At 38.9% G+C, this 1,082,499-nt stretch overlaps 15 protein-coding genes, 1 long non-coding RNA gene and 1 other non-coding gene across 33 annotated transcripts; 8 read left to right on the forward strand and 9 right to left on the reverse strand.

Annotated features, from left to right (window-relative positions):
• Positions 1 to 28,800: 28,800 nt before the first annotated feature.
• LOC101957089 (transmembrane and coiled-coil domain-containing protein 5B) lies at positions 28,801 to 39,387 on the reverse strand. 2 transcript variants are annotated; one of them, XM_078048964.1, is made up of 12 exons: positions 39,353 to 39,387; positions 38,532 to 38,681; positions 38,104 to 38,221; positions 37,727 to 37,803; positions 37,471 to 37,505; positions 37,128 to 37,135; positions 36,003 to 36,059; positions 35,488 to 35,547; positions 34,945 to 35,009; positions 30,580 to 30,655; positions 30,285 to 30,328; positions 28,801 to 29,193 (listed from the first exon to the last, which is right to left on the reverse strand). In XM_078048964.1, the coding sequence occupies exons 1-12, from the start codon at positions 39,385 to 39,387 to the stop codon at positions 28,995 to 28,997; spliced, it is 924 nt and encodes a 307-aa protein (XP_077905090.1). In that variant the 3' UTR covers positions 28,801 to 28,994. The 2 variants fall into 2 exon arrangements, with proteins under 2 accessions (XP_077905090.1, XP_077905089.1); XM_078048963.1 differs by lacking the exon at positions 37,471 to 37,505 and having other exon boundaries at positions 37,128 to 37,193; positions 37,753 to 37,803.
• Positions 39,388 to 92,262: 52,875 nt separating this feature from the next.
• Positions 92,263 to 648,565, forward strand: Ryr3 (ryanodine receptor 3). 8 transcript variants are annotated; one of them, XR_013438866.1, is made up of 106 exons: positions 92,263 to 92,665; positions 236,896 to 237,015; positions 275,278 to 275,385; positions 299,551 to 299,625; positions 301,844 to 301,922; positions 307,479 to 307,591; positions 308,489 to 308,588; positions 311,256 to 311,349; positions 314,259 to 314,333; positions 316,259 to 316,415; positions 328,475 to 328,648; positions 332,161 to 332,282; positions 341,175 to 341,343; positions 342,687 to 342,822; positions 345,358 to 345,453; positions 346,561 to 346,679; positions 354,413 to 354,546; positions 356,312 to 356,553; positions 365,407 to 365,599; positions 375,542 to 375,758; positions 380,164 to 380,268; positions 381,805 to 381,908; positions 383,180 to 383,263; positions 385,166 to 385,325; positions 386,632 to 386,779; positions 387,608 to 387,813; positions 388,365 to 388,539; positions 396,030 to 396,238; positions 397,705 to 397,880; positions 398,783 to 398,819; positions 400,337 to 400,500; positions 403,481 to 403,646; positions 407,249 to 407,335; positions 407,737 to 407,963; positions 409,320 to 410,115; positions 412,500 to 412,700; positions 418,327 to 418,429; positions 419,221 to 419,358; positions 442,711 to 442,984; positions 444,543 to 444,657; positions 446,168 to 446,297; positions 447,424 to 447,527; positions 454,452 to 454,587; positions 473,225 to 473,405; positions 474,531 to 474,639; positions 476,430 to 476,550; positions 478,317 to 478,486; positions 480,714 to 480,934; positions 484,782 to 484,872; positions 486,504 to 486,644; positions 488,020 to 488,183; positions 490,550 to 490,628; positions 494,374 to 494,463; positions 495,638 to 495,784; positions 495,996 to 496,058; positions 497,211 to 497,286; positions 497,406 to 497,529; positions 499,949 to 500,064; positions 500,551 to 500,618; positions 501,514 to 501,635; positions 507,335 to 507,384; positions 507,788 to 507,848; positions 510,641 to 510,879; positions 512,138 to 512,219; positions 521,608 to 521,738; positions 526,904 to 527,224; positions 529,802 to 530,042; positions 539,616 to 539,703; positions 539,806 to 539,898; positions 544,478 to 544,492; positions 547,157 to 547,327; positions 547,647 to 547,706; positions 549,224 to 549,355; positions 549,988 to 550,100; positions 553,235 to 553,331; positions 554,932 to 555,038; positions 555,539 to 555,590; positions 556,496 to 556,552; positions 557,494 to 557,593; positions 557,742 to 557,821; positions 559,323 to 559,399; positions 562,040 to 562,113; positions 562,365 to 562,382; positions 562,812 to 562,892; positions 563,291 to 563,379; positions 564,659 to 564,787; positions 567,084 to 567,188; positions 568,931 to 569,012; positions 569,653 to 570,983; positions 572,801 to 572,859; positions 573,807 to 573,978; positions 575,100 to 575,186; positions 576,511 to 576,711; positions 580,043 to 580,173; positions 583,985 to 584,027; positions 584,676 to 584,803; positions 585,153 to 585,213; positions 585,530 to 585,676; positions 587,136 to 587,270; positions 588,913 to 589,069; positions 589,802 to 589,866; positions 590,219 to 590,319; positions 591,898 to 591,949; positions 640,145 to 640,227; positions 646,953 to 647,194; positions 647,905 to 648,565. XR_013438866.1 is itself a non-coding variant. In XM_078049887.1 (105 exons), the coding sequence occupies exons 1-105, from the start codon at positions 92,615 to 92,617 to the stop codon at positions 646,963 to 646,965; spliced, it is 14,613 nt and encodes a 4,870-aa protein (XP_077906013.1). In that variant the 5' UTR covers positions 92,263 to 92,614; the 3' UTR covers positions 646,966 to 647,208. The 8 variants fall into 8 exon arrangements, 7 of the variants coding, with proteins under 7 accessions (XP_077906013.1, XP_040130261.2, XP_077906014.1 ...); XM_078049887.1 differs by lacking the exon at positions 647,905 to 648,565 and having other exon boundaries at positions 646,953 to 647,208; XM_040274327.2 differs by lacking the exons at positions 640,145 to 640,227; positions 646,953 to 647,194; positions 647,905 to 648,565 and adding an exon at positions 592,682 to 593,583 and having other exon boundaries at positions 92,266 to 92,665.
• On the reverse strand, positions 551,751 to 562,451 carry LOC120886232 (uncharacterized). The gene is made up of 3 exons (XR_013438867.1): positions 562,217 to 562,451; positions 556,451 to 557,976; positions 551,751 to 554,317 (listed from the first exon to the last, which is right to left on the reverse strand). It is a non-coding gene; the product is annotated as an uncharacterized LOC120886232 (long non-coding RNA).
• Aven (apoptosis and caspase activation inhibitor) lies at positions 593,695 to 746,444 on the reverse strand. Its single transcript, XM_078049894.1, has 6 exons — positions 746,074 to 746,444; positions 713,569 to 713,746; positions 598,335 to 598,405; positions 597,006 to 597,101; positions 594,920 to 595,280; positions 593,695 to 594,134 (listed from the first exon to the last, which is right to left on the reverse strand). Exons 1-6 carry the CDS (start codon positions 746,317 to 746,319, stop codon positions 594,019 to 594,021), a joined length of 1,068 nt encoding a protein of 355 aa, XP_077906020.1. The 5' UTR covers positions 746,320 to 746,444; the 3' UTR covers positions 593,695 to 594,018.
• Chrm5 (cholinergic receptor muscarinic 5) lies at positions 682,013 to 761,351 on the forward strand. The gene is made up of 2 exons (XM_078049893.1): positions 682,013 to 682,862; positions 756,828 to 761,351. The coding sequence occupies exon 2, from the start codon at positions 756,914 to 756,916 to the stop codon at positions 758,510 to 758,512; it is 1,599 nt and encodes a 532-aa protein (XP_077906019.1). The 5' UTR covers positions 682,013 to 682,862; positions 756,828 to 756,913; the 3' UTR covers positions 758,513 to 761,351.
• Positions 739,481 to 739,607, reverse strand: LOC120887077 (small nucleolar RNA SNORA11). Its single transcript, XR_005730245.1, has one exon. It is a non-coding gene; the product is annotated as a small nucleolar RNA SNORA11 (small nucleolar RNA).
• A 12,486-nt stretch (positions 761,352 to 773,837) lies between the features above and the next one.
• On the reverse strand, positions 773,838 to 789,818 carry Emc7 (ER membrane protein complex subunit 7). Its single transcript, XM_005337140.4, has 5 exons — positions 789,540 to 789,818; positions 785,499 to 785,618; positions 779,158 to 779,296; positions 777,084 to 777,164; positions 773,838 to 774,304 (listed from the first exon to the last, which is right to left on the reverse strand). The coding sequence occupies exons 1-5, from the start codon at positions 789,770 to 789,772 to the stop codon at positions 774,152 to 774,154; spliced, it is 726 nt and encodes a 241-aa protein (XP_005337197.1). The 5' UTR covers positions 789,773 to 789,818; the 3' UTR covers positions 773,838 to 774,151.
• A 34,942-nt stretch (positions 789,819 to 824,760) lies between these two features.
• Katnbl1 (katanin regulatory subunit B1 like 1) lies at positions 824,761 to 862,512 on the reverse strand. 2 transcript variants are annotated; one of them, XM_005337141.4, is made up of 10 exons: positions 862,352 to 862,512; positions 835,255 to 835,385; positions 834,134 to 834,174; positions 832,241 to 832,520; positions 830,950 to 831,068; positions 830,327 to 830,377; positions 830,138 to 830,227; positions 829,702 to 829,791; positions 828,811 to 828,904; positions 824,761 to 827,467 (listed from the first exon to the last, which is right to left on the reverse strand). In XM_005337141.4, exons 2-10 carry the CDS (start codon positions 835,369 to 835,371, stop codon positions 827,435 to 827,437), a joined length of 915 nt encoding a protein of 304 aa, XP_005337198.1. In that variant the 5' UTR covers positions 835,372 to 835,385; positions 862,352 to 862,512; the 3' UTR covers positions 824,761 to 827,434. The 2 variants fall into 2 exon arrangements, with proteins under 2 accessions (XP_005337198.1, XP_021590135.1); XM_021734460.3 differs by lacking the exon at positions 829,702 to 829,791.
• Positions 862,513 to 872,398: 9,886 nt separating this feature from the next.
• Positions 872,399 to 899,500, forward strand: Emc4 (ER membrane protein complex subunit 4). 4 transcript variants are annotated; one of them, XM_040274189.2, is made up of 6 exons: positions 872,399 to 872,621; positions 872,960 to 873,074; positions 877,001 to 877,154; positions 877,438 to 877,598; positions 877,834 to 877,889; positions 899,354 to 899,500. In XM_040274189.2, exons 1-5 carry the CDS (start codon positions 872,536 to 872,538, stop codon positions 877,867 to 877,869), a joined length of 552 nt encoding a protein of 183 aa, XP_040130123.1. In that variant the 5' UTR covers positions 872,399 to 872,535; the 3' UTR covers positions 877,870 to 877,889; positions 899,354 to 899,500. The 4 variants fall into 4 exon arrangements, with proteins under 4 accessions (XP_040130123.1, XP_013219154.1, XP_005337202.1 ...); XM_013363700.4 differs by lacking the exon at positions 899,354 to 899,500 and adding an exon at positions 879,240 to 879,485; XM_005337145.5 differs by lacking the exon at positions 899,354 to 899,500 and having other exon boundaries at positions 872,400 to 872,621; positions 877,834 to 885,831.
• Positions 878,093 to 974,521, reverse strand: Slc12a6 (solute carrier family 12 member 6). 4 transcript variants are annotated; one of them, XM_013363698.4, is made up of 25 exons: positions 972,928 to 974,521; positions 925,796 to 925,840; positions 912,004 to 912,098; positions 909,208 to 909,339; positions 908,065 to 908,211; positions 906,569 to 906,623; positions 905,928 to 906,058; positions 904,997 to 905,238; positions 902,806 to 903,020; positions 901,475 to 901,633; positions 901,192 to 901,290; positions 900,875 to 900,932; positions 893,715 to 893,889; positions 893,312 to 893,430; positions 892,906 to 893,004; positions 890,755 to 890,874; positions 889,962 to 890,066; positions 889,395 to 889,563; positions 886,658 to 886,853; positions 885,661 to 885,830; positions 884,080 to 884,211; positions 883,413 to 883,520; positions 883,036 to 883,220; positions 882,540 to 882,673; positions 878,093 to 881,162 (listed from the first exon to the last, which is right to left on the reverse strand). In XM_013363698.4, the coding sequence occupies exons 1-25, from the start codon at positions 973,196 to 973,198 to the stop codon at positions 881,071 to 881,073; spliced, it is 3,453 nt and encodes a 1,150-aa protein (XP_013219152.1). In that variant the 5' UTR covers positions 973,199 to 974,521; the 3' UTR covers positions 878,093 to 881,070. The 4 variants fall into 4 exon arrangements, with proteins under 4 accessions (XP_013219152.1, XP_021590136.1, XP_005337200.1 ...); XM_021734461.3 differs by lacking the exon at positions 972,928 to 974,521 and adding an exon at positions 953,508 to 953,736; XM_005337143.5 differs by lacking the exon at positions 925,796 to 925,840.
• Positions 951,517 to 992,261, forward strand: Nutm1 (NUT midline carcinoma family member 1). Of its 2 annotated transcripts, XM_078049896.1 has the most exons (8): positions 951,517 to 951,723; positions 964,271 to 964,380; positions 984,321 to 985,032; positions 986,894 to 987,022; positions 988,563 to 988,702; positions 989,177 to 989,454; positions 989,645 to 989,761; positions 990,071 to 992,261. In XM_078049896.1, the coding sequence occupies exons 3-8, from the start codon at positions 984,350 to 984,352 to the stop codon at positions 992,021 to 992,023; spliced, it is 3,300 nt and encodes a 1,099-aa protein (XP_077906022.1). In that variant the 5' UTR covers positions 951,517 to 951,723; positions 964,271 to 964,380; positions 984,321 to 984,349; the 3' UTR covers positions 992,024 to 992,261. The 2 variants fall into 2 exon arrangements, with proteins under 2 accessions (XP_077906022.1, XP_040130122.2); XM_040274188.2 differs by lacking the exons at positions 951,517 to 951,723; positions 964,271 to 964,380 and adding an exon at positions 979,856 to 980,259.
• On the reverse strand, positions 978,931 to 979,762 carry Nop10 (NOP10 ribonucleoprotein). The gene is made up of 2 exons (XM_005337146.5): positions 979,615 to 979,762; positions 978,931 to 979,281 (listed from the first exon to the last, which is right to left on the reverse strand). Exons 1-2 carry the CDS (start codon positions 979,666 to 979,668, stop codon positions 979,141 to 979,143), a joined length of 195 nt encoding a protein of 64 aa, XP_005337203.1. The 5' UTR covers positions 979,669 to 979,762; the 3' UTR covers positions 978,931 to 979,140.
• A 188-nt stretch (positions 992,262 to 992,449) lies between the features above and the next one.
• Lpcat4 (lysophosphatidylcholine acyltransferase 4) lies at positions 992,450 to 1,001,232 on the reverse strand. The gene is made up of 14 exons (XM_078049897.1): positions 1,000,496 to 1,001,232; positions 999,087 to 999,229; positions 998,557 to 998,777; positions 998,123 to 998,235; positions 997,967 to 998,027; positions 997,638 to 997,696; positions 997,407 to 997,441; positions 996,822 to 996,876; positions 996,616 to 996,698; positions 996,234 to 996,359; positions 995,729 to 995,861; positions 994,317 to 994,415; positions 993,816 to 993,972; positions 992,450 to 993,518 (listed from the first exon to the last, which is right to left on the reverse strand). The coding sequence occupies exons 1-14, from the start codon at positions 1,000,607 to 1,000,609 to the stop codon at positions 993,343 to 993,345; spliced, it is 1,575 nt and encodes a 524-aa protein (XP_077906023.1). The 5' UTR covers positions 1,000,610 to 1,001,232; the 3' UTR covers positions 992,450 to 993,342.
• A 9,754-nt stretch (positions 1,001,233 to 1,010,986) lies between these two features.
• LOC101976670 (ubiquitin-like protein ATG12) lies at positions 1,010,987 to 1,011,597 on the forward strand. Its single transcript, XM_005337148.5, has one exon. The coding sequence runs from the start codon at positions 1,011,002 to 1,011,004 to the stop codon at positions 1,011,422 to 1,011,424; it is 423 nt and encodes a 140-aa protein (XP_005337205.2). The 5' UTR covers positions 1,010,987 to 1,011,001; the 3' UTR covers positions 1,011,425 to 1,011,597.
• A 42,928-nt stretch (positions 1,011,598 to 1,054,525) lies between these two features.
• Positions 1,054,526 to 1,055,476, forward strand: LOC101958520 (olfactory receptor 4F21). The gene has a single exon (XM_005337170.3). The coding sequence runs from the start codon at positions 1,054,538 to 1,054,540 to the stop codon at positions 1,055,474 to 1,055,476; it is 939 nt and encodes a 312-aa protein (XP_005337227.1). The 5' UTR covers positions 1,054,526 to 1,054,537.
• A 9,288-nt stretch (positions 1,055,477 to 1,064,764) lies between these two features.
• On the forward strand, positions 1,064,765 to 1,065,905 carry LOC144377625 (olfactory receptor 4F3/4F16/4F29-like). The gene has a single exon (XM_078049024.1). It carries the CDS (start codon positions 1,064,928 to 1,064,930, stop codon positions 1,065,903 to 1,065,905), a length of 978 nt encoding a protein of 325 aa, XP_077905150.1. The 5' UTR covers positions 1,064,765 to 1,064,927.
• Positions 1,065,906 to 1,078,904: 12,999 nt separating this feature from the next.
• LOC101976943 (olfactory receptor 4F15) lies at positions 1,078,905 to 1,079,855 on the forward strand. Its single transcript, XM_005337149.2, has one exon. It carries the CDS (start codon positions 1,078,917 to 1,078,919, stop codon positions 1,079,853 to 1,079,855), a length of 939 nt encoding a protein of 312 aa, XP_005337206.1. The 5' UTR covers positions 1,078,905 to 1,078,916.
• Positions 1,079,856 to 1,082,499: the final 2,644 nt, after the last annotated feature.

A 1,082,499-nucleotide genomic window follows, 5' to 3' on the forward strand; every position in this document is an offset into this window, starting at 1 on the left:
AGAAGTAATAATTTGTGGAAACTCTGATTTATTCTTATTTATTGAAACATTATTTAAATGATGATAGTCATTTTATATACAATATTTCCTTAAATCTTTACATCTACCCTGCTCAAATTCCACTTATAGATAAGGAAACTGAGGTTCCCAAGAGTCTCTCTGGGTCACATAAATAAGATGAGAGGCCATATAAGGTCAATATATCTGTTGAAAACTTATCATCAATTAGGGAAAAAAGAAACATTAACATAACTCTTATTTCTTTGAAGCTTTTTATTTTTCCTGAAAACTATCCTAAAAGGATCCAGGTCCCACTGTCATTCATTCTTGAAACTTCAACCTCAGAAGCACCTCCAAGAGTGAAGCATTCCCTCTGAAATATGTTGGGAACAATGTCAAGTCAGATTTGCTCTCAGAAAGGAACTGTGATTTGATATTGATTAAAGAAAGAAATTTTTTTCCCAGAGCTTTGGCCAGACTAGGTTTTAATTGATGTAGGAACTCTTTAAAGTATTCCAACAAAATAATACTATGGTCATGGGAGCTTAGTCCTAGAAAGGAAACAGAGGGTAATAATAACCTAAAGTCTTATTCTAGCATCATTTCAACAACCTTTCAAAGAAATTTCTAAATCCTGTTCTGATCTTTACTCAAATCCAGAAATATTATACTTGATCTAAGCTTGATGGGGAGAGTGTAGGGAGATAGTGTGTCAGTCAGCTTTCCATCACTGCAGCAAAATACCTAATATAGTCAACTTAAAAGAAGAAAAGGTTATTTTGCTTCATAGTTTCAGAGATTTTAGTTCATGTCACTTGATCTTATTGCTTTGTATCTATGGTGTGGCAGTCCATCATGACAGGAGCCTATAATGGGGAGGTTGCTCGCTTCATTCATAGTGGCCAGGAAATGAGAGAAAGAGACAGGGAGGGGGGCGCTGAGGTCCAATACACTCTTTAAGGACACATTCCTTAAGGTTTCACTCTTTCATAACTTCCTTTCTTTAGACTTCAACTCCTACCTCTCAATAGTGCCACAGATTAGGCACCAAGGCTTCAACACATGGGTCATGAGGTATTCCATATCCAAACTATAGTAGGTGAATTAAAGCGAAAGTAGAAAACCATATTTTCTTAAATAGTCTATTGGTAAAGATAAACAAGTTAAAAGGTGTAGATCTATTTAACAAGTTAGTCATTATAGATTTTTGTGTGCTCCTTTAATAAATAGTTACATACCTTAGATGCGGTACTAGAATCTGGTGATACTCAGTTCAATAAAACCCATTTCCTTATTTCAGGGAAGTCTAGCAGAGGTCACTCAGTCCGGACTAGACTTGAGGGAGTCATTTTGTCAACATAGTTACTGATCTTTACAACCACCCAGCAGGGTATTAGCCCCAATTCACAGTTGAGAAAACAGACTAAATAACTCACTTGAGACTGCTTATTTAACAAAAAGAGAGGGGAAAGGAGAAAGGGGAGAAGCAAGGAGGAGAACACTCTTGAACAACACAAGAGCCCGAAGATAACTAATACTTTAACTTCCCTCAAAAGATTAAACCATTCCTTTCCTATGAGAAAAGGAGAAAGAGAAGCTTAAGTCAGGCTTTGGACTCAGACGTATCCTATAATATAACTGAAGCTTCGAAGTCCTATGACTGTGATCTTCTACTATAAATGAAAGCCATGGATGTCATAGTTCAACCACTAAGGTCTTACTTCTAAAGAACAAAGTAAAAGGTTCTTCTACTTCTACTCAAGAAAGCAGAGGAAGGCCGGGCATGCCTGTAATCCCAGCGGCTCGGAAGCCTGAGGCAGGAGAATCATGAGTTCAAAGCCAGCCTCAGCATTGGCAAGGCACTAAGCAACTCGGTGAGACCCTGTCTTTAATAAAATACAAAATAGGGTTGGGGTTGTGGCTCAATGGTTGAGTGCAGCTGAGTTCAATCCCTGGTTACCAAAAAAAAAAAAAAAAAGAAATAAAAAGAAATAAAGCAGAGGAATAAAATGCAGAGAAAAGAATACAAATTTTGGTAGTTCTATCTAAAAGAACTTCAAATCCAGGAGGAGAGAAAAGAGAAGGGAAATGACAGATTGACATCATCTTGGCCTCAGAGTTCTACCTTCCCATTATCTGACCAATCAGTAGTGAGGAATTTCTTCCACCCAAGAACTGATGTCAGGGAAGGGGTAAAATTGGCATATGGATGTCAGAGAGACCAACTGGAGCGCCTAGGCTCTGATAGTGAATCCTGGAAGGGGCAATGGGAACAGCAACAGGAAAGGCATCTCAGGGAGCTCCCCCAGGGGAATGACTTGCTGTCTCCCAGAGAAGGCAGGAATGACTTCATAACAAATAATTCCTGAAAGAAACTCACGTTTCATCCTACTGACTAGTTATGTGACCCATCCCAAATTTCCTTAACCAGTTTAGACCTGTTTTTTCATCTGTCACTAACTGGGAATGATAAAGGTATCCCAAAGCACCTGCCACAGGACTAATGCTAATGCTCTTCTTTGTTCCAAGATAAATTTATACATGCAACATTCTCCAAGATAGATTTTGCATTTATTTCAATCACAAAACAAACTATCTACAGAAGGGGAAGGCCACACATAGGAAATATTAAACAAGAAACCAATGATCACATCCCTCTGAAATATAGGACACTAGGAGCAAACCTAATCTCTAAGATGTTTCTACCTCATTTGCCCTCAGCCGGATAATCAGCTTTTCATCTCAACACCAGATAAGTGCAACTTGCCTGCTGCTGCCATCCTCATATAGATGCTGTTTTATGGCTCAATAGTTCCTCATCATTTCCAAATTCCTGAAAATGACATCAAAATGATGGTCTCTGCAACATATCTAAGGATCCCAGACACAGAAAAATAAGGCTTTACGCTACAATATAGTCAGTGAAGGTGGATGAGAAAAAATAAATAGACTATGGAAAAGTCAGAATTTAAATAACAATTGAAAATATTTATCTGGACCATCAGAATGACACCTTTTGCGTTGAGAGGGCGTCTTCTCTTCTGATGCATCATCTATGTTTATTTATTCCCAGCTCATTCTGAAGCGGATTTGAAATGACAAATTACCCTTGTAACATTGTGAAGTGTAGGTGAATATTGTGGAGGCTGGTAAAATGTTTGCAGACTGACAAGATTTTTTTTTAACTTGCCCACAGAAGTCTTAAAAATATCTTAAATGCCACCTGAAGCACCATATGGAGAAATTACTCTCACTTAGTTCCAAACACGATTGCATTTATGCTGTCATTTTGTACAAAGAAAGCAAGAAGTTGAATCTCAAGCTGAAACCATGAAGTCCTTGTATTAATTCCCTGAAAAAGCTCGGGTTTGACTCCACAGGAAAAGTCATGGTGATTATAACTGTCTTAGATACAGGAGTGAAGTGTGAAGGATTCTTGGCAATCCTCAGACACAACAGCAGGACTTACATTCAGTAAAATCCTATTGACTTGTTATTTGCTGGCAGACAGGTTCAGAGTGTCTTTGTCAAAGGGTCATCTGTGAGTCACAAAAGGCACTAGGCTGAACCCCTGAGGGCAAGGGAGAGATAACTGCAGGCTCCCAGTCTACTTGCATTATGGTGAACAACCCAAAGTTGATGGGCAGAGCATATTCCCAGCTGCGGCAGAATTCCAGACAATGCAGCATAATCATGTTTCATGGCATAAATGAGCCTAGAACAGTAGCAGTCAGAGGAATCAGAGCCAAAAGCAGCAGCTCTGCAGAGAACAGCTGCAGCCTCAAAGGGAAAGGGAAAATATTTTTAAATGATTATTTTTTATTATAAATGTATCATTTGATCATTGTGATTTGGAAAATACAAGAAAGCTCAAAGAAATAAAAAGGAATAGAAATTTAGGATAACCCCATTATTTATTTATTTAATCAGGCCTTTTCCAGTTACTGGAGATGCGTAAGTCAGCTCTAACCTGTTGTCTTTGAACTTGTAGCATGTGAAAGAAGACAGAGATGAGTAGCATTCACACAAAGGGGAATATCATCATTTCCCAGGCCAAGTACCACAAGGAAAGGAATTCAGTTTCTAAAAGCAGAACATAAGGGAACCTGGCTGGACTCTGGCACATATGAGAGGAAGAGTGGTCTGAGCAGGCTTCCTGAGGAAATGACCCTTAGACTAAGGTCTGAGGGAATATTTAGTCAAAAGAGGATGGCGAGCCATCCAGGCAGAAAGAATGACACACAAGAAGCTCCTTGGCAGGAGGAAGCGTGAAATGCATTGAAGAACTGAGAGAAGCCAGTGCCGTTAACCTCATAGCAGAAAGGAAAGGGGACATGGTCAGAAGGCTAGCAGGGCCAGACCAAACAGGGCATTGTGGACTATCATGTAAGTCCTTCAGACATTTTATTTGTATGTATATAGTATACATACATAATACATATCTATATAATGTACTTGTGTATATGTTTGTGTGTAATATTTACCATAAACTGTGAAGTTTTCCTTCATAAAATGATGCACCGATTTATATTCTTGAACTATCTGAATGTCAGTTTCACTTCATTCCCAACAACATTCAGTATCTTTTTTAACTTTAACATTTGATAAGCAAATTGATATCATTTAAGCTCACTTAACAGTGAATAAATATGTATTATCCATTGTTTTTTCACTCGCTTCCCAGACAGCAGGACTTTCCCCCTCCTCGTTGAAATGTGCACATTATTGCTCACAGGAGCTGAAGGCAGCTGAAAAAGCCCCACTGTTAGAGGTAGAGTACAAAGATATGGTCTAGCTACCTAATGTTCCCTCATTCCTTGTCCCTGAATGAAGGCATTAAAGCATGAAAGCAACCCATCAATCTAGTGTTAGCTATTAGGCAGCTCAAATTAACACATGAGATTCATTTTCTCCTGACCATTTACATAAGACATCACTGAGGGACAGAGAGAATCTACTAAGACCTGCTGAGAGGAGAGAAAAAGATCAGGTCCAGGCTTCACAGGATATGAATCAATCCTAAAGAGGTAAGGAACTATGAGACCTAAACCAGGGAACTCTGAAGGGGCTCTATGTGGAGGAGAAAGGGGCAACCAACGGAGGATGGGGTAGCAGAGAGCAGCAGTTTAAATACAAGCTTGACAGCTTCACCACTCTGCCAAGGGAGAACTGTGTTCATGTGCATGCATCATGCAAAAAATTCACAGGTCTCCCATCTATTCATAAGTCCCATCCGCACAAACAGATTTTGATCTCAGAAAATCAGGATTTTGATTGAGGGTGCATGCAAGATGGTGGAAGCTTGTTCAGAAGTCACCCGTGACATTTATAGTTTTGAAGCCAGAATTAACACAGGCAGTCAGTATAGATAGGTAAACTGGGTCACATCAGATCAAGGAGGCAAACTTGGGTCTGGGAAGTTGGAGAGGGATTGAAATGTTAACGCCCTAAGAGCCCTTCCTCCACCTTTATCAATATAATCTGCTCCAACCTGTTGCTAAGGTAACATGTCCCAGGGATTGTCCCTTCCTTCAGAGAGTTACAAAAGTTGTTAATGCACCCTGGACCCCCTTCCTGTCCAGATTATTCTCCCTTGGCCCCTCCCGCCCATCTGCTTCTCACTTTTTGGCCAACCCACTGGAGCATCTCCTGGGCCTAATCAAGCAGGAAGGAGAGAGATAAGGGGAAGAACGCAGGAGAATGAAGAAAGCCTAGGACATATAAAAAAGGTAGAACGCCCTCACTTCTTGGGATATCAGGCTACCAGCTATGGCCCCCTTCTCCCTCCTGGAAGAAGTCTGTGTTACCCCTTTTTAAATAAACCCTGCTTTATATGCTTGTCTCGGTTTTCTTCTCTAATGTCGAACTTCAACATGTGAGGAGGCAGAACTTGTCACCGATAACCAGCGGTATCAGTTTCTCTGGGCCTAAAATCACACATCAAGCCTGGCAAAAGGCATACCTATGGGATAGATTGGGGAAGTTGGAGAGTGGGGGAGGAAGGCTTACCTGTTTTCAACCACTGGGACACCAGAATCTTTTTTTGTTTGTGTGGGGGAGGTGTACTGGGGATTGAACTCAGGGGCTCTTAACCACTAAGCCACATCCCCAGCTCTTTTTTGTATTTTATTTCGAAACAGGGTATCACTGAGTTGCTTAGGTGAAAGGGTAAAGTTTCTAAACTGCAAAGCCTGGGTTAAATTCCTGAAGCAGTTAAGACAATGCCCTACTGGCCATCTGGTTGTTTAATAACTTAGGACCCTGTGTAGCCCTGCACGAAGGCATTCAAGGCCCAAACCAATCAGTTTGAATGTGTACCCCGCTTAGGAGTGACCAATCACCCCTGCCCAGCCTGTTCCCGCCAATGAATGTACTAATCAAGTCTAAGAATTATTGTTTGATTTTCCCGAGGTGTATGGTGATTTGTTAAAAGAGACTGTGATGTATGCAAAGCCTCTGCCCTCCCCAAAAAGTGTACTTAAGCACTGCTCAACCCCTGCCCGGGGCTCTGGGCTGCTCTCCTTTCTTGAGTGGGCACGGAGCCCCAGCATACTGGTTCAATAAATCCCCTCTGCCAATTGCATGAGTGGTCTCTTGGTGGTCTCTTTCTCCGACGCTTCGCTGGACCCTTACATAGGGACTTGCTAAATTGCTGAGGCTGGCTTTGAACTCTTGATCCTCCAGCCTCAGCCTCTTGAGTCACTGGGATTACAGGCCTGAACCACAGCTCCTGGCCAGAATCTTGATAGCAATGGTCAGAAGGGACTTAGTCTAGAGAACTTGCTGCAACATCACTGGAGTCGTTTTAAAACCTAACTTTTACGACATTGAGTTCAGAAAGATCAAAAGCATACCAAACAGTGAGTTCAACATGTTTCACTATATAATCTATATCCTGCAAACTACAAATATGATAAGGTGTGTTTCCTACATAAATTTACAGCTCCAGCTCACTGAAGAGGCTGGTGGGTCTAGCACGGGTTCTCTCTTGTGGTCTACATGAGATTTCTCATCTTTTGTCTGGCTGTCATTCTGTAGGTGACCTTCTGTGAGTCTCAGTTCCATATTCCACTGGCATGTCCCACTGGAGCTTCATGGATGCTTTCCCTGTGCAGTCACGCAGGGCCCTAAGTATCGAAGGGCCCCACAATTTGGGTAATGCTCTGTTGTGGTTATCTTCAAATTCTTTTTTTTTAATGCATACTCAAGAATCACCAAAGACCATTGTTTATTATGATATTAGTTGAAGGTAATTACAGACATTATATTCAAGTGAGAAACAATTTTTGGCTTAAAGATCATAGCCTTCCAATATAAGGGCAACCAATGTGTACACATAAAATGATTAAAAGGTATAGAAATTCCTGTTGGGTGGGGTAATGACACCAAATGGGCCTGTTGAATAATCTCTTGTGAATAGCCTGATACACAAGGTGACCATGTTTCCATATGTTGAAACTGTTTAGGTTTTCAGAATCCAAATCAATGGCGGTTACTGATCCCCAGAACTGATCATCCTCTAGGAGATACAGGCTCCACCAGGGCTTAGGTGCTGCCTCCAGGTTTATAACCTGCACTTCAGGGCTCCATTCCAAAAACCTCACGAAAAGGCCAATGCTTCAGACTCCAAAACTCAGCTGCTGATGATCCTTTTGCTAATATGTAATCTTATGCCAGGCCGCTCCTTTCAATATTCTATATTAAGCCCGCCGTCCAGCTTTGTCATGTTTGCGCAGTTCTCATCGAGGGTCTCAGTTCTGGGTCCTTAAATCCGCGGACCCGAGGTGCCTGCTGCGGTAGGCTCCACAAAGTCTATAGTGAAAAGTCAAATTCTTAATCATTCTTGAACAATAGAACTTGCATTTTTATCTTGCTGTGGGGTTCCACAAATTTTGTAGCTGGTTGTGTTTCTGTTCTGTTACTAAGATTCTTATTTCCAATATGGAAAAATTTAGAGAATTCACAATATACTGTGTACTTAGGAGAATATGTCTGAAATAAGATAGAAGAGGATTCATATCAGAGTTCTAGCATTTCCTAACAGTGTGATTTTTGAGATATAAGCTATCTCTAAAACCTCAATTTCCTCCTCTGTGCCTACATCATAATTTTTCTTTTTTAAAAATAATTAAAACGTGGCAAAGAACTTATCTCTATGTGGCACAAAACATAGAAATACACATTTTAATTTTATCATGTGTACTTATTTCACTACTTAACGAAAAAATTTGCTTCCCTACAACACAATCAGCAAAATATTTACCACTAATTACCACAGTAAAAACTTGTCTGGTCACATGGTCCTTTGGACCTCCAGTCTTCTGTCTCCTTAATCTGAATACCTCTTTATTTGGTCAGTAACTGCTGAGATCATTCCCCATTGTGTCCCTCCCCTTTAGCATTCTGGATTTTCTTTGTGTCCATTTGAGAGTTGTTTGTAATTCTGCAACTCTAGATAGAAAAAAATCACTTATTAATTTTGATCTAAAAATAGATTGCACTAAAAATAGATTCTTGAACTATTTTTTTTTTAAAAAAAATCTTTATTTTTATGTGGTGCTGAGGATCTAACTAAGGGCCATATGGGTGCCAGGCGAGGACTCTACCACTGAGCCACAGCCCTAGCTCCAAATTCTGAATAATTAACCCTTCATATCTTCACTGGCTTCACTGCCATCCTATGACAATTCCTATATAACATCATCAAGCATCAGTCCTACCCACAGCAGTGCAGTGGCATAATTTGTTCTTATGGTTTAGATATGAGGGGTCCTCCAAAAGTTCACATGTGAGACAATGCAAGAAAGTTTACAGGTGAAATGATTGGGTTATGAGAGTTTTAACCTAATCAGTGCATTAATCCCCTGATAGAGATTAACTGGGTAATAACTGTAGGCAGGTAGGGTGTGGCTAGAGGAGATGTATCACTAAGGGTGTTCCTCTGAGTCCTATAGTTGTCCTTGGTGAGAGAAGTCTCTCTGCTTTCTGGTGTGATGTCCCAAGTTGATTTCCTCCTGCCACACACTTCTGCTATGATGTTTCTTCACCTCTGGCTGTCCTAGAACAATGGAGACAGGTGTCTGTGGACTGAGACCTCTGAAACTTCGAACCCCAGATACTTTTCCTTTTCTAAATTGTTTTTGTTGGGTCTTTTCATCACAGCACTGAGAAGCTGACAAAAATACCGCGTAATTGTTTCATAATCCAAAATGTGCCAACTCAGGTATAGAAGCTTCATTTACAATATAGGGTGTGTGCATGAGCACACAAACACATAAAAACTGATGTCAAAAGAGTACCAAAATGGGCAACAGAAATGTTTCAGAAGTGTTCTGATGTCTGTACCTCAGATTGATGTGCATAAGAATTAAGATGGACTGATGGATATGGGTAGATGAATAAATCTAAAAAAGCAAATACAGGTAAATGTTTCCTACAGAAACTAAGTGATAAGGACATGGTGATAATTGTATAGTTCTTTCTTCTTTTCTTTTCATTCAAACATTTTAATAATAAGATGTTGTAGAGGAAAGGGTAGCCAGTCAAGTATTGTTTGCTTGCACTGTCTGATTACAATCGGAAAGTATAATAAAAATCAAGATTTTTAACTTTCTATAAAAATCAAAATTCTGGCAATACTGAGCCTATATGGATGGAAATGGATGATGGCTGTCTTTGCAAGGAACATGAACTCACCAGGTCTCCAGAGTTCCTACTTCTTCCTGGTCTACTGCCTTAAGTTCTTCCTGGGTCAATCATTTAGGTTTCCCATCTAACCTTGACAAATATTTGAGTTCCAACATCTATTTTAAATGTACAACCCCAGTTGTAGACTGGTAGATTGTTTATGGAATGATAGATTACTTCATAAATTAATTCACCCCACAATTCATTTTCCAGGAATTTTTAACATAAAGCCTTTAAGACTCTTCCTTAGAAATATTTATAAATTTCCTAAAATCATATTCAAAATATTGTGCCTGTGTCTTTATGTTCATATTTCTGGGAATATAGGCCATAACTTTTTATTATATTCTCAAAGAAATCCATTATTCAACAGTAATTAAGTACTCCTACAAGTTAAGGAAGTGTAATGATTCAAATTTAAATGATTCAGATTTTAAAATGTCATCTACACACAACCAACCATGGGCACTCTTATTACAGATAACAAGACACCTGTTTATCTTTTCCAGAATCAGCACAGGTCAGAATCTATGTGTATGAGTGTGAATGTGTATCTAGAAGGTGAGATTTATTGAAGGTGATGGACCAGCGCAGAATAATCCCCAAGCACTCTGTGATCCCAGAATTGGACATTTTCATGCACATACATAAGGCTGACAATCTCTTCATTTTCCTTTTCCTTGTCAAATTAAGCTCTTCAATTCTGTCACTGGAAATTCTCTGAATAATTCCATCTTATTGATTCTAGCTTCATTGCATTTAAGTACATCTATAAAAGTTAGAGTCTGAAATTACAGGCAGGTAAAAAAAAAATACTATTGGGATTTTCCAACGTTTTTCCAGTGGCAGAACAAAGACAAAAACTGGTACCTTAAAATTAAACATAATTTTTAAGAAGTGACTACACTTGGGCTAGGGATGTAGCTCAAGTGGTAGCGTGCTTGCCTAACATGCGATTCTCAGCATCACATAAAAATAAAATATATTGTGTCCACCTAAAACTAAAAAATAAATATTTAAAAAAAAGAAGTGACTATACTTAAATGAGCTGAAAGTCTATGTAAATCCAACCAATAGGACTCCAATATACTACTTCATCTAAAGCTTATGGTTATAACTCCAACACTCAAAGGATCTTAGTACCAAATATTTCTTTACATTTCACAACAATACCTTCTGTTATGATTTGGATCTGGAAAGATCCCCAAAGCCTCATGTGTTGATAGCTTGGTTCCCCATGCAGCAGTGTTCAGAGGCGGAGACTCTTGGGAATTGATTGGATAGTGAGGACTTTGACATTATCAGTATATTAATCCATTGATGGATAATAATTTGATGGCATCATTGAGAGGGGGTGGAAACTGTAGGAGGTGGGGCCTACTTGGAGGAAGTAGGCCACTGGAGCCAAGCACTGGAAGGGTAATCTTGTCTTGAACACTTTCTCCCTCTCTCTCTGCTTCCTGGTTGCATGAGGTGAGCAGTTTTCCTCTGTCATACTCTTCTGCCATGATGCTTTGCCTTACCTCAGACCCAAAGCAAAGGATCCAGCCAACCATGGACTGAAACCTTTGAAACCATGAGCCAGAGTCAGCTCCTCCTATAAGTTGCTTATGTCAGGTATTTTGGTTATGGTGGCACACTCTCCCACCTTATATTATACAAACTTGGGACTTAAGGTTAGGGGAAACTGATGCCCAGGCCTGTTACATAACCACAAGGGACCCCAACTACCATCAAAATCTGTCCTCTCCAAACTTCCCTACCTGTTCCTCCTCAAATCAACTACCCATCCAGGAAACACACTCTTAGTAAAACTGGCATTTATAAGATTCCCTACTGGAGCCAAACAGAAGTAAGAAAATAAATCTAGAAAAGATTCTCAGCCTCAGCCCTATTGACACTGGAGGCCAGTTAAGTCTTAGGAGTGGCTGTTCTAAGTATTGTAGGATGTTTAACAGCATCCCCCAGCCTCTACCTGTTAGGTACTAGGAGAATCACTCACCACCCAGAGGTGAAAACCAATGTCTCCAGACATTGTCAAATGTCTTTCAGGGATAAAATCAAGAGTGCTTTACTATTACCTGAGTCACTTAATCTTATACCAATTTTTTTTTTTTAAGCCCAGAGGGAAACTTCAAGATAAGGTCACAGAATGAAGACATGGAGCATGGGTTCTGTCCACATCACCACAGCAGCTCCAAAACAAGTATTTATATGCTATTGGGCTACAATTCTTTGGGCTTTTCTCTTCAGTGTCAATCCTGCTTTTTAGGGACTAGAATACACATCAAATCCTTTTAGGTTGCTGTCTCCTTAATTGTACTTACTGCTTTAATACCTCAACTTTAACTCAGAGAACCTCCACCAATGCTCACCAACAGATATCACCCCTACTAGGTGAATTTTTGGATGGATTTCACAATAGACCTTTCTTAATCCAAGCTGTCCAGCTCAGTTTTTCTCATTTTATACAGAATGAAATACTAGAGTCATGTGAGGTTTAATGATGCCTCTAGTCGGGAAGAAAACAGTGACTATGGAGCTGGAATTTATGATTCCCTGTGGATATGAGAAAGCAAGAGCCAGGGACACTCAAAGGGATCTGCTCTCTCTCTCCATCCACACTTGTTATAGGGTGCTGCGACCTTGAAGCCAGCAGGTGGCTTAGCTTTCTGCTGCAGTGAAAGGACAGGACATTTGTTTCTACAATACTGACAGGACAGCTGCTTACTAAATGTAATCATTAATGAAAATGCAATTCATTGTGTACCATCAGCTCACATGTAAGTATGTCTCAAAGGATTAAAAAAAAAAAAAGAAAAGCTAGGCTTACACTTGGAGTGGAGGCACAACTAAGGTGGCCCGATGACTCTACCAGCCATCTGAATTTTTGTCTTGCCTAGTCTAGACGTCTGGTTCCCATGCTAGAGCAGAGACTCATTGACTCCTTGTCAGAGGGCACATGACTTGAACACCCATATCTTACACAAGTCCAGATATGAGAGAGGAAGAGGAAATAAATTGATAGGAAGATGGTCTTCACCCTTAAATACTTCTTTTCTTTTCTTTCTTTTTTTTTTGCTTCTAAGTTTTATTTAGAAATTTTTATATCATTGATTTTAGAATAGCACTTTGCAATTAGTTCATATTGATTATTTAAATGATAAGGATAGAGTCTTCAGATATTTCATCATGCATCATTGAACTTTTACCACAAAAGTTTTTATATCCATATGAGCTTGAATCCCTCTCTCTTCCAATCCCTTCATCCTCATCATAACATATAAGACGTGATGCTGCATCTGGTCTTTTGGCTCTTGGGAGCCTGGGGTCTGCCTGGAAATCCAGCTGGGTTAAAATGCCCCTTTTGGCTTTGAAGCCCATAGGACTTAACCACACCAATAAACATGCCTGAGCTAGGAAAGCCAGTTTAAACCAGCTGTCCCAAGACCTCTAAAACCAGATTCTGAAGATGGGCTCACATGATTAATTTGGAATACAGTCACTTGGGTAAAAACCCACTCACCAGAATTATAACCAACAGGGATATCTTGGGTTACCGTTTAGCTCACTGGGTAGAGCTAGTTTCAATCTTTTTAAAATTTTTGTGTTCAGCTTTGTTTTTTAAAAAATTATTTTTTTTTACTTTAGCTAAAAGGGATAATCTGAATAACTGTACATCAGTTAATTATGAGCCACCTTAGAGCTTAGAAATCAGTTATGGCTAGCATTCACAGTGGAGGAGAACTGGAAGAGGAATAAACTTCTTATATTAACAAGGCATTTCCTAGTACCCTTTAGAACTGGTGCTCTCATCCAGAGACCCTGAGAAAATAGCCCCTCAATTAAGATTAATATCAGACCACATAAAGGATAATGATTTTATTGATTATTCAATTATAAGCCAAACTCCTCCTCTCTGGTTAGAAATGCCTTCTCAACCTCACAAAGATTTTGATATTAGACAATAAAAGGCAAGGAGAAGTACAGATGAGACTATTTCATAAGAGAGGCGTGTAGAGGGGCCTTGTCATCTTTGTGAGGTTGGAGAGAAAAATTCAAGGAAAAGAGCTGGCGATGGGAGGGGAGGTGGGGAGAGAGTTTTAACATTCAAATTAGATAACAGAAGATTTTGTTTTAGTTGTCTAGGGAGTAAATGTATTCTGTTCCCTTGACTCTGGAACCATTCTAGAAATTCTTTTCCAGTTTTCCATATCCAGTTTCCATATTTAGGAAAACAGTGTGTGATCCAAGATTAACCTTCTCAGCCACCAGTGTATTTCTTTCTTTGCACTTATGTATTGTATTTACGGACTTGTGATTATGATTTACTTTAACCATTTTCTCCTGTTATATATTAATGTTTCATAATACACAATACTAGAAAGAGTAATTTTCTGTAACGAATTTATTCAAAGATTTCTAGTTGTTATTTTCTTTGCATTTCATCTCCAAATAAGTCAGCCACTCCAGTTTTCATTTTGCCAGAGCTTCGTATTGAATCTATTATCACCAATATATATATGTGTGTGTGTGTGTGTGTGTGTGTGTGTGTGTGTGTGTGTGTGTATGCTCCTAACTATGGATCTTTGACTCCTTCATTATCTCCCCTGAATTTTAACAAGGGTTCTACTTGATGATGAATATCAACATGATCATCAGTTATGGCTAGCTAGCATTCATTGAGAACCAACTCTGTGCCAGACACTGTGGTGACTGGATGAGGTAATTGGCCATAGGCCCTGAGCACCCCTGCTTGTTTCTTGTTATGTAGCCAAGATTGCAGAGCTCCAATTACCTTTCAGTTAGGCCATTTCTCAGGGTGGGGTCTGCATCATGTGACCTTGAGGAATAAGGTAATATCTCCTCTTGAACAAAAACCAGGCTTATGTTCTTACTATGCTTACTATGAAATGGTCACTCTCCAAGCTTGGTGTTCCTTTTCTGAACTTAAGCCACTGTGTGGGCAAGCATCAATCACAAGCTTTATGTTGTCTTGGGACTCAGGTAACACAGAGAGTGAGGGCAAATGAGGATGACGCTTTGGCTCTGCTTTTGCTATGAGAATGAAGCCTTTTGTTCCTTTCCCAGCAGTTTTGTGTCTTCTTCCAACATCCTTGGCAAGATAATTTGTTAGCTTCTAAGTATGGTAGCATTACAGACCCTGCCTTCAAAGTTTTTTACATTGATTGCCATATTCAGGTCCCACAGACCTCCCATGAGACTTACCTTCCACTCTTCTGAAGTTGCCAACTCTGCTGATCACACTTTCCCTTATTACCAAGTCTGGATCCCATTATCAGCTCTCCTGTCAGCACCCTCAACTCCATATGGTTTCCCTGGAAACTGCCAGGTCAAACCCACAAAGATGGGCAAATTCCAGTTAAACTCTTAACTCTTGTTCTGTTGATAATACTCCCTTTGTCTTTAGCAGCTGAGATTCACAACGTCCAGCCCCAGATGAACCTCTAATAGCATTTATGACTTCCTTTTGCTTGTGTTTGGGCAGTTCTTCCTCCCATTTACTCCATTTACTTCACATGCTAAAACCTCACTCTTTCCTCAAAGCCCCTTCTCTAACTCTTTGCCTCCAGTGTCCATTACATAAAAATCACAGAAATTCCCAGGAAACCATTCCCCTGCACACAGACCCTTACAGGTGGATCTATGAGGATACCCGGCACCCTGCCAGGCCCTCCTTACTTTAAAAAACCAAGCTATTCAAGTCAAATGCTTCCTCCATTCCTCCCAAGTTTTTTGATAGACTCTTTGCCCACCCAAATCAGTTAAATTATGCTCAGATTCCCACAACCTGTATGCATCCCTAAGTTTCCAAGCCTGAAAATAAAAATGTGTTCTCAAGACTCTTCCCCTGGGATCTCTTCCCCCATTGCTCTCCTTTTCGCAGCCAAGATGAGTCCTGCCACCTCCTTGCTGCCTATACTCCTCCACCAAGTCTCCCAACAATTGTACTCCACAGAAGTGCTCTGCCAGAGTTCACCTAGGAACTCCTGACTGCCCAGTCCAATGAATCTCCTCCTACTCAGCACACCTAAAGCATGTGGAGAGAGGGAGGATTAGTTAGCAGAAGTATGAAGGAGCTGGGCTGGGTTGTTCTGTCCTTTCAGTGAGCGGCAGAGAAAGTAAATACCCTGATCTCCCTCTATTCCTTCCCTTTCACCTGGTGTTGATCCTCCACTTTGACCACCCCCAGATGAAATCAGGGGAGCTGTGTTTGCTCAGTTACACATGTCCAACCTCCTAGGCTAGGGAGAGCAGCTGGAAAGGATGAGAGTTACTAGAAGGGCAAGATGGAGGCTATATAGCACAACCTGGGTCCTTTTTTTTTTCTCTGTATTTTTTAATGCCCTAAAGCCCCCCCCCCCAGCACAAAACATTCTATGAGAGGGTCTTAGTTGTATTATTTTTTTCAAAACTCTATTAAGCAACCTAGATCCTTATCTCTAGAGACAAGGAAAGAGAAGGCAGCATATGTGGCATTCAAAATACAGTGAAACAAATGGCTTTACATTTTCTCAATTAACAAGCAAAAGCACCACTTAAAACTCTTGAGAACTTCAAGCTATGTAACTGCAATGGTACTATGGATGATCATAAGTTGTTAATTACTACTGTATAAGAAGTGTGAAGAGGCTAGTGAACTATTAGATTACTTTTAATAAGTGACCTTCAAACTGAATCTGTTGGGTAACTTGTTACATAGGGAAGAGAAAAGTAAAATTCATTTTTTTAGTTTGGGGGTAACTTATTTGGGCCATTTTTGGAAAACATTTTCATCACATGCTTGCTGAGAGCCATTGCCAAGTAGGAATGACGCATGGCAATTTCTTTGTCAGCCTACTCCATGTTGCTTAGAGGAAGGACTCTCCATTGTGGAAATGGGCTTGCCTTTGGACCCAGGTCATTTGCAGTGACATTGCATGTATGTTTGAGTAAGGTGACCTTGCTCAAGGACCAGGGCGGATCCAGGTTTAGGGTGTATCCTGCTGGGATTAGGGAGTATCCCGCTCCTTGGGTTTAGGGCGGTTCCAGGTTTAAGGTGTACCCTGCTGGGAATAGGGCGTATCCTGCTGCCTAAAGCGCCCGCCTGCTCCTTGAGTTCCCGTTGAGTTCTCCCGGGATTCAGAGAGTATTCGGGATTCAGAGCCCAGTGGAGAGCGTGGATTTTGCCCAGAACGTGTGTGTAAAGTGCTGGTGACAGTTCAAGAAAAAAGAGTTGCTGTTTGAATCTACAAGGTGTGTCCAGCCAGACTGAGGCACATGCTTATATACCTGAGGCAGTATACGGCATTTGCATAAGAACAAGAAGCAATCTTTGGAGAAACAGATATTTATCTTTACATGGAAGAGTCAGCTATTCCTTGACCTCATGACTTCCCTTGACTGTACTTTGTATTAATTGTTTGAGAACCTCTTTTATTTACATGACATGGGCAGACATAAAATTTAAGAGTGGAAAGGACCTTGAATTGATTTTCACACCTACATTTTACAGATGAATCTAGTCCAGACATGCTACTGAAATTACCCCTGGTTAGGCACCTCTGCTGGGCCAGGACCTCAGACTCCAGCAGACCTCAGTGTTCTGACCTCACCTTGAGTGACAATACTCCACAAGCAGAGTTCCATCCCCCCTGCAGTCAGCACCAGAGAAAGAGAAAGCACTCCACAGTGACTGGAAAGAGGACCAATTTGTAATCAAGTGTCAAATTCCATCTGTAAATATATTCTGTATGCCACAATGGATTTTTACACTCCCTGAATAGGAGTGTAAAAATCCAAAATAGGGGGAAATTTAAAATCTTTTGACCACTGCACAAAACTTCATACCTTCACCAATAAAAGCCGCATTCCTGACATTCAAACTATGAACTTGCTATTTCAAACTTCCTTTTATATGTTTTTATTAGTGAATTATAGTTATACATAATATTAGGATTCATTTTGACTTAATCACACATGCACAGGATATAATTTGCTCCATTTCTGTCCCCAGTACTTCCTGTTCTCCTCCTTTCCTTCTCCTTCTCCTATTTTCCTCCCTCTACTCTACTGGTTTTTCTTCTACTTATTTATTTTATTTTACTTTTTTCTAAATTGGTGATATGATATACACACATACATGGAATTTACTGTGTTACGTACATAGCATAATTTGGTCAATTTCATTCCATAGTTGTCTCTTTCTCCATTCCTCCTTCCTTTTCCCCCCTTCTTCTGCTCCATTTATCTCCCTTCTATTTTCATGAGATTCATTACTTTTTTAAATTTATTTCTCTGTAGCTTCTGCATATGAGAGAAAACATTCAACCCCTGACTTTCTGAGTCTGGCTTATTTCACATAGCATGATGTTCACCAGTTCTATCAGCAAATGTCCTAATTTAATTCTTTATGGCTGAGTAAAACTCCGTTGTGCATATATACCACATTTTCTTTACCCATTTGTTTGTTGAGGGACACCTGCGCTGGCTCCATAACTCACTATTGTGAAATTCATTTTGTTGGTCAAGCGTCCGGTGTTCACATTGATTTTAGGGTAAGAGAAATGCACAGTAGTTGCCTTCAGAGTCCGAGCTTCCTGATTAGGATGCTGGCCGACCGTCTCAGCCAGCTGCCAGCTGAAGCTGGGTTGCAGCGAGCCTGATCTAATACAGACACACATCATCACCAGGTCTGTGCCATCTGTATTTATCTCAAGGATATTTACATACATCATAATCCAGTGATTTCTCTTTCTCTTTTATGGAAGGAAGAGCTCTTTATTCATTTTCTCAGCACTTGTCTGCTACAAGGATGAGCTGGCCTTAATACTCTCCTGCTGTGGACCAGAAGTCCTCCCTTTCTGGCCCCCCACAACCACCACCTCTCCTCTCAGTCCCTCTGCTCTTCCCCTGCATCCTGTTCCTCCTGCCTGAAGGCTTGTGCCCTGCTCTTCTGTCTTCTTGGAGTGTTTTTTCCCCTGGCTTCTCACTTGCCTACCTATTTCTTATCCTTTAGCCTCTAACTAATGTCACCTTCTCAAAATGACCTTCCTAGTTTAACTCACCTTCTTCCTCCATTACTTAGAACTTCCCTCAGATTGTTTGCTACCTCACATTTTTCACCACCTGGAAATAGTTTGCTATTTTAATTATTTTCTTGATCATTTCCATTTTAAAGGCCAAGAGATCAACGTTGTTTGGCTATGAGTTGTCCCCCAGAAAGCTTGTGTGTTAAGCAATGTAGGAAGGTTTGGAAGTGGAAGATTCCTCTATCATAGCTGTAACCTCGCCAGTGGATGAATCCATTGGAAGAGTGAATCATTTCAATGGATTACTGGGTGGTTACTGTAGGCAAGTGGGGTGTGCCTAGAGAAGTGGGTCACTGGGGGTGTGCCCTGGGGATTATATTTTGTCCCTGGCTCCTCACTTGCTCGCTCTGCTTCCAGCTGCTGTGAGATGAACAGCTTTCCTCGGTTGGGCCTTCCACCATGGTGTTCTGCCTTGCCTCAGGCCCAGAGCAACACAATTGGCTCACCATGGACCGAGTGAAATCTCTGAAACTATGATTCCCCAAATAAACTTTTCTTCCTCTAAATTGTTCTTATACAGTATTTTGGTCACAGTGACAAAAAGCTGAGTAACACAGGTATCATCTGTCTTATTTACTGCCTCCTCAGAGATTAGAATATTCCTCAAACCTGATGTGAGCTCATTAAATATTTGCTAAACAATTATACATGGTCTAACCCCTTGGCAGGAAACCTGGACTCCATGATCCTTCTCAGGTAACACTACTAAACCCTCTTATTTACAGCAGCCAGGATTTCCCTATTTATTCATTTCAGGTCACAAAGTCATTGGGGTCTTCAAATAGTAAATATTCCTGTATACACCACTAAATCTTTCATCCTTCAATCCCTAAGTCCCTTTGCTCGGTTTGTGAAAATAAGTTTGCTCAGCCTATTGCTTTATGGAGGGCTTTTTCCTGCCACTGAAATTACTATGCCAGTTTCAGATTTATTGAATCTGAGCTCCAAATTTACTTTTTGTCTGCTTTGTGAAAATGGATCTCCACCCTTTAAACACTGAATGCAGCCATGCACTGCATAGCATCTTTTCAGTCAACGATGGACCAGACCACATGTATGGTGGTAGTCTCATAAGATTAATAATGGAGCAGAAAGATTCCTATCACCTAATGATACTTTTACTATATCTTTTCAAAGCTTAAATCTGTTTAGTTATGCAAACTTACTATTGTGTTAGAATTGCCTATAGTATTCACTGCTGTATAGGTTTGTAGCTTAGGAGCAATCTGTCATACCGTATGGCCTAGATGTGTAGTAGGATATACCATCTAGATTCATGTAACTACACTCCATGACATTTTCATAATAATAAAACTACCAAATGTTCTTGTTTTGTTTTGGTTTGGATTAGTTTAATTTTGTTTGCTAGTTGTTTGGGTTTTAGGCTTTGCCTGTACAGGGCCCTGGAGACACGTTGCCAGGAAAAGGTTTTGCTCCCTGGTTCCTAGTTTGTTATTCACAGATGCATTAAAGCCTAGTAACAACAGAGAGTGTCTATTTATCCCAAGGTGATAGGCAAGAGGCACTTGATAAATATAATAAATAAATAACAATGGATTTCTGGTCTTAAATTCTATCCTCAGAATTCAACAACCCAGAATTGTCTTATATGCTTGACCTGGTGCCAAATCATTTGTTAACAGAGTTTCTTCTACCTTGTCAAAATCTATTGGTGTTGCAGCAGAGAATTTGTATTCCTGGATCTCCTATAAATAGCTCTGAGAAGCACAATTCACTAGAAGGAGTCTATGGAGAGTCCCTATGCCAGAAACTACAAAAGAATGTGAGATAAAGTAGAGCTAGATACCTTCAACACAAGTACATGCACACAGTGGAATTCTGTTCAGCCTCAAAAAAGAATGCAATTCTTACACATATATGCTGTGTGATTCCACTTATGTGAGGATTAATAGAAACAGAGTAGAATAGTGGTTACCAGAAGCTAAGGGGAGTAGGAAATGGGAATTATTGTTCAACAGGTACAGAGTTTCAGTTTGGGAAGATGAAAAATCCCTGAAGATGGACCATGGTACTGGTTGTGTAACACAGTAAATGCACTTTAAACCACTAACTTGTACACTTAAGATACAGTTAAAATAGCATATTTAATGTTATGCATATGTTACCACAATAAAAAGTAAGAATAGTGGCACGTTCCAAAAGGAAAACATAAATTGACCTTCTGCCCTAACCTCCTACAATTTCAACAACAAATACACACATACATGCACACACCCACTCATGCACTCCATCTTGCTAGAATTTTGTAAAATTTGTAACCTTTAACCTCTGGGAGAAAAAAGGCACAAAATTGTTTCATAACTCCAGAATAGTGCTGTTTCACTCAATAGATAAATTATTCACATGCTTTAATGCAATGCAGAAATACAAGCTGCCTACTTTAAAAACCACATTTCAAAAGTTTAAGAAAAAGGTTTAAAAGCAAAGATAAGTAAAATTAATGTTAATATTGCCTATTATTGAACCCATCATATTCAAAATATTATCACTTCACTGTTCAATCAATAATGAAACATTTAACATTCTTTTTTTAAAAAAATCAAACTGTCTTTGAAATATCTTAGTTTACTCCTACTGCACATCTCATTTGCAGCTAGCCACATGTGGTCAGTGGCTACTGTACAGGATAGAATAGCTTTAAGGGTGATAGGTTAGAACACTTTTAGAGAATTTCATATTTTATTTTTCTAACATGCAGTGTACAGTCAACAGATGGAAAATTGGATTTCATTTACAATTTGATTTTCAAATTAGAATTCAAAATGGTGCATGTTGTGAGTGCTGATGACGTGGTACAGTTACCAGTGTCTTTGCTTCTTAATGGCACACGACGTAATAGTGCATCTTATATTCAGTGCCATTTGACCTTCAGAATCTCAGGTTCTTCCTTAATAAACTGGGACAGTAAGAGGACCTGTGGAGCAGGGTTGTGGCAAAGGTTAGGAGAGTGTGTGTGTAAAATGTCACAGGGCTTCTCCAGGCTGCCTGCGTTCCTTGGTTCCTTCTGTCTTCAAAGCCAGCCCCTCACATTACACCCCTTCTGCTGCACTCCTCCCACTCTCCTTTCATTTCCTCTCTCAGGATAACCTTTGTGATAACATTGAGCCTGCCCAGGGAAATCCAGAAGAATGTTCCCATCCCCAAATCCCCAATCTGCAAAGTCCCATGTGAGGCAATATAGTCCCAGCATCAGTGATGGATGGAATGTTAATGTTTCCCCAAAATTCATATTGAAATACTAAACCCAGAGTGACAGTTTTTGGAGGGGTCTGGCCTCTGGGAACAATTAGGTCATGAGAATAGAGTCCAGAAGGATTAGTGTCCTTATAAGAAGAGGCCAGGGGACACATACAAAGGATGCAAGCCAGTAGTCTGCAACTTGAAAGAGTGCCGAACCAGAACTCAGCCATGCTGCTACTCTAGCCTCCAGAGCTGCGAGAAATTAACATTATTGTTGAAGTGTTCTCTGTTTCTGGTACGTGTTAGAGAAGTCTGAGCTAAGAAACATTTTAGTTGGGGTCACTGTTCAGCCTACCACAGCAGAAAAGGACAAATTTTTGCTTTACCCTGTTCTCTGCTCTCTATACTCTCTCCACATAATAGAAACAGTCCGGCATGTTGAAGAGACTATTTTTACCAACATGAGGTAAACAGGAAGTGTAGGCCCAAGATCAAGACCAAAGATGCCAAAGTAGTTATAAATGTGAAAGAGAATAATCAGGAAGAGAGAGCCTAATGTTAAGGCCGACTTTCTCTTACTACATAAAATGTCCCTGCCTCTTCTCAGTTATTTTCCCACTTTGGAAATTGTTCTTCCTTATTTCCCTCTTGTTTGTACAAAGGGTCTGGAGAACATCAAAAGTACTTTTGGAGCAGTGGTTCACAGCCTGGGCTATACCTTGGAATCACCTAGAGGGGCTTTTCAAAACTACTTATGCCCCTAAATAAAATCAAGGTATCTAGTGTTGGGAACATGCACAGTATTTTAAATATCCCTGTGATTTTAAAGTATTACTAGGGTTGAGAATTTCTGGTATAAAGGAATTAAATGGATTCCTTTCCCACAGACCCACAAACTGCTCTTTCTCTTCTCTGTCCTCTCTTCTTTCTCCTCTGCACATTTCACTCCCTTCCTTTTCTCTCTCCCCCCTCTCCCAACAATGCCTTAGTTTGGTCTGAATATCTCTGGATATGAAGTGCCCTTGAAGGGTTAATAATTTAGAAAGTTCCACCTGGGAGAGCTCCCATGATTATCTGGTACTTATCCTCCCTCACCTTGTGGCAATACCTAATCCATAGGAGACAAAAGATTATCGATTCCATTTTAAACTATTTCTTGCCTCCCAAGTATAAGTGAATAATTAATCATGCATCTTGAACAATTAGTGATGGAGTAACTGCTGTAAGTTTTTTTTTTTTTTTCTACAGGGAGAATTTGCTTTCAATATTCAAAGCATTGATTCTCTACAAGCCCACTAACATCTCCTAAGCCATTTATTTGAAAGCTGGGGAATATTTAAGCCTCTGTCCCTCACTTTCTCTCAGTCAAAAGGTTCTTCCACCCACAGTGATGAAAACCCACTCTCTGCCGTCACCAGTACCAAATGATGCCTCTCGCATTAGCTCCATCCTATTCCAGATGTTAGTTTTTTCCTCAGAGCAGCCTTGGCACTATTAGTGGCATTTCCTCACTCCTTTGCTTTAGTTATGCTGTACTTTTCCTCCTTCCTTTCTATTAGATTATAAACTCCTTCAAGGTAAGAATTCTACTATAAAATCCACAATCGTCTTGTGCCTGTTTTTCCTAGCATAGTAATGCAGATAGGAGGAACTTTAAATTTTGTTTGACATTTTCCCTTATGAGATTGGTCAGTGGAAATTTCCTGGTATGTCAACACCTTGGGGAGAAAATGGGGTTCCCACTACGCAGGAAATCACTGGCAGACAAGGTTGCAAGCCTGTGTTGATGCTTCAATAGAATGGTTAGGAAATGGACCATTCCTGGAGAGGCAGGCAGAACTTTTAGCATCTAATCTCAGATTTACCTCTTATTGCTAGAGTGAAGTACTGACTATGGACTAGATATATTTGAAATTAGTGTATCTTTTCATTTAAAGATGATTGCAAATGCAGTTCGATATTTAACCAGGCTGGAAGGTAAGGGAATCTCCAAACCACCTTCATTTAAAGTAGGGAAACTCTGGCAAAGGAGAGGGTTTGAATCCAGAAAATCTATTCCCTCTCTCCTCAGATTTTCTTGGACTTTCCCCACCCTCCATACCACCCTACCTCTCATCCCACCCCATCTCAGCCTTTGCTTCACAGTTCTCCTAAGAACTGCTGAAAGCCACTGATGTTTCTCCCTCTACTCTCCTGTGCTTTCTCTCGGAGGAGCTGAGAAATACAGAATCATCAGGTTGTTAGGTTAGATCTAGGCTTCTCTAACCTACCAACAAGATTCCCAAATGAAAAACAACCCCAACCTTTAAGTAGGCAGTCAGACTCCTGAAATCTACAGGCAGATCACACCCCTGCTGGTAAGAGTGGATGGGTCCACCCTGGGGCAACTTTGCCATCTGACAGCCCTGAGGACAGCAGCCTGGAAGGGAAGCTGCTAGCAGCCCAAGCAAGTGGAGGGAGCAGTGTTGCCTGCTCATGGTCCCTGCCCCAGGGCTAGCACTCTTTGAGCTTTTAAGTTCTCAGAAACCTTCAGAATTCCAACTCATTGCATTTCAAGATGGGGTCTATTTGGCTGCTGTAATGAATTACTAAAGACTGAGTAACTTCGAACAGAAATTTACTTCCCATATTTCTGGGCACAGAGAAATCTAAATCAAGGTACCAGCAGGTTCAGTGTCTGTGAGGTGGCTTATGATCCATGGCTCTGCTGTTCACTGGCAGGATAATCTCAGGCAGTTCAACAAACTAGGAAATAGTGGCCATGTGGGAATTATCTAATGATATATGCAATAGAGTGGATGATCGATAAATGAGGAGGGTAGTAAAAGTTCTGAGCCTCCATTAAGCCAGAATTCATACTTCAGAGAAGCTTCAGAGTTACTGCTAACCTTGATGTTGAGTGCTGGGATCTGCTGCCAACTTGGGAGTTTTTGAGCGCATGATTAATTGCTAATTCTCTAATTGCTCCTCTGCTCCTTTTCCCACATCCTACTGCATTTATTGTGCAATGTCTGGTGCCTATCAGGCACTCAATAAATGTTTGCTGAACTAAGCCTATAAACCAAACTTCTTAGCTTATTCTAAAGAAACACTGCTCTTCTGAAGAGGATAGGAATTATGGGAACATCACCCACTGAGACTCTTGACAAAGAAACATGAGAAAGCATTTCCAGGCTTGTGGTGGATCCTCTGGGAAAAAGCAGAAGTCAGGAAAGAACTGAGGCTGCTTGGAAGGCTGAGGCTTGGGGGCTTGGAAAAAAATTGCAAAGAGAGTTGTTTCTGACTAACCAAGGACCTGAATGGAGTAGTTCACTGAATCAAAGAATATTAATATGAATGATTTAGAAACCACCCAGAAATCAGTCTCAGGCCCAGAGAGGGCATGTGTCTTATATAAAATCAGATTAATAATAATAAAGAAAGGGCCAGGGTTCAGGGTTAATTATTCATTTAGTGCTTTTTTTCAAGATTGTAATTTTAAAAAAATGGTACTTTTAACATGTTTAGAACAAGTAGAAATGAAAGGGATAGGTCACTCCTTGGTGCATAGGGAATACTGTTGATAGATAAGAGTCCGATTTCACATCATCCTTCTCTATCAAGGAAATTGATCTTTAGCATGATAAAAGGATAGTCTGAAGTAGTTGGCAGATAATTAAGTTTTAGGACAGATAACAAGATAGAGAGTGCCTAATCAATTTAATTGAATTCAAGTCTCCAGTCCCAAAGACACTCCACTTCAGGCTACCAAGAGAATTTGCACCAGTTGTAACATGCTCCCTGGGGGCGAGCCTTGGAAACTACTTTCAGGGAAGGGTTAGCCTCTGCATGAGGCCACCAATTCCTACAAGGCCTTTCACACCTAAGCTCTCTGCATCCAACACTTCACAGTTTCCATTCTACCCGGTGTCCTGGTCACTAAGTGGGCTAGCTAATTCTTTAATAGAATAAAGGTTTAAAAATTACAACAAATAAAATGAAGCATCTAAACCAACAAAGTGAAATTTAACAGAACAATGGGAAGTCTTGCATTTAGCATTGTTTCTCAAACCTGTGCAAATATAAAACAGAAGATGTGGAATAATTCATATCAAAATGCTTAGGAATCTTGATAGAGCATGAGCTCACTTCTTTGTGTGATACTGCCAAATGGTTAAAAAATATCTTGGAAGCATCAGTAAAGGCAGAATAAGAGGGCAGAGACTACTGGACTCTGTCAGGAAGATGTGACCTATAGTGTTCTGTTCAACACTGTAGGTCTCCAAGGAAGAAAGAATAAAAGATAATACATGATCTGGAAGCCAGGTCATGAGAGCTTAAAGGACTTCGGGATGTTCATTTTGGAGAACAAAAGTCTCTTCAACTGTAATAACTAAACTGTGGAGGAGGTAGTCATTTTTCTTTGTCATTTCATAAGATTAATTAGACGAAGACAAACTTTTATCAACATAAGAGAAAGGAAATTTGCATTGGTAGAATTCCCATTGCATGCTCCTTTGCGGTACTAGTTGCTTTTTATTATTTTGTTAAAACCTTTCAGAAGCAGTTGGATATTTAGCAGGTGGTGAGTGCCCAGGCACTGGAATTCAGACCTCCCGCTCAATTCACTTAAAGCATTGCTATCCCTTTTTCTGCATCCAGGACTTGGGAATGCTGTCCAGGCCCTCTTGGAATCTGATTAATACCTGGAGTCAGGCTTTCTAGGGCAGCAAAGGCCACTGTGCTTTTGCAACATGGATTTCTAACAGTGTCCATGTTCCGCCTGGATGGCTGTCTGTGAATGAGTGCTATCTAATCCATATTTTTCCAAGCCACTATTTTCTAACTAGTCTTAAATTTTGGAATGGTGGGATGTGTTTGTGGGAAGGAGTAGGTGTAGTGGGGAGCTGAGGAGTTCCTTTAATTGTGAACAACTGAGTGGCAAGGGATGGGAATCAGTGAGGGAAGACTTAATACATTTTTTGGCCAGTTGCACCCTTTCCTTTCATGCAGTCTTAGAGTCACCCAAATGCTGAGACCCTTCACCATAAGGAATTCTCTGGCCAGTGAACAGGGCATCAGACTGTGTCCTATCCTGGCAGCAACCTCAAGTGAACTCAGGGTTCCCATGAAGAGACTTATTGAAGAGACCATTACAGAGATGTGAGCAGGGAATCAGCAAAGAAACCTCGAGGTACCAGGTGCAGTCCAACCCCAAGCTCTGGTGCCTGCTATCTCCGTCTCTGCCTCACTGCTCCCCTTGCCACTTCTACAGCTCTTTCAACTCCCTGGAGTCTGCCTTATAATGCCACCTCCTCGGTGAGCACTATGACCACACCTTCCCAGTACCCCCTACTCCCCCAGGGATAACTACCTTGTATCACTTAACAGCATCTGATATTTGTATATTCAATTGTGTTTATCATCTGCTTCTACCCACTAGACTGTAGACAGAGTCTTGTCTGTTTTGTTTATTGCTATCATTCAGGCACCTAAAACATTACATAGCCCAAAGAGCATGCACAATAAATATTAGTTGAATGAATGAAGACTAATTGGAATTTTTAGAACACATAGAAAGAATTGCACAGAAGTGATATCTAATCCATCTTTCCCTCTTCCTTTGGATAATCACTCCTTTATGTAAAGCCTGCTGCAATGCAAAGAGCTATCTCTTGGCCACAAGAGGGTGCTGTTGATCAGCTTTTCATTTTGTAGGCAACTTAACACGGTTCTGAGATCATTCCCTCTCTTCCTCTGCAGACCTCAGAAAGAAAACTTGCACCAGGGTCATGTCTGCAGTCAATGCAAACATGCAGTGTGTCTCATCTACCCTGATGTTACCCAAGTGAAATTCAGTTAAAATTTATATCAAGAATGATCTCAAAAGAGAAAAGTTCTCTATACAAAGCCACAGCATGAGAAACGTGGAGAAGGAAGGAGACTTGTCTTCCATAGTCTTCACCAACTGGCCAGACAACCTCTTGTTTTGTGCATGTCCCTTTACCTTCCTTCCTTTTGCACCAACAACACCTTCTTGGCTGTTCTGAAAAAGTGTGGGCTCTCACAAAACAGGGTCTAGCTTAAGGACCCCAAATGTCACCTTTCAAGGTCTCCTTCATTCTTTTATTAATTCCTCTTTTGTTAAGACATAATGCTAAGGGGCTGTATGGGATAACATAGAAATCAAGGGGACATAAGTCAAGGTTAAGGCACCCAGTAATGACACCATAAGGCAAAAATAAGTAGGACGATAAGTTCAGAGAAGGAGTTAGCAGCATTTGGAAGAAGGCCCAGAGAAGCTATCTCTGATTGGTAGGGCTCAGAGGCGATCTCATGAAAGTAAGACATTTGAATTGGGATTTGAATGACAGATAAGTTGCACATCTTTGTTGGGCTTTATCAAAAGCCCTCTCTGATTTTACACCCTTTCTTTTATTCACACTTGAATTTTAGAATGATTTTCATTGTAGAGTGGGTAAACCAGCTATGTGCATTAGAGAGGTTAGTTTAACACTTTTTTTAGTACTTCACACTCCTGTAAGACATAGCATAACATAAAAAGAGCTGTAGGAAGATAATGTGTTATTAAATGGTAGAAGGGAGCAAGACTTATATCCACATTGGTGGTTCTCAATTTCATGCCCCTAGCAATGCCAAAGCAGAGACTGAAGAATCTAACAAATTAACCTGTTGTTTACTAAAAAACAAACAAACAAACAAAAAACCCTGGGAGAATTTATATTATCTTGTCTTAGGTTTAACTTTTCTCAACAGCACATGTAGAACCCATGAGTGCATAGTAACGCCCCAGGACTCACAAAACCAATATGGTGAACTCTGGTCAAACATATTCTTTATTTGAAAGAGAGATACTCCAGAGGGAAAGCAAAAAAAGAAAAGAAAAGATTGGATATCAAGTAGCAGCTCTGGGGTGAAGACTTCTACCTCCTTCCCGGCCCACACCTCTAATACAAGGCCACAGCCACAGCTCCTCCTCTTAGGGGTAGTGTGAGGTGCAGTGATCACCCCAGATTAGTGCGGTAGAACTTCATCCACTTCTAGAGTGAGGAAGGGAAATAAGATATCCCTTAGCCTCTTCAAACTGCTCCTACTCATCATCAGGGGCAGGGCATCCACAAGAAGGTCTGGGTTTATGTACTGCAGGTGGAAAAACACATAACCCAGCAGCCTAATGAAGATCATGACCATGAAGACAAAACCACGGAAATGCCTGCAACAAGACAGTCATCATTAGCATGGGAGAAAGGGACAGCCCAAGGTCAAGAAGTGGGAGGTGAACCTCACACTCATAAATGGCTTGAGAATTGTTTTCTTCAGGCAAAATCTAATGGGGAAAAGCAAGGAATAAGGGTACAGTGGGAGACAGGTAAATGCAGAAAAAGAGTGAGGTAGCAGACAGGAATTGAATACAGCCCCCCACCCCCGACATTTTAATTCCCCCAATAGAATAAGTAGATGATCATATGGAAAGTTGGAAGTCCAAAAAAAGATGACTTTCTGGGTACCATATGTGGGGCAGGCATTTTGAGGTTATTGGAAAAAATTGAGAGCAGTCACACTGTGAGCCTCATTGCCATTAGCCCTCTCCAGGTCTTCCACAGTAAGCAGCTTTAGGGTGTAAAGGAAGATTTAGCCATCTCTGACATTGACATCCAGGCAAAATGATGAGGACTGGCTTTTTCTACACACACAATACCAAACTGAACCAACTCAAACAATAAAATGTGTGTGTGTTTTCTTATATGCCAATTCTACCCTGACCAGTGGTCTTAGACCTTAAGTCTTTGATTGTGGAGAAATAACATAAACTGGAGCTTTTCACAAAAGTACAATACAGAGAAGCACTTCAGAATCAGTCTCCTTATTTCAAAAATTAAAAATGAAAAGGTGCAGAGTTCAAGTAGTGTTCTTTTTGCCTCTAAAAGTGGAGGAGAAGCAGCAAGAGAAGAAAGCACCCTGAATTCTCTTTCCAAGAGAGTAGAGTAGAAGGTTACCATGTTCAGAACCAAGAAAATAAGAAGAGGTCATACTGAGGGTCATTAATGGGAAAGTAAAGTGAAATGCAACACCTAGTCTTCTAAATGCAGAACTTTGAGTAGCAATAGCCACTAACTCCTCTCCAGCTATTTATAGCTCTGTGGCTCTGGTGTTAAAACTGTGTTGAGAAAGGAAGGGTTGGAAGAAATCTGGGGCTGCCCAATGTGTTCTGTTTCATGGGTATGTTTCTACCTATTCCTTTGTCAGGTCACCTGTAGAGTGAATGTGGCCTGACAAGGTCAAACCCAAGATTCTGCCACTTACCTGTACCAAAAGATCCTCTTGTGTTTCTTTTTGATGGCTTTCTCCTGTGGGAAGCAATAAAAACCAAAGCTGTGAATGTCCCGTGCTCACACAAAGGCAGTATAACAGGGTGGCTGGGAGCAGAGATCCTGGGTCAGGCTGCCCAGGTTCCAATCCTGACTCTGCCACCTCCTAGATGCCATGGTGGCAATCAGGGCATTAAGCCTCATTTATTAAGTTATTAAAAAGAAGAGGGGAGCAAACAGAGGAGAGGGGAGAACAGGAGAAGCCCTAAATTTAGAGAGGTAAGCCTTACCATATTGCTTTGGATGGTCTCTACTAGAATTGACCCAGGCTTCACTATTTGGGAAGAGTTTTTCTGGGCTTTGGATCTGGGGGGAAAAAAAGGTCAGAGTCAAAAGGTTAAAATAAAAAAAAAAACAGGATCAGAATAAAAAGTCATGTAACATAATCTGAGGGCCTGGTAAAATCTGCTTTTCTAACACATTCAATGTGTCTGATTTTTGTTTACTAGATATTGATTAACATTCACAATGTTCAACATGCTAGCCAGGTGCAGAGGCACACACCTGTAATTCTCAGCAACTCATGAGGCTGAAGTAGGAGGATCACAAGTCCCAGGCCAGCCTCAACAACTTAGACCCAGTCTCAAAATAAAATACGAAGGGCTAGGCATGTAGGTCAGTGGGAGAGCACCCCAGCATTTGGTTCTCCGTACTGCACAAAGCAAACAAACACAACGCCCAACAGTCAAAATTCATAATCACTCAGCATACAAAAAAACTAGGAAAATGTGATCCGTTTACAAGAGAAAGACCATCTGTGAAGACAAAGCCTGATGTTGCCTGATGTTGTATTCAAACCTCAAAGCCTGTCTTTCCGAGCAGCTCAAATGTCAGTTCACATCTTACCTCCTCAGCTGTGCTGCCTACAGACAGCCCTGAGCGTGCTTGGCCTAGAGATTGGCCAGAGATCTGAGCAGAGTTTAGGGGCAGAATTTAGAACTCCCCTTGTTTGGCTCTCTAGTTTCTTTCCAGCACCTGTGGCTCCCCGGAACTCTATTCTCTTTTCTTTTAACACAGAAAGATTTCAGGTTTTCTCTTGGTTTTAGCTGCCCCTTATATACACACTTGGGCAGTTTACCCACAGGCTAGAAGCTATAAAAATGGAAAAAAACCTCCTGTGGTTCTCCTCTTCCCAATGTCAACTCCTCTCTAGAATCTGCCATCCTTATTCATTCCCCGGTGTCTTCTGATCACTATTTGTTTATTTGTTGCTTTTTGTTCTCATTTAGAATCTATAGTTATTTTCTGCTGGAGAGTCAATCCCAGTAAATCCTGACCCAGTCTTTTATTTTTTTTTAAATAGGAATTTCTTTTTATGATCATGAACTAGAGGAGAAAGGGGAGAAATAGCACAGACTCCTGATTCTTACCATAATGAGGTAGCTTGTGTTAAATGGGCCGACTTCCAAAGGCAACTGGACAAAATGCACAACAGCTGTCTGAATACACAGGCGAATTCAGTCAGAAGTAAAGCCCACGAAGAGGAGCTCCTCATTAATCCAAGCCCCTACACCCCCCGCAAGGACATTTGCCAACGTGTGATGAGCCAGGGAACAGAGTCCACGCAGCCAGTGGCAGCATCAATTGACTGAGGAGTCAGAGGTGGAGTTTAAGACAAAAGTGACTGCGATGGAGGGGAAAAATTCAAGGGAGGTCTTCTTGATGTGGTGGCCAGCTCCTAAGCTGTACACAGGTATCTCAAGATCGCACACACACACACACACACACACAAAAAAAAACCTCAAAGAATACAGAAAGTGCTCAAGAGTTGATCAAAGGTATTGCTGGGGAGCGGAAGTTGGAGTTCCAGATCTCTCAAACTTGAAGGGGAGACTGGCACACTTTGCAGGGAAAAAACATGATCCTTTTAATAGATACCACAGGAGCACTGAACTAAACTTAATATCTGCCATGCTGAAAACACAAAGGACGCTCTAAATAAAAGAGTCTTAATCTGATAAAAGTGTGTGCAAGCAAGTCACAGGGCACATGTGCATCCTGGTGACTAAGTTAATACTTCACCCCTAAGTCCAGTGTCAAGTGTGTCCCCTCAGCCTGTATTACAAAGTCATAGCTGATGCATTCAAAACAAGAAAAAGCAATAAAAAGATATAAAGATTAAAGAGGAAAAAACATACGTGTCATTCTTCATAGATAAAAGCCCCCCAAAAAACCTACAAAGTATTAGAATAAATGGATTTAGAAAGATTGACAGATATACATTTAATAAATGTAAAGAAGTCAACTGTATTACTATAGCAGTAATCAGAAAACCAAATAAACATATCATTTGTAGTAGCATGAAACAACCAAATACCTAGAAATAAATCTGATGAAAGATTCATTAGAACACGATAGAGAAAACAACAATATATTATTGTGTGAAATTTGAAAAGATTTAAATAAATGGAGACCTAAAAACTTTCATGCACTTAGAAAACTATTATTTAGATGCCAATTATCTTCCAAATTTATCTATATATTCCATTCAAAATTTCAGTAATGGTTTTTCTGGTAGAAATTGAAAAATCAATTTTATAATTTATATTGAAATTCAAGGGGCCAAGAAGAGCCAAGATAATCTCAAAAAGTTAAAAAGTTACAGAAATTAAGTTACCATATATCAAGGCCAAGTATAAAGCTACAATAATTAAAACAGTATAATAGCTGGGCACAGTGATACACACCTATAATCCCAATAGCTCGGGAGGCTGAGACAAGAGAATCACGAGTTCAAAGCCAACCTCAGTGAAAGCGAGACGCTCAGCAACTCAGTGAGACCCTTTCTCTAAGTAAAATAAAAACAGGTCTGGGGATGTGGCTCAGTGGTCGAGTGCCCCTGAGTTTAAAGCCTGGTTCCAAAACAAAAACAAACAAACAAAAAAACAGTATAGTGCTGACACAAGGATAGAGATGGAGACTAATGGTACAGAATAAGATATTCAAAAAACAGACTCACACATATACGTCACCTAATATATAAAATAAGGCTCCTCTATAAATTCACTCTCTCTTCAATAAATGGTGCTGGACCATTTGGACACAGAAAAAAAAAAAGAAATTCCAGATGAAAGTAAATGTAAGTGTAAAAGGTAAAACAATGAAATAAATCTTGGTGGAATCACAGGAGAATAGTCCTATTATGGCCTATAAAAAGCATTAGGTAATAAAGTACTGATAAATTTTATGGCTTACATGTCCTTTAAATGAAGAACTAATGTTTATCCAAAACTTCCATTAAGAAATTAAAAAAGAAAAGCCAGAGAATAGAATGCAGTACACTTTACAAAAAGGTAAAAGGAAAAAAAAATACAAGAAACTCCTCTAAATTAATGATAAAAGACCAAAATATCCCAAATATAGGCAAAAGATATGTCATGTAAATGGACAGCCAAATTTCCAAGAAGCATTTGGGAAGCCATATAACATCATTAGTACTCATTAATTACATTAATATAATAAAATTGTGTATCACTATACCTCCTGCCAGAATGGTTAAAATCAAACAGACTGTCAATACTAATTGAAAGTGAGGATGCAGAGCAATTAGAATGTTTGTACAGTTTTGTGGGAAGGATATCAGTGCAGACACTGTAAAAATTGTCGGGCTTATCAAGTAAAAAGAGATGTGTACCCAGTGACTGGAGAGAAATGAGTGGATAGGTCCACCAAATGGCAAGAACAAGAATGCTTACTTAAAACAGAAAAGAAAAAGAACATTTATAACAGTTGTATTTTACTGTCCCCAAACTTGAAATAATCAACCTGTTCATCAAAACTAGATCAATGTGCTGTACTCATACAGTGGGATACTCTACAGCCACACGAAAAGCAACGTAAGGGAATCTCAGTGAAAGACACAAAAGAGAGTACATACTGAATTTATGCAATGTTCAAGAATAGAGTTTCAAAACAATAAAAGAGTAATTGTTAGTGTTACCTTTGCAAGGAGTACTGACTGGGAGGAGGATCTAAGGGAGAAATCTAGGGTGCTCAAAATGTTCTACCCATAAATGAGAATTTTGATATTTTATTTCAACGAGAGGGTGGTATTAAGTGTGCATCTGTGTATAAAAATTCATCAAGCTATATACTTAAGATTTGTGCAGTCTATGACTATGATACTTAATACAATTAAAAAGTATCGCCGGAAAGTGTGATGAGTCCTGAGACATGCAAGTCCAAGACACGGAGTTTAAAAGGGCATGACTGGGGCCTCTGGTCAGTCCAGTGGTCCACTGTGTGTGTCCTGGGAAAGGGGAGAGCACACCCACATGGAGAAACATTTCTGGGCCTCTTTTTAACTAGGATTCTTCCTCTCTGAATGTTGCTTCAGTCAACTGAAGATATGTGAAAGGAACATAAAAAAGAGACTTTCTAAATACCAGTTACTGAGGAGGGCGAAAGAGAAGCCCGAATGCTGGTGATTTTCCAGTCTAGAACCTGGAGTCGAGGCTGCTGGGAAAGAGTGGCTGGAGGTCATTTACACAGTGACACCAACTATCCTGAGAACGGTTCATCAACTACTCCCCCCTTCAGGGATCTCCCAGGACTGTCGCCTCAGCCCATCAGGGTGGTCACTTTTCCAGACTTACATTTCTTTTTCAAGCAACAGCATTTCTTCTTCCTTTTCCATCTTCCTCAGAATTTCCTGGTATTTCTTCCCACGGGGAGTGGGGGAGGAGATATCATAAATGAGAATTTTGATATTTTATTTCAATGAGAATAACTCACAATATTCTAAACATGCATGGGTATGAACAAAGTAGGGAAACATCTAATAAAAACTAAGGAGACGGTAGAAACCAGGATGGATCTACATGAACAGTAGGAGCCCTCACTCTGGGCCCTGCTTGAACCCAAATCCCAGTGCTGACACATGAGCTCCCCAGCAATGCTCCCTAAGTCTTTGAGACCTCGGTGTTCTCTTCCTCATGACAGTATCAGCCTTGCAGAGTTACTAGATACATTAAGAAAAAGACTGCATTTTTCAAAATAAAGACCGAATCCTTAACATACATCTGTTTTGTTGTTGCTGCGATTGCTTAAAAGGCAGATCCCAGCCTAAGGAGAAACCAAGCATCCCGTGGTCCTGGGGGAAACTGCCTCTACTCTGATTTCTTCTGGAGGTGGAGTACCTTTATGTAGTGGGCCTGGTCCTTGCAGAGCTGATACACAGATTGGTAGTCACTCTCTAGCTAGAAAGAGAAGGAAATTAACAAGCTTCATGAGTTAAATCAGAACTAAGCTGTTCCCTGAAACCTACCTGGGGCACTGGACACTTGGCTGGTTACCTAGCAACTCCTGACTTGAAAGGAAAACAACCACCTCACAAAGAAGTGATCTCATCGTTCACACAGGATCTAATTCTGAGAAAAGGAACTCGCCAGAAACAGCCAGGGGATGGTATAGGGCAATTAGGACTGGGATTCAACAGTGGTATCTAGGGTGGGAAATGTTTAAGAAATGGGAAGAGCAGTACTTCTAATGGAAGTGCTCTTTCTTGCCATTTGCATGTGAGCTGGAAATTCACTTGCCAGATGTTCTTGTACCTCCCCCTCCCTTGCTTCCAAATGGTTCTGTTTTTAAGACCCTGAGAGTTCCCTCCTATTCTAATCCTGGGTAGACGCTCAGGTTGGTGACACTGCTCTACCTTAATCATTTCTTTCTCCTGCTCTGCACAGGACTCTGATGACTTCTGCAGTCTCACCTATGGAAGACAAGGGACAGCAGAAAGTTAATAGCATTTCTTTGTGCAAGACAAATGTGTAAAAATCACCTGCTCCAGAGGAGTAGAATGCATGATAATAATGGTTATCTTGTGTTGTGGACATGGGAGGCTAATGTAGGGTAGGCATGATTATTACTCTAATTTTACAGATGAGGAAACAAAGTCAAAAAGAAATTAAGTACATAACTTGTCTAAGTCTCTTAGGGGCAGAGCTGACATTGAAACCTCAGGAGACTGATTCCTCGTGGAGCCTACCCATCCTCCCTCCTCCAGTCATAGTCTGCAGGGTGCACACCATGACTTCTGCATACACAGGGAGCAAAACAGAAAGCTTGCTTCTCCTTTTCATACAAACGCTAAGATCAGTAGGACTCTGGCACAGTGAGCTAAACCAAGTTGCAATATTCATCACAAGAATCTGCAGTTTCCCAGTAGGGTGTTTGCCCCTATTGGGAGTACAACTTATTCTTTCATTCAACAAACATTTATTGGGATTTACTATGTACCAGCCTTTACTCTAGACATTGGGTTATAAACAACATAGTTTCAAAAATTTATGATCACATTGGTTTACCTTTTACTAGAGGGAAAAGATAATAAAATACGTTTCAAAATAAAACTTATTTGGCCTGTGAGACATTGCTTGGAAAGTCAGATGAGATGATTAACACACTCTTATATAATTGTGGTAGTTACTATTTCTTCCTGCTCGAATACCGGTGTTAGAGTATCCTCACTAAGATCACAAACTTCTTGAGAACATGTCCCAGTGGACATTCAGAACATGCATTTTATTAATGCGTGATGAGGCCTGTGTTATAATTCCCTCCACCAGGTGGCACTGTAGTCCTCTCTGATACTAGTATAACTAATAATGTCCCTGCAAAACATGGGATTAAGTAGAGGGAATAAAGGCCACCTGCTCACCTCTGATAAGCACAGAGGCCTCCTCTGCACCTTGCCACCTTGCCTAAGAGAAATAATTTCTCCAAGTGCCTGGCAGTGATACATCTCCCAGAAAATCTCTAGGTTTGCTGTTCTACTCACCTTCAATTCTTCTAAAATCTGGTTTTGGGCACTGTTATCAAACTCAACATTCTTAAATCTTGAAATCTGAAATGTATTCCAAAAACTGTGAACTTAGTAAGACACACAAACATAAAAACATGGTCCAGTGGTAGAGTCAGGGGTCCCAGGCTGCACGATGGGACTACTAACTCAGATCCTGAATTAGTTCAGGAAGATGACAATTCTACTGGGATTCCTAAGAAATGATCCTGGTTTCCAGGGTGGACTCTGCCGAGTGGAAAACAGCCCTTCTGTTAGAGTACTTATGTATTTCCACATTCTGAGTTGTGCATAGGACTCATTTCTCATGTTCCCATCCCACCTGCCCCCCTCCTCTTTTTGGTACTGGGGATTGAACTCACTGAGTTATATCCCCAGCTCTTTTTTATATATATTTTATTTAGAGACAGGATCTTGCTGAGTTGTTTAGGGTCTCGAAAAGTTGCGAGGCTGGTTTTGAACTTATGGTCCTTCTGGTCTCAGCCTCCTGAGCCGCTGGGATTAATACAGGCATGTACCACCGCACTGGGACTGCCCACCTTTCTCTTGAGCAGGTAGTGTGCTAGGGATCCTAGGACACCCAAACCCAGAATCCACCCCTTACCTTGTTCTGAAGCTCCATCACATTGTTGCTGAGGATCTTATTTGTTTTTTCCTATAGGAAGAAGGAGGTAAAAGGGACAAATGTGCCCTGCTCTTGTACCTTTCCCCTCACTCGACCACTCAAATCATCAAGAAATGAGTGTGTCTTGTGGGAAAAGTGCACTCTGGGCCTCATGTTTGCAGATCTGAGACAGAGCCCAGACCTCAACTCCGTGCTGAGCACTTCACTCTTAAACCACTGCAATTTCTACAGATGCAGAAGTGATGAGCACATGATGGTCCCCTGGGAAAGAGAGTGGAAAAATAGGCACAAAGGACTCCTATGGTCTTTCTCCACCAGAGGGCTCCTTACCAGCTTTGCTGACTCTAGTTCCAGGTTCCTCAGAGTATCCTCCTTCTCAAATATGATCTGGTTTAACTCCTCCCTCTCTTTGGCTTGTCCTATTGACAGGGTGATATCTCTTTCCAGACTGAAAAATATAAAGTCACCCAGGTGTGCCCCAGTCCTAAGGAAGCTGTGGAGGCCCCATCTTGAGAAGCCACTCCCAGCCAGACTTAGAGAGCAGGAGCAGTTACATATTGCAACGGCAATCAAATGTGGAGAAAATAAACACAAAGTCCCTGGATAAACCCTTTGACGGTACTACAGTTCATGTTTCAGAATTTAAATAAGGGGCAAGACTGGCCACCAAGAAAGCAAACCTTCCTCCCACCTTCTCTCTAACCCAAGGGGCATCCATGGAGCCCTTCTTTCCAACCAACCGCAAAGCAAAGCCTGACCTTTGAATAGTTTCTTCTTTCTCCTGAATTTGTTTGAGAAGAACCTGATTTGCCTCATCCAGTCTCAGCAGGTCTTTTTCAAGGTCTGAGTTCAGGTAGTCAAGATTCTGCTTTGTCATTTCTAAGTTTGGTATGTCCATCATCTTGTGCCTACAGGAAAATCCTCTTCTTTACTAAATTCAGGACAGGAAACAAAAAAATCAAGAAGACTTTCCCCTCTAATCTCATCCATTCCCATCTCCTGTTGTCAGCAAGCCTAGCCAGCTCTTTATGATAAATTGATTTTCCTATAGTGTTTTGCATAAATTCCTCAAAATCAAATTGCACTTTAATACTAAATACTGTAAGTGAAACCCATTAAAGCACAAATATTTCATGAAGCAAAATAAAAGATTTTTCATATGAATAGTTATACTCTGACTGACTTGTTCTTGAAAACTTTAGATGGGGTATGTGGAATCCAAGCAAAACCTAGAAAGCATTTAAAGATCTGCAAGGGAGAGAAGTTTCTTCAGTCTCCTTTTATTACAAACTTGAAAGTCTTCTAACTCAGGCAGGAGTCTAGGCTGGGTAGAAGGCAAGGAGGGGGTTGGATTTTTTTCCCCCACAAACAGGACCAATTTGCTGTGTAAGACACAGCAATTTGCTATGACTTTAAACCCTGTGAATATAGTCTCATGAAGTACAGGAATAAAACCAAAGTTACTTCTCCCTAAGAAACCTCCCCAGTACTGAGGGGAATTATGTTCAGCACAGATGAGGCTGATTATCATAACACAGTGGTTCCTCTCCTGAATTCCATTATTGTTCCTGATACTCGCCCATCATCCAATGGATTCTGTCCAAGTTCTTCCATTGTAGATTTCCTAAAATGTTAACATACACATTTGTTGTGGAAATGAAGGACCTATTGTTCTGACCAGTGACTGGTCCAGGAAGGAGCAGGTACAAGTTAAACCCTGTGATCAGGCAAGATAGAGCCAAGAAGAGACCAAAGCCTTTATTCCTTCACTTTCTAGCATCAATTGCAACATTTCAGCAAACTAGATCATAGTTTAAGATCTCATAAATGAATCCCACTGAAATATTGAAATCTTTTTCATTTTTCAAAAGAATTCACTCTATCTTTTCCCTTTCTTGTCTATATTTGTCCCATTGGGCAAAGTATTGGGGGTACTCATGCATGTCTACAAATGCATTGACACTTTATTTTTAACCAAAACTTTCATGGAAACAGGGAGGAAAATGCCTGATTTCTGTTAGTCTATTGCCCTCCTACTTTCAGGCAAGCTCTGGATATCATATGCCAACTTGATCCAGAAACAGCAGCACAAGCAACAAGATGACAGTTGCTAGAAGGAAGAGACAAATATCAAGGTCTGAAGGGGCCGTCTCCTAACCACTGCACCAAAACAGGAAGTGCAGTACCAAATTCAATCTAAAAAAGGCTGACTGCCAAAACCTTTCTCTTTTCACATTGCATCTTCTTTTCTCTGAGCATTGAGCTTTTTTTTTTTTAACCTCCTTTTTAAATTCCTTCTTTTACCTTCTTTTCCTTTGATCCCCTTCCCTACATTTCTCTCTTTTTTCCTGCACTTTTTTGCACACAAGGCACCTCAGGCTGTGGTGATGCACTCTGAACTCACCTTTCTTTTCCCAACTGAGATTTCCTCTGCTCCCAACAGAGATTTCCAATTGATATCAGAACTTCCAGGAAAAAAAAAAAAACATTTCCTGGCTGACTGAGTTTTCCAAATATAGGGGGGAATGTCCTCTCCAGCTGGGTGGGGCAGCATGTCATAGTGAGTAGGGATGGTTGGGGTGGCAACAGTACCTCCTCATGCCTGTAGCAGATTGGGAGCAGAGTTCAGAACTTTTGGACAGTTTAGAGGTCTTCTCAAACAGCAATAAGATCTATGGAACAAATTTCCAGGCCCAGTGTAAATCTCTTCTGAAGCAGTAATCGACTCTATGGATTGTGGTTTCATTCTCCCAAATCTCTAGGCCTAGCAATAATTGTGATCACTCTCACTTCTCTTCCATGATCTCTGTGTGGCATCTTCACAAATTTCTGCCCCCAAATCCAAACCATGCATCTCTATTCAATGCATCTAAGATCTCCTAAGTAGGAATGCCGGCAATGTTCTGAGTGAAGTCTTATTCGTGGGCTAAGTAAGTCCTCAAATCTCTACAAATTGGAATCTGGGAGCTGCAAAACAAACTCCTTTGTTTCCCCCAAACTGGCACTGCCAAGTCATTGGAAAGGAAGGATCTCATGTTTCAAAGGTGGAGTATGTGGAGGGGGAGCAGGAATAAAGGAAGAGGAGTGTTTTGTCCAGATTCCCACTCCTTCAGAACTCCCCCTTTATTTTTTAAGATCTTAAATTACTGGAACAGCAAAGGGAATTTAACATACACCAATGTTGTTCTATGAAGCTTTCCTGAATTCCTCCTTGTTATAGTTTGGAACTGAAATGTCCCTCAAAATCTCATGTGTAGGCTTAGTCCCCAAGGCAGGTGTGTTCAGAGGTGGGACTCTGGGGAGGTGATTGAGACATGAAAGTTTTGACCTCGTCAATGGATTAATCCATTTATGGATTCATAGTTTAATGGGGCATAGGCAGGTGGAGAAACTTAGAATGTGGGGGTCTCATTAGAATGAGTAGGTTCTTGGAGGTGTGCCCTTGAAAGATGCACCTTATCTCTGGTTTTGGGCCACTCCCTCTGCATCCTGGCCACCATGAAGAGAGCAGCTTTGCTCTACCACATTCTTCTCCATCATTTTCTGGCTCATAACAGACCCAGCAACAATGCGATCAGTAGACTATGGACTGAAACCTCTACCCATGAGCCAAGATAAACCTTTCCTCCCTTAAAATGATTTATCTTAGGTGTTTTGTCACAATGATGGAAAGCTGATTAATATTCTGTGTGTTTCCTAAGAATATGAGACAGGATATGGAATGGAAAGACATCAATAAAGATATGTACTTGACTTCAGATCTGTCCATTTCTGAACCTCACAGTCAATTCACTCTTCCATGATCGAAGTCCAAACCTTGTCCAGATAAATTGCAGTCATCTCAAGTCTCTGAAAGTCATTCTAGAACACACCACTACCCATAGGAATGTCTCTTCCATGCACTAATATCTGTCACAATCTTATCTAGCCTTCTCGACTCAGCTCAAATGCTGCTGCTTCTGCACCTTCTGCAATATACCAAGCCCTAGTCCCTGCAGAATAACAACAGCTGCTCTTCTCTTTTGGCAGCTTATATTATTTTAAATCTGGTCTCCATCTTACAGTTTGGTTATAAACTCCTCAGGAGAGTGGTTTTAATTGTGTTGATTTTGATACTCCTCCCTAGTTGTGCTCCAGAGCCACTGTTTACAAGGAATTCAATGTGGGAATAAACTAGGTTAGAGACAGAATGCATCTGCCTTTCATTCTCTCCTGGGACTTTGTGGTTGCAATTACCTTGAGAAAATTCCTTAATCTCCAAGAGCCTGATTCCTGACCTGTGAAACGAGCATTACTCCTACTTCACAAAGTTGTGGTGGGGATGATGGGGAAAAAACACGTGCAAAGCCAACACATAGCCAGCCAGGTGTGCAGCAGTACTTCGTTCTCACCTACCTTCCCCAACACAGTGTGCACTTCATTGTTCATCTCATGTTACATTTGCACATGACACATGCTGAATGATTTTGGAATAAATGATTCATTCCACTGTCTTTGTCTAGAACAGGTGTTGCCCTTTTCTTCTTCCAATACACCTGAGAGACTCCCACCTGTACACTCGAATTAGTACACTCATTAGCCACACGGTGCATCAAGGCAGAATTCTCAACAGAAGGCCACATCCCCCAGGAGGCTGATCCACAATCAGCAGGAATGTAATTTGAAAGCCTCGGTTAAACATCCAGGGAAGGAGGCACCTCTGTGAGAAGCACTGATGAAGAACATATTCTTCCCACCAAACTGTACCTTCTTTACCTCAAAGACACCGCACAAATTCATCCTGTCTGTAAAGCCTTCCAAAATGAGCCCTTTCTAGGTTATTGCTGCAAACAGACAATATATACTTTGAGAGCAACTATATTTTCCTTTCTTCTTTGAAGCTGCCCCTTTTTATCACTGTACTGAACGTTGCAGTCCATAGTTTTCCTTTCATTTTATTCTCTTATTTCACAAGGTCCTGATTTTTAATGTACTGCCTTATCATTTTGTTAAATATGGATATAGAGATGGATTGTACAGATATAAATAGACGAGGCATGGATACCGATGTAGACATTAATATAGAAGTAGCTAATAGACAGGGATATGAGAGAGGAAGTGGGCTGAGTGTAGTGGGTAATAATATTGGCTGGGGAATCAAACCAAAGTACTTTGAGCAACTTTTCTACCACTTCCCAGATGTAAAGACTTGAACAAGTGATTTAAACTTTCTGAGCCTTGGCTCTCTAATTTACTAAATGGACATAATGTGTACCTAATTCATAAAATCATGGTAAAGTTGAAAAAGGATGTATCATAATCTCTGACACAAAATAAATGCTCAATAAGATAAGAACTAAAATTATCATCATTATTAAAAGCATCTAAATGTGCTCAGGATCATTAATAGTTCCATCTTCACTCAGCACTTCAGGGAATTCCCCCAGTCTGTCTCCACCAGCAATCATTTGTCATACCCTTTCCTTAGTTTCTGCTTTTTGTCTAGTCTCTGGCTTCACTTGAACCTTCACTTGTGCCCCGGACACTGCCCTTTGGCTCTTCTTTACATTCACTCCCTGTCACCATAGACCACACTCCTTCAACCCTGTACCAGAATACAACCTGGAACTAAAAGTCCCAATTTCTTTAGGTAGGGCCTGAGGTCCATCAGATGCTTCAAGTCTCTTGTGAATATGTAGGATATGTGACAGCCGCTCAAAGAATGGGACATAGACCAGTGAATAAATTTATACAGTAATTGATTAAGGGAGAAAATTGGGGGATTTTATTGCTAGAAGCAGAAATTGGGGCAGGTTATGCTAATTAAAAATTGAAAGCACTCTTAATACAGAGATATTTGTGCTGGATATTTATAGCAGGTGGGTTGAAAATTTTCAACTTGATCCAGTGTTTGGAATATCGGGATCTCTAAATGTTCTTAGTTGTTTATCATCTTCTTCTGATAGATTACTCCAAGATGATAGCCTCCTTTATTTAACTTTTTATTTTGAAATAATAAGTTGCAAAAATAGTGTTGAGAGGCAGCACATATCCATTTTTCCCAAATACCTTATGTAACTCTGGTACAATATTGAAAGCAGGAAATTTACATTGGTTTAATGTGTGTGCATATTTTTATGACAGTTTGTCAGAAGTGTAGATATGTGTTACCCTCACTGCAGTGAAAATTCAGAACTTTGATCTCCACAAACATCTTCCTCATGCTACTTCCTTACAGTTCACCCTCTTCCATTTCCTCCACCATCCCTAACCCCTGGATGCCCTAGTCTGTTTTCCATATCTATAATTTTACCTCTTCAAGAATGTTATGTAAATAGAGTCATATGGTATATGATCTTTTGAGATTGTCTTTTTAATTTTTTTTACCCTTGAGACCCATCCAAATGATTTTGTAAAACAATACATTGTTCTTTTTTATTGATGAGTAGTACTCCATGTTGAGGATGTTCCACAATTTGTTTAATAGTTAAGGGTATTTTTGTTGTTTCCAGGTTTGGCTATTGCAAATAAAGCTACTATGATCACATGTATAAACATTTTTTTATGGATATAAATTTTCTTTTTCTGGGATAATTGCCTATAAATGTGATGGCTGGGTTGTATCATAAATCTATGTTTAGAGTTTAAGAAAGCATCAAACTACTTTCCTGAGAGGCCTATGCACTCTTTTACATTCCCATTAGTGAATGTATGGAAGATCCAGTTGTTCTGCATCCTTTCTACAGCTTGGTATTGTCATCAGTTTTGTTTTCATTATTTTAACAGTTTTGCATTAACAGGCACATCGTGGTCTTAATTTGAATTTGCCTAATGACTAAGAATGTTAATTAAATGTTTTTTCCCATGCTTATTTGCCATCTGTGTATTCTCTTTGGTCAAAGTATCTCATTGCCCATTTTTTAATAGTAGTGTTTTGGTTTATTTTACACTATTGATATCATTGAATTCTTCATGTATTTATATATATGAATCCTTCATCAGGTATGTGATTTGCAAATATTTGCTCTCAGTTTGTAAGTTATCTTTTCATCCTCTTAACTGAGCTTTCACAAAGCAAATTTCTAGATATTTTACTATCCAATTTATAATTTTTAGTTTTATGAATCATGTTTTTGGTCTTATGTCTACAACTCTTTGCTAAGTCCTTAAGATTTTTTCCTGAATTTTCTTATAAAATTTTGTAGTTTTACATTTTATATATAAATCTATTATCCATTTTTGGATCAATTTTTCTCTAAGGTGTAAGGTTATGTCAAGGTTTTCTTCCTTCCTTCCTTCCTTCCTTCCTTCCTTCCTTCCTTCCTTCCTTCCTTCCTTCCTTCCTTCCTTCCTTCCTTCCTTTTGTCTTTGGATATCTAACTGCTCCAGCACCATTTGTTGCAAAAACTATACTTCTTCCACTGAATAATTTTTGCACTTCAGCCAAAATCCAGTTGGCCAGAGCATGGTCTTTTGACAAATTCAGCTTATTTGATTTGATAGTGAGGTAGCGTTAGTTTCCATATCTCTCAAATTCTGTTGTAAGTGGAATTTTTCTGTTATGACATAGGTAGCATACACATATATAATTAAATACACTGTTCTTAGATTCTCAAGCAACTATAGTAGTCCTTAGTATATATGCATAACTAATTATTAAAGACTTTCTGAATCTTTCTATGACATGGAATATATTTCAAAATCAAATCCCATAGATTGAAAATTTTAGAAGAACCATGATAAGTTCTTTCTCCTTGGTTTATCTCGACACAATGGCAAGTCCATGAATGTGAACCACCTGCTTTGACTTTGTACAGCATTTCAGGCACTCCCTTGCCTCATTTACTTGGTTCCATTCATACCATCCCAGCAAAGAATGGTATCATCTGTACAGAGATGACAAAGACCTTATGACACTAGATTCTTTAGATAAGTCTGAAATAACCAGTCCTTTGAACCTTGCATAGCCCTTTCTTCTAGTAGCACATTTGCAATAGTGCATCAGGGATTTCTAAACTTCTGCATCTTGGAGAAACAGAACTGAAGGCTCCTTTTTTTTTGTTTCATGCTCAGACTTTTTCTTCTCAACAGCTTACATTACTGAGAACTGCTCCTGTCTTGTTCTAGCACCTCAGGCTACAATGGTGGTCTATGCTAATTCATGTGGCTGCATAATGCATTTTAACCTTTTTATTTGAAATCCCACAAGTCAGAAGGGTTTGTGCTGTTCTGCTATTTTAGTTCTGTACAAATATCACATCATGACAAAGCAAATTGTTTCAGGGTCATGAATTAACTCTATCTTCTGACCAAGGAGAATTAACTTTCAGTTACTGGATTGTATAACTGGAAGAAGATCAAAAATGTAGTTTTAAAATATCTATTTCAAAAGACCTTGCATTCTCTGCTTCACATGCAAGGATATGAAAAATTAAATCTTTTGAGATTTAGAAGAGATCATTATTTTGCATTTTATATAACTTTTCATAACATTAAGACTAAGTTGTCAATCAAAACTAATAGAATAAAGTTAAAATATCCTATATTATTAAGAGAGTTTTTTTAACAAGGTAATAGCTGAATTACACAATTCATTATCAAAATTTATATTGCCAGGATGGGAATATAATGAATAGCTTCATACCTAAAAATCAAAATATGCTTCATTACAAAAAGCTTTCCTCATGGTAGTCTTATATCTGGAAGAGATCTATATTTTAAGAATGCCAGAATTATTATTAGAAGACCAGGATCATGGATCAAAATAAGGACAATACTGGATTCTTGAGAACTCCAAAATCTGATTTCTCTTCTGTAATGCAACCTACAGCAGACTGTGTTAATAAAAATTTAACTAGTGTCCTGCTTTCTATATTGGTTAGAATCATGGGAAAAAAGAAATTTTCAATTGGAAAATGTTAGGTAGGTATGAACCAATAAATCATGTGAAGCAACAAGGAATCATATACACTGTCTATGTGATATGAATTGGGATAATAACAGTACAAAACAATTCAGATAAAACCACCCCTTCGCAAAAACATTTTAGGAAAATTGAAAATGGCAAAAGTAGAACATGTATCTGTTCTATAAGCCAAACAATTTCACTATATCACATACCCTACTCTTGCATTTGTATCCCAGAATACACAATAGTTTTTACACAATATTGCTAATGGTAGCAAAACACTGAAAGCAACCCAAAAATCTATGATCAGTAGAATGGAGAAGTAAGTTATAATATATAGCAGCACAAACAACTTATAATTATACCCCAAAACATACTGAATCTCCTAATCATAATGTTGACCAAAAGAGGCAGATCACAGAAGTTTGTATGCATTTCAGTTCAAAATATGAAAGGTACAAAATAGGAAAATCTATTTTAGGGTACAGATGTAGGAGATAAACCTATAAAGAGAAGCAAGGGAATAATTATCATAAAATTCTTAATGGTTAATATTCTCAAGGAGAGAAGAGATGAGATCAGAATAGCAGAGAGGAGACTTCTGGAACATATTTTGTTTTCTGACCTAGGTACATGAGTATTGATTAACAGTCATTCCTTAAACACTGCAGGTGTGTCTATGCTACATTTATGTTCTACTTTGTATTAAATGTATAACCTCAAAAAGGATTAAGATGGCATCCTTCTCCTCTGCCTCAAAAGAAAGGCACTTGAGGTTTGAGTTCTTGATGTCTGAGCTCCCTCTCTCCCCAGGGTGTGGTAAGTGGAAGGGGGGGCTTAAAGAAAAAATTAAGAAGGGGCCCCTTTCCAAAATGAGGACTTGGTTCTGAGGCACAGTTTGCAAACTGCCAGGGAGGAATGTGGTACAATTTGTCCATAGGCATGTTAGACTTGAATCACAAATATTCACAATTTTCTAATCAGTTGGCAGCAACTTGAAAACAGAGGACATCATGTGAAAAACTTGAATTCCACTTTTTCATGAAAAATCAAATCAGGTAACACTGGGCCCATATTTAGATGAAATATTCACTCTTTACCTATCCTGGCTCTTGGCAAGTCTGGTAAAGAAAGAAGACTGAGGAAGCCAAGCATTTCTCATGAACTCTCTAAGAGTAACCCCTGAAGAAACTTGACTGACCTCCCAAAATTAGAAAAATAGTCCCATACAAGACTACCTATATAGTCTTGGGCATCCCACGAGACAATAAAGCCAGAAACATGTTTAAAATGACATTTACACTTCCCACAGGTTATGTTATTAGATATACTTTGACTTTAGAGGCCTCTTTTATTCTACTTTATAAGCACTATTATACTTCTTAGATTATAGGACAGATTATATATGGCATTGTCTCCCAAAACTTCTGTACGACTCAGTTCATATAATACATTATAAACTAAAACTCTCACTTTTTAGGTCATACAGGTAAAGTGGCATATGCTACCAACCAAAAACTATTTTTATTCAAAGGAGCCACTTGATTATCTCTATTCCATGTCACCTCACACAGGAAACTTGTTAATTTACATATGACAACTTTAACTACTTTTAAGGTTCAGAGGAAACTTTTAATAATAAAGTCTTAAGAAAAATATTAAAGATCTTTACAGTTCATGTGCCTTTGTCACCTTGCATATTATTGATGGAACATGTAATAAATGACTATCTATCCTAAAAAAAAATATTCACTCTTTAGTTCAACACAGGCCTCACCATTCCCTATTGGTTCATACCCAAGTTACTCATTTGCATCAACAGCCTGACTACTGAAGGATCATGCAACTCCTGGTTTGCAGGCTCTTTGAGTGGCATGTAAATGAGGCCAGTGCTCCAGATATAAGACAAGGAACAGGAGGAGGCCAAGGGAATGCCCACGGAAGCAGGATGCTAAGTGACTTGTCTGTGAAGTCAGAGTGAAGGCACACAGGCCCAGCCTGGTGTGACTCTGGCATGGAGGTCCTGGGTTAGTAGACTGCCCCTTGAGTCCCACAGTGGTCGGGACAGGTAGAGTGTTGGTAGAGTCCATGATGAATGACTACCTCTTCTCTTCTAGTTTTCCTAGACAGTGAAAGTTCAGGATCCTGGTATAATAAAAGTTATAGGTTGGATTTTCTCTGTGGTAGGGTGTAGGCAGAGAAATTGAACAATATGTCTTTGAAACTGATGCTAACACAGGCACAGGACAATGAGGATCGGGGACTCATAAGATTATCCCATAGTGTATAAACCAACAGATCCACACTCTCCAGAGCAAATAAGGGACTTTCATTGAAGAGAGAGGGACCTTCCCAAGCTGGGTAGACAGTGGAGCAAGTACTGATGGAGCAGATACAACTTGGGCAGGGTGGATAGTCAGGCAAAGTCTTGAATTCCCTGGGAGTCAGCAAGGACGGTAAGAGTAGTGATGTGAGCCATCAGTGCCAAAGCAGAGGCCCAGGGCTTTCCCTGGTTTCTACACGGCCTACAGTGGGATAGGGAAATAAGTCAGATGCAGGCCAGTAAACCCTGATGTTGATTTCTGCTGAAAGCATTCAATAGTTTGGGGCAGAACATTTGGGTAAATGTTTTGCATTCCCCACACCTGACCATGCCCCACTGCTGATTAGTGGGGGCTTATTTATTTGGAATATAGAAGAGTGTTTGATTTTTATGATTGCCATGCTGTCAATCATGCCACTTCAAGTACTGGAATTCAAATATATTCAAAATCAACTCATTTGAATTTTATACATATTTACATAATGCCTATTGTTTGTATAGTATGTTAATTTTGCCAATTGTGCCAATGCTGTTCTTTTTGTGTGTGTGTGCCAGGCAATTATGGGTTTTTTTGTGCTGGGCAATTGTGTGATACAGGAATTTTCCTATATCACAGACTGCATTCAGTTGTCAGGCATTTTTGATTCCTTTTTTTATGAAGAAGTTCTGCCTTTTTTTGTCTTTCGTGACACTGATATTTTTGAAAAATGGAAGCCAGTTGTTGCATAGAATATTCCTCATAGTATATAATAAATGACCTTTATGTAATCTTCTTAAAGCTAAGAAAGGCAGAAACAGAAGACTGAATGCTCAAGGGATCTGTGAAATTATTGCAATTGGCTTATTTTTTCATGAGAAAACCAATCTGTAAGTGAATTTAAATTAATTCAAAAACAGTAATTCAAGCATTAAGTTTTCAATAGTAAGTCAGCATATGAAAGTTTGGCAAAGGCTGTAGTATATTCAGAATACCCATGAAGGAGGAATTAGGAGCCTGCAGGCTGGGTAGGACTTAGATCACAGAGTATCATATACCTTATGAGCAGGGTCCCTCTCTTTGGCAGATTACATTTTCCAAAAATGGCCAAAAAGCATCTCCTTCAAGAATCTACCACTCCATTATCAAGTTGAGAAGTCCAAATCCCTTCTCCCTTGAATTGGGCAAAACTTGGGATTGTTAAATAGAATACAATGGAAATGATACTGAGTGGCTTCTGAGACTAGGTTAGGAATGGCCGTCAACTTCTGCTGAGTTCTCTCGGAGCTCTTGCTGTGAGGATGGCCAGGCAGCCCATGGAAAGGAATCAAGACATCCTTCCAGAATCTTGGCTGAGCTCCTTGTCAAATGCCAGCACTAGCATTCCAGCCACATGAGAAATCTTGACAGTAGCTCCTCTAGCCCCAAGTCAAACAGCACTGGTTAATCTTTATGGATCAGAGAGCAGTGTTCCACAGAGCCCTACCGAAGTGGTAGACCAGTGAAGGAAGAAGAAGAAGAAGAAGAAAAAAAGGATTGCAATTTGTACTCATACCCTAAGTTTGAGTGTGGCTTTCTTGCTTCATAGCTGTAGATAACCAGAATGCTATCTGATGTGCAAGTGTCACATGAGTAAAAGGAAAGGAATCAGGAACAAACTGCTCAAATCCTTTTCACAAAGAATGATGAGGTCAAAAAGCATCTAGCTCAAGGATTCCACAACTGAGGGGACCTGAGCGGAAGTTAGACAAGGCTCTTTATATTTCTGGACTTCATCTGCAAAAAATGGAGTCTCACCTGAAAGGCTCCAGCTTAAAAAGCCAGACTGTCATCCATGTTCAAAGCACCAGTTCCAGAAGATTTGCTGGGTTCATGCTTCCACCTCCTGCACTTTGTGCTAGTCCTTCCCCTGAACACGATAAAACTCATCTCCATTCTACTTCTGTTTATAGTGATAGTCCTCCAGTCACCCTCTTTGTCACCCTGTGATTTTAACTCCAGGTCATTGAAACTGGTGTTTGAAATAAAGCTCAGTGTGAATCTATACAATGTAGACCTAAACCTGACAGCCATCACACCCTGTATCAGCCCACTGAACAAGAGCCTATACCCCCAAATACCTACAGCCTGAGAGCATCCCAGGAAAACAAAGCTACCATCTGATAGATTTCCCCAATGCAAGGTAAGGTTTCTCATTGGTCGGTAGTGGCCCTCTGACAGCCATAGAAAGAGCTCTCAATCTTTTCTAAAGTTTAATAGCAACTCCTTTTCCCTTTCTCAAGAACATCTAGGGAATAGCTTGAAGAGTTAATTGCAATTGGTAAGCTGTAATTAGGGACTTATGGTTTCCCTAGAGTTTACAGCCAAAAGCTACCGAATCTTATTAGAGAATTTAATTAATGTATCTCCATTTACATTTTCACTTACTAGCGGGGGAAACCAGAACAGTGATGAAAGACTTTTCATAGAAATAAAGAAAAAGTTAGGTAAATTGCCATTTTAAAGCTTCATTATAAAAGGAAAACACTCATTTAATGAAATCTAGCTCAGCTAAATGAGTAAAGAAGCTTTTCTATGCTTTTTAGATTGCTATTCCTATTTTTAAAATAAATTAAAATTAATTTAATAATAAATAAATTACTCAAAAGAATATTCCAACCTCCAGTGAAATCAGTTTGTCATGGATTTGGAAAAACATAATGTTGATTGTAAGGGCAAATTGGACTAAGATTATTTTGGGTAAGGGACAACCTGAAAAATAATTACATTAATGTCTGACTACTCAAAAAAAACGTGGGGGGAATACTGATAATTTTACATTGTTCTCTCTAGTCTATGAAAAATTGTATTAAAACTAATGTATTAAGATATATCCTTATCAATCTATCAAAATAACTAAAATTCCCCAAATAATTATTCATTTATTAATAGCAAACTTTTTGTGGTTAAGATCAACCTATTGAAATGTCATTATTCCTGGAAAAAGTATAGCCATATATGATCATATGGTATATTCTTATCTTATACTTTTTGGAAAAAAGAAGAATTATTGTCTTGGAAAGCATAATCAAATGACTAGAATGGATGAAGATGCAGGACAAATATATTTTGAAATGAGAAGGAGTTTAATAGCTTTTTAGAAGATTTGGTCTTTGTGGAATGAAATAGATGGATAAAGTTGAAATTCAAGTTCAGTCTCTTTTTTTAAAACATTTACTTTTTAGTTATAGGTGGACACAATATTTTATTTGTATGCAGTGCTGAGGATCTAACCCAATGCCTCACGTATCCTAGGTGAACACTCTACCACTGAGCCACAACCCCAGCCCCTCAAGTTCAGCCTCTTCATCTTGATTTTTGAGGACTGGTCCTCAACTTTGGTAGTAGAACTCAGGGAAAACTAGATTATAATTACTTAAAAATAATTCCTGGATAATACATAATGAAAGCTTACCTCCTCTATGTCTTCTTCTTTATCTGAATATCCTTCTACGGTTATTTCTTGGTAAATACCTAGTTTCCCCCCGCCCCCCAAGGTTTAGTTTGTATCTCACCTTCTCTTGGAGACTTCCATAAATTGACCAACCCCTTGTTCAACTAATTACCCTATCTTCTTTAATTTCATAGCATTTTAGATCTGTCTCCATTATTAACATGTAACCACTTCCTAGAACACAGGTTTCTAGAATTTTAATGGTGCTGAAATAATGAAAGGATGTCTAAAGGTTAACAGGTCAAAGAAGAATTGTGGCACCTTTATTATGTATGTAGAAGGAGAATTCTTTTCCAGTTCAGATACAACCCTTAAATTATTTTTCCCACAGAGGCTTCAGGAGCATTCAGAATAGACAGGCAGAAAACATAAGCAAGATGCAAATCTGAGAAACTGTTTCCAGAAATGAGTGCATATTGGCAAGCATGTTGCCAAGCTTACTTAACAAAGCAAATCTCCTAAGAAATAAAATTGATGGAAACCCTGTTACATAATGTCTGAACCTGTACATTTGTAAGCTGATAAACAGAATTCTCTGAAATTAGCAACAAGTGCCTTGACACAAGGAAACAGCTATTTAATACCAAACGAGCATGAAGCAAAAATAACATGGGAGTCCAAAGAGAGGGTCAGTAGAATCTGAGTGAGAATAAAAGTCCAGAGCAGGAAAGAAAGAATGCACCAACAAACATCATTATATGGCATATTTACTCACTCTATTTTTATCCATCTATCCAGGCTGTATTTAAGTGAACTAAATGGTAAACTATTATTCTTGTTCATGGGTGTGACTTAGACATACTTGGTCCTTAGATTAGCTTCACAAAACTTACAAATAACCTCTCAATTATTATCATACGTAGTTAAGTGAATCAATTCAATCTGTCCAAAATTGCAAATGCAACCAGACCTCAGGTGCTCAGAAAGAGTTTACCAGGTAAGTGTGTTTCCCCATAGAATCTCCCTAATGAGCATATTTCTCTGTGTGCTATTTACGCTTTAAATATGCATTCTCTTTAATGTCGTATCCTCACTTACTAGTACATTGATGGATGTGTACTATGCATCCAATAAATATACTTTAGATGAATAAGTGAAAAAAGGATGAGCATAGCTCCTCTTAGTGAAATCCTAAAAGTAAGGAAGTTTAGTGTTTTAATGCTGGGTACATAATCTATTCAGTTGTTTATGATAAATATCATATCATAAAATGATTTGTGCAAAATGACATAAATAAAAAATAAAAGTACTTAAATACTTAAACAAAAGTAGTTTTTACTTGAGTCTTCACATCATTACACAGAACAAGTGATATGAGTGCTGTCATTTTTTTCTTTTTTTTAAACAGTGACTGGGTTTCTATAAGTGAAAAAAATGTGTTCTCACAGAGCAGGTGGATGTTAATGAGTTCAATTAGAACCCTGAACTATTTTTCCCTTACTTTAAGTCTAGTTTGGAATTGAGAAAACAAATAGTAATGAAGAGAATGTATGTGGGCTTTCAGTTCATGCAAAAGAGCATTTTTCAGGGCTCAGGTAGTAGCTCAGTGTTACAGCACTTGTCTAGCATGTGTGAAGTACTGGGTTTGATCCTCAGCACCACATTTTAAAAATTAATATTTTTTTTTAATGATTAACATCAGATTATTTATTTTGCTTACACAAAATAAGGACAGGGAATTTCATTATTTTGCCAGTTGAGAATGGCTGTTCTCCCTCCAATCCAGATTTCTCTTGGATGACCAGATATGTCAGCTTGGTTTGATTGACTCCATGTTTTGTTTTTTTTCTCCCCTGGAATATTGTCTCTGTTGAAAAACTGGCTTCACAAAGAAGGTGGCAGAAGGAAAATTTCAGAATCCAAAGCTTAAAAATAAGTCTTGGGCAGTGTGGGGTTATTTTCTGTCTCTGGGGGGGATCATCCAGTGTCCGAGGCCTGAGGACAGGGGCAAAGTCCCCAACCACCCATCTAGGAGATGGCACTCTCAGTAACATCTGGTGTCCTGACCTGTGCTTGCCCAGGATGATAGTGGGTAAGGAGCAGCAGGTCACAGGGGCCCCCTGACCCTCTGGGAGACATAGCTCTCCCTGGGCAGACCCCGGGGCTGAGGGTCAGTGGCCAGGGGAGAATCAACGACTTTCCCTGCCTATGGTCCCTGAGGTCCTGGGGCAGGCATGAGGAGGCAGCCAATGTCACAAGATATCCCCGTCCCCAGCCAGGCCGGGCACCTGGCTAAGTGAGGAGAAAGACAGTGTCCCTCTTCAGGGCCTGGCCCCTGGCTAAGTGAGGAGAAAGACAGTGTCCCTCCTCAGGGCCTGGCCCCTGCGCCTGGTCTCACTTCCTCCCTGGCACCGCCTGGAAGGGGAGGAAGTAACACCCAGGGGAAGGCTAGGAAGTGAGGCCACCCACTGTCACATTCAACTTCAGGGTGTTAGTCTGCATCCCAACAGGCCCCATACTCAGCTCCCCTTCATGGGCCACATCCCTTCTGAGAGTCACACCCTGCCCTTTATAGGCACAAGGACCCAGTAGTTCCAGGGACACGTCCATGTTTAGGCCCTCTGATCCGGAAGTTCCTCAGGCATCCATGTTTAGGCCACCGGATCTGGAAGTTCCTCAGGCGCACATCCAACTTTAAGCCCCAGGATCGTGAAGTTCTATGGGTGCACGTCCATATTTAGGCCCCCAGGATCCGGAAGTTCCTCGGGTGCATGTCCATGTTTAGGCCTTAGCATCCGGAAGTGCTTCAGGGGCACATCCATGTTTAGGCTCTAGGATCCAGAAGTTCCTCAGGCGTCCATATTTAGGCCCATGGATCTGGAAGTTCCTCAGGTGCATGTCCATCTTTGGGCTCTTGGATCTGGAAGTTCCTCAGTCCTCCAAGTCTAGGCCCCTGGATCCGGAAGTTCCTCAGTTGCACGTCCATGTTTAGGATCTAGGATCCGGAAATTCCTTTGGTGCGAGTCCATGTTGAGACTCTAGGATTCGAAAGTTCTTCAGGCATCCATGTTTAGGCCCCCAGATCTAGAAGTTCCTCAAGTACATGTCCATCTTTGGGCCCTCAGATCCAGAAGTGCCTCAGGCATCCATGTTTAGGCCATAGCATCAGGAAATTTCCTCAGGTGCACATCCATGTTTAAGACCCTGGATCCAGAAGTGCTTCAGGTGTCCATGTTTAGGCCCCTGGATCCGGAAGTATTTCAGGTGTCCATGTTTAGGCCCCCGGATCCGGAAGTTCCTCAGGCACATGACCACATTTAGGACCCTGGATCTGGAAGTTCCTCAGGCGCACGTCCATGTTTAAGCCCCACCCCTGTCCGGAAGTTCCTCAGGCATCCAAGTTTAGGCTCTAGGATCCAGAAGTGCCTCAGATGTCCACGTTTAGGCCTCAGAATCTGAAATGCCTCAGACAACCATGTTTAGGCCCCGGGGGTCTGAATGTTCCTCAGGTGCGCGTCCATGTTTAGGCTCTAGGATTCGGAAGTTCCTCAGTCCTCCATGTTTAGGCTGTAGCATCCAAAAAATTAATATTTTTAAATTAATTACTAATTAATTAATTAAGTTGTCCATCTATAACTAAAGATTATATATTTTTAAAAAGAGCATTATTCTACAAGGACATATCAGGTTGGTTTTGTATGCCTTATTTATTAAACTTCTTGATTTTTTAACTTTAAACCTATAGTGAGCCAGACAAAAAGCTTTTCCAAGCAAAATTTAGATTGATTTGAGTCCATCTCTCAAGATTAACTCTGAGCCAGGCACAGTGGCGCACATTTATAACCCCAATGATTCTAGAGGCTGAGGCAATTAGAAGCCAATCTCAGCAATTTAGCAAGATCCTGTCTCAAAAATATAAAATGAAAAGACCAGGAATGGAGTTTAGTGGTAGAGCCTCTGGGTTTAACTCCAGAACTAAAAAACAAAGACAGAAAAAGTAGAATCTGGGTGGGGCTTCTAACGTCAGATTTTAGTTGGAATGCTGTAAGGCATGAAGTACTACCTTTCTGTATGTATTCTTCCAAAACCAGAAAACTGGATGCTTCCTTTTCTGATAAAGACAAATACCAAAGTCATTGTTGCTACTTGAAATGGAAAAGATGGTATAAAAATTGTTTTAATTACCACTTGGCAGCTATGAATGGTCACACATATTTTTTATTTGTCCTTTTTAGATATGTATGTCAGTAGAGTGTATTTTGACATACTATATGTGCATGATGTTAACTTACACTAATTAGGGTACCATTCTTCTGGTTGCACATGATATGGAGTTTCACTGTGATGTATTTATATGTGAACAGAGGAAAATTAGGTCAGATTCATTTGATTAAAGTATTTGGAACCAGACTAAATATCAACACAATCAGCAGTTGTCACCTTTTGAATTAACACATCAGAGTAAAATTATAACAGTGAGACCAAAGAAAAGCCATGAATGGTGACAATAAAGAAAATACTTTTATTTATTGGTAATTTGAGTGACACATAAAAATCTCTTCCAAAATTAAAGTCAGAAAAATGGTTCATGCAAAACTGGTCAACTCAAGGACCTAATCTTTTTAAATTTATATATATATATATATCTCCAGGAATTGAACTCAGAGGCACTTGACTACTGAACCACAACCCCAGCTCTATTTTGTATTTTATTTAGAGACAGGGTCTGGAAACCTAACTGGATCCAGATCAGAAGGCAAAATGTGTCAGATGATTGTTGGATGTAGGTAAAACTCCTGCCTCCTGCTACCCACTCTGATCAGCAGAGAGAGAGGGTTTGGTTAATTTCCAAATTTAAATTATAATACTGAATTAATTACACTATTTTTTATTACACAGAATGGAGTTTCAGTCAGCAAATTAAGAAAAATAAGGTGAATCATAAGGCACAAGAATCAACCCGTGAAGGTCTCAGGAATCTGAGGCAGGCCTACAGAACGCATGCCCCTAGTTCTCTTGGCTGGTGGAGCCCACTCCCCGAGGAGTCTTGCTTTCTTGGGCATATCTACTCATCAGCCTGTTTCCTTATTTATAGATGGTAAGAGTCGTTCACACTGCATAGAATTGTTGTAAGAATTGATCGATTAATTAATTAATGGAAATAATTTAGAGCAAGGTCACATTTCAACTCAGTCATCTCTCTCTCTTATCCAAGCATTTCTCTTTCTTTTAAACTTCCCCCACTCCCTGTCCCGTTCTCACTGGCAGCAGATGATTTGCTTCAGATTGACTGAGAATACAATAGCCATCAGAAGAGAAATTTCATAAACACTTCCACCTTATCTCAGGGACCTGTGCCCATCCTCTGGGGACCATGGATGCCTGTCTCTGCACCTGCCTAGGACCCACCCCCCTATCAATGCATAAGGCTCTCTTCACTCTCACATAATGACACCACCATCAGGAATGTTCCTTTCTCCTGTTCCATCATGTTCCCTTTGTTAATGGGATTCCCATCAGTAAACAAATTGTAATTCCTCTTATCATGAAAAAAATAAAAACAAAAGGGCTCTCTCTTGATCCACAACCCCTCTGACTACCATTCCATGTATCTCTTTCCCTTTAAGAAGAAAACTTGCAGGAATTTTCTCCTTTTCTAATTCCTCTTTCCCCACTATCTTAAAATCATTCCCATCAAGCTTTCATCCCCATCACTCCATCAAAATTGCTCTTGTTGAGGCTGTTAATAATTTCCACAATGCCAAACCTAGCTGGTCTCCTTTGGCCCATCTGCAGCATTTTGCACAACTGACCATTTGACTTCCCACTTCTAGTTTGTTCTCATCTCACTGTGTTCATATGTTCACTTTCATATCCTGGCTTTTCCTCATCTCCTGAATTTTTTGCACAGTGGAGAGACCCAGGGATGGTACTTAGCCAATTTCCTTCATCTCCCTACATGGCCTCCTTCATCCCACACACTGGAAAATCACAAATATATTCCTATAGAAAAAATTTTTCTTTTATGTCTAATAGGCACCTCATATGAAATATGTCCAATTTGAATAGCCTATCTTCCTCCAATAATCTGCTGTTCTGACAGTTTTCATTATCATAGGAAATGGTAAATTTATCTCTAGTTGTGCTGCCATCCTTGACTTCTCTTTCTCTGAATATCACTTCCAATCTCTTAAAAGACCTGTTAATTTTACCTTTAAAATGGATCCAATTTGCAGTCCTATCAGCAACGTAATTAGTGTACCTTTTCCACGTCCTTACCAACATTTATTGTTGCTTTTATTCTGACTGGAATGATAAAATCTTAGAGTAGTTTTGATTTGCATTTCTCTAATTGCCAGAGATGTTGAACCTTTTTTACATATATATTTGTTAATCGATTGTATTTCTTCTTCTGTGAAGTGTCTGTTCAGTTTCTTAGCCCAATTATTGATTAAATTATTTGGGGTTTTCTTTTGGTGTTAAGTTTTTGGGACTGCACATTAGTGCAACCATTGTGGAAAGTGGTATGGAGACTCCTCAGAAAACTTGGAATAGAACCACATTTGACTCAGCTATCCCACTCCTCAGTTTATACCCCAAGGACTTAAAATTGGCATATTGCAGTGAAGCAGCCATATCAATGTTTATAGCAACTTAACTCACAACAGCTAAACTATGAAACCAACCTTTGCTGTGCAGAAGCTCTTTTAGTTTGATGACCATTTTTGCTTTTGTTACCTGTGCTTCTTTTGTCATATACAAGAAACCAACCTAGGTGTCCTTCAACAGATGAATGAATAAAGAAAATGTGGTATATATGCACAATGGAATATTACTCACCCTAAAGAAGATGAAATGATGGCATTTGCCAGTAAATGGAGAATATCATGCTAAGCAAAATAAGCCAATCCCAAAAAATCAAAGACTGAATGTTTTCTCTGATATGTGGATGCTAATTCACAATAATTGAAGCTTCTAGGGAAGAATATTGTTACTTTGGATTACGCAGAGGGGAATGAAAGGAGAGGAGGGGAGTATGAGGTAGATAGTAGTATGAATCTGATATTATTACCCTATGTGCATATATTACTGCACAACCTGTGTGAATGAAAAGTTATACTCCATTTATGTATGATGTGTCAAAGTGCATTCTACTGTCATTTGTAACTAATTAGAACAAATAAAAAGTTCAAAGGATATAAAAAAATGGATCCAAACCTTACCAATCCCTTTCACATCTTTCTTACTACTGCCTGTTCCAAGCCACCAATCACTTCTCACCTGGAGTGTTGCCATAGATTCCCATCTGCCTTCTGCAGGCCCCAGTGATCTCCACTCAACATAGCAGCCAAGTAAAAGGAATGGGAACGTATCACTCTCCCAGTCCCCACACTCAGGGCCTTACATTTTACTTTGAAGTAAAAGCTGAAGTCACTTGTTGTCAGACTGCCTGACATAAACGGCCCATCCCTTCCCGCCATGAACCTCCATCCTCATCTCCTCTATTCTTTGTGCCTCCATCTAGCCATTCCTGCCACTCAGGACTTGGCACTTGATGTTTCCTTTGCCTGATATCCACATGGTTCATCCCTTCACCCCCTTCTGATGATTATCCAAATGTCACCTTCTCCAGGAGGCCTCCTGATCACTGAATTTAAAATCATACTCTCCTCTACACCGTTCCTTTTTCTATCTTACTTATCACAATTGAACATGCTATTTCTTTTACTTGTTGAAAAAAAAAACTGCTTGCTCCCAAATAAGAATGGAAGTTTCATAAAAGCATAACTTGTTTTAGATATTTTCTTTACTTCTACATCTCCAGTGTGTGAAGAACTACTTGGAATAAATTAGGCACTCAAGAAATATTCCAACAGTGATTGACACAGGCTAAATGCTCAGGAAGTACAAGTAATAATTATCATCTTACTTTCTTCTGATCATTTCTGTTTTCCTGAGCAGGGGACAATTGGTAGGAAAATTTCTCTTTCTTTAAAACTACTTAATTGAAGTATGATTATGTTAGATTACTGTTTATTTGCTTTTGAGCTATCAAGGTTCCTTATGTATTTTGTATATTAACCCTTTATGAGACACATGGTTTACAAATATTTTTATCCAATTATGTTCACTGCCTTTACATTTTGCTGATTGTTTCCTTGGTTGTGCAGAAGCTCTTTTAGTTTGATGACTATTTTTTGCTCTTGTTATCTGTGCTTTTTTTTCATATACAAGAAATCACTGATAGACAATGTTATAGAGACTTTCCCTTTTGTTTTCATCAAGGAGTTTTACTGTTTCAGTTCTCATGTTTAAATTATTCAAATTCATTTTGAGTTGATAGTGTAAACTAAGAGTCAAATTTAATTCTTTTGCATTTGGATATCCAGTTTTTCTAGCATCATTTAAAAAAAAATCTTACCTTTTTCCATTATGTATTTTTAGTATTTTGTCAAAGACCATTAGACTGTATGTTAATGAGCTTACTTCTTGGATTTCTATTGTGTTTCATTGATTAATATATTTGCTTCTATGCCAATACCATACTGTTTTGATTACTGGAGGTTTATGAAACATTTTGAAATCAGGAAGTATTGTTAGAAATTGTTTGAAATCAGGAAGTTTTGGTATTCTTGCTCAAGATTGCTTTGGCTATTCATTGTCTTTTGTAGTTCCATATAAATTTTAGGATTTTTCCTAAGGCAATAAAAAAGTCATTTAATTTTGATAGGAATTACATTGAATCTGTAGATCACTTTCAGTAGAATGAACATTTTAACTATTAACTCTCCCTGTCAGTTATAAGGGAACATAGGTATGTTAGTTAGGTTTGCATCTCTGTGACCAGAATACCTGACAAGAACAACTTAGAGGCCATCAGAGATGGCCACAAATGTCCTACTCCATTACTCCAGGCCCAAGCTGAGGTAGAACATCATGACCAAAAGGCATAGTAGAGAAAAGCTAGTCAGCTTATGGCTGCCAGGAAGCAGAGAAAGAGAGTGGGGAATGGTCTCAAGGAAGATGGACCCTTCTAGGGCACGCTTCCAGTGACTCACCTCCCCCAACCATGCCCCACCTGCCCACAGTTACCTCCCAGTCAATCCATTCAAACTAAGACTGATTAATTAGATCATAGATCTCATAATCCAATTACTTTGCCTCAGATATTCCTACATTAACACAGGAGCTTTGGGAGGATACCTCATATCCAAATCATAATAATAGGCAAAGCAAATTCAGAGTTTTAACCATTGTGTCTGTGGGACACATTGCTGGTTGCCTAAATTGCTGCCATCATAGCTGACACATTTGAATTCTGCCTTGAGAAGGAAGTAAGGCATGGTCTGCTCTGCCTTGTCCTCAGTCCTTCACTAGAACTGGGACCCACCTTTGGTTGGGAATGGGGGTCAGGTGGCTGATCTAAGAAAGATTAGAACAATTGATGAAAGTAGAAGCATCTGGGGCTGTTATTGTGGCTCAACGGTAGAGCGCTTGCCAAGGAGGGCGGGGCCTGGGTTCGATCCTCAGCAACACATAAAAATAAAGGTATTATTGTGTTGTCTCCATCTACACCTAAAAAATGAATATTAAAAAAAAGAAAGTAGAAGCATCTGGAAGAATCCCTAGGATCTTAATATTGATTGTTTCTGGGAGGATATTTTATATTTCGTATATTTTTTTTGCCCCAATTTTCTGCATTATATATAGTAGAAAAAAGTTGGAAACATCGGTTAATGAAGAAATGAAAGTTATATTCAGAGTGTGTCTCCAAAATGTCCAGGAATGAAAGTGCCCCACACTAGGCATGGAACCTCTGACCAGGGGAACAGTTGTGAACCTAGAGAGGGAACAAAATGCATCCATCGATGTATCTTTGAACACCTGACCAGTTTCTTTTGCTGTAACAGCATTCTCACCAAGCAACATTCTGATTATAACTAGCATCCCAGGAAAACCATCTACAGGGATAGGTGCACTCATTGAACACCAGCATCCATCCTCCTAATAGTTACATTTTCTTCATTAGAAATTAATATGTTAGCTTTCTGGGTTTGGTTGTTATGGTGATGGAATTTTTTTTTCAGATTCCAGCTGAGAACAATCTACCCTCAAAGCCATCTCATTCAAAAATCTTATTTCAGTCTGGCTAATGTATTTGCCCTAGTGTATCCTGGGGTGGATGCAGGCTCTGCTTCTTGTCTGGTGATGAGAGTGGATCTGAATCCTAGTTTGCAACCATAACTAGTGGAGATATTGCAAAAGATCAAAAATTGCATTGAAAGCGTGTCAAAGAATAGAAAGATTTAATTAGAGAGGTTTTTAGACCCCTTTCACTTAAATACTATTTACTCAAAGATCATCTTGCAGCATTTTAAATTTAATTCCTTAGAATAACAGTGGAGTGAAATAAAAACCTGCAATACCAATTATGAATGTTCATCAAATCATCCAAATGAATTCCTAGCTGATTAAAAAAAAAAAGCCCAGATAAGCATCTCTTCTTATTTTGACAATGGGGCTTCAGGAGTGCAGAGAATGGGCAGTGTGCCCTGTTTCACTGGGTGGCTGGGATGACCACACATGTCTCCATTTATTACCTATCATCATTAGGATTATTACTATACATTTGTTTTGGAATGTGGTTAATTTTTTAAAGTGTGAGTGTGTGGGTGTGTGATTGTATACTATATAGTTATATTAAATGTAAAATTATAGAAAGTAGATACAAATAATTGATTTGTCATTTTTTTCTCATAGTCTAATAATCAGTGGCTTCCTAAGCAACCTTGGGGTTCATTGTACCACACAAGAAAAAGGAAATACTGAATAATAAAATACCATTTCCATTCTGAGGATCCACGCACTCCCTCCAACCAGCTCAGTAAATTCAGAAGTCTTTTTTTTCTTTTTTTATTTATGTATGACTGTGGAATGCACTACAATTCTTATTACACATATAGAGCACAATTTTTCATATCTCTGGTTGTATACAAGTATATTCACACCAATTCGTGTCTTTATACTTGTACTTTGGATAATAATGTCCATCACATTCCACCATCATTTCTAACTCCTGTCCTCTCCCTTCCCCTCCCACTGCTCTGCCCCTATCTAAAGTTGGTCTATTCCTCCATAAAGAGAAGCTTTATGGAGCTAGAAATGGTATTTCTAAATTCCAAAGCTCCCTCCCTTCTTTAACAGATCAGTGCCCTGGTGTGTCTTGACCTTTGAGTCTCAGGTTAGGGTAGGCCTGTGAGAGAAGTTAGGGAAGTGATAAGCTTGAATGCTTCCGCACCTTCAGTTTTGTGCAAAGGAGAGGAAATCAAAGGCAAGCTTATAGATTAGTGCTTTAATTATCTCCCCTTCGAGAGCCAAGACTTGAGTAAATGGGAATCATAAGAATAGATATTGAGGCACCCACAATCCAGGACCTCAGGGCTACTTCCCAGGAAGAGGACTGGAGGAGGCTGCAGGCATCCTAGGGAGCCCAGGCACTCCCTTGGCTCCAGGCCCAACATGGCATCAGAGTGATGGAGCAGAGGAAGCTGACTGCACAGGTGAGCCTGGAGCAGTGCTTCTGGATTCCTGCTGGCCTCGTCTTGCCTGTAGAGATGCCCGTGTGCCCTGCCAAAGTGATGGGAAGTGCTGGGAGAACCGGGGCACCAGCAGAACGAAGAAGCTCCCATGAGGGTGTCTCCATAAAGGGCGAGGTGGCTGGGACCTGGACTCCAGAGTTGGGTACCAGAACATGACAGAGAGGGCCATATGGGAACAGTGATTATGAGTTAAGGGTGCAGATCAGATGAGCCATATTACAGCAGAGACCAGCAAGCCCCAGAGGACACCCACCACAGGAGCACTGTAAGGTGCCCTAAGGCAGGAAAAGAGGATAAATCAGCACACGGGAAGGCTGAGGATTTACCCAGAGAGACTGAGTCATCCAAAATGTACAATTTACACCAGCTCTAAAAGGAAATTAAACTTTGAATAATCTGATTACTTAACCAAAAGGAGACTGTTAAAACCCTAAGAGACAGAAACTTTAATTAGCAAGCTAATTAGCAATCTTCTCTGGTACTTAGAGAGAATGGGGGCTTATAGAAAATTACCTACATGGTCTTTATATATTTGAGTGTATAGTCTGAGTAATTTGTATCCCTGCTATGTTGGCTGAGTAAACATACATGAAACCCAGAAGACAGTTCTTTTTCTTTCAGTTTGGCTTTGATTGTAAACTGTATTTAGAAAGGTAAAGAGCTGGGTGGACCCAGTACACCTAACTTACCCCAGTGTCTATCCGTGGGCTCAAGTATCACTGAGGGTATCTCCATAAAGGGCTAGGTGGTTGGCACCTGGACTCCGGGGTTGGGTACCAGAACATGACAGGAGAGGGCCATATGGGAACAGTGATTATGAGTTAAGGGTGCAGATCAGATGATCCATATTACAGCAGAGACCAGCAAGCCCTGGGAACACTTTCCTCACCCATAGTAAATGGTTCCTCTGGACCTCTTCCTCTACCCCAACTCACAGTGGCTAAACAATAAGGGCATGTATTATCTTCCATCACTAGAAGTCCAGAGGCCTCGGGTGTGTTGTTACAGTGGCTCATCAGTGTTACTAAGGCCCTGGTTTCATTTCATCTCTCTGCTCTGTTATCATCCCTGTTGTCTCAGCTCTCTGCTGGTAGAAGATGGCTACAGCAGGTTCAAGAGTCACACGTAGAAGTAATGTCCTGAGGAAGTAAGACCATTTCTGCCTATTTTTACAAAAGCCCCCAGCAGACTTCTCTCTACTCTCATTATCAAAATTTTGTCACCGTCGTATTCCTAGCCAAAAATCAGCAAGGGAATTGAAATTTGGAAGATGAAATTAAACAAATTCTCTTCAAAAAACATTGGTATTATGGAATCAACAACAAATATCTAGGACCCCTTCTTGATTTTTTTCCCACTTAGGCAATAGAGGATTCATTTTTTTCTTATCCCTCAAAGTCTTGGGTATATTCTCGAAGGGAAGTCTTCCCAACCTCTTCTGCAACTTTCAAGGGGGTAGTGTCATAACAGTTTGCTGTGTTCAAGTGCCTAGGACTGAGTAGGGGGAAGAGGAGCTATAGGTCCTGAAAGTGGAGGGATATGACCTCCAACAGCAGCTCTCCAGCTCACTGTATTTCTCTTTTCCTCTCAGTGTCACTTTTTTTTTCTTTTTAGGAGGAAAAAATCTGTTCATATGAAAGCTTCTCTTCCACCTACCTGACTTTTGAAGCTTACTGTGCCAGAAGAATATCTGCCTTTCTCTAGATTTGCATTATAATGCTGTCCCCTATGGACTTCAATCACCCTTGGCCAATTTAGTGTTAGTCCTTAATTTTTCTTTACCAGCTTGACTGAAATGGTTGTAATAGGATCAAGCTGTCACACCACTTGTTAAGTTTTTACAGGAGCTGGAGACACAAAGGCTGGGAAGAGGTGGGAGCTGTATTTAAGCCAGGGCCACAGATATAAGCTCACAGGAGGAAAGAGAACATTCCCTGTCAGCAATTTGTCCAGTTCCTAAAAGCCACACTGGGTAGGGCTGGCCTCAAATTCTCCTTGAGTAGAATTCTAATAATTTCCCAAAGATTAAAAAATAACTTGCATTTTATTTGCACAGAGTATAGCTCATTTTACAACTACAAAGTTCAAATATGGTCATTCATGGTCAACCATAATTTTAATTCTAATTAATCGGTATAAGATATAAGCCCTGTTAGAATACACCATTTACCTTCTGTATCTACAGGTTCCACGTCCACAGATTCAGCCAACCTCAGATCAAAAGTGTTTAGAAAAAAAATTGCTAACCATGTGCAGACTTTTTTTCTGGTTAATATTTTCTAAACAACTCTTTACATAGCATTTACATTGTATTAGGTATTATTCTGTATAACTTAAATAATCTAGAGATGATTTAAGTTATACAGAAAGATGTACATAGTGATTTGCAAATACTGTGCTATTTTATAAGAGGGACTTGAACATCCTTAGATTGTAGTATCTTCAGGTGAAAGGGGAATACAGGAACCAATCTTGCCTGATGCCAAGGTACAACTGTTCATAATATAATGATTAGGAGGCAAAAAAAAAAATCACAAGAAACATTTTTCCAGTTAAGTATGTGAAACCTGTAATTTACTAAAATATTATAAAATGCCAAAACACACCAAGAATAAAACAGCAGCAATTTTGATGCCGAAACTGCTTTCTTTGTTTGATAATGTTCTATATGTATGACATTTCCTAAAAATACACAGACATATGTATGTGTTCATACACAAATTAAAAACACAAACATATCATTTTGTAAATCACTTTTCACTTAAAAGTATATCCTAAAAAGTATATTATGAACATTTCCCTACAACATATATTTTTTTCTTAATAACTCTTAATAATCATGATGAATATACTATGCTGTAGGGACCCTGAGGGACTATTAGAGACTTTTTTTTTCACCTTTCTTGCTTACAAGGTGGAAACAATGACCCAGGAAAATTCTACACCTTGTATTAAATACACACAGAAATTAGTTTAGGGAAAAAAAAAATCTTGACCAGAGCTCCTAGTCCAATTAGAGCAAAGAATTATATCTCTTATCTCGAATTTTCTGAATTTTTATACAAAATTGAAACTACTGACCTATCATCAGTAATAGTTAAAAGCCATTTTGATTTCTCCCCAGAAGTCCTTTGATCAGGATTTGAATGAGGATTAGGGGATCGTTTTTGGCCCAGTATAGTCTCCTATTCTCCCTGGGATCACCATATTCTGTGCACATACAAGTCCCTTTCTGCCAAACTGCACCATTTTCATCCCTATTTTCCTACCCACCATTCTTCAGCCCCTGGCATGAGATGCAAAGCACTACCATAGGTACAAAGAGTCCTCCTGGGGTCAGTGAAACAGTGAGAAAGACACCAATGAAGAGCCTCAGGTAGTCTGTGGCCCTGGAATCAAGTGAAGTTACATACTGGAATTTGTCCTAAAACTTTGACCACCTCATCATTAAGAGCTGCCAATCATCCAATGTAATGGAGATAGAATTCTTCCTATCAGAGCATTTTCACTTTGTTATTGTGGTTGAAATACACAGTCCCTGGATGGCCATGTGAGTGGGAACATGGTTACCTTAACAATTGAACACTGGGAGTTGGCCAGTGACCAGGCATGAAGGGAGCAATGGTACACCAGACTGATGTAGCACTGGCCCTAGAGGAGTCTGGTGCAGGAAGGATGCCTTGCCTATTGAGAGAGTACAACAGGGTGCTACCAGCATTAGCATAAGTGGGGAGAGGGCATCTAGGCAGCACTCGGGAGAAAACTGAACCGCCAAGCTAACAACAGGTGCAATCAGGGAAATCTTCCCAGAGAATAAGAATAAAAGGATGAGAAGGACTTGTCCAGAAAAACTAGCAAGGGTTGGAGACCTGGTGGGGATTCATACAACAGAGGGAATGGCACATGCAGACTCATGAAAGTGGATCACAACCCAGTTTCTTCTGCATAATGAAACCATGGAGCACCACCATCACACACTGCAGCCTGCCCCTCCCCACCTTTTTAAACTCAGAAATATAACATGAAGTGCTCATTGCTTGGTAGACATGCAATTGAATACAATTTCTTTTCTGAAATGCTTCAGTATTAGCATTCCTAATAAGTCCAGTCGTATATCAACATTTAGATAGCACTAACTTGAGAGTTTATTTTTCATAAAACAAGTATATTCCAATAGCTAAATGCTGATTTAAAAGAAAAATCACAGCAAGTACTTTGATGAATATGCTACAGAGATACCTCATGCCAGTGGGCTTTTCAGTTTGTCTGATGTCCCATTTTAATGGATTTTTGTCTCCTTTCTTGCCATCAGAATGTCAGGCATCCATCCCACTGATATTAGTGTCCCTGACCACAGCAATCCTTCTTTGCTCCTCTAATCATATGTGGGCTTGAAAACCATGTAATATGTATTTTGTTAAAAGTAATGTAATATAAAACTATATTGCTTTTGAGTGAGAAATAAATTTCCTTTGAATAATACATTTCTGCTTGTGGGCATAAACTTTTCGAGTATATTTTATTTTCTCTACACTCAATCTCCTATTCAACTGTGTTCTAAATAAGAAAGCTTTTTTAAGTAACTGAATTTCACAAAGGTGAGGCCTTTTGTGGTCTGAATACTGCATGTAAAATCTCATGCTTTTTCCTGTGCTGCAGGCCTGTCAACTTCAGAGGGTTGGGAGCACAAAATTATAGCTAAGTTACGGGATGTAAGAAGTGAGTTATAGCCATGATGGGTTAGAGGTGGTGGTGGTGGGGTGACTAGAAACCATATCATCTGTGAAGTAAGGGTGACTTACAGGGGAGGTCATAGAGACCAGAAAAGTCAGAATTTATTCCAAATAAGGTTTTCTAATTGTGAGACACAGGACAGGAGTGAAACATTGCAAACCAAAAGACAAGAAATTAGTAATTATTCACACTTTTTTTTTTTTGGCGGGGGTGGAGTGGGGCAGGTGATACTGTGGAATAAATAGCTCCAAAACTTAGTGGTTACAACAGTAAACATTTGCTTCTTCATCCCGTCTACTAGTGTAGTTTTGGCTTTGCTTGGGTTGACTGAGCTGTGCTGGGCTTATCTAGACTTGGGTTTGGTGCTCAGAGCAGCATGGATTAGACTAAAGTGCAGCCACCCAGCTTGGTATGTAGTTCTCCTGGCACATGACAGGAGAACAAGAGGAGAGGCAAAACAGGTAGGACCTCTGCTCTGAGCTTGTACCTGTCACTTCTCCACATGGAGGAATGGGAGTCCATGGGATGGGAAAGTATACCTTGGGAACAAGCAGAGGAAGCAAGAATTGTGAACAAATGAGCCATTCTACCACAACAATTGATATGAGAAGAAATTTTCTGGGAAAATAAAGAGAGTGGACGCCTAATCTTTCAGGATATCAAAGTGTAGATGAGAAAGTACCAGCAAATTCTGGTTGACAGAGGCCTCTCTTATTGGTGAGGGTGGAGGATAGTCAAACAAATGTTTGATAAAGACAAAGAGCTGGGTTGGACACCAGGTTCCAAGGAGAAGACAGGTGCATATGAAAATGATGGTCAGCACCACATAGCACAGCACTTGCCCTCTTCAGAGAGTTTATCACGCAACCATGTGGCTTGCTTTTCCACCTTTTGGCATTCTGCACCCTTTTCATCTTAATTGGAGATTGATATAATTCTTTTTTGGCTGGTTGCACAAGTAAAATTTTACCAGCTGGAACACAATTAAATTTAATTGGATACTCCTAACAGCAAACATTGTCCAAGTTACCTATTAAATGTCCAGTGATTCTAGTTTTAGTTCATGTCATTCCGTCACACCTTTTTCCTCAAATTATAGATTTTTTTTGGAAATATCATAAGTAATTCTTGACCTTGGTCATAAAATTAATGTTCCAGTCTGTGAAGGTGGTGCCCTTCTCTTGGACACCTTGACTTGAAAATTCTGTCTCCAGAGCCCACGTATCACATCTCTTGAGTAGCCAAGTTTGGGTGGCTTTACCTATGGAACATCTCTGGCTTCCTTGTCCTATCTATTCCTGCAACCACCTGGCACTTCTTACCTTTCTTGGATAATTGCATTGGCCTCTTGGGAGCCTCCCAATCAGTTACTATATTATACTGCATCACTACATTGTGTGTTTTTTTAATTTCAACTTTTATTTTGACATTATTTTACATCTATATAAAATATTTGAAAAAAGTCCAATGAATCGAAGAATACCCCATTCCCAAACTTCCAGGTGTTAACCTATCACATTTACTTTTTTTTCATTCTCTCTCTCACACACACCCGAAACCTATATGTGTGTATTTATTTCTGACCAGTAAACAATTGAAGATATAATATCTCTTTATTCCTAAATGCTTCATTATACATTTTGCCTAAATGAAAATACTATCATACACAACCACAGGTAGTTAGCAGAATTGGGAATTACCTTGACACAATATTATTTTCTATTCTCTATATCTATACTCTTACTCAGATTTTGCTAATTATTCTAATAGCAAAAAATTATTCTTATAGCAAACAAACAAAAAATTTCAGATCACATATTACATTCAGCTGTCTTGTCTACTTAGTTCACTTTGTGATAGTTTCTTGGTCATTTTAAATCTTTCACTGCATTGATACTTTTAAAGCCAATTATTTCTGGTTTGTCTGATATCTTCATTTTTTATGAATAACATCACTCTTTTTCTAAGCCTCATTCTGGCTAGGAAAATGCAGTTGCTTTAGTTACGGCCTATGAGATCCCCAGCAAAGTCCTAGACTTGATCATCTGACCCTATCCCTTTCTCCAATCTAACTTTTTATGCCCCAGTCAGATTGGACTGAACCTTCTATAGTCATCTCTGCTTTGTTTTAGAGTATTTGAGTTTTACTGTTGTTTTCTCACAGTACTGGAGATTGAACTTTGTGTAAGCTAGACAAGTTCCCTACTGAGCTCCCTCCTCAACCAGCCCTTCTGACTATTCTTAAGATGTTCTTGCCCCCTGGATCATTGTCTCCACTTTTATTCCACCATTTGACACTGTTATGGTTTAGATGTGAGGTGTCCCCCAAAAGCTCATGGGTGAGAAAATGCAAGAAGGTTTAGAGGAGAAATGATTGGGTTATGAGAGCCTTAACCCAATCAGTGAATTAATGCCCTGATGTGATTAACTGAGTAGTAATTGAAGACAGGTGGGGTGTGGCTGTAGGAGGTGGGGCATTAGGGGCAGAGTTTTGAGGTATATTTTTTAATATAGCAAGTGGAGATCTCTCTCTCTCTGCTGCCTCATCATCATGTGAGCTGCTTCTCTTCACCGTGGTCTGCTGCCTTGATGTTCTGCCTCACCTCAAGCCCTGAGAAATGGAGCCTGCTGTTTACGTCTTGAGACTTCTGAAACTGTGAGGCCCAAAATAAACTTTTCCTCCTCCAAATTTTTTTTGTGTCAGATCTTTTAGTCACAGCAGCAAAAAGGCTGACTAACACACTAACTCTTCATCCTTGCAAAACCACCTGCAACTACTCATATTTTTCCTCAGATGTGGAACCATGATTTCCCTCCTCTTAGTTTTGTGTAGAGTTTATGTTTAATCAAAATTAGGATCAATTATGAAACACAACCCTGAGAGTACTTAAAAACGGAGCAATAATCAGTAACAGCCACAGCCTTCCCGCAGTCAGGACAAGTTACATTAGCATACTCTCATTCCCTGTTGTAATAAGAGAGTGGGGCTGAAGTTTCAAGGGAATACCAGAAGCATCTCCAACTGAGCAAGACATGTGACCAAGTGTGGCAGGGTGGACCCAGCATAGCAATGTGAGCTGCTTGTTAACTTCTGACAGGCCTCTAATCTCTGGAACCCTCCTCTCCCGCACCTGGGTCACTGATACCTCACCTGCAGGCTCGGTTTTGCTCTGTCTTCAGGCAAGAGGTTATTGGGTTGTCGACCCAGATCACACTGTGGACAGTCCAGCTGACTCAACATGGCATGTCTAGTCTGCTTCGTTGCTCCTGAAACCCAATGCCCACTGGTGTTTAAGTTCCAATAAAGGTTCAGTTCTTGCTTATCTCCTGTGCTTTTATATCTAGTGCTCAGCCTGGCCAATGCTCATAGTGAATGTACTAGGATACCCTTCTCTGTTACATTTTTGGTCCTTTTTTTTTTTTTTAACCTCTAAGACCATTTTTTTATTTTACTATATTTTCCCCAGGGAATTGCAGCCTTGCCCATGACTGGAGTTTTACCACATTATGGATTGTTTTCTTGATGCTGAGTGAGCCCCCAAATATCTGCCACAGACACTTCTCTGTCCCATTCATCTATTAGAATAAACCCATATGGTATGTAATCTTTATTACCTGCCTTCTCCAGTTGACTACTTGCTTGTTGTCTATTACCATAAAATCTAGATACTGGCTGCTACCTGTTGGACTGGGTTCTCTTCAGCAGTGACATGTGTATTTTTCTTTGATGCCTAGGTCCCCTTCAGCAGATGCATTTCCCCCCCCACACACATTTTTTATTGGTATATTATAATTTTATATATTTATTGGATTGTTGCATATTCGTACATGCACTCAATTTAACAATATAATTTGGCTAATATCACTCCCTAGCATTTCCCCCTTCCCTGGCAGATGCACTTTTATATCTGAATCTCTTCCAAATTGTCCTACCCTGCCATTCCTGGCCATAAGTAACGAAACTATCTCTCATTACTGCAAAGTGTTAGCTAATTAAACAACCATATGTGTGGGCTGTGGATTGCTGGATCAATGTCAATTTGTCAAGAGATCTCTAAAGAATACTGAAAGGCTTTGGACTTGGTACCTCACTGTTCAATCTTTTTTTAAAATCAAAAACTAGAAGGAAGTTAGAGAAGGAAAGAATGTTTTACCAAAGTTTCAGATGATCAGTAGCTCAGAGAAATAGTGAATGTAGTCCTTTAATACTTTGGGTGTATTCTAAAACTATTATGAAAGGGCAAAACAAATGATACATGTACTAAATCAACATATGCATTGGTTCTGAACTTAATTTTCTCATAAGAAAAGGGAAAAAAATCTAGTTTATAACTATTTACATTTGACCATCCAGCAATAGCCAATTAAAAGTAGCACCCTTTTACACCATGCTGTTTCTCATTCTCTGGTTTTGACTTGACTTTTCTCTTTCATTTAGGAATTCCCTCCCTGTTCCTTTCATCTGCCTAACTTCATTCGTCCTATAATAGTCAGTCACCTCCCCAGAGCCCTAGTGGACAACCCAGCTTCTGTGTTACTTGCTCCTGTTCTTGGCCCCCACGTATCCCCCTCATTGTACTTAACACATTATGTAGCAGGTAGATGGCCTGCTTCCATCGCTCCAAGGAGGCTGGAGCTGGGTCTCCTTCATTTTTTATATCTAGTGCTTAGTCAAGCCATGGCACGTAGTAAATGTTAAATGTTTGGAAATACTAGAACAAATTTGTTCCCCTTAACAGCTTCTTCTTCTGTGGGCTTATCCTTAGGAGACCTAAAATTGTGTCAGGTTACCTTTCTATGTCCTACCTCTGAAATTTGCTTTTTATTCTTGCCTGTCTCTCATTGAAGCCATCTTACTTTTGGAACTTAATTCTTATCTTGACTTGCTCCTTAGGGAGGAAGTTTTTAAGTTTCCCTTAAAAACTTTTTTTCTGCTTAGCCTGAGCCCTAAACCCAGACAAGGCTGAGCTTTGTTCATGCCTCAACTGCAAAACTCAGCTTCTTTCTTTGAGACCCAGCAGGGCAAGAGGCATTTCCTTAGCCAATGCTTCCCTGCTCCCTCTCTTATGCCCTAGTCAGACTGAAGGCTGGAATGTCAAGATCTAGTCCTTAGTTAACTTTTGTTATAAGACGAGCTGTCAGCTAGGCACTGTGGCACATGACTATAATCCTGGCAACTCGGGAGTCTGGGGCAGGAGGAGCATCAGCAATTTAGCAAGACCCTAAGCAAATTAGAGAGAGCCTGTCTTAAAATAAAAAATAAAAAGGGGTGGGGATGTAGCTCAGTGTTTAAGTTCGAGTTCAATCGTGGGACCAAAAAAAAGACGAGTTGTCAGTGAGACACAGAGGCTATAAAAGCACATGCTTTTGTGTGATTAATTAGTGGAAGTAAAACAAGCATCATGAAATAAAATAGACCCTTTACATTCTGAGCAGACAGATCCAATCAAGGTGTCACATTTGAGGACAATACAAATTTAGTTCTTTCAAAAGAGGCAAACCAAAATGCAGAAAGATTTTTAGGCTCTATCCTGGAAAGTAGACAACCTAGGGTACACAGGTGCAAAGCTATCCCACTCCTCGGTCTGTATGCAAAGGACTTAAAAACAGCATACTACAGGGACACAGCCACATCAATTTTAAATTAAAATTTTTAAAAAAGAATAACACACACAAAAAAAGAAAACCTGTCATGGAAAAAGGTTTTTAGAAATAGCATATCTTTCTAAGTAAAGATTTTTGCATAATATTGGGAGAATTTTCTTTAAGAATTGTGTAAATGCAAAATGGGCTCATAGGCTCAGACCTAATGCCTTATATATTATATGAAATTATCATATAATTATACATATAAAATTTATGTACTTAAATATAATTTGCATGTTTATATTATAGATGTTCTATATGCATTTTTTATTTTTTAAATTTTCATTTGTTATATGACAGTAGAATGAATTACAATTCATATTATACATAAAGCACAATGTTTCATATTTCTGGTTGTACACAAAGTAGAGTCTCACCATTTATGTCTTCATACATGTACTTAGGGTAATAATGTCCACTGCATTCCACTGTCTTTCCTTCCCCTATCCCCCCTCTTTTCCTCTCCCTCACCTTCTCCCCTTTGCCCTATCTAGAGTTCAGTTAATCCTCCCATCCGCCCCCCCCCCGCCCTGCAGCACATTATGAATCAGCATCCTTAAATCAGATAAATCATTCAGCATTTGTTTTTTGGGGTTTGGCTAATTTCACTTAGCATTATATTTTCCAGCTCCATTCATTTCCTTGCAAATGTCATGATTTTATTCTCTTTTAATGCTGAATAATATTCCATTGTGTATATATACCACATTTTCTTTATCCATTCATCTACTGAAGGGCATTTAGGTTGATTCCGGTTCAGCTATTGTGAATTGTGCTGCTATAAATATTGATGTGGCTGTATCCCTGTAGTATGCTGTTTTAAAATCATCTGGGTATAGATCAAGGAGTGGGATAGTGGGGTCAAATGGTGGTTCTATTCCCTGGATAGCAGACATTCTATACAGGGTACTAGTATACCATTCTCTTACCCTGTAAGAGAAGCTGAACTGCATAAAGCTTCCAAAATTCCAATCCTATGAACTTCTAAATCATCCATTTCAGTTTCTTTTCTGTATTTACATATGTGGCTGTTTCATTGGTCCTACTATGTTGCAAGCACTGAGAATACAAGAATATCCAATTTAATTCACCTTTGTTCCCCTTATAAGAGCACATCTAGGGGCTGAGGTTGTGGCTCAGTGGTAGAGCGCTTGTCAAACAGGTGTGAGGCACTGGGTTTGATCCTCAGTACCACCCAGAAAAATAAATAAAATAAAAGTCTAAAAAAAAATCTATACATTAAAAAAGAGAACATATATAATACAATGACTTGCCCAATAATGATCTGATGCATAAATGAATAGATGGATTGATGAATGGATAGACCAAACAAAAATCATGTGGGCTATTACTAGTTTGGGCATTTGTCTGTGATTTTGATAAATCCCTCATTTTTGTCTTGATTAAAGTGTGAACATTAACTCATGATCCTATTACCCAGAGTATCAGAGGAAATAGTTAATATACGAATAAAAAATACAGGAAACATAAAAATATTAGGCAAAACCATACTTTGAGAATGCTTTTTCAATGATCTTTGCTCCCATCTCAGATCCTTTTATTAGAAGTTTGACTTTTTTTTTTCTCAAATTATGGAGTTTTACAGCACACATTTAAGGCTCAGATGTATGTTTATCTGAGATTAATTTATTTTATTATGCTATATTCTTTGTAAGAAATCTTTACAGAACCATTCAACATTTTTGTGGCATGGATTAGAATACATTAACTAAAAATATGACTTTAGTTATACTATCTAAATTCAATGTCATAGATTAAAAAATTAATATTAATTACCAATAGCAGGAACAGCAGCATACAAACATGTTTATCAAGGCTCAAAGCTGCCTTTTCAATCTGAGTTTTCCCTTTCAGTTCACATCTATTGATTATCTGCCCCAGTGTCCCTGTTCACAGTATTCACAGAAATAGTTATACAGGCCTGGGTGGCTCCTGACCAAAGCCAGATCCATCACAAACCTTTTCTCCAAAATGTGAGTTTGAGATGATTGAATGACAGGTTCTTTCAGGGTTGTGTGTCTATAACATGACCAGCTTTGACATTCATGTTTGTCATATTCCCCAATATCTTTCAAATAATCGGAGGAAGTCTTCCTGTGCAGCCATCATTTTTAATTGTCTTTAAAATGTGTATGCATATATTATTGGGTCTGTGTTGACTGCAGTCTCCTGGAGAGTATATTAATTGAGACTCTTCAGGTTATAATTAACATTGGTGGTACAAAAAGAAAAAAATAGGAACTCATTTTAAGGTCATTGGGGTGCCTAATGAAGCCAAAAGCACAGAGCTAGATAGTGACAGTATCCAGACTAGAATCCTGTCTGTTGATTAAGCTTATTGCTTAGATAATTACTGAAATTCAATTATTATTTTTTTCTTACTTCCTGGATATTTTCAACAATCATTAACCATTTTTTTCTTTTCAGGTTCATTTTAAAGTAGGTTTCAGACGATTGTCCTAGCTGAGGTCATCTCTTTATAAACCATCGACAGTGAAAGCTTATTCATCAAACATGCTGTCAATCTCAGTGACATGGGGTCCCTGTTGACGAATCTCTTTTCAATAGAATGTAATGAATATTACTGAGGTTCCTCAAGAGTCCAACTGCTTTCTGAATTCTTTACAAGAAATGGAAAAGGGGCTGTAATTAGGTGTCCATTGTTTCTTCATTCTGTGAAAATTGTGAATTTGCATTTGTTACATGTAAAAACTCCCGTTAAGAATATTCAACATAAAACAGCCTGCTTTATCAGAAACTCAGTTAAGGTTCCTGCCACCAGAGGGCAGCCTAATCTAATTATGTGAATGTGTGACTCTGGAAGGACGAATTAGAATCTGGAATGAGCCCTAAATGGCTCAGAGAAAAATATTACAAACAAGAATGTATACTTAAAAAATTAAAATAAGGACACCTGTGTCGGCAGTCGTCTAGTCAAAATTCCTTGCTCTTAAGAAGCCTGTTTTGTTCATGAAAGACATATTTACTGTTCACTACTTGATATTTCTATGACTTGCCTTGGTTATTTTTAATCCTTCTTATTGTCTTCCTGTTTGAGGTCATAAATAAAGTGTGTATCTAGGTAAAAAGATTTTAGAGTCAGAAATTTACTACAACATTTGCAACTTGCTACCTAAAATTGGAAGGTGGTTGAGAGCACTCCTGATGCTTAGGGACCCTCCTGAGGTATTTGTCCCATACAGTCCCTGCTCTCCTCTACTGTTATTATAGTAACAGCATTCTCATGCTCTAACCCAAATTCCTAACTCACTAGGCCCCCGGTTCCTGCTATTTTGTCTTAAGTAGTGAAGGAAACACATAGAAATTCCCTGTGCTTTCTTTGGCCTTTTTCCCTTCTAGTGAAATAGTGCACTTTGGGCTGGGAGGCGATACTGGGGATTGAACCCAAGGGTGCTTTGCCACTGAACTACATCGCCAACCCTTTTTATTTTTTTTATTTTGAGACAAGGTCTTGCTAAATTCCTGAGGCTGGCTTCAAACTCACAATCCACCTACCTCAGCCTCTGAGCTGTTGAGATTATAGGCATGTGCCACCATGCCTGGCAGTATGCATTTTCTTTAGCTTCTTTCCAGACATTACACAATGTTGTTACTTTCCAATCTTCCTGTTATTTTCATATGCTCTTCTAAAACAAGAAGAAAAACAAAATTCAGTTATTCTAGTTGACTTCATTTTTAACATCCTTTTGCCTCAATCCCCTGCATTATTTTTTCTCTTTTGGGGCCATGTCAGGTCCATCTATGTGTCATTGGTGAGATGGTGGTGTTTCATTGTTTACTCTGGTTTTAACTCATCTACCAGACCCAATCATTCAGTCTGAATCTATGCCGCTTTTTATTCCTTTTGCAGGAGAACATGAAAGCAGTCCCCAAGCCCTTTTCCAGATAAACAACATATCATTGCCTGAAATCAGCCCTTTGATTCTCAAATTCAGCTCCTGGGCAAGTCACAGTCTCCTCCCTACTGAAGGCAATTTCCTGGGTAGACCATGAACACAAAGCAGCTCGCAGGGGCTGGTAAGGGAGGAGCCTTTGAAGTTAGGTGGCTGTGTCCTCGGTGACATGCACCTCTCACAGTGCTCATCCCTAAGAATATCTCATGAAGATGATCTTTACTGGGAAATTAATCAAGCAGCCGCTGCAATCTGTGTAACAAGCTATGTGTCACACTGCAAGCATGTGGGCATTACGAGTATGTTTTCCTGGCTACAGATTTGAAAACCAACTCTGCCCCAAGACCTTTCCAAGAGCCCCAGAACCCCTGGCAAACAAACATGCTGCCCTGTCAACACTGTGTCCTTCTCTACTCTAATAAGAAACGCTCCTGTTCAAACTCAAATGAGATCCTACTGGATTGAAGGGGATTGTTGCACATGCACACATAGCACAAAGTCAAAGAGGAAGCATATTTTTTTTTTTGTAAATGAGTGGTCTTCTGTTCCTCTTGTCTTTTCCTCAATCTTTTGATGAGAATGAAACAGAAGCAAGAAAAGATCTTTTTTTTTTTTCTTTTCTCATTCTCAGCAAGGACTGTGGCAAACAATTAGTCTCTCTGGTGCTTAGCATATTAAATATTAACTAACAAATAAGAACAGAAAGTCCATTTCCCAGCTCCTCTATTCTGCCTGACACAGAAAAGTATTATATATATAATAATAATAGTAGTAATTGATATGTTTTTAAGTTTTTCACTGTGCTAAGCACTTGGCATACTTTATTATCATTTAATTTTGGGTACTATTATTATTATTCCATACACATAGGGAAACTGAGGCTAGCAAAGTACAAGATATTTGTTTCAGTTCTCACAGTTGACTATGAGAGGAGCTTTGAGTCAGCATTTGCAACCATACTATTATGTTTTGGATCTGAAATGTTCCCCCAAAAGTTCATGAATTGAAGGCTTGGGGGCCAAAGCAGCAGTGTTCAGAGTTGGGCCTTACGGGAGGTGATTGGATCAGGGGTTCTGACTTCATCAGTGAGTGCTTCTTACATATGGTACAGATCCACTGGTAGATTCATGGCTTAGTGGGCTATTGGTAGATAGTAGAAACTTAGGAGGTGGGGCCTCGTTGAAGGAATAGGTCACTAGGGGATATTCTGTCTCCAGCCCTTTCCCCCTTCTCTCTCTCTTTGCTTCCTGGGTACCATGAAGTGAGCAGCCTTGCTCCACCACCCACTTCTGCTATGATGTTCGGCCTCACCTGGGCCCCAAAACAAGGGAACTAGCAGACAATACATTGGCACCTGTACAAAGGAGAACTCCAGAGTCTGTTGAACTTTGTGATTCCACGGACCAAGGCAAGATTCCAGGCTCCAGAGACCAGGTTCTGGCTTCTTGAGTGGGAAACAGACCTTTCTGCCATCTTTATGCCCCACCCATTGAACGTAGCAGCAGCAACGAGTTGAGGCGGGGTGAGCCTCCCAAACTGCTCAGGATTTAGCCTGAGGTCAACATTAAGCTGCTTGAGCTGTATGACAGATTCTAAGTTAATACATTTTGTACGACTGAAGATCAATGTCTATCAATCAATAAGTATTTGTAGAGTGTGTGTCGTGTGCTCAAGGCCCTTCTGAGTTCTGTGGAAGATAAAGAAGGAATTGAAAGATGGCTTCTATGTGGATTTGGCCATTAGCAAAAAGGACAGGATGCAAGGTTTTGTGGCCACTCTAAATAGTTCCCAGTTCCTGAGGCCAACCAGTTACCCCTAGGCTTACATTTTGCTTCCTGTTCCAGCTAAAGCGTAACCAATGAACTGTAGCCGTGCTTTTTATTTATTTTTTTTTTCTTTTTTTTTTGCTTTCTTTTTTTTTTATTGTTGGTCGTTCAAAACATTACACAGTTCTTAATACATCATATTTCACAGTTTGATTCAAGCGGGTTATGAACTCCCAACTTTACCCCATATACAGATTCTGTCTTAGGATTCCTTAGACCTTTAAACATTGTGGAGAACATAAACAGCTTTTGTTTACATGGATTATATTTAATGATATATGCCACGTTTGAAATTAACAGATGATTAACTTAAAAATAACAGTCACAAACTCATTGCATATAACATATTTTATTGTAAAATGATTGATTTATCACTCCAAATTAGTGGGGGAAATCATATCATATACACATTTTTTAAAAATCTCTGTAATGGGTGATTTAAAATACAGCATGATTCTCATATCTGTTCCTTAGTTTGTCATGCATCATGATATGTTGTTTTAATTAAAGTATGTAAAGAAAATATACTTCACACAAATGTCCACTGATAAAGGAGGATGAAGAGATGTCCTGAAAGTGTTGTGGGAAACCGTTATGGTCCTCCCTCTTGGAGACTGTGGATATTTATGTGGGTTTGGGCACAGGCAGCTGTGAGGCTTGCTGGTATACCACTACTGGTATAGACGTGATTTCTGTGATTTGCCTGTGGCCAGTCAGGCAGCTCCCTGAGTGGAAGGATTGGAGATGCATGGAAGTACCTCCCTTTCACTGGCCTTGTGGGTGCATGAACCTCATCATTAGTCTTATCTTTGGATTAAGACATTGAATGTTTCTATTTAAATGCAAATTTATTAACCATCCTTTAAATAAAGCTGTATTGAGTGACATGAATGTGCAGGTCTTAGAGCAAGGAGTGTAAAGGTGAATAAAACAGAATAATAGAATAACTTATTAGTTTCCTGAGAGGATAGAAAAATGGGATAAATAAATGTTGATGGTATAGACCAGCAGGGAAAAGACAAGAGAGGATATTATTGAGGACCAACACAGACCAAAGAGGAGGTGGCCATCCTGGCATAACTTGAAGAATATCTGGAGTTCTCATCTGGAAAAATAGTACCTCTGAAGCTCCGAACTCATTTTTCCAAATTATTCTATTCATTTTTCCAAATTATTCTATTCTTATAAAATGAAAATGTGCTTTCCTCTCCCAACCACTATTGGCCAGTATCAGAACCATTGGATATTGCCAGCTGTGCCAGTCAGAATTCTAGCAGAGACACAGAATCAGTAAGTTCTCTCTGAGTGTGTGTGTGTGTGTGTGTGTGTGTGTACACACACACACACACACACACACACAGGTTTGTTGTAAGGAATTGACTTACATGGTTGTGAAATGAGGAAAGGCCTAAATCTGCAAGGCAGGTTTTCAGGAAGAGCAAGGTGGAAATTCTTGGGCAGGAGATAATGTTGTAGCCCACAAGCAAAACTTTCTCTGTAGGAAAATCTTTCTTTTGAATGGTTTGGGCCCACCCATATTACCCAAGGTACTCTCTTTTCTACAATGTCAACTGATCATAGATCTTAGTAAAGTCTACAAGATGCTTTCACAATACTCAAATTAGTGTTGGGTTGAATAATTGGGAACTCTAGTCTAGCTAAGTTGACACATAAAACTGACCCTCACAATACCATGTTGTGAACCTGTTTCTTTCCTAAGAACTTGGATAAATTAAGTATTTAAAAAACTGGAAATGAAAAAGGGAAGTAGAGAATAAGGAGAAGACCGGAAGAAAAAGCTAGTCAAGTAAAAGGGGAATGGAGGACAGACACAGAATAAAAGCAAAGTGCCATAGAGAGACATGAAAAAGTATGAAGGAATGAAGACGGGGACAGGGAGAGGAAGAGGAAGGTGACTGTTCCTGAGGAAAACTGCTCTCACCCCTGGCTTTAAAATAGAAATTAGAGAAATAATAATTGTTCACAAGTCTTTATCTTCCGTATCCTAAATGCTGAATGAAGGAGGCATCTGAGTTTTCTGGGTATGGAAATAATGGCACTTCAAGTTCAAGCAACCTGAAATTTATTTATTTTAAGTCCTTGCTGATCTGTAGGCTACCACTTCCCATCCCTGCACTCTTTGTTAAGGTAGATTTATTTCTTTCAAATTTGCTATAGGGAAAATGTGTGGCCTTCTCCTCTCCTGGTCAAGTCGCAGACTCTGCAGTCCGACTGTGTTGGAGGGAAACTTTCAGGCAGTCCCCAGTGGTCTCCACCTCCTGGCATCAATGCCCTTTGTGTTATGACCTCCCTTTCAGTGTGGGCTATGCCTAGTGATTTGCTTCTAATGAGTAGAATGTGTCACAGTGCCAGTATATCACTTCTGAGATTAGATTACTAAAGACTGTGACTTCTATCTTGCCAGCACTCTCTGTCTTTGTCTCTCTGAATCTTCTAACTCATTCTAATAAAGCAAATTGCCAATGTTGTAAACTGCTCAAAGGAGAGGCCTATGTGGCAGGGAATTGAGGGTGACAAGTGACTTGAATTCTATATATCAGTGAACTCATTTGTAAAATGTGGACAGTAATAATAACAATGATGCTGTTGGTACAGAACTACCATAGGACTAATGGTTTAATTCATGTGGAAAACCACAACAGTATTTGGCACACAGTAAAAGCGTAGTAAATGTTAAGTTATAACTACCACCATCACCACTACCACCACCACCACCACTACCACTACTACTGCTACTACTACTATCATCATCATCTCCATCATCATCTCTGAAAGTTCAGGAAAAATATCACTGTAATCCTTCTAGAGAAAGAACAGTGTTACTGCTGAACAATTAAAGATAAATGCTGTCACCCAGGCACCTAGTCAATATTAGCTTTATGCAGTTCTAGTCTCAGAATGGCAAGTCCTCATCCATAGAGAGTCCTGGAGAGCCCAGTGCCTTACTGAACCCAGAAGATTTTTAAAAATTTAGAAGATTTCTTACTCTTACTGCCATTGCTGCCTACCTTAGTGTACTACATTGTGTTTTGCATTTGGAACTGAGTTGCCATTTCTTGAGCAGAAAGTGCAGTTAACTTCTTCAAATCACACCTAGTAGTAAATTTCATGAACTGTGCTCCACAAATTGCTCTGCGAATCCCTAAATTTTTGTGAAGGTGACTCAGGCATATCACTTGGGATGAGATGACTGGGTTCACAGTTCAAGATATTTTGGAAATATCTTCCACAGACATCTTATTCTATTTGGTTCTTTTCATCATGTGATGATTTTACCCAGGATTTTAGTGTCTAATCATGGAGTTACCTACTTAAAAAAAAAAATGGAGAGAATCTCTGGCTGACCTTAAATAGAATTCTGGAAAGTGTCTGCATTTGCCCTTCCCATGATCAGCTCCAGAATCTTGTAGAAACTTTTCCTCCAGGGATTCTTACTGGGCTGGAGGAGTGTTGGGGGTGGGGTTCTACAAATTGCAAAGAGCAAATGAAAGGGTCATTATTGATCATCTCTCTTTCTGTAGTTATAAATCAAGGCTAATATTTTACTCTTTCTATTTTTCCAAACTGTCTAATTAGGGATGAATGAATAAATGATTGCATGAATGATAGTATCTTTAACACATCTGTTATAGTGAAAGGAAGGCTTCAGGTAACACATCTCTTTGATTAAAAAAAAAAACTGCCAAAACGTAACAGATGGAATCTTACGTCCTAACTGAATAAGACTCACAGTTTTGTAAAAATGGGGCTGAACCCAGATCTCAAGGAATTTTTCCACTCCTAGATATTCAAGAATGACATAAATGCACCATCTGTTGGCCAAGGCAAGGAAGCTGTCACTCAAGTGGGGCTCAATCTATTCTCTCTTGTCCCTTCCCAATGTGTTTTCAATAAGCTTTGCAGCGCCTGCTAGGATAAATGCAGGCTTAGAAGTAGTCCCCATAGGTATGTCAATAATGAGGGAGACTAAACAACCTATAAATATAAGTACTTTTTGAACAATCTGCAGATCTAATTTGACTAGCCCAAATTTAAAATAATTACAAGAATATTGTTTCTTCTCTTTGCCTGAACTGGAAACTTCAAAGCAGAATTATTTGGTCTGATTTCTAAGTCAAATGAGCAAGCATTCAAATTCCAGCTTAGCTGAGAAACATGAGGGAGTTTCCTTAGCTGCCTCAGTCTTGGTATTCTCATCTGTGAAATAGGGGTAATATGCCTATATCACAGGGTTGTTGATAGCTAGTTAATGACATGAAAGAGGATGTTTAATATGGCATAGGAGTGGAGAGCAATTCTAAAAGCCAGATCTGCCTCTGGGAGCCGTTTTGGATGAATGGCATCACCACTGGATTTTGTTAAGCATCAGTCCCAACCCCCTGACCTTGGGCATCAACAACCAGCGTCTGGGTCAGTGGAGTTCTTTGGCCTCGACAATAGTTGCCTCCTGGAAATTCTCTGCCGACTCTGTTCACCAATCTAAGAACAAGTAATCCTATAGGACCAAGCTTAATCTTATGTACTCAACAGAAGCCACTCTGACTGCCCTAGCAAGTGGCAATTTCACCCTTCCAACAATGTCCACTGTACTCACTGGGCACTTGGCAAGCTCTTACTGCCATTGCTGCCTACCTTAGTGTACTACATTTATATTTTGCATTTGGAACTGAGTTGCCATTTCTTGAGGGCAGAATGTGGAGTTAACTTCTTCAAATCACACCTAGTAGTACATTTCATGAACTGTGCTCCACAAATTGTTCTCCAGATCCCTAAATTTTTGTCAAGGCAACTCAGGCATATCACCTGGGATGAGATGATTGTGTTCACAATTCAAAATTCTGGGCCCTTCCTCCTATGACTCTCCCCAGGTACAGCCAGGATAGCCTTTCACCTGCCTTGCCCTTGGTCTTTGGCAGTGATGAGGACAATAGTGTCTGAATTGAGCATGGTGTCTTTGAGAATCTTACTATGATAGGATGCTTGCCAGCTCTGTGCAAGGACTTTCTCTAGCAGCTGGCACAGCTGGAAGCACCAGAGAATTAACACCATTGGGAGGTTTTCACTCATAGATTGACCAAAGTGAGCACATAAACAGCCCAACTTGCTTGACCTTCTAGGGTGTGATTTGAGGTGTATAGTTCTCACTAGTTTCCAGGGCTCCTCAGAAAGATTAGGCTCCACTACTCAATCCTGGCAGTTGGCTACAAACTTACTCCTTAATGGCTTTATTCTCTTCTCTGCCTCACTTCCTTACTCTTACTGTTACTTCCTAAGCTCTTCTTCCAAATCCCCATTTCAGGGTCTGCTGAGACCAGACATTAAGTCGACATCTGCTCATTACCAGTCACTGTTCCAGAAGTTTTAAAGACATTGACTGTTTCAATTCTTCAATCGCCTTCTACACATTCTTGGAAATTTTATGTCCATTTTGCAAATAAGAAAAATTGGGACAAGAAAAGGTTAGGTATCTAATGCAAGTTCACATACACAGGATTTTAAAGTACAGCACTCTAATGCAGCAACTTTGAAATCTGCTGATGCAGGTACATAGTCTGCCCACTGGTTAAGAATCATAGCTTCCTCCAGAAGCCCTTAGCAAAAGCTCATTTTCTCTAACTCCCCTTGTGTTTGCTATTAAATGTTTTAAGTCTAGATAACCTTGGTCTATTGTTCGAGGATAACTCTTTTTTGGAGGAGCTAGTTTTGTTTCTTATACATTCGCCTCCGTTGTGGAGGCCAGAGCAGGTGCAGTGCAACATGGAGTAGCAGTGTGTCATGGTATCTCAACTGAGTGACGCTGTTATTTCTGCTGGTTTCACCACTGTCGCCGAGGAGGAGATATGGCCTTGGTTTCAAGCAAAGATGTTGGTACAGTAATTTGGAAGGAGAAGCCAGTTGATATGGAAAAGGAGAGTTCATAGGATTAATTCTGTTTCATTCATACTGTATTTGAAGAACTGGCGAATCACAGTTGGAAACACCCAGCATACACTTAGAAAAGTGAATTTCGGACTTGGGAGAGTTGGCAATAAAGATCTGAGCATAGAAGTGGTGGTAGCTAAAGTCATAGGAGAGGAAAAGTCTTGAGTGTGCAGAGAATGAAAGGAGGTTCAAGGATGGAATCTTGGTGAATGCCCATTTCTGAAGTCAGAATGTGGAAGAGATGTTATCATAGGAGACATACAATGGCAGAGAAGTAGAAAGAGAACCAAAAGAGTATCAGGACATGGTCCCCCTGGGATAGGGAGTAGGTTCAAGAAATACTAATAAACTTAGCCAAACATAACAAGGGTCAAGAAGAACAAAGACTGGAGAGTAAAATGTCATGTTTAAGATGTCTCAGTGTATGAGACCATAGACTATGGTGTTGAGGTAAAAAGAGAAAAGAAAGGTGTAGAAGATGTGAAAAGTGGCAGGCAAGTCATGTCATTTAGTAAATTCATCTTTTGCTTTTGTGAAGGACTCTTAGTAGCACCCCAATATTCTAAATTTACTGTTTCAATGTGTGATAAGTATTTAAGTAAAGAATCATAAACAATAACTTCAACCTTGATTTTTTCCTCCCTCCCTCCCTCCCTCCCTCCCTTCCTTTTTTCTCTTTTTGGTTGCTTCTTGTTATCAGTTTTAAAGAGTGCTAAATAATCCCTTACGGAACAGGTACCCTAGTCACTAGAGAGTTTCCACACATTTATTATCCATATTTAAAGAGTTAGGTCATACTAAGCAAGGCATGGTGGCACACACCTGTAATCTCAGCAGCTTTGGAAGCTGAGGCAGGAGAATCGAAAGTTCGAAGCCAGCCATACAAAATAGGGCTGGGGATGTGGCTCAGTGGTCAAGTGCCCCTAAGTTCAATATCCGGTAACCCCCACCCCCAATAAATAAAATAAATAAATAAATAAAAAGAAAAAAGAAAGAAAGAAAGAAAGAAAGAAAAGAAAGAAAGAATTAGGCTATAGGCCATAGTAAATTTACTTAACATTGCAACTTTAGAGAGGACAGAATAAGTTTATTTGGTGATTAAGAATATACTCCAGGATCTTGCTGTACATCTGTGCCATTACCCTGAACTCAATTAGAAGAAAGCAGAGGAAATAAATACTAAAATAGAAGCCCAGAGATCTGTGCTCTGGTCCCAGCTTTCATCAGTTGAGTTTACAGTTGACCTCAGGGGGCCTTAATCTCTTCATTTTAGAATGAGGGGGTTGGATTTTATCAGTGATTCCAAAATCAGTGCTGGTCCTGATGATGTTTTCCTGTCCTGAGCAAAGCAGCAAAAGGGGAAAGAGAGAGAGAGAGAGAGAGAGAGGGAGAGAGGGAGGGAATAGAGATAGATTATGCATAAATTATTCTAAAGACATTTGTTTATTTTTAATATTAAGATTTGTCCTTTCTACTGTTTTATATTAAAATAGACTATCTTTTATACAATAACAATAGCCATAAGTAGCTGGATTTTCAGTGTGCTTAATAGTAACATAAATAGTTGGCAACCCCAGGACACTGATAAATTTTTTTTTCGAAATTTTTACTAGTTTATACATCTATCTACTGGATTAGAATGCTGATTTCCTCCTATATTCTAGACAGTATGTGTGTCATTGGTACAGTATAAAATCTCTGACTTTTATTTGGATCTCAGATGAGAGCAATAGGAGCCCAGAAGCACTGCAAGTCTCAACCACCGAGAGTCAAGGAGCACTCTGTCCTGCATGTTGGCAGCAGCAGTGACATACTGAGAGGGAAATTTCAAAGCATAGCTTGCAGCTCAAGACACAGGAGCTCTGAATACCTACAGAAAATTATGCATCCTTGTTGCACTAAAGAGAAGTAAGATTTGCTTTGTTAAATTTCTTAAGTTATTTTAAAGGAAATTTCACCAGCTCAAAGATATTGGAAATGAGATCTGCTCAGAACAGGCTGCAGAGATAAGTTGAACTCAGGGGTCCACTGTAGAATCATTGCCCAGGGATCACAATAAAAGTCATTTACCTATATTTTTACCTACTAAAATGTGGGTCTTGCCCTGGCACCTGAAATAAATGACCCAAAACTACATTCATCTCCTTTCCCACTGTGTTTCCACCTATTTCAGTGCAAACTATTAAAACTGCATCGAGTCAGAGTAAATTGTTGCTGGCAGCAGCTTCAATAAATCTGTGCCACTGAGCTGCAGGAAGAATTAAAATGCAGAAATTAGAAATCAAAGGCATCAGGTTTAGTGTAAGTGAGACTTATCTGATTAAGTATAGTTTCATAAACCACTAGATCCCAATCTCATAAAGCCCAAGGGAACACCGGAGGGGGATGGGTACTGACGTCTGTCTCCACCTTCCAGAGGAAGCCATAAATTTCAATATGCCATAGCAACATGCGGACATAATACAGCTTGGAATAAAACTCCCTAGAAACAAACATGAAAAACAAAAAATGGTATTGGTGCACACCATTAACTTGCAACACAAGATGTGCCTAGGATGTTTTGCTTATTGGGGCAGGAAAATGTTTCCTGAAATCAGAGGCATTGTGTGTGTGTGTGTGTGTGTGTGTGTGTGTGTGTGTGTGTGAGAGAGAGAGAGAGAGAGAGAGAGAGAGAGAGAGAGAGAGAAAGGCCTCATAAAAAGTCAAAAGAGAATGGAACTTAAGGAGAGGCAGGAACACAAACACACCCGATGTTCAAGAGCTCTCTCAGGATTTTATACTAGCACTTTTATAAGATATTCTGCTAAACAGTTTATAATCACTAAGTCATTTAATCCTTGAAATAATCTTGAGAAGTAGGTATTTTCATCCCCATTTTCCAGAAGATGAAACAGGCTCACTGTGTCATACATCCTTAAATGGTATAGTATAGTCTTATCCAGGAGTCCAACCCTCCTCCTGCTGATGTCAAAGCTGGTGCTCTACACATTGGCCAGAGCCTAAGTTCATGGTTAATCAGAGGCTGACCTGGAGGCAAATGCAAATGAGATGTGATGCCATGCCAAAGGTGGCTTAATCTGTTGCTTTAACATACTGATCCTGGGCTGGGGATGTGGCTCAAGCGGTAGCACGCTCGCCTGGCATGCGTGCGGCCAGGGTTCGATCCTCAGCACCACATACAAACAAAGATGTTGTGTCCGTCGAAAACTAAGAAAATAAATATTGAAAATTCTCTCTCTCACTCTCTCTTAAAAAATATTAAAAAAAAAAACATACTGATCCAGCTGGAGGCTCTTTGAAGATGAATCAGCTCAAGATGCCACATGGAGAAAGCATGCTTCTCTCAGGCTTCTGCAGGTGTGCTCAGCTTGCCTTCAGCTCTACTATGACACATTGGCTGTGAAACCCCCTGGGACAGAGCCCCCTCTTTGAGTGGTTTAGATTTAGTGAATGTTAATTTTGACCTCATAATGCAATCTTTCTATATTAAGATATCAGGAAAGAAGGAGGAGGCAGAGAAGGTGGAAGAGAAGGAGAAAGAAGACATTTCCATGTGTTCAGCTTCAGGGAGTTATGGGTAACTTTGGATTCTTGCCTGTATTAAGTAGTTGTGGTGTTTGTGGCTTTTTGTGAGAGAGAGATAAAATATCATCATCAAAAGAAGAGTATTTTCTATGTACTTGTCCCCCTTCAAATGAAGAAAGAAATTAGAATTCAAACTTTTTGGTATGGTTTCCAAGTCTTTGGGGCAAAGATATGTAATAACTTAGTAGTTTATTGTAAAAGTCATGAAAACTAATGATAATCTTTTTAAACATTAAAAAAGAGACTACTGTAAAGTATGTATGCCATCTTTCCTATTGGCACCAAATCAAAAACAGGTATACTTTTAGAAGTTATTTCTGTTCATGGGGTTTATTAGTGACAATATCTTCTTGCCTAATTACCTGTAAAATAGCTTCATGATTTAAACATCTGAACAGAAAGCACAGAAAGGAATTTTTTGTTGTTCTTGCTATTTTGTTTTTTGCTAATGGACAAATAAATAAATCTTCAGTCAATATATGGATAGTATTTTTGTGTATTGCAAGATATTAAAAATGATGCTAGCTAGCAGAGTCAGCTGCCTCATCTCTACAATTCATTCCATCATTGCCTTTTATACTTTCCCCAGGTGGAACTTGAGTCAATGCAGACCAAAGCCATGATAGCAATTAACTAGAGAAATGCATTTTCAGCAAATGGATGACTCCTATAGTTAGGAGGGAGACTGAAATGATATAGAAGATAGATTCGGTGTTGTGTAGAGTTTAATGTGTCTCAAAAAATATAGGTGAAGGCTGTCTATCAAATACGATCTCATAGCTTCTGTGTCCCCAAGTGTGATGGGTGCTGTCTAGTTACCAAACTTAAGACTGCTCCTTCTTCTATGGCTAAATGAACAAAGATTTATGAGGCTCTTAGCCAGAGTGAAAGGGTCAGGGTCTGTGGCTAGCAAATAGAGTGAAGCTAACTGGTCCTCTGGGAATTGAATCCACAACCCTGGCCTCATTAACACCATCTTGGCAATTGGCCACCATGAATAGCCAATTTCATAATTATATTTGAAGCTATATCAATTTTATTGGTAAAGTACATATCAATTTTATTGGTAAAGGCCCTTTTATGTGAGAAAATCCTCAGGACCAATACACCAAGAAACTACCAGAGGAGAAAATAAATACATGAATTTTATTTCAATAATCAAACTTCAAGCCTTTCAAAACCATATAAAGCATTGAAAAGATAACAACGAATAATTTCTAGTTTGGCCACATAGACTTGTTACTAGAATCTTTTCTTCGGCTGCTGTTGATATTGGCTCCAAAGTGCCCCAACATTCAAATGCTCTGCTTTCATGGATGACTTTGAACAACTTAAGCATTCCAAGGATATTTTATTGCTCGTCATTGAAGTCCTAATAAGGGTTGATAGTTTTCCCCAGGGGGCTAGAATTCTAGGAAGCTGCTTTCCTCCCTCCCCCTCTCAAAATGCTGTCTTGTTTCCACTGGTGGAGACAAGAAAAATCTTTAGTTGAAAGAAAAGAAAAATGAATGGTGGGTCATGGAGGCCAGCATGACAGGTGCCTTCCAATATGTGAAGTGTCACAATGTACAGAGGGTTTGACTCCTCCAGGAAGGCTTTAGGAGGGGCACTAGGTTCAAGATATAGCCTCTAGAAGTAAGTAGTTTGGGCAGACAAAAAGCACATTTTTCTTGGCATTTCTGATGTCTAGCAGAAAATGGGAAACTGCAGCTCAAGAAAAAGGTCTTAAGACAGAACCAAGAGATGGAGGCCATTCACAAGGAGGCTAAAATTGTGAACATATTCGGAGTTCCCAGTTTCTTCTGCCACCATCAACCTAGAATTGCCACCTTCTGATATGCTTTCCATCCTGTCCACATCTCTTTCCAGTGACCCTTTTGAACATTTCCCTTGCAGGGGAGATTTTGTCCAACGGACAGAAGGGGGCACCCTGTACCCTTAGCCTTATAAGGACCCATCTGACAGTCCCCAAACGCTAGAAAACTACCTAAGCAAGGTGGGATGTCGGCAACCTCCCAAGGACCTGGAAGAGGAACTCTAAGTGAACTGCCCTTTGCTCTTTTAGAGTCCACAGGCTGGCACTCTAAAATGTCGAGTAAGATTATGGGTGCGCAGAGGAAGGATTCCGATGCCACTGGTCTTCCAAATGAAGATAGAATGGGAGCCCCTAGAAATTCCCTGGGGTACAAAGAGAAATTACTGCAATCCCATAATCGAGGGGTTTGGTAGAGTGTACTTATTGGATTTTGAAGAAGGGAAAGAATTCTCTTAAGGTGCAGAAAGGGCTATCCAGGGAGTTACAAACTTTGTTATGAATGAACAGTCACACTCTCAGCACCGCTGTGTCCTAAAAACCATGGCACACCTATCTCACTCAGCCTTACATGGCTGGGGGTCTGACCAAGGCATTGGAGTCCAAATCAATTCTTTCGCGAGCTCTCTCTCTCTGCCCCCCGCCCCCGACACACACACACCGGGCGCACTGGAGCTAAGCAAGTGGCCTTTGTTTGTGAATCGGAGCAGTGTAGGGGACATCCTCCTGTCGCCGCGGGGCGCGCGCCTCAGCTAAGGGTGCGGTGAGGGGGAGGCCCCATCGAGCCAACCCGGGTCCCTCGCGCTGCCCTCAGCCCACCCCACGCGCCCAGCGCTGCGCTCTCCGCGGAGTCAGTGGCTGCAGCGCACTAGGCTGGGGCGAGAGGCGAGAGGGGTGGGCGGGCTGCTTGGTTGGCGTTGGCGCTCTGCAGTGCAGTGGAGTGTTAGCCCAGCTCCCTATATGGTCGGGGATTAGCTCGGCGCTGCTGAGGCTGAGCCAGGAGTCGGAGGAGGAGGAGGAGGAAGAGAAGGAGGAGGGGGAGGAGAAGAAAGAGCGCAGCAGCAGTCGGCGCACGCCGAGCTGCTGCCGGGGGAAGCAGAGGCGCCGGAGGCTGGAGCACCGCCGACGCCTGGAGAGTCATGGCCGAAGGCGGAGAAGGAGGAGAGGATGAGATCCAGTTCCTGCGGACTGTGAGTCTCTGCGGTGGGGGAGAGGCGGCCGGCAGGTGGGGAGGAGCGCAGAGCCGGGCGAGGAGGGGCTGCGCTGCGCCGCGAGGCCGGGTGCCCAGCGCGCTCTCCGAGCTCGGGGGATGCAGAGGCGGACCAGTCACCTACCCTCCGAGCGGCGAGGGGCTGCATGGGAAGGGGCAGCTTCTCCTGCCTTTCCTTCGTTCTCTACCGTCCCTCCCATCCCAGACCCCCACCCTGTACTGCTCGCTTTCCGGGCAACTCGCTACTTGGTCTGAAACCTTTGATGCCCAAACTTCAAGCTGGGATTGGCTCGTGGTTGCCCTGACCTAGAAGATCAGGGGTACCCCAGAGTCGGCCCTGGTCACCTCCACACTCTACCCCAGCCCCCTTCCTTGGAGGCACCCGCACGCAGTGGGGAACTGCAAGGAAGGAGCCTGAGGGACAGGGGCAGGGGCGAGAGTGGGTAGTTGGGTCGCGAAGCGGGCTCAGGTGCTTGGTCCCAGTCCTAGGAGCTCTCTGAAGGAAATTTATAAATTCATCCATCGCTGCCCCTCTCTTGTTATGCCTCAAACCGGCAAGTGCTGCTAGAACCTTATTTGACCAACCGCCCAGTGTGCAAGAGCCTTGGCCTCTGTTCCCCGCCCGCCAGCCCCGCAGGATGGGAAACCCCGGTCTACAGCTCCGCGTCACTCAGGTCCTCTCCCTGGCACTGGAGGGCAATGCTCCGCCCCAGAATTGGGGGCGGGGGGCGAAATCTCTTGCAGCCTATCAACCTTGCCCCTTAGGGATTAATATAAAGACTTTCAAGGTGGACAACCACCCAGAGGGATGGGGGGCATTGGGACGCTTCCTAGAGCTGATTTCAGCCTTGTGACCTTGAGCTTGTCACATAATCTAACCTACCTAGCCTCAGTTTCCTCATGTGTAATATGGAGAAAACATAACTGGCATTTTAGGGGTGATAATAGTTAAATAAAATAGTGAACATTATGTTTTTTAAACTGTAAATTCTTTTATAAGTACTAGGTAATTTTATATGAGCTGTTTAGCTCTCATGAATTAGAATGAAATTCTCTCCCTTTCTCAAGTTCACCCTTCTCTCTTCTGACCTGGTCATTCAAGATCACAACTTAGAGCTCTTGTCTATCTTTTGGAACATGCCCTTATTGAAGTGATTACTTTCAGTTCCCTTCAGTTTTTCTCCCAGACATGGTTCCTTTGTCAAGGCTGGGGCTTGGGTCTTATTGGGGGAGATTGTGAAGGACCCTTTACTCTCCTAATATTACTTAAAGGCCAGAGAACTCATCACTTCCTCCTAGGTCTGATCTGCAAATGTAGTCTCCATTCTCATCTCTTACACTGCACACAAAATGGTCCTACACTCACAACTCATTACAACCTTTTGTAAAGCAGCCTGCACCTCCCAGAGCCCTGTGGAATCCTTTGCCTCTTCCTCCAACAGGTGTCCTCAGTATTGAATGGGTGGCTGTTCCCTTCCTGCTTTGTCCCTCCTCAATCAGTAAATTTTTTCTACTTATTTGCCATCTTCTGGGCACCAATGATGAAGAAATTCAGACAGATTGGAGGGCATCTTGGAATAGATAGCCCAGAGAGTTTAGACTTAGAAACCTGATGGTTTTCCTGAGATCTGCATCTTCACCTGTTTCTCTTGGCGTCTGTGGCCATCTTCCCTCTCCATTGGAAGTGTAAATGTTTTTTATATACCTGTAGCCATGGCTTTTTGTAGCTGTGGTTCTTAAACTTTGTGTCGGGTGCTTCTGGCCCCAAAGATCTGAGCAGATGAACCTCTTTTAAAGCCCATTTAGGACCCCTTGTGGGATTCAAGGACCCATGTTAAGAACTCTATTGCAGAATGCTGCGGGATAGCTAAAGCAACCATGGGGTCAGTGACTTCATATGTGACATTATTGATCCTTTTCTTTCTTGTAATTGCCTGAAGGGTGTATGTGTGTGTGTGTGGGTGTGTGTGTGTGTGTGTGTGTGTGTTTTGATGTATTTCTCAGTTCTGTACCCTATGCAATAGTTTAACTTCCTCATCTTTGGTGTACTAGGGAGAAAATAGGGGATGAAACTAAAGCATTGGCAATCAAATGACTTGGTTAGGTTGCCCAGAAAGTTTCTGATAATTGTCCTTATGTAATATTAATTAAACCCCCACTGGAGCCTGGCAGTGAGCAGTACTCCAGAGGTTATAGTCTTAAGAATATACTGGGAACTGCAGCTTTCTGAACTTGACTCTCTTTCTGAACTTGACTCATCTATGAATTAGACAAAATGATTTATTGGAATTTTATTATCATAAGCTTTCAAACTACAAAGAATTTTGCTGCTATCTTGCTGCTTTTAAGGGAGCCAGGAATCACTGGGTTATGCTAGCAGTGGGATTTTCTCACCTGTGAATATGCCTGGGTTAGAAAAGGTGTTTCATTTTGAATTTACTTACCTCTATTTGGAGTTTCTTTCTTTTTCCCAAACAACATCTTCTAAAGCATTTTGGCCATATATGAGTCATATAATGCTTCCTCATCCTAGCATTGTCCTGGACCAGAAGCTGGCTATTTGACAATGGAATAAAATTATATCTTTGCAGCAGTGAACTTTACAGGATTGCTATCCCTAAAAGCAGAGGCTTTTAAAAACCTACTTTAAAAAAAATGGGCCACAAAACATCATTGTGTCAAGGATTCTAATCAAATTTTTGGTGACTATGGTATCAGGTGTATAATGGATAGTGCCCTACAAATGAAAGCAGCTAGAATTATTGATGGCAAGCATTGAGAAATACTGCAGTAATCACTGTAGGTACATGTGGTGTGGCTGGCGACACTTCCTAGGTGGTGGTGTTCATCTTGGTTATATTCTTTGATAGGTTAGAAGCCCACTGTCTCCAAAGCAGGGGGCAGGCCCCAAACAAGTGGCTTGGAAGCATAAGCATATTTGTACCCCAAACCTTAGGAAGGTGATAGAAAACTGCAACCCTCTTCTGGCCTTCTGAAATCACTAACAGTCTTGATTGCCAAGGAGAGAGTCAGACAGAAGGATAGATGGAAGAATCATCTTTAAGAAAGAACTGTCCCTCCTGCTGCTGTTGGCAGTGGCATCATCCTGCCTTCCAATTGCTCTTGCTGACGTAGCCAGTGTCACTGACGTGGCTCCAAAGCTGCTCAGAAGCAGATAAACCTGCCAGCCACTGATCTGAAAGCAAGAAGTTATGGTGAGAAGAGCGACAATTATCCTATCTTCAGACAGGCTGTGTCGCGCCTGGCACCACACCCTGCTTTTGGAGTTGACAGGGAGATGTTATCCCCCCATGTTTCCCCTTAGACTACAGTATCCATTTACAAAACAAAACTCCAAGCCTTTGCTGATTTTTCTGAGACACCCCAGTCTTCTCCTTGCCAACCCCCTTTCCACAAAGGTAATTACAACAACCCAGAGTGAGATAGACATTTGTTTCTGTAAGTTTCAATTAAAGATTGGTCCTAGATGGCCCAATTTAGCCCTCCCTGTAGAAAGTTGTTCTCCAGTCACCTATATTTTCAGATCTTGTGGAACAAGAGAAGGTGCTTGAGCTGAAAGTCAAGGACTATTCCCTTTATCTGGGATTCCTGCTTTCGGGGCACCTCAGACAAACCCCTGAATTTGAGCTGGGGCACTACTGTAAGCTCATGTCCTTTTACAGAACCTTGTCCCAGGTTGGAGTGACAATGAACTTTTACCTGGTGGTTTATAGATTCCTGCTTGCTCCTCCTCTCAGCAGAGTCCATTTACGTAACAACAGTGTGGTGCCTGCACTTTGTAGCTTTTCCACAGGGAGCTAAGAGGGAGGGGAGGGCAAGAGTGACTTGTTTCCCTAGGCACAGCGGTTCAGGGTGCTGGTGAGTAGTAATGGAGGAAGTGCCGGAATGCTGACCCTGTCACCCAGTGTTGGCTCTCTTGCTGAATTAGTTTTAATGGTTAAAATGACTAAACTGAGAATATTCGCACTGTCTGGGCCCCCCAAGGTCACTTCCCACCTTTACTGTCTCTACTCCTTTGGTTTCTCAGAGCTGATCTGGTTTAAGACCCATATCAGTGGTGTACCTACTGCACCAAGAGAGGCTGAGTCCTTTTTCCAAAGAAGTGAAGTTGACTGGGAAAGTCCGCAACCACCATGGGAGTGGTGGCTCATACTTGCCAAGGCCTGGTTTCCAGGACCAGGACTATCTTAAGGATTTGAAGATGCTGAGCTCATCCTGGGGAAGGAAGTGATGATGGCCAGAAGCTTGGAAATATTTGGAATGTGCTGTGACCCACTATAAAAGGAGTGAGACCCGCCTCAAGTCTGCAATTGAAAGACATGTGGCTGATGCCCCTGCATATTTTTTCTTATGCTAACATGATTATTAAGCAACGAAGAGCATAGTTAAGTGAAATGCTTCTAAAACGATTTTTAATTTCTTTTCTAATGTTAGTTTAAAGGAAAGACACATCTCTCTAGATCCTTGGGGCTGATCTGTGGGGGTGGGTGTGGGGATGTTGGAAAAGTGTCGGAGGAATTTATCTGGACAACAAAAATCCCTGATGATTATGTTTAAAGGATTTGTATTTTAACAGGTTTTATAATATATACATTTATTTGCCTCTTTGCTTGTTTTGTGATCATTTATTTTCTCTCCTTGGGAAGGACTTTTTATTTCTTACTTTGATTTTGTCTTTATATTACTACTTAAATAATTAGAAAAGCCACTGATTCCATCGTTTTCTGATTGACTTGGCATCCTTCTGACTGATTTGTATTAATCTCTTGTGTAAGGCTAGGAGGCCTTGTGTCTGAAGAATGCAATACTGTATGTAGCTCATTTCCCTCAATACCATATCAATATAAACCCTTCTAAATTAGCTCCATCCTTAAAGCTGTCCTTAATGCAAGATTTATCCAGTAGGAGAAGATTCCTGAATAAGATATTTGAATTTAGAGGAATTCTTATTTCTAGCACTAGCTCACTATGACCTTGAACAAGTCACTTAAGAAAATCGAGATTTTGTTTCTACTTCTGCATATAGAGAGACCCTACCTTAAGTGTCACGAGAGGCAACAGTAATTCCAAAAATGCCCCAAATGAGAGAAGAAGGTGTGTTTCACAGAGTATTGTCATTGTGTCTGTGTCTGCATAGGAAAACGACCCTGCTTATAATTGTCACTTGTTGCAAAAGCACCGCAGTTGCCCCTGTCCCTAACATCATCTCCATCCAGTGTTGGTCTCACCCCAGTACCTCAGGGCCAGCTTGACTGAAATGAATCCCACTTTTCTCAAGCAATTAGTATAGAGGACATGAGAACGAAAGTCGGCCAGTGTGATGGTCTTCAGGCAGGCAGGTGGGCTCCCAGGATTCCAGCCTCTAACAGAATATTTAGTTATTTTCTGTCTTCCCAGAAAATTGCCAGAGCTACTGTTTCCCAAAGGATCACCTTTTCTTATTGAATCCCATAGCTCTTCCTTTCAAAGCTATCCCTCCTGTTCCCCCTCCACTCTCTTTATGAGCCCATTCTTCCTTTTCTTTAGAGCATTGGCAACCAGCTTCCTTATAAAACCAACCAGCTTTTCCTCCAAGGGATTTCATTGCTTTACTTGCATCTGCTCAGGGAGTGGGGCCTTTGAAAAGCTCTTTGGGCTGCACCTGGATGAAGCAGATGCTTCTGCGGTGGGGAACTCAGCCTGCACTGAGGCTGCAGGAGGTGGTCTCTGGGGAGCCAGGTTGGGTCTTCCATGCCTCAGGCTGGTGTCCTCTTGGCCAGTCTCTCGTTTGGGGTATTTTAGGGACAAAGACATTTCCAGCCACTGCAGTTTCCCTTGGTTCAGTGAGTTTTACCATCATAGCACCTCTTCAGTGCAGAGCCAGGGAAGAAAAAGTGCTGGCACCTCAGCCCTGATCCTGCCACAGGGATGAGTCTCCTGAGGTGCCAGGATGATTTTTTTTCTCCTCCATAGGTCATATCTGATTTCAGGTTGCTAGAAAACAAAGTTCGGGCCAGTTCTGAGACTGACGATACAGTATTCCCAGACAAAGGAGCTGTATCTCCTGTCCTTCCATGCAGTTTTCCCCTTCTCTAGCTCAGAGTGTATTGCTGACTCCACAGTCATATACAGGGCTAGGGTCCTTTAATAGGGGGATACAACTCACCAATAGGAGGCATGAGATACCAGACCCTCTTTTTTCACTTTCCATCTTCCCGGACAGTGAAGTCCACATTGATTCCAAGTCTCTCAGGCCTTACACAGGCTTGTCTTTAGGAAGTCTGGTTATCACTGCATTCCATGCCCAAGAAGAAGAAAAATCAACACTCTGTTCTAAAACCAGAGTACAATGAGATTCAGAAATTACACTCAACATGAGCCCTTCCCTCTGGGGTGACAGCTGCTTGCTGCTGCTTGCTTTAGAGTGCAAAGGAGGCAGAAGAGAGCTCTGGAGACAGCGCTGATGCCGCTGATGCAGAATCTTGCAGGTCACCAGCAGTTTTTGTACTGAGGTCAGTGTATATATGGTTTTATGCTGTGGGAATCAGCCACTGATGAGCAGATAGGACAGCTGTGTGGAAAATGCAGAAATGAAAGTCTGGTTTGGTGTCATTGTCAACATGGGTAAAAAGTATATCTTTTTCCTTGGTCTGCCTTTGGAAGAGGCATTGCTTCAAGAAATCCCCTCTACTGAAAGAAAAAAAAACAAACTGTAAAATTATTAACTTAGCAGGAACCATTAATGATTAGCATCATTAACAGCTGAGTAGAGCTAGTTCCTAAAGGAACAGGAATTGAACCAGAGGAAGATGGAAGTACTTTAGAGCATTGCCGAGAGGGACAAGCTTGAAGGTGCACTACATTGGTTCTTGGAGAACCCTGAGTAGGAGCAGAAGCACTAGGGACCAGGAGTGTGGCTGAAGGTGGGAGTATAGAGACTTCATCTTTTTTTTTAGATCTTTGAGTAGAGGAAAGGAAGCTTGAACTACCTGGACGCATTCTTTGCAGCCAGGACTGATGCTAATATGTACTTTCTTTTAGACAGTTCAGAAACAGAGACAACATTGAAGAAAAAGAGTATCTCTGCTTTTTATAAGATGAGGTATCTCTATATCAAAGTGAGAACTAAGATGTCATTTTCCTGAAATAGAAAAGTGTTCAACTGATAAAACCCTATTATTAGTTATCCTAACTTTATTAATGTATTTCTCCAAGTAAATAAATGCCCCAGAGTCCCTGGAACCAACTCAGAAAAATTCCAATAGAAAACAAGGAGAGTGCTGAGGGGAGCTCCTGTCTCCCAGCAGAGTAAGCAGGAAAAGCTCTTCCTGGAAGGTAAAAGTCCTTGTACCCCATCAGTGACGAGGCTTGGCACCACCTCTCTGACAATTTCACAGTCGAGTTCTCTAATGGGCCTAAGCAGAGAGAGCTAGTCAGTGGGACTACAGGAAGAAATGGAAACTTTTCCATCAATGGCACATAAATGTCCACAGTATAAGAAGTATTGGTTGGAACTGCTGCGCTCTATGCCATGGACCAGATCCAGACTGTAAATAACACTAGGACAATAGCAAAGATCCAGTTGTCGACAACACCACATTGATCCAAGAGCTGAATCCAACAGATCAGGTGGAAATAGGGTGGCCAGGATGAGGTTGAGCCTCTCATGAGTCCCTCATCTCAGCCACCAGGACACTTGGCTATGGTTCTGAGCATTCTCATGCTTCACCTCCAGTCATCCTCTTTTGTCCAGGCTGACTTGAAGATGTGAGGCTAAGCAAATTTCATCTCTGCAAGAGGCATTTTAGGAGAGAAAATGGAACACACCAGTCAAATGGATAAAGTCAGAGCTAAAGCATCTGTTGTAATTCTGCAGTATTTCTAGTGCCAGACACCTGTAGGACTGTCTGCCTTTTCCTCAGTTTTAGTTCACCCATTTATAAAGGCATGGAAATGATGCTTCCATTTCAGGGATGCCTGGAAGGGACTCCAAGTCTCCTCCAGGAGAAGTAGATATTATATTCATGGAAGGAGTGACTTGGACTAATAGTTGCCTAATTGCCTTAAAAAGTCCTGTTATAATTTAGATATGAGCTGTCTCCCAAAAGCTCATGTGTAAGACAATACAAGAATGTTCAGAGGTGAAATTATTAAATTATGAGAGCTGGTAACCTAATTGGTGGGCTAATCCACTGATATGGATTAACTGGGTAGGTACCATAGGCAGGTAGGATGTGGATTTAGGAGGTAGGTCACTGAGGGCTTGTCTTTGGGATTTATATTTTGTCCCTGGTAAGCAGTTACTCTCTCTCTGCTTCCTGGTTGCCATGTCCTGAGCTGCTTTCTTCCACTATGCCCTTCTGACATGATGTTCTCCCTCACCTTGGGCCCAGAGCTATGGAGTCAGCCAACCATGGAGTGAACCTCTGAAACCATAAGCCAAAATAAACTTTTCCTCCTCTAATTGTTCTTGTCAGGACTTTGGTCACGACACAAAGCTGACTAAGACAGGTTCCTAACACCCTACGGCATGAGTCATATATTACAAATATCAAAAAAATAGGGGTCTTAAATTTGGTCTGTTCCAAATAGATTTAAGCGATTCCTCCTGTAGATTGAAGGAATCACAAACTTAAACACTTTATGATATCAAGCAGGTAGCTAAATATGTGATCCAGCCTTTATTTTCAAAGAGAGGTAGCCCTGTTCTACACACTCAAATAAAAAATTCTCAGCACTGCCAGTCCAAACACATCTGCAGCAGGATTCTGAGCTGCCTGGCAGTTTGCAGCTGCGGCTGAACACTCAGAATCTGTTTGAATGAATGCATTCCCTAAAATGCATGAATAGTTTTTATGATTAGGATGAGCTTCACAATGCCCATTAAGGTCCTTGGATGAAAATGTCAACATAAAAGACAATGTATCACGTATCACAGTGTATAAAAGAGGGATTGGCAGACAGATTAATAGGTTTAATAAATGATAGTCATTTCATCAGAATGAATTCAGATTTTTCTACTTTTAAACATCCTTTAAAATTGTCCTGTAGCTAAAGACATCATGAAATTTTGAGTAAGCAGGGTATCCATTCAACATTTATTGACCAACTACTACTCTCCACCTGGCCCCAAACAAGTTTTTTGGGTACATAGATGAACAGGACATCTTAATGTTAGATACTTCTGGTAGCTCAGGGTTAATAGAAAGCTAGTTCTTTTTTTGAATTAATAAGGACATCAGTCACTCCAGAGGAATTTATAATAATTAGCTTTTTCAAGCTTCCATGATAAAAACAGTTTCTTGTTAAAATGTATGACCTTGGGGAAGTTTCTTTAACTCTGTACCTGTTTCCTCATGTGTTAAATGAGAGTAATAACAATGCCTGTTGCAAAAGGTTCTTATGAGGATTAAATGAGTTAATCCATGTAAGGTGATTGTAACACTGCCGAGCTGACAGTAAGTCCTCAATAAATATTAGTTATTAATATTGTCTCAACAAACAATGTAAACATTGATGTTAGTCCTACTAACTATTACAAATGTCATTGCTCATTCATTTTATACTTAGAAAGTATGAAAGGACAATCCCCTGTGATTATTCCATAGTCTTGATTCCTGATATTCTGCTTAACTATAAATATAAGCAGGTCTTGTGAATGGAAGTGAGCCTGAATTGTTTGGGGCCTCAGGAGTACAGACTGGCAGAACAGTTCTCAGAAGGTCTACTTTGCAAAAGCCAAACGGCCTCCCTGAAAGCAAGTTGTAATTACCCATATCAAAGAATGGGCAACATGATTTGAAGAATCCTCAACCACAAAAATCTCATTGTCTTGTTTGGGAAGGTTTGTTTTATTTTGTTTGTTTGCTTATCTAGCCTATATTTTAAGTGTAGAAATTTGCCTCTGTAGGATTTCCAACAACACAAGATCATCCTACCATAAGGATCTGGCCATTCACCTTCTCTGATCCCTTCTCTTGTCTAAGAATACAAAGAATGAACCTAAATTGAAGTTTGATTCTTGTGTCCTCTACTGCCCTCCCATGAGGGGCCCTGCTGGGGGCAGTGGTCTGAACCTCTGATTCATGCTCCCTCCTCTACATCAAACATGATTCTCATCTTTGTCCTCTCTTCTTTCCATGGAACTAAGGTGGATAATGTTGATTATTTAACCATGTTAAGAATTCTTCCTTCCCTGAATGGAGTAGATGTTTCCTACACTCCTTTAGGACAGACAGACAGGTACATAGGAAGTCTAAGCATGTGGGCAGGCTGATGGAGCCTTGTTTTTATTAGGTTAGAGCCCCCTAATTGTCTCTTTATTTTACTCATAAAGCTGGCCCCAACAACTAGAAGCTTAATCAGGCTAAGTAGATGGGAAATTTAATTTTAAAAAATTATAGCATCATTTCTTCAAATAACAGAGAATGGGTAGGTTTTTGATTTCCTTAATGAAAGGAGACTTCTTTTTTTGCAAAGTAAGTTATTTTATTAAAAAGAAACATTTACAAAATTTTATGCATGTACATATTCTCTGATGACATATTCTTTACTGCTCATGTTCAAAATTATATGTTTGCTCAAGTCCACATACTACAATATTTCACATTAGATTGGGTTGAGAGAGGTGATGGGAGAGGAGGGGAGGGGAAGAGGGGATAGGAAGGGCAGCAGAATAAAATAGACACTAGTATTGCTGTATAAATGTGGCTGTGTAACCAATGTGATTCTGCAACCTATACACTTGGAAAAATGAGAAATTATACCCCATTTGATTCAAATGTATGATATGTCAAGATCATTGTATTGTCATGAGCAACTAATTAAAAAAAAAAAAAGAATTTCCAACCTCCAAAACTGTGAGAAAGGAGACTTCTTATGGTACTGAATCTGGGTGTTTCATTAAGTATCAATAACTTTCACTTGAGTTGTGAATAGAAAAGCAAACTACATGGATGAACTATTTTACCTATTCTAGCCTCAGTTTACTAATCTACAGAATGGTGAAAATTATAATTAACTCACAGTGAGGTGTCAGAATGAAGTGAATGGATTCTAAGATTATGCAGACCCTATTTTATGAGTGTGCTGCCTGTTTCCTCCCAATATCTGGTGATAAATGACATTTGCATATATTGTCAGAGGATACTGTATAAAGTATTAAATACTATAAAGATGTCACACATTCATTGCTCCAGTTTCAAACATTCATTACTACCCCCAAATTCATTTGTTGGAAACTTAATCCCCAAATTTATACATTGATGGTATTTGGTGGGGAGCCTTTTGCAGGTAATTATGGTTAGATGAGGTCATGAGGTTCGAGTCCTCATAATTAGATTACTGACTTAAGAAGAAGAAGAGGAAGAAAGATAGAGTTTAAATGCTCCCTCTCTGACTTGTGAGTGCTCACTTACCTCCTTGCAATCTTATAAAACAGCACAAAGACTCTCTCTAGAAGCTACTATCACAATCTGGGCCTCTAGAACTGTGGGCCAAATCGGTGTCTATTGTTGATAATTTAGCCAGTCTATGGTATACTTTTAAAGTAGCAGAAAACAAACTAAGATGTATTTTAGCACTTGGTAAATTGATATCTGATTACATATGTATAGAACTCAGTATTCTAATTAAATAGATTTTTAGATCAAAGTTATTCTGACATTTATTTTTATACACAAATATTGTACTGGCTCATAATTAGGCAGGATTGTACACAATTCCCATGAATGACTATAATTAGTATAACTTTTGCCTAGCCAGAACATTGATTTTTTTTTCATTGACTGTCCTATTTCTTTCTCTCCTATTACAAATTTTAAAGTTGATGGTTTCTCTGGTGCCACATGCCATTTTCAGATCTATATCAGTACAGCTTTCACATGCAGTCTCTAAAATGAATGGTAAAGAACATAAGGTAAAATAGACCCAAACGTGAATTCTGGATTTGTTACTTACCTGATCTCTAAAATGAGGATATTAAGAATTTTTCATGCTTACAGAGCTGTAATGAGCAGCACAGGACCTGGCTCATTCTATGCATACATTGCCTTTTGTGCTACCATATATGATGTGGTACATAATACACACTTTAGTGGTAGATCCTACACCCAGTGCCTGGGGATTCCTTTGCCAGGGTGCAGAACCCATGCTCCACCCAGGTTTTTATGAACCACTTGGGATCCTGAAGCAGCTGTTCTTCAATGGTATGGGACTGTTTGGGGGGCAGAAGATGTGCTAAAATTGTTTGTTTACTATGATTTCTAACTCAATTAATTGGGAACAAAATCTAAATAACTCTCCCACCTGCAACCTGGAAGACTTAGCTAAATAAAAACCTGCTCATGTATGTATATTTGTGCTTGATTTCATGAATATACAAAGGTTGTGGTCCCAAGTCACACTTTTAATAAGCAACAGAAACCTGTGCTTGACTTTCAGCTATTTGGTAGGTGATGACAAATATTTGGACTGGTCCCCAGGCCTTGTTTGAGTCTCTGGCTGTGCTAAGGCCCTGCTGGTTCACATCTTGGTGAGGCCTCCAGAATACACAAAAGAGGTCAAATAGATCACAAGGCCAAAGAGGCTCCTAGATCTTGTCTATAAATTGCCTAGATTAAATGAAAATTTAAAAGCATGTTGATTGTGGTTTTAGAGTAAAGAAGATTTAATGCTAACCCCTCTGTAATCCATAGGTTAGGTATAATGTATTATTGAATGTAATGAGGTATTTTTTCAGTGTCTGCTAAGCTAAGACAAAATTAATACCTTTCTAAAGAGCTTTAAGACATTTACAGCTAGGTAAAGAGCCCTGGCAATCATTTGTTAATTTATTCAACAAACATTTGTGGAGTACTTACTATGTAAAAGGCATGTTTAGGGATTGAGGAAAATTTAAAGTTGAGCAAGACACATAATCCTATTCTCAAGGATCTAAAGTGTAGTCAGAGTTAGACATCTAAAGAACCAATGATAAAGCAGCACAAAATGTGTTAAATAAATGTAAAAGATTTCCACCCCCCACTACTCAGAATTGTACCTAGGGGTGCTCTACCACTGAGTCACATCCCTAGCCCTTTTTATTTTTTATTTTGAGTCAGGGTCTCACTAAGTTGCCTAGGGCCTAGCTATGTTGCCACAGCTGACCTTGAACTTGCAATTCTTCTGCCTCAGCCTCCAGGTAAACATAAAAGTTATATACCATAGAAGGAATAGTTAGGTCACTAGGGAGTCAGGAAAGATTTGAAAAGAGGCAGATTTTATACTCTGTTTGTAGATTGCAAATGGGGTCAAAAGGGCATTTGAGACAGAAGGATCATCATAAAGAAAAACCTGGAGGAGGGTTAGTATGTGTCATGTTTGAGGAAGTATGCAGACTTCTAGGGAAGAAAGAGATAAAACTAAAAAAAAAAACTATTTTAGGAGCAAATCAAGATAATTTGGCTTCAATTTTTTAGTTAATGGAGAACCAGTTAACATAAATACAATTTAATCTAAAAATTCCCAAACATACATGGATACATGGTTTCGATAGAGTAGACTATGTAGATTGTGTAAGACTGCTTTTTATATTGTTTTCTTCCACTCTTATATCTGATGCTTTAAGAAACTAGGCAGATCTTTAAGTAAAAATGTAGATCATTGTATAAGGAGGTTGATTCATAGTGGGGTAGGGAGGGGGAACATGGGAGGAATAGATGAACTCTAGATAGGGAGGGGGTGAGAAGAGAAGGGAGGGGGCATGAGGTTAGAAATGATGGTGGAATGTGAAGAATATTTTTATCCAAAGTACAGGTATGAAGACACGAAAATGTGTGAATATACTTTGTATACAACCAGAGATATGAAAAATTGTGCTGTATATGAATAATAAGAATTGTAATGCATTCTGCTGTCATATATAAATTAAAAAAATAATTTAAAAAAATGTAGATCATTGGAGCAATTGTAACTGTAAAAACTGGATTTGAGAGGTCTTAGGCTATTAGTGAAAAAGAACCTCCACTGATGGAGAACTGGCCTTGTCCCATAATGGAAATGAAAGAGTCTCAGGTTGCACTGAAACTTTTCTTCATGGAATGAGAACTGCTCTGTAGCTCTAGACGATGATTCACCTTGGCTCAGACCAAGGGGTTTAAGGTGACTGAAAAAGAAGCAGGCACTTCAAGTACATGCAGAGAACAGAAACGAGTTAGCTTGAAGGGCTGTAGCCCTACTAAAGGCCTTGCCGAGAGCTCTGGCTGTTGAAAGTTCCAGCAGTATCCCTCATGTCTCAAAATGTTGAACTAATATGACTCCTACACCCCTGCAGAAGTCACCACAGACGAGGCACAAGCCCTCTTAAGGTCACTAGTGCTAATGCAGTATAACTCCTTGAATACACATTTCAGATCTCTCTACCTGACTCTTTGAACCTACCATTTGGTCATATCTAGTAGTGAGGAAAAATAGTCAGAATTCAAATCAACACATTCAAATTGTTATATCTTTAGTAGAGAATATAACTGGAAAGTGATTTTTCACTATTGCTTTATCATCTCAATAATCTGGTGCTTCATGATGGTGCACAGATTTGTTTCATGGTTTCCTTTTTTTCCCAGCAGGTTGTCTCCTGGGAAACATTGGGTAGGAGACAAGATGCTTTTTCTTTTTTTCTTTAGTTTTATTTCTCACAGTTCCTGTCAATGCTAAAAATTCAGGCATACAGTGACCTAGTGGTTACTTCATTTCTCATTCTTCATTTCTGCCAGATCACATTGCTTAGGCTAGATATTCAGCAAGTATAGCTTCGGACCCTCTTCCTCCAAGGGTAAGCTTTACCTAATTACTGAAGAAAAAGGACTCCACATTTGGAAATTACAGGCTCTGTTCTGAATAGGCAATGTGAACGTCTACATCCAAAATTTTTAAAAAGATGCGCGTGCGTTCATGAATATGTGTGTCTTAGGTTTAGTCCGGATTTTTATTATCGTTTTTTTCTGATTTGTCCCCAATGGCCAACACAGCACTTGGGCTACAGCATTTGCAAGATAAACATATGTTGAGCAATCTAGTAAACATAAATGGAAGAAAAGAGGGGAACATAAGTTTATTTGAAATCTGATGCCTATATTTCAACTAAACTCTACATCTGGTGTCTACTTGTGTAGTATTATCAATTCCCCTGTATGGGTGTGAGCACAGCTCACACCCATACAGGGGAATTGATAATACTACAAATATCCTTATCTAATACTACAAATATCCTTATACAAATATCCTTATCTTCTGAAGAGCTTTATCTAATCCCTTTCAAAACTTATTATTATTGCCGTGTGCTTAATTAAGAGGACCACCTATCATAGCTTCTTTTACCTAAGTTTCATTTGTCCCTTCTCAGATTATTTTTCTCAGGTCTAAGGTCCCAAGCAGCCTTCCAGATGAGCCCTTTCTGTGTCACTAATCTACATGGGTCATCAAAGTGACTTCATGTCACAAAAGCACTGTGCTTTTGTTAAGAACTTCATTATACTTCTGGGAACATAAGACATAAGCAATTAAAATGCACATATTTCCTGTATTTTAGCTAAGATTGATCTGCAAACTTCCTTTCCAGCTGTTGCAGAGGTGCATCTTGGACTTTGGTTTTGTGGATCTAGTGTTGTCATTTAAAATGAATCTCTTTGCAGCTTTTTAATAAGCCCCAGATTTGGCATTCATTTGCACGTCTAAACCTGTTCCAGTACTTTATTTCTCCTCCTCCTTCTCATGCTTGTTTATTCTCTCTTCCTTCATTCCTTGCTTGCTTTTTCTTTTTTTTTCTTTTTTTAAATTTATATATGACAGCGAAATGCATTATGATTCTTATTAAGCATATAGAGCACAATTTTTCATATCTCTGGTTGTATACAAAATATATTCACATTAATTCGTGTCTTCATACCTGTACTTTGGATAATAATGATCATCACATTCCACCATCATTTATAACCACATGATCCCTCCCTTCCCATCCAACCTCCTGCCCAATCTAGAGTTCATCTATTTCTCCCATGCTCCCTCTCCCTATCCCATTATGAATCAGCCTCCTTATATCAAAGAAAACATTCATCATTTGAGTTTTTGGGATTGGCTAACTTCACTTAACATTATCTCCTCTAACTCCATACATTTACTTGCAAATGCCATGATTTTATTCTCTTTTATTGCTGAATAATATCCCATTAGGTATATATGCCACATTTTTTTTTATCCATTCATCTATTGAAGGGCATCTAGGTTGGTCCCAGAGTTTAGCTATTGTGAATTGTGCTGCTATAAACATTGATGTGGCTGTGTCCCTGTAGTATGCTGTTTTTAAGTCTTTGGGTATAGACCGAGGAGAGGGACAGCTGGGTCAAATGGTGGTTCTATTCCCAATTTTCCAAGAAATCTCCATACTCCTTTCCATATTGGCTGCCCCAATTTGCAGTCCCACAGCAGTGTATGAATATAGCTTTTCCCCACATCCTCGCCGACACTTATTGACTTATTGTTGTTTGTATGCATAATAGCTGCCATTCTGACTGGAGTGAGGTGAAATCTGAGAGTGATTTTGATTTGCATTTCTCTAATTGCTAGCTTTTTCTACCTCGGGTTTCTCTTTCTCTCTCTCTCTCTCTCTCTCTCTCTCTCTCTCTCTCTCTCTCTCTCTCTCACACACACACACACACACACACACACACACACACATGCACACACACATATGCACACCTGCTTTCTTCTTCTTCCCTTTCTCCTCCTTCTCCTTCCCTTCCCTTGCTCTCTCCCCACCCCCTCCATTTTCAGTTACTTTCTCTTTCTTTCTTACTTTCTCTGGAACCATCATGTACATACAAGTAAAGCTTAGCCCTAGAGTAAGAAGATATGCCAGAAGGGTTCCATCTAAAGGAAACCTAAGGTCAAAGTAGCAACAGTTGCTCCCTGTTCATTGGCTTTCTGTAGTTGTCCATCAACTGGTCTGCAAGCCTGGGGACTATCTCCTGCCTCCTCTTCTTTCGTACCCCTCCATTCATCCCCTGATTTAGAACAGATTTCTGGAGGATGCCTCAGGAACATGGACTTTCAAACTCTTATGCATTTGTTGCATGTTAAGAACTGGTATGTAATTCTAAGCTGAATTTCTGTGTGTGGGTCAACATCATATATTCATCTCTGTCTCCTAAGAAACAAAAATGTTCCTGTCCCCAGAGAAGTCACTTACTGAGGAACATGAGGATTGCTAATGAAAATTTTGAGAGATGTATCTAAAAACTGGAAAGTCAGGCTTGAGATATACCGGGGGAATACATGTCTCAAACTGATGATCTATGTAGGGTTTTAAAGTTCATTATGCTGTTCAGTGAGTGAGGAATTGATGGGGACAAAAGGAAATTGATGTTCCCAAAAGGCTCTTTGTATCACACTCATTTGGTTGGTGTGTGAAGTGTTTCACTTTGGAGCTATATCATCAGAAGTACCAGGATTCAATACATGCTAGGAACTCCAGCTACACCAGGGAATTCTCCCCAGTTCTCAAGATTCTCAATATTTTTTTTTAACAATGAAATCTTTTTGCCATCATAACATTATCTATGCTTACAGTTGGACAAACTATAATCTATTTTTTATTTAACACCAATCCATAGAACTGGCCTATGTTCCATATAAACAGCCCACAAGATAGTGCTCACTTGCAAGAGACTCCAGTCTGTATTGCATGTATTGCATCAACCACTGAGCCACATCCCCACATCTCCACAGATAGTTATCATTGTATTTGCCTGTGGTAATGTAATCCCAAGAAAGAGATAATCATCATTCTCCAGGAGTGGAGCCCAAGTTTGGGAATTTGGAAGGCAATGGTTGATAGGTCAGAAGGGCAGCACAGATCTGAAAAGGGGAGTAATCCAGGAAGAAAGCACAAATCCTGAAAGATCTTAGAGGGCAGTCTTCCTACACAGGCTTGGGACACTGTGGCCCTATAGCAGTCACAAGTCAAGCCGGTCAGTTTGTCCTGTGTTACATTCTGTGGAGGCACCATCATGACCAATAATCTCATGAGTGACTGAATTCAGGGTGGTGATTCTTGATGGCTTCAATTTCAGGGTACATTTTCTTTTTCTTTCTTTCTTTCTTTCTTTCTTTCTTTCTTTCTTTCTTTCTTTCTTTCTTTCTTTCTTTCTTTCTTTCTTTCTTTCTTTCTCTTCTCTCTCTCTCTCTCTCTCTCTCTCTCTCTCTCTCTCTCTCTCTCTCTCTCTCTTTCTTCTCCTTCTCCTCTTTCTTCTCTTCCTCCTCTTTCTCCTTCTTCTCCTTCTCCTTCTCCTTCTCCTTCTCCTTCTCCTTCTCCTTCTCCTTCTTCTTCTTTTGGTTTAGGGGATTGAATCCAGAGGCACTCAACCACTGAGCCACATCCCCACATCTCCAGCCCTTTTTTTTTTTTTTTTTAATTTTGAGACAAGGACTTCGTAGGTTGCTTAGGGCCTCTCTAATTTGCTGAGGCTAGCTTTGAACTTGTGATCCTCCTGCCTCAGATTCCTGAGCAGCTGGGATGAAAGGCATGCACCACCACACCTGGCTTCTTTTCTAAATTTTTTAAAATTTTTAAACTCATTTTATTTATTTATATATATTATATAATATATATTATATATATAATATATATTTAGTTGTTGATGGACCTTTATTTAATTTATTTATATGTGGTGCTGAGAATTGAATCTGGTACCTCACATTTGCTAGGCAAGTGCTCTACCACTAGCTATGTTTTTAAAAGGAGTAATAGTTAAAATTTATTGAGCTTTACTATATTCCAGTAGGGGCCCATATTTTTATCCTAAATAATTTTAGTACCCCTTTTTGTGGGTTCTATTGTTTCTCGTTTCGCAAGCAAACTTACCCATTCTTCTTATTTATGCCTTCTATTTTATTACTAGAACTTACACTAAAACAGAAGGGGAGTTGCTTTGTTTTTGTTATCTGTCCTTGTTACCCACCCCCCACTTTTTGAAGTAGTCTCCTCACTATAGTTGCCATAATGGTCTTTTTTTATTGTCCAGCTTCTCTGCCACAAACTGTATGTTCTAACCCACAATATTGCTCAAAGCTAGCTCATCTGCAGAGATCTTTATCTGATGTTCTAACCTTTTCTGCTCTTTTCCTCCTCCAAAGTTTACCTCTCCATTGTTCCCTCATATCACAATTCGGTTTGGCATCTTGTTAGTACTTTTATGAATTAATTTGAATTAGAATATTGAAGACGGACAGATACTGTGTTCCTAAAATAGTTTTGTTTTAAAATCATCATCAATGTTTTAATCCACATAACTGAATCTCAGGCATGGTAGTACAAGAATTGCTTAGGTGATAGCTGCAATGAAGTATAATTACTTGGAGCCACCCTACCCCCAAGACTCTTCGTCAGTCTTATGGATATGGGGATATGGCTCTGAGGTAGAGAACCTGCCTAGCTAGCATGCATGAGGCCCTTGTGTTCAACCCCTGGCACCACAAAAGCAAACCCCAAATATTTCAAAATCCCAAAATGGTAGAATGAATTTAAATGCAATGAAATATTAGTTTTCACAGGATTTTCTCTTTTTTTTAAAAAAAAAAAAAACAACCCTCATTTAGCTGTGGTTTGAAGTCTCAACTTTGCTATTAGTTCCACAAACTTGGTCTGTTGTTCGTTCATCTCTAAAATGAATGCTTTATAAATACGAGGCCCTCGCCTCATTTCCAGGTACCTGCTTTCTGCAGGAGCAGTGTGCTTAAGTGACATTCTTCTTCACAGTTATGTGAGCAGAGTTGAGAGAATCTATTTTAAAGGCTGATTTTCAGAATAGAGCCTCCTCATCCTACTGAATATGTTTTAATAATTCAAGTTAACTTCTTTTTAGATAAATGTACTTTGGATCTTTTAGAATAATAATTTCTTAAAATTGATTCATTCTCTTTCATATACTAATTTAAAATGTTCTTGATGCCTCAGCACTTTAGGATATATTCACATAGTTAAGAAAGTAAAATAACCTGCCCTTAAATTCATTTCCCCTATTATAGCTACTTAATTTACTGATTTTCTTATAAGGTAGAACACTAGCTAATTCTCCTTTCTAGGGGGATGAACTGAAGCATAGTCTGATTTAATTAAGTAATTTTGGGTAGCAAATTAGTTGTTTAACTAGAAATAGACTCATAGTTTCCTTGTTTCACTTAGTAATAAAAATGCTCCAAGCCATTCTGTTGAGAGATAGATAGATACACACACACACACACACACACACACACACAATTTATATGTTAAATGCTGAGAGATAATAAGATATTCAGTAATCTTTGAATCTTCTTCAATAATCTTTGAAGAAGGAGAAACTATATAGGATATTTTCAGACAAAACAAACCTGAGAAATTTGCCACCAACAAAACTTAACTAAGTAATATAATTTAGGTTGACCATGGTGGTATAAACATGCAATCCTAATGACTTCCCAGGAGAGAAGGGAGGCTGAAGTAGGAGAATCCCATATTGGAGACCAACCTCAGCAACTTAGTGAGGCCCTAAGCAACTTAGTGAGATCCTGTCTAAGAATAAAAAGGGCTAGGGATATAGCTCAGTGGTAAAGACCCCTGGGTTTAATCTCCAGTACAAAAAAAAAAAATTAGAAATAAAAGTGATCTCAGAAAGATGTTCTAAAAAAGAAGAAATGGCTAAAACAAAGTTAAATTAAAACACAATGATTAACTATTCTATATAAAAATAACAAATATATTTATAAATTGGGGAATTAAATACATAATCAGTATGTATTCAAAGTTCTGGATAATAATCACATGTAAATAACATGAAAAGAGGGATGTATTTGATGATAAGGAATTCTTTTTTAATATTTTTTTTAGTTGTTGATGTATATTTATCTATTTATTTATTTATTTATTTGTGGTGTTGAGAATCAAACCTAGTGCCTCACACATGTCAGACAAGCACTCCACCACTGAGCCACAACCCCAGCCTTGATAATAAAGAATTCTTAAGCTCTTTTATTATTCTAGAAAAGTAAAGATAATAATACATTTATACTTTAAGATAAATATGCAAATTAAAACATCTAGAGTAGCCTCAAAGAAGGGAGGGAGGAACAGGAACAAAGGAAGGAAGGAAAGAGAAAGAAAGAAAGAGTATATGCCTTTAAAGTAAGTAAAAGAGAAAAGTGTAGTGGGGAAATTTCAATGTAAAAGAAGAAAAAAAAGGAAGAAGTGGAAAGTGTATAATCAAGTGGACAAATATGCAGACGCCATAATGACTGGTGAACCTAATGGACATACTCTCCAATGAGAGCTAGAGATTCTCAGAGTAGATTTACAAACAAACAGCAGAAACTTTAAACAAAAACATTATTAGAAATGAATAGGAAAAATTCTTATCTTCCTGAGAGGGTCAGTTCACCAGTAAGTTACTAAAGGTTTAATTGGTATGTGTTTGAAGACATAAAGGAGAAATGGTCAGTGCTGCAGGAGTTTATAAATCTTCCCTTCAGTGGTAGATGTTAACACTTTACTCAGTAATTCCTTGGTCAAACAGAAAATCAATAAGGATGTAAAAGAGTTTAAATGTATAATTAATAAGAGACTACATCCAACAGTTACAAAATAAAACTGTTTTCAAGAACATATAAAAAATTGGTCATGTGATAGACCAGAAATAAAATTTCTGAATGTTTTAGACAATTAGTATTATACTAATTAAACTAATCACAAAACAATTTAGATTAGAAGTCGGTTATAAAAAAGATACCTTGATAAAGTTTCATGTTTAGAAATTTGAAAAAAAAATCACACTTTCAAGTGACCTTAAATAATCTTCACAAATCAAAGAAATCATACCATGTAATCAAAAACACCAAGCTTAGAAGAATTATGAAAATACTGTACAGTAAAATTTGTAAGACATAGTTCAAGCAATAGAGGAAAATCTTAAAGCAATACCCTTACAGCAACAGTTGCCAATGTTTTTCTGTGAAGGAACAGATAGCAAATTTCACTACTGTGATTACTCTGTTCCATCTACTCAGCTTTGTAATTCTAGCCCCCAAACAGCCAAAGACATCAGGACAAATAATGGGCTCAACTGTGTTCCAATAAAACTTTATTTACAGAGACAACGAGTGAAAAGAGGAACAAAAAGCGAATGAACTGGCCAGGGCACAGCATGTGGCACTCAGGCAGGTTCACTCTGGGAGGTCTTCATCCAGGTCTGAAAACAGAGCATGATCCCATAATCCCACACAGGCGGCCCATGCAAGAGACAGAAGGAAAAAGGTGTTGGTGGAGCTTAAAAAGCCTGTAAGATTTGTGTTGCAAACCAAAAGACAAATAAAATGTCTGGAACTCTGAAAAAGACTGATATAGAAAAGGATCCACAAGTAAGCAGCATGAGGAATAAAGATTATGTAATCGATGCATCAGATTTAATAGGTAAGAGATTATGAATCACTTTATGCCATTAATTTTTTAAATATCTTTATTTTGCTTATTTACTTTTTTAATGTGGTACTGAGGCTCAAAACCAGTGCCTCACATGTGCAAGGTAAACACTTCACCACTGAACCACAACCCCAGCTCATTATACTATTAATTTTGAAATGTAGCCCAAGAGCAGGTATTAGATCAAATTCCTAAAAAAAAAAATTAATTAATATAAATGATCAAACTTACTAAAAAGTCAAAATGCTCCTATAATTATTAAATAAAATGAATATTATGTTATAATTATTTCATTGTTGGGAGGAAAAGAGTTTACTCCCAAACCACAGAGCTTAGATAATTTTATAGGCAAATTCTATAACAAAAAATTGAGCAATTTATAATGCCAATCTTGAAAACCTTTTAAAAAGAGTAGAAAAAGAAGAATGATTTTTAAATTAATGTTTAAGTTTAGTATAGCCTTATGCAAAGATTATTTAAGGAAAGTTAGAGTCTAGGTTCACTTTTGAACATACATGCAAAAATCTAAACAAAGTACCATCAGACTAAATTTATCAATAAATAGAAAAGTTAAGACATTATGATTGCCAGTTATGATAGCCATGTTAGAAAACAACCTGATATTACTTGGTAACATGGTGAAGTTTGTCATACACATTTCCTGTGGCCCCAAAAGTTTTGCAGACAGAGCCTATAAAATTCACACATTTTTGCATCAGATATGTGTTCATGATATTGAAAATTGGACATCACACGCATGCCCATCAACAATAGAATGGAGAAAATGTGCGTATTATGTGTATATATTTATAGAGAGAGCAGCACAATGAATTAGCTACAGTTACCCACAACAGTGTGACAACAATGAGAGCAAATCACAGGTACATAATGGTGAAAAAGAAAACCTTGAAAAATATGAACATTTATTTCTTCTTATAAACAAGCAAAACCAAATAATATATTATTTATTGGTATGTATACATGAAATAAAACTTTCAAGAAGAAAAGGAGACTGGGAAACTGCAAATTAGGCATAGCTGCTACCTCTGGCAGATGGAAGGGAAGTGGAGAGTGGGCTTTCTAAGATGGGTAATGTATCTTTCTTACATTGTCACTGGGAATACAGGCATTGTTGTTTTGCCATACACACAAAGAAAACAAATGGGCATTTTCCAGAAGAAGTTAGGACCCTATACATACAGACCCAGGGGAGTGGAGGAGGGAGCATGCTGGATTCTCGGCATGGAGGGTTAGGCTGCTGCAGCCTGAGGAGCTAGAGTAGGGATATGGCTCAAGATCAGGTGGGAAGGGCACATCGAAAAGCTTTGTCTGAGACTAATATTTTGGAGGCAAGATTTTTGTCTGTATTATGGAGAGAATATCTAAAAAGTAAGGTCAATGGTGAGAAGAAGACTTCATGTGTAGTCCAAGCAAGAGGTGACAAAATATCATCAAAGGTAGTGGCAGCCAGGACAAAGAAGAGTGGAAATATGTTTCAGAGGAAAAAGGAATAAGATTGTGTGCTGCCTGGATGGATGGGTGGCTATGGGAGATGAGGGAGTTGAAAATTCAGAGGTGACCTTAACTAATGGACAAGAATTCCAGAGGCCAGAATCAGAGGCTTTATGAAATGCGATTGCTTGAGTTATGAAATTCCATTGGAAGAAGGATTTTGTGGCTCAGAAGATGACGGACTGGACTTCAAGAGTCTTCGGGGCACTTTTCTCCAGAGTTGGATTATCCACAGGGCGTGTGGCCGCTGCCCTTCCTAGAAACCCAAACCGATGTTACTTCCCACTTCTCTGAAGACAAAGGCAGCCTACCTCCTGCCATTCAGTCTTGTCAGTTTCTCCTGACTCAGTGGCCGCTTTGAGCCAGGACCACAACTCTTGCATCACCAGTGGCAGAACCGTCACATTAGTTGCAGGTCAGGAGAACACACCTTCCGGGCAGGTCCTGACCAAGGGCACCAGGAATCTCCCTCTTACTGTGTGTCATTGACAGAACAACCTTCCAGGAGATTCACTTGTTTCTTTAGATGTTGTGGGCTTGGTCCAGAATTCCAGAATCACTTAAATAAAATCAAATCTTGACATCCAGAGAATCAGAACACCTGGTATATTAGTCTGCCAGGGATGCCAATAATAAAGTACCACAGACTGGCTGACTTTAACAGCAGAAATGCATTTCTCACAGTCCTGGAGATTGAGTGTCCAGGACAAAGGGGTCAGCAGGTCTGATTTCTCCCAAGGGCTGTCTCTTTGGCCTGCCCATGGCTGTTTGTTAATGTGTCCTCACACTGCATTCTGTCTGAGCACTCAGACTCTTGGTGTCTCTCCTTCTTTTATTAAGACACCAATCCTCTTGGATTAGAGCCCCACCCTTATGACCTCACTTAATCTTAATTATAGCTTTAAAGGCCCTGTTTCCAAACATAGTGGCATTGTGACTTAGTGCTTTATCAGTCTTGGGGGTAGGTGGAGACAAAATTTAGTCCATAACACCTGGATGCTAATCCTGACTCAGCCACACACTGGAGCAGTGGTCTTGGGCAAGTCACTTTGTACTCTCATATTTTTCATCTGTATAGGAATGTCAAGGAACTAGAAGGATGGTTCTCAAATTTTAGTGTGCATCAGAATCACCCATTGGGCATTTACACCACACATGGCTGAGCCCCATCTCCAGAGTTTCTGATTCTGTGAACTGGAGTGCATGAGATATTGTATTTGAACAAGTTTTCAGATGCTGCTGCTGTTACTCTGGGAACTACACTTGGAATTTGGACTTCATGTTCACTTGGCCATTCCAGGTGCCCCATACCTACTTAATATGATAAATGTGTGATTCAACAGGAGAAGTAAGAGCATGCATGTGGGAGTGGGTGGGCAAGAGTTCTGCTTTCTAGCGGAAACAGCAGGCCCTGCCCCCGCAGCTATGGTGGGGTGCCTGCTTCAGCATTTAGTAAGGTGGCATATGCTACATAAAGCCCTCCTGTTGGGAGTCTGCACTGACTTCTGGCCCCTGCCATCTGCAGATTTCCATAGTGTGGGGTTTTGAAAATCGACATTTGTTGCATTGCCTGAAAACTCAATTTTTACACATTAGGAATAAAATACAAGATGACAGAAATTACACTCATAAATGAAATTGATGGCTGTTGAAGGTTAAGGCATGATCATCCTTTTCAACTGAATTGAGATGTAGCATTGGTGTCTTGGATGAAGATCAGAGCCCTTGATACCAGTTTTCCTTTACATATCTGCCTGAAAACTAGAGGTCCATCAACTAAATATTCAATATTTAATATTAATAGGTAGAATTTTCATAACCTGCAGTAGTTTAAATAATAATTTTCAAGGAAAGCAGATCTCTAGTTTCATGTACACAGTAGTACCCACTGAACTTGTTTAGTGTAGTAAAACCCAATTTGTACTAATCAATTTCTTCTTTTGGAATCCTTTTCCCTTCCTTCAAATTCAAAAACAGAGATAAAATGCCTTTGATTGATTGATTGACTGTACTAGAGATTAAACCCAGGGGCTCTTAACTACTAAGCCTCATCTCCAGTCCTTTTTATTATTTTATTTTGAGCCAGAGTCTCACTGGATTGCAAAGGCTGGCCTTGAACTTTAGATCCTCCTGCCTCAGCCTTCTGAGTCACTGGGATTACAAGTGTATGTCACCATACCACTTTGCACCAGCTACCTGAATCTATGCCTCAGATTTCTGGTTCACACTGCTCTTAAAAGCAGACTGTAAATTCCCCCACTATAGGCTGAGGCTCAACCTTAGAACCATTTCCAAATGACCAAAATATCTCGTTTATATGAACTCATTGTTTTGTTTAGTTCAAGCTCTATCTCTAGATCCCTCTTATTGGAGGATAGACCACAATATGTGATAAATGAAATACCTTGATACCAAGGTACCTAGATACCTTGGCATTCCATGGGACATAAAAAAAAAAATCACAGAGCTGGTTGTTTATTATGTTCTGTCTCGTTGCAGTTAACTAAAACAGAAATGAACATCCACAATAATGTGATTTTTGATCGCGGAAATGAAAAATTGGAATCCGGGAACCTAATTTTCATACCTTCCCACTTCCCCACCATTAAAACAAAATAAAACAACCCCCCGCAAAAACCAAACAGCCATTGAGATGGTGCATGGAGCTCCAGTGGCTAGGAGTACAGTATTTTACCACCGGCTTGAAGTCTAAGAGACTCTGTCTCCACAGGTCCTCTGAAAGTTCTGAGTTCTTTAAAAGCTCTTTGCTCCCCCTTGAGCTCCCTTTTCCTTTAACCTGCCCTTCCCTGTCAAATGTAAAGTTAAAAATCCTCCCACTTTTATTCCTGTCTCTTTTACAGTGGAACAAATACCTCCCTTTGTGTTTGTCTTTGAACTGTCTTCTTTGTGGCACCTCCTGCTGAATCACACAAGAGAATTTATTTTGGGTTATTTTGTCACTATTTTGTGCCTCCCCCACCTGCAGTTTGACTTCTCAGATGCTCTCCCTTCCCTGCCTTTTGAATTTTCCTATCCTTTCCATGATTTGTGATCATCCTTACCTATTTTTCACTGTCTTTGGAAAAGAGATTATTGTAATCAGTGGAAAAATACCTTTTCTTTCCCTTGCACAATCTTTCTTGTCTACACATCTTGGTATTTTCAAAATGGTTTGCCATTTATTATTATTCTTAGGTCCCCATTGTTTTGATTCCATTTTTCAGATGAAGTCAGAACAAAGTGGGAGATGTCCCATCCCAGGAATGGAAAAATGATTTTGCTTGGGCGTCTGATTATCTGGCCCAGTTACAGACAGCTTGACTGCTTAGGAATTCAGAAAAGATGTCTTAGGCATTTGCATTTTTTTTTTCCTATAGGGTAGTAATTCTTGAGATCTCCTGGCTTTGGAGCAGTGATTAGTGGAATGGAGAAAGGTTAGGAAGGTTTTGAAAGATGGTAGCTTCTAGCAATCTTATTTTAAGGCTGAGAAAATTCTCTGCCAGAGAAGTCTTGAAATGCTGTTGTGAGCTTAAATTCTAAAACATATGCTCACTTACTATAGTCTTTATTGTTGATTTTTACAAAGTTCCATTACTGCAGGCTACCTATCTGTACCAGCCACAGGAATTGAAAACTCACTGCCTGTATGAGAGGGAAAGTTCAATTTGCTCATGTGAACTTGAAGATGGAAATTCACCTGTTGCCTTCATTAAAGAGCTTGCATCCAGGACTGAAATTCATTTCATGGTTGAACAAATGTGGTTTGGTAACATTGAGTTGAACAATGCAGAGTAATTTCTTCCTAAAAAATATTTCCTAGTACAGACCACTTGGCAATTTAAGACTAAAATTAGGAAAATTACACCCCATCATGGGTGTATCTATGCTGATAAGTGTTTTCCAATAAAGTTTTTAGCTTTCCCTTTGCTTGTTTTTATATACTAATTCTTGGCAGACAAAATATTTTTTTTCCAGAAGTTATGAAATCATCCAATTCATATAGAAAAAATGTGTTTATTTCCCCAGGAAGTGTGTTTGTTCTAACACACATTCAAAGGTTTCTCAAATGATATTTGACTAACTTTAAAGATTGGGCTGAAGACTCTGGATGAGTATAGTGATTCCAATATTTTGAAGATGGTTTCTTTAGACAACCAGATCTATTTTCTGATCATTGATGGATAGGCCTCTCTAGCCACTACAAACTTAAAGGTAGAGTCAGGGAAGGTGATTTTGTGTAAAAAATTAAACCAAAACTAGCAAGATGATATCTAATATATGTAATTGAAAAGTCCTAGGCTTAGATAATTGCTCATATAGGATGGCAAAAAGCAGATGCTAAAGCTTATTTTCAGAAATTTATTACAGAAGCCTGCCTTCCCACTTCTCCTATATTTTACAGGTAAGAAATAGAAATTCACAAAAGTGAAGTGACTTCTTCAGGTTCACACAGCCGATAAATAGCACAACCAGAAGAAGAGTACGGGCTTCCTGGTTTCTAAACCAATGCTCTTTTTCCTCCACAAATTAAATATGAAGTAACTGATACCATTGGTTATTGTGATGAGTTCTGCTCCCTCACATGTTGAAACATAATATTAAAGAAGCAAGCCAAGACAAGCATATAAAGTGGGGTTTATTTAAAAAGGGGTAATATAGACTTCTCCCTGGAGGGAGAAGGGGGCCATAGTTGGTATCCTGGTATCCCAAGAAGTGAGGGTGTTCTGCCTTTTTTTTATATGTCCTAGTCTTCCTTTGTTCTCCTGCTCTCTTCCCCTTATCTCTCTCCTTCCTGCTTGATTAGGCCCAGGAGAGACTCAGGTGAGATGGCCGAAAGGTGAGAAGCAGATGGATGGGGGAAGGGCTGAATGGAGCTTCCCAGGATACATTAATCAACAACTTTTATAGCTCCCTGTAGGAAGGGACAATTCCTGAGACAGGTTACCTTAGCAATAGGTTGGAGCAGGGGCAGATTAATGGTGGAGGAAGGGCTCTGATCTCTCAGGGGAAGTCTGCAACTTCCTAGACTCACTCAAATTGGCCTCCATCTATACTGACTGCCTGTCTAATTCTGGCTTCATAACCATGTGATGTCATTGCCAAAATTTATATTGTAAATTTGGGTGAAAAAAAAATAGAACTGAGTGTAAGTCTACTTACTCTCAAAAATCAATGTATGCATTCAATGAATATTTATTGAAGAGCCACTATGTGTCAGGCATGGAGCTCGGCACAACTTAAAAATAGTTATAGAGGATGTCATTGAACAGCTGTTCTATAATTTTAAGCAGCTATTTAAATTTTTTTTTAAATATGAATAAACTCCTAAGAATATAAGGGCCATCTTGTGAAGTGCTATAGTCCCTGCCTCCAGCCATTTGTTGAATAAGCACCAGCCTGGGATTCAGCACAGAGCAGAGTGTTTTCTTCAGTGGATAAAGGGACTCAGTGAAATTGTGTCTGAGATTCTTTATAGTGCCAAAGGCCTCTTAAAGCTTCTATAGATGTTTTCATGACAGTTTCTACCCAGAAGAGGTAGAATGTGTCCTTGGTAAGCACAGGTCTCAGGAGAGGCTCTTAGACTTTGTCATGCAAGTGTGCAGCCAAGGTCTGGCAGAGCTGGAAAGAGAAGGGACACAGCTCCCCATTGACTTGCGTGCCAGCTCTGTACTGTGTCAGGCCACATAGCATTCAAGAAGAAATTTAGAGATTTTTTTTAAAACATTGAAGCTATGTTAATACAAAATTAACATGTTTTATCTATAAAACTTCAAACCTTACAGAAATTCCTATGTGAAAGTGGAAGTCCATGATCTGTCAACCGCCTTGTAAAGCAGTTTGGATTGCATTTCTCCAGATATGTTCTCCTGAATATATAACATATTGCCACATCTTAACAAAAATCACATTAGGTTGTGCTTCTTCTCAACTTTAAAAAAAAAAATCAATTATGTTATGTACCGTTGACCCTTGAACCATCTAGGTTTGAACGTATATGCAGAATTTTGTTTGAAGATTTGTAATAAATCACAAAAAAACTTGCAAAAGAATATAAAATAAATGGAAATGGAAAAAAAAACACCAAGTAAAAGGTATGTCATGAATGCATACAATATATGTAAACAGTAGTTTATAAATTAAAATTTGTCAAAACTTTTGTTCATAAACATTTAACATAGAAGGTGTCATCTTAAGCTTAGAGACATGTAAACAAATGTAAAATGAAGCATTAAGTCATACCTGCATAAAATAACTGTACTACATCCTGTACCACTGTAATAATTTCACATTCCCCACCTTTGCTGTTGCTCAGGTGTTGCTAGCATCCACTTAAACAGTCCTATGTCTCTGGTTATCTCTGCATTGCAAGTTACATGTTGGAGTAAAAAGTGATCTTTCGTGGTTCTTGAGTATTTTTTACCATATAAAATACATATAACATAAAAAATGTGTGTTCACTGTATATATTATAAGTAAGGCTTCTGGTCAACAGCAGGTTACTAGTGGTGCAATTTTGGTGATGTCAAAAGTTATATCTGGCCAGGTGTGTTGGTACATACCTGTAATCCAGCTAGTTGGGAAGCTGAGGAAGGAGGACTATAAATTCAGGGCCAGTCTGGGCAATTTAGTGAGACTTTGTGTCAAAGTAAAATTAAAAAGATCTGGGTATGTGACTTGGCACTAGAGCACCCCTGGGTTTAATCCTAAGTATCAAAAAAACAGAAGGTTACATGTGAATTTTGCCTCTGTAGCAGTCAGCATCCCTAACTCCTGTGATGTTCAAGAGTCAGCTGCATTTTTTCATGTTAGAATTTGTATTTTAAAAGGCTGTATAGCATTCTATCAAGTGCATGTAGTGTAATTGTAAACAATTATTTACATTTTTTCTATTTTTAAAACAGGAATTTCTAAAGGATTGTGACCTTACAAACCTTTGTTTGTAAGATGAAGGTGACTTGATTCTTAGAATAGGAACCAGATACAAAACTTGATTTTTAAAATTGTGTTTTGGGGTAAGAGAGGCATAGCAAGAGGGAGTTGGTTATAAGTGAGGTTACAACTTCTCTGGGAGAACCTTGTATCCACCTACTGTTCCTACATGCCCACTTCGTTGGTTTCAAGGCAATGCTACTACAACTACTGGGAAAAATCCATTTTTCCTAATTTTTACCTAAATTCCCAAATGAAACTTTCACCAAAATTGTGGCAGTAACCCAGGGATCTGTGAGGACCATTTACAAGGAAAGCATAGTAATCTACCCATGGCTTCACCTCCTTTTGGAGCATCTTGCAACTGAAATCCTAATGACATCAGAAGAAAATGGTAAGCAGGTTTCCCCCATCCTCCTTTTGTAAGTACATCAGAAAAAGAGGCAACCGGCACAATCATGTTTGTTTTATTTGAAGAGGTCCTAAAACACAAATTAGTGTTTGTTTTTTAATTAATGAATACACTGCATTTTAGCATAGTTTTCAATTTACATAAAGAAAAGAGCAGATAGTAGAATTTTCATATCACTTCCTTCCCGCCCCACAGTTTCCCTTATTATTAATATCTTACATTAGTATTATACATTTATTATCATGATAACCATTATGAATACATAATTATCAACAAATAACTAAAGTTTACTCACATTTCCGTAGTTTTTAACTAATAATGGTCTTTTTCTGTCCTAGGATCCCATTCAGAATACCATATTACATTTAGTTTTCATGTCTTCTTAAGATCCTATGGGCTGTGACAGTTTCTCAGATTTCCCTTATTTTTGATGTCCTTGATTGTTTGAAGAGTGTTGTTCAGGTGTGCAAAGAACGTCCCTCTCTGGGCTGGGGTTATAGCTCAGCGGCAGAGTGCTTGCCTCGCACAGGTGAAGCACTGGGTTCAATCCTCAGCACCATATAAAAATAAATAAAATAAATAAAGTAAAGATATTGTGTCCATGTTAAAAAAATTCTTAAAAAAAAGAGAATGTCCGTTTCCTAGATCATGTCTGATATTCTCCTTATGACTAGGCTGAAGTTATGGGTTTTGAAAGGAAGATCACAAGGACAAGGTGTCACTCTCATGGCATCATATCTAGGATGCATGCTAGCAATGTTAATGACTGTTGATGTGGACTTTGACCATCTGGCCAACACACTGTTTGTCAGGTTCATTTACAAAAATATTAGTTCTCCACCTTCCATAATGGCCTCTTTGGAGGGAAGAAGTCACCATGCATAGAACACTTCTAGAACAGGAAGTTATGCTATACTTACTTAAGGGTGGAGTATCTATATAAATTATTTGTGAATCTCCTGAATGGAAGATTTGTCTCTCTTATTTATATATGTATAGAATCATGAATGTTTATTTTATACTTTGAGTTAAAATCCAATGTCACTCTATTTTGTAACTCATATTCCAGTTTAGGGGCATTGGGAACTCTTTCTCCTAGCTTTTACACTCTGTTGATAACCCTATCAATTAAAAAAAGACTTTTTTAATTAAAAAAAAAACCTTTTTTTTTTAACACTTCCTTAATTTCTGGCACTAAAACTTACTCAAAGTTTGTCTTTTATATGTCCCACTTCAGTCTTAGAATCAGCCATTTTCCCAAGGAGTTCTTTTATTGGAGCATAGTATTAGAAATTAAGTTCTAGGGTCTAGGTATGCTGGTTGCTTCTTGGCATTTTCTTCTTTTTAGGCCCTTTTAATTGTCAGAGCAAAGCAAGATATGTGTTTATATTAACCCTGGTATTCATGGGCGAGCGCGCGCGCACACACACATACACACACACACACACACAAATACTTTTGTCTATAACAATCTATCTCTAAAGTTAAACATGAGTGCTTATTGATATTATCAGCTTATCATATGAATCATCCTCTCCTCTTCCTTGCTTATCTGTAAATTCTTCCACAGTGAGAAATTTGCTTCCCACTATCTACCATCCATTTACTTAATTGTTTAATTCCAGTATACATAGACAGGAGTATCAGAGTCATAGCTCCATGGGAGACCATTTAATCAACTGGAGCACAGTGTGAAGTTCTCTTTGCCTTTAGTCTTGCAGACTTCATTCATTTCCAACATTTCGTAGACTACCATCTTTTCCCCCACTTACTTTGGTGAGGTTGTTTCATACAACCTTTTCAGTGCAGTTAGATTCTCTTGTCATTGCCTTCATTCTGTCTTGAGGTCTGCTGACCTCTTAAGTGATTTTTTAAATTTGCATACATTAAGGTTCACTCTTTGTGTTGTCAAGTTCAGTAAATGTTAACGGGTGGATGATGTCATGTATCCATCTTCATAGTGTCATAAAGAATAGTTCAATCACAACTCCCACCAATCAACAACAACAAAATAAAAATAACAAAAACAATCTGTTTTATCCCTTTCTTCATTCTCCTGAACACCTGGAACCACTGATATTTTCACAATCTCTATAGTACTGCCTTTACCGGAAGGAATGTAGTTGGAATCATATATTTATTAGATGGCCTTTCTAGACTGGCTCTTTTTGTTTAGCAATATGCACTTAAGCTTCCCCATATTTTTCAGTGGCTTGATATCTCATTTTTTGTTTTGCTAGATAATATTCTACTGGGTAGATGTACCACTATTCATTTATCCATTTTCCTATGGAAAGATATTTTGGTTGCTTCCTGATTTGACAATTAGGAGTAAGCAACATAAATGATATTCATGTGTAGGTTTTTGTGTAGAACTAAGATTTCAACTCAGTGGGTACATATCTGGAATAATGAATCCTGGGTTGTATGGTAAGAAAATATTTAGTTTTTATAAGCAAGTGACAAACTATCTTCCCAAGTGACTGTACCATTTGCATTTCCACCAGCCATGAATGGGAGAGTGCTTATTGCTTTGCATCCTTGTCCCAGCACTTGGAATGTCCATTTTCTGGATTTAGCTATTCTTATAGGTGTGTAGCGGTATCTCAATGTTGTTTTCATTTGAGATTTCTTAGTGACAAATGATACTGAATTTTTTTATGTGCTTTTGTCCATTTGTATATCTTCTTTAGCTAGGTGACTATTCAGATTTTTTTTGTCCTTTTTTCTAAGAAGTGACATTTATTATGTGTGAAATATAGGCCAGGTATTAGGATGTCTTTTTTTTTATATTGATTGATTTCTTATTGTTGAGTTTTAAGAGTTCTTTTTATATGTTAGATCTTTAGCAGATCCTTATATGTAGGTCCTTTGATAAATATCCTTTGTCAGATACATATTTTGCAAATTTTTCTCCCTTTCATTGGCTTGTCTTTTCATCCCCTCAACAGTATCTTTCATGTTTGTTCAATTTTATTGCCATTTTCTTTACTCTTAAAAGTAGTGATAGAGTTGAAGCCTCTGGTGGTAGGCAAGATTAGTCATTCAGATTCAGGTCATGCCTTCTCCCTTCCTTCCTATTGTAGTAACCCTGATCTAGACTCGAAGTGCTGGGCTCAGCCTGCCACAGTGTGGAGCCTCCCTTTGTTGGCTTAACTAGGTTGAAGCAAAGGGGAGGCAGGTGCATGTAGACCTGGGAGACTTGACACCTTGGTTCTGTGTCTTCATTACTACCAGTATAGCTTTATGATGATAGTAGCATTTCTCTGTGTCTCAATTATTTGGGATCTGATACTCCTTACATTAATAATGTATTGGATGTTCACAAATAAAAGATTTAGTGCCTAAGTATTTGATTACTCTCACTGAGTTTCAAAGTTGGCTACTACAAGTAGCTTTTAAGCAAAAGCCTAATCCCACTTGTGTTCCACTCAAGGAACACATGGTGGTCACTTAGAAAGCCATTGTCAAAGCTATGACTGGACCACGTCTAGAAAATAGGTTCAAGCAAATCCAAATGCTTCACTTGGCAACAGGACTATATGGACCTGTTTGCTTTTCCCTTAGTATATTGTATTTACTATAGGCTTTGAAATTTATCCAGGACCTAATGTGAACGCTCCTTTTGAATGTGCTTCTACAAATGGGGAACCAGTTTTGAGGTCTTCTGACATTTATGAGATCAAGTCAAAAGGCTTAGAGTAGCAAATTCAGGGCTGTTTCATCTTTATTCTGCTTCTCTAAGGTATACGAATGCTTTTTTACAAATATGTGTTTAGCCTGAATTTCAATGAGAACAGCCCAATTCAGCTGTGGGGAAAATAGTAATATATGCCAAGTCTGATTTTTGCCTTGGTGAGATATTTCTATGTTATTCTGTCTGCCAAGGGAAGCGATGGAAGGATTTTAAGGAAGATATCCATGTGATTTGATATCTTTTTAAAAGAGATTATCCTTGATGGTGTATACAGAAGGGATTTTAGGGGGACAAGAGAGGAATCAGGGAAACACATTAGGAAGTGATTGCAACAGGCAGAGCTACCAAATAGCTTGGACCAGCTGATGGCACTGGAGTTGGTGAAAAGCATCAGATTAGAAGTATTTGGGGGACATGGAGCTAATTATACTTGCTGATGGATTCAATCTGAGTGGAGGATAGGACAACTCACCATCCTGATATACCCAAGACTGTCCTAGTTTTTTAACTGAAAGTCCCACATCCCAGAAACCCCACCTGGAATGGACAGTCTCCTTAGTGGGAGAGTACCCACTCTTTAAAATTTGGATGTGGATTCACAACTCATACACACCTTCCTAGCTTTAAACTCTTTTTTTCCCTGGGATTTTTGTGAAGCCCTCCTGGAGAAAAATTTTCCCCAATTATTAGAAGAGCTAATAGTGATCTTGTTTTTTTCTGATAGATCCAGGATGTATGTCAGAAGAAGACATCCTCTATAAGAGGAACACACTCATCTGATAACACCTATGGAAAAGAAAGTTCTTTATTTGTTTAGCTCAAAAAATGGGATGTTGTGGCCTTTGGAAAGGTTCCCAAAGAGCAGACAGAACATTCATGTGTCTGATGACTGCCAAGAAAGAATCAAAGGAAAGTTGGACATGACCTCCTAATTTTAATTCTGAGACTCTCTGGCAAAATGGTTTGAGTTCTACAGCAAAATAAGTTGGCAAATGAAAAATTTAATGAGTATTTATTGTCACTAACCAACATAAATTTTTAACATCCCATTTTCTCAGATACAGGTGGCATTAACGAGAATTCGTTAGAGATGCATTTAGCCTCATAGCTGTTAAATTTGGCCTCTATGCAGCATCTGCCAAGAAACCACTTGCAAAGGAACCCTGGAGTAAGATACCCATTTGTTAATGTTCCTATCTACGCCATTGTATTTCTGTCTTGGAATCTAGTCTGCCCTTCCCCCTTCTGATAAGACATTGCCTTCTGTTTGCCTTTCTTTCTATAAACTGAATGCACAAGTGCAAACATTTTGACTACTGCCATGTACGAAGCCTTGAACCTACCCATGGGGAAATACTAAGAGGCTTCTCAGAATGTTGTAAATGAGAGCATCTTCACACACACAAAAAAGAAAAATTGCTAAGTGTCAAGTATCACTTCATAGTGCAGCTCTTGACTTCTGATTATTCAAGAATGCTAGACCTTTCGTCTGCTTTGCAAACCTGCTCTGAGATTGATTTAATCAGCTTTTTGTGCATGGTAAGACTTCTGTGGTGTCTGGGCAGAGGTAGGGACCAGGTTTCCATGACTCTTAAATACACTTTTTAGAAAATCAGTAGGTCTTTCTTTTAGGGAATGCCTTATCAAGGCTGGTCTGGAAGCTTACCATTTTAACCTTTACCAATTTCTTTAGCAATTCATAAGTAAAGTAATTGGCCCACCTCTGACAGGACCAGTTTGAAGTCCTTTCAGCAGTGTTTCTTGTGTGTTCTGACCACCAAAATCCTGTCATTAGCTGCTTTGACAGGCTTGTCTCCTACTATTTTCCAAATGGAGCATGAGATTAGGAAAGCTTATTTTTCTTTATTTAACTGTGAAGTTTTTTGACCTATAGCCATTGTTTAATGGCAGGGAGAATAGACTTGTGCTTATAATCATAACCAGTATTTACTTAGCATCATACAATGTCTCATTTAGCAGCCTGCCTACCTGCCCTGTGAGGTGTCCCTACTGGACAGATGAGGAAAACTGAGATTGGAAAACTTTAAGGCATTTGTGCAAGCTTACATTGCTCAAAAACATTAGAGATAGATGGGTTTGAAATTACTGTGGACCATCAAAGCCATGTGTTCATCTTCAGACCTCTCTTCTGCCATGTTTTCCCATATGGTCTTAGAGAGTCTTTCATCCATTCATGAGACACCCAGACTCTCTAAACCTCTCAGGTAGGAATTCTTCCCACTGCAACTTGTTCCACAGAGGCCCTTTGTCACTTGGGATGCCAGAGGGAAATGGCTGCTTCTCATCCTTAGCCTCAAGGCTGGGTACAACTGATGCCCCTGATGTTCATTGTGGGTGGAGAGGAGAAGATTTGGTATTCCTGGGCCCACATGGGCCAGATCCCTGACATGACATCCAGCTCAGATATTTCCTTTATTGATTCATTAAAAATTAAATGCCTTGTTTCTACAGGACCCTGTAGTCCATACCATCAGAGAAACAAAAGAATAATGATAATAAATTCGGATATTCAGATGGAGATTCCCAGCAGATGGATATCATGGTTACACTTGAATTTGAGAGATAGAAAAGGAATATGAGTGTGGTTTTGTAAGTCATGCATATAATGAGGTTCAATGAATCTAAGTGAAACAGCATGATTTACTGGCAAGAGCCCAGAATTTGGAATGAGAATGTCTGTATTAGTCTCATTTCTACCTCTTACTAGATACCTGTGGCAAACTATATAACCTCAACTAAACCCATAATCCCATCTCTTAAAGTAGAATAATTATCATTACTACTTACAGCATTATTACAGAATGGCAAGAAAGTGTGCTGCATGCTTTATAAAGTGCTGTCAAAATTTCAGCAAAAGTAGATGAAACAAGCTCCTAGTTACAATCTACCAATACTGAGGTAGGCTTAGAAGTCCAGATCTGAGTTTGTGAGTTCATCCTTGTAGGAAGCTACAGTATCATAGGTGGAGGCAATATGGCAATTAAGAGTTTATTAAAATAAATAAAACTATGTATACAAGAAGATTAAGTCACTTAATCTATCTGAATCTTGGTTTCTTCCTCAGTAAAATGGAATGGTTATATACACATTATGTGTTTGCTTTGAGGATTAAATGAGATATTTTGAGGAGTAAATGAGACAAAGCTCCTAAGATAGTCCCTAGCATGTATTAACCATCCAAGAAGTGGGCTCAATTATTGTTGAGAAGCAACCTAATGTTCTGGTTCATAAGCCCTGCCACTTGCTTTGACCAGTTACTCAAGTTTTCTACCCTCTGTTCCTTCATCTGTAGGTGATTTATTATTATAGTGCCTGGCACATAGTAAGTATTCAATAAATGGTAGGTATTATTAATAATAAATTTATGTACTTAGTGGGTGGAGAGGAAATCCATGGAAGCTAAATATTTAGACAAATGGAACCAAACAGGAATTTCCCATCTGTTTTTCCATTAGTAGACTGGTAGGGTGTTTCTCACTTTCTGATGTTTCGTAGCACTGGAGGCAGAGGACCTAGAAGAGATAGGAGAACCTGGAATTGCCACAGGAGAGCTACTTGAGGATAAAGATGACAAACAGAAGTAGAAGCAAAAAAAAAATCAGCTGAAGTTAGTGCCCAGAACTATGTAGTGAAGAGATGAGTTAATTTCATTCACTCAAAAGAATATAACCAAATAAAATTTATGGTCTTATGGACTCATTAACTTCAGTAAGCATCATAGTTATGCTGTAAACTAGCAAACACCATTAACTCCAAAACAATAATTAGAATGATGGATGATTATAGTAAGTCACAGTTCATCAAAAATAATTTACAAAAGCTGTTGTTATAAGTTTATGTAAGGACTCTTTAGTTGTATTCATTTTGTAATATGTACTAATATTTTTTTTTGTGTGTGTGGGTCTTTCTATTATCAGTTCTAAAGTTTTTTTATTGAAATCTGGTAACTGGGTGATTTCTAAAATTTAAGTGTATGAGATAATATACTGAATTGAACTGGATAAATGATAAAAAATATCAGCACTCTGGAAACCTAATCTGTTTTAAGAGATGTCATCTTGGACTAGTTTATATAGCTTAGTCTTGACTGAAAGGAGATTCACTTTAAAAGTGAAATTAATAATAGCAACACATGCTTTCAAAATGCCAAATGCTGACACCCATCTTTAGGTCCTCAACCCTGATAGAGCTATTCTCCTAGGTGAGTCAGGTTAGCAGGGCTGAGGGTGGCAAAGGTAGAGATGACCACAAGACATGGATCAAGAGGAATGATGTAGCAAGATCCTAGGAGAGGATGACCAGCCACGCAACCCCTTTGAAGAGGCTCCGGAGAGAGGCAGGATGATACCTGGAGGTGTGAGTTCAGAGAATGTGTAAAACCTAGCTAGGGAATGAAGGGCATTGGTTCTCCGAGTTCCTGAGGAATCTCAGGTACATCTTAGGTGGTCCTTGTAGGCCTCTGCTCAAGCTCTGACATTTGGAAAGAAAAATATAAAGTCCAGAGGAAGCTGTTTGGTAGGATAAGATGAAGGTCTGTTCTCTGGGAACCAGGGTGGCATTTGACTTCAGTCAAGTTCAATCAGGCTGCTCCAGATCCTGGCTGAGTGATCACTGGCAGCTCACATGTGTCTCTGGGTCTTGCTTCCCTCTTTGGGAAAATGAAGAAAAGCATGCCAGTTTCACAGACTTGTTCATGTTGGCAACGAGCGGCCGGGCCCACAGAAAGTGTTTGGTGGGACATGGACTTGGTCCTTGTGCTGACTGCTCTACTTGTTGGGTCACTTGCTGCCCACCTGGGATCTCAGACTCCAGCAACAATAAGAGAAACAGGACTTCCTTCACTAACAAAATCTCCCACTCTCAGGTTTACTTGGAGTCTGTTTGACTTTAGCTGACCCACAAAGACAGAGATTGAGACAACATTGAAATGCAACAAATTTATTCCTGCTCCACAAATAAACACTTTGTCATGCTGCTATGTAAAATACTGAAGAAACATAGTGAACTGCCATGCGTCAGCCCAGGACCATGATGGAACTGAGGTCCTTAATGCCTGCCCTGGGGTCTAAAGTTCATAAAAGAGTCAGCTTGGCCTTCCTCTACCCGTTGACATAAGGATACTGGTATTGTGGAAAAAAAAAAAAAAACAAGAATTGTTTTAATCTAAGTTTAACTATTTGTTAAGTTTTGCCTCTTTCATAGTTCCTAGCACTTAGCAGTAGTTAAATTTGTGAAATTGAGGCTCACTCAAACCCATTTTTTGCAAAAAAACAAACGTTTTTTTTTTTTTTTTTTTTGTCCTGAGGGATGCTGAATGCTCTTTCACCAGAGAGTAGTGATAATCCTGGTTCATAGAGTTGATACTTACCTTTGTGCCAAGCTCTATTATGAGCATATTTCTATATTATTTTCTTTAGAATATTCGAGGTACTATTATAAGCACCATTGCAGGTGCTTGGAGTCTGCAAAGTACTTTTTAGATTTGTCTTAGTCACCCAAGAACAAGCAGATAGGCACTCTTTGTTCCCTGTTATAGTTTGAATCTAGAGTGTTCCCCAAAGGCTCATGTGTTGAAGGCTTGATCTGACTGGATCATGATATAACCTCACTAATAGATTAATGGATTCATAGCTAAATGGACTTTGGGGAGGTGGAAACTGCCATGATATTCTGCCTCACCTTGGGCTGAAATCAAGAGAGCCAGCTGACCATTGACTGAAGCCTCTGAAACCATGAACCAAAATAAATACTTTCCCCTTTAAAGTTGTTTATGTCATATATTTTTGGTTACAACAATGAAAAGCTGACTTAACACAGTTGCCATAAGTTGAATCTGTTCTTATGCATGATTATCTGTACTTTTTCTTTAGAATATAATCTTCCTCAGGGAAGAGACCTTGCTCATTATTGTATCCCAGCACCTAGAACTCTATCTGGCACATGGAAGGACTACATTAAAATAAATTTTACTGAGATAACATTTAAATAAAATAAACCATATCTATTGAAATAAACAGTTTGATGAATTGACAGATGCATGATCCTGTGTGACCACTGTTTATAATCATGAGATTAAACAGTTCCCCATCTGCCCCTTTATAGTCCATCTCTGTCTACACCCTGTGTAGCTCCAGGCAGCTACTGATCTGCTTTCCATTACTGTGGCCTAGAATTCTTTTCTAGAATTGCATATAAGTGTAATCCTACACAATACTCTTTTGTGCCTGGCTTTTTGGAATCTCAGAATAATGTTTTTGAGATTCATATAAGTTATTGCATATACCAATAATTGCTTCTATTTTATTACTGAGTTGCATTGCATGGTATGGAATACCACTTCATCTGCTTATGGATAGATACTTTGGCTGTCTCTAGTCTTTGTATATGATGAATAAAGCTATTAGGAGCTAATCTTCCTGGGGACATATGTCTCCTCCTGCTTCTCTTCACTGTTTACCCCTCTGTGCACAGAGCAAGATGGCTACACTGAGGGACGTGCTGCTGCTATATAGCTCCTAGTCAATCAGAGCACATGGCATGTTTCCCTCTATCTGGGGACTCCTCATCCTACACCCAGAGGGGCCCACATGACTCAGGGACTCAGGTAATTATCTGGGCTGGGGCAGCTTAGCTACTGCACCTTCCATGGATATAGTGAGAAAGGATCTCTAGATCTCAGTTCTGTTTGGTAAAGAAAATTTTCTTCCTCACCTGGGAATGGGTGCTTGCTAAACACACAACACAAAATTGTTACTAAGGGTCAAATCCCTTAGCAAACTGTAGCCTAATTGGAAGGATAATGAGCAAATATACTAACACAGTTTTTATTTTAAAAAAATATAGAAATAAAGCCTCTTGTCTGTGCGTGGCTTCCTCTCTTCTACCAGTGTAGGGATTACATGGTGGTGGCACATGTTTTTATCAGTAGGGTAGACCTCACAGAAGACAGGGAGGAAGAGGGAGTTTCAAGGATACTTAGCATTGTGCCTTTTGAGCAGAGAAAGGTCAAGGAGACTGCAAAGATGGCAGGTGCTCTGGCCTCTGGCATCATCATAAATGTAAGATGTGGGACAAAAAAGCACTAGAAAGCACTTTCTTGATAGTGATGTGAACAGCTCCCTAACCTTGTGGAACCCCTTTATTTTGTGATGTTCTCTTTGGGAGCAGGGGCAGCTTGAGTTGTGTATGAGCCATAGTACCTAATTCCTAAAGTATGAGGCATAACCTGATAACTTATTCAAAGCAGATTCCCAGAACCTACCCCCAGTGATGTGGAGGTCATTGATCTGAGACAGGGCCTAGGAATATGCATTTCAGCAATCCCTGGATCCTTTTGATGCTTCTTTCAGGGAATCATACTTAGAGCAAGTGTACACTAAACCCAGCATCCTGCTCTCCAGGGAGCAGGGCTCCATGGAGCCATGAAGCTAGCTGACTAGAGGCCAGAGGAGGTACCTGGATTCCTGGGGCTGAGCCTCCTGACCAGCCGCCAGCCCTCCACAGCCAGACATGACCTGCTTCAGAACCCGCTTCACAGTATCCCATGGGAGGCGAGTCTGACAGGTTAATGTGTTATTTATAACACATCTTTCTTGCCTCCTACAGTGTGTCGCCTCTTATTTTGTGTGTGTGCTGAATGCTCTGTAGCTCTTGTAAATAAAAATTCCCTATTGGATTGTGTTATTGCCTTTATTGTTTGATATTTTTGTCTTTTATTCTCTTTTGCCTTACTCTGTTCCAAAATGAACAGCCTGATATTTCCCCCTCTCTGCACAACATCGAGTTGTTGGGAGAATTTAATAAGCTAATGCATGTACAGCATTTAGAAGAGGGCCTAATACACAGTAATCACTCAATAAATGTTGATTATCATCATTGTTGTTATTGTTATTACCATCACCATCATCATCTCACGAGTAAAAACCTGCACACTTATATAAATATGCACATGTTTAAACCCTCTGTTCAAATGCCTTTAGTGACTCCCAATGTTCTACATCATAGGGTCCAACTAATTGCCTGGCAGCCACAGCTGTCCTTGGATACCTAGTCAATCTCAGCTTTCTTTTTCACACATGCCATGTTTGAATTGAGCTGAACTGATCACTGTTCCCTCCCAGGCTTTTCCATGTCTCTTCTCATACTGGACTTCATGCTTAGAGAGAGCGTCCATGAAATATCATGCACTATGACCACCCTTCAGCTCCAAGGACAAAATACAAAAGTCACCCCTCTTCTAAAGTTTCTGGGGCCCTTCCAGACAGCATTAGTATTTCCTTCTGTGATATCAGGGGGCTCCCTGTGTAATCTACCTGTGCTTGCCTTACAGCATCTACCATATTCTCTCTATAATAGAATCACTGGAGCTTAAATCTTTTCTCCCATGCCAGAAAATAGAGACAGTGACTTTAAGACATGGCTATGAATTACATACTTCTTTGTATCCTCACCTTGTCTTAACTGCTCCTCTACCATATGCAGGTCATATGGCTCCTACCATATGACCTGCATATGGTAGCATCTCCATACATATTAATGAATAAATAAAAACATAATGAGCATGGATGCCATACATACAGTTAGCCTGAGTTTCCAGGTTTAAAAAGAGTAGATTATAAAGACTTCCCAGAGTTCTATACCAATTCTAGGCAAGATTCTGGTATAGATTAAGAAGAGAGTAGTTTGAACATTAGAAAACATTGAGAAAGCTAGGAGTCAGATTAAGTGCAGCAAAAATGAGTCATCTCATTGATCATGCAGCATAGTGCCTATAGCTGACAATATTATATTCTATATTTAAAAATTCCTAAGAGGATAGATTTTATGTTAAATGTTTTCACTACAAAATAATAATAATAATAATAATAATGGAGACAAAGGGAAATTCTGGGAGGTGATAGATTTGTGACCTTGGAGGTGGTGTATCCTTGTTCCCAACTCATTTAGTTGCATATATTACATATGCACACTTTTCCCCATACCAATCATAACTCAATAAAATTTTTTTTAAACTAAAATGGATTGAATGGAGCATCATAGGAGGACAAATTACCTTAGAGGGATATAGGAATGTCAGAATGATCTTGAGTAGTTGATTTCTTTTTCCCTGTCGTGATTATTGGACTGGAATTCTGGATAATGATTTGGCTGTTCATCTGCAGTTCTTAAGGAATATTACAATGTCTTTCCTTAAAGTGCTGTGAACCAAATTGAGAAGTGTGGGATAACAAAACTGTGCTCAGTAAATAGTGACCATAATTGAAGGACACTTATTGCTTGAAAAGAATACATGTGGGCAGAGTTTTTATTTTGTTTCCTTCTGTTTCTATAGCATCTGTATACTTCATACATAGTAGGTGATTGACAATTTTTTTCTGAATTAATTAATTTGAAAAATTTAGGTTGGTTATCTACTATCAGTGATCATAGATCTATTTTCTGGTCTTGTGTGATTTGCTCTTTTCTTGTTCTTGTCCATTCAACATTTTATCAATTTAATTAAGTCAAGCTAAAAAAGATGTGCTCATCAATTTGCAGATGACTTAAAGCTTTCAGAAGTACCTAACACATTGAGTGGCAGAATAAAAAAATGGATCTTGACAGGAATGATGGGCCCCATCTAAGAAGATGAACTTTAATGGTATTAAATGAGGTGCATTATGCTTATTTTCAAAGAACTAACCAGAGGTAGTGCTACATATGAATAAGACTGAGGGGTTTAAATTGATAGAAAATTCAATATGAATAAACAGGGTGGTGTGCCTGCTGAAGAATTAATGTGAATTGGACAAAACTGAGATGGACAGAGATGCATTGGAAGAGGAGGACAATTGGAATGGGGAGGAGCCTGAGTATCATGTGCTGGAAGGAACCATTGGACGCACTAGAGTGTGAAGCCTGGAAACATAGCACCTGGTTATTTACCTAAAATACAAGAGAATTTTGCTACATGTAAGAGGCTTGCTAGAAAAATGAGAGATAGAAAATCAATAAAAATGAGAGAGATGGGTTTGAGCCCAAGAAAAGGGAGCATTTTCTAAAATGGAATGTCATAGGAGGAAACAAGCTACCCTCTCTCTAGAGGGATATAAGAATGACAGGGTGATGTTGGCTATATGCAATATCAGCATGACTCATGGAACACTGAGAGTATTACATTTTATTCATTTATTTAAATGCTACTAAAGGCATGGCTGATGATTTAAAAACTATTAAAAAATGAATAACAAAGTTTTATTTTTATTTCTATAAGCAAATTATTTTCAGTAGCCGGAGGCTATAATACCCCCTAGTGGCTGTTATCGAGTCAGAAAACATTCAGTTTATTACCAGATGTTAAGTTCTGTCACATTGCATTTCTGAACAAAATTTAGAGAATATAAAGAAAATGAACCACCCAGAAAAAAATATGAAGAGCTCCTCTTTATTTTCTCTGGATTCTCCCTTTTGTCATTGTTTTTTCCTCTTTACCTGCCTCTTCCTGCCTGTTGCCCTTGGGTAATCTTTTCTTGACTCTGTTATTAGAGTTTTTCTACACTTGGTTTGATTTAAGTGGTGGGGAAGTCAGACTGAACTAAGGAAAGCATATGAACACAGCTTTTCCAATCGTAAGATTACATATGCAGAGTAAGCTTGTGGTGAAGGGAAGGACATGGTGGGGCCCAGGCTCTGGCTAGTTGAGGACCATTTTTTAATGATCAAAATTATTGGTTGGGTACCAGGTTTGTTGGTAAATGAGTTTATTCTTAAGTTACATCATGATTTAAAAACAGCAGAACAGCTAAGCCCTTTTTCATATATCAGTATAGTATGACAGACAAAGTTCTAACCTGCTTCTGACACTTGACCTAATCCCAGTAGAGGTGTTGGTTGATCTGGTGACAACATCTTCCCTAGGTTCACAAATTCTAGGTATTGCAAGGAACCCTGGAGATTCCCAGTCCAGCCTCACCATTTACAGATAAGAAAATCAAGGCCCATGGAGATAACTGACATATAAAGTCAGGTGTCGTCTCTTCAATGAATGATATTTTACATCAAAAGTTTCCCTTTGTGTTTCCTAAGAGACATATATTTTCCATATCTGATGAGATAAATGTCGGTAGGATGGAGGAGAAGAGAATTACAATGAACTCTGATTTGGTTTATTTTCGTTATTATCTGCCAATAAATTGGAAGGCCCTTTAACTTTCCTCATACAGTCTAATTGTCCCCTTTAGAAACACCAGCCTAGATACCAATGCACAAAGGTAAATCACAAAAAGATATAAGGACTTAAAGAATAAACAAATCTTAGTTTAAATTTCCTCAGCTCAGCCAAATATAGATCACTGGACTCAATTCTGGGTCATAGCTTGGTTTCGCAGTTTGGGAAGGGGAGTTTTGTCTTCGTGTGGAAGTCTTCCCTATCCTGAGGCCTAGAACCAGCAGAGTTTTGTGGCTTAAGTGGGTAGCAGGGTTTGACTTCCAACACTCCCCACACAACTAATGTGGCTTTGCCTTTGGGGTCTTCTGAGGCCCTTTACACTTAGACTGCAGGAAGTTGGTGAAGTGAAGGGATGAGCCTCCTGATTTCAGCCTAGTCAGATCCCATTTAAAGACTGTGTTCAACATAAAGTGATTACACCATTCCAGGGCCTTTCCAAGGCCTCCCCTCCCAGGAGAACTCCAATGGCCCATCACTTCTGATTCCCCTGTTGGGGACACCCAGGGAACCTCCTGACTAGCCCTCTGTGCAGCATCCCACCCTCGGTCTGCAAGGAGAGCAATCTTCCATGGCGTGGGTTCTAGTACCCTGGGATCTACAAAGCAAGCCTGGAGGCCATAGTCAGCTCCAGAACAGAAAGCTTTAACTACCCCAGCCACCTCAGAATCTTGGGTTTTAGTCATCACATACATTTCCCAAGATTTGGGGAGAAGCTCTGTGAGCTCTTGCTTTGCACCTGCTGTTCCTGGATTGATCACTCTCTGCTCAGGTAAGACTTCTGTGTGCCATGGACTACTTAACACATTTAAATTGTACAAGTCATTTAACCTTTACAACTCTATACTCCCCAGTTTGCAAAGAAGGAAACTGAGTTACCAAAAAGTCATTTGCTGAAAGGCACGTAAGTAGGAGGTAGGAGAACCAGGTAGGCTGGCTTGAGGACCAAGTCCCAGCCACTGCCTGAGCTTGACTGTCCCAGACCAGACTTGTCAGGTCTTTCCCTTCCTCCTTCAAACCTTATATTCTAGCCAAACCCAACCATGCCATTGTCCACAAGGACCTCTGGCATTCTTCCTCTTGTGTGCCTTTGTTCATTTCTGATCCCTGGATGTCTATGGTCTCCTCCTTGTTTGTTAAAAAACTCCTCCCCACCCATGGCCAAGCTCACATGCTGTCTCCTGGATCTCTGTGCTCAGGGAGCATTGTAGTCATAGAATCCTGTCTGTTACTTTCATGGAAAGCATTGGTATACAATCCCTCTATCATTTGTCTATCATCTGTATATCTATCTATCATCATAATTTTCCTATCTAAACCATCACCTTTTGCTCAAGTATCTCTCTGCCCTAGACTTTAGAAGAAGATTCCCTGTTCGTTTTTGTTAGCACTGGATCCACTGCACCTCTAACAGGGCTTGGACTTAGTTATATTTTGAATGAATGAATGTACAAGTCAATCAATTGTTGTACTTTTCCTTTGGTAGCTGTTGCATTCTGCCTTATGTTCTAGTTCTCCTTGCAAAATGTTTCTCTGCCAGAGTTGATTACAAGCCCCTTTGACTCTAAGGCATAGAGCATGGGCTGCATCTTACTCATCCTAGCATCCATCCCCAGCCTAATCCAATGTGCCTGGCACCTAGAAAATGCTCAACAATGTTTACTTGTTCACTTGAATTGAAAGGGCCTCATGACACTTTTAGCCATTGCACTACCACTTATTTGAATGTTTCTGTGCTACTAACAAGTGTTTAAAAATGCATGCAGCACCCCCCCCCACACACACACACCTTGGTGCCATGACAACCACATTGGTTTGATTTGGAAGCATGTCTTAGAACTGAAGACTTTCCCTTCTACCTGCTGCTATAACAATCACAAATGGAGACATTTTCCAAAAAAGGCTATTGTTTACATCTGAGCAGATTTGAGTAGGTAGAGCCCTTTATCAGGCAACCTCTGACATCGTTTCCACCTGGGCTGTCCACCTCCACCTCACCCCATTCTGATGAGTTATTTTGAGGTCTATAATTACGACATCAGAAAATCAGCAGCAATCACTCTCTTGGTGCTCCTGTTGGCTGGGAATTCTAAAGTCCTGTATTCCAGGGCCTGATATGCTGCTTATAGGCTGGGCACAGCTGCACATAAGAAGGCTGGCTGTCCATTCTTTACATAGGTAATCACTGTCAAGACTCAGATGCAAAACAAATTTATGGATGTGTTACGTGTATCCAGATTTTTATTTTATAGCTAGGCATTTTATGGGAAGTGTCATGCCAGGACATTGGCAGCTTGGGTGCAAGATAAGCAAGGCTGTGAGCCAGGGTGGAGAAAGTCAAGCGAAGCATATAGATGAACCAAGGAACACTGGAACCAAGGCAGAAATCAAGGCAGACTCGGGTTCAAAGCAACATTAGGCAAGCAGAGAAGACAGTCTTGATTCACTGGAAATGAAGATAAGTCATAGTTAGAGCAGTGGCTGTTAGAGATGAGTGTTTTGCCATTTTTGTTTTGTCTCCATCCCACTAGGTAAACATCACAGGGCAGGGATTTTGGTCTGCTCCCCCCGCCCACACACACACACTTGATCCTCAGCTGCAAGAACAGTTCTTGTCACACAGAAGGTGCTTATCCAATATTTGGTGAATGGATAAATGAGTCCAGAAAAGATAATAATGTTCATTTAATATTCATTCGGTAACATATTAAGCAAAAGCATTCCCACATATAATCGCATGGGAACCTTGCAATCTTTCTTTGAGGGAGTGTATAACTTTGCTTCATTAATGAGAGAAAAGGCAGAGAGGTAAAGGAGTTGCAGGATGAAGGGTCACTTAGCTGGAAAGGGACACAAATCAGAGCTTGGGTCCCAAGTCTGGAGTTCCTTCTGCTATATGGAGTTGCCTCTCAGCAGATAATCATCAGGGAAAAGGAAAGCTTGGAAGTAGAGATAGACCAACACACAGCAGAAGAACTCCTATCCTTTTTCTGTCATCCAACAACTAATTTTCCAACTGGAGCAGCACAGTGATGGAAAGATAGTTATTCCTGATGCCTCTGTGGCTAGGACAAGCACAACCTGGGTTCTAGATTGCTACTCAGGAGCCCAAAGCATTGTCAGATGCAAAGTTTGCAGAGGAAGGGTGAGTTGAGACAGCAGTGATGGCTGACTCTGCAGAAGCCTTTCTGAGAATCAGCCAGTTTGCTTATTTATCACTAGAGCCAAGATGCTAAGGCCTAAGGGACTTCAATCAAAGCTTACTTACATTAGCCAACTAGGCATTTGCCTTCATGAAATCGCTTTGAAAACAATAGCTCACACTGCTGATGCTCACCATGTGCAGGCACTGTGCCGACTGCTCTACACAAATTATGCTATGCAGACTTCACAGCCGTGCCATTAGGTGGGTTCTGCTCTCATACTCTGTGGGTTTCTTGCTCCATTTCTCCTATCAGCAAATTTACTCCATGATCCATTCACCTTGATCAAGTTATGGTTGATGATGCTGAGCAGATCTTCTTTCTTTTCTCTCTTGAATTAACCAGTACATGTCTGCAAATAGCTGACCTGATCAAGGAACAGTAACATCAACTTTTGTTTTTGGAATGTATCTCCACATGGGGTTCTTATAGTGCCTGCTTATTTCCAGTTTCCTTTTCTACCTTCTCTGTATTAACATCAGAAAAGATCCAGATGATGAGATGTATTTATTCCTAATTCACCTACCAGATAGCAGACTTCCAACAAGTTAAATACTGTTTGAATCAGATTTCTAAATCTGCAAAATGGGCTAAACCTTCCTTCATGAAGTTGTTGCAAGGTCCAAAGGAAATAATGTTTGCGAAGGGACAACATAGTAGATGATTAACCCATGTTTAGGAAAAATAGCTGTTGATGATACACCAAACATGCAATCTCTCTCTCTCTCTCTCTCTCTCTCTCTCTCTATATATATATATATATATATATATATATATATATATATATATTTCTACACATTTTTCAGATATTGACACAACAGCCATCCAAGTTTTTGTAGTTGTTGTTTAATTTTTCCAGGGCAAATTTCCAGGAGGTGACTTGATTTTTATGTTCTGATGTGTCTTAAATTCCACATAACCTTAGCAAAAGACATCACAGTGCTAGTTCTGTTGATCTGCAGTTAAATTGGATTCCCCCAAATAGTTCCAAAAGGATCAAATTGAGAGCTCTTAGAAGTGGAAAACATGAAGGAGAAAAAGGCAGCACCTTGTCTAATTTTCTCAGAGTCACTGTAGCTGTGTGCAAATACAGTTGATTCCATGAAGCATGAAGCAGGCAGACCTGGGCCCTGTGTTCTCCAGGACAGCGCAGCCTACCATGTGGACTATGGGCAATCATACATCAACAATGGTGGGCTCCATCACTTGTAGAGCAGAGTATGTCTTGAAGGGCCCTAATAGCTTAATTTATACACAGCATTAATAGTATGTGAGGCTGAAAACATGTCGTTTTCTTAAAAAATAGCTAAAAGTTCTGACATTACAACCTTTAAAATACAATACACATCTCAGGGGGATTGAGAAAACAGCTATTTCATGGCAAGGGATTTGGCCCTGCACAGAGTCTGTTTCTGACTCTAGAAGCCAAGTGTGTGAGACCTGACTCATGCCTTTCCCTAGGAGCTGCCAATATTCACAGTATTTTGTTAAAGTACAAGATGAATAAAATGGAAGGTAAAAGCATTTTTAATACATTTTGGTCGGAATAGAGAATAAGAGACCAGGAACTAAAATGAGTAATTGAAATGTACAGATAATTAAGAAAGAGTCTTATTTTACCAAATGGTTTAGACTATTTCCCTCCTAATGACTTGACTCAGGAATGCTGTCAGAAAACCAAACGGACTGACTTTAATTTGGTATCCTTTTATTTCCCTGTGAAGTCTCCAACAAAGCAGCTATACAGTAGTGAAATGTTAAAATGATCGGCAGCTAAGAGGAAAGAAGACAGGTAACAACAATAGCAAATTTAAAAGAAAAAAAAAAAAGCCAATCTCAGAGCCTGAATCCTTAGCATTTGAATAACGGAGTGTTGACTGGGACTCAACCCCGGGTCAGCTCCTCCCTGGTTTAGCCAGCAACCTCTGTAACATCACATTGCTTTCCAGGTCTCTGGCTCTCTTTTCGCGCATGCGCCCATCAGTGCCACCTCTGTCTGCTTTGCTCTCAGCAGTCCCTGGCAAGGGGAAGTGGAAACTATCCATGACTTAATGATATCAAGAAAGATTCCCCAACATACCAGATCACACATTGAAGTTACATCTGGTGGCCTGAACTGAATCAGGGTTACAATTTTTACAGAAAAATTAAGCTGGAGTTGTGGCTCAGCAGTAGAGCACTTGCCTAGCACATGCGAGGTGCTGGGTTCCATCCTCAGCACCACATAAAAATAACTAAATAAAATAAAGGTATTGTGTCCAACTACCAAAAAAAATTGAGCTATGAATGATAATGAAATACTAACGTTTTATTTAAGAGCAGATGAAGTATACTGCACTGAACATTCAATGCATAGAAATATAATTGTGGTAGCATGTGTTGGGACTTTTGGAAATATTCTGGAGCCATCTAGAATACTCAACAGCTGTGTTCAGCTGCTCCCTGGACTTGACTCTGGGTGGGCTTTACCCAGAGGAAATCAGGACCAGTAAATTGATGCCTCTTATTTCCAAATTAAAAAAAAATGCTGTTATTTATTTTCAAGAACTATCTTGAATATTTATTAAAATCACTGCACTATTTGTATTGTAGCTATTTTTCTTATTTAAGCAAAAAAATTAATAAACATATTCAAAGTAAATAGTGTCAGGGTCAGAGTTATCTTTTTAATTTCTTGCTGATTGTTTTGTAACTATGAATAAATTGCAAAATTTCTCTGAGTCTTGCTTTCTTTCCTGCAAAATGGTGCCAATAATAATACCTACCTTAATGGTTTGCCCTGAAGTTTTAAGTTGTATTATGTATACAAAGCACTTGGGACATGGATCAAGGTAAACATTGGAGAAATGGCAATTACTGTTGTTGTTGTTGTTGTGAAGTTTTCACTAGTCTGGGGGCAGTGGGGAGGGTGGTTTCTTAACTGGCAAAAGAGAAAATAGTGAGTCTGGTCATCTGGAACCTGTGGATTTTTAAAATCTTGTTTTTTAACTTTTATAATTTTAATTTATAATAACAATAAAAATGCAAGTGAATGAATTTTAATAATATCTCACATTTAGCACTAGGCACTTTCCTAAGCACTTTAGCTATAGTAATTTAATAATTTTCACTGAAATACTTGTTGAGATTCAGGACTAAGGAAGGGGGATTGTTTGGAGTCCTGGAGGAGACAGCCAGAGTCTTGGAGGTGAGAACCCCAGGAACTAGTGGATTTTGAGATGGAGACATGTTGGGGAAGGAAGCTGTTTAGAGAATCTTAAAACTCCTAAAACAGAGGGGTTGGAGAGAGGGGGAGGGAGGGAGGGAGGGAGGGAGGGAGGGGGAGGGTGAGAGGAGAAGGAAAGGGAGGAAGAGAGAATGCACATTCAAGCAGATACAATAATACAATTGAGGAGAATGATAGGAGAGTGGTGAGTTCCAGATCAAGCCAGATAGGCATGTCTCAAGACTACACCCAAACATGGGAGTTGTATTATGAACCACTGTTGAAATAAACTGCAGAATAGATGAATATGACAATCCCTAAATACATTGTGCAGGTGGTTTGGTAATCCCAGGTGTGAAACAAACTTTTTTTAAATTGAGCTATAGTGTTTATACAATAAAATGCACACATCTTCTAAGCATACAGCTTGATGAGTTTTAACAATTGCATGTACCTGTGCAACTAGCACTACAATTAGGATATGGTACATTCTTGTCATCCCAGAAAATTCATTCTTACCCTTTTCCAGAAGTTTCCCCCTCCCCACCCCAGAGACAACTACATTCTACTTTCTAACATGAGAGAATTTTATCTGGCCTGGTGTTTCATACAGATGGAATCATACCATGTGTACTTTTGTGGGTCTGATTCTTTCATTCAAACTAATGCTTGTAAAATCATCCATGACATCAGGTGTGTCAATAACTAGTTCCTTCTTATTGCCGGATAACATTCCTTTGTATGTTTATCCATTCTCCTCTAATGAACATTTGGGATTCTGATTTATTATGGATTTCATGAATAAAGATTTTCCAGGCATTCATGAATAAGTCTTTATGGTTGTGTTTCATTTCTCATGGGATAACCTTCAAAATTGTCCCAAATTGAGGCAAGGGGACAGGTCTCTGTATCCAATTTGACCAGTCACTGAATGAATGCTGCTTCTTGTGAGGCAGATCCCTTTTGTGGAAAGAAACATCTGGAGGGAGACTCAACTATTAGCTATAGTGGCCAACACCCGAAGATGTGGGAATGAGGGTTGCAGTCTGAAGGGGACCTGGAGATGTACCATAGCCTGCACCATAGCTAAGAACTGTTCTCTTTCAAGATCATGCTTTTGCCCATGTTTTCTTCTAGAAGTTTTATGATACTGATGTTCACATTATGTCTGTGTTCCATCTCAAACTTATTTTTGTAAAGTTAGTTACTATTTGATGTTCATTTTCTTTTTTTAAACATACATATATTCAGTTGTTGCAGCACCAATTGTTGAAAAAAAAAAAAAAGCCTTTTCTTTCCCTATTGAATTCCTTGGAGCCTTTGTTGAAAATCAATTGACCACATATGTGTGGACCTATTTTTGGACTCTCTATTCTGCTTCATTGATCTATTTATCCCTACAGGAGGCAGTTTTGAACAAAATCTGGTAGGAACACTGTAACCCTTTGTTGTCAGAAAGGTAATTTGCTGCTCTAAAGACTCAAGGAAAGCAGTAAGTAGCTTCATTTAGGCAGATGTAGATAATAATGAGACCTGAGAGCTAACACCTGAGGTATATTGACAGGCCATGCCATAGTAACAACCCAACCCTGAAATCTTAGTAGCTTAACCCAATAGAAGTTTGCTTCTTGCTCCCATAACTGCTTAACATGACTTAGGTGGCTCTCCTGGGCAGCTTGTCTCCAAACAGTGACTCAGACACCTTGGCTACTTCATCTTGTATCTGTGCTACCTATGACTGGTGTCTTCTAAGGGCCCAGGGACAAGGAAGAGGAAACTTGAGAACCCTTTGTGTCTGGCCTACACATGCTCACATTATTTCCACTCATACCTAACTGCCCAGTTCCCAGACACATGACCTGATCTAAAAGTAAAGAAGGCTGAAAAATGTAGTCCTTGGTAAACATAATCATCGTCCCTGGGAGGCTTCCCAGGTGAGGCTGGGAAGAAGTGGTACTGGAGCATGTTAGACCACCATAACTTTCATATGGGAGACTTCATCGCAAATTTTTGTGAAATGCATGAACTCCCAATCCTCTTCCTCCAGGTTCAATCTATTCCTGCCACTTACCACGTGGGTGACCTTGAGCATGTCATGTACCTTTCCTGACCTCAGATTCTTTACCTGTAAAATGAAATGGCAAGAGATACTTATGGTTGCTGTGATAATTTAAAGAATTATTATGCATATGCACTTAGCATAATGCTTGTCATAGAAATAAACACCTAACAAATAGTAGTTATTATTCCATTTAGAGGCCTGTAGGTATTTCTTGAAAGAGTTCCAATCTGGGGAAGCCAGTTCAGCACAGTATCCTCCAACTGCAGCCAGTACCTTCTACAGCTCCTGGGGATTTTTGTAGAGACCAATGCATCAGGACTGAAACAGTCTTTGTCCCCTGTGCCTGTCTCTGAGCCTCACACCCTAACCCTAACCCTAACACTAACCCTAACTATTTCAAACTTCACAGAGTTGCTTTCTGGGAGAAGGTAGACAATTGGTCAGAGTCCATTCAAGCAGAAATTTTACACAGCTTCTATTCCCAAGCATCTGGGCTTGTTTGGAGATATTTTGAGGCTTTTTATAACAGAAGCTAATGTGGTTGGTAATGAGCTGGATTATAGTAACAGCCAACAAAACTCAAATTGTTTAAATAAGAAGCAAATGAGGATAGAGGTTCTTGTGTTTCTTTATGGAGAAACCAGAAAGGTGTTTGTGCCTGAGGGTTTGTTTCATTTGTTAGCATTCAGACAGCAAGCAGACTGCAAATATGTTCTAATATTATATTTAACCAAGTACAAACCTTGTCTAGGTTACTAGAAAAATAGATCCTCCTTTTCTCTTTCTAAGTGACTTGGACAAACTATTTCACCCTTCTGGGTTTCTGCCTCTCCATACTCATAAAATGAGTGAAAAATAGAAAATTCTCAATCTTCTTTCTGGTCAGGAAAAAAACAGGGAGAAAAACAGGTCTAGCTTCTTCTTAGTAATCACATGAAACTGGTGTCCTCTGACGTTGTAAGATACTAGAGTTTTCAAGAATTTGAGAAGCTGCTGATGTAATAATATTCAGAAATAAGGATAGAAGTGACACTTGGTTATTGTTGACTAATCATATGGCTGTTCCTTATTTCTCTCAGGAAGAGATGGCGTGAAGGGTCATGCTGGAGGATGGGGACAAAATAGACCTTGCAGTTGGGCACTGTGCCTAGTTACAGTTTGGTATTGGGGCCAGGGGAGTCTTTTGTCATTGTCCTGTTAGAGGAGTCCACCTGACTTTGACTTCACTGTCTTGACACCCAGGGTTTTCACACTCTTCATTTTGTTTGTTTTTTATCTGCTGAAGCCAATGATGGGATTCATAAGTCAAGAGTAATGGAACTGAGACAGTCATTGAACTCTGCTCTGGTTTCTAAATTGGCGAGTTCTCCCCCCACTCCCAGGACCTGCTATAAATGGTTCCCTGTGTCCCAGGCTTAGTGAAGGGGACTGACAAGAGACCCGTTCTTGAAGGCAGGAGGTGGGACTGGGGATGGGGCTAGTTAAGTAAATGCTTATTACCCACTCCATGGGAACCCTGACAGCCTTCTATTTTAAGGTATTTTCTGGCAGGGAACATTTATCTTTGAGTGACTTCTAAAGTTCTTTTAGCCATGGGAAGGCCTGACTAGAGATGGCTGAGTGATTAGCTACTAGGGTGATAAGCACTCTAGAATTTTCAAGCGAGAAGGCTAAAGATAGCAAATTCCGCAAGCCGTACTTACCAGAATGCCAGGGGATACGACTCATGTTGCTTGGGCTTCGTTCATCTTCCAGAGGATAAGCCAGTCGTATTCATGCACATCGCAGACCATACCCTGGGCAATGTTTTACAGCTGGTATGCGCTGTATGGCATTCCTCTGGTATGTGGGATATTCCTTTGGATCCCACGAAGCAGCACATGTACACTTAAGCCCAGCCTTATACTGATGTCCCCAAATGTCTTTAGTTTACAAAGCTCTCCCCAGTTCTGCCTCTCTTGGTCAGTATCATGAGGATGAAGCTACTCAGTAAAGCCAGTCAGTATTTTATAAATAGGGAGCTTATTGGTGGTTTTATTAAATTTGTGCTATTTACGCATGGTTTTGATTCTTAGGAGGCAAATCTGAACCCTTATCATCTTATACAGATCAATAATCACCTAAATTGTTTCCAGCTCCCAATTTCTCTCTTCTGTCTACAGTCTACTAAATCAGTCTTCTTAAAACTCCACCCTGAAAGTGGTCTCAGGTTACAGATTGTCAGAGGCCTCCTGTTGCCCAGATGGACTAGTCCAGGTTCCTCACTTCTACTTGGGCTACCCACATTTTCAACCTTTTTCTATTGTTATTAGAATACTGTCGAGAAAAGGGATTTTAGAAGTAACCATGACCCATCTATTACAGATAAGGAGGTAGATCCAGAGCAGTGATTTACTCGGGGAATTTACATTAGGAATTAGCATCAGAACCCCCCAAAGGCACCATGAGGTCGGGGACTTTATTTTGTGTCCTGCTGTAGTACCAGTGCCCAGAACACTGAGTACTCAATAAACATTTATTGAATTAGTTCCTGAGGGAACACCCATCTTCAGAATCTCAGTTCAGCCCTCTTTCCACCTCTGCAAACCTTGGCTCCCCTTCACAAGCCTCTCATACCCCAGTCTGATGGGCCAACCATTCTGTTCTCCAGGGATTCATTAATAACCTCCTTCCTCTCTTGACCATTCCTTTCAGTTCAACTCTTCCTTCAAGGCTTAGTATCCTCCACTGAGCTCCTGTGGTATCTGCAATCTCTGTGGCTCACTTAACCCATGGGACCTTAAACTGAGGTTTTCCTCTGTGTGCATATTTTATTGCTCACCTACTTCAGCACCCTCTGCCTGTGGGTGCTGTTCATCGGTGGTAAGTCTCACCTCAGTCCTATTTCTCTCTATTATGGGCTTGCTTCCATCCATCCTTTGTCTTGAGCGCTGGGTTCAGTGGCAGGTAAAACAATGACTTTGTGAGTCCATGGAGCTCGGAATAGCACAGAAATCAAGGGGGTTCTGTAGGGGGGCGTCACAGTTAGACTAGAATTTGAGTACTTTTAAAAGATTGGTGAGGGTTGGCTAAGAAGGGCAGAGGACATCACAGGAAGATGCAACCTATCAGGACAGTGTTTGGGGGAATTGCAAGTGGTTTCATGTGGCTGGAGGAAAGCTGCATATGGAAATGAGAAGGAGGTAAAACAAGGTATGTGGACAGCAGCCAGATTGTAAGGGACTTATCTGCTGAATTTAGGTATTTAAATTTGATTCTGGATACATCGTAGTTTTCTTTCCAAAGTAAAGGATGAGAAAGCAACATCAACCTATACAAAAAGATGTGAATTAAATAATATTCTATACTTCCACTTGAATACCATGCAAAAAAATGAAATAGATGTGTATATGTTCATATGACATAACCCTTAACACAAATTAAGTAAAAAAAGTAAGATTTTATATCTATATCCATGTCTATATATAGATATAGAGATGTATTACATATGTATTATATACATTTCCATAGCATAGATTTATTCATTGAAAAAAAATTTCAATACTATTAATAGTAGGATCCTTGGGGTCTTGGTTGAGTGAAAAATTTACATTTCAAGAAAATCACCCTTCTGTTTTAATGACAAGAGTCATTATATTCCCTTTGGTAATATTTAGAAATTTAAACTTGTGTCTATATTACCTTGACTGAAAGGAAAAAAAAAACCCTTAGGTTAAAAAAAATAAACAAATCTTTATATTTGGAACCATTTGGAACCCCTGAAATATTTTAAATGAGGAACTAATATAATCACATTTTAAAAACATCACATCACTGGGCAATGGTGAGGAAAAAAGAGATGGAATAAGCGCTTAATAGAGGCAGAGAGACCTGGTGGTGTTTGAAGACTATCACAGGAATCTCAGGGAAAGGTGATGGGGGTGTAGCAGTGAGGATCAAGATCAAGTGCGGATGGCAAAGTGAACTATGAGCTTGGCCGAGAGCTGTGTGCATGACTGCCAGGTTTCACCTGTGTGCAACTGGCTATCTGGTGTTGCTGTCACAGAGAGGGAAAACAGCAACCACCATCACAAAAAAATAAAAAAACAGAATGCATTTGGGACATGTCACAGTTTGGGAGAGTGTCACATTTGAGGAATTAATATTACTGGGCTAAGATGACTGGTGATCCTTATTGTTTTTTCTAAGAATGGCCTTCTGGATTTCCTACCCCTTGATATCAGTGAATATCCAGCATTTTCATGAAACCCAGTGTCAAAATCTTGCCTTTCAAACTATACAGGTCCTCTTTAGTCTCTAGTTAGTGTGACAGGAAGACCAAAGCAATTACTTTTGTCCTGTATAATCTGTCCCCATTTGATAGGAAGATAAGTTTTGTCCTCTAGGTCTTAAATCTAGGTCTCCCATAGGGACTCTTGACATAGTAATCATGAAAGATGTCTGGACTGCTCATCTTATTAAGCCTAGCAGCCTAGATCATCTGCATTCCTCTGGGCATGTGACAAGGTGACAGTGAAGGAAGGGAACCATTTGTTCACTAAATAATGCAATAGGATTTTGCCTGAGTTATCTGATTATTTGGGTAATTATTTGATTCCCCTGGTTGTAATTTAGTTTTGTGGACACAAATCGAGTATTTCACACCTGTTTGTGTTTGTCATTATTACTTTTTTAGTTGACAAATATAAATTGTATATATATATATATATATGTATAGGACATGAGGTTTTGATATATGTGTACATTGTGGAATGACTAATTCAACTACTTAATGTATCCCTTACTTTCCCTATTTATTCTTTCCTTGTGATAGAAACATTTAAAATCTACTATTTTGGCAGTTTTCAATAATATAGTATACTATAATCTCTGTGTTGTGCAATAGATCCCCTGAACTGATTCCTTCTAAAATTTTGCATCCTTAGACATCAAGTCTTCCCAGTCCACCTGCCTACCCCAACTTGACTGCACTCATTTTGACTAATGGTTTTGTAAAGGTTGATGGGAGGTGGTGTGGAATTTCAAGGCTGTATCATAAGCAGCAGAATGAAAGGTAGATCTGGAAGGAGTACAAATATGGTTGTGATAAGTTGGCTGGATATCTTCCTTTCTACACTAGGTGATCCCAATAAGATGCACAAAGAGGAAAACTGAATAGTTCTTGGAAATCTGATGTAAGACTAGCCCTCACCACAACTTTTTCTTTATTCCTTTACTTTTTCATCTGTATTAAGGCTTGGTTATTTTCTGGGTTTGTGTAATGCTCTCTATTTCACTCACAGAAGCAAGATGCTACATCATTAGTTAATAAGTGTTTATTGATTTCTTCTGGGCCTCTTGACAGACTCAAATTAGAGCCAGGTGCTATCCCTTTGTGCTGGATAGTAATTTTTCTTTGTTGTTTTTCTGTAGAAGATGGAGAAATACATTCTCTTAGCTAACATCAGTGACAATGGAAATGTTCTTTTTTATCCCAAATGCCAGGATACTTAAGCTTGACTGATTATTTTTAGCTGGGTGATGAGCAGTATGATTCAAGTTTTATTTATTTATTTTCCTGTAGCTGCCTCTACTACTGCTTTTATATGTAGAGTTCGGTGACTTGTAAGTTATAAAGCATCTGCCTATCTTTCTACACATACAAAAAAGCAAACCTTAAAGTGAGTTTAAAATCTGAGTGTCAAAGCCAAATACTTACTTACCTTCTATGTGATTACTGACTGTGGCAGGAATACTTTGCTTCTACATTAGGGATTCTCATGGAATATCTTACACCAATGCCCTCTTTTCTCTAAAAATGTCTACTATGATTAAGTAGAAATAATGCTTCAAGAAAACAGGATTCATGAATTTAAAAGACTGACATATTTGGGAAAGCCCCTTTTCACCCACATCAATTTGTCTTAAGTTGGTAGCATTTTAAATTTATTTATATATCCTAAAATTCTTCGTGTCCAATGCCACCCTCCTTGCTTGCTTTTTATTTTCCTATGAGATTTGAAATAAGAATCACAACTCATGCATTCTGAGCAGTTTTTCCAACATGCTGACCTTTCATTATTTTTGATGCATCAGTTTTATCATAATTAAGACCATTTCCAAAATACAGAACAACTTTTAAAGTGTCAGCAAGGCCATGTTTTGGAGAAAAGTTTTTATATAAATGTACAATGCTAATATTGATTATTATCACATCCAAAATTCTAAACATTGCCAGGAACAGAAACACTCAAATCAAACAAGCACATGCCAGCAGGGGCCACACTTGTGACTGCTGAGAAGGTGACAGGCGGGGCCCCAGAGCTTCTGCTTCAGCGTCATTTTTTAAAATAAATCATCATAATAATTTTTAAGTGTACAGTTCAGTATTTGTAAATACATTCACTTCAGTATATTCTAACGTCCAGAACTTTTTCACCTTGCAAATTTGAAACTCTCTATCCATTCAACAATAGTCTCCATTTCTTCCTCCCCTTGGCCCCTGACAACCACCAGTGAGCTTTGTTTGATTACTCAAAATACTTTATATAAATAGAATCATTACAGCATTTGGTTTTTTTATTATTTATTTCTCATTAGGATAATGCCCCAAGATTCATTCATGTTGTAGCATGAGCCAGAATTTTCTTCCTGTTTAAGGTTGAATAATATTTGTGCTATCTATATTTCATGTATTATCTCTTCATTAATCTATTGATAGTCACTTGAGTGGTTTTAACCTCTTGCCTGTTGTGAATAATGCTTCTATGACCATAGATGTATAAATATTTTTTGAGACCCTGTTTTCAATTACTTAGGGCATATGCCAGAAGTGGAATTACTGGATAATATGGTAATTCTACATTTAATTTTTTGAGGAATTGTCATACTCTTTTCCCACCAACTGTGCACAGGTATTTTATATTCCCACCCACTGTGCACAGGGGTTAGTTTCTCCACATTCTCACCAACACTTGTTTCATATAAAGTGTATCATTCATATATATATGATAAATATGGTATTTGAGAGCAGGCATCTTGATGGGTTTGAGAAGCATCTCAGATTTTTTTGTTGCTTGATTGTTAAATATTAATTCTTAAGTAATGACCATAATATATTTGGAAAAAATCTGAAAAATTAAAGGGAAAAGAAAAAAAGAACGCAAAACAATGAGACCTCACAGAAAACAGAAATAAGTCAGGGGAATAGGAGAATGAGAATGGTTTGTGTGTGTTTCCCAGGAAAATATGTGAGTAGTTTGTCTTATCCATAAAATAAAATGTTCTAACAAGTAGCAAGGAACAAAATATCTAAAATATGACAGTTGAAATAAAAAAAAGAAAAGGTAGAAGATAATGCTGAGGAAATTTCTTACAAAGTAGAATAGGCAGATACAGCGATGGGAAACCTGAGAGAAAAGAAGTCACAGAGGACAAGTCTAGGAGGACCAGAAAGGAAAACTACAAAGAAAAGAGAGAGAAGGGAATTAAAAAAATATTTTTAAATAACTTTCTAAAATTGAAGGGTAAGATTGAAAACACATTTACTGCCCAGTACAAAGTATAAAACACATTAAACTCCATAGACTTATACTGAAAGGTCATACTGTACTCCGTAAATATGTACAATTATTATGAGTCAATTGAATTTATTTATGTTTAAAAACTTTACCTACAGAAGAAAACATGTGTTTCTGAAAGTTCTGAGCCCCTGGAATAAATGGAAAGTTTTATGAGTTTGCTGAGGACAAAAACAAGACATAAAAACAGGCCACCCACAAAGGAGCCAGAATCATAACAGCAAAGGATGCAACATGCATTATTTTCAATTTAGATTCCTTTACTCTGCAAAACTATCAGGAAAGCATAAGGGTTGAGTACATATCTTAAGAGGAATGGAAAAAAGAAAAGAGATGAGGGAATCCTGGAAATAATAATTTCAACCTAATAAAGCAATGAAGGAGAATCCTGGGATGACAGCGGGAAGGTACTGACACTCATGATTGAAAGAGGAGAAAAGACCTCTTTGGGAGGGAGGTGCCAGAGATTAGTGATAGGTGGGGGAAAGAGGTTCTGTAGATATATGACTACCCTTGATTCTTTAGATAAGATGAGGGAGCAATAAGACAAAACTACAAGAAGGAAAATAAGGCAACTAGAAATTCCAGGAAAAACTAAAAGCAGAAAGGAAATATGACTGCACTATACTAAGAATGGACAGTACGTATGGAGTCATCATTATGTAGACACTGTTGATTCCAACTTTTAGGATCCATCTATAAACAAAGCATGAAAGACACACATGGCTACAGAACAGCATGTAAATGATATGCGTCTTTGTGTTATAAAAGTGTAAATAAGAACAAAAGAATTCAAGTTGGGAAGGAAAAATGAAGAAAAGGATAGGGTACTCATAAGGTACTCTTTACCTTACAGAGTGGAGAATTATAATCCTACCCATAGTAGACTGAAGAGGAAATGAAGAGGTAAATATGATATCTAATTATAAAGAAAACCAAAACTAAAAAATGGTAATCAATAGCTTCTAAAATCAAAGAATTAAGAAATAATAGTATATTATTTAGTGAAATGGAGGTAATCAGTAGAGAAATTAAAAACACGAACATACCTGCAGTCCCAGCTATTTAGGAGGCTGAGGCAGCAGGATTTCAAGTTCAAGGCCAGTCTAGGCAACACAGTAAGACCCCATATTAAAAGAAAGCAAAACATAAATAAAAATAAAACAGCAGCTGGAATGTGGTAAGGCAGGGGACTGTGACTTTCTGCTATGTCATTTTGTTTTATTATTTTTAACAATGGGGATAGGTTACTTTAATTATGAAATAAGAATTTATTTAATAGACATATAGTAAAACTGTATTCTAGTGTAGCAAATGATGTGATGGAAAAACAATTAATGATGTTCATGGAGAAATGTGGAAAATATTTGTCATGTGTTAAATCTGAACAATGATGCACAGTATGGTCATAACTTTATAAAATATGCATATGTGTGGTTAGAGACTGAAAGATAACAAGTGGATAATAAAGGTGTTTTATGTGAAATTGTGAGTGATAGTCTCTGCAAAATTTTGTTTAATATTTTTTATATTGCTTTTTCAAGGATACAGTTTAGTATTTGTGGGTTGTTATTATAGGCAGCTGTTTTATCTTTCAGGAATATTTATGAAAATATAAAGTGACAGTGAATTACATGAGAAAATGGCATCCTATAAATATTGCTACCTTGGCACTAAGAAAGGTCACTTTGGCTATAAAGGAGTTGCAATGAAGAGGGTCATTTATTTAGGCTATGCAGATCAATTTCCAAGTTCTTTCATTTTAGATATGTAAATTATTGCTGAAAACATGGTTTATGCTTGTGGCAAATGGATTTTATGTCACTGGATGACTTGGCTTCATTGCTGAAAATCTGTACTTTTATTCCAAGCAGAATCTCACTATTGAGAGAAAAGAGATGAATTCTCAGTCTTTAATATGCTTCTCAAATGAAAACTATCATCAAGAATAGCCGATTTGTATTATCCATTTCAGAGTGATAAAACAAGCCTTTGGGTTGGTCTGATCTTTTAGCTGAGCCCAGATAGACGTCAATACCCATACACCTTTGGGTGTCCAAACTTCACCTGAACTACTTAACACTAGTGTTTCCAAACCATTCAGAACTAAATCACTGCAAAAGAGAATTCCTATAAAATTTCATAAGTTTCTTATCTTTATCTGTTGTTCTTATGATGTTGAAAATAGGGAAAAATCTGGTTCATTTGATTTCACAATTTATAATTCATGGGTTGGTAGGTGTATAGAAAAGAGTTAGCGGAAGGCTGAGGCTATTTTTAGAAAGGTTTGTTTGTAAGTCATGCCACTGGCTGGCATCTGGGAACTTGGTAATTGACCCATCCTGGGAGATAAGGGTATTCCACTATGCCTAGACTATACAATGTGACTCATGCTAATCCTCTACGTAACATCTGGGGAATCTGGAAGAGTGAAGCTTTCTAGACAGAGGGTTCACAGGTGTCCATACCCCAATGAAAAACCTAGTTACCAAGTTTCTGAAGTTTCTGATAGGATGCTTAAGTAGAAATATTGCATACCATACTTCATTTCTACTTGCTGGAACAAGAAGCCTGCTCAGGTGTGCACCTAATAGGAGGGAGCAAGAATAAGGAAGTTGGCATTAATTGCTCAGCCTGTGTATCCTTACTATATGTCTTTAGTATTTCCTAGACACAAGTACAACTATGTGCTGAGTCTCGTGGGCCTTTCTAGCAAATCTGCAAAGGTAGAAGTGATCTTTAGGACCCTGAAACAGTAGGAAAAATACTTATCATGCCTCTTCTCTCTCATCCTTCCACCTCCACTTCTCCACTAGATCAAATTTTTGAGAGTAATTTTTAAACACGGACATCTTTTCTAAGAAAGTTCTAGAAATGCAACCATTCCTAACAGGTGTGCTGCCATTGAGGTTTTACTCCCCTACCTGGCTACCTAATTTTACTTTTGAACAACTTCAAGATTTCATGTTTAAAAGTAATTTTTAAGGGCTGGATGTAATCACAAAATTAATTAGATAAGTAAAATAATAAATTACTTAATGAGTTAAATAATAGTGTTGAGTTTTTCTTTTAAGTCTTTACTGAAATTACACAGCCATTTTCAGTTTATTTAGGGTCCTTTGCCCAATTTGGTCACTTATAAAGGATCAAAGGAGGAATAAGTTTCCTCCATAATGCTCCAGCCACATTTGTCTTCTCTCTGCAAGGCTATCTCCTTAAGCCTCAGGGCTTTTATACATGCTGATTCCTCTGCCCAGGATGGTATTCCACCTACTCTTTACTGCTTACTCCTACCCATCCTTTAGCCTGTGGCCAAAAGCTGCTTCCAAAGGGAAATCTTTCCTGCAAATGTGGGTAGTCTTCTTATTTTATACTCTGGTTGTATTCTGCATCTCATTTTCACAGCACCATCAATTAGGTCCTCACTTGCTTGATGTTTCTCCTGCTAGACTATGAATTTAGTGAAAGGATGGTGTGTGTCTTGTTAACTGTCTCACTCCTAGAAACTAGTACAGGGCCAGGTAAAGGGTAAGCCCTCTAAAACAACAATAACAAACAAATAAAAATAAACCCACCTTCTTTTTTTGAATCAAGGAATGAAGAAAATGTAATGGTAAAAATGTAATGGTAAACCTTTTTAGTTTTATGGTGCAAGTCAGGGTCCTAGGTTGGACTGACCTATATGCATACCTTCACATGAGGTTGGAGTACAAGTAGTTTATTTGGAAGGTGATCCAGAAAGCACTAGCAGAGCAGTGGAGAAGTGAGGCAGGGAAAACATGAAGCCAACCTTGGGAGAAGAAAAAGGAAATCACCTTTGTGGGGAAGTGGGACACCATCTAGCTCAGGGTCTCTGAGACTGTGGAACATACCTCAGAGTTGTTCTGAGGGGTGCAGAACTGGGTACTTTGTGGAGAGCAGTGACTGAGATTGGGGGGTCTCTGTTAACTTCCTGGTTGTGTTGCACCTACTGCCTGAGAAAGTTTCTGTGCAAGGGTACCCTGTGCCTAGGTGCTATGGTAACATCTTGCCTGAGGAGCTCTGTACAAGGGCCTTATCAGCTTCAACCTTGATCTCAAACACATAGCTCCCAGGGATAGAGACTCTCATGCTAGACAACCACAGTATTTCACTAGCTCTGCTCTTCCTGAGCCTATCCACTTAACAGGAATTTTAAACAATGGACCTCCTTGAGTGCTACACAAAGCTCTTAACTTACACATTACAATTGTGGAAAAGCTGCATAGATGTTTCTAGTTCTTTAACTTTCTTAAGTACAAAGAATAGTCTTTAATCTAATAATGAGACATATGTAAATGAAAATTGATGACATAAATTTTTATGTGTTTCACCATTAGAGAGTAGCACTCCACACCTAATCCCATTTTTATTTTCATATCTGCGTGTATGAGTCTTTATTTTCTAATCCCCCATCGCCCCTTGCTGGTACTGTGAGTTTGGCCATGCTGGTGATGGCAGTACTTATTCACTGATTTGCTTCTATTTTGTTTGAAAGCTATTCCTGGGGCCATTAACTCTCTGACACTTCCGGCCTATTCCACTTGAGGGCTTAGAATCACAAAGTATCCGCCTCTAATGAAATGGCTTGGGGGTAAGGTGAGTGTGGGACCCACCGTATTGGCCATCAGAAATCCAACTGGATGAAACCAAAGCAAGAGGAACTCATAATTATGTCATATATTGAAAGAAGGGAAGAAAATAAAATTTTGTATGTATATGCACAGCTATGATCATTGCTTATATTTTAGGAAATGTGCAAGGGCCCTGAATTGCATGAGAAGCTAACAGACTCCAGATAAATGACTGTGGCAATAAATATATTGGTTATAGAGTTGGAAGCTTTGAAAACAGGCTCTTCTAAAGGCCTGGAGTGAGGGGCTGGTACCAACTCAGCTCTTGTCACATGGAGTCACCCCTGTTAAGAGGGTTATTGTCAGTAGCATTTGTCTGTGTTGTTTTGTGATTGCTTGAATATTTTTTGGGGAAAAGTTTTGCTAGGTGGATAGGAGTAGGTAGAATTTACGTAAGAGCATGTCTACCTTAAATGAGGAACAAAACATCCCAGGACTGAAAGAAACTTGTTGAGTATTATCTCATAACCATTTCCTATTTTTCAAACATTAGTGTAAAAAAAAAAAGTGAATTTTCTTCATCCTTGCTGACCCTCAGTGTTATGGCTATATTTCTATAGCATGGTTGTTATGAAGGTCACAGGAGCCAGGCAGAGGACCTACATAGCATGTGTGAAAGTGAAATAGGCTTTCTGCCACTTTGGGGAAGAAGGGGTGACATATATTAAAAAAAAGAATGAGTTGGATCAATTTGTTATGTGCATGTACATATATGGCATAATAGATCCCACTATTATGTATAATTACAAAGCACCAATAAAAATAAATAAAATGAAAAATAAGGGGGTATAAATAGGAAATGTTTACTGCATGTAGGTAGTGAAGTTCATTGTTTATGAGCCCCCCTTGAACCTGTTATTGTTGGAAAACAAGATAAGGAAAATTGAGCCACATTGTATGAATGGTGGGGCTCATGAGTGGGGCCCTTATGGATTTTAGGTTTGGTGTGTTGCCAGTTTGTTAAGTTCTCAGAGTCACTGTTGGATACTGGTGCAGGATGCTAAGCATGAATACTAAGGCAGGCAAACTTACAGTTTTGGATTCTTGGATCACAACATGGCATTTCCTGTGGGTTTTCCCAGTCTACCCTAATTACTGAGGTGAACCATGTGTCAGACACAATGTGAGGGGTTCTGTGGTACAGCAAAATGGGGACTTGTGCAGTTTAAGAGCTGACAGGCTGCAGTTTTGCACACTGACACATAGCAGCTCTGCATACTGACATTTAACCATAAAGGCTAGCAGTGTCCAACAGATAACTGCAGTAGCAGAAGCAGGAAACAAAGCAGTGAGAACAGAACAATCCCCCTTTAGGCTTAGTGCAATAAAAGTCTCTAAGCTGTATGAGCTAAAAGTCCTTAGGTTGTTGAAGAGCTTGTACCCCTATAAAGAATGTAGAATGTACCCTCCAATAGAATTGCACCAACTTCCTTGCTTTGATGTTCCCCAAACTTGCTTAGGTATAAAAGTAAAAGCCCTGTTATGCTCAGAGCTCAGACTTTGGGAATTATGCCTCTGGGCCATGGCGCCTTGGTATTGTTTCCAGTTCTAGGTGTCCTGACCCTCATTTCCCGCTAGTGTTCCACAATATGATACCTCATTTAATGCATCTAGCATCCCTATAAGATAGACGTTGTAGTTCCCTTTTCAGAGGACAAAACTGAGGCTCACAGAAATCAAGCATCTTTCATAAGTTCATCCAGCTAGTAAATAGCCAAGCCAAACTTAGATGTGTCTGGTTCCAAAGTTTGTGTTCTTTGTGCAGTGTGGCACATTGGCTTGTGACCTTGGACAGTTAGTTGAAATGTTAATATCCTTGTTTTCCATGTTGAGAGATGTGGAAGGCAATGCGTTTGACAGTTCATGACAGTGTCTCCTGCCTGGAGTGAAATGGCCCCTGGAGTTGGCACAGTGCCAACCCTACAATAGCCTGAAATGGTGGGGAAGAAAGGCAATAACTACAGGATACATAAGCTTTTTGACAGAGTTCAACATTTAAAAAACTATTTCTTCAGAACCTAAAAAAGAGAGGGGAGACAGTCAGACAGGAGTCATCTGGTTCTAGCGATCTGAGAGAAATAATTTACACTTTACATTTGAACTTTCCATGTCATTTAGGTTGACCCAGATTATTATGTAGCTTTTGATTCCTTAGGTCTGGGCATGGGGGAAAGAGACACCTTGTTATTCCATGTTTAGTCATAAGTTGTCACTTTGGCTGCTAAACTGACTTTCTCCTTAGTATCTCTTTGAGGTGTTATCCTGTGAAAAGAACTGTAATTTTAGTGGAAGGATTCTTTCCTCCATTCTATGAGATTCTTGGCGGAAGTTGCAAACTAATTTGATGCTGAAATGATGCTGTATAAAAAGCTCATTTCTGAATCTCTAGGGCTTTTACCAACCAAATATACATCATTCTGTTTTCACAAGTCAAGTTAATTTCCAAATAATGTAGCAACCAGTTAGGGCAATAACAGTAGGGAGGGAAATTGATTTTGAAAGCCAATTCTGAGAGATGAATGGGGGAAAAACTGGGATTTCAAAGGTGGGGATAAACATACAGATATGTAGTATATTGCTAGTCATCAAAAGTTTTAAAAATACCAATGCCTGGCTCTCAGGCCTAGAGGGTCTGGTTAATTGGTATGGTATGGTATGGGTTGCAGCCTTGACCAGGATTTTATAACATCCCCAAAGTTTGGGGATCACTGGACTGAAAATAATACAAGTTGTAATACAGTAATTTTTAAAAGAAGAACAAGAAAGATGGTGGGCAGTTTTAAGGTCTGATTGTGAGAAACTAGTGCCCACGCTCTTAAACACACATCAAACTGTGACTTTTCATTTAGTCACAAGCATGGGGATCTGTCTGGAGCCCTTACCTCCAGCAGTAGCCAGACTCTGGGAAGGCAATTCTAATACAGAGATGACCTTTTATATTTTATTCTTTCTTACCTGTAGCCCCTAGAACACTACTATGTTTTACAATAGTTTCTTAAAAAACAGAACTCAAAATTGAAACCACCCAGGACCTTTTATCTCCACTATCTGCTACATAAAGCAGTACACAGAAGTAGTTTGACACTGGGCATTTCTGAATATCAGACTGGGCTTTCAGATGATTGACGGGCAAATGAGAAAGATAGGCAGACCATAAAATTTGAGCTGGTGATAGAATCTGTGCCAGACTCAGTGACTGACAGCCCTTTAGTGACATAGGCAGAGACTCTGCTAAGTCCTTCCCCTGTAGCTAGAGTCCCATGTTTGTCAGACATCCTAGAAATCATATCTGGCTGCTTTGTGAAGTGACAAACATGGACCTGGGTCACTCTGAGAATCTTGCCTGTTAAGTCTTCTCAGGTTAGCTAAGTGATTTATCCTGGGGACCATTTTGCCTGGAAAAGTGAGCTCTTATCTGTGCCAGTATGCCTGCCCTGCTTTGGGCTTCTGGCTGAAAAGTGAGTGGGTAAGAGGCTGAGTTCACTGTGCTGTCATTCAGGGATACAGACATTTCAGATTTACATTGGTGGCTTTTCCATAGTGCCTAAAGAGATGCCGGTGTCATCTGAAATGATCCCATATTCACTTACTGGCCCACTTGGGTAATTATGTAAGTTGAACTTGCTCTGGCCCAGAACAGCACCCCTCACCAAGAATGCCCTAGGCAGGTCTCCTCGAGGACTGCATGATCTAGCTTAAGAGCCACAAAATAGATCCAGCCTGCCTGGGTGAGGGATGGAGACCTTCTTACCCCTTTGACATTTTGTGGCTGACACCCTGAGTGTCATCTCTTGCCTGTGCCCAACAGTGAGAGTCCCAGGTGTCACCTGAATGATCTTCTGGCCTTTGCCCACACACTGAGAACCACTTTATCAGCTCTGCGGTGACTTTATCACAAATTTTCTTAGACTTTTTAACTCCTCTCTCTTTAGATCAGACATCTCAAGCCCAGGACAACGTATGTGCAAGACAGCACATGATTGAAACATGATTGTAAGAGGCTGTGGGAATATCCGGGACTGTAGCACACTGGAGAGCAGGTGACCCATCTATGGAGAACACCTGCAACTCAACTGCCATCAGTTGTTGCCAAAAAGGAACTTGAAACCATGAAGTTTCAAGAGAAACTGCAATACAGAATATTATGAGATGTCTCCTGGTTTTAAATGTAACAACACATTTCATAATGTCAACATGCTATTTGAGACAGACAAAAACTTCAGTGGACTAGATGGGATCTGGGGATGCCATTTCCCACCTCTCATAAGCAACCTCTTTCTATGTCTCTGGGTTTCCCCAGTCCCCGACCCACACTCTGCCACCTCTCCCTGACCTTGGGACTCTAAATTAATATGTGTGAGGGATCTACTTCTAATCATAGTCAGAGAGGTAATAAATAATCTAGGCCTAGAGATCCACGGAGATGTTTATCTCTTATCCACAGAAATCCTATGCTACAGCCAAATTTAGAGAGGCATCTTCCTCCAGCCCCCATCATAGATTTTGAATCCCAGAAGAGTAATGCTTACATGATCAAATAAAACTTTTCATTTCCTTGGTGAAGAAACTAAGCCAGACACATTTTGTTATTATTACTATAATAAGGCAAGGAATAATATCTGCAGAAAAATTAGAGCTAATATATGAGAAGGGAACATATTTGATTTTTGTTATATATTAAAACTCTTTGTATGCCAAATATAAGATCTATACAGAATAATAAAATACTTCAACTCTTTTTTTACAGTCCCATCAAGATAAAATTCTTCACTGGGGGCTCCTTAGAAGAATGATTCCATATAAATTTAAAGGAGCTTTAAATGAGATGTGTGCTGAACATACAATGTTTACAGAAACTATTGAGGAACTGTTTTTATTGTTTCAGAATTATGTAGATCATGGAATATCGGTGGGCAAAGCAAAGTTGATAGGTATTTGTTATGAAGTTGTCAAGGTGACTATGGATCCACAATGCCTGGGGGTATGAAGCACCCTGTCCCTTGGTATACTCAGCAGTCAGAGGGATTTCTGACTTAGTAGTACCTTTACCTGCCACGACACAAGTTTAGTGAACTCTGAGAGGACAAAGTTAATGGTGTACAGCAACTTGCAATCAGAAATTGGGGGTTCTGACTCAAAAGGGTTAACAATGAGGTAACTGAACATTTTCGTAATATTAAAACGTACTATGCTGACAGAATGTCTTTAGAGGGCAATTAGACTTACAATAGTTTCACTGCGTGTAAAAATAAGAAATTTTTCTCTGCATGGGTTTTCTGGGAGTCGTTTTCAGAAAGGGCTTTCTCCCAAGCTTCTCTCTCCCAGGCACTTTGGCTGCCTGCTGTGGAGTGAGGTCCTGTAGTTAGAACCCTGTGAGGCAGCAGAGATGGGCAGGGCCAAGAGCTAAGGAGGTGGTGGGAGCCACAGGACACAGCTGAGCCACGCCAGGTGATGAAGGAGTGAGGCCCCACCAGGAGGGCCTCGCTCACACAGGAAGGTGAGGGTATCTCCTGTGGCCAGGTACCTGGGTGCAGATGGGCTCTGCAAGATGTCACCTCACATGGTGTGCTGAGGATGGCCCTCCCAGATTGTACTGACACCTCCTGGTTCTTTAGGTTTAGTTTCTATGTACTATAGCATTACACATCATGGCTTTACACATGGGATACCACTTAAGAGGACCTCAAACCCTAAAACAGAGATGCTGTGATAAAGAGTATAGATCCCATCACACCAGGGTCTGAATCCTGGCATCACCTTTGACAAGTGCCCACCTCTTTCTGAGTCTCTCTCTTCACTTTTGAAATGAAGCTAAATGGGGGTGAGACTTAGGTGAAAATTTGTATTTGCTTGCTAGCCAATTTGAAGACAGCATTTACAGTGCTCTTAGGTTCTGCACTGTTACAGTTTAATAAGTGAGTTCATCCAGATCCAATCTCTTTTCTGTAAATTAAAAAGTGAATCTGGAGCTGTTCATGGGCCACAGCTGCTTTACCTAGACCTCCAACCCCGCAGGCAGGTAGGACAGTGCCACAGTAACTGACACCAAAATAAACATCTCTACATATAGTTCCAGGAATAGCTGTAGTTATAAATAAAGGTATGGATATATGTGTATATATGTACATGTGTAAATGTACAATCAAATCATAAGTCTTCCTTTTTAAACTGAAGTAAGAAAAACAGAAAATGTTCATCCCATAACCACACAGCTCCATGTACCACAGCCTCTATGCTGCTCCTCCCCTCACCCCCTTCCTCCAGGGAAAACTCTATCCTGACTTCCTAGCCCAAGGATAAATTGTGCGTGTTTTGAAATGTATTTAAATAGAATCACGTGGATATTCTTCTGTGTCTGGCTTCTTTTGCTTGCCTGCTATATATGAGAGTCGAGCACTCTATGCATTGGTTTTAAGTGGTCTTAAAACCGAGGTAAATGGGGGCCGTCCAGGTTTATGCTGCTGCCTAGATGTAATTACTGATAGCACACCTTTTCACTCCCAAACCTGATTTGGAAAATAAATGGAATGATCTACCTTACCTACCACTAAGGCAAAGAGACGGAATCCTCTCTCCTGCATGCCCTATAGGCTGCCATTTCAGAATTTCTTCTCTGTTGGAGCCCACTCCCTTGGAAGATAATTGATTTCACCTGTCTGAATTCACATGCTGAGGTGGGGTAGGAGAGAAGGGGAGGAGCCAGGCCTATTAAAGCTGCATCCAGGAGCTGATCTCTTACTAATCTGAGCTTTTCGTGGGGTCCTTTTCCTTTGTGGTGAGCTGTGTGGAGCCAGGTAAGGGAAAGGGGCAGTTTCACAGTGCTAGTGGGGTAAGGATGCTTACTCTTTCGGTAATTTTTTTAAAAATGGATTTCTGTAGCAAGGTGCCTAGTGTCATTCCACAAGGGTATGGAATTGCTCAAGGTATTCTTGGTTGTTCATTTTAATTTTTCTTTTTCTTCCAATAGTGAGGATTGAGCCCAGGGGTACTTTATCACTGAACTACATTCCCCAGCCTTATTTATTTATCTATCTATCTTTAAATTTTGAGACAAGGTCTTGCTAAGTTGCTGAGGCTGTCCTGGAACTTTCAATCTTCCTGCCTCAGCCTTTTGAGTAGCCCTAATTACAGGCGTGTGCCACCACACCAGGTTTATCACCCTTTCTCTTCCCACAATTCATAATCCCACACATTAAAGTTATACCCTGAAAGAGAATATCCTATGAGCCTTCTTTTATACATGCTTAATATTTTCTCACCTCTGATCTTTGAGTTACTGTTTGGATGAGTCAGTAAGATAGTCAAGACAGCCCACGCAGGTGAATTAGAAGTATATGATTTGCAAAGCCAGCAACATGCCCTCACCATCCACTGTGATCTGGTCACCCTGAAACAACTGTTGTTTCTGTGACAGGTATTTTCTGATTACCAGTACATGTTAAAGCCATTAGAAACCCTGGGCCAAATATGAGCTAATGTCTTTTTTATCTGCACCATGTGAGATGTGCCCTGGGAGAGTCTTATTTAGCAGTGTCTCCTCAGCTATTATGAGGTCTTAAAAATAGTACTGCACTGTGGAGGCAAGCATCCTGAAGGGAAACAGAGTCGAGAGATCCTTGGATGCCTTCTTCATGTGATGGGAGCATTACAGGACACTCACAGGACACTTTTAACTTCTCAAAGCTCATTCAAGTATTTTTTTTTTTTCTTAGTCACCCCAATCGGGATAGGTGGTAACTTTCTTGTTGCTCAGGTATCTGATATCTGGTATACTATATGTTGCATGAATTTAAGCCACCTGGTACAATCCTGTAACAGGTCTTCTAAAGGTTATATTCGGCTCTGTTCCAGCTGAATAATATGTAGCCATTAAAATGAGCTATAGAAATTCTAGAATTTTGGATCTACAGGATATATTTCACAGGGAAAAATGTTCATAATATTTTACTTGGAAATGGGTTACAAAAGTATTTATTGTAATGCCATGTGGGGAAAAAGTTAAGTCATGTTTCCTGAAGTCTAGGATGAATGACTTTTTTTCCCCATCTAATCTTTTTAAAACAAGGATACTTGTCATAATGTGCATGCCTCACCTCTGCAAATGTTCTAAGTGGGTAAAAAGTCTTATATTGGACAACATCTAAGAATCAATTGATGTTATCCCTTCCCTCTCAAATCTGTATCTGTATAAATAATTTCCAAGGATATTGACCAAAATGCTCAGAGTGATTCTGTACAGGCTATGGTTGATGTAATTTTCTTTTTCTGTGTTTCTAGATTTTATAAGTGAGTGCATATTAATCTTAGTAATGACTTTTTAAAAAGGTATTATGCAAGGCTCTCAATCAGGACAGTATATTCTAACAGAAAAATGATGCTCTCCTTATGAGTATAATAAAGTAGTTTATGGAAAAGTAGAGCATCTAAAATCCTTATACATGGATAGTTAGAAAAGTATTGAAGAGGCTGGTTTAGAAGAAAGGAAATAGAAATCAGCTAAAATCAACTAAGAACATTTTCTTGGTCATAGATATTTCTTTTAAAAAAATTTAAAATTTGTTGATGGACCTTTATTTATCCATTTACTTATATGTGGTGCTGAGAATTGAACCCATTGCCTCACACGTGCCTGGCAAGTGCTCTACCACTCGGCTACAACCCTAGCCCAATCATAGATATTTCTATACCTTTTAAGAATTGGATAGGAAAAAATTTGAGACATTATAAATTCATACTTGAGTCTATAGTTGATTCATTAGCAAATTCTTGATAGAATAGGGAAACCAACAATTTCCATTTTATAAATTAAGAAGGGTAACAGATAATGCAGCTGAAACAGCATGATTAGAAACCAGCAATGGAACATGAATCTTCAAATTTGATTTTTTTTTAATTTCCAAATGTTTAAAATGCAGAGATAGTTTTCATAATCCATTTGTCAAATATGTGAAAAGCATGGACCAGGTGTTTGGTGTTTCTGTCACCTGTGTAGATTTATAATTTGCTGGGATAAGTAGTCTTCATCAGCTTAACCTAGTCCTCTACTTAAGAGCTGACTTACAGTGGAAATATAGATAGGTTGTTGCTGTTTTTGTTAATACCAGCTTGAACTTCACATATTGAACAGCTTTGCTAGACCTAAGCCACCAGCTTTGAAGATGATCTTTTCAGCCTAAATCCTGCACAGACTCAGAAGTCGGTGAGCAATGCCCTGGGCAGAGGGGCCCCACAGACTCCTCCTCAAGGACTTGAAGGCTGCTGCTAGGATATCAAATTTGTGTTTTGTTAAATCTCAGTGGGACTTGGTGCTATTTGTTGTTATGAAATCATATGCCCGATAGGACCGCGACTAATTAGGTTGACCACAGTGTCAGCTGCAGAGATGCGGGCAGGCCATTATCTTGCCACAGATGGACAAGGATGGGTAGCGCCGGCCTCTCTGCCTCAGCCATGAACCACCAAACCCACCATCAAATGACTAGAGACATGATGACTTAAATGAGCGGTTAATGGCATTTCACTTTGGTATTTTGTTTTAGTTTGCATCTTTGTTATGAGGCAGTGTAAAAATGAGTGGCTGGCACAGCTGATTCGGACATGAAGAATGTTAAAGACTACGTTTCTGAGCCAGGACTCTATAGAGAGGTTTGAGCTGCGGCAGCGAATGAAAGATCTTTAGTGTGTCTTAACTATTTGTGATGGTATTTTGCTTTCTAAACGTGTGTAGGTGCATATTAAATGTGTGTGATAATGCTTTTTCTTTTTAAATGGTGGGCCAATAGCTTTAGTTAATAAACAAAATATTTGGGTTTTGTGAAGATGAGCAGATCTAAGCTCTTTATAAGATATATGATCAATAGTCAAGAAACGAACTTCCTACTATTACAGAGAAATGCCAATATTTAGCATTTTAGGTTTGTGGGTATCATATTTTTTAGTCATCAAAGATGAATTAAGATACTTTTAAAGTGTCAACAGCATATTTTTCCAGTAATGTATGTATATGATATAGGAAATTGACAGTTTACAGATATGTCAGAATCTCTGAAGTTTCTTCTAGGTCACATTATAAATTTCATCACAGGATAATTCTATGACAGAACTTTTAATGAAGATGCATGATGCATTTTTCTAGATTAATGTAATGGAGAAAACATAAAATAAATTATGTTTCTCTTTTCAGTAAACAGCCATAATTTTTTATTTCCCATTAGTTCCATAGCTAATAATTCAAGTATTTGTGTGTCCCTGGTAATTGCTGATCTAAATCATTAGTAAGAATCTGTGTATAATCAAGCACAGAAATTCCTCCAATTCCTTCAGAATATCTTAACTCTTCTTTGGGGTTTGACTGAGTTTGGCCTTTAAATCTTGGCTGGTTTCCAAATTAAAGTCAAAAAGAGTTTACTTAGCCCAGAGGAGTTGTAATAAAATAAATGCAATTGCCAAAAAACCGTATGGAATATCTTGTCAACTTAGAGATAAACACTTGTGTTGTTATGGATATTGCTTGTTTATAATAGCAAGCCACATGTTATTGTTCTCTGAGAAGTATTCCTGTTTTTCCCCCCTCTGGGGCGGATGTGGTTTTAAAGTAATGGTTAGTTTGCATCTGGAGTGGTGCCTTTTGTTGGTAGAAATCATGACAAAATGTGAAAGTCCAAATAGTGCTTGTGCCATATTTGTTTCAGCTTATGCTGGTGACTATAAATGATGTGACACATTGGTGATCTTTAGAGGGAAGGAAATTTGCACTTATTGTACATTTATGTATTCCTGTACTCACCAAATCTTAACAGTCCCAACTGGTAAAAATTCATTGCTTTGTTGCCTATTAAAAAGTGGGCCTCAGTATTAACTGTCTTGGCCAAGGTCACACAGACCAGGGCAGTTGTGACCTGAAATTAGCTTCAGGTCTCAAAAACCTGCTTTCAAACCTCAGGTTTTTTTCAGGCTTTCCCTGATGTTCTCTTTTGCCAGCTGGTTGTTCATAACACAAGGCTATCATTGAAGTAGCTAATCCAGTTGGCATATTAACAAAATAGGCACCCATTTACATTCTTAAATGAAGGATGACTATCTGCAACTGTGTGTGTGTCACTTTTTGCTGTCAAAGTTGGAAAACATTAGGCTTGAATCATTAAAAATGTAAGTTAAGCAAATTCTCAAAACTGAGAAACATGAACCACTATAACAATCTTGGTGTGAATGGAAAATGGATGAACATCATGAAAAAAGTATGAACAGGCCTGGAAAGAATTGATTTGGTATTTGAAGGCTATAGACTTAGACTAATTGTATTTTTTTTCTAAATATAACATTTACCTTTAATCTATACACATAATTTTTTATTTTAAAAATCTGGGGTTTTTTTTGAGGCAGGTATTTTAGGGGCCTGAGGAAATTTGGAAATATAATGAAGAGGATGAATCCTTGAGTCAAAGGACCTGAGGTTGAGTTCTGGCTCAGCCACTGAATAGCTGTGTGACCTTGGGCAAATGGCAACCTTGGAAAGCCATAGTTGTCACATTTGAAAACAGAAATAATATCATCAAAGCTCTGGTGGGATATTTATGGAAATATTGGAAATGCATAGTGTTCTGTGAATCAAAAATGACTTTTTTCCCCAAAAAAACATATAATTTGGTGGTCTTAGGTGGGTGTTTTTAGTGCCGGAGGTGGTTTAGTGGCCTGGGATGGCAGCCAGGGCTGTTTTTCATTCTTTAAGGCCATGGTTCTGGCATTGGAGACTTGGGCTCTAATGCACTCTCCTGATCCACTTCATTAGGTATGTGGCTAAGAGTTTAACTGGGTAAGATGTGACCTTATAAACTGTCTGTGTCCACTCTCTAGGGATCTTCCCTAGGCTTTCTCCCTGAGTTATTTGACCAGGACATGAGGCTGCTACATAAAATTTTGGCTCTGTCTCTCTTGGTGTTCATAGTAGAAATAGAGAATCGGGTGTGTTGTTAAATTCATTTATTCTACAGATAGTATTTGTCCCATAAATACTTTCTCTAGTAGAAAACAACATAATTGGTTCATTCAACATGCTAATGCCTTGCCTGCCTATATCAGTGAAGCCTGCCAGTAATAATGTCTGTGAACCAAGTATCAGAAGTCCCAATCAAATGAGCTTGCGAAGAGGAAATCTTATTTGCTAATGTAACTAGATAGTACAGTTGGTGGTGCTGGCTCCAGTTCTCATTAATCTGAGGATTGAGATATTGTCATCAAGACTCGGCTCCCCTTGCTTATCTCTGCTGTCCTCTGCCTCAATTGTAGGGAGGTTCTCTATAGAGGCCCATAGTGGTTCCAAGCCCAAAGTGCCCTCCCAGATATGTATCATAGAGAAAAGCATATGTCTATCTCTCTTCATCTCTCTTCTAGGATCCATATAAGTTCCTGGAAAGGACTCTCAGGACTTCGTAGGCCACATGTCTACCTTGAGCCAAAGAGTATTCAAAGGAAGATGTGTTCTTTTGATGGTCCATCCTGAGTTACCTGCTCATGGCCATGACTGAAAAGAGTATCCTGTGGTACTAGGGAGAGAGGATGGAAAAGATAGCACTTTGGTTTAGTACAGCACTTTTTTTGTTTTGTCATGGGTATGTGGAAATAGTCCTGCTGGATGCCAACAAAATGCTTTCTTTCTGCCCATTACCACCTTCTCTGCCTAGATAGGTGATTGAGGAAGAAAAATCCCAGGAAGTAGATGGACTTATAGATGGTTAACTTCCTTTGGTCCAACAGCTGTCCCTCTTGGCATTCTAGATTCTTTCATGGGAATCCTCTTTTCTCTACCTTTGCCTCAACCCACTTCCACAAAGCTTCCATCTATAAGATACACCCATGACTCTGGCCGTGAAAGTGTTGTTGCATGAGATAGCATTGCCTTACAAGAAATTTATATTGTAGATTTTTTTTTCAAAGGTATTCCTTTAAGAGCTAAGGAATAAAGAATAAAATTAAGTAATAGGCAGAAAGTCTTTATTTGAAGGTCAGGTGGTCCTGCTCTCAAAAAAAAAAAAAAAAAAAAAAAAAAAACCTTCAATCATACAGTGTAGGCAGCCACCTTGCTGACTTTGGGCTACAGTCTCTGGACTTGTTCTGAAGAATCAGTTTGGATGCATCTGAAAGTTAGCAGTCAGACAAGGACATGTCAGATAAAATGTGAAGAACTGCCTCAGTAGCTCATCGATTCCTCAACAAATAGTTGAGTTTCAAATACAAGCCAATTCTAGACTACTAGAACTTCTGAGGATACACAGATAAACAAGACAAAGTTTCTGCCCTAATTGTTCATTTTAGTATAGGAAAGTGGGTGTATTATATGTTTGTGCTGCTATGACAAAATGCCACTAAATGGGTAATTCATAACCATAGTTTATTTCTCATGATTCTGGAGGCTGGGAACTCCAAGACTGAGTTACCACCAGGTCTCACATGGTGAGGGCTTCTCTCTGCTTCCAAGATGGAGTTTTGTTGCTGCATCCTCCAGAGGGGAGAAATACTGTCTTCATATAGCAAAACGAATGGAGAATTTAAGTGGGTTCTCCCCAGCCCTCTTAAAGGGCACTAATCTTGCCCTCATAATTTAATCACCTCCTAGGTTCCCACCTCTTAATACCAATACAGTGGAGATTAAGATTCAACATGAATTTAGAAAAGACATTAAAATTCAAACCACAGCAGAGGGTGACAATAAATGAGCAAACTTGCATTGGAAAAAAAGCAAAAGAAAGGGTAAAAGAGATAGTGCATGAGAAGGGAGGGGAGTAGTTTCACTGCACAGAGACCTGATGGAGGAAGAGAGTGAGCCACAGAGCTATCTGCAGACAGAATTTCAGGCAGCAGAAATGAGAAGAGTATGCTTCTGAGACAAGCCATACTTGGCATGGTAGAGGAAGAGCAGACGATATAGTGGGAGCCAGATGACTGGGTCCTTGGAGGTCAGTATAAGGATATTGGATGGTAATCTAAGAAAGATGAAAAGACCTTAGTATACCATTCATCCAGGCACCAAACTTAAGTGTTGGGTAGCTTTGATCTTTCTGTCATTCGATGGAGTTGGATAAGATTCACATAGCTTCATAGTAGCTGAGTGGAAACGTTGGCCCATGGTAATGGGAGAGAGTGAAGTCTGAGGAAAATGGGAATGGAAGATATGGAAAAAGGCTTATTCTTGGAATGGCCTCTGGGTTCCAAGTGAACCATGAATTGTGTATAGTTAGCAACTGAACAGTTCCCAATCGTGTGTATTTCTTCCTTCCCCTTTTCTTTCACTCAAAAGAGATAAATCTAGTAGCTTTCTTCTGTATAACATTGCTTAGGAGTAAGGTCACTCAATTTAGAGAAGAAAAAGATCACCCAGATAAACATGAGTCTTAGATAGACAATTTTTAAGTGTAAAAAGTCCAAAATATTGCATGCAATCCTGTATTATATTTGGCAATCTACTAAGCAGTAGAGAATATGAACTTGTAATATTTTTGCTCTGAACCTCAAATGCTGCTCCTATAGAATAAAAAAAAATGGATCTTTAAGATTTATGGTCATCTACTTACAGTGTTCTGTAAATAGAAAAATTCATATCTGTCAAAAGTGAGGATCCATGGAATCCAGTCTCTGTGTGTATGTATTCAAATGGAAAAAAAATACACCCAAATCCTAAATATCACTTTTCATAACATGAGGTGTATTCACCTTTTGATTTCTTATCAGTGTCCTTTGTGTCGGAGAGTACTGACAGGTGGACAGTTTCCTTGAAGTTTGGTTATCTAGTTGGCTTGGTCAATGGTGTGGCTAACTGTAATCTTAGGAGTACAGACCATCTTCTCTGGCACCAGAGATGTTCTCTAGACTCCTCTCTCCTCTATGTCCTGCAAAACCACATAAGTCTCCCCAGACTCTCAGCTTTGTCTCCTCAACTCGTGCCTCACCTAGGTGTCCCTTCCTTGTACTACAGCCTGAGATTCTCAAGGCAGAGAGCTAGAGCCGGTGTTGGGCTCACTGTCCTCCATTGCCTGGTGTCCAGTGTCTTGAAACCTTTGTTTCATATAGGGTATCCTGCCCCCGCAGCTCCATGTTTGAGGTGGGAGGCTAAATCTGATCCTTTGACTTCATCTTGGTCAACGGTGAAATTCGTGTATCTTAGGAATTACACATTCATGGAATTCTGTCTGAAAAATACCCGAATTAAGAGCACTTGGAACCAAGAACTTGCCTCATAGACAGAAAGGGCACCAGGAAAGTCAAGTGGGTCAGGAACTGTCGTTCCATCCCCTCTCCCCCTCGGGCCTAGAAGGGAGGAGGATCATAACCTGAGACACACCTGAAGGAAAAGGAGAACGCGAGCCAGTGATCCTGGGATTTGTTTCCCCAGCTTAGAGTGGCACAGTGAAGTATGAACTCCCCAAAACGTAGAAGTCAGTTGGAAAGATATTGTTTCTTTTCTTTCATTGTTTGGTTTTGAACATTAAACACACACACACACACACACAAACACACACACATACCCATATCCTGCTGCACGTTCACTATTGGTGGCTCTGTGTGTTGTGATAAATGGCTGCAGGAGGAGCCATATTCTTGGCTTATGAGATGCAGCCGCCTAGGGAATGCACTAGCAGTACTGATTACACAGATATTTGGGCCTGATCTGCTAGCTCATCAGACTCTGAGGCATTATAGCTTCTCATGTATTTTTAAAGAACTGAATACTGATGCTTTGTTTCTTCGGGAACACTTGACAGGCTCAAGACTCCCCAGTTTGAAATCGTCTGAGATGAATTGGACTGAACGGGCAGGTAGCCTCCACAGTGGAAGCTAATTATTCACTACATGTCAAGATGTAGAAAATGATTTGTTACAAGTTTAGATGAATCCATCCATAATGTGTTCAAGAAGAAAAGTTTGTCAAATGAAGAAAGCCAACTCCTCAGAAAGCAATGTCAGTCTGTGTACTTGATTCTTCTTTTAATCCAACTGTTGGAGTTAGAATGGAAACAAAAACATCTCTCTGAAATTTGTTCCCCACTGTGACTTCTTTCAGTCTCGGTGATGTAGGTGGTGTGGGTCCCACAAGGCACAGCAGTGGGCAGAGCAGCCAGCAGGATGCTATTGTCACCTCCATCCCTGGCTTAGAAATGAACTTCCTGCTGGCATCCCACTTCAGCCCCTTGTGGCTGAATTTGTCTTCCTTTGGAGATTTGAAAATATGCTTGCCTTGTGCTGAAGTTGTCTGGCTGAGCCTCTGAGAAGTTGAGATATTTACACTATATTTAAATACTACATTTTAAAATACATTTTCTTATGTGTATATAATACTTAGCCATCACTTTGCCATTTTTAGGATATTAAGTGACACAGGCAAATATACTTCCAGCCTCAAAGAAGTTTGGCAGATACATGTCATTGTGAGTATTAAAACGAGCGAAACTTACATTCTATTCAGATTTCCATAGGAGGAATTTCTGTGATGACACATAGTCATGAGGAAGGAAGGTGAGATAAGATGATTGAGTTAGCAGAGTAAAAAAAGACTACGTATTCCTTGGGCATGCTGTTGTGTGTGTGTGTTTCCAGAACTGGGGATTGAACTCAGAGACGCTCTACCACTGAGCTATATTCCTAGGCCTTTTGAAATTTTTCTTAAAAATTTAGAGATAGGGTCTCATTGAGCTGCTGAGGCTAGCCTCAAACTTGTACTCCCCCTGCCCTATCTTCCCAAGTTGCTGGGATTTAGGCATGAGCCACCGTGCCTGGCCAATGCTGTGTTCTCGGAGTCAACCTTGTGATTCCTCTGGAGATTATTATTTCTTAGTTGTTATTATCAGTTAATAGTTTGGCAGAGCTGCCAAAATGTGAATCATAAACTTCCTACATCAACTTAAGAATTAATTTTCCTTACTGATCAACACATAAGATCATAAGTATGTCAAGTGGTTTTGAGATTTCTGAGAGGCTGTTTACATTAGAAAAAGATGTTTCTGTACAGGTCTCTTCTGTTTGGTTGCAGAGAGCTGGCTTCTAGAGGCAGTACGCCTCAACGTAGGACAAAACTGACTTCAGACACTTCACAAATATCTGACCTGTCTTTCCTACCTTTTGCGTGTTTTCTGTAGTAATTAGCTCCATGAAGACATTTTAGGGCCAAATTAACCCCCAGGAAAGAATTTGTCACAGTTGTCTGTCACAAAATCTCATATTACTATGAGTATAATATCCAATTCAGATTCCTTGTGTGTCAGCTACACCTGTTGTTGCCGATCACTAGGCTACTTGGTGAACAGTTTCTTAGTGACTTGGAATAATGACTTGGGAAACATCAGGCTAGAAGTATGATTATTGAAATGAACAGACTTTTTTCCCCTCTGAGTTTAGAGCTTGTAGATGCTGTGGACTGTGTTGAAGGAATGTAGCGTTTCAGTTTACCCTTTGGCACCACTCTGGAAAGGCCATGGGTGGTTCTGGGCACTGACTTGCAAGTGACCCTCCCAAGTGCCAGAGGTATGTTCCTGAGCTGGATTTGGGCTTTGATGCCCCTCCCAGTGGGGGAGCAAGATGACAGCGGAACCCCCGGCTCTATTTAAGGCCTTTGGAGGGACAACAGGTGGTGGTGTGTAGAGACTCAGCAAATAATTTAGCTGTCACCAGGAGGCTCACTTGCAGCCATCCTGACCATGCTTCTCAGCAGAGGTCCCTCTGCCTGTGAGCAGAAGAAAGGAAAGCCCAATGATTCCCTTTAGAGGGACCTGGAGTTTGTCACCAGGACTCCAAAAGGATGAGACTTGAGCTTTTTCCTTCCCCACCGGAGATGGACCAGTCTCGGTGGAACTCTCTGGAGCCAGCAGTGTGGCTAAATCAAGCTCCTGCTCCACTGTTGCATTTGAGAACTGTCCTCCCTGTTGCCTCTTTCACACCCTCCCACTTCTGCAGCTTCCTGTTTGCAAACAGATTCACATTTTAAATGGAGAAAACCACGTTTGTATGCATTTGTGTCGGGGAAGGAGGAGGAAAGGCAGTCTTCCTGGAGAAAGGCAGCTGGGGTTGAGTGCTGATGATGAGAAAAAGATTCTGTTCAAGAACACAGTCTTTTTCTCCATGTTTGTATTTCTATGTCCTTTTTCAAGGGTGGATCTATGCATCTCTGGACCAAAACAAGTGTGCCATTCTGAGCGTTATGATTTTGTGGTATCAAGGATATTATTTCATAGATGAGTGGCATACATATTTATTTATTTATTTTTACTGGGAATTAAACCCAGGGATGCTTTACCACTGAGCCTGGCATTCCTTTAAATTTTTTTTAATATTTTTTTTTAGTTGTAGATGGCCACAATATCTTTATTTTTATTTATTTTATGTGATGCTGAGGATTGAACCCAGGGCCTCATGTGTGCGAGGCAAGCACTCTACCACTAAGCTACAACCCAGCCCTGGCATTCCTATTTTAAAGGGAAAAATGAGGAGTTCTTGCAACCTTCTGAATTCTGGTATTTGTGTTTCTGGAAGGGGCGCAAACCAAAGCACAGATGACAGTCTAATGTACAGTGGAAGACTCATGTGAGGGAAGGAGGGGAGAGGGGACAAGACTCTTCTGTCACTGTCACAAGCTCCTGGGCCTCCCCAGAACCTTCTCAACCAGTCCAGATGGTATCCTATCTTTTTGGAATGGGGAGGGCAGCTGGCAGGGGAAGTTCTGTTAATGGAAAGATGTGTGTATTCTGCAGGCTTCTGACTCAGAACAGGCCAGAGACCCTTTTCCAGTCACTCTGAGAACCAACCCCAGGCAAAATTGTGAAGTAAATCCAAGTGGGTTAAAGTGCTCTGCACTAAGGCTCTTCCCCTTGATGGCCAGGGCCCCTGTACTGTACAGTAGCCTACTTTCCTGCTTCCTGCTCAGCCTGCCTCTCCTGGGCTCCCAAGGATTCTGTGCTACCTTCCCCACAAAGCTTCCCTGTTTTGTTCTCCATATGTCTTCTCCTCCTAACTTTACACTATCACTGGTAGTCTTAGTAATAGACAGTGTTGTTGTATTTGAAATGGTTCTTTGTGGCTGTTCTTGCAAAATAAGGAAAGGGAATTCCAAGTACATAGCAGGCCCTTTGGAAGAGTTTTGGGAGTTTGTCATTTAAACATCTCTCAGATATATTGAATATGGATGCTACTATATTAATATAGATAGACTATGCAATTTGACATGCATTTTCAATCCAATTGTTACATTACTGATACCTTCAGGAGCCCCAGATTCCTCTCCACCCCTCTTCTAAAAACAGTAATTAATCACACTATAAAACCATAATTTTTTTCATGTACTTCTGATGTGAAAATATTACCTGACAAAATTTCAAAAATCATATATTGAGGAGTAAATGTGCATTATGGAAGAAGCTAAATAACTGAAGCCTTCCTAGAAAATACTGTCTCTGAGCTGGGATTTTTCAACAGTTTGGACAGTGATGTGGTGAGCTAGAGGTAGAAAGTCATGCTGTATGCTATATTTAAGACCTGGTGGTCTCTACCTTGCTTAATTATGGGGGTAGGGGAAAAAACTAGCTCCCAAACCAAGGAAAATGGCTTCCTTAACATTTTGGTAATGGTAGAAACTAGGTGATGTTTAAATCTTGATTTAAGAGCTAGAATGGAAAAAGAAAAACACAGGTGGAGTTGGATCTCAAGAAAATCAAAGGGAGGTCAGTAGAGGAAAGGGTCAGAGTGGTGGGAGGATAGGAGGGAGCAGGAAAATGCTAGAGAGTGATATTGGCCAAATTATATTACAAATACAACAATTTTTACATTTTGTGCATGTTCTAATGAATAACAACAAATCATATTAATATGTGAAAGTATATTGTACCAATTAGAAAAAAGAAATGATGCTGGGATGTGTGTGGCTTCAGGAATACCTCCAAGTTTTAATAATGAATATTAGTGGTTTGCCAATAATGTTCCAATTGTCCATATCCTGATAACTTGTGGGTAGTACACAGGCACCTCAAATATATGCATGCATTTGAAATAACCATCCACCTGCCAATATATGTGACTACTGAGCACTTGGAATATGACCATTCCAAATTGAGATGTGTGGTAAATACAAATAGTATACTAGATTTCAGAGACTTAGAATGAAAAAAGAGAATAAACTACCTCAAGAATAAGTTTCTTGGTTATAAGTTGAAGTGATAATATTTGGATGTATTGGATTAAGTAAATATTTTATTAATATTCCCTTTTGCTTTTAATTTTTAATGTGGCTACTAGAAAAGTTAAAATTACTGTGGCTGGCAGTGTATTTCCATAGTATAGCACTAATTTGTGTATTTCTTCTCTTTTTAATTTTTTTTTTAGTTGTTGATAGACTGTTATTTTATTATGTGCCGTGTTGAGAAGTGAACCCAGTGCCTCACACATCCTAGGCAAGTGCACTACTGCTAAGCCACAGGTCCAGCCCACTATGTATGTATTTTTGTGTATACATCTGTAAAATTCTCTCAAATAGTCCCATAATTTCTTTTTTCTTTACTATTTGTGTAACTGAAGAGCCATGCATTACAAGATGGCTTAAAAATAATAATTACAGTGCCATATTTAAGGGCTGTAATAGAGAATTGTATGGCGCTGTAGGAGAGGAGAGGCAGGCGGGGGGGGGGGGAGAGAAAGGGGGGGAGAGAGAGAGAGAGAGAGAGAGAGAGAGAGAGAGAGAGAGATGCAAACACCAATGACCTACCACTGCAAGCCAGGTTGTAGGCAAAGGTTTCAGAGGAACAAAGAGTTGAGCTAGGATTGAAAGAGTAGAAATTGACCTGGTGGACAACATGGGAAGAGCATATTCCAGGCAGAGAAAGCATAAACGGGGACTGCAAGACCTGGAAGAACCTGACAAAGTGGGTTCATGCAACAGGTCATGGTAGCCAGCGAAAGTAGCAAGGGGAGAAAGGTGATCCTGGCAGAGCAGCTGGGAAAAATGGACTTGAATCCTATACAATCTTACCCTAAAGAATAAGACCTATAGGGATATGTCATTGGAAGTTTTTGAAGGGGAAGCAATATCTGATTTTAAGATGGCTACCTCTGGAATCCAGTGTAACTGAGGAATGAGGAAGGCAAATATTGCAATCCCTCTTCCAACAAGAAAAAGAAGGCCATAACTCCATACTCTGGAAGTAAGGATGTGACACGTGACAAAATGTTTAGGTGGTATAGAAAACGGGATTTGAGAATTAAATTGCTAGCACTGAGGTAGGGACAGGAGTTGGGGAATGAATGGAGAGAAGCTTGAAGGTGCAGGAAAAGGCACAAAGGTGGCAGGTCTTGGAAGGACATGGTGGTGGTACACAGCCATCCTGCTGTCTGTGCTTGATGAGGGAGGCATAAGCTTTTGATGGGCAGAAGGGTAGAACCAAGTAGAAAGAGAGAGATTCAAAGTGGGAGAGCAAAGGGATGGTGGATGGAGAAAGCTTCCAGAGGAAGCAGGGGCCAAGATTGGGAATCAAGAACTAGGTACAGGAGAATTGGGTAAGTTTGAAGATGGCACTGTGGAAAGCAGGTTGCTGAAATCCTCAATGTTTTGTTTTGTTTTGTACCAGGGACTGAACCCAGGGGTATTTTACCATTGAGCCACATCCCCACCGCCAGCCCTTTTTATTTATTTTGAGATAGGGTCTCACTAAGTTGCTGAGACTGACTTTGAACTTTTGCTCCTCCTGCCTCAGCCTCCCGAGCTGCTGGGATTACAGGTGTGTGCCACCACACCTGACCTCTTTTGATAATAGAAACATGACTTTAAACTGCTCAACTTAAAGCAAGCATCTCAAAGGTATCAGTCCTTCTGCTTGTGTCAACTTTCCTGGTAGGGGTGGGGAAGCGATTTGAAAAAGTAAGTTGATATTGGCAACTGGAGGTCTCTGTGCTTCAAAGACGTAGGGGGACATTGGCCACTATGGTTTCTAATCTAAGGTTTGTCTCCTGTCCCGCCTGCTTTCCTCCCTCGTTCATTCTTCTATTTTTATGTGCTATTTGAGAGAATTGTACTGGCACTGCAGGAAATGAGAGAGATACCTTATACCTTTGAAAAGGTATAAGAACTGTCTTTCTGGTGAAGGGCTATGTTGAACTTTAGGCACAAATAGTACCTTTATCTGATGAGATAAATTTTTTTGTATTTTCTGGGCTTCTTTTTCTTTCTCAAAAATGTAGGCATTAGTGTAGATTATCACCAAGGCTCCTTTAATTCTAAAATTCTCGGGTTGCATGGTTCTTAGTTGAACTGGTGCCCGTTTACAAAATGTGAGACAGAAGGGAAGAGTGACACAGCGTGCGCTCATCGGCGAGGGTGCTGGTGTTGATGCACTCCATATGCACGAAATCCCCACGTAACTTTCCCAGGCATCTGCAGGACTGGGACATTATGCCTGCATAAGCCGCGTATGCTTCAGCTCAGAATACATGCCAAGCACACTTCAGAACTTGCGTATTTTGCAGCTGAAGTACAACACAGCTGGTCTCCTAAATGATTTAAAGTCTTCCTCTCCCCCAGCAGAATTAGAAAGGAAGAGACTGTTATGGTGCCTCTGAAAGAAGGCGATGCAACCTATAATTATGAATTTATCAGACAATAGGTGACTTTCCACAGCAGTCCTTAATGTGTTAACATAATCACACTTTCTCCTTTAGAGAATCAAGCCTTGTTTTTCAAGAATTTAAATTGCATGGAAATAAGGGAAGTGGGTTTGTTGCTTATCCTAGGAAGATGAAATCCTAATTGGTTCCCTGCTTATCTGCAGCAAAACATCACAGTGGCAAGGGGATGGATGTGTGGCAGGTGACCTCTGGGGCTCCAGCACAGGGCCCTGTTAGTCCCTGCAAAGCTTAATACTGTAAGGGTGCTGGTATTAGTGTTTAAGTTTGGCTTTTATTTTTATATTGATACAGAAGAACAAGGTGAATCTGTTGGATTTCTTGTAGGCCATTCTGTTCAAAGTAGAGGTACCTCTGTGTCTCTTATTACTTATTTTCACAATATCCTGATAAGGTAGGACTTATTATCAATTTTCAGATGAAAAAAGTTAAGGCACAGAGAAGGCAGTTTTGGAAAAGCAAGTCCAGGGACAGATAGGGCATTAGAATTGGGTCTCTAAATTTATAGCATGTTTTTCTCCTTCCCCTTTACAAAGAAAAAATTCAATTTTAAAAATTGAACAGGTTAAAAAAAATAACGGAGCTTAAGTTTGAGTAGTCTGTCTGGTCCTTTGTCTACCTTATGAGTAAGGAAGCGGTTTGCTTCTGATAAGGTCCCATGATGGAATATGTCCAGATAGAAGAAATGAAGAAGCAAAAGTATTCTGGATCAGACCTGCCTCTGGCAGTTGGTCACATAATTTGGGGAGACGGAGAGGATGGATTCTACTTGCTGCTCTTTCCATCTGCAGTCAAGGCCTGAGGCTAAGAGAAATCCTAGGGAATGGAAGGAGAAACTAAGAGCTGAATGTTTGGACTGAAAGCCATGCGTGAGGAGACTGGATAAAGAGGCAGAGGTCAGATACCATAAGACAAGTTGTTAGCCTCATCCATCACAAGTGCGCTTGCAATTAACCAGACTGGCCTAGCGATAGGGTTGGAGAGAGATGAAAGAAGGCCCGGGGACCAATTCAGTGAATGGACAACCAAGGCATGGACTAGGTTACGGCACTGAGGATGGAAGTAATCAGGATGATTTGGGAAAAAATTGGAGGACTTCATGGTCTTTGGCTCTAGAGAAAAAGGCAAAGGAGGGGGACTTCAAGAATGGTATGAGGTGTCTGGATCAGAGGGAAGAGGTGGAGAGAATGTGAAAGGGAAGCTTAGAGGCAAGGTGGAGCTGAACTTGCTTTGGAATAGAAATTCAAGGAAAGATGCCTGGGAGGTAACAGATGTGTAAATCAGGGGCCCAGAGGAGAGACCCCCGTGATGTAGAGAGAGATCTGAGTCATCAGCAGAGAAATCAAAGCCTTTGGAGAGGTTGAGATTACAGTACTTATTTCTTGCCTGGGTAGAGTAGAGAACCCAGGAGAGAACCTCAGGAAGAAAAGCACGTGGAAGAGATTGAAAGGAGCCTTAATCGTTGATCACTGAAAAAGACACATTGCATGATTGGCTTCCATGAAGTGGCCAGAAAAGGCAAATCCAAAGAGACAGAAAAGAGGTCAGAGGTTTTGGGGGGCTGGAGGTAAGGTGGAATTGGGGAGGGACTGCTAATGGGTATGGAGTCCCTTTTGGGGGTGAAGAAATGTAGATGGTGGTATAAGATGCACAACTCAGTGAAGTTACTGAAAACCAGTGATTTGTTCCCTTTGAAACGGTAATGATGGTATGTGAATTATATTTCACTGTCTGTCCTATTAAAACCTAAGAACTTCAGTAGTCCAATGCCGTCATCAAGGGAGGGGAAGGTGAGTGTGCCTGGGGTGAGAGGGCAAAGGGATGAAGTAAATTAGGTTCACTTTGGCCTGCTTTCCTCAGTCCTTCTGGGATTGGGCTAAGCCATCCTCTTTCATAGGGTTGCTAGTGCCCAAAGGTTTTTTTGCTTACAATTCAATAAATTAAGAACAACAGGCCCACATGAAAAGGACATCTCATTTCAAAACCATAGGAGTGAAAAGTGTTTTCGTTGGTACAGTGACTGCGAAGAAGCCCCAGTGTGAAAGGACTCAGTCACCCAGTGCTTTGAATTGCTATCATTTTTCACATCACTCCTGAGTGAACAGTATTATCTGGTTTTATTTTTTTATTTAACCACAAAATAACAGGAACCTATTCTCGCAAAAATGGGCATTTAAAATCTTTAGCTGAAGCTAAAATTGTTTTCCATTACAGCTTCTGTGGGCTGGGCCTCAGCCTTCACTCTTTCCCGTACCCTGCTGGGCTGCTGTCTCCTGGAGGCTTCAGTTCTGCAGAGATCCCCCAGGGAGTTAAAATGGATAAGTTAAATTGGAAATGCAGCAAGGGAAATCCAGTTGTTATGGTTTGGATGTGAGGGATCCCCTGAAAGCTCACGTGTGAAACAACAAGAAGGTTCAGAGGAGAAATGATTGGGTTATAAGAGTCTTACCTCAATCAATGAATTAATCCCTCAAAGGGATTAACTGAGTGGTAACTGAAGGGTGTGTCTGGAGGAGGTGGGAATTGGGGCGTGGCTTTGGGCTTTGAATCTTGTGAGTGGAGTTTCTCTGCTTGCTGATCATCATGTGAGCTGCTTCCTTCCCTCTGTTGTACTCTTCTGCCATGTTGTTCTACCTCACCTCGAGCCCTGAGGAATGGAGCCAGCTTTCTGTGGACTAAGACCTCTAAAACCGTGAGCCCTCAAATAAACCTTTCTTCCTCTATAGTTGTTCTGGTGGAGTCTTTTAGTTGCAATAGCCCCCCCCCAAAAAAAAAAAACCTGACTAAAACACCACTGCAGTCATTGGAAGAGCAGGTATTTGGGGAGCAGATTTGAGAGCTCTTGGCTCATGAATCAGTCTTCAAAAAGTGCAAGTTTCTGGCCCTTGTATTATAGTGACCCATTCTTAGCAGTACTGTTGATTAGACAGGTTCTCAAATATGTAGGGTTTGTATGCGAGTATGGAAACCCAGAGGCTCTGACCAGTGAAGAGCAATCCAAGGCTTACACAGGGCTTAAGTAAGGAGCAGCATCCTATGTGTAGCTCACCACCTTCCCTTGCTGTGGCCTCAGCTGAGATTCAGGTCTAGCCCTGTGGGGTTGGGGAAGGGCATGAGTGAGGACTTAGAAATTGGACTTGCTGAAGAACACATATGAGCTCTCTCTGCTTCTCTGTCCCTGCATGTTTAGGAAGAAGCCGAACTATGTCCTTCTGAAATGAGCCTGTAAAAGCCTCTGGAATGTCCTGATGGGATGTGCTATGGCCTTTAAGCTTCCCAGCAAGGCTGCTGGGATTGAAGCATGGCAGAGTCTATCTTTTTCCTCTTTGGAATTCTTGAAAGCCAGGAAGACATGTGCTATGGTGTCTGAAGGTGCCTCCATGGGACCAGACCCAGAGCTCCATCATTTCCAAGTATTGCCATAGTGGAGCAAAGATTCAGGCTTCCCCTGAACTTGATAAGAAGCTTTGAAGCAGAGGAGTGGGTTTTGATATTTGTGTCTATTTCTCTGTGTTATAGAGAATTCAGCAAGCTGGTTAAAGTAGGGTTGGTTACTTACCACAGGGGAGTTGGAAATTCGGTGAACACATCCTCATGTGATTCTTGTCCCATCAGGGCAGGGATTCTGAACGGAGTCCAAGCTATAAGTGACCAAAGATTTACTTCAAGCTGGCTGTTGGAGATGTGAATCAGTTCTTCAAAGAAATTATTATGGTATAAGTGGTGTAAATGGGAGAATTTTTTTTAAATGAACAGAACTGGAATTGATTAAATGACAGGAGATTAGAAAGTATAAACAACAAGCAACTGCTTGAAGGGAAGTAAGGAGGTGACTGGGAGGAGGTCTTGCTTCATATAGCCCCTGTGTTAGCCACAGAGAAGGGCTGATGGCCCTGAGATATACCACTCAGTGCACCTTTCAGTCTCAGAAGACTGAACGCTTGCTGTATGCATGCTCGTGTATGCTGATTTGGACCTACTTCACACTGAATTCCATGAATTCATTCATGATTAAGTTTAATTTTTATTTAAACATCTATCTTGTGACTAAAAAAAATCCTGTTTGTATCTGTTCCATCTCATAGGTAGAGCCTCAGAAATTTGACCATCAAATATATTTAGAAGCATAACATGGAAAAATGGGTAGATTTTTAGAGTCCTAATTTAGTCACATAGAACGAGGAGGACTTTTTGCTTGGAATCATATATTTAGAAAGGGGTCGAATTAAATATTTGAGGTTATTAGCATTGAATGATTACTCACATCTTTATCTTTTACCTTATTTGAACAATTCTATTTAAATGGCCTCCCACTTGCCTTCTCAACAAAATTTCCTCACCTTTCAGATAGTGTGGATGATCCTCCAGGTATAGACAATTCTTTCCAGCTTTTCTGACTTTGTATTGTTTTTCCTTAATGCTGGTATTCATACTGAAATTCGGTGTCTTTTGAATGCTATCACAGAAGCATCAATGAGCGATAGCTTTTTAGAACTTGGATAATCAGAGTCTTCATTCCCCAGCAAAGTGTTGGGCTTATTCTCTTGCCCATCTATTTATAAACTATTTATGGAGCTGGGTACAGTGGCATTTGCCTGTAATCCCAGCAATTTGGGAGGCTGCAGCAGGAGGATCACAAATTTGAGAAAACCCTCAGCAATTTAGTGAGATTCTGTCTCAAAATAAAAAGGGTTGAGGATGTGGCTCAGAGGCTAAATATCCCTGAGTTCAGTCATTGGTATTCCCCCGCTGCAAAAAAAAAAATATTTGGAATACACGTTCTAGCAGAGAAAAATGAAATGTCTTATTTCCTATTCCCAGTAATAGTCTAGTAGAATACAGACATGCAAATTAATGATTTGAATATTATAATTACTGATACAAAGGAATAAGTCACAGTAATAAACATGAGTAAAGGAGTCCCAAAAGTCTGGGAAAGGCATCATGGAACTGAACTTGATTATAGATAGGCATTTGCTAGATGATAACAGTTAGAGGTGAGGGAGAACACGAGCCCATTCTAAGCACACAGAACTGCACTGGCAAGAGGAAAGATGAGGGAACAATCCACATCTTGGGATTTTTCAGTATTGTGGAAGGATAAAGTTATAGAAAACGGAGGCAAGGTGGGAGATAAGCTTGGACTTGGACAGATGAGTAGGAGCCAGATCAGGAATAGTTTGAGAATAGAAATTTGCCTGTAGGTTGGAGGAAACCAGTGAATTATTTGGAATAACATTTTGAAGGCATCCAGCTCTATTATCATTTGCATATGTTATTCTTACCCAGCATACACCAAGTCAGACATAGACCCATGACAAGACTGTGTTTATTCCTGTGGCCGTAGTTGAGGCAACTCTGAATATTAATGTTTGTTTTCATTCATTGTTTTATATATCAGGTTTGCCATTCAAAGTGTACAATTCAGTGGCATTAAGTACTTTTACATTGTTGGGCAACTGTCACCACTATATATTTCTAAAACTTATTCATTACCCCAAATAGAGACTCTTTACTATGTAATAATTCCCTATTCCCCCTTCCCAGCCCCTAGTGACCTCTAATTTGCTTATGAATTTGCTTATTCTGGATATTTTATATAATTGGAATTCTACAATATTTTTCCATTTCTGTCTAGCTTATTTCACTTAGCAAAATGCTTCCAAAGCTCATCCATGTTATAGTGTAAGTACTTCATTCTTTTTACTGCATTCCTTTTTACAGCTGAATAGTATTCCATTGTATGTATATATCACATTTTGTTTATCTAATCATCTGTTGATAAACATGTGGGTTGTTCCTACATTTGGCTATTGTAAGTAATGCTACCATAAACATTGGTCTACAAGTATCTGTTTCAGTCCCTGTTTTAAGTTTTCTTTTTTTTTTTTTTTTGGTATATACCTGAAAGTAAAATTTCAAGGTCATGACAATTCCATTTTTAAGGAATGGCCAAATTCTTTTCTGTAGTGACTGTATAATTTTACTTCCCTATCATCAGTGTATGAGGGTTCTAATTTTTCCACATCCTCAATAACACTTATTTTCCAATTTATAAAATTGGAATGTGGAGGACTTTTGCTTGGAATCAGACATACTTGGAAAAGAACTTATAAAACATATAGCCATCCTAGTGTGTATGAAGTAGAATTTCATTGTACTTTTATGAACCTTAGTTTTGAAATATGTAAAACATGATTTCTAGTAATACCAAACTTTGAAGACATTTTTGTTGATAAGGCTTAAGTGTCTGTCTTTTTTTGCTATGGAAATATTTGGTTGTAGACTTCTGTTTCCAAGGTAAAGTCGTTTAAATTTGAAGCATTTTTAATAATATATATTTTAATAATATATATCATTGGTGCATTATAGTCATACATGATGATGGGATTTTTTGTGACATATTTGTACATACATACAATATAACAATATAATTTTGTCAATATCATTCCCCAGTATTTCTCCTTTCCCACCCTTCCTCCGTTCCTTTGTCTCTTTACTTTTTTTTTCTCATGAATTCCCATCACCATTCTTTCCCTTTTTCCTCTCTAGCTTCAGCCTTCCAAGTCTGGCTTATTTTGCTTAACATAAAGATCTTCCATTTCATTTATTTCCCTGCAAATTGCACAATTTCATTCTTACTTATGGCTTGGTAAAATTGTGTATGCATTCCACATTTTCTTTATCCATTAATCCATTGGTGGACACTTAAGCTGGTTCCATAGTTTGGCAATTGTAAATGGTGCTGCTATAAACATGAGTATGAAGGCATCAATATAGTATAATGATTTTAATTCTTTAGAATGAATACTGAGGAGTGGTATAACTGGGTAGGAACCTCCATACTGATTTCTGTAGTAGTTGTCCTAATGAATTATCTCCCCAGTAGTGTAAAATTGTTCCTTTTCTCCACATCCACTCCATTATTTATTGTTGGTATTTCTTGATGGCTGTCATTCTGACTGGAGTGAGATGAAACCTCAGTGTAGTTTTGATTTGCATTTTCCTAGTTGCAAACAATTTTGAACATTTTTTCATATATTTCATGGCCATTTGTCATTTGTATTCTTTTGAGATGTGTATATTTATTAGCCTATTTATTAGGCTTTTGTTTGTTTTGTTTCCAGGATTGAACCTAGGAGCACTTAACCACTGAGCCCCAGCCCTACCCCTTTTTTTTATATTTTATTTTGAGACAGGATCTTACTAATTTGCTTAGGGCTTAGCTAAGTTGCTGAGGCTGGCTTTGAACTTGAGATCCTTCTGACTCAGACTCCCAAGCTGCTAGGATTACAGACATGTACCACTATGCCTAGCTGATTTTGATTTTTTTTTTTGGTGTTAAGTGTTTTGAGTTTTTCATATATGCTAGATACTAATCCTCTGTCAGAAAAGTACCTAGCAAAGATTTTCTCCCATTCTATAGGCCCCTTTCACATTGTTTCTCTCACTGCAAAAGTTTTCAAATTTGATGTCATTCCATTTATTAGCTTTTGGCATTGTTTCCTGAGCTTTAGGGATCCTACTGAGAAAGTCATTGCCTGCTGGAATATTAGAATGGCAATCTGTTTTCTTCTAGGAGTTTCATAGTTTCTGGTCTAATTTCTGAATCTTTGATCCACTTTGAGTTGATTTTTGTACAGGGTGAGTGATAAGGGTCTAGTTTCATTCTTCTACATATGGTTAACCAGTTTTCTCAGTACCATTTGTTTTAAAGGCTGTCTTTTCTCCAATGCAGGTTCTTGGCAAATTTGCCAAGGAACAGATGATTGTGGATGCATGGGTTTGTCTGTTCTGTACCATAGGTCTGTGTGTGTGTTTCTTAAAGGTAAGTATTTTGATGCCTCCAGCATTGCTTTATTGGCTTAGAATTGCTTTGGGTATTTTGGGCTCTTTTATTCTTCCTAATAAATTTTAGAACTGTATTTTCTAGTTTTGTGAAGACTGTCATTCGAATTTTGATGGTGTTTGCTTTGGATCTGTATATTGCTTTTGGCAGTATGGCCATTTTAACAATATTAATTCAGCCTATCCATGAACATGGGAAGTCTTTCCATTTTATGTCTTCAATTTCTTTTTTTTTTTCAATGTTCTGAAGGTTTCATTGTAGAGGTCTTTCACCTTCTTGGATAGATTTATTACTAGTTTTTGTTTATTTGTGAATGGGATTATTTTCCTGATTTCTTTCACAGCAGATTCATTATTGATATATAGGAAAGCTATTGATTTTTTTTTTGTATGTTGATTTTGTAAACTGCTACTTTGCTGAATTTATTAGTTCTAATGGTTTTTTTGGTGGAGTTTTTTGGACCTTCTAAGTATAGGACAATATCATCTGCAGTGATAGTTAGACTTCTTATTTTTATCCCTTTTATTTCCTTCTCTTGCCTAAATGCTCTGGCCAGAATTTCTACTACCAGATTAAATTGGAATGGTGAAAGTGGACTTCCTTGTCTTGTTCCAGATTTTAAAGGGAAATTCTTTTCAGTTTTTCCCCATTTGCTATGATGTTGGCTTAGTTTTTTTTTTTTTTATATAGCCTTTTTGATGTGGAGGTAGGTTCTAAAGTTGAAGCATTCTTTAAAAAAAAATTTAGTTTTGCTCTGACATACCTTCCAATGCATTCAAGATTGTTCTTTTCTAAGTTGCAACACTTGGTTCTTCCAAGATACCTAGCTATGTAAGTTCCAGTCTCCTTGTTGTGGCTCAGACATCTCTTGTCTCTGGGCTAGACTAGTACAATAGCCTGCTAAGTATACTCCTATGCCTGATCTCCTTTCCTGCTTGTTTTTTTTCTAAATGCTGAAGGCACAGGCATCAGAATTGGATCCCAGTCTGTGTCCCAGCCCACTGGTACTATTGACACCTTTGATAAATTATTTCATCTCGCTGGACCCCTGTTTTCTTACCTATAAAATTGGAATGCAGTGCCTACCTGGCTGAGCAATTGAGAAGACGGGTCTTTTCAAATTCTTTTTATATTGCTTAACACATAGAGCCTGCTCAGTAATTAGGAGCTAGGGGCCTACTACATTGTCTGTGGACTTTTCTTTCTAAAGAAAAGAATATTCATACCTATACGGATATTCTTTATTCAAACCACTTTAAATTTCTGCTCTCTTAAAACAAGATCTTAACTGGTAGTCCATAAGAGGTTCCCTCCAGCCTATGATACCAGTCTTGTCAGCTGCCTGAGACTTCCAGAGCCACTGTACAGTATAGACCACCAAAGCATGGGACCATGGCCCAGTGCATCTCTCCCCACTGCCTGATGGAGCTTCATGCAAGAAACAAGTCCTTTGCCCTCTGTCATCAGAGGGAGTCCCAACTGGCATGCTAGACTGGGTCTTTCCTCATGCAGAGTGATCACCTATCGTCACAAGGATGTTTAGGTGGACTCCTCTGTATTACATATCCTACTTATCATATTTACATGATGCACACTCTAGGGGCTCAATTAAAATGTAAATAAGAAAATAATTCTGCCTGTACAGTCAATGATAGAAAACAAGAGAATGGGTCTAATTTCTATCTTGATGTGGTTATTTCATGAGTGAATTATGGATAAGTCCTGTTTGCTAGGTGTTGATTCTGACAGTGTTTTCTTTTTCAACAACTCTATTGAATACCTGGTTTGTATAAGTCACTTAATTGTGCCCTAATGGAGATGAAGAATTCTAGAAGATGTTTCTGTTAATGAGGATTCTCAATGTTCTTACTTTTCTTGTGGTTGGTTTTGAGGAACACAAAATCTACTGGTAAAATTATAGTTTCTATGCATTTTCTGGAGAGGATTCTGGAAATTCTGATTCCTCCTGTTATTGCATTTCCAAAATAGTTGAGCCTTCTTTCTTGGCAGATGTACAACTACTTGTAGTTCTGACTCAGCTCCTGAATTTCTGGTGGAATCTGAAACTAGAGAAACAAGAGAAATCGGTGTATGAAAGTCAAAAGGGAGATAACAATATGTAGCAATTCAGAAGCAAAGAGTGCACAACAGCCTCTGTCCTCATCCACAGACTGCACCCTGGTTTCAGACACTACCCTTCTCTTTATATCGAGACTCACAATTTTGTCATTTTTAATCTTCAAAGAAAACGTATTGATGTGTTTCTTCATTATTTGTAACCAGTGTTCCTAACTCTAGTCTTATTTAAAGATCAAAGATCTTAGAGCTATAAACTTAATGGCATTATTTTAAAATGATATGCATGGAGGAAGATGTATGAGTCCAGAGAAAAAGTTAGATCAAAAAAGCATTGTGCATTTTTTCTGGCTGGGTGTGGTAATGCAGGCCTGGAATCTCAGGAACTCCAGAGGCTGAAGGAGGAGGATCACAAGTTCTAGGCCACCTCAGCAACTTAGCTAGACCCTGTCTCAAAAATAGGAAAGATTGGGTATGTAACTCAGAGGTAAAGCACCCCTCAATAACCAGTACCCCCACCTCCAAAAGAAGCATAGACTAAACATTCTTGCTTAAATAGATCCAAAACTTACTTCTGAGCTTCATAAAAGTTAAGGCAAAATAGAAACAAAAGTCAAAATAGAATTGAATTAGTATCTTAAAATACTTTAGTTTCACTAAAAATCACTGAGCTGAAATTTTGTTTTTTTTAACCTATTATGTCCTATTGTCCCATTTATGAAACACCAAAAAAAAAAAACAAAAAACCCAACAACCTTAAATTGAGCAACAAATAGACCATTTGTAACTTTGAAATATTTTTAGAGTTCCATTCTTTTGGGAAAAATTAATAGGTGAATGAATGATTAGTGATGATCTTCATTAATAATATGATTAACATTAATGGTAATAAATTATATAATATCTAGACTATGATTTCCAACCTATTTTAATGCACCTGTGTGAATTTTAATGCAATATTTATAGAACTGAAAACTTGGGACTTAATGGGTTAAAAAAAGTGGCGGAGTAGGTTATCTATGGTATGCTTTAGAGTTGAGATGATATTGAATTCACCCTTGGAAGTGAGAATGGGCCTTTATTTCTGAGACTGAAAGGTGAAGGCTGCAGGCACTATTTCTTGTTTCTATGCTTTAAATAAAATATTATAAAAATATTGCTCCTGGAAGTGGCACCTTGCCATCCTTTTGATGGTAAAGCTAATTTTTCTTTTTGAACTGAAGGTAACATTATAAACCCAAAAACTACATAAGAGTTACATGGCTTATTAAATATTTTATATACACATGATACCCTAAAGTATCATCATCTGCATTTAATGGGGATATAACAGGCTGAAAGAGTTAAGTACATTATCAACTAGTTGATGGATGTACCAAGGTTGGAAACTAAGTTCTGGGATTATGAGCTTCATTTTTTCCATTGCACCAAGCACAAAATTATTCACTGGTATCTTAGTTCAGGCTGCTATAACAAAATACCATACATCAGGTGGCTTACAAACAACAGAAGCTTATTTTTTAAAATTCTCGAGGCTGAAAGTCTAAAATCAGGGTGCCAGCATGCTCAGGTACTAGTTCTCTTCTGGTTTGCAGATAGCTGACATCTAATTGTATCCTCACATGGCATAAAGACAGCCTAATTTCTTTATTCACTTGTAAGGGTGCTAATATTTTTTTGTAAGAAATCCATTCTCATGACTGCATGACTTCCCAACATCTCAGTGGTCACAAACCACCATCATGTTGGGGATTTAGGCTTCAACATGTGAATTTGGGGTGGGATTTCAAACAATTAGTTTATAACCGCTAGATTCCATGGTTACCAGCTACATGTACCTCTGATGGATGCAGGAATCCAGAAATAGTACACAGCAAGGCACTGAACTGGAGGTGTGACTGTGTGGGTCCCTGAATCAGTGGGTATGCTTTACAAAAGTAAAGCATCAGGGGCTGGGGATATAACTCAGTTTGTAGAGTGCTTGACACACACACGATACAATAGTATCAAAATATGATGCTCTGTTCTTCTTTGGATTTGTCCCCAATCTCATTTTACATATTGGATGTTTTTAAAATGTTTCTGATTAAGGGTCAATAAAGATGCAAACCATGATGATTGGTAGTTAGTAATAGAGAACTCTGCTCACAGCTACAATTTTTTTTTGTGTAATGAGTATTCTCTTCAGTGCAGATTTATATCTAGTATCCTTTCTTCCTTGAAAATACTTTTCTTAAACCGTGATTTTATTTTCTGGAACCATGATTTTATTTTCTGGAACTGGATGTTGTATTGCATTGCGTCACTGAAAGTTTATACACGGCTCCTTCTGAAATGAATATTTATGAGCCTATTGAGAAGCTCCCCTCACATCTCCAGACAGGACCAGCCACAGATCAATGATTCCCTATCAAATGATGCAATGATACTTACTCTGTGAGTGCTTGGTTATTTATAATGATAGGTGCTGTCTCAAGTTTCAAAAGCTCTGTTCAAAGAATTGAGTTTTTTCTCAATTTCCTTTGTGTAAGTTGTACACAGATATTAAGACTTGTACTTCGAAAATTTTAATAATCTTTACCCAAATATCTTGGAGAAACAATCTTGTTAAGCAAACAAAATCAAAATACCTCAGACTCATGTTTTTGGATCTTCTGATATCCATTAAGGCACCACATGGGAGCAAAACCTGCATCTAAATTTGTTTTGTTTTTCTTCACCCTTGAAGAGGAAAATAAGCAAGAAAGTTTCTCTGATGTTTTTCAATTCTAAGATTACTGATTCTTTGTTTTCTAACACATAAGACCCATTCAGTCAGGAGCTCAACTTTATTTTGAAAAAAGGGAAACATAAATAATCAGTGTAGTTTCGGGGAAATATTTCAATGAAAAACAAAGTCAAAGATAGTGACATAATTTTATAGGGTACTATTGAGTTTTTCACCAAAGTTTTTCAAATACCTGAGACAACATGACCTGCCAGGTGCCCCCCGGGGTTTGAACATCCTGAGACCTCTGTTCCCTTAAAAGGCTGCTGAAATTGTTCCCTATGAAAGTCTGAGTATTCCAAGATCATTAGCCCAACAGGAATCTGGTCCTGTAGCCTCAAATAGACCAATAGCTGGAAGGCCCTTGGTGGGAGTCTATTTCTGCTTTGCAGCTCTGCCTCTCCTTCTTGTTTTCTAACACTGGTCTTGAAGTGTGTTCAACCATCTTGAAGAGTTATGCCACCAAGGTCCCCAAAGCACTTAGTTTTATTTCACCTCAGTTATTGTGTGCTGGCTTGAAGATTGGGAGGAAATGAGGAAAAACTTCTCAGCCTTACGAGTACCCTACATTAGCAAAATATGGGAGTCACTAGGATTGTTAGTTCAAAGAGATTTATATATTTTTTTAACTCCCTTATAACAGGAAAGGTTTAAAAATCTGAGATAATAAAATGCAGGAACGGTGCTGCAGGGTTGTTCTTTCTTCCTGTGAGCTTCTTGAAGGAGAACTCTGATTATCAGATTTGCACATTTAATGGTATTCTCATTTACTAGTTAAAACATGTCATTGATGTCCTAATGTTTTTGTTGTATTTTAATGAATCACTTTGAAGAGAAAATACTCCAGGGACTTCTGAATATTTCTAGAACAGCATAATTCCATATCCCCTATCTGAAAACACTATATTTTATTTATTTATTTATTAAATACACAACAATAGTGGAATGCATTATACTCCTTATTACACATATACAGCACAATTTTTCATAACTCTATATATAAAGTATGTTCATGCCAAATTATGCCATTATACATTTTTGCATTACAATTCTTAATACACATATATACCATAATTTTTCATATCTCTGTATATAAGGTATGTTGACACCAAATTCAAATCTTCATACATGTATTTTGTATAATGAGGACCATCACATTCTACCATTCTTGCTAATCCCCTTCCCCCTCCTTTTCCCTCCCACCCCTCTTTCCTATCTAGAAATAATCTTCCTCCCATGCTCTCCCTCCCTTCCCCACTTTGAGTCAACCCCCCCCCCCCGGCTTATATCAGAGAAAACATTCAGCATTTGTTTTTTTGGGTTTGGCTAACTTCACTTAGCATTATCTTCTCTAATGCCATCCATTTACCTACAAATGCCACCATTTTGCTCTTTTTTAGTGCTGAGTAATATTGTGTATAAATGCCACATCTTTTTTATCCATTCATCCACTGAAGGATATCTGGGTTGGCTCCACAGTTTAGCTATTGTGAATTGTGCTGCTAAAACATTGATGTGGCTGTGAAAACACTAAAATGGATTAAGAGCTTCTTGAATGTCTAGGAAAAATCACAAATTCAATGAAAAATTTAGGAAGCTACTGTAAGTGACTTGATAGTTTTTACTTTTGGCTTCTTGGAAAGGCAGAGCTCTATTAGATACTGTATGACATGAACAGGACTTTTCCCGGTATTTTTTTGAGAAATAGGAATAGCAGCAAAGGGGGTTGGTGGGTGGAGATGGGAAGATTGCTTTGGTTCTCCAATCTACCTTTAGGTGGAGCTTCTCCAGGGCACATAGGACCTGCAGCCTGGTGTGCTGGTGGTTGGTCTAAGAAGGGAATGGGTAAGTGAAGGAGATTTCCCACAAGCATCAGCAAAAAACTAGGGAGCTTCATACTACTTGGTTTGAGAAATGTCACTGCTAGTGAGCAATTCAACTGTTGGAAGCCCCAGAAGAGGGTCTGAATTGCTTTCTTACCTATGTTTTTAGGCTCACCATCCTTATCCCTGTTATAGTGAAGTTGGACCTAATGGGCCCAAGGAATGGGTCAGAGAGAACTGCCCTAAGTAGTTATCTGATACCAAGACACTGGAGTTACTGGGGCTCTCTCACACTGCTGATAGCAATAGAAATTGTCACCACCACTTGAAATGAGTTGGAACTCAGTATTTCTCTTCCATTGTATTTAGCAAGAAGTAAGCTCAAGAGTATTGGATCTTTTGCCAAACGGAGGTATTACCATATCAATGGGAACCAAGCTATGGAGCAGTTAAAGAGAATGAGCCAGATGTATCCCCAGCTCAATCTCAATACCGAGGGACCTCCAGTGTGCATTGAATATTAAAAAAAAAAAAAAAGGTAGGCACAAGTGTGTATGTGTGTGTGTGTGTGTGTGTGTGTGTGTGTGTGTGTGTGTGTGTGTGAGAGAGAGAGAGAGAGAGAGAGAGAATGAACGCATGCTGCGCATCTGCTCCTGAGAGGCCATGCAGCTTCTGTGTCTACATTAATATCTGGTTGCACATTGAGTGTATATAGGTGTGTCTGGAAGGAGACACCATTTTACCTCTGGGGAAGAAAAGTAGACAGGGATGAAGAATAGTTATTGAAAATGTAGGCTTCTCTGAAATGCCTCCCCAAATAAGTACATGTTCATGTATTACTGATCTAACTTAAAGCTTAAAACAAAAAGAGCTTGCCCATTTTTATGATGGGACTCAGTAGTTTATAGAGCCAGGGGAGGTTTTTACATCATCAAATAATAAATTGATCAAAGGGAGGGAGGAAAGGAGAGAAACAAAGATACTAGGGAATGAGCAGGATCAAATTATTCTAAGCATGTACAGATGTGGCATAATATCTCCAACAATTATACCTAATTATAATGTACCAATAAAAATAGGCCAAAGATAATTCATGTCGAGTAATAGAATTGAATAAAATATGAAACGCAAAAAATGACATATTTCGGTTAGCAGGCAACCAGATTTACAGAAAATAGGAGTTATTTCTATTATTGAATTGCTGGTTCCCCTTACTCATTGCTTGCAAGAGCCTTCCGTCATATTTGGCTACTTATAAAACGCTGGGTCTTATTTAAGTTGTAGGTGCCTCACAAATATTAATTATGCAGTTTCTGGTGAGAATAATTTCATGTTCCTTTCATGGTTGAATAGTTCTTTAGAGAAAGCCAAGAAGAATGTCAGGAAGTTGTGAGGATCACAAAAGTCATAGGTGCTAATGTGAAAAGGTGACTAGTACAACAGAAAAAGAGCCAAGTGTCTGCGTTTAGTTAAAAGGAAGAACAGCTTGGTATCTTGGGAGCTCAAGGATGTTATTGAACTACATAAATGCTGTTTCCAATACAGCACACCTACGATTAACCTGCCAGCCCTCATCCTGTGGCCTCCTCATCTGTTCAAGGAAATGGCTGTTCTAAAGCTTTTGCTTCCCTTAAGACAATGCCCAGTTCTGAGATTTGCATTAAGCCACATTTCCTGGTGACCACAGAGTAGTTTTGAGACAAAGTCAGCTGTCCTTTGCAGCAATTTCTGACCATGGAAACCACTCATATTCCATTAGATGTGACACTCCTTCTAGACTCAGTAATTTCACATCAAATTAATTAGGTTTTCAATGTCTGACTTACATGAAATGAGGGTAGAAAAAAGTCAATAGACCACAACTCTTTGTCCTAAATTAATCTAAGAATGCTGGAAATAATGCCCATTGTGTTGGCTGCATCAAATTAGTTTATTGATCAACCCTTTAACTAGTGTGTCCATTGCCTGAAACCTATTTTGACTCTTTTCCTCCAATTAGTCTTTGATGCATGCAAATATATTCTATAGGAAGATAAATTGAGACTCTCCAAATCACTGATATTTGCTCTTTGGAGATAGATTTTATATTATACACTCCACTACATACTTTCTGTGTTAATATGTAGTGAGCAGAAACTTGCTGTCTGGGGTTGGACCCAGAGAACCACATGCTGCTTCACTTGCTGTCTCACAGGAAATCAATGGATTCTGTCATCAGTATTTACGATTTTTATTTATTTATTTATTTTTGGTATTAGTATAAAATGTTAGGCATGCGTCCTAAAGCCTTTATTCCATTAGTGGAATAATGCATCTTCAGATTTTCATCTAAAACTATTTTGATCTTTCATTGTATCATTTAGTAAATACAAATAAAGTACCCCAGACTTGACTGATAAAATGAAAAAGAAGTAACGATGTTCTCAACGAGGTTGAAGGGCAGTAGAAAAGAGAGATGTGTAAGTAAATGTTCATCCATACTTTTGGATAAATTGATATATTTCAGTTGCATTGCCTTTTCAATCCAATCTTTCAGATAGGCAAGCTCTCACACATTAGAATGACCTTTTTGGTCATAACCTCGTTCCCCTGATCTTGCCACTTAATTTTTTTCTTTTCCTGATCCATTATATTTTTCTTCAAATGCAATAATTTGAACTGAGCACAGCATTCCTTATATAGAAGTATCTCATTCTCCAAAATCCTAGGATGAGATCGTGTACCTTTTCTGATAACTGACATTTCACTGGACCTGTGTCTACATAATAGCTCCCTAGGTCAATGTCGTCAAAAATAGTGACGCCGTTAGGGCCACTTAGGTTATGCCTAAGAGAAAGTCCATCAAGCAGCCAGAAGAATGTGGACTATTTCTTTAGTAAAACTGTCTCATAGCATTTGCTTGCATGAAAAGTCATCAGTTGTCTGTTCATAGTTTGCTGGTCACAGCTTCAGGATATTTGCTCTCCTAATCACCTCCATTGTCTTGGTGGTTCTAATTCCTATTCATTGACAGAACTTTTGTCATTTGCACATTTAAAGATTTCAAAGTGTGCTTACTCCAGGAGGTGTTGAAACTCAGCGAACCCATCTCTAAAAAGATCTACTCCCTATAATAGAGAACAACATTGACCAATTTCATGGCAACTTTTTGGAAAATAGTTTGTGGAATACTGGAAATTTCATGGAAGATTTCCTACATATAAAAATACCTAATGCCTATACGAAAGGCACAAAGAATAAAGATGAAATGGATACTTACTTACCTTCCAACCTAGGCAAAAGGGCATTACTAATAACTGATTGTGTTTCTCTCACCACTCTGCAGAGGTAAAATATGACCAAAACATACTATTCTCTTCTCTTTTAGGCACTGATAGCTAGAAAGATTTCTCTAAACAGTAATGTACAATATATAGGTTTGGTTTCTTCTTAAAAACATTGCATAGATATGTAACTCTGTATTCTTGAACCTTCTTTATTAATATATATAGTGTTCATCAATTTGCAGCTGCCCCACAGTTTTATATACGTTCACACAATGTACATGTCTGTGGACAGTTTGGAGTTTTCTGTGCGTTGTTCATATTCTACTGTTATGACCATTCTTGTACTTCTGAGAATTTCTTCAGGGTTTATGCATAGATGTGAAATCAATGGGTCAGATGGGCTATACTTATCAATATTATGTAACAGAAAAATTTGTATTCCCAAGTGCTGTTTCTACAAGTTCATGTTCCCATCTATAACCAACATCATCCCTTCCCTGCCACCATCTACGCCCAGGCCCTGGTAACTACCTTTCTACTCTCTATTTTGATAGTTTTATTTTTTTTCTTCTTCTACACCTAAGTGAGATGAGGGAATATTTCTTTCTCTGCTTGGTCTCTGTCACTAAATATAAGCTTAAAAATGTCTTTTTGGGTGATAGACAAGCCCCCCCAACCCCACCATCCCCTGTTCTTCTTCCTCCTTCAGGTGCATCAGCTATTCTTGCTCCTTTATCTTCCGTGATTTTTAGAATTAACTTATGAAGTTACATACGCAGTGGATAGTTTCATTGTATTGTACTGAATTTATAGATTAATTTGAGGAAAATTATCATAACTAATCTTTTTTTAATCTTTGGACATAGTATATTTAGTCAGATCTTCTGTTAAAATGTCTTTAAGGGTTATGATTTTTACCTAAAATTGATAGATTTAAAAACATAGTAGCTAAAAGAATGGAATAGATAGCATGGTATTTATATCAGATAAATATACCTGCACGTAAAACAGTAATGTACACTTCTCAAGAACTTGTCTGAGCAAACAGATATACACTAACCACTGTGGGATGTTCTCCTATGGATACCATGGGGTTGAAACAGGAGTGACAGAATGGGTCAGTGCTGATCCATGGGCCAAGTGCTGAGGATCATTAACTCAAAAATTTAAGATGTTAACATATATAATAAAATATTCAGTTCTTCTGGGCTTCCTTTTTGTTGTTTTGGCTATTTAAGTCTTGTTATTTTAAAAATTGTGCTTGTAATCTTTCACTGCTCTAATACAAAAATACTTTTCATTTTTTGCATGTTGATCTTGGCACCAGCCACCTCACAAAATTTTTCAATTTTTTATTTGTCTTTGGATTAATTTGGTCTTTCTGTACAAGTAATTATATGGTCTATAGATAATGATAGTTTTATTTTTTTGCCATCTTATACAATAGCATTCAATATAACTAGGTTAGTTGATATACTTTGACTTATTTTAATTTTTAAAGTGGCTCTTAAGGGAATTTGAATTATAGTTATAAAATATTAAGTTTCTAGTTTGCTAGAATTTTTGTTTTTGTTTTGCTGGATTTTTTGTTTTGGTAAGTGGGTATCCAAATGATTTTTTACATATATCTGATCATTGTATGATTTTCCTATTTTATTTCACTAATATGATTGTAACATTAGATAATATATTCATGTACTCCATGTTAAAATTCTTGGAATGTGCTCAATTATAATATAATGTCTTCATACTCTATAGGATTGCTTACCATTATCTTTTAAAATTTATGATCACAAATTAGTAATCTTTTTCCATATTTTCCTATGTGTGTTGATAACATAAAAATGTGTAAGGAAATATCCCTTATTTCTAATCTTTATTCATAATGTTTGAGTAATTCAACTACAGCCAGAAGGTAAATGTATGATCAGACAAGTTACTCAGCCTCAGTAAAACTCACTTTCCTTATAAGCATAGTAGGAATAATAATAGCAACAATTCCATGAGATTGAGAGAATGAATTGAAATAACCCATAAGAATTGATATATTAAATGTGTAAAAATAATAGCTATAGTAAACATGTGAACTTGTTCTTCCCTAATGGAAAACATATTGCCTTTTCTTATAGCTATATAAGCATGATTTTTTAAAATCATTAAATACAGTCTGATCAACTCTTCTAGAGCACAGTTAGAATCACCAAGCATCAGTGATCAGGTCTTTGGGAATGGGGGCTGCTCCTTGGCTTAAAACTCATTTGTTCCCATTTGATGTTAGGTCAGCTAGCAAAAAGTAGATCAAAATACATTCCCTTTAAGTTCTCAAATTATAATTCTTCATTTAACCAATTGAGTTCAGCCTCATGCAAAGTGTTTTTGGAACAAGTATGAAACTTGGTATGTGGACTATTACTGGAGCCTGCCTAACCCAGGCAGCACATGGGTAAATGCTGGAACCTTTCAGCTTCACCTAGGCAGTTGTCACAGACTCTATCCTGTGTGGGTTTAAGAATAGACTAGCTCCGTGGTTTTTAGATAGAACCAATCATGCCCCAATTGATACTTGGCAATGTCTAGAGATAACTTGGGTTGTTACAACTGGACTATTGGTGGTGCTCTTGGTATCTGGTGGGTAGAGGCCAGTCATTGTGCCTGCTGGACATCATGAATTGCATGGGGGCAGTGCAATAGTAGAGAATTTTGTCCAGTCTGAAATGTCAACAGTGGTAACTAAGCCTGCGCATGTCCAAATGATTTTTTTTTAACAGTGTCTCTGAGGGTCTTTTGACCTTATGGTTCAAAATCCCACAATTCCAGGCCTTATTCCTAGAGGTTCTGTTTCAGCTGGGTAGAGTCCCAAACCTGGATCTGTACATACAGGTATGCCTAATGTAGGAGGTCTAGGATATTTTCCATAAGAAATACTGAATAAACAAAATAGTTTATATTATTCAAAAAAGCATATCAATACATTAGTTGAACAAGTAAGAGATGGCAATAAAAGAAAGAATGGGGAGGCAAGAGGAAGAATTTTAGTGGTTTAGAGTCTTGGGTTCAGGAGTAGCCAGATCCTCACAGGCTTGCTCTTGAGTGGTAACAATAATTTCTCAAGTGGTTCCTTTTGAGTGGCTTTGTGGTTCTGTTCACAGCCCAGCTGAATGCTTTCTGTCATTATCAAGCACTTTGCACTCAGCCAGCCACATCTTCAGGGTCACTTTAGTGTGAGAATCTGCCATCGTTCTAGGCAGGCTGAAAACAAGGCTGAGTGCTGTGGATTAAATTTATAGTACCATTCACAGAAATGTATTTATTGCCATCCTGGTCTTAGGTAGGGTTGGGAATACCTAGAGGAAATTGTACATGGAGTTTTACCCTCTGTTGCCAAATTGTTCACTCTGCTTTTCTGATCATTCATTTCAACCGTAGCATCAACTAACGTCACTTTGACCAAAACGTCATTTAAAGAATCTACTTTCTTTAGTGCTTTGTAGCCAATGCTGATATAGTACTTAATTTTCCAAGTATTGTTCTAAAAATATTAAATATATTTATTTTTTAAAACAACCAGATGAAGTAGGTGCTTTTCTTTTTTAAAGATAAGGTATGTCAACAGTAACTATGTTGTGCCCTTAGTAGGGCCGTTGGTAGGCTGCTGGCTCCATTAAGGGCACAGTATAATAATTGAACTCGATTTCAATGAGGTTAAATAATAAATAATGACTAGGGTTTTTTTTGATAGGTCATTTAATAAATCAAATGTTTATAGTCTCTTTTAAATATAGATTAACCCATTTATCCCTTGAGAAATTAGAAAACAGTACCTGATATGACAATATTAAAAAGTGTTGCTTGTCTTTTTAGATAGGGGAGTTGGAATAAATTTTCGCATGATCACACAGCTAGTAAAAGTAAAGACTCAAACCCCTGGAAACTGGTCCTGGAGTCCATGTTCTTGGCCAAATAATCAAACCAATTATCTGTTTCCTCAAAACTCTAAAGTCATAAAATCAAGTTTATAAAATATTTCATGCCCTTAGAAGTTCATTGTTGAAAGATCTCTATTTCTAAATGAATTCTCCATTATATGCATTTGGATTTTTTCTTCTATTTGATCTGCAAATGTCCTAAGGACTTTACTGGTTTGGATCTGAACTACCAGTCCTAGATCCCTCTATGGCCACCACATTGGATTCCAAAGAGTGGCCCTTGCTGGCAGCTAAAATATTTCCTTGAGGGAAGAGACGAGCAAAAAGAGATTAACTGTGAAGAAAAGGAAGTCATTGTTATTATTGTTGTTGTTGCAATATCATTCTGCAACTGAATTTTCAGTTGTTTTGCGGATTATTCATAGAAATTTCCAAATTTTATTTTTTTCTAATGCTCAGCTGGGTTGCATGTAGTTTCATCTGAAGAATGAAGTCAGAAATATTGCTGTCAGAGAGTGACTTATGAGTATATCCCACCAAATAGAAATAAGTTTTGATTTCTCAAGTTGGCCTTATCTGTTCCATACATTTGCATTTGAAAGTTGACTATAATGATAATCAATGTTATAATTACCTGTGCTTTTTATTTTGCCATCCAAGAGGAAATATATCTGAAAGATGGTTGTGAAAGCAATATTCAACCAAGCAGTTGAAATTTCCATTGTGAGTTAATGACAGTGTTTCATGATCTCATTTTAATATTCTCTGGGAACTGCATTAGCAATTTTCACACAACTTCCTTTTAAGCATTTGTGTTCATTGTTTACTTTGCTTAATATTAGCTGGTTTAAAAATTGTATATGCCTCTTTACTGTGCTTCTAAAATTAAAAAGTTTTAAAGAAGCATTAGATTGGAGACTTTCAGCATGAAATGGTTTTACACAATGTTTTTGGCAGAACTAAATAGGGGAATGAGTTTGTTTTAAAAAAAAAGTGACATTTAATAATGGTGATGCTGATAGCAAAGACAATTAATGCCACAGGTTATGACCACCTGACTATCAGAAGATTGCATATGGCCTAAAAATGCCACATTTTACTTATTAATTTATATCCCTTCTGCAAGCCAAATAGGTTTTAGAAATTCCAACCACGCCAGTATTTCATTATCTGGAGGTCACTTATCCGGTATCTGAACATTTAAAAAGTAATTGGTAATCTAATAATAAGCAATGGCCTCTGAACAGCCAAAATAGATGTTGCAAAGCCAAAACACAAAATCTATGTATTTCTTCATTAGGAATGGCCATAATAAAAATGTATTTGGTCTTATGTTAGACCAGTTCTAATTCTTCTGATAATGAAGATTTCCAAAACACAACACAATAGAAGGTAGGAGGAAACTGGGAGTTACAAATTGCATAAACAAAAGCAGAACATTTCTAGTTGACAGCTAAGAAATGAACCAAACTCTAGAAGTCAAAAATTAAAAGGGCAATGTGCCCTGGAGCTGAGACAGGCCATCAGCCACGTTGAAGGTACAGCATAATTATTTAACTTGATTACAATGAGCCTAAGTTATAAACAATGGCAAAATTATGTCCCATACAGGGCATTTAATAAAGCAAATGCTTAGCAATCTATTTAAAAAGAGATTAACCCATTTTTCTCTTGAGAAATTAGAAACCAATACCTAATAATGGGCCAATCTCATATTAAAAGTGCTGAGTACCTAAGATGATAAGTAAGGTGCTGCTTTGACATTGGTTGGAGTGGTAACTGTCAGATTGTTAAGTCCTCTGTTTTACAACACGTGAGACCAGACCCCAGAGTTGGGAAATGGAGTAGACACACAATAAAAGTGGCCATTTTTCTCATTCTAAAGAATCCATAGGCTATGCACACAAAGAAGTGGGATGCTCTTCATTACACTTTTCTTATAATTCCCTCTCATTTTCAGCCTTCATCCTGCCTCCTATCATCTTTGGAGAGCTCATCTGGGATTCTCTGTAGGACAGCTTGAAAATCTGTTCCATTCCAATGTACAGTTATTGCAGGAGACAGCCACTGCATGAATTCAAGTTATCTCACCCTGTAGGTAATATTGGAGTGATAATTGCAAGGTGCCCTGTTTGCCTAAAGTGAGTTTGAGGGTTTGTGGTTATCATCTTTTGGAAATTAGGGAAAACTATGTTGGGACCCACAGGACTGAAACTTTGGGATTTTGTTTTTATTTTATGAGGTACTAATGGGGGTCTGTGTGCAATGGCTAGGACTGGGAAGCTATTAGACTCAGTGTAGACAGGTAAGTGACACTAACTATTCTGCTCTGGAAGCAGGAAGCTTATTAGAACAGGAAGTTTTCTTAGCTCCTCAAGTTGAGCTGATTTGCATTTTAATTTGCCTTCTGAAAAATGAAAGGTTTAGAAGTATTTATTTTTGCTAATTTCACTTACTACCTTGAGAACAATAGGAAAATTTAAATGTCCCACCATGTGATATAGTCAGTCTGTACCTGGTCAGGTTTGTTGAATGGCTTTAGCACACTGTTGATGTTAGAGATACCCCGTGCAGGAGATAAGATCTCCCAGCCCTTGCATTCTGCTGAGGGAAAGACAAACTAGTTTTTAGCAAGGATCAGGGCCCATGTTCCAATGTTGTGTTTATGATGGTATGAGAGAGTAAGGGTGGGGCTGGAGACACATCTCAATGGTATAGCACTTGCCTAGCATGTGTGTAGCCCTGGGTTCAATCCTCAGTACTGGGGGACCAAAAAATAAATAACTAGAGAGGGTAAGGGCTCTTTCAATTGGGACAGCTGCTTTCAAAGCTTAGACCTGAGTAGTGAGGGAACCAACCACCCTCAAACCCAGCAGAAGAGCACTGCCGTGGAGGGAACAGTCAGCAAAAGAGCCCTAAAAGAGGAAGGGATTGATGCATTCAAGGAGCTGAATGAGGCCAGAAGGAGTAGACTGGTAGGCTGGAGGGAGGATGCTGGGAGTAGAGGGAGAGATGGAGGCAGTTGGTAACCCATGTGTATTTCATAGGTGTTTGGATTTATCCTAAGAAAAATCAAGTAGTTTTTAGCAGAGGAGTGATATGGTCTCATTTATGTTTGTAAAAGGTTCCATTTGGCTGTGAAGACTGCAGGGTGGTGGGAACAAGAATAGAAGCAGAGAGACAGTTAAAGAAGCTGTTGGAGAGCTGAGAGCTTGGGATCAAGGTGAGGGGTGAGGGTGCCACAAAGTGGACAGACGGGATGTGTTTTAGGGTGAGTGTGATGGGAACTCCTGGTGGCCTGAGTATTGGGCAATAAGGGCAAAAGAGGAACCAATAATGAATCTTAGTGTTGTAGCTTGAACAACTGAATAAATGGAAGTATTCCAGAGATGGGGAAGACAAATGAAATGACAGTGTTTGTTTTTGAGACACTCTTACTAAAATGCCTATTAGCCGTCCTAATGGAGAAATATGGAAAAAAAATCAGATATCTAGGATCCCGCTAGGGAATGTAGTTGAGAATGTAGTGGTGGGCCTTACATTATTTAGATTTCAGGGAACCTGCCCCTCACTTTCATCTTACTTTGCTACAGCTAAAAACACCTCCCACAAATGTGTGTGCACACATGCGCATACACATACTGGAAGGCCCTTAGAGATTCTAAAACTTGGGATTCAGTGAAGTGGTGTTCTGATAAAGTTCAAAGTCAACTTTATCCTTGTTTGGTATTGGAATGCTGGATTTGTACATTTTATAGCCAAAGAAGAAAACTGATGTGATTTTACATTGTTATGAATAATGATAAAAGTCACTTCACATTATAAAAAAAGACAAACCCTAAGACCCAGAGATTCTGGAACTCTGAGTTTCCTGGATAGGAAATGCTGTAGTCTTGCTTACCTTAAACCTCAGGAGTGCCTTCTGTGATTGACCAAGGCTAGATTACATCCTGAGGGTAGTAGAGGCAATCTCTGAAAAATGTTCCGAGCCTTAATGTTTGTTTTGTGCTTTGTAAAGTTGTAGAATTAGAGCAAGAAACTTCCACAGCCTGGAGAAAAGTCTTTTAATTACCACTGGTCTCAGCAACTTCTGGTTTCCCTGATTCTGTTGCTCAAATTAGTGTTCTCCTTATAAGGACCAGGTAAGACATGGGGGTAAAAGATTTTCTTTTTAAATGGAAAACTAAAGATGACTGAGCTTTTCTCTTCTGGATATGGAAGCTTTAGAATAAACATCTAAAGCTTTATAATAAAACATGTCTTTATGTGGGTGAACAGTGGTATGAAAATAGACTTCATTTGCCAGGGCTGCCACAATAAAGGACCAAACTATAGGCCAGGGGCCTAAACAACAGAAACTTACTTGCTCATAGTTGTGGAGGCTGGAGTCCAAATCAAGATGTCACTAGGCTTGTTTTTTTTCTGAGATCTCTCTACTTGGCTTGTAGATGGCCATCTTCTCCCTGTGTGTGTCTGTGATCTTTTTCCTTCTCATGAGGACACCAGTCATACTGGATTAGGTCTCATTCATAAGGCTTTTATAAAAGTAACTAAAGTAAAATGAAGTCCCATCTCCAAATGCATCGAATTCTGAGGTACTGGAGGTAGGACTTTAACAGGACAGATTTTGGAGATGACAATTTGGCTCCCAACTGCATGTCTAACTTATTTAGTTTCCCCAGAAAACTCACTCTAGTGTAGAAACTTACAACCTAATGCTTTCCAGTTAGCACTTCAATACTGTTAACAGATGTTATCCTTCTTTCCCTTCCTACCTTGTAGAAGACAAATTCAAGAGTGTTCTCACAGCTTTAAACTGCCTCTGGCTGTGAGAGAACTTTTTGCTCTGACTCTGACAAATGCAGTTGATCTCAGACTTTGCTGCCTTGTGATGTATTTATCATTCTGCACCCTGATTCTTGGCTTGCATCCCTAATCCAGATTAGAATGGAGAAATGGGGTTGTTTCAGTCAGATCCCCCCCCCCTCTGTGACCAAAAGACTTGACAAGAAAAATTGAAGGAAAATTTTATTTTGGCTCATGGTTTCAGATATTTGGTCCATGGTCAGCTGACTCCATAGGTCTGGGCCCAAGATAAGGCAGAACATCCAAGGTGGAAGGGCATTGCAGAAGAAAGCAGTTCAGAACATGACAACAATGAAGCAGAGAGCTCCACTCACCAGAGACAAAATTATAAACCTCAAAGCACACCCCCAGTGAACCCCTGCCTCTAGCCATACCCTCCCTGTCTACAGTGACCACCCAGTTAATCCACATCAGTGAATTAATCCACTAATTATGCTACTACTCTCATAATCTCATCTAATTTCACCTCTGAAAATTCTTGCATTGTCTCAAATGAACTTTTGGGGAATGTCTCATATCTGAACTATAATAGAGGTCAAAGGCTGTGTTTAACTTGACATTTTAGTGTGTAGCCTGCCATATTTAAGTGCCTAGTAAATGATAAGGTGAAATATATACAGTTGGGGATATCTTTCAACTCATGTAGTGTGTCAATAAAGCAAATCTGTTGTCCTTTGCTTAGAACTTGCTATTAATTACTTTGAATCCTTCTGTTCATATTACCTGTACACAGCCAACACCCTGACTTCATTCTGCCAGTAGCTATTAGGGTAACAAAAAGAGAATAAGGATAACTGTGTACAAAGGAACCAGTATTTTTTAGAATTGGAACTGAACATCCTATTAATAGTATGTCAGAAAGGACTCCACCCCACATACATTTCAGGTGCATTACGGAGTGTTATCCTCTGAGCAATACTGGGCTCTTGGAATACTCAAGAGCGGGAGGTTGTGTTTTGCAGTATTCTCTGGTCAGGACTAGTGACTCCTTGTGCTCCCTGTGGGATGGGCAGGAGACTTCCGTATCTCCTTTTGGATGATAGTGGCCTTTGGACAGTGCAGTTTTAGAGGAATCTAACTACATGTAGCTTCAGAAATTTAAATGAACTGAAGTAAAAATTCAGTTCTTCAGTTATTCTAGCCACATTTCACATGTTCAGTAGCCCTACATGACTAGTGGCTACCATGTTGAACAGCACAGATTTTGACCATTTTTACCATCTGTTTCCATATCATCCAAAAGCTTAGGTCCCAACTTTAGTCAAATCATTTATTTTCAGTAGATGATCATAACCAGTACCCTTTAGTGTACACTTATATGTGTTAGATTCTACAAAACCTCAATATGAGGATATAAAAATATTCAGCTGACTAAGTAATTTGCTTAAGGTCCCTAAATTAGTGGCAAAGCCAGATGATAATAAAAGTATATTTTTGTATTGCTAATTTAATAGATATAAAATGGTCTGGCACTATACTTTCAACTTGCATGTCTTTTACAGTGAAATTAAATGAGCCAAGCTAATTCTTTGGGGAGGTTTTCATCATCCTGACCTGGCTTTAGGTTCCCACTGCTCACCTTGTCCAGGTTCCTACATCTAGAGACAGCAGAGCCCTCCACTGAGGAGTTCATCATGGGCGGCTGCTCTCAGGGAAGCACAAATCTACCTGGCTAATGACCCCAAGAGAACATGGAGAGTGTTTCCCATCCTTATCTAGAAGTGAGACTTGAGTTCCATGACAGATTTTTGCTTTTCTTCCTTTTTTAGATATGAATCATGCTTGCTTGGAGTAAGAACAGAATTATACAGGTTGAATAATTTCTGAAATGTTTGAGACCTGATGCATTTCAGATTTCTTTAGACTTTGGAATATTTACAAATATAATGAGATATCTTGGGAATGACACCCAAATTTAAACACAAAGTTCACTTGTTTCCTGTATGCCCTACACACATAACTTGAAGATAATTTTATATAATGTTTTAATAATTTTGTGCATAAAACAAAGTTTGTGCACATTGACTCCTTGGAAGGTGAACATGCCACTATCTGAGTCACCCATGTGGACAATCTGTGGTGTTGGGGGAGAAGGTAGATCTGCACTGAAGGGGGCAAGAAGAGTATCTCCCCCTGGAGATGCTGAATCCACTCTGTTGAATGTCTGTGTTTGACTGTGACCCATCACGTGAGGTCAGGTGTGGAATTTTTCCATTTGTGGTGTTGCATCAATTGTTCAAAAATGGATTTTGGAGCATCCAAAATGGATTTGGGGTTTCTGAACTTAGTGTACTTAACCTGTACCTTTTGCCCTGAGGCAACCCAGACTACTGCTGCTGTAAACAAGAACAGAACCCTAAAAGGGCTTATTCAAGACTTCCTGGGAGTTATCACACCTGTTTGGAGGAAACCATCGTAGATTTCTTGAAGAAATGAACAGAAATTTCTGAAGAAGGGAGTAAAGGCAGAGCCTTGAAATCGAGATGTCAGGACAGCTGAGCACTAATGAAATAATGTGCATAAAATAAAAAGCATGAGCAGGAGTTTCCACAGATGGTAACAAAGTAATGAGGGGCCTTTTGCTGCTGTTTAGCCAGAAATCGATTTTTTGTTGTTTTTGCATTGTTTCAGTATAGTTGAGCTCCTGAAGCAAATCAGAGTTGGGAGTGGAAACCATGGTAAGCTGACTGTGGGCCCCATTAGGTAAAGATGGGGGCGGTGATGATTCCTTTCTCACAGCAACAAGGACAAATTGGTTTGCATTGGCTGTCGATAACTGGGGTGAGAATGTGATAACCTGTTATCTTGGCCTTCCACGGGCTCAGTATAGGAAGTGGAACTACAGATGTTAGGTATCTGTGACTCAAGGACCCAAAAATACTGTCCTGGGGAGTGTTTCAATACTCAAGTTTCTGATACAGAGTAATGGTCTATTGCTGTATTGCAAAATACCCCAGAGTTTAGTGATTTCAAACAACAAACTATCTTCCCCTGTTTCTGTGGATCAGGAATCTGGGGTAACTGGGGTGGGTCCTCTGGCTCAGGTTTTGCCTCATGTGGCTGAATCGAGGTGTCAGCATGGGCTGTAGTCTCTTTGTGGATCACTCCTAAGCCCACTCACCTGGCTATTGGCAGGCCTTTGGTCTTCACTAGCTATTAGCCAGAGATGTCCATTCCTGACCACATGGGCCCCACCGGAGGGCAGCTGTCTGTCACCAGGGTGAGCAAATAAGTTGGCAAGAAGGAACATGAAGCAAGGAACCCTCAATTTCTGTGACCTAATCATGGAGATAATATCACAACAATTTTGCTGCATTCTTTTAATCAGAAGCAAGCTCCAAGGTACAGCCCCTACTCAAGGAGTGGGGATTGCAGAGGGATGTGAACCCCAGGAGGCGCAGGAATCACTGCAAGCTATCTGACAGGCTGTCTACAAACATTGTAGACAGAATATGGGGTAGGATATGAATGCATTACAGAAATACATTTGTTTCCTCAGTAATATATTTTAAAATGTAGCAGTGCCATGTGTACTCCCATACTGAATTTAAAAATAACGCAAATGCCATAATGAAAACTGGAAGAGTTCTGACATTTCCCTTAAGTTTAATCAGATTGATTTTTTGCAATACCATCAAAAGAATGGAATTTTTGACAAGGTGTGTAGGAGTAGGTCAGACATTTTGGAGCATGGATCTCTGTTTCAAAGATAGGGTACTCCTGCTGGCATGAAAGCAAGGTACTCTGTGAGGGGGGAGCCCAAAGGACTGAAATCCTGGGGAGGGTGAAAAGAAGGGGGGCAAAGACAATTGAGGACACAGAATTGGGTCCAGATGAGGCAGAATATTAATTTTGAATTTTTGCTTTGGGACTGCCCTATCCTTTCCTGCCATAACAAAGAGCAAAGTATTATAAATTCTCAATCTACTTTTCTCTTCCATTACTGAGGTTGAAGCATTAAGACCTAGAGAAAGAAGAGTTGGTAGCAGTGACTTTCTGGAAGCCATATCAGGAGTAATATTCACATGGAGGAATGCCAGGGGCATCCCTCACCTATAGGGTCTTACAGGGAGCTGAGTGGGCTCAGGCATCTGACTAAGAATCTGAGATTCCACAATGCTTTTAGACAAAGGAAATATCCTGCTAAATGATTATTTATTGGCTATACTTGATTTGGGAAAACAAGCATGCAACCAAGTGATTATAACATAATTGATTCCTAAAAACCAGGAGGCAGAGAAGGGAAGGACTGGGACTGGATGCCACAGAGCCCCAAGGCACATGCTCTATAGCTCTGCATGCAGCAAAGCACTCCATCTTGCTTCTTGCCCTCTTCTCAGGCTGCCCTAAGTCAGGTGTTTGCACACAACCGTTCACAGAATCTGGAGTGCTAAGGTGAAACTGGGGCACAGTTGCACTGTCTATTCCTGGGTAGAGCCCCAGCACTCCCTGCTCTTTAGATCTGATTTAGAAGAACTTGAGTTTGTGGGTTTCTTTTTAAATACAACGTGCGCTTGTGGACTTACTAGGTAGCTTCTATCTAGATGGCAGTCTCTGCACCATCCTTATGTTTGCAGAAACACTGAGTCCTAGATTCATTAATTTCATGGCAAGTAAATGTATTTTGGTCATACCTAGTTCAGGTGTATATGCCATGGAAAAAAAGCAAGAAAGAAAAAAAAAAACGTGCAGAACACATGCTCTGAACCACAGAAAACGGGGTACGTGGTGTCCAACTCAAGTTGATTCTCCAAGCCCCAAGATGGGCACGTTTAGTCTTTCCAGCTTACAAGTTCCAGTGCCCATTTCCATCCTCTGAAGTTTGCTGATCACTGAAAGAAGCAGAAATAGGATGTCCTGTGGTTCTTACTGAGCACACTTCAGGGAGCTTCTAACAACTCAGTGGTGGCAGAAGTTAATCCATTCCAGCAGACCTCGAGTCTCCCATTATCACCACCACTTTGTGGCATTGAGTAAATAACATACTGAGTCTTACCAGTTTTATGAAGTACCTGCCACAGAAATAGTGCAACAGGTGGTATTACATAAATGGTGACTATCTTCCCCTTTCCCCCAGAAGATAGCAGGGACTGTCATTACCTCTATTCAAATTGGCACCCTACTCTACCCGCCCCCCCTTGCCAACCTTTCCAAGTAGTAACAGTTTCCATTTTCCTGAATGACTCCCAACAATACACTGTATTGCCTGTGTCGTTCTGTCTGTATTAACACCAGAGTTAGGAGTATATGTATGGTACTTGCAGCATCCTGTCACAAATTGGCAGAATGGAAGAAAGGCTAGAAAATCTAGAGACCAAAGGTCAATTCCAGAGAACCCTGGGGGTTACATAGGAAGGAAGATGAGGTCCCCAAGCCATATTGTGAGACTAAAAAATAAAGGATAAGAATTTGAGTTAATATTTGTTAATGATCTCATTGCACTTTAGAGTTTAGTGAATGTATCTGCATGTATGATTATGTAACTTCTCAAAAGAGCATGTTCGTCAGTTTGTAAATAAGGCTTGTTGAAGTAAGGACCTTGCCCAAAGCCAAGCAGTCAGAGTAATCTAATTGGTAGGCAAAATGGGGTCTCTGGAATTTCATCCTGACTTTTTCTGTTAAGTCACCATTGCTGACTTAATGAAACTGAGGTATTGGGAGTTTGATTGAAGGACAGGAAAGGGTCTCTGTGCTCCAGTAACTAAATATTGGAAGAAGACTTTGCCAGCCGGCTGTGCTTATTTGCCTTGCTCAAAATTAGAACTGGTATACAAAGTGGGATCCTTCCCATTCTTTGATATTTTTAGTAAACTTGGTTATGGTATGAGTAGGGGCAGAAAGGGAATATTTCCTATTTTGGGGTTCAGTCCTGTGGTCACCCAGAGAGATGGCAGTTCATTGCAAGACAGAAATGAGACATTTCTCCTTTAACTTCCAATTTCCTAAAGCAAGCTGTTGCTTTGGATTAATAATCTCTGAAGAGTAATTTAGATCATTTGGATTTAAACAAAGACAGTAGCATCTTGGTTCCTCCTGTTTAATACCTCAAGGGGGTCTACCAGTGAAACCGTAAGATGATAATGGAGCTGAAAATTCCCTAATGCCTTGTGATGTGATAACCATCTGTGTTGTCACATAACACTCATGTACTTGTGATGCTGGTGTGTACCTACTGCACAGACAGTCATAGGGAAGTGTAGCATATGCAATTATGTGCAGTGCATATTACTTGAGAATAAACAACTCTCCTGGGTTACATATTTATTATATTTTTCATCATTTTAGAGTATATATGCATATAATATTATAAGCTAATTGTAAACAGCCTCCAGCAGGTCATTCAGGGAGACTTCAAAAGAAGGCATTATTATCCCAGGAGATGGCAACTCCATACATCTTGTTGCCCCTGTAGAATTGACAAGAGGGTGGGGGTAAAGACAGTAATGTTGATGATCCTGATCTCTGTAGGCCTCAACTAATGTGTCTTTAGTTTTTTAATTTTTTTTTTTTACTTAAAAAAAAAAACAAGAAGAAGTGGGCTGCAGGTTGTAACTCAGTGGTTGAACATTTGCCTAGCATACACAAGGCCCTTGATTCAATTTCCAGTATTGGGGATGAGTACAAGGGAAGAAACTTACTCAGTAAGGACATAAAGAAAGAAAATATTTTTTTTAATCTATATAATGTGTTTGTGTTTTAAGTCAAGTGCTATTATAAAAGAATAAAAAAGTTTTGAAAACTTTTAAATTTAAAAAGTTACTATAAACTAACTGAAGAAACATTTTTATGAATTCAGTGTAGCTTGAGTGAAGTGTTTATAGTAGAGGACAGAAATGTCCCAGGCTTTCACAGCAACTTCTAGTCTTGCAACATATACTTCAAGGTATAGCATTTTTACACTACATAGTTGTTCTTTTTTGTGTTAATATTATAGAACTGTCATGTCTTATTTTATATTTCTACATTTTTATGGACAATAAATCTATGGGACTTCCCAGGCAATCATTGAAACAGATGTTATACAATTTTTTTCTGCACTTATGTATGTTTAGATACATAAGTGCCACTGTTACAATTTCATGCAATATTTAATATAGTCACATGCTGTTTAAGTTTGTAGCCTGTAGGCAATAGGCTATACCAGATAGCCTAGATATATAGTAGACTCTAGGTTTCTTTAAATATACTTTACGATGTTTGCACAGTGAAATTTTTTAATAATGCATTTCTCGGAATGTATCCCTATTGTTAAGCAATACATGACTGTAATCCTATTCTGGAACAATCTGTTCATAAAATGTCTATCATTTCTTATGGCAGAAAGAGACATCTGTTTCAATGACTGCCTGGGTGAGAAAGTCCTACATACTGCTTGTCTATAAAAAAGCAGAAATATAAAGTATAGCTGTGACAATTCTGTAGATTTAATGCAAAAAGGGCCAACTGGTGTAGTATAAATAGTGGCAATTTAGTCTCCCTTTAAAAAAAAAAAAAGCGTATCTGTATGTAGATCTCGACTATATGCTTGCTATACCACAAATCTGATTGTGCTTGGAGAATGAGCAGGTAGCACTGCATTGCCTTTGTGGTTCTGCAACGGTCAACACACAGGCTTTAGTTCATGATTTTTCTGTCCAAAGAAAAAGAAATGAAGATATTCTTTCTAAAAGAAGTATTGGCTTCAGAGGGGAAAACACTTAATTTATAAACAAAGGAACTCAGACTGCATAAAAATACGATTAACCTTTGACTCAATTGGTGAAGAACAGTTAATCAAACATACATTTGTCTTTTCCTTGGGTCCTTCGAATTGGTAACTGTTTTAGTCAGCTTTCTTGCTGCTGTGACTAAAGGACCTGACCAAAACAATTTTAAAAGAGGAAAAGTTTATTCAGGGGCTCATGGTTTCAGAAGTCTCCATCCATAGAAGGCCAGCTCCGTTCCTCAGGGTTTGAGGTGAAGCTGAACATCATGGCAGCAGTGTGTGGCTAAGGGAAGCAGCTCACATTATGGTGATCAGGAAGCAGAGAGAGACTCCACTCCCCAGATAAAAATATATATATATACTCAAAGCCATGCCCCAATTTCTACCTCTTCCACCTACATCCTACCACTTCAGTTACCACTCAGTTAATCCCTATCAGGGGATTAAATCATTGGGTTAAGACTCTTATAACCTAATTATTTCTCCTCTGAACCTTCTTGCAATGTCTCACATGTGAGCTTTTGGAGGACACCTCACATCCAACCCATAACAGTAACATTGGACTTTTCTTTCTATCTTTTCTCTCCAATGGCCTAGACCAAAACAAAACAAAACAACAAAAATGAAAGAAATTAGCTTCTGACTACTTTGCTATAACACACCAAGTTTAAACTTGAGACTCTGGCCCAGCTAAGCTCAATCATCTAGTTGTTATGCATTTACTGGTCATATCCTGTGTGCCCAGTCTTGTCCTACACACAAAGATGAATCAGGCATAGTTTGTATCTTCAAGGATTTTGTAACCAGGAGAATGGAGGCAGATGGGTAAAATGGTAGTTAAGGTACAAGGTAACAAATACAGGGCCTGAGTCCTTGGTTTCTATGAGTATTCTCTGAAGGCCCGTGTATTAAAGGCTTGGTCTCCAGCTCATGGTGGTATTGGGAGTTTGTGGAACCATTAAGAGATGGAGATTGGTTGACAGGAAGTCAGGTCATTAGAGATGTGCCCTTAAAGGGGATATTAGGACCCTGGTCCCTCTCCGTTTCTTTCATTGCTTTCTGGCTACCATGAGGTGAGCAGTTTCTTCTGACACTCCTACCATGATGTACTACCTCGCTATAGACCCCAAACAATGGTGCATAATGAGAATGGACTAAAATCTCTGAAACTGTGAACCCAAATAAATCTTCAAGTTGAATATTAGGTATTTTGTTATAGTATTTGAAAGCTGACTTACATAGAGAGGTATGCACTGGAGTACTATGGAAGCACAGTGGTGGATTAGATAATGTATGTGGCAAGTGTTAGAAAGTAAGAAGTGTGATAGAACAAGCATTTAGGCCAAAGGAATTTCATGTGCAAAGACTCAAAGATGAGAGAGAGCATGGCACTTCTGCAGTTACTGAAATTTAGCATTTGGGTGGGGAGGGGGTAGGAATTGAGGCTATGGAAAAGAGGGTAGGAACCAGAAGGGAAAACTTGGACTTCATCCACAAAGTCTGAAAGTTATGGAGAAACCATGGAAACGTTTTATGCAATAGAGTGAGGTGCTCAGATTTGTCTTCTCAGATATCTCACGATCATAAACATGGAGGACTGATTGAGAAGAGAGGAATATAAGGCTGGGCTCTTTGAGGAAGATAGTACAGTAATTCTGAGGCAGTGATGGGACTAGAAGTTAAGGAAATTCTAATTAGATATGTAAAAGAGAGCTGGGGACAACTTCAGATTTCTCCACCAATATGAGGAGAATGATGATAGCTGTCACAATATAGGAAATGCATATGGAATAATTCTAGAAAAGAAGAAAGCAGGAATTCTGGATTAATTTACTCGCAGTGAGTCGGGGACATCCAAATGGAAAGGGTCAACATCCTTTATCTTAACAATAGGGAACTGAATCCCAGATAAGATTTAGGAGTTATAAATAAGTCTGCATTAAAACCAGTGATGTGGACCAGTCACTTGGTCAAGAGTTTGAGAAGAATAGAGGCTGAGGACAGAGCCAGGACGGAGGAACCCCAGTTGTGAAGATGCAAGAGGCTGTATGACAAGGGAGAGGAGGGGAAGCTAATTGGGAGAACAGGACATTGCCTTAGAAGGTCCCCGCCCCCCCCCCCAAAAAAAAGGTTTCCAAAAGAAGGAAGAAGTTCAGTGTGTTGCTGCCATATACAGAAGTTAAATAAGGCAAGGTCAGAAACTGTCCCCTTGGGTAAGACAAATGGAAGGTTACTCATAACCTAAAGTAAAAGTAATTATCTGCAGGAACAGATAACAGAGATAATATTGTACGTGGTTATCCATGTGCTTTGTCACATTGTTACAAAGATGGAGTCTCTTGATATTGGTCCTAAACAAAAGTATTAGGCAAAATGTCTATCTTTATAAACAAAGAACAGGAAAAGTATTTATTTTTTTGAAGCTTTACTTCAGGTTTTTATTTGGAAATAATTTTGGACTAAACATTTGCATATTAATGTAGATATTCCCCATGTGTTCATTATCCAGTTTCTACCAATTTAACATTTTATGTAACCATAGTACATTATCAAAACTCACTTATTTGTACATAACTCCCTGCTAAAAACAGTGAAGGGAACCTTATACATAATTTATGCATTCATGGACCTCAAATTTTTTAGTGCATGAGTAATACTAAAATTGGGTAAATTGTTGTTTGTATTCTTTATAGCTGCCATTCTGGCAAGAAATGGAATCTTAGAGTAGTTTTGATTTGCATTTATCTAATTACTAAAGATGTTGAACATTTTTTTCATGTATTTGTTGACTGATTGTATATCTTCTGAGAAGTGTCTGTTCAGCTCCTTAGCCCATTTATTCTTTAGATTGTTTGCTGTTTTTTTTTTTTTTGGTGTTAAGTTCTTTTTATATATCCTGGAGATTAGTGCTCTGACATGTGTGTGGCAAAAATTTGCTCCCATTGATTCTTTTGTTGAGAAGAAACTTTTTAATTTGAATCCATCCCATTTATTCTTGATCTTTTTTCTTATGCTTTAGGAGTCTTGTTAAGGAAGTCAGGGCCCTAATCCCATGTGATGAAGATTTGGACCTACTTTTTTCTCTATTAGGTGCAGGGTCTCTGGTCTAATTCCTAGGTTCTAGATCCACCTTGAGTTGAGTTTTGTTCATGGTGAGAGACGGGGGTTTAGTTTCATTTTGTTCCATATGGATTCCCAGTTCTCCCAGCACCATTTGTTGAAGAGGCTACCTTTTCTCTAAGGTATGTTTTTGGCTCCTTTGTCTAGTATAAGATAACTGTGTTTATGTGGGTTTGTCTCTGTGTCTTTTATTCTGTATCATTGGTCTATGAGTCTGTTTTGGTGTCAATACCATGCCATTTTTGTTACTGTAGCTTTGTAGTAAAGTTTAAAGTCTGGTATAGTGATGCCTCCTGCTTACTCTTCTTGCTAAAGAGTGCTTTGGCTATTTTGGGTCTCTTATTTTCCCAAATGAATTTCATGATTGCTTTTTCTATTTCTGTAAGAATTGATGTTGGAATTTTAATTGAAACCACATTCAATTGGTATAGTGCTTTGGATATAATGATCATTTTGACAATATTAATTTTGACTATGCAAGAGCATGGGAGAGCTTTCCATCTTTAGAAGATATTCTTCAACTTCTTTAATGTTCTGTAGTTTTTATTCTAGAGGTCTTTCATTTCTTTTGTTGACTCCCAAGGTGGGTTTTTTTTTTTTTGTTGTTGTTGTTGTTGTTGTTATTGTTTTTTGAGGCTATTGTGAACAGGGTAGTTTTCCTAATTTCTTTTATAGAGGATTCATCACTGATGTATAGAAATGCATTTGATTTATAGGTATTGGTTTTATATCCTGTTACTTTGCTGAATTCATCTATTAATTCTAGAAGTTTGTCGGTAAGGATGTGGGGACTTGTGCATTGCTGGTGGGATTGCAAATTGGTGCAATCATTTTGGAAAGCAGTATAGAGAGATTCCTTAAAAAACTTGGAATGGAACCACCACTTGACCCAGCTATCCCGTTCCTTGGTCTATAACCAAAGGACTTAAAAATTGGCATACTATAGTAACACAGCCACATCAATGTTTATAGCAGCTCAATTCACAATAGCTAAACTGTGGAAGCAACCTAGATGCCCTTCGATAGATGAATGGATAAAGAAACTGTGGTATATATACACAAAGGAATATTGCTGAGCATTAAAAGAGAATATTATAACATTTGCAGGTAAATGGATGGAGTTGGAAATTATCATGCTAAGCAAAGTAAGCCAATCCCCCCAAAACCAAAGGCCAAATGTTCTGATAAGTGGATGCTGATCCATAATGGGGGGACAGGGCATGGAAAAAATGGAGGAACTTTGATTTGGCAAGGTGGAGGGAAGTAAGGGAAGGGGGGATGCTGGTAAGAGAGATGGTGGAATGTGATGGACATCATTATCCTAGGTACATGTATGACTGTACATATGGTACAATTCTACACCGTGTACAATTGGAGAAATGAAAAGTTATGCTACCAATATGTACAGTCTGCTATCATATATACCTAAATAAAATATTTTTTTAAAAAAGTTGGGTAAGCTGACCAAATAGAACCAATTAATTGCTGTTTCCATACAGTATATTTTTACAGAATACCTATCATACACACTTTAACCATCAGAGAGAGTTCTGTATTATGTGTAAATAACTGTGATCCAATCTTGATAATTTATAGGAATGTTTAACCCTCACTTTCAGTAAATCCTCTCATATCTCATTTCAATCTTTTTTGCTCTATTTTTAGGACTATTCTGTCTCTTTCTGATCTCAGTGGATAACACATTGCTACCATCTTCCATATATCAAACCTCCCATACCAGCGGGTGAATAATGAATTTCCTTTCTGCTTGGAATTTTTCAGGCTAAATAATTATAATAAAGCCTAAAGAATTGATCTTGCAGAATGCTAAGAGGATTAACTAGTTAATGGACACAGATTGCTTGTAGGCAGAGCAGGAAAGCATATGACAGAAGTTTTTTATCAGAAAGGAAGTGTGCAAGATAGTGTATCTTTCTGTTGACTTTTTACATGTTTTCTTTTGGTGCTTTGCATATGAATTTCTCCTCTCACAGAACATTTTACACTTTTGAACTCCTGGGAGGTTTGAATTCAATGACTACTGAGGTATTTCACTTCCAAACACTGATTCTACAAACTCCATTTATTCCATCCCCTGAATTGGTTTAGAGGTATATTTGCACAAAAGAAGATGGTAGGGACAGAGCATGCAAATGGGGTCATGAGCACCTTTTGGGGGTTTGCTGGTAGAGATGAATTTTGCTTTCAGCTGTTTCTGGTGGGGTTTGTCTGTATATTTTTTCGGTGGGTCAATCTTAAATCAGAACTCCCCAGAGTGCCAATTACTTGCAGCTATGAAAAAGTAAGGACCATTCTTTATCTTTGATCAGCTTTATTTAAAAGGAGTAGATGTTGATGCTCAGTTCCAAACTGATTCAGGGATTCATAATCTAAAATTATAAAGAGAAAGGTTGACAATTCCATGGACCTTTAAATGATGCATGATGACTAGCATTTTGTGTGTGTTAAACCTATGGATAGGTACCTATAGATAACTATGATTTTATAAATTTTCTTGGAACATATTTACTTACACATTGTTTAACATGATGTAGTACCACCCATATACTTTCCCACATTTTGGAAAAAAGACTAAAATTTCTTGCTCTCTTTCCATGTAGAAGAGGAAAAAATGTGCTAAATAAAAAGTAAGGTGGACATAGTTTAGCTATGTAACATTGTTTACATATTTTAACTCCTGCTACTGCAAAGAAAATGTAATTTGTGGTGGAATGGAGAGACCTAGAGTCTCCAATATCTACCATTATACAACAGGCAGATGCATTTGAAGATTCATGTATTCCCAGTTATACAGCTCTTCCATTTTGTTTTCGGGGAATAAAAAGAATGTTATTCATTCAAAATAGTTTTATCTGAAAGTTATTTGCACTTGGGACAGCAATTTGGGAATGAATTGGGGAAAGAATAATCAGCAAGTTTCTTGGCATAGGTGGAGCCAGGTACTTTGAAAACACTCAATAATACTTGGTAGTTGGTTGGCTAGCGTGATGGTTGATTCTTATGTGTAACTTGACTGGGTTTAGGGATGCCCAGATAACTGAGAAAACATCATTTCTGTGGTGGTGCTTCTAGAAGAAATTAACACTTGAATCACTAGTCTCAGTAAGATAATCTATCCTCACCAGTGTGGGAGGTCATTATCCAATCTGCTAGGGGCACAGATGGAACAAGAAGGCACATTCTCCTTCCCTCTGTTCCTGAGCTGGGTCATTTGTCTTCTCTTGACCTTGGCTATTAGAGCTTCTGGTTCTTGGGACTTCAGACTCCAGGAGTTACATCACCAGCCTTCCTGGTTCTGTAGTTTGCAGATGGCATATTGTGGGACTTCTTGGCTTCCATAACTGCATAAGACAGTTTGTGTGTGTGTGTATTATCTCATACTGGTTCTGTTGTTCTAAAGAACCCTGATTAATACAGCAAGGCTTCTGTTTTAAACCTCCAGTCCATTGAAAGTTTATGATTTCCTAGTTCCAGAGGCATCTGTGAGGTATTAATTCTTGTTGATTCACTTAAAACTGCCAGATCGTCTCCCTGTCTAGTCCCGGTATCCTCATATATTCCATGGAGAAGTATTATAAAGGCTTTGAGAAGAAGAGAAAAATGAATTGGGTTCTGTTTTAGAGGGAATTACCTAATAAGAGAGAGGCAACTGAGAGCCTTTGGTGATTGGCATGTCTGGGGTTAGTGGTGGCTTTGGAGCCTTGATGAAAGGAAAATGAAGACCTAATGCTGGATCTTTTCCCTACTACTTTTTTTATTATACCCAGAGTTCACTTGTTTTCCCCTGTGATCCATACCTGTATCAGAACATCTGTTAGCCTTCTCTCACTTCTCCCACTGGCACTACTGAACTAGGTCTATTGGGAAATCTCCTCTCTCCACTGTGTTAGTCATCTAGGGAGCTCTTAAATACCTGAACACAGCACCTGTCCCCAGAGATTCCCATTTGCTTGGACTGGGCTAGGGCTCAGGCACCAGTATATCATTTTTTTAAATTTTATTGTTTTAGTTGTCAATGGACCTTTATTTATATGCGGTGCTGAGATGAACCTAGTGCCTCACACATGCGATTTTTATGTTAAAAAGCGCACTACCATTGAGCTACAACCGCAGCCCAAGCATCAGTATATTCTTAAAAGTGCTCCCGTGATTTTTATGTCCACATGGGGCTGTGTCCCACTGCTTTACAGTAGATAAGTTTGGGTTTTTTTTTTCCTATAGACTCATGGAAATAAGACAAAAACCAGAAAAAAATAGAAGAAAAATGAGATACTTTCTGCCCCCTTTACCAGTATGTGGAGGGATTATCTGAGAGATCTGGGACATCCTTTTCCCCAGGATGAAGCTAAGACTCTTATTTCCCAAAGTCACTTAGGGGTAAAAGTTTGGATAGTTCTAGGAATAGCCATGAGGCTTGGACAGGTGAGGCCAAGTAGCCAAACCTGGAAAGCCATGCTCCTGGAGGCTGGAGAGGGCATGGTGGGGCTTCCTAGGTGGCAGGAACCTGTAATTCTGCCCAGCTACTTTCCCAGGAAATGGTAGAGCTGTGGGGCCAAGGTGCTAGAGACCTCAGCATTGACTCTGAAGCCACCAAAACCTTGGGAGTTGTAGTATCTGTGGCTTTACTTACTCTGATGTATTTCTGTGTTCTCAAGATCATGGTGTGTAATGAACACTCAATCAATATATATATATATATATATAAATGAATGAGTGAACAAAAGAAATGTCCATCTCACTTTGGGCAGTCACTTAACATGTGAGCTCAAGCCTGAATATCTACACCTGTAGAATGGATATAAAGATAACAAGAGAGAATTTTTAGGAGTCTAGGAAATACAAAGTGTTTAAATCAGTGCCTGGAGGAATCATTAGATCTGAGCTTCTGCTGTCACCCCTTCCTTAAGTGCTATGTATTCACTGATACAGAACTGATACAGAGCCTCTCTGCACTACAACCTTTAATACAGGAAGTTGCCACACACAATATCCAACTTATAATCCCAGACTATCCTTGGGAACTAGATATACTTACTGAGCTTTGCCCAGGAGAATGAGTTGAGAATTCCTGGCATTTGTCTCAGTTATGCTGGTCCTTGTTCTCCTCAGGAGGTATGTCTTATAACCCTGGAAAGTTCTTAATTTTAATTCCTAACAAAATTTTGATACTTTAGTCTATAGGTTTCTACTCGAATTTTACATACCATACTGATCGACTATTTCTCCTAACCATTATTTTTATTCATTGAACATCCATGGCATGTTTTCCATAGGGCAGATGTTGGGAGTACAAGATAACCAAGCTGGAGATGAACAGGATGTATTCCTTGCCTTCTGCATAACATCTGGAAGGGGGGATTTAAATAAGAAACCCAAGAGTTACAATACTGAGGTGTAAGTTCTTCAATAGAAACTCACAGTGGCTCAGCCTGGGGCAGAAAAGCTTTCAGGAAGGAAAGAGAAGTAGCTTGAACATCCTTGTGTTCTTGTCACTGTCTTCTTCAGTGTCCTGAATTATATCACTGTCTTTGTAGGTCACTGCTATGCAAAGCCTGTTGGAGCCAGTGCATGAAATATTTGTCCTCCTAGAATGTGAACCCCAGGAAGGCAGGCACCTTGGCTGTCTTGTTCACTCCCAGGCCACAAGACAGTCTGGCACTTAATTGAGGGTACAAATATTTCCTGAATGAATGTATGACTTAGATCTGAATGGAAGTAGAAGAAATGGGTAATTCTTTTTAAGGAACTTAGTCCTGGACAGGTAATTCATACGGCTTTATGTACCATTAAATTATGAAAACCTTCCTGTTGCCTGTACGTGACCTCATTTCCAAAGATTTACCCAGCTGAATGTCAGCCCATAAATTTCATTAAAATCCACTAACCTCATCAGGAATTCTTTTTGAAAAAGGCACAATGTTCCTAAGCTATTAGATTTGGTATGGAGATTGCTTGGTGCTTTGTTCTTGCTTTCAAATTTTACATCTGTCACTATCTTGGAGGGTTGGTGTACACAGAATATTTAGAGAGTCCCCTCTGTTGGTTATTTTAGTGTCCTTTACTTTTTTTTTAACATAAAAAAGGAAATTCTTTAAAGCACCCTGTTTAAAAGTACTGCAAGTAGAAAGAATCTCAGTAGCTTAGTTATTCCCCCCCCCAAAAAAAATAGTGGACATACTGAGGCCCATTCCTGGAGTCTAAGTATTAGAAGATCTGACCAAAAGTAGTCTGTTGATTTGGGTGACTTGTGTGGCCCAGAAAAAGAATTATGCTTCATCTTGTGAGTCACGGGTCCCAAAACAAATAACAAAAGATGAGAAATTGACTTAAAGAGTAGATCTAATGACATGCAAACATAAGTATCACTGTATAATTTTTCAAGTTCATTCCGTAGGGCCCTGGATGCTCTTCTGCTTCTGGGGCTACAGTGCTTAAGAGAACGAGATAAGACAAAGTCACGAACATGCATTTATGATATGAACCTGGGCACGTAAAGTGTCCTAGGAATGAGTTTTTTAAAAAATAAGGTTCAGAGCAACATTAGATCAGAGACCAAAATTTTTCTGGCATGACTTTTCCACCAGTCCTTGCTGCCTCTGAGGTTAGACAGTGAACATCAGGATTTGGTATAGTTTGCCAGATAGCTCCCATTCATTCTTATTCCTGGATGATGTATCTAAAGCAGAAAGAAATCAAAGAAGTGTGTGCATTTACCTGGGTATGGTCACTCACCTGGTGTTTTCTGATTGGATGGGAGAAAAGAGTACAAAGTTATAATGTTATAGTTAGAAAGCCTCAGGTAGAGCCCGAAATTCCCTGGTACCAACCATATAATTAGTTTTTCCTTTTTATGGAAGAGAAATTATTAATAAGTTGACAGCTACTTCTAGGGAAATGTCATAGGCCACTGCATTTGTTCACATCCCATAGCAGCATGTTCTGCCTGAGGGAGAATTAATTGCATATGTGAACCCTAATGGCTGTATGCCTCCTTGATCAATTTAGGGAAAACTTTCCCTTTTGCTTTTTTTCCCTGAAACTTCCAAAGGGAATAGCCATGGGAGGCCGAGTACATTTTGCAGTCAAACTCCAGCCTCTGCTTCCTTTGTCAATGTGAAAAGTTAGAAACTTTTTGCAACTGGAGCAGAAGGGGTCCTGAGACTGAGGGTGCCTCTTTTATTTCTAAGTCCCAAACATAAGTATGTAATTCTATCTGGGACCAAGGACTATTCGGACACTTCCAGTAAAGGAATAAAAGAGAAAATAAATCCCCAACTTTTTGTGATGTTGTATTTAATAGAAAAATGACTGATCCTCCATCCAGTGACTATTTGAGTGTCCACCATGTTTCAGGCACTGATCTGGGTAGTGGGGATACAGCAGGGAACAAAGCAGTCGCCACAAAGGTTGCATTTTAATGGGAGGGATAGATACAATAAATTAAAGGGTGAGTGCTAGTTTCAAAAGAAGACAGATGAACAAAATGGGAATTCATCAGGAGAATGGGGTTTTACTTTTATATTGGGAAATGAAAGAAGGCTTTCTGGCAAGGTGACGTTTGGGATAATACCTAGAGGAAGTGAGGAAGGGAGTGCTGTAGGTTCTGGGAGAAAAGTGTGTGGGTAAAACAAAGAGTTGGAGGAAGGATCATCCTTCAAAAGTTCAAGTTCCAAAGGAGAGGTCAGTGTAGTTGAAACAAAGCAAGCAAAGGAGTGCTACAGGAGAATTGTAGGGAAGTGTTTAAGAGATACAACTTGATGCTTTGAGATATATGTGTGTCATGAAATGATCACCACGATCAAGCCAATTGACATTTCCATCTCATGTAGTTACCTTTGTGTGTGGTGAGAACATTTAAGATCTACTCTCAGCAATTTTCAAGTACACAGTACATTATTGTTAATTGTAGTCACATGCTTTAGCATTTATTCATCTTCGTGTAACTGAAGCAAATTGACCCTTTGGCCAACAGCTCTGCCCACCTCAACCCTGGCAGCTACCATGGTACTGTTTCTGTGATCTTGACCACTTTATATAAGTGAGATCATGTAGTATATGTCTTTCTACATCTGGCTGATTTTACTTAGCATAATGCCCTCTTGTCCATATTGATACAAAAGGCAATATTTCCTTTTTCAAGAATATGTGATATTCTTTTTTTTTTTAAGGGGGGGAGAGAGAATTTTTTAATATTTATTTTTCAGTTCTCGGCGGACACAACATCTTTGTATGTGGTGCTGAGGATCGAACCCTGGCCGCACGCATGCCAGGCGAGCGCGCTACCACTTGAGCCACATCCCCAGCCCCATATGGTATTCTTATGTCTGAGAAAGATTTTTTATCCAACATCTGTCAATATTTAAGTTAACTTGTATCTTGTCTATTATAAACAATGCTGCTGTGAATATAGGGGTATAGATATTCCTTTGGAATATTATTTTATTTCCTCTTGATATGTACTCAGGCAGGATTACTGAATCATATGGTGTTCTATATATTTTTTTTAATTTTTCAAAAAATCTCTCTACTCTTTTCCAGAATACCTGTAATGTTACATTCCCACCTTGGGAACGGTAACTGGTATCTATCAAGTGTACAGGAGTTCCCTTTGTTCCACATCCTTGCCAACTCATCTTCTCTTTTAAGTAATAACCATGTTAACAGGTATGAGGTGGTATTTCCTGGTGATTTTGCATTTGGAGGCTGGTCTATTCTTAGGACTTGGTAGGCTATGATGAGAATTCTACCTTTCCCCTAATGAGACAGGAAGCTACTGGAGGGTTTTTGAGTAGTGGAATGAATTGATCCCGGGTTTAAAAGACGCTGGCACTGTGTAGAGACATGGTGAGAAACAAAGTCAGAGATGATTACAGTAACTGTGACAAGAGATGGCAGGAGCTGGTAGATGGTGGTGAGGATGTAAGTTGGTGCAACTTACAACTATGTTAAAGGTAGAATGGACAGGATTTCTCAGTGATGTGGATGTGAAGTGAAAGAGAATCAATATAACTTCAAGATATTTTTTATTTTCTTTTTGCTTGAGCAACCTAAAGAAAGGAGTTTCCATATCCTGAAGTAGAGGAAGAGACAGAAGGAACACCCCTGGGGGAGACAATCCATTGGACATCCTAAACTTGAGATGCCTCTTGGACATCCAAGTGGAGATATTGAATATGCAGGTGGAGGTATAAGTCTGGAATTCTGAGGAGAGGTTTAATCTGGGGGGACAAATGTGTTGTAAGCTATACAAAGCTTTTGAGTCATGAAACCACCATAGAGAAGGGTGCAGGAAAGAAGAGCACCTAAGGATTCAATCCTCTCTACCCCAGCATTAGAGAGAGGGAAATGAGACCGAAAAGGAGCTTCCAGAGCATAGGAGAAAAAAGTAAATTAATGTGTATTTCATGAATGTGTATTTCACAACCCAAATGATGAAAGTGTGAAAGGAAAGGGAAGCTTTATCAACTTTGATTCTTGGTCTCATGAAATTTCCCTCTTGCTGCACTTTGCAGTAATCAAGGATCCAGAGATAGGTGGGTAGCCATTCCAAATTTTTGATAGATGCTAAGACAAAGAAATACCAAAGGGGTAATTAAACTAAAACTAAAAGCAAAACAAAAGCAATGACAAATTTTTCAAAAAGCTGACTCTCATCCTTGGAGAGTTGGACTTTGGACTGGTTATACACATTTAGTTGATAAAGTTGGGCTACTTGCTAAATATTTGTGGGTGTGACCTCATTCTAAAACTTTACCCCAAAAGTTAATCTAATACCTTAAGTTTATAATTTATAAAGTAGGATTAAGAATATTTGAATGTGGGACTGGGGTTGTGGCTCAGTGGTAGAGCACTGACCTAGCATGTGAGAGGCACTGGGTTCAATCCTCAGCACCACATAAAAATAAAGGTACTGTGTCTATCTACAACTAAAAATAAATATTTAAAAAATTTTAAAAATTGGAATGTCTCAAGGGTCACTATAGAAGCAAATATCATCAGTCCTTTAAGAGAAATCTTTATTGTATAATTTTTATGCATAAGCATTTTTGTTAATATGATTAGTTTTCAGAATATGATTCTTTTCATAGAGTTCACAAATGTTTCTCTGTGCAGTGCTCAGGTACTATGTTAGGCACTGAGGATTCATAGGGAAAGGGGAGACTCTTAAAACTGAAAGATGCAAACAGTAAAAACTATTCATATTTGGAACATATGAAATAGGTGACCAGTGCCATTAATCTCTGTGAAGTAATCTGCAGATTGTCTTATCAATCCAAAAAGCCCATCCATTTTCTTTCTTTCTTTTTTTTTTTATCCTGGTGCTAGGGATTGACCCCAGGGGTGTTTTACCACTGAGTCACATCCCTAGCAATTTTTTTTTTTTTAGAGTAAAATGCTAAGTTGTGGAGGCTGACTGGAACTTGCAGTCCCCCTTTCTCAGCCTGCAGAGTTGCTGGAATCTCAGGCATGAACTACTGTCATTGGCCCCCCACTTATTTTTTATTGAAGAGATGATTTGGGGTAAAGCTTCAGATTAAGGTGACATCCATGTCTTTACCTATATTTAGCAAGTAGCTCTAACTTTATCAGTTCCCTAAAATAGAGCCTGATATTCAAGACAAGTGGGTAGGACATGTCTTCCCCTTTAAAGCAGCAAATGGTTATGGATTTTACTCTGCATTTGAACATGGACCGGGAGCTCTGCTGGCCTGCACGCTGTCCCGTGTGTTCAGGCTCATGAGCTTCTCAGCACTGGTGATGCGCAGATCTAACTATAGGGCTGTCATCAGCTGCCTGATGATCTACCTTAAATAGAGCTGTCAGCCATTTTGTCTTGTCCCAGAATGTTCTTTGCTAACAACCCAGAGAGAAGAGAGAGAGCCAAGGTGCCCCACCATCAGCTCAGAAATGGCAAACGTGGCACTCTGTTGTTCCAGCCGTTGGGCTGTGAGCCAGGGAGTGAGAAGGCAGCAATAGGAGGGAATAAGCAAGCTCCATTTTCAAGTTCAAAGTTCTTTGGCCAAAAGTACTTGCTTTGTCAGAGATGACCCGTGACAGTAAGATCTAAGCTGAAGGCTGCATGTCCTTGTTCAGGGACAATCACTCAACACCACCACAGGTTGAGTCTATGACTGGAGGGCCTGGCGCGTATGAACCACATAGCTTGGAGGGAATCTGACATATGATATACCTTGGATTTTAACCACTTTCCCCCTTTTTGAGCTGATGATCACTCCCTCCAGTATTGCAGTCACTGGTCACAGAAATGTTTTTATTGGCTTCAGCACTCTGGCTGTTCTCCCTGGCAATGTGCTGTATGATTTTTTTTTTTTTTTACTATTCAATGTTGTTTGACCATGTGAAAGGGCTTCAAGCTATTTTTATCAATACCATCACTATGAGCCTTAGAGACAGCAGACATGAATTCAGTTCTATTGGTAAGGTCAGTATCTTGGAGTAAGAGATCCAGTTTGGCATCATGATAAAGAAGACAGACTCCTCAGAACCCTCAGTTCAAGGTCTGGGTGTCTCATTTAAAAACTGTGTGGCACTGGGAATTCATTTACCCTTTCTGTGCCTCACCCCTTCACCAAGTAGGGAGCATATTAGTACCCACATTCTAGGGTTTTGTAAGGATTAAACGGTTACTGTAACACAGTGGTCCATAATGATTGTTCTTTAGATATTCACTGTTATTAAAATTGCGTAACTCCTCTGAGCTTTGGTGTCCACACTTGTAAAGTGGTTATGTTGTTAGGGTGACTTAAATAATCTAGGGGGACATATCAGTATAGAGTCTGATAGAGAAGTGCTAAATGAATGATATCATCGATAATAAGAAATGCAATCTAAACACTTTTGAAATGGACTTAAAAACCTCATTATCACTTTATTATGTCAGTATCTGTTCTCATTTGATTATTCCATTCTGGCCCATCAATGAAACAGTGACCCTTATGGGTGAGAGTAAGGAAATCTCTTGTAATCTGATTGTCAGTCAGTCAATGTGTTTTTGCCAAACATGCCATTCCCAGCTTAGATGAAAAAGCATAAGTTTTCTGCTCTCATAAACTTTAGATTATAATGTAAAAATATATCCATGCAATAAATTGTAATTTGGTACATAAAATACATTAGTCACCAGAGTTCCATTGCATGGGTATAACTCTACAGAGAAGATAATGCTCTGTGATGTCATGAGAATATAGGCATGGGAGCAGGGGATGTCTCCTAACCAGATTTTAAAACAAAAAACACATGCCTATCATTGGGGATTGTCAGTTCACCTGATTCGGATGTAGTAGGTGACATGGGACTGGGAATTTGGAAGTCCTCAAATGCTAGTTCGGGAAGTTTGTATTTGTTTTGTGAACATTGGAGAGAAAGCCATTGAGAATTTTCAGCACGAAAAGCATCAGGACTCTTGTCTCTGGAAATAGGCCAGATTAAGAATGCCAAAAGAGCCTGTCTTACCCTCAGACCTTCAATCTCCTTTTTATCCTTTGCCCATGTGCTCTGCAACAGGAAAGAGGCAGAACTGAGAAAGGGAAGATAACGTCATCCAAACCTGGTTTTCATAGTTGGAAATGCCATTAACACACATGGGGAAAAATAAAAGTGACAGACTGAAAAGTTCTTTGTGTGCATTGGGACATGTCAGTGTCCACAAATCCAGGATATCATTTAGGAATAGGTGGAGGTTTAGAACCCTAGAAGCCCAGGTGGCTGGAGGCACCAGTCATGTGGCAACTCCTCAGAAGCAGCTAGAGGCCTGAAGAATGGACAGATTGCCAAGGAAAGGTGACAAAGACCAGTTCTTGGGAAAGCCCTAACTTCAGGGGTCTCAGGAGAAAAATGAGATGGGAAGGATTCATCAGAAAGAAGAGCTGGGAGGACAGATTGAATATGGGAATGGAGGGTTTGAAGAGGAAGCATTTTGGAAGCGTAAGCTTGGCTGGGAGGCAGTGAGGCATGAGAATGAAGGAGAGACGAGCCAGATGTGTTAGATAGAGCTCAACAGTGGGGGCAGATCCAGCTGAGACATTTTGACCTCTTGGATTACAAGCAGGGCATCTTTATATGATCCTGAAGATATTATTTCCTAGGGACTTAAGATTCATACCCCTTACCCATAAGGACAAGGGGCTGAATCTGAAAGGTCTCGTTATTCACCCCTACCTTACTGATTACCCTCCAACTTGGCACTTTCTTCTATTTCTCTTTCTTTTAAAGATAATATATGTAGTTATTTGATATTGACTGAATTATATGTGCTCTGATTCCTACAAAAAAGAATATCTATGGTTTTATCCCAGTGAAATCAGAATTAGAACAAGCTAAAAATAAGGAAGCAGAAGACCATAAATTTATAATGGCATATAACCCCTCAGTTTTTACTTTTTTTTTCTATCAAAAGATCAGCCATTCTTACTGAAGCAGAGGAAATAAGGGGGGGTGGAGGTGGCTTCTTGGAACTGGAAAACTTGAACTTGTCTAATGGAACTAAGAGAATGGAAAAGCAAGAGAACAGTTTCAAAGAGTGGAAGAGTCTAGTTTCGATTTTAGAAATGGAATTGTTTCAGGTGATGGAAAGGAAGGTTTATCATGGTATGTTACTGAAGCAGAGTAGAAATAGTTGGATACAGAAGTTCATTTTGGACAGATGGTTCACATAAACCATAAAGTTACTTGGGATGATAGCTGAAGTGGAGTAGAGAAAAGCTGGAAGCTAGTCTTTGTACCCACAAGTTCATTATTACATAATTAATGGGTCTTTCCTTATAAAACAGTGTATAGCCATAGTATCCTAGCAGGATGCTTTTTCATTGGTAGATATAGTCAGTAGACTGAAGTTGTATTAGATTTTTTTTTGATTGTCATTAAGAGTCACGTAAATGATAAGAGAAGTAGCCAAAGATGATATGGGGGGTAGATTTTGCATACCAAAATGGAAGAGGTTTTGCACATAGATGAAGAGTAATAGTCTAAATGTAGCACCGGGACTAATGAGAGGAATGTAGGCCTCTATAGAGCTAGAAGCAAGATGCAGAAGCATTTGTAACCTCTGATTAAGGGGGGTGCCTTGGAAATGATACCTTTGGGCAGTACCCAAATTTGATTTAGAGCAAACTGAGAAAGGATGAGAAATAATTGCTTAGCAGGGAGACAGTGCAGGTCAGTACAGGCATGAGTAAATTTGGAAAGCCTGGGAACTGAAGGGGCTTGTGTTTGGTATATTAGTAGGAAATGAAAGCAGCAATGAGATCAGTTGAATTAACTCATCTTGTGACTCCAACTGAAATTTGCTGCAAAGATTTTAGTATATCAAGCACTTGAAGGTTCCAGATGTCTAGCTATTGTAGGGAACAAAGGCTGGTGCAGGCTGCCACTCCAGGTGGTGTCAGCAGCTAGGTCAGCATTGAGCATAAGGTTCCAGATGGAATCTGGAAAAAAAAAAAAAAGTAGTATTAAAAGAAGCATCAGTTTGGCCAAGAACTCCACACTCACATGTGTGTCACTCACACTGCCCAAATATAAACACATTGGGACAGGGCCGCTCCTCACAAATTGAATCAGAACAGGTTTGTTTCTCCCATCCCTTTCTTGGAATCCTGTGTTTTAAGGATATGGAAAATCTCAGAAGACAAACAGACCCCAAGCAATCCAGTGCAAGGTCAAATCAAGGTGATTTGGGCACCTTGGAAGGAAAGGGAATGGAACAAGCAGTCATGGAAAGGGACCTTGAAAGCAAACTTTAAAGGGGAAACTTGATTTCACTGATTTGTGGGAAAATGTGGTCCGTAATCAGATGCTTTTTTCTTTCAAATGCCTGTTTTGGGTTCTTGTTATTTGTTTGTTTTACCAATGAATTTTGTATTTCTCAATGCAGGGTGTTCTTGGTATTTTGGAAGAAAAAAAAATAACGTACATTGAGGACTTCTTCTTACATTATAGACCATTTAACTTCCATGACCCCGGGTTCCAAATGCAAGTAGCAGCCCCCAGTAATTTTGACAACTAAGAGTATTCCATTACTGCCAGTACTCTTTAGGAGGGTCACATCAGTTCTGGTAGATACAGGATCTAGATGGAAACTCCACACAGAATATTTCACTCCTTTCAGGCGTTTCATTGAACCCCAATTTTAGGAACAGTGATATTCTGGAGTTTTCTTCTGTCTCAATTAAAATGAGAACCTTGAATACTGACTTCACATAAGCAGAAGCTCTTGAATTTTTTTTACTGACTCAATATGATAATGGACAATGACATTTCAGTGCCTTAGTAAAACTCTTCCCCCCGCCCCCAGTCTTTTCATACATCTGCAATTTGTGGCTTCCCAAATTTCACCATAGCCCCTCACCTATTTGGGGCAGCAGCAGACATTTTTGTGGGCTCTGTTAGTAGTACCATGTTCACACTCCTACCTAGTGGACTCATTTTATTTATTGACTTGACAGATACATCATAGACAACAGTTTAAGAAACCATTTTGACTTGGTCTACCTTTCCAACACTGCTTAAGTCAACTTTTTCTCTACTGTGACTAAAAGACCTGATAATTATAGAGGAAGAAAAGTTTATTGGAGGGCTCATGGTTTCAGAGATCTTGGTTCATTGACAGCTGTCTTCCTTCCTTATTGGGGAAGAGTATGATGGAGGGAAGCAGCTCACATGATCAGGAAGCAGACTCCACTAGCTAGATACAAAATATATACCCCCAGGCCACACACCCAATACCCACATCCTCTGGCCTCACCCTACTACCTTCAGTTACCACTCAGTTAGTCCCCATCAAGGGGTTAGTTTACTGATGGATTGGTCATAACCCAATCATTTCTCCTCTAAACCTTCTTGCATTGTCTCACACATAATCTTTTGGGGGACACTTCACATTCAAACCCTAACAGACACTCAAGGACAAACCCCAATACTGTGGGGTGGGGCATGAGGACAAGATAGAGCAATGGATGAATTAATGCTAGGGAGGAACCTGCAACCGGCTCTCCTCTTTGGTCACGTTTTTAACCTAACCACACTGTAGTCTTTCTGATGTTTAACTTGATAGAGAGCATGAGAGGAGCAAGGATGAAAGCTTTGGCAGGAAAAAGGTCCTTTCTACTTCAGGCAAGAAGTGCACATATGAGTGAAAATGGAGTTCAGACTCCTTCCTAGGACCATCAGCAAGAGGAATGCTGTTAAAGCAAGCTTTCTGAAATTTTAGGAGGGCTGCTTTTGAGAATGTGGGAAGGAGCTCCCTTCCTTGAGAATTCAGAATGACTCTTCTGCCTGACCTTTAATTCATCTTTCCAATTTGAATCTTCAAGGCTTCTTTTCCCACTCCCCTTCTGTGACACTCCAGAACTTTAATCCATCATTCCCAACACATGTGCTGCCTACTGCCGATGCTTTCTTCCTCCAACAAAACATTTCTCCCACAACCTGAAGTAAGCTCTCCCTCCATTAATGTCACTTCAATCCAGTTTCTTCTGTATCTGTTCCCTTTTAATCCCATTTTACTGCTTTAATCCATATTTGGAAAGATTGCTTAGATTTATTTTTATATTCATCTAAGCATTGAAGTGTTTTGCTCAGCCATATAGACTGTATGCCTTTTTGTGTATCTCAGAAGCGAGGCCCATGCCGTGTGTAGTCCCTCCTTTCCCCAGTCAGGCTAAGTATTCTTTATCTGATCAAAATGCTCGGACTAGAAATGTTTTGGATGTCATATTTTTTTTTTCAGATCTTGGAAAATGATATATCTTTAGGATGAGATTCAAGTCTAAACACACAAATTATTTCATATACACATCTAATGCATAGGTAATTTTATATAATATTCTTAGTGTACCTGTGTTTTGACTGTGGCCCATTGTAGGAAGTCAGCTGTGGAATTTTCCACTCGCGGCCTTATTCTGAACTCAAAAGAGTTTTTGATTTTGGAGCATTTTGGATTGAGGATTTTCAGATGAGAGATGCTAAACCTGTATTTGCTTTGACTGACTTTACTCCAGAAGTTAGTAGCATTCTGATTCACAGCAGATGCTCAGTAATGCCATGTGAATATAAGCATGTGGATAAAAACTCTCCTTCACTAACAAGGTTTAAAACAAAAGAAAGGATGCGCCTGTCATTGGGGATTGGCGCCTGCCTAATTCTGAGGGAGACGGCCTCTTTCCACTCACACTGTGTCTCTTCTCCTGGCAGGAAGATGAAGTGGTACTCCAGTGCATTGCAAGCATTCACAAGGAGCAAAGGAAGTTCTGCCTGGCTGCTGAGGGGCTTGGGAATCGCCTCTGCTTCTTGGAACCCACCTCAGAAGCCAAGGTGAGATCAATTGCCTGTCCTGCACCTTTCCCTGTTGGCCTCTCTCTAGTCATTCAGGGGAGGAGACTGCCAAAGATGGCAATGAAGAAGAAAGTTGGAAGAAAAGACAGATTTATTTTTCAAACTGGAAGCAAATCAAACTCTCCTAGCCTGGGAAATGGGGTAACATAGGATCCCCCAAACAGTGAAGGAGTAAAGGTGCTCCTGTCTGTCAGCATTCTCCAGGATGCCAGGATTACTTGAGCTTGCCCTGACTGAGGAGAATGCCTTCTTTGTTATTAATTCCTAGAAATCTAAGTGTATATTCTTTCCTCCCAGCAGTCATTTTTGCACTATGGGGACTCTTGAGTTGCTTACGCAGCAAGCACACCCTCTTTGAGTTCTGACTAGGTGGATAGAGATTGTTCTAACAATTTGCCTACTGGGACCTGATGGGGGAGAGGACCATTTGCTCTGGTCCCTCCCTTCGCTGGGGCCAAACTTTTCTTCCTTCATTTTCAGCCTATGTCTGCTTTTCCATAATCTGTATGTCAAGTGGATCTGTGTGCTCAGCATTTTGGGAGCATATTGAAGTCCTGACAAGACCTGTATATCAGTTAGGATTCTCTGAAGAAATGGGACCATGTGAGTGGGTGGGTGGGTGGATACAGATAGGTTTATTCTAAAAAATTCATTCGTGTAATTGTGGCTGGTGAGTCTGAAATCTCGAGATGGGATCAGCTGGAAACTCAGGCTGAGTTAATGCTGTAGTTAGAAGCAGAATTTCTTCTCCAGGAAACCTGACTTGTTGTTCATAAGGTCATCAATTGATTGGATGAGGCGTAGCCAAGCTACCAAAGATAATTGCCTTTATTGAAGGTCAAGTGTAGATGTTAATTCTTTTCTAAAATCTACACAATACTGTCACATCAAAACTTTGATTAAATAACTGTAGTATGAACTAGCCAAGTTAACATACAACCAAACATCACATCCTCTAAGCTGTTTTTCTTAGAGCATTTTTTAAAATCAGAAAATGATTTGCACAATCACTGGAATGTCATTTCCCACATAATCATGCACAACACAAACACATAAATTTTGGTCAGGAGTGATGGCCATATCTCCCAGAAGATCCTTCCTTCATGTAGATGCTTCCCCATCCTATCTAGGACATGGATTTCTGAGGACCAGCATTGGTCAGTAACTTGTAGGACTAAGTCTACTTAAAATAGTGGCAAGACAAAGAGTTTTGTCTTTTTTGAGGTCTTAGACTTGATTTCCCTGAGCTTTTTGTTTTTGTTTTTTAGCTAGGTATTTTTCTATTCATTCTCAGAAGTCTGAGATAATAGGAAGATAATTAGATTCAAAGTCAAGAAGTTAATCTTCAACCATTAACTAATCATATGACCATGGACAAGTTTTCTCATCTGCCAAATTGGATGCAATATGGTGCAGTTGAAGGAGTGCTGGCCTGAATTAGAAACTATTTTGTAGAGACTCCTGAGTAGGGCATCAGGCAATGATTTGGGGAACAGGTTCTAGAGCCAGATTAGCAGAATTGGAATCCTGCCTCCACCACTCACCAGGTAAGTCCAGAACTTGGGCAAGTATATCTCACCTGAGTTGAGTTTCCTCATCTGCCCAGTGGGAATAAATTATTATCTACCTAACAAGCTTGTTCTCAGGATTAAAGGGGTGAATACATGTTAGTACAGGTAAATTGCCTAGCAAATGATAAGCTCTACATAATCATTGTTCAGTGTGATTTAATTTGGGGCAACCTAATTAAATTGAAACCTGGTTTCTGGTGACTGAAAATAAAGAGAAATGATATATATGAAAGTTGTAGTCCTGAACCTAATGCTACACACTGAATAAGAGCTAGAGTTGATGACAATACTAAGTAATATTGTTATCTTTTTTGGCTTAAAAAGCTTACCTTATGTGAATGGCAGAAAATTTGTGGGTCAGCTTCGAACTTAACAAAATCTCAAGCTTTAAAAATGAAAGTCTTAAAGATTCATTTACTTGTAAAATTACATAATTCTATAAGCATGACTCTATTTAAATTGATCCAACTTAAACCAGCTTAAAATATAAAACTATATATTGTGACCTAACAATGCTTGTATACCCCAGGTATAAAAATGACAATTCATATCACTCTTAAGTGCCTTAGGGATGAGGAAATATTCTAAATCCCTCTTGGCTAAATGATTCTAATGTTAATGTTTTCATTCTGTATTTAAATAAGATAACAGACTGAAGACTCTTTAAAGGAGATACAGTAAATCATACATAATCTTACCACCTGGTCACAACTGTTTTCATTCTTGTCTTTGTCCTCTTGCATGTGTATATGGTCAAAGTTGAACTCACAGTGGCTATTCGAATAGTTCCTCATTGCTATGTAATCTTTCTCAATGTTAAAAAAAAAATCATGCTTGTGGTTTCATTGGTTTATTTTACCTTTCTGGAATAAATATTGAGGAATGGAATCTATAGGGTCTTGTCAGACATCTGTAGGACCCGGATACCTTTTCAAATCCCAGCATTCACCTTCTTTAATCCATAGGGTCAGGTACATGCTTTCCCAAAAGATTATATCAACTGTTACAGTTGACATTCCCACTATCATTGTGTGTGTGTCTTTAAGCAACTGCACCACCAAAGTTGTCATAGAGAAATAGGGGCAAGATCATGGAAAAGAGAGAGTAGGTTTTCAGATTTCCTGTTGTCATTCCTGGGAACAGCCTTGCTTAGATGAGCCCACTTTGTGAGAGCTTCATTCTTTCCTAAGATCAGCTCCAACTATGCATGCCTCTCTCTGGCTGCCTGTCCCCTCCCTTTTCACTAAATAGTTCTAATTTTCTTCCCTCAAATCTCACAACCAGCAGTGCCACTCTTAGGTTCTTGGAACCTAAGATAAGTCATGCAGTGAGGTGAGAAGGTGTATTTCTGAGCTTGGTGCTGAGCATGAGGCACAGACATCAAACACCGTACTCATCAGCTGCTTATGGAAACAACCAATGATCTTGGATGTTCCCAGCCAAGGGCATTTCAAGCTAGTTGAGACTCAGTAAAGTGAGATGAACTCTAGGGGGAAGGAAAGGATTAGAGAAAGAAGAGTTGAGATAAGGTAGTCAAAAGACCTTTTTCATGTCTGGGTCTGAAAAACGGAGCTCCAAAGAATGAGGTGGTAGGAAATAAGCAAATAAGTATAAAATCATCATAACTGTCTAGCACTGGGGAGAGCTCTTGTGATTTGACCCTGTATGATGTGGCCTATCCTTCCTTGAAGGTCCCCTAAATCTGCTAGTATTAGATGGTGGAAGCATAACTATTCAGATTCCCTATCAAGTAAGCACAGGTCCAGGAATTAAAAAGGGACCTTTCCTTGTAGGAAAGACTCAGTTATAACCAGAGACCAAGACACATAAGAGGAAATGTTCTTTTATTTTCTTAATAGTAATAAATGCCATTTATGATCATTTTAAAGTAGAAAACATATCGGGACTGGTCTTCTCAAAAGTACAAAAGATGAGAACACTGGCTTCCTAGCTAGAAGTGTCAGGCAATGCTCTTATGCAAAAATCCTTGTAGCTGTTCAGGGACTGGCTCTCAATTTCCCACCCCCAGATTCCTGCTCAGGCCACAGCAGGCTTGTGTGAAAGTCACCAAGGCTTAAATGCCTCAGGCACCGGAGGAGCCAGTATATCTTACAACAACTTCACAAGCACAGCATTTGGGGACCCTGCAAAAGATGTCCCTAGCTACAACTGTTGCCACACTCATACAATCACAAAGATGCGGCTGCCCATAAGTTATGGATGGTCTGCCCAGGCCAGATGCAGGCTGCCAATCAGGGGTCACGTTCATCACCAGCAGTATTCCCTGGTAACATGCCAGTTTTATCTGATTGCCCCAGGAACAAAACTGGAATGTTAATTGGGAGGTTAAATTCCCATGCAAAAGTAGAAAACAGTTTCATAACCATTACCCCACAGTAATCTTCATTGATGACAATTACTCAACTTCTGTAGTCTTGTCAGACGTCTGTAGGACCCGGATACCTTTTCAAATCCCAGCACTCTTTAATAATAGATCATCATCAAAAAGTGAAAAGTATATGGAACTTTTTGTTTCACTAATTTTAAAGATGAGTTAGCTGAAATAGGTGGAGTGAAACAATGTAGCGTAGTTCCTCTAAGTCAGTAGCAAGTTTTCTCAAATCCTTAGGCCCTGGGTGCATGAGCACCAAGTTCTACCACCACTCCCCCGCCACTCCCCACCTCACCCCTGCTTTTTTTTTTTTTTTTTTGGTACCAGGAATTGAACCCAGGGGCACTTGACCACTGAGCCACATCCCCAGCCCTTTTTACATTTTTAAAATTTTGATACAGGATCTTGCTAAGGCTGGCTTTGAACTCACAATCCTCTTGCCTCAGCCTTCAGAGTCTCCTCCCTTTTGAGAAACACTTTGTCTTACTGATCATGGCCAATATAAACTGGAAAATCCAACTTTAAAATCCAATTTCCAAAATGAAGGTTTTCTATTGTTTTCACTTCGTGTGTTTAAGATAAAGAATAGTCTGTTATCATTTCTTGAAAGCTGTACAGGTTCTCAAGATCTAAGATTACACATTAGCTGTTGAATAAACACCATTATATATATGACATAAATTGACATACAGTTTTTAGCTAAAAATAACTTTCCATTATTTTTTTAATCTTGAGTTTAGAATTTGCTATTTACTGGAAAAAAAAAAGTCTCCAAGTTTGCAAGACAGAGGCTAGGCCTGAGGTTGTACATGTTCTTTGAACTTTTGATTTATATTTTAGTAAGCTGTATTCTCTATGGACCCGAGTATGAAAAATTAAACTACTACAAAATTTATTTCAAAAAACTCAGGTACTCGGGGCATGGTGGCACGTACCTGTAATCCCAGCAACTCTGAAGGCTGAGGCAAAAGGATCACAAGTTTGAGGCCAGCCTCAGCAACTTGGAAAGACCTTATCTCAAAATAAAAAGAGCTGGGGATATTGCTCAGTGCTAAAGCACCCCTGGTTTTAGTCCTTGATATCCAACAAACAAACAAAAACACCCCTACCAAACTTTCATGTAATATGAAATAGCGAATAAGTTGAGATTGTGGTTGTCTTTTTTACATTAATTGGGCATCCTGTGCTATATTCCAGGTACTTTAATGGTGCCTACTGCTTAAGTTTTATGTCCCTATGAAGCAAACATTGTCATCACAAAGAAGAAACATTAAGAGTTTCAATTGTTGAGTGATTTCCTGAAGATTCTTCACTCTAAACTTAAATCACTAATTTCTATACTACTCAGAAATAAAAGGTATTATACTTAAGGGTGAAGAAGCCACACTATCTCTGTAGTTAGGCTTAAAGAGTACTGGGTGCATCTTCATGCCTCTCCACAACTTTTCTACGTCTGTCCATAAATTCCTAACCTCCCAAAGTTAGAACTATGCATTTAGCTTAGATCATAGAGGAACTATGAAAATATAAATGTTGTCAGCAAGCACATGAAATAGCATTATTTTTTATAACATTTTTTACAGCATACGTAAGTTACTGTATATTTTCTTCAAAGTTTATAAAGGGGAATAAGGCAGATGACTAAGTGTTTCTGTATCTAGGATACAAGGCACAGAAATGGAGAAATTTGGGGTGGTGGGGAGCAGACTTTACTGCATTGAGTTATGCTGGTGTGCTTGTCTGTGGGCACTGCAGTTGAGCACCCTGTAAATATATAGCACTGTGGTCAGTAAACATGACCTTTGAATCAGATGGCCTGGGCTAGTGTTTATGCTTCCCTTAATAGCTGTGTGACCCTGGGCAAATGACTCTGCCTCAGTTTCCTCCTCTTTAAAACTGTATCCATCTCATAGAATCATTATGAGGATTCAATGGCATGCTTCATGAAGTGCTTTACAACATCATTATATCAAAATTACTATTTTAAGCAGTAGCCTTTATGATCCCTATGGTAGAGTCAGACACATACCAGGTCCTCATGAAATGTTGATTGACTCAGTTATATTGCCTGTATATTAAACTAATTAAATATTTTGAAACCCTGGATTTTAGGATCAGGAGGACATTTATAGCTTACAAAATATTGAGGAAAGTCAAAGTTAGGTGAAAAGTTTTAAACGATGAGTAGCTGGTTTTAAAAGTCAATGAGTCTGTGGAATATAGATTTTTAATTGTTCTTGTTTCCCATTTGTTTCTGTGTGGTCAGAGAACAAACTGTCTGAATTCAATCTTTTGCAATTTACTGGGACTTATTTTATGGCCCAGCATATGGTTCATGCAGCAAATGTCCCATGTGTACTTGAAAAAATTGTATATTCTGCAGTTGTTGCATATCATACTTTATGAATGCCAAGAGCATTCATAGTAGTGCTCAAACATTCTATAGCATTACTGAATTATACCTACTTGTTCTATCAATTCCTGGAAGGAAGGTAATAAAACTGTTGAAGGTTTTCGTCTCCTTTTAGTTCTGTCCATTTTGTGCCATGTAACTTACAGCTCTATTGGTAGGTACATGAGTATTTAGGCTTTCTGTTTTTCTTGATGAGTCGATTCTTGTTAAATAATTCACCCATCCTTAGTCTTATAGTATACTTTGATCTTAAGGTAGGTTTATTGCCTGTGTGGTTTTGTTTTTACCATGTTTATGTATTTATATCTTTATATTTAAAATATGTCCCTTTTAAATAGCATGGAATTAGGTGCTATCAGCCTCCCCATTTGGTAGTCCCTGTTATTTAATTGAAGTGTTCAGTCCATTTGCTTTTAATGCAATTAAAAATCTATATTGTTGGGTTTTAGTCTTGCATCTGGCTTTTTTGTTCCCTCTGGACTTTGTTCCGTTTTGCTTTCTTTAGGAGAAATTGAGAATTTTTCTGTCTGGTTGGTTTTGTTTTGTTTTTAGTATTCCCTTTTATTTCCTGTGTTGGCTTTTTAGCTCTATCTCTTTATATAATTTTTGAGTAGTTCCTTTAGGAATTACAGCACAAATTAACTCATTACAATCTACCTTGAATAAGTATTATACAATGTTTTAAAGTATTCTTTATGCTATTAATATCATCAGGTATTTTTATTTATGTTGTAAATTGTGCAGGTCGTTCTCTCCTTATTACAGTCAGTCAGTCATCAGAGGGCTCAATGGTACATGCCTGTAATCCTAGAAGCTCGAGGAGGCTGAGGCAGGAAGATTGCAAATTCAGAGTCAGCCTCAACAACTTAGGCCCTAAGCAATTTGGGGAAACTCTGTCTTAAAAATAAAAAGGGCTACACATGTGGCTCAGTGATTAAGTACCCCCAGGTTCAAAAAAAAAAAAAAAAAAGAGTGATAGAGACTCAATTGTCTTAAAGAAACTGATTAGAGAGGAAAAGAGTCTTTTATACTATTGACATATTTACCATTTTAAGTACTTTTTATTCTATTAGATCCAGATTTCCACTTGGCAGGATTTTCCTTCAGTTGGAAAAATTGTCCTTTAGTATTTCTTGGGGAGCAGGTTTGCTAGAGACAACCCCTCCAGCTTTTGCTTGCTTCATTGGAAATGTCTTTTTGTCCCTATTTTTGTGGGCTGTTTTCTCAGGATATAAAATCCTGGCTGGCCTTTTTCTTCTTTCTTTCAAGCACTTTAAATAAAGACGATGGCTAATTGTCCTTTGGTCTTGTTGTTTCTAATGGAAAATTAGCTCTCATTCTTACAATCATCCTTCTGTGAATAATAAGTCTTTTTCCTTGAAGGATTTCATATTTGTTTTCTTTATAACTTTGATTTTTAGTAGTTTGAATGATGTGTTTGAGGGTAGTTTTGTTTTAATTTATTCTGGGTTTTGCTGAGCTTCATAGATTTCTTGGTAGTTGTATTTCATCAAGTTTGGAAGTAGGGACCATGATCTCCTAAAATACTTTATCTGCTGCCTTTGTGCTCTCCTGGAACTCAGTTGCTTATGTTACGTTGTTTCATATTGTTCCATAGATCACTTTGACTATTTTCTTCAACTGTTTTTTTTTCTGTTCACACTTTAGTCTGCATATTTCCTATTGACTTATTTTTATTACTGCTTCTGTTCTAGAATGTAAATATGCTATTAACCACTTACAGTTAATTTATTTTAGGTATTTTATTTTTAAATTCAAAAATTTATTTTTAAGGTTTTTAATAGTCTCTTGAAATTATCTCTTCTTCCATTAGTCCCATTTTTTTTCTGAAAAAAAAAAAAGTTTCTATAAAATTTACATTTGTACATGCCTGTAATCCCCAGTGGCTCTGGATGCTGACGCAGGAGGATTATGAGTTCAAAGCCAGCCTCAGCAACTTAGCAAGGACCTAAACAACTTAGTGAGACTCTGTCTCTAAATAACATATAAAAATGGACTAGGGATGTGGCTCAGTGGTTAAGTGCCCCTGGGTTCAATCCCCAGTACTCCCCCACACTCCCACCCCAACCCCACCAAATTTACCTTTATAATAGTTCATTTAAATCCTTGACTACTCTTCCGACATCAGGTCTGTCTTGTAAGTCTGATTCTAAGGACCTATTTTTCTCTTAATATTTGAGGTCACATTCTTTTTCTGTTGTTGAATTTTTTATTGTATATTGAGCATTGCAGATGGCATTTATTGTTATTCTCGGGTCTATCACCTCCCCCTGCAGAGTATCTTGCTTTAGCAGGCAGTTAAATTGCTGGTACATCTCTTTGGTCTTGGTCTATTTTAATTTTGCCCTTAGTTGTAGAGCCTAGTTCTTGGTACAGGGATATAACTTGTTTGGGTTTTAATAAAAAGCCTACAATATTTCTTAAAGCCATCTGATACAGCAAGATTTGAACACCCAATTTCAAAACTCCTGAACTTGGTAGCTTCTAAAACTTTTGCTGACTTTTAGCATTCAGATGTTGCTTTTCACTAGGTTATGGGCACGTTGCCCCATACAGCTCATACAGCTTAAGAGTAATTTGTACATCAGTATTGGGTTTTCATCATCTGTGGTGGCTCCCTCCTTTCTAACATTAACATCTTCAATTTCCAGACAGTCCACCAGCACTAGACTCAGGCTTCTGACTCCATAGCAGCCTTTTCTTATATCTACCCCTGTGGATCCTATGAAGGGTCACACCTTCCGGGGAAAACTTAATTAAACATGGATATCACTTGGCTGAATTTCCAACTTTAAGAGTTATATTTCCTCCAGTTTTAGGTTGCTCCCAGCACCTTCAAACAGTTTAATTTTTAATACTCATCCAGAATGTATCATTGTTATTGGCAGCAGAATTATTCTACTGTGTCTCCATCCTGACTTGAAACCCAGACCGCATCAATGAATATTCACAGCTCTATGAAGAAGTTGAGTATTCAAGGGAAGAAAATGGTTGCTGAAGCAAAGTCTAGGTTATTAAGAAGGAATTTCCATGATGAGAAGCATGTTTTTAGGCCGTGAGGAAAGGGGCTCTAGAAAAGAAGATTTCAAAAGAGACCTAACAGATGAGCTGATAATGAGGGGATTAAATTGAGTGCAGCTTTCTTTTCTTTTCTCCTCTTTTTTTTTATAGTTGTAGATGGACAGCATGACTTTATTTTATTTGCTTATTTTTGTATGTGGTACTGAGGATCGAACCCAGTGCCTCACATATGCCAGGCGCAAGCACTCTGCCACTGAACCACAGCCCCAGCTCCGAGTGCAGCTTTCTTGACATGCATAAGAAAGAGGAGGTGAGGGCACAGACTCCAGAGTAACAAGGATGGAAGCTGAATGTGAACAGGGACTTTTTTACATTGGAGGAAAAGAGGAACTGGTAGAAATCCCATTTGAAATGGAGGTGAATAGAATGGCATTAAATTACATTCAGTTATGGTTTCTGGCAAAGGGACCAAGCAGGGAGGAGTCCAGTGTGACGTTAGAGTTATGGGCTATAGCTGCCTCTGATGACATACTGTGTGGTGAAATACTGAAAAAGTACTGAATTAGGACAGAGGGTGGTGATGGCACTTATGAACTGAATTTTAGACATGTTACGTTCAGAAGGCCTGTAAGACATTCAAGAGGAAGTTTTGATAGACATCTGGATACACAGATCAAGAATTCAGATAGAAGTAATATTTAGGAATTATTAGTTTACAGATAGCAAATCAAGATGAGAGTAAGTAGAAAACATGGAATAGAAGAGACGATGTCCCAGAAAATGATATTTAAAAACTAACAGGAGAAACGCACTGCAGGGAATAAGCAGGAAATATCCTGAAGAGACCAGAGGAAAAATGTACATGGTTATGTCATATAAGCCACAGTAATCAAGAGAATAGTGTCGAGAAAAAGTAAGAATGCAAGTCAATAGAGAAGAATGCCACATGGAGGTTGAGTAATGTGAGGTTGGAGTGTTTCCAAAGGATGCAGCAATGAAGAGGCTTATGGCAGTCCTGGTGGGAGCTCTTCAGTAGGATGATGAGGGCAGAAGCAAATTTAGAGCACAGAAAATAAGGAAATGACGATAATCAGTGCAGACCTCTCTGAGAGAGAATGAGAGGTGCATAGGGTCTCAGGATGGACAGACCTTTCATGCTGAAGGGAAGTTATAGTAGAAACAGAAGAGGAAGGAGATAGAGGAGAGGGAGGAGGATGGCTCAGTGTAATGGAATTGCTGATATGCAATGGCTGGTATTATCAGAAGAGAGGAGGAATTGAACTTGAGAAAAAGGAGGAATTCCTATGCTACTGAAAAGGAAGGATGAAGGCAAAGATGCAAGTAGATCTGTAGGTTTCCTGCAAAAAATTTTGGAGAGTGACTTAGAGTAGCAGAATTGCTAAGCAGTGGAGTGTCGAGGGCCAGTTGAGGTTGATGACCATAAATGTTCAGTGCTGCCAGTTTTCTGCATGGTGTCCCCTTCTACAGCAGTCTGAGTGCAGGGGTAAAGAGGGTGGATAAATTCAGCCAAAATAGTGCCAGGCAAGTGTGATAAATGATAAAAAGATTATGAAATTTGGGATTTAAGTTGGATGAGGCTGGAACCAAAGGCTGGAGTGCAGAGGACCAGGGAATATAAGTGGTAATGAGCCAGCAAGAGAGTTGGAAGATGAGTAGAGGGTTAGGCAATGGGTGTCTGAGGTTGCAGAGTAGAGCAGTTTGACAAAAACAGGCTCTGGGTATGTGACCATGTGAGACAGTGGTGGGAGTGGAGCACAGGAGACCATTAACAAAGAGGAAGCAAAATAGCGGAGAGGTCATAATATAAGACCAGTTATTCATTAATGTATTAGTTTCCTAATGCTACTATAACAAACTCCCAAAAATTATGTGGCTTAAACCTCAAGAATTTATTCTCTCATGGTTCTGGAGGCTGGAAGTTGAAATCAAAGTGTTGTCAGGCCCATGCTCCCTTTTAAAGTCTCTGGTGGTCCCAGACATGCCTGAGCTTGTGGAAGGATAGCTGTGATCCCTGCCTCTGACTTTTCATTGCCTTTCTCCTTGTGCACATCTGCGTGTGTGTGTGTGTGTGTGTGTGTGTGTGTGTGTGTGTGTGTGTGTCTGTCTGTCTGTCTGTCTCTCTCTCTCTCTCTCTCTCTGCATCTCCCTGCCTGCCTCCACAGTGCATCTCCATTTAAAGGCCATCAATCATATTGGACTAGGTCCCACCTCAATAATTTCATCTTTATTGCATCTACAAAAACATATTTCCAAATATGTCATATCATGGGCATGGTGGGTGGGGAGAGTTAGGACTCCATAATATTTGTTTAGGGGCTTTGGGTAAACCCAGAGCAATGTGAATGCTCAAATTATCAGGAATAGGGTTGAAGAGAAGCCAGAGATCTCAGTGAGGGAAGAAAAGGTCAAGGAAGTTCACCAGTACCAAGAGGAAGGAGGTGTGTGAAGCTTAACAGAGGAGTGAACAGGTTGTGGGAGGTGAATGATGTGGAGACAGCACTGGGAGGGAGAAGGCACAGACCCTGCTTCATAAGCCTGGATTCTGTAGGTATGAGAGAATGAACATCCTGTAACAGGTCCCTTGGGAGGACCAGAAATTTCTTTAAGTTTTTAAGTATATTTAACTGTTGGAGAATTATAGCAAAGTTCAGATTTTAAAGGGGCAGCTTGATGATTTTTTTTATACATGTACATACCCAGGTAACCATCACCCTACTGGAGCTTTCCGTGAGTGGAAATGTTTCATTCTTTTGCCATCCATTTCAGCAGCCACAAGCCCCATGTGGCTATTGAGGAAAAAATGTGGCTGGTGCAATCAAGTCTCTGAACCTTAGGTAATGAGCAGGTGGCTACCACTTTGGATGGTACAGACAAAGGGTGTTTCCATCATCTCAGAAGCTCTCTTGTAAATCTTTAAGTTGATGCCTACTAAGTCCCTCTCTTCTTCCCCAGCTCAAGCAACCACTGATCTCATTCAATCACTGTAGGTTTTCTCTTTCTACTCCTGAATTTCATATAAATGAAATTTCAGGCCTTCTCTTTGTGATTTGGATATCTTCTCTCAATATAATGTCTGAGATTTCATCCTTCTAGTTGAATTTAGCAAGTTTCTTTTTTATTGTATTCCATTTAGTGAATATATCATGGTTTATCCATTCTATTGATGAATATTTGAGTATTTCCAATATTTGGTTATTAGGAATGGAACCACTATAAATATTCTTGTGTGTATCTTTGGACAAATATGCTAATCTCTTGGGTGTATACAAAGGGGTGTTACTGCTGAGTCTTATTCTCCTTCAGTGGTATAAGAGAGGTCCAGTTGCTTCGTTATACAAAAAAAAATTACTGTTGCATTATAATTATACATACAATGGGATTCACGTGTACCTACATATAACATTTGGTGAATATCATTTTCCAGTACCCCTTCCCCCTTCCCCCCCTTCCTCTGCTGGTCTCCCTTTTGTTTTGAGATCCCCATTTTCCCTTTTTCCTCTGTAGACTTCACATATGAAAGAAAACATACAACCCTTGACTTTCTGAAACTATGATAGGAGCAAGGTTTTGTTCAGGCTAAGAGTGTGAAGTGCTCAGGGAGAAAATGGGATGGATCATAGAATAAGTCTTCCTTCAGGTTCAGAGGGATAAAAAAAACTGGGTCAGGATTGGAGGGTGCAAATCTTATGGAAATGAGAATATAGGAGAAGAAAAGTGATATGACCAAGGATTAAGAGAATGGCAGTTATCTAAAGAACATAAAGGTCTGAACTCCTGTGGATTCAGTTCTGCAATCTTCAGGATTGTAGGGATGCTGTGGTCATTCCAACAGACCCCCACATTCTTTTATTTTAGCTACCAAAGTGCCTGTTTGCGAGTCAAGCATTGTTGCCCAGTGTCTGGGATGAATAGAAGTCCTGGGGTGGGTGGCAGGATCCTGTCATCATGAGTGGGCTGGCCCTATCATGGCAATATTGGAGTCCAGGGTAGATCTCACATTGAACAGTTACTCTACATTGGGTTGCTATTTATCTGGGCCAGGGACAATTATTGTCACATGTAGGCAGGACCAGAAGACTCATTTCATATTAGTTCACACATGAATTTGTCAGAGGATTGGGATACCATCCTAACATTGCTCACATTCTGGAAACAGAGCTCCACATTCCATTTCTCCTCAACTGGCAGACAACTTGTTTTCTTTCAGCAGTTTTCCTCCCATTTCTACATGCACGCTGATTCTCACGCTCTGCTATTTCTTACAGCGAAGAAATGGAGAGGGAAACAGATATCCACAAAATAGCTTAGAAGTCACTTGCAACAGATGTCAAGTTTATTAATGCATTTGTCATTTGCTGGATCCGTAGTTTAAAAAGGGGAAAAAATAAAAGTCCAACCTCTTAACTCTGAGATCTCTTCTCATCTATCTTGTCCTCCTTCCTACCTGAATTATGAATACTGTCATGATAACTTATCTGCTAGAGGCAACACCTGCCCCCATTTTTTATTTAAAGGCAATCTGTACCTCAGTGGTGGAAATCTTCACAAAGAATTATTCAGTGTGTGAAGTAGCACCAGAGCTCTGCTGTTCATTTGTCGTTTACTTGTTCACAGCAGGCAAATGGCCCCAGGTGAATTATGAGCAGGTATTATTCATACCCGGCTCTTCAGACCTAATAGCTGCTATTTTTGTTTCGATTAGCAGTATTTTTTTTCTTTCTCCACCAATTTCTAAACTTACTAATGAGATCACAAAGGCTTGCCTTTTTAAAAATGTGATTAGAAGACATCTCTTCTCAAGTTGTTACTTTTACACAGAAAAACAATGTGTTACGTATGCATTAAAACTTGATTCCTAAGAACAGAAGCCATATTATATCTATAGTCTTTATTCTTTCTGAGTATTTCAAAACTTGGGGATCAAACTGAAGTCATGGTGTGTGATCTTTTGAAGTTGGGTGCATATTCATAATTCACAAATCACACTTCTGTTTACAAAGAACACTGGATAGTGATCCAAGAGATCTGGCTTTGCTTTCTCTCTTGCTTCCTTAAAATGTTATGCAAAATAGTTTCATAGGCCTGAGAGGCCATCTGTCATCTAAAGAGCCTTTTGTTAAGGGAATGTTTAAAATTGTTTCAGAAGTTAAGATTTTTAGACATGAATGTTGATAACTTTATTTCTCCTTACAAATGGTGTACCTGTCTATTTAATGTTTCATGAATATCAGAAACTCCTGATCTTTTTATTATTTTTTTAGTTGTAGTTGGACACAGTACCTTTATTTTATTTATGTTTTATGTGGTGCTGAGAATCGAACGCAGGGCCTCGCACATGCTAGACGAGCACTGTATCGTTGAGCCACAACCCCAGCCCTCCTGATCTTTTTAAATAATGACCTGAACAAACTCTATGAACCAATATTTCCTTTAATCAATTTTTTAAAATTTATTATACTTTGTTACATATGACAACAGAATGCATTACAATTCATATTACACATATAGACCACATTTTTTCATATCTCTGGTTGTACACAAAATAGTCACACCATTCATGTCTTCATATGTACTTAGGGTAATGATGTCCATATTATTCCATTGTTTTTCCTACCCCCATGTCCCCTCCCTTCCCCTCACACCCCTTTGCCCTATCTAGAGTTTGTCTAATCCTCCTATGCTCCCTCCCAATCCCATTATGAATCAGCCTCCTTATACCAGAAAACATTCAGCATTTAGTCTTTTGGGATTGGCTAACTTTATTTAGCATTTTATTCTCCAATTCCATCCATTTACCTACAAATGCCATGATTTTATTCTCCTTTAATGCTGAGTAATATTCCATTGTGTATATATGCCACATTTTCTTTATCCATTGATCTACTGAAGGGCATCTAGGTTAGTTCCACAGTTTAGCTATTGTGAATTGTGCTGTAATGTGGTTGTGTCGCTGTAGTATGCTGTTTTTAAGTCCTTTGGAAATAAGGAGTGGAATAGCTGGGTCAAATGGTGGTTCCATTCCAAGTTTTCCAAGTAATCTCCATACTGCTTTCCATATTGGTTGCACCAATTTGCAATCCCACCAGCAATGTGTGAGTTTGCCTTTTCTGCCACATCCTCACCAACACTTATTGTTGTTGATGTTCTTAATAGCTTTCATTCTGACTGGACTGATATATGAAATCGTAGAAAAAATTTATTTGTATTTCTCTAATGGCTAGATATGCTGAACATTTTTTCATATATTTGTTGATCTCTATTTCTTCTGTAAAATGTCTGTTTAGCCCATTTATTGATTTGGTTATTTGTTTGGAGGTTTTTTTTTGGTATTAAGGTTTTTGGGTTCTTTATATATCCATGTATCCTAGAGATTAGTGTTCTATCTGTGCATGTGGTAATATTTGGTCCCAGAATGTAGGCTCTCTATTCACCTCACTGATAATTTCTTTTGCTGAGAAAAAGCTTTTTAGCTTGAATTCATCCTATTTATTGATTCTTGATTTTAATTCTTATGGTATAGAAATCTTATTAAGGAAGTTGGGGCTCAATCCAACATGATAGAGACTTAGGCCTAGTTTTTCTTCTATTAGATGCAGGATCTCTGGTTTAATTCTTAGGTCCTTGATTCACTTTGAGTTGAGGTTTGTGCATGGTGAGAGATAGGGGTTTAATTTCATTTTGTTGCATATGGATTTCCAGTTTTCCCAGTACCATTTGTTGAAGAGCCTATTTTTTCTCCAATATGTTATTGGTGCTTTTGTCTAATATAAGATAAATGTAATTATGTGGTTTTGTCTCTGTGTCGTCTATTCTACACCTGTCTGTTTTGGTGTCAATACTGTAAAGGTAAAATTTCCAAGCTGATTCTAAGCCACAGAGCCTGAGTTAAAGTGTAAAAGACCAGGCATCCTAAAGTTTCCAAAGTGCAGGGATTGGGTTAAAAAGTAAAAGACTAGGTATTGTTAGAGTCCCTCTGCTACCCCCAAAACCTGTAATCCCTGTAGCTGTTAGGACAATACTGGAACTGCCCAGTAAATATTTCCACTGACTTTCTGGTTGTTTAATAGCTAAGGGTTCCGAGTTGCTTGGCACGTAGGCATTGCAGGACCTAAACCAATCAGTTTGAATGTGTACCCCACCTAGGAGCACCAATCACTCCTGCCTGATTGTTCCTGCCAATGTATGCACTAATCCTGACTCAGGGTTGTTGTTCAATTTTCCCGCGCCTCATGATGATTTGTTCTGATGTATGCAAAGCCCCCCACCCTTTCCAAAAAGTGTACTTAAGCTCCTCTTGAACTCTGCTCTGGGCTCTGGGCTGCTCTCCCTTCTTGAGTGAGCACAGAGTCCCAGCGCGCTGGAATGGATCCCCAATAAATCCCCTTTTGCCAATTGCATGGAGTCAGTCTCTTGGGTGGTCTCTCCCTCCGACGTTTCGCCAGACCCTAACAATACCATGCTGATTTTGTAACTATTGCTCTGTAGTATAGTGATGCCACCTGCTTCACTCTTCCTACTAAGGATTGCTTTAGCTATTCTGGGTCTCTTATTTTTCCAGATGAATTTCATAACTGCTTTTTCTGTTTCTGAGGAATGCCATTGGGAATTTGATTGGAATTGCATTAAATCTGTACAGTGCTTTTGGTAGTATGGTAATTTTGACAATACTAATTCTGCCTATCCAAGAACAAGTTAGATCTTTCCATCTTCTAAGGTCTTCTTTAATTTCTGTCTTTAGCATTCTGTAATTTTCATTGTAGAGGTCATTCACCTCTTTTGTTAAGTTGATTCCCAAGAACTTCCCTCCAGGCTATTGTAAATAGAGTAGTTTTTCTTGTTTACTCTTCAGAGGATTTGTCCCTGATATACAGAAATGCCTTTGATTTAAGGGTGTTGATTTTTTATCCTGCTACTTTGCTGAATTCATTTACTAGTTCTAGAAGTTTTTGGGTGGCATTTTTGGGGGTCTTCTAGGTATAGAATCATATCATCAGCAAATAGTGCTAATTTGAGTTCTTCTTTTCCTATCAGTATCCCTTTAATTTCTTTCATCTAATTGCTTTGGCCAATGTTTCAAGAACTATATTAAATAGAAGTGGTGAAAGAGGGCATCCCTGCCTTGTTCCAGTTCTTGGAGGGAATGCTTTCAATTTTTCTCCATTTAGAATGATGTTGGCCTAGAGCGTAGCATAGAAAGCTTTTACCATGTTGAGATATGTTCCTTTTATCCCTAGTTTTTTTTTAATAGTTTGAACATGAAGCAGTCTGTATTTTGTCGAATGCTTTTTCTGCATCTATTGAGATGATAATGATTCTTATCTTTAAGTCTATTGATGTGATGAATTTACATTTATTGATTTCCATATGTTGAACCAATCTTGCATCCCTGGGAATGAATCTCACTTGATCATTTTTGATGTTTTTGTATTTGATTTGCCAGAATTTTATTAATTTTTGCATCTATGTTCATTAGAGATATTGGTCTGAATTTTCTTTCTTTTTGTGTCTTTGCTTGGTTTTGGAATCGGGGTGATGTTGACCTCATAGAATGAGTTTGAGAGTGCTTGCTCCTTTTTTCTATGTCATGAAATAGTTTGAAGAGTATTGGTATTAGTTCTTCTTTGAAGGTCTTGTAGAAGTCGGCTGTGTAGCCATCCGATCCTGGGCTTTTCTTGTTGGTAGGCTTCTGATGGCATCTTCTATTTCATTGCTTGAAATTGATCTATTTAAATTGTGTATATCATCCTGATTCAACTTGGGCAAATCATATGACTCTAGAAAATTTGTCGACGCCTTTGGTATTTTCTATTTTCTTGGAGTACAAGTTTTCAAAAATTTCTAATTATCTTCTATATTCCTGTAGTGTCTGTTGTAATATTTCATTTTTCATCACATATTTTAATTATTTGAGTTCTCTCTCTCCTTCTTTTTGTTAGCATAGCTATGGGTTTGTCAATTTTGTTTTCAAAGAATCGACTTTTTGTTAATTTTTTCAATTGTTTCTTTTGTTTCAGTTTTACTTATTTCAGTTCTGACTTTAATTATTTCCTGTCTTCTGCTTTTGGTGTTGATTTTTTCTTCTTTTTCTAGGGCTTTGAGATGTAATGTTAAGTCATTTATTTGTTGACTTTTTCTTCATTTTAGGAATGAACTCCATGCAATGAACTTTCCTCATAGTACTGCCTTCGTAGTGTCCCACAGATTTCAATATCCTGTATCAGTGTACTCATTTACTTCTAAGAATTTTTTAATCTCCTCCTTGATGTCTTTTGCAACCCATTGTTCATTTAGTAGCATATTATTTAGTCTCCAGGTGTTGGAGTAGCTTTTATTTTTTATCTTTGATTTCTAAGTTCATTCCATTATGATGTGATAGAACCCATAGCAGTATCTCTACTTTTTTTATTTGCTAAGAGTTGCTTTGTGGCATAATATTTAGTCTATTTTAGAGAAGGATCCACGTTCTTCTGAGAAGAAAGTGTATTTGCATGTTGATGGATGAAATATTCTGTATATATTTGTAAGTCTAAGTCATTGATTGTATTATTGAGTTCTATAATTTCTTTGTTCAGCTTGTTTGTAAGATCTATCCAGTGGTGAATGGTGTGTGTTAAAGTCACCCCAGAATTATTGTTGTGGTCTGTTTGACTCTTGAATTTGACAAGAGTTTGTTTGAATATAAACATTTGATTGTTGGGGTATATATATATTTATAATTGTTATGTCTTGTTGGTGTATGGTTCCCTTGAACAGTATGGAGTATCTTTCTTTATCCCTTTTTGATTAACTTTGGCTTGAAGTCTACTTTATTTGATATGTGATTTTTCCCAAATTTTCACCTTCAGTCTGTAAATGTCTTTTCCTATGAGATGAGCCTCTTGGAGGCAGCATATTGTTGTGTCTCTCTCTTTTTTTAATCCATTCTGCTAATCTATGTCTTTTGATTGGTGAGTTTAGGCCATTAATATTCAGGGTTATTATTGAGATATGATTCATATTCCCAGACATTTTTGTTTATTTTTGGTATTTAACTTGACTTGGTTTCTCCTTTGATTAGTTTTTCCTTTAGTGTTACACCTCCCTCTGGTAATTTTCATTGTTTTTCATTTCCTCTTCATGGAATATGTTGCCAAAGATGTTCTGTAGGTACAGGCTTTCTAGTTATAATTCTTTTAACTTTTGTTTATCATGGAAGGTTTTTATTTCATTATCAAATCTAAAGCTTAATTTTGCTGGTATAAGATTTTTGGTAGCCATCTGTTTTTTTTCAGAGCTTGGTATATGTTTTTCCAGAGTCTTCTAGCTTTCAGGGTCTGGGTTGAAAAATCTCTTTATAATATAATTAGTTTCCCCCTATATGTAATCTGATTCCTTTCTCTCAAGATTTTTAATATTCTCTCCTTATTCTGTATGCTAGGCATTTTCATTATAATGTGCCTTGGTGTAGATCTGTTGTGATTTTGTACATTTGGTGTCCTGTAAGCCTTTTGTATTTGGTTTTCCAATTCATTCTTCATGTTTGGAAATTTTTCTGATATTATTTCATTGAATGGATTGTTCATTTGTTTGGTTTGGAACTCTGTGCCTTCCTCTATCCCAATAACTCCTTAATTTGGTCTTTTTATGCTATCCCATATTTCTTGAATGTTCTGCTCATGGTTTCTTACCATCTTCATTGTGTGGTATACATTCTTTTCATAATTATATATTTTGTCTTCATTTTCTGAGGTCCTGTCTTCCAAGTGGTCTAATCTGCTGCTTATTTTTTTTTTAAGAACCTCTATTCCCCTATGAAAGTAATCTTTTGCTTCCTGTATTTGCTTGTGTAGCCCTTTATGGAAATGATCTTTTGCTGCCTGTATTTGCTCTCTTATATCATCCTTTAATTCACAGAACATTTTTATTATGTACATCCTGAACTCCTTCCCTGTCATTTTTTCTGCTGTGCTGGCAATGGATTCTAATAATGTAGTGTCTTGATTTGTTTGAGACACTTTTTTCCCTTGTCTTTTCATGTTGTTTGTCTTCCCTTCTAGCATTGCAGATCCGAGGCATTACTGTCTTACCCTATAGACTAATATGGCCCCTGCAGGATTCCAATACCTCTCCTCTGAGGGAATCCCAATACAAACAATATACAACCTTAAACCAAATAGTTGCTATTAAGACAATTACAGTTTTGTTACAATATACAGAAATGGTGAATTCAGTTATCATCTACAATATAAACAGTAGGTTTGCAAAATGATTTACTGTTTCTGATGTTGGACAAAGAACCAGCAGTAAGGTGTAGGATGATATGCTGAGGAGATAGGAGGTGAGGATATAGAGTTATTATACCTTAGGAAGTGTGGAAGAGAAATCTAAAGACAAAGGTTAGTAGCAGGAGAAGAAAGAAGAAGTAATTTGGGCCAGACAAGTGGGAAGATAGTAGAATACATAAAAACACAAATAATAATAAATAAAAAATGTAAAAATAGGATAAAAAGAATATACACAACTGTAATATACTATTCAGACATCCCAGTCCTCTGTATCCTAATTCAAAGTTCTTGGTTTCACATATGTTAGGGATGTGAGGGAGGGAGAATAGAGAGGGGGAAGAGAAAAAAAAATCTCAAAGGAAGAAACAAGGATTTGGTTGGAGATCAGTATCTTTCCTGCTTCCCTTCTTATCCAATAGGTGGGGTTGTCTGTTGTTAGCTGCTATCTCCACCCTCAGGATGGTGAAGGCATCCTGTGTTCAGGGCATCTGGAAGTGGGATATGGCACCCACTGTTCCTGTTGGGAGACTGCACTTCAAGGATCTCCTTTGGAGCCTACTCCTATGATGTGGGCACCTGGTTTTGTCTCCTCATCTCGCCTGTCAACCTCACAGTTCCTGGTCTCTAAACTGTCTTTAAACTGCATCTCATTCACCCTCTCCCTTACTACTTCCTAATCAGGAACCTTTCTCTCTGGAGGTCTTGTGTGTTGTGCTCTGTGGGGTCTGTGCAACTGTCGTGGAAAGCTGTTTTGTATCAGGCAGTCACTGTGCCAAGTTAGTGGCTGCTGGGGAGAAGGGAGAGTTACAAACTATGGGTACCTGGCCAGCTGGGGTTCCAAACTGAGAGTTGTCCCAACAAAGGTGGTGATGAAGGTGACCTGAGATGGGGATGGCTGCCTTCAGTGATGAGGTGTCAGGTCGGGTGGGGAGAGTCAGGTGATGGCATTGGGTGATGTGTTCAGAAATGAACTCTGTGGCATGCAGAGCTGTGTAATGTCCCCAGGTACAAACAGGCTACTTTGTGTAAAGGACTAAGGCAGTGGTTGCAGAGTCCCAAGATGGAGGCGACAGGGGGAGCCCCACATTGGTAGATGGGAGTCCACACAGACTTGGTGGCTAGAGTTCCTGCACATGGGTAGTGGCCAGGCATCTGCATGGGAGCAGCATCCTGGATTTCTGCATGGGTGAGTGGCCCAGAGTCCTGCGGGGGGTGGGAAGGTGGGCTGATGCCAGTAGTCTGCTCTGGCACCTGGAAGTCCTGCATAGGAGAGTAGATGGGGGTGCTGCTCTGACACTGAGACCTGGAGCCTTCACGGCAGCTGTGATTCCTGCATGGGAGCAGCTGTTGGGGGTTGGGGGGTCCTCTCAGAGAAGTAGTATTCCCACTATTTGAGTCCCAGGTCATGGAGCGACACAGAATATTGCTTCCCTTTGGCCCGCCATCTTGGATCCCCCTATATCTTTTAATCATTTGAAAATAATATATTTTTTAAATTTCCTAAAGGGCAAAAAATAACTGATTTTAACTAACTTGGGACACTGTCAATTCATGTGCTTTTCTTCACCTGCATCATTTCAGGGAATGATTTCAGTGGGTTCCTGATTATCATTCCAGGATCTAGCTGCTTTCTTTATGAAGATACTTCACATCATTTTTTTTTATTATCATTCCATTTCTCTTGACCTAAACTAAGCTTTGTCCAAAGTGTGTAGTGGGTGAGACAGTTGGTACAAGAAGCTGTTGTCACCCCCTCTGCAACAGCTGCTTTTCACCTCAAGAGTGGTTGACAAAATTAAGAAATCCTTGACCTAATGATCCATTTCTTACTGGAGCACTTTCATCAGAGATTGTTGCCGCAAGCTTCTACTTTTGCACTTCACTACACATTCTAAGATATTTCTACTTCAAACTAGAAGGGAATCTCATCGCTTTGGGGGCGGTGCAGCTGTGCTGCTGCCTAAGAGCACAGGAGGTGGAATAATTGCTTCCCCCCCACCTCCTCAATTGAAAGAGCAGTCACTTCTGACTTGAAATTTGAATTATTACCCTAATAAGCTGTGGCCTCTAGGTTCAAACAATTTCACTTCTTAAGGATGAAGAGAGTTTGAGAGATTTAATGCAAGCTGTAAGAGTGAGTGAACCCAAGAAGGCTTAATATTATCCTTCAAGCAAAACCACTCATAAACAGAGTATTTTTCTTTTTGTATATTAAAAGAAGAAAAAGAAACCAAGAAAGGTGACATTTTGATGTTCATGAAAAAAAATTTCCAAAAAAAAATACCTCTCATCACCTTTCAAGTTGAAAAATGAAGGCTGTGGTTTTTCTTAGTACTTCATTGCCCAGATAAGTTGTGTCAAGAACCTTTCTCTGAAGAATAAAAGCCTGGCCAGCATCCATGGGGTCTGACAGAGCCCATTCAGAAGGCTCCCAGTCCTCAAACTTGTGCCAGCATAGCCATCAGTTCTCATCTGTGTGTCCACTGGGTCCTGAAATCTGCTTTTATATTCTTAAGAAACTCCACAGTGATTCACATATGGCCCACAGTTTGAGAAATTGTGTCAGGGCTAAATTTCTGTCATTGGCTCTATATACCTGTTTCCTCATTTGACTGATATCCTCTATGACAGAGTAGCTCATCCACTTAGGGGTGCTACTGTGATTATAAAATCACCTTGACTCATTAGTATCACCTTCAAGATGACCTAAAGCCTGCCATAGAAAGTTTCCAGTTGCTGTAGTAATGAAAGAACTCACTGCCTTCCCAAAATGTACAAGCTTAACGGGAAGCCAACCATGGCTTTCGTCTCCATCTTGCTCAGTGAAGACACATGGAAGAATGCCACTGGAGAACAACTCACTAATTTGGAACATTTATCTTCATAGGGTCTGACAGACTCTCCTTAGGTCACCATGAGCAAGAACTTTCCTTTGTGAGGTGTGGCATGGCTCCGTCAGTTTCTATCCATGTGTTCATTCTCTCTGGTGCTGCTCAATTAACCCGGTCTCACCAGATTCTGAGTGATGTCTTGAGTTCAAGTAAGGTCCTGAAGGTTTCCTTGTGTTTACTAGAGCTAACTCATGCCTTGGGTGAAGTCTTAGTGACTTAAACTGAAGAAGCTTTGGGGATTCAACAAACTTCCACAGATCAGTGAGGATTTTGATTTTTTTTTTTCTTCTTCCATATATAAAATTCTTCCTGAAAGGATAGCACTATTGAAGAAGAGAGACCTTGAGGAGGTGATATGTCTCTCTGTGACCACAATACTTAAGTGGTGCTTATTACTAAGCGAGCATCTTTAATTCCTGTAGGTACTGACTAGCAGTGCTAAATCCCTGCCTGATAAATTATTTTTTGAATGTCTGTAATGAGTACCACATGGCCCCTTGCAGATGTCAACATCTGGTGGATGTACATATCTAGTGTGAAGCAGTTAGAAGATGGAATCTAGTTCTCTGGAGACATAAGAGGACTCTCTCCATCTTAGAGAAAAAAAATATTTGCACCATTTATTTTCACAAAGGCTTTCTACAGCTGAAAATTTTATGAATATCTATCCATGTAGTCCTGCCAAATTTTTAAAATCCAGAACTTAGTTTATAATGATAGGCTGGTTTCTTTTTTCCTCAAAGCAAAAGTGTTATGTAGGGGGCAAAAAATAAAAATTGCATGTCCACATTGGAATTTGAATTCAGCTTCAGATTGGCACAGGATGTTGAAAAAAATCAAAACATTGAAAATCTCAGCTATTGTCCTTACCATTAGTTGCCCTTAGTTTTGCCTCCACTTCCTACCTTGAGACCATGAGCCTCTAGAATCATGTGGTCAAGGCCAGGACCTCACATGCTGAAGGTGCTCCCAAGAAGGTACAGTGATGCTGATGACTGATGGGCTCTGGGGACAGTTCTGTTTGTTAGCACTCTCTGTTCTCTAGGTCTTCAGTTCCAGGTTGGCATTTTCTCGTCTTTTTTGGTAGCCTCATAATTCTTTCCTCGAGCATCTCCTTCCCATTGTGTAATACAAAGGCCAACAGAGACCCTTCTTGCTGCTTCTGGACACCACTGCCTTAGTGATAAAAGCCTCACAGGGTTTCTCAATGCTGTGACAGCAACTACATCGCCACCCACAACTCGAAGAGAGGTTAAGTGAAAGCAATGAAGGCTAAGGAATATGTGGGAGGTGTGATGCTGGTCTGTGTGCCTCTCGCTAAAGTAAACCAAGTTCCAAAATAAACCATGACCATTAGCTTGAAACTCGACTTCCTTCTCCCTTTCCACTTACCTTTTACTCCATCTCTTTATGTTTCTGCTCCACCTTGCTTTAATTCCATCATCCTACACTCCACCTTACTCCCTTGGTGGATGCTAAGAACTCTACCTTTTTCATAGGACATTATGATTTTTACCTGACATTCTGCCTTTCCTTTCTCCTGGTCTCTGTTACCTTTCTAATATGCAATCTATTCATAGCACCATCTTCCCAGTTTCTCATCATAGTGCCCATTGAAAGCTAGAATCCCAGGGGTTCTAGGTCCCTGTAAAGCATCCACAGGGCTACTTGTAGTATCTGTGCTGCTCATTAAGTTACAGTTTTATTTATGGCCCTATATTTTTAGAGCCTTATAAATCAGTGTGGGTATTAGTGCTACTCATCAACGTGGCTTGTTTTTCCAGGTGCAAGTGTTCCAAGTTTCCACCTATTGGCACCTTTGTTATTTAACATGCTGACCATGTACTGCCAGGCAGGGAAAAAAAAACTTGGCTCAGCTGAGAACCAAATCAACCATCAAACTGTCACTTATGCTTTTTCCCAGCAGGCATTTTGCAAGCCAGCTGCCCAGTGTTTTCTGATTCTTTTGGCTGCCCCCTCTTCCTTATTTTAAAGAACACAGGCTTTGAAGTACTAATTTCTACCAGGTTCTATGGTAATGTTTTTCTTGACTGTGCCAGAAACAATCCCTGATTGGCAAAATATAGGTATCCTGGGCATCTCAGTGTTACTTTTCATTGGAGCCTTATCAGGTGAGATCATAAACACAGCAATCATATGGATACCAAATAATTGGGTTATTCACTTCAAAGCATGTTTGTTTTTGATGAGTTATTTAAAGAAGAGTCTAGAGTGGAAAATCATTTGCTCTGAGTGGCCTGATTTTTGTTTGGTCCAGTTGTTCTGACATGTTTCTCAAACACGGGTCAGACATGTCCCGCTTCAGAATCACCTGGTTTGTTCTTTCAAAGTCCCCTTTGAAGAGCACCAGTAATCTGAAATTTTAGCACTCGTTCAAAAGAATCTTGGGCCCACCATGTTTATGCATGAATACTTCCAGAACAAGCACATGTTTATTTTAGCTTTTGTGAGAAATCAGAATATTAGTAAAAGACTAATATCACTCTCACTCAAACTGATAAGAATTGCCCCAGGAGAGGATAAACTTATAGATCTGTCAGTCAGTGTCAGTTAAAACAACCAGTATGTCTGGGCATTTGAGGAATGGCAAAGAAACAGTCATCACAAGGTTTGTTTGTTATAACCTCTTTATCACGTTGGGGTTTGATTCCTCAGCATGGATTTTTGTCAAAGGATATTTGCCCTGTAATTTGGACTTTCTACTTCCAGATGGCATTTGCACCTCCCTTACATAAGAAGCATTTCAACAGGTGCTCTTCTTAAGAAAATGTTTACTTAAGCTCCCTGGCACAAGCTTTTTGTTTTATTTTTTAAAGAATCAATACTCTTCTGAAATTTGATAACCTTCCCCCTTTTCCTTGCACATGATCAACTGATTCCAACTTTTTCCTTCCGATTCCTTTCTGTTGTATTGATGTAAACCTTGGCCAACTTGGTATCTGTATGCTATAATCATTCTGCCCATGGCCCGGAGCACTTCTGCTTCCTAACTCTTCTTGTGCTTCCCTGATGTTTTCCACAGGGGCCAGTTCTCCCCAGCAGCTCACTGAGCCCTAGAATGAGGCAGTTGGGTTAGAATGGCTTCCTGCTGACAGCACTGCATTCCTGTGGTTGACTCCTTAGCCAATTAGAAGGGGTCTTCTATCACCAGCTAGCCAGTCTGGCAACATGAGCTGTGTTCACAAGAGCTGGCTATATCAATAACCAAGAAAACTGCGAAGGAAGCACGCAACACAGAAATACCGTTTGCTTGCAGGAATTAGGGACAGCTCTCGACCTTAAGGGTCCACTGGAAAGAGAGAGCACGCCTGAGACCCTTTTTATTGAGGAGAAAAACACTGGAGAAAGTTCCACCCAAATGAGGCAAGGGATTGGGTTTCAGTGGGGATGTAGCCCAGTCTCATGGGGGTGACGCCCACTCTCAAAGCTTTATTCCCCTGCCAAGTGGAGTGAGATCCACCTGTTTCCACAGGCAGCAGAAACCAGTCTCACACCTCCCTCACTCAAGGCTAATATTTCTGAATATTCTGATGCTATCCCAAGAAATGTTGGTCTTGTTCAATTCCTATGTGGCAGCTCCCTGACAGTCTTCTTTATTTCATTTTGACATCTTCCTGTTTCTCTCCCCAAAAAGATTTCTTTCAGCTTTAAATTTGAATTTTGTGCACCTTACAGTTTGCATATAACAAGGTTTTGATGGTCAAGCAAAAACTTAAAACTCAACTATTTTGAAATGATACATATAAGATCATGTGTCCTTCAGCCAAATATTTTTTTAAAAAATAATTGAAGTTTTATCCATTTTTTAATCTCATTCTATAATAACAGCTCTTATCGCTACTTGGCAAAGTCTCTTAATTTTTAAAATCTGGATATACAGCTTAGCTTGAAAATTTACAAATGCATGTCTGTGATTGGTACTTGCCCCATTGTTCTCAGAGCTGCATCACTTTTTAGAAGAGAATGTTTACATGCATAATTGGTCTGATTCTAGAACTCTATGTTGATGGAATGATCATGCCCACCAGGAATCTAGCGCTTATAAAGCTCTTAATCCCTGATAGTACCTGTAAGTTCAGATCCTAGTCTTTACATTCCCATTGGCCATTCTAAAGTAGAGAAGTCTTCTGAGAAAGTCAAGAATCTAACATGAAGTCCTTCCTTAACTTCACGTTCAAGTACAAAAGCTGGGAATGAGGCAGCCTAGCAGGATTAGAATTCTGCAAACTTGGTATGGGAATGGAAACTCTCCATTCAGGGATACTGATGCAGAATAAGTCTAAATTCAAGGTTGAAATGTTCTAACAGGGGCAGGATTATAGTTCACAATAAACTCTTGCATATTTTATGAATAACCAGAAGAGAGGAGCTCAGAGGCTCCACAAACAAAATAATGAGATGAAAACATTAATTATCCTGATATTCAAAAGGTCTAATATATACTGATAATATCACACAGTATATATCATATATCAGTATTTATTAGACATATTTTGAATTATCACAGTATATATCATATACATATATTAAATATACATATATTAAAATCATTCTGCCCATGGCCTGGAGTAAGTGCAATTATTACATAGTAAATATCTTTTTTTAAAGTTGGAAATGAAACTGTTAACTCCCTGACTTGATCACTACACATGTTTATACTACTGTAAACATGTACCAAATTATTAGTGTATTCCATAGTTTATACAACTTAACATTAAAAAATAATTTTATAAAAAGGGATTAAACATTCTTTCATGAAATATGATTGCAGGGGAGTTATTTTAATCTTCTTGAGTTTGTTTCCTTGTGTAATTAATCCCTCATATGAAAGGATTTGGATAAAGGTTAAATGTGATCATATTTATAAGCATTTAGTGCAGTGCGTGGCATAGTTACATAGGTTGGTACATAGTTACATAGATGGGTTTAAAATGTATGTGCGTGAATATATATACATTCTAATTTCTGTACTGCCATGTAAGATTTAGCAAATTCCTTTATATCTCAGTTGACCTATTTCTAATGTGGTTGTAAAATCATTACCTCTTTTGTAGACATCCAGTGACTAGGCAACAGCTTCCCATTTGGACATTTGCTATGTAACTTTCATTATAAACTATCAACAACTTTTCATAGGTAACCAAGAAAAAGCACTGCATAAAAACTTAAATGAATTTGGGCTGGTAAGGAGTGTAAAGGTTAGTTTGGTTAATGACTGCCTTTGTCTTTGAAGTATAAACACAATGCAAATAATTATGTATGATCAATAATTGATAGCTCATAATGAGCTAATGTCTGCTGTAGGTGGATGAGATAATGTCTGTAAAGTACTCAAAAGCTCTTGAAATAAGAGCTACACATCCATTTCTGAATATTCTGATGCTATCCCAAGAAATGTTGGTCTTATTCAATTTCACTCTGTACTCCATGGGGCCTGCTTAGCCTGGAACATTTTCTAGAGGAAAAAAGGGGTTTCTACCTAGATGAGGTGATTTCCCAAACTTTTCTGTCTTTGCGTGGGACTACCTGGAGCCGTCTTATGGAAATGGTTATCAATCCTCTTGGAGGCTGGGTGATAAAATGGAATAAATACACAGCATGTAGAAGCCAGGCCACTGGGGACCGAGTCCAGCTCTGCTTGCTACCAATACATATAGTGCTCTTGGAAAGAAAGACTTTTGTCTACAGTTTGAAACTAGAGCCATGAGAGTGAATACCAGACATATTCATTCCTGGACCAGATAGTCCCAAGCATGAATAGAGATAAAGGGGGCGGATTGGTCAATTTTTCCATCATAAACAAAATCCTTGAGGCTAAGTAGCTTATAAAGAAGTATTTTTGCTCACAGTTTCAGAGGCTGAAAGTCCAAAATTGGGCAGCCACATTAATTCAGCCTCCGATGAGAGCCTAATGGTGGATAGCTTAATGGCAGGAAGAGAGGGGAAATCATTAAGACAGGAAGCTGGCGGGGGGGTGCAGTCTTTCTCTTTTATAACAACCTATTTGTGGGTGAACTGGGGTTCCATAAGAACTATGTAAACCTTCCTAGGGCAGGATCCCAGGGACCTCAACCCCCTTCCCACTAGATTTCAGCTCTGTGAGGGTCCATCACCTCTTGTATCACCACCTTGGGAACCAAGTTTCCAACATATGAACCCCTGGGAGACAAACCACAGACAAACCGTAGCAGGGGACAACTGAAACACTTTCTCCCTTAATAAAATGCACAAGTTTCAAGGATTGCTTCTGAGTAGAGCCATCTTTTTGGTGGCTGGTAAAGGAACCCCAATTTTGACCCCCTCTATGTTCTCCTATCTTGATAATGATTTTTACCATCCTGGTAGCCATGCAGAAGCATATTACTTTTAGTGTTCTGGCTTGTTTGCGTACCAAATTTTTTTCTTTAAAGTAATATATTGCAACATGGCAGATTTTTTTTTAAAAAAAAGTCTATTAAACACTGGAGAGTAATACAAGGAAAATAAAGTTGGAAGATCTTAAATATTATGACATTCTGGCTTAAATTTTGATTGCTACACAATCCAATCAATATTGGCACTGCCCCATCCCTATTTACATAGGAGGACATGAGGCCTGCCCCAGTGTGTTACTTAGCTTCAGACCTGTCTCTGATTGGATGTGTCCATAACATTTGTTGCCTAAGAACATCCCAGTAACTATCTTGATGGTCCATGAATGTGAGATTCACTTCTTCCAGCCCCAGCTCTGCTTGCTTAGTTCTGGTTTCTTGTGCATGCTCATTCCCTATCCCCAGGTCATTAACATTGGACATAATTTCAGCTTGCAAGCATGCACCCATTGCAATAGGGCTGATCCATAGATACCATCAACAGATATAGTGGTCTCCCCTTATCTTCTGAGAATATGTTCCAGGACTTCCTGTGGATTCCTGAAACAGGCTAGTATAGAACTTTCTTATGATTTTCTTGCACATACCTACCTAAGATAAAACTTAATCCTCACTCAGCCTAATTTATAAATTAACAATAATAATAAGAGAACAATTGTAGTAGCATACTAAAATAAAAGGTATTTAAAACTTATGAATAGTTTATTTCTAGAAATTTCCACTTAATATTTTGAGACCACAATTGACCTCAGACAATGAAAATTGAGTAAAGTGAAACCACAGAGAAGGGGACACCACTCTTATACCATAAAACCACATCGACAGCATCTGTCTCGTGGCTCAGTCCTGGGAATGGGGTGGGAGATATAGGCAGAAAGATCAGTAAGTAGAGTTATCCAGTACTTTCTCCTTCCTTTGCTCACCACTTTTTCTTGTTGACAATATCTTTGTGGTCGTGATCTTTTCTTTGAGAAGTTGGGTAAAAAAAAAAAACAAAGGCAGGCGAGTATACTTAAGTCCCATAATGTAAAAATACTGCCTCAATTCATGGAATTTTAAATGGAAAGGAAAGAATTTATACAATACAAAACATGGAAAAAATGATTCTCCTATCTCAATCATTCATTAAACAAAAAGTTGAATTCTTACCAAGAGCAGGAACTTTTTGCTCAAGTTAAGAATATATCTTGTTCATCCCTTCAGACCAACCTCCTGCCTGGGTAACTTTCCTAATCATGACTTCTCTGAAAGGGTTCCTGCAGAACTTTACATACCAAACCTCTCAATTTAGCATTAAATAGACTTGCTGGTGCCTGGAAACCTCAGTTAGAGGAGATTTCTCTTCAAATAGGTAATAATAATAATTATTATTATTATTATCAGTTCACAAGGACAGAAATCACCTCTTTTCTTTGTTCCTATAGCAGTTTTTAATGTATTGAATGCAAACATTTGGTAAGTTATTATTGGCTGCATGATGGACATGAGAAAGGAAGTGTAATTAACTCCAGGAATTCTCTTGTCAATGTATGAGAGCCACACAGATTGCCCTCTTCTCACAGATCAACCCATCTCTGCAGATATCTACAGGAATACCCATATCATCTCAAGGTTCCCAACTCTCTCATCACCTTTCTGTTGGCCCAAATGAAAGATTCCAGTGAGCACTTTGCCAAGTGTGGTTGCCGTCTGCATGGTCCTTCTGATACTTGCTGTGACTTAGTCTTGCTGATTCCTGTTTGCATTCTGACCCAGCCAGTAGAGACCTGGTCATCTTCCAATTTTTCATCATCTCCCACATCCAATTAATCAGCAGGCCTCTCTCTCTGATGTCTCCTTGAAATCCATTCCCTTCTCCGCATTCCTGCTGTTACTTCTTTAATTCAGGCCATTGTCACTTGTCTACTTTCCAGCAATAATCTCCTGCTTAATTTGTCTCTTGGCCTTGGTCTAAGACCTCTTTACACTGGACCTGCAATGATCATTCAAAGTTGCAAATTTGATTGTATCACTTCCTACATAACTCCCTTTAATGCCACCCTACTGTTCTCTTCCTTAGCAAGAGGACTCAAGACCCTTCTCAGTCTAATGCCTCTTCCTCCTTCTCCCTCATTTCGCATTTCTGTAAACTCGTTCCCTACCCCTCACCTCTTACACATGATCAACTCCTTTCTTGTTTTCTCCCCTACCTCACCCATCTTCAACTGTGTTTCCTCACATGCTCTCTTACTTGAAAATTGTCCATCGGCTTCCCCAGCGTTCCTCTAGATCTCACAATCCTAAAGGGTAGGAATGTTGCCTTATTTTTAGGTTATTTTTGAAGTTTCTATTTTACATAAGTGAATCTTTGACTTATTGCTATTTTAATTTCATTGCTCCATTGGATAATATCTGACACTTAGTATTTACTGGACATTATACTCTATTTTAAGCACTTTAGGCATAAAAACTTAGATATAATAGTACCTACTTTCCAGAATTAACTATCTTACAAATAATAACACTGAGGCATAGAGATTATGTTACCTGCCTGATATCATTCAACTAGTAAGTTTTTGAGCAGATCTGACCTCAGACAGACCTATGCCAGTGTTCACTCTTCACAATATGCCCTATATTGATTTCAAGTTGATATAGTTTGGATCTTGCATGTCTTCCAAAAGCTCATGTCCCCACTGGAACAGTGTTCAGTGTCTGGCTTTTGGGAAGTGATTGTAATGATGAGGGCTCTGATCTCATTAATGGACTAACTCATTGATGGGACTAACTCATAATTGAATGGACTGTTGGGAGGTGGTGGAAACTGTAGAAAGTGGAGCCTAATTGAAAGAAGGTATGGGGGTATGCCTTGGAATAGTATGTCTTATCTCTGGCATATTCCCTTTTTGTCCCTGGTATGGCTTGTCCCTGGCCCGTCCCTTGCTTTCTCTCTGCTTCCTGTCTGCCATTGGGTAAGCAACTCTGTTCCACCATACCCTTCCTGCCATGATGTTTTGCCTCACCATAAGCCCATAGTGATAGGACAAAGCAACTATGGACAAAACCCTCTGAAAATGTAAGACAAATAACCTTTTCTCCTTTAAGGTGATTGTTTTCAGGTATTTTGTCACAGCAAGAAAAAGCTTACTAACATACAGGGGGATCGCTGGGACATGGCTGTGAATCAGATAATTTAACCAAAGTAAGAGACTCATGACAATGGAAGAAGAAAACATCTTGAATAACAAGGAGACCCAGTACAATTTGTCTACAGCTATAGTCACCATCAGCCACATACTTGGATGGTCTTAGAGGATACAGAGAGACTGTTCAAGAAGGTGTGAGTTGGAACTTTTACTGTTTTATGTACCAGGGACACAAAAAGCAGAACACAGCACCTCTTTTCCAAAGAACCCACAAACTCATGGAATGGACAGTTTGTTTTAGTTTGCATAGTTTTTGATGCACCAAACTATGGTTTACAGTATAACAGAGGTGACAGTTCTCCTCCTTTGTAACCAACTCTGCACTTTGTTTCCCTGAAGGCTAGCACCGTGCTGAGTGCTCAATGTGGGTGCTAAATAAAGGAATGTCAAATAACCAGGAATGGGGCACTGGGTTCCCATGATCTTGGATTCAGTACATCTTAGAAAAATATGCTGTCATGTAGGCTATGGAGCACAGCATAACACATAAACCTTCCCCTACTATTTTCTACGTAGTGAGGTTAATGAACACTGGTTCCTGGATTACCCAGAGCCCTGGCATCTCAAGGTCTCCTGTAGGACACTTGGAAATGAAATGCTTGTCCAGGGTGAGGACAGAGCTGGGGAGAGTGATGAGGAGCTGTTTCACAGCAGATGTCAACAGAGCCCTTTTCTTCCTGCTGAGAATCATTAAACACAAGTCCCCACCCAGCAGGCAGAGTGACTGAGGCACTGGCTCCAGAGCACAGAGACGGTGAGCTGCCTCCTGGGGTACTCTCCCAGATACAAGCAAATGGGCTTTGATGATCCAGTGGCCTTTGCTCATTCCTTAGGAGTATGGAGGCAGAAGCTCAGGCCACTTTGGAGCCCAGTGGCTGTAGACTCCATTCATTTCACAAGTTGCTAGTTGGATATTGTTTTTCTCCAGGTATTCCTATTGCCCTGTTCCCTTCCTTGTCACTGCCCACACATTGTTCTGTGTGCTGTTCAAGTGGCATGACCATAATCCCAAGAATAGAGAGTCCAGGCAGGGGCCAGGTGCTAGAGGTATAGAAACTAAACTGTTAGGAAACTGGAAAATGGTGCTCCCATGCACACAATCCCCGTTTCAACATACCCATTCTGTTTAAGAGTAAAGTCATGACTACCTTGAGACTTTGAATACCTGGAGGGAAAGGGCAGATACAATTATAGCCTGCCCAGTGTCTGTGTTATCTGTCAGTGGTTCTCTATCAGAATGGAAGATGGCAGAAAAGAGAGCACTTGTCCCTGGTCCAAGCAACTAGACACAGGGAAGAAAGACTACTGACAGCCATACAATCTCAGAGAAAGGAAGTTTAATGCTTGGAGCCCTGAAGATTTCTGTCTTAAAGAGAATGGACTGAATTTGTCTATTGTTTAGACACAAATGTTAAATGTGTCTTGTTAAGACCATTCCATTGATTAAACCAAAAGCACCTTTAAAGTACCAATCCTAACTGAAGTTATTCCTAATAGAAGAATCTCCAAATCACATGCTATAATAAAGTGAAGGAGGAAGAAAGGATCAGACCCTGGCTTTTATGCTTCCTATTCTGGGAACATAAAATCCAGGCAGGCTAAGAGTAGTAGAAAAATCGGTGTGAAATCTCTTGAGATGGCCTTACATTTGGGGAGACTTAGGTTGGGTAATGCTTATTTGCAGCATAAGGTTTAGGGAAATCCTCCATCATATAATTGTATACTACTTCGTAATGATGCTGTATGTGTGCAAAAACACTTCCTGGGTGGGAGGCTTGCCCTGTATTACCAGCTGCTGCTCACCCAAGTCCCATACAAATGAGTTAATTACCTGCTACAAGAACAGACTTTGCAAACAAAGCAGAATACACGCAAAATAAAGACTGTGCTCCTCCTTGTGTTATATGGTTGAAGTATTTGAATAAAGGAAATCAGAGGAATTTCCTTAATGTCAAAATTCTAGGGAGACTTATTTTTATAGTTCCTAATCAAAAAGAGACCATGAGTTAAAAAAAAAAAAAAGTACCTAAGTAAAAAAACTACTCACTCAAATCCATAGTAGAAATGTAAGTTGCCAGTAGCCTTTGCAATAGGATTACTGTCCTTGGCTTCATACTTTAATAAAGGGGTCTTAAAACTTTAATAAAGGAGTATTGAAGGCAGGTCCAGCAGGGGTACACCACATTATTTTTAAGGACAAGGGAAGGTATGAAGAATGTACAAATGCTTGGAAATTAAAGGGAACTTAAAGATGGCAAATTTCATTATCTTTATTTTTAAAATGAAAATCCTAGTCAGAAAGGTTATCTGAGTCTTAGTAGCAGGCTAGCTTTAGCTTTTTAAATTGGAGCTCCATGGAAACAGCTCTACCTGTCTTGAAGTGTTAGGAATAGCTGTCAGTGATTTCTGGCCCACATTCCTTATTCCTTCTATTCTCCTGGTGCCAACATTCTGCCAATGGATGGTATGCCAGACAATCAAGTGTTCTCAGGAAAGGTGGTGTATTGTGAACTGTAAGCTCCCAAGGAACAATGATTTTGTTTTATGTCTCTTTGTATCTCTCTCATTATCAGGCACTGCACTTAAGTATAATGCTTAAATATTTGCTGATATACAGTGTTCTAATCATGAAAAAAATTGTAATATTTTTATTAGCAGGAACAATGTTAAGTGCATGAATTTTGGAGATAGGCTGCCCAATGTCATTCTGGCTTGGACAAATAAAATACCTGGACATCAATTCTCTGCGCCTTAATTTCCTTTTCTATAAACTGGAATATTAAGAGTCCTTATCTTGCTGGGTGGGTCTAAGGATGAAATGAGTTAATTTTTGCAGAGCACTTACAACAGTGCCTGTTGGGAAGTGCTCACTCAGAGTTAACTGTTATTAGTGTTTAGAGGAGGTCTTTAACCATTGTTGAGAAAGGTTCCAGAATAGGCACAGTTATCATGCCAGTAACTGACCACCGTCAGCTGATTCTAGGACATCAGAGTGGTTGCCGTAGAGTCACCAGTTCTTATCTGGACATTTATTGTTCAGAGCTCTACTTATACAGCTTTTAACCCCCTCTACTGCCACTTTTAATGCTGTGGCATCCAGGGTTTCTCAACAAATAGATGGACTCCCTGTTTTGACAATTGTGATCTAGAGCCACATTCTGATCTGTCCACTGTCCTCTTGTAAATGGATGAGATTCCAGGGATCTTCTTCTTTTGGTCCCACTCAGACATGGGTGTGAAGGACCTTGGCCTCATGGCCCCTCTGCAGGGCCATTGGGGGTTCTCCCAAACACACCACCAGCCTTAGCTCAAACTGATCCTGACCTATTGGCCACCGTTCCCTTGAGATTGGGGCTTTTCTTCTTCTCAGCCTGTGGAATCCAGCTTAAAACTTATCTTAACTTGAATAAAAGGAAGCCATCTATTTTTTCCAAAATTTTTTAATTTGTTCTAATTAGTTATACATGACAGAAAAAAGCCATAAAAAACTTATACATTGTACATACATGGAGTAAAACTTCTCATTCTTCTGTTATACATGATGTAGAATCACACCGGTTGTGTAATCATATAGGTACATAGGTTATTGATGCCAAATTCAATCTACTACCCTTCCTACCCCCTTACCCACTCCCCTCCTTTCACTCCCCTCTGCCTAATCCAGAGTACCTCTATTCTTTCCTACCCATCCCTTATGTGAATTGGCATCTGCATATCAGAGAAAACATTTGGTCTTTGGTTTGGGGGGGTTGGCTGATTTCACTTAGCATGATATTCTCCAGCTCCATCCATTTACCTATAAATGTCATAATTTTATTCTTTAAGGCTAAGTAATATTCCATTGTGTATATATACTATACTTTTTTAATCCATTCATCTATTCAAGGGCATCTAAGTTGGTTTCACAGTTTAGCTATTGTGAATTTAGCTGTTATAAACATTGATATGGCTGCAACACTGTACTGTGCTGATTTTAAGTCCTCCGAGTATAAACCAAGGAATGGGGTAGCTGTGTCAAATGGTGGTTCCATTCAAAGTTTTCTGAGGAATCTCCAAGCTGCTTTTCAGAATGGTTGTACCAATTTGCAGTCCAACCAACAATATATGAGTGTACCATTTTACCCACATCCTCACCAACACTTATTATTGCTTGTATTATTGATAATTGTCATTTTGACTGGAGATGAAATCTTAGTTTGACTTGCATTTCTCTAAGTGCTAGAAAGGTTGAATGTTTTCAGATATTTGTCAATTGATTGCATATCCTCTTCTGAGAAGAGTCTGTTTAGTTTCTTAGCCCACTTATTGATTGCGTTCTTTTGGTTTTTTTGGTGTTAAGTTTTTTGAGTTCTTTATATATCCTGGAGACTAGTGTTCTATCTGAGGTGCGGGTGGAAAAGATTTTCTCCCATTCTGTAAGCTCTCTCTTCATGTTATTGATTGGTTCCTTTGCTGAGAAGATGCTTTTTAGTTTGAATCCATCCCATTTATTGATTTTTTTTTTTATTTTACTTCTTGAGCTTTAGGAGTCCTGTTAAGGAAGTCAGATCCTAAGCCAACATGGTGAAGATTTGGGCCCACTTTTTCTTCTATTAGGTGCAGGGTCTGAGTTCTAATTCCTAAGTTTCTTATTCACTTTGAGTTGTGTTTTGTGCAGGATGAGAGAGATGGGTTTAATTTTATTTTGCTACACATGGGTTTCTAATTTTCCCAGCACCATTTGTGCCTATCTTTTCTCCAATGAATATTTATGTGCCTATGTCTAGTATGCGATAACTGTATTTGTGTAGGTTTGTCTCTATCTTCTATTCTGTACCATTAGTCTGCATGTCTGTTTTGGTGCCAATACCATGCTGTTTTTGTAACTATGGCTCTGTAGTATAGTTTAAGGTCTGGTATTGTGATGCTTTCTGCCTCACTCTTCTTTCTAAGAATAGATTTGAAAAACCATCTTTTTCTATCCATCCAATTGTCATTTTGCTTCATAGGCTCTTGCTTCTGAGATGTGATAGTATGACTGAATCCTGACTGATACAAATAACTATCTTCACTCTGGTTTTATTTCCACAGTATATTCCTCCAGATCTCTGTGTCTGCAATTTTGTGCTGGAACAATCCCTCTCTGTCAGAGCCCTTCAGGAAATGCTTGCCAACACAGGTGAAAATGGCGGTGAAGGGGTGAGTACCTGAATTATGCCCTCAATTGGGATTGGGACTTACCACAGTTGAAAAACAGGTTACAAATTTCATTCCTCCAGTGTGGAGCTAGAAAACCTTAGGAAACTTTGAGATGATCTGTATGAAGATAGTAAATCTTTGTGCCTAAGCAGGGCACAAGACTCTGAACCTACTCCCTCTCCTTCCCCAGAACCCACCAAGAGAGGCTGAGGGAGACTTTGAGATTGAGGGTGACTTCGAAGAAGGGTTTTTTAATGGGAAAATCTGACTGGGGATTTATGACTGTTCTGATTGAGCACAAACAACTAGGCTACATGAAGTTTGGAGAGCATTTTCTATAGAATTCAGTTTTTGACATGTGCCTAGGACTCAATAGTTTCACTGCTTCTTGGTAGTGAGTAAAATGGTCTTTAAGTGTTTAACTGAGAGACAGTGCTCCATATCTACCATTTCTTCGGCCAGATATTTCAGAATAAATTTTGATTCTTCTATTCCCTAATGACCCACATTTATTTGTCTATTCATCATCAAATACTTTAATTCTACAGCCTCAATATTTCAAATCTCCTTCTTCCAACTAGTTTTCTCCACCCTCTGTACTCTCCCACACTCCCTCATCTATCTTCTGAAATATTGCAGCAATCCATTAACTGCTTTGATTCCTTCTGTACTTACCCCCTCCTCAGGCTTTCACTCAGTAATCATAATCTTCTTTATAAAATGCAAATTCAATTATTACACTTCTGTGTTAAAAATCCTTTGCCCATTGCCTTCAGGTAAATTCCAAATTCCTTAACACAACTTAATGCCCTTTATGATTTGGTGGACCCTGTGCACCTGTCTGGTCCATTTCTCACCACAGCCTACCAAGCACTTGTCCCACCCAGTGGAATTCCTTGCACTGCCTCAAACATGTAGTTCTTTTTTCACCTCTGATCCTGCCCATCAGCTATTTCCTTCATGTGGAAGAGCTTTCCTCCTCCTCTCTTTCCTCTTATATAATCCCTTCTGGATCCTTCAAGGAACCAGTTTAGGTATTAGATCAGCTGAGAAACCTCCAGTGACCCCGCAGGTCTGTTGTGTGGGCAACACTAAGTACATCCTCTGTCAGTTCTTACCACTGTTCTGTAATTGCAGATCTTTTTTTCTTATTCTGGAGAGGACCCTGCCTGTGGGTAGGAACCATTTGCAGTTACCAAGTAACACAGTTTATCATTACTTTCCTTGCATGAGCTCATACATAATACAGAAATGTCTCCTTTGTGGTAGAAGAGACAGTGACCACAGAATCCATTAAAGCAATTTTTATAATTTGGTCATTTTCCAGCTCTTAATGAGATCTTAGGCAAGTCTTCTAATCTCACTGGACCACAATGTTCTCACCTATAAAATTAAAAATGTTTAATTAGATCTCTAGGATCCTAAACACCAAGGGTTTGTGGTTCTTCACTCTTTTGATTTAAAACAATGTGCTTCAGTTAGTCTTCAGAAAATAGCTTTGCTCTTTCCCTTGGAGCATTAATACAGTGAGATTTTTGTTCGTTTAACATTGACCTTAATCTGGGTCCATTTCCCACTTCCTAGCACTGACCTCAGCTCTTCACAGTTTTTACACACCCTCAAATACTTGCAGTTTAGTGAAACAATATACTTTTTATTACACTTTCTCCAGGACTCATTAGGAATCTTTGAGAAGGAAGATCTGATTGATGTTATCAAGTGATGATTATCACTTTCAGTATCATATAAGGTCTGGTAGAACCCCATGTCCTTACTTCCTTACCTAGAAATTGTGAAAGATCTAGATGCTGTGCTAACTGGAGAATTATCCCTTGGGTATTGTCTTAATCCTGTTTGGTTCAAAAAGTGCATTTCGAAGGACTCCTTTTTCTCTAATGTTTAGCTTGAGTGGTTCAGAGAGTCCTACAGATGAGAAAGCAAATTCAGAAGTTTGTTGTTCTCCTTTGTTACCAAGAATTTTTAAAAAATAGTCTTAACTGGGCTTCTCTTAAAGAGAAGTAAGCAATAACTCATTTCCCATATAGAGGGAAGAGCAACTTAATGAAATTTGAATCCTTAGCTTTAAAAACGTATGAATAAGACCTACCTTAATCTCCATCCATGTTATAGTGGAAGATTTTTCAATATAGCTGTATATTTCAAGGACTTAGATAATTTACAATGTTTAGAGAGCAATACACTAAATCTTACTGAAAATTCATATCCAAAATAAATGATCAATAAAATTTTTATTAAATATCCATTGGATAACAGTCACCATAGTGTGTCAGACTATGAAATTACCCATATTATTGCCTTTTTGGTGCTATTTTACCAAAGATAGGAAAAATCTGATAGTTATTTCCTGTTCTGACACATTTATTATCATTATTCACTGAGATGATTTTACAACCCATTGGCAGCTCCACAAAATAGTTACCCAGACAGAAGCTTCAGGTACTAGAACCTCTTAGAATCCTCTTAAAATTCCATCTTGACTCTGAGTCTTTAATATGAGAAGTACTGTTTTTAGTACTTTGCCATATAATCTCTTGCATCTGATTGGTTTTCTCTCTGAAGTGACTACTGTGCGCATTTACTATTAGTACTTAACTTGGTTTTAGAAAATAATATTCAGCAGGGGGAAAAAATGGGAAGAGGGAGAGAGAAGCGAGTTAACACGACAGACGATAATGATTGTCTGGAAAGCCTGGGGGTTGTGTGAGCGGGATGATGTCTCCTTTGCATGCCATTCCATTCTGTTTTAAAATAGCCATTTACTGTTTTTAAATAAGTATTACTTCCACTAATGATGATGACTGCCACCAAACGGGATACTTTGAGTGGTGCAATATTTTTTACTTCTGGTCATAAATAAGCCCTTGTGTGGTGCGTCTATTAGATGCTGTGTAGCAACTGAGTGTTTTTTTTTTTAAAAAAAAAAATGACTTCAGTTGTTTATTCATTCATAGAAGTCTGCAAGGATTTATGATTCTGCAGCAATTTCCCTTGCTAACAAAGAAAACAAAGGCGCTTAACTAAATTTAACACCAAAGAGGTTCTTTTTAAATTTTTTGTTTTATTGAAATGTCCTTAACTCTAGCCAGGAACACATGGGAGCTGGCTTTATGTTGAAAGGAGTATAAATGAGGAGGAGGACCCAGGGACAAAGAGGATTTGGTGCTTCTCAGAACCTGCCTAGCTAAGCTCATCTTTGGGTCACTTTGCCTCTGGTCTAATCCTGTCTCATTTTCTTCTGGGGAAAATTACCAGGGGGTAGATACTTGGCACTGTGGCCAATTTCATGGCTGGTGGTTACAAAGAAAATCCCTGCATATGAATATTAAAGTATTGTCACTTCTCAGTTGACTGGATCCATAGTCTGTGTATGGGAATGTCCATTACCTTTCAGCATGACGTGGATCCATTGGCGGGCGATGTCACCATTTCCCTCTAAACCCCCTTGTTCTTGTAGAAATAACTTAGGTTAGAATAAGCAGCATTCCTTTGCGGGTGGGGAGAGAAGGTCTCCTTAGAGTCGGGCAGATATTTTCAGTCTAACCTATGCAAGACCAGGTGACCTCTGGTACAAGTTATTTCTCTTCCCTTCCCTTGCCTCCCACATGGTCCAAATGCAACCTATCTCATATGATTGGGTGAGAATTAAATGATATCATTGCCCACAACTGCCTGTGGGCATGGGCTCTTCTATTTCTCTCTGGTCTACTTCATCCTGTCACAGATTCTTCAGTAATATTCAAACTGCCTATAAGGAAGGAGGGTCCCGACCTGCATGACCAGGAGCATATTAAGTGGAAGGCTACATAAGTCTCAATGGATTTTGATATGAGCTAGCATAATGCTTCCAGAAATGATTAACACATTACCAATTACATCCTTCTGATGAGCATTCTGTTTCTAAAAGTTGACTTCATTAATGAAGACTTTTAAAACTGATGTGAGAGTATGTGTGTGTGTGTGTGTGTGTGTGTGTGTGTGTGTGTGTGTGTATATATATATATAATGAACTAGTGCTGTGGGTGCAATGTGAATGTTATGTTTTATCCATATCCATGCCTGACTGTAGAAGCTAAGATATCTGGCATGCTAATATACAGTCAGTCTTCTAACCTTGATTGAAAAATGTGACCTGGAAAGATATTATTTCTACAAGAACCTTTATCGTAAATGTCCTCACTGAGAGATTCTTCTTTATTTCCCTGTATTACTTGTATAATAGCCATTATCTCTAAAGTAAGTTTCAGGCTCCTTTCATTCGTCCTTGTCTTTGGAGTGAGAAATGCTACTCACAGTGCAGCTGCTAGAGAAATGCTCAGGTATGATGTGGCACATTTGTCACGTGTTCCTGCTTCCTGAGGATGACATACTAGTTCCTGTCAAGAGGCGGGGGTTAACGCCTGCTATCATGTGAACTCAAAATGGCCAGTGAAGCATAAACATTCATATTTTCATAAAGTTCCTTAAGATACATGTCATGAGATATACTACAGTAATGTCTTACCTTGCAGCCAAGTTCAGGACATTTATCCATCTTGTGAAGTCACAGAAAGTTGAGCAACAGGTGAGAATATCATTTTAAAAAAGATGCCAAAGGTGTTTCTATCCTGATGATGCTCAGTGATGAACAGCAAAACAGGTGTTGATGAGGGGAATTAGAAGTCCCCTTGCTTGAAGACTGAGCTCTGCCCAAACTTAGAGATTTTGCACAAATGCCCCCTGGAAAGGGAAGGCAAGAGAATCCTTGTCTCTTTCTTTCTGGCAGGATAAAAATAACATTCTGACATTGAATGCAACTGGGTTTTTGTTGTTGTTGTTTCTTAATCTATGGCTTATAGTCCACACCAACTACAAACAAATCTCTTGGGAAGAATACTCTTATGAGTAAAAGTTCATCAAAACCTGCTCTGTTGGCATTCACCTTACAGATTTACTCATGGGAGGTAACCTGTTTGGGGGACAAATCTGGGAAACGGGTTTAGGTTTGGTCCTAACATTGCCACCAACTGGAAATATAACCCCAGGCACATCTCGTACAGACTCTGGGCTTTGGTTTCACCATCTCTAAAGAAGGACATCACTTAAGTGCACAAGTTTTCTCTCCTGGGCTGTGGTGGGTGTAATACACCAAGTTAGAATGGGAATGTGTCATTACCTCACTTCCTCCGGTGCCCACAGGCTGTACTCCATCACTGAATGGCTATGAAAAGGTTGACTTGTTTGTTTTAGCCATTGCTTGAGACCTCAGCTCCCATATATTTAGGTAGAATGAGTCAATGTGTTTGTTATTTTCTGTTTTGTCGTGGACAAAAAAGAATATTCCATAGTCATCTGGGACAGCAGCCCTACGGCATAAGGTGTTGGTTATATAATTCTAATGTTTTATGAGGCCTGATTCCTTTTTTCTTATGCAAGTAAAGGTATTCTGTAGTCTTGGTAGCATTTATTTTCTAAAAGATCCAGCCATTATTTTGGAGAAATTAAATATTATAAGTGAAGTTCCTCCCCAAAACTAAGGTTTCAATGTTTTTCCCCTCACAGAGCAAATTGTAATTAAATGTCTTTTCTCTCTGCCCTTTCCTTTCTACTCCTTACTGTTTTATATCTTGTTTTGCTATGATTTTAGAATTTTATGCTGATATAATGGATTTTAATATTTCCTTGATAAACTGATATTTATGAATACATGTGCAAATAACTCATATTTCATTTTTGGACTAGCCTTTTGATGACACGATTTTTAGTTAAAATATGCCATCTTGAAGATCTATCTTCATGGTAAGAAAACACCTTCTTTGATATTTAAAAAAAAAAAAAAAACCTGATAAATTAGAGCATTTATAAGATAAAGATGTTCTAAATTGCCTTATTTTGCTCAATGTTCTAATATAAATGTAATTCTGCAAAAGTGCTGTAGTCAAACTTAGGCTAAAACACATTGTTTGCTTATAGTCTCTTGATGACCTCAGCACTGTACTAAGAAAAAAGAAGTAAAGACCAACTTCTACCTCTACTGCCACTGCTAACATCTAGCAATGTGAAATATTCACCTGGTAGGAAATCTACCCCCTTAACTCACTGTGTGTTCTTTTTCTATAGTAAACATCCATAGGTACCTCAGATAAGTTGAAAGCTTTCAGCAAGACCTGTGCACACTAAAATATCTACTTACTGTTTTGTTTTTGATTTCAATAGCTCGGTGACCTCTCGGAATGGGTATGTCATACACTCATTTAATATACCTGTATTTTTGCATGGAACACTGACTTCGGCTGTTTTTGTACTGAACCATGCCTTTCACTTGTGAGTGCTCAGGGCATTTCCATTCTTTGTGCCTCTGCAATTTTTGAAAAGAGACTACTGCTCCCCACATTGGATCTTGTGGAATTAGAGGTGGCTGCACACTTAGAAATCTTGGCCAGCCAGCTTATTTTACCACTGTTCAGCAATTAGGAGAATGGTTTATCTGTGGACTCATTCTATTTTCCTATAAGACAAAATCTTTTCCTCTTTTCAAAGTCTTTTACTTCTGGTGTGGTCTAGATGGACTGTGGCCATAGGTTTCCACTTGATAAGAGGACAGAAGTGTGCAGCTTTGCCTTGCTCCAAGCTTTTCAATGCTTCAAAACCCGACCAGTACTATTATGCATCTCCAGCCCTGCTCTTCATAAGGCTGGAATTCATAATAAAAATGGAAAAAGCTAGTTGGATATATATATATGTTTTTTTTACTTTTCGTACAATACCCCCAAAGTGAACCAGCAGAATAATCGAATGTTCCTGTCCATAATTCAGAACAACCATGAAGGTTAACTAGCTTTTTACATTTCTTCATGTCCTCCTAGAAGCATTTTCAAACAGAAGAGCCCACAGAATGAAATTTTAAAGTTCCAGATGCTCTTGAATCTTCCATTTCCTGCATATCATGCTGCAGCTTTAGTACAGTTGTCTTTTCTTTGGTGAAGCTGGCTTGTTCAGAAGTTGGCACCTCATGCTGAAGAGCAGTGTGCCTGTGTAGCCCTGATGTGGTTTTGCAAGTGTGATAACATTTAGCTTTGCTAATGTTACACACACTCTGGAGTTCTTTACATTCTTGCTGTGATGTCGAAATGCTCTGTTAGAATAGTTCTGTCATAGTGACTTCAATCATCTTAGAAAGCTTGAGCTTTTTCGTGGACTGAAGGTGTTTGGTTTTTGTATTTTAATTGCAAAAAAATTTAAACATCTTCATTAAAGTTTCTTAGAGGGGCATGGAGGGATCTGGATGTCTAAGCTTTCTCTGGGACATACAATGTAGATATACCTATATTTTTCAAGGGATTGTTTTAATGAGAGATTTCCCTGAAATTTTTTAGAGAAATGACTAATCGGAGGGCAGGGGCAGAGATGGGCTGTGAAAATGTACTTCAGCTGCAATTTTAGGAGTATGTTTCAATCCTAAATTGTAAGATATCTGCATTTAAGGGAAACCTTTTGTTTTAACACACTTGCTTGCCTTTTTAAAAGTAATACACACTTGGGTCAGGCGTGGTGGTGCATGTCTATAAGCCTAGCTGAGGAGGCTCAGGCAGGAGGATCACAAGTTCAAAGCCAGCTTTAGCAACTTAGCAAAACCCTAAGCCACTTAGTGAGATCCTGTCTCAAAATTTAAAAAGAGCAAGAATGTAGCTCAGTGATTAAGTGTCCCTGGGTTCAATCCCTGGTACCCTCCCCTGACCCCCAAAATAATGCACATTTGGAATTTTGGATTTCAAGAACTCCTGAGAGAATTGAAGTCCTTCAGTTTATTTATTAGATATTTTCTTTGATCATATAATTCACTTTTAATAGCTACCAGAGTTTAAATTATGTATTGGTAGAGAGAGGTAAATGAACTAGAAAAAAACTACAACTTATTTCCATTTTGGGAAAGATTAATAAAAGCACCAATTTTGATATTTCAGTAAAGAAAAACTGGCATCAGAGAATCCCCGATTCCCACTGTTTGGTCTTAGAATGCAAGGATCTCAGGATGAAGTTGAACCAATGAAAAGAAAGCACGAATAAAGGCAGGAAGATTGAGGAGACCCATGGGGTAAAAATGACCCCCGGTCAGCAGAGGGCTGGAATGGTCACCTGCAAAGGAGGGGGAAAACTGGAGACAAAATGCTTTTGTTTCTACCTGGTGTTGCCTGTGGCTGAGCTGGGGCTCCTGCTGAGAGTAGAGACATAGAAGGTGCTTTGCTTTGTTGATGGCCCTAAAGTGTTGCTCTGGTGTGAGGAAGGAAAGTGCTCCACTAGGTGGGGTTGGCCATTCTGGCCTTCCTGTAGCTACTCTCTGGACCTTGTTGTCCCCAACTGTAAAATGTGGGCTCTTGGCTTACACACTGGATCTGAGACAGATATTTAATAGCCACTAACTCTGATGAAAGGCTCTCCAAACACCAGGAAAATCGATTTATTAAGTTAACTTTATAAACCAAAAGATTTGCTTTAAAAAAAAAAAGGATTTCTATGATGATAGACTGTGCCCTTGTTAGTACTTAAACAGTTTTATGGTTATAAAGTTATTTTCACTTCAGATATTATGGCAATAATGTCGGTGACCATTTTCTTTTTTGGATGCCCTTACTATGCTCATTATTAGGTTTTCTCCGGTAATTGAAATTTTACTGGTTCTTAAACTCGTGAAACTTATAAACCTATTGTATAGAACATATGAGTTCCATGTGCTAAATGTTTTTGCCCAAGTATTAGATTTATGCTTTGACTTACAAGTTGTTGCTTTAATTTTTTTTCCCCCTTTGTAAAAGCCAGAAAGTCGATGCCCTTGTTAGTTGTAGTTATTTTGTGGATAACAATGAATCTTATCTCTGTGATGGAAGGGGAGAGGTGCTCTAAGTTGTAGGGGCTCTAGTGATGCCCCTTCTTTTCTTATTATGGAGAGAAACATGCATTGACAATAGCATGTTTACAGTAGTCACCTGCTTCCATTCCATTGATGACGTGCAGCTGGGGGCCAGGCGGCCCTCATGCCATTGGTGCTGCTCATCTGCTTTGAGAAGGTGAAGTGAGGTAGGCAGAAGAGCTAGAATGTTGTCCCAAAGAAGGAAGTGAGAGCTGTTCCTATGTAAGTGAGGCTATCAACACAGAGTTTTCCTCCACTGAGCAACCTTTGAGGAATGTACTTTAGAGGATGCTTTGTCTTGGGCGACTCCCCTGAGTCTGGCTCCTCTGGGCTGGGGTGGAAATTTGTAGTGAAACTTTAAAAAAAAAATTTTTTTTTTTGTTTTCAAGTCTTTGATGAGATAGTAGAATGGTAAGCTGAATGCATTCCTTTTTTGTATCTTTACAGTTGTTTATTTTCTAAAATTGTGATTTGGTTTTGGAAATTTTCAGAAATAAATGCTAGGGTGCAAAAGCCTCCACATTTTCAATGGGCGTAGGTAACCAACTTGTAATTACTGAGGCATCTTCAGTCAATCACACAGAGAGAGCTATGGTGCCAAACCTCTGAAACTGAACATCATACTCTACATTTTCGATTGATTGAGAACACAGCCACAGAGGAGAAAGAGACATTTCCCCCCCCCAGTGCTCTGTAGTATTGTGTCCACATACTTCAGTACCCTGGCAACTTAACCTTCTATCTTCTCTGGGGAATTTCCCATGCCATTTTGGTAAAGAGACTATTTGAAAACCCTGTTACAATTTTAGAATTAACACACATGTTGGAAATAACAATCTGAAGCAGCATATATCTCAAATTCATAACCCTCTGCCTTACAATGGGTTAGAACATGTTTCTACAAGAGTTAAGACCTATGGATTTCCAACATTAGAAAAAGAGGGGAGTTGAACTTTTAATGAGATAGCATTTCAGAACCTCTTGCTCTGCTCAGGGTTGTCAATTTTATGGGGGTCTTGACTTCATGTTCATCTCAGCATCCTACCCAGGAAGACCTAACTCCCTGAACAGATGCTAAGGGCCTGGGAGCAGTCTAAGCAGCAGAAGCCACATTTCTTTGACCCTAGACAGTTGACCCTAGTGGCTGGGAGAATGAGCAACTGCTGTCTCCCAGTTCATTGTTCCTTCCAGGCAACCTCTCGAATGCATAGGGTAGGTGAAGCAACAGGGATACGACTCATGATTTATTAGCTCATTTCAGTCCAAGTCAGCGCAAGAAACAGAATTCCCAGACTTCCTCGAGATGTTAACCCATTATGCGAAGCTCCAATGCCCCCTCTTATTGCCTCAGTCTTTTCCTGTGGCACAGATCCCTTCTGAACTCCTTGCTGTCTCTCTCCCCCACATAAAGCCACCTAGATTGTGGTTACCTCACCTCTAACTCTGCTCATTACAATTGCAATTCTTTATTAGATTGACCTGTTCCCAGGGCAAAGGGGAATTCATGGTGTTAAATCTCTGATCCAAACAGATACAATTCCAACTAGTTTTGTGTCTCATCTAAATTTTTGTGTTTACAGGAATTGAGAGCATTCTTGAGTTCTGTCAGTCCCTTTTTCCCATTTGTCTGTCGATCCATAATTATGGACTCGTTGACATGTACATTTTTCTAAATATATTAACTTAATTCTAATGGTCTTTACATCCTTTGGTATTGTTTTTTTTCTTTCAAATGCATGGTTTATATCACTCAACATTTGGATAGGCAAGTATTTCCAATGCATCCCTGTGTAAAAGAGAAACCTATGTATATCTATCCTTTTTATTTTACTTACTGTATTCTGCCACTGAAATGTAATCCTAACAGAAGAAAAAAGCTTCTATTATTTAGATTTGTTACACTGAACTATTTTTAAGTCAATTTCTTCAATCTCTTCTTCTGAAGAATGCTCTAATTGCTGTATCTTATAAAACATGCCAAAATAATCAAGAGAGCTCCATATTTCACACGACCCTATGTTTCATTCAATAGGGACTACTTTAGTTTATCCTCAAGTTCTATCACAAAACAGGTACGTCTACCTTTAGAGAGGATCCTGTTTTTAACATGTATACATGTGTGAATCCCTTCAAAGCAAAAGACCCATAGCTATAAGATCTGTTTTGTATGCACAAACTTGATCTAGGAAAGTATCACTGGCCAAATCCAATTTTTTTGTGACAAATTCCAGTGGGATCCCAAGAAGGAGGATGCTGAGTCAGATAGTAGGCCACCCCTACTGTTCCCAGAGCTCCTGAAGCTCCTTCCAGCTGGCTTTAGACCATCCAGTTTGTAACCCAGGAGGCCTTGCACAGCATTCTCTCCCAGATAGATCTGTAATTTTACAGACTGGCTTAAAACAATAAAAGTGACCACCAAGAGAACCTGGATCACTATGATAATGAAATTGATGTCAAAACCCGAATACATTACCCCACATTCTGAATAGCCTAATTTATGACCTTATTTTATAGTCTTCTAGTGATTTACAAATTCACTACTATCATAATTTGAACCAAATTATCCTGCTGTAAGTTTACACTGGAAATTCACAGGTGCATTATAGTGGCCACTTCATGCCATGTGCCACCACTATCAATTCACTATCATCTTGGAATCACATCTCTCTTAAAATATGTTACAAAATACAGGCATCATTTTCTCCTGGATGCTCAGACGCTCCCTGTTCGAGCCAAGGGAGCGTCATTAACATTTTGTAACATTACCACTGATGTCTTTGAGTAATAAGGATGACCCAGGTCTATCTGAATTTTTCAGCCACAAGACATGAAATTGGACAACTCTTCAGTATCTCTGGTTTCATTTCACAGAGACTAATATTAGAGAATAAATTCTGGCATTGGGGATGTATATTTCATTGCTCCTGCCATGACCAGTCTGGCATGAGATTGGAGGAGATACTAGCGCGACACCAGAAGAGAGACAACTTATATCACCCTCGTGACAGAACAAGACTTTATTTTTATGAAGAACATGAATTTAACCTTCACAATGCTGACTCCAATGTGCTTCTAGCCTCTCCTTTTCCCCTGCCTTGCTTACATATGAAAGCTTACTCAGCCGTTTTGCTCTCTGAGGCAACAGTGTTCCTGTGGTCCACAGCTGTATCGAACTGTGCTGCTCTTTCTCTGCTCATTCATTTTAAAAGCGTGCTGTGTCCTTTCCAATCTCTAGTTTCATGGCAGTTTTCTAGCGTCTTGAAGACTGTCTTCCTTGAATCCTATGATATCTGCATATGTAGATATTGACAGTGTTGGCTTTCTAGGGATGGTACAACCTGCTCTGGCTCCTGTCAGTCTGTCTCCCCTCAGGCTTTCGTCCCTGAGGACCATCACAAACTGCTTCCCTCAGATAACTGACTTGCTTCTTCAGAAGTGCTTCTGAGGAGCACTCCCTGTTGCCAGAGATCCCTGCCCATGGGGAGAGCAGAGAGATTGCAGCGTTCTGTACCATGTCCTCGCATGACATCAGTGATGCCCACAACAAGGCCTGTGGAAAATGACTGGCTTGTTTTCCCCCATCCACTTCGAGAAGACAAACATGAACACGAGTCGTTTGAGTTTTATTAATTTTGTAGGAATTGTTTTCCCCACATTGTAACCCATACTCGGCACTTTAGCGTTAGCCCTCCTCTTGCTCTCACAGGTGCTCTGTGGGTACTCCTTTTAATATGCTTTCTTCCCTCGCCACGGTGTCCTGTGGCTCAGGGGAAGTCAGGTTTTGCTGTCAGCCCAGTAGGTTACCCTCCCAATGTCAGTGTGATAAATTTGCTCCCTGCACAAAGGGGAGAAAATGGATCAGGTGAGGTTTGCTCTGTTCAAGTCCCAGCTTCCATTCACCAATCGGCAGAGGAGGCTTTAGAAGAAAAACAAAACAAAACAAAAAACCTACCTTTTTTATTTGAAAGAGCTAGCAGTGGGCAAACACTTGGACCTGAGCCAGGACTCTGAAAGGTGGGCTTTTGAACGCAGCCGTGTCTGACTGCACCCGTGCTACACGGTCACAACTCTGAGTGATGCTAGACCTGCAGAAAGGAAAGTGAGACAGTGTAAATAAGAATGCAGATTACCAAGGTGCACCCTGAAGGGGACCTGCAAGTCATAGAAATCAGAGTGAGGACAGAAGATCAGAGGTGACCCATTCCAGGGGGGTATGTGACCAAGCAATGAGTAGGCACAGTGCCAGTCCTTGTCCCCCAAACTTCTCTGTATTTTCCATTAACTCCATCTCTTCCCAGGTCCTGTAGAGTCCAGGTAGGTGAGGACAGAAGTCCCCACTGCCTTCAAGGCAGCTCATGAAAGGTCCAGGTGACCATCAGTTATTGTGAGGATGGGTGGATGATGATGATCAAGGTGGGTCTGGACCTCTTTCTGTGTCAAGCTGGAGTTGTTGGGGGTCCTCACCACAGATAGATTTTTGTGGGAAGGATTTATGTCTTTCCATCTTCACAGGTGTATGGTAGCAGCATTGAGAGAGTTGAATATCGGCCCTACAGTTGTCAAGGCCAAGGGGAAGTGATCATATTTGTTCTTTGCTTCCGTGGGAATTCTGGAGAAATATTAAAAGGAAAGTTAATCATGGGTGCAGAAGATGCTTCTGAGAGCATAGTAGTACCTGCTGATCATAGTACCATACTGATTCTTGAGGTGCAGGGTCCAGTGTAGCAGTGAAAGTCCCAGAGGGGAGGCTGTCAAGCCTGGATGTGCATCTGAATTTGCAGAGAGCCCAGGTCCCAACACAGACCAACAAATCAGACTCTTGGGAAGGCGGCTCAGCATTCTGTTTTGCACTTTTCTTGTTTTTCTTTCATTTTTAAAGTTCCTCTAGTGATCCTGGTCCAGGGACAGGTACAGACTATCAGAAAGACCTGTTTTTCCTCTCCACCCACAGATCCACATGTACACAGAGCCCTTGAGCATCAGCTTCTCTACCCCAGACCATTGCATACACTTCAAGGGCACATCAAGCTGTTCTGCCTAGGAATATAAACTTGGCCTTGGGCTTTCTATGTGAATGTAGAGAGAACAGAATGAATCCATGTACATGCAACATAATCATAGTTGGGACGAGGACAACAGAGATAGAAAGATGAAGAAAATGGAGAGAGAGTGATACAGAACATCAGGAGGGAGGGGAAAAATCTGTAGATTTAAGGAATGCAGAAGAGAGGGAAATAGACTATATTCAATTTCACCTTCTACTTTATAGCACAGGTAGACATGTTTGCACACAGTAAGACTTAGCAGGGATTATATGATTAAAAACTTACTCTCTTTTAACTTTAAATCCCCAGGATGAACAGTGATTTTTTTTTTTAACGGAGAGTAGAGTTAGTGTTTATTTTGTCATATCAAAGTGATCTGACTTTTCAAATGTTACTCTTTGTAAAAAATATTCATGTACATTACATTTAGTAAAAAGTAATGAGGCCAAGTCGTTGGTCTTGACCCTCTGTGGCCGTTGGTTCATCAGAGATCTGATGAATGCTAAGGAGAATGGGTGCTTCATATAAAAACCAGAAAAGCGAAAAAAAATTTTGCTTACGGAGTCCTCTTCTGTAAAGAATGCACTTGAAAATGTCCAACTCTAGAAATCCATCTGTTAGCTATGGGAGAGGAAAAAAAAATCAGAGGAAAAGAATTGCCTTACTTTTTTCCAAAGTATACTTGTCATCGGTCTAAATGTCATTAGCACCAGGACAAATCTCTCCTGTTGATTTTTAAAAGGCATCATAATAAGAAATGTGTGCCAAAGCTGCTGCTTTGTCTAACTTTCCTGTGGTACCTATGCCCAAGGGAAATCACAGGTGCATTCTAGATGACCCCAGGCCCAATTTAGAGGCATCTCAAGTCACTGTTGGCCCTCAGTGGAAAGTGCTCATCCACCTCCTTCACATAAAGTATCTGCAAAATCCCGGGTCTAATAGGGACTTCAGAGTCATTTAATTTGTTCCACAACTATAGTAAAATGGGACAGAGGATGGGAGAATGGCTGCACAAGTCTACATACATTTTCATGGGTCAAAAACTATAGTGTGTGTGTGTGTGTGTGTGTGTGTGTGTGTGTGTGTGTACATGCAGAAGATTGAACCCAAAGTCTCATGAATGCTAAACAAATGCTGTACCGCTGAGCTACTCTAAGCCCAAAACTCTTTATTTTTGAAAACTTGAAAGGCAGGAGATCCCTGTTGTCTTCAGCCCTGCAATCATAATTTAAGTGTGCAGCGCCCAGGGGCTCTTCCTTCTCGTGACTTCAAGTGCCTTAAGAAAGTATCAACTCTGTGTCCTTTTTTCTGAACTTCAGTAAAATTCTCTTACTCTCTGGTCCCCAGCTCACCTGAGCCCTCTCAGATTTGACTTATGCAAGGGGCCAGACCTTTCTTTGCAAAATGAAAAACAAGTAGGTATTTTCCTAGAAGAGACTACCTCATTGCCATGTGGGTTTTTGCCGCAAATGATACTCATGACCCAGAATTCACAGTTTCTTAAATTAGTCTCTGGCCTTTCCACTTGTTGTCCTGAAATACTTCCGTGTAGCTGTAAAATTAATGACATGAACAAAAAGGAGATTGTATAGCCTTCTCATCCAAGAGAACTCATTGTAGCACTTCCAAGAGGGAGGGATGGCTAGATTGAATAAATTATAAACCACAGGAATGATAAGTTTGGCATTCGGGGAGGGGGGTTGTCTGGTCTTGCTTATGTTTTCCCTTTTTATTAGCAGTGTGCATACTTAAAAATTGAAAGAAACGGGAGAATAGGCCCTCTGTGCATGGCTTTTACGGTATTTTTTCCTTGCATGCTGTGATGTGAGGGATATGGTAGGTGTAGGAGGTGGGGCTCCCTGCAGTCAGGGACTGCTGAAGGTCCTTCTGCCATCAAATGTTGTCACCCTTTCTTGAAGGGTGAGGGGTGGCCTGTTGGGCCTCTTAGCCACTGACATTTGGGCCTACCTTTTGAGGAAACCAACAGCTGACTTGCCAGGTAAGACTGCATGACCACTGGATTTGGGACACTGGGGCTGTCAGATGCCAGCCCTTCCTCTTTTTTTCTGAACTCCAGTAAAATTCTCTTATGATTTTGGTTTTTCACAGTATCCCAGAAGGCCTGCAGAATATGCAGGGACTGTGACAGCCCTGCCTGAAGGGCCTGGGCTGCCTTGCTTGAGTGCCCCACGTTCACTTGAAGGCTTTCGTAAGACGGGGGAAGTCTTTGGGGGGTTCCTTTATGCAGGTTTCTATAACCGGTGCCTCAGGCACCTTCCGACTGTTGATTTTAGGCTCATATTACCCCGATGTTACCAGTAGAAAATCAAGGTGTCAAAACAACAATACTTCCTACTTTTGCAGCGTTTTTATCCATGGGGAGCCTCAGGCAGTCAGAGGCATCTCTGCCCAGCTCAGGAAAAGCAGGCTTTGGCAGCTGCCTAGTTGAGGAGTGGAATGTCTGATCCAAATAAAAAGGGAGTGGTGTTGAAGAAGTAAGTTAAGTGTCTTGCATTGGACTCTTTGGGGTTTCACACCAAATTACAGGGAGTCAGGGTGGCTGTGATGGACCTATTGAAATCCTGTTATTTTATTTGCTGGCTCTGCCCTCTAATTATGAACCTATCTGTGCCTGTGCCCCTCCTATCCTTAAATTAGGGTTTCTGAGTTCCACTGTACTACAATGAGGTCCCTTTTTTAACTTTCATTGAGGAGGAAATATCTTCTTTGTCACCAGGTAGTTATAATCCAAGACCTGTTTGAAACATGTCCATCAGTACTTCTGGTATCTGAGTGAGACAGTTATTGTACAGCCTTATCTGTCCACCCCTCATAAAAAGTAAAGTTGCTTGAGTGGGGTCGTGGAAGTTTGGCCAGAAAGGGGTGGTCCTCCAGCCTGTAATAGGTACAAGCATCCACTGGCTGGGTGAGGAAGTCTTGAGAAACATAGAACGGTGGACAACCAAGTTCTGAGTCACAAGTATTGGGATCCAAAATGAGGAGTCCACAGCAATCAGACTCCAAGTGGGTTTGAAACACAAGTATGAATCCCTATGGTGAGAGATTTTATTTCCTATGGAGTCTGGAGATGACCCTCATGGAGCTAAAAGAGGGACTGGAGGTGTCTTGAATAAAGGCTGACTCTCTGGGGTTTCCCTGTCATATCAAGGTAAGACTAGATTCTAAGAGTCAGTTTCTAAAAGCACTCATGCTAAAAATGCATCTTGGTCTGCCATTGAGGTGGGCCATATATTTTACTAAGGATCCTAGCAAATTAACTGCACACGTGAGCAACTGAAAATTTAATGAATAGACAAAAATCCTTCTATAGCTCCATTTTTTTTAACCCCATGCAGTATGTTCACCCCCTCCCCCCACGGTACATTTTTTATTGAAATTATGATACAGTACTGATGTTAAAGAAAAATTTAGAGAAGGATAAAGCCCAATAGTTCTGCAACCAACCAAGTAGCTATTTCATTTTTATAGGTTTCCTTATCATCTTTGTGTATATACATGGAATAATTGAAGGTATTTTGTATTCTGCTTTTCTCAATGACATGTCATAAGCATTTTTCCATTTCCACATAGCCTCTGTAATTGCAGCCTTTAATGGTTGCAGAATAGAACATCCTAAAGAAGCCCCATAATTTACTAGACAGTATTCTCTTTTGGATTTTAGGTTCTTTTCAGGTTTTTGTTTTGTTGCACTCATTATAATGCTCTTATTGCAACTGTGTGCATATATTCCTGCTTCTCTTGAGTTATTCCCAGAAGTAGAATGACTCCAGCAGAGGTTATAGACTCCTTTATGGCTCTTTTTATATATTGCTATATTGCCTTGCAGAAGAGATGTACTCGGTGCCACCTTGCACAGGACCATATCAGCTAAACTGCAACTGCAACAGCATTTTCCCTCCATTTGTGCAAATTTCATAGATGTGAAATGATATATCCAAGTTCCTTTAATTGTCAGTCCTTTCATTATGGAAAGAGATTAAATTTTTTCCATATGTTTTAATTTTATTCTGATATGAATCATTCATATCTTTGCCTTCTGGTTTATTTGAGCCTTGGTGTCTTCCTACATTTCAATGAGATATTAACTCTTTGTCATAGCGATAGTCTTTCTGGAGCCTATTAAATGTTGGCATTTCCATTGTTCTGAAGTTCAGTAATTTAGGCACAATCATATTTCTTTTATTTCCTGTGAATGCACTTGTTATTTTAAAGCATGGATAAGTATTAGGTCTGTACAGAATATAGACTATTCTATTACAGGCTAGTTGTTCTGGAATTCAATATTAAAATGAAATATTTAATTTTCTTATCCACGCAGAATCTATGTTCTTATGTTTCCTGTAGCTCTTGCTGAATGCTTTTCTGATTTGCTATCCACACATCAGAGACATGTGCTTAATAATCCTAGCTTCCCATTGTTGTACTGAAAATCTGGTTTATCAAATGCTACATTTTCATATGGTCAGATCTGTTTATCAGCTGAATCCATACCAGAGTGAATTAATTTTGCTTCATGTCACTTCTTAAAACTCAGTTCTTCTTAGAATAAAAATTTATTACTGTTTATATTTCCAGATTAGTTCTAATCACAGTTGAAATCCAAAATACCCTATTTGAATTTTATTTAAAACTACAGTAAAGCTATAGTGAAGTTTTAGAGAATAAGCATTTACAAATATTCATATCCTCTTTCAATAACAAAATATACCTTTTCATTTCATTGAATCAAATTTTATACAATAATGATTTTGATTTCCTTTTAAAGACTCCTCTCACCTAAGTAAATACCTAAAATTCTGTTTTCTAGTAATAGAAATCATGAGTAGAATCTTTCATTATTTCATTATTAGTTGTCATTTGTACGAAAAGACACGGAAACCTGGGCAATCTAAAGGGCTGCCATCAAGTTCCATTTATGTTATGTGACCTTGTAGAAGGACTTCTTTCTTTGATGGCCAAAGAGTGGAACAGAAGTAGGATGAGAAAAGAGAATTATAGGACATGCATGCACATCCAGAAAATTACATCATAGCCTTCCTGTAAGACCTCCAAGAAACACAGCCCTTGAAGCTTGGTGGGTTATATTATATATAGCAAGGAACCTTCCTGGAGCCCTGGAATGTTTCTTAGAGCCTGGGACTCCCAAATGGAATTTAGTTTCTAGATCATAAAATGATACAGCTTAGCGATCTAACAAGTCTTGAAGCATTTATGTGTGGCTGGATAGAAGTTGAGTTACCCCCTCCTCAGTTGTTATATCTGGTTGACCTCACTGGGAGGCAGTGTCCTCTGGAAACTACAAAAAGAAATGTCAGTGTTAGAAATTAATCTTGAAATTACAGGTGAAATGGTTGAATTAATGACCCAATGGAACATTTTTCCTCTGTGCATGGCATCAGGGACTTTTACCAGTTTTTTTCTTGACCAACCCCTATCCTGTGAAGTTGTATCGAATGTTCTCCTTTTTCTTGTAATGATAGATAAGATCACTCATAGCAGGGACAGCATCACCATCCCAGGAAAGTTTATATCTTGAGGTCTGGATCGCCTCACATGAATGGATGCATATAATCTCCCGTGTATCTTTCTTAAAATATTATTCCATAGCTGGCCTTCAATAGTGAAAAGTTACTAGAATTTGTAGTTAGCCCCAAGTTCAAATCCAAACTTCCTGCTTATAAGCCAACCATGGGAAGTTTCTTAAATTGTCCATAACTTTTTCTTTCCTATCTGCAAAATGGAGACAAAAGAGCCACATCTTCCAATTATTTATTCATTCATTTAGGGAATATTTAATGTGTGTCTCCTATGTACCAGCCACTAATAAAAAAGCTATGTCCTCTGCTCTATCAATGTCATGAAGCTGATATTCTAGGGAAAGAGAAGGTACATAGATATCAAAAATAACATGAATTAACGTCAGCTACTAATAATGTTATGAGAAATAATAAAACAGAAAATCATGATAGAGTAACTTTTTTTTTTTTTTTACAAAGAGTGATCAGAGAAGTCTTCTCTAATGAGATAGCTGAGCATGGAAATGAATAAAGGATGGAAACTAGTTATGATATTGAGAGAAGAGCATCCTAGGCAGAGGGAAACATGTATGCAGAGGCCCTCTGGAAGGAGCAGGTTTGTCTACAATACAGAGGAAGGCCAGTATGTTTGGAGCAGAAGGAGTTATGGGGAGCATGACACTTGTAGGTGAGGTCAGAGAAGTGTAAAGGAACCAGATCATGGAGGGTAACATTCAGCAAATTACAGCCAGCCAGCCAAATCCAGCTTACAGTCTGTTTACATACACTCTCCAGGTTAAGAATGGCTTTAAATTTCTAGAAGTGAGAGAGAACTATATTACAGTGATTGTATGTGGCCCACAGAGTCTAAAGTACTTGCTGCCTGGCCTCTTAAAGAACTTGCCAACTCCTCATGCAGGGTCTTGGGGAGAACATTATTACTTCTAAATGGCATTGGAAGCCACGAGGGGGTTTTGAGCAAGAAAGTAATGTGAAGTGATTGACAGGTTTAAAAGAGTGACTCTGGCTTCCCTGTTAGCTTGCATCATACCCAGAGGAAAGGCAGAGCAGGGAGCACAGTGGGAGGCCACTATGATTGTTCAGGTGAGACCTGAGATGACTACACTGGTCGCATCTGGGTACCAGCTGGTTAGACACAGAGCATATTGAAGAATGGCATTAAAAGTTGCTTTGGATTTAGTGTGGAATGTGAGTGCAAAGAGGAAGTAAAGGCAGACCTCAAAATTTTAGGTATATTCACCCCTCCTAATGTTGCCATGGAAATCAAAGGAGAAAATGATCCTTTCTACTCTGAGCTTGACTCCTCCATTAATCCACTATTTTTCAGTCTGTGTTCCTTTGATCATGACACCATCCTTTCAAAAACCTACCTGTGTCCCTTAGCCATTGAACAGAGATAGCCTTCCCCACACTGCTGGACCAGTTGGTCTTAGCACTGCATAACCTCACCACCTACAACAGCTGTCTCCAGCTGCTTCCATTCACCAACCCCAGCGCTAACCAGTGAATGATCTTAGACTTCCATATGTGAATCATAGCTTCCACTCCCAGGCCCTCACTTGGTGAGTTCCTTTCTTCCCATCAGTTCATACCAGCAGTCTGTGGTGGTCTACCCTCCCAATGAAGCTCTTCCTGAGGGTACCCTTTTTACCTTCTGAGGCTGTTCTAGCCATATGATTTATCTTTCTTAATGGGCACACTGTTTATATTTGTACTACAGTTTTTTTTCCACCATTCTTATCTCTAATCCTACCAAACTACAGAAAAGGAGACACGGTAGCATATGATTTGGTGCCCTTGCTTTGTTGAGTCCCAATTCTGCACTTGGAACCTGTATGACTTTGAGCAAGCTACTTTATTTCTTTAAGCCACAGTTTGTATAGATATAAAGTGGAGATGATTACCATAGTCATTTTATAGCATTAATTAAGAAGATAAAATGAGGTGATTCGTGGATACCACTTAAAGCTTAAAACTCCTTAAGTCCCAGCTCTTTCAGCTTCTCTCACTCCATGAAGGAACCGAGGAAGTGGCTTCTGTCCTGTTCTTCCTGTGCTATGTACATTCATTTTACACACAGTGGGCAAACGAACATAAAGAGCAGAGCCAGAAAAGCCCATGTTAATATAGCCCCCTGACGCATCAGCTTGATATATAAGGCAAGCTACTTACCCCCTTTTAGCATCATATTCCTGACATGCAAAGTAGGGGAGATCACTCCCACCTTGATGAGCTGTGGAGGTCTGTAAAGCACCTGATGTGCATTGCATGTTCTATGATAGCAATAGCATGCTGTTGATCAAAGGCTCTGTAGGGAAAATTCCCTGGCTCTTATAGCACTGAAGAATGATTATTCCATTAAAGGCATTGGTTCTCAAAATGTCCCTGGAACGGGGACATCAGTGTCATCCAGACCTTGTTAGAAATGGAAATTATCAGGCCCCATTTCTGTTTGCGGGACCAAACACTGTGGAGTGGGGTCCAGATGATTCTGAGGACCACATAACCCAGGGTTAATAACAGGAAATGTAATTTAGTTGGTTCGGTTTAAGACATAGGTCTGGTCTGGGAGTATGCGCCCACAGTATAAGCCTTCAGGAGCCTAAAAGGATCTAAGGACCAGCATCTAAGGACCATTGTCTTAGAGGAGGTAGGACCTGACATCTGAAGGCTCTAGGGTTCTGCACAGTGACTCCTCATTCAATCCCGAGGGTGGGGAGCATTTGAGTTCCTCTGCTTGTCTGGTGGCACTATAAGGAGGGTCCTGAGAGCTCAGAGCAGTTTCCAGTAGTACCAGAGAAAGAGAGGAACTCAATTTCTTCAGAGCTGCTTTTTGGGGTCAACAACTCTTGACTTCTCATGATTATAGAGCTAATAGGAACACAAAAGAATCAGAGGAGCATGTAACTCAGGGTTAATAACAGGAAATGTAATTTTAGTTGGTTCGGTTTAAGACATAGGTCTGGTGTGGGAGTATGCCCCACAATATAAGCCTTCAGGAGCCTATAAGGATACATCAGTTAACTTGTAAGAATATAAGTGTGTGGGGACAATTTTGCTTAGACTGACAAGATGTGAAAATTATTTAGTATGTCTAATTTTAATGTAAGGTGTTGACACATTTGTAAATACAGAAACTGAAGTTACTGCAAATGATTTCAAGAAACTCGGAAATATTGTGAAGAGCATTGAAATTCCTACAAAGTATTAAAGTCTGAAGAACATTTTAAATATCTCCATTGCTGTGGGGGGAAAAAAAAAAGCACAGCCGCTTTTATATTTAGTTATCAGCTTTTTGGGAACATGATACCGCGTTTATCTTTTTTCTCCTCTTTAGGCTCATTGTATGACATGAAAAACCATCTCTTTGACAGAGTGATTCTGCTAATCCACGTAGAGTTGAAATAGAATTACTCAAGGACTTAGCCAGACGTCGACCATGTCTCCCTGCTGTCTGATTCCCCTCCTCCACAATGCTCATTTTTGTGACTGGAGGGAACCCTCCAGACAAGCACAGCATCTCCAACAGCCAGGCTTCTAGGCTGCAGAACTAAATAAAGGGGCTACATAAAAGATGGCCTTGGCCTATAAAAAGACAGTGTTGATGGGTTTTGTCTCAGGCTTTGGATTCTCTGTGCAAGTTTGAGGAGGGCAGAGCCTTCCTAAAAGGGTTGTCTGATCAAAAACTTTGGCTTGGGTCAGGTTGGCCAGAGAGGTAAGAGATGAGAAGTGTAATGCCAAAATAGTCTAGATTTTCCTGCAGATTTCAGCTTTCCATGCTGCCTAGTTAGCTGTAATTAAAATAAATTATAGTTTTGTCTCATATACTATTCAGTTCAGGATAACTACGTGTGAGTCAGATTAAAAGAGAAAGTAAGAAACAGACACCAATGGCTTTTTCTTTTTCTCTCACCTCTCTTCACTCTTTGGGAGCCACTGAGCACATGTCTACAGTGGAGCTGCCTGGTGATGCAGGGAAGGCACTCAGACGCATCAACCAGAGTGTCCATTTCTGCTTAACTAGTTCCTTTTAAAGTCCTGGATTTCAGAGCCATCCCTCGTTGGTGAGATCTGTTTAAAAGGACCCATTTAAGTGAATGGGTAGAAGGCACAGGTGCCTGGAAGGGAAAAAAGACTGCAAGACGCATAATGTGTGTGCGTGAGCTCCTGCCAGCCAGCCACTCTCCTGTCACTAGGCTGTAGTCACATCACATTTGTTTCTCTCTCTCACTCTGAAGGCTTCTGAGAAGTTTCTAAGAAAGGTAAGTAGCACCTCTCTCATTCCTGTGCTTCTCTGGTAGAACAGCTCTGGTTATCTGCTGATCCTGGGCCGGGGCCATTTCTGAGAAGAGGTGTGGTCCCTGTGCTCTTTCCCAAGGATGTTGCATGGCTGTGGTCACGAGCCTTTCTCACCCATTAGCCTGACACATGCTTCTGGAATGAACTCCTTGGGATCCCTTGTAATAAGTCTTTTTCTTGGTGTGTGTGTATCTATCTATCTCTCTCTCTCTCTCTCTCTCTCTCTCTCTCTCTCTCTCTCTCTCTCTCTCTCTCTCTCTCTCCCTCCCTCTCTCTCTCCCCCAAAATGTTTGTGTTGCTTTGCTTTCAGAGAAGCCACATCTGGTCCATGCTGATATTTTCCTCCTCATTCCCACAGGCAGCACAAGGGGGTGGCCACAGGACCCTGCTCTATGGTCATGCAATTCTCCTGAGGCACTCTTTCAGTGGAATGGTAAGCTTATCTGTTTGTTGGCTTTCACCGCTCAAGGAGGAGGAAAAAGATGAAGGGAAGAAACCAATCACTCCAAATTAACATTAGGAACAAGTTGAAATATAAACAACTATAGTACATTATTGTCTTCCTCAATTTTTGATTATGTTTTGTGTTTTCTTAATATCTGATACATACCGGCTCCATCAGGAAGTCAGCCATGTGTTATTGTTGTTTTCTTCACTGAGCCCAATCCAACCAAGTACACTGCCTGGTCACAGAGAGAAATAATTTTTGAATTAATGACTGATCAAATGAACATGTAGTAACTAAGTTCTTGAGTATACGAGGATAACCAGCCTAGAAGAAAAACCAGTTGAATGGATTTTTATGACATTTTCCCTCTTATACTCAGCTAAAAGAAATGGGATGATGTTCATGGCCTTCAATCCTGGAAGAAATTGGAGGTATTATGTTAATCCAGAGGAAGAAGGAAGATAAGGGAAAAGGCAGTCCATCACAGAGAGCTGGTCAGGATATAACTAATCAGGGATTTAGAACCCAAATACCCAGAATGGAGATAACTCGGTGTTACTTGGGAAAAAAACTTGCAAATGTTTAATAAATATGACTTTTGAAGTATAGCTATTACAGACCTCTTGCAGGAATGGTTAAGAATATTATGATCTCAATCAGGTATAATATGGGCCAATTCCAATAACATTTACTCTCAGTTCCTGAGTGTATTATGCTCACTTGCTAGCAAGATAAGGGAGATTTGTCTTCTTTCTCTAGCCCTAGTGAAAAGCTGACACATTAATTCAAGACTTTATTTCACACATTTCCACCTGCAGCATGATGTAAAGCTCAACTCAAAGCTTGAACTATGCAGTTGTCACAGGATCAGCAATTGCCTCTTAAATAATTTATTTATTGCTGCATTCTTTTTTTTTTCTGGGCACTGATAAGAAGTTGACCTGAACATCCATTTGTCCTTCATGGCAAAGCTGAAACAAAAAAAAATGGCCATTGTAGCTGGAGACCTTTTAATAGTAGGGAAATTTACCCTGCTGTCTCTAGCATTGAAAGGTGATTGCTCTTTTAGAATCTATTCTTATTCATAGGGTTAAATAAAAACCTAACACCTCTCTTTTTCCTACCTAAATAGGTTTAGCAAACTTCAAACTACACATTTATCATGGCTTCAAAAACTCAGGCTAACACGCTGGTAGGGAAAGGAAGACTTATACTATTTATCATTAAGTTTACTCCTTTAAAAAAAAATTCCACTCAGTTAATACAGGCTCTGCACTGGTAGTTCCTTTGAAGATTAGTTCTGGGAATAAAGCTTGTGAAATATGACTCTGTACATTGCAATGATTTTCCACCTTTTTGTAGCAAACTAGAAGTATAGCACAGGAAGCACGTCCCTAGTGAGCATCTACCTCCTGCACCATTTCCAAGGTGTGCTGCTGTGCCACCATGAGGAAGGCAGGAAGTGGCCATGGCTTCCTTTCCTTTAATAAGCTACTTTAAAAATCATCTTTCAACTTTTATCTGTACAGGTTTATAATCAGAAAAAAAAGTGTAAATGTAGTTTTGAGAAATTTTTAAACTCATAGAAAATTTGACAAACTGAAAAATAAAAGAAGGGAATCATACGTGGTTCCCACTCCCCAACCCCCACTATCTAAACACAACTTCCATTAACCTGATGTAATTTCCTTTTAGTCTAGTTGTAAACATTTAAATTTTGCACACATTAACTATATAAACGTATAATTTTGTATATGACTTTGTAGCTCAGGGTATTGTAAACAAAGTTCCATGCATTTACACATTCTTGATAAATACTGTTAACAACATAATATTCTATAAACTAAAAGTACCACAGTTTATCTAACTTTCCATTATTCTTGATCATTTATGTTCCATTTATGTTGTTCCCAACTTAAAATTTCCAGCATTTCATTGAACTAAAACATATTTAATATTTCAAATTTATTTCTATAACATATAGTTATGTATGTTAAATCAAGAGAGCATCAAATAACAGCCTCTTTGAGGCTTTAAATTTATTATAGAAGTATTTCCCAAAAGCATTGTACCATTTAACCTTCCAATAGGCAAGATGGATGAGCCCATTTCTCAGGAGCTCACTGTTGAGGCTAGCTAATGATGGGGTACCAAGACCCTATAGAAGAGTCTGAATTCAGTAGCATCTGCTCTTGTTTTGCAGTATCTAACTTGTTTGACGACATCAAGATCCCAGACAGATAAGCTTGCCTTTGATGTAGGTCTACAGGAGCAAGCCACAGGTAAGTCACCATCCCTGAGCTCCTGCCCTGTGGGGTTTTGTACTAAAAGCTTTCACTTACTCACTTGGGATTCCAAACCAATCAGGTCAAGAAACAGGTCTGGAAAAATTTTAGAAAATGAAACACTAAAGAAAGAATATGTGAGGGGCTGGGGTTATAGCTCAGGGGTAGAATGCTTGTCTCACACAGGTGAGTCACTGGACTTGATCCTTAGCACCATATAAAAATAAAGAATGTGTGAAGTGTATGGAAACATAGAAACTAGGTGTGAAGAAGAAAATAAGGCTTTAACCACAAGTTCTTTGAGTCTCAGAGAAAAACTAGTCTTTAGGGTTTGATACTTAAAGTAAGAACTATCATTCCTGATAAGAACCAATGTAACTGAATAACTGCTAAGAAAAAAAATAAAGGCAGCGTAATAACAGCTTACATAATAAAGGATAGTGTCCAGGTTAAAGGGGCAGGCCCCTTTTATTCTGCAGTGACCAAGCCATTTCTAAAGCAGTTTTCCAGCTGTTAGTCAGCCAATTCTGCCGTTCCAGTGTGTTCCCTTTAGTATCTTTTACTTCATATTTTTCTTTAAATTTACTTTCACACTTAAAATTTTATAGACCAAAATTTTATTATTCCTTTAAGTAGAAAACCAGTGTTGCTCACCATAAAAGTAAATACAGTGAAAAGAAAAACATGGTAAATAATTGAGATGTTGACAAATATTAGAAAAGTGTTAGTTTTCACTAGTTCTACATTGATTTTTTTTTCAGATAGAACTAGTTTAAAAGAGAATAGAGTAGTAAAAAGAAAATTATCATATGATTCAATTCAATTCCATTTGTTTTTTAATAATGGTATATATCGTAAATTGGGGGATTCTCTGGCTTTTTTTTTTTTCCTGAAGCAATCAAAAATATTGGTAGTCAAAATGTAGCTTCTAAGTAAGGTGGTGACCAGGATGATACTGCAGAAGAATAGCTGACCTAGGGGTATTATATGCTGTCTATGGCTGGGAATATTCATAGACAATCTCACCATCTGTCAAGGTCAGTATGGAATTCCTGCTCCATTTAGAGGTTAGGTTATTGCTCACCAGGATTCTCAGTTGCAAACAGAAACTGATTCAGGTTAACTCGAACCAAATAAGAATTTATTCAGATAAATAGAATATTTGGTAGAACGATCACTAAAGCTGGAACTCCCGACTTGGAAATTGGGATGCCAGAAAAGGACAGGACAGGAAAGAACCAGAGCAGAGGGCAAACTGTAAGTACTTCTAGTTTGAATACAGTCTTGAATATCATGACATTTTCCCAAAATAGGAAGGGGCTTCCCATGTTGGGTAGCCAAAGAAGGACAAAAGTCTGTGTTACTGTAACATTGGGCCAGCTTATAAAGGATACACATTGTTTCAGTTCATAGGTTGTCAAAAAAAAACCCTAATATCTAAACCATCTTTAGCTGTTGTTTCTGTGTATTGCACAGTAGGGTCCTAAGAGTGCCCAAGGAGAGCACCTTTCTCCCTATCCCCTCTTCTGCTTTTTGAACAAAGCAGAAGACTAGGCTGCCTCTGCCCATTATGAGTTTTTTTTCCCCCTGAAAATAAGATTATATTTGAATTTTTATTTGGTGTTTCTTTATTTTCACCTAAAGTGTTTTTCTTAAAATATAATTTCCTCTAAGGTGTTGTCAACTGTTGCTGAAAATTGCCAAATGAGTGAAGTGCCTCTTTCTGAATACGAGTTGGCCTCTCTCTATAAACTCACTGTCAATCTTGGAGCTTATAATTGGAAAAGTCATATATGGTCATTCTATTTATATCAGTAAAATGACTTTATACTTTATGAAAGTTGGGAAGCAATTGAAAAATAACACTGTCATGTGATCAGGGATTCTGTTTTAACTACTAAAGCCTTCAATAAAAATGAAGGAAAAAAATAATAGCAGAGAATATTACTCTTTTGGGTACTTTTTTCTAAGTTCCTGAAAGCAGACTTGGTGGGAATTGTGACAGACTAGGCAAACACGTGATCAAGATTATGTCAAGATCAAGTCAGCTGATGAGATGTGGCAAGAGACGGGGGTTCTTAGCTGGGTCTTCATGAAAATTTTAGGCCTAAAGTAGTTTACTTTTATTTCACGTGGCTCTCCACAACCCATTTCATATTCTCTTTAAATAAGGGTGGCCTGGTATTTGCGAAGGAGAAAGAGAAGCACATGCAGCCATGATAGGGATCTCCTCATCATAGGAGGAGACTCATGTGCAATCCAATAGGGTGGGATCCTGGTTCCTGACTGGATGATCCTATGAATGCACTTTGGGCAGAGAAAAATCTTCAGAGTTGTGAACAAGTAAACTGCTTATCGGTTGAGGGGAATCTCCAGGAAAATGTGAGAGGAGAAAGTTTGGGGGATTCGGACAGAGGTTTGAACAATTTGGAAGCTCTTTTCCCCCTACACACTGGGTAATAAATTCTAAACAGAACTGATGATAAATTTACCCTTGATTTTACTTAATTCTTCCTGTTTTATTATTGTTGTTTTATTCTTTTAAGGATTTAGTCATAACTTTAGAATCTAGACTTGGAAATAAATCTGTTTTTTAAAAAAAAATCGCACACACTTAAAGTGCTGGTATGTATTTTAGGGCCAGTGATGGGCTCATCCTCTTGATTCAAGGAACAGCTGTCTCCCTGAGTTCCAGAGCACTCTTCCCTTCCCAAGCATGCCTGATCGGAGCTCACCTCATGCTTGAGGCTCTCCCATGGTCCACAGAGTACATAAAGGATACACATCATTTTCCCATTCAAATATCCCATGAGTTTAAACTTAAAGTAATACCTATGCATAGTTTAAAGAGAAATTGAAGCTTATCATAAACATCAGTCTCCTACCCTCCTGAGCTCCCTGCTCTGAACTCTTCATATCTGGGGTACCCACTTTCAGGTCCTTCAGTATTATTTCCCATTTTTGATGGATGGGTACACACTGCTATTTTATTATTCCTTTTAGATTCGGTGTTATCTATTGATGTTCTGATAAAAATTAACTCATATTCATTCTACTCTTCTCTATCGTCTCTCTCCACACTCCCAATGTATTTACATCTATTTTTATGTAATGAACAAATCCACGTTAACCCTTTACATTGTCCTATCTGTCACTTTTATTTGAAATAAGCCACGTGATAGGCTAAGATCATGTTTATTTTATTTTGCTAATTTTTGATTGACCAGTAGTCAGTTGCCTATTGGTCAAGTTTTGGTTACCCAGTCATTTTTTAAATTTCCAAATGTTCCCACAGAACTGAAACTCTCCCCTCATTAAACTCAATTATATTATCCCTCTGTCAGTTTCATCTTCTTAGAAGTATCCACCAGCATTCAGAGCCTTCCCTTTGCCTCTTTCCATGTTTCCTGAATCTTGTGGGTTTTTTCTTTCTTGGTTGACCAGTTCACCTTGGTGAAGCATGCTGCCCAGTAGCTTTTATAGCAGAGGTCCATTGGGGAGATAATTGTTGTCCGAACATTTCTTAATTATAACTTCATAAGCACTTCATGGTTTAGTTTAATTTTGTGCATTGGAGAAAAAATTTCTCCTCATCTTCCTGAAGACTTTCTTCTAGCTTAAGGTCTGGCTGTTGAGAAATCTACATTCTGATTCCTGATGCTTAGTATGTAACTATTTTTTTTTTCTTTTCCCAATGCTTACTAAGATCTTTTCACCCTGGTGTTAGTAATTCCACAGTGTGTCTTGTTCCTGTTTCACAGGAATGGACCTTGGTGTAGGTCTCTATTCTTCATTACATGAGGCACTTCATAGGTCCTTTCAATTTGTTTGGAAATGATTATCTTTCAGCAATGGAAAAATTTTAATAATAATATTTCTTTGTTACTTTCCTCTGTTCTTGCTTTCTGAAATTCCTCTAGATGGATTTTCTAATTCTCTTTTTGCTCCTATTTCTAATCTTTTTTCTTTCTGGAAGAATTTTTCCACTTTATCTTGTAATCCTTTTTTTTTTTTCTCCTATTTTCTGTTTTTCAGGATCGAAGGGTATTTTATTTTTCTCTAAAGGGGTTCTTCAGAGAAAAGCAGAACTTTCCTCTTACCTCTCTGATATTATTAATTGTAAGATTTTATAAAGTTCTTTTTTTCTTTATTTCCTCCAGCCTTGCCCCCTTTCTGCTTTGTTCCTGTCATTTTGTATTGGGGACTTGGCTCAGGTTTCTGGTGATCAGTGATCTTCCCTCCTGTTCAGATAAAGACAGCAGAAGTTGTCTGGAAGCCAACTGTGGCTTGACATCTTCTGAGCCGCGCTCTTGTAGTGTGGCAAGACCTGGGCCTTTTGTGGGAGACCCTCGGCCCACAGTATTTTTTATCTTAAATAGTCCCTAAAAATTAATCTTCAACTCTGGGCAGCAGAGCTGGCGTGGTTCTGCTTTGCAGTGGGCACTCTGGAAGCTGAGAGGTAGAAGCAGAAGAGAAGAGGTGGGCTTTTACTAATCCAGTGTAAAGTTTCAATTACTCCATCCTCAGCAGGACTCCGCTTCCTCCTCTGATGTGCCTGGTATTTCCAAGGCCAGATCCTTGGTAGTTTGCCGTTTGATTGACTAGAATTCTCTTGTAGCAAGGAGGGGGAAAAGTCAACTGTGCAGGACAGGGAAGGGACCTGGGGACTGGATGTCCTTTGAAGCTTTCAGCCAGCCCTCCCTTTTTCAACCCAACTTCCTTCGCAAGTAAATTTTATCTCCAATCCCAGAGAATTTTTCTGAAGAATATAGGCTATATATTTATTCATTGGTAGTTTCTTCTCTATTTATTACTCAAAGGCTTGGGTGTTTGATTTCTCTTGGATAAAAACATCTATCTGCTTTTCTTTTTCTAACAATTTCTCTTCCTTGCTCTGACCTTGTTATCTGTTGTCTTAGTCCTTATAGGTTTAAGCCTTTATGAAATCCCTTTTCTGCTGGGCATGGTGGAACATGCCTGTAATCCCAGCATCTTGGGGAGGCTGAGACAGGAAGATCTCAAATTCAAACCTCAGATACTTAGCAAGGCCCTAAGCAACTTATTGAGGCCCTGTCTTAAAAGACTTTTTAAAAGGCTGGGGCTATGGCTCAGTAGCTCTTAAGCACCCCTGGGTTCAATCCCTGGTACCAAAAAAAAAAAAAAAACCCAAAAAACTTTTCTAATGTTTTAATAGTATTTCATAAAAGGTGGGGGGCAAAGATAAAAGTGTCTAAGTGTGAAGTATACCAGTGAAATAAATTCTTGGATTTAAAAGAGAAAGCATTTTTCTATATGCTTTGAAAGCACTCTAATTTCTATGACGACTGATCTCCAATACTCTTTGCCACACCCTGTCATTCTGGACATGAAAGATAGGTGTAATCAAGGGAATATGTGAGGCCAGCTGGGATGGTTACAGGTTAATGGAAATTTAAGTCTGAGGTAGGGGAAGAGAGAGTTTAAGGGTTGTCATCAGGAGGAAGGAGAGTGAGGGACAGAATGAGAGACCCTGCCCTCCAGAAAGCAACAACTAACTCAGGAGCCTTCATGTAGGAGAAGCCTGTTGGTGGACCATACATCCTGCTTCCAAACAAAGGTCAGAGGGAGAGAAGGTTCGAATTGGCGATGACCTAATCCTCGTCAGTGTGTCCTCTGAAAGATACCTCGTAAGTACCTCGTTCAACAGCTGCTTTTCAATTCTGGAATTTTTCCCTTTAGGAGTAGAGAGCCAAGGAAAATTGAGCCTCAGCATGTTGAGCAGGATAAGATGCCTCTTCACATTACACTTGGGAAATGGAAACTTCTCTCCCATACCAGGTGCTCGTGGGGCCTGGAACTCAGCTGTTAGTTACCCTTTGAGTTTCTAGTGTTATGTCCAGCAAACTCTGCCAACATGTCCCAGGCATTATTCACACATGAGTTAATGTGACATGAGTTTACGTGACTATGATTTTACCACATGGTTTAGCTTTTGCCCAGTAGAGAACAAATCAAAAAGAATGTCATACAGGAAAATAGCATTCATTGAAGAAAGAATGAAAATTTAAAATGTGTTAGAGCCTGGGGTGCTGCAGAAGTGGAAGATGCAGGTGAGATCTCGCAGCTGGGGATGAGAACCAGGCAGACATCACTGACACCAGCCCCCTTGTGGAGGATGGGGATGCCTAAAGAGAAGTTTTAAGCTTCTCAACAGTTTTTCATAGTCAACCCTATCAGATTTCGCTTTGCCTTGTCCACATGCCGGAGTTCTTTTTCCCATCTGTGAGTTTCCTTATCCTACAGAGAATAGACATTTTGTGACTTCACGTTGAATCAGGGATCCAGCTGAGGGGATGAAGTCAACTGGTCTGCCACCTCTGAGGCTGAATACTTCCTCTTCTCCAAAGAAAGTATCCCACTTTGAAGCTGCTTCTAGATTGGGTGGAGAAATCTCCTACAGGCTATGTGGAAAAAAACAGATAACAGATAGGCTGTTTAATTTAATCCTTGAAATTGTAGGTGAGCTGCTCTGACAGGACTAGACTGGTGATTTAAAGAGTATTTCATTTCTGTTTCTGCTGCAGCATCTCTCGATATCAAATGGTAACATACAAGTGGATGCCTCCTTCATGCAAACACTCTGGAATGTACATCCTACGTGCTCAGGAAGTAGCATTGAAGAAGGTGTGCTTTTTTGTGTGTGTATGCAGTCAGCTCTGAGCCTGCCAATCTCTCTTGTGTGCATATATTGACATTTTTCATTTCCCAGCTCCCACCAGAATGTCTTCGTATACAGGTAGCATGGTTTTAGTTCACATAAATTTATTTATCTGATGTCTGTATGGATTTTTTTCTTTCCTTCTGATTACATGAGCATCCTGAATTTATTTTTCAATCCACCATTAGCTTAGCACTGTATGCATTCAGACTTGAATCACCACACCTTCATTTTTATATATGGTTATGAGTTACAGGTAGACAGACCTCAGCAACTTCTATTTTAGAAGTGATCTTTTGCCAAGAAGGTGATACTTTACAAATTCCTCTGCAGTAAAACTGTTTTTGGTTATTTGCTTTAACTTATGGAAGACCATTTAAAAATCAGTGAAAATTTCTCAGGATGTTATTTTTTTCCTTGGAAATAACATCATCTCACTTTACTCTCGTATCATACTTTCCTGAGCCAGGCAGTCAATGTACCTTGCAGGTTATGTAATAAACATACTGGCCTTGGCTCACTTGTAGTTAATACCACAGCTGAGCAGAATAATAAAATGTGAATGACCTGTGGGTTATTGCATTTCATTCTGGCACTTTACAGCAAGATCAGAATTTTTAAAAATAGGTATATCACAGACTTTAACCCTATTTTTCTTCCTTAACCTACTAAGTTTCAAAGTGGGAGTGCCCGTCAGTGCTGTGCTTGAAAATAGAAAAATAAGAGTTGTCAAGGTGATACCCCAGTTTTAGATGGCATCATAGCTAAGCTGCATAACTGGGAAATGACAAGTTCTTAACTCTTTGGAAACATGTGGAAAACAGTGAAAAGGCAGGGTGCATTCAGCCCCCTTCCTGGATGCTGGGGTTAACCCATCAACTTAAGTCTATTCTCAAACCTTCCTCTTCCAGTCAGGAGAAACCCCAGGTTTCAATCTTCCCCTGCAAAGTTTTGACTCAATCCTATGTTAAGTTTTTCATTATCAATATAGGAATAAAATTTTCTCAGTCTCAACAGAGGGCTTATAGAGATTAATGAAGTAGCATTTGCAAATCATGTCAAAAAGGTCCTCATAGAAGTGTTGAGTGCCTTTGTGGTGGGTGGGGTAATCTGGGTAGCTCATCACTTGTACCATTCAGCTCTGCAGAAAATGCCCTTGGAGCATCTGCTACTGAGAAATGCCCTTCATCCCTCAGGAGCGTTAGCAATCCTCCTCATTATGCGTCTTTCCTGACGGTGGCACCATGTTTTAGTTAGGAAAACCTAAACCAGCACTTGCAGTTTTCTCTGGTGAATAGGGCTGATTGAAGGAGCCCACAAACTGTTAATGATGAACTCCTAAGAGGGAGTGGCCTCACCCTCAGGAGATGAGGGAGAGTTTAATCAAGAATTTGATCCCCGAGAGAGCTAATTTTCTAAATAAAATTAAGAATTCCCTTATGAATTATTTTTAATGCAAAAACATATAGCTGGAAATATTAGTACAACAAGATATAGGAATATTGGAAAAAGACTTCTGTATATTTTTTTTTTAGAGTTCAAAGAAATCCTTGCCTAGAGTAAAACAAAAAACAAAAAACCCTGAGCTAACAAGTATTACACTGTCACTGTACCAGATGCACTGATAACACCCTTTTCCCCCCCTCTGGCATGATTTCTCATTACTATTACTGTAATCTAGCACCCAAAATAGTTCATGACAGCCCCCCTAAGTGATCTAATTATATGACTTAAAATTCTGAATCAGACATTGAGCATATTAAGCACATGTGTCTCCTGAGAACAGAGTAGCCTGGAGAATTGGGTGGTAGGGGGTGTTGTATTTTTAATTCAGAGGAATAACAAACCCTTCTTTTTTTCTTTTTTGTGCAAAGCAAGCTCAGACTGGGGACTCACTCCTGCTTATATGTTCTTTGAATTAAGGCTCAGAATTTATTTGAAGACTACTAGGTGATCATGTCCTTGAAGTTCATTGTTTCCTTTTAGTATCTGAGCTCCATAATTATTGTGATTCTTTTATTCTGAAAACTTAGTCCTTCTTGATAGCACCATCCACATTTGTCCACCACAGATGCTAGAGAGTACTTCTGCTTCCACCTTTGTGCTTTAGGAGTGCCATCCAGATTTGATCTACATTTGTTAAACATATTTCTCAAGACAGCTCTTTACAGCAGTTTGCTGTCCCCCTTCGCAGCACCTTTCTTTCTTTCCAAGGACTGTGATTTGGATTTTACCACAAAGCTTAGACATTGAGATTGTACGAATTTATCTGGGAATTTGGTTTTGTATGTATTTACATAATAAGTAACTAGAAAATCCTTATCCTCCTCATATTAGCAACTTCGATTTTCATTTGCTTTTCAGTGATATCAATTGACACACTATTTTCACCTCTCCTTTTGATGTTGAACTTGCTCATTTCTGAAGCTCTCTATTTAACTTTCAGTGTTAGAGTTGTTTTGACTTTCTTGTTATTTCTGCCTGAGGCCTGAATTCGTGGAATTTATAATTTCGCAAATGCATCTCTTGGTGTGTTCTGTAACTGGCACAGACCTGCATGATTTTACCCTTTTAACCATAGTGTTCTCTTTAAACTTCCCATTAGTTCATGGTAGAATGTGATCATTTTTCAGGTTACCTACTTGGTGGACACGTGGTACGTCTTTTCCATGGTCATGACGAGTGTCTGACGATACCATCTACAGACCAGAATGATTCCCAGCACAGGTAAGCTAATAGCTGCCTCTTCCTCCTACCTGCTGCCAGCCCCAGATGACACAAACTAAAGAGTTTGCATTTGTGTTTGGCTGCAGATAAATTCTGCAGGTGTTGCTCAATTGGCAAGCCTTCCTATAGCCATGAGTTCCAGTTTGCAAAATAGGAGTGGCAGGATAGTAGCATTTGCTCACAGGAAGAGCTATCTGCACACTCTTATTAGGCAAGCAATTCTATAATGCTTCCCAAGCCCTTTTTCTTCAGGTGCTCCCAAGTCTAAGGAGTTTCCGGTTACATTGACTAGAGACTAAAGCACCCATTTTGGAGATGGAAATTGGGATAATCATCCTAGTAAATCTGTGTGCTTACACAAATTATTCACTGGGTTCCTCAAAAGCAAATCATCTCTATTCTTCCCTTTCCATGTGCTAAGTAATTAAGGTGGAGCTAGTTGATTTAGTTTTGCTTATTCCCAACTAGCATCAGAGAAACCCAAGTCAATGTCCAATAGGAACTAGATTCAGCAGGAGGTGGTGCAAGGGCAAGGGCGGTGGCTAGAGGATGCCACTGAACTGATGTTCTCTTTGGTCCTCCAGTTGAACCTTGACAGATGTGTATCCAAAAAATCCAAACCTATATAATACAAGATACTAGTTCAAGTCTTAATACTAAACTGATATATTTTTTTTAAATCAAACTTCTGATCCACATTAGACTGAATTTGGGATAACAGTGAGTGTGATCTGGTGGTAATGCTTTCTTTTCCATTTGTGTAATGCCTATGGGAAACTTAACCACATTTCTTTTCCTTCATTGGAGACATGGGCCCACAAATCTTCACGTTGGAGATTGTGTAGGTCAGGTTCCTGCCAAAGATTCCACACTGACTGATTTCAGATGGAAGCCTAGAAGCCAGAGCTTTTGGCTGTCCTTCAGGGCTCATTCCTTATTTGTACTAAAGGAGGCCAGAAATGCTATACTTGGACGTAATATCTGTGCCTCTTAGAAGCTATCCATTGGCAATATGAATCCCTTATACCTCTGAATCTCTTCTACTTGCTGTGTCCTCTGAATAGCATTTCATGAGAACCAAATGTGACCTAGAACAGTGTTTAGAGCACAGATCTATATCAAAAGTCATGATTAATTCACTCCCCGCCTCACCAACACTGGTCCAGTTGTTGACAGTTATTTCTGAGTAGGGAAGTTCCATTGACCTGATTTCCCTTAGAATTAAGAATCTCCCACCCAGAGCAATGTCAGGCAAGCCTATTCAGTTGCAGGATTTTTTTCCCTTTTGTGTTAGGTAGTGAGACTATACAATAGCTCATTTGCTGTCTGCTACATCAAGTTTTGCAGGGAGCTAAATAACTATAAAGTTTTGTGATTGAGCTTTACTGTTATCTATATCTAAGATGGAATACACTAGAACTTCACTAGTTCTTCTTCCCATTCCTGTCTTACTTTTGAGGATAGAAATTTAGAAAAAGTGAGGTACTCACCATGAGCTCCCAACACCCTGCCCCACCCCATAGAACCATAGCCTGGGTAGAAACTAGGCTGCTTGGAGAGGTTGTCATTTGGTGAGCATCCCTACTACAAAGGAAAGGCAGGGCAGGTATTTGAAAGGAGGGGTGAGGAGATTGAGTTAGAGAGCAGCCTCCAAAATGGGCTTAAGGAAGCAACATGCATTCTATGACTGAGATAAGAGAGGAGGTGGCCTACCTTTGGCTTAGGACTCCATGGACTCTAATTTTTTTTTTTTTATAAAAAGAACCACCAATTAAAAATAAGAGGGCTTATCCCTTTTCTTTGTAAGGAAACAGGGGTTGTGATTGAAGCAAGTAAGCAGATATTGGGTATGCTGAAGTTTTGTATGAGTTGACGGGTCAATCAAAGTGGAATACTTTGGTTTTATTTGATGTCCGGGTGACATAAGTGGCCTTTTCCTTATCTTCTTTTGTCAGGAAATTCCTCAGATCTGGCCAGATGGTCAGAAACACTGAAATCTGGGAGAGAATAAGGGAACAGGAAATGGGGAACATGCTGAAATTCCAGTAGCCATGAAGGCATGCTGTGGTGCTGGCTCTCCAGAGGAAATCATTTTTATTCCCTCTTAAACTCTGGGAGCAGTCAGGCTCAATAGACAGAGACTCCCAGAATGGAAACCCAAGATCAACAATATCACATTCTGAGCTCTGATCCCCAGCTCTGCCTCTGGCTTGTCAAACACCGTGGGATAAGTCATTTAACCTATTGAAGCTAAGGCTGAGCTGTCAGCCAAGCTTTCAAAAGCACCTCAGCTCACCACCCACTTCACTCCTCTCCTTGGAATGGTTTTAGAGAACAGGAACAAGTTGTTTCAACCTCAGTAACGTTGTGAGATCAAACAGATCAAGCTGCCAGAATATCCCAAGTAGGAAGAATGGATTTTGAAGAATCCTTCAGATGTCAGGAGTTAGGGGGTTCTCTAGGGCCAGCCCCTGTGCTGTCTCACCTGTGACCTAGGGTCAGCCACTTTCCCTCCCCCTGAGGGATCCTTCCAGTTTTCACTGTGTTTTAAAAGTACAAATCCATTTATAAAAGACACAAAGCTACATCATGGAGCTCAGCCCTAAATACTTGGAGCATTCTGAGTTAGTGTCATGGTATATGACTGGGATAATTTGATCCTATTGCAGAAATGGAGATGTTCTTGTCCCCTTTTTTTACTTTACCCTAGTGATCCATGAACTGGTGAGAAGTTCCCTCCCCTTAAGCAGTTTTTAATCCCTCCTAGGAGACTGGGAAGTGTGCTTGCCTCCTTTTAAATCTTGCTTTGCATTTTGCTGACTGTGGGAAAGCCTAGACAGCAGCAGTTCTGAGCAGCCTCTGCAGGGAGCTGTTCCTCGCCTGGTGCTGATCTCCAACTCTGCTCACAGGAGAGTATTCTATGAAGCCGGGGGAGCTGGGACCAGAGCCAGGTCTCTGTGGAGAGTGGAACCCCTTCGGATAAGGTAACGGAGGCCTGCTTTTCCAGTGTTGTCCTTTCTCGCAAATATTTCATTTGCCCCATGTCACCTGACAAACTCTCAGAAGTCCTTGGTACACAATTGAGCTCTGAAATTTCCCTGACTTTGTTTTTAAGGAACAATGCACTCACAAGATTTCTAAGACCACCGTTTTGTCAGAGAGATAGCTCAGCTGCTCTTATGGTAGCCAAGTAATGAAAGGCAAGTTCAGACATTGGTTGCTGAAAGCCATCAAAGTTCTTCCATTTGTTTTCTGGAACCCAGATAGTCTTCTCTTTCCTCCCAGATTTATGGACTTCAGCAGAAAGTTAGATTTAAATGAAAAAGAGACAGATAGCCTCATGGTATGGGGTAAGAGAAACTTCACTGGAAATGTAGCTATGAAGAAAATTACTTAACCAGAACTTTTCAGAGATGGTAATGTGCCCCAGTGAAAAGGGCAGGAAGCTGACTTTCCAGCCTTGACCTTGAGTAACTGCTTGCTAAAACTATAGTAACATGTCCACTAAACTCTAGACTGCTGAAGACCAATCCAGTTGAGAGCAGGGACTTTCTTTTGCTGAGCAGGTAAGAATTTGGGCTAGAATGAAATTGCTGGGAATGAGAGAAACCATCTGGTTTCCCTTCTCTGCCTTTTTCTATAGCACTCAGTTCAGCATCTCCCTGAGTACATGTTCAGAGTAAAAGTCTTTCTCATGAGGCATGTATACCCCCACAGAGGTCGTCAAGATAATCCACTGGAGATAAGAAGAAAATATCAGAACATGCACACATACTCATTCAAACTCTTACTGAGAAACCGGTTGGAGACTGCTGATTTAAGGATACTTGGTATAATTGACAAACGGCACATATTTAGTGTAAAAGAAATACTGTTTTTTAAGAACCACCTACTTGTTAACTAGCTTGGGGCATTTACATTCTTGTCCTGTTAAAATCTAATGGTAGTATGCCCTTTTTCTCAGGATAGTAGACCTTCTCAATTAACTGACTTTTTAAATAAGTCAAAATAGGGACATACATACAGTGTTTGTTATGGTTGTGAATTCATTGTCCCAGGGACCGAAACATGAAGAATTTAAGATTTTTATATGTGATTTGGGTCCACTGATTCTCCAAATGTTGGACAAAGTGTAAAGTAATTTAAAAATATTTACACATATATCTCTTAAACATCTTGTTCTAATTTAACACACCTTATTCTAATTTAGAAGATGAATTTTGAGTTCCTAGTTTTTTTGGCAGATACTTTCTCCATGACAAGCTGCCATAATTTGGTTGAAAGCTGATCTTTTGGTGAAGGACCATGAAAAGATTTACATTCAGCACAGGATCTTCTCGATCTCAATCGCTTTATTTAACTTGACTTTTCTCCATAGAATTTATTTCCTTCTAGCACAGCACAGTGTTTGCTTACCTATTGTGCTTGTTTATTTTCTACCTCTCTCTGGGAGGGATAAGCCTCACACATTTGTTTCTTTTTTGACTATTTCTCTTGAAGATAGGACTGTTGGTGGTAGTAAAATGTTTGAGTTCAGATAACACATTTGGAAAGGCTTTGCCTACCCAGATACACATTTTCCTGAAAAGGCAAGCTTTCCATCTATTTTTGTGCTTATTTGCATTAAGATTCTTCGGTGGAGTGAAGGGAAAATTGGCAACTTGGGACTTCCAGTTACGTTAAGCCACTGACCTGCCTTCAGGATCATGTTCCTTGTCAGGTTTTTAAGAGGAAAGAGAGCACAGTGCTGAGTCAAAGACACATATAAGACCCTAGGCCAGGCGGAGGTTTGGTCCAATATCCTTTAATGATGAACTTTAGAGCAGGGCAGAAGTCCATTGGCATGTGTAAGAAAGCACAAGGCATATACTGACAAAGACTAATTTTTGTATCTGCTTCCTCCTCCCAGCTGGAGTGGCAGTAATATCCGATGGGGCCAGGCTTTCCGACTCCGGCATCTCACCACAGGGCACTACCTGGCTTTGACGGAGGACCAGGGCCTTCTGCTGCAAGACCGGGGAAAGTCGGACACCAAGTCCACAGCCTTCTCCTTCCGGGCATCAAAGGTAAGTTGTGAAGTAGATTGTGACCCTTCTCTAAATGAATGATGAGAAACCTCCAGGTAAAACTCTGCCTGATAAGGAAGTAAGATGAAGCAAAGTAAAATTGGAAATCAGAACTATACTAATCACTTTCTTCTGTTTTGAATTGAGTTTTTGGAAGAATATATGCCTTTGAGTAAAGGATGAAGTCTTGAGTAAGAGCCCCAGAGAACATAAGGATCACAGGAACAGACGTTGTTTCTCAGGGTCTAATGGGAAATACCACTGCTGTATACTGCAGTCTATGTTGGCTTTAATAAATTCTATGTTATATGTCTCACTCCCCTAAAGAAACGGAGGCATGAATGTCAGAACATTTACTTGCCAAGCATGGCAACTCACAACTGTAATCCCAGCAGCTCAGAAGGCTGAGGCAGGAGGATTGCAAGTTCTCAGGAAGAGCACTGTCCTTCTTTGAAACGGGAACACTGAGTCTATTCCTCCCATTTTTATTGTTCTCTAGTCCTTTTAAGCAGAGAAATTCTTTGGCATATGTTTTTCTTCCCCAAATTGCCCTACACTAGAATTAGACTTTTCCTACATGTATGTTTAAAACAGTGAACAATGTGAGCCTTGGCAATTTAATGAGGCCCTAAGCAACTTAGTGAGACCTGTCTCAATATAAAAGATAAAAACGGCTGAGGATGTGGCTCAATGGTTAAGCCCCCCATCCCAAGGTTCAATACCCAGGACCAAAAAAAAAAAAAAACTACATTACTACATTTACTTAAGTCATGCAATTTATTTCAGAGAAATTGGAACGATTCGAAGACATAATTCTGGATATGACATGGTCTTGTGGTTGTATTGTACAAAGTTCTAGTACCTTCTCCATCCTTTCTCACGGCAACCTCTACTTCCAAATCTCTTAACTTCATCCTACTCATCCTCAACCTTCAATAAGAATGGATCCTATGCTAGTGAGGTCAACCGAAAGCGAACAGCTTTGCCGTTTGATGTGTATATAAACACCTGGTTTTTTTCCCCCCCAAACCTCTCACTTTAAAGCTCAGCCAGGTTTTGATTCTGTATAACTCAGGGTTGTATATAGTTGGGTAGTCAGAACTGCATGCTGCACTAACTTCTGATGGACAGTTGGATGTTCTGCCACTTGATGATTGTTCTGGAAAGACCATCCAAGCATAAGAAGGGCTCTGTATAGATGTGTGCACAGTTATCAGAAAGTCTGTGCTTCTGAGAGGAACCCTCAAAGTCTCCTTTGGGAATTTTATCTGTAATTTCATTCTTCTTTGCTCTTTTCCAGAATAGATTTGATTTCTGTTCTCAACATGATTTCAGGGAAGGGTTATTGATGATTCTGTTCATGCAGGCTTGGGTTGAAACTGACGGCTGGATGTTCTGTGGGGCACTGCTGTTTCCTGATGTGTGGGAAGAGACCGGTCTTTCAGAACTGCCCTTCTTTGAAGCAGGAGCACTGAGCCCTTTCCCCCACCTTTATTGTTCTCTGGTTCTTTTAAGCAGAGAAATTCTGTAGCATATGTTTTTCCCCCCTCCAAATTGTCCTACATTAGAATAAGACTTTTCCTACACCTATTTTTAAAACATTGAAGAATGTGAACCTTCTGCCCATATTTTCCTAAACTCGCCTCTGATGTCACTTTCCATCTACTCCTTTTCCAGTGGCCTATGGACTACTTAAATTCATTATGGTTTTTTGAGCATATCTCCTTCACGTTGTAATCAATACTTTTTTTTTGATTCCCAGCATAAGTAGGATTTTAAATTCAAATTCATATCTACTTAGTCAACATTTTGGGCTCCAGGAAGTTGTTTAATGCAGTATAACTTATTTTAAAAAAAAAGCCACAGAAAAGTTTAAGCCCAGAGTCCGGCAGAATCTCATCCTCCCCTAAGAGGCAACTGGGGTGTGGAATGGAGGTTAGAGTAGCTGGAAGGAGGTGGAAAAGGAGAAATGACTCATTATGGCTGATGACCAAGTAGGTGCCTAGGTGAGGACACCAGCTTGGCCTTTCTTTACCGGAGCACTCCATCCCTGGTTCCCCACTCCACTCTAGATGTACTGGATGACTACAGGGTCTTTACCATCTCTCTTGTAGCTGAGGAGTCAAGCAGCCTCCCAAGCAGCTGGCAGGATCCATTCATTTCTTGGCTTAGCCTTATAGAGCATGGCTCAGCACTGTGCCATAGTCTCTGGGGAAAGCCAGAAAAACTCGGAGGACCACAGGATCCTCCTAACACTCCTTCCACCTGGCACCACTTCTGGCCTCTGAATGCATTGATCACTAAAAGGCCCATTGCTTATCTCCCAAGTCCCTCCATTTCCATGCATCTGGAGGCAAGCAGCTGATAGCTGGAAAGTCTTCAGTACTGTGGAGGCAACCAGCATAGCAGAGCTGGAGGTAAAAGTCACCCATGGGTCACATTGTCCTGTGCACTTGGCAGTGTGCCCACGGTTCACTGAAGTCACTTTGTTAGAAGTTCTCAATAACTCTCAGTACAGTAGTGCTCAGCCCAGTTACCCTCATTTCCATTTGAAAGGAATCGAAAGTAAAATTACCTAGGCTCCAAACAGGGCACAAATGGCTGTGTTCCCACAGGAAATTGGGGCTTCCTTGGGATGTCATATGGAAGGAATATTTGGCATCTTAGACTGTGAAGTTATACACAAAAAAGAAAAAAAACCATGTGGGGCACACACAACTCTGCCATACATTATCCACATTGCTGTGGGGGAGGTACTTGGTTTCTCCAGGCCTTTAGTAAGGAAATTCCTGCCTCACTAGTTGCAGGATATCTTGAGAGAACACTGCTCTGCCCCCACATAGTAGTGAGGATCCCAGCTAACCAAGGACAGGAGTTGGAGACTGTTTTTCCATAATGCAAAGGCATTGAGTCGTCTTGCCATCTTCTGACCCGTCTTCTGACTGTTACAGTTGTTAGATGACAAAATAGACAAAAGAAAGCAGTCTGAGATGACATACCAGGATCTGGGTGGTGGTGCAGGAATCAGGCCACTCAGAGAGGTTGAGACAGTAAGCTGTGTCCTATGTGGGTGGAATTGGGAAGGAAGTGGGACGTTGATCTTATTCTCTTTGTAGGCTAAAGGATACGGTATACAGAAAAAGAGACCCCCAGAAAGAGCAGTATTTGGGTTTAGTCATGCGTTTTGGAAAGGCACTGTGTCACCTGAGCCATGAGACTTTTGGTAACGGTGAGCTTCCCACCCTGCCAGGTGGCATTAGCCTATGACAGCTTTGACTACTAATTTGGGGGCCATGGAACAGCTGCCAGTGCTCAGTAACATTCTTAGCAAGCAGCCCTGACAAGGTAGTAGGTACCCCTGGGAATCTTGTGTGTGCCAGACAAGATGGGGGTGTGAATGAGCCTTGCTGCAAGGTGACCACATCCAGACCCAGTCTGGCTTGGGGTGTGTGTATGGGAGGGGAGTATATATATGTGTATATATATATGCACACATATCGCATATATATACATACAAAATATATATCACACATATATATTCACCTACACATACAATCATGTGTGTGGATATATATATATTCTGCTATAACAGGAAAGTGATCTAGGTCAAGATCCTCCTACCCTCCCTTCAGCAGGATGATGCTGGTCAGAGGGAGGTCTGGGATGATCTACAGTGTGGCACCACAACCTTACTCTTAAAGTGACACTGGATGAGACACAGCATGGCTTCTGAGTTGCCTAACTCTGACCTTGACTTCATGTGCTTCTGTCAGACCTGGAACACAATTCTTAATCTGTTTGTACTTCATCAGTAGTCTGTCTTAAAAGATCTGTTCATATCTGACCTCTGCCTGCCCTACCACTGTCTCTTCCCACTTGCTCCGGGTTGTATTGAGCTCCAGCATATTAAATATTTATCAGTCACTGAACGTGTGATTTCTGCCTACCACTTGCCTCTAGAATGCTCCACACACCACCACTAGAGAGTTCCTTCTCTCCTTCTCATGCTTCCAGACAAGTGTCATATGTCCATAGGAAGATACCTGTTCGTGCTTCTGTTATAGCCATTGTTCCTCAGCCTGATGCTCTGCCTGACAAGGACCTTACAGACTCTCCATTCTTGCATGTGTGTGTGCGCACGCACGCCAGCACCTTACACAATGTGCACCTGTAGCAAGTTTGAAAATTGCTAACTGAAGGAATGCCTAAATCTGACCACACACTGCAGCACAGAGTGGAATCCATTCCACCTTCACCTCCGTCATATTTGTGGAAATGTTCTGTCATCGTTGTGTAATCATTTTGCTGTAGAAGTCCGATCACTGGACATGTTCAATGAGAGAGATTCATTTTGTTTTGAACATCCGAGTCAAATTTCTATGAATTTGATTTCATGTCATTTTTGCATGCTCTTGACATTGCAAGGCCGTTCCCTAAGGATTGTCAGGTAATGTGATTTAATATTTACTCTGGCATGGCAATGCTATTTAGATGTCATGTCTCAATGGCAGTTTACAACAGCAAATTCCTTTCATGGAAGGGTGAATTAATAATGTTAAAGCAGGCCTGATTACATGAAGCCATTTATTTTATAGCCACTCTAAAAGTGCTTTAAAAGGCCGCTTCAAATGACCATACCGTAAGTCTGGAAACGACTGAGATGGAATCTCAAATTTTACCCATTTCATTGCATGAGAGCGTAGAGCTGTCACTGTTTCCACTTGGAGGAAATTTTTCCTTGATGGCAAAAACATTAAATTGAATTTGGGAGGCATTTATCAAATCTCTGCTGTGTGCTCAGCATTGTGTTCTTGGCCAGGCGTGACGCTTCTACCTGCCTTTCACGTGCCCTCCAAGCTCAGCTGCCTGTAGCAGCCCCAGAGGAGGCAGCTGGCTCCTGGTGCATCAGCGTGTGCACACAGTGCTGCGGGAGTAGAGCTGTGTTGGGGGCCATCCTTGCTTGTTCTGCCTGTTTCCCACAGGGATCATCAGCTGAGGAGGGGAGAGAAGGAAATGGGGACCCAGATCCAAATGTCTAGGCCCAACACCAGTTACTGCCCTTTTGCTTTAAATCAAACCTAGGAAGGATTTTTAAAATTCAAATTGGTGTGCTTTCTTTAGTCTCTGTTGTTCTAAGCGAACTGAATGGAGAAGCAATCAAGGAAAACCAAGGGCTGTGAAGTGGAAGAAACCTGGATTTGAACCAGGGAGCTGCAATTTGTTTTTCAGTCTTAAAGTCCCTTTTTATAAAAATAAGGATAAAGAAATGTGCCTTGAAGGATTTTGGTGAGGATTAAGTGAGATGAGGAAAATGACTTGTGAAGCTCTTTCCCTATCCATTAGATGGGTGTTGTGTTGCCCACTTGGAGGTGGTGGTACGGGGATTAAGTGAGAAATATGGAGAGAAGAGCCCAGCAAAGTGGCGTGGCCTCTGCTCAGAAAATGTGCCTAGCCTAGTGGTGAACCTGAAGCAGGTTGTCAACAGCAGAAGGCCCCACTCATCTTTCCCCCAACAGAAGAAGCTTTGTAGCCGTCCCAGAACCTACCAGGCTCCTAATAGTGGTCTGCTGTGTGTGCGTGTGTGTGTGTGTAAGGCAAAAATAAGATTTCAAATTCTTGATGAGATATTCAGAAGGGGACTACATTGGTGTAGCCCATAGGTGATTCCTCAAGTTTTCTCCAGAGACACCTAGGAAACAGTGGGCTAACTTGGACTTTGTTGAAGGCTCAACCTGGCAATAGTGAATGGGCCCCATCTTTCCTTCTTTTCTTCTGAAACATTTTTGGATGCTTATAGTCCGTGCTGGAAAGATAGTTTCTTGACCTCTGTGGACCCAGGTGGTTTAATTGTGTTCACTCTAATGAATAAGCATGAACTAGGATCTTCCGGTCATCATCCTATATAGTGTTGCCATAACTTAAAACTCAACCGTCTCTGGCCATGTTTCCTGCCAGTCCATCCTTCACAGTGATGCTGAAATGGCTCTTCCAAGCTGCAACCCTGGTGTCTCAAAGGCTTTCCATGAACTACCTTAGTTTTTTTCCAAAAGGTATTCTCAACAATGATTTTGTGAGGAGAGAAGCAAAATGCTGCCTTCAACAGAGCTCAGCAGGTGGCTTACTGGGGCTGTGATGATGTTGTCATTTGCTTTTTATGTAGGACTAGGAAGAGCTTTTGCTCTTGTAACATTCTCTTGGTCTCTTAGAAGATACGACGTTTGTCTAAAGTCTTCTTTTCCCACAGAAAGAGTGTGAACTTTGTGAGTCTGAGAAGCAGCCTAATAGAGCTTCTATTTGAGTCCTTCTTGGTTTAACCGTTCTCTTTGCCACATTGTGCTCATCTAACTTGACTGCTTCCCCTTCCAAATTTCCTATTCTGCTATGGCTTGGCTATAATTTGAGTGTATCCCTCAAGGGTACATATGTTAAAATTTAATCCCCATTGTGAGTTATTAAAAAGGTGGAAATACGTTTTTACTGTGGTGTTCAAAGATGGGCCTTTGGGATTAAATAAGGTCATGGAAGTGGATTCCCCCATGATTAAATCCTTATGGCTTCTTAAGAAGAGCAAGAGATGAAAACAAACACACATAAGTCCCTGTCCCTTGCCAAATGATGCCCTGCACCATCACCTTAGGACTCTGCCAGCAAGAAGGACATCAGTAGATGTGGACCCTTGAACTCCCAAAACTGGGAGCTAAATAAACGTTTTCTTTATAAAGTTACCCAGCTTCAGATACCCTTTATTATAGTAATGAAAAGCAGAATAATAGACGTTTTTCTCCTCTCTCCTGTCTGAGCTCACATTAGATATATAAGACCATTCCTATGTTCCCTAGCAAAATTGTTCTATCTCACAAGCTACGGTTGTATTTTTTTAAATTTTTTATTATTCTTAGATATACATGGCATTGTATTTTGACATATGTACATGGAGTATAACTTTCCATTCTTGTGATTGTACACGATGTGGAGTTACACTGGTCGTGTACTCATATATGAACACAGGAATGTTATGTCTGATTCATTCTACTGTCTTTCCTATTCCCATTCCCTATCCCTTCCCTTTGTTTCATTTTGTACTTTGAATACAAACCTTATCACCTTATTCTAATTATTGACTCATCAATCTAACAAGCTTGAATGAACCCATTCATTTTCTTCACAAGGTAATACTGTGTATCTTTAACTTTTTCTTTCTAATAGCTATAAACAATTAAAACATTAATACAGTTAATTACTTAATTGTGTTAATGGTAGTAGTAACTATTTCAAATCTATTAAAATGACAAATGGACTTTGGAATCATATCTGGTTTTGTATTCTATTCCATTTTTTGCTAACCATGTGGAGTTGAAAAATTTGCTGAAACTCTACATACCTGTTTTATCATCCATAAAACAGGGTAATAAAAACATCAGGGCCATTGAAAGATTTAGAGAAAATGTATGTAGTACATATTGCTTTGTGGGTCCTTGGTAAATGCATGTGAGACTGTGCCGTCATACAGGACTTAGCACAATACCTGGCTCAAATGAGGCATCGAGTAAATACTAGGCCTGACTCCCCTCTCTGTCCTTCAAGCAGTCCTAAGCCAGTCGCAAGAGTAGCAACTTGATCATCTAAGCTAAATGCTAACATGACAGTTACGATGTGCTCTTAAGCATTTCCTTAATGAGCTGTCAATAGAGGCAGAGCATAATGATCATTGCCCTTCAACACATATTAGGCCAAGTAGCCTATTCCTTCCCAGAGTCAGCTCATCCCCTAATATAGGCAAAGCTGATGGAGATAAATCGATACACAAATCAAATGTCTGCAGAACAATAAAACAACAACAAAAACTGATTTGCAACCTAATTCAAACAGAACGCTGAGTGAAATGCAAAGATAAATACTAGTGCTGCGCTCTGAGTTTTCAATCTGGGAGGGGACAGCTGATGGACCAGCAAAGTTTTCACACTCACTTTAATATGTGACTATATAAAGACTCGGGGATGACAAAACACATAGTTTAGGAGATGGTTGGTATTAAAGAAATAATTTGTCACAGTTCCCAAAAGGACTTGCCATACCACACGGGGTCATGCAAGGAAGTACCAAGATCAGTCAGAAGGCAGAGGGAGCAAGGGGAAAGTGAGAAAGAATCTTTCTGTGGTTCCCATGGAAAGAAGTGGGCTAGACAGGGTTAATGAGTTGAATAATTTCAGCAAGCTGTGGAGCACAGGGGAGAACAGTTGTCTTGGACCTAGCCAGTGGTGGTTAGGGCCTGGGGATGGTGGCCTGGAGGGAACAGGCCCAATTGGTTTTCCTGTGAGACGTATACTCTCAGGTGAATCTGTCACTCTCTTTAGGAGTTGGCTGACCCCAGGAAATGTAGTACCTGCAGGGTTTACAAGACCATGACATCAAGAGGTGCCAAGGTGTCCTTCAGTTTTGGAGATAGAAATGTATGATGGATGGGATGTGATCCTGTTTTTCTTTTTTTTAATGCAATTGTCAATCACATCCTGGTACAGAAGACAGAAGAGGCTCCAGGAAAGAAACCTTGTTGTTCTCATAGGCCCTAGCAACATGAGGCTACTGTACATGGAGCCATGTGGAAAGACAGGTCAACACAGAACAAGAGACGCAAGAAGATGTTGCCTTTGGATTCCAATGAGCAGGGCAAGATGGGTCAATGGTTTAGGATATGCTAGTTGGAATAATTGCACAGGTCCCTAAGCTGTAGAGGTGGTCCCTATCCACTATCTGGTACCTGACCTTGGGATGCTGAAGGCAGAGCAATAGGGTCTCCTAAGGTGTGTGGGCCAGGTAGAGGTCTGGCTGTGGCTTGTTTAGTTTGCACATCAAAGATATGCATCTAAGCCCTTTGCTGTCTCTATGAATCGGGTTGCCCCAGGAAGAGCTGGCTCTCCCTAGTCAGAAAAGTTTTAAAGATACACAGAAAAATTTACAGATGTATAGATGTGCAGATGAGATTGGAGGCCAACCAGCAATGTCAATAAATGTGCAAAGAAAAGAAACATTTGGAACACTTGGGTAAATAAATGCTCAAGATTGGGGATGTAGCTCAATGGTGTAGTGCTTACCAAGAATGCATGAAGCCATGGGGTTTGATCCCCAGCTCTGCAAAATAGTATTGTCATCACCACTATGTTCTAGTAAGAACTTTGGAAGTGAGAATCATGTTCCATAAGAACTTGGAAGTTTTGAAAGGAAGTGATGGGTTTAGCTGTATTCTTTAGGAAGGTCCAATTTCTAGCACTAGTGCAACTACACCTGGAGCCATACTGACATAAAATCTGAGAGAAACCCTGGTTTATGCTCTAGTCAGAAGGAAATCACCAACCTGCTGTCAACCAGATCAGGCTTCTCTATCACTGACCTTTTATGTTCCCTTGCTGATTCATCATTGTTGTTGTGTAGGACAGGCTGAGTTGTTTTTAGTGTTGATTTTGTCTTATGCTTTGGTTTTTGTTGTTACTGCTATTTAAGTTAGAAGTGACCATTGCAGTGGCTACTACAGAACTTTGGGAGATGATGTTTTGTAAAAGCAAAGATACAGAGGGACACTGTGTTCTATAGAGAAAAATGACCCCTTTATTTTACTTATCCTGGAAAAAAAGATCTTGGTACTTATTTTCTTTTGAAAAAAACATACTTAAGTAAGTAAAAAAAAAAAAGTGAGAAGATAAGTGAAGTTGATAGTTGATAGTTCCTGGTTAAAACAATGCATATTCACAAACTATCAGAGAGTGACAGCAATGTAACTATTTATTTTTAAACAGTCATAGTGTGTGTTATTTTTACTTCACTGCATTGTCTATAATTGGAAAACCAGGCTAGGCATAATAATTTTGGCATCTTATAGGTCCTATCACTGGCTTGGATGTCTATAGAGCTGTGGGTATTTGTGAGACAAAAATCAGGTATCCATTGTTTGGTAGAATAAATGCATTCTTGACCAATTGTGCACAAAGGAAGTCCTAACTTACAACTTCTATTTTCTCATTGATAAGTTTGTTATAAAAATTGGAGCTCTGTCCTCTGTATGTGTTCATTTTGAGAAATAAGAAATCATATTTAACAATCCAGGCAATGTTTCAGCACACATATTTAAAATAAAGAATTCTGATATAAAATATTAATGCTGCTCAAAATGGTACTGTAAATGTGTATGAAACAATGAATTTTACTTTCCTGAAGGCCTGAAGGAAAAGAAATGCACTGAAGTGCAAAATAAATACATGTAGAAGAAAAAAAACTATACATGTGCATATATAATATATATTCCATCCTCTCTGTTAAGTACTGATAGGTATTGAGTTCTGATAGGTATTGAGTTCACTGTATTAAGAAACCAAAATTAATTGTCCTGATTCTTTCATAGCCTGACAAAAAGAGTTATATAAACAAACACACTGACATTATGATGTGCTAAGTGCTCAGTAGAGGAATGAGGCTATTTCTGGGGAATATAGCAGAAGAGAGTAACTCTTCTGTTTTCATAGAGAAGATGACATCTGAGCAGGGTTTTGAAGAGTGTGTAGAAGTTGAGAGCGGTGTGGAAAAGTACAAACTCTGACACTTGACTCTTGCTCTAAATCCCAGCATTAGTCCTGGAGAGACTTAGGTTAACTTCTCATCTGTAGAACGGGGACAATATTTGTAGTCACATCAGAGTCCTTATTATGAAGAGTTAATGCCTGTACGTGTATAGAACTTAGAAGAGTGCGCTGAGCAATGGAAGGGCTTAATACATTTGCTGCTATTGTTCTATCATTAAGAGTGGAATGTCATTGCAAAGGGAACAGCAAGCTGCATTTTTTTCTATAAAAAATTCAACATGATGCCTAGTTAATAGCTTTTACAAATGAGCAATTTAACGCAAGATGTCGAAAAGAAAGGGACTTAGAATAGAGTCATTCAGAACAGAGCCACAGAGGCCCTGACTGATGAAGAAGGGGAAAGTTACTGTGCACCAGGGAGCTCCTTCATGACATGCTCTTGTGATAGACACTTCAGGTTGCCACCAAGTGGTTACCTAAAATGCAACAACTCCCTTTTTCATACTGGAATGAACTAGCAGGAATTGAAGAATGAAACCCACTGACTACACACAAAAAAGCACAACTGTGGCAGCCCTGTGTTAATTTTTCATCACTGATAGTGAATAACTGAGAAAAACTGACTTAAAGGAGGAAAGATTTGTTTTGGTTCACAGTTTCAGAGGATTCGGAGGATTCAGTTTATGGTCAGCTGGCCCTGTTGCTTTTGGGCCTACGTTGAGGCAGAATATCAGGGCAGGGAATGCACGATGGACAAAGCTGATGACCTCATGGTCATCAGGAAGCATAAAGAGAGCAAAGAAGAGGCTCTTCCCAGTGACCCAAGTTCCTTCCACTAGGCCCCACCATCTCCCCACAGAGCCACAGACTAGCAACCAAGCATTCAACACTTGGCCTCTGGGGGACATTTAAGTCCCAAACCATGATATAACCCTAGGGACACTAATGTGCAAATTACTGTTAAGGCACAGTAGTACCCCCTGCCTGCCCAAAGAGTCTTCTTTCTCTGTCGATTTTTTTTTCTGTAGAAAAATATATAATATGAACAAATAAAGTCTCTGAGGCAAGGTAGTTTTGTAAAATAACCATTAAACTTATGGAGGATATCAATTGCTAAACAATGTTAATTGGCCAGAAAAGGGTTACTCATTAAAGTACCTAAATCAGCATGAGGAAAGTGGAAAATATAATGGAAAATTATGTAAAATCAGAAGAGGGAACCTACCAAGAGCCTCCTTTTCCACGAACTTAAACAATCACTGAAGTCTCCAAAACATGAAATCTATTGATGTACAATTAACAACAGGTAAGGGAAGCAAGCCTTTCTGAGATCCTGACTTAGACAGGCATGTCATAATTATTTTGGAAATTTTGGCTTAAAAATTCTGCATAAGTAATTAGTTTTATATATTGAGTTTCTATTTAATCAAGCCTGTGTTAGTGTTTATTTTCTTTTTTAATTTTTTCTTTTTTTTTTTGTATGAATAGGAAATCAAAGAGAAATTGGATTCCAGTCACAAGCGAGATATGGAAGGCATGGGAGTTCCAGAAATCAAGTATGGGGATTCCATCTGCTTTGTCCAGCACATAGCCAGCGGTCTGTGGGTCACCTACAAAGCACAAGATGCCAAAACATCCCGCCTGGGACCTCTGAAAAGAAAGGTGAAGGGTCAGAAAACCAGTCTAAAATTATTTGGCACTGAATTGGGAGCAACTGCGCACTAGAAGTTATTCTGAGGATCAGGTGGACATAATTGTGCTTCATTTCTGACTCTTCTAAAGGGTGATTCCTTGATCAGTTATACACAGTTCCTATAGTACATCAGTCTTGGTTACTTTAAATCCATATCCAACTAAAAAATAAGTTCATTACATGGAAAATCTGTGAGGAGGGGTGGGATATGTTTGACTTACTCTAAAACCTCATCTAAATGACTTTTTAGTAGTTTTGCTCTTTGGGGATTATCCACATCATTGCTTCCTTCATTTAAGTGGATAATGGAGTTATTATGCAATTTTCCTAATACGGAGATTAAATAGTTTACGGAACAAGTGCAGAGTGCGTAATGACAAGCCCATAGGAACCTACACGAAGAAGGCAGAGTTGCTGTGGAATGATGTTATGCCTAGAGGTGTATCCAGATTTGGGTGACCCATCAACCTGCCACAGTTGGAAACCAGCTAAAATACATGCAGAATCTTTTACCAGAAAGTCAATTGCTATAGTAGTGTTTTTGTTATTAGGAACCAGAGAATGAATGCCAAAGGAGTGTTGCTTTTTGCATGGAAACCCTTTCAAAAGATGAGTTTGGATGATCAAGGAGTTCCAAAATTCTACGAGGCACTGTATATTGTAGTTTGGGTCTATCATCCTAATATGGTAATGTCAGAAGTTTCCAGAATGATGGTTATAATACAAAAGGATGTTGTTAATAACCCATAAGGTGATATTTCACCCTTGTATAAATTAAAACATACCAGGTAAATATCCAGAAAATGGAAAATTAAGAAGAGACAGACTATAGAATAAATAACAGGTTGCACAGACTGGCTTGTATGCTTTCAATCTTCTAAAAACAACTACAAAGGCTAGGTAAAATACAAAGCAATTTGTTTCTATACCTAAGACATGAGCACTAATGATCACACAGAATGCACCAAGGTGAATCTACCTTCATCTTTTCTGCTCTGTATATTTGCTGATTCGTAGAATAGGGAATGGGAGGTCTCGTGTTAGCTCTATTGCCCTGGAAGGACAGATTAGACGAAGGGTCAACCAAAGCTCTGAAACTGCAGAGCCAACATTTCAGAATAGGGTGCACTAGAGAAACATGAGCCTGAAATTATCTTAAGTTTACCACAAATGGAGTACGAAGCCAAGAGAGCAAACAGAGGCTGTAGATGTCAAGGGGAACAGCAAAGCAGAGAAGTTGATGGTATGGCAGTACTAGGGAGATGGAAGTTGGGGCTCAGGGTATCCCAAGTTAGAATGGCCCTGAAAAACCGAGTAGGCATTCAACTGAATCCCAGAGGATTCACACCCCAGGAGTGAGAACTAAACCCTGGGAATAAGGGCAAACTGAAAATAGGCTGGTAGAGAATGGGGTGGCGTTTGACATCTATCTGAATCCTCTATAGAATACAATGTTGTTTACTGCCTTTATAGTTTTTCAAACTTCCTAAGGCAATGACAGCATTTAAAGAGTGGACTGTATGGATCTTATGATTCTGGGTAGGAGGGGAAATCTCCAAGGACTATCCAAAAGGAGAGATCCCAGGTTGCATGGTTGATTTATTGTGCCTCTTCCTGCCCATAGATTTGACTTGCTGCAGAACATGCAGAAAGAAATTGGGAGAGCCTCCGCATGTTGTCCTATTACTTGGCCCTTGACAGGAATGCACTGCTTCATTTCCTAAGGAACAGGTTAAGTTTCCCCTCTAAAAATGCAGAGGATGTCCAAATCTGTCTTAAGAATTATATAAAATGGACAACCCAGGAGCCTAGAAAAACTAAAGAGAACAAACAAAATGAAAGAGCAAACAAATGGTAGCTAACTTTAAGGGAAATGCCCCTTTCGCTTTCCCACCCTGGACTTCTCTCTACCTCTGGGTGTGGGATTTCTCCATGAGGAAAAGGAACTTGTGAACCAGGCTGCTGAGATCAATAGGGGACAAAATACCAACATTCTAATCTCTCCATTTCTCCCAGTTCTCATTACTTTCTGGTTTGGCTGGCCAGTTAAAATGTGTTATCTGAACAAGCAAAATGTAAGAATTTTGGTCTTTTGGGACCAGAAATCTGAGACTGATGCCAAAGTAAATATGGTGGCATTATATTGTTAGATCTAAATGTGGTATTGTTCACCAGTTTCTGGGACGTTCTGACAATATTTCCTAACAGGGGGTTGTGTCTAGTACTAAGGCTTAAGCTGCAATATGTAGATGGAATGAAAAGCCTTTTTTAAAAAAATGAATAGAAACTTGTATGACTCTGTATTCCACTTCTTATGTGACTTGATTATAGTAGGACATGCCTTCAAAATAATAAAAAGATTTTCTCATGGAAAGAAAAATAAGTTGTTCCTTATGTTAAAAATGACAGAGACCAAAACTCCTACATATATTTTTGGGAGCCTCACATTTAAATCATAATGACGCAAAGACTGATTTTGAGGACCCACAAATGGTCTCTCTCCACTTTCAACCAGAGAAGACTCTGCCCAGGAATTGAATCGAGATAGAACCATCCTACTTAACATCTGCACATGCTAGATCATTTTTATGGAAAGAGTTACCCCCTCACCAAAATGGTGCTTTATCCACTCAAAAAGCTGTGTTATTTCCTTGATGATCAATAAGTAAACTTAGCTTCTATATAACCAGATATCTATAATATATTACCTCTTTTAACAAGCATTTCTTGAGCATCTATCATGTTATAGGAACCATGCCAAATGATTTACATGAAAGTCATCTAAATCTCCAAACAATCCTCTAGAACAAGTCTATTTGCAGTATAAGTAACTTGCCCAAAGTTAAACAGCTGGCAAGTAGCATAGCAGGATTAGCTGGCAAGTAGCATAGCAGGATTAGAAGTAAGGTTGCCTGATATCAGAGCCCATGCTTTGCAATCCCCTCTCTAGTCTCCATGAGAACCCGGCTACCATCTTGAACTGATTTCCTCAATTCTATAATTAACTAACCCAGTGTAACTGTCCTTCAGTAGAGAAATCCAAATCTGACCCCAGGAGAGGGTTTATTTTAAATTGTCTTTGTTCTTCCCCAACTTATCTCTGGAGGAAAAAGCCCTGAACAGAGTGAGTTTTCCTGTTTTTCAAGGGTAAAGTTCTCTGTTCATTTTAAGAGAAAAACGTACTATAAAGTATGTTTTCACCCTTTAAAATTGGCCATGTAGGCCCAAGGACTTTATTGTAACTCATACCTTGGTGGCACATAAAATTTCATTTTCATCAAAGCCCCACGTCTCAGGAATGATTCACATGTCAGTAATGGGGCATGTGGGTGAAATAACTTTGTTAATGTCCCGTTTTCAAAATGAACCCAGGGGAACTTGGTTGGGGGAAGGAATAAAAAAGGAAACTCTGCAGAAAATATTCACTGCCCAGCTTGGAGTAATGCATAACTGAGGCTTGCTTCCCTTGCCCTGTGAATAGGTCATCCTCCATCAGGAAGGCCACATGGATGACGGACTAACACTGCAGAGATGCCAGCGTGAGGAGTCCCAGGCTGCGCGGATCATCCGGAACACGACGGCCTTATTCAGCCAGTTTGTCAGGTACGTCAGCTCCTGCCCTTTCTCTTCCAACCCCACCCACCCACTAGGAGTGTTTCCAGGAAATAGCTCAACACCAACAAAGAGTCTTCCTAGAGCTTAGGGCTGAAATTTATTTTTCATGTAGGCAGATGACCTTTAACCAGCTTTACTCTTTGCCCAACAAACACCCAGTCCCATTCGTTATTCAGATTGATGGAATGAATAGAGAACGTGTTTGAAGGAACATTAAGGGAAAAGAGCTGGAGAGCTTTACATCCCTTTTGTATTCGTGTGTGCAGAAGGAAGGAGAGAATAGAAATCAATCTGCTCCTTTGTGCTATTTAGAAAGGGTCTCTACATCACTCAAGTTGTTGCTATGGTTTGGACCAAAGTAGATCTGCAGTGAAAATCCTGGGTTGTCCAAATACAGCTGGGGCTTAAATGAGAGAAGTGTCTGAACTGGCTGCCTGGATGGCAATGCCTTCAGCCTAAATGGTGCTGCCAAAAGGGAACTCAATTCTCACCAACTTCTGTAAGAAACCAATTGTGCTACAAACAGTGCAGTGTTTCCAACTATTCTTCTGTTGTAGGAAAATATCTCTGAAGCCAAGAGGTTGTAAATTACATGTGTGAATTGGCATGAAAAAGAACTTCTTAAATATATTTTCTTTTTTTTTTTTTTTTTTGTTGTTGTTGTTGTTGAAACTGCAGACCAAATTACTGTAGTAAGGGCATAGGCTGAGCTGCTGATGTAATGCAGAATAAATTCCTTCCTCCCTCCCTCTCTCTCTTTTGGTACCAATATTGAACCTAGAGGTACTTAACCATGAAGCAACATCCCCAGTCGTTTTTATTTTTTATATTGAGTCAAGGTCAATATAAGTTGCTGAGATTGGATTTGAACTTGCAATCCTCCTGCCTTGGCCTCCCAAGTCGCTAGAATTATAGGTGTGCACCACCATGCCCAGCTTCTCTTTTAAATAATTATAGAGTAGAGGTGGTTTAGGAAAAATAAGCAGCTCAGCTTTGAGGGTTCAGGTTCCTTCTATCTTGCTGCTTTAGTATCTCCTACAGGTTCTTAAAAGTATGTGCCTGGACCAGCACAACAACAACAACCCTACAAGCTTGTTTAAAAATGCAAATTCTCAGATTTGACCTCAGAACCTATTGAATCAGATACCCTGAAAATAAGATATAGCAAATCGTATTTTTATGGTCCTCCAGGAGTTGATGATGCATGCTAAAGTTGAAACTACCGCCCCAGAGTAGAGATCTTAACCTCATCTTCATGTTGGGTTCATCCAGATAGCTTTTTAACATTCTGATGTCTAGGCTATGTCTCCATCTAGTTCCATCAGAATCTCTGGAGGTGAGATCCAAATTCCAGTAGTTTATTGAAGCTCCCTAGGTGATTCTAACATTCAGCCACAGTTAGAACCACTGTCCTTGCATATTTTCTTCACCCACACAGTCAAAGACAGTGAACACCACCTTGTCTGAAATCTTCCCTGCAAAAAGAAAAAAGACGAGTGAATGACTGATAGGCTTTTAAAGGATATGATTCAGAAGTAGAGAATTTATCTAGCATTACCTTGGCTAAATCTTAGTCACACAGCCAAGCCTAGTTTCAGGGAGGCTGAGAAATATATGTCTGGCTGTCTGGCTGTGTACCCAGTATAACTCAGAGATTCTGTTACTATAAATTGAAGAAAGAGTGATAATAGAAGTATTTCTACTAAATGATGGAACTGAGAACTGAAAGTCAATCTTTTGTTTACTCTTGGCTCTGACACCAGTTTCCTGTGACTCTGAGGAAAATATATTCTCTTTTCTATGTCTCTTTACTTCCAGAACCTACATACCTCCTTCAAAAAAGGATCTAAAAATAAGTGGCTTAATACAGGCAGAAAAAGATAGCTGCAAACAAATATAAGTTATTCATGTGGCCCAACTAGCACCAAAATCATCACCATCTACATAGGGTGGTGTTATTTATCTGACCTCCAATTTGTTCAAACACTTCTCTTAAATCTTTTATAAATTTCAGCAGCCCCTGCCTCACATATATTCAAAAATTAATTCAAAATGGATTGAATTTAATGTGAGATTGAAAACTACATAAATATAGGTAGATGAAGATATAAACATAAATTTTCATAGATTAGGCAATGGTTTCTCAAATATATCAAGAGCAAAAGCAACAAAAGGAAAAAAATAGACAAAAATAACTAAAAATGGGCAAAGGGCTTGAATAGACATTTGTCCAAAGAAAATACACAATTGGTCAATAAGCACATTAAAATATGCTCAGCAACGTTAGCTATCAGGAAAATGCCAATCCAAACCACAGAGAGATACCCCTTTACACCAACTAGGATGGCTATAATCCAGAAAAGTTAATGAAGTGTAAAAGAGAGTGTGGGGAAATTGGAACCCTCATACACTGGTGGTGGGAATTGTAAAATGTTGTAGCTACTCTGGTAAATAGTCGGGAGATTTCTCAAAAGGTTGACCATGAGAGTTACCGTGTGACCCATCAATTCAACTCCTAGGTCTATGCACAAGAGAAATGAAAGCGTATGTCCACCCATACACCTGTACACAAATGCTCCTTTTTCATAATAGCCCCAAAGTATAAACATCCCAAACATTCATGAGCTAATGAATTGATAAATGAAATGTACCATATATGTAATATGAAAAATATTTTGGCCATAAAATTCCTTTTTTATGGCCAAATTCTTGAACTACTGATACCTACTACAGTATGAATGAACCTTGAAAACACTGTGCTGAGAGGAACATTCACAAAGGACCACATCATATGTAATTCCACCTATGTGGAACATCTAGCGCAGGCAGACCTGTAAGACAAAGAAGTAGTCAGTTGTTAATCTGGGCTAGAGTCTTTGTGAGGGGAGAGTGTGATTGCTAATGCATGTGGGGGGTATTTTGGAGGGCTTATAAAAAGTAGGAAAACTGGTAAGGACTGCAATACTGTGAATACACTACAAATCATTAGGCCTTGTGGCCTTTCCATAGGTGGACTGTATCATATGTGGATTATATTCTAATAAAATTTCTTTAAGTCAGTGGGAGTTACATACCTGACAATGGGGAAAAAAATGTTTAAACAACTTTATTGAGGTTGATTTATATATCGTAAAATTCATTTAGCTTTTAATTCAGTGAGATTGGATGTTTACAGAGCTTACAACCATCATCATTATTCAGGTTTAGAACATTTCTATCACCCTAAAGAACATCTCTTAAGAACATTGCACATTATTCTAGTTACCATCCCCATCCCCGGGAAACCACTAATTGGCTTTTTTTTTTCTTTTTCTCAAAGCATTAAATTGATAAATAATTTTTTTAAAAAGTCTTCTGGATCTTTCTTTTTCACTTAGAATTATGTTTTTTACAGTTTATCTATGTCATTTTGTCCCTTTATTTCTGAGGAATATTTGTGTGTGTGTGTGTGTGTGTGTGTGTGTGTGTGTGTGAACAACTGTGAGTGTGCAGAGAGAGATGGATAGATTCATATCACATTTTGTCAGTTGTTGCACAGTCGGTTGTTTCCATTTTAGGTTACTATGAGGAATGTTTTTATAGATGTTAATCTCAAAGTTTTTGGATGTATCCTTTGATTTCTCTTCAGTAAATACCTGGGAGTAGAATTACAGAGTGATATGCAAAATTGTTTAACTTTTTTGTATCCTTTTTTTGTGGCAGAATGTATATAATGTAAAATTTAGTATTTTAAAATCACTTTTTAAGTGTACAGTTCACTGACTTTAAGTCCATTCATCACTGTGTAACCATCACCATTATCCATCTCCAGAATTTTTATCATCAATCTTTGCGTTTTTGGAAATAACTCCCAATTGTTCTCTCCCACTGCCTATGGAAACTCTTTGGTTTGTTCTTTATTTTGGTACCAGGGGTGCTTTCCCACTTAGGTACATCCTCAGCCCCCTTTTTTTTTTCAACAGGGTCTTGCTAAATAGCTTAGGATCTTGTTAAGTTGCTGAGGCTGGCTTTGAACTTGTAATCCTCCTGCCTCAGCTTCTTGAGCTGCTAAGATTAGGGGCATGTGTCACCACACCAGACTATGGAGACTTCTGTTCTACTTTCTGACTCTTCGAATTTTACCATTCTAAGTACCTCAATTTTACCATTCTAAGTACCTCCATGTTGTAGAATGTATCAAAATTTAATCCCTTTTTAAGGTCAAAGAATACTCCATTGTGTATAAATACCATGTCTTGTTTATTCGTTTATCCCTCAATAGACATTCAATGTGTTTAGCATTTTAAGAAACTAAAACAACTTTCCAGAGTAGATATATCATTTTACAGCCCCCTCAGAAAATGTGTGAGATTCCAGTTTCTCCACATCCTTGCCCACATTTACTGGTATTTTTTTTTTTGTGTGTGTGTGTGTGTGTGTGTATGTGTGTGTGTGTGTGTTAGAGACAGGGTCTCACTGAGTTGCTTAGTGCCTTGCTTTTTTGCTGAGGCTGGCTTTGAACTTGTGATCCTCCTGCTCAGACTCCTAAGCCTCTGGGAATACAGGCGTGAGCCATCGCACCCAACTATTGTGATCTTTTTGATTATATCCATTATAGTGGGTAGGAAGTAGTGTGTCATGGTTTTTATTTGCATTTCCAGAATGAACAATAATATTAACTATCAATTCATGAGCTTATTGACCATTCAGGTTTCTTCTTTGATAAAGTGGGATTGTTTTGTTTCTTTGAAATCAGATCTTTTGCCCTCTACTTGAGATTTGTGAATTCTTTGTATCTTCTGGTTACAAATTCTTTACCAGATTTGATTTGCAAATATTTTCTCCTAGTGTGTGGTTTTCCTTCTCATTTTCTTGATGGTGATATTGAAGTGTTGTTGAAAATGTTTTACATTTTGATAAGTTTAACATCATAATTGCTTATGGATTATACCGCTGATGTCATATCTAAGAACTCTCCCTAACCCAAAGTCATCAGAATCTTCTCCTTTGTGTTCTTTTAAAAGTTTTATGATTTTAACTCTTACATTTAGGTCAGTGATCTATTTTCAACCAATTTTTGTGTAGATTGTGAGGTAAGGGTTTAAATTAATCTTTTCATATGGGGGTCACATGGCTATCAGATTTTTCTCTGCATAATTTTCTGAAAACACTACCTTTCCTGACTGAATTGCCTCAGCACCTTTGCCAAAAATTAAATGACCGTTGATCTATGTGCCTCTCAGTATTCAAAAACAGCACTCTTGATTAATATAACTATATACTAAGTATTGAAGTCACGCAGAGCTCTCTAATTTTGTTCTTTTCAACACTGCTTTTGCTTTTCTGAGTATTTTGCTTTCCCATGTACATTTTTAGGGTGAAATTGCCAATTTCTGAAGAGATAAAAATGGCATGCTGAGATGTTGATAGATATTGCATTCAATTCACAGAATAGTTTCAAGAAGACTTGTTTTAGTAATGTTTAGTCTTATGATCCACAAACATGGAATGTCTCTCCATTTGTTTATTCTTTAATTCCTCTCAGACATTGTAGTTTTCAGTATATAAGTCTTAAGTTTACTTTGTAAAACTTATTCCTATGTATTTGAGTTTTGTTGGTGCTATACTACGAGTAAAATTATATTTTAAATTTGATTTTGGATTGTACATTGCTGGTGTACAGAAATACTCCTACATAGAAACTGAGTATTTAAAAATACTAATACACTTTTACCTAATGGAAATACTTTTTTTTTAGTTTTGGTGGGAGTTCTTCATTGTCTTGTTATTTTGTTTTGGAGTTTGGGGGGGGCAGTTATGTAGTTTCTTTAGAATTTTCTACATACAGTACTGTGTCATCGGTGACTAAAAGTCTTATCCTTTCCAGAAAAGATGCCTTTTATTTCTTACATGATTATAATGGCAAGAATGTCCACTACAATGTGGAATAAAAATGTTGTGAGCAGATACCCCTGTCTTGTTTCTGATCTTAGGGGGAAGTATGATGTTGTCCCTATAGTTTTGTTTTATAGATGTCCTTTATCAGGTTGAGGAAGTTCCCTTCTGTTGCTAGTTGGTTCAAAGTTTCTGTACCTTGAATGGGTGTTAGATTTCATCAAATGCTTTTTCTTAGCCTATCAAGATGATAGTGTGTTTTTGTCCCCTGTTGACATGGTGTATTATATTACATTATCTGATTGACAAGGGCGTATGGACCTTTATAACTATTATTGTTACACTTTGTCTTCTCCCTCAATTCTATAAGTTTTTGCTATATACTTCTTTTTTGTGTTGTTAGATATTTATGTTTATAATAGGTATATCCTCCTGGTAAATTGACTCTTATAATTATGAACTGTCTTTTTTTTTCCTGTGAACATTTTTGCCTGTTTTTGTAGAATCATTCTAGATGTCTTACGCATGGATAGTAGCAACTGCAGGCATGATAGATCATCTTCAATTCTTGTACTTTCAGCTTGAGTCTGAATCTAAAGTGTGTTTCTTGTAGACAACATAGATTGCATTATTTTTCAAATGTAGTCTGATAATCTTTCTCTTTTATTGATGTGTTTAATCCATTTATATTTAATCTAATCAGATACTTGGGTTTATGTCTACATTTTGCTTTTTTTTGTTGTTTGTTTTTTAAATCTCGGGTTCTTTTTGCTCTTCTGTTCCCCCTTTACCACCTTATTTTTGAGTCAAATAGATATTTTCTAATAAACTATTTTAATTATTTGGTTGAGTTTCCTATTTATTCTTTTAGTGTTTTCTTTAGGGACCACAATGTCTCAAATATGTACTTTAAATTAATATTAAGAAAATAAAGCAACTCTGCTCCAATATTATTTTATTTCTCCCCCCTCCTCTGATAATATTGCCATATATATTATATCTTCATATATTATAGGCCCAGTAATACAGTTTATAATTGATTCATGCAATTAATAGTTTTGTTTTGGTGGTGCTAGGAATTGTACCCAGGAGTATTCTTCCTCTGAGCTACATCTCCAGCCCTTTTATTTTGAGGAATGCTATACCACTAAGCTACATTTATTTATTTATTTACAAAATAAAAAACTTAACCCATTTATTTATTTATCTATTTACTTATTTTGAGACAGGGTTCTCAGTAGCCCAGGCTGAGATCCTCCTGCCTCAGTCCCATTACACGTGTGTGCCAACATATCCAGCTGTTTATTAAATCAATTAGAAGAAAAAAAGATAAAAATACATATATGAACTGCTTTTTTATATTTCTCTACATAATCAAAAATAGTAAGAAGGAAAGGAGAAGAGAGAAGAAAAAGAAAGGGAAAGGAAAAGTCTAGCCCTTAAGACTTTTTTCTAAAATCCTTAGGAAAATGAATTCATTCCTTCACTGAATCTGGAAGTGAAAAGTCATACTGGATTTGTGTTCCCAAGCCTCAGTCTTTGTCCTTGTTGCACTCTTTTCCACATTAATTCTGTGTCCAGTGATATCCCAGGCAGCCATCTGCAATCACTTAACTAAGGACTTACCCCATGCCGGGTCCTATGAGGAGTTGGCTACACATTGATGGGAAGAAAATACCTCCCTGACTCCAATGAGCTTATATCCCACTGGTGATCCACACCCATGTAAGACACATGGCATTTTTTTTTTATACTAAGTAGGAATGATTATCACCTTACCTCGTGTGCATTTTTAGTTTGTTGAGTCTTGGCTTTAGGCTTAGAGACGACCTTTTCTTAGCATGTGTCCAGGTTAATATGTAACAGTATTTGAGTGACTAAATGCACTGTGAATGCAAAGTGGAACTCCTTAGAAATGGAACGAGGAGGAGCCCCAATGTTATTTGCATACTCAGCCAATTCTCAATCACATGGGACTTGATGATGCAATTCCACAGGGGATGGCTCCATTTTTTTTCTTTCCTCTTCTCTTAGTCTTTGCCTTCAGAGAGGTTCATGGGAGTACTCCACAAGGAGAAGTGGCAATGAAGGCTCACTTTGGTATCTCTAGAGGTTTGTGGTTTCTCTCCACATCCGTGAAAGGATTTAACTGTAGAAATGTTTGGAAAGTTAAAAAGAGATCGTGAACCATGGAAGATAGAAGCAACACAGTTGGTAGAGAAAGTGAGGTGATAGAACATAGAAACAGAAGCAGACATTAACACAGACAGGAAAGTTCCCAAGAAATGGGGGACACTGGGAAAGAGAGACGTTCTACAGATGGAATGAAGGCAGAAGCCATGTGCATGCTCACACATAGAAATATAAAGACAAAAACTCATGCAGACATTTCAGGAAACAAAGACACAGAAAGAGGTAGAGGGAGAAGAAAAGAAGGAAAACAAAGATGTAGATGAATGGTGAGACCCAGTGAAGCCTGTTTAACCTATTCCAAGAAGAAGGTGTCAGGGATTAAAATAACTGTGGGTTATTAAGTTTATTATTTAAGCATTTTAATTTAAAGAGAAAAAAGTGTGACAGACACCCAGGGTAACTGGAAGGGAGACATCTGCTACATGTAGAAGTCACTACCTTAATAACTGCAGTTGAAATTCATCATTTAGATTACATAAAATCATTATCACACATTTTGGGAAGGCCTGTTTGAAGCTAAATACTGAAATATTTCAGCAATTTTAATAGGATAAGTTATAAGTTGGAGAAAAATGAATGTGAAAAGGAATCATTTCTCTTTGTTATGAAATAACTTTAAAATTGAATTCACATATTCTCTTCTATTGCTCTATGGGTTGACCAACCTCATTTTGTAGCTGTTGGCACAGAGCTTGCCCCCAAGAAGTGGTTAGCTGTGCCCACTGTGAAGCCATTCGTAGCCAGGACCCAGTGGATGCTTGTCAGGGCCCCACTGGAGAGTGGTGTGTGAGTCTGTCATCTTATGATTTTTAGTGGAAACAATCGCACAGCTGCCCCGGTCACCCTGCCGATAGAAGAGGTCCTTCAGACCCTACAGGACTTGATAGCCTACTTCCAGCCCCCAGAGGAGGAGATGCGGCATGAAGATAAGCAGAACAAACTTCGCTCCCTCAAAAACAGACAGAATCTTTTTAAGGAAGAGGTGAGTTTAAAAAAATTAAAAGTGAGATTCTCTTTGCATCCAGAGCAAAATATCCCTATGACCATAATCTAGCTTGTGCATGAACAAGTTTACAAACAAGCTGGAGAACAAGAAGCAGATGCAGAAGCTAGGAAGAAAAGGCTTTACTGGGAGCTGACCTTTCCCAGCAGCCACCCCCACTTACATTAGCAGTGATTGGCACCTTCAAACTAGTTAGATTTTAAGGCTTCAGTGCCGCATGTGTATCCAAAAACCATTTTCAGTAAATCTAAGCTTATAGCATGGCTTTGGCTGTGGTTCCCAAATTTTAGAGACATCAGAATTACCTAGGAAACCTGTTTGAAAATGCAAATGCCTAGATTCTAGCACATCCAGAGTGTCTTTTTAAAACTGGTTTGAAAGATACAGATGATGCAAGGTTTGATGTTGGAACTTGAGCATCTGAGTCACTGGGGTGGCTCCTAGATTTAGAATCACAGACTGAAGGTTTATAAGACCTAAACACTCTCATTTTGGCCCTATTGCTAGCTGTGTATGACCTTACTCAATTCACAAACCTCCGAATTTGGACGTCCATGATCTGATGCATCATGTTTAGCTTTCCATGCAATGGGGGCAGGGATTGTCCTTTGGGCACTGCCAAAATTAGTGGTATAGCATGTAGAGCCATCCCTAGTAGGTCTTCTGGCCAAAGCAGACTTGGGCTGAGGAGGGTGCAGATTTTGTATGCTTTATAAGCTATTGAGATTGCACTTAACATCTCCCTCCTACTATTTAAGAACAGCTAGGCACAGATGGTTTTACTTGGTGGCATAGTATTGCACATTGGGTGGAAAAATAGCTGAAAATTCTTTTTTTGGTTTCATTGTCTCTAAATCCCACCTTTTGGGGGGTGGAGGTGGAAAGAGGAAGCAAGCATAGTTGTCTTGTACATCTGAATGGAATTTCTGGAACTTATTTAAGAGAAAAATAGGTACTATGTCCAGAACTATTTCTGGGTGAGTCAGAATCACTTCAAACCAGACTGAAAGCAAGCTTTTGTGAGACTCATTCTCCGCTCCCTCTTTCTCAATATGTCCCTGGATTGAGTTAAACACGGCACGTGGGGGCAAACCCATCAGAGGAGGTTGCTGACTCATTCCTAAAATGGATGCTATTTAGGTCTCTGAGACACCAAAATGCATATTTGTTTTAAGAAGGAAAAACAAAACTGCTACCATGAAAGTCTCCTTGCATCTTTCCACTGTCTACTCTAAAAGGTGAATGGTGTGGGAGGGAAAAGAGAAAGGGATCCTGCTTTCTTCATCAGGAACATTGTCCTTTTCCTCAACTCTCCTTCGCAGGGAATGTTGGCCCTTGTGTTAAACTGCATCGATCGCTTAAATATCTATAATAGTGTGGCACACTTTGCTGGGATTGCAAGGGAGGAGAGTGGTATGGCCTGGAAGGAAATTCTGAACCTCCTGTACAAGTTGCTAGGTGAGTATACATGATGCTCCATCCTGGAGACTTAGGGTACCTGAGACCTCCATAGGAGCACTCAACCTGTTATCCAGCCTCCTACTTGGGAATCTTTTGTTAACCATTTGATTTTAACTGAACTGTTTGTTATTAAATAGTAGCTTATTGTACTTTCCAAACTCGGAGCTGGAAGTCGGCAGCAAGTGGAAGCAGAAGTTGATCAGTTTTGCCAAAACTACCTATGAAACCCTTGACAGTCAAATTCTCCAAACCTCTGTTCCTTATGTTTAGCATAAGGAAACAGGACCAGAACAGATCTTCTAGTTTTAAATTTTTGCAAAGATAATATCTATAGCTTGAGAATTGTTATTCTCTTAAATTCTGTCTCCTTTCATTCGTCCACTTGGTAGTCAGTCACGGTTCCCATTGGTTATATCTGTTGTTTCGCTTTGATGGAATGAAAACAGGCAAGAAGTAAAAATATTCTAGCACCCCCTTTCACATCACATCCTGCCAAGGCCAATGTCTCGGCTTGGCACCAGAATCACGAGCCACCACACAGCTTCGTAGGTTCAAACAGCAATTCTTTATTCCCGCTCTCACACCGCCTCCACACAGGTCCAGGGGCAATCTCGTTCTGCCATCTACCCGCAATTCACCTACTCCACGAGGCTATCTCCAAATCCCATTTTAATCTCAGGAGAACTCAATGGGAACAAGCAGCAGGAACACCCTAATCCCAGCAATAATCTTCAATCTCTAACTTCCCTGAAACCCATTATCTTAAACTAGCAACGCCTTAAACTCAAGGAGCCGGTTACTTCCTCAAACCTGATCAGCTCTAAACCCGGATCCGCCTTGGTCCTTGAGCAAGGTCACCTTATTAAAGCATGCATGCAATGTTCCATCAAATGTCCTCTAAGCAGCATGGGGTACGCTTGGCAAGGAAATTTCAGGGCGTCATTCCTACTTGGTAATGGCCCTCAGCAACATCCTGGATGTGAGGTGATGTTCTGCTGCCTGGAATAACAGTGTCTATCCCATAGGCCCAGCCCACCAGCCATTCAGAGGACAGCATCAGCCTGTGTGAGAAAGTGGCCACCAGTAATGACTCAAATGCTGTAACAAAGCAACATTTCTTAGGGCTTTGTTCTGAGGTGTGTGTCCCACTAGAGAAGTTCCTAGAAAGTCCAGTGGGCCCAAGGAGAACAGAGACATGAATCTGGACTTGTTCTCCATATTGGGGATCAGATTAATAGGACTCTTACCATATACTGTGTGACTTGTAAGGTCTCCAAAAACTCTAGTCCTTTGTAATGATACTGCTCAAACTTGGTAGTTATTATAACAGTAATGGCTACCATTTAAAGGGTTCTGGGTGCCAAGGAATAGAATCCCTTTTTGATCCTCAAAGCAATACTTTGAAGTATAGTTCCTGTTTTTATTTCTGTTTTATTGATAAAGAGACTGGTCACAGAGATGCTCATATCCCAGTGTCACATATCCAGTTAGTGACAGAGCTGTAGCTTGAGACAGAGCAGTCTGATTCCAGAACTCTGTGCTTACTACGTTCACTAAAGCTGACCCGAATAGCAGCTCAGGAATTCTACCCTCACTGGCTCTGGAGAAGCAGAATAGAGATCTTGGAGGAGCTATTTCTCTATCCTAATTTACCATTTACTAACCTTGGTAAAATCCCAAGCCCTATGAACCAACCACATTCAGAAAATTGTTTGGGGGCTAATTCATTCACATGGACTTGTTCCAGATTTGCATCTACTGTATTTGCCTCAAGGGTGGAAGGTTACATACATAGCCTTGACTGGCAAAACTCTAAGGATAGCACATTCTCTCCCTCTTTGCAATATCATTTGCCAATGACTTTCAAGTATAAACAGGAATTAGAATCAGCTGGAGGGCTGGTTAAAACCCAGGTGACAGGCCCTTGCCCAAGTTTTCATCTCAGACCTGAGAATGTGCATTTAGAACAGGTTCTCAGGTTATGCTGGCATTCCTGATCCAGGGATCGTACCTTGAGAACGACTGTCACACAGTGGTATGTTTCAGATCTGCAATTGTTACTTGTTATCATGTATCTATTAGTTTAACAAACCTTTCCAGCTGTGTTCACTGGAACACCTTCCTTTAGCACTGAAGAATAGCAAATCCCTTGCTAGAAAACATTGTAGGAAGTTGAGTTCTTAAATCAGTAAATGAGCAGATACTCAATTATTGCTTATTGCTATCTGAAGTTATTAATTTATGTTTATTATCTCTACCCACTTCTTGATGAAGGCAGAGAATCTGCCTCTTGTACCCCATGGCTCTGTTCTCAACACCCCACTGTACCATATGTGTCAAGTGAGTGAGTGAATGCTAGATTTTCACTCTTCTAAATATAGAAACAGAATTGTATCAAAGGGCTAAGCACATCAGATCGCCGCCATTCAGTGCTTGGTTCCTGATCAGGTGAGGTATTCGCCAGCTTTCCGTGTGTTTATGCCCGTCGTTATGCACTTTAACCTGGGTGATCAGAACTTTCCTTGTTTGCAGCTGCTCTCATTCGTGGCAACAGGAACAATTGCGCTCAGTTCTCCAATAACCTTGACTGGCTGATCAGCAAATTGGACAGACTAGAATCTTCCTCAGGTAAGAACTGACAGAAAACGATAACTGGAGAAGATGAATTTTTTTCTTTCTGTAAAAAAAAGAAAATAAAGCTAAATCTTTTCCTCCGCCTTGCCGATAACCCTCTATGTTAGTCAGCTTTTCCAAAATCTTCACAGACCTGCCCCCCAATCACCTTTCAATCACACCTGTAGCCCTTTTTGGTGACTCAGAACCTGAGCCATCTGTTGTTGGTGAGTGACCAGGCCACCAGATGCAGCAATTTTCATCTTCCAAAATAAGTGCAGGTGGCACATGTAGTCCCCTCTCTGGAAAGAAAAAGGTCTTGATACTTTTCTCATAATCCAGGACCACACATGTCTTTCTATCCTTCTTTTCAGTGCCTTCTCTCATTAGGTAGATTTCATTTTAGGATAAGTGATGAAAACCTTGATTAAAAACAAGATCAAAAGCATTTTTCTTAATAAAAGAAATGAAACTGTTAGCTATCTGCTTCCCTTGAATTTTTGTAACAATGTTACCTTTGTGTGTCAGGCTGCAGGGATACTTGTTCATTTTTCTTAAGCCTTCACTTGATAGGGAAAATCACACAGTGTGTCAGGAAAAGAGGAAAAGCCAAATCATTTTTATTTTGTGAACTTATAGTTTGTATGACATACTAGTACACCTAAAATACTAATAACTTCCTCTGATTCTGAGGTCAAGTTCAGAATGTTTTCTAAATTACTTGAATGACCTTTAGAATTTATACTGAAGTGTGAGAAACTATTTTTATATCTATATTTAAATGAAGTATTGTTTGGTTTGATAAAATTAAGAATTCCATTTTATAGCTGCTGCTTTATATTTTTTAGCATATAAAGATCATGCCTTTGTCCAGGAAAAGAGAGATTGGGTTAGTGCTGATTAAACTCAACTCCATATTGCACACTGCATTTCCCTTAGAGGCTCCTCAAGTCTTCCAGAGATGATTGCCTCTCTCCTCTGGCTGGGAATATTTAATAGATTCAAAAAATTGATGATATTTTGTCCCCTCAGGATGATTTTTTTTCACCTTCAGGTTTCTAAATTATGGTTAGTTCTGCAAGTTATTTAATGTCCAAATGATTTTTTGTCACATTCATGTAGGTATCTTGGAAGTTTTGCACTGCATTTTGATTGAAAGCCCAGAAGCCTTAAATCTGATAGCCGAGGGTCACATTAAGTCCATCATCTCCCTGCTGGATAAGCACGGGCGGAATCACAAGGTGAGTGTGGAAAGAAGGACCCAAACAGTGATTTATTGACTTTACCAGCTTTCCTGTCCCCACCACTCAGTACCCTTGTGTTATGAAGAGTATATGGACTCATTTCTTCCTTTCTTGCCTACAAGCACACTGCAAGCCAGGCAGCCACACTAAATCTCAGATGGTCTCCCTGGATTCCCTCCAGCTTCCCTAAGCCCTGTTCATCATCATTGGTCCTAAAAACACACAGCTCACAGAAGGGCACTACCCCGGGCCTTGTCCATGGCCAGCTATACAAGACTGGTTCCTAAGGTCTAGAAGCTTAGTGGGAAACCTGGAACACCAAACCATGTAGAGAAGATACACAGAAATTGGATTTCAAGTAATATAGAAAGGCTTGCTAAATTTGCCTTGTTATGAAATGAAATCAGATTTAATGAGTCAAACCAAGGCAAGTAAAAGAAATTCTGCATGGGCAAACAGAAAGACCCAAGTTACTGATCCCTCTCTTTGATACAAAATAGCTGTGTGACTTTAGGCCTCAATCATTTTATCTGTGACATGGGGACAATGCCCCTCACCAAGGTGGCATGCCATGTCAATTTTCTGAGATCTCTAATGTATCTATTTTTATGAAATTATATCTCCAAGATGCAATGATCTATTAGGGAAATCTATAAAAATACGAGTTTTATTCTGGCTCCACACTTAGACCATATATTGAGGTTACACTACTAATTAGCAGGTAGATAAGTAACTCACAGGCCAAGGGGTGCATTCTAAGAGCAGGTGGCATGATGGGGTATGTGGGACAGCAGCTGTGCTTCTGCAGAGTAGAGGGAAATTGGCTCAATCCCTGGGCTTCTCCTCTCACCATAGTTGTTCAGAGGGCTGCATATTTGAGACACATTTCAGTGAGTCCAGGAGATCAAGCCCCTGCAGCATTGACCACATGATGTGCAACACCCTTAGGAAACAGAAAAGCCCTTAGTCCTCAGCATCTGTGAAATTGCTTGGCAAACAGAAATATGTGGGGTCTGTAATTGCTTTCTCAAATGTGGTAAATCAAAAGCAGGCATGAGGCTCCAACCTCTGTCCAGCTTTTCTACCTTCCAACATGTTCCTTCCTGTCAGCACTGTGTAGTAAGAAGAACTGATAAACCACAAGCAATAGGAGGTATGAGCCATGATCTACATACACATGTCAGGGGAGCCCTGTGCCAGGGAAGCTGCTCTTGTTTCACTGCCCCAGGGGCTTCTCTATGATAGTACATAATGCAATCCATAAATAGTCTGTTTCCTTATGGCCTCTTTTACCCAAAGGCTCAGCTTGCAGCAAGTTGACCAGTATTCTGCCCATTCCACAACTGAAAAAAACTGAGGCCCAGAATGTCATTGTACTTGGCTACAAATAAATACCCACACTGATAAGTTACTGAGTATACTAGGAAGGCAGTCTCCAGTCTTCTAGAATCACTGCACTTTTTGAGAAATTTTGACAAGGTGGCAAAAGTTGAGACAGTGTGATTTTGGTACCTAAGATTCTCATCAAGAAGGTCCCCTTTTTATCTTTTGATGGGACTTGGGGCCAAGGCTGGTTTGCCATGACTTCAGATCCTCTGGTACTGATTATTGGATTGGATACCTTTTATTTGCAGAGAAACCCAAGCTCAAATCATCACCAGTGTGTTTGTGGTCATTTTGCAAAGAACGTACTGTGCTGAGTGTAGGCTAGACTTCCATAACATTTCATCTTTGCTTGGAAAATGCCAACAAAATGTTTTCTTATCCAGTCTGCCGTTTTCTCCAGTGATACATTTTCAGGAGTCTCTGATCATTTATGTGTTTTTTTTTTTTAATAAAGACAATGACTCACCATGGAGAATTCTGGAGTCATGGGGGCCCCAGAAGTCTTCATAACAATGATAATGATGATGACTAACATTTATTTTGCACTTAACCAGTGCCCATGTTCCTATGCATCCTCTTCAGTCTTCATTATGCCCTCTGGAGTAGCATCATTACTTCAACCTGATGAAGGCATAACGAGGCCAGGACATGGTTCTGAGATGATAATCCATTTTCCAGGGGCCCCACACCTCACCAGTGATGGCTAGGACCAGAAGTTTAATTTTCTTCACAGTGTTTCTCAAGCTAAAGTTTTCAAACTTTTCAGAGCCCTACTATCCTAAGAGAATTATTTAATTTTTATGATCTTTACTTTTATAATTATTTAAATTCAGAACTCTTCACAGTAGAAAATTCACAACTAGAAGGCATTTTCAAAGAATAGGTTCTCATGGCTGGGGAGATACCCTAGTTGGTAGAGTGCCTGCCTTGCATGCACAAGGCCCTGGGTTCAATCTCCAGCACCGCACACACTCTCCCACCCACACACCCAAAAAAAAAAAAAAATGTTCTCACACTGAAGTTTGAGGACCCCTATTATCTATGAGAGTGGTCTTTGGGGTCATGACATGTTTTCCTTTAGAAAAGGTTTGTTTATCTCATGGATTTAACAATTTCATGCCACCTCTAATATGCTTAGAATCAAGACTATATAGAAGAGCAGTGATTTTTATACTAAAAATTGCAATTTCATACCACTTTCATTCTAAAATAGTTGGGTTGCTTCTGTGGAAAGCATTACCACTCGTCTAAATCATGATCAAATTGGGGGTCAGAGAGTTAAAGGGAAATAACAATCTTGGAAATGAAAAGGACGAGAGTGGTAGTGAGAGTGGTAGGCTGGAAACCACCCACCGCCTTTTTATCTGAACACACTCTGCCCTACGACTTCTCAGAGACTTGGCTTTTGGGGATCCTTCAGCACCCCCTTACTCCTTTTCCAGGATCCCTCAAAATTTTCTCTAGATAATTAAACCATAAACTAAGTTTTGAAGAGCAGATACAAATTTAGGTGCCGTTCCTTCCATGAAGGCTTTTCTGATCCTAGTTGGAATTGGTCTTTTCAATTATAGAATTTGTTCTTTGTTACAATGGTTGTTCCAATCTGCCTTTCATGAGAGTTAATTTTACACATTTCTCTCACCCACTGTAAGTTCCTTCAAGGAAGGTGCCATCTTTGTAATCTCCATGGTGCCAAGCTCAGATATCAAATGTAGGCATTCGTATGTGTTTGTCAGAGGTTTAATAAATGAATAAAAGATGTGAGTAGAGCCAGAAGTCACTGCTGTCTGTCTTTGAATTGATGGGAACTCATATGTACAGGACTCACCTCACTAAACAGATGCCTTATCAGTTAACACTCTGAGTAGCACTGATTTTATTGTTTGATGAAAGAATAATGTTGAAAATTATAGCAATCGCCCTGTAGTTTTTCATGGAGTAAGCTTTTATTAGTAAAAACAAAGTATATCCCCCAAACCACCCTATTCCAAATCTGCTAAAAGCAGAAGAGCCATAACAGATAATTTTTTTTTATTATCTTCTTTGTTTCTCAAGTGTTTGAAAGCCACCTGAGAGAAAAATGTATGGTAAAATTATAATATCTTTAGTCTGAAAAAAGTATAGATGAGAATCAAAAGTTTTGCCTGGGTTAGAAAGGAATGAATGCAAGGAAGCCAACTGTTAACTCCCACATCTTTGCTCCAGTAGCTCCATAAAATCAGTTGAGTTTCCTGGCAGCCATGGCAATATAGAAACATTCCCACCCACTCATCTCTTATGCACAGGGAGGGCAGAATCAGTCAGAGGCTGTAGAGCACTTATTTTTCAAATATAGAACTTGAAATAATAATCACAAAAGTACAGTTAGCATTTTTTAAAATAAGACTTTTTTAACTTTTTAAAAATTAGAATTCTCATCATAAGCATATCTTTAGGATAGGGAATAATGGCGTTAAAAATGAGAGGCTTTGTTTATGTTTAGTTTTTTTTGTTTTCAAATAGACTATTTAATGAGATGAATAGTATCTTTTATAATTTTTACTGGTTATTTTTAGTTATACATAACAGAGTCCATTATGCAAGCATGGAATATATCTTATTCCAATTAGGACCCTAGTCTATTGGATGTACATGATGGTGAGATTCACGGTAGTGTATTCATACACGTACATAGGAAAGTTATGTCAGATTCATTCCAATGTCTTTTCTTATCTCCTTCCCTTTCCTTCATTCTCTTTGTCTAATCCACTTAACTTCTATCCCTCCTCTTATTGTGAATTAGCTTCCACATGTCAGAAAACATTTGACCTTTGGTTTTTGGGGAGTGGCTTATTTCACTTAGCATAATAGTGTCCAGATTCATCCATTTACCAGTAAATGTCATAAAGTCATTCTTCTTTATGGCTGAGTCATATTCTAATGTATGTATACAGCACAATTTCTTTATGCATTCATCTGTTGATGGCACCTAGGTTGGCTCCCCAACTTAGCTATTGTGAACTGTAATGCTATAAACATTAATGTGGCTAGGTTACTGTAGTATGCTGATTTTAATCCTTTGGATGTATATACCCAGGAGTTGTATTACCAGGTCAAATGGTGGTTCTGTTCCTAGTTTTTTGAGGAATCTCCATACTGCTTTCCAGAGAGGTGGTACCAATTTGAAACAGTGTTTGAGTGCACCCTTTTCCCCATATCCTCATCAACATTTATTGTTGTATTCTTGATAATTGCCATTCTGACTGGAATTAGATGAAATCTCAGTGTAGTTTTAATTTGCATTTCTCTAATTGCTAGAGATGTTGAATATTTTTCCATATGTTTCTTGATCATTCATATTTCTTTTTGAGAACTGTTTGCTTAGTTCCTTTGCCCATTTATTGATTGGGTTATTGTGTTTCTTTTTTTGTTTGTTAGTTTGGTGTTAAGTTTGAGTTCTTTGTATATCCTGGAAATTATCACCCTATCCAAGATGCAGGTGGCAAACTTCTCCCATTCTGGAAGCTCTTTCTTCATGCTCTTGATTGTTTCCTTTGCTGTGAAGTTTTTTTGTTTTGTTTTTTTAGTTTAATGTTATCCAAAGTGAGAGGCTCTTAATGAAACATGGGTTACAACCAGAAGCAAATGAACTCCACCAAAAGGACCGTTGACTAGGGAAGCCTACCCCTAAGGCAGACAACCCCAAGTTCTCAGTGGCTTAGCATAGATATTTAATTTGGCTCACATCACAGTCCAAGCCCAGTTGATGGGAAAACTGCTCTGTATTCATTGAGAGAGGTGTTCTCTCAGGGCAGAGTTTCACAAACTAATGTGCTCATGAAGTTCCTGGAGATCTCTGGGCATCTTGTTAACACAAAATCCCTGGGGTTCAGTAAGAATGGGGATTCTGGCATCAGTGTTTCTAGCAAGCGCCTGGACAATCCAGTCCAGAGATTACAGTAAGGATATCCTTGGGCTGCCAAGTCCTCTGTTGAATTAATACATCTGGGGAGAGATGCCACACACACAGGGCTCTATAGGAGAGTTTTTCCAGACCAAGCCTAAACTTGACGTACATCACATCCACCTACTTCCCAATGGCCCAAACTCAGTCATATAATCCCACAAACCTGCGCAGGAGGCTGGGAAATGCAGTGTCCTCCGGGCTCGGGAGGAAAAGGAAATGACCATGGGTAAACACGCATCAGAGTCTGTCTTGCCTACCAAGCTTTCCAGAATTCATTGAGATGCTCCCTCTCCATCAGAAAGTACAGATGACCTCTAGGCACTGTGTGTGTGTGTTCCCTCTGGTGGGCTAACCCTGCCTACATGAAATTTTTTAGAAAAGAGAATTTGCTCCCATTCCTCAGTTTAACACAAAGAAACGCCTGCTAAAAGCCTAAGCACTGTCAACCAGATTCTTTATGGTACCTTTTATTTATAGGTGAGGCATTGCTCCATTAGGCTGGGGGCTTTCTGCAGAGTCTTTTTCCCTTTGCAGTTCCTATTGTATGTGGATTAAGCTCTGCTTTTCCTCTGGTTGTGACAGTAAGGTTCCTGCAGCCATCACTCCAAGGCGGAACAGATGAAAACATGTTGATAGGCCAGATGAAAAGCAGCTAATTTTCTGGCCATCTACGGCTCTTTTCTTAGAGTGAGAAATGATCCTCTGGATTTCAGGTTTCCACCATTGCTCTCTTTTGTGGAGCGGTAATGCTAAGAGTCCCCCAGAAAACTGCCTTTGGGATTCTTTTTCTGCTTGTCCCATAAACGTGCCTCGTATTTATCTGGAACAAAATTGACATTTTGGGAGTCAGGTAGAAAATTGGTTTGTGAGAATTAAGGACACAAATGCCATCAGCAACCTGACTCTCTCCAACCCCGCTAAGCCTTGAATCTTTGGTGGCCACTTTGAAAGACTGAATTACAGCTTTCCCTTCCCCATCAGTGCAGCCTGCCACACTGTGGCTGTTATTTATCAACTGCTCTTTGCACCTTCTCCCCTCTGGGGCAAAGAGAGCGGAACAGTGCCTGGCCCTACACAGTGTTCTCTGCCATGATACAGACACAAAATCTGAATGAAAGACGATGTGGCACAATGAGATAGGGCAGATGAGATGGCAGCCTGCAGGATTAGGCCAGAGACTGGTTCTAATTCCCAGGCAGCTGGCACACAGGAACAGAAGCAGCTTGGTGATGGGTCCTTCAGATTCATGGGCCACCTGGGCTCCTGCGGGTTTGCTTTCCTTCCAGATGGGAGGAAGAGAGCAGGCGAAATATTTTGAATGCTAATTTCTAGGAATTTAAGGGTACCTTAATGGGTTTCAATGAAATCACAGCATGAGACCCAGAAACAGGAATCTGCCCTACCAATGAAGATTTCCAAGTCTACGACAAGTAAGGACCTTATAACCAAATGGGGTATCTAAAGGGCTTTCTCATTAAGACCTGTCTTAGCCCCTAATCGTCAGTGAAAAGTAGCATCGGGGCTGGGTAGAAGTTTGAAAAACTATGTAGAGTTTTTTATTCCTCGGCCCTGCACTTATGACTCTGAGCCTAAGTAGTACCTAGATTTTGTACCTTAACTGCCTCACCATACCTTAGTCCTGCCCCTGACTAGATGGTGTGTCCTCAGAGGTCAGGCTTTAATCCACTGTAGTAGAACGGTGACCACAGGTAACATGCATAGATTGAAGGTATGGGGCACAAGACTAGGGCAGAGAGTCTAGAAGGAAACTGTGCTTCCTTTCCCCATGTGTTAGTCAGGTTTTTATCACCGTGACCAAAATACCTGATAAGAGCCACTCGGAGCAGGAAGAGTTTACTTTGACTCAGTTTCAGAGGTTCAGCTCATGGTTGGTCAACTTAATTGCTCTGAGCCTGAGTGAGGCAGAGCATCATGGCGGAGGAACACTGCTCAGCTCTTGACAAGAAGCAGAGAAAGCAAAGAGCCAGGGACAAAATATATACAATCCCCAAAGCATGCCCCCGGTGGCCTTCTTCCTCCAGCCACATCTCACCTGGCTATAGTTCCTACAGTAATACACTCGAATGATTACCCACCAAATGGATTAATCCACTGAGTTGGAGATCTCATAATCTAATCATTCTACTTTCTGCATGAACATTTGAGCTTTTTGGGGGGACACTTATATGCAAACTATAACACCTCAAGAGGTAGCAGTCTCTAGGACATCACTCACTCCTGCTTCGCACAGAGGTAAGACTTCTCCAGCACTGAGCTGGTTCTCTACCCATTACCCAGTCCCATTCTCTTCACTCCTGCTGCTTTCCTGTGAGGTGATTGGGTCCTACCCACTGTACACTCAGTGGTCCTGAGGTTTGGTGGGTGTGTCCTGCTTCAGGTTCTGGATGTCCTATGCTCCCTCTGTCTCTGCAATGGGGTTGCAGTAAGAGCCAACCAGAATCTCATCTGTGACAACTTGCTGCCTCGGAGAAACCTGCTCCTGCAGACACGGCTAATTAATGATGTGACCAGGTAAGGCCACCACCATCATTCCAGATGCCAAGGAAGGTTCTTCCCATCTTGTGAACTGTCAGGAAGGATAGGGCTGCTTTGAACTCCAGTTGCTCACCCATACTTTTCACAGCAATGCAAACATATAAGACAACTGAGCAAACAATTGGGACAAGATCAGGTCACACCCTACCAGGTGGACTGGACCCTCTCTATCACCAAAACTGTCACAACCCCCAATCACCCTGGTAACCAAAACATCAAGACGTTCACAAAGCAAAACTTGCTGAGGGCTGTTCAAAGTGTAATAAATCAACTAAGGGGCAAGAAATTGAGGCAAAAATTGGGGGACTCATTTTCCTTAAACTCCAGCTCTCTGAGCACCACACCATCCTCTCTTCCAGACAGTCCCCTCTCTTTGAGGCAGTCTGTGTGGTTTCTGTGCTGTCAGTCAAAAGTCAAAATGTGGACCTGGACAGGACTCTATGGAAGCTTCTGTGGGACCCCAAAAGCTGGAGGGGTACGCCATCCTCCTCCTCTCTGAGAGGGCCCACTCTCCCTTGAGAGTGTGCCTTTTTTTCCCCTTTTCCTATCCCTTCTAATAAATCCAAGCCATAACTCTGGGTGGGGGCGGGGGCCAATGCGCACTTTGTCTGACTAGGGCTTTGCACTCCAACCCTTTCTTCAGTAAAGTTGCTCAAACTTTTCCCTTGTACTGGCTGCAGATAGAGACTATTTCCCACATAGGGGCAAAAGAAGTTGGCCTGAAGTATCCTACAAATTTTTTGTTAGCCATCAATACACATCTTATGACTTCTTTATAACACACCAATCTTTGTTCTTAAATGTTTTAATAGAATGGATATCTCAAGTTGATACCATTATTTCTTTATCCTCTGGCACATAGCCAGTTGCCCAGCTCCTACCAGAGGATTAGGCCAGCAGGAAGAGCATGCGTCCAGCGGACCTCTCACCTGATGGTCCACACATGTGGCCACATGTGAACCCTGTGAACTCCCTGGGCCTGGACTAGTTAGCCCTCAGGGTATCTTTATCCACTTTCTTCCTAAGCCTGCTGCTAATCCACAATAGTGAGCTGGGGGAGCCTTTCTTAGGTGTAGAGTGGCACAGACCTAAACTTCACACAGCCTTCCTTCCTCCTGGTACAGTTTTACCTTACCCACTCAGAGCAGGACATGGTTCCAGCCCGGGGACAGTCCATCTCTAAGAATAGGATTCCAAACATAAAAGCTCTGGTCTGTTCCAAGCTTTTAACCACTTTTCTGAACACATTAAAAACCTCTTGCCCTTAACAAGGTTGCCCACTAGTGACTTTTAAGAGGCTGTTGTTATGAATAATGCTTGGGGTACAAAGCTGCTATTTTGAAAATGAGGGTGCTTAAACCAATTTACCAGAAGATGGAACTCAAGTAAGTAATTTCTTTCACTTACAGAAAGACACAAAGGTTTGTAATCATGAAACTCTGTATAATGTTTTCAGCATCATTGCCCATGGTTGGTACTCAGTAAATGTGTTGCCTTGAATGGAATATTTAAAGAAACATCATTTATATTTTATAGTGGAATTAATGTTGTCCTGACACCTAAGAATTTGACCTACTGTTGAAGGCTACAAGCTTTTTCTACTTTCAAGCAATTAAAAAAAAACATAAAAATGCTCTTGTTCTGAGTTTCGTTGGACCAATGCTTCCTGTCTGGTCTGTTCAACATGCTTTTTCAGTTGTTTGGCTTCTGTGGATGCCTCATGTTCTGTGTTTAATTTCAGTATCCGGCCAAACATCTTCCTGGGAGTTGCTGAGGGCTCAGCCCAATACAAGAAGTGGTACTTTGAGCTAATTATTGACCAGGTGGACCCCTTCCTAACAGCAGAGCCCACACATCTGCGGGTTGGCTGGGCCTCCTCCTCAGGCTATGCGCCATACCCTGGAGGTGGAGAAGGATGGGGAGGCAATGGTGTTGGTGATGACCTGTATTCCTATGGTTTTGATGGACTTCATCTTTGGTCAGGTGAGTTCCTTGCAGAGATATCAGCCCTTGATCTCTTACTGCAAATAATTGAGCCTCAAATTGTTCAAGCTGAAATTGCTACTATAATTTGAAATTATACAGACTCCTGGGTCTCAGATAGTTAGATGGGAAGAGCATTGAGTTTAAATTAGACTTATTTGAACCATTATTTGACAGCTTCCTAGCTACGTGGTCCAATGCCAATCACTTAACTTTTCTCAAGATCAGAACCTGTGTACAGTTCCTATTGCATAATATTTTTAGGATGAAAAGAAACATCTTTATTTACAGGGCAGAGAGCTTTACATACTTTTTATATTTTTTTCTCAGTTTATCCTCACAGTGACCCCATAAGGTAGAAAATATTGTATCATCTTACAGATGTACAAACTGAGACATAAAGATACCTAAGAGATTCACATACTAGGAAGAACAGTGATCTGCTCACAAGTTTGTAGTCTTGTCAGTACTGCTTGCTGCTTCCTGTCACAATTGTTGACAGTCTAGATCAGTTCCACACATAATAGCTGTTAACCTTAAGAACTCAAAGCTTCCTTTCGTTAGATTAGTATTGATGCTTCCCCCAAAAGCATCCATGGCTGGTACCTATGGAAGAACAGGTTGGTTCTACCTGGGTAAAAATGCAAGACTTTCAGGTTTTGGCCCAAAGTAAGAGTCCACCTCTCCTGTCCATTGTCCAAAGCATGTCTTTTCTGTATCTTTTGCAAAACTAGAGTTGGAGACATTGTGTCCCTTATTGGAATCACTCATGTAAACATTGTGCTGTGTTCTTACATTAAGGAACCATGACACACATTCTTCCTTAAATCCAGTACGAAGGAAAAGTTGATCTCTACAAGACAAGCCTGTGTACTCTGTGCTCTTTTGTATTCAGAACCATGTAGCCAACCCTATTTTCCTTCTTCCCTTGGTTTTTAGCCTTAAAACCTAACTGCCTGACGTCAATGATGGCAGCTCAGATCCTTGCGGCATGCTTATTGTAGTTGAATGGCTTGCAGTTAGTATGGGATTTTTGTTATTTTTTTGTGCTGTTTTATATCCAGTTTAAGCATTTTAAAACTTTCAGGAATGTAGGAACTTGTAGGAACATTTATTTATCCTGGATCATTTGGAGGAAAGAATGAGAAAGTCTGATTATTCGGCGTGTCCAAGGGAACACTGTGATCCAGAAGAAAGCAAATGCAAAATGGCAGGGTATTGGGTAAAGGGAAAATATTGCTCTCTCATCCTTGGTCTCTGTGGAAGCTATACCGTCCCTTCTTGGTTCTCATTGTCTCTTGTGGAATCACCGAGCCTGTGACTGTACAGAAGAAACCATTTGCCTTTTTAATTAGCTGTCATAAGTTTCTCAGAAAGCTCTCTGGGGCTAGGCGCTATGGTGCACACCTATAATTCCAGCAACTTGGGAGGCTGAGGCAGGAGGATCACAAGCTCAAAGCCAACCTCAGCAACTTAACGAGGCCCTAAACAACTTAGCAAGACTTTGTCTCAAAATAATGATTAAAAAAAAGGTGGGGAATGTGACTCAGTGGTTGAGTACCCCTGGGTACAATCCCCAGAACAAAAAATCGATGAAAATCCATCTGGGGAAGTGATTTGGGATATGTCCACCACATCAGCAGCGCCTGGTAGGATTGTTTGTGAGGGAATGAATGGTTTTGACTAGTGAAATCATTTCTACCCTGCCTGTCAATTGCTACTCAGATCCTGCCACCTCGTCACCATAACTTAGTGTTCTCGGGAACCACACAACACCTGAGAAGGACTCTGCATGGAGCTGGGTTAGGGAAGTATGGGGCACTCCTAGACCCTTGGATGAAACAAATTGGACCCTGCCTCAAAAAGAAGCTAATCTTTCTCAAAGGAAGAAAATTTACTTAGCCTTTTCCAGGCTTTACAACACTACATAGGGTACTTCCTCAATCCCTGTATCCATTTGTAACATCTGAGGACTACATCAGTGAGGAGGCAGAGAGAACCCAACAGTGATGTGTTAATTAAATGCTGCTGACTGTGCATTTAAGGACTGAACATTCTGATTGTTTATACTTCCTAAAATGTACAATTGTCCCCCCTCCACCTTCTATTCTGTCACCTCTGAAGTCAAGCAAACCAGGTGTTCTGGGCCCATGTTCATCATCATCCTCAGTGGCTCTGAGTGGGGAAGAGGGCTGTTAACTGAGCCTCTCACTGTAGCTCTGAACATTACACACACTTGGTAATATAGTGTCATAAAGGTATATTCAAGGGACTTCATCCCTTAGATTCTAGTATCTGATGAGTTATGAGGAAACCAGTGTCTACAAGATTTATGCTTTTCATTGTCACTAAAAAACAAAGTTTCCTTGAGTCTGGGCATCATTCTGACTTCCCCAGCCAGCACTGAAACCTATATCTTGCAGAAGGCACAGCAGGTAAGTATGTCAGCATGTGCTCCTGCTGAAGAAATAAGGCTTCTGTTAATGACTCCCACCAGCACAGCAGTGAATTCCAGACTCTGATGAAAGGGTAATTGTCTGATGAAGAAATGGAATGGAAATGGCACTGCAACTTGCTGTAGGAAGGAAAGGAAGGTGATTAGGGGGAGAGTTTGGAAGCTGGTCATGATGATTTTTCTTCTTTTCCTCAAGATTTAAATGCCCAGGCCCATTAACTTTAAAGATGTGTCTGTGCATAAATTAAGCCACTGCCTTGAACTGGCCTTTAACATACTTATTAAAGTACCACAGATGCTGCAGTAGTTGGAAAGAATTGCAGTTCTTCTAATGCTTTGTCAATGGAAAGAGTTCAAGAAAAACTGACTTTGGGTTAGGCCCGGGTTCAAATCCTAACTTTGCCACATACTGATTTTTTTAACACTAGCAAATTACTTCTCAAAGACCCAGTTTCTTCAGATAAGGTGAAGATAGAGCTTGACAGGGTGGTATGCACCTGTAATCCCAGCTATTTAGGAAGCTGAGGTGGATCACCTGAACCTAGGAGTTCAAGACTAGCCTGGGCAATACAATGAGACCTTGGCTTAAGAAGAAGGAAAAAAAAAAAACAGTGAAGATAACATGGCTTTATAAAATTTCAGTGAGATAAGGATATGAAGTCTCTGACACATAGTAGATACCCAATGAATACAGTTTCCTTCCCTCATCTCTGTAAAGTCCACTGGACTTGTGAAGACCAACTCTGGAGTACCGGTTACTTCAAGACCAGTTCAGAACCCGAGGCCCATGCTGAATTGGAGAAGTTCAGAGTGGAGTCCTGGGAGCATGCATGAGCTTTTTTCCTATACGGGAGAGAGCAGCCATGGAAGCCTCTGAAGTCACTTTCAGACATCATCTGGGGAAACGGCCCCTTCTTGACCACTTCCCAAAGCCTGTGGAGTCCTGGGCCAGCACAGCCCTGTGATGATCTTGTGGAGGAATGACTGTTTTGTGATAGCATCACTTTTCTCTCCTGAGAATAGCCTCCATGTGGCCTTGGAAAGAACAGTTGGAAGTGAATTCAGCTCAGAGCAGCCTGCAGTATGCTACTGCTAACCTGCTAAGGAAGGCATACCTGTCCTTCCCTGTTAACCCCCTTTTCCCCTGCAGAATTGGAGTGAGCAGAGGAATTCATCTTTCCAAGAGATAACTGATTTAGAAGTAAATGGATGGAGTAAAGCTGTGTTTCCTGATTAGTTAAATTTTCTTGATGAGTCAGTAAGTCTTATCTCTGAAGTCAGATTTGCACAAGGGAATCTTGTTACCTATCTCCCTACCAAGATGAGCCCCAGGCTGTTGGTTTGTCTATGAAAACTTAGCTCAGTATAACTCAGACCTTTCCTACCCCAGTGCTGTGTGGAGATCTGAGGAATGTCTCTAGAATGGCAGCATTTTTTTGTGTCTTTGGCTCCTTTCTCATTCTAAATGCCTGAATATTTGTGTTTATGTTACAAAGCCAAATCTGCAATACCTGGAGCTATGGAAATGCGGAGTACCACAGTTTCCAGTTATCTACAGAAGGGATTAAATCATCTAGTCATATTTATCCTTGGATTAATTTGATGATAGGCAGCATATGATTAAGTGGGTTTTGCCTTTATCTTAAAAGGTGCATTAGTCAAATACCTGATAATGAACTCGGAGGCTTGTTTTGGTTCAGTCTTGGAGGTTTCCGTATATGATCAGATGGCCCTGTTGCTTAGCACCTGTGGAAAAACAGTATATCATGGCAGGAGCACATGGAGGAATAAAACTGGTCACCTCACCAGGAAACAAAAGAAAAGGGAAGACCAGGGCTCCACAATCTCCCCAAGAACATGTCCCTACAGACCTCCTACTGTATTAATAAGCTTTTTGTTGCTGGGCAAAATACCTGAGGAAAACCACTTAAAGGAGGAAATATTTATTTTGGCTCATGGTTTCACAGGTTTTCATCCAAGGTCAGTTGGCTCTATTGCTTTGAGCCCGAGGTGAGGCAGAAAGGCAGGGCAGAGGAAGCTGCTCAGCTCTTGGCAGTGGGCTCAAGGGCCCACCCCACCTAACTAGATTCTACCTCTTAGTTTCCACCACTTTCCACGAATGTCAACAAATTATTAATCTGACTATGGATTAATTCACTGATGAGGTCAAAAGCCCTCATAATCCAATCATTTTCCAAAATCCCCACCTCTAGACATTATTGTATTGGGACCAAGCCTTCCCATGAGCCTTTGAGGGGTATTCCTGATCCAAACCAGAACAATCTCAAAGGTTTCACCACCTCCCATGAGCACAACACTGGGGACCAAGCCTTTCACACAGAGACTTCTAGGGAACATTTAAGATCCAGATGATAGCACTGGGTTTCATTTGACTTTTTCAAGCTCCTGGGCCTGAGCCTTTAAATCGGGGCACGTTTCTTCTTCAGATTGGAAAGACTCCCTGGGCTCTTGGTGGATGTTCTCCAGGATTATTCAGAGTTCTTAATACACGAACAAGCAGTTGAGGCTGCTCTTAGAAAAACTCTGAAACCCCTTTGCTTTTTCTTGTATAACATCACATTTCTGCTGGTTCTAAAAGCATCAAGTATATTAAGCACATTTGGAAGTGTGAGTTTTCTACCATTATGTTTTTTTTAATAAAGGAAGTAGATTTTTAAGTGAATTTTTAGACTAAGCCCTCAATGCTACAATTTTTATATTGTTATTTTTCCAAGTGTTATAAAAAGGATAGTCATACAATGTTCTGGTAAGTTTTTCTACTGTTACTCTAGTAATTAAGATTTCTGTGGTTAATGAACACAATAGTCTTTGTCGTAGGTAACAACGTGGCAGGCACTCTTCTGATCGTTCTATAAGGAGCAATTGATTAGAAACTCTAGCAGTTCTCTGGAGTAACATTATTATTTCCAGAGGACAGACAAGGAAACCAGAATTCACAAAATCAAGTTGATGTTCCAAAGTTTCATCATTGGTGACAGCTTGGACACGAGCCCAAGCAGTCTGGTTCTGGAAACTTCACTTAGTAACGACACTATTCTGCCTTATGAGTGGTGTATAGGACATCAGTCATTCAGTTTTATTTTTTTATTAAATCTATTCATTTTATCAAAACCATAGGAATAACAATAATCTCTAAAACAACTGTCTTACAGGTTCTTTCTCTGCATCTTTGTGCCTGGCAGATGGGGAAACTGAGCCTCTCATAAAATCATAGGCCCAGGTTCAGGTAGCAGGTACAGAGTTGGGATTTAATTCAACAACCCTATGTGGCTCAAAGGGTCCTCCAACCCAATGCCACCTCATTACAGAGTACTTTGAAGGAACTGCATCTTATTCATTCATTCATTTGCTTGCTTATTTAGATACTTGGAATTGAACCCAGGGGTGCTTTAACAATAAGCCACATCCACAGTCTTTTTTATTTTTATTTTAAGAGAGAAGAGAGAATTTTTTTAATACTTATTTTTTAGTTTTTCGGCAGACACAACATCTTTGTTTCTATGTGGTGCTGAGGATCGAACCTGGGCCAGCCAGGCGAGCACGCTACCACCTGAGCCACATCCCCAGCCCTTTTATTTTTTATTTTGAGACAGAGTCTTGCTGAGTTGCTTAGGGCTTCACTAAGTTGCTGAGACTGACCTTGAACTTGCTATCCTCCTGCCTCAGCCTTCCAAGTTGCTGGGATTATAGATGTGTGCAATCATGCCCCCACTGCATTTTGTGTAAATATGGGCTTCATTATCCTTCCAAATCATTTGGAGTCTTGAACACTCTCACAAGGGTGGAGATTTTATTCTGGATGGGGACAGAATACTAAAACAGAGTGTGCAAAAACAATCCTACATTTGCCTCATTTCCCAGTTTCACACTCTTCATTACTACTTAAAATTTTAAAAAATGAGACGCAATTCATTAGACGACCTTTCACAACATAAATATTATATAAAATAGGCTTTTTTATTCAAAGAGGTTTGCCTTTGTATTGCTCTAAGCACTTGCTGAGTATATATTTTATATCCAGTAATTATCAAGAGTCTCCCTTTAATTTCTTGGTAAATTTAGTCCTAATTCTATATTCTCTGCAATTGGTACTTTAAAAGTAGTCTATCTGTGACTTCAGTTAGCCAGTAAGTGATCTGAGCAAATGTTCCAAGGAAACTTCTACTTGGAACCCAGCCTCTTAGAACAAGGAAGGTAAGAGGCAACATCCTCCACCATCCTTGCTCTGGAAGGCACCCGGCAGCTATGGCGTGTGAAAGGCTAAATAAAGCACAGAATTCAGCTTCCAAAGGCATCGAAGCACTGCTGGTAGATGAAGGGCATCCTCCAAGAAAATAGGGATATTTATCTTTCAGGGATGAGGCTCAGAAACTAACAGAGAACTCTGAGAGGATAGGGAAAAACAAGGGGTTGTTAATCCACATTGGAAGTTTTGTCCTGGTTTTTATGGTTCTCAGAAAGGTAAAGAACCTTATAATTGGTATTTTTATCCATTAAGAATCTAGATTCTGTTAAGGGTATTTGGCCAAGGTAGCATTTCAGTTATTCCCTGTTGTTTCCCAAATCACAGATCTGTTAGGATTTGTTCAAAGGACTATAGTGATATTTTCTAGAAGTTAAATTAATGGAAAGAACATTTTATGTAGTAAGATTGTTTTTTAGTGGGAAAATAAGAATTCCTAGGAGCAAGACAAACATAGTAAGTTTTGCTGAATTTTAATATCATACTTTAAAAAAATATTTCGCTATAGGTGGACATGATATTTCTATTTTATGTGGTGCTTAGGATTGAACCCAGTGCCTCACACATACAGGCAAGCACCCTACCTCTGAGCTACAACCTCAGTTTCATACATTGTTTTTGAAATAGACTTCAATAGAAGGAAGAAAAGATTCTGGGACTCAGCATGTCTATATTCCATACAGTGAGCTAGGAGGATTTGGTTTCCTCAAATGGAGAAATTGGAAAGATGTTAAATCCTGAGTTTGGGTTAGTTTTGTTTTAAAATAATGTTTACCACAGGTTCCACTATAAGAAACTTGTTCCTCATTCTCAGTAGCCAAGTAAGGTATTGAGGTTACAAGGGCAGAGTGTAAGGCCATTGCTAGACTGATTGGCCAATACGCAATGAGTGCGTTATGTCCTGTGGCTCTCCTGCTGGGCAGCTTTATTGCTGCACTCCATCTCCCTCTCCATCCCTAATCAACACATTCCAACCTTAGCAAACCAGCCATTCTGCAAATACAGCATATATTCCTTTTCCTCTTTCCTTTCCCATTTATCTAGTGCATCTTTCTTTCATTCTCCAAGTGTGTATCTGCCCCATGCTGCCAGGCAGATCTAGCAGCTTCTTCTACCTGGGGAATGCAGATTAGTAGAAAAAACAAGATATGAAATCTATCATATCTCAGTTTGGATAAAAGATGTATGTGAGTGCATATGTATTAGAAACATTTTACAGAGTTGTATTTTTTCCCTTTTGTATACTTTTCTATATAAATGACAAACTTTCATGAACATTATTACTTTCATAATCAAGAAACTAGGTATCTTTTTCTCTCTTGCCTGAAACCCTGTTTTGATACTTGACTTCTGCCGCACTATTGCTATCTTCCCCGTAGGAATGGTAAGCCTGGTAGGAGAATGGATGGGAGGATTATAATAACTTACTCTTAGAATTTCCAGAATAGGATGGTGTGAGATACAAGAGCAGAGAGATGATCTTCTCACCACTTTAGGTCATCACTGCTTCAGGAAGTGATAAATCATCTCATGAAAGATATGAAAAAAATTAATCACTACTGCAGAATATAATTGACAATGTGTATCCTATTTATCTGAGATAATAAAGTTCTTTTAAGAAAAAAATCAAGCTATGCTGCAGTTTCCTGGGTATATGACCTTGCAGTTCTTCCCTTGGCTGCCTTCTGTATCCATGCTAGAGTGGCCATTTCTTTTTGAGGAAGTAGAAGAAAGCAAGGTCTTTGGGCACTCATGAGTAAACAGATTCACACACTCCTATCTCTGAGAGCTACTACACCCAGCAAAAGCTGCTATCCAATACTTCCAACACAGGATTTGGAGTATGCATCAAGCAGGAAGAGTTCATGTTATTAGATTTCATTCTTAGCGGCCTAAGGGCTTCCCCTTAGACTTGTCTCAGGCATGTGTCTGTCTGTAGGCCAAATTAGAAGATCATTTCTCATTGCTCATCTCACAGGGAAAACAAAGTTGCATCTCCAATACAGTAGCATCTCCAGACCTCCTATGTGCCCATCACACATCCCTACCTCCCAGTGCTAGCCTCTGAGCTGCTTCACCAGCCTGATAAGTGCCCCAAAGTTCTGCAGCTTTCTTCCTGTTCTTTGCTCACCAGGCCGGATACCCAGAGCCGTGGCCTCCATCAACCAGCATCTGCTGAAGTCAGATGATGTGGTGAGCTGCTGCCTTGACCTTGGAGTGCCCAGTATCTCTTTCCGCATCAACGGGCAGCCTGTGCAGGGGATGTTTGAGAACTTCAACACGGACGGGCTCTTCTTCCCTGTGATGAGCTTTTCAGCAGGTGTCAAGTAAGTTATGACTGTGGTTTCTTGGAAAGTAGCCACAATCCCACTTTCCCATCACCCTCAGGAACTAAGGAGCCAGCAATCTCCTTCAGGACTTCATTCCCACAAGCCAAATTACCCCCAAGAAATTGGTGGTGCTGGGCAAGAGGCAACCAGTCATTCCTTTTATACCCTTGTTGAACACATTCCCATTGCAGGGCTTATATTATATACTGAGATAATCCTATGTTATTAATTATTCCATACTTGTCACAAAAACTTCGAAAGACACAAGTCTACAGTAAAAATCACCTGTGACTCCTATGCTTAGCTACAATCTCCTAACATTTTAGTGTATTTTCTTCAAGTGTTTTTTATCTACAAACATGTATACTTTTCAAATTGCAATCACATGGAGTATAAAGTTTTATGTCTTGTCATTCAACAATATGTAATGATCCTTTTCCTAAGTCATTGGGTATCCTCAAGATGATTTTATGGCCACATAATATCTCTTTATTTAGCTGTCCCATAATATAGCTATTGCATTTATTATACTTTGATGTCAATTCTATTGGTATTGTTATAAATGAAATTACTATGAACATCTTTGCACATAACTCAGTTTTTTGTGTTTCTATTTTATTCCTCCTAGAAGGTCAAAAATGTATGAACTTTATAAAGTTCAAAATTAAAAATTATGTGGCCAAATTGATTTTTAGGAAATTTGCATGAACACAAATTTCTTAACAAATTCAAAATTCAGAAAAGTTCTAAAAAGCATAAATTTGTTTATAAGTTCATCTTGCAGCAAATCTAACCTAAACTCATTTATGGCAAAACTATTAACATCAATAAAGCTCTTTCCAGTCTTTCATTTCTCCTACTACTTGTGAATATGTTAAACTGTGGAAATATTAGTGCCCCTCACCTGACTGGAGGCTCTGGATAATATATGCCTATGCTACGTGCACTTTCTTTCTGTTTTAAACTTTGAAGAATTCTAAGTTTGAAACACATCTCCAAAGCTTTCAGATAGAGTTTGGGCCCACAGCGTCATTCAAAGCAAAATTTGGAAATGCCCAACTGATTGAATCCTCATTAATCTTTACTGTTACAGTTGTTTTTAATCTTCCCAATTTGAGAACAATTGTATCTTGGAGCTTGAATTTTCTATTTCTGTAATTACTAGCATAGCAAAGCATTGTTAAGGTTTATTGTTCTAATGTACTTTTTTCAACCCAGTATTTTAGGTAAATGTGTATTGGTGGCCTTTCTGATACTTATTTTTGGACAATTCTTCATGTATTAAGACTATAAAACTATTTTCTATTGGCTTTAGATATTCCAATTTGTGATTACATTTTTATATTTAGTTTTTCTTTTTACTCTTTACAATAGTAAAAAGTAAAACAGAGGAATGGCAATAACCTGTAACTATGCCACCCAAAGATGATAAAATTACCCTTTTGTATACACATTTAAATATTTAACATTAAATTGGGCTTGTACTACACATGCTGTTTTTCTATATCCTCTCACTGGGTATGAATTCACTGCCCTGTCCCACTCTCCTTGTACCAGCTGGATGCCATTTTAATTATCTTAGCTTTATTATACATTTGAATGTCTGTAAGGCAAGACTCCACGGTAACCCTTCTTTCCCAAAATTGTCATTCTCCTTTCCTATATTTTAAAGAGATCACAGTTGATTGAATGGGAGACTGGAATCAACACTTAGAATTGTACTAGTGTCTTGGGAATCACTGGACAGGGCCATGGAAGGAGAGTTGTAGAGAAAGGAGCTTAGAGCTGGGACCACAAAGGAACCATCCCAGGTGCCAAGTGATGGAATTTTCAGCAACTCATGTGGACTGGTAAACCAAGACATGTTTGCATATTTCCCAAGGGGATGAAAATTTGGCTCTGTTTCATTAAATAAATGATCTAGGAATAAAGAATTATCTTTTGGAGATGATATTCAACCTCCAGAATTTGAGACAGGTATATATATATGTTTATATATATGCATGTGCATATTTATAAACATACTCATGAAAATGGATATATTTTGAAATTAAGTGTTAATATTGTTTGAGATTATTATAACAAATGGTATAGCACTGTAGTAAGGCTTTACTAGGGCTGACATAGCTCCAAGCTCAGGAATCTTAAATCAGCCCAAGTCATTATGTCCTAAAGAGTTGCTGTTCTTGGTCTGTGTTCTCTGCTGAGAATATTTCTTCTCAATTCTCTTTTTTTAAATGTGGCTGGACATAATGATATCCTCTTGGACATACAGAGGAGCATGTTGAAAGCAAGGAGTGCTATTGAAAGACAGGGACACACAGCTCACTAATGGATTGGAGTAGAGGCCTGTGGCAGTCAGGAGGAACCCAATGTAAGCCCCATTGTGCATCTGCCCACTCCATTCCCCAGGATTAGAGAGACTAAGTAGAAGTCTAACAGCATAGCAGCATCACGGTCTCCACCCTTGACCTGTGTCTTCTCTGGAGAAACAAAATCACCCTGAGCCATTGGTGCCCAGGACCACTTTTCTTGGGTAGTTGATGACCTGTCACCCATCATTAGCATCCTTTCTGTTTTTGTTTGTTTGGGCCTCATCCTACTCACTGGTTTTTACATATTTTCAAAGATAGTACACCTACTACCCAAGTATGTCACCTAAGAAAATTACTTAAGTGAATTCAGAACTTTGGAGAATGAGTCTTGGTCTTTACTGCTGGCTAGTGGACTTTGCTGTACATTTTGTGTGTAAAGAACAGTATATCTGCTCTTGCAGATTACATAATAATTCTTAATGGTTGGTTCATCCTTCTATTCCCCTTACAACAGTGAGGTGGGATTTTTTGTGTCTGTAATTTTTAGGAGGTGTAGGGCTTTTTTGAAACCTTACCTTGACAAAGAATTGCACTTAGTAGGTAAAGGTCTAGATGACATTTCTAGTATCTTATGTCTAGGTCAGGAGGCAATGCAGTCTTCTGACTGTCCAGATACCACAAAGGCAAATTCTAAGAACAGAAAAATGAGAAAGTCCAACCATGTATAAGGCATAAATTCTGAGATCATTTAAGAAACTGAGGAGTCCAGATATGTTGACTTGGGTCTGGGCAACCTGAATATGTGGCATACTTTTCAAGTCTCCTGTCCCTAAGAAAACCATCAACTCTGACGCATCCTGTCTGTAGGTTTCACAACATGATGAGGCTCAAAGAGAAGTGGAATCACAATGTTTAGGTAGTAGGGAAATTCATGTGACTGAAATACATCCAGTCCACCCTGATGTCATTGGTCAGGTCAATGCTGGTCCTGTGTTGACAGTAACCAGCTGCTTTATTTTTACTTGTGAGCAATTGGGATCAATAAACCCATACTTATTCTTACATCAACTGGTTAAGTATAATTCAGTGCAGAAACCCAGAAGCTCTTTGTACTACTTTAGTTCAGTTACCTAAAAACTAGAAACAGAAACCAGGATGTTAATTGCAAGTTAATTAAAAAAATCTTACTGAAAAACAATGTGTTTAATGATAAGATTTTTAAAAATTGCTTTCCCCAACACTGTAGGACACTTGTCGGCTTTATAGCATCTCTCCCAGGGAGATGCAAGGTTTTATTCCAACCTAGAGATTGAATCTTGTTCACCTATCATACAGGCATTCAGAATTATTTCTCATATTTGTTTTTAACTTCTGTATGTCTTCTAAATTAGATTTGTCTTTCATAGTTCCATTTCCTTCTATGTAATGATCATTAATGAGGTCATAATCTTGAATTTTTTATAATTATTTTTATCATTACAAACTATGCTGTTAATAATACCTGATTAGGATGTCCCTGCCAGCAGCCATTGAAGAGCAAAGCCACACAAAGAGCAAAAATCGTTTTCAATTAGATTTACCTACAGTGAAGTCAAAGGCAGCATGAGTAATTACTGACAAAAATCCACAAATCTATATGTGCTCTCCTTCCTAACTGTTATGAATGTGCCTCCAGTTTTCTTCTCAACGTGGTTCATTTGTGGGCAGTAGTGAAATAGGCCTTCAGTATAACCACCATATTCCACATAGAACAGAATTTGAGAAGAGCCATATGTACCTTGGAGCCAACCCCAAAGGGTCAGGTACTTTCGACGCCAGGAAGCCCTTATTAAACAGTGGTCTCACCCACCGTCACCACAAATGGCAGCAGGACATGAATCACAGAGCATTATGCAAAAGCTACAGTATGTAGTGTAACTGAGTGTTCTTTAGTTTACAAAAATTGATGATTTATTTACTATAGCATAATATATTTTATAGCTATAAACTCCCCACAGATCCATGTAATCATCTTACATAACTCTGTATCCATCCCTTTCTAATTTACAGAAACAACATCCAAAAATGGTTGGTATTTGTGGTTGCTGTTTATTTTCCATTGGTATCCACTGGACTTGGCTAAAATTCAGGTAACCAGCAGCTTGGCTATTTCCAGCTTGCTGTGGTCAATGCTGTGGAAATTATTGCTGAGATAAATATACTTCTGCGGAGAACATGATGAGCACTGGCTGGACTGCCCTGGGCTTTCGTCAGACACTAGCCAAAAAGAAATATGAATGTGGGGATATCCATAACTCAGATTGTTCTCCAGTCTTAGTGATACAGACTAAAGATGCAATTATGAATCATGACCTTAAGAGTTAAATTCAGGTCAGCAAAAGCTTGCTCATTCTTTCTGCTCTTAATCACAGCCTGTGTCCTTCTCTTCTTTGTAACCCTATCCTTCTGGGAAGGATTTCATAGCAGATAAGAGTGATAAGACATCTAATAAGACTATGGTAACTCCATTGAGCTATGAATAATAATATTGTAGCCCAAAGAAAGGAAAAGCAGTCACCTCTTTTGAGCACAGCAAAATTTTGTCTTGATTTTTACTGAATTTTTCTTATTTATGGGTCCATCTTTCACATCTAGGTATTTGTAATAGGTATTCTCATCTTTTTGCAAATCTGCAAGCAAAAATGCACAAATCTCAAAAGATGAAATTTAAAATGCTAGTGGGAATTTTTCAATGTAATTTGCCCTGTGTTTCAAAATTAGTGTTAAAAAAAAAAAGAAGAAGACAAGGTATTTCCTCTATACATCCCAAAACTTCTCTATTCCCAGCAGGCTATTACTGAAGCAATTGTTCATCTCTGAGGTGAAGGAATCTAAGGACACTGTCACTTACTGTTAGCACTCTAGGAAGAAAAAAACTCTTCTTCCTAAGGTGGAACATCTTATAGGAAGAACTCAAGGAGCTAACACAGGCGCTTTAATGGAAGTGATTAAATTGATTAGTGAAAAATTATTTTTAAATCTATTAATACAGGAAAAAATCTGAGGATAAAGGACAACTGGTTTTGATTAACTCGGTTCTTAAATTCTCTTATTTTGAATTTAAAATTTGTTAGATGTTGAGAGATTTGAAAGAATCCAAGAAATAGAAGAAAATACCCAGAGAAGAAAAATTTACATTCCAACTATACATTCCCATTTGTGAATGAGTCAAAGAGTTAGGATAAATCGTAAGTGCCAGATAAACAATTTCTTGAGAGAAGTAAACTAGTAGGTTAACTTTATTGTTTCTCCTCCTTCCTCTGTAAATCCAAGCCCTAGACTTCTGACCTTGGATGGGTTTTGGGGTAGTTCCTATTCATACTATTGTTCCTGTTAGGAATAAGAATAATTTTCTCAGTCATTTTAAAATTTCATCTATTTGGTTATAAAGCCCAGAGTCTTGTTTGGTTAAGGTTTGAGCCCTGACCCAACTCTGCCTGCAACTTGAGGTCAGTCTGCCCCTGGGCTAGCCAGCCCTTTCAGACTCCTCTGAAATAGAGCTAGAGGAGACCGGACAAGGGGGCGGGCACATCCTGTGGAGTCCTGCATTTATCATGTGGGACCTTTAGGTGGCAGTCATTACAATCTCTCCCTTTTTCTCTTCAGGAGCCATTAAGTACTTAGCCTCAGGCTATGAGTTCCTACCACAGTTCTTTTGGCACAGGCCCTACCACTCCTGCTGGCTGCTCCCTTGAGCAGACCCAAACTCCCTCCACAACCCCCTGCTCACCTTTCCCGGCCCCGGTTTTCTGAGCCCATCCATTTGTCTTTCTGGGCAGAGGCCTTTCCAATATGGTGGACTTCAGACTCCCTCAGGGACACCAGTGCCTGGTGTCCCCCTGACAGAGGGTAGTTGGCCATATAGCCCTCCCTAGCTCTCTTTCTACTTTGTTACTAGGCATGTGTGTCCTTCACTAAATGCCAGGGGACATTATCTGTAGTCTTAAGTCCTTTCCTGATGCCCTCATCAGTTGGTTTCAGGTGGAGAAAAGTACCTCCTCCCTTTCTCTCAGATAGTTCTCTCCAAACAAACTCCTCCCTGCATCAGTCTGAGGTGGGTGGAGGACTGAGGCTGTGACACATCATTTTTTGGTGTGTCCTGTATAGCTGAACCAGCACCTCTCTTAAGGATGTGCAAATATTTGGCATCCACTAAATAATGGATTCATAGGTCTGCCTTTGGACCTCTGCCAAACTCAGAGAATCACTTTAATAACGTGTTCCAATAATTTAAGTGGGTTTCATGCATTTATTTCCTCCTTTTAATTTTTCTCTTCAAACTCGCATTCTATCCTAGTTGTTCCTTTGGACCTCTTAACCCTGGGCCTCCCAGGATGGCTACGGGGGGACCCCCGTAATAGTGGTTATGTGTTAGATCCCTTCCCAGCCCCGAGTCTGGGCTGGTTTTTCCTGGCAGCTGGGAAATGAGCCCCAGATGGAGGATGTACCTGGGACCAGCTCCTGTTCTGTCGCACCTGCTGAGGAGCAGGGCTCTTGTCTGGCAGGACTTCCAAAGCAATCCAGGACCTTGTCTTCCACCCAGTGAAGCACAGCATAATGGTGTTTGAAGATGAACGCTTCAGTAAGCAGTAAACACTGATTTCTGCCTATGTTAAGTTTTCATTTCACAATTTTTCATGGCTGTTAGAGGAATGAAGATTTAGAACCAAATAATTGCTCTCTTTTAAATAACTGGATATTAAAACAAAGCATTGTTCTCCTTAAATATTTCATAAAACTCCCCCTTCCTTGATTTGTTATCTATCCAGCAGAGTTTAAAGCATAAGGGACATTTCAAAACCAAACAGAACTGGCAAGAAGGCTCATGAATAATTAAGGCCATCTAGAAGTCCTTGTGAGACACCATTTATGTTCTTGGAATCCATACACTAGTGAGTAATAGAACACACTTGCTATATAAGGTCCCAGGCATTCAGCTTCTCAAAGAATGATGCTCAATGAGAAGACAGCAGAAAGCTTCCCACACTAATTCTTTGCTTGAAAAGATCCAATTTTATCCTGTGGTTTCAGCATGTCAGTAATACAGTCTGTTATGTTGTAATTGAATTGGAAAGTTCTCAACAAATAATTTCAAGGCTTAGTCATTATTTCTTGAAGGTTCACTAAATTAGTAACACTGCAGGCTAATGACTCAGTTTCCTTTTAATGTCATTGTTCATATTCTTAATACACATAGATCATGCCCTATTACATAACACTTAATGTGGGTACACTCACAAGGGACAATTGTGGTTTTAATTCTATATCACTGTTTAGTATTTTTAAATGGGATAGTGGGCGGTTTAGTGTGATTTCTACAATTAATTTTAAAATAGCGTTTTACAAAATTTGTATAAAATATCTGTTCTTATTGGGAAGGGGAAAAATCTTGACGTTTCTCACATGGAGAGATTTTTATTTTCCAGTTTCATAATTATCTATGTCCACAACCACAGTAATACAGTCAATACTGAAACTCTTACAAGGCTCTCCTACCAGAACGTTCCGGATAAAGGAAACGGAAAGTGTCCTGCTGCGAGAGCTTTGCTAAACCATAACCTTCCTCCAATACAGCATCCCCCTCTATTCACACACCCAGTCTGTCTGTAGTTCCTAACAATCCTAATTCCAGATCAAAACTGGCTACTTGGATCACCTTGGGCCACCTCACCCTCATCTCCCTATACTACTATAAGAGCCTTCTATGTGGTCCCCAGACCTATTTAGGGCCACAAGAAGAATCTTTCATTTCCCCACCTTAAAATTCATGTGCTGCTTCCCACTTGGAATAAAATCTCAGTTCCTTTCCAGGGCTCACACACTCTGCCTGATACAGCCCTACTCCTCAGGCTTCACTTCGTGACGTCAGGCCCGTGGTACCCTCACTCACACCATCATCCTCTCTGTTGTCTGATCTACTCCAGGGCCTCTGCATTTGTTCCTCTCCATCTTGAACTCACTGGGTCCTCCTTATCCCTCAAGATTAATCCCATGGCTCCCCTCAGAGAGGACTACCTCCATCCCCTCTCTATCAGCCACCCCATTCCCTGAGTTATTTCAGATCTCCCTCTATTCCTTCCTCACATTGTCTCCTAATCGGCAATTGTGCCTGTTGGTCTTCTAGAAAACCTGTGACGTCAGGGACACTGAGTACTGTGTTCATTGCTGAATCCCCAGGGCAGAGACAGATGCAAGTTGTATGGGCTCAGTACAGATTTGATGAATGGAGAGAGGGAAGGAGTGAATAAATGTTGTTTGCAAGCGTTATATGTATATTGATTTTTCCTATGTGAAATTATCGTTGAACCTGCAGGGCTATATATCTTGCTACTTTTCAATTATTTAAATCAATGGTCAAATTTCCTCACCAATTTAAGGTGGGTGCAATTCATTTGTGAAAGTTACGTTTGTAGTTACAAATCTAGGACCATATGATGTATCATTTTGAAGTCATCCACTTTTATTTTCTCCAGCTTACGGGGAACACTTTGGAGTCTAACCCTAACCCTATGGTTTGCTATACATATGGAGTTGAAATTTGGCCAGAATACTGAACTGTTGGATTACTTCCGTGTGCCAGTAATTGACCTGCCTGTCATTACTGTGAGCCCTGAAGAGTTCTTTTCCCTTTCTTGGGAGTTCCCAGGAGGGACTACTGGGGTGGACTAGAGTGTCAGGCCTGGATGACAGCAGGGGTATGGTGCCCCTGAGAAAGGCACCAGCATCCTAGTGAGCAAACACTTGCCCCCTACAGTCACCACCTCAGAGTCGCCCTCATATGGCTGCTTTAGGTAACTGCAGCCTTTGCAGTGCATCCTTTCCATGTAATAACATCTGTCAGTATACTATTTGTGGTTAATATTCTGGTGTCATTCAATATTTTGTCCTGGATATTAAGATAAGAATTTTCTCTTTTCTCTAGATAGTTACACCATGTTTTCTTTAATTGATGTGTGGGTAATTTCCCTCAAGGAAATATGAAGTTGTCATCGTGTAATTTTAATGTGATCTTTACAGAGAATAATCTCATCATCATTATCACTGTTATCCTTTTCAATATTGTAGTAATATCTGCAGTAATTACATACTAGAGTAAGAATAAAGTTAGCTTTTGAAACCTAGTGCTTTCATCTATAAATAAATTTGTAAGAACATAGCTGAGAGCTGGGTGTGGTGGCATATGTCTGCAGTTCCAGTGACTCCAGAGGCTGAGGCAGGAAGATCACAAGTTCAAGATCAACCTCAGAAATTCATTGAGGCCCTAAGCAATTTAACAAGACCCTATCTCAAAGTAAATAAAAAGGGCTGGGGATTTGTCTCAGTGGTAAAATGCTTCTGGGTTCAATCTCCAGTACCCAGAAACAACATAGCTGATCCACATCAGCTGAGGACCCTGCCTTCACACTCAATTATCCCTCCACTGCTTCTTACCTACTTTAGGATGTTTGCTGTGCTGAATCTGAATTCGGTCACTTGACAACAAAATGATTCAGGAAGTAAGGATTGGGATCTAATCTTTAATTTCATTTCTCTGGCCTGGGATATTTTTTTGATACTTCTTATTCTTGCTCTCTTCAAATGACAGAGTACGTTTCCTGATGGGTGGACGTCATGGGGAGTTTAAGTTCCTGCCTCCCTCGGGATATGCCCCTTGCTATGAAGCCTTACTTCCCAAAGAGAAGATGAGATTGGAGCCTGTCAAAGAATATAAACGTGATGCTGATGGCGTTAGAGATCTGTTGGGTACCACCCAGTTCCTCTCTCAAGCTTCTTTTATCCCATGCCCTATAGACACCAGTCAGGTAGGTTCAAGTTGCTAACGAGAGGCTAACTCACTTAGATAAAGTGAGATTAAATTCTTCTTTCTTCTGTGTTGTCTTTGAACCATTCTTACTATACATTCTGTAGAATTGTGCAGTGTGAACAACTATTCTTGTTTCTACTTTGTGCACAGATAAAAGACTTCTTAATCAATGAGCATATTAAGCTCTTGCCACATGCAAGGCACTGTTCTCCACCATGGATAGGCAGAAATGTTCCAGTGCTCTCTGAGAATTCAAGCCAAGTTGAAGACACGAGAAGCAAATGTGTTATTTTTTTTAAAGGCCAAATGTAATAAATACAGAATGAACCGTATGCATAAATAAGTGCTAGAGACATCCTTTAGGCTAGAATATTTCTGGGAGTCTACAGAACAGATCTAATTCAGTCAGGGCTTTTAGTAGGCTTAACTGGGGTGGAGTGTCCAGGGGCGGTCTAACAGGAATAAGGTGAATAAGGGTCTAGAGGCAGAAACACAAAAATAGGAACAGGTGGCAATGGAGATTCTCAACATGGCTGGACAGCTGGAGGAGGGGAACATGCAGGAGGCAAGCAGAAAAATAAAACTGAACAGAATGGGATAATATGGAGGGAATAGGAAAGCTGGTAAATGGATATTTTCTTTCTCTGCCCAGGGCCTGTATTTTTTTTTTAATTTTTATTTATTTATTATTTGTACCAGAGGTTGAACCCAGGGGCTCTTAACCACTGATCCACATCCATAGCCCTTTTTATTATTTTATTTTGAGACAGGATCTCACTAAATTGCTTAGAGCCGGGGCTGGCTTGGAACTTGTGATCTTCCAGCCTCAACCCCTCAGGGTCTGCATTTTGAGAGAGAGACATTTACAGGGTATGACACGGGGCATGCAACAGCTTTCACCATTTCCTACACACCAGTACTATTAGAAACATTATCCTAGGTCTTACAGAAAATGAATGAAAAAAGGGACCTTGCCTCTAAGGCACTTGGGGCTAATAGTGTGTATAAAGAATAGCTCTTTCAGCCTGAAGACCATCTCTAGTATGCATTTACCATGACATTCATCTGACCCTCTCACCTTCATCTGTATCTCTGTGTGCATGAGTTTGTTTCTTACCTCCTGTGGCTAGTGATCATGAATTCCCATAAAATAGAAAAGCAGGATTTCTCTGTCTGTTCACAGTCGATATGGCCCCTCAAATATAGAGAGGAGCTGAAAGGAAACTCAGAGGAGTTGGTGTGCTAGAGATGATCCTAGGATTTGGAAAGTCCGGTTCCTGTATTTTTCATATGTTGTGAAGGAAAAGCTTCTCTTCTACCCTCCTACCTTTTATAACTGATACCTGCAAATTAAACAAAGACTTACAGAACAGCAAGAGAAAAAGATAAATTTTAATCTCTTAATAGAGAGTTCACAAAGGGGACTCAGGAAGGAGGTTAGCATTTAGAAATTAGATGCCATTTTATTAGGGGGAGAATAAAATGTAAATAAAATATAAGGGTGCTCCCTGGAAAATAGATGACTCTGGGGAGAGATAGATGAATGGGTCCCTAGGTGAGGAGAAGAGAAATGTGACTAGATTTGTGACAGAGTCTGCTTGAGTGTGGTGCTGACATTTCTCTGGTGGTTAAGAATCAGTCTTCCCTGGGAATTAACAGTTGGATTCTTTGGGGAAGCTCTTTTTTTAAGCAGATGATGGGAATTTGGAAAAAGCCCCTTCCTGCATCAGTTGTTGGCCAAACGTTTTCAGTTCAAAATAAACCTTATGCCTCTGTGGCATATTCTGGACCTCTTGCAGACAAAAAGTTGAGGGCTCAAGTTCAAAGGAACTCTGAACAGGGTAGGGCAGTCGTGCCTACACAGGGAAAAGGAAGAGAGTGAGTTACTGCACTCCTGGTTGCCTCTCCTGCTAGTAAGAAAAAACTTGGGGTTCCTGGAAGAACTGGCTCAGAGAACCAAAACATAAGGGAGCATCTTGATGAGGGAGAGGAGGAAGGTTGCCTGAGAATGAGAAGAGTTCTCCAAACATGCAAGATTGAAGATTTAGAAATCACAGAGCAGAGACACAGCCACAAACCAGAATAACTCTGACATCCAGACACAAAGCTGAATTCGTGAGGACACCGTAACCAGGGAAATGTTGCTGGGCAATCAAATAATAGAGAAGTTCTCATTGGAAAGGTGTAATTTATTACCTTGAGTGAGACCTTGTAATTTTTTAGAATCTATCATTCTCTGAAATTACTGTCAAAGGCAGAAGTTAAATATAAGCTATTCAGGCATTTCACCCTCAGGCCTCCCGAGGGCATGTTAACCCTTGACAGTGAGGCATGGTTAACTAGAGCACTTACCATCTGGCCTTTGCAGAGCTGCCTGGGTGCTGCCCAGTCCCTTGCAGAGCACAAGGAGAGGGAGCCTAACTTCCAGCACCTTCCCTGGAAACTCTAGACTCCCAGTAGGTGGCTGTCAAGCTAGTATTGCTTTGTCCCAGGTATTATAACTTGGCATTGTTTGCAGAAGTCCCTTTCCTCCTCAACCAGTGACATTTTCCCTTTTTGTTGGAGCATTCTGGTTCCTCTGACCTGAAAATCCACTTTCAGGCTGTGATCAATTGTGGAGCACTTATTTTATAGATTACCTTAATTAATTAATAAAATCCATGTGTGATTATTGTTTGCTAATAACTTCCCCATTTGCTCCTTATCAACGTATCATGCTACTTACTTTGACATTGCCATAATTACGTCAATTTCTTAAATGTTTTAAATTGAAACACAAATAGTGATAACACATTTTTTAAATGTGTTATTGCTACCTTTCTCTATGATCTTTTTGCTTTATCTTTTTTAATTTATTTTTTAACTGGTACATAAAAGCATAAAAATTATGGAGGGGGGCGTGACATGAAGTTTCTATGATCCTTTTATACATCACCAATTTGATATGCTTTATCTAAAAAATAATGTTCTCCATGAACCACACCCCCCCACCAAAAAAAAAAATCAGGATTCTTCTTAATAGTAGGATTTTAATAATGGACACACTAATAATAAGTAGAATAGAGCTAGAACCTTGAGGCCAGGCAGGTGATACAGAAGTGAGAAAGGCCAGGCACGTAACCCCTGCTAAAGCAGACGGTGGTTCCTAGCCACAGTACGTGTGGGCCTGGCGTTGGCCATCTTCCAAGTGGACAGAAGAAATTGGAAATCTGGGTTTTTGTATGCTCTCATTTCTTAACGGCTATCAACCAATAAACATGGAAATAATAACAAATTAAAACAGGAAAAAAGAAAATGGACCCTCAGTTTTGACCTCTGAGGAGAAAGAGCAAAGCAGGAAGACGGCAGCTTTCCTCGGAGGCAGTCAGGGGAGGCTTCCCAAAGGCAGTGACATCAGAATGACATTTAGAAGGATGAATGTTGAGGACCCTTGCCAGATTTCAAGGAGTGGGGGAGCGTGTGGTGAGGTCAAGGTAGTACGTGTGAAGCTGTGGAACTGGGAGATGCTCTGGTCTTTGGGGAGAATTTGAACAAGTCTGGAAAGGAAGTGTGTGTGGAAACTGTGATGAGAAAAGAGCTCTGTACACCTGGCTACTAAGCCTCGTCTTGTCTTAGGAGTGTCAAGGAGCTCTTGGAAAACACTCAGGAGCAGAATGTTTTAATGGGATTTTTGTAATTGTAGACGCATCGCTCCACCTGCAGCAGCATAGATTGGTGAGGACTTAGACAATTCTGAGGCCCTTACAGTGGTCTATGGAGAAAATAATGAGGTTGAGTGATGGGAGGGGGGTCCTTCAGAAAGGCACTTAGGAAATTAACATGATAGATTTTATTTCTGATTCAGAGAGCAGGTAATCTCAAAGGAGAGGTAGAAATCAGGATGAATTCCACATTTGGGGCAGTAGTGGGACCCTTTAACAAAGAGATAAAATAAAAAAAAACAGGAAGAAAAAAAGATTTTGAAAGAAAGGTAATGAACCCAGCTTTGGGTAGCATATGGAGGTCACTTTGATGAAAAATCCTACAGGCAGGAATGGTGGATCTGAACTTCAAAAGAGACCATGGCTAGAGGTGCACCGACTTGGGAGTGACCATCACTGGGTGGATGTGTGTGGTATCTCCCAAGGAAGGACCATGGAGCAAGGGATTAAGATGAGGGGCACATTCACAGATGAGCCTGCAGCACAAATATCTGTAGGGAGGACCTGGAAGGAATGGTCAGAAAGACCTCAAGGAGCAGAGAGGAAGCCGAGAGAGAAAGAGGCAGGCTGGAGGCATGTATATTAAGCAGGGTGAGGTTAGAATGCTGATGCCAGTGAATGCAAATGGGGCACCGGAGCGCTATAGATTTTATGATAGATTTCAATACAGTTCTGAATTTTCACTTGCTCCTTTTCCTCTAGGTTGTTTTGCCACCTCACCTGGAGAAGATCCGAGACAGACTGGCTGAAAACATCCATGAGCTTTGGGGGATGAATAAAATAGAGCTCGGCTGGACTTTTGGCAAAGTATGTGTTTCCGTGGACAGAGAGGTAGAGTCTTGTGTTGTCGGGGTACCTGGAAGAGTTCTTCAAAGACTCAAATGAGTGCAGGGACCTCATGAGCCAAAACTCAACCCCTTCTTCCTACCACCTGACCAGCAGCCTGTTGTTGGTCCACCAGAAGCCCTGAAGAGACCAGTTCTCCACAGACAGAACCAGGAGTCCACCTCCTGACTTCCTTTTAAACCCTGGTTTCTTTTATTCAGGGACAACCAGGTGCAGTTGCTCAACACCCTCCTTAGGACATCCACATCTCTTCTTCCCCTTGGAAAGAGCTGTCCTCTGCATGGGTGGGGAAACCTGCCTGATTGATTGCTTTTGAATCAGAAGTTGTTTAACAGCCTCTCAGATGTAGCACTAAGATTAATGGCCACACGGGGAGGTTGGGGAATCTCTTTCACTAGAAAGCATTTTTCACAGTAAATGTAACGACGTAACTTTGTCCTGTGATTTGTATGAGGTTTGCGTTTGGAGGCAGAAGGACAGCTGAGTTCCAAAGCTTCCTGTGACCCTGGCACCCATGATATTGCAGCTTAGTTACTGAAAGGTCCTTCTACTCTAACACTTCTGTATTTATAGAGCTCCCATAAAAGATTCTCGTTAAGTGTGACCATCTCTTTTCTGTATGCTCTTGTAATACCACACACCTTTCCTTTAGAGAACTTGGCATAATTGCAATTTTGCATTTATTCCTGTGAATATTTTGTTATAAGGCTGGGGCTGTCTGCATTCATCATTGAATTCATAACATCCAGCTCAGTGCCTGACATGTAGTTCATGTACTCAAACATATTTGTTAATGAATGAAAGAATGACTTGATGTTTCTATTCACACTGTTCAATAGAGTATGCCTGAGCCACATGTAGCTACCAAACACCTGAAAGGTAGCTAGGCTGGATTGAGATGTGCTCTAAATGTGAATTACATACTGAGTTTTGAACACCTAGTAAGAAAAAAAAATAATAATATATCTCAACAATTTCTTACATTGATTACTTGTTAAGATGATAATATTTTACATATGAAATATATATATTGTCAATATTTCACCTGTTTCTTGCTTTTCTAATGTGACTGCTAGAAATTTTGAAATTACAAACACAGTGCAATTTGCAGCTGGTGTTACATTTCTGGTGGATACTGGTCAAGATTCTGCAATCCTTTCTGTTATAAGGAGTGCTGCCCTTCAGTAACATTATGGTCACTTGAATTTTAGACGGAAACATGGCTACCACACATAAAATTGCTTCTCTCAGAAAGTGTGTTCTAAATGCGAATACCTGTGTAGAAATAGATCCAGGGAGCACAAGCCATTGGCAACCTGGGGACTGTCTGTGTACCATTTAATAGAGAGAAGAGCACCAGGTCACCCATCACCAAGTGGCTATCTTTGTCTTGCCTGATATGGGTTGCCCGTGTTTCAAAGAGTGTTTATTTCTGTTTTCCAGTGCAGTGCCAGCTGTCAAAACTTAAATTATATTCTTTCTTATGTTGTCACCTAGATACGGGATGACAATAAAAGACAACACCCCTGCCTTGTGGAGTTTTCAAAGCTCCCTGAAACTGAGAAGAATTATAACCTGCAGATGTCAACTGAAACCTTAAAGTGAGTGTTTAATTGAATTGAAGTTGGACTAAAGAGTGAGTGGATGATTTAATGCATTTAAACTGCAAAGGTATGTCTGTCTTGCCGGAAAACACGACATATCCTGATAAATTAGCAGGCGTGGTGATTATTCATGTGACAAAAGGATTTAGCATAGTGAATAGCCAATCCACCATTATTATTTAGTGTGTGTACTTCTTCAGAGACAATTTTTTTATTTGCTAGGAATGGAGAAAATGTGTAGGAGGCAGAGAAAAAGAAGAGAAACAGAAGCAAAGGACAAAGTGCCTTCTGTAGTTCATAATAATAAGATAAAGCATATCTAAAAACAAATGTGAGGGCTGGGGTTGTGGCTGAGTGGTAGAGCATTTGCCTCGCACATGTGAGGCACTGGGTTCAATCCTCAGCACCACATAAAAATGAATAAATAAATAAAGATGTTTGTTCATCTATAACTAAAAAAAATGGGGAAATGTGGCTTGATTCATTAAAATTCAATTTTAAAACAACTCTCAGCTTCATCCTGGGGATCCCATCCAGGGTCCTAAATAAAACTGTCACTATTATATTCCAAGTTTATACTTATTGCCTATTCTGGGTTTTTTCCTCCTCTGTTCCCTAGCTGTCCGTGCAGAACATTCTGATATCATTTTGTTGATAGAACAGTGCTCGGTGAGGTGCTTTGTCTCCAAACTCACACATGTGATACCTTCAATTGCATTGATGCTTCTCGAGGGAGCAGCTGTGTACACCATGGTGTCAGGCACAACTCGTGGCTCTACACATACACAGCAAATATTTGCTGACCTGTGGGTCTGATATGAGAATCCTATCTGTTCTGTGGAATTAGAAGCCAGCAATAATTCAAAGTGAAATTACAAATGGGAGAATGACTCACAGAGAAGCAATTAGCTCTCTTTTGTTGTTCTGGTTATCATCTGCATCAAAAGTTGGCCAATGGTGGCCCATGGTACAGTCAGACCAGCTATCCCTATTTCTGTAAATAAAATTTTATTGTAACAAAGACGAGCTCATTGGTTTACATATCATCTAGGGCTCCTTTTTCTCTGTAATGGCAGAGTCCAATAGTTACAACAGAGATGAGTGAGTCCCCAGAGCCTGAAACAGTTACTATCTGTTCCTTCCAGGAAATGTTTGCCAACCCGTGATCTAAATGGATGGTTAGTATCCATTTCCATCAGCTAAGACACATGCTAGGGTTCTCGCTTTATCGTGGAATTCACTCTTGTCTTCTTCCTCTGTTACCTCAGAACCCTGCTGGCCCTGGGATGCCACATTGCTCATGTTAACCCAGCTGCTGAAGATGATCTGAAGAAGGTCAAACTGCCCAAAAAGTAGGTGATTTTTCAGTGGCTTCAGACTGAATTTTTAGGCTGGGGCTGGGGTGCCTGTGTCTGAAGGCAGATGACAGTCCAGGTACTTGCTAGCACCAGCTCAGGATGTTCCTGGTTACTGGTTACTTAGAAGGCACCGAGACCTTCAAGCAGAAGCTTCTGAGCAAGAAGTCTCTCAAGGTCTCCCCTCTTGCTCTTTCTTCAGATCTAATGGTTCGTTTTGAGCTACGAAGTTTGACGACCTCAGATGGTGGTACTATGTTTGGTCTGTAAGAGTGGCAGTTGGCAAAGGAGCTTGAAAATGGTTGATAGTCACAGCAGAGAGTCACTCCTCTGGCACTGGGCCAGCTTTGTAAGTCCTTTGTGGAAAAGTAAGGCTCTGCCAAGATTTCTTTGGACCCCTAGATCTGTATGTGTCCCACTGTCCCTCATACCTCCAACATTTAGAGTCACACTATCTCACATTCAGACACTTGCTCACTTGCTCATTGGCTGCCTCACTCCCTGCTCCCATGTGTACCAGCTCTGGGGCCACACGTATTCACACACAGGTGTCATCGTTAATCTGGTGCCAAGGTAGTGCCAGCTTTACAAAAATGCTTATCTTCCCCATCTTTCCTCCTAAACTCCCAAGCTGCCAGGCTCTGCGCATGTGCGCGCGCGCACACACACACACACACACACACACACACACACACACACACAACTCCTGTGGCCAAGGAGAGCACATCTGAGAGATGGCAGCTGGAAGGTCAGGCTACTAGCCCGGGTTGCTGGGGTTGGTGCTTATCCATGCATGCTGACCCTGCCCAAGAGCAGCAGGCCTGCTGAGGAGGTGGACTCTGGAAGCTGTTGCTACCTCAAGAAATTTTAGTGTTTTGTGCTTACAATAGACCCTGGATCTCATGCTGCTCTGTTTCCTGGAAAAAAATGGCCCTGGTCTATCACATTTGGCTTCTGGCCCCTGTCAGTGACTCTGAGGTCATGGGCATCTCTTAACTTGCATTCTCACATGGCTATGATTAACTTCTCTCTTGAGATGCACTCCAGAGTGCCCTGGCCTTACTCCACTCACATACTGTATCTACCTCAACCTCTGAACTCTCTTACATCTTCACCTTAGCCATGAGATTACAGACATTTGAGACTGGGACTCTAGATTTGGACAGCTAACTGCTAAGGTCACTTCAAGCTCACAGATTCTCTGCTGCCATGATTTTTTTTTTTCTCCAGAAGTAAAGGTTTAGCTTTCCATAAGTGAATGACCATTTTATGCTGATTTATGAGAAAACATTTGACTCGAGGTCTTGTCCTTGCCAATCTGATTTAACTTTTTATGTTTTCAAAGTAGGATGAAAAAGCTGGTGTAATATTGCAGCATGATGAACGTGCCTATCATTTTGTGAGGCACATAGAGAGTTTTGTTAAAAATAAGAGTAGAGGGGCTGGGGATGTGGCTCAAGTGGTAGCGTGCTTGCCTGGCATGCGTGAGGCCCAGGTTCGATCCTCAGCACCACATATAAACAAAGATGTTGTGTCCACCGAAAACTAAAAAATATTTTTAAAAATCTCTCTCTCTCTCTCTCTCTCTCTCTCTCTCTCTCTCTCTCTCTCAAAAAAAAAAAAAAAAAAAAAAAAAAAGAGTAGATTTGCACAGACCCTGTATTTTTCCAGCAGTCTTCTCTGAAATCTATGCCATACATTGGTTAGAGTGACAATAGATTAAGGGCTTTATCTGTGAAATTGAAATAGAACTGAGTTGTCCATCAGCCACAGAAGGGAACTTCTGACTGTGGCTTCATTTATCCAAGTTTGTTAACCATGTGCTCTTGATCTAAAGTCTAGAATGGGAGAACCATAAAGATCTGTTCAAAATATATCTATTTTTGCATCTACTTGTAGCTACATGATGTCCAATGGCTACAAGCCAGCCCCTTTGGATTTGTCTGATGTGAAGCTGTTGCCGCCTCAAGAAATTTTAGTGGACAAACTTGCAGAAAATGCACACAATGTTTGGGCAAAAGACAGAATAAAACAAGGATGGACCTATGGCATTCAACAGGTGAGAAATGCTGGAAGAGTTAGGAAATATGATCATCCATCAAAGTGCCATTTTGCTCTGGAGAGTGATAGATGGGAAGATGGAGATTGTCCTTGCACTGTCTCTTTGACATCCAGTGTACTGGATGGAATTTGTGATGGTCACATTGATATTGACTTCAGGCCTAATTCCAATTTTGTAGGAATGGATAGGTTTGCCTCCTCCCCCCACCTTTTTTCTTTTTCTTTTCCCCAGAGATTCACTCATCTGTATTGCCCTGCACATGTATCCACTAGCTGCACTTTCTCTTTTTTATGCCTCTTGCATTGTGGAAAGTTGAGCTTTCATTTCACTCCCCAAAACCAAGACTAGGAGCAAAATAACACCATAGATCAGCAGGATTTCTGGGATGGTTCCAACGATGAGGGTGAAAAGGGGAACCTAGCCCAGAAAGGGGGCAAACCAGCATGACCAGAAACCTGTGAGTCCTTATCTCAGTCCTTTGAACAGAGAATTCCTGGGCAGAGTTCCTGTCTTGAGAAGGAGCTTAATATTCCAGGTCACAGCAGGGAATCAGGTAGTTTAAAGCCATGGTTCAGTCCCAAGCCATCTGACACACCTTTTTCCTTAAAATGCTTCCTCATCACCAGTAGTAGGTTAGTATAAGGGAAGTTTGGGGGTGACTGTGTGCACATGAGCCTCCAAACTCACAAATAATTGGGAGTCAAGAAAAGTGCAGCCATGAAAACCATAAAGGGTGGGAGAATAAGTTCAAAGAGCATATCATGTGGGTTAGTACAGATGACTTGTTCTGCAGTCATCCCTACTGTCTTCTGAATACCTCCTGAGGAACTGAGGACTCTCTATCAGGTGTGTACTCTTGCAATGAGATGGACCCACTCTGGCTCTGCCACCTCTTCTGATGTTCCTTTACCAGGCCTTGTTAAAAGGCTCTTGTGAGGAGGCCATCACAATCCATGGTGGCATGAATTTCTGGAGGGGAATAGTTATGCAAATCCTTTCTGCCTCACTTTGGGACTGGAGGTTTCTAACCAATTTTGTGATACTTCATTTTATTTGCAGGCTGGCACTACTAAAATGTGTTATTTAATGCTAGCTTTGAGCATTAGTAGAATTTTTCCATTTATACTCATTTAATCCTGAAGAGATGTGGCAAATATGTACATTGCTAAATATCAAGGCACATGGGGAAGAGCTAATAGACTGGTACAAGCCAGCCAGGCAGCCAGAAATGTGTGAGTGGGACGAGTTATTTGTAAAGTTGACATGTATTTTCTTGGCACTTCTTTCCTGCGACTTCACATAGGATTTGAAGAACAAAAGAAATCCCCGTCTGGTGCCTTATGCGTTACTGGATGAGCGCACCAAGAAGTCCAACAGGGACAGCCTGCGGGAAGCTGTTCGGACGTTCATTGGTTATGGGTATAACATTGAGCCATCAGACCAAGAGCTAGGTAATGAGCTCAGATTATTTATTCTGCGCAAATTTTGCTAAATAGGTCCTCTTCTGGGAAAGTGCTAATTTTAAACGTGTCTTACTTGTACTATTAGGAATGGCATTTTTTTAAATGGTGTATTTTCTTAAGGGGGGCAGTGGACCGTGTTTAATGTAAAGCATCATCACATTGATGTTTCCATGGTAAGCCTTTCTGTGACCCAACTCCATGGGAAATACATCATCTTCTAGGGAAGCTAAGATTTTCAGAACACCAGCTCACAGAACCATGTCACCTTCTCTCTTGTTCTTTAAAGATACATCAGCTTACTTTTAGAACAAATAATCACATCTCCAAGAGTTGAATTCTAGTGATGATTAAAATCACCAGCTTATAATTGATGAACATAATGTTATTATTGTCCTTTACCCCAAGTGGTACCATAGTCCCCAGGGGCAGAATTAGAAGTGGTTTGCAGGATGGCTTTGGAATCGATCCTGGATCCAAATCTTTCACTCACTTGAATGAATGATTAACCCTCTCTGAGCCTCAATATTTATTTTTTGCCTTTAACATAAAGACAGTGTCACGTTCAGAACTATGATGAGGACAGAGAGAGATGGCCTCTAATAGATCTGCTACATAATTATCACTCAGTAAAATAGGGTCCTGTTATGAGATGATGGTGACGATTATTGTGCTATAAACAGGATGTGACAGTGCACAGTGGGAACTCTGTGGCCATCTTGGTTGTCATCGAGTTCTTTTGAGGAATGCTACTTACTTATTAAAAGACTATCTACTCTCTTTCCCTCTCACACCTTCTACTCGCTGTTCTCACAATAGCTGATCCAGCTGTGGAGAAAGTCAGCATAGACAAGATCCGATTTTTCCGGGTGGAGCGGTCGTATGCAGTGAGGTCTGGAAAATGGTATTTTGAGTTTGAAGTGGTGACCGGAGGAGACATGCGAGTCGGCTGGGCAAGGCCAGGCTGTCGGCCTGACATTGAGCTGGGGGTTGATGACCAAGCCTTCGTGTTTGAAGGCAGCAGGGTGAGTCAGTATAGTATCCACAAATCCTCAATACAAGCTTTTCTTCTCCACACCTTTCCCTGGAGGCTGGAAATACTGAGTGTCTGGATCTTAGGTCTCCAAGTGAGAGGCCCCCACCACTGGCTAATGAGCACTGAATGAGCATGGCCTAGTGATTGTTTCTTTGCTCTCTTCTGGCAAAGGTGAGGGCTATGCCCCAAATTGTTTTTATAATCACTTTCATATCTATCTATTTACCCAAGCCATCAGCTCCACTCCACTTGTTGAACACTATGTAACTGTTAGGCTGGAAATGTTACCAATTTTCCCTGGATACTCTCATAGATAATTAGGAATTAGGAGACTCAGGCCACCTTTTCTGATGAGCCTATGTGTCTCAGTTTCATTTGATTGAAATACAGACCACTTCTCTCTGAGTTATCTATGTAGAGAAGTGTGATCTCATGGGATCATGTACCATGAACAGTTAGGAGACACTACTGTGTCCTTTCTCCAGTAGTGGGAGCTTCTAGGATCTCCATTTCACTAAGCCCTGGGGTCTTGTTTTTCAGGGCCAACGTTGGCATCAAGGGAGTGGGTATTTTGGGCGAACCTGGCAGCCAGGGGATGTAGTTGGATGTATGATTAACCTGGATGATGCCTCCATGATCTTCACACTGAACGGGGAGCTGCTGATCACCAACAAAGGCTCTGAACTTGCCTTTGCTGACTACGAGATTGAGAATGGTAAGTCTGCTTCCCTCCCCCATCCCAACTCCATGGGGTTGAAGGAAAACCCAGGGCTGAGGGGGCCTTTTGCCTCCTTATTTGGAGTACATTCCCTTTGTATATTTGAAACTCTAATGATAAAGACTACTCCTTATGCTTTCATTTTAAAAGAATCATGACAAATAATCATGATAGATAATATACAAATTCTAAATTTCCATATAGATCTCCTTCTACTTCCTTCCACCTTGGCACTCAGGGAGTCCCAGGTTTTCCAGTATTACAAAGGAAATGCTCTTTGTATACAGATTAATGTTCTTGGCAGGAGAGAAAAATCAGGGAATTAAAGAATTATTCTTTTATTCTGATTTGAATTATCAGTCTGCATGTTTGTGTAATTGAACTTGATGCTTTGATGAGAACCATTGAAACACGAAAGTTAGACTTAGCTGTTCCCTTGAATGAAATAGAATTTATTTTGAAATTCAAACATGCTGTGAAGCCAAAGCAGAGTTGTACTTATTAATGGCCATGAATAGACCACAATCAGCACAGTGCTTCCAGCTAGACAAAGGAGTAGTTAGAGCTTATTTCCTGTCTACATCACTGTGTTCCGCACGCAAGATTGCTGGCACATGGGGAAAGAAGCGTTTGTCTGCAAGTCAGTGGACTTGCTCCTACCAAGCTGTGTGGCTTCCAGGGAATCTCCGCTTGAGGCCTGGGTTTTACTTTCTACATCTATACTAGGGAGTAAAAGAATAGATGAAATAAATTCCAGTGTTCTTCCCAGATATGAAATTCTGTGACAGTGACTTAATGCCTGCTGTGTGCAGGCCCCAGGGCTCAGTGCTGTGCCGCCTTCTGCCTCTTGCTTACAGATGAGGAGGAGGCTTCTCTGAAACAGGTGACCTGGGTTCACACCCTGCCTCTGCCCCCAACTCCTCCACACTCCCCCCGAGCCCCCAACATCCTAGTTGACTTTTTAAAACCTCTTTGGGACTCATTTCCCCCTCTGTAAATGATTAGGGCTGCTTGTAGCTCTCAATGTCTGAGACATTACAAAAGAAGCAGTCCCCACCTAGAAAGCAAGAGAGCACAAATATGAAACCATGTACATGTAATGTAAATGTTCTTTATTTGCAGAACGTATTAAGTTTTGTAAGTGACTTTCACACTTTTTGCAGAGACCCATTATTGCAATGTGCATATCCAATTATACCTTTTAAGAGCTCTAAAGATATTTGAGGGAATAGAAAGGTGGAAATTCAATATATTTTCCTAGAGAAACAAGATGACTAACACCTGATGGGGTCGTGTTTTAATGCCTTCCGAGGGGATTTAAAAATCAGAAGTTTTAAAGAAAACATTCTAATTTGGGAGACAGGTGGGGAAACATTGCTGGCAGGAGTGTCTTGTGTGCTGGTTCAGAGGTAAAGGAGAGGGAGGGCTGTAGGTGGCCATCAGAGCAGTGTAGAAGAGCCATTGCACCCATGCAGTGCTGCCTCCTGGAGGCCAGGAGGAAAATGAAAAACTGAAATGTTGGAGTTCATCCCCAACAAAAGAAGCTCCCTGGGATAGAAAGAGTCAAGGACCTTTCCCTGGCTTTACCATTGAATGAACTAGAAGACATAACTTGTCTGTTAGTCTTTGGGTCAACTGTTAGGAGGAGATAAGAATTTTCTGTGCTGTGCCAAGTGATGAGAACTTTGTAAAGTCCAAGTGTGGCTCATGTCAGACCAGAATCAAAAAAATGCATCCTCACAAGAAGATGGGATATGTATGGTCTATATCAAATGAAAATGCAAGTAGTAGCAGTATTAGGAGGCTTGTTTTCTGGTTGTAGACCAACTAAGATGAAAATATGAAAAGGTGATTAATAATGCAAACTTCAAATTATAAATAGCAAGTGACTACTACAGAATGAAAGTTCTGTGTGAATGATCTTTGAATTGAAAGTTGAATAAAGAGTGTGCCCTCTGTAGAAGCATATTCCAATCAGAGGATGCCATAAGGCTAATGATGTGGCATTGGGGAACTTCAGCAGAGGATAGGACAGTAGGAAAATGGAAGATTTCTGTATGGAATTCACAGATGGTAGAGCTGGACAGGCAGATGAGGTGTAGGTTACAGTCTAAATACGAAGACTCAGACCTCCCCTCCAAGAAACTATTGTCTCATCTGGGCTAAACACCCTTGGATTTCACCCTCTGGGAAACAGGGAGCTGATACAGGGTTTGAGCAGAGAAATGCTATAAAGGAAGAGATATTTCAGGGTAGCTCTGCTTTCTGCAATCATCTGTTTTGTAATGAAAAAGAGATGCCTCATAGCCCCTTTGTGGATGGGGATAAGATTTGACCTTCAGAATAACAAAGTCTATTATTAGGAAGCTATTTTATAATAGAATTGTACTGTAATATGTTCATGCATTATACTGTAGCATTGTATCACACTTTAATAACACAGCGACAAGATAATTGGAAGGCTCTTTCAGTTATATGATAGCTCAGGAGTTGGCAGAGGGACAACTGAAAGGAAGATGACATGCTATTCTTTGATAACAACAGCCCAGAGGCCTGGAATAACCATAGCATCTCTGTTCTCTGCAGAATATGGAAAGAGGCAGCATTTCTTGCCTTGAGTTGTTAGGAAAACCATCTGTTGGAAATAAACATTATGTACTGTGGCCCCCATATATGCTTGCTCTATGTACTTACGTTCTGGTTGCTAGCACGTTAGCCTTGATTCAAGCCATTACCCCCATGGGAAGTCATGAGCCCTTTGGGGGAAGGACTAGGAGTCCACATTACAGTTTATGGCATTTATTTATAAGTTGTCCTCTTCGTTCTTTTCTACATCATGGATAATATGCACTTATCTGCCTCATTAGAATTCTTCTAATCATTGCCCCATCCCAGTCCCTGTCCAGGACCATCACAGTAATGTATTGTCATGTAAAGGTATGTGGAAGCTTAGAAGCCTCCAAGGTGTCAGCCTTCTGTTTTCCTCCATTTAAAGGAGAGAAAGATACAGTCCTTCGAATTCTGCCAGAACCTTAGAATGTTGACATCTAGAAGAAGCTTCAGTGTGGTCCCCTGAGGGCCATCCTCATCCTGCTGCAGCTTCCATGTCTGCAGGGCCAGCCTCCTGGGCTCCTCCTGTCCATTGGCCTATCTGGGTTTAACAGATCCCTCAGATCTGTGGACAGCTCTTTGGGAAGCAGAAAATGAAACAAGTTTGTAGGAAGTGTCACTGCCATCTGCACGCACACGCTGATGCCAAGGGGCTCTGCCATGCTTTCTTCAAATAGGGACTGTACTTCAGGAAGTGACTATGGCAGGGGAGCATGATGCTTCCTGTGTTTTGTACAAGGGGTGTGACCATCACTGGATTGCCCCTGAGCTCCTTCTTCTCCAGGCTTAGGAGGAAATGCAAAGGGATGAGCAAAACGTGTAATGCTGGAATGAGACTCGGAAACACCCATAAGTGGTCTGGGGCCACCACTCTCCAGGATCTCAGCTTTACCCCTACTGGTAGTGATTCCTCCCCATGTCTTTCTTCAGTGGAAAGGGAATCGAAAATGGATCCAACATTTGGGTTTTCTGGAGAACGGGTTTCTTTCCAAGCTCCCAAATTATAAAAAGTTGACCAACCTGCTATGTCTCTTCCTAAATACAAAACCAGGGTGAGGCCTTGTAATACCACATTTATCAGAACTTGGCATCCTCTGTGAAACATAAATGCATGTGTTCTTGCCGTTTCTTTCCTGGAACAATACCTCTGTATTTATCTTGGCTCAAGATGATGCCATTTGGAAGATTCTCCTCAAACCTCTTCAAAAGCATCAGCATAATCACATCTGTTAGCCTACATAGAGGAAGGGGGATTTCTTTACCCCTTTTATATTTCTTTTATGTCTCCATTCTCATTTGGGGCTGTGGGTCAATTGAGTTGTGTGCAAAATGCAAATCCTTGTTTATGACAGTGTTCATAATTTAATGCCGTATGACCTTGCCAAATGGGTCCTTTTATTCAGATTCACTTCAGAGAGTCAGTGGCCACCTGTATGCAGGTAGCCCTTTTCCTCTGCTGGGCCTGGGGTGCTCTGTGGTTATGGGTCTGCAGCTAACTAATCTAGAAGCAAACTGGTCAACTACATGACACAGGAAAATGATTTGCAAAGGGAAGTGAGAGTTAGTCACAAAGCAAGTTGGAGTAGGTAAGAATTCAAAAACAGGCATCCTGGCTTCAGTCCCTCTTATTTCCTCTGGATTCCTGCTAAAGCAGCTTTGTTCACACACTGGTTCTATAGTTTTCCAGGTAACAAATAGGTGAGGGAATTGTTCAACTTTCTAAACCCTTATGTTAAATCATAATAATGAGTGCTGACATTAAGAAAGTGTTTGATAAGTACCAGTTGTGGCTTAGTACATCACTGCTGCCCACCCCCATCTACCTACCATGCAGAGTTATAAAGTTATATGAAGCTTTAATACCTCTGGTAAAGAGGTTCTAGAAATGGAACCTCTTACCAAGTGAAGGGAGCTGTTGCAAGTATCCAGTTGTCACCTCTTCCTCAGGAAAAATTGTAGCCGTGTTCTGAATTTCTCTTTTCTGACTCCTTGGGTTTAGCTTCTCTTCTGCTTCACAAAGCTTCCCCAGCTGTGCCCACTTAGCCCCCAGGAGGTCTCTAACACTTGCCTTCCATTGCTCTCCCATCCCTGGCCTCTGTTGGCCCTGCTTTCTCCCCTGCAGAGAGGACTTCTGCCTACAGGGAAAGCGCTTCACTGTGTAATGAGTGCAGCCCTTTGCCCTAGGACACAACTGCTGTTTAAATCTGGTGCATTTGTCCCCTACAACATTCTCTTCCTCTCCTGCATGTTGACTGGCTGCTGGCCTGTGACTCAAAGGCCAGCAAGATCACATTCCATTTTGTCACTCACCCTTCTTGTGACCTTGGTCCGGTCTGTTGGCTCCTCAAGTCATTCATTTTTTTTATCCTCAGTAAAGTGTTATCCCTTCTGCTGGTACTTAATAGTAATGAGTTGAAGTTCCTTAGAGAAAAGACTTTGGGCGATATTAACTTTCCCTCTTACATTGTCAGTAGGTCCAAGACTGGGAAGTTATTTGTATGTCCCAAGGGAGAACCCCTGTTGCTGTTTCCCATGCAGGCCTTACACCTGATGTGCACTAATCCTGCTACTCAAGCTCATGAAGAAGTAGAGAGATTTTCTTAAAACATCCTATTTACTGATCACATCAGTGCCTCTGAGATAAAACTACAATAGTAGTTAGTTTTACCCTCCCCGCCCCCCCCACCCGCTTAGCAGAACTGTCATAATCCATTCTTGTTCCCATTTCTGAAAGCTCCTTAGGATTGAAAGAGTTATTTTCTTCTTCCTTTACCTCTGTCATAGCACATGGCAGAGCCCTCTGTCCCAGTGGGGACCCAATAAAGTTAGCTGACAAACCAACTTAAACCATTTTAAATAAACAAGTAACAAAAGTTACTTGTTTATTTAAAAATAAATTGTAGGAAGGAGATAGTTTAATCTACCACCCAGCCCCTAGCACAGAGCTACCAGAAGCACACTAGTGCTCAGGGTGTCAGGAATGGATATTTGTTCAATTGCCCAGTCTACCTACTGTCCTGGGTCCTAAATGGGTTTATAGTTTCTTTCTAAAACAAATCTACTAGCATGTAAGAGACTTACTTTTCACTTGTACGACTTATTTACACAGAAACTTCATGCCCTAGGTAATAGTATATAAGTACTTGTTCTTGGAGGAGTGCATTTTGGCATTGAGTCTTTGAAGGAAAGTTCTGTTGATTGTGACCTTAGTTGGTCTGTTGGCTCCTCAAGTCATTCATTTTTTTATCCTCAGTAAAGTGTTATCCCCTCTGCTGATGCTTTATAGTAATGAGTTGAAGTTCCTTAGAGAAAAGACTTTTGGCTTTTCTACAATCTACAATCTACAAAAAATTATAGATGCCCCCCCTAAATTGGCCTTTAAATTTCCCCTGAAAGAGCACACTACCCTAGGAGCAGTGCCTCTTATTTTGGGGGGTGGGGTGGGCTTCAACCCTTGCTTTAGTCAGCCACCTCAGAGCTGTCCCCTCCCTTCTAAGCACTTGCCACAGCCTCAGCTGGCCGCCAGCTGCCCGCCTCCCACATCCTCCCAAATCCAAGATAATTAGAGCTTTCCCTGCTTTGCTGATTTGTTGGTCCACAATTATGATTTATAAATAACCCACAAAGAAGAATGCCAAACAACTTGAACTTCTGTTTGGGTCTATTCTGAATAGTAATTTTAAATATGATCAGGATATAGAAGTGAGCTCAGAGAGATGAACGTAGCTATAGGAAGGACGAGAGGAGTTTTCTCTGGCTCTTGCGCGAAACTCTTGCTCTCCTGCTTAGGTGAGGAGGACAGCAGCAGGCTGGGAGGAGGGGAGTGGATAGACAGCAAAATTTTAATTCCAGCATTTAAAATTTCTTAGCACCATGCTCTCAGAACATGAGGGACCACTGGACCTCTCATCTCACTAAGGACGACACTGAAGCCCAGAAAAGTTAGGGGATTTGCTCCAACTCATTCTTTCTTAAAAAATAAATTTTATTGTATATATTTAAGGTATACAGCAATGTCCTGAGACATGTAAAAGGTTTTATAATTTTAAAAACTAGCATGCATTATCTCTCACTTAGTTAGTCATGTCTTTTGTTTTTTGTTTTCTGCTCAATATATCGTTCTTTTGGAGGGGTGGGGAAAGGGAGGCACCAGGGATTCAATTCAGAGGCACTCAGCTACTGTGCCACATCCCCAGCCCTATTTTGTATTTTATTTAGAGACAGGGTCTTACTGAGTTGCTTAGCACCTTGCCATTGCTGAAGCTGACTTTGAACTCACGACCCTCCTGCCTCAGCCTCCACCTCCCAAACAGCTGAGATTACAGGTGTGCATCACCATGCACAGCCAATATGTCATTCTTTAGGTTTGTTGTTTTGCTGTTGATAGCATTTAAAATTTTCAAAGGCCTATGGTCAATTGTAAATAAGTCATACATGAAGAATTTTACCTGTTCTTTTTACGAGTTTTTCTTTTCCAGTTCATTTTTATTTGCATCTTAAGAATAATCTTGGCTTGGGATTGTGGCTCAGTGGTAGTGCACTTGCCTAGCATACGTGAGGCACTGGGTTCGATCCTTAGCACCATATATAAATAAATGAATAAAGGTATTTTGTCCATCAATAACTAAAAAAATTTTTTTAAAAAAAGAATAATCTTGGCTAAATGATGGTTTTTATTAAATCAGTTTGAAACAAACTCACTGTACTTTCTCACACACCAAAGGCAGAGGTCATCTCTAGGTGGCCTCTTGTTGACAATATGTGCCAGGAAGAAAGGTAAAGGCTAGCATCTTTCCTATTGGGACTCAAAGGTCGGGTGTCCTCAGGCTTCCTGGGACAGGCCTGTGAGCTGGAGCAGGACTCTCTCCATTCCGCAGGCTTCGTGCCCATCTGCTCTCTGGGGCTGTCTCAGATCGGCCGCATGAATCTGGGGATGGATGCCAGTACCTTCAAGTTTTATACCATGTGTGGCCTCCAAGAGGGCTTTGAGCCTTTTGCTGTCAACATGAACCGAGATGTTGCAATGTGGTTCAGCAAGCGCCTCCCAACGTTTGTCAATGTACCGAAGGATCATCCACACATCGAGGTAACATTACGCATCATGGGTGGCCCCGGCAAGGCAGGTTGGCCAAGGCACTAAGCTCCCCTAATGCTCCTGTCAAAGGCAGATGCTTACCTAAGTCCATGCCCTGGCTGCCTACCAGCCACCTCCTGCTGGCTCTCACTGCCACAGGCTGCTTACCACAGCTGCAGGCTCCTTAATTGGGACAGCTTAGTGACATCTTAAAAAAAGCAACGGCCTGTCCATTCAGATTGGTCCCCAAGTCTTGAGGCCATTTGGTCTCTGTAGACATTCCTATACTGTTATTGCCATAGTAACACGGTACCCACAGACCTTTCATAGTGTTTTCTTCTGAAGTGCAATATTTGCTCTCAAGATTACATCCTGAACAGGCAGGTTCTTATATGCTTATTGTAAGGAGCTGAAGTTGGGTCCTGGTTCTATATTTACTGACAGCTATTTTGCCCCTGCCCCCTGTTTTTCCTGTGGTGAGTACGGGGAGAAAAGTGCTGATGAAAAGCTGCACGGATCACTTCGTTGCAGCATCCCTTGGGGCACATTCAGTGTCTTGCTCCAGCCTGACTCCAGGTGCCCTTAACTCACCCTCCAGTCTGAATTCAACAAGCACCAGCTCTTAACCCCCACTGCCGCTCCCAGTCTTAAATCGAGACTTTTCTCTACTTCCTCCCAGGCCATCACTTTAAAAAGTTGACTCTTAACTTTGGGAATTCATGAACGCCTTTGACAAACTGTTAGAATCTAGATGCCCTCCACTTAGGAAAAAACACAAAGTGCACACTCACAGCCCCCATAAGAACACAAGAGAACATAAGAATGTTCTCTAGTGATCAGGAGAGATCAGATTATAAGAAAGTTATTATTACCCTAAGTCTCAGTTCACTTCCTCTGACTAACCTCCTTCTCTACACAGACACAGTTTTGATCTTTCCTCTCCAACTCACTGCCTGCAGTGCTTGTGCGCCAGAATCTGGAAATGCCTCAGGTTTCAAGCAGGCTATGGGAGCCTCAGTTCTCAGGTGGCAGCAACTGTGGCAGAAATGGGAGCCCAGCTAAGGAGGGGAGGGTATCCTCCATGGAAACTGAATGTCTCGTCTTAAGCTTCAGGCTTTCTGCATCCTCTCCCTTAGATGTTCTCATGCCGAGTGACAAGGGAAATTTTCATTTTAACCACTTGCCCCTGCCTTTGTGGATATCATTCTACATCATCTAGTTATTGCCCCCTTTTCTGCAATTTATTCTCTACCTCTGGCCTTGAGATGAACCCAGTGGTCATGTTTTTAGATCTCTAATTTCTCCAGCCAGGGCCCAAGGAATAATGAGAATCATGGTTCGGGTAACACTGGTGACAGTGTTCACCCATAGTTTGCAGAATGCCTTGCTGTATGTTATATATGTCAACAAGAGAACAAGGGACAGGGTCAAGGTCAGGCCCTTCGAAATGTCAGGGTTAGGACTTATGTTGTTTCCAGGTTGTGAGGATTGATGGCACCATGGATAGCCCTCCATGCCTCAAGGTGACCCACAAGACGTTTGGAACACAGAATAGTAATGCCAACATGATCTACTGCCGGCTGAGCATGCCCGTCGAGTGCCACTCCTCCTTCAGCCACAGCCCCTGTCTGGACAGTGAAGCTTTCCAGAAAAGGTGAGGGTGAAGCCTGTGGCTTGTCAGTGGTGCTCATGTGCCTGCTCTAGAACTGGCATCTGATTACTCTCCACCTGAGCTCAAGAACTCCATGCATGGTTCCCCTGCTCTGTCAGGCAAAGAAATGCGATGTGTGTGCACATGTGTGCATACAAGGACAGGCGTGTGTTGGTACACCATTTAATTTAGGGACCCATAGAACTGAACAGTCGGGCTTTGTGCAAAAGTTTCAGTTCTTTTGGAGCTCCCTGAGCCCAAGACTCCCTGCTGACCACGATCCCGTTTGGGGATGAGAGGAAGGTGATTATATGAGAGGGTGCAATGGCACTACAGCCGTGTGAAGTTAGAAGTTCCTGGAGACACACGCTGCTGCCTTTTCTAGCCCATGGGCATTGTGCAGTACTCCAGCTGTGCAACTCACTTGTGAGCAAATGACTTCTTCCTTTCGGAGAAGGAATGGATTTTTTTTTTTGCTCTTCCCCCCCCCGCCCCCCCATTGATGTCTACTTTTAACCATTGATGTTTGTCTGCCATCTGGACTTGTCCTGTCCAGGTCTCCGGTAGCATTTCACTGTCTCCCAAGCTTTCAAACAAAAGCAGCCGCTTGAGAGAACAGGATAATCCATCTGAGGTGTCCCTGTCTATGTTACTGCAATCTCTCCATCCTCTTCAGCTCTAACTCATCATCTGAGCTAAGGGACGAGAACTAGAAGTCGCAGCCCTCCCTTGTGGTAGCAGCTTACAAAGGAACAAGTCCCAAGGCCAATTGCAATCACTTGTGTAGAGAAAACAGCCAGTTTCCTAAGCTTGCCTTGATCATTAAAGGTAGATCAATTGCCTGTCAGAACTGTGGGATTCTCTATACAACTGAATAACTAAAACATGGATTATCTTCCCCCCAGGAAACAGATGCAAGAAATACTGTCTCATACAACAACAGTAAGTAAATGTGCTCAATTATGGTTTTAATTATTTGATTCTTTGCTGTGCCTGGTAATAAGCCCCTTACAGCAAAGATCCGTCTAGAGATCTTCTTTAATTGCCAATTACTCTTTTAATATCCATCTTGATGATTCCAGAACATGACTGTGGAATTTCTCAAATGAGGGAAAGAAAGATAGTCATTCAGTCCAAAGCAGAAACTTACCTGGAGCTCCTAATTGGGCTTCACTTTGTACTTGGTGCCCATTTGTCATCAGAGACCCTACACTGCCTTTCTGATTAAGATAAGCATCCATTACAAGGCTCCCCATTAAACGCTTCTATTTGTTCTTCTGTGTAAACATGAGTCAGCTCCCCTATGTCTCTGTACAATGCCAGCACTAATGTTGAAAGCGATAAAATGAGAAGGAGCAGAAGCCAGCCCAGAGATGGAAGCTACTTTCAATCCCTTCTCCATAGCTAGACAGAAGCCAGAAAGAATTACTTCCTAATTTTTTTCCACTCTTCTTTAACATCTGCCCCTCAAAAAAAAAAAAAAAAAAGAAGTATGGAGGAAATGCATGTGTTGCCCCTTCTACAGAACTTCTCCTGCAGTCCTGCAGGAGTAAGATTCCCTCTGTACAACTCACACACTTACTTGTGGGCAGACACTGTGTTAGGCACATGGTGTAACCCTTTCATTTAATCTCCATTTGATTATTTAAAGTTAATTTACTTGGCCACCCCACGAGAGAGGCTACTATGCACAGTATCGTGTGCAGAGAGCATGAGGGTCCGAGTAACTGACTGCAAAAATTCAAGCCTAGGTTGTTCTGGCTGGCCCTTTTTCCTCCCAGTCAAGAAAATTTGACAGACTCTAAGTAAAAGTTCCTGGATTAAGCATAAATCTGCTCAGTCTCCAAAAGAACACGAAGAAGTCATCCCCTTCCTCTATGCTCTAGTGATAATGGCCTCACAGATGGCATGACCCTCACCAAGAGCCACTGTCCTTTCCAACACTGTCTGTGGTTGGGCATGATGCCACACAAAGCAGGTTGCTTGGGATGGGGGAGTTTTATTTCTTTTCCCGCTTCTTTTTCAAGACTTTCCAAAGCAAACAAACAAAAAAATACCTTGACTTTCTTGCAGAAGTAGAAAGGAACAGAAATGTTCTGGCTCTTCTCTCTCTGAGGTTGAGGACTGTGCTATCCTGCCCTGCAGCCCAGGGCGGCCTGGTGCCCAGGAAAGGTTAGGGTTCTGAGCTGACCATTCTGAGAAAAGATGCCACAGACTCCCACACTAGGATCTCCTGATCTCGTATCTGGTGGTCTTTCTGGGCGACAGGTGGCAGTGTAAGTGCTCACTGCTCCAGGTGCTGCTAAAGCCAAGCAGAAAAGAGAGGAATTAGGAAACAGAGTCTCTATTCAGCCCTCAGTCCAAGTCCAGAGTGTAGTGTGGGCTTCTTCATAAAAGAGGGCCAAGTGCTCCCCCCCCACACTGAGGGACTCTCACCTCTCTCTATTGTCCCTGCACAGCAGTGCTACTATGCCATTCGCATCTTCGCTGGACAGGACCCGTCCTGCGTCTGGGTTGGATGGGTGACTCCAGACTATCACTTGTACAGTGAAAAGTTTGACCTGAACAAAAACTGCACAGTCACTGTCACTCTGGGGGATGAAAGAGGCCGGGTCCACGAAAGGTAAGGGGGTTCCCAAGAGGCAGCATTGGCCATTGGGCTCCCCACTCCCTCCTCCCTTTCCACCCTGAAGCCCCAAAGAAGTAGGCATCCCAGCCTGCCTTAAAAGGGGAGCATGGAGTGCAGACTTAACATCCCTAAGGAAACTGGGGAGGGGGCGGTTTGCTCTGACACTGAGAAGGTGTTTAGTGAAAACCGGGGGTGATTTTATCATGCGTGTAAACCATGACCCAAGGATGAGAGATAAAGATAGGTAATTGTGGTCTGAGGTCCCTCTCAGTTTTCTTCATGACTTTCGGGCAGGCCTCAGTTTCTACAACATCAGAACAAGATAGAGAAAAATCCCTGGGTGTTTGAGAGAAGCCAGTTCAGAAATTATAAAAAGATGTATCACATGACATAACCATTGATAAACTCAGAACTGCTCACCCCAAAAGTTTTTAATGACTAAACACATAAAGAATATAAAAGAGCCAGGCGCGGTGGTACACGCCTATAATCCCAGCAGCTCAGGAGGATCCTGAGTTCAAAGCCAGCCTCAGTAACAGCAAGGCACTAAGCAAATTCAGTGAGACTGTCCCTAAATAAAATACAGAAAATAGGGCTGGGAATGTGGCTCAGTGGTTGAGTGCCCCTGAGTTCAATCCCCAGTACTCAAAAAATAAAAAAGACTTAACAGATTTATTAGTAATAACCACTGAATAGACCTTAGGGCTCTTAAGGGAGAACATGTCTTAGGCACACTTGTGCCTTTCCACTGTCCATTAGTACTGTTGTCAGAATCCTTGGCTAGATGTTCCCCACAGGTCGCCTATAAGACCATATCTTATGGTCATCATGTTCCCACTTTTGTGAAGTATGAGAGCATCTTTCCTGAACAGCCACAGACAGAGATTTGATAAGTTGTTTCTCAAACTGGCCTTTCCCCGCTACAAGTCAGGAGCATTTTGCAGTCAGTGTTCTTTAAATCATACTAGGGGCCAGTTGTAGCCACAGTCACTGTCCTGAGGGACCCATGTGGGCACATAGTTAAGAGTGAAGGCTCTGAAAACAAATTCACATGCTTACTAGATTTAAAACTAGATCCCAGTACTTATTAGCAGTGCAACCTTGAATCGGTCACTTGACTTTCCTGGGCTTTGATTTCCTCATCATCTATCAAGTGAGAATATTAGTCATAAAATTTTATGAGTATTAAATGAGTAACTTGTAGAAAAATGCTTAATGCAGTGCCTCACCTCAAGCACTCGATAAATACTGTGATTGTTGTTGCCATTTTTAAATGCCCATCATGTTAAGAGAGTCAGAATAGATATTAAAAACAACATTATGGCTTAAGTTGGAAAGGAAAATATATGAAAACAATTGACCAATTTAGGTTTTTGTTCTTCAGCCAGAAGAAAAAAAAGGCAGAAATGCCCATCTCATTTGAGTTTATTGCTCCTGTTCCCTGGCTCTGCCACACCAGATGCACCACTTGATTTATCTGAATGGCACTGACCACATTTATTGTGACAATTAACTTTGACCTGTTAGCCCCTAGAGCAAGACCTAGTGTATGCTAGGTGCTCAGTAATTCTTGGTTCTTTGTCCTACATAATAAGCAATAGGCACAGGATCGATTTTCAGATGTTCTGGGGCATTTTTAATTTGGGCTCTTTAAAATATGTCCAAATCCTACCACTTCACATTCCTACAGATTTAATACATTATTAATTGAATTCTGTATTAGCCATCAACGTATTTAGAAATTCATTCACTAAAAAAACATTAATAACATGACTGCAGTTTGGCTTTTATAGATATCATGATGGCTATTACTCTTTGGAAGAGGCAGTCAGCACTGGCCCCAGCCTTCGGGCATTTGTGTTGAACAAAAGCCCCATTGCTGTTATCCCAGATTGGAGGAGAGGAATTCAGGACTATGGAGGGGATCTCCACTCCTAGGAGATCCTTGAACTATAAAAACCTTAAATAATCCAACCCTGGGTTTTCCAAATGAGAACCAGTCCAGAGAGGCAAAGCTGTATTCAGAGGGTGCTGTGTTCCAAGGCCTGTCCATCAAGACTGAATGCAGTCTCCCTCCTCCACACTGCTGAGGACCACAACAGGAAACCACACTGGTTCACATAGGTGGACCTCAGCATGTTTGAAGGGCCTACTCCAGCATTAAGTATAGAGTTCATCTCTCATTTAACCTGAGAAAAGTCACATCATGCTACTTCAAGGGCCTGGGTCCCTCCGACGTTGTATCCCAGGATGAACTTATACAGAATCAACTGCCTCTTGCTACAGCCCATCATGAGGGGCTCTGGGAATCGTCTCAGCCACCACACATCTTCTCTAAAGCTCACCCAGGGTATGAAGTCCTTCAATTAAGGAGTCAGCTTTGGAGTTATCATAGTTTGTTTTTAAGTGTAGATAGCGATTTTGGACAACAAGTTGGTGGATATCCAGTGGTGTAGGAAGGCAACTGGCTGGGAGATGGGAAGGTCAAGGTAATGTGGGAAGTGGAAGGACATCAGAGATAAACTGGACTGACTTTCCAGATTCAGACTGGCTATCCTAAAGAATACAGGCAGAGTTTCATATATCTTAGAGTTTTGCCTATTTACCAGACTGGGATTCTGAACAGATTTTTATTTCTGCATCTTACACCCAATCCCCTTATAAATTTGCCCAAAGTGGTTACATTCTCTGTGCCTTAGTTTTCTATCAACACTAAAGCAGGAATACTATCATCCTCATTATCTGTTTCACAAAGGTGAATAGATACTGAGTCAGGAATGCTCTTTGGAAAGGGGTAGCCTTCTAGACTTCCATATCCCTAAATCGAGTGGCTCACACATAAATTAATTCTTAAATGAATTAATTAAACCTTCATTGGGGGGGGCTTGTGAGGCAAATCACTCCTGAGTCTTGATTGCAAACCACCCAGTCCAGATTCTGTGCCTTCCCCCGTCTCTCTCTCTCTGGCTCCCAGTGTGAAACGCAGCAACTGCTATATGGTCTGGGGCGGGGACATTGTGGCCAGTTCCCAAAGATCAAGTCGGAGTAACGTGGACCTGGAGATTGGCTGCCTCGTGGATCTGGCAATGGGCATGTTGTCCTTCTCAGCCAATGGGAAAGAACTCGGCACCTGCTACCAGGTAGGGACAGCTTCTGGAGCTGTGACAGCATTGTCCCAGGTCTGGTCAATATGGCTGGGTTCCTCTTCTTTTCCATATGCAGTATCTTCATCACACTGCATCCAGTGGATAAGCCTGTGTGGTCCACGATCCATTTAAGACAGAAAATAAACACAAAGCAACTCTATTTTGCACTGAGGGAAAATTGTATTTATTATCATGTCATAAAATCCTATTATGCTGGTCATATCAGATCAATAAGGGGGAGAAATGTTTTCTTTAATGATGGGCTCTGAAAGGTCATTCATTTGTTTCACAGATTTATCTCTTCCACCTTTATGTTACCTTTGCCTCTCAAGGCACAAGATTCAAAAAGTAAACAGAAACTTCTATACTAAAAATAGAAACCTATGGAAACTAATTTGCTATGTGTTCCCTTTGCAAAAGGCTTATTCATATTCCCTACAAATACCTTACATGATCCTTTAAGAATATATTTATGTAAATCAAGTGTTTTCCTATTTCATGGACTGTGAACCTTCACATAACTGCAGGAAAAGCTTCAGTGATACACATGTAGGTTTAAATGTCATTAACCACAAAATGCCTCATCTCTTCATCCTTGATGGCCAGATGAGCTCTTGGAAAGGCTCCTTATCACATCCTACTCTTGAGGTTTTGCACTGAATGACAGCACAGCAAAAGATTTGAGAGAGATCACAGAAAGAAATCTGTCAAACCAAGCATTTCTCAAATTATTTGACCAAGAAAGCCATTATGTTAACTTTGACAATTAGCAAAATTCTATGAACCTACAGTTCCACAGAGCCTCCCATGGGAAATGCTAAGTTGAGGAGTTGAATTTCTATGTTAAACACTTACAGTGGATGCTCCAGGTTGAGATGGAAGAGCTTTCTCCCATTGAGAACAGTCAGGAAAGCATTCATTACAAGAAATCTTAATTTTTAAGAGAAATGTTCTAAATTGAAGAAATAGCCCAAGAAGCATTATGGTAATAGGGAAGCATAAAGTGTGTTTGGGAATCAATGGACAGAATAGCCAGGGACTTTTATAATTAATGGTGAGAAATTCATTTGGAAATAGGTTGACATAGATAGGAATTGGGGAACTATTGAAGGTTTCTGAGCAGGAGAGTTACATGCAGTGTTTAAGGAAGCCAACAGTCTTCCAGGGTCACCAGCGGATCAAAATACCCTCTTATACGATGAATTGAAATCCTGATTCTTCAATCAGACACAGGTTACAGCCTCTCAACAGCCAGCCATCTGGCCTTGGGTTGGAGAGATGGAGCCAATGGGCAGCAAAGTATGAAAGGTCCATCCACTGAGAGGATTGACGGACCCTGGCTGGGGGCTAGGGCAGCCTGCTGGCCCCAGGCCCAGATACCTTGCTCCTCCAGCAGTCCTCACTCCTCCTCCTGCTGAAGAATAGAATCACCCACACTTGGCAAGCTTGGTCCAGCAGCTGGGGCCCACCAAGCCATTTCCAGAAAGAGCCATCTGTGAAGCCAGGCTATGCAGCCAAAGTGAAGTGTTCTAGTACTTTCGTACAATTCCACGTCCCCTGGTCCCAAGTCCCCTGAGAAAATTTCTTATATAGATTACTACCGTCCTTCAGAATCCATTAGCTTTTTCCCATTAACTTCTGAAATGAGTTGAACTGAAGGGTCCTCCCTGAGCTGCAGAGAATTATAGAGCATCTAATAACTTTTAAACCTAGTTGGGCTTTGGAGATCTACAAATATCAATGATTTTTTTTTAATGTAGCTTTCACAGCAGCAGCAACCTGCCTGCCTCAGGAAAGAGCCTACTATGTTGAGGAGATGTTAAAAACAAGAACAGGATCTCTGCCAGCTTCATCCCATCTTTCACAATGGTCCCTGGGCTACACTAGGCTGGACGGTTGGTTGTCCTCTTTGAACTGAGCCTTGGCATCCCGTCTCCTCTACTCTATACACACAAATCTTGTTTACTCCGCTCAGTGGTCCCAGTCTTGCCTCCTGCCCTAAAAAATGCTGCTGGAGGTGGGAAAGTGTTGGGGCTCTGCCAGGGACCCTGGGGAAGCTCACACCGAGCCAGCCCCTTCTCATTCCTGGCGAGACAGTAACGTGTCCAGCCATGCATCTGGTCCCTGGCAGTGGGATCATTGTTATTCTGCAGCTGTAGCCATTTTCATTTTTCAATTATCTCAAGAGGAACAGGCCAGCAATATTGATACACTGGCTTTCAATTCAGAAAGGACCAGTCACCAAAATAATGACAGAAAGATTCCCTCAAACAATGTTTCTAGACCTCCCTATTAAAATAGTGCTGTGCAATTGGAAAACCTTTTTCTGTTGCACTTAATGCAATCAGCAGAGAAATGAGAACTGAAATGTACCTTCAAGAGAGAACCCCCAGCGATTGCCACGCCAGCCACACACCTCCAAGGACGGAGCCAGCTGTAAGATTCAGACTTACCAGAGGGCTTAGTTTTCGATTCTGGCCAGCTCCTATGCCCTGACCTTCACACATGATTAGAAACAATGTCTATTACTATAAGTACAAAACATATCAGCCGGTGATAAAAAAAAAAATGAACCTTGACTATGAAAGGAAAAATGTCCCTGGTGTGTCATGGCAGCTGGGAGTCCAGGCTCACTACTCATTCCATAGGAATAGAATCTCCTTGTCCAGCAGAGGAGCCCTTTGAGGCCAGAGGCCACCTCTATGTTAGAAATAAAACTATCCCAGGATATCCTAAATGTACTTTGTCCCTTTGGGGGTTTGGAAGAAGACGGGCCTGGAGGTTGACTGAGTTGTTTATGAAGTTTTCAAGAGCTAGTGCTGAGGGACCTGAAAACATCCCACCTCCCTCAGGATGTGGCTTCTGAACTGGTTTGCTTTAGCTCCACGTAGGAAGCCTTCGAATGCATGCACTTATTTCTCTCCCCATTAGCACAGACTCATGGGTATCTTCCCAATGCAGATAAAGTCTTCTCAGCCGCTGCTCTACTTGCTGAAGGTTACAATGGCAAGTTGTTATAGATATCACACATTTGGTATTTGAGAAATCTGGTTCTAGTTCATAGAGAGAATCCCTACCTCTTAGCCGAAGTCAGAATAGCAGAACAGCCTCCCTGGCCTTGCTTGAACCATGTGGATTTGCCTTCAGAGATAAGCCCGAGTCACCACTCGCCCTCAATGGTCATCTCTAGACTGATGTGATGGACCTACAATGCTGCCAGGTGCCTGTGCCCTGCAAGGAACAGCACACCTTGTCACTCAACATCCAGTAGCAGGTGTCAGTGTTTCTAGACCTCCTTATTAAAATAGTGGTGAGGTAGTGGCTCCTCCCCTGACTGCCCCTGAGCATGAGCAAAAGCTGCTGGCTGCAGGTCCTTGAGAGATGAGGCAGACAGTGATGAGTCTGTTCAGTCCAGAGCAGAGAGAGTGTTGAAGGTGGTGAACAGTGACAGCTTCCACTAAGGGACACCAGGTCGCTGAAAATTCCCAACCAGGGAGAATGACAGCCTGCGCACCATCCTCTTTCATCTGAAATTAAAATGAGAGCATTGACTGGAATAGCTCTGGGCGAACTTCTCGATTTGTTCTGGTTTCCAGGTGGAGCCCAATACCAAAGTATTTCCAGCAGTCTTCCTGCAGCCTACAAGCACTTCTTTGTTTCAATTTGAACTTGGGAAGCTGAAGGTATTTATCTGTCCCCTCATCTAATAGCCATGACTAGAGAAAGCAGTATTGACCATGAGGAGGGAAATCTCTCACTTCTCATTTGTGTCCCCTCCCTCCTTCTTCAGGCCCCTCCCCCAGGCCCTAATGTTGGCCTGTGAAATTCAGATGACAGAACATGCATTCTCATTTTCTCCTTCTCTTACCTCTTCTGGGTGTTGAAAGGATTAATTAATGCTTATAGAACCCATTGTGCAAGGTCTTAATTAATGCTGGTGAAGCCCTAGGAGGTCCCCTGGACACACATGTCTAATTTACACTCACCATATTGGTTATCATGGGCCAGGTGTATGATCCAGCAACTGAGACTCTCCATATTGCATGTGTATTTTCTTCTCTGATGTCTCTTCACCTTGTCCCAGAATGCAATGCCCTTGTCTGCGGCTATATTTAAGAGTGAAGAGAAGAATCCAGTCCCACAGTGTCCACCTCGGCTAGATGTCCAAACCATCCAGCCCGTGCTCTGGAGTCGTATGCCAAACAGCTTCCTGAAAGTAGAGACGGAGCGGGTGAGCGAGCGCCATGGCTGGGTGGTGCAGTGCCTGGAGCCCCTGCAGATGATGGCACTCCACATCCCTGAGGAGAACAGGTACTAGAGGGGCCCACAAAGGAAGGGCACGCCAAGCATTCTCACTGGACTCTGCTCAGCTCCAAGATGATTATTGATTTCCCCAGTGCCTCAGCGTCCAGTCTTTACTCCCCCACTTCCATTATTCATTTAGAATCAGCAGGAAATGCACTGATGTGCCTGCTACAGAGGCTTTAGTGCAGCTTCTAGTGCCTCGAATCAGGGAACATTTCTATGCCTGTCATTAAAACCAAATGACCCTGAAACAAGAATGAAGCATGCCTGGCTTGACTTAGAGAATCATGAATCAGGCTGCTGGTGTTCCCTTGTTAAAAGGCTCTCATAGATTGTGGCCTGGGTTCAATCCCAGCACTGTCAGCTCTCTGACTGTGTGTCTTTGGGTGTGTCTCCTCAGCCATGCTGTGAGAGAAGAGTCCACCCAAAGTATTGCTGGGAGGGAAAAGAATGAGATTGCATAGATAAAATCTAGTACAGTTTCTAGACATAGTGAGAATTAAATAAGTCTTATTGTGAATGTTGTTATCCCTTGATGTCTGCCTAAAAAGCAGAATTATATGGAGAGAGTGGCAGCATTGCTGCCTGCATATTTCCCAGTTAGATATGTCCTTGGGTCATGGATAGCAGCAGGGTAGGCAAGTTCAGGGAAGCAGAAGAGATGCCCAGCCAAGCAAGCCAATTTCAAGGGTCCCCCATTCCATGATGAAGATGAAGACAAAATTAAGATCTAAGCAGATATCAGAACCAAAGACCTCATCTCACAAACACAGTTTTAAAAAAATAGACTTCTAAAGTTGAGAAGGGAAAATTGAACTGGCTTATGACAACTTGTCATAAGAAAAGAAATTTAGAAAGTGTTTCCTCTCTGGATGAGAGTGCAGGTGAGTTTGTTTTTAGGGGAAGGTAGAGTGAAGGTTGTACATAAGATGTAGATACATTGACAGAGGACTCCAGGTACACATCTGAGGGGCTTTTATATCAGGAAATGGGAGATCCACTTGAACCTACAAATAAGAGGAACAAGTTAGCTTGTCATGTACCTAAATGTTTTTCTGCTTGGGGCTTTGGAGTTTTCCCTAATGAGGGAGACTTACATATTTGGCAAACCAGTGTCTTATGTTTTGTAGGTTTTTTGAGAGCCTCATAGTTAGATATGGTGGATTGGTGGGGGTTAGGATGTGGACTGAAGCCAAGAGATGCTTGATAACCAATTAAAGGAAACATGGCAGAGACTCCCACATCCTCTACCCCTCTGCCTTTGTGAGGCTAGTTAAAGCCCTGGGCATTCCGACAGTGAGACTGCTGGATTCTGGCGCATTCTTCTTGCCATGAGGTGGTTGATTGCTTGTACATCCTCAGGTGTGTGGACATCCTGGAGCTCTGTGAGCAGGAGGACCTGATGCAATTCCATTACCACACACTGAGGCTGTACAGCGCCGTGTGTGCCCTGGGAAATAGCCGGGTAGCCTATGCCCTGTGCAGCCATGTGGACCTCTCACAGCTCTTCTATACCATTGACAACAAGTACCTCCCTGGCCTCCTTCGATCTGGATTCTATGACCTGCTCATTAGCATCCACCTGGCCAATGCGAAGGAGAGGAAACTGATGATGAAGAATGAATACATCATCCCCATCACCAGCACCACCAGGAACATCCGCCTATACCCAGATGAGTCCAAGAGGCACGGACTGCCAGGGGTGGGCCTGCGGACGTGCCTCAAGCCAGGCTTCAGGTTCTCCACCCCTTGTTTTGTGGTAACCAGTGAGGAGCACCAGAAGCAGAGCCCCGAGATTCCCCTGGAGATTCTCAAGACAAAGGCACTGAGTATGCTAACCGAGGCGGTGCACTGCAGTGGAGCCCACATCCGAGACCCTGTCGGGGGTTCTGTGGAGTTCCAGTTTGTGCCTGTGCTGAAGCTCATTGGAACCCTGTTGGTCATGGGCGTGTTTGATGATGATGATGTCCGTCAGATTCTCCTCCTGATTGATCCCTCTGTGTTTGGGGAGCACAGTGGAGAGTCAGAAGAGGGAGCAGAAAAGGAGGAAGTAACTCAGGTGGAAGAGAAGGCAGTGGAGGCTGGAGAGAAGACCAGCAAGGAACCTCCAATCAAAGGCCTGCTGCAGACCCGATTGCCAGAGTCCGTCAAGCTGCAGGTAACTCTGAACAACAAAGCTCCTGTGTGTTGGAAAGGGCCTGGGTGGGAGAGAGCATAGCCAGGCTGTGAGGAGGGACAGTGGGCATGGGCATCAACCCACTGCTGAAAGAGTCCTGCATCCACACTCAAAGACCTGGAGCTTGTGGGCAATGCTTGTTTCTGACGTGGAATATATTCCTCATGTCTCCCCATGCCAAATGAAAATGCTGACTTGGTCAATAAGGCAGATGATTTAGAAATGTTTTCTGCTAATAGTGATAAGTTTGCCCTTATCTTTTAGCCTCTGGGATCTAAGTGCTTATTTGTGAGATGGCTGCCTAGAGAGGGAGTCAAGCCTTTGGCTTGGAGTAACCTCAAGGAACTGGCTCACAGGGAGATTGCACCGGTCACCTGCTCTTAGCAGATGCCATGTTCTTGCAGATTGGTGTGGTCCTATGACTGCAGCATTCACATAACTTCCATCCAAGCCAAGGGCAGTCATGCTCCTAGAGCCACTCCCTGCACTGCCTGGGAGCCTTTGACACTGCCTAAAACACTTTTCCCTGCATAAGCTAGCATCAGTTATGTACTGAGAATGATAACTTTTGTATTACAGGCACAGAGAAAAGAGAAAGGGAGATGAATCAAGTAGGCTCAACCTATGCCACTACAGAGAAGCCTGCATCAACTATTGCTAAGATTAAGTTCTTTCATTCAGCTTTTTTTCCTCTTGTTCCCTGGCCTTAGTGGGGAACAGTTGTTCTCTGAATACAGACTGGCTTGGATTCAAGCAATAACTTTATGGTTACTATGTGCCATAGATTTTTTTCTCTTTTTTTTTTTTTTGTACTAGAAATTGAACTCAGGGGCACTTAACCACTAAGACACATCCCTAGTCCTTTCTATTTTTTATTTTGAGACAGGGTCTCCCTAAGTTACTGAGGCCAACCTTGAACTTGTGATCCTCCTGCCTCAGCCTCCCAAGCCACTGGTATTAGGCATGCACAACCAGTTTACTGGTTATGAGAACTTGCCAAGTCAGTAGCCAGAAGCAGCCTTAACTGTAAAATGTGAAAGATTATTACCAAATATAATATTAGGATACATTTTTATAAGACATAATATGTACTATGTTTTACCATAAACTGTATTATAATAATCTATAGAAGCTCTCATATCTGTATTCAATGGGATTGATAGGTAGCCCAAAACATTGAGTATAGAAAAATTATATATATAAAATTATATACACCTATACCATAAGCATTTTTAAAACATGAATGCGCTATTCTGATATAGGACCAAGACTTCTTTTAATGTGAGTCCCCTGTCTAGCACATGGAGTCCTTTGTCATAGATGACACCTGGAAAACAACAACTATAGCTTCCAGTTTAGGAGTTTTTAAATTAAACCTGAACTTAGAGGTAGTCTCATGCTTCCCAATGACATTTCAGTCGGTGATGGACCACACACATGATGGTGGTCCTGTAAGATTACATCACTGAGCTATGCCGTTCACATCTTGGTTTGTGTAAACATACCCTATTATGTGCTTACAGTGACAAAATCATCCAATGCTAAATTTTTCAGAATGTATCACCATCATGCATGGCCTTAATTAAAAGGTACTCTGAGTGCAAAATGTTTCAAGATTTTTTTTTTTTCACTAGAGATTGGATGCAGGGGCACTTAACCAGTAAGCCACATCCCCAGTCCTTTTTATTTTTTATTTTGAGACAGGGTCTCACTAAGTTACTGAAGCTAAGCCTGAACTTGTGATCCTCCTGCCTCAGCCTCCCAAGCCACTGGTATTAGACATGCACCATCATACCCAGCAGATATTTAATGATTTCCCCCAATTCTCTGTAGTTGTCTCACACCCAGCTTTAACTTTTTTATCTAAAAAAAATTATATTTTACATAGAGATAAGATTATCATAATAACAATCCAGAAGCACTAGTCACAACAAAACAGTGTATATCACAACAGTGAAAGAAGGGTGAGGGATAGGCATCTCAATTTTCCTTCCTCCAGGAAGTCAGCGGAAACGAAGGCAGTGCTCACGTGAGCATTTTGGCATTGGCTTCTGTACTGAGTTTCCTGGGAAAACATTTTCTTAGAAAGCTGTTCTTTTTCTTCACAGGCAGATTTACTCTGTCTCCAGTGAGCTCATTTTCCTCTTGTTCCTTGGCCTTCATGGGGAACAGTTGTTCTCTGAATGCAGACTAGCTTGGATTCAAGCAATATAACTTTATATTTACTATGTGCCATTGCACAGCTGATTTCAATTATCTAGGGACTCAGTGTTAACGTCTGTAAAATGGAGATGCTGGCAGGTCCAGGGGTGTACTTAGAGTGCTACTTACTACACAAACGTGTACACTTAATGCTTTTGTTACAGATGTGTGAGCTTCTCAGCTATCTCTGCGATTGTGAGCTGCAGCACCGAGTAGAGGCCATCGTGGCATTTGGTGACATTTATGTCTCCAAGCTGCAAGTCAATCAGAAGTTCCGCTATGATGAGCTCATGCAGGCCCTGAACATGTCTGCTGCCCTGACTGCCCGGAAGACCAAGGAGTTCCGCTCACCCCCACAGGAGCAGGTGAGCATCCCCTCCTGAGTCACTTCCAGGTCCCATGAGAGAACTTAGCACCCACAGAGCAGGGCCCACAAATCCTTTAAGGTGTCTGGGGTAGCCTCAAAGCTTCCTCTGTGGAAGATTAAAGGAGCCCCTATGGCAGCAGGAGACAGGCCTGGTCCTCTGCAGATTGTGACCGAGCAGTATCTACGGTGGGACAATAACCTTTTCTACACTGTACTTGGAGCAGGGCTTCCTCCTCCCTACCCTCTTCTCCCTATGCCTTTACTAGCAAGTCAAAAACAGATTGGGATTCGGCTGTCTCCTCAGCAGTGAGCCACCACTCAGAAGAATCTCTGCCAGGCTTCCAGAAGTTACTACCCCTCTTTCAGAGACCAACAGAACATGGCTAATGGGCCCCAACTTATGAGAGCAGTTGCAGTCTTCCTCATCTTACGTGTCCAAACACTCTTGCCCAGTGGGCTGTGCCTTGCTAAGAGCCTCCTCAGCCCCACCAAGTCTGGAGAACCAGATTCAGGATGTGAATCATCATCTGCCATGTGTCATATTTGTTCTCTGCAGTACCCCACCTGTGCTCAGCCTTACCCAGATGGGAAGCACAAAAACCCCAGTGAGAAGCTTCTAAGTGAGGGAGAGACATCTTGTAAAACAATCATTTCCATTTATCCTCCTGCTCAGCAGAGCTCTGATGCCTGCAGGTTGGTTGGCCACTGCTCTCTAAGTATCCAAAGGAGAACATAGATTCTTCAGTGAAGAAATTAGTGTACTGTTCTAATTCTGACAAATCTAAGGATATTATATATATTTAATAAGCAGCCTATTCGTAAGTTGTTGTCAATATAATTACCACTATTTTATATTAATGGTACAGCTACAACCTCATCCAATTACTTATCTAATCTGCTTTGCAGAACATAGATATTTATATTGATTTAAAAATTAACCACATATCTTGACTTTAAAAATTCATTTGAATGGTACTGGTCATGCTGTAGAGAAGGCAAAGCCTACCATCCCTATGCTGAACCCAAAAGGAAGAAATTCTTAGGGTTGATTGGACAGATCATTGTGCTGTGCCAAATGCACCCATGTGTGGTTTTTCCTATTACCTCCCAAGAAGCACTCTTGAAGACTTTATGAACCTTGCAGGCTGCTTTTAGACTGGCAGCCATGTGGATGTTCCTCATGTCACTGGGCAAATCCTGGTGCTTTTGTGTATTTGTGAACAATGGTAGGACAGATGATCTGGTGGTTACAGCTCTGGCATTAACTTGAGGCTACAGAGCTCCCATTCTGGCTGCTGGGACACTCACTGTGTGGTCTTAGTCACATGATCTCTGTCCCAGTTTCTTTAGCTGCAGTGGGTGAGTAATGTTCATACCTCCCAGGGTTCTTGTGAGGAGCCTATGAGATCATTCATTTAGATTGCTTAGTATTACTTGAGCTGCCATTGGCTTTAGGATCAGAGATGTTTGCATTTGTCTCTTGCCTTGTTCTGTGACCCTCAGTCACATCCCAGTAAGTGAGTTCACATTTTTCTTGCATCTCTTTGACCCAGGCAGCATCACGGCCATCCACCCAACATTCCTCATGGTCCTGGCTCCTGGAAGGACAGTGGTGGCTCCCACCCTTCCTCTCCCCATTCTGCCTCCAGACCTGTCTGCCCTCCACAGGGACTCCATCACCTGCCCCCTCACTTTCTTCTAAACAGTCCTCTGAGAAATCATTTCAGATCTATAACTCAAACTCTTCCTTAACTCATCAAGAGCCCACGTTTGCAATTCTGCAACTATTTCAATACAATAAGCACAGTTGCATTAAAATAGGCTGGAAATCATAAGTGAAGAACATGTTATAAAATTTATTACTCATGGGATCATTAATAATATTACTAAATATCACTAATCATTTGCTGACTACTTTTCTCAAAAAGAATAAAACTAAAAGAACATGTTTATTTCAAATTGACCACAGATAGTACATTTGTTGCTCAATGTAAGTTTTTATGGACTGATGAGACATAATGGGTTAATTATTAGACCAGCAGTTCTTGAATAAAATCACCTAAAGAGATTAATAAAAAAAAGATTTCCTGGTCCTGCTTCTAGGGTCTCTAATTGGTAGTTATAGAATGAGGCTTAGGACTTTGCATTTTTAGCTAACTTTAAGGTAATGCTGATACTGCTGGTTTCGGAATAGAATAAAAGAAGCACGCTGCTATGAACTTCAGCTGTCTCATCTGCAGCCCACCTTGAGTACTTCTAGAGGGCACCTGCCCATTGTGTTCTCAGTGTAAGATGCATTTAATGCTATTGAAGGTTATGGAGGATTTAGATCAATTTCAGAGGTTAGTAGTACAGAATCACTTGGAAAAGAGGATGCATGGAAATTAGAATTTTTAAAATGGGAATGTTATCTCACAACCTTTGTTGTGAGAAAACAGGGTTTTTAAAATGTTTGTATTAGTGCATTATAGTTATACGTAACTGGGGTTCATTTTGAAAAATCCATAAATGCCTCTAACATAGTGTACTCTATTTTGGTCTCTAGTACTTCCCCTTTCCCTCCCTCCCTTTCTTCTCCTGCTCTCCTTCCTCTTTTGGTCTTCCTTCTATTTATTGATTTATTTTTAATTTGGTACATTATAGTCATAAAAATGGAATGCATTGTGATATACTCATGTATGCACATAACATAATTTGGTCAACTTCATTTTCCTCCCCTTGAATCCCCTATTTCTACTCTATTGATCTCCCTTCTACTTTTGCAAGATCCCCATTTTTATTCCTTTTTTCTCTCTATCTTCCACATGTGAGCAAAAGTATTCAACCCTTGATTTTCTGAGTCTGGCTTATTTCACTTACAGTGTTTGCCAGTTTCATCCATTTATCAGAAAATGATATAATTTCACTCAGAAAAATGGAGGGTTTTTAAAATTCATTTAATTTTTTTAAATTAATTTATTTATTTATGTATCTTTCGTTTTAGGTGGATACATTGGTTTGCTTTTTTTTTAATGTGGTGCCGAGGATCGAACCCAGTGCCTCATGCATGCTAGGCGAGCGCTCTACCACTGAGCCACCACCCCAGCCCCATAATTTTTTATTTATATGTGACAGTGGAATGCATTATAATTCTTATTACACATATAGAGCACAATTTTTCATATTTCTGGTTGTATACAAAGTATATTCCACCAATTCATATCTTCTTACATGTACTTTGGACAATAATGTCCATCACATTCCACCATCATTTCTAACCCCTCCCTTCCCCTCACATGGGTTTTACTCCCTATATCCAGAGAGTTTTCAGGGAGATGAAGAACACATCCTTGAGGGATATAGCTAAGTGCAAAAGAAGATAAAACTAAGATTAGTCCCATGGTTGTTGGCAAATGAACTGGGCATAGTCAGCTGGTCTTTCGCTTCCAAAAGGACTTCATCAGAGGCCATGACCTGCAGCAGAAAGTTCTGCTCTGTCCAGTTTTCCAGCTTTCAGTTTTAATCCCTGCAGGCAGATGCATCCCAGTGTCCTAAGTATTCCACCAAATGAAAGGTCTTTCAGTAAAGAAATAACTTTTCTGACTCTGAAGCCACCTTCAGATCTTATATTTATTTAATAAATGATTTATGTGTATATTTTGTTGATATAATTTCAGTAATTTAGCATCTTGGGAAAACCACAAAAATGACTTTTCCAACCTATTTACTGGGCACTATTTTATTACAGACAACACTTCTACCTACTTCAAAAGAAATGGTTATAGTAGAAGGTTTAAGTAACATTCTTCCTGTTCAGTAAAGCTTATGATTTAATAGGAGGTTGTAAACTTTTTCCAACCTAGAAATACATAACAGAGAATATACTCCTTTGCCTGGTTTGGGGGTTATAGTGACCAAAACCAGTAAAATGGACAGTATTGACTCCAGTTATTTCTACAGTCCCTCTAAATGTTCACTGACCTGCACTGTGAACCTGTGGGAAGAAAGCCCAAGTCCAAGAACCTGGGCAGGAAATGAATAGCAGTTTGCCACTAATCTCAGATAGCGTTGCTTTTCATTATTAATGTAGGGCAGCAAAACAAGTATCTAACTTTATCACCAATAGTAATGGCACGTCTTTACGTGTGACATACAGTGATTATAATATTGAAAAATGTGATTTAAATTCATCATTGCTTCAAGATCACATAAGAGTGGCTATTAAGTAGCCATCTGAGTTAATAAAGGACATGTATTACTATATCACAGATATGTTTCCTGAGTTTTTGATAAGTGGATTTTAATATCATTATTTCTCTGTAATCCTGCATGTCTTGTTCTATTTATGTAAAAACATTAATCTGGACTTCACAAAATTGTCAGAGGGGCACAAAAGTATTTAGGAATACCTGAGGGTTTGGGGGTGAGGGGGTACTATAAAGGAAAAAATACTAAGGTGATTGCAAACATAAACCTATGTATCAAAAACAAAAGCCCTATGAACAAAATTAGGAGTTTACTAAAAATGACAAATATATTTGGAATATATATTGCAAAGAACTAAGAACTCGCCAACTAATTTTTTAAAAGATAATTACCTAATAGAAAAATGGAGGAAGAACACAGAAAATTTATAAAATATGAAATAAATCGGTCTTTGTGTGTGAGCAAACAAAGTTCAGCCTCACCAATTAAATGCAAATTAAGACACAGGTATATGATATTTTTCAACCATTAAATTGGTAAAGACTTGAAAATGTGTTACTATAATGGATATGACAAAGTAATACTCTTGTATAAATTTGGAAATAATACAAATTGTTGGGAGCTTTCTGGAGAGCAATTTTGCTCATGTTTATATCAAAGGCCATTAAAATATACAAACTTGCTCTAATCATTTTTCTTCTAGGAGTTTATCCTAAGAAAATTATTATATACAAGCCAAATTATATAAAATGAAGTTCAAAGCAACTTTTAATAAGTACAAAAAATAGACACTTCCTCATATCATAACAGAATAAATTTTATACAAATTATTATTCATCAATAGAATGAAATGTAATGCACCTATTAAAAAATCAGGTTAATAAATCATTTTTTGTACCTACAGGGAAATTAAAACTGGTGTAGGGGATGTATTAGAAGATAATAATAAACCCAAATTTCTTAATCTTCATCTACTACTTCAAGATTTTATTTTGTAATTTGTGGCTGATTTTTGACACTACTTCATGTGAAAAATATTAGTTTTGATTAAAATTTATTTGAATATGCAAATGTTCCAATAAATGATAAACTTTTAAAAAATCAGGTTAAAAATATTCAAATTAATAAACATAATTTATAGTAAGTGGAAAATATAGTTTTAAAAATGTATAACTAGAGTGTATTCCCAATCTGTCTGAAGATGTTAACTAAAACACTATTGGTGGTAAAATTGATCCAGTATATTTTTTTCTTTATTCTCTGAATTTTATGCAACTAATGAATTACTTTTACAGTTAGCGAAAATGAAAGTTACTTTTGCATATTGACCCTTTTCACTAAAAATAAAACTTACACAGAGCATTAGGTGTCTAAAGTAGGATCTGAGTTCCCTTGACCAATACTGAGAACCAATTAGCCTTTCATTCTCATCCTCAAAGATCAACATGCTTCTTAACTTTCAACTGGGAGAGAACTGCCCCTGCCCAGAGGAGATCCGGGAGGAACTGTACGACTTCCATGAGGACCTTCTTGCTCACTGTGGTGAGTTGCTGAGAGGCTGGAGCCAAGAGAGTCTGCTCCCCATTCCTTCCTTAGAAAACCCAGGGTGAGGCAGGTGGAGTCATTCTTGATTTTGAATTGCAATATCAGTTGTCAAGAAGTGATTCTATCTAGACTATGTGGGTCAGAGAAAATATAGGAGGTAACCCTAGCAGAATGTATGCCTGACATTCTTTCTATCTGGAGAAGACTTTCTGGAAATTCAGAGGGAATAGGGTCTCTAGAGAAAGAAGGAAAATAACAGATCATCACATACCCCTCACCCAGTTTACGACAGTGATATATTTGGAACTCTGCTCTCCAGGAGCCCAGATTCTGATCCCTATTTAGCTATTACAGTGTACATGGTCGGGAGGCAGAAACTTCTGCCCTTCAGGATTTTAAGCCAGTGATCCCTATCTTGACACCCAGCTGCTGGTTTTATGTGGCTCTCAACATTTGTGCTGTGTGTACAGGGGTAGATTGAGTAATCTGTGGGTAATTAGCTGAGCTTTTCACTTAAAATAATGCAACGTTAAACTCTTTCTTTCTAGAGATTCTAGAATCCTTTTAAAGTTCAGGTTAGTAAAAGTAAAATCCTGGGATTAAAATTACTTGATGTTCTGGTTCGTAGGAAGTCATCTTTTAAAAATTTCCCAAAAGGCATAATATAGGTTAATATTCATGGGCAGCCGCCTGGGGTCCTTTTAGAAAGCTCCAGAAGATAAGCAGCAGCATCTTTACGTTCTAATACTTGTGCTGTTTGTGATTGCACTTTGTCTTTGGCTTGCTAGGGGTTCCCTGGGAAGAAGAAGAGGAGGAAGATGAGGACACTACCTGGGCAGGAAAACTGTGTGCCTTGGTACACAAAATCAGAGGTCCACCCAAGCAAGAGAAGGAGCCACCAAAAGAGGAGGAGGAGAGATGCCCTAGTAAGTAATGTGCCTTTTAATCACAGTACTCCCAACTCTCTCTTCTGAGACTTGGGGTAATCGACTCTTTAACAAATATTGTGATGTATATGTGGACTGCTTAAACTCAAAGGAGCCATCTGGGCATTATGCTGATAGTTATTGTTATGTGTTTTGAGCTCTGCCTTTCCTCTGATTGAAGGAACTAACTTCCAGACTCTTTTGAAAGCTAAAAGATGGATTGCTGGGCGCCTGCTCTTCTCTATTTAGAAATGCTTGCAAACAGATTATCTATTCATTTTTCTCTTCTGCTTCTGTAGATTCTCTCTCTGTGGTTCCTGAGCATGGAAAAAATGCCTCAGTGAGTAAATAAAATAATAGCAGAAAGAGGGTTTGTAAAAGAAATACGAGATGGTTTGGTTTTTTTGATTATGATGTTGTTAATGAAACATCCTAGAGGGCTTTGGCCTTCTGTTTTTCAGCAATCCTGAGTCTTGTCCAAATTCATTTCTCTAATCTTTATACTGTAGATAGTACCTACCATTTTGATCTGTGTTGAAACAGGATCATAATTAGTCCTACAGGGCAGTCGACTATCTCTACACTATTAACATTTCAAGAGGAAGATTGTATGAATATTATATAATTAATCTTCTTGCTACATATTCTGCACATTTGTCATTTGTCTAAGAAAGAAGGGCTATCCTAGGTTTAATGCAGTTGCCTCTTGTTCCCTGTTCCTATCCATCTTGGAAACACTTTCAAATCATGCGCTAGAGCAATAGACTGTCAGGATATGATCGGCTTGTCTGAAAACACTACTTTGGGGTTCATACATCCTACTGTCCTTTATATTACCTTTTCATCTTTGTCAGACTCTTTTCGAAGGGAACGGGCCCTCACCATTTGTCAGCAGAAGTGTTGAAGCATCTGGAACAGCGTGTCTAAGGCCTTGGCTCTGGCCCCTTGATCAGTCCTTCCAGTCACCATGGAAAGGGACATGCCAGCAGGATTCTAAAACCACAAGAAAGTGAACTTGGCCTCCCTTTGTGGTTACTGCCAAAGCAGAACTGAAAATAGAGCTGACCCACATGTCTCCTAAGTGACCTGCTGAGAGTCTATTTTTGAAAGTGGATGGTTCCTTCTGACCTTCTTTCTAACAAAGAGCAGATCGTGACTGGGAGCCCACAGAGTAACCGTTTTGTGTCTGGCAAATGGAGTTAGATGATATCCATATCATCTGCCTCCGTGAGGTCCCTCTGGCTTTCAGGATGGGGTGCAGACTGAGGAGCACATGCTTCACTGACCCTCAGGCCTCAAGCAGACAGACCACAGTATCTGTCTTGATAGAACACGCCCACCAGAGAGCCCACCCCCAAGTGACACCCGTGTCTTCACCCCATGTTGCTTCCTTCCACAGGTGGGAACCATGAAAGTTTCAAGCTTTGTGTCCTAATTGTTCCCTCCTAGGGTCTCAGAAATAGTGGAAATGGTCAGGGTGGTAGGGCATGTCTGGTTGTCAGTCTATGGGTGCCCTCTGAATGTTCCAGATGCATGGATTCCCTCACTCAACTTACATTGTAAGGATAAATAAGCTTTGGGGGCTTATCCACCCACCAAAAAATGTTTTTAACTTAATTGAAAGAAGATAACGTTAGAATAAGGGGGTCAAAGTCCTATAAATTATTGATAACTTTATCCATGTTAATGCTTATCTGATTTTTCTTACTCTTGCAATTGATAAAATAACAAATGTAGATAATAATGATGACATTCTCTAGTGAACTGGTAATTGGCCTATGCTCACATAGATTAATTAACTAACAGATGATAGTGTTCCTCATCCCTTCACTGTATAGTTCAAGGGGAAAAGACTTAGAAGAATCCAGGGATACTGGCTCATTCATTAGCTATTTCTGTCCATCCTTGGTTCCAGAAAAATTATGACTCATTGTCACTAGCTCAAGGTAACAACGGTGAGTAAAGGGGTGACTTCACCTTGGGTTTCTGACTCTTTGCCTAGGCCTTCCCCCTGCATCAGGAACCTTGCCAAAGAACTTACCAACATACATATCATAAGCTTCCAACACAAAGACTCATATATAGAATGGTTTTTAAACATCACATCTTTATCTTTCCTTCTACAACTGTGAGGTGAATCACCACTGTGATGCATTGTTTATGGAGATAGTCAAAACCCAACAGAATTCAAAGTTAACAAAGCCAAAGATTTGGACTTGGAGTTTTCAGGGAAGGTAGTGGTGCACCCTCCTGCAGTTTCTCCTCCGTGAGCAGCTGGTATTGGCTACATGACCTGCAGGAGGGAAACTCAACTTGTCCAGGAAGGAGGGATCAAGGACGTTCTAAAACTCATCAGAATTCTGCTAGCTGGTTCCATGTAGCACAGATTTGCCTAAATTAACTCCAAACCATGTTGTCAATGAAAATTTGCAATATTGTCAAAGGCTCCTAAGAATGAAGAAATTTTAAAAAAAAGTTATAGCACCTTACTAAATCACATTGTTTTTATACCTCAATCTAGTAATTCCTAGAAAATCTTCTATTAAGTCTAGGCCAGTGCTTCTGGCACTCTGCATTTTAAACAGGCTTTCCTTAAATCCAATGCATAGCAATTGAGTTATAAGAAATCAATTATTTCTCTTAAACTGTAAAATTAACAATATGAAAATTGTCTATCAAATTTTACAGGTAAGATTTGGTGCACTGAATGCTTTCTCTAGAGGGAAACATCTCTGTTTCTTCTCAAAGACTATTACCCTCTCAAATAGTGTAAGAGAGGAGAGAGATGGATGTTCCCTAATGTCATCTGGTCTGCATGCTCAGAGGCCTGTGATAAGCCAGTTCAGGCCTATGAATTGCAGTTCTGCTTTGGGTGCCTTTGGTCAAGAGCTGGGTTGTACTGAGCATGATTGAGTATGTCTGAAGGAGGTGAGCACTCCTCTTTTGTCCTTAGCCCTGTGCTGTATTCTTAGAGCACTGACTGTCCTCCAATGCAGACCAGAACCAGAGGTCAGTCCAGAGGTGAGTGTTTACTCATCAAGCTCAAACACTGCTACTTGTAGCAGCTGATTGCAACAGCTTTACTTCTGAGGAAGTGAAAATGTCTACTGTTTACCACCAAAGTAAGTCCTGGGTCTCTGGTAGAAATATGTGTAAAGTAAGATCATTTAATTATGGTGGGTGCATCTGAGGGACTCAAGCAGTATTTCTAAGAGATTTCTCTACATTCTTCCCAAATAGGTCTTCCCCAAGATACACTCACACCAACTTCATGAAGCCTTTCTTTCAACTTTATTCTCCTACCTTCTGTCCCAGGCATCTAATGAATTTCTAGTAGGACATATATGATTTTCCTCCTTAGGTGGGATTTTTACATACCTGTTGTTTTCCTTAATGGGTCTTACTGCCTGCCACGTCTTACTTGGTTCTACATTCAGCTCCATGGCACAAATCTTTTTGCCCTCCAGCTTCATGTTAGTTCACTTGAGGCTCATAAAGATTAAAAGATTGGGACCATGTAGATAAAGGGGGAAATGGGTTTGGATCAGTAGTTCAATATAATCATGAGGTGGAATATAATAAAAGCATAGACAAAATACCGTGGTGGTCAAGGAAGGGGCTAAGCAACTGTCTATAAAGAATCTGCCCGAGTAGATAAAATAAGAAAAGAAGACATTCTGGTTGAAAAAAAAATTGACAAAAACCAAGAAGGAGAAAAGTTCTGGTCACATTCCAGAAATGGCAACAAGTTGAGATTGGCTGAATTCCAAAAGGAAATAGAATGGAACACCATGGGAAAGTAAGATGATGTTTTAGTCAGCTTTACCTCATTGCTGTGACCAAAATACTGGATGAACAACTTGAAGTACGAAAAGTTTATTTGGGCTCTGAGTTCAGAGGTGTAGTCCACAGTTGGTCTACTCTGGCTCTGGGCCCAAAGCGAGGCAGAATATCATGGCAGACGGGCACTGCAGTGGAAAGCAGCTCAGGAGTTGGTGGCAGAGAGGGAGGGGGAAGGGACCACAGAGAAGATAAAACCTTCCAGGCTACACCCCCCAGTGACCCACTTCCTCCAACCAATCCCCATGTGCCTGCAGTTGCCACCCAGTTTTTTCATTCAAACTAGGTTACAGTTCTCATGATCTGATCATTTCACCACTGAATATTCCTGCATTAATCAGAGCTTTTGAGGGACACTTCAAATCCAAAGCATAACCAATGGTTAGGATACATGGTGTCTCGGAAAATCAATTGATTGAACTGCCTTGTGTCTTGTAGCGTTTCCTAATTTGTGTTCCATATTTGTGGTACCCACAATATTATAATACTCGGCATTGCAGTTGAAGGAGGGGTTTACATCTGCATGGAACCCACTTTGTCCTATGCATTGTCTTAGGCACTTGTATAAATAATTCTTAACTGAATAACATACAGTAGATAATTTTACTCTTATTTTAAAATAACCTGAAGACAAAGTAACTTTCTAAAAGCAAAAAGTGGTGGGATTAAAAAGTCAAACACTTGTCAACCTGAGGCCAATTCTCATGCACATCATTTATGTAATAGCATCTTGTCTCCTGTAAACAATGGCTATGGAAGATTCTTGAGGACTAAACCTTTTAGTTTGCTTGACTACAGTGAGGTAATTATGAGCACAGGACTTTGAAGTGAGGCTGTGTGGTCTTAAATTCTTGCTGTGCCACCTACCTGGAACACTGAACACGTGATAGCTTCTCTGTGCCTCAGTTTTATCACCTGTAAAATGGACATGTCATGCATACTTTCCTCATTAGGTTGATGTAAGCAGTAAATTAATATGTGCAAAGTACTTAAAAGTGTGCCTGGTGCATCGGGACTCCTTGGCTATTTAAATATTGGCAGTCTATCAGGCTCGGATACAGTTTGTTTTAGCAAAATCATCTCTTAAGTAAGGATTTAGTCCTCAAGCACATTTTATAGTCGTTTACTGCAGCAGAGAGGCTCGGAGGCGTATGATGTCAGCAGTGCTCTGGGTGACAGCTATGAGAATTTTATGAGGGAGGTGTGGCAGGTAGGATGATGATTGCCAAAGATTACACATCCTGACCTCTGGAATCTTTGAATGTTAAAAGGCAAGGGAAGATCTAGGTTGCAGGTAGAATTAAGGTTGCTCATCAGCTGACCTTAAAATCGGGAAGTCTCCTGGATTCTTGGAGTAAACCCAGAGTAATCACAGGGATCCCTGAAACAAGGTGACAGAAAAGAGCCAGGCTTGAATTTACTTGAGGAAGGGACCATGAGCCAAGGAATGTAGGCATCCTCTGGAAGGTAGGAAGGGCAAGGAAAGGATTCTCCCCTCTGGGAGAATCCAGAAGGAGTTCCCCACCACACCTTGACTTCAGCCCAGATCTCGGTCACACTTCTACTTTACAGAATTATAAGATAGTTAATTTGCTGTGTTTTAGGCCACTAAGTCTGCAGTAATTTGTCGTTAGTAGCAACAGAAAATTAACACAAGTGGTGGCAAAAAGGGGGAGGGATTTGAGGGGCCAGAGACAGTAAAGGTGGGGTTGGCATATCTTGACAATCAGAGATGTGAGCAAGAGGGAGGTGTTGCAGAGAGCCTTTATGGCTGATTGATTTCATAAACAGCAGGCTAACTATAGATTCCTGCAAGGTGAGCAAATGCGTTAACAGACCTGGAGACACAGGGTGGTATGGGCAGAGAAAGCCTTGATTTTGTTTAGCTCCATGGAGGTCACAGGAAGATTGTCCACGCTCCATCTCATTTGCCCTGAAAACCCCACGTGGCAGACAAAACAGGCCTCATTTGCCCTACTTAGTGGTGAGGAAATGGAGAACCGAGGCTCTAGGCAACCGACTCGGCTCACAGAGGACAAAACAGGGATCAGGACTTCTTGTGTCTGGCTCCCAGTGAGGCATCTCACGGTGATAGAAGCAAACCAGGTATCCTGCCATGGGTGAATCAATGCCAGGCTCTCTCTTTTGGCAGCTTGTGTTTTAGGGATAGAGAAGAGAGTTTGATTCTCAGGAGAGAGAAACTCAGACTTATTCAGTGCATCCTCTGTGCTAAGTGCTGTGCTAGACAAATCACGTGACCTCGTGTGATTTTTATCCTCTTGTTAAGAAGCAACCAGGTACCGTGACCCCTAAGGTCTGATTTCACACACTAGGCAAATAATCCTGAGAGGAGCAAAGGAATTTGGACAAGGTCTTTAAACAAATTAAAAATAGGCCAAAATGTGAATTGTGTTCCATATCCAGAGCCTGTGCACTTCCCAGAAACTATGTAGGGATGCCCGGGAAAGGACAGTGGGTGGAGGGAAGGGATGGGAACACAGGTATTCAGGGTACCAGGCTGGTAGTTTGGCCTCCTAATCAGTTTTTGCTCCATACCGAATGGACGTAGAAACTAAAAACCATACAATTACTTTCCCAGCAGGGTGGAGACGGAGGTCTCAGACTCCGTGTCCTTTATGGGTCCCTCTCTGCACCAATTTCATTTAGGATTTTCCCTCCTATCAGCAAACAGCATCCATCCACCCTCGCTGCTCTTTTCCCCATCATCTTTGGTCATTTAATCCCCTACACATTTTCAGAAAGTGATTGTGAAGCTGGTTGACTGGTTTCAGAAACAACAGGCTAATTATCTCCTTTTGATGGATGAGCCCCCGGGGAGCTGTAGAGAGGGCAGGGAGGATCCAGCTGGGAGCCCAGAGCCCAGCTTTGCCGGTGGCTCATGGGCTGCTGTGACAGGGAATGTCCGACTGGCTGGGCAACTGTCCTGCAGCAAAGCATTTGCTTGTAGTCTTGTCCCCATCGTTACAGGTAGGATTTTCTCTTTGTCCAAGAGAAAGCCATTTAGGGAGGGAAATTTAGGAACAGATTTTTCAGGAATATCCAAAAGTCACACCACTAAGACAGCCTGTCCTAGAACCAGGATCAAGGACAGCCAGGCTAGTACGACCAGGATGAGTTTGTGGGGTCATGACCCATTGCAGACCGAGTCAGGAATCTCTAAATCCTGTGGATCTTCTCCCGTGGCCACCTCAGTAGACCACCTGTTTCCAAGAACATTTTTTTTTCTATTCAGTTGAATTAAAGTATTTCTTTACCTAAAGAAACACTTTACCAACATTGTTAGGGAAATTTGGTTTCTACTAGTCTGTCTTTTCTGTTCTTAGGTGATGGGTGAGAGGCTTGAATGATATTCATGGACAGTATTTAATACAGAATCTGCAGCATGGGAGACTCCTTAATAAGCACTGGCTACCATTATTACACGGAGTGAGATATCCCTTCCGGGAGCTTGAACTTGTGCCTTATTCCTCAGCTAAGGAAGCCAGTATAGAAGAAAACAAGCATACAAGTACCCAAATTAAATACCCAGCTCTGCTGTGTTCTGCTTGCTGTGCAGCCTTGGGGAACAGGTGTCTGACAGTTCACTGTGCCCTAATGACACAGTGGAGAAGCTCGCTCTTGTCACCAGGCACAGTGCTCCAGGTTGTCTTCACAAGCATTTCATCTCAGAGAACCTTGCCACTGGGTTCTCAGTTATCCCTCCAGCATCCTCCTCCTCGTGAAACAGGGCAGATTTGTTCCCCCTGCAGAGACTGGGCCACAGAGGCCCTGGAGAAACATGGGGGAAATTAGCATGATGGATTTTCCAAAAGTCTCCTTGGGGAGCCAATGGATTTGACTTTCTCCATGACCTCCACTGCTAATAAGTAGTAGATATCTGGCCACTTTGTAATTTTGGCCTCCAGGAAGCTCTGGGACACACAGTGCGGAGGGCGTGAGGCCTTCTTCCACAAGTCTCCCCAGCTAAATCTGGAGAGACTTATACCATGTGACCCCTGACATAGGAAGTTTCCTTTCTCCTCCAGCAATCAGGACAGTCATCAAAAAGGCCACAGCTCACCACCCCCCAGGTCAATGATTAGTGGTGTGCAGTGATGCTTTGATAATGGCCACTTGTGGCAGTCGGGAACCACTAGAATTTTGAGATTTTATTTCTTCAATTTCAGGTTTTATTCTTAGGGAAAGCAAAAGGAGTAATATTGAAATAGGGCATTAAAACATGGTGGTAAAATTCTTGGTGCTTGTCTCACTCAGTGAGGACATAGGCTTTCATTTACCATTTTATTTTTTTTTTAAAGAGGGAGAGGAGAGAGAGAGAGAATTTTTAATATTTATTTTTTAGTTCTCAGCGGACACAACATCTTTGTTGGTATGTGGTGCTGAGGATCGAACCCGGGCCACACGCATGCCAGGCGAGCGCACTACCGCTTAAGCCACATCCCCAGCCCTCATTTACCATTTTAATAAATTTTTACAATTCATTCAAGAGCTCAGCAGCTCAGATATACATAGTCTTAGAATTATTAGATCAAAAGCAATATGACTTCATAGAAGTAGACACAGAGAAGTAAAGTTACTTCTCCATGGTCACACAGCCAGAGCTAAGATAAAACACCCTAGTGCCCTGCCTGGTACTCTTGTTACTATATCACACTTATATTCATTTTCTTCAAGAGGAATTTTATAGGCTAATATCATTTTATTGGTAAAGAAATTGAGGCTCTGGGAAAATGAGCAATCTGAGCATCAAAAAAAGAGCTAAAGCTATTGAAGTTTCAGGACTTTATTTCTGAATCTATTTCATAGTTTATTAAGAGAGAATCTAGACAGCATGCATAATATAAATTTAAAGCATAAACAAAGATAACTATTTTCCTTGAGTTTTGTGAAGGTAAGCAGCTCTACAATTGTAAAAGTGGATTCTGGCAGAATAGGTTTGAATCCTAGCTCTGCTCTTTACTAATGTTAGGCAAGTTTCTTAGCCTCTGTTTATTTCCATTTCCTTGAATATAAAAGGAGAATAATAATAGTACCTACTTCATGGGGTGCGGTGAGGTAATCTAAGGATTAAATAAAATATTGCTCAGTTTAGTGTTCCGATGCTTGGAAGTTTACATACATCTCGGCTTCTGAGCTAAGTTTATGATGCATAAGTCATGAGAATTTCATTCATCATTTCAGGTGCTTTTAGCAAAACAAGCAGCAGAAAACCCATTTCACACAGAGTAGCCAGTAAAGGACTTCATTAACTGACAAACATGTGGGTTTTGAGATGGAGCCAGCCACTAAGACGAGTTGATCCAGTGGCTGTGCTCACTTTCCTCATGTCTTATTGTCCCACATTCCTGCTCTGTCCCCAGATTAGCAGTAATACAGAGGCTGAGTTTCTTGGCCTCATCTCCATCCACTACACAAGGGAAAACCAAGTTTCTCCTGCTCTGGTGTTCCAAGCAAAGATCCTGAGATCATGTTTGACTGGAGAACTTGGTCACAGGCTAACCTGTGCACCAATGAGTGTGACCTAGAACACAACGTGCTGGAGGCCCTAAGTCCACAGAGCTCACCTTCAGCATGGAGCTGGGTCCCCGAGGAACGTGGGCCATAAGGTGGACAAGTAACCTGTACAAAACCAGGATCCTGTTAAGAAGGAAGGAAAAAAAGAGGCCCAGGTATGTGCTCAATGTGATTCATTATGCCGGGTGGTTATCATCTTCAGCATCATTAATTTATTCAGTAGTTTGTTGAGGCAGATCCAGTAACAGCTCTTCATGTCCAGAGGAAGAATAGAGGCAAAGTGTGTTAGGGAAACTAAAGACCATGCTGTCTGGATCTGTGCTGTGGCCCCTTGGCCCACAGATTTACCTCGGTTCTCTCTAAGCTCTGGGACCGATGTTGGCAGACCTCAGTTGTATCAGCAGACCAGTCAGATTTTCAGCTTCAGAAGAATAAAATACCTCCATGCAGGACGTACTATGGGATGGGAGATGGGAGTTTCCTAATTGCTGCTCAAATAAATGACTGTCAGCATGGTGGTGCCACAGACAACACAAATTTGTTGCCTTAAGGTTCTGGAGGTCACAAGTCTACACAGTAGGAATGCAGTCCTTCTGGAGCCTCGGAAGGAAAACCCTGCTCACTTTCCCCAGCTTCTAGAGGACTCCTGCACGCTTTGCCTAGCCAGTGGTGGCCTCCTGTCTGACTTTTGCCTCTGTGGTTCCAAGTCCTCCTCTGACTCTCTTTGCCTCCTTCTATAAGGACACTTGTGATTAATTGAGTCCATGGTGATCCACAGTCAGTCTCCTTATCTCAAGATCCTTAACTCGGTTACATCCACAGAGTCCCTTTTGCAGTGTAAGGCAACATGTTCATAGATACCAGGATTTAGGACATGGATGTCTTTGGGGGAGTTATTATTCAGCCTACCACAGGGAAGAAGAAAGCAAATGTCAAAATGTACTCGTTCTTTGCACTTAGAAATGATCTACCACCTGTTCATGCCTCCAGAGCAGTTACAGCATCTCACAAGCTGACTGTTTAATCACCTAAAATTTAAAAATAAGTGTACATAATTTAGATGCACATAATTATTTTTCATTTCCCATTGTAATGTGAACATTATAAATTGCTTTCTAAGTTTAACCTAAAAGCACAGTGCAATTCTGTTTGCTGTCTGTTTCCAAATGTAATTGGAGGACTTTTCTTCCAAACTGACCCAGATTTAAGGGCACTCACAGAGATGTAACACCAGTACAGATGTGGGATCTATGAGCTGCGGGGATCTGCTTTGCCAGTGGCCAATACCTACTCTTTGATAAGAAGTATATACTTGATGGCCACTTGACTTTTGATCTAAATTTGGAGGAGAAAAGAAAAGTTTCTTTCCAGACCCCTTGAGCCTAAAAATGAAACCTGAACCATGAAAATAAATGACCCTCCTTTGATGGTACTTGGCATTGGAAAGCTGGTAAACTGACCATTCAAAAGGGAGTGGACAGCTGTAGCAGGTGACTCTACAATGTTTTCCTTGTAAGGGCCACACACTGCATGCCTGAGTATCTGAGGTCAGAGGAGATTATAAAATGACCAGTGGAAGGAAGTGAACAGTTAAACAAGGGGAAAAAACCCGGACCCCCAACCGATTACTTAGCCTAGCTCAAATACAAAGACACTCAAATCCTCCTGTCATTTTACATTTTACATTTCTGACTAGTCCAGAAATCAGGAAGTGAAATAGCTATTTTTTTTTAAGTATCCCGCAGGCATCAAGTACTCCTGAACAATATAGTGCCTTAGACATATTTCTATTCCAAGTTTAGCTTAAATAATCATTTAAAATATTGCTTTTAGATTGTATATTTGATATAATTGCCTAAATGCAACTGTCGGTAATTACAGTAATTGCAAAAATGGAGTGAGATAGAATGTTAATAATAACCTCATAAATGGAGTCATTTGTAATTATCAAGGAATCCATGTACATGACTAGCTTCCCTGAGACATTCTGTTTGAGGATTTGCTTCTTTTTTTTATTAGAAAACAAATGCTGGGTTGCATGTCTTTTTTTTTTTTTCATTTTGAAATGAACATTATAGCTTTCTAAATCATCCATCTGACATACTCAACAGAGCCTGTTCTTTAAAATTTGGGTTTTTTTTAGTTATACCTGACAGTAGAATGTATTCTGACATATCATACATACATGGAGTATATAGTCCCATTTTTGTGGTTGTACATAATGTGGTGTTACACTGGTTGTGTATTCATATATGAACGTAGGAAAGTTATGTCTGATTCATTCAACTATCTATTCCATTCCCATACCCCCTTACTTCCCTCTGCTGCCCTTTGTCCAATCCAGTGAACCTCCCCACATCCCTGCCCTCCCCCCCGCACCTAATATAAGTCAGCATCTGCATATCAGAGAGAACATTTGGCCTTTGGTGTTTTGGAATTGCATTACTTCACATAGCATGATAGCCATAAAGAACACTGAAATTATGGTATTTGCTGGTAAATGGATGGAACTGGAGACTGAGTAATATTCTATTGTGTATATATACCACATTTTCTTTATCTGATCATCTGTTAAAGGCCACCTAGGTTGGTTCCATAGCTTAACTATTGTGAATTGAGCTGCAATAAATGTTGATGAGTCTGTGTCACTGTAGTGTGCTGATTTTAAATACTTTGTGTATATGCTGAGAAGTAGGATAACTGGGTCAAATGGTGGTTCCATTCCAAGTTTTCTGAGGACTCTCCAAACTGCTTTTCAGAGTGATTGCACCAATTTGCAGTCCCACCAGCAATGTATTGAATCTACCTTTCCCCCCACATCCTTGCCAACATTTGTTGTTACTTGTATTTTTGATCATTGCCACTCTGACCAGGGTGAAATGAAAGCTCAGTATAGTTTCAATTGCATTTCCCTAATTCCTAGTGATGTTGAACATTTTTTCATCTATTCACTGACCATTTGTATTTTTTTCTGTGAAGTGCCTGTTCAGTTCCTTTGTGCATTTATTGATTGGGTTATTTGGTGGTTTTTTGTTGTTGTTGTTGTTGTTGTTTTGTGTGTGTGTGTGTGAACTGTTTTGAGTTCTTTAAATGTTCTCAAGATTAATGTTCTTTCTGAGGTGCAGGTGGGAACATTTTTTCTCCTATTTTGTAGGCACTCTCTTCACTTTCTTGATTGTTTCCTTTGCTGTGAAGAAGCTTTTTAGTTTAATGTATTAATCCCATTTATTGATTCTTGATTTTACTTCTTTCACTTAAGGAGTCTTGTTGAGGAATTTGGTTCCTAAGCCAACATGATAGAGATTTGGGCCTACTTTTTCTTCTAGTAGGTGCAGGGTCTCTGGTCTAATGCCTAGGTCCTCGATCCACTTTGAGTTTTGTGCAGGATGAGAGAGGGGAGTCTAATTTTATTTTGTTACATATGGGTTTCCAATTTTTCTAGCACCATTTGTTGAAGAGGCTATCTTTTCTCCAATGTATGTTTAGGGTGCCTTTGCCTAGTATGAGATAACTATATTTATATGGGTTTGTCTCTGTGTCTTCTGACTGTACCATTGGTCTTCATGTCAGTATTGGTGCTAATACCATGCCATTTTTGTTACTATAGCTCTGTAGTATAATTTAAGTTCTGGTATTGTAATGCCTCCTGCTTTACTTTTCTTGCTGAGGATTGTTTTGGCTACTCTGGGCTTCTTATTTTTCCAAATGAATTTCATGACTGTTTTTTCTATTTCTATGAAGAACGTCATCAGAACCTTAACAGGAGTTGCACTAAATCTGTACAGTACTTTTGGTGATATGGCTGTTTTGACAATATTAATTCTGCCTAAGAACATGGGAGATCTTTCCATCTTCTAAGGTCTTCTTCAATTTCTTTCTTTAGTGTTCTGTAATTTTTATTATAAATGTTTCTCACCTCTTTTGTTAGCTTGATTCCCCATTTTTTTTAGGTTATTGTAAATGGGATAGTTTTTCTGATTTCTTTTTCAGGTGATTCATCACTGATGTATAGTAATACAATTGATTGATGTGTGTTAATTTTATATCCTGCTGCTTTGCTGAATTCATTTATGAGTTCTAGAAGTTTTCTAGTGAAGTTTTATGGGTCTTCTAAAAATAGAATCATGTCAGCAAATTGGGCAGTTTGATTTCTTCTTTTCCTATTCATATCACTTTAATTTCTTTTATCTAATTGCTCTGGCTAGAGTTTTCAGGACTATGTTAAATAGAAGTCGTGAAAAAGGGCATCCCTGTTTTGTTCCACTTTTAGAGAGAATGCTTACAATTTTTCTCCATTTAGAATGATGTTGACCTTGCATTTAGTATATATAACTTTTACAATGTTATAGGTATGTTTCTATAATCCATAGTTTTCCTAGTGTTTTCAACATGAATGGATACAGTATTTTGTCAAATAATTTTTCTGTATCTATTTAGATAATCATGTGATTCTTGTCTTTAGGTCTATTAATGTAATAAATTACATTTATTGATTTCCATATGTTGAACCTACCTTGCAACCCTGGAATGAACCCCATTTGATCATGATACACTATTTTCTTAACATGTTTTTGTATGTAATTTGCCAGGATTCTATTAAGAATTTTTTCATATGTGTTCCATCAGGGATTTGGGTCTGAAATTTTCTTTCCTTGATGTGTCTTTGTCTTTGTTTTCATATCAGAATGATATTAGCTTCATAAAAATGAGTTTGGAAGGGTTCCCTCATTTTCTATTTCATGGAATAATTTGAGGAGGATTGGTGTTCTTTGAAGGTCTTATAGAACTTGGCAGAGAATCCATCTGGTCCTGGGGTTTTCTTTCTTAGTAGACTTTTGATGGTGTTTTATATGTCCTTCTGAATCAATTTGGGTAGACCATATGTCTCTAGAAATTTGTCAACATCTTCAAGACTTTCTATATTACTAGAGTGTAAATTTTCATAATTGTTTCTGATTATCATCGGTATTTCAGTAGTGTCTGTTGTGCTATTTCTTTTTCATCACATATTTAGTAATGTGACACTTCTCCCCCTCCCCCAAGGGTTGATCAATCTTATTTACTCAATTTTTTAGATTGTTTCTTTTGTTTCAATTTCTTGATTTCGGCTCTGATTTTAATTATTTCCTGTTTTCTACTGCTTTTGGTGTTGATTTGTTCTTTTTATAGGGCTTTGAGATGTAGTGTTACATTATTTGTTGAATTTCTAATTCCTTTAATGAGTGAACTCAATGCAATGAACTTTCCTCTTAGCACTGCCTTCTTAGTGTCCTAGAGATTTTGATACGTTGTATTGCTATTCTCATTTACCGTTAAGTATTTTTTTAATTTCATCCCTGATTTCTTCTGCTATCCATCAGTCATTCAATAGCATATTATTTACCCTTCAGATGTTAGAATAGCTTCTATTTTTTATCTTATCATTGATTTTTAGTTTCATTCCATTATTATCTAATAAAATGCAAGATATTATCTCTTTTTTAAAAAAATTGCGTGAGTTGCTTTGTAGCCTAAAATATATTATATTTTAGAGAAGTATCCATGTGCTGCTGAGAAGAAAGTATATTCAGACATTGATGGACGAATTATTCTTTATATGTCTGTTAAGTCTAAATTATTAATTTTATTTTTAGTTCTATAGCTTCTTTATTTAGTTTTAGTTTGGAAGATCTATTCAGTGGTGAGAGAGGTGGGCTAAAGTCACCCAGTGTTATTTTATTGTGGTCTATTTGATTCTTGAAATCAAGAAGGGTTTCTTGATATACATAGATGTTCCATTGTTTGAGGCATAAATATTTACAATTGTTAGGTCTTGTTGATGCATAACTCCCTTAAGCAGTATGAATGTCCTTCTTTATCCCTTCTGATTATCTTTGGCTTGAAGTTCACTTTAACTGATATGAGGATAGAAACCCCTTCTTGTTTATGAGATTCATGTGAGTGATAAGTTTTTTTTCCCATTTTTCACCTTCAGTTTGCCTATGAGGTGAGTCTCTTGGAGACAGCATGTTGTTGGATCTTGTTTTTTAATCCAATCTGCCAGCCTATGACTTTTGTTTGAGTTTAGGCCATTTACATCCAATGTTGTTATTGAGATATCATTTTTGTTCCCTGTCACTTGATTTATTTCTTGTTTTTATTTGAGTTAGTTTCTCCTTTGACTATTCTTCTCTGTAGATCTTCTCTTTACTGGTTTTCACTTTTATTTTTCATTTCTTCTTCATGAAATATATTGAGTATGTTTTGTAGATCAGGCTTTCTAGTTGTGAATTCTTTTAAGTTTTGTTTATTGTAGAAGGTTTTTATTACATTGCCAATTCTGAAGCTTAATTTTGCTGGGTATGGTATTCTTGGCTAGAATCCATTTTCTCTCAGACCTTGGTATATATTATTCCAAGAACTCCTAGCTTTGAAGGTCTGGGTTGAGAAATCAAATGAGATCCAGATTAGCTACCCTCTAAAGGTGACTTCTTATTTTTCTCTGGCACGTTTAAAATTCTATCCTTATTCTGTATATTAGGTATTTTCATAATAATGTACCTTGGTGTGAGTCAGTTGTAATTTTGTATATTTGGGTCTTACAAGCCTCCTGTATCTGATTTTCCATTTCTTTTTTTTTAGGTTTGGGAAATTTTAAGATATTACTTCATTGAAAAGATTATGCATTCCTTTTCTCTGAGCTTCATCTATCCCAACAAATCTTAAATTTGGTCTTTTCAGGTCATCCAGATCATCCCATATTTCTTGGAAGTTCTGTTTATGGTCTCTTTACATGGTCAACTTTATTTTCCAGATTATATATTTTGTCTTCATTGTCTGAAACTCCAAGTGGTCTGGTCTGCTGGTGATGCTTTCCATTGCATTTTTAATTTGTTTTATTGATTTCTTCACTTCAAGAATTTCTGCTTGAGTTTTTTTTTTCCTTCAGAATCTCTTTATTGAAGTGCTCTTTCATATCCTGTGTATCCTCTCTGATATCACTCCTTATTTTATCCTTTACCTCATGGGTCAGTTTAACTATGTGCATTCTAACATAGCACATTCTCAGACATTTCTTCCAATGGGTGGTGATGGATTCTGTTATTGAAATATCTTGGTTTGTTTGGGGTAATTTGTTTCCTTGTTTTTTCACTGTAGACTTACAGAGTCCCTTAAGGTTTTCAGTACCTTACCATTTAAGGGGAGAGAAATAATAACAACAACCAATGCAAACAATATACAGCATTAAACCAAATAGTTCCTGCTATGACGTCTACGATGTCATCACAAAAAAACAGAAATGATAAGTTATTGCCTATAATAAAAACAGTAAGTTTGCAAATGGTTTAATAATTTCAAATGGTGGACAGGGAGAGAATAGAAGTGATGTAGGATGTGAGAATAATGAAGGAAAAAGAGGACAGAAATAAAAAAGGAAGAGTGAAAGAGAGAACAAGAGATTGGCTATTAGCAGAAGAAAAGAGAAAGATTTGAGGGAAATATATAAGTGAGAGAAAAATATATAAACATTTAAAAAATTAAAAAATCAAAGAATACAAAACAAAACTGAAATATACTAATCAAACTTCCTAGTCCTTAAAAAAACTGATCCATGAAAAACAACTGATTTCAAAGTGGCAGAAATAAATAAGAAAAGAAACAAATATGAGTACATATACATGTCCATGAACCATTAAGGTCACATATATAAGCTAAGAAAGAAGAAAAAAGGATCTCAAAATTTAAAGAATTGTTTCCATTGCAGTTCAAAATATGCTCAGCTTCCCTTCTCAGCAGTTAAGTGGGGTTGTCTGGAATATGATGCTTGGTCCACCTTCAGAGCAAGGTTGCTAGATTGAGAGAGGTAATCTAGTAGGGGGAACTTGAGGAGGCAGGGTTTAAGTTTAGGTAGGCTCCAGGCTCATCACTAGATGCCATCTGGTCTGGAGACTGTAAATCAATGCACCTCCAGAACCCAGCAATTGCCAGTCCATGTTGGAAGGCTACACCCTAGGATCTCCCCTGGGTTCCATCTTGTGGTGGAGGAGCAAATTCTTAGTCCATGAGGTCACCTGCGGACCCCAACTTTCCTGGTCTCTGTTTAAGGCTGCAAACTTAGTCTCTCCCACCCCTGCCCCTTAGAATTCTCAGCCAGACACTTCTTTCCCAGCCAGTCCTGCAAGCAGCCAGATTAGAGGGAGAGGACAAGAGTCTGGTGGTTTTCCATGACCAGTTGTCCCCCAAATGGGCCTTTTTGAAATGCCCCTCAATGAGTATGAAAATTCTGGAATTGTCCCAGTTCTGCCAAAATATCCTCAGTACATATGGTGGAGGTTCCAGGTGGGGTCACATGGACCTGTATATGCAAGAGGCAGGGCCATACATGTGGCCAGCAGTAGATTCGCCCTCTCCACCTCACCCTTATTTCTGGCAAGGCTATCCCACTTCATGCATCCTGCTTCTTGTGAATACTAAAGTGGGTATTTGTGTCATAAAAGGGCAGCATTTCCAAAGATGAACTTGGAAAAGCAACAGAAATGAAATGAGTATTTAGTTGGTGCTGTTCTGATCTCTCTCTCCCTTTGATTAGAAGAGAGATTCAAAGGTACCCCAATAAGTGACTCCTTTTCCATTTAAAAATCCTATTTAAAATGCCAGCATTTCCCCTTAATACAAGAAAAAAAATAAAAACAATACTGGAACTACATGTGTGAATCCTCTCTTGAAGGAAAGAATTATTCCAACATAAAGTAATACCTTTCCATCAGATTATTTCACATACCCCTTGGAAGGCCCCGTTGGCTTCATGGTAGGGGTGCAGCATCCCAGTTCTTTATCTCCACATAATGGGGACCTATATAGAAATAATGAAGAACTTTAAATAAAGGATCCTTTGGAAGAAAAGGAAGGAAGATCTTATTATTTATCTTCTCAAATTTCATTCCAATGTATGTTTTACTACAAAAGTTGTACCCTCTTATAAATTGAATTATTTTCAAAAGGTTGTGTACAACACGGTTTTACCCATCATTTGACACTTAATTTTATGCCTCATAGGTATGATTTCACTTCCTTAACTAGACTTCTGTGGGTAATAATCATGTCTTATTAGAGTAGTTTCACAGAGAGTACTTGACAACCTTGGGCACTTAACAGATATCCAGAAAATACTGCTTGATGAGAAAGCTTATATGGAAGTGACACACCTGGAGGTAATTGAGCTATTCAGGTGAGGACAGGCAGAAAACTTGAAGATGAAGTATGTTCTGAGTCCTAGATACACATTGACTCCAGGGCAAAGTCTCTGTGCTTGACAGCCCTAGTTTCCAGTGTTAATGAGCAGAGAGTCATTGCCGAAATGTAGCTGATGTTGGGGACAAAGAATTAAGGTGTCCATCTCCTTCTGCAACCCACTTTTTCTCCATGCATCCCACACTAGCTGCAGAGCAGAGGAGAAAGCCCCGAAGCCTCAGCATCACACAGGCCTGATTCCCTCCTGTCTCTGAAGATGGTAATCTTAAGCCCAAATTAAGGAAGAGGAAAGCATCTGGAGCCCTTCAGGCTAGCAGGGAGCACTTTGGTGCCGAATGAATAATAGCCAGAGCCCTTGACTGCAAGGATTCAATTTTCAAAAATAATGATTCTTTAATCCCCACTTTATTCTCAATGTGAAGGATCTTACTCTTCTGCACTCATCTTTAATCCTCCTCCTATCCAGAAACAAACATGGGAAGAAAGCTGCCTGAGCTGCCACTTTCCAAGTTCAGGTCTCAGCTACTTGATGAGAACCGTGCAGCCTAAAGGAGTAGGGCAGCTTTGCCTTCCCGTTGTGGCCTCATCTCAGCACAGACCCTGTGCATCCATCAGTGGTTCTCAAATTTATTAGTCTTGGGAGCTCTTGATATTAAAATTGTGAGGACCCTGAAAAGCTTTGGTTTATGTGAGTTATACCTATCAATGTTTACTGAATTAGAAATCAAACTTGGGAAAATTGTCTAATATTTGTTCACTAAAGATAATTTTTTAAACTTCCTTATGTGTCATATAACATTTATGACAAATATTTCAAAGCAAAGTGACATGGTTTTAATGTCTTTTTAAAGTCTGAGTTAATAGAAGGCAGGTGGATTTTACAGTTAGTCAAAGAACAAGAAAATTGACCTCAAATAATTGGAAGAAGAGTATTTTCATAACCTTGTCATGCAGTTGTGGATATTTTTTCTGGCAATATATCAAAATTAAGTAGTGCATTCTCAAAAGTTAGTTGGCATGTGAAATCTGAAGCTGTATTAATTTTTGAACAATGGATAAAAATCCCTTGGCTTTTCTTGCACATTGACTGGCTCTTCTTACCAATGAATGTTTTTGTAACATCACACATTGGCCATGGATGATGGAAATTATTAGTTCACTGCATAATGTAGAGCTTCCAGATGTTGACATGTTTTATTATAATATATTGAAAAAGCACACTTATTAGCTTCAACAATTTAATCAGGAAAGTCTACATATTGAGAAGCTGTCAAAGCTCACAGTGGCAGATAAACATTTTCCAAAATTTTAGTTTTCACTTGAAAGCTCAAATTTCATTATTGGTAACAAATATTGTCGATAGCAAATACTGTCATTTAAACTTAAAAGCTTAAGCTTTTTTTCATTTTTAAGAAAATGTCAGTTATTCAAGTCTGATCAACCACTGTTTGTCATTATTTTAATTAAAAATGGCACTGTGAAACCCAGGGCTAGTTTAGCATAAGGCATGCAGGGTGAGCGCTGCCTCACCAGTTGCTAGTTTAGCAACTTAATCACGCAAGCACTTTTCTTCAAGAAATACCACTGAACGTTGGTATCCAGCATAAGTGCTTTATGTATACTTACCATTCTGTTACACAGGATGGTAAAAAGATGCAAACTCAAAGTCCTATTAATAAAATTAATGTTTTTACTGCTTTATTCAGGACATCCTTGTGTGAAATAGGGCATCTTCCCAGGAATATGGCAATAAAGAATATAGCTGATTCCTATGACTTGATTCCCACACACTAAGGCCCCAGCAGTGTTACCCACCATTGCTTTTGTACCATTACTGCAAATGTCAACACAATTAAAAAGGCAAATAGCAAACTTGAATTATTATGAAAATACATTTGACCTTGCAAACTGCCGAAAGGGTCCTGGATCCCCTGAGTCTGCAGATTATACTCTGTAACTACTCGTATTGATGGTAGTAATAGTTAACCTTTATTAAGCCCACAGTACATGCCAAACATAGTTATGGGCATTAATTATTTTAATCCTCAGGTGTACAGATACATGGGGAGCTTAACACATTCTAGAAAACATATTCTTTTTAACTTCTTAACTCTGGTACATGTTGGCAGCTGTGCGGGTACATGGGAGCTAATTAAAATCTCAGAAATATTGAACAGCATTGCTAATAGAGGTAGAAAACTCCATTTGAGGCTGGAGGTGTAACTAGGTGGTCAAAAACCTGCCTGGTCTATGTTAGGCTTTAGGTCCCATCCCCACCCTGCAAAAAGAAATTTAAAAGCTCCATTTCCTCAGTCCCCAAAGTGCTTAGACCTTTAGAATTCATTGATTCTCCCCAGGTTTGCTTGTGGGTGCCATGTCTCTAGCATGTGTCAGGCCACAAAATATCTGTGCTTTTCAGGACTCCTGAGGATATGTCTCTCCCTCAGTTTTCTTACAGTTAATTGTTTCCCTCACTTACTGGACCTTGAAAACCTGTCCAGCATAAGTGGCCTCAAATGTCATGCATTCCACTGAATACATCTACCTGTAAGTCGCACACAAGGATGAATTTTGTTTTCTTCTTTTCTGGTAGGTCCTGGGGGCCATATTTTTAAAACCGTGTGTTCAAAACTGTTAACTTGGTTGCACAGTTGCATTGATATATCCCATTCATTTATACTTACCGCCAAAGCGAGCCTGAACTAAGAAGAGGCAGGAGATTAGATTCTGTTCTCTAGGCCATAAATGTTGATTTGGATTTGAGTTGGTGTGAGGCTAAGAGCTCACCCAAATCCTGAATTAATCTGAAAGCTGAGTCAAAGGAGAGCTAATATTTACTCAGTTCAATTATAACTCTGTAAAACTCCCTGTTGAAAAGAAGATGGCCCTCGAGCTGATTAACAGTTCTATCTGATCCCATCATTGCCTCTCCCACGTGGCAGACTGTGATGACACGAGCATTCTCTGCGGAGGATTTGGCCATTTGTGGTGAGAACCATGTTCTTTCATGCCAACGTATGGTCTTCAGAGGGTGTTGTACTTACGGCACTGGAGAAGTTTACTTTGGGCACAAGAGTGTCTGTTTCTGTCTTGCTTTCGTTCTTACTTTGAGAATTAACAAGGAGAAACAGGAACTTTTACATCTGTGGGAACAAGTTTCCTGAGAGGAGCCCAATCTAGCCCATAAATAACTTCCTCAGAGGGTACAGATATTATCTAAGCTGACAGATATTGTCAGCAGTCCTTGCCTAGCAAGATCTCTTAAGAACATCTGTTGGCTGTGCTTCTCTCTGACTTGGGTGTCCTTTTTCAAGTTTTACAGCTTGTGTCTCCTGTCTGAACCTAAAACACCCACAGGGTTGATAGACTCAGCAGTGAGTTAAATTAATCCTTTACATCTAGATGTCTTTTAGAGCTTTGGTAACTGAGTACTATTTTTATACCCTTACGATGAGCCAAGACTGTATGTAGAGCAGACATCTGCCATATAGAGTGATCTGGAGTAGAAAGCTGTTAAGAGACGGCAAGGGCACGATCCACATTTAGTCCTCATTCCTTCACTAATGGACTCAGTGGCCTTCATCATCTCCTCGGCTCTGGTTTTGTCACCTGGTTTTAAGTTCAGGATATGAGTGCCATCCATACCTTGGAGGAACATGATAGGCAGTCCTGGATTTGGTTGTGATTGTGATTTACGAGCGGTGCTTCTCGCCTCTGTAATGGCATGCCCTGGAAGCCCATATGGCATGAAAGGGTGAGCGCTGCCTCACCAGGAGCTCCAATGGGAACCCCTTCCTGTGTCCTGTGCAGATCTACCCCTCCCCTCTGCTCATCTTGGGTTGCGATGCCAGCCATTCTCAGGGCCACTTAGTCCAACCTCCAAAGGCTCAGGGCTGGTTGTCATTCAGTGACCTTTCCTTTACTTTTGTACAATTGGTAGCATTTCTACATAACCAGCACGAATTCTGATGAATTCTGAATTCAAAGTCAAGGAGGTTTCTCTATCTCAATGCTTACGTAAGTAGTTCATAATGGGACGGCAGCTGACTCCTGCCAGAGCTGGGGCAAGCAGATCTGTTCCCGGCCCTTCAGGCCTGACGGAGTTCCCAGTCCACTCCTCATTGTCTCCTCGTGTATCATTATGTTTACATCATTTCAATTTACGATTCTTGAATCAGTGGCTTTGCTTAATCCTCTCATGGTATATGGTTATCTCTGTGCTACTTGGAGATGGCACCCATGGGGAGAAATTCTGGTGCTCAGTTTGTTTTACTTTAAGGAAGTAAGCACTGGCCCATGTTTCTCTTCACCCACCTGGAGTCGGTCACTCACTGTTGTGTCCGTTGGCACTTAGAAGTACCTCCATTGTACATTTGTATTACCAAATAAAGATTTCATTTGATTATAGATTAAAATGTAAAGAACTGGTGTATGAATTCCCAGGAGGCAAGGACAAAGTCTTATTTACTATTCTGTTTCCAGCATCAATTCAAACATTATTTCATCAAAATAGAATATTTAGTACCCTCAGTTTATAACTGTAATATTCTTTTTTTGTAGTATGGGTGGCATGTTTTATCCTTTGATGATATGCTCTACCTCTGTGCATGTTTTTCCCCACCTGAAAAACAAGAGTATTTTTAACGTTAACCACTAGGCGATGTGTCTGATTGTTGTGGTGGCTGTGACACCCAGCTCTCTGAGCCATGACAGCCACAGCAGAGGTTCCTCCTCTTCTCCTTGCAGCAACACTGAAGGAGCTGGTCTCGCAGACAATGATCCGCTGGGCCCAGGAGAACCAGATTCAGGATGCAGAGCTGGTGCGGATGATGTTCAACCTCCTCCGGAGGCAGTACGACAGCATTGGGGAGCTGCTGCAGGCCCTGCGAAAGACATACACCATCAGCCAGGCGTCCGTGAGCGACACCATCAACCTGCTGGCCGCCCTGGGCCAGATTCGGTCCCTCCTCAGCGTCAGGATGGGCAAAGAGGAGGAGCTGCTCATGATCAATGGGCTGGGGTAGGTCATGCACAGTCACATGCAGTTCTCTCAGGAGTGCTTCAAGTGGCAGGAGTAAGCCTCCAGTCTCTCCTCTGCTCACGGGATTGCGTCTTCCTAAATGATCAGTTTGTAACCTGAGAGACCAGACTACCCGCTACTCATGGCAAACGGGCATTGATGAACACAATGTAGAGGAGTCTTGGAGAAAAGAATTTCCATAGTTTGAATCTCGTGAAAATAGCACCAAGAAGGCTACAAAAAAAAAAAAAAATCTGGGAGAAGGAACAGTGTATTCCCCTGAGACGGAAACAACAGGAGCATTTGAGCTTTTAACTAGATATCTTCTGAGGCTCACCTCTGAATAGTTGCCACTTGACCCCTCTATATTCTCTCACTTCTCACCCACAGAATCATTTTGGTTAGTTCTCTGAGACACCTTTACTGCTAACAAGAGCTCATGGCTCCATCTTAGAAACCACGTAGTTATTATCATAATTATGCAGTGTAGCACTTCCAGTTCGCAGATGAAAAAAAACAAAGCCCAAAAAGAATCACTTGTAAGCCCACAATACACCCCACCACAGGAGCATCACCAAGGTCCAGGAAAGGGATTTTGAGCATCTTGGTGGGGAGGGGGTAGACAGATGCATGTGCACTTTCAAACAGGAATTTAAGAACAGAAATAAAGAGACTTTTATGGGAAAGAAAAAAGCTGCAGAATCAGTCCCTCCCCAGCCTTTGCAGCAGACATGGCAGCAATAAAAACAGGTGGTTGTGGTTGGTGTCTCAGGCAACCCTCAGAGGAGAGGAGTCGGCAGGATGGGCACAAAATAACCACCCAGCAAGAGGAACATGGCCAGTTAACAGGCCTTTGCTGCATTTCAAAAACTTTATTTTCCTGCAGCTTCATGATGTGAATTTATATTAAATGACTTAAAGACATAATTGTTCTTCTATGTTCATGTCATTTTTTTTTTAAATTGCTGTTCACAAACTTCATGGTACCTCACGTTAGATAGCTTTAAGAAAGTACAGCCCATAGCTGGGGCTGTAGCTCATTGGTAGAGCACTTGCCTAGCACACATGAGACACTGGGTTCAAGCCTCAGCACCACATATAAATAAATAAAATAAAGGTATTGTGTACATCTACAACTAAAAATTAGGGAAAAAAACTATAGCCCCATCATTAAGAAACTGAAGTACAGAGAGAGATACAGGGAAAAAAAGAAAACCTTGAGTAAGTAGAGGAAGAGAGAGCCAGCGATTTGGACTGTCTCCAAAACTATTACAAGCAAAAAGACCAAGGGACAACTGTTTAAATGTCATTAGAAAGAAGCATTTCCAAAAGAAAAAGCAAACACTTAGAAGTAAGGAACATAAAAATATTCCTATCCACTTAGATATTCCACATATATTCCAGCTGACCTGGTGCCTTCTTATTCTTTCAACCTGTCACTTTTACATTACTTCGATGTGTGGGTGTGCTCATCCCTAAATTTTCAGAACTTAGAAATAAACAGTCTCTCTCTTATTGCGACTCTAATAAGCAGTCTCTCTCTTATTGTTATTCCTAGAGACATAATGAATAACAAGGTGTTTTACCAGCATCCCAACCTCATGAGAGTCCTGGGCATGCACGAGACGGTGATGGAGGTGATGGTGAATGTGCTGGGTACTGAGAAATCACAGGTAATGGTATACAGAGGGCTTAGCCAGGACTTAACTCTTGGGGCAGTGGCACAAGGCTGGAGTCCGCTGTCTCAGTTACTCTCCCTGGGGAGAGGAAGGGATGTGCACACTTTCATGGGAAAGAATCAAGCAATGGGACAGCACTGCGGGAGTCCAGCTGTGGCAGAGCTCCAGTTCTTGAAGCTGGGTGCTGTTCTCACTCACTTCACTGGGCCATTCAGCTGCTAAATTTACTTTCTGTATTCTGAAGCCTTTCTGAGGTGGAATAGCTCTGGGCCCCACTCAGGAACCCAGTGTGCTTTGCTCCGAGTCAGGAGTAGGCTGCTGTACAGGGGAACAGAACTCTATAATGACCCTGGCAGTGTTCCTTCAGGAGTATTCATGTTTCCTCTGTCAGCCAGGATTCTTGGCAGCTCCCCAGTAAGGCCAGGGGAGCTCCTGTTGGCAAGGGAAAGGCATAACTGGGTACTTATTTCAGGATGCCGAGGTCCCCCTTAGAGTTAGATGGCTTCTGAAGGCAGCAAATGGGATATGGCTTCAATGTTGAAGATTGTCAAGTGCCAAAGTCCTGGGACTGAATGCTTTCCAGGGCAGTTTCATGAATATTGGCAGGGGGGATATGAAGGAAGATCAGAACCAAGCTCGCATTCCTTCTTACTGGTTTCCTTCTGATCTCTTGGGACAGTTAAATCTATCCAGGAGATCCCTGGGCACACATCTGACAGCCTCAGGAGCAGGTAGCTGTGGGTTCTTAGAATATTCTCCATGATTCTAAAGGGGAAATCAAGGTCTTTCTAGGATCCTGAGCAAAGTTAACACTGACATCACTTATTGAGCACTGTAGGATCAAAAATAAGATGTGGCCTGGCATAGAGATGCTAATTACTTTGTTAAGCAGGGAAGCCAAGCACAATCAACAGTAATATAAGATGGCATCTCCGTGCTAAATTGTATGAATCCGATTATAGGAGCCCACAGGGGAGCAATTATCAAGGACAAAAGTAATTGAGAGAAGGCTCACAGACAGAGCAGTGTTCTTCAGGCTGTCAGAATTGTAGGACCAGGTTTGACCTGGGAGACACGGGTTTTAATATACTGGTGAGCTCTGTGTTTCTCTGTCATCCATCTGCCTTTCTGCTATTTCCCATCAGTCTATTCACTCCTTCCCTGACTGGAAACAACAGTCAGTAGTCTGGTGCAGGGTCATGCAATCTCATGTGACACCCAGGGAAATCAGAACTCTCATTTAAAGTCTATATTCCTTGGGAGGAAATATATTTCAGGAACTATAGTTAGCTCTCAATATTTTTAGAAGCCTCTTCTTTGGAGTCCTCCATACTCTGTTCCTTCTATGAATAAGTCTTGGGGAGAGGGGAAGGAAAAAAGAAATTTCATTTTCTAAACTCTGCACAGTTTGCAAGGCTTCATCCCCAGACCCTTTGAGGTCAGACTTTTCAGAAAAGCCACATAATAGACCCTTTTCTCTGACACTTCCTACTCCTCCCTACAGATTGCTTTCCCAAAGATGGTTGCTAGCTGCTGCCGCTTCCTTTGCTATTTCTGTCGAATTAGCCGGCAAAATCAGAAGGCCATGTTTGAGCATCTAAGTTACCTGCTAGAGAACAGCAGCGTGGGCCTAGGTATGTAAGTCATGTTATAACTTCCCATTCGGACCTGGAGGTTGTGCTCCCCCTACTGACCAATTAGGAGATAAGGGAAAGAAGCCTCTCGCTTCTTTAAATGCAAAAGGAGACCCTGCCTGTTCTAAAGAGAAGTGCATAAAAAGATGCCTGTACTCTGCAACCTAAGTAGAGATGTCAGCATGGGTGACAGAGTTGTGTTTGCATTGTCACACTTCTCTCTTGGGACCAGTGGCCCATAGGTTTGAAATGGTGCCTGAAATTGACATATTCTGAGTAGTCTCCTCCCAGCCCACACAGCTGACCAGGAAGCAGGGATAATAAGACCAAGGTCATGGATCTAATCCCAGTCTTGGCAGGATGGCTGCAGGGTTCATGCCTATCCTATCAGCCAACCAGCAAGCACATCCCTTAGCAGCAAGGCAGACTAGCCAAGAGCCACTGTGGATAAACAGTGTGAGTCCATCACCACCACTAGAAAAGCAGCTCAATACATATGCTTAGCTCACTGTTCTGGATGGAAATCAAATGGATCTGTAGAATACACAAATACATGCACTGGAAATCTGAAATATGTTTCCTCTATTTACCAAAGGCAACCTCAGGCTACCAACCTTTTTTTTTTTTTAAATGCCATCTAATAGGAGTTTTTCTAAAGTTTAATCTAAGAGCCAAGCAAACTTAAGAAAACTCGAAGACAGCATTGGTAACCTAGAGGAGCTAGATGAAATAATGCTGTTTGAGGTTATTTTTAAACTCTTAAGTGGCAGCTCCAAAATCATGTCCAAATCATTTGGGCTTAATTGGTCAAGTTCTAGCTGAGTCTTTTGAGTGATCACCAAACAGGCAACCCTACAAAATTTTGTTCAGAAAGGCTCTTGAGAACATGTTGCCCCCGCTGATCCTGTGGACTGATTTTCTAGTAATCTGTAATGAGACTGTGGGGAGAGAGGATAACAAACAGCTACTCTTAAATTGGGCAGACTGCCCTGTGGAAACGGGAATGTGGACCAGGTTTCAGTGGATTTGCTGCCCTCTGCTGCCTGCTGGTGTGCACTGTAATCACAGCTCTGAGCTGAGTGGCCTTTTTGGCCTGTCCATTTCTGTTCCTTCTCTCCTTCCTCAGCCTCCCCATCGATGAGGGGGTCCACCCCACTGGATGTAGCAGCCTCCTCCGTGATGGACAACAACGAGTTAGCACTGGGCTTGGAGGAACCAGACCTCGAGAAGGTAACTGGCCCTTGGGGAAGCAGTGTGTCATTCTCGTCTATCTATAGGGCCAGCCAGGTGGAGAAAAAGCAGACCAAAGTCAGAGTTTCCATCAGAGCCTCTTATCTTAGTGTACTTGCTGCAAACATGCGGTATAATATGAGTATATGACAGGAGCACAGTAATTAGGACCAAAGGATCTCCTGTGGGCAGTGAGGCCAGCTTCATAGACACAAATGTGGGCATTTATGTTCTTTGCATGGGGCAGCCCAGCCTCACTGGTCTATGTGGAGCATCACCAGATCCCTATGCCTCCTGACAAAGTTCTTGGGCATCTAATTCATAAGTTAACATATAAAAGAAAGAAGCGACCTGACAAAAAGTTGCATAATCAATGTTTTTTCTGAGTACAGAACAGAAAAACTGAGCTGCCCTCTATTGAGATTGTGAATGGAGTTCCTCATGGTGGTGAATGGGGACTGATCCCTACATCTCTACCCATCCCTCTCATGGAACTGTCCTTGACTAGATAGCTGGCAAGAATGACACTGAGGGCTGAGGATATAGCTCAGTTGGTAGAGTGCTTGCCTCACATGCACGAGGTCATGGGTTCAATTCCCAGCAACACACACACAAATTACTTTTAAAAAAAGAATGACACTGAACTTTGTTTCTTTGCACAATTTTTATTGGTGCAATGTGGTTGTCCATAATGGTCTGTTGTTGTATATTCATACATGCACACAATATAACCATACAGCTTGGCCAATGTCACTCCCAGCACTTCCCCTGTCCCTCCCTTCATTACATCTCCTGGTCCCTTTCCTCTACTGAACTCTTTGATTTTCGTGAGATCTCTGTCCCCCACCTTTCTTTTTCTTTTTCCTCTTTAGCTTCCACATAGGAGAAAAAACATATGACCCTTGACATTCTGAGTTTAGCTTATTTCACTTAACATAATGGTCTCAAGTTCCATCCATTTTCCTACAAACAATATGATTTCACTTTTCTTTATGGATGAATATATACTCTATTATGTTTATATCCCACATTTTCTTTATCCATTCATCCATTGATGGACACCTAGTTGATTTCATTGTTTGGCAATTATGAATAGTGCTGCTATAACCATGCATGTATCAATATAGTATGATGACTTAGATTTTTTGGATACATACTGAGGAGTTTTATACCTCCTGGGTCATATGGTGCTTCCATGCCTAGTCCTTTTTTTTTTTTTTTGCTTTTTTTTAAATATGTTTGTATTCTAATTAGTTATATATGACAGTAGAAAGCATTTAGATACATCATACGTAAATGGAGTATAACTTCTCATTCATTTGCTTGTACATGATGTAGAGTTATACAGGTCATATAATCATATATGCACATAGGGTAATGTCCAATTAATTCTATAATTCCTACCCCCTGCTCCCTTCCCTCCCTTCACTCCCCCTCTGTCTAGTCCAAAATACCTCTATTCTCCCCCTACATTTATTATTATTAGCACTCTCATATCAGCCATGCCTACTCATTTCCATAGTGGTTGTACTAATTTACAATCCCACCGACAGTATAAAAGTGTCCCTTCTCCTCCACATCCTATCCAGCATTTATTATTGACATTGTACTTTCTAAGTGTGAAGGAGAGCAACCTAGTGAGGGGCAAGAAGGAGGCTGGACAGTGAAAGGTCATCATCTACTGTATAGAGGGTTCAAGAGCCTGAGGGAGAAGAACATTTCACCCTGACCAGGAGGTCAGGAAGGTTACTCAGAAAAAGTGATGACCAAGGGATAAGGACAGGCCTGTTAGCCACATTTTGGGGAAAGTGTCCAGGAGTATTGGGGCTCTGCAAGGAGAGCACCGTACACTGGAGAATCGGAGTGTATGACTGAAGCACAGAGTGCCTGAGAGCATGGCAAGAAACAGGCAGAGCATAAGGAATTGGGCTTTGTCAACAGTAGGATTCCCACCCAAGCAGAGCCACTCTGTGCTGGGCACACTCTCAGTCCTCCCCACAGTTAACTCATGTGACCCTCAGAACAAACCTTTTTATTATCACCCAGTTATGGGCAAGGATACAGAGGCAAAGAGATGAGATAATGTCCTAAGTGTCTTGGACTAAGTGGTCCCTGTCATATTATAGGGCCTCACTAGAGAACCAAAGCAATGGAAATCGCTGGAGAGTTCCAGGCAGAGCAGCAAGGCAGCACAATCTGTGCTTTAGCAGACACATCCTGATTTAAGTAAGAACTGACTACAACAGAAACAAGATTTCAGGCAAGGAGAAAGGTTAAGAGAGACTGCAGTCACCTAAGCACAAGATGGTGCTGGCTTCAGCTAATCTTGACATGGTGGACATAAGAAGGGCTTGAGTCCATGGGACTTTTAAGAGGACAAACAGTGGCCATTGATCAGACCGAGCCCGCCAGTTGTTCCTCCTAAGGAAAATAGGAGGTGGAGCAGATTTGAAGAGGCAGGGATGAGTTGGCTTTTGGTTGTAACGTGTGAAGTTCCCTGAGGCTCTCCCAGATGGCAATGTCCAGTGGGAAGTTGACTACATACTACTAAAGCTCGGGAGTACTCTCTAAGCTGCAGATAGAGTGCATGGGTGGCAACTGGGGCCCTGTGAGTAGATGAGATCCCTTCAGCGGCCAGCCTGGAATAAGAAGAGAAACACAGGTGGGCCTGAGCTCTAAGGACCACCAGTTTGTAAGGAAGACACCTATGAAAAAAAACATGAGCAGGTGAAGTGGGTGAGGAAAGCCCAGAAAATGTGTCTAAGAAGCTGAGCAGGAAATATATATATACATATATATTTTTTCTTCTTCTTCTAAACAGTGAATGTGAAGAGGCTCAGACAAGACAGATTGAGGAGTAACAGGAAGTAGGTGTCTCTTGATTAAATGATTACCACAGCAGGTGGCCTTTATCTGGCTGAGATAGCCACACAGGTGATGTAGACAATGTCATTGCCACTCCTGAAGGTCCTGTTGGTTCAGCCTTGGCAGGGAATCCCTGTCCGGGCTGCAGAAACATGTTCCATCTATTAGGATAAGATGATAATTACCCACCAGTAATTTCCTAAAGTGTTTGCCTTAGAAAATTCCGTTTCAAATGCAGTTAACTAATAATTACTGAGGGCCCACCCTAAACCCGGCAGATAAAATGCCTGTATTTCTGCATCTGACTTCTCCCAGGAGAAGAGCTTCTGTTGTGATATGAGGCTATACTAGTTTTCCAAGGCAGCCATAATCAAGTTCCACGGACTGGGTGGCTTCAACATTAGAAATTTAGTGTCTCAGATTTCTGAAGGCTAGAAATCAAACAGGGTGTTAGCAGATTGTTTCTTCTTTCCTTGGTTTGCAGATGGCCAGCTTCCCTACATCCTCATAAGCCTTTGCTCTGCATGTAAGCATTCCTATGAGGTTTTGTATGCCCAAGTTTCCCCTTCGTGTAAGGACACCACCCTAACATAATCGCCTCTTCAAAGCCCTCATCTCCGAATGCAGTAACATTTTGAAGTACAGGAAATTAGGGCTTCAGCATATAAATTGGGGGATGGGGGCATAGGGGTTTGTCTTTGAATTTTGTTCTTTAGGGTCTTGGCAATATCAAAGAAAAATGTTGTTTAAATGTGTTTTAGGCAGCTTGTTCGCTGCTGTGACTAAAAGACCTGACCAGAACAATTTTAGGGGAGTTAAAGTTTATTTGAGGGCTCACGGTTATCAGGGTCTCAGGCCATAAACAGCCAATTCCATTCCTCGGGGCTCAAGGTGAGTCTGAATATCATGGCAGAAGAGTATGATGTAGGGAAGCAGCTCATATGATGACCAGAAAGCAGAGAGCGAGATTAAGCTCAGCTCATCAAATATATACCCCAAAGGCACATCCCAATGACCCTCCAGCCGCACTCTATCCACCTTCAGTCACCACTCGGTTACTCCCTTCAGGGGGATTAATTCACTGATTGGGTTAATGCTCTCATAACCCAATCATTTCTCCTCTAAACATTCATGAATTGTCTCATACATGAGCTTTTGGGGGATAGCTCACTTCCAAACCATAACAAAATGATAATAGTTTGGGGCACAAAAAAAAATGTAAGCAAAAGCATTTTTATTATTTTGTCAAATTCAGTGAACATCGCTGTTCGATCTAATTGAGTCCCTAATAAAATATTAAGTTAAAAGGTGAAGTCAGAAAAAGTTTATTGAGTTTGTCAAATATGATTTTTATCAATGTGTCAGCATTTCCTTCCATTTTGATGGCATAAATGGAATCACCCTACTTTTGAAAATTCTGTTATGAACAGTTCCAGTCCTTATCACTTAGGGTTGATTGTAGTAAGCTCTCCTGGCTGCAAGAGGAATAAGTGAAAACGATCAGAAGAAATTTTCAGAAGTTGCTCCTCTAGGTCCCACAGCTTGTGCCAAAGGGACACTGCCTACCCCCATACAAACACCCCAAGATGCAAACTCTGTGCCATTGGTTTTGTGCATAATAGTTGTTCCCTCAATGCTGTGTCTACTCGTGGTCTCTATTTCTAGTGGAATAGACTTTAGTCAAATGCTAGTATTCATACATTTAAAGGGCAGTTTTTTTTTAAAAACTTAAGTGTTTTGTTAAAAGCAGCTAACGGGTCTCCTATAACAATGCTGTAACACAAGGATTTGAATTTCGTACCCACTTCAGTCTCTATTCATCTTTTAAAATGATACTGCTCAACAAAGATGCTGAGCCTCCCATGGAGGATGCAAGATGTGATGAGCAGAGGCGAGGAAGCCAGAAGAGGGCAGTGTAGGGATGATGGGCAGGTGGGACATCTGAAAAGAAGGATGAATTCTGATGCTCCCTGTGTAAGTGGTTAGGTTGGCTCAGCTCGGCCCCACTGACTTGTATTTATTCTAATGTTGGAAAATTATCCAAGTTGGTATGAAGGAAAGGACTTCCATTGATCACAAGAAAAATTAGGTCTATTAGTACTGAACACCAACCCTACCCCAACGTATGAACAGACATACACACGCTTTATTTTCCTGCCAGTAAAAGGTTCTGCACCTGTAGTCCTGAAAATTCAGGACTGGCTCCTTTGGACATTTCTCTGGCATTTTTTAAGATAAAATAAAATCTGAGCTGGAAACAGAATAGTATCTTCACTGTTTTCAGAGGGGAAAATGTAATGAAAGATTCTTAGAGTTTTGTCTTCGAGTTATTACACTCACAAAATAATGCAAATATAGCAAATATAACATCAGCAAACATAGTTAATTTAACAAACACTTATTGAATACTTCCTGTGTACCAGTCCCTACATATTAAAAACTGAGAATGATAGACTGGGGGTGCAGCTCAGTGGGAAAGCACTTGCCTAGTGTGCATGAGGCCCTAGATTCCATCTCTACCACAAGAAGAAGGAAAGAAAGAAAAAGATACCATTTCTAATTTTGAGGATGAACTCTCCTTTTTTATCCATGTGTTTAAAATATCAAAGATAAAATTAGAATAACAACTGCATTTTAAACAAAACTTATTTGCCAATCTTCTTGCCTGACACCTGCTGAAAAGAAGACAGAATCTATCATTTCTATAAGAATTTAGGCTGAGATTTTGTGATACTTGTTAGTTAATCTGGAAGCAAAGAGAAAACTCAAATTCTGGTTTTTACTGGGCCTCTTCTCTTGGCATTTGACTCTTGGCATTTGACTCTGGATAGCTGCTATTGATACAGAGCTTTGGTCAGGACCCCTGACTACATAGGGCCCGCCCATTATTCGGTGGCCTTGCAATACCACAGCCAAATGAATGTGGCCAGACTAGGTTCTACAAAGGGCTCTTCTCTTATCTTTCAATATGCACATTATTTAGGCTCATTTTTAAATGCCAATTCCCCATTGCATGAACAACAACAACAAAAAAAAAAAAACCTAGGAACTGACATAACAATTATAAAAAAAAAAAAACCTAGGAACTGACATAACAATTATAATCAATCTTATTGATTATTTGGCAACAAGTGGATTAAAGGTTCTTCTTACAAACCTACTGAATTATTTACTTTAAAAGTCTTGAGTGTTCCCTAGCTTCTAGGGAATGAAAGACCTTTTAGTTCCCAGAAGTACAGGCCTCATAGCTATCTCATAAAAACTCGGGCACTTTTTTTTTTTTTGCCTTAAATATATATGCATGGAGTTTTTCCCAATTTTTTTATTGTAGTGAAAATACATATAATACAAATTTTACTATCTTAACTATTTTTAAGTGACCAGTTCAGTGGCATTAAACTCGTTTATATGCAACCATAGCTACTATCTATCTCCATAATTTTTTCTACATTATAAAATTGAAACTACCCATTTAGCACTAACTCCCTGTTCCTTCTTTCCATAGCTCCTGGCAATGACCATTCTACTTTCTGTCTTTATGGTTCTGACTACTCTACCTCATATAAGCAGACGCGTGTAGTATTTGTCTTTTTTATGACTGGCTTATTTCACTTAGCATATGTCCTCAAGTTTAACCTCTGTTGTAGCGTGTGTCAGCATTTCCTTCCATCTTAAGGCTGAATAGTACTGCAAAGCATGTATATATCACATTTTGCTTATCCATTCATCCCTCAATAATCACTCAGGTTGCTTCTACATTTTGGCTACAGCAAATATGCTGCTTTGAATACAGGGCTCTGAGACCCTGCTTTTAATTCTTTGGGGTATATACCCTGATGTGGAATTACTGGATCACATGATAATTCTATTTTCAATTTTTTGAGGAATCACCATACTGTTTTCCATAGTAGCTCCGCCACTTTACCTTTCCACCAATGGTGCCCAAGGGCTCTCTATTTCCTCACCAACACTAAGTCTTTGCTGTTACCTTTTTCTTTTTTTTAATATAGTAGCATAACAGGTGTTCATGGACATTTACTTTTGTACTGTTCTTGGCAGGTGGTGACCTACCTGGCAGGCTGTGGCCTACAGAGCTGCCCCATGCTTGTGGCCAAAGGATACCCTGACGTTGGCTGGAACCCCATTGAAGGGGAGCGCTATCTGTCCTTCCTGAGGTTTGCCGTCTTCGTGAACAGTGAGTCCCATATTTTCTGTCCCTTTTATACCCAGACTGGCAAAATCACACATACGTATAAGGAAAAAAGGGGTTGTTTTCATTGCTTCCTGTTGATAAATATGAGAGGTTGTATGGGAGCTTGGCAACATGGACAGAGATCAATGTTTTTAAAAAGTGGAGTAAGTCAGAACTGAAAAGCTTCAAGGGAGAAGCTCATATCCTGTTGAAAAGATAAAGACACATCTTTATGGAGGTGCTGATGGTGGAGAGGATCTCTTTTTTTATACATGTATATTTTAATTTTGTTTGTTTATTTTTATGTGATGCTGAGTATCGAACCCTCACATGTGTGAGGCAAGCACTCTGTCACTGAGCCACAATCCCAACCCTAGAGATGATCTTTGAAGGGTCATGTTTCCAAGATTCTCTGGGAGAATCAAGCCAGACAAGGATCAAGAGTAAATCCAGAAAAGATGAAAGATGGCGGCGAAGGGAGTGCATCACCCCAGTGCGCCACATCACTGAGCCAGTGAAAGAAGATATGAAACGGCTGAAGGATATCTTGTTGGGAATTTCCAGTGAAATTGAGGCGCTACAGAATCTAATAGACAGGTTTCCATCGTGCGAGGTTCGGCAGTGGGAGCTCCATTTCTCCGCACGGAGGGTCGCATAGCCTGATCGCTCCGCGGCGGGTTGTCTGCGGCGCGCGCTGGGGATCGGCAGGGAGCCGGAGCGGGAGAACAGCGAGGAGAGGGAGAACAGCGATACGGATTCGGGGGGGGGGGGGGGGGGGGGGGGGGGCCCCTGCCAGTGATACATCGGCAGCGCTTGGTGCGGAGTTCCGGCTTGAGACAGAGGAGAGAAGCGGCGGTTCCAGTCACCGGTCTGACCACGGAGGACGGCGGCCTCCATCTTGGAGAGATGATGTAATCATCCCATTGTTCTGCTGATCTCAGCTCATTCAGCTACGGAACAGGTGAATTCAGGCTGGTATTTGCCTTCGTCTAGCAGACAGATTTCTTGCTCAGGATCGGGACTAGGGATCCTGTGGAGAATACTCTTGAAGGCTCGTGCCTGGCAAGGCGTGCGCCGGGCACTGAGCAGCGGGACTTGGGTTCCCGGGACTTGGGTTCCCGGGGCTAACCAGGCCCAGGTCTGAGGAATCTGCAGAGACTGCCTGTGAAGGCCAGCTCCGAGTGGAGCGTGCGCTGAGCTTGGGGCGACTGGGTTCTGACTCCCGAGACAGTTTTGGCCTGGGGCTGGGGAACCCCGGGGGTCGCTCGCTGGGGCCAGCTCCCAGCGGAGAGAGTGTATCCGGATCGGAAAGGCGGGGTTCTTGCTACCTAAGCTGCTTTGGCCCAAGGCTAGGGAACCAGCGGTGACTGCTTCTCGGCCAGGGTCCTGCTGGGTGCTGTGGGGGCAGAGTGGAGCTTCCACCTGCGCCCAGAGCAGGCCAAGTGACCCGCCGGCGTGGTACCATGAAACCCCAAATGCAGCTGGTGCTGAAGAGAGAAGCCGCCCACGCTTAGAATAGGACCAGCGACCCACTGGCAAGACAGGCCAGGTAGCTTGCCAACGTGGTGGACACGTAACACTGAGGCAGTCGCGTCACACTGGTTGGAGTGGGGGTGGAGCAGGGTCGCCGCCCAGGTCCGGAGGGGGCTCAGCGACCCGTTGGAGAGGTAGTCAGGTACCCCCATTGGGAGTGGGGGCTGTGCAGAACTGCGACCCACCGGCCTAGAGGTCTGCCAGCGTGGTAGACACGTCACACCAATTGGAGTGGGGGCACAGCAGAGCCGCCACCCACATCCAGATCAGGACCAACGACCCCATGGTGTGGTAGTTACGTTACCACAATTGGAGTGGGGTCAGAGCAGAACAGCCACCAGTGCCTGCAGTGGGGGCAGACCTGCGACCAATTAGCGTGGTAGACAGACCACCCTAATTAGGGGAGGAGCACAGCCACTACCCGCCCTGCAAGGGAGACTTCCCAACTATACAAGAGCAATATAAATAAATAGGAGGTAAATTTCAAAAACACAACAGTTGCACCAAGCAGGAAGAAACGCGAGCAGTATGAAAAGACAAGGAAAGAAAGGTCCACAAGCAATGCAGGTCATCTCAACTTTAGAAGAGGTAATAGCTGCAACAGACGGAATGTCAGATAAAGAGTACAGGATATATATGCTTCAGATGATCTGGAGTCTCAAGGAAGACATGAGACAGCAAAATCAGACAATGAAAGATCACATTGACAAACAAATCCAGGAAGTAAAAGATCAATTTCACAGGGAGATAGAGGTAATAAAAAACAAACAAATTGAAATCCTGGAAATGCAGGAAGCAATAAACCAACTTAAAAACTCAATTGAGAATACTAACAGCAGATTAGATCACTTAGAAGAGAGAACATCAGACAATGAAGACAAAGTATTTCAACTGGAAAAGAACATAGACAGCTCAGCAAGTCTGCTAAGAAACCATGAGCAGAACATCCAAGAATTATGGGACAATATCAAAAGACCAAATTTAAGAGTCATTGGGATACAGGAAGGCACAGAGCTCCAAACTAAAGGAATAAACAGACTATTCAGTGAGATTATACAAGAAAACTTCCCAGACTTGAAGAATGAGACAGAATCACAAATCCTAGAAGCCTACAGGACGCCGAATGTGCAAAATCATAAGAGATCCACACCTAGACACATTATAATGAAGATGTCCAACATACAGAATAAGGAGAGAATTTTAAAAGCTGCAAGAGAAAGAAAGCAGATTACATTTAGGGGCAAACCAATCAGGAAAACAGCTGATCTCTCAACACAGACCCTGAAAGCTAGAAGATCCTGGAATAACATATTTCAAACACTGAAAGAAAATGGGTTCCAACCAAGAATCGTGTATCCAGCGAAATTAAGCTTCAGGATAGAAGATGAAATTAAAACCTTCCATGATAAACAAAAGTTAAAAGAATTCACAGCTAGAAAACCATCTCTTCAAAAAATCCTTGGCAAAACATTACAGGAAGAGGAAATGGAAAATAGCACTGAAAACCAACAATGGGAGATAGGACAGTAAAGGGGGAAAAATAGTCAAAGAGGATAACAAATCAGGTTTAGAAACATCAATAAACAAATATGGCTAGAAGAACAAATCATATCTCAATAATAACCCTAAATGTTAATGGCTTAAATTCACCAATTAAGAGACACAGGCTAGTAGAATGGATCACAAAAGAAGACCCAACAATATGCTGCCTACAGGAGACGCATCTGATAGAAAAAGATATTCATAGACTGAAGGTGAAAGGTTGGGAAAAATCATACCACTCATATGGAATGCGGAAACAAGCAGGAGTGTCCATACTCATATCTAATAAAACAGATTTCAAACCAAAGTTAATCAAAAGGGATAAAGAAGGACACTTCATACTGCTCAAGGGAACCATACACCAACAAGACATAACAATCATAAATATATATGCCCCAAATAATGGTGCGGCTGTGTTTATCAAGCAAACTCTCCTCAAGTTCAAGAGTCTAATAGACCACCATACAATAATCATGGGAGACTTCAACACACCTCTCTCACCACTGGACAGATCTTACAAACAAAAGTTAAATAAAGAAACTATAGAACTCAATAACACAATTAACAACCTAGACTTAATTGACATATATAGACTATACCACCCCAAATCAAGTAGTTATACTTTTTTCTCAGCAGCACATGGAACCTTCTCAAAAATAGACCATATATTATGTCACAGGGCAACTCTTAGACAATATAAAGGGGTAGAGATAATACCATGCATCTTATCTGATCATAATGGAATAAAACTGAAAATCAACGATAAAAGAATGAAGGAAAAATCAAGCATCACTTGGAGAATGAACAATAGGTTGCTGAATGATCAATGGGTTTTAGAAGACATCAAGGAGGAAATTAAAAAATTCCTAGAGTTAAATGAAAACACAGACACAACATATCGGAATCTATGGGACACATTGAAAGCAGTTCTAAGAGGAAAATTCATTGCTTGGAGTTCATTCCTCAAAAAAAGAAAAAACCAACAAATAAATGATCTCATACTTCATCTCAAAATCCTAGATAAAGAAGAGCAAAACAACAGCAAAAGAAGTAGAAGGCAAGAAATAATTAAAATCAGAGCTGAAATAAATGAAATTGAAACAAAAGAAACAATTGAAAAAATTGACAGGACTAAAAGTTGGTTCTTTGAAAAAATAAATAAAATTGACAGACCCTTAGCCATGCTAACGAAGAGAAGAAGAAGAGAGAACTCAAATTACTAACATACGGGATGAAAAAGGTAATATCACAACAGACACTTCAGAAATACAGAAGATAATCAGAAATTATTTTGAATCCTTATACTCCAATAAAATAGAAGATAGTGAAGGCATAGATAAATTCCTTAAGTCTTATGACCTGCCCAGATTGAGTCAGGAGGATATAGACAACCTAAACAGACCAATAACAATAGAGGAAATAGAAGAAACCATCAAAAGATTACCAACTAAGAAAAGCCCAGGACCGGATGGGTATACAGCAGAGTTTTACAAAACCTTTAAAGAGGAACTAACACCAATACTTTTCAAGCTATTTCAGGAAATAGAAAAAGAGGGAGAACTTCCAAATTCATTCTACGAGGCCAACATCACCCTGATTCCGAAACCAGACAAAGACACTTCAAAGAAAGAAAACTACAGACCAATATCTCTAATGAACCTTGACGCAAAAATCCTCAATAAAATTCTGGCGAATCGGATTCAAATACATATCAAAAAAATTATACATCATGATCAAGTAGGATTCATCCCTGGGATGCAAGGCTGGTTCAATATACGGAAATCAATAAATGTTATTCACCACATCAATAGACTTAAAAATAAGAACCATATGATCATCTCGATAGATGCAGAAAAAGCATTCGACAAAGTACAGCATCCCTTTATGTTCAAAACTCTAGAAAAATTAGGGATAACTGGAACATACCTCAACATTGTAAAAGCAATCTACGATAAGCCACAGGCCAGCATCATTCTGAATGGAGAAAAATTGAAGGCATTCCCTGTAAGATCTGGTACAAGACAGGGAAGCCCTCTCTCACCACTTCTGTTCAACATAGTCCTCGAAACACTGGCCAGAGCAATTAGACAGACAAAAGAAATTAAAGGCATAAAAATAGGAAAAGAAGAACTTAAATTATCACTATTTGCAGATGATATGATCCTATACCTAGCAGACCCAAAAGGGTCTACAAAGAAGCTATTAGAGCTAATAAATGAATTCAGCAAAGTGGCAGGATATAAGATCAACACGCATAAATCAAAGGCATTCCTGTATATCAGTGACAAATCCTCTGAAACGGAAATGAGGACAACTACTCCATTCACAATATCCCCCCAAAAAATAAAATACTTGGGAATCAACCTAACAAAAGAGGTGAAAGATTTATATAATGAAAATTATAGAACCCTAAAGAAAGATATAGAAGAAGACCTTAGAAGATGGAAAAATATACCCTGCTCATGGATAGGTAGAACTAACATCATCAAAATGGCGATATTACCAAAAGTTCTCTATAAGTTCAATGCAATGCCAATCAAAATCCCAATGGAATTTCTTGTAGAAATAGATAAAAGAATCATGAAATTCATATGGAATAATAAAAGACCCAGAATAGCAAAAACAATGCTAAGCAGGAAGAGTGAATCAGGCGGTATAGCGATACCAGACTTCAAACTATACTACAGAGCAATAGTAACAAAAACAGCATGGTACTGGTACCAAAACAGGCGGGTGGACCAATGGTACAGAATAGAGGACACAGAAACCAATCCACAAAACTACAACTATCTTATATTTGATAAAGGGGCTAAAAGCATGCAATGGAGGAAGGATAGCATCTTCAACAAATGGTGCTGGGAAAACTGGAAATCCATTTGCATCAAAATGAATCTGAACCCCTATCTCTCGCCATGCACAAAAGTTAACTCAAAATGGATTAAGGAGCTTGATATTAAATCAGAGACATGGCATCTGATAGAAGAAAAAGTTGGTTATGATCTACATTCTGTGGGATCGGGCCCCAAATTCCTCAATAGGACACCCATAGCGCAAGAGTTAACAACTAGAATCAATAAATGGGACTTACTCAAACTAAAAAGTTTTTTCTCAGCAAAAGAAACAATAAGAGAGATAAACAGGGAGCCTACATCCTGGGAACAAATCTTTAATCCACACACTTCAGATAGAGCCCTAATAACCAGAATATACAAAGAACTCAAAAAATTAGACAATAAGATAACAAATAACCCAATCAATAAATGGGCCAAGGACCTGAACAGACAGTTCTCAGAGGAGGACATACAATCAATCAATAAGTACATGAAAAAATGCTCACCATCGCTAGCAGTTAGAGAAATGCAAATCAAAACTACCCTAAGATACCACCTCACTCCAGTAAGATTGGCAGCCATTAGGAAGTCAAACAACAATAAGTGCTGGAGAGGATGCGGGGAAAAGGGCACTCTTGTTCATTGCTGGTGGGACTGCAAATTGGTGCAGCCAATTTGGAAAGCAGTATGGAGATTTCTTGGAAAGCTGGGAATGGAACCACCATTTGACCCAGCTATTCCCCTTCTCGGTCTATTCCCTAAAGACCTAATAAGAGCATGTTACAGAGACACTGCTACAACGATGTTCATAGCAGCACAATTCACTATAGCAAGATTATGGAATCAGCCTAGATGCCCTTCAATAGATGAATGGATAAAAAAAATGTGGCATTTATACACAATGGAGTATTACTCTGCATTAAGGAACGACAAAATCATAGAATTTGGAGGGAAATGGATGGCATTAGAGCAGATTATGCTAAGTGAAGCTAGTCAATCGTTAAAAAACAAATACCAAATGACCCCTTTGATATAAGGGGAGTAAACAAGGACAGGGTAAGGACGAAGAGCTTGAGAAGAAGATTTACATTAAACAGGGATGAGAAAAGGGAAGGGGAGGGGAGGGGAGGGGAGGGGAGGGGAGGGGAGGGGGGATAGTAGAGAATAGGACAGACAGCAGAATACATCAGACACTAGAAAGGCAATATGTCAATCAATGGAAGGGTAACTGATGTGAAACAGCAATCTGTATACGGGGTAAAGTTGGGAGTTCATAACCCACTTGAATCAAACTGTGAAAGATGATGTATTAAGAACTGTGTAATGTTTTGAACGACCAACAATAAAAAAAAAATAAAAAAAAAAAAAAAAAAAAAAAAGAGTAAATCCAGAGACAGAGTCCTGAGCTATAATCCAGGTCCAGCAAGAAACCGTGCATGGGCTTGGACTTGTCACCTCTGTCTACTTCTTACACTATCAGCAACTGAGGGGCTTTTATTAATAAATCGTCTCAACTGTTTCAGAGAGCTAAATACACATGATTCTCCAGATCCCTAGAATATTGGATGTGTGGATGGACAGATGGATGGAAGGGTGGGTGGACAGGCCAATGAAAAAAATTAAAAATAACTAAATAAGTGTAAAAGGTAAAACAAAATTTTTCACCCCTTTAAATAGTATTCTTCTCAGTAGAAATCACTTTCTATTTGCAGTGAATTCCAGCACTACCAAAATTCTTTAGTTTAAGCAGAATAATGTGCTAAATATTATATAAAATGAGCAGACTAGTTTCTTGAAAAGGTACCTCATCTATCAGGATGTTGTTACAGTAATAATTCACTCATATTTGCGTTTGTTATAGTCCTTGTCCCTTCTCTGTTTTGGGTTCCAGGCTAATGAATCCTTCTCGCCTGGTTAAGTGCTCTCAAAGGGGGATTGCAACCAGTAGAAAATCATGCCAATTGTTCTAAGAATTTATCTCAAAATATATTGGTGTGATGTGATTATTGTATCCACATGTGCTTTTCTTGTCTCCCTCTACTCCCATCCCACATGCTTACTCTCTTGTGTATACCTCTCTACCACCATACTGCTTCTTTTTTGTTAATTTTTTATATGATAGAATGCATTACAATTCATATTACACATATAAAGCACAAATTTTTCATACCTCTGGTTATGTACAGTCTTCACACATGTACTTTGAATAATGATGTTCATCACATTCCACCATCATTTCTAAACCCATGCCCCCTCCCTCCCGCTCCCACCCCTCTGCCCTATCTAGAGTTCATCCAATCCTCCCATGCTCCCCGTCCCTACCCCACTATAAATCAGATTCCTTATATCAAGGGAAACATTCGGCATTTAGTTTTTTGGGATTGGTTAACTTCATTTAGCATTATATTCCCCAACTCCATCCATTTACCTGCAAATGCCATGATTTTATTCTCCTTTGTTGCTGAGTAAAATTCCACTGTGTATATGTACCACATTTTTTTATCCATTTATCTACTGAAGGGCATCTAGGTTGGTTCCACAGTTTAGCTATTGTGAAATGTGCTGCTATAAACATTAATGTGGCTATGTACCTGCAGTGTGCTGTTTAAAGGACTTTAAAACACCATACCGCTTCTTAATTTGAATGATTTCCATTTTCCTGGGGCTTCCCCTGTCCCGACTGGATTACAACCTTTGAGATGCCTTTGTTTTGTTCCCCTGGACTCTCAGCCAGGTTCCTTATCAACTGCCTCCTGCTTCTCTCTACATGTTCTTCACTGCAGCTTCCCATATTAATCACATCTTTGCTAAATTGCTTTGTTCTCCTCAGGGCAGTTCTAGAATATTCTCTAATAATCTGTTCCACTTCCTATCCAAATAATCAGTTCAGAATTGACACAGTTATAACAGTATAGAGACACATTTTTGAGTGTGTGAAATGAATATTAAGAATTCATACATCTCACTAAATTATGTAAATAGACTGTATGGCAGACAAACTAGAACAAGACGAACCTATTTATCTAGGCCACCTTCACAGTCATGTCAAGAGTTTTATTTAGTGGAAATGTGAATGTGAGTTTGAAGGTAAATGAAACCACTGGCTATACTCCATCTGTATTGCCCAAATTCCAGCACTTGCTTTTGCTAGTTGGGTACAACCATATGGAACTCAACTCTACACCAAATGTTTTATCTGCCCCCTTTACTTTCAGGTTGTTTTATATCTTTTTAACATAGTCTTTATAGTACAGTTTTAGAATGCAATTACAATTGGCCCATCAGTGGGCAGATACATGCATTTAAATTTAAAGTTTAGTGTACCTCTAAAATATAAAGACCATATTTGGTTTTGGCAAAGGAATTCAGGTTCTGCTTTCAAAGAATTTATAGTATTTTGAGGGAAGTATACATTGACAGAGATCACTGTTTTAAAAAAGTGAAGTAAGTCAGGGAGAATTGAAAAGCTTCAAGAAGGGAAACTCATATCCTGTTGAGAAGATTGGACAAGTCTTCATGGAGGAGCTGAAGTTAGAGATGATTTTGAAATTTCAAGTTTCCAGATACAGAGATATGGAGAGTTTATCTAATCAGACAGCAGCACGTTCAGTGGCCTGAAGGCTAAAGCATACTGTTCTCAGGAAACAGTGGTTTGTCAGTCCAGAGGGTGGCTATGTGGATGGCAGTGGTCAAAGTCGGGACTTAAAAGGTAGCTAGATGGCTATAATTGCAGGCAGGACATAAATGCAAAGCTGAAAAAGTTTAGTATTGATCTGCTATGTGGAGAACTGGGAAACCTTTTTAACAAAAGAGAGACTTATGGGTACCCCTGATAGCTTCTGTGCTCAGGTTGTAACAAATTATAACAGTGAGGGTAGGAATAGACTCCAGGAGATGATATCCAAAAGAAAGTATAGACAAGATTCATAGGGCTGGATGGTGATAATGATGAGATGCCAAGCTTGGTGTGTTGAGAGAAAAGTAGCAAAATTCACATTGTAGCTTAGAGATTTGAGGGTAGGAAGAAAATAAATAAGGAGAATGTGGTTTGGGATGAAACACAGTAAACTGAGTTTCTGTCAGATCATATTGATTTTTACAGCGACAATACTCAAAGAGAGGCTTCCCTAATTGGGTTGTTAGGATAGAAATCAATCAGTCAACAGATGGATACTGAATAGATTTATAGACCATTTATAGTTAAAATGGTTGAGAGTTTATTGTCACAGAGGCGAGCATGAAAAAGATAGATATGCAGAGTATAAAAACTTATATATTTTTAATACCTACAGGAGGAAGAAGAGTGACTCAATCACAGTAACACAGTAGAGTTTGGACAGGAGAACAGAGGATCAAAATTGGCTCTATCACTCACTAGCTGTGTGAATTTAAGCAAGTTAGAACCAAGGCTAGGAAAAGTTTACTTTTTTTTTTTTTTTTTACAAATAGCATCTACCTTACAAAGTCATTGTGAAACTTAAATAATTCATGGAAAACTAAGATTAACACAGTGACAGAAACATAGTAATCCTGAAATTATGTTAATTATTGTTGTCCATAACCTTTACAAGTAAATAGATTTGGGAGGATCTCCAAGTTTTTATACCTAAGAGATCATTGAAAAGGATATTCTGGCTACTTTTATGGCCTCTGCTCAGCAGAACAGATCCTCTGCTCATCATTGAAAGATAAAGTTGGTATGGGGGATCACAGTAGAAGACAAAATAATGTTTGTGGTGGTTGATGGTGAGTGATCGTGGGTTTTCTCATAATGAGTGATGAATGGTAATGGTAGTGATGGTTGGATATTATGGTTGGGTGGTGGTCATAGCAGGTCATGGGAGTGATCAAGGTAGGTGATGGAAAGCAATGGTAGATGTGATAATGGGTGATGGGTGGTAATGAATGACTATAGGGGTGGTTATAGTTTGTGGGAAGGAAGATAACGGCTAACACACTGAACATTGACCATGTGTTGGGCACAGTTCAAAGCACTTTTACATGTATTAACTTTCTTAAATCATACAACAATCCAGTGGCATAGTATGTTAGTCTCTCTGGGCTGCTATAACAAAACACCATTGATGAGACATCTTATAAACAACAGAAACTTATTTTTCACAGCCTTTAGAGGTTGGAAAGCCCAAAATCAAAAGCACTGGCATAGTAGATGTCTGATGAGGTTCCTGGTTCATATGTGGCACTGTCTATCCGTGCCTTTCCATGGTAGAAAGGGCAAGACAACTCTCTGGGCTTCTTTCATAATGCCATTCATGAGGGCTTCATTCTCATGACCTAACTTCCTCCCACCTTTAAATACCATCACCTTGAGGATTAGCAGTTCAACATATGAATGTTGAGGGGGGGGGCACAAACATTTCAGACCATAGCAGGTAAGTAAAATTATCTTTATCTTTTTATAGATGGAGCCCCTGAAACTCAGAGGGGTTAAATGCTTTGTCCAGAGTCATATAGGGAGGAGGACACAAAGTCAGGATTTGAGCCAAAACAGTTTGACACCGGAGACCTTCCCAGCACTGTCTCCCTGATAAATAAAAAGAAGTAGCATTCTCTACTTAGAACCTGTCAAAATTTTTGGCATTATTTAATTATTTTTAAGTGCCAATTTTTTTAGCAAAAACATTTCTAAGAACCAATCAAAAGCTTTTGCTATATCAAAATAATAATTATGCAATTTCCTTCTAACATTATTTTACAAGTATCTCTTAATGTTTTTGGAAAAATCTTTTCAAACAAGATTTACCTTTAAAAAAACTTCCTAAAGCAAGTCATTGTTTCCATATATATATTTTATGAACCCACTGAGAAGCCTTGGGATGAATTTAACTCTGGTAGTAATGAAACCAAGAAGCTCCTAGTTACCTGGCAATGGCAAACTGTGTAGCCAGGCTACACACAGATGTGTCTGTGACAATTCCTTTTCTAATGCAGCTTCTCACAAGGGACAGGTTTCCTCCTAGTCTGCACAAAGGGGAAGTTATTCTGTGCTTTCTTAGAGACCTTGGCATGTTTTAGTGATACCTCCCCTAGATCATAAATTCACATGTGAAGAACATACTGTTTTGCAGCTTTGAATCTGCATACCCAGGCAGATTTATAACCAGTGGCCATAACTTGGGCATCTGTCAGTGACATGCAAAGAGTTCCATGAGAGACTATGAGAAGTGATGCTCAGGCCCTAGGAGTGCTGCCCTGAAGCAGGAAACCAAGCAGATACAAGAAGAATTACCAGAAGCAAGCCTGGAATATACTAAAAACTCCCAACCACACCTACCTATGTAGTGACACATGCGACTGTTGGCATGCCAAGAAAATGCGGTTTATTCGAATCTGGTAAAGTTGGTACAGGAATGCATAGGGAAGAAAGTGGGTGTTGAATAACATCTTAAAGAAATGGGGATACATTTTAACAGAGTATAGGGAGATTATAGTGATGGGTGCTTGAGATAGGAGACAGACATCCATTAGGGTCAAGAGTTCAAAGTGCCATCTTAACTTTGAAGTCATGTAAAGTCTAGATGAGATCATCTATTTCATTTCTGTCCACATATTTGTATTTTTAGGGTCAGAAATAGATATTAACTTGTGGTTGATACTAAAGACTGATGTTGGATAGGACTGAAATGTGAAAAACATTTTTTTCCTCAAATTTACAATACAGTCAGAAAGATTCAGCAAATTCTGGAAAAATTAGCCAAAGTAAAGAATTTTAAAGTGTTCAAGCTGTATGTGAGCATCATCACAGTGTTGTACTCAGGAGACACTATGAGTACGACACTGTGATGATGTTGTGTATCCTGTTTCCTGCTTGATGTTTCCATTCATGGGCATCTCACGTGTTGTACACGTAGGCCAATGTGGCAAGGGAAGGTAGAATACGATATTATTGATATCATCAAGTGGCTTGGAAGGTTGAGGAAGGATCACAAGTTCAGGGTCAGCCTGGACAACTTAGCAAGACCCTCTCCCAAATTAAAAGATAAAAAGGGCTGGAGGTGTAGCTCAATGATAGAGCATCCCTGAGTTTAATCCCCAGTACCACCACCAAAAAAAAAAAAAATAGAATTAAATAGATAGTAAAAATAATATACATAATAGAAAATAAATTCCTCAAATGAAGAACCTAATGGGACCTTATGGACCAGTGTCCAGAGCACCTAAATCAGAAAATCTGGTCTGGCTGGGGATGTGGCTCAAGCGGTAGCACGCTCGCCTGGCATGCGTGCGGCCCGGGTTCGATCCTCAGCACCACATACCAACAAAGATGTTGTGTCCGCCGAGAACTAAAAAATAAATATTAAAAAAAAATTCTCTCTCTCTCTCTCTCTCCTCTCTCACTCTCTCTTTAAAAAAAAAAAAAAAAAAAACGGTAGATCCAAATGTCCAGAATCCATGTATATGTGGACTTTATCGATCATTTCACTGATAACAATAGCATGAAACCTGATACCTAAAAAAAGAATTAAGTATTTAAGCTGAAGCTGAAATAGAAAAAAAAAAGGAAACCTGCTTTATCAACATTATTCACACAAAATGGTATTATTGTGAGCCTAGTGCTCATCACAAGTTGATCTTCATCAACTCAGAGAAAATACACATATTTATCAGGTGAGCTCTAGTCTATCAGAGCAAGCACACATCAATTCTGACTCCAGGTTTTCATCTCATTCAAGTTTTATAACACATGTTTTTAAAATGCCATGTGACTCAAAGTTTAGACAGTGGGCAAAATTTTAGCCTGGGTCTGTGATTAAATTCCCATCCTCAGAATTCCTAGGCTCTTCCTGTACCAGTCCACCCGTATTTCATTTAGTCCTGTGGCTTTGAGTTCTACACATATGCCTAGGATCCCCAAATGTGCATTCCCAGCTTTGTCCTCTTCACTGAGCCCCAGACTTGTGTATCCTGTTGCCTTCTTGATGTTTCCATTCATGGGCATCTCACATATTGTACACATTAGTGATAAATCTGTAACTATCACTCCAAACCTCTTCTTCCCCCAAGAGTCCTCATTTCCTTAACTAGGACTGACAACTTTATAGCTACTCCAGCCAGTTGTCAGGTAGCAGTCCTTATTCAGCATTGTGTCTTATCCTCCTATCCACTTCATCAGCAAATTCTCTTGATTGGTTATCGAAAAGATTTCTGAGGTCAGTCTGCTTTTCTCCATCTCCCATCACCATATCCTACTCCAGGCTGTTGTTATCTTCCACCTGAGCCACCACACTTGCATAGGAACTGAATTCCCTGCTTCTACTCTCACCCCTATTCCAGTCTGTCTCTGTTACATAAGAAAAATTTCATAATCTCACTGGCGTGAAATAATAAGCACTTATTTCTTATATATCTGCAAGAGAGTGGAGAGGCACTAAGACAGTTCTGAGGTCTGATCAGATGATTCTGTTCTATTTATCTCATTCTGAGATCCAGGCTTCATGTCTTGTTCATTACTTGTCCCCCGTTCCTAGACCAGTGACTAGAGTGTAGTGTGCTCAACAGATGGTTGAATAAATGTGTAAATGGGCAAACAGTTCTGGTTTGCTCTCTATGCTATAATAGTAGTTTATGGACTCAACAGTTTATGGACCTCTCTTCTCAGACTGGAAGGCTCTAAGCTTGTAATGATGGTTCATACAAGTCTCCTGGCACCGTATCAAAGTTTGCCTTTTTCCAGAAAACAGGTTTTTGGTCTGATCACCGCCCTGCCCTATGAATCTCCCAGTGAATGGGAGTAACTCTAGACTCGTTCATGCTGCCCACCCCACCCCCCTGTGGTAGTGTTATCTTCTACTACACTAGGACTTGATTGGGGAATCTCTTCCTTTGCTTGGGACTAACTCCAATCTGAGGAAATGGACAACCAGGCACTCAGAAGCAGAGGCTGACAATTGTCTGGTAATGCAGTGATGGCTTGTCACCCTCGGTTTTCCTCCCAATCATTCTAAGCCTCTGTCTTGAGTCTCAATAAAATCTATTCATTTATTTAAAAAAAATATATTTCAAATGTCTATTTTATGCCAAATGTTAGCAAGAACCTTAAGCACACAGGGCTAAATGATTCAGATGTATGAGCCTGTTCTTATGAAATACAGTCTAGAGAGAAAAGAAGATACAAAGAATGAGTCCAGGGTATTTGAGACCATGGGGATCCCACGCTCAAGCTGTTCCTGAGGGACAAAATGAATTTACCTAGGTGCAGAGTTTAAGCCAAGGGAATAGGAAGGAGAACATTCCAGGAAATGGAACTTTGAAACAGAAACTGTAGTTAGAAGGCAGAGTAAGAAATGATGATGAGCTGAAAATCATTGCACTTCTATTCTTTGTCCCTGTGGTGAGTATGACTGTTTCAACAGTGTAAAATGGGAAAATCATTTCCATTTCCATCCACCTGCTCGAGAATGTCAGGGGAAAAGATGGTAATATGAACACAGCATTGAGAACCTTTGAAGAAAGACTGTGAACATTCATGCTGTTATTAAGTTCATTATTTATTTTGGAGCTCAAGCAAAAACATTTTCGTAAGCCCTTGGGCAAAACTAGTTTACCTCAAATCTCTCTCTCTCTCTCTCTCTCTCTCTCTCTTTCTCTCTCCCTTGAAAAATGCCCTCAAGGTCAATACTCAGCTTTTCCAGAGTTGAGTTGGTTAGCATAAAGCTTGCTGAGCTACAGGTAATTAGGAGGAGAATGTTCTTTCTCTTGGAACATGCTGTCCTTTCTACCTTGTAAAGCTTTTGGAAAATTTTTTCCTTGTTTCCCTCTCTAATTAGCAACAAAATTCAGTTTCTTTCTCTTGCAGGGTACGCTCTGCATCCCCCACAGATGTCCAAATCCACATAATCAAGGGATGGTTTCCTGGTTGGTTGTAGGAGCCAGCCTAATTAGCTTAGCTCTGAAGACATGAAACACAGTTAAAATAAGGCTAATTGAGCAAGTGAATTTCCATAGCAAACTCAACATAGAACCCCTTGTCCGATTTTTCAGCTTCTGTTGCACAATGTGGTTCCATATCTCCATCACACTCTACAGTGCTGATCCCTGGGGGAGAGTTAAGTCCATCATACTGGCAAAAACTGTGGCTGGCCCACCAGCATTTCCACCAGGTGACTAAAAGAATCACAGCACTTGAATAAGCTTGATTAATAGGGTTGTTTTTGCCTCCATTTTTTACTCCAAAAAATTCAGTTTTAGCTTCATTATTCTTTTAATGAAAAATTACAACCAGGAGGATGGATGGGTATGCTACCTTGTAAGTATTGGGAGCCAGAAACATTTGAAAGTGGTGAACCATTACTTGCATCTATGACTTAAGAGTATATATTTTTAAATATGTTGATTCTCCTGGTCCTTTTATGGAAGTGTCCCTCCCATCAATAAACCATATCAGGTAAAAATGCTGGGTTCAATCAACAGCAAAGCAAGGTCATAAAAGCATTTTACAAACTGCACAATAACAAGGGTATAATGTAGCATCTTCATAAACTGCACAGTATCGTTCAATATTTCCTTGGCTTTTCTCTTGCAAGAATATGTTTATTCTTTCTACCATAACATTATTGTGATTATTTTACCCTGTTAACGTCTCCTAATTTTTCTCATATGGATTCTAGTTTAATAAAAACTAATTCTTTTTGATGTTGTGCATTAGATGATATCTGAAGGCAAACTTCTTTACAAAACTTCCTGAAATATTGAACTATAAAAAGTAAACTGGTGAGCTGTTTAACTTTAGGTTAATGAAACTTCTCTTGGTATATGATTGCAATCTTGAATTTTGCCTGCAGTGCAGAAGGTTAGGTGGTAAAAGAGGATGTCAACAAGACAGGATTGCAGCTGTGGTTTAAGGTGGGTGCTACAGGGCTGGTGACACATTAGGTGTGCTCATATGTAAGGGATGGGCCCAAAGTAATTTCAAGCACTTGGACAGCAAGCTCAGACCCTCCGTGCTTCTGGACATGATGGAACTAATGTCTTCCTATGGATTAGACTAATGAGAGGGTATGAGTATCTTAACAGGGCCAATGAGATCATGCAGTGTGCATTCTAGCTCAAATGCTAGAATGAGGAGCCAGGTATTTTGGGCTTTCCATTCTGATGTTCTAATCACAACATTTCTAAGTTGATTCATAAATATTTCCTTTAATCATAATTTAAATTGATATAATGATTTTAAAATAGGTAGATTATTTGATTCTCCCTCCAAAAAACGAAGCCTAATTCTTCTGCCTTTAATGTGAGCTGGACTTAATGAATCACTTCTAATGAATAGAATGTAGCAAAATAGTGATAGATCACCAAGTGGCTAAAAGCACTACCACATATGCCTTACTCTTCTTGGATCATTTACTCTGTGGGAAGCCAGCTTCCATGTCAATGATGACGTTCCGGAAGCCCTAGGAAGAGCCCAATATGGTAAGGAATTGAGGCCTGCACCCAACATCCAGCAAGCAACTGAGGCCTCCTGCCAACAGCCGTGTGTATGAGCTTGGAAGCTGATACTCCAGTCCCAGACCCGCCCACAGAAGGCTGTAACCCTGGCCAACCCTGTGACGGCAGCCTCAAGGGCCCAGACCAGGACCACCCAGCTTAGTCACTCCCAAATTCCTGACCTAGGGAAACTGAGACAACAAATACTTAGCTTTAACCTGCTAAGGTTTGAGGTATTGTTTTACACAAGAATATATAATACAATAGCCTATGACAATGCAAACACTCTTTGGGTGTGTGTGTAAGAGTGTGTGTGAATAAACATAAATTTTTATATATGTGTATAGAACAAATATATATCAATTCATATCAATATCAATCTGATAATAAACACTATGATTTAGAAAAAAACTTTTCTTGAGGTTTATCTAATATGCAATCCCAAAAAGGTTTTGCCTTTGACTCTTGGCTCAGGGATTAAATTCTCACACAAAAGTTAGAATCTCTCCTGAGACGGAAGGTATGTTTTATGTTGTTTTAACTGTAAAACTCTCTAAATGCAAGTATTAGGTCTGGCAAACCATGACTATCCCTCCCTGAGTATTCCAGTTCCACTACTTAATCACCTGTTCAGGAAATGAGACCCTGTTTTCTATGATTCATCCAAATAGAAATGGCAACAGAACACAGTTCTCCGACCTTTTACCTTATGTCAGACATTTATAGGAATAACCAAGAAAACTTCCCCCAGTAGATTCTTAATCTGGATAGATAATTTCAGAAATGCCCTCAATCCCATCCATACAAACCTGGCTGTTCTAGGGTACACATTAGACTCTATGACAGTAATAGTGTCATAAGCTAACATGTCACCTCCCTAGAGTTTAATTGAACCATACCAGCTTGAGTTGTCACCTTATCTCCTTTCAAGGAAGGAAGCAAATTGATATCTCCTCGTGGAGTTAATAAAGATGTAAAGCTATTTTTTCTGAGTCACTCATGATTGAACCGTTAGTAGACTCAGTAATATATAACTAGCCTTCTGAGATCTAAAGATAGTGAAATGATCTCAGTGGTTTAAAATCCTGAGCCGAAGAGGAAAATTCTATGCTATCATAAACAGATCTTTCTGATCTTCAAACAGATATTGACCTCGGCAGTATTTCCTCTTAGACTTAAGACTCGGAAACAAGCTGAATGACATGTACTGCTCAGCCAGCTCCTTGACTGGGAATAACTTCTGGGGTGTCCTTTTCCAGTGAGAAGGAAACGGTGCCTCTCTTCCTTAGGTGAGAGTGTGGAAGAGAACGCCAGCGTGGTGGTTAAGCTGCTCATCAGACGCCCAGAGTGCTTTGGCCCAGCCCTTCGGGGTGAAGGAGGAAATGGCCTGTTGGCAGCCATGCAGGGCGCCATCAAGATCTCTGAGAATCCGGCTCTTGACCTCCCCTCTCAGGGATACAAGAGAGACGTGTAAGTGAAAGCAGTTGCCTTCTTCAGGATATGGTGGGTGAGCTCCCAAACACTGTGAACACCCAGCTGATTAAAACAGTATCAAAAACTTGCCCCTGTAGAAAATGCATAGATTTTTTTCTTTACAGTCATTGTTAAAAGATTTAAAATCCCTTTGTCAAGTGCATAATCGTCTTGACTCTTCCAGCAAGCCTAGTGGAGTGTCTTTACCTTCTATACCGACTCCAGTGTCCTCAACGGGCACATCCCCAAGGCAGCAGCCCCTTCTGGCCTCCACTGCCCCTCCCTCCAGCCTCACCACTAGAGGAAGCTGTGTGGAGGCTGAAAGGCCTGGACCAAGGTGACAATCATTGTCTCATCCAGCGCACTTCCTTCAGTACTTTGACCTGCAACGTCTCACCTGTCACTTTTAAAAGCATTGCCTTCTTCTCCCTCTTTTGGAAGGATGAGGACTACTCAGAAAAGTGTTTCTATTTGATTCCTTGGTGGGAGACACCACAGATTATGAAAAGTCATACAATTAACAACCTTGGCATTGAAAGGTGAAGGGTACAGTGGGTAGATTATCTGATCACCTTGTCACTGTCCCCCGTCAAGTCTTATGATCACTTCCCTTTCTTTGTCACAGCCTCTAGATTAGACCCCAGAATCTACAGAATGGGTATAACCCAGCAGAGGTAACTTTCTCCAGGCAGTTGGCTTTTTTTCTTTGTCATCAGTTCTGGTAGGTGACCTGGTAGACTAGAAAGAACCCAAAATATGTGCCTATCCCACCTCCTCATGTAACATAAGGGGAAATTGAGGCCCAAAGTCATGTTGCTTGTTAGCACAGCAGGACATGGACTTAGCCCTCCTGACTCCCTGGCCAATGGGACATTCAAGAGGGAATGAATGGTGGGCAGCATCTGAACTTGTGCCTGAAAGTTCATGGGCTCCTAGGGATGCCATGGGCAAGTATTTAGGTCCTTGGAGCTTAATGAATAAACAATATCAACTTGTAAAGATATGAGAGGTTCCAAGGGAAAGTTGAGCAGAGTGCGTGTTTCCATATCAAGCAGCTCAGTGTAATACATGGCAGCACTCTCCAAGTAACCTCACACCTCCCCATGTCGATTCTCTCTACAGCCCGGACGAGGAGGAGGAGGAAGAAGAGATCGTGCACATGGGCAATGCAATTATGTCATTTTATTCGGCTCTTATAGATCTGCTGGGCCGCTGTGCTCCTGAAATGCATGTAAGTGACGGAGTCCCTAGAAAGCAACTCTGAGAAGCCCCAGTAGAGAACACTGGGGGTTTCCTGAACTTAGTTCCCTCCTCTGTGTTTGGCATTTGCTATCATGACTTTGTTCCTTTGAGGAGCATCAAAGTTGTTTCTATCTCAAATACCCGATTGTGCAGCTTTCAATTGGAAGGACTCCTGGGCAGATATCCAAGGGTGTGGTTTCCCTGTGGCACTAGTTGGGCATATTTACTACAGACTTTACTTCAAAAGCCTTCCAAAATTATGTTCCTCATGTGCCTCAGTTTGGTTAAAATGTGACCAACTTGATTCCTGATCATGGTTATCATGAATGGCCTCGCCAGTATCAAAAGGACCCTGTGTATAAAATTCTCTTTTCTTGATGACTATGGCATTTGATCCGAAGAAAGCAGTCTCTTCCCAGAGTGCCTGTCTGATTATTTATCCAAGATAGATCTTTGCACATACACACACAAAGGTGGTTCAGTTTATAAAATATTTTCTTGGACTTCTAGTTTTGATCTAAAAGCTATGTCCTTTTCTATTTGCACCCCTGCTGAGTATAAAGATTCACATTATCAGTGAAGGAGGAAATAATTGCTTTTCATATGAAAATAAAATCTAAATCTTGATAAAGAAGGCTGAATGGAATTCTTGGAATTCCAGTTCCTGTGATGATAAATCGGCTTTACCCACATAGACTTGTCTTCCCATTTTTATGCCTTTAAACAAAGAAAGCTTGGAGGGAGCCAGGGAAGCAGCAGGGTGTTCTGCAGTCTTAGAAGGAGAGTGTCAAAGACCCTGTGTGTTTAAACTCTAGTTTTCCTGATCACCTCTCTTCCCTTTCAGAAGCAAGTTGGCTTATTCTCGGGAAGGCAGCCTGGGAAAGCTAAGCCACCACAGCCAGTCGGGAAAGAGTTCCTACCTGCCTGCCTCTGTTCCAGCACCTTACAAGTGTGCACACATCTTTTCACACCCCCTCAGTGGCCCCGCTCTGTCAGGAGGAGGAAAGATGCTGTCATTACTGACAGCCTTGCCTCTATCCACAGGAAAGGGAGGTCCCTTCCCTGGGACCGTGGAGCTTCAGAACCTAGCAAGCCATCAGTGCACGTGGTGCAGATCTGAACCTGAGCTCCTCACAGTTCACTTCCTGGCAGAGGGCTCACTGTCCCTCTCCAGAGACCACACAGCAGGAGGACATGCATGCCCACTGGGTGCATGCTGCCTGGCCCATTGGTATCTTTATGGATCAGGTTATCCACCCTGGGATAACTCCACCAAGGCACTCAAGTTCTCTGACATTCTCTCTACCCTTCTTGCCCACCTCCCCCCCCCCAGCATTAATCAGGCTTTAGGAAATTGAGATTCATGAGCCATTTCTACATTTACTAGAATGCTGGGGTCTGGCATTGTGATCACACTGATACCACATCTGTCATGCCCTTGAGAGGCCCCTGTGGTGCTCTCACATTAAGAAGCCACCTGCATGCTGTACATTTACTGCTGAGATTTGATTGTCACTTTAACTACATGACCATTTCAGCCACAGCAAAGGACTCAAGTGGCCTCCTTCATCCATTATTCAATAGCCCCTCTTCTTGAAAATCAGGAGCAGGCTTCTCTCTTTTCCTGTGGCCACGAGTGTCTATGGCAATTAGAGGAACATAGAAGTGTACCTGTTCTCTTAAATAGACCCATGTTATTGCTGAAAGTGTGGAGGTGGGGTGGAGTGGAGGTGTAGGAACTTCATCTATCTAATCTCTTTTTCCAAACCTACATTACAGCTCATCCAGACAGGAAAAGGGGAAGCCATCCGGATCCGGTCCATTCTGCGCTCCCTGGTCCCCACAGAGGACCTAGTTGGGATCATCAGCATCCCCCTGAAACTGCCCTCCCTGAACAAAGGTAGGGATGTAGGCAGGCTAAACCTGCCAGTCTTCCAGCAGCAGCAGGACTCCATCCCCAGGACAGTGTCTTCCATGGCCAACTTGCAGTACAGGCTGCCCAGGGAACACGCCTTGCTCTTTTTCTGGTGATGAGGAGTTTTCTCCTCTAGACTTCAGCTGGCTCCTCTCTGTATCAAGGCAACCGAATCTATGTCCCACAGGGTTAGACAAACCTCACCATCCTCCAAACACACTGACCCTCTGAAGAAGTTTGGTGGAATGGGGCAAGTGGAAACTCACACCATGGCCTTCCTTCTTCCTTGTCTCTGTGCCCCAGATGATCAAGGCAACGGGCAATGGACAACATGCAGGCTGTATTCTGCCACAGTCCTGAATACCTCACAGCTGAGGATCATAAAAAAAGTTTCTTCCCCCGAGATGCTACATGGAATATTTGACATCAGTCACCTTTGCACAACTCTCACAAAAGTGTTTTGTTTCTGAGTCACTCCACCTGCTTTCCTGGCAAATGGGGAAACTGTAAAGATAACATGACTGACCATTGCAATGATTCCCAAACTGATGTTTCATGGAACATTTTTGTTGGAGATGTTAATAGACATACATATTGATAAGGGCTTAGGGCCAAATAAGCCTGGAAAGTTCTGTAGAATACATCACACTTTTGTAACCTCGTGAAACATGGTGAGATGGTAAAGCCTCTGAGAAAACATGTGGTAAAGAAAAAAAGTGTTGAATTCAATGTTACCCAAGAAGTGTTTTTTGAGCAAAAAATGTTTTGTTTTGTTTTGTTTTTTTAACTGGGGATTGAACCCCCAGGGCTTTGCAAATGCGAGGCAAGCACTTTGCCACTGAGCTATATCCCAGCCCAAAACACTTTTTTATATCCCACAAAATAATGTTCTTTAAAACACCAAGCATATGCGAGACATAGTGTCAGCCTCAGCAGCCATTCAGGCCCGAGCTGGAGGTGCTCAGTGCTCGAGGCAGGAGGACCAGCAGCTGCACCCTTCCCACCTGCCCACCCAGGGAAGAGGGTGGGCACAGGACAATATTGTATTCCCAGAAAACAGACACAATCAATACTAAACAACCTCCAAAGGATAATTTGTAGGAAAAGAATTGGGAAGTAATTAGTTACGTGTATTTGTTACCTTTTATAATACAATTGACTTGTTAGTTTTTATTTTTTAGAATAATTTTTATTGGTACATCATAATTTTACAACATAGTAGGGTTCATTGTGACATATTCATATATGCACATTATATAATCAGTTTCGTTGCTCAGTACCTTCCCTTTTCCTCCCCTCCTCCTCCCTTGATCCCCATCCTCTACTAGTCTCCTTTCTTTTAGTGTGTTTCCTCATGGAAATCTCTTTTTACCCCTTTTTTATCTCTATCTTCCAGATATAAGAGAAAATATTCAACCCTTGACTTTCTGAGTCTGGCTTATTTCACTTAATATGATATTTTCCAGTTCCATCCATTTTCCTACAAATGTCACAATTTTGTTCTTTATCATGCTTGTGTAAAACTCCATAGTGCACATATACCACCTGCTTAATAATGGCCATCCATGTTTAGGAACTGGCACAGGGAATTCCTGGAACTTTAACAACCGGCTCTCCCAATCCAGTGTAAGCTGGCTCCAGCACAGCATTATGTTTTTTCCTCCCAAAATCCTTTTATTTACTAGAACAAGTTCTATGTTGCCTTTTGAGGCTAAGATAAAAAAACAAAAATGACATTTTCTGTCTTTCAGATGGGTCAGTCAGTGAGCCTGATATGGCAGCCAACTTCTGCCCTGACCACAAGGCACCCATGGTGCTATTCCTGGACCGTGTTTATGGCATTAAGGATCAAACTTTTCTGCTCCACTTGCTGGAGGTTGGATTTTTACCCGACTTAAGAGCCTCTGCCTCTCTAGATACAGTAAGTTGCTAAAATAAGAAAAAAATAATTTTCCCCCCTTATTGCAAATTAGAAACATTAGACTTACAACCAAATATTTTCTACCTGTCACTCATTACATTGTAGTCTGCTTTAAAGGGTAAGAAAAAACTCAATTACAGTTCCTTAACCTTGGCACCATTTTCTGTATGGGGTTATCCTGCTCATTGTATGTTTAGCAGTATCCCTGGTCTCTAACCGCTAGATACCAATACCACTCCAATCCCTTCTCCCGCCCCTGCAAAAAAATAATTTCATACATCATCAAACATCCCTGGGGGATAAAATCACCTTGGTTGAAAACATGGCTCTATTACTGATGGAAAAGCCTGACTTTTCCCTCTCGGCTGGAAATGCCCTTTCCACTCTCATGGTTTAGCATACTGACCATCAAGTAGAATAGGTGGAGAGCCAGAGATGTGGCAAAGGTCAGTACAAGAGGCCCAGGGCAAATGCATATTTGGAAACCAAGGCGTAGGAAAGTAATTCAACAGTAACAGGAGACCCCAGGAGTAAAAAAAGACGGAGATGCCAGCTGCCAAATATCAGAACCTCATAGGAAAACAGTGTGCCAGGAGTCCTGGGCCCAAGGAGAAAAAGCAACCTAGTGCAGCTTAATTCTGAAAAACATCTTGCTAGTTTAAGGTTGTTTTTCATCAATTATAAGTTTTCTCAAAGGCTCCACATGACGTCCAACAGAGATAGAAGTGTGATTTTGTAGTGGGTGGTCAGCAGCAGATACTGAAGTGGATTCCCCTTGAATGGTCTACCCAGGGATGGAAGAAGACAGGAGCTCCACTCAGGCGTGGAGATCTATATATGGCATGGACATGAGAAATGATGTGTCCATAAGGTGTCGGGGACATAGGAATCATTTGGAGAGTAAAAACAATGCATCCACTACTGTTTTTGTTTTGAACTTTTGAGTTTCTTGATTTAAAAAAAAAAAAATACTTTTTTTATTTTAACTTGTGAGGCCTCCCCGAGGTTCCTGATCAAAGCATTTAATTTTTTATTGAGCAAGTAAACAGCAAATGCTGTTCTAGCATCTGGTATTCGATCACATGCTTTTCCAAGCACCATCTGCAACAAAAAAGGTTTTATATCAAATCAACTCCCCAACACAAAGTCCGTGCATTCTCATTTGAAAGCTTTTAAGCCGTTGGAATCAAAACTCTGCTCTGACTTCCTCGTTCTAACAACTCTGTCTGTGAAAATGATAAATGGGAAAGATGAGCTTTATTTTCCAGCATGATTGCCAAAAGCTTTAGGAAGACAAACTTTTGATAATTAATAGGAACACCCAGAATTGTGTAAATTTCAAAGAAAACAGCTTTTCAAATCATAAGTTACAGAAAATGTGTTGCAAATATAATGGCTGTAATAATCACAGGGAATAATGATAATATTTTATCTCTGCAAATCTCAAGGTCTCTTTTGAAGTTCTGCAGTTTTCAAAGATGGGAGTTAATCATGCTTTCGCTATATTTAGTGTCACTAAATGGGTTTTCCTTGAATTCAGCCTGTCCATCTGAATGAACAAAAGAGAACATTGTAAGCAAGAATTATGCCAGAATTTTAGAGAAAGCCCTAGATTCCTATTCCTTTTTTATACTTTTTCCTGTGCAGGGTTAAGGCTCCCTGAAGTGATGAATATGTCATTTATCAGGTGGTGAACAGCTCGCAATGCTTACAAGTTAAATGATGTTGGTCAGAGTTTTACATTCTCTTTGTAAAGTTCACCAAACTGGTCAATTTGGGAGGCTGCCTGGCTTCTAACCAACCATTCACTAACTTTCCAATCATAAGAGGACAATGCAAATCCCCATAAATTGAGACAAGAGAACTAAAGTTAGAAATAATAATGTTGTAGCCTAGAAGTTGGGCCTACAAGTCTCAAGGATGTTGGGTTAAACTGTTGGTCATCTGTTTGATTTTAATAAGAGTTTAAAATTCTTCTTTGATGGAAACAGATGTTTAGAGCATCATTTGAGATCCAGCCAACTTTTGATCTTTACTCTTCTGGGGTTTTTTTTTAATTATTCTTATTTCATTTTAAATGTAAAAGAAAAATAGGTATGTGACCAGGTAGAATGTTCACTCTGCAGCCGGGAAACATGCTTTCTCCACCTGCAGCACAAGAGGGCAGTGCACAGGATAAGCTCTGCTGTTCTCCAGAGATTAACAAGCATATGATCCCCTTCCCTAGGTGTCCCTCAGCACCACAGAGTCTGCACTGGCACTGAACAGGTATATATGCTCCGCTGTGCTCCCACTCCTTACAAGATGCGCCCCTCTCTTTGCCGGGACAGAGCACTACACCTCTCTGATTGATTCCACACTGCAGACCATATACAGGCTTTCCAAGGGACGATCCCTCACCAAAGCACAGAGGGATACCATAGAAGAATGTTTGCTTGCCATTTGCAAGTGAGTACCCTCTCCTGTGTTTTTCACTTCTGTGTATATATCCATGCCAACTGCATTTAATTGTGTAATCTATAAAAACTGGTGACACAGCCTGAGGAAGCTGCCAGGCCTTCCTGATCCTCCAGCCTTCCCCCAGACATCTCCTCCTACAATGTGCTTGGTACTTCTATTTGCCACAGACTCTCCCTTGAAGCTCATCTTTCACTATGGAGAAGTGGGGGACACAGCTCAGGCTTTAGCTCATGGGGCAATGAACTAGGAGAGGAGACTATCTTTTGAGCCTGAAGCGCTCAGATTATGAACTAACTGTTTAGTTCTCAAGTAGAACAGATTTTTCCATCCTCTAAAGATGAAGGCTTGACACAAAGGCCAGACTAAGTGAATCAAAGTGAGCTACCTCCAGGCCTCCTAAGACTTGGAGCAAAAAGTCTCAAGTCACATTGGGGAATTAAGGGCAGTAGTTTTTACCACTGTAGAAGGGCATCAGAGCCAAGCAAAACAAAGGGTGGTCACCCCAAGTGTCTTGGGTTCTCAGACTCTACATCAAGTCTGGAAGGAGCAAAGGAAAAGGAGGTCTTTCAATAGCAGGTCTCAGCAGCATGGTCTAGGACCACCATCTGTCTTTAAGCCAGTGGTTTTCGTCCCCACTGCATATCACAGTCACCTGATGGGTTACTAAATAAATATCCTAGCACCTAAGTCATACCCAGCCCCCCAAAATCAAAATATTTAGGGATGGGTTCTAGGATTCTAGCTTTCTAAGTTCCCCAAGTGATTCCAGTATTCAGCCAAGGATGAGAATCACTCTCTGTTGCCCGGGAGAGGGAATCAACTGGCTTCCTCTTTAGGAACCAGCACAGCGTAGTCCTGAGTCTTGCTGAATGAGTTGTTTCCCTAATCACAGGAGAGATGACTATCCATTAGAGGCTAAGGCTATCCAGAACAAACAATTCTTCAGTTCTCTTACAACAGCAACTGAGACAATCTCAATGACATACCACAGTACACCTATTAGAATATGTCACCAAACACTGGCGACACATTTGCTGGGGAGATGATGGAGCAAATGGGACTCTCATTCATTGCTGATGAGAATACAAAATGGCACAGCTTCTTGGAAGATATTTTGGCAGTTTCTTAGAATATAATCCAGTCATCATGCTCCTTGGTACTTACCCAAAGAAAATGAAAATTTCTGTCATACAAAAACCTGTACATGGATATTCACAGCAGTTTTATTCACAATTGCCCAAACTGGGAAGCAACCAAGAAGTCCTTGAGTAGATGCATGGAAAGATAAAACTATAACAATGCAGATAATTGAATATTATTACTTCTTAAGTGCCAATTGCTCATTATCTGAACGATAATGTAAAACATTGAGTAAATTTGACCTTACAATTACTAGAAATGAACTATCAAGCCTGAAAAGACAGGGAGGAACCTTCAATGCATATTACTTAAGTGAAAGAAGCCAATCTGAAAAGGCTACATACTGTAAGATTTCAACCATATGATGACATTCTGGAGGAAGAAAACACACAAAAAAAACTATGGAGATACTAAAAAGATCAGTAGTTTCCAGAGGTTGTAAGAAAGATATGAATAGACTGAGCACAGAGGACTTTCAAGGTAGGGAAAATACTCTGTGCAGTACTAAGTTGATAGAGAGATGTCATTATGCTTTTGTCCAAACCCATAGAATCTGTAACACCAAGCATGCATCCCAGTATAAACTATGGGCTTGGACAATAGTGACATGTCAATATAGGTTCGTCAACTGTAACAAATGTCCCATGCTTAGGGGGTGGGTGCTGATAATGAAAGAGGCTATGCATGTGGGGGGAAGGAAAATGTAGGAACTCTCTGCATCTTTCTCTCAATTTTTCTGTAAATCTTAAACCACCCTAAAAATAAAGCTTAAAATATTTTTCAGAAGGGCAGTCTCACATGTTTCAAATATAGCAATGGTCTCTATATTTAAGATGCTTTATTAAGATTAACCTATATCTATTGCCTTTGTATCTTCTAAAGCCCATAGTCTTCCGCTATCTCTGGGAATGAACTGGTCTCTACACAGTACTATTTCCCTGGGAGGGGAGTGGAGGGTGGGAAGGTGGCTTAGGCCCAGGCTTCAAAAGGGGGTTTCTCCCTGAGATCCCCTTCTAAAATCAGATCCTATACTCTGATTATCTCATCCATTCCAAGATTACCATAGCAACTGATAGAGAATTGAGTTATTTGCAATATTTTTGGGTCTTGCAAGAGACACGTAGCTTGGTAGACACACAGATATACTGATAAACCTCTAGGAATCGTAGGATACTAGGTTTTCCACTTTGCCATTTCAAAAGGAAGAATAATGGCCCATTCCTTGTGTATGGTGGCAAAGTGACTAAATAATGAGTTTTCACAAGAAGAAATAGTCCTGTCAGTACCAGTTCTGCATGGAGAGCTTCAGATCTAGATCTACATGAACTCAGCATGTGTCTTAGGAACCTCATCAAGCAAGAAACCCCGCTTCCCAGCACTGCTGGCTCTTCGTTACAGTGCCACGTTGAGGTGACTCATTTGAATGCACATATTTTCAAAGATTCCAGATTTATGGGAGAATTTTTTTTTTTTTTTTGCATCAAACAAAAACTCCAGCTCATAGCCCTATTACTCTACACTTAGGGTCTGGCACAATTCTCTTATTCCCACATGAGCTCTAGATAAAGCAGACAAACTGGTACTTAACTTGCCTTTTATTGTTTATTTTTAATAAGTCAGGAATCAGTAGGGCTACAGATAGATTACATTCTTGGTTTTATTCTAATTAGTCAATCTTAGGTGCTAATTGCTCAATATTTGAACAATAATGTGAAACAGAATAATTTTACCTTATAATCACTAGAAACATGGCTGCATACTTGGAGGTAGGTATTCTCATCCCAGGGCTTTGATCACAGGGCCAGGTAAATACCTCTAAGAGAGATAGGGAAACAAATGTAGTTTTGTTTTCCACCTTGTTGTAGGTACTTGAAGGATTTCTTCCCTCAGGACATCAGAATTATTAGCCCTGTCTCCACAGCTCCTTAGGTATTGCAGGAAGGAATCCAGAGACTCATAAATTAATTTCAAGTAGCAAATTTGCGTGTGTGTGTGCGCACACATACGTGCGCAAGTGTGTGTACACATGCACACATGCACCTTTTCTGGAAAAAATCCTTAGGTTCCACTGGGTTGTAAGTGTCAGCAACCTAAAAAATAAAAGCTGATCAATGTTGCTTATTTCTCCTTTGTCTACCTCAGAATTTACTTGTCCAAATACCACAGCCATGAACTCTGTAATTTGATGCATTATTCTTTAATTAACTACTATTTGCCTTTTAAGGAGTTGTTTTGAGAACAAAGCCTCAAAATTGCCTGGATCAGTTTGTAACCAGGAGGCCTGAAGTCTCTTTCAAGTCACACCAGTAGGTGGCCTCAGATTCCACCTGTGCAGCTTGGTCAGCTCTAGCTTCTCCCCTTACAGAATTCAAAGGGCTGTGAGATCAACTGCGCCTTCCTTCTCTTAGGTTCTTTGCTCATAGTCACTGCATAGATCTAGAACAACTGTCACATGGAGACTGAAATTTAAACTTAGGTATCCCAGTTCATTAGCACAAGTCCCTCTTTCTGAACGTTAACTGTACTCGGTTTTTAAAGGGCTTTGTCATCCACTGTTCTTTACCCAAGTTCTTATATTTAGGGGCTGATTATTTTGAGGCTAAGCCCTAATGCATGCTTACCGTGGAGTGCTTCTTTGGTTCCCTGCTTCCTGATTTGTTTTATTTTGTCCTGTCTTCCTGTTTTCTTGCTGCAGTCATTTGAGGCCTTCCATGCTGCAGCAGCTCCTGCGGCGGCTGGTGTTTGATGTGCCACAACTCAATGAATACTGCAAAATGCCTCTTAAGGTAAATACCTATAAGTGCAGTTCATGGCTCTGGAAGTTTATCCCATATACCATGATGTCTTCAAAATCAGGGGGGCAAGGTACACACGAATATGGGTTTTATACCTTCAAGTGGCTGGTTAGCTAACAGTATGCAATCCACAAAATCAAACCCCTTTCTTGAATGTTCAGGATCAAGAGAGTAGATTTGTTATGTTCATTAACTATTCCAATTTTCTTTAATTGCTTTCTACTGGCTACCTGTTTTTTAGCATGGTTGCTAAGGGGATGTGGATTTTGTGTTTTCCTGACCTGGTTGGTTTTTCAGAATATTTTTATTTTCAAAAAGCTTTGACCGTCCCTGTGTTTTTTCATTTAAAGGAACTGAAATGTCCCTTTTGCATACTCATTTTGTGCTTTTTTCCTTTGTAACAAATGCTCTTTTTTATTTACTTTTTTTTTCCTATTTCTTTATTGATGAAAAGAGCCCAGAGCCATCTTGTTATTCGTTGACTCATTCCTGATTTTCTTTAAACTATTTTATCATAGCACCAGGAGCATCTGGGCCTGAGTGGTGCCAGAATCAGCCGCCCACCCAGGAGAGCAGTGTTTTTGTCTTTCGTGCCAAGACTCTACCATACTTGTCTGTCCAAAAGTGTCAGCAGTGAACAGCCACACCTGAAAACCCTGCCTAATGATCTTAATAGAACTTTTCCTTCTTTTCAGAAATAGCCTAAGCAAGGATTTCAGGAAGGATTTTATTGGGATAACCAGAATTCCCTGAAATTTTTATTTCAATCCTATCTCCATGCCAGACATACATTTTGTATGACTGCAGAGATTCCCCAGTCCTCTAAAGCTAATTATCTCTAACCCTAACAGCTCCTGTTTTAATCCCCTAAAGTATTTTAACTGAAAACCATGGTTGGCACAGCTTAACTTAGCATTGTTTCCTCTCCAGGGCTCTGTTAGCAGCTGGATGTCAGCTCCTGAAAGGCATTGATCCACTCAATAAGCTTATGTTTAGATCTCACACCCGGGTGTGGGGAAGAGGCTTTTTAGAGGATGTGGATCCCACCTGCTGTGAAGGAGTCAGTACTAGGGTTCTGTCCCCTACTGGCCAGACGTGAAAATGCAATAGCATCCCTGGGCCACTGGAGGGTGGGGAAAGGCACAGAAACCACCAGTAGGAATGAATGCAGAGGAAATTTTTAGACCTATAAATTTCTGCCCACTGTCCCCTCCCTATACCAGCATATCCTCCAGGATCTTCCAGAATTATAAGCAAAGGTCTTGAGAAGCTCTTACCAAACCTGACTGGCTGGAAAAGCACAGTCACTGTTTTTAGAAGGCAATGTTTTCTCACTTGAAGTAGAAACAGTTCCTCTCCCTTTTCTAGTAACTGCTAGGGGCACATTAGGAGGCATGAGAATTAATCAGGCAGATTGGCACAGGCTAGAGCTCATTAGGCACGAGAGCAGACCTTTCCCAGCGGGATTTCAAGGGCCTCTTTGTAGACAGCCCCGCTGTTTCCAATGTTGGTTTCATTCTCATGATCTCTGCATACAATTTTATTCTCCCCTGCATGTTTTTGATGCCTGTGGATTTGCTCTACCCCACCCCACTGGTGCAATCCTGTTCTCAACCTCCCAGCTTCTGACGAATCACTATGAGCAGTGCTGGAAGTATTACTGTCTGCCTTCAGGATGGGGGAGCTACGGGCTGGCTGTGGAGGAAGAACTGCACCTCACAGAGAAGCTCTTCTGGGGGATTTTTGACTCCCTCTCCCACAAGGTAATAGCAGTGCTTCCTGAACAAAAAGAGAGGACCTCAATTACTACATAGGAATAGTAGTAACTAGCATCTAGTTGGCTTTTCCAGCTTAGAATTGTGCTAAGTACTTCACATGTATTCCACAATCATCCTTACCCTGATTCTCTGAAATAGGAACTACCACAATCCTCATTTTACAGGATGGAAAAAAGTCTAAGAGGTCAAAAAACTGGCTAGACTCACAAAGCTAATAGAATGGAGAGCAAGTACCAGAGTAAATTTTATATATATATGTATGTATATTAGTTCCAGTCTTGATGACTTACCCTCCATTCTTTTCCTTCTGACCTGGTGTGGCTCCTGATCGACAGCCTTCACCAAGACCAAGTCAAAAGGAAAAGCCCTGACATCTTCCCTAGTGTTGGGCCATAGGATGTTCAGGAGACCTGGAAGCATTCTGGGGAGGGCTTCACAGACACTCATGTGAGAAGGAAGTTGAGTGGGAACTCAGAGACTCAGTGCCAAGCCTCATGGGTCAGTCTGATTGAAATACGAATGATTCTCAGACCTTGCTCCACTTCCCAATGTATTTAGAATTGTGAGGTCACCCACTTTAAAAGTAGAAAATGAGTAGATCTGGTTTTTGTAGAGAAGTCTAGATGGGACATATAGCTTGTCCACCTGTGTGTAAATTAATTTCCTTTGCTCCTGGATGGATTCCTTTGGTTCATATGTGAACAGATCAAAAGCCACTTCTAAGTCCTTATTATTTCATAGGAATTCATTCCTGACTAGGTTCAGGAGAGAATGGATTTGACATTAGTGGACTGCTGACGATATTCACATATGACCCACATCAGCTGCCACAGAGCCTGGCAAAGCTAACTGTGCCCTCTCCTGTCTTATATTAGGATAGTTTCTATAGCCATTCTTGGTGAACAAATTTATAGACTTTTCTGTCCTCATGAGAACTGTGTTAACCTTTAGATAATCTTGGGATTTGTTTTTTGTACAAGGAGTTGAACTAATGGGGTGTTCTACCAAGATAAACCCCCAGACCTTTTTTTTTTTTGCTAAGGCTGGCCTGGAACTGAGATTCTTCTACTGCTTCAGTCTCTCAAGTGTCTGCAATTACAGATGTGCACCACTATGCCCAGCTTAGATATTCTTGAAATTAACTATTTCTCAGTTTAAAGTACATGGTGGCTTCAGGGCTTTTTAGATGGTCATCTTGTCCTCCAAGAATGTCAGTTTTCACCAGAAAGTACTGCAGGAGTTATGTGTTCTGTATTTTGGTCAATCTGGACAAATGTGTGCAATTTTTCTTTTCCCCTGATAAATGAATGGTCCTGCCTGGCAGTTTATCTACTAAGGTGGTCTCTGTTTTTCCTTGCAGAAATATGACCCAGATCTTTTCCGAATGGCCCTGCCTTGTCTCAGTGCTATTGCTGGGGCCTTGCCACCAGACTATCTTGATACCAGAATCACAGCCACATTGGAGAAACAAGTTTCAGTGGATGCAGATGGCAATTTTGATCCCAAACCTATCAACACAATGAAGTGAGTCCACAGTCTCTCTACACTGGACCTATATTTTGTCCAGTAGCCAGTATTTTTCTTTCAGAATGTAGCAAGAGATTTCAGTATCCCCTCTTTCCCTCCTGCCAACACTGTTCATCATTTCCTTTGATGCTGCCAGTCACAACAGGCACAAGGTTTAATCCAGCCATATCTGATTAAATACCATATCATTTATATCCTGGGCTTTTTTTTTGGGGGGGGGTTATTATAAGAAATAGATGCATCCATAAATAAATGTCACCTGAGGCATGGAGAGAATCACCCTGACAAATGATGCAATTAACTTATTAATGAGTTTTTTTTGACAAAGTCTTTGTTCTCTGTGAACTAGACCTGTAAATTTTTAATAGAATCACCCATCAAAACAACATAAACAACACTCAGCTGAGCTCTGATGGGGCCTCAGTTGTGATGGCAGAACGGTTGGGGTCCCTTATATGAGAGGTTGGACTTGCTCTTTGCCTCATGAAGGGATGCTAGAACTTTGGGATGAGCCTGCAAAAGCAGCTTTTCATTTCTTTCAGAATTCTTTTTTTAATATTTATTTTTTTTAATTGTAGTTGGACACAATACCTTTATTTTATTGTATGTGGTGCTGAGAATCAAACCCAGGGCCTCGCACGTGCTAGGTGAGCACTCTCTACCGCTGAGCCACAACCCCAGCCCCATCTTTCAGAATTCTTCACTAATGTTGATGAGGCCATGGAAGTGTGTTTATCTTTTTTGGCCAAATATTCTCAATTTTGGCTTGTTGTACTTCCTCCCCAGTTAAGATATGTGTTATGGGGCATACTGTCTTCATTTGCCGGTGAATTGTAAATGAAGAACTCCAAAGCTGCCTGAGCAGGGAACATAAGATTTGTCCCCGGGGACTTGTGTTTGTGGCAGTAGTTTTCAAATGAGAACCTAACCCTTCCCAGAAGGCTGTCAGTTTTGATAACATAAAACCTGTCTTTGGGAAAATTAAGTACACATTCGATTGGACAGAGCCTTGAGCTGAGGGGATGCTGGGAAAAAGAATTGACCACTTCAAGGAAGAAGTGAAGGGTGTGGTAAAACTTCAAGCCAGAGAGAGAAGAAGTAGGTATTGGTTTTAGAGAACTTTGTCCTATGAACATGTAGGCTGCCAAAGGATGATAAAGTACGTGGTATAATAACTTGGATGTTCTTATAAACATTATAAAATAACATCACACTCTACCAATTATGTGCGAATGATGAGTGGGTCCTTAATATTTTGATTCATTCAAATATATCTTGGGAGCTAGGGTTGTACCTCAGTGGCAGAGCACTTGCCTAGCATGTATGAGGTACTGGGTTAAAATCTCAGCACCACATATAAACAAATAAATAAAATAAAGGTTCATCAACAATTAAAAATTTTTTTAAAAAATTTGCAATCATTGTACATTGCTGGTAAGAATAAAAAATTTATACACACACACACACACACACACACACACCTTGGACATCAAGTATGATTCTTTAATTCATTAAGGAATAGGGACTGCTTTAATTCTTTAAGGAATAGGGACTGACTCTGGCTAAAATAAAAGACTTTATTACCAGGACACTGGTCATTATCAAAACCTAGTGGAAGGCTGACCCCAGCAAAGCCTACCATCACAGCAATCACAGCACAGAGACCAAATAGACAACCTTTGGCTATCCCCATTGCATGAATCACCTTGAAGAGTTTTCTACCCTTGTCTCACTCAACTCAAGATTCAAATTCTGGGGACAGTGAGTCTGATTTGCCTAGTCATGTTCCTGTCCTGAACGGCAGTTCATATAAAACTGCATGTAGTACCAGAAGACTCCACAACACCAAGGACACTCAGGTGCTATTTCCAACAGAAGGGATGAGAGCTGCTGGGCAAACAGAAATGACAGGTGTCTACAATACTTCCAAAATTCTAATAATGATGAGTCACTGAATCCAAAAAAGGTAGACAACCACTACTTTGTAACATATGGTCCTCTAGCTCTGCATTTCTGCCATTCCTATGTTCTCACTGTCTAACCTGGGCAGGTCTGGCCCTGGCTCCCAAGTGGCTCTTTGGGAGATAGGAGAACCCAGAGCAGCTGGAGGGGGCCACCTGTGCAGCCAGAGGCTTCTTCAGAGAAATCCTGTGATTAGACCTGAGGGTGTCTGTGGCCTAATCCTGGCCCGCCTCTCCTTCTGCTCAGTGATGCAGCTGTATAGAGAGTCACTTCAGCTTCGAGATTATCTGATTGATCACATCCAAGTTCTGCCAGCTGATTTCTAATTCTGCCTATCCTCTACCACGTCTGGATAAAGTGCCTGGGGAGGTTGTAAATTTTTTTTTCCCCTCATTTCACAGTTTTTCCTTGCCTGAGAAATTGGAATACATCGTCACCAAGTATGCTGAACATTCACATGATAAATGGGCCTGTGACAAGGTAGGGATTATCATCCAATTGACAAATGTCAGCGAGAAAAAACAGCCCAAGAACATTAAAGGGCCCATTCCTGGAAATCTGCCTAATTTGTCTAAGTGACAGACTCTCCATGCCAAGAGCATTCATTATTTCTGAGCAGCAATTCCCAGGGTTGGTAGAGGTCGGAGAAATAGGCAGTGACAGCTGCTTTGCTGCTTTTGTATTTCTCAAGAAAATGATCAATTCTGAAAGTGTTAACTTCTCTCTTAGCATTGCATTCCCTGGAGTTTGTGCTCAAGCACGTGCTTGTGTGTATTTGACATAAATGCCTAATAGGAGTGGAGAGCCCTTTATTTAATGTTTTCCTTGAATGAAGCACTGGAAAGGGGAAATGGAATTGAAAGTCTTACCCTTGCATTTTGCTGGGAAGCTGGATTTTATTCCAGGAAGGACACACAAGCATCTTCCTATGGTAGATGCACTAGAACTTCCAGACACTCCCTTATTAATAAGCCTGTCCATCTGGTGTTTAAAATTCCTCACCACATGAGGTCAGGCTGCTTAATAAGTTTAATTGCTATGTCAGCCCTTTAATGCTGGCAGACAACGTAGGAAGACTGTGCCAAAGACATCCAGGATTTCTGTGGGCAGTCAGTGAAGGATTGGGGTCATTGCTCAGCTGCAGCTTACAGCTTGGAACAGTGAACTCCTCCACAGCAAATCCACAGAAACCATCTCCACATAGTAGGCTCACAGGAACCCTTTAACCACCAGCCCAGCCTCTGTATGAATCTGGCCTCAGCTCTCATTCTGTTGTGAGTTCTCATGTGGGGCTGATAATAACAACATTCACTGAACTGTAGAATGGGCTGGTACTTTAGGATTGTAGAGCAGGGGTTGCCAAACCTTTTCTGCAAAGAGCCAAATAATAAACATTTCAGGCTTTGTGAGCCAGTCTCTGTGACAACTTCTTGTTTCTGCTACTGTAACAAAGAGTAGCTGTAGACAAAACAGGGGGCCTGTGTTCCAATAAAACTTTATTTTAAAAAATGAAAATAAAGCAAGTAGTCAGTTGGATTTGGCCCAAGGGCTATGGATTGCTGACCCCAGCTCTAGTGTGTCTGGATTTTCTAAGCATCTTTTACATACAGACATTTGGCCAGTTCATGAGTCCATAGCAATAGCTTATCCATTACTAAACTATGTGGATTTTACCTCCTGAATCTCTCTGAAATTTGTGTATCTCCCTCTGGACCTATGCCATGACTTAGTCCAAGCTGCCATAATCTTATTCCCAGACCATTGTGATAACCTTCTTACTAGACTCCCAGCATGCATTTCCTCCAGTCTGTTCTTCACACTGAAAGCAAGTGATAGCTTCAATATGCCCGTTGGCTCACAGGCTACCACCACTCCTCCTGGTCAAACTTTTTTCCCTATTAAAATCCTTTAGCAGCTTCTAATCCTTCTTGACATAAAGGTCAAAATCCTTAATATGGCCTGGTAGGCATTGCCCCATCTCCTCATCTCTTGTTTAATCTCAGCCACATCCCCTTCTTTCAGCGTCTGTCTCTTCCTCTGTATCTGTGTGCATGTGTGCACACGTCTCTCCCTCCCTCCCTCCCTCTTCCTCCCCCCCTCTCTCCTCCCATTCCCACCCTTCCTCTCTCTCTCCCTCCCTCTCTCTCCCCCTCCCTCTCTCTGCCCCCCACTCCCACCCTCCCTCTCTCTCCCCCCCACAGTCCCTCCCTCTCTCTGCCCCCCCACAGTCCCTCCCTCTCTCTGCCCCCCCACTCCCACCCTCTCTCTGCCCCTCCATTCCCACCCTCCCTCCCTCTCTATCCCCCCCTACTCCCTCCCTCTCTCTGTATCTCTCTCTCTCTCTCTCTCTCTCTCACACACACACACACACACACACACACACACACACACACACACACACAGTGTCCCTGAAACCCTCCTCAGTCTCAACTAGACACACACATGCACACACTATTTTCCAGCTCATTCTGCAAATTTCAATCCAACCATGAATTCCTATGATGATACTGTTCCAGATTTGTCAGATACAGGCCCTCTTAATTCCTTCATGGTATTTAATAGGTGTGTGTGTGTGTGTGTGTTATCAGTTATACTTTTACTAGTGTGGTTATTTGATTGATCTCTCTGACACCATACTCCAACCTCCATGAGAGCAAGGATACATGTTTTCTCGCCATTGCCAGGAGGTGAGATTGTATAACAAAGAAATGACAATTTTTCCTACCTTCAAGAACCTCTTCATGTGGGAGAAACAAGATAAAGCAGCCATAGTGGGACAGGTTGTTCAGTGCTATGGTGGGCATGAGCACAGGATTAGAACACACACAGATCCTAATCCAATGCTGGGGAGGGGTCCAGTGATGCTTCTTAGAGCTAGTGACACTATGTGTCAAAGGGGGAACAGAACTTGTTCCTCATAGGACAGTGAGTACTTTGTGGGCATTGCTGGGTCAGCAGGTGCAGTCACTGGGAGGGAAGAGAGTTTGGTAACTCTAGGGAACCCCAGAGCCGGAACATGGAATAGGGCCGGGGAGAGGTGAACAAGATCATCCTTATAAGTTTAGAGTCTGGCAATCAGAACACCATAAAGCGATAGAGTGCCCTGATCCCCTGATAGGAAGTAGAAAACGAGTCTGTGGGGAGGGGGCAAGATTGGAGGCAGGGAGGCTGCTCAGGGAGCTGTCGTGGAATCGTGTGTGAGCTGATGGTGGCCTGATCGAAAGTACTGACAAGGAAGCCAGAGAGGTAGATGGACGAGTAGGTTGAGGAGGAGGTGGATGTGTCCAGAGTGCAGAGGTGACATCCACAAAGACTCCCGAATTGCTGGCTTGGAAAGTCAGTGCAAGCTGGGGCTGTTCCTGAGGTACAGGAAACCCGAGAGGAGGTGTTGAGAGAAATGACTGCCAGGTTCTCTTCAGCATGTTGAGAGGCACCTGTACATCCAAGAAGAGCTTAAGTTGATTCAGAAATTAGACGAGAGCTCTGGTCTGCAAATACTGATTTGATGTTAGCCAGCAGTGGCAACTGAGAGTGCAGGCCTAGAGTAGATCCACCAGTGGGGGGTTTGTCTCTTGAGAAGGGACAAAAACTTGGAAAGTTAACATAGGTCACAAATGGCCAAAACAGATTGAGAAGGCGCAGTTGGGAGTCTCAGGGTATGAGGTGATGGGGATCAGGGAATCTTATTTATCTCTGCATCCACAGTGCCTAGGACAGAGTTGTGCACCTGCTATAGAAAAAAAATCCAACCAGTATTTGTCGAATGACTTTCAGAGTTCTCGAACTTCTGTGACTCTAGGAAATTTGTCCTGGGAGTGTGACAGGCAAGAAGTACACACCAGCCACTCTGTGCAGTGGGCAGCAGGTCCAGCACTCACATGCTTTTAGTTCTGCCTCTGTCCTTGCTATAAGTGTGGCACACTGACCTAGGGCATGTTATTTGCTGGGTCCTTTGAAACATCCTTCTGTTTTGAGTAGTGTTGAAACACAAGCGAGAAAGTGGAGAGGACAGCAACTGAAATGAGAAAGAATAAAGGGGCAGAGTTCAAGATTCAGGAGCCAGAGAGCCTGATGGCCTTAAAGGATCAATTAGACATTTTTGAGGGAAATGTCCAAGCTCTGTCAAGATCCATTATTCCACTTGTGAAAATCGAAGCAGGGATTTGGGTCACAGAGCTGGGCTCTTTGAATGCCAAGGATGTTTGAACTGAGAACATTTCTACAGAGTCAGAGTGGATGGAAATATGGAATTTCCCTGGATGAAAACGTGAAGACCCACCCACTGATAAGGCCTTTCAAGACGTTAACAGAGAAGGTAAGAAACAGGTCTCTGGTAACATTCTGACCATGCTTTGTCCTTCCCTGGAAATTGTATCAGATATCAGAGGAGCTCAGGACATAGTCACTCTCAAACCCCTTAGAGACGTCCTAGGAGTCAACAAACCACTCCTCATCTTGGCAGTGGGCAGCAGCCCCAAGACCAGTTTCCAAGAGCTTAGCCTTCTCTTCTGGTCTTTGGCATTGAGAACCCACTGATGAAGAAGCACTGCTCAGCTCTAACAGGCTAGGACAAAATGCACCTGCAATTCCCCTGCGACTAATAAGGAAGGGATTATGCTAGATTGTCATGGTGGGATGAGGGAAAGAAGCAATGAATTGTCAAAGAAAATTCAAACAGGAATTATTTCCAATACATGGAAGATACAGGGAGAAGAAAGTCCTTAAGAAATATAAACATGTCTCTTGCTTTCTTTTTTTTTTTTAATTAAGAAGTTTGATTCATTTCAACTCTGAATTCCAGTCTTGGAATCAGTAGGAGTCCTTTGTAAGCTTTAGGTCTAGTATCAAATGTAAAGGATTGCATGTGTGTCTTTGAATATTGACCATTAATCAAAAGAGAATTCTAAGAAATTTTAGCTGGGCACAGTAGTTGCTCGCCTGTAATCCCAGCAGCTTGGGAGGCTGAAGCAAGAGGATCAGAAATTCAAAGCCAGCCTCAGCAACTTAGTGAGACCCTGTGGCTAAATAAAATACAAAACAAGGGGGGCTAGGATGTGTCTCAGTGGCTAAGTATCCCTGAGTTCAATTCCTGGTACCAAAATTAAAAGTGTCTAAGAAATTTTATTTTTCAAGCTCAAAAGAAAGCTTTGCACAGATGCATCATGACAATGTCCCATCTTAAACAGTTACTAAAACTCAGGGAGCCACTCCCCTGTTCTCTTCCTACAAAGTGTGGACGCTGTCATCAACATTGTTGGTGCATTCCCTCCCAGTGCAAAACACTGTGATGTGCCCAGGGTCTTATACTCATAATAAACATCAGAAAGTCTGATTCTGTATTGCAAGTGGAATGTGCGAATGGCATTTGGACCTTGTGGAGGAAGGCTAGAGCTTTCCCGTCTAATGTGAGATCCAACTTTATAGGGAGATGGGCCAGTCAGAATGCCAGGGTCCGTTCTACAAAGCTCTTCTGTGCACGTTTCTTCCAGGAGAAGGAAATTTATCGCTGGCCAGCCAGAGAGTCCCTGAAAACCATGCTGGCTGTGGGCTGGACTGTGGAGAGGACCAAAGAAGGAGAAGCTTTGGTTCAACAACGGGAAAATGAGAAACTTCGAAGTGTGTCCCAGACCAGCCAGGTATGACAGGCCCTCCTAGAAGCCAATGCTGGGCCAGTAGGACCCACAGGGAATCTGGGAAAGCTCTCCCTGGGCCATCATGGTGGGATGGCCTCGGATAAACAGTGGGGGCTGGGAGAACACAGCCTGGCCAGCTGCAGTGCTTGACAGGGGATGTTGATAAGAATAAGGAGAACAGTGGCAAACCCACCGACTCTCTCTGCTTCCCTAGGGCAACAGCTACAGCCCTGCTCCTCTGGACCTCTCAAATGTCGTGCTCTCCAGAGAACTCCAGGTCAGTGCTGACTCTTGCAGAACATAATGTGCTTTGTAAGCCCCATGGGATTTGGAGGGCATGTTGCCCTCCAAAGAGTTGAAGGGGAAAAACAGGGGACAAGGGGGAAGAATTCCCAGAACATGTCACCACCAAGATAAAACCGAAGAGGGCGATATTGTGCAGAAGCTATGGCGAAAGTCTCCAAAGAATTAACTAATCATCCAAGAAAGGGAAGCTGTGCAAGAGCGTCATAATGGGTGCAGACTCCATAAAAGGAAGAAGGACCAGCAAATTACTGTGTCAAAACCCAAAAATAAAATGGCTAGGAGAAAATCTACAAAATTTGATGCCTTGCCTGGTCCTTATAAGTCCCCTAAAACCATAAAAGCATCTTGCATATCCCACAGTGGATGTGTTTAATTTCCCCATGATGGTACAGAGGAGCAGTTTGTTGCAGGACCCAGAGATGATTAAAAAAAAAAAAAATCAAGAGGATGAAACTAAAAGCTCCCTGAGGTGCTTGCTCCCGTAGCCCCACCCCCATCCTCTGCAGAGATTGGCAGCCAAGCTTGCACCTCTTGGAGAGGCCATCAGACCAATCTCTCAGACCTTAGAGAAAGCTTCTTTCCAAAGTACATCTTTCACTCTGGGTCACTGCTATGAGTGACCTAGAAAGAGTAATTTCATTTGAGATATCTTATTTGCAGCAATTTCTACCATGCTAAGCTAAAGATTTTCAGGGATCTAAACTTTTGCTTGACCCCCTACTTCCAATCCCCCCTCTCAGGTCAGAAATATGATACTGAGCTCCTGTGAGAATTGAAAAGCTACCAGCATGCAGTTTCAGCTAGAAATGTCTTTCTCATTAATGCATTAAAAATTCTCGTGAATGCCAGGATAATGAGTTGCCAGGGAGGGACAGAATTAGAAATTGCTTTCTGTATGTATGGGAAGACATAAAGCTAATGAGGTGCATAAGCACAGACTGACAAATGGTGGGAGCCCTTCAGCAGTGCACTGTTAGCATCTGGGGTGCTCTAATCTTAAGGGTGCTGCCACCCCCAAGATAATGGTGCCATAAATAACCTGTCATAAATAACCTGGCAGATATGAAGCTGCTTTTCTTGCTTGCTTTCTCTTTGACTGACATGCCCTTGCTCTGGGATACAGGGAATGGTGGAAGTAGTAGCTGAGAACTATCACAATATCTGGGCTAAGAAGAAGAAATTGGAGCTGGAGAGCAAAGGTGAGCTTAGTTCAAACCATCCCTTAAAGAAGATGGGCTAGGGGCCCGGGTCAGCATGTAGTCCCAGAAGGGCAAAGGAAAAAACTAATGTGTTGTCATCTCTTGCCTTATGACTCCAGGTGGCGGCAGTCACCCTCTTTTGGTACCCTATGATACTTTGACTGCCAAAGAAAAGTACAGAGACCGAGAGAAGGCACAAGACCTGTTTAAATTCCTCCAAGTGAATGGTATCATAGTTTCTAGGTAAGTCACCTTTTAGGTAATATTAGTGGGTTGGAGGTGGGAGTGGTGGCAGAGGTGGTCTCTCCTCCTCAGGTGTTTAATCACCTGCCTACACAACCCATCAGAATAAGTAGAGCGGTTAACTGTTTTGAAAAGGGTTACGATGAATACATGCATTTATTCACAAATATTGTGCCTATAGGCCAAAGGTATCTGTATAATAGTCTAATAATCAAAGTTATAAACCACAGCCATAACACATGCTCAAAGCTTTAGAATTTGGGCTTCTTTAAAGAGCTATGTGGATTCAAGACACATTCAAAAAAACAATATAGTGTGGTGTGCTAGATATTTTTGAAATGTCCTTCCTTTCACAGTTGTCTCAACCCTACCTAATTCAAAAATTAGGTATATGGAAAAGTTGAGGTCTTTGCAGAATATGTAACTTCATTTTCGGAGAATCAACAGTACTCTTTTATCAATATTGTCTATGTGATATTTTGTTAAATTACATAACAACAGCAAACATATCTGACAGAGTCTTTGAACAAAAGCAGTTGATTGTTATGAAGGTGAATGTCCACTGGGGAGACTGAGTGCCTCCAGATTCCCTCCACCATTATCTTCATCATTTCTAAATCAAAATCATCTGGATGAGCCGTTTACCTGAGGATGGTCTTAGCTGCTTAAGACTTGATGGTAGAACCTGTTTTATCACTGAACATACATCAGTGGTGCATTGTGCTCTATAGTGCTGGCCGAGCCCCCAAAGAATGGAAAGCAAGCGGGAGTACTCCTTTGATATAGCCATTGCTCCCCAAAGAAATGTTTGCGCAGCATGCCACTATTTCTTCTTTTAATTTCCTACCAAATTTTTGAAACCGAATGTCAAAAAAATGAAAATCTACCAAATATTTCTCTGGTATCACATATGAAAAAATTCTAAACTTATTTGCCATGTTATGGAACAGTAAAGGTCAGATGGTAGGAGACAGCCTCCTGGAAGCATTGGAGAAAGACTCCCATCTCAGTTTACTCCTATTATTAACAAGATGCGTAGTGTAATTTGCTGACAAAGATTCGATCACAGGAACAAAAAGTCCTCCTTTAATGTGCCTAAAAAGGAAGTCAAGGAAATAGGAGAATCAAGGAGAAAGATAATTGAATTCAGCAAAGGTATCCTGAGAAATTGTTTACCATGTGCCAGGCCCTGTGGGAGGCACCTGGATGTACAGATGATCAAGGGAGGTCCCTGTCAACAGGGAGAATTCCCAGGCTTCCCTGACCCAGCTTCAGCCTCAGCCTCCTGTCTTCAGCCTCGCCATCACTTGATGACAACCCATTCTCCACTTGCTCAGGGCAAAAAACTTGATTCTCTTTTTCTCCTAACCCACATCCAATCCTTCAGAAAATCCCGATGGTTCTACCTTTAAAATATACCCAGCCTCCAGCTGCTTCTTACCCACTTCATGCTACCAGCATCCTTACAGGGATAGCCTCCCACTGGGGCTCCCATGCCTGCAGTTAATTTTAAACATAGTAGTCAGAACGAGTCTGTTATAAAGTAAGTCATTGCATGTCACTCCTATTCAGAACTCCCAATAGCTTCCCGTTTTACTCAGTGCAAAAACAAAGTCTAAGGATGACCTGCAAGGCCCTAAATGATGTGCTCTACTGTCACCTTACCTCTCTCTGTCTGCCTACTTCCATTCCACCCACACTGGCCTCCCCACCATATTCCTTCAATTCAGCATGTGTGCTCCTGCTGCAGGACCTTAGCACCACCTGCTCCCTATGTCTGGAAAGCCCCAGATGTACATATGCCTCACCTCCTCAAGCCTTTATATTGATAGCAGCTTCCCAGTAAGACTGCCCTCACTGCCCTGTTTAATACCACCGTCTGCAAACCCTCACCCTCCACCCATGGGCTCTTTCATCCTGCTTTTCATTTTCCTTTTTTTCACACAACTTATTGACACCTGTCATTCCACATAATTTATACTCGCTTATGTCCTTTCATAGCCCGCACCTAAGATTCACAAAAACGGGATTTTTGCTTTCTTCCCTAGTGTATCCCCAGCTCAATATTTGTTGCATGAATGATAAAGATCATTCTGGAAATTTTGTTCAGAAATCATTGTACTAACACTTATATTTAAATTTTTTTTTTTTGGTTTTGCAATTCGGTATGTTAAAAAGTTAAAAAATTGCTTTTTGCATTTTTTGGAAATTTTTTAAAAAGAAAGAAATTGTTGTAGTACAGGTAGCGTGTGCTCACAGCCAGATTCCCAGTGCAAGGGGAAAACAGATGGTGAGCCATGTCACTAAGCCAGAGTAACCATTAACACTGGAAATTAAATTCAACACGGGGAGGATGGGTGACATCCCAGAGTCACATGGCCCCCTGTTACTTCCTGGGGCTCCCGTGTTTCCACTCTAGAGGTATGAAGGATTTGGAGCTGGATGCTTCCTCCATGGAAAAGAGGTTTGCCTACAAGTTTTTGAAGAAGATCCTCAAGTATGTTGATTCTGCTCAAGAGTTTATTGCCCACTTAGGTAAGTTTCACTGTGAAATACAACAAAAGACTTGGCTATTCCTTTGTCAAAGAGTGGGCCATCCATGATTCATTTAGATGGCTGATTGTGTTGGTGGTGTGGGGATGGGGAGGACAGTGGCTGAGACTTGTTTTCCTCACCTAAAAAAAAAAAAAAAAATCAGTTTGGTCTGTGGCTTTCCTCCTGGATTTGAGTGACCCTTCTGTCAATATTTCATGCAACTCATTCTGGTCCCTTTCCCATTGTTGTGCTTTGTGACTATGCACAAATGGCTCAACCTCTCTGAAGCTGTGTCCTCACTGATAGAGAGACCAAGAGAGCTGACGAAAGCAACAATGAGCCAGCACCCTTGTAAAGTACCCCATAAAATGTGTTTCATTAAATCAAACAGGTGTATTTTTGTCTTTAGAAAAGCTGTTGTTTCTAAACTGTTGTGATCTTCTGTTTCAATTCTGGCCAACCCCATGTTACCTGGGTCGTTTTTAGAAGCCATTGTCAGCAGTGGGAAAACTGAAAAGTCTCCCCATGACCAGGAGATCAAATTCTTTGCCAAAGTAAGTGGTTCACTGCATTTAACCAAATTACCTTCTTAGGATTTCTGTTATCTCTAAGGTGTGAGTTAAACTGATCCGTCAAAATGCCAGGGCTGCAGAGACAGATGTGCACTTCTCTACTGCAGAAAAAAGGCTGAGGTGGGCCGAGGTCTGAGCAAGTGGGCTGGCCTGCTTGGCTCCACACCATCACCCAGGGATCAGGATCTTTTCGTTTCTCCCTTGTCCCCAGAGTTGTGCTTCATGTCCACATCCCCAAACCTGCACCAGGAAAGGGGAAGAGTAGAGGGCAGGGCAGGCGGCTGCTTTTCTAAAGTTCCAACTATGGGTCTAACTCAGTCATTTTAGCTTCATCTTGCTGACAGGAGGCTGAGTGTGCATTCTCTAGCCAGGTGGCCCACTGCCTAGGTAAAATATGGGGGCTTCTATTGCTAAAAGGAAGAAGGAGAGAACAATGGATTTAGGTACTAGTGAGCATTTTCTTCTATATACCCATGCTCAGAGGACTGAAGGCGCACCGTAGCTTTGCTCTGAGAAGCAGAGACAGACACTTGAGGCCAGCAATGGTAGACCATGCCTCAAGTGTACCTGTTGATGCTGAGCCCAACAAGCCACATCTGACAGCAGGGTCTCATAGGCGCCTCCTGCAAATGCTGACTCGGGGCTTCATGAACATTTATTTGGGCTCTTAGTCGGTGGCCCTCTCCTTTCACATATCCCCAGGTCTCTGGTTTGGGGCCCAGAAAAAGAAAGTATGATGGAAATTAGGATCCAAAACTAAAGTTTGCTGGAAATTCTAGGACCAGTGTTGAGACTTTTTTCTCACTGAGTATGACCTTTTTCAAAGGAAACTAAGAGAAGGACTTTGGATAGATTTTTAAAAGCTGATGTTTTCCAGGTTCTCCTGCCACTGGTTGACCAGTACTTCACGAATCACCGCCTCTACTTCCTATCCTCTCCTCTAAAGCCCCTTAGCAGCAGTGGGTATGCCTCCCATAAGGAGAAAGAAATGGTGGCCAGGTGAGTCTACAAAACGGAGAAGGTCATTGTATTAGCTTCAAGTTACTATAACACAACACCTGAGATAATGAATGTGTAAGAAAAGATTTGTGTAGCTCACAGTTCTGGAGTTCCCAGTCCAAGATTGGTGGACCACATGCTTTGGGCCTCTGGATGGCAATGGCAAAAGCACATGGTAGAGCAAACTGCTTACTTGATGGCCAGGAAGCAAAAGATGAAGGGGCTAAAGTCCCACAATCCCTTTGAAGGGCACCGCTTTTGACCTAACAGCCTCCATGTAGGCCTCATGTCCTAATGGTTCCACCACTTCCCAATCGTGCCACCCTGAAGACAAACCCTTTAACATATGGACATGTGGGAGACACTTATCCAAACTATAGCAGTCATGGTGCCCACAGGGTTTATTTAAGGTGCCAGGTGCCTTTAGCAGCAGAAGTGAAGCACAGCCTGAAGTGCACAGCTCAGAGGTTTGGTTATCATCTTGATTCTGAAGGAGAGAGATTGTATTCATACCTATCTGCCTAATTTCAGCAACTGAGTGAACTATATTGAGGATATCAGTAGGCTTGGGACAGATTTCCATATTCAGTCAACTTCCACCCTGAATTGACATTCAGAAGAAGTTGAAGAGCATTCTGAAGCTTTGGAAAAGCAAACACACAACATTAAGAAGAAACAGGTGGACATTGCTTTCAATACCATTCTTATCAAGTTTACAAGATTACCAAAAAAAAAAAAAAAAAAAAAAAAATGGATCTTACAAGTCCTGACGTGGATGGTCTGAGATTTGACTTTTAGAGCAACATAACATTTTAAATTTCAAACCAGAAAAAAAAAAAATGTTTTCTTCAAAGCCTCAGCTTCTCTGCATAATATGTGGTTGCTTTAACAGAGATAAGAACAGGGGGGATGCTCCAGATCAGACAATTTTACCATTCCTTGGGTTCTCTGTGTGTTCAATCAGTGAAAGGCAACCTTATGGGCTAGACTTCTAAATAGCAAAGAGTTAAGACTCAACTGTTAGTCTGTGAACTCTTTATCATCCCCTGACAGTGAATAGTACCCATCGTACTTACTAAGGGCTCAGCCACTACATCTCACTATCTTGGGACGATATGCAACTTTAGGACTCAGATAATGTTTATTAAACTCCACAGGACTAAGCACTGAGTTTGATGTTTCTTTTTTAAAATTTTTTTCTTTGTTCTCTTTAGTTATACATGACAATACAGTTTATATTGACATATCATGCATTCAGGGAGTATAACTTATTATCGTGGTTGTACATGATGTGGAGTTACATGGATTGTATGTTCACATATGAACATAGGAAAGTTATGTCTAATTCATTCTACTGTCTTTCCCATTCCCTTCCCTTCCTCCGTCCCCCAACCCCCACTCCCCACCCCCATCCAATCGGATGAACCGCCACTCCTTTCTTTCTGCCTATTATGAATAGCAGAGAGAACATTCAGCTTTTGGTTTTGGGGAATTGGCTTATTTCACTTAGCATGACAGCCTTCAGTTTTATCCATTTACTGGCAAATGCCATAATTTCATTCTTCGTTATGGCTGACTAAATTCCATTGTGTATATGTATCACAACTTCTTTATCAATTCACTTTAGCTATTGTGAATTGAGCTGTTATAAACATTGATGTGGCTATGCACTGTAGTATGCCGATTTTAAATCCTTTGGGTATAGACTGAAGAGTGGGATAACCACACCAGTGGTGGTTCCATTCCAAGTTTTCTGAGGAATCTCCAAACCAGTTTCCAGAGTGGTTGCACCAATTTGCAATCCCACCGGCAATATATGATGCATTTTCCCTCACATCCTTGCCAACATTTATTGTTACTTATATTCTTGAGAGTTGCCAATCTGACTAGAGTGAAGTGAAATCTCAGTGTAATTTTAATATGCATTTCTCTAATTGCTTGTGATGTTGAACATTTTTTCATCTATTCGTTGACCACTCATATTTCTTCTTCTGTGAAGACTCTGTTTAGTTCCTTAGCCCATTTATTGATTGGGTTATTTGATTTTTTTGGTGTTAAGTTTTTTGAGTTCTTTATATATCCTGGAGATTAATGCTCTGAAGTACAGACGGCAATGATTTTCTCCCATTCTGTAAGCTCTCTCTCATGTTCTTGATTGTCTCCTTTGCTATGAAGAAGCTCTTTAGTTTAATACAATCACATTTATTGAGTCTTGATTTTACTTCTTGTGCTTAAGGAGTCTTGTTGAGGGATTTGGTTCCTAAACCAACATGATAGAGATTTGTGCCTACTTTTTCTTCTAATAGGTACAGGGTCTCTGATCTAATGCCGAGGTCCTTGATCCACTTTGAGTTGACTTTCGTGTAGTGAGAGAGAGGGTTCTAATTTCATTTTGTTACATATGAATTTCCAGTTTTCCTGCACCATTTGTTGAAGAGGCTTTCTCCAAAGTATGTTCATGGCCCTTTTGTCTAATATGAGATAACCGTATTTATGTGGGTTTGTCTCTGTGTCTTTTATTCTGTATCAATCGTCTACTTGTCTGTTTTGGTGTCAATTGCATGTCATTTTTGTTAATAATAGCTCTGTAGTATAACTTAAGGTCTTGGTATTGTGATGCCTCCTGCTTCACTTTCTTGAGTATTGCTTTGGCTATTCTGGGCTTCTTATTTTTCCAAATGAATTTCATGACTGCTTTTTCTATTTCTATGAAGAACATCATCAGAACCTTAATAGGAATTTCATTAAATCTGTATAGCACTTTTGGTGATATGGCTATTTTGACAATGTTAATTCTGCCTATCCAAGAACACAGGAGATCTTCCCATCTTCGAAGGTCTTCTTCAATTTCTTTAGTGTTCTGTAGTTTTCACTGTAGAGGTCTTTCACCTCTTTTGTTGGATTGATTCCCAAATATTTTATTTCCTTTAAGGCTATTGTGAATGGGATAGTTTTTCTAATTTCTCGTTCAGTTGATTCATCACTGATATATAAGGATGCAATTGATTTCTGAGTGTTAATTTTATATCCTGCTACTTTGCTGGATTCATTTATGAGTTCTAGAATTTTTCTGGCTGAGTTTTTTGGGTCTTCTAAATATAGAATTATATCATCAGCAAATAGGGATAGTTGAGTTCTTTTTTTTTTTCCTATTTGTATCCCTTTAATTTTTTTCTATTGTCTAATTACTCTGGCTATAGTTTCAAGGACTATGCTGAAGAGAAATGGTGAAAGAGTGTATCCCCATCTTGTTCTAGTTTTTAGAGGGAATGCTTTTAATTTTTACCCATTTAGAATGATGCTGGCTTTGGGTTTAACAAAAATAGCTTTTACAATATTGAGATATGTTCCTACTATCCCTAGTTTTTCTAGTGTTTTTAACATGAATGGATGCTATATTTCACCGAATGCTCTTTTTACATCTATTGAGTTAATCATGATTCTTGTCTTTAAGTCTATTTTGATGTTTCTTATGCAAGAGTTATTGGCCACTTTTATAAATATTATTATAAAACCTTACAATGTTTTAAATTCAAAGTGCTACCTGTGTTTTATGATCTTCACTTTTCAAATAGGAGAAACTGAGGCTCAGTGCCAAAGTGACCCAAGTAGTAAGGACAAGAATGGAAACCCAGGCCTCCATCCCTATTTCTTCTAGCTGTAATTACTTATTCTCACTCTTAAGTGACAGGAGAGTCCCAAGGCTATCAAAATGAGATGCCCTTAGCATCAAGTACTGACCAAAGATCTCCTGAATATTTTCCGGATGCATCAGTCTATTTTAAGAAGCTAGGAAGTGAGAATCTAGGTGAGATATTCAGATAATCCAACAGAGGGCAGATGTGTCTGTTTTCTTCACCTGTTTTTTTTTTTTTTTTCTTGGACTATTAATTCATGGAAATGTAACATTTGTTCAACAAGGCACCATTTGTCGTGGCTGGAATACAACCTAGAGCTGATCAGCCTTGCAAATAGCTTTCAAATCCATCAGTGAGCCTGCCACCCTCCCACAGATGCAGTCGTGTCTGTCCTGAACGTGTTCCTGTTGGCCAGCTGCTCTGGTTTGAATCCTTCGCCCTCGTCCCCCCCTCTTCTGCATATGATGCCATTCATCAGGGGTCCCCGACCCTCTCCCCTGTATTCCTTTATTATCTTGAAACTCTAACATAGAGGAAAGGTGCCCGGGAATACTGGCCCCTCTTAACTGTGGGCTAAGGGCAATGCTCCCAGGGGTTCCATGGGACAGTCAGGAGCCTTTGGAAATGTCAGGTCCTGGCCTTAACACGCCCAAGACAGCACTTCTGATGGGGTTTGGGGGGCGGGGGGAGAGCCACATCAGTATTAGGATCAAATCACCCAACCATCTGCTTCAACTAGAGAGAGTTTTTTGTATTTATACGGAACATGTGTCCATCCACTTTGCAGCATTTTCACCAGAAATATCTGAGTTTATCCACCCCTATTTTGGAAAACTGGGCGACTCATTCGATTACAGATGAGAAAGCTGACACACAGCAGGGGCCAGGGAAGAGCTGCACTGAGACAGCCTGGTTACCGTGGGCAGAGCATGGTACCCACAAGCATCAGCAACACAGGTCACATTCCTCAGCACAGTTTGTCCTCTCCCAACTCCACGGGTTTGCATCAGTAAGCAGCAGCCCATATTTAATTTCACAGTAGCTGGTTACCCAATTTCTGATAACTTGTTATGAGTTCTTTTAAGTTTGAGGCCAGGGGGGCCCAACTTATTTCTACTACAAAAACTAATGTCTAATCACAGAACAAATTGGCTGTGATTTTCCAGTTGACAGCCCAGAAAACTCTAGGGCATTAATTGAGAACCATTTACAAGTAAGCAAGTTTCAGCCCCACCAACACGTAGGAAGTGCGCAGCCTCGTTTTGCATTGTCTTATAAAAGGTCTCTGCCCTGTGTGAGGCAGGAGGCCCCAGGGCAAGTTATGAGTGAGAGACTGGCTATGACGTCTGCTCCCTCCCACCATGGAAGCCCCTGACCTGTACAGGTGTTTTGTTTTTCCTACTTTCCCTCTTTTTCTCCCACTGCTTTCTAAAGGATTTGCAAAGTTCTTGTCTAGCCATGCCAGAGTTCTGAGGACTCTCCTCTCAAGAGCATCACCAACACAGGTCACATGATGCCCCCAGTGCTCCTAGGTTGGTTTCTTGGTGGCATACTTAAAGACATTTATGGGGATCCTTTCTGTCTGCACAAAAATCCCTCTTTTAGGCACTGTGGAAAGCCAAGCAAGGAGGCACAACGAAACCTAATAAGAGTTCCATGGCTGAAACTGTGGGTGAAAACATGGAGAAGGATCAAAACCATAACATGCTACAGAGCTTTCTTGGTTTCCAAGGACAGCAACCTGGCCAGACCCATAAACTAATGGTCTCTCTACAAAGGGTGGTTTGCACAGGGTCAGCGCAAAATACTGTAACTATGGCAAAGAGATTGTTTTTAGCGAGGATGGAGCTGCCTGCAAGGTACCACACATAAGGTACCACACAACAAGGCAACATGAGCCACATGTTTTCCGAGCATGACCAAAAGATTCTTCAAAGGAACATGGCACAACTTCCTAGAGTGCCCGTCTGTGCTGTTTTATAGTATAGGAGTGGGTGAGGGGGACAAAGTCCTTGAATCTCTCTGACTTTCTGAACTGCATTTTTTTTTTTTTTGCTTCAGCCTATTCTGCAAACTTGCTGCTCTTGTTAGACACAGGATTTCCCTCTTTGGTAAGTGAATTGTCATTGAAGGCTGCATTCCCTTCTGTGATGACCCTAAACTTGTATTTTGCCTTTATTGGTGGCTCCCTCAGACAATCTGAGCCTTGGGACTAAGATGTCACCTATATTTGCCATAGAAAATGTGTCTGAAGCATGATAAATGGCCTCTCTACCCCTTTAACAGCTCAGATTTTCCACACCAATGGATGTGTTAAACTGTGCCTCTGATATCCATCATGAAGCAAAGGCTGTGTCAGGCTGCAGATAAATGCCTTGTCTCTAAGCACAAGCCTGGCACTCTGTGTGCTGTTGGTTAATTTACTGGGCTACAGCTTATGCATATGGAGAAGGTTGCATTTACAAGCCAGGCTGAGAGGTTCAGGAGTCACAGGTGATTTTTTTTTTCTCCTAGGGAGTGATTCTACCACAATGGTGAGCTGTCTTCACATCTTAGCTCAGACACTTGACACAAGGTAAGTCTGCCAGTTTCTCCAATAGTTTCTCAAGACTCCCTGTCTGACTCCTCTTCTGGGCAAAGATGAATCTGACCCTAGAAGTCAGTGCTCTCTGTTTCTCATTCCCATGATGCAGAGCCATTTACATGCACAGGCCTAAAGCTGACAGATCAGCATTTGATCAGTTCTTGTCTTCTTCTCCTGAGAAGTTAAATATATAATGTGGCAAAGTGCCACTTTGTACCTAATTTTTCACAAAAACAAACAGAGTTGCCTGAGGGATAATGAGACCATAAGCATACTGAGAGAGATGCACAATATCACTCACATTCAGAATGGCCAAGGACCACTATGAGTGCCTCAGTTTCTCTACTTGGTGATGCATTGTTCTCAGGATACCCCAGGTTTGCCTTGCTGTTCCATTAAGGCAAGAAACTTAAGAAGATATCTGCCTTCCTAGCTGTTTCCAGTGACTCTTCTCTTAGTCTAGTCAGTGAAAGTTTATTACAGTTCACCTATGTTCTGTCAAAATCACCCTTAGGAATGTGGAGATGGTCACCATACTTGCCACTTAGGAGTGCTTCATAGTACCAAATTCAACACATTTCTGGTCTGATCCCAGATTATCTTCCAGGTATTCAGAGGGAAACCTTAAAGACAGGCAAGACCCCAGAAAAGGGAAATTCATGACCCGAGAGGGTGTGCCCATCCAACCATCCTTGACTTCCAACTCCAGCAATCAATCAGAACACAAAGAATTGTTTTGTAACACACTTTACAAAAATGGATTGCAAGCCAGTTCCACACATGGGTTTAAGATTCCCAGTTGCTTTCAGTTAAATGAGAGCTGCTCATATTTATTACCTCAACGCCAAGCCCCTGCAACAATCTTGGGGAAAGTATTCTGGCCTTCTGTCCAGAGACACTGCTTCCTATATATGTCAAGGTTCTTTTTCTGCCTCGAGAGTGTTTTGGGGGTTTGTTTTCCATGGGGTGTATAAATTTCCATGGGGTGTGTTTATTGTGGCTATTTTGGCTTTCTTTATAGTCTCTAAAGGTGTCTTCTATTTTGATAAATAACAAGTTACAAAGCAAATAAAATATTTCTTACTAAAAAAATGGCCAGCGAGATTTGTTTTCAACAATATCAGAAACAAAGATAGTCTGTGTGCCCAATGGGGAAAGATGGGTAAACCCAAAAGGAAGTAAAACAAAAATGTAAACTATGGAAATATTAAATGATGAGATTAGGAAAGAGAGAAGTAGTGAGAACTGACACAGAACTTTCTTTAGAATGCACATTAAGAAGGGCTCTTCACAAAGTCAGAAGGAGGATGTACCTCCCAAGACCCCAGCACAGAAGAGAGCCATCACCCTGGGAGAGTGGCCCAAAAATGAAAAGCCAGGACACACTGATGGCTGTGTTTAAAAAAGGGAGAGTAAGCATCACTAAAATAGATTTTGTGGTTTATGAGAGAAAAAAAAACATGTTGTAGAGATACTAGAACTAGGAACCAAGACATCCCAGGTGACCAAAAATCCCTTAGGACTGGGATGAAGAGTCTTTATTACAAGAAACATGCAGAAAGGCTTGGGAAAGTCCCAGTTTAAAGAAATGCAAAATAAAGCCTTGGCAAGAATCCAAACCAAAAAAAATTTGTAAAGGAAGTATTAAGACATCATTCCCCATGAGGCACAGTGGAGCACACCTATAATACCACCTATAATACTCAGCTCAAGAGGCCACAGCAGGAGGATTGCAAGCTTGAGACCAGCCTCAACAATTTAAGGAGACCCTGTCTCAAAAAATAAAAAGGATTGGGAATGTGGCTCAGTGGTAGACTGCCCCTAGGTTCAATCCCCAGTACTAATAAAAAGAGAGAGAGAGAGAGAGAGAGAGAGAAGAAAAAAATGATAATTCCTAACAAAACACATGATTAGAAGTTAGGAAGATAAGACATGAAAATACTTAATGAGCCAGAGCAAGCCTCACTACCGACTATATTTCCTTGTTTTTATTTTCCTGGCAGATTGAATGATTATCAGGAAATGCTGTAGATAAAAAGCATCTTTTATGGCCTTGAAGCAAAGCTGTCATAATCTTCTGAATGGGAAAGTACAGTTGACTTGTAGATTTTGTTTCAATTCTAAGTTTTGAGCAGAGGACTCTGGTGCCCATAGCCTCATTCCCACAGGTCACATTTCAACATCTCCCCTGTATCCCAGTGGCTTAATTAAGCTATTTAATTTTTTTTAAGCTGTTTTAAAGGACTAGGCATTCCCGTTTTCTCCCCTCACCCAACCTAGGACTTCCCTGCAAACGGAGACCCAAGCTTCAGCTGACTTATTTCCTTGGTTCCTGTCCATTCTTTCCATCCTTTCTTTCCCTCCTTCCCTCCCCACCCCAGAGATTCTGAATCTGAAGGAATTTTGTTTCTAAATAGTCATAAAGGTTGCTTATCCCACAATGAGCTGCAAGAAAAATTCACCTTCCATCTTTTTCACTAGGTATAAAGTTCAGCAGCCAGCAGGTGACTAACATCGCTTTCATTCTAAGTCATTCTCAAATCCTGAAAAGTTGAGCAGTGGTTCCCTCAAACAAGGGCACCATTCAATCACTAGCCCATGGCTTCTGTGTTCCAGGTGTCTTCCTGGATGTTAACTATTCTTCGTTTCTCTTGACACAGTGTCTTCAGGTGACTGAAGTGTCTAATGTCTGCCCAGGTTGCACTGCAAGTCACCACTCTCGAAAAGGGGGTTGGCCAAAAGTTCAGATTATACTTCTGGTTTTGAACATTGTTTCTTTGCAGGACTGTCATGAAGTCAGGCTCAGAGCTCGTGAAGGCTGGGTTGCGAGCATTCTTTGAAAATGCTGCGGAAGACTTAGAGAAGACTTCGGAAAACCTGAAGCTCGGGAAGTTTACCCATTCCAGAACACAGATCAAAGGCGTTTCTCAGAACATCAACTACACCACCGTGGCTCTGCTCCCCATCCTGACATCCATCTTTGAGCATGTTGCCCAGCACCAGTTTGGGGTGGATCTGCTCTGTGAGTCCTACTGCTCTTTGTTATAGATTTCTACACACACGGTCACAGAGGGAAGTGTACAACCCAGTCACTTGTGTAGATCTTAAGGGCAGAATCAAGCAATAATTATTTCATACTTTTTTTACTTCTTAGATTTAAAAAAAAAGTGAGGTGACAAAGTCTTGGAGGGGAATAAATTCCTTTATTTGATTATATAATATTTAATCTTTTCCCATTTTTATTCTGGACCAAAATTTCCCACCTGCTATTCTAACTCTCAGCTATTATAATGCCACTTAATTTGAAAGGTTATCTGAGTAATACAGCATGAGATGTACATTTGCTCGTAGGGATTTTCAGACACCATTTTTCCTGTTTAGAAACCTTAATTTATTCAAAGGTACCAGGAGCAAAGGAAAGATGCTAACATTTCATTATCTGAGCCTTCAGAAGGACACCAAAGCCAAGTGGTTTTACTTTACTTTGCATTTGGCATGTGTCCAGCTCCACCCGCTACCTGCCGTGCCAATTTTCTGTCACCAGGCTTTAGTTTTGCACTTTAAATATTGGCATATGATTTAATTTAACCAGTTTTCAATTTCTGTATCTTCCAAATCCCCGAACAACTGAAAATCAAACTGGGGGAGTTAATTCTGGTTGTACTAAAGTATTCCTAGCCTAGGTATGAGATCCAAACATGTTTGGGGCTTGTAGCCGGCAGATTATACTCTGTGCTCCTAAACTAAAATACCCTTCCCTTAGGAAAAAAAATGGTAGAATCATGACACAATTGAATTTCCTTTTGAAAAGCACCCAGCCTAGAATTTGGGATGAGCTGATTTAAGGAAGTTTGTTCTATCTCTGAAGAAGGTAGGGCTGGTTGTTCCTTCCTAGGAAATGAGCAAAAGGCTCATGGAAGCTTTAAGTTTTCTGCATTTTTTTTTCTTCCAAAGGAAGAAAATATTGCACTTGAAAACATTTGACTATAACATCTCCCTCTACTGAAAAAAAAAAGTTTCCTTATGGAAGGTTCTATTGCTCACATATGCCTTTCCCTGCAAGATATCAAGATCCTCATCAGAAGCCCCACAAGGGAACTAGGATGGTTCCATGGAGGGGGTTTGCCCATCAGTGTTTTCTCTCCCAGTTCAGCAACTAGCAAAAGAAAATATGGATAGAAAAAGGCTACATATGTTTAAAGAGAGAGAGAGAAAAAGAGGGCTCTTTTGGTCTTGACTGAGAGCTGGGAGTGATGTGTGACATCTCTTCTTTGTTTCAGTGAGTGACGTGCAGATTTCATGCTACCACATACTGTGCAGCCTGTACTCCCTCGGGACAGGAAAAAACATCTATGTTGAAAGGTAATGAGTGAACAAAGAGGGGAACACATTTGGGTTCAGAAAAATGTCATCTGTGGTCTTATAAACTCAATTGCCTTTTCAATCCAGTAAAACTAAAGTGTTTACTGATCTGAAATCGGGATTTTTGAGCTTGGGTTATGAAATGTCCATGGCAATATAAAGAGGCCTAAGGAAGCTCTTGATACTGATGACTTCTAGGGAGCGAGCTGGTCAGTGTGTGTGACCAGAGGAGCAATAAAGCCAAGCTAACCAAAACCTACTGAGGATATGTCTATTTCTTCATAATCACAGCTCCCAAACAGCTTCCAGAGTCCTGTGGTGATAGCTGGCTGGGACGCCCAAGGGATAGGTGGCAGTAGCTTGAGTGTTTAATGAGTTTCTGTGTGATACAGCCCCAGACCTTTGCTGTTCTCAGCTGTCAGATTAGCTACAGTTTTAAACAAGTGCACACTGGGGTAGCAGAAACGCTGCTCAACAATCTTAAATCTTAACAAGCTTATTTGCAGAGGTGTCTGGGTTCCTACTCTGCCTCTAATCTGCCTGCCGCAGCAGAGGCCTTGGTGACCCCTTGCTTTTCAGCATCAAATGCCGGTGCTGTGCTGTTTTGTTTCAGTCTGGGAGTAAGACTAGAGCAGAAACGCAGTATTAACAGAACTTTTCCCTCAGTCTTATCCTTGGAAGACTTCTCCCTTGCCCTCTCTTACAAGCGAGCTTGAAGGAATTCAATCTGTGCTTAAAATCACTTCATCTAAACATCTACTCGTTGGCATCCACCTCATTTGCTGCCTGTTTATGCTGGTTTAATCAAACTAACATTAGGCCCTTATTTCATGACGAAATTGACATAAATTCAAGAAATAAAGAACGAATAAATTAAGATCATGGACTAATAACTAAAAACGATGGAAGAAATATCTGTTTTATCATAATCACAGCTTCAACTTCACTAAATTATGGTGCACACCTATAATCCAACATCTCAGGAGATTGACTTGCAAGAGGACTGGCAAGTTAGAGGACAGTCTGAGCAATTTAGGGGGATCCTCTTCAAGATAAAAAAATAAAAGAGGCTGAAGATATAGCTCAGTGGTACAGTGCCCCTGGGTTTAATCTCCAGTATTGCGGGGGGGGGGGGGGGAGGAGAATAAAGAAAAATAGTTGAGGAACGAATAACTAAACTTGCTTTATGATTTTTAAGTCCTTACACTTACCTAGCGTTTCTTACTATTTTACATAAAATACAGTTTTGTCATGGGCAGAAAAAAGTTTTAACCATATTTTATTCCAAACTATCAAGAGAATGAATATGAGTTTTTTTCTAGTTAATACTGAATTTCAACTTAGGGAAGGTATTTTGAATTCATTTCTCTCATTGATCATCTGCAAATATTTTCTCAATTCTTATTCTCTCAGGTTACATGTATATATGTACATTCATCTGTGTGTGTGTGTGTGTGTGTGTGTGTGTGGTACTTTTTTTTTTTTTTGTAAAATTTATACATGCTTCGGGGAAAAAGAAAAGACAAAAAGATATTTCTGGTCTGAAATATCAAACCAGAGAGACTCCCCCTCATCTGACTTTTTGTACTTGATTCATGTGTTCACTGAAAGCTTATCATGTGTCTACTACACTGTGAATATCTGTGCTTGTGTTTTGAACTCTGTGGGTGAAGTCCCTAGGTCCAGGCTTGCCCCTATTGAATCTGATGGTTGACCAAGCAACTGAAAAACTGGGAATTTAAAATCCTAGAGTTATGTTGTTGGCCCTGTTGATTTTTGTTTCTTTGATATTATTGTGAAAGAAAGCCATGTTTATTCAGGAAAAACAAAACAGTATAAAAGTATGTAAAGTCAAGAGTCTACCATTTCTTCCCCCCAGCATTCCCTGTACCTAGACCCAGTTCCCAAAGGAAGCCACTAGAGTGTTGGGTATGTACCAGTATAGGCCTCTTCTAAGTTCAGTTCTGCACAGATCATAACATCCATATAGCTTTGCAACTTACTGGATAAAACTAAAAGCTGAATTTCTTTATCATACAATTCATTTTAAAAATTTTTATTATTTAGATACAATATCCATAAACTTCCTACTTTAAAAGATGAGCAAATTTGATACACTGGTATTTCTAACCACCTCCTATCCTTTCTACTTTTCCATTTTTGCTATAAAATTTATTATGTCATTTACATTCTGTTCTAAAACCAATATTCCCAAAGATGTTTACCTTAATTTGTTTTAAATTTATTTGGTACATTACTTTTGCTTTTGAACCAGAACTTGCCCATTGCTAAGTTTATTTTGATTTGTTTTTGACTGGCTAGATAAATCATGAAGGAGTTATTTCTGCAAGAGCTCTTAGATACTCTTGAGTTCTTGCATATTTTAGAATAACATTCCTTGACTTTTAAGTGTGAACAGTTTCCATGGCATAAAATCCTTGAGTCATTGTTCTCTTCTCTCAAATGCACATAGAAATCTCTTCTTTGTATTCTGACCAGGCATGTGGCCTGGACCACGGGATTTATTCCACTTACACATGACTTTACAGTCAGGGAGGAAATGGCCATGCGTAGAGTTCCTCAGTTTTGAAGAATGTTAACTTCAGTATGATATGTCCCCTCTACTTCCTTCCAGAACTTCATGTGCCCCTTAATTCTTCAGAATTATGTCTCTTTGCTTCAGGAAATTTTCATTTTATTATATAGCTTGGGTTCGCTTTCTATCCCAGTAACAAAATACCTAAGATAATCAGCCTAAAAAGGCAAAAGGTTTATTTTGGCTTATAGTTCTGGAGGTTTCAGTTCATGGTTTCTTTGTCTAATTATTTTTAGGCCTGTGATGAGACAGAACATCATGGCAGGAAGCACATTGTGAAGCAAACTGCTCACCTTATGGGGCCAGAAAGCAGAAAGAGAGAAGAGCAGGCTTCCCACTATCCTCTTAGAGGGCACACCTGCGGTGGCCTGGAACCTCCCATTAGGCCCTGCCTCTTAAGGATCTCACATCTCCAACAGCTGGCAGCTAAGCCTTCAATACACTGGGCTTTGCAGGACATTCCAGATCCAAACTATAGTATAGTTGTTTGGTTTGGTTTTTTTCTTATCTGTCATTCAATTATAATGTATATTTTTCCTTAATCCTCCACAGCTCTTATTTCCTCTCAAGTAACTTTTCTTTTTCTTTTTTTCTTTTTTTCTTTTTCTTTTTCTTTTTTTTTTTTTTGTACTGGGGATTGAACTCAGGGACACTCAACCCCTGAGTCACATCCCCAGCCATATTTTGTATTTTGTTTAGAGACAGGGTCTCACTGAGTTGCTTAGCACCTTGCCATTGCTGATGCTGGCTTTGAACTTGGGATCCTCCTGCTCAGCTCCCGGAGCCACTGGGATTAAAAGCCCAAGTAACTTTTTAGCTAATTATTCTTTACTGTTTTGCATGTGTATGATTTTTCTCAAACTTCCTCCATGTTACTGATTCTTTTTGTTTTTTTTCTATGAATGTATAGAGAAACTTTTTTCTGCACTTTTTTCTCTAGATAATTCTTCCTCTGACTTATGTGTCTCATTTATTTTTCCATTGGTAGGTACATTGCTGGGTCTCAAGTAAGGAGAAATGGGTGAGCATTAAAGTGGAGGAGAATGAACAGGGAAGAAACAGCCACTGTCTGAGAAGGTGGCTCAGGCTGACCATTTCTCACTAAATTAGCAGTGTCTTTGGCATTAGCAATGTACCTATGCTCAGCCTCTGATGCCCTACCCCAGCAAAAGTAAACAGCTGGCCCAGGTGAGAGGTGGGTGAAAAGCTCAGCACATTCCACAGTCTTAGGACCTTGGCCTAGTGATGGAATGTATGTTTATCCTCTGGGCAGAGCTCAAGTCAGTGGCTACAGCTCTTTCCTGCCCCTGCACTCCAGGGCTGCTCCAGGCTAGGAGCATAGGTCACAGAAATTTCAGGTAGCAGGTCTCCTCTTCCCTTCTCTGCCCTATCTGCCACTTTGCAAATTGGAAGTCGGCTACACCCGTGTCATCCACCAGGTCTACCAGGGCCCACTGATGCCTTGAATCCTCATTACTCAGGAAAAAACTCAACTTTTAGCCTTTCAAAACCTCCATATTTACTTCCAGAGATTTCCACATTTTTTTTTCACTTCCATATCCTCTGGTTCATACTTTGAAGTTATCACACATATTCTAATTTCGGTGTAGATCCAGATTTCTTCCCAATTTTTTCCCTCATTTCTTACTGGAGTTAGGGAGGAAAGTGCAATAAATCCAGCATTTCTCTATCACTGAATTTTTCTTGACTAATGAACATCTTTAAGGTTGCATGGGAATCACTGAATATTTGGTCCAGTTATACCTGCAGTGTGCTTGTGGCTAGAAAAGATTTCCAACACCGTGGTGACAGGGTCAACTGCAGAGAGGAAAAGTCACTAAAATGGAGTAGTAGAACATCTTCTAGTTGAGACAATATTGAACATGTCATTGACTAGTGAGATTTTCAGATACAACATTTCAGAGAAGGTAAAGGCTTTTGTGCATTGAATCTTGCCGGATATTGGTGTTCTTTAATATGGAGATTCTTCCATTACTTTAAAAGAGTATTTGGTGATAGTTTGCTGAAAAAACTAAGTTCAGAACATGATTATATTGAATCATTTAACCCCAGTGTTATTTTGAATTAAAACTGTTTTCTCCATCACACTTTAAAGATATTTGTTCCTTCCATTGGGCCTAGCTCTCTCTGACCAATTATTTCTTCTTTTTTTTTTTTTCAAAAAAATTTTTTTTTATTGTTCGTTGTTCAAAACATTACATAGTTCTTGATATATCATATTTCACATTTTGATTCAAGTGGGTTATGAACTCCCATTTTACCCCGTATACAGCTCTGACCAATTATTTCTGATTGGACATAATACATATTCCCTATACCCCTAAGGTTACTAATACTCTTAGACTATCTCCCCCCGCCCACCACGACCACTGTTTTCTATGTCTCTGCTATATGTTAGCACTCTCTGAAATGTACATGATACAACTTTCAAAATTGGAAAACACCATGTGTATAAGACATTATTGTGGTAATGACTTGTCCTACCCTGTGTTCCTAACAAGAGACATTTGACAGATCCATTTTCATCAAGATTCATGGGAATAAAATTGAGAGTTTGAAAAGGAAAGCCTGCTACTTGATAAGTTAGTAAGTAATAAATACTGAAATACAAATTGAACCCTCTTCAATCTCTCACCATTGATCAAGTACCTAGTATGTGAAAAATATTATGCTAGGTAATAAGAACTGAAGAAAAAACAAAGGAGAGTTTCCTCATCCAGTGATAAACTTAAAGTGTATGTTTGAATTGCTGTGGGCAGTCTTGGCAGCCCCTGCCCAGTTTGGAAGCTCAGCCCATTCCACACTGTCCCCTGGGGGGGGGCACTAATAACCTAAGAAGCATTGTAAGAGCAGGCCGTTGCCTAGCTTAGTGCCTGGGGGCTGAGGCTATTCACTCTGGTATTTCACTGCTAGGAACATTAATTGGCAGATTTCTGGGCTTTACTTTTACCGCAGCTAAGGCTATGAGAACTGTTGTGTATCTGAGAACTGTTGTGTATCTCTCTTGGCTGAGCAGCTAATTAGCATCATTGTGTGCTCCGGACTAGAAAATGCCCTTTTGAGCAACATGGTGAGACTCAGATTTGTCAGTAATTAATATCAGAGAGGACAGGGCCATGTCCCTATCAGTGTAGCACTGGAGAACTGAGACTTACCAACTGTCCTCTGCCCCCAAGGCTTGCTTTCTTGGCTAACTAACTTTCCAAAAACCTACTTTCATGACTTTAATCTTGGTGAGAGAAAAAGAAGAATGGGTCAATTTGGCATCAAGGCAATTCAGGACAGACTGTTTCCTTTGCCTGTCTCCCTGTGCCAAATAAAATTTGCTGTCAGATTTGAGATCTTACCCTTGTCATCCCTGATTCCCTGCTAGACTTTCTCTCCTCAGTGCTCTGTGTGGCACAACTCACATGTGTCTATTTCTCTATCATAATGAAGTTTGGGGTTGAATCTAACCTTTTGGTTAGTCCATAAGGTTGTGGGAGTTTTATTGGGGTTTTTTGTTTGTTTATTGGTAGTGATGGTACCAGGGATTGGACCCAGAGACACTTAACCACTGAGTCACATCCCCAGCCCTTTTTTTGTATTTTATTTAGAGACAGGGTCTCACTGAGTTACTCAAGCACTCCCTACATTGCTGAGGCTGGCTTTGAACTTGATCCTCCTGTCTCACTCAGCCTCCCCAATCACTGGGATTTCAGGCATGCGCCACCATGCCCAGCTAAAATAGTGGTTTTGATCACATTTCTTCAAAGATCACTATAGAGTTTCCTTCACAAACCATGTCCTTATTTTCCCCTCCTCCTCAAAGGCAAAACCAAAGAGAAGAATCACCCTTTTTCTCCCTGGCCACTGTGGTTGGTAAAAAGCAGTGAAACTGTTACCTGAAAACATGGTCCCTGTGGATCCTCATACCAGATGTATGGAGGCCCTCCCTGGCCTTAATAGTCATGGAAGGTATTGGCCATTCCGGTCTGAAGTTAAAATGGTGCCCCTTTAACTCGGCAGAAAAGGAAAATGAGAAGGAAATATGGGGAAACAGGTCTGGGTTGCGACCTACTCAGAAGTGAACCCAGATCTCAGCAGCCTGCTCAGTCTCCTTCCCTACCCTCCTGGTTTAGTCAGCTTTGCCTTGCTATGACTGGAAGACTCAACAACTTAGAAAAGGAAACATTTATTTTGGCTCCCAGTTTCAAAGATTCAGTGTATGGTCAGCTGAAGCCATAGCTCTGGGGTCCAGGGGAGGCAGAACATCATGGTAAAAGAACGTGGTGGAGGACAGCAGCTCGGGACATGACAACCCAGAAGCAGAGCATGAGCTCCACTCACAGGGACAAAACTAAACCCCAGAGGCACGCCCCAATGATCTATTTCCTCCAATCGCACCTCCCTGCCTATAGTGACCACCCAGGTAATCCACTGAAGTGGATTAACCCACTGAATAAATCACAACTCTCATTAACTGATCATTTCATCTCTGATTGTGTTTTTGCATTTGGCTCACACATGAGCTTTTCGGGGCCACCACCTATCCCATCTCTGACATGCCTCTAGGAAAAACCAGGGCAGCAGTGATTCGCAGGGCACAGGAGGATCTGCATGGTACAAGGGTGTTGTTCTGCTCCTGGAGCAGACACGGGTAGGATTTCAACAGTGCAACATTTACCAAAAGGTCAAGGCTGTGCCATTTCCTAGGAAGTTACAGCCTGACTGAAGACCAGTCAGTCAATCCACTGTTGCTCCTTAGGGACTGATTTGAAAGTTATCAAGTACTCAAATGCTTCAAGGCCAAAGAAGTTGTCAGCTAGTTCCCTAAAAGTCAAATCTAAGAATGTAAAGAATAAAATCATGTATGTTCATTTTTATTTTCTAATTAAAAAGATCACTTTTTAAAAATCAATTTGGAAACTTGAAAACTGGATGGAATAAAATAAAAATTTTTTTAAATTAAAAAAAAAAAAAAACCCTGGGTTTTCCAGAGAATACACAGCTTTCTGCAGTCAGCTACTCTCTCCCTCCTTCAGTTTGCTAGTCCATCAGATTAGTCTTGCATCTCAAGCAGAGATGTATGTCGCCAGGCTTACAGATTCCAATTCTATCCCAGATGGTCTTGTCCGGTCATTTTGTTCAATACCAGTTAAGATCACGTTTTAATTCAACTCCAATATGTCTATTTCTCTGTTGTAATGGAATTTCAGGTTGCCTCTAATGCTTACGATTAGTCCATAAACCTGTTTTATTATCACATTTCGTCAGCGTTCTATAGAAAACACAGATTCTATCTTTAGAGTGAAAAAGAACCACCTCGAGAACAAAGGTTAAGGTTAAGACTTATTCTTCAGTGAAAAAAATGTCTCTTTGTACCCCCATAGGAAATGCTTATTATCTGCTCTCAGCAGTTCTATGCTTTTGACGTTCTGGCCTCTTGGTGCTGCTGAAGTAGTTGGCTCTTGTCACAGTGAGGAGTAATTAACATAAAGTCTTGGGTACAGGTCCCACTGGGGATCTTAAGGGAGCCCTGAGGGTTGAAAGCATTTCTATTTCCACAGAATTGCAGTATTGGGGTAAGCACTGGCCCTTGGCTCCAAGTGCACCCCTTGAGCTGGAAGATGTCTCCATGGTGGTCCTATGATATCCTCTAAGGAGCAGGGACTGGACTGGTAGATGTCCGTCTAGTTGGCATCAGTGCTCAAAGTGTGATGATCAGTCACAGATAAAAAACAAAATGAGGTGGGAGATGGGCTTCGATGCCGAATCTTTATTTTAGACCTACTATCTACATTTCCAGTCATTATTGTGGTCTAACAGAGGTCCCACATTAATGATTTACTTAAAAATAAATGTCCTCTTTATTAGAAATTGACATCGCATGTAAATTATAAGATAGTCATAGATGCTCTGGATGCCAGTCACCATCTGAGAGGTGATGTTGATGGGTGGGAAATGGGTGACTCTGGTCTCTCATTCAACTAAAAGCAATAAATGTCAGCCCCCATACAGCAGCCCTTGACATGGCACTGGCACAGTATTATCTCACTAGCAGTTAGGCACAGATCTGGGAAAGAGAAGTGCCCTTTCATCCATAGCTCTGCTTTAACCAGCAGAGGCTTGATTCCCTGCATTTACACTTGCAGACTCAGTTACTCTGCAAGAAAGTGCAAGTCCCCTCGCTTGAAGAACTTGGAATCTGAACTTGGAATCCCAACCATTTTGCTTTTGTTTGCTTTCTTGTTAAAGACTTAAAGCCAGAGCTTATACATAGTTTGCACTGTAAAATTTGTGGAAGAGAAGAAGAGGAGTAATAGCTATTAGATGTCTCTCCTCTAAATCTAGCAATATACCTCAGGGCCTGTTGTTTCTATTGCAAGTCAGGTCTTTTATTTTGTGTCTTATTGTTTCTACTAGTGTTCATGGTCTCTATCTGTAGCAGAGAACAGATAAATTATACTGAAAATTTCAAAGCATTTTGAAAACGAAGGATAAATCTCAATTTGGACGCCAGCAGAACTTACTTTGAGGCGTTCTGGGATAGAGTAGCAAAGCTACACAACATATCACATCATCTTAGCCAGTTAAGAACTAGGTTCCAAGCAGAGTGACCATTGTAAACATTAGTGTCTGGAGAAAGATGGGGGCTGGGGAAAGGAAGAATGCATGCAACCTGGACAACCTCTAGATGTCCAGTGAATTCATCTGTGGGGAAGGGGTCCACCAGTGCCTGGGGCCAGCTTGTGGGTGGCACCATTTCTAAATGGACTTCTGTGTTTACAGGCAACGTCCTGCCCTTGGAGAATGTCTGGCTTCACTGGCAGCTGCCATACCAGTGGCATTCCTGGAGCCCACCCTCAACCGTTATAATCCTCTCTCAGTCTTCAACACCAAAACCCCCAGGGAGAGGTCTAGTAAGTATCTTTTCACAGAGATCTCGATGTGTTCCACGTTCTGAGATGAGAGTAACCAGGAAGGTGGCATAGGCAGGAGGCAGCATCCCTGCAGCACTATTTTATATGGTCTGAGATGGGCTAGAAGGTTAGAGTAAGGGACTAAATTAGGGAACAAGTGAGCATGTGCAGGATTTTGTCATCACGAGGCTTTGGTTTCTTCTGTAAAATGAGGAAACTGTGTGGTTGATGTCCAAATCCTTCCATACTAAGACTTTGGGGTCTCTTGTCTGCCTTAGGTCTCATTTCTTCTCTGCACCTGGGGGTCTGATTACTTTTCTGCAGTTCTTCTTCCAGATGAGCACCAGAGGGACATATTCACACTAATAACCTGTGCTTTTAAGCATACTGACCACATATTCTCCATCTTCATGGAGGACAAGACATAAGAAAGCATCAGAAGGAATTGACATTATGCAAGAGAGAGAATTTAATTGCATCTCTGATGCACCAAGTTCTATAACAGGGATTGGCAAACTATGGCCACAGGGCAAATCTGGTCCCCAGCTATATTTGCAAATAAAGTTTTATTGGAACATAACCAGTAAATACTAGAACAAAAATCCTGGGCAGGTTCTAAGTCCTGTTTTGGAGGGTGAATGGAAGGGTCCTTCATACCTGGATTAATTGTGATTCTGCTTAAGGAAAATGGAATAGAAAAGAAAATCTTCAGTAGGAGTCTTTAACCTTGACTTAGAAGGAACTACAATGGTGAAACCTGAAGCAAATATTACCAGTCGGTAGACTTAATCAATTTTAAGAAAAAGGGGGGAAAATCCATAGTGAACCATTTTAAGTCAGAATCCATCCTATTCAGAACCAGAATTTTGTTAAAACATTGATGTATAGTACTAGCCAATGGCTGAACTTCACAGTGATTCCGTTTATTTTGAGTCCCTTTTCTTATATTTCCATGATGAGATTCTAAGGGAGGAGAGTTCTATGAGAGCAGGGACATGCCACACTTTTCTTTGTTCTTTTCTTTAAGAATGCAGAGTGCTGAGCTACAGCAGCTTCATCCCCACTTGCTTCTTGTTACCTCACATAAAAGAAGCACACTGCCCCCAGAAGTGATCATAGGACAAAATAAGGCTGCTAATAAAATTCTTTACTGAACTAGAATACAGTGGAGACTAGTGTTCTCAGAACAGGTGAAGAAACATTGCCAAGATGCCTCTGCGTTCCACAGTCCTATGTGAAATTTGTTAGCTAGCCTTTCCCCAGCCCCCTTACCTCATCTCACCCTCTCTCCCCTTTGATACTAGCAGAAAATTATTTCCAACCATGTTTTTCCTCTGCCCACTCATGATTCCAAATGAGTCTCGGCTTGTTGCTAAAGCAGGACCTGAGCAACAGAGCAGACTTTGGAAAAGTTTTAAAAACGGCCGCAATATCTGCAGGCAAATGCCAGCCCAAGTGTTGCTTCTCAACTCCAAAGGATGCCGGGCCCAATTGTGACAGTTCTGAATATTTATACATCTATTCTACTCCAACCATAACTTGAGAAATAGTGGATCTCTGTCTCTGTCACCACTGTACAGAGCTATATCTTGGGAAAAGGAGACATCTGCTCTGCTCTTCACTTCAAAGAGCATAGTAGTAGGGAAAAATGAGGAAACCTAGAATTGCTTTGGGAGGGAGGGGAATGCCTCTCTATCATTGCTCTCTTTCCCAAGGGCTATTCGGGGGGGGGGATTATTTTTACTCATTTCATATGTCTTTGCACCAAGTTAATAAGACATATTCATAAATAAAAAATAAGCATCAATCATTGCTATACTCTAAAGGAAGAAAGGAGGCAAGATTTTGATTAGAGATGAGAGTCTTTGATTCATCAGTGACACACTGTGGGACTCAATGCCTAAGTCCCCTGAGCCCATGTTTTTTATCATTGGTTTAATTAGCAGAATGAATGCTGACCATGTTCAGAGCTCTTGAAAAGTAACATTTGCATGAATATGTATTGTGGGATAACCAGGCTCACCTGAAAGATGGCACAGTTTGATAGACTATAAGATAGATGTCATTCCTAACAAAGTGGGTGGCCTGAGGGATAAAGGAGGAAGAGGGATGTCTAGGGTGACAGATGATGTGGTGTTTTAGAAATGTAGTATGAACTGATTGATCAGGCCTTCCGTCATTTGGATATCTCTATTAATTGACACTTCGTGCTTTCCCAACAGAGCTAATCATATTAGTACCTCTGATACCCTGTAAAATCCTGGATCATTTTCTTATTCATCCCAAAATTAAAGTATACCAAGGAAATGTTTTAATAATATTATATGTCAGTTACTCAGCACTGAATAGATTCTTTGTTATGTGTGGTAGTGGTCTATTAACCAGAAGGCTAGATTGAGAAATACATCCTGTCACTAGTCAGCTTACTTTTCTTCTGTACCCTGTTGGGTATAATCAACTACAGAAAAAAGAGGTACAATTCCAATGAACTCCATCTACTTGTAATGCAAAGAGATGGTATCCTGATGCTGTCTTCCTGAGGGAAGAGCTGCTGGGTGAAGAAAATGGACTTTGGAATCTAACCCAGTTTAAGAACTCTAACATGCATCAGAATCACTTGAAGGCTTGTTAAAGACTACTGAACCCTACTGCTTGTGTTTCTAATTCAGTAGACCTGGAGAAGGACCTCATCATCTGCATTTCTAATAAGTTTCCAGGTGATGCTGCTGCTGCAGGAGGAGGGCCCCCACTTTGAGAACCATTGATCTAGATGAAAGGACATAGTGTTCTAATGATTCCCCCAATAGTCTTGTGGCTGATTCTATTAGGACTCCACCAAGGCTGTTCTTCAGATGGTTACTCAGCAAGCAGAGTTCATTCCGTGGGCTTATTATGTGGCATTTGATGTATAAATACCTTCTGAATCACAAATGTTTATTCCACTCAAGGACCAATTACTGTAGGTATAAATAACTTGTAAAGGTCATTATGATGACTCCAGTTCACCAACCCCAAGCAACTCTGTGTTGTTCTTAGGCAGGAAAAGAAGTGTCTATGATGATGTGTTATCTGTGTGACATTTAAACATACACACTAAGCCTTCTCATTTATAATCTTACAGCAAATAATTGTAAGCTTCAGTTGCATCTGTGGCCATTGGCATTGTCTTGTGTGCAGAGCTTCAAGGCAGAAAGCTTAACTTCCATTTACCTATTTATTCTGAAAAAGATATATAAAATTACTTTGTGAGGGTCTCCCCAGACTCCCATGCTGTTGTCAATCAACACTGTTTTTATTGCTACAAGATGTAGGATAGACTTGTCCTCTGCAAATCACCCACATAATTCCCTTTTGGATATTAAAGGAGTTCAGGGACCTTTCACTCTCCTGCTTTAAGTCTTTTTGAAGTGTCTGGATCCTAAAACAGATCGGTCGACTCCTACGTTCCAGGGCAAAGAGATCTTTAGCCTCACATGCACTGAAGGGCTATAGTGATAGCAACAAAGTCATCCCCAGGGAAAAGGCGATAGGACTTCAGTGGCCTGCTCAGCACAGAGGCTGCTGCTGGTCCATTGCTTTGCAATTGAACATCCTACCCCAACAGATGGCTTGTCTCAGCTGTAGAGTCTTTCTCTCCAACCTAGCCAACTTAACTCTGTGTTTCTGATCAATGAGAAATCAAGATAGTCCCTTTCAATTGGTCAGTGTTCCTAAAGACCACAGGATATGGTGTGGCCTCTTCTACGTGTTAACCCTTTAATTCCCATCGACCTAAAATCTAGAGAAGAGACTTCAGACCACTAGTAACCATAATAGCAAAGGGCCTTCAGACATATCTATTTCACTAGACAAAATTTTATTTGAAGTCTTCTGCCTTTTCTGTAGAAACTCATAATAACTTTGTATTTTGCTTCTAATATTAAAAATAAATAGTGGGCACCTATAATTTCAGCTGCACAGGAGGCTGAGGCAAGAGGCCTCACATATTTGAGGCCAGCCTGGGTAACTTAGTGGGATCCTATCTCAAAATTTAAAAAAAAAAATTTTAAAGGAATGGGGATATATCTTAGAGGTAGAGCATTTGCCTAGCATTCACAAGACCCTGTGCTCTATCCCTAGTATAACACACACACACACACACAAAAATCAAAAATAATTTCCTAAAATCTTCCAGTGAAATTGATGTTACCAGAGAATGCCTCATATTTTTCTAGCTTCGCAGTACTCATGGCTCTTACCCAGAGCTTTCTGTATCTCTTCATTCAGAGACTTTGTTATTGTTCCACCTGTCAGGACCCTCAATATACTTCTAATCTTCCTCCTATCTTGCAGGAAGGAAGTTCTTTTATCTTAAGCGGTGCAGGACAGATATCCCCTGGCTTCTGTTTTCACTTTTTGAATCTGACCACCTTCCCTGGTTTGATGATGAACTAAGTCTGTTTCTATTTCATTCCATCTGTCCTTATCCAAAGAAGTGACCTCAACCATTGAGAGTAAAGAAAAGACCAACTCACTATTCCATGTAAATAAGCCTTCAGAAGCAAAACAGCTTAAGCAATTGACAGGAATGCAGTGAAGTTACCAGAGGTCACTGATAGGTTCTGTTGTAAAGCCAGAAATCAATGAAAGTGTGATTTTTTTTTCCCTCCCAAATTTTACTTGGATGACAAATATTGTCTCTGGTCCTGATGAAGGAGTATTTGATTGGGGTGTGTCTAAATCGTACAAATGCGATCCAGGTTATTGAATGAGGATTTGACAACTGACTGACGATTAGTTGCTGTTCTCATCTGACTCTGCCTTTCCTGCAGTGGATGCACTTGGATATATGAAGTCTGAGGCAGACAGGCCAGGAAGGAGAAGCCAGAAAACTGGGCTTATCACAAAGAGATCTTCTAAACTTTCTCTGCTGTTTTTCTTTAGCCATCTGTTTAGGTGTTGTCACCTCAACATGGCGTCTAAGAAAGTAGCTTCTGGGAGCTGCAGTCTGTACATAGACATATGGGAGACTAAAGCTGTTCCACATGCAACCTCACTCCTCAGAGGCTCCTGGGTGGAAATTTATATCTAAAGACCTAAAGAAGGGTGGGCAATGGGAGAGAAGGCTGTGCCCATTGTGCTTTTGAATTACTGTGCCTTTCTTCTTCTTGTGCCCTCTTGGTCAGTTCTGGGGATGCCAGACACTGTGGAAGAGATGTGTCCTGACATCCCTCAGCTGGAAGGCCTGATGAAGGAAATCAATGACCTGGCCGAATCAGGGGCCCGGTACACAGAGATGCCCCATGTCATCGAGGTGATCTTGCCCATGCTGTGCAACTACCTGTCCTATTGGTGGGAGCGGGGGCCTGAGAACCTGCCCCCCAGCACAGGGCCTTGCTGCACCAAGGTGACCTCTGAACACCTCAGTCTCATCCTGGGCAACATCCTAAAAATCATCAACAATAACCTGGGGATCGACGAGGCCTCCTGGATGAAGCGCATTGCAGGTACCCATCTCTTTTCTCCCTAGCCCCTGACCCAAGAACCAAGTAGCTGGATGCTCTTTTCATCTCTTTTGTTAATACCCAGATGGTTTAGAATAAGCTGTATTCCATCTTTAAAATTCCCACCTTCCAGTTGCTTAACAGTAAACAGAATCGGCATGTGCCCTGAAGAGCTTCCTGAAACCAATGCTATTGCCCCACTCATCGGGTAATTGAGCCCCCTCAAATCTCCAGGAAGCCCTTCTTGATAAACTCCACTCTGATAATCATAGCTTTATTTGCTTTTGGTACTTAAGAACCCCATTTTCTCTTACAGTCATAATTGTCCATTGGTTTTTTTGATAAGTGATCTTGTGTGCTCTCCACACTCATAAAACTCCTATCTGGACTGCACTGAAGGTCCTTAATGTCACTCTGCATTTCACTTTATGCTTTCTAAGATCTTCCTTAATGTAGGTTGTAGTAGCAGCAGCCCTATTTTATTTTATTTTATTGGTTTTTCCTATTTTTATTTGGGTCCCTGTATAGTTTCTTACATGTAATAGGCTCTTAGTGCAGGCTTTTAGCCAATTTTCTGTTCTTGAAGCAACCTCCCAAAAGAAAAAAATTAGAAAGTGAATTTACTTTCTATAGTACAGAAACCATGACTATCAATGTCCTGTGTCAAACTAGAGAATGAGGAGGTAGACGCTAAGGCAAAGACATTGTGTTTGATGGACCTACAGTGTGGATACTGCCGCCCATCAGCACCAGCTTCCCTTTATAATATCCCACACCATGAAATAGTATGGCTATGGGGAAGGAGGGGCAGTGCTGGAAGTGGTATTGGCCAAATTAGATTGTTACATTGTGTGCATGTGTGAATATGTAGCAACAAATTCCATTATTATGTACAGCTATACTGCACCAATAAAAAATTGTGGGGGGGGAAAACATATAGCATTTAACAAATAGCTAGGTTAAAGGGAACTGCTAGCTCAACATGAGATAAATGACCTTTCTGGACAAATGAATAGATAGACTTCTGCAAGACCAAGGAATAAAATTCACTTCCTCCTTCCTGTCCCAGAAATGCACTGAGATTGAAATTATAAACATTTTGCACGTTGATGGCTCCTAGATAATGTAGGCTTCTGTGGACATGAACAAGTAGAGCAGGTGTTCACTGATGACCCACTAGCTTTAAAGTATTGTTAACCATAAAGTAATTTCTTGATGATCTCTAGTCCAAACATCTGAATTAAGGGAAGGGAAGGCAGGAAATTAAAGAACCTGCCCCCTTACCTCTATAGAGGTGCTAAGGGAAAAGTAGCACTACGTGAGGGGCACTGATGGGCACTGAACTTTAGCCTGTTATTTATTCCACAGGCAAAACCAGATCTCAGGGCACTGAGTTCTTAGGGATTCAACAAAATACATTTTAATAGTGACTTCAGTCACCTATACTGGTATGGCCATTCAGATTTCAAGTCTAAACCAGAGCTGCAGCTCGGCAAGGGCTAAGCAGTCAAAATTTCTCAGTTAATGCATCTTATGGAAAGTCCCTCAACCTTCCCTTCCTAAAACTGTCTTTCTTATAAAAGAAAAATATCAGATTAAAAAGAAACGGTTTTGAAACAGATGGCTTCCAATTGAAATGGCCTAAGCTAAATAACCTTGAAATATACATTTGAATGTACATTGTCAGTGGTTCAGGACTCTTATTCATTTTATTTAACTTTTTTCTCTGATTTTCATCTTCAAAATATTCTATATCCTTGGTCTAATAGTATAATCGATGTCAAATCAATAGAATATAAGAAAAAAAACCTCATTTTTAACTGTAATTAACAGTACTGCCTCCCTCCAGGCCCAGAAAGGCCTTCAGGCAGTAAGTAGAACGGCAGCTCTCAAGTACTAACGGCTAAGAACTGAGGTTGGTTGGTTGTGCTTTTAATGGATTTTTCTATAAAGTAACCAGAATATGTGTGTGTGTATACACACTTATATATATGCATATTAATACACATATATTAAGGTTGATTTTTAGAATAGTTTAGCTTTTAACTGACACATAATAATTGTCCATATTATAGGGTGCAGTATGCCATTTCAGTACATGTATGCAGTGTGTGATGATAACATCAAGGTAATTGGCACATCCATCACCTCAACAGAAGACATGCATTTGCTGCCTAGACTTGGCTCAGCATAGTACTGGTTCTTATTAACTAAAGTCTTCCTTCTGGGACTGCAGGTATAGCTAGTGGCCCACCCCAACATGAACCTACTGTGAAATGATGCAAGTGAGTCTGTTAGGATGAGCAGGGAGGAATGGCAGAGACTGTGCACATGTGAGTTGCAAGTGGCAGCATCTCCAAGGCTAGGAGGAACAGTGCAAGGTAGGACCTGCTTCTGCAGCAACCCTGGCCTCTCTACCCTCCCAGTGGATTTTTGAGAGGCAAGTCCTGAGATCAAGACTAAGGGAGGAACAAGAGGCAGGCACCATCCTGTAGCAGTGGTTTCCCTGATTTTCTGATTCTCATCAACTGTCCGTTATTGTAATACCTGAACTGAGGAGGTGGTTCTTTGTAATTGCAGTGTTCGCCCAGCCCATCATCAGCAAAGCCAGGCCTGACCTGCTGAGAAGCCACTTCATCCCAACTCTGGAGAAGTTAAAGAAGAAGGCGGTCAAGACGGTGCAGGAGGAGGAGCAGCTGAAAGCCGATGGCAAAGGGGACACGCAGGAGGCAGAGCTGCTTATCCTGGACGAGTTTGCAGTCCTCTGCAGAGATCTCTATGCCTTTTACCCCATGCTCATCCGCTATGTGGACAACAACAGGTATGGGGGAGACCTCTGAAAGCCCACCTGCCCCTCTCCAAGGTCAATCTAGGCCACAGAATGGGAATACAATGGACAGTGGTGTTGGGTTATGTTGATGGTAAGATGCAGGGAGGTCACAGCGGCTACCACCCGTCCTCCCACAGTAGTCTTTGTTGCAGGATCTCTGGGCAGTGCTTTTCTTGACAGTGATTCTGTATGGATTGAGGCACACATGCTCACAGGCCGCCATGGGTTGGGGGAGCTGGTCAAATAAGTGTCACCAGGACCCACTTCTGCCCCTCTGCTGACACACATTCAGAATCAGAATCAGTGATTGTGTGTCAAGCACTGTTCTAAGCATTGGGGTCAGGAGTGAACAAAACAGACAAGCTCTCTGGACTAAGGAACTTTCCTTCTGGGAGTAGAGGAGCACAGACAATAAGCAAAATACATAAATAAATTACATAAAGGAGGGTAAGGGGAATTAGGGGTGCCATGGTAGGGTACAGTGTCAGTTTTTTAAAATAGAATATTACTGAGAAAACAACACATGAGAAAAGACCTGAAGGAAGTGAATGTGGGAGTCATAAAAGTTTGGTGTAAGGGTGTTGCAGGAAGAGGGACCATGGGGTATAAGTCCTAAGGAAGGTGCATGCTGGGAGGGTTGGGGCATTCCAGGGAGGCTTGGGGCATGCCAGGGAGGCCAGGTCAGCTGGAATGAGGGGTGAGAGAACAGTGGGGGATGTAGGGGAGGCAACATGGCCAATGAGTGCAGGGCCTTGGAGGCCACTGTGAGGACTCTGGCTTTTACTCTAGAGAGATAAGGCAGTGGAGGTTTCTAGCAAATATGATTTGATCTGACTCTTGGAGCACTATACCAAGGGGAAGGACAAATAGGTAAGTGAAAGATGAATTGGGGGACTCACAGTGAGCCAGTCAAGAGCTGATGGTGACCTAGAGAAAGAAAGCAGATGAGCTGTGCCAGGGGCTGAGCAGAAGGGAGGGATGAGGAGTGACTGGTTCATAGGCTTGGGTTTCCTTTTGGGATGATGAATATGTTCTCAAACTAGAGAGTGATAGTGTTTGCACAACACTGTAAAGGTACTAAATGTTTCTAATGACAAATTTTATGTTGTATGTAGTTTACCACAGGTTTTTTGTTTTGTTTTACATTGATAGTGGCCAAAGCCAGGTTGACAGCAGTAAAGGCTGACAAAGTTGTCAGATTCTGGATCTATTTTGCAGGCAGAGCCCTAGGGATATCCAGATTTGGAATAAAGGAAAGTCATACATGTTTCTAGAGAGTGTTAGCCTGACCAATGTGGTGGTATTTGCCTGTAATTCCAGCAACTCCGGAGGCTGCAGCAGGAGAACCAGTTTGAGGCCATTCTTGGCAACTTAGACTCCGTCTCAAAATAAAAAATAAAAAAGGGCTGAGGCTGAAGCTTGGTGGCAAAGTGCTGCTGGGTTCAATCCCCAGTACAAGAAGAAGAAGAAGAAAGCTGGCTTTTTTTTTTTTTTTGAGTAGTTAAATATATGAGTCCAGAGTTCAGTAGGGAGATGTGGAGTAGATAACAAATTTTGGAAGTCATCAACTTTGATAATACATAATTCAGTCTTTAAGGACTATGAGACTAGCAGAGATAAATGTGAAGGATTGAAGGAGAGCGACAAGAGTTCCTAGGACTGAACCCTCGTGTCCCCCAACATTGAATTCAAGCAGAAAAAGAGGAAGCAGCGAATAAGACTGCAAAAGAGAGCAACCAATAGCACAGCAGGACAAACAATAAAATATAGTATCCCAAGGGCCAGCTACCTAAAGGGATTCTAGGAGTAGAGAATAAACCCATGCGTCAGATGTTGCTGATAATGAGAACTGAGACTAGGGTATTGGATCACGTAGGAAAAATAATTTCTAAAGCAATGCCTTTAAGCAGGCAAGGGGTCAGCCTTCCGTGGTTCATCCACAGCAGCAGGCAGGAGAACTACTGGCAGAGATGTGTATACATCCACCTATCCAGATAGATTGGTAGGTACATACATGCACAGCTTGCTTGCTTTAGATGGGGGGCTGTGGGGGTCCTTTTCTGACTGCTTCTGTTTTCTCAGTGAAGTAGGAAGCAAGATCATCAGCTGGGAGTGAAGGTAGGGAAAAGGCAGTTGCTAGGGAGAGTGGAAGAGGAGATGAACCAGAGAAATGCAATATGATTATCAGGCAGCATTTAGGGCTCTGCTCAGATCTGCATTATGAATTTAAAGTGAGGCCCTTCAGCAGGTGGTCTTCTCCAGTCACGTTCAGCTGCAGCATAAAGGCCCAGAGTAGGAAGAGAGCTGTATTTAACCAGAGTAGGGGTTTTGCAAAATGAATATGACAAAAATGGGTTAGGGCATTGAGGGTATATGTAGGAGGGTAATTATAAATATTGACCTTGTTTTTTTTTGACATGTATGAATTATACATATTAGTGGGGTTCAGCAGGGTATTTCAACATGTGCATTCAGCATACACTGATCAGATCCAGCCCCTCTTTATCCGTCTTCCCCCTCTCTATCCTTCCCAACCTCTGTTATCACTCTTCTCTATTAATGACCACGGAGTTTAAGCTGGATGAGGAGGACATAAGAAGCTAATGTCCTTGAATAGGCAAAGGATCAAAAACTTGTAGGTCTCAGTAGCATCAAAGGATTGTTGGAGTCTGGGCATGGATAGAAGATGGTGATCACAGAGTGCAATGCATGAAAGCATGATTATGGGGTTGGGAGGTTAGTTATTGATATGTGGTTGATATGAGGCACGTAGAGAATAGCATCCTAGAGAAGAAAACAATACCTGAACAGCCATGGTGTTGAGAGATCATGAACACACATAATTCTCATATAATGAGAACTGAGACTGGTGACATGTTGGGGGAAATATCAGTGACACTGGAGCTAAACGTAGGGATAATAACTGGGATTAGTGAAAACTTTGTATAGCTCTAATTCAAAACTGAGAGAGACCATGGTGTATGTCTCTGTCCTAATATGGGTATCATTTAGAAAGGAGAGGGAATATATATTTATTTATATACACACATACATACATACACACACTTATTTAATGTATATTAAAATATATAAATATAAATAATGAGCTTACTAGAACTTACTGCTCCCTTTCCTTAAAACCTGTTCCCCACCTTAAGTGCTTCTGGATGGTTACCCAAAATCCTCCTCTCTCCCTGAAGCTTCACCCCTTCACACTGGATCCAGGCACCCCTCCTTTTCTCTCATCAGTCACTTCCCTGGGGTTGGGGTCAGATGCTCGCTCTGGACAGGGCTGCATGTCCCAGCTCATCATCATCCCACCTGTTCCACAGACTTCAAAGGTTGAAGGACTCCAGGGTCATAATTAAACAAGTTAATTCATGTAATGCCAGACATTTTCTACGTAATTCACTCCTTCCACAATCTCAGTATGTTCATTTGGCATATGAAATTTAATTGAGCCATTATGAACAATTATTATGAACTATTATTTCAGAAATATGAAGGCTTGCAAGACTGTAAAATTATAATAAAGAGTATTGACAGCATGAGCACATACATTTTCATCAAATCTTAGGATAGGAAATTAAAAACCCTTATCCTTTGATGTTTGCTTGTTTGTCTGTTTTCCTAAAACTGAATGTATATCATTTTTCCACAGTGGTTCTCCATTTCTTCATTACCAGCTGGGTTTCCAACTATCTAAATTAAATCTGACACAAATACCCAGAATTAGTGCAGACCCTACAGTTCAAAGGCTCAACCCCACAATACCATACCACTTCAGATACGAGCCACAAATGGGGTGCTTATTCAACCCACACTTCTGCGTTGAATAAAAATACAGGATCTCCCCTGGCATCCTCCTCACACTGACTTACAACACTCAGGAAAGCACTTTAAGATGATTACCAGTTTATTAGAAAGAATACAACCTGAGAACATCCAAATGGAAGAGACACAAAGGGAAATGTATGGACATGGTTTATATAAACACACACACACACACACACACACACACACACACACACACACCACATCCTCTTGAAGTTTAAAGTCCTAAGATATAAATTTGGGGATGCTTAATTTTAAGATACCCATTATAGGGGGCTGGGGTTGTGGCTCAGTGGTAGAGTCGCTTGCCTAGTAATGCGTGAGGCACTGGGTTCAATATTCAGCACCATGTAAAAAATAAATAAATAAAGATACCCATTATAGACATTGAAGGAATGCAGTAATATTTGAGAGAATATTATTGACCTTTTGAGTTGTATCCCATTCTGCCATGGAAAGTAGACAGGTGTGGTTATACTTATTTTATAAGGCAGATTGTACTTATTTAAAATAGTTTACATGAGATTCCTTATATTTAGCATATTCAAAGTAAATATCTTACACTCACATACATACTTTCCCTCCGCCTCTCATTCATACATATACATCAATACATATAAATATATGTGTGTGCGTTTATATATATTCTCCCCCTCACATATCTATAGAAATTCACACTTTCACAAAAGAAACCCTGCTTTGAGGGTCATGTTTTTGATCATTTCTGGTAACATAATTATGTTAGCAGTTTAAAGAAGAAATCTGATAGGGTTTGAGGTGAAAACAGAAAAGTGGAGTAAGGTTGCTCCTGAAATAGCTCTTTAATTGGATTTGTCACTATTGACAATCAAGACAGAGTAGGTTCTACTTGCACAGTGTTTGACAGTTGCTAAAAATGGCAATGTCAGAGAGTCTTTGAGATCATCATTAATTCATTCATCCCCACTCTTCAACCTGCTCTTCTCTGAATGTAACAGCCACACGAGTGTTGCTTAGAAATCCCTTTACCTCCTTCAAGTCCTTCTTCCAAAAGAATTAGTTGCCTTGGAATGATGCAACTGTGGTGTTGGCAGGGAGAGTACAGTCACCTTGTGTTACCTCCAGCTGAATGGATAAGCATCCCTTCCTTTTCCTAGCAGAGGATTTCCTGCCTGTTTGTCCACCATGGTTAATGGAGGGAAATAGAGGACAGAAGACACCTTTTCTCTGCATGCAGTCACATTCCAGGCTTAAACAGTCCAAACCATCTTGAGCTCAATCTTTAACTTCTACCCGTTGGTTCTAACTTTGCTCTCTAAAGCCATACAAAATTCATCTTTCTTTTCTTTTCCTCCCTACCCCTGATTTCCCTCCCATATCAAACTTTTGTATTTCCTTAGCCCTGTCCAACAATGTTGGAAGTTTCTTTGGTATCTGGAACACTCCTCTTAAGAGAAGCTGCTTTCACTGGTCAATGGTCAGCCTAAATCTGACTAGAAATGAGTAGGAACTCTAGGCATAGTGGAAGGAGAGCCAGTAAATCAGCTCTTCATCTCGTTCTACCAGGAGATACAAGTCAAGAATACTCAAGTCTCTCTGTAAGAGCAACAGTTTTCTAGCCTCCTTTCCTGGAATCAGAAACATTCAAAACTTAGAGCTAAATGAACTATAGTGTGATTTTCTGAGAAACACCCTCCCACCCCCAAGCTGTCAAAGGAAAACAAAGCAGAAGTTTTGAAAGTAGGCAGAGAAAAGCTCTGAGCTTTGAGTCAGTCAACATGACCCAAGAATGCAGGAACCTGGCTTTGCTTTCTTTCAAAAGTTGTTAACTTGTCTTTTTTGAAAATGCAAGTCTAAGTCACCTTACTCTTGCCATCACCCAAGATTCTACTGTGTTGGGGTTGGGGGGTGGAGGAGTTACTGGGGATTGAACCCAGGAGAACTTGACCACTGAGCCACTTCCCTATTCCTATTTTGTATTTGATTTAGAGACTAGGTTGCTTAGCACCTCACCGTTGCTGAGGCTGGCTTTGAACTCACGATCCTCCTGTCTCAGCCTCCTGAGCCACTGGAATTACAGGCATGTGCCACCGCTCCTGGCTCAAGATTATATATGTATTTTTTAGTTGCAGTTGGACACAATACCTTTATTTTATTTTTATGTGGTACTGAGGATCAAACCCAGGGCCTCACACTTGCCAGGCAAATGCTCTACCACTGAGCCCCAGCCCCAGCCCCAAGATTACATTCTTAATGCTTGTTAAAATGCTCAGTTATCTCAGCTACTTTGGTTGTTTCTGTCATCACCTATGTTTGGCAGATTCCCAGGCCATTACCTCCAAAGCCAGATTTCTTCTCCGCCAACAACCTCGCATTTCCAACTGCCTTTGGCAGCAAGCAGTGCAGATGATAAAAGCGAATCACAGAGTATCTCCAAAAGGACCAAGTGCCTAGATTTGACACAGATGGTGAATCCTCTGGAAGACTGGGAGCAGGGAGGAGAGGAGCCTCTCTTGGGGGCAGACTAAAGATGAGGGTGAGGTGGGGTCAGGATCTTCTGTTCTCCTGTCAACAGCATCTTGGGCTGGCTTCAGGCCAGGTGCAGAGGATCTATGTGCCTGGTGGAGAACTTTTAATAAGATGTTCTTTACACTCGACACTCTGGACATGAAAGAACTTCACTAGAAAAAAAAAAAAAGAATAGAAGAAGGCTGGTGAAAACAAAGTTTTTTTCATCTGAAACTTCATCCCCACAGGAAGGCAAAGAGGACAATATACTCTTCTTTTTCCCACCAGGAAACATTACCTAAGATTTTGTTCTTGGAGCTCTTGCTTCCTGACACTCCTGTAGACTGTACTTTTCCTTGTCAGGATAGGATATGACCCTCACCTCTTCGTACTCAGCCATAATACAGACCTACAAAGCTCATTAAAACCCAAACACCAAAGAATGAACAGCTGGCACTTCTGATAAAACTAGACACTTGACCCAGAAAGAGCACTCCTGAAAAATCAGTGCGGAAGAAATCAAGACGCATTATCAATCTCAAGCCTCAAGTCTGAATTGAATTTGACTGCTAGTAATGGAGACGTGACTCTAGTGGCTTAAATAGATGAGAAGTTTAATCTCATGTATAAAAGAAGTCCAAAGATAGCCATTCGAAGGCCAGTGGGGTTATTCCTCATCACAGAGCCTCACTCTGTGGTCTCTACATCCTGAACACTGACTTCCTTCTCCAAAGTTACCTTATGGTATAATACACCAATTAGAGCTCCAGCCATCATATTTTCATCCCAAAGTATGAAAGCAATAGGGAAGAGGCAAAAAGACACCTTCCACTATGTAATTCCTTTTTAGAAAGATTTCTCAGGAGGCCCACTGGAAAACTTGCACTTTGATCTCATTGATTGGAGCCTAGTTACCTGGGCATCTCTCAAGGGAGGCTAAGTAAACCATCTTTAGAAGTGAGTTTTTTAGGCCGGACACGGTGGCCTACTCCAATAATCCCAGCAACTCTGGAGAATCGTGAGTTCAAAGCCAGCCTCAGCAATGGTGAGGTACCAAGGAATCAGTGAGATCCTGTCTCTAAATAAAATACAAAATAGGGATGGGGACATGGCTCAATGGCCAAGTGCCCCTGAGTTTAATTCCTAGTACCCACCCCCGGCAAAAAAAAAAAAAAATGCAAAAAGGGGCTGGGGATATGGCTCAGTGGTTAAGCATCCCTGGTTCAATTCCTGGTACAAAAAAAAAAAAAAAGAATGTTTTCCCTTTTACCCTAACCTTGTGCTGCCCCTGAATGGGCAGGAAATGTGAACTACCCAGGCAATTCAGTCTGTCCCCAGGGTTTAGGAAAGGCAACTGGGTTTTTGTTGTTTTGTTACCCAGGGCCTCATGCATGCTAAGTAAGCTGTCTACCACCAAGGTACAGCTCTGTGCCCCTCCCACACACACACTTTTTAAAAATTTTTGTTTGACCCAGGGTCTCCCTAAGCTACCCAGGTTGGCCTCAAACTTTTGCAATCCTCCTGTCTCAGCCTCCCAAGAAACTGGGAGGGAATTTGCTGTTGGTAGCTGTTACCCTGAATAGGACAAGAGGCATCAGATTGTTCATGTCCTTTGGGAAAGTCAAATATTTCTTTAAGAAAGACAATAAACAATTTAACTCCAGTGAGTGACAATGTGATATTGTAATACAATGTGTTTGGTCTTCATCCCTAAAACCTAAAACTCTTAGATTTTTCTCAGCAATTAGAGTGGAATGTCTTTCATCATTCATATGCCTCTTTCAATTGAGTTTATGGTAATAGGTGACTCTGGGAAGGAGAGGGCTGGTTACTAGAGAAATTAACCATGTGATTAGATGACTGAACTTTCAGCTCCATCTGTGTCCCCTGACCTCCAGAGAGGAGAAAGGGGCTGGAGATTGAGTTAACAAAGACAAGTGCTATGACCCATCATACCCATGTAACGGAGCCTCCATAAAAACTCCAAACTGTGGGGCTTGGAGACATTCTGTGTGGTGGAATTTATGGAAATGCTTGAGGATGGTGCACTTGGATGGAGGCTTGGAAGCTCCTTACCCCTTCCCTGCATCTTGCTCTATGCATCTCTTCCATTGGGCTATTCCTAGATTGCATATTTTATAATAAACTAATAGTAAAGTGATTTCCTGAGTTCTGTGAGCCATTCTTGCAAATTATTGAACCTAAAGAGGAAGCCATCAGACCCCCTGATTTACAGCCTTGGTCAACCTGAGACTTGGGACTGGTGTTTGAAGTTGAAGCCATTTTGTGGGACTGAGACTTGTGCCTGTGATGTCTGTGATAACTCCAAGTAGTAGATGTCATTGAATTGTAGGATGCCTAATTGGCATGTGGATCATCAGAGAATTGCATAATGAGGAGGAGGTCACATATTTGGTGTAAGAAATGTTATGGAGAGAAAAATGTTATGTTTTCCCTTTGAGCTACTCTCTGCAGATACTTGGAAATGGCAACTTACCTAACCCTTTAGAAGTATAATTTAATTCAAATATATAAGGTACTTAGGGGTAAGAAAACTTAAAAAAAAATTCTACTCGATTTAGCCACAATATCACAATCATAATTGTGATATTTCTTAATAAGCCTTTTTTTAAAAAAAATGGCTATTTATATGGAATTTCCAAATAATTTTGGATGTCATGGGAGATATTTGGTCTCTGCTCATACACTTCAAATGACTGTGAAAAACATTGTTATGTATTTCTTTTATAAATCTGGTTTGAAAGGAAACCAGATAGGGCGTGACTTGTTTACAGTGCTCAGAATTTCAGAGGCTTGACAATGACAATTGTCAAGGGCAAAACTAGACATCATAGTGACCAAGACCTTCCTGGGCTTTCCACCCTTATGTATTAAGAATTCTGTCCCCAAATTTAGAGCTTAAACTTAATCCTCTCATCCATTTAAAAAAGAAATGAAACCTATATATGACAAATTTGAAATGTTGATTTCTGACTTCTGTTTGCTAAGATAATTTTTGAATCCTTTGATTGAAAACAGAAATGGTAATTGTAGGTCCTTCAAAAATGTCTACCCCATTTAATACCTGCATCTAAGTGTTTAAGTACTTAGTCTCCCTGATTATCACCATCATGTGAGAACGCGGTTTTCAGTGGGTAAGTGTCTGCTGGTGCAACTTGGAGGGTGTGACTACTGTAATCCTTACTGAATTTCATAAACCTGTTCATTTACTTTTCAACCCAGATCTAACTGGCTCAAAAGCCCCGATGCTGATTCTGACCAGCTCTTCCGCATGGTGGCAGAGGTCTTCATCCTGTGGTGTAAATCTCACGTAAGGACACCTTTGGGTCCTGGATTTAGGATGGTTGTGAAAGGCTGTGAAAGCTTGAGAGGCTTTCTTATAATGTTTGCTTTTTTATTTCCCACCATTTAGAACTTCAAGAGGGAAGAGCAAAATTTTGTGATTCAGAATGAAATTAATAATTTGGCATTTTTAACTGGAGACAGCAAAAGCAAGATGTCAAAAGTAAGTCCTTAGAAGTTGATTCCAGAGACTCTTCAACCTTGACTTCAGCCATGACTTGGATCTGTTTCGTATTTTCTGGGTATTAACCCTGTACTTCATTTAGGCCAAACTACATAACCAACAGTCCCGACTGTTGTTCTCTGAAAATGAGCCACGGAAGAAACTGCTCTTCGATTAGCATGGTCATCACATTCTATGAATAAATAGCTGCTTGTATGTCCGAGAAAGTTTAAGTTTCAAGACTTGCCTAAGGCATTTGAGAGGTCTACAAAACAAACCTGCTGTTAGCAGTTTTAAAATAGAACCACTTCCTGTATGGTGAAGCTACAAAAACGCACATACTTCGAGCCACCTATTGATTAGCTAGGAGGAAATTACCTTGCTTGGATGATTTTGATAGCAGGTGCTCTTACATTGTGCTTGTTTTCCTCCTCTCTGGAACATCCAAATCTATTTTATTTCAGATACGTTGACCTCTTAATGCCTTGTATTTATTTTCCATGACAGTTGCACCCAGAAAGCCAAACATTTGTCCACCTCCCTGCAGGAAATGTTTGAAAGAGGGCATATCAGACACCTGCCTTAAAATATACCTATCTATGAGTAAGCTGTGGGGAGGAACATAGCTGGGATACAAGAGGAGGAAATTGGCCCCCAGCCCCTCCTGAGTCAGCTCTGCACAAGGCTTGGTTGTTTTGATTGGAGAGAATTCCCAGACACACTCCTTCAGGTGTAGATACAAAAGCAAAGCTTCCTTAAATGGGATGTGTTATTGCCAGCTTCTTACCCCTGACTCTGTCTCCCTAAGAAATGTGCTTCAGTGAAGGTTGGCTGTATATGTCAAGTGTAAGTCACCTATCACTCCTTAGATGCACATCTCTCTCATTGGTGGTGCAGTGCTGCCTTTGAGATTCAGGAAGGAGGATTGTGCATGGGGACCTCTCAGAAGTGAAAGTCAGTTCTGAAAAGATGGGAGTCATGACTTTATAGGGAAGACCTTGGCTATCTTTCCAATAACAATTTGGGATGGAGGTCCTGTGTTTATGGGATTTCAGAGAAGGAAGTGGTATGACATCAGAAACGAAAATCTCAGCCCCTGGAACTTCACCAAGGGTGGAGCTAGGTCTGGTTAGCTATAGTCGCTGTGAACTTCCTGTCTCATCATCTTTTAGCGATGTTGGCACTAGCACTTCTTCCAGCATCTAAAAATTGACTGTTGTATGTTTAGGACTCACTCTTAAGTATGCACCAGAATATACTTTCAATATATTTATACATTGCTAAATAAAGTTTTATTATTTAAAGCAAAATTGTACACATACAAAGCAGAGGAATCCACAAAGCAGTGGATCCTTTTGTGCTTCACATAATTTCAATTTCCAAAATTCATTTTGTATTCACCTTTTAGTAAACATATCAGCTCCTGTGAGGTGCATAAGATTGGAATTTTCAGATTCTAGCTCCCCAAGACATCTAGTGTATCTAAGATTACCTCTGCAGGGTCTTCTTACAGCCATCATAGACTCCCCTTTAATCCTGTCTTCCTACAGAAAGTCAATTGATCCCAGGCAGATCCCATGCCGTCTTCAGCTTAGGGGAGCTCCATGGGCTCCTAGGCTGAACCAGTTAGCATCCATCGTGATTGGCAGGGGCTGGCAGCAAAGCAATGGAAATTACTCTGATAACAGGATTTGGATCCCAGATGAGCAGAAATGGCAAAGACCTCTCAACACTCTGGTGATGAATAGATACTCAGGACCCTTGGGTTTACATTTGGAAAGAGATAAAGTGACAGAAAAATGACATCTCACAACTCACCTACTAACAAACTAACCTGATATTTTGTTCATTCACATCATGAGTGGGGAAAGGAAGATGTTCTTTTCATCAGAGGATAGTCATGTTTGGAATCTGTTGGTAGTCAGGCCTCAGGAGCAAGTTCTTCCATTTCATTTCCCTGTATGTTGTATGCCAGTTATTTCTGAGGCAATTGGGATGAGGTCAAAGTTATAATGTGATTCAACTGCAGGCCCTCTGTCCATAGATGAATAACATTTTCCCTGCTTTTCAGGGTAACAAGTGTTCATATTGTTCCTGATGCCTCAACTGAGATACAGAGCATAGTAGTAAATAGACTGGAAACTGAAAGAAAGCCAGGTCTTGGCCCCACTCTTGGTCACAGCTATAACCTTGTACCGTTCATTTAATTCCTCTGGGCCCCAGATTTGCCAATCCATGTAATGGGGCTGAACTTTTTGTCTGACTTCACAGCTCTACTAAGATGCTCTGGTTAGGAGTTAGTCTTCAACTATATCTCTAGATCAGAATAACATTTGATAAGTGCAGAGCTTTATTTAAGACAGAGAGCTGCCACACCTCCAGTAAACAGTAGCCCATAGCCATTTCTGGTGTTTCTTGGATGTAGGATTACATACTGAGGAGCCAGGAGGGGGTCTCCTTCCTTACCAGTTGAATCCCTATTGCCTTTTGCTTACCTGCAATTTAGATGTTCTCTCTCCTACCTGGTCAGAATGGGTTCCTGTTGCCTTTGCTTGCTTTCATGTCCACTCTGAACTGAATTCTGGTGTTGTATAAATGAAATTAGCCTTAGCTCCCATGGCAGCCTTTGTGGAGGTGTGTGCATGATGCTGCATGCCGCACACACTGAGTACACCACCGCATACTCAGAAAGGGCGTGGGGAAAATATACAGTGGACTGCTCAGACGTGATGACCAGAAAGTCAGTTCAAAGATACATTGTTTTTCTGATAAGCTAACATAGATTGTTTCCTGAGAGCTCATTGTATATTTTGTTTATATAACACCAGTTTGCCATATATGTTAAGCTAAATGTAACTAAGCTGAGCAAGTGTCTTTTTTTGTTTTGTTTTAAACTCGTTTTGTTTTCTGGAAAAATGGCAGCAGCTTCCTCGGAGGGGAATGGTAAGTTAGAATGTGGTTGTAACAAGAAATGCCAGTTTCTTGACCAAGGTTATAAACCATAACAACCCAGAGCTGAGGTACGGGAATGAGGGCACTTCAGGGTCTGAAGCCCTCCACCCATGGAGTGATCTCAGCAGATTTAAGAACAGGAATTATTTTAGAAGAAGGTATCTTTGAGTTTTCAAGGGCATTCAGAGCATATGAGGGAGTTTTCTTCTTGCTTTAAGCTGAAGAGCTTCTTACTCACTGTCCTCTCTTTCATTTCCTCCCTCTGCCTCTTTAATTTTCTCTCTTCTTTTGTTCCTACACTGCTTCATTATGTTCATAATCTGTGTCTCTCTCTATATATTTGTCCCTCCCTTCCTCCCTTTTGCTCTCCCCACCTTGCCCCTGTCTTTCTCCTTCCCTCCCTCTTTTTTCCTCCATTCTTTTTCTCCCCTCCAGCCCTCCCCCAACTTCTCTCATGGCCCACCTTCTTTAAGTGCTCTCTTTCCTTTCCTCTCCTCTCCTCTCATTTGTAGTCCAATTTCCAGAAAATCTCCTTGCCTCTAATGCTTGATGTTTGGTAAACTTGACTTGACTTGCCCTTTCAGTGGGGTAAGACCTTCCCATGGCACAGGTTTGCCTTTGTGCACAAGCCTGATGTGGACTCTCCCGGTTCCCTTGGTGCAATCCACCACTGGGTGCGATGCCTTCATCAAGTTCCATTATCCTGGAAGCGTCTGGTTTTTCTAAAAGGCCTATACATAAAACCATCTGTTTGATCATAAACTATCACTGAGGGCTTATAACCTAAGTGTGGGGAAATGAAATTATGTTGAAGGTATATGAATTGAAATTAGGGAATTGCAGTGAGTTAATTAATATTAGCAATATGTGAAGAGTAAAAGTAGAACCTGTAGGATGAGGGTGCGTTTGAAGGTCACAATGTAAGAAGGAAGATGCTCCATTCTTTGGACTATGGGATGATCCCAAAGCACTTTGGATATTCCCAGAGTACTTTTTAAAAAGCAAACCTTTTAGCAGAAGCACAATCAGGGCTCAGTTCTCCCCTCTCTTTTGTAGCCACTGACCTGCTGGAGTTGATAATGTGGTAGGTGAAAGGAAGAAAAAAATGGGGTCTTTGGTCACATAACAGATTCTCCAGCCCACCCTGGAAAACGAAGGGACGTGGATGAGGGAAAGACTTTACATCTAAAGAGGTTGTGGAGGGGAGGGGGACTAGGGATATAGCTCAATTGGTACAGTGCTTGCCTTTCATGCACAAGGCCCTGGGTTCAATTCCCCGCCCCCCCCCCCCCGCAAAAAAAAAAAAGAGTTCATGTGGGCACCAGATCTGAGTCCAGTGGACTGGGTCTGAGCCACACCCCTTAGAAGATTGCTCTCTAAGTTGCCCCTTCCCCAGGGTGAATTGCTGGTCTGGGTGTAAGTCTTTCTGACCAAATTAACCTCCATCCTAACCTTCCACTTGGTCTTCATGCTATGTTCATGCCCACAAAAGTTGAGTTTCTGCCACATTGGCTGAGAACTGGGACTAAGAAGCTATGAATAACATGTGGTGCTTTCTGCCTCTGACCCCTTGCTTTTCCTGACTGACTCTTCTCCTTGTTTCTTTTTCTTTTGTCTTTCCACACAGGCCATGCAAGTAAAGGTACAGGTCAAATGCATGACGTGTCTTTTCTGTCCTAGTATTAGAGGTGCCAGGCTCTGGCCCCCTCTGCACTGTGATCACCATGGGGGTGGTACAGAATGGATTTTCTCACCTGGAGGTCCCCAGGCCTGCTCCAGGGAAGACAACTGCCTGTCAAAGAGTGAATGTAGGCCTACCCACCCTTGGAAAGGGGAAGCCGGGGAAGCCAGCCAAGCCTCGCCCTATCCGAGGTCTCCTTGCCATCTCTGCTCCCTTTCCCAGCTGCCCTCTCTGTTAGCTTGGTGGCCACCACACTAACAGAGATAGGGATGACTGACAGGGCTCGAGAGCCTGGGAGACTGGCTCTGCTGTGGTGCCACTCAGGGTCACAGTTCTATTTTCTGTTAGTGGCCTCAGCCTATTCACAGTCCACGTGTTCTGCCTCTTGTTCAAAGTTCCCATAACTCCAAGAAAGTCTTACAAGGACAAAACTCAAGGTCTGAAATCAGACAACCATGAATTTTTGGCATACAGTGTGCATATGGTAGAACAAACCTTGAGGCAGTTTTCCAATTACTCCTAAATATTTTTATATGGACATTCTTCCCTCTCTGTTCAGTAATGGGTACCTGCTACTGTTGTCCCAACCCCCCTTGCCCTAAGATGTGGTACAGAAAGGGAGCTGTAGAGACCAGGTCATATGCAGCTCTTGGAAATGGAGCCCTGTCAAGACAGACTTGCATCTGAAGAACAGCTCAGATGCATATTTGCTGTATGACCTTGGGAAAATTATTTGACTTCCCTGAGCATCATTTTTTCATTCATAAAACTGACATGTTAATACTTCAGTGTTGTAGGGAGGATTTAAAATGTTTTATTTCAAGTATCAGGCCCACTGAAGTCATGTCATATGTGTAGCATTTATCATTAGAATATGACACTGGCCAAATCAAATAGAGACTGAGTAGTAAATAAATTATGTAATCAAATCTATACAGTTACACTTTTAGTATTTTACTTGATTATATACTGTATATTACCATTTTCATTTTACATTTATACATACATGATACCACAGAGTTCACATACACTGCACCAGTTCTATCCTTGGTGGATGATTTGAAGCATCTTCAACAGTAATAGACCATAAATGAGTTTTGTCCCTAGATACAACCTTTAAATTTCACACCTGATGGTAGAACATGCAAGAAAGCTAGCAAGTGCTCAGTAAATGTTAAAACTTGAACAATCTTTGGGTGAACCAACTTTCACATTTCAGTCTGTTCTAGAACATAAGAGGCCTCCTTTCCTTAGTTTCATTTCTTCCTCCTGCATAATTTTTACTGCCCCTCCCGCAGCTGCCCTGGGGGCTGACCTGGTGTTTTGGAGCACTGGGCACAATGTATCTCTGTAAGTAAACAGCATTCCCAGGCAGTGTTTGGCCAGACTGGGTTTTGCTAGTCAGACACTTCACTGAAAGTGCTGCTGACCCAGGGTTGGTGGAACAAATCACAACTTTTATAAAAAAGTGCCGTTAATGATTGCGACCCTCTTTCACACTTCGAAAAATAATTAAAGTCATGAGCCCCAAGGTAGTGTTAATTCCAACTGTCATCTTATCTTTCAAAAGCACATCTATCACAAAATGAATTCTGCTCAGCCCAAGAATCCCAGGTCTTAAGTTCCAGAGGTGGCAACTATCCTCCCTTGCTCCCGGAGCCATCTATCTGTATGTCATTGTAAATCACAGTGCTGCTACCTCATTGCTATAAAGACTGCCTCTCCCTCATTTCCCTGATGAGCCTCTGTCCACCCAGCCTTCCCTGCATCCAGCAGATGCCCACTTCACAGAGGTACAGTCCGGCAAGCAGAATACCATGTGACCAACATTGCTTTTTCTGAATCTGGCATCATAAAATTTGGGTCACTGAAGTGCCTTGTCCCCTTGACTCCACCTTGTATTGTGGGTACTGAGTGTCTTCTGTTTGTTGCCTGGGGCTGCCATGGTCCAGAGCCCAGGGGATTAGATTCCTCTCAAACCTGCTGCTCCACTGAATGAATTTTATGAAAGGTATTGAATAAAAGACAAACACAAATTCCCCTGGATCTAAGACTGCTTTCTTTCATGTCCAGTTTCTCACCTTTCTCCCAGCCAGATCCCAAAGCAGCTCTGCTCTAGAATTTTCCTTTTCCTGTGAGAATTTGCATTGCCCCATCGTAGGGAGTACTAAGCGGGATGCCAGTGCTCCAAAACACTATCTTCAGCCCTGGAAACAGACCAATGGTCCTATAATGAGTGCTCTGGCACATTTTTGTGATTCCCCAGCATGAGGGTTCTCAGTTATTCCCTGGGGTCCTTTTATCAGTCATTAAATCATTCTTGTTGCAAAATACCAGGCTTTTGTTCATCTGGTCCAGATGTGAGTGAGCAAGACTGTAGGTGTCTGTGATATGTTGTGTGTCTAGTTTTGTGGTTCTGTGTGCATGTGCAGAAGAGAAAGCTCAGGGTTAGGGCTGATGTTTTATGGCTTTGCTTAACACACCCTTTTGACTACTGCTCTTTGAAATATAGTAAGGCCCAACCCATATTGACAGGGCTACAAGGAAGCAGGCTACCTCTGAGCTGAGATGGTTTCTTTCAGACAGTCACTGATCCCCTCTCTTTATTTTAATATCATCTCCTAGTCTGGAGGACAGGACCAGGAACGGAAGAAGACAAAGAGGAGGGGAGACTTGTACTCCATCCAGACATCCCTCATCGTGGCCGCGCTGAAGAAAATGCTGCCCATTGGTTTGAATATGTGCACACCAGGCGACCAGGAGCTGATCTCTCTGGCAAAATCACGCTACAGCTGTGTAAGCTGCCTATCTGGTTGGGCTGAGCCACCATCTAGGCAGTAGCGGTGCTAGTAGTGGTGGTGTTTAGTGAAGGGCAAGTCCCCCTTTTGTGGGTGGGTGAGGCAAATGAACAGAAATCGAAGTGCACAGAGACATCACACCTTTGTTTTAAAACTAGTTTGGGAGTCAGTAATTTGGGAAGAGTCTCTATTTTTTCTTCTTTTGTTACAAAAAAAATCTCAGGAAAATCATGCTTTGACTGTCCATACACCCCTGTACTCTATTTTACATTCCCATGGTGAATTCTATTAATAAAATTTAATCTCTCTTTCTGCAGAGGGACACGGATGAAGAGGTTAAGGAACATCTGCGGAATAACTTGCACTTGCAGGAAAAGGTATGCTGAGGGAAGACAAGGATAACCACATAGGCTGTGCCTTGTCACTGGGTTCCATCCTCCCACTTAGTTTAATTCATCTTTTTAAAATGTGTTCTAAAAGCAGTGTTTGATTGGTAGGACTAGCTCTTTGCCTTCAGTTTTTGTTCTTTCCTTTGCTATTATAAAGTGGATGTAAAACACGTATCTGATGAAGCATGCTTTCCCACTTCCTGTTATATGAATGTCAAACCATAGCAGGGGGGGAATCTGGATTAGGTCTCAGAATTCACTGGCTGTGAGACTTGTTAAACAGTGAAATGGACACCTGGGGAAGTTTTAGCACCTCCCACTCAAGTGAGATTTTGAAGCAAAATAATTTTGTATCTAGGTTGGCATAATCAAAACAGAAGTTTTGTTTTAAAGGCCATTTGAGATTTTTCTAGGCCTGTGAATCTAAACAGCTCTTTCCTCAGATGAAGAACTAAGCCTATATAAAAACATCTTTCATTCTGCCCCAAATATACAAGAATGGTGGATAAAATACTCTAGGAAAAAAGGCAATAACAAGAAATCCCAAGAGACAGGGGGGGAAAAAAGGAGATGCTCTAAATATGATTAATAAGCGAGTGCTGTGGGAGTCCTTAGAGTGCCAAATATGTAACTTAGGGGCTAGGGGTTTTAGTAATCTTAAAGGTAAAGGGGCCGGGGACTAATTTCCCCCACTGGGCACAAATGCAGAGTGATAAACTTGCAAAAAATTATCCTTGAAATTTAAATTCTTAAATTTCCTGCAGAGACAACCATGAAACTATTTGGAAAGTTTTCACTTCCTCAAGTAGAGGTTCTAATGTCATTAAATAAAACTCCTCTTGAAAAATAAAGTGATGTAAAAAATTTCAAAGCATGAAAGGAAATCCACTACCATCAGAGGGTCAAGAAATGCAAAACAAGAATAATTTGAGAGATAAGGAACTATAGAAAAGAAGTTAAATATAAATGTAATTAAAATATCAGACATGTAAAGGACGACATTACTTTTGAAACAGGAGGAGGGGAGATAGTTTTGGGGAAAAACCTCATAATGATTATGAAAACAGTCATTGAAATTTAAAATTCAATGTATGGATTAAAAAGATAGGCTATACTTAGCTGAAGAGAGAATTTATAAATTGGATGATTGTTTTAAGAAACAGCATCAAAATTGAATCACAAAGAGATAAAGTAATGAAAAGATGTCAGAAGAGTTAAGAGATATGGAGGCTAGAATGAGAATTTCCAACATAGCATCATCTACAGTGCTGCAGAAAACAATAATTGAGAGATAAGAGAGACAATAAAAGAGAGTCTTTTTTTTTTTTTTTAACGGCACTGAGGATCAAACCTAGGGCTTCACACATGGTAGATAAGCACTCCATCACTGATGAACATCCCTAGCCCAAAAGACAGTCTTGATTCGTATGGAAACCCTGGTAGCCTTTTTCAGTACCAGAGGTACAAGGAATTAATTATTTTTGTGGATCTGATTTAATTTTTAGTCTGATGACCCCGCTGTAAAATGGCAACTGAACCTCTACAAGGATGTTCTGAGGAGTGAAGAACCTTCAAATCCAGAGAAGACAGTGGAACGTGTACAGAGAATTTCAGCAGCTGTCTTCCACCTGGAGCAGGTATGGAGTATTTGATCTAAGGAGGGACAAAGAAAGACTACCTTGGGGAATACAAAGCTCCTCTCCACAGTCAATTCTCAATTACAGGTATCCTTTAAAGACTGAGAATACAGGAGCTGGGGTTGTGGCTCAGTGGTAGAGCACTCACCTAGCACGTGTGAGGCACTGGGTTGGATCCTCAGGACCACATAAAAATAAATAAATAAAGATATTGTGTCCAAATACAACTACAAATGTGTGTGTGTGTGTGTGTGTGTGTGTATGATTTTTTAAAAGACTGAGAAAACAAGGATCATCCTATATCATCCTCAGGTATCATTTTGGTGCTGCTTCATAGCAGATCCCTCAATTCTTTTCCCTTCCACTGCTTTAAAAATTCTTGCCATTATCTCAAATGACTTTTTTTTTACTGTTTGTAAAGCTGCTGGTAAGCAATAAGTGGCCAACAGCACATGGGAGAAAGAAGAAAACCCAATACCTTCACAAATGGAATCATCTACTGCTATGTACATTTTTCTGAGTACAGTTGAAAGCCAAAATTCTTCCAGGGTTAAGAAGCCTGGGCTACAGGTGACTCTCCTCTGCCACTCATATCAGCCTAGCATGTACCTACCTGTGTGATCTCTTCACAGGTGGAACAACCTCTAAGGTCCAAGAAGGCTGTCTGGCACAAGCTGTTGTCAAAGCAGCGGAAACGGGCAGTTGTGGCCTGTTTCAGGATGGCTCCTCTGTACAACCTACCCAGGTATGTATTCTGACCTTTTCTTCTGACCCATGAGCTGGCAGTGGCAATTAAGTTTCCTTCCACAGCTGTGCTCTGTTTTGGCCTCTATACTCTTCACCCAAAGAATAGAAATTGGAGTTCTTGGCTCATGGAGCCTTTGGAGTCTGTAGAGTATGATGGCCTGCTAAGCAATCAAGGTAAGCCTAAAAAGTGGTGAAATTCCCTAGTGTCCCATACCTGTGCAGCACTAGTACCTACAGTAAAGTCAGCCAGGTAAGCATTGAGGAGCCCCTCTTCATTAGCTGAGGTAGGACTCTTCATGAAGATGTAAAGACTTCTAGAAAAAGGGTTCTGGTTTCTAAAACACTTTATCCCCAAGTCACCAACTGGTCAAGCAATATTTAACTTCTCATGCACTTTGACACCAAAATTGCCGTTTTCTTAGCAGATACAGAAGTATAACCTGGGAATCCTAATTTAGCACAGTGTATTTGCCATCAAGATGAAGAAAAGCTAGAATGCCCCAAGAGTACAATCAGGGGCACAGTGCATTTATTTGGGTGTTTTAGCCCATACTTCAAAGTGTAAAAAAAAATGCATGAAGGTTTTTCTGAAAATTGTGTGAAACATTCTGTGTCCACATAAAGTATCTATGTCAACTTTCTGTCACTGTGACAAAACACCTGAGATAAATGAACTTAAAAGGAGGAAAGATTTATTTTGACTCGTGGGTGTAATCCATGGTCACTTGGCTCCTTTGATCTGTGTCTGCGGCAAGATAGAACATCATAGCAGGGAATGGGTGGTGGAGTAAAGCTGCTCACTTCATGGCAGCTGGAAAGCAAAAAGAAAGGGAGGAGGCAGGGTCACAATATCCCATTCAAGGTCATGCCCCCATTGACCTAACTTCCTTTCACGAGGCCCCACCTGCTGAAGGCTCCCCACTTCCCAGCAGCACCAAAGGTTGGTGACTAAGCCTTCAACAAATAGCCATTAGTGGATATGTAAGAGCCAAACCATAACAGTATCAGTGACAGACTGGGTCAGCATTGACCACTGGGACTGACTCATTGTCTTTGGTGATTTGGAAACATCCTCATCTTCAGACTCATTGCAAAGTGGGTAAGGTCAGGCCTATGATCAATAAACAAAGCTGGTAATTGACTCTAAACCTCTGCTTCATCAGCTTCCAAGTCACTGGGAACATCCTCACCTGGTCAGGGAAAGTAAATTGACTTGGATAAGTATACTCCAAATCCCATATACACAGGTATGTTTTTTGGAATATGAGATCGGGGACCATTCCTCCGCTCAGCCTTTGCTTTCATTGAACTGTGGATCCTGGCCATCATTTATCCAGACTATCTATTGCCCTGTGCTGAGCCAACTGAACTTTACTCATTAGAACCTTCATAGATGAAGGAGAATCAGGGCCTCTGAGACACAGAACTGCTCTAGCAGTTTACTGTCTTTGGGACAGACTGAGGCATTACTAAGTCAAGTAGAATTCATGAATAAAAAGTTGAAAAAAAATAAGTCTAATAGTCATGGGCATGAAGGGTGCTGAAGTCCTAGCAGAAAGGTGAAATTCATAGCTTAGTGAAAAAAGCAAATATGCATAGGATTTTTGACTTGTTTCCTAGAAGTAAGGAATCATTAAAATATATTCGCTTTCCTGTCTGTGTGAGATCCCTACCTGGCACTGTGCTAACGTGGCCTGCAAAAGAGCTCAGTTCCAAGCACATGTCGCCAGAGCAGCAAGGCCAGCTAAGCAGAAATCACCTCCCTCAAAATCAACCACTTTTTCCTAAATCCACTGAAAATGTTAGTATTCTCCTTTCATATTTGGGCTATTCCTTCAGTAATTCTACCACTATACAAATAAGTCCAGGAATTCACCATATCCTTGATGTGGTGTGGCTACTCCTAACTCAGAGACTTTAGAAGGGTTACCCTGGGTTTTCTCTCTAGCATGGAAGATTGTAAGTAGATTTCATAAGAGCAGCAACTAACCAAGATGCTCGGGTGGAGACAATTCCTTCCCCACCTTGTGATGATCTAAACTACACAGATTCTTCCAAACTAAAACAAGCTAAATAGATTTATTTTATTATGTGGTAACTGTTTCTCTGGTGTCAGTTTTTAAAAGAAAACCTGTGTGCTTTTCTCCAGACACACAATTAACAATTTCTTCCTGAGCACCTTTCAACGGGTTTGGCTGGAAAAGGTTAATGAAAAAACTCAGTATGACAGGCTTATACCCATTTTAATGGTAATGTAACCTGTGCACACTCCTCCTCTCTTGATCATGATTTAATATTACCATAAAAACACGAATTTGTACAATTTTTTTAAAAGAATTCTGATTGGTCAGATTTTAAAGAAAGATGGCAAAGGTTGTGTTCTACCAAAACCATGACTAGAGCTTAATGACTCTGGTCTTGACTTTTATCTCCTTTTCTCTCCCTCCCCCCACCATTCCCCTCATATTCAGGGGCTAATATTCTCAAAAGTTAACCCTGGCTTATAGGAAGTGGCTCATGCCAGTTACTCAGATGCCAGGGGCATAGCTAGAATCCCTGAGGCACAGGAAGATGTGCTCGTGATGTAATGTACCCATGTTTCACCTTCCTAAGTAAAAGCCAGAGCATCCCTGCTGGTGTGGTTGCTTGGAAAAGCAAAAAAAAAAAAAAAAAAAAAAAAAAGCCACAGATTGATGTTTTCAGCATACTTGAAGCCAGCTACTTAGAAACTGCATGATTTAGATTGGTTTATCTGATCAAGTGGCCAATCCAAGGAGTGACTAAATTGCCATATTAAAAAAAAAAAATACTTCAGGACTGTTACTTGACCTAATTAGTTGTCACTAGCGGGAAATTCAACAAAGACCATGTGAGACCAGATTTGGGTTACAGCTACTGCTGTGGCTTGCTTTAACCATTGTTTTCAGAAGGTGCTCCAGTATTTGGGAACCATCTAGTTAGAGAGTTCACTTTTCTTTGCAATGAATGCTTATGGTAAGCTGCTGGTGGATCTGACCAATCAGAAGATCAGAATTGTACAAAAGCCTGTCCTGCTTACTAACCATGAACCGCCCAAACTAAAATGACAAGTCCCACAAACCCTCTTGACCTCACTCTCACCCTTCCGCTCAGGCACCGCTCTATTAACCTCTTCCTCCATGGCTATCAGAGATTTTGGATAGAAACAGAGGCGTATTCCTTTGAAGAGAAACTAGTACAGGATTTGGCTGTAAGTACTGACTCAACTGGAGCAGACATGGGTGTGAATGAATTTGATTTTGGTGTTCATATGTGTGTGATAACAGTTAAACCTTCCCAAAGAACTAAATGTATTAATTTGAAAGGAACTAACTGTAAATTCTCAGGGGAGGCCCTGCTAATGGTCATCAGAGCCAGAGGATGAATTTTCACTTGGAGGTGCTAATACTCTTTTCACTCTCATGTTCATCATCATTAGCAACTAATATTTCTTGAATGCAGCCATGTCATGGAGAATTCATGCTAAGTTAAGTTTTGAGCACCACTGGTTGTAGGAGGCCACCCCACCCCAGCCAAGACCTGACATTCCTAATCCATAGCTGTGCTTTAGGGAAGATGCATCTAAATACCTACCCTTCCTGCATTTCACATTTCTGTACTGGCCCTTCAGAAGATTTGGCATGCTCTGTCTCTAACAGACTTTATGCTCTGGAACTACTCAAAAGGACACACAAGGGGGAAAAGCATATTGCAACGGTACCACAGAGCCTCATCCTGGTTCAGAAAGAAAAATAAACTCTCTCATGGTTCTGTTTTCTCCTTCTCCCTATTTCTCCCATTTATATTTCTCTCTTATCACTTACTGTCCCCTACTTGTACACTGTGCTTCTTATATCTACCCTTTTCCACATTTCTCTCTTCACACTATTTCTTTTCCTCTTCCCTGTTTTTTTTTTCTCTTAAGTCTGTCTCCTTGTTTTCCTTCCTTTTTTTTTTTTTTTTTTTGGTGGGGGGCAGTCCTTGATTCTTCCCATATATTTCTGTCAGTAAGAAAAACAATTCCTTGGTTGGCCACTTTTTCAATTTGTGTGAAGTTGACAAATGAGCATCATTTTGATCCTCTCCTTCTTAGTCTTTTACACAGTCTCTGTTGTTCACCAAATACGATCCTCCCTGCTGACTTGGCACTGCTAGGAAATTCACTTTTACCTCTGGCATCAGCTGCTATTTCCCTTCCTGTAAAAGAACAAAGAGAAAAGACTTGATAAGAGAAGTGCCAGGCTTTCAGCTCCAGGACAGTAGCTCTGGGGAACAATGAGAATTTTAGAGTAGAATGTGAGATTAAGAAAGCAATATGTCTTGCTGGATTGAATGAAGAATAATACAGACCCCAAATGGCCCCAGAGCTTTGTAACTTTGCACTACTCCATCTCCAGCCCAGTTCTCCAGTGGAAATTTTAAGTATTGGCCAGAGAGAGAGAGTCTCATAGGTAACTCTGCAGGGTTTCCCTCCTGAACTCAGGTGCCCAGAGCTTGCATGAGAGTTCTGCTGTTGGGGGTCTATAGTTCTTCCCCTGTAGTCAGCTTTTTTGCTTTTTCTTTTATTTAACCTAAAATTGGAATGTTTCTTTGATTGGCTGGAAAAACATATATATATATACATATATATACACCAACCTTGCATCCTCAGGACTTCTCCTGAAATAAATATGTGGTGTAGTGTGGTTTCTTTTTCTGCTTTCAGTCTGATGCCCTTTGTGCCTTGCGCTTGACCTTTTCTTTGTTCGCATGCAGTTATGTGGCTCATGCTAAGACTTGTGCCTAACACCCATCTATGTTGGTCTGTGTAGAAGTCTCCCAAGGTGGAAGAGGAGGAGGAAGAAGAAATGGAAAAGCAACCAGACCCACTTCATCAGATCATTCTCCATTTTAGCCGCAATGCTCTCACAGAGAGGAGGTCAGCACAACCAGGGCCCTCCTCCCGGGTGGCGGGGATGGTCAGGTCAACCCCAGCTCCTCCTCTTTCAGACAGCATGGGGTGGAAGGGACATCAAGTTTGAGCTGGCCTATTTGGGGCCATCAAGAAACCTCTAGAGGAACTACATCAAGCCACAGTCCTCATCATAATGCCAAACTCTGAGTCTGAAGATTAGACAGCCTGATGTTGTAACCTTGTCCCTTAATCCCATGTCAAGCCCATGCTGATTCAAATTTTTAGAGCAATTTCTAAGAATCAGAGTGAGGAAAAGTATTTTTTAAATAATTTATCTCAGTGTGGTGGTACACGCCTGTAATCCTAGTGACTCCAGAGGCTGAGGCAAGGAGGATCAAAAGTTCAAGGCCAGCCTCAGCAACTAAATAATTCACTTATAATGTAATTTGAGATTTATGTGGCTGTTAGTGTTTTCTGAGAGTTCCAAAAAGTAGCCTGCTAAATATTTCCTCCATTCTTTCCAGCAAATTGGAAGATGATCCTTTGTACACCTCCTATTCCAGCATGATGGCCAAGGTACACCAGCGTTTTCTGCACATTATCTCAGTCTGTCTCCTTTAGACCTCTTCAGGCATATGGAAGCTGTCATGTGAGCAGGAGGATGGGGACTTGGTTAGCCATAGGTTCCAGACATTGCATGAGTCGTGTGTCACAAGGGTAGCATCAGAAATCCACTCTCCATCCTCCTCAGGAAATCCTGAAGCTTTGCAGAAACCACAGCTGCTGGTGGCTAGGCTCATGTGACAGTTCTGTAGCCAGCTAAATGGGGCTCAGGCATATAGACTATCTTTGTATGTTCAGTAGGGTTCAAACACATCTGTAGGTGAAGGAAACAGGTCTAGAAACCAGGGAGATTCTAGTGTTCCAGAAGAGGGAGAGTGTCCAGGGAGATATCACCTGGAAGGATGGTGAATTCTGGAATGAGGAGTGGATGGGAAAGTGCTCCTTCCCAGAAAACTCTCATGCCAGGCAGGAAGGAGGATATGTGGGGTGCAGGAGCACCTCTGCCTTTATCCAGCTACACCACAGGGCCACAATGGGAAAGGGCACTTTAGGATCACATCCCAATCTTATTGCCATTGCCTTGGTGCTGTGTTCAAGTCCCTGCATTCGTTTCTCCATTTACCAGGGAGGACAGTTCAGGTCAGTGGTTCAACCAGATAGGTGCCCATTGATTATGTGATCTCAGTGTTCCCATTTCTCATCTCTGACCCGCATGATGACTGCAAAGATGGCATTTAAACTATAATGTTGCCCTGCAGTGCTCAAAATGTTCCTGGTTTTACAAACTGCTGAAATCCTGAAGAACCTGTGAATTTCAGCCTGTCCCCTGTCTTGCAAAGTAGAAGAGTTTATCGTTTATAAGACACACTCACCTTTAATTTTAATTCTGTCTCCTTTCTCTGCTCCGCGGAACCCAGAGCTGTCAGAGTGGTGAGGATGAAGAAGAGGATGAAGACAAGGAAAAAACATTTGAGGTAAGTTTTCACAAAGATTAAAACAGGGCCACATTCCCAGGCCATCATGATGGGCCTTCAGAGGTGGTGCTGGCTTTAGCATATGGGGCTCACCCACCAAGTGTATCTGATGTTCCTTCATAAAGAACACCCACCTGTGTGTCTGTGGTCTGTCTCTTGCCTAGCAAGGGAGCAGGCAGCACACTGATCAGCAAACCACCCCACTGGGTTGGTTTCATGGGAGATATTTTGCTTCTTCCTAAATATTATCCTAATAGGAACAAATTCAAGTATCCAGAGTGAAAAATCAGAGCCATAGAGACACTTGGGTGGTTGTTGCACTACTCTTCTATAAATGCAAATCTAGGGTGTGGGACCCTGAAATTGTTAAGATTAAACTATTTTAAATTGCTTGTGATATTTGATAGTCAATGTGCCAAACAGAATAAAACAGAAGTAATGAATGTAATTACATTTCTGGAGAGCTTTGACAATCTAGTACCGAGATCTGGTGGAAAGTGTCTATTAACTGTGGTCTGAGTGTTCTAGATAAGTGGGCATTTTCTTCCACTCAGACAGATATCAGGTTGACCCCTCAGCAGGTCTCCCAGATGACAAAACATTGAAAAAACACATTTTAATCTTAGGTTGCTTACTATTAATTATAGTATCAATGGGGAAGAGATTGTTTTACCTGGCATAACCATAAATGGAAAATTCACCATCAAAACATGAAGGAATTATGGGTAGACAGTTTTAGAAAGCTGGGCAATGTTTATAAATAAACTTCAGAGGTTTATTTTATTCAAAATTATGCCTTCCTCAGGCAACTAAAGACTTTCTCACCTTACCTCAGTCCAGTGAATTTCCTGGAGGCGAATGTGGACAGAAGACAGATAGAGATAGGGAAGGAGCAGCAGAAGCTGGGAGACAGATATTTCCCTGAGACTTTTTTTTTCTAGGAGAAAGAGATGGAGAAGCAGAAAACCCTCTATCAGCAAGCTCGACTGCATGAGCGAGGTGCTGCAGAAATGGTGCTTCAGATGATAAGCGCCAGCAAAGGTGATTTGCCCACTTCTGATGAACCCATGTGACTACCATAGAGAGATCATGCCGTGACACAGTCATTATTAACAAGTCCTCATAAGCCCAGAAGGTGTGATTCACCACCTGTTTCCATGGTAATTCAATCAACTCTTCACTGTGGCAGGTGAGATGAGCCCCATGGTGGTCCAGACTCTGAAGCTGGGGATTGCCATTCTGAACGGAGGCAACGCTGGTGTACAACAGGTAACAGGATTCCAGGAGGTTGTGCAGAGTTCATGGGGTACTCCATTTGACAGCCGTCAGCCTCTTCATGGAAAAGGTGTTGACTGCTGCCTAGGGAGGCCATCCAGATTCACCTTGTGGGTGTTTTTCCTTAGTGGCCAATTATGTCAGAGTTGCTGGGAACACAGAAAAAACCAGGGCTTGGAGTTTACAGGCAAATATACATTTAATAAAGAGCTTTTACCCAGGGTTAAAAAAGGAATTTTGCTTTTTATCATAGATGGTTTTCTGCAAAAATCTATATATACTCCAGAGGAAGTTTACTAAGCCTTGGGTTTTTATTTTAGTTTCTTCACTTATTAGCTACTTTACAGTGACCACCTTGTCATTGTGGTTGGGGGTTTGATAACCCCACATGACTGTTATTCATTCACTTATTCCTTCATTCATTTGTTCAACAATTATTCACTGTAAGGGCTGAGGGTGTAGTGAGACAAACAAAACCCCCTGCCAACATGCAGCTGACATTCTATTAGACATTAAATGGGACAATTCACAGAAGCACACAACAAGGGCCTGGCACATGGCATTAATTCTATTTTTTAATTGCATATCTATTTATTTTTAATGTTTGATAAATACATTAAAAGCATACATTTTTGTATTAATTCTGTTATCTGAATTGGAACTGAATGCAGAAGACCAGGAGTGCATTGGTATCCCCCAGGCACTTCAAGATATGGCTAAGAGCACCTCTGTGCACCTCTTGGCAAAGTGTCCAACAGACTTTTGACATTCATGAAATTATATCCCAGAGTCTCTGAGAATATCCAAATCATAACCACTATATGGGGCCTGTACAACCACAAGCAACTATCCTTCTATTTTGGTTTGCCTAGTCTTTAACTCAGTCTAAACAAATTCTTTAGTAGGAACTGTCATTTGCTTAGTTGTGTCTTATTTTCTGCTTTGTCCACCAGCACTTGCCAACTGACTATCTTGAAGGATCTCTCTTGTTAATTTTTATTTTGCTTATTGAAAAAAAAGACAAAGTTCCTGTCTTCCCCATAATAGAGAATACAGGAGATGTCTCTTGTGAAATACTGAGCTTTCAACTAAGTTCATTTCTAAGATTTTTTTTCTCCAAATTTTCGCCAAATTCATAAGCATGAGCAATTCAGAATATACCTCAGCAACATTAAGCATTACTATGTCACAGTTCCCAAATATGAGTGACTTCAAACAGATCCATGAAGTCAAAGGTCTACCTGCTGCTCTAGCAGAAATACTAGTAAGCCTTTATAAAACAAGCCTAATCCATCCAAGAGATTCTCACTGTAAGTAGAGGTTCTGTAAGAGAGTGAGACTCAGACATGTATGTTTTTCTTTTGTTTTGAATTCCGTTGGTGATTCTGATATCCCTGCATCTGGGGATTTGCAGTTATTCTATTGGGATTAAGAGAATCAATACTTGTGGCACAGCTTTCATTGCTTTTCCCTTTAAAATATGTCTCCCTTGCAGAAAATGCTAGATTACTTAAAGGAGAAAAAAGATGCTGGATTCTTCCAAAGCCTTTCTGGTCTTATGCAATCTTGCAGGTAAATATGAGGAAAGCACTCAGCATTTCTTAAAATGGTTCATTATTCAAGAGAAAGGGGGACAGATGCATAAAATTAACTGGCATGTCATGGAATTATTGAAAGAAGGCTCAGGAGTCGCCTACTGTAGAAAGCTGAAGGGTGGGTATGGTTCTCCAGCCTCTGGGGTTACATTCAAACAGCATTCAGAGGGGAAATGTAATCTCCGTTAGCCACAGACAGACACTTCACCACTGTTGATGTGTCCCCCACCACACCACAAACTGGGATTGAACCCAAGGCCTCTCTACCACTGAGCTATCCCCAGCCCTTTTTACTTTTTGTTTTGAGACAGAGTCTTGTGAAATTTCGGAGGCTGACCTTGAACTTGTGATCCTCTTGCCTCAGCCTCCCGAGTCACTGGGATTGCAGGTGTGCGTCATAGCAGCACATTTTTTTTCCTACTAACAGCTGTTGTCTTTTTCTCCCCTTTCTCATGTCCTTTTGCATTAGATTCTTTTCCTGGGAGGCTCAGTCTATACTTTTAGTTTCTCCTCAAACGTGTGCCCAGAAAAGTCAGACCAAAAAGGAGTGGGGGGAAAGGAGAATCCCTCACTATGACTCAAGACTGTTTTCATTAGACCCATTAGGCACTTTATTAATCTTTGTCTTTAATGATCTTTGAGTATTTTGTCACATCCATTTTGATGAGGTATATCTTAGCATAGGAACATTTTGGTATAACCTAAAAAACAAAGTATCAACATGTCAGTTTATATTACCAAGTTGTGTAAGTCACCTCTCCTAGCTGAACCCTCTGATAAATAAATAATATATAACCCAAAGTCATAAGATAACCACTCTTGCTCATTTCAGAAATGATCCAGAAGTCCTTCCAAGAAAAAATATCACCTTGTTCTCTAAAATTCATGTGTATTTCAAATAATCCAGAGCTCATTTGAAAAGAAATCAAAGTTATAATAATTTAGCTCAATTCCCTCTAAGTAATATGATTTAAAATGGAACATTAGGTTTTGCACTTGAAAATTTGGAGGAAGAACAGCTTTTCTTTCAGCAGACTTCATAATTTTGCTAACCTTATTTGATTAGGTAAATATTGTACCCTGGCGCAATAAGGGGCTTATTTGAGCTGCAATTTGATCCCTTATTCTCAATATCATTTTTTTCCTACTAACTATTAGTTTATTATCTCTCTTAGGAAAAGAAAATGTAATACTTCTAAGTCTGCTAACTGGGAGGAAAATAGTACATGTGGACTCAGAAATGGCAAAAATCAAGGCAATTGCTCATGAAATTCTCCATTAAATTTCTTAAAGGACTCTCACTATTCCATAGTACTCAATATTGCTAAGTTTGTTTGTAAATTTTTTTATAATGATGGTAGGGAGGGACAGGTAACATACACTTAGTCGCCAATTGACTCCTAACACAAATTTTAAGATATGTTAATGGATTTTGGTAATTATAAAAATAATACGTATTTTTAAAACATCTAAAAGTGGGAGAGACATTAAAACATTCAGCCTTGGTGTTTAGAGATGGAGTGAAGATCAGAAATTTCATTGCAAAGATTCAAAATCAAAACAACTGGGTCCAAATGTCCTTTTCCATGTTATCCTCCCCTGACACAAAACCAAAATAGAAGGATAGTTGCTTGTGGTTGCACAGGCCCTTTTTATAGTAGAATCTGGAGAGAAAACAAGAAAGATAGCAATAGAAATTTCACTGTTTTCTGTTTAAAATTCACCTGGATTGCAGAACATGTGATTCTCTAAAAAGAAAAAAGAAATACCAGTGTCCTTCCAGTCCTTTGCCCAGTAGTAGGAGGAAGGCTAGGTTTTACAGAGTCTTAATGGACTCAGTCATAAACGTCCCAAGAGTTACATTCTTATAAGACCTTATGTTTTCGAAAACCTTCAAGTGGGGGAAAGTTAGACTCTTTGGGTAAAATAGGAACCCTGTTTGGAAACAATCTGATCATACAGTGCTCTTATTATCAAGCTTTATGGTGGTTCATGGCTACATAAAATTTGGCTGTAGTGGTGACCAGGAGGAGGTTGGAGAAAGTAGGGACAAAAAGACCAGCTTGTCACAAGTTCGGGAACACCTCAGAACACCACTGCCTGTGAAAGCTTACTATCCATGCTTTTGGCTCCTGAACTATGTAGGATCATCAAAGGGTGTAGCCTTCAAAATCTGGATGTGTTAGCACTCTCCATCAGTACTCATCCTGTGCTCTGGAAGTCACAAGTCCATGTGATCCTCAGAGAAAGAAGGAAAAGGAGGGAACAGTTGATAGTAAACTGTTCCTGAAGAGACCTTAGAAACAGATCAATTCTTCCTCATTTGGGAAGCCTTTCTGAACCTTTGTTTATTAGCAAGGACACAGACTGGACAATGAGAGTTGGAGTGTTTATGACCCTTCTCCATGCTCTTGACAAGATCTGAGTCACAGTGTCTGTAAACATTGGTTGGCACAAAGCCGAGGGACTGCTGGATTTTGAACCATACCTTAATGTGTTAGTCCATCTATAATAATAGAGGGACAGGATATTCTTAGTCAATAGAGACACTGGCATTACAAATCCATTTCCCCAGCATGCATAGCCCTGAACCTTGTTTTCTTTTGTCTGTTAAAAGTGTCCTTGATTTGAATGCCTTTGAGAGGCAGAATAAAGCAGAAGGCCTGGGGATGGTTACTGAAGAGGGAACACGTAAGTAACTAATGAATGTCAAGGTCATTCTCTTCCTGATTAAAACCTTAACTCTTTCTGGTTAGAGCCCACTCTCATGGCTTCTGAATCCCCAAATACTTACTGTGTTAGAGCAAAATGTTTCCATCAGTATTTTGATAAAACCTGCATCCAGGCCGGATGTGTTCATAGAGCCAGTTTTAAGTAAAGACAACTAATTGTGGTTTTGATGAGTTTCTTACTTTATACTCTTCTCTCTTTCTTACTGCCAGTCATTGTTCGTGAGCGTGGTAAGTTTGAGTTTCTGGCCTGGATTCCTGCCATGTGTGTGAATCCTAAGAGATTTAATTTAATTGCCTCTGCACAGACACATCTTAGGTTTGGTGGTTGCATGTCGAGTTTAACTCAGCAGTTTAAAGCTTAATTAAAGAAGTGTCTTCTGTCTGTAAAGCATGGGCTATGGACTGTGAACTATTTATGCCATTGTTCTACTTGTTCTCATTACTGACTGAGTCTCAGGGCTAAATAATTTACCTTTGTCAAGCTCTGTGCTCTGCAGCCCCAGCTTCAGATTAATTTGGTTTCTCACCATTCACCCAGCATCCCTTCTCCAAACCATTCCTACACTACCCTTTGACATTTTTTGCAGTCATTTGCATTAGAAGGTGTTCCATGTTGAGAAGCCAAACAATTGCTCACCAAGATGTTCTGTTTTCAAGGTGAAAAGGTGCTCCAGAATGATGAGTTCACCCGAGATCTCTTCAGATTTCTGCAGTTACTGTGTGAAGGACATAACAGTGGTAAGTGGAACACATTGATTTGTCAAGAGAAAACATTCAGGGGCACAGTTATAATTCAGTTTGGTGTGTGCTGTTTCAATCAACCAGTCACTAGCCCAAGGACATCCGTCAATCCATTCTTTCATAAGAAGGTCTACATGAGACTACTTCAACTTCCTGGCCGATGTTATGAAGCACTACCAAGGCTAAACTGCTTCTAGAATCTCCAGCCCTTTTCATCTATCCCCTTAGGCCTTCTTTAAGTCTCATTTCAGGGTCACCAGGTTGGGAGGACTCAAAGCAGAGCCCTGACCTGCAGACTTTCCCCATGGTGTGCCTCTTCTAAGCTCAGCCGAGGGTCATGCCTGGCTCCCTCCACATGATGGGGCCAGGCTCTGACCCAGCACTGGTACTCTCAGACTTTCAGAACTTTCTGCGGACTCAGATGGGTAACACCACCACTGTGAACATCATTATCAGCACTGTGGACTACCTTCTCCGCCTGCAGGTGAGTGGGAGGGCCTTGGACAATGGCACCTCTCACCTATACTTACAAAGGTAAAGACAGCTACACAGGATTCAGATGGCCCAGGATACAAATTCTCTTCAACTTACAAAGGGGTTATGTCCTGATAAACCCATCATATGCTGAAAATGCATTTAATGCACTGAGCCTACTGAGCATCATAGTTTAGATCTGGTACAACCATAAAGTATCTGTTGTTTGCCCTCATGATTGTGTGGCTGGCTGAGAGCTGAAGCTCACTGCTGTAACCCAGTACCACAAGAGAATATAATACCATATATTGCTAGCCCAAGGAAAAGAACAAAATTCAAAATTCCAAGTATAGTTTCTACCGAATTCGTATTGCTTTCATGCCCTTGTAAAGTTGAAAAATTATAAGTCAGACCTGGTAAGTTGGAGACCTTCTGTACAGTCAAGGCCCAGTAAGGATGGCATTGTTATCTGTGTCCATTTGCTTATGGGAAGTCAGATGCTTAAAAAGTATGTTTAACAACAGAAGCAAGGGGGAGAGATCAAATATCAAATTATCTATTATAAAATGCTGGTGTACTTTAGTTTTGCCAGTGAAAATGCAGGCACAATGCCCAAGAGCTATAAAGCAACCTTTGAATGAGAAGAACAGATTATACCAGGAAGAAGAATTAAACAAGGTGATGGGAATGATTTGCCAAGTTGTTAGTGTTGAAAAGTCACTTGGTTTAATTGTTTTGAATGAAAATCCAAATTGTATTGAGAAAATCTGCACAAATATGAAAAAAGATCCTCTTTGTTGATTCCTTATTCTGGTTTTGCCACTTTGTGGGGACCTGTAACAATCAATTTAATTTCTCTGTGTTCCAGTTTTCTCATCTATAAAATGAAGGACCTGCCTCATAGAATGATAGTAGATTGAGAACTTTACTAAATGGAAAGTGCTGAGAACCATATCTTGCATTTGAAATGTTAGCTATTGTTGCTGTTACTTTATTTGAATTATAGTCAATATTCTCTTTGGTGTACATTTCTCACTTTGATTAGATGTCCCATATCATGGTCTCCCAGGTGCTAAAGGCTAACCTGTCTCTTAGCTTTTCTTCCCTGGAGGGAAATATCTATGCTTAAAAGACTCTAGGGACCAGGTGACTGTCCTTCACAGAATCCCTGGCTCCTGTCATAGGAAAGAGGTCACAGAGTTGTAAGATTCTCTCATACTCCCACACATTGAGTTCAGCTTTACCTACTGAAGTCTGAGAAATACTAAACTCTATTTGTTTGTTTTTAGGAATCAATCAGTGATTTCTACTGGTACTATTCAGGGAAGGATATCATTGATGAATCTGGACAGCACAATTTTTCTAAAGCTCTGGCAGTCACCAAGCAAATTTTCAATTCTCTTACTGAGTATATTCAGGTATGCACTAATGAGTACAGACTCGAAGACAAAAAGAACATATTTCTCATTCCCATTTTCTACAGAATATTTGGATATAGACAGTGCACTGTGCACCCAGCCCTAACGCTGACACTATTTCTTATCTAGAAGTAGGAACCCAAAGGACCTGTACTCTATGGCAGCTTAGACTTTGTGCCCCCCCCCCCACAGACACCAAAAACACACACACAGTGGGACCTATTGGTGGTATTGGCATCATATTTGCATTTATTGAGTTACATTTTGCTTTCTCTCCTAGACTGAAAACTTTTCTTGGGCAGAATATTTCTTATTCAGTTTTGAATTGTTAATGTCTAGAACAATGTCTGATGCATCAGTATCTGATGTTCAGGAAATAAGGAGAATGGAGAGATTATTGATATAGTGAGTAAATAAAAGGGATATGTGATGTTATCTTGGGTAGAGACTAGAGACGATCCACACAAGCTCTGCCCATTTGTTGAAGCACATAAACTATGTCCAGTGGCAGTCTCATCTACATATGATTTTGGGGCCAAACAGCTAGATCTTTCTGTAGTCCTTGTTCATAACATTCTCCATTCATTGCCTACAGTGGTCCTTCTGCTGTGAAAAGAAACAGGTGTATTCAGGCATAATTTGCTACAAAATCAGTAGTCATCTCTTAGCCCTGTGTGAGATAAGATCCTTAAAAACAGAATTAATGTTACATTTTTATATTATCATAACCAAGAGACTCATGAATAAGACTTTCATTCATTTATTCATTCAACAAAACATTTAGCTTATACTCTAGAGTGGCTTATGAAAAGAGGTATATTGCCTCTACCTCTAAAGAGCTTACAGTGTAATTGAGAAATACAGGTACATGAGGAAAAATTTTTGACACAAGATGATAATTTGTGATTGAAACCATCATATCCACCATGCTTAAGAACCACATATGTGTGAGTTCAGAAGAAAGCCCTGTGAACTCCAGGGCTGAGAGTCTTCATAGGCACATATGGGACTGTGGATAGACACAGGGGAGGAAGTAGTTTCTAAGTCAGTCTTTCAGAAAAGCTGCAGAGATAGGATTGTGCATGACTTCATTAAGAATAATGTCAATAATCACATCAATCTTGCAGAAAGAGAAAAGCAAGGGAAAAAATGGAAATATTCCATCCCCTTTCTTGCACCTTCATTTCTGATTTTATGTTCCATAGAATGTGAAATACTGGAGGAGATCATTGAGCATATTTGACGAGGATTTGATTTGATCTGGGCAGAATCTATCCTAATCTTCAGAATTTCCCTTGGAGCACTTAACTGAAACGAAGCAGCTCATTTTTGTGAATGTGAATTTCCTTCAACAACCAGTTTTGTTCCAAAAGGAATATAGTGGCTTCTAAAGAAGCCACTGGTTATACACAAACTTATTTTTAAGCAAACATGTGATTTGGGAATGCAGACAATAGTTCTCCTGCTCATCTCTTTGGGAATCCTGACAAGATTTTTCCAGAACTTGAGATAGTACCTATGTCCTTTTAAGAACTTTCTTATTGAAGAATGATTTGGCAATTGGTTAAAACGTAGAAAAAAATACACTATAAGGAAGAGTTAAGAAGAAGCAGTGTTGGTTTAATAATGATCTTCGAAAATAGGAAGGTTATTAACACACAGAGTACAAATTAGTAATTAGGTCATCTGTGTACATTTGTCTTTCAGAAAAGATATTTAAAAGATGGTATTATAACCTGAAGTTTAATAAAAATCCTAGAGGTGATTTTATCATTATTTCAGAATTTTTAAACTTATCAGAGAGTCCTGTTGTCAGCAGTTATGTGTAGCTTTGCTGATAACCAATTACTTGCCCACCTTTTGTTTTCAAACTGTACTCCACAGAACCCCTGAGTTCCTCAGAAGGCCTCTTAGGAGAAGGGGTGGGTGAGGGCAGGCAGGAGTGCCCTTCAGCTCTGCTTCAACCAAAGCATTTAATTATTTTAAATATTGTTCTTCAGTGTAAGATTTTATTTGAAGAATGCATTTCTATGCCCCCTCCCCTTCCAAAAAAAAGTCTCTGAAAAAAATCACTGCACTGTGAAATTCTTGATATTTTTTCCTAAACATGATACTCTACAACTGGGAAGGAAAAAATTAAAAAATTAACATCTTAGGAAAAAAACTGAGCTATAAAATATGAGACTTTGGGAAAGTGCTATCTGCTCATAAAAGTAGGTGTCGAATGCCCTACTAGAGCAAGTGTCAGAGCAACTTGTGATGCTGAAGTGAAATAAGGGTGTCCTGCTCTCCACAGGGCCCCTGCATCGGGAACCAGCAGAGCCTGGCTCACAGTCGGCTGTGGGACGCGGTGGTTGGCTTCCTCCATGTGTTTGCTAACATGCAGATGAAACTCTCTCAGGTACTGTGGCCTGTTCCCCACACATTTCATTGGTGTGAAATGCTAAACAAATTCTCACCCCTTGGTTTTTCCATTATGGATGTAGCTGCTTGATCAAAGGCTAGAAAAGCCATGCAGAGTAGGTCTCATTTTTAAAACTGAGGGCCAAAATGGGAGACAGGAATAAATGCCTCCAATGGGGATCCTGTATGGGCTTTTGCATGAATGCAGCTTCCTTCTTTGTGTCCCACCAACCTGATCTTTTCGTCATTGCCTCAACACTTGCTTTCTGTGGTGCTAATCCGTTTTGCTTCCTTGTCATTGTTTTGTCAATTTATAAATACTACCTGCCTCATCTGATCTGTCCGTTGTTGCATGTCCCTGTAATCCACATAGCCCTTCTCTCTCACCTTTGCTTCCCCCTTCCCATCTCTGCCTCTCCTTTTCACTCCCCATCTCTCTGGCAAGATGAAGCAGAATCACTCAGAGCATTTATTATGGCCAAATAAATGTAGCATATGTAGAGTTGATCACCTCTCTCCATGGCAACACATGAGGGAGAACCTCGGGATGTGTGTTTCAAGCTGATTAGAGTAACATTTGCAGCATTAATTTAAATAACGTGGATCTAAAATTCTCCAGGCTGTCATATCTGCCTCCTCTCTTCTGGAATGTGCTATTTAACCCTTTCATTTTTCCCCTTTTGACTCTGGCCTTATGGGAGGAGAGAGTTCTTGGGAGGGCTACAAATTTGGCAATACTCCATCCACTTCTTTTCAACTGGGGCAGTGTGGTGTAGAGACTCCAGAGACAGGAGTCCTGACCCAATCACCTCCTCACCAGTGATTTTTTTAGTCACTTCCTTTTTTTTAAATTTCATAATCTATAAAATATTCTGACTTAGAATGGATGATCTCTGAGGTCTCTTCTCAGATCTAACATATCTCTAAGGTGTTTTTCTATGTAGCTGTGACACCATAGATAAGGGAAATTTCCTCAGAAATTTGAAGGGCTAGGCAAATCACTATGTCTTTCAGAGATAGGCTATTAAATAAATGTGACCCAGAAAACATATTTTAATTTCACCCTCAGATCACTCTTCCAAGGATCATTTCTTAATTTTAAATTCATTCTCAGATTAGATCCAAGGATCATTTTCTTCTATGGCATAGGATATAAAATACAGAGCTAACTTAATTTCTACATTGCTGAAATTAAGACCAAACAGGCTGGTATCAAAACCATCTGGAGGAATAGCCTCAATCATACACTATTTTAAGGAACCAATGGCACCCAGATCACCACCAACCAGCATCAGGATTACCTAAATCAAATCAGAAGGAAAGGAAAACCAACAGGTTGACTATAACCTTGACACCATAATTTGATTGCAATAGTATTTCCATAAAGCTGATAGTAATTTTCCAGCATAGAAAATGACAATGTGAACTACTAGAGAAACCTAAAGGCTCTCTGGTGGATTGGGTTGTTCAGTAGTGTTGGACAACGATGTATGTCTCTCTGCCACATTGTACTAATAAAAGGAGAAATGCAAAGGACACTGATAGACGAGTCCTGCTGTGAGTCTCCTGATGCCTCAGACAGTGGAGGATAAGACATCCTTGTTCGCAGTGAGAAGGGAACTCATTCCTAACTTTGATGCTGCCTTCACCGACCTTTCCAGAGCAGGCTCTTCTTGCTCACTGCCTGGTACTTTGCTGAGGGATCAGATAGCTCAGGGGTATCTCCTGTTTCTGTTCTAGGATTCCAGTCAGATCGAGCTGCTGAAGGAACTCTTGGATCTCCTTCAGGACATGGTGGTGATGCTTCTGTCCCTCTTGGAAGGTTGGGCTGTTTGGTATAACTAGGCATTCACACGACTGTAATTGCCTGAGCACTAACCTGACTAATCACTCAGATGATCCTTCTGGCAGGTCACTGATGCTATATGAGATTGATTAGAATGCTAAATTTTCAGAGAGAAAAAATGAGTGAGGGGCATATGGTCTGATGGACAAAGCCTGAAGCCAACTCATTTTATATCAATAGGAAAGCCAGAATGAACTGGGGAAAACCTCCAAGCTTTGCTCTTCCCTATCCTCTCCCTTTCCCCATTGCTTTTCAATACATCTGGCTGCCAGTGTGTATGCCAGCAATCTGGGGGGCACCCTCAAAGGCCTAAGGGGATAGGAGGGACCCCAGTATTTTGATAATGAAACCACTTTCTGGGCCCCAGGTCAAAAAAAAAAAAAAGGCCATGGTCCATGGTGTGGCCATATTCTTCCCTTTGTTTCTTCTCCCTTGTCTCCTAGTGGTGTAGATTTTATGGCTTGCTGCTACCTCCTACCCATTTTCCAAATCATCATGGTCAGAAAAGAGCTGACTGATTTGGCACATAAGTCCTCTAAAAGTAGCTACCTGACCAGTTGTATGATGGCTTGGGTTTATTTATATATTTGTATGTCTTTTTGAACCTGCCTCACAGGGAATGTGGTAAATGGAACTATTGGCAAGCAGATGGTTGACACACTGGTAGAATCATCTACTAATGTAGAAATGATCTTGAAATTCTTTGACATGTTCTTGAAACTTAAAGACTTAACCAGCTCAGACACCTTCAAAGAATATGACCCAGATGGTAAAGGGATTATCTCCAAAAAAGAATTCCAGAAGGCCATGGAAGGGCAAAAGCAATATACACAGTCAGAGATTGACTTTCTCCTTTCATGTGCAGAAGCTGACGAGAATGACATGTTTAACTACATTGATTTTGTAGACCGGTTCCATGAGCCGGCCAAAGACATAGGGTTTAATGTGGCTGTGTTATTGACAAATCTTTCTGAGCACATGCCAAATGATTCTCGCCTGAAATGTCTGTTGGACCCGGCAGAAAGTGTGCTAAATTACTTTGAGCCATACCTAGGACGAATTGAGATCATGGGTGGGGCCAAGAAAATTGAGCGTGTTTATTTTGAAATCAGCGAATCCAGTCGAACTCAGTGGGAGAAGCCTCAGGTGAAGGAATCTAAGCGACAGTTCATTTTTGATGTTGTTAATGAAGGTGGGGAGCAAGAAAAGATGGAGTTGTTTGTGAACTTCTGTGAGGATACCATCTTTGAAATGCAGTTAGCATCTCAGATCTCTGAATCCGATTCAGCTGACAGGCCAGAAGAGGAGGAGGAAGAAAATGAAGATTCTCCTTATGTGTTAGAAATTGAGGGCGAGGAGGAGGAGGACAGGTCTTTTGAGTCTTCCTCTGCGTTTGCCATGGCCTGTGCCTCAGCAAAGAGAAATGTTGCCAACTTCCTGAAGAAGGCAACCGTGAAGAACCTCAAGAAGCAGTACAGAAATGTGAAAAAGATGACCGCCAAGGAACTGGTGAAGGTGTTCTTCTCTTTTTTCTGGATGTTGTTCGTGGGATTATTCCAACTGTTCTTCACCGTATTGGGAGGAATCTTCCAGATCCTCTGGAACACAGTATTTGGAGGGGGCCTAGTAGAAGGGGCAAAGAACATCAGAGTGACCAAGATCTTGGGTGACATGCCAGACCCGACTCAATTTGGTATCCATGATGATGCTGTGGAGGCTGAGAAGGTGGAAGTAACTGAGCCTGGTATCCCAACCGAACTAGTACACTTTGTCAAGGGCGAGAAGGGAGATGCAGACATCATGTCAGACCTCTTTGGATTGCACCCAAAGAAAGAAGGTGGCTTAAAGCATGGGCCTGAAGTAGGTTTGGGGGACCTGTCCGAAATTATTGGCAAAGATGAACCCCCAACGTTAGAGAGTACTGTACGGAAGAAAAGGAAAGCACAGGTGAGCATAATCTGTTTTTATCATCTTTATCTCCACAAAAAGACTCATCTTGCAGTCAGTACTGACACTCTTTGCCCAGGAGCTAACAGTGCATTAGACACTGGCTCTGCTAGTTACCCTGATCTTATAATTCCAATTCTGCAGCATCTGGGGATATCTAGACTTCGATATTGTTTCAGTGTTTAGTGGCTGGGCAGATTGTGGTTTATATTGTTGAGTTCTGACATGATGGCCTGGGACTTCACCTAGCTTCAGATTTTTGTTCAAAGGTTCACAGGTTCATTCAGTGAACTGAAAGAATAGAAAACCAACTACAACGTAGGAGGAGACTTTTCTTCTGTGACAATACTTCTGCAGTGTCTTCAAAAGTATAGATGATATCTTATGACTTAGCATAGCCTCCCAATGAAGCTGACCACATTTAGGACCCATTTATCCTTGTAATACACCCAACTATCCAGGTAGCACCTGAGCCATTCAAGCAAATGAAGCAAATGAGATGGCAGAGACCATTGGCCATGGGAGATTCTGGGTGTCTCTCTCTCTTGTGGCATCCAGTGCACAGTGTTATTCTAACATCAAAGACAGTAGAAAGTGTGAAGAAATCAGAGCCCAAAGACTACTTTTATTCATCATTCCATTCTTATTTATTAAAAATATAATATGTACTTATCACTCTTTTAGGTTCTAAGAACGTAGTGGTAAATGAAAAGTGCATTGTCCCTGGGGTTTAGTGAAGAAGACAGACATTGGATAAGTCATTGCAAGTATGAAGTATGCTAGGAAGGAGAAATATCAGGGACTGGAAATGTGTAGGAGAAAACACCTGGGGCAGACAGTCAGGGATGAAGTCAGCAGAATTGTAGGAATTCATTCATTCTGCTTTGCTCCCTTATGAAGTTCATAACATAAAATGGTTTGAAACATAATAGAAACTCATTCAGGGACTATATGTGCCAGGTTGTGTTCTAGGATATGGGGATACTTTGGTTAACAACAGAGAAACATTTTGCTTTCATAGAGCTTAAGCTTCTTCTAGTAGGAGAAAACAGATAAATAAGATAATTACCATTTATAATGCATGTTCAGAAAAACGACAAGCTAATGTGTTATAGAGTGGACTTGAGCCCACTCTAAAAGGGGTAGCCAAGGAGGTTTCTGAAAAGGGGTTGTATAAGCAAAGTCCTGAAAGATAACAGACATATGGGAAGCCAAGACAGCCATACTCCAGGCAGAGGATATGACTGGCCAAGGTTCAAGTGCAAAGAAGGATCTGGAATGTTCCAGGAAAGGAAGAAGGTCTGATATTTGGATTTAGGAGTCGGGTCAAGTGGTACAAGATGAGGATGGAGAGAAAGGCCAGGTCTGCTCCACTGTATTCTAAGTGCAGTGGTCATCAGTCAGAGGGACTGGGGTAGTGATGAGAGGACTGAAGACAAGGCAGGAAGCCTTTCAGATGGAAGCCGGCTCTGAATTTGACTTGGCTCCACTGTTTCCCGTGTCTTACCCCATGGGGCAGCAGGACTGCTGCCGTGGGGGCCCTCACAAGGTCTGAGCACAAATTTTCTGCTTGAGTCTAAGGAATAATAATACAAGGACAATTGAGTTTTAAAGTGTGATATCTTTTTTTTTGGCATCTCTTCAGAGTAGCTTGATATATAACTTGATATATATTATATTCTGTGATCCTGAGAGAAGCTGAAACAGGAAGAGAAAAAGACTCTGGGACTTGTAACCAAGAAGAAAATGGCCAATGACATGGATCATCATGAACTCACTTCTTAAGGAACCCTTGATTGATTGTTATTTTTATCTAGGCAGCAGAGATGAAGGCAGCATGTGAAGCAGAAGGAAAAGTAGAATCAGAGAAGGCAGAGTAAGTTCTCAGTAGCATGGACTGCTCTTATTGCTATGGCAGATAGTTCCTTTGTTTCTGATTTTTTTTCCTCCACATATTTTTATTGGTGCATTATAGTTATACTTAATGGTGGGAATTGTTGTTATGTATTAGTACATGCACAATATAACAATATAATTTGGCCAGTATCACTCCCAGCACTTCCCCCCTCCCTCGCCTTTCCCACCTCTGTTCCTTTTCCTGTTTTACTGATCTCCCTTTGCTTTTCATGCGATCACCTCCCACCTTTCTCCACCTTTTTTTTTTTTTTCTCCTTTTGGCAGATACTTCTTGATAGCATCTACTTCTCTATTGCTATGGTAAATAGAAAACCTAATTTCTATTAATACAAGCAATAGATATCCTGCAAGCTCTGGCTTATTTCTTTTCACCTCAGCTCTATAATGCATACATACATTCTATTTATCTTATTAACTTTATAGTTCCAATAGGATGCTGGATTTTCACTGTTTCACCGAACACATTATCAAACCCCTACACTTAGTAACTTCATATACTATGGATAATATTTAACATTTATTGAATACCTATATGTCAGGCCTGTGCTAGGCCCTTTTATGCATTATTTTATTTAATTCCTGTCACAATCTTAGAATAATAGGCCCTGTTGCTAACTCCCAAGATGGATTTCAAAAGAAAGGGCAAATTTTCTGAAGGAGGAATAAAATTGTTAAGCCTACCTTTAGAAGAAGAGTGTATCACTGATGTGACAGGGATCATCAGAATGGCCACACACATTAAATAGAGATTCAGTGTCAGCCATGGTGGGTTGTTAAAGATCTGAGGTCTCCACCCTCTAGGAGCAATCCCATCTCCCACTTATCAACCCCAATTTCTCTCTAGTCTCTTTCTGGGCTAGATCTGCTTCCCTGCTCTCCAACTGAGTGGGTTTCTCATCCCTGCAGTATGGAAGACGGAGAAAAGGAGGACAAAGCCAAAGAGGAGATGCAAGCCGAGGACCTGTGGGCTGAAGTGACAAAGAAGAAGAAGCGACGACGTGGTCAGAAGGTTGAGAAGCCTGAAGCCCTAATGGCCAACTTCTTTAAAGGGCTAGAAATCTACCAGACCAAGTTATTGGTAAGCTCTAGCCCCCGTTCTCTTCCTGGTGGGGGAGTCAGCCCTGGGCAGACCTGAGAGCTACCACTGATTCATTCCATCATTTGGATGATTACACCTTCTCTCCTTTCTCATTCTTGTTCTTTTCCTCTTCTCACTTATCTACCTGTTCCTTTTGAGTTGCAGGAAAAGAAAAATGGGTTATTTGGGAAAAGTTACAGCCTTCTACACCTCTACCCAATCACAGAATATCCCTGCCCTGTTTTTCCCCCAGGAGAGTGGGAACACTTCTTTCTAGCTGGTCCTTTATGTCTATTAGGTGGGGACTTAGCTCATCCTGGTCTAAAAGTTCAGAAGTAGTTTGATCATTAGGAATTTAGAACGACGTTGTCCCTGTTGGGTGAAGTTCCCTCACTGGTCCCTGAATCTTTACTCTGCTACAGGCAATCAAACCTCAATATGGCTTGTAATGTTCTTTCTGTGATAAGTTGTCCTCTGAGGTGCAGTTGCTGGTGGCCAGGATTACATCTTCCTTGGCACTATTAGCAGGGTCCCCTTAAAGAGAGACTGGAACCTTACTTTCCCCAACAGCTGCCACTCCAGGCCTCATTTTCTGGGGAAGATGGTGGTAAGATTGGAATAATGCCCATGAAGGAGGTTCCTGGAGCTATCACTTATAAAGGCACAAGTACTCTGGACCACAGTCTGACTGCACTAAGCGGGTGGAGGGAGCAGCAGGGGTCTTCTGTTGGCAAAGATCACTCATAATTTCCAAATCAACTACTTCCTACATGGAGTGATCGTGAAAACACATAGAGTACTTGCATAGCAGGTGATCCTCTATTGAGGCATGTTAGGCATTTGGTCCCCTGAGGGATGAGCCAGGACAGGAGGGTTCTTTTGAACATTATTCTAAGCAATTATTTTTAAACAAACATTTCTGGTTCCTCAAATAATTCATGCCACTGTTAAGAAGTGCAGGATTGACCTAAAAGAGTAATAACCAAAGATTATCCTAAAAGAATGGTAACCACAGAGTAGTTACCCACATAAATTAACCAGAGCAGACCTCTTGTGTGAGGCAGGAAAGTTCTCTTTCCCTCCCAGAGCTCTTCGATTTCTGCCTGTTCTTCTCTTTGCAGCACTACCTGGCCAGGAATTTCTACAACCTGAGGTTCCTTGCTCTGTTTGTAGCCTTCGCTATCAACTTCATCCTGCTTTTTTATAAGGTGACACTTCATTCAGGGATTACTTGCTAAATATATTATAAACTAAATGTACTATGTATGTCGGGGGAACTATAACAGAACTCATGCTCTTGATGACAGCAAAAATTCTAATATCTAAAGTTTCTAAGATTTTGAATTCTAAAAAGCATACACTCTAGCAGTGGGAAGAATAGAGACTGCTGGCAAGGGGAGCAAGTTAGGGGACTATTTCAATAGTTCAGGCTTGTTGTAGTCATTATTTAACTCAATCTTCAAATATTATTGAGCTAGACCCTATATTAGGAACTATGGTATATATAAAAATTTAATAACAAATATAGTTTTTTCCTTGATAAATAATAGAGCCATTAGAGTTAGCCCATATCTTAGAATTATTATGAAAGAAGAATTAGCAGGAGTTGAAAAGAAGGGTACCAGTCAAGATAAATGAAGATTTTGAACAATTGGTGAATAGGTCTTGCATATTATAGGCATGTGATAATTGTTAAGTGCTGCAGTCTGGCTAGGCACAAAATCACGAGCCACTCAAGCAGGAACGAACTTTATTTTTGAAATTGCCGCCAATACCCCAGACGCTCCCGGGAAGATTGCCCACGGAATGCACACGGCATTCACCCGGATCCCAAGAGAAGTTCCTCCTCCAGAAATCCCTCCTACCGCACTTCCCCAACCAATGGGAACTCTCCAGGAGTCCCATAGCAGGCCGAGGTGGACAGCAGAAGTCCAATATCCATATGAATGTAAATCTTAACATAATCATATCATCTCAATGGCTAGCTGGCATCACCTTTCAACCAAAAATGCCATGCATCATATTACTTGGCTGTGGCTCTTAGCATCTCCCCCCTTCTGTTTAATTAAGCAACAAGCAATGTGGCTAGGGACCGTGCCTGTTAGGTTTGTCCAATTCAACATATGGTTCTTACCCGTCATCGGAAAACTGACCACTAGGCGTCAGCCTCCTGTCTCTTGCATGCATTTTTGTGCTTACATGCATTGATGTCTGAGCCTCCTCTCAGGCCACCTGATAACCTCTTATGGCCCAGAGGTATAGTATATATAGTAAAAGGCCCCTACTTTTATTTATTTATTTATTTATTTTGCTTTCTTTTAAAAAAATAGGTTTTATCTCCTTAATTTTTATTTGCAATTATTCAAGATACTGGGAGATTCCTAGTAATGAGTTATCTAAAAGCTTCATTTATTCAGCAAGTAATGTTGAGTCAGCACTATTTGTACAAGTTATACTAATGACATATTGTAGGGAGAGCCCAGTGGCTGAGGCTTCTTCTGATGTTTAAAGTGAGCATGTGTCTTGGGTCAGGTCACTGAAGAACCATTAGAGGAAGAAACCGAGGATGTGGCAAACCTGTGGAATTCCTTTAATGATGAGGAAGAGGAAGAAGCGATGGTGTTCTTTGTCCTGCAGGAGAGCACTGGGTATATGGCACCAACACTGCGGGCCCTTGCTGTTGTCCACACCATCATCTCTCTAGTCTGTGTGGTGGGCTATTACTGCCTGAAGGTGAGCTGCCTGTCACTCTTGAGTCTAATCTGACTCCTTGAGGAAGAAGTGTCATTTCTGAGCCCAGCTGGCCCTTTGTCCTCTAAGACTTTGCTAATAGAGTAAGGCTCATGCAGCATCAGCACTGACCTCACTGGGTAGCTGCAATGAACCACAGAATCACAGGCTCCACCCTAGGCCTTTTAAATCAGAATCTACCAGGTGATTTGTATGCACACCCAAGTTTGAAAAGTCTTGCACTGGGAGTCCCATTTCAGACGCTTCTTGTTGGATCCATAGCTTTAGAGTCATCAAGGTAAGTCACAGATGAAACTAGTCATGAGAGATTCTTCTGATCTTTGAATTAATGTTTGAATTTTTACAAAGTTACCTTTTTAGGGCGGGGGTAAAGTATTTGCCTAGCTTGCATGAGATCTTGGGTTCCATCCCTAGTACTGAAATATGTTAATTAACTAAAAATATCTTGAATGGCTCTATCTTAATGAGAAGATATGAGAATAAACATCAATGATGTGTTACTGTTTTAGTTATGATCTATTGCTACATAACAAATGACCCCAAAACTTAGTGGTTTAAAGAACTATTTTATCTCTTCTGACTTGTGGGCTGACTGGGCACATTTGAGCCACTCCTCTGCTCCAATGATGGGGCTGAATCTGCAGCCATCTGGGAGCTCATTTGCATGAGAAAGGCCAAGATGGCACATTGCCCTGCTGGGGAACAGCTGGAAGGCTGGGCTCTGTAGCTCCCTCCCTGTGGTTTCTTCACATGATCTCTCTAGCAGGGTAGCCGGACTTCTTACATGCATAACTTAGGGTTTCGAAACAGAGCACACAAGTGGAAGTGTTAGCCATTAAGATTTAGGCCCAGAGCTAGTTTTGTTTCCATCATATTCTCTTGGTTAAAGCAACTCACATGACCAGCCCAGATTCGTTGTTGCATGGGGTGGCTACACTGGGGCATGCATACCAGGAACCATAGTTCTGCAGCTGTCCTTAGATACTACTGCAATTACACTAATCATTCAATTTTTGCTATTCTAGGTTCATTGCTATTTCTATCACAGCATGATTTTTTTTCCTCATAATATTTCTCATGACTTGATTCTTATTACATTTTTCTTAAGTCTCCTTGGCTATACACCAAGCCATCTTGGAGTCCAGGAAATTTATTCCTATCCTCAAGGCCTTTTCTCCCCCTGATAAACTATAGTATCATGTTGGAAGTCCAGCTACCCTGATGCAAAGACTGTACCTTGGGCCACTAAGGATGCCACTTTATCTATGAAAGCAGGGGCTCTGAAGTCAGGCTGCCTGGCTGGGACTCACAGATCTGCCAGCTAACTTCTCTAGTCCTCTGTTTCCTTCTCTGTGACAATGAGTATCATTATAACATCTAAAGGTCTGAGGGATTTAGTGAATTAATACGTGAAAGAGTAATCACAATGCTAGATGTGTTAGCTACTGTTTGGTGGTTAGAAATCTAGAGCTAGAGAAATCAAGAAGAAACACTATATAGTGACTAACAGAAGGACTACTTACAAGGGCATACACACTCCTAGAAGACTATAGGGGAATATGTGGAGTCATTTCAAAGCAGAAATTAGTCAGAATGCTCCTATCTAGATCTAGATTGCTTAGATCTAGAGTAAGAATAAATTTCTCTTATCCCACACCAACCATTCATTAACTAACAGCCCTCATTGGCTCCTCACCCCAGTAACCCTATCTTTAGGCTTTGCCACCTCCCTAACATTAGTTTTCCTCAGTGCCCTTTGTTGCTTCCAAAAGGAAGGAAGCAAGAGTTTACTCTCTATAAATTGTTATGTAAATTTTGTCCTTTTGTTTTGGAAATAAAGGAGCAGTGGGGGGGGGCACCTGCAGAAGTTTAGAGAATTTTGGAAGAAAGTTCTGAACTTAAGATCTCAGGGTTGTCCCAAATGCTTGAGAAGCCCAGGATCAAATTTTTTTTCCCACTAGAGCAGCTCTGGCTATTTTGACTTCTCATTTCTTGGTATTTCAGTAGTATTTTCTGACCTTACTAACTCTGTCCCTTATTTGAAGTACGTGTACTTAGTTAAGGCCAGTGAATTACTCTCCTATCCCTTTTTGAGTTTCCCCTTGGTGGTAGGACTTTATAGCTATGCTACAATATCTAGTCTAAAATTGGAGTTATAAATATGGTATTCCTCCTCATCCATAGTTTGTTACCCTCAGTCAAGTGTGGTCCAAAAATATTAAATGGAAAATTCCAGAAATAACCAATTCATAAGTTTCAATCTGTTGCCATTCTTAGTACGATGAAATCTCACATAATCCCATTGTGTCCCATGAAATATGAATCCTCCCTTTGTCCAGTGAATCCACACTGTATATACTACCTACCTGTTAGTCACCAGTAGCCCTTTCAATGATCAGATTGACTCTCAAAGCATCACATTGCTTATGTTCAAATAACCCTTATTTTACTTAATACTGGCAATTCAGGTATGCCAAAGAGAAGCCATGAAGTTTTTATTTTAAGTGAAAAGGTGACAGTTCTCCATACACACACACAAAAAGCCCTAAATAAATTCTGAGACTGCTTAGATCTAGAGTAAGAACAAATTTCTATTCATTAAAGTGTGAAGAAGAAAAAAGAAATGTGTTAGTTTTGCTGCTGTCATATATCAAACTGCAAAAATTATAGCCACAGTATAATAAGTACTTCAGATTTTTTTAAAAAAGGTATTAAATTTGTGTTTGTACATATAGGAAAAGACATAGGATATACAGAGTGTGACTCCAGGCTTTTCCTGGGTGTCTTAGAATGTATCCCCTGCAGATAAGAACTGTGGGGAATGATAGGAAGAAACATGTGTTCTACTACCTGGCAGGAGCTCTTTATGGAAAGAAAACTTCTATTCTAAAGGCATAAGATAAATATGACCCTAGCCTTTGAAGGGCGTTGGAACACATCAACATATTTCTGTGGCTGACCAATCTATTTTAGAATAGTTTGTTGTCCTTTCTAAGTCTTGGTTGGACACCAAGTCTAGGAGTCTTATTCCTGGGTCTCTAAAAATTACCTTCTCACTAGGATGGGCAGAGATGCCCAGTTTGTATTATCAATTATTTAACTGAACCCTTAAAGAGTGGCCCAAATTAGATTAGCTTTTGGAGGGGCAGGTAGAGTAGTGAAAGGACTGAGATTTGGCTTTTGTCAAGGTGCCCTAAGAACCCCAGCATAAATTTAGTGCCCTGAAGTTGGAAGGTTAATTTTGTGATGAATGTCTAGAAGCAGGTGCTTTTAATCATAAAACCTTCTCTAATGACTGTCTCCCCATTCCCAGGTCCCTTTGGTGGTATTCAAAAGAGAAAAAGAAATTGCCAGAAAACTGGAGTTTGATGGTTTGTATATCACAGAACAACCATCTGAAGATGACATCAAGGGGCAGTGGGACCGCTTGGTAATCAACACACCGTAAGTGTCCTTCCACCCCCACTCCCAGAGCAATACAAATCTCTGTTGTAAATCTAATGCTTCACCAACCTTTGAGACTGATTAACATAAACCTGACTTTGGTTTCTGGGACTTCTGCCTTGCCTATTCAAAAAAGTAGTCTACTTCCCCTCAAACACTGGTGTATATCTCTGTAAATTTAATGAGAGAAGAGATTATCAGGAGGTACTGAGCTTGTTTGATTAATATTGGATTAATCTGGTATCAGACTAGGTTTCCACATTTGAGTCATATACTTCCAAGACTTAACTGGACAAGGATCTGGAGATACAGCTGAGCTTCTCCAGAGCCCCCCAGTGACACGGCTGTCCTGTGATATATCCTCTCTGAAATCTCTTTAAACTGACAGCTGTTTGGTAACAGACTTCTTCCCTGCCTAGTATTGCGGGGCAGTTCAAACAGGCCATCTGAGGAGGTCTGCAGAGCCGAGCCTTGCTTTCTGGTGTGCACATGATACTGTAATGGGGAGAGCACTGATTCTTGAAGCAGACATCAGCTCTACAATTTAGAGGACTATGAGCTTGGGCAAGGTAATCAAGCCTTCTAAACCTGTTTCCTCTTCAGCAACAGAGGAATTGAGGATACCACCTCCTACAGTCTTGGGAGGATTAATGAACACATGTCAAATGCTTGGTACAGGCATCAAACTGTTTTCTACCTGTTCAAAAAAATAGCCATCACAATAGCAAATGGCATGCTTGAATGCCAGTACATTCTCTTATGAAAAGGAGAGTTGCAAGATAGATTAATTGTCGTGAAAGTAAACAGAGGTGATTGCTGGAACTCTTAGCCCTACCAATTAAAATATCTAAGATATGCTTAAATATTTGGAAACATAACCCTGACCCCAGGGGAAGAAAACTGCTTCTCATCTAAAGACAATCAAGCAAATTGAGAAGTGAGTGTCTAAAGATAAAATGGTCTCTAAAAAGGGAAGGCTATTTTCTTAGAAAAACTTAAAAACTTAGCAGTGCAAATGTGAAGTCTGTCCCTGCCTGCAGATCCTTGCCAGTCTCCTAAGAAAAACCACTAAGTGTTATTTCTGATCCTTTGTCATTGCATTTCAGAAGTGTTATACTATTAATTTTTAAGTAAGCTTTCTATAATTCTTAGTAATGTGTAAATCTGTGGTACAAGGTGATATGGTTTTAATATCTCAGTAAAAGTGCAGTCCAGTTTCTAGAAATTATTTTAATGAGACAAGTATACCAAAATTTCCCAACAAGGATGTTTTTCAAGTGGCTTAAGTACTCAGAACAATGCATGCTTTAAATTTTTTAGAGTGACTTTTTTTTTTTTTTAACAAAAATGTCATAGTACATGATACTTTTTTCAATTAATTTTAAAAAGGCTCTTCTTTAAAATATAAACAATTTTAATTGATATTTATACTTATTTGTGGGGTACAGTGTTATAATTTGATACATGTATACAATCTATACTGATCAAATCAGTAATTAACATCCTTCAAACTTTTCCCTAGTTCTTTTGAAATGTGTAATTGACGGTGGACTAAGGTGACCCAATTGTGCTATATAACATTAGTTCCATTGCCCCAGCACAGACACCCTGTTGCACTCTATTACGTTATCCACCCTGGGCTGGCTTGCTTTATTTTTATATTGTTAAACACACATAAGGACATGTAAATGTGCATTTAAATGAGTTCCAAAGTTGAAAAAAATAGAATATTGCTGAAAGCTTGACAGCCTGTTTTCATCCTTGATCTTATACTCCTAACTCCCCCCTCCTTCCTGCTAACTTCTTTTCTAATATCTAGTACTAGTTAATGAAGTTGATTCTTACATTCACTCGCCTGCTTTATAGTGTTCACTTAGGTATTTGTCTTTAAATGTACTGCTTTAATTCTCTTGAACTTTATATAAATGGAATCATACTACTATACAAATTATACTATCACTTGAATCTTCTGTTCAGCATTATGTTCGTGGAGCTTACTACATTAACGTGTGTAGCTGTTTATTTCCAACATGTAAGTGTATGACTTGTGTATCTGGCAGTGCATGTTTCGATTGTTTCCAGTTTGTGGATCTTAGAAACAGTGCTACAATGACTATTCCTATATCAAGTCCAAGCGTTTCCCTGTAGGTAGAACCAGGTAGGGAATTTGCTAAATACTGAGATATGTGAAATGTTTATTCTAATGTACATTCTAAATGGTACTTATCAAGAGGGTTTTGTTTTCAGCAGGGATTGAACCCAGGGTAACCACTGGGCTGTATCCCCAGCCCTTTGTATTTTCTGTAATGAGGACAGGGTCTCACTAAGTGCTGAGAGCCTCATTAAATTGCTGAGGCTGGCTTTGAACTTGAGATCCTCCTGCCTCAGCCTCCTGAGTCTTTGAAATTACAGGTGTTTGCCACAGTAACTGGTTATATCAAGAGTTTCTACTTCTCTTCCTCTCTGCCAGCCCTTATTGTTGTAAGATAATTTTGCTGATCTGGTAGGTGTGTACATTTCCCTGATTACAAAAGAGGATGAACATCTTATATTTTTTCCATTCATATGCAAATACATTATTCATGCATTTCCCTTCTGAAAGTCTATTTTTTTAAGGAATGTTACAAAGTAAACATATGTTCTACCTTCAAGGCACTTCCTGTCCCTAGTCAAGGGATAAGAAATTCAAAATGCTTAGACCAAGGAAGAATTATATCAGTCTAAGGGATTTAACAGAAAGGAGGTATTGGTGTGGCTTAATTTCTACGTATTTTATTTTAGATTTTAAGTACAATGTGTGGGGGGAAATCGAATAGTTTTGGTCAACATACCTGAAGGTGGCAGTTCTTTCTTGACTCTAACAATAAGAAACTATTTACAGAGGAGCTGGTACATACTACAGGCAGAAGGAAGATCTCCTCTCTGGGGAGGCTGGGGCTGGTACAAAACAAGGAACCACTTCTATAGGAGACAGGGACCTATGAAAGCAGGGGCTACCAGACTTGTGTGGGAATGGAAAATTGAGTAGAAGTGCACACTTGTTAAGAAAAACTGTATGTAAATTAACCAAAGGCAAATCCCAGTCTGGAAACCACAAAACTAGGGACCTTGTCTATATATTCCATCACATCCTTCATCCCTACTACCTTACCCTTTTATGACACAGCAACTCATTGAATGGAACATATGTTTCCTACTAGGTTTTAGTTCTGGTTTATACTGGGATCAAGGAGATAAGATCAAGAAACATATCTGGCCAGGCCCAATGGTGCATGCCTGTAATTCCAATGACTCAGGAGGGGGGGAAGGAGGATCACAAGTTAAGGCCTCAACCAGTTTCTGAGGCTGGCCATGGTCTCAAAACCAGAAATACACAAGGCTGGGAATGGAGCTCAGTGAAAGAGCACATGGTTTAAATTCCCCCAGTACACCGAGGAGCGGGGAGACATTCTGGGGCTCAGAGGGAACCAGGGATGCATGGGTGGACAGCCAGGAACCTGGGAGAAACAGGACCAGGTGTGCGTGCTGGGAAAGTTTTTTAAAAATTCCTTCTGGCTAGTCATCAAGATGCCTGGTTCTTAATCACAATTGTGAGATTGGAGAGCAGCTTTCCAAGCGCTTCAGAAGTCAATACAAAGTAGTGGAATCATAAATCAGGAGATCTATGATGACTCTAACTTCAATCACCTTGGATTCTTCAGTGAGCAGGACGGAAATAAAAAAGATCACAGGCCCAGACACTCAGACTGGTGAGTTTCTTGATGTACCTGCCTTGATGTTAAGAATCTGCCTTTTTGATTTTATTTTTCAGATCTTTTCCTAATAACTACTGGGACAAGTTTGTGAAGAGAAAGGTATGCCTTTTCAATGGGGACAAAATCCATGATGATTATAAAGAAATGTAGTATGTTAAGTTCTCCATATATACACACATGAATAAACGTAGTGTTAGTTTTAAGATGGCATCTCAAGAATAAGTCACAGGACGGATTGTGTATGCACATCTGTAGGTGTTTGGTTTCTCATACTTATCTGCTTTAGATAGTTCCCTTCCCCCCTCCAAATTAAGACTTTTCTCTCCCCTTTAAAAAGATGCCAGATGCAATGGCACACATCTGTAATCCCAGTGGCTTGGGAGGCTGAAATAGGAGGATCTTAATTTGAGGTCAGCCTCAGCAATTTAGCAAGGCCCCAAGCAACTTAGTGAGATCCTATCTCAAAATTTTAAAAGTAATTCAAAGGGCTGGGGTAAAGTACCTCTGGGCTAAATTCCCAGTACAAAAAAAAAAAAAAAAAAATCCAGTGTAAAAAGCAGTTTTCCTTAAGGACCATTATCACTTCCTTTTTCTCAGGGCTTACCCCATCCCCATTGCATTTTGAGTCATGTCTTAAATCCACACCTTGGAAGAACTCAAAATGTAGCAAAGCTCAGAAGATGGGGAGCTAGAGAAAACATGGAGGGTGGCCTGCAGCCCCAGCTCACCTAGCTTTCTCTGCTTTAGGTGATCAACAAGTATGGAGATCTCTACGGGGCAGAGCGCATCGCTGAACTCCTGGGTTTGGACAAAAATGCCCTTGACTTTAGCCCAGTGGAAGAGACCAAAGCAGAGGCAGCTTCTCTGGTATCCTGGTAAAGAGCTTAGGTGTTAAAATACAAAATGGTTCAATAGAGCCTTTGGTTGCAGTTTTCCCTCCAGCACACTGGAGAGGAATACAAACACATTCTTTGCTCTCCCAGGCTCTGACCTAAGTTCTAATGTACTGGGAGAGCACTGCTTTAAAAAAATGAGACCAAGCAGTTTTTATGCCTAATAGAGCTGCAAGAGAAAGACTAATTAAGATTTCAGGATATATGACTCAACCATTCTGTCTCTAGGGAACCCATATTACTTGATAAAGTTCAGAGCTATATTTAGGTTATTAAACACTTAACGTAAGAATGTCAAGATTTAGTTATGAAATTATTTGCTCCTCTTTAGGCTGAGTTCCATCGACATGAAGTACCATATCTGGAAACTGGGGGTTGTTTTTACTGACAATGTAAGTATCACACCTGGAAAAACAAGATTCTTTGCCCCAGGTTCAGAGATGTCATTGGATACCTCAAGGGAAAAGCTATAATCCATCCTTCCCAGAAAGGGTCAGGAGCTGACAGCCTCAGAGGTGCCAGGGGACTCTTCTTCCTCATAAAACAGTGAGGGCAGCTGGAGCTTCCCTGGCAGTCAATGGGCTTATAGTACTATAGCACTGTGATCCCCTCTATCCTCACTGTCATTTCAAATGAGGGATTGTGGGAGGCGACAGCTTAATGAGCACACCAAGCAGTACAAATGCTAATTTTCTTTCATTTCCATAGTCCTTTCTCTACCTTGCCTGGTACACCACCATGTCAGTCCTGGGTCACTACAACAACTTCTTCTTTGCTGCTCATCTATTGGATATTGCAATGGGCTTCAAGACCTTGAGGACTATTCTGTCATCTGTAACCCACAATGGCAAACAGGTATTGGGTTTATACTGATTTGGAACAGAATGGATAGGAAAAAAGAAATAACAAGTAGTACACAGTATGTGACAGGAAGAAATGTGTGATAGCACATAACGCACCTTTGTTGGCCAAATAACTTGAACTACCTTTACAAAATGCGAGAGACACAAGACCTTGATTTAGGAGACTCTTTACACTTAAAGCAAGGTAATGGATGGAAATATCAGAATTGGTGTTGAAAGGATTTTTTTAGGCTTTGATATATTTGCAGGGAGGGTTCTATCTATATATGCCTTCTTGCTACTTTTGATATGTCCTTAATTAAGAACAAATATACAGACATATCTATCTACCTATATATAGTATGTATATATATATATATATATATATATATATATGGTTCATCTGGGAATTGAACAGACAGAAAATAGCCATATTAAAGTCATGCAAGGGCTTCTTGTCTACAGATTCAAATTGTTTTAACACTTAAGAACAATTAATTATGCATGAGACATACCTTCTCACATCTGTAAACTCTGGTATAGTAGAGGAAGCAAATTAAAATCACCATGCTTGTGCCAAGTCACAGGTACTGTGACAGTCTCACAACTATCTTATAAGGTAGAGCTTATGGTCACTTTACCAATAATAGAATTAAGGCTCAGAGGCTATGTTTTACCCAAGACCACATAGCCATGACTAAGTGGCTGAGCTTAGAGCAAAGTCCCTTTGCTTTTCTATGGTAGGAAGTCCAAGTTCTTTTTTTCTAAACCAACTACTTTCTGTGAGGTCTGCAGTACAGAGTTCGACTCTTCACCTCTCAAGAGGCTGCTGAGCACATCTGTTTTGGTTTTTATATTGGTGCTCATGCCCATTCCCTTTAGCGTAACTCCTTGAAGGCAAAGATTTGATCTTGTTCATCCTCCTATCTCCACCTCAGTCTTAGGCCCTGGTAGAGGCCCCTAATCTGCATTCATGTGGTTGAACCCCTATTTCCTAGGGATGCCATAACAGAATTACAGATCAACGCCAGAACTTTTTGTCTCCAGGTTCTGGAGGCTGGAAGTCTAATATCAAGAAGCTAACAGGGTTGGTTTCCCCTCAGGCCTCGTTCCTTAGCTTGTGGACAGCTGCCTCCTGGCTGCAATTTCACACTTGTCCCTGTGTGTGCACGTGTCTGTGCCCCTTCTCGGCCTCTTTGTAACTAAATAACCTCTTCAAAGGCTCTATCTCCAAATTCAGTTGTATCCCCAGGTATGGACAGTTAGAGGGAAGAGAATTCAACCTTAACACCTCATTACTGTTCTCCCACTAAGCCTCTTCCCTGGGGTCGGTTGTTCCTTCCGTGCACACAGCATGGCCCCTCCACCTCTCTTCTCCCTGCTTCCTCACGCTTCCTCTGAGCTAGAGTCTCCCATGAAGCTCTGGAGGCAGAGCGCCCCCGCCTTCTCCTCATCTGTCTTCTCCTCTCCAGTTGGTTCTGACTGTTGGTCTCCTGGCTGTGGTGGTTTACCTCTACACCGTGGTGGCTTTTAACTTCTTCCGCAAATTCTACAACAAAAGTGAAGATGACGATGAGCCTGATATGAAGTGTGATGACATGATGACGGTAAGAGCCTGCGCCGTGCAGTCACATGGGGGCCTGAAGAACTGAGCGCTGTGGAGGAGGAGGGACTAGAAAGGGATGCCCTATCCAAAAGGGACAAGTGTCTTGGAAAGAAAAGCACACCACAGTGGGGCCACTGTTCATCTCGACTCTCCAAAGTAAAGATGAGACAGCCTTGAGACTGGACATGCACCTAAATTGCATGGAGGTCAAGCTTTGATTCTGGTGCTTGAGAATGAGGAGCAAAGTCCCCCCAAAACGCATCTGATTCATTCCAACCAGTGGAGTTCTTTCAGAACAGCTAAAGGCTGAAGAACATGACACCAGCAGGAACAAATGGGGGTCCTGAAAGGCCAGGCCTTGGTGGGAGGAACAGCTTAGGGTGACCCACCATCACATACACCATAACCTGATTTCAACAAAAGAACATGTGTTGGGGACAGGTGGTAGTGAACTACCCTGGTCCGTGTGCATTTCTCTATAAAATCAGTAACTTTTTTTGGCTAAAAACTCTCCTTATGCCCTGAGACAGTTGCCCTCATGAGATGGCAATACTAGGCACCAGAGCACAGGGAGTGGTACCCAATTTTCAGCTGCCCTTACCCTGTGAGTTTAACCCACCCATTCAGGAGGAAAGATGGTGGTGAGCCAGTGCCCAAAGGCCTACATTTGATCAAATATGCAGAAGCAGCAAGTCTTACATGTTGAGCATCCCTTATCCAAAAGGCAGGGGACCAGAACTGATTTTTTTTGGGGGGGGGCACCAGGGATTAAAGTTGGGACCACTTGCCCACTGAGCTATATTCCCAAACCTATTTTTTATTTTATTTAGCAACTAGGTCTCACTGAATTGCTTAGCACCTCGCTTTTTGCTGAGGCTAGCTTTGAACTCGTGATCATCCCGCCTCCCAAGCTGCTGGGATTATAGGCATGCACCATCATGCCAGGCCAGAACTGATTTGTGAAATATTTTGTATACCTAATGAGACATGATGTATCTTGAGGATAGGACCCAAGTCTAAACAGGAAATGCATTTGTGTTTCATATAAACCTATACACAGGCTTGCTGTGCCTACATTTTGTCATGTCAGTACTCAAACTTTTATTTTGGAGCATTCTGGATTTCTGATTAGGGATATTCAACTTGTATCTAAGATTCTGCAGAAATCCTTACCAAGTGTATCAGGAGAAGCAGAAGGAAGCTTTTCTCAAGAGTTTACAGCAAACCTGAACACCAGGATGGCACTCTTAAAATTCATTGACGGAAAACTATCATCTGGCATATGCCATACTTATATTTAAGCCCTCATAAGTACCTTTAATTAATTCTGTTGTATGTATCAAGTAGTTCAAAACTGTTTAACCAAAAAAGGCTGGGAATATAGCTCAGTGGTAGAGTCCTTGCCCAGTATGCACAAGGCTTTGAGTTCAATCCCCAGCAGTGCATTTAAATGTAATATCAATTTTTCTATCGTTGTAGATAATAAACTGATCAGATGGTATAGGAGACAGCAGTTAGCAGCCAGGGACACTGCTATCACTGCAGAGTCCCTGGCTCTTGGTCAGGGCTGCCACTCTGATCTAATCTCACTCACGCAGGAAACTAAAGCTTTTACTTTAATCACCACCATTTTTCTTCCCTAGTGCTACCTTTTCCACATGTATGTGGGAGTGAGAGCAGGGGGCGGCATTGGTGATGAAATTGAAGACCCTGCTGGTGATCCTTATGAAATGTACCGCATTGTCTTTGACATTACCTTTTTCTTCTTCGTCATTGTCATCTTGCTGGCCATCATTCAAGGTATGTTGCCCGTTGTATTAAGTATGAACAAAATTTAACGAATCGAGTTTTTTGCGTTTTTTTTTGCATCTATGACCTAATTGTTTTATAAAGAAGTTTGTGAATTCATTCACCGGTTAATTTAGTAAACATTTATGGAGCATTTACTCTGTTGAGGCCTTGATTACATAAAGTCAAATTTCACCCAGTCACTGTTACAAGAAACTTAAATCCCGAGCAGACTCCCTACTCTGAATTATAGCCTCATCACTACTTCTGCCTGGAGATCTGTGACTAGTCTTGCCTGGGTCTTTGTCCTCTTGAGCTGGGGAAGGAACAGAGAGGAGCTGTGGGAATGTGAAGGGTTTTTAATCATCTTTTGTGGGGGTTAAGTAGTAGTAATATTTGTAAATAGCATGTCAGGAATTGGAAAAAGAACATTAATAGTCATCCTGTGCAATATGCAGGTGTTAAGGGCCCAGAAGCAAAGACCTTGGTACATATCCAGGTCCGAGGGGCCAGTAGAAGTGGAAAAGCCCATCCCAAAGACTGAAACAAATGGCCAAGCACAACAGAAGGAGGGGGTGGTGGAGAGGAGAGTTTCGAGGAGCAAGGAGATGACAACATCAGCGAGAAACTGTTAGCAGGGAGGCAGCACTTTGATAAATGGACCCTGCCACTCCCTCTTATGGCTATCCTCCCAGGAGATCACTATGCAGATTAAGATGCTAGGTCTTTGTTTTAAAATTTCAGGTCTTATTATTGATGCTTTTGGAGAACTCAGAGACCAGCAGGAACAAGTACGAGAAGATATGGAGGTAATGCTCTAACTATTCATTCCAACCCTATTTTTATATTCCCATAGCATTTTTTTTTTTTTAAAGGTCTGGCTATTAGTTAGGGTCAGCCCTGGGCAAAACCACAATGGTTTTATACGCTTGTCTGGTGCCTGCTCTGTGCACTTCTCCCCTGTGCACCTTCCCCCAGCCTGCCACACTGCTGCTTCCTCCACTGTCCCATGGTTGGAGTGAGCAGCATCCTCAGCTAACCAGGAGCTAGGCAGATAGCACTGTGCAGTAAATGACTGATAACCAAAAGCACTAAAGAGAACAGCATTGTTCAACAGACCAGCCTTCTTCCTATAACTACCTTTTCTGTTACTTTTCACAGACTAAATGTTTCATCTGTGGCATTGGCAATGACTACTTTGACACAACTCCTCATGGTTTTGAGACACACACATTACAAGAGCACAACTTAGCCAACTACTTGTGAGTATTAATTAATCAAAGTGAATTCTACTGTCATATATAACTAATTAAAACAAATAAATTGTTTATTTAAAAAAATACAAAAGTGAGGGGAAAGGGAATCATTAGGCTAAAAAAGAATGCCCAGGTTTCTCTGAAACTATTTGTCCATATGTGCTGCATTGCTGTAGGCTGTCCCTGCTATACCACAGGCATTCCCAAGCTGTGACAAGACCCCCACCAATTTCTTTTCCCAATGGAGTTTCCACGCTTTTCAATCCTAAAGAATGGACAGTGAGTGAGCAGCATCCTCAGCTAACCAGGAGCTAGGCAGAGAACTTCCTAGGCTCCCTGTCTGTACTGTTTCCCTTTACATTCTCCTATGTACCCCTTACTGAAAGGCCTTCCTCCTCAAAGAAGCCAGCGATCTGTAGCCAATTTTCGGGCCTCATCATCCCATTAATACAACTCCATGAGAGTGGCATAATTCTGGGTGGCTATGTTTTCACACTGTACAGCAACATCTGGGCAACCCATAGAAACAGTAAATGAATACATGGATTTCTTCTAAGGCAAAGGATTTGCTCAAGAACAAGTTATTTCAGCCTACCATGTAATTATGTGATCTGATAAGTGACTTTATAACTGATCATTTTCAAGGACCTTGTCCTTCCCCACTCTGTCTTACCTTTTATTGTTTAGAAAGTCCTAATCTTTCTGTAGGAAGGAACAGGTCCAGCCTTTGGGAAAGTTAGACTGGAATTTCTATTTGTTCCTATACATTCTCAGAACTTACATGTCAGGCATGTATCTTGATCACCTCCACTAACAGGAAATGAGCACTGGCCTCAAGCTCACATAGCGGGAGTACAGAAGCATGGCGGTGCTGTTCCAGGTGGGGCCTCCCTGCTGAGACTTTTGTGGGATAGACTCCAATTACTTTTGTTTGATCTTCCCACCTAAAATGATGTTTTTTTCAATTTAATAAGTGTGCTAGGGGAGCAATGATGATGAAGACACTGGCCCTGCCTTCTTTAGGGAAGGCGAAACTAATGTATCTAGAGCCATCCCTCTAAGTACAGCACCACCCTCAGAAGGATATTCTTTCTTTCTTTGCCATCAGCCTTTTCCTGAAGGGCACAAGGTTAGTTCATTTGGAAATTGTCTCTGAACTTGCATAATGTGAGCTGAGAGTTCAGCCCCTCAGGACACTCATGCGTCAGAGACGGACACAAATCTTCCACATGGATCATAGGTAGAACAAGTAAAACCACACTGGGATTTCCGAGTTGTCCAGTATAAAAAACAAAACTAGGTTTCTGGAAGCATGAACGCACCTTAAGGGAATCAAATACTTTCAGCCTTTTTCCTGCCTGACACCCTTGATGCTCACCTATGATTTCAGGTCTACATTTTCATTAGATAAATCAGCTGGTTAAAATTTTATGGTAAGAGGTTGGGCTGCCATTTTACTGTTTAGGATTTTCTTAAATGGTGGATAAAACTCTAAGCTCAAAGATTAGGGACGGTAAAGAGGTAGTTGGTAAGTGAACTTTGGTTAAGACACCTTTTTCTCATCATGTCTTTTTTTTCCTTCAGGTTCTTTCTGATGTATTTGATTAACAAAGATGAAACAGAGCACACGGGTCAGGTGAGAAATAAAATGACCCCACTATTCTCTTGCATGCATTTTTTTCCATCCCCTGTCTGACTTAAGGAAGCCCAAATTCTACGGGGACCCTACCTATTTCCAGAGTCCTCCTGCTGAACACTGACATTTCCTAAACCATTGCTCCTACTGCTTCAGAGCAGAATAACTGGGGGTGGGGAGAACATTAGAGGAAATGACAATGAGAAATGGAGTAGGTGGCTGTAACAAAGAGTAGGGGAGTCAGAGAACGACCTTGTGCTGGGGTGACAGTGGGAATGTGGAGGTATGCGTGAAAGAGGACAAGTGAGGATACTTTCTGTGACTATGAGAAAAACAGAATAAGGGATGAAAACGGTTAGTCAATATCCAAACATCACTGGATTTGGAGGAAAACTACAGCTCCCTCAGTGAAGGAAGACATGGTTGGTACATAGAACTGCGCTCTCAGGCATCTGCCTAAGCCAGCACAGAATGCACCCCAACAAGTGCATTCACTCTTCCCTCCACTTACAAATGACATGGGACCAGCCTCTCTTGCAAAATCTTTTTTGGGGGGAAGGGACAGAGGATGCATTTTCCTCCTCCCTGCCAGCACTGTGGTAGAACAAGAAGAAAGTGCCCTTTTGGCTTCAGGTGTATCTGCAGAAGTCTTCCTAAAGGGAGCCAGAGCAAGAACTGGGTTTTTACTTACGGTGGTGTGAAAAGAAGTACCCTTTGTTCACATTATTTCAGGAATCTTATGTATGGAAGATGTACCAAGAAAGGTGTTGGGATTTCTTCCCCGCTGGCGACTGTTTTCGGAAGCAATATGAAGATCAGCTGGGATAAATCTGAGTGAAAGAAGTGATTCTGGATGGTCAACCTCTGGGGAAACAAAATCCTTTCATAGTTCTGCAACATGTTTGTGACATTTTCCACATGCTTCCTTTATGAGAAAGTATTTGAAAATCTGACATTTGGAAATTGATTTGTGCCTAATGGACAGACATCGTGATAACCTGTCAAGATGTTAATAACAAGGGATGGTGAGGAATCTAATATGTTCAAGTTTTCTTAGTTCTAAAGCAACTAGTGTGGGGGATGGCAGTACTGCGGAAAAGGTCAGAAGTATCAATTCTTGAACACCTGAATATCATGTGACAGTATCCCACCATGACTCATGGTCTGAACTACACGAAATTACATTAACTGCAGTCCAATTTTTCCCATGGTATGTGCTAGTGACGATATCCAGAATCAGCCTGAAAAGCTTTAAGCAGTTAATGAAATAGAAAACAAACCAACACTTTGTCGACACTGAAATATCGATTAAGTGCCTTAAAAACCTCTTTAGATATAGCTATGCAAGTTTTTTATGTTTGTGTTCCAGAAGGACAGTTCCATTAAATAGTTGTGCTGATCTTCTTACTTTATGAAACTGCACTTGAAGGTTATTCATAATTTTTTTTCAGTAACAGCTTGTCACCTGCTGTTATTAGAAGAAAAGTACTGTACTGAGAAAATTCAGAAAAATCTCAATCTTATGCCAAAATTGAGTAATGCTTTATGGTCCCTTGTAAGTAGTGGAGCTGCTAATGTTTAGGTGAATCTCCAATAAAATGAAGTGCCCATTGCAATAAAGTAATACATACCAATCCATGGTTTGGCCTCTCGTACCACTTCTGAATGATTCTATAATCATGCTGGGACTGCTGAGGAAAGGGACATAAGACAATAGCAACTTCACATAACAAAGAAAAAAAAAATCCATGGACCAGAGGGTGTTTATTTTGGCCGAATGCATGCCTTTTTGATTGCATGTAAGTGGGCAGCACCTGCTATGCTGTAAACATCAGAGGAAGGAGGCTATAAAATTCTCTGCCCCTAGGAAATTAGATTACTAAGCCAGAATGCAACTAGCCTCTGATATGTATTATTTCAAATGCTGCCAAATAAAGAGGTAGGCATCAACTGCTGTAAGCATACAGGAACACATGGGGTATACTAGACAACTGAAGGACAGCCTTGTGCCCACCCTGAAGTAGAAGGCAACCAAAATTGCTTCAGGCACTTTTTCCCCCCCTTTCTCTTTAGGAAATCATGCTGTCCAGCCAGTCTTCCAGTTCTTCCTCGGTCACATTTTTTGATGTACTTGGTTGCTCAGATTCCACGTTCTTTTCTTCAGTCACAGATGGTTTTGCAGGAACTAGGGAAATAAAAGCAGTATTAATAACCTTACATTAGTCCCAGCATTGACGGCTAAAGTTTCCCCAGGGTTTGTTCCAGGATATAATTCAGCTCTAATTATTACTTGCCTTATAACAAGGGGAAACATTCTCATTATTTGTTATTCCCAGAGATGATACAATAATTTCCAAACAAATTAATAAATGGGGGAAGAGATTTGCTTTTATTCTGAAGTTAAAAAAAAAAAACTAGTAAAAAGTGAAATCTTTTTTAGACCAATAGCTGTCTTTCCATGGTTACAGCAATCGTGAAAAAATCATTAATGGTTCTCAAATGCAGTATATGGAGGTGGTATCCCATCTGATGTGGTGAAGGCCATCTCAAAGTGTGTACAAATTACTAAGTATTCTTCACTAAAAAGATGAAAATAGCAAGAAAGTATAAAGAAAGTTGGTTTACAAGCCTGTTCAGACAGTCGATTAAAAGGTCTGCTGCTGAAAAGCTGAGGGCTACAAGTATCTTAATGCCTTTCCATAGCACAGGTTCAATTTGCAGCCCCGGGGTTAGTGCTGCAGTCAGGCAGGCAGCAGCTTTAGAAACTCAGTGTAAAGAGTGAGAGGAAGGTTGTCAGAAAGGTCAGCTCAGGGGGAAGCAGAGACGTGAGCACAGGAATAGATGTTAGGGACAACGCTGGATCAATGTCAGACACTGAGAGGGCTGTGTACGGATGTGATGCGGGTGGGGCTGTTATCACAAAAACACCAGAATCGAGAGAAGGGATGGGGAATAAAATATAAAACATACCTTCTTCCTCTTGGGCCATCTGCCCATCTCTCTCAGATTTCATGTCCTGAGATGTCTGGTCTGGTAAGATGTTATCTCTTTCTTTTACAGGTGATTCTAAATTAAGCAACAGATCTAGTTCTTCTTCCAAATGGTCTGCTGCTGACTGTGGTGGGGAAGTGGGTTTCTGAGAACTCCCTGAAGGATCTGGTAGTGGGCTGTCTTTGGCCAGGGACCCAGGGCAGCCAGCAGTGGAAGATCTCAGCTCAGAGAGGAGCCCCCTTCCTCCAAGCCCCAATGGCCCCTTTAACTGCATGCCTAGTCCCTTGCTGTCATCACTTCTCTTTGGTTTCACCTGAGGAAGCTCTAAAGGAACTGTGGCCTGAAAGAGAAACAGAATAATTGAGTTAAAAAGGCCCATGTCTTTTAATCACTAGCCTGAAAGCTAACAGTGCCATTAATCTATTTGAATTTATACTTAGATCTCTAATGTGACATGAGTATCTGTAAAAGTCAATGAGAAATAATTAGCAAAGCAGATCTGTTCATGTTATGTAAATGCATTAACATAAAGGTACAGAACAAATTCCCCAAGGAGGAAAGAATGACTCTGGGCAACACTATTTAAGTAAAAAATGTTAGGCATGAAAGAAAACGTGATTTCACTGTATTTGTAGGAAATTCAAAATAGGCAAAACTAAATATTAAAAGCCAGGACAGTGGTAATCTTTTGAGCAGAGACTTGAAGAGGAAGTAGATGGTGATTTCCATGGGGTAGAACATTCTGATTCTTGATCTGAATACTGATTTCATAGTTCTATGTGTACAATTTTCTGTATGTTACACTTAAATGAAAGTTAAACACTTTCCTCATGATTGCAAGGTTACAGTCTAAGGATGAGAATCCCTCTCTAGAGGGAAGGCTGTGGGGCAAGTGGGCCTCACAGTGGGTAAGTTCAGAAAGGTTCAGCCCCTATCAGGGGCAACAACCCCTTGTTTTCACTTCAAAGCATTGTTGACAGATCCAGTTTGCTAATAACTCCTTGGGGCAAGGAAGGACATAGATAAAAATACAGATATTTACAATATGGCACCATAAACATAAACTGGGCTAAATGTCTAGCCCTGTCAGTTACACAGAGCAAAGCTGGGATTCTGATCCTAGATTTGACCTGGAATAGGTACCTGGCTTTTTTTCCTTGTTTGTTTTTAATTTCCCAGGTGAATCTACTGTGCACGCAGTACTAGAACTTAATAGCATGGGTGAAATGAGGGGTGGTTCTTCCTTGACTGTTCTCTCTCCATTTCCAATATAACCCCCAAGTCCTGTTCATGTTACCTTAGAAATACCTCTTGATGAACTCTTCTTTGCCATCTGTACCATGATTGAGTCCAGGCTACAGTTTTTCTCACCTGTCCCATGCAACAGCTTTCTGTGCCTCCCTCTCACTCTGCCCTCATGTAAGTGTACACACTCACCCATGAAGACACATGCTCCAATCCTGCAGCCTGCTCTCCATTCTATAGCCTGAATGTTCACCGTTGTCATGACCATTTTTGTGAATGCAGACCTGATTGGACCACTCTCCTTTAAATTCCGGCTCAAATATTAGGTCTCAGCTTATCTGTGGCTTCTTTTGAAAAGCCATTCCTAACCACACCACAGTCCAGGTCCATTAGTACAATCTCTCATAGCACACTGTCCTTCGTAGGACTTACTATAATTCATTTGATTATTTGGTACCCCTCTTTCCAACAGATTAAGCTCTAGGGAGGCAGGAACTATACGTCTGCTCACCAGCATTCCTAGTGCCCATCGCAGAAAATGACACAAACATTTTGAATAAAATAACAGCCGGATTTTATATTTTATATTCTTTCACTCAATTCCATTACACTTGATCCTTTAAAATGGTGCAAATATAAAATGTGAAAGAGGGATTTAAATTCTTTTGTTCCTAAACTTCATAAGAAAATCTTAACACAAAACTCTGTATGAAAGGAAAAACTGAATCTGAGATATCCTGCAAAGGGCCATTTCTCCTCTGGTTCTTCCCCTGCCCTGATAGAATCCATAGCAGTTCACAGATACCTTCAGGGTTTTTACCTGGATCAACTCAGCAGCAACGTTGAGTCGGAGTGAGAGCGGCAGTTCTTGAAGGGCTCGAACGAGTGACTCACTGTCCACATAAAGTGCCGAATTCTACACATGTATATGTGTATGTATATATTTTTTAAAAGAAAGAAAATATCAGGAAATGATTAAGTATAACCTTTTGGAAATAAAAGATCAAAGAAAGTCACTAATTTACTAGAGCTACTTTTGACTGGAAGTAAGATTGTAAGTCACACTAGAGGGATCACAATCCTTGTCTCCACATTAACTATCTTCTTGGGTCATAGCTCACCCTATCAGAACAGCAGCAGAGCAGTGTTCCACTCGCTTCAAGATGCATAGTAACCTGCAAACCATGAAGCTTTTTGCAATTACTGTCAAGTTGGAGAAAAAACATAAGCATTTAATGAACTCTAACTGGACATTTTCCCTCAATTCACACTGCTGGCCCTAGGCAGGAGAGGGAACAGCTGACTAGGCAGGGAGATGGGACTGTGGGTAGTACAGTCTGCTTCTCTTAAAGTGGAAAGGGGAGAAACCCAGAAACACCCTCTCTCCATCCAGCAACATTCCATGTGGAACCATAACTCAGGGCTTTCTTTGGCTACTGTGGTCACTCAGAAATAAAGTAATATCAATGCACCAGCCTTTCAAACTTAACAATATTTGGGAAACATTCCAGATGACCTCTTGGTGTCCTAGCCACCAAAGAGAAACAAAACTTAAAGGTGATACCAATGACCTGCCCAACAGGAAAATACCACTCACCACCTGAATCTGCCACTGTCTGTCACAGGGACAGCTAGGATCATGCCCTGACTTCAAGTGGACAGAAACCCATCTCCACACTCCAGTGCTCAAATGCCTCACACATCAATGGGTTTATAATGACCAGACACAGAGACACTACTGGTAGACTCAAGCAGTGCCCTGCCACTCCAGACCCACATTAGCCACCAGTCCTCACTTTAATAGGACATGGACAGAAATGACCTGACTTTTCAAGGTCATTTTCACTTTTCTGAAATTGTCCCAAGAGGGCTAGCTCTTGGTAAGCAACTTTGGCAGCACCAAATGGGATCTTTTGCTAAGTCTGTGAGTAATTCACTCAGATAGCCAGTGAAAAGGTGAGCTCAAGCTTGAAGGACCTGTATAATTTTAGTCCCCTGAAATATTCCTGAACTGGTAAGGGAAGTAAGAATCAGTTACACATGAATGACAACTTCTCTCCCCTTGATGATCCCTTCAACAATAACAGAAAAGGTGCTAGCATTCAGTCTTAATAAAAACCATTCTAAGTTCAAAACCAACTTATCCCACCTGCTTTGGACATGAAGCTTCACCATCCCATTCTTTCTCCTCAGCAAACCGGAACTGTGTAAAGGAGTCCCCTAGGAATAGAAAAAAAAATTATTGAAAATAAAAACATACAAAGGATATCACCTAGTTTCTCTAATTCCTTTTTGAAATAAATGTGCCATTTCTGAAGAGCTACCATTCCCAAATTTAGCAATACCATCCTGCAAGGTCCTGGCTCCTACACCTTTACACAGACCTCCCTGCATGGTGGGCATTCAAAAGTACTGTTAGAATTTACATTGTTTCATTCAGTTCTCTGCAAGCCACCATCCACATGCTTCCCAAGGGACAATTAAATAGTTTAGGACTGCAGGAACTGCCAGCTGTCCATATTTAACATAGTTTCATTTCATCTGCTTGATGTACCCAAGGAAAGTGATTTGGGGAGGGGCAAGGCAGAAAAGAGAAGAATGGGACTGAAGGAAAGTAGTTCTAGACCAATTCACAGCACAACAGAAAAATTCTCTTCAAGAAGAACTTACTAACTTACATTATCATTCCTAATATCACCTGGGCAAATGTCAAATACAAAATAAAATCCAAAGGACGTGTATTAGATCGTAATGTAAATCATGGTGCACTGCTCCGAGCTCTTGGAATAAGAGAATCTGAACATGTAAGATCAACATAAACAAGCATCGAAGAAGATCCTGTGTGACAAGCTCTGTCACAAGACTTACTTTATAAACAAGTACATGTCTGATAATTTGTATTAAGAATAGTTTATATATAAAGAATTCTTCCTCTGCCTAGCTCTCACAATTCTCCATTTCATTAACCCAGAGTTATCATGTATTTCTTCAGACTTCTGTTCCCAAGTCAGGATCGTTTCATATTTCATACATACTTCAAACTCAAAACCCCATCTTTCCTTTTCTTATCCCTTATGTGCTTCTACCCATTCATCTCCTATTTCTATTTCAAGACTCAAGTACAGGCTCACTCACACCCTCTGTGATTCCTCCCAGGTGATGTAACCACAGAATGTGTTCCTTTCTTTTAAAGTAACAGGGTGGGGGTGGAGAAGAATAATATCTCAGAGATGGATGAAGGTAAAATTAGAACGTACCTCCAACTCCAGTGTTCAAGATGCATGGATCACATCATTAACATGATAAGACAAATACAAGGACAAAAGACTAAGAAAAAACATGTAAAATCACTACTTTTAGTCATTGGTAAATCAATTTAATCCCTCAAAAATTGTAATAAAAGGCTCTGAATAACTATTACTAAGGTCCTGTGTATATATGTGAACACACACGTGCATTTATGTATTCTGACTGTGTGAGCGCTTACTATAAAAATGTCCATGCAACATTAATTTGTTTAAATGACCTTAATAAGACCACAAAAACCTCAAATTCTAAAATTAGCAGTCATAAGCCATATTCACTGGTGATAGTAAGTAAAACATAAATTAGTCAAAAGTAAAAATAACCAAAACCATTTAGAAATTTTAAAATTCTCTTCCAGGACTTTTTATTAGGAGAAATAAAACTATAGAATTAAAATATAGAAAAATAAATTAATAAAAGTCTACCAATAAGATGTGAGTAAAACTGTCCTCAGCTAAAGAGGTGAAGTCTCAATAACTTCATTACTGATAAGGAATGCACAAAAAGAAAGCAGTCAATTGTTTTACCATGTTAGGAAAAAAAGAAAAGAAAAAGAAGCAATAGTTTTCTTAAAATTGAATAAGCAAACACACCAGTCTTCCAGTCTTCTTATCTAACTAACTAAAAAGTCAGGGGGACTAAGCTTAAAAATATAAACTAATACCATTGTTGTCCGATTTTGAAAGAACAGTCAGTACAATTAAAGGAGAGAGACAGTGAAGATTTTATCACTGAAAAAAAGTGGATAAAATATGATAACTTGAAGAAAATAAACTCAAGTACCGTGGAAAACTGGAAGGAATTGATGAAAAAGGATTTAGAAAGGTGGCCCAGTTCCAAAATATACATTAAAAAATAAAACAGTTCTCGCAAATAAAATCCAGATGAAAAGCCAACTGGAAGAAAATATTTCATTCATGATAGCAATAATATACACAAAATCTGTAGGAATGAACCAGGAATAAACATTTACTGAAAGAAATTATTTCTAAAATTTTTACCAAGAGAGATGAGAAACTCAACAGTATAAAGATTACAAGTTTACTTTATTTAACTTAAAATTTAATGTTGAATTCAAATCCCAAAAGGATTTTTTTCAACATCCAAATTGCTCAAATTCATCTTAAAAATATATAAAACTGGGCTGGGGCTGTAGTTTAGCAGTAGAGCGCTTGCCTTGCATGGGTGAGGTAGTAGGGTCTATCCTCAGCATCACACAAAAATAAATACATAAAGATATTGTGTCCATCTACAATTATATATATATACATATATATATATACACACACACATGCACACACACAAATATGTATATTTGTATGTGTGTCTATATATATGTGTGTGTATATAACTGATAGGCTTTTTCAAATAAAGGGGGGGGGTGAAGAAATTGTTTTATTATATAATGTATTCCAAAGCCTCAATGAATAAAATAGCAACTGATGAAAAAAAGTGATGAATGAAAGAAGAAAATCTAGAAATAGATCCATGTATGTAGATATCTATATATCAGAGGAGCAGCCTATGATATCTGTAGAGAAATAAATTATTTAATAGTGTTAAAACACCTGGCTAGCCATGTAGTAAATTAGGCTAGAGCCCTATATGTCATGCTCTACATGGATTAAATATTTAGACATTTTAAAAAAATAACACTATTACATGAAAGTAGGCCTGAATTTACTATCTTGAAGTGGTGGGAGTATAAATTAAATACTACAAAAATACATAAAAATGAAAATATTTTATCATAATAATTTTAAAAAATATATATAGCATATATTACAGATAGAACACAAGCTTCTGCAAACCAATCAAAATAAAGCAAAATAAAGCCTTTTCAGAGGAAAATGACACTATCAACAGCCCAATATTATGTCTACAATTTTTCCACACACTATTCAAAACTGACTAAAAACCATCATGCATACCACTAGGAGATGAGACTAAAATAACCTAATGCTAAGAGAAAGAAAGGATGAAAGGAAAAAAGAAGAGACAATAGAAAAATATCCACATAGATTAAGATAACTGTAGATGTCACACACGAATCTTGTAATTTACCACATCCAAGTTTAAAGACAGAAAAACCAGAAAATCATAAACAATGACATCCGTGAAGTCATAAAGTCCCCTTTGAGCTACACTAAATAAAGGATACACATTAAGAAGAAGGTTAGAGAAAACCAAAATAACCTCAAGCACATCGTTTTATGTAATCAAACTTCAAAACAATACAATCTGAAGAATACTTTTAAAAGAATGACTACTATAGAACATTAACCTATCTAATTCTGTCATTGAAGATAAAAGAGTATTAGGACTTTTCAAAACATGAATCCTAGGACCAGAAGTCCTTTGGGAAACATTACCAAAATACTTTCTGAATTATATGTAACATGCACAAAAAGAATGGTGGTATTACCAAGTGACCTATTGCTATACCTTACACAGACACATGGATGTGCATAAACAATCAGAGACCTCCTTTAAATAAGACAGTGTTTTCAATTCTGCTCCAGTTTAATCCAGTTGCCAGAAAAGTTCCTGTCTCTCACACTAATGTAGCAAATCTGACTAACGAGGTCTAGAATAGAAAGTCTGTCATGAACAGTGACAGTCAACTGTTGACAATGGAACAAACATGGTGAAGTTTGTCTTAAGAGTCATAAGTGTTCATCAGAAAGTAATTACAGCACAATGTAATAAACAGAAAGCACAAAGGGAATATACCACTTTCTTCCTGTTTCTGCCAATGACTCACTTCATGACTTAGCGATTGCACAATAGTCTTGTGTACTTATACGATATCCTCAAATAAGATGAAAAAGAAGATCAAGCCTGTTAATAGCCTGCATGAACAATTAAATCCCATAATATTCAACTTTGAAGATTAAGAATACCAGGCCTACTAAATCCAATGATTACTTATTAAGAAGGTATTTAGACAACCTGCTTTAAAAAAGGAAGCGAGATGGTAAAACTGATTTACAGCAAAAGCTCACATTTTCCTTACATGATCAAAGGCTCCCATTATTCTATTCCAGCAGCAGTGTTTAAAGTGGATGTGTGCACACAAAAGCTGAGATGCAGGAGATGGTAAGGCACTACTGTTGTATTCTAAAAGTTAACTATGTTGCTCTATTGACAGCTTGAATCATTTCTACAGTCAAAATTAATGATTTTTTTTAAATTCAGTAATTGTGTGAAGTATATAAGAAATAAAAAACATGTAAGATTTGAAAGCAATCTTAAATGTGTTTCTGTAAATAGTCAAAAAATGTTTCAAGCGTGACACAACACTTCAATTTCTGGGGTTCCCACAGTACCACTCCTGACCATTGAACAGACCTCTATGTCTAGGGGTTGATGAGTCTTTACCTGATCAGTTACTGAGAGGATAGCAAGCTTAACTGTGGAAAACAACACTGCCTCACCAGGACTCCATTCTGGCAGAGCTAAAGTATATTACTCCTCTACCCACCATCATTGAAAATTGGCTCTATTGAGTATATTGAATATTGCAAATGCATGGTATATATGTGAGCCCATCTAATAGCTGGCAGTAGTGAGAAATCAGAAGGCTTATATACTATCAGAGTGAAGCCTGGCTACTAAAAATTTATAATAAAATTTCAAAATAGTTCTTGAAATTTCAGATTTTTTCTTATATCCCCAAAGTCCTTTCTATAACTGTGATATTTGACTTTAACTTCAGCCAAGTATGTTTAACATCTGACCATTTGAACAAAATGTGTTTTGGTGAACCAATATTCAGTTAAGTGACATTCTATGAGACTTTTTAAACTATTTAGGTAGATCTATAGGTACTGACGATACCCCTCATCTCAATTGCACAGGAAAAAAGCAAGTTTTGGGTCAGTATAAGATTGTGTGTGTGTGTGTGTGTGTGTGTGTGTGTGTATGTGTGTGTGTGTGTAAAATACTAATTTATGCACTGAAATGAGTAAAGACAATTAAATACCTATTTTAATACTGATTATCTCTCAGAGGGTGGTATTAAAGGAGACTTTTCCTTTCTGCATAATATATTTTTCAGCTGAATTTTCCTTTGAAAAAAAGCACACATTACTTTTGGAACTGAGCCAAACAAAAGTAAGGAAATCTAGGGAGGAAAAAACCCTGAGTTTTCTAGAGGACAGAGACATATTTGAAAATGTACTTAGGATAAAATATTATAGATCACAAAATTTGGACCCAGAACATCATTCAATCTAACCCATCTTCAGTCTCACCATGCCATGAAGAGCCTCAGGTCTAGGGCTCAATACCACACACATAGCCAGCTCGGGATTAGACACCAAGACCCTCTGGCTCTTAGCATTTATTATTGTACTAATGTTAGTAACTTATTATTAAAGGTCTCTCTGCTGCTTCTACTAGGGTCTTCTGAGACTCTGGAACAAAAACAAATGCTCAAATATTTTATAATATTTGGTATCCTAATGTTTGATATGTTGACATGTTTGAAGATAGGATTTATTTTCTTAGTTTAGATTTTCCTAACTTTAGGAAATCACCCCAGGGATTTCTTAAATAATGCCTATAGTACTTGTAATGAGAGAGAGAAGGGGGGGGGCGGGGAAGGAAAGGGAAGGGGAGGGAGAAGGGGGGGGGAGGGAGAAGGAGGGAGATAATAAAAGAATGGGAATGAGGTACTAGGTATTGAACCCAGGGATACTCTACCACTAAACTACATCACCAGCCTTTTTTGTTTGAGACAGGTCTCTCATTAAGTTGCTAATTAGGTCCTCCTGCCCCAGCCTAGTCATTGGGATTACAGGTGTAAGTTTCCACTAGCTCTAAAAGCCTTCATAACAGAACTCCAAGTATTCCAAATATGACAGTGTTGATGAAATAAAGGAGATATACCAACCCCATCCCTGCATTTATAATATCCTGGGATATAGTAAGAATTCTAACTTCTCAAACTCATTTAGAATTCCAAAAGCTTACCATCTTGTGGTAGATAACACTGCTTTCAATTTTAAGCTTACCCTTTCAGCCCCATCAGCAAAAAATAAAAACAAACAAACAAAAAAAACCACTTCATGTCAAACAAAAGCCTCCAGGGACATTCAGATGGGACTATCAGGAAAAATCTTTATCTGCACAAAGATTGTGTGTTTGGACAGTATAGGCCAGGTGTACGTGATGAATGACTGTGAAAGGTAGAAAACCTGCCCAAGCCTCATACAGTTCTTATAATTTGGAATTGGCAACTCCCATAACTCATATCCTTCTTGGCTTCAGATCTTCTAATAGAGAATAGAACCAGATCCTTGAGGTACCTCCCACCTCTAGAAAGCAAGAGGATGTAAACTAGTTCTGGATAAGTACTTCATTTTAAGCTCCATTTTCCTGGCTCCTCTGTATCGTGATCACCTTCCTTTACCCCACAGCCCATAGGATATGCCTTCAGCCAGGATGCAAATCTCTGAGAAAACACAAATGAACTTTATAGGCCAACAAATGTTTAGGAATACAGTCAACCATGACTCTGCCAGAGAAAATGAGACATTCCATTTTTTTCTTTCCTGAAGTTCCCTGTTCTCATCTATGAAAGTAATATTTGGAAGGTCAGGTGTCCATAGTCTGACACAGATCAATACAGAGAAGATCCAAGTTCAGCTTATAGGACATAAAAATCCTCACCACTCCTAATTTCTAACTTCCAAGGATGAGCCTTTTTAGATGCAAATTGTCCTTCACTTTAACCTAAAACAAAACATACCCAATATTGTCTTTGTGAGGAAGACTATACAAGCAGCTAGGGTGGCTATTTTAGAAGTTAAGTTGAGCTAAAAGAACAACAGAAGTAATAATCTCTTGGTCTACTTAATAGTGATTCATAACTAGCTTTCTCACCAGCTGTGGGGCCCCAAAGGCCCCTGAGCATCAAATATCCACATTGAGCTTTACAGGATAGGATGTGCCTATCTTCCCAATACCCCTAAAACAGTTGTTTCTCATCTGCATCGAGTATGTGAAGGGAAAAGCCAGATACACTCAGTTACAAGAAAAAGGTTTCTAGGCTTTATGAGAACAGGATGATGCTGGCTTTATGAGAACAGGTTGATGCTGGCATTCTGGAATTTAGAATCTATTCTCACCCAAGTAGTTGGTGAATACTCTGTGCTAATCCTGCAGAACTACAGACAATCTAGCACAATTTCTCAGATCAATCATTTTCAGAAGGAAGCCAACATTAAATCCTGGCATAGAACACCAAGATAAGAGGGAAATAATTTGACAAAACTAAAAAACAAGGGAATACAAAGATCAATCTTTAGATGGACAATGAAGTCAGAAGATCTTAGAAGTGATCTGTACTGTGGTATGTCAGTTAGGATTAAGTCTGGGTGCATGTAATAAAGACTGGATAACCACAGCAGACAAGATACAAGGTTGCATCTCTGTCAGTTAAATGATGTCCAGACTCGGGCAGTCAAAGGTATAGTGTGGCCCAAGCCACTCATGCTCTGCCATGCCAGAGGAGGCCCTTATCACCACCAATCAAGATGACACCCAGGACCTTGCTATCCTGTCAATTCCAGGCATCAGAGAGAAGAAGAGGCACAGAAAAAGGGGCTAAAGTCTATACCATGTGTTGTTTCCCAGAAACAACAACAGAACATTTGCACTTATGTTTAGGCCAGAATATAGTTTTATTGAGCCATAAATTATGCAGGATAAAATTTTTTCCAGGTGGTCTTGTGACAAAATAACAATCAGGGGTTCTATTTTCAAGGAGAAAAAGGAGAATGAATATCAAGTAGGGGAGCAATATCCCCCAGACTCTTAAGGAGAAGGTTCTATTTGGGATGTGGGTGAGCTAAGTGTGAGCTTTGAGCGTGGGGAATTTGCTCATTAAAGTATGATCTGCCTCCTAGTTATTTCATTAAAATGTGATGTTTAAACTTTTAGAATTTTATATAACATGCCTTCAAAAAATTTTTTTTTCAATTCTGATTTGGGCTAAGTGTGGAATAAGATTCTAGTTTCCAGCAAAATGCAAGACTGTTTACTACTATTCCAGGGGAAATAACATACTCCCTGCTCTCCTTGACCTTAAAACCCAGCTTGAACAAGGCAAGAACTATGTTAGGGGAGGAAGAAAATCTGAAGTCAGTAATTTTTCATGTATCAGTATTTTAAGGACTAGGATGTTTGATTACTATATTGTTATATCGGTTTTGTTTTGACTTTTTTTTTTCTTTTACTTTTACTTTTTAAATTATACTTTATTTTCTCTCACTTATCTGTTTCCCTTGATTCTCTTTCCTTCTGCTAACAGCCAATCTCTATTATTCTTTCACTCTTCCTTTAATTACTTCTATTATCTCTCCTCCTCCCTCATAATCATCACATGACATCAATTCTGTTCTCTCCATGTCCACCATTTGAAATTGTAAACCCTTTGCAAACTTACTGTTGTTATTGTGGGCAATATCTGATCACATCACTTATGCCGATTGTGAAAATTAACATTGTAGATGTCATAGCAGGACCTATTTGGTTTAATGCTGAACATTGCTTGTATTGGTTGTTGTTGTTATTTCTCTCCCCCTAAATGGTGAGTTATGGGAAACATTCAAGGACACTAAATCTACAAGATAGAAACTCTACCACCTCAGACCCACACTGTTAGATGGGTAGTCACAACACAGGCTGTAGCTGTAGCTCAGAGGTAAAGAAAGTGCTTGCCTCGAATGTGTGAGGCACTGGGTTTGATCCTCAGCACCCATAAAAATAATGATACTGTGTGTTCATCTACAAATACATAACTTTTTATTATTTTTTATTTATATATGACAGCAAAATGCATTACAATTTTTATTACACATATAGAGCACAATTTTTCATATCTCTGGTTGTCTACAAAGTATATTCACACCAATTCATGTCTTCATACATGTACTTTGGATAATAATGTCCATCACATTCCACCATCATTTCTAACTCCTTACCCCTTCCCTTCCCCTCTCACCCCTCTGCCCTAGAGTTCATCTATAATTATTTTTAAAAAAAGTGAACAAATCACACCAAACAAACCAAGATACTTCAATAACAGAATCCACAAACAGCACCCAGTGGAAGAAATGTCAAAGAAAGTTTAGAATGTTTATACTTAAATTGATATGCAAGGTAAAGGATAATGTAAGGAGTGAAATCAAAGAGAAAACACAGAAAGTGAAAGATGAATAAAATCAAGCAGAAATCTTTGAAATGAAGGAATCAATAAACCAAATTAAAAATTCAATGGTAAGCATCACTAACAGACTAGACCACTTGGAAGACAGTTTCAAACAACGAAAACAAAATATATAATCCTTAAAAATAAAGTATACTATGAAGAAGAAATGTTAAGTGACCACAAACAGTACTTCCAAGAAATATGGGATTACATGAAAAGACCAAATTTAAGATTTAATGGGATAAATCTCAGAGATAAGAACAAAAAGAATGCACACAATCTTTTTAATGAAGTAATACTGAAAAATTTCCCAAACCAAATGGAAAAATCAAATACAGGCTTATAAGACCGAATATACAGAATTTTAACAAACCTGTACCAAGTATTATGTATTGTGAAAATGCCTAACATAGAAAAATAAAGATAGAAAAACTACAGGTCACATTTAGAGGAAAATCTATCCAGATCTCAGCTAATTTCTCAACCCAGTCCCTCAAAGTTAGGAGGCCCTGGAATAAGATATGCCAAGCTCTGAAAGAAAATGGATTCCAGCCAATAATTCTATACCCAGCAAAATTAAGTTTCAGAATTGCTTAAATAAAAACTTTCCATGATAAAAGTTTAAAAAATTCACAACTAGGAAGGCTGCACTACAAAACAAACTTAGTAAAATATTTCATGAAGAAATGAATAATAAAAGTGAAAACCAGCAAAAGGAAAAACTAGAAGAACAGTCAATCAAGGAGAAACTAACTCAAAAACCAGAAATAAATCAAAATGACAGGGAATAAAAATCATTTCTCAATAACAACATTGAATGTAAATGGTCTAAAGTCATCCATCAAAAGAACAGACTGGCAGATTGGATTAAAAAACAAGACCCAACCATATGCTGTCTTAAGACCTAAAAATTCCACCAGAAAACTTCTAAAACTCACAAACTCAAAGTAGCAAGATAAAAAATTAACACCCATAAATCAATTGAGTCCCTATACACCAATGATAAATCAACTGAAAGAAAAATTAGGAAAACCATCTCATTCATAATTGCCTTCAAAAAATCATGTACTTGGGAATCTAATAAAAGAGGTAAAGGTTCTCTACAATAAAAACTATAGAATACTAAAGAAATTGAAGGAGATCTTAGAAGATAGAAAGACCTCCCATATTCTTGGATATACAGAATTAATATTGTCAAAATGGACATACTACCAAAAGCGCTATACAGATTTAATGCAATTACCATCAAAATTCCCATGTCATTCTTCATAGAAGTAGAAAAAGGATTGGGGTTGTAGCTCAGTGGTAGAATGTTTGCTTGGCACATGCAGGTACTGGGTTCAAATCTTCAGTACCATGTAAAAATAAATAAAATGAAGGTATTGTGTCCATCTACAACTAAGTATATATATGTATGTACACACACACACACACACACACACACACACACACACACACACACACACACACATATTTAATAAAGAAAAAATAAATTGAAAAAGCAGTCATGAAACTTCCAGGATAGCCAGAACAATTCTTAGCAAGAAAAATGAAGCTGGAGGCATCACACTATCAAACCTTAAATTATACTACAGAGCAACAGAAACCAAAACAGCATGGTATTGGCACCAAACAAATATGACGACCAATGGTACAAAATAGAAGATAGAGACAAACCCACATAAATACAGTTATCTCAAACTGGTCAAAATTGCCATAAACATACATTGGCAAAAAGATGGCTTCTTCAACAAGGGGTGCTGGAAAAACTGGAAATCCATCTGTAGTAGAATAAAACTGAACCCCATCTCTCACCCTACACAAAACTCAAAAGTATAAAAAGGATATAGGCTTTAGACCAGAGACCCTGCGCCTACTAAAAGAAAATGTGGGCCCAACTCTCCATCATGTCAGCTTAGGAACGACAAGAGTCAATAAATGGGATGGTAACAAACTAAAAACCTTCACCACAAAAAAAAATAACGTGAAGAGTGCCTACAGAATGGGAAAAAATCTTCTCCACTTGTACCTCAGAGCATTAATCTACAGGATATATAAAGAACTCAAAAAATTTAATACCAAAACAACAAAAAACTCAATCAATAAATGGGCAAAAGAACTAAACATGCACCTCACAAAAGAACTATGAATAGTCAACAAATACATGTAAAAATATTCAATGTCTAGCAGTTAGAGAAATGTAAATAAAAACAACACGGAGATACCATCTCACTCCAGTTAGCATGGCAATTATCAAGAATACAAGTAACAATAAATGCTGGTGAGGTTGCGGGGGAAAAGTTCACTTATACACTGCTGGTGGAACTGCAAATTGGTGCAACCACTCTGGAAAGCAGTATGAAAATTCCTCAGAAAACTTATAATGGAACCAGCATTTGACCCAGTTATTCCATTCCCCAGTTTATACCCAAAGGACTTAAAATTGGCATACTATGATGATACTACCACATCAATGTTGACAGCAGCTCAATTTACAATAGCTAAACTATAGAACCAACCTATGTGCCCTTCAACAAATGAATGGGTAAAGATAGTGTGGTATGTATACACAATGGAGTATTATCCAGCCACAAATAAGAATGAAATGGCATTTGCTGGCAAATGCACAAAACTGGATAATATCATGCTAAGTGAAATAAGGTAGTCCTCCAAAACCAAAGGCCAAATGTTTTCTCTGATATGTGGATGCTAAAGCACAACAAGAGAGGGCAGGAAGGGGAAGAATAGCAGTTCACTGGATTAGAAGAAGGGGATTGAAGGGAAGGGAGGGAAAAGGAAAAGATAGCAGAATAAATCGGACATAACTTTCCTATGTTCGTATATGAATATATGACTAGTGTAACTCCACATTATGTACAACAAGAATGGAATATTAGAATGTTATACTCCAAGTATGTATAATGTGTCAAAATACATTCTACTCTCATGTATACCTAAAAAGAATATTAAAAATCTTTAAGTGACATGACTTAAATTTTAAAGCTTTAAGGCCACATTATCCAAATGATGATGGCCTTTTAATCTATGTCATATATCCACATATCAGAAAAAACATTTAACCTTTTCCCACCACTGCCAAGATCAATTCTGTCAGTATCCAGCAGCTTTGTATCTTTTACAATTCTTCCCACTGTTGACTTGGAAAGTCTGCTTTATTTTGAACATGCTATGAGCTTAGCTGAAAATGCTAAAATAATATTAGACTAAGAAGTTCATATTGTTTCTTGAGTTTTCCAGTCTCACATACTATTTTAGTCAGCATTTTGCTGCTATAACTAAAAGATCTGACCAGAACAATTGCAGAGGATGAAAAGTTTATTTAAGGGCTCATAGTTTCAGAGTTCTCAGTCCATGTCAACCAGGTTAATTCCCCAGGGCCTATAGGTGAGGCTGAACATCATGCTGGAAGAGTGTGGCAGAGGGAAGCAGTTCACATGATGATCAAAAAGCAGAGAGACAGGTCTCCACTGCCAGATATAAATATATATACCCAAGCCATACTCTACCACTTCAATTACCACTCAGTTAATCCCTATCAGGGGATTAGTCACTGATTGGTTTAAGACTCTCACAACCCAATCATTTCTCCTCTGAACCTTCTTGCATTATCTCACATTCGAGAGCTTTTGGGGGACACTTCACATCTACACCATAACACATACCAATGTAAAAAATTATTTGTTCCTCTGCCTCTTCCCTCTCCTTTCACTCTAAAGAGTGTGGAATATATTTATGCATGAGAGGGGGAAAAAAAAAATCAGCATCTAACTTGCTTTCTCATCCCATTAGATTTTTTTTTCCTTTTTGTGCCAGTACAGTAGATTTTCTTTTATTATTGATTTTGAAAAGCACTATTCAACTGAGCTGTGATTAAAATGGGCAAATATGATATGCACAATAATTTTAATCTTAAAAGGTTTTTGTTTAGGCTTCATGTCAAAAATCATAGCAAATAACATGCAAACTGGGATTTAATCTTCTCAGGTCATGTCCTTTGAGACTACAAGGCAACTATTGCTCTTTGTTCTAGTGTACAAAGATACACAGAAAATCTCACATACCATTTGAAGGGGGTAGTCCACAAAGCTTGGTTGTGAAAATTATGTGTGAAAAAATGTGCTTTCCACCAGTGGGGTGGTGACATGGTAAAGGATGCAAACCCAATGTTCTGCAATACCAAACTTGGTGTAAAGCCATGTTCCTCTCACAGTGTGCCAAGCTGGTCTAATTCTAGTGATATCTGTGCATCTCAGATAGCATCTGGGGTTCCCAAATACCAAGAGTTTTCTTTTTTACCCTTGAGGGAAGGGAGTAATTCATGTTATTTGTTCAGTAGTTTGCAGTACTTGTAGGAGTTGCAGAAGTGTGCTACGATTTGAACTTTGTGGGGCTGCATGCCACCCTGCTTCAAAGCCAAGACAACTTCTGCACTTTATATACATCTCAGTCTTTATCATAAATTCCTGGGACAGTGTAATGCATGGCACACAATAGGCAGTTAGTAAATATGTCCTTAATATAATTATGCATGGAAGAATGATCAAATTAATGAATGCACAAATCTAAGAATGGACCAACAGATACATTGTCTATGTGACATGAAGGAGTAGGAGACAGAGAAGTAAAGGGAAAAACATTATTTTCATGAATCTTGCCAAATATATGGGCAGAAATATAAAATACAACGTTTGTAATCAGAAATTCCTGGTAAATCAAGGACCTCAAGTAAGAACAAGCAGGAAGGAAGAGAAGGTGGCAGAGGTCTTCAACTGGAATTTCTCTTGAACCAGTCTCAAAAATGGAGAAAGAAGAAAAGAAACTAAAGATGGATCTTGAAATGCCAATTTCTAATAATTACAATTGTATGAGTGAACAATACCAATCTATGAGCTGGTGAGCTATGAACATGATCATCAAAAAAGGGGAGTCCTGAAACAGTTACCCAAAACACAGCTTTAAAAGATTCTCCTCACTAACAAGAAGCAAGTTTTAGAAATTCATCCCAGGGAAATTTTAATATATAGGAAGAGATTTATACAAACATAGGCCTCGATTACATTAGAAAGTAGTATTTTCCTGAGGATTGTCCGTTTTTGAATTATTGTTTGCAGTGCATAATGACCTACTATAAATTCTTTAGAAACTCAGTTTTGTTCTTTTTGTACTTTTCCCAAATAAGAACTGCTATTAGAACTACCAGGAAAACGCAATCTACAATCTACCTGAGCCATGGATTATGGGAACAGCCAGAAGGGGCTTGCTGTCCAGGAGTTCCTTATTAAGTGACTTACCCAAGTTGCACCTGATCTGCTGCTTCTGGCTCAGATCAAATATGCAACAAATCCAAAGAGCAGGTGGAAGGGAGAATGGTCACAGTATTCCATCAATGACACCCAAGTTTCTTCCCAAGTTTTTTCCAATAGAAAAGAATGGGAAGAAGGAAGAACCCCAGTACCAGATATTTTAAATAGCTCTTAAGCAGCTGCTAAAAATGGAGAATTGGGAAGCAACTAATGAACCCTGTCAAACCACCAACAGGAGCCTGCCCTGAATGGTGTGGCAACAGAACAGTGAGGCACCAAGGCTTTACCAGCATCTTGGTCGTCTTTTAGTAACAAAAAACCAAAGACAAGTAATATCCCAACCCTAACTAATGGTCAAAAAACTGAAGAACACATGCAGTTGAGGCAACAAGGACTTTTTCCTCTTAAAAAAAAGATTAAAAAAAAAAAAAACTACAGATGTGTCAAATGCATATCCTTTCCCTGAAAACTGATTTTTCAAGCAAGATTCACATTTCAACTTTACGCTAAGATTTAGGCATTTTTCATTCTTATCATATATTCCCCCAAATGGAATTCTTGGGTGCAAGGATAAAATATACACAATACTATTTTCGTATATTACCATATTCACTTAGTTTCAATTCTACTTACAATGCATTCATCTACTTTTACACAAATATGTATTAAGCATCTACTATGTAAGAGACTAGAAGCTAGAGATTCAGAATGTTATACAAAGTCCCTGCTCTTGTGGACTTTAAAATGCCAACTAAAGGGAGAAGACTATTTAAATAAATTTACCGATTTCTTGAAATCTATATCTTTTCTACTTATATTTACAATTTTCAATTTTCATATCAAGTACATTGAAAAACAGTTTACTTAAAACAATGATTTTTAAATTTGTCTATTTATTGCTTATAAAGTTCTCCATTGACCACATAATTCTTACCTAATTTGTTTATCCATAGATGCTAATTATTGTATACAATCTGTGTAACTAAAAAATGACATCTGCAAATTAAACCTTGGGCCATGTTTTGGGTCCTCTGATTCTATAACATAGCAAAATCCCAGAATGTTCCTTCATTGAAAGGTTTCTTCTTGAACTTCCCTCCTGTTCACAACTCTCATATCTACTCAGGTTTTTGGATCCTGCCTCTGGCAACATCCTCTCTGAATTCACAGCTAGTTTACTCTTAACTCCTTCGGATGACAATACTTTTAAAAAAAAAAAAAAAAAAAAGCAGACCTGAATTTAAATATACTTTCTCTCCTTGAAGCTTAACTTCTTGGTTTTTCATTGTTGTGTTCCTTTGGTTCATATTTTCTGCCTTACAGATAACCAATGGTTTAAACAAGGACACTGGTTTTGTTATATTTTAGTAACAGGCATGAGTTTATTTCAAGGGATAGGAAAGGGAAAAGGGGGAACTTTCAAGGGAGAGAATGGGTCCTCTTAGAGAGAGCCAGTGTATCTCTCCTGCCCTCACGTTTTATGGGGGTTCAGGGAAGTTTCCAGAGTCCTTTGATTTCTGACTGATAGCACAGGAACTGCATGGACCACCTCAGAGAGGATGGCATTTGCTTTTTTAAAGGAAACTGAGTCCCCCTGTTTTTGCCTCAATTTCCGGCCCTTGTAATCAGTTTATTGCCCTCTGAAGGATCCTGAGAAAGCTTTCCTTGTAAGGGTCTTGATGTTCTAGATGCCTGGGTGACTGGGTGTGATATGTTTCAGTGATAAGGCAGAGTCCAGGCTACCTGGTAGGGTTTGACATGATCTTGAAACAACAGTTTTAATGGCTGGTAGACACTGTTTTCAATCCATATTGATTGATTCCCTGATATCAGTTATTCAGTTTTCTTAATTGGATTATTATAGCGTTATCCCAACTGGTTTACCTACCTTTGATATACTGTCCTCAGGTCCCCAGAAACTACACCAGAAAAGCAGAATAATTCATTATATTATATTCAAAATGATCTTTTAAAACTGCTTATTTGAGCTGGGTGCAGTAGTGCTCACCTGTAATCCCAGCAACTCAGGAGGCTGAGGCAAGAGGATCACGAGATCAAAGCCAGCCTCAGCAGAGGCACTTACCAATTCAGCAAGACCTTATCTCTAAATAAAATATAAAAAAGGGCTGGGAATGTTGCTCAGTAGTTAAACGCCCTGGGCTCAATCCCTGGTACCCCCTCACACAAAAAAAGTTCATATCTGATCCTTCCAGTCCATTATTTAAACCTTTCTTCAATTGTACCATGTTGATTTTAGGTAGTATAACAACTCTTGTTTTCAGGCCAAATAAGAGTAGCAAGGACACAATTTATTCTACTCTGTGAAACTACCAAAAAAAAAAATGTAACAAAATGTAAGAAATAATGGCTTTCAAGACACCATACACCAGATAACTAAGGTCAATCCAGCTTATTGGTCAAAGTTTTCTGCTATTATGATGACACAGGGAACTAAGCAGAGTCCAGCAGACTACCTGAGTTTGGAGATGGAATTAGAAATTCAGGGGGTGTTGTGGAGTAGTTTCTGGGTAGCCACTGAGAGGGTAATCTTGGTTTAAAAAAAAAAAAAAAGTCTCCTTTCCCTCCCCTTCCCCTAAAACATAGTTCATAAAATGTGACAAGGGACTGTAACATTACCCAGATAGCAATTACTAATGTGCAAGCTGAGTTTTCTCTATTGATGGAGTGGTATTAGAATTACAAACAGTTGGAGAGCCCCCAAAGACTGCCACATCCATTTCATTCATCTGCTAAAATAGTACCCTTAAAAATGCAACATTGCTTCAAAATGTTGCTTCAACATTGCTTTCACTAAAGCCTTTTCTCTTGCAAGCTGGCCTACAAAATTTAGTAAGACTCACAGAGAAACTATTCTCCTAAATAATTCCTCTCTCCAAAAAGTGTGTTCCAAGAGAACAATTCATTATTTTACATTAAAAACTAAAGAACCTCAGATCAGAGTTTGGTTATTTTTTCCACATAAGTAGAAAGTCATCTGCAAATAAGGATACAGAACAAAGAATCTAAATGACAGGAGTTCTGCTGAAATTCAGTGAGAATGCCAAGGTCACAGTTATTGCATGTATTGTTCTAGCAGCTACATTGGTATTTGTATTTAAACCACCCTCCTCCCCAAGCTCTTTTCTAGGACTCTTATGATTGTTCTATTGGAAATGAGTCCTTGAAACCCTTTGGTATCTAGGACACTCTCTCCACAAAACCACATTTAAATGTTCGCAACAATCTGAGATTATAGCCACTCTACCTGGTGTAGAAAAGTGGATAGAGATTCAAAAATCAATTTAAAAATCTTTAAATACAAAAAATCTGATTGTATAGCCACATATATCAAGAAAATATCATTTTGGTGTGTTATTTATTTTTGAAAACACAATAATTACCTTAAGGTCTGAAGTCTGAAGTTTAGCTCCAGGTAACAAGTTCAAATCAAATTATGTTTCTAATTCCTAATTGGTTCATTTCATAAAGAGCAATACTTGGTCAACTTTATTACCAGTGAATAATTTCTAATTTTTCCCCCAGTAGTAGCCATGAGACACCTTTCCTACCTTTCCTACATGGTTTCCTCAGTACCAAGTTTGAGTACTGTTCTATAATTTCAAAAGCAAATGCAAATAATTTAAGGGTAAATTGCTGATTTGTGCCTTTCCTATCCTAAACTGAAAACCCTTTTTCTCACATTTTTCTAACTTAATTGTTTATTGTTTTTTGGTGGAGGTGGGGGGTTGAGGAGGGTTTTGTTGTTGCTGCTGCTTTTTGGTAGTTCTGGAAATGGAATCCAGGACCTTGCACATGCTAGGCAAGCATTCTACCACTGACTACACTCCCACCCTTTTTATGTTGTTAGTAACAACTATATTGAGATATAGCTCACATGTACCTTTCCACATATTTACTGAACATTAAGGTTTTAGTATATTCAGAGTTGTGCAAATCAATTTCAAAACATTCTCATTATACACAAAGGAAAACCATACCTATCAGCAGCTATTCTCCATTTTCTCCTTACCCCTCAACCCCTAGGCAATTATTGATCTATTTTTGTCTGTTAGATGTCCCTGTTCGGTAGATTTCATATAGATGGCACGATAAACTTGATCTTTTGTGACTGGCCTCAATCACTTAGCACAATGTTTTCAAGGTTCATCCATATTGTCTGTGTTATTTGTACTTTTGATCATTAACTGATAATACATTGGATGCTATCCTAGTCATTTCAATTCTATAACAAAATACCTAAACTGGGCAACTTATACATCACAGATATTTTTCTCAGAAATGGCTGAGGAGAGGCTGGGGTTGTAACTCAGTGGTAGAGCATTCACCTAGCACATGTGAAGCATTGGGTTCGATCCTCAGCACAACATAGTAAATAAATAAAATGAAGGTAAAGTGTTCATCTACAACTAAAAAATATTAGAAAAAAATAAAAAGTGTTTTTAAAAAAGAAATGGTTGAGAAGTCTATAATCAAAGCACTGACAGATTCAGTGTCTGGTGAAGGCCCATTTCCTGTTTCAAAGATGGCACCTCCTTGGTGTCTTCACATGGTGGGAGGAACAAGCAAGCTCTTATAAGCTATAAAGACACTATACTATTATCTGGCCTCAAGACCTAATCACCTCCCCAAAGGCCCTACCTCCTGATAACATTACCTGGGGAGTTAGGATTTCAACATACGAATGGGAAGGAGCTAGGAAACACAAACATTCAGACCATAGCATATGGTTATGATGAACATTATTTTTCCACTCACTGATGTAGCTTTACTTTCTTTGAACTCAATTGTGCTTGATTTTACTGAATTTTTTAAAAAGTAGATTTTATTGTATACATTTGAGGTTACCACATAACATTATAGGAACACACAGAGAGTAGAATAGTTATTATAGTGAAGCACATGACCACATCTATCATCTCACATAATTTTTGTATATGAGAAATAAGAGCAGCTAAAATCTACTTATTTAACAAAATTCCCTAAAGTGATTCTATTAATTACAGTCCTCATATTGTAAATCAGATCTCTGGACTTATTCATCCTATGTATCTGTTACTTAGAATCTGTTGACTTACAGTTCCTTCTTTTCTCCTGCCCCTAATAATCATTGTTTTATTCTCTATCTCCATATACTTGACCTTTTCTAAAATTTCTTATTTTTAGAATACACATGTGATTTCATATAATATTTTTCTTTCTCTACCTGCTTATCTCAAAATGGCAGGATCTCTATTTTCCCATTCTTATTGAAATACACATTGAGATTAATATGCCACAATTGCACAAATTGAGTTTATCCAGTTGGTATACTCACAGATCTAGCACTTAGATCAAGAAACTGAATATTACAATATGCCAGAAGTATGTCAGGGTAAAATAGGGTCCTGATGAAATGAGTTTCATCTGTTTTCATAGTTACAGTCCTGGAAGTATATAATATAAACTCTTCATATCTGACTTTTTCACTCACTATACTGCTCACAAGGATTTCATTCATGATTGTACAGGAGTGGAGAGTAGAATGGGGTAACCTGAGGTTGTGGAGAATATTGTGGGGAGGCTGATCAATGATACTAAGTTACATGTAGAAGTTCTAGTGTGCTACTGCACAGTAGGGCAACTATAGATAATAATGAATTCTACATTTCAAAAGAGAAGAAATTATTTTGAGAAGTTTCACTATAAAGATAAGATAAAAGCATAAGAAAATAGATATATTTGACTTGATTTAAACATTGATTCTTTTATAAAGCCAATTAGTATTCGTGTGTGTGTGTGTGTGTGTGTGTATGTGTGTGTGTATCATATTTTATCTATTTGCTCATCAATAGGCACAGATTGTTTCCATATCTTGGCTGTTATGAATAATGCAATATGAACCCCAGAATACAGACAACTCTTAGACATACTGATTTCAAATATTTTGGGTACATATCCAAAAGACTGATTCCTAGGTCATAAGGCTCCTAATTCTTTTAGGAGCCTCCGTACTCTTCTCCATAATGGGTATACCCATTTTGCTTTCCACCAAGTACCTGCATAAGAGTTCTCTTTTCTGTATACCCTAACAATTTGCTGTCTCATCTTTTCAATAATAGTCATTCTAATAGGCGTGAAGTGATTTGTGGTTTGAATTTGCACTTCCCTGATAAGCACCCTTTCATATAGTATTGTTTCAGGGTCTTTGTTTTCTTAAAAATCAGATTATTTTCCTATTACTGAGTTGTTATATATTTTCCTAATTCATAGGTTGCCTTCATACTTTGATTTTTTCCTTTGCTGCCCAGAAAGAAGTTTTTAAGTTTGATGTAGTCCCATTCTTTTATGGAATAAGACAAAGGTCTGAGTGCATTCTTTTTTATGTGGAAACTCAGTTTTCCTAGCATTGTTTAAGACTATCCTTTCCCAAGGATACTTTTCCCTTTGTTGAAAAATAGTTGACCAAGTATGTTTGGATTCATTTCTGGGCTATTTTATTTCATTGGTTTATGTTTCTGTTTTTATATCAGTACATACATATGCTACTTTGTACTATAATTTTATAAGTACCGCTCTAAACGATTGCACCACTGGAGCTCCAAGTACTATAATTTTAAATCAGGAATTATGATGCCTCCAACTTGTTTTTCTTTTCGATACTACTTTGGCTATTCAGAGTTTTTCCTGGTTCTCTCTAAATTTTAGGATACTTTTCTATTTCTGTGAATAATGCCATTGCAATTTAGATAAAAGCTGTTAAATTTGTATATTGCTTTGAATAGTATGAATATTTTAACAATTTTAATTCTTTTGATCCACAAACATGGATATCTTTCCATTTACTCATGTTTTCTTCATTTTTTTCATCAATGTTTTATAGTTTTCAGTGAAGAAGTCGGTTACCTCCCTGATTCAATTAATTCTTAGGTATTTTATTTTTTTCTTCTTGGTCATATTATTGAAGTAGACTTGTCCCTGGCACTCAAAGTTGGTTTAATGTAGGCAAGTCAATCAGTGTGCTACACCACAGTGACAGAATGAAAGACAAAAACACATGATAATTACAATTGATGCAGAAAATGCATTTGATGAAGTTCAGCTTCCTTTAGTGATGAAAGCTCTTAATAGTTTAGGTTTAGAAGGAAATTTCCCCACATAATAAAGTCCATGCATGAAAAACCCACAGGTAACATCATAATTCATATAGAACAACTAAAAGCATTCCCATGAAAATTCAACAAGGCAGGGATGCCTATACTAATTCTATTCAACATAGAAATGGAAGTACTATCAAGAGCAGACAAGAAAAAGCAATCAAATCAGAAAGGAGTAAATTATCCCTAATTGTAGATGACATGATTCTACACATACAAAACCCCAAAGATATCCCCCTACACACAAACTATTAGAACTAATAAGTGAAACTGGTCAAGTTTCAGGATACACATGAAACCTAATAAAAATAAGAGGCATTTATAAACACAAATAACAATATGGCTGAAAAGGAAATCAAGAAAACAATCCCATTTACAATATCATCCAAGGTATTTAAAAGAATAAAGCTTATAGTTTACTTAAACTAATCTCTTCTTGAATTTCGTTCATCTTTAGCAATCTCAGCTAGAGTTTGAGGAGCAATTTGTCACCACCCTCAACTACAAATGCAACCAGCACTCACTGAGCCATTTATCATTCCTTGGGTCACCAGGAACTAAATTCTTTAGAGTCCTTCACCCTAAAGAACAGAGCTCTCCACTACCAAAGCAAAAAATGACAGATATTTCTTTTCAACATCTCTTGCTCCAAGACATGTACACATAAATGAGACCATGCTGATCATGAATACTCATGCCCGGTTGAATAAAAAACTAGTGATGAAAACAAGAGGCCATGCAGAATATACTCCTAGTGTTAGGTCAAAGCAGCTATTTTCTTCAAGGATAAGAGCAATAGCAATATCCATTGTCAGTAGTTCCAGTAAGGATGGTACAAGTTGCAGCATTCATATGTGTAACAGCAGCAGGAAGTCCTCACTCATTAGCTATGCAATATAACTTAAGGTCATATCCTGGCCCTCTGGTTTTCATACAGGCCCTCCCAGAGAGGGTGTAACCTGCCCAACACACCATTGTTCTTATTTTTTGCAGTGCTGGGGATTGAACCCAGGTCCTCACACATGCTAAGCAAGCACTCTACCACTGAGCTACCTCCCTAGTCCTTTTTGAAACAGGGTCTTACTAATTTGTCCAAGCTGGCCTTAGACATGTGATCCTCCTGAGTAGCCAGAATTGTTTACAGGCATGTATTACCATGCCCAGTTCTAATACACTTTTAATAAATTCCTTCTCAACTTAAATCCACCTAACTCAGCTTCTGTTAGTTGTAATATTTTTGGCATTATACAGTCTCATTTATTATCTCATACAATCTCAATGAGCAGATGGGATTGTAGGTAAGAAGACATGTTCAGGAAAAATATGTGATATTAGCACTTCACATGGTATAGATTAAAAGACTGAAAAACAGATGGGACAATATATGTAAAAGAAAACACTATATATATTTATATATATATATATATATATATATATATATATATATATATACACACACACACTATATATATATATACACACACAAACACACACACACACACACATACACAGAGAATATATTCTATGTGTTTATATATATACACATGTGGATATATGTTGCTGTTTTGCTAGTATACTGAAATTCAGTTACATTTATTTTGAAAATTAGTTAATTCTGTTTCTAAATATTTTAGGCATAAAAAAAAACTGAACTCTGAACTGTTCACTGCTTACTTACCGTGAAACCTTGGGGAAGTTACTTAAATTCTCTGGGCTTACAAATGTTCTCATTGGACAAACAGAGAAAACACTCATTCTATAGGCGAGAGTCACTATACATAAAACACCTAGCCCAGTATCTGACATGTATTAGATATTCAATAAACTCTTATAGCCTAACACTTTTTATGACCTATCCTCACAATCTATCCCAAGGCCAAATCCAAACTCACCTCCTCCAGGAATCTTTTTTCTTTCAGAGTAAGGGAAAGGTAGGTAATATTCACTTCTCCCCCCACCCAGTCCAACCAAATATACTCACACCAGTGAAAGGGCAGCATCATCCTCATGGCTGGTAGACCACCACACTGTGTTACTGTGTTCTATTCTAGTATACCATCTTTCTTATATTTCCAGATTTTCTCAGCACCTCCTATACACAAATTGCTGTCCATATATCCAAGAAGGCTTACGTTAAGTTGTCAACTTTAATTTTGTTAATACTGTTCTCCTAACAAAAAGGTCAAGTTAAAGCTACTCAGCTACCTAACAAACCCAAGTTTCCCGACTCCTTGATTGGAACCCAAGTCAAGCGCATGTGCTTCTGTGTTTATAGGGAGTGGGAGAAAGGAGGCAAACACCAAAGAACAAATGAAACCTACACCAGGAGGAGGCAGAAGTCTTCTGTACTGAGGTGTCACATAGATTATCACAGACATCCAAGAAACTTTAGAGACTATCTCACTCAACCACCTTGTTATATAGAAACTTTTTTATATTATCATTTATTAATATTTCTAATTTTGTTTGTAAAAAAGGTTGTCCTTCATTTGCATTTTCTTTCGTTATTAGATTGAGCATCTTTTTCCCCATATATTATTTTTTATTTATTTATTTTTTATTTATATATGACAGCAGAATGCATTATAATTGTTATTACACAATTTTCATATCTCTGGTTGTATACATAGTATATTCACACCAATTCGTGTCTTCATACCTGTACTTTGGATAATAATGTTCATCGCATTCCACCATCATTAATAACCCTATGCCCCCTCCCTTCCTTCCCACCCCCTCTGCTCTATCTAGAGTTCATCTATTCCTCCCATGCTCCCGCTCCCTATCCACTATAAATCAGCCTCCTTATATAAAAAAAAAAAAAAAATTCAGCATTTGGTTTTTTTGGGATTGGCTAACTTCACTTAGCATTATCTTTTCTAAACCCATCCAACTTGTGAATCTTTTAAAAAGTGATACTCATCCTTTTTAAAACTGAATAATACTCCATTATAGGTATATATGTTACATGTTATTTGTCCATTTAGTAATACACGGACACATGGATAACTTTTGGCTAGTGTGAATGATGCTGCTATTAAGCTGGGTGTACAAAATATGTCAAAATCCCTGCTTTCCATTCTTTGAGCTATGTACCAAGAAGCAGAAATGCTGAATCATATGGTAATTTTACTTTTAATATCTTCAAACCTTAAAGACATTAAGAAATATAAGCCAGTCACAAAAAGATAAACACTGTATTATTCTATTTATGACTTACCTAGAATAGTATTCTCTGTTGTGAAACAAATATTTTTATTGTATTATCATATCTTTTGACTCTTATAGATTTTGGCTAAACAGATGCACTCCATTTTTATATATTTATACACATGTTGTATCAGAGTTTTTTTATCCCAAGATTATAATAAAATTTGCCCATTTCCTTCCAGACTTTTAACCTTGTTTTCCATCTTTATATCTTTCTTGAACATAAGGATTATTCTTGGGGTTGGAAAGCTTGCGGTTTAAAATAGTATAGTGGGGCATTCTAGTGTATGTTTCAAGGATTATTATGACTTTGGGAACCAATCTTTGCTCTGATTCTTATGTACTGCTAAATTGTAACTTGTTTATAGGTGTCAGAATGGAGAGCAGAGGGGAATGAAAGACACACTTCTAAGGCAACCAGCAATGACATGGCAATTATGAGGACTTAGCAAAGGACTGACCAAAAGCAAGGTTACAATTCCTTCCTTCTCCATGAGCCAACTTTTTTTTTCCCCTCAAATGTGTGAAAAACATGGAGCAGAGGGCAACATCCTTTAAGAAACAATGTTTTCTTTAAAAAGCATAATCCAGTTTAAGCAGAATAACTGACCTTGAATCCTAGACTTTTCACTGAAATACCCTTGAAGTCCTCAGAGCACATCATGGTAGCTGGCCTTGGGTTGCTGCCCTTGAGGACAGCAGGATCTGAGTAGGGACAGAGAACAGCCTACATTTGTACAGTAGTCCAATTAAGTAGTCCAATTAAGTTGGTGCCTAGAAGGGTGGTGAAGAACTAGAATTGGGTGAGCAGGGGCATATCTTTGCAATATTTGGAATATTGTCCTGCTTTACCAGAGCTGGTCCGGATGCTGATATGGAAAGGCATTACAAACCCATAATTATTTTCCTTTTCATTCATGATTTTATAGATCATCAAGTAGAACATAGCCTTAATCCCTGTTCTGATACTAATTAATGTTGGAAAGTCAATGAATATGGCTCTCCCTCTAATAGGTGAATGCATTTATTTTCATTGTGGTAAAATGTGTATAAAAACACTTACAGTTTAAATCATTCTTAAGTGGTATTGGATTTATTCACATTACTGTAAACCATCACCATCAACCATTTCTAGAACATTCTTTATTTTCTCAAACTGAAATTCTACACTCACTGAACAATAACCTGCATCCTTCCCTCCCTCTAGGTCCTAAACCACCATGCTTTCTGTCTCTGGGAATCCGATTCCTCTCAGCACTTCATGTGGAGTCATATAGTACTTGTCTTTGTTTCTGGCTTATTTCATTTAGCCTAATGTCCTCAGACATTCAGTGTACATCAGAAGTGTGTGTGTGTGTGTGTGTGTGTGTGTGTGTGTGTGTGTGTGTGTGTTACATTTTACTTATCCATTTATCTGTCAATGAATATCAGGTTATTTCTACCTTTTTTGCTACTATATACAAATCATGTTTTAAAAAGACAAATAATCCAGCTAAAGAACAACAGTACAGCACGTGTGGGGCTTGATCCATGCAGAAGGCAAGAGAAAAGATACACCAGCAAAGAGGGTGGCAGTCAAGTGGGTCCAAGTGACAAAGCTAGAGATCTGAAGCATGACCAGCTTCCCATACATGTTTTTGGCTGAATTCTGAAGCTGCTTCAGAGGTTAACCATAATGCATTGTGCACTGCTGATGGTCTTCTAGTATTAGAGCCTAGCTACCTGCCTGGGTTCTCACTCAAACCATCTGTCCATATGTTAGTTTGGGGTCTGGTTTGTGTTTGTACTTAAGTTTGTTGGAGAGTTGGTGATAAGGCTGTGTAAGTTCTGAGTGGCTGATCCAGCTCTGGTTTCTCTCTTAAGCCTTGATATTTTAGTATGCAATTTTATAGAACTCTAGGTCTCTCGGAAAGGTATATAGCAAAAACAACTTTATTTCTACACCTGGGAACAAAGCAGACATTTTGTGCCTACTACCTTAAAGAGATGAAGAAAATTAGGTAAAAGCCTGGCATGTCAAAGAAAAGACAAGAGTAAAATGTGCAGGAGGAAAAAACACAAGTGCTCTCATGTGAATCAATTATTTGCCCATTTACAATTACAAAGGGATTTTATACTATACTGATGCACTACCTGTAAAACACGGATAAATACTCGTGTTACTGTTTCAAGGTCTGAACAAGAAAGCAGGCAACTTTTCTTCCAGTTAACAATAATGCTTGCTATAAAAAACAAAATTGTCATAACAAAAGTGAGGCTTCCTTTTTTTCCCTTCTAAAAGAGAGAGAGAAGTGTCACAGTAGTATGGGTAGACAATAGGGATGGGATGGGAGGGGAGGGGAGGGGAAGGGAGGGGAGGGGAGGGGGAGATAGGGAGGGCAGCAGAATACAACTGACACTAGAATTGCTGAATGTATACACATGGATATATAACCAATGTGATCCTGCAATCTGTACACGTGGAAAAATGAGAATTCATAGCCTATTTGAATCAAATGTATGATATGTCAAGATCATTGTATTGTCTTGAACAACTAATAAAAAAATTAAATTAAAAAAAGTGAGGCTTCCTAATTGTAGACACTATCACCACACTGTCCATTGGAATTAATAATTCAGTGTTAGAAATAAGGTGTCAGCTACAGTTCTCCCCCAACCACGCCATCAGTTAAACCCAAATTATTTCATTTTTCAAGTGTTTAAAATCAAAACCACTTTAGAATGACTAAAAGTATTGTAATCAATCAGGTTAGAACACCACCAACTCTACATTTATCTGGGATATTTTTAAAGCATTAAAAACAACTGGGTGTGGCGACACACCCCTGTAATCCCAGCTACTCATGACACTGAGGCAGGAGGACTGCAAGTTCAAGGCCAGCCTGAGCAACTTTTGAGGTCCTGTCTAAAAACAAAATGAAAAGGGCCATGGATGTAGCTCAGTGGTAGAGCTCCCCGCCACACATACCCAGTTCAAATCTCAGTATCCCCTATATACACACATACACAAATATTCTCTCAAAAATATTCATGGAAGTTAAATAAATATTATTTCTGTCAGTAAAACTCTAGCACTCCACCTTTTCTCATCACTGCAAGTATCGAAACCACCTCTGTGCAAATGTGATATTAAGGTTCAAGCAAAATCCATGATTAAAACCCATTGCACTGACCAGACAGCACCACTGAGGAACAGACAAAGGCCAGCTAGAGATGTCTTGAGAAATACAAAGGAGACAGCTACACTATGCCAACATAATCAAGAGCACCACTAGCTGTTCTCATCTGTGTTTGGCTTCTTTAGTTTTCCTTTTGAAAAGATACATTTAAATGATCGAATCTGTTTGACACTACACACCTTTCCCTCAAAGTGACTTTTTGAACTTACACAGTGCTTAGCTAAAAGAGGTATACATCTTATTCAGTACAACAAGAACAATTTGGGGACTCTTTGTTAAGAGAATAAATTGCATTTGAAATGCAAGGCACTCCTGGGACAAGTGTAGCTAAATAAGAATTTCTAAGCCATGAACTGAAATCATTAAAAAGCTAAAACACAATGGTTAATAATACAGAGCTCTGAAAATAAAAGAATATATTATTTAAGCATTATAAATTCATTGTGTAGTTGTCTAATTGGCAATATAAAAACACAAAAATCTAGTTTGTTATAAATTGCATAGGAAATTGGAATAGGCAATTAAGAATCATCTCAGCAAACTTCCTGTTACTTGGAGGCTGACAACTAGCTAGTGACTTATACTGTTCCTTTGCTTCTTAGGTGTATATTCAGAGAGGTGTTTGCTCAACGTGCACAAGAACTTTCAGAGAGAGATTGAGGTAGGGGGAGAAGAGCTGAATGGCAAGTTGATCAGTATGCAGGATCTTCTAGTAACTACATTTGATAAAGGGGAAAGTAGGGAACCCCAGGCTTCATGGAAAAAATTTGTGTCACCTACATATCCTCTGCGTTGTATAGATACCTGCGAATCTTTGGAAGCAGTATGAATAAGGTAATGGAAATCAAAGAGATATATTTAAAACTCAAGCTTCGTAATTCATTAGCTTTGTGACGGTAGGCAAAGTTAATTAATGTCTCTTAAGTTTCTCATCCATAAAGTAAGATTTAATACTATCAGCCTCATAGAGCTCTATTAAATTTAAATGAAAGAACACATGTATGTCCTTTAAAAGAGGCATAAATATTAGTGCTCCCACCAGGTTCTCCCTGTTTGCCATTTGCAAAGGCAATAGACTATCATGGAAAACACCCTCAGGCATTCTATGCTGTACAGTAGTGTCTGCTTAATATTAAAAATTATCAGCTACGAAATGGTGGTCATTAAAATTAGGTTTATGAAGAGTTGTTTAAACATGGAGAAATGTTATAATGGGAAAGTGTGAAAAATAATCACAACTATATAGAATATAAAGAAACTAAATAAGAGTCTGCACAAAGAATCTGCACAAAGTTAGGATCTATAATGTTAATGACAGCTCTTGCTAAAAAGGCAAAAAGTACAATATCAAACATCACCAAGTACAGACGTCCATCAACATGTAAGGATCCCTCTCAAAGAGAACACATGAGTTGAAGTTCTGCCCATTTAAAATGCTAAGCTGTTTTAATCTTGGTTCTAGCATGTTCTCTCTTTAAGGATGAGCCTATCCTTTGCTGCTAAATGATCTATCATGCAATGTGACTCATGACTTATAACATTCATGTGCACTATATTCCCACTGTTGACAAAAAAAAAAAAAAAAAAACTGAGCTTCTACAGGCCAGTGACAAAATTCCTCATTTAACAAGAACTTCATAAACAGTCCTTGCTAAAAATTAACCCTACTATTATAGACTGGAAATATTGTTTAGATATCATCATGAAAAATGCATGACAGGAAAAAAAAGAATGCAAAGGAACTACATTATATAAAGAGGCTCTAACTGAAACACCACAGCCATGCCTCTGTTCATACAAAGACTGAAAGACTTTTAAACTGATTGGATATAAAGGGGATAGAAATATACATACAGATCCCAAATAATACTAATTCCCAAACAGTCAACACTAAAGGTCTATTAATGAAGAATAGAATAGAGACAACCAAAACATTATTAATTTGGTACTGTAGAGAGTATTATGGAACATAAGAGGCTTTGAGCTGATTTATAGTCCTAATTATGTTGTGCTTCATCTAATATTAAAATCACTTTGCAGTATTTCCTCATGGTGGAGGTGACTGATGACATGCTGAGTGACAAACACAGTGAGCCTGGGATGAGAGCTAACACCAGCAGCCCTCTCACACAAATTACAATTGATGCACTTCTTGTAAAACCATGATCAAATAAATCATGATCAACTTATCAAGAATATAAGTAACCTTAGTATGCTTTCCCCATAAAGCAGAAACAAGACAAGAAGTTTCTCTCACAAATTCTAGGTTTTCCTTGTACACAAAAGTAGACTTCGACAATGTCCCTTGCTCAACATCCAAGGACCCATACAGAACTCATATCTATCTATAAGAATCAATGACCATTGCTGGAAATGGTAATGGAGGGGGATAGATAGAACAACAATTGTTCTCCTCTAATTTTTTTAAAAGACAACTGACCACCTAAACACCTCAGGTGGGGTACATGGTGTACAAGTTAACACAAAGAATCCCTGGGGAGGGACAGGTGACTGAGATTATAAGGACACCAGATGCTCACATTTTAGGAGTAGGAAGAGTAGAATATCCTTAAATTAACTTATAATTAGAACAGAAATTCACCCAAAATTATAATGAGCTCTCTTTATAAAGAATGACTAAAAACTCTTATAAAGTTCAAATGTAAAAATAAAAACAAGAATAGCTAAGAACATATTGAAAAGGAAGAGCCACAAGAAATATTAAGATACATTAAAAGCCTCTGATTAAAACAGCATATAGCAGCACACGCATACACAGAAATACCAATGGAATAAAAGTCCAGAAATAAATCCATGTTTAACATATGATAAAAATACACCAATATATGATACAAATACAACACTGAGGCAAAAAAAATTTTAATAGGATTCGTGCAACTGGATAGCAAGTTAGAAAAAAAATTAGATCCCTTCCTTACACTTTTACATTTTAAATCTAAATGTAAAATATGAAACTCAACAAATATTAAAAGAATATATAGGTAGTGGCTGGGACTGTAGCTCAGTGGTTGAGCACTTGCCTAGCATGCATGAGGCACTGGGTTTGATCCTCAACACCACATAAAAATAAATAAAGATAAAAAAAGAAAATACAGGTAAATTTCTTTTTAATATGAATATACAGGAAGGCTTTCTATGATTAAAAAACAAAACAAACAAAAAACCCAGGCCTGGGGAGGGAGAAGTTTAATGGCTAGAAAATACTTCTGAATAAGCAAAGTCAAAAAACAAATGTGAAAATATTTCCAAAAATACAACAGAGATAATTCCAATATACAAAGAAAAATTAGCCAAAAAAAGAGAGTTTGCAAAAATATACATACACTACTCTCAAAATGTGAAAAGATGCTCAACTTGACTCACAATAAGAGGAATGCAAGTTACAATCATAATAAATGCCATTTTCTAGCAATCATAATGGTAAAAATTTAAAAGCCTTATTTTACTGAATGCTTTCCCCGTAAGTCAGGAACAAGGCAAGATGGACCAACAAGATAATAAACTTTGCTGGCAAGATATTGGGGAGGCAGATACTCATATTCACTGATGGTAAAAATATAAAATGAAACCACCTCTGTGGAGGAAATTTGGTAATACCTAACGTAACTGCTTATGCATTTTCCAGAGGATCCAGCAACCGCACTTCTAGGAATAAACCCTGAAGAAAATAATGTGAATATATACATGCATCCATATTGCATCCACTGGAGTTCTGTTTATAGCTGAAGAAGGCTGAAGGGTATCTAAATGTCACAAATAGGAGACAAACTCAGTGAATTGCTGCACATTCACACAACAGCACCAAGCCACTACAAAGAAGAGGAACTATCTCTGAACTATTATGAATTAATTTCCATGAGACACAGTTAAGTGTAAAATAAGCAAAGTACAAAGCATACATTTACCACTGTTAAAAAAATAGCTTTACTTTAATAGAGGTATAATTTGTGTACCATACACAGCACCCACTTTTAAGTGAACAATTCAAAGACTTTTTAGAATATTTGGAACTGTGCATCCACTATGCTAGTTTTAGAACATTTTCATCACTCCAGAAAGGAACTCTGTAGTTACCAGCAATCACTTCTCATTTCTGCCCAACTGCCCTAGCCAACCATAAATCCACTTCCTGTCTCTACCAATTTACCTACTCTAGACATTTCAATAGTATATAAGATGGAAGGCCAGCGACCCAGGAAGCTGAAGCAGGAGGATCGCGAGTTCAAAGCCAACCTCAGCAATTTAGTAAGGCCCTAAATAACTTAGCAAGACCTTGTCTCAAAATAAAATATGAAAAAGGGCTGGGGGTGTGGCTCAGTGGTGGTTAAGTGTCCCTCAGTTCAATCGCTGGCACCAAAAATAAAAGGAATGGGAAAATAAGAGGGCATATGTATGCTAAGGTTTGTAAGGCAAAACATGAGAAGGATAAGTCAGAAAGCAGAAGTCACCTACAGGGATAGAGGGACGTGGGGGGCATAGGAGGGAACAACACTTCTCCGGGTGTCTCTTACATGGTTTTGAAAAGTCAAAACCATGGGAAGCATCTGTTATATTTATATACATATACATTTTTTAAATCAATAAAGATGGATGAGGAAGAAAACATCTAAAAGTGATAATTTAAAAACATACATACTCCAGTGTATTTCAAATGAAGATATAACTACACAGAAGGTGGGGGAGAAAGAACTAATTCAAAAACATATGAAAACCATATTTGACTTCTGAATTGTGGGGAGAACAGCAAATAAATTTTGAATTCACTCTAGCAACATTTTTTTTGTAATGGAAAATGGGAGATGTATTTTGGAATTATTTTAGATGAATAATTAGGACTGAGCAAATAAGTGACTGTGTCGATACTGCCAAGTGTCAGGGTTCTCGTTATAAAAGAGACACGCAGACATGGAACAGGAGAAAGTAAAAAAGATGCATAGAAAATGGAAGCACTGGTGTGACTCAGTTTTTTTTTTTTTAATCTGTGTGAAAAGATACACACATGTGCATATGTATCAGTACACATAGATGCACACAGACCCATATGCATGTATTCCTTAGCTGTGACCACTTCGCAAGGGCACCTCAGGAGCAAAACTCAGCACCCATATTGTGGTCTTTAAAACCATTCAAACTAAAATGGACCAGGGCTCCTGAGAGAAAGGATTGATGCCAGTGTTGGACAGGGTAAATACAGCTGAGTTTGCAATACCCTAAATGAGAAGGTAAAGTAGGACCCCTCCCCCCCCCCAAAAAAAAACCACACATGGGGCATGTAAAAAAGAGCCTGTTATGAGAGGCCTCCACCTAGCTGAATCTGGGCAATCGAAGATGTGCTACTGGTGTTAAATACATACCAGATTTCACACTGGGGAGTGATATTAGCCAAATTATACTGTTATATTGTGTGCACAGATGAATATGCAATAAATCCCATCAATATGTACAACTCTAATGCACCAATAAAAAATGTGGAAAAAGTACATATATAACAGATTTCAAAACTTTGGTACAAAAGAAAAAAGAATTGGAAACATCTCAATAATTTTTCTATTGATTACATGTTGAAATTATGTTTTGGATATATTTAGTTAAATAAAATATATTAATAACATTAATTTCACTTTCTATTTTTTATAATGTGGCTACTAGAAAATGACACATGACTTTAAACAATGCTGCTATAAATTAAAAGATTAAAAACACATCAACTAGGCTGAGATGGGAGGATCACGAGTTCAAAGCCGGCCTCAGCAACAGTGAGTAACTAAGCAATTCAATGAGACCCTGTCTCTAAATAAAATACAAAGTAGGGCTGGGGATGTGGCTCAGTGGTTAAGTGTCCCCCAGTTCAATCCCGGGTACCAAAAAAAAAAAAAAAAAAACACCACACATCAACTTTTTAAATGAACTATAGTGTCAAGAGCCATGTTTAAAGATAAAACTATTTTTAAAAACAAGAAGTGGGGCTGGTCCTATTGCTCAGTTGGTGGGGTGCTTGCTTCACATGTATAAGGCCTTGGGTTCAATCCCCAGCACTGCCAAAAAAAAAAAAAAAAACCCACAAAAACAGAACAATGGTAATTAGGAGGAAGAAGGATGGAGCTGGACAGGGATGTGCATAAAGAGTAGTCCAAAGTTCCATTTCTCAACTTGAGTGGTAATTATAAGGATATTTGCCTTCATTGGGTGATAAATTTGTACTGTGTAGAGTTTTTGTTGTTGTGTTTATTTTATAATAAAATTATACAAAAGCAGAAATAAGTTATTTTATTTTAAGCTTTCTGATATAAAGTAGATTCTTACATGTATCTCAGAAAATAGCAAATCACTCCTATTATTGACAGGACTGGAAAAAATTAGCCAGCCTTTAAAAACTGCTTGACAATTCTTTTAGATGACTGTTAGTTTTTCATCATGACCAAAATACCTGACAAGAATAACTAAGAGAAGGGAAAATTTATTTTAGTCTCAAAATTTCAGAGATTCACTCCATAATCAGTTTGATTCCATTGCTCTGGGTCCGAATGAATCAGAACATCCATGGAAGAAGGGAATGGCAGAGGAGTGCTGTTCACTAGCGCAGAGTGACCAGGAGAAGAGGACACAGAAAAGATGAACCTTTCTAGGGTTTCAAGTGTCCCCTCTTCCTGTCATGCCCCACTACCTACAGTTACCACCTAGTCAGTCCATTCAAAGTAGGATGAACTGATTAGAGGTTACAGCTCCGAAAATCTAATCATGTCACCTCTGAATTTTTCTGCCTTAATACCAGAATCTCATAACCAATCACAACAATTATCATAATATTTTGCTCATCTAGCTTCCATTTTATACTTTCAAAATCAAACTCATAATATAAATCTAGCAATCCTTTTTTAAATCTTGTCTATTAAATAATTTAGAAAACATAAGTTGAACATTACTATAATTTGTTCAAGAAAAATAGCATTTTATAAAATTTAATGAAGCATGTTTTGTCTTCCCAACTCTAAATTATATCACCATTTTATAATTAAACTTTTTCTTCTCAATTATATGGTTTTGAATGACTAAACGATTCCTCAACATGGAGAAAATTAATCTACCTTTTTAAATGGAGGCTAATGCTGTTGACTTCTCATTATACATATAAAATAGCCCATGCCCCTGCTTTTTGTTTGTGCTTTTAAGAAATAGATCTGTACTAATATCTTGTAAACCTCAAACTCTACACTCATTACAACTCCCTATTTCCAGTATGCCCAGTCCTGGCAACCACCATTCTACATTCTGTTTCTATGAATTTGACTTCTCTACACATCTCACATAAGCAGAACCACACCATATTTGTTGGTCTGTGACTACCTTATTTCACATGGTCCTATCATTTTTGTCAAAATGTTATGTTTGGAGGCTGGGGGGGTGGTGTTGCATGCCTATAATCCCAGCAGCTAAGACTGAGACAGGAGGATCAGGAGTTCAAAGCCAGCCTCAAGCAAAAGTGAGATGCTAAGCAACTCAGTGAGACCCCGTCTTTAAATAAAACACAAAACAGGGCTGGGGATGTGGCTCCGTGGATGAGTGCCCCCAAGTTCAATCCCCAGTACTCCAAAACAAAACAAAACCTTATGGCATTCCTTTCACAGGAGTCTCATTCCTAAATCTGATGTATATCTTCCCTCTAGTACTCTTTAGTCTTTCTCCTAAAAGACACATTCCTGTTCTGATTATAAAAGTAATTAATGTTCAAAGCAAAATACTTGAAAAACAAAGAAAGGGCAAGAGCTCCTGGATTCCTACTATCTAGAGATAATCACCAATAAAGTCCTCACAGTCCTCACAGCCTGCTTCTGTGTATACAGCCGGGGGAGAGCTTTTTAACAAGGTGGTATTAAAACACATGGTAGGTTTTTCTTTCCTACTTTTTTCAATCACACTACAGATCTTTGGTCTTCTCTCTGTCCTGGGCCTCTCATGTTTTACACTCTCATTCCACAAACATTAACTGCCCTTTCTACCTTTAAACTTGTACCTCTTGAGCCATATTTCATATATTCCATCAATATCTTCCTAGTTTGTAAATCAATTGTCACTCCCTTACCAGTATGTAGGAAATAAAGTCCAAGATTTTTAAGACCCCACGGAGTACTACCCCGTCTTCTCCCTGCCTACCTTATTAAGCTTGACCCCACCCAATTTACACTCCAGCAACTGGTCCTATTACCCCATACTCCTCCTCTGGGGTATGTCTCTATTCCCTGTCCTGACCCTTTCTGTTACTGATCTCTGAAATGACTGAAAGAAATTCTTCACCAAATTCTTATATATTTTTAACATTAAAAACTTTGTGAACTATAAATTGTATTTATAGGGTACCATGTGATATCTCAATATTTGGATACATTGTTCAAATCAGGATAAGCATCACTGCCTCCTCAAACATTCCTTTATTGACAATTTTCAAAATCCTTTCTACCAAAGTGAAGCAGGAGGCATCACAATGTCAGACTTTAAATTATAATTCAGAGCTATAGTAACAAAACAAAAATGGCATGGTATCCACATCAAAACAAACATGAAGATCAATGGTACAGAATAGAAGACAGAGACATACCCACAAAAGTACAGTTCTCTCATACTAGAGAAAGGCACCATAAACACACATTGGAGAAAAGATAGCCACTTCAACAAATGGTGATGGGAAAATTGGAAATCCATTATGTTGCAAAATGAAATTAAACCCCTCTCACCCTGCACACAACTCAACTCGAATTGGATTGAAGACCTAGGCATTAGACCAGAGGCCCTGCACCTACTAGAAGAAAAAGTAGACCTAACTCTCCATCATGTCAGCTTAGGAACTTCAACAAGACTCCTAAAGCACTAGAAGTAAAATCAAGAGTCAATAAATGGAATGGATTCAAACTAAAAAGCTTCTTCACAGCAAAGGAAATAATCAAGACTGCAAATATAGAGAATGGGAGAAAATTGTTGCCCCCTGCTCCTAAGATACAGCATTAATCTCCATGATATATAAAGAACTCAAGAAACATCACACACACACACACACACACACACACACACACACACACACACACCAATCAATAAATGGGCAAAAGAACTGAACAGATCCTTCTCAAAAGAATACAAATCAATCAATATATAAAGAAATGTTCAACATCACTAGCAATTACATAAATGCAAATTAAAACTACACAGATTCCATCTCACTCCAGTAAGAATGGCAATTATCAAGAATACAACAATAAATGTTGGTGAGGATGTAAAGAAAAATGTACACTCACACATTGCTGGTAGGACTTCAAATTGGTGCAACCACTCTGGAAAGTAGTATGGAGATCCTTCAAAAAACTAGGAATGGAACCACCATTTGACCTAGTTATTCAACTCCTTAGCATATATCCAAAGGACTTAAAATCAGCATACTACAGTGACACGGCCACATCAATTTTTATAGCAGCTCAATTCATAATAGCCAAGCTATGGAACCAACCTAGGTGCCCTTTAACAGATGAATGGACAAAGAAAATGTAGTATATATACACAATGGAATACTACTAAGCCATAAAGAGAAATGAATAAGTGGATGGAACTGAAGACTATCATGCCAAATGAAATAAGCCAATCCCTAAAATCAAAGGATGAATATTATCTCTGATAAGCAGATGTTAAGGAAGGGAGGGAAGAATAGAAGTTCATTGGATTGCACAAAAAAAAAAAAGAATAAAGGGAAAGGAAGAGAAATGGGAATAGGAAAGACAGTAGAATGAATCAGACATAATTTTCCTATGCTCACAAATGAATATATGACCAGTGTAGCTCCACATCATGTACAACCATAAGAATGAGAAGTTATACTCCATGTATGTATAATGTCAAATACACTCTACTGTCATGTATATCTAAAAAGGACAAATAAAAAAATCCTTTCTCCCAGCTTTTTAGAAATATATAATACATTATCAATATCTGTATCCACCCTACTCTGCAACAGAATACCAGATCTTCTTGCTTCCAATTAACTGTAACTTTATTGCCACTGATCAACCTCTCCTTATCCTCCTTCCTCTACTCTCCTCAGCCTCTGGTAACCAACATTCTGCTCTCAATGTCTATGGATCAGCTTTTTAGATTCCACTTAAGGAATTCAGCTTAGGAACTGACTTCCTCAACGAGACTCCTAAAGCACAAGAAGTAAAATCAAGAGTCAATAAATAGGATGGATTCAAACTAAAAAGCTTCTTCACAGCAAAGGAAACAATCAAGAACGTGAATACAATGTGAGATCTGCGCCTGTCTCCTTTCACTTAATGTGCTCCAGCTGCATCCATGTTGTCACAAATGACAGGATTTCCTTTTTTTGTGTGGCTGAATAAGCACTCTAATATATATCTCCCACATTTTCTTTATGTACTCATCAACTAATGGATACTTAGGCTGATTCCATTTCTTAACAATCATGAACAGTACTGAAAATAAACATGGGTATGTCTTTGACATATGGATTTCATTTCCCCTTTCGATAAATACTATCAGTGGGATTGGTAGACCACATGGTTGTTTTTTAATTTGAGGGACCTCTATATTGTTTTCCTTAATGGCTGTACTAATTTACGTGTCCACCAATAGTGGGTGAGTACCGATTTTTCCACATCCTCAACAGCACTAGCCACAGTTAGGTGATCATCTCTTTGTGGATTTGATTTGCATTTCCCTGATGATTAGTGATGCTGAGCATTTTTTCATACACCTGTTGCCATTTTTGTCTTCTTTGGAGAAATATCTAATGACTATTTTTCAAACAGATTGTTTTCTTATTTGCTATTAAGTTCCTTGGATATTAACCCCTTGTCAGTTTGCTTACATTGCTTCCCAGTCTGTAGGTTCTCTCTTCACTCTGTTGATTCCTTTGCCATGCAGAAGCTTTTTAGCTGTATGTAATCCTATTTTTCTATTTTTACTTTTGTTTGCTGAGCTTGGGGATCTTAGCCAAAAAATCTTTGCCCATTTCCATGTCCTAAACTGTCTCCCCTATGTTTTCTTTTAGTAGTTCCAGGTATTATATTTATAAGTTTTTTTGGTACCAGGGATTGAATCCAGAGGCACTTAACCACTGAGCCACATCCCCAGCCCTTTTATTTATTTATTTTAATGTTGAGATAGGTTTCACTAAATTGCTTAGGGCCTTGCTAAGTTGCTGAGGCTGGCTTTTGAACTTGCAATCCTCCTGCCTCAGCCGCCAGGGCTGCTGGGATTTCAAGTGTCTACCATCATGCCCAGCTTGAGCTGATTTTTTTTTGGGGGGGGGTAACCAGGGATTAAACTCAGGGGCACTTGATCACTCAGCCAAATCCCCAGCCCTATTTTGTATTTCATTTAGAGACAGGGTCTCACCGAGTTGTTTAGTGCCTTGCCGTTGCTGAGGCTGGCTTTGAACTTGCAATTCTCCTGTCTCAGCCTTCTGAGCCACTGGGATTACAGGTGTGTACCACTGTGCCCAACAGATTATTTTAAGAAGTGTTAGAGAAGGTTCTTCTTCATTCTCTAATATGTGATATCCAGTTTTCCCAGCACCATTTATTGAAGAGACTGTCCTTTCCAATGTCTATTCTTAGCACTTTTGTCAGAAACCAATTAACTGTAGATGGTTATACTTCTGTCACTTTGGTCTATGTCTGTTTTATGTCAATACCGTACTGTTTTGATTACTACAGCTTTGTAATATTTTTATATTTCTATGATTCTTCTACATATTTAAAAATCAACCACCATCTCCTTTCATTTACCCCTTCTACAAAGAGCTCCTTTTGCCCATCCAGTCTCAATTTATTTTTCTTGTCAGAATAACAGCCTGGCATTCTTCTGTCACTGGACTGACCACACTTTCCTAATTATTCATTTGTGTTTATGCATCTTACCACCAGATTGTGTTCTTGACAGCAAGACTGCATTTGATTCATCTTTGAATATCTAGCACAATGCTCAAATGTTCCATAATTTTCCAAACATACTTCCTCATTTTTCAATTTCCAACAGCAAAACTTATATTTGCCCTTGATAATATCTTAATGCTTCCTTACAAAACATTAAACTGCTAAACTACTTCTTATGGCCATAATTCCCCCCCCCAACTGAATTTTTGGGTTACTTTTTGTTCTTTTTAGGTGGCATTCTCTACATTAATACTCTTGTTCTCCTTAGGCTGCTGAGAAGGAGAAGCAAAGTCCCTATCACCAACCTCTCTGGAGATTAATTTCAAATCAAGAAACATGTATTGAACACCAATTTTGTGCCAGGATAGACTGATTGCTGGTGAATCATTGCCTAGGTTAGCGTACATCAACATCGGGCCATTAGATAGTATTGCAAGTCAGTCTTTTGAGAAATGCAGTGTCCTATCAATGCACCAGCATCTTGAACACATTAGGAAATTGTTGCCGCAGTCCGGCAGGGCACAAAATCACAAGCCACTCAAGCAGGAACAATCTACTTTTGAAACTCCCCAATGCCCGGTAGGCTCCTGGGAAATATGCCCACCGACACACCCGGTGTTCTCCTGGAGGACACACTACCCCAACAGGAAATCCCTCCTCCGGAATTCCGGAATTCCCTCCTCCGGAATTCCGGAATTCCCTCCTACCGCACTTTCCCAACCAATGGGAATTCTTTGGGAGTCCCGCTAGAGCTCCAAAGTAGCAGGCCAAGGTGGACAGCAGGGGTCTAATATGCATTTGAATGCAGATCTTAACATAATCATATCATCTCAATGGCTTGCTGGCGTCACCTTACAACCAAAAATGCCATGCATCATTTTTACTTGGCTATGGCTTTCAGCAAATTGTTCTAACACATGGTAAATCTCCAAAGCAGTAGAAAAAATTAGCAAATTCCTTCCCATCATTTTATATATCATCTTCTGCCTTCTTTCTCTGCCCTTTGTCTACAGTTTCTGAATCTTTTAGTAGTGCACAGAGCTATGTCCCAAACTTGAGAAAATTTTATTAGGGGAATGAACACCTGACAGCATCCTGACATCTATTCACCCAAGACCCAAGACAACAAGTAAAGCATTGTTCTGAGTCCACCTGTGACAAAAATCACTTTGGTAATCCTTGAAGAGAGTTAACTGAATACTAATCACAAGCCCAGTTTAAGCCAAGTAAATATGAGGTCCTACACATAAAGAGGTACTCAACAAAAGAATGTAAACATGAATAGATATGCATGAATTATAACCTAGAATTCTTTTCTTGAAGACGTGAGGCTAAATATTCTCTTCCTTCGTGTGAAACAGTCTATACAAACTTTCTTACTAACTGTAAGTGCTATGGAAAAAGTCACAGTCAACCCAAAAATATGACTGTTAAATATGAAATTCAGAATGTTATAATTTAAGAATTATTGAGGGCTGATAGCTGGGTAACCATGATTCCATAATTTTAAAACATTCCCTTTCTTTTTCTGGGCAGATTGCATACATTACTTGCTTATCCTCCTACTCCTTAGAAGTAATGACTTCCTGTGGGTTCTTTTCTTTCTTCTTTCAGAATGACTATGAAGACAGGCATGATGCACACAATGAGGAAATTACCTGGAGTCTGAATCATAAACCATTATACCTCTTAAGAAGGTAGCTTTCAAAACCTGACATTTAAATATTTAAGTCCATTTAAAGGGATATTTATACGGTCTATTTGGCAGTTATTTCAGTCACTTCCTAACCTCCAAATAAAAGGACCTCTAAAAATCTTTATTTGCCAGAAAAAAAAACTTGAATATTCTCATTAAATTCATTAAAATGAAAATTGTTACTGCAAAACCAAGTAACTAGGGGCTAGGATTGAAGTTCAGTGGGAGAGTGTTCACCTAGCAATTGTGAGGCACTGGTTTCAATCCTCAGAACCACATAAAAATAAATAAAATAAAAGCGTTATGTTCATCTAAAAAAAAAATAAGAAAAAAACAAGTAAGACAGGCATGGGGACTGAGGCAGGAGGATCGCAAGTTCAAAGCCAGTCTCAGCAAAAGCAAGGCAGTAAGCAACTCAGACTCTCTCTAAATAAAATACTAAATAGGGCTAAGAATGTGGCTCAGTGGTCGAGTGTTCCTATATTCAGTCATTAATACCCCAAAAAACAAAAAACAATAAAAACCCAAGTAACTAATTTTAAATTATATTATTTCGTCTTTTTGTCTTAAAGAGGCTGGTTCTTACAATTCATTTAGTAAGCAACAGGCAAGATCCAATGGATTAGAAAGTTCCCTTTCTGATGGCTCAAAGTTCAGCTAATTTGCATATAGAAAACAGTCTGTCATAGTAAAAATAATCCCCACCCCATAGAAGACAGGCAGGGATCAGAGAAAGAATAAAACACCCAGAGTCTTCACTCTCACTTGGAAAGGCTCAATTTGGAGATGAGGCTGACCTCCAGGGTAGCAAATCACAATAAGTATTATCCAGAATCCCATACAGTTAAGTCTGAACAGATCCCAGCATATAAAAATTAGATACCCTGGAAGGTATTAGGAGGTCAACATGCAGACCACCAAAAGTAGCATCAGATGCCATAAATAAGGTATAAATGCCAGGGCAAACAATAGAAAACTGAAGAATAAAAACAAATTCTGAGAATCTCTGGCTCTTTTAATACATACTACTTAATTACATACACCCCATTTGGCAAGTTCATAACCACTATCTTCAAGTCAACAAAATAATGTGTAGCCTCCACTTCTGCCAGTGGACATGCACACTGGAAAACCATACAGCAAGCCTGTCGGTTCTATGTGCAAAGCCAGGAAGAAGACATGGTACTCAGGACAACTTGAGTATGCTGATATTGCTATGTACACATTTTTTTTGTGAGGAAGTTAAACTGTAATGAATAAAATGCATCTGCAAAAGATGATAAATGATCTCTTGAGGTCAGAGTTATTTTTAAATTGTAAGTTTTGTTAAGGCACTGGTTGGTTAAGTCAACATAATGGGTGTCAGCATTTTGAAATAGAATAAAATAAAAAGCATTGCATGTAATAAATGAAAGATTTATTTCATCAATCTTTATTTTTCCTGCTATATGTGAGGAAGGGGTAGCAATATAAACTTATTTTGGGGGTGGGTAGAGGGTGGATACAGGAAATTGAACCCAGGGGCATTTTACTTATGAACCACATCCCCATCCCTTAATTTTTTTTTATTTTATAAAAGGGTCTCACTAAGCTGCTTAGGGCCTGGCCAAATTGTTGAGGTTGGCTTTTAACTTGTGACCCTCCTGCCTCAGCTGCCCAAGTCGCTGGGATTACAAGCATACAGCATTGCACCCAGCTAAACTACATCTTATTTGGATCCTACTCTAAAACAGTTTGGAAGCTACTGGCTCAAACATTGCCTCTATAAAACAGAATGTGATTAATCAGAGCTTGAGATGAAGAAAAATCTCAGAGAACTGCATTCCCTCTCACGCATGCCAGCTCCAAAAAATCACAAAGGTTACTCTCTGCAGGTCACAGCTACTCTGTGCCAGTACCAAGAAATGGAAGACATGCAGAAGACAGTCCAGGCTCTCTAAATCTGCACAGTGCTGGAGTCTCCTGGTCATTTGTAACCAGGAACAAGGTTGTGAAGCTCTGAGGGAGCATAGTTAGAACTGAGTGATCTGCCCAGCTTCATGTAAAGATGCAGAGAAATGAATGTGAGAGTCTTGACTGCACTAGATGGCATCTCCCTCACCCTATCACCCTATGGAGCACACCAGTTGAATAAGACTCAGGAAGGAAGCTGGCTTGGGCTCTCACGATGCCACCAAACACACACACACACACACACACAAAAAAAAAAAAAAAAAAACAACCACACACTCCTTCGCATTTCCCATTGGGGTTTCGTTTCTTTTCTTTCTTTTCCTCCTCATGTTGATGGACTATGCTTGGTTCTATATAAACTGAGTTAGAAAAACAGTCTCAACCTAAGCCCGGACTCTTCACAACTACAGAGTTGTCAATAACAAAAACCTTTACTATTTCAATAATCATTAAAAGACAGGGTGCTGCAATAGAGGAAGCTAGTTTGTTATCATAAGGATACGAAGAACATCCGTCTATCTCTAATAAATGGCTGTGAATCTGGCAACTCTAAAATACAGAATGGAAAATGAATGTTTTCCAACTGCAGGGTTCAATCTGTTAAGATGACGTTTTTCCCTGCAGAATCCTCCCTACTCCCCAGTTATCTTTACAGAAATGATGAGATGTTGCCTACGGTTCATTTACTTCCTAGCATCACTACGTCACATATGAATACTGGTTGTGATAAAGGTCTCAGTGAGAGACCATCTGTCCTTCTTCCAAGTTAAAAGTGGAAAAAAAAATCAAAAAGAAATTCACTAAAACTAAAATACATAGACTCAAAACATGGCATCTTTCAGAACAAAGTCAGCTGAAGAAGGGGAAGTCTTTGTTTTAGAGGAATCAAATGCCCCTGCCTCCAAATTAACCCAAAAATGCAAATCTGTTGAGATACCTATGAGACATGGATTTCCCCCATCAGAAAACAGATCAAACAACTGTGCAAATCTGCTAAATATGTATGGCCAACATATTTTTATGGCTGTAACATTAAACACATCCACTCACAATGACAGAAAAGGTTCTAGAAGTTATTTGAAAGAGAAAGTAATGAAGCCTCCAATTGTTATTTGAACTTAAATCACCAAGTCAGCTAATAGGTGACTTCTACTTGTAATGAAGATTTGGATCACAAATTATTAAGATAAGATCAATACCTTCCAACATTTAAAATTAAAATCAGCATCAGCAAAAAGATGATAGAACAAACCCATCATGGTACAACATTGGGAAAGAACTCTCTGTTCTCACTGCTAAAGCTCAGTCTATTGCTTAGCACAAATACCTAATAAAATTAAGACACTGTGATTAGAAAGATCTTTGATGCTAGAGTCCAGGTAACTTTTTCTAGGAACCAAAAGAACAGAGAAGACTTTGTAAGGGATGGGAGAATCACACAGTGTTATTTATCCCCAGGTTATTTGTTTTGTTTTATACTGATCCCTTGCTTAGTAACTATGGACCCATATTCCCAACAACACAAACATCAGCTTGTTCCTTCCACTGCTGTCCCTCAGCTAAGTGGCCTCTCTCACAGCACCCTAACATCCCCACTGAGGAGGATGACTAAGTGATAAATGAGAACTCTGCTTCACTCTTCACACTGAAATCCACACACTACAGAAACAATTGGAAAACAATGTATTTACCTGGTGTCCTGGTTACTGAGAGGAAGGAACTTAGGAAGAAGAACATGGGCTCTAGAACCAGGCAGAAGTGATCCCAAACTCAAAGTTCTGGCACTTTCTGTCATACAGCCTTAAGGAAGTTATTCACCCAAATTCTAATTATATGAACAATATATATAAAGCAGATAACACACTGCCTGGCATGTTTGAGGCCTTTAGCATTATTTACTTTAAAAATAATCTTTGTCATCTCAAATCCCAGAAAATACTTGTGATATTCAGCTTGTTCATCTATAAAAACAGGGAACCAAAATAGGTGATCACTTAGGCTCCTTCCACTAGTGGTAAACACAAAGTGCCATGACCCCTTGGTAATGTGTAGACAGCATTCATATTTTGATGGCTTGATTTTCTACCTTGAACCATAAACACACAAAGTGACTGGAAATCTTAAGACACTTAACTGAAGAACACTCCATCATGCATTGCCATAAAAATGATTTTCAGGGCATGGAAAATCTGAGGCATACTAGTCCTTTTTTTAGGACTCTTCTCACACAAAAATGCTTGCCCAAGTTGGTAAAGACTTGTGTTATACTTGTTTTCACAGTCATCATAATAATAGTAAAAAAATAAAAAATAACATCCCTGAAGAATGTCTACATCATGGTATAACTAAATAATGCTGCCTTAGAAACACTGCAAAATATACACAGCATGATCCACTTGGGTATTTTTAAAAGGTTTTATGTGTGATTATAAGTTGTCAGTCTACTTTCTCTGTATGCAGAGGGGAAAAAAGAAATAAACAATATGCATGAATCAGTTAAGTGGTTACCTAGAAATAACTGGAGACTAAGAATCTTCCCTACCTCATAAAATATAAACAGAAAGTTTTAAAACAGATTATAACTAAATTTTACTTTCTTCAGCATGCTTTAGAGTATTTTATAAATTTTCTAAACTGCATTATAGATGCTTAAGACTGGAAGGTCTTCTTTATTTAAAAAAAAAGTTATCCTCACTTGTTTCCATATGTTCATTTATATGCAATTAATTTTGTAATACTATAAGCAAGAAATGTGTTAAAGAGTAATCATCTAATTTCCTGGAAACAATCACAAAAGGAATCACTTTCATTGAGATAATTTCTTTCTATTCTTAACTTTGTTTTTTATCTTTTTTTTTTATTGGTTGTTCACAACATTACAAAGCTCTTGACATATCATATTTCATACATTAGATTGTAGTGGGTTGTTTTTTATCTTAAACTAGGAACACTTATCAAAAACCTCTAGCAAACATACTCAATGGTGAGATTTTAGAATTTTTCCCATTAAAGCAAAAGCCAAAACAAAGATGCCCTCTATCACTGCCTGCATTCAACAACAGGCAAAAGAAACCAAGGCAGAAGTGAAAATGATAAGTAGAAAGGGAGAAACAAAACTGGCCTTGTACATAGACAACACAGCTGACTACATAAGATATGCAAAGGAATCTGAAGATAAACTGCAACAATAAGCATTCACCAAAGTTACTGACTGGATCAGCATGTTCCACTGACAACTGGAAAATATAACTGATTTTAAAAATCCTATGCATGACACCATGTCAACAACATTATAAAGTACCTAAGAACATAATAAAACATGTCAAAGACCTTCATGGAAAAAACTATAACATTATTCTAAAACACAGAAGACCTGAACAAATGGAAAAATTGCCATGACTATGGATGAGAAAACTCAACACCCGAGTTTTCTCCAAATCCTCTATTATCATAATGCAAATCCAAGCAAAAACTTTTTTTTGGCTTATCTTTGTGTTGGTGTAATTTAATAAACTACTCCTAAAATTTGCATAGAAAGGCCTAAGAATAATCAAGATAATTTTTGAAGAATAACAAATTGGAAATGTTGACATTGCGGATATTAAGACATTACATAATTTTAATTATGACAATTTCATATTGGTGCATCTAAAGAGAAAACAGTGATAGAAAATTAGCAGTCTAAACACAGACTTTCTATCATTATTAATCAGTGGGAGATGGCTGGTTCAATTAATGACACTGGAATAACTGGTTAGTTCTCGACAGACGGTTTAAACGGGCTGGATACAATATTTTTTTTTTTTAAAGAGAGAGTGAGAGAGGAGAGGGAGAGAGAGAGGGGGGGAGGGGGGGGAGAGAGGGAGAGAGAGAGAGAGAGAGAGAGAGAGAGAGAGAGAGAGAGAGAGAGAGAGAGAATTTTTAATATTTAATTTTTAGTTCTCGGCAGACACAACATCTTTGTTGGTATGTGGTGCTGAGGATCGAACCCGGGCCCCACGCATGCCAGGCGAGCGCACTACCGCTTGAGCCACATCCCCAGCCCCTGGCTACAATATTAAGCTAAGAAAAAACAGGCAAAAAATCACACATCACAGAAATAATTTTGCAATCAAGGGTAGGACAGCTCTTTGACCTTAAGGGTCAAGCTTCCAAGCTGGGGGTGGGGAAGAAAGAGCAAACACAAACCCGAATTTTCTTTATTTTATAGTGGGGACTTCAGATGCAGGGATAAGGTTTCAAGGGTGGAGTCTTGCTTCCTTATGCATTGTGATCAGCAGATTGATTGACATCTTGGCAAGTCACACCCATCTCAGGTGCTGAGTGGGATCTTAGGCAGAGATGGTGCGGGGAGCCTCACCTGCATCATGCAATCTATCCCTGAGGGGATGCTATAGGGAGTTTGCAGTGCCAGACCTATCCCCTCAGGAGGCAACTATGGGCAACATAATCCACACACAGCCCATGGATGGCTTATGACAGTCACATTTTCTTTATTCTTCATTTATATTCTTTAGTACTGGAAATTAAACCCAGGACCTTGCTCGGCAATCACTCTACCTCTTAGCTAGCTATATTCCTAGACCTTTCTATTTTGAAACAGGGTTTCCATAAGTGGTCCAGGCTGACCTTGAACTTGCCATTCTCCTGCCTCAACCTCCCTGGTAGCTGGGATTACAGGTGTGTACCACTAGTTGGTTAGTCACATTTTTAAATTTTAAATTAAACCTTCCTGACTGAATTGTGTCTTCCTCCCTCAAATTTATATTGCAGCCCTAACCCCTAAGGAGAGATGAGGTTGTTGGAGTATAATGAGGTTTGGATGAGACGGTGAGCACCCTGCTTTCATCAGATGGGATGAGTACCTTATAAGAGACAGCAGAGCTTGCTCATGCACCCTGCTATGTGAGAATGCAGCAAGAAGTGGGTCATCTACAGTCCAATAAGAACCCTCACCAGACACTGACCATGTGGCACCTTGCTCCTCGACTTCCAGTCTCCACAGCTATGAGAAAGTAAATGTGCTATTTAAGCTACTCAGTCTATGGTATATGTTACAGCAGCCTGACCTGACAGATGGACCAAAGGAAAGAGAGAAAAGGAAAAGAATTCCAAGTGAATTAAAGTACTAAATGTGAAAATAAGTTAATGTAAGATATTCATGAAATCCTAGGGTTCATGCCATGGTAACATTTGTGGGGCATTCCTTTTTGAATAGTACCTATTCCCTTAATGTCTTCTTCTAGACTCACATATATGTGGCAAAAGAACAGCTCCATGTTTTCTAAAAGGCCTACGGAACATACATTGGGTACCTATCCTCTTGCCCTTTGGGTTTGTCATTTTGAAGAATTACTGGAAGATGGCATTTCCAGCCAAAAGGTTGTTCTGTATCTTTTAAATCAAGAATTCATCGATTGTGGAGGTTTTCAAGATGGTGGAATAGAGGAGGTCAGCAACTTTAGGTGGGTCTTCGAGAGTGTGATGCTCCATTCGCTGGATTGCTAAATTAAGAGAGGTAATCCCTTATTCAGAGTTACTAGAGGTAGGGTCTAGGTTTAGACAGGTTTCTGGCTCTTTGCTGAATGCTGATTGGTCTGAAGATTTTAGATTGGCACACTTTCAGTACCCAGTACTTGCTGGTCCATGCTGGAAGACTTTACCTCACGGGTCTCTCATGGGTTGTGGTAGGTAACTAATTCTTAATCCCCTATGTCACCTACAGATCCCACGTTTCCTGGTCTTGGGTTCAGTATCCAATCTCCTGGCTGCTCTGTGGAGTGAAACCAAGAAAAACCATAGGCAGCTTCTCAACAAGGTGGGTGAATTAAAAAATACAAAAGCAGAGGATATGGGAATTTAAAACTAGACAGTCAAGGCAGATGGGAGACTTAGGAGTTGGGATATAATAAAATAAGGAAGAAATCACAGCCACTGCCACAGCCAGGTTGGAAACTCCAGCCAGAAAAATCAAAGTCATTTAGAAAGACGCACTGCACAACATCCAAGTGTGAGGAAAGAAGGAATCATTTTGCAGCCACTGCTGGGAGTAAGAGCAACAGCAACAATGGGCCAATTCCTGGCAAACTCGAGTTTGGCTGTAAACACAGGCCCAGTAAACACACACTGTACAACTTAGAGTGTGCCTAAGTCCAGGGGAAAATCAAACATGGAGAGAGATTTACACAGGGGGTAACTGGTCATGGAAACCCACCTAGCTCTACCCCTCCCACTCCAAAATCCGACTGGTTTCAGAACCAATTAGGAGAAACGTATCTGGCCAGGAACTTAGAAGGGCAGGGTTGGGAGAGATTGAAGACTGAACCGAGACCAGGAAATGTGGGATCTGTAGGTGACATAGGGGATTAAGAATTGGCTATCCACTACACGACTGGAACCCAGGGTAAAGTCTTCCAGCATGGACCAGCAAGTACTGGGCACTGAAGGTGTGCCTATCTAAAACCTCTAGACCAATTAGCGTTCAGCAAAGAGCTGGAAGCCTACCTAAACCTAAATAAACCCTACCTCCAGGAACTCTGAATAAGGGATTACCTCGCTTACAACAATCTAGAGGGTGAAGCATCACACTCCCAAAGACCCCACCTAAAATTGCTGAGAAGAGAAGCTGAGAATATCTTGAACTCCAACGGAAAGAGTTCTTTGATTTTTCAAAGTTTTTATTATTATTATTATTATTATTATTATTATTATTATTATTACTATTCACTGTTTAATTGTGACCTTAATGGCATATGTACATTTATACAGTCTCCTATTTTCTTTTCATCTCTAGCATTTTTGAAGCCAGTTAGTTTACAATTACTTTGTGAACTAGAATGTTTAATTAGTATATTTTAGTTGTTTGTATTCTTTTTTAAATTTTTAAAAAATCTTTTGCTTTATATTTTTTCTCCTGTTCCCCTTGATTCTCTTTTCTTCTGCTTACAGCCAATCTCTACTGTTCTTTCACTCTTCCTTTAATCTTTTTCTTCTGTCCTCTCTCCTCCTCCCTCAAAATCATTACATTCTTTATCAATTCTGTTCTCTCCCTATCCACCATTTGAAAATGTAAACTTTTTGCAAACTTGCTATTTTTACTATAGGTATAATTGATCATATCATTTCTGTTTATTGTGATAATTAACATTGTGGACATCCTAGTAGAAACTATTTGGTTTAATGCTGTAAAATAGTTTGCATTGGTTGTTATTATTTGTTTCCCCCTAAACAGTGAATTTCTGTTTAAGGACACCATAAGTCCACAGGAAAACCTTCAGGGACACCGTAAGTCCACAGGGTAGAAATTCTACTGCCTCAGATCCATACTGTTAGATGGGTAGACACACAAACATGAAAAAGCAAGGGAACAAATTGTCCCAAGCAAACCAAGATACTCCAATAACAGAATCCAGAGACACCACAGTGGAAGAAATGTCAGAGGAGTTTAGAATGTACATAGCTACACTGAGAAGTAAAGGATACTGTAAAGAAAAAACAAAATATCACTTCAGTCAAGAGAAATCCTTGAAATGAAGGAAACAATAAACCAAATTTAAAATTCAATAGAAAACATCACCAACAGACTAAATCTCTTGGAAGACAGAATCTCAGGCAATGAGGACAAAATACATAATCTTGAAAATAAAGTTGACAACACAGTGAAGATAGTAAGAGACCATGAACAGAACCGCCAAGAATTATGGGATAACATGAAAAGACCAAATTTAAGATTTATTGGGATGGATGAAGGCACAGAAATACAAACCAAAAGAAATGCACAATCTTTTCAATAAAATAATATCAAAAAATTCCCAAATCTAAAGAATGGAATGGGAAAAAATCAAATATAAGAGGTTTACAGGAACCCAAATGTGCAAAATTACAACAGATCCAAATCAAGGCACATTATAATGAAAATGCCTAGTAAAGTATACAGAATAAGCAGAGAATTTTAAAGCTTGTGAGAGAGAAATATCATATTACATATAGGGAAAAACCAATATAGATCTCAGCTGATTTCTCAACCCAGACCCTCAATGCTAGGTGGTCTTGGAATGACATATATCAAGCTCTGAAAGAAAATGGATGCCGACCAAGAATCCTATATTCAGCAAAACTAAGCTTCAGATTTGAAAATGAAATAAAAAACCTTCCAATGTATGAAAGATGATATGTCTTGAGCTCTGTAATGTTTTGAACAATCAATAAAAAATAAATAAATTAAAAAAATAAAAAAATAAAAAACCTTCCATGATAAACAAAAATTAAAAGAATTTGCAACCAGAAACCCTGCACTTCAGAATATTCTCAAAAAAATATTCCATGAAGATGAAATGAAAAAAAAAGAAAGAAAGAAAGTAAAATACAGTGAAGGGAGGACCTACACTAAAGAAATAGTCAATCAAAGGAGAAACTAATTCAAATTAAAAACTAGAAATAAACCAAAATGACCACCACAGTGCAAGAAATGGAACACAAATAATATCTCAATAATAACCTTCAACATTAATGTCCTAAACTCATCAATCAAAAGATATCGACTGGGGCTGAGGTTGTGGCTCAGTGGTAGAGCACTTGCCTAGCATGTGTGAGGCGCTGGGTTTGATTCTCAGTACCACATATAAATAAATGAATAAAATGAAGGTCCATCGACATCTAAAATTTAAAACAAAAAAAGGACAGACTGCCAGACTGAATTAACAAACAAGACTCATGGCTGGGGTTGTGGCCATGGCTGGGTTGTGGCTCAGTGGTAGAGCACGTGTGAGGCACTGGGTTCAATCCACAGCACCACATTAAAAAAATAAAATAAAGTTACTATATCCAACAACAACTAAAAGTAAAAAATTAAAAAGAACAAGACCCAACAATATGCTGTCTCCACAAGACTCACTTCACAGACAAAGACATCCACAGACTGCAGGTAAAAGGATGGGAAAAAAACATATCACTCACATGGATTGTGTAAACAAGCAGAGGTTTCTATCCTCATATCAGATGAAGTAGACTTCAAGCCAAAGTTAATCAGAAGGGACAAAGAAGGACACTTAATACTACTTAAGGGAATCATACATCAACAAGACCCAACAACCATAAATATTTATGCCCCAAACTATGAGGCATCTACATACATCAAACAAACCCTACTCAATTTCAAGAATCAAATAGACCACAACACAATAATATTGGGTGACTTTAACACATCTCTCTCACTACAGATCTTCCAAACAAAAACTAAACAAAAACTATAGAACTAAATAACACAATCAATAATTTAGACTTAACAGACATATATAGAATATTTCATCCATCAATAACTGAATACTTTCTTAGCAGCAGGTCCTTCTCTAAAATAGACTATGTTATATACTTATATAACACATATATATCACATATGTTGGCATACATTTATAATTTACCTTAATATATTTTAGCATCTGTAGGCTTATTTTGATAGTTCCCTTTACATTGATTTTAATTTTTGTGTTCTTGCTTTATTCTTGAATAGACTTGTTTGATTTTTATCAAATTTAGCTGTATTATTTCTTCTCTATTTCATATTTCTGCTCCTGCTCTTATTTTTCCTTCCTACCATTTAATTTGAAAATAATTTGATTGCTATTCTAGCTTCTTTCTGATACAAGTACTTAAAGTTATAAATGTTCATCTGAGTGTCGTTTCATCTGAGAGATCCTGATATTTTAAACTTTTATTATCACTTAGTTCAAAGCACTTTTTATTTACTTTTCTTGTGCTTTCTTCCTTGATATTTATAAGTGAACTATTTAATTTTGAAATAGCTGACATGGGGTGAGGTTCTAAATATATTAAGGTGATTGATTTCAATGTAATAAATTATACAGGAAGCACAGTCCACATGATTTCAAATTTAAAAAAAAAACTAATGGAAATGCTTTTTATATTGATTATATTGGTTACATACATGTCAAAACTGATCAAATTGCATACTTCAAATATGTGCATTTTATTGTACTTCAGTTTTACCTCAATAAAGCTATGGAAAAAAAAAAAAACTTAAAAACCTCAATTACCCAGTGTGACAGGGCACACCCGCAATACCAATGATGCAAGAAATTAAAGCAAAAGGATGGCAAATTCAAGGCCAGCCTTAGCAACTTAATGAAACCCTGTCTCAAGAAATAAAAAGGACTGAAATGTGGTGTAGTGATAAAGCACCTCTGGATTCAATTCCCAGATCTAAAAAACAAACATCAATTAATCAGAATAAAAATTGTAACTTACAACCCAGATGTCTAAACACAAATGTATTTTTCTTACCAAACCAGCCCACAGATACACAGCACCCATGTCTTTCAATGACATTGTCAGTCTCCCAGTCACTAAAGCCTGGAATCTTTCACTCTTCCACTTCTATGCAAAGTGTCACTGAATTCTCAATGTGGACAAGAGAATTTAGCCAAGTTTTAATAATAAATTATAATTAACAAATTGGGAGAGTATATAATGGCACCATTTTAGGAAATATGGGCAGAGACTATAAATCAAATCCATTGCCATTTGTGGTATAAAATGTACCACTGAATACGCCAAAGACAAAGTCCCCTATAGTGGTAAACTCTAAAGAGACCACAAATTTTTATATGCACTGATACTGCCGCAGTCTGGCTGGGCACAATTCGGGAGCCACTTGTCAAAAGAAACAAACTTTATTTTTAGAACCACACACGCCAAACAAAACAGCTCCTCAGGAAAACCTTCAGAGCCCAACTGCCACCACCGGCTTCCCACAAGCCTCTCTCCACCACAAGCCTCTCCACCTCCCACAATCCTCCTGCTCTTGAGGCCGATTGGCTGGGTCTCATGAGCGGAGCCAAAAAAGTCCCCCAATGAGCAGCTCCGTGGTCTGAAAGGGCAGGGAAACAGCCCAATGAGCATCACCACAGAGGAGCCAATCAGCTAGATGTTGCTGGGGCTGCTGTGAGCCAATTATCAGCTGGCAGTCTGAAAGGGTGGGGAAACAGGCCAATGAGCATCACCGCAGAGGAGCCAATCAGCTAGATGTTGCTAGGGCTGCTGTGAGCCAATCATCACCTGGCAGTCTGAAAGTTTGCTGGGGCCCCTTCAGCTGTGGCTCTCAACATGATACAGAAATATCTTATCACTGCAATGGAAATTGAAAAATGATGAGGAAAGAATATCAAGTCAGAAATTAGAGGTCCTGATTCTAATCTAAATCCTGCCATAAAATAGTTACATATTAAAAGAATGATATAATATTCTAGTCTTTGCTTTACTCATCCTCAAAATTAGGATAAAGAAATCATTGAAAGTCCTTAAAAACTCTAAAATCAATCTGGGTGCAGTGGTGCATGCCTGTACCCTAGTGGCTTGGGAGGCGAGACAAGAGAATTGCAAGTTCAAAGCCAGCCTGAGAAACTTAGCAAGTCTTTAAAGCAACTTAAGAGAGTCTCTGTCTCTAAATGAAATACAAAACAGGGCTGGGGATATGGCTCACTGGTTCAGCACCCCTGGATTCAATCCCCGTACCCTCCCTTAAAAAGAAAGGGAAAAAAACCTGTAAAATCCTACCCTCTGAATGCTTAAATCCCACTAAAATTCATGTTAAATGGGATGGTATCAAATTAAAAAGCTGCTTTGCAGCAAAGGATATAATCAAGAGTATGAAGGTAGCATCTATAGAATGGGAGAAAGATCTTTGCCACCTGCATCTCAGAGCATTAATCTCCAGGATGAATAAAAAACATCAAACAACAAATAACCCAATCAATAAATGGGCAAAGGAACTGAACAGCAAATTAAGACTACACTGATATTTCATCTCACTACAGTCAGAATGGCAATTATCAAGAATACAAGTAATAAATAAAATAAATGTTGGTGAGAATGTGAAGGAAAAGGTACACTCACACATTGCTGGTAAGATTGCAAATTGGTGCAACTACTATGGAAAGCAGAATGGAGATTCCTCAGAAAACTTGGAATGGAACTACCATTTTGACCCAGTTATCCCACTCCTCAGTATATACCCAAAGGACTTAAAATCAGCATACAACAGTGACAATTCCACATCAATGTTTATAGCAGCTCAATTCACAAAAGCTAAACCATGGAACCAACCTAGGTGCCCTTCCACAGATGAATGGATAAAGAAAAGGTGGTGGGGCTGGGGTTGTAGCTCAGTGGTGGACTGTTTGCATGGCATGTGTGAGGCACTAGGTTCGATTCTCAGCCCCACATATAAATAAAATAAAATAAAATAAAAGGTATATTAACAACTAAAAAAATATTTTTAAAAAGAAAGAAAATGTGGTATATATCCACAATGGAATATTACTCAGACATAAAAAGAAATGAAATTATGGCATTTGCTAGCAAATGAATGGAACTGGAGAATATCATGCTAAGTAAAATAAACCAGTTCCAAAAAAAACTAAAGGCCAAATGTTCTCTCTTATATGCAGATGCTAACTCACAATAACCAGGTTGTGAGGTATAGAAGTATTTTTGAATTAGACAAAGGGAAGGGTGGGGGAATAGGAAGGATAGCAAAATGAATCAGACATTACTTTCCTATGTTCATATATGAATTCACAACTAATGTAACTTCACATCATGTACAATCAGAAGAATGGAAGTTGTACTCCATGTATGTCAAAATACATCCTGCTGTTATGTGTAACTAAAAATAATTTTTTTGAAAGTCAATAAACAAGTGTAGATGAAAGGGATAACGGGGTGGGGGCCCTCATATTAAAATCCTACCCTCTAATGTGATGGTATTAAAAATGCAGTTTTGGGGGGATAATCAGGATTGGATGAGGCCAAGAGGAAGAAGCCCTCATGGAAAGGATTAGCATCCTCATAAAAATCCTGAACGAGTTTGCTTCCTCTCTGCCAGGAGAAGACACAGTGAAAAGACAGCTTTGAACCAAGAAGCAAACCCTCAACAGAGCCAGGCGTGGTGATGCACACCTGTGATCCCAGCAGCTTGGGAGGCTGAGACAGGAGGATCACCTCAGCAACAACGAGGTGCTGAGCAATTCAATGAGACCCTGTCTCTAAATAAAATACAAAATAGGGCTGGGGATATGGCTCAGTGGTCGAGTGGCCCTGACTTCAATCCCCATTACCCTCCCCCGCCAAAAAAAAAAAAACCTCAACAGACATGGAAATCTATTGCGACCTTAATCTTGAAATTCTCAGCCTCTAGAACTGTGACAAATATTTTTCATTTAAGCTCCACTCCTGCTCCAGCCCATTTTCTGGTACTTTGTTACAGCAACCCAAGCTAAGACACCCTTTTTCACAAACAGGGAAAATGAGCTGGAAATAATTTGAACCAAACAGGTAATACATATCAGTACCCATTTCCTTTTAATAACCTTGAAAAACCATGAGGGTACCTCACTACTTTTCAAACTCAAGCAATACTGAATATTTCAATACAACTTATTTTTTTCCTCATCTTTCAACCTTTCAGCTCCTCCGCATGTTCTGAAGTGCAAATACAATGCTATGAGTTACCAGCTGGCTGCAGAGCTCATCCCCAGCATTCTGTCACCAAGATGAATGTTCATGACACCTGCAAAACTAGGGAGCAGGAATCACACATGATATCTACAATATAGGAGATTCTTACCTTGAGCTGTGATTCAACCTCATTTGGACCATACATACTTCCTGTAACCACTAATAAAACTATGAGTCTAGTAATTCCTAATCCATTGTTCCACAATTCAGTTATAGATCATTAATCCTGCCAGATGCTCTAAGAAAAAAGAATTCCACAAACATCCTAGAAGTGCTTCATATTATTCCTCATTTTAAATAAATTCACAATGAAAATTCATATTAAGATTCTGAGAAGTGCTAGCATTAAAAAAAAAATCTGATCTATACTAATTAATCCAGAGTTCTTAAGTGACTGTAAGTCTTTCTTCACAGAAAACTTATTGATAACCTATAGAACTCCAAGAAACTCTCACTTGGGAAGCTTAAATACATTTACTCAAAATGTGATGAGATTTAATTCATATATTTAAACTGAAAATGATTTTTTTGTTTTGTTGATTTATTTCTTACTTCTCACATTCTGTACCAAAGAATCATCCACCAATTTTTAAATGTTAATTTTCCACATCCAACTATTCAAGGTTAAACAAATAGTAAAGCTCCCCCCACAACAACACAGACAACTGAAACCTACCAACCAATCACTATGATCAAGTATGACAGATACAGTCCAAATACATAGGTCACTATTACCCTGTCAGTGTAACTTATATATATTCCTACCTGACCTCTTCAGTTTCATTCTTAGGAACTGCACAGTTTATAGTAAAAATAAATCTTTTGCTGGGCACAGTGGTATACATCTGTAATCCCAGGGGCTCAGGAGGCAGAGGCAGGAGGATCACAAGTTCAAAGCCAGCCTCAGCAAAAAGGCACTAAGAAATTCAGTGAGAGTGAGATCCTGTCTCTAAATAAAAATACAATATAGGATTAGGGATGTGGCTCAGTGGCAGAATGCCCCCAAATTCAATTCCCAGTGCCAAAAATATATATACTTTTTTTTAAGCAAAAGGTAATTGAAATACAAAGTAAGAATAATTTAAAACACCCTCAAAAGAAAAAAGATAAAAGATAAAACATGGGCAAGTCTTGAGATACACGCTGCTATTTAGATACAATTTGATCTTCTGGGAAGTTTGGTCACCAGTATAGCAGTATGGAAGGAATGGAACCTTTAAGAGGGAGGGACTAATTAGAAGGTATTTGGGTCAAAGGGTGCCCACCCTCATGAATGCATTAATACTGGTCTCATGGAGTAGATTTGGTCTTGAAAGAATGAATTAGTTTTTTCAAGTAAGTTATTATAAAACAGGTCCATCCCACAAGCTTGGTCCTTTGCCAAAAGCATGAGATCTGATCTTTTTTCACTTCTCTGCTGTTTCCTCACCAGGACACCCTCACTGGAATGCCAGCATCACGCTGAGTCAAATAAACTTCTTTGTAAATCAACCAGCCTCTGGGTATCTTATTATAGTAACACAAAACAGACTAAGACATATGCCATGAAAGGAGAAAACTTATTTTAAAAACAAAAACAAGACCTATGGAACAATAGGCTTAAATTCAGTCTTCATACTGAAAATAAATCATCACTTGAATTAAAGTTGATTTAGATTCACAAAGGATGGGGCAATATTTGTAAAAGTGGAACACTGTTAGGTATCTGTACACTTCAGCTTTTCAACATTTGCTTTCTTAACAAGTGTCCTTTCTTCAATTTAACCTTGTCAAAGAAAATGAAAACGAAAACTCCCTTCCCTAGGTCACAAAAACAAAAAACAAAAAACAAAAAACAAAAAAAAACACTCACTCCTAAGCGATTATATAACAAAACGGTGTTTATCAATTAGTCTTTTGAATACAATCTAGATTTGGGACACAGTTCATTATGGCATTTGAAAACTTACTATCATAGCTCAACAAAAATCACAATAATGATCATATCTTCATTAAATAAACTCACAGTAGCCACTTTCAATTGTAGCTATAACTAGGGGGGAAAATTATTCAATATTAGCTCCAAAAAAATTCATAGCAAGACTCAAAAAAAAAAATTAAAATGCCAATTCAGAAGATAAAAAAAAATAGCTCCCGATGTTAAAGTCTATACTTGCATAAGATCAAATTTTTCCTTATATTAATGCATACTCTTCTTGTAGTCAATCTACATTTACTATCCCTCCTTAAAGCCCCAATTCAAAATATATCACTTTCACTAAATCTTCTGTTATCGTCATAATTCAGGAAATCTATTCAACATCTATGGTGCTAAGTATTTAAATAAAGTTGTAATTGATGACATGCTGCTTTGAAAATGTTGAATGTAGATTCAACTCTAATACATTTGTTTTGATAAAAAAATTCAAATATTTGAGTATTGACAAGTGTATGGATAAACTGGAACTCTTGCACACCATTAGGGTAAAATCATGTGCCCACTATGGAAAATACTAAAGAGGATCCTCAAAAAATTAAAAGTAGAACTACCATGTGATCCAGAAATCCCACTGCTGGAAATATAACCAAAAGAACTGAGAGTCTCAAAGAGATATTTGGAGGGCTGGGGTTGTGGCTCAGAGGTAGAGCGCTTGCCTAGCATGCGTGAGGCACTGGGTTTGATCCTCAGCACCATATAAAAATAAAATAGAGATATTATGTTTACCTATAACTAAAAAATAAATATTAAAAAAATAGATATTTGGACAGTCACATTCAGAGCAGCACTATTCACAAAAGCCAAGAGGCAGAAGCAACCCAGCGATCTGTTGACAGATGAATGGACAGACAAAATGTGGTATACACATACAATGTAATATTATTCTGCCTTAAAAAGGAAGGAAATCCTGTAATATGTTCCAACATGGATGAACCTTGAGAAAGTTATACCAAGTTACATAAGGCAGTCACAAAAAAAGAAATACTATCCGATTCTATTTACTCAAGGTATCTAGTCCAATTTACGCAAACAAAGTAGATAGGTGGTCAGAGCAGGGGCTTTGGGGAGAGTGGAAAACAGAGTTGTTTAATAGCTATAGATTTCGATTTGCAAAATGAAAAAGTTATGGACTTAACACTACTGAACTATACATTTTAAGTGGTTATAATGGTAAATTTTATGTCCCTACCCCAATACTGGGGATTGGACCCAGAGGGGCTTTAGCACCGAGTCACATACCTAACCCTTTTTATTTTTTGAAACAGGGTCTCATTAAATTGCTTAGGGCCTAAGTTGCTGAGGGTGGCCTCAAATATGTGTGATCCTCCTGCCTCAGCCTCCCAAGTTGCTGGGATTACAGGTATGCACCACTTCACCTGGCTATCGTATATTTTTAATAGCAATTTTAAAGTTATCATTAGTGTACTCTAGTTCTATATAATATTGGGTGCATTCTGACATAGTCATAAATGCATATAGCATCATTTGCTTATTCTCAATTCCCAGGACTTCTCCTTTCCCTCCACTTTTAGAAATGTTAATTACTTCATTTACCCCAAATCTTCAGGTAACACTGATGTTACTAGATGTATCCAACACACAACAGAAATCTATTGAATAAAGCTGACTAAAAACCCCCACACAGATCTGAATGTGGCTTACAGAACAAAGTCTTCAACTTCCCTCACCACCTCTCCTGCTCAATCCTACCAATACTTAACTAAAGCGAGCAACTCCACTGTGATAACTGACACAGAGATTAATTAGGGCATGATCCCTCCAGCACCCAAGGAGACCAAAGAAACCCACAAGACCTAGCTCAGTGCTGACAGCCTTTGTGCAGAGAACTAACAATTCGGGTGTTCTCATCAATTACCTGCTAAATGGTAGGGGGAAAGTGGAATTTATTTGAACTGAGGTTTCTCTGGACAAAGTTTGCATAACACTAAGCACAAAGAAAAATACCTGCATGTCAAATGAAATTCAATCTTACACACACACACACACACACACACACACTCTCTCTCTCTCTCTCTCTCTCTCTCTCTCTCTCTCTCTCTCTCAACCAAAAGTTCTTTTGTGAGCAAAAACTAAATAAAAATTATAGAAATACCTTTCCATTAAAGCAGATAAATAGAGAATCTTTAAGGTACATATTAGCCTGGAACAGCAGGGAGAGACTCTCCATAGCAACAAGAGTGAGAACAAACTGTCCAGTGAAATAGAAATATGCAACCCAATGAAACAGAAAATTCATGGGTGAGACAACTATAAAGAAATTTGTTATTACAAATTCCAACATTTTATCCATCAGACCAGATGAACTCAGTTCTGAGCAATGTCTGTAATCACAGCACACAGAGCTAATCCCTGAATAGCAATGACCCATGCTGCTTTCTGGTGAGTCTTTTTGTATACTGCAATGTCAATTTTCCCATAAATCCTAGGATTCCGTCTCTGGGTGCAACCACAAGAGACACTTAAGTCCACAAGAACAAGCTCACCCTCCTGAACAATGGCATATCAGCTGGTCACACGTTACCACAGAAACAGCTTCACCTCTCGGGAATCTGATAAAATGGGCATTATGAGAAAAGGTGCTTTCCTCCCTCAGTGTCTCTTAAGCCTTCATCATTTCTGGATTGTTACACAAGCCTCCTACCTGGCCTCCCTTCCTCCAGTCCTATATGCCTCAGATCCTTCCTAGTTTATACTCAGACTTAATTTTTCTAAATTCTAAAACTCATGTGATATTCCTCTGCTTAAAATATTTGATGTCTCACAAAGCCTGCAGGATCTCAGGCATGACATAGGAGACTCAATGATATAGCCCCCACATGACATCCTTAGAAAAATTTTATCTTAAAATAATTTCATGTTTATAGAAATATTGCAAGAATAAGCCAAATTCACTATTTACTAACTTCAATGAAAACAGGAACTGTGTATTTTATTCATAGTGTCTGGCACAAACTTGATATTCAGAATACATTCAAGAAAGAAATTACCTGTAGGTGAATGAAGGAGGAATTAAGGAAGGTCCCAACTTCTGGTAAAACAGAGTGGTTGGAATGCAAACTTTACCTATATTCCTTCCTGAACTCTAAAATAACTGTCAAAGACTGTTCTAGTCAGGGTTCTCTAAAGGAACAGAATCAACAGGAAGTATAATTATAAACGGGGACTTATTAGATTGGCTTATAGGACCAGAAGCTGGATAGTCCATAATGGCTGTCTGCAGGCTGGAGAGCTGGAAGAAGCAGTACCTGTGCAGCCCAAAAGGCTGAAGCCCCAGAACAACAGGAAACAACAGTGCTACCCTAGTCCCAGGCCAAAGGCTTGTGGAGAACCACTAGCAGAGTCTGCTTTGGAAGAGTGAAGAAGCAAGAGTCCAATATCCTCAGATGATGGCAGCAGCAATCAAGAACCGGTTCAAGAAGAACTGCTGATGCTTCCTCGCTTTTATTCCATCCAAGCCATCATCCTATTGGACAGTCTGCCCACACTTGGGGAGGGTTCTCCATTTCAGTTGACTATCCCACATGCCAATCATTCCTAGACACACCCTCATTGACACATCCATAATCCCCTTAATCATCTGCATCTCTTAATTCAATCAAGTTGACAGTTCAAATTAACCATTAAAAAGACATTTTCTAAAGCATAATCTGTAAGGACAAACAGAAGCAATAACAGCAGCCAAAGTTAGGAAGGAAAGTGGTCTGGCAGGCTTAGTCATATGACTTCAGACAGTTCAGAAAAGCAGCTTAAGAGCAGGAACACAGGTATCTCTGAATATGTGGGTGTAGGAAGGGCTGAAAAGAAGGCAGCCAGCTGAAAATCTTAGAAAAAACAACTAAGACACACCCCCTTCCCCATCTCCTGCCAACACAATACAACTGACAGACCCTCCAATACCAACAGAAAGTATTTTCTAGAAAAATCCACTTAGCTGAGAGGCTGTGAGCAATTCTGGCTGAGAAGGGGAGACATTGGTGAGAAGACCATATCTAGGATGTGTAGATATTCTGAAGATATCTTAAAGATATTTAAATCTTTTAAACATCCATGTGCACTCTTTCTTTGGACTTATGTCTCCCACAAAGTCTCTTGTCTTCCCCAACAAACTTCTAAAGCAATAAGCTACACCCACTCACCCTCATTCATCCTTCAAACCCCATATATTTGGCCTCTGCACCTATGGCTCCACTGGAACTGCCTTCACCAAGGCAATTCCCATGTCAGAATTGATTAATTTAAAAATTTTTCTCTTGGCTATGATATGGCTCAGTGGTACAGCACTTACCTGGCATGCAAGAGGCCCTGGGTTCCATATCCAGCACCAAAAACAAAAAGAAATAAGGAACTAAGGAAAGTTTTTATCCTGCTTGACTTCTCTGCAACATTTTAAATTGTTTCTCACTTTCTCCTTGAAACTTGCCTTTCCCTCTGCCACCACACTGGTCTCTCACCAATGTCTCCCCTTCTCACCTCTTCCTAGTCCTCCTCCTGTACACATCACTTAAATATTAATACTCTCTAGGAGTACCTCTCCATACAAGTTTCCCTGAGGAGAATGTATACTTCTTTTGTTCTCATACACATTCTGTGTGTCTCTACCAGATGTTGCCATCTGCTTACAAATCCTTCCACTCCAGAAGCCTGGAAGCTCCTCACAGGTAGGAAATGAGCCTTATTCCTCTTTGTACCTCCACTTACACCCCCAAGTTTCAACCAAAAACACGGTGCTGCTCAACAGAAGTTTCTAGAATGAGAAATCAGTAACCAAAAGTTAATACAAGTTGTATTTTTAATGTGTATACACATAAAGATAATTTTGCTTATGCTTTCTAAAAATGGAAATTTATTTTAAACAATAAAATTAGTGTTTACAGTTCATCATAGTTACCTCTATAGTACCCAGTTTATCAGATCTCAGAGACTTTTACAAAGAGTTATCAGGTACTCCTTTTATCAAATGAGACAGAGTGACCCAACAAGCTAAATCTACACCATGCCACAAGACAAGTATCTCTAGACCCCTTAATAGGAGTATAGAAAATTTTATTATTTGACTACTCCCACTTGACAGAGGAATGATGGGAGGTGGTATACCTACCCAACTGGGGTCACCCTAGAACAAGCCAAACAAATAAGGGAGAAGAGGTGGGAAGGACTACTTCCTATGTTCTTGAATCATGTCTATTAGTACAGTAAGATACATCTAATGAGCACAAAATAATAAGAAATTGTTAAGAAAGAAAGACCATTAATAGTGCAGGAGGAAAGTCTGATGAATTCAAAGTTAAGAAAAACATGCATTCTAACTGAAGAAGATACATGTATTCCTCAGAGAAATCATTCAACTTTATCTATAAAGCTGGATAAGATGAAGGCCAAACACTAATTTCCTAAACATCACACATAATTCACCATTCCTACCAAGTACACATAGCTTTAGAGTTCAGAAATCCATTCAATTTCTATAGCAAGATCTCTAGATTATTCAGGAGTTATATAGCTGCAGCAACAAAAGACATTTTAAAAATCAAAATTGGGCTTAGCTTTAGGAAAAAAGTCTGTAAAAATTGTGGCCATATAGAAAACAGCAACTCATAAATTGAGGTGGGGTTAGCAATTGATTTTGCAGTTAACAAAATCATTCAATCTGTTTTCCACGTTGAAAAAAGAAATAATAATACCAGGCCCAAGTGACATACATCTGTAACAAGCTGAAATAAGGAGGATTGCTTGAGGCCAGCCTGGGCAACACAGTAAGACCCCATCTTTTAAAATTTAAAAAAAAAAAAAAAAAAAAAAGAATGAAAAGAAAGTTATTTTATTTTTATTTTTAGAAAGAAAAAAATTCACTCTAGGCTTCAGGAGTACAGATGTGAGGAGCTAGAAGAAGCAGAGCACAGCCCATTCATTCCCTGAACTACCAGAAGACAACCCTAAATTTGCCCTTATTTGCCTATCTAGAAAGATGTTTGTCCCTAATTGGTAACACCTGTAGTATTTATGGGCTTAGAGGGAAATGTGAAATTAAGGCTCATTCACTGCCATTTCACTATTTCTTCCCTTTCTGAGTCAGATGCATACATGTTCAATGACAAAAATTACAATAATCTCTGAAAAGACACAAAATTACAAAAATGATGAAAGAGAATTAATTTCTTTTTTTTAATTGGCTCCCTAAACAGGATAAAGGAGAAAATAGAGATTAAACATGCATGAGTTTTTTGTATAACAACACTATTTTACCTAATTTTCTGAGAGAGTTGAGCTAGGAGTGGAAATGAAACTCAAATCCAGGAAAACAATGACCTACAAATAACATGTGAACACTTAATAGGGTACCGGGAAGACACCAACACACACCCCAACACCAAGCTTGGTAATGACTTGTCCATAAGATAAAAGGAAAACAAAAAAAAATACTTCAAGGGTTATCCCAGTAGTGCTTCTAGTCCCACAAACTCAACTCTTCAAGTGGAATAAATGATACCTGAGGGATGGGGTTATGGCTTAGCACTTGCCTAGCATGTGTGAGGCCCTAGGTTCAGTTCTCAGTACCACATATAAGTAAAGGTTCATCCACAATGAAAAATAAATAAATGATACCTGAGTTATCAGTGTCAACAGTTTCTCCATTATGAGATTCTCTACATAGAAAAGTCCTGAAATAACCACTGAAAAGTATCACGTGGCTATCATTCCATAGCTTTGCCCAGGTTGCCCTGGGCTAATTACAAGGCATCCTGACTCTACCTGTACAAGAATTCAGCACAAAACAGCAAGCTGCCTCTCACACACACCAGAGGAACTAGTTACTCAACTTCATAGTAGTGACATTTAAAAAAAAAAAAAAAAAAATTTTAACAGACTCTACAGCCTTACCTATTAGAAAATACTAGGGATCTATCCTGTTCAGTATTCAAATACTCTATTAGGTATACCTTTGTGCTTAAGTTTTTGACTTAGTGACTCAACTGGACTATTGAAATATACCTAGGCATTAAAAAAAAAAAATCTAGATAGCAACCACATTGTGAATGAGAAGAAAAATGTAAAGTAAACTTTTTGGCTTAAGCATATAATTACATTCTTTATTAGGAATGGTAGTGGACAAGAATCTCATTAAATATTTGCTGCCCTGTTTGCCCCTAATATGTATAAATCTGAAGGTACAATCCACAGCATGCAGCATTTAAAGCTATGGCGTAACAGAGAATGGTAACGTCCTAAAGCCATAGGCTTCTCTAGCAGTTACCCAATCTAACCTTTGCCTCCAAAGCTAAGCTAATTAGAAAGTGATAGTGACATCATCTTTAAAAACATTATGAATTTTATAATTCTGAGAGTATAATAAGCAATTAAGTAGAAATATCCTTTTTTTTAAGGATAAGAAACATACAGGGGGGGCTGGGGATGTGGCTCAAGCGGTAGCGCGCTCGCCTGGCATGCGTGCGGCCCGGGTTCGATCCTCAGCACCACATACCAACAAAGATGTTGTGTCCGCCGAGAACTAAAAAATAAATATTAAAAATTCTCTCTCTCTCTCTCTCTCTCTCTCTCTCTCTCTCTCCTCTCTCACTCTCTCTTTAAAAAAAAAAAAAAAAGAAAAAAGAAACATACAGGGGGGAAGGAATGGGAATTAAAAGTTGCTTTTCCAAAACCAAACATGAGTACTTCATCTCTCTCCTAATCCATCAATTATGCTACCTATTTCTTAGAACTAAAAGGAGACAGAGGGGTACCTGGCCCCTTTTGTCCTAAACATTCAGGACAAATGCTCCATCAGAGAAGCTAAGAACAGTAATAAACAACAAAACCAGTAGAGATTCATTTCATTTGTTCAACATCTACAAGTATGTTCTCCAAAAATTAAATTTGATGTAATAAATTATAAAAATATTTTTAGTTATAAGTGCTATATTTTCATTTAATTTAAAATTCTATTCTGATGTTTTCTGGAGATGATATAATCTTTCATGGTGACCCTGATCAAGCATTATAAAGTGACCCTCTTGAGCTAATGATACCAGTCAGGCTGTGTGCCTCCTCACTGACTAACCTTTCCAGCTATTGCTTTGATGTGCCTAGTTTCCCACTCCTCCCCCTTGACACAGTTTTGCCAGCTGTTACTTCTTGCTACTGCTAGCTCAAGGGCCCCTACTTACCTTTGCCTTCCCTGTTTTAATGGCTGGCCTTATGTTTCAGCCTCTATCACTCTGTTCCTGGTGTTCCCCTCAACCTGAAATGCCCTCTTACTTCAACACTACACACCCACCCTTGCCAACAATGTCTCTCAAATTTTCTGATTGTCAGTTCAGTAGCTGAAAATATGTATTTGTTTAATTTGCATTTTTCTTATGAGTAGGTTGAGCATTTCTCCAACAAGTTTGAGTCATTTGCATTGCATTTTATATGAACAGTCTGCTTACAGCCTTTGTCCATTTTTAATGAGGTTGTTAAAAGTCATGATATACGCTAGAAAGCAATTCTCTGTGATATGAATTACAATCAATCCTACCCCACACACACATATCCATACCCAGTCATTTGTCTTTCAGTTTAGTTATGGTGAGCTTTTCCATGCAGAAATCCTTAATTTTTATATAATAAAATTGAAGTCCTTTTTTTTGGATTGTATATCATATTTTTAAAAAATATCTTTCTCATTCTGACACTAGAAAAGAGTTTGTCTATAATTTTTTCTAATACTTTCATGGGTTCATTTTTTTTACATTAAACTTTCACACACACACACACACACACACACACAGGTTTCATCCTGTTACACAGTATGAGGTTTGAATTTCATTTTTTTTCCAGTAAACTGAAGTAATTCATGTTATTGTATTATTTATTTTTAATTTTAATGTTATATATGACAACAGAATGCATTATAATTCATATTACACATATAGAACACAATTTTTCATATCTCTGGTTGTACACAAAGTAGAGTTGCATCCTTTGTGTCTCCATACATGTACTTAGGGTAATGATGAACATCGCATTCCACCATCTTTCCTACCCCATGCTCTTCCCTTTCCCCTTTGCCCTATTTAGAGTTCATTTCATCCTCCCATCCCCCACACACAGCATATTATAAATCAGCATCCTTAAATCAGAGAAATCACTCAGCATTTAGTTTTTTGGGATTGGATAATTTTACTTACCATTACATTCTCCAGCTCCATCCAGTTACTTGCAAATGCCATGATTTTATTCTCTTTTAATGCTGAATAATATTCCATGGTGTATAGATACCACTTTTTTAATCCATTCATCTACTGAAGGGCATATAGGTTGGTTAAACGGTTTAGCTATTGTAAATTATGCTGCTATAAACATTGTGTCCCTGTAGTATGCTAACTTAAAATCCTTTGGGTATAAACTGAGGCGTGGGATAACTGGCCAAAGGTGGTTCCATTTGTAAGTTTTCTGAGGTATCTCCATATTGCTTTCCATAGTGATTGCACCAATTTGCAGGCCCACCAGCAGTGTATGAGTTTACATTTCCTCCCACATCCTCGCCAACACTTACTGTTATTTGTATTCTTAATAGCTGCCATTCTGACTAGAGTGAGAAGAATCTTAGTTTTGATTTACATTTCTCTAATTGCTAGAGATGGTGAACATTTTTTCATATATTTGCTGATTGTCTATCCTTTTCTGAGAAGTGTTCAGTTCCTTGGCCATTTATTGATTGGGTTTTTTGGGGGGGTTTTTTTGGTGTTAATATTTTTGAGTTCTTTATATATAGTAGAGATTAGTGCTCTATCTCACGTGCATGTGGTAAAAATTTGTTTCCAATTAGTAGGCTCTCTATTCAGCTCACTGATTGTTTCTTTTGCTGAGAAGAAGCTTTTCCGTTTTCTACTTCCCACCCCACCCCCAGATGGCAATTTCATTTGGACCAATATCATTTATTAACAAGTGCATCTTTTTTTCCAATGATTTGAAATGCTCTAGAATTTTTTTTCTTTTTTATTTTTTCCTTTTTTTTTTTTTTTTTTTTGATCCATCATGCTTAAAATTTCTCAAGAGTCACAAAACTAGGATTAGGAGTAGTTTATATTTAAGGCATTATCTTATATCTTCTTAGATTATAAGAATTTATCTTGCTTGTGAGTTCTTCAGCAATGGTATTAAGAACTATGTACTTGGGCTGGGGATGTGGCTCAGTGGTCTAGTGCCCCTGAGTCCAATCCCTGATTCAAAAAAAAAACAACAACACTATGCACTCTTATGTGAACAGCTTATAGTAAGTGCTTAACAAATGTTCTCTGAATGATAGTGAACCACATTATTTAATGACAGCTATTGCTGGCACAGAGTTCAATTCTTACAATTTCTAAGATTGCAACACTGGTAAATCATGCTAATATTCCAATGGGTAATTGTGCCAAGCTGCCCCATCTACCACAGACTTTTCTTACTTGACAAGTCCTTCAGTCTAGTCATTATCTAGGAACCTCACTAGTGCCAATGAAAATTTAATCACAATTTGACACTCACATTATAACCACTATGGAAAATGATTTGGCTGTTTGTAAAATTAAGTATAAATCCATACGCTAACCCAGAAAGTCTACTCCTAGGTTTTTACTCAAGACAAATGAAAATATTGCATAAGAAGACTTGTGTTTGGGAGTTTTATTTAAAATAACCCATAACTGAAACTATAACAAATGTCTGTCAATATGAGAACTGATAAAAATGAACTGTGCTACAGCCACATGATAGAATACTGGTCAACAATAAAAAGGAATAAGCTACATGCAACATCAGTAGGTCTCAAAATCACTATATTATATGAGAAAAGTCAGACATGACACTATATAATTCCATTTGAATGCAGCTTAGGAATAGGTAAAATAATAATGATGACAGAAATTTGAACCATAGTTGCCTAAAGAGGAGGCCAAAAGTGAAGTGGCCATTCCAGAGTGATGGTGATATTTTATATCAGTGTTTTCAAAGTATGATCCCTAAACCAGCAGCATCTAGGAACTATTAGAAATATAAATTTCTATAAATATAAATTTTCTATCTCTGCTCCAGACCTACTGCATCAAATTCTGGAGGTAAGTGTAACAATCTACGGTTTGTTAAGCCATCCAGGAAATTTCTGATACATAATAAAACTGAGAACCATTATTCTATAACTTGTTTATAGAGGTCAGTACATAGCTGTTTACAAATTATTAAAGCTTATCAAACTGTTCACTTAAGATTTGAGTATTTTATATGCTAATTTCACCTCAATGTTTAAAATTTGGATATAATTTTTAAAATATTATCATTAACCCAAATCTGTCTTTTCCATTTATTTCCTTTACCTTGATAAATGGCAAGGTAAACTTGAATAAGAAAACTCCCTCTAGAGCTTCCCCTCCTTTGCTTTGCACTTCAGTTACCACTTCTGGTAAATTTACTTCTGAAGCATCCCTCTCCTCTTCATCCCTACCCTCAATGTCTAATTTTTCTAGTTCAGACACTTTATGTTCTTCACCTCATCTAGTGAAACAGCATCCATCTCTCCTTCCCCAATTCATTCTCTAAATCATTTCTCCATGCTATAGGTCTTCTCCATATCTTTCTGTAGCTTTTTTTAAAGCTTATGGTTCATGACTCCTATCCAGAGCACAAAATTCTCTCCCCCAACTTAGTGGGGCACTACGACCTTTGGCAACCTGGTCCTAGCCCATCATATCCAGTCCCCTCAGAGCTTACACTACACCAACACCAAGTCAAGATTTTGCTAATATGCTATGCCTGTCCTTGTCTCCAATTCTCCATTCAAGCTGCTTCTCATGTCTAAAATGCCATCTGTCCCACTTCCCTGACCACTGTAATCATAGCTATATTGCAATATTCACTCCATATTGAAAAAGTTGCTAGCCATATAAGATAGAGGCTTGCTAAAACTTAATTCACCAGTAACCAGAGTTGACACAAACACAGCCTTTAAGCAACCTACATTGTTGCACATAGGTGGAAGAAGCATATGGTCTATTAATGCATATTTTAAGATGGCCATCTGTACCAAACCAAACTGAATTATAGAACCCTCAGGAAATCTGCATGGTGTATACCTGTGACTTGTGATAAAAATTTTTCATATTTAAACTTTATTTCTTTACATTATGCTTCCTGTTAACTCCACAATAGAAAATTAATAAACATTAGGAAAAAAATTTCAAATGCAAAATTTTAAAATATATGATGCAAATTATACATTTCAGACACCCTGAGAATTTCATAAATATGCAAAGATTCACAAACTACAATAATATACTGTTTTAATAAGTAGTTGATGCTACTGGGTTATAAAATCATTATAATAAAGGAGTAACTGCAAATCATTTTTGAAAAAGCAATTAAATTTTACTAGTTAATATAAATAATCTAAAGATGATTTAAAATATACAAGAGGAAATACATAGAGTAAAAGAAAATGGCACTGATTTTCATGTAATTTTTTTGTTCTTTTTAGTTATATGTGATAATAGAATGTATTTTGACATATCATATATATACATGGAGCATAATTTCCCATTCTTGTGGTTATACGTGATATGGAGTTATACTGGTTATGAATTCATATATGAGCATAAGAGATTGATGTCCAATTCATTCTGTATTTCCCATTCCCATCCCCACTCTCTTCCCCTCATTCCCCCCTGTCTAATCTAGTGAACCTCCACTTCTCCTTCCCCTCTGCCTGTTATGAGCCAGCATCCACATATCAGAGAGAACATTTGGCCTTTGATTTTTAGTGACTAGCTTATTTCACTTAGCATGATAGCCTCCAATTCCATCCATTTACTGGTAAATGCCATAATTTCATTCTTCTTTATGGCTGAGTAATATTCCACTGTGTATATATACCACATTTTCTTTATCCATTCATCTGTTGAAGGGCACCTAGGTTGGTTCCATAGCTTACCTATTAGGAATTGAGCTGCTATGAACATTGATATGGCCTATAGTATGCCAATTTTAAGTCCTTTGGGTATATACTGAGGAGTGGGATAACTGGGTCAAGTGTGGTTCCATTCCAAGAAAAAAAAAATTCTTGATTTTATTTGCACCCCTTTGTTTCTAGTTTCTTAAACGTCCCTTTAAAAATCCCTTGCTGACCCCAAGGAGCAAAATGGACAACAGTCTTCATCTTCTCCATCAGATGATTTTTCAAATAAAGTCATCTTCCTGGCCTCAACTGTCTCTCAACTTAATTGGCTTATTGTATGGCAAACAGATGGACTTGAGTTCCTTAACAGCCGCGCTTTAAAATCCAGTGGAAACATCACTTCTCTGATAAAATTTCCTTATCACCTTACTCCTGGGAGAAAGAATTGCTCCTTTTCACAGTGTTTACATTTTTCAACTAGATAAAAGTATATGGACCTAGACTGTACTTTTTCATGCAAATTTCGGTCTTCAAGGACCTGAACTAGTAGTTTTAGGTAATCTCTGAATATCATTCCATTATTTATAACCTTTCAAAAGGTACTTATTACTGACTAGATAAGTCCAACACAAGTCTATCTTAATGCCTCTTAAACACCTCCCTCAGCACTCCCAGCCCTCAAGGCACGAAATCCCCAGGTGTTTCCATGTCTTCCCTGCCTGAACTCCCTCCTTTCCCTATCCCCACCATTCCCCTCTCCCCATCTCAGGTTCCGATTCAAGTCAAACTAGAACACAATAATAACAGGTCCAAGGTCTAGGAATAAGCAAGGAAAAAATGGTCAGAAGCCAGGCAAATTGGAATGAGAGTGAATAGTAGAAAAACTGATCCTTCTCAGCAAATGCTGGAAAAACCACCAAGAGAAAAGTATCATATCTGCCCTATGGAAGCTCTTTCAGTGGCAGCTGAACAGAAAAAAAAATTTCTACAATGCAGCATGTGACAACAGAGTGCTAGCGTATATATTATACTACATACCTACAGACACACTCATATGCACAAATACAAAGAGATACATTTTCAAATAAATTAAAGGCATGCCATCATGGGACTGAATCCAAGATCAAAGACTGTTAAGCAGAAGATGCTGAATTCCAATATCTGTGCTGCAGAGTAACTCCTACTAAATTCCTGTTGAATGATTTGTCCCTAGGCCAGTTGTTTAACCCTTCAGAGCCTTAATTTGCTTATTATGAAAGAAAGAATCTTGATCGGAAATAGAAGTTTCTTTAGCAATATTCATAATTAACAAAAGCACAATCCTAGACACCAAATTATGCTCCTTTAACACGGTGGATAGGGAGTTCTGGAAATCTAACCATGGGGGAAAACTGAATCAACAGATACATGAACTTCATATGTCACATCCTGTGAATGTGACGTTGAATTTTAAAACCCTGAAAATTACAGCTTATAATGGAACTGCTGACACAACCTCAAACACACTAGCAAACCAGAACCAGGTTGTTATGGCAACTAGAACACTTGGATTAAGAGAGGGAGAGAGAGGATCTTTGTGTGTCAGATTTTATTGCCATTTCCATTAGAAATACTAAAAAATGTTTATATATAGTCTCAGAATTACATTCATCATTTAGCAATAAACAAGCTTCTTATTAACCCTTTGGATTAAAAAATAAATAAAATGGGTTTTGAAACATTAAAATGTACTCTTCCTCAGGGATCCCTAATCAACGCTTGCCATCAACTTAGGTTTGGCACACCTCCCTGATCTTTCCACATTGAACTAGCTATTCCTCCTTTGCGTGAGCCATTTTACCTACTATTCTGTAGATACTTGAGTGGCTATCACAGTGAAAATGACATTATTCCTCATATGCCTGTCTCACCAACTCCACCTCAGCTGCTGGAGGGCAGAGTCCAGCACTTAGTCACCTTCAAAAATCAGTGCCAAACTGTTCATTCGACTGAAGACTAAAGCACAAATCTTTTCAAATTATAAATATGAAATCTCTCTACATAAATAAAGTCACTTATTTTACCATGTCAAATATACTTCTTATAAAACATTTCATCTTTCTTATTATGTTTAAGAATCTTTATTAAAGAAATTGAGAAGTAAATGGTACATCTCATGGAAGGAACAATAGGCTACAATTCCAAAACTTGGGCTATTGTTCTGACCCATCTACTGTTAACCAATTGCAAGATCTGCATCCTTGGGTAAATTCCATCTTCTCAGATGCTCAGTATTCTTGTTACCTGAGACCCAGGGCAGAGGCCTAACTCTAGGGTTCTAAGAAATCAGATCTAATCACTTGCAAAAAAAAGCAAACAGAAAAGATAATGGTGACAAGCAAGAAAGGAATCTTAACCAAAATGGCCACACTGGGAAGGCAAAGTGAGATCCAGCATCTCAGCCCGTCTTCAGGGCATTGCCATGACCTTTAGGGAGATCTCAGTCCATGATTGGCTGACTGCATTGCTCTGGGGTTAAGGTGAGGCAGAACATCATGCCAGAAGTTGCAGAGGAAAAGATCATTTCATGGCAGCCAGGAAACAATGAGAGAAAGGGGCCAGGGATAGATATAGCCCAAGGTCACGCCCCCACTGACCAACTTCCTCCAACCACACACCACTTCTTACAGTTACCACCCAATAGACTATTCAACCGTTTACAGAAAATGTATTAATCTATTGATGAAGTTAGAACCCTAATCATTGCCTAAAAGCCCCACCTCTGAACTTTGCTGCACTTGGGAATCATGCTTCTAAAACATGAGCTTTTGAGGGGATGTTCTACATCCAAACCATAACACATGCTAATGTGAAGAGCTAAAAAGTTCACAAAGTTGTGCCGCAGTCTGGCTGGGCACAAAATCACGAGCCACCACACACCTTGTAGATTCAAACAGCAACTCTTTATTCTCGAACTGTCACTGGCACTCTACACGAACGTTCTGGGGAAAATCCACCGGCTCTCTACATCCCAAATACTCTCTGAATCCCGAGAGAACTCAATGGGAACTCAAGGAGCGGGGCGGGCGCCTGAGGCAGCAGGATTCCTATTCCCAGCAGGGTCCACCTTAAACCTGGAACCGCCCTAAACCCAAGGAGGGGATACTCCCTATTCCCAGCAGGATCCTCCCTAAACCCGGATCCACCGTGGTCCTTGAGCAGGGTCACCTTACTCAAACAAGCCCATTTCCACAATGGAGAGTCCTCCCTCTAAGCAACATGGGGTAGGCTGACAAGGAAATTGCCATGCGTCATTCTTACTTAGCTGTGGCTCTCAGCAAAGTTGTAAGTAATAAAGGAAGCAGACACAAAATGAAGACAGAGATCCCAAAGTTTATACTGCTTTTATCTTCTCATTGGACATCAGCAGGCCTGAGTAAAGATCACTGCTTTAGCAAAGGTAATCTAAGTCCTATTAGAGTTGCATCTAGAAAATGAGGTGTCTGATCATCACTGTGCTGCCTATGGACCAGTGAAAGGGTAAAGTTTCTAAGCTGCAAAGCCTGAATTAAAATGTAAAAGACCGGGCATGGTAAAGTTCCTCTGCTACATCCAGCTACACCCAGAACCTTAAATTCCTGAGATAGTTAAAACAACGCCCTACTAGCCATTAGCCTAGAGCCCTGTGCAATTTGTCATACAGGGCCAGAACCAATCAGTTTGAATGTGTACACCCTCCCCTTAGGAGTGACCAATCACCCCCGCCCGATCTGTTCCCGCCAATGAATGTGCTAATCATGTATGAGAGTTGCTGTTCAATTTTCCCACGCCTCATGCTGATTTGTTCTGATGTATTCAAAGCCCCCGCCCTCCCCAAAAAATGTACTTAAGCACTGCTTAGCCTCTGCTCTGGGCTCTGGGCTGCTCTCCCTTCTTGAGTGAGCCTAGAGCCTCAGCGCGCTGAATTGGATCCTCAATAAATCCCCTTCTGCATTTGCATAAGTCAGTCTCTTGGTGGTCTCTTTCTCCGGACCCTTACACCAGTATCACCAATAAAAAAAAAAATCTTAATTAAGGAAATATGTTGCATCAAAAACTGCTCATTAAAGATTTTAAGAAATGATTCCTAACCAGGTTTGGGCAAGCGGCCAAGTACAGCATATTTATTCTTAGAGTGGCTTTTCAAAGTGCACCCCATACAGGAAGATTGATTTATCAATTCTTTCCTACTTTTCTGGAATACTTGCAAGGAAAGAAGTTATGACTAGTATGTGTTACATGTAAGGGGTGGAGACAAGAGAAAACATTAGATTAAAAGCCATCATGAAGGGCTGGGGTTGTAGCTCAATGGTAGAGGGCTTGCCTAGCACTGGGTTCAATTCTCAGCACTATATATAATAAAATAAAAAGTTTACTGACAACTTAAAGAAAATTTTTTTAAAGCCATCATGAACCAAAGAAATAGAGGGGAGGGAGGGGAGGGAGTTATTTACAAAGCTAACATACAAGAGTATGATGATCCCCACAAATAAAGGTTAAAAAGTATTCCTTCACATTTCTCTAGTATTTGAAAGGGTAAGAACTATCAGATCCACAGTATAAGTTGTTCAATATGTTGTATTGATGTTCTTCTTCTAAACCACCTCCTATCCAGTTTCAGCAAATTTTTTCTCTGCCCATGGTTGCTCCAGCCAGACTTCTGGGGGTCATTTTCAACACTTCACTCCCATCATACCCAGACACCCAATTATCAACAGATTCTATCATTTATACCTTCAAAATATCCCACTAATCTGTCCATTTCCTTCCTCTTTTACTCTTATCATCTTAGCCTAAGGAAGCATCTCACATTTTGCCTGTATCACCACAATAAGCAATTGACAGACCAGTGAGGAGGTTAATTTATGAGAAGGCACTCAAAGCAATCAAAATTTCTCTGCTTAAAAATTTTCTGTAAGTCCCCCCATCTTACTGTATGTCATACAGTGATCAAGGCTGTTCTTATTTATTCATTACTACACCAAGATGCATCTTCCATTTCTCACAGAGTTCTACCCTAGAAATTATCCTGTAATGGCTGTATGTATTATCTACCTATTCTTGGAACTCTTCTCTTTTGTCTTTCAAATAATAAATGAAAGTGTTAAATGAAATCTATCCCAACTCACAGAATCCCCAACACTCCTTACTTCAAGAACTAATGTCTACTCTTATAGTTATCTTGCTGGTTATTCATTTAATGATTCCTAGAGCTATTTACAGATTTAGCCATATATTGATGCTTTTAAAATAGACTAAAGTATTAACTTTGTTGAAATATTTTTTGAATCTGAAATATAACCCTCGTTTTTCTATTGATCCACATAGTTATGTCTGATACCATGCTATCTTTTCTTGATTGTTTTATTCACTTAAGCATTCAAGGATTCCACATTCTGTATATGTCTGTGTTTGACATATTTTTCTGAGTCCCTATTGGGTGGTTGTATAGATTATTTTCACTTGCTCACACATAAATAATTCTATAATTAACATCTTTTCATCAATATCATGGCACTGGGGTTAAGAACATAGAACACTTAGGTTTGCATTCTAGCTCTGCCATTTACAAGCTCTAAAAATCCTGGACTAATGACTTAACTTCCATGTACCTTTAAGAATTCTATTTTTTAATACTTTTAGCTGATCTACATATAAAACATTAAAATTATATGTATCAATGAGGTACCATGTAATGTTTGATACATGTATACACTTCATAATGGTCAAATTAAAATAAACCTATATATCCCTAAAAACATTTACCATTTCTTTATGGTAAACTTCCAAAATCCTTTCTTCTGGTTTTCGGAAATGCACCACACATTATTGTGATTTATAGATACCCACTATGCAATGGTTCACCAGAGTTTCTTGCTCTTACCTAACTAAAACTAAGTTACCCATTGATTTAACTTTCCCCATCCCTCCCCACCTCACTACTTTCTCCAGCCTCTGGTGACCACCATTCTATTCTCAACTTCTGAGACCAACTTCTTCATATACCGCCCCCCAACCCATGTGTGAAATCACACCATACTTGTCTTTCTATACCTGGCTTATTTCACTTAACATAATGATCTCCAGTTCTACTCATATTGCCACAAAGGATAGGATTTCATTGTTTGTATAGCTGAATAGTGTTACATTGGGTATATGTAGAAGGCTTCTATGCTTTAAAACTAGATCCACCACCCAAAAAGTCATTAATGTTTAGTTTTCAGAATTTCCCACAGAGCCTGTTATAGATAAGAGTCTGACAAATGGATGAGCTTTCTACATATCACTAAATGTTTACCTTTTAATATTTCTGCTCATTGCTTTCTCAATATCACCCTTAATTTCTTTTAAAACTGAAAATTGCCATTAGTTCAAAATATTTATCTACTTAAACAATGCTATAAAACAGTATTGTAAAGCTGATAATGATTACACCCAAATTTTGGCCTAAAATGGAAGCACTAAAATACTCCAAACAGTTATGCAACCTATATAAGAAAAGAGCACTAAAATTTCTTTAAATTGGGTGGCTGGACTACACTGTCTCTTCCGTCCCTTGCAGAAATAACATTAAACTAAGTTCCTATAATAATGACAACAACTGCTGACACCTATTGAGCACTCACCCTTTGTGTACCAGGCACTGTGTTCCATGATCTTCATGGGTCATTCAGAATACATTTATAAGTGTGCTACCATGAGATGCTTCTCTCTTTAAACACCTTATCAGGTAACAGATCAACTAGGACCTAGACTTCTTATAAATATTTCTCTAGAAGAAAGCAAAATGGAGGCTTCCAAACCTCGGTTGAGACCATCTTGTTCACTGGCATAGGAAAGGAGGGGTTTTGCTTTGTTTTGCTTTTGTATGAACTGCTTCCCCAAAGATTAGATTCCTTGAGCTGCTGAGAAGGAATCAGGGCAGGGTTGGGGGTGGGGGTAAGAAGCCCAGTCAATAATTCTACATGCCAGAAAGAAAGGTTCCTTCCCAGACTGAAGAAGATGCAGTATCAGAGCTTATCAAGAAAGCAGGAGTGATCCTGCTGGAAATGAAGAGCTACAGGGAGCATCAATGGAGATTCAACAAACCTGGAAATCTCAAGGACCCTAGCAATTAGGATCTAAAAGTATATGATGTGGGTAGGCCTAACATGCCATCCTGTAACCACAAGTTCAAATGTCTGTGACTCATTAGACATCAGTGTTCTTGGGGGGCAGGGACCTTGTTATTTTTTTTTCAACTTTCCCCCAGGACATAGCATAGTTGTTTGACCTAGAACATAAGTAGCATTTAATAAATCTTTAATGGGAAATATTAGTAAACAATCTTTCCTGGAACATATCAATTCCACTTACAGGGCAAAGCTAGAAAACCAGAGCTTTCCAAGGTGTGGTCTGGAGACCTCTAGTGGTTGTCTTCTGTTTACCAGAAGTCTTAAAATCTGAAGGATGGAAAAAGGCCCAATACCAGAACATAGGTTATAAGGCCCAAACCACTGAAAACAAATAGATTCTATGATAGAGAAATACACTCGATTTTTCTTAAATCTTGAATTAGAAGATAAAAATGGAATATATTTACATGAATGTGGTACAAATGAAAGAAGAATTGTTTTCTAAGTTTTGTTGTCAAGTATTATGTATCTAGTTCATTTCCCCCCACATAGAGCCACATTTAGTCTTTTTAAATTTAATTTTTAAAAAATTGACTTAAACACAAATGACTAGTATTTTAAACAATATTTCTGTTTGAGAGACCATAAAAGAATAGAGTATATAATTCGGGGAAGTTAAAAAAAAAAAAAAAAAGACACTCCTGGCTAAACACAAAGTATGGAAGACAAGAAGAAAACATTCCTTCTACATTAATTTCACTGTACCTTTCTTAAGGATAGACAATTCTCGGGATCATGTATAGAGCATCTGAGATCTCAAAGAAACAGCAGATCTCCATTTTGGTAGAATGGTGGTCATACTGAAGAGGAGCCAAAATTATACTGGGAGTCCCACACTTCAGTGATCTGTATTCTCAGTAAGGAATCATGCTGGACCCTGGAACCATCAGGCCTGGATTCATACTATAATTCAATATCTTATTAGATGAGTAAACCTGAGTAAGTGACAACCTCTCTGTACCTCAGTTTCCTCTTTTATAAAGTAACAATCTCTAGTCTGTGCCTCAGAGCTGTTAAAAGTAAAATGCATTATACACTAAATGCAAAGAATCGAGAACAGTGTCTTATACCTAGTAAAGAATTAATGAGCACATTTATTTTAGAAAAAGTAGACATGGTTCTATAGTTCTCTTAAAATTTTAACTTTTCCCCTTAGTTTAGTAACTAAAAAATAATCACATTCAATTGAGATAATGAATATTTGAAATGTCCTAAAAGGAAGTAATTGTCACAGAAGACATAATTAACCACAAACTTCACTTAGTTAGGAACTTCAAAACATAAAGAGGAGTCTTTTACACACACACACACACACACACACACACACACACACACTATAAAAGCTGTTAGAGTTTTACAAAGACTCAAACATCTATGAGCATACTTACTTCTAGGTATGGAACAAATGTTATAGCAGGAAAAAAAGGCTTGTGGGAGGATCATCTTTCTTATAATATATAAAGTTATTTAAAAACTTATGAAGCCTATGAAAACTTTTGAAGTTGTTTAGACAACTTTAGAGTGGAAATAGAAGAATGCAAACTAAATATGAGAATAAAAGGAGGTATCAAAATAAAAGATGGAAATATCTCCAAAAAACCCACAAAAAATAAATAAATAAAACCATTCTTTATTATAGGCATCAAAGAACAACACTATTCAGAGAGGCAACGTCTTGCTTTAAATCACAAGGTTTGACCAATAGAAAGTAAAAATAAACATAGGTTTCTATAAACAAGATCACCATCAGGGACACCAAGAGCTAAGTCACAATGGCTGAGGTGCACCTCTTTTGGTTTTAGAACTTTCTAGATCACCAACTCAGTTTTTTTTTCTATTAATTCAGCATATAGCCAGGTTACCAAAGATAATGATTCAAAACAGAGTGGGAATTTACACCCCAAGTACACTTAACACTTATTATTCTAGCTCCTTACATAATCACAATTTCACCAACCATACAAAATTCTCCAGTAGAACCTGCATGTTTTCAAATACTTTTTTGATGTGACATTACTTTATAAATGATTAAGGAGAAAAATTACAGAGACAACTTACGAGTTGAAGCATCTGGGCTCACCTTTTACGAATTACCCCTATATTATGGTCATAGTTGGTAACCATTTACTAAGCTTTCAAAAAGTGATTTGCATTTAGGTAAGTAACACACACACACACACTCCTTGTTTAGCAAGATTTAAGAAAGAAGGCACAATTTAAGAACATCAAAAAACACCAGAGTTTCTAAACATTTTTGCAATAACATATGATAGGAGTCATAGCCACGACAGAACACCTGTGATCTAGGAGCATGTTAAGAGAGGAGCATTCTATAGCTCTTCATAGAAATGGGAACACAGTCCTCAGTAGTGGCATTGAGCCTACAAGGGCACACAAAGATATAATTTCCATCCATGTTCTTTGAATGGCTCCCCATATTTTAGGACCTCACGTTCTTGCAGGCTGGAAAAGTTAGACATATAATCAAATTTTATCAGGAGCTAGGAGTTCATCCTTATAGGGAAAATAAATTTTATGGGGGTGGGGGTTGATATCAATAGAAAAAAGCATATGTTATAGTCATTGGTTCACGTGAACACAACAGCTCCATTGGATTTTTTTTTTTTTTTTTTTTTTTTTACTTTTCTCATTTTAGATCTTCACAGAACTGTCATACTCAAATGATGAAGTGCGTTAAAACTTAAATTTATTGTAGGGGCTGGGGATGTGGCTCAAGCAGTAATGCGCTCACCTAGCATGCGTGGGCTGCTGGTTTCGATCCTCAGCACCACATAAAAATAAAATAAAGATGTTGTGTCCACCAAAAACTAAAAAAAATATATATTAAAAAATTCTCTCTCTTTAAAAAAAAATTTATTGTAGAAGTGTTCCACTATATTTGATAAGGTAACAAGTAAGGTAGTTCATTCAACCATAAAGCAGAACGGATCCTGGAATGCATTTAATTGAGTTTGTCCAGCCCCAAAGATAGCCTTAAGGGCTTGAGGCAGAATCTCAAACTACATCCCCCAGACCAAGTCAAGAAATACTTACAGAAAGCAACAAACCAAACCATGGCCCCTCATTACCATATAAATTGACATTACTTTGTGGTATCATACAGTATTAAGTGGAAAAAGACCAATAAAATACTCCAGAGATATGTTCTCTTGGGTATTCATATTACAAATGTATACAGAAGACAACTATTAAACTAAAATCTGTTTTTTTCATGGGATCATGGAAGTCAGTGTTTAAAGTTCTAATGCCTATCAAATATAAAAGGCATGCTTTAGATTCTTACTTGAAAAAGAAAGCCTACATAAAAAGACAGTTTGAGATACAAGGAATTTAAAATGGACTGGATAGTATGTAGCCCCAAGAATTATGCATTCTTTTAGGTGTGATGACACAGTGGTCACACGTAAAATAGTGTTCATATTTTTATATACATATATTAAAGTGTAAAGAAGTAAAATGAGATTTGCTTTAAAAAATCTTGATAATTATCAAGTCAGAATAATGGGTTTATAAGTATTCATGTATTGGTTTTCAGAATTTTGTGTAAAATTAAAATGCCTTATAATAATTCAAGCATTTAAAACATTCCATTGTCTAGAGACACTCCTGAAGATTCTATAGACAAGTAGAAAAAGATGTTCTTGCCAGATTTTAAAAAACTGAAGTACAAAAATTCTGAAATTGACATTTTAGAGCTATGTTTTATATAGCCAATCAGAATTCCATCTAAGAAAAAATTGCAATGAAGACCCTGTTAAAATTTTATACCAAATGATGACTCATAACACTTTATTCCAGAGCAACAAAATGCACGTGTCCAACAGATAGATAAAAACAGGTGTCTCTCTCATTTAAGAAACAGCCTTTCCTGGCCACAAACCTTTAAAACTCAATCAATATAGTCTTTCCATCTTGAACTTCTTAAAAATTATTTTCCTTTTTTAAGAAAAACTATATGATGAGTAAACAAGTCAGCAAAATTTCTGCAAATAATGCACAGCAAAGCGGGGTGGGGGGAACTTCCAGCCAAAAGGACTCACAAAGAGAAATAAACATTTTTCAAAAGCATTTTGGAAGCTCATTCCAGCTACCTCTACACCAAGCTCTTTTTCCTCCCCAAATACGTCATTTAACTGTCAAAATGACTCTTGCCCATTCTACCTGATCACACTCTAAGCTGCAGCTTTTCCTGGCTGGATTCACTTCTCAATGACAAGCTGCTTGGAGAGCACCTATCAACACGAATGTGATCATCTGTTCCTTTCCTCCTTCCTTTCAGGGCATACTGCTGTCCATCAGAAGTAATTAATGGGTTTGTTATGTATGAAAGCGTCATCGCATCAGTTTGCTGTCTGGTTTGAATAGCTCATATCAGCTCTTCATTCATGCCAAGTGTGCTCACTGTCCGAAGATATGATAAAGCTGTACTTCCTTTTGGATTTTTCCCTCGCTATTCTAAACAAGTGCACAACTATGTGTTACAGAAGCATAAGGAGGACAGAAGAAACCCCTTTACCCTCTGCAGAAAGCAAGCTAATGGACTAAAAAAAAAGTTGGTAAGGAGAAAACCAAGGGAAGCAAAAAGGTACAAGAGGACATCCATGCTTCTATAGATATTAATTTTAAAGCAATGTGATTTGGGAGTGTGAGTGATTCTGAAATACAGACCAGCAGAACTTTTCCAGAGGATAAAACATCTAGAGAAACAACCAGGATTTCTCACTGCTGAAACATTCAATGAATTTTTAATAAGTTCCGAACACTGTGGACAGATCAACTGCTATTATCTGATAAAGGCAAAATTCACTCTTTGAATTCTATAATCCTATCCAAATGGAGTCTTCATCTGCTGTGTGCTGTCCTGACTAATGCTACAGGATTATCAGGAATACAGGCAGAGACACTGCAAGAAATAAGACACACTGATGTACGAACACACACCAAAGGGGAGTGAAGAAGGTATTCGGGTACTGAAACTGCTATTTCCAGCTGGAGTTCAAATTACAGAGCTTCAAACCAACCACTGCCAGGTAAGGTTTGATTTTATGATGTTAATTTATAGCTTGACTACTACAATTAAATCTGCTGTTGCTGTGAATGAGCCAGAAGATTTAAATTTCATGCAGTTCTCTCTGAAGCTTTATGTAGATTTAAGTCTTCTGAGGTAAACACTTGTTTCTACTTATGTTGTATAAATGAGTCACTTATAACTAGATAATAAAACATCCCAAAATCCCATTTTTCACTGGATTCATCCCATCTTTGTCTTCATTTTTTTTAATCCCAATTTTTATTTAGAAGCTTGGAAAAAAATGCGTGAGGTGAGCCCAGAATGGTGCATAAGAACCATTTACAGATGCTTTTTAAACAATAAAAAGAATTTTATTTTCCAGGGCGTTTGGTAAAACAAAAAAATTAACAAGTATCTTAATATTTCTGTTAGGGTAAAAGAACAAAGCTCAATGACGAATTTTTATTTTAAGGGGGAAAATAAAAAGAGCTGTGATGTCACTCATTCACAGTAAAGGAAACCAGGGTCTAGTAAATGCACACTACTAGAATAGGGCTCATTTACCCTAAAGACACTAGGATGTATGTGTTCACAGCAGATTAAATAAGGACAATTTTCTGATTTAACAACAGAACAAAAAGATGTCTGATACATTAAAATCTTAAAGTTTTAACTCAGCTCAGTGGTCCAAACTGTAAAATGCAAAGAACTAGGGAAGCCATCAAAGAACTTTAAAGGACACAGTGCCTTTTTAAAATTCCCTAGAAATTACTCAATGATGAGACTTCTGCAGACTCTTGGCAAAAACAAAGGAACGGCAAACCTTTTCACCCTGAAATTCAACACATGTAACCATTTTCATATAAGTTCAATTGAAAGAGATTCATAATGTAATCTTATAAAGAATCCCTATAACAGATCTTATTTCTGTTACCTCTTTAGAAGAGATGAAGACAACAGTGAAAGCAAATCCCACCTAATTATGGAGATCTTCTAAAGTAAAAAAATTTTACTTTAGAAATTATCAGAAGTAGTACTTGTCCTAAAAACAGTCAAATATGAAATTCTTCTCTTATATTTCACTGAACTCTTTTTTCAAATTTTCATTAAAACAGTGAAATACATGATCCCTTCACTCTTTTCAAGACAGTCTACAGAAGACCTTAATCTCATAAACCCTTTGCTCTGAAGTCACTACAGAATTCACCTGCCATTTTCCAGTACTAACGAAAAACAGCAATCTATACACAAGCAGTGATTGTACACTATACCAATTTACTTCAAAGATATTTAGATATTTCATTTGTGTACCAATGCCACTTTCAAAAGTAAATTGATTTTTTAAACCTGAGACTCACCTGAACCCTTAGGGTTTTGTTTTTTTCTGATTGCTTATTTTTTTCCATCTACTTCCTCCTTCATGTATAAAATGGTATTTTATAAATTAACATGCTTCAACAATGTGTATTTTAAATTTTTAAAAATATATATTTCTAATAATTAAAGGCAGTTTATATCAACATGGAAAAAAGAACACAATTTGTTTTTAATAAATATAATTAAAGGGGACATAAAATAATATTCCAGAATTTTCTGGATTTTATTTACTCATTGTGATGTAAACAGAGACTCATGTCCCACTGGATTGGGACTTTACTTCCATAGCTCATCCTTTGATAACAATGGATACAACAGCACCCCACTTTAATCCTTGTCAGCATTGATCCCAGTGAATCTCCACTTTCTCCTGTCTAAATGGAGGCTTTTCTCTATATAACAATCCATTCTGAAAATGGATATTTGCAATTTCAGCAAGAGCTTTCAAAAAAATATCCTAATTTGGAATAATCACATTTTCTTCATATTGGTGAAAAATTGGATAAAGACATTATCTACTTTTTAACATATTGATAATAAGGTTTATCAATATGTTAAAAAGTTGATAATTCCTTCAGTTCTAGCACCTCATTGGTTAAATGGGTACAGGATTTTATGCTACTACCTGAAGATGTGATTTATTTGGGGGAGTTTTCCCTTGGGGTGGTATTGGTAGATTTAATAGATTCTGAACATTCTTGGAAAATATTCAATGACTACTAATTGTTTCTATAATTTAGAATGTATTATGTAAAAGTAATAATTGAGTGTAACAGGTTTCTTTCACAGAATTGAAGTAAATGTTTTGGTCACAATATTCTTATAGTGATATCACAGTTTATCCTTAGATTCTGGCCATTTACAATCATCTAAAAGTTATAAGCTTTATGTCTACTATATGAGAAAATAAAAATGGATATATGATCAAAATAGAGCACATTCATTTTAGTGTCTTTGTTGACATACCAAACTTTAAGTCCTTTTGTCTGAAATAACAAGCAATATAATTTTGAATATAAAATTGAAAATATATCTAATATCCATTTTTATTCACTAAGAATTAAAGAGACTGACCCTACATAATATTTTTAAATATACATGTTTACTTGTATTTATATTCTTTTGACTTTCAATTTTTATTTTTAAGTTTTGAAAGACTTTTTCATTCCAGTATAATGGTAAAATGTTTTAAGGCATTTCAACTAGCCAGTTTACTTGTTCCTTCTTATGGCTAATTTTCTTCATGAAGTGACCAAATTTGAATAAAGATGTAGTGCAGCATGAAGATTCACCTCCTCTCCAGCGTTTTCCTGCTGGGAGAGAATAATCTTTGGTTTGTGACATCACAGTCTGACTGGGGAAGTGGCTCTGATATCAAACAGATGATTATATCCTTTCAATGTGAACAGGCTGAGAAGAGATGTGAGCACTCTCATTTCAAGCCCTATCTCCAAGACACCAAGAGACCATGACAGGAACTAAATTAGAGAACGAAGCTTTTATTGCTTTTGCCACTTTCTCAGTATCAACTACTTAAAGATAAAAGTACTATTTCACGGTTTATTTCATTAATAATTTAAAAGAGGGAGTAAGGATCGTGTTAAATTCACAGATGAGGATAAAATGAGAGTGAGGAAGACACCAGTTAGCAAGCAGATAATAGTGAAACAGTATACCAGAGAACCAAGGAAGAGGTGCAAAATTCCCCTGGGTTCAAACAGAAACACTGATGCTACTCAAGAAATTGAAAAAATTATCAATATAAAATGGGAGGGACAATGAGAAAGATATCCTGAATATTGATTATAAAGTGATCTCATAAGAGATTAATTAGTATGTTACTTATAAACTCATAATGTAACATTAGGGCAGGGAAAGGACTGGTTAACATGCTTCCAAGAAAACATAATTCATAAAAAAGGGAGAAACTATTGTGTTCTATGAAACTCTAACAAAAACTTGGAAAAATAAGTCAGAAGTAGGGTTAAACACCACAAATAAAAATAAGAGCTCCTCTTACAACACAGCCCTCTTTTTCATTATCTTTGTTCATAGCTATTAGCTAGCTGCCAAAGGACAAAGCAGACCAACCAACAGCTCCAATTCAAACTACCAGTATCTGTGACAGCCTCCTAGACTCAAAATTACATTAATATTATGTGTATATGGGGCTGGGATTGTAGCTCAGTTGGTAGAGTGTTTGCCTTACATGTGAGAGACACTGGGTTCGATCCTTAACACCACATAAAAACAAATAAAATAAAGGTATTAAAAATATAGATATTATGTGTACAAAACAACCACACAATTACAAGCCAAGCTGGGGTCTTGTTAACTATAGTTACACAGTTTACTTGAGAAGATGGTGTGTTAGAGAAATTTTAGAGTATATATCTACTTATCTACTCCTATGTACTAGGTAATTACAACAACCGGCATTATTCAACAGTTGTTGGAAGATTCTGACATCCTCTATTTTTCACATGATGCTGGAAATATCAGTGAAATAACTCAAGAATCCAGACCAATCAAAAAACACTTCTATAAATTTGTCGTTTAGTCTCACATTATTGTCCGAAGTAGTGGATTTTCCCATTTATTACTACTATAGAAATCTAACACTAAATAATGTGCTCTTAAGAGTGCAAAAGCCACAATGTCCAGTTCAGTTATCCCAATAAAAATCTAATTGTTCACATAGCTTTATTGGTACAATAACCTACATGGGCTGGTTGATGCATAACTAAAATCTATCAGGTTTAGTATGTAGCATGGTACTATTCTAATACTTAACCCTTCATCAACTGTTTATCTTCCTTCATTTGTGCTGCAAGGACAGTCCTCTATATGTAGTAATTTTTGGATAACTTGTGGTAATATCTATAGAAGTGTCTTTCATGCCTAGAAACTGCCTTAGTGCTTTGAAAATACCTCTTTTATAACACTTTGACTGCACTGAAAATCTACTCACATATTGATCTGTGAAATTATGCATTCCTTATGCATAAAGAACACAAGAATAAAGAAATTTGTCTATTTTCAAGTAAGCTCAGAACTAGTTAATCAATAAGTGTGCTGATTTGAATGTGAAAATCTATTTTAATATAGACTCAAGTACAATCTCAAACAGGCAGAAGAACACTGATCCTAAAATACACCTCAGTTTCACTTCAATGGTAATGGGCAAGTAAGTCAACCAAAGAAAGTCTCAATGGGTGTGTGTGTGTGTGTGTGTGTGTGTGTGTGTGTGTGTGTGTGTGTGTGTGTTGGGGGGTAAGGGGGAAGAGGGGAGCAGTCACAGTGGAATAATAACTATATGGAGATCATATTTGTTAAAGATATCACAATATTATGAGGTGTGCAAATACAAGATAGCAAATTTACCCTCTATACTTTTTGTATACTTGACATGTAGAAATCACATGTGCAAGAGCATATTATAATCTAGAACTTCACCAATAGTTCAAAAGGATCAAAATTGGTCTTGATATTTTAAAAGTAACTATAGGAGAATTTAGATAAACATTTTGCAAAAGAAATTGAAGAGATATCATAATTGGCTTTCTCCTGAGAGAAGAGTGGGGAAAGTGATACTTTACATTCATTTTTATTTTCCTCTTCACCCTTGAAACCTATTGAAGTATCCAAGCCAGGAGGTTTGCAGAAACTCAAAGGTGGACTGTTTTTGCTCCTGTGTGAAAGCTACAGTAAGAAAAAGGAGAGGAGGAGAGAAGGATAGGATAACAAAGGCAAGATCAATAATGTAAAAGGAGATAGAAAGGCAGGGAGGTAATGCAGAATGAATCCTTTAAAAATCATGTTATGAACACATATAAGTACACCACAGGGAACTTCACCTTTATACATAGGTAGCAAGGGCAAATCAAATATAAATAGACAAGTGAAATGAAGTCTAGCAGAGAAAGGAATACAGGAGAGCAGTATGGAGAGGGGAGGGAAGACCGGAAGGAAAAGTGTGAGGGATAGGGAATATCATCAAGTGAAATAGAATTCCATGCATGCATGAGTTCTTGAGTATGAACCCAACTAATATGTACAACTATAAAGTTCTAATTTTAAAAAAAAATCTCCTGAGTTTGAGTCACATCAGACCTTCAAGTTTTTCTATTAGTTAAATCTATGCCAACAATGGTGATCTCTTCAAAAATAAGGACAAAGGCTAAAGCCTAGGTTGTGCCCATTCTCTGTGATAGAAAATGAGAAAAGCGGTGTTGCCATAGGCCATCATGTCAGAGAACACACTAAAGCATGTGTTGCTTAGGATAGAGTCATTCACAGTCTTGGGGTGCTCAGGGCTTATGGATAAATGCACCCAGGAGTCCAAGAAACCTGTGGTTTGATGTTGGTGTGCACCACTCAAGATCTAGAGCTTTGACATCATATCATTTTTAGCAGTGCTACTTCCTTTCAAACAAGATCTCAGGCAAAATATCAATGTATAAAGCACATAAAATCTGATCCATCCTGGTTGGACTGAGAAAGCCCATAGCCCGGAGGCCCCTTCTCATCTGTCTCCCCTGCACTGTTCCTGAACACCTCCTACACTTCCTTCCTCTCACACTTTCTAGACACCACCTAAGGTATATTTGTTGTAACTGTTCTGCCATCTAGAGGATTCACAAAAGTATACGTCTCCATTTTAATACATGTTTTTGATTCCACATAGACACTGCCAAAGACTCCAATCAAAAATTCTTGGTATGAATTATGTCAAGCAATAGTATTTCTAGACCAAGAGGGCATAAGTTGTAAAATAGAGCTACTTTTAGACATGTGCAATGCTATACATTATTCTGTTGCCTCAACAATGATCAAGCAATCAAGACCTAGAATTCAAATTGCAAGTTGATTTTTTAAAAAAGACTAGACATCCATAATTTGGGTTGGAATCTAAAATTAACAAAAATCTCAGAAAATTATATCATTTGCCATCAAGAGGTAAAGGCATAGAAATGAAACAGTGAAAATTTGGTATGACAGGACCCAGAATCAGTGTGAAAAATTAAGAGAACTCAATTATTGGAAATACAATAAGCAAGACCCCTTTTAATATTCTTTCATATAATAATATTGTGCCAAATATAACTCTGCAATTTACTCGACTCTGAAAGTGAGCTAGAGCTCAAGTATTTAAACTTGAGTTTCCATGTATAATATTATAGCAAAATACAATCTTCCATCCAAAAAAAGTTCCAATTACCATATTGTAACATACTGGTTTTTCTTTGTTTTCTTTGTGGGTTTGTTTTTTTTTTTTTTTTTTTTTTTTGGTGGGGGGAGGGAGGTCGTTTAGTTGGTTAAGTCTTTGAAATTTTGTTGTTTTGTTTTTTGTTGTTGTTGTTGGGGGGAGGGCATGGTGCTGGGAATTGAACTTGGGACCATGCACACGCTAGGCAAGCACTCGCCCTCCGAACTCCATCCCCAACCCTCGGCTGGTTATGAGATAATTTATTCATTTCCATTCAGGGATACTCTCCAGCACCATCCTATTCACCAAGGAATTCTCATAATTTTGTATTACAAAATCTCAAATGATTCCTATTTTAAAGCCAATTTCCTAAGTAGACAATGTCTTTTTCCCAAAAAAAGTTTTTAAATATTTTAAAATATTGAGATGCTATTTATTTTATGAACAACTTCAAACAGAAAATCAGTATCCATGTTGTTATGTTATCCAGTTTTAACATATCAATTTTTGACACTCTTGCTTCAGATTTTTATTATGGTCTCTCCATAAACAGATTCAGAAAGAAAAATTCTAGTAGGCAACATATATTTATTCTAAAAGTATATGAAGAGTTGATTATAATTTATATTCTTTACCATGATTTTTAGAATCATAATGAGCCAGATGCACCAGCACATGTCTGTAATTCCAGCAACTCAGAAGGCTAAGGCAGGAAGATTGCAAGTTCAAAGCCAGTCTGAGCAACTTAGCCAAGCCTTGAGCAACTTAGCAAGAACCCCTGTCTCAAAATTAAAAATTCAAAAAAGGTTGGGGATATGGCTAAGTGGTTAATCACCCCTGGGTCCAATCTCAGGTATATCCCCTACCAAAAAAAAAAATCAGAATGAACTTTTGTAACTATTATTTTTCAACTGTCTTTGTTACAAATATTTTCCATAAATGCAAATACCAAGACAAAGAATTTCTTAAACTCATTATAGCTTGCCCATCTCAGACGCGTAGCTGAACTTTTGAAACAAATGTCCTGGACAACAAAGCCACAGGTTACCCCCCACACACACACACACACACACACACACTCTGTCCTGCTGTCTCTGAGCTGGCCTCCTGTGGTGCCATGTATCCTGATAAAAGTAAAATAATCAATATTACATGGTCCCTTGGGGGAAAAGCAAACTTTCAACAGTGATTTCTTAATCAAAAAAGAGATACCTAAACTCATGGTCACAACACCATGAACTAGCTTGGGTAAGATGAAAACCTTGTACAGAAAAAGAATTTTTGGTTCTTTGGTTGGTACCAAGGAGCTAGGAAACTTGAAAGCACCTGTCTCTTCACTCTAATGACAGTCAGAAAATCCACCCACTACCTTTTTGGAATAAGATGAAACAGAACCCATAATAACTACTACATTTAAAGGAATACAAAAGCTTGGACTTCTAACTTGAGACAGGAAGTTGACATCAGGATAGCTATTGAGAATGAGCTGCAGTCCTGTCATCTTAAGAGGAATTATTTCTTATACAGTGCTACCACAAAAGATCATCTGATTAACATTTCAAGAATGTGGAAGATGAGACAGATTCAAATAAATCCTCTCCTCATCACCTCCTCCTACTCTCCTTTACCTCTATTCACAAGCACATAAAATATGCACATCACAGCAAATTCTAATTTTGTACATTCACACATTTTCGCTCATGAAAAGGCTGTGACTGTCTACTTAGATTCAGGCTGTTGCATCCAAGCCCAGTGGACTTACTAAGCACAGCTCTTGTACTATCCTTCAAGGATGCTTTGAAGAAGAAACAACAACAACAACAACAACAAAAAGATTGTCCAAGCATACTTTTCTTGTCATTACAGCCCTATGTCTGTGGAATTTTGAGACTTGAAATTCTTTCTACTCTACAAATAGAGAATCACAAATTCTCTATTATACTTAGGTTTCTAATAATATGATCTTGGGGCAAGTTAGCCCTTCCTGTTAAAGCAGCTGGACTTAAATTAAAAAGGACTATTGCAGTATGAAATATGGTATGTCAAGAGCTTTGTAATGTTGTGAACAACCAATAAAAAAAAAAAAGGACTATTGCAAAATTCACTATCCCTGTTTAAAAGTACAAATGAACTAATCTAGAAAAAAACAGACAGCCAAGTAGAAAGAAGAAAATTTCTCTTGCAAACCCACTGTAGACAGGGAGGATTCTTAAGGGATTTATTTGAAAACAATCTTTTTTAAAAAAAAAAAGTAGAAATGAAAATTACATTGTACAAATTGGTCCCTGAGGGTCTGAGAAAAGCAGAAATCAGCCTTGGTTTTTCCTTTTCCTATGGTTTCTACACATAAGAATCATCAAAAGGATATAAATCACAAACAGAAAACAGAGAGCAATACTCACTTGAACCCTGAAGATACAAACCTAACAAGAGCAAACGTGAGAAAAGGATACAGGAAGCAGATATATGACCATGTCAGGCAAGAGTAAGGAGTAGAGATAGCAGAGTAAGATGAACCAAAAAGAGACATTAGTTGTGATCTACGGGCTCATATAGAACTCTGGGGTTTTGGGGGGGGGGGGTTGGGGTTTTTTTGTTTTTTTTTTTTAATCCAGTGTGGATCTGTTTCAGAAAGTCTATGTACTTGAGAATATCCCAAATCTAATTCTGGAGGAAAAAAAAAAAATCGCCAAAATTCAAATGGTCTATTGCACTCATTTTAGAGACTGCAATACCCATGAACCTACAGAAAATATTCTTTGAGTAATTCATCTCCAACAGGCCTTAGATTAAACCACAACCTACATAAGCTTCAGTTTCCTCATCTAAAAAGTGAAGATTTGAGCCAAATGATATGTAAGATTGTTTTTGAGATGAATATTGTATAATACCTGAGGAATGAGGGGAAAGATACCAGTAGTTTATAACATACCCACCTCATTCAGCTAAGTAGCTAACACTCTCAAGAATCTTAAAGAGCATATGCAGAGAAGCAATAGGTACCTCTGGTAGTCAAAGAAAAAGCAAATATACATGGTGTACATTTTTCTTATATCAGTTGTTGGTCATTAGAATAACTGGGACAATGCAAGAGATTTAAGATTGGTAGTAGAAGAAACTGTTCAGGTGAACACTAACTTGTTCTAGCTATGAATTCAACATGTAATGAAAGCTTTTAATTCTCTATCTTCTGGGTTGCAAAACAAAAGTCAACTCATTTTTTCACTGTTACTATGGATTTCAAAGGTGGGGAAATAAGAATAATGGGTAGAAGATTCACTGCATCTTCTTAAATAGGTTGGATGCATGTTATTTTTCAAAATGATCCCAGGGTATATCAACATGACTCACAGTAACCAGCCACAGCATAGATGTACAAGGGAATCAAATGTGTACAGCTAAAGATACATTATTTTAAAGTGATATCAGGGGCAACAAATTCTTACTTAGAAATTATACTACCTAGCTGACAGACATACACACTCCCACACAGATTTAATATTTTTTTGTTAGCAGCACACCTTTCAAAATTCATTGCCCTGGGAAAGTCTTAGCTTGACAAGACCTCACTAAGACAGCCTGCTCTAACGTTACTGCAGTGAGCCTATTGCTATACATATATAAGGATGCTCTAGTATAGTCAACACTCCAAACGTATTGCCTCCCAGGCAATAAATACTCCCTCTGATTTCTCCAGTTTAGGGCGGATGACCATATACATCATGATCACAAACTAATCATTAAACATACACATACAGGTTTCCTGGGAAAAGTGCCCTGAAAGAGCCAAAGTACAAATGGGTACATAAAACCCTGGGCATTACAATAGGTAATCAAGTGCCTAAATAGGAAAGAAAACAGAAGAGGCAAGATCTATAGACCAACTTGCCCTTCACTTGACCAGTGGGTCATTATCTGTATGCAGAGAGAGCCCAAACTTACTTCATGCCCCAAGCAGAGATTCAGGCAAGTATCTTAAGTAGTTCTTGAGTCCCATTTATACTCCATTTCATTTAGTATTAAAATTACTAACTTGCAATACTATTCTGATTTCAATATATACGGGGAAAAGCAGCTCTCATATAGCTAAATCTAGCCTACCTTAAACATGGTATCACTAGAGCCTCTGATGAAAAGGATTCCAACCCAAGATTCAGAAACACTTCACAAATGAATATTTCATTTTAAAAGGGATTGGGGGGGGGCTGGGGTTGTGACTCACCTAGCACGTACAAGGCACCGGGTTAGATTCTCAGCACCACATAAAAATAAATAAATAAATGTATAAAAAAATAGGGATCATGGGCTGGCATTGTGGCTCAGTGGTAGAATACTTGCCTAACATGTGTGAGGCCCTGGGTTCGATCCTCAGCACCACATAAAGGTCCATCTACAACTAAAAAATATTTTTAAAAAAATAGGGATCATAAGGTTTTTAAAATGCTGTGTTCTACTGAGCTATATTAATCATGGCTTTTGCTAAACCTCCTCCAAATCTTGGCATCAATTCTTCTTGATTTTCTCTCAAAATCATAAGGGGAAGATATCTAAGTAAGAAAGCCAAAATGTAATATGAAAGATATTAAGAACACTGGTGCCTTATCAGTTTTCCTAAAAAGTACGAAGCACATGAATTTTATTTAACTTTCATCACCACAACTTGTAACACATAATTATCTTTTTGCTTGAGTTCATAATTATCAGTCAAGAAAACCTCATTTCCATGTTAGAGCTCCTGACTACGTCTGTCATAATAATACAAGTCAGAATTGAAATAAATCCAGATTTTTCAGTGTAAATGAAACAGGTAATGAGTAATAAGAGTAATGTTATCATTGTCATGATCAGATCAAAAGGCACCAAAACAACATTATCAATTTTTTTTTAAAATAGCCAAAAGTTTTTTGTGTTTTTAACAGATACTAAAAAGGGGAGAAGAAAGAATTCCAAACTGAAATGATTCATTTTCTATACAACATACCAAGAGGCCCTATTGCTACACTGCCCACTGTGCACATACTGCAGAAGGCACTATAATGACCCTAAAAATTAGAAATGCTGTGCTCTGCAAAAAAGCAGGAAATAAGGAAAGTATTTCTGAAAATAACTCATTACTGGAATCTGTTCAGGAGCAAAGCAATAGTGTGTGGTTACGAAGCCAAAATCAATTCCAATGGTCAAATTCAATTTTATTGATTACTATCAACCCACCACTTTCAAATCTTGATTAAAAACAAAAGAAGAAGAAAAAAAAGATTTTACAAAATATAGAAGCTACTAGAACTTCTTTTTTTGACATACAAAGGATTGAATCCAGGGGCACTTAACCACTGAGCCACATTCCCAGTCCCTTTTCTATATTTTACTTAGAGACAGCTATCACTGAGTTGCTGAGACTGGCTTTGAACTCATGATCCTTCTGCTTCAGCCTCCGGAGCCACTAGAATTACAAGAGTGCGCCACCATGACTGACCTAAATCTGTACCCATATTTAACACTGCATCAATTACTATCACTCCTGACTTTCAATTACAAAACCCAGAAAATGTAAAGAAAAATCTATTCAGAGATTATGGAATTACAGAGAATGGCAAGAAGGACTAAATGATTAAATGATTAATGTCATACATCAAAATATCATGAAACTTTTCACCTTGTCCATCTAAAAGCACATTAACCACATTACCTCTCTGAACCAGGCCATTTGGACAACAACCCAAAGCATAATGCTAATGTAGTCATTATTGCTAACCTCCAAGGGAGATCAGCCAAAAGGTGAACATATGTGGGGATGGCTGCCAGAACACTGAAACATGCCTATTTCTCACCCATTAGCTCCTACTGAGAAACTTTAGTGTACCTTCTAATTACATGGACACCCTGACTATCTCTTGACTAATAAGCAATATTAGGCAGGCTTTTCTGAATAATAGATTTTAGACATATAACTATATATACACACACAAATATAACAATATTCCAAGTGAGATATCTCTCTATATATCAATGTATCTTTCATATATCTATCTCTCAATATCTACATATCTATATATAGATATATCTCATAACTATCAATATATCAGTCTGTTTCTCACTTGGAATACAGTTAATCACACACACATATACACATAACTGATAGTCAACAAATGCTGAAAGATAAGCTTCTTGCAACTGATAAGAAATTAAAAATCAATTATTGATATTTTACCTTAATTCACAAACATATCATCATTAATCTGATTCAGTTAATAAACGCTTCCATTCTTAAAAACAAATTGATAACAGGGAGAGCTGGGTCAATGACTAAAGAAAACTGCCCCTTTTGGAGGGCAGGAGGCTCCTGGGACCACTGAGCTACATCCCCAGTCTTTCTCAGGGGGGTTGGTGGGGTAGTTACTGGGGATTAAACCCAGAAGTGCTTAACCACTGAGACACATCCTCAACTTTTTTTTTTTTTTTTTTTTGTATTTTATTTAGAGACAGGGTCTCACTAAGTTGCTTAGGGCCTTTCTGAGTTGCTGAGGCTGGCTTTGAAATTGAGATCCTCCTGCCTCAGCCTCCTGAGCCACTGGGATTACAGGGTGCACCGCCACACCCAGCCCCAGTCCTTTTTTTTGTATTTTATTTTAAGACAGGGTCTTCCTAAGTTGCTGAGGGTCTAAGTTGCCGAGATTGACCTCAAACTTGCAATCCTCCTGCCTCAGCCTCGAAAGTAGATGGGATTGCAGGTGTGTGCTATCATATCCCACTAACACTATTTATGGCACAGTTCTACAATAAAGCATAAACAAAAGGTCAAGTATTTAGTTATTATTATAGCTTGTTCACTGAGATAATTTTTTTTGGCCTCATTCCAAGAGAACTTGTTCCCCGCACCTTAAGAAGAAACAGGATATTAAGCCTAAAAGTATCTCACACCAAATATTTATTTACTATCATTATTTAACATTTCCACAAACTCCTTTACACCTCTCCTTTAGTAAGTGAATCTTAATTCCCATCTCCTTGAGTATGAGTGGGACTTAGCAACTCACCTCTAGTGAACAAAAGGAAAAAAGAAAAATAGAAGAAGTTGAGGTTATAGCTCAGTGGTAGAGCTCTTGCCTAGCATGTATGAGGCACTGGGTTCAATCCTCAGCACCACATAAAAATAAATAAAATAAAGGTATTGTGTCCATCTACAACTAAAAATATTTTTTAAAAAACAGAAAACTTATAGTGGGGATACATAACAGATAACTTTGCTCACTTGATTAACATGTTAACATCATCATTGATAAGTCATGTCCATATCATGCGTTTACAGGCATGATCCAGAAAGAAAGGCACATCATTTTGGTGATATTACTCCCCAGAATCACAATGTGATCATGATAGAATATCATAAAAAGCCAAATTGAGAGGCATTCCATAAATACACCTTTGCACTATTCAAAAATGTCCAATTCAAACAGAGTGAGAAACTGGCACAAATTAAAGGAGACTAAGTCATGAATACAGGCAACATGGAAACTGGAGTTGGAAAGGAAAAAGGATATCAGTGGAAAAAATGGGAGAAACTCAAATGAGATGTACAACAATGTTGATTTCTTAGTTATGATACAGGTAGCATGGCTATATAAACACTATAATAGAGAAAGCTGGGTAAGGATACATGGGAACTTTCTGTACTGCCTTTGCAGCTCTGAGAAATCTAAAACTATTAGTAAAAAGTTTTTTAAATAAGTAATTGAGGCTTAATGTCACTATTAAGTTAATCTACATACAAGATGTTCTACAAAGTTACCACTTTCCTCATCTGTTGGAATAGATTCATGCTAGGCTACTAGGTCAGTTGTTTTTTCACTGAAAATTTATCTTCCCACAACTTCAGGTTTAAAAAAGTAAATGAACATTAATAGAAAACACATGAACTTTTTTTTTTTAATGGGAATTTTACTATGTTGCCCTGGCTGACATTGAACTCCTAGCCTCAAGTGATTCACCTGCGTCAGCCCCCCAAATTAGCCAGGACTACAGGTGCATGCCATTGCACGGGCTCAATGGACTTTGATTCAGCAAGTCACACCAACAGCCTCAAATAATAGTTTATTTATTCATTCAGCAAGCTTCATAATCAGGAACCATATACTGTACCATACACTCAGGATACAAAGCTCTACACTCAGTAGATATACAATCTGATATTAGTTCATGAGAAATGGACTGAGAAAAACCTTCCTGACTATTATACCAAACTGAACAAAGTATGCTCTTCAGTGGCCCTACAGCACTCGGTGCCTGCCACATTGAACTGTATTTGTCATTCTCCTCATCTGTATCACCTCATAAGTGATATTTGCCAAAAATTATGCAGGGTCTGGATTTTGCTTCATCTATAAGTTAGTCTGTTACTGTTTAGTGGATTCTGGTAGAAGACATGATTCACCTGGGTCAGAGACAATGGATTTTATAACTCATAGCAAAAGCAGTTGTCAAACTCCATGTTTATTTCCACTGATTCCTCATGCCCCGTCAGTCCCAGAGAGGTAATTCAAAGAGTCCATCATAAATATCACAAATGTTGTGCATTAAGTTATAGAAAAGGGAACATTAAGCTTAGGGGACTTAATACCCTCACAATAAGTGAACACAAACCCTCTGTTTGCTTGGGGGAGCATTATCTCATCTCTCACCCCTTGGGACTGCTTGCTGAAAAGAGAATGGTAAAAAACAACCCCAAAGAGCAGTCAGGAACTTTCATTCTTGACATAACCAAGCAAGAACACTTGGAAAGCTCAGGCCCATGGTGGACAGATTCATTCTCCCAACAATAGTCTCAAAAGCAGGGAGGAAGTATGCTGTAAACACAGCACCTCCAGCACCCAGTAAGATACACCAAGCTCCTTAGCATTTGTTAAGTGACTACCAGCTAGAAATCCTAAATTTGAAGTCAAAGACTACCACTCCTAATTTTGTGACCACTTAATCTCTTTAATCTTCATTCCCTTAATCTCTAGGAAATGTTCAATAATAGAAGCTCAAGAAATGTTCAATAAAAGAATTATCTCCCAGGATTCTAAAACAAAGTTTCTACAGTTCCCTGAACAGCCACATGCCACAAAGCCCAGGTGCCTGACCATCTCTCTGATAGGTATGATTCATATCATAAAATTCCTACCACAGAGACAGAAATTCATCATAATAAATTTAGAGTCATACTAAGTTAATTTATGTTATTCAAGATTATTCACAATGCTCAGTGTAGTGGCAAATGCCTATAATCCTAGCAGTTTGGGAGACTGAGGCAGGAGGATTACAAATTCAAAGCCAACCTCAGCAACTTAGCGAGGCTCTAAGCAACTAATCAAGACCCTATCTCTAAATAAAATTTTATACATATACATTCTTTTTTTGAATTTTTTTAATCTTTATTTTTTCGTTTTCGGTGGGCACAACATCTTTGTATGTGGCGCTGAGGATCGAACCCGGGCCGCACGCATGCCAGGCGGGCGCGCTACCACTTGAGCCACATCCTCAGCCCCTACATATACATTTTTAAAAGGTCTGGAGATGTGGTTCAGTGGTTAAGTGCCCCTGGGTTCAATATATGGTACCAAAAAAAAAAAAAAGATTATTCATAATAATCTCATACTTCATTGTCAATTTTCATAAAAATTAAACTCTTTATATAAACCAAGATAGAAGATTAACCACAAGTTAAAGGTAAATACTAAAGCCATAGTAAATTGTCTACTTTAACTTCATGATTTTAAAAGACTAGTACTACCTTTATTAAAGATTGGATATTTCCATTCAAAGGCAATTCATAAAATGCAGTATTTAAGGATAAAATGATCACAAGGCTGTCAGGTTCCTTTCACAAGGCCAAGTAAACAAATAAGATATATATTTAATTTTTTATAAAAATTCTCACCAAGCTGGTACAGTGGCACACACCTGTAATTCCAGTGACTCAGGAGGCTGAGGCAGGAGGATCACAAGTTCAAAGCCAGCCTCAGGAACTTTGTGAGCCCTAAGCAACTTAGCAAGACCCTGACTAAAAACAAGAGGAGCTGGGGATGTAGTTAAGCACCCTTGGATTCAATGCCTGATGCCAAAAAAATTCTCACCAGATTATGAATAGCAGGATGCTGGCATCCTTCCTTTTTGGGGGATGTACGCATATATTCTACATCAATAAGTTAGGCAGTATACAGTGACATTTAATTAGCATCAATTCCATTCTTAGGTCATTGAAAATTTGGGGAACAATGTATTCTTACAACAAATCATGTGAGGGTATTCCTTCCATTCCAGTTCAGGTATAACAATGACATTAAAAATATATAAGATCATATCCCTTATGTTTCTTCTTTTGAGCATGTCACCTTTCAATTTGAAGGGGTACATCTGAAAGCTTTTTCATCTGATAAATTTATATTAGTTTGTGGTATTGGTGATTTTTCTTTTAACACACACACACACACACACCAAAAAAAAAAAAAGCACAGGCAATACACAGTCTCTTGCTTGAATAGTGTTGCAATTGCAATTGCAGACCCAGGGATGTCCCCAACCCATAATCACCCTCTAACCTCTCTAGCTCAGCCACTAGGACCATCTCCTTGCCCACACTTTCTTCTCAGATTTGCTAACTTTGTGTGCACACTGTGTGTGTTTAGCTCCTTGTCTAAAACCAACCAAGAATACCCAGATGTACCACAATTGTTCCATATAGGTTGTGGTTGCTGTTGCCTGCCCAGTCAATGTGTCTCTGTGAACCTCCTCCCACACCTCTCCAGGCTTCTATTTCAGCTGCAACAGGGTGCTCCCAGAAAGCAGAGACTGATTCTTTCACAAGTTGGTGAATAAGAGTGCCAACAAGCCTGAAATTTCAAAACCAGCTCTGCGTGCAGAAGCTATCCCAAAATGAGTGGGATCACACCCCAGGTGCCTAAAACGCTGTCCTGGCCCCAGAGAAAACCCTGAACCAGGTCCTAAGGATCTGCACACCCTGGGTTCTGACCACACACAACCCCATCCTTATGACTTCCTAAACAAACACTTCCTGCACAATGAGGTGAAACACATCCAGGACAGCTCCTGACCAATCCCTGCAGGCCAGCCCAGGGAGGACTAGGCAAGGCCTCCTCAAAAACCTCATCACCCTTAAACACAAGCAGGGGCCTCCCAGTGCCATGAACTGAGGCATGGCTGCACTCACAAGTCTCAAGACTTCTGCCCCAATTTCTGCCTCAAGTCCAAAGGCAGCTTCTTTAACCAACCGCAAATCCTTGTCCAAGTAGCAGACCAGGTGTAAACAATAAAACTTTTTGCAGAAACAAACCAAGAATGTATCTCTCAGTGATGTAGAATATAAGTAGATTTTAATGAATAATATCAAGTAGGAAAAACATGGCAACTTTGAACCCAAGCACACTAAATTTGAATCCTCCCTCTGCTACCTATTAGATATGTGTTTTTTTTTAAGAAAATGATTTCATTTCTCAGTTTATTTTCTTAAGTTCTATTTCATTCTGACAACTGTATACATTTGTAGGACACAATGTGAGGTTGATATATGATACATCGTGAAATGATTAAATCAGAATAAATATCTGCCACCTCAAATATTTATCATTTCTTTGTGCTGAGAACATTTTAAATCTTTTGCCTCTTTTGAAATGAGCATTATTATTAACTATAGTAACATGTTGTGCAATAGAACACAGAACTCATTCCTCCTATGTAACTGGCTTTATACGCATCAGCCAATGTCTCTCCTTTCCCTTCCTCTGTAACCACAGTCTACTAGTTCTGCATCCTAGATTCCACATATAAGAGGGATAATACAGCATTCGGTTCTTTGTGCCCCACTTATTTCACTTAACAGTGTCTTCTAGGTTCCTCATGTTGTGAATGACAAAATTTACTGGTTTTGTTAAAACTAAATAGCATCTCATCATGTGTACATACAACATTTTTTAAATGATTTATCCAACGATGGACATAGGTCATTTCCATAACTTGGCTATCATGAATTACACTACAATAAACACAGGAGTACAGATATGTCTTCAGCAAACTGACTTCAATTATATACAGAGAAGAGGGACTGCTAGATCATATGGTAATTCTGTTTTGTTTTTTAAGAGCCTGTTTTTCAGTAGCTGCACTAACTCACAACACCACCAGCAGTATATAGAGGTTCCCTCTTTTCCATATTACCAACACATATTTTTTATCTTTTTGAAAACACAGATACGAGCGAATATCTCATTGTGATTTTATTTCACATTTCTCTGACGATTAAAGTAGTTAAGCATTGTTTCACATATCTGTTGGCCATTTGTATGCCATCTTTTGAGGAGATGTTTATTCAATTCCTTTGAGCATTTTTTAATACGTTTTTCCTATTACTGAGTAGCTTGAGTTCTATATACATTTTGGATACTCAGCCCTTAACCAAAGTATGATTTGCAAATATGTTCTCCTAATCTGCAGTTCTTTTCAATCTATTGATTAGTTTCTCTGCTGTGCAAAGAGTTTTATTTTGATGCAATTCCGTTTGTCTATTTTTGTTTTCACTGTCTATGTTTCTGGAATCATATGTAAGAAACTCTACCCAGATCAATGTCAGTTTTTCTCCTGTGTTTTCTTCTAGTAGTTTTATAGTTAAGTCTTTAATTTTTTAATCCATTTGAGTTTATTATTGTATGTGAAATAAGTCTATTTTCATACTTTTATATGTGAATATCCTGTTTTCCCAATGCCATTTATTGAAGAGACTGTCCTTTCCTCATTGTGTGTCCTTGGCACCTTAATCAAAAATCAGTTGACTGGCCTGAGGTTGTAGCTCAGGTAGAGCACTTGCCTAGCATGTGTGAGGCACTGTTTGATCCTCAGTACCACATAAAAAAATTAAAGGTATAGTGTCCATCTACAACTTTAAAATTTTTTGAAATCTGTTTACTAGGAATAGGAATATAGTTCAGTGGTAGAGCACTTAGCTAGCATGCATGAGGCCCTGAGTTTGATCCCCAGCACCAAAAATAATAATAATAACTAATTCAATCACTGGGTATGCATGGTTTTATTTCTGGCTCTCTATCCTAAGCCATTGATAGATGTTTTTATACATGTTGTTTTGATTGTTGTAAATTTGAAATATATTTTGAAATCCGGTAGTGTGATGCCTCCAGTTTCATTCTTTTTGGTCAAGATTGTTTTGAGGGGAATTTTTTGTAGTTTCATACAAATTTTAGGATTGCTTCCTCTGAAAAATGCCGTTGGAATTCTGATTATCTTTTTTCTATCTACCTAAGACTGTCAATTTGCTGAGATTTAAAAAAAAAAATGCAGATTGCTTTGGGTATTAATGGATATCTTAATATTTATTCTACCAATACAGGAACATGGGATATATTTCTAATTTATAGTTTTCTGTATACAGATCTTTCACTTCTATAGTTAAGCTTACTCCCACATTTCTTTTTGTTGTTTTGTTTTGTTGGTACCAGGGATTGAACACAGAGGTGCTTAACCACTGAGCAACATCCCTGACCTTTTTTGTTTTTTATCTAGAGACAGGGTTTTGCTGAATTACTTAGAGCCTCGCTACGTTGCTGAGGCTGGCTTTGAACTCACAATCCTCCTGCCTCAGCCTACCAAGCTGCTGGTGTTGGCATGCACCACTGTGCCCAGCAGTATTTTTTTAATGTTATTGTAAATGGGCTTAATTTCTTTTTCTAGAAATTGTCAATGTATAGAAACACTACTTATTTTTATATTTATATTGTATCCTGAAACTATTTTTTTTTTAATCTGTTCTAACAGCTTTTTTGGTAGCATCTTTAGAATTTCTTCAGGAAACAGACAACTCCACTTCATCCTTTTCTATTTGGATGCCTTTTATTGCTTTTTCTTGTCCGATTGCTCTGACTAGGACTTCTAGTAATATGTTGAACAAAAGTGGTAAGAGGGGTATCTTCATTTTTTCTTGATCTTAAACAAAAAGCTTTTAACTTTTCATCACTGAGCTGTGGGATTATCATATATAGCCTTAATTGTATTGAGAAACATTCCTTCTACATCTAACTTGTTGAAAGTTTTTAATCATAAATTATGAATTTTGTCAAATGATTTTTTCTGCATCCTTTAGATGATCATATGATTTTTGTCCTTCATTCTGTGAACATAATAAACCAATTGATTTGCATACACTGAACCAATCTTACATCCCAGGAATAAATTCTACTTGATCTTAATAAATGATCTTTTAGTGTACAGCTGGCCCTTATTTATGAGTTCTACATCCACAGATTAAAAAAATATCTTCAGTTGTATCTGTACTGAACACAGAATTTTTCCCACATTATTCCCTAAACAATATAATGTCATCACTGTTTATACAGCACTTACAGTCAGGTTTTACTAGTAATTTAGAAATTATTTAAAGTATATGGAAAAGGGATAAAGCTGTAACTCAGTGGTAGACTACTTGGCTAGCATGTGCAAGACCCTGGCTGGGTTCAATCTCCAGCACTGCAAAAAAGTTTAAAAGTATATGGGAAGATATACTTAGGCTATATACAAATTCTATACCATTTTATGTAAGGAATTAGAGCATCTGCAGATTTTGGTATTCGAGAGGGATTCTAGAACCAATTCCTCACATGGAACAAAGGACAATTGCATTGTTGAAAACAATTTGCTAGCATTTTGTTAAGGGTTTCTGCATATTCTTCAGTAATATTGGCTTATAATACTTTTTTCTTGTAGTTATTTATCTGGTTTGGGGATTAGGTAATACTGAACTTATAAAATTAGTTTGGAGATATTCCTTTCTCTTGAATTTTCTGGAAGAGTTTAAATGATTGGAAGAATTCAGCTATGATACTATCTTTCCTGGGTTTTTGATGAAAGACTTAATTACTAACTTGATCTCCCTTTTCCTTATTGGTCTATTCAGATTTCCATTTCTTTATCATTCAGTGTTGGTAAGTTATACATCTTATGAATCTCTCCTAGTTTGTTCAATTTATTAGTATATAATTATTCATAATAGTGTTATGATTCTTTTCATTTGTTATCAGTTATAATGTCTTTCATTTCTGATTATCTTTTTTCTATCTACCTAAGACTGTCAATTTGCTGAGATTTAAAAAAAACTAACTATAAACTTTGTAGATATCTTCTATTGCTTTCCTAGTTCATTGCATTCATTTTTGCTCTGATCTTTATTGTTTTCTTTGGGTTAGTTTGCTCTTTTTCTCGTTCCTTGAGAGGTAACATTAGCTTTTGAAATCTTTATTTATTGATGTAGGTGTTTACCGCTACAAACTTCCCTCTTAGAAGTGCTTTTGCTGCATTCCCTAAGTTTGGGGGTGTTGTATTTTCATTTGTCTCAAGACATTTAAATTCCTCTTGAATTTCTTCTTTGACTCAATATCTGTTCAGAAGTATACTGTTTAATTTATACATATTTGTTAACTTTCCATGATCCCTCACTACTGATCTTGTTTTACATACCATTGTACTGAAGAAGACCTGACTTCAATCTTTTTAAAATTGTTAAGACTTATTTTATGGCCTAACATATTATCCAGTACTAGGAGGAAAGGTAGGAAAAGAAGATTGCAAAAATTCATGGAGAAAAAAAATAACTCATGGAGAATCAACAAGAATCCCTAAACAAATAGGAACCAAAAGGTCACAGATTTAAAGGAAATAACATTTCCCAGACCACGTCTGCTAAGTAGTAGGTATAGTTTCAGGGCAAGAAAATGAAATTTGTCAGAAAGGAACATGATGAGAATGGTACATCTGGACAGTAAAAACCAACAAAGCAGCAGCACCCAAACAACAAAACATACAAAGGTGCTTGGGACCTGTGGTTGAGCAAAAAAATTCCATGTATTTCAGCTGCCCTTATCTTTGTGAGCTTTTAAAAGAAAATCAAGTTTGGCCCACCTGAGGGCTGAAGTCGTAGCTCAGTGGTAGCTCACCTAGCACATGGGAGGCACTGGTTCAATCCCCAGCACCACATAAAAATAAATAAAGGTACTGTGTCCACTACAACTACAAGTATATTCTTTAAATAATTTGGCCCACTTCAATATTCAACTGCAAGAAAGAAAGGATTGTTTCGTTATGGAAATTTGGGAGGGTTATCCAAATTAAACTTTTTAAGTGTGTGTTATTTCAGAAGATTCATATGCCAAGGAGAAAGTCCCTTACTAAATTACCTTTGTAATTTAAAAATATTTATATAGTTAGTACTAATATACAGTCTCAATTTACAAACATTAGATTTAAAAAGAAAAAAATGAACCAAATCAATGAAGGTAAATAAAACTGTCCTCCTGCTTCATGGGAAGCAACAGTTCAAGGTTTATGAGTACAGGCTGCTACAGTGACATCCTTTCTTTCCCTTCCAGTTTAATTTCTGGCTCACAGCCACAGATAGGGGTTAAAAATCAAATAGCACTACAATTTAAATCTACATTAACTTCTTCATCAAGTTACATTATATGAATTGCTTTAAATGAAAATATATAGACAACTGTACTAACCAAACTCTATAATCATTTTTATTTGTTCCACTTAAAATTAAATAGCTTATAAACTTGCACAAGGATCCCCTATGCTTGCTCCAATGCATTCTGCTCACACTGTAAATACTGTTCTAACTCAGGTTTTCTGGCATCTTGAACAGACATTGCCTATGACATGAATTAACAATTCACCATTTAGGCAGAAAAAGTGTTGGGGGCAGGAAAACTTGTTTAAAGACCTGCTGTTGATGCCTAAAGGCAAGTGATATTAGGGAACTGTAAGAACACTGTTCAAAAACAAAAGTGAGGCACCATTACCTGTTTAAGAGTCTTACAGAAAGAATAGCAGCTAAAGACTTTGAACAAACCATTCCCTTCTCTATAAGATCCATAAATTAAAAACAAAGATACCACCACCCATGGCTGGAACAGCCAGTACCTACATGGTACCAGTTAAAGACTGCTAGAAAGGAATGCTTATTATAGAGGATCTGTTAAAAAAATTTAAATGGATAATACATATGAACTATTTTAAAAATAATTGTTAAACAAGCATAATAACCATTACCGGGGCCAAGAAATAGAATACTGCCAACATCACAGAAGTACCTGCCCTCAGGCTGGGGTTGTAGCTTAGAGGTAGAACGCTAGCCTAGCATGTGTGAGGCACTGAAATTAACATATAAGTAAAATAACATAAAATAAATGTCCATTAACAACTAAAGAATATTTTTTTAATAAACACTTTAGGGCTGGGGTTGTGGCTCAGCAGTAGAGTGCTTGCCTAGAATGTGAGAGACCCTGGGTTTAATCCTCAGCACCACATAAAAATAAAGATAAAGATATATTAAAAAAAAGAAAAGCACCTGCCCTCCACCACATGCTGTATGCCCCTCCCTAGTCATTACCCCTGGTCTCCCCATAGATGTCACAATCCTGATTTTTGCAATAATCATTTCCCTGATTCTCATTTTACCATTAAGGAATCCCTAAATAAAGTTTACTTTTTTCCCAGTATTTGAACTTTCTATAAGAATCATACCGAGGAATTCCATGGCTAATATTTCTGTTATCCCATGATGCTTGAGAGATTCATCCACTTATCTGTATATTCATTCCAATATTAATGAATATCTGAGTTACATATGAGACTTTTCTAAGCAATACAGTTACGAACATTCACATCTGTGTGCTAAAATTTCTCTAACAACCTGCCAAGGTTAGAAGTGCTGGATCCTTCTGTTTTGTACAGGCTATTAATACCCAGAATATACAATTAACTCAAAAAAAAATAAAAACTTAACACCAAAAAATAACCCAATTAATAAATAGGCAAAAGAACAGACACAAATGGTCAACAAATACATGAAAAAAAGTGTTCAACATCTCTAGCAATTAGGGAAATACAAATCAAACTTACATTCATATTCCATCTCACTCTAGTCAAAATGGCAATCATCAAGAATACAAATAGTAAACGTAGGCAAGGATGTGGGAGAAAAAGGAACACCCATACATTGTTGGTGGATTGTAAAGTAGTGCAACCACTCCGGAAAGCAGTATGGAGATTTCTCAAAAAAAAAAAAAAAAAAACCTAGGAATGGAACCACCATGTGACCCAGCTATTCTACTCTTTGGATTTAAAACCAGCACAGTACAGTGACGCAGCAGCACAATTCACACTAGTCAAGCTATGGAGCCAATCTAGGTGCCCTTCAACAGATGAATGGATAAAAAAGATGTGATATTTATATTCACACACACACACACACACACACAGAGAGAGAGAGAGAGAGAGAGAGAGAGAGAGAGAGAAATGGAATATTAGTCATAAAAAAGGAATGACATTATGGTATTTGTTGATAAACGGATGGAAATGGAGATTATCATGCTAAGTGAAATAAGCCAATCCCAAAAAGTCAGAGATAGAATCTTTTCCCTCATATGTGGAAGCTAACCCAAAATGAGGGGTGGGAAGGGTAATTTTAAAAAAAAAAAAAAGGAAAGAGAAAATTTCATCAAAATAGAGGAAAGATCATTAGAGCAGATGAATGAATCTGACCAAACTTATGTACATACATGGATGTGGTATAGTGGGTCTCAGCATCAGATATATCCACAGGACACTAACCTAAAAAACAAACTTTCAATGGGTTGAAAAGGGATGGGTGGAATGGAGGGAGGAGAGAAGGGTTAGGGGGAAGTGCTGGGGACTGAATTGGAGTAGGTTGTATTCCATGCCTTTGTGATAATTTCAGGCTGTATTCTTATGTTGTACAGAAGTAAAAAAAAAAATGCTAGATTCTCAACTTTACTAAAAAAAAATGGCAAACTATCTTCCAAAGTTCATATGCTAACATATGCAAACATTAACTGGGTGGACAGAAACTCATTCCTTAATAATGAGTCTTCAAAAACTTGCAGCTACATGGAAATCCTACTTGGAAGCCACACATTCAGCTAGGTGTGGCTAGCTGACAAAAGGTCTGTACTAGAAATGGCATTTGAGAATTGGACAACGGGGCATACACAATCCAGCTAATTCTGGCAAAAAATAAATCAAATATAGTCCAGAGCTGAGCATGGTGGTACATGACTATAATCCTAGCTACCTGGGAGGCTAATGTGGGAGGATTGCAAATTCAAAGCCAGCCCTGGCAACCTAGTGAGACCCGTCTTGAAATAAAAAATAAGAATAGTCTAAAACAGAGCCCTCGTCTATGGGACCAAGTCTGGATTACACATCACAGTGATGGCAATGGTCTTCCTTCAGGGCACATGGCAGACATTGAGATGAGGGAGAAAAGAGATGGAACAATTCCCCAGATGGAAACAACCACAGTGGGGGAGGAATAAACATTACGACCTAACCTAAGACCAACTTTTTAAAACACGTGGATTCACAGCAACACTGATATTCCATGGAGATTGCAGTCAAGTATATCAAGGATTTTCGTTTTTCAGAAAAATGAAGATATAGGCATTCTGTTGGATACCAAGAACTCAAGAATAAAAATAAAGCTTTGGCTTTACTGAATATAGATAATTAAATTTCTATAAACAAAAAAATTTCAGATCGCTGGGGAGGTGGCTCAAGCGGTAGCGCGCTCGCCTGGCATGCGTGTGGCCCGGGTTCGATCCTCAGCACCACATACAAAACAAAGATGTTGTGTCCGCCGATAATTAAAAAATAAATATTAAAAAAAAAATTTCAGATCAACACTAAATCCAGGTGTTATGTTTACATGTTAAGCCAAACTAAAACCAATGGTAATTTGAGGGAAGGTGCTGGCATAATCAATCGATCACTGTCACTTCCTCCTGTTCTTGCTTTCTGCAGGGATGGTATTGTTTAAGTTTAGATCAAAGCATGCCAGATTAGAATTCAAATCCAGATTTGCTTCTCTTAGAGGCCTGGGCTCCTTATAAACCATACTGTCAAAAGAAAGATCAGAGTGGGCTGGGGTGGTGACTCAGCGGTAGAGCACTTGCCTCGCACGTGCAAGGTCCTGGGTTTGATCCTCAGCACCACATATAAAATAATTAAAATAAAGGTATTGTGTCCAATTACAACTAAAAATAATAATAAATATTTTTTAAAAAAGAAAGATCAGAGCTAAACTCAAATGTTCCCTATTAAAACCCACATTTTTAAGGGTGATACATTGCTTCTAATTTCAGCTACTTTGGAACTCAGTAGATAAATTATATACTAAGAACTAAAAAAATAGAAAAGGGAATCCAAAAGGTTACATACTCTTTAGAAGGTTAAAATACATAGAAATTATGATACTTCATTCTACCAATATAAAATGGTTATAAAAGAATGTAGTAACTGATAAATTTTAATACTTCAAAAAACTGAAGCAAAAGTTGAACCTTAAGGAGAAAACACAACAACTTTGTGATCTTGGAGAAAGGATGAATTTCTCAAGGCATAAAACAGCATAAACAATGAGAAAATTGATAAATTACATGAAAATTTATATATATATAAATATATATATATTTATATATATATAAAATATATCAATCACAGCAACAACTGTCTCCTGGCTTCTCGTAGGTTAGGCTTATGGAAGCCTTAGAAGGAGATTGGAAAAAAAAAAAAAAAGGGTGCCACTCTGACCCTAATCTCAGGGGGGTGGTCTTGGCTGGTTTGTGTCTCCTGACCAAAGATGATATTAATCTTCTCAAGGTAAACCCGATATGAATCTCTCCTTCAAAGTTCCGGTAACATCTCTGCTGCTACCTGCCCTCCTGACACTGTACTACCCACATCTTTATAGAAGGAATTTTACCTGAGGAACCATCTAATTATAGTAAGCATGCCACTTATTTCTTACAGATATTTTAACATATGCAACACCAAATACCTCCTATAGTTTACCCATCTCAGTTAATGGTAACTCCCTTCTTCTGGCTGTTTGGACTAAAAACCTGGCATTATCCTTACAAGTGTTTTTTGTTTTTTTTCCCTTCATATCCCACTTCCACAAGTCCTTTCTGCTCATCCCTCAACACAGATACAGAACTCGACCATATTTCACCATATTTCAACTATATTTCACTGTTACCATCCTGGCCCTACCTGCTACCATTGCTTGCCTACATTATTGCAATAACCTAACTGGTCTACCTGCTCCACCTGCTCCCCAACCCCTTGCCTGTCTTTAGTTCATTCCACTATGACAGAGTAATCCTGTTAAAATACGAGCTGGCTATATCCCTCTCTCCAAACCTCCAATGTTTCTCATCTCACTTGTTGTCAAAGCCACCATCTACAAGTCTCCACATGATCTGCCCACATGATGTCCTTCTGATCCCTTTGCCTCCTTGCTCACTTTGTTTCTGTATGCTGGCCTTCTTTGCTATTCCTATACTCCCATCTCAATATCTTGGAACTTCGCTATATTTGTTTGGAACTCTCCTTCAGCAAATATCCTTAATGCTTCTTCCCTCAACTTCCTCAAGTCTTTATTCAACTATCATCTTCTTAGTAAGACCTTCCCTAGCCACTCCTTATAGAATGATAAGAGTCCCTCCCCACTGTATTTCTATCCTAAGCAATTACTATTGAACATTGTAGATACTTCCCTTTTCCTTATTGTGTGTCTCCATCCACAAGATAGGTGATTTTGTCTGTTCTGTTCACTGCTATATCCCTAGCCTCAGAGACAATACCATGAAACAGTGGACACTTAAATATTTGTTAAATAGGCCACAATTAGGTATCATGCAATTATTTGGTTGCAATTTAAAAGTTTACGGTTCTACATGTTGGTAGGGATGGGGACCACTAGGAATTCTAGTTCATCTCTATTTTGGAGAAGAGTTTGATAATATCTGAAAAAGTTTATGATATGTGCACCTAAGAAACCAGCAGTATTTTTATGAGTTGTATCTTTATTTACACAAGTAATATAGTATATTAAAAATCAGAATCATTCTAAGGAATGTGGTTAGCCTATCTAGAGGATACTTAATATTTTATGATCAGAGAATGAACTCTACCTCTCAAAAGAGAATCAATATAGTTGTACTGAAACACATACAAAGAGCATGGCAGTTATTAAGATTATGCTATGGTGAGAAGAAATCAATAAATCAGCAGAAGAAGAAATATAAGTGCATAGCAAAAAATATGACAATTTCGGGGCTAGGGTTATTGCTCAGCGGTTAGAGTACTCACCTCGCACCTGCAAGGCCCTGGGTTTGATGCTCAGTTCCACATTTAATAAAATAAAGTTACTGTGTCCAACTACAACTACAAAATATAATTTTTTTTTAAAAAAATGACAATTTCAATCTCCTAAGAAAATAACCACAAATAAACAAGCCATTTGAGAAAAAATCAAGAGACAAGAAAAATAGACTTAAACCATGTGCCAAATTTTAAGTTACATCAATAAAATGCTAAAATAACCAACCAAAATCATTAACTAAAGGGCATGCCTACTGGGTTAGACAAGAATGTTTAACTGCATTCAAACATTTACAAAGTATCTCTTGTTGCCAGATATTCTCCAACTATGATTGCATTAAATTGATTTAATTGGTTGCATTAAATCCACATACAGTGCATGATTTCATTGCATTACTTTAATTTTCTCCTCCTGGATCTTTTGGCCAAATGGTTTATAAAAACTGAAACTAATCAGCCACATTTTATGTCTATTCCCTTTCTACCACCTTGAATTAAGGAGCTTATAAACCCATAATTGACCAAAATTCAGGTAATAAGAGCAAAGTACTCATTTGGTGAAATTCCTTAGGGTTACCAGTACTTGAACAGTCAATGAGTTGAATGCCATCTGAAAATCTATTCCTTTGTGCATCACCTATCAATGACACCAGAATCAATCTTACAGTTTTGACTCACAATTTAATATTCTATCAATTCTTTTCCTACTCAGAAGTTCATTCCTTTAATCTTGGTAAAGGATGCATCAAATTACTATTCTTGGTCTGGCAATGGTATTCAAAAACAACATACAAAAAAAAGGAAGAACTCAACCGCAGCACAGAGTTGTGGGGAAGAAAGAATTCAAAACAAACTGAAATATTTCCATTTCATTTCTCTCCCCACATTTGCAACCTTTAAATATTTTAACCTGGAAATAGATTTCTATTGCAGTATTCACATGTTGTTGGAACAAAATAATTCAGAGATATCTTGTACACTTTACCCAATTCTACCTATGCTAACATTTTGCAAAACTACAGTATAATATCACAACCAGGATAGACACACAAGAACATTGATATGATTTGCCAATCTTATTCAGATTGCCCCAGTATTATTCATACTCATTTGTGTATATTTGTGTGCAAGTTCTACACAAACCTATAAAAATGATAAAATTGTGTATCTGCCAACCCAATCAAGATACTAAACCCACTCCATCACAAGGGTCCCTCATATTACCCTTTTATAGCCAATTCACCTTTACCCTCAGCATGGGACAACCACTAATCTCTCCTCAATTTATCCTTGAAATTGTCTTGTCATATCCTAGTAGGGAGTAGCAACTCCCAACCCTCCTCCACTATTTCCTATTACTATTCTTCAGTCTCACAGATAAGAGCCAATCTTTGATAACAGCTAATCATGGAAGGGATGGATTGATATTATTGATAGAGAAGATGATCCAACACAAAAATGAAGGTTCTGGTGTTCAGGGGCTCTACTATATACATATCCACTTAATATGCATACTTCAGGCTACAAAAGAGAAAAAAAAAACATATATCCTAGAAACTGTAAGTACTGATTTTTCTAAAATCAAAGAGAAAACTTATTTTTCCTGAGACACCAAATTTAGCCATAGAAAGGGTCAGCATTTTCCACTTACATAAAGTATTTCATCCATCTCAGAGATTTTAGTCATTCTACATCAGTACATGTAAACCCTGACTTCCACTTACACATCATTTTCCCCCTTGCAAACTATTAGAAACACTCCTTTACTTGAATTTAAAATCCAAAGAAAGAAGGATGAACTACTAGTTATAAAAAAGCAACAACAAAAAAATTTAAAAAGCAACAACAAAAAAATGCCTGTGCAACTACTATAGGACTAGTCAAGTGTAATTCATACCTGCAGAGCTCAAGAGGACACTAAAATCTGTCCCCCTCTGTGATTCTCCACTTTCATTATTGTCTTCTTTTTCAGTATCTTGATATCGATCCCAGTTAGAGATGATCTTTCTTCTAGAATAATTTCCCTGTTCGTAGTTTTCTTCTCTAGAGGTTTCTGTATCACTGTCATCTTCAACCTGCAATCATTAGAGACAAATTAATGAACAGGGGAAAGCTTGACCTCAGTAGTATTTTAAAAAAATAATTTTTTAAAAAATACACAGGTATCACAATAAAGAGTAAATGTATAAACCAAATTGTCAGAGGATATTAAATAACATTTTCAACAAACCCCATTATATTCAGGGTAAACTTTTTAGTAAGTATTGAAAAGGAAATATGGCAAGTTATTGAGTGAACATTTGTGTAACTGGTCCCTCTAAAACCTATCCCTATGTCATATCTCAACAGCTATTTAATCTAGTTGAAATAATCAAGGCTGTAAGAGTCTTCAATTGAAAGGACTTTAGTATAGAAATTAATTCTTTCAATTTACAAATTTTACAAACATGTCATAAATATGTTTTATAAACTTTAAATGGAAACCCTGCTCAGATAAATTCTAGAGAAGTTTCCAGTCTTGAGAATCTGGTTAAGAGAACATGTTTTTTTAAAAAAAAAAAAAAAATGCAGATGAGAAATCCTCGAATAGAAAGGGCCCAGTTTCATTGACAAATAAATTGCAAGGGAAAAAACAGTGGGGGAGAGGATGGAAATCTATAGATTAAAAGTTTCATGGGCTCGAGATGTAGAGCTCAGTGGTAGAGGTTTATTGGCATATACAAGTTCTGGGTTCCATCCCAGCACTGCAAACAAAAGGATTAGGGTGCAATGTACACAAGCAGTTGTGACATCAGGAACTCATCTGTAGTCTGACTCAAGCAATCTAACCAGAGACAACTGGGGCAATGTGAACAATGACTTGATAAAATTACTAGTATATACTTAATGTAATTGATTATCATTTGTTTGGTGTTAAACTATGGATGAAAAGATATGGCACTTGGAATCTGCTTCAAAATTGTGGGTAGGAAGAATAGCAAGTAGAAATGAAAACTCCACATGATTGATCATTGCCAAACGAGGATAATGGACACATGGAAATTCATTATACTATTGTTGTACGTACTTTTTTTTTTTTTTAAAGAGAGAGAGAGGGAGAGCATTTTAATATTTATTTTTTAGTTTTCGGCAGACACAACATCTTTGTTTGTATGTGGTGCTGAGGATCGAACCCGGGCCGCACGTATGCCAGGCGAGCGCGCTACCGCTTGAGCCACATCCCCAACCCTGTTGTATATACTTTTGTGTGTTTGAAATTTTCCATAACACAATTTTTTAAAAAGAAGTGCACATGAAACCTAAAGGCACAATTCAAATAAGTTTCCCAAAGATTGTAAAATCCTTATTAAGTTAAAAAAAACTTGAGAAATATTAAAGCAACCCATCTATACAGAACAGGTTAGCGTAAGCTTGAGGTTTCATGTTGTTTTTAAACACAGAAATAAGTCATGTTCATTTAATTATGAGAGGAAGAGAAGCAAAACTAAAAAGCCTTGCATTCCCAACACCCAAAGCACCAAAAACCTTAGGGCACATATTTCCAGATCTTTTTCTCTTATATTTAGATAAACTTTTTGGTCACCAGATTTTATTAGAAATCTATATTCTCCACCTCTCCATGTCAATAAATTTCATTTCATATAACATCCAGACTATTTTCAACCCCCCCCCAAATTCTTTACAGCTTGTTTTTCCAGCCAAGTAACTCAATTCACAATTATGCATTATATCTGATTGCTCATCCCCAAGGCTCTTTGAATCTAGCACAATCCCCATTTCTATGACATTGATTCACTGACAGGCCAGATACAGTGTGGAAAAAAATCTCCTGTTCAACTACTACTTTATGGTGTTATTGACAAGACTTTTTAAAATCTCCATTATTACCTATAAACTAATCTTTAAAAATCTAAAGCTCAATAGAGTCTAGTTAAATACTTTTAGGCTAAAACACATCATAAATGATGTTCTGAACCTTCTGCCATATTACATCAGATGACATAATAGCTACACCAACCTAAGTAACACAGATTGCCCAAAGGGTTTGGGTAATAAAGTCTGACCCATACACTGCACAGATCTATCTTCTTTCTTGCATCTATGAAATTCTGTATGGTGTCATTTTGGTCCTTTAAATGTCTAGTTACCCATTAAGCATTCACCCAACAAATTTAACACTAGTCAATAGTTCCCCCCTGACTCAAATTTCATAAGCTTTCATGAAACTATGGATTAATTGGCCTTTCAAGAACACTTTCAGCCCTTAAGTATTATCAGCCTCCTGTCCAAACAAGAAAATGGCAATCTATATCATCATCTAGGGACTGCAAAGATAGTATAAAACCTAAAGGTTTCCTGCCATTTCTGAAAATTCTGAGAACCAGAAGATGCTCGTGGAATAAAAATATATGATTAAATGGTATCTGCTGTATAAATTTCAAGTACCAGGAACGTTAGGCGGGGGGGGGGGGGGGGGACAGCTTTATTACTGATGAGAATTTAGGGGATAGAACTAGAACTGAAAATATTGATAGGGCTTAATCTGAGAAAATCCAATATTCTTTTGTTGTCCCACTGGGTAAATAAAGCTCAGGGAGGCTTCTCCGGTTAGTCCAAAACCTCTAAACAAAACTATGACACATGGCAAAAATGGACACCTGGGCAAAATAATTATCTTGATCTGAAAGCAAATTATGATCTGAAACACCCTAGGAACCACTGCTGCAGTGAAACAAGCACTAAAATGGAAGGCAGGAGACCTAGATAGGATTAATGGCCCTACCATTACCATCATTTAATACTTACTAAGTGTTTATAATAGCCTGGACCTCATGCAGATGAATGACTCACTAATCCCCAAATTAGAAGAATCCCTAAACAAGGATCTCATTACCCCCACCCAAATGCAAACACAGAGTTGTCATTAGGTCTCCATCAAAGAGATTACTAATAAGTAATAAAACAGAATTTAGAAGATAGTTATAAGTTAGAGAAAGGTACACCATAGAATTTCCCAGAGATTTCATTATGCAAAGATCTAGAACAAAATTAAAATATGCCAAGCCTCAAAATGGAGGGAAAGGACAGAGAAAATGAGAAAATACTGATGAAAGTAATGTGAAAACTAAATATGAAAGGCATTGCTTTTATGTTAACATCATTTTGAAATGAGTATGGTAATTTTCACTTTAACATTTCATACCTGGGCACGGGTCACTGGTTGCAGTGTTCATAAAGTAACAGGAAGCCAAGTAGGTTAACAAGGGAAAAATCTATTATATGGTCAAATTACTGTTGAGCTATTATCTTGTCCAATGGCACCAGAAAAAAAAAAATCCATTTAGAACAAATTGAGATTCTCAACCAGAAAGGATAATTTAATGTTTTGCAGTTCTTCTAATAGGCAAGGGTCAATTTGACTTCAAACTTCAACTACCTTACAGAATAGAGGTGGAAAAAATTATTCCATAGATGACTAGGCAGAGATGACAATAATGTAAAACTCAAAGAAGGAAAGCCAGGACAAGAACACAGAATCTGGCATCTGTGTATACTCATATATAGGTGATCAGTCTCTGAGCCTACAAACCAAACAAAAGGCTATTCTAAAATTCTACTGAAGAAAGCACTACATTATCATAAAGAACTACAGCCTATATTCAATCATCTAAGTCAATGAGATTCAAACCCATTAAATTCACAAAGATCTTAAAATGTAACCATAATCAATAATTATAACCTTCTTTATCAAACTACTTACCAGCATAGCTAGTCGAGTATAAATTTTTTGTCTTACCACTTCTTTTGGCCAGGTGTAGTGTGGTACACCTGTAATCCCAGCAACTTGGGAGGTTGTCAGGGGATCAAGAGTTCAAGGCCAGCCTAAGAGACTTGGCAAGGCCCTAAAAACTTAGTGAGACCCTGTCTCAAATTTAAAAAAAAAAAAAAAAATGGATTGGGAAAGTAGCTCAGTGGTAAAGTGCCCCTGGGTTTAATCCCAAGTACCAAAAAAAAAAAAAAAGTCTTATCACTTCCTAAGTCATTTTAGGTAATGTCATTAAAAAAAAAAAATCAACAGATAGTCAAAAAAAGAAAGATAAGACTAGATAATCAATTTTCCAATAATAGTGAATGACATAATAACTATTTCATTCGTAGGAGAGTCAACAACCCTCTACACACAAACACTGTACAGCAGAACATAACTCAGCCAAGGTCTCTTTTAAAAAGGCTTGCTTTTTCCCCCATTGTCCAATGCTATGTTCTTCATTTCTATCTGAGACCTACCCAGAATCACCTTTGATGTCCATATTTCTGTCAACAATCTCTTCAAGGCAATTTAGGCTTCTTATATCATGTATTTCAGAATTCTTCCAGCCACTACCCATTTATACAATTCCAAAATCACTTCCACATTTTTTGGTATAGGTTACATCAGCACCCCACTTCCCAATACCAAAATCTATATTCGTTTCCTAGGGCTTTCTTAACAAAATATCACAAACTAGGTAGTTTAAAACAAATTTTTTCTCATGTTCTGAAGGCTTGAAGTCTGAAATCCAGGTGTTTGCAGAGTTGGTTCCTTCTAGAAGGAACCTGCTCCATGACTCTCTGCTAACTTCTGGAGACTGCCAGCAATCCCAGGCCTCTGTTGGTTTACAGACCCATCACTCCAATCTCTACTATTTTCACATGGAATTTTCTCTTCTGTGTGCATGTGCACACCTTGTTCTCGTCTTATGAGGACACCAGTCATGATGGACTAGCGTTCATCTTAGTCCAGTAGGACCTCATCTTATCTTGATTTTATCTGCAAAGAACCTACTTCCAAATAAAACTACATTCACAGAATCTGGGAATTAGGAATTCACTGTATCACAGTTTTCATGGAAAAATTCAACACACAACAGGAGTAAAAATATTTTGAAACATAATGGCTAAAAATTTCCCAAAGTTGATGAAAAATCTTAATGTACATAACCAACAAACTCCCAAGTAGTATAAACACAGTGAGATCTATAGATACAGAATAAAAATTCTGCAAACCAAGAAGAAAATTTATTAGGAGGAGAAAAAAAAAAGAAAAAAAGAAGTATTAGGAGAAAATGATCATCACAAAGCAACCCAAAAAAGACTGATGGCTGACTTCTTATCAGAAACAATAGAGGCCAAAAGGCAATGCTGTGACATATTCAAAGTGCTGACAGAAAACTGTTAACCAAGAATCCTAAATCAAGCTATCTTGCAAAATGAAGGCAAAACAAAGGCATTCCCAGATAAAAACTAAAAAGATTAGTTGTAACAGACCCACTTTACGAAATATACTAACCTAAAATCACAAGGCTGAAAACAACTTATTCTAAACAGCAACTCGGATCCAAATGGAGAAAATAAAAAGTGCCAGAAAAGGTGATAAATAACCATCAAAGACAATATAAATTCATATTTTTTCCCTCTCCTCCCTTAACAGATTTTAAAAGCAATTGTCAAACAGTCTACGTGCGACTATATTGCTGGGCCAACATCATACAGAAATCTCTTTGCCAGTAACAGTACAAAACCATATTAGACTAAGGAAATGACTCCAGAAGGGAGCTCAAATAGGAGTGAGGAGAACTAGACATAGGATATAATCTGATAAAACAAATGGCTAAAGTAACAAAAAATAAATATATGCTCCTCTCCTTCTTTAAAAAGAAAAATCATAAAATAGTAATTAAAACAATGGTTTTGTAACATAGGTGTAGAAAGTATAATAGAAATGGTGAAAGGGAACAGAGTAACAGCTACATAGTGTGATATTTCTATATATCACAGGAATTAAGTTAGTATAAATCTGAAGATTTCAATAATTTTATATATATTATATATATATAATATATATATACGGTAAGCTTACAGAAATTACTCAAGAGGGGGAAATCATTAACTGAATTAAAATGTTACATAAAAAATATTTGTTTAGGGGACTGGGGTTGTGGCTCAGCGGTAGAGTGCTCATCTAGCAAGGTGCTGGGTTCCAGCCTTAGCACCACATAAAATTAAATAAGTAAAATAAAGGTTTAAAAATATATATTTGTTTAATATAAAAAGGCAGTAAAGGATTAATCAAGAAATAAAGTATCCATGAGAATTAGAGAAAACAAAAATAAAATGGAAGCTGTGTATGGTGGCCCATGCCTGTTATCCCAGAGGCTCAGGAGGCTGAGGCAGGAGGATGGAGAGTTCAAAGTCAGCTTCAGCAACTTAGCAAATCCCTAAGCAATTAGCAAGATCCCATCTCTAAGGATGTGGCTTAGTGGTTAAGCACCCCTGGGTTCAATCCCCAGTACCATAAAAAAAAAAAAAAAAAATTCAACAATATCAATAACATTAAATGTACCAAAATAATAGAATATTCAACAATATTAATAACATTAAATGTGAATAAACAATTCAAACTAAAAGGCCAAAACTGGCAGAATGGATTAAACAACATTTGATGATATGCTCTCCACAAGAGACATTTTAGAGTCAAAAATAAAAATATAAGTAAAATAAAAGGATGCAAAGTTATTCTATGCAAACAGTAACCAAAAGAGCAGGAGTGACTATAAAATGTCAGACAACATAGACTTAAAGACATACACTGTTATAAAAGACATTATATAAAAATAAAAGGGTCAGAACAATATAACAATTATGAACATATAAATATGTTAACAGATCCCTGCAATATGTGAAGCAAAAACTGACAGTTAAAGGGAAAATGGATAATTCAACAGTAACAGCTGGAGATTGCAAACACCCACCCCCCCCAATCTTTCAATAATGAATACACAAAAGGAACCACAAGTACAAAAGAATCAACAAAAAAATTCACTCACTGAAGCTGCTGTCCCGTTTAACTTACAATATTTTCCATTAATTTTCCATTACAATCTGTTTAGGTTAACTGGCCAGCCTATGAACACCACATTTAGGCAGCATGATGCATTAAATATCTTACTTTTTCTTTCAAAAAGGCAAATCTGGCCGGGCGTAGTGGTGCATGCCTGTAATCCCAGCTGCTTGGGAGGCTGAGAGAGGAGGATTGAGAGTGTCAAACCAGCCTCAGCAACAGCTAGGCACTAAGCAACTCAGTGAGATCCTGTCTCTAAGATACAAAATGTAGTTGGAGATGTGGCTCAGTTGAGTTCAAACCCCAGTACTCAAAAAAAATTTAAAAAGGCAAGTCTGCCAAAAGAATATTTAAAGATGATCTTTATCACCAAGAGTCCTCAGATAAGCCAAAAGAATATGGGAAATCACTGAGACATAACAGACAAGAGATCTCATGAAAGGTTTTTTCAACTCAAGAATCTCGCTTCTGGAGGTCCCCGTTTACTTCTTCTGAAGCAAAGGGCCTCATCAAGCCCAATAAGGCTTCAACATTCAACAACCTTTTAAGTTCCTTACAAAATGTAAATTACATCATAGAAGGGAACATATAGGAAAGAAACTAGAACACAATTAAGGAAACCCTCCAACAGAAAGTCACCAAAACTTAGTATCAGGGATTAAATACTGACATCAAACACATTAAACCAAAAATGCTACAATGTGAACTGGAAAATTATATTTATCCTATTTTAAATTTTTAAATATTATTAAGCTTTAAAATGCACCCTCATTGACCAATAACCTAATTGCTACCTCTTAAGGTCATTCCTCAGTCCCCACCCAGGTACTGGGCACTGAACCCAGGTTTCAGTGAGTTAGGTCTCACCACAAAGCACTCCGCCACTGAGTTACACCCCCAGCCCATTCATTTTACTTTTGCAATAGGATCTCACTAAATTTCCAAGGCTGGCCTCAAACTTGATATCCTCCTGCCTCAGGCTCAAGAGTAGTCGGGATTACAGGCCTGCACCACCACAACCAACCTAAGGTGATTTTTATCATTTAGACCCTAAGCAGAAACTTATTATATTTAATAGTGAAAAAAAATTGTCAGTGGGCACAGTGCCTGCCTCTAATTTTAGGTACTTGGGAGGCAAAGGCATAAGTTCACATTTGATTATTCAAATACCACAGTCTTGCTGGGTACAAATCAAGAGCCACTCAAGCAGGAACAAACTTTATTTCCAAACTCCACCAGCACACTCCCCAGGAACTCTCGCGAACGCCACCCATCCTCCAGGAACACACCACACACCAACCAGAACTCCCTCCTCTGGCACTTCCCCAACCAATGCAAACTCTCCAGGAATCCCCGAGAGACCTCCAAAGTAGCAGGAGAACTCCAAAGTAGCAGCGAGGGGGAGAGTAAAGGTCTAATATACAATTGAATCAATCCAGCATCATCTTAATGGCTCGCCTCTCAACCAATACTATTGGCAAAATGCCAGGGGCCATTCCAACTCGACTGTGGCTCTCAGCATTCAAACTCAACTGTTTCTCTAGCAAGACAATTATATGCAGCTGCCCTTCCATGCCATCAATATATGGAAAAGAATGGGAAAAACTGCAGAGAAACTGGGAACCCAACCCATAAAGCAGCTGTTCAGTGCCTCTTCTCACAGCCTTTCATTCCATCCAGTTCTTCCTCCAAGGTCATGTATGTGTCAATTCAATTCAGAAAATGGACCAAAAATGGGCAGCACAGAAACGTAATTACAACCTGCTGGCAGCCCACACTAGGGCTAGACTAACTAGGGATAGACTATGGGATTTCTTGAGAATTCTGTGCTTTAATGACTGAAGGGTATTTTGGAAATTAGACTGGCCTGATAAGTTATTTCAAACTATATTTTGTGGAACTCATTTATGGAGTACTTGTAGAAAAGAGAGGAAAATGATAAGAGAATAAGTTTCATTGTATCTACTTTATAACAAGAAAAAAAATCTGTTCAAAGGATTGAAAACTATAAAATTAAACCATCTTATAAGTCCCAACTCCCAGGTAAAATTCAATGAAGCAGATTAACATCAACAACCTTTCTAGTAGAGAAAGCACTGAACAAATGTATATGAAAACAATTTGCTCCGTGGTGTGGCTATGACCAAAGAGAAAAAGATAGTTTTGCTTTGTTGATTTGATCAGAGCACAAAACATCCCTCACCCAACCCAGAGCCAAAGGCACTGACTTTTCCCTCTGGGTGAGCCCCGTTTCAGGTGCACCCACCCCTGTGTCCCACCCTTCCTAGAATTTCACTGCATGTGCTTAATGCTGGAAATGCTGGATTTCCTCCTGCTTCTGTTTCAGGTTTTCATCTTATCCACTAGCACAAGCCTGGTTTCCTTGGAAACGCAGGTTTTAATGTCATCACCTTCCACTTCGGAGAAAAGTCACAGACTATTAAACAGCTGTTGTTTATCTGGACAACTTTAAGACATTCCCAAAACCCTCAAGTCAGAGGGGAAAAAATGATAAATTACTCATCTAGGAAGAGCCTAGGTCATCCTGGTCCAGCCTCTGCCCTCAAGCAAGAACATGTAGAAATCACAGTGTAGCAGCTTATGCTATGCCTGGGCTCCATGACTGTCTTATTCTTTACCCAAACTAACTGTATTTTCCAGCTGTTATTGTCGGTTTGGTTTTTTTGTTTGTTTGTTTTTGTTGTTTTTTAAAAAAATAATTATCATTGCTGGTTTAAAGTTTCTTTAAAAAAAAAAAAAGGGTGTAGAGAATTTATCAGCAATTAACAAAAATTCAGCCTACTAAGAATTTGACCAGTGTTTCCTCTCTACCACAAATTTTAAAACTAAAAGCCGGTCACCTTGATAAATTCCTTTTGAAGAAATGCATCTTGAAAAGGAACTAAGTGGATTTTATCTTACCATTTGTCTATCTTGCAATACACCCAAAGGGTTGCTTTTGTTCCTGGCACTATTATGGCCATTTATTCAACAAGTATTTTATAAGTAGTTACTAAGTGCTGGGCAGACATAGGCCCTGGAAAGAGAGACAAAAAAGACACAATCCCCAGGCTTAAGAACTCACATACGGGCTGGGGATGTGGCTCAAGCGGGTAGCGCGCTCACCTGGCATGCGTGGGGCCCCGTTCGATCCTCAGCACCACATACAAACAAAGATGTTATATCCGCCGAGAACTAAAAAATAAATATCAAAAAAATTCTCTCTCTCTCTTAAAAAAAAAAAAGAACTCACATACTGTGGAAAAGTGGAGAAGTGAACATAAATAGTGTAATCTGTGCTGCTTATTATGTGATATTCAGGTTATAGGTGGAAAAAGCACCACCAACAAAGATGGGTAGATGGGGTTGTCTTCAGGACCCTAGAGCCAGGGAGAAGCAGGAAGAGGAAGGCATCTGAGCACGAGGGACCTGTGGATGCATGTGCCCGTGGGCAAGAAAGGATTTATCTCCAGCCTTGGCCACATGGCCTCAGGCTAATAAAGAAAACAGCTACAGCTCCTGCCAGAAGGCAGACTGGAGGGAATCCTCATTTTCTAGGCCCAGACCTCTGACCAAGGGATGAGAGCTGTTCAAAATGAAACCCAGGAAGGTCAACAACAGGAAAATCTGAAAATATAAAAACATTTTTGAGGATGTGGGGATGGTAGCATTAGCGAAATGATTTTTCAGTCTGCCCAAATTTCCCCCTTAAAAACATACCGAGTAAAGAGGATAGCAAAATGTAAAATCTAGGGAAAACATTCACAGAAAGCTAGCAACAAATTTTTCCATAAAGTCTCAAATATGAGTGGGTAGAAACAAATCACCAAAAGTCACAGGCTGTGAAAGTGAGGTTGCAACACACATAATAGGAAGCCAAGGTGGGCAGCAGTGGGGCAGCAGATTGAGCTTCCCAAGGTAAACGTGAGGTACTCACTGAAAGCTCAGTGGGCCCATCAGAGAGCAGCAGCGGAGTATGTCAGGTCTAACTCCAACAGCCATAATACAAGGAGGGGCTAAGCCTGGGCCCTGTGAACTCTGAAAACTAATGCGCCAAACCCTACCCTCGGGAGAATCCACACTGAACAGAATAAAGATAAAGGAAAAGGAAGGGCAAGATACAGATGGGACCAGTGTCCAGTGGGATATAGCCCTTATTTTCATACACCTCAGAACAGAAGCTGTTCCAGAGCATGACATCTAAAGAGCTGCCCTAACAAAGTTGCCCTTCTAAGAGTTGGAAAAACTGATTTCAGATGAAGATGAAAACAGCATTTTTATAATGAATTCTACAAAGCATCAAAAATGTTTTTTCTAGGGGCTGTGGTTGTAGCTCAGCAGTAGAGCACTTGCCTCACATGAACAAGGCCCTCAGCATCATGTAAAACTAAAGGTACTGTGTCCATCTACAACTAAAAATATATTTTAGGAAAAAAATGTTTTTTTCTAATACAATCCCACTGTTTATATATCTAACTAAAAACTTCACCCTCAGTCTCAAAGGCATAAGGAAAAAGTCAAGTCTCAGTACTGCTCAGTAGCATCAAAACAGTTCCTGGGAAAGAAAATAGGGTAGAGAGAACCTGGGCTTAAAGGGAAAGGTAACCCATTCACAAAGCTATTGTTCCCTGGTGCCTCAGTGTTGTCACGCCATTCCTTTCCTTCTCATTCTTACATCTTCTCATAGGTGTTATTTTTTATTGAAAGTGGTTGATAAAAATGAGACATGAAAAAGTAATTACTATCTGTTAGCAGAATCAAGAATCTGAGGGCTGGGGATGTAGCTCAAACGGTAGTGCGCTCGCCTCGCATGCGTGCAGCCGGGGTTCGATCCTCAGCACCACATGTAAACAAAGATGTTGTGTCCGCCAATAACTAAAGAATAAATATTAAAAAAATTAAAAAAAAAAAAAGGGGGGGGCTGGGGATGTGACTCAAGCAGTAGCGCGCTCGCCTGGCATGCGTGCGGCCCGGGTTCGATCCTCAGCACCACATACCAACAAAGATGTTATGTCCGCTGAGAACTAAAAAAATAAATATTAAAAATTCTCTCTCTCTCTCCTCTCTCACTCTCTCTTTAAAAAAAAAATAAAATAAATAAAAAATTTAAAAAATTTAAAAAAAAAAAGACAGTGCACCTGTTCTCTCCATCGCCAGCTCCTTGGACATCAACTTGCCTTCAACAGTGTTCCCTCAGATCTGAACAGTAACCATTATGCGGACATAAAACTAGGAAGAAATTTTGTTTTGTTTTGTTTTTAATCGAATCATACTACCTGCTCTTAATTTCATCTAATAAGTTTAAAATTCTTTCTGTACTAAGAATCATTAATAAATTTTTCATATTCTTATGAAAGGCCTGATATCATACCATGGTCCTATCTATTTGGAAGCAAAGACAGTTTTTCCACACAGTCTACATCACATAATTAATGGAGGAAAAAAAATCCATGTTTCTCCCCCCCACCACCACAAACCCTGAATTTCTTCAATCTATAATGAATGAAACACATTCTACACTAAGATCTACACTTCTTATTGGAACTATTTTTCTTATTTGAGGTTTTTTTCAGATCCTGAATTTTTTCTAAATCTACAACGAAATAAAACAGGATTGGGAACATTGGCTCCGAGATAGACCTTTGCTGATGAGAAAATACAATCCCATTGAGGAAATTTACCTGAATTTACCTGAATCCCAGTCTTTTCAGTATTTTTAACATTATACCTACCACCTAGAAAAGCAAATCCAAGTACCCATCTGAGTTGAAAGAAAAGAGTTACTGTAATGTAAAAGTCCAAAAAAGTGAAATGGTGCTACATTAGACTTTTTGTTTCTTTTTCTTAGGAAAAAGGAATTACACAGAAACTTCTCTTTTTTTTTGGGGGGGGGAGTAATGTGAGGGGTGGGGGCCTCTACTCTTCTATGTCTAAAATTGAAGGCAAGTCATACTACAAACTCTCGGGTCCATCACACCTTAACTAAAAAACTACCTGTGCTACTTCTAGCTTTGGCCACATGAAAAACTAACTCTACTGTTCTATAGGACTCCACAAAACAGGATGAATAAAACCGTAATACAGCAGAAATTTTGATTTCCTAGATTCTTTATCAGAATGAAGTACACATGGCAATCAGAACAACAGACTTCAAAAAATGTATTCTATGGTAGCACGTGTGAGGCAATGGGCTCAATCCTTAGAACCATATAAAAAGAAATAATATAAAGGTATGGATCCGACTATGACTAAAAAAAAATATTTTAAAAAATATATTTTATAAACAAACTTTTTATAATACTGATAAGCCACTGGGGGCTACAGTGTATGCCTGTAATCCCAGCAACTCAGGAGGCTGAGGCAGGAGGATCATGAGTTCAAAGCAAGTCTCATCTTAAGGTCCTAAGTAACTTAGGGAGACCCTGTCTCTAAATAAAACAAAAAGGGCTAGGGATGTGGCTCATTAGTTATGCATCCCCAGGTTCAACTGCCAGTACAAAAATAAATAAATAAATAAATAAATACTGACAAGCCACTGAGGTGGTCTCTGATAGGTGTTCATCTATCTTATACAGGGAACTGTCTCTTTTCTCCTACTTGACTCTTGACATGTGGCAGTCCCTTTATTTTTACAAGTTTCCCCCTTTTCCTTTCATCCCACACTTCAATAATATTTATTTTCTGGGTACAAAATGCAACCTGAATCTTTTATAAAATATTTCTAACAGGAGTTTTTGACCCAATCAACAAACTCCATCAAATATGACACCACTGTTAAACCCAAATGTCTGTCCTTGTACAGACAGCAGACTTGGAGCATGTAACAGGGAAGAAACCATGTAAATATTCAGAATTCCCTCCTTTGGTGACTAGCTCCATTTTGAAACCTGTTTGTTTTGTGAAAGACAAAGGGTTTGTTTCTAAACTGGTTACCATGTTGCACACCTACAGTCCCAACAACTCAGGAGGCCAAGGTGGGAGGATCACTTGAGCCCAGGAAGGGCAACATGGCAAAAAAAAAAAAAAAAAAAGTGAACCCTGAATGTAAAGGAGGTTTAGAACCCTACTGCCTTCTAAATCATCTCCTGCTCTTATAAAGAGACCATTTGCCAACATCTTCTCACCTACAATGAATCCATGCCCTCACCTTATCTGTTAAAAATTCATCAAAAAGCCTAGAACTGAAAAGCTCAGCTCCCTCCTACAAAACGAACAAACCAAACAACCACCATCACCTGCCATTTTCAATAGCATGGAACTCTCATCTACTAGTTAAGCAGCTTCCCCAAAAACGTTTCTTCTCACCATAGATTTTGAAAGATTTTTCACACAACATCTACACAGCCATGTAGCTATCAATTTAGTAAGATGCCAATTACCATGACAAACTTACTGAAATCACTTAAATTTCTGTAACTTGGCTACCATTTATTCTAGTAAAACTTACAAAATAAGAATCACAATGTCTTATTACAGTTCCTTTGTATGCTATTGCACTTTATCCAAAGCACACAACAGGTTCAATTGAAGTGGCGCCCCCTTTCTCCACAAAAAGTCTTAACTGGGCTTCTCCAGAAATCTTCACCGTGGCTGATTTTAGGACTGCCAGCAAAAGATCTCTACAAAAGAGTTCAATATTGATAAACTTCCTATTTTCGTGTTGCCCTATCTTAGTTGGCCAATGGCCGGGAAGAAATCAGCATTCCAGGTGCTGGACACCCCCTTACTAGTTTTTCACAAACATATCCAGTATAGAAGTTTGTAGCAATGTGCAAACAAGGCCTATGGCCTTGAGAACTGGGCTTCACAGAGATGTCTACATTTTTAAGATAAGAGAATATACCAATTGGGCTCCACAATAATAGCTGGCAAGGGTAGGAAAGAAAGGGGAGAAGAATCTCTCCCCTTCCCAGGTGTTGTCCTTGAAGTGTTAACTTGCCCAAAACAGTAAAAGAAAAAGCTGCTTTTATGTAAACTTCTGCAGACTGTGAACTTCTGAGCCCCTCCCTTTACATGCTGGGTATAAAACTCTGAAACTACCTGAACTCCGGGTTCAGGGTATTAATTGATTACAGCAAAAGCTGTGCCCTCTGAGCTTGGCTGCAGCCAAATAAAACTGTTTCCTGCTATCTTCAGTGCCTTGCCTCATTTGTCCCTACAACACAATGAATTCTTGATTTTTTTAAAATGCCTGTTCCATTGCTCAAAATAGAGGTTATACTATTAGATAATATTCTTTTCTACATTTAAAATAGACCTCCTTGCCAGGCACAGTGGTGCATGCCTGTAATCCCAGAGACTCTGGGGGCTGAGGCAGGAGCATCACAAGTTCAAGGCCACCCTCAGCAACTTAAAAAGGCCCTATCTCAAAACAAAAAATAAGGTTTGGGGATGTGGTTCAATCCCCAGCACTAATTATTATTATTTATTTTATTATTATTATTATTATTATCCTCCATACTTGATGGCTTACAAATTTGCTCCACCATAGTAATCCAAGGAAGCAAAATGGAAAGTAGAGGTTGAAACAACACTACTTCCCTTAGAGCATCCTTGTTCTGGTTTAACTCCCTAGGCTACAAAGATGGGGTTCAGAGAGGACTTGCCCAAGATCTTATCAGTAAAGGCAGAATAAAAACCTCTTAAAATGCAATCCAGCACTTTTGCAAATGAATCTTCACTGAGTATAATATTGGTAAAAATTAATTCTTGGGGCTGGGGATACTGCTCAGTTGATGGAATGCTTGCCCTGCATGCACAAGGCCCTGGATTCAATCCCCAGCACCTCAAAAAAAAAAAAAAAAAAAGTTAATTCTCTGTGTAAAACATCTTAGTACCTAAAGCATTTGTGAAAGTTCAGCTCAAAACTCATGACTATCAATGGAGAAAAATGAGACCTTAACTGTCAGGAGAGAGATTGCAAGACAGACCAATCATCCAAGAATCATCTGTTTTCCCCTCTTGCTGGGGATCTCATCTAGGGACTCACTTGTAATAGGTAAGTGCTGTACTACTGAGCTATATCCCCAGCCAAGAATCATCTTCTATCATGTGAAACTACCTTTCTTACATTAGTAACATCTTCTCTCTTCAAAACTCATCCTCTTATGTATCTTGTCTAACTTCAATAACAACCTGGATGATAGGCAGGATCTTACTTACACCTAATTATACGTAGACAGATGAAATCTACTTGAAACAGGTAATGTATCCACTCCATAAACTTACCAACCACACAAGTGAACAAACCTAAACCAAAAACTTGATCACTGAAAACAGCAAGGTTCACAGAATGAGGAAATGTTTTGATAGTAGGAAGACACAGCAAAAATACCAAAATACCTCAGAGCAAAGTAAAATAGAAGTCAGATGCTGACAAAGGCAAAATATGAAGAAAGGAACCTATACAACACAGGTGTGATCCAAACCTCGTTCCACCTATTCTTTTAATCAAGGTTTAATGCCACCATCTGGTGGGGCACCCACCCTCCTCACACTACAACTCCAAGGGGGTTGCATTCATTGCACCCAGTCTAAGTCACAGACATATAGCTGGACATTTTGTGTGCTTTTATAAGAGCTCCTCACAGCATGTCATTCAGTCTCCCAACTAAAGTACTATCTTACTCTCCCTCCTGTGACCAGAGGCTATAAGTTTAACCATGAGATCAAATTTCACAAGATTCAAGTTACAATCTCCACATAACAGTTGTCTTTTTAGACAAGGGCCAAACTCAAGCTGTAACCAAGAAAAGATGTTTGATTTGCCATTTCACATTAGAGAAAAATGTACCTACCAGAATTCTTCAAGTGTCACCTTATATTAAAGTGACAGCCTGTATACACACTGCACCATGTGAGGATTAGATCAATCATCTGAGAAGTCTTTCTTTGCACATGGATTCTACCTGACTCATGAAATTTCATATATGCTCCACCTTCTGTAGCTACCCAGAACCTGAAGATCCTCTTTTGAATCATCCTCCTTTTCAGTTTTTCCCAAATGGATAAAGGCTATAAACTGCATATCTTTTTTTCTTTTGTAGGCTGGCTAATTTTATATTCAAATTTTCCTTCATCTTCTAGAACACTAAAAGAATGTTGAGTTCTCACAATACCTGTCAGTGGTTACCTTAAAGTCTACAGAAATCAAATGACAACTACTGCAAAAACTGTATTTAGAGATTTCAAGCAACAATATTTTATAAATGGAATAAGATCGTACTGTTTGCAACAAAGACAAGTGCATGCATTATATTTGAAACTTACTTTTGCCACGACCTTTGAAAGGCACTAGGCTGGCACTTTTCTGACTGAACTGCTTTCTCTAGCTCCCCAGCCATCAGCTGAATGACATCATGGTTGCTGTCAACAAAAATCCCTCCCTTCTCTGTCCTTACTTTAACCAGAATAGAGAAATAAGAAAAAAGAAAATGCACTTTTCAGAGACAGAGCAATTCAAGAGATCATTTCCCCCATGACAGGATGGAATAATGTAATCTGCATTTCCCTTCTGCAGCTTTTTAAGTGTGACCTTTAGGACGCTTTTCCAACACTAGGAAAGGAAAATTTTAATTAAAAGAAAGGGCAGCAGAGACACATAAGGAAGGAGAAAGCTTTTACCTTGCATTAGAGAAAGATGGATCTTCTCAAAGCTCCTGATCCATAAGGGCAAAATGCAAATCCCAGGATTAAGATTATGTGGTCATAAAAGCCAAGGACTGGGCCTTGTAAACCGGAATCTTCAGGTGTCAGAGAGGCTCCCTTGGAGTCAGCAATGCTAACATTACTTGTGCCTTGCCTTTAGTATGAGGTTATCCTTCTCTGCTTCATAGAAATTTAAAGCAACATTTAATATCTTCTCTAGATTCCCACCAAAACAGTCTCCAAATATCCAAATATTCTTCGGAGAGGAATATAAATTGAATACTAGTATTGTTTACCTCTAACAAGGAGGTCAGTGAATTTAAAATTGTAATCCAAACTCTCAAAAGGAATAAACCTGACAAAACTAAATCCTAACAGGACACAAACTGTGGCTTTGGCAGAAAACATGGGATCTTGTTATAACGTAATTAGCACCAAAAAAAAAAGATCATCTGCCTCAAAATAGGGACCCCACCAATGGGATTTCTACAGAGGTAATGACAATAGACTGGAAATTCAAAGTTCTTTGAGTAACACACTGTTACACAATTTTGACAAGGAGAGAATAAAAGGAAATTCAGGAGTATGATATCATCAAGATAGTTCTGAATGGGTTATTATGAAGTTAGCCCTCACGAATAAAAGGGGTAGGAAAATGCTGAGACAGGGTCTGTCCTAATGAAAATGTCACCATCAACAGCAAAGCAACTCCTGCTTCCTTCTAAACAAACCCCAAGACTCTTCCTCAGTCATTATCCACAGCAATTTGATGCATTAAAGGTTAAAAAGAGTGGGGAGGGGAACTCTTCCTTTTCTTGTATCTAATGATCCTGAAACCACTCAAAACACAGAAAGAGTGATATTCTATAAGAACAGAGTCCTTATTCAGACAGGCAATTTTCAAATGCTGGTGTTACCGATGTTGGCCCGTGACGAGTCCTTGCTTCCCCAATGTTGAAGAATAACACCAGAGAAGCACGCCAAGGCAAGGTCAGAGTGAAAAATTAGAAGTTTATTAAAGGACAGCAGAAAAGACTTCTCCTGGAGGAAGAAGGGGACCCAAGAGGTGGAATCCGTGGAAGTTCGGTTGTTTCCCCTTTTTATAGTTCTTTCAGTGATGGAATGTAGGTTGGAAGGACCGAGGGGTGGGACAAAGGTGGGGCAAAGAAGTAATCTGGGCAGGAAGGACTTCATTAACACTTCTTTGGGATGGGCTATCTCCAAATCTGTTGGGGGCCGTTTCCTGGGCTCCATTAACATTCCTTTGGAATGGACTTTGGGCCTAGGGCTTTTTTGGGACTTCATTAACATTTCATGAATTGTCCTGCGTTTCCGTTTCCCAGAATCATTCTCAGTATGGCCTCCATTTTAGATTCCACTGGATATTAGACCCGATTTACCTAACTACACTTACTACCTAACTTTAAATCTGGGTTCACTGGGTCAACCAGCACTGTTTTTTTAAAAAAACATTTAAAAGAATCACAGGTTTCAGGGCGGCTGAACACACTCTTCTCTCTTGTCCCTGAAGAGGGCCGAAGACCTACCACTGAGATAGATGCCAAGGTATTTCATGTGAAAACAGTCTTCTTGGTCTAAAATACTTACCCTTTTAGAATCTAATAAAAATCAAAACTAAATGGCAACTCGGTAATTATTTCCTTTGTTTAACTTACACATAGAGAAACAAAGCTCTACAATTTTAGATAAATGAATTCAAAGCTCTACAATTTAGATAAAAAATATAAAAATTCTTTTCTGAATTAATTTATTTGTAATTGGACACAATACTTTTATTTTATGTGATCAGGTAACCACCACAAGCAAGATACACAACAATCCCCTCATCTCACAAATTTTCGTCATGCCACTCTTTGTAACTAACCTGCCTCCATTTCCAACCTCAACCACTGGATACCATTTCTATTATTTCTCCCTTCCAGAATGTCATATAAATGAAATCATACAGCACATAGCTTTTGGTGCTTTCTCCCCACGCCCCCTCAGCAGAGTACATTCCAGATTCATTAATGCTGATGTGAATAACAGTAGATCATTCCTTTTATTGCCAACTAGTATTCTATTGTATAGATGTACCGCAGTTCATGTATCTATTCATCGGTTAAAAATCACTTTGTGTTGTTTCTGGTTTTGAGTATTTTAAAAGCCACTATTAATATTCATCCAAGTTTCCATTTCTTTGGGTACACATATGTACCTAACAGTGAGATTCCTGGCTCATGTCTTTAACCTGAGGAGAAACCCGAGGCTTTAGTGTTATCAGGTGTTTATGCTATTCCAATAGACACATAATGGTTTCTCACATGATCTTAATTTGCCTTTCTCTAATAACAAATGATGTAGAGCATCTTGTGCTTATTTGCCTCCATTATATCTGGTGACCTCCCCCACCACCCTGTACTGGGGATTGAACTGAAGGGCACTTTACCACTAAGCCACATCCCCAGCCCTTTTTTAATTTTTAGACAAGTTGCTATTAGTTGCTAAGTTACTAAAGCTGGCTTTGAACTTGCTAGCCTTCTGCCTCAGCCGCCCCCTTTTCCATTTTTTTTAATTTCTTATTTTTATTTTTTTGTAGTTTTTTTGTAGATGGACAAAATGCTTTTTTATATTTTTTATTTGTAATTGGACACAATACCTTTATTTATTTTTATGTGGTACTGAGGATCAAACCCAGTGCCTCACACATGCTAGGCAAGTGCTCTGCCACTGAGCTACAGCCCCAGCCCCCCCCTTTCCATTTTTTAATGGGTATTTATCTTATTAAATTACACAAAAATATGCTGATGCTCAGTTCAATCTTTTGTTGGATATGCCATTTAAAAATATTTTCTCCCAGGCTGAGACTTATCTTTTATTTTCTCTAGAATGTCTTTCCCAGAGCACTAAGTTACCCGTTTTGTTTTGTTTTTCTTCTATGGCTTGCACTTCTGGTTCCTTAAGAAATCTTCGAATAACCCCAAGTCACAAATGTTTTCTCCTACTTTCTCTCCTAAAGAGCAACTATCCTTCCATTCATTTCAAAACAATTTGACTCATGTAGTGTATTATATATAATACCTGCTTTAATATCTGTCTACTAATTCCAATATCTGGATCATCTTAGGTTGGCATTCATTGTCTCTCACCTCAAAAGTTGGTTACATTTCCCAGGTGTATAGTGAAACTTTTGAATTACATTCTGAATCTTAATTTCTTGGTCTCTGGGTCCCATTAAAGACAGTTTTGAACCCATAAAGATAGTTCACCAGTAATCATAAACAACTCATACAGCTGTTCTTGAGTATGTTCATTTCAACTACAACGATCTAACACTGGTCCACTTTCTCCAAAAAGTACTGTGGTTTTGTTTGTTCCATTTTGTCAGGCCATCAATCTGGTTAGGTTTAAACAGCAAGTGGGTGACAGTTCCAATATCACTTTAGTTCTCAAGGCTTATTGCTATGCTGCTTTGGGTCTGTCCCATGAACACAGCTCAAAAGGAGCCTGGGCCAGCTCATACACAACATAGGAAGTGACCTTTCCCCAGCTCTTTCCTCTCCAGGATTCTCCCAATTCTCTGTCCCATAGACTGGGGCTTCTTTGGGGGTTCTAGCTGCCTGTGTTGCCCCTCAGGAGGGACACCCTCAGAGAGCCATACAGGGGGCAAAGCAAAGAAAGAAAAAAGAGAAATCAAAACAGGCATACTCCCGCACTCTGGCCTTTGATTCTTTCAAGGTTCTCTTGCCAAAAGGAAATGATTTCTACAGGCCCAGGAACTCTGTTTCTCTAAGGTATCTGCATACCGTGATTCAGTGAAGAGGCCATTCCCTCCATTCTCTCCAGCCCACAAATCCTTGGTCTTCTGGCCAGAAAGCTGGGACTTAGGTTTTAGCTACCTCTGAACTCCCCTCCTCCCCCCACTGCAGCTCTGCTGAGAGCCCTTTAGCCAGAGAGAAAGACCAGAGAGAAAAGAAAAGCTACAAGAAATTCACCCAACTGTTGCACAAACAGTTCACTTCTCCAGGCTTCCATATCTTCCCCATCCGCCAGATTTTCTTTATTTTTTGAGTCCTCGGGTAACTTGTCCGTGGATTTTGGTAGTCAGCAACAGACACAAGCTTCAGTGGACTAACTTCATCTTAGCCACAACCTCAATATTAAATACTGAGGCAGTGTCTCTCTTAAATAGTCAGACAATGAGTGCCCACATTCACCTGAGCAGAGCCCCACCCTTCTCACCTTCCTCTCCATATCAGGGTGGAGCAAACCTGATCACTGTTTCTTATAAACTTAGGACATTCATACTCTTTTTTGTCCTCCTCCTAGGTGTCACTACTTTAGGCCCTACAGAAAGAATGGAAGGAAAGAAAAACAAAACCACCTGACCTCTGCAACAATGTCCTATTCTAGACCCACTCTGTCAGCCCTTCAATCATATCAGACTTAGAGTCCAGGTGGTGGTTAACAACTCCATGTCAACAGCCTGAGCTTCCCCGTGCTTCCCATTATCATTAAGAAGACCTAATCCACACAGCTGCAGGCTGTTGAAGGCATCAAAGAAAGCTTGTATTATAAATTCTGACAGATATCTCTTTCTTTGGCATTGGCACTCATTCTGGCTTTTTTCACTGTTGACAAAATAGAAAACTACATACAGAAAGGAGCCCAGAGAGTAGAGTTGGGTTCTACTACTCTAGATGCATGGCCCACCTCTCCTTCCTTCTCTACTCTTAGTTGTAATTAGGAAAAGCACAAAACGTGTCCACAGAAAATCAATGTGAATATTTCTACAATATTGGAAGTAATCCTTTGTTTAAACAAAAACACCTACTACTTAAGCATGAAGTAAATATCTACTGAGAGTCCATGCTATGCCAGGTGCTGGCCAATGTGCACAAAATACAGCAATGAGCAAGACTCCTGCCCTGGGGAGTTCAATAGCTCCTGGAGGAGTCAAACAACAAATAAGTACATATATAATTTTGGTATAAATACATAAAATAACTGCTAAGAGCCATAGCCGAGTAGGAATGACGCATGGCATTTTTGGTTGAAAGGTGACGCCAGCAAGCCATTTAGATGATAATGATTATGTTAAGATGTGCATTCAATTGGATATTAGACCCCTGCAGTCCGCCTTGGCCTGCTACTTTGGAGCTCTCCCAGGACTCCCGGAGAGTTCCCATTGGTTGGGGAAGTACGGTAAAAGGGACTTCCCAAGAAAGGATTTCCGGTTGGTGTGGTGTGGCCCGGGAGAAAACTGCATGCGTGGCATTTGCGGAAGTTTTGGAAATAAAGTTTGTTCCTGCTTGAGTGGCTCATGATTTTGTGCCCAGCCAGACTGCGGCAAATAACAATGTCAGGTAGTGATCAATGCTATTGAAATAAAGTAAGTAAACAGATGGAGAATGAGGGGCCAACCTTTGAGGAGATGTCTAAGTGGAGAACCAGGTGGAATTCGGGCTCAGGCCAGGCAAAGACGTAGAGACAGAAAGGCAGAGAAAGCTCCAGGCAGCAAGGGCCCCAACCTTCAAGAAAAACAACCCTGACACATTCAAGGGAACTCAGTCACATGGTTAAACAGGATTAAACTAGGAAGACAGAGTGAAGAAATGAAGGTCCAGAAAAAACAATATCATGAAAAGCCTTTCAGGATGTGGTATGGGATTTGACTTTATTTTAGAGACAAGGTCTTGCTACATTGCTGGCCTCAAACTTATGGGATCAAGTGAACCTACTGCCTCAGCAGCCTCCAGAATAGCTGGGACTACAGGTTAGTCACTGTGCCTGCTCTGATCTTATTCTAACTATAATAGGAAGACAGACCTACAGAGATATGAAAAATGCAAGATTTAATCTGACTATCTATCTTCCTCACCCTCAAGCCCAACCAAAAGAATCACATTTTAAGAATTTACAATTTAAAGAACAATTAATAATTTAAAGAAAAAAGAATTGCCTTCAAATTCACAGCAAAACCTAATGTTCAAATCCATGTCATCCTCAGTCCTAAGAGATCTAGGAGACACAAATACAAAGTCAGATCACAAATTTAAAGATGAATAAGTGTGATTCATCTATTTCTAAAATAACATTATTTATATTTCATAAATAGTACTTTCAAATGTTAAATTATTCCTTTTCTATTAGAGAAGAAAAATGAAAGACTACATTTAGCTTTTTAATTTGTATTTTTATTACAAAAATCAAACATGCTATACATGAATCCCCAGATACCAATAACCCCCTTCAACATTTACAAAGAATTTGCCAATCTTATTTTGATCTATCCCCTCTGACTTCCCCAAACGCCTACACAATGATGAAAGTGTGAAAGAAACTATAGGAACCAAATGAAAAAACTCCCTCCAGTGGTCAAAACTGGAATAATCAGGTCAATAAAACAGAGTATAGGCTCACTATATAAAATAAACACCTATGGGTCCATACTAATATAAATGACTGAGTCAGTAAGTCAGTGGAGTAGAAAAATCTCCCATGCAGAATGCTAAACAAATGACACAGACACTCTGCCCTCTAGGAGGGTGCCCTGCAGTGTGGTGCCCTTCCAGAGAGTATATCTGGGAAGCAGGTAGGTGGCAAGGAACTTTGATAGTGGAGAAACCTAGCAAGTACTAATTCAGCCAGTGATCAAGGTTAACATCATGTTGACAGCATGTAGACAGAGGCACATCCTACACCAGTCTGACCAGAACTCCTCAAGCTATCAAGGTCATTGAAAATAAGGAAAGTCTAAGAAATTATCTCAGCCAGGAGGAGCCTAAGGAGACGTGATGAGTAACCATGATGTGGTACCCTGAATGGGATCCTTCACACTAGGAAAAATCTAAGGAAACTGGAATCAAGTATGGGCTTTTGTTAATAATAATTACCAGGGCTGGGGTTGTAGCTCAGTGATAGAGTGCTTGCCTCACATGTGTGAGGCAATGGGTTCAATCCTCAACACCACATAAAAATAAATAAATAAAATAAAGGTATTCTGTCCATCTACAACTAAAAATATATTTTAAAAAATAATAATGTACCAATCTTGATTTATTGATTATAACAAACGTGGCATGCTAATGTGAGATGCTACTACTAGGGGAAACTGGGTGCAGGGTATATGGGAATTCTCTATTCTAGTCTTTCAATTTTTCAGTAAATCAAACTGTTCTAAAAATCTATAAAGAATACATATATATATATATGTATACACACACACACACACACACACACACACACACACACACACACAAACATATATGAGAGTGCCAGCCCTACAGGATGCATGTGTTGAGCCCACATACCTTATAAAAGCAATCACTTTATTCCACTGCTATGAAATGTTTCAGTTGATACAATAATGAGACTAAAAATTAACTCCCAAACAATTTTGCAATTGAGACTCTAAGTCTTTCACTTTTTCTGAACAAACTTTATCTGTACTCTACCTCTCTCTTAAGTATATGAACACAACTACAAAATATTTGTTAGGGTTTACCCCCTCAAATAAGCTTCCAGTAGCAATATAGTTAATTACTATCATGGGGAAATGGTTTTGATGACAAGAATACAGCAAATATTACAGAGATGCTTAAGTCAGAAATAAGTGAAAACACTATACCCAGACCCCAAGAGAATCCCCCACGTCTAAAACCATGACCCAGTTGTAGGCCACATATAGGTGTGATTAACTTTATTCAACTAAGGAGTTAAGGGGACTTGGTTATGTAAATATTTTAGGGGGAAAAGTTTATTACTGGCCATAGAAAAAAACAAAATTTCCACATTTTTTAAAAGAAGACATGTTTTAAAAGGTTGAGAAACATTCACAGGACACACCATGCTCACCTTTGCAAGTATTCCACAGGTCAATGAATGACTGAAGCAGAAAATGAACGTTACTCCCATTTGGAAAAATGCTGAACTACTTACCCCATCTGCTGTTCACAGATAAAACTGGGCTTTGGTTGCTGGTTTCATCTCAGCTGTGAGCAAATGCATTCCACACAGCAGATGATGTCCAGAATTAACCTAAATTCTTTTTTTTCCCTGGGCTGAAGATGACACCAGGGGCCTCCTGCACACAAAGCAAGCACTCTGCCACTCAGCTGTCCCCCAGCCCTCTGCCTGAAGTGAGCTGCTCATTGTTTTGGATCTAGGAAAGTGATTTGGAGTTAACAGTTCAATTTTCATTTGACAGATAAATAAATTGTCCTTTATTTGAGTAAGCCAAAAGGCACTTGCATTTTTTTTCTTTCTTTTCTTTTTCCCTATATGTAGGGCATTTGTTCATAGAAGGACACATATCTTGTGCCCCTCCTCACAATGGCCCCAGATTCCTATTGGGTGTGTTATAAACAGAGCAGCCACTCTTCAGGCCCCTGCTCTGAGCACACCCCATTTTAACACATTTGCTTTCAACTCTAGTATTCACTTTTTGAAAGAAAAATCCTTCATCAGGCCAGGTATGGTGGCACATGCCTGTAATCCCAGTGGCTTGGGGGGCTGAGGCAAGAGGATGGCGAGCTCAAAGCCAACCTCAGCAACTTAGCCACACCCTAGGCAACTTAGCAAGGCCCTAGCAACTCAGCAATACCCTGTCTCCAACTAAAATATTTTTTTAAATTCTGGAAATATGACTCAGTAGTTAAGTGACCCTGGGTTCAATTTTTGAGTTCCCAGTACCCCCAAAAAAGTCCTTAATCAGAAACTTTTGCAAAGAGAAAAGAAGCATCATCATTTCAGTCACTTTGAATCAATCTGCACTTCCAAAATATGTACCTATGGAGCACACTGAAACCAACAATTAAAAAACAAAACAACAAAAATAATCTATAACTTTGATTAAATTGATAATAAACCACAATGATGTCATTCCAAAATCCTAAAACTGATTGGTCCCTTAAAGTCTTTTTTGTTCTCAAACAGAAATTGAGAAAGGCAGGCGAAAGGAAGTTTTCCAGTCTTTTTTGACATCACAAAATGTAAAAACTTAGAAACTCTGATTATTTAAACTTTGAGAACGGGAGGAAGGCTTGTACAGCTTTGGTAGCTTTGGTAGCACAATATGGGGAAGTCACATTTCTAGGACTGGGGATGTAGCTCAGTGGTAGAGCACTTGCAAAGGGTATGGGCCCTGGGTTTAATCCCCAGCACGGGGAGGGGGGGTGGGGGGGGTGAAGTCACATCCCTGACTTTAGGAAACTGGACAGAGACCTTGATTTCTAAGTTATTTGATGGAAACTTTAAATAATTTACATCTCCACATTTTACACCTAAGATACATATTGAATACACTAGAAAAGCCCAAGTCAACAAACCTAAAGGATGAACTACACCCAACAAACAGCCTGACCATCTTGCTATATATTAGAAAACATACACATGCTTGATGGGAAAGCATGAACAGCAGTTCATAAATAATTATTCTAGAAGTGAAAAAATTTAAAATTTTTCCAATCATTTGTTAATGAAAAACTAAATGTCATTCTGGAAATCAGAAACATCAAGTTCAGTTATTAATCCCACCAACAACTAATTGGCTATATCCTTTAAAAGGCCTAAATCCACCCAACTATTATCTCTTCATCTGTAAAACTACATTTAACACAACCTGCCTCCTTCACAGGTAAGTTCTGGCAATATTTTATTTTTTTAAATTTTTTTAAATATTTATTTTTTAGTTTTAAGTGGACACAATACCTTTATTTATATTTATGTGGTGCTGAGGATCAAACCCAGTGCCTCATGCATGCTAGGCGAGCACTCTACCACTGAGCTACAACCCCAGCCCCAAGTTCTGGCAATATTTTAAATGTGAGGACTTCTTTTAGGACCTACTTCAAAGAAGCTATTGTTTTCAGTTAGTTTCATTTTTTATTATTTAACTTTTTTTTTTTAATCATAAGAGTAACACATGTGCATTGCAACAAAACAAAAATTCAAATAGTTCAGAAAGAAAAAGAGAATCTTCTTCTGCCTTTTCTCCTAATCTTATTTCAAAAAGGTAATCGCTGTTTCCTACAGTCTTCCAGAAATGTTCTAAGCATATGTATAAAATTGGAATACTACTATATAACTTTTCTAAAGTAACTCTTTCTCTCTGTATTCGACATTTCCCCATATCTACCCTGTTCTTTAAGAGCTGCTCAGTATTCCTCCCTTTCCAGGTAGTCCTTATATTAAACAATGTTGCAATGAACATCCATCTACTTACTTGGTAATTTGTTCACATTCATCTGTGCCATAATTTGTTAGACTTAGAATTACTGGACCACAAGCTAAATTATGATGTCAATTTGTCTCTTATACATTTTTGTCACCTCTCACCAAGAGAACAGAGGAGTAAACTCAAAACACATTGGAAATGATCAATGCTTTGTTGAAAAACAAAGTTTAAATGTTTCTTTTGCATATAGTTTAATGAGAAAGTCTACCGCTAAAGGAATTAACATATTTTTAAATGTTTTAAGAAACATAATTTATGTTTCCATTATCTCTTTGAAGAAAAATAAGAAACTACAATATCTATTTGGCAAAAGAAACCAAAGTATTAATAACAATGAGACACAAGAAATGCTCTCTCCTAAGTTAGGCCTGAACTACTTTTATATCCATAAAAGAACACTACTAAAATGAGAGTGTACTTTCATTCTTCTGTGAAGTTTAAAAAAAAAATTTATCTAACTCCATTATTCTGTGCATAAAATAAACATAGTATGTATTTATAAATAAATTCTAGTCAAAATTTAACAAACTGGTAGTTTCCTAAATAGAAAAACTTAAAGAAAAAACTGAAAAAACATTAAAATTTCTATTGGAATCTATATTTCAAATATCATTTGAATTACATAATCAGATAACAACAACAACAACAACAAAAAAAAACCTTTCTGGGCTGGGGCTGTAGCTCAGTGGTAGAGCGCCCGCCTCGTACATGTGAGGCACTGGGTTTGATCCTCAGCACCACATAAAAATAAAGATAGATATTGTATCCATCTACAATTAAAAAAAAAAACTTTCTATTTACTGACTGACCCCCCCCCAAAATAGTAAGGAATCCAAAATATAGTTAAAATAAGAATTAAACTTGCATAATATGTAAAACAAATTAGTTTAAAACCAATAAGAGAACGAAATAATATGAAGGGATGCTATAGCTATAAAACCTCTAGATACTATCATTTCTGTTTTATTCTCAGGTGTTTTAAAAAGCTGTTATTGGCATTAAATTAGAAAACTATTAAGACTTAGACTTTTTATATCTAACTTAAAACAATTAAATCTTAGAACAGGAAAATATAAAATCCAATGCAATTTAAAGCTCTTGTATATATCTGGTCTTTGGAAGAAGAGTTATTTTAGTTAATGAGCCTTCAACCACCAAAAAAGTATTTTAAATAATGTAACAAAGGCAAATAAAACATAAGGACTTCCCTACCTGAACTCCAAAAAGGACACTAAGCTAGCTTCCCCATCTACCTTATAAAGTACCTTCCAAATGCTATCACTCATTCAGCAAAATTTACCAAACTCTTTCCAAAGAAATAACAATGCTATTCAATTCATGTTATTGAATCATGTACAGGTTTTCAAGTACCTTTAAGTTAATAAAGGAGACATACAAGTAAATGATTAAGTGTAATAAAATAAAGAATGAAAATTAGTGCTTTATTTACAAAGTACAAAATTACTGAGGAAAATGAGAAGCTTCGCAAAGAAAGATGGCATCTGAGCTGAGCTTGTGAAGATGAATAAGATTTTGAAATATGAAAAGTGTAGGGAATACGTAATACACTAGAGTTGGCTACAAATTATAGAAACCAATTCTGGCTAATTTAAGCAGAAAATGAATTTTTTGAAAGAATTTTGTAAGATTGACAGGACGTCTAGATAACCAGGCTGAATTAGAAGCAGGCAGCTGCAAACTCAACAGTAACCTAATAGACTAGCTAAGATGCATGGTGACTGCCACCATGAAGGAACTGTCCCTGCTTCAAGATTCAGAGTCTAACAAAGGACATTATTGCATCAACTGGTAAAAGCTCTATAAGGTTAGATGACAGTATTGTAATAATGTTAATTTCTTGTTTTGATTACTGTGCTATGGTTATAAGAGATTTCCTTGCTTTTTAGGAATACACACCCAAGTGTTTAGGAGCAAAGGGACATCATCAAAACTACCTCTTAATCTTAAAAGTTCAGGTTGGGGAATGATGGGATGTGACTATGGAGAGGGAGAGAGAGAGAGAGAGAGAGAGGAGAGAAAGGGGAGAGGGCCAGGTACAACCCATCCAAACTCAAGTGACCATCTTCCCTTCTGTACTTCTATAGTGAAGGACACCACAGAATCCCACCACCCAGAGATAATCCCTACAGTCTTTATGTGCATTGTCTTGCCTGTCTTCCTTATTTTATAATCAAAAGTATACTTGTAGAATCCTTTTTTCAAGACAGATTATATTTCTGGCAATATACAACCATAAAAAAATGAATAAAGGGAAATAATCTATTTTCCCCCACTCAAAACACAGATTGTTATGTATTCCTATATGTATCCTTTCAGAATTTTAAATGCATACATGTACACACGTCATAATTTTCACATCAATATAATATTGTCTTTTTTTAATTTGTCTCATGACATCTTTCCAGTTGTACACGGAAAAAATGTACATCAAAATGTTAACAGTAATTATTTCTGGGTGATGATATTAACAGTAATTTCTATTTTCTTCCTGATAATTTTCTCTTAACAACAGAAAAGATGAAAAATTTAGCCCCAGGATATAACCTTTAACTTAGGACATGACTTCCAAACTCTAATATAAAAGAGGAGGAAAAGAAACAAGAGGAAAGCATCTGAGAGTCACCAATCTAAAATATTATGAAAGAATAACCTTTCCTACATCCCTTCATCCAGCTGTGGCTGAAAACAGGATGATTTGTTAAGATTGGTAGCAATGATGGCAACTGCAGCTATCTTTATGTCCCAGGCTCTGTGCAGAGCATAGACATACACTGACACATCTAATCATGACACCACAACATGAGAAAATACTAAAAGAAAAAATAAGATGGAATTTTTAAGACTATTCCAACAAGGGATAAAAGCCTAGAATTTTAATAGAATGGGTTACAATATCAGCATAAATTAAAAAGTCATATCATTATTTTTCTGAATGATTTACCATCATTTTATTTAATATAGTTCAACAGAGATGAATAAGGCAGGACCTTCACTCACTGAACTGAATAATAAACACATTTATCAATAAAGGCTTTGTTCCAGATACTGTAGTTAGTATCAAAGGTCCTATTACTACAATTACTACTAAAGCCTAATCCTCCTTACAGCCAAGTTGCATCCACAGTACTTTGTCTTCAGTAAAGGTGCAAAGGGTTCACAACAATGAAAGACATAAAACAGTGAATTCAAGGGCTGCTTTGATTAAATCTCAGCTCTCCCACTGCCTATGAAAGCTGAAGCAAATCAGTTAAAGCATAAAAATGAAGATTGTATGTATATATTGTTTGTATTATATATATATACACATATTATATAAAATAGAGTTATTATTATAAGGACAAAATGTGATAAATAGTGGGCACTAGGCTGGTGTTGGTTTCTATCATATCCTTCCTCAAACTGGCAGGTAAGCTGACCCTAAAATTTTTTTGCTTGTTACCTACTTTAATCCTAACAAGGTTACAGTTTTTACACTTAAAGTTAAGTTTTATAATTTTTCCGGCTCCATATGTCTGTATACAACTACCATCTTTAGAGATATCTTACCTACTGTGCCCTTAGGATATTACAAATTTAGAGCTGAGGTGAGAAGGATAGCTCAGTGTACAGCATGTGGCATGGCCCCAGGTTGTATCCTTGGGAGTGGGGTGTTGGGGAGATATTGCAAATTTCAGTAATAGGAAATTTTGCCTGAATAAATTTTTAAAAGAATTTTTAACCTATGTCTTACATAAGAATTCAAAATACAAACACAATTTTGCACTACAAATGTAAAAATAACAGAATAGCTCATAAAAAGACAGTATTTCTAACTACAGTAGCTGAGAGTTGGCTCATGTATATACCATTCCCTGCTCCAATCTGAGAAATTTCCTCTATGAATTTAACACTAATCATATCAAAACTCACACCTGACTGATTGGATATTCAGTGTGTGAATGTTTCAAGAGACAAGGCAAGTAACCCCTGATTACACAGGTAAGTGTAACAGGACTACGCTTTAAAAAAAAAAAAAAATTCATCTGAACTCGCCCCCAAATGTCCGGAGCATTCTTTCATTCAAATTATTATTATTATTATTATTATTATCATCATCATCATCATCATCATCGGAGCATTCTTTCATTCGACTTTTTACCATCATCATCATCATCATTATTATGCGCCCGCTGCAAGCCAGACACTGTGTAGGGAGGAACAAAGCCACCCACCCCTAGGATCCTCAGACCCGGAGCCAAGGTGATAAAACAGCTGGGGGTCTGGGTGCCTACAGACCAAGCCCTGCCCACGCCTCGCCTGCGGGAGTTAAGCAGGTGACAGCAAGGGACCCAAAACGCCCTAGACTAGCAGCCAGACGCGCAGCCTCGGCCCTGGGTCTCGAACTCCAGAACCGCGACCGCCGGGCCAAGGCGGAAGCCCACAAGACTTTACTTCCCGCAGGAGGAAGCGAGAGAAACCTCGCGCGCACCTGCGCGCCACCGCCACCCTCGCATCCCGCGCAGGCGCACCGCTGCCGACTCGCGCGCACCCGCACACTCGCCCGCCTTCCCGACTGGGCCCCGGCCCAACCAGGCTTGGCTGCGTGCCGCCAGATCCCACCAGCCATCGCCTCTTACCGGCGCGCTAGCCCCGGCGCCGCGGCCTCGCGGTTCCCGGCGGCCTCCTCGCGGGGCTCCTCCTCCTCGGCTGCCGCGGCCTCCGCGGAATCCCCGGCCTCGACCCCGGCGGCCGCCTCCGTCCCCACCGCCGCCTCTCGCCACCGCTGAAGCGGCCCCGGCCTGCTCGCGGTCGCGATCCCCGCCCGGCCGATCGCGGCCGGGCCGCCGCCCGCGGCCGCCCCGAGCTCCTCGCTCCGCCTGCATCTGGCCGCCGCCGGCCGAGCTGAGCGTGCGGGAGCCGGGCCGCCGCGGAGACGCCCTGGCCTCACCGGAAACGGGCCGCACGGAGCATCCGCGAGCGACAGGCCCCCGGCGGCGGCGAGGCGCGGGGAATGGGGCCCCGGGTGGACGCGGGGCGGGGCGGCCCGGGGTCCGGCTGGTGGGGCGGGAGCACCGCCAAGCGAAAGCCTGGGGATTCGGTGGGAGCTGCAGTGGGGGACCGGGCCGCCTCAAGGCCAGAGACTGGTATGGGGTGGCGTGGTAAATTAAAAGATGCCCTAAAACGTTTGTATAATAGAACTCCTTTTTAAAAGAAAAAAATCCATTTGCATTAGAAAAAGTCTAAACAAGTATATACCAAAATGTTGATTAAGTGTTGGATTTCCATTGAGTTACACTGTTTAATTTTCATCTATTTAATTTCCTAATTTTCAAGGATGAAATTATTTTTAAATTATACTGAAATCAGCTTAGAAAGGTGTAGGAACCCGGTGGGTTGCCCAACTGCAGCAACTGGGAGTAGGAAGCAGATTATAATATGTAGAGAATAGAAGGGGCCGTTAGGTCTTCAAGAGAAATTTTGTGGAAATAATCACAGTGGTTAGGAGAAAATTAAGTGCTCATGTACTCAGTAAGTGTAAGCTGTACTGTGAAGCAAATGCTACTGAAGCCCTTATTTTTCAGGTACCATAATAGAATATAAGACATTTACTACAGTGATATAGATAGTTAGTGATGAAACTGACATTCTAACTTGGACAGTGCCCTCCAAAGAGAAAGGGAGAGCAAACAGTTGATTATACAGACTCATGGGAGCCACTTTTAAGCTTGTTCTACAGAAACCACATGAAAATAATGAAAACAAGGGTAAAAACGTCAGCCTAGCAAAAAAAAAAAAAAGTGTTTTTTCTTTGCCAGTCCTTTGTGGCCTTTCCTTAAACCCACATGTAGTTAAAAGTGTTCTTTGCTTCTAATCATCTGCTCTGCACAGACACTGTGCTATGTCCTGAATTTTTTTTTTTTTTATGTCCTGAATTTTTAAAAAAGCCATTGACCCTACCCTGAGTAGCTCATTCCCACAAGGAAGATAATCCTATGAACAGATTATTACAGTCCAGTGGGCCATGTGCCCTGAGATCAAGAGCCAAAGAAGTATGCCCAACAAACAGGCTAAAGTCTGTTGGGTGAACAGGAGTTGGACTTTTTGATAAGGAGCTTTTCAGGGTGAGGGAATTCCTGAGGACTGTAAATTTGAAACAATCTTAAAAAATAGTTAACACTTGACCATGGGCAGTAGCACACACCTGTAATACTTGGGGTTGCAGCCAGTCCAGGCAACTTTGCAAGAGCCTGTCTCAAAAAGAGTGGTGTTGCTGAGTGATAGAACACTTTTCTAGCAGGCTTGACCAAGCACCTAGGTTTGATCCCTGGTACTGCAAAAGGGAGAAAAAAAAGAAAAGTAACAGTATTACTGCAGAAGGAAAAAAAAAAAAAAAGTAGCACTTAGAACACTGTTCTAAGTACTTCCCATATGTCCCATTGTTTGAACCTCAGCAGCCCTATGAGTAAATTGGTGTTATAACATCTAAAACACTGATGTTAAATAACTTTAAAGATCACACAGCTAGAAGCTGTGAGGTCAATGGTAGAGCACTTGCTTAGCATGTGTGAGGCCCTGAGTTTTGATCCTTCATTCTTTGCATCTCAAAACCAAAATAATTTTCCCATTTTGTGTGTGTGTGCTCAAGGGGAAGAACTATTGAATTTGAGAGCTCAGAATAGGGATGACTATCTTAATCTTGAGTGATATTGGCTGTCTTAATTTCACAAGCAGACAAGAACTAGCTCCCCTCTTCCACAATGTGAGGAGAAAACTGTTATGACAAGAAGGCAGGCCTCCACCAAAATTTTGCAGATGCCTTCTTCTTGGACTTGACAGCTAGCTCTCTGGGATTTCTTTTGTGTGGGCACTAATCCCATTCATGAGGGTCCCACCCTCAGGACCTGTTGCCTGTCAAAGGCCTGATCTCCTAATACCACCACATTGGTGATTGAATTTTAAGTGACTTAGAGCAGACAAACATTCATACTACAGTAGGGAGAAAAGGACATGGAAGAAAGTGGTTGAATATTTACCAGCATACCACTGGTTGGGGCTCCCACCAAAACAGAGATCCACATATTAATTTCATCAATATTTATACAAATCAGAATACCTCACATGACCTTGGCACATTTAGAGCTTCATAAAATTTTTGTGGTGGCTTATTCTCTGAGAATGTTTAATAGCATCCCTGGCCTCTCCCCACTAGATGCCAGTGTCACCCCTTCTACCCTAAGTTATGACAACCAAAAATGTCTCCAGACTTGCCAGATGTCCCCTGAGAAGCAAAAATTATGGTAGATGAGAATCACTAGAACAAATCAATATAGCTATACAATAGTTTTCAAGAAATTTCCAAAAGTGTGAGGTTGAAAAGATATTGGCTTTCAAATGAAGCCAACTTCATTAGAACACAATAAATATGCTTGATACTTTCATTTAGCAGTAACACTATGAGAAGGTATTTACTAGGCCTGTTTGACAGACTTGTGGAGAGTGGTAGTAACACTTATTCATTTAACATTTTGCACCTGACACTATTCTAAGTACTTTACACATATTCATTTAATCTTCATAATACCCATAGAAAACAATGCCTTTATTACCCCCACCACTTTGTCTCCCTACTCTCCAACTTGGGGACATCTCTTCAGCAACTCTTTCTACATGCCAGTTTTTAAACTTCAGAAGAACAATTCACATTACCATAAAAACATGTATTATTTCCACTTTTATTTTTTTTTTGTAAAATAACTGCCTCCTAATCCAGTTTTCACTCCATTTCTATACCCCCATTATAACAAAGCTGCTCAAAAGAATCATCAGTTCTCCCATCCACTTTCTTTTCCAGGAGGCTTTCACACTATTTCACCATAACAGTGTATCAAGATTCATTATGAGCTTAGGGCTGGGGTTGTGGCTCAGCAGTAGAGCATTCACCTAGGATGTGTGAGGCCCTGGGTTTGATCCTCAGCACCACATAAAAATAAATAAAATAAAGATTTGGCGTTCAACTAAAATTAAAAAATAAATATTTTTTAAAAAGATTCATTATGATCTCATGTAACTAAATCCAATGATCAGCTTTCATTCCTAATCTTTATTTATCAACCTCATATGATACACTTTTTTTTTTTTTTTTTTTTTTGTTTTTGTTTTTGTTTTTGTTTTTGTTTTTTTTAAAGAGAGAGTGAGAGAGGAGAGAGAGATAGAGAGAGATAATTTTTTAATATTTATTTTTTAGTTCTCGGCGGACACAACATCTTTGTTGGTATGTGGTGCTGAGGATCGAACCCGGGCCGCACGCATGCCAGGGGAGCGCGCTACCGCTTGAGCCACATCCCCAGCCCTCATATGATACACTTGATCATTCCCTCCTCCTTAAAACATTTTCTTTTTGTTACTTGCAGAACAACATGCCATCCTTGGAAATTCAAAGATAAATAGTCCTTGTCCTTAACTCTGTTGGGAAGACTTAGGGAATAGTGAAGGGCTTCTGGATGTTCTAATTCATCTATAAATCTGTTGTGGCGCTGCTTCCAGACTTCTTCATATCAAGACATATATAGAAAATGATAATATTTAAAATGAAAGTCATGATCTGTGATAACAAGACTGTTTCTAACAGAGGGGGTCAGCCCTCTCCACCCCCACCCCCAGCCTCAAAGCCTCAAGCCTGGGAATACAGGATATGCATTAAGTGGCTCCAGTTTTTGCCTTCATGTAAAAAAGTCTCATCTGTTTCCTTATCCTACACTAATAATGCAATCATTTAATGTCCTCCATAACAATCACATCAGTTTGGTCTAAAAGTTCAACATTATTCCTAGATCCTCCTTTTTAGAACTGAAAAAGACTAACTCCTTCAGTTCAAGGCCTGTCATGTATCTTTCATATGATCTACAGAATCTAGTACAGTGGTAAAAGTGGCAAATGTTTTTAAAAGAATGTCATGTTACAATCTTGCTCCAGATTCTGTCTCTTCAGAGACATTGAGAAATCATCTCCTAATTGCCAAATCTTTAGATAGCACTTCTACTCTATCTCATCAACTCAGGAAGCTGAGACAGAAGGAGCAAGTTTAAGCCCCACCTCAGCAATTTAGCAAGGCCTACAGTAGCTTAAGGACACCCTGTCTCAAAATAAAAAATAAAAATGGCTAGGCCAGGCATGGTGGTGCACACCAGTAATCCCATGGCTCGGGAGGCTGAGGCAGGAGGATCACAAGTTCAAAGCCAGCCTCAGCAAAAGCGAAGCACTAAGCAATTCAGTGAGATCCTTTCTCTAAATAAAATACAAAATAGGGCTTGGAATGTGACTCAGTGGTCTAGTGCCCCTGAGTTCAATCCTTGGTACCAAAAAAAAAAAAAAAAAAATGGCTGAGGATGTAGCTCAATGGTAAAGTGCCCCTGAGTTCAGTCCCTAGTATCAAAAAATAAAATAAATTTAAAAATAAGTAAATAAAATAGTTTCCAAGTCCAGAACATCCCTTTCTTGTACTTTTCTCATTGGAAGTCCTTTCTGATACCTAACTCATTGTTACCACATGTGTTTTAAGCCTACTTGCTCTGGATTTGTTCTTGAAAAGGAAAAGGAGCTCATCAACATTTTCCATAATAATGACATGAGCTAGTTCTGTTGATGTCTCAAAATCAATGGGCTATAGACAAAAAGTTTTCCACTGCAGGACAAGTTGAGGCATAAAGCTCTTCAGAGAAAAGGGATTTCAGAAAATCAAGGCCTAAATTCCCTTATGCAAAGCCTAGGAAGTCAAGGCCACTCTCCAAGGAAAGGAATTCATTTAGGACACAGTGTTCACCTTTTGGTTTTTATGTTGTTTTTCTTCTATTGTAATTCATTGACTACAAAGAACAAAGACACAAACTGCTAAGGTTGGGAACACAAAACTTTTTATTCCCCTGCTCTCTGCTAATGCTGGCACCCTAGAAATAAACATTCTCTGGACAGTGGGTGAAAAGTAAGGACTTTTACAGTTGGAGTAACCAAGTAAGAGTCCCGATCCCACACCCAGATAACCAGTTGCATTTCATTTGCCTCCTTTTACAACTTCTCCACTACCAAAAAATAAGAGTTACTCCTCCATAAACACAGTCTTTTACTCAAGAAGTTTTTTTGTTTTGTTTAATGATTCAAGAAATGTATGATGGAAACTGGGCATGGGGGTGTACACCTGTAATCCCAGCAACTAGAGAGGCTGAGGCAGGAGGATTACATGTTCATGATCGGTTTCAGCAACTTAGCAAGTACCTTAGTGAGACCCTGCCTCAAAATAAAATATTAAAAGGGCTGGGATGCAGTTTCGTGGTTAACTACTCCTGGGTTCAATCCCTGTACCAAAAAAGAAAGAAAGAAAAAGAAACATCTGGTGGAAAACTCTCATGCTTGAAACTTAGTCTTCACACTTAACTATGATCCAAATAAAGAAATCAGTCCTTCAGTTATAGAGCCTTCCTCATGTCCCAAATGCCTTTGTGAAAGGATCTGTGGAGGCCCAATAACCTAGGAACCAGAAAAAACCATTCTCCTCCCCAAATGAAAAGAATAGAGGTAAGCAAAGTTGGAAAGATTTATTAATTTCAAACAGGAAGAAAAAACTCAAATGACTTTGTAAGATAGAAGGAAATACATATGTTACTGTGCATTTCAATTTAAAATTCCAGTTTAGCATCTTTGTGAGCTATGGTTTGCCTTTTCTAGGAAGTTGAGAAATTATTCTTAGCCTTATATTTTAGGGGATCACAGCATCAAGAGTACTCAGGCTTTTTAAAAAAAAAAACTGTGGAATTGCAAGCCCCATTCTACAACTTAACAAGTTCCACCAGGTAATTTGTATACATGTTAAATTTTGAGAAGCACTGATTCTAGTTGTAGGGATTACTCATTTATAAAGAGCTACCAGGTGATGCCAGCGTTGCCCTCTAATAACTTCACCTGGCACATCACTGGTTTTCCCCCTCTAGCTGTACATGAGGATCACCTAAGGAATTTGAAAATGAAATTATACCCAAGTCTCTCTCAAGTAGTTTCTGAGTTAACAGGCCAGTGATGAGGCCCAGACATTAATACTTTTCTAAAGCTCCTGGGTGGTTTTACTGAGCAGCCTATGATGAGATCTGCTTACCTAGATCAACCCTTCATTTTATAGGAATCAAACCTCATCCCCAAACTCACTGGTGGAGGACAGGGGAGGGGGAGGGACAGGTTCCCATGCTCACATGTTAACAGGGCCTGGTGAGTCTGAAGCTAGTGGGCAGCGTGGGAAGCCAGCAGGAATTGATGTTGTCCTCTTGAGTCCTCCACCTGGAGGCAGAAATCCTTCCTCTTCTAGAAGTCTCAGTCTTTTCACTTACGGTCTTCAAGTGATTGGGTGAATTCCATCTACATTATGAATCCACTTCTGCTGTACTCAAAGTCTACTGATTCAGTGTCAATCATATGTGAAAAGTACTTTCATAGCAACATCTTGATTGATTTAATCAAACAACTGAGTCTTGTAGTCTAGACAAGTTGACACATAAAATTAACCATCACATTAGATAATGCAGATTCAAATTTACAGAACTATAGTTATCTTGGATCCATTCCATTGTTGAGTTTTCTTATTTTTTCATATGGGAAACCAGATGAGAGAGAAGACATATCCAAGTTACACACACACATTCATGGAGTTCCTGCCCATACATACATACAACTGGGTCACGTGTGTCCAGTGGCATGCTGTCCCCTGCTATTTACCTGTTTATATCCCCAAATCATGTCTTGAGGCAGAGTCTTGTCTTGTTCTGTGGTATCTCCAGCATTTGAATCCATCACATAATAGACATTCATTAGGTATTTATTGGGGAAAAGAAAGAAGAAAAGGAGTAATGAAAAATAAAGGAAGTTCTATAGGCTTTTTCTTGCACTGGGTAACTTAGCTCTGGCAACTAGAAAACAGCCTATGATGGTATTTGGCAACAAAATTATATGGTGTAATGTAACTTTATTCACCCTTTTCAGGTGCCAGGAAGTCTCTGCCTAGTGACCCAGCATCCTTGGGACTTGCGCTGATGACTTTTAGGGTGTTGATAATACCAAGCAGTTATAGATGCAAGGTAACAAGAGATACATCTGGAAAAGGGAGACTGGGAGCTTAGAGAACAGATTTTGGGGAAGACAAAACCTACTTTTTACCCTTTTGAACTTATCAAAATCTTTATCACATACATGCATAGTTTTTTAAATTTTGAGACAGGTCTCACTAAATTGCTGAGGTTGCACTTGAACTTAGGATCTTCCTGCTTTTCCTGAATTGCTGGAGTTTCAGACATGTGCCAATATGCCCAGCTATGTACAAAGACTTTTAATCCACAAAGGAAAATTTTTCTTTTAATTTTAAAGTTTAAATTGTCAACAGATAATTGATTTAAAATACCCATTTTTTTCAAACAATTACTAATTTTTATTTCAGCCTAAGTATAACAGCATACATAAATTCTCTGGGATTAAAGATTAAGTCCATATTTGGGGTCTGGGGACATAGCTCAGTTGGTAGAGTGTTTGCCTCCTATGCACAAGGCCTTGGAATCAATCCCCAGCACCACAAAAAAAAACCCTCCCATATTTGGCCCAGTTGTTACAAGCTATTGCTCAGTCTTCTATGTTTTTTTATTTTGTTTTTTAATTTTTTTATTCTAATTCGTTATATATGATAGCAGAATGCATTACAATTCATATTACATATGTAGAGCACTATTCTTCATCTCTCTGCTTGTATACAAAGTATATTCACACCATTCATGCCTTTTTCATATATGTACTTAGGATAGTGATGTTTGTCTAATCTTCCCATGCTCCCCCTCCCAACTCCACTATGAACCAGTCTCCTTATATCAGAGAAAACATTCAGCATTTGTTTTTGTTTTTTGGGGATTGGTTTATTATTTTTTCACTTAGCATTATATCCTCCAATTTCATCCATTTGCCTGAAAATGCCATGATTTTATTTTCTTTCATTACTGAGAAATATTCCATTGGGGATATATATATATATATATATCCCCAATGTGTATGTATATGTATGTATGTATGTGTGTGTATACACACACACACACACACACACACATATACACACACACACCACTTTTTCTTTATCCATTCATCTACTGAAGGGCATCTAGGTTGGTTCCATGGTTTAGCTACTGTGAATTGTGCTGCAATAAACATTGATGTGGCTGTGTCCCTGTAGTATGCTGTTTTTAAGTCCGTTGGGTATAGTCCGAGGAGAGGGATAGCTGGATGAAAAGGTGGTTCCATTCCCAGTTTTCCAAAGAATCTCCATACTGCTTTCCATATTGGCTGCAACATTTTGCAATCTCACCAGCAATGTATGAGTGTGCCTTTTTCCCCACATCTTCGCCAGCTCTTATTGTTGTTTGTCTTCATAATAGCTGCCATTCTGACTGGAATGAGATGAAATCTTAGAGTAGTTTTGATTTTCATTTCTCTAATTGCTAAAGATGTTGAACATTTTTTCATTTATTTATTGATTGATTGTATATCGCCTTCTGAGAAGTGTCTGTTTAGTTCCTTGGCCCATTTATTGATTGGGTTATTTGGTTTTTTGGAGTTTGGCTTTTTGAGTTATTTATATACCCTAGAGATTAGTGCTCTGTCTGATGTGCAAGTGGTAAAAATTTGCTTCCAAACTCTAGGCTCTCTATTCACCTCACTGATTGTTTCTTTTGCTGAGAAGCTTTTTAGTTTGAATTCATCTCATTTATTAATTCTTGATTTTAATTCTTGCCCTGCAGGAGTCTTCTTAAGGAAGTAGGAGCCTAATCCAATATGATTTGGGCCTACTTTTTCTTCTATTAGGCTCATTGTCTCTGGTTTATAAAAAAGGGCTAGGGACGTGGTTCAGTGGGGAAATACCCTTGGGTTCAATCCCTGGTAACAAAAAGAAAAAAGAAAAAGAAAATGCACCTCTAAATAGGTATTAGTATATGCATAGCGGGGAAAAAACTGCCAAAATTCACACTAAACTTATTGCACTGGTTACCCAATAGCAAGATGAGATTAGAGGAAACATTTCTACATTTAGATTTTAATATTGACTAAACTCTTATGAGGAGTGTTATTACTTATGTAATCAGGAAAAAAAGATAAGACAATTCTATGATATTGATAATAGTCAAGAATGGAGAGAGGGTTATTATCTTCAGGAGTGGGCAAATTTCAAAAGGTGCAAACCAGGTCTGTATGTGGAATTTGCACATTCAGGCAGGGAGAAGTGTTGCATCCCATGTTGACTCACAATAGTGCCTCAGTAACCCCTAATAATTAAGATTGGAATTATAGAATAGATACAGTTTGTCTTTTTCTCCAGTTCACCACAGTCTAGGTACTTATTACCTGTCCCAACCAGCACGGCCAAACTATCAGGTTCCAGCAAGGGGCTACGGGAGATTGGAAGAAATCAAGAGTCAATACACGCAGATCTTGAAGATAAAGCTGGGGTCCGATGGAATGCTGCTCTCTGATGGAGAAGCAGGTCTAAAGAATTACACCAGCAATCTTTATTATATATGTCTCTAAATCAGATTAAAGATTATGCAGGCATTATTCTTTGTATTCATGAAAGTTACAGAGTTAGCAACAGTATACAGCTGTTTCCTCAGTTACATTCTACAGTTGCAATGTGCAATGTTAGGAGAATTATGCAGCTCTCTAGAAAGTTCATTGTTTAAAGTTACTAATTCGAGGGTAGATTCAGGAGCAGCGGAACTGGTAAAATGTTGTTATCTTAGCAAGGAAGTTCCTTCATTCCCAGGAGCTGCTGTGCCTGAGATTAAGGTTGAGGCTGATAAGACTCTAGCATGGAGGACATCTCCATAGCAACTGGGCAGCCTATGCCTTTTCGCAAAAACTTTCCCAGTCACCAAGTATGCCACAGCCATTAAGTCATCAGGGACCCCAATCTCAGACACTGGTTTCCCAGTCACTGTCACCACTCTCCACAATTGCCCAAAGCTCACAAAATAGGTTTTGTGCTATGAGGTTATTGCAATGTAAGGTCATTTAATATTCCTGCTTATTGCTCCCAGATAATCAGTTCTCTCCTGTTCCTTTTCCAACATCTTCTCAGTCCTTTTTCAAAAAGTGGACACAAGAGGGCAGCAGGTCCACATAGAAGGAGAGCACTCATGCATTATCATAAAAAGCAAAAACGGTAATGCCTTTATAAAAATATCACCAAAAGTTTAGAGAGTTCAGCATCTTGCTCTAACTGTGTGTGCAACCACATTTGATATTCTGTTAGAAAAGATAAACAATGGGTGGAAAAGAGTCATGCTGGTGAGAGGAGCTAATGTGTTTCTTTCTCTTCCAGATACTGGCCAATAAGAGGTGAGGTAGAACAGAGAGCCATCTAGGTAGAACCTAAGAATTAATCCCAATGCAAATTCTTGCACCAGGATGGAAGGTGAATCATACTTCAATGCAACCATGGTTAACAGCACCCTGGTAAATCACCAGCCTTTGGAGCGCCATGAACTATGGGAAGTTATCACTATCGCAGCTGTGACTGCTGTGGTCAGCCTAGTCACCATCGTGGGCAACGTCTTGGTCATTATCTCCTTCAAAATCAACAGTCAGCTCAAGACAGTTAACAATTACTACCTGCTGAGCCTAGCCTGTGCAGATCTCATCATCGGGGTCTTCTCCATGAACCTCTATACTACCTACATCCTCATGGGACGCTGGGCTCTTGGGAGTCTGGCTTGTGACCTTTGGCTTGCACTGGACTATGTGGCCAGCAATGCTTCTGTCATGAACCTTCTGGTGATCAGTTTTGATCGTTACTTTTCCATCACAAGACCCCTGACGTATCGGGCCAAGCGTACCCCAAAGCGGGCTGGCATCATGATTGGCTTGGCCTGGCTGATCTCCTTCATCCTCTGGGCCCCAGCCATTCTCTGCTGGCAGTACTTGGTTGGGAAGCGGACAGTACCACCAGATGAGTGCCAGATTCAGTTCCTCTCTGAGCCCACCATCACTTTTGGCACGGCCATTGCTGCCTTCTACATCCCTGTTTCTGTCATGACCATCCTCTACTGCCGAATCTACCGGGAAACAGAGAAGCGAACCAAGGATCTGGCTGACCTCCAGGGTTCTGACTCTGTGGCTGAAGCCGGGAAGAGAAAGCCAGCTCACAGGGCTCTGCTCAGGTCCTGCCTTACCTGCCCTCAACCTACTCTGGCACAGAGGGAAAGGAACCAGGCCTCCTGGTCATCCTCTCGCAGGAGCACTTCCACCACTGGAAAGCCATCCCAAGCCACTGACCCAACCACTGACTGGACCAAAGCTGAGCAGCTCACTACCTGCAGCAGCTACCCCTCCTCAGAGGATGAGGACAAGCCCACCACTGACCCTGTCTTCCAAGTGGTCTACAAGAGTCAGGAGAAGGAAAGCCCAAAGGAAGAATTCAGTGCTGCAGAAACAAAGGAGACTTTTGTGAAAGCTCAAACTGAAAAAAATAACTGTGACACCCCAAAATACTTCCTGCCTCCAGCAGCTGCTAATAAACTCAAGAGTCAAAAATGCGTGGCTTATAAGTTCCGATTGGTGGTAAAAGCTGATGGGACCCAAGAGGCCAACAACGGCTGTCGCAAGGTGAAAATCATGCCTTGCTCCTTCCCAATGTCCAAGGACCCTTCAACGAAAGGCCTTGATCCCAATCTCAGCCATCAAATGACCAAACGAAAGAGAATGGTCCTTGTCAAAGAGAGGAAAGCAGCCCAGACCTTGAGTGCCATTCTCCTGGCCTTCATCATCACATGGACTCCTTATAACATCATGGTCCTGGTGTCCACCTTCTGTGACAAGTGTGTCCCTGTCACCCTGTGGCACTTGGGCTATTGGTTGTGCTATGTTAATAGCACCGTCAACCCCATCTGCTACGCCCTCTGCAACAGAACCTTCAGGAAGACCTTTAAGATGCTGCTTCTCTGCCGATGGAAAAAGAAAAAAATGGAAGAGAAATTGTACTGGCAGGGGAACAGCAAGCTACCCTGAAGAGTTCACATCTCCCACAAAAGAATAATGACCATGTCTTGTTTATGTGTTTTTAAAATGTCATCTGTCATTTTGAGTCCCTGAATAGTTTTCTAAATTGCCAAAAGAAAGGTGTTATAGGAGGTAATTGCTGCGAATACTAAAAGATTCTTGCCTGTCACCACTAGAGTTTACCAATGAGGTAGACAGAACCATGACCTTTCACTGGAAGCACACTCAGGTCACAAGGAACAATGACCTATGGAAACATTTATCTAGTTTTCTGTGGGGAACATCAGAGACCAGATGGAAACCCTCCCCTGTGGAAACCTGTTATAGAATTTTGTGCAATATTTGTCTACGAAGTTGTCTTGTACCAATAAGAATCAGGAGAATGTCAGTATCATCTATTAAGAAGAGTGATATTCAACTGACTTCTAAGAATGTCTTCTTCATAAACTGATCAGTATTTATTATGCAGCTATTATGTAGACTCTATTGTGTTATGTTTTCCTGACCCTACATCTGAAGGAAGCTATTGCTCTTCCCTGTCATAACCATGCCAATTACTGTGCCCACTCAAACCATGCCAATCTCCATGGAACCATTGTTCCTCTTATGAGTCCAGAAAGATACTGGGACTTGTAAATACCCAGTGCTTTAGAGGGGCACCTATTCTGCAAATAAAGATAATTTAGTCTCTACAGTCAGTTATTTTCATTTTTACCAGTGGGATTCTTTTAGATAAAGCCAAGAATATATATTGTGTATTCTATTTTGTGCCCATATGAAGCTATTTACTTGTGCTATGTTCGTAGGAGGACTAGTAGTATAACAGCCTTCATTGGTAAAGATCTTCTCCAGGATATTTAATCATGGTTCTTTTATACTGTTTTTCCAGAGCTTGCTTTATAATTTCTTCACAAGACAAAACTGAAGCAAAATGGAAAAATAGATTCAGTTTCACTTCGGGCTTTTGAATTTCTCTAGGAGCCCTTTGGAAAGTCCCCAGTTTCCCTCATGCAGACCCCTAGATCACACTCAGGCACAGGCAGGTCACTGTGCTGCCTCCAGGCAGAAGTGCTATGTAGGGCACACAGAAGAGAAAAGCTTTATTTTTCTAAAAGTCCTTCAAACAGGGATGCAGCAATTATTTACTTATTCATTCCTTGCCAAATACAGTCAAAGATGAGAAGCCCAGAAAAGCCCAACTGAGGTTCATCGGAGCCAACTTAAAAACAAAATTTTCAGCTAGAGGGGTGTTGCTCTGTAGTAGAGCACTTGCCTAGCATGTGGGAGCATTTGTCTAGAGTTAATCTCCAACAGCAAAACAAAACAAAAAAGGGAAACCTTCATCTTTAAAAATAGGCCATAGTAATGCATAAAAATAAAAGTTACACACATTAGAGGATTGGGATCATTAAAAACCAATTTAACTGAAATTTCTATATATATAAACAAACTGAATCTAAGATGCTTTTTTGAAGCTTCTGAAAATAAAATAATGTATAAGAAATTGAAACTATAAAATAGATCATAAAATTAATGAAAGATCCACAAAGAAATCATCACAGTGGTGCACAAAGAGTTCAGAGATGAGGCACTCCCATCAGAAGCCCAGTCTTCAACAGGTTGTCTATATCAGCTGCTATGAATGAAAAGCTCCAGACTTCATTTGACTTAATGTAGGCTAGCTTTTTATCCAGTTCCATTTGCTAAGAAAATGGAAGAAAGAGCCCCTTTAGTTGTTCTGGGAGTTAGTTATATACTTGAGTACAAGGAGAGCTTCCACCTACCCCTGAAGAGTAATCCTCTAGGTGACGTGCCAAGGAGGCTTCAAGGTGGGAAACTCTCATGAGGACAAGGCTGGTCCACCCAGGCCTTTCTTCCAGCCCTGTAGGGACTTGACCCTGGGATGAAACATCTTGGAAGCACCATAGCTGCTGAGGCTTTGTGAAGGGCAGGTTAAGACCTGCCAAGAATCTAGTGGAGAATATTAACTAATTGGCTCAGTTCTTCAGAACAGAGGCTCCCAGGCCTACATGATATCAACAGGGTGAGACTTCATAAGCAAACCTACTCCACCAACTCTAGATAAAACGGTTGATTCTTTCCATTTAAGGATTTGGTTCCTGACAAAAATGAAAATCACTCCATGAGAATAGCAGTTTAAGCCCATATTGGGCATTCATTGTTCATAGTAGAGAGATAAGCCAACTCAAACAAAAGAATGCAGAACTGGATCAGGGATGGGGTGCTGTATTCCTTCTTTATCCTTGGCTTTGGAAGGCCCCAGTTTTGCAGAATATCCATGCCCCTTGATATAGACAAAACAAAACAAAACAAAACAAAACAAAGCCCCAAACTACTAAGGGAAACTAGACTTCTCTGGAGTAGGTCCTTGAGTGGAGTCCCCAGAACGAACAGATCCAACTGTAAACAAAAGGGACTGGGTGCATGTGTGAATGGGGCTTGAGCTGACTTCAATCTTAGGCCTTCTATGCTCCCAGTCTCCCAAGCTCTGCCTACAGTAAATACAGCTTGACGGTCTGCTGGATGCTGTTTTGTTGCTAACAATGTGATTTGTTTCTCTTCAACTATGAATGTGATGGCCTGTCATGGAATCTTTGTTTTCTGTACAACTTTTGGTTAAACAAAGCATTTAGTCAATATTCCTGGCCTCTGCTTTGCTCCTTTGGAGAATGTCCTTTGAGGTGATGTTGGCTTTTTGTAATTGTGAAATCTGCACCTAAACCTCTGCATTGAAATATCCAGTTGTCTTCTGTAAATACTGGAATTACAGCAAAACATTTGTATTGTCCTAATACTATTCTGGATATTAAAGAAATGTAACCACACAGTGGTTGAGTGCTAAGTGTTTAAATAAGAAGTCATCATGTTAGATCCATCCATGTTAGGGTCCACACCTTTGTATGCCCACACCTTTATGGAAAGGAAGGAGTATGAGTGTCTAATATGGATGTGTGTCTCTCTTGCTACCTGTTGTGATTCCCAGTTTGTTCTTCCAAGTTACCAATGACCAATTAAGAGTAAATAATGATGATGAGAGGTCTGTAACTAAAACACTTCCTGTCCCTCCACAAGGGAGGTAGGCAGACCTTGTACGACAGCCCTTTATCAGGTAAAGAAGATACGGAACAGCCATGTTTCCTGTTCAGTCAGATCGTTATAAGTGATACTACGTGATACTAATTTCCATCTCCCTCATGTCACTTCACCAGTAAAGTTCAAGATTACATAAACTCTCAGCCAAGAAAAGCCCAGGTTGAGAGTGGGAGGGAGAAGGAAAATAAATGTGTCAGGGAAGAAACCAGAAACACATTTTTTTAAAAAACAAACTTTTTTGAAATAATTTTGAGCTTGCAAAAGAGCTGTAAAAATAATACAAATAACTCTTACATTCCTCACCTACATTATGCACTTAACATTTTGCCACATTTGTGTGTGCATTCTCTCCATGAGTGTACACATTTGCATGCACATCTTTTTCCTCAACCATTTGAGAGTAAATTCAGACATTGTGTCCATTTATCTCTAAATTTCTTAAGAACAAGGTTATTTTACAGGCCAAATGCAGTGGCATACACCTGTAATCCCAACTACTCAGAAGGCTGAGGCAGGAGGATCACAAATCTGAAGCCAGCCTGGACAATTTAGAAGACCCTGTCTCAAAATAAAATTTAAAAAGGGTTGATGATGTAGCTCTGTGGTAGAGTGCTTGCCAAGCTTGAGCAAGGCCCTGGGTTCAATGACTAGTACCACAGAAGAAAAAAAAAGGGTAGGGGGGAGAAAAAGAAAGAAAGGCTAATCCACAATACAAAATCAGAAACTTTGACTTTGCTACAGTACTATTATGCAATCTATAATCCATATTCAAATTTTACCAGTTACCCAAAGGATTTTTACTTTAAGGATGTCTTTTCCAATTAAGGATTGAATTCAAGACCTCAGAGTACGTTCAGTAGTTAGGTCATGTTTAGAAACCTTTAATCCGGAAGAGGTCCTCAGGTTTTCTTTGTCTTTCATAATATGGTTGTTTATAAGAGTACCTACAATTCAATTTTTATAGTATTGAATTTTAGAGTTTTCTCCCATAATTGTTAATTTTATTTTATAAGTAAAATATTTGTATGTTTGTAAACTATACAAAAAGATACACTCAAAGAAGTGTCACTGCATCTTCTACTTCTTTCATTCCATTTCTATCTTCCTTATAGGTAACATTTTTTTTTTTCAGTCTCCAGTTTTCCCATTTTTTTAAAAAAAATTTTTTTGATTTAGTCGTAGTTGGACACAATACCATTATTTTATTTTTATGTGATGCTGAGGATCGAACCTAGCACCCCACCTGTGTTAGGCGAGCAATCTACTGTTGAGCCACAATCCCTGCCTCCAGTTTTCCCATTTTTGTTTCTTTTTTATTTTAATAAACTTTTAGCCATTTTTAGGTATTGTATCCATGGTAAAAATATTATATATATACTTTTATTTTGGTTTCTAAAATTTAAGAAAATATTTACTGACTTTCTACTATGAAAAATAAAGAATTGATTCTTCCATGGTGATAGCTACTTCCCAAACATCCATCCCTCACCTTTCAAAGCTGTGCATACATGGGCATGGGTACTTCTATGAGAAGACCCTTTGTTGGGTACCATATGCTCTCCATCCAGCTAAAGATGTGGGTCGTAGGGAAAAAGACATAGTTTGCAGCTTGTTGGAGCATCTGCTGTTACTCAGAGCATCTGCTGTTACATCAAGTAGAACAAGTTGGACAACTCTGGACACATTAAGTAATAACAGGAAAAAGAATGACTCAGTTATATATTCACATTAATCTCAAAAAGGGCATAGTCAGCATCATCCTCCAATAGATTGCACTTTCCCTCATCTCCCATCATGATTCATTAATTAATATACATGTTGATGGTGGTGGAGGAGGTGGGGTACAACCTTATATGTATCTGTGACCTGTGCTTGGGCAAAGAAAGCCAAGCCTGATTTTGCTCATTGCACTTGACTGTCATTCTCACCTGTCTATCTGCCCCAAAGTCCTAATTTCTTATTCTATATGGCTCTTAAACAAGTCTCATACCACTAGATTTCCTCAAGGATACCATTATGCTCCCTTAAAAGCAGTTGTCCAAAGAGTATTCTTTTTCCCAGTCCTTGGCCATGATTTTCTGGAGAAATAAATGCATCTGTCCTGGAGTCCTAGTGAATTAATTGCCCCTCTCCTTCAACAAAGAATGGTTCGCACTTGACTCTCTTAACCGCAGTATCACAAGCTTGGGAATTTGGGCTCATTTCCCATGTATCCAAAGACAGATACAGTCCAGCCACTTTTGATCAAAATCCAAGAAGCTATTGATCATGATATGCTAACTAGACTTTCTACTGAACCATACAGTAGACTGCCATGGATAGAAAGTCCTTTGACAGGTCTGTTGGTACCCAGAAGGTAGAGTCTATTCAGCAAAGTCATAAGAAAAATAAAGTCTTAACTCAAAAAATGATACTAGCCAGGAACTGTGGTGTATGCCTATAATCCCAGTGACTTGGGAGATTGATTCAGAGGATCACAAGTTCAAGGCCAGCCTCAGCAATTTAGTGAGACCCTTCTCAAAATTTTAAAAGGGCTGTGGGTATAGATCACAGGTAGAGCACTTGCCTAGCATGTGCAAGGCCCTGGGCTCAATCCCCAATACCCAATATATAAATAAATAGACAAACAAACAAAGCTGATACTAACTTTTGTTTTATATTCACTATATTTTATAATAAAACAATATATATTTGCTTGGAAAACAACTAAGCACACAACAAAAAAGTACCAGTAATTCTACCAGTCAGAGATACCTCTGCCAAACACCTTAGCATCTATCCTTGTGTTTTCTATGTTTTACAAACACAGACTTCCAAAAACTCTTAGAGCTGCTAAGGGCTATTTGGCAATTCTCACACAGAAAATATCTAGCCACTCAAACTGTTGAAAGTTGAAAGTCATATAGATATTTCTAAAATCTTATTTTTAAAACAACTATATTAGTTTCCTAGGGCTATGGTAATACCATTCCACAAACTGAGTGGCTTATAAAATAGACATCAACCATTTCACAGTTCTGGAGGGCAGAAATCTGAACTCAAGGTGCCACCAGGGTCCTGTTGCTTTTGAAGGCACACAGGAAGGATTTGTCCTAGGCCTCTCTCCTGGCTGTGGTGGACTCAATTTGTTCTTTGGTTTTTAGATAACCATCTTCTGCTTGTGTTTTCTCACATCATATTTGAAAGAAAACTGGTGCAGGACTGATCACACAGGCACTCCAAAGATAGAAGCATAAGCAGATTTATTGTCAGCCCCCTGACAGGCTGCTCTGAGGAGAGAGAGAGAGAGAGAGAGAGAGAGAGAGAGAGAGAGAGAGAGAGAGAGAGAGAGAGAGAAAGCAGCAGGAGAGGAAGAACAGCAGCAACTCCCCCTTGAGTATTACCTTTTATAGTCCAGAATCATGGCCGCCTATCAGGGGCAGTTTTAGCCCTTGCTACTGGCATAGCAAGCATCATCTGATTTTGTGAAAGGCAAGTTACTGTTTCTTGAGAACAGAGAAGAGCAACTTTTTATCTCTCAAGGACAGAACAGAGAACAGCTAGTCTCTATCTCTTGAGAATAAGAACAGTATTCATAAAGTGGGGCTGGGGAAAAGATGATGGCTGTAGTTACGCCAATAATATTCACTCTTTGCATGTCTTTTTCTGTCCAGATTTCCCCCTTTTGTAAGAACACCAGTCACTGGGGTGAGGGCCTACCCTAAAGCTTCGTTTTAGCTTTATTACCTTGCTAAAAGACCCTGTCTCCAAATAAGGCCACATTCTGAGGTACTGAGGATCAAGACTCTAACATATATGAGAACCAAGCAAGAAAAATGATTTTCTGTTTTATAGATGAACTAACTATGGACCCAATTCTGAGTAGCATTGAATGGGAAGGCTTTTAGAACTGCTACTGAGAAAATATGCAGTGTCCTTAACTCCATCATAGAGACCTGGCAGAATAGGCTTTTCCAGATAGGACAGGTATTGTGTATTCTTCAAGTAATATTGGCACTGATCTCCAGGCCTGAAAAAAAAAATACAGGAAGCTAAAGATAGGAACACAATATTCCGTGCTCCTTCTAGGTATGCAAGAAGACCTCTGGAGACTGGAGGCCCATATATCTTGAGTCTATAACTAGCTGAATGTGTTCTCTTTAAGAATCTAACCTGAAAATCTGGAAAATCGCTCTCTCTCTGTATTGGGAATCAAACCCAGAGCCTTTAGCATGCTAAACAAGCATTCTACCACTGAGACACACCCTTCCTAAACTTCCAGAATTGCCTTTCTGGGGCCCTGTAAGTTTAACTATCAAAATAGGATAAAATCAAGACCTTAGGCTTTTAATTTTCTATAACCAGTACAAATGGACAATGATCCTGACCAATTTCTTAAAATTTTTAATAAAAGCACTAAGGTTTTTCTCCCCATAATGGATAGTTTTCTAAAATCATTAACTCTTGCTTCAATTTTACTCACAGTGATTTCTCTTTCCTCTACTCGTCACTGGATTCACCTTCTCCAAATGCCTCAAACCTTTCCATTCTCTTTCCTTCACCGTGTCTTTAGATCCAGGAATCACCATTCAGGCAACTTGAGTGCTCCTATGTTTGGCTACTCATTTGTTCAGCAAATAGTTATTGATAAACGTGGAAAGCTTGAGGATGCAGATGGGTATATGATACTATCACTGCCCTTCAAGAACACAAACAGAATGATGGATGGAACAACTATAGGACAAAGAAAAATCACTCCAGTGGTGGCTGAAGGCCCTGCTCCTCCCTAAGCACAAGTATTTCTCTTCTTCAAGCCTCTTTACCTCTGATTTTTATCACAAAAAGAGAATTAGCCCTGAAGCCTGAAAACAAAGGGTAGTAGCTTATGTGTTTGAACAGAGGGTGATAGATTGATAGGTACATTGGATCACATCCAACACTCACTAATAAGTTCCCATGAGTACAATTTTTTGTTTTTTCTGTTTTGTTTTGTTTTTTCTTTTCCTCTTTCTTGGTTTGGCTCCCAATTCATGGGCTACATGCCTAGGTACTGTATTTTTCAGAAAGGAGACTTACCCTGTCTGGATATACCCTAACCTTTCTATATGGCGGGGGGCATGAGGGGGTACTGGGGATTGAACTCAGGAACACTGCTGTCTTTAACACTGGGCTATATCCCTAGCCGTTTTTTTTGTTTTGTTTTTTTTTTTAAACAGTATCTTACTAAGTTGCTGAGACTGGCCTCAAACTTGTGATCCTCCTGCCTCAGCCTCTTTGTGTTGCTGGGACTATAGGCGTGCGGTACCACACCAGGTTCCTAACCTTCCTAATCTATAATCCAACCCCTCAAGGGAGGAGCAGAGGTCAGGTAGGAATGCAGAAATTAGAGTTATACATAGAATTCTGCAATGATTTCTTCAAACTCAAATACCAATAGTCATATGCATACTTACAAACATATGATTTGAAGCAGTGAGAACAGAAAGAAAATTATCAAGGTGGGAGCAGATAGTTCAGAGTAGGAGGGCTGAGTCTACCCAGAAAAAACAGCCCTCAGAGGTCTAGAAGAAAAGCAAACACCTTTCCAGCCAGTTCCCACCAGCTCAAGAGGATGAAGAAAAAGAGAAGTGTTTATGACACTGGTTTCTGCTGGGCCACATCATCTAAAGATTCAAGGCTGGGCGGAGGTGGGCAGGGAGCAAGGTAGGAGGGGAAGGCAAGACTTGTTTTTCTTCCACTTAACATAGTCTCTCAAAGTTTCTAGGACTCTGATATTTTTACTAAAGATTCTAGGCTTTTTGGCAATGATTTTCATGTACCACAGTTTACTCAGAGTCATATTATGAGTTATGGCTAGGTGACTGTAGCCAGGTGACCATAGCCAGTTCACAGCTTGGTTCACACCTGTATAAAGAGGAGTATTATAACATCACCATTTTGCTTTAATTATTATCATTATTTTTGTGCTGGAGTTTGAGCTCAGAGCCTCACACATGTCTACCAGAGCTACACCCACTACCCCATTTTACTTTATTCTTAAAGTTCATTAGCGCTAGCCACTGTATCTCAAGATTCAAACCCAAGTCAGTCTGACCCCAATCTGTGTTCAGTGCTACTTCATTGCCTCAAGCATCCTGGAACCCATACACAGGGGTCTCTTATGATCTGTCCTAAAAAGACAAGGTGAATGCGGGACCATGATGCATCTGCCAACCTCTCCAGTTACTTGCCTCTCCTCTGGAAGCACTTTTGGTTCCTTTGAGAGTCACCATTCACACACATCTATCAACTCAAACTAAGAAACTCCTCCCTCTTACCCCCTTATTCTCAGGTGAGTTGAGAAGTCTTTACTCTTTTAATCTTACCTTGTAAGTCACTTTTTCAAGAAAGTGTTCCTACACTTGCCTCTACCCACCCAGACAGGGTCCCTGTTCACGAGCTTTTATAAAACCTTGGACTCTTCCACAGTAGCACTTATGAAGGTTTTCATTAGACATGTATGTATTTGATTGATCAATATCTGTGTCTCTGGCTCAACACTAAGCTCTGAAGCCAGAGTTCTTGTGTGTTTTGCTCATTCATCATTGTGTCCCCTCAACTAATAGTCCTTGGCACACATGTACTATAGATACTTCACAATGTTTTGTTTTTTCCAGTGCTAGGGATGGAAGACAGGGCCTTGCATATGCTAGCTACTTCTGAGCTGTGTCCCCACCCCTCCAAATGATTGTATTCTTTACTAAATTAAGTATGTACACACCTGAGATATGAGATAGTTGCAAAGCAGTTTCCTGGGCTCTATGGGTTTGTTTGTTTATACTGGGGAAGGAATTAAACCTGGGGCACTTTACCACAAGCTACATATCCAGTGCTTTTTATTTATTTTTATTTTACAATGGGGTCTCCCTTAAGTTGCTTAGGACCTATGTTGTCAAGGCTGGCCTCAAACTGCAATCCTCCTGCCTCAGCCTTCTGAGTCAGAGAAAACAGGTATGTGCCATGCCACTATGCTCAGCTAGGGTTTTGTGTCTGTGTGTGTGGTTTTGATTTTTCCTATAGTGGCTGGTATCTTTGTGTCTCCTAAGAAGTAGAAATGTAATTCACCATGGTCACTGATCTCTATCCATGCTAATGATTTGAGTTGGAATCCCAACAATATGATACAACTTTATGTGTGACGAGTCCCCCACAACTGTTTTAAAGGAGGGATTAAGATTCCTCCTACCATCCCTTCAGCACAAAACTACTGTACTACTGGTGCCTTATACTCCAAGGAGCTTAGGGCCCAGGAAGAAGAGAGTAAGCAAGTAGTTCAGTAATAGAAGAGCTATTATATAGTGAGGTAAGCTCAGGTATGAAAGAGATCAGAGACTTAGTCAAAGCCAGGGGCATCTGGAAGACTTCTGTAGATGATTTCTACACTAAGTCCTGAAGAAAATGTAAAAAATAGACAAGGAAATGGGATAAGTTGAGGTGGAGAGTTAAGAGGACGAAATATTTTAAAAGGGCCAGGGTGAAAGAGTGTGAAGAAGTTTCAATGAGAAACTATGAATGATTCAAAATATATATGAGAAGTTTTCCAGAAGTGATTCTGGAAGAACTAAAGTCAAGAATCAAGAAGTTTACCCTGAAGTTCTTAGAAAATTAACAAAGGGTTTTAATAGATGAGTGACCCCATCAGATTTACCTTTTAGAAACAACTTTGGGATTATAAATTCTGAAGCTCCAGGCACTAGAAACTAAGACTAAAACTATTTTCTCACAAAAGTAATTTTCTCTTGACTATACCATCCCTTCTTTCTAAGAAGTGTTTGGAAAAAGAGGAAGGGGCAAGGTGAGCAGGTTGGAAGAGATGTGTAGCTATGAGTTGATTATGGGCACATGAATGCTTAGTTTTTAACTTTTGAGTTATAGGAAATAGTAATGGTTTGCTTTAGATTAAGACCACTTACCCACTTGTGAGCTTGGAAAATTGTGTAACCTCTGTTTCCTCCTCTGAAAAATAAGAATACTAATAATTATAAACTTATTAAGGATTTATATGTAAGGCCTCACACAGAATCTGAAAAATAAAAGCTGAACTATAAAAACAGAGAAATTGTGGTTGCCAGGAGCTGAGGTGTGGGAGAAATGGGAAGATGTTTTATCAAAGGATAAAAACTTTCATTTATAAGATGAATAAATCCTGGAGATCTAATATACAGCATGGGTAGTAATGGATGTGTTAATTTGGTTGTGGCTGTCAATACACAATGTATAGGTATAAAACCATCACATTGTACACCTTGATCATATTCTATTTGTCAATTAAATATTTTAAAAATTTAAAGGAAATGGAATAAATTATTTACATTCATTTATATGGAAAATTACTTTCCGAATTACCTAAAGAGGTGCAGATACACATTTTCAATAATTACAAATTTATTAAATTTCTGTGGAATTAAATGCATTGTCAACTTGTTTTGTATTGGAAATGTTATTCATAGCTAGTTTTGAAGCCTCTACTCATTCTTCGTATTACTTGAACTTCTTTTTTTTTTGTTTGAATTTTTTTTTACTTGTAGATGGACATAATATCTTTATCTTATTTATTTTTATGTGGTGCTGAGGATTGAACCCAGTGCCTCATGCATGCAAGCGTTCTACCACTGAGCCACAACCTCAGCCCCTTACTTGAACTTCTTAATTTACTCCTTTCTCTTCTCAGACTTGCCTGCCTGGCTGACTCATCCTAGTAGGCAGAAGCCACCATGGAAAGCTTCATTTCTCCTGTCCCATTATAAAGTTGGGCTATTGTATACAGTGGGTAAGAGATTATGTTAGCATTTACTTCTATTTTGGGGGATTTTTTTTCTAAAATGCCTTTTTTTTTAATGCTTCATCATCCTTTTTTCTAAGAATATAAAAAAACACCCATAATTTATAGGCAACATCTGAATTTACAAAAGCTACTTTTCAAAATCTCCTGAATATAAACATTTTAACCAAATGAATATTCTCACATATCTCACAAGTTAAATAAATGAACTAAATAATGAAAATAATCACACCTAAAATGCAGAAGAGCAAAGTACAACTAGGTCCTCACTCAACATACCCCTTAAACTGAATTAAAGTGCTCAGCCACTAGCTACCATTGATTGTATTCCCTAAAAATTAATGCTTAGCAGAATTTCAATACAAAATTGTACATAAGTGGTTGCAACCAAGCAAAAGTATGTGTTTATATATGACCTGAAAGCCAATTAACAAAAATGAAAATAGGTGTTTCAATTTTTCTTAATAGTATTTGAAATTTTAAAAACAGTGTTTTTTTGAACAATTAAGAACTTTTGAATGCATGCTTGTCTCACACACACACACACAAACTTCCTGAAAGTCTAAATGACGACATAATTTAAAAGTTCTCCTTTATCTTTATTGATATCCTTCATCAAGTCCTTGAAACCCTTTAGCTACCAAAAAGTACAAGGGCTATGTGGTTGCTTCTTGCCTCCTATCAGAGGAAACATAAGGGAAAAATGATAAGATACTGCTCTGAGCAGGTTAGGTAAAATCTTTCCTTTTTTTCTTTTGGTAGAGGGTTGAACCCAGGGGAGCTTAACCACTGAGTCACATCTATAACCTTTTCTTTAAATTTTTGAGACAGGATCTCACTAAGTTACTTCTGGCCTCCCTAAGTTGCTAAGGTGGCTTTGAATTAGTATCCTCCTGCTTCAGTCTCTCAAGTTGCTGGGATTACAAGTGTGCCTCACCACGCCCACCTAAAATCCTGAATCTTGTCAAAATGCTAATCACATCCAGAATGAATCCTCAGGTTTCATGCCCTAAAAAAACTGTATGAAACCTGGCAACAGTAGATCCACCTTTGAGAAGTCACCCTGGAGAGTGGGTGGACAGCAAGGATTTGTTTTGCACTATTCAGATTTCATTTAGTAAATGTGAAAACAATTATAAAAAACATAACTCACATTTAAAAGGAGGTACATGTAAACTGAATCCAACCAAAGCGCTAAAGAGGAAAACAAAAACAAAAACTTTATTCCAATTTATACTGAGGAGACCTTTTATTTACTCATTCAACAAATATTGTTGCACCTACATACTTCATGCTGGAGACACTAAAAGAACAAAATATGGTCTAAGGAGAGAAAGTGACTTGCTCAAAGTCACAAAACAAGTCAGTAGCTAAAGAGCAGCTCTTTGCACTGAATCCTCCCATATTGCCTAATAATATGCAATCATTTCTATACCTGTAAATACCCTAAGCATTTGATGAAGCTTCTATGAAAAGATCTCCATATCCAATTGACATAATAATATTTTTATAATATGATAAGGGGCACATATTATATTCAGATGCTGTTAGAATCTATATAAAATAACTACACAGTTTCTTGGCTGGCATGTGAAATGGTATGTGAAATTTGCACTTGGGAGTGCAAATTTCGACAATCCAAATTATGAAATTTTAAACAGGATTTCTGGTCATACAACTAAGACTTACTATGTTCTGTTTCCTTTGAATCACAATGGAGAATGTCATATTCTTTTACTTACTGTTTAAGTGAAAATTAGAAAGCTAACTAAATGAATGGCATTCTCAGCTAGGGTTCTTACATTCATTTTCAATAGATAACTCTATTTTAAAAGACCTTAGTTCTACCATTAACCAGCTAACCCTAATCATTCAAAGCTCAGCCAGTTTGGTAACCTTAAGGTAAATAATACAAATAAAGATACTTAATAAAATGTCCTGCATTAGAACTTAAAAAAAAATTGGGGGAAGGCTGGGAATTAAACTCAGGGGCTCCTATATGCTAAGCATGTGCTTGACCACTGAGCTATATTCCCAGCCCCCAGAATCTATTTCTTTAAAAGAAACTTATGAACCTCATTTCAAAATGAACAATTGGCACCTAATTCAAAAGAGAAAATAAAGCTTTTTTAAAAAACATTTTTTAGTTGTAGATGGACACAATACCTTTATTTTATTTATTTATTTTTTTTATGTGGTGCTGGGGATCGAACCTAGTGCCTCCTGCATGCTAGGCAAGCACAGTACTACTGAGCCACAACCCCAGCCCGAAAATAGAGTTTTTAAGCAATCATTTTTTTGTTCTGTTTTCTGATTTAATAACCTTAAGAAAGTAATAGAGGTGTTAACACAGGAGAAAAAAGAATCCCTTTACTAGAAGCAACACTTCTCTTTAATTAAAATAACCTAAGAGGAAAGGTGTAAATTTTTTACAACTTAGTGAAATAAAAAGTGATATTGCTAATTAGAAAGTAAATTTATACTGCAAAAGTTCTAAGAATCAATGATGTGCTATGCCACCAATATTATAAGTTTGATTTTTCTGTTCTTAGACTCTGGAAGGCTTTCCTACTGCTGCACTTCTTTCCCCTGGGTATTCATTATCTGTTATTATTTGTCCTCCCATAATAAGTTCTATTGAGATAGGTGATTGGATAATACCCATCTCTGCAATCTATTCTAGATCACAGCACACAGTTGGTTCAAAATAATTGTAAAATGAATATAATAAATGGTAACCAGAATTTTAGGGCTGGGGCTGTAGCTCAGCAGTAGAGTACTTGCCTAGCATGCGCAAGGCACTGGGTTCAATTCTCAGCACCACATTGAAAAAAAAAAAGCATTCAGTCCATCTACAACTACAAAAAAGGAAAAAAAAATTTAAAAAATGAGTACAATAGATGGTAACCAGAATTTTAAAAATGATTATCAAACTCTATTCTGATTAAAAATGATTAAACTCGACTCATATATCCATACTATGGAGCTAATTATAATAATAAAAACTACAGCTACATAAGAAACAGTTTCCACCTCACATAAAAGGGAATATGAAATGGCAAGACATGGAAGCTGAGAATTTTTTTTTTAAGTTGTCGATGGACCTTTATTTTATCATTTATATGTGATGCTGAGAATTGAACCCATTATTTCACACATGCCAGGCAAGTGCTCTACCACTGAGCCAAAACCCCAGCCTGGAAGCTGAGAATTTTTAAAGGTTACAGCTACACAAAAAACCGTAGTGCAAAAAAAAAAAAAAAAAAAAAAAAAAACCGTAGTGCGTACTACTGTAAGAGTAACAAACCACTTCTTTTTAAATGGAAAAATTCATTTCAAGCCTCAGATAATAAAAGATAGAAAAAAAATGTTAGGAAAAAGAAATAACAAGTGAAAAAAATGACAGAAGATAATTTGACCTCTGGATTAAGACTTATTTTAATATCATAATGCATAGTACTTCATATAATTTATTAATGTCATTTTCTATAGGACACTGTAATTAATTCAGCGACATCAATATTGACCTCATACAGACAAAGGATGAAAGTTGGGATTTCTTGTGTACCAAATACAAAACACCTGTTAAAAAGTTAACATATACAACAGTTGTAAGAGATCAACTTTCAGGATGACTCAAGTGTACAGTAGTTGCTTCACATGGTTTTCCCTCAAGACTTGGATGCCACCCAGTGTTGCTATGTTTGTGCAAATGCCTGCTGTGAACAACCTGACTACCTCCTTTTGCCAGCCCCACTTTTGCCTGCTTTACTGCTGCCACTGCTAGATTTGCCAGATGACTTTGAAGAGAAGAGTCTTGTCATGAACTCAGATACATCAGGCAATTCATGGTTGGAATTCAGCATATTCATTGACTGCTCCATTTCCTGCAGGGAAGAAAAGCACAAGGTATGAAAAGGGCACTGGGAGCTGGATATGGTGGCACATACCTATAATCCAAGCTACTGGGGAGGCAGAGGCAGGAGGATCTCAAGTTTGAAGCCAGCTTTGGCAACTTAGCAAGACCTTGTGTCAAATAAAAAGTATTGGGGACATAGTAGTAGGGGAGAGCCCTGGGTTCCATCTCCAGTAGGAATGGAGGGAAAGATGAGCACTAAGATCTTTCAAGTTATTTAACTCTAACACTTCCTATTAAGGAAGAAGGAAAGAAGTAGAACAAGTAAAAAGTAATATTTTTGAGCAAGAATGTAATGTTATACTCAAGCGTATTTTATCAGACTGGGAGTGGAGCCCAGAAGCAGAGCAGTTGTCCTGGGTTTGATGTGCAGCTCAAAAAAAAAAAAAAAAATTAAAGTCTTAAAAATAATATTAGTAACCATGTTCCATATCTCCTTTACTCCAGTAAACATTATGATCTGTGGCAAATGTCAAATAAATATTTGCCTAGGGTTTGATTCAGTTTGTTTTAATAAAGGACTTTTTTTCTGACAATGGATATATTTGATCATATTTCTTTCTTATTTTGTTTTCTGATTAATATGTTTTCATATTTTTTGTTTTTGTTTTTATTTTTGTTTATTTGATTTTTGGGTACTGGAGGTTGAACCCAGAGGCAATTTACTGCTGAGCTATATCCCCAACACTTTCTTTCTTTTTTTTTTTTTAAAACATTTTTTTTTTAATATTTTTTTTTTTTTTTTTAAGAGAGAGTGAGAGAGGGGGACAGAGAGAGAGAGAGAATTTTAACATTTATTTATTTTTTCTTAGTTCTCGGCGGACACAACATCTTTGTTGGTATGTGGTGCTGCTGAGGATCGAACCCGGGCCGCACGCATGCTAGGTGAGCGCGCTACCGCTTGAGCCACATCCCCAGCCCAATACTTTCTATTTTTTATTTTGAAGACAGGATCTCAATAAGTTAGGGCCTCACTAAGTTTCTGAGGCTCACCTCAAAATTATGATCCTCTTGCCTCAACCTCCCAAGCCAATGGGATAACAGACATGTGCCACCATGCCTAGCTTCAAATTGTTTGGTTTATTTTTATTTTTGTGTGTGTGCGTGGTTGTAGATGGACAGAGTGCCTTTTTATTTATTTATTTAATTTTATGTGGTGCTGAGGATTGAATCTAGTGCCTCACACGTGCAAGGCAAACACTCTACTTCTGAGCCCCAGCCCTAGCCCTTCATATTGTTTTAATGCATATTTTTAGGCTAATGTTTTCTTCAGATGCATACAACCAAAATATCAATCTTCAACTATATATCAAGGTATCAAGAATGTTTGAAAGATAAACTGCAGCAAAAGGTGCTTTTACAATTAAGGTCAGAAAAAAGAAAAATTGTAAACATAAGTAAAGTATGTTAAAATGCCTTACAATAAAAAAATTAAATATATATGGTAATAGGTCTTGAGTTCCTATAAAAATATATCATCCATTCCATTTTTGAATCTGTTCAATTCTGAAACTCTTGGAGCAACCACTTTCTATAGTATCTACTTTGTACAAAAGCACTTTGTAAACAAAGTGAACTTTTTTATTTTTTATTTTTTTTTAGTTGTAGATGGACACAATACCTTTATTTATTTTTCTTTTATGTAGTGAAACCAGTGCCTCATATATGCTAGGCAAGCACTCTACCACTGAGGTACAACCCTGGCCCAATAAGGAGTGCAATTATAATCAAATGTGACTACTGGTGTTTCCTTCTACTGATGTCACAAATAGCTAATCAGCTCAACAGATACAAGGATTTGACAGGATATATTATCTTTTGCAGGATATGGCAAAGATGCCAAATTCAACAATAAAACATTTTGAAACATAAACTTTTTTTTCATAAAAGTTTTTCTGCCAGTCCAGCTGGGAATACCTTACCTTTTATATAACCTAATACCTATAACATTAGGAAATAGTTTTATTTGTTTTATGTCTATCTTATTTTTCCATTTAAAAAAGGGGGAAAAACCCACAAAATCTCCTGATGGCTAGAGAATATTTTATAAATTCATTCTATTTCTTACATTTAACTGAACTAGCTGACGATAGAGATGGACTTGTTGACAATAAAAATGGGCTTTAATTCATTTTTGTATCCCCATATCCAGAACCTAATTCAATAATGAATAAGGTTATCGATACTTTGTTTTTATTTTTGTTTGTTTACTAAAAACAATAGAGAATCTTGGTACTCAGAAGGTATTTGAGTTGTTGTTAGATGCAAAAATGGAACTATTTAAAGAAACAATGAAGATTTTATATGGAATCCAATATTTGAAGAAATGAAGTGGTAACATTAAATTTGAAGCATCCTCATTAGCAAACTCTTTCCTCTTTGCAGAACTAGCAAGATTTTGTGTTACGGAGTTTAAAAGCCACTATTCTACATATCCCCCCTTGGTCTACGTGAGTTTTGTTTGTCTGAACACAAGAACTGAGTATGTGCTCTGAAGACAGTTTTATTAAGTAAAGATAGATTAAAAGAGCAATAATTTTACAAAATATTTGGATTAGGTATACCAGGATTATTGTGCATTTCAACTACTAACAGGTAAGGCACATAAAGCAGCTAAGACTAAGTAGATTATTTTAGTTATGCTAAAAGATATGCTATGCTTTTACCAGGCAAAACCATTGGAATTTATATTGTCCAGTGAAAACAACTAACTAAATACCAAGAACTGTGTTTACACAAAATCACCTTACCCGTCTCATGTCAGGATCACTTGTGTTGACCACTTTGGGCAGAAGCACAAATATCAATAATGGAAGAACCATCATCATAACCTGTAGAAGGAAAAAAAATTAGAAATTCCCTTTCCTCCATTTTACAGTTTGTGAAACAAAAACTGAAGTCAACAATGAATGATAAAATTTAAAGATTCAAATATAGAACTTGCAGCAATCACATCAATTCTAGTGAACTAATTCTGATGACAGCAAGGTGCTACCTGTCTGAATGTTGTAGAGTTTGATATGATTAAAGAGTTTTATCTATGTGTTTGGATTTTATTGACATCTCACTTCTTTCTTGTTCCAACTGTCTATGTTTGTGCAGAGCTTACAGTATTATCTAATAAAAATAGTTTGTAAATGGAACTATCTATTGATTTTCTTCAACCTGCAATCTGGCATTAGGATTGGAAATCTCAATGCCCCATTGGGCTGCTCTTCCCAGATAACTCTGTGGTTCTTGGAGAAAACATTGTATTAATCCCTCTCATTAATATACATCCTCTAGAGCCTGCAATACAGTACTGAACAACTACTTGAGCAGATCAGTTTTGAAAAATATCCTAGAATTCTCTAGCATTGAATATGTCTATAGAATTTCAGTAATAAGAATAAGCAAAATGAATAAGCTTTGAAGACTTACTGCTGTTTTTTCCCATTCAATCTATACTTCTGCCTCTTTGTCTTTGATAACAGATTCTAGGTACTGATTTATTCCTCTCCAAAGAGGTATAATCCCCAATTAGTTCCCTTTGTGATCTGAATAGGTATTAGTAAGAAATATGATTAAAACATATATAAGGGCTGGGGATGTGGCTCAAGCGGTAGCGCGCTTGCCTGGCATGCATGCGGCCCGGGTTCGATCCTCAACACCACATACAAACAAAGATGTTGTGTCCACCAAAAACTAAAAAATAAAATATTAAAAAGTTCTCTCTCTCTCTCTCTCTCTCTCTCCCTAAAAATAAAAAAGATCATTTTAAAAAAATAATAAAACATATAATTCTCAGATAATAATTCAATTTTCAAAAACAATTTTTTAAAAGGGTAAAATTTGTTTCAAAAGCAAATATTCTGAACTGTTGGATATGGCACATGCCTATAATTCTAGCTCCTTGGGAGGCTAAGGTAGATGGAGCACAAGTTCAAGACCAGTCTTGGCAAAGACCCTGTTTCAAAATAAAACAACAAAAAGGGCTGGGGATTTATTTCAGTAGTAAAGCAACTCTGGGCTATTACTCCCAATACTATACCCACTAAAAGAATGTATTCTTTTAGTGTTTTACTGTTAGTGTCAGTTTCATGACCAACTACTTAAATTACCAGAGAATAACTTCTTTGTTTACCACATGTACAAAAAGGAGAAAGAACACCTTACTTGTGCCAACAACAGGGACTGGTTAATAAATGATGGTTATGTTTATCAATGGACTAATATGAAAGTAGTAGGATGGATGGGATATCTCCATATATGGCTGCATACGCTCTCTATATTTGAATTTTACTTTTTTTAATCAATATTTTTTATTGATTTTTTAAAAAAATAAATGACAGCAGAATGCATTATTTCTTTTTTTTTTTAAATTTTTTTAAAGAGAGTGAGAGAGGAGAGAGAGAGAGAGAGAGAGAGAGAGAGAGAGAGAGAGAGAGAGAGAGAATTTTTAATATTTATTTTCTAGTTCTCGGCAGACACAACATCTTTGTTGGTATGTGGTGCTGAGGATCGAACCCGTGCCGCACGCATGCCAGGCAAGCGCACTACCGCTTGAGCCACATCCCCAGCCCCCAGAATGCATTATTTCATCATAAATATTTTTCCAATTCCTGTTGTATACTTCAATGTCAAATCTATAGAGCCATTCTTACTATATTCTTTTCATTATCTATTCCTAAAGCCACTGTTTTCCTGAAATCCACAAATTACTCCTAATAATCCTTTCATCCAACAATCTAACCTCAATTTTCCATCTCACAAGAGTTTGAGTTTTCAGCTGCCTAGAAATAAATTAGGGATTAGTAAAATGTTTTATTTTAGCTTGATACATACCATTGGATTCATCAGAAAGTCTGTCCAGCCCCAAGATTCCCTTTTAATAAAGTAAGAAGGTGGACCTGAAGATTTCATTTGGAGAGGATAGGGCAGTCTGACTACTTCTGATGTTTTGATATAATTCACATATCTTGCTCTGATAAAGAAACATGAGAAAAGCAGCGGTAATTCTATGAAAACCATGGTTAATTAAAAGATCTGCTTACAATATGTTAGCAATAACTCTTCCAAAACATCCTGGCATCTAAACTTTTGATCCTGAAAATCTGATCAATTTTTATATACATATCTAAAATATTGGGTAAAGCTTGGAGAAAGAACACTATGCTTGGAATCTTTTAATTGCAACTGTCACTACCTATGTGGTTAGGCAAGTTCCTTAACTTTGGTTTATATCAAAAGTTCCTTTAGAATCCTTCTAGTTATAAAGCCCTGTGTAGTGAATTTATTTGATTATAAACAAAAAATTACTGAATGTTATTTATTTTATTTCTTGATGATCTAAGATGTATATTATTGATACACCTAAATTTTAAAGCTACTCTGTAACAAAAACTTGATTCAAGAGAGTCCTGCTGGGGCTGAGGTTGTAGCTCAGTGGTAGAGTGCCTGCCCAGCACATGTGAGGCACTGGGTTTGATCTCCAGCACCACATAAAAATAAATATATAAATTAATTAATTAAAGGCATTGTGACTACCTACAACTAAAAAAACTATCAAATTATTTTTAAATTTATTTATTCTCATTTGTTGTACATAACAGCAGAATGCATTTCAATTCATATACAAATAAAGCACAATTATTATGTCTCTGGTTGTACACAAAGTAGAGTCACATCATTTGTGTCTTCATACATGTACTCAGAGTATTGATGTCCATCTCATGCCACATCTTTCCTACTACTCCCATGCCCATTGTCTTCACCTCCCTCCCCATTGCCCTATCTAAAGTTCCTCAGTTCCTCCCATGCTCCCCACCCGGGCCCCCTATGGGTCAGTATCTACATATCAAGAGAAAACATTCAGCCTTTGGTTTTTGGGGATTGGCTTACTTCACTTAGCATAATTTCTCCAACTCCATCAATTTACCTGCAAATGCTATAATTTTATTCTCTTTTAATGCTGAGTAATATACCACAGTTTCTTTATCCATTCATCTATTGAAAGGCATCTAGGTTGTTTCCACAATTCCACAATATTGTGAATTGTGCTGCTATAAACATTGATGTGGCTGGGTCATCATAGTATGCTAGGTCCTTTGGGAATAAACCAGGGAGTGGAATGGCTGGGTCAAATTCCAGTGACTCAGGAGTCTGAGGCAGGAGAATTTCAAGTTCAAGACCAGTCTCAGTAAATTAGTGAGACCTTGTCTCAAAATAAAAAATAAAAAGGGCTGGGGATGTGGCTCAGTGGTAAAGTGACCCTGGATTCAATTCCCATTCCAAGTTTTCCAAGGAATCTCCATACTGCTTTTCCAGATTGGTTGCACCAATTTGCAGTACCACCAGCAATGTATGAGTGTGCCTTTTTACCCACATTCTCACTAACACTTATTGTTGTTGGTATTCTTAATAGTTGCCATTCTGACTGAAGTGAGATGAAATCTTTTTTTAAAAAATATTTATTTTTAGTTGTACACAATACCTTTATTTTATTTATTTATTTTTATGTGGTGCTGAGGATTGAACCCAGGGCCTGGCACGTGCTAGGCGAGCACTCTACCGCTGAGCCACAATCCCAGATAAAATCCTAAGAGTAGTTTTGATTTGCATGTCTCTAATTGCTAGAGATTTTGAACATTTTTTCATGTTTGTTGATTGATTGTATATCATCTTCTGAGAAGTGTCTATTCATTTCCTTGGCCCAATTTATTAATTGGGTTATTTGTTATTTGTTAAGTTTTTTGAGTTCTTTATATATCCTAGAGATTAGTGCTGTATCTGATGTGGTAAAATTTGCTCTCATTTTGTAGACTCTCTTTTCACCGCACTGATTGTTTCTTTTACTGAGAAGAAGCTTTTCAGTGAATCCATCCCATTAATTGATTCTTGGTTTTATTTAAATTATTTAAAAATAAAAATGAAAGCCCTACAACAAGGTGGGTGTGGCGGTGCATGCCTGTAATTCCAGTGACTCAGGAGTCTGAGGCAGGAGAATTTCAAGTTCAAGACCAGTCTCAGTAAATTAGTGAGACCTTATCTCAAAATAAAAAATAAAAAGGGCTGGGGATGTGGCTCAGTGGTAAAGTGACCCTGGATTCAATTCCCAATACCAAAAAAAGAAAGAAAGCCCTACAAGAATGCATTGGTAAACATCTCATTTTCAACTAAGATGCACTAAGGAGATCAAAACCCAGGTGTCACTAAATTGCTGAGGCTGGCTTTGCACTTGTGATGCTTCTGACTCAGCCTCCTGAGCTGCTGGGATTACAGGTATGCACCACCGTGCCTGGCCAGGTATATAATTTCTTACAGCAGTAAATCTTTATTTCTTTAAGCACTTTCACTACACATTAAATTATTTTATAGTATATATTCAATAATTCTACCATCTTAAATTTGGAGGTAAGATTCATTTGCTGATTTAATGTAGACCATTTTCCTGGGTACTCTGTAAGGTGAGTAGAATTTATCCACTTAAGTAAATAAATATTAGGACATCTCCCTCCAGAGAGATTACACATTTGTCTGTGCTAGTAGTCCAGGGATTATAAGCAGGGACCATTTTGTTAGCTTCTCATCTTAGAAGTGCCTAGATTTTGCAAGAAGTAATAAATTCATACCTTGAATTTTAATGAGAGTAGAATTGCTACTATCAGTTTTCACGGGAGACTTTTATCCAAACAGCAAAATCAGATTGGGAATCTGTCCTTTTGGGTTTTAATTTAAAGGTTAAAAGGGAAACCAAAACTTAGATCTAATTCTGACCCCAGGCAAACCCAAGACTTGCCTCCTACTTACACACTGCTAATAAAATCTAAGCTTTTTAGCTAGAGAACATCATCAAAAACCTCAAATGGGGAAGTGGTTTATAGTTTATCCCCTAGGTATTTTCCTTGCTTTGGGGGAAGCTATGCATTTAAAAGGAAAAATTTGCTTGGTACAGTGGCACATGCCTATCTATACTCCTAGCAATTCAGAAGGCTGAGGCAGAAGGACTGCAAATTTCAGGCAAGCCTAGGAATTTAGCAAGAGCCTATCTCAAAATTTAAAATGTTAAAAAGGGCCAGGAGTATAGGAAGTGCTTGTCATATTTTGTCCAGTATTTCTAAGATTTTTTTCATTCAGCTAAAATGTCACAAAAGGAAGTTTCATATATATTTGATGCTAATTTATTGTGCATGTATAAAACACTGATCAAAATATTATGCCCTTATATGAATATGAATCCTACTTTGTTCACTACTCTGTCCCACCCCTAATTATTAAAATGATAAGGGCCTCATTTTTTTTCCCCCTGAAGTCTCAGATTGAAAATCTGAGATCATGCACCGTCATACCTTGCCTGCCACTCATCAAGCTCCTGAGTAACATATTCTGTTGGATACTAGTCAGCTGTGAATCTTTCACTCTCCAAAACACACACTGACAAAATCCCTGATTGTCAGCTGCTCTACCATCCCACACACGACTTAATGTGCTGGGGGGAAGGGGCCTCATTTTTTATTATTATTATTATTTTTTTAAATTTATGCTTCAGGAATCCAATGCTCAGAAATGTATCTGAGATTATGAATCCTGCAACCAGTTCTTAAATGTTCAAAAAGTAGTTCTTAAATGCTCTTTATCCATTGTTAAAAAAAAATAAGCATTGGCCCCCAGTTCAATCACTAACACTGCAAAAAAAATTAATTAAAACTTTATGTTTAGAACAATATTTTTCCTATTTACTAGAACTATTTCATTCATAAATTTAAAGAGAGCAAAAGGACAAATAAAAACAACATGTTACAGTTCTTAGTAAGCAAGAATCTCCCCTTATTTAACAATTTTCATTACTTCCAATATTGTGTTTTTGATATTAAAAAAATTAAATAAGCATACATAATGTATACTGCAATCTACATACTTCTTATCTCTAACTGTGCCATTTTAAAATATATAAAAAAGTCATAAGTCCCTTAAGATTGAGATTTAAGCCAGGCACAGTGTCCCATGCCTGTAATTCCAGTGTCTAAGGAGGCTTAAGCAGGAGGATTGCAAATCCAAGGCCAGCTTCAGCAATTTAGTGAGACCCTATCTCAAAATAAAAAATAAAAAAGGCTGGGGATGTAGCTCAGTGGTAAAGTGCCCCTGGGCTTAATCCCCACTACCAAAAATAAAAAATAAATGAGATTGAGTATAATAGAACTTTACCTACATATATATTTAAAAATCCTTATGTTTCTAAAATGATATATGAGAAAGTCAATACCCAAGGAGTTTAATATACTTTGAAATAATCCATGTATTCTATCAAAAAAAATATTTATAGCCAGACGCAGTAGTGCACGCCTGTAATCCCAGCAACTCAGGAGGCTAAGACAGGAGGATCATGAGTTCAAAGCCATCCTCAGTAATTTAGCAAGACCCTATCTCAAAATAAAATATAAAAAGGACTGGGGATGTGGCTCAGTGGTTAAGTGCCCCTGAGTTAAATCCTTGGTACCAAGAAAAAGAAAAAGAAAAATTTATATTTACAAGGTATTACCTTCCACTGAAGCTTTGCATCTGCTCTAAATAGCCAAAAACAAGAACTATGATCAGAACTTAAGCAAAGTAGAATATCTTTAGCTAAAACCTTAACTTCAAAAATAGGAGGAAAGGGCTGGGGATGTGGCTCAAGTGGTAACGTGCTCGCCTGGCATGTGTGAGGTGCTGGGTTCAATCCTCAGCATCACATAAAAAATAAAATAAAATAAAGATGTTGTGTCCATCAAAAACTGAAAAATAAACATTAAAAAAATTCTCTCTTTCTTTAAAAAAAATAGGAGGAAAAAAGTAATTTGTTTCTAAAAAATATATTTATTAGTAGCCCCATAGGATTGGCTTTAATGATAATATTAAGAATTTATTATATTTACAATTATCTGTTTACCATATACACTAGAGAAATAGAGGAAAAAAACATTACTTATCCCTCAAGAGGAGCTGATTATAAAAATTATGGCAAATCCATCAACAAATACACAGGTAATATAAAGGAGGAAGCAGTTCCATATATGACTCATTCTATTTTAATTATTGCAAATTTACATATTACATCTTAAAATCTGGCAGTATCAAATAAAAAAACAAAGAAAGAAGACAGAATTTTAGAAGTAAACATGACTCAAACATAATATGGCACTTAATGAACATATTTCCAGTATGTCAGCTCAATTTTCAATCTCTACAAATTAGGCTAAAATATGCTTGGCATTCAAAAAAGGTCAGCAATAAACTGTAGTTTATACAATAAACTGTAAACCCCAAAATGGTTTTTGCTTTTTGTCTGTGGCAACATAGAGTAATGTTGTGACAGCGCAAACAAACAAGAAACATTTTCACTTAAAACTGCTTCATCTACTGACTGGTTAGATTAGACCAAAAAGGATGTTATTGCCATGAGACAGTAAAAAAAAAAATTAAAAATGAATAAAATAAGTGTTTTATTATGAAAGGCAAATCTGAAGATTGTGAACAACCTCACAACTGTCCTAACTTCAAATGGGTTTTGCTATCCATACCCACAGCCTCAAGTAGACCAAAGGTTTTTTTAAATTTCAACTCAATTTCAAGCACATATTCATTTACTCAGAATTCTGAAATTCTTTCCTATTCTGCCAGCCTCAAACATTGTGCTTTCATCTTTTATTTTTATAATGATCCTCACTTTGAGAAAAACTCCACAATGTAATCTATTTTTTTCACTACAAGTACTAAATTTCCTTGGCGCACTAAATATTCCAGAAAAGTGGAGATGTAAAAATTCAAGATCAAGTGTTTCTAAAATATTCCAGTGAAAAATAGTTGAAAGAAGTATTTCTAATTTAGAAAACTTAAATTAGAAATAAAAAAGTTAAATCTAACTTTCAAAACCCCATTTTAATAACTAACACAGTGCTTTTGCTCCTATAGTAAGTAATGCTAACTTTTCTCTATATAATCATATTAGAGCTTTAAAATAAACTTCAAGCCAAAGAAGGAAGAATTTCAACTTCATGATTTTATCAATGTTCAGATGAAAACACTTTAAGTGTTTTAAGGAATTAGTGTAGCTTCAATAGGAAACTTTTCACCCTTATATTCTGAAATGAATATACAATGAGGTATACAATAGCCTAAACTTTGGTAAAAATTAAATCAGGTGCCCTCACCTCATTTTTCCTTTTGAAGTGATATCAACCCGGACAGGGTCAAATTTATAAGCTGGAGAAATAACTTCTACTACATAAGATCCAGAAGGTATATCATGAACCACAAAACTCCCATCTGTCCTGAAAAAAAAAATAAAAATTATATTTAGTCACTTTGGCTTAGTTTTTTCTTATGTTTTAAATCATGTTAATTCTAAAAACAATGTCCCCAAAATGACATTAAACAAAAAGCTGAAAATAAAAGAGTGGCAAGAACTGTCCCCCACTTCATCTTCCATAATTAACACTGAACAGGTTCTGAAAATACCTGAAACCACTCCAAAAGAGCAGAGAACACTGACATAGAAAATACTTACTTTCTTTCTGTGGATAAAGTTAACCGGAGCACAGTTCTAAATACAAGTATACATTACATTATTATTACATAAGGGTCCCAATTTTTCCAATCCCCCAACAAACTCTTAGTGTTAAAAACAACATTCTGTTTCAGTTTTAACTTGTATTTTCTGGATTTTCTCTTTTTTAAATAAATGATAAAAAATACTTAAGAATTATGTGTTTCACTTATTACAGACAGTCCCATTTACTTTAGTTCTTTTTTGGGTATGCATATATTTAAAATGTTTATGTAGTTAAAACATCTCATCTTTTCCTTACTTTTACAAACTTACTAGATTTATAAAACCATTCTATCAAGAGCTAGGTCAAAATTAATCTGTTTGGAAAACAAAAAACTACTCTAAGGAAAAAAGAAGTTGCTGTTTTAGGAAAACAAGTGGTTCAAAAAGGATCAGCTGTTATCAGGAAACCCCCAGTATCATAATATTAAAATAATGCCTCATTTTTAAAATACTTAGGGTTTTTCATAGTCAAAGCAATAACTGATCATGATCACATTCATGTATTCACTAAAAAGATGAAAAAGTGTTCCTTGTTACCTCAAAGTACACACTAAACCAAAACAGAATAAACATAAAAACATCAAGTTAGTTTATTCTTGAGATGGACATCTTCCATTTGCCCTCCGATCCATCTCTACCTAGTATAGATCCCCCACAGCTTTCTCATTGAGAGCTCACCTGACTGGCTCTATTCAGGAACACAGCTCCTCCAAATCAGCCCTTTCTTCAAGTTTACAGTAACCTGTATTGCACTCCTCCTTCAGGCTTAGAGGTGGTAATAGTCTTGAGGTTGTAAGTTCTAGAGTACTGCACCACCTGGCTGTTTTCCCTATAACAGGACTACACTATTTAATGCTTATTAAACCCTCTAAATTATTAAATTTTTTTCTGAGTTAATCTAAATCTCAGTGTGTCTTCTGTTTCTTGTTTTGGTTTCTGGTACAGGGGATTGAACCCAGGTTCACTTAGCCACATCCCCATCTTGTTTTGTATTTTGAGACAAGATCTCACTAAATTGCTTAGGACCTTGCTAAATTACAGGGGCTGGCTTTGACTTGTAATTCTCCTGCCTCAGCCTCCCAAACTGCTGGGATTACAGGTGTATGCCATGGCGCCCAACTTATCTTCTTTTTATTGATGGGACCCTGACTGAACCAATTTCAAACCATCTTTCTGGGTTTAAAAAAAAACAAAAAGCTCAACAACTGATGACTGCACGAAACAAATATTATCAGAAGTAATTTCCTAAAGAAAAAGCAAATATGTATTTTATCTAAGATAAATATTTTTAATAAAAAACTTAAAATTTGGCTTTAAAAATGTACTTTGTAATGTACAGGCTTTGTTGGATCCTGATTTAAAAGAAGAATTCCATAAAAGCATTTTTGAGATAACCAGGGAAACACAGAAATGAACTGGGCATTAGATGATACCAAGGCATTATTATTTATTTTTTGAATTGATAATGGTTTTTGTTTAAGTCCTTACCTTTTAGAAAAACATAATAATGCATTTACAAGTAAAATTATATTATGCTTAGAACCATACAAAAATACTCAAGAATGAGATACAGGTGGCTGGGGTGTGGCTCAGCAGTAAAGCACTTACCTCCCACGTGTGAGGTACTGGGTTCAATCCTCAGCACCACATAAAAGTAAATAAACAAAATAAAGATGCTGCGCCATGTACAACTAAAAAATATTTTTTTAAAAAATGAGATACAGAGAATATATGAAATAAAACAGTAGACTGTGATGAGTATCCAAGAATTCACAAGGCTATTTTGTTTATTTTGTAAATGTCTGAAAATTTCTATAATAAAAAGTGTAGCACATAACCTTAACATATTAAAACTAACACCTGAAAATTGCCTAAATGTCCAAAATCAGAGGACTTGTTAAATAAATTATGGCTTATCTACTTACTGATGATAGTTTAAGAAATGGTCTGAGTAATCTTAAGCTCCAACTTTCCGTATCACCGTTAGCTAAGTCCTAAACCACTTCCAAAAAAAAAAACCAAACACAGAAGCCAAAATTGTGTGTTAGTTTTTCACAACAGTCACAAGACAAATTACCTACCCTTTTACAACAAGATTTTCACCATAAATTCTTCCTATTAATTCTCAATCATCCTTTCTACATGCAAATGTTTAAAAAATGAAATAGTTTCAAAAACTTCACAAATATTAAGTGAAAAGGGCAAGTTATAAAGCCTCATGTTTTATCATTGTAAATAACTCATATGATTCTAAAAAAAATGAGAAAAGATACAATATTAAGAGTTGTTATCTGTTTGAAACTTTCAAGCAGAAACTTTCTTGTTTACATTTTCTTCAACAAACATTTTATTAATATTATTTAAAAAATAAAAATAAATGCTTTTCAAAAGAACTGTGTGCTGCAGAAGAGAAGTCAAATTGTCAATTAAGGCTAATTTCCCAAAGTGTAACCATTAAACCATCATAAATTGTGGTAAAGTCTAAAGAATGCCCTAGTGCCAGATTGTTAACGCCAGATAGCATTAACTTACTGGTTGTAAATTTGTTGTTATTTACTAATCTGAGGTTGAGTTTCTCAAAAGGGCACCTGGCTGATATAAACAAATCTGCAAATGAAATTTAAATGTTCACATTTAAGGTTTCTGGTTTTCAGATACCACTGCTAGTCCACAAACCCAGCAGAGAACCACTTCCTTTCCTAACTATTTTCTTTCAGTTCACAATTTCATTTTCCAAACAAGCAAACAAGTAGTGATGGAAAGATTTAAAAAGTCATACTTGGGCTAGGGATGTAGCTTGGTGGTAGAGCACTTTCCTACTATGTCTGATGCCCTAAATTTGAACCCCAGTATCACAAACAAAAGTACACTTGTACCTGGACATCTGAAAAGCAGGCTTCTGCCAAAGGAGAGTGCTACAAACTCATCCCTTTTAATATAGACAGAAATCACATTTCTATTAATAGCTAGAAGGGACAAGAATGTGTAAGCATTTTTGAGAAACCCTAATATCACTTAAATGGCAGTCGTGATACTGAAATCCCTCGACAAATTCAAGTGTAAAAAGAACAATAATCCCAATGCCGGGCCAATAGAAAAAAAAAAAAAGTGTGGTTTGATTAGGGATTTCAGGGCCCATTAATTTTAGAAGCAGTGACTTTACTCTCCCAGTCTGTCATCACAGGAAGCCCTTTGGGCTTTGAGAATTCCCACTTGTTTAGTATCTTTCTACACAAAATCAAGCTATCAAAAGGCTGAAATGAAAGCAAAAAAGCGACTAGGTTTTAGGGAAACCAAATGAGATGCAAATGAAAGAATCCAGCAAGAAGGTTCACCTGTTCCCAGGGCGCAACAGCGATCGGACCCAAACCGGGCCAAAATGGGATTGAAAATAAGTGACTCCACTGCTTTGGCCTTGGGGCGAGGGCCTGCCGTCCTTATTTCTGAGGTACACGGAAAGGAAAGAGGAAGGGGAAAGCGTCTGACAGCCTCCCAAGGTCTCCTGGCAAAGAGCGATAGTGGAACCTGCCACTTCACTCTGCGACAGCGACGCTGTCCCGTCCTGACACTAAGCTCTCCAAGCGGGATACCCCTCCGGCGTCCCTCCCGACTGCTTTCCTGCTGCCCTCAGGATGCTCACTTAAGGAAGCCGACGTGCTCTTCTCCGTCTACTAGCACTCGGGCCGCCGAGATCCAGTCCTGAGGCTTCACCCCTGGAACAACCGCGCGCCCCTCAATCTTGAAACGATCGCCTAGGCCGACCCCGCTCCCTCCCGACCCCTCGGCCGCAGCCCCGGGCACCTCCGAGCTCTGGGCATCCCCTGAGAGCAACAGCAGCAGGATGGAAAAGAAGCCGCACGGAGCGACCGCCATGACAGCAGCTCTCTGCAGTCAGGACGACAGCCCGGAAGCCTTCCCCGCCCCCCAGCCCCGGTCGCCGCGGCCACCGGCCCGTTGTCGTCATCACTGCGCGCCGGACCCGGGACCGGCTGAGGGGCTCAAGCCGAGGAAGGACAGCTGATCGACCAGCGAGGCCGAAGGGCTGACCAGGCTCAGTCGGCTCCGGGCTGGAGGCCGGTGTGCGGGGGGTGTGTCAGGTGCCCTTAGAGGGGGCCGCCCACCGAGGCGAAGGTGGTGAATTCTGTGTTGCTCTGGCTGCCACAGAAGCTTCTCGGGAGTAAAGGAGGATGAGATCAAGAGGGGTAGCGATCTAAATTAAGACTCCAGTGTCATGCAAAACAGTTCCAAAGAGAGCGTTAAAAAAAAAAAATCAAGAACTCCTCAAGATGTTTGACATGAAAAGGTGCTCGTTTGTTGATGTGTGATGGAAGAAGATACCATTTCCGCTTAGAAAGTAGCTGGAAAAAGACAAAATGTTAACCAAGGGTTGCCTCTGGAGAAAAGCAACTGGCATTACCACACTGCTGTCATTCCAAACTCAGAATCTACAAAAGTAGAAGGATTTTATTTGGGGTCTTAGGAATTGGAGTTTGGAAAGTACGGGTTTAGATAACTCCGAATCACTGTTCCGAAGAAGGCTCTGGGAGCTTAAACTGGCAAGAGTATACAAAGCAGAGAAGATTCCTTTGTAGGGAACTTCTGTTGATATTGAGAAAAGCAATAACAACAACAACAAAAACTCACAGGTGTGGTATGACAGGAGCTAGCCAGCAGAAATTAATATGTGTAATTTGCATTAGAAATGTCCATAAAACCAGAGTCATCTGGTTTCTCCATGTGCAACTTAAGTTTCTGGACACAATACAATTATCTGTTCTAGTTGCCTGCAATCAAAGGGTGAAGATGACCAAAGTTCACAGTCATAGGCAGCAGTTTGAATCCTTCCTAAATCCTGCTTCCTGATGGCCTCCTAGCTCCATTTTGAAAAGCTCTTTCAATGTGGTTTTCATCAAAATTTTTCCTTTTCTTTTCACAGCAATCATCCTATTGTGAATGATTTGCTGAGCCTAACAAAGTTCAGAACATGGCAGAGGGTGTGGTAGAGGAAAGCACCTCAGTTCATGGTACCAGGGAAGCAGGATTGGGGGAAGGGTCCAGGGAGAAGACACACCTTGCCAGGGCATGCCCTCAGTGACCTATCTGCTCCAAGTAGGTCCTACCTCTCAGTGGTCCATCCAGACATCAATGGATCAATCCACTGATGAGGTCAGAGTCCTGATGGTCTAATTACTTCCCAAAGCCTCACCTCTGAACATATGAGACTTTGGAGGACATTCCAGAACCAGACAATAACAAAGACTAACTATGTGCACTATAATTATTACCAGTAAAATAACATTAGAATTGCTAGATCAAAAAGTTATTGCTGTGGCTCAGGAGGCTGAGGCAGGCGGATTGTGAGTTCAAAGCTAGCCTCAGCAAAATCGAAGCACTAGCGACTCAATGAGACCCTGTCTCTAAAAAAAAAAAAAAATAATAATAATAATAATACAAAATAGGCTGAAGATGTGGTTTAGTGGTTGAGTGCCCCTGAGTTCAGTCTCCAGTACCCTCCATCAAAAAAGTTATTACTTTGGCCAGTCACAGTGGCACCCATCTGTAATCCCTGTGGCTCAGGAGGATCATGAGTTCAAAGCCAGCCACAACAATTTATTGAAGCCTTAGGCAACTTCTCAACCCCTGTCTCAAAATAAAACATACAAAGGGCTGGGAATGTGGTTAAGTGTCCCCTGAGTTCATTCGCTGTGGCAAGGGGCAAAAGGTGTGACTTAAGCAGTTGAGGAGGAACAAAAAAAAAAAGAAAAGAAAAAAAAATCAGGGGAAATTTGAGTATCACAATGATGACTGACAGTAATCAGGTGAATAAAATAATTAAGTACATTAAATAAAAAAAGTCCACAAGCTTCTGCCCTTTTCAATGCTTTATTCACTCAAATCACTCAATATAATTTCACTCTATAGGTTCTTAATCAAGAAAACGACAATCCTTAATGCTAGGCATTGCAATAGACATAACCAATTCACAGCAAACAATTCTATATTAACTAATTCACAGAAAATAATTCTAGATTAACTAATTTTAAGCACTGCAAACACTTAATCATGACAAGCTAATGACAGACATTCCCTCTGCATGCTAAATTCAAGTGTCAGATCAAAAGTCTCAAAGCCTTAGGCTTTAAGTCCAGTAGATGCACACTCACTCAGAGTGGTGATAAGGTTGGAACCAAGGCAAGCTTCTCCAGGAGTGGAGCTGACATCTGCTGAGGAGGCGGTCCTAGGGAGGAGTTGCAGCTCTCACCAGGGTCTAGATGTGGCTGTAGAGTTTGAGAGCAGTGAGGAAGATGCAGATGATCAGCAAAGGATGACAAGTGATGGGATGTCAGTCTAGGTCCTCATCAGGCTCTCCAGCCTGTGTGTATCAGTATCGACTGGCTGAATATCTGTTCATTTGCTCTATTACTTATACTAAATTTGGGGGCTTTTGACCCCCCTTTCAATCCTTATCAGCTACCACCAGATTTCTCAGTGACATCATTTACCCTGGGGTTAAAACATCTGGTCTGTTGGTCCCCACCCTGATCTTTTCGCCTTTCTCTCTTATCAGGACAGCCTGTCAGGGTGTGGGGGAAGTGACTTGTGTCTGAGGGCTACATTAAAGGACTCCATTAGGTGTGCCTGGTGAGACTGAAGGTTTCAAACTGGAGTTTTTAAAATGGAGTTGCTTAGGCTCAGGCCTAAGGCCATCCTCACAATCCCCTGTGCCAAAAAAAGAATAAATAAAATGTGTCTTGTAATTTGACTACATATTGTCAGATCTGCTTCCAAGAAATTGTTCCAATTCTCATTCTCATCAGCAATATATAGGATGTCTTGTTCTTCCATATTCTCATGAAAAACAGTGTGCAATAGAATGTTATCTTTGCCAAGTGTATGGGTTAAAAATGATATCTCAGCTGTGTACAGCATCATATGCCTATTATTCCAGTGGGAGAATCACAAGGAGAATCACAGACTCAGTTACTCAACAAGATCCTCTGCATTTAGCAAGAACTTGTCTTGAAAAATAAAAAGGGCTAAGGATGTAACTCAGTGATAAAAGTTCCTCTGGGTTTAACCTCCAGTACTGAAAAAAAAAAAAAAAAAAAAGATCCTGCTGGGGTCCTAGCTCAGTGGTAGAGTACTTGCCCAGCTTGTGTGAGGCACTGGGTTAGATTCTCAGCACCACATATAAATAAATAAATATAAAGGTCCACTGACAACTAAAAAAAATTTTAAAAGATCCATTTAATATATATTTTTCTTATTATAAATGAGGCGAAATGTTATATCAAGTATGTAGGAGCTGTTTTAGTTACTTTTCTAGGACTCACTTGTTTTGTTGTTGTTGTTCATTTTGTATTGGATTTTTTTTCCTTATTGGTTGTGTTAAAGTTTGGATCTGAAATTTCTCCCAATGGGTCACGTGTTAAAGACTTGGTCCCCAGTGAAGCAATAGTCAGAACTGGGGTCTTTGGAAGGTGTTTGGATTGTGAGGGCTTTAAATGCATCAAGGGATTAATTCATTGATGGATTCATAATTGAACAGGCTATTGAGAGTTTGTGGAAACTTTAGGAAGTGAGGCCTAATTGGAGGTAGGTCACTGAAGGCATCATAACTTTAAAGGTATATCTTGCCCCCACCTCCACCCTCCCTCTCAATCTCTTTATTTTCTCCTGCCTACCATGAGGTGCACAGCTTTGTCCACTATCCTTGACTCCGTGATGTTCTGCCATATCACATGCCCAGAAACAATATAACCAAGTGACTACGAACTGAAACTTCTGAAACTGGGTCACAAAAAATCTTTCCTCCTTTAAGTGTTTTTCTCAATGGTTTTGTTTGTTTATTTGTTTTATTTTTCTTTTTTGTTTTGTCACAGCAACAGAAAGCTGATTAACACAATTTCACAGTTTGGAGGAACTCTTGAACATTAGGGAAATGATGTCTTTGTAATACAGGTTGTAAATATGTTTTTCCTTGTTCTTTGCATTTTGAATTCTGCTCTACTTTTCCATCCCCCATTTTCTAATAAAGGCATAAAATTATTAAAAAATAAATATAAGCTGGGAAAAAGAGGGCTGTCTTCATTGGCATGGCCCAGAATGAAAAGTGAAGGTATATATTTTTTTATATGAGACAGGCTTTAAATACCCCTTGAGATAATGCATCTATTATGGACTGAATTGTGCTCCTCCAAAATTCATATGTTAAAGCCCTAATCTATCCCCACTCTGTTTGGATATGAGCTCTTTTTTTTGTATAAATCAGTAAATATATTTATTTAATTCTTACATACTTATAAAAACATCAACAAATACTCTAACCATTTATATTAAAACCTGCATAAAATCAATAGCATTCAAGTAAGGAAAGCCAAAAGGCCAAAGAAAGAATGGTCTAAAGTAGAAAGTGTGGTGAAAATTGATGAAACCCTCCTCTATAAATCTAAAATGTGAAATTTGAAGATATCTTTATAATTTGTGACATGAGATTCAGCAATGAAGGCCAATGTTATCAGGATATGATATAATTGATATGAGGTCTTTCTTAAATTTATTTATTCTTAAATTTATTTTATCTTATTTTTTATTTATATATGACAGTGGAATGCATTATAATTCTTATTACACAGAGGCTATAGAGCACAATTTTTCATATCTCCCATTGTATACAAAGTATATTCACACCAATTCATGTCTTCATACATGTACTTTGGATAATAATGATCATCACATTCCACCATCATTTCTAACCCCATGCCCCCACCCTTCCCCTCCAACCTCCCTGCCCTATCTAGAGTTTGTTTATTCCTCCCATGCTCCCTCTCCCTATCCCACTATGAATCAACCTCCTTATATCAAAGAAAGCATTCGGCATTTGGTTTTTTGGGATTGGCTAATTTCACTTAGCATTATCTTCTTTAACTTCATCCATTTACCTGCAAATGCCATGATTTTATTCTCTTTTATTGCTTAGTAATATTCCATTGTATATATATATATGCCACGTTTCTTTTATCCATTCATCTATTGAAGAGCATCTGGGTTGGTTCCACAGTTTAGCTATTGTGAATTATGCTGCTGTAAACAATGATGTGGCTTTGTCCCTGTAGTATGCTGTTTTTAAGTCCTTTGGGTATAGACCAAGGAGAGGGATAGCTGGGTCAAATGGTGGAGGATATGAGGTCTTTAAAGAGTGGATAAGTGGTCATAATGATGAAACTCTTATCCAATAGAACTGGTTTCCTTATAAGATGTGCACGCCCAGAGAAAAGGCCATCTGCAAACCAAGTTGGAGACCTGAGATAAAAACAACCCTGCCAATACCTTCATCTAGGACTTCTAGCCTTCAGAAGCATGAGAAAATAAATCTGTTTGAGCAACCCAATCTGTGATATTTTGTTATGACGGTCCTAGCAAACTAATATAGCATCTTTGACCTCCTTTCCTCTACTTTCATTTATAGAAGTTCTATAGATGAGGTTCTCCCTCCTGATTTTTATCCATCCTCAGCAACACAGTGAATTAAATTCAAGTTGTATTACAAGATTAGTAGGAAGCAACTAAAAGGAACAAAGCCATGTGTTCAGACAAGAATATTTTTCAACAAAAACAAATGCTTCAAATGCCAGGTTTAAAATACAAGGCTGTGTACATTGTGTTCATTCCCCAGGATATGTTGAGCTAAAACTGGAGACAGCTTCAGTCTTGTTTCAGACCCAGCCAGGGCAGGAGTAAGTGTTCTTGGAACCATAGTAGAAAGATCATAATGTGCTACAACCCTCCCCATCATTACCACTATCTAAAGTAGGAAATAAAATTTAGCTTTTCTAATGTGATTAAATAATTTGCAAATATGTTGAAATAAAAATGACTTCACCCCAAAATTTTCTGATTTTTATTTCATATATTTCTTGGTGACCCTTCTTTGTTGTTTTCTTAGACACATGTTCAGTTTGTAATAAGTAATCAACATTGGTCTTGATACCCCAGGCAGGAGCCAGGAAATATACTTTTTAATAATTTTTTGTACTTGTAGTTGGACACAATAGCTGTATTTATTTAATGGTGCTGAGGATCAAACCCAGTGCCTCACACATGCCAGGCAGATGCTTTACCACTGACCCATAACCCCAGCCCCAGGAAGTATATTTTTTTGTGTGTGGGACAAAAGATAGAAGAGGACCAGTGAACACCAACTGTACTGTTTGTGTCCCCATATCTTCTTTACTTTCTTCCCTTGTCTGTGTCCATCATACCCATGTGCCCAATGCTTTGAACTCTTCAAATGTCATGTTTTTACTTCTTTGGGTATTAGATGAAGGAGAATGTTTTCAGATAGTGTAAAATTCTGTTTTCTCTGCTATTTTCCAAGTAGACTACATAAATTACACAGGTGTTCAATTCCAACTTATACAAGAGGTATTCTATAATGCCTTGGGACTCAGGTCTTACAAAATAAGCTAATTTCAATGAAATATTTTAGAAAGATCTTGTGCTATACTTGCTGTGTTTGCCTATTCAGATCCATCCTCTACCCATTACCCTGCTTTGTGCCTTGGAAGTTTGGCTTTTGGAGGACTGCAAAAACTCACTTTCCCTCCCTTCTGGCTTCTAGTTGGGTTTTTGCATTATCTATAGGACATCTCTTTGAATTCCCCTTAACATCACCCCTACTTCAAAGAAAGTTTAATGAAGAGCTAATTTACAAACACCCTTTTCAAGTGTTCCAAGACCTGACCCACATAGATTTCAAGCAGCACTATTGACCTTGATTATTGTAAATAGTGTTTAAAATGAGTCCTTTTACTTTTTCCTCTTATTGGTGCCTGGCTCTTCGCTACTTTACAACATGGCCACAAGGGGGTGAACAAGGCTAGGGACAGAAGCAAATCTCAAAACCCTGACTTTAGGAATTTTATAAATGTTGTATTAGGCCAACAGAGTTTAACTCTGGGATTTAATATTTTTTCTCCTTTAAAAAGTGTTCTTGGCTGGGGATGTAGCTCAGTGGTACAGGGCCTGCCTAACAAACACAAGGCCCGGGGTTTAATTTCTAGTGTTGAAAAAGAGGGGGCGAGTGGAATGTTCTTTATATTTCTGATTTTTTGCAACATTTTTATAGTCAGGAAAATATAAAGCTATTTTTCAAGATAAAGAAAGAAGCTAAGATGGCTAAAATATAACATATAATAGAATTTACTTTCTACTCTTAAAATTTGAATTAGTCAAAAACCAAACTTCCTCCCTCTATGGAGTTTTCATGATTACTAAAAGTGGCATCTGTGGTGATGGTTTTGGGCTTTCTCCTCTGTCTCAGGATTCTGTTTATCAACACCTTTTGGTGTCACAGTGCTTCCCAAACTAAATTTCACACATTAAATAGAAGAGAGTGTAGGTGATAAGGTATGACTACAAAGTAATAACAATCATGCCTTTAGCTACTTCTCTTTTATATTTTTTTATTAGTTGCTCAAGACAATACAATGACCTTAACATATCATACATTTGATTCAAATGGGGAATGAATTCTCATCTTTCCACGTGTACAGATTGCAGGATTACATTGATTATACAGCCACATATAGCTCAGTGGTTCCTTCGACACAGAATATACGACCTCTTTTATATTTTTAAATATTTATTTATTTTTTAGTTGTAGTTGGACACAACATGTTTGTTTTTATTTATTTATTTTTATATGGTGTTGAGGATTGAACCCAGTGCCTCGCATGCGCTAGGCGAGCGCTCTACCACTGAGCCACAACCCAGCCCCTTTCTTTTATATTTAAGTCAATTTTTTAAATTGGAGTAACACTAGCAGGGTGCTTGGGAAACTTCAGCTGTGCTATTTATTTTAAGTGAATTTTGGCCTTTGAGTTTTCAAATTTCCTTTACTTGAAGTAGCTTAGCTCATCTTTTTTACTCAAGTAAATTGTAGCCGATTCCTTAATGTTATAAAATGCCTGTCATTCATTAGGGCCCTGGGTTGGGGTCTCTATAAAATCATCTGATATGAAAGGGGTCATCAGAGGTTCAAGAGAAATTCTAACTTGCTTTAATATCTTGTAAAAATAAATTACACAGGAAATATTTTATTTTCTTCATTTGATTCTGAGTTCTCATCCCTTTTTATTGTGCAAAATAAATTAATGGGGGAAGTGTGAAAATATGTTAAATAACTTTTGATATTAAGAAATGATCCAAAATTCTAAATATCCTGAGATATTCTAGCTAAAGTACTGTGTAAATGCTACAATGTAAATATGATTAGTTACTGTATTTGAATAATAATGACCAAGAAGCCACAGTCTTAAGAGAAAGGAGTTATTTTATAGTTTTTTGTTCTTTAAGGGTCTAAAAAAAAAAAAAAAGAAAGAAAGAAGTGAAGGGACTCATTTGAAACACTATTTACACTTTTCAATGACCTGCACATAAGAATGTTCAACATACCACAGAGAGTTAGGCTAAAGGATGGTCACAGAACCTGAGAAATACAACACGGAGGTTGAACACCAGTATCAGACAGGTATCTCCAAGCCCTCCCTGCATACACATAACAACAACCCTTACAAGGCATTAGCCCTCTATTCACATCTGTCTCTAAATACAAAAGCACGCACTTTTAAAAAATGCTGCAAAATATACATAATATACAATTTGCCTTAACTATTTTCAGTGTACATTTCAGTAGTATTATGTATATTCACTCTGTTATAAAAATCTCCAGAATTTTGTCTTGCCAAACTGATACTATGTTCATTAAACAAGTCCTCATTTCTACCCCCGGCCCCCGCCCCAGCCTCTGACAACACGGTCTTTCTGTTTCTATAAATTTGACTACTTTAGATGGCTCATATAAGTGAAATCATATAGTAAGTGGCTTTTTGTGACTGGCTTATCTCACTCAACACAGTGTCCCCAAGGTTCATTCATGTTGTAGCACGTGTCAGTTTTCTTCCTTTTTAAAAGCTGAATAATATTCTATTATTATTACATATTAGATGTGTATACAGCATCTATTGAGTGTCTATACAGCATCTTGTTAATACATTCATCTGTTGATGGGCATATGTTCCAGTCCCTACATTTTGTCAACATTTGCTATTTTCTGTTTTGCTTTTAATTTTTTTTAATAGTAATCATTCAAAAGGGTGTAAGCTGGAATCTCATTGTGGTTTTGATTTGCATTTCCTTAATGATTAGTGATGATGAACCTCTTTTCATATGCTTCTTTGACATTTGTTTATCTTCTTTGGAGAAATGTCTCTTCAAGTCCTCTCCCGATTTTTTAATTAGATTTTTGTTGTTGTTTAGTTGTACAAGTGTTTTATGTACTTTGGATATTAACCTCTTATTGATGATATTATTTGAAGTAATTTACTTCCACTCTGCAGTTGCCTATTTATTTTGTTGATCCTGTTCTTTGATGTACAGAAATATTTCACTTTTATGTAGTTCAATTTATCTATTTTAATTTTGTTGTCTGTATTCTTGATTTCATGTTAAATCCTAGATTAGGAGACTTTTCCCCCTTTTTTTCCTAAGAATTTTATAGCCTTCTTACTGTCTTTGTATGTCTATCTTTTCCAAATTCTTGGAAGATTTTTCTCCTTCTTTTGGGGTCCGGAACTTTTGTCCCTTTTTGGGTAGAATTGTTGGTCAAGTTTTTTTTTTTTTTTTTTAAACACAATCATATTACTTTTGGATCAGTTTTAAATATTTTCCTAGTTATAGATTCTTCTAAAATTGACAGTGCCTTTGCATTTTTGCATGCATACAAATCACATTCTGATTAGGAAGTTTTGGGTTGGGTTTGGGGTTCTACATCTCACAAGCTCCTTCATGCTACTATTTCATGGGTCATCAGAGAATGGTTCTTTGTTTCTAGGCAGAATGTGAGGATGCTTCAATTCATATGCTAAAATATAAGATCTTTCTTTAGTTCTTATGATCACATGACAAGCAGTTCCATAGAGTTCATATAGAACTAAATGTGATATTTTGTGTTATTAAGGACCATTAAAATTTGGTGTCTGTGAGCTGGGGTTGTGGCTTAGTGGTAGAGCACTTGCCTAGCATGTGTGAGGCACTGGGTTTGACCCTCACCACCATATGAAAATAAACCAATAATATAAAGGTATTCTGACCATCTACAGCTACAAATTTTTTTTAAATAAAAATAAATATAAAGAAAGGTATTGTATCTATCCTACAACTTAAAAATTCTTTTTAAAAAATTGGTGTCGTGAACTATATTAGCAGGTGATTAGAGTTTACCATAGGGCCACATTATGATTTGGGAGTTTGTAGGCACTTTTGCCTTTGTAGATCACTTCTTACACACACATACACACTACATTGTTAGAGAGACAAATATAATATAGGCAGATTAATGACTGTAAGCATATTCATTAGTTGTAGTTATTTCCTTGTTATTTTAAAATAAGACTTTTTTGGGGGCCCTTAAATTACCCTGAGCCCTATGAACTGTATTTACTGTGCTTAAGTTGTCTTTGGTTTATAGAAGTCTAATTCAGAATTCCACAAGTAAGACTGGCAGCCATACAATAGTTGGCAGGTTGTTGAGCTCCCACAGTTAATGGACAGAGGCAGATAGTTCAGATTCCTACAATTTTCAGGCAGGATGCCTTCTGAAACACTGCATCAGCAACATTGTTGTGAGTTGGTTATGATTTTCTTTTCTGAAAACTTTTTTAAAATTGTAATTTGTTACATATGACAGCAGAACGCATTACAATTCATATTACACATATAGCACACAATTTCTCATATCTCTGGTTGTACACAAAGTAGAGTCACACCACTTGTGTCCTCATACATGTATTTAGTGTAATGATGTCATTCCATCATCTTCCCTGCCCCCATTCCCCCTTCCTTCCCCTCCAATCTCTTTGCTGTATCTAGAGTTCATCTAATTTTCCCATGCTCCCCCACCCTCAACCCCATTATGAATCAGCCTCCTTATATCACAGAAAAAAAAATTCTGCACTTGTTTTTTGGGAATTAGCTAACTTCATTAGCATTATACTCTCAAACTCCATCCATTTACCTGCAAATGCCTTGGTTTTATTCTCTTTTAATGTTGAATAGTATTCCATTGTGAATATATACCACATTTTCAGTATACATTCATCAACTGAAGAGCATTTAGGTTGGTTACAGAGTTTAGCTATTGTGAATTGTGCTGCTATAAATATTGATGTGGCTGTGTCCTTGTAATATGCTGTTTTTAAGTCCTTTGGGTATAGACCGAGGAGAGAGATAGCTGGGTCAAAAGGTGGTTCCATTCTCAGTTTTCCAAGGAATCTCCATATTGGCTGCACCTATTTGCAGTCCCAGCAGCAATGTATGAGTGTGCCTTTTCCACCACATCCTCGTCAACACTTATCGTTGTTTGTGTTGTTTGTATATAGCTGCCATTCTGACTGGAATGAGATGAAATCTTAGAGTAGTTTTCATTTACATTTCTCTAATTGCTAGAGATGTAGAACATTTTTTCATATATTTGTTGATTGATTGTGTATCATATTCTGAGATGTGTCTGTTTCAGTTTCTTGGACCATTTATTGATTGTATTATTATTATTATTTTTGGAGTTCAGCTTTTTGAGTTCTTTATATATCCTTTATATATATGCACATATATATTTATATATCTTAAAGATATTTTATACATATATATTCTTTATATATCCTAGAGATTAATGCTCTATCTAATGTGTGTGTGGTAAAAATTTTCTCCCAAAATGTAGGCTCTCTATTCACCTCACCTTTCTTTTCACCTCACAAACTTTTTGTTTTGTAAATTTTTTCAATTGTTTCTTTTGTTTCAATTTTATTAATTTCAGCTCTGATTATTTCCTGTCTTCTACTAATTTTGGTGTTGGTTTGTTCTTCTTTTTCTAGGACTTTGAGATGTAATGTTAGGTCATTTTTTTTGTTGTTGTTATTGTTGACTTTTTCTTCTTTTAAGCAATGAACTCCATGCAATGAACTTTCCTCATAGGACTGACTTTATAGTGTCCCAGAGATTTTGATATGTTGTATCTGTGTTCTCATTTACCTTTAAGAATTTTTTAGGGGCTGGGGATGTGGCTCAAGCGGTAGCGCGCTCGCCTGGCATGCGTGCGGCCCGGGTTTGATCCTCAGCACCACATACCAACAAAGATGTTGTGTCGGCGGAGAACTAAAAAAATAAATAAATAAATTAAAAAAAAAAAAAAAGAATTTTTTAATCTCCTCCTTGATGTTTTTTGTAACCCATTGTTCATTTAGTAGCACATTATTTAGTCTCCAGGTGTTGGAGTTGCTTTTATTTTATATTTGATCATTGATTTCTAATTTCATTCCATTATGGTCGGATAGATGCAGGGAAGTATCTCTACTTTTTTGTACTTGCTAAGAGTTGCTTTGTGGCATAATATATGTTCTATTTTAGAGAAGGATCCTTGTACTGCTGAGAAGAATGTGTATTCGCTGTTGAAGATGAAATATTATATAGATATGTATATATTAATTAAGTCTAAGTTATTGATTGTATTATTGAGTTCTATAGTTTCTTTGTTCAACTTTTGTTTGGAAGATCTATCCAGTGGTGAAGAGGTGTGTTAAAGTCACCCAGAATTACTATGTTGTGGTCTATTTGTCTCTTGAACTTAATAAGAGTTTGTTTGATGAACTTTTGGGGGCATATATATAATTGTTATGTCTTGTTGATGTATGGTTCCCTTGAGCAGTATGTAGTGTCCTTCTGTGTCCTTTTGATTAACTTTAGCTTGAAGTCTAAAATTAATAAAAGGGACATCCTGGGCTGGAGTTATGGCTCAGTGGTGGAGTTCTTGCCTTGCATGTGTAAGGCCCTGGGTTCAGTCCCCAGCACCATATAAAAATAAATAAAAATAAAGATATTGTGTCCATCTACAACTAAAAACTATTTTTAAAAAGGACATCCTTTGATATGAGGATGGAAACCCCTGCTTGCTTCCACAGTCCATGTGAGTGGTATGATTTTTCCCAACCCTTCACATTCAGTCTGTGGATGTCTTTTCCTATGAGTCTCTTAAAGACAGCATATTGTTAGGTCTTTTTTTTTTTTTTTTTACCCAATCTGCTACTCTATGTCTTTTGATAGGTGAGTTAAGGCCATTAACATTCAGGGTTATTATTGTGACATAATTTGTATTCCCAGTCATTTTTGTTTGTTTTTGATATTCAACTTGACTTGGTTTTTCCTTTGATTATATTCTTCCTTAGTATAATACCTCTGTATGCTGATTTTCATCATTGTTTTTCATTTCCTCTTTATGGAATATCTTGCCGAGGATGTTCTGTAGTGCAGGTTTTCTAGTTGTAAGTTCTTTTAACTTTTGTTCATCATGGAAGGTTTTTATTTCATTATCAAATCTAAAGCTTAATCTTTCTGGATATAAGATTCTTGGTTGGTATACATTTTCTTCTAGAGCTTAGTATATGTTGTTCCCTGATCTCCTGGCATTGAGGGTCTGGGTTGAATAATCTGCTGAGATATGAACTGGTCTCCCCCATATGTGATCCAATTCTTCTTTCTTGAGGCCTTTAAGATTATATTCTTATTCTGTATGCTAGGCATTTTCATTATAATATGCTTTGGTGTAAATCTGTTGTAATTTTGTACATTTAGTGTCCTGTAAGCCTCTTGTATTTGATTTTTCCAGTTCATTCTTCATGCTTGGGAAATTTTCTATTATCTCATTGAAGAGATTGTGCATTACTTTGGTTTGAAACTCTGTGCCTTTCTCTATCCCAATAACTCTTAGATTTGGTCTTACGATGTTATCCCATAATTCTTGGATATTCTGTTCATGGTTTCTTACTATCTTCACTGTGTGGTCAAGTTTATTTTCCAGATTGTATACTTTGCCTTCATTATCTGACATTCTATCTTCCAAGTAATCTAGTTTGTTGGTTATGCTTTCTATTGAGTCTTTTATGTGGTTTATTGTTTCCTTTATTTCAAGGATTTCTGATTTTTTTTCAGAGTCTCTATCTCTTTCTTGAAGTTATCTTTTGCTACCTGTATTTGCTCTCTTATCTCTTTGTTGGAGTGATCAGTTTTTGCCTGTATTTTCTCATTTAGGTCATTCTTTAATTCACAGATCATTTTGATATGAACATTCTGAACTCCTTCTCTGACATTTCATCAACTTCACTGTCCATGGGTTCTTTATTGTAGTTTTCTAGTTTTGGGGGGGCATTTTCCTGCCTTGTTTTTTCATATTTTCTAAGTGACTTCCTTTCTTGCTGTGTGTATCTGACATATTATAGTTTCTACCCTATACTCTTGTAATATCCATGCAGATTATCATACCTCACCTTAATGTTGGGCTTCCAGACCCTGCAGGTGTCCCTCAATGTATGCTACTACTACTAAAGGTGAAAGTGGCAATAATGGTGGTGGTGCCCAAAGATGGAGGCAACATCTTTCAGAGATGGGGCTGAAAAGGTGGGCCTTACACTGTCTTTGGAATGCCTGCTCCAAGATACAGTTGCTTCTAGGCCCTGTCTGTTGTCAAAAGGTAGGGGGTACTGTGTAGGGAAGGCTATGGTGATATCTTCAGTGTCCCAAAATGGATGTGGGTTAGGCCTATGCTCCCAGGGGAGGGGGATGGTGGACCTACCCTGGACCTGGATCCTGTACAGGTCAGCAGAGGCAGTTCTGTGCCAGCACTTAAGCTCTGGCAGGTGTCTGCCAGTGGTGCGATGGACCGGGCCTACCCTGGGCCTGGGTCCCACACAGGTTGGTATGGGAAGATCTGGGCCAGGTCTGACCTCAGGTGGGAATCTGCTGGTCCTGGTCATGATTTTTAATTGTTGGTCTTCTTGCTTTTTAAATATAAAATGCCATAGATGTTCTTTATCTTATAGTTTGTATGGGGTTAGCTTATAAATTTAATGATGCCATTCTATAAATATTTATTGTAATTTTCCAAACAACAGATTTTAATACATATGCTATTACGGTTCAAATATCAATAATTTTGCCCTTATTGCTAAAGCAGGGACTTTATATATAATGTTACATATTTTATATATGAAATTTCCCACAGGATTAATTTTTAGTTGTTAGAGCATGTCTATCAAGTTCAGTCTTCTCTTATGAAATAAATACAAATGAGTCACATGTTCCCTTTCTGTGCTTTGTTTTACATCTGTGGAATTAACTTGAATGTTGAAGGTGTCAGCAATGGTGGTAAAACAGTAGGTAGAACCAGAGGCCAGAGAGGTGGTAGTAAAAAAAACGTTGGACACATTGACCAAAAGCGACAAAAAAAAGAGATTACTAGGACATCGGAAAATAAGATCCATATTGGAACAAAATTCTGGAAGTATGAGGAGAAATAGGATACTGCTGGCTTCTCATCTTACCATACGAAAAAGAATATTGTAGAAGGGACTGTCTCCTGGGTTTATAAAAACTGACTTGACAGTAAGTTATAATGGAACTGCAAATGCTTTTATGCTATAAACAATGTTGTTTCTTAACTGTGATTTTCATATTGTAGTCTCACTCTGGCTGTTCTATCTGAATGGTCACAGTAGTAACTACAATTGTTCAGCTTTTCTTCTAATATTAACTTTACACCCAAAGGCACCTAAAGCAAGGAGGACTTACAGGCATTTTCCTGATTTGTTAATCCTAGGATTAACCTGATTTGTTATCTTAGTTGCTACATTTGACTCTAATTGGATCCAGAGCTTTGAATGTTCACATTCAGTTGGAATACTAGTTAGTGTTGCATTTGCCATTATCTAGGGTTCCAGGTCAAGTTCTGGTCTGTGAGAAAGGGTGGTTAAAAGGAAGTGTATATTCCTAGAAAGGAGTGTTAGAACCAGAAGTTTTTAGTTAGTGATGACACAAATATTCTTTTTAGCTTCAAAGGAGCTCATAAATCAATAGAATCTGATGTAGAATATATTTATCATTTAAAAGAGATATATGTCTCTTTTAAATGATAAATATATTTATGTTTTTAGAAGGTTCTGAACAACTCACAGAGAAAGTAAGAAATTTCTCAAAGTTTAAATATGTTTGCTAACATTATATTATTCTAATGATATTAATATAAATGGAACACTTAGAATATTTTGACAGAATGTGAAGTTGCACTGCTTTTTTTGTCATTTGGGCATCTCTATAAATATCCCATAATAAAACTTGTTATATAGAATTACTGAAACTTTTACAAAAATATCAATCCTGAATTTAGATTTATGTCCCACAATTATATGTGCACCTGGTCATGGAACAAGTAATAGTGAAGTATGCCACCAACCTCCAGAAAACAGCAAGCAATTAGGGAGTCATTTTCTTGAGCAAAGGTTTTGGCTGATTTAAGTAAGAATTTCTGACAAGGAGATTAGAAATAGAACTAATATATGGAAGCTCTAGAGAAATGAATTTCATCTTCTTGTAAGGAAGAACCTGCTTGGTTAGATAGAATAGACTGTTCCTGGCTTGGACAGGGGTAACTATCTAACAGGATGAGGACAATTAGTCACTTGGTGGAGATGTGGTAAAAGAGAATTTAAGTAACACATGGCTGTGCATTATGACTTTAATCTTGGGATTTTGTGATTCTTTATTTGGAGTGTGAACAGCTGTTGTTTTCAACTGCTTGAGATTTTATTAATAGTGGTTACAGGAAAACAACCATCATTTTTCACATGCCAAGTGAAAAAAGTCTAAACACATATAAAATAGAAGGCTAGCTATGGTCATTAACATACAATATTTAATGTAAAACAATGAAATTTAAGCAACAATCATTCCATTAAATAGGTCATAACAGCCCAACTGCCCTGATGCAGTGCCTGAAATCCCAGCTACTGGGGAGACTGAGGCAAAAGGATTGTAAGTTTGAGGCCAGCCCGAGTAACTGAGCTCAAAAAAAAGGGAGGGGAAGGGGCTGGAGATCTAGCTCAGCAGTGGACCACCCCTGGTACCCATAAGTATAAATGGGTTCAATTCTCAGTACCACCAAAGTAAATAAATAAATAAAGGTCATACAACAATTCGCCAAATGACAGCTATACTATAAATTTAGACAGGATGATGGTTCAGAATTAGATTTAGCTATTTGAAAACTTTCTGTGAGACCATAAGTAAATCTGCAAACCTCAGAAATACTATTCTCTGAAAAAGAACAAAAATAAAAGCCTTCTGTTCTCCGATAGAGCTCAGTGATCTTCAAACTTCTAAGTATGCATCAGAATCACCTGGAGAGCTTATTAAACATCACTTGCCTGGTCCCCACCCACGGAGATTCTGACTCAATGGCTCTGGGCAAGGGCCTTTGGCATGTGCACATTTACAAGCTCCATAGGTGATTCTGATGTGCACCAAGTTGAGAGCTGTTGACTGAGAAGACTAGCATTTGCCTTAGGTAATAAGTAGTCTATTAAAATTCTTAGAAGGCAGGCACAGTGGCACATGACTGTAATATCAGAGACTCAGGATGCAGAGGCAGGAGAATGGCAAATTTGAGACCAGCTTGGGAAATTTGTTGAGACTTTCTCAAAATTAAAATAAAAAGGGATGGGGATGTAGCTCAGTGGTAAAAGGTCCCTGGGTTCAGTCCCCAGTAAAACAAAACAACACACACACACACATATACACACAAAATAAACAACAACAAAAAAAACCTCTTTAAAAAACTAAATATAAATGCTGAGCTTAAACACAACGCTTCTTACTTGGCTTAGTCATTAGCAACTTTCCAGAATCAGAAATTAAATGTTCACAATAACAAACTTGTGTCCTGCTGCTACTCAACACTTAAAAACAGTGTAGGAGTCAAACTGGAGTTTGAATCCTGGCTATATCAGTTACCATGGCAGCTTGACTGAGTGGCTTCACCTTGCTCAGCCTCAGTTTCCTCATGTGGAAGAAGGAATTACTTATTCATGTCTGTAGGGTTGTTAAAAGAATTAAATGAGATCATGTAAATGAAGCAGTTGGCATAAGCTATAGGCAAGTGGAAAACAATCCATAAATGAATGTACTATTATTATTATGGTGACTAGTCACTAAATTATTTCAGTGTCATCTTGTGATTAATGCAGGATAATAAATAGGATCAATTTAATAAGCTGTATGTAACTATATATTTTACTTCAGGGGTGGGTGGAGCACACAAGTGTTTCCATTATGCATGCTACAATCAAATATTTTATCTATTTTAAAATAAATAGATAAAATATTTGATTGTATTTGGTCTCTCCTATTCTTCATTTGTTTACATTGCCTCCTCAGAAATAAACTCTCCTATAATCATATAGCGAGATCATTTTACAGGGGAAAAAAATACCTGAAATGGCCAACTGTGTCACATTCTAGGTCACACAGCAGTTACAAGTTATGGAAATCCAAGAGTTGAGAGATTGATTTTATATCCAAGGCCAGAATGCCCTTCTAGAATAAAAAGAAAATAGTTCTCCAGTAGTAAAGGCATATGTCTTAATATAAGAAACAAGTAATCAGCAGTAGTCCGTTGTTTCACATTAAATTGAATATGAACATCTTTCCAGAAAAAGAATCATCAGCAATGACCTTCATGCCAGATTTACTGGTATAGATCCTGATGAGCTGCTGGAGGTACTGTGGATATGATTATAATTATCAACCCACATCTCTCAAACAATAAAAATGTAAAGGGTACTGTGCTAGATACCCATATTGAGCAATACTTTATATTAATTCTGCAACAAAATATGCAGTCTTATAATTAATGATCCATGTAAGTCAATGAGTCCCTGATGGCAGTAACAGGGTTTTCAGATGTGTTCAGTGACAGCATGGCAGGGTTTTGTTTCATTCCTTTTACTAAATGAATCTTCTCTTGATAGAAAAACAGATGCTAGTTGGTGGCTACAGCCAAGGATGGATGACTGATAGGAACAGGCACTTTGTTCTTGTCTGAACATTCTGGTTTAGTACAAAAACCCAGTAGCTCTTTGATTTTTATTTAATAATTTATTCAACAAATTTATATTGAACACTTATTTAGGCTGTATAGAACTGGAAGCTAGAGACACAATGGTGAGTTTGACAGACACTGGGCCTGCCAAAGAGGCTATGGACATGTAAATAAGTAAAATTAAATGTAGTCAATTGCATTGTACCATGATGGAGGGTGTACAGGGTACCTTCAGAGCACAAAGGAGAAAAGGCTGGACACAAACCAAAATCGGAAAGAAAAGATAAACTAGATTTGAAGCCCCAAGGAAGTGGTTTTTTTAAAAAATCTTATTAGTTGTTGATCGACATTTATTTATTTAGATGTAGTGCTGAGAAGGAACCTAGTACCTCACATGTGCTAGGCAAGTGTTCTACCACAGAGCCACTTAACCCCAGCCCAGTTTTCTTTTTTCTTTTGGTGCCGGGGATTGAGCTCAGAGGCACTCAACCACTGAGCTATGTCCCCAGCCTTATTTTGTATTTGTGTCTTTAAATAAGTTGCTAAATTCCTCACCATTGCTGAGGGTGGCTTTGAACTTGTGATCCTCCTGTCTCGGCCTCCTGAGCAGCTGGGATTACAGGCATGCTCCACTGTGCCCGGCCCATGTGTTATTTTTTTTAATATATATATTTTTAGTTGTAGGTGTACACAATACCTTTATTTTTATTTGATGCTGAGAATTGAACCCAGTGCCTCATACATGCTAGGCAAGTGCTCTACCACAAAATAACCCAGAAGAATTATTCTGAGAGTATGTGAAAGGAAAAAAGCACAGAGGGGTTTCAAAAGAGGAACATTAAGCGTTAAGATTGGCAGTGAAATTGTAGGTGGACCAGACGTTGGTTGGAGAACACTCTGGCACCAGGCGGTGTGTGTGTGTGTGTGTGTGTGTGAGATGTTGAGCTGAGATGAGGCTGGAGAGGAAAGCGAAGCCAAGAACATGAAGGGACTACTGAGTCAGGGTAGGTGATTCAGCCTTTATGTTCAGATGATACTATCATCTTCCACACTGAAAATATTCCTCCAATTGTATCTTATAAAGGACAAGAGATGACAGTGATTCTTTTAAACTCCTGCTTCAAAGACAACTTGTGAAATAGTTTTATAATCAACATAGTAGCCTATGATATTTTCTAATTTACTAAAGCTAGATTAAAGTGCTAGGAAGTTCCAGTTAGGTCACTAACAACAATGAGTCCAGGTCATTAAATCTAAGCAATTCCTGGGCCAAACTGAAGGGAGTTAGGCAATATGTTTCTACTATAGGCTTTGGTGCTTTCATTCCTTTTTATCTCTCTAAGGCCTATCTATCCCCAACTAAAATATGAGGCACACAGCAGTTTTGTGTACATCAATAATAAAACTCTCCCAATTAGAAGACAATGATGAAGGAATTCTTTCCACAGGAAACTTATGAAGTCTTTGAATGGATCTGGTATTTGATATATACTGTATGAAATTGCTAGTCCCAGTGCAGAGGCCAGGTTTTCCCAGATTTTTTCAGACTGAAGTCATCGACTCCTATCCAGCTGCACTCACCAAAAAGAAAAACAGAAACAGCAAAGACAATCTCGTGAAAACTGAAGGGAGAGCAAAGGGATAAAGGGGAAGGACAGGGGGAGGGGGAGAGGGGAAGGACAAGGGGAGCAGAAGAAGAAATACTAGGAAACAGTATTGACCAAATTATATCATGTGCATGTATAAATATATAAAAATGAATCCTACTATTATATTTCATTATAATGCACTAATTTAAAAAAAGAAACAACACTTATACAATTACACTCCACCCAGGGGCTTTATGGAACCTATTTTCACTTTTTTAAAAAACATGTGTGTACCTTTTTACAGAGCCTACAAATTTTGGACACAGCAGGGACATGTAACAGAGTCTTTTTCAATAAACACATTTTTTAAAAATCTTTTTTTAGTTGTAGTTGGACACAATACCTTTATTCTATTTATTTATTTATTTTTATGAGGTGCTGAGGATGGAATGCAGTGCCTAGCACATGCTAGGTGGGTGCTCTACTGCTCAGTCACAACCCCAGCCCCAAATTCATGATTTTAAATCTCTGTTTATGTGCATAACAATATATTAGCAGCGATACATTAATATATTTGATTAATTCAGAATCGGTATCTTTCAATTTATATGTTGAAAAGTAGTAATAAAGTATAATCAGATCAGAGGCTGGGGCTGTGGCAGAGGCTCTGGGTTTGATCCTCAGCACCACATAAAAATAAATAAATAAAATAAAGATATTGTATCCATCTACAACTAAAAAAAAAAAAATTTAAATTCTAATCAGATCAACCCAAAAGATTTGACCCTCAAAACAGAGAAAAAAGAGTTGCTAGAGAGTCCCTAATTATGCTCATGTTTCCCTCTCCATCCCAAAATAGTCTTTTAAAATACCTGAAATTATCATTTGTGTCCTTGATAAGTACATGACAGAACCTTGGGCTTCTCATGATGCTGTGGCATCTCCTGGCCTAAGTTACATTCCTTTTCTATTAGAGCAGGTCACATGGGAAACCTAACAAAACAGGCTGGTAGAGGGCTGTCTTCCTGAAGCACAAGAATGTTCTAGCCTTCATTTTCCTGCTGCTTCTCAGGAAGAGATGCATGCTAATAGCTCATTCCTTATTTTAAAACCTCAGTAAAAAAAATAAAACAAACCAAGCACAAAATTCTCTTTCAGAGAGAATTCTAATACTATTTAATTTCACATTTTCCTTTGTCTTTCTCCAAAACTCCAAATAGGAAAGCCTGATTTGAGGCATTTTCCCATTTCTTTGATGTAAATATTCCCATGACTCAGTATAACTACCAAAGTGCTACCTCTGAAAGTGGAGTTGGGATGTGCACACCTGGCTGTCTTGGAAGTTGGTAAGAGCTGGTTCTAGTATACTATTGCAGATGACCAAAGCTGAGCCCAGATAACTCTAGCCAGCATGCACCACCATACTAGTTTATAGTAAATTTTGAAATCAGAAAGTGTTAAGCCCTCCAACTTAGTTTTTTTTCCCAAGACTGTTTTCGGTTCCACCACATTTCCATATTGTGTTAACCACAAATTATTGAGGTCATCAACTCTAAAAAATTTATTTTATATCAATTTGGGAGGTTCCAGCCCATGATCAGTTGGTTCTGTTGCTTTGGGCCTGTGGTAAACAGCACAAGAAAGAAGTATATGGTGAAGTAAAAATGCACACTCATCACAGGGCAGGGAGCAAAAGAGGGAGTTAGGATTCTACAACTCACCTCAAAGGCATGTCTCCAATAACCTAAAGACTTCCCTCTAGACCCCAATCCTTAGAAGTTCTACCTGCTCCAAAGAGCATCCTGGGGATCAAGCCTTTAACAAATGAAGTTGGGGGAGGGGTATGTAAGATCCAAATTACAGCACAAATTCTAGGATCAGCTTTTCCATTTCTGCAAAGTCAACTGGGATTCTGATAGGGATTACATTGACTCTATAGATCAATTTTGGGAATATTACGATCTTAATTGCTTCATGCTATTTAACATGACCATTTTTATGTCTTCAATCATTTTTTTCCAAGTTGTTTCCAGAATACTATTTTGTTACATTTATTTCTAAATGTTTTATTCTTTTTTTTTTTTAATATTTATTTTTTTAGTTCTCGGCAGACACAACATCTTTGTTGGTATGTGGTGCTGAGGATTGAACCCGGGCCGCACGCAAGCCAGGCGAGCGCGCTACCAGTTGAGCCACATCCCCAGCCCTAAATGTTTTATTCTTGACCATGTTATAAATAATGTTCTTAATTTCATTTCTGGTTTGCTCAATACCACTGCACAGAACTGCAGTAAATTTTTCTATGCTGATCTTGTATTTTGTAACCTGGCTGATATGCTAGTTAAGTTTTAGGACAATAAATAACTGGAACACCAATCATTCACTTATTCCTGCAATGTCCACCTTAACCTCTTATTATGTTGCTTCTGCTTTAGTTCTAGGCCCCAGCCCTATGGCCTGGGTCATCCCCCTCCCCATTTGTGTGTGTGTGTGAGTATGCACGTGTGCTGGGGATTGAACCCAGGGCCTCATACATGCTAAGTTACTGAGCTAAACCTCCCATATCCCCCATCCCACAATTGTCTTTTATTTTTGTGGTACTGGGGATTTAACTCAGGGGCACTCTACCACTCTACATCTCCAGACCCCCCCAACCCAAAGGTCTTTAGTAGACCTTCCTGCTGCCATGGAGTCCCTTGCAACTCTTCTTTCACATTACTTGCGTAAATCGGTTGTCTGAAATAACAAACTTGCACGCAGCTGACCTGCTTTAAATAATTGATATCAACTCCAATATGAAGACTCAAATTACTAATTTTAAAGCTCACAAAAATGTTTATTATCTGGCCTCTCATATACTACTTCTGTTCCCATTTGGGGGTAACTTTTGCTTCCTAACCCAAACCTTCAAGCACTATTTACTTTGCTGGGGTTATTTTTCCTCAACTCCTACTCATCTTTCTTCAACTTGTAGATCTGTTCCTTCTTGTCTTTTTCCCCACAGTTTGTTTGGATTTTCTACTTTGTGAGTTCACAAAGTCCTATATTTTCCTTTACTACTGAGCCAAACATACTATGCTGAAATTGGAGATTGTGTGAAGGCAGAGACCACGCCCAACTTATTTTTGTATTTCTGATACCTAGCTTCCAGTAAAGATTAAAAAAAAAAAAAAAGAGGCCTAAAATTCTATCCGAATAAGAGAGGGTAAGAGAATGAGACTTGAAAATGATTTAACTTCAGAATCCAATCTCCTGACTCACTTTTAGGGGATGATCTAGAAGATGGAAACATAATTGATTCCCCTTCCTGAAGCTTCCTGCGATTAAAGGAGGCAGCCTTTAGTGAAACTTGGATTCATTCTCATGAAGTGTGTATCAGAGTTCCAGGAAAATTAAGACTTGTGTTCATTTTAAGAATATTACTGGAGATGGGGAGATGTAAGTTTCTAAATTAGGGAATTAAGATTAGGAAGAAAGCCAGTATATCCTCTCTTAATTTTAACTTTAGATTAGCAATCTCATTTTCATTTTGCGATTCTTACTATGGAGTGCCATATTTAGAAACATAATGAGGAAAGAGTTTTCTGTATACTTTGCTTATAGATGTTCTGCTTTATGGTTACATTTTGAACAGTCCATACCTTCCACATATAACAAAGAATGTGCAACAAAACACACCTAATAAACTCTAGTAAAAACAAACTACTTTAGATTTAAAACACTTCTGCAATTAAGGAAAAAAGATTTTGCTAACTTTTTAGTAAAATCAACTTTAAATGGAATTTATAAATTTTTTCCTGCTCTACTGAAAATGGAGAGGCATGGTTAAAAGAATTAACTAACAGGCATGAACATGTAAGATGTACTGTAGATTGCTATCAAAACACCTGGCACTTAGTAGAAACTGACTAAAACACTCATATAAGACTTAGTGCCTCACACAAATTAAACAAATATTAGACACATATCCCGAGAGAATAAAATAGGCTCTTTGAAGAATGCATGAAACTTGCATGAATATCATATTCAAGGTGAAATTCTGTCAAGACTACACTACTTCCACTCCTTTTTACTCACCTTTCTTTCTCTTGGATTTGCAGTGATTATACACATATATGTTCAAGCCAAATAATTAGAAAAATATTCATTAATGAAACACCAACAACTTGGGAGAAAAATAAAGGAGGAAGGGGAAAATCACCTCATATTGTAAAGCTCTGATTTAGGCAAGCTGTCTTGGGTACAGGTATAAAATGTTGGAAGAGCTTTTGAGTGAAAATCAAGATTTGAATGTAGAGGTCAAAAATGTGCCATGGGGACACAAATAATAAGTGATCCTAAAGTTCTGAATGGATCACAAACTTAATCAAGTGACTCAGCAAATCCTGTTAGAAGGCAATGCATTTACTGAGTGCTCATCCAAATACAGTGTTGTAATGTTTCTAAAATACAGAAATTTTTAAAAGCTTACAACCAAGCAGTATCATATACTTATTGAGATCTTAAGTATATAAAAAAGGGCAGGGCAGGCCATAGTGAAAGCATTTAAGTTCATTAAGGATTAAGGATTTAGATTTGCTTCTGGCTCAGTCTCCAGGAATATAAAAGAGTTTCAGTTGATATAAAATATTGAGTGAATATGTCAAGACAAATTTGGTGTAGATTTGTCCAGGTAATTCTCCACTGTAGTATCAAAACAGAAGTTGTATAATACACTGGGAACTTATTAGACCAGGGCTAATTATTATTTGGAATATTGAGGTGAAGTCAGACTTATTTCTCATAATCCAGGTAAATAAAATCTATTTCACCTGATAATCACTCTGAGCCCCAATTCTAAATGCTTACAACTCAGATTACCTGATCTTCCCTAGCCCAATGCTCTGTCTCCTTCTAGCACAATATTTGTGACTCTGCTTATATTAAAGAACATTTTCTTCTGGATCCTTAAGAAAAACCTGGGGCTCCAGGTGTAACTCAGTGTTTTCTAAAATCTGTTTATAATGTGTGAGGCATTAGGTTCAATCACCAGCTCCAAAAAAATTAAAAAAAAGGAAAAACTCAAATTACCTGGGTCATAAGTGACTTTGGAGGTAAAAGTTCAATAATTTTATTTGAGACAATTAAGGAAGTTAATTTCTTCTAGGCTAACCACACCCCTACAAAAGGAGTGCTTCTGGGATAGGCCTTCATTTTGTGTTAGAAATGAAATCTGCAGTAATTGCATAACCACTATACATTGCCAATTTCACTATGTAATGATAATTTTAGTTAAACTGGAATTAAGGAGGAGAAAAGTAGGAACATTTAAAAACTATGGTTTTACATAATTTATATATATATATTTTCTATGAAGATATCATAAACTTTTAAAGAAGCACTATGCTTTTGTGTATCATTTATAATTAAAATGCTAATTTTCCCTGAAGAGCCAAAATCAGCAGTTTAGAAAGAATGTTGCTGCAACAGTATAGTAAAGAAAAGTGGAAAACTGATATTTAGAATTTACCTAGAGGCCATATATTCAGTATAATTCAAGATACATGCATTTAATAGTATGTAGTCTAACAGGTTTACAATCTAATTACATAGGGAGAAGGATTTTACATGGTATGTAGATGAAAATAAAAATGTAAATATCAAAAAGGAGAAAAAAGCAACTTTATTTTAAGCAAAAAGCTGAATTTCAATTATATTAAGTTTCTTTAAAGGAACATTCACCTCTGGTTTCCAAGGAGTAGAATGGTGCATTCCTGTAATCTCAATGACTTGGGAGGTAAAGCAGGAGGATCACAAGTTCAAGGCCAGCCTCAGCAATTTAGCAAAGTCCTAATAAGCAAGTTAGCTAGACCTTATTTCAAAAACAAGAAAACAAGAAGTACTGCTGGGGATGTAGCTAGCTCAGTAGTAAAAGTGATTCTGGGTTTAATCTTCAGGCAAGAGGAAAAAAAAAAAAGGTCTTTTTTTTTTTTTTTAGTTGTCGATAGACCTTTATTTATTTATATGCGGTGCTGAGAATTGAACCCAGTTCCTCACACATGCCAGGCAAACGCATTACCGCTGAGTCACATCCTCAGCCCAGAAGTAAGTTATTAATGACTCAGTTCTACAAGTCATAATATGTATGGTAGAATTAAAGAATGTAAGTCAAATGTCCTTGAAAGTTATTCCTTGATCCACTGGATGCCACTATTCTCAAAAGACACTGCCAGCCATGGTGGCACAAGTTGGTGATCCCAGCAGTTCAGGGATGGGCTGAGACTAGAGGATCCTTAAGTTCAAAGCCAGTCTCAGCAATGGTGAGGTGCTCTGCAATTCAGAGAGACACTATTTCTAAATAAAATACCAAATTAAGCTGGGGATGTGGCTCAGTGGTTGAGTGTTCCCAAGTTTAATCCTGGGTAACCCCCTCCCTAATATGGACAAATGCAATATGTAAGTATGAATACCATATATCTAGTTAACTTTGTAATTTTTACTAATTTTTTGTTGTTGTGTTGGGGATAGAATCTAGAACTTTGCACATGTTGGCAAGTGCTCTACCACTGAACTCTACCAGTCCATTTACATATGTAACTTATAAGTAGGGATGACCACAATCTATAAAATTCCTATTAAATCTAATTATCACTTGAATTTTGATGTAATGGTCTACTGATAACAGTGCAAAGGATTTTCTTTTTCTGCAGTGAGTCATTTAATAAAAAGCAAATGCACTATATAAAGAAAAACTGATTTTAAAATGTGCAATACATTTTATATTTCAGTACACAATTACTTAGATCTACCTCTTCTTAAAAGAATAGGTAAGAAATAGGCTTCTGAACACTTTCCCAAAAATTTGGTTTTAGAACTATGGCATATCTAGCATTTCAGAAACAATAGCATAAAACAGAACTTTAGACATACTTACCAAAGGTCCTTTGGATGTAAAATCACGTTTTTAATTTTCCAATAAAACTTTTGAGAAATTTATGACTTTAGAGAATTATAGAACTAGAATGACAGGAGAAAGGAGATCAGTTGAGTCTAGTTTGAGAAAAGTATTCCACAGATTCTAATTGAATTTTTAGCTTCTAATATTTATATACAACTTAATTATTATACAATTAAATCATAAGATACCAAAGAAACATTTGGTTCAACATTCAATAATTAAGTTCTAACAAGTGCAGCTCAACTGTATTTGTTACTACTTAAATTGTTGAATGCTAAACCAAAGTTTCTTTGTTATCTTTAGCAGCTGGCTTATAATGGTATGGTTCCACACATATATTTCTAAACTCTCGATGTTACAAGTTACTGAAGTCACTACTAATAAACATTACTGGAATGTACTTGAGGAAGCTTTTTCTAGTATACAGTCAGCTGTTGTTTTTTCTTAAAAGATGGAACAAAAGACTGATTGAGATAAAAGTAGCAGAGCAGAAACTCAAATCACATGTGATATAACAAATGGGGGTGCCAGCTGCTACAAGTAGCTCATGGAAGCTGTGTATATTTTATAAATATAATTTAATTAAAGTATTTGATTTCAAAGATATAATATAGTTTCTCAAGTATCACATTAGTCAACAGCTGCATTAACATTTGAATAAAAGCATTAAGATTTATGTCATTAAAACATAAAAGTTTTATCTCTCACATTAGCTTATCTGAATAAAATATATGGGGTAACACTATTCCAAAACATTAGCTACTCTCTTGAAGAGAGAGTACATGTCAATTACTATAATCACTACAGCTTTCCCTTTCATTTCGAATTCATGTCTTCAAATAACTAATGACATCAACTACAATTTAAATAATTTTAAAAATATATAACTTCTACTTATCATTTAAAAGTTATCACACTTTTACTATTTCATATTTTTAAGTTATCAAACTTTCACTATTTCATATTTTGAAGATTTGCTGAATGAATTCATTATACTCACAACATGGAGCCTGACAAAGCAGAAATGGTTAAATTATTAGACTAAGAAAATAATAATGTGAATTTTTTTTGTGTGTGTGGTGTTGGGGATTGAACCCAGGGCCTTATGCATAGGAGACAAGCACTCTGCCAACTACCCCCTAATAATGTGAATCTTTACTGTTAGATATACTTAAGTTTTTACATGTTAATTTTGTTTCAATGGCTATAGTTTTGTGTAATTAGTTACTTTGTTAACAAACTAATTTTAACTTTTCTTTAAAAAGCTCATAAATAACAAAATTGTAAAATATTTTGATTCTTAAAAATTATTAGCATCTATGCAGATCCAGGATAGTATTCAGACTTCGTGTGTGTGAATATTTATACATAATTATTACCCTTACCTCAGTTCCTATTAATCATCATTAACTAATTTTTACTCATTCCTTAGTATAGAGTGACTTTCCTCCAGTACAGAATGAAAGGATTATTTTACAATTAAGGAGAGAGGGCTAGAGATATAATTCAGTTGGAAGAGTGCTTGCCTTGCAAGCATAAGGCCCTGGGTTCAATCCCCTGCACACACACACACACACACAAAAAAAGCTAAAATTAAGAACAGAATGATCACCATTTAGGCAGGGGAAAAAACTGTTGAGTTAGAAGAACCTTTAAAAAAAACTCTTTGTAGAAAATATTGTAAGAGAGGTCAAGATTATTAGGAATTGATTTCTTTTAGACAAGGATGAATCCTTAATATTGACTCGATATTCAAAGCATTGCTTAATGATGTTATCTTTATACATAAAGACTGAGCTGATGATACTCATTTAGAAAATTGTTGATGGCTTGGGAAACAGATCATGGTATAAGTTTTAGGATCATCCTATATGTTACTTCTCAAAATATAAAAATGGCATTATTTTCCCTTATAAGTCCTCTCCCTAATATATTAAAAAAACAGATAAAAATTATCAAGAAAGATAACAGAATCCTATACTAAGACTGCTTCAAAAGTAATTCTCAGAAAATTTTGGTCTCCTCTAGTTTCTCCAAAGAAATTAATGGTAACTGCTCAGACAATACAGTTTTAAAAAATTTTATTTTGGGGTAGTTGTGTATGGAGAAAATGTCTTTGTTTATTTTTACTTGATGCTAAGGATCAAACCCAGTGCCTAACACATGCTAGGCAAGCACTCTGCCACTGAGCTACGCCCCAGCCCCATACAGTTTGTTTTGGTACTGAGAATTGAACTCAGGGGCCCTTAACCACTGAGCCACATCCCCAGACTTTTTAATATTTTATTTAGAGACAGGGTCTCACTAAGTTGCTTAGTGCCTTGCTAAGTTGCTGAGGCTAGCCTTGAACTTGTGATTAGCTCCTGTCAGCCTCTCAAGCAACTGGGATTACAGGTGTGTACCACCACACCTAGCAGAACATACTTATTTTTTTTTTTTTTAGTTGTAGTTGGACACAATACCTTTATTTACTTATTTTTATGTGCTGAGGATTGAACCTAGGGCACCACACAGGCTAGGTGAGCGCTCTACCACTGATACACAACCTCAGCCCAGAACATACAGTTTTAATAGGCCGAAAAGTTTTCCAGTTACCCTCAAGCTCTTCCAGTGTGTGGAAAGTAGGATACATTATAACAAATATCAGTATGTAGAATATAAAATCATTTGGATTACAAATATATATACGCATAGAAGAAAAATCTGGAAGACAACACAGTAGTTCCTTTTGGGTAGATTATGGTGTTTCATTTTCTTTTTGTTAGCCTCTTTTCACAAGTATTCAGTACTTTTGTAACTTTAAAAAGAAACTTATAAGAAAAATAACCACTATGTTCCCATACAATTCTCGTTTTTTTGGATAAAAGCAGAAAACATCCAAGGGCATTCTTAATTTTAAGAAAAGTTATGAATCTCATACATTGCATGAAAGTACCTTAATTTTGCACTTTATAGGTTGTCCTTACTTGCATGGATCTCATGTAAAATGTAGAAACCATAAATAGGCATAGAGAATGGTAGTTCAGTGGTACAGCATTTGTGCAATATGCACAAGGCCATGAATTCAATCCCCAGCTCTGTCTTACCATGTGATACCAGCACAGCAACCAAAAGAAACAAATAAATCATATGACAAAAACCAAATACAACAACCATTAGCGATCAAGGACACTTTAGCTAAGGTTTTATTTTATGGCAACATGAACAAAGTGAAAAGAAAACTGGGGATCTGTATTCTAGAACTACTCATTTTTAGCTGCCCTGCTATGACAAACACCTCTGAATTACTAAATTTCTTTTTTATACAATTTATGTCCAAACATTCCACACCCTTGCTTTACTCAAAAAGAATAAATGCTAACTATTTGCCAGGCTTTGTGCTAGGCACTGGGGAAGTGAAACAGAACATGGTTATCAGTCCATGAAGACAAATAGGCAATTACACAATGCTGGCAAGTACTAGTAATAAAAGAAGGCTGATGAGAGTATATGGCAGAGCACTGTAACAGAAAGGCTACAGACTTTCCAGGGAAACTGAGACCGGAAGACTAAGAAAGTGATTAACTGGTTGAGTTAGGGAAATATTGTTGAGATGAACAAAGCATTTGCAGAGGAAGTATGATTTTTTAAAATTTATTTTTCAGTTTTCAGTGGATACAACATCTTTATTTTTATGTGGTGGTGAGGATTGAACCCAGCACTCCGCGCATGCCAGGCGAGTGCTTGAGCCACATCCTCAGTCCAAGTATGATGTTTTCCACAAATTTAAACAAGTTCTGGCAGATGGAGAGATGTAAGCCACACACTATGGTTTAAAATTTCACGTGTTTGAAACAACTTCCAAATTCATAGTTAATGTTATTTGGAGGGAGGGCCTTTGAGAAGTACTTATGATTAGATGAGGTCATTAGGGCTGGTCCCCCTCGATGGCATTAGTGGTTTTATTCAGAGAAAGACTAGAGCTAGCATACTTGCTCTGTCTTACCATGTGATAAAGTTGGCTGTTATAATAGAGGAAGAAGGCCCAAGTAGATGTTGAGCAGATGCTTGTACCATGTTCTTGAAATTCCTTACCTTTGGAACTATTAAAAAAAAAAAAAAAAAAAAAAATATATATATATATATATATATATATATATATAAATTACTTGGTTTCAGGTACTTTGTTAAAACAGAAAATGGACTAAGACACTATACTTTTTAGATTCTCCTAAAAGGCTTTAAGGAATAATATGATAGGACTTATACTTTAGAAATTATTCTGGGGCAGTATGTATAGAGTGCATTGTAGGGATGTAGGACCAACACCAGAGAGACCAGGAGGTCTGCTGCAATAATTTAGGAAAACTGCTGGGTTAATGGCAGGAGAGAAAGAGAGGTAGAAAGATGAGAGAAAATCAGGGGTTGTACCAATAGGATTTGGTGATTCAGAAATGTTTCAAGGATGATTCAGAGGCTTGCAGCTTGATTCCTGATAGTAGGACTATTCAATGAGAAAGGAAATCCAGGACCCAGGAGAACTTATTATGTCTGGACAGCAGAATGGATGAGGATGCACGAAGGTGTCGAATGACATTAATTCTGGGTGTACTGAATTTTGGATGTCTACAGGATATCTCAATGGATTCTTTCAATACGCAACATTTTAGAGCTAGGAGTTAGGTTTAGGGAAAGATATATATTTAATGATAAACATACAGTTTAATGTTTTATTTTTTTAAAAAATCCATTTCTATTTGATCAACCAATACACGATTTGCCTTCAATCTCTAAGATGAGAACAATTAATGCAGATGGTAAAGGAAGCCAAAGCAATAAGTGATGTTTTTCAGGGAAATGGTTGTGAGTAGAGAAAGGACCTTATGATAGAAATTTGAAGAACATTTAATGTCTAAGAGAAAGGCAGAGAAGCCTTCAAAAGTAAAGACAAAGAGAGTTGACCACAAAACTAGGGGTCTATGCCACAGAAGCTGAGTCTAAAATGGAAGGCATTTCTCATAAAGAGAAAACATCAATTTGCTGACAAACTATACAAAATGTCGGGTCATTTAAAACTTCTTGGGGGAAAGTCATTTGGACTGCTAAGGGAAAAGGATAAGCTCTCTGAAAGCCCTGTGAGTTCTAGAACTTACACACAAGAAAGGTATCAACCTTCATCTCCTACTGTTGTTGAAGTTAAGCTGCAGCTGTACAGAAAGAGCCTGGTAAGTGTACTTCAGGGAAAGAGGGGAAAGAAGGTCTTTTCACTTGTTTAATTTTATCCAAAGACCTAACAAAGTTTTTATTTTTTTAAAAATACAAGTAGAAAAGTAAGTTGATGTAAACTTTATTTACGATTTCTAGAAGGTGAGTTCAAATTCTAATCCAAGCTCCATGTTGCACATTTTTCTTATAAATACAATACAATAATTCTGGTGATTCACTGTATTCCAAGACTCACAGTAACTCCTTCTTATCCTGAAAGACATTTTGGATCAACTCTTTCTAGAGCTTTGGTGTAAATCTGGCATTGTAACAGTCTCGGGTGGGTCCAGAACTTTTTTTAAAAATTGAGTTTAACTATGAAAAAGAATACAGAATATTTTAAGGCCAAAGAATCAAAACAAATGCAAATGGAGGCTGAATCCTTATTTGGACTCTTAGCATCTCCCATCTGAAAACTTGTTAGTTCAAAGAGTAATAATTCTGTATATCAAAGCAATAATATATAACAAGTTTTGCTTAGAAAAACACATTGTATCTGTGGGTTTCCCTGGTAAAGAGCAACTATATCTTTTTGCTTTATGACTAATTCCAATTTGCAAAGCAAAATTCTGTGGTATATATATGTTTTACTTGTACTTAATCTTTATTGAAGTTTGGTTTTAAAAGGTACTGTTAATGACTCAACCCAGAGAAATTTATAATGAATATTTTAAATAGAATATTACTTAAAATACAGCATTGGAAAATGTTATTAGAACAGTGGGTAAAGAATATGCAGTATTTATTTTGATTATTAATAGTTGGTGCTGTTCATCAATCAAATTAGAAGTATATAATGTTTAGGGATAAGCTATTTATTCTATGCCCCTACTCCAGAATAAAAAGGAGGAAGAATAGTATGCCACAAAGTTTTCTTTGACATCTTTGTGACTAGAAGAATTAGAAATTAAGGGAGAGCCTGGTGTGGTGATGAACACCTATAATCCCAGCTACCTGGGAGGTTGAGGCAGGAGGATCAAAAGTTTAAAGCCAGCCTCAGCAACTTAGCAAGGCCCTAAGCAACTTAGCTAAACCCTGTCTCAAAATAAAATATAAAAGGGCTGGGGATGTAGCTCAGTGGTTAAGCACCCTGAGTTCAATTCCCAGTACCAAAAGAAAAGAAAAGAAAAGGAAAGAAAAGGAAAAAAAAGGAAAGAAAAGGAAAGAAAGAAGAAATTATGAGAAAAAGAATAATATAGGAGTAAATATCCATTAACATACAATACTATTTCCATCTAAAATAATCTAGAAAATCAGTCTGTATTGAAAAATAAGTAGTGTATCCAATGGGTTACTCCAGGTGAACTGAGTCAGCTGCTTATAATTTTAATTTTTTTCATCAAATTAATAAAGGAAATTGGCATTACTATTTTATTCTTAAATATTAAGATAACTGGGAATGACTGATACAATATTAACTTAAATCTTACTTTCTCAGACTCCTTGACTAACGTAACTAAGCACTTAAATGATTTCATAGTCACTCAATTAATTATCCATTGATGTTAATTTTATCAACTTGCAAAATATAGAAATAATCTGTTTGGGAAGACTGTTTCAAAGGCTAGAAATGGAGCACTGAACATATATACCCAACCATGTTTACCATTAGGACATGATATGTACCAAGTATATTCATAGTTGTTAGAATTTAATTCCTTAGTAGCAGTTAATGTTTACTGACTCCTCTGTGGATTTAGATACTTATATCCAAATATTCACATCTCAGGATTTATATAAATAATCAGTGCCAATTATCTTTGAAATTACCAACAAAAATTAATTTAAAAAAATCATTTGATAACACTGGTTCCCTGATTTTTAACCCTTATTCTGGTCTTGATCATTCATTACAAAATCCATTCATTTTATCTCGTCGATGCAAATTCCTTGATTATAATTCTCTATCACCTCAATAAACTATCTGTCCCTATACTTGCAAAGTTAGCAAAGTATAGAAAACTTAAAAGTATAGAAAACTTAAGTAAAGCTAAAAAGGCATAGAGACCTGGGGAAGTTCCTCAGTTCTGTATATTGCTTAGCAGCAGTGCAACAAATGAGCAACTACAGACAGCAATTGTCTTAAACTAGGTCAATACAACAGCCCAAACACTTTGTAAACACTTTATTTGGCTCTTTCTGGAGATCAACACCGTTCTAATTAAATGCTGTAGCACAGAAGAGCTTAAGAACAACAAAAGTGGTGAACAATAGTTATTTATCTAACATCCTTTATCCAAGAATCTTAAAAATTAACCTAATTCTAATCAAACTCAGTAACTGGGAAAGGTAAGTACTAATGCAAACTGTAAAGGCCAAGAAGAGAAATTAGAAATGTGTTTCTGAATATCTCTGTGAGCTAGATTCTGCAGTCATCTAGTTCTTAATATATAAATGAAGTATTATTTGCCTTCAACAAACCTAAATTAGGCATAATAACACAGTATTAAAAGCATAATACTTCTTACTATATTTCATTTGTGTTTGTATTTATATTTTACTGATACTTGATTTACTGAAATTTGATTTTTAAAATACTGTAGTCAATTATCTGATCCAATTATTTAACACTGTGAAATTCAATTTTACAAAAGATTTCTTATTTTGAATATTTTATCTTAATATTATAAGTCTACAGTAGCACACACCAATCATTTTACTTATCTTTCCATTTGAAGGCAATGGTTTATGATAAACTATATATACCATCTTCCTTATGACCTACAGTAGACTGTGAGATGGACACGGAGCGAAGGTACAGTCTGTAGCCATGAACTCATTTTGTGCATGAGTAATGTTAACAAACTTCTAAAAGGATAACACATACCCTTAGCCTCATTACCACCATAGTCCAACTCTGCTAACTTGTTCAAACTCTTAAATGAGATAATGATAACTGAAGGAAAAGAAACAAAAAGGTTGTACTTCACCATCTTAAGGTTTCACAGGGAGGATGATGCAGGCTTATAATTCAATTCACACATCCTAAACAATGACTTTTCAAGTCATAAAAGTATAGTAATCTGGAATTTTTATAATATAAAGCCTTAATAACCAATTACTACAACTGATATTCATTGTGAGGAATACATAGCTATCCGAAATATAGCTTACACTCACAACAGAATTCAGCGAGGTAACCTTTTAAACATTTTTACAGGAAGAAAAATGCTAGAGATTCTTACCAGTAGTTACTAACTAGGTAAATGCTGAAGATCTGCATTCTTAAGATTACTGAAGAGGAATTCAATTTTATCTTTGCTCAAATGTTTGTTAGGCTTATTAAAGATAAGATGGATGTATGAACCACCAGTAGTGGTATTAAACCCAATCACTTTCAAGACAGGTTAGATATAGAGGTATCAAGAGATTTCGCGAATTTGGTTCATTGACAGTAAAAATGGAATTTAAAAAGAAAGACTGCATACAGTCTGCTGGCATTTTATACTAACCATTAGCAGAGGTAGTAATGTAAAGTGTTGGAATTTAAAATACAAGGTCAGCATTAACTGTAAACAATTTGAAAATATAAGTAACTCTTCAAAATAAGTAGTAAATAAAGAATCTGTCAGTATACTGATAAATAAAGAATTAAAATTCATGTAAAATCAGAATTAAAAAAGCAAAAAAATAGAAATATTTAGTGAATTTACTCAAATGAAGAAAGTTTACATGATACAGAAATGAAAAATATTAGAAATCTATATACAATAAAAAGTGAATATAAATTAGCCAACTCCATGAACATTTCCAGTTAAACATTAATACAAATACATATTCACCTTTTTCTTTACAGAGATAACACATACGTACATGACATGAACATTCTGGCCAAAAAAAAAAAAAAAAAAAAAATCAGAGCTTCTAAAAACATTCTCAAGTTTCAAAACTAGTATGGAAAATGTTTCAACAACAGCATTCTACATGAATGTAAACCCCTGATTTAATTAATTTCATGATTTTATCATGCCAGAACTATGGTTGTTTTTAATTTTTTTTTTGTACTGGGTATTGAACTCAGGAGTACTTTGTCATTGAGTTATATCTCCAGCCCTTTTTAATTACATATTTTGAGACAAGATCTTCCAAAGTTGCTGACGCTGGCCTTAAACTTGTGATCCTCCGGCCTCAGCTTTCCAAGTGGCTGGGATTACAGGCATGTACCCACCATGCCTGGTGGGTTTTTTTTAATTTTTAAAAAACATATTGGTATCATAACACATTGGCTTATTAATAATTAAGGCATTTATATACACAGTATCTCAGTGTGGAGAAAACATTTTTAATATTGATTATTTACTATGATGTTTTAAACTTTGAAATTTATTCAACATAAGAAAATAGCTGCACACATTCAAGTGTTTTTTTATAAAACACAATAAAAAATTAATAATGATTGGTCTTTGTGGTTCCTAGTAATAAGTCCTGCCTTATTTTTTCACATAGTATAAATTATATTCTTATGCAGGACTGCATTAAGACCAGTAGTTCTTAAACAATGTTACCAGATAACCACATAAATCCCAAATGCAGCAAAGGCGAACAATCTTTGTAGTGCACTTTCACCTCATTGAAGTTGAAGCTGCTCCGTTTGGATATTTTTCCACTTCAATGTGAAGTAGATTGTTAGGTTTTCATTAGTGGTTTCATTATGTGGCTTTTTAAAAGAAAAAATGGTTTCAGTTTCTTCCACAGTTCATAGTTCTCAGAAGAGACTTGTTTTTGGAAATCATATAATCCAGGATGTTTTGAATAACCAAATGCTCTTTAGTAGACGAAATATCTCAATGCAACTGTAATAAATAAGCATCTACATCCTTAGAGGATAAAACAAAAACATTTCATTAGCCAGCATGGTAAATACAAATACATACAACCCATTTTCTCTTCACTTTTGTTGATTGATTTGCCTTAGTTTCTCTTTGTGGCCTGTAGAAGTTACAAGTCAAGTCTTATATGATATTTTTATATGCACTTGTTTAGCACAGGGCCTGGCACACAGCACACATTCAAGAAATGCCAGTTAAGTGCTGGGTGAATGTTTTGGTTCCTATGCTCAGACCACTCTGCTTTCGTGGTTAAAACTGAGAGGAATTTGACCAGCGCTATGTAAACTCAAGGGCTGGAGCCCTCTGTTTTCTATCTCCAAAAAATTACAAATTAATTGAAGGTTTAATTTGGTTTATTATTGGCCTTTTAATATACTGGCCATATTTCACTCAACAGTCTTCAATAATAAGCATAATACCTTGAGACTATGTTCACTATAAAACTTTTCTTATTGTAAAAAATTAAAATTTAAAGCAAATTTTTAAAGAAAGGATCATTTTTTTCAGTTGTACTGTCTAAAATGCAAGGCCTTCTAACAGAAGTGGATATGCATATTCTATTTGAAAAAACAAAACTAAATTGATTTGTTTGTATTATCATTAAGAATTCTATAAAGTAAAATCACACAATGTGATAACACATTTGCTTAATGTCATTTTTTTCTGTTTCTGAATGTATCCAAGAAGAATCCATGATATAAATTCTCTTATTTAGACTGTTTTCTTAAACCAATGAATACATTTATAATTTTGGTTAATGTTCACTTATGATAGTAGTATGCCCCCAAACAATGTTTCTTTACAATAATTTCTTCTGTAATATAATTACCAATGATTTATGGAATTTAAATACTGAAATCCAAACTGGCAACATACCTTTTCCTTTAAGAGACAAATCAATAAAGATCAATGTCAAATTCATTCTGTGAATTAAACCATTCACTTTTTCAAAAAGGATGATATAAAAGCAAAGTAAAAATGAACACTCCAAAACCAATTAATTGTATTCTTCAACTTTTATTTCCTGAGTGTCATTGTCTTTGGTTTGATTTGTATTTATCTGAATTTTTAACTTTTTTCAAATATTGCTGTCTGATTGGAACATGCTGTCTGGCACAACATTCCTATGGTTATTTATGAAACATATTCAATGGCTAATTCCTGTTCTTACTGCCTAGGTCACTCATACATCCAGAGGACTTTAAACATTTGCAAATATGAGATTGATTTCAGAACTTCTTAGAATAGTACAAAATTATCTGAATAGTTTGTTTATAAATGTACAACAGTATTATTTTTAATGTCTAACATTAAATTTAAATATAGATTACCTTAGCTATATTACCAGTATATCCTGGAACCAAAGTAAGATGGTTTTCTTGTTCCCACAAGCCACTTAATTGTTGTTTTAAAATCTGAATATTTCTAGGAGGAAAAAAAGAAACAAATAGTGGGATATGAACTTTGACAGTAAACACAATCCAATAAAAAGAATTTTTAATTTTGTTCAATTTTACAAGGAGAAAACTACATTATTTAAAGTCAAGTAACTATTTAAAATAGGACATGTCAATCACAGAAATTCAAGGTTATTTAGCTGTCCAAGTAGATAAGAAAACAACTAAGAATTTACAGCATTTGGCAATCTGTTCTTGGGTATGAAATGGGAAATTTTGAGAGCTTATAGAGAAAATCAATGGGTGTTAAGGAAATTAGGAAATTTTTGCAGCTTCATGACAATCTGGTTCATTTAGTCAATACCAACACATTTTTACAGTAAGATAATACTCAAATTATGATTATAATATAGTTTTTACAATTGTAATCAACATCAGACTCCCAGGTTAATGTCTAGATAACCAAAGAACCCTGTAAAATTCCTCCATTCCTTATTCCCCTCCCCTATCACAGAATGGATATGGGGGTTAAGCTACTGTTGTGCTTGTTCTTTCTAAAATGAAGGGTAGGTTGTGCTAGGAGGGATATAGGGGATTACTGGGCTCTGGAATTTAATTTCCATGTGTGATTTTCACAAATGAACAGTGTTAATATTTCTTTGAAAATGAACAGAATAAATATTATACACTGATGATCATGGGATAAAATTACCACCTTGTTTAAAGTTGCTTTCCTGAAGAAAACTTAGCAAAAAATTATCTTTTTGTTATTTGTGGTGTTGGGGATTGAACCCAGGATGAATTTATCTTCAAAGTCATACTCACCCATCACTTATAATTTCTGTTTTGGATGATAGTTCTGACCACCACCTTTTTATTACAGCTTGAAGCCAGTTTAAACCAACTATCACATATCTGAAATGACATTATATTACAAAATTCGAGTGTTTTCATCCAAGAAGCCTTTATAAAGATGATACTGTCCCCCCAAACACACATACACACTGACCTTGCCCCTTTAAAAATTTTTCAGTACTTTTATGTCATATTTCTTAAAACTATACTTTATGTAACTTGTTTATAGAAGCTTCTATAATTGTTCTTCAGTCATTTCACATTCTTTTCCTAATTTACTATAAGCTCCTTGAAAACAGAAACCATGGATAGTCCATGGAGCCAAATCCACTACTATGTACTCAAAACACACAAAATCAAGGATGTTGAAAGAGAAAACTGAATTAAAATTTAGATTAGCACTTACTCTTCAAATTTGCTTTTAAGTAATGACTTTACAAGAGGCAATAAGTCTACACAGCAGCCAAGTGAGATATATTGTTTTTCTTCCTGTAAACTAAAAGAAATCTTTAAGTTATGAAATTATAAACAGGCCACAAATTGCCCTTCTTTAAGCTTACATTAGTTTTTTTTTCCTAAAAAATACTAATTTTACCTATTAGTGAGTACAGGCAGGCAATCTACCACAACTCCAAGATCTTCTATCCTAGGGGTACAAAAAGGATAGCATTGCTTAGAGAGCCAAATTCCTTATTTACTTTCATATTATAATCATCATACTGGCTTTTAGAAACTTATTAACAAATAATCCCAGTGTCTATGATGAGTCAGATATTGAAATACAGCAGAAAACAAAGAGATAGGACTTGCATTCCACTTCTGTGTATGTGTAGGAGGTAGGGGTGGGCTTACAGAGATAGATAATAAACAAGTAGAAATATACAAAGTTAGGTTGATGATGATAAATGCTATGGAGAAAAATAAAACAAGGAAGGAGACAGGGAGTTAAAAAATAACTATTTTTAAATAAGATAACTGAGGAAGTCCTCCAAAAGGTAACATTTGAGAGACCCGAATAAAATGAAGGTAATATACAGAAGGTTTTCTGTATTCTGATTACTCTTAGACTGGTGATGAATGTAATTTAAACCATACTGTCTCTATGGAAACTAAACATAGAAGTTTTTAGCTGATAAAAGCATAAAAAAACAAGAGGCATTTCTAATATCACATTGAAAATTACTTGTACTGAACTAAGAGCATAAAGGGCACACTTACCTCACCAAATAAGCTACAAGTTCACTTATACTTCTCTTTCTCCAGAAAGTTAAAGCTACATTCAGTCTCAAATTCCTGCTAAACAAAACTTGGGCCATTGTTTCATGATCCTGAGAAACCTGAAAGGCAATAATCTAGTTTGTTAAAAAGCACACTGAAACATGATATTAAACTATTTTTTTCAATGGAAACAGTCTACTGACATAGTTTTAAATTATGCAAAGGTGACTCCTTATACTGGGCTCAAAAAAGAATACTGCAGTTGAACATAGTAAACAAATGATGTGAACAAATATAAAATCTTTTTTTTTCTTGCTACCATTTTTCTTTTAAAACCCAATAATTTATATGACAAATTACTTTTAGCTATTTATAAGTGTGAATAAAAGGAAAAGATAAACATAGGCTAGACATTAACAACTGAATGGTATAAGAAAGAAACGACAAAAATTTAGTTCTGTGACAAGCAATATAATATCATTTAAATGTGTCTACTTCTATATAATAAGGCAATACAATTATATTGTGAGAAGTTTAAAACAGAGCTAAATAAGATCAAACTGGATACTCTCTACTGGCCTACAAAAACATTCAGTTTCACTCCCCAGAAATAATCACAACTAATAGACTGGCATGTATCTTTCCAAACCATATTCTGACAAATAGGTACATATGATTATACTCTGAAAAAAATAAAATAAAATCTACATTTTTTTAAAGCCTTGCTTTTTCATTTATATGAACAATTTCAACATCAAAACATAGACTGACCTCATTTTTAATAGCAAATTCTCCAGTCTTTATATATCATGGTTTGTTTAGATTGATTTTAGTTTTTACTATGTATCAGTGAACATCCTGATGTATGTAAATATGTGCACTTTTATTATGATTAATTTTATAATTAGAACAGCTAGCACGTTTGCCTGAATAAAACTTCTACTAGGCAATTCTGAGAGCTCAACAAACTGTGCCTAGATAATGGGCTTTGGTGATCCACTTTTTAGGCAACATTTGTCTTTTTCCTTTAGTTTACACCTCTATTGGCCAACCTGTCATTCTGGATATTTACAGCAGCTTGTCAAGCATTTCACTAAATCTTATATATAGCTAGATTAGAGAAATAGAAGAAATCATTGATTCAAATTTGGTTAATCTAGAAAATTATCTGAGGGAATTACTATCACTCAAATAAGCCTGTATTCAATGGGTGGTAAATTATTATGATAGAAGAATAAGCCAAACAAATAGCCAGGAATAAAACTAAACATGATTTAGGAAAATTTCTTACCTCGGAAAAAAACCCACTGTATTTAGATGATGGGCTTTCTGTCTGTGAAGTACCAGAGTCACTGGAGTTAACCAAATATGTTCGACTATCATGGTGTAATTTTTCAGGTAGGTGGCCTGCACAAGCCAGTTCATTTTCTTTATTTGCCATGTCACAGCCCCCACTTATAGGGGACTGTTTTTTTCTGTAACAAGGATTTGGAAAAGGATGCTGAACTTTCTTTCTGCGATAGATCACCTTTCGTAGTTTATCTGGGCTTTTCACAGCTTGGCCAACTGTTCTGTAATAAGAATTTGTTTTCTTAAGTGAAAAAAAATATAAAAACTTTTTAAGTTTTTAAACAGAGAGATTTAATAGCCCATGTTTTGTGGCTGTATTCTAATAAAATTAGAAGTAATTAGAATTTAAAAAGTGTTAACTATTAGTTATACAGGAAAATAAAAAAGAAGTTACAAATTACCTGGAAAACAATGAAAATAAAGACCAGATGAAAATAAAGACATAACTAGATACTTTTTAAATGAAATAGTAAAAGGCCATTTGGGAAAAAGAAAATTATAACTTTTTTGAGCTATCTACTCTTTCTCTGACAAAATGTTAAACTGCCAGTTTGAATATTTTTAACATAATTTTGATAAAGGAGAAGTATATTTGAGTATGACTGAACACAACAGAGCAAACCTTACATACTGTGGTCCTCAAATGTTTTGGTATCAGGATGCCTTGCACTCTTAAAAATTTTCAGGGCTTAAAAGAATTTTTTATGTGGGTAATATGTACTAATATTTATGGTATTAGAAACTAAAACTGGGAAAATTTAATTCATTTTAAAAATAATAGACTTATTACATATTGTTATGATATGAATCTTAAAAGTCCCTCAGAGGTCCATATACTAAATAAAGGTTTGGTCAATAAGCTGTGGTGCTATTAGGAAGGGGTAGAATCTTTACAAGGTGGAGGAGACTGGTAGAAGAAAGGTCATTTGGAGAATGCCCTTGAAAGTGATATTGGGATCCTGGATTCTTCCTCGATTTTTCCCTTCCTAACTGCAACAAGACAAACAGTTACTTTTGCCACATGCTTCCCACCATGATGTACTGCTTTGCCACAGACCCAAAGGCAACAGGGCCAAATGACCATAACCTCTGAAATGGGAAGCCAAAATAAATCTCTCCACCTTATACCTTTTTTATTTCAGGTGTTTTTGCTGACCAACATTCATACTAACAGAATATTTTACCAACCCTTCCCCCTAAGCAAACAAACAAAAACATCTATTTTATAAATCAAAAAACAAACAAAAACAAGTGACAACAATGTTTTATGTTTTTGCAAATCTTTAATATTTGGTTTAAGAGGAGACAGCTGTATTCTCATTTCTGCTTCTGCATTTAGTCTCTTATGATATCAAATGTCATGTCACCTCTAGAAAACTATCATACCATTTTCAGGAGAGTGAATATAAAGAAAAATATGTTTTAGTATTGTTATGAAAATAGTTTTGACTTCACAAAGTCTCTGAAATGGCTTCAAGATCCCTAGGTTCTTGGATTACACTTTAAAAACCAGTGCTTTTGTAGGAAAGTCATTTTAGAGTTAGGCAGATCTAAAAATGTATGCCATGTTTACCACTTTTTGACCGATCCTGAACAAATCAGTTTTCTTATCTGACCTTAAGTTTTCTCACCATTATGGGTAATGATACTTATTGAGTAGGATGTTTGAAGGGAAAGGAGATAATATTGATATCTGTATTAGTGTAGCCTGGAAGAAAGGAAGTGTTTAATAATAACTTAACTATTATAACAGAATATTTATTTTCCCCATATTTTCATTGTTCCCCAGCTTTTGATATTTGCTGTTGCACACAAACTTTAAAAAAGTTCTTACCTATTTATATAAGCAGCCAACTGTTTTGGAGATTTCTTAACCTGAAAAAAAGAAAGTAAACAGTTGTAGCACATTAAATTCTTTAATAGGGTTATATGTCAACTTTATGACTGATGTCAACAAAATTAAAATTCAATAGATATATTTTTGAAGTTAAAAGCTTCTTCTGTCCTAACAATCATTAGGCACAAACTGGATGCAGTGGTGCACGTCTGTAATCCCAGTGACTTGGGAGGCTGAGGCAGAAGGATCATAAGTTCAAAGCCAGCCTTAGCAACTTAGCAAGGCCATAAGCAATTTAGTGAGACCCTGTCTGAAAATATAAAAAGGGTAGGGGATGTGGCTCAGTAGTAAAGTGCTTCTGGGTTCAATCCTTAGCACCAAAAAAAAAAAAAAAAATTAGGTACAACATTGTAGTTAGGTATCCGTGACAAAGCAACACATCCATTTCCCTATTTTTCACACCACTAGTCACATATTATGCTTATAAGGGGCTTAATATGTGAGTTGAGGTTTAGTATTATTTAAAAGAAATTATATCAATACTAACAAACTTTGTAATGTTGAACAAAAGGAATCCCAGAGCTTGCTCTTTTTTTTAGAAAATATATTTTAGTTGTCGATGGACCTTTATTTTATTTATTTGTTTATATACAGTGCTAAGAATCAAACCCAGTGCCTCACCTATGCTAGGCAAGACTCTACCACTGAGCTACAACCACAGCTCTTTTATTTGTTCTTTATAGTTATACACAAGAGTAGAATGTATAATGTATTTTGACATATTATACATACATGGAGCATAACTTCCCATTCTTATGGTTGTACATGATGTGGAGTTATACTGGTCATGTACTCATATATGAATATAGGAGAGTTATGTGCAATTCTGAGCTTCCTCTTATACCAAAATATTAGAATTATAGCATATCAAAACAGTATACTTAACAAAAAGTTTTTAGAGCTTTAGGAATGTAATGGCTATACTTCAATAATTCTACTTAATTCTACATATTAAGCAAAATTATTACCCTCCCATTAGTTAAACAATTTAACCAGAACAATCTATAGACCTGACTATTTAAAATGACCTGCCCATTTCTTAGAAACCATGGACTTACCTCCTTCATGTTCTTATTAGTGAAATTAGAGATCTTTTTTCTAGGAAGATCAATGGAATGATCCTCAATATTATTAGAAAAGTTTCGTTTTTTAACATTGTGGGTTTCAGATGCCATAATCTCTTAAATACCTAAGGAAAATAATAGAAAATACAAAAAAGTAAAGAATATGACACTTTTTGTTAAAACATAAACACCAGCAGCTTTACACTGTGTAAAAGAGGCATATGAGTTAAACAGAAGACTATCTTATATATTTTAAAACTTTAAACACAAAGGAAACATAAGACAGGGTATTCCAGGAAATTTTTTCTGTTCTCATTTTTTTCAGTCACAACCAGTTGCAATAATATTATATACTTTTGCCAAAGCAATAGTCAATCTCCTCATTTCCCATATCACTAGACATTTTGAAGAAATCAGAATTTAAATGGTATTTATAATATCCAAAGGTATAGAAACCTAAAATTTTGGAGCCACATGACTATAAAATAAAAAGAGAAAACCCTTTGCAACCAGAGGAACCAAAATCAGATTACATAAAGTTGACCCCCAAAACTAGTAGACGATCTGACTTGCCCAATGCCTAATCTTTAATTTTTTTTCTTATATTCTTGTAGCCTGTTCTCCAAAACTGTCCTTTTCTTTTGGGGGGGAAAAAAAAAATCAAGCCTCATAATTTCCTAAATATCCCAAAGTGGTGGAAACAGATGATATCACTACATTTATAAAAAGAGAAAATCAGTGATTTCCCTACTTGTACATTGGTTTCACACAGGAAATTTATTTTAGGTCATATCTTGACCATAAAGTCCTCCCTAATTCTTTCTTTATATATTAAAAAGCATTCACTATATGCCAGGTCCTGGAGATAATAGGATTATACTTAGAAATCCTGTTCTAAAGAACCATTTAGGAAGTTTTTTTGAAAACACACCTTATTGAGCCCTAATTTTAAAGACTCTACTCAGCAGATCTCTGGAGCAGAGCCTAAAGCAACTATAATTTTTAAAAAGCTCCATGGGTATTTCTGATGAACATTCCATATTTTCAAAAAATATGCACACACATCAAATTTTGCAAATAATTTTAGGTTTTTGTAATATATCCTGCAGCTAAAATAATGAACAGCCTTCCCACCTGTATCTCTAGGTTAAGAAACGTTAAGGGTGAGTTTTTTTTAAAAAAAAGTAAATAATTCCAATAATACCATAAGCATTCTGACAGAAAGGACCTAGACAATCAGCAAAGCTGAAAGGAGAGGACAAACAACATAAAGAGAAAAAATAGCATGCACAGAACTCAGAGGTATAAAGGAACATGGTTTATTTGGCAATCACTTAAATAGATACATGTGGTTGGGGCTTAGGCTGGAGGCCCATTGGAGCAGAGCGAGATATGAGGCTAGAGAAATAGGCAGCAGATAGACATAAAGGATTTCTTGCACAATGCTAGCCTTTTTTTTTTTTTTTTTAAATAAAAAAAGGTACTTTGGGGGCTGAGGTGGTGGCTCAGTGGTAGCACACTCGCCAAGTATACACGAGGCACCAGGTTTGATCCTCAGCACCAAATAAATGTAAAATAAAGAGATTGTGTCCACCTAAAACTAAAAAATAAATATTAAGAAAAGGTACTTTTAAGTTAAGTATAATGGATTGAACACATATGATTACTTCTATCCTTTCCTAAAAGCCATTAAAATAACAGTAGAGTTTTTTTTTTTGAGAGAGAGAGAATTTTAATATTTATTTTTTAGTTTTTGGTGGATATAACATCTTTCTTTGTATGTGGCGCTGAGGATCGAACCCAGGCCGCACGCTTGCCAGGCGAGCGCGCTACTGCTTGAGCCACATCCCCAGCCCCATAAAAGGCATAAAACCTATGAGGACAAAGAAAACATGAGATGAAAGCAACATTTACAAACTGCAAAGCCAAAGTGGTCCTTGACTTGGCAGATCTGAGAAACCCAAATTCTAAATCTGTAAGAAAGGTGAAAAGCAGAATTCCTTAAAGCAGAATTGACAACAGAAGCAGACAGATTGAATATCTATTTAAGACACTTTTGAGAAATCCAAATCCTGAATCAGCAATGAGGAAACGTGAAAAGCAGAACCCCTCAAAGGGTTAGGAATTGGCAATATTTACTCAAGAAGTGCGGAAAGGGCTGGGGATGTGGCTCAGCGGTAGCGCACTTGCCTGGCATGCGTGCGGCCCGGGTTCGATCCTCAGCACCACATACCAACAAAGATGTTGTGTCCGCCGAGAACTAAAAAATAAATATTAAAAATTCTCTCTCTCTCTCTCTTCTCTCTCACTCTCTCTTTAAAAAAAAAAAAAAAGAAGTGGGGAAAAAGGTAACCCTAAAAAAAGTAGATGGATTGAATATTTAATTCATAGTTAGTTTCCTTCTCCATTCTAGAAAAAGACTAGAGTTTTATACTACAGGAAATGTAAAACAGAGTCCTTGGGATGGGAAACACCAAGCATAAATATGGTTAAGAGGAACGTATTCTGAATCAGAGGAATCAATTAAAAGTTTATATGTTAAATGATCAATCATTTCACATTTTTTCTATCACTGAAAAAAAAAAAAGAGGGCAGAAGATGCTTTGGGAACTCTGAGAGCCCTACAGGAATGAACACACACACACACACACACACACACACACACAAATAGTCATTATGGTGATCAGAGCTCCCAAAGAACTGCTCTACATCTTGATTATGGTGGTTGTTACCTGTGAAAATTAATAGAACTATACACTAAAGGAAGTAATTTTTTCTTCTCTTTTTTTCTCTCTTCTTTTTCTCTCTCTCTCTCCTCCCTCCCTCCCTCCCTCTCTCTCTCCTTTTCTTTCTTTCTTTTTTTTTTGGTGGCTCTGGAGATTGAAACCAAGGATGCTCTACCTCTCTCTGAGCCTTAGACCCTATAGCTCAGTGTAATTTTATTTTGAGACAAGGCCTCATGAAGTTGCCTCTGCTGGTTTCATACAAGTGATCCTCCTGCCTTAGGCTCCTGAGTTGCTGGAATTTCAGGTCTGTGCCACTCCCTGTAGGGGTGAATTCAAGGATGAATTTTAATTTTGCATAAATTATACTTCAATAAACCTGACTTTAGAAACACTTTCAAGAGAGAATATGAAAATATATCCATGAGATGGAAATGAGAAAAAAAAACCAACAAAATGATTGTTGGGAAATTAAAAACAATAATATAGTAGAAAAACTCAACAGAAGATGGAAGAGAAAGCCAAGGATCTCTCCTAGAACATAGGGCAAAAAGATTAAAAACAAGCAAAATCAGAAGTTGGGTTTTAGGGATCCAATAAAGGAATATGATAAAGAGTAGAGAAAAAACAATAAGAATTTTTAAAAGAAAACTGTACAAGTTTGAGTGACATGTATTTCCCAATTAAAAAAGGCATGCTTTGAGTCATATAATGGAAGAAAAGGCACATCACTGTCAAATTTCAGAGCACCAGAAAAAGGTACAGAAGGTGAAAATCTATAACAAAATGAAAAATATGCCCTCAAATTCAAACCTGTTCATACATAAGTGATAAAGATAAGGAGCAATGACTAAAATTCTCAGGCAACTTAAAATTTTACATATAGCCAAATTATCAATCAAATCTGAGGGATGAAAGAACATATCTGCAGATATTCAAAGCTGGAAAAAAAATTCTTCCTAGTAAGCAATAAAGGGTGGAGGGCGACAATAAGAAATGGAGGTGTAACAGGAGAGATGGAATCTACTTCCCAGGACAGTCATAAAGGAAGATCTCAAGATAAAAAGGTTGTTCACCAAGAGCAGAGGACTATATCAGAGCAGGTTAGGATTAGGAGAGTAGTCGCCACAAAACAACCACCTGATGTTCACTAGAGATGGAGACAACTGGGAAAAGTCAAAAGAAAGCAGTACATATTTTTCAAGTGCTAAAAGACAAAAAATGCAATCCAGAATTCTGTAGGCAGAGAAAATATTCTTCAGGAATGAAGGAGAAACCAAAGCACTCTAAGATGAAAGAAAATTAAGATGACTTCTCACCAGCAGACCGACCTTAAAAGAATGGTTAAAAGAAGTTCTATTTAGTTGAATAAAAACAAAAAGGAAATGATAAAATAATAAATATTAGAACATCAAGGAGGTAGAAAGAAAATGGTAACTGAAAAAATACAGGTAAATGCAATAGACTTCTGTTCTCAAGTTTTCTAAATTACTTTTGATGGCTGAAACAAAATTTATATGATGTGGTTCACAACATAAGCAGATAAAGTATTTAAGACAATATGGTGGAAGAAAAAAGGGACACTTTGCTCAAACTAGTAAAAGGACAAACACTAGTAAATTGTGTTAAGATATGGTTATATAAGGTACTATCTTATGAATTAATTGTATGATATGTCTATAAGAAATTCACTTCAAATATGATTTAAACAGAAAGTAAAAGGGAAGAAAAAAATGTATAGTGTAAATGTGAACTTCCAAAAGCAGAAGTGGCTATATTAATATCACATAAATATGTTAGAGAAAAGAAAATTACCAGAGACATAGAAAAAACTTATCAAATGAGAAAAGGGCTTATCCATCAAGCAAGCATAGCAATGTTACATGTGCACCAAATAATGCAGGTGAAATATACATGAAACAAAAACAGGGCTGAAAGGAGAAAGGGACAAATTCACAATACTTGAGGACTTCAATGTCCCTTCTCACCAACTAATAGAACAACTGAAGAGAAATCCTCATCACATAAACCAACAGGATCGCATCAACATTTATAGAATATTCCACCCAATACATACACAATATTTTGAAATGTGATAGGACAAATACTAAGATAGACTATATCCTGAGCTATAAAACAAACCATAATAAATTTATTTCTGTGGAACATAGCTAAAATAGTTCTGAGGGAAATTAAGGACTAAAATAAATATAAGAGGAAATATCTGAAGTCAATAATCTAGGCTCTTACCTAAAGAACCTTGAATAAAGAAGGGCAAAAGAACCAGAGGCAAGCAGAAGGAAGGACACAGTAGGGAACAGAAATCAATAAAAGTGAAGAAAAATAATCAATGAAACATAGTTGGTTCATTGAAAAAAAAAAAAAATGAAAACAAAAAACTAGCAACCTCCAGGAAGACTGACAAAGAAAAATAAGAGATATGAATTCCCAGTGTCAGGAATGGACAAAAGATGTTACTACAGGCTCTACAAATATTGAAAGGCAATAAGAAAACACTAACTAGTCTACAAACATAAATTTGCTAAGTTAAAGGAAGAGGGTTAATTTCTATTTAAAAAACAACAACTAACTGGATATGGTGGTGTACAACTGTAAAACCAATGATTTGGAAGTCTGAGGCAGAAGGATCATCAAGTACAAGGCAAGCCTCAGTAACTTGATGAGACCCTCAACAACTCAGCAAGACCCTGTCACAAATCAAAAAATACAAAAGACTGGGAATGTTGCCTAGTAGTAAAACACCCCTGGGTTCAATTCCCAGTACCAAGAAAATAAAGTTTAGAAATAAAAAAACTACTACCACTCATATAATTTGAATAGCCCTGTAACCATTAAGGAAACAAACAAAACACACAGATACAGGCAAAAATATGTATGTGTGTATTTTTTTTTTTTTTTGGTGGGGACGGCGTGTGCTAGGGATCAAGCCCAGGGGCTAGGTATCACTCTAACATTGAGCTGTATCCTTAGCCCCTAAACTTATAAATTTAAAAACTATCAACAGAAATCTCCAAGCCCAGATGATTTTCGGGGAGAAAATAGAAGAGCAGGGAAGATGTCCCAGCTTATTTTATTAATTTAATATTACTATTCTGATACAAAAACAATACAAAAAGGGAAAATTTAAAATATTAGCAAATGGAAGTCAGCAATACAAAAAAAAAAGGAATTACATTGCATAACAAAGTAGGATTAATTACAAGGATGCAACACTGGTTCTATATTCAAAAACCAGTCTGTTATTTATTATATTAACAAACTTAAGAAGAAAAATTAAATGATCATATCAACTTATGCAGAAAAGGCATTTGACAAAATTCAGTACCCATTCATCATAAATATTTTCAGAAAAATAGGAATAGAGAAGACCTTCCTAAACTTGATTAAAAAAAAAAAACACAAATAGGTGTAAACCTAATAAAACTATATAATACCTGTAATGCTGAAAAATACAAAATTCTGAATCAGAGATCTAGTAGAGAAAAATTATGTTCATGAACTAAAAGATTCAAAATGGTAATCAATTTTTCCCAAACTGAAATATGGGTTTAATGCAACTTCCATAAAAATTCCAGCAGGATTTCTTGTAGATATCAACAATATTATTCTAAAATTTAATGGAAACATAGGGGACTAGAGTATCCAAAACAATTTCAAAAGAGAAAAAAGAGGAAGTAATCAGTCTACCCTATTTCAAGACTTACTATGCAGCTTCAGTACTCAAAAGACTGTGATATTGGTGTGAAATAGATACACAGCTCACTGGAACAGATAACCCAGAAACACTCAAATAGATATACTCAACTGATTTTTGAAAGCAGCACAAAAGAAAACTAATGGAAAAAAAAGGAGACTTTTCAACAAGTGGAGAAAGGAAAACATGTCTACAAAAAATCTTGCACATGAATTTTCATAGTATCATTATTTTTAATAACAAAGGAAACAACCAAATAGCCATCAAACAATGAACAGATAAACAAAATATGATGTCCACACAATGGAATATTACTGAAGTACAGAAGCAGAATAACATAGATGAATGTTTAAAACATTATGCTAAGTGAAATAATTCAGTTACTGAAAGGCCATATCGAATGATTCATTTATATAAAAGGTTTAAAATAGACAAATCTATAAACAGAAAATAAACAATTGCTTTTCTATGCATTTAAATGTTTAAACTATATGATAAGTGAATTATATCTTTGTGGTTTTTTTTGGTACAAGGGATTGAACTCAGGGGCACTTAACCACTGAGTCATAACCCCAGCCCTTTTTTATATTTTATTTAGAGACAGGGCCTCACTAAGTTGCTGAGCCTGGCCTTGAACTCACAATCATTCTGCCTCTACCTCCTGAGCTGCTGGGATTAAAGGCATGTGCCACCATACTTTGCAAGTGAAAATATCTTTTTTTTTTTTTTTAAGAGAGAGTGAGAGAGGAGAGAGAGAGAGAGAGAGAGAGAGAGAGAATTTTTAATATTTATTTTTTAGTTCTCGGAGGACACAACATCTCTGTTGGTATGTGGTGCTGAGGATCGAACCCGGGCCGCACGCATGCCAGGCGAGCGCACTACCGCTTGAGCCACATCCCCAGCCCCAAGTGAAAATATCTTAATAAAGCTGTCATAATATTTTTTTAAATGGTGAAACTATCTTTCAGAAAAAAAAAAAAGAAGAAAGAGAGAGAGAATTTTTAATATTTATTTTTTAGTTCTCGGCGGACACAACATCTTTGTTGGTATGTGGTGCTGAGGATCGAACCCAGGCCGCACGCATGCCAGGCGAGCACGCTACCGCTTGAGCCACATCCCCAGCCCCAGAAGAAACTATTTGGGATCTTGGACTTTTAAAAAAAAGGCAAATTGGTCTTTAAAAAAATTCAGAAGCATGATCCAAGAAAACATGATAAACTCAATTTCATAAAAAATTAAAAACTAAATGAGAAATTATATCCCATCTGATTCAAATGTATAATATGTCAAGATCATTGTACTGTCATGTGTAACTAATTAAAACAAATGAAAAAAAGAAAAATAAAAAAAAAAATTAAAAACTTTCGGGCTAGGGTTGTAGCTCAGTGGTGGAGTGCTTGCCTCGTAAGCATGGGATACTGTGTTCAATGCTCAGCACCACATTAAAAAAATAAATAAAAATAAAGATATTGTGTCCATATACAACTAAAAAAATTTTTTTAAATTAAAAACTTGCTTGGCAAATGAGAACTTGATAGGAACATGAAAAGACAAGCTACAGACTGGCAGAAAATATTTGCAAACCACATATTCCATAAAGGACTAGTATCTTGAATATATAAAGAATTCTCAAAATCAACATTAAAACCTCCAAACATCCAATTAGTAAATGGGCAAAGAGCGTGCTAATTCTAAATATACGTTTTTCCACCAAAAAGAGGGAAGGAAAAAAAAAAGACATTTCACTAAATAGGATATAAACATGGTAGTTAAGCATATTCAATATCATTAACCATTAGATAAATGCAAAAAAAAAATGACATATTGCTACACAGCTATCAGAATAGCTAGAATAAAATAAAAATAGTGACAATACAAAGTACCGACAAGGATACAAAGAAAACGGATTTCTAGTGGAAATGCAAAATGGCATAGCTAAACATTTTAGCTATTTCTTTAAAAAATTAAAGACGTAGCCAGGTAAGGTGGTGCTTGCCTATAATTCCAGCTACTCTAGAGGATGAAGCAGCAGGACTGCAGGTTCAAGGCCAACTTGGGCAATTTAGGAGACCCTGACTCAAGATAAAAAACAAAAAGGGAAGGGGTGTAATTCAGTGGTAGAGTGCCCATAGATTCAATCCCCTGTACTGACAACAAAACAAAACAAAACAAAACCCTGCCTAAAAATGTTAACTACCATATGATCCAGCAATCACACTCCTGAAAATCTATCCCAGAGAAATAAAAATTTATTTCACATAAAAATTCACCATGGCTGGGAATGGTGGCACATATGTGTAATCCCAGCCACTCTGGAGGCTGAGGCAGAAGGATTGCAAGTTCAAAGCCAGCCTCAGGACTTTAGCAAAGTCCCTATCCAACTCATCAAGATGCAGTTTCTAATAAAAAATAAGAAGGGCTGGGGATATGGCTCAGTGGTTAAGAGCCCCTGGATTCAATTACTGGTTAAAAAAAAAAAATCATCATGAATGTTCCCAGTGGTTTTATTCATAATAGTTTAAAACTTCAAACAACCTTGATTTCCTCTGATAGGTAAATGGCTAAACAAATTCTGATAGATCAATACCATTAACTATTACCCAGCAATAAAGTAGAATGAACTACTGAAATATATAATAACTTGGATGAATCTCCAGAGGATTATGCTGAATGGAAAAACTTAGCCTCAAATGGATTCATACATTAATCCATTTATAGAGAATTTGTGAAACAAACAAACAAAATTTACAGAAATGCATTAGTGGTTGCTAAGTATTAAAGGGAAATTTATAAGTACCTCAAAATAAATTGGTTAATTAAAAAAGTAAGCTGGGCATGTGGTACACACCTATCATTCCAGCAACAGGAGGCTGAGGCAGGAGGATTGCAGTTTGAAGCCTGCCTAGGCAACTTAGTGAGAATGTGCCTCAGGGGTAGAGCACTTGCCTATTATGCACAAAGCACTAGTTCAAGCCCCAGTACATAAAAAAATACAAAATAAAAAAGTAATACAAATTGTAATCAGTATAAGCTGTTAAAATCTGTTAGATGAATGTGTATTACAAAAAACTTAGAATTAATATACTGACTTAAAAATATTCTGAATTCCCTAATACCAAAACCAAAGACATTGTAAGAAAACTATCAATTTCTCACGAACACTGATAAAATACTCAACAAAATATTAGCAAATCAAACTCAACAATGTATAAAAGACTAAATACATCATAACCACACAGAATTTATCCTAGGCACAGAAGATTTGATCAGCATTAGAAAAACAACTAATGTAATCCATCAACATCAACAGGTTAGAAAGAAAAATTACATAATCACATCCAGAAATGTAGAAAAAGCATCTGACAAAATCCAAAAACCATTCAGGACAAAAACTTTTGGTAAAACAGGGAAACTCCCTCAACTTGATAAAGAACACCTAAAAAAAACCTATAGGTATTAAGGGTATACATCCTTAATGGTAAAAATTATGGAACTTTTCCACCAGGATTAGAAACAAGGCAACAATGCCCCTCTCACCACAGCTTTTCAATAGTGTATTAGAAAGCCTAGCTAATGAAGTAAAGCAAGAAAAAGAAATAAAAAGGCATACAGATTGCCTTTTTCTTTAAACTAATTTCAGTAGCACCGTAAAGAAATATGACTATCTTTGTTCACAGATAATATAATTATCAATAGAGAAAACCTGAAAGAATCAATCAAAAAAAAAAATCCTGAAACTAATAAGGGATTTACAGCAAGTTATCAAGATACAAGGTTAATATATGAAAGTGATGATTTCCCTATTTACCAGTGATGAACAAAGGGAATTTAAAATTAAGAATCATCACCACTTATATTAGCACTCTCCCCTAAAACAACTGAATTCAAACTAGATCTCCTGAGGAATGACAATAATAGTCAAAACTCTGTTCTCTCAATGAAGTAAAAATGAGCAAGGTATTTAGGTACATTGAACCAAAATAATGAAGATAAATGTTTAACATTATAAGTCTTTGAAACTAGAGAAATTAGAGAAAAATAAATGAAAGGAACCAACTGACTCAACTTCCCTCTTCTCTTTCTATAATGTGTGTGAAAGTTATGGTTAAGTGAAAGAAGCCAGACACTTTTAAAAGAGCACATCTTATACTACATGATTCCATTTATATGAAATGTCCATAAAATTAAAAATTTATAGACCAAAATTAGATTAGTAGTTATTTTAGGCTGGAGAGGGAGTGGGTGTAACTGCATATGGGCACAAGCTAAAACTATACTGGGGATGATGACTGTAAAATCTGTTCATCTATACAATGAATCAAATATTTAAAATATTAATTTTATGGAATATATGTAATACTTCAATGAAGTTTTTTATTTTAAGTGGAAGAAAATTATCAAAATTTTAATAATAAAACCTCAATGCAAATTCATGTTTCATGAAATCTGATAGCATCTTTTAAGGGCAGTAATATAGGATTATCCTTTTTCTCTCAAGAATATTTACGGTGCTACTGAAATTAGTTTAAAGCTCTCTATATGCTGCAGACATTCTATCTGGTAATAGAACAAAAAAAATCTGAAATGGTCAGCTGGAGTGTAGCTCAGTGATAGAGTGCTTGCCTAGCATGTGTGATGGGCTAGGTAAATGAGATATTCTGGGACAATATTTAGGGTTTGGGGTTATTGATTCATACCTCCTACATTCAGGTTGGAGCAGTGATTATAGAAAATATAAAGGATGGTCTTTTAGTGAAAAAAGAACAAAAGAAATAAGGTCCTAAAAGAATAAAAATAGACAAGGAGGCTGGGAAGGGACCAATATGCTGACTTAAAACTATTCTGAATATTAAATATTTTCCTAAAGATTATAGTATTTTTCTTGAAAAATAAGACAGCAGTACACAGAAGAAATTGATGTTGTTGTTGTTTTTTAAAGAGAGAGTGAGAGAGGAGAGAGAGAGAGAATTTTTAATATTTATTTTTTAGTTCTCGGCAGACACAACATCTTTGTTGGTATGTGGTGCTGAGGATTGAACCCAGGCCGCACGCATGCCAGACGAGCGCGCTACCGCCTGAGCCACATTCCCAGCCCCACAGAAGAAATCGAAAGGATGAATTTTCTTTATATAGTAGGTTTTGCCCACCAAAAATATAGAAAGGAATTTATTCATATAATCTATCCTGATGGCAGCCAAATCAAGTGGTTAAACAGCTTTAAATGTTCAGAAATTCACAAAGAGAAAAACTCATCACATAGGAATGAAATATGTCTGGACTTTAGTCTATATCTTAAGTTGCAACTCAAGATCAAGCTAATTTAACTTTCCTACATTAACATACCACAGTATTCTATTTATATTGTACTTAACTTTGTAATTTCACTAGGCAATTTCTTCTTGAAAAGTTAAACATGGTTGTCTCTAAAGACTCATTCTCAAGTCACCACCATAGTCACTCCTATTATTACAAAGGTGTTTTCTATTTACTTCCTTGAGGATAAAGACAGTTTATAAACACTATCATAATAATAAAATAGATAATAAACAGGTTTCAGAATTTAAAGCTCCAACCAGCTTTTTTTGTTTAACCCCAGTATGCCAAGTAACACATCCAAAGATATTAGCCAGTCAGTGAGAGAGCATAAAGCATAGGATGCCATTCCATCACATCTGTTTTTGTTAATTGAAACAAATTATTTTCAAATAGAGTTCAGTCAGCATTTTCAATCTGAATAATCAAACATTAATGCTTTATTCAAGCCAAATGAGTACTAACTTTTGAGAAGACAACAAATGGACAGATAAACATAAGCTATAAGCTTTCTCCCACCCTTCCCTCACTTTATTTGGGTAAGCCAAATCTCCTATGAGGAGATTTATAGGGCTTAAAGACCAACAAGAGGCAGCTGCCAACCAAAAAAATGACAGGGAAAGATAAACACAGACTTTTTCTCTCAAGAATTTCAGTGAAGGGGAGAGAAGAGAGAAGGTAAAAATGAGATATTCTGGGACAATATTTAGGGTTTGGGGTTATTGATTCCTACCTCTTACATTTAGCTATCAGAATCATGCTAACTGCTATGGTATCTGAAATATTTAACAATGAAATTTAGATTAGATTAAAAAACAAGGTGATAAAAACAGAAGAAACCAAGTGTTGGCCTGGCACATGCAAGGCACTGGGTTCGTTCCTCAGCACCACATGAAAATAAATAAAGATACTATGTCCACCTAAAACAAAAAAATATTAAAAAAAAAAAAAAGAAACCAAGGCTGATCCACATAGGATCAGTGCCTACAATGGAACATTAAAAACACTATTTTCAAAGAATGTTTTTAAAAGTGGAGGAAGGGTCAAACATAATGGTATTTTAAAACACAGGATATGGGGCTAGAAGTGTTTGCCTAGTATGTGTAGGCCCTAGATTTGATCCCCAGCACGCAAATATAAACAAACATAAATAAAAATAAAACAGAATACTGAAGGCAAAGTAGGATCCCGGTTTTTCAAACAAAATATAGATAACATATATCCATTCAAAAATCTCTAAAGCAAAGGAAACAAAAGCAAAAATAGATAAATATGATTATATTAAACTAAAAAGGTTCTGCAAAGGAAATAATCATCAGAGGGAAGAGACAACCTGCAGAATGGCCAGGCTTGGTGGCATATACCTGTAATCCCAGCTACTTGTAGGCTGAGACAAGAAAATCACAAGGTTAATGGCAGCCTGGGCAACTTAGCAAGAGCCTGTTTCAAAATGGAAGAGAAAAAAAAAAGTAGGGCTAAGGATATAGCTCAGTGACAGAAAGCACCTGGGTTCAATCTCCAGTATCCTCAAAAATATAAAAATAAAAAGGGCTAGGGATGTAGTTCATTGGTAGAGTGCTTGCCTAGCATGTACCAGGCCCTGGGTTCTATCCCCAGTACCATAAAGAAAAAATTAAAAATCAAAAATAGTACTACCACATGAACCAGCAATCCCACCACAAGGTATATATCCAAAGCAAATGAATGACAAAAAGATATCTGTACTTCCATATTCATCATTGTGGTACTATTCACAATAACCAAGAGATAACTATTCACACACTAATGTGTCCATTAGTTGGTGACTAAAGAAAACATGTACATATATACAATGGAATATTACATAACCATAAAAAGAATGTAATTGTATAATTTGTCAGGACAGGGATAGAAATGGCGATCATTACAGAAAGACAAATAATGCAAGATCTCATTCATATATGAAATTTAAGAGTTGATCTCATAGGAGTTGATAGTAGAATGGTGGTAATCAGAGACTAAAAAGAGTAGGCAGCAGGAAGGAACAGGGGAAAAGTTGACCAACAGGTACTAAGTTACAGTTAAATAAGAGTAAGAAGTTCTGGTGTGCTATTTCATAGCAGGGTGACTACAGATAACAATAAGACTGTACTTCTCAAAAGGCTAAAAGAAAGGATTTTTAATATTTTCACTGTAAAGAAATTATGAATATTTGAGTGGACAGGTATGTTTAACCTGATTTCAACATTGTACAATGAATACATGTATCAAAACATATGACACCTCATTAACATCTAGGTTTCTTTTATATTTTATGTCAGTTAAAATACATATAATTAATTTAAAACTGGGAGAAAGCTCTATCCAAACATTAACCATGGACTGAGGGTGTAGCTTAGAAGTAGAGTGCATGCCTAGCATGCATGAGGCCCTGGGTTCAATCTCCTATGTTCCTTTCCCCAAACACAAATTAACTGAAGTTCTTTATTGTGGGTGGGACTACAGGTGATTTTTCATTCATTACAAGTTTCCCTATTTTCTACAATGAACATGAATTATTTTATTATTTTTATAATCTGAAGAAATAAGTAATTTAATGAGATTACTGTTTTAAAAAAGCGACTTAGCTCTCAAAGTAATCAAAATAAGATGGAAATACCAACATACAGAGGTAAAGTTTCATTAAAACAATCTATTTTAACTTTTCCAAAATTAGGACAGCTTCATCTAATTTTCTCAATTTTGCCTTTTTACTTCAATTTAGACTTTGCTCCCACTTTTTAAAAAATCTTCAGTTTCTCCCTTTGAACTGATTTCTCCCCATCTGCTTTCAAACATGCTCAGGTTTCCCCTATCAACTCCTATACCCTTTATCTGTTTTCCTTTCCTGCCAAATTTCTACAATGAGTGCTTTTTACTTCCAATTTGTATTTAATCCTGTACAACCTTGGTTTTCATTTTACTCTCTCATTTGAAAAGTTGCACCTTCAACATCACTGAAAGCTATAGCCTTTATAGCAGCAATGATGCTCATCAAGGTCAGCTACACCAACTCTAAAGATTGCTCATTATTCATCATCAGTTAGCTCTTTCATCACTCTATGACTCTTCCCTGATTTTGTTCAAACAATACAGCTCTGCTGACTCTTCTTATTGGTTTACCATTCTCTGGGTTTCTTTTCCTTCAGCAACTCCTCTTTCTATCCTAAAACAGAGGAAGTATGATTTCATGGCTTAAGCTATTTCTCTAAACCCAGTCTTTGCCCTAACTTCTTTGGCCTTGGCTTTCTGGTCTGCCTGCCACTGCTAGGTTCCAGTCAGTGTGCCTAAAACCTATTTCGTCTCTTCAATGTCCACCTGGGCTACCACATTTGAAATTAATGACATCAAAATTCTCTTAGACTAGAATCAGGGAATTATTTTTGTTCCTCTCCATCCTTCTAATAGTCACAAAGTCTTCTTAAATCTTCTTTCAGAATAGTTCATGGATTCATTCATTCTGACTTTCCCTCTTCCACTATCAGAACTACAACCCCATCAATTCGAGCCCAAATTGTTGTTTTATTTGCTTTCCTGCAAAAAGTCATCTCCTGGTCCCTACATTATCCTATACAACATCTGCCTTTATTAATTGTGGAAAAACATTACTGAAGATTTTTCCAAGGTATGTTTAAAGCATCTATATACATTTTAATGGATGCTTTACTCTGTTCAAGTAATTGTGGATATGCTGCATGTTAAACCATTTCTTGGAAATTAAATATATTAAAAAGTCCCTATGATCAAATATTTTAAAAAGGGATTCATAATTGGGTACCAACTACTGAAGGTTAAAATTATTAATTTTTAATTAGAGGGGAAAACACAAAGTACTCTTTATTTTTTTAAGAGTGGGAGGTTTTATTTTGGGGGAAGAGAGGATTTCACTGCATATTAAAGGCTGGGGATACAGTTCAGTGGTAAAGTGCCAGCCTTAACGTTCGTAAGGCCCTGGATTCCATCTTCAACATCACATAACCAAAAAAAAAAAAAAAAAAAAAGTTTACCATAACCAAGGCACAGTGTGCAACACTGTACCCAGCTCCATTACCTATATTCTCCATTACCTATAATCAATACACTATACTTCCTCCCAATAAATATAAGAGATTAAGGGCCTAATTAATTAATAGATATTGCAAAGACCTTAAGATATATATTGTAGAATATACGGAGCTTCTAGCTCATGATTTTTGGCAGGTCATTTATTCTAATCTGAATGTTTCCTCAAATGCAAAATGAGAATATTGTTGTAAAGATTAAAATGAGATTACATGTTATTACTGCTACAATGTTTATATAAAATGTAAATATGCATATTACAGTATCTTGGAAAGTAATTTGGGCAAACTGGAAAGTAAGCGAACTATAACCACATCTTGCTATGTACTCAGTTTAGACTGGAACTATAACTGATCATCCAAACAGGAGTCTTTTGGGAGTGAAAGGAGGTACTATTAAAAATCATGCTGGAGCAGGGCATGGTGGCACTGGCATGTAATCCCAGTGGTTTAGGAGGAGCCAAGGCAAGAGGATTGCAAAGTTCAAAGCCGGACTTAGCAATTTAGTGAGGACTTAAGCGACTTAAAATATGTATTGCAATTGAACATAATACCTTTTTAAAAATTTATTTTTATGTGGTGCTGAGGATCGAACCCAGCACCTTGCATGTGCTAGGTAAGAGTGCTCTATTGCTGAGCCACAACCTTAGACCCCCCCCCACCTGAAGCAACCTAATGGGACCCTGTCTCAAAAATTAAAAAGGGCTGGGGATGTGACTTAGTAATTTAGGTGTCCCTGGTACCAAAAAAATAAAAAATAAAAAATTATGCTGGGATAATAGGCGGAAGCCAAGTTCATCTTAAGCAAAATTAGAATGCATGGACATCCCATCACAGTTCAAATGTTTAATTTCCTAGATCAATTTTTCTACAGTTTCTTTCTATAAAAATTCCCAACTACTCAGCAATAAAAAAGAACTACAGATCCACATGGAGCAATGGAACTCAACTGCATCATACTACATGAAAGAAGCCCGACTTGGAGGGATACATGCTATACAATTTTATTTGTATGATATTCTAGAAATAGCAAAAATACAGCCTGGGGGGAGGGAAAAGTTGACTACAAAGGGATAAGAGGAAGTTCTCTGATAGAGGGCCACATTTTATATCTAGATTGGTAGTGATTTCACAACTGTGTGCATGTCAAAACTCAAAGAAATGATACCTCAGTAACCTGACTTAAAAAAATTGGGGTCCAGAGCACTAGGAACTTGTTTGACAGAGCTGAGAAATTATGACTCCCTTGGGCCACTCCCATTCCTTTCCCTAGAGGAAACTGGTTCACACTTCAGTCCTGGAGGTTTCAGAACATTCCTTAAAACATCTGGGATATATACTTGTTTTTAATGGCAATCACCAAGACCAGCCCTACTGGTTTTGTGCACTCCACTAAGCTGTGTGGGCTGGGTCTGCCCTGCAGACTAAGTTGGAGATGCCCTAGGTGCCCTGTGCATGCAATAGCTTGAAGTGAGTATTCTCACTTGGAGGCCTGTGGGAGTTAAAAGCTTCATCTGCAAAGGCCTTGGGGGCTCCTGCTGCGTCTCAACTCTCTGGAAAGCTCTGTGCTATTTAGCAGGTATCACAACTTACTAAATGGTTAAAAAAATTAAGATTCATTCAACCTTAAAGACTGGTATAGCTTGAAGATTAGGTCAAACAGACCCATGTTCAAATTCCCAGCTTTCCCACATATCTAGATATATAACATTGGAGATAGCTGAGTCTCACTTTCTTCATCGATGAAAGTAAAAATGTTTATATGTCTACCCAGCCTTACTTCAAAAAGAACGAAAAAATCTGCAGATAAAAAAAAAATCTGCAGATAATAAAGTAAGATTTTTAAAATACATTTTTTAGATGTTGATGGACCTTTATTTTATTCATTTATTTATATGTGGTGCTGAGAATCAAACCCAGTGCCTCACATATGCTCTACCACTGAGCCACAACCCCAGCCCCTAAGACTTTGGTTTTTAAATAGAGGAGGAAACCAGGATAAAGAGAAATGGGAGTAAATAAATTAACCAAATTGTTGAAACTTGAGGAGAGAATATTTTGAGTGTCAAAGAGATTTCAGAGAAATAGGCAAAGTTTGGCAGAATGCTAATATTGGTATATCACATAGATATCAATGAAAAAGATGGCAAAAACTTACAAAACTGACACATTAAATCTTTTACAAAAGGAAATAGGAGGAGAAGTGTAAACCATTGTAAGCATACCTGAACTTCATAACTTTGGATCTCATTTTCTAAACTTTGCAATTAAACTTCCTGTCTTTCCTAATGTTTCATTTTTATTGAAACAAAATGTTTTTACTCCCTGAAATACTCCTTTCCTGCCTTTCCTATTCATGAAAGTTTCTCTTATCATTATTGAATTCAAAATCTCTCTCTCTGAAGCACTTCTCTTTTCTTTATTTTTTTTTTTAAAGATAGAGTGAGAGAGGAGAGAGAGAGAGAGAGAGAGAGAGAGAGAGAGAGAGAGAGAGAGAGAGAGAGAATTTTTAATATTTATTTTTTTTAGTTCTCGGTGGACACAACATCTTTGTTGGTATGTGGTGCTGAGGATCGAACCCGGGCCGCATGCATGCCAGGCGAGCGCGCTACCGCTTGAGCCACATCCCCAGCCCCTCTTTATTTTTTAGTAGTACTAGAAATTGAATCCAGGAACTCTCAACCATTGAGCTACCTCCCCAGCTCTTTTCTCTTTATATTTTTTGAGACAGGATCTCACTGAATTACCAAGACTGGCCTTGAATCTGTGATCTTCCTGCCTTTCCCTCCTGAGTGGCTGGGATTATAGGTGTACACCACTTTGCCTGGCTCTGAAACATTTCTTTTTTTTCTTTTAGAGAGAGAGAGAGAGAAAGAGAGAATTTTTTTTTTAATATTTATTTTTTAGTTTTCAGCAGACACAACATCTTTGTATGTGGTGCTAAGGATCTACCTGGGCCACACGCACACCAGGAGAGCGTGCTACCGCTTGAGCCACATCCCCAGCCCTCTGAAACATTTCTTGAGTATTGTTTTAATTGGGTTTTTTTTCTTCTCTCTCAAAACTACAGATTTTTTTAAATAACTGTATTTTATTTATTTATTTTTATGGTGCTAAGGATCGAAACCAGTGCCTCCCACATGCAAGGCAAGTGATCTATCTCCCTCCCTCTAAGCTACAACCTCAGCCCTCATTGTTCTTTTACTTCACCATCTCTTTCTCTTTTAAAAAACTTTTAAGTTATACATGGGTACAATATCTTTATTTTGTTTATTTTTAATATTTATTTTTTAGTTGTAGTTGGACACAACTTTATTTCACTTGTTTATTTTTGTATTTGGTGCTGAGGATCGAACCCAGGGTCTCCTACATGCGAGGCGAGCACTCTGTCACTGAGCCACAACTCCAGCCCCACCATCTCTTTTTGTATTTAGTTAATATGGCACAATTTCAGTTTTTTCACAAACAACAAATAACTGAGGACCTAAATTGAAGATATGACTGGCTACTAATGGATTTAGGTGTGTCTCTTCTTGCAAAACTAGACTGCAAAACTTCTCACAGGCAGGAACTGCATTTCTCTAGCTTATCATAAACAACCTAAAAATCAATTCAACAACTATTAATGTAAACACATACATACACTCTTCAGTGAGCAAATGAATATCATCACAAAGTACTAGTATTTTAAGATTCATTTTTAAGCTATTAAAAGAAAAAAAAGCATATGTATTCAACTCAATGTATTAATTCAGCAAGTACTATTTTTCAGGAGATGAATAATAACTACATGTCTTATTTCTCAAGAAGCTTACAGTCTCGAGAGGAAAAATTGACAAGAAAAGATATATAATGAATGCTATAAATGAGGAATAGATAGTACAGACTAGTAGAAACACAGAAGCAGAGCATCTAATTTGAGTAGAATATACATTTACCAGGCCTAAGTCTTTTTTTTTAAATTTTAGTTGTTTACTTATTTATTTATTTTTATGTGGTACTGAGGATTGAACCTAGTGCCTCACGTGTGCAAGGCAAGTGTTCTACCACTGAGCTACAACCCCAACTCCAGATGTGAGTCTTGATGACAAACAGGAAATTATAAAAATAAAATGAAGGAAAGCTCTCTAATTAAACAACCACAGTAAAATTCTTGTATACTCAAAAATCCAAATCTAGAGCTTTTTCTATTTCGATATTTTGAGGTGAGCAAGAAAGAGTAAGCACAGCATTTGATCTGGAAAAGAAAAGTCAGGGCTGGGGTTGTGGCTCAGTGGTAGAGCACTTGCCTCGCACATGTGAGACTCAGGGTTCAATTCTCAGCACCACATAAAAATAAATAAGTGAAATAAAGATACTGTGTCAAACTACAACTAAAATATATATATATATGTGTATATATATATATGAAAGAAAAGTCAAAATTATTCCTCATTTAATTTGAAAAGTATATTAGAAACAGTTGTCCAATCTGGGCCTGAATGGAAAGCAAAAGCAAAGGTGATAGGAAACTTTCAATGGACAGAGCAGGTTGATGAAAACCAAACCACTGATCAATCTTAGCATCACAACCACACACTATATGCCCCCTGATATAATACAACAGGAAATATACAATAGTAATAAATATTTTTGCCAAAAAAATCTAACCTGAACATAATTACCTGGTAAAAGTTATCATCTTAAATAAAATACTGAAGGGAAAGGAATCTGTTAAACACCACCATGGGGATGCAAATAGAAAAATCTAAAAATGGAAATTCTTTGAACATATGACTCAGTTTCCTCAATAGAAATTTTGCAAGAAAAAAAGAAGAACCTATATATTACAAGAGACTTAAGAACTACATCACTTGGGGCTGGGGATGTGGCTCAAGCGGTAGCGCGCTCGCCTAGCGTGCGTGCGGCCCGGGTTTGATCCTCAGCACCACATACAAACGAAGATGTTGTGTCTGCCGAGAACTAAGAAAAAAATAAATAAATATTAAAATTCTCTCTCTCTCTCTCTCTGTCCCCCTCTCTCTCTCACTCTCTCTTAAAAAAAAAAAAGAACTACATCACTTAAATACAATGTAGGAATTATGATGAAAAGCTGTTCTTGAAGATTATTTATATTCCATTTGTGGAATTAGAATGACTGAAACAAGATGACCAAAAGTTGCTGGGCACAGTGGTGCATGCCTGTAATGCCAAAGACTAAGGAGGCTGAGGGAGGAGGATCTCAAGTTTGAGGTCAGCCTCAGCAATTTAACAAAATCCTGCCTCAACACAAAAAATACCAAGGACTGGGGATGTACCTCAGTGGTCAGGTGCCTGGGTTTAATCTCCAACACTGGTCCCCCTACCCTGGAGAAAAGTCAAGAGGGCTAGTTTTTAACTGTTGTGCCATGAATCCTCCATTGATAAAAGACCGATAGTTTACAAATATGTAAGACTTATTTGTGGCAAACTGTTAATGATGATGATATTGCTAGGATAAGGAAATGTCAAGTACACACCCAAGTAAGATCTGGTGATGGACAAAGTTGTACTTTGTGATTAGGTGGAGCATTCAAGGCAGTAATTGCTTAAAAGTTCTGAAATGTTACCAAGTGAACAATGGATGCTTTACTACTACTAGGCAGCATGTTTTATACTGTAAGAGTGACTGAACTGTACTCCAGTTGGTTTGTAGTCTGAGTCCTTTCAAGGTACTAGGAGCATTTGTGTGCTGCTACTCTAGCAAGTTTGTCTTTCCCTGACAACTCATTCCTTCACATCTTCACTCATTTCATAAATATTTATGTATGTCATGGGCTAATTATAATCCTAGGCACTGGGAAAACACCAGTAGACAAAACAAAGATCCCTGCCTGCCTGATGCTTATAGGCTAAAGAATTTAAATTCCATACTAAGATTCCTACCTGAGTCTATCATATGGAAATAACTTGTACAAATGCCTCTAAAAGAAATCATCTATAATTAATGTACAGTAAGACATGAACAACTTAACAATTGCCCTATTCTCCAAAGGTTTCTCCTTGAAAAGTAACCATTTCATAGATTCTCACAGCAGGACCTTGAAGATAATTTCAATTTACAGATGAGATTAAGTGACTTGCCTAAGAACACGCAGTTACTAATAGAAGAGCCAGGCTTAAAGCTGTGACTTCAAGTACCAGTGCCTTTCCCACCATAACACCAAACCACAAGTCTTAAATTAAAGATGGTGAAAAAAGAAGATGCTGGAATAAACATTTCATGACTTATACATAGGTGGTAGGTTCTGGGTGACTTGTTCATGGCAAAAAGAATTTCAGGCAGTGTGTAAAACTCAAGAAAAAAGAGGTGGTTACACATGAAAGCAGCCAAATAGGGTAAAGAGTGTTCTGAAGAGTCCCCTATCTCTACTCTCATCATGCCTCAAGAATAAGAATGGTAAGTTTAATACAAACTTCTCCAGAGTAAATGGATACAAAGCAGTTAGTGAGAAAATACTTAGAGGTAAGCAAGAAAGAGTAAGCACAGCATTTGATCTGGAAAAGAAAAGTCAAATTATACTACATGTAATTTGAAAAGTAAATACTTCTAGTAAATACTTTTCACATTATGCTTAAGGTATTTTTAAAAAATTTACTTTCCTAAATATATTTTCCAGAAAGCACCAAATTAACAAATATTATTAATATCTTCAACTATTTTCTGCAGCAATTACAGAATACCAAAGACTGGGTAATTTGTACAGAATTTTTGTTGTTGTTGTTCAGGAGACTGGGAAAGCCAGGATCAAAGGGCCCCATGGAGTGAGGCCCCATATTATACATTATAATATGGTGAAAGGCAACACAAAGTTGAGAGAGACTGTATGAGGGAAAAAAGTAAGCAAGAGAGCAAAAGGGGGTCAGAATTCACCAGAATTTAATCACTAACCTATTCTCATAATAATGGCATTAATCCATTCATGAGAGTGAAGTCTACATGTGCTGCAGTCTGGCTGGGCACAAAATAACCGAGGGGCCACAAGGCACTTGTAGGTTCAAACAGGAACTACTTTATTGCCCGAACTCTCACCGGCAGGCACTTCAAGTGCAGTCCTGGAGAACTCTCCCAGCCCTCCAGGAGGCTCCCGGGAACTCGGGAACTCGTGAGCCGGTGCCTGAGGCAGCAAGAGCCACCCTATTGCCAGACAGCAGGGGTCTATACACAATTGAATACACAGCCTGTTTCAATCCAGCAGCATCCAGTCACAGCAATTATACACAGGTTAACTTAATTATCATCTTAATGTCTCGCTGGCACACCTCTTAACCACTCCTTCTGGCAAAATGCCAGGCACCATCCCGACTCTGTGGCTCTCAACACACATGATCTAAATACCTGACATTAGACCCACCTCTTAATAATCTTACAATGGCAATTAAGTGAGTTGAGGGGATCATTCAAACAATAGCAACCAAGTATAATGACTGATAAAAGATCAATGTAATGTTGATTGGCATTTGTAAAAAAAATTTTTAGTTGTAGATGGACATGTTATCTTTTTAAAAAAATTTTTTTTAGTTGTTGATGGCCACAATACCATTATTTTATTTATTCATTTTTCCAAGTGGTGCTGAGAATCGAACCCAGTGCCTCACACATACTAAGGCAAGCGCTCCACCACTGAGCCACAACCCAGCACTATCTTTCCTTTATTTATTTTTACATGGTGCTGAGGATAGAGCCCAGTGCCTCACATATGCTACACAAATGCTCTACCACTGAGCTACACAACCCCAACCCCTGGTCAAGCACTTTTAAGATAATGCCCACTCCCTTGAAAAAGAAGTAAGTTACACTCACTTCTTGTTTGTAAAACTGTAGTGATTTGTACACTTTAAAAAAAAAAATCAAATTGGTCCTTTAGAGCTTTCAAAGTGAAGATTCATGACCAACGAACTAAAACCTTATTTAGGATTTTAACAGGAAGAAAGTATTTGTAAAACTTCCAAAAAAGGGGGAAAGGGAAAGGAAGAATCTTGTTAAGAAAGAAATATAAGCTTTGTATTAAAAAAGAAGAAAGAAGAAGACGACGACGACGACGACGACAATGAAGACTAATTTAGGAGGTTCAGGAAAAATGTTGACAGATACCAAGGGTCTTCATTAAAATCTCATTATAGGTTTCTGTGAACTGCAGTTTACATTTCTTTTCTTTTTTTTTTTTTAAAGAGAGAGAGAATTTTTTAATATTTATTTATTTGTTTAGTCTTCGGCGGACACAACATCTTTGTATGTGGTGCTAAGGATCGAACCCGGGTGGCACACATGCCAGGCAAGCACGCTACCACTTGAGCCACATCCCCAGCCCTGCAGTCTACACTTCTAAAATAAAAATTACAAGTATTCTAATTTATTTTAGTGGTTCTATTCTCCTTTTAGCTTTAAATGTCATTATGGCATCTCTGGATATAAAACCTTGGAGATGCCATAATGACATTTAACTCCATTGTTTTTTATAGTTAATCAATTATTGTGTTTTAATAATTCTTCCTGGGGCTGGGGTTGTGGCTCATCGGTAGAGCACTCGCCTTGCACGTGCAAGTCCCTGGATTCGATCCTCAGCACCACATAAAATAAATAAATAAATTTAAATAAAGTTATTAAAAAATACTTCTTCCTTTAAAATGTTTATATTTCAAATGAAAAGATACATTATCACTTGTACTCATGCTCTGGAAATTCATCATTCATACTTATCTATAAGCACATGCAAGCAGAGGCTGACCATACAAACAATCAAAATGGGGTTCCTCAACTTCAGCACCAACATTTGGAGTAACCATTTCTCATGGAGGGGCTGTCCTATTGTAAGATGTTTATCAATCTTGCCAAATTGCCAATAGCATCCTCTCCCCCACACTGTGCCAAATGTCCCCTGGAGGGGAAAAATGCACCAGTTGAGAACCACCGACAAAGTTTTAAAACTTTCAAAAATCACACCTGCTCTTTGCTTACATACACATATTTCAAATATGTGTCTTGTACAACACTCCTTAGTCTTGCCTCACACAATCTTACTCAACAATAACTTTCCAAATAGACCATACTTACTGTTCCCAAGGAAAAAAAAAAAATTTCATTCCCAATTCCAAATCTCTGAATACTTTGCTTCCTAAAATTCCCCATCTACCTTTCTCTTCAATGCCCTACATAAATCCTTCAATTGTTGGCTCTTGGCTGAGCTTTACTCAGTTCAGTTCAGCATATAGCCAATGTACTAATGAATAATATCGAGTTCTTTTTGTTGTTTTTGTTTCTGTTAATCTCATCTCCCAAACTAGACTAACCTCCCTCAAGTTTGTTGCCTGGAACAATTCTTTTATACGATCAATTGGGTCTAACACTGTGCTGGGCACAGAAGCAATCAAAAGTTTAGTAACTAAAAATAAAATTTAAAAAGTTCTGCTATAAATAAGTATAAACTACTAATTTTTTTTTTCAAGTACTGGGAGTTGAACCCAGATGGTCTCTCCTATTGAGCCACACCCCTCAAGTCTGTCTATTTTATTTTGAGACAGGGTCTTGATAAATTATTGAGGCTGGCCTCAAATTTGCAGTTATCTTGCACAGTCTCCCAAGCTGCTGGGATTGCAGGCCTGTACTGCCACGCCCAGCAAACTGTTGATTTCCTATGAAGTGATTGTTCTTTTTTTATTTTCCCCTCCATGGGGTTGAGAATTAAATCCAGAGTATTGGGCATGCTAAGCAAGCACTCTGCTACTGAGCTACACCTCAGGCCCACTAAATTGCCCAGGCTGGCCTCAAACTTGTAATCCTCCTGCCTCAGTCTCTGAAGTATCTGGGATTAGAGGTTTGCACCCTGGGGTCCAGCAGGAATATACAGGCTTCTAACTGTTCTCTACAATTGAGAAATGATACAAAGATATTAAAACAATAAGCAACAATACACATATAAATATTGATCAAATCATTTAAGTTACATTGATTTAATCAATGTTTTGATTGCACACAAAACATGTACAGTCAACACCAGCAAAGAACTCAACTAAATATTATATGAATTAATTTATGTGTACACAAAGGCACACTCTCACAAATGTCTCCAAAGTTGACATAAATGAAGAGTCACATATAAAGGAGGCAGCATAGCAGCACAGTTAAAAGCCTGGATCCAGTCTGCTTGGGTTCCAGCTGCATTCTCTGTGTAACCCTGTACATGTTACTTGACTTCTTGATGCCTCAGTTTCCTCATTGTCAAAATGGGGATAATATCACTAACAGACCGAAAGCAAAGTTCTTAAAACAATGCTTAGCACATAGAAAATGCAAAATAAATATTACTTATTATTTCGCTGCCAATTATTAGCCAAATAAAAGCCTCAATGTATAAAGTGCTGATTCAGTCTGAAGTAGGTTTAACACATACACACGCGCTCACACACACATATCCCAGGATGCTTATTTTATACATAAGTTTAAGCTATCAGGTAAACTAATTTCTCAGATTTTCACAAGTGCTAAACTGGTGATTAACACAGAATTAATTTATCTCCCATTTTTTCCGAATCTACACACACATACACACACAAAGGCATAGATACCTGCCACAGTCTGGCTGTGGCTCTCAACAGATACCCTATTTCCAATGAACTTTATGAAAGAAAACGGATCAACTCTTCTTTATCTTCATAGGTAAACTCTTTAATAGGTAAAGTCTAGGTACTGTTACAGAACTATTTTTCAGAAAATACAATGGAGGTTTTTAAAGTTGCAATTAGCAGTTCTTTTGCAGTTATGTTCCAAGGAACAAAAGCTCATCCGTCTGGGAACCAAAGACACATCAGAAAATAAGGAAATGCCTTGGCCAGGCCTAGGCGGCTCTCGGAAAACCTGTCCACAAACAGCTCTCCTCACACGCGTGTCCGGTCCTCCCCGCTCCCCGGGGTATAGATGTCGACTCCACCCGAAGATAAATAACTGACAGCAGGTTCCGTCCAAGGCTCTCCCCGACCAGACCTCTCGGGCCTAGCCCGGAGCGTCTCAGAGCCGGCGGCCCCAGCCTCCTCCACCTCCAACAGGCCCACAGTGCTCCACAGCGAGTCAGCGGCCGCACCCCGGCCCGCGCCCCGCCCCGCGACCCTGCAGTCCGTCGGGCCCAGCCGAACGAGGCCGCCGCCGGGCCTGCAGGTGGGCCGGGGCAGCTCCAGGCCAGCTGGAGAGGCGCTGCCCACTCAGGCAGCGGCGGGCGGGGTCCCTCACCGGCTTGGCCGTCACTTACCGGCGCCTCATGGTACCGCAGCGCCTCACCCCAGCGCCGGCGCTGGCAAACTGCCGCGGGACAGCCTAAAGCGTCCCTCTATTGCAGGGCCGGGCCCCACTGAGAGCCATTCAAACGCCGCCGCGCGCGCAGCCCGCCGGGATAGCGCCCCCAGTGGGCAGTGCAGCTCCGCCCAACACTAGCTCCGCCCATCTCGGTCTCGGCCTCTCTCCCACAGCGGAGGAAGGGGGAGGGGGAGGGCGTGTGTTCACGATGCCCCCTGGTGGCCACAGGAATGCACCGAAGCCTTGCTGTGGCTTGACAAGTAATACTGCGATGGGGACTGAGGGTGTCAACAAATGATCCTGCTGGCTAGGGACAGTCCAGTGGTAGAGGATTTGACTCACAATCTGCTAAAGAAAGATTAAATAATCTGCTGTAAAAATATGGTGCAGGGATGAGGCTGCGGTTGTGGCTCAGTGGTAGAGCGCTTGCCTAGCATGCGTGAGGCATTAGGTTTGATTCTCAGTGCTACATATAAATATAATAAAGGCCCATCAACAACTAAAAGAAAAATTTTAAAAATATGGTGCAAGGAGAGATATAGTCATTCACTCCTATTTAAATGCACTGGGGAGGTATTTAAAAGCACTGGACTCTGAGCCAGGCATAGAGGAGCACACCCACAATTCCAGTGACTGGGGAAGTTGAAACAGGGGGTCGCAAATTCGAGGCCACCCTCAGCAAATTAGTGAGATATCATTTTAAAATATTTTTTTTTAAAAAGGGGTTGGGGATGTAGTTCAGTAATAAAGCGCCCCCTAGGTTCAGTTCCCAGTGCCACAGAATGAAATGCATGGATAGATGGATGAATATATAAAATGTTTTTAGAAGTATTTGGCACACAGTAAGCACTACATAACTGTTAACAATCACGCTTTATTTCCCAGACTCTGCTAGACTTCTTTATTTTATTTTTGTGGCATAGGGGATTGTACCCAGGGGCTTGTTCATGCAAGGCAAGCACTCTACAAACTGAACTATATCCCTGGCTCTTTTCTAGACTCTTGAGAATACAAAAAATGCATGTGATGCAGAACCTATCCTCAGAAAGCAGGTTCAGTCTCTGGGCTGGGAACACTAGAATATGAGATTAGGATTGGTTCTGTCCCTGATATATTCTTAATTAATGAGGGTAATTCTCTTCATCTTACAGAAGCCAGAGTTTACTCAGCTTCATAGTAAGCCCGTGGTCAAGGTTAATCAAAGTGTGACAAAAACAAGTCTGCCAAGTAGTCCTCTCCCTATCAACAGAACCCAATCAAGCAGGACATTTGAAGGAACTCTTCCTTACTACCTGATTGTGTACATCCTTTGGCTTACTTTTTTTTTTTTTTTTTTGGTAGGGGTGTTTGAGGGGGTAACTAGGATTGAACTCAGGGACACTTGACCACTGAGCCATATGCCCAACCCTTTTTTGTATTTCACTTAGAGGGTGTCACTGAGTTGTTTAGTGCCTTGCTTTTGCTGAGGCTGGCTTTGAACTCTTGATCCTCCTGCCTCAGCCTCCTGAACCATTGGGATTACAGGCATGCGCCACTGCACCTGGCTTTTGGCTCACTTTTTTAGGCACTCTTTAGAATTTTCCAGGACTTGCCTAAGGAAAAAGTGGGGAGTTTGGTTCAAGAATATTTTGAGGGCCCTCTATGTGCTAGACATATCTCCAGGTGCCAGAGATAGTCAGAAGCAGATCACAGTGGCTTAGAGAAATAGGGAGAGAGATCATTCCAATACACTACAGTGAGTGCAATCATAAAAGGTATATATCCTGAATGCTGTGAGAGTTGAGAGCAATGGATGGAGGTAGCCTGTCAGATAAAATATTCAGAGTTAAGATATCATTAGGTGATTATAACAGTGTATTTTTTTCTCTAGTAACAAGGTCTTTATTTAATCCAAAAAATAGTAATAATGAAAATTTAATGCAGCACTTTAGGGCAGTGGGAACATATTTTTAGAATATTTGCATGAGCAATAGCTTTGAGAACATCTCAGATTGTACCAAGCACAGGCAGGTACATGCCTGTGTGTAGGGCCACACCTACTAACAGTTCCAGCTGGGTGAGTGAGTGGAGGGAGCTAGAGCCCTGAGTTATGAGGGCATATTACAAAGAATATTTCCTGAGTGTGACTTCTACTAAGTAGGTGTGTTATTTTAAATAAAATTAAACACATGAAGTCACTTTCTCTCAAGCTCTTTCTTCATCATTGTAAACAGGAATTTCTTGATGGCCTATTATGCAAAAAACATCATTGCTGGACCTTTACCAGAAGAGAATGAAAAGAGTGCAAGACATGATTTTTAACTCAAGGATGTGGTAAGACAAGTAATGGAGTCCTATGACTCTAGAGAAACTGCTGTGTTAATACAGAAAAAAGCTCAGCTAAAACAAGGCTTCTGGTTGTCTAAAGGCTAGAAAAGAACCTCAATATTCTCATTTCTAAACTTGTTAGAACAGAGTCTCAAGCAGATTCTTTTCCAGACCCAAGTTCTAATATTTGCTTCATAAGCCACCAGCTCCCAGATCTCATAATTTAGCATAAATCTACCTTTGTATTGCTACTTTTGAAATATACACAAACATTGCCATTTTAGTGATGAAAACATATTAATACTTTTCCTATCAATAAAGCTGAAATATTTTCCCTTAGGGATCAATGGAGTTTAAGTTTTTATTTAAAAATCAGTAAGTGCAGCCCATACATATTTTTTTTTAAATTTCTGTATGAGTGCTTGTATTCAAAAAGTTCGTTCATCACAGGCCTTCCAAAGGAGTCTTCTAATTCCTTCTGAGTGAATAGGCTAGTAAGTTAGCATTCCTGCCTCTCATCCTGCTAAGGGGGTGCAGAATTATCCAGGCACTATGTATAGGTATCCAAGACCCATAAACACCCACCAAGAAAAGAACTCTAATGCAAAGTCCTATGTAGTGATGAGAAAAGGTACAGTAAAGGAAGATTTGAGATGGGCCTGACAAGCTAGACAGGATTTTGATAGGGGAAGTATAAAATAAGTTCCAAGACCACTATGGTGTGCAAAGAGCCTTAGAGACTACCAGGTGCAAAGAATGAAAATGTATGTAGGCATCTGGCAAGTTGTATGAAGACCTGGAATTATTAAGGAACAATATTTGGAGGCAGCGAGGACACAACAGGGACCATTAGCAGGGAAGTGACAAAGTCAGTACTTTAAAAAATTGACCTGTCATCGGGAAGGATTCAGGAAAACTAGGGTAAGGGAGGGAAGGAAGATTGGTAGCAAGAACCTTAGGTATGAAAGTTCAGACTGGAGGTTCAGGGAACCATAGTATGTGCTGCATTTATGTCACTCTCATACCCTCAGACCCATGCTGGGCCTGATAGATGACGATGCTAGAAGAGGTCTAACTCACAGCAATAGTTCATCTGTTCCATAAGTAACAACATCTACTGCTCACCATCAGTATCTTTGGAAAATTCCAGACAATTGACTTTGGCAAAATCAATCCCCACCTTCCTGTGCAGGCTGTGGAAAAAAGTAATGGCACTTTCAGATAAAGAAGTAGCAGTGGATATGAGCACATCTCACTCCTGGTTTACGGGATCTGCAATTGTTTTTAAACACAACCATAATACTATGCCCTGCTTGGGGGAAGCAGTAGTTTTGTTTGGGATTTTTTTGGGGGTCAGGGTGGAGAATGATAGTGGAAATGGGGTGTTTAGTGTTTGAGGATTCTATCAGAAAGAGTTTGTTTCTGATAAATCTACAGCTGTTATACCTCTACAACTGGGAAGGTGAGCCAAAAACACTTGGTTAACCCTTGGAAGTATAAATAAGTACATGTTAGAGGGCCCATTTGAGCCTATCAACATTTTAAACTCTATAACCTCTGTGGTAAGCAATTCTAATTGTATTACTGTCATACAAAACTTTGTTGACAAGTACTCAAGGATGTTCATAGTGATGTATTTTTTTTAACAGTGAAAAATGGGAACAACCTAAGTTGGGGACTGATTAAATTATCATATACTATGCTATGTATCACTGCAGAAAAAGAATGAGTTAGATCTGCATGAGGTGGTGTGGTGCACGCCTGTACTCCCAGTAGCTCAAGAGGCTGAGGTAGGAGGATTGCGAGTTCAAAGCCAGACTCAGCAAGAGCAGGGCTGTAAGCAATTCAGTGACACCCTGTCTTTGAATAAAATACAAAATAGGGCTGGGGATGTGGCTCAGTGGCCAAACGCCCGTGAGTTTAATCCCTGGTACCCCTCACAAAAAAAGTCTCATGACAGACACGGAAGATATCCAAAAAGAGAGTAAGTTAATGGACAATATTTAGTGTATTCCTGTCTATGCAATGAGAAGATTAAACACCCTACTTTCCTGTACATGTGTAAAGGGGTGACTTTGTCTTTTAAGTACTAAAAAGTACCTATTGTTCTCCTCCAACTCTTTTGAATCACACTTCATCTTTGTATTAATCTGCTTGAGCTGCCATAGCAAAATACTGAGTGGCTTAAACAACCAAACCTTATTTTCTCACAATTCTGGAGGCTGGGAGGTTTGGATCAAACTAGGTTTTAAATCAAACCTAGTTTGGGCTTCCCTAGTTAGGGCTCTCTTCATATCTTGCAGATGTTTGCTTTCTCACTTGTACTCACATATGGGGTTTCGGTGAGGTGGGTGGGGCAGAAAGTTCTTTGATGTCTCTTATAAGGGCACTAATGCTATCATGAGGACTCTAGATTTCACCCAAACCTATTTACTTCCCAGAGGTCCCATCACACCAGGGATTAAGTTTTCAACATAAGAGCTCTGGGGGTACACAAACATTGAGTCCATAAGAATCCTTCAAAGTCTAAGGTTATTAAGCAATGCTTTATATGTGAACTGATACCCAGGAAATTTTTTTCCCAAAGGATCTAGATTGCTCAGATGCTTGATTTAGAGACGGTTTAGCCCACTTTCAAGATAGCTGAAATTAATCACTAGAAGGAATGGATGAATCCAGAGTAACCAAACTTGGAAAGACCTGTTAGGCCACAGGTACTACATCACTATGACTCATGCTATGGTTGTCATTCTTATCCTTTAATGGGATCTGTGGGAATGGCAATCTTCCCAGCTTCCTAAGCCAGTGCCGGAGGGAAGCTTACTATAATGGGAACCTGTTAAAATGTGAATTGCACAACAGCCCTTATGAAATAAAGAGAAGGCAGTTGCTAAAAAAGAATGGAATTACTAAACCAACAACTTCTCCAAGCACCACACTACTAGTGCACATCTTTACTGATAGGGGCATTTTATGACACTGCAGATCAATAAACCAAAATTTGAAGAAAAAAGCTATGGAATCATGCTTTATCTTTTACTTTCTTTAATTAACATCATAAATTAATACGCATAGAAATTATGTGGCAACCCAATAGTAACTAACAAGGTAGAACTGAACAATTTTTTTCACTAAATGGGTTTGAAAATACAAAAAGAATAAATGGGAGGGGAATTTCTTCTTGTTAAAGCCCCGCTACTGACACAGAATAAACTTTTCAGAAGGCAATAATGATAGCAGAGTTAAAATATTTAGAATTTGCAACAGAAACCCATTTTAACTGGAAAAGTTTAGGAGATTCCAGAGCCAAATTTGTTGGACCAGGAAGAAGAGCAAACTACAATTTTTATAGAGATAATGTCAAACTGTATAGATTAAGAAAGACTTTTCTCCCCATAACCAAAAGGGATCTGTTCTTGCAAATCAGATACTTTGAATAAATAAAATTCATTATTTAGGTTTCAGCTTAAATGCTATTTGTCAGAGGAACATGGCATTAAATAGCTTCTTTGATTCCTAGGAAGAAGTATGAGATAAAAAAATAAACACAAAAAATGTGTAAATGGCACAAATAACAAAAGTCAAATGAGGAAATTCATGAGAGCTATGGAATCATGCTTTATCTTTTACTTTCTTTAATTAACATCATATTTGCTCAAAGGCATAAAGTAAATTTAATATTTATTTTAGTTTCATATTCCCATTATCTTCCAATTCATATTTAATCCAGTTAGGCACATAATGAGGCTCTCAAAAACTGACCATTTGCTTGAATTACTCTTTGTAATTATTTGCACCCTGTTATTTTAGAGCAATAAAATGCTTTAGGTGAGCAATTTTAGATCCTTGCTACATAGCAATATCACCTGGAGAGCTTTAAAAAATACTGATGCCCAGCCAGGCATGGTGGTGCATGCTTGTAATCCCAGCCAATTGGGAGGCTGAGACAGAAGGATCAAAAGTTTAAGGCCAGTCTCAGCAATTTAGCAAGACCCTGTTTCAAGATAAAAAACAGTATGATTGGGAGTGTAGCTCAGTGGTAAACCTCCCCTGGTAAAAAAACAAAACATCTGCTGCCCAGGACCTGCTCTAAGCAAAACAATCAGAATCTCCAAGTATGGCCTAGGTATCGATATTTCTAAAAGCTCTTAAGTTGATTCTCAATAGAGAACCACTATACTTCTGGGTTTAGATTTTTTATATAATATAGTTATTTTTATAATATTATAACACCTATCTTTCTAAATCCAATAGTGGTACCTGAATAATATAGAGAACTGGGAAAAGTACTGGAAAGAGCAATTTAAAAAGATGATCTGAAATCCCACTACTTCACTGTGTCTATCATTTGAGTCTTTTCTAAGGGAACATATGTATGGAAAGGACAGTAGACAAAACATGTTAGCTTTTAAAAGCAAGCACGGTATATTCTAGAACTAGAATACACCTTTAGACACCATCTATTTTAAATCCCTTGTTTTATAAATGAAGAAATTAAGATCAAGAAAGTACCTAACTCAAAGTGATTCTGGTAGTTCATTTGGAGTTGATTTTATAATCCAGGTTTCCCAGGCTTATGAAAAATCATACTAATTTCCTTTTCTTTCCAAAGAACACTGTGCAAAAATTGAATTCTCAAATTTCAACCTGAACTCCATTTTCACAAGAGATTGTTTCTAATGACTTTCTGATAATCTTTTTAAAAGAACAAGCAGCACTTTATAGGGAGGACATTCATCTTTTTCTTGAAGAATCTGAGCATGCATAGAGGAACTGTCCCTACTGTGTCCTGGGGAAGAGTCCATTAAATGAAAATCATTACCCCAATACAATATTAACATTTTTGATGTATATCCTCATTTTTATAGTTTTACTTTACATGTGTAATTATAGCACACTCATATATTGTTATCATATTTATTTTCAATTTAATTACTCACAGTCACTAAACACTTATTCAGTATAGCAGCTCCCCACTATTCAATCCACAGCTTTGCTTTTCATAGATTTATTATCCATACTCAAACTATGTTTACCCTACTTTCAACCATGTTTGGAAAATATTAAATGAAAAATTCTATTTTTTTCTTCTTCTTTTGTGTTCTAGGAATCAAATCCAGAGCCTCAAGCATGCTAGGCAAGTGCTCTACCACTGAGCTACATCCCCAACGCTGGAAAAGTCCAGAATGTATGCTGTTCTGGTTAACATAATAAAATCTCGTGGTGTCCTACTCTATCTTACCATGAATTTGAATCATCCTTTCCCAGTATATTCCTGCTGATTATGCCATCTGCCATTGGTCACTTAATAGCCTTCTTGGTTATCAGATTTGATTGTTTCCTATCAAAGGGCTTGTGTTCAAGTATCGTTTATTTTATTTAATGGCCCAAAGTACAAGAATTGTGATACTGGCAGTTTAGGTATGCCAAAGCCATAAAGTGCTTTCTTTAAGTGAAAAGATAAAACTTTCACCTTAATAAGAAAAAAAAAGTATGCTGAGATTGCGAAGACTTATATACTGAGAAATTGTGAAGAAGGAAAAAGGGAATTTGTTAGTTTTGCTGCCACATATTAACCTCAAAAGTGTGTAATAAGTGCTTAGTCATTTACCTTACTTAATCTTATCTTACATCATCACAAAAAGGGTGAGTATGGTCTAAAAAGCTACTTTGAGAGAGGAAGAGACCACATCCATATTTTATTACAGTGTAGTGCTATATTTTTATTTTCATTATTGGATACTATTGTTAATCTCTTAATATTTAAAGAGCCTAATTTACAAATTAAGAATGTGTACTAGGTATGTATATATAGAAAGAAACAGTATATATAGAATTCAGTACTACCCGCATTTTCAGGTTATCTACTGGTGGCCTTGGAATGTGTCCTCACAGATGGGGGTGAGAGGGACTTACTGTACTTTGCAAGTTGGAGGCATTAGGCTGTGGAACCAAAGATAATTAACATACAGCTACTGTCCTCAAGTAATTTAGCTTAGGGCACGGGGGTAAGTGTTCAGGGTATGATAACACACGACAATGCCAAGTGGTTAAGTGCTATTAGGCAATATATACTGAGACAGAGGAATGTCCAGTAGGGCCAAGGCCCTAGTGAAGCTTAAGATGAATCTTAAAGGTTCATCAGAGACAACGTGGTAAAGCAGAAAAGAAGGCAATCAGGGAAGGCAATCTACATGCTGGGTCTTCCTATGATCAGATGGATACACATTTTAGAATGGATTGAAGGGGGAAACACTTTTCTATTTCTGCCTTAAACAGTCTGCTATTAAACTTCCAATTTGTAAAATTGGAAAACAAAGTGGGGTGAAAATCTTCAGTGTTTTATATTACCATCATCTTCAAGCATCCAAATTCTTTAATTGGCCAAGGAGGCTCTTTTCAGTCTTACCCCCAACCACACTCTCACTGTACCCCTTTCTGTGAAATTCCAGTTGTCAAGTAATTTACGAAGAAATACAAATTTTAAAAAATACAGTACCATTTTTGAACTGCTAATTAAAAAACTTATAAAGACAGGAGAATGTCAATTATGTCGATTTTACTAGTGGGCATTTTAAATGAAAATGAAAATTCTTTTAAAATGTGAAAGCTCTTTGATGTAGCAAACCACAGTCGCTGGGGTATAACCTAAGGAACTAAGACAAGATGTACTACAAGGATGCTCAGTAACATTGGTTCATAAAAGTGGTAGGGAGACAGGGAAAAAACCTAAATGTTCGTCTGGTGCGGCGGGGCATGCCTGTAATCCCAGCGGTTTAGGAGGCTGAGACAGGAGAATAGAGAGTTCAAAGCCAGCCTCAGCAATGGTGAGGTGCTAATAAGCAATTCAGTGAGACCCTGTCTCTAAATAAAATACAACAACAACAAAAAAATTATGGGTACACAACTGAATACAGAATCCATTAACTAGGAATAATGATGTAGATTATGTAATGATACTTGAAAAACAAATTAGGCATCTGAAGCAGTACAATTTAATCTGACAACAAACCTTGAAAATAGGAAGAATTAACTTTTACATACGAGGAAGTTGAAATAATGGATTTAACTTGCCAAAGATGACAAAATTAGTTAAGTGGTGAAGCCAGGATTCAAATGGAGGTCATGGGAATCCCAGTACGGTGCCTACGCCTGTAATTCCAGCTACTCGGGAGGCTGAGGCAAGAGGACCACAAGTTTGAGACTAGGCTGGGTAATTTAAGAGAGATCTGTCCTTAAAAAGAAAAGAAAAGAAAAGAAAAAGGTGGGGGGTGGGGGGCTGGCCACGTGAATCCCAAGCCCGTATACCTTTCCACTGCCACTTTGCTTTTGTGCAGAATGGAGACAGATCTACTTAGCAAGGTTACTTACACCGTGGACAAGCAGTATTTGGAATCTACTAAATAACTCGCTCAAGGTCACACAATTAGTGGTGGAGCCAGGATTTGAAAACTGTGTTCCCAGGAACACATAGGAATGGAGGTCAAGAGCTTTCCATGACTTCAATTCCTAACACAGGAGGTATGAACTTTGCTTATGCACTGTAAAGTGCACCTCGGAGATTAGAGAACACATAACAAGTCTACTGGAGAAGCTTTCGGAAGCTGTATATCTTGCTTCTCTCCTGATTTTCTACATCCAAGCTCCTAGTCGTCAGTCTTACCCGGTAGCCAATTTCTGGGGGCGGAAGTGACGTCTATATCCACACGCCGGAAGTGAGCTTGCCGAGGGAGACGCAGACGTTAGAAGCCGGTGGGCTACGCCGCTAGTGGGTCCTGAGCTAGGAGTCAGCTTCTGTTTGAGGCTTCGCAACCTTAGGAAGCGGTCGTTGCAATGACGGCCCAAGGAGGCTTGGTGGCCAACAGAGGCCGGCGGTTCAAATGGGCCATTGAACTGAGCGGGCCTGGAGGAGGCAGCAGGTGAGCGCTTGGATCAAGCTCGACTTTAGAGTCGTCACCAGCTTTAGAACTTTAGAACTTCCCCAGCCTCATCCTGAGGCGCATTCTCTGAAAAGGTTGGGTGGTAGACAGACGTCACCTGGGGAGGTAGCAGCTTCTCTATCGTGCAGGTTACTTTTCCCCAATGATATTTATTTTAGTCTTCCCAATTGGCAAAGGGACTGACGAGCCCATCTGAGCACTTGGCCTAATCTGGGTAGTCCATCTGAGGCTCTTTATTATTATGATTGGTAGAACAAGAACTGAAGGATATAAAGTTTGGGAAGTTGCAGCTTTAGTCTCTTGGTTTGGTTCTTCAGGGGCCGAAGTGACCGCGGCAGTAGCCAGGGAGACTCACTATACCCAGTCGGTTACTTGGACAAGCAAGTACCTGATACCAGCGTGCAGGAGACAGACCGGATCCTGGTGGAGAAGGTACTGAGGTATAGATGTTACCCTAGTCCTGGAGCCAGTCAGGACCTACCCACCTCTCCCAAGTAGCATTACTATAGACCCCATTTATAAAGAATGGGAGCTACACCGCATGCAGTAAGTGTTACAGTAGTTTACATAACAGCTCCAATAGTGCTTAACAGTTGGAAAAGTAAAAGACATTCATTAAGGCAAGGTATTAGGAAATAGTTGCAGAATGATCTGCTGGTGGCAAGGCTTTCCAGCTTAAGTTGTCGTTTTTTATGCTAGTTCCCTGACACCACGCATCCATACTGTCAAGATATTACCTTCAAAAAAGATCCCAAATCCTATTACTATTTTTTTAAGGAATTGAATCCAGGGGCGCTTAACCAGTGAGCCACATCTCCAGCACCTCCTCCCCCCCATCCCCCTCCGCCTTTTGTTTTTTATTCTAATTTGTTGTCGTGTCTTCATACATGTACTTAGGTTAATGATGTCCATCTCATTCCACCATCTTTTTTACCCTCTTGCCCCTCCCTTCCCTTTGCCCTATCTAGAGTTCCTCTAATCTTCCCTGCTCCCCTTCCCAATCCCACTATGAATCAGCCTCCTTATATTAGAGAACATTCAGCATTTGGTTTTTAGGGATTGGCTAATTTCACTTACCATTATATTCTCCAACTCTATCCATTTACCATGATTTTATTCTCTTTTATTGCTATTTTATTTTTCCTATTTCTCCATATCCAATGCCATGATTTTATTCTCTTTTATTACTGAGTAATATTCCGTTGTGTATATATACCACATTTTCTTCATCCATTCATCTACTGAAGGGCATATAGGTTGGTTCCACAGTTTAGCTATTATGAATTGTATATTGTGAATAAACATTATGTGGCTGTATCCCTGTATGTTGTTTTTTAGAAAAAAATTTTTTTTGAGAAACGGCCAACCTAAGTTGCTGAGGCTGGCCTTGAATTTACCATCCTCCTGACTTAACCTTTCTAGTTACTATGATTAACAGGCTTTCACCACCAAGACAGGCCTACTACTTCTTGTCTTTATCATCCTGGTCCTAGCCACTATCTCTCATTCAGATTTTTTTTTTAAGATTTATTTTTTAAACCTTTATTTATTTATTTTTATGTGGTGCTGAGGATCAAATCCAGTGCCTCACACATGCTAGGCAAGCAGTCTACCACTGAGTCACAACCCCAGCCCTCTCATCCAGATTTTTGCAACAGACTAAAAAAAATCAAAGATATATGATAAAATATATATGTACATATAAACTCTTCCAAATTGTAGTTTATGTACAGTAAACTGCATTCAACTAAAGCATGGTTTATCAACCTCAGCATTGTTGACAAGTGGTGGTTAATACTTCTTGTTGTTGGGGAACTGTACTGTGCACTGTAAGATGTTCAGTATCCCTGCTCTACTTATTAGATGGCAGTAGTGCCCTTCCCTAGTTGTGACAATTACACATTTCCAGCATTCTAAATGTCTCCCAGGAGACAAATTGCCCTTAGCTGGGAACCTCTAAAGGGTAATATTTAATGAGCTTTAATAGTGGTGTTCTCTTAAAAGAGAACATATTTTTCATCTCCAAAAAATCTCTTGTATTCTTTTTTTGCAGTAGAATTCTAACTGGTCTTGTTACTTATACCTAGACCTCTGTAGTTTATTCTCATCACAACAGTCAACATCATTTTAAAATATAAGTCAGATCATTCCTATTCTGAATCCTCCTATAGGTCCCCATTTTTTCAGCATAAAAGCCCAGTCTTCATAATGTTCTACATAACTCTGCATTGGTCAAACCCCTGAAACATCTCTGACCTCATCTTCTACCCTTTATTGATTATTGATTTCACTTTAGTCATAATGGCTTCCCTGCTGCTCTCTAAAGACAGCAAGACAAGTGCCCATGTCAGGTTTTTTTGTATTTGCTCTTCCCTATTTTTGGATGCTCTTCTTCCAGATCTTCTTGCCTATCACCTTTACATCTCTCAAATGTTTGGTCTTAGTGAAGCCTACCCTTATGGTACTCCCTATCTTGTTTTCCTATTTCTCCATGTCGTTAACATATGCTATGAATATATCATATAATAGTTATTTTTTTTAAATTGCCCATTGCCCGTATCACTCTTGTAAGCTCCATGAGAATGGGATTTTGTTGGATATATCCTAAGTGCCTAGAGTAGTACATAGCACTTTCTTTCCTTTTCTTACTTCTTTCTTGGCCTTAATGTTGCTCTGCATTACACAGTCTTTGTTCATGCATTCATAAAATGCATGTGATCTTCACAACATGAAAATGACAGAGCTATTATCAATCTTTTCTCAATATGCATTATTTATTTATTTATTTTTGTACAGTATTGGGGATCAAACCCAGGGTCTTGTGCATGCTAAGCAAACACTACCACCAAGTCACATCCCTAGCCTATTAATAATTTTTCATCTTGGTACATTAAAGTGTATGAATACATGATAGCAATTTTTTTCTTTTCCTCTAACTTTAGCCAAGGGCAGCCGTGCATGCATGTAATCCCAGCAACTTGGGAGGTTGGGGCAGGAGCTTCAGTTTTGAGGCTAGCAATTTAATGAGACCCTTTCTCAAAATAATAAAAAGGTCTGGGCATGGCGATCAGTGGTAAAGTGCCCATGGGTTCAGTCCCCCAGTACCAAAAAAAAAGTCTGTTTTTTTCCCTAAGTTTCTTTGTTGTTCTTTTTTGGTACCAGGGATGGAACCTGCTTAATCACCGAGCCACATCCCTAGCCTCCCCTCCCCTTTTTTAAATTTTGAGACAGGGTGTCAGTAGGTTGCTTAGAGCCTAAGTTGCTGAGGCTGGCTTTGAAACTGTGATCATCTTGATTCAGCCTCCCAAGTCACTGGGATTATAGGTGTATGCTACCATGCCCAGCTAGCTAGTTTGTTCTTTTTCTAGCTTTCTTTTTTTTTTGTACTGGGGATTGAACCCAGGGTGCTTTTCCACTGAGGTACATTCCCAGCCCTTTTTGAGACAGAGCCTCACTAAGTCTTCTGATATGTATTTAAGATTATAAATATATTACAGCTCTAACTATATAGAAGTTTTAATGCAGCATTTTTGTTTCCAATTAACATTTCTATTTTCCATTTTGATAGCATTCATGGATTAGTATACATTTGTTAATTTCTAAATATAAGGGATTTTCTAGTTACCTTTTGATTTCTAGCTTAGTTGCATTATAGTCAAAGAACACTGTATATTTTGAGTTCTGTGACATTGAGATTTTCATACATGGCTCAGCAAGTGGCCAGTTTTTCTAACTATCTGATGTTTGAAAAGAATATGAATTCCGTAATTGTTGGGTACAGTGTTATATATGTGAAAGTTCGTTTATGTCATTCATATCGTCTGTATCTTGACTTGCCTATTATCTTTTCAAAACAATTTTTTCATAATATCTTTGTTTTATTTATTTTTATGTGGTGCTGAGGATCAAACTCAATGTCTCACACAGGCTAGGCAAGTGTTCTACCACTGAGCTATAACCCCAGCCCCTGCCTGTTCTGTTGCTAAGGTGTGGTAATCTCCCAGCATGTGGAGTTTTCTATTTCTTTAGTTGTAGCTGGAGTTTTCTATTTCTTTAGTTGTAAAAGGGACAGTGATATATGCAGAAGTTCAAGGACAAAAGCAGGAAAATCTTTTCTTTAGCCAAAATCACAAGAAAAAGATGACTGGAAATCTTATGGGGAAAACTAACAGATAGTGAGGCTATCTTATACCTTTAATGGAAAGGAGCTTCCTGTGGCAACATGGAGGTGGTGGAATTGAGTCAGCTTAGTCAGCAGCAGGGAATTGGGAATTCTGTTCATTTGACTTTAGCATCACTGATGCAGTAAATGTGGGTTTGAGGGTAATGGTGAAAGGTTATAACTGTGCTTGTTTTAGCGCTGCTGGGACATCGCCTTGGGTCCCCTCAAGCAGATTCCTATGAACCTCTTCATCATGTACATGGCAGGAAATACTATCTCCATCTTCCCTACTATGATGGTGTGTATGATGGCCTGGCGACCCATTCAAGCACTTATGGCCATTTCAGCCAGTAAGTATTTTTGAAATAATAAACCCTTCCCTATGTTTTAAGAATTTAAAGTCTTAGGCATAATTTTTTTTTTTTTTTTTAACCAAAAGGTATGCAGGGTGGTGATGGTAGTAGTGGTGAAATGGAGGGGAAAACAATGCTGCTCACAGTATTCTGTTCACCTTTAGTGATCCTATTTGCTATCTTATTTTGGGTTTATCTATATTAATATATATGATTGATTTGATTCATATTGAAAAAGGAAGGTTGTTTTGGTTTTGACAGCTTCTGTTATCCCCAACAGCTTTCAAGATGCTAGAGAGTTCAAGCCAAAAGTTTCTTCAGGGTTTGGTCTATCTCATTGGGAACCTAATGGGTTTGGCATTGGCTGTTTACAAGTGTCAGTCTATGGGACTACTGCCTACACATGCATCAGACTGGTTAGCCTTCATTGAGCCCCCTGAGGTAAGGTAAAAGAAAAGTCAAATTTGAGGCATTTGTACAGTGAATAGCTGACTCATTTGATGGTAGAGAATTAAGAGTTGGTATTAGAATTCATTTCTTAAGTAATAAAAGCTATTAGGTGTTTGGAAGATTTTTTTAATGATAAGAAATAATAGAACTTGTGATTAAAATATTGATTCAGAAAGTTATTTCAACACTTATTCACCACTCAACTGTTTACTGTTTCTTCTTCCAGAGAATGGAGTTCAGTGGTGGAGGATTACTTTTATGAACCTGAGAATGAAGCACCAGGTGCCTATATATTTGGCCTCATTTACATCCTTCTTTAAGCTAAATGGCTCCTTAAGTATACTTTTTTTTTTTTTTTTTTTAAGTATACTCACTCATATTGAAAAGAACCAAAAAGCTCTCTTCTCCATGGTCAGGAGACAAATCATAGAAGGACAATGTGTATATTACTACAAACACAAAGAAACTATACCACAACCCCTGGCTGAAAATAATGTAGAAAACTTTATTTATGTTTGCAGTACAGAGCAAAACAAATAAAACCAGAACTCTATGTAAACAAAAGAGTGGTTGCTGCTAAATCAAAAGCCATAGCAGCATCTCCTTTTAATAAATTAAATGGTTGAAAACAATACTTAAAAGTTTCACAAATTTCCTTTAATAAATCTATTTTCCTTAATAGTTCACTTCTATTTAACACAAATTGGGACATAAAAATTCTATTGGAGACACTCATGGATGGAACTAATGCTGGATTTAAATTATACATGATGAAAAGAAAAATAAACCAGAAAAAAGAACACATAAATATGCTTACAGTGTAACTGTTACTTTAATACAATAAAGAATTTTTAACATGTTTAGGGGGAATGAGGATTGGTGGAATCCTTGGGACCACAAAGATCAGAGGCAATGGAAGATAAAGAGCAGTGGTCTTTCTCCTGCCACAAGGAACCTGTCAAACAGACACTGCAGTTCAAACTTCAGCTTTTAAGATAGCTATGGAAGGCAGAGAGCCAGCAGTAGGAGAAATTATATATTATCCTGCCCTGGTAAAGTCATCGGTAAGACTTAAAAGCTGGATCTTGCCCAAAAAGCAGGAGGTCTTAGTCTTCCCTCTTGAAACAAAAGCCCCTTCCCCTAAGGTGCATTCTCATCAAGTTTTCAGTATTGCTTTATTTGCAGTGATTAAACCAGACAAGACATTTTGTAGACAGACAACATAAGCAACACATAGACGTGAAATGCTCTAGACAGATGAATATAAATCTGGCCCAATAACCATTTTTCCATGTAACAGTGATTTCGTATTTTAGGGATTAAGGTAGTGGCATTGTTAATAAGTCACTAATTCCCTCCTCCCTTTAAAAGATTCTTATAGAGTTCCAACCACAAATAGCACTTCTAAAATTACCTTATTTTCTGCCCATATTTATTCTGTATAGGAAAAATGTGTATCACTTTGGCCAGGAGTATGTGTAAATTTTGGGAAATTCCTGGGCAGGATGACCTTTACAGTATTGGAGTCTTGAAGATCTTAGGTCCTAGGGGACCTGACCCATTACTACTATACTCAACTAAGCAGTGGAGTGTTGCAATGGGAGTTATAAATGAAATTTCTATTCCCCGCAGGAAGGAGCAGAAAAAAAAGACATAAGATACTGTCTGCTTTGCTACCCACAAATGGGCCTGAAGTTTGAAAGAAGAGCAAAAGGAACAAATCAAAATGACTTAATTTCTTAAGCCATACTGAACGATTTTCTTCTTTGTCCCTGTTTGTCAAAAGAATTATTTGCGAATGAGAGCTTATTCCAAATCTTACTGGGTAATCAAAAAAGAGTGGCACTATTTATCATTAATAAAGTGAAATTAAAAGCAGCTGTGAATACAGGCAAGAAGACAGTTTCTTAAATACCCATCTTGTATAAAAGAAATGGAAATTTCACATATTTGGAATTACTGCTTAGCCACACACATAGTTTCCCTATGCTGGTAAGCCAAGTGTTTTGTGATCAGTAAATTAGTAAATAAAAAGATGAGTTTGTAAAAGTATTTCCTTGGCACATTTAGAACTTTCTGGAAAAAAAAAAAAGAAGACTGGTGGCTTGGATAATACTTTAGAGCCAAATTTCTCCAGTCAGAATGAAGAATAAAAGGAAAAGGGGGGAAATGCTCATATTTGGGCCATTTAGTTGAGTGCCTCAAGTCTTAACTATAACCTTAGGGATGAGGCCATAGATTACTTAGTGAAAACAAATTTTCTTGAATCAGGCCATTGTCAATTTGTATGCATTTTTAAGTAGGTAAGGAGAGTAGCAGCTTGATAACTTTGGCACTATGGAAACAGTATGGCTCTAGAACTTCCAGTTCCATTGCTGAATTCCCCCTTTTAAAGACAGTCCAGAGCTTTCAGAGAATATATTAGCCAGTCTTCCTAGTATTTGTTCCTTAAGGGTTCTTGATCCAGGCCTAGTAACTTGAGGCATAAAAAGAAGGACAGGAGAACCTAGTGGCCAGTGTGCATCATGACCTGTTTCTACAAAAAAGCTTATATATTTTGCCCTTGTCGCATATATAACCAGAGACTACTTGGGTAAATTTTAATAGCTACTCCTTGGAATTTCCTTAGTTTAGCCATTTAAAGAACCTGAAAGAGACCAATCCTTTTTTTTTTTTTTTGTGTGTGTGTGTGTGTGGTAACAGTGCCTGTGTTACAACCACAGAATTTGTTTTGAGCTAAGAGAAACAAACAGCTGAAATATACATGGACACAGTGGAGATACTTAAACCTGACATTCTGGGGCAATCTTGTTTCTGAGGGAGAAGGAGAGGCTGCTGCCATGTTTTGTATTTTGTAGATATGTACCCTAACAGAGTCCTAGAGAACAGAAGGTACACTAAAGAAATAATTAGCTATAAAAGGTTTACATCTTGGCTTGCCACTGGTTATTTTCACAAGGCTAATAGGCCCCCATACACCTAGCCACAAATTCTTTAGTAAGGTGAGGCTGTCTCTGGCAGTTACCCCTGTGGTGTTATCATTGAACCATGACTTCTGAGACTCATCTTTAATGTTGGCTATGTACTTGCTTTTTGTCTTTAGTTGAATTTTTAGCATTCCTTTTATCATGTTGCTGTCTTCAACAGTGCTAAAAGGTTCCCATTTATTGGCTTTGTTAATCCTAACTTGCCTTCTCTCAGTACTGAATGGTTTTGGGACTTGATCATTCTTCTGATGTTGAACGAGTATCTGCTGCTTCTGTCATTATAAGGGAGCCAAGAACAGATCTATAAGTATTCTTGAACAAGTACTGGAGGCTCAGCTCATCAAAAGTTCAGTGTTACGTGTACAGAACACAGGACTCTAGTTGAGTGAGTGTGGTAATAAAGAACCATCACTTTTCCATGGAGGATGGAAGCCTTTTAGAAAATGAGAGACCAAGCAGAGTCATTCAGGAGCAGATTATGAGTAAATGGTGATCACTTCACTGCCACCACCGCGGACAAGGAGGACTCGTTCTAGTCCCTCGGTGAGTACTTCTAGAAACTCCATGTCTTCAGAATTTGTCAAGGAGACAAACAGGCAGAAAAGTTCACTTTACAACCTGGCATCTCTTATCTGGTATTATCTGATAAGAGCATGCTTCTTAATTATATAGTCAGACTTGGAGAAGTCTGAACATTTGTTTTGGTACCAGGGGTTGAACTCAGGGGCACTTGACCACTGAGCCACATCCCAGCCCTATTTTATATTTTATTTAGAGACAAGAGTCTCACCGAGTTGCTTAGCACCTCTCTTTTGCTGAGGCTGGCTTTGAACTTGCAATCCTCCTGCCTCAGCCTCCCGAGCTGCTGAGATTACAGGTGTGTGCCACTGTGCTCAGCTAAGTCTGAACTTTTTAAAAAAAATTTTTTTAAGTTTATTTTTTAGGTGTAAATGGACACAACACAATGCCTTTATTTTTATGTGGTGCTGAGGATAGAACCCGGGTCCCACCCATGTAGGCGAGTGTTCTACCGCTGAGCCACAAATCCCAGCCCCAAGTCTGAATTTTTGATTCATTAACTCTGAAGTAATCCAGGGATATAATACCTTTGCATATATAAGATTCTTCTATTTATTAGATATTTTCTAATGTTATTAAGAAATGAGGGAGTCCATAGTAATGTTATTCTAAATGATAAAAATGCAAAAAAAAAAAAAAAAAACCCAACCACCCCACAACAATCCAGAAAGCACCCAATAATTTTTAAGTGCAGCCATTCAAGTCAGATTTTCCTGCCACTTCTTTTTTCAATTTTTTTTTTTTTTACTTGTAGTTGGACACAATACCTCTATTTCATTTATTTATTTTTATGTGGTGCTGGGGATCGAACCCACGTGTGAGGCGAGAGCTCTACTGCTGAGCCACAACCCCAGCGCCCTCCCTCTTTTTTTTTTTTTTTTTTCCATTTTTAAACCTCTTTTCTGTAATGGCAGGAATGGGCTAGTCTGTGTTGTTGCAATGCTGAAAGTTTCCAATTAAAACAATTCTGGGATGAAAGTATTAGGGAAAATCCCTTTTTTCTTTCTTAACTTTGAGTCTCCATTCTCAGCTGCTTCTCTGCTAACTCTATCCAAAAGAAAAAGGCTTTGCAAAATGGATAGAAAAAAGAATGTGGATATTCTGTCTCTAGGATGGTCATTTAATATAAGACACCAACTAAAAAGTCTTTAGGGTTCAGAGAGAATATATTGCACCCCCAACTTCCCAAAAGGAGTATCGTCTTACCACTTTGTAAGAATCCTTGCCTAAGACTTTAAAAGTCTGAGTTCCTCAAAGAGGGAAAGTGGGGCATAGACAATAACTTTTATGGTTTCCTAGATGTCTCATCTAAGAAATGAGCTAATAAGATTTTCCCAACTGGTGGTTCCACTTTCAAAAAGGATACAGTTTTCATCACCCTCAGGGTTTCGGGGTGGCCCTGGCATATTCAACAAAACCAGCTTTGCTTCATGGGACTTGTTAACTATAACCTCATTGAGCTTCACTGCTGTATGCATTCGTCTTACATTGGACTGGTCCCTGGGTAGGGAAGAAACAGACAGTTAAAGCAAAAAGAAAATAGTTACAATTGAATTTTAAAAACTTGAGGTCCAAAGCTTTTTTAACTTAACTATGGATAATGTGATAAGTAAAATAATTTCCTTATGATAGTAAATCCCAAGTTTTCTTATTTAATAAGCTAACAGTATGGAGATGAACTATGTGAAGAGAAAGAAGATGGTATTGTGTACACTTGGGAGCTAATATGCATAGGCAAACAATAGAGAAATGGCTGGATGTGGGTGAAATGAACAGAATTCATCCTATGTGTTCAGTCAGTCACATCTGTGTCACTGACTAGGATACTGTTTTACATGATAAGCTTCTGAGAGAAAACTTACGGACGCATGTTAAGTAGGTCTTGGAATCCTTCCATTGACTTGGCTTTTTGTCCCCGGGATGCCATGTACTTGTCTTTTGTCCAAGTCATGTGCACCTTCTCCTGATAGGTTTCTGTCTCTTCATCCTCATCAGAGCCAATGCTGGTCAGTCGTAGCATTGAATTCCGGTCTTTCACCAACTGTGCCTGGGAAGGTCCAACAAAGTTATTCTACCTAATATTCTCTCATGCTTCAACTATTTTGAAAAAAAAATGGGATTTTATTGGGATAATACAGTGAGAAGGAAAGAATTTGTCATCCTGTGAAAATAATACAGTATCATCCCTTTCACTGAGACTTCACAGAGCCACGATTAGATCAATGCAACAAAGTCTCACCTCCCTGTCCCGTTCTGTTTTGGATAGCCTCATGTGCCGGAGCATCTGGGACCGTTGCTCCATCATCAGCGTGCGCTCATAAGTATAAGCTGATATATCACTGTCATGCTGCCACAGACATCACACAAAGTGGGCAAAATGCACAAAGGAGAAAGAAGGATAGACCACACATTTTTACTTCCATTCAGTATCTTAAATCAGAAAATATATCACAATATCAACCTTTCACCTCTATTCTGTCTAGTCTCTGATCTACAAAGACATATTAGTTTGAGGTTATAAATCAAATCCAGAGGCTTTGAATATTTTCTGTAATTTATCTATTACATGTGTTTCCTTGAAACACAAAACACAAACTCTACTCTGTATTTTTCACACATAAGTCTCATTGTGAATTTAAGAATGAACTAAAAATTAAAAATATATTAGGCAGAAAAGAATCTGGCAGAAATATAAGAGCTGTATAATAAATGGAAAGCAAAACCAAAAAGTATTACCAAACATACATTATGTATTCTACTTATTTAAGTCAACAAATTAGAATTTTATTGGAAGTAGGGGATTAATTCACATTTATAGCTGAATAATTTCCTAAACCAAAAAAGGTTCTAGGAAGATAGGGTTGGGGGAGTATTGGTCACCTCTATCTCAAACTCCACTTTCTTACCATCTCCACCACTTCCACCTCTGCTTCAATGCGCAGATGATACAGGAAGGTGGCCAGGTCTTTTTTCATCTGGATACTGTTATCTTCTAGTTGAGCTACTGTGAAGATTCGTATGCTGCATTTTCGCCACACCTGACAGAATGCCATATGTATATGGAAAACAGATGCAAGGCAGAATTAAAGTTATTTTCTAAAACATGAGGCATTTTGACTTAAAACAATCCTGCTATAGGCATGAGGATATTTGTTCCTTGCTTGGTATGTTATTGTATTAGGGCAAAAGATTAACTAAGAAACACATTAAATATAGTTTTAAGGAGTTCTTGATTCCATAATAAGAAAAAACTGACAAAGAAAAGATGTCTCTTGTGATATTGTGAAATATACACTATCTGTGTACATGTCACTATTTCTTAGCATATGACTCCTAAAATCCTTTGCATCTTCATGGTGCTAAGTATGTTTTTGTATGCCAATGAGTTGGTCCATAGCTAGCAGCCTCTGCATAGCTTCAGAAGCAGGGCAGGTCACCAGAAAGACTGAGGCAGATTAGTGGGTTAGAATAGACTGAGGCAGATTAGTGGGTTTGGGTCAGCCCAAATCCACAACTACTTAGGAGGACAGAGGGATAGAAGGTTAAATCGATCACCAATAGCCAATGATTTGATGAACAATTCCTATGTAATAAAGCCTCTATGAAATCCCTAAAGAACTCGGTTCAGGGAACTTCTAGATAGCCGAACATGATGGGTTCAGAAAGGGGATGAAAACTCATGGCTCTCCCCATATGCCTTGTGCATCTCTTTATCTGCATCCTTTGATTATAATATTCTTTATAATAATTCAGTAAATGGAATAAAGTGTTTCTCAGTTCTGTAAGCCACTCTAGAACAAGGAGGGGGTCATAGGAACCCTCATTTATAGCAGGTCAGTCACAAGCATTAGGTAAATCAAACCTGGGGCCTGTAATTAGTAGAAGAAATGGGAGGGTCATTTTGTGGGACTGAGCCCTCAATATGTGGGATATGATGCCACCTCTGATTGATAAACAGTGTCAAAGCTGATTAGAGGACAATCAGCTATGATGGGTGCACTGAAGAAATGATTTCTTATTTGATGTTTGAGGAAAATAACATATCAATGTATCATCACTTGTCGGATGCTTTATTCAGACAGTACATTAATGATACAAGACTAATTTAATTTCAATCTACCTAGTCTTACCAAAGAATGAGTACTCCTCTCTCTCTCTCTCTCTCTCTCTCTCTCTCTCTCTCTCACACACACACACACACACACACACCCCTTATACTTCCTTTAGAAACTTTTCTTTTTAATATGTGTTCACACATTACTGCTTTTTTCCAAAGGGAAACTTTATTTTCTGACTTAAATTTGAAGTTAGATTGTTATCAATTATTAAAAAAAAACTATTTCTCGTAAAGTTTGAAATTGGGTTATGGAAAACTCAAGAATAATGCCTGACTTTTTGATTTTAAGCCACAACACTACATAATCAAGAAAGAATTTGTATAGTCAAACAAGACAGACGGGAGAAAGACTTAAAGTTGCCTAAAATACCTTGTGCTGTTTCAGTAGGAATGGCAAAAGCATGAGCATCCCCCCATCATGCACAATCCACCACACATCAATGTTGCCCTCAGAAAACTGTTCCACATTGCTGGGAAAGAAGGAGATGTTTTTAGCTACCAACAGGGCAAGATGGGCGGCAGTTGTCACTCGAACTGTTCCTAGGGAGAAAAAAAAAAGAAAATCGGGATAAGCAGAGAAGAATCCTTAGGTTTGCTTTACTTCCCACTGGGTCAGGAAAATAAGGATTACATTTCTTTTTTTTTGATTTTTTAAAAAAAATTTTTTTAAAAGAGAGAGAGAGAGAGAGAGAGAGAGAGAGAGAGAGAGAGAGAGAGAGAGAGAGAGAGAGAGAGAGAGAATTTTTAGTTTTTAGCAGCAGACACAACATCTTTGTTTGTATGTAGTGCTGAGATCGAACCCGGGCCACACGCATGCCAAGCAAGCGTGCCACCGCTTGAGCCACATCCCCAGCCCAAGGATTACATTTCTTTGAGCAAAAGATGCCCAAATACATAGTATAGTATAGATTATACCCCATTAAGTAACTAAACTCACTGAGAGAAATCTGAATAGCTAGCTGATTTGGATTGAGGATCATGGTTTACTTTACTAGATATACTCTTATTACTACACTTTCAAGGAAGCATAAATGAACTTGGGAGATTTTGATGCTGAAGGACTATCCTCCAATTCATGTGAGGATATAAGTACGAAAAATCATAAGTGAAAACATGGCAATTTTGGAGATAATTCCTAGCCCAATACTTGATAGAACTAAACAACTCATGAATATAAATGTAAAGCTGAAGAGGATAGGTAAAATCAGGTCATTAACACTAGTAGTTTTTTAGGTGGCCTCATAAGACCATGCTTCAGCAATGGCATAATGCTTACTTTAGAAGGTTAGGGGCTAAGGTTGGTATAAAAGGGATTCAACTCTATTCCCAATTTGGGCCTTTAGGTTAATATGGAAAATGTTTTGTACCAATAAAAGTCTTCCAAGCACGAGCATCTTCACTTTGCCGCCAACCATTGGGCCAGCCCATCACCACTGTGTTGTGCTTCATGCCCCCAAGGCCACATGATTGGATAAGGTGGGAAATGCCTTCTCTCAGCTTGGCAGCCACCACCAGCTGGCAGAATCCTTTTACCTTCTCTGCCTCCATTAGGTGCTTAATGGTCTGAAAGAAACACAAAACCTCAATAATGAATTGCTTTTCCCTAGACCATTAAAATCATTATTCCTTCTCCATATGATACTCCCCATCTCTTTTTATTTTTTTATTTTTTTATTTTTTTTTTTTTTATTGATTGTTCAAAACATTACAGAGCTCAAGACATATCATCTTTCATACATTCGACTCAATTGAGATTTGAACTCCCCAAATACATAATACAGACTCACTTCTGTTACATACTCACGTTTTTACATAATGGCATATTAGTGACTGTTGTATTCTGCTACCTTTCCTATCCCCTACTATCCCCCCTCCCCTCCCCTCCCCTCCCATCTTCCCTCTCTACCTCCTCTGCTGTTGTTCAGTTCTCTCCCCTTTTTCCCCCCACCCCCTTTCCCCTCATAACCTCTTATAATTTTGTGTATCACTGAAGGTCTCCTACCATTTCCATATGTTTTCCCTTCTCTCTTCCTTTCTCCCCATCTCTTTTTAAATGTCCAAAAAATTAAAATTATTCCACTGAAATATCATCCTTTGTCCTTTTCAAAGGACAAAGTGCTGGTAGTCTACTGGGAGTTTCACTGCTTTTTTCTCTATTCTGCTTTTCTTCCTTTATAACATATCAAAAACTTGAGAATAGGGAGCTCCACAAAGCAAATACTCAAACTACTTTCTTAATGACCAAGAGAGTTCACTAGTGTGAACATGATCTCTTCCTTCCTCAGTTATAGTAATGCACTGACTTCACTTTCAGAAATTCAATCTGATGATTCAGTATCTCTTCAGGATTTTCCTAGGTAAGTTTTCCTTGTTGCTTCTCCCATTCTGTATCCTTTTTGACATTTCAATGGTGATTATTACTGATATTTTTATTTCATTTAACCCTCTTTGTGGAAAAGAGAAAGGAATAATAGTGTAGAAGATGGATCTAATTTTTCAAAGCAAAGATTAAGTCAGTGGTATAGGAGGATAAGAACTGTGACTTGCAATCTCGTGCTCTTTTTATGAATTTTGACCATCATTTTAATGTTTCTTAGTATTTCTGGTTTTTAGGGTTTCAAAGCATTCTGAAATGAAATCCAGAAAAAATTCTGAAATACAGTTGAAAATTTTCCAACAACAGGATTAGTTCTGTCATTTACAATAAATATTAGAGCTGGGGATGTAGCTCAAGTGGTCAAGTGCTTGCCTAGCATGTGTGAAGCCTTGGGTTCAATCCCCAGGACTGGAAGGAAAAAAAAAAATGAAAAGGCTGGAAAATATAAATATTAGAAAACTACTTCCTTCTTCAGGTAGAACTCAGATATTCAGTAAACAGAAATGATAAAGGAATCTTGCTTATGATATCACATAAGTTGGTAAAGTGGAAGAAGAGTTGTTCCTTTCTCCTCATCATAAGATTTAGAAACTGTTCCTATACTTCAAATGATAGATTTAATTATTTAATTTCTCTCAGTGATCAGATCAATGTTTGGAATCTATTTGGGAATAATTTTCAGGGTTAATAATCTACAGCTTACTCATGATTTAAATGGGAAGGAAGAATAGACAGTTGTCTTCTGGTTAAACTTATTATCTGGAAGAATATAACTATTATGGTTTTGATATCAGGTGTTCCCTGAAAGCTCATGTTTGAGACAATACAAGAAAGGTTAGAGGGGCTGGGGCTGTGGCTCAGTGGTAGAGCGCTCACCTAGCATGTGTGAGGCACTGGGTTCAATCCTCAGCACCACATAAAAAATAAAAACAATAATAAAATAAAGATACTGTGCTCACCTATAACTAAAAAATAAATATTAAAAAAGAAAGGTTAAAAATGAAATCATTGGATTATAAGAGGTTTAACCTAATCAGTGCATTAATCCTATGATGGGGATTATCTTGGTAATAACTGTAGGCAGGGTGTAGCTGCAGAAGGTGGGTACCTGGGGGTGTACCTTTGGGGTTTATATTTTGTCCTTGCTGAGCAGATTTCTCTCCCCTACTTCCTGATGCCATGTCCTGAGCTGCTTTCCTCCACTACACTCTTCTGTCATGGTGTTCTGCCTCACCTCAGGCCCTAAGAAATGAAGTCTGCTGTCTGTAGACAGAGACCTCTGAAACTGTGAACCCCCCAAAAAAACTTTTTTTCCTTAAAATTGTTCTTGTCATTTCTTTTGGCACAACAGCAAAAAAGCTGACTAAAACAATGACTGTTCAAAAGTCAGCACTGGTAGGGCATGGTGATACATGCTTGTAATCCAGTTTGGGATTATGTGGGAGGTTGAGGCAAGGGGATTGCAACTCTGAGGCCAACCTCGGAAATTTAGTGAAATCCTGCATAAATAAATAAATGAATAAGAAGGGCTGTGGAGTGCCTGCCTAACTTGCAAGACTCTGAGTTCAATCTCTAGTACCACAAAGAAAAAACAAAAAAAGAATTAGCCCTAACTGGGAAACCTAGATCACACAGGAAATGAATTGATTTATAAGTCTGAACTTTTAGTACCAAACATCACAATGCTTACACTAAGTTCTATCAAGTCAATAAATCTTGACTCTTACCTGCTCAGCAGCTAAAGCTTCACCATAGTTCTCCAGGAAGTTCCCCACAATGACAGAACCCACAATAGTGAGACCCTTTCCTGCTTTGAGCTGTGAGGCAAAGGTGAGGAGGCGAGGATGCTTGACATGTAAGTCTTCATCTAGTTTCAGTAATACAAGCAACTGAGGCCTGTGAAGAGGTTAGATGAGGGTGGAGGGAGAAAACATTTTGGATTTGGGAAAAAGAATGTCAATTCCCACTTTAATTCAGGAGATCTATATAAAACATGTAATTTGATAATAGGAACAAGTCAGAGGAATAAGATGAGGGTACTGAGTTATTTTGAATGCTCTCAGTATTATCTCAAATTTATCAGTCTTCAAGAGAAAACAATAAATGATAGAAATCTAGATAACAAATCACATGATGAAAAGGCAATAAAGAGTTGAGATAGTTAATAAAAAAAAAGGTCCATTATTCCAATTCCTTGAGCAGTATGATTATCTTATCCTGTAATCAACAAAGCACATATTTTTTTGTGCATTAACTATGTGCCAAACACCACTAGGCCTTGTTGATTTCTTTACCTCCAGTTTTTAGTGTGTGGAGGTCCTTCCTCCAGCCGAAGCAAAGCAAACCGGGCTGCACTGAGGGACAGCCCACGGATACCATCGCCCCATTCCTTCTCAGCTCTGGAAGAAAAAGGAGAAAAGAGTAGAGACAGACTTAAACCAAGTAAGTATAATTTCAAAAAATAAAGTTCATTTTTTTAAAATCTAAAAGTACAAATGCACAAAGAAGATAAAACATATTAATGATTTATATAATGTTCTTCACTAACATAATGAATCCACTGACAGCAAATGAACACCACCCAGCACCACAGATTGCACTGCACAAATGATTCAGAATAAAGACTGGAAGGCCACTTGCTTAGTCCCTATGTATATTTAAAAGCAGTAATATAAAATAGTTGTTTGGATTAGGAAAGTGTCACAGACCAACAACTTAAATTATTCTGAAAATATGTGGGAAAGTAAAATTCAATGTAATCTTCTGAATCAAAATGTTATGAAGTCTCTCTTTTAACAAAATTATTTAGGACTAATTTAATTTTTTATTTCACAGACAATTCCTTGACTTCAGTGTTATATTGTGCTTAGTACCTCTCATTATTATTTGACTATGTTCTTTTAGTTATTTTTCATTGAGCTATTCACTCTTTCTCGTAATTAAAAGTTTATTATCTTCTGTAAGATGATAAAAGAATCAGGGACGAAAAATTTAGTTAGGGACAAATGAAGTTACCTGGATCCTAAATTAATTTTCATTGCCAGTCTTAATACTTTTAGCAGTGATCAAGGTGAAATCCACACTCACCCTTGGTACTCAATGTACTTGTAGATCATACCAGCTATTACCATAGCTACGATGGCATAATACCAGGAAGAAATGAACATCAGAGCTAGACAGATACTCATTCCAATGAAAGAGAGGGCCCTAGAAAGTTGAAAACAAAACATAAATAAGGATCTTTTAAGCAACAAAAAAAGAAGACTGTGCTAAAGGTACTTCTCATATTATTTGTGGTATGGGTTTATTATTTTTTAATCCATTACAGATGGAACTTTTGTATAATGCCATAAAAATGCATTGTTAGAAAATTTATCTCAAGCAGGGAATGTTATGGCAATGTGTTTTTATTTTCTTGTGGTGCAGGGGATTGAACCCAAGTCCTTGAGCATACTGGGCGAGTACTCTACTACTAAGCCACACCCCCAGCTCATGTGGCAAGCTTGAGTTGCTATAAAATTTCTAAATACTTATTCCCAATTTCTATAGTTGACCACAAACAGCTGGTAGATCTGTACTGAGCCCCCAAAGCATCCTTTGTAATAGAGGATTTCTCCCCATGGCTATAAAAACATGAGAGAACAGCAACTCTACAAACATCATCTGTAATGAGGAGGACAATTAATACTAATTTGGCAAAGCAGATATTGAACATGCAGTCAGAAATGTTAATAACTCTATAATCTTTAAGATTTTTTCATATAAATATTTCTGAAAATTTTATGAACATTTCATTAGCATAACTCAGAACCCACTGAGGAAAATTTGCTGAGTTTCCTTACAGTACATAAGAGAAACTTGGTAGAGAATAATGAAATACTTTTTTTTTTTAGTATGCCTCTTTAAAATAAAGATCAGTCAGTCAGTCTGTCTGTCTTGTCTGTCTGTTTATAACATATGTACTACTGGGTGGGCTTTAAACTTAAGGAGTCAAGCATGCTAGACAAGTGCTCTACCGCAGAACCACAGCCCCTACCTGAAATATGTGCTTTGATCAAATAAAATTAGATAACTACATTTCCTGAAGCTCTTCTGTGTGCAGAATGAACATCCTAGCTCTGTGACTAGGAAATTTTAAAGTGTGACTAGGAAAGTTATTAACTTAGAGAAGATCTCATAAAAATAAAAAAAATAGAACCTAGCAAAACAAAAATGTTCATAATGAATTTTAAACTAAATTTAAGACTAGAAAGAAGATCAGAAGTGTCAAAATCCGTTGAAAAGTCTAAAAAATTTTTGTCTACCATATCACTTCCCACCATTGGTAAGTGAAGCCAGAAAAGGAAAGCTAGCAAAGAGGAATAAACTAACAGGTACATATAAAATATAACTTAAAAACTCTTCGGTTATGAAAAAGAAGATGGGATGGCAACCAGAAAACTTGGATGGCTCCTTCAGGACTGGGGAGGCTTAACCACAACAGTAGCAACACCATTTCATTAAGAGCTTTACTATGTACCAGACACTGTACTAAGCACTCCAGACTTATTAGTCCCTTTTACAACAAGTAAAATGAGATTTTACATGGTTATGTGCTTTGCTGAAGGTTACAATGTGAGGAAGTAGTTTTAAGCTATGAACGTGGATCATCTGAATCCACAGTCAACATTCTTAACTACTAAATGAAATTCTCCTAAGGAAGAAAGTGAGTGAATGAAAACTAATGAGAATATGAGAGCAAAATAAAAAGGGATGAAGTTAAGTACTTAGCTAAGAGGGAAATGGGAAAATAGAATTGTAATGGAAAGGTTGTTTTAACCTAAAGAATGAAAATGCCTGGAAATAATGTATATTATAGTTATCTTTATTCTTAGTGTGATATTATATAGTGATCAAGTTATTACAATGTGATTTAGAAAAAAATTGAATAAAAAAGTGAGGATCCGCATGAGAACTAAATGTTAAAATAAACTTATAGAATGGCTGGCCAAGAAAAACAAATGTATCAAGAGCCCAGAATCTGGGGGCTGGGGATGTGGCTCAAGTGGTAGCGCACTCGCCTGGCATGCGTGCGGCCCATACAAACAAAGCACCACATACAAACAAAGATGTTGTGTCCATCGAAAACTGAAAAATAAATATTAAAATTCTCTCTAAAAAAAAAAAAAAACCCAGAATCTCCTAGTTTTCTAGCTTAGAAATATTTCCTCTCCAAAAGAAGAAAACAAGGAGACCTACCAGTGGTAGTAGCGGAATCGGGGCCTCCAGTTTGGTGTTCGAAGTAATGTTTGCAAGGCACATGCCAAGTTCACAAAGAGGTAACACATGAGAAAAAACCTGGAAGAACAATAAGGACTAGGGTTATAGCTTAGTGGTGGAGTGTTTGCCTAACATTCCCTGGGTTCAATCCCTAGTACCATTAAAAAAAAGAGGGATAGGAAAAATTCAAGTTGTATAAGTAGAGAAAAACCTATGGTAATTTATAAGCTAGCCTTACATGAAAGTTCTCAGGAATATTATTTAAGTGAAGTAAAACCTGTATTTAGCCCACTATGTCACTATAATTTCTGTTAAATGATTTGTGGAAATCATGTGTTATATGTCATTTAAGCAAGAATAATTGAAGAGAACACCTGGCTCTTACATGGAAAGAATTGGGGCCACAAGATCCAGGGAGGCAATAAGGATTCCCAGCTCTGCAATAGCAGCAGTTAGAAGTAAAGCCCAGGTAGGTTCCCCATTGGCTTTGCTGTGACCAAAAACCTATGTATAGAAGGGAAAATATCAGTCATAGTCATAGTTAGTCAATGTGCCCTCATTCTTGTAACCTACAATTTGACATCTGAAAAATAACAGTGTTACAAAAGTGTTGTCTTTTAAACACCCTTACAGCAAACATATATAAACTCATACTAGAATTTAGAGGGTCTTGAACTAAAACCCCACATTTTCATATTTATGAGCTAGTAATACCTAAGCCCACAAAGACCACACTGTTTCTCATAAAATGTGGAAAAAAGAAGAGGACATAGGAAAAAGTCACTCACCCTCAGAAATGGTATGATGTTATCCTTGGCAATAGCCTGAAGCAGCCTTGGGGCACCTGTGAGGCTCTGCAGTCCAGCCCCACATGTTGAAAAGAAGGAGCCAATAACAATCACCCACGGGGATGGCCAAGATAATGTGCCCACCACCAAATTACCTTTTACGGCATCCCCAAACCTAGATAAAGAAATAAACAGTAGGGAAATTTAATTTGGAAATAACTTTAGACTTTAGAAAGAGATAGTTGCCCAATTTTTTATTTATAATTTTTAGAAAATAAAAATTGAGACAGATATGAATACCAAGAAATACAAAGACAGAAAGCTTTGATTGAAAGGCACTGATGGGGAAGAGGGGAATGTAGCTCAGGGGTAGAGTGTTAGCTTACCATGCTGGAGGCCCTGGGTTCAATCCCTGGTTAACCCGACAACCCCTGCCCCCCACTCAGAAAAAACAAAAAAACAAAAAAACAAAGACACTTATAGGGGAAGCTCAGTAGTAGAGCACTTGTCTAGCATGCACAAGGCCCTGGGTTTATCCAACTACCCACCTACACTACAAAGGCACTGCTGACTTGTATTAAAACACACACACACACACACACACACACACACACACACACACACACACACACACCAGCAAAAAACTAGTAGGGCCAGAAAATAAGATAAGCTTTGTTTGTAGCTTTCCCCTTTGGATTATCAAAATATTTGCTTTTGAGGGGAAATTGTTAAAGGGCAAAAAATGGGGGGGGGATCCATAATCTTAACTGCTTACTCTGCATATTTTAGAAAATACTCTTGCACAGTTTAAACATTTTTTAAACACTGATGAGATCTTAATGAACCTATAATTCTGTATATATTTTTTTATACTGGAGACTAAATCCAGGGGCTTTTCACCACTGAGCTACATCCCCTATCCTTTTTATTTTTTATGTTGAGACGGGGTCTCACTAAGTTGCTGAAGACCTCACTAAGCTGCTGAGCTGGCTTCAAACTTGTAATTTTCCTGCCTCAACTTCCCAAATCCCTGGATTATAGGCATGAGCCACCATGCCCAGCTAACTCTGTATTCTTTTGAAGCATATTCATTTTACTGTGTTATGAAAAAACATGAATAAAAATTCAGTGGTTTGAATAATATAATATATATTAATAATATATATTATCCATTCTTCTAATCATATAAAATACATGTTAATTAACGTCTTTAATGCACATACTACATAGATGTACCAGATTTTTTCTCTTATAGCAGATTCCTGAGGGAAAAACCATGGATGGGTAGGGGGAGGGACCAATATATTTAATCATTTCAAAATCACAAACTGCTTTCCAGAAAGGTTATACTTATTAGATGCATGTGAGGTTTCAAGTCTTATATACATAACATATTCCACACAAGATGTATTAAAATTTGCAAATTTAATGGGTGAGATATGATAATCTCTAATTATTTTCATTTTAAAATTAAGTACCACACACAAAAAATAATGTACAAAACCCAAATGTATATCTCAATAAACTTCCACAAAGCAAATACCCATGAACTACCATATAGGTAAAATAAGAGAACACTTCCAGCATCCAAGTCTTTCTATTCCCAATCACAAGCCCTTCCTTCTTCTCCACTTTCCATTACTCTGTTTTTTAATGCTATGTAGTTCTATATGTTTTTAAATTTTATACAAATGAAATACAGTATATACATTTTGCATTTTTTTTTTACTCAGCATTGTGGAAATTCTTTTTTCCCCCCTATATCCTTGTGGTTATTTTACCTTTTACAAATATCTTTAGTTGTACATGGATACATACTTTTTGAAATTTTCATGCAGTGCTGATGATCAAATGAACCCAGAGCCTCACACATGCTAGGCAAGGGCTCTCCCATTGAGCTACAACCCCAGTCCAGTTATTCTACTTTTATTTTCCATTGCATGAATATATAATTTATTCATTATAGATACTTGGATTATTTTGATTTTGGTATTTAAAAATATTATTACTGTAACTCCATCCATTTACCTGCAAATGCCATGATTTTATTCTCTTTTATTGCTCAGTAATATTCCACTGTATATATTTAATATATTTTTTTATCCATTCATCAACTGAAGGGCATCTATGTTGGTTCCACAGTTTAGCTATTGTGAATTGTGCTGCTATAAACATTGATGTGGCTGTGTCCCTGTAGTATGCTGTTTTTAAGTCTTTTGGGTATAGACCTAGGAGAGGGATAGCTGGGTCAAATGGTGGTTCCATTCCCAATTTTCCAAGAAATCTCCATACTGCTTTCCATATTGACTGCACCAATTTGCAGTCCTACCAGCAATTATGAGTGTACCTTTTTCCCCACATCCTTGCCAACACTTATTGTTGTTTGTCTTCATAATAGCTGCCATTCTGACTAGAGTGAGATGAAATCTTAGAATGGTTTTGATTTGCATTTCTCTAACTGCTAGCGATGATGAACATTTTTTCATGTATTTGTTGATTGATTGTATATCTTCTGAGAAGTGTCTGTTCATACTAAGTGAAGTTAGCCAATCACAAAATGCTGAATGTTTTCTCTGATATAAGGAGGCTAATTTATAGAGGGGTAGGGAGGGGGAGCATGGGAGGAATAGACGAACTCTAGATAAGGCGGAGGGGTTGGAAGAGAAGGGAGAGGGGGCATGGAATTAGAAATGATGGTGGAATGTGATGGTCATTATTATCCAAAGTACATGTATGAAAACATGAATTGATGTGAATATATTTTGTATACAACCAGAGATAGGAAAAATTATGCTCTATATGTGTAATATGAATTGTAATGCATTCTGCTGTCATATATAAATAATAAAAAAAATACTATTACTGGGCTGGGATTGTGGCTTTGTGGCAGAGTGCCTGCCTTGCACACGTGAGGTACTGGGTTTGATCCTCAGCACCATACAAAAATAAATAAATATAATAAAGGTACTGTGTCCATCTACAACTAAAAAAGTTTTTTTAAAAGAATAAAAATAGGTCTGGGGTTGTGGCTCAGTGGTAGAGTCCTTGCCTAGCATGCTTGAGGCACTGGGTTTGATCCTCAGTACCACAATCTAAAATAAAACTAAAAAAAAAAAAAAAGAATAAAAAAGAATAAAAATAAATAAAATACTATTACTGTGAGAAATTTTGTGTATGATTTTTTATAACTTTTTTTTTTATTCTTTTATGTGGTGCTGAGGATTGAACCCAGTGCCTCACACATGTAAGACAAGCATTATATCACTAAGCCACAACCCCAGCCCTGCATTTTTTTTTCCTTTTTGTTTTATACTCAGGGGCACTTCACCACTTAGATCCCTTCTCAAATTTGGTCAGATTTATCTCACTGTTTTCCCCTATCCTATCCCTTATCCTTTCCCTTCATTACTCTTTGCCTACTTGATAATCGCCATTCTGACTGGAGTGAGATGAAATCTCAGGGTAGTGTTAATTTGCATTGCTCTAATTTCTAGAGATGTTGAATATTTTTTCATATATTTGTTGACCATCTGCATTTCTTCTTTTGAGAAATGTCTGTTTAGTTCCTTTGCCCATTTATTAAGTGGGTTATCTGGGGAATTTTTGGTGTTCTTTTGAGTTCTTTGTATATATCCTGGATATTAGTGCCCTACTTGAGGAGCAGATGGCAAAGATTTTCTCCCATTCTGTTGGCTTTCTCTTTGCACTGTTTCCTTTGCTTTGAAGCTTTTTAATGCTTTGAAGCTTTTTTAATTTGACTGACTTTTGATTTTATTTCTTGGGCTCTAGGAGTCTTGTCGAGGAAGTCAGTTCCCGAGCCAACATGTTGAAGTACTGGGCCCACATTTTTTTCTAGCAGGTGTAGGGTTTCTATCTAATTCCTAGATCTTTGATCCACTTTGAGTTCCATTTTGTGCAGGGTGAAAAGGGTTAAATTTCATTCTTCTACTTATGGATTTCCAGTTTTCCCAGCATCAATTGTTCTTTTTTTTTTTTTTTAAATGCTCTTTTCTCCAATGTATGTTTTTAGCACCTTTATCTAGTATCAGATAACTGTAATGAAGTGGGTTTGTTTTCTATTCCATTGGTGTTCTTCCTGTTTTGGTGCCAGTATCATGCTGTTTTTTTTTTTAAGGGATTCAATTTTTTTCTTTTTATTTATTTATTTATTTTATATAAAGGTATGACCTGCTTGGTTTTATTTATTTATTAATTTTTTTAAGATTTGATGGATCTTTATTCATTTATTTATATGTAGTGCTGAGAATCGAACGCAGAGCCTCACACATGCTAGGCAAGTGCTCTACCACTGAGTTACAACTCCAGCCCTTCTGTTTAGATATACATGACAGTAGAGTATATTTAGATATATTATACCCACATGGAGTACAACTTCCCATTCTTGTGGTTGTACATGATGTGGAGTTACACTGGTTGTGTATTTACATATGAACATAGGAAGGTTATGTCCAATTTATTCTACTGTCTTTCCTACTCCCATATTCTCCCTTCCCTTCATTCCTCTTAGTCTAATCCAATGAAATTCTACCCCCACACTTGTGTGTCAGCATCTGCATATCAGAGAGAACACTCGGCCTTTGTTTTTTTGGGGGATTGGCTTATTTTACTTAGTATCATAGTCTCCAGTTCCATCCATTTACCAGCAAATGCCATAATCTCATTCTTCTTTATGGGCTTAGTAAGATTCCATTGTGCATATATACCACATTTTCTTACCCATTCATCTGTTAAAAAGCATCTAGCTTGTTTCCATAGCTTAGCTATTGTGAGTTGGGGTGCTATAAACATTGATTTGGCTGTGTCACTATAGTATGCTGCTTTTAAGTCCTTTTGGTATATATCTAGGAATGGGATAACTGGGTCAAATGGTGATTCCATTCCAAGTCTTGCTGAAGAATTCAGTTCCTAAACTGACATGATGGAGACTTGGATCTACATTTTCTTCTAGTAGGCACAGGGTTTCTGGTAAAATTCCTAGGTCTTCGATCCACTTTGAGCTGAGTTTTGTGCAGGGTGTCAGAGATAAGGATTCAATTTCATTCTAGTACATACTATGGATTTCCAGTTTTTCCAGCACTATTTGTTGAAGAGGCTATCTTTTTCTCCAATGTATGTTTATGGCACATTTGTGTAGTATGAGATAACTGTATTTATGTGGGTTTATCTCTGCTTCTAATCTGTACCACTGGTCTTTATGTATGTTTTGGTGCCAAAACTATGCTGTTTATAGCTTTGTAATATAATTTAAGGTCTAGTATTATGATGCTTTCTACTTCTCTTTTCTTGCTAAGGATTGCTTCGGCTATTCTGGGCCTCTTATTTTTCTCAACAAATTTTATGACTGCTTTTTCTATTAAGAATGTTATTGGAATTTTAATAGGAATTGCATTAAATCTGTATAGTGCTTTTGGTAGTATGGCCATTTTGACAATATTAATTCTGCCTATCCAAGAACATGGGAGATCTTTCTATCTTCTAAGGTCTTCTTCAGTTTTTCTTTAGTATTCTCTAATTTTCATTGCAGAGGCCTTTCATCTCTTTTGTTAGATTGATTCCCAAGCATTTTTTTTTTTTTGAGGCTACTGTGAATGAGATAGTTTTCTTAATTTCTCTTTCAGGAGATTCATCGTTGGAGTCTAAGAATGTGATTGATTTATTGGTGTTGCTCTTGTATCCTGCTACTTTGCTGAATTCATTTGTGAATTCTAGAAGTCTTCTGGTGGAAGTTTTTGGGTCTTCTAAATATAAAACAAAGATAATTTGAACTCTTCTATGTGTATCATTTTAATTTCCTTGTTTAGCATAATTGCTCTGGCTAGAGTTTCAAGGACTATGTTGAACAACAGTGATGAAATTGGGCACGGGATACTTGATTCTAAGCAAAGGAAACAGATTAGAAAATATATACAGAGATCTGAAACAATAAAGCACATTTAACTCTAAATTACGACTAGGGCATAGGGAGCTTATGAAGGAATGGTGAGAGGTAAGAGCAGAAAGAGGTGCAAAGGTACAAAGTGGTGTTTGTCTTTTAAAATTATTTTTTGCAGTATTAGGGACTGAACCCAGGACCTCACTTTTACCAGGCAAACACTCTACTCTTCAGCTACACCTTTAATCCAGTAAGATTTTTTGAGACAGGGTTTCTCTAAATTGTCAGGCTGGCCTAGAACTTTTGATACCCTGCCTTAGCCTGCTGAGCAGCTAGGACTACAGAAGTGAGTCCAGTTCATCAAAGTGATAGATTTTAAGGGGACTTGGCAAGCTCTAAGCAAGGAGATTTATGTGAACAAATTTTGTGCTTTAGAAAAATTGTCCTACTAGCAGTGTGAAAGACTGATTAGAAGGCAGTAAAACTGAAAGGGAGATTATTAAAATAACATAGGCCAAAAATCCTGAAGGCCAGTACAAAGTGTTGGGAATACAGAATAGGGGAAATAATGAGACCAGTTAAAGTGAAAGGGTGGAATTTACAGGGCTTAGAAACCACCTGAATGAGGGAATTAATGGCAAAAGCCTAGGATGACATCTAGATTTCTGTCTTGATAGAGGGGTGAAAGGGGAGGCTATTAACCAAGATGGGAAACATGAGAAGCAGCAGGTTTTAGAGAAGAGAAAAAGATGGCAACAACAAAACAGCAGCATTCACAGAGGAAAGAAAAAATTAACAGCTTTTATTTAAAATGACAATTATCTCACAAAGGAAATGCTAGACACTTCAAAGTTGTTTTGTTTTATTTTCTCTTCCATACTTTTCTGGACTATTTTCCCAACAGTTTTTAAACTGTATAAGGAAATACTTATTCAGGCAAATTCACTGCTTTTTTTGAAGAGTGATATTCATTGCATCATACATATTTATAACACACTGGTCCTTATTATTCACTAATAGTTTGGGAAACTATATGCATATATTTTCTTTTAAGTGCTAGGGATTAGAACCCAGGGTTCTTGCACACGTTAGGCAAGTGTGCTATTAGTGGTCTTAACTTACAATTCAATACATACATTTTCTTATTGTTAGTCATGATTTATACCTTTGGTTGGATTTTTGAGATTACAACTGTCTTGGAGCTCTGTTGAATGATCAAATGTCATAGAAGAGACATTTGATTATTACAAAGAAATTAACTACTCACTTGTCTCTGAGAACAGCACCTTCAATACACGCACCAAAAAGGATAACGTTGCTTAAATCTACCACACTTAGTCAAGGAAACTGCTATTTATCTTCTAACATCAGATAAGAAGTAGACACTCAGCATTATTTTTCCTATCAATAAAATGAGTGGCTAAATATACTAACCCTATAAAATTCTTCTTGAATTTTTCATATAAGGTAGGTAGATCTTCTAGTAATTAGTGAGGTCATAGAAGGAGATAATTTTATTCACTGTAAAAGCACTGATTGTCCTACTTCTACTGGATGTTCCTCTATGACTCATGAAAAGGATACAGACAAAGGATGTAGTCAGGATGGCAAGGATAGTTCCAATGGGAATAGACTTCTGAGCATCTTTCAAATCTCCAGATCTATTAGAACCAGCCATGATACCTTTTAGAGTGGGGGGAAAGCCAAAGTTAATTTCTTCAGCTTCTGGAAACCTTGATATTCATATTAATACCCAAGACAATGGCAAATTGAGGAACCTTGAAAATATAATTCTGTCTCCTTAGGAAAAAAAAATCACTCTGTAGGTCTGACAGCTTTTCAAATATAAAACAGAGTATCTGCTTACCTGTGACAGAGGGAAAGAAGATCCCCACTAGGAGTGTGAAGGAGGTGGTAATATCAACAAGAACATACTCATGATTTAAACTTCCCAAGACATCAAATGATTTGGCTGAGGGTTTTTCAATGATCTCTCCTTTGGGTAGATAATTACTCCAAAGATTCTCTGCAGTGGGAAAAAAAGAGAATATAGGCAACAGCAGTATGGTAAGAATATAATTAGGTAATTTCCTATCCAAACAATATTAAAAATCAGACTTTGCTTTCATATAGTATTTATTTATTTAGAATCAAATCCAGTGCCTCACACATACCAGGCAAGCAATCTGCCACTGAGCCACAACCCTATCCTCTTATCAAAGTTTTAAAAGGGCTGTTTCTTAAAGTTCAGCATATAAATAAACACCACAGAAAATACACATAAATAAAAACATAATGCCTTTTCTCACTTATTTTTTTTTTAATATTTATTTTTTAGTTCTCGGCAGACACAACATCTTTGTATGTGGTGCTGAGGATTGAACCCAGGCTGCATGCATGCCAGGCGAGCGCGCTACTGCTTGAGCCACATCCCCAGCCCCTTACTTAATTTAAATATAACTTGACAAAATGCTTTGATACAACAATGCAGTCAAACTGAACATCTCACAAAGTCCATTATTCTTTTTTTATTAGTTATCAATACTAAGAATTAAACTAAGAATTAAATTAGTGTGAGTTTGTTTAACGTGCAAAGAATTCATGAACCAAACATTTAAAGTAGACGTCACTTAACGAGAGTTTTGAGAATTTAACCGAGTTAGGAAAACACATGTGTGGATGTAGTGACATTAAAACAGTTCTATTTTAACTGTCACTGCAGGGGGAACACTGGCAATTTTTCAGGAATACACAAAGCTGGGTGTGGTGGCATGTGCCTGTAGCCCCAGCTACAGAGAAGATCGATTCAGGAGGAACATGTGAGCCTAGAAGTTGGAGGCCAGACTACACAACATAGCAAGACTCTGTCTCAAAGAGAGCCAGAAGCAGAGAGAGAGAGACAGACAGACAGAAAGAGACACAGACAGCAGACAGAGAATATACACAAAATATTTTAGTCATCTCTGTCCTCAGAGGGACATATATTTTAATAGATAACACTCTGCAAGGGAGTCTTAAGACAATTTTTCTAAGAGGAAAGTAGAAATATATTGAATTAAGAGCTGTGTGCTGAGAGCTTAAGACAGGAAGTCCCATCATGGCCATATGTCTTCATGGACAATAAAAGAATATAACATGAAAGAAAGTCTATTTTCCTAAGAGAAGAATAAAAACATGTCTAACAACCCACTAACTTACCTGTAATTATACCACTAGCCAACCCAGGAATGCCCTGGATTGAAGTGACATTATTGTGAACAAAGTATTCATCACAGGTAGCATTGAAAAATTGACTTGAGTTACAGAAGAATCCCCACAACTTTGATGGTACCGTCATATTGTTAATTTCCTTGGTCTTAGAGCAAACATCAATGTGTCTTGATGAAAGGGTACGATTACCCAGCATGCAAACCCTAAGTGAAAACAAATGGGGAGAAGATCAACAAGAAAACTCACATACACATTTTTAAAAAAGGAAACAGGTCAGTAAAGGGGAAAAAAAATCTCAGTAGTGAGAGCTTATTCTGTCATAGGTAGGAGAGGAAATGATATTTATTGAGTAGTATTGTGAATGATGACTTATAGTTACCACCAAATAATCCTTATAGGGATCTTGCAATGTATTAATATTTCTGTTCTGTGGATGGAGGAACTGAAGTTTAAGGCAATACAATATTTTGCCTAAGGTCATACAAGTGATTGGTGGCAGGGATACAACTCAAACAAGAACAATCAGAAGACACTATGCTGACTCATCTTCCAAAAAATGTTAGGCTACAAATCAATTGTTAAATCAGAAAGAATCCTAGAATCTTTTCATTCTTATTTTTAAAATGGTCTTTTTCTTCTTTTTTTTTGTTTTTCATTTTTCGCTTAGTAAAGTCTTAAATTCTTAACATCCTCTTGGAAACGTTAAACCTTCTGGTTATGGTTGTGAGGAAGACAGGTTGTCTAAAATTAAAAAGCACATCCCTCTGTGGCCTAAGAGAAAACTGTTTTTGAACATAAGCCTAGACCCAGTGGGAGTGAGGATATTTAAAGGTAATATAAATATTTTTTCTTCCCTTCTAATTTACTTTTCTTCTATCCAGAAAAATTAATACAAATAAAGAATAAATATACCCATGATTAAAATACCTATTAGGTAGAACTTTTAAAAACTACAAAATGATTATACACACATACATACACACACACACACACACTTCCATATACCTGTTACTCAAATTCAACAACTCTCAACAGTTCCCAGTTTTGTTTTAGGTATTTCTCTAGGTTTTTTATTTTGTTTTGCTGGATTTTAAAGAAAATACCATGTATTATGACTTTTTTATTAACCAAAAAAGATGGGCTAAGAAACCCCAAAGGATAACCTGAGGCAAAATGAAATTTCCCAAGGTAAGATGCAGAATAGTATTGCCTTTAGAACTTCTATGCCTCTAAAAAAGATCTTTAGCTATTTTATAGTACCTAATAAACAGAAGAAAATTTTTTGATGGAATTTGTTACTGACATCATGTAGCATGACACAGAAGGAATACTGGACCAAAGTTGGGAAATCAGGTTTGTTTTCTTGCTCTGACATTAATTATTTTGGGGGCAAAGTCATTAACTTCACTGGACCTGTTTTTATTTTTTTCAACATATAAAAGCAATTTTTTTGGGCTGAGGTTGTAGCTCAGTGGTAGAGGGCTTGCCTCGCATGTGTGAGGCACTGGATTCAATCCTCAACACCATATGAAAATAAATAAAGACATTGTGTTCAGAAAAAAGAGAGTTAAAAAAAACCCCTAATTTTTCTGTAATCTTGTTAAATCAACATAGAACTAAGGAGTTTGATTTCTAGAGCATCCAGATAATTTTTCAAATTATTTTCAAAAAAATAAGATTACAAATACCCTCAAACTTGTGATCTTTCTGCCTCAGCATCTCAAGTCGCTGTTTATATAGGAGAGTGCTACTATTCCTGGCTCTGTTTATTTTATAACTATAAATTCTTAGCAGGAATTTATTCTAAGATAGGATAAAAAAATTAATTAAACAATTTAGAGTTCTTTTGACTATTGATTTTTCAACAAAATTAAATACCTTAAAGTTTGCTGGCAATGACTACACTTTTAAAGTCCTTCATGAATAGTTCAAATACGTGCAATCACTACTATTGTGAAGAAAACCTAATATTTATTTCAATAATGACCGTATCTGCTAATTTTATGCTTAGGCATAAGGAACATGATCAACAGGACTTAATTTTCTGGGAGGCTTCCTGACAGATAACTGGCCAACAGAGAAATCTCAGGTGACTCCATGAAATTCTGATTTAAATTATCACATCATCAGATACTGTCGATGACTACCCAGTGATGACTAGGCCAAGAGACAGACATACGGGAAGTGTGGTGGGGCAAAAGAAGACTTGATGGCTCCAGCGTAGATGGCCAAAATGGACACAATGACACAGGCCAGGAAAAGTGAGGCAAACTTGTTCACATAGCGTACGCCGATGAAAACCACCAATACCATGAGGACCAAAAAGGCTGTGCCATAGACACGCATGTTATTTAGCATGGCTGCTGATTCCTTGAGTGCATCATCACTGCGAAAGATGGCAGCCCGGGGGACGATATATACCTGGTAGGCCAAAAAAAGTAGAAAATGAGGTCATTTCGAAATAATCACATAAAAGACCTGAAGGAAAAGCAAAGCTAAAACAAAAAATGACTGAAGAATTAGCTTAAATCCTATTTGGATCTAAAATGCCTACAGAAGTGGGATATCATGACTTTCTTTTCCTTGAATAATTACATTTCCAAATGGAAAAAAGGAACAAGTTGATATTTTTTATTCAAAGGAATATATAAAATAATTTTTATTTTGAGCCCTGCTTCTTCTATCATTACTGTAAATAAAAAAAAATATGTCTCAGTGAATAGAGAAATTGAAACATTTTATTTCACTGGGAGATATATTTTTATTTATTTATATATATTTAATATATTTATTACATATATATTTAAAAAGCTGCATTTTACTATTTCACCATTGGCACTGTTTTGCCTCCTGTTTCAATTAATTAATTAGACATTAACTCCTTGACTGAGGCAGCAGAGTGGCAGTGATCAAGTGGAGGGAAGGGATAAGCTGGCAAAGGATACCTCAACTTTTCTGCCTCCTATTCATAGTGACAACCAAAAAATGAGCTAGTAACCACCTCATTGATTTCTATAACTGATGTCTTGAAACACTGATACTGAATAACAAAATAAGCCCAAATCTATATCTTTTCTATACTGTAGACTACAAGTTAAGACATTACTTACCAGAAAAATTTCAATGGCACCAAGGATATACATGGCTGCTGCAAATGTGGTACCAAGATAAAAGCAGAGGCCAACAGCCCCGCCAAACTCGGGACCCAGTGCCCGGGAAATCATAAAGTATGAGCCCCCAGCTAAAAGACAAAATAGAAGATGAACAGGATAAAGAGAAAGTATTAGTAAAAGGAATATAAAAAGTTATAAATAGGAACAATAAACATACACATGATCCTTCAAATGTCTCAAGCTTTTGAAAATCCTAAATGTGAAAAAAAAAAAAAAAGATTTGCTAGAGGGAAGTAATAGACAAAACCTTGATTGTAGGATATATATTGACATCTAATGCCAGTATAAGGAAGAAATCAGGGATTTTACTTCAGATACGAGATTGTCTAATAAAATACATTCTAACTAGAAGAAGCTAAGAGTGCGACTGAAATTAAAGCAACTGTCTAGAAAATAAATTTTAAAGAAGGTACCCTAAGGTCAAACAGTATTAGTTTCTATGACCTGTAGACTGTTAACTCTATTGTAGTATAGGACAACAGCCTAAAGAGTATTCTGTTCCTTGGAAGTTTGCACCTCTGGCTTTATGCATTCAGTAATCACCAACAATCACTGAAACCCAAGCTTGGCCTACTGACCTGGCACTACTCCATTAGTGGCAATGGCACTCATGGAGATAGCAGTCAAAATTGTCTGTAGAGAAAGAGAAAGGAGAATATTGTTATGGGGCAAGACTGAAATTTCTATAATACTTTCCTATCTATAGCCCTCAGGGCATGTATTAAACATTTAACTATTTTTACTTTTATGGGAGAAGTTGCTGTATACCTAATGGTTTGGAAATGCGACAATATGGTTCAACTCATTCAACTCATTACACTAATCACACTACTGTTATTTGGCATGTACAGTTAATATGTCCTTAACATTGTACTCAGTAGATAAGATGCTATTAAGAACAACTGATCCCACCCTGGATCTCCTAATTAAACAGAAAACAAAGCCTACATAGCAAATTCAAAAGAGTAAATTAAAAAGAATTTACTATGGAAAAAATTTTGGAAAATAGCTTAGAACCTGACTACAGCTATGATACCAAGCTATTTTGTAGCTATGATACCAAGAACAACAGTCAATAACAAAGAACTGATGAAAACTTTTTGAGCATCTAAGAACTGATTAAAAACATTACCTAGTAGCAGAATGTAGAATGGCCTGCAGATAGGGAGTATCTGAAGGCAGAGGGACTGGTTAGTAGGCTACTGCAGAAGTTAAGTGAGGGATAAAACTGCAATGGTGGTAGTGTAAATGAAAAGGAAGGGCTGCACCTAAGAAATTTAAGAGAGTGATTGCTCTTTGTAGCTGATTAGATATAAAAGGCAACCAAGGAGTCAAAAATATGGTATTGACATTTCAAGTCTGTGAAACTGAAAAGAAAAAAAGGTAGTACCATTAAGTTATTAATGATATGGACTATAGCCACTTAACCTGCTTTGTATAATACTCAACTACTCAGCTAAGCATGATGCACTGGGAGGGCATAATGGTGACAGGAATAAAAGACGACAGTAGAAACCTATAATAAAATTGGTAAGTATGGCTAGGATACATAAAAATAGGAGTTTAAGTTAGTGGAAGATCAGGATGTTCTCAATATAGAAGGAAAGAAGACCTGGAAAGAACAACTGAATTTCTAGGAAAGTCTCTTCCCTTTTAGAAGAGACTTCAAAACTAAACCAAACCCAAACCAAATACACCTCACCCCCACTCAAATAATTGTCAATATTTTTTTTCAGGACATATTGGAATAGTTCATCAAAGAAGATGTTTTCTAAAACATCTTCTGTCAAAACTTTTGTGTTATTAAGCTCCAATTATTTAGATTCTGAATTCTTTGAAGATAGAGACTTTTATCTTCTACTTCCACTTGAGGTCTTGTTTTGTAATTTCTAGTACATTGGTGAATAACAGACACTAAATAAATGAAAATCATTTAATATCAGAATAATCCCTATTGTTGAGATCATGATTCTTTCCAAGTATTCTTTATTTTGTTCCCAAAGAAGTCAAGTGCATACACTCCTGAGAACTCGAAGTGCTCTAAGTGACCTCCAAAAGCCAATGTGGGACTTACACAGCAGCAGCAGATAAGGACAATTGCAAATGCCTGAAGAACTCCAGCTGTGCCCACCACCCATGTAAGGCGTAGAAAGAGAATTACTCCAAAAATGTTTTGTAGACATGGGAGGTAGACACCCATGAAAGTACCCATTTGGGGAGTCTGGAAAGATATAGACAAAAGAAAAATTATATAGTCAGCCATGAGATGTTCTTATTCTTTTACTTTTCTTTTTTGCAATTTGCTACCATTTTATTTTTTAATCTTTTCTATAAAAACTTGCTTCCTAATGACCATGTTTATCTTAAAGCAGAGATAATAAATTTAAGTAATATCTTCAAAAAGGCACATATAAATCTCTAGAAAAGTCTGTCACTGTATTTCTAATATTCTTAGAGATATACATTTTTATTTTGCCTAGGTTCTCATGTGTTTATTATATTTAGGAATGTGGCCCTCAACAATTTAAAAATTTCTGTTCTTTAGAGCTGTTAGATTTCTCTTTTCATTTAAAAACGGAATAATGTCCTCATGGAAATCCTTTCGAATTGGGTAAAATTCATTATAGTAGTTAGAAAATGAAACAGATGGAAAAATGAAGATCTTTTATCCCTTTCAAAGAGCTGAACAATTAGAATGTTAAATTATACATATTGTCTCATATTTAAGAAAAACTGGTATTTAGTATTTAAAAAACGCTTCACTACAGATAGATGGCTTTGGCAGATGGGTGTGGACACACTTGATATGCTATTCACTCCCACATGGCTCATTCCCTCATATTAGTTAGGTCTCTGTTCAAATATCACCTTCTCAGAAGGACTTTCTCTGCCAGCTTACCTCAATTAGCAAACTCATCTGTCTGTCTCCTTTATCAGTCTTAGTCTCTGTAACCTTAATTAAACTTTTAAAAGCGTTAATCAACACTTAATATGTAATATACTTTAACAGAGTTACAACAGTTTAAGAACTATCTCCCTACATAACAGCAGGGACACCACATGTACTACCTGTGCTGACAACAGTGCCCAGAATAGTTCTGATCATATATCAAGCATTTAATAAATAATTATTGAACACAGAATGATGCCAAGGATCTTTCCCCCTTTCTTATGTATAGGGCTTTTAAAATTTATCCTTGTTATTCCAAGGCCTCACCTTGGTGGGCTTCTTTTTCCCCTCAGTGATGTTTTCTGCTTCTTCATGTTCCTTTGCTCCTTGTGTTAGATTAGTGTAATTGGCCATGCGGTTAAGGAGAGAAGATACTTTCGGTCTGGTGTCCATTTCTTCCTGTAAAGTCAGAAATATGGAAGAAATGAGTTGTGAAGAACACTGACAATAAGGATCAAAATAAACTTTCAATCATAAAACTGCAAAGTAAATGAGAAAATATTTCACATGTAAATATTTTAAGAAAATTTATTAATGAAACTATTTGTCCCTCATATTTAAAAGATCACAAAGGAGCTGGAAAATGTAGCTCAGTGATAGAGTACTTGCCTTGCATGTTCAAGGCCCAGGGTTTGGTCACCCAGCACCACAAAAAATAAAAACAAAACAAAAAGCAGTATTTAATCAGGTCACTAAATCCTTATAAAATTATTTTTTAGGGGATAAATTAAAATTTTATGTACTATGGGTAACATGTTTTGAAATGTGCATACATTGTGAAAAGATTAAATCAAGCTACTTAGCATATACATTGCCTCAAATATTATTTTTTTTTGTGGTGAGACCATTTAAAATCTGCTGAGAAATTTTTTTAAAAAGTTTTTTTTTTTTAGTTGTAGATAGACAGAATGCCTTTATTTTATTTAATTTTTTATATGGTGCTTAGGATCAAACTCAGTGCCTTACATATACTAAGCAAGTGCTCTGCCACTGAGCTACAGCCCCAGCCCTCTTGAGTAATTTTTGAGAATATATTTACTATAGTCATAATGTTATAAACTAATCTGAAAATCTTATTCCTCCTGTCTCACTAAAACTTTATACTCTATGACTAACATCTCCCTGTCAGTCCTATCTCTGCCCCAGGTAACTACCATTCTGTTTTGTACTTCTATGAGTTTGACTTTTTCAGATTCCACATTAAGTAGTATTGTATAAATAGACATTATGTAGCATTTGTCTATCTGTGCATGGTTCATTTTATTTAATGTAAGTTTCTCCAGATTCATCCATGTGACCAACGACAGGATTTCCTTCTTTTTTAAGTAAATAGAAAACTATTACATTGTGTATGTATATCATATTTTCTCTGTCCATTTGTCCACTGAGAATACCTAAGAGTTGATTACATATCCTGGCTATTGTGAATAATACTATAATGAATAGGGAGTACAGATATCTCTTTGGCATAATGATTTCATTTCCTTTGGAATATACACCCAGAAGTGGAATTGCTAGATCATGTAAGAATTCTATTTTTAATTTTTTGAAGAAACTCCATGCTGTTTTATGCTTAGAAATTTTTATTTTATTTTGTGGTTTTGGTGATCAAACCCAGGACCACATGCTTGCTAGGCAAGTGCTGTAACATTGAGCTATACCCTCAATCCCCTACATATAACACTCTTAAATGAAAACTCATTATTCTTTATAGTAGCTATGAAACTTTATCTACAGTGCAAACAAAATAATGCAACCTAGAAAAGAATATTGGTAATATGATCCTTAACTATAACACCCCCTTTTGTGGGGGCTACTAACATTTATAGCAATTACTATCATTTTATTTATTAATTTGCTGTGCTAGGGATGGAACCCATGGTCTCGTGCATGCTAAGCTGATGCTCTACCACTGAGCTATATCCCCAGCCATATGGTAATTATTCTACCACCACCTTTGTCTGGCTTTGGACAGTGATTCAAGTGTCATATCTCCTAATATTTTTTTAATAGTATTTCCTTTCAGCTTCCTTCAAACAAAGGTCTGAGGTGAATATTTTGTTTAATCACAAACGTTTGTCCTTAACCTATAAGACATATAGTAAAAATATAATTAGATTATATTTTATCTTAGATAATCTTATCTAAGTCCTTTTCATTATGCTAAGTGAAACAAGACAAATACCACATGACCTTACTTATATGCATAATCTAAAAAAGTTGAACTTATAGAGTAGAATGGTGGCTACCAGAGGCTGAGGGCAGAAGAGGGAGATGTTAGTCACAGGGTAAGGCATAAAGGTTCAGTTAGACAGAAGGATTGTTTTCAGATCTACTACACAACATGGTAACTACAGTTAATAATAATATATATTTCAAAATAACTTAAAAAAATTTCAAGGTTTGTACTACAAAAAATAAGTGTATAAGGTGATGGACATGTTAATTAGCTTGATTAAAACACTTCCCAATAAATCAAAATATCATATTTTTACCCTCCAAATACATACAGTTATTTGTTAAGAGGACATATAGGTCCTCCTTAACTTACGGCCTCTTCCTCAGTGGTTTTTGTTTAATTATAAGATAAATAACACTTTCCTCAAACAGCATTAAGAAATACACTGCTTTATACTTAGAAAATTATTCCAATGTAAATATTTAAATCATAGAAAAGCTAGCTTGCAACATTCTACATGTGACTTTTCTCCCTTACTTCAAAGAAATGTGATTTAATGGGTACATGCTACAATTAGATTATACAGACAAAATTAACAATTACAAGTTATAACAATAACTACTGTATTTTAAGAAAAAAATTAGTTGTAGATGAACACAATACCTTTATTTATTGATTTATTTTTGTGGTGCTGAGAATTGAACCTAGTGCCTCACATGTGCTAGGCAAGTGCTCTACCACTGAGCCACAACCCCAGCCCTAACTACTATATTTTATTTTATTATTCAGTTTGTACTATTTTAAAACCAAATGGGACAGAAAATGGCTTATCTTGAAATTTCTGTTCCTTAAGTCTCTGTCCATAGTTTTCTCCAAAGTATTACCTCAAAGAGTGCCAAGTTTTTATCAAAATATTCATCTCCTTCTTCAAAATTGGAATTATTGAGGTAAGCATTTCGAGCTTTCTTACGCCCATCATCTGGAACAAAGGGTAAACCAAGTTAGTTTCTCATTAGCATTGAAGAAGTATCAGTACCAAATACCTGTGTGTTGCCTCTGTATTAATATAACTAATTTTCACATTCAGATTTAATGTAACAGAATTCAATCAGCATTGCGTGGAAAATGTGGCTATCTTTCCAAAAGGAGTAAAAGAAAATCTTTAATAAATAAATGTGGGTCATTCCTTTTTTTGATAAAAAAAAAAAAAAACCTTTGGAGACACTATACTTTGAGGATTCTAGCCTATAATGACTCATTCCTAAAGTTGCCTCATTCCAGGATGAGAAAAAAATACATTTATTAAGTGCCTACTCAATGTACAATACAGTACTGGGCTACTTTACACACTTGTTATGGTTTGGATGCGATATGTCCCCCAAAAGCTCATGTATGAGACAATGTAAGGTTTAGAGGACAAATGATCGGGTTATGCAGCATTAACCCAATCAATGAATTAATTCTCCAATGGGATTAAGTGAGGGGTAGCTGAGGCTAGTAAAGTTGTCTGGAGGAGGTGGGTCATTAGGGGCATGCCTTTGGGGTATATATTTTGTATCTGGTGAATGAAGTCAGTCTCTCTCTCTCTCTCTCTTCTCTCTCTCTCTCTCATCATGTGAGCTGCTTCCCTCTGCCACACTCTTCCACCATGATGTTCAGCCTCACCTGGAGTCCCAAGGAATGGAGCCGGCTGTCTATGTACTGAGATCTCTGAAACCATGAGCCCCCAAACAGACTTTTCCTCCTCTACAATTTTTCTGGTTAGGTCTTTTAGTCACCTCAGCAAAAAAAGCTAACTGAAATAACACTGTTACTGTAAATAAGGAAAGAAAAAGCTCTCTGACTTATTTGCTTATTTTTGGTACTATGTATTGCATCCAGGGTCTTGCACATGATGGGCAATTACTCTACCAGTGAGCTATACCCCCAGCCCTTTCAAATTTTATTTTGGAACCAAGTCTTGCTAAGTTACTTAGGCTGGCCTCAAACTTGTCATCCTTCTGCCTCAGCCTCCTGTAGCTGGGGATTATAGGCATGTGCCACCATGTATGGAGCTTCTTCCACTTTTTTTTTTTTAATATTAAAAGAGGCACTCAGTGGAAATTTGATGAACCAGCTGTGAAAAAAAAAATACTGAGCGCTCAAGACAGCAAAGTTTGTGTTGATTATCTCCTTAACTTTGTTTTTTATTGTGTAAAAGTTATATAATCTAGCAGGAGAGAATAGAAAAATAAGGAGTCCTAGTGGCCAAAAGTGGGATAAGTACTAAAAAAAAAGAAATGATCTGAAATGCAGACACAAGAAGTATCCAAAATGATACTTTCAAAAATTAATCACCTTTGCAGAGTTGTTAAGAAAACAACACAGAACTCTGAAAAACAGTAGAAGGAAAGAATCAAGTAATTACACTCTTATTCCAACTGTACTTCAGGATAACTAAATTGCTAAAAGAAAACTTCATTTTAGAAGCATTGTAGCTAATTTATGATAGATGGAATGATAAGACTTAGAAAAAAAGAGAATAATTTGCAACTCCTTTGAAAATAATAGATCTAGGGAAGGATCATTAATAGTTGCTAAAATCAATAGGGAAAGGGCTGAGGCAGAACCTTACAATCGGAGAACCTTACAATTACCAGGGTGGTACAGAGCCCACTGAAAGTAGGACAAGACAATGTCTTACTGTAACACAATGAAAAGCACACTGTACAACCTATGCTATATTATGAAAAGGATGGAAATTGAATCTAATTAAGCCTGCACATCTAACTACCAGTTTTCTCTTGCACACAAACACATGCACACATACACACACACCACAAAGGATGAACATGTTAAATAAATGCCATCACAAGGATATAATCATCAAATTCATGACAAATATTATTTCTTCAGCAAATGTCATTAACCAAAAAAAGTGAACTCTCACAGATTTGAGATATAACAATCAATTATTAAGATGTGAACCTTGGGGCTGGGACTATAGCTCAGCAGCAGAGTGCTTGCCTAGCGTGTGTGAGGTCCTGGGTTCGATTCTCAGCACAACATACAAATGAATAAATAGAATAAAGGTATTGTGAAAACAATTTTTTAAAAAAGATGTGAATCTTGCTAGATCCTGACATAAACAATTCAAATATAGAAAGATACTTTCAAAACAGAGAAATTTGAATACACACCAGGTATTTTTTAAAGGGGTAAGTAAAACTGTTTGATGTCTGGGATTTTCTTTAATATTCTAGGCAGCATAATACAGTGATACATGTACACCCATATTTACAGCAGCACAATTCACAACAAATTATGGAAGCAGCCTAGGTGTCTGTCAGTGGATGAATGGATAAAGAAAATGTGGTATATATACAGAATGGAGTTTTATTCAGTTATAAATAAAATGAAGTTATGCCATTTGAAGGAAAATGAATGGAACTTGAGAACACATGTTAAGTGAAATAAGCCAGACTTAGAAAGTCAAGGGTCAGGGCTGGGCTTGTGGCTCAGTGATAGAGCACTTGCCTACCACATGTGAGGCACTGGGTTTGATCCTTAGTACCACATAAAAATAAATAAAATAAAATAAAGGTATTGTGTCCATTTACAACCAAAAAAATATTTTTAAAAAGTCAAGGGTCTGATGTTTTCTCTCAAATGTAGAAGCTAGAGGAAAAAAGGGGGTGGGGGAATCTCATAAAAATATAAGGAAGACCAGTAGAATACAAGAAGATCAAGAAGGAGGAGGAGAAGAAAAGGGGAGGTACTGTGGGACAAAATTAACCAAATTATATTGTTAAATTGTGTACAAATATATAACAATGAATCCCATCATTTTGCATAATTATCATGCACCAATAAAAAATCTGGAGAAAAAAATATTGTAGGAAAAATATAAGTGGAAATGTGAAAAGCTTGGAAATGCTGCTAAAGCTGGGTAATGGGTTTATGGAAGTTCATTAAGGTATTCCACTTTTCTATACCTTTGGTATTTTCCAAAATAAAAAAATTTTTAAAAATTATTAAAAAAAAAGGAAAATGTAATTTCCTTCTTTCTCTAGTGGCTACTGAATGACACAGTTTAAATGATTACCACTTCTGAATGATTCATTTATTCAATTAAATCAAATATTTATTAAATTTCTATAATGTGCTGGGTGCTATTTTGGAGATATAGTAGTAGACAAGGCAATGAGATCTTGCTTTCACTCTGCCTATATTGAAGTTGCAGAAGACAGAAAATATACAAATTTAAAAAGCATTTCAAGAAGTGCTAAATTCAATGAAGAAAATAATGTAACAGGTACTGGGGTAGACCACGACTGGGGGGATTGGGAGGAGGGCAACTTTAATCAGAATCATTAGTGTCTTCTAAAGCAGGCTCTCCAAAATCAAAACCAACCAAGCAACCTATCCCATGCCAATTTCTGTAGGGTAATTACTCACACATAACCAATTTCAAACTACTTATGTGAATACAGTGAAAATTGTTTTGAGAAGAGATGCATACAACTGTCTCTTGTGAGTGGATATGAACAGGCTGCAGCACAATCTTAGCATAGGATGGTAAGGGAAAGCCTGCATTTAAGGCAGAGAGAAAAGCAATTTCAAAAGATCTTAAAGCAAAAAAAAAATCCTGATAAATTCATTAAACAGGAAGGATAATATAACTGAAGTAGAGTAAGGAAAGGAAAGTGTAGTTAGAAAGGTATGAAGGAGTCAGATCATGTAGTTAGCCAACAGACAGCTCTTCCAAAATCACTTATTGAATAGTTCCCTCCTTTTCTACCTCCTTCCTTCCACCCCAAACACCTGGACTCAAGTGATCCTCCTGCTTCAACCTCCCAAATAGTTGGGACTACATTTGCATGCCACGGTGACACCTGTCCCTCTTTTTCTGATAGATCTATTCTAGAAAATAAACATGAGGGAGGTTGGAGCCAGGAGAGAGTGATATAAGAGTGTGCTATTTTTTTTTCTTCATTATTTGGGTTAATACATATGGCTTTTTGTCAAGTAAAAATCTTATTAAAGAGGCCGGAAAAATGGGACAAATAATTTAGGATAGCAAAATGATTCAAATATATCAATATTACCAATAATTATAATAATGTAAACAGACTAAATTCACTAGTAAAAAATATAAAGATTGATGGATTGGTTTAAATAGCAAAATCCAGACATGGTGTTTATTAGAGACATAATATAAGGACATACAAAACGTTGAAAGTTGAGTTACACCACACAAATACCAAAAAAAAAAAAAAAAAAAAGCTGGTATAATTTTGTTACTCAGATAAACCTGTGTTCAAGAGAAAAACTTAAAAGATTAGAAGATAACTAAATAATAAGGTCTAATTTGCTAAGAAGGTACAACAATTTAAAAACATACATGCATTGTTCAGTTATTAATTTTTGTGCAAAAAAATTGCCCCCACATTTATTGGCTTAAGCAATACACACACTTATTATCTCATAATTTGTTCAGGTAGCATTAAAAAAAGTTTTTTTTTTTTTTTTTTTTTTTTTGTAGTGCTGGAATGGGACCCAGGGTCTCACACATGCTAGGCAAGTGCTCTGCTACTAAGCTATATCCCCAATCCTATTAAATGTATGTGTGTGTTTTCTGCTGGGGACAGAACCCAGGGCCTTGCACATGCTAGGCAAGAGCTCTACTCTGAGCTAGATCCCTAGCAGTTAGGCAAATTTTTAGAAATCTGGAAACCTTTTTAAACTGTCACATTACTAATACATATGGACTGGGTTCTACTATCTTTTTCTTTTTTTTCCCTCCAGGAATTTTTTTTCCTTTTTATATATGCACAGGAATAATAAACAATAAAAATCTATGTCCCAATAAGCCTAAAAAGAGATTTTTCAGCAAATACAAAATAAAAATTTGAAGTGATGAGAAAGTATTGTTTCTTTTTTAAAAAATTATTTATTCTAATTTGTTATACATGATAGCAGAATGCAATTCACTTCATACTATACATATAAAGCACAATTTTTCAAGTCACTGATTGTCCACAAAGTATTTTCACACCATTTGTGTCTTCATATACTAAGGGTAATGATGTCTAACTCATTCCACCATCATTCCTACTCCTTTGCCCCCTCCCTTCCCTTTGACCTATCTAAAGTTCCTCCCATGTTCCCCCCAGCTCATTGCCATTATGAGTCAGCATCCTCATATCAAAGAAAACATTTGGCCTTTGTTTTTTTGGGATTGGCTTGCTTCACTTAGCATTTTATATTCTCCAACTTCATCCATCTATCTGCAAATGCCATGATTTTATTCTCTTTTAATACTGAGTTAATGTTCCACTGTGTATATATACCAAAGTTTCACTATCCATTCATCCACTGAAAGGCATCAAGGTTGATTCCACAATTAGCAATTGTGAATTGTACTACTATAAACACTGAAAGTGGCTGTGTCCCTGTAGTATGCTGTTTTTAAGTCCTTTGGGTATAGTCTGAGGAAGAAATAGCTGGATCAAATGGTGGTTCCATACCCAGTTTTCCAAGGAATCTTCATACTGCTTTCCAGGTTGGCACCAATTTGCAGTCCCACCAGCAATGTGTGAGTGTACCTTTTCCTTCACATCCTCGCCAACACTTATTGTTGTTTGTATTCTTGGTAGATGCCATTCTGACTGGAGTGAGATGATATCTTAGAGTAGTTTTCATTTACATTTCTCTAATTACTAGAATGCTGAACATTTTTTCATATGTTTGTTGACTTATTGTTTATCCTCTTCTGAGAAGTGTCAGTTTAGTTCGTTGGCCCATTTATTGAGTTATTTCTCTGTTTCTTTTTTAATTTCTTACATACATGACAATAATGTAATGAATTACAATCATAATTATCCATTCACAACACCATTTTTCATAACTCTGTATATAAAGTATGTTCACGTCAAATTATGCCATTATACATGAGCTCTCTTATTATTTTTTTGCATTACAATTCTTAATATACCTTTATACCACAATTTATCATATCTCTGATTATATATAAGGTATGTTGACACCAAATTCACATCTTCATATATGTATTTTGTATAATGATGAGGGTCTCCTTCTACCATCCATGCTATTCCCCTTCTCCCTCCCTTTCCCTCCCACCCCTATTCCCTATCTAGAGGTAATCTTCCTCTCTTGCTCTCCCTCCCAACCCCATTTTGGGAGGGAGAAGACATTAGGCATTTTTTTGGGGGGGAGGATTAGCTAACTTCACATAGTATAATCTTCTCTAATGCCATCAATTTCCCTGCAAATGCCATGATCTTATTCTTTTTCTTTCTCTGTTTTATTTTCATTCTTTCTCTGCCATTCTCTTCCTTTCTGAAATTTTTGGTCTGTTTCCCTCTTATTCCATTCTTTTCTCTAGTTCCTCACTCTATTTCTATCCTTTTAATTATTCTCCTTAAGGTTTTACTTAAGGATATATTTCACTTAAAACAAATTATTAAATGAGACTAAACAATAATGTTCTCCCAAACCACATGAAGACTTTTGAGCCCTTCAGTTCCAACTCTCTTCCTAACTTATCCAATATTGCTATCCAATATTTATAGAAGTATTTTAAATCTCACAAATAAGATATTAAAATTATTTTATAGAGTAACAATTATTTGTGTTCAAGGTACACGTCTACCATTTCATTTGTTCATGCTCTCTGCTGTATTTCAGACTACTAGGCTTTTGGGATCACTTTCCTTTTTTCCTGAGGTACATTCCTTAGAATTACTTTAGGAGGAGGTTTCTCAAGCTTACTACTGAATGTTTGAACTAAATAATTATTTGGTATAAGGACAGTCTTATAAGATGTTTAAGAACATTCTTGGGGCTGGGGATGTGGCTCAAGCGGTAGCGCGCTCGCCTGGCATGCGTGCGGCCCAGGTTCGATCCTCAGCACCACATACAAATTAAGATGTTGTGTCCGCCGAAAACTAAAAAATAAATATTTTAAAAAAAATTTCTTAAAAAAAAAAAAAAAGAACATTCTTGGCCTCTACTCATATGCCAGTTGCATCTCCAAGTAGTGACAATCAAAGATGCCTCCAGGCCAAGTGTGGTGGCACATGCCTGTAATCCTAGCCTCTTAGGAGGCTGAAGCAGGAGGACCCCAAGTTAAAAGCCAGCCTCTGCAACTCAGCAAGACCCTATCTCAAAATAAAAAATAAAAGGGATAGGGATAAGTGGTTAAGCACCCCTGGATTCAATCCCTGGTACAAATCATCATCATCATCATCATCATCATCATCATCATCATCATCATCTTCATCATCTCCTCCTGGGGCTGTGGTTGTGGCTCAGTGGTAGAGTGCTTGCCTCGCATGTGTGAGGCACTGGGTTTGAGTTTTAGCACCACATATAAATAAATGGATAAAATAAAGGTCCATCAACAACTAAAAAAAAATAAAATAATAAAAAATCTCCAAACAAGACAGGCACAGTGGTATTCACCTATAATTGCAACTACTCAGGAGGATCACAAGTTGCAGGCCAGCCTGGTAGTACCTATCTCAAAACAAACAAGTATCTAAACATTTCTAAATATCCTGGGGAGGCAAAATTTCCCCTAATTGAAAATCACTACTTTAGAGCAAACCTGATTGTTTGGGACATCTGACAAGGCCTTGTACAAAGTAGGATCTCCAAAAGCCTTGGGCTGCTTCACCCCATTCCCTGAGATTGAGTAGAGAAAAGAGTCCACTTTCCTATTTAGATTAGATCATGACATTTACTGTAGCACAAAAGCATCAATCTTTGGCCAAAGTGGAAGTTTTCTTTTTCTTTTTACTAGATCTTTTCAGTTATATGCACTATTAGGGCTCCTTTTGAAAAAAAAATAATAAATGCATGGAACATAATTTACTCTAATTCAGTCCTTTTCCTTCTCCTTCCCCATTTCTCTCCTCTACTCTACTAATCTTTCTGATATTCTTTTAAATTAATGTCATGTGGATATACACAAAGGTGAGATTCACTGTGGTGTACACACACACACACACACACACACACACACACACGAAAGTTAGCTCTGATTCATTATACTGTTCTTCCCTTTTCCCATCTCTCCTCCCACCCCTTCTTAATTCCCTTCCTCCATTCCACTGATCTCTCTACTATTTTGATGGAATCCCCCATTCACAATTTTCCCCCTAATTTTGTACTAGCTTCAGCATATCAGAGAAAACATTTGACCTTTACTTTTCTGGATCTGACTTATTTCACTTAGCATGATGGTCTCCAGTTCCATTCATTTACTGGCAAATGCCATAATTTCATTCCTATTTATGGCTGCATAATACTCCATTATCAAGTGTTGATGAGGATGTTGGGGGAAAGCTACACTAATACATTGCTGCTGGCCCTACAAATTAGTACAACTGTTTTAGAAAGCAGTATGAAAATTTCTTAAAAAAACATACCCCACTCCTCAGTATATAATTCAAAAGATAAAAAAATCAACATACTATAGAGATACAGCCATATCAATGTTTATAGCAGCACAATTCAATACTGCCAAACTATCGAACCAACACAGGTGCTTATCAACAGATGGCTAAGGAAAATGTGGCATATACCTACAATTATTTTAATTTTGTTCTTATTCCTATTTTGATAATCACAATTTTAGGTCAATAAAAATTCTGTGCACTCTTAGGTTTTCTAGTTTCTGTGATGCTGCTGAGCTTTCTTTCTTTTGTTCCTTTGATAATCTGTCCCTTCTCCTTTGGCTGCTTCATAGTGTAGCCTTCTTTAGTCTTGGTCACTACTGTGACACCAGGAAACAAACCAGATGGTGTGGAACTTCCAGGACTTCTCAGTAATACATAATCCCTAACTCTGCATGAACCAAGAACCTAAATCCATATTCTAGGGCTTTTAGGATTATCTAGAATACTAAGAAGATTCCTTTGGAGGATACTGAGACTGGCCTTGGTAATGTTTTAAATTAAACACTGCATCAGATCACTGTTGTGCTTCATTTTACTATCTAAATAATGCTGATTTACTACTGTTTTATTGCATAATTCAAATGAAAACAAATAGAAGAACCATTGGTTCTACTGAAGATTTCGTATGTCTATCTCTTTTTTTCCTTTTCTTTTGATGCTTAGGAATTGAACCAGGTCCTTGCACATGCCAAGCATATACTCTATTACTGAGTTACTACACTCCATCCATTTAATTTTTTTTTTTTTGCAAACAGGAAAAAAAGTATACCAAACACTCATTTTAAAACATTATTTTGTGGTACTGTTATTTCTACAATGTTCTTTTTGCCAATGAATACACTTTATTTGGGGCCCAAGATAAATCTCCCCTAAGTCTCCTGATCTTGTCAAATGGTCTTTGCTGGCTGGAACCAAGCAGTAAGAACATCTAAAGCTTCTTTAGTGTAGATTTGGATTTGACCTAAGCATCTCCACAAACTTGAAAGGTTTTCTCAAAAAATGCAAGTTATGTTTTTGATTTTATTGTTTGTTTGGATCAGCTACCAAATAAGAGGAATATACTAGGATTAGTTGTTACACATCTTATATTTTTGTCTCTTTTTTCACCCTTGCAGCTTGCTGAAGAAATCATTTGTTCTAAAGAGTTTTTCGTTTGTTTGTTTGTATGTTTTTTAGTGGTAGTGAGTACTGAACCCAGGGGCACATCCCCAGACATTTTTATTTTTTATAAGGTCCTGGTAAGTTGCCCAGGTTGGTCTTGAACTTGGAATTTTTCCCGTTTTAGTCTTCCACAAAGCTGGGATCCCAGGCATATACAATACTGCCAATTGTCCTGGAGAGTTTCTGATGGGCTAGATTTGATGATAGCACTAATGTGATATTGGTTAATGGGTTCTGTTGAATATAGGAAATACCTGTTGTAATTACAACAGAACCTATTAGGTGGGTATAGAGGCTTAAATCACATCATATTCAGTATTTTTAAGGAAAAGAAAGGAAAACTACATCATAATGGCATCATAATGGCAACTGTGATTTTCTATCAGGAGGTATATGCCATCTGGTTGTCTTTCCTTTTGAGACATTACTAACAAATGTTATTATTATGTATTAATTTATGAGAGGTAAAAAGAGTGATATTCTATTATTCTTTCCTCACTTATTAGCTGAAAAACTATCAAATAGATATTCCCTTTAATCTGCTACTTGGTTACCCAGTGGTACAGGTAAAGACAGATCCTTCAATTCCTTTATCGACCAGTCCTCAGAATAATGAATTGGTTCACTACAATACTCTGATGGTGACCAATTCATTTTAAAAATATCATTATGAATTAATAAATGTTAATATTGGGTTTGTTTTGAATAAAAACTTTTTGTATGAGCTGTGGATATGGCTCAGTGGTACAGTGCTTGCCCAACATACACAAGGCCCTGGGTTTGATCCCTAGCACTGTGAAAAAAACTAAAAAAACTTTTTCTATATCTCCTTTAATCTGTTAATATAACAAATTATATCAATTGATTTTCAAAATTAAGTCAACCATGCACTTTCAGCAGAAACCTCAACTTGGCATTAGGAGCAATTGAAAAACAATATTGCTTGATTCAGAGTGCAAATATTTTGTTTAGGATTATACATGTATTCATAAGTAAGACTGGCTCATGCTCTTCTTAACTTTGAGTATCAAAGGTTTTGAAAGCCTCAAACTGATTCAGACACTGTTTATTTGGTTTTCTTTGCCTTGAGAAAGACTGCAGAAGACTGGAATTCTTTTTCCTTGAATGTTTGGCAAAACTTCTTGTAAAACTGCCAGGACTCACTGCTTGTTTGTTTTCTAAAGTTTTTTTGAATTGAAAAGTACACACTTACACACACAGGGAAGTTCATAAATTATAAGTATAGAGCTTGATTCATGGTTATAATAGCAGTTTCACCCTCCCATATATCTCCTCAGCCTGATCCTGAGTTTTGCAAGAGACCAGATGAGTCAGTGGGAACAACACCTGCAGTCTTTTGACAGGAAAAGCATTTAGCAGGTCTGGAAGATATAAATCCAATTCAGCAGAAAAGTCTGAAGGATTCTATTATAAATTCAAGTTAGGAGGCAAGGCAAATTTTACCTACTAGACCAACTTATTCTAAAGGAGGTTTTTAGAGAGCTGGGATTTTATACTTACTTACTTACTTACTTACTGTGGTGCTGGGGATCAAACCCAGGCCCTTGCACATGCTAAGCAAGTGATCTACCAATGAGCTACACCCTAAGCCCAGAGATCAGGGAGGTTTACATTCAAGCTACCAATGCCTTTTCTGAGAAACAATACAATTTTTTAAAAATAGGAAAAAATAATCTTTCATTATTTTGATCAGTTTAGTAATGGTGGAGCTGCATCAACTCCATTTCATTTGTAAAAATCTGACCCACCTCTACTTCCTCCTGTCAGGTAATAAATAGCTAACTTCTCTGCCTACCAGGTATGTATCAGGAACAGAAGCCATTTAATAGTTTAGATGTGCTTTGCACGGTCTGGCAAAAATTAATGAAATCTTAACCATTCTTGATTTAACTGTGAAATTTTTACATAGAGAAAAACTAATTTTGATCAGCATAACTATCCATTATAAAAATAAAAAAGGGCCAAGATTTTAGCTCAGTGTAGAGTGCAGGCCTAGCATGTGCAGGGCCCTGAGTCTGGTTCCCAGCACTACAAAACAAAAACAAAAATTAAATAGTGATATCTCCAATACCCCAAGGCTAGGACTCTAGTGATCAGATTTCCATGTTCATGTCAAAACATTTACTTAATACATATATTCTGGGTGCCTACAGTGTTAAATGCAGTTCTAGCACATATACTCACTCAAAGGAATGAGAGTTAAGATTTCATTACCTCTTCTCAATAACTCAAGGTCCATTAACATAAAAAGAGCAAAAAGGAGTATCTGATTTCTTTAACCAACACTCTGAAATCTCCATAAGCAAACAAGACAAATCAAGTACTTTCCCTACTTTGGACTTTCTGGTAACATATTTTCCACAGCTGCACTGCAAATATTCAATCAGCTAAAAGTTTAGCAATATATGAATCAAAAAACTCACACACAAGTATACAAACAACTGTTAATATATTAAAAATACTCAACCTCACTCATAATTAAAGTACAAATATAAACTAGAAATGTCATCTTCACCTATTAGTAAAAATAAAAACTTAAGACTGGTAACATCAACTTTTGATAATAGACAGCCAAACATTCCTTCATACATCTTATTGGTGGAAGCTTATGATGACTTGTCTTTTTGAAGATGTACTTACCTTTGCTTAAGTAATTGTACTGTTAGAAATTTATCCTAAAAATATTCTGGCAATGAGATTACAAGGATATAAGCACAGTATCCTTATTGCAACATAATTTATAACATAACACACCTAGAAATGACCTAAACATTCATGAAGAATGAATTGGCTGAGTAAAATTACAGAAAAGGAGGACAAAAGTATACTATCCCACTGTAAACAAAGGAATGAGGTAGATCTTTATGTAGTGATATGAGATGCCTAAGATAAACTATTAAGTGAAAAACAGTCTATATGATAGAACAGAATAATCTGTAATAATATAACCAAATTGATATAAAAAGGAAAAAAGATACAATACAAAATTTATAATAATTTCTAGAATTCCAAAGAAACTGTCAACACTAAGTACTTTGGAGAAATGGAGGTGAGGTAGTAGGAAGAAGAGATACTTCAAAAGATCTTTGCTTTCTTTATACCTTTGTATTGTCTGGATTCCTCAACTAGAATATGTCTTGTGTCTTTATTTATTTACTTATTTTTTAAGTTGTCAAAGGACTTGATTTTATTTATTTATATGTAGTGCTGAGAATCAAACCCAGTGCCTCACGACATGCTAGGTGAGCACTCTACCACTGAGCCACAATCCCAGCTCGTGGTTTTTTTTTTTTTTTAAGTATTTTTTTTTTAGTTGTAGATGGATATAATACTTTTATTTATTTTTATATGGTGCTGAGGATTAACCCAGTGCCTCACCCATGCTAGGGTAACACTATGCCACTGAGCCACAATCCCAGCCCTTGTTGTTATATTTTAAAAATATATCAGTTTTGAGATTTTGTGAAATTCTTGTCAAATTATAAGTTTCCTGCTATTTATTTCTTTTTAAATTAACTTTCCTACTCTTTAAATATGCAATATCCAAAAGAAATCCCTGCACTTCCTTAACTTGTTTCACAGATAACTGAAACAGTAATTTTTATGGATTAGTTAAGACCATGCTATTTATGAAGTACTTTCAGTAATAAAAATAAAGTTGTCAAAAGACCAAGAAAAATAACAAAAATGGGTAAAGTAGCTGTGAAGTCCAAGATATTATAAAATATTATATTTTCTTTTCAAAATTTCTTGGAAAAAAAAGAAGTTGTAAGCTTAGAGTACTTTTTCACCATATAGCATAAAATTACTCTTTAATATAATTAAATTGACTTTAGTAATCAATTACAGAAGTCATTTCCTAAAGCCTACCAAGTTGGAAAGAGACACAGCAGGGAAAAAAAACTAAAGAATGAAAAGCAGAAAAGGAGTCGACCAAAAATAGAATTAGAGAAGGGAGTAAGTAATGTCTGTTAGTACAAATGGGTAAAAAGGTGACTTTAGAGAGTCAATTCCCATAGTAATACTATACCTAACAGCTGGCTGTGTTCCCCTGTGATGGAGTTCTGATTCGGGTCTGAAAAACAAACAATTGAAAAGAAAAGAAAAAAATGAATGATCAAAACAAATAAGTTTTTTAAAATTCAGCAACAAAAGTCAACCCAGGAAACAAAAATTAAAAAAAAAAACAACTTAAACATTAATGAAAGGATAATAAAAAAAAGAATGAGGTATTATAAAAAATGATCACGGGGCTGGGGATATAGCTCAGTTGGTAGAGTGCTTGCCTAACATTCACAAGGATCTATGTTCAATCTCAAGCACCACTAAGAAAAATAAAATAAATAAATAAAAATTAAAAAAAAAAAGATCACATTGCTCAAAAAGTTAAATACTGAATTACTAAATGACCTAGTAATTCCACTTCTAAGTATACATGCCCCCCCCCAAAAAAAGTGAAAACAAGGACTCAGATATTATATGACAAAGTTTATAGAAGCATTCTTTCCAAGTCAAAAGGCAGAAACAACCCAAGTGTCCTCTAACAAATGAATGAATAAACAAAATGTGGCATAAACACAGACTGGAATGTTATTCAGCTATAAAAAAGAACAGAATTCTGATATAATCTAACACATTGATAAAACTTGAAAACACTCTCTAAGGGAAATAAGCCAGACACAAAAAGACAAATATTGCTTGATTTAATTTACATGAAAAGAAAGTTTAGTGTTTAATAGAAGTTGGGTAGAATGTACTAAGGAGTGTTATTGCTTAATGAGTAAAGCTGCTGTTTGGGATGATGATAATTTAGGAAATAGTGAGCAGTAATGGCTGCACACCACTACAGATGTAATTAATGCCACTAAATTGTATACTTAAAAGTGGTCAAAATAGTAAATTTTGCGTTAATTTTACCACAATAAAAAATAAATTCAAAAAATTATCACACAAACACTACCCTGCAAATTTCCACAAAGTATCCACAAAGTAGGATGATTCAGGGCCTATGACATGAGATACATTTTCTCTTTAATGACAAAAGAATATATTATGAAAACAGCTTAAAGTCAAGGCATAAATAAAGCACTCATTACTGCTAGAAGGGATGTTCTGATTTTAAACTGGCTTTTAAAAATATTCATTTCAGTAATCTGAAATAAAGCCAGTGGCAATAAACTGAGTTCCTAATGCAAGAGCTATTGATAATCACCATTTAACAACCAACCACTTGCTTATTTTAAAGACTTGAAAAGTATTAAGGGCTAAATATGGAAGAGACCCTGAGCTCCACCTTCCTCAAAGATTAAATCTCTTGAAACATTGAGGATTACATCTGGCTTCCCTGAATGTGTCTTAGGGAATACAAATAATTTTAGATTGAAGGGGTCTATGAACAATAGGGAAAAATTACATCTTCACTAACTTCTAATTGTTTAATATTTTCCGAAATTATGATGTAGACAATGAACTACATAAAAGTACCTATGATTTCATCAACAATAAATATCAGATATTTTTGTATCATATTATTGCTGTCTTAGAAAAAATTCAAATACTATTTTCCATGGTCCATGTATGTATTTTATACATAATTTAATTAAATCTAATGCTTTAAAATATGCATCCCAAGGCTGGGTATATATAGCTCAGTGACATAGCATTTGCCTAACATGAGTGAGGCGCTGGGCTTGAGCCCCAGCACTGCAAAGTATTACTTAATTAAAATATGCATTCCAGACAAAAAGAAATAATCGGAATAGTTTAAAAGTTCTGTTTTCTGATGTCTGCTGTAGTATACCTTACTACATCATCAAAAAAAAAAAAAAAAAGACACCAGATTTCTAAAACTAAAGTTTTCTTGCTGTTGAACATTTTAAAATATAATCTCAGAAGATTTTCTTCCTTAATTTGGTTTTGAAAAAGAGAAATTCCAAATTTTCTACTATAGGATGCTTCCCCCAAAACACCAGCAAACTAATTTCCAGCTTTTATTTTAAACTTGTCCTATAGTTCAGTTAAAAAAAAAAGTTATTGGTTGTTTTTGCACATAAGACTAAATAGGAATAACAATTCTACAGTAAGCTGATATATTAGATTCTCCCCCTTCCCATCCTTTGGTAGGGGGAAAAACTATGCAAGTGTATTGGTGGTATACAAAGAAAGGCAGAAGAAAAAAAAAAAGAATTTTAGAAATGGAAGAACTTTGGTCGTCACCTAGATCTAGTAGTAGATTTAGAGGAAAAAGCTGGAGTGGAGTATCATATCATCTATTTTTCCTCTTAAAATTCTACCAACACCCCTTTCTCACGATTTTGATTCCCAGCTATCAGTTAATGGGAATGTCTTGTATCTCTTACATGTGATGGGTCAGAAAATGTTGAAAACTTTTTCTCTTAGTATTTTTGATAAAATTAATGCTTGGGTTAATGGTCAGACACATTCACAGTACTGCTAAAAGAGAAAGGTTAGATATATTGTCCTCTCTTTTTCCTTTGGCACTGCTGTAGACTGAACCTAGGGCCACATATATGATAGGAAGGTGCTCTACCAATAAGCTACACCCTTGCCCAAAATATGTGTTATGTTCATGCTCCTCAACACTCTATATTTATAATTTTTTTGTTCTTTTTTATTGTTGGTTGTTCAAAACATTACATAGTTCTTGATATACATATTTCACACTTTGATTCAAGTGGGTTATGAACTCCCATTTTTACCCCGCATACAGATAATTTTTTTGTTCTTAAACCAAGGACAGCAGCTTAAAACAAGTTATATGGAATTCATGGAATATATTATGGGAATAGATAGCTCAGGCAAAGTAGAATGATTTTAGGGAGGAAAATAAAAATGACTTTATTAGAAAGAATTAGCTCCTTCTTTAATATATATATATATATGTGCATGTTTTCTGAGTTATGCATGCATGATGCATGTGCATTCTTTAGTCAAGCCAGGACTCTTCCTTTGAATAACTTCTTCTAAGTAGAAACAATCTTTTATGTGATTCCCTACAAATTCAACTTAGCGTTTTGTTTTTCGTTATTATAATTAAAGGCTTTCTAGGCAATCTTTGTTACTTACTGGGTAATTTTTTTATTCTAATTTGTTATATATGACAGCAGAATGCATTACAATTCATATTACACATATAGAGCACAATTTTTCATATCTCTGTTTGTATACAAAGTATATTAGCATCATTTGTGCCTTCATACATATACTTAGGGTAATGAAGTCCATCTCATTCCACCATCACTTGAAAACTAGTCTCTAAGAATCCAAAAATCATTCAATATCTTTTTTTTTTTAAGTGAAAATGGCAAATCTGGGAGTGAACAAGTTTATGAACCCACTAGAATGAAACTAGACATGACTTAAAAATCACAGTTGGGGCTATTGTGAATGGGGTTGTTTTCCTAATTTCTCTTTCAGCTTCACTGCTTGGAGTATAGGAATGCAACTGATTTATGGGTGTTGATTCTGTATCATGCTACTTTGCTGAATTCATTTTTTAATTCTAGAATTTTTCTGGTAGAACTTTTTGGTTCTTCTCAATATAGAATCATGTTGTCAAGCAAACAGATAATTTGAGCTCTTCTTTTTCTATTTGTATCCCTTTAATTTCTTTCTTATGCCTAATTGCTCTGGCTAATTTCAAGGACCATGTTGAATATAAATGGTGAAAACAGGCATAATTGTCTTATTCCTGGTTTTGGAGGGAATGCTTTGTTTTTGTCCATTTAGAATGATATTGGCCTTGGGTTTGTAAATGAGTATCATCCACAATCATTTTTTGTATCTATTCTCCAATGTGCTTTTTACAATAGAATTTTACAATGTTTAGGTATATTCTTTTTATCCCTAGTTTTTTCAGTGTTCTACACATGAATGGATGATGTATTTTGTCAAATGCTTTTTCTGCATCAATTGAGAAAATTATGTGGTTCTTGTCTATTGATGTGATGAATTACATTTATTGATTTCCTTATGTTGAACCAACTTTGCATCCCTAAGATGAAATCCACTGGATCATGGTTCACTGTCTTTCTATTGTCCTATATCTGAACTCTCCCATTTAGTATTTTTCCTGCCTGTCACTGGTAAGGAGACACACAAGTTTGCTTAAGACTGGGAACTGTCCTAAATATTATTCAAAATTACATTTATTTTAACCAAATTATTTCCTGTAATAGGAGTCATGTGCTGATAATATACTTTTACCCTTTGATGACCTTCCCAAACTAAGCTACATCTAGGCTATAATATAACCAGGTTATAATCAGAAGCCCAAGATACTCTACAAATCAAAATGGTAGTTCCAATAATAATAAAAAAACCCAGAGAAACAAAACATATACCTTTTATTAACATCAAATAGATGCAATCAGAAAAATGAACTGAAAATATTTTCTATAACAGTAAGAATTTACAGTAGTAGTTTTATAAACAGGCATGTGCTTAATTAATACATTTATCCTAGGTAAATGGTAAGGAATGAAGATTTAATTTAGTTTCTTATCAAGCACCTTGGAGAAGAGAGAGATTAAAAAAATGACTGTGGGTGATACTCATTTACAAAACTACCTTTGTGAAGTTTTTCTGAAGGACTTTAATATTTTTCTTAGATTGCCCATAGAAACAGCTTTTTCAAAAATTCCTTTGAGAATCTCTTCACCTACCATTTATAGTGGAGAATTTGAAGTAAATTAAATGTTAGCCTATGTCTTGCAGCTCAAATTCAGCACAAAAGTCTTGATTAAACCCATTAATTTCATTTAAATAACAATGTCAATTAAGAACATACCAAGGCTATAAACATCAGTACATTTACAATATTATCCTATTGACTATATTATCTATACATACAAGTCATTTCAAGATATCAGACACCTAAAATAACTAGCCTTAATGTAACATACTTATAATTTTCCAGACTCCACCTTTTTAAAAAACTAAAGCATCATTATCCTAAGAAATCATTTGACTCAATTAAGCAAAGATGATTAAAGATGAAACCCAAAACAACTGACATTATTATTCAATTTACTAGATTCTGCCACTCTATACAGGAAGGTTTTCTAAGTGGGGACAAAAATTGAAATAAGGTAAAGTCTAAAAAACAAACAAACAAACAAACCCTATATTCTTTACATAACAGATTCTGAACTTACTGCAATGAAACTAAATAGATCCAGAAACACTTACATAATATTATTTTAATGGGGTTGAAGGAATGGGGTTGTTTTCCTAATTTCTCTTAGTACTCACTCAGTACTATTTTAAATAAATAAAAACAGAAAAATAGTAATTTTAGGTAAAGTAATTAAGTGATAAGATGGAAATGTAAACCAATGAATAAAAAATTAATAAATCATTAGTTTTTATGTTTTTAGATTACCCCATAGAGTCAAAAGATCCTTACCTGAAATTTTAATATACGAGAAATATAGTTTTAAAAAGATATACAGAGGACTCAGGATGTAGCTCAGTTGCAGAGTGTTTACCTAACAAGTGCAAGGCCCTAGGTTGAATCCCCAGCACTGCAGTTTAAAACAAACAAACAAACAACAAAAACAAAACAAACAAAAACTACTTTACTACTTATGCCAAAAATAGATCATTTAGCTGATATTTATATTGTGGTCCATACTATCTGCCACATCAATGACTTTATGTGTAGACACCTAACCACAGATAGAATAAACTGCTATAGGAGCACAGAACCATGAACTATACTTTATATATAGTACACAATTACTTAGCACATAAGTGCATATTCCTTAGTATACCAATAGGGATTTAGTGAGAAATGGGGTAGATATGTTAAGTGTTATGGTTTAGATATTAGTGTTCCCCCCAAAAGCTCATGTGTGAGACAACACAAGAACCTTCAGTGGTGAAATGAATGGATTATGAGAAAGCCTTAACTTGAACAGTGAATTAATCCCCTTGTAGGGATTAACTTAGTGGTAACTGTAGACTGGTAGGGTATTGCTGGAAGAGGTGGGTCTCTAGAGGTTTGTCTTTGGAGTATATATGTAGTGAGCTTAGTGTCTCTGCTTTCTATCATCATGTGAGCTACTTCCCTCTGCCACACCCTTCTAACATGATGTTGTGTCTCACCTTGAGCCCCAAGGAATGGTACCGCTGTCTAAGGACTGAGACCTCTGAAACTGTGAGCCTCTGAATAAACTTTTCCTCCTTAAAATTGTTCTTATAATATCTTTTAGTCACAGTAGTGAAAAAGCTGACTAAAACAATAAGTAAACTTGGCAAATCAATTTAACAGTTAAGTAGGCTTCTGTAACTTAATTTCTCATACCCTTCAATATGCTAATGGCTGCCTAATTAATTCCCCCAAAGAACATAACATTAAGCACTCCTAAATGTATATCAGAAAAGATAACTCATTTTGCATCAAATACCTTGTATAGCTAGTCTTATATGATATACATTTTGGGAAATGTCAAACTAATTAATATCAAGATACTAGGGTTAAAGGATAACTCCCTAGATCCTCATTCCCATTTCATCACTCACTCACTCAGTACTATTTCCATTAGACCAGTATTTTCTAAATTTGCCTAGTCAAAACAATTATAAAGTATTAGTTATACTACAAATTCCTGGATCACAAAATTAACTGTCATTACTCAATTTCATGGGAGGATCCTCAGATTCTATAGCTTTACCAACAGCCTTAGATGACAACAGCATCTCAGAGATACTGTGCATTGGTTCCAGGAAATAGTAATAAAGTGAATATAACAATAAAGTGAGTCACACAAGTTTTTTGGTTTTCCAGTACATATGAAAATTATTTTTACACTATAAGTGTATAATAACATTATGTCCAAAAAACCAATATACATATCTTAATTAAAATTGCTTTATTGGGCTGGGGATGTGGCTCAAGCGGTATCGCGCTCGCCTGGCATGCGTGGGGTGCTGGGTTCGATCCTCAGCACCACATACAAATAAAATAAAGATGTTGTGTCTACTGAAAACTAAAAAATAAATATTAAAAAATTCCCTCTCTCTCTTAAAAAAGAATTGCTTTATTGCTAAAACAATGCTAATTGTTATTGAAGTCTTCGTGAATTGTCAACTTTTTGCTGGTAGAGAATGTCACCTCAATGTTCACAGCTGCTGATAGATTAGGGTAGTAGTTGCTTAAATTTCCTTCTTTCCTTTTTCCCCTCCCTCCACCTCTTTCTTTCTTTCTCTCTTTCTCCCTTCCTCCCTTCCTCCCTTCCTCCCTTCCTCCCTTCCTACTTTCTTTCTCTCTCTCTCTCTCTCTCTCTCTCTCTCTCTCTCTCTCTCTCTCTCTCTCTCTCTCTCTCTCTCTCTCTCTCTCTTTCTTTCTTTCTTTCTTTCTTTCTTTCTTTCATGTGTTACTGGGTATGAACCCAGGGCCTTGTGCATGCTAGGTAAGCACTCTACCACTAAAATACATTCCCAAAACCTTTTATTTGAGACAGGGCTTGTTAAGTTGCCAAGGCTGGCCTTAAATTAGCAATCCTTCCACCTCAGCCTTCAGAGTAGGTGGGAGAATACCTGGCACAGTTTACTAAATAAGACAAATGATGATGTTTACCATAATGAATTCTTCCTTTAATGAAAGATTTCTCTATAGTATGAGATGCTGTTTGATAGCATTTGATCCACAGAACTTCTTTTCAAATTGTAGTCAATCATCTCAAATCCTGCCACTGCTTTATCAACTAGACTTATATAATATTCTAAATTCTTTGTTGTCGTCACTTCAACAATGTTCACAGCATAACAAGTAAATATCATTTCAAGAAACCACTCTTATCCAAAAAAGCAACTTCTCATCCATTAACATTTTATCATGAGGTTGTAGCAATTCAGTCATCTTCTCCGATTCCAATTTTAATTCTAGTCTCTTCTTATTTCCAGTACATCTGCAATTAATTCCTTACTAAAGTCCTGAATCTCTCAAAATCAAACATGCGGGCAGGAATAAACTACTTCCAAACTCCTGTTATTGTTGATACGAATCAGAATTTCTTAATGATATCTAGAATGGTGAATCCTTTCCAGAAGGTTTTCATTTACATTGCCAGACACATCAGAGGAACCACTATCTATAGAAACTACGGGCTCAGGAAATATATTTCTTACTAAGTTTTGAAAATCAAAATTATCCCTTCACCTCTGGATTTCAGAATGGATGTTGTATTAAGCAGGCATGAAAACAACTTTCATTGTCTATCAGAGCTCTTAGTTTATCAGGCATATTGTAAATGAACAATAATATTTTGAAAGAAATCTTTTTTCTGAGCAACTCTTAATAGTGGACTTAAAATATTCAGTAAACCAAGCTGGAAATAAATGTGCTGTCATCAGGCTTTGTTGTTCCATTTAGATAGCAACAGGCAGGACAGATTTAGTATAATTCTTAGAGGCCCTAGGAATTTTGTAATGGTAAATGAACTTTGACTTTACTAGCTGCATTAGCCCCTAACAAAAGAGCCAGCCTGTTCTTTGAAGTTAGGCATTAACTTCTCTCTAGCTATGAAAGTCCTAGGTGGTATCTTCTTCCTATGTAAGTTTTTCTGACTACATTGAAAATCTGTTTAGAGTTGCCACCTTCATCAACTATCTTAGCTAGATGTTCTGTTCCCAGGTTCAAAATTGCTGCTTGCTGTTTCACTTTGTACGTTTACATTACGGAGATGGCTTCTTTAATTAAAACTCATAAAACAACCTCTGCTAGCTTCAAATTTTTCTTCTACAGCTTCCTCACCTCACTCAGCCTTCACAGAATGGAAATATTCTAGAAAAATGATTTCATGTTTCTTAGCCTAAATTTACTATTTATGCAACTATGTTGCAGAAAACTGTTAAGGATTAAAGATAGTAGATACTCATTAAATGGTAAGTATAAAAAAAAACTGAGGTAAGCCATGGAATCATTCTCATAAGAAATAATAAAAATTGCAGCGCTGCAAGTATCATGGTAAAAATTAGCTTTTTGGTAACTGGGCATATTTTCTAGAATTCTAAACATTTTGTACTTTAACAATATGAGGAAAATATGAAAGTAATATGTCTGAATCCTTGGCACACTGACTTAAAATTGTACAGCCATGTGATAATAACAGTTTGATTCTCCAAAGTTTGGGGGTGGGTACAGGGAATCTCATGAAAATCAAAGGGAGATCAGTAGAAGAAAGAAAACGGGGGTGAGAGGCAAATTATATTGTTATATTGTGTGCATGTATGAATAAGCAAAAACAAATCCCATAATTAGATACAACTAAAATGCAACAATAAAAAAATGAAAAGGAAAAAAAAAGATATTTCCCAGCCAAGTATGGTGATGCATGCCTAAAGGCTCCAGCTACATGGGAGCATGAGGTAAGAGGAACATTTGGGCACAGGGGTTCCAGAACAGGCTGGACATCACAGAGACACTGTCTCAAAAAACAAAAACAAAATATGAACAAACAAAAAATATATATATTTCCTGATGTTAAGAAGCTCATAACTGCTGGGCAAGGTGGTGCATGGCTTCAATCCCAATGGCTCAAGAGGCTGAGACAGGAGGATTGCGAGTTCAAAACAAGCCTCAGCAAAAGAGAGGCACTAAGCAACTCAGTGAGACCCTGTCTCTAAATAAAATACAAAATAGAGCTGGGGATGTTGCTCAGTGGTTGAATGCCCCTGAATTCAATTCCCAGTACCCACCCCCAAAAAAGGGCTGGGGATTATGCTCAGTGGTTAAGTGCTTCTGAGTTCACTCCCTAGTACCCAAAAAAGAAATAAATAAAAAGCTCATAACCTAGATGACGAATCAAATTCAACTAAGAAACTAAGAAAAGTGGTAATATCTTACATTTAATAACATTCTAGTTTTTAAAATGTTTTCACACATCATTTGATTCTCATGATAACCCTGGGGTATGTGTAGACAGGAAATATATAAAGAAGCCAAAGCAGTGGGGCTGGGGTTGTGGCTTAGTGGCAGAGCACCTGCCTACCATGTGTGACGCACTGGGTTTGAATCTCAGCATCACATATAAACAAATAAATAAAGGTCCATCAACAACTAAAAAAAATATTTAAAAAAAAGTCAAAGTGAAGTTAAGCTCAATGGTTTGGCCAAGGTGTACTGTATGTACATTTCAAGGACTAGTTTGAAACTGGATTCTGACTTGTCTAATACATTATGCTGGTTGTTCATAAAACTTGGGTACAAGAACAAATGTAGGTAACTTACAAGTCATCAAAGTAGTTATCTAGAGACACAGTGACCACAGATGGTCATATTGTTATAGTTCAGAAACATTGCCTACTCAGATAAGATGGCCCCCAACACAGGACATGGTAAATACAGGGCAGCTTCTGTGGTTAGGAAATCCAATAAAGACTCAGGATGAAAGGATAGAGAAAATTAAGAAGACACAAACAATATTCATCTCTACAACAGTAAGTATGCTTGTGTTTCAATATTTGGGGGAGAAAAAACCCATAGCAACCAAACTATTTTATTTGTGTTATTTTAATACGTTGGTTACATCTATAAGAATACAAACATTCATAAATATTTATAAAATAAACTATTCATAAATATTGAAAGTGCTTGTAAAATTCATTTTATACTAAACATCTCAATAAGTTTTAACTGTGACTTTAGGTTTCAGGATGTGATTCTACCTTTGCACCCCTATCCTGACATTAATCCAGGTAACAGAAAGTTGAAGCTCTTTATAAAAATTATTTGTAACTTCTTTAATTTGAATTTCATTATTTGGCAGTTGTGGGGATGGAACCAGGGTCATGCACATGCCAGACAAGTCCTCGACCACTGGACTATATCCCCATCCCTAAAATATCATTTTTATATGTGTATGCTAGAATATCTTCAATCTCTCTTAAAATTTTGCTCTCTCTCTCTTTTTAAATCAGGTTTAGATCCTATGCTTAGCAACAGTATCTAACAAGATTAATAATGCTTGTATTGTATCTATTTTTAATTTCTACTCTATGGCAAGAATGCTGATATTTTACTTTGTGACAAATTTTCCTTTTTAAAGAAAAGTAGTGACTGAATTACAGAAAAAAAAATACAAGATGATCCATGAAAATGGGAATATTATAAAAGTAGTGTCTAAAATGGCTGAATTTAGGAAAAATTCCTATCATCATTATATCAAATCTGCTTAGCAACTCTGCAAGGAAGAATTTATTCCTGTATTCCTGAAGAAACAACTAATTCAGAGAAAGCAGAAATTATTGGCCAAGGTAGTGCAGCTGATGCAGCTAAGGGAACAGAGGCAGAGCCAGATCTCAACCATGGTCTTTGACCACTTACCTTGCAGCAGGAGGTGCAAGGGTCCAAAGGAGAACAACATGGATTGAGCAATAAGAACTTTAAGTAGGACTTATAAAAAACCTTAATAAGCATGGAGGACTCAAAACCAGAAAGAAGGAATAAACGTGGCACTATCTAGGACACCAAATAGAAGACTAAAGAAATTGGAAAACAAATGAAATTTTCTAAGTAGAAGTCTAAATATGGAAGCAGTATTTTAGGAAAGGAAATATGAATGCAATATGCAAAATGAAACAAACTCTAGATTTATTAGGCAGGCATACTCATTACCAGATCATTATAATTTGTTCACGTGCTAACAGCATTTCTAAGATGGTCTCTAGTCTCTAGGATAGCAACAGTAGTAATAATAGTTATTATTTTTAGATGGGGTCTCCCTATGTTGTCCAGGCTGGTCTTGAACTCCTGAGTGCAAATGATCCTCCTCCTGCCTTGGCCTCCTAAGTAACTAGGACTATAGGCATGTGTAGCTTTTATTATTAATTCAACCACTACTCTGAATGTGTATATATGTCAAATACATACTAGGCAGTATGGATAACAAAAAAGCAGACCTTTGTTCTCAAGAAGTCTGGAGAGCAAAAAAATACACAAACTTGCAGGCATGGTGGCAAATGCTTGTAATCCCAGTGACTCAGGAAGCTAAGGCAGGAGGATTGCAAATTTGAGGCTACCTTAGGCAACTAAGTGAGACTGTCTCAAAATTAAAAAATAAAGAGTTGGAGGAATATGATATGTCAAGAGCGTTGTAATGTTGTGAACAACCAATAAAAAAAAGAAAATTAAAAAAAAAAGAGTTGGAGGTATAGCTCAGTGGTAATGTGCCCTGGGATCAATTCCAGGCACTGCCCAAAACACACACACACACACACACACACACACACACACACACACACACACACACAATTATGAAATAATAAAATGATTGTTATAGTGCAAGTAAAAATACTTTTCAAGAAAAAACACACAAAATAAAGCAGTAGTCAAATGGGATGGTGTCAAGCAGACAACTGAGCTAAATCTTGAAGGATGGATAGTTCATCAAAAAGCAGAATAATGGATGGGGGAAATGGAGAAAAAACAATCTAGTCAGAGGAACTGAAATTAGGACACAGCTAATGACAATGTCCTAGAGATGACAGGGTTTAATAAACCAACCTGGTAATAAATGAGAAAAAAAAGAGAGTAGTCACTGACCTAATGAGTTAAATAGGCAGGACCAGTCAGCATAGGCAATACTGACTTGATTATTCCCCCTCTATCATCCTCCACATTTAGTCACCAAATCCAGTCAACTGTGACTTCACTATGCTTCCATACCAATCTTCTTTTCCACCACACTTCCATCATTTAGATTCATATTTTCCAATTTGGATCATTAAAGTACTTCAATTATTCTCCTTGCCAGCAATTCTCCCATCTTAAAACAATCCATATTAATGATCCCTGAATTCTGCTTTTTTCAGGTTACTTCACTGCTTAAGAACAAAATGCTTTCAAAGGTTTCCAATGACAGTTCCAGGAGTTTCCAACCATTTTTATGAGAAGAAAATAATTTGGACTTCTTATTTATATCCACATATCTGCTCATATGTGGGGTACTAATTTGAAATCCCTAAGGAAAGGAGACCTGCCTTTGCAGGCTCTACCTCTGTTCCTGCTTTGAATCCTCAGGAAAGGGATGGTGGTAAAGGCTAATGGCTTAGACATCTGTAAATACATCCTGGCTTACTTATTTGGACCTCTTGATTTATAGGAGGAACTCCAAAAAACTGATCCTGGCATTCAAGTCCCTTTATAATCTAGCACCAGTTTACTCAGCTCTAATATCATGTGAAGTTCTTAGTCAAGAAACTTCTGGCCACACTCTCTAGAATATACCGTGAGCCCTGACTGTAAGACCCACAATCTTTTTACTGAAAATTTCCTTCTCCTTCCTCTTTATTTACCTGAGCTCTACTTTCTTCAAAGACCCAACTCAAGTGCTTCTTTCCATAAGGTTCAATTTTCTAACAAGTTTAATCTTCCTCTGAACAGCTGGATACATGCTGCATTATATTATTTTTTAATTAATCAACACATATTTACTAAGCACCTTTAAGTGTGAGTCTATGTACAAGGTGCTGGGGATACACAAAGATGAACATAGCAGAGCAGCTATCCTGAAGGAGCTATTAGCACATAACAGTATGACAAGTGATTAGCTGGGTGATTAAAGTACTATATCAGAGGTGTAGCGGAGAGGTATGGAAGTACAGACTTGTTACAGTCCCTGGAACAATCACAGAAGTCATTAAGGAAGAAGTGATTTTGAGCTCATCTTGAAAGGAGGAAGCACTTGTTAGGTAACCCTTTAGTTAAAGAACCCTTCAAAATATAAAACAGGCATGATGAACCACAGAAATATTTGAGTATATTTGTTATATCTGGAATGCTGTATGTATAAAAGAATAATGGAAGCCAGGTGTGGTGATGCACATATCTATAATCCCAGCTACTTGGGAGGCTGAGGCAGGAGGATCGAGGCCAGTTTAGGCATCTGAGCGAGGGTGGGGCGGGGTGCACATGCCTGTAATCCCACTGACTTGGTAGACTGATATAGGAGAACTGCTAGTTCGAGGCCAGCCTCGGAAACTAAGAGAGGTCCTAAATAAAAAGGACTGAGGATATGGCCTGCAAAGGCAGTTCTCCTTTCCTTAGGAATTTCAAATTAGTACCCCACATATGAGCAGATATGTGGATATTTTACCCAGTGGTAAAGCACTCATGGGTTCAATCCACATTTAAAAAGGCGGGGGCGAGGATACAACTCAGTGATTGAGCACTTGCCCAGCATGTGCAAGGCCCTGGGTTTGATCCCTGGTACTACAAAAATAAATAAATAATAATAAATAACAGACAAGGAAGCTATTAAGTTAGGATGTTCTAGATTATGAAGTACAAACTTTTCTCTGTGGACAAAGGGGAGATATTATAGGGTTTTAAATGGGAATGAAATGATAGGGATGAGATTTACATTTGAGAAAAATTCCTCTGGTAATTACTATAATGAATGGTTTTAAAAGCCAGACAAGAAATGACAATAGACTAGCACAGTAGTTTGGAGACGAGTGAGGAGTTTTGGGAACTATTTGGGAGACTAAATGAGCAACAATTAGTGAGAAAGACAATGAAAAAGAAAAGAAAGGGAAGACAGAAAAAGATCAAATATTGTAATATATCAAGGAAAGAGGTCAATAAAGAAATAGAAAACAGCTCTGTGGTTCCTAGATGACATGAGCTGAGAAGCTTTCTTGCCCCACACCCTTCCACCATGATACTTCTGCCTTGAAACCAGCCAATCATGGACTGGATCCTCAGAAACCAATATGAATGATGAGCCTCCTATATGCACAACATTTGGAAACTGGGATTTAAATTTTCTTTTATTCACTTAAACTGTTTAGACAAAGTTTTTCCACAAGAATGTCTATTCAATTACAGGAGAAAATGCAAATAAGTCATACTTTAGAGACCAGATGTTGATCTTCCTTCTCTGGCCAGTTAGTGGAATTTAAGATGTATTTCAAAGGATTCAATACCCTATGAGTTTTCAGTTGCTTACTGAAGGGTAATGAATTATAAGGAAATAAAATTAATGTGCTGACAGCTACTACTTACAGTCATAATTCATGTGCTTCCCTGGACCACAAAATGACCATTTTCTTCCTCAAAAACACTACAGCTACAATTACTACTTCTGTATTAAAGATTTACCCAAATTACTAGAGCCCTGATAACTGGTTTCCTGCAGTACCAAATATAACAGAAGCTCTTTGTGATGTTCTTCTATACTGCTGCATGGTGCCTCTTCAAAGGTGCTTCTACCTGTTCAAAATTATCTCCTTATTGTCACAAATATCATTAGTCAGCCAAGTCTCATTACCAAGGAGCTAGAAGGCATGAGTAGTGATTCCAAACCAAACACAAAACCAAATTTATTGCCTGTAAATCACTGAACATTAAGTTTATTTCTTCCTTTTTTTTCTTTTGTCAGTAATGGGTATTAAACACAGGGCCTCATACATGCTAGGCAAGAACTCTACCATTGAGCCACATATCCATCCCAGACATCAATAGTTTATGATGGACATACAATTGATCCTAATAAGAAGCAGAACACAGTATCAAGGGATGGGGATGTAGCTCAGTAATTAAGTGCCCCTGTGATCAGTCCTTGGTACCGAAAATAAATAAATAAATAAATATAGATAAATTAAGAATAAAAGGTCACTGAGAGAAAATTTGGAATTGGGAATATGCAGGGAGGGGTGTATCTGCCATGTGCTTTGAAGGCAATATTGTCTTAATATTGCTATGACAATTACAACTTTTTGTAATGTAGAGCTTTGTATATTTTATAAAATGTTTAACATGCTTTTAAATTGACTCATAGTGAAATTACTTTTTAAATATATCCAAAGAAATAGAAATTTGAGATTAGTTCAATAAACGGTTAATGATGGAAATAAAGATTTCAAAGTCATCATTAAAACAGAGTTAAAGATAGAAGGTTGAATTTTTCTAAAATATAGGCAGAAGCTGAGATCAAGAGCTGGAAATACTAAAGAATACTCATTGAAGGAAACAGGAAAATATCATTGGAAGAGCTATGAATGCAATGTTATTCCTGTTTTCCCCAAGAAATCCACATACTGAAAGGAAGAAAAGGTAATCAAGGTGGAATAATGATAATTCAGAGCCAAACCAGCCTATCAGAACAAAGAATATGACACAAAAGTCCTGACGAAGTTTATGAGAATTTTCTTTAGCCATTTTCCCTCTGGTCCATCTGACTTATTGTAAGGAAAAGATGACCAGACAATAGCAGCCAAGTAGCTAGAGTAGACAAGGGCCAGTCCCTGGTTCTTATCCAGTTCACTGAAGCCCATCTCCTGCAGCAGGGCTCCACTATAGTACAGGGAGGTGGTGGAATGACAGCACAGGGGAAGAACTATTGGACTTCCAGCAGGAAGAGGTGGAGAGAAATGGCAAGAGGTATAGGCAGATCTACTGCTAATGCAATCATCTGTAAATACTATTCCACTGTCTCATACTTTCTAGCATTGTGGATTAGAATTCTGATGCTAGTCTGATACTTTATAGGCATAACTTGTGCTATCTTAAAGCTTTTGTGATGAATCCTTGGAGCTCAAAAATTTTATCAGGATATTCCTAGATGTGTATTTTTCATCACTTTTACTCCCTGGGATTTCATTCTGCATTTGGAGTCTTTACTCAGGAATTTTTTTTCTATCTTTAATTACTGCTTTTCCTTCACTTGTTTCTTTCTCTTCTTTTGGGTTTATATTTGCCACTTTTAAATGTCCTGAACTGAAATATTTCTTTTACTTAATCTTCTAGATCAATAATAATCACATTAGTTCCTTTATCCATTAATTATTTATCAGCCTATTATGTGCAAGACAGCATTTTGGGCATTAGGTGTTGACATGGGTTAGCAGTGTATATAAGTAATAAAATTTCTGCTTTAGTGATGTTTACATTATAGTGGAGATTTTAGTTAAATTATTTTTTCATTGGTTCTTAGTTATACATAACAGAAGAATCAACTACAAAAGTAGTTTGTAGTTGGACACAATATCTTTATTTATTTATTTAATTTTATGTGGTGCTGAGGATTGAACGTGCTAGGTGAGTGCTCTACTGCTGAGCCACAACCCCAGCCCTAGAATCCATTTTGATAAAACTATACAAGCATGAAATTTATCAAGTTTTCTTTTTCTTAGGTGTGTGTGCATGAATCAAGTCAGGTAGAAATAAGTAGCTAAGAAATCATGTTTATTTTTTTTTTCTATAAAGTCTTTTTTGCTTCACTTTAACCTCCTTAAATACTCCCATTATTATTTTCATGTCCAAGTTACTGTCTACTGCATTTCTATTTAACTGGTCCAACAAATTTTTTATTCTAAGCAATTTTTCTCTTTATGATTTCCTGGCTGGGTTTTTGCCCGGATGGGTTGTTTTTCTTTGTCATCTCATAAGAGCTTAGATTTGTTTGCTGGAGGACCACAAGTGATGATAGTCTCAAGAAAATAGAAGGCTGGTTACACTGGCACATGTATATAATCCTGGTTTCTTAGAAAGCTGACAAGAAGGATCACAAGTTTAAGGCCAGCCTAGGCAACATGGAGAGAGACCCTGTCTCAAAACAACAACAAAAAAGAACAAAGGCAAAGCAGTCTCCTCTCTGTGGGCAGGCAGTGTTGCAGCAGGTAAGTCACCAACCAGGTGGAGTCTCAGGAGGAAGCCTCTCTGCTCCTGAATCTTCCTTACCTTTTCAAACTTCAGGGATAGGGAGATTTCAGTGCCCTGACTCTTTAGCTTTCTCTCTCCAGGAATCCATGGATCTCCACCAAACCAAGCTCTTTCCCAGATCTGCCATTCTTAGCTTCACCCTGAGAACTCCAGGTTCCTGTTCCACCCTTAAGGAATGAGTCCTATGTTAGCGGTCTCAAACAGAGCCAAGATATCACTTGTACCCATTTCATTAAATACAGGAGGCTTTTTGCTCAAAAGAGGAACATAAAAGCTGGAATTAGGAATTGACGGATCACAAAATATTCTAGTAGCCACCTTTCTAGAACTTTCTGAAAATCAAGTTCAGTTTACAGACAATCCTCAAAACATTCTAATCTTGGCAAACAGTGAGACAGACAGGATCTCACTATATTGCCCATGCTGGCCTTGAAATCTTGGGCTTCAGTGATCCTCCTGCCCAACCTCCTGAGTAGGCAGGTCTATAGGCCTACCTATACATTACCACACCTAGCTAAGTAAAAAAGTTTAAAGATCCTCTGTGAAGTCCAAACATAACAAAAATTAAGCAATTTTCTAAAAAGTATTAAAACACCATCCCTCCCCTTCATATAATTAATGATACAGTTGAAGAGAGAAAAATAGAATTACAACATGATTACAAATTTAAGGCACACTGCAAAGTATATTTGAGGGCTAACAGATACTGACAAATGGAATAATCAAAGTTGAAAAACAATATTAGGTAAGTCATCTTGGAAGAAATACAAACCTGATCTTGAGGTGATGATGTTAAGTGTGAATGTGTGTAATGTTTTACATTAGGCAGAGAATGAAAGCACAAGAGTTCAGATGAAGATATTGAGGTGGGAAAAAGAGACAACTTTAGAGGAGAACTCTTACTATAGATTCACCATTTCTAACACAAGGATTAGAATCTTCTGTCACAAAAGGTTATATGTTACTGTGGAAAGAACACAGCAAAGGAAATGAGACCTACTTCATCATATGGTGTTTTAGAATAGATTAAAATCACTTATGGAGCTGGGGATATACCTCATTGGTAGAGTATTTGTCTAGTATGCATGAGGCTCTGGGTTTAATCCTTAGTACAGAAAAAAAAAATGTGATTATGTACCATATTCTAAGTAATAAAATCCATAATGAAATACATTAAAAGAAATATATCTTGCACACCTTCAGTGAAGAATATGTATTCTGAAGTTATATTAAAGTCAATTATTTCACTAACTCCATTTTTAAGTTTTAAGTCTCCCACTCTCCTTCCCCTCGGTACCAGGGATTGAATCAACAGGTGCTTAGCCACTGATCCATAACTCCAGCCCTTTTTTAATTTTCTATTTTGAGATGGGGTCTCACTAAGTTGCTTAGGGACTCACTAAGTTGCTGAGGCTGGCTTTGAATTTTCAATTCTCCTGCTTTAGCCTCCAGAGCTGTTGGGATTACAGGCATGTGCCACTGTGCCCAGCTAAGCCTTCTATTTCTATATCACTGATAAGTAGGAATCTTCCTCGAAATGTGAGGAATGGAAGGCTTCTAAAGGTTTGTCAGATTAAGGTAAGTTAAGCCAAGTTCTATGCTCAAATTTCACAATTTTTAGCATTATTTCAAAGAATATTCTACATTTAGAAATATTCTTTTTTTTTTTTTCCTAGAGAGAGGGAGAGAATTTTCAATATTTATTTTTTAGTTCTCGGCGGACACAACATCTTTGTTGGTATGTGGTGCTGAGGATGGAACCCGGGCCGCACGCATGCCAGGCGAGCGCACTACCGCTTGAGCCACATCCACAGCCCGAAATATTCTTTTTTTAAAAGAGATAAAGAGAGAGAGACGAGAGAGAGAGAATTTTTTAATATTTTTTTTTTTAGTTTTCGGCGGACACAACATCTTTATATGTGGTGCTTAGGATCGAACCCGGGCCGCACACATGCCAAGCGAGTGCGCAACCACTTGAGCCACATCCCCAGCCATTTAGAAATATTCTATACTAAATTTATAGAAAGCAATCCAATACTTGAAATAATAGAGGGAGAAGTTAACTTTAATTTTAAGAAATCTACAATAATAAAGAAATAGAGAATACGAATTAGTAACTATTAGGGCTGGGGTTGTGGCTCAGTGGTAGAGTCCTTGCCTAGTATGTGTGAGGCATTGGGTTCGATCCTCAGCACCACATACAAAAAAATAAATAAAGGTCCATTAATAATTAATAAAAACACTTAAAAAAAGAATTAGTAACTATTAAGAGAGCAGCCTAGTTGCAGGAAACAAAAAATTATGTGTGTATTTAAAGCAGAGGGGCCATTCGGTGTGGTTAAAAACAAAAAAAGCTTTAGAGCCATATACATTTACTTTGAATTCCAAATTTGCTACTTAAATCATCTAATTTCTTGACAATTTATTTTCCTAATATAGAAAATAGCAATAATGGTGGTTTCCTGTCTTGGTGGTTGTGAGGATTATGTGAGCCAATATTTGTTAAGTGCCTAGTTTGAACACTGGCTCTTCTACTTACTATGCTCAACAACAGTAACTAGCCGGGTGTGGTGGCACATGCTAGAATCCCAGCAGCTTGGGAGGGTGAGGCAGGAAGATTACTAAGGCCAGCCTCACCAACTTAGTGAGGTCCTAAGCAACTCAGCAAGACCTTGTCTCTAAATAAAATATATAAAAGGGCAGGGGTTGTGTCTCTGTGTCTCAGTGGGTAAGCACCACTGGGTTCAATCCCTGGTATCAAAAAAAAAAAAAAAAAAAAAAAAAAGAAAGAAAGAAAGAAAGAAAAAGAAAAGAAAAAACAAAAAAACCTTCAAAAAACAATGGTAGCTAGTAGTATTATAACTTAAAGTTGACAACATGTTCATGTAAAACTGTTTCCTTTTTCAACATGGCAAAAACAAGAAATGATACATTCCTCAGAGTTTACCAGTTAATAATCAATTTCTTAATCCACGCCATATAGCCAAATTCTATCTGAAATCTGAAAATCTTTTAAATATTTTACAATATGCTAAAGTTATATATTTTACACTCCTAAATATTAAGTATAGAAAATAAAAGTAACTAGCAATTAAGCAACATGTACAGTGTATGAAGGGGTTTTGTTTAGTTTTTGTTTTTGGTACTGGGGACTGAACTCAGGGGCTCTCTCCCACTGAGCTACACCTCAGCTTTTTATTTTTAGATTTTAGAGTCTCACTAAATTGCTGAGGGCCTTGCTAAATTGCTGAGGCTGGCCTTGGACTGCTCAGTCTCCAAAATTGCTGGGATTATAGGCATATACCACAACACCCAGTTTGTATGCTTATTTTTTTAAAAAAATTATAGAATTCAGTTAATTTCAATCTGGCAAATCTCTGTGGGGCAAAAGCAGCATATCCTACACACAGGGTTGGTGTGCTAAGCAAGAAAAATTCTGGGAGAAATTCTAATTAACTGGTGAAAATAGTGTTGAAATACAAAATGAAAATGTTCAAGACTGTCAGAATACATGACAAATAAGAGTTACAATCTACACGGTTGTAAAATGTAAAGAACTGAAAGATTACAACCATGCACATGCCTGTAATCCCAGTGACACAGGAGGTGACAAAGGAGGATCCCAAGTGCAAGGCCAGCCTCAGCAATTTAGCAAGGACCTAAGCAACTTAGAACCTGTCACAATAGAATAAATAGAAAGGGTTGAGGATGTAACTCAGCGGTAAAGTGTCCCTGGGTTCAATCCTTAGTACTACCTCCCCTTCTGCCTCCCCCCCCCCAAAAAAAAGAACTAAAAGGAAACAAACTAAATTGTGTATTCTTGTATTAAGGTCTTACATACAGTAAAAATCACAGTGAAAAGAATTGGGATGAGGCTGGAGTTGTGGCTCAGCAGTAGTGTGCTTGCCTAGCATGTGCGAGGCCCTGGGTACGATCCTCAGCATCACATAAAAATAAATAGAATAAAGATATTGTGTCCAATTACACCTAAAAAATAATTTTAAAAAAGAACTGGGATGATATTTTAGGGAGATGTTAAGTCTTTCTGGCAATGCTTCCTTTCCTACTGAGGTATGGAAAGGAAGATAGAAAAATATGCCTCACTCAGCAGGTTTAAGGATAAACTCAGATTTTAAAACATGAAGATATATGTTTGTTAGATGGATTGGGAAAAGGCCCACACAAATAATTAAAAGAACAAACAGCTGGGCATGGAGGTGCACTGAATCAGGAGGATCATGAGTTCAAAGCCCATAGCAGAAACTAGCAAGACCCTGTCTCTAAATAAAAATATAAAAAATGGCTGGGAATGTGGCTCAGTGAGCAGCCCTAGGTTCAATCCCTGGTACCAAAACAAACAAACAAACAAACAAAAAAGGCTTTTGTTTTTAATTCTTGAGATGTGGTCTTCCTATATTGTCCAGGCTGGCTTTGGAACAACTGGAGTAATTCTCCTGCCTCAGCCTCCTGAGAAGTTGTGACTATAGGCACGTACTAGTATGCCTGGCTATAAAAGGCTTTAAAATCCTCACTATAGAAAATAGTTATATTTACACAGAGAAAAATCTCTTTAGTTTTCTATCTCAATGTTAGTCGATAAAAGAAGGTAGTCAAATATCCTTTTTAGAATGTAAGATTTCACAGGTAATGAGCAGAATTAATGTTTAGCTAACAACTTATATTAGTAATACAATTTGAACTTTATTACTTCATTTGACAAATTGCTCTCATACTGTTTTACTGCTGGTGAGTTAATGTTTGTAGCTGCTGCTCAATACCAACGTAGGTCCACTTCTGAAAATGTCTTCAGAACTATTCTAAGGTCCAGTATTGTGGCGCACGCCTATGATCACAGAAGCTCAGGAAGCTGAGGCAGGAGGATCCTAGGTTTGAAGCCAGCTTCAGCAACTTAGTGAGGCTGTAAGCAACCTAGTAAGATACTGTCTCAAAATAAAAAGAGCTGGGGATGTGACTCTTTTACCTTGGGTTCATTTTTAATAAATACCCTGTTTGGGGGGTATTTATTAAAATGATACAAGGGTGTCTTTTAGACTCAAAGAACACACAAAGGGTAAAAAAGAAAAATAAATAAATAAATACCCTTTTTGAAGGGAAGGGAAAAGAGAAATCTTCCAATATATGTCCAATGAAGGCAATCCAACAGTATGAATCTGCCTAATCCACAGACACTACAAGTTGGGGTTTTTGTGTTTTTTTTTTTTGGTTTTTTTTTTTTTGGCACTAGGGATTGAACCTATGTGCATTTACCCACTGAGTCAGAACGCCAGTCCTCCTTTTTTTTTGGTTACCAGGAATTGAATTCAGAGGCACTTGGCCACATCCCTAGCCCTATTTTGTATTTTATTTAGAGACAGGGTCTCACTGAATTGCTTAGCACCTCTTTTGCTGAGGCTGGCTTTGAACTCATAATTCTCCTGCCTCAACCTCCCAACCCCAGTCCTTTATGTTTTATTTTGAGACAGGGTCTCGCTAAATTGCTTTGGGCCTCCCCCAATTGCTGAGGCTGGCTTTGATCTTGCCATCTTTCTGCCTCAACATCCGAAGCTGCTAGGATCAGAGGCATGTGCCATCATGCTTGGCCAATAAGAAGATTTGAGGAGGAGGGAGATAATCTGGAGCAATTTCATAAAAATACTTACACAAATTTAAATACTTTAATAAAAGAATAACTAAGTGTAGGGCTGGGGGTGTGGCTCAGTGGTAGAGCTCTTGCCTAGCATGTGTGAGGCACTTGGGTTCTATCTTTGCACCACATAAAAACAAATAAATAAAGGGATTATGTCCGTCTACAACTAAAAATAAAAAGTAAAAAAAGGATAAGTGTAGCATTCACATCTGATTACGTGAATTCAGTAAACAATAAAACTGTTCTATTGGTCCTATTAAAAATTAGTTTTGAAAATACTCATCAAATCCTGTGGCCCTTCCACATTAAGATATACAGTAACTTCCTTTTTTTGTAGTGGGATTAAACGCAGGGGTGCTTTATCACTGAGATACATCCCCAGTCTTTTTTATTTTTTGAGACAGGGTCTTGCTAAATTACCAAGGCTGGCCTTGAACTTGTGATCCCCCTGCCTCAGCCTCCTGATAATTGTTTTTTAATGACATATACACTTGTGCTAATGTTTTGAATTTTATGATGCTGAGCATGTTCTGCACTGGTGCCAACGTCTAATACAATTATATATTTACAAATATACCTGCTATCCAGTGAAAAGTATTAATTTAGTCCATATGGATCATGGACCCCTTTTGAAATTGCAACTTACATACTCTTAAATAAGCGTTTAGACTTTTAAGACTCTAACTCATATCTGAACATGTTTATAAACCTCTTGATTTCTAACATATTATAGAAACCACCAGCAATTAAAAAATACTCAAGTTCTACTCACTGTTCGCTACTGTTACTAGAGAACACACAGCAGTAGCTGGTATGCTTAAACTTGAAAAATTTGGTCCATTAACTTTATCTGATGGAAGTGAATTTGCTACCTAGTTCACTTTGTGTCAAGAGCTAAAACTGTGAACTTAACTTTCTCTTATTGCTGGGTAATAACTGAAAATAAAAGATTCATGTTAAAAAAAATTAAGCTTTTCCTAAGGCAAGTCACTTACTATTGTCAACAGTCTAGGTTTTTAAATCTCTAAAAAGGCAATAACCACGTGAAGTCCCAGAGAGTTTGGATAACACTTCATAAATACCCTCAATTTATCCCCCCCCCCTTTTTTTGATACTGGGAAGTGAATCCAAGGGAGCTTAACCACTGAACCACATCCCCAGACCTTTTTTGTATTTTAGAGACAGGGTCTCAGTTACTTAGAGCCTTGCTAAATTGCTGAAGCTGGCTTTAAACTGGTGATCCTCCTGCCTCAGCCTCCAGAGCCACTGGGATTACAGGTGTGCCCCACTACGCCCAGCCCCTTCATCTCTTTACCACATGCTCAATGTGCTATCTATAGCTTGGAATGTGGCTCAGTGGTATTTGCATGAGGCTCTGGTTCAATCCTTAGTACCCGAAAACAGTAACAACCAATATGCTAACCACCCTAAGTATTTGTTCCCCACAAGTGCATCATCCTTCTTGAATATCTTCAAATTGTTCCTATTATCTGTCATCTTCTTTTCCAGGTCTCCAAGAATCAGTGATGTCCCCTCCTGAGACACTTGTTCCAGGATCCCCACCATGCCATTTATTATTCTTTCCATCCTCTGCTATCCAAATCTGTTTTGTTTGTTTGTTTGTTTGTTTGTTTTTAGTTAACCACTAATCACACTGTATAAATAATGGGTAGTTCTTATTTTTTTAATGCTTGGTCACATGTGTCTCTCTCTCACACACACATACACACACACACACACACACACACACACACACACACACACGGTACCTATGCCCTCCTTATAACCACTTTGTAAAATAGGTACTGTTATTCCCTTGGTTTTATCAATGAGGAAAAAAGTTGTTAAATAGTACTTGAGTGACTTTCAGCAAGCTAATTATTACAAATTAACACTACTACTAATTAGTAATAATTAGTATGACTGGGATTCACAGCCAGGTCCCTGACTCCAATGCCATTCTGCTGCATTTAGTGGGGAACTTGAAACTTCTTACACCTTTGTAGCCTTAGGAAAAAGAGCACAAACAGCTGACACCACATTTGGTGAATTAAAAAGGCAGAGAATATGTCTATCCACTGATTTGCTTACTATATTGCTAAGAACCTGGAAATACAAAATTGATATTATAAGATCTCTGTCCTTAAGGAATTTGTAATCAATCAGTCTGTTGGGGAGACAGAAACAAGTAAACAGATACTGAAATACAGTGTGTGGTAAATGCTATTTTATGGATAGGTTGCTGAGAAAACAGAACAGGGAGGAAGAAAACAAGAAAAATGTTATGGAAATCTGAATTTTTTCCTTTTTCTTTTAAAGCCCCAATTAAGCAGGGTTCTACTATATTGACTTTCTATTATAGTTTGTATGGCAAGGATTATGTAGTTTAAAAAATTAGATTACTCTGTGTATTTCTATTTTATCTAAAATTATTCACTAGTCTAATTCAAATACATATATTTTAAAAACCCGCTTAAAAGGATGATATGCTTTCTAAATATGTTCCATTTATACAATTATATGTATTTTTCTCTCCACAGAGAAGGAAAAACAAAGGAAAATAAAACTACTGGTTACATAACTGGCCAAAGTTAGAAGTACTTGCAACAAAACCACAATGAAGGTAGGATTTTTTTTTTTTTTAACTCAGGAGGGGTCATAAAGGGGCCAAAAAACAAAACAAAAAATCCTGACCCTTTATTCCTAGGTTGAAAAAGGAAGAAACGACTTTTAGACTTTCCCCTCTCTCCTTCCAATTTAACCCTACAACTAAGGTAATTTAGATAATATATTCCTAGCAGTTGTTCACTTGCCAAACAATAGTTTATTCAAGTGGTGACTTTCTGGGGCTGTTATGGAAAACAACAAATGAAAATCCTTATAAAATTCAAATTAGATTATATCTGTGACTTATTTCTTGTTCAAAGCAATTACTATGGAAGAAAATAAGTTAAGCCTAATAATGGCACTTTCTTAAAGTTGAGTACTCTCAAACTTTTATGGCTTTCCTAGGTGGTTGTTCGTAGAGTAAAGCTCTGTTCTAATCTGAAGAGAGTTACGTTTCTCCAAACATAATGGGACTAATAAAGACGAAAATAAAAGAGTAGAAGTGGTGGAGAAAGGAAATAGAAGTTTGCATTTGTGAAATTAATGAAGATGACAATAAAGACAAAGTTCTAAAGGGAATAAAATCTAAGCAATTAAGAAAATCCATCTTGAAATACACACAGGCCCGAGAGAAAGAATTATCTAACTTCTTTGAGTTGAAGTTGTAGAGAATCAGGTTCAAGTTCAAAGTCGGTTAAACTTGTTTTCAGCTTCTTATCATCCTGACTATTCAGCAAAATGAAAATAACCTAGTGGACAAAGAATTTACATAAAACCTTTTTATTTTCTCCTAATAAATTTTCTCTATCAGGAAAAAGTATATAAAAGGAACTTTTTTTTTTTAACTAGTAACCATCTTGAATAAGTTAAAGATTCTTTAAAATTCTCTAAAGCTTGGAAAGAAGCTGAGATAATCAACAGCTGTTTACTGCAAGGAACTGCAATGTCTTACTTCCTATAGAAAAAAGTTAGAATCATGGCATCACAGAATTAAAGGGAATTTTGTGAGTTTCCCTTAGACTTTATTCACATACTAGAGAAGTTGCTGACAATTTACAGATTTAATAAGGGGCTTCAAACTATGGCTATATTTGATACCGTAATATTAACTTCAGATTTTAATTGCATGCTTAAGACTTCGAAACCACAATTCCCCTAGAAAGTATAACTGTTACCATTTAGAGAAAATAATAGGGATAAGTATCTTCATCAAGTAACTTTATTAAACAATGATGCTATGCTCAGTCACCATAATGACCATCTATTGTACTTTTCTTTCATTAAAAATTTCTTAAGAGTATTCACTACTGAATTACCGTTTATCTTGTAAACTGAGGTAAAATTTTAAGTAACTATAGAAATCACAAAGTCCACATTACAAAATTAGTGAACCATGCTCCCTCTTTATATAATATTCTGTAAACTGCTAAATTTAAAAGTTGTTCACTCATTGGGTTTAGAGTATTTTCTGGATATAACCTAAACTGTGTAAGTAAAAAGTAATTCTACATTGACTTTTACTGTGCTCATTTGTTTGAAAACTCTTTTCATACGCTGCCATGATTCAATTTCACCTGTTTGTAAGGAACACAGAACTCATTGTGGGTGAAAACAAACCAGTGTGTGAAAAACGTAAAAGAAGTTATCAGATATACAAAGGAGTGAAACAACTGAGTGAAAAATACTTCAACCACAACACTTTTTCTCAATCCATAAGAGGGCATTTCAGTTTTGATATCTAGTGACTATATTTTCTCACAAAATCTTCAGATTCCAAAAACTCCGAAACTGGGGACTCACCTGGATCATCTGAATCCCGAATCCGGGCTTTTATTTCTGTTAAACTGGGCTCTTGGGAGACCGGAGCCGCTGCCCCCTCCTCTGGATCCTCTACTTTAGTCACAGTAAAGTGTGGCATCGTTATAGTTCGAAATGCTTCGCTTTCTGTGTTTAAACTTCCTTCCAGTCGGCTCTGCCTGCCTGCGCTTTCCACCTTTCACACTGAGCACTGCCTACGGGAGACAGTGGCTGGGAATCGGGAAGTACTTGGTGCTCACGTGACCTGCAGCCGCGAGGGAGTGAGGCTCTAGAAGACACGCCTTCCTCAGTGTTTATCATTCACTTAAGAGGATTAAGCACTCCACCCTTTACGTATTGTTATTACCCTAAAGAACCCCAAGAACTGTTCAGGCTGCTTTTCCAGAGCCGCCAAAAGCTGGAGAAGGCAGAATTTATGAATTGCTGTCAACTGTGTGCTACCTACACTCGATTCTTTCACTTAAAGTATTGCCATACCTTTGTGCACATCAGGATCTCAACCTCTGCCCTCATATTTCACATGAAAGATTGGGGAACATCATTTCACAAACAAACTGTATCGACTTAGAAACAAAAGATGGACTATTTGTTGGGCTTTTGTTGTTGCTTTATTTCAAAGCTCATACAAATCATTTTTTTTTTCCTTCAGGGGGAAGCATTCATTTAGCAAATATTTAATGACACCTACATATTTTATATATCGTTCAAGATGCTGCAATGTATACATCCAAGAAGAGAGATTAACTTTCCCAAAATACAAGTTTGTTTAAAAGAGCAAACTATATTTAAAGGGAAGAGTTCAGAACTTTGTTTTGTACAGGAAGCTTAAATATGTTTAAAAGAAAAAAGAAAATCCAAAGAAATCCTTCTGAGTAAGAAGTATACAGCTCCTTCAGCATATACTTAAAATAACATACTCAATTTACTCTTGGGTCTAGTTCATCAGTTAACTGTATCAAGTTCTGTTGATGACTTTAACTACAGGAGTATGAGGCCAACTTCTTCACTCAGCCAAGGAAATCAGTAAATTGAGCCCTGTGTTAATTTCCATGTTGATGATGTAACATAAAGGCTTTGTTAGGAATGCCTTCCACCTGACATGTAAACTATGCTGAATTTATTTAACAGTGAAGGAATGACAGTTTGTAATCCTCAAAGAGATGCCACTTCTAAGACAAGAGGAACCCGATATTGTCAAAGACCTACTTTGTTCTCTGCATCGCACTAGAAACTTTACACCATGATTGCACTTAGCCAAGAAACTTGCCCAAAGTCACAGAGCTTGTAAATGGTGAAGCCCAACTTCAAAATCTCCAATGCCCTTGTGGTATGCAACCTGGAAAGTTTAAAAGAAAGCTCATATACATTTACCTAAATTTTATTTCCTGTATTCCTAATAGCACTGATTTGTAATCTTGGCTGCACACTGGGATTATGTGGGGAGCTTTTAAAAATACTAATGCTGAGCTGGGTGTGGGTGCATGCCTATGATTCCAGAGACTTGGGTGACGGAAACAGGATGATCGCAAATTTGAGGTCAGCCTGGGCAACTTAGTAAACTTCTGTCTCAAAGTAAGAATTTTAAAAAAGGATGGAGATGTAGCTTGGTGGTAGAATGCTTGCTTAGCATGTAGGAAGTCCTGGGTTCATTTCTCAGTATCACAAACAACAACAAGACAAGTGTGATGCCTGGATTCCATCTTCCCTTCTCAGATTTTCTAACTTGTTTTGGAACACAATCTGAGTGAAAAGACTTTTTAAAAATTCCTTCAGATGGTTCTTATATGCAACAACTATAGAATTACTATCATACAGGAAAGAGGTAACTTAAAAAAATTTTTTATTTTTTTAGTTGTAGATGGACACAATACTTTTATTTTTATGTGGTGCTGAGCATCAAGCCTAGTGCCTCACACTTTCGAGAAAAGTGCTCTACCACTGAACCACAACCCCAGCCCCTCAGGTAACTATTTCTATTTTTTTAAAGAAATTAAGTGAGGATTGGATAGTGCACTTTGGTGATTCTTCCATATTTACAACTCAGTTACTCTACTAATTTATTTGAAGGAACTTAAGAGAACAACCAAACTGTAGATGATTTCAATAGTATATTCCAGATTCCAGTTTGTTAATACTTTACAACCAATAGATATTTCCATTTGGATCTTGCCTTTTATACTTATTTTATAAAGAGGATCAAACTGTGGCTAATCTTCTATATTTGATAGAAAACAAAGACTTGTGTTCATAAATCTGTGTATGACTTGTGTGTATAAGTCTATATACAAATATTATTCTGTCACCCTTTCTCTCTTAAAAAAAATTCTCAAGCTAATCAACCAGGATATGACAAATTTCTGTTAATGTATTTTAGGAGTAACTTATTTACCAACTTGATGCTTGGATACCACATTGGTCAGCAATTTAATAATAGTTCTTACCATGCACTGTAAATAAAAGTGCAAGGGCATAGAAAATTGAAGGCAAAGTTAAAGTAATATAGAAAAAGCTGGAGATGGGAGAAGTAGTACAGGAAAAGTTGAGGTGTGTATAATATATATGGGGAGTAACTAGATAAAGGTGGCAGGATGTAAGAAATAGATATTTAAAGTACAATATTCTGTTATGATGAGATACCACTACACCCCAAAACGGTTAAACATAAATAAGGCTAACACCACCAAATATGGCAAGAATATGAAACAAAATGAACTTTTGGGGGAGTGTGAAACTGTTAAACCACTATGAAAAAGGGTCCAATACTTTTCCCTACAAGTCAGCAATTCCACTCCTAATTATTTACTCCTAAAAAGGAAAAGATATTCCCACAAAAGGACTTGTACAAAAATGTTCATACCAGATAAAATAAGAAAAAAAATGTTCATATCACACTCCCAAACTAGAAACAATTCAGGTGTATATCTGTGAGAGAACAGATACACAGTGATACAGTCAAACAAAGGATTACTATTGAGCAGTAACAAGGAATGAACTACTGACAATGCAACCACAGGATGAATCTCAAAAACATGCTAAGTAAAAGAAGCTTCAACCAGAAAAGTATATCATGTATGAATCCACTGTTATGAGGTTTTGGAACAGGCCAAAGTAAACGATGATGCAAAAAATCAGGAAATGGTTGCCTCTGGGGGGAGAGAGGCAGAATTTAACTGGAACCAGACATGAGAGGACCTCCTGGAGTGACAGTAAATTCTACATCTTGATAGAGTTTAGGGTTTCACAGGTGCATGCATTTGTCAAACTCAGCCATTATTCACTTAGAATTTTGCACTGCATGGTATAAGAAGTTTACCTCAAAAGAAAACAAGTTGCAAGCAAATTCTGAGTTCTAATAAATAATATGCATTTTGAAGTACTTGGGGGAAATGAACTGATACCTGCAATTTACACTGAAATACAAATAATAGGATATATGGATAGATATGTGAAAGGACAAATATAATAAAATGTTAATGATCAGCCAGGCTCAGTGGTGCACACCTGTAATCCCAGCAGCACAGTAGGCTGAGGCAGGAGTACCTCAAGTTCAAGGCCAGCCTCAGCAATTTAGCCAGAACCTGTCTTAAAATTAAAAATGGGCTGGGGATGTTGCCAAGTGATAGAGCGCACCTAGGGTCAATCACCAGTACCAAAAAATAAATACTAAAAATAGAACTGGGTGATGAGTGTATGAATGTTCACTATAAACTTTATGTTCGAAGTCATATAAAATGTTGAAAAAAATGCAATGAACTGACTCCACTATGAAAATGAATAAGTTATAGATTGGAAGAAAATATTCACAAAAAATTTGATAAAAGAATTGTATGTAAAACATACAAAAATCCCTTACGACTTAATCATAAAAACACAAAATGGGTAATGGTTTTAAATAGACAATTGTTAAAGGAAGAGATACAAATGGCTTATAAGCACTTGAAAAGGTGCTCAACATCACTAACCACCAGGGAAATACAAATTAAAACCTACAATATAAAGACTATTGGCAAAGATGTAGAACAAGCCTTATAGGGGAAATAAAATAGCAGAACCACTTTGGAAAAAATTCTGTCTTTTTAAAAAATAAATCTAAAACATACATCTACCCTATGACTCAGTCCTTCCTCTTGATCTTTTTAACCAAGAGAAAGAAAAGCATAAGTCTACCGAAAACATTCAAACAAGTATTTATATAGCAACTTTATTTATAACAGCCCAAACAAGAAATAGCCTAAGTCTCTAACAATATAGAATAAACAACTATAGTATATTCAGACAATGGACTCAACAAACAAAAACTACAGAAACAATCAACATCATCAATGACTCTTAAAACATTATGCATTATAAATTATATATAACATTCTTCATGTGCATACTACAATGGTTAGTGGTGAAATATCCTAATGTCTCCAACTTAACTTTGAAATGCTTCAAAAATAGATTGATGGAGAGATAAATATGGAATAAAACACATAGAAAACTGTTAATTGAAGCAGATAGGAGATAAAAATTAATGAATTCACAAAACAATTCTTTCAAATTTCCTGCACATTTGAAAACTTCCATAATAAAATGTTGGGAAAAAATACTATAAAAATGAAATTCTTTGAAACCTAAAGATCTTCAGGCCTCAGTATAAAGAAAGGCGCTTCAGGGTCAAATTCCATTTCACATAAAAGTTAGGAAGCTGCACAAATCTTTTCTTATACTCTGAGTTTAAAGTCTTGAAGTGAGTCATCACACAGGTTTAAAATATTTACACTGTCACATTAAAAAATAGTTTTTTTTTTAAATACTGGAAATTGAACCCAGTGGTACTCTATGACTGATTCATATGCCCAACCTTTTTTATTTTTTATTTATTTATTTTGGGTACCAGGGATTGAACTCAGGCACTTGGCCACTGAGCCACATCTTCAGACCTATTTTGTATTTTATTTAGAGACAGGGTCTCACTGAGTTGCTTAGCACCTCCTCATTGCTGAGGCTGGCTTTGAACTTGCAATCCTCCTGTCTCAGCCTCCTGAGCCGCTGGGATTAAGTATGTGTCACTATGCCCAGCTACCCTTTTTATTTTAAAACAGAGTCTTGCTAAATTGCCCAGACTGGTCTTGAACTTGTGATCCTCTTGCCTCAGCCTCCTATGTAGCTGGGATTACAGGAGTGGTCCAACACAACTCATTAAATATATGGTGTTTTAAAATACTAAGGCATAAAGAAAGGCCAGAACAGGGCAAAAGGGTTTAATATATTAGACCAAATAGTATACACATTTATTTTGCTAACTTGTTTCAATAAATTTGTGATAACAGTATTGTTTTATTCAACCCATTTAATTAAAAATAAAGACAAGGGCTGGGGATGTGGCTCAAGCAGTATCGCGCTCGCCTGGCATGCGTGCAGCCCGGGTTCGATCCTCAGCACCACATACCAACAAAGATGTTGTGTTCGCCGAGAACTAAAAAATAAATATTAAAAAAAAAAATTCTCTCTCTCTCTCCTCTCTCACTCTCTCTTTAAAAAATAAATAAATAAATAAAAATAAAGACAAGTTAAATAGAGTAAAAAAAGATTGAAACAAGGGTAAGTCAGTGAAAATTTATTTTCAACATAATAATTAGCTAATTTTTTCGGGGGGCGGTACTAGGGATTGAACTTTGGGGGGCACTTAACCACTAACCATGTCCCCAACCCTTTCTATTTTTTATTTTGAGACAGGGTCTCCCTAAATTGCTGAAGTTGGCTTTCAATTTATGAGCCTCCTACCCCACCCTCCTAAACCCCTGGGATTATAAGCATGGGCCACCATGCCCAGCTCTGTTAAATTTTTACACATTGTTATTCTTTATCCTGAGAAATCACTCAGGTTCAGACCAAACCCTATGCATTTTTTCCTCTTATTCTTGGAAACTGAGAACTATTACCATACAACTGAAAGCTAAAAAAATAATCTAGAACCATATAATCTTTTTTTAAAAATTTTTTTGGTTCTGTCCCTTAAATCCAGGGACACTTTACCACTGAGCTACATCCCCAGCCCTCTTTATTTTTTGACACAGGGTCTTACTAAATTGCTTAGGACCTCAGGCCTGGCCTCAAACTTGCAATCCTCTTGCTTCAGGCTCTCGACTTGCTAGGATTATAGGCATGCACCACTGCACCTGGCTAGAACCATATAATCTTATTGCTGAAATGGTTCTTAAAAATTACCCAGTAACTGGGCTGCTGATGTAGCGAAGTGGTAGAGCACTTGCCTAGAACGTGTGAGGCACTGGGTTTGATCCTCAGTACCAAATAAAAACAAATAAAGGTATTGAGTCCATTTACAACAACAAAATTTTTAAAAATTATCCAGTACTATTCACAATGAATCCCTGATGAAGAAAACTTCTGTAATAAGTGAGTACTAAGCAAAACACCTAGAAATAAAAGCTACATGTATTTAGAAAATATGAGTTGTGACAGACATTGTTCTGTTCATTCTTGAGAATATCCTATATGATGTTGAAGCTGGGCACAGTGGCACAAGACTTTGATCTCAGTGTCTTGGGAGGCTAATGCAGGAGCATGGCAAATTTGAGGCCAGCCTCAGCAACTTAGCAAGACTCTGTCTCAAAAGGAAAAATAAAAAGTGCTGGGAATATAGTTTAGTGGTTAAGTGCCTCTGGGTTTTCAATCCCTGGTACCAAAACAAACAAACAAAACAAAAAAGGGGGCAGTCTAATGTTAAAAATTTTGTTAATATGTAATAGCATTCATTATAAAAATAAACATGGAAATAAATTTTACCAAAGGCACCAGGATATTATTTTAAAAATGGACAAGTATATAAAACCAGGACTATAAGTACAATACACTATAAGCAAAGAAAGAAAAATAAGGAAAAAAAAAAAAAGATTTACAGATATTTGGGTCAAAACATAACTCTTCATTAACTTTAGGACAGAAACAACACAACTAAATCACTAGTTGTCCTTGTAACTCAGTACTAATACTCTGCCCTAGACATTTGCACATCATTTGTATAAATGACAACGAAATATACATCTTTAGCCAGATTTCTTTTGAGAAACAAAGAACCAGAGTTTACCAGGGAACATGTCACCATCTTTTCCTTTAAATTTTTCCTCTAATGCTTCGAATGCCAGGCAAAATAATAGCAAACATGTCCTCAGAGTATAAAAATTACATTTTTTTTCTTAGAATGGCTTTTTATTTTTTAATTTATTTTTTTAAAAAATAAATGACAGTGGAATGCATTACAATTCATATTACACATATAAAGCACAATTTTTCATATCTCTGGTTGTATATAAAATTTGTATTTGTTTTAATGCTGCTTCTCTGCTATACAACTGTAGTTGAATAACTGAGTTCAATAAGATTAACCACTAAGAAAAAACATACTATTAGAATCACACTTGCCCAGTCTCAAATCATTACTCTTTGATATATTACTTGTCAACCTTGGGCAGGTTACTTAACTGTTGACTGTATTCTCCTGGATAGAAAAATTTCAACTTAGTATAGAAAATAATGACTTGTAGGGCTGGGGGCATAGCCTGGTGACAAAGCACTTGCCCAGTATGTGTGAGGTCCCAGGTGTAAACCAGCAGTGCAAAAACAAACAAAATAAGATACTGACTTGCATTCAAGTGGACAAGTATCAAAATTGATGATTTTTCAAGATGGGGGAAAAAATTAACTTCCTCTACTAGGGAGGAATTATTTTTTTAAAATTTCCTACTGATTCTTAAAATTTTTATTTGGAATGTAGCACACTGCTAAACCAGGAAAAAATTTATCAACCCAGCGTAATCTTTTGAATGTTTCCTGGTATAATTAGCTAAATTGTAAAAATAAGTATTATTTTTGTCTGGAAAAAAAAAAAGGAACTCAAAAGAGTGTAGCACAGAGGTGTAGCACTTGCCTAATAATATGTGTGAAGCCTTAGGATCAATGCCCAGTACTGGAAAAAAAGAAAAAAAGTTTAAATATGGCTAATGCAAATGAGCTCAAAATAAAATAAAGGGAAATTTTAAATTGGATTCAATTTCTCATAGCTCCTCAAAGTGAAAATATACAAACCTATTCAAGAGTTTTTACTTATTATTTGGGCATGTGCACCTGTAATCCCAGCGCAGAGTCCAGTTGATGCAGAAGGATCAAGTTCAAGGTCAACTTCAACAACTTAGTGAGGCTCTACCTTAACACTTAAATGTTGATATAGGGATGTAGCTCAGTGGTTAATTGCCCCTGGGTTCAACACCCAGTACCAAAAAAACAAACAAACAACAACAAAAAAAAAAAAAAAACAGAGAGAAAGAAAGAGAAAGAGAGGGAGAGAGAGTTTTTACTTATTAGTTTTTTTTTCTCTTTTTCATAAACTAGTAATATGAATAATGAGTAGTCTTACCTCAGAGTGAAAATAGACCTGTCAAAATGGGAGACACTCAAGTACCATTTAGCCAAAAACGAAAGGTACATACCAAAACTTAACAAAAACTGCCAAGTGAGTATGAATGCTATCAGCTGAATTTCTCAAGGCCAGTAGAAACAACAAGGAACTAAAGGCAGTGATGCACACAGGTAATCCCAGGGACTCTGGAGGTTGTGAGGCAGGAGGATTATAAATTTGAGGCCAGCCTCAGCAATTTAGCAAGGACCTAGATAACTCAGTGAGACCCTGTCTCAAAATAAAAAGTAAAAGGGGCTGGGGACTTAGCTCAGTGGTAGAGTGCTTTTGGTTCAATCTCCTGTACCAAAACCAAACCAAACCAAATAAAAACCTAACAACAATGACAAAAAAACAGTAACCAGGATTAGCAATGCAGTAATAAAAATGCAAACCAAAAGCTGCCACAGATTAACAAGGAAACTGAAGACTGAAACCAGCTAGCTCTGGGCTAAAATGACAGGAATATTTAAATAAGGGAGGGGGGCTAAATTAGGACTGAAACCTAAATATACCTACTATATATTAATACATTTTTTGCTTTGTTTCTATGCTTTTCAACTACAAAAGCTTCCATCTTTAGTTAAGATGTCTATGGTAACAAAACTTCAGGTTTTACATAGCTTCTCAGACTAACTTATTTAGATTATTGACGTGCTTCTGAAATCCTGTTAACTGTAGGTTTTTCCACTAATTTGAGTAACTTAAAAAAAATTCTTCAGCTGAGTGTGACAGCACATTCCTTTAAACCCAGCAACTTAGGAGGCTGAAGCAAGAGGGTCACAAATTTCAGGCCAGCATGGGCGATTTAGCAAGATACTGTCTCAAAAAAGCTGGGTAGTTCAACCCAGTGCCGCCTTGCCCCCATAAATAAATAAGAAATAAATTCTTGGGCTGGGGATGTGGCTCAAGCGGTAGTGCTCTCGCCTGGCATGCGTGCGGCCCGGGTTCGATCCTCAGCACCACATACAAACAAAGATATTGTGTCCGCCGAAAACTAAAAAATAAATATTAAAAAATTCTCTCTCTCTCTCTCTTTAAAAAAATAAATAAATAAATAAATTCTTGGGCTGGGGATGTGGCTCAAGCGGTATCGTGTTCGCCTGGCATGCATGAGGCGCTGGGTTGGATCCTCAGCACCACATACAAATAAAATGAAGATGCTGTGTCCGCCGAAAACTGAAAAATAAATATTAAAAACTTCTCTCTCTCTCTAAAAAAAAAAAAAAAAGAAAGAAATTCTTCAAAAGTAAAATGTGGGTTTGTGGGTTTAGGGATGTCTCAGTGGTAGTACTGCTTCTCTAGCATGCCTGAGACCATAAATTTTATCCCCAGCTCTCTAGCTCTGTCAAAATAAATAAATAGATAAATAAAAATAAATTAAAAAATAGTAAAATGTACCTGAGTATGTACACCTTAGAGCTGAACAAATATTAAAATATTTTCTTTTAATCAACCATTGAACTTCTGCAGTTAGCCAAAGTGCTGTGTTTATATATCTGTATGTGCTGTACATTTTACAATTTTGTGTTCATACCTTCAAATGTAATTGCTGAGATTCTACAAAACACACCTAATCAAAGTTTTTGTTTTGTCTTTTTGGTACCAGAGATTGAACCCAGGGGTCCTTAACCACTGAGCTACAACCCCAGCCTGTTTTTTATGTATTTTATTTAGAGAAAGTGTTTCAATGTGTTGCTTAGGGTAGCTTTGAACTTGGGATTCTCCTGCCTCAGCCTCCTGATCCACTGGGATCACAGGTGTGCAGCATCGTACCTGCCTTAATAAAATTTTAATAGATTATGTTCTTCTTTTTCCATTTATATGTAATTTATAAAATGTAATTAAATGGTATTTTTAACATTCACAAAACAAAATGCTTTCATAATTCCTACAATATAGTTCTCCAAACTTTCAAACCTACTGTAAGAAACACAAATTACCAAAGACTTAAACGCATATAATTTGCATTATTCTTAAACAATAAGCCCACCAGATACAGCTGTCCACAAAGGCAGTGGCCAAAAGGGAGGAAGACTGAAATTCAGCTTGCCTTTTTCCAGTGAAGCAATGAGCTTAAAGTTCTTGGCAATCCAGAGGTATTTTATTAGGCGCAAAGGGCAAAAGGAGAAACAGACAGGATGCAAAAGTTTAGAGCAAAATATTCTCCTCACAGAGCTGGGGATATAGCTCAGTTGTAAAACTGCTTGCCTTTCATGTGCAAGGCCCTGGGTTCAATCCCTAGTACGACACACAAAAAATAATAATAATAATATTGTCTTCATAGATCATGACAAGTTGCCTTAAACTTCAGCATTAGAAGCATTCCCCTTGGAGTCAGGCATGGTGGCATCTGCCTGAAATTCCAGCAACTTGAGAAACCGAGGCAGGAGGATGGTAAGTTCAAAGCCAGTCTCAGCAATTTAGCAATTGCAAGCCTCAGCCTTTGGAGTGGCTGGGATTACAGGTATGTACATGATGCCTGGCCTTAAAGTTTTTATTATAGACATTTTCAAACAAAATAAAAATTGAGAAAATAGTAAAAGCTTTTACTCCATTTCAACAAATTATAAACATTCGCTCATCTTATTTTGTCTGTCTATCCCCAACTTTTTTGAGGGGATGGGAAGTAAGGGAGCCAGAGGAAAGGCAGCTGGAGTATATTTTATTTCACATGTAAAGACTTAATATGTATCTGTACAGGTGAGGGCTTCACATTACCACAATGTCATAAACCTAAGAAAATGAACAATAATTCCTTAATATTATTTAATACCATGTATATATTTACACTTCTTAAACTCAAATGTCTTTTTTTTTTTTTTTGAGTATCAGGTATTGAACTCAGGGGCACTCAACCACTGAGCCACATCTCTAGCCCTATTCTGTATTTTATTTGGATGTAGGATTTCACTGAGTTGCTTGGTGCCTTGCTACTCACGATCCTCCTGCCTCAGCCTCCTGAGCTACTGGGATCATAGGCATGCACTACTGTGCCTGGCTCCAAAAATGTCTTTTTAAAGTTGTTGTCCATTCACACAAGGATCCAAAATAAATCCACACACTGCATTTGGTTGATGGCCTCTTTTTATCTGTAATAGTATTCTCTCCCTTCTCATCACATCTTCCACCCCATGCCACTTACTTGTTGAAAAATCTAGTTATTTAATAAAATCTCCCAATTTCTGCATTTGGTTGATTGATTCCTGAGGTGTATAGTAGTATTAGTATATTATAAATTTCTTTTGGGAGTAATCTGTACCCAATTTAACTTTACAATCAGTCAATTCATCAATTATAGTCCGTCCATCCCCTCCCTGTGGGCTGTCTTGAGAACTCTGTTGACTTCCTGGTATGGAATCAATGTATTAACAAGGACGTTCTTGCCTGTGGCACATTCCTGTAATCCCAGAGGCTCAGGGGGCTGAGGCAAGAGTTCACAAATTTGAAGCCAGCCTCAGCAATTTAGTGAGGCTCTAAGCATCTTTGTGAAACCCTGTCTCAAAAATAAAAAGAGCTGGGGATGTGGTTCAGTGGTTAAGCACCCTTGGGTTCAATCCCTGGTACCCCCCCCCAAAAAAAAAAACAAAAAAAAAACAAAAAAAAAAGCCCCCACAAACCCAAAGAAGACATTTTTTGTTTTCATTTTTTGCAGTACTGGAGATTGAACTTGGGTGCTTTTATCACTGAGCTACATCCCTAGCCCTTCTTATTTATGGCCCCCCCAATCTGTTGAGATTGGCCTCAAACTTTTGATCCTCCTGCCTCTCAGCCTTACAAACCCTTGGGATTACAGTCATGCATCACTGTGCCCAGCAAAGACAGACATTCTTTAAGCAAAAAGAGGCACTATGCATGTTATATGCCATATGGATATGTCACAATGAAACCTCTTGATTTGTACAATTAATTTGTGCCAGGGCTGGGGATGTGGCTCAAGTGGTAGCATGCTCACCTGGCATGCGGCCCGGGTTCGATCCTCAGCACCACATACAAACAAAGATGTTGTGTCCGCCAAAAACTAAAAAATAAATATTAAAAAAATTCTCTCTCTCTCTTAAAAAAAAAAAGGGGGGGGGCTGGGAATGTGGCTCAGGCGGTAGCGCGCTTGTCTGGCATGCGTGCGGCCCGGGTTCGATCCTCAGCACCACATACCAACAAAGATGATGTATCCGCTGAGAACTAAGAAATAAATATTAAAAATTCTCTCTCTCTCTCTCTCTCTCTCTCTCTCTCTCTCTCTCTCTCTCTCCTCTCTCTTAAAAAAAAATTTGTGCCAATAACTACAATTGCAAAATCTTTGTAAAAATAAAAAAGTATAATCACTGGCCATCAAGTATAGAGAAGAGTAAGAAAAAATTTGTGGAATATAACTAAAATGTTTTGGATAAATGATACTGAAAAACTCCCCTTACCCTTATTTTTAAATCAGAGGATGCTATCAGTTAAGCTAAGATACCAAATAAATGTGTTTTTATAAAGCTATATATCTTACACAATGTAACAGTTCAATATTTGAGAGCCAAAACATAAATAGCATTAAAAATACAATATAAAAAGTATGTTTAAGAAAAGCATAGTTGGGGCTGGAGATGTGGCTCAAGCGGTAGCGCGCTCGCCTGGCATGCGTTCGGCCTGGGTTCGATCCTCAGCACCATATACCAACAAAGATGTTGTGTCTACCGAGAACTAAAAAATAAATATTAAAAAAAAAAAAGTGGTCACCAGTGATTGGCAATATAAAATATTCACTTATTTTGGTTTGGGACAAAAAAAAATACTAAAAACTTAGAAGTTCATTTGAAAAGTATATTTTATAAAAGTGCTTGGTATTTTGAGATCATGTTCTTATGAAAAGCAAAATACATAGCTTTCCAAGTTTCTTAGTCAAACAATCTGCTTTAACTCTAGCATGAGAGGGTAAGACTTACTGATAACATTATAGAATAGGTAGATCAACAGAACAGGTTAAACTTTCAAGTGTAACGTCATGGCTATGAGGGCAGATATTCTGTTAAGACCTACCTACATTTAAAGAAAAAAGCCTGCTGTAAATTAACCAATGAGGGAATTTCTGCTCATCCTTCAAAGCCCAACTCAGCTGGAAAAGTTTTTCCTATACATGTAGCATTAATCACTCTTCCATTTTAAGCTGTGGACAACACTGACTTCATTCAATTCATTTGAAGAGATTAAAAAAAAAAAAAACTGAAGGGGGCTGGGGTTGTGGCTCAGTGGCAGAGTGCTTGCCTCATAAGTATGAGGCACTGGGTTTGATCCTCAGCACCACATAAAGAATAAATAAATAAAATAAAGGTATTGTGTCCATCTACAACTAAAAAAATATTTTAAAAGACTGATGAGAGTCAATCAGAATCTATGAGGATGGCACCAGAATAGAGGGGTTTTTTTAAAAAGCTCTCTAGAAGCCAGGTGTAATATGGGTATACTTCTGTAACCACAGCTACTCAAGAGGCTGAGGCAGTATGATCATGAATTTGAGGCCAGCCTCAGCAACTTAGTGAGACCCTGGATCAAAAAATAAAAGAGGGGCTGGGGTGGTGGCTCAGTGGTAGAGTGCTCGCCTAGCATGCATGAGGCACTGGGTTCAATCCTTGGTGCCACATAAATACAAACTAATGTATCCACTTAAAACTAATGATAAATAAATATTTAAAAAATAAAAAATAAAAGAAACAGATTATTCCACCTGGATCTGGTGGCACATACCTGTAGTCCCAGCATCTTAGGAGGCTGAGGCAGGAAGATCACAAGTTCAAAGTGAGTCTCAGCAACTTATCAAGGCCCTAAGCAACTCAGTGAGACTCAGTGAGTTGAATACAAAAAGGGCTGGGGATGTGACTCAGTGGTTGAGTGCCGCTGAGTTCAATGCCTGGCACTGCTCCCCAAAAAGATTATTCCAATAAAAAGCTCTCTACATTATTTCTATATACAGCCTGATGAAACATCTACTGTGCTGTCATACACACCTTTAATTTGCCTTTAACACAGTCTATTTTTGTCTCTTTTTTGTTTGGAAGCTCCTCAACTCAACATTACTGAATATAAATTATGTGGGGCACCACACATTATACTAGGTGCAAATAAATAACTCTGTGACCCTGTCCTTAAAACCTTACAGTTTGGTTGAGAAAGTTAATTTGAAAATAATAACAACAAAGTGAAGTGATATAGGTACTATAGTATCTCAGGAACACTAAGACTCAATTTATTCTTTCTTTTTTTTTTTTTTAAAGAGAGAGTGAGAGAAGAGAGAGAGAGAGAATTTTTAATATTTATTTTTTAGTTTTGGGGGACACAACATCTTTGTTGGTATGTGGTGCTGAGGATCGAACCCGGGCCGCACGCATGCCAGGCGAGCACGCCACCACTTGAGCCACATCCCCAGCCCTCAATTTATTCTTTCTGGGTATGGTATTGAATCAGAACTTATAGAAGGGACTTACAGAAATATTTTTGCATCTCTAAAATCCCTCAAAAATACTTGGTAAGGACCATCTGCAAAGGTGGCATATTTAGATCTCCTTGACTCACCTGGCTTTTATTTCTATCCATTTCAAGACTCTACTCCCAAGTCTGCTTACTAGATCATGTTAACATAGAAAATGCTCTACCTCAAACTGTTCACTCTAATATTCAACCCATGACCACAATATTTAATCTTTTTACATTTTTCACCATAATTTTACCTCATCAAATCCTCCACTATATCTCAGTTCATTTTCATTTATTGTATTTTTGCATATTTCTATTGTTGTAATTATCCAGCATTCATTATTATATAAAAATGTGTCTACTTTTTCTATTAGATATAACTTTCTTTAGAACAGATAATAGATTTTCTTTCTCAGTCCTGCATCCTTAACATCCAGCACAGTGCCTGACCCAGAAATACTCAATAAATGTTTAGTGAAGGAATAGAGTGTTCTGGCCATTTTTGCCACTACATTATGAGCTCCCCAAGACAGAAACTGTATTACCTGCATACTATCTATAATTCACACCAGAGTGCCTCACACATATCAAAAGCTCAGGTAGTATTTATTGAATTAGGGCCTTTATAAGGTTTTAAATGTTCCCTGATTTTCAGTATTATTACTTTAACAATAATTTAAGTTAACTACATAGTTATTAAGCAAATGTAAAAAGTTTATCACAAGAGATAGAAAGGCAAAATAATTTATGAAAGAGCACTATGTAAAGTCAGGAGGTCTGGGGGCTGAAGGTGTAGCTTAGTGGTAGAGTGCTTGCTTAGCATCCATGAGGTGCTGGGTTCCATTCCCAGCAAAACATACATGCAGTCGGGAGGCCTGTACTTCAACTTTAACTTTGCTACTAACCATGTGATCTTCAAATAACCATCTCTGAAAGTCTTAATTTTCTTCTATATTAAAAAAAGGGTTGATCAGAATTAAGAGTCTAGATCATCATCTCCAACTTGCTAAAAAACCTGTTATCCAAGTAAAATATACAATATAAAAATTGAACCAGGCTTGGTGCAGTGGTACACACCTGTAATTCCTAAAACTCAGGAGGCTGAGGTAGGAGGATCACAAATTTAAAACCAGCTCAGTAACTTAGTGAGACCCTAAGCAACTTTGTGAAACCCTGTCTCAAAAACAAAAAATAAAAAGGGCTGGGATGTGATTCAGTTGTTAAGTGTCTGTGGGTTCAATCTCTGGTACAAAAAAAAAAAAATTGAGCTGGGTGTGGTGGCACAGACCTATAATCCCAGCAGTTTGGGAGGCAGTGGCAGGAGGATAAGTTCAAAGCCAGCCTCAGCAACTTAGCGAGACCCTAAGTAATATAGTGAGACTCTGTCTCAAAATAAAGATAATAAATAAAAAAGGGCTGGTGGCTCAGTGATTAAGTGCACCCGGGTTTAATTCCTGGTATGTACAGGCACACATAAAAATTGTACATGCCTTTGTGAATTGTTTAGGTAAAAAAAAAATTCCACTTTCAACTCTGTTTTCATAACTCATTTCCCAGAGAATCACTCTCAAGTGTATCTCTAAGGCATTCTTTATGCATAAGCTAATGCAGTACTGCATCAAGATTCTTGATTATACCAAGTGGACAGGTCTATAAACTCTCATAAAAACTTGCCAAAATGAAAGAAAAACTATAAATTCTTTGATTATCTATTCAGAAGGACAAGAGTAGAAAAATTAAAACAAAGTATTTAAAATTTTATGTGTCACACTATATTTATGTAATATGTAAGTAAAAGGCATATAATGAGAAAACAAACTAAAGGATGTTTGATCCAGTGGTAGAGCACTTGCTTAGAATGCTCAAGGCCCTTGAGCACCACCAAAAAGAAAGAAAGAAAAAAAAAAGATGAAAGAAAAACAAAAGAGAAGACAAGAAAAAGATTCCAGATGTAAAGTTCCTTTACAGGAAGAAATGTAGAAGGCATGGGAACTGTGGGTAAAGGAGAATCATATCGATGTTACAACCACCAGATAATACAAAAAGAGCCATAAAATTCACAAATTGTAAATAAAATAGCAAACACATCTTTTAAAAACACAGAGCTTAAGGTTAGAACCAATTGTACAAAAGGAGGTAGCTGTTTTCCTATACTAAATTCAGTCCAGAGACAAATATGGACTAAAATTAGGTCCTCAAGTCTCTTGATAACAGCATCCTCTGAAGATCTACATCTAAATCTAACCAGACAAAAGTGAAATAATTATAATTCCAACCAGCTGCCTCTAATAGTGGTAAAAATGTATCACAAGATGATAGTTATCCTGATAATTTTTTAAAGTATAGAATGAATGAGAAAAAGCAGGTTACTGAGGAACTAGGAAGCTAGATTCCCAAAAATAGGGAAAAAATGCTATCTAATAGCAGAACTGCTAATTTCCCTTTCATCTGGATACCAAAGAGTAGGGAAATTTAAGTAAGGAATGTGTTACATAAAGAGCTAAGCTTTAATTTCTGTATCCACATAAACAACATAGATTTCACCTAGATAGGTCTCCAGTTTTACCTGAAGAGTGTAAGACTAAACTGCTCTAGACTGCAAGGGATGCTTAAAGATAACAGGAGCCTGGAGAAGTATCCTCTTCTGTATGTCTAACACATTATTCAGAGAGTCCACTTTTTTAAAAAAGAGTAAAAATACAATTCTATAACATGTAAATTACAAGTCTAACAACATTCAACCATAAATTACCTAATAATAATTATGATATAAATAATTAACACTGTTATAGTCTCTGCTTGGTCTTTACCTGGTCTTTTTATCCTGATATGAATAAAAACTAAAAGTACAATTTAGAATTATTTGGAGAGACAGAGGAAATGATAAATTATTTTTTATTCCATAATATAATTTTAACACAGTGTACATATAATTGGGTAAGGTTTGTCAAGAAGTTGAAGAGAGTTAAGTCCAGGAATCAACCTGTAGTATTTTCATAAAAGAAGAAATGAGTGGGCTGGGGTTGTGGCTCAGTGGTAGAGCGCTTGCCTACCATGTGTGAGGCACTGGGTTTAATTCTCAGGCACAGCATATAAGTAAATGAATAAAATAAAGGTCTATCAAAATCTAAAAAAAAAAAAAAGAAGAAATGAGTAAATTCTAGAACTACAAGCTTTACCAAATCTACCTTATTTTTAGAAATTAGACACACATACAGAATTAAGGAACTAAACTCATTCTGGTTTCCTGAACTCTTTAGGTTAAGAGGAACAATATTTTCTGACACCAGAAAATGTTGTCACCCTTACTTTCATAAGTCAGTGGCTGAAGGTATGGTTTTCAAATTTGAGTAGAATATCCTTTTGTTTTGTTTTATTGTTTGTTTACTTTTGGGTACCAGGAATTGAACTCAGGGGCACTTAACCACTGAGCCACATCCCCAGCCTTTTTGTTTTTCATTTTGAGACAGGGTCTCCCTAAATTTCTTAGGGCCTTGAGAAACTGCTGAGGCTGGCTTTGAACTCGCAATCCTCCTGCCTCTGCCTCCAGAATTGCTGGGATTATAGGCATATGCTTTGCTTGTCCAGTCTTCAATTCTTAAGGGAAAAATTTATTACTAGAAAGATTATGTTAGAATACAATATAAAACTGAGTATAATAGCAGTGTAGCAGTTTCAATTTATTTACTTTGGAGTCTGAAAAATGTTATGATCACTCCATTCCCATTAAATCAAATGAAAATTTCCAAGTTAGCTGACAGGCTGGTTTAAGAAGCTAAAATTCTGCAATGGTCAACATGACCCAGAGGTAGACTGTGCTACTTTCTGACTACAAAGACTCAATACAGTACTCAGGTCATTTCATCTCAAGCTCAAAGTGACAAAAATCAAGTGGGAATCTAAAAGCCTCCTTAGAACTTCTTCATTTGGCAGTGACAGGACATCAGATATTTTCACTACTGCCCTGGGTGACCTTAGCTACTTGAACCACTGTCTGTATAAAAATATAAGTTTGAAAAAAGGAATTTTGTGATGCAGTATTTAAATTTTTGAAAGAAAGCCACTAAGATATGATCAATAATTTCTCCTTGTAATTGACCTTAAAAGCAGACTATAAGAGTTAAAGCCTCAAAACTGGCAAGAAAGCACATCTCCAAATCACTAAATTTTACCCTTTAGGATTTTCTTGTAAAAAACAATTCGTTTTCACCAAAATAAACATTTCAATTCTAAGGAGGCGAAAATGAGGAAGTCAAAATACGCATTTACTTTCTTTCTTGCTACACACCTTCCCACCTAATAAACTACTACCGCATTGACCCATTATGGTAACCATTATTCCAAAGGGCCATAAGCATCACAAAAAGAGGAGCCATCATTGGTTCCTAATGATTACAGTAAAATGGGAAAATGCCCTCCCAGTAGATGGTCACCCTGTATAAATAACCCCATAATAAAAGTATCCTATTCTCTTGAGTTTCTACTTACCCTCCGAAACATCCTGGGGGTTAGAAGTCCGATCACTGGCAGGATCCAGGGCAACAGTTGCCAGTGAAGTGGTGGCCCCAGACATCTCACTCATGGGCTCACTACGGCTTGTTTCGGGCACACTCTCCCGAGAGCTAAATCTTACTCGAGAACTAGATCGAGAGCTGAGATCCGGGCTAGTATCTGACAAACCTGGAATGTCATCAATCTTTGTTGGTGTCACCATGAACCGAACTGAAGCCATTTTGGTGGTGGTTTCTGGAGGATGCATTTTTCTTTTCCTTTTTAACAAAGAATAAGGAAAAACCTCACAAAAATCTTCCTCCCACACTAGCTACTTTTGATTGCAAAAAATAGAAAACTTAAAAAAAAACAAAAATTACCTTGATTCACATCCCACAAAAAGCCCCGAATAAGAATCCCATGCAGAATTCGAGCTTAGAAAGTGCACTACCAACAGCTGAAAATATTTTTTGAGAAACAAAAACATAAAAAAACAATGTCAATCTTGTGTAACTTTGCTCCTTCAGAATGAAGAGCTTCCTAGCTATCTCCTCTGGTTCAGAGCTGAGGGCTCAGTGCCATGGTCTCACAGCTGCAGGTGAGGCCTTCTATACCCCTCAACCCTGGGTTTCTCTAGAGCTAGTTAGTCTTTTATCTGGTGAGTGTTCCACAGTCCTAGCTGAGCAAAGTGCGTGCAGGCCCACCCTATTCAGGAGAATACAGCGTGGATCAGATTGAGAAAAGGTGTGCACCCGGCCACCTGTTGTGTATCAGGTGAATACCCCACAGATCTGGCTGGGAGGAGGTGTGTGAAGAGCCACCCGATGTTTTTTAAGTCGATAATCCACTTGGGTCTGGTGGAAGAGATGCGCATGCATAACGGGGAAAATAACCCACACACTGTATGGAGAAGAATGAGAAGGGTGAGAGAGCAAGATGCAGGGCAGAGCGGATTCCTGCCTCCAAGAGGTTGCGGGGGTGGCACGCCCGCTCTTCTTCGGAAGACAGGTCCTTGGGATCTGTAGGAGGCAAACTAATCAAGACACCTCGGACAGTAGTTTGGGGTCGTGGCAGATCGTTGCTAGTCCGCTGAGCCCACAGTCAGCTCCCTGAGTCTCTGCTGCGTGACAAGACGCGCCACCCCTTGGCCGCGAGACGCTTTCTCGACCCCGGCGTAGGTCAGCCCGGTATTTCTTGGGTCCTACCCGGACGAGACGGCCACGCAAAGTGGCCCTGACTGGGCAGGAAGGGGCGGCAGGGCTGAGCAAGACGAGGTCGCAGGTGCGGGCTCCAGCGCCAGCTGATGCGGGTGCGCGCGCAGCTGTTGTTTACTAGCCGGTAACTGTTTCAGAGCCGCGGTGCTTAAGAGGGCTCGGGCGGCGGATAGGGCGCCCCCTCCACGTCCAGACGCCAGCGTGGCCGTTACGTGACCTCGCCGCCCCCCGCCCCGGGCCCGGCGGGCTGTGCCCGCGCCGCCGCAGCCCTCCTTTTCCCTCCCCGCTCGTTCCTCATTCGAGGTTAACCGTCCGGAGAAGCCAGGGGAGCAGTTGGAGGGCGGCACCGTCCCGCGGGCTCCTGGAGCCCCGCCCAGAATCTTCAGCCAGCACGGCGCGCAGCGCGCCTGCGTCCGCCCGGGCTCAGCGACGAGGGGCACGCCGGGAACTGCAGTCCGCCGCCCTCGAGGCGTGCGGGGGAAGTTACGCCTCCCTGCGGGTCACTGAGGTGCACACTCGCTCCCAAGACCTCAGAGAAGCAGGCGAGGGCCCTCAGACTCAGGTCCAAAAGCTGTTTCTCTTTTCTAAGAGCGTCTCTGACAACCATTTGTGAATCCTTACACTTAAGCCTCCCTGTACCAATTCTTAGGTATGACCCTCATTGTAACTTTTAGGGAGAGTTCTTTCTTTTATACTCGGGATTGAACCCAGGAGTGCCCTATTACTGAGCTACATCTCAGGCTGGCCTCTAACTTGAGATCAATTCGCCAGAGATTACAGGCGTGCACCTCCATGCCTGGGTATGTAGAGATCTTTCTAAAACATTGTATCGCACGTACACGATTCTGTATGCTTCATCGCCGCCCCTATGTTTCCGTCCTACTATTCAAAACTTTCTATGTTCATCTACTGGTCAGATTTAAAATTTTATTAAAACAATTTTAATAACAGATAAAAAATTTTATTAAAACGTCTTTAGAAAATTCATTGAGATATTTTCTCTTGAATCAATTCCCAATGTTTGTCCTATCACAATTACTGTTTCTGGAATATTTTTCTTGTTTACTTAGTGGCGACTTAATAAATACTGGTTCATCAATGTTTTGAATTTTTTCTATAACTTTGATCAAAACGTCTAAACTTCAGAAACTAGCCCCCTGCTTTGTCTGGGTTCTTGCTCCTTATAAGTGTAAATATTTAAGTAGTGTCTGCTTTAAGACTTGACCCTGGAAATTCCGTTTTATAAAATGACTAAGTTCAAAGTCTAGTTAAAAAGAATCTGGTAACAAAAAGATAAATTCTTATTTAAAATCTAAACTTGGGGCTAGGGCTTAGTTTGGTGGTACAGCGCTTGCCTGCTATGCCGCAGCACAGGATGGGGAGTAGGGGGATAAAAATTTCCTCAAACTCAGTTCTTTACAGAGCCTGATTTTTAATTTAGGCTTACAGCTTTCTTACTTGAGGAAGCAAGAAATCCATCTCCCAGATGGATCATATTTTTTTCCTCAGGCCCATTATTGCTGATGCAAACCTCCTAGACTTTCTTTTATAAAGGAATGCTGGATCTTTGCCTCCCTTGGTACCGGGAACTGAATCCAGCAGTGCTTAACCACCAAGCACATCCCCAGCCTTTTTTATTTTGAGACGGAGTCTTGCTAAACTGCTGAGGCTAGCCTTGAATTTGCTATCCTCCAGTCTAAGCCTCCCCAGCTTGTGGGATTATAGGAATGGCCACATTGCCCGGCTTGAAATGCTGAATTTTTATACTCAATTTTTTTTTCTTTACCATAGCCTACTTGCATTTCAACCTGCTTACCTCTAACCAGCAGTAATCAAGATCTATAAATAAGGCTTGGCTGGGCAAGGCTGTAATTTCAGTTATTCTGAGGCCGAGGCAGGAGTATTACAAATTCCAGGACTGCTTGAGCAACACAGAGACAGTGTCTCAAATTTTTAAAAAATAAAAATAAAAAGGGCTAAGGATGTAGCTCAGTGGTAGAGCACTCCTGGGTTCATTAATCCATAAATCTCATGTTAATACCCAGGGGACTCTTTTTTTTTTTTTAATTAACAAAACTGGGGATTGAACCCAGAGCTTTATGCATACTAGGCAAATGCTCTACCACTGAGCTATATCCAAAGTCTTTTTATTTTGAATCAGGGTCTCCCTAAATTGCCCAGACTGGCCCTGAATTTGGGATCCTCCTGCCTCAGCCTCTGGAGTAACTGGGATTATCCACAGGGGTGCTCTGCTCCTAGGAGATCTCTTAAACCCTTGGTATAGTCATGCCAATTTGCCTTTTCTATATTTATTAGGAATATGTCCAGATTAAATTATTTTTTTTTAAAGAGAGAGTGAGAGAGAGGGGGGCACAGAGAGAGAGAGAGAGAATTTTAACATTTATTTATTTTTTTCTTAGTTCTCGGCGGACACAACATCTTTGTTGGTATGTGGTGTTGCTGAGGATCGAACCCGGGCCCCACGCATGCTAGGCGAGCGCGCTACGGCTTGAGCCACATCCCCAGCCCCGAGATTAAATTATTTTTATTTCAGTCTATACAACTGGAGGCATAGAACAAAGCTAATCTTTTGTTTTTTTTAAAAAAATATATAAGATAAAAACATAATTAGCCAGGTGCACTGGCACAGGACTGTAATCCCAACTACTTTGAAGATTAAGAGAGGAGGATCCAAATTCAAGGTCACACTGGACAACTTAGAGGGACCCTGTCTCAAAATTAAAAAAAAAAAAACAAAAAACAGCTGTATCCCAGCAATTCAGGAGGCCAACACAATAAATTTAAAAAAAAAAAAAAGGGCTGGATGTAGTTCAGTAGTAGAGCATTTGCCTAACCTGTGAGGTACTACTGGGTTCAATCCTGGATACCAGAAAAGACAATTTGGACTGCATTCAATATTGAAAAAAAACTGGCAGAATTTACCTATTAACTTTAGTTGTTAAAAACTTCCACTGCAGATCCTTTTTCTAGTCATCTGCAGTTTTTAACACTTCTTTTTTTGTTATCCTGTGGATTAAACCCAGGGCTTGCTGGGTACAGTGGCACAAGCGTCACCTGTAACCCCAGCAGCTCAGGAAGCTGAGGTAGGAAGATCACAAGTTCAAAGCCAGCTTCACCAAAAGCAAGTGCTACGCAACTCTGTGAGACCCAGTCTCTAGCTAAAATACAAAAAAAAAAAAAAGGACTGGGGGTGTGGCTCAGTAGTTGAGTGCCCCCTGAGTTCAATCCCCAGTAGCCCCCCAAAAAAAACGAAAACCAAAACAAAAAATAGGGTTTCTCTACCACTGAGCAACACCCCCCAGCAATTTCTTTCTTTTTTCTTTTTCTTTTTTTAAATTTTGAGACAAGTTCTAAATTGCCCAGGCTGGCCTGAAACTTGTGCCTCCTGCCTCAGCCTCCTGAGTTTCTAGGATTATAGGAGTACATTATTATGTCTGGCTAACACTTCTTTATCCCTTTAACAGGATAAGATTAATTTTAAAGCTCTCACATGCAATGCTAAAAACCCTGTAAATGAACCAGCTAAGAAATAAAATTACAGAGCCAAATATCTCATTTCACCATTCTTGTACCTGATCATGTCTTCTGTTAGTCATGGTCCAAATCCATAGATTTTTTTCTATTTCCCATCAGCACTCAACAAATATCCTGAACTTTTTTTTTTTGCCTGAATGGTTATTCAGCAGAGTCCAAGACAAACACATCTACCCCTTTCCAAGGTTAGTCTTCATAAATGACATATGTGCTAATTTAAGTTACATCTGCTTCTGGAGCCCCGACTTTTTATGTGGTTGAAAAAGATTGCAGAATTACAATACAATCTCCACAAAGCAATTTAAAATCAGTGGCATTAAGCAAATGTATTCAGACCAGTATCAAAAGCCAGGAATGAAAAGACTGGGAAATAGTTGATTAACTTGAGGATAGGAATAAGCAAACTAACATTTCTTGACTGTCCATATAATATTTTACCTCACTATCACTCTAATATGAATTAATATGATAAAAAAAAAATTGCTCCATGATTGAAATTCAAGTCCTGAGAAACTTCTAGCACTCTTTTTAAAATTAAGCCCCAACAGTAGTTTGAAAAACAAAAATCCCTGCTCGAACCTCTGATACTTCATCTTTTAAATTAAAATATGTGGGAAGTTCCACATAGTTCCTAGCTGCCAAAGAGACAAACTAAAGGTAGGTATGTGTAAAAAAAACAACTAGAGAGAACTAAACCTAGGAGTATTTCCAGAGGGAGAACAAGTAAGTTTAAAGTCATTCCTATTTATATCAACTGGACAAACACTGTAGATACATTGAGATCCACTACTAAACCCTTTCAATTTCAAAGTTGGGAGAGAACTTAGAAAATAGAGAAAAAGAGAACTAAATAGGTTAAGTAACATTATCAAAGTTATACAAAGAGAGGAAAATAATATGAGTGGCCTGACTTCCAACTGACTGCCTTCACTCTAAAATACGTCTAAATATTATATTTTAAAAAAACTCAGTTTGAATCTAAACATGTTAAAGGAGCAAGAAATTACTTGGATATTTTTCAGTGAATACTGACATTTCTGGGAGTCTTTCTCAACCTCTTCTCCATCCCTAAACTGTCCTGTCATTCACTGAACACCGCACTACAGTTACAGGCAATAACTGAAATTTTTCTTTCAAGTGGTCTTTTTATAACCACCAGTGGTAGTCTCTCCCTCATCCTCCTCTCATTAAAAATAAAAATTACCAATCTTTTCTTCAACAAAACAGAAAATGAGCTCTTTCAAATCATTTTATCTTTAATAACATGGCAATAATTCAAAATATGAAAAACGTGTTCCCTTTAAAGAGGATGCCACCTTGATGGCCTCATACAAGCATGATCAAAGGCAATTGGAGGAGACTGGATTCCAAAGGGCATGGGTGGTTGGGTTACGGATTCTTCGAAGCAGGCGACAGACGAAACATGAAATTTAAGGGACCCTCAGAGAACAGGGCGCGGTTGCTGAGTCATGAGCACCTTGAACCTTTTCTTGATGGTGATTCGGTGTCGCGAGTATTTGTCGTCCGGGGAGAACCGAGCAGGATGGGCTGAGCAGGTCTGTTGTCCCATAGGGTCAAATTTCTGCTCGAGGAAAAAGGAAAATGATCTCAATACAAGAGTGATGAAGTAAGCCTGGGGATACAGCTCAGTTGACAGAGTGCTTGCCTTGCATGCACAAGGCCCTGGGTTCAATCCCCAGCACACACACAAAAGAGTGATGGGACTTGGAGAGAGCAGCACCGAGACACGACGGTCAGATGGAGAAGCTGCGCACTGCGTTTCTACCGCGCCTCGGTGCCAGACTTTCTGGTATCCCGCACCCAGACAAGCAGCTCAGAGGCTGGCCTCAACCGCTCTTCCCACTTACGAAAAATGCTTCTCGTCATGCCCACTTACAACGTTTCCTCTTCTTACCTTCAATGTGTAGACTCGATCTCCTTGCTCATTGAGATAATACTGGAGAAACATGACCACGTTTAAACCCGAGGCTCCAAGTCCGTCTGCAACACGTGTCTGTCAATTTCCTTCCTGTGTCGCCGGAAGACTGCCCCGAGGGATGCCGGGAAATGTAGTCCATTTTTTGCCTTATATTCAGCAGGCCAGAAGAGGGCACAGTGGTGCAGCATTTGGCCTGTGACGCCAGTTGCAACCTTGCAGGCTTTCTAAGACCCATAAAGTGTGCCCACTATGTGCCAGGTACTAGTAGTCGTTTGAGAGAAAGGTAGGGATGGATGTGAACTGAATATTGCTGTGTGCAGTCCTGTCTTTATCTAAAGATGCACACCCATTTCAGAGGCAGTGCCTTGCTAATGTCTAGAGAAACAAGGGCTCTGGGATTCAGAATCCTTTTAACCCTAGGGAAGAAAAAAGATCCCACTTTTACATCCGGTTCCTCCGCTTCATTTCAAAGTATTGGCGGTAAAGAGTGCATGATGGGTATTCGATATTCTGCAAAGCGAAGAGAGCGTAAAGTTATTTTATGAAGTTGGTGATGTTCTAGTAGTCGAACCAAGATTCAAACTCAGGCCTCTTTACCGCAAATTCAACGTACTTATAGTGGTGAGTAATGAATTATAGTGTCCATTCTAGTAGTATATCAAACTTTTAAAAGAATGTAGAAATTCTTCTTATAGGATTCTAAAGAAATAAAAATTGGAACCAAGTTGTCATTTCAGAGATGATGGCAGAGACGTTGGGACATGTTGATTTTGTAACCAGAAAAAACTGAAAAAATATTATTATTATTATTATTATTATTATTATTTGGAGACAGGATCTCACTAAATTGCCCAGGCTGACTTCAATTTAGAGATCCTCCTGCTTCAGTATTCAGAGTCGCTGAGATTATAGGCTGTAGGCGAGTGCCACTGCACCGGTCTAAAGAATAGAGTTCGCATTTGCTTGTAGTTGCTTAAAATATCTTTGCAAAGATCCACAAGAAACAGAAGATATTGGTTTCCTTTGGGATAGAGAATTTGGTTTCAGGGGAAAGTAGTGGGCAGAAGACCTTGAGGTATATTCATTTTGCACAGTTGACTTTTGAACCATGCTAATGTGCTACCTATATAAAAACTGTAAAAATAAAGCAAAACAAAGGAAATCGGGGTGCGGTGTTGCATGCATATAATTGCAACGACTTAGACTGAGGCAAACAATCACAAGTTCCAGGACAGCGTTGGCAATTTAGCTAGCTAGGTTCTTTTTTTTTTTAAAAAAAAAAAAAAAAAAAAAAAGGTGGGGGAGAGGAGACAATTGGGAATGTAGTTCAGTGGTAAAGAGTCCCCCACACACACACCAAATTCAAACACCATGTTGAGGGGAGAGCAGTAATTTAACAAAATGAAGTACTTTCTGGACTTGCAGTTTTAGTCTACTTGGTTTTATTAAGGCTGTAGTGTCTGTGGACTGCAGACCTTATGGTAATGGGTGTTTGGGGACTACAGGGCAGCTTTCAAGAAAGTAATATGTTCACAGGAGTTGAAGGAACACCCTGAATCATTTGGGACGAGTCTAATTTTAAACAATTAGTTCCCTTGATCCTTTAATTTTCAGAGTATGTGCTTTGAATTGGTTGAGGAACTATAGTCATCCTTGAATTAAGCCAAGGGCTTATCCCAACCTGCTATTAATAGGAAATCAGTTACAGAACTGGGTGGGATTGAAGGGCATAGAATTAGATATATTGGTGAAGAATTGAAGTACACACAGTTGAAAGGTAAACTGCACTGTGTTTGGCATTTGAGAAGGGATATTTCAAATTGCCCTAAAGAGGTACACATAAATGTGTTGCCAATTCTAGTTTGGAGGAAGTTCTAATTTTTGCTACTTACTAGAACCATTTGTGGAATATCTCCCTGCCCCCACTCCACCCCACAACTCCCTCCCCTTCCCCCACTGCAGAATACTTGAGTCCTAGATTCTAGTTCTATTTTGATCAAATCTTTGCCCTCCCTTCCTTGGATACCTGTGTATCTGTTGGTGCCAGTCACTCTCTGGGACCTGGACCTGTCTCATTCTGGAGGCTTCTAGACAGACACAGTTAGTGCCCAAACCTGGGAGATGGCTTCAGATGGAGGTAAGTTTCAGGTGGTGGGGGAGGATCCCTTCCATAGGCTAACATCCTTGGGGATTCAAATTTGCCCCTTCATCTGGGGACCAGCTCTTTAAGCTGATCTGGAGCTACATGAGATACTAACACCTCCCCACCCCTGCTGCCACCAAAGGCTAGGGAAGAAGATTTTGCCATTAAGATTAGGGACTGAGGAAGGAAAAGGGCCTCCTTGGAGGTGAATCAAGGCTCCTCAGAGGAAACATTCTGAGTATAGGGAATGGATGGCAGTTAGTTAACAGCTTGATTCTCTGAAGAGGTACCATTTCAACATGTATCTGTATGGTGAGGGCAGAGCCATGTGCAGCAGCAGTGGCACAGAAAAGATCCAGGGAAAGGTCCAAGTTCCTGAATCTTCTTTAGGCAACTGGAGCCCAATCTAGAATCTTACCTTGAGAGAATAGAGCCAGGGTTTCTCTTTATATCATGACGGGAAGTAGGATGATAGGTGTGTGTGTATGTGGGTGGGTGTGGGGGCAGAAGTAATTAGGGTAGGGAGAATTAGCTAAAGAACTGTTCAGAGGTGTTATCCATTATAGGAGCACATACTCCTGGAATTGGGGCTGGAAGGTATATAACTGCCCCTGCTCAGAGCTTTACAATTCCTTCCATCCCCGGAGGTGGCTTCTCTTTCAGCTCAGGGTGCAGTCTTTATTGATTTGTCAGGGCCAGAGGAGGTGGGTCACTTCAGCCATGGTGAAAGCTGAGGCTTCCCTGAGATACTCTTGGTGTGTCTACCTCTGTGGAACTCAGGCCTTACACCTATTTCATTGTGGTTGGTACTTCATGGCAGGTCTTGGTCTCCTGTTGTATGGCTAAGATGATTTGAATGTAAGTTTGCTCATATCCATTTCTACTTCCTGGTCAAGAAGCAGAATTGGAGGGTTGTTGGTTTGTTGTTGAAGTATTCTTTGTAAGAAGGGGAGGAGGGGGCTGGGGTTATGGCTCAGGGGTAGAACGCTTGTCTAGCATGTGTGAGGCACTGGGTTTGATCCTCAGCACCACATAAAAATAAATAAATAAAAGTATTGTGTCCAACTACAACTAAAAAATAAATATTGAAAAAAAAGAAGGGGAGGAGAGTAACTTGAAATTAGGCTACTTATGTTCTATTATTATTATTATTAAAAGTTCCAGAAGGTATAGGTCACATTAATTCAGTACACATTTGTGTGCTTATCCCTGGTTTCCTTGACTGGAGTCCACATGGCTCCTCCTCTGCAGAACCTGTGTTCTGGACTTCAATTGTCCTCTCCTTAGCACAGACTCAATCTCATGTTCCTGTTGTGTCCTAAGTTTCTGATATTAGGAGCTCTAAATAGAAGAACTACAGATAGTCTGCATCACCATATTTTAATGTGTCCAGCATATTATTTACAGCTCTAGATACCTCCTTCCCCCTACTGCCCTCCCCTCTCCATTTCCTGGTCCTTATCTAATCCTCTCTAGTTATCCCTGACTGTTATGTAACAAAATTTCTGGGAACCAAACATCAATCCACACATCTCCTTCTGGGAACTGCACTTCCACAGAGCAGCTGGGAGCAGGAGGTTTGAATGTCTTATTTGGAGTTGGTGGGAATGGTGTATGCTGGGCAGGATGTGCTGTAGGGTCTGAACTTCATGAATTCAGAAGAGTCAGTGCTCCTTATCATAGATTGCATCTTTCTTCTGTTGCTTTAGATTAGGAAAGGAAGTGAAGGAGATTGTAAGGAGCATCAGGAAAAGGAAAAGGAGGAGAGGTTGGGCCAATAATCTTTTTGGAACCACCACCTTCTTAAGGGCTCTGTGGGAGGAACCAGAAGTTTTCTTGGACTAGTTTCTTTACTGCACAGGTGTCAACTCAGATCCTTGTCTTAGTAAATAGCATATGGGACTCACAGGGAAGGTCTGCCAGGAATGTTCCTAAAGAAGCTCTCAGAGGTGGTGATGGTTTGGGCTTGCCTTTTCCTGGCAGACAGGGGTCTGTGTGCCTTGTTGAAAGAAAGCAACGTCTCTAGTTCAGTAATTCTCAACTGGGAATAAGAATATCAAAATAATTTGGGGACTGAAATCCCAGCAACTTGGGAGACTAAGGCAGGAGGATCACAAGTTCGAGGCCAGCCTCAGCAACTTTATGGAGACCCAAGCAACTTAGTGAGACCCTGTCTCAAAATAAAAAAATAAAAAGGGCTGAGGATATGGCTCAGTTGTAAAGCACCTCTGGTTTCAATCCCTAGTACCCCCAAAAAAATCACTTAGGGGACCAAGTGATTTTAGGAAGCAAGCTGCACAAATTCATCCATATCTCTTCCTTCACCTGTTGAGAATCAGTTCTCTGATTTTTTTTTTTTTTTTTTTTTTTGTGGTACTGGAGTTTGAACCCAGAGTCTCATGCATGCTAAGCAAGTGACACTATCGCTGAGCCACATCACCAGCAGTGCTCTGATTCTTATTCTTTAGGGGTTCTCAGATGGCCTAACTTCTGGCCTCCTTTGTCCTACTTCATTCTCTCTTTTTCTTTGTCTCAACAGCATCTCCACTTCCGGGACCAGATGTGACTATGAAACCTGGTGCTGCCCTATCTCCTTTTACTGCCCTTCCCTTTCCCCCACCTACTCCTGGCCCACCAGACCAGCCACTCTGGGAGCCATCTCCACAGCCGTCCCTGACTTCTGCATTCTCTCCAGGCAACCCTCTGGTGCTCTCTGCTTTCCCCAGCCCGCTGTTGGTGACTGGAGAAGCCAGCTCTGGCCCCAGTGGGGCTGGGACTGCGGCTGGGAAGGTCATTGTCAAAGTCAAGGCAGAAGGGGGACCAGCTGAGCCCTCTCAAACTCAGAACTTCATCCTTACTCAGACAACCCTCAGTTGGATTCCCTCAGGTGCTCCCTGTGGGGGCTCTGAGGGTCCTCCTGCCCAGTACATTACAGCTTCTAACATGAAGCCCATCCTGCCCTCTGAAGCTGTTGGGGTGAGCCAGGAGGGTCCCCCAGGCCTTCCTCCTCAGGCTCCACCACCAGCTGCCCAACTGGCCCCTATTGTGCCTCCAGAAAAGGCTTGGCCAGGGCCTCAAGGGGCACTTGGGGAAGCAGGTTCTGCATCCACCCAGAAGCCCTCACTAGGTGACCTAGCCTATACTTCCAAGGGCGTTTATGAGAATTTCCGTCGCTGGCAGCGCTACAAGGCCTTGGCCCGGAGGCACGAATCCCAAAGTCCTGATGTAGAAGCTCTTTCCTGCTTTCTTATGTAAGTGAGGAAACCTGAGATGAATTATCCTAGGATTTTAAATAAGGAGGACTTTGGGATAAACATAGGGGGTTAGGCTAGGGGTTAGGACATGAGAGTGAGGAGATGCTTGAGAAGGAAAAAAAACAGTAATAATCAGCCTCTTTACCCTCTTCCCAGTTTATAACAAGCTTTCGGATGTCTTCTTTCATGTGTGTTCAGGCAAGCATTTTTATGGTAATCCTCAGCTTAGAGACATGTTTCTTGTCCAGAAAGCAAGGAGCAGTGATTGATGCTTAGGTCTTTCTCTCCAAGTATCAGGGTCCTCTGGGTCTATCTCACTGCCCTTCAACATTTGAGTTGTAGTATACAAACCAGAGGGAATGAGGAGTGCTGGGCTCTGACTCATTCCTGTAGGGGGAGGAGGTCAATGTTCTGCCAAGCAAAGGACTCTTGTGTGTGCCATTCCCCCACTATACCATTATACTCAGAAGTCAAGTTGAGATAAGATGCAGGGTTTGCTAGGCTTCACAGATTTGTGATCCTGGGCAGGACATTTCACACCTTTGCCCCCAGTTTTCTCATCTAAAAAGGGGATAATTGTACCTACCTCAGAAGGTTGCTGAGAAAATGAAAAGTGCTTGGCAGAGTGCCTGGCATAGAGAGTGCATTATTAGATAGTAACTATTTTATTATTATTATAAAAAGGCAATCTAAAAGAGGAAAAGTGCTCACAAAAAACCCAAGTGTCCTTGCTTAAGAGTAAGCATATGTTTGGCCAAGGAGCCTGGGGTCATAAGCTGTTTAGTTTATAAAGCAGTCATTAGTCATCTGGGGAATTTTTCCTCCTTCCCAACCACACTGGCTGTCTCTCTCAATTTATGCAAACCACTATATAACACGTACCCCATCTTACTTACTGGACTTTGAACAAACTTACTCTTCCAGTGCCATAATTCCTAAAAGAATCTCTCCTTTCAACCTGGAGTCCTAGATAAGCTAGTTTACTGATTTCCCTCTATTTCAAGTTCAGAGTTTTCTCTCGGAAGCTACCAGGCTGAATTTATAAATCTTGAGCCATTTTGGGTTTTCAAAGTTTGCTTGGGATCGGTTCACTTTTGGTCCTAGCCAACTTCTGCTGTCCATGTTCAGGGACCCCGGGAAGGTTCTCCTGCCAAGTGTAGTCCAGACATTCTACAACAGTCACCTGGGAAGCTGGTTAAATGCCCAGTTCTGGGATCATGGGGCACTGCAATCTGTGTTAACAAGCTTCCTCAGGTGACTCCGGTACACAATAATGTTTGAGGACTCAAAGGAAAACTAGAGAGGTAAAGATGAAATCCTTACTTTAGTCTGGGCTCTCACTCTCTTCTGGATCAGAAAGGGTTCAAGAGCCTTCACAAAGTGAGGGTCTAATATTATATTGGAAGGTCTGAAGTTGTCTGAAAAACCAATGAAGAAAGATACCAAACATCCTTTAGGTAGAGATTCATTTGGATTAGTGAATGTCTTTCAAAATGCAAGAGGCTCTGGACAGGGAGAGTTAAGCATACTTTATAGTGAGTATCATTCATTTAGAAACACAAGATATTTTCTTTGTAACATTTAGTTAAAGACAACACTGTGAGAATTAGGGGTAGTTTCCTTGGTTGATTCAAAAGGTGGGAAGAAGAAGAATCTATTTTATTTTGATTTACAAATCTCAGTGGGAAGAGAGGTGAATGTAGGACTAGATGGGAGGTTGGAATTCTGGAAATCTCATCAGAAGTGGGACATGACAGGGCCTGAGGGTCATGCTGGATTTGATGAGGGGCAGGGGATATGGACTGAGGTGTGCAGGGGACCAACTTTTGGAATGCGACTGACCCAATGGGGGTTTTAGCCCAGTGCTTCGCTCTCTGGCCCGCCTGAAGCCTACCATGACACTGGAGGAGGGACTGCCGAGGGCTGTGCAGGAGTGGGAGCACACCAGCAACTTCGACCGGATGATCTTTTATGAGATGGCGGAAAAGTGAGTCTAAATTTCATTCTCTTGAGGGGACTGTGTGGCTGAGAGTGGTGGGGCAATGGAGAGTGCCTGTGTCTAGGTGTGGCAGAGATTATTAACAGGGGTGTCAGGGGGGGAGCATAGGCTAGGATAGAATCCCATGGATCCTTGCTTCTCCCTCCACCTTGATTCTGTGGATTTTTCTATTCTACCTATGTTCTCTTGAAAGCATCATCCCCTCCCCCCAATTTCAGATCTTGAGTCTATGGACATTCATATTGAAGGTCTTAGGATGGGATTGGAGTCCAATATGTGTAAAAATTTCATGCTCAAGGGACTTAGTAATGAGGAGGTGAACCCTACTGGGTAGGTTTTCTCAGCTGTCCAAGTAGCAAGTGGCTGTGATATAGGACTTTGGGACTACCTTTCTTTTGGAAATAGTGGCACAGAAAATCCTTTCCTCTTCATCCCAGGGAAGGACTAGTTCTGAAGAGTTTGGTTAGGAGAAGCCAAGGTGCTGGCTCTTACCATTTGTCTAGGACATCTTTGGTTAAAAAACAACAACAAAAAAACTCTTAGCTGGGCTCAGTGGCAGATTCCTGTAATCCCAGCAACCCGGGAGGCTGAGGCAGGAGGATCACATGTTCAAAGCCAGCCCCAGCAGATTAGCGAGGCACTTAGTAACTCAGTGAGACTTGGTCTCTAAATAATAAGGACTGGGGATATGGCTTAGTGGTTGAGCACCCCTGGGTTAAATCCTTGGTACCAAAACAAACAAAAAACCCCAAAACTTGCTGGGCATGTGGTGCATGCCTGTAGTCCCAGATACTTGGGAGGCTGAGGTGGGAGGATAACTTGAATCCAGAAGTTTGGGACCAGCTAGGCAACTAGCAAGACTCCATCTCAGAAAACAAAGCAAATGAAGCCTTTCTTCCAAGCTTAGCTTCTTCCTTCTCCCCTGTCTCGACCCATATTTCCTAGATTTACCCTTCCAAGGCCTCAGTCCCAGCTTCAAGGTTCCTGGATCTCAGCATTGCTTCCTGATGGAACCTGCCTTGAATTGCAACCAGGGTCCCGATTCAGGAATTCTGCCATTTTCTAGGATTGTGAAATGGGTGGGGGAGGTAAGGCCTTAAAGAGGGGCCCACTTGTAAGGTCCCAGCAGGCTGTTGCATAGGCCCTATTTAATTCAACAAGCCTGTATTTAGTATTACTGTATAAAATCTGTGCAGCTGGGAGAAACGGATATAGAAAAAAAGTAAAGGCTATATTGTTCTGTCCTGGAGGTTATAAGCTCTAGTTCATTCACTTCCTTAACAAACTTCCTAAGTGAACACTATAGGTAAAGGGATGATGTAGTATAGTAATCTTACAAGGTTACCCCAGAACCATTACTAGGGTGCCTGTGAGCAGCTTCTCCCTGGGTGACTTGACATAGGCAATACTTTGCCTAAATGAGGGCACTTCCTTTCTTGGCCATGCTTGGTTGCTGCCTGGTGTCTGGATCCTAATGGGCTGGGTTTCCTCCACACCACCTGTACCTTAGTCACCCTCTACAAAACAGGTTCATGGAATTTGAGGCAGAAGAGGAGCTGCAGATACAGAATGCACAACTGATGAATGGTGCCCAGGGACTGCCTCCTGCAGCCCCTTTGAAATCTGATCCTCCAGGGCCACCAGTCCCTGAGGTTTGCCAGCAGCCAGGTAAGGCTGCCCAATGCCAATAGTAGAAATGAGCCCAAGGCTTGAAGGGAGGCATACAGAAATCAGCTATGGATTAAGGAAGGCACGGCCTTTGCTCCTGCCACTCTTTCCAGGAAGTGCATTTTATATCCCAAACAGGATGCCCCCTCAGGAAGCTGGGTTTCAGATTGCCCTTGTCCTGAATTAGGTATTGATCTCAGTCACATAAACTAATTATTCTCTCATCTAGACTGCAGATGAACTTCATTGTACCTTATCTGCCTAAGAAATGGGGAAAGAGTTCCAGTACTGTGACACTCTCTCATAGCCTCCGGCTTTTAAATCTTCTCGCATGGTCTGTACTTTTTCAGCCTGGAATCATTTCAATGTACCCAGATTGCTGCCCTTACAAATAGAATTGGGAGGTAGAGGCCAAGGCTTCCTTGCCACTTCCCATTCCCCTAGTGCACAACCTGTACCACTTCCCACCCCTAGTGTACATTCCAAAGAAGGCAGCCTCCAAGGCACGGGCTCCCCGCCGGCGGCAGCGCAAACCCCAAAGGCCTCCAGTTCCTGAGGCACCCAAGGAGATTCCACCAGAAGCTGTGAGAGAGTATATTGACATCATGGAAGGGCTGGAGGGGAGTCACTTGGCCACTGGGGAGTCGGATGGAAAACAGGAGGAGCAACAGGAGGAAGAAGCAATGTATCCAGATCCAAGTCTCCTGGGCTACATTGATGAGCTGTGTTCTCAGGAGATCTTTGTCTCCAAGGTGGGCTGGGCTACTTTTTAGTAGGTCTTAGGGGTGGGCATGATGGGATACCAACCATCTGGGGTTCTGTCTAAGGCAGAAGGTAGGCTTTATTCTTTAACTGGTTGTAGTCATGGCCTTGTCTCTGGAGATCTTTGGCTCACAGGTTACTTCATCAAAGATTCACATCATTGTTCCTTCTATTCTCCAGGTGGAGGCCATTATTCACCCTCAATTTATGGCAGATCTGCTGTCTCCAGAACAGGAGAGAGATCCTTTAGCCTTAATGGAGGAGCTGGAACAAGAAGAAGGACTCACTCTTGCACAGGTAAACCTGGGAGGTAGGGAGTATTAGAACAAGATGTTTTCAAGATTTTTTCTTAGAACAGCTTCAGGATTGGGCTTTAGGTGCAGAATAGTTATTGGACTGTGGAAACACAGGAAATGAGAGAGTAAGGGGTCCAAGCATGAGAATAAGGCATGAGAAGGTAGGAAGAGCTGCAATTATGTCTTTGATACCATCACTTGATACATCAGCTTTTCTTCCCTGTTCTGCCCAAATACCGTCTCTACCGCCCACTCAGCCACCTCTTCTCACAACTATGTATAGAACTGGTATTTGTCCATTCTCTTTCAGCTGGTCCAGAAGCGACTCTCGGCCTTGGAACAGGAGGATGTGGAGACGCCTCCAAATTGCAGTGCAGTTCAGTTGGTCTCGAGCCATTCTGTTTCTGATAAGGATGAAGGTGGGGGTGGGAGGCCTCGGACCTCACCTGGGCCACAGGGGGGTACTGTTTGCCTTGGAAAAGCTGTTTCTTCAGGAAAGCAGGCAAGAGAAATGCATGGTGGTCAGCAGCGAGCTCTAGATGGTCTAAGGGGAATGCGCAGAGAGGGGAACACTCTGCCATCCTCGAGTAGCTGGGACCTGCAGGTAGAACTTGGGGCTTCACAGGGAACTCAGACACTCTTGGGTATGGAGAGAAAAGGGTCTAGGAAGGTCATAAACCAACTGTCACCACATCAGGAGGGCCATCTGGGGGGTGCTGGGTCCCCTGGGCACTGCTTGGCAGCTGACAGGACTTCAGAGGCTTTGCCCCTTTGCTGGCAGGAAGGCCCCCAGCCCAAGAAAGCCCCTAGTTTGGATGTTGAGCTTGAAAAGCCAGCTCCTCCACAAGGACAAGGGTTAGAAAAGCAGGATCTGGGGCTGCAGACAGTACAACAGATGGGGGAACTTGAAGTGCTTCCTCAAGGGAAAGAGCCTTCAGCAGCACTGCGGGAAGGCTCCTCAGGAACCATGTGCAGAGATGACAGAGGTCCTCCCATGGATCAGAATTGTGATCAAAAACCTTCCCCTGGAGCAGCTGGGGACAGGGACAGGACCTCTCTTAGCCCAGGACTTTGGCTGAGCAGTGAGATGGATGCCGTAGGCTTGGAGTTGCCCTTACAAATTGAAGAAGTCATAGAGAGCTTCAAAGATGGGGAATGTATAACTGAGCATCAGGAACTGGGCTCCAGGAACAGCATTTCTCTGGGTTCTGGAGAAACCACGATGCCTAGGGATGTGGGGAGCAGTGTGGTTCCCTGTGGAGAAACAGATGCCACAGCTGCCCTAGAAAAGAGAAACTACTGTAGCTTGTCAGTACCTCTGAGGGCCAATAGCCCAGTCTTGGGACCCGATAGAGAACAGGACAGTGATCTCTGGGCTGAAGGTTGTTCTCCACTGCTGGAAAGCAGAGTTGGTACCTCCACATTGGGGTCTTCCAAAGAAACTCTGCTGCCTGCATGTCAAGGCAATCCCATTATTCTAGGGACCCAGGATGCTTCCTCCTTCCCAGAGGGCAGCCAAGAGGCAGGGAGCAGAGGCAATCTCTTTTCTCCTCTGTTGGAAACCACAGAACATGAAAACATACTAGATGTTAGAGATAACTGTAGCCTCCAACTAGGGGTCAGCAAGGATACCTGTCCTACAAATTTTACTTCTGATGATCCTCAAGGAGTGGGCAGGGAAGACAAGGGTTTGTCTAAGCAGAATGACCTTGTTCCTTTACAAAGCAATCAAGACACCTTGACACTCAGGGCCTCCAAATCAACATCTCCTCACCAGAGCCTTCAGAGCTCTTCCCCTAGATGGGGAACCAGGGATGCTTTAGTCCTGAGAGAAACCTCTCCTATGAGTAAAACACACACCTCAGATGTGATAAAAGGAGGGGAAAAGGAGGAGGGGGAAGATGAGGAAGATGAGGGGCTCTCTAACTTTGCCTACCTCTTGGCCTCAAAACTTAGCCTGTCTCCGAGAGGGCCTCCCCTCAGTCCTTGCCAAGCCTCAGGAAGTTGGTCCATCCAAAGATCATCCTACCCCTCCACTGAGGAAAGAGGCCTTAGCCAAGCTCCATATCCTGTCAAGTCTGGGAAGCGAGCTGTAGTTGGAGGTCCAGCTGCTGCTGAAAAGAGACCCCAATCAGGAACTCAACTTGGGGTCCCTGGGGAGAAACCCCTGGCTCTGGGAGCTGTGCGACCTTCACAGCCTCGTAAAAGGCGGCGTGACAGTTTTGTCACAGGCAGAAGAAAGAAACGACGTCGTAGCCAGTAGGAAGCAGAGGGACCATCCTGACCCACCTGCCAGTCCCAGAGGTGGGTGCCCCAGAGTAGATTTCACTGCTGCTGCTCACAGTGGAGAATCAGCCTCAGCCCAATGCTGTTATGTTCTGCAAGAGTGGTTGGTGAGGGAGGCGGGAGGTCAGATTGACCAGTTACAGGTGGTTCCATAGTTGGAAGAACCTTTGGAAGTTGTTGTATGGAATAAAATAAAGGTTTCTTTTGTTGGAGAATGCTCTCAATGTGCCCTTCTTCTACATGAACACCTTTGCTGCTAGATAGGGCAAGATGTTGTGAAAGCAGGTGGGGGTAGTTCCACAGTCTGGATCTAGGTACTTGACTGTGCCTCTCACCTTAACTTGGCTCCCTGCTTCCTCTTGGCAACAGATATTTAGGTTGTGATAGGGGCCCAAAACAAGAGTTTTCACATGATCAGATCACTTTATTCATTCCATCTACACAAGCCTGGACTTGGCATCAAGAGGGCTTTTCTGGATATCCTACTGTTACTTACCTTTCCTTTGCTTTTTTATATATTAATATCTCTAGGGCAGAGATCTAATTTCTTAAATCTAATTAGTTTTCCTTATTTGTTTCTAGGGGCCTTCTTTTCTTCCTTGAAAAGATGCTGAACAGAAAGGACTCATGTGTCCTCAGCTCATCCTCTGGCAGGGAAACTGACCCACGTGGTTGGTCTGCCCTGTAACTGGGAGGCTGCTTCCTTACTGACATAGCTCTCTGCTCCCACTATGGGTGATGGAATCAAGTCTCAGTAGGATTATTAAATATGGAATGGTAGTAAGCTATTTTAATCTTTAATGAGGACAGAACAAGAGGGAATGGGCTGAAAAGAGGTTCATGAACTAGTCCATTAAAATGTGCATATTTAGGAGGTGATAACAGAAAGGGAGGGTATGAGATTTCTTTGTATAATTTATGTACAGGAAAGAGCCCTGTCTGGGAGTGAGAATACTCCTCCAGCTATGGCTAAGAGGACTGACCTTTAGAACCTTCTGGGTCTTCCAATGGGCATCCTGTAACCATTCATCCTTTTCCTTCCCAACTAATGATGTCATCCATGTGACTGAGCTTCACTTTTTTTTAAATAGATATATATTTATATTTATATATAAAATAGTTTCTTACAAAAAAACCCAACCAAACAAAAAATTAAAATCAACTTAAAAAAACAACAACAACCAAAATCAAACAGGAGCAGAGATGGGGTTGAGGCATAGGGTAGGTCCCTTGCGCTGCCCTGAGTCTGCGGGGCTGGATTTGAGCTGAGGAAGAAGGGGTGGGTGACTGAGGCACTCAGTCATCCTTCTGCTTGGGTGCTTGCATGGTCCCATTGGCCAGAGCAGTGGGGCTGCCTGGGGAGATGGCATTTGGTATTTGGGAGGTGCCTCGAGGGGTGTGTGGGGGGCGCAAGTAGGTGCTGAAGAGCTTCCCATAGAGTGGGTCATGGAGGGAGAAGTTCTGGAACTGACCTGGACAAACAAGAGATGGGAAAAAGTCAAGACCCAAGAATGAGAAGAAGACGCCCCTGTAATCTACTCAGAACCAAGAGGTCCTGCCCCTCTTATCTCTGTTTAACTTCTCAAATCCAGGTTTTTGTCTGCTCTTCCCTTTCAGCCCATTCCTCCCAGCCTCAGCTCTCAAGACAGAGGTTTTACCTCCAAACCAGCCACTAACCCTTGTTCCCTCTGAACCCATGCTTTCTTCTCCAAGTCCCTGGTACTGATGGTGCCTGAGTGCCCGAGCAGGCCGAGAAGGCAGTGACTCACAGAGGGAGAGGCCCTGGCTGGGTGCCTCCTGGCACAGCTCAGCATGCAAAGTTGAGGCAGCAGGGCGAGGTGAACCCAGTAGCAGGTGCAGGATGGTGCTGAAACCGTCTCTGTACAGCAGGCGGCCAGGCCCCTCTGCCTGCTCTTCGGCAAAGAGCTTGGGAAAGAAAGGGATGTAAGTCAAATTATGTCCCCAAGACACTGAATCATCTTGCCCCACAGGTCTGCCTGATATGCTCCTCCTCTTCAGAAAGCACTTTGCATAGTCCCCCTCTGACCTTTACAGATCTTTTTACAGAACTGTAAACTTTATAGCTTTTGCCCTCTTGTGGTTCCTTGCTAGACCTCAACAGAGACACCAGGGCTCTGTAGCTTTCAGAAGTGTGGCATGTGGTAGGACACCAAGTGCCTACCATCTAGAAATTATTGGGAATTGTGCACAACACCAGCCTCCTGATATGGGATGAGCATAGACACAAGTGCCCCTCACTTCTCAGGTACCTCAAAGGCTAGGCGAGTCAGCTCCTCCAGGTTCCTGCCCCCATCCAGAGCTGCTAGTGCAAGTGCCACATCTCGGAAGTCCACCAAACCCTTGGCATCCTGCAAAGAGAAACCAGGGTGAAGCAGGGTACCCTCCCTCCTGCTCTCTGGATTGGGCTCCTCCCTTTCCTAAGCAGACATGGTTGTGATGCCTGTGAGCTCTAAACTCTGCAGGATTCCTGAAAGATTAAGAAAGATTGTAACCTGAAGGAACTATCTCAAGTCACTTGGTGACAAAGATCTCACAAGAGATCTCCTAGGAATGTTAGGGAATCCCTCAGGAATGCCAAAGTTACTTACCATCAAGTATCTGACATACCACGAAGGCACTCCTGGCCCCCAAGCTGGACAAACTGGTTCTCTCCTCTGACTCAGCGTATGTGGGAGAACTAGTCCCACAGATTGAAAGGGGGACCACTGGCCTAATTTCTCACAAAAAAAAAAAAACCCAAGCAGGATGCCTGCTATTCAAGCTGTATGGGAGAACCACATAGGAGCTCCTTTCAGGAACACACAGTGCTTCAATCTAAGGAATCTACAAACTTGATCACTCTGTCCCTTCAGAGAATGTTAAGAGCCATAGTCTGTGTCTTAAACAACAACAACAAAAAAGAGCTACTTGGGGCTACTGTTGTTCATAAACATTAATAATCTTTTAAAATTATAACTTGACAGGGAAACTTAGTTGTATACCAAGGAAATTCAGGGTTTGCCAAGATTCTTGAGACTATTCCAGAGTCTCATAGAGAAGTCACAGGCTATTAGGAAAAATCTGCCCCAGAATTGAAAATATTCCTGGATCTCAAATTCTCCACTGTCTAACCTATCAGTGGTGTGAAGATCCTCACTCAGTGCCCCATACTGTCATATGATGCCCCCATCTCTGCCAATCTCTAAAGTAGCTTCAGAAATTGATGGACCTCAGTTATGGTTTATTTTCCCACTTGTTCCTCCTGACAATAATTACAAAACTGATCTTATGCAGTGCATAGTGACACACGCCTATAATCCCAGTCGGGAGGCTGAGGCACAAGAGGATTACAACTTTGAGGCCTACCTCAGCAACTTAGTGAAGCCTAAGTAATTTAGGGAGACCCTGTCTCAAACTAGAAAATAAAAAGTGCTGAGGGATATGGCTCAGTGGTTAAGTGCCCCTGGGTTCAATCCTTAGTACCTATAACAAAATAAACCACTGCTCTTCCAAATGGATCTCCGAAGATAATCATCTGTCAAAGGTGGTCAGAATACCCAATGGAGACTCTCAGCTGGGCATCTTACTGATAAAGGCCAGTAGGATATCGCCTCTAATGCATGAGTATGTCAGCCTGGAGAGCAAGCCCTGGCCTCTGCCCTTTGCATTGTAGCTCCTTTACCTGCTGGAAGTAGCTGAAGGCACCAGCCACAGTCTGAGGGTCTGAAAGCTGTAGCTGTCTGGCAAACTCCTCCTGGCCAATCATTCGACTCCGGCTTGGCTCTGCCCCAGTGTCCACACAGCCAGGGGACAGCCTACAACAGAGTTGAAGGCAGAGCTGGTTCCAGGATATACCTATATACCATGCAGTAGCACCCTGGCCCAGCTCCACACATTCTCCCAACATAGGTTTAGCTGCTGGATTTTTTTTTTTCTCCTCTGGCACAGGGAATTGAATCCAGGGAACTGACCCACTCCCTTGAAAGTCCTTACTTTCCTCACCTGTTAGTAGGTATCCTGTTTCTCCTCCCCCAGTTTCTATTAATCCTTTTACTTAAGAAGCTCCTTTAGCATCCCACTTTTTTTCTTAAGACTTTCCTTTCTCTCTCCTACTTCTCCCTTTTCTTTTTATTTTCTCTTTCTCTGTTTATGACAATGCTTGTACCTTCATCTTCAAGGTCACTTACCCTGCTTTCCGAAGCACCTTTCCCAGTTCCCAGAGCTGTGGCTCCAATGCCACCTTCAGCCGGCCCACCACAATCACAGGCAAGCTCCCTACAAACTCACATTCAGTGGCTGGAATGCCCAAGGCCCTATGGGATGAAGAGGGATGAGTGGAGAGGGAAAGAGGAAGCAGAAGAAATTCTGAGGGCTCATTATTAACTTTGGCCTGCTGACCTAGGAGGGGTCAGGCTCCTTTATCTTTCCCCTTCTCAGCCTCAGCTATTCAATAGCCCTTCCCACTGCCAGGCCCCTAATCTTTGCCTCAAGACCTCCCCCATTCTCCCCCTCCCTGAGGTTCCTTTTTGCTGTGTATCTACTCCAGGAAATACTTTGTGGAACACTCACTGCGCCATGACCTTCTGGACATTGTTGGCGTAGAGGGTGGGGTCCTTGCTCTCCTCAAGGCTGGGCTGATACACAGGGAGGAACTAAAACAGACATGCACAATTCTTAGCAGGACCTCAAAAGGAGGGGTGACTATTCCTACTCTTTTCCCATGGCTTTAAGAGTCCATGATGCCCTTTCTCCCACTCCACCCACTGGGTTCATACCTCCACATCCACAATGCTGCAGGGCTGAGAGGCTGTGAGCCAGAGAACTTTGAGTCTAGGAGAAGAGAGACCACCATGTTCACATATCTCCAACTATGGGATGCTCCTACCTTGAGAAAGGGAAAGTTCTACCCAAGGATATAAATAAGAATAAACCCCTAGCCACACAGTCAGCTGGGTCAATGTGCAGTTGAGAGACCATGAAAAGGTCCAGGAAGGTAGCTGGGAAAGACAGAAGAGTTTCAGGGGTGTGCCAGAGGAAGAACTGTGGGCAAGAGGAAGTTTGGGTAACGGAGGGAAAAAGGCAAGAAGCAGGCTGGTAGTGGTGTCCTAGGGGACAATTAAGGAGGAAGATCACTTAGAAACATAGGAAAGTGAGGGGCTGTAATCACAGTAGGACTGATACAGGTGGGACAGGTGAAAGCACAGCCAGATGATACTGAAAGGTCAGAGGGAAACAGGGAAACGGGTCTCTTATCCTCTAGCTCTCCCAGTCTTAGAATGAAAAGGGCCATTCACCTTGAGAGTAGATGGCCCAGGAATACAGAACCAGCTCCCCACCCTCACCCCAGGAATACAACTCACACTCCAGGCCCCCTCCACGCCCAGCTGGTAGTGTCCTATGGGAGAAGTAGAGGTGGGAGCAGAACATTACTTTCTTTCCTAGAACCAGCCAATCTTCTTTGACTTGGCCCTAACTCTGCCTCCAGCCCCATCCCCAGATGCACCTCCCCACATGGCCCCAATGTTTTTCACTTATTCCCATTAGGGTGGATTCATGCTCCCCCTTCCACCCTTCCTTGGACTAAGACTCACCAGACTGTTGGGGTAGCGGATGAGGACAGGCTGCACAGGCACCCCTGCGATGAAAGCTCCTAAATCCCATTTCCACCCCCACCCCAGGGGCAGAGGTTAGTGCATGAGACAGCATGAGGCGTTGGGATCTGGGACCAGTTCCCAAATGTGACCTAGCCTTCTCCCTTCGTTTTCAATTTTCTGACTCCTCAACTTGTCATCATTAGCTAAGCAGATCCCTGTCTCCCTTTTCCCCAACACTCCCCACCCTTCTGCTGTGCAGGTTATTCCTCCCCCAAACTGGGGCTCATTTTCCCCACTGCCTTACCACCCACCATCATTTTATTCACCTGGCTTGAACTTAAGCAAAGCCTTCTTGTTAGAACAGGTGCCTTCGGGAAAGAATAGCACCTGGGGGGAAAAGAGTAGAATGAGGTGGGGAGGAAAGGAAAGACTCTTCAGGAGCACAGAGAAATGGAGGAGAGGGTCTCAAGACCCTTACCCACCTGGGGCCACTTGCCTCCTGAGGTGGCCCGCCTTCGGACCTCCTCCACCACTCTACGACGAGAAGCTGGGTCATGCCGGGAAACTAGGATGGCTTGATTGAATCGAAGAAGGGCTGAGGGTGGCAAAGGTATCAGGAGAAATCTTTTGGTCCCTTCCCCAGGGCAGTAACACCTGCAGCCTCCATTTGCTCACAGTATGAGATGTTCCTTAGTTATCTCTTTGCCCTGGGCACAATTCCTTTATTGGACCTTGTCCTTTCAAAGAAGTGATCAGCACTCCCGCCAACACATTCTCAATGCCTCAGCCTTCAGTGTCTAAGACACCCAGTGACAAATGATGTTGATTTATATTTCATTTGCCAGAAGTCAAAATCCCTCTCTACCAGAGCCCAGAGTTATCATGCCCCACCCTTCACTGTGTTGCACTTTCTCACCTCCAATGACAGGCACCGAAAGGTTTTCAGCTCTGGACACAACCTTAGGCAGGTCACAAGGCAGCAGAACAATGGGGTCAAAGAAAGTGGAATGGGGGGCAGCCACAAGGACAGGGGCTTGGAGGCGAGAGGCCCTCTGGCCTCGAACCCGAATCCGGAGGAAGCCCAGTAGGAAAAACAGCAGGCGGCTCAGGCCCAGTACCCCGTTGTGGCACACAGTCCTGCCAGGGCAATGCTGGGTATCAGTGGGGGCAACAGCTTGACCTTCACCCACTCCCTGGGGTTTGGGTACCCCTCCTTTCTTCCCTCAACTACTTTGGCCATGAGGCTGACATCTCTAGGCCCTCTGGGTCACGTCAGGGCACATCACTTAGAGGTGAGGTCCTGGGTACCGGGTCTGGACTTGGCTGACTAATCTCACCTACCCAGGTTGAACAAAATAATTTCAGAAGCCTCCTTCTCCTTTTCCAAGAGGGGGCAGAATGGATAACAGGGAAGAGAAGTAGCCCCAGGGCTGATTCCCTACTTACTTCCTCCATCCTGTGATTGGCTCTTGAAGCTGCTCCTCAGTAAGACCTGCTACTTGAAGCCAAGCAAAGGGCCAGAGGAGAAAGAGGACAATAAAGGCCAGAAGCACTCGGATGGGGGCCAGCAGTGCCCCCAGGAGGCAGAACTGCAGAGGGTGGGAGAGAATGTCATTTAGAGCTGGGAGATGGTTTCTTCATGGCATCCCCTCTCCCAGGAGGATGGACTCAGGAGCAAGCAGCCATCATCCTTTGCAGGTGACTGGCTGTGTGGGAACAGGAGAGGAGACTAGGTTCCCAGTGGGATGAAGATATCAGTGAGGACAAGAGGATCAAAAATTATTAGCACCAGGAGCCTCATTCTCTCTCTCTTGGTTCCCACTCCACCTATAAAGGTGAATGTCATAAAACACACCTAGCATTTGGAAAGGCTATTAAGAGAAATTAATGAGAAAATGCATGTGAAAGTGCCCAGCACTGTGCTTGATGTAGGCTAAAGACAGGTCCTCCTCGCCCACATCCCTTTCCACAAATAGTTCCTATGTCAAACAGAAACCAGGTGCAGAGCTCTTTCCACTTTGAGCCTGGGATGCAGAGTGGACTGAGAGGTCCACTTTTCAGACCTCGGGTCAGTCCTTAGTACTACCCAAGAGCAAAATCTTTATTATTGGGGGAGAGGAGGGAAGAAAAGGTTTGGCCCTACTCTGCGAGACAAGGGTTGCTAGGAGCCAAGAGCGATTCCAATAGGCTGCCCTGGGGAGACAGCAGGTAAACAAACCTAGCTAGTGAGTCTGCCTGGGGAGGTGATGACAGCAGAAACCTTGGACACTTCCTCCCGACACCATCTCCCTGATCCCCCAGGCTGGTGCGGCCCTCTACTTCCTGTAGCCAACCCCCTTTCCAGCTTCCCTGCCCCCACGGAGAGGTGCTGCAGTGCGGGGGGGGGGGGGGAAGAAGGCAGAAAGAGGGGGTGTTGGAAGGGCACAGGGGCGCAGTCTCTGGGCCCAGGTACGTGTTCTAAGTCAGAGCCCCAGGGAATCACTCAGCAACCCCAGCCCCCAGAGCCTCCAACTCCATCCTAGCTCGCCAGCCTCCGCAGGATGTAATCCGCATTCCCGAGTGTCCTCCATCTCTCCTACTCCTGGGTCCCCTGCAGTGCTCCATCCTCACCTACTCAATTCTTACACACCTTCAAGCTTGTCTATCGCTCAAGCCCGCGTCCTAACCAGGACTCCTCGCCCACCCCCGGCCACCCCCACGTGCACACCTCCCGGCTCCAGCTCCACAACCCTATCAGCCGGGTCCTTCTTGGATTCCCGTGCCCATCCTCTCCATGGCTCTACACGGCCCATTTTCGCATCTCCACATTTGCCCATCTCCGCGAGTCCTCCCGACGCCCCCTGCCCACACCTTACCTTAACCCTCTGGAGGCGTGAGAGATGTAACTCGTGCACGAAGGGGTTGGGGGGCGCTGGGGGTCCGGGGGTGGGATCCAGGGGGGCCCAATCCCCCGGACTTCCCTGGCTCATGGCGGGAGAAAGTGGGAGGGTGGGCCCCGGCCCCAGCCCCGGGCCCCACTCTGCAGAGGAGCGGCTGCTCCAGCAGCGGCGGTAGCGCTCTGGCCCGGCCCCGCCTGGTGCGGGCCGCCGGGGGCGGGGAGCAGGCGGCGCGGCCCGGCCCGCTCGCGTTGTCAGGGCGCCGGCCGAGGGGCGGGGCTTGCAGCACCCGGCGCCTCCGCTGTTCCGCGGCTTCCGCAGCCCCTCCAGCCATTGCGCCGCCGCGGCGGGCTGTGAGGTGCGGGCTGACCCGGGCCTCGGCTTTCTGACAGTTACTCCCTGAAGACCTGGTCGGCGTTCCTTCGCGCGCTACCGGCACGGAGCGGGAGTGGGGCCTCGAGGAGGGCGCGCCGCTGAGAGCGACCTCGTCCCCGCTTTGGGTACCGCGGTCACCCCAGGAGCGCGGGTTGGCGTGGCCCTCGGGCTGTTGGGAATGGAAAGGCGAGAGCGCAGGACGCCGTGGCCGGCAGGTCCAGGAAGGGGCGGACCCTCCTTGCCCTGCCCGCTCTGTGGACTCCCTGGCCTCAGCTTCCTCTTCTGGGCGATGGACCACCTTCCCTTCCCGGTGGGGAGCCGCCATCGCGCGAGCACTTGCGCTCGCTCGCCCTCTGGTGGCCGTCCTGCGCCTCGCAGCTCTCGGCCTCCGCGTCCTGCCGGAGCTAGGCAGGACCGGTCCTCCCGCGAGAGGGCGCCGTAATCTGGGCGCCATCAGCCCAGGTGCGCTGGCGGGTGTGCCTCCCTGGAACCCCGAGAGGCCGGTTGGGGGAGACTGCGGCGGTCGGTGTCGGTCTGTCTCTGTGGTCCACAGAAGACCCAGTAATCTCCGTCACCCACAATTCCCAAACTACCCTAGAAAACAAGCATCCTGGTGGTCAGGCCGTGGAGGGCTCAGGCACCAGAGAATTGCGTGGACTTTGAAATCCAGCCAGGCACACAATCATATATGTAATACACAGAAGAAAAAAGTGGCTTCTTTGCTTGGGGAAAGAAATTACCTTCAATTTACCTCTACTTCTGCCCAGTGAATGGTAGAAGATGAAAGATGAAAATAAAGAAGAAGGGAGAGGACTTGTAACTAAGAGTATTTGCCTCCACTTGTTTCTTTACATCCAGTTCTGAGTTAATGGGCTCCAGGAAATTTCCTGAGCCCAGGCTGAAAAGCATGGGCTTTCTATCCTATTGGGAACAGAGAATTGCCACTATATTTTTGTATACAACATGGAGCTCTTAAGACAAATCCAAGTACAATTCTTGAACTTGAAAGCAAAACAAAACAAAAAAATCAAACCAGATTTCATCTTATACATTGTCACCAGAAAACAAAAAAGTTCAATTTAATTAATTAGTCTCCTTTGCCTTGCTTTTGGGAAGAAGAAATTTTAAGGACTAGCATAAAGTTTGGGAGTTACCCAGGTTTGGAGGCTCAAGAAAGGCTTTATTCAGTAGCCAAAGAATGGTGAGGAGGGAACTCTGTTTACAAATCAGTTTCACAACTCCAGGGAGGTTGAAGGGTTACAGGTATATGACAGGAATAATGAGATGGGGAGGATAGGCTAATAATAAAAGGGAGGAATATTCATGTATTTTTTGAAACTAGGTGGAGAGCATCTGGGAACTTGAGTGCTGCCTTGTAACAGTGGTCTACATTATGCTTTGAATATAGCTCTTGCTGTTCTACCACTGTAACTTTTTTTAAAAAAAAGTTTTTAAAACTTGTATATGGACACAATTCCTTTATTTATTTTTATGTAGTGTTGAGGATAGAATCCAGTGCCTCACATGTGCTAGGTAAGCGCTCTACCACTGAGCTACAACTCCAGCATCAACTGTGATTTATTTTTAAAATGGACATGTTTCCTCTCTTCCTCTCCTGCTCCTCCCTATCTCCTCCCTCCCTAATCTCAGAGTAAACAGGATTACCTTTCTTTCCCATCCTAGGAAGAGTTATCTGTCTTTGAGCATATACCTAACACAGAAATGAAGTAATTCAGGTGTTGGGAATGGCACAGAAATTGCTATCTCCCAAATTAACAAGAAGTGAATTATAACTCTGGACAGAGAACACATGGAATGTAGCCTTTGAATCACCTCTTTAAAAGCCCCCTGTCCCCCTGATGGGCAGAATTATAGCCTCTGGGACCAGACAGTTTCCTGTGTTTCTCCTTCACTCGCAAAAGCCACGTCCTCATTATTGGACTGACATTGGGGACAAGGACTGAGCTTTTGGTAACAATCTCTTTTCATTACTTTCATGGTCTAGTGTTTCAGGTCATGGCAGCTGGAAGGTATCTTTAGCCCTGAAGGATGGGGGTAGGGGACTGAAAGACTTGGCAAGTCTAGGTCAAGTTAGCCTTGTATAATAGTTTTGGACAAAACATCTCTTAAATGCTCATCTCTTATCTGCATGCAGAGTTGAGTAGAATCTGACCCAAAAGTTAAGGCAATGAAGGAGAGAGGCACACTTTGAAGACAGAAATGCCAAGTGTTTTCATCCTGTTCCAATTGCCCATCAGACATGTTAGGCCCAAATGAAGAATCAGTGTGGCCTTCAGATCCCTGAAGCTACTGTTAGCCCACATGTTAGAGATATTACCTACAGCAAAGCTAGTGAAAAGGCTATGTATTATCCAGTTGTGTGACCTCCCAAATTAGGGATTTGAAGTCATTTAAGAACAAGTGAAGGGGCTAGGGTTGTATGTAGCTCAGTGGTAGAATGATTGCCTAGCATGCATGAGGCACTGGGTTCGATCCTCAGCATCACAGAAAAATAAACAAAATAAAGGCATTCTGTCCATCTACAACTACCAAGAATAAATAAATAAATAAAAGAACAAGTGAAGGGGTTGGGGATATAGCTCAGTTGGTAGAGTGCTTGCCTTGCATGAATAAGGCCATGGGTTCAATCCCCAGAACCACCAAAAAAAAAAAAAAAAAAAAAAAAAAAAGTGAAGCTAGGCATTTATGGCACACACCTATAATCCTGAAGTAGGACAGAAGAGGCTGGACACCTGAGGAATTTTCAGGAGTCAGGTTTCTTGACTGCAGGGTTCAGAAGTGGCTCCTGCTAGGAATTCTTCCTCTGAACAATAAGTATAGAAATTCTTTGAACTTTGCGGGCAGGGGGCGGGGTGAGTGGGGTGGGGGTGGGGTGAGGGGATGAGTTCATATGACAAACTCATTTCATTCCATCCTCTAGACAGATAGGGATTTCACAAGTTTTTCCTGCAATTCTGGCATTTATAAACAAAGAGAAAGTTACAAATCTGCCTTCTGCAGATTTTTACTGATAGCTGATGTCCTGTGCAAAAAGCTCTCTGATAAGAGGAAATTTCATGTCACAAATATGGTAGGGGGCTTTCTGCTCAATTATAGTAAGGGGTCTTCTGGGTGGGGGGGTCTTTGGCCTGCTTCATTTCCCCCTTTGATAATCGTTATTAATTATTTAAATCATCATCATCCTCCTCTTGGCTTAAAGCTTTATATAATGTCATAGTCTTAGTTGTTGTCTTTTTCTCAACAGCTGCTTCTATAGTAGACCCAATATTTCTAATGTAAAGGGGAGCCAAATATGGGAGCAATTAACAGGTCAAGAGCAGAATACCTACTATGCCAATTAAGCTTTTAAATTCACCAACAGTTGAAAATCATCCTCCAAACAGTAAGGTTGGATACCAAGCTTTAATGTGCTTCAAGATTTGAACTGGCCCATGTGCTAATTTTCTGATATTGATGGCTATGTCTTTAACTGCCTGTTCATTATCTATTTGAAATGTGACAGTCTGAATTGTTGAACTTTTTACTATCCACCCCCCTCCCTTTTTTTTTTAGTCCCCTGATTTGAACTGATGTTTCCGAAGCAGTGGTCCTGAGAAGTGAGTCCCGGTCCTTTGTTCAGTGAGATTTTATACATTGTTTTTGGGATACTCTGTGTGTCACAACATCACACAGCAAATCATTGAACCCCTCAGAAAAATCAGACAACAACTCTTTTTAGCCAGTAGGTAATCTAATGTCATGTGGTTTCGATAGATAGCCACACACATCTGGGTCTGTTATGTGGTTAGGAGATCAAAGGTTGTGGCAGTTTGATTAGTAATAATTTCCAGTACAGTTTGTAAGTGAATAATCCTGTTTAGCATGTAAATAGGAGTTTTATAGCCCCAACTGTCATCTTGTGTCCAGGTAGCAGGACTATAAGTAGCAATAATCCTCTGGGGTGGCCAGTCATCTTCACCCCAAGTTTCTTGACATCCTAGATTAAGTTTCTAATGGACCCTTTTTTCCTTGGCCCTGTAAGGCCAGATTCGTAGGACCCCAATAGACCTCCAGGAGCTGAATCCGATGCAATCACATTGCAAACTCGAGCCTGGACTCACAACTATTTCCGACGCAGCAGTCCCAAGGAGTGAGTCCCGATTCTTTGTTCAGTGAGATTTTATACATTTTTGGGGGGATACTCTACGTGTCACAATATCACACAGCAAATCAATCCACACCACAGGAAAATCAAACAACTCTTTTTTTTTTTTTTTTTTTAAAGAGAGAGTGAGAGAGGGGAGAGAGAGAGAGAGAATTTTTAATATTTATTTTTTAGTTCTCGGCGGACACAACATCTTTGTTGGTATGTGGTGCTGAGGATCGAACCCAGGCCGCACGCATGCCAGGCGAGCGCGCTACCGCTTGAGCCACATCCCCAGCCCCATCAAACAACTCTTAACATTGATTAGCACATTCACTGGTGGGAACAAGTTGGGAAGAAGTGATTGGTTAGTACAAGAGGGGGATTCGTTTGAACTGATTGGTTTAAGCCCTGAGGGGTGTAAGTGCTAAACTACATGGTTTCCTAACATGTTATGAATTACCGAGAGACTACTGGGGGGGTCATCTGGCATCCCAGGTATTTTCCCTGTGTCATGCTGATTGGTGGTTGTTAGGGGGTTGCTAGGGGGTTGCTATGGGTCCTCATCTAGTAACTGACACCTGGCGCTGCAGATCTCTTCTGTTATTTGTAGACAAACAACTCAGCAGGGTGGCTATGTATGTAGGAGTGCTCTGTGGGTTTTTCCAAGAACAAGGGTCACCCCCCCACACACCTACCCTTGGACAGGCTTTGCTCTGAGGTAGAGACTGGTTTCTCAAAAATGGAGTCACATCAGTTTCTCACAGACAGCCTCTGAGTGACTGAAGCAGAGCTGTTGGCCTTCTGATTCTTGAGGTTCTCCAGAGTTTCCTTCCTCTGGATGGTCACCTTAAGGAGTGCAGCAGGGTCTGGAGTATACTCCTAGTCCATGGCTGTGGGCTTGGGTCTGGTATAATAAATCTAGGGACCTATCTCTGTTACCTTTACTGCAGTTGGGTTGGATAAAATAACAGTGAAAGGGCCCTTCCAAAGAGATTTCAAAGGTTGAATATTCCATTCTTTGACTCAGACTGAATCTCCAAGCTTGAAGGAGTGGTCTTTTGTTCAGTGAGATTTTATACATTGTTTTTGGGATACTCTGTGTGTCACAACATCACACAGCAAATCATTCCACAGCAAATCATTCAAAGTTACTGGCAACCGATTAGTTGAGAGTCTGTAAGTGTTTTCCTAAGGCCTGAAGCTGTTATCTAAATGTTAATTTCCTTAAATCTCCCTGTAATCCCCTGATTAGTGGGAGAGGCCTCCATACATTAGCTCACCGGGAGAGAATCCTTTCATCTTAATGGAAGTGGATCTAATCTTTAACAGTGCAATAGGGAGGATTTAATCCCAATGTAGGTGAGTTACCTGACACAGTTTACCTAAAGTCCTATCTATCTATCTATCTGATATTTAAACTCTTGGCCAATAATTATATCACCTCTGCCACAAAAGCTGGCCCATTGTCTGAGCCAATGGTTATCGGAATGTCATATCTGGGAATAATTTCCCAGAGGAGCACCCTGGTCACCTCTTTAGCCTTTTTAGTGTGGGTTGGAAAGGCTTCCACCCAACTGGAATAAAAACACATGAAAACCAAAAGATATTTATAGCCCCATGAGCGTGGTAGTGCAGTAAGGTCCATTTCAAAGTTCTCAAAAGGTGCTCCTCCTATAGTTTGGATTCCTTGTAGAAGCCTTGTTTCCTGGCGTGGGTTGTTGTGGGCAAGCTTTGCACTGTTTATAGATCACCTGGGAGATGCTTGTGAACTGGGGACAGAGGAATGATGACTCAGAACAGTCTCAAGCGTCATTCAGCCAATGTGTATTCCTCTGTGGAACGGTCTATTTAATAAAGTCAGGGGCTAGAGTCTCAGGGATGGCTATTCAGCCATCAGAAAATCTCCACCATACACTTGGGAGATACCTTCCTTTTTCAGTCTTAAACCAATTACTTTCATGTTAGGAATATTTTGGCTCCTGTTCTGTTAGAGGATCAGGCAGAGGACAGCATTTAAGCCAGAGACTAAATTTCCTTCCTGTTTCTTGCAGGCAGCTAACCTTGCTTTTCTGTCTTTTCTTTGACAACAGCCCCCTTTTTGGTGGCCCTGGGAATGTATAACTGCAACTTTATTTTTATTTTTTATAGTGCCCATACTACATTTAGAAGATTAAGAATTTTCTGTCCATGTTTTATGCCCTTTTCTCCTGTGTTAATTAGCCCCTTTTCTTTATATAAGGCTCTATGATCATGAGGGGTGGTGAAAGCATACTTCCAGTCTGTATAGATATTTACATAGATTTCTGCTGCCAATTGGAGTGCTCCGGTCAGAGTAATAAATTCTGCCTTTTGTGCTGAAGTTCCCTGAGACAGAGGCTTTGTCTCAATGGTGGAGTCCAAAGTGCATATACCACTGCATATCCAGCAAGATGAACCCCATTCTTTATGAAACTTCTTCCATCTGTGAAGTACTCCACATCAGGGTCCTTGAGGGGCTGGGCTCTCAAGTCCAGTTTACTGGAGAACACTTTATGACCTCAATGGAGTTGTGATCAGTTTGCCCAGTCCCAATGGGTAGCAGAGTTGCTGGGTTTAGATTTCAGATGACTTTAATGTGGACATAAATGGATTTTCATATAATGTGCCCTGGTATCTGATCATCTTCTCATTAGTCAGCCAATATTGTCCTTTATACTCTAACATGTCAAAATTAAATGAGGAACTCTGATGGCCAATTCTTGTTCCATAACCAGTTTATCAGCTTTCAACACCAGCAGGATGATGGCTGCAAGGGCCATGGCTGCAAGGGCCTGTAAATAAAGTGGCCAGATTTGGGCTCTAGAGTCCAGCTGTTTCGATAGATAGACCACTGGATGGTGCCATGTCCCCAGCATTTGAGTCATGACTCCTACAGCTATTCTAAGCCATTCATGGACATACAGAAAGAAGGGCTTTGTGAGGTCAGGGAGTCCTAGTCCAGGTGCACTGGTGAGTGCTTGTTTAATGTCCTCAAAGGCCTTTTGCTGTGCTAGCCCCCACATCAGAGGATCCTGTTCTCCCCCTTTGTGGCTTCATAGAAAGGTTTTTCCAAAACTGAAAAGTTGAGGATCCACATATGAAAGAATCCAGCAGTCCCCAAGAACTCTCTGATCTGACAGTGGGTTGAAGGGACCAGAATTGAGCAGATAACCTGTTTAGTTTTGAAGCACAGTTGTCGCTGCTGCTGTCCCTGAGTCAGATAGAAACCAAGGTACTTGACTTTTTCTTGACAGATCTGAGCTTTCTTCTTTGGAACTTTGTAATCCAGCCTTACATAGGAGAGTGTGAAGCAGCTGTGCCCCTTTCATGCAGTCCTCTCCAGCCAGCAATGGATCATCTACATATTGGAACAACATGCACCCACAATGTCTTACAGGAAAGACTTTTAAGTCAGAGGTGAGGGCTGTCCCAAAGATGGTTGGTGAGTTTTTGAAGATCTGTGGCAGCCTGGTCCAGGTCAATTGTTAAGGGCATTCTTTCTTCCATTGGCCCTTTAGATGGAAGTAGGCACATCAGTTTAGTCTCAGCTTAGTCCCTGGGTTAGGTGATTCCTTCATTCAGACCTTCTGTTGGCCCTGTATTTAGCTCCAGTTTTGACATTTGTTTTGATCCTGGTGGGGCCACCCCCCCATCCCCCCCCCCACCCCCGGCTTTGGGTGACCTCTGGATTTACAGTGAGGGAAGCCACAGGAGACCATCTCTTTTTGGCCTGCCTCTCGTTGAGCCTCTTGGTCTCTGTTGATGAAAACTGTGGTGGCCACTTCAATCAGCTCACTGGCATTCTTTTTAGCAAGGTCCAGCAAAATTCTCTAGTTTTTGGAGCTCTTGGTGAATGTCTCTCTGGGCTTGTTTTACTTGCTGGTTATTTGGTGTCTCAGAATCAAAGGGAAGGGAGGGTCACATAGTTATTCATAGCACTGACTGGGGCTTTCATTGGGCTTTTGGAGTATTTATGAAAGCTTGTTCATGTTTAGGGCTCTCCTTTCCCCTTCTTTTAGGCTGCCTTTGAGGGTCTCTTGATATATCTTTATCTTTAGATCTTCATCTTTGTTGGGGTCCCACCCTGCATCTGTGTTGGGGCATTGGCCTTGACATAGGCCTGGATATTGCCTTGTGTGTCTGGAGCATTTCCCTTTAGCCACTTTAAAGCTGCTCATGTCACCAGCTGCATTTTTCTGTCAATCCAGCTTGGCTGGTGGGTTTTGATAATGGATTATACCAAATCAATCATTGCCCAGGGCTTCTCTTTGTAGAAGGGAGTATGAGTTTTCAGTTCAAGAGATCAATGGTGGTGAAAGGCTGGCATACAAAACTACATTTTTTCCCCTCAGATGTTTCCTTCCTGGTCATCATAGGCAGGGCCCCTTTCTCTCATAGGGGAATCAGGAGAACTCTCATCTGGGTTGTGGTCTTGGGACAAGTTTTCTGCCTTGGTCTTGGAGGGTGGAGGACTGTCTGGCTCTGGGGAAGACTTTGGCACTGAGAGCATTGAGGAGGAAGGAGTAGCCAGTGTCAAGGGGTCACCATTTGTTTCCTCTGGGGACAAGGAGGCTGAGGGGACAGTTTGCTGTCTCCACCTGTTTCCTTTGTCAGGTTTTCTCTGTTTAGTTTCCATTAATTGAGTCTTAGAGGCTACTATAGTCTTGGATTATCCTTCCAGACAGGCTCTCAACCAAGGAGGCTATTTCTATACTCTCTTTCCAACAATCAGTATTAGAAAATTGGTCTAGAGGCCTAGGGGTTCTGACAATTTAAAAGGTCCTCACCAAGGACACTTTTGTCTAAAGGTCCTTTTGTTGGCCTTCCACCTCAAGACTGGCCATTCTAATTTGCAAAGTATATAACCTTTGTGGAGTGAGCTTTAGCCCACAGTTAACTTTAAAATCTCCCTTAACACTTTGTGGAGTGAATTTCACATAGTTGCTATTAAAACCTTTCTTAAAGTTTTATAACATACATTTCAAAAGACTCAGTTTCCTTTGTGTGCCTCTCATGTTCTACCCTGCATTGGTATTGCACACTTAGGACAGGACTCACTTTGTCTCTAGCTATTTCCCTTGTGGGGACTTAGGGTCCTCTTAGCCTTGCAGGTTGGTATCAACCCTTGATCTGGAGCTTCCACCTAGATGTTGGTTGGTGGACTTCTGCCACATTGTATGAGGCATCACAGAATCGTGGACTAGGAATCCGGATTTGCTTTGGCCCTTGTGTTGGGTGGGAACCTTTCCCATGGGAACCCTTCCCTCTGTCTCATTCACACACTTTTACACAGACATAGTCAGAGCAAAATTTCTATACCATCCAAATCCCAAAAATTTCACTACCAAAAATGGAGTCACTGACCCAGAACTGCTTGGGTGACTCCCTGGGTCCTTTTTGGCTCAGTTTCTATGAAGCTTACTCAGAATCCTCAGAGGTTGATGAAGCCTCTTTCCTACCTACTTAGGCCTCTATGGGGAAGACAAGTGGTGCTACCACCTTTTGTCTAAAAGGACACTTTTGTCTAAAGATCCTTTGATCTACCTCCTCAGTTTAGCGGGTGCTCCAAGTTCTCTAGTCCTGGTTCCTGTTCCTTATGGGTGGGTCCCACTGTGCTCCAGGGCAGCAGCTCTGGGGTGACCTGTGAGTCACCTCACCTACAGGCACAGAGTATCCTGTGGTGCACTGAGAAGTGTTGTCCTCCAATGTCCTGGGGAAGCCATATCTGGAGACAAGAGAGGCAGAAAAGCCATCTTTGCCTCCACTGTACCATCTGGGTCACCAAATGAAGTAGGACAGAAGAGGCTGGACACCTGAGGAATTTTCAGGAAGCAAGTTTATTGACTGCAGGATTCAGAGGTAGTTCTCACTTAAGAATTCTTCCTCTGACAATGAGTATAAAAAGTCTTTGAGGCCACTTCCGCTCTCTCTTTCCACCGTGCAATATGGCGGAGGAGCCTGAGTCGGTGTTGCAACTCCCTTCAACTGCTGCTGCCAGCGGTGAAGGACTTATGGATGTCTCCCCAGAAACAGCCACTCCAGAGCCCCCATCTTCTGCTGCAGTCTCACCGGGGACAGAGGAGCCTTCAGGCGACACCAAGAAAAAAATTGACATCCTACTGAAGGCTGTGGGAGACACCCCTATAATGAAAACAAAGAAGTGGGCTGTAGAGCGAACCCGAACCATCCAAGGACTCATTGACTTCATCAAGAAGTTCCTTAAACTTGTGGCCTCGGAACAGTTGTTTATTTATGTGAATCAGTCCTTTGCTCCTTCCCCAGACCAGGAAGTCGGGACCCTCTATGAGTGTTTTGGCAGTGATGGTAAACTGGTCCTACATTACTGCAAATCTCAGGCCTGGGGATGAGCCACAGAGAAAAACAGCTTGCTACTCAAGATGATGTTTTCACAGAGGAAAAAGCTCCATAAAGTTCTTATGCTGTGACGAGACTTAACAGATATCAACTACTCAGCATGTGTCTACTGTAACTCATATTCATACATAAGAAAACCTCTGTAGAGTGAATAGACTAACAAAAATATGATTTGTGTTAATACACAAGTCTTCATAAAAGATTGACATCACAGTATGCCTGTTACTCCTGCCTATTACGACCATTGTTTCAGATCTGCCTCCAAGATTGAGAAGATTGAAACTACATGAACTTTCATTACCAGTTTTCAAAATGATTGAAATTGTTTACTTATAGAACTAGTACTCTGCTGATTTCTTTCATGGAAAAATTAATTTACTAATAGGTTTTTCCGTTACTTTTTAACTCATTCAAGGAAACGTCAGGGGTATAAGAGGTTTATGTTTTTTCTGTTGAATTACCTTGTCAAACCAAGTCGCATTGACCTCTTAGCTGAATACCTTACATAGTCCATTAGAGGGCAGTCCAGCTGATAAAAAGGGTTTGGTTAATCCGGTTCTACATCTTTGCCAGGTGAAAGGAAATAAGACTTTTCTTGTTAATTTCTGACCAATATGTAGCCAAGAAAGCAAGTATGTTGACAAACTGGAAGACTTTGAGAAAATAATCACAATTTAATTATGCTTGGAAACAGAAACAATTTTACAAATTCTAGACAAATGAGTTTTATAGGATTTTTTTTTTTTGGTACTATCATTTAAGATTGAGTTCCAGTGTTGTGCTGCTTATTTAAATATCACTTATTTAAACAATGTCCAAAGAACTTGCTGAGTAAACCTAAAATCATTGTGTACTTCATATTATATTCAGATTGAAAGTATTCAAAGAATAATTGTAAAATAGCCTCAAATTTTATGTGTATGTCATGCCTTGACTAAAAGAGTACCATTTAAAAAAAAAAAGTCTTTGAACTTTACACTCAGTGGGGGGAGGGCTAAGACGTTCATATGACAAGCTCATTTCATTTCATCCTCTGGACAGACAGGAATTTCACAAGTTTTTTCCTGCAAACCTGGCATTTATAAACAGAGAGGAAGCTACAAACCACAATGCCTTCTGCAGATTTTTACTGATAGCTGATATCCTGTGCAAAATGCTCTCTGATAAGAAGAGGAATTTACATGCCACAAATATAGCATGTGGGGGGTTCTGCTTAATTATGATAAGGGTCTTCTGGGTGGGGGGGTCTCTGGCCTGCTTCAATCCCAGTGACATGGGAGGCTGAAGCAGGAGGATAACAAGTTTGAAATCAGCTTCAGCAATTTAGTGAGGCCATAAACAACTTAGCAAGACCATGTCTCAAAATAAAAAAATGAAAAAGGGCTGGGAATGTGGCTCAGTGTTTAAATATGCCTAGGTTCAAATCCCTGGTACCAAAACAAAACAAACCCAAGTGAAGCTAGAAAGTTTATTTAGATTTTTGCTAACCTAACAAAGGGGTGGGAGAAAGAAGATGAGAGGATTCAATGAACATAATCAAGTACCTCTATAGGGCCAGGGTTTTATTTTGTTACTAGGGAGTGAATTCCCAGGAGTGCTCAAACACTGAGTCAAATATCCATCCCTCCTTTTATTTTTTATTTGAAGATAAGGCCTCACTAAATTTCTTATATAATTGGAATCATAAGTCTCTTTTAAGTCCTTTATTTATTATTTTAGTACTATGTTTTACCCAGGGGTGTTTTACCTCTGAGCTACATCCCCAACCCTTTTTAAAAAAATTCTTTTATTTTGAGACAGGTTCTTTGTAAATTCAGCAGGCTGGCCTCAATCTTGTGTTCCTCTTGTCATCAGCCTCCTGAGTACCACCATACCTGGCATCTTTTTTTAAATTTTATTTATTTATTTATATGTGGTGCTGAGAATCGAACCCAGTGCCTCACACATGCTAGGCAAGCACTCTACCACTGTACCATAACCCCAGCACCCCCGGCATCTTTTACCTACTATTTAAGTAAGGCCAGGTTTCTGTTATCTTCTGTGTTTTCCAAGGTAGTTCCACGACTTTTATAATTTTATTTTTTCAATTTAGGCAATTCATAGATGCGTGGTTAAACATTTGATTTTTATACTTTTAATCTTTTTATTTTTTGTTTTTATTTTTGCACCCAGGATTGAACCCAGGGGCATTTAACCACTGAACCACATCCCCAGCCCTTTTTATTTTTTATTTAGAGACAAGGTCTCATGAAGATGCTTAAGGCCTCACTAAATTGCTGAGGCTGGCTTTGAACTTGTAATCCTCTTGCCTCAGCCTCCCAAGCCACTAGGATTACAGGTGTGCACTATGGCATCCAGTATACCTTTAATATTTTAACAAAATTTAACAATTTTTAATGATGTTATTAAGTTTAGGACCCAAATCCAAAGAGTAATTATAATTACATACAAATTACTATAATTAAAATTTGATTTTTAAAAAATTTCAAAAGCTGAGCAGAATATTTCTAAAGCATCATAAACAGAACAGTTTTAAGACTTTAATTTTTTTTTTTTAAACTGGGGATTGAAGCCAGGGATGACTTAACCTCTGAGCCACATCCCCAGCCCTTTTTATTTATTTTCTTTTATTTTGAGGCAATTAATTTTGTAAAAAATGGTTTATCAATTCCATTTTTCTATAAAACTATGGGAGAAACTTCCAATCAATACACAACTGTCACAACATGAAAAATGTACTTTATCAAACTTTGAATCTAAGAGCATAAAAATATTTCTTTTAGCATGTCTACAGTAATTGTCTATGTCTTTCCTTGTAATTCTTTTAAAAAATTCCACATATCCCCATTGTTATCTTCTGTTCCAGTTATAAGAAAAGGACTTGGAGGAAGAGATTTGTAACCAACCATGCAAGTAGTTTTCTGCTGTCCCTTCTGTCCAGAGACTTGTAGTTGTGAGGTATCACACTACCCCCAATAATGGAAGCTTTGATAAGAGAATTCAAGTCTTCATCACCACAGATTTCAAGCTGCAAGTGATGTGGAGTGATGCTTTTCTTTGAGATGCTTAAAGGCTTTACTTGCTGGATATTCATATGTACATCACTGTACTTGGCAGCAGTGACATCCATCCTTCTTTGGCTTGTGGTGTGAGTCTCAACTGTCTGTGGATGTGGCCTATAGAAAACTGAAGTCCAGCTCTTTGTGAGCCAGACACTGCCTTGGCCTTGGCCTTGCCACTATCCTTTACAGGTTGTGCCTTGGACTTGGTGTTGAGAGCCACACCTGAATTGGCCCCAGCAAACTTCCAGCTGATTGGCTCCTCTGCGGTGATGCTCATTAGGCTGTTTCCCCGCCCTTTCAGACCGCGGAGCTGCTCATTGGGGGACTCTTTTGGCTCTGGCCACGTGACCCAGCCAATCGGTCTCAAGAGCAGGAGGAGTGGGGGGTTGAGAGGCTCGCTGGAAGCCGGTGGTGGCAGTTGGGCTCTGAGGGAATTCCTGAAGAGCTAGTGTGGTGTGGCGTGTGTGTGTGTGTGTGTGTGTGTGTGTGTGTGTGTGTGTGTTCTAAAAATAAAGTTTGTTTCTGCTTGACAAGTGGCTCATGAATTGTGCCTAGCCAGTCTGTGGCATTTGGTGGCCCGCACGGGGAATGACTGAAGGTAAGTGATAAGGTAAACTGCTTGCCCCTGAGGGCAGAGCAAGAATGGGTAGCCATTTTAAGATTCTTCTTTCATTTTGTTTCGCTTTTGTTTTAAGTTGCCTGTCACTGGAGATGGGTGAGATGGAAGAAAAACTGCTCACATCTGAGGAAAAACTATTTGCATCTGAGGAACATATAGGGAGAAAGGATGGATGGACATTTCAGGAGAATAGAAAGGCTGATATAATGAATTTTTGTTCCATTTTTGTTTCATTCTGTTTGGTTTTGTTTGGTGTTACCTTGTTGGGTTGTGTTATCTTTATAGTAGAAATATGGGATCAGAAATTAGTAAAAAACAAACCGAAAGAGTGTTAAGTAAATTGTTAGAGGAAGGAGGCATCCTAGTAAAATCAAGAGCAGTCAGGGCATACGTTGATACAATACAAAAATGTAGCCCATGGCTTTTTAAGGAGGAGTTGTTAAATATATCATAATGGAACCATCATGGTGAAGATTTAAAAAGAATAGAAAAGAAAAGCCCAGGGACTCTGTCAGTTGGCACATTGCCATTGTAGACGTTCATATCTTGTTTGCTTAGTCCAAAGCCTTCAGTTCAGACAATGGTAGAGGAAGGAGAAGACATATTGATTCAAGTAAAAGAGAAGGTCTCTCAAGTTAGTCAGACAGAGGAAAAGATTCAAGTAAAAGAGAAGGTCTCTCGAGCTAGTCAGACAGAGGAAGAAAGTTTAGAGCAGAAAAAGCCATCAGGGGAAAAGTTACAACAGGAGACTGCTACTAACAACTTTCTATCACCAGAGGGTGTAAGTGTCCAACCAACAGCGCCACCTCTACAGGAGACTGCTACTAACACCTTTCTATCACCAGAGGGCATAAGTGTCCAACAAACAGCGCCACCTCCATATGCTGGGAGGCCCTCAACCCCCGCAGTTGATAGTTGGGATCCTGAGACAGGATCTCAAATATTAACATGCCCTGTATTTGAGGCAGGAGGGCAGCGAATTCACCATGCTTTAAATTTCAAAAAAGTGAAGCAGCTAAAAGAGGCTGTAACAACCTATGGTCCTCGAGTACCCTTCACTGTAAGCATGGTTGAATCCATTACCAACTTGAACATGACGCCAGCAGATTGGGCTAATATGTGTAAAGCTATGCTAAATGGAGGACAATACCTGTTATGGAGGGTTGCCAATGAGGAATTTTGCAAGGAGTTGGCTAGGCGAAATGCAGCAGCTGGTTATCCTCAGAGAAATCTAGATATGTTGTTAGGAAAGGGACCTTATGAGGATCATCAGCAACAAATTGCATATGATCCTGGCGTATACATACAAATTACTGTAGATACGGTTAGGGCATGGAAGACTTTACAAGGACATGGAGGTTTACAAGGTCAATTATCTAAGGTAATACAAGGAGCTAATGAACCTTATGCTGAATTTGTAGATAGGCTTATTCAAACAGCTACCAGAGTTTTTGGGAACACAGAACAAGCAATGCCATTAATAAAACAACTGGCTTATGAGCAAGCAAATCGTTGGTGCAAAGAGGTCATTAGACCATGCAAACATGAAGATTTAAACATATATATTAAATTATGTAGTGACATTAATGAACAAGGGCAAATCTTAGCAGCTGCAGTACAATAGGCTTTAGATGCCAGGCCAAAAACATGCTACAAATGTGAACAAACAAGACATTTTAAAAGGAATTGCCCCATAGAAGGAGGGTTTAACAAAACTAGGTATCAAAGGAGTAGAATACCGTGTATTTGCCCATGATGCTGTAGAGGGAGACATTGGAGAATGCCATTCTGAAACCACCATAGAGGGTACTCTGTTATAAAAAAAGACAAGGACCAGGTGTTTACCCACGATATCATGGAGAAAGGCATCGGGCTCCATTGCCAAAAAATGGACAGGGGGGCCCAATGCTCCAGGGCCCACGACCACAAATATATGGGGCACTGGAGGAACCCAGCAACACCATCAGGGTAGTGCCAAGGACACATTATCCATTAGATCCCTCACTAGACAAACCAGAGGAAGCACAGGATTGGACATCTACACCTCCGCCAGAGCAGTACTAACTTCAGAGATGGGAGTTCAAATCATTCCTACAGGGGTAAAAGGGCCTCTTCCCAAAGGAACAGTCGGCTTATTATTGGGACGCAGTTCTTCTACTCTAAAAGGACTTATGATAAGACCTGGGGCAATTTATCCAGATTATGAAGGTGAAATAAAAATTATAGCCAGTTCTCTAAGGGGTATATCAGTAATTTCACCAAGAGATAGAATAGCACAGTTATTAATAATACCCAGCCTACATGATAAATTTTCCAGTCATACTGTAGAAAGAAGTTCCAGGGGATTATGCTCCACAGGTGTAGGTTGGGCTATGCTTTCTGTAAATTTAGATTCTTGCCCCATGCTAAAACGAAATATTCAAGGACATGAATTTAATGGGCTACTGGATACAGGTGCAGACCCTAGCATCATCTCTCATCAAGAATGGCCAAAACATTGGCCGTTACAACAAGCCACTCAAACGCTTTGAGGCCTAGGAGTGGTGACTAATCCCCATAGAAATGCAATGGTATTAGATTGGAAGGATCCTGAAGGATGTAAAGGAACTATACAGCCATATGTATTGGATCATCTTCCTATAAATTTATGGGGATGAGATGTCCTAGATCAATTAGGACTAACATTAACAAATAACATCAATTCAAATGTGTCTACTATTATGGCTAGACAAGGTTTTAGAAATGGAAAAAGATTAGAAGAACAAGAACAAGGTATAGCAGTACCAATACAAATAGATCAAGAAACAGACAGACATGGATTGGATTTTCAGGAGGGGTCACTGAGACAATAAAAATTACTTGGAAATCAGAAAGACCAGTATGGGTTCCTCAGTATGGCCCCTGACTAAAGAAAAGATACAAGCAGCCCACGACCTGGTCAAACAACAATTAGCGGAAGGACATATACAACCTTCTGTATCTCCCCATAATACTCCCATTTTTGTCATCAAAAAGAAATCTAGTAAATGGAGATTATTGCAAGATTTAAGAGCCATTAATAATGAGATGGTTATTATGGGACCTGCTCAATCAGGTATTCCTCAATTGTCTGCTTTGCCAAAAACCTGGTATGTTTTAGTTATAGATATTAAAGGTTTTTTTTTCAATTTCAATTCATCCTGAGGATAGTCCATGTTTTGCATTTACTATTCCTGCACTGATTCATGAAGGTCTTGATCAGAGACATGAATGGAAAGTACTCCCTCAAGGGATGGCTAACAGCCCAACTATGTGTCAAATTTATGTTAATAAAGTAATCCAGCCACTTAGAAATCAAAATCCTGAACTACAAATATTTCGCTATATGGATGATGTATTATTAGCACACAAAGATAAAAACACATTGCTAGAATGTTATGCCACACTTACAAATTTATTAAAAAATTATAATCTAGACATAGTAATAGATAAAGTACAATTAAATTTTCCAATTAAATATTTAGGAGTTCTATTTTCCTCAACCATGGTCCGTCCACCAAAAATTCAAATACGAGTAGATCAACTCAAATCACTTAACAACTTTCAAAAGTTATTAGGAGACATAAATTGGATAAGGCCGTATCTAGGCATACCAACAGGAGAGTTGGGACCTTTATTTGATATCTTAAAAGGTCCATCAGATCCAAATTCACCCCGGATGTTAACGCCTGAAGCAAGAAAGGCATTAAAAATTATTGAAACATATATGGAAAATATGCATTTGGATAGAATTGATATGTTTGCCTTTATTATTTATTGTACTCCCAACAAAAAATATTCCTACAGGAGTATTTTGGCAAGAAGCTCCATTATTGTGGATACATTTATCTTATTCTCCTAACACTATTCTTACTAGGTATCCTGAGGCTATAGGACAATTAATACTCAAAGGAATAAAAGCAGCAAAGGGAGTGTTTGGAATTTCTCCCAATAAAATTATTACTCCATATACTATGGATCAAATTGATGAGTTAGCTAATGAGTTAAATACTTGGGCAATAATCATGTGTAAATCTAATGTTTCATTTGATAACCACTTACCATCTAATCCTTTGTTGTCTTTTTGGTCTTCGCAATCTGTAATTTTTCCAAAAATGACAAGAAAAACACCTATCATGAATGCTCCAAATATATTCACTGATGGGTCAAATAATGGTACAGCAGCAGTAGTTACCCCTGATCAAACTTTTACATTTTTAGTACCCAGACAATCAGCTCAAAAGGTAGAGCTTAATGCAGTGTTACAAGCTTTTGTGATGTTTAAAGATTCTGTATTTAATTTATTTTACCATAGTCAGTATATAGTTAATGCTATAGTATCCCTTGAAGATGCTGGTAGGATTTCCCCTTCCTCTACTGTTTTCCACTATACAAAGTCTAATCTGGGACAGAAAAAATCTATTCTTTATAGAACATATCAGGGCACATACAGGATTGCCTGGAGCCCTTAGTTTGGGCAATGATTTAGCAGATAAAACTACACATGACATAAATATTTTCTCTACACTAGAAGAAACTACAAATTTTCATAAAAGGTTCCATGTCAATGCTAATACTTTATAAAAGCATTTTAAATAACTAAGGAACAAGCTAGACAAATAATAAAACAATGTCAAAATTGTGTGACCTTTTTACCACAAGTTAATCTTGGAGTCACTCCTAGAGGACTGATACCTAACCATATTTAGCAGATGGATGTCACACACTTGCCAGAATTTGGAAAATTAAAATATTTGCATGTTACAGTTGATACTTCTTCCGGATTTTTGATGGGCTCCCTTCATGCCGGAGAAAAAACTAAAGATATTATAGCTCGTTGCTTACAAAATTTTGCCACTTTGGGTCTTCCAAAACAGTTGAAAACAGATAATGCCCCTGGTTATACTTCTACCTCTTTAAACAATTTTGCTCATCATTTGTCATTACTCATATAACAGGAATCTCATACAATCCATAGGGACCAGGCATAGTTGAAAGAGCTCATCAAACTATTAAAATGTACTTATTAAAGCAAAAAGAGGGAATTGGGAAGGGGTATATATCCCCCAAAGATAAACTTAAAATAACCCTTTTTACTCTAAACTTTTAAAATTTGGATTCATCAGGGCTTAGTGCTGCGGAAAGGCATATGTGTCCAAAAAATGTACATAAGCCTAAGGTACTTTGGAAGGATATTCTAACAGGACAATGGAAAGGTCCTGACCCAGTAATTGTCTGGAGTTGGGGGTCTATTTGTGTGTTTCCACAGGGAGAACAACAGCAGATTTGGATTCCAGAGAGATTAACTAAGGTCCTGACCCAGTGATTGTCTGAAGTCGGAGGTCTGTTTGTGTGTTTCCACAGGGAGAACAGCAGCAGATTTGGATTCCTGAGTGACTAACTAAAGCAATTTCTACAGACCAAAAAGAAGATGATTTGGCTCAAATCCATAACAGCTGATATCCAGAACTCCAGTTTGGCTATTCTTATATTTGTGACAGTGGTTCTCCCACACCTGGAGGCTAATTAAACCAGGATATTTTAAAATTTATTTATTATTTATTTATTTATTATTGCCCTTTCCCACATCATGAAGTTCTATTTTGTTTTTGAGCTCATACAGACCTAGTTTAATGTTTTGCTGATCAGTTCTATTTTTTGACTATGGAGTTATTAAACATTGCAATGGAGATTTCACCTGTAAAAAGTTACAAGGCCTTTACTATTATGTTATGTGTTGTATGTATTATATTATGTGTGCACACTTGTGTTTTGTGTTGTATGTTTGTATGTGTGTATGTCCATAAATCATATATGACGTGTGCTCATGAAAAAATGGATCCAAATATTTTTTTCTTATTCACGTGATTTAAATGATTTAATTTAAATTGGTAAACAGCTGTTGAGGATTGTTTTAATATGTGAACAAAAAAGGAGTTTAACAGATCTGTTTGTTTACTTTCACCTTTCCTTTTCATTATATTTAATAATTCTGTTCAGGATAATGTAAATTGTTCAGAAAATTGCTTTCTTTTAGTGCCTACTGGAATGTTACATAATTTTTTCTTTAGCCATCATTGCCAGAATTCCTATCTTCATCCCAGTGCCGGTGAAGCCAAAGATAAAACCAAACTACAGCTTCTGCAATAGCTATCACTGAACTGCTTGCAGAACTTGCCTCAACTATGTATCACTTGTATGCATTGTGAACTATCTGTTGGTGCAGCTACTTGTGGTAGTGCCAGGGTATTTTTGCTGATGGTTGTTGGGAGCCGGCGACCGCACCTTGAAAATGGCGCTGGCCTCCTGCTTCTGATGACTTAGCAGTTTGAGTTGTTAGAAGTAAACAACTCCTTGTAAGGCTGTGGGGCTGGGCTCTGGCCTGCTTCCGCTGCGCTGCACCTATTAGACTTCTCCACGTGGTGCTAGTTCATTGGCGAGGCTGGGTACTTAAGTTAGGGCAGACCGGCTGCTCGCGCTCTTTTCTTGCTTGTTCCTGTTTTCTTATCATGATTCAAAGGTCCTGAGTAAACTGCTGAAAGAAGAATCCTGTGTCGTGTTTCCTTTGCTGGCGAGGGGTCGCGACAGATGGTGTCATCGGTGGTACAATTTTTCCAAAAGGAGCCGTGAATTGGCTTGGTATATCCTCCTCCCTTCTGCTTGTGATGGTCGTTCAGCTAAAATTTGGGGGCCAACAGAGGTGAAGCAAGGAACCTCACCTCCCCATTGGTACAAAGGCCTATCCACAGGTGTGGCTGTATGCTGGACTGGTAGTCAATGATGGGTAAGATCCAATTGCAATGGTACCAACCTAAGACAGGAGGCTGATGCCTTGAGGTCAGCTCATCCAATGACGGGTAAGGATCATATGTAGTATTGGATAACCTAAGGCAGGCACAGTCCATAAGCCACATGCTTGTTGTTTAATTAAACAGGGAGGGGGAGATGTTGAGAGCCACAGCTGAGGTGGCCCAGCAAACTTCCAGCTGATTGGCTCCTCTGTGATGATGCTCATTGGGCTGTTTCCCTGCCCTTTCAGACCATGGAGCTGCTCATTGGAGGACTCTTTTGGCTCTGCCCATGTGACCCAGCCAATCGGCCTCAAGAGCAGGAGGAGTGGGGGGTTGAGAGGCTTGCTGGAAACCGGTAGTGGCAGTTGGGCTCTGAGGGAATTCCTGAAGAGCTCGTGTGGTGTGGTGTGTGTGTGTGTGTGTGTGTGTGTGTGTGTGTTCTAAAAATAAAGTTTGTTTCTGCTTGACAAGTGGCTTGTGAATTGTGCCCAGCCAGACTGCAGCAACTTGGCCTTCCCACTTTCCTTTCCAGGTTGTTGAGATACTGTTATAGCAAGAATTGCTTTGCCCCAGCAATGTATCTGCTGCCAAATGGGATGTCCTGTCTGATCATAAGAGGGGAGACTACTCCTGTCTCCAGGTAATAAACTAACAGTGTTGGAATCTACTGCCACATCATTTGTGTCCAGTAGCTTCCATCCTCCATGGGCAAAAGGGGCTGGAAGGCAGGACAAAGACCAGGTTCTCTTTGGCCACTTTTCTATAGCATAGGCTGCGTTTCCAGGTTTTACGCCCTCATCCCCAGCTTAGGACTATAGTGTTCTTCTTGACCCACAGTAAAAAGACCTATAGCTGCTTGGGGCCTATAGTGCTAGGAGTGCCAACACAAGGTTTAAAAGATTTAAATCTTTTTAACCCCTTTTTCTGGCATCCTGCTATCCTTACATACCTTACTGCTGCGCCCCTCCCCTGACTCAGGCAATGGCAAGGCCCTACTGAGGTGGATGGAGCAAGGCATCCATCCTCTGGAGGAGCGCAGTATGTTTCTGGGAATGGGCTGATTTGTTTTTGTATTCCTTTAATAAGTATAGTTTTGATTTCTCATATGACCATTAAGTATAAAGGAAAAATCATGACTTTCCCAATTAATGTAACTACTTCTAAAGCATAGATCTGTTTGCTCTAAATGCAATGATTCAGCTGTGGAGTGTAAATTGTTAATGTCTACAGAAAAACTCCCTGTATTCCTGTCAAGGAAGTTTTTAAGAAATTAAATTAAAATCTAGAGAAGAAAAATTAATGTTAAGAAGATAGGGGGCTGGGGAGGTGGCTCAAGCGGTAGCGCGCTCGCCTAGCATGCGTGCGGCCCGGGTTCGATCCTCAGCAGCACCACATACCAACAAAGATGTTGTGTCCGCCGAGAACTAAGAAAAAATAAATAAATGTTAAAATTCTCTCTCTCTCTCTCTCTCTGTCCCCCTCTCTCTCACTCTCTCAAAAAAAAAAAAAAAAAAAAAAGAAGATAGATTAGTGCTTAGTACTGGGCAACTTGTTCTTGTTCCTGTGCACAATGGTTTGTGCTCTTACTTTTGTTTGATTAAAAGTAATAACAAGTCAACCCCTTGCCGTAACCATGGCACCAGTTCCAGTCAGTAAGTCAAGAAAGAATAGTCAAGGTATAGGCCAATAGTTTGGGACATTTGTAACTATTATTAAAAGTTAACTAAGCAGAAACTGCTTAAAGCAAAACGCGAACTGAAAGTACAAATGCTTGCTTATGCATAAGCCAAGATACATTCTTCTATTCTAATTGTAGCTATGTAATATTTTGTTTTGTTTGAATAATGATTCCTGTTTTGTAACCACAAAGTACTGTAAGCCTGCCAAAATTAAAAGTATATATGATCAACTTCACAAGTAAAGATTGGGATCAACACCTTCACTTTGGTGTCTGTGTTGTTTCTCCACCCCCTCTTTCGCCGACTCCTCACCATCCGTTCGTCTCCTGAGACCCCCTGTTGGAGCTGGTCTCCGACACCTTACTTCATGTTAAAATGGCTCCAAAACAGGCTAGACTTCAGTTCATCTAAAGTTGTATTTAAAAGATTGATTTTACTGTAAAGATTACTGTGATCTCAGACAGAGGATATAATATAACCAAAGGTTCAAGATTATAAAAATCATTTTTCTTTGTTAATAGCTATTATACAAACCAAATATGTTTTTGCTATGCTAATTTCATTTTGTATTTTCCTTATAAACTTTATAATGTTCCTTGTTAGTGTTTTGCAGAGGTACTGCTTTGAATAAACAACAATCTGTGTTAATTTGAGACAATAAGCTATGACTTACAGGACAGATAGTATATAATGCTGACTGCCAGTACTAATACCGACCCCAGTTAAATAAAGGGTATAACTATAAAATTATAGATACTGAAGTTATAACCTCTTACTTCCTCCTTAAGACTGGTGAAACTGACTTGCTGGGTGTTTAAAACCAAAAACTTGGAGACCAAAGTCAAGGAAGTAAAAGGGCCAAGCAAAAAACAGCCAAAATTTTGGCCCTTACTCTCTAATATCATCTAGGACCCAAAGAATGATGAGACTCCTTTCTGGGTCCTGCAACTCTGATGATTCTCCTGATCTGCTGATCAGGAAGATGAGAGGACCATAGAGAACAGGAAGCCAGTCAGTGTACATTCTGCAAAGAGGAGAGTCATTGGAGATGAAAATGTCCCTGATGCTTTCAAGAGAAGCTACATATTGTCAGCCAGACCCTGACCCATCCGGGCGGGTGGCATCACTGATAGAGAAAAGCTAAAGGAGCCAGAAGACTTTGCACATATCCCCAAGAATGATCTCTGAGGAATCTCAGGTAACTCTTAAGAGTAGATAGAAACAAGGTCAGTTTTGACTAACTTGGTCTTAAACACCTGCCAGGAGAGTATAGCCTAAAACCACAGACATAAAAGGATACTTAAAAGGAAAAACAATGTTTTTTTTTTTTTGATGTAACTTAAAATATACACTTTTGTTATTCTTACTAATAGTAAGTAAAGCTGGAGGCTTTAAAGGAAGGGTTGTATGAAAGTGTCTAATAATAATGATCACAAGAGTTGCAAATTTGTCCTGAGTTAATTTGAGTCTGATTTCATAGACCTACAAATCTTCCTAACTACCTGCATTGATAAGCTTGATCTATTTTTCATTGATAAGATTATGAGTTACTGTCCTCATCATTTTCAGAGACTAAAATACTATTTGTTTTTGTCCTAACTATCTTTAAAAAAGTAATGCTTTGCTGTCTTTATTGTTGTCTTAGCATAATCCCTGTCCTATGTATGCCTTGTCCAGTTACCTGCTATTGCTACCATAATTTTAAAATTTATTTCTTTATTTAAAATATATATTTTTAGTTGTACATGGACATAATACCTTTATTTTGCTTATTTATTTTTTATGTGGTGCTGAGGATGGAACCTAGTGCCTAACACATGCTAGGCAAGCATTTTATCCCTGAGCCACAATCCCAGCCCTGATTTATTTTTAATTGGTACATTATGTTATACATAAAAGTAGAATTCATTGTAGTGTGTTTATACATGAACATGACATAGTCTGGTTAATTTCATTCTGCTACTTTCCCCCTTTCCTTCCCTTTTTCTAACCCTCCTCTCTCCCCCTCATTCCCCTTTCTCTATGCCACTGTTCTCGCTTTTATTTTCATGAGATCCCTGCCCTTCTTTTAAAAAATTTCTTATTTCTCTCTAAGGCACCATAATTTTTAAGTAGGAATGAAAATGGATTGTATGTCAAGCTCTCTGCAACAACTGTACTTTACCTTAGGATTATGTAAAATTTGTATTATTAACAGTTATAGGTAGTGCTAATACTACTATAGTTTGTTGCCTGTGTTCATAATAGGAATACTAATTTTGATCAGAGATGAATAAAAATTAAGATGAAAAAATTTTCCTATCCCAAATTGTTCATGGCAATCCCAAACTTCTGATGCTATAGTCTGAATGTTCAAAATTCATATGTTGAAAACGAATTTTCATTGTGAATATATTTGGAGACGAGGCCTTTGGCAGGTGATAGGTCACTTTTGGGATGGGGTTAATGTCCTTGTAAGAGATCCAAAGATGGCTCTGGTTCCTTCCTCCATGTGAAAGACACCCATCTATGAGGAAGCAAGTCCTTGCCAGACACTGAATTTGCTAGTACTTTGATCTTAGATTTTATGGTCTTCAGAACTATGAAAAATAAATTCCCAGTAAGTTATCCATTCTGTGGTATTTTGTCATAGAAGCCCTAAGGGACTAAGACACTCATGCTAGGTAAAGAACTTTTGCCCTACGTAAAAGCAATTTTTCCTTTGGTATTTGTATTTGTAATCTATACTCTAGATAATCTATGAACTATTGTGCCTTTTTTTTTTGCAATAAGGTTTTAGTTGGGCAGTGGCTACTCATCTAATCACAACATTTCATTCCTTTCTGTGTGCAGCTTGTCCTGACTCTGTTACAATTTTTGATAGTTATTGGTAACCTGAATGGTGCCTCTCTGAGAGTTAGAAGCCGTTGCCCCATCCCCTGGGCAGGTACAGTGCTGTGATACGAACATATTGGCAGCAGAGGGCAAGCTGGATGTTGGCCACTCCTCACCTCTTCTTCTAGTTGTTCTTGGGTAACAACTTGTACAATCACAGGCAACAGCCCTATTTTGCCCGGGGGCTGTGAGTGGAGAATGTGTACAAATGCTGGACCTTGCTCTTACAGGGGAGGTGTAGATCCTCTCTCTCTCTCCTCTCAGGTGGAAAGGTGGACATGGTGGCAAGCCATTGCTGATGGCAGAGCATCAAGATAGAAGAATCCTGAGTTCTCCATGACCCTGGGCTGCCTTTTGAACCTTGGACTACTGGATTGTTACAAGAGAAAAACAAGCTATGTTTTTGTTTGAGTCCCTGTATTTTGGGGATATTTTCTTGTTCTCTAAGAGTTTTAAATAAACTAACAATGAAAAAATAAAATTTAATTTAAAAATATTATTCCATACTCAGTAAAATATTCTAAGTATGAATTAAGAATTTCATTTGCCACAAAACTATACCTTGTAATTCTCACTTTAAAAAATAGGTTTTAATTTAAATAGGACAAGAACTTAAACTGGAATAAAGAACAAAAATTTTGAATGAACCCAAGTTCTACTCCTTTGCCTTTACTGTCAGTATCATTGTTATCATTGCTATTGTTTATTTCAAGTCAGCTATTTAAAGACAGGTAGCTGGAGACAAGAACAGAGCCCCAAGCACTCTGGAATAGTTCTGAACCATTGAAAAATAAGTGTGAATTTTCTTGCATTCTTTCAGACATATTCCATGCAGAATACAATATTTATGTCTATTTTTTCTGTGGTACTGGGGATTGAACCCAGAGGCACTTTAACACTGAGCCCAATCTTCAGCCCTTTTAAATTTTGTATCCTGAGATAGTTTTTACTAAGTGCCAAGACTGTCCTTGAACTTGTGATTCTCCTGTCTCAGGCTCCTGAGTCTCTGGGATTACAGGTGTGTACTAGAGCACCTGGCAAAATGTATAAGTTTAAGGAAATATTGTTCAAACTCAAAACTAAGCATAGCAATTGTTTGAAACTTGGATCAATAGGGTGATTTTTAAAATAAGTACATCATCTCCAATATTGTTTAGAACTGCTGGTACATAGTGACCACAAAGTGCTGACTGTTAGCTTGCCTTATGACTACTTTTAAATTTTCCATGGCAGTGTGCTCTCTTCTTACCTGCACTTGGGCCTGACCCTGCCACCAGCCTGCCCTTGGTGCCCTATGACTGCATGATCTCTTAGCTGTTTATCATAGATTGAGAACCACTGGTTAAACTCCAGAGATGAGGGAGATTTGGGTTTGATGTGATCAAACATATTAAGTGGATGACAATGTCTAGAAGGCCTTTAAAAATGTATATTTGGGGCTTAGGAATGGTGGTAAAGATTTTGGAGAAATCTATGTATGTGATAAAGAATTTGAAATCAGGTGCATGTCTCTCATGTACCTTTTTTAATATTTATTTTTTAGTTATAGGTGGACACAATGTCTTTATTTTACTTTATGTGGTGCTGAGGATTGAACCTAGTGCCTCAAGCATGCTAGGCAAGCACTCTACCTCTGAGCCACAATCCCAGCCCTCTCATGTACTTTTGGGATTAGATGTATTTTTGTTTATTTTGGAGGTGTCTTGTAACTGAAGGAAATTTGCCACAGTCCGGCTGGGCAAAATAACCGGGAGGTGACAAGCAACTTTAAGGTTGAAGCGGGAACTGCTTTATTGCAGGGAAACTGAGCAGGAACTCAAGGTAGCGGGCACCCAAGGTAGCAGGAGCCGCTTTATTGCGGAACAGCAGAGGTATATATACATAACTGATTACACACAGCTTATCTCAATTAGCATCATCTAGATACAGTAGTCAGCCAATAAGGAATCCTCACCATCTTAATGGCTCAGTGGCGTTGCCTCACAAACCACTCCTCCTGGCAAACTGCCAGGCTCCATCTTGACTTGTTTTGCGGTCCCCAACAGAAATTCTCCCAGAAAAACCCATTTTATCAGAGTTTAATTTAATTAAAAATATTGAGTAGGGGATGGGGATGTGGCTCAAGCGGTAGTGCACTCACCTGGCATGTGCAGGGCACTGAGTTAGATCCTCAGCATCACATAAAAATGAAATAAAGATGTTGTGTCCACCGAAAACTGAAAAATAAATATTAAAAAAATTCTCTCTCTCTCTCTCTCTCTCTCTCTCTCTCTCTCTCTCTTAAAAAATATTGAGTAACTCCTGTATAACAGATAATTTGCTAAGTTCTAGGAACACATACTACACAGTCTCTGCTGTGGTTGAGGAACTTAGATTCCAGCTTCTTCATCCCATTTTACTTTTGAATCAGGATTTATGTTGGACCACATTTTGAAATCTCAATAAAGAATATACTCATTTTTTAAAAATAACTTTTTAGATGTTGATGAACCTTTATTTTATTCATTTATTTATATGTGGTGCTGAGACTCAAACCCAGTGCCTCACACATGCCAGGCAAGCACTCTGCCACTGAGCCACAACCCCAGCCCCAGAATATGCTCATTTGATAACAAGCTGGATTCTTTTTTAACTACAGATTTGACTTTTCCTTGGTAGGGTTGGTATTTTTTTTTTTTTTTTTGGCCCATACTCTTGGTTTCCAGAATTGTCCTTTGAAGGGTTAAAGATTTAGAAAAAATCATAATCAAACTTCATTCTCAACATATTTAATAACATTGAAGATAGGCTTAAAATGAGACAACAAATTTTAGAAAGGGAGCTTACTGCATAAGATATCATGTGAGAAGGAGGAAATGACTTCATTTCTATGGTCCTGAGCATGCCACAGGGCTCATCAGGGTTCTCTGGAATTTAAGAGTCAAAGATTTTTTTTTTTTTTTAAGCTGAACTGAGAGCCCCTCACAGTGGTGCATGCTTGTAATCACAGTGACTCAGAAGGATGAAAGAGGAGGACTGCAAGTTTGAGGTCTGCCTTAGCAATTTAGCAAGGCCCTAAGCAACTTAGCAAGCAAGTCCCTGTCTCATAAAAATAAAAAATGGGCTGTGGTAATGCACCCCTGCGTTAAATTCCCAGAACAAATAACCTCAACAAAGATTCTGGGGCAGCCTTTGTTCTTCTAAGAGTAGCCTAAAATCAGATGTCAGCGATTGCAGTGAACTTTGTAGAATACTATGCCAGTAGATAAAGCCTTGTCTTTCACATTTTTGAAGGTACCTGAGCCATTTTTTCTAGTCTGGGTTTTAGGTTTTTCACTAATTCTTCTTTGGAGTAACGGTGTGAATTTGAGTTGCTAGAAGGAGATTAGAGATAACAAAATAAATAACCTTGATCTGACATTATAGCATTTTCAAAGGGCTGTTGTTCAGTGACTCCTCTACTTGGAGTGCACATATCCACCTTTTCCTAAGTCCCATATTTTAGCTCCTAACACTTCTTTGTCCTGAGCCTTTCTTTTTTCTGAAGAGTTCTGTTCCCCTTCTTCTTCTCCTCCCACACCATTTAAATTTTGGTGAGAGATACCAGAACAAGCAATGGAGCATGGGAGAGAAAAAGATCAAGGGCTGTGCCTGGGGGAGCAAAGACCAGGGATGGTAGTTGGTGGTGGGACATAGGACATAGGAAGAGGAAAAGCAGAGCATGTGTTCAGATATTGGTCAGATCCATGGGGCCCAGCACAGAACCTGGCAAGAAGCAAGTGCTTCATAATTTTTAGTTGAAGGTAAAATCATGTTTATTTATTTTTTTTCATGTCATATTAAAAAATATTTTGTTTGTTCACAATCAGAACACATAGAATATAAGGAAGATAGAAAAAATTAGAAACAGAAAACATGAATAAGAATAAATAAATAAGATACCATATTCAGTAAGAGATGACTTTATTTTAATTTTCTCATCATTAGTTTTTTACCCCTGGATACTGGGGATTAAACCCATGGGTGCTCCATCACTGAGCTACATCCCCAGCTCTTTTTATTTATTTGAGACAGGGTCTTGCTAAGTTGCCCAGGTTGCCCTTGAACTTGCCATCTTCCTGCCTCAGCCTCCTGAGGATTACAGGGGTGCACTATGACCAGTTATGATTGCTTGGTTGTATGGTAGTTTTGTGTTCACTTTTATAAGAAATGGTCCAACCATGGTCATCCTTTTACATTCCCACCAGCAATAATCCAGCTGTTCTACACCTTTGCTGGCAATGGATATTACCATCATGTTTAATTTTAGATGTTCTACTAGATGTGTGGTTATAGCACATTGTAGGTTGTTTTCTCTAATGGCTAGTGATGTTGAATATTTTTCTGTCATTCATTAGTCTTTAATCATTTTTTCAGAAGACTTTTTCCTGTACCATGATAACTAATTGAGACCATGTTAGTTCTCAGGCTTGGTCCTAGATAATGTCCTTCTCTGCTGTTTCCCTGTGCTCTTGCATCACCCGGAGTGAGTAGTAATAAAGTTGCTTGTGACAAAGTATTTTATCAACAGAAGCACTTTGTATGGAGACACAGCTTCCAAGTCTCAAAAATATTACAGTTAAGGATTTCATGTTTGGTCAGAGTACATTATCTTTAGATCTTTTGGCTCTGTGACTGGATGTTATAGTTTATTTATTGATTTTTATACTGGGGACTGAATCCAGGGGTGCTTTATTACTGAGCCACATCCCCAGTCCATTTTTATTTTGAGACAGGGTTTTACTTAGTTGCTGAGACTGGTCTTGAACTTGTAATTCTCCTGGCTCAGCCCCTCCAGTTCCTGGGATGATAGGCCTGTACCTCCATACCTGGCTACAGTTTCCTGACTTTTTTTTTTGAAAGGCAGGGGTGTGATAGGGTTAGAGGTGGGGAAAGTCACTCCTTCCTCTTTATATTGCCTTCCAGTGAATGGGAATGTATTCTCTCAACATTGTGTGTGTGTGTGTGTGTGTGTGTGTGTGTGTGTGTGAGATGTGGAATACCAAATCTAATAGGTAAGCTTGGAAAGAGAAAGTGGGCCCTTCTCTCCTTCCAGCTCTCAAGCATCACAGGCTTTTCCCTGTTTCTCCAGACACTACATTTTATGGGTCTGCCTCCATGTGGGGAAGTCTGTAGAGGTCCATCAGGATAATTTGAGATTCAGGATGGGAAGATATTTTAGCTCGCACACCTCTAGGCAGAATGCTCTGATGCCAGCTTTATCACACATCCACCTTTTGGACTCCCAAGCCCAAGCCACTATTATTTATTGTTTCTATTATAACTAGTCAGAAGGAAGAAGAGAGTTCTAATTTTTGGGTGATCTAAAATCCTGACATTGCTCTTAGTTTTAAAAACAGTGATAATGGAATTTTATTTCAAGTTTTTCTTGGAAACATACCTTGTTGATCAGCCATTCACAAAAGTTACACTAGGTGGCAGTCACACTCTATCCAAAACAGCCCTACAGCTTATTAAGGAACAAGCCAATTTTTGCAATGCTGTTAGAAACCAGATCCCTGTTTGCAAATTATATTAATCTAGAATGAGCAGAAACATTTTTTTTATGCAGTGCCTTATGCATGTCGGGCAAGCACTCTCCTACTCAGCTACATCCCGAGTCCAACCACCATGTAACCAAGCTATCCCACTGCTTGGTATTTTCCCTAAAGTAGAGTATTCCTAAAATCACCATACTATAGCAATATAGCCTTCTCAATGTTTATAGCAGTACAATAATAATAACTAAATTATGGAATCAACCTAGAATCTATTCATCAACAGAAATTGTGGTGTATGTATCCAATGGAGTTCTACTCAGCCATAAAAAAGTGAAATTATGGCATTTTACGGTAATTGGATGCAAATGGAGGATATAATGTGAAATGAAATAAGCCAAACTTAGAAACTGAAGGGTCGAATGTTTTCTCTCATATGTGGAAAATATAGTGAAATAAAGGAAAAGGGGAGGGAAGAACAGAATAACATAAAGGGAAGATGAGTAATGTAGAAGGAGATTGAGAGGCAGAGTAGAGGAATAGCTAAAGGGAGGCCCTGAGGAATGAATTTTTAAAAAATTCTGTTATGTGCTTATATAAATATACCATAGGGAACTTCACCTTTATGCATAAGAGTTGAATATAAATAAATAGGCAAGTGAATGGATGTCTAATAGAAGAGAAGAATGGGAAAGGGGAGGGAGAATGGGAGGAAGAGAAAGGGGAGGATCATGACCTCAAATTGATTTCCATGCATGTATGAGTTTTTCAGGGTTAACCCAACTACTATGTACAACCATAAACTCTAATTTAAAAAAAGACATGGAAACTAGATCCACCTTGTGAAGCATCTAGCTATTTTCTATGATGTTGCACAGAAATCATGAAATCATGTTATGTAGGTTATTCTTTACATGTTTGTCTCCCTTCGAGTAGAAAGAATCCCGAGCACTAAACTGGGAGTATTGAGAATAATAAATCTAATGAGAACAAGAAAATGACGAAGCACTTAATGATTATCAAGCAAGTGCTAAGTTCTTTCTATGTGTTACCCAAATTAATATCTACCACAGCCTTATGATGTAGTATTATATTACTTGCTTTGCAGATGAACCCTCTGAGGCTGATAGGGTTTAAGGGATGATATTAAAATTTACGTGCTAGTAAGTAGAGGTTTCTTAAACATATGCTCTGAATTGCTGCAGTAAATTGCTTCAGTGGGCCGTAACTTTGCTGAATAAAAGGAACCAAAGTTTAGAAGGTGAACTTTGTTCTATCAAGAGAGATGTGATAGTTGTGTTACCATTGTTTACTGGTGATGTTGGAGTCCTTGCTTCCCCAAATGCTGAAATATAATACCAGAGAAGCAAGCCAAGGCAAGCGTAGAGTGTAAAGTGGAAGGCTTTATTAAAGGACAGCAGAAAAGTCTTCTCCCCAGAGGAAGAAGGGGACCCAAAAAGTGGAAGAAGGAGGTCTTCCCTTTTTTATAGCCAAGGTCTTCTCTTGTCCTTTGTTTTCCTTTATCTCACAGTGATAGAATGCAGGTGGGAAGGCTCAAAAGGTGGGAGATAGGTGGACTGGAGGAGTAATCTGGGCAGGAAAGGCCTGGGGTGACTTTTGATTAGCACTTCCCTGTTTGCTGGGAGCTGTTTCATTAACCGTTCCTTAGGATGGGTTCTGGGCCTTGGGGACATTAACATTTCAATTTCCCCAAATGCTGCTCTGGTTTCCTGGACTCCATTCTCAATAACTCTCATTTTCTCCATTTGATTTATCTTACTCGATATTAGACCCGATTTACCTAACTATCTATCTGTAAATCTGGCTTCAGTTGTATTTAAGTGTGAAGGCTGCCAGGAGCTCAGACTTAATTAGTGTAGCTCCAGAGAGAGGACCACAGGGAACCAGCAAGCAGTAGATGCACTTCATTATAGGAAGATTTTCTTTTCTTTTTAAAAAATATCTTATTAGTACCTTATAGTTATACATAATAGTGGGGTTCATTCTGACATTATAATTTGGAAAATCATTTGCTTCATTTCAATCCCCAGTATTTCCACTTTGCCTCCCTTCCTCCCTCTATCCACTCCCCTTCTTCATTTTACTGGTCTTATAGGAGGGTTTTCTAACAGAGGAGCTGTGTAATATTTTTCTAATGTGTAGAACAGAAGTGGAAAAGTGCAGTTGGTAAAATAGTAATCGTTGGTGCTTGGAGAAAAAGTTCCTATTTTGATTGTTATATTACATTCTAACGACAATAGCTTAAAAAAAAAAATCACACTGATTGCCTGACTCTGAGGTTCTATTTGGGTTCAAATCCTGGTTCTGCCACTTGCCAGTCTGTGTTTGCTGCATGACCACTAGATGGGGCTGGTGGACAGACTTGGCACTTCAAAGGCCCAGGTTTCCAAATCTTGGCTTTGACTGAACTTTGTGGCTCAGCTGAACTTTGTGGCTCAGCTTCCTCATTGATTAACAAGGATCATTATAGAATTTACCTCATGGGATTGTTGGGCAGAGTTCACAAGTTGATCTATGTAAAATATAGTAAGTACCAAGTAAGTATGAGCTATAATTTCTAAATTTGTGATTGCCGCTATAGGATTTGTAAAATAAACTGTTGTCCCTATTTCTAACTCAATATGATTTTTTATTGTAATTTAATTTAATTCAGGGTTGTCAGAGTATTTTGGATATTCATTAGGGGTGTCCAAGGAATGGATGAAGAGATTTTATCTTTTTTTGAAATGGTCAAATTATTTAGAAATGTCTTTTAAATAATAAAAACCATTAAATTTGAGATTTGATGTGTGGCAGAATTAGTTCTTTGAAGAATTAATTTATATTTTGGCCTCTTTTTCTTTCTTTCTTCCTTCTTTCTACTAGGGATCAAATCCAATCTACTTTTTACTAGGGATTGAACTACACATTCCTTAGCCCTTTTTATTTTTTATTTTGAGACAGGGTCTTGCTAAATTACTTCCTGCCTCAGCCTCCTGAGTTGCATTACAGGTGTGTGCTACTGTGTCTAGCCCATGCCATGTGGTTTTTTTTTTTCCTTTCTGTTCTTCAAATCTAAATATTTAGCCAGGCCCCTTGAGAATGCTTTGATTTGGATATTATTTGTAGGATATAAATGGAAACATTGATATCAACAATTCCCTTCTGCTTCTTGAGAAACAATATTTCCACTGAGTGTAATTTATGTCCTGGGGGGATAAGAATGAGAGAAGAATGGGGAGAGAGAAAAAGAAAAGCTACTGATACTAAAAAGGGGACAAAAATCCCTGGGACCTGTGCTTATGAGAAACCTGGACTCCAGACAGGGACTCGTGGCCTTCCTAACTCCAGTGCACCAAATGTGCTGAAAAGAGAGGATTGGGATATGGTCTTCTTAACTTAGATGACTGATTAAACTCCCTGATGCTTTGGTGCCATAAGATCCCAGGATTTTGGCAGAATGAAATTCAAAGACAGATTTAAGATGATGATGATTATTATTTTTGGTACTGGGAATTGAAGCACCACTGAGTCACATCCTTAGCCCTTTTTATATTTTATTTAGAGACAGGATCAAGCTAAGTTGCTTAGAGCCTTGCTAAGTTTCTGAGGCCTGCCTTGAATTTGTAATCCTCCTGCCTCAGCCTCCTAAACCACTGGGATTATAGGCATTTGCCACCACATCTGGCCTTCATAGTTTATTATGAGAGATTCTTAGGGAAAGACTGAAATTAGGGGGAAACCAATTAGAATATGTGCAGATTTTTCAGCCCAGACCCTGAAAGCTAAAAGATCTTGGAACAACATATATCAACCTCTGAAAGAAAATGGATGCCAACCAAGAATCTTATGTCCAGCAAAATTAAGCTTTAGATTTTTGATGAAATAGAAACCTCCTATGATAAACAAAATAATTTACAACTCAAAAGCCTGCACTACAGAACATCCTCAGCAAAATATTCCATGAAGAGGAATTGAAAAACGATGATGAAAATCAGCAAAGGGAGGTATTACACTAAAGGAAAAATTAATCAAAAGGAGAAACAAAGTCAAGTTAAATACCAAAAATAAACAAAAATGGCTGGGACTACAAATCATGTCTCAATAACAACCCTGAATGTTAATGGCCTAAACTCACCAGTCAAAAGACATAGACTAGCAGATTTGACTAAAAAAAAACAAAACCCAACAATATGCTGCCTCCAAGAGACTCATCTCATAGGAAAAGATATCCACAGACTGAAGGTGAAAGGTTGGGAAAAATCATACCACTCACATGGACTGCAGAAGCAAGCAGAAGTTTCCATCCTCATATCAAATAAAGTAGACTTCAAGCTAAAGTTAATCAGAATGACATTTCATACTGCTTAAGGGAACTATTCATTAACAAGACATAACAATAATAAATTTATATGCCCTAAACAATGGAGCATCTATGTTCATCAAACAAACTCTTCTCAAGTTCAAGAGTCAAATAGACCACAACATAATAATTCTGGGTGACTTTAACACACCTCTTTCACCACTGGATAGATCTTCCTAACAAAAGCTGAATAAAGAAACTGTAGAACTCAATAATATAATCAATAATTTAGACTTAACTAGTATATATAGGATATTTTATCTTTCAATGAATGAATACACTTTTTTCTCAGCAGCACATGGATCCTTCTCTAAAATGGACCATATATTATGTCACAAAGCACCTCTCAGCAAATATAAAAAATAGAGATACTACCTTGCATTTTATAATATCATAATGAAATGAAATTAGAAATCAATGATAAAATTAAAAAAAAATCTACTCCAACACTTGGAGACTAAATAATATGCTATTGAATGAACAATGGGTTGAAAAAGACATCAAGGAGGAGATTAAAAAAATTTAGAGGTGAATGAGAACACAGATACAATGTATCAAAATCTCCAGGACACTATGAAGGCAGTTCTAAGGGAAAAGTTCATTGCATGGAGTTCATTCCTTAAAAGATGAAAAAGTCAACAAATAAATGATTTAATATTACATCTCAAAGCCCTAGAAAACAGAAGAACAAATCAACACCAAAGCAGTAGAAGACATGAATAATTAAGATCAAAGCTGAAATCAATGATATTGAAACAAAAGAAACAATTGAAAAAATTGAAAAAACGAAAAGTTGGCTCTTTGAAAAGATAAATAAAATTGAAAAACCCTTAGTCATGCTGACAAAGGAGATAGAAAACTGAAATTAAATAACATACAGTATGAAAAAGGAAATATCATGACAGACCTTACAGAATTATAGAAGATAATTAGAAATTATCTTGAAATTTTATACTCCAATAAAATAGAAAATATTGAAGGCATTGACAAATTTCTAGAGTAATATGATTTGCCCAGATTTAATCAGGATCATATACATAGTTTAAACAGATCAATTTCAAGCAATAAAATAGAAGATGCCATCAGAAGCCTACCAATCAAGAAAAGCCCAGGACCAGATAGCTGAGTTCTACAAGACCATTAAAGAAGAACTAATATCAATACTCTTCAATTTATTTTATTTTTATTTTTTTAATCCTTATTTGTTATATATGACAGCAGAATGCATTACAATTCATATTACACATATAGCACAATTTTTTATATCTCTGGTTGTATCCAAAAATATCTTCACACCATTCATGTTTTCATACATGGACTTAGGATAATGATGTCCATCTCATTCCACCATCTTTTTTACTCCCTTACCCTCTGCCTTCCTCTCCCTCCTCTTTGTCCTAGAGTTTGTCTAATCTTCCCATACTCCCCCTCCCAACCCCACTATGAATCAGTCTCCTTACATCAAATAAAGCATTAGACATTTGGTTTTTAGGGATTGGCTAACTTAGCATTATTTTCTCCAACTCCATTCATTTACCTGCAAATGCCATGATTTTATTCTCTTTTATTGCTAAATAATATTCCATTGTATATATATATATATATATATACACCACATTTTCTTTATCCATTCATCTACTGAAGGACATCTAGGTTAGTTCCACAGTTTAGCTGCAGTAAACATTGACTTGGCTGTGTCCCTCTAGTATGCTGTTTTTAAGTCTTTTAGGTATGGACTGAGGAGAGGGATAGCTGGGTCAAAAGATGGTTCCATTCCAAGTTTTCCAAGGAATCTCCATACTGCTTTCCATATTGGCTGCACCAATTTGCAATCCCACCAGCAATGTTTGAGTGTGCCTTTTTCCCCACATCCTCGCCAACACTTATTGTTGTTTGTCTTCATAATAGCTGCCATTCTGACTGGAGTGAGATGAAATCTTAGAGTAGTTTTGATTTTCATTTCTCTAGTTGCTAGAGATGTTGAACATTTTTTCATATATTGTTGATTAATTGTATATCACCTTCTGAGAAGAGCCTGTTCAGTTCCTTGGCCCATTTGTTGATTGGGATTCTTTTAATGTTTAGCTAAAATAAAAAATAAAAAAATAAATAAATTATAAATAATAAATAAATAAATAAATAAATAAATTTAAAAAAAGAGAAAAAAACAAGGCAAATGATTTCATGTGGTTCCCTTTGTGTCTTGGTAAGTTCATGTATATCACTCAGTTCTCTGTTGTTTTCATTTATTTTAGGAGTCAATACTACATTTGAAGTGGCCAACAATTTACTTCTAAGAATAATTTTTTTTTTAAGAGTAAGTTTTGGGGAACAACTTTAGTAGGAATATTTTTCAAGAAGGTGAGGAAATGCAAATTCAATTCAGCCTGAGATGGAATCTGCTAAGATGTGTTATTGCTGATAGAGGTTAAAACGTGGAGTAATTAATAGAAATCCTTATTGGACAAATTTATAAAGCTTGTGGAAAATGTTAGCTGTTTAAAAACTTATGCTTGGGGCTGGGGCTGGGGCTCACTGGTAGCACACTTGCCTGGCATGTGTGAGACAGTGAGTTTGATTCTCAGTACCATGTATGAATAAATAAAATAAAAGTCTACCAACAACTGCAAGAATATTAAAAAAATAAACACTTACGCTTATTCATTATATTACTAATCAGCAAGTTCTTTGTAAAAAAAAAAACTTTGAATTCATCATGTGTTTATTGAACCAGCAGCAGTAGTGCCAAATTTTATTCATTCTTGAGCCCTTAACATTATTTAGTTCCATGAGTGTTAGTCAGAAATAGAAGCTGAATAGCCTGACCTTTTCTACCATAGAGCAGTTGAATAGTCTAGAAATTTTAAGGTCTTATTGTGATTTTTTTTGAGCTTGGCCTGAGATTGAAAATTAGCTGAGCCAATACGGACTAATTAGTTCTATATAAGAGAAGAGAATGATATACTATAACTAGATTCTAATAAATTGTCTTTGAGGCTATCAGATAAAAAAACTAAAATTGTCAGTTCTGTATAAATACATTAAAAGGAGAGAAACAATCAAAGCTGTGAGTTCAATATGAATACCATTAGTAACTCAAGAAACCATAAGAAACTCAATATGAAACCATCAAAACTCAAGGGGCACATTGCTGATAGAATACCAACTTGAAGAAAGTACATTTATACTTCTGATGTTTTCAGCAGTTCTGCAATGATTTAGATATAGACATGAAGTATTAAAATCATTCAGAGAATTCAGTCTCTGTGCCAAGGTCTGGGCTTGGCACCAGAATCACGAGGCACTCACAGCTTTGTAGGTTCAAACAGCAATTCTTTATTCCCGCTCTCACACCGCCTCCACACAGGTCCAGGGGCAAACGCGTTCTGCCGTCTCCCGCACAATTCACCTACTCCACGAGGCTATCTCCAAATCCCATTTTAATCTCACGAGAACTCAACGGGAACAAGCAGTAGGAACACCCGAATCCCAGCAATAATCTTCAACCGCCAACTTCCCTAAAACCCATTATCTTAAACTGGCAACGCCTTAAACTCAAGGAGCCGGTTACTTCCTCAAACCTGATCAGCTCTAAACCCGGATCCGCCTTGGTCCTTGAGCAAGGTCACCTTATTAAAGCATGCATGCAATGTCCCATCGAATGTCCTCTAAGCAGCATGGGGTACGCTTGGCAAGGAAATTTCGATGCGTCATTCCTACTTGGTAATGGCCCTCAGCATCTCTGAATAACTCAGGGAGTTTTAAATTTCGATATAGACACAAAGTGTTAAAATTAGAAGGGTTTAAGAGTCACAGTGGCTGTAAACTTGTGTTAAACCAAGGATATCAATCCCTCAAAACTAATAAAATTTCGGGATTTTCTAATAAACAAGGGGAATCATAATACCTCTTTGCTATATATTGCCAGGTAACCAGTACCCCTCTTGTATACCAGTCTCTTTGCTCTTTGATAACAAGCTCTTCTATAATTTTTCTGGCTATGTCTTCTTTTATTAGCACAAGGTGTCCACAATTATAACCAGGAAACCTTAGCTCTCTTTACAGACCTCAGCCCTCCAGGCAAAAACTCTGGCAAGCCCCTGAATGTGCTGCTCCATTTCAGATTTACATGTCTCTGCATATACCGCTGCCTCCCTCACTGCTCAAAGCTAAGCTGTCACCCAGCTGCTATTTCTTTTTTTCTTTTAACATTTATTTACTTATTTAAGCTGTAGTTGGATGCAATATCTTTATTTATTTATTTATTATGTGCGCTGATCAAACCCAGGGCCTCACCTGTGGTAGATGAATGTTCTACCACTGAGCCACAAACCCAGCTCCAGCTGTTATCTCCTTAATGAAGCTTCTTTGACTTTTCCAGTCACATTTTATCTTTTCTTGAGCCCTTAACATTATTTAGTTCCATGAATGTTAGTTAGAAATAGAAGCTGAATAGTCTAAACTTTTCTAAGGTCAACCTTTTGATGTGCACTTATTTTTGTGTTTAAGTATTTCTTTGCCTTTCTCCATCTTCAGACTGAATTCTCTGAATGATTAGATTATGTTCCCTCCATTTCTTGTCTGCCTCCTCCTGTGTCGGCATCATATACACCAGAGCTTAGCACACTAGAATTGAAGTGAGTGTTGTGGAACCTGCAGTCCTCTCACCCTCTACTCCAACATCTTGATCAATGGCCTATTAAATATTTAAAAAATGACATTTTGTCAAGAAAACTAAGTAGACACTGAGGAGATCACAATTGAAACAAAATATTCCTCAACCCATAAAAATCTCATAACTATTTGTTTGGCAGAGTAATATTCCCTATGAATAGAGGTAGGAACATTGATGAAAACCCTTAGATAAGTTATCAGATAGATAGGGTAGAGTCAAGAGCAAAGGGTGTTAAGAATTAGATAGGAGGCATCCCCCCAAAACTCATGTGTGAGACAATGCAAGAATTTTCAGAGGTGAAATGATTAGATCACCTAATCCAATTGGGTGTTACCTAATCGGTAGATGAATCCACCCATTAACTGTTATGGTAGTTATGTAGGCAGGTAGGGTGTGGCTGGAGGAAGTGGGTTACTGGAGTTGTGCCTTTGGGGTTTATATTTGTTTTTGGTGATTGGAGCTCTGTCTCTGCTTCCTGGTTGCCTTTTGTCCTGATCTGCTTTCTTTTACCATACCTTTCATCTATGATGTTCTGCCTTTCCACCAGTCCAGAGCTATGGAGCTGGCCACCCATGAACTGAACCCCTGAAACTGTGAGCCAAAGAAAACTTTTCCTCTTTTAGGTGTTCCTGTCAGATCTTTTGGTCACAGCAATGTAAAAGCTGATTAAAACAAGGGGCCTTATTTTTTTGGTGGCTCTTGTTCTTGAATTTTTCTTGTATTTGCTGAATTCCAGACTATACCCATTCTTATATTTTCTTTTTTAAAAATATTTTTTAGTTGTTGATGTATCTTTATTTTTTATTTATTTATTTATATGTGGTGCTGAGGATCAAACCCAGTGCCTCGCACATGCTAGGTAAGTGCTCTGCCACTGAGCCACAACCCCAGCCCCTCTTATATTTTCTTAACCTGCCCAAGTGCATTTATCTACAAAATAAATATCCTTTGTATATTTTGTGTCTCTCTTGTATGTGTGTATATGGGAGAAAATAAAAATTTTCATTAAAGAGTAATTAAAAGGTATGTTAATGAACCATAGAACTTTACATTTGCCTTAAGCCCCAAGATAGGAAATAATGTGATAAAACTTATTCATTCTTGAGGGATCTCTGCCCCTAGGTGACCCATTAGCTGCCTTCTCCTATGGCTCTTGGGAAATCAATTTTATTGTATTAGACCATTTCCAGCACAGATTGAAGTCCTATTGGCCTTCCCTGTTCTCTTTGGTACCACTTTTTACTACCCTCAATATTGCTAATTAGATGCATCTTTTCTACCTCAGAGTAATTTCAAATAGCTCAGTATGTGAGGTGTGATTTTTCTGAAGATGTTGTTATTTCAGATCTGCTAGAGAACAGGTGTGTGAGAAGGATGGGATATCCAACTACATCATTGCATTTCGTTGACTAATCTTTTTGGTAACTAAGTCACAGTTTGAAATTACCACTGGGTATACAAGAAGATATTCAGAGGAGGGAGTTGAGAATAGTAGTTGTGTAAATGGGAAGGTCTGAGGAATACTTTGCAGTAAACAAAAAGGGCTTCAGGTATTTAAAGAAAAAAGCCATGAAATGAGATCCCGGCCCCAGCCCTGGGGCACACAGGAATGTTAATGATTTAGCTGCATCTACAGGTTAGTTTGGCAGTAAACATCCATTCCAGAGTTGGTATCGGTATTTTGTCTTAGTTGAGGAAGACAACTTCTATGTAGACCAAGCAAACAGATGTATGAAAATCAGGCAGTGTTTGCCAAAGAGATAGGAATTGCATCCTTTCCTGAGCACACTGACCACTTAATCAGTCAGATGTTATAAGAAATGACTCATGAGAACAAATCTGAAGTGATTACTGAGGGCAAATATTACTTCCGATTTTCTCAGTTGGACGTTGGACTTTAGTCTTTCTGAAATATTCAAAGAACCTTTATATCCAGTTTGGATCATTTTTGTGTGCAGATCTATTTTTCTTTTTTTTTTTCCCCCAAGAAAATCTACTTTGGCTTCTATTAGGTTTCCACTGCAGTTCTGGGTGAGGGAGATACAGAAAAATATCGCTTCTTCCCTCCAGAGCTCCCACCTGGTGTGGGAGAGAGAAACAGAATGTTGTACTGGGTCACTGCATAGCTAGGGTGGGACAGCTGAGAGGTGGAACTGTAAGGGAGGAACATACCTTAGGGAAATAGCACATGAGAAAATCGATGGAAAAAGTGGAGAAATGGTTCCAAATTAAGGGTCTGCCATTTTGTGTCCATCAGGGTTCTGTCAGATGTTTTCTGAGGAGAAAAACTCAGGTCTTGTCTTTATACGAGAGTCATTTCCTGGGTATGTGAGTAGAGTTCTTTGAAACTGTGAAAATATAAACTAGCTTTAAACTTCTTTTCTGTATTTTCCTAGTTGAGCATGTTAGTCTCCAGGGTCAGAACATAAGGGAGTTTTTATAAATATTCCTTTTTAAATTATCTTTCATTTTTACTTGATTCTTTTTTATCACTCTCTTTACCTTGTTATTCCCTGTCTCCCCCTTTCCTTCCCTTCCCTTCCTATTTCCTCCCTCCCTCTCTTCCTTCCTTCCACTAGGAATTGAAGGATGGGGGTACTTAACCATGGAACCACATCCCCAGTCCTTTTTATTTTTTTTTTATTTTGACACAGGGCCTCACTAAGTTGCTTAGGGCCTCCTAAGTTGCTGATGCTGGCTTTGAACTTGCAATCTTCTGCCTTAGCCTCCAGAGCTAAATTGGGATTATGGGCATGTGCCACTGTGCCTGGCTCTTTGCCTATTTCTTGCTCTTTCTCCCAATTTCCCTTTTCTCCTTTACTTCACATTTTCTTTCTTTTCTTCGAATGTCTCTTTATCTTCATCCTTTAACTTGTTTGATAGAATCACTCCAAATTGCAAAAGAATGAATTTGAATTATTTTAGAAAATACATATTGACTTCCCAGAACCGACAACTCTGCCCTCTGGAAATGTCGTTGGATGTGAAGACAAAGGCAGAGATGATACTACAGGAGACTTGTCTTCCAGCACTTGGAAACAGGACATAAGGCTGCACACACACCTCCATGGTAAAGTTAAAGAGGCTGTGACCAGGACAGAGTGCTGTGGGAAGGGAAGAGATAAGATACTTTTCCCAGCTAAGAGATGTGGGGAGGTCTTGTGAGTTGGGTAGCTTTGAAATGTGAAAAATGGGCAACATTTCAGAAGAGATGGGCATTTTGCGAAGAAGAGTATTTTACTGTATGAGGAAGGAATAATTTCAGCAAAAGAAGAAAAGGCAAATTTTGGAGATGGTGAAGGCACGGATTTTGCTGAAGAGAAGAGTGAGTGCTGGGCCCCAAACCCAGAGGACCTTCAGGGTATGGGCTTTACCAGTGGGAACAGTCAGCCTTGCGAAGTAATTTCAGCAGCAGAAAAGACATAACTCATGCTTTTAGGATCTTAATCTACCATGAAGTAGGCTGAGCAGGCAGAGACGGGGAAATGGGAATGCTTTATATTTGGCAGAACCTTATTTTCCACTTCTGTTGGGTTAATTGTAGCTATGAATCACTTGGAAATTCTAATCTACTTGTTAATTCCATTTTCTCAGTTATGGGTATTGCCTCTCTTTTGAGATCTCACTTCATCCCTACCAAATTCCAGAAAAATAATGTAAAATTTGATTTTAATTATTTCTTAAATATTCAAAATTATTATCTTTTCCTTGGCTTTTGGATTTTTCTACTTATTTGACAGCAACATAATCAAATAAAAAAAGGGGACAGTAATAGGTAATGATTATTTTGTTTATCTGATTGAAAGTCTAAATTATGTAATTTATTGACATCTGAATTTAAGACTGACCTTTTAATTTCCTATTACAGTCAAAATTAATATCTTACTAGTCTAGTGTTTTTTTTTTTTGCTACAACAAAAATTCTTAATTTATTTAACTTTTCTTTACGTCTTCATATCTTTTTCTCATTTTCCTCTCTAGATTCAGAGCAATTTATAGCCCTCTTATTTTGTAAGGCTAACTCTTCCTCTTCTCCTCTTCCTCCTTCTTTTTTTATTTTTTAATATTTATTTTTTAGTTGCAGTTGGACACAATACCTTTATTTCACTTATTTATTTTTGTGTGGTGCTGAGGATCGAACCCATGGTCTCCCGTGTGCAAGGTGAGTGCTCTACTGCTGAGCCACAACCCCAGCCCCTCTTTCTCTCCCTTTTGGTGGGGGATGTTGAAATCAAACTCAGGGCTTACCATTCTATTCAAGTGCTCTACCACTGAGATGCACCCCCCTGACTCTTCATATCTTTACTTTGATTTTTATCCATTTCTGGTAGTCCAGAACCTCATGATCAATTACCTCTGACTCATGCTCTTTCCTATTCTCCTTGCATGGCTCATATGAAATGCTGAATTCTCCTATTTATCTAGTAGTTAAAAAGTCATTTTTAATGACACTATTTCTGTATCATTCTTCATCCTTTTGCTTTTAATTGTATGGCCTCAATAGATTAACTTTATTAACAATCAACCTTTCCTTAATGCTGGGTATTCTGAGTTCCTCTCACCATCCTTTATTTATTCATTTATCTCATAACTATTTGTTGAACATGTATGATGTATTAGATATGTTTGGGGCACTGGTTACATTGGTGAATAATTCCCATAAAATTGTTGTGTTCCAAATACCTATTTTCTTATTAATAGTATCATACACACTGTTAACCCTGGTTGTTTTTGACCCCAATGTGACATTCTCCACCTTCTTTTTGTTTTTGGTACTGGGGATTTATCCCAGGGTTGCTTTACCACTGAGCTATTCCTCAGCCCTTTTTATTTATTTCTTTTATTTAGAGACATGGTTTTGAAAAGTTGCTTAGGATTTCTCTAAATTGCTGAGGCTGCCCTTGAATTCACAATCCTCCTGCCTCAGGCTCTCAAATCGCTGGGATTATAGGTGTGCACCACAGCAACAGGCACTTTTCACTTCCTTGAAATGGTCTTGTACCTTGGCTTCTGGGGTACTGAGCTCTCCTGGCTCTTTCATAACTTTTCTCTGTGTGCATAACTAATTTTGTTTTTTCTTCCCAGCCTCTAAGTTTTGAGCTTTTCCTGTTGTGCATTTGACCTTTTTTTTGGATACATAATTCCTTGTGATTTAAATGATCCCATTGCCCAGATGAAGTCTAAGTTACTTCTCTAGCCCTAGTTTCCTTCTAAAACACTACTTTACCTAATATAAAGCCTTTCTGGACTCAAAACCCCCAGAAGACTCTTCCTCAATGGAGGACGCTCGCATCCCTTTGCAATCTTTTACATTTTATTTCTTAATGTCCCTCCTGTGCAAACTTGCATTGACGTCCAGAAACTCACTGTCCTTCCTGCTAAAGATCTAGTATTTACCTCTTGCCTCTATACCTTGTTACTTGTGGTTTTCTTTCTCTGGAATCTCTACAGTCATCTTCTCTTCTTTTTAGTTTTATTTTTAATTGAGAAATATGTTCTATGTCCAAAGAAAATCTAAAACATGTATGGTATACCTGTAATCCCAGGAGTTTGGGAGACGGAGGAAGGAGGATCATGAGTTCAAAGCCAGCCTCAGCAACAGCAAGGTGCTAGGCAACTCGGTGAGAACCTGTGTCTAAATAAAATACAAAATAGGGTTGGGGATATGGCTCAGTGGCCACGTGTTCCGAGTTCAATCCCAGGTACCTCCCCCCCAAATAAATAAATAAATGAATAAACAAATAAATAAGTAAATAAAATTCTGTGCACTCACCACATTAGGTTCAAAGATAGAATATTTCTAAGTACCTTGGAAAGCCTCTGTATTTTTTTTTTAATTTAAATTCCCCTCCTTTCCTTCTGTAGTTAGCTATCATTTAATTTTTTCTTGCCTTTTCTTTTTACCATAGATGTGTGCAAAGTAGACCAAAAAAAAAAAAAAAAAAAAAAAACTAACCAAAAATCTTTGTTTAAAGATGCATGCTCATGTATATCAAGAACAAATTAAAAAAAAAAAGAGAGAGAGAAAAAGAAAAAAAAAGATGCATGCTACTGGAAACTGGTACTTGCACATTCACATTTCACTTAAAACTTTACCTGCTGAGATCAGAATCCATCATCTCCTGCCCTCCCTGCCACCCTGATCTCCCTTCAAAAAGGATGTGCTGCAAAATGGAGGGGTGTGCCATCAGCAGCTGGCTCCTAGCTATTAGCTACTCTGGATCTGCTTTAGGGGCAGAGAGCCCTGAAGTCATCTACCCCAGAGTAGCCCACCTGGGGTGGCAGTGAAAGGATGGGGATAAATGCCTGGCAATTTCAACCCCACATGGGATCATTTGGTGGAGAAAAGCTTGGTACAGATCTCTGTCTGGCAGAAGCCTTGTGGGGTCTGTGTTGCACTTAGAGGCCTTCCTTTGCTTGGTCCTACTTTGCTGTCTTTTCTTCTAAAAGAAACAAACATTGGTACCCCAAACTCCACCTTAGTGCCAATTTAAGGGAAACCCAAATGGCTACTTTCTCTCTTTTCCATTCTCTTTAACAAAGTCAGTTTTGTCAAATTTACCTCTGTTTCCATGAATGTAGTGACCTGGAAATTTTTTTTTCTCTTTGTCTTGGTTAAATTTAGTATGGACATTATATTAGTCTCATAAAATAAGGCAGAGGATAAAGTTTTTTTTCCATACAATTTATGTAGAGTTGTAATTCCTTATCTATTCTTTGAATCTTTGATATATCTTGTCATTAGAACTGAAGTTCTATTGTGGGACTTATTTTAAAATTACTGATTAGATTCTTAAATACAGTTATAGGATTATTTGCTTTCCTATTTTATTAATTGTGGTCTCGGTAGACAACAACACAGTCAAATTAAATAATAGGGGAAGATTATTAATGAAGGGACTATTTAAGAAGTGATTATTTAAACCAGGTGTGGTGGTGCGTGCCTATAATCCTACTGATTTGAAAGGTTGAGGTAGGATTGTAAGTTCAAGGCCAGTTTGGGCAACCTACACCACGTCTCAAAATAAAAACAAAAAGGACTGGGGATGTAACTCATTATGAGAAGTGCTTCTGGGTTCAATTCCCAGTGCAAAAAAAAAAAAAAAAAAAAGTGACTATTTAAGAAGGTGGGATAGGATTAAAGGAATCTGGTAGGGACTAGAGAAGCATACCAGGTGGTTGCTGGAAACTGCGAAGAAAGTTCTAGATGTAGAGGAGGGCTATCCTATTGGAGAGAACTATAGCCACTCCACCCTGAGATGTGGCTGGGCCTAAATCAGGAACTCAATATCCTTCTCTTTCTCTCTTTCTTCCTGGCCTCCCCCTCTTTCCTCAGTGCCTCCCATTAACCAAAACCAATAAACAGCACGAGTGTAAGAGAGACCAACTCATGCAGCCCTTGAAGGTCACCTCGGGAGTACAGAGCAGAGTGGGGAAAAGGACAGTGCATCCAAACATCCAGCAGAGTCATTTTTGGTAAGTTGTATTTTTCTAGATATTTGCTCATGTAATCCAATTTTTAAAGTATGCTGACATAAAGTTGTTCCTTATAGTCTCATTATGCTTTTAATGCCTGTAACATCTTTGCTTATGTTCCTCTTTAATATTTAATATTAGTCCTATGTGTCATCTCTCTTTTTTCCCCAATGGGTCTGATCAGAGGCTTATCAATTTTATCTTTACAAAAAATCTATGGCTTTGTGCATTTTGATTATTGTGCATTTTGTTATTTTATTAAATTATAATTGTTTTATTATTTTTTCTTTCTTTTTTTAATTTTCATGGTACTAAGTATTAAATACAAAGACTTAGCATGGTAGACAAGTGCTCTACCAGTGAATTACATCCCCAGTTTTCTTTATTCTTTATGTTTGTCTTGATTTAGGACCTTGTATATGCTGAGCATACTGCTCTACCGCCAAGCTATATATTCAGCCCTTTGTTTACTAAATTTAATTTAAAAATTAATTTTAAGCCTTTTTTCTTTCTCTGATATGACCAGTTAAATTATATATTTGCCTCTAAATAATGCTTTAGCTGCATCCTATAAGACTATTTGTGTGTGTGTGTGTGTGTGTGTGTGTGTGTGTGTGTGTGTTCAGTGATGGGGACTGAATCTAGGACCTTGCACATGCTAGGCAAATACTCTATATCTCCAGCCTATGGTATATAATATTTTTATAACTCAGTTTAAATGTTTTCTAATTTCTGTTGTGAGTTATTTAAAAATGTATTTTTCAACTTCCAAACATGGAGATTTTCTAGTTATTTTGGTTAGTGGTTCTACCTTGTGCATTACAGCTGGAATGTGGCATACATGGCAGCAATATTTTGAAGTTTGCTAAGATTTGCTTTATATGAGAGTATAGTATATAGTAAATTTTTGTAATGCTCCACACATGCTCGAGCAGAATGTATTTGTGCATGTAATGGGGAGAGGAAACTATTATAATTCAATTAGATTAATCAGATTATTCAAACCTTCTTTATGTTGATTGATATTTTATGTCTTATTGTTCACTAAAAGAAGTGAATAAATTTAGCTGGACATCTTGTTTTTATGTGCTAAACGTGACAATCCTAACTGCATTGTATTATTTCTTAGGTATGTTTTCTTTAGTTAATACTGTTATGCTTTATTGGAAAATGTAAATTTGTGGACAAGCACCTTCCATCAATTTTGGAAAGTTTTTAGGCATTATTTCTTCAAAATTGCCTCTGCTCTAGAAGTTCAGTTAGATTTATGTTAAGCTTCTTCATATGTTTCTGTGTCTCTTATCTTTTGTTTGCCAACTCTGTTTTCTGTGTTACATCTTCAAATTTGACTTCTAATTATAAATCCTATCTTTGACTATATCTTCTATGCTGTCATTTCTCTTTGGAATTCTGAATTTTAATATTTTATTTTAAATTTCTAGGAGCTTTATTTGATTTGTTTTTGTCTGTATTTTTTCAGTCTTTAAATTTTCTTGTTTGTTGTTTTTATTTTCACTTTGTATTCATTTATTTCTTTTTGAGATATGGTTTCCCTATGCTGTTCAGGCTGCCCTTGAACTCAGGATCTTTCTGCTTCAACCTCTCTACCAGCAGGGAATATAGAGTATGGCACCGTGCCTGGCTCACTTTGTATTTATTAATTTATTTGTCACTGAGAATTGAAACCAAAGGCACTTAACCACTGAGTCACATACCAGCCCTTTGTATTTTATATTTTGAGACGAGGTCTTGCTAAATTGTTTAGGGCCTTGTTGAATTGTTGAGGCTGGCTTTGAACTCATGATCTTCCTGCCTCACTCCTCCCCAGTAGTTAGGATTACAGGTGTGTGCCACCATGCCTGGCATGATCTTTCTAATATTTTAAGACTTTGTGGGGATTTGTTTTCTCTTCTACTAGTTTTTGTTATGGTTCTTATTTTTTTTAAATGAAGTGATGTGTTTATGAACTCATGTTTTACCTCTGGAACTTTATAGGACTTATTTGAGGCCTTGGATGAAGATCAAGATTCAAGACAAGCTCCTTGGGGTGTAAGGTGGGTGGGTTTTCCTAGTTTACCTTTCAAGAAGTAAGGCCTTAAAAATAAAAGAAAAAAGACAAAAGAAGTGAGGCCTTTAGGAGTCCAAAATTTATTGGGGCCGATTCTCATAATAGACTCCCACTTTAATTGGATGCTGGCCTTTTAATCTTTAAAAAATTATTATTTGTTATTATTTTGGTACTAGGGATTGAATCCAGGGGAGCTTAACTGTGGGAGGCCATCCTTGCATGTGATTTGAGTTACCTCCCTGGCTGGGTGAGAGGCACTTAGACACAGCAGTGTTAGAGCTATTCCCCACCCTTCTCCAGGTCCGAGGGCTTGTCCGTGCAGAGGCATGTCTGGCCACTGCCCCGAAGACCCAATCATCGCCCCTGACCCTGGGATGCTGCCCCTCTTAACCTTCACTGGATGGGGTTTTCCCTTGAGTTTTTTTGTTCCCCAATAAAAGCCCACTCCCTGGCGTGTTCTCTCACTAGTCTCTTAGTGGGAGCTAAGAGAAGCTATCCCGGAGCTGGTATTAAAGGTAATAAGAGCCTTGTCTCTTTAATTTAAAACTCCCTAGCATTTACTCATGAATCGAACCTTCTTTCATGAAGCCAGAGCTGGTCACGTGACAGACTTAACCACTGAGACACATCCCCAGCCCTTTTTTGTATTTTACCTAGAGTCTCTCTAAATTGCTAAGAGCCTTGCTAATTGCTGAGGATGGCTTTGAATTTGTAATCTTCCTGCCTCTGCCTCCTGAGCTGTTGGGATTACAGGCGTGAGTCACTGTGCCTGGTTTGGGCTTTTATTCTTGATCCTGGAATTCTGCTAGACTGTGTAAATATAAGCTCAGATTCACTTTATTTGCCCTAAGGCTTTAATAATGTCAAAAGTCAGGTTCTGTACTCTATTTATTTGAGTTCCAAACTTTACTGAGGTTTTGACATTAGTACTGTTTGTGTGTCTGTGTGTGTGTGTGTGTGTGTGTGTGTGTGTGTGTGTGTGTTTAAGTTTTAAAAACCATTTACCTTTATGTTTAGGAAGACAAATAATTCAATCTTTTTTTTTTAATTTTATTTTTTTTATTGGTTGTTCACAACATTACAAAGCTCTTGACATATCATATATATATATATTTTTTGTTCCTGAGGATTGAACACAGGGGCGCTTAACCTCTGAGCCACATCCCCAGCCCTTTATTATATTTTATTAGACACAGGGTCTCCCTCAGTTGCTTAGTGCCTCACTAAGTTGCTGAGGCTTACTTTGAACTCACAATCCTCCTGCTTCAGCCTCCAGAATCACTGGGATTACAGGTAAGCACCACTGTCCCCAGTTCATGAGGAACTTTAGAAGGACCTAGGTAGTTTGCTCATAAAAGGATGACCTTGATGGATAGATATGAGAGATAATTTCACATATTTGAAAGTCCGGTGTATAAGAGATGAATTTATTAATTCTGCATGACTTCAAATGACAAAACTGGGATCAATAATTAGAAGTTAAAGAAAACACTACTTCTCATTAAATAGAAGAATTTCATAATATGAATATTCAAGAGGAGCTAACTTGTTCTTTATCCGTGGAATTATTCATTGATGACCACTTGTAAAGAATCCTACAGAGGAAGTTTCTGTTTACCAAGAACCAGTACAATTCTTGCTTCTGTGAACTCCAGTGGTTCAGAGGTTGAACCACAAATTTGACCCTTCATGTGTTTCACTGTGTGTTAATGTTTATCTTTGACCTGTTTCTTCAGATTCTAAATTATGGCTCATGTAATTAGGAACCTTGCTTTAGGGATGTAGCTCAGTGGTAGAGAACTTGCCTAGCATGCGTGAGGCCCAGAGTTTAGTTCCTAGTGTCACAAAAAGGAAACAACCCCCCCATATCAAACCCAAACTAAAAATCCAAACAAAACACGCCCCCCAAACCTAAACAATTCCCCTAGGGGGGAGGGGGAACACAAGCCTCACTTTATGTTTGTTTCTTTACTTGCATGATATTGTGCCCAGAGCAGATATTTTTGCATGTAGTTGTTAATGGTTGTTTTCAGTGTATTACAATTTTGTTTTATTTCATATTTGTAACTCCAAACACTTTTTAGGAGAGATGTGTTAGATTTGCTGAGGTAAATGATTACTGTAGAGTAAAAATCAAATTTCAAAGAATGGGAATAGTTTCCTTCAGAAAGAAAAAGAAGCCTATGATCCTAGCTACTTGGAAAGCTGAGGCAGGAGAATCACAAATTCAAGGCCAGTCTGGGAAATGTAGTAAGAACTTGTCTTAAAATAAAATAAAAATGGGCTGTGATTGTAGTTCAGTGGTAGAATGCTTGCCTAGCATCTGTGAGACCCTAGGATCTATCCCTAGCACCACCAAAACAAACTAACAACATTAAAAAAAAAGGAGTAAAAAATGGTAAGTCAATTTAATGATGCAAAATGATTTTGGCTTACTACTGAAATCCCAAGTGACCAAATGAAAAGACAAGTTAATTTATCTATCTATCCATTTATCCTGCTGTTCATCATATAACCCAACTATCCAGCCATCCACTAAACAACGTTTATTAAGAGCTTTCCATCTATGAGACATATTGTTCAACACAAATATCTTCTATGTTGTTAAAATACTTTTGCGGGATCACTGGGAACTTCATGTCCAAAGGGTAGTAGATAAACTGCTTTTCTTTTTCTTTTTTATTATAACACTTGGATTAATTTCTGAGTACTCTAGCTGGCTAGCTCAAAACTTAAATAAACTTTCACATGTTTTAGGATTAGTCTTGAAAGGGAAATCATATTACTCTTCTGATTTGGTTTATATATGGCAAAATATTTGGAATCATATATGAAATACACCTTACTATTCAGACTCAAGATTTGAGTTCCAATCCACCATGGGGATGTTCAGATTATCACTAGACTAATTCTTGATCCCAGAGAAATCCCCATATACCTGGAACAGGGAGAAAGAGAGGTTAACTCCAAAATTCTTTAGCATTTAGAAGTTTTGGGGGCTTTCCATATGACATAATACTTGGTACTTTTGTTTTGCTTTTGTCCTAAAACTCTATTGAAATTATTTTTTGCAATCCCTCATTTGAAATAGCTCCCTGATGCTGCAGGGGAACTAATGGTTAAATTTTAGAGAGTCAGTAATCATGAGGGAAGTTGGTGGAAGATAGGGTGGTAAGAGGAATAGAAGATTTAGAGCCTTTGCTAGATCTATTTCAGTGCTATTGTGGTCATAGTGCAAAAGAGATGGTAACTATTTTTCAAAATGTATTCATTTTCTCTCTTTTATTTGGTCATTAACTTTATTTTGTCATTTTTTCTTATTTTTAATTGACACAGTGTGGTGACTTTCATTGCTCTAACTTGGCTAGGCTGAGCTATATTCCTCAGAATTCCTCTTTTAAAATACGTTTCCAGTGGGAATGGGCTCAGGAGAGGTTCTTTTGTAAGATTTGGAATTTCTTCTAGTTTCTCCCATTGGTGTGAGGCAGTGAATGGGGCTGCAACTGCCACATGTTCCTTGGGATCCTCCTTTAGGTCCATGGACTCATGGACCATGTGTGTGTTTATTCCTGTGACAAATGACCTTGGCTTCTACAGTACACCCATGCTGTCAAGGTGAGAGGCAATGAGATCTGATACTAGTTTCTATCTTGTGGACTCTAGCTCTTGCTTGTGGGTTCTAGATTATCATTACTCTCCCCAGCTTTATACCCATATTCCCATCCTGAATGCCTCCTTGTAGCCTTCCAGCTATAACATTAAATAAAAAGATGATGGACTCACCCATTGTAGAACCAGCTTTCATGGTTGTGTAAGGTCAACTTCCTGTGACAAATCTCGTAGCACATTATTTCCTAGGGGTTTTGTTGCTGTCATGGAAGCCTAAAATGATTTATCCAGTAACTCTACTTTCTTATTTCTTTTGTTCTTTCAGGCAAATTTGGAGCCCCAAGGTAACTGAGACCATGAAGGGAGGAAATTATTCGATGGTATCTGAGATTGTGTTGGTGGGACTCACCAGTTCTTTGGAGTTACAACTTGCCCTTTTTCTGCTTTTCTCTACATTCTATATGGCAGGTATTTTAGGAAATGTCTTTATCATGCTCACAGTGATCTCTGACTCACATTTACACTCCCCCATGTACTTCTTACTGGCCAACCTCTCCTTTCTTGACATGTGGATCTCCTCCGTTACAGTTCCCAAGATGATTTCTGATCTTTTCAAGGACAGAAAAGTCATTTCTTTCCAAGGCTGCATTGCTCAGATGTTCTTTATTCATGTCTTTGGAGGAACTGAGATGGTGCTGCTCATAACCATGGCCCTTGACCGATACATAGCTATATGTAGGCCTCTCCATTACCTGACCCTCATGAGCTTCAGAACTTGCAGTTTACTCTTGGTGGTGGCCTGGACCACTGGAATCATCCACTCATTGATCCAAATAGTATTTGTTGTAAAACTACCATTCTGTGGCCCCAATGAAGTGGATAGCTTTTACTGTGATCTCCCTCGATTTATTAAGCTTGCTTGCACAGTCACCTACAGACTGGAGTTCTTAGTCACTGCCAATAGTGGCTTCATCTCTCTGGGAACTTTCCTCATCTTGATTATCTCCTATATTTTCATCTTGGTCACTGTTAGGCAGCATTCGTCAGGTGGCTTGTCCAAAGCTGTCTCTACACTGTCAGCTCACATCACAGTGGTGGTCTTATTTTTTGGTCCGTGTATCTTTGTGTATTCATGTCCATTTCTCACAGTGCCTGTGGATAAATTCCTTGCCATTTTTGATGTAATAATTACTCCATTTCTGAACCCTGTCATCTATACTTTAAGGAACAAAGAGATGAAGGTGGCAATGAGGAGAATATTCTGCCAGTTGTTGACTCCCCAGAAGTTATTTTAAATGATTGTCTTTCAGGAAAAATGTATCTGTAACATTTCCTGTCCATGTGATAGACAAGAATTCAAAGAAACATAGCATAATGGATACTTTGCTTATAAGTTCTATTACCCACATGAAGGATTTTCTTGATGTGTGTTTTCTTGCACACAAACAAGGAAGGTACGTTATTCTTTCTTATGGGATGTGTTGGAATAAAAAGTATTAAAATAGAACTGTGTCCAAAATTTTCCCAAATGTCCTTGATAAAGAGGATTCTGGATTGGCCAGTTATATCCTATTCAGCATTTGAGCAGATTCCTCCTTTCTCATATTGATTTAAGGGGCTTTATGATGCATAATATTTAAATATTTAAGGAGGTATTTCTTTTATCCGTCAGTGTATGATGCCCTTTAATTAACAAAAATAAAGTCATTTTTATTTAAAATTTTTTTATTCACAATGTCAACCTAAGTAGGGTCACAACATTATGGGCTTGTTAATTTTAGTTAATGCATACAGTAACTATAAACTAACCCTTATAATTACTCTAGTCCTGTCAAAAGTTGTGTCCCAGAAGCATCACAGCATTTGAAAAATGGGGGTCTGGTTAGGGGCACACATAGCAATTTCCTTCCATTCCAGTTTGTGCTTATCCTAATTACAGCTGAAATCAGCAATGATTGGGAAAATCATTGGGAAAATTTTTCTCCTTTTCAGTGTTATGGTTTAGATATGAGGTGTCCCCAAAAAGCTTATGTGTGAGACAATGCCAGAAAGTCTAGAAGTGAAGTGACTGGATTACGAAAGCCTTAACCTGATTGGTGCATTAATCCCCTGATAGGGATTAACTGGGTGGAAATGGAAGGCAGGTAGGGTGTGGCTGGAGGAGGCTGGTCATTCGAGACATGCCTTTGGGGTTTATATTTTGTCCCTGGTGAGCCAAACTTAGTCTCTGTTTTCTGATGGTCATATCCTGAGCTGCTTTCCTTCACCATACTCCTCTACTGTGATGTTTTGCCTTACCTCATGCCCACAGCAAGGAAGCTGGTCATCTATGGACTGAGACCTCCGAAACCAGGAGCACCAAATAAACTTTTCCTCCTCTAAAATCGTTCTTGTCAGGTCTTTTGAAAAGGCTGATCAAAACATTCAGTGATGTGGTTACAAGCACAAACATGTGAGAGCCACTGCCTGGCTTCTAATCCCAGCTTTGCTTTTTACTAGCTCAAATAGCGTATTATTATTCTATTTATGCCTAAATTCCATAATCTGCAAAATAGACCTGGATTAAACCTAAATTCCTGACATTTCACTATTTTAGACCTAGAAAATGGCAGTTCCTTTTGACTAATAATATTTTCCTCGTAAGGTTTCAAGGATTAAATGAATTAATATTTGTAAAGTACTTAAAATTTTTTTTGGTCTAAAGTATTATATAAGTACTTGTTTAATAAAATGAAATAAAACATTAAAATCACTTCTCAAGTGGGAGGGTGTGGGGGTGCATGCCTGTAATCCCAGTGACTCTGGAGGATGAGACAGAAGAATCACAAGGTCAAGGCCAGCCTCAGCAATTTAACAAGATATTTATTTTGTTTCAAAATAAATATCCAAGCTCTGGAATCAATCAATCAACAGATGAATGGATAAAGAAAATGTGGTATAAATATAGAGTAGAGTATTACTCAGCCATAAAGAAGAATGCTGGTAAATGGATGGAACAGCTGGTAGATGGAGATTATCATGCTAACCAAAATAAACCAGCTTCAGAAAGCCAAAGAAATGTTTTTTCTTGTTTGTGGAAGCTAATCCAAAACAAGGGGGAAAAATAGAGAGAGAGAGAAGAGAGAAAGAAAAAAGCAGGGGGAGAGTGATCCCATTTAAAATAGAAGAAAGATCTGTGGACTAGGTGAAGGGACTAAAGGGGAGGGAAGAGGGATGGGATAAGGGAAGAATAGCAGAATGAATCTGACCTAACTTTCCTGTGTACATGTGTGAACATACCACAGTGAACCTCACCATCACGTACATCCACAAGGTACTATCTATATCTATATCTATACCTATATCTGTATCTATCTATATCTATCTATCTATCTATCTATCTATCCATCCTGAGTTGTCTATTCCTCCCGTGCTCCCCTTCCCTACCCCACTATGAATCAACTTCCTTATATCAAAGAAAACATTTGGCATTTTTTTTTTGGGGGATTGGCTAATTTCACTTAGCATTATTTTCTCTAACTCCATCCATACAAATACAAAAAATACATACATATATATTTATAAAAGTAAATTAGCAGAAAGATCAGTAGAGGGAAAGGAACATGGGGAGGGAGGATAGGAGGGAAAGGGGAAATATTAGGACTGAATTTGAGCTAATCATATTCCATGCTTATATAATTATGTCAAAATTAATCCTAATGTTATGCATAACTAGAAAGAACTTATCATAACAACAAAAGATCTGAGGATGCAGCTCAGTGGTAAAGTACCAAAAATCAATCAATCAATTTAAAAAAGTATTTCAATTTTGATGACTTTCTCCCATTCTGTCTGCAAATTTTGTTTCTTTCCTTCTGAATTCATCAGTCTGTGATCAAGAACTTGTTCTTTTCCTAACAGAACTAGAATATTCTTCAATTATTTTATTTCTTTATTTTTTTAAAAGCATAGACAGAGATTTATTTAGGAAGGTAGACATACATTCAAGGGAGAATGTGGATTATCTTGAGAGTGAGAAGCCTCTTTATCCATTTTAAATGATAAAATTTCTTGAATAGAGAGACTTCAATATGCTGTGACTCAATTTGCTATCTGTACTTTTTAAAAACAGTGTTCTCTTATATTCAAATTGCCTTCTTATATGCTATAATTCTAGTATCTTGTTTTGGTTATCTATCTATCTATATATTTTTGTTTACTTATCACACATATAGAGTACAATTTTTCATATTTCTGGTTGTATACAAAGTATATTCACACCAATTTGTGTCTTCATATGAACTCTACCCTATCTAGAGTTGACTATTCCTCTGATGCTCCCCTTCCCTACCCCACTATGAATCAGCCTCCTTATATCAAAGAAAACATTCGGCATTTGTTTTTTTTGGATTGGTTAACTTCACTTAGCATTATCTTCTCTAACTCTATCCATACAAAACCAAAAAATATATTTTTGTATTGGGTATTGAACCCAGGGGCACTTTACCACTGAGGTACATCCCTGGCCCTTTTATTTTTTTTAAATTTTGAGACAGTGTCTCACTAAGTTGCTTAGGACATTGCTGAGTTGTGGAGGCTGACCTTGAATTTGCAATCTTCCTGCCTCAGTCTCCCAAATCCTGAGATTACAGGTGTGCACCACCATGCCCAGCCTTTATGTTGCTTTTTAATATGCTGGAAAAAGTTTTCGAGCTGATTAATTTATAAAATTATATAGACAGAGCCGGACATGATGGCACATGCCTATAATCCCAGTGGCTTGGGAGGCTGAGGCAGGAGGATTGCAAGTTTGAGACCAATCTCAGTGACTTAGCAAGGCCCTAAGACTTAGTGAGACCCTGTCTCAAAATAAAACATAAAAAATGGGCTGGGAATGTGGCTCAGTAGTAAAGCACCCCTGGGTTCAACACAAAAAATATAAGTTATGAAGTGATATGGTAACTCAGCAGACTCACACAAAGAATGTAACTAGGACTCATGGGCTTGTGGATGCTATGGAAAGGGGTAGACACCATTGGGCTACTCTTCAGAGCTAATGCATGCCCTGAAAGAAGGGAAGCTCTTGGAAAGTAATGATATCTTAGGGAAGGGTGACCCCAGCATGACTGGGAGGTTGCACCCTGCTTCACCCTGTGGCCTAACCAGCACTAGCAAAGCCTGATGAGATCTGATCCTGCCAACCTCAATAACCTCAATGAACTTTCTTTCCTTTCTTTTCTTTTCCTTCCTTCCTTCCTTCCTTCCTTCCTTCCTTCCTTCCTTCCTTCCTTCCTTCCTTCCTTCCTTCCTTCCTTCTTTCCTCCCTCCCTTCCTCCCTTTCCCCCCTCTCTTTCCTGGGGATTTAACCCAGGGCACTTAACCTCTGAACCACATCTCCAAGCCTCTTTATATTTTATTTTGAGACAAGGTCTCCCTAAGTTGCTTAGAGCCTAGCTAAATTGCTGAGGCTTGCTTTGAACTTGTGATCCTCCTACCTCAGCTTCCAGAACTGCTGGGATTACAGATGTGTGCCACTGTGCCCTGTGAACTTTTTTTTTTTTAAATCACTTTCTCCCTTCTGCTATGCATGGCCCCAAGCTGTTACTTGAACATATCAAGCTTGTGTCTCTTGAGGACTGTACACTGACTCTTCCCTCTGCCTGCAGAGCACGTTGCACAGGTGTATGCAGGGCTGGCTCCTTCTCATCATTCAGATTTCAGCCTGACTGTCAACTCCAAGAAAGACTCCTTTCTAAAGTAGTTCCCTCTTGCCTCCCTACTCCAGTCTTTATTATGTACTTGGTTTAATGTCTCTGTAGGAAAGAGTGCTTCCTAATATTTTGTTAATTACATTTTCTCCACAGGACTTGTGCTCCATAAAGCAGAAACTGTGATTTCTTGTTCATTTGTACCTAGAGGGATGCCTAGCCTAGAGAAAGGAGTCAGTAGTTATTTGTTATTATATAAACAGCAAAGGCAAATAAAAGCTAAGAGGAAGAAAGAAGCAACTTTTTCCCATCTGCATCTCAAGTGATGAGAAAATCTGGTAGATTTACCACAAAATGTGAAAATAAAAACTAAAAATAAATCAACACACTGGAGTCTAAAGTATGTTTTTAAGTTACTTATTGTTAAGTATGTGAGAAAAAGAAAATGTTGAGTTAAAGTCATTTCATTAAAATATAACTGTCACTTCTTGGCATATTTCTTCTTGGATCTTCTTTTATGTATTTAAAATTGTATTATACAAAATATAATTGTACTGTTCTACAATAACCTTGGTCATTTGGTAATGTGATATGTAAATCTTCTGATGAAAAATGTGCTGGTGTGTAATTCTTGGTGGCTATGTGGTATCTATTTTATGGATGTAGATGTATTGCTTTAGTCAGTAGTTCATTGTTGGACATTTAAATTATTCCCAGTTTTGAGTTACAAACAGCCCTTTTATGAACATTTTTTGTTGTTGTTTTTGTTCCTTTCTAGGAATTTAAACCAGGGGCACTTTACTACTGAGCTATATCCATAGCCCTTTTTATTTTATTTTGAGACAGTGGCTCACTAGGTTGCTGAGAGTATTGCTAAGTTGTTGAGACTGGCCTTGAACTTGTACTCCTTCTTCCTCAGCCTACTGAGTAGCTAAGGGGTGTGCCACCATGTCCACCTTCATTCTGCTCTTATCTATCTTCTTTCATTTAATTTAGTCTGGTCTTTTTCTGGTTTCTCATTTTGGAAAGTTAGATGATTTTTTGGTTTCTATTTTTCTCATATATGCATTTCCATTCAAGTACCTGTAGGCTTGTATACCCCACAAGTTCCTTTCTCAGCATGTAAAAATTTCATTGTTTAAAACACAAATTATTTGGAAGTTTTAAAATTTCCAAATGTGGGGCAGAGGATGTACCTCAGCAACAGAGTGCTGGCCTAGCTTGCACGAGGCCTTGGGCTCAAACCCCAGCACCACAAACAAACAAACAAAAATTTCTAAATGTGTTGGGTGGTCTTTGAGTTGATCAGTTGCTGTTCTTTGTAAGACTTAACATGAGACAATAATCCCTGAAGAATGATACCAATAACAGAATTAGAGGGAAAGATTACAGGACTGTGAAAGAAAATTACTTTTTTGGTTTGTTTGTTTTGGTATTGGGGAATGAACCCAGGGGTGCTTAACCACCGAGTCACATTCCCAGCCCTATTTTATATTTTATTTAGAGACAAGGTCTTGAAGAGTTGCTTAATTCCTCACTAAATTGCTGTAGTTGGCTTTAAGCTTGCAATTCTCCTGCCTCACCCTCCTGAGCCACTGGGATTACAGGTGGGAGTCACCAGCCTGGTGTAATACTCTTGATTTAATATGTTGAAGGAAGTATTCAATTTCACATCAACTACTTCAATTGACTCATTTTGAAGCAAAATACTTCTTCTACCCATCTAGGCACAGTTGCATCTGGCACATGGAAGATGCTTTCCCCCACCCCTTCTGTTCTTTTGTTCTTTTTATCCCCTAGGACTCTGAGGTATAATTCCCAGGAAAATTCAGTCAAGGGAGGATGGACTATTCCCCCAGACTCAGTGCTATCATTTGGTCACCCATAGTTAGTGCTAATTAGAATATTTTTTACTTGAGAGAAACAACATAAGGTTCTTTGTTTTTGAAAAGGCCACAATCTCAGTCAGAATGTAAAATTTTCCTCCTCTAAGTTTAGAAAAATGCTCCCACTTCAAGTGCTATCATGTAAAATGTATGTAAAACAAATTCTTTACAGTCGAGCTGACCAGACATGAATCGAACCTGTCTTTGGATAGTGGACCTGCCCTCAACTATTGGTCAGTAATTATCTCCCTTTTTAAGACAAAATTTAATTATTTTTTCACATATTTGTTCCTACATGTTCTAGACAAAGCATGGAGAAGAGTAATAGGATGAGCAGCTATAGTTTTTGTTAGTGATGTTGGTAGATTTGTTTTTCTTTCTTTCTTTCTTTTTTTTTTGGATGGAGAAGACACTAAACTGAGTCCTGAGCGAAGGGTGGAATATTGAACAGAAGCAGCTGTTCCAGGATGATGCAACAGCATGACATTTTCATGTTTTCTGTCTCATATTCCTTTCTACTTCTCTAATTCTGTATTTCCTATTAGTTTTTCATAGTAATTTCTCCAATGATAGTTTCAGTTTCTGTGTGTTACAAACTCTGAATTTCTGTAACTTAGTTTTCAGCGTAACTCAAACTAATTCCTGTTTTTCTCTTTAGGAATTATAACTCTCATGTAATTGAAGCTTTTTATCTTTTCACCCAATTTTGAGGTTATTGATCTACATTTGAGGAGAATAGGTTCTTTGGTCTGACTCAGGAGAGTTCTGGTTCTCACTGGCTGTCTATGGACTGGAGTGACATTTTCATCTTGAGCAAGAATCAGTACTGGTGCTTAGAAACAATTCAGCCATTTTTCTTATTTTTTTAATCTTTTCTATGTAACTCAGGTGAAATGGACAGTGGAATACAGTAAGCCTCAAATTGGCAAGAAAACTTTCCCACAGGGAGGTAAGATTGGGTACAGGAGGTTTCAGAGGTGTTGTGCTAATTTGTTGATGTCCCTTTCTGTGGTGTGCTGGGAAGTTGGGGGACAGTTGGAGAGCTGTGGCAGAAAGCATAGCACACACAGATAGGAGCACATTTAACCAAAGGGAAGAATATGGTGAGACTCAAGAGTTTGCTGGCTTAGCATGAAATGATTTATTTGAAAGTTTCTGGAAGGGATAAATCTGGAGGATAGGAATTAGAGGAGACCGGATCAGTGAGAGAATGACAGAAGAAGTTTGGACAGTAGAGTGGGCTATGAAGATAGTGACTACAGAGTAGGAGTAGATGTACTATGATAAGAGAGGAAGGAGTTCTGGCAATGAAATACTAGATACCCCCAAACTCATTTTACCTTCTATGAAATTCTACCAAATTCTCTGATAGTAAAAGCTGCTTTGTTAATTCTTTAAAATTATCTTTGAACTTAGGTCATCAGTATTTTTAACAGAGTAGTGTAGTAAAGAATGCCTGAAATCTGGAGTCAACCTGTTTTGGTATATTTTTCTTTAAGGACAAATACATGTGCTCAAATAGAAAATTTATGAAACAAAAGTGGAAAAAAGGAGAAAACCCACGGTATCTTCATAGAAAGACAGCAACTGGTAAAATTTTGACATTTTCTTCAGATGCTTTTAAAATTTACTTCCATTTTTTAACAATTGTAAGAATTGGGTTTGAATTTAACACCTAGCTGTGCAACATTAGGCAATTTATTTAAACTTTTTGAGTCCTTGTTTTCTAGTTTGAAACATTGATCCCTGTTTACAGCTATTTTTTTCAACAAAAGAGATGAAAGATTTTTTAGAGGCCATAAGCTTTTAGGAGGAAAGGAAATTAATGTTATAAACTTTGATATGTCTATTCTGAAGGAAATGATCACTAAAAAGGGTAAAAAAATAAAGATCAGCATTTATGATAAGATAGAACTTGAAGAAATTGTCTTAGTTGCAATTATGTGAGAGAATATGAACATTCTCAATTTAGATAAGTTTATAATTCATGGGTCAAATCATGAGCTGAAAAATTAAAAAACTGAATTGTAAAAATGGGGGATTATTTATGAAATTCAAATATGAGGCTGGAAAATGAGGTTCACTGGGTATCTCAAAATATGTAGGATGAAGGATAATGAAATGGAAAAAATGAAAGAAAATCAAATAAGGGGGATTAGAGTCAGGAGGCACAGTATGTAAAGTCAATAATTTCAGAAGCACAAGAAGGAACTGACTTAATTTGAATGGGAAGGCACAGGGAGCAGAGGGTGGAGAAAAGTATTAGAAAGATTTAATCATAAATGTTGGGGATAAGTAAGAAAGAAATGAAATATATTGTAAGGAAAGTAGTTACCATTATATTAAAAAAGAATAGAGCAATGTGTCATTGGAAAGGGATAGTAACCATAAAGAGAATAAAAAAGTATAGTAGGAATTTGATATTAGCAAGAGGGTAATATAATTAATATGAGTTTTAAAAAAAATGAATATGATCTTAAACCAGCAAAATTTTAAGAGGAAAAGATTACCTTTTTTTTTTGTTGATAACATGATTGTAAACCTAGAAAGCCCAAGATATATCAGTAAACAACTTCTGAATATTTTAAGGTGGCTGTGTAAATAAGTAAAAAGTAAGTAGCTTTTCCATTTTAACACATTTCCTATTCTGTGGCATTTTTTTCCATGTAGAAATTGGAGAGTATAAGTCTCTGTACTTCTGATACACCACTCCTTAAATTCTTAGGTGCTTTTGTTTACATTTCCCCCTTCTGGACTGTACTGTGAAGCTCAAACTAAATCTGAGGTTGTATGATCAAATAATCCCAAAGATTTATTTTTTATTTATTTTTTTATCTTAATATTTATTTTTTAGTTTTTGGCAGACACAACATCTTTGTTTGTATGTGGTGCTGAGGATTGAACCTGGGCCGAAAGCATGCCAGGCGAGTGCGCTACCAGTTGAGCTACATCCCCAGCCCCGATCCCAAAGATTTAGACACAGAAAAAGTTTCTGGGGCTAGCTCTCTGTGACTCAAGCACAGTATAAACTCTTAATTGTACAATGGCAAGGTGACCTTCATTTTTTGATATCTGGGTCATTACTCCATAGCTAGGACGTCCTTTTCAACTTGAACACTTTTCCTGCCTCATGTCCTCCTCAGGTAACAGGAACATCAGGTTCAACCTTGCACATGAAGTTGATGGACGGAGGAAATTACTCAGCGGTGTCTGAATTTGTGTTGCTGGGACTCACCAGTTCTTGGGAGCTTCAGATTCTCCTTTTTGTGTTCTTCACAACATTTTATGTAGCAAGTATGCTGGGAAACCTTCTCATTGTGCTCACCATCATCTCAGACCATCACTTACACTCCCCAATGTATTTCTTGCTGGCAAATCTCTCCTTCATTGATACGGGAGTGTCCAGCATCTCCTCTCCAAAGATGATTTATGACCTGTTCAGAAAGCATAAAGCCATCTCCTTGAAAGGGTGCATCACACAGATGTTCTTCATTCACACTGTGGGAGGGACAGAGATGGTGCTGCTCATTGTCATGGCCTATGACCGATACGTGGCAATCTGCAAGCCCCTCCACTACCTGACCATCATGAGCCTAAGAATGTGCATTTCTCTTCTGACTGTGGCTTGGACCATTGGACTTATCCACTCTGTAGTCCAATTGGCTTTTGTTGTAAACTTGCCCTTTTGTGGAAGCAACAAAATGGATAGCTTTTACTGTGATTTCCCCCGGTTTATCAAACTTGCATGTACAGATACATACAGACTGGAGTTTCTGGTCACTGTCAACAGTGGTTTCATCTCCATGGGCACCTTCTTCATCTTGATTGTGTCTTATATCTCCATCCTGGTCACGGTTCGTAAACACTCCTCAGGAGGTTCCTCCAAGGCCCTCTCCACTCTCTCAGCTCACATCACTGTGGTGGTTTTTTTCTTTGGTCCTTGCATCATAATCTATGTGTGGCCATTCCCTACCTTACCCATAGATAAATTTTTAGCTATCTTTGATGCCATTATTACTCCTTTTATGAATCCTGTCATCTATACATTTAGAAATAAGGAGATGAAAGTGGCAATGAGAAAACTCTTTGTTAAGGCTTTAACGAGTTTTAGGAAGAGTTCTTTCATGCACAGTTCAGGAAATTCAGATTAATATTGACTGTTCTGGGAAATTAATCTCTTTAGTTAAATATTTCACAAGTTTTTTCATTTTAGTTCAGTTTTCAATATCCAATATGAAATGCCTCCTCACAGACTCTATTTTGATGTGGTAAGCTTTTCCTAGGGAAATGTTATTCTGAGAATTCTGCAAATATTGAAGAGGGAATTGGGAGGAGCTCAGAGATAAAACATGACCTAGTGTGCATGAGGCCCTGGGTTCCATCCCAGCACCATGAAAGGAGAAAAATATGTCTACACTGGGGAGGAGTGAATTCAGCCTTGGAATATTGAATTTGTTACTGGAGGTTGTGTCTGTTATTGAAGACTTTGGGATAGTCATGGCTGAAATCTCACATACTAAAGGCATTTCCACTGATACTAACGTTGGCTTTTCTTCTCTTTGATGCTGACTCTGAAAGACATCTCTCTTTCAATCTACATGGGTAACTATATTTATGCCCTCCGAGCTTCTCAATGTCCACACACGGAGAAGAATAAACAAAATTAAGATAATTGCCTAGATAGCTTTGAGAATTGGAGGCTTTTGTCATCTAAATTTATTTACCCACACTCAGATCAAGTTAATACTAAGGTTTTTAGATTTAGTTAAAATTGAAAGATGAAATTTAATGTAAATCATAGAGATAACTGAGGAAACTTTAATATTATTAATGAATATTAAATCAATTTTTTAGGCCAGAAGAAATGTAAATTTCCATACCATTCAATGTATATGATAATTATAATTTATCCTGGTTATTTTCTAAACAACAGTTTATTTTTATAAGGCAAAAAACCATATATGATTATTAAATGATTGTAAATGTCTTGAATATTTTGGAACTAAAAGAGGAGAAACTGATTTATGAATAGAAAAGCAAAAAAATTAATTTATGTGAATAAGGTTTATAACTAAATAAAAATAAAGTGTAGAAACTGCAAAAAAAATTTATTGTAAAACTGTATAAATGAAGAGATATAAAGATATAATGAAGACATAATTAAACTTTCCATATGATAAAGTGTATTTTATATATGTGTGTGTATTTTATATATATATGTGTGTGTGTGTGTGTGTGTGTGTGTATAATTTTTTTTTCAGTACTAGGAATTGAACACAGGGCCTGCAAAGGCTAAGAAAGCACTCTACCACTGACCTACATTCTCCTCCATTATAAAAAAATATATTTTTTTGAAACATGGTCTTGCTAAGTTTCTGAGGCTGGGCCATATGTAATTATTAAAAAATTAATGTTATTTATAAATAGTAAAAATAGTTATTCAGAAACTATCTTATTGTTCTCCCTGTGTTACCAGATGTGTAGGAGCAGGCATGTATGTGCAGTTACTCAAGTGTGGGTTACACAGCTATTTGGAATCTGGCCTGCCATCTGTAAGCTCCAGGAGGACTAGTAGCAATGCTTATAATGATATCCATAGGCTGTTAGTAAAAGAAAAGGAGAAGGCTAAAATAGTTGAAGGCTAAAATTAGTGTTTTTGACAAATCTTTATCCAATTTTCTGCACTGATTTGCAATTGAATCTCAGCAAAACAGATCAGATTCTCTTGAACTTGCAGATAGATTCATAAGCAATTGTCTTTTGTAGTTCTTGCTGTAACATATTAAAAAATTTTATCCTACCTGTGGCTACCTCTGAAATATTTTCTCAAGTTACCAGTCCTGACTTTTATCTTGAATTCTAGACAATGTAATTTTAAAAATTTCATGTATAACTTTGATTAAACTTGTAACCTTCCAATAGAAACCTGGTTCTTCTGCTTTTCCATCCTAGCTTGGTGATACTCTCAGTCTTTTCAAGCTAGAATCCTGGGAGATGCCTAGATTCTATTCACATCTGGTAGCATCCTGTCTATTTTCTTTTTTTGGTCCTGGAGATAAAACCTAGGGCATGGTGTTTGCTAAGCAAGTGCTCCACCATTGAGCTAAGCCTCCAGCTTCTTATCTATCTATGCTTTTAAATACTGCATATTTTTGTTCCTTCCTCTCCCTTTTCAGCATCTTTCCTTAAGCCATGTCTCTCATTCCATACCTCTTAATTGGTTTCTGGGCATTGAGACTCCCACAAAACCATCAGAGATATTTTCTGTAGTGAAAATCTACAGAAAGTGACTGCTCTCTGTAACCATCTACCTTACAAGACATTATTGGATATTGATATCATACTTTGGTGGAATATATATACTCTTGAGCACCAAAATCTAGAATCTTTGACATGATTAGAGACCTTTAAGAACTGATTTTTCTGGTACACCTCATATAGCATGATGTAGCCCCAGATAAATTTAGATCAGTGAATATGACTTTGGAAATCAAACACAAAAAACTAGCTTTACGGCTTGTGGTGGGAGGTTGCACGGTTGTGGCGATTGAAATGAGGGGCTTGGTGGTCTAGGAGGGACCTGGGAATGCAAAATACTAGAGAAGAGTTTATGAAAACCATTCCTGTGGCCTGAGCTTGAGTTGACATATTATGTAGTTTGACACCATTGACAGACATCTTGGAGTCAATAATATTGTCTAAGAGTTTGTAATTTTTTTCCTACAGTTTCCTGGGACTGGAAGGAAGACTTGCTCCCTGGTGGGAAGGGTGGCGGGGAGGGAGGATGCCAAGACCAATAATATTTATCAACACCAAGTCTGAGTTTAAAATTCAAATTTGGCTTAGACATTATTTTTTCATGATTGTTTTTCTAGGGGATGTTATAAAAATATTGATTTATTGGTAATAAATCAGAGAGTTTTCCATTATTTCTAAAGTTGTGGTATAAATTTTTATGTCCAGAGAGATTTTGTATTTTGACTGTTTTTGAGGATTTTTTAAATTGTAGTTTTCTATTATAAAAATATAAGTATTTTAAAAAATTAGAAAAATTTTGATCATATATGAATAATATTTTTTTACCAAGGACTAGAGGTAATGGTGCAAAGTATGTCTCAACTTAATAAAGAATAATTTCAGGAATATGATTCTCTTCTCAAATAGAATTCATTATGATACAGTAAATAGTGGTATTAACAGCTAAAATAGTTTCTTGAAGAAAGTGAAATACTATGATTGTAGTGGATTTAGATTTTGCTTTTGTGTTATGAACACTAACTACCAGATTTTTCTAATGACTTAAAAAATTGTTGATTATATTAAATCATAAAATAATAGTTATGTGAAGATTTTTGATGTTTTAAAAAGAAATGAAGTTTATGAAAATTACAATGTAAATTAATAGTATTAAAATATTAAAAATTATTTTCTACTGCAAAAGAAATAAAATGAGTCTGAGAGTTTATTTTCTAAAAAATTCAATGTTATTAAAAATAACTATCACATTAGAGTGAAAAATTGGAAAGCATGCTTAGAAAATTTATGAATGATGTGAAAGTGAAAAATATAGGATGACAGAACAATGCTATAAAAGCATTGTGACAGATGCATCAAATTTAAGAATTATGTTTTTGAGCAGGAAAGGAAATACATGAAATTCTATATTTATATGTAAAAAACAAAATTGCAGAAGTACAGGATAGTATAAATAAAATTTTTCAGAAGTTTATTTGAAAAAATATACATGGCTTTTGTATTAGTGACAATCCATTATATAGCTATGTTATCATACCTCCTAGGATATTGAGTAGCATTTTATTCATTATCTTCATTAATACAAATATATAGTTCAGACAATGGAAGATAAAATCCCATTGATTTGAGAACTGGACAGACTACAGACATAGAATTGTGTTAAAGGATGGGCATCATTTGTTATTAGACATACATTTAAAAAACTTTAAAAATGTAAGGGCTCAGCCTGGTATGGTGGTGCATGCCTGTAATCCCAGCAGCTCAGGAGGCTGAGACAGGAGGATTTGTGCGTTCCAAGTCAGCCTCAGCAAAAAGTGAGCTGCTAAACAACTCAGTGAGACCCTGTCTCTAAATAAAATACAAAAAATAGGGCTGATGATGTGGTTCAGTGGTTGAATACTCCTAATTTCAATCCCTGGTACCCCCCACCCCCAAATGTAAGTGCTTATCATATATAATTGTTATATGATTTGAGGTCAGACCATTCAATGACGGGTAAGGACCATATGTAGTATTGGACAACCTAAGACAGGCACGGTCCCTAAGCCACATACTTGTTGTTTAGTAAAAGAAAAGGGGGGAGATGTTGGAGGCCAAGACCAAGTCAAGATGGTGCCCAGCAGTTTGCCAGGAGGAGTGGCTTGCTAGGCAATGCCACCGAGCCATCAATATGGTGGGGACTCCTTATTGGCTGATTGCTGATTCCCAGTTATTTTGCCCAGCAGGACTGCGGCATTATGCTATTACATCATTGAAAAGATTTTACATTTCTTTGGTTTATATCTCTGCTCCTTCACCTATTCTGATAACTCTTAAATTTGATCTTTTTATGTTATCACATAATTCTTGGATGTTCTGTTCATTCTTATCATCTTCTCTGCATGGTCAACTCTACTTTCAAGATTATATATTTTGTCTTTATTGTTTGAGGTTATGTCTTCCAAGTGGTCTAGTCTGTTGGTGATGCTTTCTATTGAATTTATAATTTGATTTACTGATTCCTTCATTTTGAGGATTTCTGCTTTTTTTTTTTTTTTTACAATCTAACTCTTCATTGAAGTGATCTTTCATTTCCTGTAGTTTTTCTTTGATTTCACACCTTATACTATCTTTTACTTCACATATCAATTTAACTATGTACAATCTGAACTCCTTCTTGGACATTTCTTCTACTGTGTTATTAGTGGCTTCTGTTGTTGAAGAACTACAACAGAAGTTTTGTTTGGGTTGCTTTATTCCCTTGTTTTTCATGTTGTTAGTGTGTTTTCCCATTTAGAAGTATGGATCTAAGGCAGCATAAATTCTACCCTGTAGACCTATAGTATTCCTGAGGGTTTCTAGCACTTCGCCTTTACTGGTGAGACCAATATCAACACCATCCAGTGTACACAATATATAGCCTTAAACCTAATAGCTCCCACTAAGGCATCTACTGCTTACTTGCATTAAACCAAAATGGTGAGTTCAATAAATATTTATAGTACAAACAGAATATTTGTTAAAATGATTTACAATTTCAAATGGTGGATGAGAGAACAAAGGTAGTGTAGCATGCAATATTTGCAAGGGAGGAAGATAGAAGCTAGAAGGAAACATCCATGGGAAGAGTGGAAAGTAGCTGACAGAGACTGGCTGTTGGTTGGAGAAAAGTTGGCAAGAAAATCCAAGAAAATAGACAAGAGAGAGGAAGAATATGAACAAAGAGAAAAAAATTAAAGACAGAAGAATACAACAAAAATGCAAAACACCATTCATATATCATTGTCCTCCACAGACTGATGCATAAAAAACATCTTGTTCCAAATATAGTAGAGAGATTAGTGAGTCAAAAAATAAAATAAGATAAACTAAATCTTGCTGGAAAGTTGAACTGCTTCTGTCAGTGTTCAACAGATTCTCAGCCTGTCTCTGACGCTCTTGGATTACCAAACCCAGATCAGTCTTCTCAAACTCAGTCTCTATCCCACCCATTGTCAGAACTTCAGGCTCCGCCATGCTGCAGTCCCAAGATCTCAATGCTGGTTCTACTTGCAGAGAGACCACCATGGATGTACTTATGCAATGGAGCAACCCCAAGATTCAGCAGCAAGACTAGGGCCACCACCACACTCAGCAGGAAGACCCAAGGCTCCTCCAAACCTGCAGGCACCCCCACACTGGACCTGCAAGTCCCATCTGGAGTCCCCAGCAGAGGCTCTTGTGGTGGTAAACCTGCTGGCACCCAGGCCCCAAGCCAGGCAGGTGTCCCAAAATGGTGCAGTCACTTGCAGCCAAACCTGGAGTCTCCCCGACAGCAGTCCTTTAGGCCATGGTAGCAGTGGTAGTGGCAGTGGTTGTTGGTAGCAGGCAGCTGGTTGGCAGCAGCAGTGGCTGCAGTGGCAGCTGCAACTGCAGCTATGGGGGCAGGGTCACCTCCAGGGGTCTGCAGCAGTGATGGCTTCAGTTGCATCTGTGGTTGCAGCTTAAAGGGCAGCAGCACCCAGAAAGAAGTCCTCCAGGCAACCTCAGGCTGGCCAGCAGTGGAATCAGAGGCAGCATCCATGGTGGTAGCAGTGCAGATGGCAGATGTTTGATAGGATAGTGGTTCAGCAACAGCGACTACGGGAGTAGAGTCAGAAGTAGCGACCAAGGTAGCAGAGGCCATGCCACACATGTTTCTTTTACAAACTTTTTTTTGGAGACTGTCTTTTCATTCTCTTGACAGTGTCTTTTGCAAAGCAGAAAATTTTATTTATTTATTTTAAAATTTATTATTATTATTTTTTTGGTACTGAGGATCGAATCCAGGAGTGCTTAACCTCTGAGTCACATTGCCAGCTCTCTTAGTTTTTGGAGACAGGGTCTCTCTAAAGTTGCTGAGGGCCTCCTTAAGTTGCTGAGGCTGGACTGTAACTAGCAATCCTCCTGCCTCAGCCTCCCAAGTCCCTGGATTATAGGCACTCAACACTGCACCAGACAGAAATTTTTATTTTTACGTAGTTTTAAAATAATTTCTTTCATTAAGTATGCTTTTGGTGTTGCATTTAAAAAGTCATTGGAGCTGAGTGTGGTGGTGCACACCTGTAATCCCAGTGGCTCAGGAGGCTGAGGCAGGAGGATGGTGAGTTCAAAGCCAGCCTTAACAAAAGTGAAGCACTAAGCAACTCAGTGAGACCCTGTCTCTAAATAAAAAAGAAAATAGTTCAGGGTATGTGGCTCAGTGGTCAAGTGCTCTGAGTTCAATCCCAGGTACCAAAAAAAAAAAATTGTTGCCAAACCTAAACTCATCTATAGATTTTCTTTTATGCTACTTTCTGAAAGTTTAATTTATAGTTTTATGTTTAGCATTTAGGTCTGTGACCCATTTTGAATTATTTTTTGTGAATGTAAGGTCTGTATCTAGATTGATTTTCTGTATGTGGATGTGGGTGTTCAATTGTTCTAACGCCACTTACTGAAAATAATATCTTTTCTTTTTTTCTTTGTTCCTCTGTGGAAGATCAGTTGACTATATTTACATGGATCTATTTTTTTTTTTGGAAATAGGCATATTGTGTTCCTTTGGTCTATTTTTATATTCTTTTGTGAATACCACACTGTCTTGGTTACTGTGGTTTTATAGTAATTTCTGAAGTCAGATAATGTCAGTCCTTCAATTTTGTTTCTTCAGATTAATCAATAATCATTGATTGTTGGCTATTCTGGGTCATTTGACTCTCCATGTATACTTTAGAGTCAGTTTGTTGATATCCACAAAATAACTGACTTGGATTTTGATTCGGTTTACCTTGAAACTATAGATGAAGTTGGGAAGAACTGACAATATGGAGTCTTCTGATCCATGACCATGGAATATCTCTGCACTTATTTAGCTTTTCTTTGACTTCTTTCATCAGAGTTTTGTATTTTCCTTATATAGATCTTGCATATATTTTATTAGATCTATACCGCAGTAATTTATTTTTTAGGTGTAGTGCTAAGGATCAAACCCATGATCTTGCACATGCCAGGTAAATGCTTGGTCACTGAGCTACATCACCAGCCCAGTAGCTCAATTTTTAGAATCAGAATAAAAATGGTATCACCTCTCCCATTGCTAATATTCCCCACCAGAGCGGATCTATATTAACACATTATCTCTCCCAAAGTCCCTAATTTATACTAGGGTCACTCTGGGGCATTTCATTTCCATACACATAGAGCTTGCCCAATCTTTTATTTTTTGGCTTCAGAGTATTTTATTATGTTCTGTAATTATTTGGCTACTCCTTTATTGTGAACATTTCCTTCAATATTGTTGGAATTACAATTTTTTTCTTCCAGTCTTTTAAAAAATTTTTATTAGTTCTTTTTAGTTATACATAACTTTAGGATTCATTTTGACATAATTAAAAACACATGGAATATAATTTGCTCAAGTTTTGTCTCCCATATTTCCCATTTGCCACCCCTCTTTCTTTTTCCTATTTCCTTCCTCTACTTTACAGATGTTTCTGCTATTTAATTTTAGATTTTTTTTATTATGGTTAGTGTCTTGTGGATATACATGATGGTGAGATTCACTGTGGTGTATACATATATGTGCATAGAAAAGGTAGGTCAGATTCATTCCACTGTTGTTTTGTTATCCTTTCCTTCCTCCATCCCCTTCAGACCCCTTCAGACCCCTTCATATAGTCCATTGGTCTTTCTTCTGTTTTGATGCAATCCCACCCCCACATTTTCCCTTTCTCTCTTTTCTTTTTCATCTTTATTTTGGGTTACCTTTATCAGAGAAAATATCAGACCTTTGACTTTCTGAGTCTAGTTTGTTTCACTTAACACTATAGTCTCCAATTCCATCAATTTAGCAGCAAATGCCATACTTTCCATTCTTCTTTCTGGCTGAGTAATATTCCATTGTATGTATGTATATACCACATTTTATATACCTTCCATTTATCTGTTGAAGGGAATCTTGGTTGGTTTTATATAGCTTGTCTATTGTGAATTGTACTTCTATAAACATTGATGTGACTGTGTCACTATAGTATGTTGATTTTAGATCTTGTGCATATATATTGAGGAGTGGGATAGCTGGGTAATATAGTGGTCCTATACCTAGTTTTTTGAGAAAATTTCCTAGTGCTTTCCAGAGTGGTTGCATTCATTTGCAGTCCCACCAACAACGTATGAGTGTATGTTTTTCCCCACATCCTCACCAACACTTACTATTATTTGCATGCTTGATACTTGCCATTCTGAGTGGAGTGAGTTGAAATCTCAGTATAGTTTTGGTTTGCATTTATTTCCCTGATTGCTAGAGATGTACATTTTTCACATATTTATTGGTCAATTGTATTTTTTCCTTTTGAGGAGTATCTGTTTAGTTCTTTTGCTAATTTAGTAATTGGATTATTTGTTTTTGATGTTAAGTTTTTGTGTTCTTTATATAGTTTGAATATTAATGCCCTATCTGAGAAGCAGGTGACATTTTTTTAAAATCATGTCTATCTTGTTTAAGGTCTTTTTCAAAAAATTAATTAATTTATTTGTTCTAATTAGTTTTATATGACAGCAGAATGCATTTTGATTCATTGTACACAACTGAAGAACAACTTTTCATTTCTCTGGTTATACACAATGTAGCATTGCACCATATGTGCAGTCATACATATACCTAGGATAATGATGCCCATCTCATTCCACCATCTTTCCTGCCCCTATGCCCCTCCCCTCCCCTAATATTTAATATCATAACTATTTTATCTAACAAAATACATATCAAATCACCAATGTCATCTCATATACAATCCATTTTCAAGTTTTCTCAATTTTCACAAGAATATCTTTGTAGTTCCCCCCCACCCTACTTGATTGTTAATCTTAGGAGGAGTTTAAATTTAAAATTTAAAATGATTTTTTACATTATTATCGAAGTTAAATTTTGTTAAATTGTGATTAGAGTGGTTTAAGAATGTACCATTTCTATTTTTGGAAATTTATTGTGGTTCAATATATATTCATTTGTGTGATCTTTATGATTGCTTGAAAACAATTACCCCAGAAACCAAAATATAAACCTCTGCTTTAGGTTTCAGAGTATGATGGCTCTTAGGTTTACTTCTTATTTACATACCTTTTGTTTTTTTATATCCTAACATTTTTATCTCTGCCTCCACTACATTTTTGTGACTCACTTATGGCTTCCTCCATTGGCTTGTCAGGATTCTGGGTGACAATTCCCTTGGATATGTATTGGTGATCCCAAGTCTCATATTGTTGATTCTGTCTCTGTAGTATCATTTGGTCAGTATTCCCTTGTGTTCCAATTAGCTCTATCTCCCACAATAATAACATTTTTATAAATGTTTGTGCATAAAGAAATGCTAGATCTGACCAGAGGAATGTTGAATGTGGTTATGTTTTGGAAAGAGTTACATCTTTGGTCTTTAAATGAGTAGATTGGTAGCAAATACAGAAATAGTTTAGTGATATGATGGTACAGTGTTGAAATCCCCAAGGGCAATTATTATTAAATAGATGTTTCTAGTGACAGTATTACTTTGTAAAGGAATAAATTAAATACTACCTTGCATAGGGGAAGCAGCTTTAGCAGAGCTTAATGAGCAAACATCAATAAAATGAGAAGAAAAGGACACAGAAACTGAAATTTCTTTCTTGTCTTTTAAAAATCTATATATTAAATTAAGGTTGAAGTTGAAAAAAGGGAATTAGAATGTTAAGGAGAAAGTCTTGGAAGTTTGAACAGAATCTACTTGCCTTAGTTCTGGAGTTTATTTTTTACACAAAGACATGTTGTGGGTGTGCTAAAAATGTGAAAGGCTAAGGGAAGGAATATTTAATACTTCAATAAGTTCAAAGTGTCCATTAGGCATGATAGGCATCTAGTAAATGTTTGTTGGTTGAGTACAAATTATTATGATAAATACAAAATAAATGATCCAGCAAATTTGCAATGACATGTTAATCGAGTCAGAAAATGAATTATAGAAGAGGGAGAAGGCGTGATCAATGTGAGGAGAGGGCATTCTATGGGATATGGAGACAGAGTGCCTTTGCTTCTTTGTCCATTCACTAGAGAAGGTAAGAACTAAGTCTCTTCTGCAAAAAACTAAAGGATTCTGTGGGGACCAAGACATGGGGGTCTGAAAGCACAGCAGGTTTTAAATGGCTTTGCATTCTCCTACCATGTTTATTTAAAAAGCCAGAATATATTATGGATGCATTCAAAGTGGCTTAAGAAACCCACATGCTGTGAACACTTGAGAATAAATCTGTCTTTTTTTCACTTAGATTTGCCCAGTGTGCTGAGAGTAGAACACGGGGCACCCAGAAAGGGTCTAGGTATGTGATAGAACTGTGAAGTCATGAGAAAAAGCTGTCTGCTCTCCATGTAGGATGAGAGCAGAGAGAGCATCAGTATCAGTTCTACCACTCACTCCTGGCCTGCACCTTACTTCTCCTCCTTGGTCTTCATTTCTCTACCTGTAAAAAGGAGCCAGTAATACCAATTTTCATAGATATCAAACAGGATAGTGTCTGTAAAGGAGTAATTATGGTATTTTGCACATGGTGGTCACTGTTTTTGTTAGTTGTTGTTATTACCATAGAAGGCTCACCAACCACTGTTGCAGACTGGGGGATGATTCGGCAGTTCTTTAAGTAATCACCCCTTTCCTCCAGTCTGGGGGAATCATTTAGTAATTCTTTAAGCTTAGTTATGATGCTGTGTGTTGAAATAGATTAGCTCCATCTCTTAATCTGCAACACGGGTTATGATTTCGTTCGGAAGACAGTCCTACTCACCCTAACTCAAGGGTATCTTTTCTGTTTAAAAAACTATAATCATATTATTATTTGACATTTTTTTTGGTAGTGAGGATTGTACCCAGCAGTGCTTAACAACTGACTACACACCCAGACCTTTTTATTTTTTATTTTGAGATAGAGTCTTGTAAGTTGCTCAGGACCTTGCTAAGTTGCTAAGGCTGTCTTTGAACTTGTGATCCTCCTGCTTCAGCCGGCCAAGTTGCTGGGATTACAGGTGTGTGCTACCATTTCTGGCTTTATTTGACATTTTAAAATAGTTTATTTTTTTATTATTTTTACATTGTGTGTGTGTGTGTGTGTGTGTGTGTGTGTGTGCATGCCTGCGCATGCTAAAGTGCAAAAGCATTAAGTAATACTTCATGAAGTTCAGAGTGTCCACTGGGGATGATGGGCATCTAATAGATGTTTGCAGATTATTTGTTGATGATTGTGATAAATGACAAAATAAATGATACAGCAGATTTGCAATATTGTTAATCAAGTCACAGAGTGAATTAGAAAAGAGGGAGATTAATTTGAAGAGAGGGCTTTCTATGGAATATGAGATACACCCAACTGCAAACAAGGGAAAAGATGCAAATATATTAGCAGTTCAGTGAAGAGAATACCAATATTGTGGTGAGCTTCATTACAGAGCAGACTAGCACTGAACGATAAAATAATAAAAACATTACACTTGAAAAGATTCCTTAATGTCACCTGCCTCAGCCCCTTTATTTTACAGATGATAAAACTGGGTTCAGGAAGTAAGCTGAGTTTGGAAGGATGGGAGAAAGGACCGAGTACTCAAATTCCCTCAGGGCCGGGATAGGACATGTTCACGTTCTTCTGATTTGAAGTGTGGCGTTCTTTCTATCATTCCAGGAACCAGGGAAAGTTAATATGGCATGGATGTTGATCTACAAGTATCATTTTTGTGTAATTTTGTTATTATCCTGTTTTTACTCCATCCATCTTTAGATTCTGCATCATGAATCTCTTTTCTGACCTTGTACTTGACCAGAATGCTGTCACAGCCCAGGCTGTGTAATCCACCTACTGAGTTACCAAAGTGGGAATTTTAGGGTTTCTCTATTATCTCCTCTCCTCATGAGGAAAAAGTAAATATGATGTGATAAAACAGGAATAGCATGAAGGTAAACATGAGGGAGTATTGATGAGAGTGATAGTATTGCATTCAGGAGTAAAGACATAAGGAAAACAAAGGTCATGAGAAATTGCTTGAAATTTGGGAATTCCATGAGCAGGAGTAATAAACTATGAGGGAGAAATCAGAGTTCATTTCCATGCCTTTTCCCCTCCATCATCATATTATTCCAGAGAATTCCTACTCCTCCAGTGATCTTTTGATTCCTAATTTTTTTTTTGCCTACTCTCTTTTTTAAACCTGGAAATTTTAGGGAGTCTGGGAGTTAGAAGCAGTGGCTTGTTTTTGCAGCTATAGTTGAATGGAAAAAGGGTTTTGGCATTGCTCAGGCGTATTTTTTCCTTACAAGTTGAAACTCATGTAGTCAGTGATTCCCTACAAAGCTTGATTTTTTTTTGTTACTTTCCTTTATCAGGTAATGCTTGAGACAGTTCTGCTCTCTGAGACAATGGATGGAGCCAACCTCTCTGTGGTGTCTGAGTTTGTGTTCCTGGGATTTTCCAACTCATGGGAGATCCAGCTTCTACTTTTCCTCTTTTCTTTTGTGTTCTACTTGGCAAGTTTAATGGGAAACTTCCTCATTTTGTTCTCTGTGACTTCTGACTCGAACCTACACTCCCCCATGTACATTCTGCTGGCCAAGCTCTCGTTTCTTGACCTGGGAGGTTGCTCTACTGTGGCCCCCAAAATGATGTATGACATTTTTAGAAAACACAAAGCAATCTCTTTTGGGGGTTGCATAGCTCAAATCTTCTTTATTCATGCTATTGGGGGCACAGAAATGGTGCTGCTCATAGCCATGGCCTTTGATAGATATGTGGCCATATGTAAGCCTCTGCACTACCTGACCATCATGAGCCCACGGATGTGCATTATCATTTTGGTTGTTGCCTGGATCCTTGGCCTCATCCACTCAGTGGCCCAGTTGGCTTTTGTTGTAGACCTGCCCTTCTGTGGCCCGAATGTACTGGACAGCTTTTACTGTGATCTGCCTCAGCTCATTAGACTTGCTTGCACAAAGACAGATAGTCTGGAGTTCATGGTCACAGCCAACAGCGGATTCATCTCTGTGGGATCCTTCTTCATACTGATCATTTCTTACATCTTCATTCTGGTTACTGTTCGAAAACACTCCTCAGGTGGTTTATCCAAGGCCCTCTCCACTTTATCAGCTCATGTCACTGTGGTAATTTTATTCTTTGGGCCATTGATCTTCTTCTACACCTGGCCTTTCCCTTCATCACATGTGGACAAATTTCTTGCTATCTTAGATGCAGTTCTCACTCCTTTTCTAAATCCAATGATCTATACATTTAGGAACAAGGAGATGAAGGCAGCAATGAGGAAACTTTTCTATCAGCTTGTGGGTTACAGGAAGATGTCCTAAACACTCTAAACCAAAATGCAACTCTACACTCAACGAAAATGGGAAAAATAAAGTCATTGAAAATTTTGATCTCTCTTAATGTAGTGCACTAGGTTACATTTAGGTATGTTACCTTGCTCTTGTGTATCTCTAGTACTCTCACCAAGTAAGGAGACGGGGATCTAGCAGTGGAGCTTCCTGTGTTTCAGGCCCTGCACTGGGTGATTAATATAAGTAATTTAATATTCATGATAACTACACAGTGAGTATTTTTACTTTGATAATTTTTAAACATAACTAAGAGATGCTTTCTGCTCATTCTCTTTGTAATTACAATGTAAAATGTTTCAAACCAAAGCCGATTTTTACCTTTAATCCACTACTTCCAATATTCTTTATACCTCCAAAGGTGCCAAGCGGTGAGTTTAATTTTTTAGAGTTGGAAATTAGTGTATTTCTCCTTTTCACTGTATGCTTTCCCTGTTTTGAATTTGTTAATATTCTTTATCCGAACTAGCCAGCAAATTGCCATAATAACTAAATGCTTGTTTTTTTTTTCCCTTCCCTCCCTTCTTTAGTATCTGCCTTCCTACCTCATCCTTTGGACACTTAGAAAACTTGTGGTTATATAATGGAGATTTTAGAATTTGGGATCTAATTCTAAAAATTAGATCAAATGGGATCATTTGTTTCATCCTATTTATTTTATAGATGATAATACTCAGGAACAGAGATGTCACATGATAAATCTAAGTTTATCATGAAAATCAGTTCTCCTTACTTTTAGATTAAAAACATTGAAAATATATCTAAGCCTACTTGTTGATTTGAATTCCTAAGGCTTCTGCTAACAGACTGCTCCTCTGATTTCTATTGTCTTTCTGTTTCTGACTCCAAGCAGAAATGTCACAAATGAATCCAAGGCTCTTTTCATTGGCATCAGCTTCATATGATGTCATTTCCAAATTCTCCTTTTTTACAGTCTAATAATAAATTTCTTGGACTAAGTCCTGGTTATTTTGTAACTGCATGTATGTATGTGTATATATATGGCTTATCCATGGCTTTTTAATGTCACTTACAAAAACCCTCCAAAATCAAACAGTATTCCTCTGTTCATATGCTTTTCTACTGAATGAATTCTCTAAAGGTCATTCAATATTACTTTTTCATTGTTACAAAGGTCTGTCAGTTTCTGATATAAGGTTCAAAAATTTGGGGTATGTATGTTACTACATGTTTTTGTATGCTCCTGTTAGTGGATCATGGTTTCCATGACTGAACAGCTGGGACACATTAGAAATTTTGGGCCCTAAAAATAGTATAAGGACAGAGAAAATATTTATGATTTATTAACAAAATAATTTGATTATTTATAAATATATATGATATTATGTTAATATCAATTTATTTTAAGGAATCTAGAAAAATATTGCATTTATATCCATATCTCTGAAGTTTTCCTATTTTTTTTTTTTTGCTACTGGGATTGAACCCAGGGATGTTTTACCACCAAGCCACATCCCCAACCCCTTTTATTTTTTAATTTTGAGACAGGATCTCACTAAGTTGCTTAGTAAGGGCCTTGAACTTACAATTCTCCTGCCTCGGCCTCCCAAATGCTTGGGATTGCAGGTGTATCCCACCATGCCCGATAAGGTTTGTTGATTTTTCATAGGTCCTTATGATGAATTCATTTCTTAAAATATTGGCAGGTCTTAGACTTTTTTTAGGAAGTTAATTTATTCTTTCATTTTTACTTTTATTCTTATTTAATTTATTTTTTTAAAAACCCTTTTTATTGTGATCATAAAATCTCACAAGTAGCATTACAGGGCATTGAGTTGAAGGAGAGAAACCACTGGGGTAACCTTTGTGCTTTGTGGAGACACTTTGAATGGCTCCACCTCTACACTTTGACTCAATAATTGAACTTTTAGCATTTGATCAAAGGTAAGTAATATAATAAATAAAATGTGTTATTTATTACATCATCATCCATTACCATGCATAATTAGAAAAAAGTTCATCCATTAAGACAGAATGTTTAGTAATGTATAGCAAATTCCATTAGCTACACAAAATGAGCTGAGTGATTCTTAAAGCATGTTCTCAAATATTTCGATTTTATCAATAATAAAATATGACAAAATGTAAAAGTAACTGAGCAATCTTTAACACACACATGCCTTTTACTAACAGTACTATTAGTTCTGATATTCCATACTAAATCGGGCTCTAAATGCATAAACTACTTTACTTTGAAAGAAAAATAAGAAAATATGTGTAGTCTTATTTTATTTTTGACTTTTAAAAATTGTTAATTCACTTATAAATTATATATGTATTAGGAAAAATACAAGCTTACATTTTAACTTAACCAGGCGAGAAAAATTTCTTTTTGGTAAAATTAGCCATTGGGTAAGGGTTGACTATGTATGACATTGTTCCTTTTCCCTTTTGGTAAGCTTTGTTTATTTCTTTCTCTTGATAATCTCATGATAGATCTTTTTGTATATCAGTGTAAAAGAAAGTTATGTGACTCTCTGATTTTATGTTTGGCAAATGGCAACTTAGATGTACAATCTTTCCAAATAAAATTCAGGTTAGTTTTTCTACTTGTCTTTAGCTGTTTCATTTACAAACCTAATTGAAGCCATCATAA

Source organism: Ictidomys tridecemlineatus, chromosome 5, assembly GCF_052094955.1.
Source record: "Ictidomys tridecemlineatus isolate mIctTri1 chromosome 5, mIctTri1.hap1, whole genome shotgun sequence".
NCBI classification, from domain to species: domain Eukaryota; kingdom Metazoa; phylum Chordata; class Mammalia; order Rodentia; family Sciuridae; genus Ictidomys; species Ictidomys tridecemlineatus.

Coding starts and splice junctions, on each gene's coding strand:
- LOC101957089 (XM_078048964.1), bottom strand. CDS start 39,387: ATGGAAGAACTTGGACAGAATCCATTGGATGATGG. Junction 37,506..37,726: donor GGTGGATTCTGGGTTTGGGT/GTCCTAGGATCC, acceptor TAACTCAGTGAG/TTCAATCCCCAGTACCAAAA. Junction 29,194..30,284: donor AAGAGGATCTTTTGGTACAG/GTAAGTGGCAGA, acceptor GTCTTGTTGCAG/GCATTTCCGTGGTTTTGTCT.
- Ryr3 (XM_078049887.1), top strand. CDS start 92,615: ATGGCCGAAGGCGGAGAAGGAGGAGAGGATGAGATCCAGTTCCTGCGG. Junction 307,592..308,488: donor TGTCCTCTGAAAGATACCTC/GTAAGTACCTCG, acceptor TTTCTGCTGCAG/CATCTCTCGATATCAAATGG. Junction 316,416..328,474: donor TCTCCTTCCGGGCATCAAAG/GTAAGTTGTGAA, acceptor TTGTATGAATAG/GAAATCAAAGAGAAATTGGA.
- Aven (XM_078049894.1), bottom strand. CDS start 746,319: ATGCAGGCGGAGCGAGGAGCTCGGGGCGGCCGCGGGCGGCGGCCCGGC. Junction 597,102..598,334: donor AAGCTTCATGTCCAAAGCAG/GTGGGATAAGTT, acceptor ATACATGTGTAG/AATTCGGCACTTTATGTGGA. Junction 594,135..594,919: donor GATGGCCCAAGAGGAAGAAG/GTATGTTTTATA, acceptor TTATTTCCCTAG/TTCCTGCAAAACCATCTGTG.
- Chrm5 (XM_078049893.1), top strand. CDS start 756,914: ATGGAAGGTGAATCATACTTCAATGCAACCATGGTTAACAGCACCCTG.
- Emc7 (XM_005337140.4), bottom strand. CDS start 789,772: ATGGCGGTCGCTCCGTGCGGCTTCTTTTCCATCCTGCTGCTGTTGCTC. Junction 779,297..785,498: donor ACTTCAAAAGGAAAAATGAG/GTGAGGGCACCT, acceptor TTTCTTTATCAG/AGCAAGATATGTGAATTATA. Junction 774,305..777,083: donor GTGATCCTGACATGAGACGG/GTAAGGTGATTT, acceptor TCTTCCCTGCAG/GAAATGGAGCAGTCAATGAA.
- Katnbl1 (XM_005337141.4), bottom strand. CDS start 835,371: ATGGCATCTGAAACCCACAATGTTAAAAAACGAAACTTTTCTAATAAT. Junction 832,521..834,133: donor TTGGCTGCTTATATAAATAG/GTAAGAACTTTT, acceptor TTCTTATTACAG/AACAGTTGGCCAAGCTGTGA. Junction 829,792..830,137: donor CTTAAAAGCAAATTTGAAGA/GTAAGTGCTAAT, acceptor ATGTCATTTCAG/ATATGTGATAGTTGGTTTAA.
- Emc4 (XM_040274189.2), top strand. CDS start 872,536: ATGACGGCCCAAGGAGGCTTGGTGGCCAACAGAGGCCGGCGGTTCAAA. Junction 872,622..872,959: donor GGGCCTGGAGGAGGCAGCAG/GTGAGCGCTTGG, acceptor TTGGTTCTTCAG/GGGCCGAAGTGACCGCGGCA. Junction 873,075..877,000: donor ACCGGATCCTGGTGGAGAAG/GTACTGAGGTAT, acceptor TGCTTGTTTTAG/CGCTGCTGGGACATCGCCTT.
- Slc12a6 (XM_013363698.4), bottom strand. CDS start 973,198: ATGCATCCTCCAGAAACCACCACCAAAATGGCTTCAGTTCGGTTCATG. Junction 908,212..909,207: donor GGAAAAAGAAGCCCACCAAG/GTGAGGCCTTGG, acceptor ATATCTTTCCAG/ACTCCCCAAATGGGTACTTT. Junction 886,854..889,394: donor AAGCTTTAGCTGCTGAGCAG/GTAAGAGTCAAG, acceptor TGTTTCTTTCAG/ACCATTAAGCACCTAATGGA.
- Nop10 (XM_005337146.5), bottom strand. CDS start 979,668: ATGTTTCTCCAGTATTATCTCAATGAGCAAGGAGATCGAGTCTACACA. Junction 979,282..979,614: donor ATCGAGTCTACACATTGAAG/GTAAGAAGAGGA, acceptor TTCCTCGAGCAG/AAATTTGACCCTATGGGACA.
- Nutm1 (XM_078049896.1), top strand. CDS start 984,350: ATGAAACCTGGTGCTGCCCTATCTCCTTTTACTGCCCTTCCCTTTCCC. Junction 987,023..988,562: donor TTTTATGAGATGGCGGAAAA/GTGAGTCTAAAT, acceptor TCTACAAAACAG/GTTCATGGAATTTGAGGCAG. Junction 989,455..989,644: donor AGGAGATCTTTGTCTCCAAG/GTGGGCTGGGCT, acceptor TCTATTCTCCAG/GTGGAGGCCATTATTCACCC.
- Lpcat4 (XM_078049897.1), bottom strand. CDS start 1,000,609: ATGAGCCAGGGAAGTCCGGGGGATTGGGCCCCCCTGGATCCCACCCCC. Junction 999,230..1,000,495: donor CACGCCTCCAGAGGGTTAAG/GTAAGGTGTGGG, acceptor CACCCTCTGCAG/TTCTGCCTCCTGGGGGCACT. Junction 998,028..998,122: donor CAGGAGGCAAGTGGCCCCAG/GTGGGTAAGGGT, acceptor TTTTCCCCCCAG/GTGCTATTCTTTCCCGAAGG.
- LOC101976670 (XM_005337148.5), top strand. CDS start 1,011,002: ATGGCGGAGGAGCCTGAGTCGGTGTTGCAACTCCCTTCAACTGCTGCT.
- LOC101958520 (XM_005337170.3), top strand. CDS start 1,054,538: ATGAAGGGAGGAAATTATTCGATGGTATCTGAGATTGTGTTGGTGGGA.
- LOC144377625 (XM_078049024.1), top strand. CDS start 1,064,928: ATGAAGTTGATGGACGGAGGAAATTACTCAGCGGTGTCTGAATTTGTG.
- LOC101976943 (XM_005337149.2), top strand. CDS start 1,078,917: ATGGATGGAGCCAACCTCTCTGTGGTGTCTGAGTTTGTGTTCCTGGGA.